Genomic DNA, 1,153,433 nt, shown 5'->3' with positions numbered 1-1,153,433 from the left:
CATAATAGAGATATCAAAAATAAAAACAATAGAGACATAAACATTATTCACAAACCATCAGAGAAATATTATTTTATGGACCTCTTGTATTTGGTAAGTTCGCAACTGAAAATATCAACCTTAGATAATATGTAGATTCGCTGGTTTCCGGACACCGTGTGCTTATTAAGGGTTAATTTTTTAATTAAATTATTTTTCCCCTAAACTAGTGACATCTCTTATCTACAGAGCGAACCATTTAACCAATGATAACACGTAAATGCTAGAAGCACTTAAGTAACTCAATTTTGTGATTGTTATGTATGCATGTGTTTTTTTTTTTAAATAGGTTCATAGTTACCTACGTTCTAAATCAATTAGTTACATATTTTTGTAATTTATGTTCAAATTTGTTTATATTTTATTCTTATTTTATTATGACGAATTTGGTTTATTTTTTACTTCAAATATCTATCGGACATGTCCTAGAATCTATGAATAAGATGTCGAATTTCGTTTCTCGTTTATTTTTTAGAAAAAGGTACATTTTAAAAAATCTTTGTGAAGTTATTATTAAATTTGGTAGGCGGGAATGGGTACCGCCGCCCTGGGAACCATTTATTGGATGACCAACACCTCTGCCACAGGTCACCCCAAGTGGTTCGCTACGTTTGGTGACTTAGCAGGGGTGCCCGGGTTCATGGGTTAAGGTTTGCCCAGGTCTTGGTGGCGGGTGCGTCGGCCCACCTTCTGCGTGGCGGGCCGGTTGGGAGATGCTGGTTGAGGGAGACCCTTTACAACCGGTTACCGCTGTCCGGGCCGCTCGATAGTACAGGGGCCCGACCCTCAGGCTCACGACTAAGGGTGGGCTGCCCCATCAGCGAGTGTAAAAACCCCGCCACTGCTGTTGTGCCGGTTCGTGACCGGAGGGGACCCAGCAGCAGCGTTTGGGGCGCATTGGATGCCCTCTCCAGCCGGACTCTCCCAGCCTATCGCCTAGCACCGCAGTGGGTGGGCTGGAACCAAACGCTCATCACTCCTGGACAGCCTGAACCCCATATTCCTACCCACCCCTCACACCTTTCCATTCCAGACCTTCCTTTCACTTCATACACTTAAAAAAAAAAAAAAACAAAAAAAACAAAAAAAAAAATTAAAATCATGAATATACATAAAAACAAACATAACATCTTTACAGCGGCGAGTAGCAGGCGTCCCCGGTGCGGGCCAAAACTGTTGGTAAATTTTGCCAACATTCGCGGCCTGCACACAAATTTAAATTCCGTCCATCACCATCTTTTGTCCCAACGTCCCAACCTTCTTTTCCTATCCGAAACTCAGATAGCCGAGCCGCCAGACTCCTCCTATCTGGACTGCCCGGGCTTTACCCTCGCAAGCAAATTCCGACTGAAAGGAGGAGTCTGCCTCTATAGTCGAGCTGACGTCAACTGTGTGCGACTATTGAGTCTGGAAAACTCCAGATTCGACGTAATGTGGGTGCGCGTCAATCTTGCCAGTACGGCAAGATTCTACGCATGTCTATACCGCTCACCGAACCATAGCGAATCAGACACTTCCGAGCTCTTCAAACATTTGAGCGATACTATTGATGATCTCTTGCCCCGCTACCCTTCGGCCGAGTTTGTTGTTCTGGGGGACTTCAACGTTCATAACGAACCATGGTTGAAGTTCTCAGGCCCAACGGACTCGGCTGGCCGACAGGCGGAATCCTTTGCCATTTGCTACGGATTAGAGCAATTGGTTCAGGAGCCTACAAGGGTTCCTGATGTCCAGACTCACCGCTCCAATCTGTTAGACCTATTCTTAACTACTGTGCCACACGGTTATAAGATTGACGTCACAGCGCCTCTGGGATCATCTGACCACTGCCTAGTGACGACATCAATCCCCGTTAGCCTCAGACCAACCAATGAGAGGCTGAGGAGAAAAGTGTGGCACTATAGGTCAGCAGATTGGTTCGGTATGCGGGCCCATTTCAATGCTTTTCCGTGGTCAGCTGTTTGTTTTCGGACTTCGGACCCTTCAAGATGTGCCCAGGAGATTGGTGAAGTCATCAAATCGGCGATGGATGGCTTCATACAATCGACTACTAAAGAAACTGGTGTGGGCTCAAAGCCGTGGTTCAGTCGACAATGCTCCGAAGCAGTTCGACGAAAAAACGCGGCTTACCGAGCCTACAACACATCTCGAACGCCCGAAAGCAGATCAGCATACAACAAATCGGCAAAGGAATGCAAGAGAATCATCAATAGGTCAAAATTCGAACACGACCTGCAGATCAGCAAAAAGCTGGCTGCCTGCCCGCATGGCAGCAGAGCGTTCTGGTCGCTTGCGGGCTCAATAGGTCGAAATTTTTGCAAACCCAGTTTGCCACCTCTTACCAGACCTGACGGCTCACTAGCAAACACCGCCACCGAAAAGGCAAACCTTTTAGGGAAAATGTTTGCGGAAAACTCGACCCTCGACGACGGGGGTGCTGTTCCGCCGTCGGTTCCTCACTGCGGCTTCTATATGAAAAAGCTGAGGATCCGGCATCGGGATGTACTCCACGTCATACGGGGGCTCGATGTTAACAAAGCTAGTGGACCTGATGGAATACCTGCCCTGGTATTGCAGAGGTGTGCTGCGGAAATAGTTCCAGTTTTGACAAAGCTCTTCAAAATGTCCCTGAAGTGTGGCACTGTGCCCTCTGGTTGGAAAAAAGCGGTAATTCACCCTATTCCCAAGAAAGGTGACCGCTCCAACCCGGCCAACTACCGCCCCATAGCGATCACATCAGTTCTGTCCAAAGTGATGGAACGTGTGATCAACGACAAACTGCTCACATACCTCGAGAAGAACAAAATTATCAACGACCGTCAATACGGATTCCGGCGGAACCGCTCGTGCGGTGATCTTCTCGCGTATGTGACGCATGTTTGGGGGCGGTGCCTGGAACGTCACGGTGAGACCCAAACGGTCGCACTAGACATATCCAAGGCCTTTGACCGGGTCTGGCACCGAGGACTTGTCAACAAATTGCATTCTTACGGACTTCCCGCATCCCTGTGTACGTGGATTGCTGACTTTTTAAGGGATAGGTCGATTCAGGCGGTTGCTGACGGTTTCACCTCTTCCTCGCACTCCATAAATGCTGGCGTCCCACAGGGATCGGTTCTGTCTCCGACTTTGTTTTTGTTGCACATCAATGACCTTTTGACATGTGCACCGATTCATTGTTACGCGGATGACAGTACAGTTCATGATAGCTTTTTGTTTGACAAGCCCCCAAAGGGCACACAAACTCCAACGGCTCGGAGGGCTTTGAAGCAGAGAATGGACGGTTATCTCGAGAGTATTTCCTCCTGGGGTAAAAATAATCTCGTCGAATTTAATGTTTCAAAGACCCAATCCTGTCTGATTACGTCTAAAAGGGATCCAAATGATAATCTTGTCTCCTTCAACGGAAGCAATCTTCCGAACAGGCCTTCCATTGATATGCTTGGTGTAACTATAAGTGACCAGCTCAGGTACGGGGGCTCCATCGAAGCTAGAGTAAAGTTGGCCTCTCAGAAGCTGGGCGTACTGTACAGGGCCCGCAGATACTTTAATAGTACACAACTGCTCACCCTGTACAAATCGCAAGTGCGCCCTACTGTCGAATTTGGCAGCCATCTCTGGTCTGGAGCCCCAAAATACCTGAAAAAAACCCTTGACTCTGTGCAGAAACGGGCGGTCCGTTTGATAGATTCCCCAATCTTAACAAACGGACTGCAATCTTTAGAGCACAGGCGTCAGGTAGGTATGCTGTCCTTGTTCTATCGGTATTACAATGGAAGATGCTCTGAGGAACTAGCGTCATTGATCCCTTCGGCACCGGTGCGTAGTCGGGATACACGCCAAACGCGCGCCCAACATTTGTACACAGTTGACACTTGTCACATGAGAACGGGTCGCTTCTATGATTCGTTCTTAAGTTCAACAGCTCGGCTGTGGAACGAACTGCCGGCCTCTGTGTTTCCTCCCTCCTACAACATGGGACTCTTCAAGACCCATGTTCACTCCTTCCTCTCCACAAAAAGACCCTCCACACAGCATCCCCAAAGATGACATAGGCCCTGAGGGAAATTATTTTCTTCAGGGCCTCCTGTGTGGAGTAAATATAAAAAAAAAAAAAAAAAAAAAATATCGGAGTAATAAAATAGTCGGGTCCATTCGCTTCCTTCGTATTCACGAGTTATCATTATAATCAAATGTTACCTTACCCAATATAATATGTTATTTTTCATGTAGCAAACAATGCAAGAATCTGGTTGTGCTGAAGATGAACAATAAAAACAAACAAACTTATGATAAAATATCAAGCAATTGAGATCATGCATAGACATTGAGGGTACAATTTCATTTAAGAAATAAAGTAATTAAATTTAAAAAAGGATTTACATTGCCTTTCTACACAATATGAGATTTGAATACCACTCTTCCATGGAAGTGTTAGCTTGTGTTTGGAAGAGAAGTGTACACTACATTATTGTAGTTATTTATAAGTAATTAATATGATTTGTACACATATTATGTGCTGTAGTAAGAACTGATGTTCTCTATCATTTAGAGAATTTCTTTCGGAATATTTATATGTATATTTGTACTCTTTTTGTGCAATAAATATTTTTTTGAATTTTGAATTTTATAACACACGCAAATTGTATTTATAGATAGTAGATAAAAGCTAGTTGGTAATAAAACATGATATTATGTATATTTGTGGAGAAGAAATAGCCACTTGTGGAAAATTAGTGGATGATTTGTATAGCGCCGTTTACACATTGTATGAATGAAGCGTGTGTTAACCTCTTCCCGCATGACGAAATCACCCGTTATCATCAAATTCAAAAATGTGTTCTAACTCCTGCTCTTTATTTTTCGTCGAACAGAGATCATACATAGTGTGATTCTTCAAAATCTTCAAAACTTTTTCGATAGATGTCGCACATTACCCGTTTTACACAATTCAACATGAAACACAGAACATATATCCGATTTCGTAAGATTTTGACGAATGCCGCTTGACTAAACAAATAAATAAAAAAAATTCGACAAAAACACTGATCATGGGTAAGAATGATGTTTTATTTTTTTTAATACAGAGTGTTATAATATGATGGTAGAAGTAAAAAAGATAAATAAGTTCATTCGAAATTACAATGTTTATTTTCCCATAGAAGAATATTTATTTCCCCTTACAAAACATTCAACTGTTTTACCTAAAACGTTAAAAGTTAACGTTAAATTTTGAAAAAGTTAATTTATCGTTTTCACTTGAATCATGTAGAATCGCCCCCCGAAGCTAGCGCACTTTAGCGCCGGACACACTGTTTAATGCACAACGTACGTAGATGTTACATCCCTAAACTCTGAAATAATTTTTTAAAAAAATATGTATTATTTATATACACGGTGTCCGGAATCTCGTAGTACAAGCGGGAAACTGGAGAATCTACACCACATGGGGAACCCAAAAAAACATAAAGTTTTTTGATTTGAGCATTTTCAAAAAAAAAAAAAAAACAAAAAAAAATATTTTTCGGCTATTTTAGGGTTAAAGTTTTTTCTGGTGTTTAGGGTTGAATAACGGATGTTTTAACCCTGCAGAGCAGAAATATTTTATGATTACACCGGGTTAAATGAAGGGTGATTTCAAAATAATGCTTCAAATCCGAGTTTCTTCATTTGTTTTACTTTCAAATAGTTTTAATTAGTTGGGTACTTTGATCTTCAGTAATAATTTATAAGAATTTGATTAAAAAAAAAAAAAAAAAAAAAAAAAATCAACTTCAAACTCGATTTACTCGATAACGAAAGCTCAAATAAAAAAAAAATATACTACAAAATCGACTCCAAATGTGATGTAGATTCACCAGTTTCCCGCTTGTACTACGAGTTTCCGGACACCCTGTATTATTATTTTTTATGTTATCTTTGAAATCAAAAATTTAAAGAAGTAGATTTTTTATTTCAAGATTTGATGGGTGATGTGGGAAGAGATCGAGGATAAAGTTGTGAGGCAATCACTAATCACTAGTTTATTAGTGTATTGCCTACTCAATTTGCTTGTCATATTATTCAACAAGATAGTGTTACTATTATGTAATTTTGTTACTTTTATGCATTTTGTAATGTTACTGTTATGTAATTGTAATGTGTACATGTATGATAATTTGAAACCTGTTCATTTGACTGTCCTAAAACAAAAACCTTCCTAGTTGGACGGTCAAAAGCTTCCTTCCATATAATGTAATGTATCTTTTCAAAATAAATAAATAAAACTAAAATTAAACATTCAGAAATGTCAAGTAATACGATTTTCCAAAACTCGTTATAATATATTACATGAATATACATTAAATAATATTAAATTAATACCAGTATCACATATTCGTGACTTGGGTGTAATATTCGATGAAAACTTGTCATTCATTGAACACATCAACTATATAACTAATAAGGCTTTAAAGATGCTTGGCTTCCTTTGCAGAACTTTAACTGATTTTAAGTCCATAGATTGTATGAGAACCCTCTATATTTCAGTAGTCAGAAGTCAATTGGAGTATAATTCACCTATTTGGTCCCCTTTATATAAAGTTCACTCCAATAATATAGAAAGAGTACAGCACAAATTTCTTAAGTACGTAAATTTTAAGCTCGGAATTCCTATTGATTACATTAATTATGTCAGTTTGATGAATCAATTGCATCTAATAACACTGTCTGAAAGGAGAATTATTTCAGACCTGGTTGTGTTACACAGAGTCATTAACAACTTAATTGATAGTCCTGCCATCCTTGCCACTATTAAACTATATATGCCGACTAGGAATACAAGACAAAATATAACATTCTTCTGTAATACATACTCGACTAACTATCAGACACACTCACTGACCAATAGGATGCATGATCTGGGCAACAAGTATGGGGGTGCTATTGATTTATTTATTGACTCCATATATAGAATTAAGCATAATCTACACCAACACTTTGTTGAATCCTACAAATTAGAGTAGCGTTGGTAAATTAGTTTTAATGATTTGTCTTATATATGTAGTGTTGTTGTAAATTCTTTTTTTACTTTATGTTACTCTTATGTTTTACTTATTTTCTCATTATACGTGTAATCACAATTTTACAAGTGTGTATTTTGTACCTTCTTTAAAATGGATTACATCTATTTACTGTCAATATCTCCTGTATAATACATATTCTCCTATGTACACTGCATCATGTATCACTTCTATGTAAAAGCCTTTTTAGGCGTATATATAAATAAATAAATAAAAACAAATTCCATCCCCTCAGCTTAACCCTGCTGAGAAATGGCGCGATGGTTACTTGGTTTTCCTATGTGTATCCTGTAAATGTGACTTTAAAATTAACTTTACTGTGATGTGTCTATACAAATGTGGATGAGTGCAAGCGAGATGGAATGCTTGCAAGATCTTATAAAAGGCGATGCACGTTAGTTGTGTCCCTCTTTTGCTTCAAGCAGCTCCCCAATAAATACTAGCCGACACGCTACAATAAAGGCACGTTAATACTCCATACTCGTATGCGATAAAAATACATTCGGGTATGATTATAAACTTTTAAGTGTTTTGGGAAAAATAATGTGTAACGTAGAATTCAAAAATAAATATGTGCCAACTGAATTTATTATAATTGCAAATGGTAGCTCTACTGTCGTGGGTAGGATTTTTTTAAATGGTTTTGATATTACGTTAAACGGAATTAATCTAGTGAACAATAGTGTTACGGATGAAAATATTCGTGATGTACTTAAATGTAAATATCCTAGTGTTTTTTCGGATAAACCGGGACGGTTGAAAAACTACAAGGCTAATATTGAGGTTAAGTCGGACTTCAAACCTAAGTTCGTCAATCCTAGACCAATTCCTTATTGTTTGCGGGACAAAGTTGAAGTTGAATTGTTTATTATGAACTTAGAAGTTTGTTGGGAGTCGTATCGTATTATAGAATGTTTTTACGGAATATTTCAGACACGCTGTCACCTCTCTATAATTTACTCAAAAAGGGAACCGTGTTTTTGTGGTCGGAAGAATGTAATAGTTGCTTTAATATGGTAAAAAAACAACTGATGTCAGAAAGAATTCAAGTTCATTTTAATCCTAGTATACCTATTAAACTCATTACGGACGCAAGCAACATTGGTATTTCAGCCATGCTATGCCATGTTTATGACAACGGGATAGAACGCCCGATTGCATTTGCAAGCAGAACTTTATCGGATATGATAATAAACCACTAGTGCATATTTTAGATGGGAATAAGCAAGTACCCATTCTAGCCGCTAATCGATTGCAACGTTATGCTTTAATTTTACAAAAGTTTGACTATAGTATAGAGCATATTAAGTCGGAAGACAATAAAGCCGATTTCTTCTCCAGATTACCAATGGAATGCAATAAACCTATTGACGATGAAGTGATAATAAACCACTAGTGCATATTTTAGATGGGAATAAGCAAGTACCCATTCTAGCCGCTAATCGATTGCAACGTTATGCTTTAATTTTACAAAAGTTTGACTATAGTATAGAGCATATTAAGTCGGAAGACAATAAAGCCGATTTCTTCTCCAGATTACCAATGGAATGCAATAAACCTATTGACGACGAAGTGGGTAACAATTATTTTTTGGATTTAATTAACGATACGAATATTGATAGTATGGAAATAGAACATTTAAACATTATTTCTGTTGAGACGGAAATGAATCCGGAAATATTTAAACTAAGTTCAGAGAAGGATTTAATTTTATCTAATATTGTCAATTATCTGAGTACAGGGTGGCCAGAGAAAAAATATTTAAATGCAGATTTATTAAAATTCTGGCATATTACAGATAAGTTATCAGCTCATAATGCATGTTTGTTTTATGATAATAAACTGGTTGTTCCAATGGAATTGAAGGAATCAGTTTTAAAATATATACACCGTTCGCATTTAGGTATTGTTAAATCAAAAAGTTTGGCCAGATTTTTTTTTTTTGGTTACGTATAAATGCTGATATAGAGAAGGAGGTAAAAAATATGCTCGGTGTGCAGAATGTTTACCTACACCTTCCAAGGTCCGGCGAGTTGGCCAGTAAATAATTTTGTATGGAATAGGATTCATATAGACCAGGGGTGTCAAACTGGATATTCTTAAGGGCCGTTTATAACATTTGGCGTGTGTAAGCGGGCCGGACTCAATATTTAAAAAATAAAACCCATACTTAATTGTTAAAATCTTTATTTAGTTAGATACCTATTTATTATAAATTCAGTAAGTTAAAAAGAAGGGTAACAAGGTAAATTATCTTGAGCCGGACACCTGACTTCTCTTGTTTTTGACAAGTTCATTGATGTCGGGTGTCATATTCGTCGTAGTTACTTTTAGAATCGATTAGAGATTTTCATCCGTAAGCCGTGAGCGATGTTTGTTTTTATTTATTTTCATAACGGAAAACATCTGCTAAAAACGAGTCGTGCACCAGACCAGCGCCACCAGCCGGCGTAAGAGAAAAAGTTACGCTCACGCTCGGTGCACGGCGCACCGCGTCCGATGCGCGCGTCTCTTGAAATTACACTGTAAATCAATCGCTTGCAATTTTAAACACGCGTAGGCATCGACTGTCCTCTGAATATCTAAAATCTACAATGAAAGAGTGCGGTTCTGTCCTCCGCGACATAATATTGTCACGTGGTAGCGAGCCGTAATGATGGGACCTGAGTGCCGCATACGGCTCGCGGGCCGTATTGATAGGGTCCGAGGGCTGCATGCGGCCCGCGGGCCGTATCTTTGACACCCCTGATATAGACCATCTGGTTCCTTTACGCTACCACAAAGTTGGTCGATTGTCAAATGGTACGTAAGGTAGATTCAGTTAGTTACTAACTGAATCTACCTACTTTGTCTACTCTGGGTACAATTTTTTAAAACACCAAATGCGAATATATATTCGGAATTGCTGAAAATTGCACAGTATTTTTTTTTTGCATTCCGGCTCATAATGCCAACGTGGAGAGAATATTCTCATTAATTTCACAACAATGGACAAAAGAAAGAAATTTACTGAACGTAGAAACAATCTCGTCAGTAATTAAAATTAAATTCAATTTCCAAGAATACAGCTGCATTGATTATTACAAATTCCTTTTAAAAAGGGAAGATATTCTAAAAGCTATCGGAAAGAGTGATAAATACAAAAAGACTGAAAAGTAAAAAGGCAAGAGGCTGAGGAAAAATCTTTAATAGCTAGATAATCAAATAATGTACTTACAAGTGCTATAATTTCTATACATTTTTGTAGCTAAAGTTATGATTGTTTTTATTACGTAAAATAAACATTGAATTTTTATTTTTATTTTTTATTATTTCATAGATTTCTTGAAATTACAATTTTTATGTTTTTTTTACAACCATACTAGGCTAATGCCCGTGTCAAGGTAATATGGCTGTTGATTAAAATTTAAGGTGATATAAATGAGAATAGTTTAGGATATTTTATGTTTTAAAAAATTAATAATGTAACTTACATTCCAGTAAGTCTAAACTTTAAAAAGGGTCAGTTTTGTTGCTTAAGATTTAATAAGACTGAATTTAGTTCATATTATGTTAAGAGGTATTTTGTTGTGTAAATGGCTGCTGATACAAATTTAAAGAAGATAATTATTATTCAGTTAAAAGAGTTACCTCAAAAATAATAAGACTGAATACTAAAATGTTCTCAGTATTTTTAAGATTTTTGTTTAAAAATTTAATTGAATTTTGTTATGTTTAATATTTTAATAAGGTTTAGTTTTCATAACAGAGTATATTAATATTTTTTGTTTTATTTTAAGAATGAAAAAATTCTAACTGATTATGAAAACAATGTGTAACAAACTGTAATAAGATTCTGTTTTGTTAGGTACATTTAAAATGATGATAAAAGATGACAAAATTCAATTTTAAGGTCTGAAAATAAATAAAAAGGTGATTTATAATATTTTAAACTGTTTTTATAACACTGACTGTGTTTAAAAAAACCTGTTGACATGTCCGGGTTATGGGCTTTAAAATCCGGGGTTTTCACGCCTCTTGTCCTGGTTGCCAAATTTTAGAGATGGCAACCCTAAGGTTAGTACAATCATGATATTAAAAAAAAGGTTTCTGACTTTGGTGTACCGGAGAAAATTGTCAGCGATAATGGAGCTGCTTTTACGTCAGCATCATTTCGGAAATTGAATCTAATATGGAGCATGTGACGTCAGCAGTACAGTACCCGGTTTCGAACAGTCTAGTAGATAATGGAGCTGCTTTTACGTCAGCATCATTTCGGAAATTGAATCTAATATCGAGCATGTGACGTCAGCAGTACAGTACCCGGCTTCGAACAGTCTAGTAGATAATGGAGCTGCTTTTACGTCAGCATCATTTCGGAAATTGAATCTAATATCGAGCATGTGACGTCAGCAGTACAGTACCCGGCTTCGAACGGTGAAAACAGTTAAAAACAAAAATATATTAGCAAATAACAAGTTTCCTAGTGATTTTGAGGATAAATTACTATCATTTTTAATAGATATTAGGAACACACCTTCGTTAAGTACCGGAGTTGAACCTAGTGTGTTAATGTTAAGTAGAAAAATTAGATCAATTTATAATACAGTTGTTTATAATACAATTTGAAAAGAATTGATGATAAGGTTAAAAAAATAATGTAAGCCAGTCAAAATAATTAAAAGAAATATTACCGGGGTAGAAAATTTAAAAAATTCTTTGACATAGGATCAAATGTTTTAACTAAAGATTTTAGGAATAAAAAGAATAACTGGATTTTAGGAACAATTATTAAAAGATTAGGGAGTAGGACTTACATGGTAAGTATACATTCAACAGGTCAGGTTTGGAAAAGGCACCATGATCGGCTTTCTGATAGAAAGGTTAGGTGGGGGAGAGTGATAACTCCGATAATTTTTTGACTTTGGTCCGCTCTCAGACGTGGACAGAACCATTGCTAATCCCCCTGTTCTTTGCAGATCTCTAAAACTATGAGAAAAGAGATTGCGTTCCAGACCACAACCACGCCCACGTTACCCAAAGTGAAAAGTGCATAAAATGAAACAGGGATTACATAGATAATGTTCTTCAAGATTCGCGGTCTGTTCGAGACATGATGAACGCGAGTTTGTTTTAAATTACGGGTTGAAAAATAGTGTTGGCGATGCGAACGACCGCCACGCGCTTCGAAAAGTAATGTGTGTTTATCGGGTCGATCGTGGGTTCGGGATGCCATAAAAAGTAGATAATCTGTTCCCGCCAGCCGAACGTTATTTACACTCTCCGCGTGTTACAAATGGCATATTCTGTGCCAATGGCTATTCCGCTTCGCATCATAACATAACCTCTCTATGGTAGCGAATTGCTCTTGGGCCGAGCTTCGTGTCGCAGGCTGTTCCTGCATCATTCTCCAGCGAATTCAAACGTCTACGAATGTTCCATGACCGGACATCGTCTGCAGGCTGATCCTGCATCGTTCCCCAGCGAATTTTCACGTCTACGAATGTTCCATGGCCGGACATCGTCTGCGGGCTGATCCTGCATCGTTCCCCAGCGAATTCTTTCGTCTACGAATGTCTCTTGGGCCGGGCATCGTCTACCGGGACAGCACCAGGCACTGTTATGAAGCGGTGTTAAGTCTTATTTAAAAGTAATTATTTAAAACACCTCTTCAGAACAAGTACCATTCATAGCATTAATTTTGATTAAAATTATAGAGAGCACGGTCTGGCAACAAATAGACCGCCGGGCAGTCTATTGTTTGTTTCCGTTTCCTTTCGCGGGGCACTCTGGAATTGTTACACGAGCGGGACGGCCGTGTAATGATCGCACAGTCAATTAGATTATAATTCATTTTTACCCTGGATGGGCGATCGTATTAAAAAGTGTACATCAGTATTCCTGATGCGGGTTATTCGGTTCTTTTTTACAAAAACCAAGTCGGTGCAGGCTCTATTAAATAAACGTCCGTATAATGGATGACCGTGTGTGTGTTCGTGAAGATCACAAATAATGTTCTACTGAAGTTTATATACGCGATCCCTTGCAAATCGTTATTCCGCGGACTCCGGGAAATGAAGCATTCACCTCAAGTGGCGCGATACAAGCCGTATTTTTCTTAATAAGATACGGATAATAAAATCACAAGCCCGGACGGCACCCGCTCAAGTAATCTGCCGATCAGCTCAATGGATGGATTCGCTCCATTAATGTTACATAAACGATAGACCCGATACGCTCCAGAACCGCTTATCAGCCACCTTGTCGGAGACGCTGGACCCGTCTCCTGGACCAAAGCCCTGATGGTGCCAGCTCGATCTGTCTGGGACAGACCACCGCCGGCCGTATGGAAGCTCCCCGCTCACTTTCCGTAATTAAGTGGTTAATCAGTTTTAGATAGAATTAAGAACCAATTTTTGATCCCTGGGGGTAAGTGCCGAGTCATAATATGTAACATGTTTACTTAAATATATTCTCCATGTTTTATAATGTGCAAAAACAAAACTACTGCTTTCATTTCACTACAATCAGTAGAACCTGTAATCCTTTGTGTGCCCATGCCTTGGCGACAGTTTCATGCTCTGCCCATCCCGAACATTACTCGAGGACCGAGTATTGGCGCGCAGAAAATCTGCAAAGTTCGGGATGGCATTTAATATAAAATATGGCCGGTAACAATTGGCGCCTCAACGTGTTTTGGCTCGTGGTGATTGCATGTTGTGCTGATTTTGGTGAAATGTTTCATGATTAATTGACATAATATTGTATCACATATGTCAAGTGATTTGAATATTGTTTCATAACCTCAAATACACTCAGTATTCTTGTAACGATAATTCATAATTTGCGTTATTCTATGGTAAAATCTTGCGTAAACTTTCATCTTTCATGAAATCTATGATTTATCTATGCTTTTGTAGCTGTCAAATTTTATGTCAACACTAATTGGTAAACAAGATGATTATATGGGAGGTTATGTCAAACTGTCTAATTCATAATTATTTACGATTATTTTACGATGTCATTCACTTGTTTGATCAAGGCATATTTGCGTTTTATAATATTATTAGATTTTTACGCTAATATACATAATATTAAAAACATTTATGTCGGCGTTCTACAATACAAATTGTAAGTCCACATTACAATCGATATGCGTTTTAATTACTCGTAAGTCAACAAACACTCAATATTATTTATATACATACCTACGTCATTTTTTTTCGCCCAAATTAAATGATATCTTTGATTGACAATTACATTAGGCCGACGTTTAATAACGTTTCACAATATAATAGGGTGGTCCATTTTTCGCAATTCTCATTAGGGTGGAGCATATTTTTTTTAACAATTTTTTTTTGTTTTTTTTCACAATTGTACAATAGAAGTTGAGCTAATATTACGTCTAATGATACTACAGCCGTCAATGAAGAGTTTCTTTTGTTTTATAAACAAAAAAAATTAAATATTTATTTTTCTCTTCTTTTACTTCTTTCTTTCTATCTGAACATCAAAGAACGTAATCATGTCTTCACCAATACCAATACCAAATATCAATGGGGCTTCGAAGGAGGTTCTCATTAAAGAACTTAAAGACAGGAATATTGATCCATCGTCGACTTCTCATGAGTTACGTTTACAGGCGCGCGCTTATAATAAAGAGATTAAAATACCTGCTATAAGTGAAGTGAATTCTGAATCATCGGATTCTGAATTAGACGACACAACCATTAAGAAAGCCCACATAATTAAACAAACGAAGATTATTTATAGGGACTCACACTCAAATAACGTAGACGGTTGGAAACTGAAATATGACGGAAAAAGTAGTGTAAGGGAATTCTTACTATTAATTGAGGAGAAATGTAGGACAAAAAATTTTAACCAGGATCATCTTGTACGCGTTTTTCCTGATCTTTTAGAAGGTTTAGCACTCCTGTGGTTCAGGTCTATTTACACTCAGGATTTGAAATGGGACGATCTTTCAAAACTTTTGATAAGACAATTTGAAGCAAACGACCTTCAAACAGATCTTAAGGTAAAACTATTTAACATGACACAACCTAAAGGTATGTCAGTGCTAGAATTCACTCTCAGAATGAAATCATTAAACAATATGCTTGAAGCTAAACTACCGGAATTAGAACTTTTGCGGTTGGCAAAAAAAGCTTTATTGCCTATGTATACAAATTTACTAGTCTCAAGAGATATATCGACATTCGAGCAATTGACTACTCATGCAGGCAACTTGGAATCTTATGCATCACTGTCGGATGATTTCGTATCTTTCAACGTTTCTCAACCAAAAGTAGACTTACCTGTCACTAATAAACCGGAGAAATTTGATAGTACTGCTAGACAAACACCTAATTTTAATAATAATAATATGCATAGACACCAAGGTTTTATCCAAAATCAGTACAGAAAACCAAATAACAACAATTATTCCAACAACTATACTAAAGTTAGTCTTGGAAACAGAGATAATAATTATAAATACAATAAACCGTCTTCTTCTACTTCTAACACATATACAAAAACTGCACACGAAAATTCTAGAACGTTTTACAATAAACCATTCTGTTCATATTGTAAACTATCGGGACACGTTATAGAAGATTGCAGGAAGAAAAATTCAAGGTCTAACAATCCTAAAGTGGGAGCTATCAATGACAAAGCTCATAAAAAGTCAAAAAACTAGGTCGGAGTCTCTCTTGCTACAAGCCGTCCTTGGCGCAGAGGAAAAGCGAGTGGGAGAGTTGGCTCCGAATAGTTGATAAATTTCTTTCATCCCCATCAACCGGAACAGTGGGCCCGCTGCCACGGGAGATGGCTATTGAAAATGATAACCGTCCTTATACTTATGTACATATTATAAATAATTTCTACAGTGGAATGCTAGACAGCGGCGCTTCATTGTCATGTCTAGGAGGCAATAGTTATAAAATTTTTAAGGAATTAGGTATTAAGTTAGTTAAAGTTAAGTTTAGTGTTTATACAGCGGACGGTTCAAACCAACCAGTCTTAGGGACAATGTCATTGCCGGTCACGTATAAATCATCCACAAAGGAAATTCTTTTCTACGTCATCCCGACATTGTCGCCTTCAATTATTCTAGGAGTTAACTTTTGGAAGGAGTTCCACATCGCACCGGAACTGTTTTCGAAAGCTACTCTTCCTGTTTCGGAAGGAAATATTAGTGGGTTGCGGGCTATTCGGCCAGCCTCATCCCTAACTATTGAAGAGAACAGGGAACTCTCTAAAATAGTAAAAAAATTCGAGTCAATTTCTTTTGAAAAAAAGGGGTTAGGTCTAACACACTTAGTTAAACACAAAATAATTACAACAGGACCACCCATCAAACAGCGGTATTACCCTCTTTCACCCGCACGGCAGAAACAATTAGAAACAGAAGTTGATGAAATGCTAAAATTAGGGGTTATTCAACCTTCTCGTTCACCATGGTCCAGTCCAGTAATAATTGTAACAAAAAAAGACCGAACAGCTAGATTCTGCCTTGATTCTCGAAAAATTAATAACGTCACGGTACGTGATAGTTACCCTCTTCCCTATATTGCGCGTATCCTAGATAAACTGGGCGGTGCCAGATATGTTTCCTCGATTGACCTCTCCAAGGCATTTTGGCAAATAGCCTTGGACAAAAAATCATGTGAAAAGACAGCATTTGTTGTTCCTGGGCGGGGCCTCTTTGAGTTCACTCGCATGCCGTTTGGTTTGAAAAATGCTCCTAGCGAATTACAAAGACTAGCGGATGCATTGTTTGGACCTGATTTCGATGATAATGTTTTTTGCTATTTAGATGACCTTATATTAGTATCGGAAGACTTGAAATCACATTTAAACTTGTTAAATCGGGTGTACGAACGTCTACGAGACGCGGGTCTCACCATTAACTTAAAAAAGTCAGAATTTTGTAAAGCCGAGCTTAAATACTTGGGCTATATGGTGGATTCCCAGGGACTTCGCACTGATCCAAGTAAGATAGATAGTATTAAAGATTTTCCTATACCGAAAAATGCTAAACAAATTCGGGCATTTGTTGGCCTGTGCGGTTACTTTAGACGGTTTATCAAGGGATTTTCAAGCATTGCAGCTCCTTTAACAAGTATTACTGGTTCAAAAAAGGGAATTAGTAATTTTAAATGGTCACCGGAAGCTGAATCCGCATTTATTGCACTAAAGCAAGCACTTACTTCTGCCCCAGTCTTAAGTTGTCCAGATTTTTCGAAACCCTTCGCTATACACTGTGACGCAAGCTCCGTAGGCATTGGGGGGGTATTAATTCAAACTATAGATGGACAGGAGCACCCTATTGCTTATTTTTCGAGATGCTTAAACGTTCACGAACGTAATTATGGAATAACTGAGCGCGAACTTTTAGCCGTACTAGACTCCGTTACACACTTTAGACCATACATTGAAGGAACTCATTTTACAGTTGTAACCGACCACTCAAGCCTAAAATGGTTAGGTTCTCTGTCCAACCCCAGCGGTCGTCTCGCGCGTTGGAGTTCACGCCTATCCCAATTCTCGTTTGACGTAATACATCGTAAAGGTACTCAACACATAGTCCCAGATGTCCTTTCGCGGATGGATCTTGCCGAAATCTCCATTATAGATTCAGGAAATATTCAAGATGAGTGGTATCAAAATATTTGGAAGGGTTGTCAAGAATTTCCCCAACGTTTTCAGAACTTCCAAATTCGGGAAAACGAACTATTTCGTCACACGAAAACTCGTTTAGCACTGTGTGAAGACACTGCGTGGAAAAAAGTAATTCCTCAAGAAAAAAGATTAGACATTTTAAGTAGTGTTCACGAGTCTATTCGATCTTGTCACCCCGGCGTTTTTAAAACTTATAAAAAAGCACAATTACGGTATTTTTGGCCAAATATGTACAGAGACATTAAACAATTTGTAAATCGCTGTACGGTCTGTAAGGCCCACAAAATCAGTACGGCCTCACCTAACGGTATTTCATCACATCCAAAAAAAGTTACACGTCCAATGCAAATGTTATCGTTGGATTTGGTAGGTCCATTACCGAGAAGTTACTCTGGTTTTACCGTTATTTTATCCTGTGTCGATGTTTTTTCAAAGTTTACCTGGCTGTTCCCGTTGCGCAAAGGTACCGCGCGAAGCATTGTGAAGAGTTTAGAAGAAAGTATCTTTCTTGTACATGGCGTACCGCGCACCATTGTTTGTGATAACGGCCGTCAGTTTGTATCCAAAGAATTTAAGGACTTATTAAATAATTATAATATACCACCTCCGTTTTATAACTCTTATTATACCCCTCAAAATAATGTGGTAGAGAGATATAACCAAACTTTGGGCACCGCATTATCGATATTAGTTGAATCAGACCACCGTAATTGGTCAAAATTTTTACCACAAATACAATCAGCTATGAACAATTCCGTAAATTGCGCTACGGGTTTTACACCTTATTTTCTAATGCATGGTCGGGAGCAAATATTAGACGGTGATTTGCATCGTAACCCTATAGCTGATACGGAATCTAATTCACAAAATTGTACTAGTCAGAGAATCTACGCACAAAAATTAGAAGAACTGTCATCAGTTTATGAGCAAGTCTCAGATGCTTTACTAAAAGCTTATCAAAAAGGAGCAAACCATTATAACCTGCGGAGAAAACATGTTAGTTTTCAAGTCGGAGACAGGGTTTGGCGTAGAAATTTCGTCCAATCAAACGCTTTAAATTACTTTGCACAGAAACTAGCTCCACGCTTTGTGCAAAATATAGTCGTGAAGAAAAAATCAGACTTAATCTATACATTAGCAGACCTCAAAGGTAAGGAAACTGGTAACTTTCACGTGAAAGACATCGTCAAGTCAGAAAATATACCGGATTAATATGTTTCTGATAGTGCTTTGGTGGGTCTGGCCACCCTACCAAGTACTCTCAATTAATTAATATTTCAAATATTTTTCAATGCACGGGAGCACAAAGCGGCTTGATCACCCGAGTTGGAGCGACCCAGCATTATGACAGTCCTTAGTCCTGTCCTAGTTAATTTTCTTTTAGAAAATATAGAAATTTCGTAAAATGGTTAGTATAATCGGTAAATAATAGAAAGAAACATAATAAATTTAGTATAACACTCTAGTATCCTACTCGAGTTTGTTACACGACAATGATGTTGTTCAGATAAGCTTATAAGACAATAATTAAAAAAAAATAAAAATAAAAATAAAAATAAAAAAAAAAAACGACGTGAAATATGGCTTTGACTAAACAAGTGAAAGTTAGGTAGCATGGGTTATATAAACTGCCCAAAGCTTGGAATGCACGGTGATACTTTCCCACTATTCCCGTATATTCTAGGTTCTTAATATATACTTATGTGCATATTGTATACGTTCGCCCGTTACTTAGAAAGTGAAGATGTACCGGTCCAGTACATCTTTGTTTTCTAAGCAGTTTTTTTAAAAATTTTATTATTAAGAATTGCATTTTACCAAATATATTTTTGTTTACTTTATTATAATTATCTTGTCATGTTTGGAAATGGTATACTTATGTTAGTACTCTTGATATTTTGTTTAATAATTTCATAGTAATTAATGATACAATTATAAGAGCTGGTTCAGCATATGTCTTTTCCTTAAATTCCTTCTATAACTTTAGTTATATTTAGTAAAAGTAAGTTTTATCTATAAATTAGTACAATAATACAATTTTCTACCAATTGCACCATTTACAACAATGGATGTATACAATTTTCGACCAATGGCTCCATTTACAACAATGGATGTATACAATCTTCGACCAATGACTCCATTTACAACAATGGATGTATACTACTACTAATTGCACCACATCTATAAGATTGGTTGTTGACAGTTCCACTCGATTAAACCACCTTACACACCTGCGTGTGTGTAAAGGTTAAAAGTTTTTTCTACTATTACGAAATAATGCTTTCCAAGGATGATTATTTTGTCTTATTGTATAAATTCTCTTCGAAAGACTTACCCAATAACCAGGTCAGGTAGAGTAGATAGAATTTCTTCGAAGTGTGTTTTATCTCCAACGGAGAAGTAGACTCAGTGAAAAGTGAGGGTTGGTTTACCTCCCTAAAAAAAAAGTGTTGCCTGAGTGGCTTATCGCCCTATTAAAGGGCCAGTGAAGCTTTAACGCTTAAGTTGTTTAGATGTGTTGAGAAGAACAATAATATTTTTTTATATACCTACAGGTTTACCTACAATTTTGTTTAAGAATATTTTCCGTCACAGATGTAACGCTAACGGCAGTCTTCGACAATCGTCAATTTATCATCACCCGGTATTCCGATACTGTGGGTGCTTGCAGACTCCGTTCACGTAATATCTTCTAAAATTTGTAATTAAGTTACATTAATCTTAAGTTATCTTTAAGTTCTAGAATGGATGAATCGCAGGCTCAACCATCCGGCTGCACGCTCGATGGGTGCGATTGAAGCTGCGGCACACCCATTCATCATAAGTTTTGCTATCCAAATCGTAGATTTTGTCTTATTCCTTACTTATCTTACAAATTATGATGCTCATGTATAATTGTTGATTGTTTTTTTTAGAAACCCAGAGGATCTTTTCAAGCTTAGTTATTGCAGTTGTAGTTTTTTTAGAGTTGTATTAATGTTTGGGGACAAACATTTGTGTGGCGCGGGGGGTAATGTTATGAAGCGGTGTTAAGTCTTATTTAAAAGTAATTATTTAAAACACCTCTTCAGAACAAGTACCATTCATAGCATTAATTTTGATTAAAATTATAGAGAGCACGGTCTGGCAACAAATAGACCGCCGGGCAGTCTATTGTTTGTTTCCGTTTCCTTTCGCGGGGCACTCTGGAATTGTTACACGAGCGGGACGGCCGTGTAATGATCGCACAGTCAATTAGATTATAATTCATTTTTACCCTGGATGGGCGATCGTATTAAAAAGTGTACATCAGTATTCCTGATGCGGGTTATTCGGTTCTTTTTTACAAAAACCAAGTCGGTGCAGGCTCTATTAAATAAACGTCCGTATAATGGATGACCGTGTGTGTGTTCGTGAAGATCACAAATAATGTTCTACTGAAGTTTATATACGCGATCCCTTGCAAATCGTTATTCCGCGGACTCCGGGAAATGAAGCATTCACCTCAAGTGGCGCGATACAAGCCGTATTTTTCTTAATAAGATACGGATAATAAAATCACAAGCCCGGACGGCACCCGCTCAAGTAATCTGCCGATCAGCTCAATGGATGGATTCGCTCCATTAATGTTACATAAACGATAGACCCGATACGCTCCAGAACCGCTTATCAGCCACCTTGTCGGAGACGCTGGACCCGTCTCCTGGACCAAAGCCCTGATGGTGCCAGCTCGATCTGTCTGGGACAGACCACCGCCGGCCGTATGGAAGCTCCCCGCTCACTTTCCGTAATTAAGTGGTTAATCAGTTTTAGATAGAATTAAGAACCAATTTTTGATCCCTGGGGGTAAGTGCCGAGTCATAATATGTAATATGTTTACTTAAATATATTCTCCATGTTTTATAATGTGCAAAAACAAAACTACTGCTTTCATTTCACTACAATCAGTAGAACCTGTAATCCTTTGTGTGCCCATGCCTTGGCGACAGTTTCATGCTCTGCCCATCCCGAACATTACTCGAGGACCGAGTATTGGCGCGCAGAAAATCTGCAAAGTTCGGGATGGCATTTAATATAAAATATGGCCGGTAACAGCACTTCATCGGTTGCTACCACCAGACGCCACAATCCGTGGTGTGTTATATGCCATTTCTGCATACCATTAGTGTAGGTATCTTCCTAGGTCGGTCACACAATGGGGTGAGTCGTGGACTGTATTGAATGGTTTTGTAATAAGTATATAATTCTTAATTTGTACCCCGTACTTACTGAATACATTGTTGTATTGCTTCTAAAAGAAATATGCTGCTTTGATTTTTACTATTAGTATCCAGCCTACCATCTTATATCAAGGATTGCAAGTTTAGCAGTGCTCATGAGCCCTGAATAGACACTCATGCTCCTACCTTTAGCAGGTGGCGTACGAGAAGCTCCCGTGAACATGATTCTAGGTTTCCCTCTTGGAATTTTGGCGCATTACGACTTTCGTAATAAAGTTCACGGGCCCTTCTGGTGACGCCGCTTTCGGCTGAGACTAAAGCCACGAATAAGGGGCACACGCGAGACCCACGCCATAACAACACACATATATATTATGTATATATGTGTGTGTGTTATTTTGCTCTGTGATTTTTTAGAATCTTACTAAATTATTTTATATATAATATTATGTAATATGTCTTTATACGTTTTTTTTTTATATTATAGGTATTATGATGTATTACTTAAGTATCCTCAAATGAGACATATTATATTTTTTTGATCACTATATTATGTGAAATATTATATAATAATTCTCCTTAAAATCAGGTTATCTCTTCTATATTATTTATTTACTAACCGTCTCGGAACAGACGTTGTCTAGTGAGACGGGTAACTTACCTACCAACATTGTCAAAAAACTTTTTTCAATACAATAAACGACCGGGTTGCCGGCAAACTATTATTATTACTATTGTAATAAACCCAGCCACAGAAAACAGGTACATAAACGTGTCAAAACGGAACAATGAAATTAAAAAAAATAGTTCAAATGTTCAAGCTTGCTAGATTCACTGACCAAATTGCCGAAATACGAAATCGCCTTGAAAATAGCTGAAATAGCAAATGTACACAGACTTCAAAAAAACTGAATCTGGAAGTAATGCATGGAACCTTAATCAGGTAGATGGGAAAAAAAACTTAAACATATATCAAGAGGACAAATTTCACTCTCTTTTATAGGTGCATAAAAGAGAGTAAGAAATCTAAAAGATAGACTTGCCAGGTCTCACGGAGGTCGAGTAAAAAGACATGACGCGGTGTGCCCTCAAAGATAAAGGATAGGTAGTAAGAAGAGAAACTTGGTGCAGAGCCCGCGACGTAAACCTCCAGCCAGATATAACGGCCAAAAAGGGCGAGAAAATCATAATTCTGGACGCGCAGGTTGTGTCTGCATCCCAAGGCCTGGAAAGAGCCAGAAGAAGCAAGATTTAGAAGTACAATGGAGTAATGAACCACTACTGAAACAAACCGTCGCTGCGAAGTTCCAAGGAGAAATGGACGATGTGGAGGTCTTCGCAGCGACAATCTCCTGGAGGTGTTTGGGCACCGGAAAGTGCCTTTTGACTCTTGGCACTTCCCGGGGCACATTATTCTATCGGCTAGAGGCTGTTCACCTTGAAGACCTGCTGCAGATGTGGGTACGTGCCGGCGAGACATCTCCGCGTATCCCTCACCTGAAATTTCAAATCCCGAGGGGCCGATCCCACGGCCGCAAGGCCGGAGTCGCACCAACACCCCACTAGCCTGCAACGGTCGAGTATAGGCTAAACGCTACCGCCATCCATTTTCGGTGCTGGTTGCTTTGACAGGTTGTTATTTGTTACACACCCCTTAGCCTATTCCGACTTCCATGGCCACCGTGCTGCTGTCCTGAGCGACCAACGCCTATTATGGTATCCGATGAGCGTTCATTGGGCGCCTTAACTCGAAGTTTGGTTCATCCCACAGTGCCATGCTTTGCTTACCGAAATCGGCCCACTTGCACTCCCATCCGAGCTCCTACTTCTCCACCTTCGAACAAGAAGGAGATCTCACCCTTTTAATGTTTGAGAATAGGTTGAGGCCATTTCGGCCCCAATACCTCTAATCATTCGCTTTATCGGATGAGACTGCGAAGGGCGGTCGGAAAACCGTCATGTTTCTCGAGCGCCAGCTATCCCGAGGGAAACTTCGGATGGTACCAGCTATTAGATAGTTCGATTAGTCTATTGCCCCGATACCCAGTTAGGACGATGGATTTGCACGTCAGAATCGCTTCGGTTCTCTGTCAGGGTTTCCCCTGACTTCGACCTGACGAAGTTTCGACCTGACCTTCACCACAAGTCCCAGCGCGTACGCTCTCCCGGACACTCATGACTGTTTAGATGTGAAAAGAAAGTTTTGAAATGTTTCCGGTTTTGTATCATTTGTTTCATCTTTTTGCCCACCGGGGGACACTCGCACGGAATGTGCCTTGGGGGCTACTTTTATGTGATTTTTTTTTAAAGCGTATATGCGGCGGTAGTAACTGTGACTCTCTCGGGGTGGCAGAGTGCCTCTTTCTCTGATTGTGACTTGCTCGTGCAGTTTGACGACATTTCCATCTGTCCTTCAGTTCAGCAATTGTGCATTTTATCAACAATTTAAGTCCTCAAAAATAGAGGGCCTAATATAATCCTTGTGATATACGAATATAAATAGTGTAATAACTTTAGTAATAATAGTGTTAGAGAGACAAATATAACACTAAAAAGTGCGCCGTCAAAATCTACGCAGGTAGAATCTGCGTGTGATCCTCTTAATACAATTTCAGTGTTGTTTTTATTGTGTTGAGTGTTTCAGACAATTCATCACAATGACAATTCATCACACTTGTGTTAAAACTGTTTTTTTTTTAATAATTTAATTACCTTTAAGTGCTCTTTTTAACTTGTGACCACGGTCATCCGGACCCGGGAAATTTTCCTGCGTCGTTTGACACCCCCCATACCCAGTTCGGTGTAGTGGTTGTACACTTAATCTTATTTTTAAGATTTTAATTACTCGACATTTTTGGCGCCGGCCATGTTTTTTTTTCTCCACAGAAACCAGTGAACTAGACAGGCTCTCTTTAGTTATTTAATTAATTTTAATAAATATATATATATTTTTTTTTTTTTGGTGCTTCCATTTATCATATTTAGTAAATATATTTTCGCTTAATGATATTAAGTATTTGAACATTTTATGTGATTTCTAGTGAAAAAATTTCTCCCTTTTTTAGGGAAATTTTTCCCCAAATTTTCGAAAACAATGTCCTCAACGAATGAAATTTCAAGCGATGAAGAAGCGGAGCTCAGTTTGAGTCAGTTTATGGAATTCATTTCTGGAAAGAACAAAATGGATGATAAAGACAATGGTGACAAGCATGTCGCAGGTTCAGAACAACCTGGTACGTCTACTGGAACCATATCCACTCACAATATCAAAGAATTCATGGAATTTGTCAATAAAAAAAACAAGAAACCACGAAAAAAAAATAAGAGTGATAAAAGAGACAAAGGCGACAAGCAAGTCGTGCTACTTGATGACCAACCAAACCCTACCATAGTTTCGATCGAAAACTCACCTAACCAGGAAAATAGGAAACGTGCCAGAATTAATGATTCACCTAATAGCGAACAAGAACGGATTATCCCCTCTATGGAAAAACTGATGAGGATTGTTAGAATTATTAATGATGGCAGCAATAGATTAAATAAAACCGACAAAACGGAAATTACCACCTTGGTAGATGCACTCATGACGGATTTGACCTCCATGACGATTGAACTTACAAAAGTAAAAACGAGAGGTGCAACCATTGAGGAACTTTTGGAAGCTCAACAAAAGATGTCAGATAAAATGGACAAAATCATAGTACAACCGCCTGTCACTGTACCACAAAGAAGGAGTTATGTCAGTGTAGCCTCGGGAGCCCCAGCATCACAGACCATTGTACTTAATGGGTTAGAGCGACCAACACCTCAAAAACAACCTACGGTGCTGTTTTACCCTTCGATCGCGGAGGGTAAAACTTCTGAACAACTACAGAAAGCGCTCACAGAAATTCTAGATCCTAAAAAGGACGGCTTTCAAGTGGTGCGCACTCGTAAGATAAAGGGAGCTGGCCTGGCCTTACAGACCACCTCTCTTGGAGGTCTAGATAACATCAAAAAGGCTGAAGAAAAACTAAGCGCCCAAGGAATTAAGATGATCTCCCCCCAAGGCAGATTACCCAAAATCGTTTTGTATGACGTCCCAAGAGGAGAATCAAGCTCAGACGTGGCCCTTTTTGAGGAAATTTATACTAATAACATTTCAGATAAAGGTAGCCTCACCAAGGAAGATCACATAAGGACCATGCGACGAGTCTCGCTCTTCGGAAAGAGGGACGGGCCGTATATGAACATGATCTTAACCTGCCATCCCGAGGCCAGGAAAATTCTAATCGACAGTGGCCATTGTTTCCTTGGTTGGAATTCTTGTAGGGTTAGAGATTTCGTTGGAGCCACTAGATGCTTCAAATGCCATTTGTATGGTCATATTTCGAAGGTTTGTACACAGGAAGCCGCCATCTGCAGACATTGTGCAACAACTGGACATGATTTCGAAGTCTGCCCCAACAAAGGCAAAGCGGCTGTCTGTGCTACTTGTAGCCGTTTCAAGAAGCCGTCCAACCACACAACAGGAGACAGACAATGCCCGGCCCAGTTGGCTGCCATAAACGCTCAGGTCAGAATGACTGATTATGGCCGTTAACCCTCTCTTTACCATAGGTCAGATCAACCTCCAGAGATCTCGGGCAGCTACGCTCGAGGCGCTGAAGGTCATGTCCGACCTGAAAATCGATCTTATGCTCATCCAGGAGCAATACACCTGGCAAGGGAGAACACCAGTAAGTCATCCAGGGGCGGTGCTTGAAGTAGGCAGATCACCGGGGGCGGGTGTCCTGGTCAATACCACATTGATCAGCCCCCTCCTCCTGGTTGGCCTGTCGAACGAATACCAAACCTGTGTATCTATTAATTTTGGCCAGACTGAGATTATTCTAATCTCAGTCTACTTTAAATATAGCAACCCTGTCGGACCACACATTCTGAGCTTGACGCGCGCCCTTAACGCGCTTAAAGGCCGTAACATAGTTATTGGAGGTGACTTTAATGCTCGCTCCCCAATGTGGTTTGACGATAATAATCATAGAACGGAACGATCAGACGCCGTTGAGGATCTAATTGCTGCGCAAGGTCTATTACTATTAAATGAAAACTGTCACTTAACCACATTCGCAAACATACATGGGGAGAGCAACATAGATCTAACTCTTTGCTCTGGATCAGTTGCGACCAGGATGTCAAACTGGAAGGTCCATGATAGCGCAATTGTCTCCGATCATAGATTAATTACTTTTGCTGTGGGGGTCCAGAAGACCCATGCTCCGAAAACCTCCTGGAACTTCAAAACCACAGGGGCGAATTGGGATAACTTTGGGGAGGCTCTACGTGACACTCTAAGGGGATTTCACAACGTAGCAGCAAACGATCCGGATAATTTGGGAAATTACTTTAACGCAGCCGTTGTGTCAGCTGCTGAACGGTCTTTGGGAAGATCAAACCCAAAAACCGCTATTAGAACGCCGTGGTGGTCGAGTGAGTTGACTTTGCTGAAGGGGGACTATAAGAGGGCTTTTAGGGCACTTGGATCCCTAAAGAGGACTGGTGGCACGCAAGAGATGCTCACATCTCTTAAGACTCGTGTCAGTAGGGCCAGGAAAGCTTTCAAATTATCTATCCTCTCGGCAAAACGAACTGCATGGCACAATTGGGTAAAACAAGTGGGTAACGCCAACCCGTGGGAAATCGACAGCGCAATCGAAATAACGGGAAAAGGTTCTGACCGGTATTTGACTAGCGTCATATCGGATAATCCCTCTGGGAACTCTGAGAGTACCGATGTGACCAGCACACTAAACACCTTGTTGGATAAATTAGTTCCATTAGACTCAGTAATCGGGGAAAACGACCACCACAAACAGATAAGAGCTCTGTCACGGCTTCAACCTAGGATCCTAGCCAGTGAGGATAGAACGCTAAAAGTAACTAAGGCTGAAATTGATGTTATAATTAAGGGTTTGGGTCCGAAGAAGGCACCAGGGCACGATCGTCTTAATGGTATAATAGCGAAGAACGTCTGGATCCATGCCAAGGAAGAGTTGTTCCAGGTTATGGAAACATGTCTGCGTAGAGGAGTTTTCCCTACGGAATGGAAGAGAGGTGTGCTCAAGATTATCCCAAAGGGAAACGACAAACTCAGGACGGACGTGAAGGCCTACCGTCCAATCACCCTTTTGCCTGTTTTCAGCAAAATTTTGGAAACACTAATAAATAACAGGTTGCAGCAATATCTTTCACCAGCATGTGAGCGACAATTTGGCTTCGTCCCTGGGAAATCTACCGAGCACGCCATTATGTATGCGCTTGAATGGGTGAAGGTCTGTCCAAAGAAGTATGTCATTGGAATCTTCTTAGATATAACTGGTGCCTTCGATCACGCGTGGTGGCCGATGTTGATCACCAAAATTAAAAATAGAGGCTGCCCACCAGACCTTTTTAAAATCAACTGCGATTACTTAAATGATCGCACAATAGAGATCGTTTATGGTGATCAGAAAATAGTGCGTAAGGTTGATAAGGGATGCCCACAAGGCTCCATATTGGCACCTAAATATTGGAATATAAATTTTGATGACTCCTCCAGGTTACCCTTTCCTGAAGGATGCACATCGGTCGACTACGCTGATGATAAGTTGTATCTGGTCTCGGGGGACAGCAGAAGGGAAGTGGAAAGAAAGGCTGAAGAAGGTTTGCGAGCAATCCTCAGTTGGGGTGAGAGGAACAAGTTGAACTTTGCCCCCCAAAAGACCGTGGGACTCTTGATGAAAGGCACCCTCAGTAGAGGAAGAAATCCTTTCATCAGAATGGGAGCCTCCACTATTCAATTTGCAGACTCTGTCAAATATCTTGGTGTAACACTAGATCGATCGTCTTCCTTTTTAACTCATGTTAAAGAGGTCTCCAGCAAGGCCCAGGCCCTCTTCTTGAAACTGAGAAGAATCTCTACAGCTGAGTGGGGGTTGCGATCCCCAGCGCTGCGACTACTTTATAGGGGTACATACGTGGCGCAAGTCTCGTATGCTGTCTCTGTGTGGGAGCACCGTTTGGGGAATTCGCTTATACTCTCGGCTCTCAAGAGGGGTCAGCGAACCCCCTTGCTGGCGCTCTCCGGTGCTTATAGAACCGTTGCTTCAGACGCTTTGCCCGTGTTGGCCGGTATTTTGCCAATCGATCTAGAAATTAGGGAGGTTTTAACGAAGAAAAAGTTGACCAGGGGACTCCCCGCTACCCATCTCGGCGTAACTCTTACGCCAGGCGGTGTCGGGACTCTTCCTGGACTGCTTAGACAAATGAGTGATTTGTCACTCAACGAGTGGCAATCTCGCTGGGATAGGTCGAATATGGGAAGATGGACTTTCTCCTTCTTCCCATCAGTTAAAATCAGAATGGAAGGAGCCCACATTAAATTGGATCATCACATGACCCAAATTTTGTCAGGACATGGTGAGTTCAGGGGGAGACTACATAGACTCTCCCTGTCCCCACATCCAAACTGCGCGTGTGGTAGTTCTGATCAAACCGCTGAGCACATTTTGTGGCACTGTGAGATTATGATGGATGCAAGAGATGAATTATTGGCCGGTTTGGAAGTAACAACGAGACCGGTTTGGAACTCCGATCTCGTCTCGAACAAAGTGAATTTCGAGTGTCTGAGGAAGTATACAAAGATCTGGGTTGAGAGATGGTCTGATCTTAGAGTCGAGTACTAGACTAAAATCGATAGCTTTAACGCCAGGTGTTGCTCCTGGACACAATGGACTGCGAGACAATTGTTTTCATGTACATATTTATAACTGTTTTTTTTTCTTTTTCTTTCTGTTTATTTACTGTATTAATTAGCATTCTACAAATTTTCTGTTCCTGATTATACTAATGTTTATTATTTGCATCTAATGTTTACTTTCTATCTCTTATTGCAGGTTATTTTGGATATTTTGTAACAGACTGATTCTGCTTATAATTTTTTTAAGATTTTCTTTTATTTTTATACACTGCTTTGTATCTTGTTCTTTCTTTTCTACTATAGAGTGACCTGCTTGCTGGTAGTAGCACTGAACTTATATTTTTCTTGTGTCAGTCCGGCGTACCCCAACTCTGGGGTGACAGAAGACCTCGTCCGTGCATATCAAACTTCAAGATCAAATCACGATGAGGGATCTGTGTCATCGTCTGCTCGCAGCGCCTCCCCTGAGGTCAGGAACTGGATTGAGGATGGGCCGAACGTGGATTGGCGACCTTCCGCCCTGCCTCCAGGTATTCCGACGCTTTCTCCTCATGGTCTTCGGGATATTCCCAACCCCAACTCACACTTCTCGTCGAGGCACAACCGGTTTCCTGGCTTAGGGGCGCGGAACCTGATTCTCGTGAAGCCGATCCAACGCCCAGCTTTCTCTCCCTAGGTCTGCCTGTTAGTGGGTATCGACACCCCCTTCACCACAGAAAGAGGCGCATACTTTACCATTTTTCTTTTTTGTTCTCTTTGTAGGTGGCTGTGTATTATTTTAATTCTTCTCTACCTATTGTTGACATTTTGTAAATGTGTTTTTATTATATTAACCAAGTAGAATAGAACTTACTAAAATTATTAAAACACAGCACTTGCATACTGCGAATAACATCGTATGCATGGACATTTTGGAGGTCTTGTTTTGAAATTTTAAATGTAGATTCGTTTTTTTAAAAAATTAGCGTCCTTGCGAGAGCTCTGAAGGGGTACCATCAGTACCTAAAACAGGGCGGGGAAGTGGTGGGCCTCCTCCAAAATGTCCTTCAGTTCAAGTTCAGTTCTCGCCTCCGCGGTTAGAACATGCTACAATTTTGCTCCGCAATCTATTATTCTAAAATCGGTTCCGGTCAAGATTTCTACAAACGTTAAAGCGCCACCAGGTGTATTTTTTTACGGGCTATCCGCCTGTAATACTTTTTTTTCCTGTGATTGTGTTTCTTTAGTTCTATAATAGTATTTAAGTGTCAAAAAACTAAAAATCTGCCCTAGTGGTGGTTTCTACCACATCCCCGGTATCCACTACCGATACTGGGTGAAAAGTTTCCATCTGAATCGTCTTGTTAAAATTCCCGGTGCTTTCGACACTTTTTTCTGAGTTTCTATAGTGATTTTCTTTTTATGTGCGGTGTTCCTCATCGATATACGATTTAAATGCACAGTTATAAGTGAATCTCGACGACACATACTTTATTCGACGCAGAATTTTTTTCTGCGTCTAGTGATCGTCGTGTTTTTTCTGTGGGTGTTATACTTTTTCTGCTAGTAGTGTTTTTGTGTGCGCCACGTGTCCATTTATTCTGGAACATTCCACGACAATTTACGTAAAGTGATGAAAGAACTTATAGGAGGACGCATCCTTTGCTTTGTAACATCGTGAAATTTAGACAATATTTTTCCTTTTTTGTATTGATAAGCATAAATTTTTTCAAAGTGACAGTGACATTTCTTTTTCTAAAATTTTCGATAATCATTCTGGAGTGGAGGTCTAGTAAAGTGTGAACATTTGAACATTAAATCTAAATTTCTGTTTCCTTTCGGGGAGGGATACTAAATTTTTATACTCTCAGTCAAATTCCCTAAAAAATATTTTGTACCCATAAAATTAACATTTCTACACATCTAAAGGCAGTTTGAACAAAAAAAATTCCCCATTTTTTCCCCATTTTGGGAAAAAAAATTCAAAATCTGGGGTAAATTTACATATACCCCATTTTTTCGTGAAAAATGCCGTCAGGCACAGTTTCGTCTGTAGATTCAGATGGGGGTTCTGAAAATCCAGTTTTACCTGTGGGGGAAAGGGAAAAAATTATGGAACAAATAAAAGTCTTACTTAATCCTGGATCACCAAGACCCGGGCCTTCTAGGGTTCGGAAAAGGTACAAAACAAAATCCCAGAGGGACAAATCGGTTATTGACACTGATAGTGAACTGGGAACCAATCAACCACCCACTCGTCCCAATCCATTCTCGTCGGATAATCATGAGATGCCTTCCATTGTGCCCTCTACCACCCCTAATGTGGAAAACAAAAAACGCACTCGTTATAGCGACTCCCCGGGTAACCAGGAATGGAAGGCCATCCCAGCCTTGGATAAGTGCCAGAAAATAAGAGCAGTTTTGATGGACGGCTCCAATAAGTTAAATAAGGCGGACAAAAGCCTTATCAACACCACATTAGACGACTTGATGTCGGATATCACCAGACTGATGCTTGAGTTGAATACGCTCTCCACCAGGTCTTCTACCATTGATGAGATGCTTAGTGCACAGTCGACGCTCTCCACAAAACTGGATCAAGCTATTAAAAGTCGCACAGTCAGTTCTCACACTCCCATTCACAGGGAAACACTTTCCTACGCAAATGCTGCGGCTGGAATGCCAGCATCCAAAAAGATAGTTGTTAATGGCTTTGAGCGTCCAATTCCACAGAAGCCACTAACGGTCTTGGTTTATCCGCAAACTCCAGAGGGTAAAACATCGGAGGAAACCCTCAAGACCCTGGAGAAAATTTTGAACCCGAGGAAGGACGACTTCCAAATCGTACGCTCCAGGAAGATCAAAGGCGCTGGCATGGAGTTTCAAGCCAAGGACATCAAGGGACTGGAAAATATTAAAAAGGCCGAGGCAAAACTCGTGGCAAGTGGTCTAAAGATGATCAACCCTCTTGGCCGTCTTCCGAAAATCGTTATTTATAATGTTCCTAAATGTGAACAATCTGCCGACCAGGAGCTTTTCTCCGAGATCTACGCAAGTAATTTATCTGGCCAGACTTCTTTGTCTTTGGAGGATCACCTTCGGACCATGCGACGAGTTTCGCTCTTCGGAAAACGGGACATCCCCGCCATGAATATGGTGGTGACCTGTCATCCAGCTGCTCGAAAGGTCTTACTAGACAGCGGAATGTGCTTCCTTGGGTGGAATGCCTGTCGCACTCGCGATTATACAGGCGCGACCAGATGCTTTAAGTGTCAACAGTATGGTCATATTAGTAAGTCCTGCTCTCAGGAGAAAGAAACTTGTCGCCACTGCGCCGCTGTGGGACACAAACATGAGGATTGCCCCAAGAAGGCACTTCCCGCTGTCTGTGCCACTTGCACCCGTTTTAGGAAGACTGCTGATCATCCTACTGGGGATAGAGACTGTCCTGCACAGCTTGCAGCCATCAATGCACAAGTTAGAATGACAGATTATGGCTCCTGCTAATCTCCTCTCCCTAGGTCAGATTAACTTGCAGCGATCCCGGATGGCCACCCTGGACGCGCAGCGGGTCATGTCTGACCTCAACATTGACATCTTGCTTATTCAGGAGCAGTACACCTGGGAAGGTAAAACACCAATTGAATTTCCGGGAGCGGTACTCGAAGTCGGCTCATCGCCGGGGGCGGGTGTTCTGGTCAATACATCATTGATCAGCCCCCTCCTTCTGGCAGGGCTGTCTAATGAGTACCAAACCTGTGTATGTATTAAATTTGCTGACACTGAGATCTATCTGATCTCAGTCTATTTTAAATGGGGGAATCCGGTAGAACCACATATCCTGAGTCTGACGCGCGCCCTAAACGCGCTTAAAGGTCGTAACGTAGTTATCGGAGGGGACTTTAACGCTCGCTCTCCTCTTTGGTTTGACAATAATAAAAACCATTCAGAACGATCACGGACTGACGCCGTTGAAGACCTTATTGCTGCGCAAGGCCTTTGTATCGTTAACGAACAGAGTTCGTTCTTTACCTTTTCAAACACAATGGGAGAGAGCAACATTGATCTAACTCTTTGCTCTGGATCAGTTGCGGCCAGGATATCTAAATGGAGGGTCCATGAATGCGCAATAGTCTCGGATCATAGATTAATCACATTTACAATAGGTGTTAAGAAAACTGAAACTCCGAGATCCTCCTGGAATTTCAACACCTCTAGGGCGAATTGGGATAACTTTGGGGAGGCGCTACGAGATACATTAAGGGATTTTCATCACGTAGCAGCTAGTGATCCGGACAATTTGGGGAACTTTTTCAATTCTGCCGTTGTATCTGCGGCTGATTCCTCTCTGGGCAGATCAAACCCAAAGACGAAAATTAGAACGCCGTGGTGGTCACCTGAGCTGACTTCGCTAAAGGGGGCCTATAAAGGAGCCTATAGGGCCTTGGGACTGTCCAGGAGGGGATGCTGTACGGAGGAGGAGACAGCTACCCTTCAGGCAGCTCTCAGGAGATCCAGGGCAACTTTCAAACAGGCGGTTCTCCTTGCGAAACGAGCTGCTTGGCATGACTGGGTTAATAATGTGGGAAACGCCAACCCGTGGGAAATCCACAGCGCAATTGAAAAATCCGGGAAAGGATCGGATCGGTTTTTGTCTAGTCTCATTGGGATCACAGAAGGTAGGAACGCTGAGACGATAGATGTGGCCTCTACTCTCAATACACTTTTGGGCAAGTTAGTTCCTGTAGAATCAGTAATTGGGGAAAGTGACCACCATAAACAGGTTAGACTCCTGGCACGGCTTCCACCTAGAGACCTCGCCCAAGAGGATAGAGGGTCATACCAAAGGGGAATGGTAAGCCACTAACTGATGTCAAGGCCTATCGGCCCATCACCTTACTTCCAGTGCTTGGCAAGATCCTGGAAAAACTTATCCGGCATAGGCTACAACAATCACTCTCCCCGTCTAGTGATCTCCAATTTGGCTTCGTCTCCGGTAGATCCACCGTGCACGCCATTTCGTTTGCGCTTAACTGGGTGAAGGTTTGTACAAAGAGGTATGTAGTTGCAATCTTCCTCGATATTACTGGTGCCTTCGACTACGCATGGTGGGACATGATACGTATCAAGGTTAAAAATAGGAACTGCCCAAAAACCCTATTTAAATCAGTAGACAACTATTTATCGGGCCGAACTGTCATTATTTCTCATGGTGACACTGTTATTGAACGCGAGACCGATATGGGGTGTCCTCAAGGCTCCGTCCGAGCTCCTAAATTTTGGAATATAACCTTCGATGACTCCTCTAGGTTACCCTTACCTGAAGGATGTATCATGATCGACTATGCGGATGATAAAATGTATCTTGTCTCTGGGGACAGTAGAAGAGAAGTCGAATGTAAGGCTGGTGAAGGTTTGGACACCCTCCTTAAATGGGGGGAGAGGAATAAAATGACCTTCGCTCCCCAGAAGACTATGGGCCTCCTGATGAAGGGTTCTTTCAATAAAACAAGAAACCCTACCATCCGTATGGGAGACACTAATATCAAATTTGTGGATAACGTTAAATATTTAGGTGTCACTCTAGATCGATCGTCCTCCTTTCTGGCTCATGTCAAAGATGTATCCTGCAGGGCTCAGTCGCTGTTTCTGAAGCTTCGAAGAATCTCCACGGCAGAGTGGGGACTTCGCAGACCGGCTTTGCACGCTCTCTACAAGGGGGTATATGTTGCGCAAGTCGCATATGCCGCCTCTGTTTGGGAGCATCGCCTGGATAACTGTTTAATACTTCTTGCTCTCACTAGGGGTCAGCGCACTCCCCTGCTGGCACTATCTGGGGCATATCGAACCGTTGCTTCGGACGCTTTGCCAATTTTGGCTGGTATATTACCAATCGATCTAGAAATTAGGGAGGTGTTAACGAAGCAGCGATTAATCCGTGGATCCCCGGCCAACCACCTTGGTGTCGTCCTGACACCGGGTGGACCAGGAACTCTCCCAGGACTGCTCCGAACGATGAGGGACCTGTCGCTCAAAGAGTGGCAGGTCCGTTGGGATAGGTCGAGCAAGGGAAGATGGACCTTCTCCTTCTTCCCTTCAGTTAAACTCAGAATGGAAGGGGCCTTCCTCAAACTGGACCATCACGTTACGCAGCTCCTTTCAGGACATGGGGAATTCAGGGGAAGGCTTCACAGCCTTGCCCTGTCCACCCACCCCAATTGCGCTTGTGGCAATAATTACCAGTCGGCCGAGCACATTCTGTGGCACTGTGAGATTTTGAAGGATGCCAGAGACGAAATGATAGACGGTCTGAATGTCCCCATTAGACCGGTGTGGAACACCGATCTTGTTTCTAACAGTGTGAATTTCGAATGTTTGAGGAAGTTTACTAGGATCTGGGTTGAGAGATGGCCTGTGCTTAGAGTCGTTGACTAGTGTAATAATTGGGAACCCCCGGTGTACTGCTCCTGCTCCATGACTTATTATTTTACAACTCTTTCATTATTGTATATGCTATTCTGTTTTTCTTATTTTATTATTCTTATCTTATTTCTTTTTTTTTACTGTACCAGCTGTTGCAGATGATTTCCATTCGTTTATATTTTGTTTTTTTTTAATTAACTTGTCTTGTACTTTTTAATTCTTATTTTCTGTTTTCTTTTCATATGTTTCTTTTTCCCTGTCTAAGGTTAACACACTGTTTTTCTTTTTACAGACACTGTAAGCACTCTTATATATCTGTGTTTACTAATTATCTCTCTTACTTTACTTTTTTATCTTATTCAATACTTACTGTCCTCTTTACAGACCATGCAGATCTTATTTTTACACCTTTACTTTTGTTTTTACTTATTTACCGTTGCCCTTATGTGGCACTTTTTGGATTGATTATTGTTTTTCATTTTTCCTCTTATTTTCTCTTCTTTTTACATGTATTTTTTCCGGTTTTCTTTTCTTTTTTTTTTAGTAACAGCAACGAGTTTACAGGCGAGAACTGAACTCCGTTGTCTGTTTTGTTTTGTTTATTTTCCCCATTAGGGGTTGGATAACGGGCCTCGTCCCCGCATGCACGACTGGAGCTTCTTATTATTCTTTCTTACCGGGGGACTCTGCCAATCACCTGCGCCACCCCTGATGAGCGTTGGTGGTCAGAGGGGTGACTGTGCGGGCTGGGGTAACCTCCCCCTGCCTCCGACCTCCTGACGCTTCTTTCCCCTAGGTTCTTTAGGGTTTTATCCCTCTTTTTCCAATACTTATTTTCAGGGCACCACCGGGTGGTCGGCTAAGGGGTGTGGAAGTCCTGACCTGCACCAGTCGCCCCAACCACCACCAATTTCTCAACAGGACTGCCAGTCGTGGTTCGGCGAAACTCCCCCTTCACTCTATTGTTTATTTTACTTTTATGTGTTTACAGGTACTGGAGTGTGGGTCCCCTCCACCAACTATCTGCCTGACACTTAATCTTGATTTTTTTGTTGTTTATTTTTCTGTGTTGTCCTTAGTTTAGTACTTGTAAGCGCTTGCATACCGCTTCATAACACCGTATGCGGGGACTTTGAAGGCCTAGCTTCATTTATATAAATTGTAGAGCCTTTTATTCAAAAAAATTAGATTCATGCGAGAGCTCCGAAGGGGTGACCATAAGTCACCTATACCGGGGTGGGACAGGGTGGGTGTACCTTCAAATGTCCTTCAGTTCAGTTCAGTTCTTGCCGCCAACGCAACAACACACTTAAATCTCGCTCCGCAATCAAAATTAAATAACTCGGTTACGGTACAAGATTACAAAGTCATTTTAGCACCACCAGGTGTATTTTTTCACGGGCTATCCGCCTGTGTGTTTACTTTTCTGCTCACAGTGAATTTTTAGTACTATTTAGTGTTTTTTAGTGTTTTTGTTTTGTTGATTTTTTAAAATCACCAAAAGTGGTGGTTTTTTACCACATATCCTGTACCCACTACCGGTACAGGGTGTAAAGGTTGCTTGCGCACCTGTGCTTAAAAAAAACAGTGAATTTGACACTCATTTGTGCGACTTATAACAATTTTAAAAAATCAGCTCGCAGTGTTCCTCATCGAAACGCGATTATCTTGTGTTTATTTTTGTGAACTATCAAGTCACATAGTGCACTCGACGCAAAATTTTTTTCTACGTCGGGTGATCATCTTACTTTCCGTGTATGTGTTATACTATTAAAGTTATTAATGTCTAAAGTTCAGCCACGTGCTCCAGTTTTCTAGAACCTTCCACGCAAAATTTTGGAACAAGACAATAAAGCGGTTTAGAGGACCGAACTAAAACTTTGAAATTATTTAACTTTTATAATTGAATTTTGAAAATTTGTATGTGTAAGGATTTGAAAGGACAAGTTACATATCCATTTTTTTTACAAATTTAAATATTTCATCCAAACGCAGAGGAGGACTGATTAGGAGTCGGCATTAGCCGTATTTATTTATTTTTATTTTTTTAGTTAGGGGAGGACTACTAAAAATTTTAAATTTTGGACAAAATTATTCTAAGTGTCAGAAAAATATTTTCTACCCTTAAAACTCATTTTTTGGACCATCTGAGGGCATTTTGACCAAAAATTTTCCCCATTTTTTTCCCCATTGAAATTTAGGGTAAATTTTCATTTACCCCATTTTTTGGTTTAAACCATTTTCCGGCCCAGTTTCGTGTGGTGATTCGTATGGTGCCAGTTATAAGTTTATAGGACCTCTGTGAGACAAAATAACGCGTACTTTGCTCTTTAATTTTTATCTTTAATCACACTCTTTAGCATAGATTCTTGTCTGGGGGTATCAACATGTCGGAATCAGAGGATTCGGATGGTGGCACCCACAGAAGGGGTCCCTCTGTACAATTTGCTATTCTACAGAGTGAAAACGAGATGCTGCGACAAGCTCTAATTGAACAAGAGGAGCTTTCACCCAGGTCAGCGGCTCTCCTCAAGTCGTTGTCGGTAAGGAAACCTGTGCCAACTCACAAAAGCGCATCCCCTTTCACGAGCATCCAAAGCATGCGTCAAAGTGATTCCTCGAATAGAGGCCCGTCACAGGTAAGTGCTGCTCCCGCTACACCACCAGTAGTCAGTGCGAATCAAAGCGAGACCTCCAACAAGGCTCCAGCGCAGGTAAGTGCAGCTTCTGTACCACCATCTGTAAGTCCCATGGAACACTCCACTGCAGCTCCTGAAATAGGCGTTACGGCTAACAACTCAGTTGCGTCGACATCGCACGCCACGCGCTCCCCCAACCAGGAGAACAGGAAGAGGCTGAGGGAGAATGATTCCATTTTTATTCTTGACCCAACAGGTTCGTCCACACACGACATTCTTTCCCTGATCTGGTCGCACATGGACTCGGTGACCGTAACTATGAACAGTGGAAAGAATAAAATGAACAAGGACGACAGAACGGTCATCAGCCACGCCATGGACGAGATCAAAAAATTGGTTTCTAACCTGGCAGTGACTCACGCAACCGCGGTGGCACGCGCAACCACCTTATCTGACATTCTGGAGCCACAAAGGGAGCTGACATCCAAGGTTGATCAGCTTATCAAAAAATCCAACATTCCGACCCAGGTAAGTAAAACTTATGCCTCAGCTACCGCCAATATTTCAGGACCACAATCGAACAGAATCTTTGTTGACGGTGTTCTGAGGCCGATCCCCACCCCACAACCGACTATCTTATTTTATCCTACTGTTCCGGAGGGTAAAACTTCCGAAGAAACCCAAAAGAAACTTACTGAGCTCCTTAATCCTAACAAGGATGGATTTAAGGTCGTCAGGACGAAAAAAATCAAGGGTGGTGGAGTGGCTCTGGAGACGAGCACTGCTGATGGCATCTCTAACATCAAAAAGGTCGAGGCCAAATTAATAGAGCAGGGGTTAAAAATTATTAGTCCACAAGGTCGTCTCCCAAAAATTGTTTTGTATGACGTGCCCAAGGGTGAAGCCTCCGCAGATGCAGCCGTTTTCCAGGAGATCTTCACTAATAACATCGAGGGTAAGTGTTCGCTATCCAAAGAAGACTTTACCAGAACCATACGACGTGTTGCCCTGTTTGGTAAACGTGATGGCCCAGGAATGAACATGATCGTTACCTGTCATCCTGACGCGAGGAAGGTCCTGATCGACAGCGGCCTCTGCTTCCTGGGGTGGAATGCCTGCCGGGTTCGCGACTACCTTGGAGCGACGAGGTGCTTCAAGTGCCACCAGTACGGGCACATTAGCAAAGCGTGCACACAACCAGCCCAGGTATGCCGTCACTGTACAATCAGTGGGCATGACGTGGACACCTGTCCGAACAAGTCGAAAAACGCCATTTGTGCAACATGTAAACGCTTTAACAGGCCATCGGACCACCCAACTGGCGACAGGACGTGTCCAGCTTATAGAGCAGCTATTGAAGCCCAGGTTAAGATGACCGACTATGGATCTTAATCCGCCCCTCATCATAGGTCAGATCAACCTGCAGAGATCCAGGGCTGCCACAACCGAAATCCTGCGGGTCATGTCTGACCGAAATATTGACATTATGCTTGTTCAGGAGCAGTACACTTGGCAAGGCAGGACGCCTATAAGTTATCCAGGTGAGATGCTTGCAGTGGGTAGTAATCCAATGGCGGGTGTTCTGGTGAACGTTTCGTCCATCAGCCCCCTCCTTCTGGTGGGTCTATCCAACGAGTATCAAACCTGTGTTGTGGTTAATTCTGGTAGACATGAGATCGTCCTCATCTCAGTCTATTTTAAATATGGTAATTATGATGGTCCACATATATTAAGTCTGACACGCGCTCTAAACGCACTTAAAGGCCGTAACATTGTTATTGGAGGAGACTTTAAGGCTCGCTCGCCTATGTGGTTTGATCATATTGAAGATAGGACGGAACGCACAGACGCCGTCATTGACCTCATTGCGGCGCAAGGTCTTAGTTTACTTAATGAACCCAACAATTGCTACACTTTCTCAAACTTCTCAGGCGAGAGTAACATCGATCTAACTCTCTGCTCTGGATCCGTTACTGGCTTAATATCAAAGTGGCATGTACATGAATCCGCAGTTAATTCTGATCACAGGCTAATAACATTCGAGGTGGGTGTTATTAAGAACGAAGCTCCAAGATCCTCCTGGAACTTTAGAACCTGTAAGGCGAATTGGGATAACTTTGGGGAAACGCTACGCGATACCTTAAGGGGATTCCATGACGTAGCGTGTTGCGATCCGGATAATTTGGGGAATTTCTTTAACGCGGCAGTGGTATCGGCTGCAGAATCATCTCTGGGAAGAACAAACCCTAAGAGGATTATTAGGACGCCGTGGTGGTCGAATGAGCTGACTTCGCTGAAGAGTGCTTTTAAGAAGGCAGATAGAACTCTTGGCCGTGCAAGAAAGGACGGTTGGATGCCCGACCAGCTGAATGCGGCTGAGTTAAACCTTAGACGCACGCGCAGCGCCTTCAAAATAGCGGTCATCACAGCAAAACGAGCTACCTGGCATAATTGGGTACAGGACGTGGGTAACGCCGACCCGTGGACTCTCCACAGCGCCATTGAAAAAACCGGGAAAGGATCTGAACGGTACTTAACTAGTATTATTTCCAACAATGATGGAAGGGATGCTGAGAGTGTTGATGTTACTACCACTCTCGAAACGCTTCTGAGCAAGCTAGTCCCAGTAGATTCAGTAGTTGGGGAAAACGACCACCACAAAAGGATCAGAGATCTCTCACGGCTCCCACCCAGCCTCGCTCAGGAGGACGTAATGGTCATATCTAAAGCTGAAGTGGATGAGATAATTAAGGGCTTTGGCGAAAAGAAGGCACCAGGCTTTGACAGACTGAATGGAATAATTGTGAAGAAAGTGTGGTACTACGCTAAGGATGAGATGTTCCAGGTATTCCAAACGTGTATGAGGAGGGGTGTTTTCCCCTCAGAATGGAAGAAGGGTGTGCTTCGGGTCATTCCCAAGGGAGGAGACAAGCCCAAGACCGACATAAAGGCATACCGGCCTATCACTCTGCTTCCAGCCTTTAGCAAGATTTTGGAGAAACTCATAAGAAAGCGCCTGCGAACCACCCTGTCCCCAGCATACGAGAGGCAATTTGGCTTTGTCCCCGGGATGTCTACGGAGCACGCCATTCAGAATGCGCTTGATTGGGTGAAGGTTTGTAATAAGAGGTATGTTATAGGGATCTTTTTAGATATCACTGGTGCCTTCGATCATGCGTGGTGGCCGATGATACTGTCTAAATTAAAAGCGCGAAACTGTCCTAAACCTCTATTCAAAATACTATCTGATTACCTATCAAACAGAACTATTGAAATTACCTATGGTGACGTAACCATCTCTAGGCATGTCGACATGGGATGTCCTCAGGGTTCGGTTCTTGGACCTGAACTCTGGAACATCCTATTCGATGATTCCTCTAGGCTGCCCTTGCCTGAGGGATGTGTCTCGGTCGACTACGCTGATGACAAGTTGTTTCTAGTCCCAGGGGATAGCAGGTACGAAATCGAGTGCAAGGCCGCTGATGGTTTGAACCAAATTTTAGAATGGGGAAGGTTAAACAAGCTGAACTTCGCTCCCCACAAGACCGTCGGATTGCTCATGAAGGGATTCCTAAGTAGAGGAAGAAACCCCTCAATCAAAATGGGCAACTCCAGCATCAAGTTTGCGTAGAACACCAAGTACCTAGGCGTTACTTTGGACCGCTCATCATCTTTCCTGGCGCACGTGAAAAATGTGTCCAGCAAGGCCCAGGCCCTTTTTATGAAGTTGAGGCGGATCTCAACTGCGGAGTGGGGATTACGTTCTCCGGCTCTACGTGTTCTGTACAGAGGTGTGTACGTATCACAGGTGGCTTATGCCGCATCTGTTTGGGAGCACCGACTGGATAACGTTCTGATCCACGCCGCGCTTAAAAGGAGCCAGCGAATTCCCTTGCTGGCACTTTCGGGAGCCTACCGCACGGTAGCCTCGGACGCGTTGCCTGTTTTGGCGGGCATTTTGCCCATTGACCTAGAATTAAGAGAAATTTTGACGAAAAAGAAGCTGACCAGAGGAAGACCGGCCAACCATTTAGGGGTTGAACTAACCCCTGGTGCCGCTGTGTCTCTCCAAAGCCTTCTTCGAGCGATGCGAGAAAGAACACTGAGTGAATGGCAACAGCGCTGGGATAGTTCGAGAATGGGAAGATGGACTCACTCCTTCTTCCCATCGGTTAAAGTCAGAATGGAAGGGGCACATTTAAGATTGGATCACCACACAACTCAGATCTTATCCGGACACGGCGAATTTAGAGGTAGGCTGCACAGCCTAACCTTGTCCCCACACCCCACCTGTGCATGTGGTGACCCTAACCAATCCGCCGAGCACATTCTGTGGCACTGCGAGATATTGAAGGATGCAAGAGAGGAAATGCTTAATGGTTTGAATGTTTCAACGAGACCGATCTTGAACGTAGATCTCGTTTCGGATCAGAGGAATTTTGAATGCTTGAAAAAGTTTGTTAAGGTCTGGGTTGAAAGGTGGCCTGTGTTAAGAGTCGATGTAATTTAGAGTAAATTCAAACAATTTAGTTCGGCCTAGTGTATTGCTCCTGACCCCCCTGTTTTCTGATTATTTTACTTTTCTATCATTCATATTATCGCCAGTTTATATTCTATGTTTATCCCTTTTTCTTATTACTGTTCTCTTCTTATATTTTATGTTTATCCTTTTTCTTATTACTGTTCACATATTTATGTTTCTTGTAACAACTTACCTTATCTTATTTATGTATTTAGTTATTTACAACTTACCTTATCTTATTTATGTATCGCTATATTATTCTTTCACTCGTAATCCTTTTATTATTTTTGTACTACTTGCTTATTTTTCTATGTTCCATTGTGCTCTATTTCAGGTGGGAACTGAACTCCTTTCGTGTTTTGTCTTGTCCTAGCCCTCTTCTTGGGCGAGGCATAAAGACCCCAGTCCCTGCATAAAGCCCGAAGTTTCCAGACCCCCGGATTAGTCATGTGTTGGACAATCGGCTTTCCCCCAATTGCGGTGCTCTGGCTCGTCGTGACGTCCGCAATGAACTACATCACCTTCCCCACCCCCCGTTGACGTGTGACGCTCTTCTTTTCAGTTTATTTTTTTTCTTCGGTCAGCTCACAACCTATCTCTTCTCCTAGGGTCTTCGAGCATAATCACGCCTCGGCGCGGGGTGGGCGGTGATGGAAACTCATCTGTGGGCTGATCGGCGTCTGGCCGCTCGCCTTTGGGACTGCTGAGGACCTAATCACTTCTAATATATTCTCGTCTATATTTATCTCGTTTTGTGCTACTAACAATACTTGTGCATGTCTAACAAAACTAACTCGAGCATCCTGCATAGTGCTCGCTAACACCTCATGCAGGGACATTTGAAGGTCTAGAGTCTTTATTTATTAGTAGAATCCTTTAATACAAAATTTAGCTTCTTGCGAGCGTCCCGAAGGGGTGACTACATGTCGCCTATACCGGGACGGGACAGTGGAGGGTGCCTATCAAATGTCCTTCAGTTCAGTTCAGTTCGCCCGGCCGAAGCGGGCAGTTGATATACCTACCTTCGTGCGCCGGTTTGTTTACTTTTGAAACGAAACGGTGTTAATCTTAATTATAATCACATTTAATCGCATTTCTGGCGGTTATTTACTGTATTTCTATTCTTCAGCAATAAAATAGTACATAATAAGTGTTAAAATTAGTTTTTTTTAGTTAATTTTCGGGTCGGATTACCGAAAATTGTAGTGACGTTTAAATGTGTTTTGAGTTAATTTGAATTGTATAAACACGGCAGAAACTATTGTCAGTACTGTGTTAATCTTCAATTACATAATTAAATTCGGATTTTGTGAAATTCTGGTGAGTTTGCAGATTTTGTAAATAACATCTGTATTTGCATTCTACCCACAGCGGTAAGTTCCAGCATTTTGTCTGGATTTTTTATTTTTGTTAATTTTTAGGTTGATTTCTTTTTAATTTATTTTTATTATATGTAATATGTCCTCCGTGGACTCCTCCGACGAGGAGGAAGTTGCCCTCCATGAGCTTTCAAAGGAGGAAGTTATTAAAATAGCGCAGGCAAGAGGGAAGGAGATATCCTCACAAAGGAGACGACCTTCTCCCAGATCCTATGCGCTGATGGAGAGTATTCAAGCCCACAAGGAGCCTGGTAGTCCTAGACGGCCCACTTCACTGTTTACCAGTATCCATGGCAGCTTACTCCGTGAAGAGGGAGCAGCATCAATTTTGGCCGCCCCGAAGGATGTAGCGAACGCTCCTTCTGGAAATATTTCCACTGGTACTGGTGACGTGGCCAAAAACCCGTCGCCTAACCCAGCAAAAAAGAAGCGTGGCAGAATTGAGGAACAGTTAATTTCAGGTGACAACTACGATATGCCAGTCGAGGAGGATTATCTCGCCCCATTTTGGAGCCCTCTTTCGACGATCTCTGCAAAGGTGAATGAGATGAAAAATAAAATGAAAAAGGAGGACCGCTCAGTTATAGAGGTAAGTATAGATCTAATTCGTAATGAGCTCGCGAACCTGGCAAATACCTGTGCCGCCGCCAACGCGAGAGCTGGCGCCTTTGCCGAGGTTATTAAATCACAGAAGGGATTATGTATCGGAAAAAATAGATTTACTCATTAAACGTCCGTCCCATGTGCCACCAATTATTGAAAAAGCGGTAGGTAAAAAAACATATGCGGGTGCAGCTTCCGGAGCGCCTCCCAGTGGTTCCATCTTATTCGAGGGACAGGAGCGTGAGCTGCCTTCTCTGAGGCCCACTATTCTATTCTACCCCACTGCCCCTGAAGGCAAAACATCTGAGGAGACCCAGAATGTACTTACATCGGTTCTGGATCCCAAAACCGGCGGTTTTAAAGTGGTTAGGACACGTAAGATCAAGGGTGGAGGCGTTCTTCTGCAAACTGATAGCCCGGGGGGTGTCAAAAACATTCAGAAGGCGGCGGAAAAATTAACCCTCAAAGGTTTGAAAATGGTTAACCCACAGGGACGACTACCCAAGATAGTCATTTATGACGTCCCCAGAGGAGACGCAGCTGCTGACACTGCTCTTTTCAAGGAAATTTTTGATAATAACGTCGCAGAAAAATCAACTCTCTCCAGGGAAGACCATTTAAGGACAATGCGGAGGGTATCCCTCTTTGGGAAACGTGAAGGCGGGACTATGAATATGATTGTCACGTGTCATCCGGATTGCCGGAAGGTACTAATAGATAGCGGTCTTTGCTACTTTGGGTGGAATGCCTGTCGGGTTCGTGACTACCTGGGAGCTACCCGTTGCTTCAAATGCCACATGTACGGCCATGTAAGCAAATCTTGTACTCAGGAGTTCATTTCTTGCCGCCACTGCGCCGCAGCCGGTCATGATTTCGAGGAGTGCCCCAAGAAGGCACAGGCCGCTATCTGCGCAACTTGTACCAAGTTTCAGAAACCAGCCGATCATTGTACTGGTGACCGAGCCTGCCCGCAAACAGAGCTGCGATCGAGGCTCAAGTTCGCATGACCGATTATGGCCGCCGCTAATCCCCTCTCCATAGGCCAGATCAACCTGCAGCGGTCTCGGATAGCCACCCTTGAGGCCCAGCGGGTCATGACCGACCTTGGGATCGACATTCTGCTCATTCAGGAACAATACGTTTGGCAGGGGAAAACACCTGGTATCATTAGTCCAGGGGCGGTACTTGAAGTAGGCAGCTCTCCCGGGGCGGGTGTTCTGGTCAATACTTCGTTGATTAGCCCCCTCCTTCTCGAGGGACTGTCGAACGAATACCAAACCTGTGTTTCCTTTAAATTTGGCGATACTGAGATCATCGTGATATCAGTATATTTTAAATATGGTAATTTGTTGAACCGCATATTTTGAGCCTCACGCGTGCCTTGCATAAATTAAAAGGCCGAAACATAATTATTGGAGGTGACTTCAATGCGCGCTCGCCTCTCTGGTTTGACTTTAACGGAAATCGAACGGAAAGATCCTATGCCGTCGAAGATCTTATCTCAGCGCAAGGTCTGTTCATCCTCAATGAACCAGGTACGTTTTCAACATTTTCAGGAACCGGTGGCGAAAGCAACATTGATCTCACTCTTTGCTCTGGATCTGTTGACAGAACCGCCATCAGTCACGCCATGGATGAAATAAAAAAACTGGTTTCAAACTTAGCGGTGACACATGCATCTGCATTGGCACGCGCGACTACCCTTGCTGATATTTTGGAACCACAAAAGGATTTGTCATCTAAGGTCGACCAATTAATCAAAAAGTCTAATATCCCAACCCAGGTCAGCAAATCCTATGCTTCTGCAGCCGCCAATATTTCAAAACCTCAGTCGAAAAAAAATTTTGTTGACGGTGTCCCGAGACCAATCCCTACTCCACAACCAACCATCCTTTTTTATCCAACTGTTCCAGAGGGTAAGACTTCCGAGGAAACTCAGAAGAAATTAACTGAGCTTCTCAATCCAAACAAAGATGGTTTTAAGGTCGTCAGAACCAAGAAAATCAAGGGTGGGGGAGTGGCATTGGAGACCAGTACCTCTGACGGCATCTCGAACATCAAAAAGGTTGAAGCCAAATTGATGGAGCAGGGGTTGAAATAAATTAGTCCACAGGGTCGTCTCCCGAAGATCGTGTTATATGACGTGCCCAAAGGAGAAGCCTCAGCAGATGCAGCCAGCTTTGAGGAAATATTCTCAAACAACATTGAGGGTAAGTGTACGCTATCTAAAGATGATTTTATCAGAACTATGAGACGCGTAGCCCTGTTTGGTAAACGTGATGGACCTGGAATGAATATGATAATCACCTGTCATCCTGAAGCGAGGAAGGTTCTGATTGACAGTGGCCTCTGCTTCCTAGGGTGGAACGCCTGCCGTGTACGCGACTACCTTGGAGCGACGAGGTGCTTCAAGTGCCACCAGTATGGGCACATCAGCAAAGCATGCACACAACCAGCTCAGGTTTGCCGTCACTGTACAATCAGTGGGCACGACGTGGACACATGTCCAAACAAGTCCAAATCCCCCATCTGTGCAACATGCAAACGTTTCAACAGGCCATCGGACCACTCAACTGGTGACAGGACGTGTCCAGCTTACAGAGCTGCTATTGAAGCTCAGGTTAAGATGACCGACTATGGATCTTAATCCGCCCCTCACCATAGGTCAGATCAACCTGCAGAGATCCAGGGCTGCCACATCAGAAATCCTGCGGGTCATGTCTGACCGAAACATTGACATTATGCTTGTTCAGGAGCAGTACACTTGGCAAGGTAGGACGCCTATAAGTTATCCAGGTGAGATGCTTGCAGTGGGTAGTAATCCAATGGCGGGTGTTCTGGTGAACGTTTCGTCCATCAGCCCCCTCCTTTTGGTGGGTCTATCCAACGAGTATCAAACCTGCGTTGTGGTTAATTCTGGTAGACATGAGATCGTCCTCATCTCAGTCTATTTTAAATATGGTAATTACGTTGGTCCACATATATTAAGTCTGACACGCGCTCTAAACGCACTTAAAGGCCGTAACATAGTTATTGGAGGAGACTTTAATGCTCGCTCGCCTGTGTGGTTTGATCATATTGAAGAAAGGGCGGAACGCACAGACGCCGTCATTGACCTCATTGCGGCGCAAGGTCTTAGTTTACTAAATGAACCCAACAATTGCTACACTTTCTCAAACTTCTCAGGTGAGAGTAACATCGATCTAACTCTCTGCTCTGGATCCGTAACTGGCTTAATATCTAAGTGGCATGTACATGAATCCGCGATTAACTCTGATCACAGGCTAATAACATTCGAGGTGGGTGTTATTAAGAACGAAGCTCCTAGATCCTCCTGGAACTTTAGAACCTGTAAGGCGAATTGGGATAACTTTGGGAAAACGCTACGCAATACCTTAAGGGGATTCCATGACGTAGCGTGTTGTGATCCGGATAATTTGGGGAATTTCTTTAACGCGGCAGTGGTATCGGCTGCAGAATCATCTCTGGGAAGAACAAACCCTAAGAGGATTATCAGGACGCCGTGGTGGTCGAATGAGCTGATTTCGCTGAAGAGTGCTTTTAAGAAGGCAGCCAGAACTCTTGGCCGTGCAAGAAAGGACGGTTGGATGCCCGACCAGCTGAATGCGGCTGAGTTAAACCTTAGACGCAAGCGCAGTGCCTTCAAAATAGCGGTCATCTCAGCGAAACGAGCTACCTGGCATAATTGGGTTCAAGAAGTGGGTAACGCCGACCCGTGGACTCTCCACAGCGCCATTGAAAAAACCGGTAAAGGATCTGAACGGTACTTAACTAGTATTATTTCCAACAATGATGGAAGGGATGCCGAGAGTGTTGATGTTGCTACCACTCTCGAAACGCTTCTGAGCAAGCTAGTCCCAGTAGATTCAGTAGTTGGGGAAAACGACCACCACAAAAGGATCAGAGATCTTTCACGGCATCCACCCAGCCTCGCTCAGGAGGACGTAATGGTAATAACAATAGCGGAAGTGGATGAGATAATTAAGGGCTTCGGAGAAAAGAAGGCACCAGGCTTTGATAGATTGAATGGAATAATTGTGAAGAAAGTGTGGCACTACGCAAAGGATGAGATGTTCCAAGTATTCCAAACGTGTATGAGGAGGGGTGTTTTCCCCTCAGAATGGAAGAAGGGTGTGCTTCGGGTCATTCCCAAGGGAGGAGACAAGCCCAAGACCGACATAAAGGCATACCGGCCTATCACTCTGCTTCCAGCCTTTAGCAAGATTTTGGAGAAACTCATAAGAAAGCGCCTGCGAACCACCCTGTCCCCAGCATACGAGAGGCAATTTGGCTTTGTCCCCGGGATGTCTACGGAGCACGCCATTCAGAATGCGCTTGATTGGGTGAAGGTTTGTAATAAGAGGTATGTTATAGGGATCTTTTTAGATATCACTGGTGCCTTCGATCATGCGTGGTGGCCGATGATACTGTCTAAATTAAAAGCGCGTAACTGTCCTAAACTTCTCTTCAAAATATTATCAGATTACCTTTCCAACAGAACAATTGAAATTTCATATGGTGACGTAACCATCTCTAGGCATGTCGACATGGGATGTCCTCAGGGGTCGGTACTTGGATCTGAACTCTGGAACATCCTGTTCGATGATTCCTCTAGGTTGCCCTTGCCTGAGGGATGTATCTCGGTTGACTACGCTGATGACAAGTTGTTTCTGGTCTCTGGGGACAGCAGGTATGAAATCGAGTGTAAGGCCGCTGATGGTTTGAATCAAATTTTAGAATGGGGAAGGTTAAATAAGTTGAATTTCGCTCCCCATAAGACCGTCGGATTGCTCATGAAGGGTTTCCTTAGTAGAGGAAGAAACCCCTCAATCAAAATGGGCGACTCCAGTATCAAGTTTGCGGAGAACACCAAGTACCTAGGCGTTACTTTGGACCGCTCATCATCTTTCCTGGCACACGTGAAAAATGTGTCCAGCAAGGCCCAGGCTCTCTTTATGAAGTTGAGGCGGATCTCAACTGCGGAGTGGGGATTACGTTCTCCGGCTCTACGTGTTCTGTACAGAGGAGTGTACGTGTCACAGGTGGCTTATGCCGCATCTGTTTGGGAGCACCGACTGGAGAATGTCCTGATCCACGCCGCGCTTAAGAGGAGCCAGCGAATTCCCTTGCTGGCACTTTCGGGAGCCTACCGTACGGTTGCCTCGGACGCGTTGCCTGTTTTGGCGGGCATTTTGCCCATTGACCTTGAAATTAGAGAAATTTTGACGAAAAAGAAGCTGACCAGAGGAAGACCAGCCAACCACTTAGGGGTTGAACTAACCCCCGGTGTTGCTGTGTCTCTCCAAAGCCTTCTTCGAGCGATGCGAGAAAGGACACTGAGTGAATGGCAACTGCGCTGGGATAGATCGAGCATGGGAAGATGGACTCACTCCTTCTTCCCATCGGTTAAAGTCAGAATGGAAGGGGCACACATAAGATTGGACCACCACACAACTCAGATCTTATCCGGACACGGCGAATTCAGAGGAAGGCTGCACAGCCTAACCTTGTCCCCACACCCCTCCTGTGCGTGTGGTGACCCTAACCAATCCGCCGAGCACATTCTGTGGCACTGCGAGATATTGAAGGACGCAAGAGAGGAAATGCTTAATGGTTTGAATGTTTCAACGAGACCGATCTTGAACGTAGATCTCGTATCGGATCAGAGGAATTTTGAATGTCTGAAGAAGTGTGTTAAGGTTTGGGTTGAAAGGTGGCCTGTGTTGAGAGTCGATGTTATTTAGAGTAAATTCAAATAATAGTTCGGCCGAGTGTACTACTCCTGACTCCCCCGGTTTCTGATTATTGTACTTTTCTCTCATTCATACTATCGCCAATTTATATCTTATGTTTATCTATTTTACTGATCAAATATTTATGTTTCCCTGTTATATCTTACCTTATCTTATTTATGTATCGCTATATTGTTTTATTACTTGTAATCCTTATATTATTTTGTATTTTGTTGCTCATTTTTCTATGTTCCATTGTCTCTTTTTCAGGTGGGAACTGAACTCCCTTTGTGTTTTGTCTTGTCCTAGCCCTCTTCTTGGGCGAGGCATAAAGACCCCAGTCCCTGCATAAAGCCCGAAGTTTCCAGACCCCCGGATAAGACATGTGTTAGATAATCGGCTTTCCCCCAATTGCGGTGCTCTGGCTCGTCGTGACGTCCGCAATGAACTACATCACCTTCCCCACCCCCCGTTGACGTGTGACGCTCTTATTTTTAGTTTATTTCTCTTCGGTTAGCTCACAACAAAACAACAATAACAACTGTCAAAGTGAGTACACGTATCCCTTAACCTCTTCATAATAATATTATTAAATAGTGTTTATACTAATAATAGTGGCTTAAAACAGTTACCAGTATATGTTAAAGAAAGTGCTATTTAAAATTACGTAAACATACTACCTATTACAGTGTGGAATATCAATTTTATTATTAAAATTACATTCTTGAATATTGCTTAAAGCAAAAGGCGAAATTAATCATAAATGTGCCAATAATACAGTGTGAACTCTGCGGCAGGTACCTATATTAAACCTTACCTGTGCAGTACCTATTCCAATATAAATCAGGGGTGTTGCACTGTGCGGTTCAAAAATATTAACGAAAAGTTTCAGATATCTAAATGAATATGGAATCCATTAATTTCGTCACAATTGCAAAGGAAGCAGTTGACAAATTAACAACTGTCATGATGAACCCTAATAATAAATTTAACAAAGAGCAGATTGCAAAAATAATACCGGAGTCCAACAACATCGTGGCTTCAATTTCTCATATGGCGGCTATAATGGCGAAGTTGGAAGGTGAACTCGCCGTTTACAAAAACTTGTCTCAAAATCAACCAACTCAAAAAATTCCAGACCTTTGTGAAACCATAATGGAATTGGAAGAAAGGAAGGAAAAATCGAAAAATGCAATCTTTTTAAACGTACCGGAAAGTGAGTTGTCTCAAGAAGAAAATTTGACAAATGACTCAAAAATAATAATATCCACTATCAAAAAAATTGATGACATACCAACACAAAATCTAAAAATATACAGACTTGGTGCTAAAAAACCTGGAGTCATCAGACCAATTAAAGTGGAATTTGAAGATTCTTTCCAAGTAAAATACATTCTTCGGAATAAATATAAAATTACCGATGGAATAAAGATAAAACCGGACTTGACAATAACTCAACGAAATCACATGAAGAATCTGATAATAGAATTAGAACAACGGAAAAATAGCGGTGAAACAAATCTCACGATAAAATATGTTCATTCTATTCCGAAAATCGTTCCACAGCATACACCAAAAAACTACACAATAAACTAAATCACTGTTACTTATATTATCAAAACGTCAGATGAATTCGAACTAAACTGGACACTCTCAGACTAGAAATAACTACTTCAATATTAGATGTGTTGATTTTCACAGAAACTTGGTTACATCCGGATATTCACACTGCAGAACTAGGAATGTCAAGATACAACGTTTTCCGCCGGGATAGAAATCAATCTACAAACGATGACATTGAAAACAATAAAAGAAGAGGTGGTGGAGTTCTGATTGCAGTAGCGAAAAATATTGTCTCCAGACAGTTAAATACAAAAAACGTTGAAATAGAGCAATTATTTGTTATGATTAATACAGGTAAAAACAGAATTTTATTGGGTAATGTGTACATTCCGCCTAAATCGGATATTAGTATTTATACTAAGCATTTTGAAGATATTGAAATTTTACAATTAAAATATCCAAAAGTAAAAATAATTATAACTGGCGATTTTAATCTTCCGAACATCATTTGGAATCTAAACTTTATGGAATTGACAGGTATAGAAAACGCTAGCTTGTCAACTTTAAACAAAGAAGTTATAAGCATGTCAAATTTTATAAATATAACACAATTAAATAAAATTGAAAATTGTAATAACAAAATACTGGACTTGGTATTTTCAAGTGATACTTCAGTAACTGTAGTAAAATCAAGTGAAATAATATTACCTGTAGATAACTATCATCCTCCATTAAATATTAGCGTATCACTAAATAAAATACCAAATCTACAGTGCAAAAAATCACTTCACAACTTTAATAAAGCTGATTTTAATCATATTAATGAATGCTTAAATGCTACTGATTGGACTTTTTTAAAACAAGAAAATATTAACGAAAATATCAACGTATTCTAAAAAATAATTCACAATATCATAGAAAAAAATGTGCCTTACATTAAATGTAAAAATAATGTTTTCCCTCAGTGGTTCAATAAAGATTTAATTGACTTGACTCTATTGAAGAAGAAAATACATAAAAAGTACAAAAGTTCTAAATCAATTAAAGATTATATTCAATTCAATCCAATTCAATTCGACGCCAATGTCACGATCTTTCTAAAAATTGTTACAAAGAATACTTAAATAAAGTGGAAAATTCTATTGCAAATAACGACATCAACACTTTATGGAAGTACTCAAAGTCATTAAAAAGAAATGAAATAGATATACCTGCTAGCATGTATTATAACGGCATAAATGGAAATAATGCAGAAACTATTGTTAATTTATTTGCTTCATTTTTTAAAGATGTATATGACAACACAATTGATAATAGTGAAATTCCTTTTTTTTCATCCAACATCAATTTACAAATTTCTAACATTCACATAGATATAAATGAAATTAAAACCCATATTAACAAATTAGATATTAAAAAAAGTTCGGGTCCTGACAAAATACCACCAATTCTATTGAAACACTGTATACATGCCTTGTCGTATCCCCTCTATTTAATTTTTAATATGTCATTGTCATCGGGATATTTTCCAATTGCATGGAAAAATAGTTACATCACACCCATATTTAAAAAAGGTGACAAATGCGATATACGCAACTATAGACCTGTGTGTATACAGTCAACTATTCCAAAATTATTTGAAAAAATTATTTTGGATAAAATTAGTTTTAAATTAAATGGGATTATAACAAGGTTTCAACACGGTTTCATGAAGAATAGATCAACTCTGACAAATCTACTAATATATGAAAACTTTATAGCAAATGCCTTTGCAGATAAATGTCAAGTAGATTCGATATATACTGACTTCAGCAAGGCGTTCGATAAAGTTTGTCATAAAATATTGATAAATAAATTGAGGAGTATGGGTATAACCGGGAACTTTCTTAGATGGGTAGAGAGTTATTTAACAAATAGGCAACTTTTTGTAAAGTTAAATGACGTAATATCGGATGCCTTTTCTGCCACTAGTGGTGTGCCACAGGGCTCCCATTTAGGACCAATTCTGTTTATTTTATTTATTAATGACATTGTAGACGTTTTTTCCGATGTTGATATCCTGTTATTTGCTGATGATTTAAAATTATATAAAAAAATTAAAAATATTTCTGATTGCATAATTTTACAAAAAAATTTAAACAACTTGTTTAATTGGTGTATATGCAATAAACTGGCACTTAACATTAGTAAATGTCAAATAATAAGATTTTATAAAATAAAGAAACCGACAATTTATGAATACAATCTTGACAAAATTATATTAAACTCAGTAGAAACAATAAATGATCTAGGTATTATTTTCAACTCAAAACTTACATTTATTAGCCATATAACTAATATTATTAATAGATCAATTAAGATTTTAGGATTTATTATTAGAATAACCAAACAATTTTGTAACATTGATACTATTCGCATTTTATACATAACGCTAGTGAGAAGCATTTTGGAATATAACTCTACGATTTGGGCTCCACATTACAATATCCATATTCAAGCTATTGAAAAAGTCCAGCATAGATACCTTAGGTATATTAATTTTAAATTAGGTATTCCAAGAGAATCCTTGGACTATAATTTGTTATTGAACTGGACTAATCTCGTAAATTTATCAGATCGCAGAAAAATCTGTGATCTATTAATATTATATAAAATAATTCACTCGGTCCTGGATACCCCTGATTTAATAGAACTAATACGATTTCATTGCCCTGGTCGCGCTAACAATAGACTGACTCTACCGTTCTACTATAATAACACACATACATTATCACATTATTACTCACCAATCAGTCGATTACACATTTTGGTAAATGAACATGCCAACATCGGCGACATTTATTTCTTAAAATTAGCGAAATATAAACATGCACTCAAAAATTATTTTTCCATAATGTAATTTTATATACGCAATATGGACATGTTGAAATGAAATGATGATATTTCTCATTGTTCTTTTTTTGTTATTTTTGTTCTGATACACAAAATAATTGTATGTTATTTTTAAGTTTAAAACTACTATAATGTAATAATATTATTTTTCTTACTTTGTACTCTATTATATGTTTATTTATAAAAGGCAGTATAGCCGTTTATGTATTTAAAATAAAAATAAAAATAAAAAAAACAACCCATCTCTTCCCCTAGGGTCTTCGAGCATAATCACGCCTCGGCGCGGGGTGGGTGGTGATGGAAACTCATCTGTGGGCTGATCGGCGACCGGCCGCACGCCTTTGGGACTGCTGAGGACCCTATCACTCCTAATATATCTTCGCCTACATTTATTTTGTTTTGTGCTACTAACACCACATGTGCAGTCTAACACAACTAACTCGAGCATCTTGCATAGTATTTTTTAAGATTTTCACGGCCAAAAGTATTTTTGTTATTTGTTTTTGGGGTATTATGCCGTGTTGCGCTAACTCCTTCTTTAGCCAACGTTTCGGACAGCATTGCAGTGTCCATCATCAGGGCAGATGTCTTATTTGAGGTTGTGTTAAAATGTGAGCTTAAGTATGAGGTTGTGATACCGTGTTGCCAGCTCCAACCCTCTGAGCTAACATTAACGTATCATTTTTTTATTTAAAGTGGTTTTCTTCGTTTAGCTCTGGTGTATCCGTCAATTACCGGATACCAAGAACTATTAAGCTTAGCTCCATCGTCTCTATTGATGTTTACGGGATTTTTATGAATTTCAATGGCCTCCGTAATCAGCCGTGCTCTATAAGTTTTCGGTCTCCCCAGGATTTCAGGAACAAATCCAAAGTAATGCCCGGTGTCAATCAAATGCTCGGCAATTGCCGATTTGTCAGGGTGGCCGAGTTTACAAGCTCTGAAGTGTTCCGAAATTCTTTTGGAGATAGTCCGCTCTGTCTGGCCTACATAGACCTTGTCACATCCGGAACAGCTGAGTTTATACACTCCATCTGTTTCCAGAGGAAACTTAGTCTTTGCAGACCTCAGTAAGTCCTGTATCTTTGTTGTTGTTCCGAAGACAGTCTTGATATATTCCTTTCTCAAAAGCTTGGCAATTTTGTCTGTCACATTGTGCACATAAGGCAGGAAGGCACAGCCTTTCGACTCTTGTTCAACTCTGTCTTCGTTTGGTGCAGATTTGGCTCTTATGATTTGCCTTGTCTGACTTGCTGGGTAGCCGTTACGCTCCAGTGCATCGGTCAGCTTCGTAAGTTCCGCTCCGATTTTATGTTCTTCGCATATTCTGGTCGCTCGGGTCACCAATGTATGGATAAGTCCTCTCTTCTGCGCTGGGTGGTGGTGCGAATCAGCGTGTAAGTACCGATTCGTATGGGTTGGTTTCCTATATACAGTATGCCCTAGGCTACCATCGTGTTTCCGCATCACCTCCACATCTAGAAAGGGCAGGATTTTATCTTCGTTTTCCAGTTCCATTGTGAATTTAATTTTGCTGTGGAGAGAATTAAGATGGTCCAGGAATTCGTTTAGTTTCTCCGTTCCATGAGGCCAAATGGCGAAGACATCGTCGACGTAGCGCCACCATACTTTAGGGACAGCCGAAGCTGTGTCGAGTGCCACTTCTTCAAACTTCTCCATAAAAAAGTTGGCTAGTACTGGCGATAACGGACTGCCCATCGCAACTCCCTCCAATTGCTCAAATAGTTCACCCTGAAATGCAAAGTATCCCGTTTTGAGGCAGTGTTCAAAAAGTTTGCAAATGTCTTCCTCATATATCTCCCTGAGCATTGTCATGGAGTCTTCTAGAGGCACATTTGTGAAAAGTGACACGACGTCAAAGCTGACCAGAATATCTCCTTCCTCAGTCTTAACTTTCTTGAGCTTACTTATCAGATCTGTTGAATCCTTAATCCACGATTCAGTTTTACCAGTTTGCATCTGCAGTAATCTTGAGAGGTATTGGGAAAGTTTGTATGTAGGAGCGCCAATAGCGCTGACAATCGGTCTCATTGGGATTTCCTTTTTATGTATTTTTGGGAGACCATACAGGGCAGGAGTTCTAGAGGCTTTTACAAAAAGCTTAGACCAATCCTCTTTCCTGATGCTAGAAGCTTTCACTAGTTCCCTTGTCTTTATGTCAATCTTGTTGGTGGGGTTGTTTTTAATCTTCTTATAGGTGCCTGAATCGCACAAGAGGTCTTCCATCTTCTTTGTGTAGTCTGCCGTATTAATCACGACAGTGGCATTTCCTTTATCGGCTGGCAGAACCAAGATTTCCTCATTGGCGCGTAATTCTTTTAGGGCCATAAACTCTCCTTTCGTGATATTGGGGCGGGGTATTTCAGCCCTTTTCAAAATATGGCAAGTCTCTTGCCGGATGTCCTCTGCTTGCACCTCTGACATTTTGTGTACTTTCATCATTGTATGTAGTGCAGCCGATAAAGGAAATGCCACTGTCGTGATTAATACGGCAGACTACACAAAGAAGATGGAAGACCTCTTGTGCGATTCAGGCACCTATAAGAAGATTAAAAACAACCCCACCAACAAGATTGACATAAAGACAAGGGAACTAGTGAAAGCTTCTAGCATCAGGAAAGAGGATTGGTCTAAGCTTTTTGTAAAAGCCTCTAGAACTCCTGCCCTGTATGGTCTCCCAAAAATACATAAAAAGGAAATCCCAATGAGACCGATTGTCAGCGCTATTGGCGCTCCTACATACAAACTTTCCCAATACCTCTCAAGATTACTGCAGATGCAAACTGGTAAAACTGAATCGTGGATTAAGGATTCAACAGATCTGATAAGTAAGCTCAAGAAAGTTAAGACTGAGGAAGGAGATATTCTGGTCAGCTTTGACGTCGTGTCACTTTTCACAAATGTGCCTCTAGAAGACTCCATGACAATGCTCAGGGAGATATATGAGGAAGACATTTGCAAACTTTTTGAACACTGCCTCAAAACGGGATACTTTGCATTTCAGGGTGAACTATTTGAGCAATTGGAGGGAGTTGCGATGGGCAGTCCGTTATCGCCAGTACTAGCCAACTTTTTTATGGAGAAGTTTGAAGAAGTGGCACTCGACACAGCTTCGGCTGTCCCTAAAGTATGGTGGCGCTACGTCGACGATGTCTTCGCCATTTGGCCTCATGGAACGGAGAAACTAAACGAATTCCTGGACCATCTTAATTCTCTCCACAGCAAAATTAAATTCACAATGGAACTGGAAAACGAAGATAAAATCCTGCCCTTTCTAGATGTGGAGGTGATGCGGAAACACGATGGTAGCCTAGGGCATACTGTATATAGGAAACCAACCCATACGAATCGGTACTTACACGCTGATTCGCACCACCACCCAGCGCAGAAGAGAGGACTTATCCATACATTGGTGACCCGAGCGACCAGAATATGCGAAGAACATAAAATCGGAGCGGAACTTACGAAGCTGACCGATGCACTGGAGCGTAACGGCTACCCAGCAAGTCAGACAAGGCAAATCATAAGAGCCAAATCTGCACCAAACGAAGACAGAGTTGAACAAGAGTCGAAAGGCTGTGCCTTCCTGCCTTATGTGCACAATGTGACAGACAAAATTGCCAAGCTTTTGAGAAAGGAATATATCAAGACTGTCTTCGGAACAACAACAAAGATACAGGACTTACTGAGGTCTGCAAAGACTAAGTTTCCTCTGGAAACAGATGGAGTGTATAAACTCAGCTGTTCCGGATGTGACAAGGTCTATGTAGGCCAGACAGAGCGGACTATCTCCAAAAGAATTTCGGAACACTTCAGAGCTTGTAAACTCGGCCACCCTGACAAATCGGCAATTGCCGAGCATTTGATTGACACCGGGCATTACTTTGGATTTGTTCCTGAAATCCTGGGGAGACCGAAAACTTATAGAGCACGGCTGATTACGGAGGCCATTGAAATTCATAAAAATCCCGTAAACATCAATAGAGACGATGGAGCTAAGCTTAATAGTTCTTGGTATCCGGTAATTGACGGATACACCAGAGCTAAACGAAGAAAACCACTTTAAATAAAAAAATGATACGTTAATGTTAGCTCAGAGGGTTGGAGCTGGCAACACGGTATCACAACCTCATACTTAAGCTCACATTTTAACACAACCTCAAATAAGACATCTGCCCTGATGATGGACACTGCAATGCTGTCCGAAACGTTGGCTAAAGAAGGAGTTAGCGCAACACGGCATAATACCCCAAAAACAAATAACAAAAAAAAAAAAAAAATCTTGCATAGTGCTCGCTAACACCTCATGCAGGGACATTTGAAGGTCTAGAGTCTTTATTCATAAGTAGAATCCTGTAATATAAAATTAGCTTCTTGCGAGAGTCCCGAAGGGGTGACTACATGTCGCCTATACCGGGACGGGACAGTGGAGGGTGTCTATCAAATGTCCTTCAGTTCAGTTCCTACTCTCGAGTAGAACGGTCGCACTGAGCTATTGTCCCCACGCATAAATTTTGTAAAAAAAGTTTTCCGTGGGAATTTTCCCATTTTCACCAAAATTTTCATCACATACCATCATAGTGCAGTGAAATTTCACCTTACGAGTGCTGTGAAGCCAGGTTTTGACCTGCAGAGTGTCTTTACATAAAGTGATCTACATAAAGTGAAACCTTATAAAGTGATTTCGAGTGAAACAAACTAGTTCCGGTCAAACGGATTATGAAAGTGTACATTTAAATTGTGAATTCGGATCAGTGCAAGTGCTATAATCTCCAAAAACAAAAAAATTGGTCGATAGTGTGGAGGGCACCGCGGCGTCAAGGCGGCCATCTTGGCCGGCCATCTTGTTTCCTTCTAGAAGGTTCTCGAACAATCTGGAAGCTTCCAAAGCTTCTACGGGACCACCCACACATAATTCCACAGTAATTGACCGCCATCTTGATTTAGAACAATGTGCTTTTATTCCAAACATAGTGTATCTGTGATGTGAACACACATACAATCAAATATATCCAGTGTTCTCCAGTGCTTATTACATTTACTATTACTTCAGTTTTCAAGGAGAATAGTCACAAACTTTACTACGCACAGACGTTTCTATAGTTATCTGCCCCCACCAGTGCATCGACCAAAATTACAGTAAGATCCGACAAACTTTCAGTTCACACATTTCAAATCACATAATATTCACGCACAGACGTTTTTCCCCTTCCACTTCAAATTTTCCTGAGAAAAGTTTTTCTTTTTTTTTTCACGCACCAATTTCACTTCACCAACGCACTCACAGACAGTACATTTCCCCCTCTCCTCGGGGTGTCCCACAGCGCCACCTTCAGGGGCAAAAGTGCACAACAAATCTCATCAAACAACTCTCCCAGACAGTTTTAGAGTAGCCGCTCACACCGTTCTCAGCAGGCACGGTAATTCCCGGGCTATGCCCGCAGGACCCTTCAACTCTACGCACAAAATCATATTTGCTCCCCGGTCGGCCTCTGTTTCCACGGACTCTGCCATTTCTAGCTCACTCATAGCAGTTTGGAAAAAAGAATAATGTCGACCTCAGAGTCTTCCGACTCTGAGTGTGAATCAATTAAGAGCTACGCGGCATATGTCAAGGCCATGTCAAAGTCCCGAAAAAGGAAGTCGGATAATGGAGACAAAGGCGATGAGACCGCCCCAACGGGTGAAAACTCGAAAACAGATTCCAACCCAACTAGCGACCAACAACAGACCATGACCCCAAATTCCTGCACTGAACAAGAGAAACTCCTCCCCTCCGTTTTGAACCTGAGAAGGATTGTCTCCATCATCACTGAAGGGAGCAACAAGCTCAACAAAAATGACAAGAGTGAAATTACGTCTCTGGTTGACTCCCTCATGGCAGATCTCACTTCCATCTCCCTTGAACTTACTGCAGTGAGGACCAGAAGCGTCACCATTGACCAGATCCTTGCCTCCCAACAGTCCCTAATAGTCAAAATTGACAAGGAGATCTGTAATCCTGTAACCAGCATCCCCATTTCCACTACAAGTCCGAGATCATACGCAAGCGCTACCGCCAGCTCACCCCCTCTGTCCAAATCCATTATTACAAATGGAGTCGAACGACCAGCCCCTCTCCTTTGTAATGATCTGCCCTTTCTCGGTTTAGAAACCTAGTTATTTATGTTTTGTGTGGTATCCCTTGGTTCTTTTGAGATAGAGTGAGTTGAATCCATTACCGCTGTTTTTCAAAACCATTTTATAAACCTTATCTTCTAAGTCGCCTGCTCACCCCCCCCTAGCTACTCGATTCTACCTATCGTAGGGTAATGTGAATATAATAAAGTGTTAGATTTTATATATGTGATATACATACGATAAATTTATGGTGTTAGTTGTCGGCGCCATCCATGTATATATTTTGGGAGGGGAAGGAGAGGAAAGGAAATGAATTTTTTTCAAGTTAAGATTGGCTCCTCCGCTTACCAAACAAAACTGATGGATGATAATTTGAGCAAGGCGATCGATATCTGCGTGTCTGGATATCACAACCGGCCGGGTCTCCCCTTGTTCCAAATCGGCAACCTTCACGCCAGAATAAAGAAAACCAGGTCTCTTCACCAATTTCAGAATTGCCCCAATCTCAAACACCTCCAGGATAAACTACTTTACTGAGTGTAGAAGGGGAAAACCATAACATCCCTTTATCACGAATCTAGTCGCGAAAATGTGACACGCAAGGTCCTAAGTTACGTGCCACCTCCAGAAAACGTTGTAACTCCCACGCCGTCGGGGATTTACATCCCTTTCTAGGTCAATACACATATAACACACGACGATCTTGTCGACATTCTGCCTGCTTATTAACGATAGGTTGTGTGCCTACCCATTCAGCCAATTATCATGTGAGATATATGTAAGGTCTACTCGACATGCCAAATTTGGGATGAGGACTGTCTGTATTTTAATATTTGGTTCCAGTATTTATTTTATGAGGTTACTAGCATCCTCGTGTATTAGGTATGGGTAACTTCTACTGAATACCTATCCTCTCAGGTAAGGTATAAACGGATAATTGGTTTGATTTTTTGCATTTAATTTAAAGAGGCTGCCTACCTCTCGAAAGATACCTGTTGAGAAAAGTTGTTCGGTTGGTAGTTTTATTTCGGAGATTACCATCTCCCTCTTTCGACTTTAGATTTGTTTTTGTGCATCCCAATTCGTAACTTAGGAAGTCAAACAATAGATGAAAGGTATTAAATTAGAAGGTCAAATAACAGAAGAAAAGTTTTCATTTTGTTCCGTCTGGTTGTATCCGATCGCTTTCAATTTGGGACGGCATACGCTAGCAAAACTTCCCCTTTGACTGACTGTACTCCGCGCCTCTCGTCCTATATATGAAAAGGTCGTTGACTCGTCTCTCGCTCACAGCTGATTGACAATGCGTCTAGCGTATCCCTACTTATGGGAAGATTATTTGGGTTGCAGGCGTTGCAAACTCGGTACCTGTACCTCGGTTGTATCCTATTATTATTAAAAGGGTCCTCTGAAATTTAATAAATAATATAAAAAAACTCACCCAGTTAGGCACCTCTCATTCTCAGCGTGAAGCTTACCTGATTACACTATATAGCTAAATCACTTTAATTTTCGACCTCCTCCCTACGCTTATAAAAGGGTAATTAAATATTCCTGTAAATAAAATTGTACCTCCCTAATCTGTTAGGATTCGAACCCACAGTTAATAATCTATTTGATTCTCTGGTTTTCGGTCTCCGTGGATAGAATGCCATCTCGCCAAATCAATAACTTAGCCCGATTAAACACTTCCTGCCTTTAAGTACATTCACTCTATTTTAAAACGCAATCAATATTTTTATTATTTTCATGTTTTTAAGACAAGCAATCTAGTTCGAACTGTATACGAAATCACGTTCAAATCAACACAACTTTATAACACAATCGCGATTGCACAACACCTGGCGCCCCTGAGGTGGGTTTTTACAAAACGGCGCTCTACAAATTATCCAATTATTATTATTGTCATTATTATTAATTGTTTTCCCACTGAGTCGAATCACTTTCACTTCACACAAACACCGGATCAATAATCTTTCACTTTAATTCAATATTCCGCAATATTCTCTAATACCATTTGAATTCAATAATTAACTGCAATTTCAAACAACACTTCTGATTTGTATCCCTTTCTCGGGGCTGTCAATCCACCCAAGTTCCAAACTCGACTGTCCTCCGGTCTCTCCTTTCCCGTGGGAATCTGTTTACTCAAGGCCTGTCTGTCAATAAATCTTCCGTCGTTGTTTAAACAAAAAATTTTTTAGAGCACGTTATTTTATTATTTATCGTTTATTTTTGTGGATGTCCAAAACATCACACCTTCAACCTACCATCTTATTCTACCCGTCCATCCCAGAGGGCAAAACATCAGAGGAAGTGCAGAAATGCCTTAACGAAATCCTCAACCCTCGGAAGGACGGATTCCAAGTAGTCCGCACGCGGAAGATTAAAGGGGCTGGGATCGCTGTCCAAACCACCACTCCCGGAGGCATCCTCAACATCCAGAAGGCGATGGATAAACTGGCCGACAAGGGCATAAAAATGGTAGCTCCCCAGGGACGCCTACCTAAAATTGTTATTTACGACATCCCCCGAGGAGACTCGGAAGGAGACACCGCCTTGTTCGACGAAATCTTCGAGAACAACATCTCAGGCAAGAGTGTCCTCTCTAAGGTCGACCATCTTAGAACCATGAGACGAGTCTCCCTGTTCGGGAAGAAAGAGGGAGCTACCATGAACATGGTAGTAACATGTCACCCAGAAGCCAGGAAACTCCTCATTGATAGCGGCCTATGCTTCCTGGGATGGAACGCCTGCAGGACCAGAGATTACCTGGGAGCAACCAGGTGCTTCAAATGCCAGCAATACGGCCACATCTCCAAGGTCTGCACCCAGGAGAGCTCCACCTGCAGACACTGTGCAGAGACGGGGCATGAGTTTGAATCCTGTCCGAAGAAAAATCTGGTGGCTACATGTGCCACGTGCACCAGATTCAAGAAACCAGCCAACCACCCGACAGGTGACAGACTCTGCCCAGCACTACAGTTCGCCATCAACGCGCAAGTCAGAATGACCGACTATGGTCAATAACTCCTCCCTTTCCTTAGGTCAGATCAATCTTCAGAGATCCCGGGCGACCACCAGTGAGGCGCTCAAGGTCATGTCTGACGTCAACATCGACATCCTGCTTGTCCAGGAACAGTACACCTCGGGCGGTAAAACCCCTGTTTGCCATCCAGGTGCGGTGATTGAAACGGGCGTCGCGCCCGGAGCGGGGATTCTGTTCAACTCAACATAGATCAGCCCCCTTCTCCTGGCGGGTCTCTCCGACGAATACCAAACCTGCGTTTCAATTAAGTTTGGTAATACTGAGATCGTACTGATCTCAGTATATTTTAAATATGGGAACCCGGTCGGACCGCATATCTTGAGCCTGACGCGCGCCCTAAACGTGCTTAAAGGTCGGAACGTAGTAATCGGAGGAGACTTTAACGCTCGCTCCCCATTCTGGCACGATCATGATGTTAGAAATCGAACGGAACGTTCGGACGCCGTTGAAGACCTCATTGCTGCGCAAGGTCTTACTATCTTAAACGAGCCTAACTCGCTATACACATTTTCGAACGCCCATGGGGAGAGTAACATAGATCTAACTCTCTGCTCTGGATCAGTTGCGGCCAATATATCGCTTTGGAAAGTACACGAATCTTCAATTGCCTCTGATCACAGGCTCATTACCTTCAAGATTGGTGTCCAAAAGACTGGAGCTCCTAAATCCTCCTGGAGCTTCAAAACCAATTCAGCGAACTGGGATAACTTTGGGGATGCGCTACGTGATACTTTAAGGGGTTTTCACGACGTAGCAGCTAATGATCCTGACAATTTGGGGAACTTTTTCAACAAGGCCGTAGTATCAGCCGCAGAGACGGCTCTGGGAAGAATAAACCCAAAGTCGTCTATCAGGACGCCATGGTGGTCGAATGAGCTGACTTTGCTGAAGGCGGACTACAGGAGAGCCTACAGGGCTCTTGGAGCAACCAGGCGCGGTGGCTGCACGGAGGAGGAGACAGCCGTCCGCCAGGGGGCTCTCAGAGCTGCACGTAGAGTTTTCAAGTTGTCCGTTAATTCAGCAAAACGAGCTGCTTGGCATAATTGGGTTGAACAAGTGGGCAACGCTAACCTTTGGGACGTTCCCAGCGCTGTTGACAAGTCCGGAAAAGGATCTGACCGGTATCTTTCAAGCATAATTTCAACTCATGAGGGAAGGGACGTTGAGAGTGTAGATGTTACATCCACTCTCAATACGCTTCTGGGTGAGGTCCCACTAGACTCAGTCACAGGGGAAAACGACCACCATACGCAAATAAGAAATAACGCAAGGCTTCCTCCGACAACCCTTGCCCAGAAGGAGAAGATGAGACTCACAAGAGCAGAATTAGAAATCATTATAACCTGGGCACGACAAACTTAACGGGGTAATTGCCAAACAGGTCTGGATCCACGCCAAAGAAGAACTCTTCCAAGTTATGGAAACATGTCTGAGAAGAGGAGTTTTCCCCTCAGAATGGAAGAGAGGCGTGCTTAAAATCATTCCAAAGGGAAACGTCAAACCAAAATGGGACGTAAAGGCCTACAGGCCCATCACTTTGCTTCCCATTTTGGGAAAAATCCTAGAAAAGGTCATCAGAGAACGCCTTAGGCAGACTCTGTCCACCCCCACCCCGTTCCAATTTGGTTTCGTTCCTGGAAAATCCACCGAAGACGCTCTTCATCATGCTTTTGAATGGGTGAGGACCTGCCCAAATAAGTACGTCGTTGCCATTTTCCTAGACATCACAGGTGCCTTTGACCATGCCTGGTGGGTAAAGATTCTTGCTGAACTAAAAAGCAGAAAGTGCCCCCCCCCCGGCTTTTTAAAATCTTGTCGGATTACCTGAGTGGAAGAACTGTCATCCTGTCCCTTGGTGATGTCATCATCGAGAGGGAGGTCGACTTGGGATGCCCTCAGGGATCCGTTCTAGCTCCAGAACTCTGGAATATTGAATTTGACAGCTCTTCCAGGATTCCAGTACCCGAAGGATGCACCTTTATTGACTATGCAGATGACAAACTTTATCTCGTTTCAGGCAACAGCAGAAAGGAACTCGAATGGAAGGCAAACCAAGGCCTTAGTAAAATCCTTTCATGGGGAGAGAGCAACAAACTATCTTTTGCCCCCCACAAAACCATGGGACTCCTCATGAAGGGATACTTCGACAGAGAAAGACACCCTATCATCAAAATGGGTAGCAAAAAAGTAAAATTCCCCTTGACAGCCAAATATCTTGGAGTAACTCTGGACAGATCATCCTCCTTCCTGACTCACATCAAGGACGTCTCCAGCAAGGCTCAGGCCCTCTTTATGAAACTGAGGAGAATCTCCACTGCTGAGTGGGGATTGAGAAAGCCGGCGCTTCGCCTCCTATACAGGGGAGTGTACGTGGCACAAGTCTGGTACGCTGCCTCTGTGTGGGAGCACCGTCTGGACAATTCTCTCATACTCTCAGCTCTCAAAAGAGGCCAGAGAACTCCTTTGCTTGCTGTGACAGGGGCTTACAGAACAGTTGCCTCAGATGCCCTGCCAGTGTTAGCAGGCATCCTCCCTATCGACCTTGAAATTAGAGAGATCTTAACAAACAAAAAAGCTGACCAGGCGAACATCTGCCACCCATCTTGGTGTGACTCTCACACCAGGTGGAGTCGGGACTCTCCCGGGTCTTCTAAGACAAATGCGAGAATTGACGCTCGTCGAATGGCAGTCTCGCTGGGACATGTCGAACTTGGGAAGATGGACCTACTGAGAAGGTCCTACTCCTTCTTCCCAAATGTCAAATCAAGGATGGAAGGCAAACACATCATTTTAGACCATCATTTAACCCAATTGCTATCTGGGCACGGAGAATTCAGGGGGAGACTTCACAGACTCTCTCTATCTCCTCATCCAAGATGTGCCTGCGGTAACCTCGATCAAACTGCAGAGCACATTCTGTGGCATTGCGATCTTATGACCGATGCACGCGACGAATTACTTAACGCACTGATCGTCACGTCGAGACCTATACTTACACTCAAGTCATTGCAAGAGCTCTGAAGGAGTAACCATATGTTACCTATACCGGGGCGGGTAAGTGGTGGGTCCTCCAATGTCCTCAGTTCAGTTCTCGCCTCCGCGGTTAGAACATGCTACAACTTTGCTCCGCAAATATTATTATTTAAATCGGTTCCTGTCAATACATTTACAAACATTAAAGCGCCACCAGGTGTATTTTTTTACGGGCTATCCGCCTGTAATACTTATTTTCGTGTGATTGTGTTTCTTTTGTATTATAATTGTATTTTAGTGTTAAAAACTAACAATCTGCCCTAGTGGTGGTTTTCACCACATCCCCGGTATCCATTACCGATACTGGGTGAAAAGTTTTTATCCGAATCGCCTTGTGAAAATTTCAGTGCAATTGACACTTTTTTTGAGTTTTTACAGTGATTTTTCTTTATATGAGCGGTGTTCCTCATCGATATACGTTTTACGTGACGACACATACTATTTCAGACGCAGAATTTTTTTCTGCGTCGAGTGATCGTAGTATTTTTCTTGTGAGTGCCATACTTTTTGTGCTATAGACGTTTTAAAATGCAACACGTGGTAAATATTCTAGAACATTCCACGTTAATCTCTGTTAAGTGACGAAAGAACAGTTTGGAGGACTGACCCTTTACTTTGGAACAACGTTAAATTTTGAACTTTTTTTTGAAAATTAGTATGTACGGTATGGTTAAGTGCAATATTTTTCAGTAGTTGATTTCTTAAACATTATTTTTTGTGGTTTTATTAAATTCAAAGGGGAGGGATACTAAAAAATAAAATAAATTATATAATTAAGATTGGGTAATTGTAGATTTTTATCGGGTAATTGTGTAACTTCCTCAAAATCAACTTTTTTTGAATTTGGACAACACTTTAGGATAAAAATTTTCCCCATTTGGAAATTTGGGGTAAATTTTAGATTTACCCCACTTTTAAGTAAAAATGGATTCCGATCCAGTTTCGCGTGGCGAGTCCGATGGTTCCACTGAAAATCCGGTCAGACGCTCCGAAGACCGTGATAACATACTAGATCACGGACTGACGCCGTCGAAGACCTTATTGCTGCGCAAGGCCTTTGTATCGTTAACGAACAGAGTTCGTTCTTTACCTTTTCAAACACACTAGGAGAGAGCAACATTGATCTAACTCTTTGCTCTGGATCAGTTGCGGCCAGGATATCTAAATGGAGGGTCCATGAATGCGCAATAGTTTCGGATCATAGATTAATCACATTTACAATAGGTGTTAAGAAAACTGAAACTCCGAGATCCTCCTGGAATTTCAACACCTCCAGGGCGAATTGGGATAACTTGGGGAGGCGCTACGAGATACATTAAGGGATTTTCATCACGTAGCAGCTAATGATCCGGACAATTTGGGGAACTTTTTCAATTCTGCCGTTGTATCTGCGGCTGATTCTTCTCTGGGCAGATCAAACCCAAAGACGATAATTAGAAAGCCGTGGTGGTCACCTGAGCTGACTTCGCTAAAGGGGGCCTACAAAGGAGCCTATAGGGCCTAGGGACTGTCCAGGAGGGGAAGCTGTACGGAGGAGGAGACAGCTGCCCTTCAGGCCGCTCTCAGGAGATCCAGGGCAACTTTCAAACATGCGGTTCTCCTTGCGAAACGAGCTGCCTGGCATAATTGGGTTAAAGATGTGGGCAACGCCAACCCGTGGGAAATCCACAGCGCAATTGAAAAATCCGGCAAGGGATCGAATCGGTTTTTGTCAAGTTTAATTGGGAATATTGATGGGAGGGACGCTGAGACTGTGGACGTGGCCTCTACTCTCAACACACTTTTGGGCAAGTTAGTCCCTGTAGAGTCAGTAATTGGGGAAAGTGACCACCAAAAACAGATTAGAAATCTAGCACGGCTTCCACCTAGAGACCTCGCCCAAGAGGATAGAATCACTCCCGTCACTAGAGCTGAAATAGGTGCTATAATTAAGGGTTTGGGTCCAAAGAAGGCACCAGGGCATGACAGACTCAACGGCGAAATAGTGAAGCATGTCTGGGTCCACGCTAAAGAGGAGCTCTTTCAAGTGATGGAATCGTGCCTGAGAAGAGGAATTTTCCCTTCTGAATGGAAGAGGGGCGTGCTCAGGATTATACCTAAAGGGAACGGCAAACCACTCACCGATGTAAAGGCTTATCGCCCGATAACCTTGCTCCCAGTCCTCGGTAAGATCCTGGAATTACTTATTCGGCAGCGTCTTCGCAGTACACTATCACCGCCCAGTGAACTTCAATTTGGTTTCGTCCCGGGTAAATCCACTGTGCACGCCATTTCGTTTGCGCTTAACTGGGTGAAGGTCTGCACAAAGAGGTATGTTGTAGCAATCTTCTTAGATATAACTGGTGCCTTCGACTTCGCGTGGTGGGACATGATACGCACAAAGGTTAAAAGTAGGAATTGTCCAAAACGCCTGTTTAAATCGGTTGACCACTACCTATCGGGACGAACTGTCTCGATATTCCATGGTGATTTTACTATAGAACGCGAAGTAAATATGGGCTGTCCCCAGGGCTCCGTTCTGGGACCTGAATTTTGGAATATTGACTTTGACGACTCCTCTAGGTTACACTTGCCTGAAGGATGTATCATGATCGACTACGCGGATGATAAGATGTATCTTGTCTCGGGGAACAGCAGAAAGGAAATTGAAGAAAAGGCTGGTGATGGTTTGAACACCCTCCTTAAATGGGGGGAGAGGAACAAGATGACCTTCGCTCCCCACAAGACAATGGGTCTCCTGATGAAGGGCTCTCTCAGTAGAAAAAGAAACCCTACCATCCGGATGGGAGACACCAACATCAAATTTGCAGACACGGTCAAGTACCTAGGTGTAACACTCGATCGATCGTCATCATTTCTGGCTTATGTTAAAGATGTTTCAAGCAAGGCTCAGGCGCTGTTCCTAAAGCTGAGGAGACTCTCCACCGCTGAATGGGGACTACGCAGTCCGGCACTACGTGCTCTGTACAGGGGCGTATACGTTGCGCAAGTTTCGTATGCTGCCTCTGTTTGGGAGCACCGCCTGGATAACTGCCTTATACTCCTCGCTCTTACTAGGGGCCAGCGAACTTCTTTGCTGGCACTATCTGGCGCATACCGTACTGTTGCTTCGGACGCTTTGCCAGTTTTGGCCGGCATTTTGCCAATCGATCTGGAGATTAGGGAAGTCTTAACCAAGCAGAGACTTTCCAGAGTATCCCCGGCAACCCATCTTGGTGTCGTTCTGACACCAGGTGGACCGGGAACTCTCCCTGGACTGCTTCGGACGGTGAGGGACCTTTCGCTTAAAGAGTGGCAGGTCCGTTGGGATAGGTCGAGCATGGGAAGATGGACCTTTTCCTTCTTCCCATCAGTTAAACTCAGAATGGAAGGGGCTTTCCTCAAACTGGACCATCACATGACGCAGCTCCTCTCAGGACATGGGGAATTCAGGGGGAGGCTTCACAGCCTTGCCCTGTCTACCCATCCCAATTGCGCTTGTGGCAATACTTACCAGTCGGCCGAGCACATTCTGTGGCACTGTGAGATCTTGAAGGATGCCAGAGACGAAATGATAGACGGTCTGAATGTCCCCATTAGACCGGTGTGGAACACCGATCTTGTTTCTAACAGAGTTAATTTCGAATGTCTGAGGAAGTTTACTAGGATCTGGGTTGAGAGATGGTCTGAGCTTAGAGTCGCTGACTAGCGTGATAACTGAGAACCCCTGGTGTATTGCTCCTGCTCCATGACTAATTCTTTTACAATCCTCCGATTATTGTTTATGCTATTCTGTTCTTCTTATTTTTATTATTTTTCTTTCCTTACTGTACCAGCTGCTGCAGATGATTTTCTTTCGTTTACATTTCTTTTAAATAACTTGTCTCTTATTTTTCTTCTTATTTTCAGTTTTCTTTTCTTATGTTTTACCTTTTTGTTATCTTATACTTCACATGCTGTCCTCTTTACAGACTATGCAGATTTTATTTTTACACTTTCTACTTTGTTTTACTTAATCTACGATGTCCTTAAGTGGCACTTTTGGATTGTTTATTGTTTTCCATTTCTCTTTTCTTTTCCTTCTTTTATATGTATTTTTTTTCGTTTTTTTTTTTCTTTTTTCAGTAACGGCAACGAGTTTACAGGCTAGAACTGAACTCCGTTGTTTGTCTTGTATTGTTTACTTCTCCCCAATAGGGGTTGGACAACGGGCCTCGTCCCCGCATACTTTGCTGGATTTCCTTTTATTTACCGGGGGACTCCGCCAATCAGCTGCGCCACCCCTGAGGAGCGTTGGTGGTCAGAGGGGCGACTGTGCGGATTGGGGTAACCTCCACCTTGCCTCCGACCTCCTGACGCTTCTTTCCTCTAGGTTCTTTAGGGTTTATCCCTCTGTTTCCCATACTTATCTTCAGGGCTCCACCGGGTGGTCGGCTAAGGGGTGTGGAAGTCCTGACCTGCGCCAGTCGCCCCAACCACCACCAATCAATCAACAGGACTGCCAGTCGTGGTTCGGCGAAACTCCCCCGTCACTCTATTATGTCACTTATTTCTTCTTTGTGTTTACAGGTACTGGAGTGTGGGTTCCCTACACCAACTATTTGCCTGACACTTGTTACCTGATTGTTTGATGCTTATTGTTCTGTGTTGTTCTTAGACTAGTACCTGTAAGCGCTCGCATTACCGCTTCCTAACAACGTATGCGGGGACATTGAAGGTCTAGCTTCATTTTTATACTTTGTAGAGCCGTTTATTCAAAAAATTAGATTCATGCGAGAGCTCCGAAGGGGTGACCATAAGTCACCTATACCGGGGTGGGACAGGGCGGGTGTAACCTTCAATGTCCTCAGTTCACGTGAGACCTCCGCGTGAGAACGCAGCGAAATTTTTGCTCCGCAACAAGTCTCTACAAACCGGTTACGGAACAAAGTTTTCAAACCTTAAATAGTGCCAGTCGGTGCCATTTTTTACGGGCTACCCGGCTGTATTATTTTTTTGTTTAAAAGTGTTTAACCCATTCCATTTATAAGACAAATTGGTGTTTTTTTACGTTTAATTGCCATCCTGGCTGTGCTAAAGATCAACGCTGAAAACAAAAAAAGGGTTAGATATAGTGACTCTCCCGACAACCAGGAGCACAAAGCCATCCCTGCTCTGGCTAAATGCCAAAAAATTCGCTGCATCCTGATGGACGGAACAAATAAACTCAACAAGGCCGACAAAAGTATCCTGAACACAACTCTCGATGACCTCATGTCGGATATCACCCGACTAATGCTTGAGTTAAACACCCTTACTACGCGAAGCTCCACCATAGATGAGATGCTTAATGCCCAATCTGCTATGGCATCAAAACTGGATCAAGCACTCCTGACTCGCCCTACGACAACCACTGCTCCCTTTCCGAAGGAAAACTTATCCTACGCCAGGGCTGCTTCGTCCCTGCCTGCATCTAAAAAATAGTTATTAATGGGTTCGAGCGTCCGATTCCTAAAAAGCCACTTACAATTTTGGTTTACCCTGAAGCTCCTGAAGGCAAAACCTCGGAGCAAACTCAGAAAGCCTTGGAGAAAATCCTTAACCCCAAGAAGGATGATTTCCAAATAGTCCGATCTAGGAAAATCAAAGGAGCGGGAATGGCCTTTCAAGCCAAGGACTCCAAGGATCTGGAGAATATAAAGAAAGCCGAAGCGAGACTTACTGCAAATGGCCTGAAGATGATCAATCCCTTGGGCCGTCTTCCAAAAATAGTGATTTACAACGTGCCAAAGGGCGATCAATCCGCAGATCAGGAATTATTCACTGAGATTTTCTCCAATAATTTATCTGGCCAGACCACATTGTCTTTGGAAGATCACCTTCGGACTATGCGGCGAGTCTCGCTGTTTGGCAAGCGCGACACTCCTACCATGAACATGGTGGTGACATGTCATCCAGCTGCCCGTAAGGTGTAACTAGACAGCGGAATGTGCTTCCTTGGGTGGAACGCCTGCCGCACTCGCGATTATACAGGTGCGACCAGATGCTTCAAGTGTCAACAGTATGGTCATATTAGTAAGTCCTGCTCCCAGGAGAAAGAAACCTGTCGCCACTGCGCCGCTGTGGGACACAATCATGAGGATTGCCCCAAGAAGGCACTCCCCGCTGTCTGCGCTACCTGCACCCGATTTAAGAAGACTGCCGACCATCCAACGGGAGACAGGGACTGTCCTGCCCACCTGTCCGCCATAAACGCCCAAGTCCGTATGACCGATTATGGCTCCGCATAATTTACTCTCCCTAGGTCAGATTAACTTGCAGCGATCCCGGTTGGCCACCCTGGACGCTCAGCGGGTCATGTCTGACCTCAACATTGACATTTTGCTTATTCATGAGCAGTACACCTGGGAAGGTAAGACACCAATTGAATTTCCGGGAGCGGTACTCGAAGTCGGCTCATCCCCAGGGGCGGGTGTTCTGGTCAATACATCATTGATCAACCCCCTCCTTCTGGCTGGGCTGTCTAATGAGTACCAAACCTGTGTATGTATTAAATTTGCTGATACTGAGATCTATCTGATCTCAGTCTATTTTAAATGGGGGAATCCGGTAGGACCACATATCCTGAGTCTGACGCGCGCCCTAAACGCGCTTAAAGGTCGTAACGTAGTTATCGGAGGGGACTTTAACGCTCGCTCTCTTCTTTGGTTTGACAATAATAAAAACCATTCAGAACGATCACGGACTGACGCCGTTGAAGACCTTATTGCTGCGCAAGGCCTTTGTATCGTTAACGAACAGAGTTCGTTCTTTACCTTTTCAAACACAATGCGAGAGAGCAACATTGCAATAGTATCGGATCATAAATTAATCACATTTACAATAGGTGTTAAGAAAACTGAAACTCCGAGATCCTCCTGGAATTTCAACACCTCTAGGGCGAATTGGGATAACTTTGGGGAGGCGCTACAAGATACATTAAGGGATTTTCACCACGTAGCAGCAAGTGATCCGGACAATTTGGGGAACTTTTTCAATTCTGCCGTTGTATGTGCGGCTGACTCTTCTCTGGGCAGATTAAACCCAAAGACGAAAATTAGAACGCCGTGGTGGTCACCTGAGCTGACTTCGCTAAAGGGGGCCTATAAAGGAGCCTATAGGGCCTTGGGACTGTCCAGGAGGGGATGCTGTACGGAGGAGGAGACAGCTACCCTTCAGGCAGCTCTCAGGAGATCCAGGGCAACTTTCAAACAGGCGGTTCTCCTTGCGAAACGAGCTGCTTGGCATGACTGGGTTAATAATGTGGGAAACGCCAACCCGTGGGAAATCCACAGCGCAATTGAAAAATCCGGAAAAGGATCGGATCGGTTTTTGTCTAGTCTTATTGGGATCACAGAAGGTAGGAACGCTGAGACGATAGATGTGGCCTCTACTCTCAATACACTTTTGGGCAAGTTAGTTCCTGTAGAATCAGTAATTGGGGAAAGTGACCACCATAAACAGGTTAGACTCCTGGCACGGCTTCCACCTAGAGACCTCGCCCAAGAGGATAGAGTCATTCCAGTCACTAGAGCAGAAATCGACCTAATAATTAAGGGGTTGGGTCCTAAGAAGGCACCAGGGCATGACAGACTTAATGGCGTGATAGTGAAGCAAGTCTGGATCCACGCTAGGGAGGAGCTCTTCCAAGTGATGGAAACGTGTTTGAGAAGAGGAATTTTCCCTTCTGAATGGAAGAGAGGCGTGCTCAGGGTCATACCAAAGGGGAACGGTAAGCCACTAACTGATGTCAAGGCCTATCGGCCCATCACCTTACTTCCAGTGCTTGGCAAGATCCTGGAAAAACTTATCCGGCACAGGCTAGAACAATCACTCTCCCCGTCTAGTGATCTCCAATTTGGCTTCGTCTCCGGTAGATCCACCGTGCACGCCATGTCGTTTGCGACAACTGGGTTTGTACAAAGAGGTATGTAGTTGCAATCTTCCTAGATATCACTGGTGCCTTCGACTACGCATGGTGGGACATGACACGTATCAAGGTTAAAAATAGGAATTGCCCAAAAACTCTATTTAAATCAGTAGACAACTATTTATCGGGCCGAACTGTCATTATTTCTCATGGTGACACTGTTATTGAAAGTGAGACCGATATGGGGTGTCCTCGAGGCTCCGTCCTAGGTCCTAAATTTTGGAATATAACCTTCGATGACTCCTCTAGGTTACCCTTACCTGAAGGATGTATCATGATCGACTATGCGGATGATAAAATGTATCTTGTCTCTGGGGACAGTAGAAGAGAAGTCGAACGTAAGGCTGGTGAAGGTTTGGACACCCTCCTTAAATGGGGGGAGAGGAATAAAATGACCTTCGCTCCCCAGAAGACTATGGGCCTCCTGATGAAGGGTTCTTTCAATAAGACAAGAAACCCTACCATCCGTATGGGAGACACTAATATCAAATTTGTGGATAACGTTAAATATTTAGGTGTCACTCTAGATCGATCGTCATCTTTTCTGGCTCATGTCAAAGATGTATCCTGCAGAGCTCAGTCGCTGTTTCTGAAGCTTCGAAGAATCTCCACGGCAGAGTGGGGACTTCGCAGACCGGCTTTGCACGCTCTCTACAAGGGGGTATATGTTACGCAAGTCGCATATGCCGCCTCTGTTTGGGAGCATCGCCTGGATAACTGCTTAATACTTCTTGCTCTCAGTAGGGGTCAGCGCACTCCCCTGCTGGCACTATCTGGGGCATATCGAACCGTTGCTTCGGACGCTTTGCCAATTTTGGCTGGTATATTACCAATCGATCTAGAAATTAGGGAGGTGTTAGCGAAGCAGCGATTAATCCGTGGATCCCCGGCCAACCACCTTGGTGTCTTCCTGACACCGGGTGGACCAGGAACTCTCCCAGGACTGCTCCGAACGATGAGGGACCTGTCGCTCAAAGAGTGGCAGGTCCGTCGGGATAGGTCGAGCAAGGGAAGATGGACCTTCTCCTTCTTCCCTTCAGTTAAACTCAGAATGGAAGGGGCCTTCCTCAAACTGGACCATCACGTTACGCAGCTCCTTTCAGGACATGGGGAATTCAGGGGGAGGCTTCACAGCCTTGCCCTGTCCACCCACCCCAATTGCGCTTGTGGCAATAATTACCAGTCGGCCGAGCACATTCTGTGGCACTGTGAGATTTTGAAGGATGCCAGAGACGAAATGATAGAAGGTCTGAATGTCCCTATTAGACCGGTGTGGAACAGTGTGAATTTCGAATGTTTGAGGAAGTTTACTAGGATCTGGGTTGAGAGATGGCCTGTGCTTAGAGTCGTTGACTAGTGTAATAATTGGGAACCCCCCGGTGTACTGCTCCTGCTCCATGACTTATTCTTTTACAACTCTTTCATTATTGTATATGCTATTCTGTTTTTCTTATTTTATTATTCTTATCTTATTTCTTTTTTTACTGTACCAGCTGTTGCAGATGATTTCCATTCGTTTATATTTTGTTTTTTTTTAATTAACTTGTCTTGTACTTTTTAATTCTTATTTTCTGTTTTCTTTTCATATGTTTCTTTTTCCCTGTCTAAGGTTAACACACTGTTTTTCTTTTTACAGACACTGTAAGCACTCTTATATATCTGTGTTTACTAATTATCTCTCTTACTTTACTTTGTTATCTTATTCAATACTTACTGTCCTCTTTACAGACCATGCAGATCTTATTTTTACACCTTTACTTTTGTTTTTTACTTATTTACCGTTGCCCTTATGTGGCACTTTTTGGATAGATTATTGTTTTTCATTTTTCCTCTTATTTTCTCTTCTTTTTACATGTATTTTTTCCGGTTTTCTTTTCTTTTTTTTTTTAGTAACAGCAACGAGTTTACAGGCGAGAACTGAACTCCGTTGTCTGTTTTGTTTTGTTTATTTTCCCCATTAGGGGTTGGAAAACGGGCCTCGTCCCCGCATGCACGACTGGAGCTTCTTATTATTCTTTCTTACCGGGGGACTCCGCCAATCCCCTGCGCCACCCCTGATGAGCGTTGGTGGTCAGAGGGGTGACTGTGCGGGCTGGGGTAACCTCCACCCTGCCTCCGACCTCCTGACGCTTCTTTCCCCTAGGTTCTTTAGGGTTTTATCCCTCTTTTTCCAATACTTATCTTCAGGGCACCACCGGGTGGTCGGCTAAGGGGTGTGGAAGTCCTGACCTGCACCAGTCGCCCCAACCACCACCAATTTCTCAACAGGACTGCCAGTCGTGTTTCGGCGAAACTCCCCCGTCACTCTATTGTTTACTTTACTTTTATGTGTTTACAGGTACTGGAGTGTGGGTCCCCTCGACCAACTATCTGCCTGACACTTGAACTTGATTGTTTTGTTGTTTATTTTTTCTGTGCTGTCCTTAGTTTAGTACTTGTAAGCGCTTGCATACCGCTTCATAACACCGTATGCGGGGACATTGAAGGCCTAGCTTCATTTATATAAATTGTAGAGCCGTTTATTCAAAAAAATTAGATTCATGCGAGAGCTCCGAAGGGGTGACCATAAGTCACCTATACCGGGGTGGGACAGGGTGGGTGTACCTTCAATGTGCTAAAGATAAATCCCTGTATCTACTATTGATACAGGGCGTATTTTGTGTTTCCGCACCCTTAGTGCGAATTACGGTTTGATTGAATCTTTCTGTGAGCATTAAACTGATAGTTTAAGTTTTTGGTGTGCGGTGTTACTCGAGGATCGCCCCATTTCTGAGTGAATCACAGTGTTATTGATAACAGAACATAGTCCATTCGACGCAGAAATTTTTTAATACTTTTTAAGTTATAAGTGATTAAGTGCTCGCCACGTGCGCAATATTCTAGAACATTCCACGTCGATTTCTCGCAAAGTGACGAAAGAACTTTAAGGAGGACTTGCCCGCTCCTTGAGAGCACAGTTATTTTTGGTACCTTTTTGGAATTTTTGTATGGATAAGACAATTAATTTGCAACTGAGACATGTGTTATATCCATTTTAAACAAAAGTTTTTTTTTAGTTATTCATTTGAATGTGGAGGACTAATATGTGGCTTGAACAAACATTATTTTTTGCGGTTTTATTTTTTTTCTACGGGGAGGGCTAGTAAAACTTTAATTAATATTTTAAATAAATTGGTAATTTCAGTAAATTCAGTGATAAATTGACCAACTTTCTTATTATTCACTTTTTTGGACTTTTGATCGAAGTTTAGGTATAAAATTTTCCCCATTTTTGGTGAAAATTTGAAAATTTGGGGTAAATTTTTACATTTTCCCCATTTTTCCGAAAAAAATGCCTATGCCGACTAGAATTGTCGGGCGATTCGCGTGATCCCACTGGCAATCCAGTAGTACCACCAGGGGACGCGGCAAAAATCTTTAAACAGATTCAGGACCTTTTGAGCCCCAGTGCATCTACGTCTGGGCTGTCGCAGACCAAAAAAAAGGCAGAAATCGAAGTCACAAAGGGAAACACAGTCGGTTGACTCCGACAGCGATTCATCCACCACCACCACTCGCCACACTCCGCCCATTGCAGACACGTGTGAGATGCCCTCTATTGCTACTTCATCCTCCCCAAACGTGGAAAATAAAAAACGGGTCCGCTATAGCGATTCGCCGACAAACCAAGAGTGGAAGGCAATTCCAGCCTTGGCTAAGTGCCATAAAATTCGGTCCGTTTGTATGGATGGCTCCAACAAGCTAAACAAGGCCGATAAAAGTCTGATAAACTCCACGATTGATGATATAATGTCAGACATTACTAGGATGATGTTGGAACTCAACACCCTTGTCTACGAGAAGCACGACGATAGATGAGATGCTGTCCGCCCAATCAGCTCTGTCCACCAAACTTGACCAAGCCATCAAAACGCGTCCTGCTTTCGAGTACTGCTTCCACCAAAGAGTCAATGTCTTACGCAAGTGCGGCGGCAGGCCTGCCTGCCTCCAAGAAAATCGTGATTAACGACTTTGAAAGCCCGATCCCCAAGAAGCCTCTGACTATCCTGGTCTACCCAGATGCTCCTGAAGGCAAAACTTCGGAGCAAACACTGAAGGCCCTGGAGAAAATCCTGAATCCCAGGAAGGATGACTTCCAGATCGTCCGATCCAGGAAGATTAAAGGGGCTGGTATGGCTTTCCAGGCCAAGGACGTGAAGGGTTTGGATAACATAAGAAGGCAGAAGCGAGGTTCGCGGCAAGTGGTTTAAAGATGATTAACCCCTTGGGCCGCCTTCCTAAAATAGTAATATACAATGTGCCAAAGAGCGAGCAATCCGCGGATCCGGAATTATTTGCTGAGATCTACTCAAATAACCTTGCAGGCCAGACAACACTGTCTTTGGATGATCATCTTCGTACCATGCGGCGAGTCTCCCTTTTTGGCAAGCGCGACATTCCCACCATGAACATGGTGGTGACATGTCATCCTGCCGCTCGTAAAGTCCTTCTAGACAGCGGAATGTGCTTCCTTGGGTGGAACGCCTGCCGCACTCGGGATTATACAGGAGCTACTAGGTGCTTCAAGTGTCAACAGTACGGACACATTAGTAAATCCTGCTCTCAGGATAAGGAAACATGTCGCCACTGCGCCGCTGTTGGACATTCTCATGAGGATTGCCCCAAGAAGGCACTTCCCGCTGTCTGTGCCACCTATACACGTTTCAGGAAGTCAGCTGACCACCCCACCGGGGATAGGGATTGCCCTGCTCATCTGGCTGCTATTAACGCCCAAATCAGAATGACCGACTATGGCTCCTGTTAATCTTCTCTCCTTAGGTCAGATCAATCTGCAGCGATCCCGGTTGGCCACACTGGATGTGCAGCGGGTCATGTCTGACCTTAATATTGACATGATGATTTTACAGGAGCAGTACACTTGGGAAGGTAAGACACCAATTGATTTCCCGGGTGCGGTACTCGAGGTTGGCCCATCGCCTGGGGCGGGTATTTATTTATTGTTTATTTGCAAAAACAGTATGAACCAGAACATTGCAATATCGATAATTAACATTTACAAAAAAGTGAATAACAAATAGGTACATTTACAAGTGGGACAAAGAAAAAAGTTTCAAATTTAGATTTACAATTTAAGTATTGAATAATAATATTTCACGTTTAAATACGTTGTAGGACATGTGGAAAATATCCACATTTCCTGCTAGGCAGTTAATTAACCTAGTGATTCTTCCCAAGGGCATCACCATTGGTAAGTTAGTTTTGCACCTAGGAAGAATCAAAAGCCTGTGTTGGCGGCCTCGCGCAAAATTATCCGGGACATAAAATCCTATTTTAGCCAGAATGTCTGGTATTGATACTAAACCGTTTAGTAGCTTATACGCCATCAGGAGTAATGCAACATCCCTTCTGGAACTAAGGCTGCATACACCCAGCATTCCCAAGATAAATGCTGTTGGAAACAGCCATGGGTAATAAACAAACTCTCTCCTGTAGAGGTATCGTAAAAACTTTTTTTGTATCTTCTCGACACATGCGGAGACACACGGCCAGAGGATACATAGACAGTGTCCTCTGGCCCCCATACCTGAGATCCATTCTCGAGAATGCTACGCACTAAGCTAAAGTAAAGCAGCCTTATTACTGCAAGGTTGGTCAAGTCTTTCGAATTGTGTATGACAAAACCCAACATCTTAGTGGCTGATTTACAGATCTTTTCAATATGAGCGTGAAGTGTTAAGCGAATGTCGTACACAATTCCTAAGTCCTTGCAAATCACCATGTGCTTCAGTGACGTATCTTTCATTTTGTAATTAAAATATATGGTCTTGTGTGCCCTTGTAAAGCACATCACTGAACATTTTTGGAAGTTGAACCCAAGTTTGTTATCAATACTCCAGTCAATATTTTCATCGATATCTTCCTGGAGCTTTCTACAGTCTTCTATCGATCTTATTCTCAGAAAGAGTTTGATGTCATCGGCGAAAAGTAGAAAACGGACGAATTTAATCTTTCCCTGAATATTGTTTATAAAAATTAAAAACAATAGGGGTCCTACATTGGATCCCTGCGGCACACCAGAATTTGTAGGATATACAGGGTGTATCGGCACTAACCCGACAAACTTTAACCAGCTATTCCTTAGCACATTTGGAGTAAAAAATTTTATGGGCACTTTGCTGTCCGGTAGCATTTTTTTTTCAATTAAAAACAAAAAAATTTAAAATTTCCACACTACATCACTGTCATTGGCATTGCGTTTAGTGTTAAACAGCTGTTATAAGCAAGTATGTCAAAAAGCGTCTTCACTCTTTCGCACACACTAAATAATAATAGTTAAAAATGAGACGAATGGTGCCGTGCTATTTCGTTGTGACTGTAAACGTGCGCCAATATAGGTACACACGTGCATTATTCAACGGAATTCGAATAAAATATTTGCCAGATGGGTTTTCAAACTTTGTCAAAGGATAAAACAGTGGTGACATGTGGTGAAAATATGAATAATAAAATTTTTATTAAAAAAAAACGTTACCGGACAGCAAAGTGCACATAAGATCTTTTACTCCAAATATGCTAAGGAATAGCTGGTTAAAGTTTGTCGGGTACGTGCCGATACACCCTGTATATTAGAGTTGAACTCACCATAGGACACGAATTGTTCTCTTTCACTCAAATAGTTACAAAAGAGTTTCAATAAGTTTTCCGAAAAACCAATTTCTTCGAGCCTATTTAGAAGCACTAAGTGATCAACTCTATCGAAAGCCTTTGCAAAGTCATGGTAAGATGCGTCAACTTGCTCGTTGTTATCGAGTGCTCTCGACAAGTAATCTGTAAATACCATTAAATTTATAGTGGTTGATCGGCCATGTCTAAATCCATGTTGTTGTTCGATCAAGAATGGTTCAACTTTGGTATAAACATATTTATGGATAATTATTTCCAATAGTTTAGCAGGTGCGGAGAGAATCGCTATAGGACGGTAGTTAGTTGTTTGATACTTGTCGCCATCTTTGTGTAAAGGGGTGACTTTCGACAGCTTCCATAATTTAGGAAAAATTCCGTTTTTAACCGTAAGATTAAATATATATAGAAGTGGCTTACTTATGTAACGCATATAACCATTATTGGTTCAGAACATCCCTTAATAACAAAGGGTGGAATGAAATCAGGACCATACGATGTTTTTGGTTTCAATTTCTTTACTGCTGAAACGAAATCTACAATATCAACGCTATGAATAGATATATTTTGAGCATTTGTTGATTCAGTCTGTCTTGGAACATAAGATTCAAAATCAACTTTTTTTGAATTATATACGGATTGAAAATACTTTGCGAAGGCTTCCGGTATGTCGGATCCTTTGTGTGTGCTATCATTTAGATTAACATGACTTAAGAAACCTCTGTCACGTTTCTTGTCAGAAATATATTTCCAGAATGATTTCGGATCGTTTTTCACGTTATTCTCTACCTCCGAAATATAATTTTTGTGGGCTATTGAAATATTGCGTTTAATTCTAGTACAATAAGTTTTAAATAACTCGTGTTCACTTTCCAAACCTGATTGTCTCCACCGCCGGTGATATATGCGCTTCATCTTTATGTCCCCAATAATTTCGCGCGAAAACCATTTAGGATAGTTTTCTTTTCGATGCCCTTTTTTTCTTGAGAAGCATTCATCTAAATACGCGAATAGGATATCGTAAAAACATTTAACTGCCTCGTCAACATCGGAAATCTCCAAGATAGCCTGCCAATTGTGGTCACGCAGTTGGCTGTACAGCTTCTCAAAGTCTCCCTTATAGAAATTCCAACCACGGAAGTTATTTTCTGATAGTATATGATGATTTTTTAACGGTTTATCATGTTTAAGGTTAATTTCTGACAAAAGTGTGGGATGATGGTTGTCTTCTGGAACAAGACAGAAATCAGATTTTTCTATGACCATATTCTGATCAACACTTCGTTGATTAGCCCCCTCCTTCTGGCCGGGCTTTCTGATGAGTACCAAACCTGTGTATGTATTAAGTTCGCTGAATCTGAGTTCTACCTGATCTCAGTTTACTTTAAATGGGGGAACCCGGTAGGTCCTCATATCCTGAGCCTGACGCGCGCCCTCAACACGCTTAAAGGTCGTAACATTCGTTCGTAACAAAGGTCATAACATAACATCCTATTGCTTAAAATGTTTTAATTATCCTAAGTATTTGAATTATTTTACCATCATTATTACCATATTACTTTATTGTTCTAAAAGTTTTTATTATCCAAATTATTCAACTTATTTTTCCATAAAATTATATTGTACCAAAGGTTTTTATTATCAAAAGTATTTGAATAATTTTGCTGTCAAATTTCGTTGTTTTAAAGGTTTTTATTATTCAAAGTACTTAAATTATTTCCCTTTAAAATTTTATGCTTTTCAAGGTTTTTATTATCCAAAGTATTTTCATTATTTTACCATCCATTTTTATGTTTCTAAAGGTTTCTATTATCCAAAATACTGCTATTATTTTACCATCAAATGTAACTGTTTTAAATATTTTTTATTATCCAAACTCTTTGAATTATTTTACCATCAAATTTTATGGTTTAAAAGGATTTTATTTTATTATCCAAAGTATTCTAATTATTTTACCATGAAATTTTATGTTTTTAAAAGTTTATATTATCCAAAGTATTTGATTAATTTTACTCTCAATTTTTACTCCTATATTACTCATTATTTACCACCACTAGCAAAATGTGTGAACTTTGTATGGATCAACTTATGTAACTTCGCAACCGCAACATGATCACTCAACTTGACATTGATACAGAAACATTTAACAACTCAGAACACACTTTTGACAAAGCGACAGAATGTAATTCTCTGTTCACAGAAAAACACAACTTAAACATAATTTCCCAAAACATTAGAAGTATTCGAAAGAACTTCGATAATTTCTCGATCCTCTTAAACGAAATAAACATAAGCTTCGACATTATTATCTTGACTGAATGCTGGTTAGATGATTCGTACACAAACCTAAACTTAAAAGACTATACAACTCTCCATTCTACTAAACATCTAAATCAAAACGACGGTATAGTAATCTTTGCCAAAGATTCACTAAACCCATCAATAACAGAAATCAACCTAACCGAAGCAAACTGTATCCAAATCTCCCTCGGAACAGACATCTCCATATTTGCCGTCTACAGACCCCCATGCTATAACAATCTCTCACCTTTTTTCAACTCCTTAAATAAACTTCTCGAAAAAAATAAAAAAACACAACAATTAATTATTGCAGGGGATATGAATATTAACTTACTAAACGGGCAACCAATAACCACAGAATACTTAAGTCTACTTACTCACTATGGATTAAATTCGACAATCAACTCACCAACAAGAATTACGTCAAACTCTGAATCCTGTATTGACCATATATTTGTTAAAACTAGGAAAAAAACATCTTCATCCATTATTCGATCAACGGTCACAGATCATTTCACTACTACACTAAGCATACATCATAACGAGAAACAAAAAGATGAAAAAAACAACTCCGTACAAGACAAAATTAATTTTAAGTGCCTAATAGAGGACATACATAAGGAATCTTGGTCAAATGTAATAAATGAACCCGACCCAAACAACGCGCTGAACACATTTATAAACACAGTTGGAACCTACATTGCTAAACATACAACAAAAAATACCCCGAAAAACTACTCACATAAAGAGAAAAAAATAACACCCTGGATCACGAAAGGATTAGTAAACAGCATTCATAAAAGAGACACAATGCACATGCAAGTGCGCAAAAACCCATATGACGACAAACTAAAAAATAATTACCTGCTATATAGAAACCTTTGTAATAAATTAATCAAACAAGCCAAATACAAGTACTACAAAAAACAAATAAAATCCGCCAAAAATGATCCCAAAAAAATCTGGAAAATCGTCAAAGATATTACTTTCTCCAATCCGAAAAAAGACTCGAAGATCAAAGTACTGTTAATAAATGGAAACAAAACCCTTACAAAAAATGAACCTGGTAAAATAGCTAATTTTATTAACTCCCAATTTGCAAAAGTCGGATCTAACTTAGCTGAAAAAATTCTTCTAAAAAACGGCACAACAGAAGACTCTTTAACCAAACTATCCTCTACCATACAACCAAATCATTCGTTTTATGCTCACAAAATAACTAAAAAGGAAATCTCAGATTTAATTATTTCTCTCAAACCAAATTGCGCTGTGGGCCCAGATAACCTCTCCAATCATATACTGATTAGTCTCCGAGAACATATACTTATACCACTTCAACATATTTTCAACCAAAGTTTCAGCCTCGGCATTGTCCCCGATCACCTAAAAATAGGTTGTATTACTCCAATACATAAATCGGGAGACAAAACGCTTATCTTAAATTACAGACCAATCACTCTGCTAAATTCGCTATCGAAACTACTAGAAAAAACTATGAAAAAAAGACTGCTCGCATACCTTGATAAACACAAACTGATCTCCACCCGTCAATTCGGGTTTAGAGCGAAAATGGGAACAGAAGACGCCTTATCGGAACTAACCACCTACATAGTGAAAAACCTAGATGGCGGTTCAAAGGTGTTAGGAGTGTTCTTAGACCTAGCAAAAGCTTTCGACACCATCTCACACAAATTACTCCAACAAAAACTCAAAAACATTGGCATAACAGGTCCACCACTAAAATGGTTCATTAGCTACATTGAAAATAGACAACAAATTGTAAAAATAAATAATCAAGAAAGTGACAAAGTAGGCAACAGGTATGGAGTACCCCAAGGCAGCGTCTTGGGTCCCATACTGTTTCTCATCTACATTAACAGTCTAACTGAGATAAGCCTAGGGAACATAGAATACAAAGTAATCAGTTATGCAGATGACACTGTAATTTTATTCAAAGCCCAATCATGGGAAAACGTCTTCAAACACACGGAAACATGGATGACTGAAGTAAATAGATGGCTAATAAATAATCTACTGACACTAAATATTTCTAAAACTAAATACTTAACTTTCAGTAAAACATTAGCTGGTCAGCCAGATAGTCACCCACAACTTCATCTTCACCCCTGCACAGTTACCTCATTAACTAACTCACGCTGTGTTTGTGACAAAATTGATTATGCGCAAAATATTAAATATCTCGGTTTAACTGTTGACAATAACTTAAAATGGGATCTCCAAATCAACCTAATTACAAAAAAAATACGGAAACTCTCTTACATCTTCAAAACAATTCGAAACATTATGTCACTACCTCAGCTAAAAAATATATATTTTGCACTCTGTCAAAGTATTCTTATGTATGGTATTTCAGTATGGGGAGCAGCAGCAGAGACTCATCTCAAATCACTTAAAATTAATCATAAAACAATAATCAGAATTATGTTTAGAAAGCCTTATCAACATCCGACAGAACAGCTAATGATCAACAATAACCTATTAGACATAAATAAACTATTCATAAAGAAGATCATCTACAAAAACTGCATAAAAATATCACCACACTTCATAACTCACTCGCAAAACACAAGAGCAAACACACACAATCAATTACATGTACCATATATCAAATCAAATTTTGCAAAAAAACATGAATCTTACTTGGCACCACATATATTCAATAAGTTTGTAGCCCAAACAAAGACCTACGTCGCATCTAATAATTTGAATTGGGTATTCAAAAGATTTTTAAACTGGTTGAATGTCAAAGAAAGAAGAGAGATAAGTAATATTCTTAATATCTAAAATTATATATTTTCTTTTTTCCACTCTGTTTTTAATTTCTGATTCTCCTCTTATTTTATTATTATTATTTTTACTATAATATGTATATTTCTTTTTTTTTCTTTTTTTACCACTTATTTGTTTTTATGTAATTAGAAATTGTTAGTTACCAGCCTCAGAACAGACTTTGTCTAGTGAGGAGGGTAAGGAGAAAAATCATGTATGTACATAAATAATAATAAATAAACGCCCGGGTTGCCGGCACTGAAATTGAATTGAAACTGAAATTGAACATAGTTATCGGAGGTGACTTTAACGCTCGCTATCCCCTATGGTTTGACTATAATAAAAATCATTCAGCACGATTACGGACTGATGCCGTCGAAGACCTGATTGCTGCGCAAGGCCTTTGTATGGTCAACGAACAGAATTCGTTTTTTACTTTTTCAAACGCAACGGGAGATAGCAACATTGATTTAACTCTCTGCTCTGAATCGGTTGCGGCCAGGATATCGAAATGGACGATCCATGAATGCGCCATAGTTTCGGATCATAGACTAATCACTTTCACGATTGGTGTTAATAAAACAGAAACTCTAAGATTCTCCTGGAATTTCAACACCACTAGGGCGAATTGGGATAACTTTGGGGAAGCTCTACGAGATACATTAAGGGATTTTCATCATGTAGCAGCTACTGATCCAGATAATTTGGGGAATTTTTTCAACTCGGCTGTAGTATCAGCGGCCAACTCATCCTTGGGCAGAACGAACCCGAAGACGAGTATTAGAACGCCGTGGTGGTCACCAGAGCTGACTTCGCTTAAAGGGGCATATAAGAGAGCCTATAGGCCTCTGGGTCTGTCCAGAAGAGGAGGCTGTACGGAGGTGGAGACTGCCCCTCTCTTGGCCAGACTCAGAAAATCCAGGGCGACCTTCAATCATGCTGTCCTTTCTGCGAAACGAGCTGCCTGGCACGACTGGGTTAAAAATGTGGGCAACGCCAACCCGTGGGAAATCCACAGCGCAATCGAGAAATCCGGTAAAGGATCGGATCGGTATTTATAGTCTTATTGGGACCACAAATGGTAGGAACGCTGAGACGTTAGACGTGGCCTCTACTCTCAACACACATTTGGGCAAGTTAGTTCCTGTAGAATCAGTAATTGGGGAAAGTGACCACCATAAACAGGTTAGACTCCTGGCACGGCTGCCACCTAGAGACCTCGCCCATGAGGATAGAGTCGTTCCAGTCACTAGAGCAGAACTTGATGTCATAATTAAGGGTTTTGGTCCTAAGAAGGCACCAGGGCATGACAGGCTCAATGGCGTGATAGCGAAGCAAGTCTGGATCCACGCTAAGGAGGAGCTCTTCCAAGTGATGGATACGTGTCTGGGAAGAGGAGTTTTCCCTTCTGAATGGAAGAGAGGCGTGCTTAGGGTTATACCAAAGGGCAACGGCAAGCCACTTACTGATGTTAAAGCCTATCGTCCCATCACCCTACTTCCAGTTCTTGGCAAGATCCTGGAAAAACTAAACGGCACCGACTACGTCAATCACTCTCACCGTCCAGTGATCTCCAATTTGGCTTCGTCCCCGGTAAATCCACTGTGCACGCCATGTCGTTTGCGTTTAACTGGGTGAAGGTTTGTACCAAGAAGTATATAGTAGCTATCTTTCTTGATATCACTGGTGCCTTCGACTACGCATGGTGGGACATGATACGCATGAAGGTTAAAAATAGGAATTGGAATAGGAAAAATAGGAAAGAAACCCTACCATCCGTATGGAAGACACCAATATCAAAATTGTAGACAAGGTGAAATACTTAGGCGTCACACTAGATCGTTCGTCCTCCTTCCTGGCTCATGTAAAATGCGCTTTTCCTGAAGCTCAGAAGACTCTCCACGGCTGAGTGGGTACTTCGCAGACCGGCTTTACGTGCTCTCTACAGGGGTGTATATGTCGCGCATGTCTCATATGCGGCCTCTGTCTGGGAGCATCGCCTGGAAAACTGCTTAATACTTCTTGTTAGAAATTGGAGTTTGTTGGCTTTGCATAGATGTCTCTGTGTGTAGATGCTTGCCTTTCCAACGGACTGAAGTTAATAAATAAGTTGATAGTTTTTTCAATAGATGTCGCCATAAATGCTCCCCTGCTAAAAGTCAATAAATAGGTTGATTTATAATTTTCTTCCTCTTCTGCAATAAACATTTCTGGCGAAATAAGTGGTTTAAATTTCTACCTGGATCCAAAATTATACATTGGACCTTCGTGCCGCATCCGTATTATCGATTGAATCGCGGATGATAAAAGAACCAGCAAACATCTTCAACATCCAACATCAGAGGGGATCTTCAGAAAAACGGGCAAGTGACCATATCCCATATACCTACCTTATTTTCCCAGGCAGGAGAGCATGATTTATTACACAGCCGTATTTCTTTGTTTGTTTTAAAATTGAATCGGGCTGATTGTTACCAAGTGTTGTTTGAATTGATTTCATACCCATCATCGAAATTGTAGTAAGCAATAATAATTGTTACAACAATATAAAAAGAAGTTAGAATACAAAGCAAGTATTTTAAATTTCTTAAAAGATTTATTACGAGCGGTTATATTTGAAAATCCGTTAGTTTAAATTTCGAAAGTTACCGCGAGTCGGTAAAAACACCAACCCAGCCGCGAAGCAAGCTGACGCATGCGCGGTGGAGATTGTGGAGAGAATAACAATAGTGTCAAATTGTTTTCTTTTTGACAGCCATCGAGCTGTTGCATTTATAAAATTCAGATAAAATTCATTGTTTATCGGTTAGTTAGTAAAGTTCTGTGATCAAGGACAGTGCACGTGTAGTGATTGATTACAAGTGATTATCATTTGACAATACGTTCTGTGAATACCTCCTTTCTTGATATTTAAAAATGGATCTCAAAACTTTGATTAACCAGCGTGGAATTTGCAAGGCGAAATTAACTAGGTTCAATGAATATATAAACGGTGATAATTTGTCGCAATCTGAAATTGAAGTCAGATTGAAGAAACTTGAACCAATTTTAGACACTTTCGACTCATTACAAGATAACATAGAAGCAATTTCGCCGGAAGAATTAACCAAAACAGAAAGGCAAGCATTTGAAAATTTATATTATAATCTTGTTGCTAAGGCTAAAGATAAATTGTTAAATAAAGTTCAGAATACAACATCACATAACATACGTTTGCCTATACTTGAGTTGCCAAAATTTAATGGGAGTTACGAAAATTGGTTGAATTTTCGGGATACCTTTGTTGCTTTAGTTGAAAATAATCCATCTTTAGAAGTTATTCAAAAATTGTATTATCTGCGATCATGCCTCGAAGGTGACGCAGCTAAATTATTAACCTCACTTCCAAATAACCAGGAGAACTATCATACTGCATGGGAAATGTTAACTTCTCGCTATCAAAATATAAAAATTATTATACATAAGCACGTTGAAGCATTATTTAAATTGCCTGAAATAAAATTTGAAAATTCCGTAGCATTAAGGAATCTTATCGATGAATCCGAATTACATTTAAAATCGTTAAATAAGTTAAATATACCCACCGAAAATTGGGATATCATGTTAATATATTTATTGTCGCGAAAACTAGATAGTGAAACTCGACATCATTGGGAAGTATTTGCCACAAAAGAGAATCTACCCACATATAAAGAGTTTATAAAATATTTATCAGATCGAGTTCAGATTTTAGAATTTGCTGGGATTACTGAAGGAAAATTTAATCAAAATAAAACTTTTCCTTTCAAATACCGAAAAGAAGCTATGATTTCTTTAACGCCTCAAATGACAAAATGTATTATTTGCAAAGGCGATCATAAGGTTTATAATTGTAAAAAATTTTTAATATTAAATACTAAGGATAGAATTATAAAGATACGTCAAGTAAATGCGTGTTTGAAATGTTTGTGCTTGGGTCATAAGCTAAAAGAATGTAAAAGTAAATACAATTGTCGTATATGCGAAAATAACTCGCACAATACTTTGTTGCATTTAAAAAAGGAAACAGATAATTCGAAGTCTCAGGATAAGGATTCACCATCAACATCAAATAATGAACCTTTAGTTACAAATCACTCTACGAAAATATCTAATAGTTTTGTTTTGTTATCTACCGCCGTTATTAAAGTGTTGAATAATAACGGAAATTTGATTAAGGCTAGAGTTTTATTGGATAGTGGTTCTCAGTCCAATTTTATAACAGAAGAATTTGCAACAAGGTTGCAATTAAAACCCAAAAGGGCAAACATACCGATTACCGGAATCCAAAACAAAATATTGAATATTAAAAATAGCATAAATTTAAGAATTTTCTCGAACTATTCACCGTATGAAAGAGACATAGAATGTCTCGTTTTGAAAGAAGTAACAAGTCATCTGCCGCAAATTTCTTTACAGAAAAAGGATGCCAACATACCTGATGGTCTTCAGTTAGCGGATCCTGCCTTCTATGAAACAAGCTCCATAGATATGCTACTCGGAGCGGAAATCTTTTGGGAAATTATGAAGCAAGATCAACTTCGAAATGGAGACTCAGGACCCATATTACAGAGAACTGAATTCGGATGGCTGGTGTCAGGACCCATCGTCACAACAAAAATAAAAAGGCCAGTAAAATCTTGTCAACTATCATTAAATATAATCCATAAACAGATTGAAAACTTCTGGAAATTAGAAGAATTCCAACCGGTGAAGCACCGGAGCCATGAGGAGCGAGCGTGCGAGGAGATTTTCAAGGACACTTATAAAAGGAATGACAATGGTCGTTTCATGGTAAGCTTACCACAGCGCCCCTGTGTTAAACAGTTGGGAGAAACGCTGCCCATGGCGGAAAAAAGACTTTGCAATTTGCAAAGGAAATTTTCTTCAAATCCTGACCTGATGAAAAAATATAAAGAATTCATGCAGGAATATATAGACTTGGGTCACATGACCCAGTGCGAAGCACCTTCTAATGAAGATTGTTATTTTTATTTGCCACATCATGCAGTATTGAAAGAATCGAGCACTACCACTAAGGCTCGAGTGGTATTTGACGGTTCAGCAAAATCATCCAATGGTATATCGTTAAACGATGCTCTCATGATAGGACCTGTTTTACAGAAAGATTTAGCCGCACAATTGATATGTTTCAGAAAACACCAGTACGCGATAACAGCCGACATTGAGAAAATGTACAGGCAAATATTGGTGCGACCCGAAGACAGAGATCTACAGCGAATAGTATGGAAAAATTTCCCGGAGGAGGAAATTCAGCATTATCGACTTAACACCGTTACCTACGGTCTGGGGCCGTCATCATTTTTGGCAACTAGATGCCTCCAACAGCTGGGAAATGAAAATATATCATCAAACCACAAGGTCAGTCAGATTATAAAGAATAATTTTTATGTGGATGATTTAATTACTGGAGATGAAACTGAAGAAAACTGTTTAATAATTAAAGAACAACTAATATCCATCATGGCATCCGCTGGGATGAACTTAAGGAAATGGCGGTCGAATTTGCCCTCGTTATGTTCGAAGGAAGAAAACATGTCAGATATGATTATTAGTACAGATTCAAATGACAACAAAATATTAGGCCTGTCTTGGAACAATCAGCAGGATAATTTCCTATACACAGTGAAGTTATTAAAAAATCCAATTAATAGCAAACGACAAATACTGTCATGCATTGCGTCCATATTTGACCCGTTAGGATTAATAGGTCCTGTTACTGTTATTGCTAAATTATTGATGCAAAAATTGTGGCAGGCAAAGCTTCAATGGGATGAGCCTATTCCATATGATATGTTGAAGACATGGGAAGCATATGTGAATGAACTGCCTCAATTAAATAATTTAAGAATAGGTAGAAAGATAATATGTCAAGATCATGTAAATTTACAGCTACATGGATTTTGTGACGCCTCAGAAAAGGCATATTCGTCCTGTGTTTATATGGTGTCTACTGACAAATTGGGTAAGAAGTACTCCAATTTGATAATGTCCAAATCACGGGTAGCGCCTTTGAAAAGTGTTTCTCTACCCAAGTTAGAATTATGTGGAGCCGTATTACTGACAAGACTAGTGAATTACATTAAAGATGCTCTATGTACTCCGGATATACCTACTACATACTGGTGTGATTCCCAAATAGTACTGTGCTGGATCAGGGATCAGCCGGTAAGATGGAACACTTTCGTTGCTAATAGAGTGGCGGAAATCCAGGAAACCAGTCAGCCGGAGCAATGGAACCATGTACGGTCAGAAGACAATGCAGCAGACGTGCTTTCCAGAGGAATCGGCGTTTCACAGTTATTAATTTCCAGCATTTGGTGGCATGGTCCAGATTGGCTGACGTTGGATTCAGCGTGCTGGCCAAATTCCAACTCATTTTGTATTGATCCACCAGAGATCAAAACAAGCTCGGCACTGTTGTCTGCTGTGAAACAGGACTGGGACATTTTTGATAGATATTCCAATTTTTCCAAATTACAGAGAGTAACAGCATACCTTAATAGATTTATTTTTAATTGTAGAAACCCTTCGCAGCGCCGCTATAGTAAATTGACAGTTAGTGAGTTGGAAAATTCAGTAAACAAATTAATATCTCGGGCGCAATCATACTGTTTCAGAGACGAAATTCGAGTTTTAAATAATGGAGGTAATATACCTAGGAATAGTGCACTAAAGTCATTAGATCCTTTTATTGAAAGGGATCTAATTCGTGTGGGGGGAAGGCTCTCCAAAGGTAAAATGGTAACCGAAGGCCAGCAGCACCCAATTTTGTTACCTTCGCATCATAAATTAACAGAGTTAATTGTAAAACACTATCATTACTTGAACTTACACTCGGGAACGCAGTCATTATTGGCGTTGATTAGAATGAAATTTTGGCCGATTAAGGGAAGGAATATTGTAAAAAAAATAATAAAAAAAATGTATAATTTGTTATAGATGTAATCCCAAATCCGAACAGCAGTTGATGGCCGACCTGCCAGCTGAAAGAATAACTGAATGTAGGCCATTTCAGATAACAGGAGTGGACTACTGTGGACCAATATTAATAAAGTCGGGTATTCCCAGAAAATCACATAGCGTTAAATCATATATTTGCTTATTCGTATGCATGGTCACTAAAGCCGTGCACTTAGAAGCTGTGCTGTCCTTGAGCGCAGAGAGTTTTTTAAACTCTTTGAAACGGTTTATCTCGCGTCGTGGTAGACCAAGCAAAATGTTCTCGGACAATGCAACCAATTTTAAAGCGGCTAATAATGAACTAAGAGAAATTTATAATTTTTTAAATATGTCTAATGATAAAATTGATAATTATTTATCCACATTAGGAATACAATGGCAATTTATACCAGCTCGTGCGCCGAACTTTGGGGGGCTCTGGGAGGCTGGGATAAAGTCAGTTAAGCATCACTTAAAAAGAATAACCAGTATCGCTTCATTAACTTATGAAGAGATTAATACGGTGTTGTGTCAAATTGAATCTTGCTTAAACTCCAGGCCACTGTCTCCCTTATCAAATGATCCTTATGACCTTAATCCCTTGACTCCCGGTCACTTTCTAATAGGAACTAGTTTGGCGGCGATTCCAGAACAAAATTTGGAACATATCACATTCAATCGATTAAACAATTACCAAAAACTAATCCAGATTGTACAATTTTTCTGGTCGAGGTGGCGGAAGGAGTACTTAGCAGAACTTCAAACCAGAAGCAAATGGACCAATAGGAATCAAAGGCAGATGCGGTCTGGCGACATGGTCGTAATAAAGGAGGACAACGTCCCTTCTTGCTACTGGAGGCTGGGACGTGTGAGCGCCGTTCATCCTGGCGCTGATGGAAGAGTTCGCGTGGCGACCATCATCACGTCGAAAGGCATCATCCAGAGGGCCATATCAAAGATCTGTCTGTTGCCAATAGATGACAACGAGGAGTTGAAAATGTCGACACCCCCACCCAACGGACCAGACGCTGAGTAAGCGCAAAATAAAAAAAAGGTTTTGTGCAAAACAATATAAAAGGTTTCGTGATAAAAACAATATAAAATTTTTGTGTATTATCATAAATAAAAATAAAAAATAATAATAATAAATTAAAAGAAGATAAGGAAGAAATAATAATAAATAAAAGGTAAAAACAGTGCATAAAAAAGTGGATAACAATAAAACTTGCGAGTTTGATAAAAAATGTACAAAATAAAAAAAGGATTGTAGATCCGTATATACCAAGAAAAAAAAAAAAAACACTTTAAAAATGAACGCTTATAAACCGAGATAGCCTGCTGGCTATATGTAATTTCAAACTACACAAATACATCTGAAGAAACTAATTATAAATGTGGTAATGAACTATAGAAAAACACAAACCCTTAAGAAGGATGACCAGGAAACCAGCGCTCCATGTTGTGTTGTCTATATTATTTGTTTTATGTTTGATTATTGTTATGATTTCTGTTAGAACAAGGTTATTGGAATTATCTTAGTTGTTAAATTATAGTATAGAATAGCTTAGTGAATTGCATGAATTTGATTTGAACGAAAGTAATAATTTTAATCTCATAATTAATTTGTATAATTTTAGTTAGTTTGAAATTGTCATTTCGTTTTTAGAGTAGTCTTATGTTTAAACTTATGCTTAGAAATAGGTTACCTATTATTTCAAATATTTATTGTTAATCAATTTTTTTTTGTATTAACAGTAATAGTAAATAATTACTATTTTTGTTTCTTCCAAATTAATTTTGGCATATATGTAGATATTTAGCTGCTTAATTTTTATTCTTATGTTTTGGGGTTTGTTTCAGAAAAAATGACCTCCAATCCTTTTTTCGGGGGGAGTTTATGTTAGAAATTGGAGTTTGTTGGCTTTGCATAGATGTCTCTGTGTGTAGATGCTTGCCTTTCCAACGGACTGAAGTTAATAAATAAGTTGATAGTTTTTTCAATAGATGTCGCCATAAATGCTCCCCTGCTAAAAGTCAATAAATAGGTTGATTTATAATTTTCTTCCTCTTCTGCAATAAACATTTCTGGCGAAATAAGTGGTTTAAATTTCTACCTGGATCCAAAATTATACAACTTCTTGCTCTCACTAGGGGACAGCGTACTCCCCTGCTGGCACTATCTGGCGCATACCGAACCGTTGCCTCGGACGCTTTGCCAATTTTGGCCGGTGTACTACCAATCGATCTAGAGATTAGGGAAGTGTTAGCGAAGCAGAGACTCATCCGTGGATCCCCGGCACTCCACCTCGGTGTTGTTCTGACACCGGGTGGACCAGGAACTCTCCCAGGACTGCTCCGAACGATGAGGGACCTATCGCTCAAAGAGTGGCAGGTCCGTTGGGATAGATCTACGGATAGATATAGATAGATATGACGGCCGGCATAGTCCAGTGGTAACACATTGGACTGCCATTCCGAAGGTCGCGGGTTATTTCACAATTAATTAATTAAAATAATATATAGTATATTTGCGGCACGTTCCAGAGTGGAAGATACTACCAGTATCGCCCTGGTGTAAGACCACCATTCAGAATTGAAACGTCGCTCCAAATGGCTTTAGCCGTGTTTAGTGACTAGATCTGAATAGCCAGGTACTTCCCTACCTTCCTCTTTCCCTTCCCCACTTACCTTCAGCCTCACAACATCCCCCAATATGGGATGCCATAGTCTCACTGGCTCCAGACGGGAGCAGTTGGGACTCTTGTGAGGTATTTACTATAAAAAAAAATAGTAAAAAAAAAAAGATCTAGCATGGGAAGATGGACCTTCTCCTTCTTTCCATCAGTTAAAATCTGAATGGAAGGAGCCTTTCTAAATCTGGACCACTACATTATCCAACTTCTCCCAGGGCATGGGGAATTCAGGGGGAGGCTTCACACCCTCGCCCTGTCTAACCATCCCAACTGTGCCTGTGGGAACACTTACCAGTCGGCTGAGCAAATTCTGTGGCATTGTGAGATCCTGAAGGATGCAAGAGAGGAATTGCTCGATGGTTTGGACGTCATCATAAGACCGGTGTGGAACACCTATCTTGTTGCTAATAAGGTGAACTTTGAGTGTTTGAAGAAATTTACAAGGATCTGGGTTGAGAGATGGTCTGAGCTTAGAGTCGCTGACTAATTTGTAGATTCCAGGAACCCAAGTGTATTGCCCCTGTAATACCTCTTCCACGGACATTCTATACTCTGATTATTTTACAACATTGTTTTCTTTTATTATTTTCTTTTTTTGGGGACTTTTCCTCTTCAATGTTTATTTTTTTTATTTTTTCTCTTTTCTCCTCTTTAGCTCCTGTAACTTTTGCTATTGTACATGTCGTTTATAAATTTTTACAACTTTAAACCTTAACAGTTTTTCTTATACATTGTTTTTTCTCTTTTTTCTTTCTTCGATGTGCTTTTTCTTCTTTTTTCTTTCTTCTCTTTTCTTTTGTCTATGTATGTCTTTTTCTTTTTATATTTCCTGTTTTCAGGGTTATACCAATTTCTATGTTTATATTGTTTACGTGCCTAATATGGTTTTCTTTCAGTTTTTCTTCTCTTCTTGCTTTATTTTCACCTAGTTTGATATGAGGAGGGATGGAGGTCAGAGGGACGACCGTGCGAGTCTTGGTACCCTCCGCCCTGCCTCCGACTACCCGACGCTTTTCTCCCCCAGGGTCTTTAGGGCTTAATCCCTTTCTTCCCACACTCTTCTTCTGGGCACCACCGGAAGGTCGGCTTAAGTACGCGGTATCCGGACCTGTTTCGGTCTTCCCAACCACCACTTACCCCTCCCCAGGACTGCCAGCTGCGAGGCTCGGAACCACCCACCTTCTTTTTTTATTTTGCATATATCACGTTTATTGTTTACAGGTCGTATGTTTTTCTTACCTTTTTATTTCAGTTACCACACGTTATTCGTGATGGCTGCTGATTGTACAATTATTCTCTTTAAAGAAGCTCTGTCTAACTTACTGTTTTTCATTTTTTTCCTTTTTTACCCTGTACCTACTAACCCGTAAGCGATTGCATACCGCTTTCTAACACTGTATGCGGGGACTTTGAAGGTCTAGCTTCTATTTTTTACAACCTGGTAGAGTCGTTTATTCAAAAAAATTAGATTCTTGCGAGAACTCCGAAGGGGTGACCATAAGTCACCTATACCGGGATGGGACAGCGGTGGGTGACTTCAATGTCCGGTTTGGGGAAAATTTTGAAATTTGGGGTAAATTTCTGATTTACCCCACTTTTCGGTAAAAATGGATTCCGATGATTCCACCGTAAATCCGGTCAGACGCTCCGACGACCGAGAAAACATTCTAAAACAGATAGAGCAGATTCTCAGCTCAGGCTCTCCCACAGCTAGGCCCTTCAAGACTATAAAACGGACCAAAACCAGGCCACAGAAGGAGCTTCATACAGTGGATTCGGAAAGTGAGGCCGTCTCGGAGCTGGAAACAACTCGTCGCACCACTGCCGTGCCTCCCTCTCAGGAGATGCCCTCCATCGCTCCAGCAACTACACCCAACGCTGAGAATAAGAAGCGTGTACGCTACAGCGACTCTCCGGGGAACCAGGAGTTCAAGGCTATTCCAGCCCTGGATAAGTGCCAGAAAATCCGCTTGATTCTAATGGACGGCTCTAATAAGCTAAATAAAACTGACAAAAGTCTGCTCAACACCACCCTTGACGACTTGATGTCAGACATCACGAGATTGATGCTTGAGCTTAATACCCTTGCAACGAGAAGCACCACCATAGAGGAAATGCTCAGTGCGCAATCGGCTCTATCGTCTAAATTGGACCTGGCTATTAAAACTCGCCCAACCTATTCGACGCATCCCATTGCCAAGGAGACGTTGTCTTATGCAAATGCCGCGGCAGGCATGCCAGCGTCAAAAAAAATAGTCATCAACGGTTTCTAGCGACCGATTCCAAAAAAGCCACTTACTATCCTGGTTTATCCAGAGGCTCCAGAAGGCAAAACCTCGGAACAAACTCAGAAAGTCCTGGAGAAGATCCTTAACCCCAAGAAGGATGATTTCCAAATTGTCCGATCCAGGAAAATTAAAGGAGCGGGAATGGCCTTTCAAGCCAAGGACTCAAAGGATCTTGAGAACATAAAAAAAGCTGAAGCGAAACTTACTGCAAACGGCCTGAAGATGATCAATCCCTTGGGCCGTCTTCCAAAAATAGTTATTTACAATGTGCCAAAAGGCGAACAATCCGCGGATCAGGAATTATTTACTGAGATTTTCACCAATAATCTATCTGACCAGACCACATTGTCTTTGGAAGATCACCTTCGGACTATGCGGTGAGTATCGCTTTTTGGCAAGCGCGAGACTCCCACCATGAACATGGTGGTGACATGTCATCCAGCTGCCCATAAGGTCTTACTAGACAGCGGAATGTGCTTCCTTGGGTGGAATGCCTGTCGGACTCGGGACTACACTGGTGCCACCAGATGTTTCAAGTGTCAGCAATATGGCCATATTTCCAAGTCCTGCTCTCAGGACAATGAAACTTGTCGCCACTGCGCCGCTGTGGGGCACACTCATGAGGATTGCCCCAAGAAGGCACTTCCCGCTGTCTGTGCTACCTGCACTCGCTTTAGGAAGCCTGCCAATCATCCTACGGGGGATAGGGATTGTCCTGCTCACCTGGCTGCCATTAATGCTCAAATCCGCATGACCGATTATGGCTCCTCATAATTTACTCTCCCTAGGTCAGATTAACTTGCAGCGATCCCGGATGGCCACCCTGGACGCGCAACGGGTCATGTCTGACCTCAAAATTGACATTTTGCTTATTCAGGAGCAGTACACCTGGGAAGGTAAGACACCAATTGAATTTCCGGGTGCGGTACTCGAAGTCGGCTCATCTCCAGGGGCGGGTGTTTTGGTCAATACATCATTGATCAGCCCCCTCCTTCTGGCTGGGCTGTCTAATGAGTACCAAACCTGTGTATGTATTAAATTTGCTGATACTGAGATCTATCTGATCTTTTTTTTTTTTTTTAAGCACTCATGAATTTTTATTTTTATTTTTTATTTATTATTTATACCCGCTAAACTGCCAAAGCAGTTTGTCAGCAGGTCAGTTTAACATAATATATTACTTAAGCATACAGATCAGCCAGAAATCACAATATTTAAAATAGATACAGAAGAGTTTATAGGAGTTTTTAAGAGTTCTCAGTCTATTTTAAATGGGGGAACCCGGTAGGACCACATATCCTGAGTCTGACGCGCGCCCTAAACGCGCTTAAAGGCCGTAACGTAGTTATCGGAGGGGACTTTAACGCTCGCACTCCTCTTTGGTTTGACAATAATAAAACCCATTCAGTACGATCACGGACTGACGCCGTCGAAGACCTGATTGCTGCGCAAGGCCTTTGTATCGTTAACGAACAGAGTTCGTTCTTTACCTTTTCAAACACACTAGGAGAGAGCAACATTGATCTAACTCTTTGCTCTGGATCAGTTGCGGCCAGGATATCTAAATGGAGGGTCCATGAATGCGCAATAGTTTCGGATCATAGATTAATCACATTTACAATAGGTGTTAAGAAAACTGAAACTCCGAGATCCTCCTGGAATTTCAACACCTCTAGGGCGAATTGGGATAACTTTGGGGAGGCGCTACGAGATTTTTCAATTCGGCCGTTGTATCTGCGGCTAATTCTTCTCTGGGCAGATCAAACCCAAAGACGAAAATTAGAACGCCGTGGTGGTCACCTGAGCTGACTTCGCTAAAGGGGGCCTATAAAGGAGCCTATAGGGCCCTGGGACTGTCCAGGAGGGGATGCTGTACGGAGGAGGAGACAGCTGCCCTTCAGGCCGCTCTCAGGAGATCCAGGGCAACTTTCAAACATGCGGTTCTCCTTGCGAAACGAGCTGCCTGGCATAATTGGGTTAAAGATGTGGGCAACGCCAACCCGTGGGAAATCCACAGCGCAATTGAAAAATCCGGCAAGGGATCGGATCGGTTTTTGTCAAGTCTAATTGGGAATATTGATGGGAGAGACGCTGAGACTGGACGTGGCCTCTACTCTCAACACACTTTTGGGCAAGTAAGTCCCTGTAGAGTCAGTAATTGGGGAAAGTGACCACCAAAAACAGATTAGAAATCTAGCACGGCTTCCACCTAGAGACCTCGCCCAAGAGGATAGAATCGCTCCCGTCACTAGAGCTGAAATAGGTGCTATAATTAAGGGTTTGGGTCCAAAGAAGGCACCAGGGCATGACAGACTTAATGGCGAAATAGTGAAGCATGACTGGGTCCACGCTAAAGAGGAGCTCTTTCAAGTGATGGAATCGTGCCTGAGAAGAGGAACTTTCCCTTCTGAATGGAAGAGGGGCGTGCTCAGGATTATACCTAAAGGGAATGGCAAACCACTCACCGACGTAAAGGCTTATCGCCCGATAACCTTGCTCCCAGTCCTCTGCAAGATCCTGGAATTACTAATTCGGCAGCGACTTCGCAGTACACTATCACCGTCCAGTGAACTTCAATTTGGTTTCGTCCCGGGTAAATCCACCGTGCACGCCATTTCGTTTGCGCTTAACTGGGTGAAGGTCTGCACAAAGAGGTATGTTGTAGCAATCTTCTTAGATATAACTGGTGCCTTCGACTTCGCGTGGTGGGACATGATACGCACAAAGGTTAAAAGTAGGATTTGTCCAAAACGCCTGTTCAAATCGGTTGACAATTACCTATCGGGACGAACCGTTTCGATATCCCACGGTGATTTTACTATAGAACGCGAAGTAAATATGGGCTGTCCCCAGGGCTCCGTTCTGGGACCGGAATTTTGGAATATAACCTTTGATGACTCCTCTAGGTTACCCTTGCCTGAAGGATGTATCATGATTGACTACGCGGATGATAAGATGTATCTTGTCTCGGGGAACAGCAGAAAGGAAATTGAAGAAAAGGCTGGTGATGGTTTGAACACCCTCCTTAAATGGGGGGAGAGGAACAAGATGACCTTCGCTCCCCCCAAGACAATGGGTCTCCTGATGAAGGGCTCTTTCAGTAGAGAAAGAAACCCTACCATCCGTATGGGAGACACCAACATCAAATTTGCAGACACGGTCAAGTACCTAGGTGTAACACTCGATCGATCGTCCTCATTTCTAGATCAACAATCGTGAGGGACCAGAGATCCCTCACACTATAAACCATTAACTCGTTAAAAATAATCAGGGTTATTAAAATAATTTACTTTTAAGTGCAAATTTTGAAAACAACTTTTTAACCAAATGGACTCCGATTCTGATGACGACTCCCACTCAGAGGGGATATGGTCTCAGGCTGAGATCATAGGCCGCCTCAGTTCACAGCTAGAACGCCAACGCAAGGAGTTAGAAGAGTCAAAAAAAGAGTCTTTCGGTCAAAACTATACCTGGCTACAAATCACCCCATAGGAGCACACAGATTGAGCGCCAGAATATAGCAGACCACTCGCACGTACAGACTGCTCCCGCAGTAAACCCTATGAGTGTTGATAATGTAACTTACCAACAAAGCCACTCGGATGTGCTGACTGCACCAAGGAAACAAAGCCAATTCGATGTACAGACTGCTCCAGGTAATCAAAACCTTTCGGATGTGCTGACTGCGACTACCTCTGGCCAGTCCCGTGTTGGGAGTGTGCCCACCCATAAGTCCCCCAACCAAACCAACAGAAAGCATCCCAGAGGAGAAGAGTTTCCTATCGTTGATCAAACTTTAGAACCAACGTCAGCTGACCTCAGCGCCGACAACCTAATCCCTGTTACCTCCCAGCTATAGGCTATTATGAAAATAATCTCGGAAGGGAAACACAAACTCAACAAAGAAGACCGAACAATCATTATCGGTTCTATCGAGGAAATTAAAAAGCAACTCTTTAACATACTGCTGTCTCACATTCGTGCGGTCTCCAGGGCCCAGGCCTTCGAGCAGGTGATAAACAATAATAAGGAAATGACCGATAAACTCGATCAACTATTGGCTAAAACAGCTGCTTCAACCTTCCCCCCCACCTCCTCCGCCTTCCCTCCGCCACCCCCTAAGAGAACCTATGCCGGTGCTGCCTCTGGACGACCATACGCGCACCATGCGTAGGGTATCCCTTTTCGGGAAAAAAGATTCCGACAATATGACATGTCACCCGGAGGTTCGCAAAATTTTAATTGACAACGGATACTGTTTTCTTGGATGGAACGCCTGTAGAGTTCGGGACATCTGTGCCACCCCTGAGGATGGTTGTGGGTCAGAGGGAAGTCCGTGCTGACCTGGGTGCCTTCCTCCCTGCCTCCGACTTCCTGACGCTTTTCTCCCCTAGGGTCTTTAGGGTCAATCCCTATCATCCCATATACTTTCTTCTGGGCACCACCACGAGGTCGGCTTAGGGGAGCGGCACTTGGACCTGCATTTTTCTTCCCAACCACCACCAATCCATCCTCGGGACTGGAGGCATTGAACCACTTTTCTCTTGTGTTTTCTTTTTCTTTTGCTTACAGCTCACCTGAATTCGGTGACCACACGATATCCGCGATGGTTACTGATCATGTCTCTTTTTCTTTTTTTTCTTTCTTATTTACCATGTACTTCTCATCTCTTTTCTTTACTTTAGGTTGCTGATACTTTGGTACAATATGTTCCTTTTTCTTTTTTCTCCCTTTTTTTGTTCTCGCAAATAGACTGTGAATTCTACGCTTTCTAACTTTGTCCTGATTTTCTATGATTATTTGTTCTTGTTTTAAATTTTTGAGAAGTATTCATTGATCATAACACCCATTGTAGTCACTCATCTGTAAGCGCTTGCATACCGCTTCCTAACACTGTATGCGGGGACATTGAAGGTCTAACTTCACTTTAAATTGTAGAGCCGTTTATTCAAAAAAATTAGATTCTTGCGAGAACTCCGAAGGGGTGACCATAAGTCACCTATACCGGGGTGGGAAAGCGGTGGGTAACTTCAATGTACATAACCAAGCACTTGCATCCATACTTGCATTCATAACCAAGCACAAGCATCTATACAATAACATTCAGAATAGAAAGTGAAGTGCAATTTGCTCCGTATAAAACAGTAAAAATATATTGCAAAACGTATGTTTAATCAACATAAAACCTGTGAAACAGAAGCATAACAGTGTTGCTGTAAAACTGAAGCAATTACTACGTATGTACATGAACTATATCTAAGAAAAAATTGATTTTAAAAATTCAAATCACTGTGATTTTTTGACATTTAATGATTTGATATTGAATACTCTACCTACATACGTTACACTTATCGCTACCTGTCAATAGATGGCAGTAAATGCATAAATTTAACCATAATCGCAAAATAAACTAATAATTTGCGCTAATAAACAACAGATGGCTGTTAATACATAAATCAATTAAAAATATATTATTTACCGCTATTGTTCAATAGAGGGCAATAAGTGCATACAATATCAAATTCTGTTGAATAATCTTTGAAAATGGAAAAAGGTAATAAAACACCTAAATCAAAAAATGAGGACCCGTTTACAAAATCCTGTCTGACCCCAAAGATCTCCAAATCAACACGAGGAGGATCCTTATTCAGATTCGGAGGATAAAAGAGAAAATGAAGAAGAAACGTCCATAATGATAGAAGCAAACGAGGTAAATAATGCCCTGAAAAACTCAAGACTTACCATAAATAATATTAAAAAAATAATAACGGAAGGGAAAGGAAAAATCATTCTAAAAAAAAAAATAAACGAAGGCATGGATCAACTATTCGACATTATTGCCCACTTAGAGGCCGAAAATAATGAAATGAAGGGCGAATTAAAAATATTACGACCACTAATAAAAAACTTTACCCAAAATATTAGTGAAGTAAAAGATGTAATGAAAACAAGTCGCTTCTCGTAAACATGGCAGAAAAAAATTAAGAATTTAAAAACAAATTGCATCTCACCAATATTAACAACCAAAATAAAGAAATTAAAACACCTCTTCCGGCACAGGACATCACACATCGCAGAATTAAAACAGCACAACTTCAATGGAAAGAAATAAAAATACGGATCTTTGGAAAAGAAGCAGGCCACCAAATAAGAAGAAATCTGGAAAAAAACTTTAAAGATGTAGATTGTTCCAGCTATATATACCCTGGGGCAACACTAGACTGGTACACGGCAAACATCATAAGAGAAAGTAAGAATTTAAACAAAAATGATTTTGTAATTTTAATAGCCGGAGAAAATGAGACATCCCCTAAAAACTTTCTAAGCAACTTGTACTACACCCTACGACAACTAGCCCATACTAATGTCCTAATACATCCAGTAACTAAAAACAACTATTTAAACATCTATAAACTGAATTCTGAGATTACATCTCACATCTTCGAATTCAAAAATTATTGTAAATTTACTGGGCCCATTTTTTATGAAAAAATGAATAACCAAACAATTATCAAAATGATGAGCTTAACAGCACTCACATCCATCAGAAAAAAACCCAAAATATATTCATTCATCCATTCCTACACAAACCCGAGATGACAGGAACTCACCTTACCCGGAACAACAAACTATTTTTTATGAATAATACTCGTACTCCTAAACTTGACGACATCAAATCCACCTTCAATATAATGGGTAAGTTTTTAGATTCTCACGGCCAAAAGCATTTTTGTTGTTTGTTTTTGGGGTGTTATGCCGTGTTGCGCTAACTCCTTCTTTAGCCGACGTTTCGGACAGCGTTGCAGTGTCCATCATCAGGGCAGATCCGGTAGATCCGAAGATGTGTAAATTTTGGTTGTCGAGTTTGTGCTTATTTATTTGTGGCCTGGGCCCGTCCAAGTGCGAAATGCCAACGAAAGTGGCGACATCTTGTGGCGAATTCTGAAAGCACAGTATTAATGATAGCCTGGGGCCCATCCAAGTGCGAAATGCCAACGGAAGTGGCGCCATCTTGTGGTGAATTCTAGAATTAGAAAACCGATTGACAGCGGTTAGAGTAGATGTACCCAGTATCAAGGTATAAATGCAATGGTTTTATATTGTATTATTATATGGTATTGGAGTATACTTAGACATGTTATAAAATGTTACAAAATTTACACATCTTCGGATCTACCGGATCTGCCCTGATGATGGACACTGCAACGCTGTCCGAAACGTCGGCTAAAGAAGGAGTTAGCGCAACACGGCATAACACCCCAAAAACAAACAACAAAAATTCAATATAATGCATCAAAACGTACAATGCATTCGAAATAAAATCTTAGCATTAGAAAATATTCTATATGAAAAAAATATCGATGTACTTTGTGTTTATTTATTTTTTATTTTATTTATTTGGGAAAATCAACAGATTATTTACATATATAAGAATAAACTAAATAATAAAGATAAAATCCAATAACAGATTTTCACTTAAAATTATAATAATAATAAAAAATATTAAAACAAGAAACTAAGGGTTCTGTACCCGTGTCCTGAGAAATTTACAAAAAATACAAAATTGTAAATAATAAATAAAAAATAATAGCAGATCTAGGAACACAAATAAATTAAAATTTAAAGTTAACTGATATACTAATATACTAATAACCAGCTAAATTTCAAAAATTTAAATTTAACTGATATACTAATAACCAACTTAAATTCAAAACAAAATGTATTGTAAAATTTCAACACAGCAGCAATCAATAAAAGCACTACACAATAGCAATAATAACAATATAATAAATGTATACCTACAACTAAATTGAACACATGAGTATAAATTGGAAGGTAAGTAACTGGAAAGGATTCAAAGCAATAACATGATAACTTCAAGTAGAATATTTAAAATTATTTAATGTTAGTTATTACATATCTTTTAAAGGTTCCTAAATTACTTGAGAATATGTCCATATCATTAAAATTCTTATTAAATATACTACAGGCTCTGAATATAAACGCATTTTGTCTTATATTAGTAGAACATTTATGGAGATGAAAAAGTGATTTTTCTCTAGTTCTAACGCTCGGGACTCTAAAATTAATTTCAGACAGAAGGGGAGAACAATCAATAAAGCCATTGATAATTTTATGGAGATATATTATATCTGCGGAGTCTCTTCTAGTTTTTAATGGCTTAAGTCCATAAAGGTCCATCGAGCTGTTTACGTCAAGGTTTGAATTTAGTTTGAAATTTAAATGATGGACAAATTTTCTTTGGATGGCTTCAATGCGATTTATGTAAATATTATATTGAGGATTCCATATGGGAGAAGCGAATTCAAGATGACTGCGAACATAAGAAAAATACAATATTTTAAGTGTTATGATATTATTAAATTCTTTTCCAATACGGAATAAGAATCCTAGCATTCGAAGGGCTTTCTTAACAATCATATCAATATGAGCCTCAAATGTAAGTTTACTGTCAAGTATAACACCTAGATCACGAATTTGTGTAACTTTTTTGAGTAGTTGGCCAGCTATATGATAATTATGGTCAAACTTAATTTTATTTCTAGTGAAGGTAATTACATAACATTTAGAAGTGTTCATGTTGAGACGATTGCGGATACAATAATCATTAAGCCTATACAGATCTTCTTGTAGTTTAAAGCAGTCAATTATAGAATTAATAGGCAGGAATATTTTCATATCATCAGCGAAAAGTAGAACATTTGCATAATTAAAGCATTTTATAATGTCGTTGATGAAAATTGTAAACAGTAACGCTCCCAGGTGAGATCCTTGGGGCACACCTGAGGGTATATTTACAATCTCAGAGATGAAGCCATTTATTGTTACTCCCTGAGTGCGCCCATTAAGATAGGAGACTAACCATCTATATAAATCCCCATGAATTCCCAAAGCTAATAATTTGGACAAAAGAAGACTGTGGTCAATTTTATCAAACGCTTTTGAGAAGTCTGTATAGATTACGTCAACTTGGATTTGATCATCCATTGATTTAGTAATATTTTCAATGAAAATGGCAAGATTAGATACAACCGATCTTTTTTTCATAAAGCCATGTTGGTTCACGAGTATTACAGACTCGATGCAGTTATATAGTTGTTCATGAACAATTTTTTCAAAAATTTTACTAAAGATTGGTAATTTAGATATCGGTCGATAGTTCTGGACATCATTTTTAGCCCCAGACTTAAAAACAGGTGTGATGAGAGCACTCTTCCAACGATCAGGAAAGATACCTTCTTTCAATGAGGATTGAAAGAGCAATAATAGGGGCTTCGAGATTACCTTGCTACACATTTTGATAAAGAAAGCCGGAATTTTATCACTACCCGTTAGCGAACACTGGTTACAAAAGGATGAAACGACATCTATTAATTTTAATGGTTATACATTAGGTTCAATTTTTTGTCGAGAGAGTCATATTCATGGAGGTGTTTCCATTTATTTAAACGAAAACATTGTATTTAAAGAACTAGAATTTGTTAAACAAATAACAAAAGAATTTGTATTTGAATATGTTGAACAAATTGCCATTTTCAACAAATCGCCATTTCGGTGGTTTTAACCACATCCCCCTGTATCCACTACCGATACAGGGTGCGAAGTCGGAATCCGCATCGCTGGTGAAAATTCCTGTGCATTTGACACTTTTTTTGTGCAATCTACAGCGGTGTTCCTCATTCTTTAACCATTATCGAGTGCATCCTTCAGTGAACTATTAAGTCACTAACTGCATCATACGCAATTTTTCTCCGCGTCGAGTGTTAGTTCAGTTTTTCTCGTGCGATATATACTTTTCAAACTATAAGTGTTTTTGTGTCCGCCGCGTGGCAAAAAATTCTAGAGCATTCTACGAATTTGGTTCGTAAGTGATGAAAGAACTGCTCAGAGGACTGACCTCGTGCTTCAAAACACTGATAATTTTTGTCTTTTTAGTATTATTAAGAACAATTTAAATTCATATAGTGACTGAGACATAATAAAAATCCTCAAAGAAACCGACCCGAACAATATGCCGAAATTTGCGGTTTTAAACATTAACAAACTACCGCCGGTCACATTCGATTATATTGACGCAACTGCATTTCTGAGAGACTTAATAATAATCAAAAGTGATGTTCAGAAACTAAAAGATGAATCCGACCATAGTAAGAACTTGGCAATTAAAGATCAAATTGATTTATTAACTTCGGAGATAAATAATCTGAAATCTACTGTTAATGAACTAACGAAAGTAAACACAAACAGTGCAGTGCCATCTAATAATGAACCGCCGAAGCTTCATATCAAGGTCAAAACTTTGGAAGATGCAATTATCATCTATGGAGATAAGGTCAAAACACGATTACCCACTTCAGGCCGAAAAACCAATTGATCGCCCAAAATCGTTTGCAGATGTCGTTAACGACAACCCTTCGGGTGAAAACGAAAATCACAACGGGCATGGATGGAAATCCGTAAGGAAAAAGACCTACAAAAAAACACAAATTTCATTAAAAACGAAAAACATGATTTTGGGCAGCAACGAAAATGCAGAAATCAAAGGCCTGCAGAGAACGAAATATGCTCTCGTCACAAGACTTGAGAAAACCACAACTTGTGAAAATGTGATCTCTTTTCTTAAGACAAGCGGTATTGATGCAGTAGTTTACGAACTACAAACTAAATCTGGCGAGTATCGAGCGTTTAAAGTTGGGACCACCGAGTCAGCATACGAAAAACTTATGGATGCGAGTATCTGGCCAAAATTCTCGGTTGTGAGAAAATACATTTTTCCGAATGCCGAAAACGCAAATAAATGCTGTAAAATAATATTAAAAATGGATATTACAAATACCAAGCTTCTGAAAATTGTATCATTCAATTGTAGATCAATTCGTCGAACAGAGCACTTCATAAAGGAATTATGTACTTGTAATGACGTCATTGTATGGCAGGAAACCTGGCTGTTACCTACAGACTGGGACATCCGCTGTTAACCTCTCTGACGGTCCATTAATTGGCCGCCCCTACGGAGGCGTACCTACAGACTTAGGATATCTGTCGTCAATACACCCGGAATTCTCCAGTCATGGGACATCCGCTGTTAACCTCTCTGACGGTCCATTAATTGGCCGCCCCTACGGAGGCGTTGGTATCTTATGGCGCAATACAATTAAAACTACTCTTATTGATTGTAGAGAACCTCGAATCGCGGCTATTGAAATAGAGTCAACCAGTGGAACTTTCCTTATAGTAACAGTTTATATGCCAACCAATTCAGCCGAAAACTTTCCGGAATTCTCAAACTGTTTGGGAAAAATAAACGCCATTATTGAGGAACAAAACAGTTCCAACTCAATTATTATAGGAGATTTTAATGCAGATCAGAGATCTCTTTTTGGACGTGAACTTGCACAATTTTGTACAGAGAATAACTATACAATCACTGATATGGTGCATCTAAGCTCTGATACTTTCACTTACGTAAGCGATGCCCATGGAACCACCAGATGGCTTGATCACTGTATTATGACACAGGGGTTGAGCAGTGCAGTGAGGAATGTGAACATCACAGCCAATGCGACATGGTCAGATCATCTCCAACTAAATGTCGAAATAGATGTGGATCTAATCCCTATTATATCTAACAGACAAAATCCACCAAGAGATTTTGGAAAATGGGCGGCAAAGTCCGAAAATGATGTAAAAACTTACAACGCCTGTGCGGAAAAATTATTGCCTAAAATAAAACCTCCAGATGCCATAAGATGTCAGAGATTTAACTGTGATAACAGAGTTCACAAAATGAATATATATAATAACGCCGACCCGTGGACTCTCCACAGCGCCATTGATAAAACCGGTAAAGGCTCTGAACGGTACTTAACAAGCTTAATTTCCAACAATGATGGAAGGTATGCCAAGAGTGTTGATGTTGCTTCCACTCTCGGAACGCTACTGAGCAAGCTAGTCCCAGTAGATTCAGTAGTTGGGGAAAACGACCACCACAAAAGGATCAGAGATCTCTCACGGCTTCCACCAAGCTCAGGAGGACGTAATGTCAATAACTACTGCGGAGGTTGATGAGATAATTAAGGGCTTTGGTGAAAAGAAGGCACCAGGCTGTGAAGAAAGTGTGCCACAATGCTAAGGTTGAGATATTTCAGGTCTTCCAAACGTGTATGAGGAGGGGAGTTTTCCCTTCTGAATGGAAGATAGGCGTGCTAAGGGTTATTCCAAAGGGGAATGGCAAGCCACTAACCGATGTTAAAGCCTATCTAAAGCCGTCTTAAAAGTATTCTCCACACACTAAAAGTGAAGGGCTACAAGCCTATAGCTTCTGTTTAGTGATTTTCAGTGTTTTAAATCTCTTTCTCAAACATTTTTTAATTTCTAAAGTGACAGTTGGTTTGACAAACACCCTCAGGGTGCCATTCTCGTGCCCCGTACCCCTCAGGTCCCCCTTAGGAGTACCTTCGCCTGCGCTCAGTACCCGGGTGCACTCAAAAAAAACCTCACCAAAATTGAACCAGTGCTTTTTATCCTCATTTCAATATAGTTTAATAAGAGGGCTCAGTTCAAACCCTGAGACTCCCCACTTTAGTGTTCATAACTTTTTCAGTTTTAGTGTTGAAGCATCACAGTTGACACTATTCAGTGCGCAATGTAATTCCACCCAAGAAGTGTCCTCGTCAAATACCATAAATACAATTTTGGCCTAGTTTTTAAGTGTTTTACCCTAGCAGACAATTCATCACAGTGTGATGAATTTGTTTTAGACAATTAGGTGCGTAAAAAAAAGGTATTTTAACTTAGTCACTCAGTTTTCAGCCATCCAGACGCGGAAAATTTTCCCACGTCGTCTGATACCACGTTCCCCAAGTTCTGTGCAGTGGAAATACCAGAAAACATAACATCCATTTCTCATGTTTTGACAATATTACGGCGGCCATCTTGATCCCACCAGAGAATATACAGGTGGGTTAGGTTATTTTTTTTAATTATTTATAACTTTAAGTGATTTGTGCCAAAAGTATTTTTCCTCGCTTTCAGTGACTTTTTATACAATCTGAGGGTACTTTCACGAAAAAAGTTTTTTTCCCCATTTTTGGGGATTTTGTGAATAAAATGGATTCTGAGGCTATTTCGGGCCAGGAATCCAATGGACATAGTGCGAGACCTCGGAAGAGTGATGGAACCCCGGTAAAAAAAATGTTCTAAAAAACAAGAATCGAGAAGAAAAAATAGACTTCTAAAGCGCTCAACGCAAGGATCTTCAAAAAAACAGAGCGTGGACGATTCGAACACTTCGGAAGACGAAGGTGAAGTGGAGGAAATATTTGTCGAACAGGACCCCCAGGAAGACAATACAACTGCACTGCAAGGCACTTCCATTACAATTATGGAACACTCTCCTAACATGGAGAACAGGAAGCGGCACCGGCTAGCTGACTCCCCAACCATGAATAGTTGTCTACAACGTCCCGAGGCGACACCGCACAGGACCAAGCACTCTTTGATGAGATCTACACTAACAACCTAGAGGGAAAAAGAAAAACATCCAAGGAGGATCACCTTCGCACAATGAGGAGAGTCTCCTTGTTTGGCAGAAGAGATATTGCGACAATGAACATGATCATCACCTGCCACCCTAAAGCAAGGAAAGTACTCATTGACAGCGGGCTGTGCTATCTAGGGTGAAACGCCTGTCGCACTCGGGACTACCTGGGTGCAACCAGGTGTTTCAAATGCCATCAATACGGACACATCAGTAAGGCCTGCACCCAGGAAAAGGAGACTTGCCGCCACTGCGCTGAAGTTTTCACTTAATTAAAATCACGCCAAAAAGTGTATTTGTGATTATTAGAAAAAAATTACACACAAATATAAATATACATATTCGTATTTATTATATTATTTAGAACTGATCATAATATCTGTGATCTACGTACACAAAATTATACATTAAACATGAATATTATTTGTTTTCAGCTTCACAAATCCTACAACTTAAATATCCGCGCCCTTGAGGTGATTTTTCACAAAAACGGCGCTCTACAAATTATCCAATTATTATTATTATTATTATCCCGCGATTTATAACGGATCAGCACTTGTACATTAATATTATTGTTCGTATTTTGTACATCTATCATTTAAATCAAATAAGCACTATAGCATGTATTAATAACATATTACATTTAACAAAAACCCCACGAAAATAATCATCAAAATGCCTGACGCGTACGCTAATATTTACAGAGTTGGGATTAACGAATAGGGCGTGGTTTAGTGACTTTGCTAACCCTGTAACTGTAAAGAAGGTACCTAGGCCTTTAAAAGTGATTTTTAGATTTATTTGCTTTTCATATCCCCGTAGTACTTGTATTGATGTATAAATACATCTACATTTAATAATTTCTAATATTACAGTAATGAGATGCTAATCTCATATTATTATTCTGCGGGTAATTTAAAAATGTCGCTAGAAGAAAGGTATTTTTCGCTCGAATAATCGCGTAGACCACAAGGTTCTCCTCGGCCGAATTTCGGCCGAACGACATATTCGTAAACAGGGAATTTTTATCTAAATTCTGACATCGATTTCATTCGTGTGGCCGATGAGATATTTTGCCGCATCTGGAGGATACCTACAGTTGCATTTTGTAGCAGTCTTGCTATTTAGTTCCTACCGAAAGCGGCTGACAGGATTCTCAAGTTGCCGATTTGATTTGCGAGCTACGGTGTGAAGAACGCTGTGTATGGTTTCAATTTGTTCCGCCAGTTGTTGCGAGATTCTCGGGGACACGTGACGGTTGGTTAAGCTTCCTGGCCTTGGCGGACTTAGGATTTTACGTAAGATGCCTTCCAAATTGAGATTGACATTTATTCATTAGTATCTTTATGGACTACTGATTCTGAGCTGGCGCCCTGTAAATTCTTTATAGCATCTTTATTTCTGTTCTTAAATTCAACTGTCAGGACTTGCATTTTATGTCATCTATCGAGGTTAATTTCTAACTCGACACGCCTTGAGTATTCATGCTATTATATTGAGTCTCATGCTAAATATTATTTATGTGAGATTATATTATATATTATTCTAGAGCAATATGTGTGGTTACAGTTTATATAATAAATGATAAAGATGATATTAGAGTTTTATTTAACTGGTGCACACAATATTCTACCCACATATAACATTGAGTTCCCTTTTAGGTTATTAATAATATTGGTAAAACTCTTAGTTACACACTCAAATTCTAGTCACTCTGGAAAAAATGAGTAAACAATACCAAGAGATTCTACTTCGCGTTCACGACCTTGAGGATAAAAATAAAACACTTGGAAAAAAGAACTCTAACCTCGAAGCGAGACTTGAAGCCATTGAAAAATCACGTAGAACAGATGGATAGACTAAACCGATCAAAAAATGTGGAGATTAGAGGAATCCCTGAAACCAACGTTGAAAACCTAAATAATATTATATTCAACATAAAAATACCATAAACTCAAACGAAGCTACCAATATCGATGCGGCGTACCGCACCACACTAAAAGTCACCAAAGATAAATGCAGGCCCATCCTAATAAAATTCAAGTCCAACATCGACCGTGATAATTTTCTGGAAGATGTAAAAAGGTTCAATAAACAAGCTAAAAATCGAGAGGACACACTTAACACCACCCTAATTGGAATGGCCGGACCAGGTTACCCTATATACATTTCCGAACATCTGACATTTCAGGCGAAGCACCTATGGTTTCTTGCCCGCAAGGCTAAACGTGCAAACCTTTTCAAATTTGCTTGGACCAGAGGGGGTCAAGTGTATGTACGGCGAGATATTGGGACACCTGTCATTAATATTAATGACAAAAATAAACACCTTTTGTCACCCTCACCCATTAACCCGTAAACAATGCTCGCTGAGCAACATAACTTTCTTTTATGTATTTTTATATTATTATTTAAAATTCTTCATTATATACAGCAGTAAATTATTATTGTATGTCTCTAGCCCAAAGATACTATTTTTGATCATAGGTCCTTGTTATCACCACTGTCTTAAATGTTAATTTGAATCTATCATATGAATACGTGGAGCCTCTCATTGTTATTTTAAACGATGTGTCAAAATCATTGCTATTTTTTATATGCTAATTACTGTGTTTTGTTACAAACTTTATAAATGGTATAAATAGCTGATCAACTAGATAATTTGTCTCCAATTCCATGTACAGAAACAAACAGTGCTCTAGAAGTTCAACAAATAACTCAATCGGCCCTAAAAATTTTCTCAATGAATATCAGAAGCATAAACCATAATTTGAACGAATTATTGATAGTTCTCACAGACCTGAACTCCGACTTTGACATAATCACTTTGAGTGAATGCTGGATCAATGAAAATTGCCTTCCCAAAAAAATAACAAACTAAACCCACTACAATACACAGAATAACATAACCCAAAACGATGGAGTTATCATATACATAAAAAAACACATATCTCACACAGTAAACTATATCATAATCAGTCAATCTAAATGTATCAAAATTGTAATAGATATAAACCATATTTTCACCGGGCACATCTAACATAACCCCTTTTCTAAATTCACTAAACCAATTTCTATCTTGTGTGAGTAATTGTGATAATCTCTTTATTATTGGTGACCTCAATATAAATATAATTCATTCTATGCATCCTCAAGCCAATGATTATATAAATATGCTAACCCTTCAAGGTCACGTCCCAGCCATAACAGCACCCACAAGAGTATCTGGCTCGTCTGTAAGTTGTATTGATCATGTTTTTTCAAAATGTAAATTAAAAACTATATCTTTTGTATACCAATGCACTGTCACAGACCACTACGCTACCATAACTTCTCTTTCTTACAAAGTAGATAAACCACGACCGCATGAAATTCCAAAAAATAAAATATCCTATACTTTTTGAGCTGGTCTCACAAGAAAATTAGTCAAATCTTTACAAACAAAATTATCCTAATTTAGCCTGCGAATCTCTAGTCGAAACACTACATAACCACCTAACCAACGCTACATCCAGTGCACCACACAAAACAAAACATTTCGACACTAAACTCAAACCTTGGATAGCTGTAGGTATCCTTCATTCTATACGTAATCGTGATAAACTCCACGCACTCTGTAAAAAAAATCCCAACGACCTTGAATCCTACATATTTTACAAGAAATACAGAAATGTTTGCAAATGAATTTTTCACCTCAGTCGGATCTAACCTTTTCAATAATATTCTAACTAGAAATAATGTTTCGGAACATGACCTTGCAAACGAAATAACCCTGGCTCATCTCAGTTATACTCCATTTATTTTCACACCACAGAAATGGAAATTACAGAAATCATCTGAACATTAAAAAATAGTCACTCAACGGGAATAGATAAAATCTCTACTAAACTCACTAAACATTTAAAAACCCTTATTGCCAGCCCTCTCAAACATGTTATTAACTTAAGCCTCCAATCTGGTATATTCCCAAAATCACTTAAACATGCCTCTTTCATCCCTATTTTCAAATCAGGTGACAGATCTTCCCTAAATAGTTACAGGCCTATTTCGCTATTAAGCACTATATCCAAAATCATCGAAAAAGTAGTAAAAATAAGACTCCTCAAATTCCTCGAGGACAATAAAATCCTTTCCAAAAACCAATACGGTTTTCGCAAAGATTGTAGTACTGCTGATGCAATTGCAACCCTTATCAAAATGATATCAGATAACCTCGATAAAGGCAATAAACCTCTTGCTGTCTTTCTAGATTTGTCTAAAGCCTTCGACACTATTGCCCACCTCATTCTTCTAAAAAAACTGCAACAGATTGGGATAGAAGGTACTGCCCTGAAATGGTTTAAAAACTACCTCACGCAGAGATCACAAACAACCATCATCCACTCCGATCAAGAATGCAGGAGTAAATGTTTACCCATCTCCTACGGCGTACCCCAAGGAAGTGTTCTAGGCCCGTTCTTATTTCTCATATATATGAACTCCTTGTTGAATTTGGATATTGAAGGTAATATAATATCTTTCGCTGATGACACGGTTATCATATTTACGAGAAAAATATGGAGAACAACAATTGAGAAGGCGAATTCTGGACTGAACAAAATTAAAAAATGGCTAGACTCCAACCTCCTAACCCTAAATATTAAAAAAAACACAACATATACATTTTTCAATCCGAAAATTAACTATCTCATAAAACCTTCCTAAACTAATTATTCACACTTGCCCACAAAATCTAGACACCCCCCCACTATCTCTTACTACAAGCTGTTCATGCCCAATCATTAAACCGTCAACTGAAATAAAATACCTAGGTGTCATTATAGATAACCATTTACGCTGGGAGGCCCAAATCAACTCCATAACAAAAAGACTCCGTAAGTTATGCTATATTTTTTATTCTCTTCGATCAATCCTTGATATAAAAACACTCAAAAGTGTTTATTTTGCTCTATTCCAATCTATAGCTACGTACGGTATTATAGGATGGGGGGGTTGCGCTGCATCCATACTCTGCCCTCTAGAGACTGTTCAAAAACTTTTGTTAAGGATCATCTTCAAATGTTCCCGTTCTTACCCATCAGAGCCACTCTTCAAGAAACTAGCAGTCCTGGACATTCGCCAACTATATAATAAGATAGTTCTCATCCATATCTGGAAAAATGGATTGATAAATTCTAATGTCTGGATCCATGCCAAGGAAGAGTTGTTCCAGGTGATGGAGACATGTCTGCGTAGAGGAATTTTCCCTACGGAATGGAAGAGAGGCATGCTCAAGGTTATCCCCACGGGAAACGATAAACTGAGGACTGATGTCAAGGCATATCGTCCGATAACCCTTTTCCTGTATTTAGCAAAGTATTAGAAACACTAATAAACAATAGACTGCAGCAATCTCTTTCCCCAGCAACTGACCGACAATTTGGCTTCGTCCCTGGGAAATCTACCGAGCATGCCATTACGTTTGCGCTTGAGTGGGTGAAGGTTTGTCCAAAGAGGTACGTTATTGGAATCTTCTTAGATATAACTGGCGCCTTCGATCATGCGTGGTGGCCGATGTTGATTACTAAAATTGAAAATAGAGGCTCTCCACCAGACCTCTTTAAAATCAATTGTGACTACCTAAACAACCGTACCATTGAGATTGCCTTTGGTGATAAAAAAAATAGTCCGAAAGGTAGATAAGGGATGCCCACAGGGTTCTACTTTAGGACCTAAATATTGGAATATTGATTTTGACGACTCCTCCGGGTTACCCTTACCTGAGGGATGTACATCGGTCGATTACGCTGATGATAAGTTGTATTTGGTCTCCGGGGACAGCAGAAGGGAAGTGGAAGGAAAGGCTGAAGAAGGTTTGCGAGCAATCCTCAGTTGGGGTGAGAGAAACAAATTGAATTTTGCCCCACCAAAAGACCGTGGGACTCTTGATGAAAGGCTTCCTCAGTAGAAGAAGACACCCTTCCATCAGAATGGGAGCCTCCACTACTCACTTTGCAGACTGTCAAATATCTTGGCGTTACCCTAGATAGGTGTTCTGGTGTACGTTTCGTCAGACCCCTCCTGGTTGGTCTATCGAACGAGTATCAAACCTGTGTTGTTGTTAATTTTGGCAAACACGAGATCGTTTTGATCTCTGTTTACTTTAGGCGGAATGGTAACTACGTAGGGCCACATATACTAAGTATGACACGCGCTTTAAAAGGCAGTAACATAGTTATTGGAGGAGACTTTAATGCTAGCTCGCCTCTGTGGTTTGATTATTTTGATAAAAGGACGGAACGCGCAGACGCCGTCGTTGACTTCATTGCGGCGCAAGGTCTTTCAATTTAAAATGAACCAAATAACTGTTTTACGTTCTCAAATTCCTCAGGCAAGAGTAACATTGATCTAACTCTTCCTCTTCTCTAATAATCCTCTTTGGGAAGATCAAACCCTATTAGAACGCTGTGGTGGTCGATTGAGCTGACTTCGCTTAAGAGCGCTTTTAAGAAGGCCACCAGAATTCTGGGGCGTGCGAGAAGGGACGGTATATGTAATGTCAGAAGACAAAAACCCATGCTCGAATGGCATTATAGCCACCTAGAAACAGTGCTTTGCGTACCGGCACCGTACCGCACGGAAGTACATCCAGGCAGTGGGGCCCTCCTACCTCTACCATTCCCGCCGCTGCAGCTCGCGAACAATTTCGTTTAGTATATATATCTCGATTCGCACTTGAAACGAGAACGGAAGAAGTCAAGTCATTTTGCGAAAATAAAGGTTTAAAGGCGGTTAATATTGAAATCCTAAAACCTTTTAAAGAATCTCCATTTAGGATATTTAAAATTACGATCCATCAAAGAACCACGATTTCTGGCCTCAAGGCACCGTGAGAAGATTCATAGAAGATGTCAAGCGAACTACGAAAGAAACAAAACAAAAAATCGTCTATTGTTTAAATAATAAAAACAAACATATTTACAGTGAATCTGAACACTTAAACAATACATATAATTAACAAACATTGGTTACTTTAGTGAAATAAAGTGTTAAACCTTTCGTTTTTAGTGTCCCTTTACCAATAAAGCAAAAACATAAACATTAAATACACTTCTTGTTAAGTACAGTACCTATACGATCTACCTATTTGAAACTTATGACAGTGAGGCTCAACCAGTGGCTCTAAAATGAAGTTTAAATATTTATTAAACAAAAAAATTATAAAAACTGAAAAACATATTTTTACTGTCACAATGGATGTCATTTATTTTCAACGCAGAAAAGGCAGTAAACGCTATAAACAAGGTACTTCTTGACCCTAGTAATAAATTTAACAAGGACAAAACAGCAAAAATCACTCCAATATCGTGTGAAATCTGGGCCGCAATATGCAGTATGTCGGCAGCTGCCAAAACTGGCACCTTGGAAGGTGAATTGCAGGCATATAAATAAATGCAAAAAAACATTCCTCCTCAAATTCCGTCACCTGTAAACAATGTGACCGACATCTGTGAGATGCTAACTGAGTTGGAGGAAAGGAAGTCAAGATCTAAAAACATTATACTATGCAACATCCCCGAGAGCAATTCACAGTCAACTGCAACGAGAATCACAGAAGATAAACAGAAGTGACTGGAGGGCTTTGAAAACACCTGTAATCTCAAATGAGATCAAGATTCACCGATTTAGATTCAAGAATCCTGACCAAACAAGGCCCATCAAGATCGAATTCAAGGATTCAACAACTTCCAAATCCATTTTGATGAACAGAGCAAAGTTGAAGAACGGTGTCAAAGCAGCAAACGACCTCACCAATCTCCAAAGAAACTTGCTCTTTTACGAAGTGAACTTGAATCAAGTTTAAAAAACGGCGAAACCAATATTACTATTAAGTATGTCAACTCTACACCAAAAATCACGAAGGCTCAAACAAAAAAACTATCAAAATCCAGCTCACTTAACCTTTACTATCAAAATGTACGTGGGCTTCGAACAAAACTAGATAAATTTAGAAATTGTATACCATCAATAATATGTGAAGCTGTGGTACTGACTGAAACATGGTTAGATCCATCCATCAATTCTTCTGAACTAGGATTAGCCTCCAGTAATGTTTATAGGATGGACAAAAACCACGCAACCAGCTCTTAGTCAAGAGGAAGTGGTGTCCTCGTCGCAATAAAAAAGAAATTTTCTTATAAGAAATTAAACACAAAAACAGAAACGTTGAACAATTGTTTGTTTTGGTGAAATGTAAAAGTAATAAAATAATAATTTGTTCTGTATACATACTCCCCTCGGCCAACATTGTTGTATTAAAAAACCACTGTGAAGACGTAGAAATAATTAAAGCAAAATACCCTGACGCCAAATTTATTGTCGTAGGTGATTACAATCTTCCAAATGTAAATTGGGATTTGCACGACCCCGAATTGACGAATACTTGTAATTCAACTATCTCGGAAAGTGAGAGAGTAATACTCGACATGTCAATATACTTAAACTTAACTCAACATAATCTTGTTTTTGGATCTCGTTTTCTTCAATTCTCAATGTATCAAAGTATGTAAAGCCATAGAAGTTGTCATACCCCCTGACATCCATCATTATTCATTATCATTATTGTGTAAATATTCTGTTCTGGAAGTACTACTAGGTAGTACATTTTACGTGCAAAAGTCCATAAATGACAAAGTTTTTCAAAGCAAAAATTCTGATCTAACGCGGCCACTACACTGTTTAAAAAAATTATTTTGTCCAAATAAATAATAATGAAAAAAATACTCATAAGATATCGTGTTAAATTGAAATAAAAAAAATCTGTCAAATTTTAAAATGGGAAGGTTTTTTCGCTTTGCTGTAAAAATACATTTTTGCAGTTGCAGGTAATTTTGCGGTGGAAGCAACGATATACAGACTTTTACAAAGCTTTTGACATCACAAGTTAATCACAAAATTCTCCTCAATAAACTTAGAAAAATTGGAATAGAGGATAAACTATTGGAATGGATAAAGAACTACTTAGCTAATAGAATTCTTCAAGTAAAAAACAACTCTAACTTATCATACAAATTCATGGCTACTAGCGGTGTACCCCAAGGGTCGCATTTAGGCCCAATACTTTTTTTAAACGATATTGTCACTGTTTTCGATAATAATGTTTAAGTGTTGCTTTTCGCCGATGATTTAAAAATATTAAAAAAATAATTGATTATATTCACATTCAAATAAATTAAAATAAACTACAAGATTGGTGCAAACTTTATCTTAACATTAATAAATGCCACATAATAAGATTTTTCAGAATAACTCAACCTTTTAACCACCAATATAAAATCAATAATGTTCCCCTCACCTCTGTCAGTGAAATTAATGATCTTGGCGTGATGGTTTATTCAAAATTTAACTTCTTTCACACATAAATTCAGTTACCAACAAAGGATTAAAAACGCCTGGTTTCATTCTTCGAAATGGCAGAGACTTTCGTAATATTTCAACTGTAAAAATCTTATATTCTTCTTTAGTTCGTAGTCAAGTCGAATATAATTCTTCTATCTGGTCCCCTCACTTCAAAATCCACTCTGACTCTATTGAAAAAAATCAGCATAAATCCTAAGATTCATTAACTAAACTCGGTCTACCAATTGAAACAATAAACTACAATCACTTGATGAAAGAATAAACTAATTAAAACTCTCAGATAGAAGACGTGTTTACGACTTGATTTTTATTTGTAAAATTGTTTATGGTATTATAGACAGCCCTGATTTATTAAGTTAAATTACCTTTCATATATAGGGTGGCGCAAATCTACCGTTATGGTTTGAATGTTTAGTAACTTTAAAAAAAAAAAATTTTTTTTTTTCAGAATTTTGTGGAGAAAACTTGAGGAATTTGAAATGGAACACTACACAAACAGAACAGCGATCAACAATTATTGAATTTTATTTTGAAAATCAACGAGCAATTGCTTTGACGCAACGTGTTTATCGTCGTTTTTAAAATGTGCGTACTGGACCTTCAGAACCAACAATAAACCTGGTTGCAAATTTTCGACAGCATGGTACAGTAAGACACCTTCCATGTACCGGAAGACCACGTACGGTCCACATGGAAGAAAATATCCAACGTGTTGTGGATAGTGTGCAGGACAGTCCAGAAACATCAACAAGAAGACGTTCGGCACAACTGGGGCTATCGCGGAGGTTATAGATGATTTTGGCCACATTGCACATGTTCCCGTATAAGGTTCAGCTTGTGCTGAAGTCGATAGACTACCAACAACGGCTTGATTATGCCATTTCATTACGACAAAAAGCAGAAGAAAATCTTAACGCACCAAACAGTACAATTAAGTGTACTGTTTGGTACGGTGTATCGTCTGAAAGGATCATTGGTCCATATTTCTTTGAAAATGCACATGGCGCGTCAGTTACGGTTAATGGTGCTGAATATCGAACGATCATCAACGAACATCATTTGATCGTAGCAGTTATTTCAAGCCCGCTACAGAGTCTCAGCAACATTCAGTGCCCATCTCTGATTTACAGCTGCTAGCTATGGCAACTCCGCAACTATGGCAACTCCGCGACAACGAGGGACGGGCTCGCGGTCAAGACGAGCAGCTCGACGATTCAGTATTCATCAGGCTGCGCTTCCGGGACGTTGTGAACAGAGAGGAGACACGAACCACGCCATGAGCCGACACCATTTACGAACGATGATGACGCCGTAGTTTAGTATTTTGCCTTTGGTCATCCATCGTTCTGCATAAAAAAATATTAGCTTTGCCTACGGCATCGCTTGGCGCCCATTATTACCAATCAGCAGGTTAGTTAAATATTAAATGTCACCATCCATTTGTCGCTCTCAATGCAATTTTTAAATTTCCAATCGTGCATTCAACCTTCGGCTGATGCACACGCCTGAGATATTTGTCATTAATTAAAAGAGTTCTCATGTTATTTAAAAGATGTAGAAATAAATGTTGTATTTTGGAATTCATTTTCTCCTCTCTTTTATTTACTACACTTATGTTACAACCTTTCCTGAGGTAATCATGCCCTTCACCTTTATAATCTCGTTTCAATGGCGCACCCACGTGGTTAAACCCGATTGGCATTTAATTTATTTTTTTCGGTCTCGTTGGCATTGAGGGTCGACAATAATTTTTGCAGGTGGCATTTTTAACTAGCTTGATGAAGGTTATTTTTATGTCGGCTCATGGGGGTCTTTCTCTGTTTCGCGACGTTCCGGCCGTATTTCTATCTTAATATTTGCTTTCTTAATATTTTGATATAACCATAATTATACTATAATTATTTTAAGAGAATTTTGGCCGTGAATACTCTGCGGGACTGGTGGGTGTCCCGTATATTTTATTTTTATTATTGTTGTAATGTTGTTCCAGATTCCCACATCTGAGTTATAGTATTGGTGTATGTCCATTTCTGAACTTTTGTCCATTAGATGTGTAGGTACAAATAATTTTACACCCATTTTTCCTCTTTTGGGAATTTTACTTTTTATTATTGCCATCTTCGGACGTGATTAATGTTGCCTTGTTGTTTTCTTTTTTCCAATTAATCTTTAGGTACATCTAGTCACAATGCCTGATACAAGGAGTCAAGTAAAAGAATCCACCATGTCTTCCGTCAAGGACTCAGACATTATTGTTCCCACATCTCCGTTGGTTCCACTGCATTTATGGAATATCAAGTACGATGGCACTACTTGCATTAGGAAGTTTCTTGAACGTGTTGAAGAACTCGCCCTGTCTCGCTCTGTAAGTAAGCACAATCTTTTTTTAGGCGCGTTTGAACTTTTTGATGATATTGCCCTTGATTGGCTGAGGGTCAATCGCTCTCTTTTCAAATCCTGGGATGACCTTGTGGGAGGCCTCAAGGAGGAATATGAAATTCTCGATTATGACCGTAGACTCCTTGCACAGTTGAGGTCAACTATGCAAGCACCTAATGATTAACTTGGTACCTTTATCACTAATGTTCTCATCTTAAATAAAAGATTAAACAAGAAATTGCCTGATGTAGAAATTTTGGAAATTCTCCAGTGCAATATGCTTCCCAGATATATTCAAAAACTTGCATTAAACTCCATTCCGGACATCGCTACCCTCAAAAGATTGGGCAAATTAATTGAATTGGCAGACAGTCGTTCTGATCAGAGGAAAGGTTCAAAGTCCCCTCAAACCCCTTCAACTGCTAGCGAAAAGGCGCCACTAAATACAAATGCTCCTTCTAAACCTAATTCTTTCAGGCATGCGAATTCTTCTCATAAAAACATGTCTTTCAAACGTTATAACGTAAATTCCAGGGAGGAGATTCATTGCTTCCGCTGTGGATGTCCAGGCGTCAAGACTCCCGACTGCACTTGCGTTAGGTCAAAAAACGCGAGAGCCGGACGTTAGCTGTGCCGCTGGCGGAGACGTCTTCCAGCATCACTGCTCTCGATCCGGCGTGGCAAGAATGGCTTTCGGTAGTCAGGAATTTCTACAAAAATTTAGGAGCATCAGGTTGCGGAGGGAAGGCTGACAGGGACGGCCGTCCTTTCGTAACCTTTTCTACACTCGGAACTGTTTTTTCTGGCCTGTTGGACTCAGGCTCACATGTTTCCATTCTCGGTAATAATTTTCATTTAAAACTTTTAAAACTTGGTGCCAGGTTGGCTAAGCTCAATAATTCATTTTCTTTAACTTCTGCGACGGGTCATTCCGTTTGCTGTAACTTGAAAATCTCGCTTCCTATAACATGTAATAATGTTGTAAAAGAGTTTATTTTTGTTGTCTTGCCAGATATAAAGACGGATGTAATTCTCGGTATTGATTTTTGGAAATCTTTTAACATTTGTCCGGATATTTCTAATTTTATGAATACGAAGGTAGTTATTTATTGTTATTAAGTTTAATTTGTAGAACTCCATTTTATTTTTTTATTTTTTATACAGGGTGTATCGGCACGTACCCGACAAACTTTAACCAGCTATTCCTTAGCACATTTGGAGTAAAAAATGTTATGGGCACTTTGCTGTCCGGTAACATTTTTTTTCTTTTAAAAACAAAAAATAAATAAAATTTCCACACTCCGTTACTGCCCCCAGTATAGGGGTAAAGTACTTGGCAACGCCGCGCTACTGTCATCTCTTTCACACGTATTCTGTCTCAAGTCCCGTGTGGGCTATTATAAGCAAGTGTGTCGAAAACCATCTTCGCTCTTTCCTACACACTAAATAATAATAGTTAAAAATGAGACGAATGATGCCATACCATTGTTATTGTAAAAGCGCGCCAATACGTAAGTATACAACGAAACTCGAATAAGAATTGCCAGGTGGGTTTTTTAATCGCTTTAATCTGACTTCAAACAATAATTAAACACGTAAAAAATTTATTCAAATATTTCCAAGTATTATTTAATATAATATTACAGTACAGTACTTTGAACCTTCGCAATAAATTTATTTGATTTTAAGTTTTGTTTGTAGAACTCCATTTCAATTTAGAGATTTTTTTAATTTTTAACAGTCTTATTATTAAATTTATAAAAACAGTGTGTTTATAAACAAGTTCTGCTAGTTGTAATTATTATTACGCGTGACAGCTGTTTCACCTTCTGACGGCATTATCAAACTGTGGTGAAGCCACTTACAGATGACGTAAGTGATAACTTTCTATTTTTATTATCCTGGCTTTATTGATTTCCGAGTAAATTGTCGTAAATTATTATATGCTAATTCCTATTATTGCATTGTTTAAAATTTCACTTAATGTCGTTGGTATTTCTAACTGATGACTCAGGGATTTATTTCCCTGAATAATTAAGTATTTTGGGGTCTAATTATCATGCATTTCATTACATCCGATATATCTACACAATTTTTATGTTGAATTGGGGAAAGTTTTATGGCTAAGGGAAGGAGTGGAAGGTGAGGAGACCTGGATATTCAGATCTGGTCACCAAATACGGCTAGTCATTTCAAGCAACGTTTAAATTATGAATTAATTAATCAATTACAAAAAAGCGTGAGGTTAAGAATATTTTTTTAAATTATAGTTGTAATTTATTGTCGAGTTTTTAAAAAATTTGCGATGTTTTAAATAAAATTTAATAATTATTATGTAAATAACTTAGCAATCTGGCAGCATTCATTTGCAGGTGGTCAATCCAATGCAGTCATGACGTTTGTGTGAGTGCTTTCCTTTGTGTGAGTGTGTTGCGCAGCAGTTTTATATGAACCGTTTTTTTATTCATCAGGATTGTTTTTAAAACTATACATTCTTTGTACCTTCAAATTAGTGGAAATAAACTTAAGTGTGTCAAGCTGCTCGTTATGTTCCGGTAATTCTGGAAGGCTTTTAACATAAGCAATAATATTCATAAATCACATTCCGCGATGTTGTAAGTAACTAAATTTATTAAAAAATATACGTTGTAGGATAGCCTAGCAAGTAACATTTTGACAGAGCACTTACGGTGATTTAAAAAACAACGGCGCTGTTCAAATAATCCTATTATTATTATTGATAAGTACCTAAGTGAGGAAAATTGTTTTTAAAAGTGCTCAGAATTATTGGACTTCGATTATAAATTCAGGAAACCTACTAATTAGTTTCTTAGTTTCAAAATTAGACTATTTAATACGTGAAACGCGTAAGAGGTGAAACCAGAGCATTCCAGAGGTGAAACAATTTAGATACAAAAATAAAACTGATGTGTACAATACAAGAAGACAATCAGTGATTCGCATACGAAAAATGTGAATAATTATTATTGTTAAATAAAATATTTATTTTCTGGTACTGGATTATGTAATACGGGCTTCGTTCGCAGCGGCACGCGAGTTGCGACGTTGCTTTCAAATTTTGACAAAGGATAAAACAGTGGTGACATGTGGTGAAAATATGTTTAATTATTTTTTTATTTAAAAAAAACGTTACCGGACAGCAAAGTGCACATAACATTTTTTACTCCAAATGTGCTAAGGAATAGCTGGTTAAAGTTTGTCGGGTTAGTGCCGATACACCCTGTATATACAATAATATTATTATTGGGTTTATAAAAACAGTTTATTTTTAAACAAGTTCTGCTGTGTAATTATTATTACGCGTGACAGCTGTTTCGCCCTCTGAAGGCATTATCAAACTGTGGGTAGCCCACTTACAGACGATACATTTATATTATTTCTAGGTAGGTATTTTAATTTCATTTACTGATTTCTTAATTGATTTCTAAGTAAAATATTAAAAATTATTAATGGTTATTACCCCAGCAAAGTTTCCCCAATTAGTGTAATGTTTAAATTTGACTGAATGTCTTTATGTTAGTTATTCCCAAACGATGACTCATAGGGTTATTTTAATAGCATAATTAAGTACTTCATAGTGCACTCATATTTGCATCAGGTTTGAAGATATCTAGTAGGGGTGAACGAATTATATTTGTTTGTTCATTAATTAGAATAGCTTTCGGATTATTAGAGTTTTTGTTAATTTCTAACTGCTCTAAAAGATTCAGTTTACGGCCTTTATTTTGTACGTGTAACGGAGTTGGTTTATTATTATCATTAAGTGAGTGATTTTCATCTAGGAGATGTTTGGCAAATTGAGATTGTATTTTATTATTATTTTTAAAAGATCTTATATGTTCTTTAAACCTAGTGTTAAAGGACCGGCCCGTTTGTCCAACATAAACAGCGTTGCATTCGTCACACTGGAGTTTATAAATGCCACTATTTTGTAATTTGAGTACCTTACTTTTTGAGTTTTTAAGAGATGATCCTAAGTTGTTATTTGTGCGGAAGGCAATATCTAAACCACACTTTTTGAGGACTTTGGCAATTTTATTAGATGTCTGTCCGATGAATTCTAAACACCCGAATTTATTATTCGTCTTATTATTAGTCGTTGGGTAAATTAATTTAAGGTTATTTTTGTGTTTGTTATTATTAATTATTTTTTCAATGTCTCTACCCTTGAAGCCATTATTTTTAGCAATAGTTAGGATTGTATTTTTTTCCTTCTCGTATGCTTTCTTGTCGAGTGGGATATTAGTAAGCCTATGTACCATTGAGTGGTAGGCAGATAATTTATGTGACCATGGGTGTAAAGATTTATAATTAATGGTCGTATCTGTAAACGTAGGCTTACGGAAAATTTCAAACGTATGTTTATTATTTTCTCTACCGATAGTTAGGTCTAAAAAATTAATTTTATTATTACACTCTCTTTCAACCGTAAAGCAGATTTTACGGTTGATGGAGTTAGCAAATGTGACAAAAAGATCTAATTGTCTGTTGGTACCTTTCCAACAGACCAAAATGTCGTCAACATAACGAACATAGTATATTATGTGTTTGCTAAAGATTGAATTTAAAATTTGTTTTTCAAGTACTTAATTATAATTATTGAAGTACTTAATTATGCTATTAAAATAACCCTATGAGTCATCGTTTGGGAATAACTAACATAAAGACATTCAGTCAAATTTAAACATTACACTAATTGGGGAAACTTTGCTGGGGTAATAACCATTAATAATTTTTAATATTTTACTTAGAAATCAATTAAGAAATCAGTAAATGAAATTAAAATACCTACCTAGAAATAATATAAATGTATCGTCTGTAAGTGGGCTACCCACAGTTTGATAATGCCTTCAGAGGGCGAAACAGCTGTCACGCGTAATAATAATTACACAGCAGAACTTGTTTAAAAATAAACTGTTTTTATAAACCCAATAATAATATTATTGTATATATAAAAAGAAAAAAATAAATAAAAATAAAAATAAAAAAACGAAGGTAGTTAAATCTGCTCCTCGGGTTACTTCTGAAGTCAGAGGTATTGTGGACAAACAACACTTATCCATATATCAGCAAAATTTACTTGATAATGTAGTTAAAGAGTATATTTCAATCTCTGGTGACAAACTTGGCCGTACGCATTTAGAGGAACACGTTATAGACACTGGTAATAGTATACCTGTAAAACAGCGTTACTATCCGATTTCACCTCACCTGCTCCCGGTTGTGCACAAGGAACTTGATAGAATGTTGGAGATGGGTGTCGTTGAACCGAGCAGTAGTGCTTGGAACAGTCCCATCTTACTAGTACCAAAGAAAAATGGCACTTACCGCCTTTGCTTAGATTCCAGAAGAATTAATTCGATCTCTAAGAGAGACGCATTTCCTTTACCATACATTTCAAATATTTTAGACAGCTTGGGGGGAGCTCGTTTTCTATCCACTATTGATCTAAAAGATGCGTTTTATCAAATTCCACTAGAACGTAGTTCAAGGGAAAAAACGGCTTTCACTATTCCTAAAAGGGGTCTTTTTCAATTTACTTCTATGCCTTTCGGTCTTCATGGAGCCAGTTCGAGAATGATGCGTCTCATGAGTAAAATCTTTGGCCCAGAATTTGATGGTAAAGTTTTCTTTTATTTAGACGATATTATTATAATTTCCAGTACTTTTGAAGAGCATTTAGCATTACTTAAACTGGTAAAACGTAAACTGTTCGAGGCGGGTCTCACGATTAACATTGAAAACTCAGTATTCTGTAGAGAATCTCTTAAATATCTTGGTTATGTAATAGATAGTAATGGTCTGAGAACTGACCCAGACAAAGTAAAGGCTGTGGTTGATTTTCCTGTACCTACCTCACAAAAGAGTCTTAGACGTTTCATTGGTATTATATCATGGTACAAGCGTTTTATTTTGAACTTTTCTATTATTGCTGCTCCGTTACACAACTTAACCAAAAAAGAGTTCATTGGTAAAAAAATTTCTTGGAATAATCAAGCGCAGGCGGCGTTCTCTAAATTAAAGGAAACTCTAGTCGCGGCTCCGGTTTTAGCATGCCCAGATTTTAATAAACCGTTTACAATTTCTTGTGATGCATCAAACGAAGGTTTAGGCGCAGTACTCTCTCAATTAGATGAACAAAACATGGAACACCCTATTTCCTTCATTAGTAGATCGTTATCGGCTCAGGAAAGGAACCACTCTACTACTGAGAAAGAACTTAATGCGTTAATTTTTGCTTTGGAGAAATTCAGGGGTTACATTGAAGGGTCACCCATTCCTGTAAAGGTAATTAAGGATCATTATAGTTTGAAGTGGCTAGTAAACTTAAAATCACCTTCTGGAAGATTAGCTCGGTGGGCTGTCAGACTGCAGAAATTTAACTTTATTATTGAACACAGGAAAGGGAAGGAAAATGTTGTGCCAGATTCTTTATCTCGCGATCCTTTAGTTATTTCATCTATTGTTCAATCTCCCATTATTAGTACTGATCGGTGGTACAATAAAATGTGTCGTGACGTTTTAGCTAAACCTGAGTTATTTTCCAAGTGGAAACTTGTAGAGGGAGTTTTATATAAGCATGTGCAGAGTATGGAAGCCCTGCATAAGCCTAATGATTGGAAGGAAGTTGTTCCTAAGGATCAAAGACAAGAGTTGATTGCGTTACATCACGTACCTCCTACATCCGCCCATTTTGGGATTATGAAAACTCTGAATAGGATTTGTTTGAAATTTTACTGGCCTAGAATGTCCTCAGACGTAAGGAAATTTGTATCTAGATGTCACACTTGTTTAGGACAGAAAAGTTCAAATCAGGCTGCACCCGGTCTTATGGGAGATCCTAAGTTGGTCCAGCGTCCTTGGCAGGTTATCTCGACAGATTTATTGGGACCTCTTCCCAGCCCCTACAAGAAAGGTTATAAATATCTATTAGTTGTCGCTGATTTCTTCACTAAATTTACAAAAAAATTTCCGCTGAGAAGTGCGAATGGTAAAAATGTCTCTGCTATTATAGAGGATGAAATTTTCCTAAAATTTGGCGTTCCTGATTGCATCATCGCAGACAATGGTCCCCAATACATTTCAAAAGAATTGAAACATTTAGTTGACAGATATCATGTACGTCATATGTTTTTTAACTGTAGATATCATCCACAGAATAATCCTGTAGAGAGAATTAACAGAGTTTTAGTTACAGCCTTAAGTTCGTACGTGGGAACGGATCATCGAACCTGGGCAAACCATTTACCTGAAATAGAGCTTGCTATTAACACTGCTGTACATGAGGTAACGGGTTACACCCCTTTCTTTTTAAATTTCGGCAGGGAAGCCATTATTTCAGGCAAAGATTACAAATCACCTGATTTTTCTTCGGAAGATTTAACATTCTCGAAACGTGACATATGGGCTCAAGATGTTTCTGAGCTTAATGACATTTTCTGCAAAGTTAGGACGTTTTTACGTCAATCTTACGAACGGAATAAAGTTCATTATGACCTTCGTAGAAGGAATGTGGAATTCAAAGTTGGTGATATTGTTTGGAGACGCTCTTTCGTGTTGTCCGATGCTTCTAAGCATTTCTCCGCTAAACTTGCTCCCAAATTTTTAAGGAGCAAAATTATTGATAAGGTCTCGGCTGTCGTTTACAAACTGGCAGATATGAAGGGAAAGCCTATTGGAACATTCCATATTAAAGATTTAATAAGGGCAGAAAATTAACTGTTTTTATTATTATTTACAAGGGAAAAAGTGAACGGGTTTCTGGTACCTACACTGATCACGTGGGTATAGGAAACTTATTTCCTTTTTGATACTTTGTTGATTGGGAGAAATGGTTTTCTTTTCCCTGGAGAATTCCATTCCTCTTTTCAACCTGCTTTACTATGTTACTATGTAGTCATTTCTAATGATTATTATCTACTGTTATTTGTGTTTGTCTGAAATTTTCATACACATCTATTTGTATTAAGAGGATTCGCTTTCATTCTTATGATTAATGGTTACCACTGTTATTTTCAGTCTCAATGATTACGATGTGGATATTTTGCGCTCTACTTTACTTATTAAGCTATCATGTTTGTTGTATGACCTTATCATAAGCTTATGAGCATCGAGCTTTTGTTTTCACACATTAGCATACCAGCTCTTCTGTGGTGTTTTAGTATGTTGAAGGAAATATACTTCTATCAAGATGCTGTCATCTCAGCACTTATTTTGGAGAGTTATTGTGGTGTTATAATGGCTTAGGCTCTTTAGCACATGATAGCCCTCATCAGGCTTACAATTAAGATATTTTTTGTTGATTTTGCACTGGACTAATCTCGTAAATTTATCAGATCGTAGAAAAATCTGTAATCTATTAATATTATATAAAATAATTCACTCGGTCCTGGATACCCCTAATTTAATAGAACTAATACGATTTCATTGCCCTGGTCGCGCTAACAATAGACTGACTCTGCCGTTCTACTATAATAACACACATACATTATCACATTATTACTCACCAATCAGTCGATTACACATTTTGGGAAATGAACATGCTATGATGATGACTCGGATGATGAGGTATCCCGATGCTCAGATGAGCCTGACGTGTCTCCCAGTGCCTCTGGAGTGGAAGTCCTAAATGACGCCCAATCTCATCTGATGGCACTACAAGACGTCCTGGCAGAAAAAAGCTCAAAGGTATCAAAGGAACAGCAACTTCGAGTTTCAAGAAGCGTCTCCGAAGTTCTCCGAGCCGTATCCCAATTGCTTCTGCGAGCGAGAAGAAAATAAGCACCTACAAGAAAAAATCCTTCAGATGGAGTCAGACCTTGGTCCTGTCATGCGTAGAGCCGCTGTGGCAACGGAAGCTAGCCTTTCATTTGCAGACATTGCCCAAAATAGTTTTGCGGACGCTGTTCGGAACCGTCCTGAAAAAGCATCCAATCCCCCAATCACACGCACGGGGATTCAAGTGGGAAGCCCAAAGCCTTCGGTGTGCATTTTTCCCAAACTAAAGGCCAAAGATTGTGAACAAACAAAGCAGCTTGTGAAGGACACTTTCCAACCTTCAGATCTAGGTTTACGACGAGACGGCCGGCATAGTCCAGTGGTAACGCATTGGACTGCCATTCCGAAGGTCGCGGGTTCGAACCCGGCGTGCGCAAATAAATTTTATTTGATTAATTTGTGTTATTTCACAATTAATTAATTAAAATAATATATAGTATATTTGCGGCACGTTCCAGAGTGGAAGATACTACCAGTATCGCCCTGGTGTAAGACCACCATTCAGAATTGAAACGTTGCTCCAAATGGCTTTAGCCGTGTTTAGTGACTAGATCTGAATAGCCAGGTACTTTCCCACCTTCCTCTTTCCCTTCTCCACTTACCTTCAGCCTCACAACATCCCCCAATTGGGGATGCCATAGTCTCACTGGCTCCAGACGGGAGCAGTTGGGACTCTTGTGAGGTATTCACTAAAAAAAAAAAAAAAACGCGTGACGGGGGTCCGGAAAATAAAAAAAATAATGGTGTGTTACTCCAGACGGCGATAAAAGAAGACTGTAAAAAAAATTTAAATGCCCCAGCTCTTGTCAATTCTTCAACCCTGAGTGCCCGACTGCCGACCAAAAGACTACCGAGAGTCATATTTTTTAATGTTCCCCGTGAACTGACTGATGATGATTTCCGGCAGAGCGCTCTTACCGGCATCTCTATCTCTGGGATAACTGACGTTGGGAGCACCATAGCGAGCTGCAGGCTCAGTCACCTAGCTGGTGCTCACACAGGATCAACTTGCCACCGGATCTACGAGGTGCCTGCTAACCTGCGACACATCCTAGTAGAACAGGGAAAGGTTTTTGTGGACTGGACAGTGTGCCGCGAACGTGATTTTATTGGCCTCACAGTATGTTCCAAGTGCCAAATGATCGGACACTCTTTCAAGTTCGGTAAAGATCAAACAAGATGTGGTCACTGTTGCCAGGATGGTCACGCTCGCGAAAGTTGCCCAAATACTGCTGCGAAGGCAGTTTGTGCCACCTGCATCAGATTTGGAAAGCCCGCCACTCATCCTACCGGAGACAGGGAGAACTGCCCAGCATACCTAGCAGCGCTTTCGAGGGATTTCTCCACGATCAGCTATGGCGTCTAACTACATAGATGAAGACAATGATGTTGACTTTAAGAGAACTAATAGGTTAGACCAATGGACGGAAGAAATGGTAGAAAAAAACAATGAAGTGGGAAATTTTATAAGTGTGCAAGTTAATATACGGTCAATCTCTAAATATTGGGATGTTTTACATGCTTACCTCCAAAATTGTTGGAAAAATATAGATATATTAATGTTATTATAGATATATTAATTCCTCCTTTGAATATTTTTCCTTCAAATATTTTCCTTTTGAATGTTTAACCTTTGTATATTTTTCATTTAAATGTTTTACTTTTAAATATTTTTCTTTTGGATATTATGGTTCTCTAAAAGTTTTTATCTTTAAAGATTACTGTTTAGAATGTTTTTTCTTCAAATATTTTCTTTTTGGATGTTTTTTTTCCTTATATTGTTCGCTTAAATTTTTTGATTTTAAATGTTTTTCTTTGAAATATTTTTCTTTGAAATATTTTTCTTTGAAATATTTTTCTATGATATATTTTTTTTTATTATTTTTTTTTGATATGTTTCTTTTGAATATTCTACTTCAAATTATTTTTCTCCCATATGTCCTCTGCACCTACTATGCATCTCTCCCTCAACCTTTCCTCACCTTCTACTCCCCCCTCTCATTTTTTTTTTTTTTTTAAAAGAAAGACAAGCATTCCCAGGTTACGAATAACCCAACAATGTTTTAAAATCTCCTACTACCACCACAGAAAGCCGAAAATGTTGCTTGTGTTGTGATGGAGGACTTAGCCAGCCGAGAAATCGAACACGCGACGCTCGGGTGAGACCCAAGCGCTATGCCCACTCAACCACTGACCGGTTACATGTTATGTACACACTACTACCTCACTAACCACTGTAAAAAAAAAGAGTATGAATATTACAAATTACTTTAAAATCAATCTGACCTCCCATATGAAATCAGGCATACAACTAGCTAACTATCTTACACCTAAATACAGATTTACACCACCCATAAAATGATATTAAATATATATTATCAAAACGTAAGAGGCTTACGTACAAAAACTGATACACTGATAAATGCTGTCAGATCCAACGAATACGATATTATCGCCTTAACTGAATCATGGCTAACTAATGGCATCCGTAACGAAGAACTGTTCGACGATCGTTATGACGTGTTCCGCCGAGATCGAAATTACTGTGAAACTGGTCAACGCTTGGGTGGAGGTGTCTTGCTCGCTTTTCGACGCGAACAGTTACCCCGCGGGCGTCCAGAGTGGCACTCAAAAGCAGAAGACTTATGGTTATCCTTAGAAAATAAGAGTTCGTTGTGCAATACTTTAAACATATGTTGTGTTTACCTTCCCAAAGGTCCAGCGTATAATGAAAACATGGAAAGCTTTCTCAGCGAAATTTCAAGATTAACCTCACAATGTCCTTGTGAAAAATTTCTTATTTTAGGCAATTCAACCTCACTGACATTCTGTGGAACAAAATTCCAAACAACACGTCGTACACACCTACCAACCGTTTATCTTTATCTCCTCTCAGCTCTGCATTTGTTGATTGCCTGCATTTTTCGGGTCTCTGTCAATATAATGGGATTTCAAACTCCAACGGCCATTTTCTAGACCTCGTCCTCTGTAAGGATTGCGTTAAGGTATGACTCACTAATCGTCGCAAGCCTGTAATGACTCACTAATCGTCGAAGATATTCACCATGCCTCCATAACGATAGATGTAACATTCTCAGAACCCGTTGCATTGAGGGAGGAAATACGAAAGTAAATATATAGTAAACTGGCACGAGCTTCTCTCAGTTGGTGATATAAATTCAGCTTTACTAAATTTTTACTCACAAATAAACCAACTTATAGATGCTCACATTCCGCAAAAATCGAGTAAGAACTCAAAATATCCTCCATGGTATAACTAAAGCTAATAATGGCTCTTATAAAGTTAACGAAGGAAAAATGACTATTTCAAAAAGTTCAAAATTTATAAAAATCAATCTGACTACTCCATTTTCTCTCTCTTAAGATCACACCATAAAAAACTACAACGAGAATGTCACAATCAATACCTAATTAATGTTGAACACCAAATATCCTCTGATCCAAATATCTTTGGAATTATGTTAAATTAAACTCCAAATCACAGGGAGTGCCAAACACTGTATTCCTAAGGGATGAAAAAGCTGAGAACGGATCTGAGATTGTTAACTTATTCTCCAAATATTTCAGTTCTGTTTACACCAACGATGTTCAAACTTCTCAAAATATGCCAGACAACTACAACATTCATAATTTTTCCACTATTCATTGTATTGAAGTTGACGAACGTCTGGTGCAGACATATCTGGAAAATTTAAAACTAAATAAATGCGCAGGCCCAGATAAAATTCCCCCCTACTTCATCCTGAAATGCACAAGCAGTCTCTCTAAGCCGTTATCCATTATATTCAATCGTTCCTTAAAAGAGGGTGTGGTACCTAATACTTGGAAAACTGCCTTCATAACACCCATTTTCAAAACCGGGCAAAAATCTGACATTGAAAACTATCGTCCTATTTCAAAATTGTGTCACGGAATTCTTGCAAGAGTATATGGATCAACGTGTACAAGTAGACGCAATATATACGGATTATAGCAAAGGTTTTGACCTAGTGAATCACGACATATTATTACGCAAGCTTATGCAAATCGGAGTCCACGGTGATTCTTCTCAGATGGTTCTCATCTTATGTATCAAACCGTAGTCAAGTCGTAGATGTGGGGGAGGAGTCAAAGGGTCCACGGTTCAAGGCACGACTTTGTGCAAAATGATTTGAACAAACAGCAGGTATCGACTACACCGAAACCTTTGCACCAACTGTAAGGTATGATTCGATACGTTTATTATTATCCATGGCTGTCCAGTATAACCTTAAAATCATCCAACTTGACATCAAAACCGCATTCTTATACGGTGAGCTTGAAGAGACTATATTAATGACTCCACCTGAAGGTCTGCCTAGTGAAGGCAATATGGTATGTAAGCTCAACAAGTCTCTGTATGGCTTGAAGCAATCTCCCCGTTACTGGAATAAGAAGTTTGACTCGATTTTAAAGAAATTTGGTTTCGTCAACAGCAAAGCTGATCAATGTGTTTATTTTGGTCAAGTCAACAATAAGAAATGCTACCTTTGCCTGTATGTTGATGACGGCTTGTTATTTTCTAAAGATGAATCAATACTAAAATAAATAACTAATGACTTAAAAACTGTATTTGATGTAAAAATAGTGAATTCAGTGAGTAACTTTGTAGGCATGCAAATTGAGATACTCAGCAATGGTATATTCATACATCAAACTAAATATGTGGAACAGATATTGCACAAGTTTAACATGACTGATGCCAACCCCAACAGTGTTCCTGTGGACCCTCATGTAAAGTTACAAAAAGGAGATGGAGACCCAGAAAAGAACATTCCTTACAGAGAAGCTGGGGGTTCCCTCATGCACCTAGCTATAGTGAGTCGACCTGAAATTATGTATGCAGTGAGCCTAGTGAGTCGATTTTTAAATTGTTACAATAAAACACACTGGAATGCCGTGATGAAAATCTTCAAATATCTGAAAGATACAAAAGAGTACGGACTGTATTACTCATCCACATCACAGCCACCAGTAGTGACTGGTTATAGTGATGCTGACTATGCCAATGATCCTGATACATTTTCATCAAAAATGGAGCAGCTTTAACATGGTCTAGCCAAAGACAACAAACAGTTGCCCTGTCAACAGCAGAATTTATGGCAGCCTGTGCTGCAACCAAAGAAGCTATGTGGATTAAACAGTTGTTATGTGATATTGAGGAATATAAACAAGATACAATGTGCTTAAATTTAGACAATCAAAGTGCGATCAGTGTTATCAAAAATGTAAACTTCCATAAACGTTGTAAACATATCGACACACATATCGACAAGTACCACTTTGTTAAAGAAAAATATTATCAAAAAATTATTGATCTAAAATTTGTAAGTAGTGATAATCAATATGCAGATATACTTACCAAAGCATTGCCAAAGGATAAATTTCAATTTTTAAGATCTAAACTTGGAATGCACAATTAAAAACTCTACAAATAATATTATGTAAGAATATTTTGAAAGTTGTATAATATCTTGTTTCAAAGGGTAATTAATATCCAGTTATTTTTGTTTTTTTTAAATATTGGGGGAGTGATGGATTTAAATTTCCCGCCCTTTTGTAGTAACTCTAACTTGACCTTGTTGTAGGTAGAATATATGTACTCCTCTTCTCTTCTGTGACATTGCAAAGCGAGTGTATAACAAATGTACTTCTTATCAGAAAATAAAAGCAAATCATACAAAATAAGAGTTTATTTCTGTTTAAATCATTAGTTTTGTCTATTGTTTACACTCTGGCAATAACAGGAAGTGACTAAAATTGAAGATGGCGTCACTTCCCGGCCGGACACAGTGTAGCAGTTCTATCTAGCCCCGCTACAGAGCAATAACACCGGTCAGTTCCTGGCACTGATTTACGGCTGTTTTGCCATATGGCAACTAGGAGAGGAAACGGGAGACGGGCTTGCGTGACGACAACGCGGCCACTTCAGTATTCTGCGGGCTGCCGATTTGGGACGTTGTGACTACGGGAAGACACTAGCGAGCACGCGGGTTGACAAATTTTTACGAGCAACCATGACGCCGTAATTAGATATTCTACCTTGGTCATCCATCGCTCTATTTTATAAATTTAGCAACGCTGATTGCATTGCTTGGCGCCCTTTACGTTTAATCAGGTCAGTTAATTTAAATGTCACCACCTTATTGTCAACTTCTCAATGTAATCATAAATTCCACCGTTGCATTGCAATCCTTCGGATGATGCACACCCCTGAGATATTATATTAATGTTTGAAAGAGTTCTCATGTTTCTAAAGGTTGTAGGAATAAACATAATTTTGGAATCGTTTTACCCCTTTTATTCATACATACTTTGCAACCCGATATTGTCACCTGATGGCTTGACAATGGCGGCCCTCACACGGCAGCTTTAGAGATATTATTTGAAAATGATCTCATCTTTTGTAAGTATTCAATAATGGTTGAGTATTTTATGCTACAATGGCGACAACGTGGCTTATCTAGTCCATATTGTTCCGCTACAATGGCGCTCCAACGTGACCGTCCCGGTTGGTAATTAGTAAAAATTTTCGATCATGTTGGCATTGAGAGTTGACTTTTATTTTTGTGACATTATTATCTGGCTTGATTAATGGTTTATTTTATGTCGACTCGCGTGGTCTTCCTGGTTTGCAACTTCCCTGGCTCCTTCTTTTAAAATTTCTTTTAATTTTTTTTAAATTAAATTTATTTTTATCATATAATTAATTTTAAATATTAAATTCTTTGCCCGTGGGTACTCCGGGATTCGGATAGCGGATCTCGTTATTTGTTTCATATTGTTATTTGTGTCTTGTATTGTTTCACCTTGATAAAATTTTATTCAGATTGGTTCTCCGTCCACGGACGTGACTAATAGCTTCACTATGTTTCCTTTTGAGTTTCTAGGTATTCAGGTACACCTATTTCCGATGCGTTAGACGAGACGCAGTTTTATATTACACCGATGCTAAATGGGGAAAATTTTATTGGCGAGGGCCGCTCCATATTTTTGCCGCGCGCTACATTTTGCGGAATAATAATAATTATTGATGCGTATTGCAATCGTAAAGGCATTCGCTCCGTCGCACTGTGGTTTTACCAGTATGGGAGCATTGGAAACAATTCAAAATTTCAAATTACAGGGACCACTAAATTTTGTTGCTATATCTTGACGACACATCCTAGCGCATCTTTCCCCCCACCACCGAACTCGGCAAAATGTTTCGTCGCTGCGTACCACATCAGTAAAGATCGGCTTCCCGAGCAGGCAAGACGTTTGTGTGAAAGTGCAACATTTATAATACAATATATAGGGAGTGATAACTTTGTATAACGCTTGCTGGCATATTTTTTTCAACATGGATCCAATACCTTCAAGTATGTACTAAATACGGAATGTTTTTTTTTCATTTTCTAATGTGACAAATTTGCGATAAATTTTTTAAAAATATCTGGTGAAATTTGAAAAAAAATACGATAAATTCTTAAACAGTTACATATTTCCTAGAATTTCGTAAAAGTGCTGATACACTTTTGTAGCTATACTATTTTAGAATCATATTAAGAAAGAAAAAAATTGCTGTTTTTATGCCCCTTTTCGGTCCAGTAATTTTTCCATAATTTACTTACTATTAAATTTTTGTGCTTCATAAATATTATTTTTGTCACAGGTTCGGTTTCAAGGGATTTGTTCGTGAGACAAAAGGAGTTATTTGACATACTGATGAATTCAAAGTGCCAACAGATGGACAGACGATTTTTATATATGAAAAAAAAAACTTATAAACCTCACCAATTGCCCTAAAGAAGGGTTGGATAAACTCGGTAAAAAGATCGCGGGCTTCAAATTTCGCTTTAAAACAAGATGGATAATTGCTCGTCGAATTAAGGCTAAATTTGTGATGCAAAATAAAAAATGGCTTGAGACGCCTATCAGTTTTACATTATATGGGAAACAACATAGAAGCGGTCGCCCGGAAATACAATTTGAACAGAGTTCTGACCGATCCAAACGCTTAAAAACTAAAGATCTTCGGAAAAATTCACCTCTTTATCATTTGGCGTTTGCAACAAAAATGAATTTGAGAGCTTCTGGACAACCGGTTGCATCAAAATTATTATAAGACATCATTCGTTCACCTAGGCGTGCATCTAAGTACAGACAAGCGTACGAGGTATTCGAAGATACTCACTCTAGATGGATGTCTGGGGAGGAAGCCCTCTCAACCATGGTGGAAGCCAAGCTTACAAAGCACCAGTACAGTATCATAAGATCCAAAGATCCTGAAACGTTTCCACCATACAATATAGTACTTGAAGCAAAAAAAGCGTGCTATCCTAAAAAAGAAGACATAATAATCACTGCTACATCTGCAGAAGTAACTGTTCAAGCTCTTTTGAATCACACTTCTGAACGTGTGATCAATGTGCAAAAAGAAATCATTTGTGGTTTAAAAAGTAAACAATCAAACAATTTGCAATTGATTTCAAAGTGGGGCTTTGATGGCAGTTCAGGGCATAGTTCTTAAAAACAGATGTTCATTGGGACGCAAGCGGATGCGGATGATTCAAGCGTTTTTATATCTTCAATCGTACCCATACGTTTAGTATGCGGGAACTCTGACAATACAAACGTTGTGTGGCAGAATCCTCGCCCATCGTCCACCAGATATTGCCGCCCAATTAAGATAAACGTTGCCAAAGAGTCGACACAACTTGCGATTGCTGAAAAGAACAGAATAAGTGCACAAATAAAAAATCTTATGAGTTCACCCGTGGCACTTGATGGAAAAATTATAATGGTGTCGCATGAACTCATCTTAACAATGGTTGATGGGAAAATTTGTAACGCCTTGACAGATAAAGCTTCTACACAACGTTGCTACATTTGTGGTGCCAGTTCTAAAGAGTTTAATTCTATGGATAAAATGTTAACAAGACCACATAAACCTTCAACCTTAGAGTTTGGTTTGTCAGTGTTACACTGTTGGATTAGACTGTTCGAATGTCTTTTGCATGTGGGTTATAAACTTCCAATAAAAAATGGCAAGCCCGAAATCAAGACAAGGAAATTGTGGTGAAACATAAAGCTAATATACAAAAGGAATTCAAAAATCGAATGGGGTTAATAGTCGATCAGCCTAAGCCTGGTTTTGGAAATTCCAATGACGGCAATACAGCCAGGCGATTTTTCCGCAACGCAGATTTGGCATCAGAGATCACAGGCGTAGATAAAAAAATTATAGAAAGAATGCATGTCATTTTAGTAACAATATTAAGTGGTTACGATATTAATATTGACTATTTAAGGAAGTTTTCTCTTGATACTGCTAAGTATTTCGTTAAATTGTATCCGTGGTATTATATGCCCCCTACTGTGCATAAGTTATTAATCCACGGGCCAGACGTAATATCGAATGCATTGCTGCCGATTGGCCAATTATCAGAAGAGGCTCAGGAAGCTCGGAACAAAGATTTTAAAAAATATCGCGAAAACTATTCTCGAAAATGTTCTCGAGAGAAATGTAATGAGGATATTTTTAATTTAATGTTAGTAACATCTGACCCTGTCATAACTAGTTACAGAAAACTCCCAAAAAAACAGTTAAATCGTTTTCCTAAGGAAGTTTACGACTTAATAATTCCTCCGAATATTCATTCTTCAAGTATTTTTAACACCGATGATGATGATGATGATTGTTCATCGTCTGCATCAGAATTTTTAAAAAGAAAAATTAAACATTACTCGGCCTGTATTTTCCAAGGATGTGGACTTTTATATTTTTAATTTAATTTTATCATTTTAAATTTTATATTTTTGTTAATAAAATGCAGAAATCACAGTAAAACTTACTAAAACCGAATATTTTTATTTTTTTTACCCATACCAAAAAATAATATCACCTTTTATTTCCTGTAAATCCGTCCTGTGAATTGTTTCCAAGTTTTGGGGTATTTGGAACCACTGTGCGTCGCTAGGTAAGTGACATAATATGTTCGCTACTATTTTATTGTTTTCGTGACTCATCATTTTGCGCGCAAAATGCGTCGTAATTATATTCAGCTGATTCATTTCAGTTTTACTACTTTTATGCGAGGATTTGATCGTGTATTTTTTTTTTAAATTTGGTAAATTCAAAGTAATTTATATCATAACTGCTATGTGGAGTTTTTTTGATTTGGGAGATTTTTCCTTTTTTGTCATAATAATATGATTTGACGGAAGGTTTGTTGTAATTCCGTTTAAATCGCTTTGACTGACGGGTCATTGTGACCACAATGGAATTGCTGACGTGTTTCGACACTATTAATAAATTATTTTTTTGAAATATTCATTTTGGAAAGGGAATTTTCCTATCATTTATTAAATTTTGATTATTTATGTTGTGTTTTGATTACCATATCTTTAAGAGGATATATTGGAATTAATCACACGTAATTAATTAATTTGTATAATCTTTAAAAAAAATATTTTTTTTGAAAATCTCTCCAAATTAAATTCTGCTATTTCAAATTAATCAAATATTACAAACATAGTTAACCTCGTAATAATTTCACATAAATTTAAAAGTTACATTTTTCTTCTTTTGTGTCCAACTCTTTTGGAGGATTTATTTGGCACATTTGCTCGGTATTGGTATGAATTTTGTTACAAAATGTCACAAAATATTTAACTTCGTAATAACTTCATAAAAATTTTAATATTACATTTTTCGTCTATTGTTGTCCAACTCTTTTGGAGGATTTATTTGGCACATTTGCTCGAAATTTGTATATTAATTTTGTCACAAAATATTTAACTTCGTAATATTTTTTTAGAAATTTTAATGTTGCATTTTACCGTCCTAATAATAATAAATCAAAAAGTTATTATATTAATTTCACGAATTTTTTTTTTCTGATCAAAATTTAGTGTTAAGAATTTTGAGTGTTGATCAATCACATGGTTGACTGCAATGTTGTATTTCATTGTGTTGTCACGGGTTTTGTAATCCATCTTGTAATGAGGGATCATTGTATTCCAATCGCGACTGAAGTGCTACTTTATATTAATTTATTTTAACTGCGCAGTAGTAAATATTTCAATAAATTTCTGGTTTTATATTTTGAAGTGAATAATAATAAATTATGCACTTATATTTATTTTTGACATTCTTCTTGGAATTAGTTTTCATAAAATATTTTTGGAATTTTAATTTTATATTTATTTTTTTTTTAAATTCTTGTTTTTTAAATTTTCAATTTTTCAATTTTCTGTAGTGTTTGATTGGTGAGTTTTGTTCTCTATCTCACTTTGAGGATTTATTAGATCTCAATTCACGCCTTTTGAATATTATGGGACTTTGGAATTTTTATTTTGAATAAACATTAATTAATAAATGTTAATTTTTCTCAGGTAGTTAATTACAACTTCGTTTAAGAGGATCTCATGGTTACATGTTAGGTATCTTTTGTGGTTATATACCGCGCTTTTGTTTAAATTCTTCGTTTTATTTGGTAATAATTTTGCGAAATTATTTTGGTTTTGCATTAATTATAATATTACTACCGCCATCTTTGGTATTTCTGCGCTAACTTTTAACTTCGTGTTACTTTTCAACTTTTTGGGTTTGTGTTTTTGATGGATTTTTCTTGCAACTTTTCTTTATTGTTCTTATGAACATTTTAAATTCTATTTATTGAATTATTTTTTTTCAACGTTACAATCAACTGGTATTCAGAGCTCATTTTACATTTCCGAAACGGTTCAGTGGGCTCGGTTCATAAGAGTTCTTCTATCAAATATTCTTTCGCTACAAAAGAATGTTTTGTTCTGAATTCGACTACCATAATACGGGCGTGTGTCTAGTGTGGTAGTCGAAAAGCATGTAAAAACTGTACACATTAATATTTCATGAATAAAGGAAAAAAAAAAAAAAAAAATTCCTTTAATTTTTTTTTATCAAGGTTGAACACTATGTCCTATGTTGTGTTGTCGGTGAATGTACTTGTTATTGTTTGAACATTAAGAGGATTGGTTTCTCACATTTATGGTTGAGTCTGCATATATTGCGCTCAAGTATACCATAATTGGGTATTGTTATATTATAACACCCAGGTTACAAGCTTATAGCTTTAACTTTTATACCATGATAGCCCTTCAGCTTATAACAGATATTACATTTACCATGATAGCCCATTGGCTGATAACAGATACATTTTATGTGATTATTTTAGCGTATATGTTTACGTGTTTCATGGAGAGGCAGTCGATTTAAAATTTAATTTTAAATTAATGTGAATTGATTTTTTAATATACAAACATAATATATGAATTAATTAATTTTTAATATATAATGGACAGAGACATCTCTGATCAGTTTAGGATAGATTTTTCTCTGCAGGTGAATGATAAACAAATTACAGTCACCTTTTGCATTTGATCAGTGGATTCATCCAGGATTGTGTCATTTTGTCAAAAGAGGTCTATTTAAGACAAAAATGATTAAAATATATTTTTTGTCACAATAAATGTCCCAAATCATGGCAGTGCGTATTATTACAATCAATGGGCTGATTCATCTTATAATTAATAATTCTACTCTCTTGAGAGCTTGATCTTATAATCTCATAGTGCAAATGCAAAGTTATTGTGCTAATTGCTGCCTGCTGCCGAATTTTGGAAATCAAGGAGCCGAACTCAATTGCAAGTGTATTCTCTGGTAAGTCCTCTGTTCAAATGTATTTTTTGGTGGCTGGTTTAAGTTATTTTCTCCCTGCAGAGTGAATTTATTAATCAATCAATTTATTTTCATAGGGAAATAAAATATTCCCTGATGGTCTGTGTTATTTACACGCCAGATCATCATCCATTTCATGTTTATTTTTATTTGATTCCTTCCCTACTTTTTGAGCTCGGAAAAATAAGGAACGAGTCAAGTGGATTTAATATTTATTAAATATCAAATTATCATCATTATGATGCTATTAACATTGAATTGTTATTTTTTATATATAATTAATTGGGAATTATCTATTTATATTTAATTGTTATTTATATTTTGGTTGAATATTATTTTCAATTTGCTGCCATCTGTCGACAAGATGAGCATAACTTTTAAATAACAATTTTGGTGTGAATATTATCGTCATTTGCTGCCATCTGTTGACAAGATGAGCCGAACTTTTTAATAACAATTCTGATTTCGGTTTGAATAATTATCTTCAATTTGCTGCCATCTGTTGACAAGATGAGCGTAACCTTTTAAATACAAAGGCGTATTTTGTTTTGAATATTACCTTTTATTGTCTACAGGTACATTGTGATATGTTTGTATATTTCAATTGCAATTTTAATTTTTTCTTTTATGAAATTTGATTTTTACTTATTTATTATTATTCTATCTGTCATGATGACGTTTAATTAGTATGGGTTTTTTTTACCTTCTTATTTATTTTTATGATATTAGTTATAATTGTCAAAGTACAACTCTGTGATAACTTTTTTTTTACAACACAGTTTGTTAAAGTCTTTTAAAAATTTATACAACATAGTCTTGCTAAAGTTTTTTTAACATGTTTTAGTTAAATCTTAATCATTTAGTGTTCAGAACACAGTTTCTTTTGCTTCATGTATGTACACTATTTCTTTGATAAGGGCCTGCTAATTTTCTCAATAATCTTGAATTCGTTCAACGGTGACCAAGGGTTAGGCTTAGACTTCATCAATATCATCAAGAAAATTTCTTCATGCTGCGTTCAACTGAAGGCATCTGGACCACACTCTTCCTTCTTCTTCATCGTGGTGCATTCAACTGGATCTGGTGCATTCAACTGGATCATACTCTTCCGTCTTCATCTCCATGCTGCGTCCAACTGATGATACTTGGAGCATATTCTTCCTTCGTCATTTTCTGGCCCTTACACTGGACACGAACTTTCAACATCGTCTCCGCTTGCTGAACCATATCAATGCTGCCTTCCTCTGGGTTCAACCGTTCCAAACTATGATGGACTGGAGAGGATGGAATTTCACATTCTGAAGCCTCTTACTACCCGCCAATACCTCACCACTACACGTTTCTGCTGCTGGAGGGTGTACTCGACTTTGTCAGGAGGTGTCAGGGGAACCTCAGACTTATAGCCATAAGTCCTTTGGCTGAGGGGGCATTGTAGCAGTTCTATCTAGCCCCGCTACAGAGCAATAACACCGGTCAGTTCCTGGCACTGATTTACGGTTATGCCATATGGCAACTTCGAGAGGAAACGAGAGACGGGCTTGCGTGACGACAGCGCGGCCACTTCAGTATTCTGCGGGCTGCCGATTTGGGACGTTGTGACTACGGGAAGACACTAGCGAGCACGCGGGTTGACAAATTTTTACAAGCAACCATGACGCCGTAATTAGATATTCTACCTTGGTCATCCATCGCTCTATTTTATAAATTTAGCAAAGCTGATTGCATTGCTTGGCGCCCTTTACGTTTAATCAGGTCAGTTAATTTAAATGTCACCACCTTACTGTCAACTTCTCAATGTAATCATAAATTCCACCGCTGCATTGCAATCCTTCGGATGATGCACACACCTGAGATATTATACTAATGTTTGATAGAGTTCTCATGTTTCTAAAAGTTGTAGGAATGAATATAATTTTGGAATCGTTTTACCCCTTTTATTCATACATACTTTGCAATCCCGATATTTTCACATGATATGCTACAATGGCGACAGCGTGGCTTATCTAGTCCATATTGTTTCCGCCACAGATGGACCGCGAGCCTCAAGCCACAGCACACTGAGTAGATGCAGAAGGTCCTCAGCCGAGCGAAGCCTCAAGATAAGGCCATTCGAATTCAAATTTAGTACATTTATCGTATTTTCTAATTTAAATTTTTCATCTTCATTTAAATATTTCTCTTTTGAATATTTTCCCTTCAAATATTTTACTTTAAAGTTCTTTCTTCCAATTTGTCCTCTGCACCTACTATGTATTTCTCTTCCGATCTTCATTCACCCTGTACTCCCCCTTCTCCTTATAGATCTACACACTTTTACCTTACAATTCAAATCTAAAAAAAAGTACGAGTTTTACAGAATATATTAAAATCAGTCTGACTTACCGGAAACAACTATGTATTTTTTTTTCAGTTTCAGTGCCGGCAACCCGGGCGTTTATTTAATTTCATGGTTGTTTACATTGTTTTCTTTTCTTTTACCTTTATTCAATTATTATTATTAAAAAAATCCACCATAAATATGACTATTTTAGCCTAAAAACTAAAAAATGAGCAATGGAACAATGTGTTAGATAGTGATGATACTGAAACCTGCTCAAACAACTTTGAAAATATATTGTAACAGCAAATAAAAAATTCGACTATTGAAACTACAGTTCAAATAAAATCAAAACTTAGATGTTTAAAACCTTGGATAACCCAAAGACTTGTAATATCTATCAGAAAAACTGTATAAAGCAACATTAAAAAATCCCCTCGATGAAAAAACATACATTTTTTACAAAAAAATTAAAAATAAACTAACAACCTGTATTGAAAAAAGTAAAGAGGTCTATATCAAAAAGAAAATACTATCTGAAGACAATAACAATAAACAAATATGGAAAACAGTTAATTTAGCCATGGAAAATACTATAAAAACCCAAAACATGAAGTACATTTAACATGAAAACAAAATCATAGATGCTAACTCCACTCCCCGAAAGTACCGGAGAACTCTGAGAAATGCCTTCTGGTCTCAGGTTTGAGGAAAGGAAAATCCTGATCTATTTCCTTCTCGTGGTGGGGAGTGAGCAACGACCTCGTGTCGGCAAATATAGACAGGGACCGAGCGTTGGCCGGAATAAGCTGAACACCAACTTTCGCCCTACCAGGCGTCTGTTGTCTAGGGCACTCTCTCGTCCTGGAGAAGTAAAAAATCTCCAAAGGCGGAAGAACCTTCGAGGTCAACGGCATAGGATGTGGAAAGAAACGGGAAACTACCACATTAAAGGTCCAAGTGGCATCCCAAGAACCAGCAAAACATGAATACCCAATCTCAAGTAAAATTCTCCGGAGGTAAAATAGTCCCCCGTTCGGATCTCCGGGTGGGGACTGCTCGAGATGCTAGAAACACAAAGTCAATAGCGAAACCAAAATCAAATACAAAGAACCAAATAGCGAGATGGGCAACGTGGAATGTCCGCACATTACTGCAAAACAGCAAACTGGATAATCTGAAAGCTGAGATGCAAAACGTAAATTTGAATGCCCTAGGTATAGCAGAGATGGGATGGCCCAATTATGGAGACTTCTGGAGTGGCGACTACAGAATCATCCACACAGGATGCATAAAGGATAAACCTGGCCAAGGAGGAGCAGGCGTTGTGATGTGCAAGGAGTGGGGACGACGGGTTAAGGGATACGTGCAATATAGCGGAAGAATTATTCTAGTCAAAATAGAAACAAAGCCTGTAGACACTGTAATTATCCAAGTATATATGCCAACATCTAGTCATAGCGAAGAAGAAGTAGAGGAGGTATACAGTTCGCTAGATAAACTTTTATCAGAGATAAAAGCAGGTGAAAATCTGACTCTCCTAGGAGATTGGAATGCTGTTGTAGGAGAAGAACGTAAAGGAACTTGCATTGGACCCTTTGGGCTGGGTGCAAGAAACGACAGAGGAAACAGACAGAATTCTGCGAAAAACACAAATTAGTGATAGCAAACACTTGTTTCCAATACCACCCAAGACAGCGATACACCTGGAAATCCCCTGGAGACAGACAAATACTGCAAATAGACAATATAATGGTTAGACATAGATTTAAAAACCAAATAAAAGACTGTAGAAGCTATTCCCAGATATAGATAGTGACCATATTATGGTAATGGCCAAAAGTCTTCTAAAACTGAAAAAAAAGAGAAATAATTTCAAATAGGATACAAAATTATTAAAGATAAAAGAGATCAGTGACAGTTTTAGGGAAAAGACGCAAGAGTGCAACTTAATGGAAGAGGAGAACGTGAATGAGATCTGGAAAGTGATAAAGACGAAGATTATAACTACGGCAGAGGAAACTATAGGCAAGGAAAAACCCCAAGCAAGGAAGGAATGGATAACCGATGAGATCCTAAATATGATAAAAGATAGAAGAGAGCTCAAAAATGATAAAAGAGCTGAATCACAAAAGGAATATAAAGTGCTGAGAAACAAAATAAATAGAGAGTCAAGAATAGCCAAAGAAACATTCTACCAGAATAAATGCGATGAGATAAACGACGACCTCAAGAGAGGAAATGTAGAAAGAGCTCACGCTGCGGTGAAAGACTTCTTTGGGATGAGAGTTGGAAAGGGTAATGCAATAGAAGGAGAAGACGGTTAAATACTCTTCGAAAATGACCAAATAGGAGAAAGGTGGAAAAGATATCTCGAAATGCTATACAATGGAAAGGGAAATTGTGACAACGAAACATTGATAGAAAGAGAAAATGGGGTAGACGCAGATGATTTGGGAGATCCAATCACTAGAGAAGAGTTTGACCTCGCACTGAAAAATCTCAAAAACGGGAAAGCACCCGGAATCGATGACGTTCCGGCTGAACTAATTAAGCCAGCAGGAAAAGGAACCACAGATGATATTAGCCTAAAAGTTTGCTTTTGAAATACTCGTATAGTTGATGGTTTATTCCAAAAACACTTATTTGATGTATTCATTCAAGCCATAAAGTAAGGTAAATTAATCAGTATTTCATATTAAAGGAATATAATTATGTACCTGCTTTAATTAAGTAACTGAATGCATTATTTGTTCATATGAAGCAATTACTTGGTGACGTGACATTATAATTTAAAATAAAACAATGACTTGGTAAACACCATTTTTATTTATATACTTAATGCCAACTGGGTTTCGCTACAACCGTAGCTTCTTCAGGGCAGTAGAATACCCTGTACAATATAAAGCTAACTAACCATCAAGCCGTTACCCCTCAGGGGTAGGCAGAGAGCACGGACCGCCAAACAACTCGGTCTTGGCACACATTCCTTGCCTCGTTCACATTCATACAATGTCTCATACATGCTCTTCTATTATTCTGACTCTTGACATGGCCTGACTCAAGTATCTGATTCACTTGGTCGTGCCATGTATTTCTTAAAGCTATAGTATATAAAGCTGTAGATATTATAAATACTGATTTTATTTTATAGGTCCGTCTTCCAGTTTTCCTCTCCAAGACTTACAGACGATAGTTCCAGATTATTCAAGTGATTTTAGCAACAGTGATATGGATGTAAGCTATAAACCCCCCAGTTCCAGTAATTCCAGCTACGATGGACCCAGTCCCTTCAACAATGCACTCCTTGGTGAAGCAACTACTGAAACTGAAGACACGCACCCTGGAAACCGAGGAAAATCTCTTTATTTATTAAGGAAAGAGATTAAATAAAAACGTAATCGAGGTCTAAAATACAAATCTAAAACTGGGAAATTGGTCAAGGGTCGAGAAACGGAACGCTTAAGTGCTTGCCGTAAAAAATGCATGGATAAAGTGTCTTTTGAATATCAAAGTATATTATTTAATGAATACTGGGCACTAGGAACCTTCGACAAAAGAATGACATTTATCTCATCCCTCATCACCGATGAGCCCAAGAAAACTATGCGGGTTAGAAATGTACCACCGAAGAAGAGGGAAATTAATCATAAATATCATATACGAGTTAAGGGTGCCATTATCGAAATGTGCAAAGGTAGCTTTAAAAAGATTTTTTGTGAAACAAACAAATTCATATGTACCGTCATTAAAAAGAGATGTACATCTGTTTCTGGGCTCCCGGTTTCTGACAAACGGGGAAGCAGTGTGCCTTCTACCAAGATATCGGATGACCGCATTCATCAAATTAAAAATCACATAAGAGAGTATTCTGCCTACGAGTCACATTACTCTAGAAGGGATACCTCTAAGAAGTATTTGCCCATTGGACTCACTTTAATCAAAATGTATTTTATGTATAAGGAAAAAGTAGAGGATCCGGTTTCCAGATCAATGTTCTCAAATGTGTTTCGTACAATGGGCTTATCATTTAAAAAAACCTTCTCTGGATACATGCAGTACATGCGATTCGTATTCGATTCAGATGAAACTTGTACAAACAAGAACCTGATTTATCAGTACTGAAGGCCAAATACGAAGCCCACAAGCAGGAAGCAGATTATGCATATTCTGCCAAGGCAAAAAATAAAGAAGAGTCGTCAGAGAGCAGAAGGACCTATTGCTTTGATTTGCATCAGTGCCTCCCAACTCTCCTGCTACGTTCAAACATTGCCTTTTATAAACGTTCCTTGTGGACGTTTAATTTAACCATTTACGACTGCTTCTCAAATGAAACAACGTGTTACATGTGGCATGAATGTGAAGGTGGTAGAGGGGCTAATCAAATAGCGTCATGTTTGTATGATTTCATTCTTGCGATTCCACCACAAATAAATGAATTAACATTTTATTCAGATACCTGTGGTGGGCAAAATACAAACAGCCATGTTGTTGCAATGTTTTCATATGCTCTTCAAGCAAGACCAAACATAATCATACATCATAAATTTTTAGTCCCAGGCCACACTCACATGGAATGTGATTCCATTCATGCTATAATTGAGAGTAAAAAAAAACAACCGACATGAATATTCATTTACCAAGAGATTGGTACAATCTTGTAAGAACTGCTGGAAAAAAGAAAGCGTTTACAGTAAAAATCATGACACATGAACATTTTTTAAACTTTGCTAAGCTATACAAGCGTTCATTGCAGCTGATACAAACTGATGATGAGGGTAATCGATTTTTATTCCACGATATAACATGGTTCATGTATAAAAACACAACCCCAGGAACTACGAGGCGTATCCAGAAAGTAAGTGTACTGAATTTTTGTAGGTTACAAATCTTTTTATAGAAACAAAAAAATTACATGATTACCGTAGTACATATGTAAGCTATTTTTAGACATAGTCGCCATTCCTCTCAATGCAGGTGGTGAAGCGGGGTATCAATTTTTGATGCCTTCCTCGAAGAAGTTTCCCGCCAACCCGTCCGTCCACTTCTCCACCTCCTCCTTTACCTCCTCGTCGGTTGAAAACCTTTTTCCACCCATGTACAGCTTCAGGGAGGTAAAGAGATAATAATCTGAAGGTGCTAGGTTAAGGGAATGCGCGGGGTGGTTCAGGATATCCCATTTAAACGAAGCAAGCAGTTCCTTCGTGGCGTTGGCCGTGTGTGGTCTGGCATTGTCGTGCAGCAGGCTGACTCCCTTTGTCAGCATGCCTCTCCTCTTGTTATGAATCGCCTTCCGCAATTTTTTTAGGGTCTCACAGTATCTTGCAAAGTTGATGGTCTCCACTTGAGGCAGATATTCAATCAAAATTATCCCTTGACAGTCCCAAAACACGGATGCCACGATTTTCTTGGCTGAAATTGTGGTTTTGAACGTTTTGGTGGAGGGTGAAGAGGTGAGAACCGTTTTTAAAATCGCGATACCACTTGTACACACTCGTACAATTCATAGCTTTATCACCATATGCAGTTTTAACCTCATTATAAACCTCAAATGGAGGTTTTTCCTTCCAAACGAGATAACGGATGACGCCGCGTATTTCGCATTTGGCGGGAGATTGGATTGACATTTTTCACGAAACGTGTTGTCGCGTTGACACTTCTCAACGTACTGACCTTAAACAGGTCTCGTTGCGGAGGGGAAGAGTCAGGCTACACGTAAGTGTAGCCAACATATCGAAAATAAAATTCATTCGGTCGTGAGAGCCTCAGTACACTTACTTTCTGGATATGCCTCGTATAATAATAATAATAATAATAATAGAAAATAAATTTGGTAATTAAATATACCTTGATTGACTGCCGTAATGTAGTACCATATTATGAATACGAACCAAATTCATTTTTAGAAAACGAATTTTATAAAATATATTATGATAAAACTATACTAACAGACCGAGCGATTAGTCATAATAGACCCGATATAGTTTTACATGACAAAATTAAAAAAATAACTTATATCATTGATGTCGCTATTCCAAATTCCTGTAATATTCAAAAATCTGTTAGTGAAAAAATAAGAAAATACACAGATTTAGGATATGAAATAAAAATAATTTGGCATTCTCAGACTATAAAAATATTACCATTCGTTATTTCGGCTACTGGCATTATACCTAGCTCTCTAATTAAAAATTTAGGCGTATTAGATCTATCAAAAAATTTATATATAAAGATGCAAAAGTCATTTTGAATACATGTAGGATAACAAAAGATTTTTTAAATATTTATGTTGAGGGATCAGTAGGATTTATAGGCCCTGTTAGAAGTTCTACCGAGCCGAACCCTCTGATATGAAAATATCTGGAGTCGGTGAATTATTTTCCCATTTGATCTCTGGTGAGTTGACGTGTTGTTCTTGTATTGTTTTGTATTTATTTTGCTTATATAATGCACTTACATAATGTTGATTGACTAGATGATCATTTGTGGAAAAGTGTGTGGAAGGGTTAAGTTTTTCCTTTGGGGAAGATTTAACCCGGACAACAAAATCGGAAGTTTAAAAAATAATAATAAGTGTTTTATTATCTTTTTTTTGTATAACAAATAGATATAATGATATCCTCACTGGGATCTCCCGTGCTGAGGATTTCATTCACATATTATGTATAATTTAATTATAAGAAAATTAATATTGCATCAAAGTTACAAATAAATTTAATTATGAACAAATATTATGCAATATAATTTATTTTTTTTAATAATTTTAAAATAAATAAGATGTTTTTTGACTATAACTAAAACTATACATTTTAAAAGGACTTTGCATATTGAAGACCCATTTAAAACTATTTCTTTTAAACGTAGGGGTAATGCAACCACCATTTTGAGCCCTGGAAAATGCTACAGTGGTCTTATTCCAATAAGCAAGGAAAAGAAAAAGGACATTCTAAGTGTTTTTCATTTAGTGGATCCTGATTGCCATGATTTTTATAAAAAATTACCAGATGCTAGAAACGTTCCGAATGTTGATCCAGACGGATATGAAGATGCCGGTGAATCCCCCAAATTATACCAATTAGAAATCTGTTGTATGTTTTGTTTATATTGGATGAGTATTACATGTCATTATAACAGGATACTTTTTTTTACTTTGCAATATCATTGTTTATTTATGTTAAAAATGTCGTTTTTTAACTAAATAAAATTATTCCAATACAAATTTCTGTGTCAATGATCATAAGTGCATCCTTCTCAAATAAATAAATGATTTTTCCTTTATTAAGTTGAAAAATAACAGAAAAAAATAAGAAACATTTAAGACATAACTCATGATTTATTCAAAATTAGCTCCAAACGTAACACGGAAAAGAGGGATGAGTCACGTAAAATTGTTAAAAATAGATTTTTTCCAAATTTTCAAATACTCTTCTGTAGAATAAATATTTTCATTAATTATTGCATAAAAATATATTCCTAATTACAATTCTCAGATCTGGCAAAAAATCGAGAATACAAAATTGGTTCCCCTGTAAAATTGACTATTATTGACTCGTCTCCCTTTTCCAAAACACCACAGATTTGTACGTAACCAATATAATGTACTCAACGTTAAAGAGAAAAATCAAATTAATACATTAAATATTTAATTTAAAGACGAAAATAAATATTATAACATTATAGCTATTTATTGTACAAATACATCAATAGTGCCAAAAATTATAGATGAATTAAAAACAATTTTATAAAGTTTTACTAATAAAATTATTGTTGTAGATATGAATTTAAATATTGCAAACGATTACTCTAGTAAAGACAAAGATAATTATCTCAACATGTTAGCGGAACGCAATTATTTATTCTGCATGAATTCATATACTAGAAACGACTTCAGTTGATTTTACTTTAGAATGTTTAGACCATACCTTTACAAAAATATTTCGGATATCCAAAATATAATATCAACTGTCATTAACACAACTATCACTGATATTTATTTACTATCGCTGATTCATGAATTTATAACAAAAAATCAGCAATCCAACATTGCTGAAAAAAAAAATCGAAGGTAGAAAATGGAGCTATATGAACGCGTTACCGACCTGAGTGAAGACCACACGCGGCTGTATTAGCCGCGTAAGGGACGAAGGCGCGGAGAGCGATTGGACTGCACGAATGTGCTGGCGGGCCGGTTGTGTTAACATGACCGAAACGGCAGTGCATGTCGTGCAGAGCTGCCCCCGGGCCCGGACTCACAGAGATCGGATCAAAAGACACGACCCAGTATGCGGCTACCTGGGAGGCGCTCTCAATGACCGGGGTTGGGTAGTGAAAAGAGATGTTCGATTCGAGCCCAGGACATCAACCGTATAATTATAGTCGATGCGCAGGTTTTGTCCGCATCCCTGGGTCTGGAAAAGGCACATAAAAACAAGGTTGCAAAGTATGGGGGAAAGAGTTTAAGACGCGCAGTCGCAGCGAGGTACCAGGGAGATCCCGACAAGGTTGACGTACTCGCTGCGACGATTTCGTGGAGAGGTGTATGGCACTCGGGGAGTGCCAGGGACCTTTTGGCTCTTGACATTCCCCGAGTCATCACGACTCGGGTGCTATGGGGTTCATCATGAACTTCAGAGCATTCAGTCGTGATACCACTCGCGCCTCCACAGTCAGGAGTAATTTAAGTGGAGTGCGTCGGCGGGTCGGGTGGGCTGAAAACGAGCCCCCTCAGCAGGCGCGTTTTTTTCTCTTTTCATTAATTAGCTTTATTAACTTCCAACTCTGTCACCCCGGAGTAAATTATTTATTTTTCCTTAAAGAGTTGCGTTAATTAAAAGCTCGAATATAAAACTAGGAAGGAACTTCTGAAGGAACACGGATGGAATCCTACTGTATTCCAAACATTTTATAAGTACAAACTAACAATGAACTGCGAAGCCTGCTTAAATCTCATCGACAAAAATAACCAGACGCTTACGTGTGCCAACTGCACCATCGCGTTCCATAATAATTGTTTAAGTATCTTAGACACCAACTTCAAAAAATTGTCTTTTAAAAATAAAACAAAATTGGAAATGCCCTAAATGCAAAAGCCGACCGAGCTCACCTGCACCGTCGGCCACGACATTCGGATCAGAAGCCGACGCCCTCTATGATCGTCTAACAAAGCATTTTGACGTCAAAATTACCGAAATGGGAAAAAAAATTTGCGGTTGAAATAAGTGACCCTAAGAGAAGCAGTGAATTCATCTATAAATAATGCGAAGACCTGCTGTCACGATTCAAAAAAATGCAGAATGTTCAGAAAGAGACCAAATTCTTACGTGAGGAAAACTACAAGAAGATCAACAGAATCTCTTCCCTGGAAAGTCGACTGGCAGAATTAGAACAAACCAAGCTCTCCGATAGGTTGTAAATGGTGGGTGTGGATTTGCGGCCGGGCGAACTACCCACGGAGGCTGTACTTCGGGTAGCCAACTCGCTGGGACTGCCCCTGCTACAACAAGACATTCGCATGGTGACGAAAACCCAAGATCGCAGACGGAACAACCCGGATAAACTACACATTACCTTCCACAACCAAAAAAACAAGATAATCAATGCTATCTCTAAAAAATGCGGCCAAAACCTTAAATACGAATTCTCCCATTTTTTAAGTGAAGTCCTTTCTCCTTATTTCAAGGAACTCTTATGGAAAACGAAGCAAAAGGCCAAAGAACCTCTCTACCAATTCGTGTGGTTCAAATCTAGCAAATTGCTTGTGTGCAAAGAAACTGGGGAAAAAATTATTGAAATCAAACATGAAAATGATCTGAAAAAAATGGGGATACAAACTAGTTGATTTTGTTATGTTTCTAAATGTTTCAAAGTGTCATCACATTGTCTTTTCGAGAAATAAAAATAAAATATTATTTAATTATTCTTTAAACAACAACAACATTGCAACAAATATGATTTAAGATTTTCACGGCCAAAAGTATTTTTGTTATTTGTTTTTGGGGTGTTATGCCGTGTTGCGCCAACTCCTTCTTTAGCCAACGTTTCGGACAGCATTGCAGTGTCCATCATCATCACATCTGCCCTGAAAAAAAAAAAAAAAAAAAAAAAAAACATTGCAACAGTCTCTGATATTCGTGATCTCGAAATAACCCTTGATAGTGAACTACAATATAACCTTCACATACATCAAATCACAAATACAGCTGCTAAAATGTTAGGCTTCATCATAAGAAACGCAAAACTTTTTAATCCATATCTTCATAGTGATCGGTTATTTGATCGGTATTCTTTATTTTTTTATGTGAAATTGTGAACACATTCGTTGTTAATTTTTTTATATTGGTAAACCTGAAACTATTAGTTGTCAAGCAGTATTTTTGACGTTTCACAATTCACGCGTTTATTATTCCAATTTAAACTGTTTGTAAGGCAATTTTTCTTAAAAAATATGTCTTGTCGTAAAACGTAAGTAGTTTTGGTATATTATAATATAATTTTATTTATGTTTGTGGTTTTATACTTAGAATAATGTTTGTCACAATATTGTAACATATTGAAATTATTATAAAATTGATCGTGGGTAGAAAAATTGGTATTTTATAAAGATGTTTCGATCAGTAGGATGATATACCAGTGTGTTGTTATGCATTCATATGAAGGTTTTATTTAGATATTATTGAAGTTTTTGTTACATTTTGTCAGTAAATGAAATTATTCCATATCTGGAAGATGACACGAATATTTTATCGGCTGATATTTATATTACTCCACCAGATAATTATGATAAAAGTGACGAAGATAGTGGTGACGAGGAATCTACCCATATAAATAATTTGTCGAGGCAACAACTATTAGCAGAAGCTGAACTTAGGGCCACTGTTGCTACAGAAACTTGTATTGATGTGGAAGACAGTTTCTTGGACGATCACACTCTCCAACCTACGCCTAGTGCATCATCAGCAAAACCACCTCCGCAGAAAAAAAAACGTGTTCCAGTATCTAGACGTTGGAGGGCTATAGATATTCCAGATAAGCCTGTACGAGTGACCACAATAACCAGTTTCCTTGAAGATGTTGAAACACCAATACAATTTTTCGAGTTGTTTTTTGATGAAGAGGTATTTGAGCTGTTGCGTTCAGAAACTGAAAAAAAATGCCATTCAGAAAGGGAAACACAATTTTAGAGTTACTGTGACTGAGATAAAATATTTTATCGGAATATTATTATTGTCAGGATATAACAGTGTGGCGAGGTACCGAATGTATTGGAAACAACAAGTTGATTGCTATTTTCAAGCAGTAGGATCTCTTATGCCTCGAAAGAGATTTGAAGATTTGCTTCGTTACTTCCATATCGCTGATAATAATAATTTACCACCAAATGATACATTTGGAAAAGTTCGTCCACTTTGGAATCTACTCAACCACAGATGGCTAAAATATTATCCCGACGACAAAAATTTGAGCATTGATGAATCGATGATTCCCTATTACGGAAAACATGGAGCGAAGCAGCACATACATGGAAAGCCAATCCGGTTTGGGTACAAAAACTGGTCTATATGCACTCGTCTCGGCTATATAATATACGGTGAGCTGTACCAAGGAGCTAGCACTGGAAATACTCACCCAGAGCTTGGCGTTGGCGCGTCTGTTGTACTGGACCTCCTAAAAAAATTGCCACCTGGTAGTTATAGTCTATAGTTGCCACTGTTAGATGAACTGAAGAAATTAGGGCATGATGCAACAGGTACTATCAGGGCGAATAGAGTAGATAATGCGCCATTAAAAGATACAAAGGAGATGAAAAAGACTCCAAGGGGATCATATAACCAAATCACGGATGTAATGTCTGATATTACTCTTGTTCGTTACAACGACAACAACATTGTTACGGTTGCGTCTACGCAGTGTGGTGTACAACCTGTAGGAAAGGTCAAGCGTTTTTGTGACAAACAAAAAAAGGATGTTGATCAACCCAGGTGTTTTATAAATTACAATAAATATATGGGCGGCGTAGATCGCCTAGATCAAAATGTGGGGTGCTACCGAATTTCCATTAGGCTGAAGAGATGGTATTGGCAACTACTTATGTTCCCTCTTAATGCGTGTGTGAACAATGCCTTTCAATTATATAAAATATCCCCAGCATCGAAAAACGGCAACAGTTGTCATGATCTATTATCATTTACCAGGCATATAGTTACGACACATTTTCTAATGAAAGAAGCCTCCAACAACTCCGTTGGTAAACTTTTGGTTCCTAGATCATCACTGGCTGTTATAAAACGGGTTCCAGACTCTATAAGGCTAGATGGAAAGGCCCATCACATTGTCAACCAAATCAAATCTACCCGATGTGGATTATGTCATAAAAATACATTTATGAAATGTTCAACGTGCAATGTCGCTTTACATCAGAAATATTCTGTCGTTTTCCATTCAAAATAAATTTCATAGATATACACAATGTCTTAATTAATTCCAAACAGTTTTAAAATATATAATTTTTATAAAAAATAATAAAGTATGGTATATACACAGTTTTTTTTTATTTCACAATAAGTAACATTCTTATGAATACAACCCACGTAGGTATATTCCTACTGATCGATTTATCGATCGGTTTCAAAACTTGGCAAATAAAATAAAAATTTAAATTTTAAATTGATTTTTTATAACATACATTATAAGGTGCTAAGACCAAATTTTCATCAAAATCGGACAAGTCTAGATATGCTTGGGATAATATGGGTTAATAGCATCGATCTCATTAAGCAACTCTACTTTGGCCTATGTACGAAGTCATTTGGAGTTTGCATCAGTTGTTTGGTCTCCATTTTACAAAATCCATATAAACAAAATCGAAGCAATTCAAAAAAAAATCCTAAAATATCTTTGTTACAAGTCATTTATAAGATTTAATAATTATGCAGAGGCAGCTTCATACTTTAAAATTGATTCACTGTGTGTACGGAGGCATCATAAGGGTGAACTATTCCTGTATAAAGTAGTTAACAATAATATTCAATGCCCAGAGTTGCTAAACAAGATTCCATTCAATGTACCTGCAAGTTCAACACGCTATTGTGTCCTGTTCAGGGTTGATCAAAGCAAAACGAACTCTAAGCAGAATTCTTGTCTGAACAGACTATGCAAAAATTACAAGAACTTACAAAATATACAAGGTTGATATTTTCAGTTCCGAACTTACCAAATACAAGAGGTCCATAAAAGAATATGTTAATTTCTTATATCAAAATGATCTGTTGTCTATGATTATCTTGTCTATGGTTTTAAAAGTTATTAAAATAAACGTTCCAGTTCATTCTGTCTCCTCAAAACTCGTGTTTAATTTACAGGTTATGAGCCCAGCGTCTTTCGTTTTAAAAGTAAAAGTTACAGTTGTTTTATCTCAATAACGTGTTTAAACAAAGTTAGGGAAGTTTTATTCAGTGAATGCAATAATAGTTTGCAAGAATGGCGTCGAACTATCTAGTAAATGTCCCAAAACTTAAAGGCCGGGAGAACTACAACGAATGGACCCTAGCCGCGGAGAATTTTCTAATTCTGGAGGATTTGCAGCATAGCATCAAGCCAGTTACCGGGAAGACATTAGAAGCCGCAGATGATGCAAAAACAAAAGCCAAACTAATTATGACTATAGACAGTGCGTTGTGTGTACATATAAAATACGTGAAAACTACGTTGGAACTATGGAACAAGTTAAAGTCATTATTTGATGATTCTGGATTTACAAGAAGAATAGCTCTGTTACGTAATTTGATCTCTATTCGCTTGGAAAACTGTGCTTCAATGCAATCATATGTAACGCAAATGGTCGAAACAGGTCAGAAATTGAGTGGGACAGGATTTGGCATCAGTGATGAGTGGGTCGGTTGTTTATTGTTGGCTGGGTTATCAGAAAAATTTATGCCAATGATAATGGCAATCGAGCATTCAGGAATCAAAATTACAACGGACGCCATTAGAACGAAACTCATCGACATGGAAACGGAAGTGACAGACCGTCACAATTACAGTGAAGCTAGCAGTGCATTCGTAAGCGGTTCGCAGAAGTACCAATATAAGAAAAATAAACCCGCTCACAAAAGTCAAACTAATCAACATGTCAATGTAAATGTCAAAAGTCATGTGAAATGTTACCGGTGTAAACAACCAGGACATTATAAAAATCAATGCCCAAGTAATGAAAACACGAATGCGAAAGTTTTTCAACGTCAACAAACTAATGCATTCAGTGCGGTGTTTTTAAGTGGACAATTTAACAAAAATGATTGGTATGTTGACTCAGGTGCAAGAATGCACCTGACCACAAGTAAAGAATGGATTGAGAATGTTGCGGATCACAAAATAGATGAAAAAATTGTTATTGCCAATAATGAAAAACTGAAAGTGTCGTGTTCAGGTGATGTAATTTGGTAACAAAAAACCACAAAAGTGAATTTGAAGTTCTTGTCAAGAATGTACTTTGAAGAAGTTTTGGGCAGAAGCAACACATACTGCTGTCTATCTTAGAAACAGATCTATCGCATCAGGCTTGAATGACAAAACACCGTATGAACTTTGGACAAACAAAAAACCAGATTTAAGTCATGTGCGTATATTCGGCAGTGAGGTGATGGTTCATACACCAAAAGAAAAAAGACTTAAGTGGGATACTAAGGCTAAAAAAAATTTGTTGGTAGGTTATGCCGACAATATTAAAGGATACCGAATTTACGATCCCATTAAAAGATGTATTCTTACAAGTAGAGATGTCATTATCATGGAAGATGAAAAGAACCCAGAGGTCAATATATCAATTACCGAGAGTGGAGAAAAATCATGTCCAGTGGGGGACACTAGTTGCAAAGATACATCAAGTTCAGAAGATACAACCTTAGAAGAGGATATACTAGTCGAAGATACATCAGACGATACTTACACTCCTAGTGATTATGAAGATGCTTCTGATTCACCTGAGCAGCGTATTAGATCCAGCAGAATCATTAGGAAGCCAGAACGGTATGGGATGCTAAATACGTGTATTCCTGAGGGTGTGTTTGATGATGCTAGTGGAATATTTTTGGAAGAAGCATTACAGGGAAATGAAAAAGAACAGTGTTTAAGTGCAGTGAAAGAAGAATTTAATTATTTTAAAGAAAATAATGCATGGGAGCTGGTGGATGTGCCAAAGGATGGTAAAACTGTAGTAAAGTGCAAGTGCGTGTTACGGAAAAAGATTGACAATAGTAACAATGTTCGATACCGTGCACGTTTAGTAGCCAAGGGCTACATGCAGAAGCAAAATGTGGATTATTCAGACACTTTCTCGCCTGTTGTTAGACATTCAACTTTGAGATTGTTGTTCGCATTATCTGTCAAACTTGGATTAGATGTTACACATCTAGATGTTACTACAGCGTTCTTGAACGGGGACCTTGAGGAAACAATTTACATGCAATTACCAGAATGTTTATTAGATTCTCAAAATGATAATATTAAAGTACTTAAATTGAATCGAGCTATTTACGGTCTTAAGCAATCCTCAAGGGCCTGGTACAAGAAGGTCGATGAATGTCTTGTTGGTATAGGCTATAAACGCTCCATGTTAGAACCATGTTTATACACAAAAATTAAGGATTATAAAAAGACAATAGTTACTTTGTATGTAGATGATTTTTTATATTTTCAGATGATAATGTTGAATGTAAATATTTGAAAAATGTATTGGCTTCAAAATTTAAAATAAAAGATTTAGGTCAAGTTCAAAATTGTTTAGGGATGAGTGTTAATATTGATAAAGTTAATGGTACAGTTACCTTAAGCCAGGAGAATTATGTTAATCAGTTGTTAAATAGATTTAACATTTTAACATGTAAAGTAGCAGATACACCTTTAGAGGCTAAATTGAATATTAACAAAGAAACTAAAAATTGTGAAAGTCAAATACTCGGTACCTTATCAGCAACTTATTGGCGGACTTATGTATTTGGCGGTGTTAACAAGACCTGATATAGCTTTTGCAGTAAGTTTTCTGAGTCAATTTAATAATTGCTATAACCAGGAAACTTGGTTACGCTAAACGAATTTTAAGATATCTTAGAGAACTAAACATTTTGGATTGAAATATACTAGATATGGTAATTCAAAATTAGAAGGATTTGTTGATGCAGATTGGGGAAACAATATCATAGATCGGAGGTCTTATACAGGTTTATGTTATAGTTTAGCTGGATGTGTTATTTCTTGGGAAGCTAAAAAGCAAAAAACCGTCGCTCTTTCGAGCACTGAAGCCGAATATATGGGTGTGGCTGAAGCTTGTAGGGAAGCTATTTATTTAAGTAATTTGTCAAAAGAAATAACCGATGAGTCATATACCATATCTTTGTTTAATGATAATCAGGGTGCGATCAAGCTGTCTTCAAATAATAGCTTTAACAAAAGAACTAAGCATATCGTTGTACGATACCATTTTTGAAAAGAATGTGTTAACCCTTAACTGCATAGTGTAACACATCTGATATAATTAGCTTTTTTTATTTCTTATTTATTTTGACATCTGTTGGTGGGTTTTGGTATTACAGTATTGTTTTTTCATTATTTCTGCATAATAATGTTGCCAAAAAATTACAATAGATGATACACAATAATTTGAAATTTTGATTTTAAACTTGACAGTTGGAGGTTACAGATTGTGTGCATTTTGATGTACAGTATTAAATCAAAATATAGTGTTTTTTCGACGAGTTGGATCGTAATTATATTATTTCACAAATAATAAGGTATGTTTATGTGTTTTAAATATCAATTTAATGTGTATTATGTATTTTGACAGTCTAAATATGACAAAACGTTATTATATCATATATGTAACACTATGCACTGAGACCATATTTTGACATTTGTATTTAGTCATTACTAATTATAGCATAACGTTGTTTCAAAATGGCAAATAGGGGTTTATCCGAAAAGGGGTTGGACGAAATAATTAATCGCTTATCTGACAGTGACGATGGAATGGATTTTACGGATGATGACAGTATAGCTGATGAAAATTATTGCGCCGTAGAAAATTACGATTCAGATGATCAAAGTGAACCTGAAGATATCCGGTTGAGAACCATCTACCAAATAATATTGACGGTGATAATCTACCTAATGTTTTATCTAGTGGCCAAACTGATATTACAACGACAACGCCCGTTTCGTCTACTTCAAAAGTTGTGAAATCGTCAATTTTGTGGAGAAAAAAAACCTGCAGCTTGAAGACTCCGATATGGAATTTACAGGAAACAGGCAATTGCCCTCGTATTTGATGGAATTGGAAACCCCATTCGATTTTTTAAAATATTTTTTTACAGATGCTATTATCAATAAAATACTAGAACAGTCAAATCTCTACGCTCTGCAAAAAGATGTTTCAAGACCTGCAAATATTACTGCGACTGATTTTCATCTCTTGGGACAGTTAGGAGGAATAGAATCCCTGAATGTAAGCTACCAGATGAAAAAATAATGAAAAATGCTCCACGAGGTACAAGCTCGGAATGGATCGTATCAAGGCGTTGAAATGTCTAATGTTGTTTGGAAGGATAACAAGGTGGTCACATTACTTTCGTCTTTTGCAGGGGAACTTCCAATGAAAACTGTTGAACATTATGACAAAAAAAAAGAAAACTAAGGTCACAGTTAACTGCCCATTTGCTATAATAGAGTACAACAGACATATGGGAGGAGTTGACTTACTAGACCGTGTCATGGGAAGACATAAAATTGCGATGAGAAGCAATAGATGGTATATGAGGGGTGTTATACCACTTAGTTCATATGACTATAGTAAATTCTTGGTTTCTATATAGAAGAGTACAAGATCAAAAAAATGCCAGTACAAAAAATATTATGCGTCTCGCCCAATTTAAAACCCTAATTGCTCGATCTTTATGCACCGTTGACTCTAAGTTTACCAACAAACGAACTGGTCGGCCAAGTGGAAGTTTAGAGCCCGTTTTACAAAAGAAGAAAAAAGGCCCAAAATTAAATGTCCCAACAAAAGACATAAGGAGAGATGAGGTATCTCATTGGTCAACATGGCACGAAAAGAGGCAGAGGTGTCGACTTCCTACCTGCAATGGCCTGACGTACTGCCACTGCAAAAAGTACAAAGTCCCTCTATGTTTTAATAAGAATAAAAACTGTAATTTAAAATTAAACAGTAACTTTGTAAACATCACTTATGGGTAAATACTTAATGCCGACCGGGTTTCGCTACAACCGTAGCCTCATCAGGGCAGTATAATACTGCCCTGATGAGGCTACGGTTGTAGCGAAACCCGGTCGGCATTAAGTATTTACCCATAAGTGATGTTTACAAAGTTACTGTTTAATTTTAAATTATAATGTCACATCACAAAGTAACCGCTTCATATGAAGAAATAAAAACTGTTTTACGGCATTTCATTTAAATTAATACTTTCCCATGTTTTTATTTGTCTTCTTTTTTTAAAGTATAAGTCATAAATTAGTTCGCTTAATTCAATGATAATTATTTTTGTAACATTAGGTAAGAGCATTTTTTAAGACATGGATGCATAGTGTTTCACATATGATATAATAACGTTTTTCTCAAAATAAACAAAATTTATTGATAAATATTTTTTAAATTATTTTTCCCTATTTTTAATTAATAAAATGAATGCATGAATATATATTTTTTTTAAATAAAAAAAGTCATGCATTTAAGGGTTAATGATAAAATTGTAGCATTGAAATATTTGGAAACAGCTGAAATGCCAGCAGACATATTTACAAAGGGTTTAGCTAGTACTAAGCATTATTATTTTATGCGGTTATTGGGTATACAGGATGTAAAGAATTAACAATGTTCATATTCCTTTTGTAATATGTGTATTGTGTACCTACATTATTTTGATAAGTGGGGGTGTTAATTTCTTATTTCAAAATGATCTGTTGTCTATGCTTGTCTATGGTTTTAAAAGTTATTAAAATAAACGTTCCAGTTCGTTCTGTCTCCTCAAAACTCGTGTTTAATTTACAGAATATTTCTCTGATGGTTTGTGAATAATGTTTATGTCTATATTGTTTATATCTCTATTATGATTTGATTTATACCTACAACCTCTCTCCATGGCTATAAATGTATTGTTTTGTAAATTTTTCGTTTTATATAATCTTTGTTTTGTATAATTTATTTAAATAACTTATTCCATATTATGCTGTCTCAGTTAAAGTCACAAGGAGGAAATCCATAATTGGTTTTAATTTACTATATAATACTTATGTACAAACTAATTAAATGTAAACTGTCGATTTCCGAAAATGAATAAATAAATCAACTTGCGACGGTAACAACTCGTACGCCTTCTGTCGAATCTACTGTTTGTTACGTTTAAAAACAACAAAATTCGAAACCAACACGCGAAAAAGTATAACCATTGGATAAATGGTCCGCGAATTATTCTGTGAGTGTTATTTGTGTAAAACTTGGAAAATTAGTAGTGATTTCTCACAAAGGTGACATTGTTATGAACAAAATACCGCAGCCTCTATAAGGACGTAATTTTTTTTAATTAAAAGTGCAGCGAGATATGTGCATGTTAAAGTGATAATTGCGAATACAACGGGATTAATCTCATCTCGCGAAGTATCCTTAATCGAACATTTGTGCAGTGTCGAGCAACACTGAATAGGCGGATCGGAACCGTTCGGAAAGGCCGAGAGCTTCCGATCCAGTCGCGTAAACAGCAAGCGCTGCGCGGAGCCGGCCGCCAGACGGAAATTTACCCTGCTAGCGAGCACACGTTACCAAACTAAGATTGTACAGCTCGGTTGTAATAACATTATATCGTAATAAATCTGAATACGAACCATCATAGTTTCAATCACACAACGAGCCTTGCGGCTAAGTAAAAAGTGTAGTAAAAACACAAAACACTACAATTTGTATCTTTTAAATAATATTATCAAAAAAAAACAAAAAACATCTCTTATTATCTCCAGGGTGAAACTAATAAATACAATCCCAGTGAAAAATTATATACAATTATCTTACAGTTGCATTTCAGTGCTACAAAAGTGCGGTCGTACACAGTTTTCGTTTAGTGAACTGCCGCGAGTATCGAGTATTGTTCTACACTTCCTACCTCGCAAAGAACCTCGCTTGGACGGGCGAGTGTCTGAGAAAGAACATGAATGATATTCTCGAAGATATTAAGGCAAATGTTGTCTTGCATAGCATCCATTTTTGATCCTCTGGGTCTGATAGGACCCATAACAGTAATAGCGAAGCTATTAATGCAACGTCTGCGGCAGACCAAAACTCAGTGGGACGAGGATATTCCCCCTGACATTTTAAATGGTTGGAGAGCTTATATAGGTGAATTACCTCAGATAAATAATTTCAAGGTACCTAGAAGAATCATTTGTCAAAATCATGTGAATTTACACTTACATGGATTTTGTGACTCATCGGAAAAGGCCTACGCTGCTTGCGTATGCATGGTCTCCACCGATGCTCAGGTGGGATCCACTCAAATCTAATAATTGTGGTGAACGTATGTGTGTCGGTATGAAAGAGACAGGCATATCTGAGTGAGAGAGCATGACCGAGACGTATAAAAAGGCGTTTCTGTTGTAACTTGTCCTCTTTTCGATAACAAACTCTTATACTGTCCATTGTATCAATACTCATAGCTACCTGAATAAAACCAAATAGTACGGAGTACCCGCATGCATTTTATTAACCCTAGAAACCTAACCTTCGTCGATTCAACGATTACGCGACACAAAATATGCTGTCCTTTTTTAACGCATGCGCGGATGATCGTGTCGTTCCTTGCCAACCAGTGTTGCCAAACGTTCCTCGTACAAATACGAGATTTGTGGCCTTCCGTACGAGGTACGAGGAGACTATCAACCTCGCACAATTATGTACGAGATTTTGATAATACCTATGGCTATACGAACATTTTACTATTATATAACAGTAAAAACTAGTGCCATCTATCAGAACTTGTAGGAACTTCTTACACCAAAAATTACATTGCCGTATTTGCGCGATGATTGTCTATGGTAGTTATCCCATCAACCGAGAAATCCACGAATAATAAAATTATTGAAATCCCTGAATAATAAAACAGTTCGTTCGTTCTTCGCATTAGTCGTCGCTGTGACACAAAGCGAAAATTTCTACTATCTCTGTTTTTTACGAGTTCCATTTGTTGCATGCGGGCCGTGTTTAGTTGTACTACGTTAGTACGTGTAGCTAATTGAAGTTTTTGAAAAGAAGAAGATTTTTATTGTTAAATACCTAGTCTTTTCGTTGTTTCGTCCAATTGTTTAGCGGTGTAATAGAAGAATCGCTATGAGTGATAACAACGAAAACACTGACCGTTCGCCTACTTTGACTCCGCCTAGAAAATTACCCAAAAAAGGTGGTTGGACAAGTAAAAAGGAAGGTAACACGTTATCACAGCATCGTGTACAAAATTTTAGACAACAATGGTTAAAGGATCCGACTTTTAAAGACTGGCTTTTGCCAGACACCAATGATGTAACAAAAGCTAAATGTGCATATTGCCCGGGAACATCAATGGTAGCTGAAATATCCAAATTAAAAACTCATGCCTCTACCAAGAAACACCTGGGCAACAAACCTGGATCCAGTGGAAAAACACAAACATTAACATCACTTGGATTCCAGAGAGGTCTAACTCCACAAAATAAAGAAAAAGCTCGTGCAGAAATTAAACTTGCTGCTTTTTTGCGGAGCATAATATAGCATTCTCGGTTGCTGACCATTTGACAGATTTATTGAAAGAAGTTGTGACGGATTCTAAATTAATCAAAGAAATTGAACTTAAACGAACCAAAATTACAGGTGTGGTAAAGAACGTTCTTGGAGAAGGTCATAAAGCCGATTTAGCGCTAAAATTACAAAACAATCAGTTTTCGGTGATGACGGACGAGACGACCGATATTTCTACGGTCAAAACTGCCTGCGTTGTGGTACGCTATTTTGATCAAGAAGCTCAAAAGATATGTAGCGCATTTTGGGAGCTGTACAAAGTTTTCAAGGAAACACCTAATGCTGATGATATTCCTACTGCCAATGCCGAGAATTTATACAGAGCTCTTGTCGATTCATTAAATAACCGTAATGTTCCATTGACAAATGTTATCGGCTTTGGCTCAGATGGGTGTAATGTCATGATGGGTGACAACGACTCAGTAAAAACAAGGTTAATACGCGATTTTCCAGGAATCATAATCACTAAATGCGTTTGTCACTCGGCCCATTTGTGTGCCAGTGAAGCCTGTAAACAATTACCTGAAGGTGTAGAACAACAAGCTAGAGATATCTACAACTTTTTTAAACATAGTGATAAACGGCTATTTGATTTTCGTAACTTCCAGTCGTTTGCTGCAGTGGAGCCTCACAAAATACTTACCATCACAGACAAGATGGCTTTCCTTACTATCGGTGTTTGAAAGGATATTAGAGCAATGGGAGGCCCTACGTCTTTTTTTATCGATTTCACGACGAATCGTGCTCATAGAGCAAGAGCCGATGTAAGAAATCGAGCAGTATTTATTCTCGAAAAACTCAGCAACCCATTCTACAAACTTTATTTCTGTTTCCTTGAATGGTCGCTCCCTTTATTCAATAAATTTAATCTCGAATTTCAAAGCGAGAAAGTTGCGAGTTGTTCACAATCTACATGAGAAAATTCGTACACTCTACCAGGAAATTCTATTGCGTTATTTACAACGTGAATACGTCATGACTCTAAATCTTGGTGAAGTGAACCCTGAAAGTCAGCAACATCAGCTCCATGACGCTGCACTGTATCTTGGTGTCAAAGTGTACGAGATCTTGAAACATCCAGATGTGATCAGACAGCCTGCAGATATTGCACAGTTCTTCGAACACTGCAAAAATTTCTACAAAGTTGCAGCCACCGAAATTAAAAAACGGTATAACATGGAAGATCCTGTCTTGTCAAAGCTACACGTTTTTGAACCTGCATCAGCGCTCTCCCACAATTTCAGGAACCGTTTCCCTACACTTATGCCTCTAATGGAAGTAGTACCCCGTATAATTGCACCAGCTGATCACACAATTAAGCAAATAATCGACGATCAATGGAGGAATTTTCCTAATGCACAAGCTCGTTATCCTAAGGGGATAAATGAAATTAGTGAGCCAGATAAGTTTTGGGCTCAATTACTCAAAATTGAAGACTTCTCAAGGCTCGCTCATTTTGCCCTTTCTGCACTATCTCTACCCCATGCGAATGCTGACTGCGAGCGTGTTTTTAGTAAGGTGAATTTAATTAAAAGAGACATAAGAAACCGGCTAACTGTGGAATCAGTGAACGGCACACTTCTTGCTGCAGAAAGCGCAAAAGGTTCAACTCGAACTGGAAACTGCGTCAATTTTAAACCCACAAAAGAAATGTATAGCCGCATGACAACAGAAAATATATACGACAGAAAAAACGATGACAATGAGGATGTTCCTGACGTAATATTTGGAGAGGAGATGTAAATTAGATTCGTTACCTTGATTTACATTTAATTTTTTGTGATTTAACTAGAGTAACAATAAAGATTTTTTTTAATACCACACAAAGGGATGTTTTATTTAGTAGGAAACTTGCAATACTTTATTTCACTGAGTAAAAAGTCCTAAATCCTACCCCCCCCCCCCCCGTTTGGTCATGGGATGAAAACCATGACCTAGCATTCAAACGTCTACAAAATATTATTTGTACTGCGCCAGTCTTAGCTCATTATGACATGAACAAGTCGATAGTTCTGTCAGTCGATGCTAGTCAGTCAGCGGTCGGAGCATTAATTATGCAGGAAAATAAACCGTTAGCTTTTGGCTCTAAATCGCTAACGCAATGTCAGCAGAATTACGCGCAGATTGAAAAAGAATTATATGCTATTCTTTTTGGTTGCCAAAAATTTCACCAATATTTGTATGGACATCTTGTGCAGGTTGAAACGGATCATAAACCTTTAGTTAGTCTCTTTAAAAAATCACTTTCGGATGTACCGATACGATTACAACGAATGATGATGTCGTTACAAAAATATAACCTCAATGTCGCATATGTACCAGGCAAATATATGTTTTTTAGCAGACGCGTCGTGCACCCTTGCCAGACACTGAGATAACGGCAGTAGAAAAGGAACTGCAGGTACATGTTAATTTACTGATTTCAAGTCTAGCAGTTTCCGATAATAAATTACAGGAAATAAAAGTAGCTACAGAACAAGATTTTACTTGAGGAATTTTAAAGAAATATTATGTAAATGGATGGCCCGCAAAAAAAATGTGAACCGTCAACGAAACCTTACTGGAACATGCAAGGTGAAATACACGTCGTCAATGACTTAGTATTCAAAGGTTCTAGTCTTATCATCCCGAATGTATTACGTCCTGTCATACTTAATAAAATTCATGAGAGTCACCAAGGCATCTCAAAATCTAAATATTTGGCTAGAAATAATATTTACTGGCCAAATATGAATTCGGATATTCAGAATAAAGTGGATCAATGTAATATTTGCAATAAATTTAAGCCAAATAACAGAAAAGAACCACTAATTCCATATTCTATAGCTTCATTTGGGAAAGGGTAGGTGTAGATTTGCTTCAATTTAATAATACCATCTATTTAGTCGTCATGGATTATTATTCTAAATATATAGAAATAGTCTCTTTACATTCAGGTTATACAGCTAACCTTGTCGTCACGCATTTAAAAGCGATATTTGATCGTCATGGGATACCATTACAACTTGTCAGCGATAATGGTCTTCCATTCACTTCAGCTATATTTAAAAATTTCGAATATGAATGGGACATAGAACATATTACAACTAGTCCTAACTTTCCGCAGAGCAACGGTCAAGCTGAAAGTGGAGTTAAAATTGTAAAGAACATATTAAAAAAATGTCACGAATCAAAAACTGATATATATATATATATATATATTGCATTGTTACATTATCGAAATACTCCAAAAGATAATTTACCGTCACCGTCACAACTTCTCATGTCAAGACAACTTAGAGTAAATATTCCAATAAAGTCAAGTCATTTAAAACCTAGGACAGTTAGTTTCCAAAAATACCAACAGGGGATGAGGAAAAATCAAAATAAAATGGAAAAATCGTACAACTCTCATACGAAGGAGTTACCACCATTGAAAATTGGTGATCCAATTTTGTTCAAAAAGACTCCTCAAAGTCATTGGATGCCAGCAACTGTTGTTGAAGTATTAACTAACTGCCCGCGTTCATATGTAATTAAAACTTTAGGTGGTGTAACATACCGCAGAAATAGGAAACATCTCATGTTAGATAAATCTAGATTAAGTAATGATAATTTAAGATGTAATGTAATGTAATCAACAATCTACCTACTAACTAACGTACACGCAAATCAATCGCTCCGAACAAAACAATTAAAATATAAAGTTTAAAACGCTTATAAAACAAAGTATAAGTTTTATCCGTGTTTACCACACATGATTATAGTGTCACATCTAATTAACAAAGAAATATTCTTTAATTAAGTGATTAAAAAAGAACAAATATTGAAGTGAGGTGACAGATCAGCGTCATTTTACAGTGAATTTGTCATATCATCTCCCAGTTTAATTCTAAATTCAATCTGTTGGTGATATATAATTAATTATCTAAGTGTTCATAATAAATTATTGGTCCCGTGATAGTGTTTAAAAATAATAATATTACAAAAGTGAACTGATAATATTGAAAAGAACAGTAAATTATTTAATTTACAGGTGCTCGGTTATATTATAAGCCGTTAAAACCACAGTTCGCCGCAAGCCTTGGTTGGTTCAGTGGTCTAAAACGTCACCTGAATTTGGTGCAGACATTTGATGATCCTAGGATCGAATCTTACCAAATCCAGAATAATAAAATAAAAGCGATTTTATTTTTATTTTATAATTTATAAAGTTCAACCAATATACCTAATTCGGTTATCATCGTAGTGTCGTTCTAAGGCGGGAAGTAAATATAGTATTCATGATGCACTTCAGAGTATGTCCAGAAGCCGTACTTTCAGACGATTCAATATTTGTGTGTGCGACGTGTAAAGGCACCTATCATTTAGCCTGTGGAGGCATAAATGAGAATACATACCGTCGATTTACTCAAGAAAGGCGAACCCAACAGAAGTGCAAGCAGTGCAAAAAGGATACTCGTTCAGCCGCCTTAAGTGCTACTATTTTAACGGAGACCGCCAGTGATACCGCAACTTTGGAACCATCAAAAAAAGTGACCAACAAAGCTTCAACGCCCACCTACCAACCATCAACTAATCTAGAAGAACTGCAAGAGTTAGTCATTTATAAAACGACTAATTTGGAAAAAAAAAAACAAAATGATATTTTGGACCAAAATAATAAAATTCTAGAAAATATCCAATTCATAAGTGCGCAGTATGAGGACTTTCTTGCCAGATTTCGTAACATGGAGCAACGGAATGATGAGCTCACGAGGAAGAACGCCATTTTGGAAGCCAGAATTACGGTCCTGGAGAATGGTCTAGAATTTCAGGAGCGTGCCCTCAAAGCAAATAATGCCGAAATAAGAGGCATTCGTGAAATCAACGGGGAGAATTTACAAGACGTAATGTTCAACATCTGCCAGACTACAAAATCCTCGATTCAAACTAAAGATATCGATTCTATCTATCGGTCAGCTAAAAAAAATAATAAACAGAATCATCCGAGAGAAATAATTATCAAATTAAAGACGAATCTAGCTAGAGATCAACTGCTAGCGGATGTGAAAAATTACAATAAAAATCAACAAAATACCGAAGACAAACTTAACACATTGAACATTGGAATTGCCGGTCCTCACTCGCCTATCTACGTTTCCGAACAACTGACCTTTCGATCAAAGCAGCTCTGGTTTAAGACACGCCAATATGCCAAGGAACATATGTTTCGATTCGCGTGGGTTAAAGGAGGGAACATATATATTAGAAAAGAGGCGGGAACAAATGCTATTCTCATTTCCGATGAATCAAAATTGTCAGCACTGTGATAAAATTGTACCAATTTCGCTCTCGAGGTATATTTCGTCTCGCTTGTTTACTATTATATTTAATCGTTGTTCCCGCTTCATCAAGTCTATTGCTTTCCACTACCTGCTAGGAACTTGTATTATCACCAGCTTCATATTAATTTTAGGTGTCAATAAAACTAAATTAGATATTGTATTAAAAATTATATTATGCGAAAGTTTATCACAGCACCACGTTAATCTAAAATATAATAACTATGTTACGCAATACTACACTTATTTAAAATATACTAACTATGTTTCGTTTACCATATGATAATTATAATGATTCCGATATAAATTATAACACAAATGTTATTTATGATCTAAATAATCTAAACAAATACAATTGGGGCTCATATAGTCTAAAAATCATACATCAGAATATCAGAAGCATTTCAAAAATCGATGATTTTTTATTATTTCTTGATCAATTTAATTACTCATTCGATGTTATAATTTTGTCGGAATGTTGGATAAATAAAGAATACACCTCCAAAATTATACACAATTACTCTGAATATCACACTAACATAAGTTTAAATAAATCAAGTGGAATCGTTGTTTACATCAGAGACGGAATACAAGCACAAGTAGATGAAATTTTATTATCACAAGCAAACTGTCTGAAAATTGTTTTGGACCACAACTTATGTATCTTTGCAATCTACAGATTATTATATTATTATTGATTATTTCCAAAACATCGACACTTTTTTGAGCTCACTTCAAGCAATCATCAATAGTTCAAAAAAAATAGAACGTCAAATCATCATAGGCGATCTTACTATTCTTGAATACCACCGTCAATATAACGATTATTTATGCGTGCTTACTGAAAATGGATTCATTCAGACAATTAACAGCCCTACTCGAGAACAGGGCATGAGTAAATCTTGCCTAGACCATATCAATGTTAAAAATGTTAACCTAATCGACTCATTTGTTTTTCACACTACAATTTCAGACCACTACACCACAGCTCTCTGTCTTAAAAACAAACCTCCCACTGATGCTAAAATTAAATATGTCCCTCGAACAAATTACAATAACTTAGTCGAAGACTTGCGATCAGAAAACTGGCAAAACGTTCTAGACCAAATTGATACTGACTCAGCAATGAATGAATTTATCACAAAATTACATTCATATATATCTAAACACACTAGTCACATACACATAACAAATAATCAAGTAAAACTCACACCTTGGATCTCCCCTGGCCTTGTCAAATCTATTCACAAAAGGAATCAATTACACGAAAAGGCGAAAAGATGACCTGAAAATATTTTAGTACAAGCTCATTATAAAAGTATAGGAATTTATGTAAACATTTAATCAAATCGACCAAAGAAAATTATTATAAAAAAATTATTTACGAAAATAACTGTACGCCAAAACGTCTGTGGGAAGCTTTTCGTAATATATCTAAAACAAAAATTAATAAATCTTCCGAAATTAAATCGTTGTACATTAATAATATAAACTGTTCAGACCCAAAAATTATGGCAAATTTCGCCAATAATTATTTCACTTCAGTGGGAGTCACTCTTGCGAAAAAAATTCTTGATAAACTTAATACTACTGAAATTGATCTCGCTAAGTTTACTACCTCTAATTTCGGTCATAAAATAGACAATATACAAACAACGACAAACGAAGTCATGAAAATAATTGACGATCTTAAGTCATCAAATGCTTGTGGTCCTGATAAAGTCTCATCAAATCTGTTAAAACATATTAAATCCTCAATCGCAATACCGATCGCGTTCATTTCGAATCTAAGCTTTAAATCAGGAATATTCCCCAATCATTTAAAACATTCAGTAGTTATATTGCTTCACAAAAATGGTGACAAATCGCATGTACATAATTACCGGCCAGTTTCTTTGCTAAATTCGGTCTCGAAAATTATTGAAAAAATTGTAAAAAATCGCCTTAGCACATATCTGGAAGATAATAACATTCTTTCTAATAGACAATACGGCTTCCGACCAGGTTTAAGCACAGAAAACGCTATCGCTAACCTGACAAAAATCATCTCTTATAATATCGATGGAGGAATTAAATGCACTGCACTATTCCTGGATCTAGCCAAAGCGTTCGACACTATATCACATAAAATTCTGTTGAAAAAACTACAGTGCGTTGGAATACAGGGTCAACTATTAAAGTGGATGGTTAGTTATTTAGAAAACAGAAGCCAAAGAGTGAACATTAATGATACTCTAAGCGATTCAGCAAATATTAAATTTGGTGTACCTCAGGGAAGTACTCTAGGGCCAATTTTGTTTAATATATATATTAATGAGCTATGTAACAGTTCCCTTGCCGACCACATTATTACCTTTGCAGACGATACGGTCTTGTTATTTGAAGGTAAAAACTGGAATGAAGTTCACAGTAAAGCAGAAGCTGGTATAAATAGTGTTAAACAATGGCTTGATAATAATGTACTCACACTCAACACGGAGAAAACAAAATTCATCCGCTTCAGTGCAACTCAAGCGGAACAACCGAAAGAAACACAAAACATTATTATACACCACTGCAATAACCTAACTACTTGTAATTGTAACACCCTAGAATGCGTAGATAGTATAAAATATCTAGGAATTATGATAGATAAATTTCTGAGATGGGACCTACATATAGACTCAATTTCCACAAAAGTCAGAAAACTTACTCATCTTTTCCTGGGCATTAGAAATATTCTCTGCATAAAAGATCTTAAATGTTTATATTATGCTCTGTGTAACTCATTACTTGAATATGCATCTTTGGGATGGGGCGGATGTACCAAAACAATACTGGATCCCTTAGCAAAAGCACAGAAATCACTGCTAAGGGTCATCCTAAAAAAACCATTTAGGTACCCCAGTGATGTATTATTCGAAGAGATACGAGTTCTTGATGTAAGGCAACTATACATAAAAAAAATTATATTACACACTCAAAAACAACGTCACCACTAACCCTTCCATTGATCATTATCACGACACTAGACATTCAAGGAGGAATCCAGTTGTTCCACCTACTACAATGACATCCTTTGCCCAAAGACAATTCTATTACCTTGGTCCAAAATTATTCAACCTCTTACCCGATTTATGGAAATCGGAAAGCATAAGCATTCTGCGTAAATTAGTTTATTATTGGCTTCTAGACTTAGGAAGAGTCGAAAGCGAACTTATGATGACCAACAGATAAACAAAAATGTTCTGTACTCACATTTATTCATTGTTATTGGCAGTTAAATAAAAAATTCCTACCATGCATCTGATTTATACAATGCGATTGATAATTTTTGTGATTGATAATGTTTATACAATATGTTTTCATGTACCTTGTTTATATTTTTCTTGATTATGTATATTATATTATATGTACCTTGATTATGTAAATTAATACACAGCACAGTAACAGCGATCAAATTAAGAAACCCACCTAATATTTTTCTTATATTGTAACTATAAATTGAATTAATCCAATATGTTATCATGTACCCTGATACAGTGTTCCTTAATTGCATATTATTAGATGTACCTTGATAAAATTTATCAGGTGTTTTCTTAAAAAAAAAACTAATATGCGAGTGTACAAATATGTCTGAAAAAGTTTTTTTTTGATTACTTTGATAAATATATATGTATATAGACTATATTACTAGCGTAACTATTAATGTAAAGTATGGAAAAATAATTCATAACAGCAGCGTGTACAAATGTTAACTAAACCAGGCAATTTGGCTGTCCTAAAACGGGAAAATTTCCTAGTTGGACAGCCAAAGCTTCCTTAATATGTATGTAATTATTTGTATCTAATAAATAAATAAATTTTAAAACCCTATGAAAGCATTCTAACACAAAATGGCGATAATGACATCGAACCACTACCAACTTCGTCCAATGCTCCAGATAAAAATTTGGTCCCGGTGTCTGCGACAAGTGATACAGGCATCCGACATTGTATTATTTTTTTTATTTTTACAGTGTTAGAATAAATGTCATGAACAATTTGTCTTATATAAAAAAAAAAAAAGGGAAGATGTTACATTGTCTATTATAATATTATATTTTCTATGCCGAGATTACATTGTCTATTGTATTATGCTGTCTATGTCGAGATTCCGGTCTGTAGATCTCTCTCTTACCGACAGCCGGCAACTCAACATGTCAAATGTCAATCTTGTATCACGCTATTAAGAATAAAGCCTTATCTATTTAATCTGGATGACTATTATTTAATAAAACAAAAGATCCAGAAAAACAGGCACAATCACCACCTGTTCTATCGGAAGAGAACTCAGGCAATCAATCGAGTATCTTGACCTTGACACAAAGTAATATCCGCAGTCGAAATCGTCACGTTTGGGCTACGAACAAAGGGCGTACTTCGTGCAGAGTACAGCAGTAAATATCGTACGTGTTGCCAGGGGACCAACTCGTGCTGTAAAAGGTATGGTTGAGCCGCTGTTATTATTTGAGCAATTTATGACTAGTGAGATATTAGAAGAAATTGTAAAATGGACCAATTCGGAGATTGAGATAAAAAAAACAAACATATGGACAAATAACATCTACGCAGAATGATACTTGTAAAGAAGAAGTCCAAGCACTCATCGGTATTCTAGTATTAACTGCAGCTTTGAAAGACAATCACCTGAACCTCGATGAAATATTCAACACAGAGTATTCTGGTACAAGATATGTGTCGTGTATGAGCAAAGAAAGATGTGACTTCCTTTTGCGATGTCTTCGATTCGATGATAAAATATTGCGGTTGCAACGACAACGTGATGATCCATTTACGTCTATAAGAGATATATGGGAGAAGCTCATAGGTCAATGCCGAAAAAACTACGAGCCAGGAACCAATGTTACCATCGATGAGCAGCTGCTGGCGTTTCGAGGCAGATGTAAATTTCGGATGTATATTCCAAATAAACCCGCCAAGTATGGCCTCAAGTTGGAAATGATGTGTGACAGCGGCACAAGATACATGATCGACGGTTCGCCATATCTTGGGAAAGGAACTGATACGGGAGGCTTGCCTTTAGGAGAATACTTCGTAAAAGAACTTACTCGCAGTATACATGGTACGAACAGGAACATTACCATGGATAATTGGTTTACATCTATACCACTAGCGAAACAGTTACTTCAGCAGCCATATAAGTTGACAATAGTGGGTACACTGCGGGCTAATAAAAAAGAAATTTCTGAAGAAATGAAGAACAGTCGATCCAGAAACGTCGATACACCTATGTTTGGTTACGATGGCCCTCTCACGCTCCTTTCTTACAAGCTATCTTCCTGTGATAAGGAAGGCACAGTGAACCCCGAAACAAAGAAACCACGAATGGTTGAATTTTATAATAGCACGAAAGGTGGGGTAGATACATTTGATCAAATGTGTGCGGTAATGTCATGCAGCAGAAAAACTAATCGGTGGCCAATGTGCATTTTTTATGGCATGCTGAATATAACATGTATAAACAGTTACATAATTTATTGTCATAATGACTCCACATTGGGGCAACATGTAATGAATCGTCGTGATTTTATGAAAAAATTGCATTCACAACTTTTAACACCTTGGCTCCAAATACGACTGCAAATTCGTACAATGCCAACACACATAAAAAGTAAAATACAAGATATATTACGTGTCAGCACTGAAATTCAAGATCAAAGTGGTCAGTCTACCTCCAGAAATGACCCTGGATCGACAGAGACTGCCAATTCGCGAAAAAGAAAAGTGTGTGGATTATGTCCGTATAAAAAAGGCGTATGACGAAGACTTATTGCTCAAAGTGCAGCACTGCAATTTGTGGTGAGCATAAAATTGATTTTTGCACTAGTTGCGCTTCAAAAAACTAGTTTTTTTTTATTTTTTCACACAAGGGATCGTGATCTTTTTAATTATTTTTGCCAAAGAAAAGAGGCTGTTTTTATTTTTATTTCTTTATTATTAATTTTTTAAGTATGATCTCACTTCTAGTTTTATAAATACCTAGTGCCTTACTAAAAAAATTTAAAAACAAATATATTTTCCAATTACATTTAAATAAATAGTTTTATTTATCAATATAACCTTTGTTTCATATTTTTTGAAAATATTTTTTTTTTTAAATAAGTATTAAATAGATAAAATACTGATGAAAAAATTTTTCGTCGATTCGACGAATGGTTAGGTTTATTAGGGTACACACGAACGTTAGGTGTCTAGGGTTAATAAGTAATCTGGGTGATCGGCACGGAAAGCAGGGTACTCACCTAACCGTGTAACCTGTAACGTATCTGATACTGTATCAAGTGAGTACGATGCCTTTGGGATGCCATTTACATTAGGTATAAATGCGTACATGGAGTGCGCCCATCAAAATGCAAATGTTTTGTCATCAAAATGCATGGCAAAGGGATCTGCTTGCTCGATACGGCAGACTATGCCTTTTGGACGCTACTTACAAAACAACCAAGTATGCCCTACCGTTATTTTTCTTAACAGTTAAAACCAATGTTGGGTATAACTTTTGTAGTTCAAACAGAGAGTGCAGAACTTATTTCTGAGGCCTTACGCATATTTGCCGAGTGGAATCCCGATTGGAACCCACAATACTGGATGACGGATTTCAGCGAAGCTGAAATAAATGCTATCGAGTCGACGTTTCCCAACAGTACGGTGTATCTGTGTTCCTTTCATAGAGAGCAAAGCTGGTTGCGCTGGCTCAGAAAGAGTGGAAACCTTCATGTTCCCAGTTCTGCCGATGAAATAATTAGCATGTGGCGTTCCATTGCAAGGTCTTCAACGGAGGATGATTATCAAGAAAATCTAAAAAGACTTTTTGACAGTGACGTGTGGGATGAGAATGTTAAAGCCAAGAATTATTTTACAACACAGTGGCTTCCTGTGGTCCATCGCTGGGTCGATGCCTACCACCAGCGTGATTGCTTGACGTACATCAATACAAACAACGGCGTAGAGAGCCAAAACAAGGTCCTGAAACATTCATTTTTAAAGTTCAACTACCGCTAATCCCAGCGTAGTTGGTAGTTCATCTTTGGACAGTGAGAATACTGACAAAACAAAACCTAATTCTTGATCAGAATACACAAATTCTCAATATGAAGAAATCTTACTACGAGTAGGTACACGAATTAGAAGATACAAAAAAAAATTAGAAGAAAAAAAACGGTGTTCTCGAAGTTCGCATTGAACAACTAGAAGGCCAATTTGAGCAAATTGATAGAGAAAGCCGAGCAAAGAAAGTTGAAATCGGGGGAATCCCTGATATTTTGTAATTTGTTAAACATTATTTCCAACGTTAAAAAAATAACAAGTGCTAACGCAGATAACGTGGAAACGGCATACCGTCTCGCTCAAAGAAATAACAGAGACCAGCAAAGGCCCATAATCCTTAAATTTAATACAAATAACGACCGTGACAACTTCTTAAATGATATAAAAACATATAACAAACAAGCTCAAAATAGAGATGACAAACTCAATACGACTCTGATAGGAATGGCAGGAACTCGCTCCCAGATTTATATCACTGAACACCTAACATTTCGTGCAAAACATCTATGGTATCTTGCACGGAAGGCAACACGTGACAACACCTTCAAATTCGCCTGAATCAGAGAGGGAAAGGTGTATGTGCAAACAGACATTGGAACGCCTGTTCTTCTCATCAACGAAAAAAATTAACATCTTCTATCTCCCACACCCAATCACTCTTAAACTATGCTGGACCTACTATGTTACAAACTTATCTCTTTTTAATCTATATTTTTTGAGTCTTACCTATATTATCAACTCATTTACTTCTCTCATAACACATAAGGCCACAATCACTGAATATAATTACTATATAGCTTTCTTGTTTTCAAAAAATCTTATGAATACAAGATTTCATAATAATACTCTGTACTTAAATATTAAATGTTGTTTCAGTATTAAAAAATATATAACTCATACTTTTGATATAGATTATTGGATATTTTTGAACTTTTGGAAGAATTTTAAAGGAGCCTATGGCAAACTAAAAGAATTATTTAAGAATAAAATAGTTAAAACACTTTGTTTTTACCACGATAATCTTTATTTTTTATATAAAGTCAACATGTTTCGAGAACGATGTTCTCTTCATCAGGACAATTAATGTACTAAAAACTAAATTGTCAAGTATATAGAGACAGGTGTGGGTAGAAAAGGAAGTAGTGTGGGGGGGGTTGAGGGGAGGGGTAAGAGGTGGAAAGGGGAGGTGCTTAGAAGATCAAAGACAAAAAATTACAATGGAAATATGTTTAAGACTGTCTTAAACATATTTCCATTGTAATTTTTTGTCTTTGATCTTCTAAGCACCTCCCCTTTCCACCTCTCACCCCACCTCTCACCCCTCCCCTCAACCCCCCCCCCATACTACTTCCTTTTCTACCCACACTTGTCTCTATATACTTGACAATTTAGTTTTTAGTACATTAATTGTCCTGATGAAGAGAACATCGTTCTCGAAACATGTTGACTTTATATAAAAAATAAAGATTATCGTGGTAAAAACAAAGTGTTTTATTTATTTTATTAATAAAATGGTGCCACAAAGTGAAATTGCAAAATTTGAAGAAATTATTTAAGAGTTTGAAGAATTATGATAGCTTGATTCAGGAATATTTAGCTAATAGGGAAATAAAATGGAGTTTTATAACCCCTCGAGCTCCAAATCAGGGTGGGCTTTGGGAAGCCGCTGTCAAGTCAGCGAAATTTCATTTGCAGAGAATCACTGATAATTCAAACTTAACTTTTGAAAATTTGTATACTATATTATGTCAAGTTGAATCATGTTTAAACTCTCGTCCTCTCACTTCTTTGTCCAATGATATCCACGATTTATTACCTCTCACTCCAAACCACTTCCTGATCGGCACTGAAGCCTTGTAATTCCTGAAAACAATGTCCGAGAGATAAACTTCAACAGATTGAATCATTATCAAAAAATGAATGAACTTATACAATCTTTCTGGTCCAGGTGGAAACGAGACTATCTCTCCGAGCTGCAAAGGAGAATTAAATGACAGGGCTGCAACCAACGAGCCCTCCGTAAGGATGATCTGGTCATTCTCAAAGAAGACAATCTGCCGCCCGCTCTGTGGAAAATGGTGCGCATTCTACAACTGCATCCTGGTATTGATGGCATCGTGAGAGTGGTCAATCTCAAAACTCATCAAGGAATTTTCGTGAGACCTGTCCCATGTTGCCCATGGATTCTGATCTTGAACTCATCAATCGAACCGGCCCGGAGATCTCCCCAAAATAAATGAGAAAATGAAGTGAGGGCACAACTGGAGGAACCTCGCACGGCCAAATTTAATGATGAGATGCAAAAAATAAATAACCAACTTGGATTCCTTTGAGGCGTCTAATATAAAAATAAAAAAAACTACTCCTTGGCATGAACTTCAAACACCGCAACCAACATCTGGATGAATGCGGTTTGCAGCCTGTTACGATGCGATCAAACAGAAGCTATCTCAAGAAGGAAGAAAAAAAAACATGAACAATTGTGTTGTGTCAGTGTTGTTTATTTTGAACTTTTAAATTATGTATAGGTTAATTTATATTTGTGTGTAGCGAAATTGTTATATCTATGTTTAATAGTTTTATTTTTGTGTTGTCGCTTAAGTCATATTCTATAAAAAAAAAATTGAGTTATTAATATTTTTTTTGAGTTGTTGAGATATTAAACTTAATCATTTGTGTTGTAGTTCAATAATTAAAACCCTAGTAAATACAGTAGATTTACTCGGTTTTTTGGTGGGGGAATGTTTATTTTTCAAGAAATTATTTACTGAGGTAATTAGTTTTTATTTTCTGACAACACTGACAGTCGGTGAAGTAGATTCCTTGTTACCCAAATTCGCTGACAGGAGGGTCAGGAGGGGGTCATTTTTGTTGCTTGTGTCAGTTGGCCTTTATATAAATATTCATGTTTTTTGTTATTGCGAGTCATTCTGAACCAAACTTGATAAAACAGCAGGGTCTGTGATAATCTGGGGGAATCTATTAAAACCGGGTAGTAAATATATTATAATTTGCAGAGTGAATGTATTGTAACATTTATAAAATAAACCAGTGTCTTCAAAACAACAAATCTTCTTACTGAAGGAAACCTACAAATTTAACAATCACCTATTAATCATCCTCAATCTAATGGGTTGGCAGAGAATGACGTAAAAAAGTATTGTCAGAAAAAAAATTTCAGTCGGGTTAAAATGAGAAGTTAGAATATTTTCTCATAGATTATAGCACTGCACCACACTGTACAACAGGGTTAGAGCCAGCAGTTGTAATGTTTGGTACCAAATTTTAATAACTAGAGGGGAGAAGGTTAAGGAAAATATGATTGTCAAATTTTAATAACTAGAGGGGAGAAGGTTAAGGAAAATATGATTGATTTGGATACCAGAATGAGAATGTCAAAATGTTAGAATTTTAATAACTAGAGGGGAGAAGGTTAAGGAAAATATGATTGATTTGGATACCAGAATGAGAATGTCAAAATGTTAGAATTTTAATAACTAGAGGGGAGAAGGTTAAGGAAAATATGATTGATTTGGATACCAGAATAAGAATGTCAAAATGTTAGAAAAATCATAAATTATAAAAGAAATAACAAAGTATCTAAGAATTTTAAGATCAATCAGAAAGTTATGGTCAGGGATTTTAGAGACCAAAACAATGATAAGTGGGTACCAGGGAAAGTACATAAACGATTGGGAAAAAAAAACTATATTTAATTGAAGTTAAATTTAATGATAAACACATGTATTGGAAAAGACATTTTGATCAGTTGTCAAAACTGTGTCTATCATGGGAAAAGAACCCTAGTATTTTAATCCGTGGGTCTGATACGAAGGGGCTATCGTTCGATGAGTACGATGTCTCGACTTTGTTTCGGATGAAGATCTAACGGGTGACTCTCTTTTTCCTTCCAGCTCCAGTGGACCCGTGACTTTAACGTTGGGGAACTGGAAAGAGCGCCTTCGACCAAGGACACAGAAATCGATATAAGCAGCAGTCAACTCCCGAATCAACATGATTATGGAAAAATATGATTTTAAAATAATAATGAAATAAGTGAATGTATGTTTTATAATTATTATTAGGATAATCATGCTGTGTTACTGTCTGCTGTTTTAAGTGTGGAGGGATGGGGTGATGTCTGTCGGTATGAAAGAGACAGGCATGACCGAGACATAATGATAGTCCTTCTAAACTCACTAGCCTCTGACATCGACATTTTCCACCTGAGCATTAATAAATTTAAATCGCTAACTAGGCAATTACGATTGTGTATTTGTATAATGTATCTTTGTTATTGGAATTTTTTATTCTGTAAATATGCATTTAAAATATAAATAAATATAAAAAGGCATGTCTGTTGTAACTCGTCCTCTTTTCAATATCAAGCTCTTCTATTGTTTACTTGTACTACCTAAATAAAATCGCATTGTAACGGAGTACCCACATTCTTTTATTAAGAAGAAATCTGGATGATCGGCACGGCAAATCACCACACTAAGGACGGGTTGTTTCGGAGAATTTTAACAATTCATCAAAATTCAAAAAGTTCTGTGAAATATTTTTTCAAATTCTGTTTTTTATTTCAGTTTTGTCAAGCAACTAGCCTATGATGATATAATAACAGAACTTGAATAGGACTTTCACAGAACCCGGAAATGAACGTTGAAATTTGATGAATTGTTCAAATTCTCCGAAACAATCCGTCCTTAGATTTAATAATTAATAATAAAATTTTAGATTGTATTTTGGATACAGAAGCTGACATAATTGTCATGTCATTATCAAACTTTAAAAACTTAAATTTATTAAATTCTATTTTACAAAAGGGTTATGTAATTGTGTCTGATTTTGGGGGGTAATAAAATACCGATTATTGATTGGTCAATGTGATCTTGTATATCAAATTAATGGAGATGTCACAAATAATTTATTTTTCGTTACAAATGTATAATATCAGTTTTAGGTTATGGAAATGCGATTAAGCACTTGACTATGAAATAATAAATAAATTAACTGATTCGTTTGTCCACATTGGCAAAATTGGTGATGTCACCATTTCCGACTAGAGTGAACCCCGTTCGGAGAAACCTGACGGACTTCATTCTAGTCGTGACTTTCGTGCCGAGAACACGTGGCGTAAAATTAAGCTATTTCGCATTCCCAAGTTTTTACCTACCGCGATCTCACCTAAATGTAACCTGTACATTACGTATGTATAATTCAATAAATTATTAAATGTGCGAGGAACTTTTGATTTCATCTCTGAACACATGATCCTTCCTGAAAGATTCGAAAGTATCTTCGACACCACACGAAGTAAAGTTTCCTCCACAACTGGTGACCCCTGACATTTTAAAATTCGCTGCATGTGTTCTTACGCGAATGTTACGGCTGGTTTCCTGGGACAATTCGGTGAGTACCTTTTCAATTTTAAATTCCTACCTTACAAATTAAATACCAAACCTTTTTCTACAATATATCCCAGTATTTCAAGATTTATACTTCATCTTTTTGGTTTACAATGCTTAACGAATTACATCGCAGTTTTATACAAATATGTAATAGCCATCTTGTTTCTTTTCAACATTGTTCAACTTAAAGTATCAAGCTAATACATGACTGTGGAAAGGTGAAAGTCCTGAATCTTATGTTTTCACACTACCAGCTATTTTGTGAATTTGTTTTACGAACATGTTTTTTTGAACGTTCGGATCCACCACAGGTTATTATTGACGCAAACACACGTATAAATCTGCAATTCCAAATTACCCTAATTTGACATCTAGTCTATGTCCTATTCTTATCTCGGATTAAGTGCGTTTTACCCTCTATTCCAGGCTTCGAACGTCTTCAGCAACGCGTGATGCTAACAAAGGAGCTACCTCTACCTCCGAGCGTCCATTGCCAGCCTTCATTGCCATCCTGCAGCCCCGCCAACAGCCTGACGCAGCCTACCATTCCTGCATCAGCTGCGGACACCCTCGGAAACCAGATTAGCATCAGTGCAACAACGTTCCAGCCAAGTAAAATTTAAATCAACATCATTTCGTTACATACCTACTACACGTTTCAAATTCTGCAAAATAACATGTCACAATTCTTAAGATGTTTCTAGAAATAATATTTTGCATACACACATAAAATTATTCAACATAATATGTTACAATTCCTAGCAAATATCTTGAAATAATATGTCTGCATATACACACCATATGTTTAAAACATTTTACATTTCAATTAATATTACAATTTGAATATTTACAATTGGATTTTGAATGATAATTTCAAAAATGTTTGCGTCTTGGATATTTCCTAGTAACTTCAGTAGAATTCCCATAGATGCCAATATCTCAAATCTCTAAAATACTAAAAGTAATTTCAGCTGAATTTTGAAACATAATATCTTGAAACATTAGTTAAATCACTGTCTTTGCGTGCTTATTCCGTATTAATGTTGAAATGACCTCGGATGGAGAATCTTCAGTGACTACACCGACTGATCAAATCAAGAATCTGTTTCAAGAAACAATAACTCCGCAACCAAAATCAATCAACATGGCAACTGGAGAATCAAGCTCTGCGGCAGCAGTAAATTTTGTGACCGTGAAATTACCAACTTGTTGGAGAGAAAACATCTCGCTTTGGTTTGTACAGGCAGAAGCTCAATTCGCGAATTCACGCGTTAAAGAAGATTTCACGAAGTACAATATCATTGTTGCAGCCTTAGATTCACAAACCTTACAATGTGTGATCGACATCGTGACACATCCACCAATTTCTGACAAATACGCCAACTTGAAAGCAGCCCTCATAGACCGACTGCAAGACTCTGCTGAAAAACGCCTCACACGCCTACTCACAGGAATCCAACTCGAGGATAGGAAGCCAACCGGTCTATTGAAACATATGCTAGAGCTAGCAGGACCTACCTTAGCGGATAGCGCAATTGTACGTACCCTGTGGTTACAAAGACTGCCACAACATGTGCAAGCGATGCTGTCAGCACTACCCGATAATGACATTAACCAACTTGCCACGGCTGCAGACAAAATTCTAGATGTCTATCAATCGTCCGATTGCAGCGCCATGGAAAAAGGCAGCAAACCAAGTACATCTCGTCAGGAACCAGCTAAACATTCCTTACAACTGCAGCAACAAATAGCAGCACTTTCGCGTGAAGTATCCCAGCTACGCATAGCCAAAACTGATCCCACATCAACCTATAGAAGACGGAGAGACCAGAGCCCCCGTCGAAACCCTGGTCGCTCAAGGTCCGGGTCACGCAATCCATCGCCCAATAGGAATCAGGATGGAAAATGTTACTACCATACTAGATTTGGCAAAAACGCTCATAAATGCGTCAAACCATGTTCATATGTAAAGAAGAAGTCGGGAAACGACAACGGGAACTCACTATAGAGACATGTGAGTCCCCTAATACCTCTTGTCGTCTCTTCATCTACGACCTGCGTACAAGACATAAATACCTAGTGGATACCGGCGCTGACGTCTCGGTTATACCTAGGAACATGACATTTGAGAAAGGCAACATAACCTCCGACAACTGCCCTACCACATTATATGGGGCAAATGGGAAACCAATAAAAACATACGGCACGAAAACTGTCGAACTCTATTTGGGCCTACGCCGCACAATGAAATGGCGTTTCATCGTTGCCGACGTTTCCAAACCCATCATTGGCGCAGACTTTCTTCACAACTACAACCTGACAGTCAACTTGAGACGAGCAAAACTCGAAGACGAGTCTACTGGATTAATAATTAGAGGAGCTTCCTACAGAGGACCAGCATCGGGCATCGCCACAATTTCCTCTTCTCAAAAGTATCTCGACATTTTAAAGAAATACCCTACGTTGACAAGGCCTACCATGCAGACTCCGGATACGATTAAACATTCTGTGACTCATTGCATTGAGACCAGAGGCCCCCCTGTATCTCAACGAGCACGTAGATTAGCACCAGCGCTCCTCGAGGCAGCCAAACGTGAATTCAAGTACATGATGGAACAAGGAATTTGCCGCCCTTCAAAAAGCAACTGGGCCAGCCCTTTACTCATGGTAAAGAAGCCAAACGGCGAATGGCGTCCGTGCGGGGACTACAGGATCTTAAACTCAAAAACGATCCCTGATAAATATCCGATAGCTCAACTTCAAGATTTCGTCCACAAACTGGCAAAAGCGAAGATTTTTTCAACCATCGACTTAACGCGCGCATACCACCAGATACCGGTCGAACCTGAGGACATCCCTAAAACAGCCATCATCACACCGTTCGGATTGTTTGAATTCACCTTCATGCAATTCGGACTGTCAAATGCAGCTCAGAGTTTCCAACGATTTATGCACGCAATAACAAGGGATCTAGATTTCTGTTTCGTCTACCTAGATGACATCCTGATAGCTTCCGCTGACGATGAGGAACATAAAAAAACATCTAGATCTGCTTCTTAAACGACTCGCTGATAACGGACTTGTCATTAATATCCAGAAATGTCAATTAGGAGCCGCAACAGTGAACTTCCTCGGACACACTATAACTCCAGAGGGCATGACGCCAATCAAGGACAAAGTCAATGCAGTGACAGATTTCCCACTACCTAAAACCGCGAAAGAACTACGTCGCTTTTTAGGTATGTTAAACTACTACCGCAGGTTCCTACCCAATTCGATCAACACCCAAGCAATTTTATATGACAGTATTGCCGGTTACAAAAAGAATGACAAGAGGATTCTCAACTGGAACCAGGAGCAGACAAAGGCGTTTGAAGAATGCAAGCAACAACTAGCGGACGCAGCTTTACTGGCGCACCCAGATCCAAACGCAAAGCTTGCAATGATGGTTGATGCCAGCGACAAAGCATTGGGCGCTTCATTACAACAATCAAAAGGAAACATCTGGGAACCGCTACGATTCTTCTCCAAAAAGTTCACCCCCGCACAGCAGAAATACAGCACTTTTGACCGTGAACTTACCGCCGTTTACGAATCCGTGAAATACTTCAGGAACCACATTGAAGGCCGCCATTTCACCATTTACACCGACCATAAACCAATCACCTTCGCATTAAACAAAAAACGTGCGTCTAGCTCTCCCCGTCAAGAGAGACAGCTAGATTACATAGCGCAGTTTTCTACCGACATCAGGTATGTTTCTGGAAAAGAGAACGTAGTTGCGGACACCCTATCTCGCATCGATGAGATCAACTGTCCCACTGTAATTGACTACGAGCAGAATGCGGTTAGAGCAATGCCAACCTGACGGTCAATTGAAGGCAAACGATGGCAGCACGCTTGCTCTACGTCAAATGGTGATCCCTGGCACTGACACCCGATTGTGGTGTGATATTTCAACAGGTCATGTTAGACCACTTGTTCCACCCAGCATGCGACAACAAGTCATAGCAAGCATACATAATGTTTGTCACCCTGGTATCTTGGGAACTACAAATACGGTAAAACAAAGAATCGTTTGGCCCGACATGGCGAAAGACATCAAGAGTTTCGTTAAACAATGTATACCTTGCCAGAAAGCTAAGATATCAAAGCATACGGTCGCACCTTACCAGAGGATAGATTCCGTAACATTCACATCGACTTAGTTGGACCACTACCATCATGCAATGATTACCAATATATACTAACCATGATCGATAGGTTCACTCGATGGCCTGAAGCAATCCCCCTGAAGAATATTTCAGCAGAAACCGTAGCCACAGCACTGATTACGCATTGGATCGCTCGTCATGGTACACCTGACAGCATCACCACTGACCAAGGACGACAGTTCGAGAGTTATCTCTTCAAAAAACTCGCAGGAAAGTTCGGCATCAAACACTCTAGAACCACGGCATACCATCCTCAAGCGAACGGTATTATAGAAAGATGGCATCGCACTTTAAAAACTTCTCTAATGGCATGTGGAGACTTGTCTGTCTGTGGTGTGGGTGTATGTGTGTCCTTTATGCGCTCCTAACCGGCTCATCCGATTGCGATGAAACTTTGGTGAGTTGATAATTTACACAATAAAATAAAACTCTAAATTCATAAACATTTCATATATCACAATACCTATCCGGTTGTTTTAAACTCTTCTATATCTTGTAATGTATGGATTGGACATCTTCAGCTTCTTCCTCTTCATGTTTATATATGGAGAAGCAGTAGACTTAAAATTAGTTAACTTAAAATTTGAAAATTAAAATTAAAAATAGTGGACATTATCGACATCTCTGGTCAGTTAGGCTCTTAGCGGCTAGGCCGCAGCGGCCAGGTCGCGGCGGCCATCGAGATAGATACATTAATATGATATCGTCATAGAGCACGCGCACCTGGCCGCACGCGGCCAGCTGACACACCAAGCCGCAGCTGCCAGCGAGATCGAAGCGACGCATTTGCAGCCCGTGTTCAGTCGCTGGCCGCTGCCGCCACTGTCTATTGCATTGCATCTGTTTTTCCTCCCTCCTATAATCCGAGCCTCTTCAAGGCCCGCATTAACAAATCCCTTCCTACAGCCCCTACCTTATTCCGCCTCACAACGCCGCCCAACCGGGTGGTGACATAGTTCCCCTGTCTGTACACTGCACAGGCAGGGACACTCTTGTGAGGTGTCACATAAAAAATAAAAATAAAGTGAAATCACCACTAGCCGCGGCGGCCGCACGTATTGTGGAACTACAGCGTGATTTGTGATCATCGCGATGTCTTTCGACACGGAAAGATTGAGACAAGGAGGGCGTTGTGGGACATGTCCTGTGAAGGCTACCCCAACCGAGACTTAAAAAGGATGATGTGGGAAGAGAAATATCAACAGGGATATTTTACTAAGCAATCGGATAATGGACCACTTGCCACAATGAGCTGCCGCCCTTCTCTGTCACGTTCCAGTGAACTGCCGCCGCCATTGGATTCAGGAAGAGAAGAAAATTCTATCCAATCACCCGAATCAGACTACTCTCAGGCCTCGCAAGATTCAGAAATAATTGAAACGTTTTTTAATAATTATTGAACAACTGCACCTTCGATTATGATAATACAGTACTTAAATACTTTTATGTACCTACTTGTTTCACTTATCTACCTACATCCTTTTCATAAAACAGACACTGAGATAAAGAAATAATTTGAATAAAAGTTGATAGGCATAGGCTTATCTTAAAGTTACAACAAGTTTTTCCTTGGCAGAAATGCAGGGGCAAAATTTAGTTACAGTGCCGGTGATTGATGGACTTAATTTTCTTAACAGTTCTTCAAACGAAGACTTGCTCATCCGCAAATAATTAAAGAACTTGTCATCATATTGCTGAAGGTCGGTGAAATAAGTATGAAATAATCCCTTTGTTCGCCTTTTACGTAGCAAGGGATGAACCCAATATATTGTGTCGTGGCTGCGCTGCCAGGTTTCTAGTGCGTGTTGGCCCTTATTGAATAGATTTTGCTCTGCAGGTGAGTGACAATGAAATTCAGTCATCTGTGCATTAAACAGCTGGATTCATATAAATTATGTTGTTTGACAAAAGAGGGCGCCACTATTCCTGTTTGGTCGATTTACGACTAAAAGATTAAAAATATTTTTGTCACAAGAAAGTGTTTGAATTACAATGTGTTAATTCAAATTTTATTCTAAATTCTACTCTCTTGAGAGCTTGTCGTGACAGATCATTATTTCATGGTGCTAATGCAAATTTTATTGTGCTGATTGCCGTCCGCTGCTGAATTTGAAGATTAACCTTGAGGATAAGGTATTGCTGCCAATCTCAATGCGAGTGATATATTCGGTGAGTTCTGTTTTATGTATTTGGTGGCTGGATGATAATTTGTTACGCTGTCTGCAGAGTGAATTTTTGTAATCAAACCATTTTTTCATAGGGAATTAATTATTCCCTGATGGTCTGTGTGGCTTACAATCCAGATCATCACCAATATAGGTATATAGATAAAAGATAAATTGCTAAAACAATACCTATAAAGATTTTAATGATTCGGTGAAAAAAAAGAAGATCTTTCAAATTACCGGCCGGTTTCAAATCTTCCATATATATTTAAAATCTTAGAAAAAATCACTGCTTCACAAATAATATTTCACTTAAATTCAAATGAATTGTTACCAATACCAATCCGCGTATAGAAGGTTCCACTCAACGGAAACAGGATTATTACATGTTTTGTCAGATATAACTCTTGCTATCGAGTCAGATAAACTTGCACTCCTTTCAGTCTTATACATGAATGCCGCTTTTGATATGATTGATCACCATTATCTCATTAAAGGACAAGAAGTTTTGGTTTAAACGATGGCGTTTGCACGAGAGAGAGCAAATTATTGTTGGCGATATGCATCGGTTCATAGATGCCCTAGTAATGGAAGGACAGAGTGTTCTCGCACCTCGGCAAGAGTTTTCAAAGGAACTTGAGGAGTTAGTTCCAATTTATGAGCAGGTTTCGAAAGCATTGATAAAAGCTTCAGAAAGGCGCACAGCAGTATAATCTTTGCCATAAATCTGTCGTCAAACCGGAGGGCGACATTCTTAGGCTATACCTAGGCAAAAAAAAAAATTTTAATTTCTTCTTGTAACCGGTTATCACTTAGTAATGGCATTATATATTTTATTAAAAAGACAAATAACTTAGTTTACATCACTTTATTAATATATACACAATGCACATGTTTTGCGAACAACGTTCGCTTCATCAAGAGTAAATGTACACTGATTTTATTTGTTTCTATGCATAGAATCTGTTGTAACCAATGACCCTGAATATTTTGAAGAAGTTAAGCAAATTGAAGGTGGACATAATTTATGTCAATAAAGGTAACAAGCATGAAATTCAAATGCTTGAGAGAAATAGTTGATTAAGAAAGGAGTGGAGAATTGTGTGCAATCACTAAGCTGCTAGTAAAATATGCCAAATAAGAAAGCTGTCCGAGGAAGATTTAGCATCTTCTAAGATTTAGCTGTTTAAATTTTAGATTCTTTACCCACATCAAGCGTCAGGCGGGGTAAATATGAGTCACACATAGTGATGTGCATCTGGGAATATTCCCCGACTTAATATAAATTTATTCTGAATGAGGATTTGTTTTTTCGAGTGAGTCAGTAGAATTAAGGATGTTTGTGAAACAGGCAATCTTTAAGAATGTGAACTGCAGTGGCGGTTCTTCCCTTAGGTCAGTTGGTGTTTGACCCCCAAAATTGTAAGACAACAATAATAATAAATTATGTGCATCAAAACAACTGGTCTTATCCTTAATTTATTTGAAATGTACCGCGAAACAGCAGATAGGCGAGCAGTGATATCTGTTGTCTCTAATAGAACCTTTCATTCACAAGTCCACACGATTCGGTGGGTCAATTTAAAGAATGTCCCCTTTGGCATCTTCTGTCCCTACGCACGCCATAGAATAAACGAGATGGCACTATACCTCTTAAAAATAATTTGCCGTAAGTACATGGATTGTGTAGTTATATCCAATTTACTATATAAACATAATAATATATGTATTTAGAGTCATAAAATGTTTTTGCTCAGTTCCAGATAGATCAACAGGAACGCTTTTTGAAAGTGATTAAAGAAAATATTCAGCCAGGAACTATGATAATTTCTTATTGTTGGAAGGCGTATAATTGATTACAAGATGAAGGCTTCGTTCACATGAGTGTGTCCACATCGCAAGGACAGAGTGCACGCATTTTCTTAAATGGCCAGTATGGCCTATTATCTATACATACAACAATGAAGATAATGAGTTCATAGCGGAGTCAGATAATAGTCAAGTTAATAACAACAATAAAAATAGTTTCTCAATATCTCCAAAAATGACAAATTTAGAGCTCACAAAGTGACATCACACAAGACACAATTCAGTAAATTCATAATTCGAAACAATCACAATTCTTGAGGTAAAAATATGCCGCGTGCATAAATTATTGTTATTATTTAAGGGTAGAAAGAAGCCCTGCTTTGTTTGGGGCTAATTACACACCCCAGCTTAAGTACATGGATAAGTATTATACACAGAAATACAATGTTTCTTAACATTACACTGAGGAAATAACTAACGAACAAGTAGCACAACTCTCTTCGTTCATCAGTTCTAAACCATCCTAGCATCCCTTTCTTAATCTTGGTTATTATGCTTAGATAAGCCTGGCGTTTTTCCTACATAAATGGTTTTACCACACATATCACATACATTCTATGTACTTTCATCCTTCCTCATTGTCACACATCAGCACTGCATTGTGGACTGTTATCCTCACTTCTATTGGACGATGATTCATCAGCCACTACCGCATTCAGTTCCCTGCATTCACCGATACAATATCCTCTTAACCCTTAAGTGACGTGGTGTTCTTGCGCGATCTCAGTCGGAATTCAGGAAGTTTGTGAGACGCATGGGGCCCAGTGGTGACCCATGACGCCACTTAAGGGTTAAAATAAAATGACTAAGTCGGCAATTCTTCTTCAGAAGCATTTCTTTCAATTATCAGTGCATTGAGGAACATGTGTTTAAATGTGTGTTAATACATACATATGTACAGTAAATGGAATCAGAGGAGCATGTCCGAGGAGCGGCCGGCGGAGTTGTGTATGGAGACCAGCTCGGGGGCGGTGACGTTCCACTCGTACCAGACTTTTCGCGGGTCGCTGCAGCGCCAGAAGTTTGCCTCCACCGTGTCACCCGGTTTTATGTTGATGGGGCTCTGGAACAACCAAAAACACACACATTAACTAATCTATTTAACTGTTGGGCCAACTGTTGAGCCAACTACTAAAAAAAAAACAAATAAGATTAAAAAAAAGTACAATTTTTTTAACATCTTTGGGCATGTCATCTACGTTATCTTTAGGCACGCTGTGAAGGAGGAATGAACCTAGGTCTTGAAGAGACCCCAGAGAGGGAGAAATCATTCCACAGTAGTAGAAACAACACATTCTCATGTGATGTTGGAATGCGTGTTAGGCGTGTTTCTTGACTGTGCACCTGTACCAAAGGGATTGTAAAGTGAAGTTATGTACGAGGGTATCATACCTTGATGGGGATGAAGACGGGGAACCAGGAGATCATGCCGGGCGAGTGCTCCCCAGGCACGATGCTGAGGCAGTGCTGCTTGTACAGCACGGTGCTGAAGTAGCCGCAGAAGCCGTGCATCACGCTGGAGCGTGTGGCCTTGAAGGAGCGCGCGGCCCACCGTCGCCGGTCTACCGCTTGCCCGGGGGGGGCAGGGTGGGTGAATGTGAACAGCTCCTGGGGCTCAGCAATGTCCAGCTTGTTCTGCAGGTACACCACCCAGAGGGTCTCCATGTGGTGGTTGACGGGCTTGTGCAGAGAGATGGTGTCGCTGTCGGACCCCTTGACGTGGCCCCAGAGACGCGCCGACATCACGGGACAGATGTATGAGGTGTACGAAGAGGGTATGCTGATACCGTCGGCGCGCAACAGGTGGCGCGCACCGTCCAGGCACTCCGGAGACAGTTCGTTGTCGCCAAAGGACCCTGCAGCAAACAAATAAACAACCTGTTAGATAAATCTGATTTTGTAATGTATGTGTGAAAATCAAATTGTGTGTGGATCTTTTATCTTGTGGACCAACACTAGCTGACGTGTACCCGGCGTTGCTTTACTTTTCTCTACTTTCTATAAATATAATATGAACTAGAAATTAGGGTGTCCTTGGTTCCTTCCTTGGCGTAAAAACGAGTGTAGGAGCATTGTCCACCAGGGAAATTATCCTCAGCAATGAGGAAACGACTAAAGGAATATACGAATAAATGGATAGAAATACCAACAGACTACGACATACCAAGTAACTCAGAGACGATGATGTCGGCGAGCTGCGGCGGCCGGAAATCTCTCATGTCACTGGCCACCACGGTGACCAGACTGCGCCAGATCTCCCTCTGCTGGGCGTACAGGGCCAGCAGTGCTGTGGGGTTCTTTTCTACAGCGTAAACCTGAAATTAACAACAAACACTGTAAACTATAACAAATAAACAAACAACTAAGCACTGTTTATAGGACTGTGTTCTGCATCAAGTTACCAACCTTCAAGTCTATATCCACGACAGTGGCGGCATTGATGACGGCCCTAACCAGGGGGCCCCTGCCTGCCCCCAGCACCATCACGATGACCTGGTTCTTGCATCCGCACTTCCCGTCACTCTTCACGCGGGGACACCTGACAGCTCCACTGCCGATAGTCCCGATGGATCCCAAACTCCTCGCCTCGCGCTCCCTGTGAGGATCCTCACCCACCACGTCTATACGCATCTGAGCGTTGGGACTAGAAGCCGTGGTGCCTTCCACGTCAATCCCCACACTGCTGACTCCGCTCTTGGCTAAGCCGATCATCGTAGTTCCCGATTCGGGCACTTTAACAAACTGCTGGTCTTTCTGGCAGGACTTTGATTTGGCAGCGCAGACGGGGGGGTTTGGATAGCGGTCTCGAAGCGCATCCACAATCGCCTTTTGGTATGTGTCATACTTCACGGGGTCCTTTTCAAACACATTGTAGGTGTGCGAATCCAGGTTGTCGGAGAGCGGCTGCAGCGGGGTCTGTAGGTAGTCTTCCCAGCTGAAGGAGGAAATAAGAACATTCAGTATTTAACATTAACTTGTGGTAAGCAAAACCCTGCAAGTGACTATCCATTGACTGACCTTTATTTGTTTTAATTACACCTAGGGAATGCAATCCCGGTATACCGGGATCCCGAAATACCGAGATCCCGCAGACATTTTGCCGGACTAATCTCGGTCGAAAATTTTGCGGGATCCCGCTGGACTGGCGGGATTACAGAGAAGCGCAGCTTCTTCGAGGAAACGGATTTCAGAGCGGCGAACTAACTTGACAGCGGTCTTATTATACTTACAAGATCCATATAAGTACGAAGAAGACAGAAGTCAATTTATTAATGTTGATGACACATTTAGTCTACCTTCAAAAAGTGTAATACGCAAGGCAATCAAAACTATAGTCGAAAGGCTAGAGTACACGGACACGGGTAACAATGCAGTAGCCACTGCTCCTGCTGACGCTGATGATCCTTACGATGAAGATGCATTTCTCTCGTTGATCTGGAGACTTCTCTCGTTAATCTGGAGACAAACGCAGCAGCAGCAGAAGCACCAATGTCACTTCAAGACGAACTCGAACTTACTTTGATTAGTATGAAGAGTTCGAGATCAACAGCCCATCAAGAACCTAGATCTGGCAATATGAGCAACCTTGAGGTTTTGATAAAGAAGGAAATGAATTACTTCCGGTGGATTAAAAGGCACATACCTTCAATTCACTTACAATGCGCTAATGTCTATTGTGCCAACCAGCGTGGAAGCTGAACGAGCTTTTCAGCCGCTGGCTACCTTGTGTCCAATATCCGAAGCCGTTTATCAGATGACACAATTAATACTTTAACTTTTTTACGAAGCTATTTCCAAAATAATGTTTAATTAAACTTATGATGCTCATTGTACAAGAATATTGTTTATCGTGTGAACGTTATTATTTAAATTTAAGTTTCAGTTCGGTTTCAGTTTCAGTGCCGGCAATCCGGGCGTTTATTTTATTTTCATTTGTGTACATAGATTTCTTTTACCCACCTCACTAAACAAAGTCTGTTCCGAGGCGGGTATGTTATGTAAATTTGTGTCTTATCCTATTCTTTGCCAATTTATGACTTAAACTTTACCTATGTCTAACTAAAGGTATACCTATTAATAAATCATTTAAAATGTCCCAAAGAACTTGTTTTATTATAGGTATAAATTTAAAACTCTAAAAACAAGGTTGGTAGGTCGAGGTATTAGGTCTTTATTATACGATTGATTAGATATCTAAGTCCACTCTGTTGGATCCCGCAAATACCTGGATCCAGCGGGACTAAGATTGTTCAGTCCCGCAAATACCTGGATTGACATTTTCTTGCGGGATTGCATTCCCTAATTACACCTATAATCTTCACACATTTCTTGATGGAAATGATTTACCTTTTTCATCTTTGAGTATGAATGGTATCTTTGCGGAAAGGAGTGTTAATCTTTTTAAAAATAAGGATCTTGAAACAACCCATGGTGTAAGAGTGAGAAAACACAGAGGCTTAATAAATTATTCCACAGCACAGCTGTTGAACATAAAAACGACCGTTTTAGAGACGACCATGACAAGTAGCAAATGTAAATAAATTGTGAGCGAGCGTTCGGTGTTTCCTGGCTGTGTACCAGTGACGAAGAGATCATTAACATCAGTTCTTCTGAGCATCTTCCATTGAAATACCAGTAAAACAAAGACGTCACGTCTGTACTCCAAAGTTTAGGCTTATGGAATTCAATACTTGGTTTGTGTGAATACACCATGAAACGATACTTCAATTGCATAAGCCAGAGATGTTCTTCAAAGACAGTAATCTATTGGTTCAGATAAGGGAAACTACATGTTTATAAATTCGGTATATTCAGCATGAATAAAGCAGTAAGTTAGCTAATAGCATGGTACTGACCCTCTGGCGAAGGAGGTCAGCACGTCCTGCATGGTGGTGCTGCGGCTGTCCCACAGGTGGCAGAGGTAGCTCAGGTAGTTAGAGTAGTCAGCGTGGCGGAGCGCTCCCGACACCATGAGGTGCACATCCCGCTCCATGAGGCGCTTCACAAAGTGCTGGTGAGCCTTAGGCAAGATGGGGAACCTGAAGCAAACAACACATACATTAGTTTTCTTATTACTGCAATAACAATATAATATGGGTACATAATTAACCTATTATAAATCTGTAATATTCTTTAATTACAAGTACCATTTATATTTGATGATCGGTGATCACAACTTACTTTATAGCAATAAGGTTACAATAATATCGACGTAAGGAAAACGTCCTGTACTCTAGGATCTCGGAGTGATTCTGATTGTTGCTGGATGCCTGGTGTCGCCGTGTCCGGAAAGGTTCGAGAACAATCAGCTGTGCGCCCAAATTGCCAGCCGGCAAGTGACAAATAATAAATAAGGCCAGTGCCTCCTTGGAAGACAGTACAAAATCTATACAGGTTATTAAGGGGACATACTTGACTTACTTTAACCAATGATTCTTGACATTATTTGAAAAAAAAAAGTAAATGAAATTTTGTTTTCCGGTGACTTTTTTGGTGTCTTTTTTTTTTCAAAACCAGACAACTAAAGTGGTTCCACGTGCTATCAATGGTCAATCAGTCGAGTAACCCACCAACCCATCACCACGTTCCTAACTGTCCAATACCAGACAACTAAAGTGGTTCCACATGCTATCAATGGTCAATCAGTCGAGTAACCCACCAACCCATCACCACGTTCCTAACTGTCCAATACCAGACAACTAAAGTGGTTCCACATGCTATCAATGGTCAATCAGCCGAGTAACCCACCAACCCATCACCACGTTCCTAACTGTCCAATACCAGACAACTAAAGTGGTTCCACATGCTATCAATGGTCAATCGGCCGAGTAACCCACCAACCCATCACCACGTTCCTAACTGTCCAATACCAGACAGCTAAAGTGGTTCCACATGCTATCAATGGTCAATCAGCCGAGTAACCCACCAACCCATCACCACGTTCCTAACTGTCCAATACCAGACAACTAAAGTGGTTCCACATGCTAATAATGGTCAATCAGCCGAGTAACCCACCAACCCATCACCACGTTCCTAACTGTCCAATACCAGACAACTAAAGTGGTTCCACATGCTATCAATGGTCAATCGGCCGAGTAACCCACCAACCCATCACCACGTTCCTAACTGTCCAATACCAGACAACTAAAGTGGTTCCACATGCTATCAATGGTCAATCAGCCGAGTAACCCACCAACCCATCACCACGTTCCTAACTGTCCAATACCAGACAACTAAAGTGGTTCCACATGCTAATAATGGTCAATCAGCCGAGTAACCCACCAACCCATCACCACGTTCCTAACTGTCCAATACCAGACAACTAAAGTGGTTCCACATGCTATCAATGGTCAATCAGCCGAGTAACCCACCAACCCATCACCACGTTCCTAACTGTCCAATACCAGACAACTAAAGTGGTTCCACATGCTATCAATGGTCAATCAGCCGAGTAACCCACCAACTCATCACCACGTTCCTAACTGTCCAATACCAGACAACTAAAGTGGTTCCACATGCTAATAATGGTCAATCAGCCGAGTAACCCACCAACCCATCACCACGTTCCTAACTGTCCAATACCAGACAACTAAAGTGGTTCCACATGCTATCAATGGTCAATCAGCCGAGTAACCCACCAACCCATCACCACGTTCCTAACTGTCCAATACCAGACAACTAAAGTGGTTCCACATGCTATCAATGGTCAATCAGCCGAGTAACCCACCAAACCATCACCACGTTCCTAACTGTCCAATACCAGACAACTAAAGTGGTTCCACATGCTATCAATGGTCAATCAGCCGAGTAACCCACCAACCCATCACCACGTTCCTAACTGTCCAATACCAGACAACTAAAGTGGTTCCACATGCTAATAATGGTCAATCAGCCGAGTAACCCACCAACCCATCACCACGTTCCTAACTGTCCAATACCAGACAACTAAAGTGGTTCCACATGCTAATAATGGTCAATCAGCCGAGTAACCCACCAACCCATCACCACGTTCCTAACTGTCCAATACCAGACAACTAAAGTGGTTCCACATGCTATCAATGGTCAATCAGCCGAGTAACCCACCAACCCATCACCACGTTCCTAACTGTCCAATACCAGACAACTAAAGTGGTTCCACATGCTATCAATGGTCAATCAGCCGAGTAACCCACCAACCCATCACCACGTTCCTAACTGTCCAATACCAGACAACTAAAGTGGTTCCACATGCTATCAATGGTCAATCAGTCGAGTAACCCACCAACCCATCACCACGTTCCTAACTGTCCAATACCAGACAACTAAAGTGGTTCCACATGCTATCAATGGTCAATCAGCCGAGTAACCCACCAACCCATCACCACGTTCCTAACTGTCCAATACCAGACAACTAAAGTGGTTCCACATGCTATCAATGGTCAATCGGCCGAGTAACCCACCAACCCATCACCACGTTCCTAACTGTCCAATACCAGACAGCTAAAGTGGTTCCACATGCTATCAATAATCATTAAAACAAAGAGAGTGCGCATGCTATTTGTTCTTGAAAATGAAAAGTATAGCGATAGACTCGTGCACTCTGTGCACTCTAGACTAGATGGTACCTTGCACGAGTCTATCGCTATTCTTTTTTTTTTTATAATTATTAATTAATCATACCCTGGACTAAAATTTGCTAGGCAACCGATATGCAATATATTTATTGACATATTAAATTAAATATAAAATACGTTTCATCAAATAAACATCTCGGTGACGGTCGTTCTTTAAGGGATCCTATACTATTACAGAAAATGTGCATTTACATCAACATCTTTACAATAACTTAATTACAAATTAACATTAGAGCACCACGGTTGAACCAAGGTTGTGAAACCAACAAAAATCCCATAATCCCAGTATTAAGAAAAGGTACGAGATTCCCGGGATCTCGGTTCACTAGATCCTGGGATTGAAAGCTCTAATGCTGGTACGTTGCTGGTTTGATTTTGAGAAAACATAACAAGAAACTTCTGATTCTTTAACTTAAGATTTAGGTATCAAATACAGAAGAGTATTTTCATCTTAGTAAAAGCACGCTGCAAGTTATCTCGAAGTGAACCCTTATTGAGTTAGATCCTGGTTAACATTAAATTGGCAAAGCATAAATAAAAACACAACTTTACTCACCCCTTCTTATTGGTGATGAAAACATTGGTGGGGACTACCAGACACTTGACGGGCTCCCCGAGCCAGCGCTCCAGCTCTGTCTCATCGGGCAGCTGGGCGCAGAGGCGGAGCGCCACCCCGCAGCGGCGGTCCCACTCCAGCAGGCGGTGCAGGTCCCGCCACCAGGCCCAGGAGCCCAGCTCGTCTGCCGGGGCACAGGAGTCGTCGGGGTGCTGGTGAAACGCATTAGTGGACGGGTCCTCCATAGGGACTTGGATCCACAGAAGATTGTTGGTGGGACTGGAATGAGAACATACCCCAAAATTCACACAACAATACTCCACAAAATTTAAAAATAAACTGTAATATATTTATACATATTATATGGTTCCATGCGACTAAACAGAATTTATGCTATTATGGGCAGCAATGATTTACTCTGCCTAATTACCTTCCATATATCAACTAGAAATACTCTATCAATAATTATTTTAAATTGCATCAATAATATGACAGACTCAATTTATATACTCACTTATAGATTGAATGCAGTTGACAATACTTTTTCAGAAATAGTAGATGTGTTCAACTACACGGAATCTAGTTACAAGGAGGCTATAACATACCTCATAAATAAATATTAATGTTGGCTTTTATTATTCTTGCGTGTACCTATTCCATCTTATAGTTTCTTTAACAAACATTACTTCCTCAATAAGGTGCCAGTAAATTATTTCATATAAATAAATATATTTATGGTTAAGAAGAGATATAAGGCAATAACTAACTTGGTTATGGTGATGCTATGCAAAACTCTGGCCAAGTTGGTATTTTTGGGTCCCCGCAAGGTTATCATGACGGCTGACAGTCCTAAACACCTCGCGTGGTGCAATTCCTCAATCAAGCAGTCCTCGTGCTGCTGCCTCAGCTCCGGCAGAACGCAATCTACATCCAGGTACGGAGACATCTTTCCCACGACCTTCACGTTCCAGTCCATTGGACTCAGCAGCATGTCAGTGCGGGAGAACATGGTGGTCAGCGGTTTCCCTGCCTTATATTCGCGCCGGTGCCGAGGATGAACGATCGGCATACAGGTAAACTGGAACTTCCAGCTCGTAGCGTCGTCCATGGCTTCCTGCAAGTCTCGGACATGACTGAAGTCCAGACCACAAGAAAAATGCGACGGCATCTTACAACAATATTATTGAAAACACTCTTTCAAAAAATTATCGCTAGCTCAAAGAAAACACGAGCCCGCCGAATATCGTTCTGTCTCGTCTTTTGTTTTTGTCTTTGGAAAATTTGAGTTTTCAATAATAATAATGCCGCCAGATGAAAGAAATGTACAACTTTAGTACCTACTTGTAAAAGTAGTGGGGCCTATACACAGACGTCGACTGTAGGATTTCGTAGTTTTGGTAATACGCTGCCACGCCAATGCTACGTAAACAGGACAAACTTTCGGACAAGGAGTCGTGAATTATGGGAAAGGAACGAAGCAACCAGCCACTTGCGGTTGCTTTGTTCCTCTCCCGTAATTCGTGGCCCGGCTTGCGGAAATTTTGTCCTGTTTATACGCACTCTAAGGTCGTTTTTTACCTCTAAGTAAATGGAGAAATATTTTTATTACTCGACAAACACTAGTAATAGTCAATATAATATCAACACAACATCAAAATACCAAAATTTTATACCAAACTAATGCAAAACAACTATACATATTTAGGAACAAAGTATTTCAACAACCTTCCGATTGAAATAAAGAAATTAAAGTATATCAACAAACTGAAACTAAAACTGAAGTTATGCTTGTCAGGAATAATTAACTAAATAATTTCCTGTTTTTCCCTTTTTTGTATTTATTATCAGTATATATTCATCTCTACTTTATTTAGATGTTTCTTATTGCTCAATATTTAGTATGTAACAGAATCCTATATATGTAACCTACACATATAGATGATCCAGAAGTTTCAATTGTTCCTATTTTACTTATAGTTACCTATTGCATAATGTTATTCTATTTTCCTTATAATTAACTCGCTCACCAAGCACAAAAACCAGTTTCTTCTTTGGTGGGATTGCGATTGTAAATATATTTTGTACTTAAATAATTTAATTTCTAACTATAACTTATTAAATTAACTTAAAGTAATTAAATTGAATTTATTTTATATAAGATTTCATTCGTAAATACACAAAAAAATATTTTATTATTATTAAATAAAACATATTATGTTGATTGTATCCCGAAGATTTTCAATTTTCAGAAAGAGAGAAAGCGAACGTAGCAACCCATAAAAATAGCAGTAGGTCGTCTCATAGAGTATTCCGCGTTCGTCTTATAAGTGAGTAAGCGTATATTTTCATCTCAGTCGCACCTGTGATGTGGAATGTATATCTTTGTCATATATATGTACAATGTTTGAATTAAGAATTTACTTGAAACATAATAGTGTTTCTTAATTGCCACATTTTATCTTGAGTTTGTGAGACAGTGGCAAGTTTAGATGTGTTGTATATCTTTCGGCAAATCAACAACCAACCACAGAAATAATGAATATATATATATATATCAAAAATAAAAATATTTTTCTTTGAATTTTAAGTTTCTAAATAAGTTGATCGTTTTATTATTTTTATTTACTTTTGTTATATGCTTACGGCACAAAAGTCCCAACTGCTCCCTACCATCTGGAGCCTGTGAGGCTATCGCATGGGATATGTTGTGAAGCTGAAGCTTTTGGGGAGGGGAAGGAGATGGGGAATTGGACGGTGGGGGGGTACCTGGCTATTCAGATCTGGTCACCAAACACCGTTAAAGCCCGGGAGATACTGAGAGTATCTTCCACTCTGGCACGTGCCGCAAATGTACTTTTTATTATTTTTAATGAATAAATTTCGAAATAAAACAAATTAACTAAATAAAATTTAACACTGAAAAATTAATAAATTGCTGTAGTTTTATACGTTACATATCATAACAATAGTATCGATGTCTCATTTTTTTTCAACTTTTTCGTGACTTGAAATTCATTATAATGCTTTTCAAAATGCTTTTGTGCAGGTGGGGTTTTAGAAAAACAATAATTTAGATAAAAATGTATAAAATCAAAATGAAGCACGCGCACCTAATATTATTCTGCACTGCGCACTGGCGATTTCCATAACACGTGTAAACCACGTTTTTCTATGGTTCTAAACCTAACTGTCACTTGTCACTTGATTTATTTATACTTATTTGTTTGTGTCAGTGATTTTGTGGTTATTAAATTTGTAAAAGAATACAATTCTTTTTATAAAATGGTTCGAAAACTTAAATTTCACGAACAAAAGCTCTTGAAGAAAGTGGACTTTATATCATGGAAAGTTGACAACAACTTGCACGAGGTCAAAGTGATGCGCAGATTCAACATACAAAAGCGGGAAGATTATACCAAGTTAGTAAAATCTATTAGACTATTTTTATTAAAAGCTGAATTTTTAGGCTTTATCTTCTTCCGTTAGATGAAGATTTTCCGAACCTTGTATTATTCACTGATCTCCAAAACACATACAAATACACACCTTTTTACACCTCTAATGTTCTTAATAATATTGACCAGTCGCTGGCTGAGTTGACATCGCGTTTCTTGGGTCCCACGCGGGCGTCTTGAGTTTAATGAATTCCCCGGCTGGCTTAGTCCCCCATATGACACAGCAACATTTTCCGCTTACTGTGGTGGTAGTAGGAGATTTTCAAATATTGTCAGGTTATTCTTAACCCTGGATGGTTATTATATTTTTACCCTACACTAAGGTTATAACTCGTCGAATCGACGAACTTTGTTTTTAGAAATTCCTATATGCGAACTATGCAAGTCAAAAATACACCAAAATCATTTTTAATAACGTTTTTTATTTAAGAGTAAAAAAAAATAAATAATATACAAAAATATTTTTTTTTTGTCGCATTAATCTTTGCATTAGTTTCCAGCCTCTTTGTTAGTTTTTTTAACCCATTGGCCTCAAACGACGCCGTCCCGGCGTGTGTACGGCGATGTGTCTTAAAATCAAACGACGCCGTCCTGGCGGGTCTGATATCTGTCGGCTTAAAAACGAAAAAGGGATACATTATTGACATCTGTGTTTAAAATTTTAAATGCCAATCGCTCTGTAGATAATTAAGCATTTATTTCGTAGTAATTGGCAGGACTCCGTTGGTACAATTTTTTCCTGATATTTACGATTGAAATTTTGTTATATTTCAGCTTCATTGAATTTTTTCAAAATGGCGTGAGGTTCGGGAATTGACAAGCTTGTTCGTAAAACGCATAGTGGGCTGCTAACAAGAGCCCAAATGGCAAAAAATATATATTATGGTAATTAGTATGATTAATGTACAACTTTTCTTAATCCAATTATAAAAAAATGAAGAAAAAAATTGATTTTTCAAAAAAAAATTTTTTCATATCCTCGTTTAATAATATTATTTTATTTTTTTAAACAACGCATATATTTTTTACATACCTTGATTCAATGCCCAAGTAAATTAAAAAAGATTGTTTCGTTTGCATGTTTAGTTTAAAAGTTATGTAAGATTTAGTACACCACTGCACTTAAAACTTTTGGTACAAAATTAATCCGGATGTGAAGGACAACTTTTTAGCCAAACAATTCGGAGGCCAATGGGTTATGGAACTACCTTTTTTAAAATACAGAATAAAAAAAAACTTAAAGTAAAGTGACTTATTTCATGCACAGCCTTTGAATATAATATATAAAAGAATAAAAAAAAAACTATAGTAAAAAACCTCATTTAACACATGCGGCACAAAGCTCAACTTTGTGCTCACCGCACACACTCTTGGCGCATTTCCTGCAGAAAGACTTTGTCATTCTTCGCTTGCTTGATGGACAGAAGTGACATATTTTGCACTTCTTTGGTTCCCCGTCAACATTTTCAATTTCTGATTGTGGACTGGGTAAAATTTGCTGAATATTATGCTTTAGGGTGGACCGCAAGTTGGGTATTTCCAGCCTTTTTTCCAAAAATGGCGTCACCAGCGATTCATGGAGCTCTTTTGAATTCGCGACGGTTTTTTGGTTTTTTCCCTTTTGAAAACATGTTGTGGGTATATATTACGTAACTATTTACGAATGTTATGTTGAGAGTTCCATAAAAGAGACACATCGGCCATCTGTTGGTTTTGCGAGAGCAGGACATCACGCTGCACATTTGGTCTAAAGTGTCAACCCCGCCTTTTGTTTGGTTATAAAATTGAACCATGTGGGGTTTTCCGTTCTTTGCGTTGATTGTACCTTCTTCATCGCTAAAATCGATTTCCTCAAGACCGAAAATATCAGAATCAATGGGATAATCATCGTCACAATGCAATAAAAACCGTTCTATGTCAGACTCCGTGAGAGCTTTTTTGCTGCCCATATTGCAGTTCTAAAATAAATTAAAATTCAAAATGTTCACGGGAAATTAATCAGAACTGCTTAAAAACAGTTTTTATGTTATACAAATTATAACACTTATTTTTTATAAAAAAGTGGAAACAAACTAAATTAAAAAATAAGTGCCCATACAAATTCAAAAAGTCACACTAAAGTTATAACTCGTCGGTTCGACGAGTACATACCTGTAAATCTCTATGTTCGCAAAATGTTTACACCACGCACAGCAAGATCTCGTCAGCAACTAACATTGTGTAAAAAAAGAGCGCAATTTGAGCAAACACAAAAAAGTTATGAGTAAGAGAGCGTCGTTGATTCGACGAGTTATAATCATCTAGGGTTAAAGCAGGAGCCGTGTGAACCGTGTGATACCTGCTTAATCTGGGATTGTTTCTTTCTTTATTAATATATCCAGGATACTCCTGTACTTCATGAATATGCTAATAAATGTCGAGATTATTGTTTCATTTAAGCCTGGGACAGACCACGCTATATTTTCGTGTATATTTCAGCGTATCGCTCAACGTACATTCGCATCGGCGAGAGATATGCTGAAATAGACCAAGTCATGATGCGTATAGCGTAATGTGTCGCCTACCTTATATGTCTAAACTTGTCAAATGCTTTAAAATAATCATTTTAAAGTTGACATTTTGTGTTACCTACTTTTAACATCTATCAAGAGTTATTGATGTTTTCTTTATACAATATATGGTAATTATTTACCTAATCGTCGCGCTTTTAGGCACAGATTATGGAAATAACACTTCATTACAACAATTATTATCAATTTACATCCATAAAATAGATTATTAGGTTCTTAGTAAATGATTTAGATTAAAACAAAACTTCCACAGACGTCAAATCCTTACAAAAAATCTAAAATAGCAGTAAAGAAATCGTTGGTAAACTTGTCGAATTCCGCTGTATGCAAAGGTTCTTTAAAAAAACAACACTTGATTTCAACTTAAATATCTAATGGAGACAACTATTTAAGACGGAGGTTTAAGTAAACATACACAAAATAGGTTTTTGTAATTAATTTTAAAATTATTTTAATAATTTATGCATATTTCTTATCCCTTATTATTATAACTTTGATTGAGAAAAAATGGAACTTTAATGCATCTTTTACCATTGCCCACCACATAAATAATTATTTTTTGTAGTAATTAAGTTGAAACCAACTGCTTTATATATTTTTTTGAGAAAATAATTTTGGCATCTTAACAAAGAATTTAGGACTGTTTCGAATTTGTTTTGTTAAGATTTCTTAGGACGGATTGTTTCGGAGAATTTGAACAATTCATCAAATTTCAACGTTAATTTTCAAGTTCTGTAAAAGATTTTTTCAAGTTCTGTTTTTATTTCAGTTTTGTCAAGCAACTAGCCTACAATGATATAATAACAGAACTTGAATAGGACTTTCACAGAACTCTAAAATGAACGTTGAAATTTGATGAATTGTTCAAATTCTCCGAAACAACCCGTCCTTAGTGTTATTGTAATTGCATATGTGATTCATTATTTGAAGCAATTCCTTATTGTTATTTCAAATAAAACAGAAAGGATAAAACTTTCAATAAATGTAAATGTAAAGTACTGTTGATGTTTAAATGTATTCATGAATATTTTTCAGATATAACAAATTATCCCGCGAGATTCGAGAGTTAGCCCGAAAGGTGAAGGACATAGATCCTGCGCACCCGTTCAGGACTCAGTGCAGCGCCAATCTGCTGGAGAAACTGTACGTCATGGGGCTGATTCCCACAAGATGGGACCTCAGTCTAGCTGATGCAGTCACAGCCACATCCTTCTGCAGGAGAAGGTTGCCTGTTGTTATGTACAAAAGTAAGTCGCCCATTTGGAATCAACTTCTCTCGGCTGTTTTACAATCCAAAATTAATTGTGATCTCGGGGTTATTTTGGACCCATGAGAAACTCGTTGACACCAAACTCTTTGACTCGGTATAATTATTTCCCTCCATAAGTATTCTGGACAATGAGGAATACATATGGTAGGTAGTCCCAAAATTCTGCACTGAAACAAATCCTGACTTCTAGTTTATTTATTTATTTATTGGATGATTTTTATAGCGCCGCTTTTGCGAAATATCACCCCAGGGGCGCTGTACAGTTAATGCAGATATTACAAAAAAAAATAATATAAATATTACAAATTGAAATTAAGTTAAATAACATGAAGTACAGAAACAGGTGACACGGAGATGGAGAGTCTGCTGCAAGAATCCTAGGTGGTGAGGAAACTGGACCGGCTGCTGCAGCGAGAGAGTCCACCGCGTCCACCAACAGTGCCAGCACGAGGTTCGTCATCCTTCCAGGTATGTGTCTGCTGCTAATAGAGCGCTGACACAATGTCCTCTCATGGATTCCAGACCTTGGCAGCACCGCTGTGACATTCGACGAAGGTAGAGGATGGAGACTCTGCAGCAAGAATCCCAGGTGGTGAGGAAACTGGACCAGCTACTGCAGCGAAAGAGTGCACCGCGCCACCAACAGTGCCAGCACGAGGTTCGTCAACCGTCCAGGTATGTGTCTGCTGCTAATTAAGCGCTGACACAGTATCCTCACATAGATAACAAACCTTGTGACGCTCGGAAAGTCCATCTCCTTGTACACTTGTTTCTGGTGATTATGTTAGTGGTGCATTGTTCCGAAATAAAAGGCGGCGGACGGAATAATAAATCACCTTGGGCACTTGTTAGGGCTTTCACTGTTTCCAAGAATAACATTGAAAACATCTGGCGTACAACAGTTACCGATTCTCGTCCCAAGTTCAACTTCAACTTCAGCGAATTTAGAATGTTTTTAGCACAATTTTCGATTATTCATTTTTGAAACACTGCACTCTAGTCACATTACTATTAAGTTCTGATTACTAATTGGTAAGTTAAGTTAAAATGTTGATTCACTGATTTTTTAAATAACTTCAAAGGGATGTTGCCTCGTTTCCCTTGAAAATACTAAAAAAGTAGTTTAACGTAGTGGAATCTGAAAGCTTATCAATGCAAGCAATTCTGGTTTATCAAATGCATCATTTAGAATTTAAAATAGAAATAGCAAGTCAGTGAAATTCCTCCTGTCTGACAATTTAAGTATTTTCATTTAATTTAAAATAGTTGTAGTTCAACTAAATAGCTGATATACCCATTTTAAAAGTTAGAAAATGTAAGAATTTAATTTTTATTCTTTCAATAGCTTATTCATGAATATTCTAATGTGGGTTCCAGACGGAAGAATTATTACTCATTATATTAGTATTAAGAATGTTCCTTATAAATAAATAAATAAATTAAGATTGAATATAAATGCTTATAATTGTAGATAAAATGGCTGAATCAGTGTCAGGGGCAACCAAGCTGATCCAGCAGGGTCACGTACGGGTGGGCCCCGAGCTGGTCAAGGACCCCGCCTTCCTGGTCACCAGGTCCCTGGAAGACTTTGTCACGTGGGTAGACACCTCCGCTGTCAAGAGACACATCATGGAGTACAATGACGCTGTAAGTATCCATATGTGAGCCAGTGAATTTGTGAGCCCTAAAATACCTGTTCGTCCGATTGATCCGTTGTTAACAGACGAATCTACGGACGCAATATAGGCACATGTACAACAGATTCAACACATCCTGCTTGAAGGAGCTATCAGTGTTGGTCCCCTGTGTACAAGAGCATGTATGCCAAACTCAATGAACGCTACGGAACACCCTTTCTCACTTGAACTAGGCTTCATGAGAACGGGTCGTTTCTTCGACTCGTTTTGTGTAAGTCAACTCGCACGTGAAACGAGCAATCCAGCATCTATGGCTACAGACAGGTATGCTACAAATATATTATTTTAAATTAAACTTATGTATTTTATTTTTATTTCAGAGGGACGATTTCGACATGATGTGAAGATTGAACGCACCATCCAACAAGTTGTAAATAAGTTATCTTTAGTTAATTCAATAAATATTATTTTATATCTAAAAAAAAATCTTTGAGTTTAACAACCCCTCCATACTAGTGACCAATCTATGAATCAATTGAATTCGGGAAACCAAGGAGAAGTGGAGAGGAGAAATGAAGCCCTCGTCCCTCGTGGGGCCTTCAGGGAACCAAGGGGGAGTGGAGAGGAGAGATGAGACCTGGGAAGACAGACAGTGGCAGCTTGTATTCACAAAAACGGGTACTGGAATAATTGGTATGCAAACTGTAAACTAAAGTGGCGCCATCCCACCAAAGAGTTTACGAGGCATTGGCGAACACCGCTCCTGCTTTGGAGAAATTTCAATACTGTGGTCGACATCCACACTCTGCGCGTATAGATAATTGACGTTTCTCGATGAGCGATATGGAATTTGCTCGCACCATGTGACTTACGACACGTGATACAAAGAACAAAAATTTTGACTCGGTTGAATAATAATAAATAAATATTGTTAATACTTTTATTACTCTTATTTTCTTTGATTTTCGATTATATTATTATCGGTTGATAATTATTGTTTTGAGCTTGAAATTTCGGGAGTGCGTTGCTCCAACGCTCCTTAGAGCTAGCCGCAACTGATTGTGGAACCAGAAGACAGCCTCGTATCCAATGACAACCCTGGGGAAATTTATAAAAGGGACCGGGTGACTGTTAAAGGAATGAGGTAAAATATGAGTTAGCACAATGGGCCTATGGCCTAAGTGCTCACGGGAACTATGCGTCGAATTTATATATACATAACTATTGTAGAATCAAAACATTAGCTAACTTAATTAGTTAAATTTCAAAATGTTTATTATAAGGTGCCTAGCAAATATAAATTAAATGGAAAATGAGGTAATATATATATACAAAAAAGTTTTATAATAAAGTCCAAATAAAAAAGTCATCAAAAATATAAATGAAGTTTATTGAAAATGTTCAAGTTTTAACAATATGTACAGTAAATTTAATGGCACACGGTACACAAAGTGTGTCAGCACGTACCGGAATAATTTCAACCTGAGCAAATTTGGAGTAGAAACATACAACATGTCATTTTGCTGTCTGATGACATTTTTTTTTATTAAATACATACATAAAACACATGTCGCCACTGATCACACTGCTAAACGCGCGACGGTATCACTTGACACATGCTCTCTCTCATTTGTTACCGTGATGCTGATCGTGAATCTTCTCAGTTGTGACGTGTGATGGAAAAAATATGTTTCCCTCACATTTCGCCACTGATCACAATGGTAGACGTGCGACGGTATCACTTGCCACATGCTCTCTATCCTCTGTTACCGTGCTGCTAATCGTGAATCCACTCAGTTGTGGCGTGTGATGAAATGAAAAAAAAAATATCACAACAACAACATGACGTGTACATTTTTTACCTCAAATATGATCAGGAATCACTATAGTTAAAATCCATGCGGTTACACATGTATTATAATATGTTTAATTTAGTAAGTGGTTATCCGAAACCTGTTATGACTTCACAATAACGTTTATTGGAATTTATTAAATATATTTTATGCGAGTTTTTGTACTGTTTTTAATATACAAACAATTCATTTTTAATATACAAACAATTAATTTTTAATATACAACCAATTAATTTTTAATACACAATCTATTTTTAATACACAAAAACAGACAATTATGTATTATTTAGACAGTACTTAAATAATACATGGTATATATGTAATTGATTTATGGCAAGAGACATATTGTGTATAAATAAAATTATTAAAGAAGAATTTGAATTTTGGATTATCTTTGGTTTGAAAAATATTGTACTAAAGATTATTTGGGTCTGCTATAAATTAAATACATTTGTCGTCTTAAATGTGACTAAAATTTAACATTTGTAAAATTATTATTTAAAAAAAGTTACAACAAACTTTGGTTATGATGGCCTCTTCACAATGACTTGATTTAAATTAAAATTAAATAGGAACATAGTATTACATAATATTAAAAATAATTTGGTTTATGCTTACGGAAAAGTTTACAACATAAAAGGGTTTTGGTAAAACGTTTACATTTGGTAGAGTTTAAACAGTCTTAAAAATAAATCAAATATATATTTTTTTATATTCTGTTAATTGATATTTGGTGTCCATATGTAGAGTAGTTTCTTCATTACAAGATCCTTTACTAATACTTTTACGGAGGCCGTATCTTAAACCCATGTATAAGTATGTGAGTATCTGTTCAAGGCACATCATTGACTGGATGATAACGGTCAGTAACGTTAATGTAGTGCGCATGTTTAAATCTTGTTTAAACGGTCGCATTTTGACTAAAAATAAGATCCCGAAGTTATATTTTTTCATTGATTGTTTTCACGGCAAAACTTGAATGAAGTATTCGTTTGCAGCGACAAACCAAAGAAGTTGTTACTAATATGATTAATTTAACATTTCAATAACTTATACTTGATTAAAATTTCTATTAAAACGAATGTGATGAAAAAATAATATATTATTTTATAGTCCTTTCTTAAATAATAAGATTTTATATAAGTCACAATGTCACCCTAGCTGTCTTTATTATCTTTTTAAAAAAGAAAGACAAACATTCCCGGGTTACGGATAACATGACAATATTTAAAAATCTACTACCACCACACTAAGCGGAAAATGTTGCTTGTGTTGTGATGGAGGACTTATCCAGCCGAGGAATTGAACACACTATGACTGGGTGGGACCCAAACGCAATGTCAACTCAGCCACTGACCGGTCAACTTTGTTTTTTCTTGGGAATAATGATTAGTTATGGTTCAAATATTGTTAATACTGTCAAATTACCCATCTGGCAACTCATCTAATACATATTTTTTCTTTCTTTTTGAAATATTTTTTGTTTGTATGTAGTATTACTTTGTTTGTGATTACTCTATGTTTGCTTCACTTAAATGTAAATTGTTAGCCTCGATACAGGCTTATTTCTAGTGAGCTTAATTTTTATGAGAACTAACATGATTTATCTATAGTGAGATGCAATAAATAAATAAATAAAATTTGTACATATTTGTGATATGGAAAAGTATTCTGACCACTTAACCACGAGAGCAGCCATTTTGTATTACAACAGCCGTTCTACATCTGAACGTCTGTGTCTTTAATCATTGTTCGAAACTGTGCCAGGTTAATATGAACCACCCTGTATCCGCGGATCTTATAATCGTGAAACTACTCTATGTCAAAACTACAAACAGTTCTCTCTTACTAATCAGCCACTCCAAAAACTGGGCAAGTGTCCAATTAGTTATATAGGTCATTAATTTAGCACCCTCGATCTTCAATACAAGAGGAAGGTTGCTGTTTACATGAGATATCGAAAATCATCCTGTCCTCTTTTTCCGACTCTTAAGGCTAAAGGGAACATATGTTATAATGTATGCGTTCATAGATGGCGCTGATTTAATTATTTTAGGAAAAAACACTTTTTTCAAAGTTAAAGATGAGTTTATTGTTGGCACATGTACTTACGTATTATGAAAATTAATAAATAGTTTAGTCTGTATAAAAAAGTCGATTCTTTTATGAAAGACATACAAATACAATATTGTATCGATGGTTCAGTCGAACATTGCATTTGTAGTGTGTATGCTTTTCTTAAAAGAATTAGGTTTTTCTTTGGACAAAACTATTTATTCATATTACGTATGTATGGGAGAAAACAAATAATTCATCTTAACACACTTCAAGTGGCCGAAAATAGGGTCCCGTTCAAGAAAAATAATTTTTCTTTTAACCGCTATATTCTTGAAACTAATACATATACCTACATAGTAGTCAACACACCTTAACTATAAAAGTACTGTCTGAAATTAAAGCCTACTTTGTAATACAACCCCATAAACTGAAGTTAAAGTCAGTTTTGGGCCATTTAGTGATGTTTTATGTGTAAAAATGTACATATTTTATTACATAATCATTGCAAAAACAGAACAATTTCCACATCTCCTGTGCCATAAGTGCAAGGATTTATAAGCCATTTTACAGGTTTAGTATACATACATAGATTCTTTTTAATTAAATGTTCTTTCACACAAGTGACAAGATAAGAAAATGGGAGACTTGTATCACATTGTTTATACATATATGTACATATTTACAGTAAAGGATCGGTTTACAATATTCATATAGAATTATCAGACAGCAATGCCTCTACAACCATTCAAGTAGGACTGGCGTAAATGGTAAAACTACCTGACTCGCTGGAAGTTGTCTTAGTGTGTTAATATTTTAAAGAATACCTTTCAAAAGTTTTTGTCCTGAAATAATTCAAATAGCGCCATCATGAAAGAGCAGATTTTAATTTTTTGATGGAATTTTGCAAACTTGATGTTCAAAATAAGAGGAGAATTATAGTCTACATTTGATTTTTAAAAGCTGTGCCCGATAAAGCATGGGCAACGCCAGGGACTTCAGTTAGTAAAGTGCTAACACATAAATATGTATGTAAAAAAATAATTTATCAATTAACAAGCCATGTTGGTTGGCTTGGGGGATCTAAAGGCCCCGTAGTAAGCGTTCAAAGATAGTTTGAAAGGGAGATATGTAAATACGAATGTTAGATCACGCACACTAATATTAAAAAAATATTTAATATAACACGACTCGTTTGAAATAGAGCAAAAGTCTCTCGACAAATGCTTCAGTGGAATTTAAATATACACTGAGAATTTTGTCATTCTTATAACATATTAAATAACAGAACAAAACATGATTTTTAATAACTTTCGGTGCTTACTTTGCGATTTTTTTCTATCGAGGGAATTTGAAATAATTAACGTTTCAGCATATCAAATGTCTAGATATTATCTTCAAAAATAACATATTTTGTTTAGAACTTAAAGAATTAAAGAGAAACTTGTTATAAATCGATCGAAATTGGGAATGCGGGGGCTTAAGTTTCTTTATCTTTCTAAATTAAAAAAAAATCTTTGTTAATGCAGAAGTGTCCCCGATAGCCATGATTCTTAATTTCATTACATAATTACTGTTGGATTTTCGGCAGATTTCAGTTGTTAATAGAGGCTGTCCTAGTGAGGTTAAAAATTCTAAAGTAAAAAAATAAACAATTAACAGTAAAATTGTGATCAGCTATCAAGCATAACAATCGTGATATGCATCAGCTATTCACAATTTGATCAAAGTGTTTCAAATTCACGATTAACGGGGACATCAATGTAAATATTTAAAAATAGAGCCGATTTTCAATTTAATAATCATCCAATGGTGAAGTTCTGCGAATGCACCGGGACCTGTAAGAGATCCTTTTCAAGTGTCGCTAGTGTCACTTAAGGTCGCTGCCTGAGTTGGCGGTCGGCATCAAAACTTTGAGTTTTAGGGATAAGAACTTCCCCTATAATTAAATAAGTATCGCTTCGCTCCAAAACTTAGATCGTAAATTTATACATGTCAAAATAACACGAAACTTAAACAGAGTCCACGCTTTGACGGCGTTCAAAAATAATCTTTGGAAATAAGATGTGGACTTTTTTAACTGTTCATTGTACACAGAGACAAGGCAGCATTTCGTCATGACTGTGAACCCGCACATTGCTTGGGTTGTCTGGAGGGTGAATTCTATACTGCGGATGAGATCGTTGGTCTTTAGAAGCAGAATGGCTTGTCTATCGACTTTCTGAAGGCACAGAGCTATCTTGTCAAGAATTTCGGGCATTTTACTCTTTATTGTGTCTCTCTGTAAGAAAGGTAAATATGTATCAATTTGAATGACTGTTTATGAAACTCGTCCATTCTATTTGGAAAAGATTGTAAATTAGAATGATCCTATCAAATTGAAAGTGATTGTAAATTAGATTGATTCTATGGAATTAAAAGTATTGTAATTCAAACTGGTTCATTCAAATTGAAAGTGATTGAAAATTAGATTGATATTGAAAGTGGTTGTAAATTAGATTGATTAATTGTAAATAAAAGAGATTATAAATTAGACCGGTTCATTCAAATCGAAATAGATTGAAAATTAGATTACTTCATGGGAATTAAAAGTGATTGTAATTGATTAATTCAAATTGAAAGTGATTGTGAATTAGACTGATCCTTTAAAATTTAAAGTGATTTAGGTATATTAAACTGATGCATTCAATTGAAAGTAATTGTCAATTAGATTGATTCATTGAAATTAAAAGTTGTTGTAAATTAGACTGGTTCATTCTAATTAAAAGTGATTTTAATTTAAACTGATTTATTCAATTGAAAGTGATTGTAAATTAGATCAATATTTGGAATTAAAAAATATTGTTAGTTAGACTGGTTCATTCAAATTAAAGTGATTGTAAATTAGACAAATTCATTGGAATTGAAAATTATTAATCAGACAGCTTAATTAAAATTAAAAACCAGCGTTAATTAGATCGAGTCATTTTTTTAGTCTAGACTCAGGTACAGGTAAAACTTTAGCTAAATAACAATATTTACAAAAAATAATACAATGTAGGTAGGTACCTTTTGTACATAGACAATTCTTTAGAGCTAATTTTAAATGTATTAACTAAAGCATGACAGAAAAACTAAGCACAATAAGCATTGCTAAGCGACAAAACATTGGTAAAGTAGTGTACATACTTCCATTACTTTCTAGCATGAAGCGGTCATATAACTCTATCTCTTTCAGGCATGAGAAGCTCTCTCACACACACACAGAAGCGTTTGAAGGTATACAATGCATGACATGCAATAAATAAAAAAAATTGATTCATTCAAATAAAAAAGGGTTGTAAATTAGTCTGTTATACATAAAACTGACTCATTCAAATTAAAAAAGATTGTAAATTAGTCTGTTATACATAAAACTGACTCATTCAAATTAAAAAGGATTGTAAATTAGTCTGTTATGCATAAAACTGACTCATTCAAATTAAAAAGGATTGTAAATTAGTCTGTTGTACATAAAACTGACTCATTCAAGCATAATGTTGTAAATTACGTAGTAAAATCAAAAAAGTGAGGTTCAGCCAAAATGATTGATTAAAAAAATTTTGAGAAGCAGCGCATTGTGAAAGATCTTTTATTTTGGTGTAAACCCTGTGACAGACCACGCTATATTTTCGCGGCTTGGCCTATTTCAGTTCGCCATACGTTGGCATTGGTAGTGTGTGAGCGATATGCTGAAATAGACCAAGCCAAGATCCGTATAGCGGAATGTGTGGCCTACCTAATGGTAACTTAAATGTCGGCGTGGGTCACTTATTATAAATATTCTGTAAAAACTTTAAAATATGGCAATTTTGAAAGTATTTAATTAAGGTAGAGCTGAAGTTGTCTTCGGACGAGAAAACAATAAAATTACAAATTATAAGATTCAATGAAAAATCTACATTAGAAATAATAATAATTTTTTATCATTTTCCATTATTCTGTTATATTCTCTAAATGCTACAAAAAGACATCTAATTTAGTCAGCTCATCAAAGTATCCGGGAAATGTTGAATTGTTCATAGTAAAAAAATGTGATAGATTTAAAAGTTATCCACATTGATAGATCAATAACCCTGCGCCATTCCCCTGAGAAATTTGGCTCTTAAATCTATACAAGTCATAACGAGATAAAACTTAAACACCGTCCAAGCTTTCGCTACTCTTAAAAACATCTTTTGAAAAGACGTGTCGGATTTCTTCAATTGTTCATTGTACACTGAGACGAGGCAACACTTGGTCATTACACGAAATCCACACATCTCTTGGCTCGTTGCAAGTGTGTATTCAATGCATCGCAACAAGTCGTTTGTCTTTAAAAGCAGTAATGCCTGCCTGTCGATGTTTTGCAAACACAATGAGATCTGATTTATCACATCTGGTAGCTCCTTTTTAACTAGATCCCTCTGGAAAAATAAATTTAGAGATGTAACGAAAGCAGATATTATTTTTTTTGTATTAGAAATTCAACGAGGACGAACAGAATAGAAAGTTTATCAATACTTTTATTGGATTAATTTGGTATATGTACTTTAATTTCAATATTTAAAATTTTTATTATATGTATTTGACAAAAAGTAAGTTTTGCCGTATTTTCACCCTGTAATTGAGAAAAGCGAGCGAGGAAAAAACGTGCGAAACTACACATATGGACGTCACTTAATTGACTATTACTAATTCACAAACAAAACAAATGGCTGGCACGTGCCTCTTGTCCCGTGACCTGCTCCCCACCCGCACTCCCACAGTGCACCACTGTTCATAAGGAACTCATCCTAGAAACTTCAGTTGTAATTTTGAGAAAGCCAAAGTGAAAAGTAAGCAGAAACTGGAATCAGAGATCTGTTACATCACTAAAGATAATATGTATAAATTGTGAAATAGCATTAGATACTTCGACTACCATAATACGGACATGTGTCTAGTGTGGTAGTCGAAAACCATGTAAAAAACTGTATAAAAATATATTTTACAAATAAGGAAAGAAAAAAAAAAAAAAATAAATAAAATTGGCCGTTTAAAGCTTATTTTCGAATTTTTGAGACATCACAAACAGCCTAGGGTGTAAATTGTGTGTGCTGGTAAAATGGTGTTACATTACCGAGGTATAATAGATAAAGCCGAGGATTTGGGGGATGTAAACCACATGTTTATATGTTATTGCCCTCAAGGAAAAACTCACCAACAAACAAAACTTAATATATGATGATTTATGAGATTTTAGCAAACATATTAACTAACATAATTAAATATGTATACTTTTTTCTTCCGAATCTATAAATGTCTAAATAATATTTCCGTTACATTTTGAAACATAAACTAGTCAAAAGAAAACATTCAAACATATCAATCAAGTGTTTCCAGAAAGAAATTTTATGCGGCGATAAAGTTGGTGACGTTTAACTTTTTTTTGTTAATTGACAGAAAAAATTATCAAGGTATCTACTCATCGTTGACACGAATGTTGGCTTATGGTAGTTCGTCACTTTTAAAATTTCCAGTTCTATCTTAAAATGTATACCAAAATTGTAATTTTTTGTCTATTTCGATTTCTAGACAGAGCTCAAAATTACAAGACTGCCAGTGCAAATAACTTAGATTTTGAGAAAAAATGCATTTGATGAGTTTTCCATGAGTGCGATGACATAATAATATATATTATACATTTTCAAAACCAACAGATATTTATAAATCCTTTGATAAACAAACTAGTAATTGATGGGTACGTTACACGTAGCCAGTACAATCAAGGACAATGGTACATAAATCGCTAAGTGCCGTACTTAAATGCACACACGCATTGTCGATGTAGTAAACTCTAGTATTTGTAATAAAACTTAATTTTGTCCGTGTCTAAACAGCACGACAATAGCTCCCATATAACTACAAGGATGCACAGCGCAGCGTGGAGTGGTAGATAGAAAAGATTCTAATCGAACAAATAAATTGTTGCTTAACGGTATCTTACCACACTATCCATACTGTGACTTAAAATTAACTGAACGATTTAGTTGCCACTTATCATTGTCCTTGCTATTGGCTACGTATAACCTATCCTTGTACGAGTAAAAGCGTTAACACAATAACATATAGTATTTCTGTTAGCAAGTATGTGGCACGAAGTTAGGTTAGGTAAGGTCAGATGAAAGTGCATTACCTCGGTGGAGTCGGGCTTGACTTGTCCGATGCCTTCAAGAATGGCCGTCCAGGGTCTGCCAGTGACCATGCAAGCTAGCGCGCCGTACATTTTGTCGTCGATGCCCATCTTGGCTGCATGCAGCTTCATGGCCGCCTGGTTCCTGTTGATGATGGACAGCCAGAACTGCGAGTAATGGTATCGGAAGTCATCCGTCAGATTCTGAAAGGATACAGCAATAAAAACTAACTAAATTTGAAGTATCTCGATGCTTTCTAGATAGAAGTCTTAGAAATGTGGACATATTTATTTAAGTATAAAAAATAAAAGTGGTGTTTACTAAGTTATTGTTTTATTTTATAATGTATTATTCAGATAGCAAATGGGCAAATTCAGATACAGACTTGAATGATTTACTCGACAATACAACAAGTTGTGGCGACGTCCCGAGTGTGAGATTCCGGCACAAACAGGTTGATTTGTGCTAAAATATCACTCCTCGATACGTGGCCGTCGATAAAATTAAAAATAATATTTTATTGTTTATTTATGATAAGTTCCTATTATTGTTTATTTAAGGTGGTAAAAAATATTAAAAGATAAAGTTTTTATGAATTCTTTCAATGTTTAAAATTTAAGATTAAGGTTTGTACGAAGCCCAGATTATACCTTACACTTGGTACTAATGAGAGTTGTAAAGGGGTCTGTAGACGCACTTGCGATTTATTCAGGATCAGCAGTTGTGCAATATTACAGTATCTGCGAGTCCTGTACAGTATGTCCAGTTTCTAAGAGGCTAACTGAACTCTGGCTCCGATGGTTCCCAGTGCCTGAGCTGGTCATTTAAGGTTACACCGAGTATGTCAATGGAAGGCTAGTAGGGAAGACGGCTTCCGTTGAAGGAGACCAGATTATCTTTGATCATTGTTTGAGACATGAATCAAAATGTAGGAGATGATAAAATGCAGATCAGTTAAGAGAACCAGGAATTAAGATTTTTGCGTGGAAGGTCTCAACATACTCTTTGGCATATTCTTTCAGAAGGTCATAATATTTAGGAGAAGGTCTAAACGTATCCGAAAATTACAAACTGTTTTTGAATTTCAAATTTTATTAATAAAATTAGATGACTCAAGTCACATTTTTTGTGACTAAAAAAAAAAACTGAACAAGCATTTTTATTAGAAAACGTATTACAAACTTTACTGTCACGTCACTTTTTTGTAGTTTCATATAATAATAATTGATAAAAAATTCACAAAGTTTCATAAAATTTATCAAATTGCGGTCAAAACCTTTGGTTTCATAAAGGGGTGCAATTTAATTCTTCTGTGGTTGACTTCTAGATTTGAATATAAAGCGTGGCGTTTTCTCTTTCGAACACCATTTGGATCATATTATTCACCATGACAGTAAGGGAGACAAAATGTGTTCTATATTCCCAAAAGTGAACAACTTAGCTTAGCCTGCGGGGTTAATATCCCGCCTTGGTAAGAAGAAGGTTCAGATACCTGGGGAGAAACGTTAAACATAGCCAAATGCCCAACGTAAACTTTGCTGAATTTTATTAAAGGGACGGGGTTACTGTCAGGAGAATAAGATAAACATGGGAGATAACGCATAAGTCAATGCTTTCTTGTCGCCCAATCAAATAAAATATATTACAAACACAACTAACCGCGTATAAGCCATGGTCCAGGAGATACACTGTGACATCCTTGTCTTGCGGTTCCTTCTTAATGAGGATGTTGCCGGGGTGCGGGTCACTGTGCACAAAGCCGTTCACAAAGATCATGTGCGAATAGAGGTCACCCAGCTTACGGCAGAGGTCGAACGGATCGATCTTATGCTCCTGGAATATTTATTTATTTATCATTGTCTCAATAAGACGGTTATTCACCAACCTTTTAAAAGATTACAAGTGTGGAGCAAAAAAAAACACATATGTAACAAAATAGTAAGAGTAAGTTTTGTGATATGATTATATTGATTATAAAGGGTCCGTCAAAAGAATCGCATGGTTTTCAAATAAGATGCGTTCGGTAAGTTTTGCTTAAAAAAGCTTTTTTTTAATGACAAAACCTAGTGTATGTTGGGATTTTCTTGTTAGCAGTTTATGTTTTGAAGATCACATCGCCGTCTTCAGAAGTTGGTCATTTACATTTATTAATTGTAGCCGGTCCCGAAAATTTTGAGTTGAGTCAATTAACATTGACGTGGAATCCGAACGATTTCCGCATGGATTTTCGTCTTGAGATCTTCAAGGCAGTCTGACTTGTCAACAAACATATACTCGGGACTTGAAATTTCTCCACAAAAAGTAGTCATATAAGCTTAAATCAGGGGAGCGAGGAGGCCAGTGAATATTGCCATACTTGGAGATAAGGCTGCATGGAAACTGATCCCGTAAGACAGCCATTGAATTACGAGATTTTTATGCAGTTAGACCGGTAGTTTTAAAATAAAATTTATTGATTTTCACAAACTCACGAATATCAGTAGATTTTCTACGAATATCGGCAGATTTTTTCTGAAATCGGTAGATCTACCGAAATTTCGGTAGGAATGGCATCACTGTACTCTAGGTTCCACGACATCGCGGCAAACTAAACTTCCCACTCTAACAGACAACTCTCTCAGACCAACCACTCGGCTGTGCTAACCAATCAAAAAAATGGGTTTCCATGACGGACCCTGTACACAGTTAAAAAAGTTGATAGGAAAACACAAACAAAGCAAAATACAAAAGGGTCATGAAGACAGTTTTATATCTACTCAATCACTTGTCCAGTTTTGAAAAGATTATTTTTTAAGGCGATGCGCCACGCCGTGTAACATTCGGAATCGGGCCACTAACAATAACACTCCTTATGTAGATGGCGATAAGTTTTAAATTCCCGATTATCACCAGCCGCCTGTTTTGATTTATTAAACATTGTTACAAACATTTATAAAAACATTGCCAAAAAGCGTGTTTAATTTTTTTTTTTCGAAGTTCAGGCACAAATTTTAAACTGTTTTCATTTTCTAAAGAACTTAATTTGTCACATCTGTCACAAATAATATAAAACAAACTAGCTATCCACGACTGTCTGTTTGTGTGCTTAATTCTTTTAAACTATGCAACGGATTTTGATAGGGTTTTATACTATCATTTAGAGAATTTATTCCGGAAGGTTTATATATATAATACATGCATATTATATTTGTAGAAAGTAGAAAAAAGTCGATGTTTTGTAAAACTATTTTAGGGCGCTTATATTTCTAACGCTGGCTAAACCTATATATATTTATATCTATCACCTCACAACTTCAAAACTTTACCCCAAACCATTTATAAGTCCCCGAGCAACGCCAGGAACCCGTCAGCTAATTAAACAACAAAACAATAACCGAAAAGGGGTTCATAAGTAGGAGATTTTGCACTTTTTGAAAAGAAGTTTTTACAGGCCTGATGCTTCTATTCAAATTTTTATGGACTTAAACCACAAGCAAAAACAAAAAAAACACTTATTCAAAAAATGCTCGATTTTGCCAAAGGCCAAGAAGTGTTCCACTCGCAGTATTTAATTAAACCATATACTAATATTTTTAAGTATCAAATTTTCAAAAAAATAAAACATATGATTTTGCATTACTTAGCACTTAATTAGATAATTTTCTTAACACATCCATTTTGACGCACTAACAAAGGAAATAGTGTTGTGTATTATTTATAATAAAATATAGCTACCTTAACATAATTAACATCATTAACTTGTCCGCCTTCGACAAACTCCATGACAAGCACCCTATCCGTGCTGTACTCCCAGAAAACCTTGGGTATCTTTAACCAGGGATAGTCCCGGAACATCAGCGCAATCTTCTCCGAGTTCCTGGCCTCCTCGAGGAAGTCCAGTTCCCTGAAGATGTTGGCTTTGGTTTCGTTGACTAGCCACTGCATGTCGAAGTCGGGGAAGGCCCAGGACATTAACCGGACCAGATACTCCATGGAACGAATGTCGGCTCGAGTGTTTCCCTTCACAAAGTAATGCTGAACTTTAACAGCGACGGTGGTGCCATCTCTGAGCTGGGCCTTGTGGACTTGGGCAAGGGAGGCGGTGCCGAGGGGCTGCTCTTCGAAGTTGGTGAAGATATCGTTTGGCTACAAAAAAAATATTTTAACGTGTAATGAGGAATTCCAGACTACTTGCTGGAGGTTAGATACTGTATTTTCTGTTTTATGACTAGGCATCGGTTTTTACTATATATTTTGACTTTTGAAATAGTGGCTTTCAGAGCTCCGGGGCAAAAAGGCCCCTTTCTCTTTCATCATGAGTTTATTTAAGGTTGTTGAAAAGTTAGGAGTAATTTAGGTTTTGTGGAAAAAAAATTTGCAAAGGAAACATGGCTGCAATAAGGGGAGGATTAGGTTTTTCGTAAGATTTGTTTAGGCTTTTTGCGAAGTGTTATTATATTTTCATCATACTGTGCGAGACAATTGATAGACGCGTTTTCATGGTTGTGGATACCCGCATAAAAGGATTCCGCGAGACTTAAAATGTGATCTTTAAGAAGCGGGACTTCAGAGTCTCGGTGGAGTTGGGAAACTCTCATCCAACTGGATGCTCCTAGGGCATTACGAATGGCTTTAATTAGGAAGGTTTAATTGTGAGTCTTCTTTTAATTGGGACTCTGAAGCGTGGGCCTAGATGGGACTTGCATAGGTTAGTTTAGGCCTTATTGTGGGTTTGTAGATTAATAATTTATTTTTAGTTGATAATTTTTTATTTTTTTTTACAAACCATGAGGTATAGAGCTGATAAATTTTTGTTGGCTTAGGCTAAAATTTTGTCGATGTGTTTTTTCCAAGTTAATTTACTGTCTAGCGTTACACTGAGGTACTTGATACTTTTTTGCCAAGGGACGTTTTCTCCGAATAAATGGATGTTGGGAGGGCTTTTCGGGATTTATACTATATTATGCACCATAAAAAGGGCGAAATATATACTTAAAATGCCTAAATTAAAAAAAAAAAACATTAATGTTTTGGGAAATTTTTAATTCTCAAAAATTTTGCCAAATTCAAGCACGGCCCCATCTCAAATTTCCTAAGAAGAGACAATTATATCGACTCTTAGTTTGAACAATACAGTCGATTCTCGTATCCAACGTATTCTCAACTTATCCAAAAACTAAAAACTGTTTTAGAAAGGTGATTAAATACGCTTTGAAATTTCGACACAACATTGCATTCGAATATGCGTGTGTTTTTGGATACCTATATTATATAGATGTCACCCGTGACAGGTAAAAACATGTTTTTTTAAAACAGTGCCATCTGTTGGACAAACATGGTTTTGTTTAAAAAACAGCGCCATCTGTTGGACGTAAAAGCAACGTGCACTATTGTTTCTCTATCTGCACAGAAAAACTGAGCCACAGAAACGCGTGGCGGGGTACAGCTAATTACAAATAAAATACAATTTTTTTTTTTAATTTAAATTTTTAAATCTAACATAAAAAAGTCTAAACATTGATAGAAATTACAGATTATTAAAAAAAAACACACACATTTCATTAGACAGATGCATTTTCAACATTGTGGCCACCACTTTTTTGTCGTTTCATATAAAAAAATTAGTAAAAAAATTCACAAAGTTTCATAAATTTTTGGTTTGATAGAGGTGGACATTTTAATTATTCTGTGGTTAACCTCTATATTTGAATATAAAGCTTGGTGTTTTCTCTTTCTAATACTGTTTAATTCATATTTCTAACGGTAAGGGAGATACAACGATTTCTATGAGACCTTATGAGCTCTTGCGAAAAACAAACAAATTGACTCAATGGGTAATAGCAGTTTGTTCTTGAAATATATAAATTTAAGGAAAAAATAAAAATAATACCTCTTGCTTCAAGTCCTCTCTTATGACTCTGAACAACTGTGGAATGGTATTTTGCGGAGCATCTTTATGAAGAACTTTCATGGTGTTTACATATTCCATCGGCAGCAGATAGTCCAAGGCTCCGATGTGCTGGCCGACCTTGATGTAAACCCCCTTGTTCTGCTTGCACAGCTCCAGGAGCTTTTCCGCGCAGATCTTGTGCACTTTATTCCTCAGTTCGAAATATTCGTCGCTTGTGTTGTCCAAACCTTTGCTGTATAATTGACTTTTGTAGCAATAGCCGATTTGTAATACAGTCGACGCTGCTCTGGAAACTCTCACTAGGGCTAAGGCATCGATTTGATACTCGTGTCTGTGTAAAGACACAGCAGTACCCACAACACTAGCTCCTGTAACTCCATAAATCAACACTTTTCTGAACATTTCGTATATAATTATTTACTATTACTAGAGAGAAATATACATTTTCGCTAACACTATCTGACTAGATTCCATAATAGGTCGAAAGGTTACTAAAACCTTCTGTATATCACTAAGAATAAGTGCTATGATATTACATCACAATTATTATCATTTGAATTTGACAGCAGGGCTGTCAGTGACACAAGGTTCAAAATGTTGCCATTGTAAAGATTAATAAAAATGGTTGTTGAACGGAAATATTTGCTGCCACGTGAATTCTTAATCCCTTTATTTATGAAAATTATTATAATTAGTCATAACTGGTGCTTTAAAGTTCTTTTTAATAAATGTACATTCATGCTAGGTACTGCGTAAATTAACTAGGGCTCCTACTTTTCTTAATGGCGAATTATCATTGGATGTTCATTAAAGAAATCCTTTATTTTTATATTTTCCTAGTATTTTTATGAGAAAATGTTGGTTACATGTAATTCAATACAATGACAATTCAACACATCTTTACAAAGTGATATTAAGTCATTAAATGTGATGAAAAAATTAACTTATGAACCTAACCTATTTAACTAAGTTTACTTAGTTTCTGCGTCTGTCTGTTTACGCGATTAGTTATTTTAAACTACGCAAAAGATTTTGATAGGGTTTTCACTTTCATTTAAAGAATTTCTTCTGGAAGGTTTATATATATAATACATGCATATTATGTTTATAGAAAGTAGAGAAAAGTCTAAGAGCGACGCCGGGTACACGTCAGCAAGTCACTTTTTAAAGGTATGTTATTATGTTGAGTTGTCCGGTTACTGATAATGTTACAGGCTATATGGCCATTCGTGGGATTTTTTCCAATTTTTTTAAACTTGATCTTGCATCACAGGACACATTTATGATATACCATGAAAAAAAATTGAGACCAAAAAAATTTCACACTGTCTAATTGTTGAGGAACTCCAGACAATTAAAAATATGTACAATTTTCACCACTCAAATGCAAGTTTTTTTTTAAACAATGTTGAGGTTAGAAACTGTTTTTGTTGTTTTTTTTCCTCTAAAAAAAAGCCCCATTTAAAATGATGATAATTTTAAACCAGCCTATCGTCAGAATTAATGGTTGTTCCAGAGTTTTTTTCCGTCTGAATATGATTATATTGATTGGAATCTCTTATTTTATGTTTTGTAAATAATTGATATTATTTATCTATCCGGAGCCTGTGAGATCTCACACCCTTGAATCATTTTGTGAAAGAAAGAGAACGTGGGAGGTGATAGGATACGGGACATAATATAAGCTGGGAAAATCTAGTTGTTTTTTATTTTAGTTTATTGGGGAAACAAACAGTTTTATAATTTTTTATAAATTATTTTATGTTTACATGCTTCATTAAACAGTGAAGTTTCCACATAAAATTCATGTTACATACAGAAAAAAAAAACATAAAAACACTATGAAAATAACTGAGATATCTTAGATATTTTACACACAGCAGGGGTAGAGGGTACGTAATTAATAATTTGATTTAATTTTTTTCCAATATGCTTTTAGTAAACTGAACTAAGGTCAAACGGAAAATATCGGCGTCTGAAAATATATTATTGTGTTTTGTGCATGTCCTAAAAAATGAATGTTGTTGAGTTCAGATGTAGTCACTAAACAATGTTTCAACTATTTACATAATAATTGGTGTTGTGTTCGTACAAACAGGTCTCCAACTCGTCATGGAAGGAGTTTATAAATAATAGGTTATTTTAGATTAATCAGGGATTTATTATTACTCCGCGTAATATAATGGTGACTCGATAGTCGACCTAACTAGAAGCTGGCTAATTGGAATCTGAAACAGTAAGTTTCTCTGAGAGCCTACCCACTGGCCCTGGAGACAACTGACCACTGGCTCCATCTTGCGGACTTCCACGCAAGCTCTACGTACTGACATCTGTGCGTGCATCTATAAAGCTCTTATTTCCCAACAATTGGCTAATCTGTATTGTGCTGCTTTTTATAACATTGGTACATGAAAACAAAAGTGCTTCACAGATACATCGTGTCCGGGGGTAAAGTGCACTAACTTCGTGAAGTGTACCCGACAGACCCGAATTACTTTACATCACTTTTTAAATGTATGTTGAATTGTTATTTAGATGAGTTATCCTGTCACCGGTAATTGGAGATAGGAGTAACCTTCCTCTTGTTTCGAAGGTAAAGATTTTTTATAAAACTTAAAGCCCGGTGGGCACAGACACCCTTATTTCTATAAGAGACAGGCAGACAGATAATAAATTCGTATTGAAGCTTTTGTTACATATAAAGATTGCATTGTGTTTGCCTGGCAGGTATATTATTAACAATTCGTAAATAATACCCCGCTTGTACCCACGTGAGCGAAAATGGCATAAAACTGTGATTGTGCCATGACTTCTTGACCATTTACATCATCTTCATATTTATATGCTGACAGCCCTATCTCCATCAATACTCATTACACATCCAAACCAAATAAGTTTCTTACATCAACTGTGCAATCATTTCGGATCTCGCCATTACAATTCGATCGTACCTACATGGTTTTACCAGACAAACTTTCGTCTTTCCTCTGACAGTTTCACGCCGTATTCTTGGAGTTTTGACTTCAATACTGCATCAAAAGTGGAACCTACCTACCTATAAGAGATCACTGAGGCGTATATGAGTGTAAAACCATGTATGACGGTGTATAAAATGTGGAAATTCGCAAAGAATCGCACGGTTCTTGTTGTGACCGTTAACTTTTTATTGTGTGTTGTTCTGTTTCATGTTTCGTTTAGATGTATTGGTATTATCTTCTTCTTCAATAATATTGTGATGTAAGTTGGGTATTCAAGCGATAGATGGCACTAGTCAGAAAGCTTACTCTAGAGTCCGACAGATGTCGCTAGAGTGTAGCAATTGCCTGTGGGATATTATTGACAGACAACAAGCTTCTAAAAAAGAGAATTACCAACCCTCGGGTAATGAACAGTGCAGCTAAATCCAGACTTATTAATTGTTACGTAAATAAACACAATTATAGTAAAAGAACCTTTTACTTTATCAAAGAGTTCCCAACACAGAAATCTGCAAGTAAAGCAGAGACATAACAAATATATTACACAATATTTCTTTGAAAAACTATATTTTTGCATTTATTTTTACCAATTGAAAAGGAATTTAAATTCAAAATTATATGTATATATAGTAACATTGTTTTACTCAATCAATTAAAAAGAAGTTAAAGTTCAAAATTTTATTTAAATATGGTAACATTTTTTTCTTCGTAATTATGAATCTTTATTTTTTATTTAACAAAGTAGGTACTCCCATAAAAAGCTAAGTATATGTATGGGAGGGAGGTGTTATTTATTTATTTAGTTTATTTTGCAAATGTGAATGGTAGCAGAAGTCGGGGACGCCCGAGGAAGACATGGCACGATCAAGTGAATCAGATACTCGAGTCGGGCCATGTCAAGAGTCAGAATAATAGAAGAGTATGTATGAGACGATGTATGAATGTGAATGAGGCAAGGAGTGTGTGCCAAGACCGAGTTGTTTGGCGGTCCGTCCTCTCTGCCTACCCCTGCGGGGAAACGGCGTGATGGTTAGTTAGTTTATTTTTCGACTTTATGTCCGGGTTAAATCTTTCTCACAGGAAAAACTAAACCCTTCCACACACTTTTCCACAAATGATCGTATAGTCAATCCAAATTATGCAAGTGCATTATATAAGCATAATAAATACAAAACAATACAAGAACAACACGTATTTTTAAATGCTAACTGTTGTTTTCGCGATTCAATTCGACAATGTTCCTTTTATGCCTTTTCTTTCATTCTTCAGCTTCCTAAAAAAACAAAATACTCATTATTTAATTAATTTGTTATTTTAGAGCCATCCACAATCACTACCTACAAGTTTTACAACATCAACATCGGATGCAATTTGATTTTGTTGAAATACGTTTAATTAATAATAATATTAGTAAAATACAGTCCATTTATGAATGTACAGCGTCCTTGGGAAAATTTTTTTCAAAAAAGCGCCATACAAATAATATAGTTTGTATACTAGTTGCAAAAGAGCATGAAAATACTAAGGAATTTCGAACTCACCTATCGCTTCACGGCATTCCGAAGTAAAGGTAAAAAGCTCCAAATACTTTAAAACACACACGTAGTATTGACAAAGAATACGTAAGAAAGTACTAAAATATGCTGTACTATCGCTTTTATATACGACGTAAAGAAAATCTCTTTATACTATGTGTTTCTTACTGATCAGATTATTTGTTGAACGTATCCCATATCTAACAGCAATAATGCCGCGGGAATTTTTCATATTAGTATTGGCCGAGTGGTGTTCGTGAGTGGTTTTGTCGCGGACGGTAATTCTCCGTTTAGTAAAGACGGGAGATTCGAAAAATATAACAGAACCACTAATTTCGAAGTTAAGATTATATAAAAAGTTTTACGAAGTGATCGTGAAGAGTCGCTTAGTGATTTTTGAGTGTCTTTGAGGTTCAAAAGTGAATTTTTCCGCTGTGTTTTTTTAAAAGTAATTTGACAGTTGGACAAATTCTTGCCGAGATTTGTAAATGTCATGGCGGTTACCGCGCGCATATTTTGTTTACCTCTCGCCATTTAAAGCGTCTTATTGAAAATGTGAAATATATCGAATATTTGCGGAATTGTTTTAAATCCTGTGTTGTTTCAGTGAGCGATGATATGATCAAATAATATTACAAAAGCGAAGAGAAATGAGTGGTTTTGTTTTACACCTGCGATTTTCTAGTGAGTTTTGCTTCGCAGAAGTTTAGCCGTGTGGATCAGTTCTGTGTTGGTGTTGTTTGTTTATTGTGTTGTCTTTACCCAAAGGATAAACGTACATGGGTTAAAATGACTGGAAATCTTTTAATGGTGAGTTTAGATTACACATTATTTTAAAATAATACACACGAGGTACATAACCGTACGTTATATTATTATCATAACCTGTATTTTATATGGCTCTTTCTCGACTTATTATTTCTGTGGGCATGCTAGTAAAGTTCTATGAGCATTGTATAAACGCCACGTACAAAAATATTGTTTTACAAATCGTGTCTCCTCGTGTGATACCTGTGTCATTATAGCACAGGTCACCCCAGTGAGGAGAAGATTCGCTATCATATTTGGATGTACAATGTTTAATTGGTCGCTATAATAAGAAGAAAAAAATAAAAATAAAAAACCTGTTCGTTACTAACATAAATTACATAATTATATAATATCTAGCTGTACCCGTTGCTGTGGCTAATTCTGTCTGAGGATATAGAAATAATAACGCATGTTCCTTTTACGTCCAACAGATGGCGCTGTTTAAAAAAAAACCATGTTTTTACCTGCCACAGGTGACATCTATATTATATAGGTATATAAAAACACACGCGTATTCGAATTCAACGTTGTGTCAATATTTCGAAGCAATTGGTGAAAAACTTTTTTGAATAAACGAACATTTAAATTTTTATTAAGTTAAAAATCAACCCCTAATTTTTTTTAAATATCTTTTTTTAAATTGGAGACCGGATATCTCGTCAAATGACAATTCAACACACCTTTACAAATTATATAAATTCATAAAAAGTGATAAAACAAAAACTGGATTAAATAGATTAAAACTTGTGACAGGCCTCTAAATAAAATTAATTGTATCGAAATCATGTTAGATTAAACAAATTTAAATTAAATATTAAGAAATAAAAAAGAAAATAAATAATGTATGTAATTATTAATCCGGTTGTGTATGATATGTGTACTATGTAAGTTAACTTTTTATTCTGTATTTTTTTTTGTAATACATCCTTTTTTGTTTGTGAAATATAATTCTTCTTAATTTTGTTTGTGAAATGTTTTTTGTTTACCTTTTTTTGTGTCGAGTGTAAGATAGTTAAATGCTTTTATTTGTGGTCTTTGTCCAAAGCTTGTGTTTATCGACGGAGTTTTTATGTTTTGTATGTACGCTCGTCTAACTGATCTATTAGTGTTAGTTTGTGTTTGTTGAAATTGAATTTGTTTGTACATAAATGTACTTCGTTAAAGTTTTACAAGAATTTGGTCGCCGATGTGTAAGGCAGTTTACAATAGTTATTGAGTGTGGTGCTCTTTATTGTTCTCTGGTATTTGCATAAAGCACCGTCTCTTCGCGGTTGAGGGAGTCGATTGTGGTGTGGAGCCGGTGTGTTTGGTCGACCGTGTCTTACTCTACAACGTTATGCCAGCGGTCACGTTGATCCATCCATCTATCTGCAGTCTGCACTTGTGGTCGATGGTCGGTGGTCAGTTGTACATGTACAAGGCACACTGACTACACCGATGGCAGACTGGCTCACATGAGCTTTGTGAAATAATAATAATAATCCCTTGACTTTCACTTTATAATCTAGCCATTAGACCATTTCTTGTCCCATCTTCTTACCCTTCTCCAATTCACGTTCCCTCCAGACGTACATCACAATAACAACAACACAATGACTTGTAGTTCTCTGAACAGTAACAGACTTCATGCGCTATGGCGGAATAAAAATGTACTGTCAAACGCGGCTACCATCTTGACAGGATTGACCGGACACGGAACATACACAGATGAAATGCGAAGTTGTCGAGACAAAACAAAAACAAACTAAAGATTATTGCATCTTATAATATCATAAGATGCAATAATCTTTGTATATAACATTTTATAAGAAAACAAAAAAGTTAATCAAGTGAAACTGTCACAGATAATCTTAGCTATAATACTGTATTTTTTAAAATTGTTTCCTTTACGCGTTCATACATTTCTATTGAAAAAAAATATTTTTAGTAGTTTGCATTTATATTTTTTATTGTAATTTTTATTTTTTTATTTGTATTCTACTTGAGCGAAACGATGGGAAAACCTTCAATTTATCTAAACCATATTTTTTGGTATTCATAATGTACGCCAATTCGTTATAAAGATTAATCAAAATGGTGATCTAGCATTAAGCTTCACCTCTGTTAAAGCAAGTAATGTTATGCTGCGATCTTTGTGAACAAGAATTGTGCATAAAATTAGTGCGAGAAGCAACTACATCTAATAGATCATGAAGTCTAGTGTAGTTTTTTTTATTGGGTACGCGATAATAATTAATAACCAGGTCTAAATAATAAGAAAGTACATAGGGGTTCGACTTCAATCCTTTCTAGCATCGTCAAGCTTATTGGATCCCATTTTGTAACTCCTGTCAATCCTCAATCTCTTTTTGCTGTTTGTCTGGTTGATCACTGGAATATATTGCCTTCAAGTTGGCTTAATCTTCTCTGCCTTTCACTACATCAGTGATCACCCAGTAAACAGCACCAATTGCGTCTTCATAGAAATATTTTGTTATTGTTGTTTTCTTTTCAGTGTTTGCCGGCGCCGCTTGTTGTAGATTATGCTGATTATTTTGATTTCTCTTTTACCATTTACATTTCATACGCGGTTTTATGTGTGAGATAAACGGCATTATATTTCTTGCTTTTACAGTTAGCCCTTTTGAAAAGTATAATAGTAGATTAGAGATGATATCCAAAACTTGATGCCCAGATCATGCATCCTTGTGAATTTAATAGTGGCAACGATGGCAGGACTGTCAATGACTATGTATAACACAAGCCTGACATTAATTTACTGTCAGACAACGTTATTAGATGCAATTGATTCATCAAACTGACATAATTAATGTATTCAATTAGAATTTTGAGATTAAAATTAACGTTCATAAGAAATTTGTGCTGAACTCTTTCTATATTGTTAGAGTGAACTTTATATAAAGGGGACCAAATAGGTGAATTATTTTCCACTTGATTTCTGACTAATGAAATATAGAGGGTTCTCATACAATCAAAGGAATTAAAAACAGATTGAGTTCTGCAAAGGAAGTCAAGTATCTTTAAAGCATAAAAGTATCTATAGATTTTGGCCAACACGGAGAAAAAATAATATTACTAATTTATTAAAATCCAGTTAAAAACGGGATTGCAGGATTCCTAATAAACTTTTAGTACATTCATAATTATATCGGAACACGTGTACATGCACCTGCGTTTGTCCTGACAAAATTCAATGACTGTTATATCTCTGCTTACTATGCAGATTTCTGTGTTGGAACTCTTGATAAAGTAAAATGTTCTTTACGATAATTGCGTTTATTTACGTACAATAAATAAGTCTGAATTTAGCTACACTGTTCATTACCCGAGGGTTGGTAATTCTCTCTTTCTAGAAGCTTGAAGTCTGACAAGGATACCCCACAGGCAATTGCTACACTCTAGCGACATCTGTCGGACTCTGGAGTAAGCTTTATGACTAGTGCCACCTATCGCTTGAATACCAAACTTTTTACCATACATCACAAATACGAAATACGAAAATATTAGAATTTTTATGAACACGTGTTCTAACGTCGCTCTGCTAAAACACATTCGTGTTGTACTAAAAGTTTATAAGGAAACCTGTCAATTCATTCTTTAAAGGTCTGCAATCCTGTCTTTGACCGTATTACGAATAATTTAAAGAGGTTCTTAGTAAATTAGCAATATTTAATATCAGTAAGTTTTTTCCGTGCCCCTCTACCCGTGGTTTTGGTTAGGCCCGGCACAATCTATCCCGCCGATGTGATAGTAATTATTGGAAATATCTCATTTATACAGGGTGTATCGGCACTAACCCGACAAACTTTAACCAGCTATTCCTTAGCACATTTGGAGTAAAAATGTTATGGGCACTTTGCTGTCCGGTAGCATTTTTTTTTCAATTAAAAACAAAAAAAAAAAAAATTTCTACACTACATCACTGTCATTGGCATTGCGTTTCGTGTTAAACAGCTGTTATAAGCAAGTATGTCAAAAAGCGTCTTCGCTCTTTCGCACACACTAAATAATAATAGTTAAAAATGAGACGAATGGTGCCGTGCTATTTCGTTGTGACTGTAAACGTGCGCCAATATAGGTACACACGTGCATTATTCAACGGAATTCGAATAAAATATTTGCCAGATGGGTTTTCAAACTTTGTCAAAGGATAAAACAGTGGTGACATGTGGTGAAAATATGAATAATAAATTTTTTATTAAAAAAAAACGTTACCGGACAGCAAAGTGCACATAAGATTTTTTACTCCAAATTTGCTAAGGAATAGCTGGTTAAAGTTTGTCGGGTTAGTGCCGATACACCCTGTATATATTTTTTGTTATTTAAAGTACTATCCCGTTAAACTATAATTAAGCAGTTAGCCAATAGGATTTACATGTTCAATTACAATGTAAATATGTATGCATTATATTATTACTAATTATAAATATATGCATAATATTGTTACTACTTTAAATTCACATTAATATTATTGGCACACATAATCTAAAATAACACTAAATCTACATACTAATAAATAACAACTATTGATTGATGACTAGTATAAAGAATTTCTACTTATGCGCCATGTTTTCAACATATATCTGAATCTATTTGGGAATTTACAATATTTTATGTTCCTTGGAAACATGTTGAACATTTTGGGAATGTTATATTCTAGGGTTCGCTGTCCGTATTTATTGTTGTATTTTGGAACAAACATGCCTTCATTATTTGTGAACCTAGTTTGGATGGATTGTAATTATCGCCAATTTAAATGGGTTGTTGGCTAAATGATTCTGTGGTTCTCCAATCCGCAGAACCCAAGGTTGCGTAATTACTCTCGGTGTGTAAAAATTAGAATTCGAATATTTTCAATATAGTTTTTAATTTGACAAAACTCACGTTACAATCATTTTATGAACAAAACAGATCGTGTACGTTACAGGAGATTTAGGGCTAAACCGGCGGCTAGACCACTGGAGAGAGAATGAAATATTTGCCGCGCGAGGTATCGCGCTCAGGTTCACAGTGATACCAGTCTCACATGAATGTGGGTAAAAGTAATGTTGTTATTATTTTCGGGAGATGTAAACTCCCTATAATTTACCCTACGTTGTATTGTATTCAGGTTCCAATTTCTTTTTATATTCAGAGTTAGATATATGCTAAATCAATATTTTGTCCCATAGTTAGGCCTGCACAGGCAAGATATTTAATTTTTGATACAACAATGAAATGTTACGTCTCTGTGAAATATTATTTATTTGTTTGCGACCATTTGAATATGAGTAGTTATTAGTTATAAACGTATCACCGAGGTCTCATACGTATTAGTTGACTCATTTTCGCGCTCTGTGCGAACTTGCTAATCGATGACCTCATGATTATCATTTTCCATGATTTCTTTTTGTATCAAACAGAATCAGATCTGTCGACTTCTTAGGTTGGGATTTGGGATGCTTCACAGATATTCAAATGTAACAATTTCGTCAAACGGCCAATCAGCGCCATTTTTTTTACATTTGAAAGGTTTCTTTGATATGCTCTAGAAATGAGGTCACTGAGGCGTATATGTGCAAAACCATGTATGATCTTGTGAGAATTTTGGAAGTTCGCAAAGAATCCAAGGCTTATGTAAGCGTAAGGCGATGCCATACGTAGTAATGCAAAATCTTGTGTTTTTGGTTTGAAAATTTAGTCGCCTAGAAATGTTTCAGATGGTTTAATTAAATACTGCGAGTAGAATACATCTTTGGCTTTGAAATAATCGAGTATTTTTTAGATAAGTCTTTTTATAAGCCCAGAAAAAAATAATGTAAAGGCCTATGAAAACTGATTTAAAGTTCAAAATCTCCTACTTACTAACCCATTTTCGGTTATGATTTAATTGTAAAATGTGGAAAATTAAGTTATTTATAAAATGATCGAAAAAAAAATTAAATATTTATGCCTGAAAATCCACGAAAGAAATAAAAGGCACTTTTTGGTCATGTTTTTTTCTTGCATAAATCTAAACAGGCGGATGGTGTTGAGCGGGAATTTAAACCTTATCGCCATCTACGTAAGGGTTGTTATTGATTGCGGCTCAATTTAAAATATTACACGACGTAGTGCATCGCCTTAAAAGAGGGACGCTTAGATGGTTTGGGCATGTAGAGCGAATGAATGAAGAAAGGGATGTAAGGAGAATATATGATGCGAATGTGAATGGTAGCAGAAATCGGGGACGCCCGAGGAAGACATGGCACGATCAAGTGAATAAGATACTCGAGTCGGGCCATGTCAAGAGTAAGAATAATAGAAGAGTATGTTGAGACGATTTATGAATGTGAATGAGTCAAGGAGTGTTTGTCAAGATCGACTTGTTTGGCGGTTCGTCCTCTCATGGTTAATTACGTCTCTAGCCAGTGATGTGAATACCCCACAAGAGTCTCAACTCTTCCCCGATGTTCGGAGCCAATTGGAGTATATTGTGAGGTAAATGGAGTGGGGAAGGAAAGGAGGTGGGGGAGAGGAAGGTTGGGAAGTATAAATAGAGTATGTGTGGCCTACGACTGAAGAAACATAATTAGAAATACCTGTGTACTAATACACGTTACTGTGTAGAATGCACTCTGCATACTGATTTGTCATCGTTTCGGAACAATGCTAATCAAATTGCACGATTTTTTTATTGCTTGGTTTTATTACTTTTCCTTTCCTAGAAGTTCGAGCAGTTAGGTCAGAGGTTCCCAATCTTTTTGAGTCCATCACCCACTTTTCAAATATATTTTTTCCTATGCACTCCCCCATACGTAAATATTCTTTTACCTACGTAGGTACTAATATTTAGACTTTACAACATTAAGACATAATGCACGAAAAACAGCAAAACTTTTAGCTTCCTTAGAGTGTTCTCAATAAACATTTTAAAACCTTTATAATAAATAATCTAGCAATGTTTTTTTTTAATTATATATAAATACTAGGGTGTTATAGACTAAACGTTGTCCCACCCTTAGAATATTAAGTTGGCGTTGCATTATTTTTATCCTTGTTTATCTTATTTATTTATTTTCAGGAAATCGACAGTTTACATTTAATCAGTTTGTACATAAGTATTGTATAGCTAAAATAAAACCAATTATGGATTTCCTCCTTGTGACTTTACATCTACTGAGACAGCATAATATGGAATAAGTAAATAAATTTGTGAGAAAGGAATATGAATTAAAAAATTTATATAATTTTTTTTTATATAAAACGAAAAATTTACAAAACAACACATTTATAGCCATAGAGAGAGGTTGTAGATATAAATCAAATCATAATAGAGATATAAACAATAGAGACAAACATTATTCACAAACCATCAGAGAAATATTAGCACAATATTTATTTATTATTCATTAAGCGTTACTTTGAACTGGAACTAATTTCACAATCCTCTCTATGTCTTTCCAAAGGCGTGATGAAAATGATGACACTTCAACGCTTTGATATTTTAAAGTTACTAATCATCCATGAATGGTATAATTATGGAACTAATTATATAACTAGCTTGCCAGTTAATATATCTACTTGAATCGGAAACGATCAAGGTTTTTAATTGGACGGCCAATTTGTTCATTTAAAATTTGTTCACAGACCACCATAGGGGGGTCGGTCAGGTACCTACAGCTATTTGATTTAAATGAAAGCATTCACTTTATTTACATTCGAACATCAAATCGTAAATATGAAATTTGGCACAAACATCTTGCTTCATTCACATTCAAACATTACACCACGCACCACATTTTTACCCATTACTTTCGGGCAAAAAGCAAAAGTGTTGAAACACATTCTTTGCTTCTCCATTTTTATCAGAGTTGTGCCGTTTAGAAAGCCTCATGCTATGTACACGAGCTGAACTTCGATTTATAGGAAAGGAAAGAAACAACCGCAAATGGCTCGAAACGCCGTTTCTTTCCTGGCTCGGTTCGCAAATCGGGAGCTTACGTATTTAAACAACCTACAAATAATACAGAATAGACGTTTTAATCATGGAATGGAACATTACCAACTCCTCAAAGTTGCGTACCATCATGAAATAGTTTAACCGTCAAGTACGATTTGCCGAGATGTTATTAGCGCACTTTACGGAGATTCTCATTCTGTAGCGATTCAAATTTATGCAGTGACAGAGCGATACTGTGTCCCAAAAATGTAGATGCACGTAAAATTAACGAAAAAGTCTTGCTTATGAAATGACAATTAATAAATCGCAGGGTCAAACTTTTAATCAGATTGGTGTTTATTTACCAGAACCCGTCTTTACGCATGGACAATTGTATGTAGCTTGCTCCAGAGTCAAAACAATAAATTCATTAAAAATTCAAATATTACTAACGTATGGTTCTTCGTTGCGGACGTGTTTTAACCGCTCCGGTTTGTTTGATCCTTTCAGAAGGTTTCCCTTGCTAAGAGATCGCTGAAAATTGTTCAGCATCCGTGTTTTATATAGTGCTTACCTTCTTATTTCACGAAATGTGCGTAACTTCTACCGTTTAGCCGGAATTTGCAATTATTATAGCATTTTAAACCGATTAATTTTTAAAAGTGAAGCTAGAACGAAGATTTCTCAATGCAGTCGAAGATTTTATACCTGACTCAAGTGTCAAGTGGTGTTGGGATTTACGGGACCTTTTCAACCGAGGATGTCTGCATGGAGGACAGATAAGCCATATTTTGTTTAAAGTTTTTGTCTTTGTTTTTATTTTCTGTTTTTGTTTATGTATTTTGTTACAGATGACACTCATAAACTTCACTTTGACTTTGGTTCAAGATTTTGCTTATGATAGCCTGCGATAAGCGAGCCCTAAGGGTCTGAGACAGAGGTGTGAAATCGTCGGATCACGACAATAGAAAGAATGTATTGGAGCCAGGAAGGAGTCTGAAAGGGTCGAGAGGATGCACTAGGTGGCATGAAAGGCTGGGAGGTGACTGGAGAGACTAAGGTAAACTAGGATGAGGTGATTTTGCACAGCGGTGCTGCCAAGGTCTGTTATCTATGTGAGGATATTGTGTCGGCGCTCTTTATTGGCAGCAGACACATGTCAGCGCTATATTAGCGGCGGACACATGCCTGAACGGATGATGAGCCTCGTGCTGGCACAGTTGGTGGACGGGGTAGTCTCTCTCCCTGCAGCAGCTGGTACAGTTCCTTCGCTACCTAGGAATCTTGCAGCAGAGTCTCCATCTTCTGTCTTCGTCGAGCGTCACAGCGGTGCTGCCAAGGTTTGTTGTCTATGTGAGGATGTTGTGTCAGCGCTCTTTATTGGCAGCAGATACATGTCAGCGCTATATTGGCGGCAGACACATGCCTGAACGGATGACGAACCTCGTGCTGGCACAGTTGGTCTAAATAACAAATGTAGATCCTAGGAAATAAATTGTACAGCGCCCTTGAGGTGATTTTTCACAAAAACGGCGCTATAAAAATTATCCAATTATTATTATTATTATTATTATTAACGCCCTATCGGGCTTTTACAGAGGAAATAGACAATTTATGTATGAAAGTGTAACATAATACATTGATAATATAATAGCATAACTATATACAAAAAAATAAACATCAAATGCTAATACTAAGGACGGGTTGTTTCGGAGAATTTGAACAATTCATCAAATTTCAACGTTCATTTTCGGGTTCTGTGAAAGTCCTATTCAAGTTTTGTTACTATATCATTGTAGGCTTGACAAAACTGAAATTAAAAAAAAAAAACAGAACTGAAAAAATCTTTCACAGAGCTTGAAAATGAACGTTGAAATTTGATGAATTGTTCAAATTCTCCGAAACAACCCGTCCTAAGATTAACACCCTAGTCCTCAGGCCACTGTTTTGAATTATTTACATTATTTTAACTTGTGTAATTTAGATGGGATGCTACAGTGGTGTTGTTAGATTGTTACATTTCCTTGTTTTAGTGTCTAATTTTCCCTTTAGTAGTAAACTTTTTTTGCGATTATGGTCTTCACCAGAGCGTTGGTGAGAGTATGTATCCACTGGGTTTAATTCATCTGCTAGCTCATTCCTCCATCATTGCACAAGCAACATTTTTCGCTTATAATGATGGCAATGTTTATTGGATAGCCCTGACATATTAATGTTGATTCAATTTGATGTACTCGTACCTACTATTAGATCAAGGTCCTCTAGTATGTATTATTGTGACAATTATACCAAAATCTCAGGATATAACTCAGTTATAAATTGATTTCACACACTTGGGAACTTTTATACTAAAATCGCAGATACTTTTAATATTCCCCTTGTAAAGTATAAAGCTGCACTAATAACACATTTTAACACCACTTATTTTAATGAGGTCACTGCATAACAGGCTATTGTCATTGCTTCTTTCTTTACTGCTATTTTATTTGTTATGTTTTAACTAAATTTAATTCTTTAATTTCTCTCATCAAAATTTAATACTGCACTATGTATATGTAAAAAAAATAAAATAAAAACTTTGTATGTAAATGGCACTTGTGCCGTAAATTCTAAATAAATAAATATGTTAACCTAAGTCCCACTTGCGTTCGCCCGCAAAGTGACTCTGCATTTTCAGTTTCTTCCTTTTTAGTGCCATGGGTTCGTTAAACGGTAAAGTTTTTTTTATCGAAACAATTGACATGATGTCACCACGCGAATTAAGGAATTGACCAATTGAAGGACTTGTGGACCTAAAATAGATTAGGTTGACTGACCTACCTCAGGACACTTGACCCAAGCAATGAAAAATTGGCACTTTTTTATTTTTATTTATTAATCTTAAGTTAGCTCACATCTTCGTGTGTGCTAATAGTTTTATAAACATATAAACATGTACATTGTTTGGCAAACATAATCTTTCTTTAAATATTTCAATAAATTCACAAAAAAAGAAACATTAATAATTGAGATAGACATATTTTCTTAATTCATTTTTGAACTTATTAATATTTTCTATCACAGCAATTTCCTTCGGGATTTTGTTATAGAGTTGAACGGCCTGGTACATCAGAGATTTTTGGGTGCTTGTTTTTTTTCTTGTTGGCAATCTAATTTGCTTAGAATTTCTCGTCCCGTTCTTTTGAGGCCTCCGAGTGGCGGCTCGTGACTTTTGGGTGTACTAGAGTGTTAATATTACAAAAAATTGCATTATTGATGCTGTTGGAGCTGAAAACGATATTTTTTTTTGGAAAATACGTTTTTTTTGTCTGTAGATTTTCAGGAAATTTCAGTTTGGCCGCACGGATTTCCTGAAAATCGTCATACAAACAATCGGATTTTCTAAAAATAAATAAAAAATCGTTTTCAGCTACAACAACATGAGTAATGCCATTTTTTGTAAAATTAGCACTCTAGTACAACTAATGTTATGAGCCGCCACTAAATTACTCCGAGGTGAAACGATTAATGTTATTTAATTATTTATTGTGAACTACGCGCCCATATGAAATATATATGATTATTATTTTTTTATAACACAAAGGACATCTAAATGAGCATAACATCACAATAATAAACATAACATCAGCATAATAATACAATAAATAAATTAGGAAGAAGCAGAACTAGGTGGTTTGTTTAATTAGATTTGTTGTTCTGCTTTCAGATATAAATACCCGTGTATATTTAATGATTGACGCATTAAATATGTCAACAACATCCTTATAATCATTACCGAAATTCTTTATACGGAGAACGGGAGTATACAATTGTGATTCCGTGTTGGAGTTGTCATAATGATACGATCGATATTGCCTCGCTGTTGTTGGTTCGAGAGGTTAATTTATATATTAGTTTATTTTATGGTCAATATTTGGCCTAGACAACGCAAAACACACATTCCCACCAGCAAATAAATAATTAAACCGTCAAAAGGGCAAAATAAAGTGTATGAAATCATTTGCGACTATAAATTATGTGTTCGGACATTTTAATTAGTGTGCAACTATTACTAGCGCGCCTCGACGAAGTATTGACGATAGTATTGATATTGTCGTCAGTACATTGATAGTCTTTTGAGCACTTCAAACATCCAGCTAACAATAAAAACACCCTAATATAATGGAACTTCCTTCTTCTTCTGGCGTTAGTAAGATTAGATTGTTAATATTAAATTTAGTTGTAAGTTGATAAATATGTAAATACTCGTATATATGTCATTAAGATAGTAGTTATAGGGCCTTAGTCGTAAGTCACTAGATATAAGTCTTAGAGATAAGTCAGTAGTTCTAGTATTAACTATTTATGAAATATATTTGTACAGCGCCCTTGAGGTGATTTCTCACGAAAACGGCGCTATATAAATTCGCCAAATATTATTATTATTATTATTACCGAGTTAATCAATATGTACCTAATGTAAAGCGTATAACCTTACCTAACGTAAGAAAAGAGGGCATAATACAGGCTTTCCAATAAGAGGTGTTATTTTGAATAGCCCGCTATTTCGGTAGATGTTACTTTTGAAGCTGTCATTTTATGACATTTGACAAGTAGAAACTACGCCATTAATAAAAATGGAACGATACACGCTTCAACAACGCATTGAAATTATTAAAATTCACTTGAGTGAATCAAATGCAAATCATCTTGAATGATGAGGCCCATTTCCACCTCGGTGGCTTCGTCAACAAGCAAAATTGTCGCATCTGGGGCTCGGAAAACCCAAGAGTTATTGTTGAAAAGCCTTTCTATCCTCAACGTGAGACTGTTTGGTGCAGTTTATGGTCCGGCGGAGTCATTGGACCTTACTTTTTCGAAAATGAGGCTGGAGCAACAGTTACGGTGAATGGATCGCGCTATCGAGAGATGATTAATGATTTTTTTATGGCCGGAATTGGATGATATTGATCTGGACAACGTTTACTTTCAACAAGACGGCGCTACGTGCCACACAAGCAACGAAACCATTGATCTTTTACGATTGAAAATCAAAATAACACCTCTTATTGGAAAACACTGTATTATTGGAGGAGTAGGTAAGGTTTCCCTCTTTTCTATTTGTATCTCTTTATGTCACCAATAATTGCCCACTTTTCAGCCAATTTATTATATTTATTTTTAAATCAAATTTTTACTTTTATAGCAGATAACACACAATGGGGGTCGCCTTGCGTACTTTTATCTGAGAAATAAACTGATAAGAAAACAATAAAGTCTGATAGCGAACATAGGTAGGAAATATTTTCTCTGTTTGGTAAAACAGTGGCTTGGCAAACAAATCTAATTTAATATGCACCTGGTTGGCGAAATTCTTGATTATTGTTATTTAAGAAACATCATTCCATTTCTTAGCAGGAGTAGGCAGATATTATGATAAGTAACGTATGGGAAGGCTGACAGAGATATTTATAAAGAAGCATAAATGCAGGTAACTCCATTAATGGAAGACTGAAAAAATTGTCAAAAGAAAGAGATATTTATAAAGAAGCATAAATGCAGGTAACTCCATTAATGGAAGACTGAAAAAATTGTCAAAAGAAGCGAAGCTATCAGTCCACATTGGTGTGCTGGTACCTACCCTGATGTGTATGGCAGTGAGGCAGAGGTAGGATGAAAGTAGACTAAATGCTGTAGAAATGATATCCCTGAGGCGTATGTGCGTAAAACCATCTATGATCTCGTGAGAAATGTGGAGATCCGCAGAGAATTCAAGCGTAATGAGTAAGATTAAGAAAGGGACGCTTAGATGGTTTGGGCATGTAGAGCGAATGATCGAAGAAAGAAGTATAAATATGAATGGTAAAAAAGTCAGGGTCGCCCGAGAAAGACATGGCATCATCAAGTGAATGAGATACTTGAGTCGGGCCATGTCAAGAGTCGGAATAACAGACGAGTACGTATGAGACTATGTATGAATGTGAATGAGGTAAGAATTGTGTTCCAAGGCCGAGATGTTTAGCGGTCTGTCCTCTCTGACTACCCCTGCGGGGATACGGTGTGGTTGGGGGTGACATATACCCACTAGCTCCAGACAATCGGGATTCTTGTCCGGTATTCACATTAAAAAAACGATAGGTAGGTACCAGACAAGAGTTCCCTGATAAAGTATAAAAAGTGATAAAGTAGTGATTCGAAAATATGTGATTGATTCATTTTTAATGTGTTACTATAATTATATGTATGTGATATAAGGATTGTATTAGGACATAGATAACTATGTACCTACTTAAAATACCGCAATAAACAATAAACAATAAAGTTGGACAAATTTGGTAAGGGGGAGGTTCAGTTAATCAGATCTGGTCACTTAAAATGGCCAAAAGGACGATACTGATAGTTATTATTTTTTTGGTAAACTATTGTTTAAGACAAGATTTTTATGCATAGCACAAAGGGTAACAATTATTTTATAAGCAATAATTATTAGCCTGAAACACTCATCCACAATGAAAAATCTCCTGATAAAAGATGTCCCGTTGGCGTCATGTATCTTTTATCAGGAGATTTTTCAATGTGGATGAGTGTTTCAGGCTAATAATTATTGCTTATAAAATAATTTATACTGATAGTATTTAACATTCTGAAACGAGGTTAAAAAATAATATAACTTAAATTGTATCATATTAAAATTACAGACAAAATAATAAAACCATGTAAAATAATTTTTTTTTTTAAATTCAGAGGGGAAGATACTCGAAGTATCGCCCTGGTGTAAGACTAACTAGAATGAAATTGTTGCTGGAAGTGCCTTTGGCCGTATTTGTTAAGAAGATCTGAATAGCCAGCCACTTTCCCACCTTCCTCCACCCCATATCCTTCCCCTCCCCACTACCTTCAGCCTCACAACATACCCCAAAGTCTCATTGGCTCCAGACGGTTGGGAGCAGTTGAGAATCTTGTGCGATTTCACATGCACATCACCAACTATTGTTGTAAAAACATAAGAATTAAATATTTTAAAATTACGTGTGCATTTTAGACTATTACATAGGTACCTACACACATCCAATATAATTATATTTTTAATAATAAATAAATTAAGGTTGTTGTCCAGTGCAAAGAATCTTACCGATCTGCCAAGGAGGTCGACAACTAAATTATACAAAATGGGGCAAAAGTAACGTCATAATGTGAATGTGCCATAATTTTTGCAAATTTTTGTGCTTTGACATTTATGTTGTAGATAGATAGAGAATTAGTTGACTACAAGCAATGTAACGATAGACACCCGAAGAACGCGGAATTATTGTTACTGCTTATTTGACCAATTTCCGGTCTGTTGTTTTAACGCTGAGTGAATTTCATCATCGTTTTCCTCACTGTCCTGCACCAAGTCCGCGAACAATTAAGCGTTTGGCTGAGTGTCTCGTGCAAACTTTCAAATAAACTTTCCGTGAAAACAGAGCCCATTTTTTAAAAATCAATTAATCTAAATGGCATTAACAACAGACCGGAAATTGGTCAAATAAGCAGTAACAATAATAACGCGTTCTTCAGGTGTGTATCGCTCCATTGCTTGTTGTAAACTAATTCTCTATCTGTCTACAACAAAAATGTCAAAGTACAATGAAATTTGACGCTATTTGCAAAAATTATGGCACATTCACATTAGGACATAACTTTTGCCCCATCGTGTATATGTTGACAATTTAGCCTTTAGGTTTCGCTTTATGATTACGATTTGTAGCTTAGCTAAGAATCTTATAATTTGTAATTCTTTTATAAGAATTTGATGGCTAGTATTTAACCTTTAAATGCGCTTACAAATTAAATCATTAGTCAGATGCCGTAACGTAAGTTATAAATTAATAAAGTGTGTACATAATGATAATGCATTTAAGTTCTGCATTTTTTATTATCATAGTCCGATAGCAAAGAACACGGATTGAATAAAAGTACTTGTTAATTATCACGACGAATGATTATTGGAATTGTTAATATTAATTTGAATTTCTAATCTGTTTTGGTTTGAAAAGAGTTAATTAGAGTTAATGATTGCACATTTAACATTCATTAATGTAATTTGATGAAGGTGTTAACATAACCCACGTATCAATCTATCATCGTAATCTTGAGTTAATTTATTGGTAATTTTGAATTATTTGGGTAGTTCAAATTATAACACCATTCGCGTATTAATACGTTCCCAAATCAAAAACATATTGACACTGAAGCTATATTGGTGTTGCATCATGATTTCCTGATCTTCAACTTCATTGATGATTTCTTCATCTAATATGTTCCTGAATTTCATGTTTATTGATTTCTTCATCTTTATTTTCGTTGATTTCCTTATCTTCGTTTTTATTGATTTCTTCATCTATATGTTCGTTTATTCCTGATATTCATGTTTATTGATTTCTTCATCTTTATGTTCGTCGATTTCCTCATCTTCATGTTTATTGATTTCTTCATCTTTATGTCCATTGATTTCGTGATCTTCACGATTTTAGGCTTAGTTTCAAGTTTGTTGATGTCTTTATCTTCATATTTGTTGACTGTAGGTTGTTTTATTATTGTGTCTTCGTGATTTCCTCATCGTTGATTTCTCATCTTCGTGTTTGTAGGCCTCTTTTTTATGTTTATTGATTTAATTGTCTTCATGTCCTTGACTGTAGGTTGTTGTATCGTTGTTACTTCGTGATTTCCTCATCTTTGTGTTTGTTGATATCTTCGTCTATATTTTTATTGATTTCCTCATCTGAATTGTCCACGCGTAAGTGAGAACATCTGTAAAAATCCAATATAAATAAATGAATAAAGGTTAATTAATGATTTAAAAAAACCAATGTTAATTTCTTGATCTTTGATTTTGGTAGTATGCTAGGCTTTGATTTTTGCTCAATTCTCTGAATTTCACCTGTTGGAAATTATAATATTGTGCATTTGTACGTTTTCAGTGAACTAGAAGTAAAGAGTATTGCAGGAGGTTTAAAATTAACTGGATACGTTGGTAATTTGAAAGCGGGTTAACGTATATTAAAATGCCTGAGCAACTAGATGAGATATCTACAATACCAATCTTTCATTACAGCTTACAGTACATTCTTCTTATTTATATTACTCTATTTTGGTTCTTCCTGACTTATTTTAATTATCTAAAATTGTAAATATCATGTTTAGTGTAAGTAAAATGGTTCTTCACAAAAAACTTGCGGCTTACCATTGCTGCAAACATCATTATAGGAAACTTTTGAAATTGCAGGTAACGTAATGTGGAAGCAATTTCTTCTGACCATACATTCAAATGTACCTAACTAACGTGAACTGTGAATTCTGTTACTTTTTTTGCATTAACTCCACGTAAGAGGTCACGAGGAAAATAATTTCCTTCGTGGCCTTTGTCGTCTTTGGGGAGGGTAACATTGAGTGAACACAATTTCCTCATCCTCACGTTGCACAGTAATGTAATATGGACACAGTTTTCTCCAACAACTCATTGCAGCGTTTACAAATTCCTCCAACTACGCAATACAACGTAACGTAATGTGGACATAATTTCTTCAATGAAACGTAACGTAATGTGCACACCATTTCCTCAATGAAACGTAACGTAATGTGGACACAATTTCCTCCAAATATAATGCAACGTAACGTAATGTGGACATAATCTCCTCCAACTACACAATGCAACGTAACGTAATGTGGACATAATCTCCTCCAACTACATAATGCAACGTAACGTAATGTGGACATAATCTCCTCCAACTACACAATGCAACGTAACGTAATGTGGACATAATCTCCTCCAACTACACAATGCAACGTTACGTAATGTGGACACAATTTCCCCTCCACGTTGTAGTGAGACGTAATGTGGACACAATCTCTTCCAACTACACGATGCAACGTTACGTAATGTGGACACAATTTCCTCTCCACGTTGTAGTGAAACGTAATGTGGACACACTTTTCCTCACTTACACGTTAAAAAGTAACGTAATGTGGACTGATTTCTTTCAGCTATACAATGCAGTCTTGGGGTTAAAACGGTAATACATAATATATAATGCTGCGATGACAGCATCATTAATTATGAATTGATTACGGATAATTAATGATTCATAATATTTATTGATTTAACACGAATGCAATTTTGGCTTAAAGTCTACCTTATCACCGAACGTATTTCAAGATACATACAGAAGATTACACTAAAGAATACCCTCAAAGTTTTATCTAAGATCTACGCTAATGTGAATCGAGGAGTTCGTTCAATTTGTTATCAATAATTATTTATCTGCTTTTCAAACAATGTACGTATATACCACGTACTTTCGATATCTAGATTAAATCTAATTTAAAGATTTTTCATTCAGAAGTGGAGGGATCACGCTGGAAATTCAGATATAGATATTTATTAATTTTAAACACAAACAGAAGCAATCTTGTCATCGTCAAATGATATTATTTTTTTCGGAGGTGTACAATAATAAGTCATGCAGGTACAGACCACGTAGCAAACTCATAATCGTAATAGAATTAAATAATTAATTAGTATTGTGAATGCAACACATAAATTTTTGAGGTTATGTTGAAATTACATCAAATTTTCTGTTTTGAAATGAGAATACCAGGATGACATTTATATCTAGTTCCTACCCCTCCGTAACAATCACCTTGCTGAAAAAGTATTTCAAATTCGGAACAATGACAAGAAAATAGTGTATATTCGAGTGCATTTGTTTTAAAGACAGAAGAAGGTTTGGAACAATCCTAGAAGCAAGTTGTTAGTTTTTTCGTTAACATAATCTCGTTGAAAAGTAAAAAGAAGAAAGTTGACTATCTTGGAATTCATCGAAATCATTTTGTTGTGGCGATAATTACCTCAAGGTATCGCTGTGGAACTCACTATACTGTGATTGTGTTGTGTGCTCCTTCGCAGCGATACAGTGGTAAGTGATTGGTCATCCTATTTTCCTTCCTTCCATAACTTGTTAATTCCTACACATACTATCCACCCAATTCCAGCAAACAAAACTTCATTTCGTTTCGTTAAAAAAGATTTACAGTCCATTTTCATGTTCACTTGAAGCCGTAATTCGAAAAACAGTTTCGGATGCAACACCTAGGTACTATATTTTTAATATTTTCGTTTAGTTTTTTATTATAAAAAATTAACACTAACAAAAAAAAATCTATGTAAGGGTGCCACGTGGTTGCTGGTTCTACCTTTATTTGAATTTAAAATATATTATAATTTTTCGGTGAGTTAATTTGAATTTAATTTCACGACAATGTCTATGCACTATTCATAATTTTCTTCTACTTTTGTTTGTGTATGTTCTCATTATTCATGTAAAATCACTATTGAACCTCAAAAGACGTACCTTCATTAATGCAAACCTTCAAAACAACAACAAGAACTAAACAACACATATGCACTTATTGGGTGATACAATGGGAGGTTCCCACACAATGATATTATTTTGCTGCACTATAACCGTGGAGTCTTGACATCCGATGTCGCTATAGTCGGGTTTCACTGTGAACTTAAAATCTGATACGACCATGAAGCTACTTACATAAAGGTAGCCCCGAATTCGTGCCGAGAATGCCCTATTGCCTCGATTCCGAATTGGCTTCACCGCTTATTAAGGTATAAATTGACAGCTATCTTTACAATTGGACCACTGATACTGGCTTGATCCAGTTCTTGATAATATCGGAAATGCGAAAACAAAAGTCAGATATAAAAATAGTCAACTTTCAATTCGGGCTTTGCCTCTAAATTATAAATGAAACAGAACAAACTATGCCATGGAATGACCTTATACATTGATATCACCTTATTGAATTATTCAGTATCATTATTTGAACGTTAATTTAGTGTATTTATTTAGAATTAACGGCGACAGTGCTATTTACGTACATGACAGTTATTGACACTCACAGTAAAATAAAGCAAGAAGGAAAATGATGAGATTAAATAAGTAAAAAAGAATATAAATTAGTACAAAGTTAGTTAAAGGGATGAAGAAGAAACAGAAACCTCTTGAAATATGAAGTGCTAAAATGTTAGTACAGCTTTATACGGCACCCTTGAGCTGATTTTTCACGAAAACGGTGCTATATAAATTAGCCAAATATTATTATTATTATATTATCAACGTTTACCTACGTTACCTATTTAATAATAATAAAATAATAATAATAATAATAATTGGATGACTTGTATAGCGCCGTTTTTGTGCAAAATCACCTCAAGGGCGCTGTATAAACTTATAATACATGTCTACAGTGATCTATGTTATTACTTAACTATTTATGGAGATAATATACAGTACAATACTTACCTGGTAGGTCACTTGAGATTATCACATAATTAACATTATATAATTGTTTATTAGCGAAATTTAGATACAGGATTTAGGACATAATTGGAAAATTGAATATAACTGGACTTTCTCTTAGGAATGGTATATTTAATTTAAGGGTACGACAGCTTAAAAAGGTAAGTTTTTAGTTTAGATCCGAATTCTGTTGGACTTGTTATGGATCTTAGTTCCGGAGGGAGTTTATTCCAAGCCTTCGGCCCAGATACTCCGAAAGCGCGATCACCAAACTTAGTATTTGGCTTGCGCTTAGGTTCCATCAGTCTGCCTACAGCTGATGATGTTGCTGATCTAAGAGTTGACTGCCTCAGACCAGTGTTTTCCGGGACGCATGGTTCAGAGATGTAGGGTGGGGAAATTTCATTGATGGATTTAAACACCATCCAGCACAGTTTGTACTGGATTCTTTCAGGACACTTGAGCCAGTGAAACCTGGTTTTCGTTTCATCACTTTTTAAAAGTGTGTTGAATTGTCATTTTGATGAGTTATCCGGTCACCATTAAAATCATAAGCTAACATAGCATGAGAGTTACCAATGGTGTGTAATCTGTCTATAACAGAATTGTAGCTTGAAACCGTAGTATGCTTGTCACAATAATACACAGCAGGGAACTTTGAACTAATAAAATATACTATAAGAAATATGACGTAGAAGAAGTCGGGTGCGCCTGAGGAAGACATGAACCGATCAAGTGAATCAAATACTTGCGTCGGGTCTTGTCAAGAATCAGAATAACAGAAGAATATGTAGCTAAACAATAGGTGTAGAAGAAATATAGAGCTATGCATAACTAAAAAAAAATAATAATATATATATGGGTATACGTATTTGTTTATTTGACATTTGAAGTCAAATTGTTTCGGACACAGTTAAAAAAGGCAGAATAACCAGTTGCTACATTAAAAATTCAGGCAATAAACTAAATATCATGCGAAACGAAAATGGACATTTCTTGTCATCAAACAAATTTGTAGGGAATCCAAAATAATCTCTATTTTAAAGGATTTAAAATTTTTAATGAATTACCTACAGATGTGAAAGAAGCCTTGCTGCTTTTCGTGGGTTATGCCTAAATACTATATTTTAGATGTAGTGTGACTAAATGTCATAAAAATAAGTTTTTAGTTATTAATAAAAGTTTATACTTGTCAACAAATTGCCTTCTTACGGACTTCCCGCATCCCTGTGTACGTGGATTGCTGACTTTTTAAGGGATAGGTCGATTCAGGCAGTTGCTGACGGTTTCACCTCATCCTCACACTCTATAAATGCTGGCGTCCCACAGGGATCGGTTCTGTCTCCGACTTTGTTTTTGTTGCACATCAATGACCTTTTGACATGTGCACCGATTCATTGTTACGCGGATGACAGTACAGTTCATGATAGCTTTTTGTTTGACAAGCCCCCAAAGGGCACACAAACTCCAACGGCTCGGAGGGCTTTGAAGCAGAGAATGGACGGTTATCTCGAGAGTATTTCCTCCTGGGGTAAAAGTAATCTCGTCGAATTTAATGTTTCAAAGACCCAATCCTGTCTGATTACGTCTAAAAGGGATCTAAATGATAATCTAGTCTCCTTTAACGGAAGCAATCTTCCGAACAGGCCTTCCATTGATATGCTTGGTGTAACTATAAGTGACCAGCTCAGGTATGGGGGCTCCATCGAAGCCAGAGTAAAGCTGGCCTCTCAGAAGCTGGGTGTACTGTACAGGGCCCGCAGATACTTTAATAGTACACAACTGCTGACCCTGTACAAATCGCAAGTGCGCCCTACTGTCGAATTTGGCAGCCATCTCTGGTCCGGAGCCCCTAAATACCTGAAAAAAACCCTTGACTCTGTGCAAAAACGGGCGGTCCGTTTGATAGATTCCCCAATCTTAACAAGCGGACTGCAATCTTTAGAGCACAGGCGTCAGGTAGGTATGCTGTCCTTGTTCTATCGGTATTACAATGGAAGATGCTCTGAGGAACTAGCGTCATTGATCCCTTCGGCACCGGTGCGTAGTCGGGATACACGCCAAACGCGTGCCCAACATTTGTACACGGTTGACACTTGTCACATGAGAACGGGTCGCTTCTACGATTCGTTCTTAAGTTCAACAGCTCGGCTGTGGAACGAACTGCTGGCCTCTGTGTTTCCTCCCTCCTACAACATGGGACTCTTCAAGACCCATGTTCACTCCTTCCTCTCCACAAAAAGACCCTCCACGCAGCATCCCCAAAGATGACATAGGCCCTGAGGGAAATTATTTTCTTCAGGGCCTCCTGTGTGGAGTTAATATAAAAAAAAAAATACTAGATATAAAAATGTAATTTTTATAATAAAAACATACAAAAAAAAGGAAGAAAAAAGTAAAATATTTTATCAATTTCAACAGAAGTAATATCTGATTGGAGGCGACACAAAAGTAGGCGAAATGACTGTCACAGTCTCCACACTAAAGTGGGACGTGGGACCAAACAGTGTACATGCCATTTATTTACTAATGGCACAGATTAGTCGCGTGCGATACTTTCGCTAGATCACCCGATTTAAAGATACCAAATATACCAGCGTGGATTTCTTATTGTAGATGATTTAAACAAAAATCTAAAGCACGACAAAAAACTGTTGCGCTTGGTGTATTACTTGTTAATTATTAGTTATTATTATTAGTTGTAATTGAAAACGAATTTACATTCTTGCGCGATGCAACCACAATGGAACTCTGTCTCTTTCTCGTATCACTAAATCGGTGTGCAATAATTATTAATTTACATTTTAATGAATATTTCAAATTTTCGTGGTCGTGATGGAAAAGACAGAACTGAAAATGGTTTTTTTCTTGAAATTCTATACAGAAAACCTTACGCACTCTTCAAGGCCAAAGCTCAATGTTAGTTGAGATTAATTATTGGATTATTAAAGCAATATATATAGAAAACCTTACTTCAACTTTAACACCTCTGTAATATGTCACCCTAAGTGATTCGCCACATCTGGTGACATGCAGGGTTCATGGGGTGAGGTTTATTTAGGTCCTGGTGGCATTGGAGACACTGGTCGAAGGAGCCCCTTTGACCTCTCCAACAGGACTCTATCGAACCATCGCCTCGCACCCCAGTGGGAGGGATGCATCCCGTTTCCTTCCCAGAACTTCCTCTCCCTACTTCCCTAAAAAGATCCTCATGATCAGTCATCATCATCAAATAACACATCATCCCCAAAAATGACATAGTCCATGAGGGAAATTGCTTTCTTTTGGGCCTCCTGTGTGGAGCTAAAGTAAAAAAAATTATAGGTTGGCTCTTGTCTGTGTTTTTAATTTACTCATTCATGACAGATGTCCCACAAATTATTTTCATTATTTAATGTAGTATTATGTGATAGGTGTGTCTGTGACTGTATCTACAATCGTAATAAAGTTCCACTGTTCAGTAAGAACCTTAACTTATTATTGGAGAATACCAAGTTTCCAGGAGCATCTTACACTGGAGATAAGTGCCTAGTCTAAGAGATATAAATACTGACAGTATCTCTGGAGAAATACCGTTCGAGTACCCACTGCGGTACATCACATTTATTAACCGTAGAAATATTAAATTTACGAAACGAATCAATTTACTTCGAATTGGCGTTAAAAATAACTTCAATCTGATCTAGTTAAAATTATTTGAGAAAGAATTTTTATTCTTCTATTAAACTTTCACAAATATTTTAGCGATGGTTCAATAATCTGAAAGTGTTATAAGTTCTCATCAAATTAAAAAGATATAAATAATGCATGTCTAATGAATTGACCGAAATACGAATATAGACGAAGATAATGTAATAATGATAATAATTAATAATCAAGTGAATCAGATACTCGAGTCGGGCCATGTCAAGAGTCAGAATAATAGAAGAGTATGTATGAGACGATGTATGAATGTGAATGAGGCAAGGAGTGTGTGCCAAGACCGAGTTGTTTGGCGGTCCGTCCTCTCTGCCTACCCCTGCGGGGAAACGGCGTGATGGTTAGTTAGTTTAGTTATAATGTAATAAATTTCCCTTGTCAATAATTTATTCATTTAATTTATGCAGGTAGAACTAGCGTCCAAATATTGTAAAAGTTTTACGAATTCTGAGGTTATTAATGTATTAAATGAAATTTATGTTATAAAATTCTGAGGTTATAAGTAATAAAAGTAATTTTAAAATCTATTACTGTTGAGTACTTCATACAAGATGCGCTACTAATGTCCCATACAAAAACGTAAAATGTCACATCACGGTACAAAATATATTTGTCACAACTCTTTTTCTTTGTATTACTACAAAAGCTTTAGTTTTATCCCGAGATTGATGAAATTTTGCACACTTGACATTCAAAACAAGAAGAATGTCACTGTCTACACGAGATTCTTAAAAACCACCCCAACACCTTTTCCCACCCCTTAAGAGGAAGCTACAAGCCAAAAATGTGTATATTCTTGCATACCTTATATTGTAGATAATAGAAACGTTCGATTTCCAGCACAAAACTGGTTTTTATTTATTTTGTAAATAATTTTATAAGAAATCAAAAAAGTTAATCAAGTGAAACTGTCACAGATAATCTTAGCTATAATAATGTATTTTTTTAAAGTTGTTTCCTTTACGCATTAATACATTTCTATTGAAAAAACATATTTTTTAGTAGCTTACATTTATATTTTTTATTGAGTAATTTATTTGTATTCTACTCAAGCGAAACGATAGGAAAACCTTCAATTTATCTAAAGCATATTTTATGGTATTCATGATGTACACAAATTATAAATAATCAAAATAATGATTTAGCAAAGCTTCGCCTTAAGGAAGAATTTTGATGCTTCTTGATTAAACACCATTCAAATTGAGAGTAAAATTACTGTCTACATCTGATTTCAAAAATGCAGAACTTGACTTTCCCAAAGCTTCTCTAATGGCTTTTGACATTATCTTTTTGGAGTGGTCCTGTTTTTTTAATAACGCTTTAGTCGCCTGTTAGTCACCTCCTCGTCGTTTGTTTAATCTCTCAAGTTCTTATGTTGATCTTGCCGTTTAAATATATATATTTAACACGGATATTATTGCTGCACCAAGGTGATGACTTCACTTTTATTTCGATGTGGCGCATGTTTTTCTACGATTTGTAATACATACAGGTTTGGTGATTTGGTTTTATGCTGCAGTAACTCTTTTACCCACGACAGTTACTTTTATGTCTATGACTTAAGACGATGCCATACGTAGTAATGCAAAATAATGTGTTTTTGGTTTGAAAATTTTGTCGCCTAGAAATGTTTCAGATGCTTTAATTAAATACTGCGAGTAGAAGACATCTTGAGCTTTGAAATAATCGAGTGTTTTTTAGATAAGTCTTTTTATAAGCCCAGAAAAAAATAATGTATAAGGCCAATTGAAAACTGCTTTAAAGTTCAAAATCTCCTACTTACGAAACCATTTTCGGTTATAATTTTATTGTATAATGTGGCAAATTAAGTTATTTATAAAATGATCCGAAAAAAATAAATATTTATGCCTGAACATTCACAAAATAAAATAAAAGGAACTTTTTGGCCATGTTTTTTTCTTGCATAAATCAAAACAGGCGGATGGTGTTAAGCGGGAATTTAAACCTTATCGCATCTACGTAAGGGCTGTTATTGATAACAGCTCAATTTAAAATATTACACGACGTAGTGCATCGCCTTAATGATATGGGTTAATTTTTATCCTAATCCGACGTCGTATGGACAACGCCAAAACACAATTATATATGTTTATATAATATATGTTTGTATCTCATCCGGGCAGCTTTTTTATTTTGAAATAAATTAATGCCGTGTACAAGCACGCGCGTCGTCGTAAATTGCTGACCAGATTTAAATAGCCATTTAGTTCTCAACCTTCCTCCTTTCCATCTCTTTCCAATCTCAACTTGAGAGTCAGTCGCACGTCGTCCCCAATTGAAGATGCCATAATCCCAATGGCTTAAGTCCTATGACACTTTTGTGCAGTAAAAAAGTAAAATAAAGGAACCTAAGTGTAACCCTTGAGTGAAGATTGGGCTCAGTCGCGTTAGTGACACCGGGAGTGCTTAAGACGAAGCTTAATGCCAAATCACTATTTTGATTCATCTTTATAACGAATTGGTGTACATTATGAATACCAAAAAATATGCTTTAGATAAATTGAAAGTTTTCCTATCGCTTCGCTTGAGTAGAATACAAATAAAAAAATAAATTACTCAATAACAAATATAAATGCAAACTACTAAAAAATGTATAGCTTTTCAATAGAAATGTATGAACGCATAAAGGAAACAACTTTTAAAAATACAGTATTATAGCTAAGATTATCTGTGACAGTTTCACTTGATTAACTTTTTTGCTTTTTTATAAAATTATTTACAAAATAAATAAAAAAAACCAGGTTTGGTGCTTGAAATCTAACGTTTCTAGACTCCGTTTGTCAAGCGATTTTTATGCCTATTACCTATGATATAAGGTATACCATGAATATACACATTTTTTGCTTGTAGCTTCCTCTTAAGCTACATTTGAAGTTAGCGAAGGCTCAGTTTTACGTTCTTCTTAGTTCGAAGTCAAGCCCATGATTTTGAAATCTGGCTTCAAAACAATTTACTTCAGATTACTCGATAACTTGAACAAGGTATTGACAAATGTATTTTCGTGAAAAGCGACCGGAGCGAAGCTGCAAAGTGACAAGTCACTGAAAATTAACGAAAGATTACGGAAATTACCGAAGCGTAGCCGGAAATCAAAAACAAATGACATCTCAGTTTCAGTAGTTACAAGGTCGTCGCATGAGTAGTTTATTTATAGCCGCAACAGAACTCTTAACAACTGGCAGTCAAACCACGTCAATAAGAAGATGAAATGTACCCTGAAAACCCTTAACGTCTACTCGGCACAGAGGAATATCCTCAGAGAGCGAATAACTATGAATTAGCCTGTCGTCCCATTGGATCGGTAAAGAGTAAGGACTAAGGAATCGACAAAAACTGAAACCCCTTAATTTCTACTAGGCACAGAGAAGTATCCTTAGAGAGCGAATAAGTATGACTTAGCCTGTCGTCCCATTGGATCGGTAAAGAGTAAGGACTAAGGAGTCGACAAAAACTGAAACCCCTTAATTTCTACTAGGCACAGAGAAGTATCCTTAGAGAGCGAATAAGTATGACTTAGCCTGTCGTCCCATTGGATCGGTAAAGAGTAAGGACTAAGGAGTCGACAAAAACTGAAACCCCTTTATTTCTACTAGGCACAGAGAAGTATCCTTAGAGAGCGAATAAGTATGACTTAGCCTGTCGTCCCATTGGATCGGTAAAGAGTAAGGACTAAGGAATCGACAAAAACTGAAACCCATTAATTTCTACTAGGAACAGAGGAGCATCCTTAGAGAGCGAATAAGTATGACTTAGCCTGTCGTCTCGTTGGATCGGTAAAGAGTAAGGACTAAGGAATCGACAAAAACTGAAACCCATTAATTTCTACTAGGAACAGAGGAGCATCCTTAGAGAGCGAATAAGTATGACTTAGCCTGTCGTCCCATTGGATCGGCAAAGAGTAAGGACTAAGGAATCGACAAAAACTAAAAGTCCCACAATGGCTGCGGTGCTAATAACATTCGTTGGATAACGAACATCTCCGCCATAGGTCACCCCAAGTGGCAAGATACTTTTGGTATCTTAGCAGGAGTGCCCGGATTCATGGGGTGAAGTTTGTCGATGCTTGGTGGCGGATGCGTCTGCCCACCAGCTGCGCGGCGGGCCGGATTGGGAGAGTCCGAATGAGGGAGACCCTTCCTCCTCTCGCCCGGACTCTCTTGACCCATCCCCTTGCACCGCAGTGGGAGAGATGGAATCATACGTCTGTCACCCCTGACCACGAACTTCCTAACGACCCCTCATACCCACTCCATATAGAGCGTTCCCAAAGATGAAATTATGGTCTTTTTATGGAAATTATTTTTCTTAAGGCTCCTGTGTGGAACTAATATATATATACGCCGAGAGAGCTTAAGCTAATTTTGAAGTTAGCGATCGCTATATATATACTATATATATGTATATCCCATTTGAAGTTCGAATTCAAGCCTATGGTATATATTGATGTGCACAAATATATTCAAACCGTCTTTAAATTAATTTGCCAGTACCCGAATGAACAAAGATAAACAAAAATCTTATATTTTAAATGCTGGTCTTTCCGGTGTGGTTCTAAGAGAATCAAATGCAAATATTACTGTTAATGTATTTGACACACCCCGCTGTAACAACATTCATACGTTCTGCCGCACCTCTGTACCACCGTTGTACCTCGGTCCCTGTAATATGACGGTTGGTCTGCACTCTGTGTACTTGAAACCGCTTGTTCATGAATGCTAAATTTCTACCTTGGGTTCACAACACGACAACCGCGCCCAACCAACAGACTGGAATGAATAGAATTAGAGAATTATCTCCTCATTCCCCTGTAACAGAGAATGAGAACTTATTTATCCAATAAATTTTATTCTTTTTATATCTAAAATGCGCTTTTTTGCCATTCTATTAATAACTTCTAAACCGGTTACGTTACCCTGTAAAAGCACCTACACAACATTAAATTTGCAAAACTCTTGTGTTAGTAAATTCATAATAATATCGGAGCACGTGTTCATCCACCTGCGTTTGTCTTAATATTATATCTTGACGAAATGTTAGGATTTTTATGAACAACGTTCAGACATCGTGACAAAACATTCGTATTTTAGTTAAAGTTTATCTAGATACCTATCAATTCATTTGTTAATGGCCTATAATACCGTTTTTAACAGGAATACGAATAATTTGAAGTATTTCTTAATGAATTAGCAACTTTAAAAAAAAAAAGTTTTCTCCGTGTGGTTGAGTGTGTGCCAAGACCGAATTGTTTGGCGGTCAGTCCTCTCTGCCTACGCCGGAGGTGAAACGGCGTAATGTTTAGTTAATTAGTTTGAGTTTAGTCAGTTTACAGATAAAAAAATAAACAGGACCCTGCACGCGTGTTAAAGGTTTGGCATCCCTGGTCTAGAGAATTAATTACTGCGTGCGTAACTATATTGTCATTAACACAGCGGGCTTTTTGTATTAATAAATGCAAATGATAGTCGAAAATAGAGTTGTAAAATGAGTTTTTATGGTCTCGCCGTTTTTACTTCACGGTACGTTTGCATTGTTAGACTCGTGTGAAGATATTTCACAACCAGGCACGTTTTTAACTTGAACATTACTAGACACCGCACAGTGCGACATTTATCGTTTTTCGCCGAACATCAAAGTTTATATATATTTTTTTAAAATAGATGCAAACATTCTAGAATTACGAATAATCCGACAATATTTGCAAATCCCCTAATGCCATCATTGAAAACGGAAAATGTTACTTGTACAATAATGGAAAATTCGAACTCACTTGTTGGGAACCAGACTCATTTTCCCACCAAAAATCATGCCTGATCATTAATAGCTGTGCAGTAATTTGTATGTTTTGCAAATTAAAAAAATACCCGTCACGGGATGCCTGGCAGATGTGAAACATCGAAATAGATTTTTTTGATGGGAATGAAAATGAAAGTAAGCAAGACATTAAATTTTTGATAGCAAAATAATTATTGTATTATTATTAAAACATGGACAAAGAAATATTTATATCAAATTAAAAATTCATCATCATTTAGAATAGATGCATTGCCAATTTTAGTGAGAATAAAAGCAAATATATAGTTATGAGGCTATAGCGTAAATAGCGTAGTCCCGCCTTGCCACGCTTGCTACACAAGAGTCAGTTTTACCCCCCCCCTCCCAACTAGGCGCACTTAAAAATGTTTCACATTAAAATGATTTATTGTCAACACCGACTTGATCATTATTTACTACAACCGACCAAAAAATGTTTTTTTCCGTTTTATTATGGTTGCAAGCAAAAAAATAGTAACCTAACCTAACTAATTAATTTAATGTTGGATCTCGTTATGGTATATTATGTTCAGTATTCAATTATTAATTTGTGGTTAGGTAAGTGAAATTTGGCACTGTGCGCCGGAGGAATGCATCATAATTCTCCAGTAAGTGATACTTCTTTATTTTAATCCATTTTTAACGGTGTGACTTGCATTATATTTTCCCAGCACGATATGTTTTGCCCAATGAATTTGACTGTAAAAATTCAAACAGAAGAAAATCACTTCCAATGAGAACTTTTTTTCCTTTATTGCATTATGTTTTAATAAACGCCCGGAAAATGTAAATAAATAAGCCAACGGTACTGGTGGTGAAATAAGTCTCCTAAACATAGTTATTGTTTACATATGGACTGTTAATTTTGCAGAATGTAGTTTTGTAATGCCAGGAGGGAACATAAAAATGAATAAACATTTTTTTTGTTTCTTAGCCTAACCTAAGCTAACAGCGTTTATACATACTAGCTGACGTGTACCCGGCGTGGCTCCACTTTTATCTACTTTCAATAAATATAATATATAAACCTTCCGGAAGAAATTTTCAAAATGATAGTGAAAATCCTATCAAACTCTGTTGCATAGTTTAGAAAAACTAAGGGCACAGACAGACAGACGCGGATAGTGACTGTTGTATACACAGACATAGGAATTAATAGACGAGAAGATAATGGCGAGGGGTAAAATCAACTGTTGAAGAACGAAGGGGGTAAGGCTGACTGTGATTCGTCAATAAGTCAATCTGACAGTAAATAGGCATCTCGCATTATAATATCACCATTTAGTTCTTAAAAGTAAAATCTGCTTTTGAATGAATAGACATTTTTACATGGGAGCGCAAATTACTCGCCACGTTATGAACTAATTTGCGAAGTCCAAATTCGGCAAAGTAAGGCAGCTTCTATTTTCAGAGTCGTAGTTAGTTTCAGAGTATTTAGTTAAGACACTTTTACAAATGTTTCATAATTTACTTACCCCAGTAAACAACGATGAGCACACTTGAGAATCGCTACATTGTGATGTGATAGTATATGTTTCTAAAACTGATCCATATAATACGGTGTGAATAAGCTTAAAATAAAGTAAAATAATGCTTACTTATGGAATGTAATACGACAATTGGGTTTATTCTCTTTTTCACATCTATTTTTACAAGTTTTCATATCACAAGTCAACATTTTGTAGTGTTATTTCGTAAAATGAACCGATGATGCCTCGACCATAGTTCGCACAAGAATGATGACGTCACGTTTTCAAATTTCACTTGAGGCCATACGCGAGCCCAGCCGGCTCCAATGGAACCGGTATGGGGAGTGGGAATAATATGCTTTTAATCACTTAGGGCAGGTCTACTAATATTCATATGTCTATGGTTGTATACTATTTGTACGGGACCAAGTTAGTGAAGCCCGCACAAATACTGCAAATTCAATAGGGCACCGGCACACATAGACACCTTTATCTGAGAGTTTTCAGGGGCAGTAGGAATACATTAAATTAAACAAGTATTACTTTCCCGAGTACTCTCGGATGTGAAGTGACTGTTTGTACCAGTTACTTCTCTATTTATTGGACAAATTATACATTAAATTTCACACATGTTCAATGAGAGTAATTAGCGATCACCCTTATCTCTTCACTGTGTTGAACAAAACAAAACATTAGTTTTTAAATGTATGGTGGCGCCGAAAATCCATTAATATTAACTATAGCAGTCGCACATTAAGGATGTGGGATAAGCATTGAGGCGTGGAATAATATTATAGTATCATATTTATTTTGACGCAGATATCTTATGGTTTTATCAAAAATATTAAGGACATCGTAAAAACTTGAGATCTTGTTATCTCATAATGACTTTGGCTCTGTACGTCCGATATAATATTTAGAAATACAAATGTATTGTCACCATTACGAATTTACTAAAAGTTTATCAGGCCTGTAATCTCGTTTTTAGTTCATTATGATTTGGGATGTTCCCGAACGTTCCAGACTATTCTCAACATTCCAGAATGTTCCGGGATGTTTTGGCATATTGTGGAATGCTCTCGATTACACTCGAATGTTCTGGACTGTTCTAGAAATTTCTAGAGGGTGAAATTTCCACCCCTTATATATTCAAAAGCACGCCCTTCAGGTAAAAACGGGAACCTTCTTCATGGATGGGGGATAAAGGGCTACCACACCGTATAACTCCCTTGATCGTACCGGGACTCACTGAACATGAACACTTTAAGTTCCAAAAATGTTGTTTTTAAGATAATATATGTACAGTGTACATTTGTAGAGCTGAAACGGTAATTATATGAAATTCCCTCGATAGAAAAAATCATATATCATGCTCTGAAAATTATTAAAAACACATTCTGTTCTGTTATTCAACATGTTATATGTATGCAAAAAAAATACAGTGTATCTTTAAATGCAACATAGGCATTTTTCGAGAGATTTTGCTCTATTTTAAAAGAGTCGTGTTTTATAAAACATTTCACAATTTTTGCAGCGCGCTCCCTCTAACATTCGTTTGTACACATCCCCTTTCAAACCATCTTCTTCTTCTTTTTGAACGCTTACTACGGAGCCTTAAGAGGGGCATTCAATATACGAAACGATCGTGAGCATATCGATAGAGACACACAATAAACTTGCAGTCCTCTTTCGCTTGTATTTTGCGCATAATTTTCGATTGTTTTTACGGCCGTAGGTATATAACTCAATGAAAAAAAAAGTTAATTTATTAAGAATCTTTTGAAATTATTTGTAATCCTAATTAATTAATAGGTATCCTGATAAAATTTTAGTAAAATACCAATGTTTTTTCACGTTCGGAACACGTGTTCGTAAAAATCCTAACATTTTAAAATTTCGTCATTGTATATTATTAAGTCGAACACAGGTGCATGATTACGTGTTCCCGTATTATTACGAATTTACTGAAAGTTTATCAGGAAGTGGCCTGCAATCACATTTTTAACCGGATTACGTAAGTTGGCTCAGGAAGAAATAGGTAATATGATACGAACATAATTTTAATACATTTTTAATATAGATTTTATATTTATTTTCGTTACAATCGAAGAGAGACTCAAAAGAGGGGATGTTATTATATGTTATATGGAAAGCATTTTGATTTGTATAAAATTTTGTAGTGTTTTTCGTTAAAAAGATACCACGAATGTGTGTGCCGCGTGGGTACTATCAAATCAATTCAGTTTAATAATTCAGGACAATCAGTAATGTTGTTAACTTTTTAAAAAAGAAACATCGCATCTGAAAATTATTTACGTACTCTTAAAGAATCAATTTTGCATCCATATAATTATTAAATCGATTGTGCGATTTGTAAGAAATGTATTTCTTAATTTTTGGAATCTTTTCTATTTTGTTCATCGATTTAACAAGATGTTTTTTATGGCTTCTTCCCTATAGTATAAATACCTGTATCTCTGTACCTGTATGAAAAAAGAAGGAAAGGTTACAACTTGTATCGAAGCTCTCAACTATTTCGGCTACATTATTTTGAATAAGAGCACAATCTAACTATGTACACAGTGCGTCATATTCAACGGTATTTGGACCATAATTTTACAAAACAATTCAATTTCTCCGATGGCTTACAAATTTTGCAGATTTAATTGGTAAATACAACATTTTGATTCGGATTAAAAAAGTGCAAACGGATAAAGTTCACCATTTTATTGGGGACGGATAAATAACCGGTTTTTTCTTTAGAAGTAGGCGGCTTAGGTCGACACCCCGGGAACTGGAAACTGTCGCTTTGTTTTTAATCTATTTAATTTATTGACCGAATACAATAAATATTTTACAGTGATGAGAGGTACCTTTGGATTAGCCAAACGCCTCCACTCCTGCTAGATTCCAGTTTTCTCCCTCCAGTTTTACCTAAGGCTGCTATATTGGTCTCCGTACTATCAAGTATCGAGTCACTTAAGAGGAAGCTACAAACCAAAAATGTGTATATTCTTGGTATACCTTATATTGTAGGTAATAGGCTTTGACATCGCTTGAAAAACGGAGTCTAGAAACGTTTTATTTCAAGCACAAAACTGGTTTTTATTTATTTTGTAAATAATTATATAAGAAAGCAAAAAAGTTAATCAAGTGAAACTGTCACAGATAATCTTAGCTATAACACTGTAATTTTTTTAAAGTTGTTTCCTTTATGCGTTCATACATTTCTTTATAAGTTTTTTTAGTAGTTTACATTTATATTTTTTATTGAGTAATTTATTTTTTTATTTGTATTCTACTCAAGCGAAACGATAGGAAAACCTTCAATTTATCTATAACATATTTTTTGGTATTCATAATGTACACCAATTCGTTATAAAGATTAATCGAAATAGTGATTTGGCATTAAGCTTCGCCTTAAAGCCCCGCATTCTCAATTTCTACCGATTTATAACACACTTGTCTTAAATATTTCCATCGCTAGACATCATTGTCTTAAATTACTGCAATTGTTAGGTGTGAATGGTGTGATTGTTCTACAAGTATTGCAATGCGAGGTAGGTGCTCCGAAAAATTAACGCCATTCAATCCCTTTGGGACTGGTACCACCGCGAAATATGACAAACACGGACCCAACATTTGTACAAGACATTTGCATCGTGAAAACGAAAATTGTTTTTTGTTTTCAACAGCTGGGCGAGGAGTAATTTACCGGCTTCTGTGTTTTCTCCTTCAGACATATAGAATAATCTATTGCGGGCTTGTGTGCAAAAGCCCGGTACGACAAATAATTGCCAGATTTTGAAATATAACAAGACGTTTGCTTTAGCTTTAGGCATATGGACTATGGAGAGTGGACATACCTACTGCTGATAGATCCTGTCGTACACTTTCACTCTATCTCACAACCAAGCGTATAACAGAAAGAATTCTTACAGCAGAACTCGCAGCGACCGAACTATATTGCTAAATGTGAGGGTCATTCAATTCCGCATCTTCATGATACGCGATAAAAGTATTCGAGTACCTACGCAATTATTGAAAGTGATTCTATTCAAAGGTCAATTGAAAAAAAAACAAGTTTCCGATCAATACCAGAAGGTCGTAATGAGACGAATGAACTAAGATTTCTGTACCTAGTTGTTCAAGGATATGCGGAAGGTATTTAGGCTTAGTTGGACTAATTTTATTGTATCTATTATATCGTGTTTTGCGTTTTTCATATTCCCGATGTTACTGTTTTCTGGTTGTTTACAACAAGATACGTCATTTATGAAGAGTAAAAAGGTGTCATCAATATATTTTAGTAATTTCAAAACAAAAAGTGGTGCGTTGACCAATTCTGAAATAAGAAGATTCTCTTGCACCGTCTATAAGCTTGCGATTTAGTTCCGGTTTGAATCATCGCTTACAAAAATAAAGTCTCACTGAAGACAAGTAGGTAATTATTTCGATAAATAATGTTGTTGACATAAACCACACCTTTGAAAGGGGGTTCGGTTACAGAGTTGGTACGTCCGGTAAACGATAGATTCCAAGGATAAATTCTTTTGTTTCTTTTCTATGTGTTTTTATAATTAGTATTGTTTTTGAATCTCCAATACGGAAAGTAAAACAATGATGATTTTAGCACTGGCAAGTACAAAACAAGTAAAAAACACCGTTGCCCAACTCCCAAACAGAGCAGAAATTACCTAAAGAAGTACTTAATAATAAGTGGCTACCTTGCATTTTAAACACTTGCACCTGCAGTCAAATTCGTTGTTATCACCAGCAGAGTGCAGATCAGCTGATGCAATTTATTGCACAATATAATTGGTGTTTTTGCACGCGGCAGGTGAAAACCATCCGTTGCTTGCAATTTATGCAAATGCAGCGGTTCCCGAAGTTTAAGGGATCGCCAAGGTTCCGTGAAGTTTTCCGAGAATCGCAACACAATACATTTTTTACAACAGTGTGATGAACTAATGTTGTATTGAGTCATATTGAGGTATTACATAACGATAAGCTTACCTTGCTAATATATTTGAGAACTCAACTAAGCTTCTACTTGAAGTAGATCGATACCTCAATATCATTAACCAAAGGTAGTTTGATATTTCTCAGTTATGTAAGTGTATTGTATGCCTGAAGTAAGATCAATGGTCAATTCCTGACTTCTGGTGAAATTATATAAATAACTAGCTGTACCCCGCCACGCGTTGCTGTTACTTAGTATGTTTGTGCGGCGCTGTTTTTCAAAAAAGGCATTTTTTACCTGTCACAGGTGACACCTTTATAATATTAAAAAAACACACGCGTATTCGAATGCAACGTTTTGTCAAAATTTAAGGCAATTCGTGAAGAACTTTCGGAGATTCAAGATTTTGAACAAACGAACATTTTTATTTATATAGATAGATTGGTAACTTCAGTTTTCTTTCAAATAAACAACAAACTTTTGGGATTATCTGTTCAGCAGTAGCCATCAATTGAATTGGCTGTAATCAAAATATTCATGTTACAGTTCTGGTTCACAAAATACAAAAAAAATTTGCGACACGCTTTCTTCTTTTTATGATGTTTTGAATCAACCACCAAAATTTTGCTCTTAAGTTCAGTTACTTTTCGTCTGAGGCCCTTGTTATGATATATTTTGTGTTCGTACAAACAGGTCTCCAACTCGTCTTGGAAGGAGTTTGTAAATAATTGGTTCATTTAGATTAATCAGGGATTTATTATTACTCCGCGTAATATAATGGTGATTCGATAGTCGACCTAACTAGGAGCTGGCTAATTGGAATCTGAAACAGTAAGTTTCTCTGAAAGCCTTACCACTGGCCCTGGCGACTACTGGCCACTGGCACCATCTTGCGGACTTGCACGCAAGCTCTATTCACTGCCATCTGTGCGTGCATCTATGAAGCTCTTACTTCCCAAAATGATGGCACATTTTTTTCATTTCTTATTCACTACTATCCAAGGAGTATTTCAGGGTTTCGTGGCCGAAAAAGTTCTAGAACCCCTGTTCTATAGTAACGGAAGACCCTCGCAACGCAAGTGATTGTCTTCGTTTGTTATCCATGCCGAGCTGTAATTTGAAGCGGCAGATTCCGGGAAGATTATTGTTGCGATGTGCAAACTTCCGGTGATGGTTCGGAGAATATATTGGAAACAAGTCTAATAACAACCTGGTGCAGTAATGGTAATAGGGCTCTCGTGAATATGAGTGAAAAAAATAGGTACAACTGGTACTTTTTTTCGATATGGAAAGAGTAGACCTAAATTATTTATATTAACGTAGGTTCTAATATGTAGATTAACTGTCGCGAATGGGTATATAAGTAAGCCGAAGCCATTACGTTAATTGACTTAAATACCGTTCAGCAAAGCTTGAACTGAATTCATTTAAGATATTACAGTTGTGGTGTTCTGGAGTACGGGTATACGAATATACGCCGGTGTCAACTTTCTGCAGCGTTGTAAACTAATTTTTTGGTTTGCATATTATATTCCATCCTGCTTACTAGTAATTTTAGATTGATGCCCAGAAATTTGATACATATCCTAGGAGTAATGTCATTTTCTTAAATAGCCACTAGGGAGTTATATTCTAATGTTTGCTTCTAGTGGTCCAGAGAAACTCTGTCTTTAAAGGTTTCAGCCTCAGTGTATTACATTCAGAGATGTGCAAAATAGGTACCCAAAACCATTTGAAATGCAAAATGGAAATGGGTCAAAACTTTTCCATTTGAAAATGCAAAATGGGTTTTAGAAAAGCATTTCAAATGCAAAATGCAAAATACCTATTTTCAAAATGCATTGAAAATGCAAAATGGTTTCTCAAGTCAAACAATTAAAATAATTATAGAATTTTTAAACAATTTTGTCATTTAATAATGCACATAAATGTAAAACAAACATATTACACTATGGTAAATCCATAAACACCACGATTACAGATTATGAAACCACGAAAAATTTGCGCGGGACTAATGTTGCCAACGTAAAAACATAGAAACTGCTATCTAACATTTAATATTACAGCGTCATGGCCCCATGTTCAGTACCTATTTAACACTCAATTGCCAGGGCTCCTACCAGGGAGCAACTTGACAAATGTAAATTATCTCTCATAGCGAGGTTGAGGACCGACTGATATTTGGAGCTTATGAAAAAAAATGAGTGGAGATAGTAGGAAGAATGTTGCAAAAAAGCATTTAAAATGGAAAATGCATTGAGAAAAGCATTTAAAATTCAAAATGCAAAATGGATTTTTGGAAAAGCATTTAAAATGCAAAATGGAAAATACCCATTTTGCATTTTGCATTTCCATTTGAAATGGATTTATTTGAAATAAAGCACATCTCTGATTACATTACATTGAGTTATACATATGTAAATAGAGTCTACATTCCTTGAAATATCAGTGTGAAATGTTGTTTGAAAAAGGCGGAGGGGGTGGCGGCTGTCGATGTCGCCCGAATCCTTCAGTCAATTTACACGAATACTGATTATGGTAAAACCCTACTTACCGATGAAAGATTATAAGATTTTCCAGTACAATTTGTACAATATCTCAAAATGCATGTCGGCATTTTGTAGTTATCGCCGGAGACCTGTACTCGGCGAGCGCTTGTAACTGACAGATCCCCGAGATATCTCACAGTGGACAATGATCCGATATGCTTGGCCCATACTTCTAACGCCGAAGCTGACTCTATCTATATACCTCAATGGTGTATTATAGGTCATCCAGACAGTAGTTGCTTCTACTAACTCATTTATGCGAATTTTAGACTTTTTATTTTCAGTGGTGGATCACAAAAGTAAAGTACAATTATCAGCGTAGATATTAGAAGACCAAACGACTCAATTATTTTTGTGACATCATTTATGAAGAGCAGTGGTCCCAGACGGGGTACTCCAGATGAAAGTGCTGTGACAAAGGCTGATATAACCTTTTCCCATCTAAGTACCATTATAGAGTACAAAACTAATAATATTGAATATAGTTAGTCACAAATGTTTTAAGTATTTTAATTTATTGCAGTGTATATATTTTAGTGGAGATTTTCGTGAATTCATATTTTTACAGAGCTAACAAATATCTGACCCAAATTAAATCTTACTGCAGCGCAACTAAAATACTGCCTACAAAGATAGTCCACAAAAAAAAAACAAACTACTAAATTAAAATTCGGATGCTCCAAGAATACAACGCAGCGGTTTCGACACTGTTTCGACGCTGGCCCCGCCCGTCTTACGAAATATATAAACGCTATTCGTGTTTAGAGTGTCAAAGTCCGGAGATGGATGATTTAAAAATAAATGTTCATTTCAGCACCTGTTATTTAATTATTATTTTTTAATTTCTAAAAAAATATTGTGAAATTGAACTAGCCATAAAAAAGAAAACTCATATATCTTGATCGTGCTATGAAGATTATGATACCCATTTTATAATCCAGGGGAAGATTTATGGAAGGCATTAGACATAGAGAGGAAGACGCCGAACTTTATGGCTTTGAAATCTACGTCACTCGTACGAGTATAATAGTTGGTCAGAGTTGTTCCGGGCTGCAGTCTGCAGGGTGAAAATGACCTCGACGTTGTTCCGGACTACAGTCTTCAGAGTGAAAATGACCCCGATATTATTCCGGGTTGCAGTCTGAAGGGTGAAAATGACCTCGAAGTTGTTCCGGACTGCAGTCTGTATGGTGAAAATGACCTCGACGTTGTTCCGGACTACAGTCTTCAGAGTGAAAATGACCCCGATATTATTCCGGGTTGCAGTCTGAAGGGTGAAAATGACCTCGACGTTGTTCCGGACTGCAGTCTGCAGAGTGAAAATGACCCAATGTTGCTCCAGGCTGCAGTCTACAGGGTGAAAATGACCCCGATATTATTCCGGGTTGCAGTCTGCAGGGTGAAAATGACCTCGACGTTGTTCCGGACTGCAGTCTGCAGAGTGAAAATTACCTCGATGTTATTCCGGGCTGCAGTCTGGAGGGTGAAAAAGACCTTGCTGAGGGCAACAAAAGAATAAGAAGAAGTTACTTTGGGTTGTTATACTCGCTCAACTCTGTTTGCAATGAATATATAAAGTATAAGTCTAAAAAATACAGTTTCCATCCAGCGAGAAGCGAGTTTAATTCCGAGAACTGACCTAAGGATGCAATTACTATAGCAAGAAAGTGGTAGCTTGTATCTTTTTAATATAATAATTAATCTGCAAGTTATGGCCAGTACCGTTGTGCAATTTATACCCAGGCAACAAACACGAACCTGCTACGGCTCGTGAATAATCAATCGATACAGCGGTAAGACGTGGCCAGTGGTCAAAACAAAACACTGTTGTTCTACTCTTCACAGAGTCAGAGTACCGGGACAATTAGGCACCTTGCTCTTTCAAAATGCTGATTTTTATTGGTTGTTTATTAATGGGGATGGCTGCAGGGGGGCTGATATTTTATGGAGTTTTTTTTCAATTTTACTTAGACCATTTCGGACGTAACACCGGACGAAGGCTTTTTGTGTAAGCGTTTTCAGGAATGGGAACGGATGCCCACATATAAAATATTCCTACAAAACTGTTTTTTGGCAGCAAATAACTCGCCTCGTACGCATCGTATGTCGATGGCAGTTAAATAAAAGTTGTAGAAACATCATTATCTACATCATTAACCTGAAGCATTTTTCCATAAGTTTAACCCATTTCGAGATAATTGCGCTAGAAATTGGTAACAATGCATTCTTTTACGGGATAACGCAGTATAAGCATTCATCGAACAAAAGCTGCATTCAAATTTAGGTGAAAATCCAAAGTTTCAGAATTCGTCGCTACTTTTGCAGAGAATTGCTCTACTGGTATTTTAAGGATTTTGTAAAAATCCAAAAGTACGTGCAACGGAAAATTATGATTTGATTGGGTTATTATATTTTGTTTTCGTTAGTTAGTAGATTTGAAGTGAAAACCTCATTTCAATACGTCATCAGGAGATGAATGCAGTCGTGAGAAAAACGTAACACTGCACAATATAGTGACGTGATGTCAGAATAGTTTCTCTTCATTAAACCTCTCAGAGTAAAAACAAGAAAACCTTTCCGGTACAATAACGGTAACTTTGCATTCCTTCAACAAAAGGCTCGTGTATCCCGTTCGGTACCTTTCTGCCCCATCAATCAAACTACGTCCTTTCGACGAAGAAGTAACCGCAGCAATAGAACCGGAATTAATTCATCTTTTTGGAGCCAGATTGCAAACTGTAAAACAAAGCCACGAAGCAAACGGTTAAGACCATTTCCATCTTGGTCGTGTAGCCTTCAAGTTTCTGACCTTCACCTTTTGGTTTAAGTCGTTCAACCAATTCGTGAATTGAGGGATATGGGAACAAATGGCAGCATTCCATTCACCGGCGGAATGTTATGGTACGTCAAACTGTTTTTATACACAGAAAACAAAATTGTTCGAGAAAGTTCGAAGATCTCAGGTGATGCAATTTATTGCATTCGGATCACGGTTTTGCAGTGTTAGTAGTTCTCAGTTCTCGCTACGCTTTGAATGCATCTTGTTTTGTTTTCAATTCAAATATTGACGGTTGTCATTTTGAAGACATTTATATCAATTAGATCAGTCATTAAAAATATTTATTAAAAGATCAGAACAGCAAGCCTCAGAACAGACTTTGTCTAGTGAGGAGGGTAATGAAAAAAAAAACATCTGTACAGAACCAACCTTAAATAAACGCCCGGGTTGCCGGCACTGAAACTGAAACTGAAAAAAAAATAAGATAAAATATGAATACATCTAAACGAAACATGAAAGTGATCAAGACAGCAACTAAAAAGGGAACGGTCGCGATTTACCAATATTTCAATGGAAAATGCTCCGGGGACGTAGATTCATTGATCCTTTCGGCACCGGTGCGTAGTCGGTAAACACGCCAAACGCGCGTGAGAACATAGCATGAGAACGGGTCGTCAACAGCTCGGCTGTGGAAAGAATTGGCGGCGTCTTCCAGACCCATATTCACTCTTTCCTCTCCTCAAAAAGACCCTGCAACAGCATCCGCAAAAATTACATACCTTGAGGGAAATTATTTTCCTCAGGGCCTCCCATGTGCCTCCAGTTACTGTAAAAAATCACCCTGATACATCTAATAATATATTCCATTCCTGTCATCTAATACTTGTTTTTTTCTGATTCCAGGACAGTATGGGAGACGATATGGAAGAACTGAGCTTCTCCGAATGGCCCGACCCACCGGGGAGCCACCCCTGGCTACCGGCCTATGGCTTCCAGACCTCCCAGGACCATCAGCTCGAGAAAGAAGACTTCTTGGACCCTGCAGGTACATACCCAATACTTAAAACAACATAAAACTGCTGATAGAGTTGTATTTTATTATTCTAACAAACCTGCGATATTATAACCATTTTGTAGCATTTGATAATAAGACCGTTTTAGAAATATGAAATATCCACTACGGGTGCTAGTCAAAAATGTACTGTACCTAAAAGCACGGTAACATGATCATCTCTTAAAAATCTTCTGTACCTAAAATCACGATAACATGATCGTCTCTTAAAAATCTTCTGTACCTAAAAGCACGATAACATGATCGTCTCTTAAAAATCTACTGTACCTGAAAGCACGATAACTTGATCTACCCTTAAAAATCAATTGACGAAAATAATTAATTGAATGGAAGATAAGAAATAGGGCAGTAGGTACCTACTGCCAATCTATAATGAATTTCCAAGAATGCTTGAGCACACTTTAGAGACGATAGACTCTGAAACACATCAATCTCTCCTTTATATCCCGAAAGAGTTAATCTGAAGCGAGTTGCAGATAATCGAAGGCTAGTAAAAATCCATGAAATCTGTTAAAAATTTAAACAAAAGAATTACACATTTCAAATATGAAATGGAATTATAAGGATGTACCTACTTTATCGCTTGTCTGAACAATCAGCTCTAATTGTGAAAATGACACTTGAATTCAAAGCAAATTTGAGTTCATTGAACGTGATTAACTTCACACGGGATAATTTCACAACACGCACATACAACCAAAAGTTTGTAATAAGCGCATCCTAAAGTTTCGCGGTACCTCTCAAAAACAATATATTTTTTCAATGTCAAACCTTCCCGTGCAACGGATAACCTGACAATATTTGACAATCTCCTACCAGCACCTCAGTAAGCGGAAAATGTTGCTTGTGTTGTGACGAAGGACTTAGCCAGTCAATAATTGAACACACCACGCCTAGGTGGGACCCAAACGCGATACCAACTCAGCCAAGTGTACTCAGTATTTGACTTACGGCATTGTATGTATTTCTACAAATTATAATGAATATAATATGAACTTTATTGTTCCTGTCCCATACAAAAAATACAGCTTTTATTGACTGTCGTAAAATAACGAAATTGTATATATCCTCAGTAAAAAAATACGACTGCAAATACCTTGAAGCCATGACATGCAGAACAATAATTGAATGGTAAAGCCTGTGGTCATAATAATGGCATTCCAGATAAAGGTGTGGCCTGTTTATCGACGGACAAACGACGACCTGCGAACAAATAAAGTTTTAAGGCGATGCTCTACGTCGTGTAATATTTTGAATCGAGCCGCTATCAATAACACACCTTACGTAGAAGGCGATAAGGCTTAAATTCCCGCTTAACACAATCCACCCTTTTTGATTAATGCAAGAAAAAAACATGGCCAAAAAGTGCCTTTTATTTTATTTTGTGGATGTTCAGGCACAAATATTTAAATATTTTTCGATCATTTTATAAATAACTTAATTTGCCATATTATACAATAAAACTATAACCGAAAATGGGTTCGTAAGTAGGAGATTTTGAACTTTAAAGCAGTTTTCATAGGCCTTATACATTATTTTTATCTGGGCTTATAAAAAGACTTATCTAAAAAATACTCGATTATTTCAAAGGCCAGGATGTATTCTACTCGCAGTATTTAATTAAAGTATCTGAAACATTTCTAGGCGACCAAATTTTCAAACCTAAAACACGTGATTTTGCATTACTACGTAGTGCATCGCCTTAAGTAAGTTCTTTTGTGAAACAGCTGTTGCCGTATTGAAATTAGGTAAATATGCATAAGACAATAGTACTCGTTTCTTTTATAATTATTTGGTTTCAAACAACAACAAAACAATGAATTAGTTCAGTCAGCTCTCCGAGGTAGCCAGGAAATGTTTATTATATTTTGGTATTCCATATTTTTTTTATATTAAAGTGATTTATTTTGGGGTATTATGCCGTGTTGCATAATAACCACATTCCTTGGCCTACGTTTCGGACATCATTACCGTGTTCATCATAAGTATATGTCCTATTCTCTAAGAGCTATAAGGCAATATAATACGTACAACGAAATAAAAATAGAAATGAAAACAATTTGTTTTTTAATGTAAGTTCCTATACAGAAATTAAATAAATATATCGTCTGCACCACAGTTTCATAATGCCTTTAGAAGGCGAAACAGTTGTCACGGGTAATATTTATTTATTTATTACAAAATAATACTAGATTTCAAATTATAACAGTATGCAAAAAAAAACTTAATTATTCTACTACTCCATAAGGTGAGCTTCAGGAGCTCGTGTTTATGGGAGGAGTAAGTATATACAAAAAGAAAATAATCTTTGAAAGGTGATGTGTAAACAGTATTCTTATTAAAAAACTAGAAACGTAATGCAACATACAAATTAACATAATTCAATCTTTAAATTAACTACAAACATAATTCAATATACATAATTCAATCTTCAAATTAACTACACACATAATTCAATATACACAATTTCGGAGAATTAGTATTATAACCTAATTAATAGCAGAAGTTGTTTAAAAATTAACTGTTTTTTCTGTAAATTTAATAATAATATTATTGAATATATAACGTAAAAAATTTGTGATAGCTTGTGATAGTTGGTGATATTTGGTGATAGTTGGTGGAGGCCAAAGTGGTATGCTGAGGTTGTTCAGCTAGTCGATTGCATCGAGGGTCTCTTGTTCAGCACAGGTGTGCCATAGGGAAACTGGTGAAGGGGGAATTCTTCAACGATATGTTCTCTTGTTATAATATTATATCACATTCACACATTTCAGAGTCCTTCGGCCCTATTTGTTCCTTTTTGGGAGTAACTGTTGATTTCCTATTTTAAACGGGACATTCAAATAAACAATATTTGTAAAAACTGAAATCGATTGCGGGTAGATTATAAAAACTGAAGTGTTTCGGTCCTTTGAATATTTTTAAAATCATTTACCTTTCGCTCGCAGAATCGATTATTCTACGATATAGAACTTGGGGACATTCTTGTAAAACCAACTTAAATTACCTACAATCATTTCAAAACTCTATGGTTAATTTGACACAGAAACGTAACATTTAATTGTTGTATCAAAACTTAAATATCTTGCCTGTGCAGGCCTTACTATGGGACAAAATATTGATTCAGCATATATAATACCATCCGCCTGATTTGATTTATGCAAGGAAAAAAACGTTTTACCATAATTTCATAAAGAACTTAGTTTGCCACATTATATTAGGTATAAAACTCGATTCAAAACTCACTTTCACAGCAAATTTTGAATATGTGCTAAAGAAGGTATCAAAAAAGACAATTTTCTTAGAATATTAAGAAATAAACTAAATGGAAACACTACAGAGCTCATTTATAAAACTATAGTTGCTCCACATTTAGATTATTGCTCTACTATGTTATCTTTGGCCAATGAAGGAAATTTGAACAAACTAGATGCTATTCAGAATAGAGCTATGAGATGTATACTGGGAAAAGTCAAATACGCAAGCATTAATCAAATGAGAGAGCAGCTAAATTGGATATCAATAAAAAAGAGACTGTTATTTAATGTGTTAATTTTTGTGCATAAAGTCATGAAAAACCAAATGCCAATTAAGGATGAAATTGTTTTTAATAGAGATGTTCATAATTACGAAACCAGAAATGTAAATAGAATTAGATTGCCACATATGAAGAAATCAAAATCACAGAACTGCCTAATGTACAAAGGACTAAAGATGTATGATGAAATGCCTGAAAGTCTGAAGAATGAATGTATTTTAAAAGAAATATTATGTTTATTGTAAAAATATTTAATGTTACAAAATGAAATATTATCTTGTTTATATTAGTTTATATTCAAATGTTGTATAAACTAACTCAATAAATAATAATAAAAAAAATTATACAATAAAACCGTAACCGAAAATGGGTTCGTAAGTATGAGATTTTGAACTTTAAAGCAGTTTTTATAGGCCTGATACGTTATTTTATTCCAGGCTTCTCAAAAAAAAACACTCGATAATTTTATATAAGGCCAAGATGTGTTCTTTTTTTTTATTTTTATATTTACTCCACACAGGAGGCCCTGAAGAAAATAATTTCCCTCGGGGCCTATGTCATCTTTGGGGATGCTGTGTGGAGGGTCTTTTTTTGGAGAGGAAGGAGTGAACATGGGTCTTGAAGAGTCCCATGTTGTAGGAGGGAGGAAACACAGAGGCCGGCAGTTCGTTCCACAGCCGAGCTGTTGAACTTAAGAACGAATCGTAGAAGCGACCCGTTCTCATGTGACAAGTGTCAACTGTGTACAAATGTTGGGCGCGCGTTTGGCGTGTATCCCGACTACGCACCGGTGCCGAAGGGATCAATGACGCTAGTTCCTCAGAGCATCTTCCATTGTAATACCGATAGAACAAGGACAGTATACCTACTTGACGCCTGTGCTCTAAAGATTGCAGTCCGTTTGTTAAGATTGGGGAATCTATCAAACGGACCGCCCGTTTCTGCACAGAGTCAAGGGTTTTTTTCAGGTATTTTGGGGCTCCAGACCAGAGATGGCTGCCAAATTCGACAGTAGGGCGCACTTGCGATTTGTACAGGGTGAGCAGTTGTGTACTTTTAAAGTATCTGCGGGCCCTGTACAGTACGCCCAGCTTCTGAGAGGCCAACTTTACTCTGGCTTCGATGGAGCCCCCGTACCTGAGCTGGTCACTTATAGTTACACCAAGCATATCAATGGAAGGCCTGTTCGGAAGATTGCTTCCGTTGAAGGAGACTAGATTATCATTTGGATCCCTTTTAGACGTAATCAGACAGGATTGGGTCTTTGAAACATTAAATTCGACGAGATTATTTTTACCCCAGGAGGAAATACTCTCGAGATAACCGTCCATTCTCTGCTTCAAAGCCCTCCGAGCCGTTGGAGTTTGTGTGCCCTTTGGGGGCTTGTCAAACAAAAAGCTATCATGAACTGTACTGTCATCCGCGTAACAATGAATCGGTGCACATGTCAAAAGGTCATTGATGTGCAACAAAAACAAAGTCGGAGACAGAACCGATCCCTGTGGGACGCCAGCATTTATGGAGTGCGAGGAAGAGGTGAAACCGTCAGCAACTGCCTGAATCGACCTATCCCTTAAAAAGTCAGCAATCCACGTACACAGGGATGCGGGAAGTCCGTAAGAATGCAATTTGTTGACAAGTCCTCGGTGCCAGACCCGGTCAAAGGCCTTGGATATGTCTAGTGCGACCGTTTGGGTCTCACCGTGACGTTCCAGGCACCGCCCCCAAACATGCGTCACATACGCGAGAAGATCACCGCACGAGCGGTTCCGCCGGAATCCGTATTGACGGTCGTTGATAATTTTGTTCTTCTCGAGGTATGTGAGCAGTTTGTCGTTGATCACACGTTCCATCACTTTGGACAGAACTGATGTGATCGCTATGGGGCGGTAGTTGGCCGGGTTGGAGCGGTCACCTTTCTTGGGAATAGGGTGAATGACCGCTTTTTTCCAACCAGAGGGCACAGTGCCACACTTCAGGGACATTTTGAAGAGCTTTGTCAAAACTGGAACTATTTCCGCAGCACACCTCTGCAATACCAGGGCAGGTATTCCATCAGGTCCACTAGCTTTGTTAACATCGAGCCCCCGTATGACGTGGAGTACATCCCGATGCCGGATCCTCAGCTTTTTCATATAGAAGCCGCAGTGAGGAACCGACGGCGGAACAGCACCCCCGTCGTCGAGGGTCGAGTTTTCCGCAAACATTTTCCCTAATAAGTTAGCCTTTTCGGTGGCGGTGTTTGCTAGTGAGCCGTCAGGTCTGGTAAGAGGTGGCAAACTGGGTTTGCAAAAATTTCGACCTATTGAGCCCGCAAGCGACCAGAATGCTCTGCTGCCATGCGGGCAGGCAGCCAGCTTTTTGCTGATCTGCAGGTCGTGTTCGAATTTCGACCTATTGATGATTCTCTTGCATTCCTTTGCCGATTTGTTGTATGCTGATCTGCTTTCGGGCGTTCGAGATGTGTTGTAGGCTCGGTAAGCCGCGTTTTTTCGTCGGACTGCTTCGGAGCATTGTCGACTGAACCACGGCTTTGAGCCCACACCAGTTTCTTTAGTAGTCGATTGTATGAAGCCATCCATCGCCGATTTGATGACTTCACCAATCTCCTGGGCACATCTTGAAGGGTCCGAAGTCCGAAAACAAACAGCTGACCACGGAAAAGCGTTGAAATGGGCCCGCATACCGAACCAATCTGCTGACCTATAGTGCCACACTTTTCTCCTCAGCCTCTCATTGGTTGGTCTGAGGCTGACGGGGATTGATGTCGTCACTAGGCAGTGGTCAGATGATCCCAGAGGCGCTGTGACGTCAATCTTATAACCGTGTGGCACAGTAGTTAAGAATAGGTCTAACAGATTGGAGCGGTGAGTCTGGACATCAGGAACCCTTGTAGGCTCCTGAACCAATTGCTCTAATCCGTAGCAAATGGCAAAGGATTCCGCCTGTCGGCCAGCCGAGTCCGTTGGGCCTGAGAACTTCAACCATGGTTCGTTATGAACGTTGAAGTCCCCCAGAACAATAAACTCGGCCGAAGGGTAGCGGGGCAAGAGATCATCAATAGTATCGCTCAAATGTTTGAAGAGCTCGGAAGTGTCTGATTCGCTATGGTTCGGTGAGCGGTATAGACATGCGTAGAATCTTGCCGTACTGGCAAGATTGACGCGCACCCACATTACGTCGAATCTGGAGTTTTCCAGACTCAATAGTCGCACACAGTTGACGTCAACTCGACTATAGAGGCAGACTCCTCCTTTCAGTCGGAATTTGCTTGCGAGGGTAAAGCCCGGGCAGTCCAGATAGGAGGAGTCTGGCGGCTCGGCTATCTGAGTTTCGGATAGGAAAAGAAGGTTGGGACGTTGGGACAAAAGATGGTGATGGACGGAATTTAAATTTGTGTGCAGGCCGCGAATGTTGGCAAAATTTACCAACAGTTTTGGCCCGCACCGGGGACGCCTGCTACTCGCCGCTGTAACGATGTTAAAATTGTTGTGTTGTATGTTCATGAATTTTTTTTTTTTTTATAAGGGTAGGAGGTGAAAGGAAAGGTCTGGAAAGGAAAGGTATGAGGGGTGGGTAGGAATCTGGGGTTCAGGCTGTCCAGGAGTGATGAGCGTTTGGTTCCAGCCCACCCACTGCGGTGCTAGGCGATAGGCTGGGAGAGTCCGGCTGGAGAGGGCATCCAATGCGCCCCAAACGCTGCTGCTGGGTCCCCTCCGGTCACGAACCGGCACAACAGCAGTGGCGGGGTTTTTTCACTCGCAGATGGGGCAGCCCACCCTTAGTCGTGAGCCTGAGGGTCGGGCCCCTGTACTATCGAGCGGCCCGGACAGCGGTAACCGGTTGTAAAGGGTCTCCCTCAACCAGCATCTCCCAACCGGCCCGCCACGCAGAAGGTGGGCCGACGCACCCGCCACCAAGACCCGGGCAAACCTTAACCCATGAACCCGGGCACCCCTGCTAAGTCACCAAACGTAGCGAACCACTTGGGGTGACCTGTGGCAGAGGTGTTGGTAATCCAATAAATGGTTCCCAGGGCGGCGGTACCCATTCCCGCCTACCAAATTGATTCTACTCACAGTATTTAATTAAAGCATGTAAAATATTTTTAAGCGATCAAATTTTTAAATCCTAAACATATGATTTTACAGTACTATGGAGTGCATCGCATTAAATCATAGAATTCTCAATACTTTTACAAGAGTGAAGTGCCATTGACAAGTATTCTAAATTTTGTAACCGAGTTCTCAGCGGCCGGAACATGCTTTCGGATTCGGGTCGTGTTTTGCCCAAAACACAACAGTTATATCGACTTCGAACATCAACAATATCTATACCATATTGTTGGTCGATAACTTCAAACACTCCTGTTCGAAACAAATTCCTTTCATGATAATTCTTTATAACGTTTGTGCAGTACGTCAACTCTTGTATTTCTTTGACCCGTAGCAAATATCAAACTCTATTCCTAACGACCTTGTTATTTGTTCATAGGCAACTATCGAACGTGTCACGTTTAAGACATTAAAACGTACCGTAAAATTCTTTATTCGCTTTTGTTTAAGTGTAATTAAAAATATATATTAATTACAGTTGTAAAATGTATTCTGGGCAGGCGAAAAACATATTCATACTATATTCTCGTATATATTATTTAACCCTTTATACTCCAAATTATTTTTTTTATATGGTATACTAGCTACTCCGTAGAGTGTAATGTAAAAATATGAGGAAAAATTACAATATTTTTAGAAAATTAGAAAAACATCTTTTTTGGTAGGTAAGGCAGTTGATAAAATGATATAGTTATGGTAGCAGAAATCGGGAACACCCGAGGATCAAGTGAATGAGATACTCGAGTCGGGCCATGTCAATTGTCAGAATAATAGAAGAATGTGTATGAGACGATGTATGAATGTGAATGAGGCAAAAAGTGTATGCCAAGACCGAGTTGTTTGGCGGTTTATCCTTTTTGCCTACCCCTGCGGGGAAACGGCGTAATGGTTAGTTAGTTAGTTTTTGTTATGCTAAGAAATATATATTTACTATCATATAAGATTGTTAATAAAAGAAAAAATTGCATGTTCTAATCTGTATATTTTTATAACGTGTGGTATTTTAGAAAGCAGTCGCCCAAATGCATGCGTGGCTTGTTAGGACATGTGTCACAGTACTCACTGGTTTCCCGTCTGCCACCTTTTACTGTCATTTTCGAGCTGACCACACAGTCCCGCTGGGATTTTTTCTTAAAATATGGATTTTTCCATTGAGTCTGGTCTCTGATGGAGTGAGAATATTTATTGCCCAGCAAAAAATATTAAAATAAAATGAATGCGTAGTTATTTTTATGTATGTAAAACAGAGCAAAAAGCACAGCCAATCGTAAGTGGGTACTGTATACAACTGAATAGAATCATGTGTATACCTGTAAAAGGACCCTTTTATTTTTTAAGCAATAAAATGTAAAATACCCATTGTTTATGTCGCCGCTGCGGCGCCATCGGAGTTGTTAGAATGTTTCCTATGTCGCCGTGGCGGCGACAATGGAGTACAAAGAGTTAAATATTTTAACAACATGCGCCAAATGAGTGCTTATTTCGTCCCCTTCAAATTAAATTGCAACAAAAGTGCCAGTTCATCACCTAATCTGATGTATAAAACTTCGACCATTTTAAAAGTAAATTTCCTTAATATTGTGTGGATATACCTTATAAATGTTTACTAAGACCGTTTCCACCTTTAAACTTTGAACATATATAGTTAATAACTGAATTTTCTTATCGTAATATTAAATGTCAAATCTACAAAAAAGCTCAGGCTCGGGGTTACCATCGAAACCAGTTAAGATAGTCTTTCAGGAGTTGGGTGTACTATACCGATAGGGCCCGCAGATACTTATATTAGTACCTATACAACTGCTCACCCTGTAAAAATTGCATCATTGTCGAATTTGGCAGCCACCTCTAGTCTGGGGCTCCAAAATACTTGAAAAAACCCTTAACCCTGTGCAGACACGGGCGGTCTATTTGATAGATTTCCCTATCTTCACATGCTAACGGCGAAGCTTAATGCCAAATCACTATTTTAATTAATCTTTATAACGAATTGGTGTACATTATGAATACCATAAAAATATGATTTAGATAAATTTAAGGTTTTCCTATCGTTCCGCTTGAGTAGAATACAAATAAAAAATTAATTACTTACTCAATAAAAAATATAAATGCCAACTACAAAAAAAATATTTTTTTTCAATAGTAATGTATGAACGCGTAAAGGAAACTATTGAACAAGGAAAAAATTACAAAATACAGTATTATAGCTAAGATTATCTGTGACAGTTTCACTTGATTAACATTTTTGCTTTCTTATAAAATTATTTACAAAATAAATAAAAACCATTTTTGTGCTTGAAATCTAACGTTTCTAGACTCCGTTTGTCAAGCGATTTTAATGCCTATTACCTACGATATAAGGTATACCAAGAATATACACAAATTTGGCTTGTAGCTTCCTCTTAAAGCGCAGGCGTCATGTAGGTATGCTGTCCATTAGGGTGTATCGATTTTTAACTTTTTTTTGTTTTCAAATTCCAAGTTGAAATAAAGTTGCTACTAGGTACCACAACTTACCACAATTTTTTTTGGATTTTTAAAAAAATGTTTAGGTCTCCCGCACAAGGCCTAAAGTTTTAATTTTTTTCAAAAAATATCAATTTTTTTTTTAATTTAAAAAAATAAATTCATAACTTTTTTGTTTATTCCAAGTTAAAAAACAGTAATATTAGGGCATAAAAATAAGTACGAAACGGTTTTTTTAAATAAAATATGGTATTTTGGTCTCCCGCACAAGCCCTAAAGTTTGTTAATTTTGATGAAATTTTGTAATTTTGTGTACATATATGAACCATGTTTTTTTTTAAGTTTAAGCCACCGGAATTAATTGTACTTTTCTTACAGAAGGCATAAAATGAGACAATATATATATACATAATTCTTATATACATACAGTAAAAATATATACCACATATATACTATATATATATAATATGTTTTATACCTGAAAAAAGATAGTTGGACGGTGTAAATTGTATGAGAAAGGTGTTGAAAGAAACTAATGTTATTTGCTATTACTGTTGTTTTTTACAAAAGTATAAAAGGTTATAACATGTCATAAAATGTAGTATAAAAACTAAGTACAAAATGTTGCTGATTACTTTCCATACGACATGAGTGGCAGTTTTCTTGTTCTACTGCAAATTTACTGACTTGTTTAAGTATTCGTCCTTTCATCTTGGCTTCAAAACCTTAAATCAAAATTATGTATAGTTTTTACATAGGCCTAGTGAAAAATTTATAAATGTTATTACAGTTCCCAAATAAAATTTCAATTTAATATGGAAGACAGTATGATAAAGACGTTATTTAGAAACATAACTACAAAATAGTCGAAAAAAACTTACTTAAATTCTAATCCTTTGCAGAGGTTTTGTACTGGCTCTTGGTCTCGAATGTAGGTAACTCTTTACGGTCTTCCAGTCTGGCACGGATAAAACTATCTCTTTCGATTAGCCCACATACTCGCTTCAAAGCTTCTGTGACTTCCTTGACAATTCGTTCCACCGCTTGAGTGTGAGAAGGAATTCTAAATTCAACCCTTCCACTTCTGCCAGTTTCCGCAATTGACTCCAACTCTTCTAGGCTCATATCAGTAACAAGAGGGGGTTCGGTTACTGAAGTGGATTTCCAGTCAATCATATCTATATAGTCTTCGGCATCAAAATTGATCTGAGGGGGTTTAAATACCCTTACCACTTTCCTTACGGTTGAGCGAGCTTTCTGGATTCTCTTATAAGCCAAGGCTCTGATATGTTTTCGTTCATCGAACAGCATAGCTATCAAAACATGCTCTGGGTGAGCCATGAAAGCATTTATCTGTAACGTTGCATGGACGACTTTTCTTAGCTCATCTACCAAGTAATTGCTGAAAAGAATCATTTTAAAAAAATGAATGGAAGCTTGCAGGATTTGGGGATTGCACTTAATTGAGAACCATGATGGTATGTAGACCTTCATCATGAACTCTGCAAGCTTTCTTAGCTGAGGGGTCGGATCATCGGTGGCTACATACAAACGAAGGACTCGATTTGCCAGAGTAAGCCACCTGGCGTGCGAGATGTTGCCGGGGTTTCGTTTGGCCAACTCTTCAGCAATAGAATTGTCTTCCATATTAAATTGAAATTTCATTTGGGAACTGTAATAACATTTATAAAATTTTCACTAGGCCTATGTAAATACTATACATAACTTTGATTTAAGGTTTTGAAGCCAAGATAAAAGGACGAATACTTAAACAAGTCAGTAAATTTGCAGTAGAACAAGAAAACTGCCACTCATGTCGTATGGAAAGTAATAGCAACATTTTGTACTTAGTTTTTATACTACATTTTATGACATGTTATAACCTTTTATACTTTTGTAAAAAACAACAGTAATAGCAAATAACATTAGTTTCTTTCAACACCTTTCTCATACAATTTACACCGTCCAACTATCTTTTTTCAGGTATAAAACATATTATATATATATAGTATATATGTGGTATATATTTTTACTGTATGTATATAAGAATTATGTATATATATATTGTCTCATTTTATGCCTTCTGTAAGAAAAGTACAATTAATTCCGGTGGCTTAAACTTAAAAAAAACATGGTTCATATATGTACACAAAATTACAAAATTTCATCAAAATTAACAAACTTTAGGGCTTGTGCGGGATTTCAAAATACCATATTTTATTAAAAAAAACCGTTTCGTACTTATTTTTATGCCCTAATATTACTGTTTTTTAACTTGGAATAAACAAAAAAGTTATGAATTTATTTTTTTAAATTAAAAAAAAAATTGATATTTTTTGAAAAAAATTAAAACTTTAGGCCTTGTACGGGAGACCTAAACATTTTTTTAAAAATCCAAAAAAAATTGTGGTAAGTTGTGGTACCTAGTAGCAACTTTATTTCAACTTGGAATTTGAAAACAAAAAAAAAGTTAAAAATCGATACACCCTACTGTCCATGTCCTACCGATATTTCAATGGGAGTTACCCCTATCTTAACAAACGAATTGTTTAATTTACTTAATAATTTACCAACCCGTGTAACATAAGCAAATAATTCATTCATTTCGGTTACTGTATTATATTTTTCCTTTTTATAAATTTATGAATTAATAAGTAATGTTTAAAATAATTTGTTTAGACAATAAATCATTTTTTTTAAGTTTGTAAATTTATACGTTGCCCCAAATAAAATCTAGTTTCAGGAATTTACTTTGATATGACGCAAAGGGGAATGGTAGAAGTCGTGGATGCCTGAAGAAGATAATGCCAAGAGTCAGAATAACAGAAACTCTCAGCAGTAGAACTATAGTGACATTGTTGAATTAAAATGTTATGTGATCATTTATACTTGTGATGATTGATTCTATGACGCTCGGTTTTTTGTTATCTTTTAAACCTGTTATCTTTACCTTTTTTCTCAAATCATTTGAATTATGTGATTATTATTACTTCAAGGCCGATTTATTTGTAGATATTATTTATGCAAGAGTTTATCTGAGAGTGCAATGAGCCACTTGCGTACATTATTATTTGAGATTTTCCTTTTTAAAATACTGGTTTAAAATGGCTACAATATATATATTTTTTTAAAGATGTTGTTTTATATTAAATTAAAGAAATCCGTATTTGTGGCATTTGTATCTAGATTTTTAATGCTACTTAGTATAGGTTTATAAAAATCTAATTTATTTTTTACCAGTAGATTTCCCCGGCGTCGCCAAGGCTTCACTTGTTTTTTTTTTTAAATTTCATTTTCAATTTCTTCCTCACGTTTTGAAGGTAAAGTGTGCAAAATTTCATCAACTTTTGAATAAAACTGTAGATTTGTATACAAATGAAATCCACGTCTCCCGTCAGCCCTCCCACCCACCACAAACAGACACTCTCATTTATATATTAGAAGATATCGCAACACTTGGTTGGTCTTTGAAGTATTTCGTTTATATTTTTTAATCTCACGATGAAATTTTCATAATAATGATGAGTTTATTCTGGGATCTGGAGAGGTTTGTACCATCCCACGAATCCCATAAAGCATATACAATAATATACATGCACGTAAAAAGTAAGAATGTATAAGAAACGAAATAATGTTTACATTATTATATAATCGTACACGTTAAGGCTCGGTAGTAAATGTTCAAAGTCTGTTTGAAAGGGAGATGTGTAAATACAAATGTTAGAGGGAGTGAGCTAATATATAAAAAAAACGATAATATTTAAGCGAAAATGGTAAAACTCGACTCGTTTGAAATAGAGCAAAAGTCTCTCGACAAATATTAAAGTTGCATTTAAAGATTCACTGTGAATTTTTATATACTTATCTTATAACATATCAAATAACAGAAAAAACCGTCTTTTTTATAATTCTCGGAGCTTATTTTGCGATTTTTTTTATCGAGGGAATTTCATATAATTACCGTTTCGGCTTTACAAATGTATAGATATTATAAAAACTTAAAGTGTTAAAGATAATATGTTATGAATCTGCAGAAATATGAATTCGGGGGGTTAAAGCATTAGTTGACGGGGCCGACAACTTTCTCCGGCGGTATACGATTCTTGCATCTGAACTCCGGCGGGATTCCATGGTAGGGACATTTTTGGAGTTGTTTCTCCTCTCTTAGAGTGCTAATATGACAAAATCGCATTATTGATGTATTAGCTGAAAACCTCATTATTTTTTTTTGGAAATTCGGTTTTTTGTGTGAAGATTTTCAGGAAATCCGTGCAGCCAAACTGAAATTTCCTGAAAATCTTCAAACAAAAAATCTAATATTCGAAAAAAATCGTTTTGGACTAATCAAAATAACGTCAAAATTTTCAAACTTAGCACTTTACAACACCCAAAAGTCACGAGCCGCTACTGTCGGGCATCTACCCGTGTTGTTTTAACGAAATTGTAAAATCTTTAATTATTCGTGATAATCGTTAATGGACCCTGTGATATTTTGTTTGCAAAATGTTGCATTTTAGAAGGTGTTAAAAATGTGTATGTGTTTGTTTTTTTTAATATATTCGTGTTGTTTTTGAAAATACCCTAAAAAGTAAATACATCGAATAGCTTAGGAAACATGTAAGTTGCTCATTTATCTATAGAAAACAATTTCAGCATTTTTTGCGTTATCTTCGTGTGTGGAGTGCGTGCTGTCTTTATCGGAATGTATTTTGTAAATTGATTTTTTTTCCAAGTACTAAATCCGAATAGCTCTGATACACGTGTTCGTCGTACTGTATCTTTATTGTAATTTATTCGAAGATTGTTTTAGAAATGTCCATAAATATGTACTCGTACATTAACTCGTAAAAAACCGCCGTAAAATAAGATGTAACGTACCAATTCGACACGCTAAGTTTAATGACATATTTCATTGTCGCCGTTCACAACAAACAAATTACAAGCTCGCCATTTCCTCGCCTACACAATTTATAAATTTATTTATTAATTAACGCCTTTTTTCGGGGCTTTTACCTATAAATATTAAGAAATATTATTAATTATTGTACATAACTGAATTGCTTCATTAACAACATTTTATATTTGTTTAAAGATAAATTGAAGATGTCCACTGATTTGGTATAATTGTTTCCTTCCATTAGTATTCTGGGAAAAGAGAGAAACATATGGTAGTTAGTCCCAAAATTCCTGCACTGAAATAAATCCTGACTTCTATTATTACGTTGTGGAATCCGGAAGCTTATCAATTCTAGCAATACCGGACTATCAACTAAATCATTTATTCATGTAATTTAACAGAGTGTTATAGTTCAAAATAATTGCTGGAATACCCATTTTTTAATTTATAAAACGTAAGAATTTGTTTTATATTCTTTCAACAGCTTGTACGTGTATATTATAATGTGGGTTCCAGACAGGAGAATTGTACTCAAGTTGACTTGTTACATAGGCAAAATATAACGCTTACCTTAGCAATGATATCGATATTTTTAACATTTTTTGTCCCTCTCTAAACAAATATCCTATCTTATCCAGCCTTATCTAAAAAATTGCCCCCCTTCCGTTCATCATCTCATCTCTTCTATGTCTGAAGCTGATCCCAATCTTTCTTGCTATTATGAAATAAAATTAACATTTAAATTCACCTTCCCTCTGTCTATATTTGTAATGATGGCCTAGAACAGGGGTCTCCAAACTACGGCCCGCGGGCCGCATCCGGCCCACCAGTGTCTTCATCCGGCCCGCGACATCTTATGACCAGTGTCATCAAGGACCCGCGACAGCTAATGGCTAAGACCTTGCTCAGAAGGGGCGAAAACACCGCGAATTTTTTCGTGCGAATAAATAAATATGCTCGTTGGCGAGGTAGGTATTGCGTCCACAAGTGCGCGAATATATCGAGAGGATTTTTTTGAAAAATCTTTATTTGATTCGCAATGAAATCAAGGTCTGAGAAACGAGTATCAAAAATTATCTTCAAAGCTACGTTATCTAAATCTATATTTTCATCCCTTAAAATTCTATTGTCTACCCCCCCCCCCCCCCACCCTAGGACAGAAAATATGGGTGTCTAGAAATTAAAACGGTTTTGGCCCTCTGAACTCACTGGAGTAGTCAATGTGGCCCTCCGGCTGAAAAGTTTGGAGACCCCTGGCCTAGAATAACGTTAACTCTTCACATTTTTGCACCACTCATCTCCACAACACCCTTTCGTAGATAATTATTACTCAGCCCGTCATGTGACGATGTTTTGACTGTCATGCTTTAACTCGACCGTTTGGCATTTTATCTAGAATAACATTAACTCTTCACATTTTTTCACCACACATCTCCACAACACCCTTCCGTAGTTAATTATTATTCAGCCTGTCATGTAACGCTTTTTTAATTATCTTGCTTTAACTCGACCGTTTGGCATTTCTGTTTGGCAGTCTTGATATATTATTAAAACAAACCCAGGTGGATGAGCGCGTGTTCCTTTATTATATCGAATTTACCAACACTTTATCAGGAATCGGATTGCAGTTCCGTTTTTAACAGGAAAGCCAATAATTTAAAGAGATTTTAAATAAATCAACATTACTGAATTTTTCTCCTACTATTGAATTTTCACTATTATTTATGAATGCGAAATTAATATTAAATAAATATATCTACTTATGTAAAAACGTTATGAGTTCATATATCATCCCGATAGAATCAATATAGAATCTCTCCGGTTCAATACCGCATTCAACCGTCACTTGAATCCACATACCTTATCATAAAAGACATCAAATCCTTAGTTAGATTAACAATCTACCATTCTACCAGGAGAGTTGGAGGTGACAAGAAGAGAGTTGATTGATCACTTTTGAACCGGGCCGACTGAGTACTGGATAGGAATGTTTGATACAACTGATTGATAATGATTGCTGGATCATCTGATAGGGACAGAGCAGGGTTGCCAAAACGGTCGATCTAACACAAAGATTTTGAAGTTTAGTGCACGAGAAAACTTTGTAACCAAATAAGTCTTTAACCCTGGCATATTGACCTTACATTTCTTAAAGATGCCGTCAGAAAGTCAGAGTATTTGTGTGAATTTCCGCTTCTAATTTTCAAAAAAATGATATACTCACTGGAATCTCCCGTGCTCAGGATTTCATTTAAATTTTATTAAAATTAAGTATTGTGAATAATTTGAAGTAATCAATATATATTCTAAAAGTAAGTGTATAATGTGCGTGCCGCTAAACTCAGAAACGAGTCCCGGTACGATCAAGGTAGTTATTTGGTGTGGTAGCCCTCTATCCCTCATCCATGAAGAAAGTTCCGTGCGTGTATGCCGTGTAAAAGGCGTTCTTTTGAAGATATAAGGGCTAGAAATTTCCCCCTTTAGAAATGTCTAGAACAGTCCAGAACATTCGAGAGCATTCCAGAATATCCCGAAACTTTCTGGAAAGTTGTGGAATTTTCGGGAATAGTCTGGAGCTTTCGGAAACATCCCAGATCATAATGAACTAAAAACGGGATTTCAGGCCGTTTACTGATAAACTTTTAGTAAATTCGTAATCGTGACAATACATTGGTATCTCTAAATAGTATAAAATAAAGTCACTATCTGCATCTGTCAGTTTGAGCGCTTAGTTCTTCTAAACTATGCAACGGAGTTTTTACTATCATTTAGAGAATGTCTTCCGGAAGGTTTATATATACAGGGTGTATCGGCACGTACCCGACAAACTTTAACCAGCTATTCCTTAGCACATTTGGAGTAAAAAATGTTATGGGCACTTTGCTGTCCGGTAACATTTTTTTTAAATAAAAAAATCATTATTCATATTTTCACCACATGTCACCAATGTTTTATCCTTTGTCAAAGTTTGAAAACCCATCTGGTAATATTTTGTTCGAGTTTCGTTGAATAATGTACGTACGTACCTACGTTGGCGCGCTTTTACAATCACAACGAAATGGCACGGCACCATTCGTCTCATTTTTAACTATTATTATTTAGTGTGTACGAAAGAGCGAGGACACTTTTTGACACACTTGCTAATAACAGCTGTTGAACGCGAGAAACAATGCAAATGACAGTGACGGAGTGTTGATTTTGTATTTATTTTTTGTTTTTAATGGAAAAAAAATGTTACCGGACAGCAAAGCGCCCATAACATTTTTTACTCCAAATGTGCTAAGGAATAGCTGGTTAAAGTTTGTCTGGTACGTGCCGATACACCCTGTATAATACATGGATATTATATTTATTGAAAGTAGACAAAAATTGGGGCAACGCCGGGTACACGTCAACTAGTTATAATTATATTATATAGTGTTTCTGAAATAATTTTAAACATATTTAAATGGTGTTTTTTTTGTGCAGTTGAGTTGTTTCGGTTTCAGCCTGTATTTATATTTCTGATCTCCCTATGTTGTGTACCCACCTTTTTATTTGAGATCTATGTTGTTATGATTTTTGAATGAGAGTGGGAGCTAGTACCATAGTCCAATACATAATTTGAAATTCGGTTTAAATATTGGTATGAGCATCCCTGATAAAGAGCGTCTGACGGAATATGAAATATGATGAATCTAGTATCTGTGTGGACAGCTGGAAACGGGTAAACGTTATTGATGACGCTTTGAACTTTGATATTGAGAACGATTATCTGTTAGTTGTACTAATTATTAATCATTTTTAGAGGCTAGAAAAATAATTGCTAATAATAATAATAATGTTTTTGTTGTTGTTTGATTTTGGTAATTTATTTATTTCACGCCTATTAAGGCTTTTACATACATAGGTATATAAAGATAAAAAAAATATTTAAAATAAAAAATAATTTCAAATAGTGCAGGAAACGACTATTTAAAACAATTGCACAAAAATAAATAGAAAGACAAAATATCACAGAACTTGATCCACACAGCACGCAGGCACAAAACGTAAAAAATTCAAAATATTTATGTTCGAGGAACGAACAAGGGTTGGAATAGCCGCACTTTAAAGGGCTATTCCACACTGATAAAGTATAAATGAATTATATGGCTTGTGACAGGCGATGCAAAAACACAATACATAACGTTAATTCACAATCAACTTACCGGGAGGAGATGGTGAAATCTGCATAGTGAGCATCATCTGTCAGCACTGGAACGTTTAGCGTGGTTGTTAGCACTCGTTATTTTAGATTAAATTGCGATAAAAAATACGTATTATGATTACTCCGATAAGACAACCGGCGATCGATATTTGACAGGACGAATGGTTTTTGTTCAACTGGTTCGGCTCACGGCTCCGTGGTTTTAGCTGACGTGTGCGAACTTAAACTACACAGTTCAAATTCTGACGATACGATTGGTTAGTACACGGCCTGTCAAAAGCAATCGGCGTTACGGAACAATTTATTTTTCCTTTGTCGACAAAATTATTATGTGTTAGTCAAATTAAATACCTTTATTAAAATATTACATGAAAAAAAACTTCAATAAGGTATGCTTATATATTGAAATTGATGTACTAAATATAACATCGTAGTATTTGTTTCCTAGCTGTTGAATCTGTCGCATAGGAGGGTAGTATTGGGACAATTAGATAGATGTATGCAATATTTTTCATACATTTAGCAGGAATCTAGCATTTACAAAATAAAAATATTAAATGTTATAAACATAGTATAAAAACATTAAATGGTTAAAAATACAGTTACATTGGTTTAAAAAATACAGTTACATTGGTTAAAAAATACAGTTACGTTGGTTAAAAAATACAGTTACATTGGTTAAAAAATACAGTTACATTGGTTAAAAATACAGTTATATTGGTTAAAAAATACAGTTAAATTGGTTTAAGATGACTAAAATAAGAACTTGGTATGAATTTTTTTTTTACTATAAATATATATAGCACATCCTACGAAAAGTGCCAACAATTGTGGCTTACTTTACGGCTTTTGGTAGGTTATTATAAAGTTTTGTTCTTAAAACAAGCTGTTTTGTGTGCACGTAAGTTTAGTTTTGGAAAGCCTAAAATCTCGGCAATTTTTCGTAGGATAATTGTGAATGACTTGTTTCTTCAGATGACATTTGTAACGTCATTGACCCGGTATGTTTCGAATTGCATCGAAATCCTGCCAATTCGATTACGCATTTCGTAATTTCTTTGATAAATCGATCTTTCGATTTAAAATATTCCCCTGACAGTGCTGCAAATGGGTATTACTGAATTTTTTCATTTCAATTGACCGATCGATATTTGTCAAATCAACCAGATGTAACAAAGTCGCCATCTCTGTCTTACGTTAAGGCGAAGCTATGCTAAATCACTATTTTGATTAATCTTTATAACGAATTGGTGTACATTATGAATACCAAAAATATGCTTCAGATAAATTGAAGGTTTTACTAACGTTTAGCTTGAGTAGAATACAAATAAAAAATGTAAACTACTAAAAAAAATTTTTTTTTCAATAGAAATGTATGAACGCGTAAAGAAAACATCTTTTAAAAAACACAGTATTATAGATGAGATTATCTGTGACAGTTTCACTTGATTAACTTTTTTGCTTTCTTACAAAATTATTTACAAAATAAGTAAAAAAAAGTTTTGTGCTTGACATCGAACGTTTCTAGACTCCTTTTTTCAAGCGATTTTAATGCATATTACCTACAATATAAGGTATACCAAGAATATACACATTTTAGCTTGTAGCTAATAGTGCAGTATTGCGGCCGGTATGCGTAGTACACATGCGCGTGATTATAAGTAACGTTTCCTACTAAAACGTTCCTATTCCCCTCGCATTATCTATTATGATTAAGACGGTAAAATAACATTTTAAATGCGGAGTTGCAATAGAATTGTACATAAACGAGGCGCACTGTCTTGAGATGCCAGCTATTTTAAAAAGCTATGCTTTTTTATAAATACACCTTTTTTAGCAATTTTCTTGGATATGTATTATAAGTGTTTGTCAACTTTTAATTTATCATCTAATATTAATGTAATTTGCAAGCCAGCATTCATGTTGTTAAAAGTGATTAGTTTTCACATAAAATTACTTTGACCTACTATACGTTTATTGACTCTTATATGTATATGTTAATTACCAACGATATTTTTCCGAATTTTAAATTTAATGCCATCTTTTAGCAATTACGCTATATATTAATTTGCCGACTCGATTTGTCGGTTCAGTGTTCAAGGATCCGAAGTAAGCGTTCAAAAAGAAGAAGATTTTGAAGGGAGATGAGGAAGCGCGCTGATATTAGAAAAACGTTAATAATTAAGCTAAATTTATGAAAATATTTAATAAAATAAGTTGCATTTAAAAATACACTGTGATTTTTTTAACACCTATATCATGTTAAATAACAAAAAAAGCATATTTTGCGATTTTTTCTATCAAGGGATTTTCATATAATTACCGTTTCGGCTCTACAAGTGTATATATATGCTTGTGAAGACTTGGGTTCGAACTATTAACGCCGTTTTCTCAGTATCTACGAAGCCGAATGTGGTATAATTTTGGGGACATACTAATAATAATGGTCTGACCATGAATAAATGATAAAATCTCCAAAAACAAGTATTTTTGTTAATTTCATCATTCTTACGCGGTCAAATGTAAGACATGGGTTCAAACTTTAGAAGCCTTTTTTATCAGGATCTACACAACCGAATGGAATTAAATATTGAATACATACTAAAAACAATGGTCTGACTATGAATCAACGATAAAATCTCCAAAAACAAGCATTTTTGTACATATCATCATTCTTACGGGGATAATGTAACACTTGGGTTCAAATTTTGTTGCCGTTTTCTAAGGATCTACACAACAGAATTGAGAGAAATGTTAGATACGTACTCAAAACATTGGTCTGACCATGAATCAATGATACAATCTCCAAAAACAAACATTTGTGAACGTATATTTTTTTAAGAATTTAAAAACTTAAAATTGTTCAAGAGAAATGTTTTATAAATCGGTAGAAATATCATATAGGTATGTTTATTTTCTAAATTTTTCGCTTAAATACCTCATGGTGAATATCTCAATCCAGTCGGCTCTCCGAGTTGTACCGATTTACATTGTATGTTACCTTTGAATGATGCCTTTAAAGATTAATATCAGCGTAATTTTTGCTACAAATCTATTAAATACTATTTCTATCCCCATGTTTAACCAATTTTAATCATTAGCACTCAATTAACATCCTGTGTTGTCGGCATCGGTTAAACACCACTAAAGCTAAAAGCGTTTTGCAATTTGCCAACGTTGTTTTGTATATATCTCTTTGTTTGTAATGATTAACTGATATAAATAGCAAGATGCGAATGCAGCAACCCTATGAATAAGATTTTGTTGGGAGCAGATTAATTTATTTAAAAACATTATATATTGTATAAGTAAGTTTGTTAGCTCCGAACCCACAGGAAATTTAAATTATTTGGTTATAAATAACCAGACAATATTTGAAAAACTCCTACTACCATGACTACAAGCAGAAGATTTTGTTTGTGCAATGATTGCGGACTACTAGCTAGTAGATGAATGATTGATCCCACGACATATGGATGGGATCTGGGAGGTGGTTATGGGTACCGCCGCCCCGGGAATCATTCATTGGATAACCAACACCTCTGTCATAGGTCACCCCAAGTGGTTGGTCTAGGTCCGGGTCTAGCTGGTTGAAGACTGATTGACGGAGATATTTTTACCGCTCCACCAGGACTATCTCGATCCATAACCAAGGATGAATTCAAACGTCCGTCACTCATGGACACACTAATCCCCAGATTCCTACCCACCCCTTTCACCATTTTCCTTCCCAGATCTTCCTGATGGAAATTTTTTCCCTAAGGCCTCCTGTGCGAGTCTTATATTTATAAAAACATTTTTATATATATAAGACTAGTGGATCCCCCACAATGCTTCGCTATTGCTAATGTCTTTCTCGGGCGCCTCCGACTTCTTCCACCATTCACTACAATGTGACTGTTAACAAACTACATTACATCGAATTTAATTGGACTCCGTATCTCATTAAGGTGCAGAGATATTGCATTAAGTATTCCTCGGGCGTCTCCGACTTTTTCTGCCATTTAAACATCTCTAAACACTCCTAGCACTAATAACAACAAACTTTGAAATTTTCAGCGATATCGGTCGACTACTTTTCGAGTTTTGCTAGAACAAACATACACAAGCAGATTTTTTATATATAAAGATTAGAAACTAGTTAGAATTTAACTCAACCATTTGGAATGCATTTTCTAATATTAGACGTTGTCCTGTCACGTTTTATGTAATTTGGATGAAAAATCTGAAAAAATAGATTTTTGAAATGTCCAATACTATCCTATATTCAAGCTGGAACCAACAATAAACATTCACAATTCATTGAAATCGGTTGGACGGTTTCTGAGATTAGCGTGTACGAACACAGTGATATTTATATATTAGATAAATATGTTTTTAGATATATAATAATTGAAATTAATTCCATGTGCCGACTAGGAGTACAAGACAAAATATAACATTCTTCTGCAATACATACACGACCAACTATCAGACACACTCACTGACCAATAGGATGCATGATCTGGGCAACAAGCATGAGGGTGCTATTGATTTCTTTTTATTGACTCCATTTATAGAATTAAGCATAATCTATACCAACACTTTGTCGAATCCTACAAATTAGAAGCCTTTTTAGGCGTATATATAAATAAATATTTATAACAAAATAAAATAGAGGTGATTTTTTGTTTTTTTTACAATAATTAGATCTTCGATTGCATTCGTAATACGTAATACTTAATACGGATTCGTAATACTTTTACAATAAACCGGTCGCTATAGTGGAGGCTTGTTACCGTCACTCCTTAGTCAGAAATGGCTTCATTTGACTAGTGGGCGTTCCAAAATTGCTTATAAACATCTCAAGGTTCTGATGTTTGCCGATAATCAATATGTTTTTTGTTGACACTTGGTACCACGCTCAATAAAACAATAATATTTTTATTCAGTTCTGCACTAATCGAACGACAATCATATATTGCAATATTAATATGTCGCCTTGTGACGAATTAAATACCTAATGAACGAGTTTAATGCTCTAGTCTATCTGAAAATCGGACTGCTTTTGTATGGTAATTTTGTTTTATTGTTGTGAACGTCTGTTGTCCTTGTGATAATCGATTGTTGCACAACTTATTGGTTTGCAGAAGTTGAACCCGTTTACCTGTCCTCGTTATCGGAGAGTTCTAGCCGCTTTATAATATATATTTTTTAAATAAATTTAACTGCTGTCATAGCTTGATATGGTTGTAATTTAACTGATGTCATTGCTTGATGGGGTTGTAATTTAACTGCTTGGATGGCTTGATAGGGTTGTAATTTAACTGCTGTCAACGTTTGATAGGGTTGTGTTTTAACTGCTGTCATTGCTTGATAAGGTTGTAATTTAACTGCTATCATTGCTTGATGGTGTTGTAATTTAACTGCTTGGATGGCTTGATACGGTTGTAATTTACCTGCTGTCAATGTTTGATAGGGTTGTATTTTAACTGCTGTCATTGCTTGGTAGGGTCGTAATACATCTGCTTTCATTGCTTTATAGTTTTGTAATTTAACTGCTGTCATTGCTTGACAGGGTTGTATTTTAACTTATGTCATTGCTTGATAGGGTTATAATTTAACTGCTGTCATAGCTTGATTGGGTTGTAATTTAACTGCTGTCATTGCTTGACAGGGTTGTATTTTAACTACTATCATTGCTTGATAGGGTTATAATTTAACTGCTGTTATGGCTTGATAGGGTTGTTTTTAACTGCTGTCATTGCTTGATATGGTTGTATTTTTGCTTCTTCTCGAGAGGAGTCTTTATTGACCGTCGAGGTGATTCTATTGTTTGTTTCCTAAATAAACTAAAATCACTGCTATAAATGCACTTTTGTTAAGTTTGAATGGCCACATTGAAGTAAGTGATGATGCACGGAGAAGAATAACATGCCTATTTCTTGATAAAATATTAGTAATTCTGAATAAATCGAGAACAGTGTTCTTTTTCCTAATAAATAACATGACGAGACAATATCCAGGGGTTCTATCATAGTGAAATATATAAAAATAATTTTACAATATCGGACCGATAGGTGTAACTACCGATTATTTTATACCGATTTTCCGTGTACGGTGGTACTATTAATATCAAAACCGATGATGATAACTCACAATTCGATTTACGCTGGCACCACTGTCGCATCTCTCTATGAATTGATATTCAGCTACATAAAAGTTTAAAAAATACTAATAAATTGACAAAGTTGAATTGAAATTTAAACTTTAATGTATAGGGTTTTCCAATAAGAGGTGTTATGTGTATTTAATTCCGGCCATAAAATAATTTTATATGGCCGGAATTGGATGGTATTGATCTGAACAACGTTTACTTTCAACAAGAACGAAACCATTGATCTTTTACGGGAAAAGTTTCCGGACCGTGTTATCTCTCGAAGAGGTGATCACAATTGGCCACGGAGATCTTGTGATTTAACACCTTGCGACTTCTTCCTTTGGAACCACGTGAAAGAAAAGGTCTACGCCAACAGCCCAGCGTCGATTCAAGACCTCAAAGATGGAATTCGTGAGGCTATCGAGGACATAAGGCAGCCACTTTGCGATTTGGTTATGGAAAATTTCATGAAAACGATATGGTCCTGAAGGCGTGGTCGTGGTGGTCATTTGACTAATTTTATTTTTCACCATTAACGACATACCTTCCTCTTTATAATGAAATAAACATTCGATCATTTATATTAAAAAATGGCATTTTACTTTGAATATCAAAATAACACCTCTTATTGGAAAACCCTATATCTACATTAGTGGTCAGCATGTACTTTTTGAAACTAAAAAGGAAGTTAATTAGTTCATGAAGTCATTAGTCATGTAATAACTAACAAATTTGGTTTCTCAAATTTGGAACGGAATCAACTGATCGCGACTTACTTACATGAATTAATTAAATATTTGGATCGTGTATATATTTTCATGCAGTTACTAAAGCTTAGTTTATTTAGTTCATCCCCATTCATTAAATGTCAGTTATTTTGCAAAACGAAAAACATTATCCAAACAATTGTGCTTATTAACAGCTTATCCTATACCTTGGAGGCCGCGCTAAAATTAGCGGCTTTTGTCAACCGACTGTCGGAATCATATTCTGAATTCTGACCGTGGTCGAAAAATATCGCTAACTTACCATATATGACGGATTTCGTCAATACCGTATTGACAGGGCTTTATCGATGGTCCGTGCTAGACCTCCAGGTAGTCAGCTATCTAAATTGTGGGGATATTGTAATATTTTGTTCGTACTTTCGTACTCGCCCAACTTTAGCCTTTATCAGACTGCTTACTGTGTTTACCATAGTTCCGAACTGATTGTCATTCTATAAATACTTTCTTCCATGGTCGTAAACGTTTATACCAATTCCGGGGCTAGTTTGGGTAACCATTTATTGGTTAACAAACACCTCTGCCATAGGTCACCCCAAATGGTTCGCTACGTTTGGTGATATAGCAGGGGTGTCCGGGTTCATCGGATGAGGTGGGTTCAGAATGCGGCTGCCCACTAGCTACGTGGCGTGCCAGATCGGGAGAGGCTGGTTTGTGAGACTCTCCAACTGATCTTTCGACCCATCGCCAAGCGCCGCAGTTGGACGGATATATTCATATGTCCGTCACTCCTGGACACACTGATCCTTTGATTCCTATACAACCCTCATACCTTGTACCTTCCCAGGACTTCCTAACCTCCCCTTTCTTAAAAAAGACACTCCACACAGCGTCCCAAAAGATGAGGGATAGGTAGATAGGCCCTGAGGGAAATTATTTTCCTTAAGCGGGTTTATGGTTTAAAAAAATCCCTTTTGATGATGAATTTACTTTGCGAGGTAGTTTATATATACATATAAATATATATCTCTTCAGCTTTCCAGCCACGTGTCCAAGTCCAAAGCGAGCTAAAGGAAACAATTTCTAAATTCCAGTAACTCGTCACGTTGTTAATTGAATCTGACAATAAGGCGACGAGTCATAATATAACCTACTAGAACAGTCGGTAAATAACTCTACGAGACAGGTGGACTCACGCACTTGTGGGTTGAGTCAGAGATGACTCTTGAGGTGCGCCTTGGTCCGCACTGACTAAACAATTAGTACTACGAAAGTACACGCTATTAGGTAATTCTAATACCGAGAAGTAGTATTCAGGTATTATGCCGTGTACCTATTGTGATGCAATTTTTGTCATTCTAAGGGCATTCGTACACGGATATACTTACAAGCGACTCGAGTTTTGTACGCATAGCATACGCGCCGCTTGTGAGTATCCGCGATATTTTTTTTTCTTGTGTTCGGCCTTTCGTGCATGGAGATACTTACAAGCGACTTGAGTTTTGTGTGCGTAGCAAACGCGCCGCTCATGAGTATCCCCCATACTATTTTGCTAGTGTTCGACGATTGTGTTTACGGAATTGGCGTCAGTTCCACGCTATGCTTATTGAATACGCATCTACTACTCGATTGAGACTACGGGTTTGACGTCAGTTGCTCGCTACTGATAGTGCTGGTAGCACGCAATGTCGTCCGAACACGATTTGAATGTTAAATTTGTTCTGGAGGTGGGATAATATCCATATTTATTTAACTATAAGGATTAAGGTTGGAAAGAAAAATCCATTTGACATCATTCTCATGTAGTTCCTTGGCAGCGACAAATGTCGTATAATTTGTATGAGTTAACCCAAAATCTTCTTTTAGATAGTTTTTTTATGGTTGTAAATATTATTGTCTTCGTCGCTAGAGTAACTTAACATCGTATTAATTCCACGGCTGTACTTGAAAAAAAGATCAAGTTCATTCGGATAGCGTCGTGTACGGAAATCAGCCTTAAAGAGTAGCATATCGGTAGGCTACTTGTGGTTGCCTTACATTCACGTAGCTTGTAAGTATCACTGTGTACAAAGGGCCTTAGCGTCCTCCAGTCTCCCCGACATCTTGTCCGTCTGTCCACTCTGCCTGTCTTTTTTTATTTTATAGTTTTAGCTTAACTTTACAAACCTCTGTCCCTTTGGGACTATGCCATCCTTGTGAATGCTGTTTGGAGGATCTTTGTAGATCTATGTTGTAGGAGGAAGGAAACATAGGAGCCTGCAAACCACTCCACGGCCTAGGTCATAAAATGACCAGATAGGTCTAAAAAGACGTCCCTTATTCTTGTTAATTGCGCTCATCTACATCTTGTATTATTTGTGGATCTCATCATTCATAATACAGCCAAGCTTAGTTTTTGCTTATATACGCCTCAGGGCCCTCAATGATCTCATTACTACTGGATTATGTTTGCTTTCGCGTTTCCTCTGTCAGTAATACACACCTATATTATACATACCGGCTGAAGTTCCCGCGTTTCCCGGGCTTTAGACAGAGTGTTTGACATCTAATTTTGACATTGACCTTCCCTTATTTTAAAGGTAAAAGTATGACAAATTTCATCTTTTTCGTAATAAAACTGTATATTTACATTAAAATCAAAACCACGCCTCCCGCCACGTGGCACAGGCACTCTCCTTTATATAAATAGACATTAGCTGGAGTCCCCGGCATTACCTGGGCTTTTTAAGCTGTCATACTCTTAAATTAAATATACCATTAATGAGAGAAAGTCCAGTTATATCCTATGTCCTAAATCCTGTATCTAAATTTCGCTAACAAACAATTAGATAATTTTAATTAAGTGTTAATCTCAAGTGACCTAACAGGTAAGTATTGTACTGTATATTATCTCCATAAATAGTTAGTAATAACATAGATCACTGTAGAAATGTATTATAAATTTGTACAGCGCCCTTGAGGTGATTTTGCACAAAAACGGCGCTATACAAGTCATCCAATTATTATTATTATTATTTAACCAGAGTTCTTCAAAATCTAATGTACAAGGTGGACCTTGCTCTCGTATTGAAGGTCAAGTGTGCAATATGTCTTCAGTCTTGGGATAAAACTATAGATTTGTATAAAAATCAAATCCATACCGCCATCCCGCCACAGACACTCCTTCTTTATATATATAGATGTAGATAGAAGCGCAGACCCGTGAAAATGACTGGTCACTAATGAAGAATCTGCTTCTAATTAAGTATCGGGCTTCTGTATAGTCTGTCTGATGTACTGACTCGAAGAATTTCAATGGAGTCTTTATTGGGGAGGATGCTTTTACAATACATGCTCCTTATCCTTATTCCCACCTCTGCTTTCTGATCTCTGTTCTGACTTGACGATATCACCGGTAATTACCGTACGGTGTACAGTATACAGTGAGCAGAAGACAGAGGTAGATGTTATAGATATAGGTAGGCTCGTGGCATCTAAAATACACACCACGCCACATGTAGGTACTCGTATCGGATCTCTCCACAAACGGGTTTGGGTTCGACTCCCGGGGTCAACGATTTCATCCATTACCTAAGGTTATCATCGCCAAGCAACCGAATCATAATAACGCGAATTTTGCATATTATTTAAAGACATTTTTTATGTGCTTTGAATCAATTTGTCGTGCTGTTTCTTAACCCCTCAAGTGAATTGTTCGGTTTTGGGAACAAACGGCTATTATCCGATTCGCTTTTAGGAACAGCTCATATGGTCTTATAGAAATCGTTGTTTCCCTTACTGTCACGGTGAGAAATACTTGGTGGTAAATAAATACACTACATGGTGTAAAATAATTGAAATGTTTAACTCTAAGAAACAAAATGTTCCGACCGCAATTTGAGAGAAATGCATGAATTTTAAAATAATTATAATATAAGAAACGACAAAAAGGTGACAATAATGTTTTTAATACATTTGTATAAGAATCTAAATCTAAAATCTTGGTTCAGTATTTATACGAAAATACGTAAGGCTATTTTAATAAAAAAAATTGTGTTGCATTTAAAATTTTTAAAATATCAAAAATTATATGTTTTTTTTTCTAATAATACAATTTGAAAGCGTATTTCATTAACTAACTAACTAACTAACCATCACGCCGTTTCCCCGCAGGGGTAGGCAGAGAGGACGGACCGCCAAACAACTCGGTCTTGGCACACACTCCTTGCCTCATTCACATTCAAACATCGTCTCATACATACTCTTCTATTGTTCTGACTCTTGACATGGCCCGACTCAAGTATCTGATTCACTTGGTCGTGCCATGTCTTCCTCGGGCGTCCCCGACTTCTGCTACCATTCACATTTGCATCGTATATTCTCCTTACACTCCTTTCTTCGCTCATTCGCTCTACATGATCAAACCATCTAAACGTCCCTTTCTTGATCTTACTCATTACGCTTACATCAGCCTTGCACTCTTTGCGGATTTCCACATTCCTCACACGATCTTCATGGTTTTGCCACACATACGCCTCAGGGATCTCATTTCAACAGCATTCAATCTACTTTCATCCTTTCTTTGCCAGTTCCATGCCTCACTTTCATACATCAGGGTAGGTACCAGCACTCGACCTTTTATAAACAGTATTTAGTTTTTGGATATGTTCAGAAATATAATTTTTTGGGATCTGAGAGGTCTTTAAGAGATTCAACGGTCAATATGCCAGAGGCCTGAGGGGTTAAGGCTTTTGATCTACTGCAGCATTTACCTACTTAGTGATATTTTAATTATTTATATCTGTTACATACTATTTTTAATAGATTGATGAATTCGTAGTCAGAAAAGCATAATTACGCTACGCTTGTAAGCTGATCATAATTTTGTACAAAAACTGAAACGGACCTTGAAAATATTTATATTCTTATTGTGTCTTATATCATCTCGAAAATAGGTAATATGCATAAAAATCGCTTGGCAAACAGAGTTTAGAATTGGTCGATTTGATCGCAAAAGTGTTTTTCTAAAGTTTATTTGTGAATAATTTTATAAGGAAGAAAAAAAGTTAATCAAAGGAAAAATTTATCATGTCACAAATATAAATATATGCGCTCATAATTTTCTAGTAAGTAATTAACAATTTTATTTTAATTCTATTCAAGCAAATTTGTAGAAACAGCTTCAATTTATCCAAACCTTTTTTTGGTATTCATAATGTTAACCATTCGTAGTTGTAAAGTATGGAGTATTGTAGCGGGTGAAGTTCGTACACAATAATGATACTCTTAGGTGATCTATGTACTGGTATTAATTTGAGAGCTGCTTGTAACAAAAGAGGGACAATCCTAGTATGCATCGCCTTTTATAACATCTCGCAAGCATGCTATCTCGCTTGCACTTACACACATTCATACAGACATCACAGTAGTAAATAGTAATTTCACTGATAGCTTCGACATCTCTAATGTCAAAAATAAAATGGCTAATTGATAACAGTGTTACATTTGAACTTCTGTGAAACACCCCAAGTATAGGCCCAGTTGTTTCGCAGAAAACCGCGTGTGTCATCAAATGACCATTCAGCTTCATTTTGTTTTTTTACTGTTGGAAGGTTTAAAGAAAAGAAAATTTTAGATATTTTGCAACAAGGCTATATAATTCTCTCCCACTAGCCATTAGACTGAACGATTTTTTTTCGAAATATAAAACAGACATCAAGTCTTGGATCATAAGCCAAGAAAGATACAAGATCAAATTTTTTATAAAAATCCCCTTATAAGTATGTACTAGATGCTGATTAACAAATTTTAAACTTCCGATTTTATTGTCCGGGTTAAATCTTCCCCATAGGAAAAACTAAACCCTTCCACACACTTTTCCACAAATGATCATCTAGTCAATCAACATTATGTGAGTGCATAAGCAATATAAATACAAGACAATGCAAGAACAACACGTCAACTCACCAGAGATCAAATGGGAAAATAATTCACCGACTCCAGATATTTTCATATCAGAGGGTTCGGCTCGGTAGAACTTCTAACAGGGCCTATAAATCCTACTGATCCCTCAACATAAATATTTAAAAAATCTTTCGTTATCCTACATGTATTCAAAATGACAGACTTTTGCATCTTTATATATAAATTTTTTGATAGATCTAATACGCCTAAATTTTTAATGAGAGAGCTAGGTATAATGCCAGTAGCCGAAATAACGAATGGTAATATTTTTATAGTCTGAGAATGCCAAAATCTGTGTATTTTCTTATTTTTTCATTAACAGATTTTTGAATTTATTATTATTATTTACTATTTTTTATCATTTTCACATTGTCATTTAATGTTATGAAATATTATATGCATCAAATAATATGTAAACATTAATTTATATACTCAACACGTCTGTCTCGACACAGGTTTATCCTAGTGAGACAGACATCGAAAAAAAACTTTATATTGTTAACAATATAAAGTTTTTTTTCGATGTCTGTCTCACTAGGATAAACCTGCGTCAAAAAAAAAATAAAAAAAGGTTCCCTTTAAATGCCGATTCTAAGTCCGTTTCAATTTTGTTATCAGCAGAAGAGGACAATATCATGTCATTAATTACAAATACAGCTTAAGGCTAGCGCCACACTTGACGGAAATTCCGTCGCGTAACTTCCGCGACGGAACGCCAATACATGTAATTGCATATAAATTACAAATAGCGGGCACACTACGCGGAAGATCGGTCGTTCCGTCGCGGACAATCGGTCGCTCCGTGGCGGACCGCCGACACTCGCGTCTGTTCCGTCCTCCGCGCACCGATCTTCCGTCGGCGGAAGATCGGCAAAGTCGCATTCCAAGTATTTGTATGCATCGCGCCACATTCGGCGGATAACACGCGGCGACGACGAACGCACAGGATGTTCGACACTGAAAGATTTATTATCGAAGTGCAAAATAGAGTTTGCCTTTGGGAGAGATATAGCCGTTCTAAGTTTTGTATTTTGCTTGGTAATATAGTCCTTCGTTAAATTCAGCAATACATCAAATGATTGTATGGACATTCGATAATATTCGAATACTTTATCTGGATAATTTCTTAGTTGCATTTACAAGGTATGAAATTGCCCAATTTCTAGTCGAAGAGTATTTATGGGATGAACCCAATATTTACGCTTTCTTTCTCTTTCTTCTTCTAATGCCTCATAAATAGCTATCACTTCTATCGGATCCATTACGACCACGCTGTATAAGCGTTGGCAGTCGACTGATAATCCGCCACTGAATATTCAGTGTGGCTGCAACGTATGGTAACGGATTGACTCCAGCGGAAGATCCGCGACGGAATTTCCGTCAAGTGTGGCGCTGGCCTAATACAATTTGATGAAAACCTGAAACGCACCCGAATGGATATTTGATGCCAATGTAACATTTAAATTCCTGAAAAATGACAGGTGGGCTTTAGTATTCATTCGAACACTTATTTATGTATTTATTTACGCCCTTCGGGCTTTTACATAAAACAAGTATAAATGAATTAACATCATAACAATAGAAATAAAAAAAATTCCCAGCTGCATGAATGAAATTTGCAATACTATCCATATTGGCAGTATAGCAAACATAGAATATAAAAAATAAGATACGAACACAATGAATCAACATAATACGCTTAAGTACAAAAAACACGGTATTGAGCGCAGAGAAAAAAGGTGTAGATACACCTGCCTGAAGTAAATAGGAAAAAATCGGCATTAAAATAAAAAGTAAGGTATATCGTAAATTGGGTGATAGGATAACTCATCACAATGACAATTCAACCCACCTTTAAAATGAAGTCATGAAAGTGATGAAACCAAAACTAGGATAAAAAGGTAACGCATGTAACTACAGGGTTTTCCAATAAGAGGTGTTATTTTGAATAGCCCGCTATTTCGGTAGATGTTACTTTTGAAGCTGTCATTTTTTGACATTTGACAAGTAGAAACTACGCGATTAATAAAAATGGAACGATACACGCTTCAACAACGCATTGAAATTATTAAAATTCACTTGAGTGAATCAAATACAAATCATCTTGAGTGATGAGGCCCATCTGGGGCTCGGAAAACCCAAGAGTTATTGTTGAAAAGCCTCTCTATCCTCAACGTGTGACTGTTTGGTGCGGTTTATGGTCCGGCGGAGTCATTGGACCTTACTATTTCGAAAATGAGGCTGGAGCAACACTTACGGTGAATGGATTGCGCTATCGAGAGATTTTTTTTTTTATTATTTTAATATAAATCATAGTTACATTAATACATACATTTTTTTGCAAAATATAATATTTAGGTACATAATTGGTCATGTATACCTTATCAGAAAAGAGGAGCTCTTGTGCCTGATAAGGGAGCCACGATTCTTACTTCAGTGATTCAATGTTATGTGTAAAATATAAATATAATATATCCATATATTTTTTTAATATAAGTTTTTTTTGAAAAAAAGTTTGATTTTATTGATTTGTTCTTGTTGGTTCGTAATACAGCGCAATTCGGAAGGGAGATTATTGTAGTTTTTTATGGCTTGGTAAATATAATGGTTTTGCATTTGAGTTGTTTTAAAGATTGGCGTAATAAATTGATTTCCATTTCTCATCATTTTGTAAAATTCTTGATATTCTGTGTTATTTTTTTCTTTACACATTTTTATAATTGAAGTTTGCTTAAATATATCATCAATATTTGGTACTGGAAACATTTTAAAAAGCAATTTTGTTGGGAAAGTAGAGTTTTTTTTAAGTATTACCTTTATAATAATTTTTTGCGAGACTTTTACTGAGTTTAGGTTGTTTTTATAAGATCCTCCCCAACCTATGATTCCGTAAATAAGCAGGGAGTGGACAAGAGCATAATATACATTTTTTAGTATTTTCACATTTAAAATATTTCTTAACCTAACAAATATATATATACATTTCCTTATTCTCTTTACTAACTCCGTAATATGGCTTTTCCATTTCAAATTTTCATCGATGATCACACCAAGATATTTAATTTCAGAAGAAGAGTTGATTACAGTACAAATAGGATTAAGTAGTTTACAGTTGACATTGTCACAATTTTCATCATGGATTATGATATTTACTTTGTGTTTAGGTATTTTTTGTAGTGAAAATAATACATATGTTGTTTTTTTGGCATTAAGTGTGAGTAGGTTATTATCAAACCATGATTTTAAGATATTAATACATTCATTTGCAAGTTTGTTAACTAGTTCCCATGTTTGACCTTTTATTAATAAAACAGTATCATCAGCATAAGAGATTAATTCACCCTTGATTTTCTGTTGGAAAATGTCATTTACATACATTAGAAATAGTAATGGTCCGAGGACCGTGCCTTGAGGAATGCCAAATGTACTTGTTAGTGGTGTACTAAAGGTTTGGTTTAATTTTACAATTTGAGGTCTCTCTGTTAAGTAGCTTTCTATCCATTTAAGAGCTAAGTGGTCAATGCCATTTTCTTTCAATTTTAATATAAGTCTTTCATGGGAAATGCTGTCAAATGCTTTCTTTAAGTCAATAAAAATTCCTATACATTTATTTGATTTGTCCAGGGCACTCTGAATACTAGATGAAATTTTTGCAATGGCATCTTGGGTACTTTTTCCCTCTGTGAAACCGAATTGATTTTCATTTATAATCGAGTTTTTTTTTAAGAATGCAGTTAGTCTTTTTTTAACAATTTTTTCAAAAATTTTCGATATATTAGATAAGAGTGAAATGGGTCTATAATTAGAAATGTCCTCCGGGCTACCGGACTTAAATATTGGAGAGATTATGGTTTTCTTATACGTGCTCGGGAAAACTCCTGTCTTAAAGCTATTGTTTATAATATGAGAGATTGGTGTAGAAATATAATTTTTAATGATTTTTAGTGTTTTTACAGCGAGACCGTCAAATCCCGGAGCAGAACCACCTCGCATTTTTGATATAATTTGTACAATTTCAGACGGATTGGTTGGTTCGAAGAGTTCAAGTTTAGTTTCTATATTTGGAATATTTTCAATATACATCTTATTTATTTTTTTCACGGTAATTTTTTCTGCTAGACTCTTTCCGATATTTGCAAAGAATTCGTTAAAAGCGTTTGCTCCTTTTTTAGGTTCTTCAATACAGTTAATTATGTTATTGTTTTGTATTACACTCTTAATAGTATTACTTTTGGTTTTTTGTTTATTTTCCATGATTTCATTGATTATATTCCAAACTTTCTTACTGTCATTTTCAGAATCATCAAGTTTATTTTTATAATAATTTTCTTTCGTGTTTTTTATGAGCGTGGTTAATTTATTTTTGTATTCTCTAAAATGAACATTTAATTTAATGTCTAGTGGTTTTTTTTTGTTTCTTTATAAAGCCATTCTTTGTGTCTTATGGACACAACAAGCCCATGTGTTATCCACGGTTTGATTTTACGAAATTTTGCTGTATTTCCTTTTGGAATAATTTTTTTTGAATCATTTATAAAGTTCGTTAATCTATTTTCAAATATTTTACAGCACTCGTTGACGTTATCACTTCGGAGAATATCTAACCATAATTCAGATGACAATTTATTTTTCAAAGATTCGATATTAACAACAGATATTTCTTTTTTATTATTAGCAGTTTGTCCGCAATGTTGGTTTATCGCCTGAGGTATTATTGAATTGTAATGTAGCAAAGTCATGTAATGGTCGGTAATTGAGGTTTTAATGATTAATGAGATGATTAATGATTTTTTATGGCCGAAATTGGATGGTATTGATCTGGACAACGTTTACTTTCAACAAGACGGCGCTACGTGCCACACAAGCAACGAAACCATTGATCTTTTACGATTGAATATCAAAATAACACCTCTTATTGGAAAACCCTGTATTTATATCACTTTTTGAATGCGTGTTTAGTTGTATTTCTGTTGAGTTTCATGGAACCAACAAAGACACAATACGAAAGCAGACACACCCATTTATTAGTGTCGGCATAATCACTTTCATACATTTAGACATAGGTTCATTTACATAAAAAAGGAAGTTGCAGATAATCTTAATACATAAAAATTCAGCTTGCGTGTTTTTGTGCTCGCAAAAATCAAAAAGCAGTAGACCGATATCTCTAAAAATTTCAAAGTTTGTTCTTATTAGTGCCGGGAGTGTTTAGAAAGTTGTAGAAGAAGTCGGGGACGCCCGAGAAATACCTTCATGTTAAATCACTATGATTGATTAATCTTTATAATGGTGTACATTATGAATACCAAAAAATATGCTTTAGATAAATTGAAGTTTTTCCTATCGTTTCGCTTGAGTAGAATACAAATAAAAAAAAATACTCAATAAAAAATATAAATGTAAACTACTAAAAAAAAATATTTTTTAATAGAAATGTATGAATGCGTAAATAAAACAAAATAAACAAAAAATACAGTATTATAGCTAAGATTATCTGTGACAGTTTCACTTGATTAACTTTTTTTCTTTCTTATAAAATTATTTACAAAATAAATAAAAACTAGTTTTGTGCTTGAAATCGAACGTTTCTAGACTCCGTTTGTAAAGCGATTTTAATGCCTATTGTCTACAAAATAAGGTATACCAAGAATATATGTACACATTTTTGGCTTGAAGCTTCCTCTTCATGCAATGTCTCTGTACTAGAATGAGATACGCAGTCGAATTAAAGGCGATTTAATGTGGTTTTTTAACAGTAACATTGTGGTATACAGTAGTGAATGATGGAAGAAGTCAGAGACGCCCGAGAAAGACATTAGCAATAGCGATGCATTAGTCCACTAGTATATGTATTGAATAATAATGTAAGAGAAACAAAAACTAAATTTTATTATGGAATAAATGAAAATATCAATGGAATTGAATTTATTTCCAAGCTTATTATTACTTGTCTAGGAATACAGCTTTTGTTTGTTCATTTCGGTTTACCTTTGCTAAATGGTTAATTACTATCCAATTAACAAACTTCAGTGTATTTCGTTACACTTTCCACGCTGGCTGAGTTGGTTCTCTACTTCCGACAGCTGTTCCATTGTGTGGCTGTGATTTACATCTGCATTCTTCAGTCTTCACTCGGTTCTTCTTAACACGTCTTATGTTCACAGTGCGTTGTTGGCTGGAGAATTCTCGAGTGTATTGAATTGTGTGGAACGTTCCCATAGTAAGGTATTGTATCGTGTGTAGGAAATTACTGAGTTGTACCTGTTTTTTCAGCTTCCTTATGGTGTTCAGGTGACACCTGCTTATTTCAATTATTTCAAAAATGTTTTTTAAAAGTCTAAGTTAAATTGATCTTACTTCAAGTAGACAGACACATTTCTATGTGTCCCACTCAGTGGTCAGGAGTCACAAAGTTGCACATTTGAATACTTATAAAGTCCAAACATCAACACAGTGACAATTCAACACACTTTTAAAAAGTGATATAAAGTCATTAGAAACGATAAAAAAAATTTAACCTAACCTACTTAACCTAGTTAGTAAAGTTTTTGTTTCATCACTTTCCATGACTTTATATAACTTTTTAAAGATGTGATGAAATATCATTTTGATGATTTATCCGGTCACCTGAGATACTATAAGCAGGGTCTTTTAGAAGATTGGAAGGAGTGAACATCTTGAAGAGACCCATGTTGTAGGGTTATAGGGTGGGGGGGGGGGGGGGGGACACGGAACATACAATCAAATTTACAGACAAACGAAATGCAAAGTGGCAAAATGAATCAAAACAGGAATTCGCTGCGCTCAGTTACAACTACATATTATTAAAATAATAATAAGAATCGGATAACTTGTAGAGCAAAATTTTTGTGAAAAATCACCTCAAAGATGCTGTACAATTTATTACGAATTCTGTCTCTATCTAATTTTGTTATTTACAAACAGATGATTTGAGTGATCGTGTATTTTAGAAAATACTGGATTTTGGATGGAAAAATGTTTAGCTAATTTTTCAGGCAGCAGTTGTATATGCGATTCATCTCCCGCTAGAGGCGCTTCTAGTCGGTAGGCTTTTAAACGGGAGGTACTGATACATGGAAGATGAATATAGAGGCGTCATTCATACGTTTGTTCAACGTTTTCACAATTGCTTTAGAGAAAGGTATGCAGGTAAAGAGTCGAACAAGGTATTGTTGTTAGGGAATGAGCGCAAGGTGTTCTATACCTATGCAGTGCTCCTCAACCTTTTTAAATATTATAATTTTAATTAAACATAGTAAATTTGCACACCGTTCCAGAGTGTAAAATATATTTTCAATACCGCCCTGGTGAGAAAACTTGCCTTGGCTTAATGCAGTTGTTTAGTTACCAGATCTAAACAGACTGGTACATCCCAACCTTCCTCAAGACTTGCAACATTATTATAAACAATCCTTCTTCTTATTAGATTCTTCCGCACCGATTCAGCGTCGGTATAGTTAATTAACCTCTATGCCGATCGCCCGCCGTACGCCGTCTGACACTATTTTCGTAATAACTTACTGGTTTACAAAATAATGTTTTTTTTTTAATTGTACCGTCATACGTCATATAATGTGTATATAAATTTATATTTTATTTTTTTATGCATCTATCCTATGTAGGGTAGCGATTTATATTCAGAGAAATATTTTTTCACTCTCTAATGTTGCAAAAAATATATAATAGTAGACATATTATTAACAGAAAATATTATTGAGTTTTATTATTACAAACAGGAGTCCAACTCGTCTTTGAAGGAGTTTAATAATGGAATGGTTCTTTCATATTAATCAGGGATTTATTAATACTCCACGTATTATAATGGTGACTCGATAGTCGACCTAACTAGAAGCTGGCTAAATGGAATCTGGAACAGTGAGTTTCTCTGAGAGCCTTCCCACTGGCCCTGGCGACTACTGGCCACTGGCTCCATCTTGCGGACTTCCACGCAAGCTCTATGCACTGCCATCTGTGCGTGCATCTGTGAAGTTCTTACTTCCTAACAATTTTCTAGCTAAATAAGCGTTCTCCACAGTAAAAAATCGTAATAAAAATGTCCTGCAAATAAACACAGTAGGTACTTATGATTTTTGAAAATCGGAATTGTAGCGTTTGACATGGAATTTTACGACTCGTTTTTTTACAGATAAAATAAATATATTTGCAAGTGACGAAACGTCAAACTAGAATAATATTTAGATACATAGTTTCCTAGCCAAGCGAATAAAATGTTTTTTAGTATGCTATTAGCATTTTTAGGGTTCAAAATACCATACAATCTAGAAAAGTACGGTGAGCTACTAGTAAATCCACTGTGGATTTATTGGCACAGCTTGGAGCTTGGCTTAAGGCGAAGCTTAATGCTAAATCACTATTTTGATTAATCTTTATAATGAATTGGTGTACATTATGAATACCAAAAATATGCTTTAGATAAATTGAAGGTTTTCGTATTGTTGAGTAGAATACAAATAATAAAAAAAAAATTACTCAGTAAAAAATATAAATGTTAACTACTAAAAAATATTTTTTTTGATAGAAATGTATGAACGCATAAAGGAAACAACTTTAAAAAATACAGCATTATAGCTAAGATTATCTGAGACAGTTTCACTTGATTAACTTTTTTGCTTTCTTATAAAATTATTTACAAAATAAATTAAAACCAATTTTCTGCTTGAAATCATACGTTTCTAGACTCCGAATCAAGCGATCAAGCGATTTTAATGCCTATTACCTACAATTTAAGGTATACCAAGAATATACACATTTTTAGCTTGTACAGGGTGCGCCAGAGAAACTTACTTATTTGAAAAAATTCCCGACCGTTGAGTTGGGCAGGTAGAGGGGCGGGAGGGGGCGCATCTGAAGGGGGACTTCCCCAAGTTTGTTTTCCATTCTCGTCAGTTGCCATTATGCTGTGGTTTAGAGAGCAGCGGGGCTTCGCCGTCGAGAGCTTCTTTTGTAACGGTCGAATGCAGCTCGTTACAGGAGCATGATCGAGGAATTTTTTATTCCAAGCCTCGAAGAAATGAACGTTAGGGACGTGTGGTTTCAGCAGGATGGAGCCACAGCACACACAGCACGAAACTCAATGAATTTGCTGCGACAACATTTCCCCAACCGCCTCATCTCTCTCCGAGGCGATCTCCCATCGCCTGCGCGCTCTCCGGATTTGACTCCATGTGATTTTTTTATGGGGTTATTTGAAATCCTTTGTTTATGTCGATCGACCACGGACCATAGATCACCTGAAGAACAACATTCGCGATGCTATTGCCAATATTCCGATTGATATGCTGAGAAGAGTGGACGAGAACTTCAAAAAACGACTTAACCAGTGTATGCGCGATGAGGGTCGCCATTTAAAAGATGTAATTTTTAAGACAGTATGAAAAAAAACTTGGTACACTGCATTTTCAAATAAAAAAAGAATTACAACAATAACTACAGTGCTTTTGTTTTTATTGAACTTTCAAATAAGTAAGTTTCTCTGGCGCACCCTGTAGCTTCCTCTTAAGACCGTTTAAACATCAATGGTATCTAACAGTTTTTCACTATTCCGACCTTACACCCCGCCTAATATTACCACTGTGTTTATAAATGATTTTTTTCATTACGCAAGTAATATTTTGTATTGATATGGCAGAAATCGTGAACTCCATCAAAACCTTGTTCCTGTCTTGACTTGGCATTATCTTTATTTTTTTTTTGCCCTAATTTTGTCATAACTGTAATTTTTTTATTATCCTATATTCTAACACTTTTCCTTGTATTAACTTCGTGTAGTAAGCAAAGGGGTTTAACTTTTTGCATTTTTTTGTTTACTTAAAATAATTTACGATTTTTTTCTGCACAATCGTGATAAAATCTATATGAACTTAATTAAATGTCGGGTTTTAAAATGAGATTAGTAGTGAAAGCATCCTTCGTGAGGAATTATCATTCTACCAGCATCCCGACAGTGGGATCGTGCTGAGTGATGACAAATGAAGATTTATCAACCACTCGAGCCACGTAGTGCTATATCTGTCACCAAATGACACGTCCTCATAAATCTCGTTTTATCTCTTTGTATAATATGGTGAGACGTATGATAAAAACAGATTTAGAAAGAGAGGACCCCAAGCTTTCCCTTTGCATTTAAAAGTTTACCATAGACGCTTCAGCGTAATTTGAAATAATTATATAAAAAGGAAAACCGCCAAATATTTTACTCGACAATGTTTGCCTATTTTTAAGTCTTAATAACTTTGATAAAATATTTGTCTAATTAAACGTACTTTTTTTTAGCCCGTCTTCCCACGGCTCAGTAAGCAATCGATATAAACCAAATACTGTAAGACCCTGCGCAGAAAAGTTTCACACTAACTGCCCTGCAGACCGTTACCTTACTCTAGCGAACTTAATTTTCTGAGCAGGGTCTTACAGCCCTCGGCTTATGTCGATTGCTCACCCACCCGTGGGACGACGGGCTTATTTTCTTATAAGTGGAAAATAAAGTTTACAAGAAAAAACCTTCGGTAAACGATTTAAAAAAAACTTTTCCTATGTTTACATTCAGAATTTTAATGTTTTTAAATATATATCTCCGTTTGTAATACTAAAATCTTAAATATTCTTTTGTCTGCTTTAAAAACAGTTATTCATTTTGCGATACATTCTAAAACAGCGAATCTATTTGAAATTTACATGACATTTTTGTCAAAAATATAAATATTTTCAGCTACAGCAACAACAATGTTTCAAACCCCTTTCCCCTGTCTGACATTTTTTCCATCCTCAAAGATAGATCCCGCAATGTTGGGCAGAGTGTTGGCACATTGCTAGTCAATCCAAGGGAGCCCGCTATGCCTCAATCCAAAGGAATATCTATATATATAAATTCGGCCATTTCTACAAAAAAATATTTTCATCACATATCGAATGAGGATTGGACATTGTTACATTCCTTCCCACCTTTTTTAAATTCACGTACTTGACTCCTCACATTGTACATTCTGCGGTCTTAGAAGTGGGAACTTTAGATCACATAGTTTTTGGTTATCCCTCTCTAAACAAATACCCTCTCTTCTATAAAGCCTTATCTAAAATAGCCTCCCCTCCATTCAACATCTCATCTCATCTAAGTCTGAATAGAATCTTCCATACAATTTTTGAATTTGCCCATTTAAACGAAATTAATATACTAATTCACTTTCCCCAATTCACCTCTCTCCACAATTTTAAAAGATGACCTAGAACAACACCCTTGAAGGGTGAAAGCAAGAAACATAAAAACAGATAGTTGTGTCGTAATCTTACGACTCAACAGAGTCAACAAATTCTCTGAAACGAATTCAGATCTCTAGATATAATTTGTAACAATTATTATTAAAAACGTGCAGTGATACTTGATAGCAGAGATGTGCAAAATGGGTACCCAAAACCATTTGAAATGCAAAATGGAAATGGGTCAAAATTTTTCCATTTGAAAATGCAAAATGGTTTTTAGAAAAGCATTTCAAATGCAAAATGCGAAAAAAAAATGTTCAGTATTTTTTGTAATGGTATCACTCAATTGCCAGGGCTCCTACCAGGGAGCAACTTGACAAATGTAAATTATCTCTCATAGCGAGGTTGAGGACCGACTGATATTTGGGGCTTATGAAAAAAAGATGAGTGGAGATAGTAGGAAGAATGTTGCAAAAAAGCATTTAAAATGGAAAATGCATTGAGAAAAGTATTTAAATTGCAAAGTGGTTTTTAGAAAAGAATTTAAAATGCAAAATGGAAAATACCCATTTGAAATGGATTTATTTGAAATAAAGCACATCTCTGCTGATAGACACTCCCCAGTACCAGTAGCATCATTACAACATCAGGTTCTTAGTTCTGAGCACCCCGCAGAGGGGTCTAGAGACGGGAACTCCTTCGTATTAAAACTAGTTCTACAGGATGGTTACCTGTCATATGCCTGTCATTATGTGTTTTGTATCAATATTATTTGTATCGGAATGCAGTCGAAGTTTCCTCGCTTTCTCAACGCAACAACATTGCGTGATATATACTTCTTATTGAAGTCAGTATCTGAATAATTTATTTTACCGATTTATAACATACTTTATTTTTTATTTTTTTTATTTCAGTATATAATTTACAGTTTCACATAATAATTTATATTTGTATATGATACATTTCAAACTTACAACTATAATATGTTGTGTGTAAGGTAGGTTTGAGAAGGTGATACTGTATGTGAGTAATATTGTATGTTTCGTGAACACCTCACTAGGAGAACCTGTGCTGAGGTGTTTACGTGGTTATGTATAGGTGTGACAAGTATTTATGTGTTGTAGAAGTTTTTATTTTTTATAAGTTTTAATTTTAATTTTTTTTATTTTTTGGTTTTTTATAAATTGAATATTCATAAAATTTTAATGGTTTTTGTAAATTGAATATTCATAATAAATATGTAAAAAAAATATATTAATAACTTTCATAGAACACTTGCAGCCTTACTAATAAACGTGGCGTAAATTTAATCCAATTTTAAACCTAAAAACTTGATAAAATTGAATAATCGAATATTCAATATTTTTATTTTATTATGTTGACTTATTATAGACACAATAATAAGATACGTCAATCCATTATTTTATTTTTATTTTTGCCGTACCAAAACTGATAAAATATAAACTGTCGATTTTCCGAAATATAAATAAAAAATACAATCTCTAAATAGTATAAAATAAAGTCGCTATCCCCTTCTGTCTGTTTGTGCACTTAGTTCTTCTAAACTACGCAACGTATTTTGATAGGGTTCTCACAATCATTTGAAAATTTCTTACGGTAGGTTTATACATATATATATAATACATGAATATTATATTTATAGAAAGTAGAGAAAAGTCGATGTTTTTGTTACGAGATACATCAAAATAATGTACTTCAGAATTGTATGTCCTAAAAACGCCTACAGAAAAAGTCCGCCATATGTATGTCTATCTCCTAAAGATAAGTTCAAAAACAAACTGTTATTTAACAGCCATAACAAGTTATACACATTTTTTATACAGCCGAAAAGAGTAGTTTATTTGTACGACATTTTACATCAAATTTCGGAATATTTGCAAAAAGTAATTATATGAAATTTCCTTCAAAAAGTATGCTCCGAAAATTATAAAAATCTGGTTATATTGCTTAACATGTTACAGTTATGAGATTTATTTCTTTTAAAGCTACCCTTTGTGAAGAGATTTTATCATTTTTAAATAAGTCATGCTCTATTAAATAGTTTAATTTACTTTAACTTACATTATTAATAATAGTTTTTTGTTGTATTAGCGCGATCCTTCTAATAAACTCGCTCTCAAATCATCTTCTTTTTTTTGAAAGCCTTCTACTGAGCCTTAATATTATTATTACCACCTTATTGCTTTTCCAACATCCTGTTGCCTCCCTCAAAATATAAGGCATTAAAATGGGCTTTTTTATTTAAAAAAATGTTATACAAATATATACAAAAAATTCAAACTAATCAATAAAATGAAAATTAGAAAACGACGTTCGTTTGGAAAGAGTTCTCAAGAAAAAAAAACTAGTACGTATCGTGAAGGTTTCTTGTTTCCGCGCGTTGATATCTTTTCCTGTGTCGTAGATTGCTTGGAGTTGGAGGCTTTCGCAAATTAATGTATACTGTACGTGTAAATAATTTTAAAGAGGCTATTGCTTTTTTTAGTGGTCTAGTGGATGGATTAAGAAATAATTTTGTTTTGTTAGAAAGCTGAACAAAAGCAAAAAAAAATATGTAAGACGAACATTTGCGAATTGAATCGCGGATCAAAATTCAGATGATATTGATAAAGTCGCTACGTACCTACCCAGTATTTTTGGGCATTTTAGGGGTAAGTGGGGAATACGGGCGGGTGTTCCAAACTAGTTCGGAAATCTTTTTTGAAATTTTCAATACAAAATTCGATGCAAAAAAATATTCAAAGGGTCCTCTTTAAAATGATTTACCTTCATTTACCTTAAGTATATAACATATGTTCCAATCTGTTAATTAATACCTCCCTAATTGAAAATAACTCGGGTTAGGGAAGGATAGTAATAAGTTATATTAGGTTAGGTATACATCACATGATAAAATAATAGATTAGGTTAGGTTACGTTTTTTTATGTTATGTTACATGGATTCTATTTGTATATACCTTCATAACTACCTCTCTATGATTAGATATCTATGACTACATCTCTATGATTAAACCTCTCTATGGTTAGATTGGCGCTTTACATCCTAGCTTATTACATAACTACCTCTCTATGATTAGATCTCTATGACTACATCTCTATGATTAGATTGGCGTTTCACACCCTAACTTATTTCATAACTACCTCTCTAGGATTAGATCTCTAGGACTACATATCTATGATTATATGATTAGATTAGCGCTTCACACCCTAGCTTATTTCATAAGTACCTCTCTATTATAAGATCTCTATGACTACATCTCTATGATTATACCTCTATATTATTAGATTGGCGCTTCATACCCTACCTTATTACAAAACTACATATCTATGATTAGATCTCTATGACTGCTTCTCTACGATTAGATTGGCGCTTCACACCCTAGCTGATTACATAACTACCTTTTTATGATTAGATCTCTATGATTAGATTGGCGCTTCACACCCTAGCTTATTATATTAAAACTTTTTTGAAACAGTCCCCGGTGGTGTGAAGGTATCGCCTGCTATTGTGAAATAGCTGTCACACACGAGTTTTATTAAAAATAATATTTTATAGTTCTAAAAATTAAACACAAAACTATTTATGAAACCCAATCCGATTTGGTTGGACCGACTCTTGTCTCTGACAACTGTGTGATGACGGTTTGTTGTTTGCGGTGTTAAGCGCGACCTTTATTCCGCAGCAAAGCTATTAATATACATTCGTCAGTCGCCTCCCACGGTATTTACCGCTACCATCGAAATAGGACACATTAGAAGACGATGACCTATCGCTTTAATAAAATGCCACAGTTATTAGTCGGCACCAATTTTAAATAGATTTGATACCCTGATGCTCGTACTTGCTTTGTTCCATCAAAAATATTATTCTACTAAGTATCAACAGTGGGGAGTTACATAGGAAGTACCCGACAGGCTTTAACCAAAGTTTTATAATGTTATATGACTGATTTTAACCATTTTTTATATTGTTATTTGAGTACGTACCAACAGTGGGGAATTACACGGGATGTAACAGAAAGTACCCGACAGACTTTAACCAAAGTTTTATAATGTTATTTGAGTAGGTACCAACAGTGGAGAGTTTTAAAAGATGTAACAGAAGTACCCGACAGACTGTACCCAAAGTTTTGTAATGTTATTTGAGTAGGTACCAATAGTGGGGAATTACTCGGGATCTAACAGAAAGTACCCGACCGACTTTAACCAAAGTTTTAAAATGGTATTTGAGTAGGTACCAACAGTGGGGAGTTTTACAAGATGTAACACGAAGTACCCGAAAGAATTTACGTTTTATAAGGCGATTTGGAGTAGAAAAAGTAGATATGATTCTGTTCAAATCAGTTTGCTCAAAGTTGACATTATTACGGTACAAAAAAAATTGACAAGTTGTCACGGGTTATAAAATTATCAATAAACCATGGATAACAGATACGAGGAAGATGAACCATGAACCATTATTAGTATTAACCGCGCGTACAAAGCGTGTCGCCAATATCATTCACTCATACTGCTCACCCGCCTTTGTGTCTACCTACACTCTGAATTTTATAGTCCGTGCAAGGTAGTCGAAGCTCGATGACAGTCGCCACATGTCCATGCCATATCTCCTTTTGATTAGACGGGTGTATTTCTTTGTCGGTGGGGTTGTTTTTGTACCGCAAATGCCAATCTAGCTCTTTTCACAGCAGTGGCGACTGCAAACTTATAATAACGGGCTTTTTTAACCGAAGACATAGCCTGCCTCTAGCGGTACCCACGCCGTACTGGTCATAGACCGCAATTATTACGTTTTGCGAATTGAAATCGTCACCATCAGTGGTCGATACTGCCTTTACCATAGACAGCAGAAACAATGGAAGGCGTGCCGATTGTCGCCGAACTACGACCAAACTGCACCGACTATCAAAGCAGCGATGGCATGGAATGTAATCTTTTGGTATTTAGGTAACAAAGGCGGGGCGCTGATATACAGGGTTTTCCAATAAGAGGTGTTTTTTTGAATAGCCCGCTATTTTGGTAGATGATTTTTTTGACATTTGACAAGTAAAAACTACGCCATTAATAAAAATGGAACGATTCACGCTTCAACAACGCATTGAAATTATTAAAATTCACTTGAGTGAATCAAATGCAAATCATCTTGAGTGATGAGGCCCATTTCCACCTCGGTGGCTTCGTCAACAAGCAAAATTGTCGCATCTGGGGCTCGGAAAACCTAAGAGTAATTGTTGAAAAGCCTCTCTATCCTCAACGTGTGACTGTTTGGTGCGGGTTATGGTCCGGCGGAGTCAATGGACCTTACTTTTTCGAAAATGAGGCTGGAGCAACAGTTACGGTGAATGGATTGCGCTATCGAGAGAAGATTAATGATTTTTTATGGCCGGAAAATTGGATGGTATTGATCTGGACAACGTTTACTTTCAACAAGACGGCGCCACGTGCCACACAAGCAACGAAACCATTGATCTTTTACGATTGAATATCAAAATAACACCTCTTATTGGAAAACCCTGTAGATGAGATTTCCAATTGCATGTGTGAATGATGTTGGAGGCACTTTGGTCCGCGCGGTTTTATACTAATAATTATAATTAGATCAAGGTATTATCCCCACACTTATACTACAGTTTCAGGCTACAATTCTGTTTTAAATAGATTACACTCCATTGGTAACTCTTATGCTAGGTTAGCTGATGTTTTTAATATGCCTTATCACTCTCAATAACTACCATCTATGTAAATGGCACTTGTGCAGTTAATTCTAAATAAATACATAATTTCATGAACTATCTCCCTTCTTTATATTATCAATGGTATTTACTAATTTTATTGGCTAAATTAGAATATATTTTTTTTAAAGTTTTGAAAATGGAATGCCTTGATTACATCTCGCTGTTAGAGGTGAAACTACACGACCCTCTCCTTCGGTGTTCCGTGTTCCGTGCCCATTTGGTCCAGTCTCCAGCCACCTTGTAGGGGATCGAGGCGGACGGTGGCGGTGGTTGAGTAATTCCTCCCACATCCTCTCGACTCTCATTATCTGGTATGTCTGGGCTGTGACGTCTCAGTGTAAACCTGTATTGGTCAAGGGCAGCAATAGGCAACCATCCGTTTTTATCAATTTTAAAGAAGAAATTTAATAGAAGAGGAAAGTGGACAACATGTTACCAAGTAATCTATAAAATTGCTGATTTCCAACTACATTCGGATGCTGATAACATGGCTTCTAAGTAGAGATTATTTATACTGTAGTGGTTATTAATATAGGATGTAAATATTGTAAAATAATATCAGTTTTTATTTCAGATGTGTCAATAATAATTAAATTTATTATATTATATCGGGATGTTCAGTATTAGCGCCATCCGAGTATACATTTGGGCACAAGCGAGTTTTAAAAATAATTCACCAAAGTTTGGTAATAAAACATAACTTGATTGACTGCCGTAATATGAATATGAATAAGAACCAAATTCATTTTTAGAAAATGAATTTTATAACATATATTTATGATAAAACTATACTAACAGACCGAACGATTAGTCGTAATAGACCCGATATAGTTTTACATGACAAAATTTAAAAAAAATAACTTATAATATATGATTGATGTCGCCATTCCAAATTCCTGTAATATACAAAAATCTGTTTCTGAAAAAATAAGAAAATACACAGATTTAGGAAATGAGATTAAAAGAATTTGGCATTCTCTCAGACTTTAAAAATATTACCATTTGTAATTTCGGCTACTGGCATTATACCTAGCTCTCTCATTCAAAATTTAATCGTATTAGATCTGTCAAAGAATTTATTTATAAAAATGCAAAAATCAGTCACTTTAAATAGATGTAGGATTACGAAAGATTTTTTAAATATTTATATTGAGGGATCAGTAGGATTTATAGGCCCTGTTAGAAGTTCTACCGAGCCGAACCCTCTGATATGAAAATATCTGGAGTCGGTGAATTATTTTCCCATATGATCTCTGTTGAGTTGACGTGTTGTTCTTGTATTGTTTTGTATTTATTATGCTTACATAATGTGGATTGACTAGATGTTCATTTGTGGAAAAGTGTGTGGAAGGGTTTAGTTTTTCCTGTGGGGAAGATTTAACCCGGACATCAAGTTGGAAAATTATTAAAAAAAGTGTAATAGTATTATGTACTCTTGTATTTACACTGTAATTGCACATCTTGTTGGCAAACTGCTTAATTGCAGTTTAACCCTTTCAGCACCATATTTAATGCTTTACAACATCTTAAATAATTATTAAAAAAAACCCATCACGGAGACAACTATTTCATTATTATTTTTTTGCTATACTAATGTTTAAGACAAGATTTTTTATGCATAGCACAAAGGGTAAACATTATTTTACAATCAATAATTATTAGCCTGAAACACTCATCCACATTTAAAAATCTCCTGATAAAAGATACATGACGCCAACGGGACATGAACCCGTGTCCTTTCGATTTCCGGTCGACAGCTCCCGTTGGCGTCATGTATCTTTTATCAGGAGATTTTTCAATGTGGATGAGTGTTTCAGGCTAATAATTATTGCTTTTAAAATAACCGTTTCATTAAAAAAATGTATTAATTTACAGTCTAACATGCGTAAATATAAAGATAACATAAAAACAATAATTGATTCCAATCCAAGCAAAACAATAGACGCCATCAGGAATATCCTTCACAAACAATAACAGAAAATGATTTATTTCACAAAATATAATATCTATTTTCTTCCTAATCTGTAACCATCATCCCCCTTTACAAGCGACCATTTATTTGGCACCCATTGAACTCCTTAGTCCCCAACCTCCCGTTCACGAACTAAACTACAAGAAAGCCGATTATAATCAAGTGCGGTTATATCTTTCTTCGCTCAATTGGTCCCGCATTTTTATGTCTACAAACGTAGAAGAAGCAACAAATGTGTTCAATTCAAACCTTTATGATACTATTGAAAATTGCATACCAACTTCTATTGTAAAACGTAACGACTGTTACCCAAAATGGGTTAGTACTGAACTAAAAAAACTCATTCAATGTAAAAAAATTGCCCACATTAACTTTAAATCCGATAACTCCACTGACTGCTATAAAATTTTTTCTGTTTTACGAAATAAATGTAAAAGTCTATCTAAAAAATGCTATTCAGATTATATTACAGATGTAGAGCAGACTATCAAGTCAAATCCAAAACATTTTTGGAATTATGTGAATTCTCTTAAAGACAACAACGGCTGTCCTCGATCAATGTATTCAGGGCGAAAACATGCTGACAGTGATCAAGAAATAGTTGACCTCTTTGCTGATCATTTCTCAAGTGTTTATGAACAGAAAAATGATAATGTAACTATACCTGAATTTAAATACACCAATGTAACTGACATATCAACATGCCACATTTCTCTGGATGATGTTAATACAAAGATCAGATCTCTAGATTGTAAGAAGGGGTCAGGTTCTGACAAAATTCCACCGGTATTCATAAAGGAATGCGCTCAGTTTATAGCAGCTCCACTTCAACACATATTCAATCTGTCACTTCAAACTGGAATATATCCTGATCCTTGGAAACTTAATCACTTGACACCTGTATTTAAATCAGGTGATAAAAATTGTGTTTTAAATTATAGACCAATTTGCATACTGTCTACCACCCCGAAAATGTTTGAAAGTATTGTCTTAGATAAAATTGCTGTTAAGTTTAGGCATATTATTACTCCAGAACAGCACGGTTTTGTGACCGGTCGGTCTACCACAACCAATCTTCTATTGTATGAACACTATATCTGTGAAGCTTTCACGTCTCGTGCACAAGTAGATTCAATATATACTGACTTTTCAAAAGCCTTTGATAAGTTAAATATTAATATCCTTCTCGCGAAACTGCAAGCCCTTGGTATACATGGATCATTCCTAAAATGGTTGAATAGTTACCTCTGTAACCGCGAACTGATGGTAAAATTAAATAATAAAGTCTCATATAAATTTAAAGTAACATCTGGAGTTCCTCAAGGCTCTCATCTGGGCCCACTTCTCTTCGTATTGTTTATAAATGATTTATCTTTATGTTTCGAAAATGTCAAATTCATTCTATTTGCAGATGACCTAAAGCTTTTTAAGATTATAAAATGTTTAAATGATGCACTTATCCTTCAGCATAATATAGATAGACTTGCTAGCTGGTGTGAAATAAACAAATTATTCCTAAACGTAAAAAAGTGTTTCCACATGTGTTTTTACCGTTCACGGACTCCAATAACCATATCGTATTCAATTAACAATAATGAAATTGCATTAGTACCATTTATCAAAGACCTTGGTGTTATTTTTGACAGAAAACTTACCTTTGATCGTCACTGTGAAACAATTTCCAATAAGGCCATGCAAATTCTAGGTTTTGTAATGCGTAACACAAGGACTTTTCAAAACATTGAGTCAATTAAATTACTCTACTGCTCTCTTGTGAGATCGCACCTAGAATATGCATCTCCTGTATGGTCTCCGATTTATACCTGTAACTTACACCGCTTGGAGAAAGTACAAAGAAAATTTCTTCGATACGTTCAATTCAAATTGAGACAGCCTGTAATTGATATCTGCTATAATACATTAATGTCTGGTCTAAATCTACCACTTCTTTCTACCCGGCGAACTATTAATGACATTCTTATACTTTTTAAATTACTGAACAATCTCATAGACTGCCCTCAAATGTTAAGTGTTATAAATTTTCGTGTCCCTGTTAAATCAACTCGACTCCACCATCTTTTCCACAGTGACAATCATAGCACTAACTATTTGTATCATTCACCGTTGGCGCGTTTTCACCGCACTGCCAACACGTATACAGACCTTTTTGATATTTTCAAAACCTCACCGTCTTGCATCAAGGCAAAAATACTTGGTTATGAATGTAATTGATATGTTTGTGAAATGTTAAATGTCTGTTTGTACTGCATCATACTGACTGTTGTGTTCTTCTTTATGTGTAACATATATATGGTGTTCTATACATATACATTCCACATATATACATATATGTGAAATGTATATGTATAGCATCAATAAAAACTGCTTGTGGATGTATTATTTTAATGAAAAATGCTATTTCTAATTGTCAAGTCTCTGACAGCCCTGAACTGTGTACTTATAATCCCATGTTTCACATTACTGTAAAAGCCTTTTATGGCGTTTAATAAATAAATAAATAAATAAATAAACCATAAAAATATTGTAAATGGAACCCTACTGATTATTTTATATTCATTGTTAAATTAATTCACATATATGTATATTTTTTTTAATGATGATATCCTCAGTGGGATCTCCCATGCTGAGGATTTCATTAGCATATGATGAGTATGGAAAATATGAAGTAATTATTAATATATTGAATAGTGTTTTTGTGAAAAAGTTTGTTCAGTGGAGTGGTTTCGGTTTCAGTCATTTGGTGTCAGTATTTTGTATATTTCTGATCTTCCTATGTTTTTTATCCAGCTTTTCATTTGAGATTTAAATTTTATAATATTGTTGTGAGTTTGCGTGTAGAATTTTGTTGTAGAGCTTAGTACCATAGGATAGGAAACTTTTTTGGCCAAATGTTGTACTTGTAGTTGGATATGTTTTTGACCCTGAGATCTAGTTTTTGTAATATGTGTGTTAGTTGTTATTTCTTGTGTTTTGTATTTATGAATGTAAAGGAGTATTGTTTTAGAATAGAGTTGTTTAAGTGACATGATGTTAAGTTTGTTAAAGATTTCGTCAGTGCTAGTTCTTACAGGGACTTTCAGAATAATTTTCGTTGTGGCTTATTGGGTTTTAATGAGTGATTTTAGGATATTGTCATTTGCACTTCCCCATCCGATAATACCGTATTCTAAGAGCTATTGGCAAAGAGCCATGTAGATCTTTATTACTAAAGACATTCCTGGGGGCTTACTCGGTAAATTTCGATTTCACAAACTAAAACGTTTCTGTTTGGCCAAATTTGTCACATCGGACTTAAAACAGTACTCTGTAACGACATGGATAAAGTTTGGTTTATTTTAGCGTCGTCGGCGTCGGATACGTTTGCATCTCACATAACTCTATACAGAAATGCCAAAATTGTCTATTGGCATATTTATTAGCGCGCTGAATTTTGACTTTTCCGCTGAATTTATATCACCTAATGACAATAATTGATTCATTTATCACTCAATAAGGAAAAATGACCGTAAGTTGTATTATTATTTATAATTTTCATGTTTATTCTGTATTTTTTTACGTTGGTAAATGTATTTCGTAAGGTATCGTAACCTTTCCAAGAAGTAAAGGACTTTATAACCTCAAATTCGCTTTGAATGAACGGTGTTTTATACGTACAAATGACATTTATTTGTAGATTTCTTTTCACCTAATGTCGCTACTCATTATGTTATTATATTATATTCACTAGGTAGTGTGTATTTTTGCCTTTGTCAGTTTTTTATTAGTCACCTCATTTGCGTGATGTTCATTTACTATTTTACATTGTTAGTTATGTAATACATGATAATTCTCCTACAGACTATTGCAACGAGTGTGCAGCTGGAGTTGTTGGTGGCGTGGCTCACAGAGAGGCCTGCCATGTCTTCCGGTAGATTCCAGGGCTTGGATCAGAAGAAAGGCCTCGCACAACGTTTCTAAACGACAATGTAAGTACTTACACTGAAATATCTTGGGGTGTATAGGAATTATGCTATGAAAAAGAGTAAGAATCGTATGTAACAAATATATTTATAAAAAAATAACATAAATATTTTCACTTTCAGTCAAACATAGAATGGACGAATTCCTTCAGATCGAGCGGGAGAAGGTACAGATCAAGCGGGAGAGGCTACTGGTTGAGCAGGAGAAGATTGAACATCTCAAACAAATGAAAGAGATGATGGCTCTGATACTCTCAGAGGTGATCAAACGGAAGTGTAAGATATGATTTATTGTATATTAGACATTATAATGGCAATATACTGGTACATATATTAATATTGTCATTTAAAAAACAGATGAGACAAAAATTACAACATTCTGAGTCAGATTTCTCAATAATACACCTTATAATCTATTGTAGCAGTAATTAAACATAGTAGCAAAAGCAGGTACGGGATTTTTAAAGCAAGATAGCGCCATCTTCTATAACGTCTTGTGCTTCATTATACCCCAGTAATGGCAGTGAAGATAGTGAATGCATGCGCTGTTTTTCACAATATTGCCATTAAAGCTCAAATGCCAGAACCAGAGGATGTTATTATTGAAGATGATTTTAGAGAGCTGGTCAGAGATATTTAACTGTGGCGATTGAGAGTCTCAACAAGCTCACATTGAGTTAGCCGACCTTGCCTGAGGTTATTGTCGTGTCCATCGTTAATATCAAACACTTCTCTACAATCATTTTCAATAATAACATCCTCTGGTTCTGGCATTTGAGCTTCAATGGCAATATTGTGAAGAACAGCGCATGCATTCACTATCTTCACTGCCATTACTGGGGTATAATGAAGCACACGATGTTTTAGAAGACAGCGCCATCTTGCTTTTAAAATCCCAAAACAGCGTTCTATACAATTTCTAACCCTGCATTGCAATTTCGTGTAATGCTCTTCTGGTGATGCCGGTACCGCATTTAAGATTGGGGTCATCATGTATGGCCTAAGCGGAAATGCTGAATCTCCTGAAATATTATAATATTTGATATACATATTTGAACAAATACATTAAAAATAGCCCACTTTATTAAAAACATGAATGAAATTTACCTAAAAGCCAGAAAGCTTCTTGATTATTTGCTTCTTCCAAGTGTGGTTTTATTGCCATCATTTCCCATACGTGTGCATCATGTGATGCACCCCCATACCTCGCACATATAGCTATTATTTTTAGGTTTGAGTCGCATATCTACAGGTGAAAAATAGCATGATATATTTTATATGATGGGTGTATCAGCTAGTTTGTCCATATTTAAAAAAAAATTATATTTATTTACCATGAGAGCATTCATCGAATGGAAACCTTTTCGGTTGAAATATGCCTCTTCGTGGACTTAGGGTTTTATTATTGCTATATGGGTTCCGTCTATGCATCCAATTATACCCGGAAATTGATATTTCTCATAAAACCTGAAACATATATAGAGTTTTATGATTAAAATCGATATAGATACTGAACTATCAATACAGTTTTTATAATTTAGTTGTTTTTATGGTTTCAGGACAACAAGCTGAGAGCTGTGCTTGCAGCACTACTATGTATTGGAGACGCGACAATGCGGCGCCTTATTGAAATATGACTAATTAACAGCCGATTCTGGCACATGTACCATCACTTTTTACCATTTAGTACCCATTGTAGCAAAGGTACTTTTATAACTCTTACTTATTTCCTATCAACCATTTCTAGTTGTACCAACTTATCGCTATAAGTTTTATGATCTACTTTTTTGATCTCGCATCTGAAAAAATATGTTTCTGATTTTGTTTTATGTATTTAATAAATCAAAACCAAATTTTTTTCTGAAGTCATAAGATTTGTACTTAAATACTTCCCTACTTCATTGTAAACCATAAATTTAGTGTAACATTTTGTTTTATTTCAAATGACAAATTACACAATTTTTCCAAAGTAACGTCACTATTCATATTGAGTTATATTAAATGTTCAATATACCGTAGATGATATGAATAGAGTGTAGATACGTTACTGAGACAAACGTGCTTTGACTAAGTGGCAATACTTTAGAGGGCCGTTCACATAACTATTTCATTTGTACACACATTCTTTGAATGGCTTTACTTTTCGTAAGCGGTGCAACATTTCAGTAGGATTAGTATCAATATAATGATTCGTTTAGTTGGATTAGTATGTAATAATATACACATGTACTTACTGTATCATGCATTTGTTATTGCTACTACTTGTTTATCTAAACATGTTTTTACCATTTCTCATTTACTGTACGTGTTCTAAATGCATAATCTTTTCTGTAATACATTGGTAACTGTATGGAGGCTGTAAAAAGATGAATATCTGTTGTTTTCTTATAAATCTACAAATATAAAATATTACACCACATATGTAATTTAGTTGTTTTTTGTATTTCTTATTGTTCCTTCCTTCAACCTCGATACAGACAACATGTTATAAAATTCATATTACTTTAATCGCTAAGACGGACCGTTCTTTGCTTAAATTTCAAAAACAAACTGTTTCATCATGAAATTCAAGTGAAAGAAAGATAGAGCATGTGCTAAATGGGTTAGAACCAAAAGGTACCAAGTCAGTGGCGATATTGGTTTCCATTCAAATCTACATGGATGGCATTTTTACAGTTCTTCTATTCTATGACGATAATGATATATTATTTATTTAAATTGGCCTTAGACTACGCTTGTATACCAATATAATATCCATGTTGATGCATTCATTCCTCATTGGTGGAGACGTTATAGTCTGTCATCTGAATATGCCACAATCCTCGGGTAAACAAGATAAGTAACAATAAAATACAATAGATCAAAACAAACCCTTGTTTGACGGAATTCCTTTCTTGTTGTGTTCCTGGGAATTGATGTGCCGGTGCATTATTCTGTTTAATGCCGACACAATCTCGTTCAAGTGTCGGCTCACTGTTTGTTGCGACAGGCTTGAGTGAAAATCATTCCCCACAATTTTTTGGTATGACCCTGTCGCAAGAAATGAGAGTGTCGTTAGAACCTTAAAAATAAATAATGTATTATGAGTACGGCAAATACACGGCAATAGAAGATAAGATAGGCAGAAAGAAACAATACAAACTGTATAAATGAAAGAGTACCTAGGTACAGGTAATGGACTAAAGAGAATTATTTTTAATTTCTAATTGTAATTTCCACCGGAAAGTGCTGTTGGGGATTTGCAGATATTGTAAGAAAAAATGATTAATTAAATAATGTTGTATTCACCTTAAGTTCCAAGGGCACTCCGGTTCTTATTTTATTCAACATCAAAATTTTCCTTATAAAACTATACCTTTGCAGCGTTGGACGTTTGCGAAAGTTTCCTTCCAATCTAAATTACGCACAAATTACTTAAATAACCCAAATTAAGAACCTAATAATCTAATTTGTTCACGTAAATAGTTTTTTCTTGTAGTAATTGTTGAAACGAAGTGTAATTTCCATAATCTGTGCCTAAAAGTGCATCGGTTAGGTATATATTTATCAATTCGGTTGAGGTATTGTTTAATTCGAAATAAAACAAATTACTTGCCTTTTAAAACTAGTAAATTCGATTTTATTAACTTCGAAAAATATGTCGTTGGGCGATATAAAGCTCTAAACGGTCCCAAACCAGAGGTAGTTCGACCTATTTTGATAAACCCGACAATCAAGCCTTTGGAGCTATAATGTTTCTAGCTTTCGGAGGTAGAGAGTACCAAAGTTAACAAGAACTGTCAAAATACAAGGAGCGGCGGCAGACGTCGATCTAAAGCGAAACGTTGAGCTGTCACTTTGAGTTGTCGATTAAATTCGGGTTTACGACTTGCTAAAGAGTACCAAAATCAGTGAAAACGGGTTTGTCAGTCGTAAACCCGCGGAACGGACGCTTGTGAGAGATACAGAGTCAGCCCCCTGATGGTTTTGAAGAAATAACTTAGTTTAAAAAAATATATTATTTAAATAGTTAAAGTGCTCAGTCCATTTTAAATTTTGATCAATTATTACACCTAGATAAGTTACATGGTCAACGTTTTCCAATGAGGGACAACTATTACAGTCAAGAGGCATTAATTTTCTGAGGAAGAACTCTGGTGTTGAAAAGATTAATTAGTTAGTAATTTTAAAGAACAATTAATAAAAATAAAAATATGGAACAAAATTCTTGACAGTTTCATGATTTTCACTGTATAGGATGGAGCCTTGAAAACAAGATATTTCTACTGCGCCCTTGATGTAAGTTTTCATAAAAGCGGCGCTATGCAATCATTAAAATATTATTATTATTTAAAAATTTAGTGGTCCCAAGTTTTAGTCGATCTTTATGGAAATAACCTTAAAAATATTTTTTTTGCTATCCTAAAAGTTTCAGAAATCTTTGTCAAAAAAAATTGTCCTGCTTCATGTAAGTTGTGATTTCGGGAGGTTAGGATCACCGACCCTTACTGCAAGAACTGGGTTTCGGTAATGCCATAATCGTATTTATTAGTGACACGAAACTCTTTCTCGTACATACAGCCGTTTAAGAGATACAGTTGGACATATGAGCATTCCATTCTTTTATCTCAAAACTATGTCTTTATCTCAAAACTATGTCTTTGTCTCAAAACTATGTTTTTATCTCAGAACTATGTCTTTATCTCAAAACTATGTATTTGTCTCAAAACTATGTATTTAACTGAAAACTATGTCTTTATCTCAAAACTATGTCTTTATCTCAAAACTATGTCTTTATCTAAAAACTATGTCTTTGTAGATATTCCCCTGTGATCCTAAACCTCAGATTTGTTTGTAGGTTTGTTGTGAATACCCCGAATATTGTGTTTACTCGAATTAATGATTTTCCTTTCTTTGTTTCAGGTATGAAAATCAACAATAACATGTTTTGTGGATGGGATTGGTAATTTGGTAAGCAAAGAAATTAAAATAACACAAACACATTTATTATCAACATTCACATAGTTTAATTGAATTAACAGACCTCGTGTGATAATAATGGTCTTAAAAGCAAACGATCAGAGAGAATTTTCCCAGAATATTTTCGTATCCTGGGGGTGGCGCCTCACCTCCTTATCACCTCACTACCTCACCACCTCATCGCTTCACCCCCTCACCACCTCAAAAAAATTGTAGTAGTACAAAACCTTTTGTAAAAATGTTTGACATATGTCGTAATTTTAGAAAGGTAAATTTAATATATTTTTAAAGGTATTGGGGTTACCAAGGCATTTTTAAAATTAAATTCTTCCAGCTACACAAATCCTATAATTATAAATTATAACATCCCGTGACTTGTCACGGGTCTGCGCTGATCTCTGATAATCTGATGAATTATTATTTTAATGATTGAATTAATTATGATGAATTATTATTTTAATGACTGTGCGTACTGCTTAGGATTTCTGTAAACGGAGGTGGTGCCCTCTGTTATTTTCGAAAAGAACCGTTGCGGCAGCGGGTTTTATTATTTGCTAGTATAATATAATTGGGACCAGCCGCGTCTGCCACTGAACGGCTTGCAGCTGCAGCCCCGCGGCTTGTATCGACGATCTGACCGGCCGGTCCAATCGACACCGCTACACCGATTACACTCCCATGAATCGAGACCTCTACGCCTCTATCAGACTCAGACTCAACTATCAGACTCAACTCCTTCCACATATTATAATACATATATACGTATATGTATGCATAACTATTATACGTACATAAACAGTGTGTACAGTAGGGTGGACCGTCAAAGCATGTTGTGGTAAGTATGGTCAATTTATGTTCCGTGATTCTGGTGAAATTGATGAAACATTTTCAAAAGACTACGCCATTTCTGGAACAGATAATCCGTTTCATTAACCTCTCTGGGGCCTAGGAGTCAAAAGCTCTTATGCAAATTGGCAATATCAGTTTTCGTTCAAGTCGGTAAAGATCAGGGTCTTCTAGAGGATTTTTGTTTAGTTGTCAAGGGGCTTAAAAGTTGCGCAATCAATACTGAACAAGTATAAAAAAATCTTTACTAGGTACTATAGTTCGAAGTTAAGTAATGTATTGTTTACGGATAAAATAACAGTTACGCATGTCCTAAATAAAATCCTCCACAAAAAAAACACAAAACAAAAAAGTATTGCCGTTTTATATCTCTTATAGTACATTAAAACGCAATTTTTATGGCAACTTTTGGTGGTATCCGTCGATTGAAGATTTTGGGCAGAACTGAGGAAATATAGAAAACCATTTGTTTGTCGCACTCGAGACAACAAACAGTTGAAACGTGGCCACTTTTGTCACCCCTGAGAGAGCGACATCTTAAGAAAAACCCATCGAAACAATGGGAGATATGGCATGGAATCGTGCCGACTGTCGCCGAGCTACGACCAAAGTGCACGAACTAAGAAGCGGTAAACCCAATGAAAGTGGCTTTTGGTGTGTAGGTATAGGTCGCGGGTTCAAATCCCGGTGTACACAAGTAAACTTTATTTGATGTATTTGTATTTTTTCATAATGTACACATTTAAAATAATATATAGTATATTTGCGGCATATTCGGTGAAATACCACCATCCAGAATTGAAACGTTGCTTGAAATGGCTTTGGCCGTGCTTGGTGACCAGATCTGAACAGCTAGGTACTTCCCCACTCCTCTCCTATACATTCAGCCTCACAACATACCCCAATTAGGAATGCCATAGTCTCGCTGGCTCCAGACGTTTCGGAGAAGTTGGGACTCTTGTTCGGTTTCACATTAAAAAAAGGTTGAAGCATGAGCGGGAGCCGCTGTGCGTAGTTGCGATTTGTACTAATAAAGTTTCTTGGCCCATCTCCCTTGTTCCTCTCATCTATGGATTAACCTTTATACAATGACGGCCCACCCTAATGCATGATCATTCTACATTCCTTCATCTCGCAGACTGTTTCACGGCCGTTTAGCCGTGGCAAATATGAAACACACGAACAAAAGAAGTGGCTCATATCTGATATCTCATACATACGAGTATCAGGACTGAAGAACATGCATTCATTCTTTGTAAAGTCGTGCTGTTTAAACCGTACGGAATTCTACTTTGGATTATAGTTAGTACATGAGGTATGCCGATTGTTTGAGGAGCCGTCAATAACAGGATTTTCAAGTACAATCTTTGAAGTTAGAAATTAAACAAATAAGGCAGACGAGGTAAGGAGAGGAACGTGTGATCATGGGTCTTGAAGAGGCCCATTGCAGAGGGTGGCAAATTGTTCTCAAGAACGATTCGTAGAAATGACCACTACTCGTTTAACGAATGTCAAACTTTTGGCTAAGATAAGGGATCAACGACGCTAGTTCCTCGGAGAATCTTCCACTGAAATACCTGCAGAACAAGGACTGCATTCCAACCTGACGCTTGTGCTCGAAAGATTTCAATCTGTTTGTGATAGAGAAATCGTGGCTCATATTCATTTTTTTACTGTCTATGAGTGTGACGGTGATCTCTGATTGAAGTATTGCTTCAAATTGGCACACGACCAACAGTCCAACAAATGACTTCACAGTGTTCGTATTGTTTCTACCACTTTTTTAACACAAGACGACAATAATATTAATTATCCAATAAGAGGTGTTATGTGTATTTAATTCCGGCCATAAATTGATTTTTTATGGCCGGAATTGGTATTGATCTGGACAACGTTTACTTTCAACAAGACGGCGCTACGTGCCACACAAGCAACGAAACCATTGATCTTTTACGGGAAAAGTTTCCGGACCGTGTCATCTCTCGAAGAGGTGATCATAATTGGCCACCGAGATCTTGTGATTTAACACCTTACGACTTCTTCCGTTGGGGCCACGTGAAAGAGAAGGTCTACGCCAACAGCCCAGCGTCGATTCAAGACCTCAAATATGGAATTCGTGAGGCTATCGAGGACATAAGGCAGCCACTTTGCGATTTGGTTATGGAAAATTTCATGAAAAGGATATGGTCCTGTAGGCGTGGTCGTGATGATCATTTGACTGATGTTATTTTTCACTATTAACGGCATACCTTCTTCTTTATAATGAAATAAACATTCGATCGTTTATATTAAAAAATGGCATTTTTCTTTGAATATCAAAATAACACCTCTTATTGGAAAACCCTATACTTTGTAGTTGTTTTGCCAAACTTCGTTTCGTTCCTTAACAATTACAATTATTGTGATTCCTCGTTGCTCAATATTTCCCTTCGAAAGTGAACTAACTAACCATGAAGCCGGTTCCCCGCAGGGCTAGACAGGAAGGAGGGACCGCCAAGCAACTCGGTTTCGGCATGTACTCATTGCTTCCTTCCTTCTATTATGCCCCTCTGACTCTTGACATGACCCGACTTAACACTTAAATGTATATTGTTGCGAAACAGCAACATACCGTTCAAACCACCTTTAACTCTTTGGTGTATACATAATGCATGTCGTTGTAGAATTATCACGTTCACGGTAATATATTTTATTGAGTGGCAGCACCTTTTTTTCTTTCGCGAATGTCAAATGTCACTTTTTCTTTGACAAAGTGAAGATTCTCGAAAATTGGTTGGAGGTTAGAATTGCAGTTTTGTTTTGCTGTTATTATTTTGATTTTCTGAAGTAAGTAGATACAATATTATAATACTTATATGTAATAACTCATCTTTTTTCCGATTCACTTATTAGTTTTGCGAAATTGTTTTAGGTTTTGTTTTTTTTTCATGCTTAAATTGTTCATATTAATTTCTAGTAAATACGTGGTGTTGTAAATCTGCAACAATTGTTTTTTTTTAATAAAATACCATTAAAAAATTACATTTTTTTTTCTATATTTTCCGTGCATATGCGTGTACATATCTACCAAATATATAATAAAAAATAAAAAAAATCATGCATTTAAGGGTTAAGTATTTGGTTCATTTGATGGTGTCACGCCATTCACATTCGCGTCATATATTCTACTTACACTCCTTTCTTCGTTCATTCACTCTACTCGCCCGAACCGTCTAAACCTCCCTTTCTTTCTCGTACTTATTATCAGAGGCGGCTCCAGGGATCCAGAAGTGGAAGGTCAATTGAAAAACAATTAATATGAAATGTTAATACATATTGCTAATGCGTAATGAATATTATGAAAACGACAATGTATGTAATTAATTTGCCGTTACCCACCTATTCTGAAGCCGGTAGTACAAAATTGCTTAATTTAAGATTATTTATTTACAAATATAACTAATGAATGTTTTAGTACTGCCTCAAAAAATGTACTTGATAAATTAGACAAAATTCAATCTAAATCTTTGCGAATTATAACTGGAGCGATGCAATCGTCACCCATCAATTCCCTTCAAGTAGAATGTTCCGATCCTCCTCTTTATTTAAGGCGTCAACTATTTGCTGACAAATTTGTTCTTAAATGTTTAAATTCTAAATGTCATCAGGTTATCCCCAGCGTCTCGTTGTTCATTGACTCAACCCATTCATCTACAATCAGAGCTTCAACTAAACCTCTTCCTGACATCTGTAAAAATTTTAAGTCTCTCTCAGAGCTTCACATCATCCAAAATGATCTACTTCCCTTATACAAATTAAAATATAGTCACGTCACCCTATCCCCAACAATATTTGAAGGGATCGGAATCCTTAAAAGTCATTCCAATCTCCCGGCCCGAACTGTCAATAATATTTTCAATGACAATATTTCATCTAAATGGCCCAACTTTTCTCTTTTATTTACTGATGGATCCAAATCTTCCGACTCTCCTAACTGTGGTATAGGTATTAACGTTTACCACAATAATTCTAATGACAGAATATTTCATTCAATTTCAAATCAATTTTCAATATTTTCAGCCGAGTGCATTGCAATAATAGAATCTCTCAAATATATAATCAAAAATAATTTCGAACATTCCCTCGTTCTCTCTGACTCTCTCAGTTCCCTCCAAAAACTTAAATCCAGTCCTCTTCTTCATCCTGATGATCACTTTGTATGCCTTATTCGAGAGATGATAGCCTCCATTCAAAGCTCTGGTAAAACTGTAACTCTGATTTGGATTCCTGGACATGTTGGTATCATGGGTAATGATATTGCGGATGCCTTGGCAAAACAAGGAGCGTCCAACCCTGTTGTTACCCTCGTAAACCACATTCCCCTATCTGACATTTTTTCCATCATCAAAGATAGATCCCGCAATGTTTGGGCAGAGTATTGGCACATTGCTAGTCAATCCAAGGGAGCCTGCTATGCCTCAATACAAAGAACTATTCCATCAAAACCGTGGTTTCAGCAATTCCCTCATTTTTCCAAAAAAGAAATTTCTTCACTCATTCGAATGAGGATCGGACATTGTTCCGTTCCTTCCCATCTTTTTAAAATTCACGTTGTTGACTCCCCAGATTGTACATTCTGTGATCTAGAAGTGGGAACTTTAGATCACATATTTTTTGGTTGTCCCTCTCTAAACAAATATCCTCTCTTCTATCAAGCCTTATCTAAAATTGCCTCCCCTCCATTCAACATCTCATCTCTTCTAAGTCTGAACTCGACTCCAATTTTCATTATAATTTTGAAATTTGCCCATTTAAATAAAATTAATATTTAAATTCACCTTTCATTTCTCAATAATTTTAAATGATGGCCAAGAACACCCTTGAAGGGTGAAAGCCAGAAATAATGTTAAAAAAAAAAAAAAACTAATGAATGATTTTTTTTTATTTTAAAGATCTTTTCCTATTAAAAGTTTTAATTTTAATTTGTATTAACTCCAAACTCAGTCAATTGTATATCGGTAGACTTAAAAGTAAACAATGAAAGCAAAAATACATATATGTTCATTTTATTGCACCCGCAAATGCACTGATAAAAATGATAACTTTTGTTTTTTACCTCCTTATTTTTCTCTCTTGTAACAAAAACTAATTGTCACTTTATTTGAATACGTTTGTCATGTTTCAATGAATTGTTTGCGATTTCTTTCGATATGATTTCCACAGAATTTGACATTTTGAATTATTCCATGCAAATTACGTCGACAATGGATAAACATAATTTCAAGTTCAAGATGCCATCATTTATAACACAAAAATCGAAAGTGACATTTTTTCACATCTCCTTCTAAATATATAATAATTTTAACATTTCGACGAGTTGGAGGCAAACCACGTGACCATGTTTTTGGCACCAGGGGGGGTTCGAGAATGTTTTGAATATTCTACGAAATCAATCGTATATTGACCGCCGAAAAGCGCACATTAAAATAACCAGACTGCGACTAAAAATAAAGTTCGCTATTGGAGCGCGGTACATTAAAACGAATATTTTTCAGTTTCCTTAAGTACTTTGGCCTCCAATTCAAATTTGTTTTGTATGAAAAAGGACGCACAGTCGTTACTCTTAAGAGGAAGCTGCAAGCAAAAAATGTGTATATTCTTAATATACCTTATATTATAGGTAATAGCCATTAAAATCGCTTGACAAACGAAGTCTAGAAACGTTCGATTTCAAGCAAAAAACTGATTTTTATTAATTTTCTAAATAATTTTGTAAGAAAGCAAAAAAGTTAATCTAGTGAAACTGTCACAGATAATCTTAGCTATAATAATATATTTTTTTAGAGTTGTTCACTTTACGCGTTCATACATTTCTATTGGGAAAATATATTTTTTAGTAGTTTACATTTATATTTTTATTGAATAATTTATTATTTTATTTGTATTCTACTCAAGCGAAGCGATAGGAAAACCTTCAATTCATCTAAAGCATATTTTTGATATTCATAATGTTCACCAATTCGTTATAAAGATTAATCAAAATAGTAATTTAGCATTAAACTTCGCCTTAAAGCATTATTCTAAAAGTCTTCTTTCAAATAGATTCTATATCTTTAGTAAGATTGGGCTGTTAGGCAGGGTAGACAAAAGCTAGGCTCAAAAGCTTTATTAGTATAAAAGGCTTAGTCATTTGTCAAGATTAACTGGACTAAAGCTCAAAGCCTCTAATCAATAACCATGAAAACCATCATATTTTATGTTCAGTTACATAATTACCCGATTACCAACGTATTCCCATCCACCCTTCAATTTGTATACATTCCTCGTGGGACTTTCTCATTTTTAATCCCTAACACAATACACGATACATGGATGAAAAATATTTGAAATTTAAAGTTAACAAAGAAAACAGAATTTATTTAATAGGACAAGATTCTTCTGCTCTGTGAAATACTTACTAATACCTATGCAAGGTTTTTGTGTGTTGAGGGAATGAAGAGCATAAATCCATAATATATAAATTTCTTTCATCAATGTTTTGAGAGTTGATTGGACTACAACCTGCTCCCCTTTAACCTCGGTTCTAGATAAAAATATCATGTATTATCCTTATTTTATCTTTAAATTGCTAATTTATTATTTTTTATTTTAGTTGCGCGGCAACATTCCCTCATCCCTTTCCTCCCCCATCCAGCTACAACGCCAAAACCTGACTTCCACTCCCACATCCGTCCTGCATACTTATAAACACATATTATTCTTGTTCAATGCATTAAATAGGTGTATAACATTTGTTCTTCTTGTTTATACTTGTTACTTTTTTTGTTACTTAGTCCTGCTTTTTATATTTTAGTCTACATTCACTAAATACTTCGGTCTGTTTCTTTTCCATTCTCCTTTTATATTAAATTAATATTTTTATTTTATTTTATTTTTATTTTATTTTATTTTTATTTTATTTTATTTGGGATACCAACAGTTTACATCAATAACAGCATAATAATAATTTAGTTTCAGTAAATAAACCATTTACAGGTTTCCACATAGGTATTATATACAAGTGTATCTGAGTGTGATTCCGAGATATTTACTAATGAAAATTACATTTCAAGAAACAAGTTATTTAGGGGGGAATAGGGAGGGGGTAGGATGAGGAGGGATCGGTTAGGTTGAGGTATGTATAAAGGAAGTTAATAAAGTGGTGGTTGTATTAGATGGTATCTGTAGTTATTGTTATTGTAATGTATCGAGAGAGTGTCTGTGGGATTTTAAGGAGTGTGGTGCAGAGTTAAATATATCAAATTGTGAATAGTGTGTGTTAAAAGTGTTGGACGCACGATATATGAAAGAATTCTGCTTAGAATTAGTGTTGCATTGGGGGAGGCTAAAAATCATGTTTGATCTGGTTCGTCTGTTAGGAACTCGTATCTGAATTCGTTCTAGGAGTTCAGGGCAATCAACAACGGACCTGGCTATTTTTTTAAGAAAAAGTACATCGGCCGAGCTTCTTCGAACTTCTAATGATGGTATATTGAAATACGCTGCTGAATCTTGGTGACTTAGATGTGGGCGGTAGCTGCGGAAATCCAAGTATCGTAGAAAACGATTTTGAATACGTTCTAGAATTTCCACATACGATATGTATTGCGGGTTCCAAACTTGTGACGCATATTCTAGTAAGCTGCGGACATAAGCAAAATATAGGATTTTCATTGTTCTAAGGTTATAGAATTTTTTACATGTCCTAAGAATGAATCCTAACATTTTAGAGGCTTTTGATGTCACTAAGTCTATTTGAATATCAAAAATTAGCTTAGAGTCCAATGTCACTCCCAAATCTTTGATTTCTTTTTTGTTAATTAATATTGAGCCGTTCAGATTATATTCATTGATAATGATATTTTTATTTCGTGTGAAATTCACAACGAAACACTTTTTAACATTAATTTTAAGGTTATGCTGTGTACAGTAAATATTAAGACGGTTTAGGTCCTCTTGCATTTTTTCACAGTCAGCAGTACATCTGATAGGATAAAAAACCTTCATATCATCTGCGTAAAGTAATGTTTTGGAGTATTTGAAGCATTGGCCTATATCATTGATGTAAATGTTAAATAGTAACGGTCCCAATAGAGATCCTTGAGGCACACCTGATGGGATGGTTACCCAGTCCGATTTAAAGCCACCCACAACTTGTGATGTTTTGGACACTCACATAAAATAAACGAAACGAACGTGCTCAAAAAAAAATTTTTTGTTTAGACAACGACGGGAGATTTATGGACAGACAGGCCTGGAGTAAACACATTCACACGGGACAGGGCGCAGGGACGGGCAGTCAGGTTTGGAACTTGAGTGCGTTGACAGCTCCATGAAATCGATACAAATGAGAAGTGTTGTGTGAAATTGCAGTGAATTAGTGGATTCAGATGGTGTTAATAGTATTGTGGAATTTTGAACTAAAGTGAAATATTATTGAACCGGTTTTTGTGTGAAGTGAAATTGGTTGGACTCAGTGAGAACACAATTAATAATAATGACAATAAGGAACAATCGGATAATTTGTAGAGCGCCGTTTTGTAAAAACCCACCTCAGGGGCGCCAGGTGTTGTGCAATCGCGATTGTGTTATAAAGTTGTGTTGATTTAAACGTGATTTCGTATACAGTTCGAACTAGATTGCTTGTCTTAAAAACATGAAAATAATAAAATAATGATTGCGTTTTTAAAACAGAGTGACCATATAAAGGCAGGAAGTGATTAATCGGGCTAAGTTATTGATTTGGCGAGATGGCATTCTATCCACGGAGACCGAAAACCAGAGAATCAAATAGATTATTAACTGTGGGTTCGAATCCTAACAGATTAGGGAGGTACAATTTTATTTACAGGAATATTTAATTACCCTTTTATATGCGTAGGGAGGAGGTCGAAAATTAAAGTGATTTAGCCAGAGGCGGATTAACTGTTGAGAGCGCCCTAGGCAAGCACCTCATCGGCGCCCCTCTAGCGACCACATATTATAAAATTTAACAAGTACCTAAAGTAGCCGAATTTGTAGTTAGGTGGGTTTTACGTGAAAATAAAAATTTCGTGGGAGGGGGGGGGGGGTGGCTAGAAAATTTCAAGAAAATAAAATAAAATTTGTCCCGAAAAAAAATTCATGGGGGGGGGGGTGGCTAGAGAATTGTTTAAAATTGATGTTTTTACGTGAAAATTATGTTTTTAACTTGACTCTGAAGTAGCCCGACCAGTCGCCTTTTAGATTTTTTCAGCGCCGATTCTCGTTCTGAGTAGCCTAAATGGCGATATATCGCCCTCGTTGGCAACACTGCCAGCTATCTTTTTTTTACATACCAAGTTTCATCGCAATCGGTTCAGTAGTTTTTTTGTATGAAGAAGTAACATATACCTATACAAACACACACATATACACTTTCGCAGTTATAATATTAATAGGGATAATTAATAAAACATAAAAAATTTAAATGATCAATTATTTATGTAAAGGAATAAGTACTCACTAATAAGTACCTACCTAGAAATGCCTAGAATCCCTTTGTGTTTAAATTTTATTTTATGCACTTTTCAAATGTCACTTATGTGTTGTCTTGGTTACACTTAAACAGCATTTATTTATGAACAGCATTGTGTACTCGCTATGTGGCTGACTGAGTGACTAATAAAAATAATGTGTTTTTTTAATATAAAAAAGGACGACAAATAAACTTTAAATGTCGTTTCTTTGTACTTCAGAGCAACGCATTGTTTTATTTGTCTTATAAAACGATATTTTTAGTGAAGAAAAATGGAAAAGTTACGATTCACATTCACAGTGTTAGCAGCATTGGGTGGAAAAACCGGTGTGAACTGCATAACTTCAATCGAGTCACCCGATGAACATTTATTTGATATTCCTGATGATTTGAAACTTGCAAGAAAACACACCGCCATAACAACTACGGACGTTTTTACTAAAATTCAGAATTCTCTAAAGAAAAAACATCAAACACGGAAAATATTTATTAACCGGTATTTCAATGGAAGATGCTCCAAGGAACTAGCATCATTGATCCCCTCGGCACCGGTGCATAGTCGGGAAACACACCAAACGCGCGCCCAACATATGAACACGGTTGACATTTGTCATGTGACAAATGTCAAACGGGTTGCTTCTACGACTCGTTATTGTGTTCAACAGCTCGGCTGTGGAACGATTTGCCGGGCTCTGTGTTTCCTCCTTCCTACAACATGGGTCTCTTCAAGACCCACGTTCACTCCTTCCTCTCCTCAAAAAGACCCTCCACACAGCATCTTCAAAAATGACAGAGGCCCTGAGGGAAATTATTTTCCTCAGAGCCTCTTGTGTTGGGTTAATGTAAAAAAAATATAGGAATTACCTTAACTTTTGAGTTTTAACTTTAAGTTTTAATTTTAACTAAATTTGAGGAAAATTTACTTAGATGAAGGTGGGAATTTACAATTTGGTGAACGATACCTGGACGAAATTAAACATGATACGAGACTTTCTGAAAATAATAATAGTAAGGGTAGTGAAAATAAAAATCTAGGAAAAACAGCAGAAAGATTTTTACTCGAAAAGTTTTCAGGAAAAACATCAAGTGTTAACCAATGGATCAATGATTTATTTATTTATTGTTTGAAACACTTACAGAGTGTTAACTTATTAAATTATTACATTAATATTATTGCGTGGGAATGTGCACAGATATTAACACTCCAATTAAAAATGTTCACAGCATGCGTAAACAAGGTTCAGTTGTTACTAGGCGAAGATGCTAGTAGTGAGAAAAAACAGAAATAATAATAATCAAAAAGAAATATAAAACATGAATATAAAACACGAATATAAAACATGAAATATAAAATATAGTGAGTGTACAGAGAAAGATGAGGAAGAAAAAAAGGAGAATAATAAAGCTAATAACTGTTATTAACAAATTATAACTGTTCTCCATGACATATTATGGTAGAAGATTGTTAATTTGTTTTTTAAAATATGCGAGACTGTTTGCGAATATATTTATAAGGTCGCATTCAACTGTGTTGTACAGACGACACATTCGAGACAGTGGATTGAAGTATGCAATATTGTTATTAATTATTTCAATATGGAATATATTTTGACTCCTTAAATTAGGTACATATGTCTATTAGGAACTTTAATATGTATATATTTTTTTAACCTTACTTATTCACATTTCTTTGTACATATAATGTATAATAGAAAATAGTATATAATAACATAATATAAAATAACAAATTGTATGTAATAACATAATAAGAAAACAAGAAATGAAAACCCACTAAGGCACTGCCTGAGTGTGGGTAATATTAAAACAAAATATTATATTTCCAAGTACCCAAAGTATAAAATAGACTTGAAAAAACATAGTATAAAAAGTTAGTATTACAAAGGTAGAATAAGTGAAAAAGGTTTTTTCAGCTATTATAAAAATATGACAGACAGAAAACAGACAGATTTTGAGTTTTTTTTTTTTTTTAGTTATTATAAAAAATAAATAAACAGAAAACATATTGTAATACAGTATAGAAAGTTACAGAAAGTGAGTTGTAGAAGGATGGATAAATTTATAGAAAAAGCGTTTCAATATCTACATTATGCAACCATAATTTTACCTCTTTTACATATTTTATCATTTTATTTGTCATTTGAGTTTGTAGTGGTAGAAGGTTAATTGTACGAGGACCAATGAAACTGCTATGTGTCTGCAATAATTTAGTATTGGTTTGTGGGGTGTAAAATATATTATTTATTCTTTTGCTCAATCTGTTTTCATTTATTTCGAAATTATTTTTGTTTTTAAAGACATATTTCAAAGTTTGTAATATAAATAATTTACGTATATTAAGTATTTTAGTTTCTTTGTATAATAAGTTGGTCGAGAATGTTTTATTTTTGTTAAATATTACTTTATTTATGTATTTTTGAATTATATTGCTGAGACAATTAGTGGTAAGAAGTTTATTAAGAATCCTTACTAATATTATAAACGCAAAAGTTTGTATGGATGGATATATGTATGTTTGTTACTCTTTCACGCAAAAACTACTGAATGGATTTTAATAAAACTTTACAATAATGTAGCTGATACATCAGAATAACATAAAGGCTATTTATTTATAAAGCTATCTATTTTTCATATATTACAAATAATTATTTTTTAATAGAAAATGTAAAAATTTGAGAATGACATTTTCGCGGGAACGGGTGGGAAAAGGTGGAGGGGGTAATGGGTACCGTATGTTGGGGGGGGGGGGGGGGTTCGTGGGAAGGGGGGGGGGGTGGAGGAGGGAGTGGGTACCGTGTGAGAGGGGGGTGGGGTCGCTGGAAACAATGTATTTATTTAATGGCATTGCAACGCATGCCGGGAACTCGCTAGTAATTTTATATAAACATATTAAGTCAGCAAATTGTCTTCTTTTTTCCAATGTTGTAAAATTAAAGTGTTGTAGTCGTTCCTCATAAGATTTGAGTGAGACATTTAATCCAAGTTTAAATGATAACAGTCTTAAGATTTTTTTTTTGCACAGATTCAATAGTTTTAGAATATTTAAAATAATGTGGGTTCCAGATAACACTCCCATATTCCAATTTGCTTCTGACCAACGAGTTGTATAAGGTTATAATGGATTGGGGGTGTTTAAATGGTTTCGATATTCTATGAATGAATCCAATCATTTTCAATGATTTACTTATAATACCAGTGATGTGTACATCAAATTTATGATTTTGAGAATGAATGTACACGTTTCGAGATATTAAAGGAGACAGAAAAAATTGAGGTTTTAAAGTATTTACTTGAAAAACAGTGCCTAGATTGGTACACTCGTATGTTAATAAAATGTACATTAAACGCACGATGAGCAATATGGAAAACATTTGTTTGTGAAACATACGGAAACAAAGGTTGGTCACAAGTTAAATATGCATTTGCATTTAAATTTCAAGCAGGTTAATTACGGGAATTAAATTTAAAAATTGGTATATACTAATCACAAAAAAAATTAAACATCTCTGCGTCTACATTTTTGTTTTGCGAAGTTGTCAATAACATCGTCATAGTTTAAAGAGAGCAGTAATTTGGATTCAATGTTAAGTATGGCTAACGAATTTAATCTCCTGTCTGTCATGGTTGAGCGAAGATAATTTTTCACTCTCTTTAGACAGGAAAAACTCCGCTCGCCACTGCAATTGCTGACTGCCGTCGATACGCACATTCTTAAGGCTATGTCAATGTTTGGATAAATTGTTTCAAGTTCTTTTTTTCTTAGAACCTGTAAAATCGCTTTGGTTGTTCGGGGCAGATCTCCATCTCGAGCTATCGTTCTTAAATAAGAACGTAGATGGATACATTCATCAACAAAGCACTTTTCTAAATCACTAGAATATATTGTTACTAACATACTAGCACTATTTTGAACTTCTTCGGTGTTCAAATTGACCAAATTGCTTAAAAACGAAAATTTGGTATAAAAATTGCTGTACGCTTCTCGTCTCTTTTGAAGTTCAACGACAAGTCTGTCTATAATTACTAAATATACTGCCACTCTAAATGTTTCCCGACCAGATAATGAAAAAGTAATATCTTCGGCAGATTCATCTGCTGTGAGTTTTCTCTTCCGTATCCTCTTGATGTCCTTTTCATATTCTCTGACTAATGCGAATTCTAAGGCTTGCTCTTCATATTTATTAAAATTTTCCCTTTCTGAAGAAATTATTAGAATCAGACTGTCATACATTTGAATAACTGTACAAATATCAATATCAACGGACTGTAATTTTTTATTGGTTTTATTCATGTGAACTAAAATAAAACACGATCATGAAATCAGTTTCTAGTCGTTCTAATTTCAATCTTATGCCTTTAGCTTCACATACAACAGAACGTTTTTGCTCTGTATTGCTCTCGATAGCAATTAAAGCATTGCAAATTTCTGGAAATGACTCTTTCAAACTTTTGCAAGCATCTGCTCGAGCTGACCAGCGTGTGTCAGATGGATTTTTGACAGTAGTTTTATTTTTTTTATCATTACCTAGGATTATTTGTGCTTGTAGAGTTTGCCATCTTTGAGTTGAAGCTGTAAAAAATGTGTAGATTTCTTGAAGGAGACCAAAGAACCAACAAGCTTCTTGAGCGCATTCAGCGGCACATTCACCCACTAGGTTAAGCGAATGTGCAGAGCAGGGTATATATTCTGCTAGGGGACATAGTTCTTTTATTTTGGCCTGTAATCCATTGTAAATGCCTGACATATTTGCGGCATTATCATACGACTGGCCTCTACAGTCTAATATATTAATTTCAATCATGTCCAATGTTTTAATAATAGCATTTGCTATGTCTTGTGATTTGTGACCGACATTTGCGATAAACTTAAGAAAACGTTCAACGGGCGTACCGTCGGTTTGAATGTATCGGATCACGAAAGTTAATTGGTCAATGTGGGAAATATCTGGTGTTGAATCCACTATTATTGAATAATATTTTGATATCTTGATTTCATGTTTTATTTGTGTTAATATTTTGTTTGCCATCAATTCAATAAATTCGTCACACGTTGTAGAACTTAAGTAATTGGTATATCCCTTTCCCTTGCCGCCATATTGAGCAATATGTTTACTTAAAAACGGATCAAACTCCGCTATGAGTTCCAGCGTCATTAAGTAATTTCCGTTATGAAGAGAGCCAAGTTTTTCGTCATGTCCTCTAAAAGGTAAACCACGCGATGCTAAAGATTTTACAGTGGCAACCACTCGTTTTAAAACTTCACGCCAATAAGTCATCTCTTCTAGAAATTGAGCGGCGAGCTCATGATCGACACGACCGTCAATGTTAGATCTACGTTGCAAGCTCAAAATACATGTTTTATGTTCACATGAGTTTTCGTGGCTTTCTAATCTATTCGATGCGTTCTTCCAATCATTAAAACCAACATCTTGTTTTCCAAAACTAGTTCCACCACCGAATAATAAACAAGGTCCACAATAAACTTTACCTGTGCTTGGAGAGTAAATAAGCCATTTCCTTGGAAGTTTTTCTCTATTTAACAACTTTCTTTCAAACATTGTTTTTGTTAAAAAACGTGAGATTTTATCTTCATATATTCTCTTACTCAATGAAAAATCTGCATTTTGATTTTGATTAAATCCATTAATTGCAATGTATTCTTGTGTTTCGTTATTGATATCCCACTTGACTGGGTCACATCCCACGATAAACAGTCTATTTTGCGACTGCCTCACAACTTCTACGGCTGACGGAGTAGGCAGCATGGACAAATCGTGTTGTTTAGAACTAGTAGGAATTTCACATTGAATAGACTCGGTAGAAGACGCACTGTGAATTGCGTTAGAAAATTCCGAATCATCACTTTTTAATTTAGAAAAAAATGTCTCAATATGTTTCGTATGCTTTATAATATTTTGATTTTTTTCTTCTTTTTCCTTAGCCTTCCTTTTATAAGCTGCACCACTAGGTTTCTTCTTCAATTCACTCATTATTTTGGTAATGAACTAAAACGCAATGTACTAATTAATTCACACAAATACCGCTGCGAGTACGTAATCAATAGAAGCGCGCGTAACCGGCGACATCCAAGCTGAAAGTGATGAGTGTGACTGTCACCCCGTCATCCGTTCGGAAGTCCGGTGCCGGCCGCTTAGCCTCTGCCCCCGCTGCGCCCTTTGCCCTGCAATCTAGCAACGCCCGCGAACGAATCCACGAGCGAGCGGTCTTCTATTAAAAAATCATGCGATGGAGGCATGGAGGAATAATCAAGAAGGCGAGTATGCTTTGGAAGCTCTGCATCTCTACAGAAGTAAATAATCTTTTATATTGTGTAAGCAGGTGCATACTTACTTACAAAATTAAGTTTATATATATATTTTTTTTAATTCTAGGGGCGCCCGCCGGCGCCCCTTTGTAACTGGCGCCCCTAGGCACGTGCCTACTTTGCCTTAGGGTTAATCCGCCACTGGATTTAGCTATATAGTGTAACCAGGTAAGCTTCACGCTGAGAATGAGAGGTGCCTAACTGGGTGAGTTTTTTATATTATTTATTAAATTTCAGAGGACCTTTTTAAAAGACGGATACAACCGAGGTACAGGAACTAAGTTTACGACACCTGCCGCCCAAATAATGTTATCATTAACAGGGATGTGCTAGGCGAACCGTCAATCAGCTGTGAGCGAGAGCCGAGTCAACGACCTTTTCATATATAGGACAAGGCGCGGTGTACAGTCAGTCAAAGGGGAAGTTTTGCTAGCGTATGCCGTCCCAAATTGAAAGCGATCGGATGCAACCAGACGGAACAAAATGAAAACTTTTCTTCTGTTATTTGACTTTCTAATTTAATACTTTTCATCTATTATTTGACTTTCTAAGTTACGAATTGGGATGCACAAAAACAAATCTAAAGTCGAAAGAGGGAGATGGTAATCTCCGAAATAAAACTACCAACCGAACAACTTTTCTCAACAGGTACCTTTCGAGAGGTAGGCAGCCTCTTTAAATTAAATGCAAAAAATCAAACCAATTATCCGTTTATACCTTACCTGAGAGGATAGGTATTCAGTAGGAGTTACCCATACCTAATACACGAGGATGCTAGTAACCTCATAAAATAATTACTAGAACCAAATATTAAAATACAGACAGTCCTCATCCCAAATTTGGCATATCGAGTAGACCTTACATATATCTCACATGATAATTGGCTGAATGGGTAGGCACACAACCTATCGTTAATAAACGGGCAAAATGTCGACAAGATCGTCGTGTGTTATCTATGTATTGACCTAGAAAGGGATGTAAATCCCCGACGACGTGGGAGTTACAACGTTTTCTAGAGGTGGCACGTAACTTAGGACCTTACGTGTCACATTTTCGCGACTAGATTCGTGATAAAGGGATGTTATGGTTTTCCCCTTCTACACTCAGTAAAGTAGTTTATCCTGGAGGTGTTTGAGATTGGGGCAATTCTGAAATTGGTGATGAGACCTGGTTTTCTTTATTCTGGCGTGAAGGTTGCCGATTTGGAACAAGGGGAGACCCGGCCGGTTGTGATATCCAGACACGCAGATATCGATCGCCTTGTTCGAATTATCATCCATCAGTTTTGTTTGGTAAGCGGAGGAGCCAATCTTAGCTTGAAAAAAATTCATTTCCTTTCCTCTCCTTCCCCTCCCAAAATATATACATGGATGGCGCCGACAACTAACACCATAAACTTATCGTATGTATATCACATATATAAAATCTAACACTTTATTATATTCACATTACCCTACGATAGGTAGAATCGAGTAGCTAGTGGGGGGGGGGAGCAGGCGACTTAGAAGATAAGGTTTATAAAATGGTTTTAAAACACAGCGGTAATGAATTCAACTCACTCTATCTCAAAAGAACCAAGGGATACCACACATATATAGATAACTAGGTTTCTAAACCGAGAAACAAAAACCCAACACAACGTTCGGTGAAGCCTTTTTATACTGAACCGTCACGTGAAATGAGTACGTTCAAGGTCGTACGTCACGTAGACAATCTAGGATGTACACACTTGAAGGGGTGTGTAATAAATAGAGGAGCAAAGGCTTATAAAGACCACAGGGAGGATATTCCTACCCCGGATATACATAACCAAAGCCTTATGGAAAAGTTTCCTATGGGACTTACAGAAAATTTATCGTAGAAAGAAGAGAAGGACAAGTTTGAAGTAGAAAGGGCAGATCATTACAAACTACGACTTGACTACGGTTTGATACATAAGATGAGAGCCATCTGAGAAGATCACCGTGGACTCCGATTTGCATAAGCTTGCGTAATAATATGTCGTGATTCACTAGGTCAAAAGCTTTGCTATAATCCGTGTATATTGCGTCTACTTGTACACGTTGATCCATATAATCTTGCAAGAATTCCGTGAATGCTATTAGATTGGTTGTTGTTGATTTTCCACTCATAAACCCATGTTGGTTAACATTGAGTGAGGATTTCAAAGCGGGAAACATCTGATCGTATATTATTTTTTCAAACACCTTGCTGAAGACACACAATTTTGAAATAGGACGATAGTTTTCAATGTCAGATTTTTGCCCAGTTTTGAAGATGGGTGTTATGAAGGCAGTTTTCCAAGTATTAGGTACCACACCCTCTTTTAAGGAACGATTGAATATAATGGATAACGGCTTAGAGAGACTGCTTGCGCATTTCAGGATGAAGAAGGGGGGAATTTGATCTGGGCCTGCGCCTTTATTTAGTTTTAAATTTTCCAGATATGTCTGCACCAGACGTTCGTCAACTTCAATACAATGAATAGTGGAAGAATTATGAATGTTGTAGTTGTCTGGCATATTTTGAGAAGTTTGAATGTCGTTGGTGTAGACAGAACTGAAATATTTGGAGAATAAGTTAACAATCTCAGATCCGTTCTCAGCTTTTTCATCCCTTAGGAATACAGTGTTTGGCACACCCTGTGATTTGGAGTTTAATTTAACATAATTCCAAAGATTTTTTGGATCAGAGGATATTTTGTGTTCAACATTAATTAGGTATTGATTGTGACATTCTCGTTGTAGTTTTTTATGGCGTGATCTTAAAAGAGAGAAAATGGAGTAGTCAGATTGATTTTTGTAATAGTTTGAAATAGTTGTATTTTTCCTTCGTTAACTTTATAAGAGCTGAGTTATACCATGGAGGATATTTTGAGTTTTTACTCGATTTTTGCGGAATGTGAGCATCTATAAGTTGGTTTATTTGTGAGTAAAAATTTAGTAAAGCTGAATTTATATCACCAACTGAGAGAAGCTCGTGCCAGTTTACTTTATTAAGAAGAAAATTTATAAGTTCGTAATTACCACGTTTAAAGACGCGAACCTTTCGTATTTCCTCCCTTAATGCAACGGGTTCTGAGAATGCTACATCTATCGTTATGGATGCATGGTGAATATCTTCGACGATTAGTGAGTCATTACAGGCTGATACCTTAACGCAATCGTTACAGAGGACGAGGTCTAGAAAATGGCCGTTGGAGTTTGAAGAGACTGTTTATTTTCCTTAAAACAAATAAACAAACATTCCCGCTTCAATTTCAAAGAGATTCGCTGTTTTTGAACGTATTTCAAAATCAAATACCTACTGATTTTGAAAGCAAATTTCTTCTCTTTCATCTCTAAATAATATAAAACAATGTCACTATCCGCGTCTGTCTGTTTGTGCGTTTAGTTCTTCTATACTACGCAAAGCATTTTGAGAATTTCTTCCGGTAGGTTTATATAAATATATAATACTTGCAAATTATATTTATAGAAAGTAGAGAAAAGTCGATGTTTTGTAATAAAGTCGTAAAAAAATATTTCGACTGCAAAGATAAGTGTATCGTTTTGTCGTTAGATTAGCGTCTAGAAGTGTATCGCCATCAACTAAATAAGTGTTAAGTAGAGAAATCAACCCAATGGAAAGTGCTTTTCAAAAATATTTAAATGCGCAACATTTACCATAATTCATAAATAAATTATTTTTCAAGTGCTTGCGCGAGATTTACCATAAATAGCAATATTAAATTTGCCTTTACAACGGCACATTGTTAATTATTAAGTATCAAGAATTATTTTGAATAACTCTACCAACGAGAGACTGGTTCGTATTGTTCGTAAATTTATATATTCATATTTCGATTTTGTTTTCTTGTTTGAATGAATTGATGAAGTGGAATCTTGGAAATGGATAATAACCTGCTTCCCGACAGCGGATTGAGCTGAAACTCATCAGATAGACTCGTTGTCGATTACAATGCATTCTGTCAACTTTTGGTGGCAATCACGCATATGCATGCGGAGATATACGCATTTCTCTGAAATTGGATGACATTACAGCAGTTAATATACGAAATAAATGTCGGTCCTACCCAATCGTTGATGGTCACTACCCAATGGTCCTACCCAGAGGCGGTTCCTTTGTACGTGCATTTGTGCATTGCACTGACTGTCGAAAGTACGCCCCAGTGTAATTCCCGCCAGGTCATTATTTAAGCTATCTTTTACCCCGATATGCACAGAACCATGTTTTACCATACTACTGAAACAGCATCGGGCGGTATCGAGACAGCCTGACCTAGTCGAAACGATGACATGAGCGAGACAGATTATATTCATCAAATCACGTGTCAGAGCAGTGTAGATATAATAACTCACTGCGTGCATTATCGAAGCGCTTTGCATCGCTTTGATAATGCGTAATCCAATACATCTGGAATGTATTCGCTTAGAATTACTAATGTACAATGCTAGCGCTACGACATTCACACATTGCATCTCGTGCGCGGTGAATTTAAACGGTTTTGCTCTATTTTCAACGATGAATTACGTGACCTTTACTCTCGAGATGATTTTGGGAACGTAGTAGCAGTATTTTATCAATTAGCTTACAAATTTAACTTAAAATAGAATGAATTGCAGTAGGTACCCCCATTTATTCATTTGCTCCACCTAAATTACACACTAGGTACATTTTAAAAGTGAAATGCACTGCTGGCAATTTCAGTCACGGGTCGCCTCTGGTCCTACCCAATTTGTTAACGCGGTTGACTCCAGTCCCTTGGGAGGAACGTTAAATCCTCAGTAAAACCAAAAAAGAAATAAAGTTTCAAAATACATTTAAAAAATACATATATATATATAAATACATATATATATATAAAAATACATTTAAAAGTTCGCAGCAGTTAAGAGACAGTCTCCCCGGGGAATGGAGTCAAAACTGGAGGATTTACTGCTGTAAATTTTTATTTATTAAATACGTATAATGTCATTCAATTTCGAGTGCCACCGAATTCATAGAATGCATTGTCATCGACAATGAATCCATCTGCAGAGTTTCAACTTGATCGTATGTTCTTAAGTGGGTTAATTTCGACTTCCAAGATTCCACATCATTCATACACTCATTCAACAAAACAAAAGTGATATTCAAAATTCAAACAACACCGTTTATCGGTTTATCAAACCAGAGCTCTATCTGGTAGAATCACGTGTGTTTTCTGTATTAGCGAAATTTACAATGTTCAATGTTCTGGGAATATTTTATCGAACAAAGACCGAAGAACTTTCATTTTTCGATACGCCCGATTTAGGCCGCTAATCTTTTCAGCGCATAATATCTATTAGCTGTTGTGGTTATTATTTATTGTACAGCTAGTCTGTAGTATTGCTATTGATATTTCAATTAAATTCATTCAAACCTTTTATTACTTTAAAAAATATATCAATGAAAGTTAATTGTTTTAAAATGCGAAATCCGTGGAAGAGACGTAAACCTTTTGATTTTAAATCAATTAAATACAAAAACCGAAATATGTATAGATTTTTAAAGTAAATAACAAATAATTTAACAGTAAATAATAAATGCTCAAATCCCGGCGTGCGCAAGTAAATTTTGTTAATTTAATTCGAGTCGTGAAATACCACCATTCACTAATAGTGACTAGATCTGCACAACATACCCCAATTGGGGATGCCATAGTCTCCCTACTTGGGAGCAGTTGGGACTATTGTGTGGTTTTCACATAAAAACAATATATTATCGTCAAAAGATGCACACATCAAATTCAATATTCTACAGTCATTCAAGGCCATTGTATCCACAAGTTGCGACCTGATCAGCTGTTCCAAATATAATAGAAACAATGGAGATGAGCCATGATCCATTATTAATATGAAACCGCGAGCACGATCCGTGTCGCCAACATCGTTCATCCACAGTACATCAAATCACATCTAAAAACTACACACAAAATGCATATATTTAATTGCATAGCCTTTTTGATAGTCCGCGCAGTTTGGTTATAGCTAGGCGACAGTCACCATGCTTCCATGCCATACCTTTTAAATTTGTTTCTATTAGATTTCCTATGATTCTTGTCGTTACCATGATAACTTAACACAATGACAAATTTAAAAAGTGAAATAAAGTCATTAAAAGCGATGAAAAACCTAACCTACGTAACCTATTTAAGGCGATGCAATACGTAGTAATGCAAAATCATGTGTTTTTGGTTTGAAAATTTGGTCGCCTAGAAATGTTTCAGATGCTTTAAATATATTTATTTAAAGCATCTGAAACATTTCTAGGCGACCAAATTTTCAAACCGGTATTCAAATCGGTATTCCGCGAGTATAATACATCTTGGCCTTTGAAATAATCTAGTATTTTTTGCATATGTCTTTTTATAAGCCCAGAAAAAAATAATTTATAAGGCCTATGAAAACTGCTGTAAAGTTCAAAATTTCCTACTTACGAACCCATTTTCGGTTGTGGTTTTATTGTATAATGTGGAAAATTAAGTTATTTATAAAATGATCGTAAAACATTTAAATACTTTTGCCTGAACATGCACAAAATAAAATAAAAGGCAATTTTTGGCCATGTTTTTTTCTCTCCTAAATCAAAACAGCTGGATGGTGTTAAGCGGGAATTTAAGCCTTATCACCATCTACGTAAGGAGTGTTATTGATGGCGGCTCGATTCAAAATATTACACGACGTAGTGCATCGCCTTAATATAGTTTTTGTTTCATCATTTTTCAAGACTTAATATCATTTTTTAAATATGTGTTTAATTGTCACTGTGTTGAGTTGTGCGGTTATCATTCTTGTCTTTCTCGCACAGGAAACACGCAGTAACGTGTACTGGCAAACAATAATATAAGTTCATTGATATTGGTGCCGTGGCGCGTTTTAAAAATTGACCTATAGTTTTAATACCACGAATTTTCTTACACATGTAAACGCATGGTTATTTTACTCGGGCCCAGCGCGTGGTATACATAATTCATTAAATTAATAATGTTCTTCGAATATGGGCGTGTCTCACTAAATGTACAGTAACATCTATAACATTAGCCTCCACGCGGGAGATCACTGAACTCCGTACAAGACTGACCATTTGACATACATGTACGACATGTACGTGCTAAACTTATTCCTTATCCCCGACATACTGTGGTACCAGTGGCCGCTTGAAGGTACTCACAGAAATGGGTAGTGCGTTAAAAAAAGCGAAAATTTCAAATTCAGCGGTGAAAGATACGAGTAGGTACTAGCAATTGGCAATTTTGAAGCTTATACCGACCTTCTGGAATCGTATGCGAACTGTAAACTTAAGTGGCGCCCAAATCATTACAAACAATAATTACTCGCCTGAAGTAGGTATAGGGTTTTCCAATAAGAGGTGTTATTTTGATATTCAATCGTAAAAAATCAATGGTTTCGTTGCTTGTGTGGCACGGCGCCGTCTTGTTGAAAGTAAACGTTGTCCAGATCAATACCATCCAAATTCGGCAATAAAAAATCATTAATCATCTCTCGATAGCGCAATCCATTCACCGTGACTGTTGCTCCAGCCTCATTTTCGAAAAAGTAAGGTCAAATGACTCCGCCGGACCATAAACCGCACCAAACAGTCACACGTTGAGGATAGAGAGGCTTTTCAACAATAACTCTTGGGTTTTCCGAGCCCCAGATGCGACAATTTTGCTTGTTGACGAAGCCACCGAGGTGGAAATGGGCCTCATCACTCAAGATGATTTGCATTTGATTCACTCAAGTGAATTTTAATAATTTAAATGCGTTGTTGAAGCGTGTATCGTTCCTTTTTATTAATGGCGTAGTTTCTACTTGTCAAATGTCAAAAAATGACAGCTTCAAAAGTAACATCTACCGAAATAGCGGGCTATTCAAAATAACACCTCTTATTGGAAAACCCTATTCTAGCAATTGGCAATTTTGAAGCTTATATCGACCTGCTGGAATCGTATGCTAACTGTAAACTAAAGTGGCGCCCAAATTATTACAAGCAATAATTAGTCGTCTGAAGTATCAATACAAATTGAAAATATCTCCCGAAAAAAATAAATGCCACCGACGGAAATTGAACCCGCACCTTCTGATGTCCGGTCAGGTGCTCTGGATCACTGAGCTACGTCGGCTTATTTCCAACACGTCAAATAATTCAAATGTACTAGTACTTCAATCAATTATCCATAATGGCTCCCATTAAGAACTTTTTTCTATTGTTTTCAATGACCTTTTTTAATATTTCGATGTCATTATATGTTTCATAACCATGTTCCCAAAGATGTCAATAAAAATCGTACTAAACGCTTTAATTATAATTGGGAATTATTAATAGTTATTTCATAATCGGTATATCTCCTCTACATATAATTGTATATATATTTGTTAAGGCGATGCTCTACGTCGTGTAATATTTTGAATCGAGCCGCTATCAATAACACACCTTACGTAGATGGCGATAAGGCTTAAATTCCCGCTTAACACCATCCACCTGTTTTGATTTATGTAAGAAAAAAACATGACCAAAAAATGCCTTTTATTTTATTTTGTTGATGTTCAGGCACAAATATTTAAATGTTCGATCATTTTATAAATAACTTAATTAACCACATTATACAATAAAACCATAACCGACAATGGGTTCGTAAGTAGGAGATTTTGAACTTTAAAGCAGCTTTCATAGGCCTTATACATTATTTTTTTCTGGCTTATAAAAATACTGGATCATTTCAAAGGCCAAGATGTATTCTACTCACAGTATTTAATTAAAGCATCTGAAACATTTCTAGGCGACCAAATTTTCAAACCAAAAACATATGATTTTGCATTGCTACGTAGTGCATCGCCTTAATGAAAAAACTTAATGAGTAAAACCTCAAATTGTAATATTTAATCATTAAAGACAATATTAGCAACTCTCACACGAAAATTTTGAAATAGAAAAAGTTTCGGTCGCATCTAGAAATTGAACCCAGGACCTCAGCCTTGTCGAGGCTTTGCTTTGTGGTTTTAATCATTATATTATTAATCCTTGCGTAAAAAAGTCAATAGATGTCGCACATTAAAATCAATATCTATCCAAGACCCTTTCTAGATTGCATTTATTTAGGAAGAATCTAACAATCATCCGTACAGAAAGCAGCCGATAAAAGTATGCGTTAAGAAAATGAAGATTATATTGGTAGTTCTTAGTCGAAGTAAGATACAGTCAAAAATGATAGCTAAACCCTGGCAAGGCCGAGGTCCTGGGTTCAATTCCTAGATGCACCGAATCTTTTTCTGGTTTTTCTGTTTCCAATTTTTGTTTTAAGAGTAAGTTGCTAAATTGTTTTCAAAGATGAATATTTTTGTAGTTATTTTTTCACCATCCCTTCCAAATTGTATTGCTATTATAACCTAGGTATTGAATAATAATTAGGTACACCTAGCCTTCTAATGATGGACGATGTTAGATACATAGTAATTACTTCATTTGTAGGTTGCACAATAACTCAGTTGTAATTAGTTTTATGCGATAATATACTAATTGCTATTGTTCCAAGCAAGGTTTAATCATATTCTTGAAGGCTCGAGATTGCTGTTTATTATTTTCATTGCGTATAACTGTATTCAAGTATTTTATTCAAATTTATTTCGTCATTCTTAATAATAATCCTAGCTTAACATATCAGAGCCGTGTGCTATTATATACTGTTTCTTCGTTATTGTGTAGTATAAATAAGTAAATATTAGAAATTATAGATATTTAATCATGTAAGTCTTCAACATCACGAATACCGTGTCGCCGACACTGGCTATCATTTCATTCGCTCGAGTAAATACTTTTGTTTCTAATTTAATAAATATTACGTAAATGCAAATTTACGTAATGTGAACACTGCACAAGAGTCCCAAATGCTCCCAACCATCTGAAGCCAGTAAATCTTCGGCATAACCAATTAGGGTGTGTTATTAGGCTGAAGGTAGTGGGAAAATGAAGGATATTGTGGAAATGAAGGTAGGGAAGTACCTGGCTATTCGGAACTGGTCACAAAACAATGCTAAAGCCATTTTAAACAATGTTTCGATTTTGAACGGTGGTTTTTCAATAGATCACTTTTGTTTTTGATCATGAATGAATGTTAATCTTGGAAGCGGAAATTAACCCACTTCCCAACATCCGATCGAGCTGAAAATCGGCATATAGACTCGTTTTTTTTTTTTTTTATTTTTTTATAGTGAATACCTCACAAGAGTCCCAACTGCTCCCGTCTGGAGCCAGTGAGACTATGGCATCCCCAATTGGGGGATGTTGTGAGGCTGAAGGTAAGTGGGGAAGGAAAGAGGAAGGTGGGGAAGTAACTGGCTATTCAGATCTAGTCACTAAACACGGCTAAAGCCATTTGGAGCAACGTTTCAATTCTGAATGGTGGTCTTACACCAGGGCGATACTGGTAGTATCTTCCACTCTGGAACATGCCGCAAATATACTATATATTATTTTAATTAATTAATTGTGAAATAACACAAATTAATCAAATAAAATTTATTTGCGCACGCCGGGTTCGAACCCGCGACCTTCGGAATGGCAGTCCAATGCGTTACCACTGGACTATGCCGGCCGTCAAATGTCGTTGTCGATGATAATGACATTCTTAGTGGCAATCACGTACACACACGGACTTAACGCCTCTGAAATCGTATAACATTACAGCAGTTAATATACGAAATAAATGTAGGTCCCACCTGGTGACCAGAAAGGTACAAACCAAATTTTATTTTATTAAAAAAATTGATATATTATTGTTTAAGAAATTTTGTTTTTTAAGGAATGATGTACCCGTGTACCAATAAAAATTACCATATATTACCACTTTATTGTGCATATATCTGTAGACTTGATCAAAACTCAACAGACCGCCATTCGCCATTTTGAACTCCCGCCTGCGCATGCGCTAGTCTGTCACCCGTCTCCGCCACACACAAACAAAAAAATTCTCACGTTCAGCTGAACTCCTTTCGCTTTCAAAACGCCCCTAAAAACTAATAAACTCCACACCCTTTTAATTTAAAAATGGTTCGCGATAGTCACCCTTATTCTAAGCGCGTGTAGAGGTGTATATTGATGTTAAGTCAGCCTCTCGTGACAGAAGCCATTAGTTTTCTTTGACGGTGTGAGACACGCGAGGGGCGCAGGTTTAGTTGGCATTCCCACATGTCTCGAATAACGTCTGGTTATCATGAGAACGCACCTGTTTCTTGTGCCATTTCTAAAATGGTCGTACCACTAAGTGTTCCGCTGTAATCTTTTATGAGAACAGGAGAGATTATATCGAATCTGTAATGATGGTATTGACAACCAATTGCAATTCTCGCCAAAATAAAATGATTTTCTGCTGATTGCTCAAAAGCTGAATCAGATTGCGAATCGGCGTTTTGTATTGTTTGTATATTGCCCCCGCACTCCGAATTTCTACCGATCTATAGCAACGGTAGTCTTGAAAACCAAGAAAGGGTTATTTCACAGAATTTGAACAATTCATTCAAAGCTAATTTACAAGTTCTGTTTCAAGTTTTGTTATTATATCATTATTGACCGGGTGTTTCACAAAACTGAAATAATAACAGACCTTGAATGTAACTTTCACGGAATTTGAAATTTGACTTGAATGATGAAATGTTCAAATTCTGTGAAACAATCCGTCCTTAGTTTTTCTAAAAAACGTTCCTATAAAAACCTGTTTCTGTTCTGTTTGTTTTTAAAGATAATATCCATAAATTTGTAGAGTCGAAACCGTAATTACAACAGAAAAAAATCGCAATGTAGGCTCCGAAAAATAATTAAAAATACATTTTGTTCTGTTATTTAACATGTTACATTTTGATCTTTAAATGCAACCTAGGCATTTGTTAATATTATTAAATATTTTCTCAATTTTCACTTAATTTCACGTTTTTTTTAATATTAGCCCGCTCCCTCTAACATTCGTATTCACATATCTCCCTTTCAAACAATCTTCTTCTTCTTTTTGGACGCTTACACTTTTTGACGCTTTGACGCACTTTTCAAATATCAAAAAACTACAATGGCGCTGATAGCCATTTGATTATATTAATTTATGACAATGTTAGTATTTATACACAAGCTAACAACGTCGTGCGATTTTTCCATTTATATATTATTAAACCTGTAACTACTCATTAACCAATTTTTACGTCACTCTATTATTTTTAGAATCTCTTCACTGCCTTGGTATGAAGTAATTTAGAATACAATTCCTCTGCTACAAATCACATCAAATTAAAATTGAGAGAGTTCAACACAATTTTTTATGGTTTATCAATTTCAAAAGATCCATACCCATTGACTAAATTAATTATGTTATTTTAATGAAATTACTTGATTAAATCGACTTATCTTGCAGAAGAACCATGAGCTATTTGGTACTTTTATCCAGATTACTAAATGGCTTAATGGATATACCTGACTTAAGCAAACTAATAACGTTCCGAGTACCAAATCGTAGCACAAGACTTGCTGAGTAATTCTTTGTTCAATCATTTAAAACGAACTATTTTATTAATTCCACCTACATCACCCGGTATATCACCTGACTTAACTAAACTAATAAGGTTCCGAGTACCAAATCGTAACACGAGGCTTCCTGAGTTGTTCTTTGTTCATTCATCTAAAACCAACTATTTTATTAATTCCCCAGTAAATACCACGTAGGCTTGGAAATAAATTCGGTTCCCTTTGATATTTTCGTTTATTCTATACTAAAATTTAAATTAAACATCTTGTTACGCTAACATTATTATATTATATAATCCATAACTTACTATTTATGTAAATATTTAATTTATAATTTAGTGTTTCTTTTATGTTGAATTTTGTTTACTCCAGGCAGATATCAATACCTCCTTTTTCTCTTTTCTCTTTTTATATATGTGTTAAATTGATGTGTATTACGTTAAATCATTATCTTATTTTTTTATATTCTTTTGGTGCTGTATATAAAAATATTATTATTATGTTTATTTGAATGTACTATGTTATGTAATTAATTTATACTTGTTTTTGTTTATGTTTATATTTAAAGAGATACGTAGGTATCACTGTATTTATAGATCGCCAACGCCTTTGTAAAGCAAAAACAAAACAACCATAGATGATATCATATTGCAATGTTTTTGTTATGTTCATTCAATAGAGGGAAAAGTTCTAAAAAAAGCAGGCATGACCAAGTCGGTGCACTTTATAAAAAAATTACATTTGTTAATAATTTATTGTCGTGTGTCATGTAATGGAACTTGAATTTGAAAATTGAATCGAAATTAAATTATTAACTCTAAACTCTCCTGGCACTAATAATAACAAACTTTTCAGCGATATCGTTCGACCACTTTTTTTTGTAAGTTTTGCAAGCACAAACATACGCAAGCTGAACTTCATATTTGAAGATTTAAGTAGGTACTACCTTCATTGCCCAACTTGGTTTTGGATTATGAAATATAAATTTATAACCCTAATATTTTACAGCAATTCAAACAATTCACAACAACGGAATTGGAATTACCTACTCTTGGATTCTCTCTTGGTGAAGATACCTTGTAATGGCTTTAGAGGTGTTTAGTAAATAGATCCAATGTACTAATAATAATAAATATATAATAAAATATTATCATTTGTTATTTCGGCTACTGACATTATACCTAGCTATCTCATTCAAAATTTAGGCGTATTAGATCTATCAAAAAATTTATATATAAAAATGCAAAAATCATTTTACATGTAAGATAACGAAAGATTTTTTGAATATTTATGTTGATGGATCAGTAGGATTTATAGGCCCTGTTAGGAGTTCCGCCGAGCCGAACCCTCTGATATGAAAATATCTGGAGTCGGTGAATTATTTTCCCATTTGATCTCTGGTGAGTTGACGTGTTGTTCTTGTATTGTTTTGTATTTATTTTGCTTATACAATGCACTTGCATAATGTTTATTTACTAGATGATCATTTGTGGAAAAGTGTGTGGAAGGGTTTAGTTTTTCCTGTGGGGAAGATTTAACCCGGACATAAAATCGTAAAATTTAATATATATATATATATATATCAAACCAAACATCCTCTACCTCATCTACTTCCCCTCCCATGTCCTTTCAGCCTCAAAACATACCTAAACTGGGAATGCTGGGCAATTAGTTAGTTCGAACTTTACTACGATATTTTCGTAAAAAAACAAGCGATGCCAGAGCTCACTGTTTGATCGTTTTTGCTACTGCATCCACCAATCAATCAAACTAATAGATTTTCTGCATTACAATAGTGAAGGTTATGTTTTTTTCTGCTTATTATTGTTCATATGACAGCTGTTGCGTACCCCATCACGCTATCTAAACCATATACCAACTGAAACGTTTGTAAATTGTAGGTAACCAAGGCTCTCAAATGTAAATATAATATTATTTCAACCTGCGTATTAATTTGTTACCCTTCTTTGAGTCGTTCTACCTCGATACGGTCTGCTAATTTGAAGGGGAACTAGACACAGACAAGTGTATGTGTATGTGGATATCAGATATTATTACATTTTCTGTGAATTTCTGAAACCTTGCCGTCCAATGAAAACACAGACTTTACCGACTACACTCCGCGACGATCCAATACTTTTAAAACTCTTTCGAAAACCATCATTAAATCGAAGATTCAAGGTGTGTTCTAAAACAAGGAAAATTTATACAATACACGATGCTGCCTCATGCATCGCTATCATAAACAATAAAACAATGTGAGATATGGCATGAAAGCCAGCTGACCGTCGCTGAGGTACGACCAAACTGTACGGACTATCAAAATGGCTATGCAATGATAGTTACGCGTGTTTTGTGTTGGTAGAAATATAGTGGGGCCCCGCCGTGCGTTTATTTATAAACACATAATATAATACATGATATTTGATATAGACATTTACAGATTATATAAATATATAAAATCACCACACTAGGTGTAGTTGCGATTTTGTTATTTACTTTTTTTATACGCCCATTGGGCTTTGACATTGGATAGTTACATTGAAAAGTTAACATTTTTTTACATAACAGTTATAAATATAAACGATTTACATTGGATTAAATTAAAATGATGGCAACAATAATAAACTGAAATTATCAGAAATAAAATAAATGTTGACTAAATATTATCACTAATATTTAAATACTACGACAATTCATGTTCGAAACCTCTAATCCAGAGGTTCTCAACCTTTTTTTTGACATGTTTTAAACTTTTAAAGTATTTTTTTCTCTATCGCCACTCCCACACTACTCCACCAATTTTTCGCATTTTATGAAACTCGAACCTTTAAATTGCATACAACGTAAATCTCTTCAAAACGCTCTGGATTATCTAACGTGTTTATAAGTAAAGTAAGTACACAAAGTATGTCTTTCCCCCGAAGTCGTAGCGTTAGTGTACCTAGTGGTTAGAAGGAGGAAGCGCAACACGGCATAATAACCCGACAAACCAAAGTATTCAAAGATGGTAAGTTTTTAGATTTTCACGGCCAAAAGCATTTTTGTTGTTTGTTTTTGGGGTGTTATGCCGTGTTGCGCTAACTTAAGGAGTTAGCGCAACACGGCATAACACCCCAAAAACAAACAACAAAAATATTCAAAGATGGTTTGAAAGGGAAATATGTAAATACGAATGTTAGAGGGAGCGCGCTAATATTGAAAAACCTATAATATTTAAGCGAAAACGTTGAAAATATTTAGTAAAACACGACTCGTTTGAAATAAACCAAAAATCTCTCTACAAATGCTTTAGGTTCATAAAGATACATTTTTCATAACTATAACTTATTGAATAACAGAACAAAACGTATTTTTAATAATTTTCGGAGCTTACTTTGCGATTTTTTTCTCTTGAGGGAATTTCATATGATTAGCGTTTCGGCATAACAGATATATAGATATTATCTTCAAAAATAACATATGTATTTTTTTTTTGGGAACTTAAAAGCGAGAAATATGTTATGTATGCGGGGGCTTGAATACCAAAAAATATGCTTTAGATAAATTGAAAGTTTTCCTATCGTTTCGCTTGAGTAGAATACAAATAAAAAATAAACAAATTACTCAATAAAAAATTTAAATGTAAACTACAAAAAAATAACGCTTTTACTTAAAAAAAATAAAGTATTATAGCTAAGATTATCTGTGACAGTTTCACTTGATTAACTTTTTTGTTTTCATATAAAATTATTTACAAAATAAATAAAAACCAGTTTTGTGCTTGAAATCGAACGTTTCTGGACTTGTTTGTCAAACGATTTTAATGCTTATTACCTATAATATAAGGTATACCAAGAATATACACATTTTTGGCTTGTAGCTTCCTCTTAACTCTCGATCGCTCCAGAGTTTAACTCGCCTACTCGTGGGCGTATTGCCCAGGTTGAGATTCACTGCCATAAACCAACATAATACATTATACGAGTAGTGAAAAATAATTGGTTACTCGTATTTCGTAGGTACGGCTCCGTGTGTCTGATATAATGGCGGTGGCAGCAATGGCGATGTGACGGAGAAGGGGACAGACTTCCACTTCCTTTTCCATTTGTTTACATCCGGAGGGGGCCGCCGCACAGTGGGCTGATAATCGCCTTTCATAGACATAGAGACTTGAATTTTCAAGGGTTTTTTTTGGCTAGAAATGGATTCTGCTGAACATTATTATGCTATAAAATTTCGTATGTAGCAATTGCGTGTACAAATGAAGGAGTTATCATATTTTTAAGAAAAATTTGTATGGCACTGACATTAAATATGAGGCTATCTTTGGAATCATAAAGTTGGCCATTATATCCTTACACACAGATATACTACTATTTATTTGTATTTTTTTGACATACTTCGTATTGTGGCGCAACTTGCGCTTTTTTTTAAATCCTCAAAGTTGAAAAAAAAACTTTTTTTTGTTGATGATTCATTTTAATGCTTAAATGCTTAACATATGAGTATGCTTTGTCTAGTTTACTATATTTTATTTACACTGAAAGCCAAAAATTTTTAAGCCAGATTTTCAGCCCACTGTGCGCCGCGTCGCCAGACGAGGTGAAAATGGATGGAACTGGTCTGCGCAAATGTACCTCACATTTGTGTACTGTGGCAATACTTCTGTAACGATCCGATACCTAAAGCCATGTATGAAAAAGGAAAACCTAATGTAACTAATCAAGTAAGCTTCACGCAGTTTCCCGCAGGGGTAAACAGAGAGGATAGACTGCCACGCATCTGTCTTAGTACTTACACTCTCCTTGCGTAATTCCCATTTATACATCGTCTCATACATACCCTTCCGTTATTCTTATTACTGACCATAGAGCTACAATTAGATGCGCTAAAGCGTACTAATATCTTGTTGAAACTTGTTCCACTATTAAAGCGGTGCAAGTAGACCGGATTCGGTAGTTTTAGTTAGAGCGTTGGAAGAGTTGGAGGTAAAAAGCGGAACCTATTTTTTCGCTTCATGTTTCATCTAAATATAACTACTGATAATAACAACTTGTTCCAGATACCACACGGCAGAACAGATGTGGCAATACTGTAAACTATCTTACCAAATGTTATGAATGTCAAAATAAGCAATCTTGTACTGTAAATTGTTAAGTAATCTGTCGTACGATGGATAAAAATAAATCTGACTAATGTCTCCAAACCTTCTATGCGTCATTTTCTTAATCTTATCCACAACCATGTCAGCCTTATATTCTTTCCGAATCTCCACAATTTTAACACGGTCATACATGGTTTTACAACACAGCCTTTTTAAGTACTTTTATTTTCTTGGAAAACTGCACAATAGTCCCAACTGCTCCCAACCGTCTTAGCCATTAAAACAAAGGCATTCCTATTTGGGATATGTTGTGAGGCTGAAGGTAGTGGGTTAAGGAAAGAGATGGGGAAGAAGAAGGTGGAGAAGTAACTGGCTTATCAGATCTGTTCGCCTAACACGGCCAAAGCAACATTTCAATTCTAAATGGTGGTCTTAAGCAGGGCGATACTAAGAGTATCTTCCAGTCTGGAACGTGCCGCAAATACTGTATATTATTTTGAATGAGTAATTTGTGAAATAAAACAAATTAATCAAATAAAATTTCCTTGCGCACGCCGTGATTTGAACCCACGACCTTTAGATTGCTAGCCGAAAGTCTTACCCTTCGACCACGGAGGCCGTCAATATTTCATATTTCCTCTGCCATTCCCTGTTCCACGTCTCTCTGCCTTACATCAGGGTTGGTATAAGAACTCCATTGTGAAATGGTAGCTTGGTTTTTACGTCCCGCTTCTCCGAATCGGGTTTTGACCATACGTCATAAGTAACCTTGAACCTCTGTTCAAACTCTGTCGGGTATTACGGCTTTACAGTGTACCCTCAGATACATAATTAAATACACAAGTTCGTAACCAAATAAGGTAACTTGATTTGAGCATTGCGAGTACACAGCAAAACATGTTATTATAATATAATATCGCTCTATAAAACAGTGATAAATCAAAAACTAATCTTGTCGCCGTAGAAATCAAGGGAGTTAAGCCACAAATTCCGTAAAAGAAAGCCAGAATCGTAACGACGTAAGTAAAGCAGCCGTGCAAAAAAAATATGCGACGCGGCCCTGATGTATTCGATAGACCTACGGATGATTTTGCCCTGTCAAATCTCTAAAATAAAATGGGAATATTAACGACGTTTCCATGATAACTTAACACAGTGACAATTCAACACACCTTTAAAAAGTGATATAAAGTCATTAGAAACGATGAAAAAAAAATTTAAACCTAACCTGACCTACTTAACCCAGTTAGTAAAGTTTTTGTTTCATCACTTTCCATGACTTTATATAACTTTTTTTAAATGTGTCGGCGTAATGGACGGACCTACGGTCGGCTTTGACCTACCAGGCAAGAGTTTATTTTAGTTATTTCTGATGAACGTATTACTAAAATCTCAAATGTTCTAGAGGGATTCCTCGCGAAGTTATTAATGCATCGTCTAGGAAAATAAAATCTGGTGCTTAGCGATAATTTTTAGTTGAAAAACGTTTTATAAAATTTTAAAACCGTTTTATATAAAATATTTTTTATTATAAGGTCCTATTTTTATTAATCTTATATATAAATAACTTACATCCGTTGGGATCCCCCTAGAAACATTTGAGATTTTAGTAATACGTTCATTAGAAATAATAAAAATGTGAGCGTCGAGCAAATCCCCGCTATTCTCCTTCCCGTTAGAAGTTTTATGTTGCCAAAGCATTTTAAAACCATCAACGATGCATGCATAAGAGGCCTAACTCCTTTGATCAAGAAATATTAACACAGATAATTTAAAAAATACTGTTTTTATAGTTATTCAACCAAAAAGATAACACTACACATTATCTATGTTTAAAGTTTTACTGTTGTGAATGTTTTTAAAAACAAAAAAAGTTATATAAAAAAAAATTGTGTTACAGTTTTGTCACCAAAAAATCTTTGTCCGCCGTTTTCTCAGCTTTATGAATTTGTGACTTGTCTCCATTGACATCTACTGCGACTTCTTGTACATGAATAATATTATTCTTGATTGGTGATTTTTGGTGTTACGGAAATTATTGTTGAGCGATTGTGAAGTTTGACTTGTGAAGCAGGTTTGCCGTTTTATTGATTAAGAATAAGCTACAAGCCAAAAATGTGTATATTTTTGTATACCTTATATCGTAGGTAATAGGCATTAAAATCACTCGACAAACGAAGTCTAGAAACGTTCCATTTCAAGCAAAAAACTGGTTTTTATTTATTTGTGAATAATTTTATAAGAAAGTAAATAAGTTAATCAAGTGAAACTGTCACAGATAATCTTAGCTATAATACTGTATATTTTTTTAAGTTGTTTCCCTTATGCGGTCATACATTTATATTGAAAAATATTTTTTTGTAGTTTACTTTTATATTTTTTAAAGAGTAATTTATTTTTTTTATTTGTATTCTACTCAAGCGAAGCGATAGGAAAACCTTCAATTTATCTAAAGCATATTTTGTGGTATAATGTACACCAATTAGTTATAAAGATTAATCAAAATAGTGATTTGGAATTAATCTTCGCCTTAAAGCGATGCCATACGTAGTAATGCAAAATCATGTGTTTTTGGTTTGAAAATTTGGTCGCCTAGAATTGTTTCAGATGCTTTAATTAAATACTGCGAGTAGAATACATCTTGGCCTTTGAAATAATCGAGTATTTTTTAGATAAGTCTTTTTATAAGCCCAAAAAAAATAATGTAAAGGGCCATGAAAACTGCTTTAAAGTTCAAAATCTCCTACTTACGAACCCATTTTCGGTTATGATTTTATTTTATAATGTGGCAAATTAAGTTATTTATAAAATGACGAAAAAATTTTTATATTTATGCCTGAAAATCCACAAAATAAAATAAAAGGCAATTTTTGGCCATGTTTTTTTCTTGCATAAATCAAAACAGGCGGATGGTGTTAAGCGGGAATTTAAACTTTATCACCATCTATGTAAGGGTTGTTATTGATATCGGCTCAATTTAAAATATTACACGACGTAGTGCATCGCCTTAACCTTGATTTGCTTATATTTGTTTTTTGATATTAGGTGATTCCATTAATTATGTATATTGTGATATTTTATTGTTAACAGCTGATGTCAGAAATAATATTGATAAATAAATGACGTTTACGTTCTTCGTTGCAGTCACTGTGATGTTTATGACCGAATCAGTGTACCGTGAAATTGTACCCATTTGAATATTTACTGTACAGTGTGACCGGCACTTGATGTAAAATATTGAAAGTTTTTTCATTGCAATTCTCTATTTTAATTTCCGTAGAACACCTGATCCTTAATTTACTATTTAATGAAAGAGGTTTGTAGAATGAATATTTATTGGTCCTAACATTTGGTTTAATAATGGTGAACATTTTAATTTTTTCTGTGGTTAACTTTTGGATTTGAATATAAAGCGTGGTAGTGTTTCTTTCTAACACCGATTAAATCATATTTCTCATGACAACAATGAGTTATTCCCAAAAGCGATAAACAAGTATTGGAGAAGCAGTCGATTTAAAATTTAATTTATAATTAATGGAAATTAATTTTTATAATATAAACATAAATGAATTAATTAATTTTTAATATATATAATGGACAAAAGAGACATCTCTGGTCAATTTTGGATGGATTTGCTCTGCAGGTGTGATAACTGATTACCGACACCTTTTTGCATTGATCAGTTGGATTCATTCAGTTGTATCATTTGTCACAAGAGGTCTATTGAAGACCTCTATGTTTGAAATATTTTTTGACAATAAATGTCACAAATCACGGCAGTACGTGTGGAATTGCAATGTGCTGATTCATCTATTAATAATTCTACTCTCTTGAGGGCTGGTGACATTATAATCTCTTAGTGCGGACTCAAATATATTTTGTGCTGAAGAAAACTTATTGCAAGTGGGATTCTCTGGTGAGTCTTTTCTGTTCATATGTATTTGGTGGTTGGCTTAAGTTATTTTCTCCCTGCAGAGTGAATTCATTGATCAATCAATTTTTTTTTCATAGGGAAACAAAATATTCCCTGATGGTCTGTGTTATTTACACGCCAGATCATCAACCAAGTATTCTCATACATACTTGGCTGTGTAATTTGAATGATTTCTTGAATTTATACCAACATACGTCCCTTCAACAATTTTTTGAAGATAATCTCACTTAAAAAAGTAATTACATGAAATTCCCTCCATATAAAAAGAAATCGTAGAGTATAATTTGAAAATTATAAAAAAATCTGTTATTTAACAAGTTATAAGTATGAAAACATCACAGCGTTTCTTTAAATGATGAACTAACTCAGATGTCGAGAGATTTGTGCTTTATTTAAATAAGTCGTGTGTTATTAAATATTTTCAAAATTTTAAATTCCCTTTAAACCATCTTCAATAATCTTCTTCTTCTATTTGACATACATATTTACGGTGACCGGATAAATCATCACATCTTTAAAAAGTTATATAAAGTCATGGAAAGTGATGAAACAAAAACTTTATTAACTGGGTTAAGTAGGTTAGGTTAGGTTAGATAATTGTTTTTTTCATCGTTTCTAATGACTTTACATCACTTTTTAAAAGTGTCACTGTGTTGATTTATTATGTACTACAATATGTTATGTGTTACAACATACTTACATTTAAAAATACCTCGATAAATACTCTTTCTTATATTACTAGCGCCAGAAAAAGAAGGAAGTTCTAAAATATTAGGTTGTTTCATAATTAATTTTAGAACACGCGTGCAAAATGCGCCCAATGGGTTAGCTGAATAACTAGAAGTACCTTCCGTGCAAAATAGAATGCAAAAAAGTACCATTCAGCCCAATAGCTCAGTGCTCTGTCTCACGTAAATTTGTTTGATATTGTAGATCTCCACCCCATTTGAATTTCGTAAACGCAGTTTTGTATTGGAAATTTAAACCTCGATTGGGCAAATATTTGAATCACGAAGCACGTCTACAAGGTATTTCTTGTATTCTTCTTTGTCTATAGTTCAATAGATGTGATTTTCAGTTGAGATATCTTCCACTAATCCTGTGGCTAGTATGAATACCACGATACTAAACCAACAACTGAACCGCAATCACTAAATTTTCTTGAGTTTTGTTAAATTATTTTCGATGTTTTCTTCTTATTTTTCGATTTTTTTTTTTCATATCAAATACCAATCACCCTGTAAGAATGTACCTAATTCACTAGGTACTCTATAATACCAATAAACTGCACTACATAACGCCATAGTAGTTAGTTATCTGCTACAATTTCCATTCTAGGTGCGTTCACCTGCAGCGTGCCATGCCAACCTAACCCCTACTCAAATGCTTTAAATAATGCCATTTGATGTTAAGTCTTATTTAAACTAGGTTCATTGTCCTTTGCCACAATTATTATCGTTAACCTCGCAGTAAAAACAGTGTGCAGTCCAATTGTATTATTTCATGGATCTTAAATTGTGTACATTTATGTTTTCCTCATAGTTTTTACCACGCACGAGTTAACAATATATTGTTATTTTATTTTCTTTATTACTAGCTGACGTGTAACCGGCGTTGTATGACTTTTCTCTACTTTCAATAAATATAATAGCCATGTTTTATATATATAAACCTTCCGGAAGAAATTCTCTAAATGATAGTGAAAACCCTATCAAACTCCGTTGTTTAGAAGTACTAAGAGTACTAAATAGACAGACGCGGATAGATTTGTAATAAGCATTTACTTTGTGGCTCGTCATAATTTACAATAAAAGATATAAATTTGTTTTAATAAGGACACAGGGGTTAAAATTCTTCACCGTAATAATAAAAGCAAAAGATTGCATAACTTAGAAGCTCTTGAAATCAAAAAAATCCCTAAATAATAATGCTAGTATATTGAATAACCAAATTAATTTATCGTTTAGTCCCATTCTAGATATATTTGCAGTAAACCGCTCTGTTATTGCCGGAATTCCCGCAATTACCCGTCCCCCTTTGTCAACCTCCCACTCAAACACCTAAACTATATTTTTTGTGTATATATCTGTCAATATTTTGTATCATAGGTTAGTTTCAATATTCTCCTGACGAAGGAAGGGTGCTTCCGAAACCGGTAGAGTACAATTAAAATTAAAGTGGTCTAAAACAAATTTATATCTTTTATTGTTATTATATTCTATTTAGAGTTTAATAAAATGCGAAATAACACAATATACCATAATAATAACCCAATAATAATAATATAAAAGTTGACTTGCAGGCAATGCCATACATTGCAGAAAACCCTATCAAAATCGGTTGCATAGTTAAGAAGAACTAAACGCACGAACAGACAGACGCGGATAGTGATTTTGTGTTATACCATTTAGAGGTACCAATGTATTGTCACGATTACGAATTTACTAAAAGTTTATCAGGAAACGGCACGTAATCCCGTTTTTAGTAAATTATGATGTTCCAGGTTGTTCCCGAACGTTCCAGACTATTCCCGAACATTCCACAACATTCCAGAGTTCTGGGAGTGTTCTAGAAATTTCTAGAGGGTGAAACTTCCAGCCCTTATATCTTTAAAATCACGCCCTTCAGGTAAAAACGGGAACCTTCTTAATGGATGGGGGATAGAGGGCTACCACACCATATAACTCCCGATCGTACTGGGACTCGTTTCTGAGTTTTAGCAGCACGCACATTGTACACTTACTTTTATAATACACATTGATTATTAGCTACAGTTTTATCTATGTGTGATGGTCGTATGAACCCGTCCCTCCCAAGACGATGGTTCGAGTTCTAGCTGGAGTGATCAAAAGATCTCCCTCAACCAGTTTCCCTTAATCTGAAAATCTGAAATCATATCTAGGGTAAATGGTTTATGTTAGGTTAGGTTTATTGGCTAGCTTTTGTTTTCATCGCTTGTCATTGTTCTGAATTATCATGAAACCGGTGTGAACTAATAAGATAAACGATTTTTTTAACGTTGAAAAATAATGAAAATTAAAAATTAGCAAATAGGTTTGAATTAGTTGCCTTTTGAAACCTACAAAATGGTTAACACATCAGTTATATCAATAAGTTCGCAGTGTTTATTTGTAACATCCACTACGTAATACTTCAACTTCATTACATTTATTTGTATCGTTTCTAACATTCATAGAATAACTGGATACCCGCACGATGCACAAAAATATTGAAAAATCGAGGGTGTTTTCACCCCTTTATTGATAAACACAGAGATATCGCATTGTGGTACCAATTGTTTGAAAAATACTGTTCAATTCTCGTAGACATCGTAATGATGATTGTATGTCTAATGAATTATTCATGGATAAATGAGAAAACGATTGATCCTTGAACCTTAATTTATACATATTTCGTTTTGTCTCCAGCATTGCTAACACTGCATAATTCCACCGGCGATTGCTCTAATTTATTAAACTATAGGCAGCCTTTCTGCTAAGCTTGTGGTCCATGTTTGGGGGCCATGTAAAAAGACAGTTATCTACAACCTACGACCAGTCAATACTTGAACTTTGAACCAGATCTTGAATCTTCGTTAATAGTCAGATATTTATGCACCACGATATCGTTGTAACAATACCTGCAGATTGTCGCGGTTACTCAGTGCATAGATCACCCAATCAACTGAAGTTTCCCATGTTCAATCCTCACCATCATCGCGGCGCTATATCCCAGAGTTATATTCCACGCAGTATCTCCACGTCTTCTTTGGATTGTCTCTGAGTCGCTTCTACTGTAGTGCTCACTTGGTCTTGATTTTCGGTGTCCTGTAATCTGGAATTATGTCTACATGTACAGAATCTTTGCAATGGTCTAACATTTATTTCGATTTTTCGAGTGCATGATTTTACTTATGTTTTGTTTTTTTTTTTATATATGAACTCCACACAGGAGGCCCTGAAGAAAATAATTTCCCTCAGGGCCTATGTCATCTTTGGGGATGCTGTGTGGAGGGTCTTTTTGTGGAGAGGAAGGAGTGAACATGGGTCTGGAAGAGTCCCATTTTGTAGGAGGGAGAAAACACATAGGCCGGCAGTTCGTTCCACAGCCGACCTGTTGAACTTAAGAACGAATCGTAGAAGCGACCCGTTCTCATGTGACAAATGTCAACCGTATACAAATGTTGGGCGCGCGTTTGGCGTATATCCCGACCACGCACCGGTGCCGAAGGGATCAATGACGCTAGTTCCTCAGAGCATCTTCCATTGTAATACCGATAGAACAAGGACAGCATACCTACCTGACGCCTGTGCTCTAAAGATTGCAGTCCGTTTGTTAAGATTGGGGAATCTATCAAACGGACCGCCCGTTTTTGCACAGAGTCAAGGGTTTTTTTCAGGTATTTTAGGGGCTCCGGACCAGAGATGGCTGCCAAATTCGACAGTAGGGCGCACTTGCGATTTGTACAGGGTCAGCAGTTGTGTACTATTGAAGTATCTGCGGGCCCTGTACAGTACGCCCAGCTTCTGAGAGGCCAACTTTACTCTGGCTTCGATGGAGCCCCTGTACCTGAGCTGGTCACTTATAGTTACACCAAGCATATCAATGGAAGGCCTGTTCGGAAGATTGCTTCCGTTGAAGGAGACTAGATTATCATTTGGATCCCTTTTAGACGTAATCAGAGATTTTGTGTGATTCATTCGACAGAAAGATTTTTCATTCCAAAATGTCCAAAACATCATTCAGAAATATCACATCAGTACACACATATAATACATATCACTTCAATAAAACCACGAGTTTTAAAACAAAAAGTATTTTATTAAATATGTCAAACCACAAAGTGATTGCTTTCTACAATAATATAAATATTGTCATTTTACAAATATAATACAAGTCAAAAATTTACAAACACCATACAGAAATTATAGTGATTTGTTTTTGGGGTATTATGCCGTGTTGCGCTACCTCCTTCTTTAGTGTAATCTGATTAGATTACACATCTGCCCTGATGATGGACACTGTAATGCTGTCCGAAACGTTGGATAAAGAAGGAGGTAGCGCAACGGCATAAAACCCCAAAAACAAATCACTATAATACTTTTGGCCGTAATCATCCAGAAATAACATATAATCCATATCAGTACAATAAATACTTGTCATTTTTGAAGCATAATATAGAAACATATCAGATATATTCAGAACTAAGTCATTATTTTTGCTTTGATTTAGGATGAAGAGGTTTTATATACAGGGTGTATCGGCACGTACCCGACAAACTTTAACCAGCTATTCCTTAGCATATTTGGAGTAAAAAATCTTATGTGCACTTTGCTGTCCGGTAACGTTTTTTTTTAATAAAAATTTTATTATTCATATTTTCACCACATGTCACCACTGTTTTATCCTTTGACAAAGTTTGAAAACCCATCTGGCAAATATTTTATTCGAATTCCGTTGAATAATGCACGTGTGTACCTATATTGGCGCACGTTTACAGTCACAACGAAATAGCACGGCACCATTCGTCTCATTTTTAACTATTATTATTTAGTGTGTGCGAAAGAGCGAAGACGCTTTTTGACATACTTGCTTATAACAGCTGTTTAACACGAAACGCAATGCCAATGACAGTGATGTAGTGTGGAAATTTTAAATTTTATTGTTTAAAATTGAAAAAAAAATGCTACCGGACAGCAAAGTGCCCATAACATTTTTTACTCCAAATGTGCTAAGGAATAGCTGGTTAAAGTTTGTCGGGTTAGTGCCGATACACCCTGTATACAGGGTGTATCGGCACGTACCCGACAAACTTTAACCAGCTATTCCTTAGCACATTTGGAGTAAAAAATGTTATCGGCACTTTGCTGTCCGGTAACATTTTTTTTAATAAAAAATTTACTACTCATATTTTCACCACATGTCACCACTGTTTTATCCTTTGTCAAAGTTTGAAAACCCACCTGACAATATTTTATTCGAGTTTCGTTGAATAATATACTTACGTACCTACATTAGCGCGCTTTTACGATAACAACGAAATGGCATGGCACCATTCGTCTCATTTTTAGCTTTTATTATTTAGTGTGTATGAAAGAGCGAACACGCTTTTTGACACACTTGCTAATAACAGCTGTTGAACACGAGAAACAATGCCAATGACAGTGACGGAGTGTGGATTTTTTAATATTTTTTTTGTTTTTAATTGAAAAAAAATGTTACCGGACAGCAAAGTGCCCATAACATTTTTTACTCCAAATGTGCTAAGGAAAAGCTGGTTAAAGTTTGTCGGGTACGTGCTGATACACCCTGTATATCGAAAAGGTCTGTATATATTTTCAATTCGGTAAAATGACAAAAAAATCGGTGTATGAAGTATTGCATCAATTACACTCGACATTATATTCATCGAGGGATGAAAATTGTCGGCAATATGCGTAATATTGGTGATATGTAGTCTTACGACCTATATACGGATTAAGGGGGTAACAAATTACGCTATATGTTCAAATCGTTTTATTAACACCATATTGCTCACCATACAATCACATACAGTCCTGTCACACCTAAATGATGTGTTAGGGTGGGCGTGGGACGAAATGCGCTGTGATCTGCTAGCCAGGCTATATTTGACCTCTCTCCTACGGCAGGAGAACAATTTACGGAGCGACATAATTACGCGGCTGTCATCTGTCAAAGTGACAGATCCCATACAAAGAAATGATATTCCGCGGCAGTTCCCCAATTGATCCGATCCGCTCTCCTGAGTAAGATTATAGCGTAGTGTGTCATAATACTCATACGCCACGCCCAAATTATGCGCATATAATACAGCGTAATGTGTCTAAGCCGAGCTTAAAATCAACGGATATACTGGGCCATAGCCCTTTTGACAGTCCGTGCAGTTTGGTCGTAGCTCGGCGATAGTTAGCACGCTTCCTTGCTTTACCTCCATTTGTTTGAGTATGTATGGATGTCATCATTTCACAATGTTTTACAAAATTCAAAAGTCATCGTGTACAAGTATTATCTCAGTTAGATGGCATCTCTGCGTGAATTCAAAGTCACGGTAAATTATCTTCTCTAACTATCATTCGACATTTTCCAACCGGAGCCTCGCTGGCAGTAACTACTAGTTCTGTATCAAAATATAACTGTTGAAAATAACAGCTAGTTGCGTCAACGCCCAACGCTATCGACGAAAATTTGCATCAACTGCTTGATATAATCGATTATAAGATTTCTATTTTTGATACTGACACTTCGTGGTGGAATTCCATTATTGTACATTGAAAAAATTTAAAACTTTTTATTTATTTATTCTCTGAAACCGGTAACGTTCAATAAATAAAAAAGTTTTAAATTGTATCCGTATCCGTATCGTGATAATTTTAGTTGAAGTCGTCTCCTACCAGTGATGCCATAACCCAAAAATATAAATAAAACTTGTTTTACCATGTTTTGAAGGATAATTACATAATGACACGGTACATACGGCGGTACTGCAGCATTGCCATTCGAATGAGGTCATCTCCTAATTTTTTTTATTGAATTTTGTTGATTTTTCTATCCGATACGTAATAGATGAATTAAAAAAATGAAGATAGGTTACTGGGACTGCGCGCGTGGTTTCACTGAACTAGGTCCAGTAGACATAGTTGAGATTTACTGCGCTTAGTACCGCACATAAGTTACTGTAACCTGCTGCCACAAACACGTCGCTCGAAACTCTTTTTTGAGAAAAAAATGCATTCCTGTGACTTTTAGTGCTGCAAAAATCATCTGCGAGCAAAAAACAGATCTCATAGATCTCCATTCGTAAATATACACTAATCACTTATTAGTCCAATTCATACAATTCACAATTCTCTTAGCTACCCAAAAACGGTTAATGTGAAAATAAAATAAAGTGAAATAGCGAACTTAGCAACACATAAGTATAAGAAAGATAACCTATTGGCAGTAGGTCGTCTCACAGAGCGGTCCGTATTCGCTTAGTGTAAGCGAGTAAGCGCATCTTGTTATCTCAGTCAAACCCGTGATAGAATGTGGTATTCGCCGCAACTTACACCATATTCTTTGAATGTCTATCTTTATCTTACATGAACAAAGTTTGAGTTAAGAATTTACTGAAAACGTAAGAGTATTTGTTATTTGCCACATTTTGGTTTCATTTTGAGAGACGATATCCTTTCTAGGTATTTATTTATCTATGTCATTGGATACTTAGCTCCTAGCGCCTAGCTGGCATTCTGCCGGTAGAAAGTAAAAAAATATCTGATAACTGATAACATTCCCAGTAGTTTATTTCGTCAACTTCGGCGTTACTTTTAACCGTTGTATTTAACTGTTTGTAATGACGTTGGCGTTTTTTAAAATTATTGTCGTCAACACAACGCCCAGTATCAGTGTCTACTACCAGCACGCAGTCATTTCACGTGGTGCAAACTACATTTAAAACTTCTACGGTTAACCGGAATTAGGGGGTAACGATGCGTGCCACCATGGATTCTCCTTACACTTCCTTGCCCCCAATTATTATTTGTATCTCGGCGTAAACGGTGAACTGACTTTTACACGTGCTTCAGAAAAAACGGTGATTAATTAAAGTGAAGAAATTATACATCATTCTTGAATGTCGTGAATATTCTCGATAATCTCACACATTGTCATACTAATTCGGTTGTGTGTGTGTCCTGTTTAACCCCGGTTCATTGAACTCTAGAAAGGATTTGCTTTGAATTTAAGTCTCATTTTAATTTTGCCTGTCCTAAAACAGGAATTCTTCCTAGTTGGACAATCGGATTTCTCTCACGTCTGTGAATAAATTATGTAACGAAAGAAAAAAAAAAGGATATCTAATTTTTTTTTTGTAATTGTAAACGTTTTTTTAAGAATTCAGAAAATCGATGCACTACCTAGGTATGATACAATATTTTTAACAAAACATTATTTGAATTGCCATTTTAAAAATTGGAACTGATTTGTCGAGAATTCAGATAATCCTTTGATTTTTCACCTGTTTGCGCTAGTAAATGTTTTTAGCTGAATAAAAGTACGGGTCGGTGCGAGACGTGAGAGCGGTGTTGCATACTTCCAGTATATTCAGACAAGCGTTTAGATTTTCAAGACAAAAAATAATCTAAGGATTTAAAATCTAGTTCGCTCGCTATAGTAGTCCCAGCGAGATATCATACGAGACGTCATCTTTCTAAAATCTTCTGTCTTTTTTGTGACGAACGTCGTTGACGTCTGTACGAGTAACCGCTAGTGCAAATTTAAGTATGTCAAGCTATAACTTAAAAAAATAACAACGAATAATAAGGTGGTAGTCTAGGTAGGTTATTATTTATTTTGTTTACTGCCTGTCTCAATTATAAACTTGTTCATTTTAGAAAGCAACTTCTGATATGAAATGAATCGATTATTTCGCGGTCCGATGAGCACAGCTGATAATAATAATGTTATTTTATAACTGCACAATACAAAATGCATTATGTGGTTGCATTTTTAAGTGGTGCAGTTGAAATGGGATCAATGATAAGAAATGATAATTTTTATTATGAGAATTGTTTTTTTATCATTTAAAGTTTTACACAGTTATGTAGGTAGAGGCGTTCATTCCATTTGTAAAATTATTACTCGCCATTAGCCAGTAAGACGACGACGTTGCTCTGACGAGCAGGGTATCGATTACCAATCCAGGCCGCCCGCAATCGCCGTCGAAAGTATATACATTGGTCGACGTTATTATTTTTGAGTCTCGTCGAAGGTAGATACAGGGTTTTCCAATAAGAGGTGTTATTTTGATATTCAATCGTAAAAGATCAATGTTTTCGTTGCTTGTGTGGCACGTAGCGCCGTCTTGTTGAAAGTAAACGTTGTCCAGATCAATACCATCCAATTCCGGCCATAAAAAATCATTAATCATCTCTCGATAGCGCAATCCATTCACCGTAACTGTTGCTCCAGCCTCATTTTCGAAAAAGTAAGGTCCAATGATTCCGCCGGACCATAAACCGCACCAAACAGTCACACGTTGAGGATAGAGCGGCTTTTCAACAATAACTCTTGGGTTTTCCGAGCCCCAGTTGCGACAATTTTGCTTGTTGACAAAGCCACCGAGGTGGAAATGGGCCTCATCACTCAAGATGATTTTTCAATGGAATTCTAAAAATTAATAATAGTGAATTTTAATAATTTAAATGCGTTGTTGAAGCGTGTATCGTTCCATTTTTATTAATGGCGTAGTTTCTACTTGTCAAATGTCAAAATATGACAGCTTCAAAAGTAACATCTATCGAAATAGCGGGCTATTCAAAATAACACCTCTTATTGGAAAACCCTGTACTTACTTACACCAAACGTCAAAATTCCTTCCACTCGAACGAGTGGGTGGAACCACTCGTTATTCGAGTAGAAGACTTCGTAAAGAATCGAGGCCCTGGATTGATGTTCCTCGAATGCAGCGCGTAGCACTACAGTTCTTCATTCATTCGCCCAGATATTACCATATAATTTCCACCCTAAAAGTCCTCGGGAGTTGTCTGCCCCCTAATGTGCGCAATATTTAGGTAAAATGTATGTAGGTTACTTCGTTTATTACCTTCATCCAAAGCACTTCTATGTAGCTATTAGAGAAGACCATCAGATAAGCCCCCCTAATTGCAGCGAGGTGGTCATTAGCAACACCTCTCGTGAGAAGTGTGGCGTGAGAGGAGTACAGACTAGATCTGAAGTGCCGGATCTACATAGGTGCAGATGAAACCAGGGCTGAATACGCTAGGAACGAATTGTACTAACTTATTTAGAAAAATCAGAATCGCTGGGCACATACGAATATTTTTTTGAAATACCACTTCGATTCAACTTCATTACTATAAAATACGGTTCCATGCTAACTCAACACAGTGGCTATTCAACACACCTTTAAAAAGTGATATAAAGTCATTAAAAACGATGAAAAAAAATTAACCTAACCTAACCCAGTTAATAAAGTTTTTGTTTCATCGTTTTCCATGACTTTATATAACTTTTTAAAGATGTGATGAATTATCATTTTGATGATTTATCCGGTCACCATAAAATATAACTATTTACGTCGGCGGAGATGAAAAATACTGCACTAACAGTACTGGTTTTTCAATTAAAGTTCTAAATATCACGTGTTTTGACAATTTTAACCTTTATGTTTTTGATCACACTTTTGTTTTAGGTTAGAAATACGCTTAAATTAGTCAAATAGCCGAAACTAAGAATCTAATAATCTTCGGCTCATCCAGCATATATAGTAGTATCTTGTAGTAATGAAGCTGAAAGCTGATCAAGTGTTATTTTTAAAAAATGTGTGTCAAACGATTCTGAATAATTACCATTTGTTTTTAGCTAAGCCTGATTTATCATTACCAAACATAAACTACATAACCCAACCTTACCTACACCTTCACATATCTTACAAATAATTGTTGTGGATGGTTTGTTAAATAAATACACATTATTTCATAGCAAGGCACGTTTTATTGGACTTAAAACTCTCATAATGGTAACTGTACTCTCAAAATCTGCCTGTTTCTGTGATCCTCACTCCTCCCAGTACTTTGGTACTTATCTTACCATGAAGGGGTCAATCTGTACACTAATGACATCTGTTGGAAAACTCTCTGAACTGTATGAACTACAACACTAGAGCCACCTGTGCCATGTAGCCCGAACTGTCACAATAATAAAATAAACCTGCTTTTTAAATTGCTATACAAGCAATACTGCAAATGATTTATTTGTATTTTACAAACTGAAAATGTCTAAGGTTTCCAATTGACAAAATTATTAAACTGTAGTCTTTTAAATTCTGTAAAACATATACAAAAGATATTTCCGAACGTTTTACCTAAAATTATTCACTTCAATACTTTATTTTTAATCTACAAAATAATTAATCGCCACTCATCAGCTGAATTTCTGAGAAAAAATAAAATCTGCAGCACGAGTACAAACATGAGATGCGGAACAGAAAATGTCTCCCCTTTAAAACAAAAAACCCTGAGTCATAATTCGTTGATGTACGGAGTAATGAAGATATTTGGCGAATTATCAGAATAATTTAAATTACAAGAAAATAATAACCAATTTCAATTTAAATTACAAAAATGTGTCATTCATTTCTACAAAAATATTTGTATATAACTACAGGGTTTTCAAATAAGAGGTGTTATTTTGATATTCAATCGTAAAAGATCAATGGTTTCGTTGCTTGTGTGGCACGTAGCGCCGTCTTGTTGAAAGTAAACGTTGTCCAGATCAATACCATCCAATTCCGGCCATAAAAAATCATTAATCATCTCTCGATAGCGCAATCCATTCACCGTAACTGTTACTCCAGCCTCATTTTCGATAAAGTAAGGTCCAATGACTACGCCGGACCATAAACCGCACCAAACAGTAACACGTTGAGGATAGAGAGGCTTTTCAACTCTTGGCTTTTCCGAGCCCCAGATGCGACAATTTTGCTTGTTGACGAAGCCACCGAGGTGGAAATGGGCCTCATCACTCAAGATGATTTGCATTTGATTCACTCAAGTGAATTTTAATAATTTAAATGCGTTGTTGAAGCGTGTATCCTTCCATTTGTATTAATGGCGTAGTTTCTACTTGTCAAATGTCAAAAAATGACAGCTTCAAAAGTAACATCTACCGAAATAGCGGGCTATTCAAAATAACACCTCGTATTGGAAAACCCTGTATTTATCTATTTATAAAAACATAAATAGATATTATATTATGTACACAGAGGTAAGATTTGAGATTTTCACGGCCAAAAGTATTATAGTGATTTGTTTTGGGGGTATTGATCTGATTACACATCTGCCCTGATGATGGACACTGCAATGCTGTCTGAAACGTTGGCTAAAGAAGGAGGTAGCGCAACACGGCACAATACCCCCAAAACAAACCACTATGTGTACATATAGTTTAATTTAACCAGTTTGCCCCTTTATTCATTAGCATTTGGTTCCTTAGAACAGGCAATCAGGATCTTATATTGACCTGGAAAAGACATAATAATACTCCAAAACCTCATCATGCTGTCGTCTTGCAAATCGGAGCTTGAGGAGAGGCTACCTCGTGTACCTATTTCAAAAAAACAATATTCTAAATCATAATGTTATTGATGTAAGTTTTTGTTCAATTTTTTTATTGCTTTTTTTCAGATCTAGCTAGGTTCCTACCAATTTCTTTCAAATGGTATTATGTACACAGGGCCGGCCCTAAGGGGGCGCAAATGGAGCAGTCCGCTCCGGGAGCCGATTTTTCAATGCGCCTAGTCGCTGATAATACCTAACCTAACACATCCTTAACCAAACCATACTTTACGATTATTAATCCTGAAAAGCGCGTTACACGAAAATAAAAATCATCCAAATATAATTGATTACAGTGACACCCTGTACTCGGACCTACACCGGCTGAATTGCTATAATATACAATTGTACATACGCGAGCCGAACTGAAGAACTGCCGAGCAGGCCACAAGCAAATGCAAATGGCGCGAAATGTAGTTCGTGGCCCGGTTCGCGTTTCGTCTCGCAAATGTATTCGTATTGTGTTATTGGATTATAGCCAGTAAACAAATGTAATATAAATAATAAATAAATATTTTCGGCTCCAAGATTCCGTGCAAAATTCATTGGTTAGCTGAAAAAAAATTATACAAAGAAAGGCATAATATTCCATACTTCTGTCAGAGTCTCAAAATTCTTCCAGTGAGAGCAATTCTGTGGTACAAAATTATATTTCAGCACAGAAATAACCCCTTATATATAAACACTATAAACAGGCTAGAACTCAATCATAATAGGCTCGTTTTAACTTTAATGAAGGACTTGTTATACCTAAGCATACAAATAAATATAGACAAAGAACGTTAAAGTATATGATTCCTAGTTGTTTTAATATGTTTCCTGCTGAAATTAAAAACTGTGCCCAAAACAAACAATTGGTGAACTTACTGAAGACTTGGCTTACTGAAAGAATTAATTTGTGTTAACTTACAATGATATATTATTCTTAAGACTTTTAAAATTGTTATTTATGTTTTCATAATTTTCTTTTGCTATTTTTCTGAAATATCTTTAATTTTTTGCTTTATATAATTGTAAAAATGTAACTGCAAACTCACTATAATAAGATTTATAATGTAAAGAACCCGTTAGACAAACTGCCAAAAAGTAGTTTATCGGGATTTTTTTGCCTTATAGTTGTAAAGTGTGTAAAATATTAATAAAAAATAAAAAAAGGAAAATGTTATGATCCGGCCCTGGATAGAAGATTGTGCACAGTCTGCAGCGACCTGTCACCATATATGCAGATTAAAATCTGTTATCATATTTGAACATTTAATCTTTTCGCTTTCCCTACTTCCTTTACACGCTCTCTCTATCATAATTATTACAAAAATACTTTTATATTAAGTTTGTAGATGTACCTACTTAAATTACCGCGGGCGTGACTAGTGGGTTTTCTAAAAGATTCCAGTAATCCGCATTCAAAAATTCTGTTGTCTTCTTTTAAATTTTTGTTTGCCAGCATTGTGTTTTTATTAGTTTAGTTATTATTATTGGAAAATATTTGTCGTGAAACAAAAATTATGTTCCCGTTTTGCAATAAAAAATGAGGATCTTAAATGCACAATAATAATTATTGTTAATTAGTTGTAACCCGCAACCCTTCGCTATGCTCAGTCTATCTGTGCAGATAGAGAAACAATATAGGCCAGTGCAATTAGCGATTCGCGATCGAAGTAATTCCGATAGTCCCAATTTTTTTATATGTTATATAAACTGATCCCCTGATGTAAAATCTGAGTTTCCGACCTTGGCGCACCTGTGCTCGCGCCGCCATTTTGAAAAAACTGGCCGAAATCGGGCCAAAATCTAGTTTTTCCCAAATATCTCATTTCCAATGCAAATTTCGGCTAAAATATTTTAACATGTATAATAGAACATAACATAACCTACAACTTTTGTTCAACCAAATTTCTTCTATCTCTAATAAATACCGAGGTAGAAAGTCGTAAAGGTGCGTGTATTTTTGAAAAAACAAGTTTTTTGCGCGACTAGGTTTGGTTTTTTATAAATACCTCGTTTCCAGCACAATTTTGTGAAAAATTTATTGATAATAATTTTGTAGAAAATAAAATTTCGTTAAAGAAATAGGTATATAATTTATATTTTTTATCTCTATTACGTATCCAAACTCTAATCCACCAAAACCAGGCCAAAAATTGAAACAGAGGTTAGGTGTTTTAAACTTGGCATTCCTTGATTTTTTTTTTCTTTAACAATTATTGTTCTAAGAACAAATACGTTGACAACAATCGTCATGCCTGTGTCAGACCTAGCTATAAATATAGTAGATAGACTATTTCAGCATATCGGTCGCCATACATTCCCAATGGGAAGACCACTAAAATAGGCCAAGCCACTACATTTGTGCTCGCAGCTTGGTCTGACATGCCTATCAACGTAATCACAACATACATTTAAGATTATTAATACAATTAAGATGATAAGGTACATAAAAAAAGATAAAAAATTGGTATTTTCGTAAAATTAACATATATTTACATTCTTTTCTTTATTAGTTAAGTTGTCAGCAAAACAAAAAATAAAATTAATGGTAGATCAGTTTAGACAGAAGTACGAGCCCTTGACTATAGTTTCTTACTTCTGGCCCTGAATAGCTTCTTCATCTGTCTTATCACCCAAATTTGTGGCGACTGGGTCATCATATTCCTTGTCATCGTCATCAACGAAGGCTTCTACAGCATTCTCGCAGGAGTTGCCATTGCAATGAATGCAGAGTAGGGAACATTTCAAACCCGATTTTCTGCAGGTGCACTTTCCAGCGCAACCTTTTTTGCATTGACATGATATGAAGTTCAGCAAGGCCTGAGGTGCAGCTTCCTTCTTGTTACTGGAGTAAGTAACCCAACAGCATCCTTTTTCCACCCCCATTCAGTCGGATCTTTATCGTTACCAAGCCAAGCCTGCACTTGCAAGTATGTTCTTGAAGCGTGTTGCTGGACTGCATCTTTGGTGGGTGGTAGCCTGGATAAATTGGATTTGTTCTTCTTTTACTCCTTTGACAAAAATGATGTACATTCAATTTTCCAAATTTGATTTCTCGTTGCCGCCATACAAAAGTGCAAATAGCTGTTCGGCAGCCAAAGTGATTGTTTCTGTATTTGCTTTTGGGTCTTGAAATAAACGAATAAGTTCATTCACTGAGTGGTTCTTGAGAAGAATATTACAATATTTGTGTTTGCCTTGACCGAACGGAGCTCCAGTTGTATCGCAACCACTTATGGCATGAAGGAATAAAATGTTTTCAACTATTTCAATGTGTGTAAAACATTTATTCGAGTACAACGCGTTAGGTGATTTACCTTTTCCAACTTTTTGGTAATATACGTTGGGAGGTGAGAGAGCTGTGAGAAGTACCAGCAGATCAATATCCTGACCAACGATTATGACTAAATCATGTTGAGATGACAACGAATTTGCTGTGTTCACTATGAGAACGTCAGCATCCTCTTCAGCTTGTACTGTCGTTATGTGGGATCGTGCAAATGAGGTTCTGAGTAGGGAAATAAAACGAGACTTGTTCTTCTCATTTCCCAGAAACTTTTCCTATGGCACTTGTGGGTGCATGCTTTCAAAAAACAAAACTTCAGCAGAAGTTGTAACTTTGGCACGCCGTGCTCTTCCACCCCTTTAGTGCTTTTCTTTTCCATAGAATCTGGGTATCCATCGAATACTACTACTGCATTGGATCCATAATGATTTTGTACATACCTGACGTATTAATGGAAAATTTTTGAAAAAGGTTGAGCACGACCCCATACAACTTTGTGCAGTAAATATCCTACATCAATTACGTGTATTTTACTGCTTCCCAGTTATGTTTTATTTGGTAGAGGGTTGAATGATGAAAAAAAAATATAGACTAGGCTATACTATACTATAATATATAATAATACTATAATATAGGATCAAGACGTGACACGCGGCAACTGAAGGGAACCGTTGGGGAGGAGTAGAATAGTGGGGGGTAGCCCCCCCCCCACACCGAAGTGCCCTCTAATAAATTTATAGATGAATTATTAAAATGAATGATTAAAAAAAAATCTAATAACGTGATAATAAACCGTGATAGATTTTCTGTGCGTACCTACCTAGATTTGTTTATTCTTGATATCGGTAAAAAAATTATATAAACATAAAAACTGCAGAGCTTTTATTGAAATTTTATGTTCTACATTATTGGTATCAATAAAATTTTCATGAAATTCCACTGGAAACGAGGTATTTATAAAAACCAAACCTAGTCGCGCAAAAAACTTGTTTTTTCAAAAATATACGCACCTTTACTACTTTCTACCTCAGTACCTATTAGAGATAGAAGAAATTTGTTTAAACAAAAGTTGTAGGTTATTTTATGTTCTATTATACTTGTTAAGTTATTTTAGCCTAAATTTGAATTGGAAATGAGATATTTGGGAAAAACTAGATTTTGGCCCGATTTCGGCCAGTTTTTTCAAAATGGCGGCGCGAGCACAGGTGCGCCAAGATCGGAAACTCAGATTTTACATCAGGGGATGAGTTTATATAACATATTAAAAAATTGGGACTACCGGAATTACTTCGATCGCGACCCCCTTTTTGGCGCTAATTGCACTGGCCTAATAGCGCGTGTTTCTTTTACTTACAACGCTGTTTTTTAAAGAAAGCTTGTTTGTCCAACAGATGGCGCTGTTATTAAAAAAAAAACATGATTTTACCTGTCACATGTGACATCTATATAAAATAGGTATATAAAAATACATGCGTATTCAAAAGTAACGTTGTATCAAATTTACAAAGCAATCAGTGAAAAACTTTCAGAGATTTGAAATTTTGAACAAACTAAAATTTACATTTTTATTTATATAGATTTTATTACCCCAAGCAAGATCCAAGCACGACAAAACCCATGGTAGTCGTTCACCAGAGTGAAACCGAAAATATTTACTGTTCTGGTTTTGTTATAATTCAATTGATTGCTGTGATTTTTATACAATAATAAAAATAAGTCAATAGAGTAAAACAATAATAACAATTTTACTGACAACGCACCTTTCAATTTGAACCACTTCTGCCATCTACCGGCAAAAAGGTAAACTAATGCGATGCAATGTTTCACACAAATCCGGAAGATGTCGTTAACTGTGAGGTTTTCTTACACTAAACGCACTAATAACATTTTTTACAAAGGTTACTTTTTTCGATGTCGCAAATGATTTCTAAAATGAACAAAGATCATCAAATTAATGTTGGAATAATTATGAACAAACTCAATATAAGGTATTACCCATTATGGAGATTAAGTTTTTATGCCGTTACCAAACATTAAGTTTTTATTATAATTTGAATTTACAGCACATATTTTGTCATGATACTGTACGTACAGTTGTTGCTAAGAGTTGCTGCAGGCGATAATTTCTTCGGATAACTACAGGGAGTGGTCAAATTATTAGTTACACGGGAAAAAATTACCTTATTCTCAGTGTGTAGCTGTAAAACATTTTTAAATACCTAGTGGGTGGGTAATTATCCTTTTTTAGGTATATTGGATATTTCTTCTAAAATTAAATTATTTGTAAATAAACGTATTTTTGAGAAAAAGCACATTACAAAATGTTAGAAAAACATGTAGAACCTTCATTGGTGTCAGTTTCAGCTTGCACAGTTTTTGATATGCTCTGAATGCCTTTTTCATATTTTTTTGCGTGTCACAAATTTGTCTTTTGTTACGATGCGTAGTGAATTGCTTTCCTTCTCATCTTTTAGTTTCAGACTTGCTGTAGCTATTTTTTTATCAAGCATAGTAATAATATTAGCAATAAACTTATATGTGCATTAAAATCATCCATTCTTAAATAATAACCAAAAATTTTGAGTTTCCAAAATATAATCTATCCAGACTTCCCATTTATTTTTATTTTAAGTAATTATTCTGGAGCATGACAGACTAGTTACAATGTACTAACCAAACGTTACTGAGCGAAGCAGTCATAATAAAAGTAGCTTTGTCTTTTCCTCGCATAGGAAACTCTCACACACACTGTCGCTTGTATCAGGTTAAATGATTTTTTTTATGTCATTGCCTGCAAGTCAACATTTATATTATTATTATTGGGTTATTATTATGGTATATGTATTGTGTTATTTCGAATTTTATTAATCACAATAGATTTTGATTAGAGTTTTCACTATCATTTAGAAAATTTCTTCCGGAAGGTATACATATATAATACATGCATATTATATTTATAGAAAATAGAGAAAATCGATGTTTTGTAATCAAGTTGTAAAAGAAATATTTTCGGACGCTTACATTGCTAATGCTGGCTAAACCTTATGAGATACAGCAAATTAATGTACTACGGAATTTTATATCTTAAAAAGGCCTACGGAAAAATACACGATGGTATATATCTATCTCCAAAGGATAACCCCTAGCAACGCCGGGAACACGACGGCTAGTTTAAAATAAAATTTAGTATACTTGCTTCACGTTCCAGAGTTTCAGATACTAACAGTACTGCCCTAGTGAAAGTTACCATTCAAAAACGAAACGTTACTTGAATGGATTTTGCCGTGTTTGGTGACAATATCTGAACAGCCAGGTACTTCCCTACATTCCTCTTTCATATCCCCTTCCCATCGCCATACCCCTCAGCGTCACAACAAAGCCTAATTGGGGATGCCATAGTCTCACTGGTTCCGGTTAGCACATTATTATGTGCAAAATTTCATTTCATTAGATAATTCACATATTAGCAGCAGATACATACCTGGACACTGTTGTTGGACGCGGTGGACTCTCTTGCTGCAGCAGCTGGTCCAGTTCCTTCACCACCTAGGATTCTTGCTGCAGAGTCTCCACCTTCTATCTTCGTGTCACCTGTTCCTATACTTCATTTTACTTAACTTAACTTCACTCTATTTTTGTAATATTTATATTTTCTGTAATACCTGCATCAACTGTAAAGCGCCCCTGAGGTGATATCTCACAAAAGCGGCGCTATACAAATTATCCAATAAATAAATAAATTCATACAGAAAAGGTATTCACACAATTTTTTTGCATGATTTTTTGACGTCCTTACATTTTGTAAGGTATGTATATAGATATAAAATTATTTTGTTTTTATGTTCACGTATGGGAATTCTATGCATTGTTCTTTAGATGTTTGTATGTACATATGATGACGATATTATTGAAATTGCTTCTATTATGGTAGAATTATGTATTTACATAGAAACATAGTCCGTCGACAGATAATAATGGCTCAGCTATTCAAGAAATGTTCACACGTTTATTTATTAGATTCAAGGTGGAATTGCATTCAACATGGAATAATAATAATTGTAAATGCATTGTCTTGTCACGTGACCATCTGTTCATTACATGTTTGTCATTTTTTTTTTTTTTTTTTTTTTTTAAAAAGAAAGACAAACATTCCCAGGTTACGAATAACCCAACAATGTTTGAAAATCTCCTACTACCACCACAGAAAGCCGAAAATGTTGCTTGTGTTGTGATGGAGGACTTAGCCAGCCGAGGAATCTGCGTAATGTGAAATAAAATTACGCTACAGGAAGCTACAAGCCAAAAATGTGTATATTCTTGGTATACCTTATATTTTAGGTAATAGGCATTAAAATCGCTTGACAAACGGAGTCCAGAAACGTTCGATTTCAAGCAAAAAACTGGTTTTATTTATTTTCTAAATAATTTTATAAGAAAGCAAAAAAAGTGAAACTGTCACAGATAATCTTAGCTATAATACTGTATATTTTTTAAAGTTGTTTCCTTTACGCGTTCATACATTTCTATTGAAAAAATATATTTTTTAGTAGTTTACATTTATATTATTTATTTCGTAATTTATTTTTTAATTTGTATTCTACTCAAGCGAAGCGATAGGAAAACCTTCAGTTTATCTAAAGCATATTTTTTGGTATTCATAATGTTTACCAATTCGTTATAAAGATTAATCAAAATAGTGATTTGGCATCAAACTTCGCCTTAATGAATAATCTCTATAAATATTGTAAAACAAAATCCCTATCCGCGTCTGTCTGTTTGTGCGCTTAGTTCTTCTAAACTATACAACGGATTTTGATAGGGTTTTCACTAACATTTAGAGAATTTCTTCCGGAAGGTTTATGTATATAATACGTGTATTTTATATTTATAGAAAGTAGAGAAAAGTCGAAGTTTTGTAAACAAGTCGCAAAATATATATCTTCGTGTGCTTACATTACTAACGCTGGCTAAACCTTGTGAGATACATCAAAATAATGTACTACGGAATTTTATATATAAGGCCTACAGAAAAGTCCGCGATAGTGTATTTATTTATTTAAGGAGAAAACACAGATACAGACAGGAATTAAAAGATAATTTTATAAAACAATAACTTGAAAATTCGCCTGCATCCTAACTATTTCTCACGGATTGACTTGGTAAATAACAATTTAAAATATTTTTTTAATTATTGTATGCCTATCTCCTAAAGGGTTCCATGACATTTCATCAAAATGACAATTAAACACACGTTTAAAAAGTGATATAGAGTCATTAAAAGTGACTCAAACGACTGTCATCTAAAAACTGCGCTTCCAAAATGGCCGAAACTTTGGTGAGTAACTGTCAAAAGATGCACAACTATATTCACTAGCTTTTATTGACGAGTACCGCCATCTTGGCGTTGAGGTCGGAAACTTTTCAGACCACCCTCGTATATGTATCTTATATGTGCCTAACAAGTATACTCGTGGGAGATTCCATGCACTTTTTTATGATCCGAAAGCGAGGACTTGCGCCAATCAACAAAGCGACCCAACTGCTTAACGATTCTGCATTGACCATCGACATTTTCAACAACACTTACAGACAATTCAGCAACCATATTTTTACAAACTAACTAATCAATTATTAATTGGGGAATTATTGCTTGGGGAGGAGCAACCGACTCCGCTATCAATTACATATAAATCGCACAGAAAACGATCTTAAAGGTAATACTAAAAAAACATAGACTGACTGATACAGACCAAATATTCAACACCTGTGACGTACTAGATATACGCCAATTATACGTTAAAACACTAGATACTAAACTACATTTTTGACAAAAAAAAACAAATTTCAACGTACACAAAATAACACTAACAGACCAGTTAGACAAGCGTACAAAGATAACACAAAAACTCCGACAGTAAATTCAAGCTTTGGACAAAGACACTACCACCATGCTATAAAAGCTTTCAACAGTGTAAAACTTGAAATTAAAATTAAGGAAAATAAAAATAAATCCACACACAAAATTACAAAATGGATTAAAGAACAAAAAAGACAATATTACCAAAATGTCACAGCATAAAATGAAAATAAAACCTACACGTAACACACAAAACCAATATAAACACACATCACTCACAAACACACAAGATTATATTTTGAATGTTTTATTTTCTCTTTTAATGTATTATGTAGATTATTCACGGGTAAGCCACCCAGTGAGGCCAACATTACTGGATAACTTACCGAAATGTAAAAAATATTATACCAAAATTAAAAAAAATAAAAAAAATCATAACTCTGTTTCCCCGCAGGGGTAGGCAGAGAGGACGGACAACTCATGCCAAACAACTCGGTCATACACTTCTCGCCTCATTCACATTCATACATACTCTTACATATATTGTTCTGACTCTTGACATGGCCCGACTCGAGTATCTGATTCACTTGATCGTGTCAGGTCTTCCTCGGGCGTCCCCGACTTCTGCTACCATGCATGTCACAAAATAGTAAAACTGATCCCGTGACTTATTTACACTTACATGTACCTCATTTTTTTCGTAATATATTGGTATGTAACCGTTTTATGGAGAACTTGACTGAAAATATATACAAATAATATAATACTTTACATTTTTTGAGTGAACACCGCACAAGAGACCCAACTTCTCCCAATCATTCGAAAAAATTGCAAAATTATCTAGCGAGTACCTTACCTACGTGTCACATGCCTAAGTGATGTTTTTATTATTAGTTTTATGTACGTAAATAACAAGCTAAACTTACTGGCGTTGCCCGGACTTGATTGTGCTTTAAAGGGTGGTGGTTTTTCTAATACTCATGTTGACAGTGACCTTCATCTTGTTTTGAACGTTAACTGTGCAAAATTTTATCAATATCGGAATAAAACTGTAGATTTGTATAAAATAACAAAGACACGCTGTCACAGACATATTCTGTATTCCATTATCTATGTTAAACGAGATATTTACAAGTCTATATATTTACAAGTATTTTATTTACAAGTTTATATATATATGTGTATAGATAGATAGATGAGATTTGTAAATATCTCGGTTGTAACATAGATAATGGAAATTATGGCAATGGGCCATGTACCATTATTAGAAGGAAATCAACGCGTGTCTTTAATATCGTTAACCCATACTACTGCAAATCATTAAAATCAAATCAAATCAAAAATTATTTATTGTAAAATTAAAATTACAAAAGGTATAGCTTATGGGTAGACCCCATTTCTTCCAGCTAACCACATTTATTTAATTACAATGTTTATACACATAAAATAACAATATACCAATGAAAAAATAAAAAAATACAAATATATATACCAATAAAAATAGGTGTTTCATTTACGTGAGGTATTCACTCAACGTGTAGTGACATTTATTAACAAGGAAAGTGTTTAGTAACGTTTTGAATTTGTGTGTATCTTGTATTTGTTTAATGTTATGTGGAAGGTTGTTATATACTTTAATGGCCATGTAGTATGGTCCTTTTTGGAATATTGTTTTGTTTGCTTTTGGTATTAGTAAGTTTTCTGTGAGCCTTGTAGCGTATTTATGTGTTGAGTTTTTTAGTGGGAACTTGTCTGTAGATGATCGCACTAACATGCATAACTCCAATATATATATGTCTGTGACTGTCAGTATTTTCAGATTTTTAAACATAGGTCTACATGAGTCTAAACGATCAGAGTTTGTAATTTTTCTTATGCATCTCTTTTGTATGATGAAAACATCTTTAGCGTTTACCGAGTTTCCCCAAAAAATAATACCGTATTTTATTATTGAGTATACATAACCATAGTATGCGGCTATTACTGATTCGGTGTTTAATATTTTTCTTAAGGTATCATTAAGAAAAATATTATTAATATTTTATTTTATTTGTTATCATTCTTTACCATACATCCATACTTTGTTTCCCCCTACACACCATACGTATAACTTTTATTGCATTGCCGCTTTGATAGTCTGTGGTCATATATCGACGACAGTCAGCACGTTACCGTGCCATATCTCACAATGTTTCTATTATCTTTGGTCACACGCACACGACACTCACATATTCCTTCACATTCGTACACCGTCTCGTACATAATCTTCTAACTCTTGTATTTGATTCAACTATAACATTAGTTTTATTTTCAGACGCCGCTCTATTCCTCGGGCAGGTAGGCGGGGGCGGGTCCGCCCAAGGCCTGCCGCCCTTCCTGGAGACCATCGAGGAGGAGACGCCGGAGCAGCTGAGATCCGAAGACTCCTCTCCGGCTAGCAGTCCGCCGCCCTCGCCCACGGGATGGGCGGCGGACAGCGACGCGGACTCCGTAGTGCATGTCGCCAAGGGCGGGAAAGGTAACCCTCTTAGTCAATCATTATTTTTTAGACGTTTCCTTTTTGCTGAGGATCGTGATCCCCGTTCCAATTTCGCACACCCTACACGGAGAAAAATGATCCTGCATGCGATCTTCCTGATAAAATGTCATTCAGAATATATCGAGAAGACGTGTACATTTCCTAATAGATTATGACGGAATGCTACAGTATAAGTATTCAGTATCAATATCAGTATTTGTATGAACACGTAATCCGCCGTCCTCACAAAACATTTGACTGATACTTTGTTAGAAACTTTTCACAATTCATTCTTTATTGGCCCGCAGTCCCATTTTTAACAGGAAAACAAATAATCTGACCAGATTTTTAATAAATTCCGGAAATAGCTGATACTTAATCACTCCAACATATCAGTGATCTTCCTCTGTTTCTCGAAAGGTTCGAGATCTAGGTTTGACCAGAAACGTGTTCAATGTGTAGGATACGCAGTAGTACAGTTGATAGCCTATTCAAATATAACATTGTCATCAAATAGCCAATCAGTGTCATTTTGTTTTTTTGACACTTGAAAGTTCCTTGTGAAACGTCGATTTTAGTTCAGTTTCAGCATCCTATCAAATTGTGATCAGCTGGCTTAGGAGGAAGCTACAATAAAAAAATGTGTATATTCTTGGTATACCTTATATCGTAGGTAATAGGCATTAAAATCGCTTAACAAACGGAGTCTGAAACGTTCCATTTCAAGCAAAAAACTGTTTGTTATTTATTTTGTAAATAATTTTATAAGAAAGCAAAAAAGTTAATCAACTCTTACATATAATCTTAGGTATAATACTGTATTTTTAAAAAATTGTTTCTTTTTTGCGTTCATACATTTCTATTGAAAAAAATATTTTTTAGTAGTTTGCATTTATATTTTTTATTTAGTAATTTTTATTTTATTTGTATTCTACTCAAGCGAAGCGATAGGAAAACCTTCAATTTATCTAAAGCATATTTTTTGGTATTCATAATGTACACTAATTCGTTATAAAGATTAATCAAAATAGTGATTTGGCATTGATTCGCCTTAACAACATGGCAGTTGTGCTTTTCCACTGGTCAAAATTGGTTAAAAATAACAAAACAAAAATTGTATTGCAAACATGTAATAGGTACTTACGTAAAGTATGTAGATCTAAAGTTTTAAATTTCAAACTAATTTAAGAAATAAACATTGCTGTTTTTTTATATCATTGAAGAAGAAGATAGATCTTATTAATAAATCTAAAAGGAACATGAATCAGAACAAGATACAGAAAAATAATAAAGGTTTAAATATTATAATGCCTGCGTTATTTGGTCCATTCTATCATGTTCACATTAATCATATCGAATCCATACAGCATCGCGTCTTAAGGGGAATGGCTTGGAGGTAAGGGCTAGAAAGGCGATTACTCGTACGATGAACTTGAAGTAAAATTAAATCTTTCTTCTTTCGAAAACTTAGGAAGGGCTTTGATCTCTACTGCATTTTCAAAATTATTAACAGTATGATTGACTCACTTACTTTGTTGCAACTCATCCCTTCCCGTAGGTAGACTCAGAAATAATGATTTGCTTTTCCTCAATCAACACTCCACAGATTATGGATACCATTCACCAATATCCAGAAAGGTCAGACTTGTTTACTCGAGTCAGGAGCTTGAATTTTTTGGTGTAAGCCTAAATGATTGTTGTCAGTATTACGCAAGTAATATTTTGTATTGATATGGCAGAAGTCGTGTACTCCATCAAAACCTTGTTCCTGTCTTGACTTGACATTATCTCTATTGTTTTTGTGCCCTGTTTATATCATAGCATCTTTTATTGTCCTTGTATTAACTTCGTGTAATATGTAATGTGTTGTAATTGGACTTGGTCCGTTAGTAAATAAATAAATAATGAAAAATAACAACATTGTAAAATCGTAGATCAGATGAGATATAAAATAATTAGGTCCCAATGGCCGAGTGGTTAGAGGCGTTATCCCGATAAGACGGAGATCCTGGGTTCCACTCCAATTGAGACCGTTATCTTATTATTTATTCTGCATCTTGTTCTTTTTCTTGTTTCGCTTAGATTTATTGGTATCGTCTTATTCTTCAATGATAAATTACATTGATCATTTAAAATTGTTTTATTTGTCTATTGTTAATTAACTAAGCAATGTAACTATTTCTGTTATAGAACAGGTGTTTGCATTTTGTTTTCAGTCTGGCGAAAAACCCGTTTTAAAATTATGGGAAACACTGGTAATCGCACATAACCAAACATAACACACTAGCTGTGCAAAAAAGGGTATAATAAAGACGTAACACAACACGGAACAGTATTGGCATGTTCCACATTGTTCAGTAGCCGGTACTGGAGTATACACATAACAAACCATTAGCGGAACATAAAGCACATTGTTAAGACTTGCGTGTTAACTCTCTTGTCGGCCTCGGTGATTATTCCGATCCGTGCTTTTCTGACCGCGAATATTGCGAACAGATTATTCCGCACGCGATGATTCCGCACATGGAAAACTTTTAACACAACGGGGGTTTAGGATTAGGATCACAGTGGCCTTACTACTAATCCTAAAAACTGGTGTTTTATGTTAAGCTTGGTTTCGGTAATTTCATAATTATATTACTTAGTGCCACGTAGCTCCATCTCGTACGTACCGTCGGGCATACAGTTGTACACATGAGCATTCCAATCTATAGTTGTGTTTACCTCAAAACAACGTTTTTATAGGTAGACCCATGTGATCCTAAACTCTCGACAGTATAATGTCGTTTGGGATGGGATGTGAAATTATTCAGAACAACGAAAAAACACAACACGTGGTATTATCAGTATTGTCCCTAAAAGCGATGTAACATATTGTACACTTTGCGAAGCTTAGTGTGAAATTACTATTTTCAATTAATCTTTACTACAAATCGGTTTACATTATGAATACCAAAAAGTAGGCTTTGCACAAATTGAAGCTGTTTCTAATGTTTCGCTTGAGTAGAATTAAATTAAATTGGTAATTACTTGATAAAAAATGTTTTTTTTTTTATTTTTTTTATTTTTTTTTTTATTTAATATCAAAATAATATACAAAAATCAAAAAGTCCCAATAAACTACTTTAAAGTAGTTTGTCATTGGGTGCTTTTAACTTAAAACAGATTATATCAAATGTATACATTCATATCATGAGAGGTGTAATACAATAAAAATAAAAACAAAAAACAATTAAAGCGTATGCAGTTAGAAATAGTTTGTATTAGAGTCTAGTACAAACTATTTCTTTCAGCTAGCCAATTTTTCAACAAAAAATTTCTTTTTATATTTGTACATTTTTTGATTTCTGCAGGTAACATATTTAAACAATTTGGTATCATGTAGTCTAGCGTTCTTTTTCCATATTTGTTTACATGCTTTGGTACGATTAGTCCTTCATTTAATGTAAATCGAGTATTGTAAGTGTGTTCCAGCCTATTTATGTACATAGGGCTATTTATGTGCTGAAAAATTATTTTATACCACATAATTGCTCTTACCGAGAGGATTTTCAGATTTTGATAAAGGTGTGGAACATTATGCCTTTGTTCATATAAACTTTTATGAGCTAATAATTTAACAAGAGAATTTTGAACTGCTTGAACATGATTTATATTTGTTTTAGAGGAAAATCCCCAAGCTGTAATTCCATACCTTATGATAGATTCAGCTAGTGATAAATAAATTATTCGAAGTGTGCATATTGGAACATAAAATTTTAATTTATATAATCTACTAATAATAGATCTCAGTCGTTCACAGACTTTATTTATCTGTAAATCCCATTTGAAAAAACAATCAATAATAACACCTAAATAAACATATTTTTTAACCAGTTCAATATTTTCACATGTACACAACGCAGGGATACCAACATGTAGGCAATCTGAATTGTGTGTTTTAATTTCGGGTATAATAGTATTTACCTTGGCATTGGGTGATCTAATGTGTATCAATTTAGTTTTTTTTGCATTTATGATTAGGCCAGAGTCGTGAGACCATTTTAAAAGTTCAATGTAATCTTTTTGTAAAAGTTCAATACATAATTGCAAATCACTGCAAGAAAACACCAATGCAGTATCATCCGCGTACACAAAGTGTTTTACATGTTTAAAAATAAATTTAATAAAAGATACATAAATTATATATAAAATAGGACCTAATATGGAACCTTGAGGAACACCTGCTAAGATTTTTCTTTTTTTACTTAATGTGTTCAAAAGCTTTATTTGCATGCACCTGTTGTTCAAATAATTTTCAAATAGTTTTAGAAGTTTCCCTCTTATTCCTATGATTTCTAGTATTTTCAACAATTTTTTATGGTTAATAGTGTCAAATGCCTTGGAATAATCTATAAATAAGACTAATACATGATGTTTATTATTTAAATTATTATTTATCAAGCTGGCAAACTTTTGAAGTAGCACTTCAGTGCCCTTTTTTTTTTGGAATCCATATTGGTTAGTATCAATAATAGAAAAATCTTCCAAATATTTTATTAATTTAATTTGAATGTATTTTTCAAGAATTTTTTCGAGTGATGGCAAAATACTGATTGGTCTATAATTACCCAAAATGCTGTGATCACCTCCTTTATAAATGGGTCTGATAATACTACATTTTAAATCATCTGGAATTTTTGCTTCAAATAAGATTCTGTTTACAAAATGGGTTATAATTGGACCTAATGTTAATATATGTTTTTTAATATCGCTCATTCTGATATTATCGATTCCAGGAGAAGAGCTTTTAAGTTGCTTCACAATGTTTTCTATATCAGCAATTTTAGCCCTAGGTAGGTACATGCTTTGAGGCATCTCCTCTGGTTCAAACCCAGTTGTCCTGTGATTACATTTATGTAACATATTGCAAACATTGTCAGAGAAATAATCAACAAAGTCATTTGTTACGCTTTCTTCGGTCCGACCTTTCATCAAATATTTGGATGCAACTTGGTCACAATCATTTTTACATTTCTTTCCTAAAATTTGATTACATTCGTCCCATGTTTTTTTTGAGTCTTGAAATATATTTTTGAATTTATCATTATAGTATGAGGTTTTTAATTTTATTAACAATTTATTTAAAATATTTCGAAAACACTTATATTCTTTTTCATAGTATTTGTTTGATTTGATTCATGTTTTTTTTTCTTTCGAATAAAATTATACACAATATAATTTTTTTTAAACACACTTTTGCACTATAATCGACTCAATTTTCCAAGCAATTTTTATGCCTATCATATAAAATATCTCTTTTTTTCATTTTTTTTATACTGTAATTGTTACATTATCATCTAAATGTATGTGTACAAACTATATGCAAACATGTAAAAAATTATTGTCAAATAAACGTTTTTATTATTATTATTATTATTATTATTATTATCTAGCGATTCCGTTCATTCAATTTTTCTATTGACTTGCCTACCAATGGACAGTGGACAATATCAGCGGGAACATAACAAGTCGATCGGTTTAATTGTTGGCAGATGAATCATCTAAATGCGTTTAAGATTGACGATTGATTTTATTCTTTAATTTCATTCATTTAACATATATATCCAGCTATCAATAAAAACACCCTAATATAATAGAACTTCCTTCTTCTTCTGGCGTTAGTAAGATTAGATTGTTAATATTAATTTTAGTTGTAAGTTGCTAAATATGTAAATACTCGGATATATGTCGCTAAGATAGTAGTTATAGGCCTTAGTCGTAAATCACTAGATATAAGTCTTAGAGATAAGTCAGTAGTTCTAGTATTAACTATTTAAGAAATATATTTGTACAGCACCCTTGAGGTGATTTCTCACGAAAACGGCGCTATATAAATTAGCCGAATATTATTATTATAAGGCATATAATATAAAGTTATTGATATAAGGCATTCTAAAAATATACCAATTTTTTATTTGATTATTTGGTACTAGCTTGAGGGAACTTTACGCGAGTTTTTAGAAATTTCATGTAGACAGAGATCTACCTCTTGTTTTGTAGGTCAAAAATGAAAAATTTAATCAATATCGGAATAAAGCCGTAGATATGCATAAAAATCAAATCCAAAGTGCCCGCCAAGTCGCCGCCTGCTACAGACACTCTTCGTAAGTGCATATGGATTGATTTTGTATTTGAACATACTCGGAAAAAATTATTGCGAATTGAATTGCAATAAAATAATAACATTAGTGAATATCGAACGAAGATATTCTTCGGCAAAATTGGTCGGAATTATGTTCGAAGTTTTCAATCTGCGCAATAATCTGTATCTGGAATAATCTGTGTGTGGAATAGTCTGAGTGAGGAATAATTTGTGCGCAATATTCGTGATAGGAATAATCCGCACACCCTCTCTTTTCACTAGCCACTGCGGTAGCCACAAGTGTGTTTATATTCGTCTACTAGTTTGTTATTTCATTTTACCAACACACTCCATAGCCACAGGTGGTGGTACAATCTATTTCTACATTGTTCCCCTCCATAGTCCATGCGGGCCGAATCTGTTAATCTAACTACATTAGTTTTGTCTTGTTTGACTTTTGGGTTATTGTGTCGTGTTTAGCTTCCTCCTTTTCGTAAAACCAACATTTCGGATTCTAAATTGTTAATTATTTTATTTAGGAGTAATCATTCAAGTTAATCATCGTTAACAGTGATTGTACAGATTCGTCTATGCCGATTTGAAAAATAACGGAAAAGGCTAATTTACATATTTAAGACCGTTCAATTTGTAGATTTCAGACAGGCTTGAAATTGATTATCTGTTTTGAAATGTTTTGATAAAATTATGCAATAATTCAACAGCAACAGATTAATTTTAAAATTGTCTTCATTTTATTAGTAACATCATTAATAAGAATAGCTGTGTTGTTTATGTTCTCCTTCGTAAGACAATGTTTTATACCGGCTCGCAGTGTTCTCATTCAGGAGTGAAGAGCAGAATGTAGAACGATGTAGGCTTCCTGGTGTGGCAATGAAGCGGTGGTCACAAAGAATTGTCGTCCTAATTAATATTGATAAGGTGTTAGTGATTTGAAATGGCCTCTATATTAAGGCGAGCTCCATAAGCATACAACGCGGCTCGACACCAAACAATATTATGCGCGATTGGTTTGTGAGATTCTTTAAATTATATCATGCTCAGTTGTTGTTTTGACTTTGACCGATGTGTTGTTAATTTCGCTGTCTGTTTGCAGAAGAATGCGACAGCGGATCAGAAAGAGACTTCTTGTGTCCGGCCAAAAGGAGAAGACCGAATCAACTGAGACCAGAATGCCCTCCCAGTCCTACAGACTCTACCAGCTTCCTTAGTCTATCCCGGAGTTCCAGCTTGGCTCAGTTCGAGAGCCTCGAACAGTCTTGCCAACAGCCTGATGGGTCGGCTTCCCCGTCTCCGCTCTCTCTCCTAAGCCTCGACTCTTTAGACCGTCTCAGAGGATCTGAAGTCTACCCGGACAGTCTGGAGAACTCCTCAGATTCAGACAGGAACAGTTCGTCTTCGCAAGAGTCCGCATACAGAGTTCCGGTCAACGGTTTCAGTGATTTGCCAGAAGGACATTTTAAAGACAGAAGTTTGCCTGAAGAAGGTTTCGGTGATCAGACTTATGTGGTAGCAACGCAAAAGGAAAGTGAAAACAGGAATCTCAATGCGTTTTTCAATTGTGACGATGAGACGAGATATTGGAACGTTCAAGAAGACGCCGTTAATGGTGAATCTGGGTCCAGCGAGTTTTCAAGTGCTAGAAGCAGCGACAGCGATCGCACTTTACACGAAGTACAAATCCCCACGGAGATTCCACCCCTGAAGTACAACTTTAAGTCCTGTCGAAGCCTAGACGCCCTGTCGTCCTTTGAGAATCTAGACGCGGCGAAAATAGATAACGCTTACTCGAGCGTGCCGACTTCTGTGAAGCGGCAGGCGGGCGGCCAGTACTCCGCCGAGAACCTCAGCGAGGACAGCGGCTACTCGGACCACTTCTGCAACTTCCTCAGGATGAAGTCCAAGTCCATCCCCAATGTGAACGAGTACCGGCCCGTCAGCGCGGAGGACGCGGCCGCCAACAACTCCCTGAAGCGCAAGAGCGAGCACAACCTGCCGTCCATGTTCGCAGCCGCCGCCAAGTGTCTCAAGAAGAGCGACGCGTTCGTGCCGGCGGCGACGGCGGCGTCACCGGATGTCGCGAGCGTCGCGCTTGTGACGGGGGCGGGGACGGCGGTGGCGGGGGGCGGCGGCTCGCCCAGAATAAACACTCGCCTCTCCTCCGCCCGCCCCTCGTCCAGTCTGCCCGACCTGCGCTCGCGGCCCGCCATATCTGAATTTGAAAAGTATTTCGACCCGAAACAGGGCAGAAACACTTTCCCGAGGTCTTTCGCCGACAAGTTGGCCCGCCTGCTGGACGAGGAATTAGTGTTCGACGCGAGTGACGCTAATCTGTACAGTGTGTCGAGTGTTCCCAAAGACCTTAATCTCTGTGACGTGCCCGAAGGGCCGGCTTCTCTAGGTGACAACTGGAGTTTCGGTTCAGAGCGCGCAGTGTCGTCGGTCGCCGCGAAGAACTACGACCTCGGCGATCTGAACTATCCGTCGCGATCGCAGAAGACAGTGCATGAAGTGACGTTCAAACAGTCGTTTCGCGTAAGTGAGAGCTTCACTACCAGTGTCGCGGACTTGACAGTGTTAGACTACCGTACGGAATCGGACGGCACGACGAAGAATGTTATGAAAAAGTTTACCAACAGGACCGCCGAGAAAACTAACAAGATGCCTAGGAACCTACCCTCCACGAGGGAGATGAGCGTGGAGTCTGACTCCACGACAGAATCAGAAAAGATCTTCTTGAGTGAGATGCAGAAGACAATGAAAGAGCTGAGCGAACAGTCTAAAAAGACACTTCAAAAATCGTTAGAGAACTGCAATTTCGACAGGGACATATCAATAATGACAAATAAACGCCTGCACTCGGCGCTCAACCCATTTGACGACGTCATCGCGGAGTTGGAGAAGAAGCAAGCCAGATCGAAGACTCTAACAGCGAAGAACACAAAAGAGCCGTCACCTCCCGCGTACGAATTCAACTTCTACGGAAATGAGACTGACCCACCCTACTACAGAAGGCAACATTATAACGTGTCCAATTCAAACACTGAAACCTCGAGTCCTGACGTTTCGGACACTTTTGTTCCTAGTTTATTCTACCATTCCACGCCGATGAAGGGCACTGACAAAGTACAATCTACTCCGAACCTGAATGCATTTAACCAAGACGATAATGATAATATGATGTATGCTAACAATGCACCCAAAGAGGAACTTAGATCTTCGATGCAGCATGTTCCGTTGAAGAATGAATTCAAACCGGTTGGGATTTTGGGGTCTAAATCTCAGGGGCTTTCAGGATCCAGTGGCTCCAAAGGAGTTCACTTTTGTCCGGTGGTCTCTGAAGTCAGCTGGAGAGAGAGAAGCTACTCGGAGGACTCTGCCAACGAAGTCTCAAGTTCGTCATCTTCCTACTGCAGGTGAGATTCTACCTAAACCTTAATTGTCCTCTTTTTGCCTAACCTGACAACCTAACTCTTAATCATCCTAACCTAACCTTGAATATCAACTTGTTGCCTCGAATAAAAACCAAGCGGTCTTTTGTTTGTTTCGTAAATATGTCACCAATGAAATTAACTGCCAAATTTACTGTAGATCTTGCCATTACCTGTAAATTATTGAAGTGAGAGTAATTTTCTTTTTTCTTTTTTCGCATTTCACGCAAAACTCTTTAAAATTTGTCACCTTCAATAGACTGTTCACTCGTTCAAACCATGCGTTGTATGTTGTAGGTTTTAAAAAAAATCAATTAATCATATCTGAATCTATCTATCAATTAACAGACAAAGGTGAGACATTATATTATTATATAAATGATTAATTTTGAAAGACAGCCAAATAAAACAAGTGTCTCAAATACATGCGATTGTTATTTATAAATAGGTTCATAAAACAACAATAGATTAATTCTTATCAAAGTCAATATAACAATTCTTATCATATGACTATGAATCGAATTAAATTAGTTCTACTAATAAATAACTCTACTTAACCTACAAATTATTTACACAAAGGGAAGCAATAAAAACTTGAAAAAACGTGAAAATTGGCTTTACCAATTAGTAACATTATTTGAGAAGCTTTTTCACAAAGACATATCCACAGAACTTTTTGCGTTCCACAGCTTAAGTAAATAATCAGTTGGGTGTCAATATTATATGATAATCATTAAATGCAAATTCATTTTTTATTTTTATTTATATTTCTTTTATGGTGATACATAATACATGTCATATAATACAATTAACTGTGAGACATGATGAATTGCAAGAAAATTGAATTTCTTTTGTGAAAAACGATCTTTATTTTAAAAAAAATCGAAAATTGCAAATTGAGACAAATTAATAAATATCTACAAAATAAATTTAAAAAATCACAATGCGAAATTCTAGTAGGTACATTTTAGGTCTACAATTAAAAATAAGTCCCCAATGGAGTGCTGGTACCTACACTGATGTATGGCAGTAAGGCATGGAACTGGCAAAGAAAGGATTAAAGTAGATTAAATGCCGTAGAAATGAGTCGTGTGAAAAGTGTGGAGTGAGATTAAGAAAGGGACGCTTAGATGATTTGGGCATGTAGACGACATGGCACGATCAACTGAATCAGATACTTGAGTCGGGCCATGTCAAGATTCAGAATAATAGTAGAGTATGTATGGGACGATGTATGAACGTGAATGAGGCAAGGAGTATGGTATCTTTCAAAATACTTAGTTACACTGAAAAACTAATTATAAATTTCTAAATTAAAAATTAAAAATATAAAATCTACTGTTGATACGTGTATACAAAACATGCATACGTAATACTTAGGCAAAACTTTTGACAGGGAATCAGAAATAAAGTTTATTTTTTATATAACTGGTGGCCATCTCAGATACATTTAAATAAATCGTTTTTTTTAACTTTTACATAAATGTTAGCATGTAAATGTTTCACTTTGTGAATATGAGTATCATTTTGTATTACACTTAAAGTAAGTAAATAAATTGATTTATGAACATCTGAATTAGCCTTTCTGTAGACACCTACGCAGAGAAGAAAAGTAGACAACTCTTTGTGAAAACGCTTCTTAATATCGAAACTGATTTTCTTTTTCAATAAGTTGGTAAGATAACTGTTTTATTACCTCTGCAATATTTATGTTGGGAGTGTGGTTTTTAATGGAGACCAAAGAGCTACACTACATCCATTTGCATCTAAACTACATGCATTAAGTAGATTACTACATAATATGTTATAAATACATTCAAATCGCCCAAACTTATTAATAAACCCAACATTTCGTAATGGACGCATTCCTTGGACTGGCCGCCTCGAAATCTTCACCATTTCACGCATTTATGTTATGATACTTGTATAAAATATATTTATTATATTTTACGTTGTGTTAGTTACTGTGTTGTGACGTTCGTTTCATTGAAGATTCTTCTGTTGTCGTTTAAAAAAACATATGAAGGCGTCGAATCTACCGAATTATTTGTCATCAATTTATTATCATTTTGTCTCCCATGTCCTAGTCGTCGTTATAATCAGAAAGAGACGTATAAGTCACACATAGAAAGGAATGAGAAAGTGCAATATCGTTTTCTACGATACCTTGATTTTCGGGCCTATCGTCCTCATCTGAGTCACGAGGAGTCAGCAGCGTTTTTCAGGATTTCGTCACTGGAAAGTCGTAGAAACTCCGCAGATGTACTATTTTTACAAAAAATTGCCACCTCTGTGATAGATTGCCCGGAATTACTAGAAAGAATTCAATTAAGAGTACCCATCAGACAAACCAGACAAAATCACACATTAAACATCCCTCAATATAACACTAACTCGAAACAAAATGCTTTTATTCACCGTGCTTCGTACAATTTTAATACTTCAAACAGTGAATTAGACTTATTTAACTCAGCACCCCACAATTTCAAACCTAAAATCAATAAATAATTATATTATCATTATTATTTTTTATTAATACACATACGTACATGCTACATATTACACAGACTAGATCCATCCCATACCCCTCCCTTCCTCCATCCCATCCCTATAGGCTAATGTAACTTTTTTTCTTACATAAATATTATATATATTCACTAAATAATTAAAATACCTAAGTGAAAACCTATTATTGGTTAAATAATTAACACTTACTACACCATACCTTGTAATGGTAACCGGATAAATCATCACAATGATAATTCATCACATATATAAAAAGTTATATAAAGTCATGGAAAGTGATGTAACAAAAACGTTATTAACTGGGTTATGTAGGTTAGGTTAGGCTAGGTTAAAAAAAAATTCATCGTTTCTAATGACTTTATATCACTTTTTAAAAGTGTGTTGAATTGTCACTGTGTTGAGTTATCATGGAACCCCTTGTAATAATTATTGTTGGTTTTCCAAATAAAATAAAAAACAGTCCTGGGTATCTAGCACGGTAGATCGATAAAACCCTATATCAATGCGATATTGACAAATCTATGGTCATTTGGCGATATTTGCGAACACGGTCAGAATATGATTCCGACAGGCCTCCAAGGTGCCACGCCAACATCTGCGCCAAATCCAGATTGGGTAGGATTGACATTTATTTCGTATATTAACTGCTTTAATGTCGTCAATTTTCGCGTGTATGCGCGACTGCCACCAATGACAATGTTGATAGAGTGCATTGTCATCGATAACGAGCCTATCTGCCGAGTTTCAGGTCGATCGAATGTCGGGAAGTGGGTTGTTTTCCACTTCAAAAGTTTGCATTTATTCACCGAAACAAAAAATATGTATTTAAAAATCATCGTGTAAGACCCTCGTAGGCACATCTCTAATCTTTGAACTCCCGCCGCTCCTTTAAAGAAAATTATTTTCCACTCGCATCCATTATTAGTAGATATATCATTATTATTAGGTACCTACCTAGTCAAAATGTTAAATTTATGTCATCGATGTTATTCATACTTGAAATGTTATTGATAACCGTTGAAATCTGATAAAAAAACCCACATCAAAGAGAATCCGATGACTAGATAAATAAAACGTTTTGTTTTATCTGGTTTTACGCCCAGATGGCTTTTTACGTGGATTGTAAGAACATACATAATGTAAAACTGATAAACGTTAATGAAAATCATTAGTATTATTCAAACATGGAACAATAACATTAAAAAAATATAAACTAAAACCATTATCTCTCTACGCGAACGATATTTGGCATATTATGGCAAGTTTACCAAATGTGCCAAATTTATATTATAGAACTTAAAAATCTGGGACAAACGGTGAAATCTATGTGGATACATTGGATTTTAAAAATATGGGACAAACGGTGAAATCTGTGCGGATATATTGGATTTTAAAAATGCGGGACAAACGGTGAAATCTATGTGGATAGATTTGATTTTAAAAATATGGGACGAACGGTGAAATCTATGTGGATACATTGGATTTTAAAAATGCGGGACAAACGGTGAAATCTATGTGGATAGATTTGATTTTAAAAATATGGGACGAACGGTGAAATCTATGTGGATACATTGGATTTTAAAAATATGGGACGAACGGTGAAATCTATGTGGATACATTGGATTTTAAAAATATGGGACAAACGGTGAAATCTATGTGGATACATTGGATTTAAAAAAATATGGAACAAACGGTGAAATCTGTGTGGATACATTGGATTTTAACCGCAGTAAGCAGTTCATATGTCTCCGTATCAATATATCAATCAATTTTGAGGTATTAATTAAATCGAATGTCCAAATTGAAAACCGAACACCCATCGCTCGGATGGATAAAACAAATCACTAAAACTACATTACCTACGCTACCATAATTATTTCTAGGATTCAGTAAAGTGCTCGTCTAGATTAAGCTTAAGAGGAAGCTACAAGCCAAAAATGTGAATATTCTTTGTATGCCTTATATCGTCACGAATATAGGTAATAGCCGTTAAAATCGCTTGTCAAACCGAGTCTAGAAACGCTCGATTTCAAGCACAAAAGTGGTTTTTATTTATTTTGTAAACAATTTTATAAGAAAGCAAAAAATGACTCCAGGGAAACTATCACATATAATCTTAGCTATAATATTAGATTTTTTTAAAGTTGTTTCTTTTATGTGACCATACATTTCTATTTAAAAAATAAAAATGTTAGTAGTTTATATTTATATTTTTTCTCGAGTAATTAATTTTTTTATTTGTATTCTACTCAAGGGAAATGAAAAGAAAAACTTCAATTTATCCAAAGCATATTATTTGGTATTCGTAGTTTAAACCATTTTGTTATTAAAATTAATTGAAAATAGTGATTTAGCATTAAGCTTCTCCTTAAATTTGTAAATTGAATCATATATCAATAGTATCCTTAAACTCGTTGCCCCAATCGTGCTTCCTATTGTTTAGTGTGTGTGTGTCCGATAGTTGGCTGTGTATGTGTTGCAGAAAAATGTTACATTTTGTCTTATTTTCCGCGTCGGTACGTGGAATTTGATAGTGGTGACTCTGTATACCTATGAAACTGCCAGGTCTGTAGTAATTTTCCCGTCAGATCAGTAGTAATTAGATGCAATTGAATAATTAAACTAATGATTTTGAAAATCAAAGTGGGGGTAAATTACTTTTTAATAGGTGCACAGTAATCAAAATTGAAAACCCAAGAGTTATTGATGAAAAGCCTCTCTATCCTCAAAGTGTGACTGTTTGGTGCGGTTTATGGTCCGGCGGAGTCATTGGACCTTACTTTTTCGAAAATGAGGCTGGAGCAACAGTTACGGTGAATGGATTGCGCTATCGAGAGATGATTAATGATTTTTTATGGCCGCAATTGGAATGTATTGATCTGGACAACGTTTACTTTCAACAAGACGGCGCTTCGTGCCACACAAGCAACGAAACCATTCATCTTTTACGATTGAATATCAAAATAACACCTCTTATTGGAAAACCCGCATAATATTTTAATAGAAAATTGAAAATAAAGTCTGCGTTAGCGTGAATAGCCACTGCTCTGTGAAATGATGCAATGCTGAAAAAACTCTCGGAGATCTTTTTTTTTATTTTTTTTTATAGTGAATTCCTCACAAGAGTCCCAACTGCTCCCGTCTGGAGCCAGTGAGACTATGGCATCCCCAATTGGGGGATGTTGTGAGGCTGAAGGTAAGTGGGGAAGGGAAAGAGGAAGGTGGGGAAGTACCCGGCTATTCAGATCTAGTCACTAAACACGGCTAAAGCCATTTGGAGCAACGTTTCAATTCTGAATGGTGGTCTTACACCAGGGCGATACTGGTAGTATCTTCCACTCTGGAACGTGCCGCAAATATACTATATATTATTTTAATTAATTAATTGTGAAATAACACAAATTAATCAAATAAAATTTATTTGCGCACGCCGGGTTCGAACCCACGACCTTCGGAATGGCAGTCCAATGCGTTACCACTGGACTATGCCGGCCGTCAAATGGAGATATGGGGATCTGGAAGGAGATAAAACTAGGCAGTGTGCAATGTGCATAGTGTGTAGTGTAGTATTCAAAATTGTGGTTGCATCAGGCGCCGTTTGGATAAGGGCGGGGAGGACATAGATTCACCGGGTTGATGTGTTTGTGATGCTGACAGTATCTTGCCCTCAGCTGGTGTGATGAGCTATTGTCTACGAAGACATCGCCCCTGAAAACGTCGATCCATATCGGCACTTAGGGGGTCGGTAATTGAGTGCGCCAATTGTGCAACGCTTTCATTGACAATGACAGCTATATCGGTCTGCTTGGTGACAACTGTGCCAAACCACAGACAGACGTAGGTACTAGTCGAACTGTACAATGTTGGGAGCCAATTCGTGGGTTATTATTTTAAAATAAGAAAGTAATTGAGTTTTTACATAAAGAGATTAAAATACTATCTTCCATAGAAGCGTTAGCTTTTGTTTGGAATAGGAGTGCACAGTAAATTATTTATTTATTTATTTTATTTTACCCCTATTAAGGCTTTTACATACATATATAACAATATTTAAGAAATTATACTCGTAAATAGTGCAGGAAATGACTGTTTAAAACAAACATATAAAAAAATATTATTGAATTTGATCCACGCAGTATGTAGGTACAAAATATAAATATAAAAATATTTTTTTTCTTTCAGCCGACAAAATACTATTAATGTGCAAAATACTGTAATACTATCAATTTAAATAGCTTTATCAAAATATTCCCCTACTTGATGAAAAAAATTTCAATAAGGTATGCTTAAATAATGAAATTGATGTACTATATATCAACAACATCGGAGTATTTGTTTCCTAGCTGTTGAATCCGTCGCATAGGAGTGTGATATTGGGACGTTGATATAGATTTGCTACAATAATATGGTAGGTACTGTCTTGTAACCGAACTACTTGGAGTATGAAAAAAGTTTACATATAATAAATCAGGGGTTTCAAACATTGAATTAATGATTTTATACAAACAGGTTAAATTGGAAATGATTCTACGATCAGTATTATTTTTTATTTATTGGATGATTTTTATAGCGCCGCTTTTGCGAAATATCACCTCAGGGGCGCTGTACAGTTAATGCAGATATTACAAAAAAAAATAATATAAATATTACAAATTGAAATTAAGTTAAATAAAATGAAGTACAGAAACAGGTGACACGGAGATGGAGAGTCTGCTGCAAGAATCCTAGGTGGTGAGGAAACTGGACCGGCTGCTGCAGCGAGAGAGTCCACCGCGTCCACCAACAGTGCCAGCACGAGGTTCGTCATCCTTCCAGGTATGTGTCTGCTGCTAATAGAGCGCTGACACAATGTCCTCTCATGGATTCCAGACCTTGGCAGCACCGCTGTGACATTCGACGAAGGTAGAGGATGGAGACTCTGCAGCAAGAATCCCAGGTGGTGAGGAAACTGGACCAGCTACTGCAGCGAAAGAGTGCACCGCGCCACCAACAGTGCCAGCACGAGGTTCGTCATCCGTCCAGGTATGTGTCTGCTGCTAATTAAGCGCTGACACAGTATCCTCACATAGATAACAAACCTTGTGACGCTCGGAAAGTCCATCTCCTTGTACACTTGTTTCTGGTGATTATGTTAGTGGTGCATTGTTCCGAAATAAAAGGCGGCGGACGGAATAATAAATCACCTTGGGCACTTGTTAGGGCAGTCAAATCAATCACAGCCAACTAAACGTTGATATCAAAATATATCATAAAGAGAAAAAAAATGGTGTTCTGAAAATTATTTTAATCACTTTTATTGCAAAATACCACATAATCAAAAAAAAAACTCATAAAAAGCGAATTTCAAAATATAAATATTGTAGGTGTTAGTAGATAATTTTCTCGAATTGCTTGCATTGATATGCTTTCGGATCCCACTACGTTATATTATAAGTCGAGATTTATTTCAGTGCAGAAATTTTGGGACTAACTACCGTGTGTATTCCTCATAGACCAAAATACTTACAAAGGGAAATAATTATACCGAGTCAGTGGACATCTCCAATTTATCACTTCAGTTAAGGCAGTTTAGCTATGTATAATAAATAGTGTATAATGTTTACTATTCATACATAATTACCTCTGAAAAGTGTGTAAAATAAATAATGAAAATGACAAAGAGAACATATGACGTGAACATTGATGGAAGGAGAAATCATGGATGATCCAGGATTGCATCAAATATCTACTTATTGACTTTATAAGAGTATTATATGATTGTTTATGACAGATGTGTGTGTCTTTCCATCCTCGTAGCTTACCACAGGGAAGGAATGGCGTGATGGTTGGTTAGTTCATTATTTAGTCATTGCCAAAATTACTCATGATAATGATATTGAATTATGTCCCCTGTACTTGCTGAGATGGTGAAGTTAACGAGAAAGGCGTGGGAGTGGTCCTGAGTCTAGATATGAAGTCTTAAAGGTGATGAAAGGAAACTATATTTCATCACGGATGGGTCAGCGAAGGTGATGAAATGTACGGCGTATTATTATTACCTCTGGCATTCCCTCAGATTTGTGCCGTTATTTTCACAAAATATCTACTAATTTACGTTTCATAATTTTGTTACGTTAGAGCGAAATCGCTAAATTGAGAAACTTTGCAGGATTTGCCAAGACAAGAAACTAACCATTCGAACCTTGAAATACAGGCTTGTCTCTGTGACTGCGAAAAAATATGAAAATAAAAATTTTCATCAGGAAAGACGCTATAAGCAAACAGTCCAAGAATATGAGGAGTGAGACATCTAAAAGAACAGCAAGATGAGACTAATGTGGAAATATGGACACCAGTAGCGGCTCGTGACTTTTCAAGTGATTCTAGTGCTAAGATTAAAAAGTACGACTTTATTGATGTTGTAGTTGAGAATGATTTATTTTTCTCAAATTTTCAATTTTTTCAGGATTCTTTTAGTTAGGTGGAAAAATCCCACCTAACTGAAAAACTTAATTAAAATATAATTTTTTTTTTTCAAAATTCAATTCTTGGATTGATTTTAATATTCTTTTCGTTAGATGGATATGATGTTATATCCACACCGAAGTGAAAAATCTTCATTTAAATTTGAATTTTTGTCAGTTACAAAAACATTAATAGAGTCATTATTTTTAATGATAAACTAATGTTTATAAAACAAGGTTTTTTATGCATAGCACTCAGCACTAACAAAGCCTTTCCCACAAAAATAAAGTTGGTTGTTTTCAGGTAGAAAAAAATGTAGGTAATAAGCAATAATTGTTGAATGAATACTAGTATACGAGCCGCCACTGGTCGATAATTCGAACCACTGAAACTGATACACCCCCTCCCCCTCGGTATGTGCTGGAGAAGACTAACTATGTACCACACCATGTTTCCCCGCAGGGTTAAAAAGAGTGGACGAACCGCCAAATAATTCGATCTTAGCACATACTTCTTGCTTCATTCACGAACATACATCGTCTCATACATACCTATTCTTCTATTATTCTTGACAGGGTCCGACTCAAGTAACCGGTTTACTTGATCGTGCTATGTCTTCTATGTCTTCCATTCGTATCACGTCGTATAATCTTCTTACACGTGTAGAAAATTTGCTGATGCAAAATATTGCTAATTTATCAAAAATCTCTTAAAATTATTCAAATTTCGTTTAAAAACTGGACTGCAGGCGTTTAACGAATTAATTGACAGGTTTCCTAATAAACTATCAGTAAAACACGAAGGTGTTATGGCGATGTGAGAACACGATTTCATAAAAATTATAATATTTTCGCATTTCCTCATTGTGTACTATCAAGACAAACGCAGGTGCACGAACACGTGTCATGATATATTATGAATGTACTACAAGTTTATTACACGCTACCCCGTTTTTACAGGATTTTAAGAAATCAGCAATACTTATTTTTCCCCGTGCACTATTTTTTTACGTCCGTATCGTAATTTTACTCATTACTTAAATCTGCTTTATATTCCACATTCCTCACAAGATCATACGTGGTTCTACTACACACACGCCTCAAGGATCTCATTTCTACGACATTCAGTCTACTTTCATCCTTCCTCTGCCAGTTCCATGCCACGCTGCCATCATCGGGATACGTACCAGCACTCAATTGCTTCTTTGAACATTTCTTGTTCGCGTCAACCGTGTTCAGTCCTCCATTAATGGAGTTACCTGCATTTACCCTTGCTTCAATATCTCTTTCAGCATTCCCATATCTCGTAAACACACTTCCCAAATACACAAACTTATCCACCTGCTCCTAATAATCCTCATTCACAACTATATCGCACACTGTTTTCGTACTCTGTCTTTCAAACAACATGACTTCAGACATACTTACAATCATCATTAATTCATTCTTCTAATATACTTCTTTCATCCTAGACACGAAAGACAGTAGATCAACACTGTTTTTTATTTTATTCTTTTACAACCTGTAAAAAAAAATTTCGATCGTTTTCGGCTATAGTGTTCATTCCTGCTTTGGTTTTCTTTAATTGTTTCTCTGACATTACCTCGCCACATAGTATCGCTCCAGAACGCTGTAGTTTAAATGCAAAAAAATGTAAAATATGAACTTTGTATATTTATATTGTAAGTACAGGGTTTTCCAATAAGAGGTGTTATTTTGAATGGCCCGCTATTTCTGTAGATGTTACTTTTGAAGCTGTCATTTTTTGACAACTGACAAGTAGAAACTACGCCATTAATAACAATGGAACGATACACGCTTCAACAACGCATTGAAATTATTAAAATTCACTTCAGTGAATCAAATGCAAATCATCTTGAGTGATGAGGCCCATTTCCACCTCGGTGGCTTCGTCAACAAGCAAAATTGTCGCATCTGGGGCTCGGAAAACCCAAGAGTTATTGTTGAAAAGCCTCTCTATCCTCAACGTGTGACTGTTTGGCGCGGTTTATGGTCCGGCGGAGTCATTGGACCTTACTTTTTCGAAAATGAGGCTGGAGCAACAGTTACGGAGAATGGATTGCGCTATCGAGAGATGATTAATGATTTTTTATGGTTTGAATTGGATGGTATTGATCTGGACAACGTTTACTTTCAACAAGACGGCGCTACGTGCCACACAAGCAACGAAACCATTGATCTTTTACGATTGAATATCAAAATAACACCTCTTATTGGAAAACTCTGTAGTTGGCGCCTACCTGATAAGCAAAAAATTACTGTTAAAACGTTGGCGTTTGGCTCGCCTTCATGTCTACTTACGCCTTCGCTTTACTAAATGTTATAAAGCCAGCTTTTCACAGCAAACAGTGTGTTCTACGCCGTTTTCTATTATTATAATATGACGTCCAAACCGTCATGAGTGTGCAGCTTAGGCAGGGCCGAACTTACTTACTTACTTAACTTACTTAAGATTTTTGCGCTTGGTGCAGAAAGAATAAACGATAACCTCCCCGTTTCAACTCATTTTCTAATGTCCAATAGGTCTGAGTGCAAACCAATCTTTCATGGTAATATGATTATTCTTTGAATTATACTTAAAAAAACTAGATATACGAAAATCAAGGAAATGTCAAAGGAGTTCAATATCTTGTCATTTAAACGTATTATTTACTTCAATACTATATTTGCAATCTACAAAATAACTAACGGACACACATCAATTTAATTTCTAAGAACAAATTAAAACCTACACTACAAATGCTTACATAATACGAGTCAAACGACCTTGATGTAAGGAGCAATTAAGATATTTGGCTAAAGGAATAAAATTAGAAGAAAAATTTAAACAAATTTGAGTTTAAATTACATTAATATATGATTGATTTATACTAAAAAATGTTTAAAAAATAAATGTTAATGTAATTATGTATTTATTTAAGGTAAGTAATAATAAAAGTTGTTGTAAATTAGTCTAGTAAAAGGCACACATTGATTTCGTTTTGTCGATTACAAATAGTCTGTGATTTGTCAATATAGTCTTTACGTACATGTATACTAAGGTTCAAATAGACAACATACATTTTACATATTATTGAATTTTCTGTGTTCTAAATGCGCCCATTTTATTTTTTAAGAAACAGCTTTGAATATTCGAGAAAAACTGTCAAATAAAATCACTCAAAGTTACTTATTAATGACCCACCTTAGTTAGACCCAAAACTTAGTTTACTGGTTTTTCACGCGGACATAACAGCAGTTAATACAGAAAATATTGGCATTTAGCTAGGTTGGTATAGTGTCGACTTGTTTTTTATTTACAGGTTGATTTAAAAAATATATATATTTTAGGAAAATTAAATGTTATTCCTAGCGCCCCCTTTGGTGTTCCGCCCTGGTGCTACGTTCCACTGCGCCTTTGCCAGCTCCGGCCCTGATCTCAGACCACATAGTCTAGAACTGATACACTTCCTGTGCTATTATAAGTTTGACTTAAACGCTATATATTTTCTGTAATAATATTACGCTTCAAAATACGTCTACAAAATCACATTTACATCTAGTCGTATTTATGAAATAACTAGTTGGTTACCTACCTAATTTACTGTCTGTTTGTAGGATTCGTGTGTACATTATTCATATTAGTTTCATATCCTTATGACCCTCGAAAAGTTAGTTTTTTTTTAAATTATTATATCGACTATTTAAATATTGTATATATACAAAAAATGATAATCAATATATGAATAGTAATTGTATTTGTTAGTCCTTCTCATTAGGGTGACCTGTGCTGAGGCGGACAAAAGTTATTCATTGAAATAAAACAATAACTTTGTTTGTAACAACGATTTATTGATTGTTTAAATCGTGGTTACAAACAATGTTATTGTTTTATTTAAATTAATATGTCAAAACCACAAAGAGACTGCTTTCTACCAAAATATAAAGTTTTTCACTTCTATTTTTAATGTTTTTTTCAGAGTTTTTCATTGATCTCTTTCAGCCAGAATTATAATCTTGATTTGTGATCATTAAACGTTTCTATTCGCTTTATATCTTAGGGAAGAATGTTGAGGAGTTTTGTCGGAAAATAAATGTAGTTTCTTTGTCCGAATGTGGTTGGAATATTTTTGATGTCATTGTGATTTGATCTAGTTTGATGAATACGCGGTATTGTAGAGGATTCAGTATTTTTTAATAGTTCCAATAGTATATTTTTCTTTCTTGTACGTTTGGTACATCAAAACTATAGAAAATTTCAATCGATGGCGTTCTTATGGGTATTTTTAGTATCGACTTTATGATTCATTTTTGAATTGGGTTCAGGTTATGTGTATACTTAGGACGGGTTTGTGTCAGAGAATTTGAACAATTCTTCAGATTTCAAAGTTAATTTTCAAGTTTTGTGAACGTTCTATTCAAGTTCTGTTATTATTTCAATTTTATGAAGCAACTGGCTTACAATGATATAATAACAGAACTTGAATGGGACTTTCACCTTTCACCCGCATACCCAATTTCTACCGAATTATAACAAGTTTCTCGTTTTATTTTAAGAAACATTTTGACTTTTTAATTTATAAAAAAAGAAGTTATTTTTGACGATAATATTTATACTTTTTTATGCCGAAACATTAATTATATGAAATTCACTAGAAAAAAAACTCGCAAAGTAAGATCCAAAAATTTATAAAAACACGTTTTGTTCTGTTATTTAATATGTTATAAGCACTTGAAAAATCACAGTGTATCTTTAAATGCAGCTAAAGCATTTGTCGAGAGATTTTTGCTCTATTTCAAACGACATGTGTTTTATTGAATATTTTCACCATTTTGCTTAATTACTATCATTTTTAATATTATTTTGTAAACAGAATCTTATTTGAAGCAAAAATTCCAGATGATTTAAAATGTAGTATTATCAGACCCATTTATAAAGGAGGTGATCACACCATTTTAGGTAATTATAGACCAATCAGTATTTTGCCATCACTCGAAAAAATTCTTGAAAAATACATTCAAATTAAATTAATAAAATATTTGGAAGATTTTTCTATTATTGATACTAACCAATATGGATTCCAAAAAAAAAGGGCACTGAAGTGCTACTTCAAAAGTTTGCCAGCTTGATAAATAATAATTTAAATAATAAACATCATGTATTAGTCTTATTTATAGATTATTCCAAGGCATTTGACACTATTAACCATAAAAAATTGTTGAAAATACTAGAAATCATAGGAATAAGAGGGAAACTTCTAAAACTATTTGAAAATTATTTGAACAACAGGTGCATGCAAATAAAGCTTTTGAACACATTAAGTAAAAAAAGAAAAATCTTAGCAGGTGTTCCTCAAGGTTCCATATTAGGTCCTATTTTATATATAATTTATGTATCTTTTATTAAATTTATTTTTAAACATGTAAAACACTTTGTGTACGCGGATGATACTGCATTGGTGTTTTCTTGCAGTGATTTGCAATTATGTATTGAACTTTTACAAAAAGATTACATTGAACTTTTAAAATGGTCTCACGACTCTGGCCTAATCATAAGTGCAAAAAAAACTAAATTGATACACATTAGATCACCCAATGCCAAGGTAAATACTATTATACCCGAAATTAAAACACACAATTCAGATTGCCTACATGTTGGTATCCCTGCGTTGTGTACATGTGAAAATATTGAACTGGTTAAAAAATATGTTTATTTAGGTGTTATTATTGATTGTTTTTTCAAATGGGATTTACAGATAAATAAAGTCTGTGAATGACTGAGATCTATTATTAGTAGATTATATAAATTAAAATTTTATGTTCCAATATGCACACTTCGAATAATTTATTTATCACTAGCTGAATCTATCATAAGGTATGGAATTACAGCTTGGGGATTTTCCTCTAAAACAAATATAAATCATGTTCAAGCAGTTCAAAATTCTCTTGTTAAATTATTAGCTCATAAAAGTTTATATGAACAAAGGCATAATGTTCCACACCTTTATCAAAATCTGAAAATCCTCTCGGTAAGAGCAATTATGTGGTATAAAATAATTTTTCAACACATAAATAGCCCTATGTACATAAATAGACTGGAACACACTTACAATACTCGATTTACATTAAATGAAGGACTAATCGTACCAAAGCATGTAAACAAATATGGAAAAAGAACGCTAGACTACATGATACCAAATTGTTTAAATATGTTACCTGCAGAAATCAAAAAATGTACAAATATAAAAAGAATTTTTTTGTTGAAAAATTGGCTAGCTGAAAGAAATAGTTTGTACTAGACTCTAATACAAACTATTTCTAACTGCATACGCTTTAATTGTTTTTTGTTTTTATTTTTATTGTATTACACCTCTCATGATATGAATGTATACATTTGATATAATCTGTTTAAGTTAAAAGCACCCAATGACAAACTACTTTAAAGTAGTTTATTGGGACTTTTTGAATTTTGTATATTATTTTGATATTAAATAAAAAAAAAAAAAAAAAAAAAAAAAAAAAAAGCGCGCTCCCTCTAACATTGATATTTATATATCTCCCTTTCAAACCATCTTTGAACCTTTACTACGGGGCCTTAACTGTGAAATTTGTTGAATTGTTCAAATTCTGTGAAACAACCCATCCTTAGAAAGCGAGTTAAATTTCAGCCAATATTGAAGTGTACTAAACCCTTGTTCAACCACATTAAATATATCCGTCAAGTTTTCTTCTTGAAATAATATAACGGTATCATCACCAAAACTGAAAATGTTAAGGTTAGTGTTGTCATTTATATAGATAATAAATAACTTACTCTAACAACGAAAAACTGAGCTTAAAAACGTCACCCTTACGTAAAATTACACATAGGAACATACAAACAGATTTTCTGCCATTTATTTTTATAACATCAAAAAAAGTTGTTTAAATATGTATTTATTCATATATTCTATTTTTACCGTGCAATGCCGGGTTTCAAGCAACAATGTTAAGTGTAACTCAAAATAGAACAGTAACGCCCTTTTACTGCTTCCAAACAACCGTTACAAGTTACCATTAAACACTATCTACACTTCCTGAAAATAATAATACTATCACAATGAAATATTCTATGAGGCATGACTTATGTGTATGACGATGAGAATAAAATTCGTGCGTATGAAATTCATTTGTAATAAAATCATTCGTATGAAAATCATTTGTCTGAAAAACATTTGTTTGAAAATCATTTGTTTGAAAATCATTTGTTTGAAAATCAATTGCATGAAAATCTATTGTATGAATATAATTTTATGAAAATCATTTGTATGAAAATCATTTGTATGAAAATCATTTGTATGAAAATCATTTGTATGAAAATCATTTGTATGAAAATCAATTGTTTGAAAATCATTTGTATGAAAATCATTTGTATGAAAATCATTTGTTTTAAATGTGTATGAATGAATTGAAATGAGTGGGAATGAATTAAAATGTGTATGAAAAGAATTTATATATATAACAATGTATATGAAAAGAATTGAAATAAGTATATGTTTAAAAATGTGTATGAAAACAATTGATATATGTATAAAATGTGTATGCAATAGATTTTATAAAAAAATATGTATGAAATGATATGAAATAAATATGAAGTGATTTGAAATGTATATGAAGTTTAGTTAAATGAGAATTAAATGAAATTTGTGGGAAATTAAATTAAATATTAATGAAATGAAATTAAATATGTATGAAATTAAAATAAATATGTGTGAAATTAAATGAATACGTTTGAAATTAAATGAAATATGTATGAAATGAAATGTAATATGTATGAAATTAAAATTAATTTGTGTGAAATTAAATTAAATATGTATGAAATGAAATTAAAATAAATATGTGTGAATTTAAATGAAATATGTTTGAAATTAAATGAAATATGTATGAAATTAAATTAAATGTGTATAAAATAGATTTTATAAAAAATCATGTATGAAATATTTATGAAGTGAATTGAAATGTGTATGAAATTAAATTAAATGCGAATGAAATGAGATCAAATTCAAATGTCCGTAATTTAATGAAATATGTATGGAATAAAATGAAATTAAATATGTATGATAACATGCGAAATGAACTAAAATGTGTGTGAAATAAAACGCTTGTGTAATGAAATTTAATGTGTAAGAAAAGATATTCTTGACGTGTGTCTGTTAAAAACCGTACCTAACTATGTACGATCGAATAAAGAATGAGATCCGAAAAAATGCGAACAGATGTTTAGATAGTTTTGATAAGCGTAGAGCGGATAGACGGCGGGAGGAGTTCCAGGATTATCAGTTAAATGCTGTGTGAACATAAAAAAACCATTTTAAATCAAAAGACATTTTCCTTCCTACGTCTGTAAAACCGTTGGTAGATTTTTTTATTATGACAGATACGAAATGCCGCTATCAGCTGTTCAAAAGTCATCTGTCAAACTGTACAAAAGAATTGTAATGTTAAAAATCAGTGACTAGACAATGAAATTCACTTTCGTCTATGTATAATGTATTCTCAAATTGAGAGATTCTGGTGTGTGTTTATTCATTGGGTTAGAATATATTATTATGTAAATATGAATTCATTGATGTTTACACTTTACGCAATGCTGATTCATGTGTTTATTTCCAGCAGTTACGAGCCGCCTCCGCCAGCGGCGCCGCCGGCCGCCGAGCCGCCGCCATTAGCGCCACCGCCGCGCCTGCCGGCCGACTGCCGAAACATCAACGTCATCGAGCGGCGCTCCGGAGGGGGCTCCCCCACCTCCAACTCTGCCCAACCTCCCGTCAGTCCACCCCAGGCTGTCCGCGCGTGCGCACCGCGACCCGACCTGCCACCCCCCAATAACAATAAAACACCCCCGATGGAAAAGCCGGCAGTCCCCCCTAAACCGCCGCGCAGTCGAATCGGCGGCTTCCTCTCTCGTTTCGCAAACTTTCGATTCTCCTCGCGTAAAAAGCAAAAAAAAGACATCGGAAATGTCGACGACATCGTTAAACCAAGTGTTGTTGTTAAGAGTAACGGTGGAAATATCGCCTGTGATACGGAGGCTGTAGTTTTGAAAGCGGGAGAGATAGCCGGCAATGATGGGGAGAATTTTGTTTACATTCCCTTGAAACCGGCGATGGGGCGGCCGCCCTTGCCGCCCGGCCGGCAACCCCGCAGCCCCAACGGAGACGCGCCACTGAAGAAACCCAACGGGACACCCCTAAACTCGTACCAACAATCTCGCAATCAAGAAATTAAAAATAATGACAGTGTGGACAGTAATAATTTGGAAGTCGTTCTGAATCAATTGTTGAGCGCCGAGCGAGGGGAACTGGAGAGGCGCGACTCCTCGGTTTCGGACTGCTACAAGGGCGGCTTGTTGGAGACAGACCTGGACACGGAGACCACGAGGACTGTGCACCTTGTGGGGAACAGAGCCAGGAGTCTGTTGCAGTTGCCGCCGCCCATACCGGTCGGCAGGACTCACAAGTCCATGGAGTATCTCTTGGATAAAGAAAATCTCAGATGCGTGGAGGTAAGTCTATTCAAATTTAAATGTATCAGTTTGCTTTAATATTGTTATTATGATATACTTTAAAAATTGCTAAGACGTCATCTGTCAAAGCGGCGTTTGACAGAAAATTATTCACACCCTCCTTTGAAATAATAATATTGTTTGTTGTGACAATCCGGTAACGCGCGTTTCTTGTGTCAATTTAAAGCGAATATTCACTTTTGAGTGCCTTGCTATTCAGATCTAGCCACTAGACACAACTAAATCTTACTACATAATATTGTTATTTATAATATTTTTTGTTTAATTTTTATAGTAAATTATTGTAATCGCTGTGGGTACCTACCGATTTTTACGCAAAAACTTACATCCTTGTCTCGAGGTTTGAACCCTTGAAAGCTGATCTCACATTTAATGGGAAACAAAAACATTAAAGAAACAAAATCAAAAGATGGATTAAAGAACAAAAAAATTATAAAGTAAAAGGATAAAACAAATATGTATACCATTACATTATACACTTTATTATATTATACAACCGTACCTCATAATATTTGCAGATTCTTTGTTCATCGCCGCCCTTATAATTATATTTTATTTTATTTGTTCTCAGTTTAATATTATTTTATTTAAATTCATTATTTCACATTGCCTTTTTATTGAATATTATTAAATTGGAAAATGGGCCCAATTACCAAATTTTTTTTTTAAATGTGTAATTTTATTGAGTCGAATAAAAAATAAATTGAAATCACCAAAGAACGTAAGCCAATTTTGAAATTAGCGAACAGAATTTTAAAAATACCCTTTATTTCAAATTTCGTACCGCTAGCGGTCACAAAGATTTTTTTTTTGTTTCTTCAAATCACAAACAATAATTTATTTCGCTTTAATGACCAATATTAACAAATTAATTAATTAATTTGATACCCAATTTTACATGACCTTGCGGACTGTACTTATTTACGTTAAAAATAGAAATTGGAAACTGCAATATTCATGACACCAGAGCTCACCGTTCTAGAGGCTTTAGTCAACAATTTTTGTTCGTAATACATTAACAAAATTTCTGCTGTTTGGTATGACCGCTTAGTTATCCCCCATCATTACACAAGCATCGTTTTCCACTTATAATGATGGAAGTAGTAGTTTTTCAAATATTGTCATAATAAGTTATTTCTTTAGGTATAAAAACTACGATTATTTTATGAAAATATATTATTTGCGAATGAACCTAATTATTAGATAACATCTGTAAATTTTATAACATGAAACTATTGCACACGCATGTAGCTTACTGCACGCGATGAGTTACCTTTTTTCCACATTACTGTCGATACAACATCGTTACTATAACTAGTTTTTACGCAATATTTATTTACTTACATCATTTTAGGGTTATCCGAACCGGAATACGAAAATAATAATAATCCAAAATCTAAATAGAAACAAATCGACAAAATTTTTCATTTTTTTAAGGCCTACGTCGTGTAATATTTTAAATTGAGCCACTATCAATAACAACCCTTACGTAGATGGCGATAAGGTTTAAATTCCCGCTTAACACCATCCGCCTGTTTTGATTTACGCAAGAAAAAAACATGGCCAAAAAGTGCGTTTTATTATATTTTGTGGATGTTCAGGCATAAATATTTATTTTTTTTTCGATTATTTTATAAATAACTTAATTTGCCACATTATACAATAAAATCATAACCGAAAATGGGTTCCTAAGTAGGAGATTTTGAACTTTAAAGCAGTTTTAATAGGCCTTATACATTATTTTTCTGAGCTTATAAAAAGACTTATCTAAAAAATACTCGATTGTTTCAAAGGCCAAGATGTATTCTACTCGCAGTATTTAATTAAAGCATCTGAAACATTTCTAGGCGACCAAATTTTCAAACCAAAAACACATGATTTTGCATTACTACGAATGGCATCGCCTTAATGCAAATATTGACAAAACCAAATAATTCTCCCTTTTTTCACTAACTCCACACAGGAGGCTCTGAGGGAAATAATTTCCCCCAAGGCCTATGTCATCTTTTGGGATTCTGTGTGGATGGTCTTTTTTAAGGAAAAGAAGTTCTGGGTGGGAGGTAAAAGTTATGAGAGTTGGGGAGGAATCTAGGGATCGGTATGTCCAGGAGTGACGGACGTATGAATATATTCCTCCAACTGCTGCGCAAGGCGATGGGTCGAGAGACCAGTAGGAGAGATCAAAGGGTCTCCCCAAACCAGCGTCTCCCGATCTGGCACGCCACGCAACTGGTTGCAGGCGCATCCTCACCCGATGAACCACGCCACCCCTGCTAAATCACCAAACGTAGGGATCACCTATAGCGGAGGTTTTTTTTTTTTTTTATATTTACTCCACACAGGAGGCCCTGAAGAAAATAATTTCCCTCAGGGCCTATGTCATCTTTGGGGATGCTGTGTGGAGGGTCTTTTTGTGGAGAGGAAGGAGTGAACATGGGTCTTGAAGAGTCCCATGTTGTAGGAGGGAGGAAACAGAGGCCGGCAATTCGTTCCACAGCCTAGCTGTTGAACTTAAGAACGAATCGTAGAAGCGACCCGTTCTCATGTGACAAGTGTCAACTGTGTACAAATGTTGGGCGCGCGTTTGGCGTGTATCCCGACTACGCACCGGTGCCGAAGGGATCAATGACGCTAGTTCCTCAGAGCATCTTCCATTGTAATACCGATAGAACAAGGACAGCATACCTACCTGACGCCTGTGCTCTAAAGATTGCAGTCCGTCTGTTAAGATTGGGGAATCTATCAAACGGACCGCCCGTTTTTGCACAGAGTCTAGGGTTTTTTTCAGGTATTTAGGGGCTCCGGACCAGAGATGGCTGCCAAATTCGACAGTAGGGCGCACTTGCGATTTGTACAGGGTCAGCAATTGTGTATTATTAAAGTATCTGCGACCTGTACAGTACGCCCAGCTTCTGAGAGGCCAACTTTACTCTGGCTTCGATGGAGCCCCCGTACCTGAGCTGGTCACTTACAGTTATATCAAGCATATCAATGGAAGGCCTGTTCGGAAGATTGCTTCCGTTGAAGGAGACTAGATTATCATTTGGATCCCTTTTAGACGTAATCAGACAGGATTGGGTCTTTGAAACATTAAATTCGACGAGATTATTTTTACCCCAGGAGGAAATACTCTCGAGATAACCGTCCATTCTCTGCTTCAAAGCCCTCCGAGCCGTTGGAGTTTGTGTGCCCTTTGGGGGCTTGTCAAACAAAAAGCTATCGTGTCGGTTATACAAAAATGATTCCCGGGGCGGCGGTACCAAAACCCGCCTCCCATATATATATTAACATATTCAACGGTAATATTTTTTTAAAATAATAATTATTTTCTTTGTTCCGTAATAGCATGATATGCGTTAAATTTTAACGCTATTGTCACATAAACGTAAATCTATTTTATATTTGATTGGTCTTCAATAAATCAGCAAAAATTTTAAAATCTAATAATTTCATAGATTATGCATTTTTTAAAGCATGCTAGGGGTTTTAATAATGTTGTTAATAAATAAAACCCATCGTATTCAATTGATTGATTAGTCTTCAATAAATCTTCATTGCAACGTAATGCATTATTTATAAATTGCTATTGTATGCATAATATAGGTATAGGTATGGCTTTGTACAGTTTGACATCATAGGCAAATAATTCTTTATGGATTAGTTTTGTCATATTATATTTCAGATTATAAATTTATAATATTATTAATAATTAATTACGTTTTTTTAATTGACCTTCGCCTTCAATTGGCCAGAACTGACCGTATCTTGTTCTGATTTTTCTGTTTTAAATTTTCGTTTAAAATCGCCAATATTATCGTCAATAATTAAATATTACAAGTTGAGGTTTTACTCTAAAAAGTTGTTCCAAAAATAAAAATTATGCTTAATATTTTATTCAATGGCTCATGTTGTGCGTTTTCTTTTTAATAAAAAAATATATTTGAAAACCTTCTGTTTCCGTCATTATAGTAGGAAAATATTGCTTTCGATTCAATTAAGTTTATTATTTTTTTTAATTATTCTTTTTGGTGCTTTTTTAACGATGACTAAAAAATGCACTTTTCAAAGGCTGCTTCATTGATGATAAATATGTCGATATCCGAATTGATTTTGCTCTACAGCAATTATGGAGGACCTGCCTAACAGGAATTGAAGCCACGTAGCTGGTAACTCGACGCATTCGTTCACACAGCTACTAAATGTTCTAAGACGTAATAGAATATATTACATGAATAATGTGTTCATAAGTTAGGAAGTTAATTCTATGTAATCACCCCCGTGGTAGTAATTTAAGGGTGGAAAAGCAACCCTTAATGGATCATCCTTGTAATGTACAGTATTTGTAGATTTTACGATAATGCGCACTTGGATGAAATATTAACACTGGATCAATAAATGTTTTTTTCTATTTATTTGTACTTATTTATTTATTAGTAGTTCGTGATGAAATTTACGTAGCTGACAAGTGTAATGGATAATTTTAAAATATCAGAAGCTAGCTGTACTGTACACGGCCCGCTGTTACTTTAAGAGGAAGCTACAAGCCAAAAATGTGTATATTCTTGGTACACCTTATATTGTAGGTAATAGGCATTAAAATCGCTTGACAAACGGAGTCTAGAAACGTTCGATTTCAAGCACAAAACTGGTTTTTATTTATTTTGTAAATAATTTTACAAGAAAGCAAAAAAGTTAATCAAGTGAAACTGTCACAGATAATCTTAGCTATAATACTGTATTTTTTTAAAGTTGTTTCCTTTATGCGTTCATACATTTCTACTGAAATTTTTTTTTTCAGTAGTTTACATTTATATTTTGTATTAAGTAATTTATTTTATTTTTTTGAATTCTACTCAAGGGAAACTATAGGAAAAGCTTCAATTTATTTAAATCATATTTTGGTATTCATAATGTAAACCAATTCAATCGAAAATAGTGATTTGGCATTAAGCTTCACTTAACCTTAGTTATAAACCACTGATCACTCACCAATAGATCGAAGTTACAAGTGTAAGTGATGGGGAATAAGATAAATGTATAAGTTGTTAAGCGCCCTCGGGGTGATTTTCTCACGAAAACGGCGCTATAGAAATAATCTAATTATTATTATTATCTGTATGAAATCGTATGTATATGAAAATAACGATCGTGGAAAGTAAATATATGTCATGTGGTTCCTGATATAATTTCCATGTAGGGATCGGTATGAAAAACATGATCGTGTAAAACGCCCACTAGGCTCTAGTCGTGAGATCTCAGAGTGTTCCCCATTATTGGGGTGCCAATAATTAACCCTTAGCAGTTGAGGCTCTTATGATTGTTATATGTTAATAGTTACAACTCAGTTATAGTTGCTAATAATAATTACAACTATGTCATTACAATCACGACCATTACTCTCATCCAACTGACTAACTAACTAACTAACTAACCATCAAACCGTTTCAGGACGGACCGGCAAACAACTCGGTCTCTGCCTACACGTCTTGCCTCATTCGTATTCATACATCGTCTCATACACTCTTCTGTTATTCCGACAGTTGACATGGTCCGATTCAAGTATCTGGTTCACTTGATCGTTCCATATTTTTCTCAGGCACCCCCGACTTACTTACTACTACCTTTCACATTCTCGTCATATATTCTTACACTCCTTTATTTTTCCATTCACTCTACATCAAACCATCTAAGCGTCTCTTTCTTAATCTTACATACTCATCAGCTTTACATTATTTGCGGATCTTCACATTTCTCACACGATCATACATGATTTTACCACACATACGCCTCAGGGATCTCAACCAACTGAGTATTGTAAGTTTTTACACATCTTCGGATCTACCGGATCTGCCCTGATGATGGACACTGCAACGATGTCCGAAACGTCGGCTAAAGAAGGAGTTAGCGCAACACGGCATAACACCCCAAAAACAACTGAGTATTATATTTCGCGGACACTATTTTATCCATTGGGCTAATTGATGTTAATTACGCTTGAATATTTTCTGATATCCTCAACTATACAAGGTTTCAACACACCTGCGCCTTAGGAATCTTATTTCCAGAGCATTTATGCTAATTTCGTCCTTCGTCTACCATCTCCTTATTAACGCTGTCAACTTCGGGGTTGGACACACGTAAACAAAACGTCCACATAAATTATCTATTCATTAATTTTATTATCTAATGAATATTACCTCAAAACCATTTTGGGAAGAAACAATGCTGAAATGAAACTTCGGAACAATGACGTCGTACCAAAGAGGAGAGAGGACATTGTCACGAAATCACTACTCATAATCCTAATAGGCGCTGCAGACCATACAATTTGGTTGAGCGGTTGTATCAATCTGGTTGAGTTGAATGTAAATTTGAACCGCATGGAGATGCGTTGCTTGCGATAAGGGGGAAAGTCGACGGTTGTACCGCCAGAGCATCAAACCACCATCCAACAACCCATCCAACTGTCCAACCAAGTTGGATCGACTATAGCGTGGTTGAGCAGTTGAACCAACTTTACTCTGTCTGCCTAGTGAGCCGTCCTGCGTAGTTGTCTGTGAGTAGGGAATGCAATCCCGGTATACCGGGATCCCGAAATACCGAGATCCCGCAGACATTTAGCGGGACTAATCTCGGTCGAAAATTTTGCGGGATCCCGCTGGACTGGCGGGATTACAGAGAATTACCTTCAATTCACTTACAATGCGCTAATGACTATTATGCCAACCAGCGTGGAAGCTGAACGAGCTTTTTCAGCCGCTGGCTACCTTGTGTCCAATATCAGAAGCCGTTTATCAGATGACACAATTAATACTTTAACTTTTTTACGAAGCTATTTCCAAAATAATGTTTCATTAAACTTATGATGCTCATTGTACAAGAATATTGTTTATCGTGTGAACGTTATTATTAAAATTTAAGTTTCAGTTTCAGTGCCGGCAATCCGGGCGTTTATTTTATTTTCATTTGTGTACATAGATTTCTTTTACCCACCTCACTAGACAAAGTCTGTTCCGAGGTGGGTATGTTATGTAAATTTATGTATTATCTTATTCTTTGCCAATTTATGACTTAAACTTTACCTATGTCTAACTAAAGGTATACCTATTAATAAATCATTTAAAATGTCCCAAAGAACTTGTTTTATTATAGGTATAAATTTAAAACTCTAAAAGCAAGGTTGGTGGATCGAGGTCTTTATTATACGATTGATTAGATATCTAAGTCCACTCTGCTGGATCCCGCAAATACCTGGATCCAGCGGGAATAAGATTGTTCAGTCCCGCAAATACCTGGATTGACATTTTCTTGCTGGATTGCATTCCCTATCTGTGAGTGTACATGTAACGAATACAATGACAATTTCATAAATAATAAGCGTGAAATTTTGACGGATTTTTTAACATTAATAAGGATTTAACTTACTTGTGAGATACTACAAGCAAGATACTATAGTTATCAGGGGCGAAGATCTAATGATCTTTTGGAGATAAAGCAAGATTTTAATTATTTTAGTAACATCATACGACTGATTTTTTTTCGTTTCTTGAGCCATTTTTTCCGTACGTTTGTCTTTTTCTTTTCATGTTAACAGCTAACGTTGCTACTAGAGCGATCGCAAGTGTGTTGTTTTTTGATAAAGCATAAGGCATGCTGAGTGTGTTACCCAGAGAAGCAACTGAGAAAATTGAACCAACCATCGCATCATCTATACGCAACACTCAAAGTTTGATACACAGCGGTTGAACCAACAAATTGAGTCGTCTGTAGGGGTTTAATAACACTATGACACGAAACTGACGAATAGACGACGCAAATCCTATAATGGATCAAGCAATTCGTCTAACAAGAGTAAAAATGAGAAATTGATAACAGGAGGATTTCAATACGTCTTTTTTGTTTAGATACGACATTTTTATAAAGTGTCTTAGTACCCGTTTGTGTTTTTGTCCAGAATGAACAAAAACATGCTTAGAGTTGCTAAACATGGCACTATAGTCAAAATGTTGAAGACTGATGAGGATAATTCATAATGAATTTTAGGACTTTTTATGTTGACTGGTTATGACACTGGCGGAGCCGGGACATGTCAAGGGTGCGTCGCTAATTTGACATGAGCCCAATCACAAAAGCACCCTAATAGTATTTGTCACATTCCGGAGGGTAAAATTGAAACACCCCACTTTTGACACTATTGGATGGCCTATTTCTATAAGTTGTATGGAAATCTGGGAAATTTGCATTGTGGTAAAAAACATCGGGGTTTTTTATTTAAAGTTTTTTCAAGTTACGATAGGCGGTTTTAACAAGTTTTGAAAGAGATTGTTACACGGTGTCCGGCAAATCATACTACAACCGGGAAACTGGTAAATCATGTCACAGAGATCCAAAAAAACTTTAGTAGCCAGTTCTACGACGCTTCGTCGAAATTTAAAGACTAATAGCTGATATTAACCCCCGAGTGACAGACTTTTTTTTGCAAATTTGACCTAAAAAATTTCAAAGTCGAAACGGAAGCTCAAATAAAAAAAATTGTACATCAAAATCGATTCAAAATGTGACGTAGATTCTGCAGTTTTTTGTTTGTAGTACAAGTTTCCAGACACCGTGTATAAATTTGATTAGAGTTTAATTTGACTGATCTCATTCTTTCTCAAACAGGAACATTGTTAATAACTTGAAAAAACTGCCTAAAATTAATTAATCCTGTAAAATACAACCACATTCATAAATGCAAAATCATTCATTGTGTTATGGAAAATGACGATCATTTTGACCTTAACGGATATGTATACGGCAGAGGTCAAAATTAGAATAATTAAGGATTAATCAGGCAGGTCGGCAGGTAGGTACTTTAGCTTTACAGTGATGCTAATATTATTAAATATTCAAGTGTTTGTTGAAACAAGAAAGGCTGAACGCCAAGGAATTAATGTTCCATTGTCTAAATTAATATTTGAGGATTGGATACGGAGTTTTTATTTTATATTAACTCCACGCAGGAGACCCTGAGGATTTTTTTTTGCTAAGATTTGTCTTTTTGAGGAAAGTGGAGTAAGGAGTGAACATGGGTCCGTTCCATAACTCAAGAACAATTCGTATAAACGACCCGTTCTCGTGTTACAAATGTCAATCGTGTACATTTGGTAAGCGTGCGTTTGGCTTGATTCCCGACTATGGGCTGTTGCCGGAAGGATCAATGACGCTAATTCCTCAGAGCATCTTCCATTTTAATACTTGTATATTTGAAGCCAAATCACTATTTTGATTAATCCTTATAACAAATTGGTGTACATTATGAGTACCAAAACATATGCTTTAGATAAATTGAAGGCTTTCCTATTGTTTTGCTTGAGTAGAATACAAACAAATAAAAAAAAATTTGTTACTCAATATAAAACATAAATGTAAACTACTAAAAAAAGTATTTTTTCAATGGAAATGTATGAATGCATAAATGAAACAACTTTGAAAAAAAATACAATATTATGGCTAAGAATATCTGTGACAGTTTCCCTTGATTAAATATTTTGCTTTCTTTTAAAATTGTTTATTAAATAAATTAAATCCGCTTTTGCGCTTGAAATCGAGCGTTTCTAGACTCCATTTGCCAAGCGATTTTATTACCTATATTTGTGACGATATAAGGCATACCAAAAATTTACACATTTTTGGCTTGTAGCTTCCTCTTAATAGCTAGTGACTAACATAATATTTGGCTAATTTATTTAGCGCCGTTTTCGTGAGAAATCACCTCAAGGGCGCTGTACAAATATATTTCTTAAATAGTTAATACTAGAACTAGTGACTTATCTCTAAGACTTATATCTAGTGACTTACGACTAAGGCCTGTAACTACTATCTTAACGACATATATACGAGTATTTACATATTTAGCAACTTACAACTAAAATTAATATTAACAATCTAATCTTACTAACGCCAGAAGAAGAAGGAAGTTCCATTATATTAGGGTATCTTTATTGTTAGCTGGATATATATGTTAAATGAATGAAATTAATGAATAAAATCAATCGTCAATCTTAAACGCATTTAGATGATTCATCTGCCAACAATTAAACCGATCGACTTGTTATGTTCCCGCTGATATTGTCCACTGTCCATTGGTAGGCAAGTCAATAGAAAAATTGAATGAACGGAATCGCTAGATAATGTAACAATTACAGTATAAAAAAAAGAAAAAAAAAGAAATATTTGGAAAGAATGACAGATTTATGGAAATGAGTGTCTGAAAAAGTGAGTTTTTAGTTTGGATCTAAATTCTGTTGGGCTGGTTATACATCTCAATTCCATAGGAAGTTTATTCCAAGCCCTAAGGCCGGATACTCTGAATGCACGATCACCAAACTTAGTGTTCGGATTTCGCTTAGGCTCTTTCAACCTTCCAATTGCAGATGATGTCGCTGATCTAAGAGTTGACTGCCTTAGACCAGTATTTTCCGGAATGCATACGGTGGCGCCATTTCGTTGATAGCTTTAAACACCATCCAGCACTCAGGACACTTCAGCCAGTGAAGATTTCGGAAGTGTTCCGAAATGTGCGAAAACTTGGGTACCCCGGTGATAAGCCTTGCTGCGGCGTTGAACACTGATTGCAATTTATTTACCATTAGAAAAGAAATAATATTTTGCGACAGATCAATCGTCCAAAAATGACAACCCTTTGAACATAACCATACACCTGGTCAAAAGATTAACTATCTGTACCTATCAATAAATTGTTAACAATATACTCGAAATTTACAATAACGAACAGTAACACACGTTCATAATCAGTAATAAAAACATATTAAACATTTTAAATACACCTATTTGAATGTCACTTTTGAATGAATGCAAATCTTGGATATGGAAATTAATCCACTTTCTGACATCCTATCGAGCTGAAACTCGGCAGATAAACTCGGTGTCGATGACAATGTATTATATTAACGTCCGGTGGTAATCACACGCGGATTGTTGACGCAACTATCTTCCTTTAACACTGTCTTGCAATTTTTCTCATCCTATTCTACCTACAAGTACCTGTCATTTTCCGATTATACCCACGTAACAATAAACGTAACTGTCAAACCAGTTTATTGATGAAGCCTGTTTGATTAACATCTCTTTGTGATCAGTGCTTTTTATTGATATCAACTCAGGGTAGAAGGCTGTGCAGTGAACATATTCGGTTCCTTCAGCGTGTTTCTTATCCAACCTGGATGTTATGGAAGCTTTGTCCTGTCTCTGAGAAGCATGGTTCATTCCTCAGTCATACCAATAATATGCATTTTCCCGGTAAGACAGAGACCCTGGGTTCAATTCCTAGTTGAGACCGTTACCTTGTTTCTGTTTCATGCTTCGTTTAGATATGTGAGTATAATATTCTTCTCCAATGATATAATAATTATATTTCTTATACATTGTATTCTGGCACAGAAGTTCGTATAAATAGCACTCAATTTAAACCAATGTTTAATAATAATAATAATAATAATAATAATAATAATAATAATTGGATAATTTGTATAGCGCCGTTTTTGTGAAAAATCACCTCAAGGGCGCTGTACAATTTATTTCCTAGGATCTACATTTGTTATTTAGACCAACTGTGCCAGCACGAGGTTCGTCATCCGTTCAGGCATGTGTCTGCCGCCAATATAGCGCTGACATGTATCTGCTGCCAATAAAGAGCGCTGACACAACATCCTCACATAGACAACAAACCTTGGCAGCACCGCTGTGACGCTCGACGAAGACAGAAGATGGAGACTCTGCTGCAAGAGTCCTAGGTAGCGAAGGAACTGTACCAGCTGCTGCAGGGAGAGAGACTACCCCGTCCACCAACTGTGCCAGCACGAGGCTCGTCATCCGTTCAGGCATGTGTCCGCCGCTAATATAGCGCTGACATGTGTCTGCTGCCAATAAAGAGCGCCGACACAATATCCTCACATAGATAACAGACCTTGGCAGCACCGCTGTGCAAAATCACCTCATCCTAGTTTACCTTAGTCTCTCCAGTCACCTCCCAGCCTTTCATGCCACCTAGTGCATCCTCTCGACCCTTTCAGACTCCTTCCTGGCTCCAATACATTTTTTCTATTGTCGTGATCCGACGATTTCACACCTCTGTCTCAGACCCTTAGGGCTCGCTTATCGCAGGCTATCATAAGCAAAATCTTGAACCAAAGTCAAAGTGAAGTTTATGAGTGTCATCTGTAACAAAATACATAAACAAAAACAGAAAATAAAAACAAAGACAAAAACTTTAAACAAAATATGGCTTATCTGTCCTCCATGCAGACATCCTCGGTTGAAAAGGTCCCGTAATTCCCAACACCACTTGACACTTGAGTCAGGTATAAAATCTTCGACTGCATTGAGAAATCTTCGTTCTAGCTTCACTTTTAAAAATTAATCGGTTTAAAATGCTATAATAATTGCAAATTCCGGCTAAACGGTAGAAGTTACGCACATTTCGTGAAATAAGAAGGTAAGCACTATATAAAACACGGATGCTGAACAATTTTCAGCGATCTCTTAGCAAGGGAAACCTTCTGAAAGGATCAAACAAACCGGAGCGGTTAAAACACGTCCGCAACGAAGAACGGAACTATGAGTTAGTTTGAAGTTGTAACTGCGGGGACCTTATGATGTAACTTACCTATTCAAATGTGTCCGCAAGGTTATTTAGTTAAGGCCACACTTTGCTCCTTCCATACGGATTATCAAATGAAGATTACAATAATATGCAAAGGTCTTTCACGACGCGGACAGATCGACATACTTATATGTGCAGTCGGAAGCCGCTGCTGTGGGTAGCTATTACTGAAATAAATAAAAAATTCCGATTTATAATATTCTTATGAATGCTTGGACCATGGATAATAGAAACGAGGAGTCAGACAGTGCACCTTTTCAGTATGAAAACGCGAGCACATGTCGCCAACATCGTTCACCGATACAACGCATAATTTACATTGTATAGTCGGTTCGATAGCCCGTGCAGTTTGGTCGTAGTTCGGCGCCTTTTTTGTTTCTATTATCTATGGTCTGACAGATATCCTTGTAGATCTGTTTAATTTAATATTTAGTTACTTACACGGTTATTTTATTATTTTTAAATACAATAATTTGAATTTCGATTTTGTTTTCGTGAATAAATTAATGCAAATCTTGAAAGTGGAAATTATTCCTCTTCCCGACATCCGATGGAGCTGTAACTCGGCAGATAGACTCGTTGTCGAAGACAATGCATTCTGTCAAGATTGTATCTATGGTTGCAAACACGTGCAAAAACGAAGACATATACGCCTTTCCCTGAAATTGGATGACATAACGGTTAATATAATATATGTATTAAATAACTGTCTTACCCAACCGGGACTTGGCTCAGTTGTTAGCGCGGTTGACTCCAGTCCTTGGGGGAGGAAGATTCACTCCTCAGTCAAACGTTTTTATGTTCGTTTTTTTAGTTTAAAAAAAATCACAGCAGTTAAGAACCAGTCTCTGGAGAGGCAGGTTAAATCCTCAGTCAAAGCCAAGAGATTAATATTTTTAATAACTGTGTTATTTTACCGGTTTTTTTAAAAAGGTTTTTTTGAAAATGAATTAAAGTCTTTATTGTGTATTAAAATAAATATTCTGTAAGAGGGATGAATAAAAGAAAAAGAAAACATAACCTTGAATGTGACATATTTAAACTAGACTCGCTGTCGATGACAATGCATTCTGCCAGCTTTTGATGGCAATCGTTTACACTCGCGCGGATTAATACGCATTTATCTGAAATTGTAAGACATTACAGCACTTAATATACGATATAGATGTCGGTCCTACCCGATCGGCATTCATTTGTCAAGGTTGATAGAGTTGTCGATTCCAGTTGCTCCCGTGTAAGAAGAAGGTTCAATATTCAAAGTCAAACCAATTTTTTTCTAAGCCGAAAACTTAGGTGATAAATAAGATAAATTGTATATTAAGATTATCTAAATAGAATTATAAAATAACATTCGTTTGCAACTAGAACTAGAACAGAGTGTTATTATTATAAAAATTTCATAATGTCAGTCAATGCCCCTGGCAGAACTCAGCAGAACAGCTGTGCAGAACAAGAACATGCATTATTGTTTGCTAATACCATCACAAAGTAACATTACATTATTAGTAACATTAGGTAACCAAACGCATTGTGCAATGTGCACACATTGCAAAACTTGTAAAAAAACTTCACGAACGAAACCCAACTTAAATAATAATAATATTTGTATGATTTGTGTATCGCCGTTTTTCTGCAAATATTTTGTGGGCGCTTGCGCTGTACAAATATTATTATACTATTATACATTTATACAATTTTCTATGATATTACTAGCTATGTATGGAGATAATATACTTGCAATACTACCTGGTAGGTCACATGAGATTAACACTTAAGAGGAAGCTACAAGCCAAAAATGTGTATATTCTTGGTATACCTTATATTGTAGGTAATAGGCATTAAAATTGCTTGAAATACGGAGTCTAGAAACGTTCGATTTCAAGCACAAAACTGGTTTTTATTTATCTTATAAGAAAGCAAAAAAGTTGATCAAATGAAACTGTCACAGATAATCTAAGCTATAATACTGTATTTTTTAAAGCTATTTACTTTACGCGTTCATACATTTTTATTGAAAAAATATTTTTTTTAGTATTACATTTATAATTTTTATTGAGTAATTTATTATTTTATTTGTATTCTACTCAAGCGAACCGATAGGAAAACCTTCAATTTATCTAAAGCATATTTTTTGGTATTCATAATGTACACCAATTCGTTATAAAGATTAATCAAAATAGTGATTAGCATTAAGCTTCGCCTTAATTAACATTCACTTATTGTTTATTAGCGAAAAATAGATACAGGATTTAGGACGTAATTGGATATAACTGGACTTTCTCTCAGGAATGGTATATTTACGGGTATGACAGCTTAAAAAGGTAAGTTTTTAGTTTAGACCTGAATTCTGGTGGACTTGTTATGGATCTTAGTTCCGGAGGGAGTTTATTCCAAGCCTTCGGCCCAGATACTCCGTATAACTCAGTATTTGGATTGCGCTTAGGTTCCATCAGTCTGCCTACAGCTGATGATGTTGCTGATCTAAGTATATCTTATAATTATATTCATCTACTAGCTTTACCCCGCAATGTGTTGCTGTGGATCAGTCTGTCTGTGCAGATGGAGAAACAATAGCGCGTGTTGCTTTTACATCCAACATGTTTATTTTTTTTATTTATTCATTAGATACTAAAGAAAACAATTACAGAATAATGAATCTTTGACTGTCCAACTAGGAAAGTTACCGTTTCAGGAAAATCAAATTGATAGGTTTAGTTCGGTGACCGGCATCAAAATGACAATTCAACACACATATAAAAAGTGTTATAAAGTTATGAAAAGTGATGAAACAAAAATTGGGTTAAGTAGGTTACATATTTAACTATTTAACCTAGTTTTTTTCATCACTTTAATGACTTTATATCACCTTTTAAAGGTGTGTTGAATTGTCATTTTGAACAGTTATCATGGAACTGTTTACTTCATATGAAGTAGGTAATGTAACAAATTCATATCATTGGAGAAATGACTTTTTTTCATAAAATTAAATTCATAACATTGTGGAAATTACTTTGATGTTTACAAGGCACTGTTTTTCAAAAAAGCATGTTGTTACATGCCACAGGTGACATCAATGTAAGATAGGTATATAAAAACACACGCGTAATCGAATGCAATATTGCGTCAAAATTTCAAAGCAATCAGTGAAGATCTATCGGAGATTTATGATTTTACAAATCTATAGTTTATTCGGATTTTGACTATTTTGAAGATTTTGCAACTTCGAAACAAGAGGAAGGTCACTGTTTACATCTAATTTAAAAACCAAGTATGTGCAAAGTTCGGGCAACGGAAAACAGGGCGACAATATGGTTATATAGAAATCTATATGAGATTTCTAAAAACCTTTGCCATAACTTTTTGGTAATGGTTTTTAATTTTTTTTTTGCTTGCTTTCATATCTGGATATACCAATATAGTTATACAATTAGAAAGAAACATAATTCGCGAAATGTCTATAGCAAAATATGATTACAGACATTCGACATTCTAGTACCTTCTGTCTTTTTCGTTTTCACACAAGACTGAATGCTATAGAAATGAGATCCCTGAGGCTTATGTGTGGCAAAACCATGTATAATTTTTTGAAACATGTGCAGATTCGCAAATAATGCAAGGCTGATTTTAACATAATGAATAAGTTTTAGAAATAGACGCCCATATGGTTTGAGCATATAGAGCGAATGAACGAAGAAAGGAGTGTAAGGACAATATATAACTCAAATGTGAATGATAGAAGAAGTCAAGGACGCCCGAGGAAGACATGACACTATCAAGTGAATCAGATATTTGAGTCGGGCCATGTCAAGAGTCAGAATAATAGAATAGTACGTATGAGACGACGTATGAATGTGAATGAGGCGAGAAGTGTGTGCCAAGACCTAGTTTTTCGGCGGTTCGTTTTCTCTACCCCTGCGGAGAAACGGCGTGATGGTTAGCTAGTTAGAGACAAAAGAGACACAAATAGAAGTAACAAGTGATGCGTAATATACTAATAAGCGCATCATTTATTTTATGGCAACAGCAGATTCTACTTTCTACTAAAATGTCTACTTCAGCACACTCTATCTTATTATATAGTCGTTTTAGCCCTCTGACATTTGGGTCAGAGGGCTAAAATAGGCGATATTTTTGTAAATGTTTTCAGGTGAAACATGCTTTGGCGTCTTAAACAATGGGAATTGGGATAATTTTTTTCATTATTAGCTGACGTGCACCCGGCGTTACTTGACTTTTCTCTACTTTCTTTAAATATAATATATATGTATTATGTATATAAACCTTCCAGAAGAAATTCTCTATATTATAGTAAAAATCCTATCAAAATCCGTTGCGTAGTTTAGAAGAACGAAGCGCACAAACAGATAGACGCGAAAGGGGACTTTATTTTATACTATTTAGAGGTTGCCAAGACATAATGTAGTATCAAAATGGCCGTGAAATATTTTGTGTAAACATATTAGATAAGTCAATTGCCTTCTAATTTCAAGTTCTTGAAGTATTCAAGACGTATGTATTTATTTAAATACATTTTTATGGACGGCTTTTAGAACGATTGTCGATGAAGTGGATACGACACGACCTCTCCCTGGGAGTAGTATACTAACTAGATGTATAGTTTTATAATAGCAGATTGCTTAGCGGTTTTGCCGGCCTCACAACTCCCAACCATAACAAATGATATTTTTGTTTATGAAAGCATTCCAGGCTAGTCCACAGGGGATATTTCTGTCCGATATGTTGTTGTAATGGTGGCATACAGCGTACACCACACACCACAACTCCTAATGAGCCATAGAGATTGCAATTCAGAAAATCCGGTTTTCGAAAAATCCGGATATTCTGAATATTCGCAATGGAATTCAAATGCGGATTTTAAATTCCGAAATTCGGATTATCAGGATTTATATTTTTAAAAAGGCTCGTTGAACGCAATGTCCTATTAAAGGACCGCGTCAAAGAGGCGCAATATTATTATCCGCATTCCTAGTTTTTATTTTAAGTTGTATGTTGTTTTTTTTTAAGATAATATCTATACATTTGTAGAGCCGAAACAGTAATTATATGAAATTCCCTATATTGAAAAAAAATACAATGTGCGCTTCGAAACTTATATGTTAATGTTAAAAACACATTTTGTTCTATCATTATTATTGTTATATATATGTATGAACAAATTAAGGTGTATTTTTAAATGCAACTTAGGCATTTGTCTGGAACATCCCAGATCACAATGAACTAAAAACGGGATTACAGGCCATGTCCTAATAAACTTTTAGTACAGGGTTTCCAATAAGAGGTGTTATTTTGATATTCAATCGTAAAAGATCAATGGTTTCGTTGCTTGTGTGGCACGTATCGCCGTATTGTTTAAAGTAAACGTTGTCCAGATCAATACCATCCAATTTCGGCCATAAAAAATCATTAATCATCTCTCGATAGCGCAATCCATTCACCGTAACTGTTGCTCCAGCCTCATTTTCGAAAAAGTAAGGTCCAATGACTCCGCCAGACCATAAACCGCGCCAAACAGTCACACGTTGAGGATAGAGAGGCTTTTCAACAATAACTCTTGGGTTTTCCGAGCCCCAAATGCGACAATTTTGCATGTTGACGAAGCCACCGAGGTGGAAATGGGCTTCATCACTCAAGATGATTTGCATTTGATTCACTCAAGTGAATTTTAATAATTTCAATGCGTTGTTGAAGCGTGTATCAGCTTCAAAAGTAACATCTACCAAAATAGCGGGCTATTCAAAATAACACCTCTTATTGGAAAACCCGTTATATTCGTAATCATGACAATACATTGGTATCTCTAAATAATGTAAAACAAAGTCACTATCCGCGTCTGTCTGTTTGTGGGCTTAGTTCTTCAAAACCATGCAACGGAGTTCGATACCATAGTATAAGAAACTTTACATTTCTAAGATATGGAGGTAAAATTGTAATATTAAGGTTGTTAACCCAATAACTAAATGTTCACCTCCCATACTGACCCAAAATCACGTGATAGTCTTGATTCAAATATTTTAAATAAAAAATATTATATTGCAGGTACTTGTCTTGTCGCTTGTCTAAATTTTTCACACTACTGATTCAAATTTTGAAAGTGATACTCAAATTCAAAGCAAATTTGAGTTCATTGTACCAGATTTCACAAACAATTGAAATTAATATTTTGATGATATGTGTGCTTATTATTTAGCCAGAAAAAATATTAAACTAAAAAATGTTACTGGCTTTGCGCGCAATTTTTTTCATGAAGTAATATTTATTGAGGCGATACCCATGTTTATATTTTGAAAGGTGATTTTTTTTGTTTAAGTTCGATTTCTGCACCTTTAAATTTCAATAGAACACCCTTTTAATTTGTTCTACTATATCAAAAGAACGATTTAAAAAAAAAAACAACTTCATTATTTCCGGATGTCCGGATTTTGGGATTCATGAAATGAGATTCCGGAACGGCTCCGGAATTACAATCCCTAATTGGCCACATGTATTTGGATCGCTTGCTTATAATGGGAAATGTTAAACATTTAATTTCTTGAAAGCGTCTATCTTCAAACATTTTATTTTTGCAAGGTTAGAGAAACATTCTTTCATTATTTTAGACGTCAGTCATGGTATTATCTCATCTTTATTTTGTGTGAATCCGCACTAGAGTCCCAACTGTATTTTGGTTTTGGTTTATTAAATAAGAGAAAAACAGAAACATCCTATTTTCTATTACCTTTCAGCATTCTATCCAGTATATAAATCGTTATTAAAGGATTGTTTAAGCGCTTTATTTCGTCATTGCTGGCTTCGCCATATGTCAATAATAATTCATGTTGCTGCTTCCATTATATTGTGTGACTTCTGATCCTGCTTATTAAACATTCACTTATTGCGTCTTTGAATACTGCACCCAGGGGCGTCGCATCCATATGTGTAATTTGTGCGGTGCACGCAAGCGGCCGAACGTAAGGGCGGCCCCAGATCACAAAAATAATAAACTGAAACACAACTCATTTGAAGGAAGTATCCTTTAACATTTGCATATTTTTGCGTTTAATAATAAAATAATAAGATTATATCAATTAAAATTCTATGTTCCAATACGTACACTTAGAATAATTTATTTATCAATAGCTGAATCTATTATAAGGTATGGAATCACAGCTTGGGGACTTTCATGTAAAACAAATATAAACCATGTTCAATCAGGTAAGTTTTTAGATTTTCACGGCCAAAAGCATTTTTGTTGTTTGTTTTTGGGGTGTTATGCCGTGTTGCGCTAACTCCTTCTTTAGCCGACGTTTCGGACAGCGTTGCAGTGTCCATCATCAGGGCAGATCCGGTAGATCCGAAGATCTGATGATGGACACTGCAACGCTGTCCGAAACGTCGGCTAAAGAAGGAGTTAGCGCAACACGGCATAACACCCAAAAAACAAAAAAATAAAATAAAAACATGTTCAATCAGTTCAAAATTAACTAGTTAAATTATTAGCTCATAAAAGTTTATACGAAAGTAAGGTCAATTCTGTGGTATAAAATTATATTTCAGCAAATGAATAGCCCTATATACATAAATAGACTGGACCACACTTACAATACTCGTTTTACGATAAATGAAGGACTAATTGTACCTAAGCATTTAAACAAATATGGACAAAGAACACTGGACTACATGATACCTAGTTGCTTAAATATGTTACCTGCTGAAATAAAAAAAATGTACAAATGTAAAAACAAATATTATGTTGAAAAATTGGCTGGCTGAAAGAAATAGTTTGTATTAGAGTCTAATACAAACTATAGGTAGATACTATCACTGTTGTGTATATGTTTTTATATTTTTAAAACAAATTGTTATTTTTTATTGTTATCACTGTTGTCATTAAGTAAAATAAGTTTTTATCTTTTTTAAATATTTTTTATGTGAAAAGTTGCCATCGACAAACTACTGAAAAGTAGTTTATTGGAACTTTTCTGTTTTTTCTGTATTTTATTTCATTATTTACTGTAATATATATTTTTGTCTTGCTTTCTTTAAATAAAAAAATAATGTTATTATGTAAGATTATATTATTATTAGGCCATCTGCATTTTTAAAACTGGTTTCTGATTTTTTTTCTATTTTCCCTTTTCTTATACATTTTATACATTTAAATGTAACTTTATATCTACATCTAGTATTCAAAGATAATAATACATTGAAACAATCAAAACTTAATTCATTATTAAGACGTAAATATTACATCTAAATTCCTCTATTTTGTACACTACAAATGCACAACAATTATATTCACAAAGGTATACAATATTTTAATAGTCTTCTCGAAGAATTCAAAAAAATAATTTAGTATTGTGCAAGACAAAAGTAAAATCATATTTTAAAAACTGATCACGCGTAACATCATTAACAAAATACTTAACTCAATTTTGAACCATATTTATTTTGTTATTATGTTATCACATCCTGTACTATCATACACCCTATGATTTTACTTTTTACTCCTACACCAAACTCGAGAGCTAGTTCTCTTCATTGTTGTAGAAATACCAAAAAATATATTTTTTCACTATTATTACGCCATTCACTATGTATTTTAGTAACAATATTATAAATGTTTTTATATTTTAAAATAATAAATTGTAAAAATACATTGCTTAATAATAAAAAAAATTATATTATTAATGTTAATTTTTTTACTTTTTATTATCTAAATATTAAAAAACCTAATGTTTTCTCTGTAACATGCAGTAAACCATGTAAAATCCCGTAAAAACATGTCGTATTATTCGTAGAACTAACTAACGACCACGCCGTTTCTCCACAGGGATAGGCAGAGAGGACGAACCTCTGTTATTCCTGGTGCTTGACTCAAGTACTGGTTTTCTTGATCGTGCTCTGTCTTGGGCGTCCCCGACATCTTTTTCATTTGCTTCGTATATTCTCCTTACACTCTTTTGTTCATTCATCTACTCTACACGCATTTTTACATGCATTCGCCTCAGGCATCTCATTTCTACAGCATTCAGTCTACTCTTATTCTTTGCCTCACTGTCACACCCCGAGGTTGGTATCAGACTTTCATGATCGACTGCTAACTTCGCCACTTTGGACAATTCGTAGAAAAATAGTCTAAATGATTTTATTAAATTTTAAAACGTCCTTTTATATGAAACAGATTAAATGCAATGAAAGAAGTGTGCATGTACATACAAATACAAATTTACGGGCGATTTTTGCACCCAGGCGGCGACATCCCTCGCTTCGCCCCTGAACTGAAAATTGCGTTACTATGCCGTACAGAAGATGCTAGACTAATATTATGCGAAGAAGGATTTTTATTGGTAAAGCTATCTAGTCATTAATTCTGGCATGCAAGAATATCAAAGCGTTTATTGATAAACGTAGCCTATGAAATGAAATTAATTTCTAAGTAAATAAACTATTTTAATGACGTCTTGTTACTTAACTTCCGCGGTTGGTTTGTTTCACTCCAAATTCAGTAAATTTCTTTTCTTTTGGTGTTTTTAAATACTATTTGAATTTCATTTTTGTTATCGGTAATGTAGGAATGCAAATCTTGGAAGCGGGAATTAACCCACTTCCCGACATCCGATCGAGCTGAAACTCCGCAGATAGACTCGTTTTCGATGATGATACATTATATCTACTTTTTGTGGCAATCGTGTATACACAAGCGAACGTATACGTATTTCTGAGAAATCGGATGATATTACGGCAGTTAAAGTACGAAATAAATGTCTGTCCTTCCTGATCGGCATTTGGCGAGGTTGGTAGAGTTGTCGACTTCTTAGGCTGGCCGCATACATACGTTTTCCGTATTCGATTTCCGAATTCGTTTTCCGTATTCGGAATTCCGTGAGACTAGCGCAAACGTTCGTTTCGTTTTTCTTCATTCGGAATGTATAAACGTCAGTACCAGTGTTGCCAACAAAGAGCGAGAATCGGCGCCGAAAAAATCTAAAAGGCGACTGGTCGCCAATTAAGCTACTTCAAAAACATCAATTTTAAACATGTCCCGGAATTCTCTAGCCACCCCCCCCCCCCCCATGAAATTTATTTTTCTGGGGACAAATTTTATAGGGGGGGGGGGGGGAATGAATGGAGCGGGCATTCATTGACCACATGTTGGGTGGTCTGCACCGCACCACATTCACACATCGCTGACTCTTTAAGGCCCCATTTGTGCATCGTGTGGGCACAGCGGCTATGGGAGTACCTTAACCTATTGATGGCAGTTGCCGACTACAGTTCCTCCATGCGATGGTTCAATCCTCAGATCTGGCCACTAAACCCTGTCATTGACATTTTGATTAATAATAATAATAATATTGGACAATTTGTATAGCGCCGCTTTTGTGAGATTCACCCGAGGGGCGCTTCTCAATGTATGGGATATTTATATTATGTAAAAAAAAACCACCCCAACCCAAAACGTGCCGCAAATATACTACTTTTAATTTAATTTTTCTATCCCAGACCCGCGAAAAATCACGGGATATTATAATTGTGGGATTTGTTAAGTATTTTAAAAATTTGCCTCAGGATCATCGCCTTAAAAGAAGAAATTGACCTTTGAAACGGTTGTAAACTTGAAAAATTACGAGTCTGTCAAAAATATCTACAAAAGAAATACATATTTCAAATCATAATTTATTAATTAATTTAAATAATTTTTGTTTCGTACTTTCGTAATTCGCGTCACTTCACGCATGCACCGAATTAAATTAGTATGTTTAAGCCAAAATTAGTATGTTTAATTTCAATGTGTGAAAAATAACACATAAAAATAATCTTCCACCCCAGGGTTTGAACCCGCGACCGAAAAATATACAAAGTTACACAAACTTGGGGCAGTTCATGCAATCATTCAGGAACCTACCTACCTACTTGTGTTTTGCTATCGTTGTATCGCTATTCCCGACTCAATGATTTTGTAGTATTTGCATTACGGTAAACATAATACCAACTTTATGTGTTTATTGCAACTTATTATTTTGGTGTGAAAATTACGGGGGCAGCGGGTTACGAAACGGACCATTTCAAGTTGCTGTATTCTTAGAAACCAATCAATAAATATTATTGTTTCGCGCAGTGCACTCACATTTAGGATATAAATGTTTTAAGAGGAGCACTCACAACATGCAATTGATTTTAAAGCACCCACTAAATTTTCGACTGAGTGCTCGCACCAAGTGGCGGCTAGTGCTGAAGCTCGAATTAGGAACTTAGTGAAAAGTAGAGGTGATCACATGTACAGGGTTTTCCAATAAGAGGTGTTATTTTGAATAGCCCGCTCTTTCGGTAGATGTTACTTTTGAACAGTGGCGGCCAGCTAATATGTGCTCCCGAGCGCCGAACAACCAACAAGATTTCCGACATGGCTAATCACAATACGAAACTCGGTTCGGTTATAATATCTCATTCAAAAGGTACCTACTTATTAAGCGCGCTTAACTTGCAGACCGACTTTGACTTGTGCCTATGTTCGTAGCAGTTCGTTTTCGATTGCGATCCAAAATTTAACTGCTTTGTCGCATATTCTGTGGAACAGTCGAAAGCGTGGGTCCATACCATTACATACTATTCCTTGCAAATAATACCATATCAAGAACGGCGTTCGGAGTTTTACCACCACATCAGAAGGAACGGTTTATTCAGTAGAAAGTTAAACTAAAACGCGTATGTTTGATATTATTGTCGATATCGTTGTTTCAATTTACCATCTGCTATTTTTCAGCGAATGTTACGCTTCTTCGATACAAGCATACAGGATAAAACTTGTCATTAAGAGATGAGTGATGGTCAGATTACTTATTATCAGTTCAGTCAGTACTCGCCGTTGCCAGGCATTGTCTCTTGAATTTAAAACTTTTCTTACTCTGAGAAAGTTTTGAAGTTTAATTGCAGGTTATATCGATCTTGTGTATCAATTATTAATAAGGCATATCAATTGCATGTTATACTAATTTATGATTACTTTTGTGTTTGTTCAACGTATAAATTAAGAATGAGTTTGAATGTGGAATACATTAAGAATAATAGGTCGAGTTTTGAAAACAAAGTGATAATAAAAAATGCCGGTCCACCTAAAACCTGAACTGATAATAAAATAAGAGTGCAAATCTGGATCGAAGAAGTTTACTCGATCATTTAACAAAACAATGTATAACAAAGCTTGTAGCTGTGTGCATGTGATCAATTGAATAGTTTATTTTGTTTTACGTGTTTAATTTACGATGTTGATTCAGTTTGGACAATCAGCGGTGTTACTGATGTAACTCACCTTTCTGAAAAAATCAAAAAACATAATTCTTATCATTTACATTTACAAAAAGTTTTGAGCTTAAAGGTTTTAGGAAAAGTTGACATCAGAATGCAATTGGATTCAGGCTACCGTGCCTAAGGTAAACACCATAATGAGCTATTTAATAAAAATCGATACAGGTCAAATTTCCCAGAACATGATTTCAATGTGACGCTTAAAACGTATGACTTCCTAAATAAAGTTCAGTACCTAAAAGGTAAACTCTGTGCAATTTACGCCCGCGACGATTTTTCAAAAGCTAACGGCGCTTTATCAATTTTACAACTTTTTTATAGTACTTGTTTATTAGAAGACTTTCCCGAGACTGTGAAATTACTAAAACTTTTGTGCACCATTCGTGACCTTTGGAATGACCTCAGTTGAAAGCTAAAGATGTTTCTCAACGTTAAAAAGAATAAAATCTTTTAACACGTTGAGCCAGGACAGACTGAACGCACTATCAGTGTTAAGCATTGATAGAGGTCTTTGCTAAACAAAATGAACAGAGAATAGAACTTCTTTATAAATAGGTATGTACCTTTATTTAATTTATTTTATGACTTAATGTTGTAATCCGGTGAACCCCCACATATTTTGACCACCGGCCGCCACTGCTTTTGAAGTCGTCATTTTTTGACATTTGATAAGTAGAGCTACGCCATTAATAAAAATGGAACGATACGCGCTTCAAAAACGCATTGAAATTATCAAAATTCACTTGAGTGAATCAAATGCAAATCATCTTGAGTGATGAGACCCATTTCCACCACGGTGGTTTCGTCAACAAGCAAAATTGTCGCATCTGGGGCTCGGAAAACCCAAGAGTTATTGTTGAAAAGCCTCTCTATCCTCAACGTGTGACTGTTTGGTGCGGTTTATGGTCCGTCGGAGTCATTGGACCTTACTTTTTCGAAAATGAGGCTGGAGCAACAATTAAGGTGAAAGGATTGCGCTATCGAGAGATGATTAATGATTTTTTATGGCCGGAATTGGATGTTATTGATCTGGACAACGTTTATTTTCAACAAGACGGCGCTACGTGCCACACAAGCAACGAAACCATTGATATTTTACCATTGAATATCAAAATATCACCTCTTATTGGAAAACCTGTAGAAGAAAGAGACAGTGAACTAGTCAGTTCATTCAGCCTAGATTAAAGTGCTGTTAACATGGTTTCACGACATCATGCGTAACTACAAATTTTTGAATTTCACTGACAGTCTCGACTGATTGCAATGACCGAGTGGAGAGCAAGTGAAGTGCCGAGTTGAGTATGCAGGTGAAGGGGGTACTTACTCGACCGAGTCATTGGGCCTTGCTTTCTGTCTCGCCTGAATCACTCGCCTGCTACTAGGGCGAGTACTGACTGTACTGATCACATCAGCCGAGCACTCGGCAGGTGTAATTAGGCATAAGGAGCGTTATAGCAACGCACTCTCTAAATTTTGTCAGTCTAAAAATAATAATTACTAACCACTATAGCAATAATTATAATATTTCAAAAATAAAAGCAAAAATAACAGTCATAAATGTTATACTTACTATAAAAGTATTGAGTTTAATTCAACTGGCTCGACTTTTCGATCTTCGTATCACGCGGTGCGAGCGGATTCCATATCGTTCACCGAGAAATGTCGCCGGGATCTTCAATTATCTATACGCGCAGAGCATGAATGTTGTTCATTGTATTGAAATTTTTCTGATACATGAGCGGCGCTCATTAATGCCTCAGAACTCTTCGGCAAGGCGGAAATACCAAAAGATACAATACATTTATTTGAAGCGCCGAGATGGCACCACTTTAGTATTTTTTACTTGGCGTGGCGTTGGGACTGACCACAATATTTTTAGCGCACCATCCATTTCTGTGAGTTCGAGCCGTCGCTGTTGGCAACAAGATGTTTAATTTTATGTTTAAATATACACCACATAAAAATATCATGTTGGCGAGATCGATACATACAGACAGGTACTATAACGTACTCCAAATCACTTGAGGATGTGTTTTAGTTGCGTATTGACATGGCACCTACTCACCTGTAGTGTCTGTACGTGCATGACTTTATGCGAGAATTTAAAGGTGTGGGCTTGGGTGCGAAATTGAGCAATCAAAAATTATGTTGCCTTTTAGTTGTATGCTGATGATAACTCACTAACTAACTATCTATCACCCTGTTTCCCCAGGGGATAGGCAGAGAGGACGAACCACGAACAATTTATATACTATTATTCTTACACTCCTTTCATCGTTCATCCGCACAACATGCCCGAACAATCTAAGTGCCTGTTTCTTCATCTTAACCATTACACTTTCATCGCATTATTTACTACACGGTTATTATTACACGGTTATACAAAGTTTTGCCACAAGTATGCCTCAGAGATTTTATTTCCAAAGCATTCAGTCTAGTTCAGTCATCGTTTAAATCGAGATAATTCTTTTGTAAGTACCGATCGCGTTCAGTCTTCCTTTGGGTTTCCTGCATTTCTCTATCTTTCAACATCCTTATCAGCTTTTTTATCTCTCGTAACTGTAAACTTCCTAAGTACACAAACTCATCCACTTGCTCCAAGTATTCAACGTCGAATAAAATAAAATAAATAAAAGTAGGCACATCATCCACGTGTTAATAAAGAATGCAATAACATCTCCGATGACGCCATATGATTGCATTCTGCATTTGCAGCCCATCTGATGAGCTTATCATTACAATTAATTCCATCTACAGTTAATAACTAGTGTATGCAATCACAATCTGCGAACATTGCATTCATTCGCTCTTTTCTCAGCTAGAAGTCAAGGTAAAATGACAAAAGTCAAACAAACCATCATTCATTTGCCTTCAACCGTGTGATTCTGGATTTGAAGAGGAAAACACAAGCCAAACATGTGTATATTCTTAGTGTGCCTTATAGTGATTTTTATTTAGTTTATAAATCTCTAAATACAGGGTTTTCCAATAAGAGGTGTTATTTTGATATTCAATCGTAAAAGATCAATGGTTTCGTTTGCTTGTGTGGCACGTAGCTGAAAGCAAACGTTGTCCAGATCAATACCATCCAATTCCGGCCATAAAAAATCATTAATCATCTCTCGATAGCGCATTCCATTCACCGTAACTGTTGCTCCAGCCAAATTTTCGAAAAAGTAAGGTCCAATGACTCCGCCGGACTATAAACCGCACCAAACAGTCATACGTTGAAGATAGAGAGGCTTTTCAACAATAACCTTAATTAATAATTGAGTTTTCCGAGCCCCAGATGCGACAATTTTGCTTGTTGACGAAGCCCGAGGTGGAAATGGGCCTCATCACTCAAGATGATTTGCATTTGATTCACTCAAGTGAATTTTAATAATTTCAATGCGTTGTTCAAGCGTATATCGTTCCATTTTTATTAATGGCGTAGTTTCTACTTGTCAAATTTCAGCTTCAAAAGTAACATCTACCGAAATAGCGGGCTATTCAAAATAACACCTCTTATTGGAAAACCCTGTAGTATAAAACAAAGTCGCTATCCGCGTCTGTCTGTTTGTGCGCTTACTTCTTCTAAACTACGTAACAGATTGTTATAGGGTTTTCACTACCATTTAGAGAAATTCTTCCGGAAGGTTTATATATTAAAAAAATGTATATTATATTTATAAAAAGTAGAGAAAAGTCGATTTTTTGTAATTAAGATATACAAAAAAATATTTTCCGTCGTTTATGCTGCTAACGCTACCCCAAACATTTTATAAGACTCCAAGCAAAGCCGGGTACATGTCAGGTCAGCCAGTAAGTTAATAGAAACAAAAATCAGAAGTCGACATCATTCAAACCCAGAGTAAACCGCTTTGTTTTGTATTATTTCAAGTTGTGGAATGCAGTCAACAATTATGCCTCTGACAATAACTTTATTATCTTTGGTTCCGCGAATCCTCGAGGTCTCCATTCTCCATCTCTGTCTGTGTCTCTGCAGACCTACCAGTGTAGTATTATGTAGACCTAACGGGTCTGTGTGTGGACCTCTGGAATGCCATTGGGTTTTTTGTTCAACCGAGTGCAAGACGAATACCATTGTTGTGCGGAAAGTTGGGGGAATGAAGAATGAATAATGAAGAATGGCTTGCGTAGAATGAGAACGTGCCTTCAAAAATATTCGCTGTTTTTTTTGTGATTAAGATTATTTTTAAGCAAATGAATGTTTATGTGCAGAGTGCTACTATTTATTTATAATAAATGCATGATATTTGACATAGACATTTATAGATAATATATAAACATTAAATAACCACATTAGGCTGCTGCCTTTTTCACGGTGAACAGTGGAACATAGTTATTTTTTTTGTAAGAAGTCTAGTGTAAACATATGAATTAAATATGTAAACATGTCGAAAATTGGAAAACTTAGAGATTAGATTACATACATGTACATATACATACAGATGTTCACACACATACATATATTTGTTCACACACATACACATATGCATGTATCCACACACATGTACGTGCACACGTAAGTGCATGCATACGCATACACATATATATCTATACATACACGCATACATATCTTCATATGCACACATATATATATTTTTTTTTAACTTAAAATTTAACTTAAAAAAGAAAGTCAAACATTCCCAGGTAACGAATAACCTGACCATATTTGAAAATCTCCTACTACCACCACAGTAAGCTGAAAATGTTGCTTGTGTTGTGATGGAGGACTTAGCCAGCCGAGGAATTGAACACACTACGCCTGGGTGGGACCCAAACGCGATGTCAACTCGGCCACCGACCGGTCAATAATACATATATAATCACATTTACTCATCAGAAAGTCCCCAAGCGCCCTTTTGAATCCGTGGTATTGGACTATAGATTTTATTTCAATTGACAATATTCGTTCATATGTATTATAATTGTACTTTCATTTACTAAGCTTTGATTTATTCGTGGTACTTTTTTAATCCTAATTTTGTTTATAACCTGATAATTATTATTGAAGGTGATTGCTGCCAAAATATTAAAAAAAGTCAAATAAATAGGACTGTAAGCACCGGTTTTTTTCACCTAAGACAATTCAAGTCTGTCCGAAGAAATCTTCCTACAGAAGCAACAAAACTACTTATCAACTCTTACGTAGTATCACGTCTCGATTATTGCAATGGCATTTATGCCAGCCTTCCGAAATATCAAATTGACAAACTTCAATCAGTGTTTAATGCAGCAGCACGGGTCATAACCGGGGTTTCAAAATATTTCAGAACACCTTCGTAACCTTCACTGGCTCAAGTGCCTTGTAAGAATCCAGTACAAACTGTGCTGGATGATGTTTAAATCCATCAATGAAATGGCCCCACCCTACATCTCTGAACTATTCGTACCGGAAAACACTGGTCTGATGCAGTCAACTCTTATATCAGCAACATCATCAGCTGTAGGCAGACTGGTGGAGTAACGAGTAACCTAAGCGCAAGCCAAATACTAAGTTTGGTGATCACGCTTTCGAAGTATCTGGGCCGAAGGCTTGGAATAAACTCCCTCCGGAACTAAGATCCATAACAAGTCCAACAGAATTCAGGTCTAAACTAAAAACTTACCTTTTTAAGCTGTCATAAAATATACCCTTTAATAAAATATACCATTCCCGAGAGAAAGTTCCAGTTGTATCCAATTATGTCCTAAATCCTGTATCTAAATTTCGCTAATAAACAATTAGATAATGTTAATTAAGTGTTAATCTCAAGTGACCTACCAGGTAAGTATTGTACTGTATATTATCTCCATAAATAGTTTGTAATAACACATATAGATATTATATAGATCATTGTAGAAATGTATTATAAATTTGTACAGCGCCCTTGAGGTGATTTTGCACAAAAACGGCGCAATACAAGTCTTTGATTCACTGAATGTTGAATTTTTAATTATGATTAATATTATTTATTATTATTAGTTGCCAGTTAGCTAGGCATTTTTTAGAAAAAACTGTTTTGTCCCAATGATTAACGGTTCGTATTTGACAGTTTTCAACAAAATTACTCTACCGTGTCACAATATTATTGTAAATGCTTGTTGAATTCCGGTATTTTAACAGTAAAACAGATTTGCAATTAATTGATTTGTGTACATAACCTAACAGAATCTAGGTTACTACAAGATAACTTCAGTTCAATTAGACCTAAACTAATATTTGGGAGCATTTTCTTTGCGGTATTTTTGTGTTGAATAATTAAATAAAACAAAATAATTTTTAATTGATTCCAAGTATTTTTTTAAACATTATTTGGTGCGCTTCACTGGATTATAACTTATACAATTGTACAAGTTATAATTTATTTATTAAAAAAAACAGATTAACATAAAAAACATACTCTGCACAACTACTACTCTGTATGTAAATAAAATGGACTGTATTGAAATTAAATGAAATTCGATGAAATTACATTACAAGTTAAATTAACTTAACCCTTAAATGCATGATTTATCAATTTTTCTGGAAAAAAATATATTTTGTAGATATTTACATGCATATGCAAGGAAATATAAAGAATTTTTTTTTGTAATTTTTTAATGATATTTGATTAAAAAAAAATTGTTGCAGGTTTACAACACCATGTATTTAATAAATATTAATATGAACAATTTACGTATATGACAAAAAAAATAAAAAATCTAAAAAAATTTCTCAAAACTAATTCTCTAACTCAAGTGTACCGGAAAAAGACGAGTTATTACATATAAGTATTGTATTATTGAATCTACTTACCTAAGAAAATCAAATTAATAACAGCAAAACAAAACTGTAACTCTAACCTCCAACCAATTTTCGAGAATCTTCACTTTGTTAAAGAAAAAGTGACATTTGACAAAAAATTTTGAAAAAAAAGGTGATGCCACTCGATAAAATATATTACCGTGAACTTAATAATTCTAAAACGGCATGCATTAAGTATACACCAAAGAGTTAAAGGTGGTTTGAACGGTATGTTGCAGTTTTGCAACAGTATGCATTTAAGGGTTAAATGAAATAAAATATAATAAAGGAAGTAATAAAAAATTAGGCAATATGTACATAATTATGAGGTATCTAAGGTTGTTTTTATATGTTTACTATTTATGTGTTTTATTCTTTTCAGATAGTTTTTGTAATATCGCCTTTTTTGTTTTTTAATCCATATTTAATTTTGTTTGTAAAATGTTTTTTCAAATTTATAGAAATAACTTTTAAAGGTTATAACCTTCAATGTAATATACATAAATATATCATTTAAGAAAATATCAATAAAATCTGGTGCTAATAAGAACGAACATTGAAATTTTCAGCGATATCGGTCGACTAATTTTTGAGTTTTGTGAGCACAAACATACGCAGGTTGAATTTTTATATATTAAGAAGTTATTATATTCGGAAACCGCAGATTATTTTTTATATATTAAGAAGATATTATATTCGGAAACCACAGATTAATTTTTATATATTAAGAAGATAACTTTATATTCGGAAACCGCGGATTAATTTATTTATATTAAGAAGATATTATATTCGGAAACCACAGATTATTTTTTATATTTTAAGAAGATAACTTTATATTCGGAAACCGTAGATTAATTTTTATATATTCAGAAGATATTATATTCGGAAACCGCAGATTAATTTTTGTATAGAAGATATTATATTCGGAAACCGCAGACTATTTTTTATACATTTAGAAGATATTATATTCGGAAACCGCAGATTAATCTTTATATATTAACAAAATATTATATTCGGAAACCGCAGATTAATTTTTACTATTCTATTACCTATCCCCCTTCCTGATGCCTTTATCGCCCTGACAAGAGATCGTGCCAGTAGTAGTGCAATTTCGACCTTCAGCGAGCAAGTTACGTAGTAGGTATTCACTTTCACCATTAAACCATTTTGCGTACAATATACATCGTTCTTTGTAGTCAGAAATGCCAAACATTAGCACCCCTCGCCTTTTATTTAACCAATTGAACCCCCCGAGGCCAGAAATAATCCAATTCCTGGAAGTTCGAACCCCCGGTTAAGTCCGATGATCATTTACAAGCCGTAACATTAAGAAGCGGTAGTCACCGCGTTCAACTTATTTTAACTTGAACTGCGGAAATTGAACCGAGCGACCGGTTAAACCAAGCTACGTTATGAAGTAAATAAATAAAAAAAGAGTTCTATTTGGCATCGTTTTACCGAAGTAACGGAAACAATAGAATAAAGAATGGTCCCATCAGGATAAATCAATTAGAATTATGTTGATGGGAATTAATGCCACATCTGGCATAATGGTGGACGTGGACATTGTGACGCTCTCCAAAATGTTGGCTAACGAAGAAAGCGCTATACGCATAGACATATGAATATTAGTAGACCTGCCCTAAGTGATTAAAAGCGTATTATCCCCACTCCCCATACCGGTTCCATTGAGCCGGCTGGGCTCGCGTACGGCCTCAAGTGATATTTGAAAACGTGACGTCATCATTCTTGTGCGAACTATGGTCCAGGCATCATCGGTTCATTTTACGAAATAACACGGCAAAATGTTTACTTGTACTATGAAAACTGGTAAAAATAGATGCGAAAAAAGAGAATAAACCCAATTGTCGTATTACATTCCATATATAAGCATTATTTTATTTTATTTTAAGCATATTCACATCGTATAATATGAATCAGTTGTTACTATCACATCGAGAAACGTCTGGACGCGAAACACAAAGCTGGTTGGTTGCTGGGAAGTAAATTATGAACATTTATAAAAGTGTCTTAACTAAATACTCTGAACTAACTATGACTCTGAATATAGAAGCTGCCTTACTTTGCCGAATTTGGACTTCGCAAATTTGTTCATAACGTGGCGAGTAATTTGCGCTCCCATGTAAAAATGTCTATTCATTCAAAGCAGATTTTACTTTTAAGAAGTAAATGGTGATATTATAATGCGAGATGCCTATTTACTGTCAGATTGATTTATTGACGAATCACAGTCATCTTCACTCCCTTCGTTCTTCAACAGTTGATTTTACCCCTCGCCTTTATCTTCTCGTCTATAAGCCCAGCTACACTACTCGCGAAGTTGATCGAAGTTGACCTAATACGATAGTGTGGGCACGAACTTCGCTTCGCTTCGGGCATCTTCGCTTCGCTTGGCCCGACTTCCGATTGTTGTCGGTAAATGCGCCCGAGTCAAAGGACTCGAAGTTCGAACACGAAGTGTCTGCCCACACTACTCGGTTCACTTCAGTTCGCTTCGAGACGTCGTGTTTGGTGGTTGTGCGTGCGCAGAGTCATAGTGACTGTACGTAATAAAATATGGCTTCTACACTGTGGTCACGGGACCTAATTTTTTTGTTTCTAGAAACACTCCAATCCGAGGCGGTTATTTGGGACCCAATTGAAAGGGACTATAAAGATAACTAACTAACCATCACGCCGTTTCCCCGCAGGGGTAGGCAGAGAGGACGGACCGCCAAACAACTCGGTCTTGGCACACACTCCTTGCTTCATTCACATTCATACATCGTCTCATACATACTCTTCTATTATTCTGACTCTTGACATGGCCCGACTCGAGTATCTGATTCACTTGATCGTGCCATGTCTTCCTCGGGCGTCCCCGACTTCTGCTACCATTCACATTTGCATCATATATCCTCCTTTTTTTATATTTTTTTTATAGTGAATACCTCACAAGAGTCCCAACTGCTCCCGTCTGGAGCCAGTGAGACTATGGCATCCCCAATTGGGGGATGTTGTGAGGCTGAAGGTAAGTGGGGAAGGGAAAGAGGAAGGTGGGGAAGTACCTGGCTATTCAGATCTAGTCACTAAACACGGCTAAAGCCATTTGGAGCAACGTTTCAATTCTGAATGGTGGTCTTACACCAGGGCGATACTGGTAGTATCTTCCACTCTGGAACGTGCCGCAAATATACTATATATTATTTTAATTAATTAATTGTGAAATAACACAAATTAATCAAATAAAATTTATTTGCGCACGCCGGGTTCGAACCCGCGACCTTCGGAATGGCAGTCCAATGCGTTACCACTGGACTATGCCGGCCGTCACACTCCTATCTTCGCTCATTCGCTCTATATGCCCAAACCATCTAAGCGTCCCTTACTTAATCTTACTCATTACGCTTACATCAGCCTTGCACTCTTTGCGGATCTCCACATTCCTCACACGATCAAACATGGTTTTACCACACATACGCCCTTGAGGTGATTTTTCACAAAAACGGCGCTTTACAAATTATCCAATTATTATTATTATTATTATTATACGCCTCAGGGATCTCATTTCAACAGCATTTAATCTACTTTCATCCTTTATTTGCCACTTGAACGTCCATGTTGCCTAGTGCACGGACTCCGAGAGACTGAGCTACTCGCGAAGTTGCACGAGTGTGTGGGCACGCACTTCGGACTTCGGCTAACTTCGTCGAGGACTTCGTCGAAGCGCCGAAGCGAGTAGTGTAGCGGCCGCTTATGGCTATACGCCATAATAATACAAAAATAAATCACGATAATTAAGAATAAATGGATTAAAATTTAATAAATGAGGATTTATGTTTTTAAAACAACTGTTAATATTACGTTTATTCTAGAACAATGTGACAATTGTTTCTAATATTATATGTACGTCCTATTTTACGTTTTTTTCTTATGTATTCAATATATAAAACAGTTTATTTTGGAGGAGGACTGAACGCAGTTGGCGCTAACAAAAAATTGTCCAAAGAAGCGAAGTTAGCAGTCCACAATGGAGTGCTGGTACCTACCCTGATGTAAGAAAGTGAGGCATTGAACTTGCAAAGAAAGGATGAAAGTAGATTGAATGCTGTTGAAATGATATTCCTGAGGCGTATGTGTGGTAAAACCATGTATGATCGTGTGAGGAATGTGGATATCCGCAAAGAGTGCAAGGCTGATGTAAGCGTAATGAGTAAGATCAAGAAAGGGACGCTTAGATGGTTTGGGCATGTAGAGCGAATGAGCGAAGAAAGGAGTGTAAGGAGAATATACGATGCAAATGTTAATGGTAGCAGAAGTCGGGGACGCCCGAGGAAGACATGGCACGACTAAGTGAATCAGATACTTGAGTCGGGCCATGTCAAGAGTCAGAACAATAGAAGAGTATGTATGAGACGATGTATGAATGTGAATGAGGCAAGGAGTGTGTGCCAAGACAGAGTTGTTTGGCGGTCCGTCCTCTCTGCCTACCCCTGCGGGGAAACGGCGTGATGGTTAGTTAGTTAGTTTATTTTTAAACAAATTCTGCTGTGTAGTTATTATAACCGGTGACAGCTGTTTCGCCTTCAAAATTCGAATCTTGCAATTGTACATAAAGACAGCAGCCAAAAATATATGCGCTAAGAAACGGAAGATAATGTTTATAGCTCTTAGTCGAAGTATGATACAGTTTTTTTTAATTATAGGATACGTTTGACTTTAGGTTCCCTTGAGCACTTAGGCCACAGGCCCATTGTGCTATCTCCCATTTCACCTCAATCCTTTAACAGTCACCCGGTCCCTTTTATAAAGTTCATCAGGGTTGTTATTGGATATGTGGCTGTGTCCTCTGTTTGTACAATGTGTCTTCTCAGGAATCTGAGCCTTGTTCCCAACAGAGATCTTGATTTTGTTCCCCTTCACATTGCCTCCATCTTTTGGTGTTTTCCACTCCCAATAACTTCTTGTGTCTCCTGAGATGTCAGTGTCCCGTTAGTAGTCCTACCAGTTCCCTCAGTGAGTTTCTGCCCATATTGATTAGTTGTCTGGTTCGCCTTGAGTCTGGTCCGTTTACGAGTACTTTGAATGATACAGTTTAAAATGATGTAAGTTGAATTAGCTCAGTTGTCAGAGCACTTCTCCGGCGAGGAAGAGGTCCTGGCTCCAAATCCTAGATGCGATTGAATCTTTTTCTGTCTTATCTGATTCTTACTTTCGATTAATAATCGTCAATATTGTCTTTAATGCCTGCGTACATCTTTGGGGGTGCTGTGAGAAGGTCTTTTGATTAAAGGTAGGAGGAAACTCGTTGTAGGAGGGATTGGACACAGAAGTCGGCAAATCATTCCGCTTTTGTTTCAGTTTTTATACAATATACCATCCCTGGTAAATGGTTCGCTAACCAAATTTCTGCACTCCTGCATTAGTAACTTAACACAATGTGGTTAATTCGTTGCCGCTGCGCTATTTTGGGTTAATTGGTAATTAGTTTTTTTAAGTATTTTAAAGCGTCTAGCATCACGCCATGTTTATTTTACATTGCTGGCTCCTCTCTATAAACACAGGACAGAACCCCAAAATTATCTGTGATGCCGGGGGCGTCGCTACTGTACCTAGATGTTGTGGACAAATTATAGTTTTCTTCATTCGTTAGTTCCTCTTTTGGCCTCTGCACAGATTTTTTTTAGATCTGTAAACGAGTTCAGTTCATAATCGAGTTAATTTTTAAAATATTCTTTTAAATTAATGTCTTTTTTTGTGTCTCGAACGTTTTACATTTTCAATGAATTATTTAATTGACCTTAAAGTCGATATTTTTGAAAAATATGGAACGAACAATATTTGTGTTATATATATATTTTTTTTTTTTTTTTTTTTTTTTTTTATTAATATCAATAGCAAAATTTGTACATTATGTAGGTTTAAAGTATAATATAAGTATATTTTTTGTATTTTTTTCACAGTCCTCCTCACTAGGGTTTCCTGTTCTGAGGCGGCCTGTAGTTTTTCTTAAATTTTTGTATTTAGTTTTGAATTGTCTTTACATTGTCTTCATAATGTTTGTAAGTTGATTGTTACTTTGATCTCTAAGCCATGTTTTGACTTTTGTTTTAAATATACTCATTTCGTTTATTTTTTTGGTTTCATTTGGTAGAGCATTGAACAATTTTATAGCATGGAATTTATTATTTCTCTGTCCAAAGGATGTGTTTAAACTGGGAGTAATCAGGATATTTTCGCTTTTTGCCCTGGTTGTGTATTTATGTTGGGCAGTGGAGTATTCGGATATGTTTTTTTTCAGTTTAAATAAAATATTTTTTGAATATAGTTTCTGTACATTGTAAACATTGAAGTTTTTGAATATTTCTTCTGTCGGAGTTCTAAGCGGAACTTTCAGTATAGTCTTTAATACTCCTTTTTGTGCTATATTGAGCCGCTCTGTGTGAGTGCTCAAGGCAGACCCCCATCCAGTTATTCCGTACTCTATTTGTGATTGACACAAAGCATAGTATACTTTTTTAATATCGTTTATATTGAGGATATTGCGAATGTTTCTAAAGAAGTATATGTACCTGGTTAGTTTTTTTGTAATTACATCTATATGTGAGTTCCAACGGAGATTATCATCAATTTCAATTCCAAGATATTTGATGCTTTTGGAGTGTGCTATAGTGGGACAGAGGCATGATAAGCCTTGATTTTTTTGATAAATTCCTTGGCATGAATGTAATTTGAGATTAAGGTCCTCCGACGGCTGCCCTCTGGCTGTTTTAGAAAATGTCAGATATTTTGTTTTATTGACATTAAGCGTCAGGGAGTTTCTTTTAAGCCAGTTTTGCAGGAGACCAAGTCCGTGTTCAGCTTCTTTGTAGGTATTTATCCAATCTTTTTCTTTAAATAAAATTACTGTGTCATTAGCAAAACTAATGATTTTTCCTCTTGTTTCTAGGTTACAGATATCATTAATGTATATTAAAAATAATATCGGACCTAGTACGCTTCCTTGTGGTACTCCATGGTTGATTAGGAGAGGTTTGCTTTTTCTCTTGTTAATTTGGACGCTCTGTGTACGCTCCGTCATATAGCTTTTTAGTAAGTTTAGTGTTGTACATGACATACCAATTTTTGAAAGTTTTGAAAAAAGTATTTTGTGATCTATTGTGTCAAAAGCCTTTTGTAAGTCTATGAAGATTGCCAAAGTTTTTTCTCCACTGTCTAAACTTTTAGTGATCATATCGGTAATTTTTTCTATGGCGTCACTAGTACTTAAGTTCTCCCTAAATCCATACTGAGTTTTTGATAATTTTTTATTGTCTTCTAAGCAGTGGCGGCCAGCTAATATGTGCTCCCGAGCGCCGAACAACCAGAAGATTTCCGACATGACTAATCACAATACGAAACTCGGTTCGGTTATAATATCTCATTCAAAAGGTACCTACTTATTAAGCGCGCTTAACTTGCAGACCGACTTTGACTTGTGCCTATGTTCGTAGCAGTTCGTTTTCGATTGCGATCCAAAATTTAACTGCTTTGTCGCATATTCTGTGGAACAGTCGAAAGCGTGGGTCCATACCATTACATACTATTCTTTGCAAATAATACCATATCAAGAACGGCGTTCGGAGTTTTACCACCACATCAGAAGGAACGGTTTATTCAGTAGAAAGTTAAACTAAAACGCGTATGTTTAATGTTATTGTCGATATCGTGGTTTCAATTTACCATCTGCTATTTTCAGCGAATGTTTCGCTTCTTGGATACAAGCATTTAAGATAAAATTTGTCATTAAGAGATAAGTGATGGTCAGATTACTTATTATCAGTTTAGTCAGTACTCGCCGTTGCCGGGCACGGTCTGTTGAATTAAAAAATGTTCTTACTCTGCGAAAGTTTTAAAGTTTAATTGCAGGTTATATCGATCTTGTATATCAATTATTAATAGGGTTATCAATTGCAGGTTATACTAATTTATGATTACTTTTGTGTTTGTTCAAAGTATAAATTAAGAATGAGTTTGAATGTGGAATACATTAAGAACAATAGGTCGAGTTTTGAAAACAAAGTGATAATAAAAAATGCCTGTCCACCTAAAATCTGAACTGATAATAAAACAAGAGTGAAAATCTGGATCGAAGAAGTTTACTCGATCATTTAACAAAACAATGTATAACAAAGCTTCGTAGCTCTGTGCATGTGATCAATTGAATAGTTTATTTTGTTTTACGTGTTTAATTTACGATGTTGATTCAGTTTGGACAATCAGCGGTGTTACTGATGTAACTCACCTTTCTGAAAAAATCAAAAAACATAATTCTTGTCATTTACATTTACAAAAAGTTTTGAGCTTAAAGGTTTTAGGAAAAGTTGACATCAGAATGCAATTGGATTCTGGCTACCGTGCCTAAGTTAAACACCATAATGAGCTATTTAATAAAAATCGATACAGGTCAAATTTCCCAGAACATGATTTCAATGTTACGTTTAAAACGTATGACTTCCTAAATAAAGTTCAGAAAAAGTGAACTCTGTAGAATTTACGCCCGCGACGATTTTTCAAAAGCTAACGGCCCTTTATCAATTTTACAAATTTTTTATAGTACTTGTTTATTAGAAGACTTTCCCGAGACTGTGAAATTACTAAAACTTTTGTGCACCATTCATGACCTTTGGAATGACCTCAGTTGAAAGCTAAAGATGTTTCTCAACGTTAAAAAGAATAAAATCTTTTTAAACACGTTGAGCCAGGACAGACTGAACGCACTATCAGTGTTGCATTGATAGAGGTCTTCACTAAACAAAAGGAGCAGAGAATAGAACTTCTTTATAAATAGGTATGTACCTTTATTTAATTTATTTTATGACTTAATGTTGTAATCCGGTGAACCCCCATATATTTTGACCACCGGCCGCCACTGCTTCTAAGTAGGATAAGAGTTGTTTTTTTAGTATTCTTTCCAATATTTTTGAAAATGCATTTAGTAGGCTTATTGGTCGGTAATTGTTTATGTCATTTTTACATCCTTGTTTAAATATTGGTATAACAATCGCTTTTTTGAGGGCTGTAGGGAATATGCTATTCGTTATAGACATGTTGACTAAGTATATAAGTGGTTCGATAAGTTCTTTACAGAGATATTTTATTGCGTTGGTTGAGATTGTGTCCTCCCCCGAAGAAATATTTGATTTTAAAGAAGAAATTGTGTTTTTGATATCGTCAGCTGTAATTTGTTTAAAATTGAGCTGATTTCCTTGCTCAGGTGGTTCGTTTATTTGTACATCTTCATTACATTTTGTAACTTGCTTTGCTAGATTTGATCCTATATTTATGAAAAAATTATTGACGTATTCAAGTATTTGGTCAGGATTATCAGTGTATGTCCTGGGAACATTGTTTATATTCAGCACGTCAATTGATGTAACGTTGGCAGATTTAGAACTGGTTATTTCATTTATTATTTGCCACATTTTCCTGGGATTTTGTTTACAATCTACAATTTTTTTCTTATAGTAGGTTTCTTTTGTATACATAATAACTTTTTTGCAAATGTTTCTGTATCTTTTGTAGTATCTTAACATGTGTATATCGTATGGAATTTTTTTAAGTTTCTTGTGTAACTCGTCTCTTTTTCTTATGCAGTTTATAACATTCTGTGTAATCCATGGTTTAGTATGTACATTTTTGTGTGAGATTTTCTTAGTAATTTTTGTGGTATTAGATAGTATATTATTCTGAAGAAGTTCTATGAAATAATTCCATGCATCATTTGTATTGTTCATGCTTTGCAGTTTTTTCCAATCGGTACATTGTAGATTATGTTTAATGATATTCCAGTTGATTTCTGTTTTTTCTGTTGTTAATGGTTTTTTCTTCATTTTATTTGACTTGTTTATTTTTATTGAAAGCATAGTTGTATAATGATCGGTTATAGTTGAATTAAATACAACAGTTTGAGTAATGTCTTTTGTTTTACTCATTATATGGTCTATGCAACTTTCACTGTTGTCCACTTTTCGAGTAGGAACATTTATTAAGCTTTCCAGTCCATGGGATGCTAGCATCTGCAGATATTGAATTCGCTTAGGGTGTCCATTTTCTAAAATATTTATATTTACATCTCCAATAATAAATATGTTTTTCGTTTCTTTAAGAAGGCAGAGTTCCTCGTCTACGGATTTAAGGAATGGGTCGATGTTTCTTGTTGAGGGCGATCGATAGATTGCTAATATAGCTTTTTCTTTACTGATTTTAATTTTTAAACAATTGGCATTTGTGATAATAATTTCTTCAACTTCGGCTTTTATTTCATTTTTAATGTATATAATTACACCATCGTTTTGTTTTTTGTTATTCAAACTTGAGTAGGTTGTATATCCAGCAATTTCCAATTTCATGTATTTATGATTTATCCAACATTCAGTAAGTATTATTATTTGAAAATTAACTTTTAAATATTTCAATAAAATTTGCAATTCATCAAAATTTTTTCTTATGCTTCTTATGTTTTTGTGTAGTATATTGAAAGAGTTGTTATTTAAATTCGATAGATCATTTGGTTCCGAGGTTAATATAATGTCAGCCATTTTTATATTTTTTTTTCGTAATCGTTTTTGTGCCCTTTTGTTATACAATATTTTTTATATCATCTACATGTTTTATATAAATTATTTTTTCGGTTGGCATTCTTCGCGTCATTATTTTTCCATCTTTGAACCAAACGTAGGAGTACATTTTTTCATTGGCAGATTTTTTCGTTTTCCAGAGCAGTTCCCTTTGATATGGGCTCAATTCCTCTGCAATATAGATTGGTTCGGTGGAGATATCTTTTATAGCTGCATAATTAATATTTTTCCTTTTAGAAAGAAGATTGTCTCTTGTCTTTTTTTCCGCAAATTCCACTAGCAGTTTCGGTGGCGCATTGTTCCTTCTATCATGTGTCCTTTTTATATCAATTATATCATTGTGCTGGATTTCCATTCCTGCCGCCGCCGCAACTCTTTTTACTATCTCCATCTGCTGCTCTTTTATTTTGTATAATTGTTATTTCTAGTTTTTTTATTAGTTCATCGTACTGACTACTCATAAAATCAATGCTTTTTTGAGTGTCCTGGGTTTGTTTTTCAATTTTTGATATAATTTCTTTTTTCATGGATTCAAATTTTTTTTCAATAATCTGTATAATTTTATCAATGTTAAATTTTTCTTCGGTTTCCGTTATAACTCCCTTTCCTCTTGTATTTGCCATTTTCTATTTCTTTTTTTTTTTTTTTTGGTTTATTAATTATATTTTTATTAATGTTGGAACAAAAATGCCCCTAAGTATATATTAATTTATGTAAATTGTCTATGGCGAAATAGTTTTGTATTGTCTATGGTTATTGTATGTTTTCACCAAAGTTGATTTTGGGTTACAATGACAATACTCTTTTTGCACTTCAATTTACAAATGATTAATTTCACTGCCACCGTCATATTTTGACGATTGTTTTTGAATTTCAAAACTCCATAACTCGTGATGGAAATGATGTTGCGAACTGAAATTTGTTGGCTTCTCGTGTTTTCGTCCTCGTTCAACCGGGTGTCAACTTTTTTTCTTTGTTAATAATAATAATAAGTGTTTTATTTTTTTTTTGTAACAAAAAAAAATAAATATATATATATATATATATATTTTTTAACAAATAGATATAATGATATCCTCACTGGGATCTCCCGTGCTGAGGATTTCATTTACATATTATGTATAATTTAATTATAAGAAAATTAATATTACATCAAAGTTAGGTACATATGAATTTAATTATGAACATATATCATGTAGTATAATTTTTTTTTTTTAAATAATTTTAAAATAAGTACGACAGTGTTTTTGGTATAGTTCAGTTGATTCTGTTTTAGTCTGTGTTTGATCTCAGTAAATTTTCTATTTCAGATCTCCCTATGTTAAGTATCCAGCTTTTTATTTGAAATTTAAATGTTAAAGTGTTGAGGTTTTTGAGTGAGAGTGGTATTTTATTGTAGAGTTTAATACTATGATATAAGAAGCTGGTTACTGTTACCATCTGGCTTTTCCTAAATGTCTCCAATTTTTGCCAATCGGCTCTCACACATTCGATTTCATCAGTCGATCTCATCTGTGGGCAACTTCTGTTTCTCTAGCCTCACAATTTGCAGACAAAATTGTGTCGAAAATATCAGCTGTGTTTTTTCCACATTAATTACCTCAGAAACATTTTTGTTGTTTTTTTGTATTTATCTGAACTTGTCTCGTAATTATTGTATAAAATTTGTTTTTAAAATGGCCACTAACCCATTATTGTGTACTTTAAACTCGCAACGTGTAATTATTGTTGAATATATTATAATTTATTATTTTTACATATTTCTTGACGCCGAGGTCGGTTAGAGTTCAATCAGATTTTTTTCATTGTGCACGTGACTTGGGCATTAACATAGAAATTATTATAAAATTAATTTATTACGTTTTAACCATTTTGTTACTTAGCCCTGGGCCAAGGTTTCGAGGCTAAACGTAATTTTTTGTTAGTTTATACATCGATGTAGATATGATATCCCTGAGACCTATGCGTGGCAGAACCGTGTACACACGGAGAAAAAAGAGTACGAATGATTTAACAAAATAGTACATGACCATTTCCTTATAAAATATTTGTCATCCAGAATATATATGAACACGTGTTCATCGGAGGTGACCTTGTCCGAATAAATATAATGGATGACATGCGAAAATAATATTATTTTGAAGAACACGTGTTCCGACTTCCGCATAACATATTCGTGTTTTACGGATAGTTTGTTATGAAATTTTCCGAATTATTCGTTATAGGCCTCTAGTCCCGTCTTTAACAGGAAAACGCATAATGTGACCAGGTTTTTATTAAATTAACAATATTATTTCATATTAGTATTTATTCTCATTAAAAATAATTTATGGTGTAAAAAAAACATGTAAAAATTTTGAGATCAGAGTTGTGTGGCGGTCTATTCTCTCTGCCCACCCTTCTGGAAAATGGCGTTATGGTTAGTTAGTTGACCTTCTAACTTAAGAGTAAATGCCAGTACGTTTTTGTAGTAGAGTAAATGGTAATTATGTATATAAATATGTATTGACTGAGCGGTGGCTGAGTTGACATCGCGTTTGGGTCCCACTCAGGCGTCGTGTGTTCAATTCCTCGGCTGGCTCAGTCCTCCGTTACAACATAAGCAACATTTCCGCTTACTGTGGTGGTAATAGGAGAATTTCAAAGATTGTCAGGTCATTTGTAAAAACGTTACGTAAATCCCCGTAGAACAAATTAACTACACTTTTTATTAACTACCTCGGCATAGATAAGCGACATATGGTTCTTTTTCAAATTTGTAAATTGTGAGTTCGACTGTTGCGATCTTCTGAGTCTAGTCATTTTAAGAGTACCTACACGACACCTAAAAACCTATTTCAATGTCGCCATTCACAAACAAATTACGTAGCAAATCCGCCAACTCCTCGCCTACAACTATTTTAGCAAATGCATATACAAATGATATCGACATTTTTAATGTAACAAATTCGATGTTTAAAACATGTCATTAAAAATGTGGGATGAGAAAATGAAGATAATGTTGGTAGTTGTTATTCGAAGTATGATACAGTTACATATGACCCAAGGAGATAGGCTCCCATTAGCTCAGTTGGTAGAGCGGCGCCCCGTAAAGGCAAAGGACATGGGTTCGAGTCCTAAATGTGACCGTATCTTTTTCTGATTTTTTTGTTTCTAATGTTTTGTTTAAGAATTGCTAATATTGTATTATTAATATTTTTTCCAATTGTAAACCAATGTGTAATGTTAGAAATTGTTTTTTTTTACAAATATTGTTAACTACCCTATACGCGTACAGAAATGGTAAATAAATATATTAACATCCGTCACTCAAAACCAATCAATCCTCTGTCGTGTCGGTCAATTTAGTCAGTTTTCCTTCCATGGCAGTGAATGTTTAGTATTCGCTCTATTTAACATCTTTTGTGACTAACATCACAATTGGTACCAATTCTATTTAATCGTCTTCTCGAAGTGATTCTACTATTTCCTCCTAAATTCGTGTCGCGAGTCACGATATAGACATATCTTATTCAACCAATTTCTATAGTTCTTGCTTTGCGTTCTAGATAGATGGCTCGATTATTTTTTACTGTTTTTGTCTGCGCACTTTCACTTTGTTTTCATCATCCACGTTTGGTAATTTTGTGACCTTATTAAATATTTTTTTGTATTGTTTTGAATTTGATAAGTCTCTTAAATATCTAATTAAAAAAAGTGGGTGTGTCAAGCCTACGCAAGACAGAAGTGAAACTTCTTTTGTTAAACCGTATGAACCACAATCAATTACGTATTTCACTCGTATTACACTCACGACGCAGTATACTAACCAAGCAGCTGATGCTTGGCGTGGCGCAGTTCGCTGGTGTCTGAGAGAGAGGAAAGAAGAGAAGAGAGAGAACGTTCGTGAGCGGCTCCCCCACCTCAACAAGCGCATATGGTGAGAGAGGGACAGTGAACGGTGAGCGGTGGTGGGGGTACCCGCATTTTCGTGTCGATCCTGACTCGGTTTTACTCCGTCCATCGAAAATCCATTACGCGCCTAAAGAAGTTTCACTTCAAAAAAAAATCTTATCATGTTTTTTTCTTTTGTTCTAGGTAAGCAAGAATTCCCCAATTTATTACAATAATATTTTAAACTGATTTTGCCGAGTTCATTCTACTGAGGTAAGCATTATTTTCAGCCCTTTTTCTTTACATTGCATCTATAACGATGATCTAATTGAAGACTGCTATAATAATATAAAATCGTCGTGAAATAAGGAACTTGAGTGGAGTTATGTCTTAAAAACATATATTAATATAGATCAACGAACGTTGATTCTGAATATATAAGTTTTAATATATATAATTACACGTAGATTTAATAAATCGTAATTTAAAAACTATAAAACCGTGAGACACTCAAACGCCCTGTGATTGGTCGGCAGGTTTTGACAGCACTTAACCCACTACCCTACCGGTTGGCCGGCCGCATCCATTAAGAATGCGGGCAATTTTGCGCCAAGTTACGCTGCGTGTACACTCGCTCACGGGTCACTACTGCAGTTTACAAATTATTTCAAAAAGATTTTTTTTTTAAATAAATCTTGCTATATTTTAAATAGTGGTTTTTTAAATTTTTTTTTCATACCGACCCGAGTTGGATTGACCTTACTGTTAACCGACAAAACCGAGATACGTATGACGTCACGCGTATCCCGTCAGATCAGATCGTTTTGGCGGGCTTTGAATAATGGATAAAATAAAAATAAATAAATAAAATTGACGGGAATGTTTGTACCACTATTAACAATTTTCTCTCTTCGATTAACGACCGCTTATCATTTTTAAGTTACTTCTAGTTTCAATAATTCTTTCCTGGTTAATTTACATTGTTCATTGTTCACTGTTTTACTAATACATTTACATTGTTCATTGTTCACTGTTTTACTAATACATTTACATTGTTCATTGTTCACTGTTTTACTAATACATTTACATTGTTCACTGTTCACTGTTTTACTAATACATTTACATTGTTCATTGTTCACTGTTTTACTAATACATTTACATTGTTCATTGTTCACTGTTTTACTAATACATTTACATTGTTCATTGTTCACTGTTTTACTAATACATTTACATTGTTCATTGTTCACTGTTTTACTAATACATTTACATTGTTCATTGTTCACTGTTTTACTAATACATTTACATTGTTCATTGTTCACTGTTTTACTAATACATTTACATTGTTCATTGTTCACTGTTTTACTAATACATTTACATTGTTCATTGTTCACTGTTTTACTAATACATAAAAGAAACAAATGAGATGGGCCATGAAATATATCATTACTGTACACTATCACTACTGAAATGTCGCCAACATCGTTCACCCATTCTACCGCAAATCGCATTTGTTTTTACCTACACACTAATTCGTTGGCCTCGCCGCTTTGTACGGTATGTAACGCCTTTTTATATTGTCTGGTTTATGTTCACGATGCAAGAATAAAACATTAATTGGGCTTATTAAACTATCGGCTATTTGGAATACCTTCTATCTTGTAAACAATGGAATATCATGTTAAAATGTGGGCGGTTTTAAGCAGATAATAATGAATTAGTACTTATATAAAGAGCACACACATTGAGTTAATGAATTGCTGGCGCTTTCATTGTTGTAATTTTATTATTTATATTGTTTTATTAAATTCAACAGCAGACTTTGCGTTGAACCGTGTGGGTATCTCGGAGAAATCTGTGCAGAGTCTATAAGAAATATAATTATTTTTATTAATTCTTACCCAGATTATTTATCCATTTTCATTACAAGATTCCTTAATTTAACACTAGGTGCACCCCGTCACGCGTTGCTGTGGCTCAGTCTGTCTGTGCAGATAGAGAAACAATATAGCGTGTTGCTTTTCGTCCAAGAGATGGCCCAGTTTAAACAAAAACATGTTTTTCTCTGTCACAGGTGACATCAATATAATATAGAATATATGTATAAAAACACGCGTATTCGAATGCAATGTTGTGTCAAAATATCAAAGTAATAATTAAAGAACTTTCGGAGATTTAAGATTTTGAACAAACCTACATTTAAATTTTTATTTATATAGATTTGGAAAGATGGTTAGACAAAACAGTTTTAAGGATGTTTAAAGAGTAATTTTAATATATTTATTTATTTATTAAACGCCATAAAAGGCTTTCACAGTAATGTGATACATTATATTATAAGTTCACAGTGATACATAGGCGAATATTAGTATTAAATTGAAGAACACAACAATACGTATATAAAACGACATTGAATGTGATACAGCTGAAATTTTCTTAAGGCATAGAATGTTACAATAATGGAAAACACTTCATTTAAACAGGATAAAATATACAGAAAAGGTGACTTGCCAACAGATATAATCTAGCAAAGTATTATAGTAGCGCAAATAGTAGTGAGTTTATTGTTACAATCAAATTTAAAAGCCCAGCTACACTACTCGCGAAGTTGATCGAAGTTGACCTAATACGATAGTGTGGGCACGAACTTCGCTTCGCTTCGGGCATCTTCGCTTCGCTTGGCCCGACTTCCGATTGTTGTCGGTAAATGCGCCCGAGTCAAAGGACTCGAAGTTCGAACACGAAGTGTCTGCCCACACTACTCGGTTCACTTCAGTTCGCTTCGAGACGTCGTGTTTGGTGGTTGTGCGTGCGCAGAGTCATAGTGACTATACGTAATAAAATATGGCTTCTACACTGTGGTCACAGGACCTAATTTTTTTGTTCCTAGAAACACTCCAATCCGAGGCGGTTATTTGGGACCCAATTGAAAGGGACCATAAAGATAACTAACTAACTAACTAACCTTGAATAAACTTGACGGCCGGCATAGTCCAGTGGTAACGCATTGGACTGCCATTCCGAAGGTCGCGGGTTCGAACCCGGCGTGCGCAAATAAATTTTATTTGATTGATTTGTGTTATTTCACAATTAATTAATTAAAATAATATATAGTATATTTGCGGCACGTTCCAGAGTGGAAGATACTACCAGTATCGCCCTGGTGTAAGACCACCATTCAGAATTGAAACGTTGCTCCAAATGGCTTTAGCCGTGTTTAGTGACTAGATCTGAATAGCCAGGTACTTCCCCACCTTCCTCTTTCCCTTCCCCACTTACCTTCAGCCTCACAACATCCCCCAATTGGGGATGCCATAGTCTCACTGGCTCCAGACGGGAACAGTTGGGACTCTTGTGAGGTATTCACTATAAAAAAAATAAAAAATAAATAACCATCACGCCGTTTCCCCGCAGGGGTAGGCAGAGAGGACGGACCGCCAAACAACTCGGTCTTGGCACACACTCCTTGCCTCATTCACATTCATACATCGTCTCATACATACTCTTCTATTATTCTGACTCTTGACATGGCCCGACTCGAGTATCTGATTCACTTGATCGTGCCATGTCTTCCTCGGGTGTCCCCGACTTCTGCTACCATTCACATTTGCATCATATATCCTCCTTACACTCCTATCTTCGCTCATTCGCTCTACATGCCCAAACCATCTAAGCGTCCCTTTCTTAATCTTACTCATTACGCTTACATCAGCCTTGCACTCTTTGCGGATCTCCACATTCCTCACACGATCAAACATGGTTTTACCACACATACGCCCTTGAGGTGATTTTTCACAAAAACGGCGCTTTACAAATTATCCAATTATTATTATTATTATTATACGCCTCAGGGATCTCATTTCAACAGCATTTAATCTACTTTCATCCTTTATATGCCACTTGAACGTCCATGTTGCCTAGTGCACGGACTCCGAGAGACTGAGCTACTCGCGAAGTTGCACGAGTGTGTGGGCACGCACTTCGGACTTCGGCTAACTTCGTCGAGGACTTCGTCGAAGCGCCGAAGCGAGTAGTGTAGCGGCCGCTTATATCTCAACTTGGCCACTATGGCCGGAGTGTATGGCAAAGTAGCTTCAACAATTCAGGGCTGTCAGAGACTTGACAATTAAAAATAAATTTTTTTATTAAAATAAAAATAATACATCCGTAAGCCAACACTATAAGACATAATATATCCACTGTTTTATAAATTACATTTAATGGCGCCTTTCTCTCGTTATGTTATGCTGTGCTAGAACATCTGTTCTGCCGCGTGGTATCTTGAAAAAGTCGTGGTGACGACTACGATTAAAGACACATATATAGGCCGGTTCTATGGCAACTCGGGAGAGTAGCAAAACAACACAATTTTGAAAAGTGATATCAAGTCATTAAAAGTAACGAAAAAAGGTGTATGAACCTAACCTGGCGTTACCTATTTAACTTATTTTTTTCATTACTTTTCATGACTCAAGAGTGCGTTTTCCGGTTACCGTATACGCCATAGCATTCCAAGAGAAAGGACTATCACTAGAGTTATGCATAGTAAAAAATAAGTACATATAGCAAGATTTGCACGTCTAGTTTCTATGCTGAATATATTCGTTGCCTCAAGTAAGTCCATATAGTGCGTGAACCTCGGATAAGTTCCACGCGTCCGCATAAAAACGTACTAGAGGATCTGAATTTGTTACGGCGTATGAGTCCATACACCAGCTTATAATGCCATCGAACATAGCTATCATTGCATCTATACTGTGTAATTCAAGCCATTTTGGGAATCAATCCGTACCACACCTTATCATTGCTGTGTTAGCTATAGGTTATGTTTGGTTTTCCTCGCAATATCTTATTCAATATAATACAAGAGATTTCCTTTACAAATCCACTTGAATTAATCTAGAAGTCACACTGAAGAAGTTGGTCAGCAGACAATGGGCCATGAGCTTAATATATATCGATGGCCATCTACCATCAACCACCAAGCCGGCAACCGACCTGTCTAATGGCCATAGAATACAGAAATACTACATAATAGTGCGGGCAAGTGCTCCATTGTGTGAGCATTAGTCTGTCGAGTTTATGCCATTGGGATTGGTCATTGGTCGCTCGTAAATAATATCTTAATGCGGATCAACTGGCCGCGGCATTGCTCTCTCCCTGCGACGTTCATCACCGGGAGATTGGACGTTATGAACTACGAACTACAACATCGTCGGCTGGTAACCATTTGGTTGCGAGCTACTCATATGATATTAACCAGTAGCCAATAAAGAATGGAAAAGAGAATCCTTTTTCCCATGTCTTCGCAATTCTTCTTCTCGAGTCATTGTTCCACTCCAAACAAAATGTAAACATTTGGTAATGGACATTCGGGGTGATTAGTTGGCCGAGTGACAAGTGACGGATTTTTTTCTTGTTAGTGTATATTCGAAAAAGAAAAAAAAATGTCACCGGACACCAAAATATCATAATAAAAATCCAATAGCTGGTTTTGGTTGGTCTGTCGGCTACTTTCTGGTACACTTTCTTTAAATGGGTTTTAAAAAAATATTTTTTATACATTTAACTCCACACAAGAGTCCCCGTGAAAAATTATTTCCTCTGCTGTGTGGATTATAATATTGATAATATCTCTCCGTTCCTTCGTAACTTTGTAATAAATAATATTATAATAATCATTGAAGATAATATCAACAACCCTTGAACGAAGAATGTGAAACAGAAACAATAGAAAAGGTTTATTAAAGATAACATACTAAAAAAATACGCATTAAAGATGACCGAAGAGGATAGGGTCCGATTAGTTCAATGATCAGACCAAAGCCCCGGCAAGGCTGAGGTCCTGGGTTCAATTTCTAGATGCGATCGAATCTTTTTATGATTATTCTGTTCTCATATTTGTTTGAGAGTTGTTAATATTATCTTCAATAATTAAATACTACAGTTTGCGGTTTTTCTCAATAAGTTATTCCACTACGAAAATATTTAATATTATAATCATTTAGCCTTGCAAGTAAGTAAGTCCTTATCTTCAATGGTTTGACTCCCCTCAAAGCACAGTAGGTACGTGCTCCCGGCTAATTCAATTGATCCAATGAAGAACGAGCAGAACAAGGGACTGAAGTGACTAGGCTTACTGCTTCCAGTGCTGCCAACTTTACCACTAGCGGAGTACCACAGGGCTTTATTTATGGGCCCTCTAGATTAGTCGCTATTGCTTTTCGTTGTATCCCTTATTTCCCATTAATTCCGGTTTAAGATTACTGATACCTTTATGGGTTGGATTAATGCGATATTGCTTTCAGCTGATCGATATTTTGGGCAGCAGTATCGCTTCAATGTATCGAATGAACTAGTTAACCTTACAAAAACTTGGCCTTTCCTACCAAAACAACTAATTGAATCGAATGAAATTATGATATAGAAAAGAGATATAATTAAAGCTGCTTCGAAAGCTCATTATTTGTTGAGTGTAAAATTGTTTATACCGGTACGTAAATATCCTGTAATTTTTTTTGAAATTTCTTTTTATGCCTTTATGCAAAGTTTCAGCTACGTAAAATCTATTTCAGACCCAACTTCACAATGCATACGACACTAGCATTTACCCGCGGCTTAGATCGCGTGGTATTAGGGAGACATTTCTGTACGAATTATTTTCCCACGAGTATGTAATGTTTTTCTAGGATGAAAAGTAGCCTATGGCACTTCCCAGTCCTCCGACTATCTCTATGCAAAAAATCTCGTCACAAACAAACACACATTCGCAATTATAATATTAGGCAGGAATTTAGGATTTCTAATGTTTCCAGACCTACCCGAGGTTAATCCTTTCATAAAGATGCCTTAATTTTAAGCTCGACAACCGCTGAGGGATATTTATTTTCAGCCGCATTAGTGTCACTGAAATTGTGTAATTAAATTCGTCCTAAGGTAGCCATCCATAGTCCGCTCGATAAGATGTTTTCTTAAAGATTGCATATTTCTTTTCCGAAATTCCGGGTGTTAGGTGTACCTACATGGTATTTAGATTTGACAACATTGGCGACAACTAAATATTTGAACATACGAACGCATGGACTTTCAGAATTAGTGTCATCAGGTCATTAGTATGCAAGCAGTAGATCGATGCCATGCGCAGCTTTGGAGACATCCACACAAGTCGAGGAAGTTGACTGTCTTCATATGAGTACATTCGGAAGGATCGTGAAACGAATCCTAATTCATAGGTGTCATACGCAAAACACCTAACACCTAGCCTTAGAAACTGATTAACCTAAGAGAGAATTGCTCACATCCATTACGTCCATTGATAAAATTTAAAGCTTATACAATGAAATATATTTGCCTAAATTAAATTACTGAAGAGTTGAGTTTTATAGAAATTATGAAAAAACAGCGCAGATCCGTGAAAAATCATAGTGTGTCATAATAGTGTAGGATTTGTGAAGCTGAAAGTATTTAACAAATATTTTCAAATATGATTTGAGATGTTCACGGTATTATAGTTTATTTTTATTTTTGGGGTATTATGAGTGCCTTGTGGTACTCCGCTAGTGGTAAAGTTGGCAGCACTGTAAGCAGTAGCCTAGTCACTTAGTCCCTCGTTCTGCTCGTTCTTCATTATGCCGTGTTGCGCTACCTCCTTCTTTAGCCAACATTTCGGACAGCATTACAGTGTCCATCATCAGTGCAGATAATAATAATAATAATAATAATTGGATAATTTGTATAGCGCCGTTTTTGTGAAAAATCACCTCAAGGGCGCTGTACAATTTATTTCCTAGGATCTACATTTGTTATTTAGACCAACTGTGCCAGCACGAGGTTCGTCATCCGTTCAGGCATGTGTCTGCCGCCAATATAGCGCTGACATGTATCTGCTGCCAATAAAGAGCGCTGACACAACATCCTCGCATAGACAACAAACCTTGGCAGCACCGCTGTGACGCTCGACGAAGACAGAAGATGGAGACTCTGCTGCAAGAGTCCTAGGTAGCGAAGGAACTGTACCAGCTGCTGCAGGGAGAGAGACTACCCCGTCCACCAACTGTGCCAGCACGAGGCTCGTCATCCGTTCAGGCATGTGTCCGCCGCTAATATAGCGCTGACATGTGTCTGCTGCCAATAAAGAGCGCCGACACAATATCCTCACATAGATAACAGACCTTGGCAGCACCGCTGTGCAAAATCACCTCATCCTAGTTTACCTTAGTCTCTCCAGTCACCTCCCAGCCTTTCATGCCACCTAGTGCATCCTCTCGACCCTTTCAGACTCCTTCCTGGCTCCAATACATTCTTTCTATTGTCGTGATCCGACGATTTCACACCTCTGTCTCAGACCCTTAGGGCTCGCTTATCGCAGGCTATCATAAGCAAAATCTTGAACCAAAGTCAAAGTGAAGTTTATGAGTGTCATCTGTAACAAAATACATAAACAAAAACAGAAAATAAAAACAAAGACAAAAACTTTAAACAAAATATGGCTTATCTGTCCTCCATGCAGACATCCTCGGTTGAAAAGGTCCCGTAATTCCCAACACCACTTGACACTTGAGTCAGGTATAAAATCTTCGACTGCATTGAGAAATCTTCGTTCTAGCTTCACTTTTAAAAATTAATCGGTTTAAAATGCTATAATAATTGCAAATTCCGGCTAAACGGTAGAAGTTACGCACATTTCGTGAAATAAGAAGGTAAGCACTATATAAAACACGGATGCTGAACAATTTTCAGCGATCTCTTAGCAAGGGAAACCTTCTGAAAGGATCAAACAAACCGGAGCGGTTAAAACACGTCCGCAACGAAGAACGGAACTATAACTGGCATGGATTGGATGGTAACCCCGAGCCTGAGCTTTTTTGTAGATTTGACATTTAATATTACGATAAGAAAATTCAGTTATTAACTATATATGTTCAAAGTTTAAAGGTGGAAACGGTCTTTGTAAACATTTATAAGGTATATCCACAAAATATTAAGGAAATTTACTTTTAAAATGGTCGAAGTTTTATACATCAGATTAGGTGACGAACTGGCACTTTTGTTGCAATTTAATTTGAAGGGGACGGAATAAGCACTCATTTGGCGCATGTTGTTAAAATATTTAACTCTTTGCACTCCGTTGTCGCCGCCACGGCGACATAGGAAACATTCTAACAACTCCGATGGCGCCGCAGCGGCGACATAAACAATGGGTATTTATACATTTTATTGCTTAAAAAATAAAAGGGTCCTTTTACAGGTATACACATGATTCTATTCAGTTGTATACAGTACCCACTTACGATTGGCTGTGCTTTTTGCTCTGTTTTACATACATAAAAATAACTACGCATTCATTTTATTTTAATATTTTTTGCTGGGCAATAAATATTCTCACTCCATCAGAGACCAGACTCAATGGAAAAATCCATATTTTAAGAAAAAATCCCAAGCGGGACTGTGTGGTCAGCTCGAAAATGACAGTAAAAGGTGGCAGACGGGAAACCAGTGAGTACTGTGACACGTGTCCTAACAAGCCACGCATGCATTTGGGCGACTGCTTTCTAAAATACCGTTATAAAAATATACAGATTAGAACATGCAATTTTTTCTTTTATTAACAATCTTATATGATAGTAAATATATATTTCTTAGCATAACTAAAACTAACTAACTAACCATTACGCCGTTTCTACCGCAGGGGTAGGCAGAGAGGACGGACCGCCAAACAACTCGGGTCTTGGCACACACTTTTTACCTCATTCACATTCATACATCGTCTCATACACACTCTTCTATTATTCTGACAATTGACATGGCCCGACTCGAGTATCTCATTCACTTGATCCTCGGGTGTCCCCGAATTCTGCTACCATAACTATATCATTTTATTAACTGCCTTACCAAGAAATATGTTTTTCTAATTTTCTAAAAATACTGTAATTTTTTCTCATATTTTTACATTACACTCTACGGAGTAGCTAGTATACCATATAAAAAAATAATTTGGAGTATAAAGGGTTAAATAATATATACGAGAATATAGTATGAATATGTTTTTCGCCTGCCCAGAATACATTTTACAACTGTTATTAATATATATTTTTAATTACACTTAAACAAAAGCGAATAAAGAATTTTACGGTACGTTTTAATGTCTTAAACGTGACACGTTCGATAGTTGCCTATGAACAAATAACAAGGTCGTTAGGAATTTCATATTTGCTACGGGTCAAAGAAATACAAGAGTTGACGTACTGTACAAACGTTGTAAAGAATTATCATGAAAGGAATTTATGTAATGTTCATTCTTTGTTTCGAACAGGAGTGTTTGAAGTTATCGACCAACAATATGGTATAGATATTGTTGATGTTCGAAGTCGATATAACTGTTGTTTTTTGGGTAAAACACGACCCGAATCCGAAAGCATAATCCTGCCGCTGAGAGATCGTTTACAAACTTTATAATATCTGTCAACGGCACTTCACTCTTGTAAAAGTATTGAGAATTACAAGATTTAATGTAAATTCAAAGATAGTAATATAAAATCGTATGTTTATGATTTAAAAATTTGATCGCCTAGTAATATTTTAGAAGTTTTAATAAAATACTGTGAGTAGAACACATCTTGGCCTTTAAAATTTTCGAGTGTTTTTTTTTATAAGCCCACAAAAAATAATGTATAAGGCCTATAAAAACTGCTTTAAAGTTCAAAATCTCCTACTTACGAACCCATTTTCGGTTATGGTTTATTGTATAATTTTTTTTATTTTTTTATTATTATTTATTGAATTAGTTTATACAACATTTGAATATAAATTAATATAAACAATATAATATTTCATTTTGTAACATTTTTACAATAAACATAATATTTCTTTTTAAATACATTCATTCTTCAGACTTTCAGACATTTCATCATACATCTTTAGTCCTTTGTACATTAGGCAGTTCTATGATTTTGATTTCTTCATATGTGGCAATCTAATTCTATTTACATTTCTGGTTTCGTAATTATGAGCATCTCTATTAAAAACAATTTCATACTTAAAATATTTTGGCATTTGGTTGTTCATGACATTATGCACAAAAATTAACACAATCTCTTTTTTATTGGAATCCAATTTAGCTGCTCTCTCATTTGATTAATGCTTGCGTATTTGACTTTTCCCAGTATACATCTCATAGCTCTATTTTGAATAGCATCTAGTTTGTTCAAATTTCCTTCATTGGCCAAAGATAACATAGTAGAGCAATAATCTAAATGTGGAGCAACTATAGTTTTATAAATGAGCTCTGTAGTGTTTCCATTTAGTTTGTTTCTTAATCTTCTAAGAAAATTGTCTTTTTTTGATACCTTCTTTATCACATATTCAAAATTTGCTGTGAAAGTGAGTTTTGAATCGAGTATTACACCTAATATAATGTGGCAAACTAAGTTCTTTATGAAATTATGGTAAAACGTTTTTTTCCTTGCATAAATCAAATCAGGCGCATGGTATTATACATGCTGAATCAATATTTTTTCCCATAGTAAGGCCTGCACAGGCAAGATATTTAAGTTTCGATACAACAATTAAATGTTACGTCTCTGTGTCAAATTAACCATAGAGTTTTGAAATGATTGTAGGTAATTTAAGTTCGTTTTACAAGAATGTCCCCAAGTTCTATATCGTAGAATAATCGATTCTGCGAGTGAAAGGTAAATGATTTTAAAAATATTCAAAGGACCGAAACACTTCGTTTTTATAATATACCCGCAATCGCTTTCAGTTTTTACAAATATTGTTTATTTGAATGTCTCGTTTAAAATGGCAATCAACAGTTACTCCCAAAAAGGAACAACTAGGGCCGAAGGACTCTGAAATGTGTGAATGTGATATAATATTCAAAGCATACCACTTTGGCCTCCACCAACTATCACCAACTATCACCAACTATCACCAACTATCACAAGCTATCGCAAAATTTTTACGTAATATATTCAATAATATTATTATTAAATTTACAGAAAAAACAGTTAGTTTTTAAACAACTTCTGCTATTAATTAGGTTATAATACTAATTCTCTGAAATTGTGTATATTGAATTATGTGTGTAGTTAATTTGAAGATTGAATTATGTATATTGAATTATGTTTGTAGTTAATTTAAAGATTGAATTGTGTTAATTTGTATGTTGCATTACGTTTCTAGTTTTTTAATAAGAATACTGTTTACACATCACCTTTCAAAGATTATTTTCTTTTTGTATATACTTACTCCTCCCATAAACACGAGCTCCTGAAGCTCACCTTATGGAGTAGTATAGAATAATTAAGTTTTTTTTTGCATACTGTTATAATTTGAAATCTAGTATTATTTTGTAATAAATAAATAAATATTATCCGTGACAACTGTTTCGCCTTCTAAAGGCATTATGAAACTGTGGTGCAGACGATATATTTATATAACTTCTGTACAAGAACTTACATTGAAAACCAAATTGTATGCATTTCTATTTCGTTGAACGTATTATATTGCATTATAGCTCTTAGAGGATTGGACACATACTTATGATGAACAGGGTAATGCTGTCCGAAACGTAGGCTAAGGAATGTGGTAGCGCAACACGGCATAATACCCCAAAAATAAATCACTTTAATATTTAAAAAAAAATTAAAGGGAATACCAAAATATAATAAACATTCTCTAGCTACCTCGGAGAGCTGACTGAACTAATTCATTGTTTTGTTGTTGTTTGAAACCAAATAATTATAAAAGAAACGAGTACTATTGTCTTATGCATATTTACCTAATTTCAATACGGCAACAGCTGTTTCACAAAAGAACTTACTTAAGGCGATGCACTACGTAGTAATGCAAAATCACGTGTTTTTGGTTTGAAAATTTGGTCGCCTAGAAATGTTTCAGATACTTTAATTAAATACTGCGAGTAGAATACATCCTGGCCTTTGAAATAATCGAGTATTTTTTAGATAAGTCTTTTTATAAGCCCAGATAAAAATAATGTATAAGGCCTATGAAAACTGCTTTAAAGTTCAAAATCTCCTACTTACGAACCCATTTTCGGTTATGGTTTTATTGTATAATATGGCAAATTAAGTTATTTATAAAATGATCGAAAAATATTTAAATATTTAAATATTTGTGCCTGAACATCCACAAAATAAAATAAAAGGCACTTTTTGGCCATGTTTTTTTCTTGCATTAATCAAAAAGGGTGGATTGTGTTAAGCGGGAATTTAAGCCTTATCGCCTTCTACGTAAGGTGTGTTATTGATAGCGGCTCGATTCAAAATATTACACGACGTAGAGCATCGCCTTAAAACTTTATTTGTTCGCAGGTCGTCGTTTGTCCGTCGATAAACAGGCCACACCTTTATCTGGAATGCCATTATTATGACCACAGGCTTTACCATTCAATTATTGTTCTGCATGTCATGGCTTCAAGGTATTTGCAGTCGTATTTTTTTACTGAGGATATAATATACCATTTCGTTATTTTACGACAGTCAATAAAAGCTGTATTTTTTGTATGGGACAGGAACAATAAAGTTCATATTATATTCAGTATAATTTGTAGAAATACATACAATGCCGTAAGTCAAATACTGAGTACACTTGGCTGAGTTGGTATCGCGTTTGGGTCCCACCCAGGCGTGGTGTGTTCAATTCTTGACTGGCTAAGTCCTTCGTCACAACACAAGCAACATTTTCCGCTTACTGAGGTGCTGGTAGGAGATTGTCAAATATTGTCAGGTTATCCGTTGCACGGGAAGGTTTGACATTGAAAAAATATATTGTTTTTGAGAGGTACCGCGAAACTTTAGGATGCGCTTATTACAAACTTTTGGTTGTATGTGCGTGTTGTGAAATTATCCCGTGTGAAGTTAATCACGTTCAATGAACTCAAATTTGCTTTGAAATCAAGTGTCATTTTCACAATTAGAGCTGATTGTTCAGACAAGCGATAAAGTAGGTACATCCTTATAATTCCATTCCATATTTGAAATGTGTAATTCTTTTGTTTAAAATTTTAACAGATTTCATGGATTTTTACTAGCCTTCGATTATCTGCAACTCGCTTCAGATTAACTCTTTCGGGATATAAAGGAGAGATTGATGTGTTTCAGAGTCTATCGTCTCTAAAGTGTGCTCAAGCATTCTTAGAAATTCATTATAGATTGGCAATAGGTACCTACTGCCCTATTTCTTATCTTCCATTCAATTAATTATTTTCATCAATTGATTTTTAAGGGTAGATCAAGTTATCGTGCTTTCAGGTACAGTAGATTTTTAAGAGACGATCATGTTATCGTGCTTTTAGGTACAGAAGATTTTTAAGAGACGATCATGTTATCGTGATTTTAGGTACAGAAGATTTTTAAGAGACGATCATGTTATCGTGCTTTTAGGTACAGAAGATTTTTAAGAGACGATCATGTTATCGTGATTTTAGGTACAGAAGATTTTTAAGAGACGATCATGTTATCGTGCTTTTAGGTACAGTACATTTTTGACTAGCACCCATAGTGGATATTTCATATTTCTAAAACGGTCTTATTATCAAATGCTACAACATGGTTATAATATCCCAGGTTTGTTAGAATAATAAAATACAACTCTATCAGCAGTTTTATGTTGTTTTAAGTATTGGGTATGTACCTGCAGGGTCCAAGAAGTCTTCTTTCTCGAGCTGATGGTCCTGGGAGGTCTGGAAGCCATAGGCCGGTAGCCAGGGGTGGCTCCCCGGTGGGTCGGGCCATTCGGAGAAGCTCAGTTCTTCCATATCGTCTCCCATACTGTCCTGGAATCAGAAAAAAACAAGTATTAGATGACAGGAATGGAATATATTATTAGATGTATCAGGGTGATTTTTTACAGTAACTGGAGGCACATGGGAGGCCCTGAGGAAAATAATTTCCCTCAAGGTATGTCATTTTTGCGGATGCTGTTGGAGGGTCTTTTTGAGGAGAGGAAAGAGTGAATATGGGTCTGGAAGACGCCGCCAATTCTTTCCACAGCCGAGCTGTTGACGACCCGTTTTCATGCTATGTTCTCACGCGCATTTGGCGTGTTTACCGACTACGCACCGGTGCCGAAGGGATCAATGAATCTACGTCCCCGGAGCATTTTCCATTGAAATATTGGTAAATCGCGACCGTTCCCTTTTTAGTTGCTGTCTTGATCACTTTCATGTTTCGTTTAGATGTATTCATATTTTATCTTTTTTTTTTCAGTTTCAGTTTCAGTGCCGGCAACCCGGGCGTTTATTTAAGGTTGGTTCTGTACAGATGTTTTTTTTTCATTACCCTCCTCACTAGACAAAGTCTGTTCTGAGGCTTGCTGTTCTGATCTTTTAATAAATATTTTTAATGACTGATCTTTTAATAAATGTCTTCAAAATGACAACCGTCAATATTTGAATTGAAAACAAAACAAGATGCATTCAAAGCGTAGCGAGAACTGAGAACTACTAACACTGCAAAACCGTGATCCGAATGCAATAAATTGCATCACCTGAGATCTTCGAACTTTCTCGAACAATTTTGTTGTCTGTGTATAAAAACAGTTTGACGTACCATAACATTCCGCCGGTGAATGGAATGCTGCCATTTGTTCCCATATCCCTCAATTCACGAATTGGTTGAACGACTTAAACCAAAAGGTGAAGGTCAGAAACTTGAAGGCTACACGACCAAGATGGAAATGGTCTTAACCGTTTGCTTCGTGGCTTTGTTTTACAGTTTGCAATCTGGCTCCAAAAAGATGAATTAATTCCGGTTCTATTGCTGCGGTTACTTCTTCGTCGAAAGGACGTAGTTTGATTGATGGGGGAGAAAGGTACCGAACGGGATAAACGAGCCTTTTGTTGAAGGAATGCAAAGTTACCGTTATTCTACCGGCTATGGCTAAAAATAAATCACTAAAAATATTTTCCATGTTCTTTTTAATATAATTACACACTTTGGTAAACTTGAAAAATCACCAAACCTTTAAATAATTAAAACAAAATAAATACAAATTTCAGACAAGAATTATTAATTAATTATTAAATGCTGATTACAGGTTAAAATTTTGAAAATTTCAAAACATAAAGTTCATCGGACGTGAATAACTTCACGTGGGAATATTTCAATTCACGCACCGACAGCCAAAATTAGTATTTTAGATTAGTTAGTTAGATATTGTCAAAAAACAGTTGATAATAATTAATTAGAGGATCGATTGTGCGATTTGTAAGTAATGTATTTCATGATTAATTTTTTAATTTTTAATTATATTTTTATATTATATTATATATTATAAAATGTAATGCGTAAATGAACCCACTTAGTCGATGCAAACTCTTAATTCATACAAATGCAAAGTATAGTTGTTTATATCTATGTTAATGGCACATGTTGTGCCGTATGCTTTTAAATAAATAAATAAAAAGTCGAAATGGAAGAAGTAAAGTAAAAGATACGTAAATTATTCTTTTCTATATGTAATATAACAACATTTTATTGGGAGCAACGCAGTCGACCTCAATTTCATCGCGAAACCAATTTTGAAATGATTAATTCTAAAATTCTAAATTTGACGTTTGTTGACTTTAGACCATTCTTTGTTCTGGTTGCGTAAAATGATAATTTCAAACGCTTCTGCGTTGATCTTCCCGTGCTCATCTTCGATCTCCATAATTTTTACTTCTTTATGTGTCATCTCATTCATCTTTTCCGACTGTTCAGTTTCTAATAATGGTTCTCCTTTTATATATTTGTTGCAATCCGTCGTGCTAATCTCTTGGGCAATTTTGGTAGATATTCTTTACAGGCAGCAAACAACCGTGGAGTCTTTTTGGGAGATATACCTTTCAGCCTGACACGGCCTCAAAAGTAATGCTATCTCATTTTGTATTAAGGTGAGAAATATGAATTAAACAGTGTTCGAAAGAGAGAATACCGCACTTACCGACTTGATTATTAAACATCAACTTTTCTCTACTTTCTGTAAATATATTATGAATGCATCTATACAGCACTGTTGTTGTCAAAAATCACCTCACCTGCGAATAGTTTCATAGGGTTCCATGATATATCATCGAAATGAAAAAAATAGATTTAATAGTTACCTATGTAACCTATTTAACCTAGTTTTTTTTCATCACTTTCCATGACTTAATATCACTTTTTGTAGGTGTGTTGAATTGTCATTTTGATGAGTTACCCGGTCACCGTTTCATAGATCATTCCAGTATTACTATAATTTTCTTACTGCTATTTTTTAATATTTCTCTTTTTAATGCTGCTTTACAAAAAGTAATTGTAAACTAGTCTTTATAATGTTGCAGACTACCATTTTAGGTTGATACATTGGAATATTTTCCTAAAGAAAGGTGGTTTTTACAATTAAGGTGATAGAAATGTTCCTAGGAGCGCATAGGTACCGTGGATATACAGCGACAACATCCCAGTTGACCTCAGCTACAGCTGTTGTGTAGTAATTTATTGTAATTGACATCATTTTCCTTTTATGCTTAGTTTTGTTTCCACGGCCACTGGCCACTGTAAAACTGGTTACTAGTCAATGGTTTTGTACGAATCTTCTCTCATTTTCATCTTAATTTATTTAGACTTTTAATGCTATTATTATCATCATCTTTTTATACGTTTATAATATTACTCAACTGATATTAGATTTTGGATGGCGGATATAGGTACCACCGCCCCAGGAATCATTTATTGGATAAGCTACACCTCTGTCATAAGTTACCCCAAGTGGTTTGCTACATTTGGTGACTTAGCAGAGGTGCCCGCATTTCCGGGGTGAGGTTTGTCTATTTTTTTGTATGAAGATTTTCAGAATTCAGTTTGGGGTAGCGCATCATTACGAAACTGAAAATCTTAATTTTTTCTGCTACAACAACATTATTAATGTCGTATTTTACCTCACTGGAAAAATCACGGACCGACACTGCTTCCTAACCTAAAAGCTATGAAGTAGCTTAAAACAAATATCTGTCGTCTCAGTCGTGTTTTTGGTTCAAAAGTAAAAATTAATAATCATTTTATGTTTCAATGAAATTTAAGTGATCGCTCAGTAGTTGATTGCTAAAAGCGTTCATTACAGTTTTCTTGTTTCTTTTGTCGCAGTACCTACAGATAATTATATTTTCCATTGTTTACATTGCATTTACTACAATTATCTGTAGTAATTTTAAAGCAAGTCGTTAAGAATAAGTGTTATTGTAGTTCGTTCAGTTGTAGAGCTTTTTTAGTCTTAATCGTAGGGAAAGTAATACAAAATAATATAGACGATGCCAAGATAGAAATTAATATTTTATGTTTTTTTTCGAATAACTTTTTGAGTAAAACCTCAAATTGTAATATTTAATTATTGAAGACAATATTAGCGATTCTTAAACGAAAATTCGAGACAGAAAAATCAGAAAAAGATACGGTCACATCTAGAACTCGAACCCAGGACCCTCGTCTTGCCTGGACGCCGCTCTACCAACTGATCTAATGGGATCCTATCTCCTTCGGTCATATTTGACTGTATCATACTTCGAATAAGAACTACCAACATTATTTCATTTTCTCATCGCACATTTTTATATTTATGTATGATCGCATGATTCAACTCGAACTAAACGCAATCTAGACAGTGTCTTGGATAAATATATCCTATTTTTATTTTAGTTCATACATTTAATTTATTGATCGTTCAAATTTATTGATAAGGAATTTAGGAAATAAGGAAGAAATTAACACTATTTTGTTTAATTTATTTTTGTTGCATTTCTTAAAGTATAAACCAAAGTATGTTTTTTTTGGTAAATATTTGCCTAACCTTATTAGATCTGTATTGGGTAAGACACACTGTAAGAATAATTTAAAAAACATGACCACTAATACTAAATTACTATTGTTTAGTTTGCAGATCGCACTATTAAAAGTTCAAAATTTCCCTTGTAAAACGATACCTTTGCCATCAGTTTTTTTGTATGGCTTGAGGTTTGCGAAAGATAGAAACCCAAATTAAGAATCTAAGAACCATTTTTAATTGTTTTTTGTAGAAATTATTCAAAGGAAGTATAATTTTCATGATCTGTGCCTAGAAGTGCAGCTGTTAATAATTACGTATTATTTATTTTAAGAAATATCGATATGAAGTAATGCGTACGATCGATTATTAATATTATAGTATGGAATGTATCGGCAGCATCTCCTATCCTCTTCCTATTTTCCTCTTCCTCTCCCCTTCCTTTAACACCAAATTAATTTTAAGAGACTAAAACTTCATTTCTAATGCACTTTAACATAAGAAACTTCTGTGGCTTGACTTCAGTTAACTTGTATATTTATATCTATCACTGCATATTATATAAAAGCTGTTTGTTTCTTACAAAATAAATAAATAAATTTTACTAAAACTGAGAAAACAGAAATTTTGCACAACATTTTCTGTTTCTTATTATTAGATGAAGCACCTGTTATCATTTTGTCAAATCATTTCCATCGTGAGTTGTTTAGTTTGAAATATCACTAACAGTACATACATTAAAAAAATAAAATGCGAAATATTATAAACGTTTTTATTGACCACAATCAACATACGTTGTTTCCACATATCGTAATAGAGTATCCAGCATCAGAGTGACCTAATCAAGATTTCCAAACACCTGTCACTGACATCATCGACTCGGCAATAACACAGTAAAGCACTACACTGCTGATCCTGCACCACTATCACCACATCAAGTCGTGTTTACATTCACTGTAAACAAATCAGTGATTTCTTCACACATTGAGCCAAATCCAATACAAGAGTGCCCAAATTATTGCCTCAAAGAAATTTCGCGGCGAGTTTGGTTTGATTTTGAAATTGGAATGTTGTGTTCCATGTAACATATTTTATTTCAAATGTAACATTGACATCAAATGGACAATCAGCGCCATTTTGTTTTTTGACATTTGAAAGGTTCCCGTTAAACGCCGATTCTAGATCCTTTTCGGCTGACAAACGTAACAATTAAAAATACTCAGTTATTTGTCTGTAACTCTGGTTCAAAGAACTCTAGAACTCGGATTTGCTTTGAATTTAAGTATCTTCATGATTTCAAAATTGAAAGAGTATGTTTGGAGAATTCAAGCGAGCGATAAAGCATAATATTTTTTACTTAAAATTATATTAGTTGACATTTTCAAAATTGGAACTGATAACTCAACAATTCAGACAAGCGATAAACTAGAGAAAAAAGGAGTATTGCTGATTTATTAAAATCATGTTAAAATCGTGATGGCAGGCCATTCCCTTACAAACTGTTATTACATTCAGAATATATCGGAACACGTGTTCACGCATCTGTGTTTATTCTAATAAATATCATGTCGAAATGGGAAAATATTGGAATTTTTATGAACGTGTTTCGACATCCTCTTAACACATTGGTGTTTTACTGATATTTTGTTAGGAAACCTGTCAATTCTTTCGTTAAAGGCCTGCAGTCCCATTTTCAATAGGAATACGAATTAGTAATGTTTTATATCAGTAAGTTTTATCCGTGTGACAATCTTAACAACATGACAGTATTATGCATTTTTAATGATTCTGATTGGATCATTTCTACAGCGCCATTACTTATTTAATGCAGTAAATATGTAGTTCTCATGTTCTGAAGTGATAAGGTTGTCATTCCGTCTGTCCAGCCTCCAGTACTAAATTTAATCATTATCATGATAATTTAAACACGGTCTCCTGCGCAATAAGGCAAGGCAAGGAGCAGTCAACAGTCAATAGTTGCTAAGTGAATGAGTCACTTCAAGTGTCAAATGGCTAATCTGAAAGTCAAGGCAATCCTACGTTGCGTTATATAGTGTTATCAGATTCCCTTACTTACACGACTTTTTTTGGTTGAATTTATATTATCGGCGTAACATGTTAAAGTTTGGTTAGTGTTTTTTTAGTGTAAAAGTCATGTTTTTTAATGTAAAATTTATGTTTTTCTAATGTAAAAGTTATGTTTTTTAAAGTAAAGGTTATTTTTTATGTAAAAGTTATGTTTTTTAAAGTAATATTTATGTTTTTTTTTAAATTTAAAATTTAAATTTAAAAAAAAGTTATGTTTTTAATGTAAAAGTTTTGTTTATTTTACGTTAAACTTTTATTTAATATACAAGTTATGTTTTTTAATGTAAACGTTATGTTTTTTTTTAAAAGTAAATGCCATGTTTTTAATGTAAATGTTATGCTTTTTAACGTAAAAGTTATGTTTTTTTTTATTTATTTATTTAACGCCCAGAGGGCTTTTACATGGTTGGTAGTATAATTTTAATTTGACAAATACTTTCAAACATAAAAAATAAGAATAAAATTACATTTGATAAAAGCTATGTAACAAGTCATACAAACACAAGAAACAAAAACAGAAAATTACAGCTATTTGTTGGTTTACATGATGTGTTTAGGAGTATTGTTGAAATAAATGTTTTAAATGATCCACAAAACTTGCCAAGTTGGTATTGAATATGTCAACATCACCCAAGTAATTTCCCATGGTGTGAAGTCGTTGTATCGGAGAGTGGGCAATGTAGTTACGCTTATGTGTGCTGCTGTAGAATATTGTATTTTGTCGTGTTGTTACTGTGGGTGTATGTATGTTTATAAGTTGCAGGAGTTCACAACAGTCGAATTTAGAGTTAAGTATTTTGAATAAGAACGTTAAATCGTTTATTTTACGTCTATCTTCTAATGTATGTATTTTTAGAGTATTTCACCATTCGGAATTAAAACGTTGCTTTAAATGGCTTTACCCGTGTTTTGTTACCAGATCTGAATAGTCAGGTGCTTCCCCATCTTCCTCTTCGCTTCCTTACTATCTTCATCCTCACAACATACCCCAATTGGAGATGCCATAGTCTCACTGGAACCAGACCGTTGAGTTTTGTCATGCAGACTAGCAAAAAAAAGCTATGCGTGTAGGTGTAAACAAAGGCGGTGTGAGTTCAAGTCCCATTTTGTACACACTCTTATTTCTACTTTCTCTGCTTACCTACGTACTTTTAAAAAAAAATCTGCCACCAGCATTGCGCCTTCAACAATTTAACAAAAAAATACACATCATAATTAGGATGTTTATGGTCGTTTGTCCCGACATATAAGTAAAATAATTGTTATTAACACTCATAAACACTCATCGCTTAACCCTTTCGGACCGTACATATATTTAAAGAATTATAGATTTCCTCTCTACATAAAAAATGCCGGTTTTCGTTTTCCTTTCTGACTTAGTTCGTTTTTTTCGTAGAATTCTTGCTTCTCTTTTTTGTTAGTTCTCAATTTATGAATGTAAGTTTGGAATGTATGTTTTATTGCTTATTTTTTATGTAAAGTGTTTAAAATCGATAATATCTAATTGTATTTTTTTTCGTAAACAGTTTAATCAAAAATACAAATTCGATTGTCGGTGAAAATATTTCTGCGTGAAATTATCTGCGCACACTAAAACATACGTTCAATAAACTCAAACGTGTTTTTAATTTTTTCAAATTTGGAACTGATTGTGTGAATTCAGATAAGCGATTAAGAAGGTACCTACCTATAATCAGAAAAGTGTTTTATTGCTATCAAGCACAGACATAGGAATTAATAGACGAGAAGATAATGGCGAGGGGTAAAATCAACTGTTGAAGAACGAAGGGCGTAAGGCTGACTGTGATTCGTCAATAAATCAATCTGACAGTAAATAGGCATCTCGCATTATAATATCACCATTTACTTCTTAAAAGTAAAATCTGCTTTGGAATGAATAGACATTTTTACATGGGAGCGCAAATTACTCGCCACGTTATGAACAAATTTGCGAAGTCCAAATTCGGCAAAAAAATTCGGTTGTATTTTCAGAGTCAAATATTTCGTTTAAGTATTTAGTTAAGACACTTTTATAAATGTTCATAATTTACTTCCCAGCAACCAACCAGCTTTGTGTTTCGCGTCCAGACGTTTCTCGATATGATAGTATAATATCTATGTTTCTAAAACTGATCTATATTATACGATGTGAATATGCTTAAAATAAAGTAAAATAATGCTTATATATGGAATGTAATACGACAATTGGGTTTATTCTCTTTTTCACATCTATTTTTACAAGTTTTCATAGTACAAGTCAACATTTTGCCGTGTTATTTCGTAAAATGAACCGATGATGCCTCGACCATAGTTCGCACAAGAATGATGACGTCACGTTTTCAAATTTCACTTGAGGCCATATGCGAGCCCAGCCGGCTCAATGGAACCGGTATGGGGAGTGGGGATAATACGCTTTTAATCACTTAGGGCAGGTCTACTAATATTCATATGTCTATGCTATCAAGTTATATTTTAGAACTCTATTTTAATGTTAATTTTTTTCTTTTTGTGTATGTAATAAAATTTACCTGTCACATGTGACAAATAGATGTTATTAACTGTCACAGGTGACATCTATATAATATAGGTAAATAAAAACACGCGTATTCGAATCCAACATTGTGTCAAAATTTCAAGGCAATCGGTGAAGAATTTTAGGAGATTAAAGATTTTGAACTAACGAACATTTACATTTTTATTTATATCTATCATATTATTATGCTAGCGTCTGGACGGTCTAGGCCCTCTGATTGGTCGAATTCAAATCGTATGTTTCGGGTAAATTCCGCTAACTTGAAAATGAAGACCCGATTTATTACTAAAATAGGATCGCCTCATGTAATACGAGATTTCTACAAAAGCATCGTTTCTGCTCGTAGAAGATTATTATTCAATTAAAAAAGTTTATAAACCAGTTTTGCTGTGTTATTAGTGACAGCTGTTTTGCCTTCTGAAGACAATATCAAAAATTTTCAATAATTTTATTGAGTATATAAAAGAAAAACTTTTTTTTAAATATGTTAGTATTTGAAATGTGTATTTCTTTTGCTTAAATTTTTTACAGGAATCCTGATTTTTCGAGTTTTCTAGTGGCGTTCATTCGATTCTGACCCTAAATATATATTTATAGGTATACAGGGTGTCCAGGGGTATAGTGCACAAACTTCGGGAGGTGATCGTAAAAGTAAAAAAGTTAAATAATTTTTTTTAAATTTCAATTGTGTTTTTTTTTCATACCATAATGCCGTCTTACACAAAAACGAGTCGAAGAATCGGCTCGTTCTCATGAAGTCAATATCAACTGTGAACGGATGTTTCACGCACGTGCACCGGTGATCAATGCTGCTAGCTCCTTAAAGCAGGCTCCATTAAAATACCGGTAGAACAGACTCAGCATGCTCTCATTGCGTCTACGAATTATAGATGGCAATCGGTCCGTTAACAATGGATTGTCATTCATGCGAACTGCCCTCCTTTGCACAGAATCAAGTATGAAGTATTGAGGGGCTCCAGCCCAGAGGTGGCTCCCAAATTCAATTGTTGGACTTCTTGCTGGTTACTATTAGAGAATCTGCTAGCCATATACAAGAAGCCAAAAAAATTCTTGTGTATTTATATTAAATATGAATTTTTGTCAGGTCTGAAAGGGTTAAAGGCAGACCGCTGATAGCTTCGTTACTACCTCTCCCTCTTACACATACACGACGTATGTATCAGAAATAGAGGTCACAAGGGAGCTCTGAGCAGCAGGACCATATAGATGTTTTCATGCGGGCCTAATCTAGAATTTAATTGTTCTATAAATAATTCATTTGCCTTTTTCAATTTGTGTGCGGACTTGAATTTATTATGCCCTAAAATGAAACATCCCTAATTCTAAATATTATTCCATCACGATTGATGTTGTCAGTAAAAAGCATATTCTTTTGTAAATTGCTTCTAAAGTGGAAGATACTCTCGGTATTGCCCTGGTGTAAGACCACAATTCAGAATTGAAAGGTTGCTTCAAGTGACCAGATCTGCATAGCCAGGTACTTCCCCATCTAATTCTCATCACAGAATACCTTAATTGAGTCCTGGGATAAGTCTCGTTGCTTAAAATGGCTTTAGCCGTGTTTGTTCACTGTCTGAATAGCCACCTTCCTCTTTCCCATATCCTTCCGCTCCCTGCTACCTTCAGCCTCAAAACATACCCCAATTTGAGATGCCATAGTCTCACTGGCTACAGAAGGTTAGGAGCAGTTGGGACTCTTGTGCGGTAGTCACATAAAAACAAAAAGTCTACAGAATCCCCAGTTGCGACCGTTTCTTTTCATAACATAGATTTAATAAAATGATATTTCTTTTTTAAGGTAATATATTACAGTACAACCTTCAGAAATTATTTAAATAAATTGAATAAAATATAATATTTTTATCGTAACCTTTTTTTAATTTTTTTATCTCTTTTTTTGCTTTGTGAGAATCGTGAGAGATTATAGTAAAGATGAAAAATATTACAACGTCTCTTTGAAAATTTATTCATTTTATAGGATAATCACCGGAACCGTTTTGTGCCCGTTTTATTATTTCGAGTTCATAAATTTAATGTCACGTACGGACATAATTCAATTTCCTGACATTTGTTAAAGTGGTTTTCTAGAAAGGCAAAAAGGAATATAAAATGTTGTTAGACTAAGTAAGGAATAAATATGAGGATAAAGAAGGAATGCTAAGTTTGTACACGGTGTCCGGAAAGTCGAAGTACAAGCGGGAAACTGGTCAAAATCGAGATCAATTTGTCTTATTTATTTGAGCTTTTGTTTTTTAATAATGCTCGTATCACACGACGCTATACTCTCAATGCGGGTTTTGGGCATGGTCTGCAAGGATTATATGTTGTAGCATCACACAAAGGCTATAATTTTCCTCTTCCCCTCCTTCTCCCACAGCGTGTGCTAGGGGGGAGTGGGAGAGTACGGAATATAATTATTTTTTACGGGATCTGTCACAGTCGCTTGACAACGGCAGCTCCCTAATTCATTTGACGGGGGTTGGATCATTTCCAAATATCGCTCGGTTAGCAGACCACTGCATACCATCTAGGCCACGCCTACACGTATATTATCCTTCTCGTGTGACACGTATGAATGGGATCGTATTTGTCGGCTTTAAAGTTTTTTTTAACCTCATAGTTTCAGAAAAAAATGGAAAAAATAAGATCAATTTTTATTTTTTTGGGTTTAGATAGATTCATCAGTTTTCCTCTTGTACCGAGTTTACGACACTGTGTACAAGCGTGCTGGAGAGGGTGGGATAGAAATAAGATTTTTTGTGTCGCATTGAGCCTCTCAGATCCCAACTGTCCAGTGGACAGTGAATTGGAACCAGTGAGATAATAATGAATACTGAAGGAAGAGGGAATTGGAAATGGGTAGATGAAGACAAAGAAGATTGTTGAGAGAGTGACAAATATATGACGTATAGCTCTCTCTCATATTTCTCGTCCTTATTTTCTAGATCACGTTCTTAGGATAAATTTTTCTGCTTTCGACAAACACTTTTATACAAAAATCTTTCATTGGATTCCGAGACATCGAGTATTTAAGAAAAAAAATCGATTATTAAAAAAAATATTCAATGCGAAATTCTTCCGAAACTTTTCGATTCTGAAATCAATAACACATATTGACAATAATCGAATCACAAATTGATGACACTTCGAAGTAGTATCCCTATCAATTAATTCTACAAAACAAATAAAGAATCAACCACATCTTAATTCTACTGTCGATCTTTATTTTATTTTACAATACAGGTATTTACTGTGTTGTAATTGTCGTCTTGGTCTTAGTGAGTATTTCTAAACATCATTCGATTAATCGATTGCTTCGAAATCGGCTGTTTCGATTAAATTTATCTCCAATGCGAAATATTATGTTTGTATTATGGGGGCATGCTCGTGATCTTTGTGAGTGAATCACCTTTGTATGTATATTGTATATTCATTATTCAAATTGAGAATGGAATGTTGAACCGGAAAATTAATTTAAAAATATGACGCCATGCGAAATCAGAAATTTGTAGTCTGTGAAATGTTTACAACATGATTACTACTTTGCTGGGCATTTTTTAAAAATATTCAATAAAACTAAATATCTGAATATCGCATAAGAGTCCCATCTGCTCCCAATCGTCTGGAGTCATTGAGACTATGGTATCACCAATTAGAGTATATTGTGAGGCTGAAGGTGGCGGGGAGGGGAAATAGGTGGGGAAAAGGAAGGTGGGGAAGTACCCGGCTATTCAGATTTTGTCATTAAACACGGCTAAAGTCATTTCTAGCAACGTTTAAATTCTGAACCAAAATGTCTTAAACCAGGGCGATACTGAGAGAATCTTCCAATCTGGAATGTTAAGCAAATGTACACAATTAATCAGATTAAATTTACTTGTGTACGCCGGGATACGAATCCGCTACCTCCGGATTGCTAATCGAGAGCCTTACCCCTCAACCATGGTGGCCGTCAATTTACTACACCATAACAAAAAAATTAAAATCGCATAGAATAAACGTGAATACAACAAATTTAAAAACGCTCCCCCTCGGCTCTGACGTCATAAACGCCCGAACGCCGAAGTGGACGAGATTGAGACAATAAAATACTACTCTTGAACACCTTAAGGTTTAAGTTATTAAAAAAATTATGTTGCTCTTGAAGATAATGTCTATTCAGATGCCGAGTTGAAAAAGTAATTTTATGAATTTCCCTCGCTAGACAAAAAAATCTGGTGACCGGGTATCTCATCAAAATAACAATTCAACACACCTGTAAAGTGATGAAACAAAAACTAGGTTTGTTGAATTTTCATTTTTATGATATATCATACACACATACATTTACCCATATCTCGAAATGGATGTCAGATGTACATGATCGACATCTGGCAAGATCGGTAGCGCGGTTGACTCCGGTTCCTGGGAAGGGAGGTTCAATACTCAGCCAAACCATTTTTTTAAAGTTTTTTTAAGACGATTTAATAGTTGTTGTATTGTTGTAAAAAACCTTTGTTTTTCACGATTTGTTTTTTTTAAATATATATTAGGGCGCTCCCTCTATCATTATTCTTTATATATCTCCCTTTCAAACAAACGGATTGCAATCCTAAGAGCACAGGCGTCAGCTAGGTATGCTGTCCTTGTTCTACCGGTATTCCATTTGAAGATGCTCCGAGGAACTATCTTCATTGATCCCTTCATTCGGGAAACACGCCAAACGCACGCCCAATATGTGTACACGGTTGACATTTGTTTCATTAGAAAGGGGCGCTTATACGACTCGTTCCTAAGATCAATAGCTTGGCTGTGGAAAAATTTGCCGGTTTCCTCTCCTACAACATGGGTCTTTCCAAGACACATTATCACTCCTTCCTATTCCCAAAAAGATGACATAGCGGAGTTAATATAAAAAAAAATCTTCCCTAATTTTCTTCTTCTTTCTGTAAGCTCAACGGATCCAACTGCACCAATGTCCTTGATGGAAAGAAAACTGAGATATCTGGAAAGTCACGTCAGTCAGTGAATATTAAAAAATATATGTCTGGAACTTCTTATTAGGTGAACCTACAATCATTTTCACCATTGCCTGGGAATCGTCTGATATATAAATAAATGATCTCTTTTACAGCGTGAACTAAATGCCATGATCATCATCATTGATCTGCTGTCTCGTAACTTCTCGAACTGAGATTCGAGTTTCTTTGTTTTTTGTGGTTCATTTTTATTCAAACGCATTCCCGTACTAAAATAGACAGACATTTATATAAAGCACCTTGCATCTCTGACGAGCTTTGTCTATATGGTCTTGTTGCATTCGAAAGCAGTGAGTGACCCAAAAGTACAACGCCATTTACTCTTTATATTACATTTTTGTGTTCGAATGGTGTATAGTTTGTATGGAAATGAGAACCTAATAATTTTATTTTACTTGGTTCTGCGACCAGCCGGGCTTTTACAGAATATACCTAGTGAGCTATCGAAAATTATACAAAAAATTAAAGCATAAAATAACAGTAAACTGATCTGAATATAAAACAATATTATTACAGTAACATGAAATAATAAACTAGAACAGCATTACATATAAGACAAATCACTAAAACTACATTACCAACGCTACTGTAATTTGTAGGATTCAACAAAGTGGTAGTCTAGATTAAGCTTCTGTAACTAGTATAAAACAACGTTGATATCCGCGTCTGTCTGTTTGTGCGCTTAGTTCTTCCAAACTACGCAACGGATTTTTACAGGGTTTTCACTGACGCTTAGAGAATTTCTTTCGGAAGATTTATAAATATAATACATGCATATTAAACTTGTAGAAAGTAGAGAAAATGCGATATTTCGAAAAAAAAATTTTTGCCACTTCCATTGCTAACATAGGTATGCAAGATACACCAAAATAATGTACTACGAAATTGTATTTCTTAAACAAGCCTACAACAGAATCCGCGATGGCATATGTTTAAGGATAACCCCCAGCAAAGCTGGGTACACCTCAGCTAGTAATTCTATAAATGGAGTCAGTAAATATATCAATAGTACTCCCAAATTTGTTGCCCAGATCATGCATCCCATTGGTTAGTGAGTGTATCTGATAGTTGGTTTTGTATGTATCGCAGAAGAATGTTATATTTTGTCTTGTATTCCTAGTCGTCACATGGAATTTAATAGTGGCAACGATGGCAGGGCTGTCAATTAAGTTGTTAATGACTCTGCGTAACACAACCAAGTCTGACATTAATTTCTTGTGAGACTGCGTTATTGGATGCAATTGATTAATCAAACTGACATAATTAATGTAATTCATTGGAATTTTGAGCTTAGAATTTACGTACCTAAGAAACCCTTTGTGCTGAACTCTTTCTATATTGTTAGAGTGAACTTTATACAACTTATATTCCACTTGACTTCTAACTGAAGTGAAAAAAACTGTATTGTGTTATTGCATATACCTTGAATGCTATTTTAGCAAATTGGTGCTTAAAAAAAATGAGACTCAGGTAGGTTCCAGTAATCGAACGTTACTGACATATTTGACTTATACATATGAACATTTGATTCATTTATGTGGATAAATGAATCAACCTGATTTGACTTCAGACCTACAACATTCCTTCATAATTATGGATGATATAATCCTACTGATTCCGAATGGTTGAGACTCTTGTGCAGTATTCACATCAAAATCCTTTTGAAAGGTCGAGTGACGGAAATACTGATAACGACACTGATGGGCGAAAGCAACAGACGCTAATAAAATTTATGTATTAATAATTATTCAATCAATAGGAAAATACAATTATTATTTGAAAAAAAAACTTGTATTGTTATACCCATCAATGTTATATATTATTCAAGAAAAATATAATACTAAGAAATCTTAACGAAACATGAAACAGAACAAGACACAGAAAATAATAAGAAAACGGTCACAGCTAGGAATCGAACCCAGGATCTCTTTGTCTTACCGGGACAGCGTCTTTAAACACATGACCATTGGTACCTATTTATTCAACGTCATATTTCAATTAATTTATTTATTGTTTTTGTGTTTAATTCGTAGAACTCGATTTAATTTTTTTTTTAATTTAATTGAAATCAAATTTAATAATATAATTATTAATTTCTGCAAGTATTTTTTGATTTTTGTTATTGTTACAGCTGTTTCGGCTTTCAAGGCCATTTTCAAACTGTGGTTTATCCACGTTTAGACGACTTATTAATATGATTCTATTTTACCCCCTTCCAAATTTAAAATGATTTATTACCGGTTAAACCAATTTACTGATAAAAATAATTGTGACAATAGATTTCATATTCTGTGGGGGTATTTTGAAGTCTGTTTGCCCCACATTAATGTTTTCTTAATTGTTCAATAATGATGTAGCAGTTATTAATTTATTTAAATGTGTTATATTGTTTAGGTTTTATTAACATACTTAGAAGCGGGGAATAAATAATTTTCCTTACTTTATTAATTAATGTTATATTAGGGTCATTGGTTCTTTTATTGATTTCTAATTGTTCAAGTAAATTTAATCTAAGGCCCTTTCTTTCTATGTGCAACTTATGAACTTAAACTATGTGCAACTTATGAACTTAAACCCTTGATAATGTGTCTGATAAACATATCCGATTTTTTTTAAATATTGGATACCTATTGACTTTTATTTAACTTTTGAAGGTTATATATATTACCCTCAATGGAATTTATAATTGAAGCCGTATCTAAATTTCGCTACTAAACAATTAGTTAATGTTAATTAAGTGTTAATTTTAAATTACCTATCAGGTAAGTATGGTACTGTATATGTATTATATATTTGTACAGCGCCCTTAAAGTGATTTTGCACAAAAATAGCGCTTTACAAATAATCCAAATATTATTATTATTAAGGAGACCATACTAACAAGTCTAAAAGAAACATGAAACAGATCAAGAATTTGAAGTATAAGATCGACAAATATGATGTTTAATAACTAGGTCCCAATGGTCGATTGGTGTCCCGGTAAGACGAGAGTTTGATTCCTAGTTGTGATGGTTATCTTTTTTTATTATCTGTGTCTTGTTCTGTTTCATGATTCATTTAGATTTGTTAGTATTATCTTCTTCTTCAATGGTAGGAACATTGTTTAATTTTAATATTTAATCAAAATTGTTTAATCGACCATCTTGTAAATGAATGTTGAATGTTTAAATACGAATATCGTTTTCTCAGAAAGAATTTCTGAAACATCTGGGATGCATCACGGATCAGTGGCGGCACTTCAATATTCATTTCAACGTTTTGAGCTTCGATTCAGATTTATTTTGAGTGAGAATTCTGTGTTCATCTTTCGACATGGATGTCGTCCATCCGAAATCCACAGTTCTTCAGCTAAACTAATCCATGAGCGATCTTCGTCTCTCGTTCCCAACCAAGAACGCTGTCCTCTGCTGTCTTACCATGGTCGTACAATACGCCCAACTAACAAGATTGTAGGGATAATATCGAAAAACTTGACTTGCTCCTATCCACCAAATTGTCTTTCTATCTCGCCAAAGTAACCTATTTTTTAATGTGTCCATTTTTATTTATTGTAAAACAAATCAGCTCCGATTTGCTTTCAACGCCACTGCAAGTCTAGTCATTACCGTATCTCATATTTCAAATCATCACTGAGTCAAGTGTTCAGCATAAATCAAGTTATTGCTTTGCAGGGTGGTATTTAAAGTCATTATTTGAACGACTCCACCATACTTTTTGAAATTGTGTATTCTTGAAAACATCACTTCACGACAAACAATGTTCTTAGTTCAGAATCCTCTTTTTCTTTTCTCAGTTAATTTAAGGTTAGGATATTTCACAGAAAGTCAAATTTATGCTTGTCCAATCAACCCCATTTTCTTTTTTTTTCAAATTTAAGATCCCGATTAGACGCCGATTCCAGTTTTGTTTTAGCTGTGATTTTGTGCTTGTCAGCTGATCGCAAAATGATAGAAATCTAAAAACGATCTTAAACGGGGACATTTCAAATGTAAAAAAAAAACAAATATTGCTAATTCGCCATTTATTTGACGTCTATTTTGCATTTCAATTTCTGTGAAACATCCCAACCTTAGTATTTTTCATGTAATTGTGTCTATAATTGAAGTTATTTCTAAACAGGTTCCATACCTACACACGGTCCAAGAATTATTGCTTTAATGTAGAATTTTTGATTGCGTTGAAAACATCACTAGTTCCGTATTCCGAAGCCACCGCTTGTCTCGAGTGCGTTTTTTCCTCTCCACATTCCCGCTTGAACATAAATAGTAGGATATATTTAGCCTTTCATCTCGGCTGATCCTCTTAACACAGTTAGGGATGCTGTTAAATTAATTCTTCACGTGTGAATCAGATGGGTCCCACATCGGATCCTTGAGGAATTCCGGACATTTGATGCTTTAGCCTAATGACTTAGTTTTTTGACGAGGAATTAGTTACGTTAAACATCACAGGATGCGATAATATTTTTAAAACATTCGATCGAAAATAATTTTAATGTTTAGTGAAATTCTTGAAATACACAGGGTGTAAATAATCTGTCATTTTTAAACGTCTGGAGCCAGAGGGACTATGGTGTTCAAACCCTCACAACAAACCCCAGTTGGGGTTTGTTGTGAGGCTGAAAGTAGTGGGGAATGGAAGGAGATGAGCAAGAAGAAGGTGGGGGAGAACCTGGCTATTCAGCTCTCGTCACAAATAAAACGGATTATTCGGTTGGACAAAGGGAAAGGAGTAGGTATTCATAAGAATTTTAAGTACGCTGAAAACTTCCAAGAAGATAAATACAAACCAACTTGTAATAGTACTAATTGAAAAAGTCTCGCTTCTAAATTGCTTCTTAAAAAGTTAATGCGAGACAGGCGTCATGGAATGAATGGACTTGTTGTAAAAAAAAAAGTTTTGGGTTGTTGAATACCTACAACCTTGGGCCGCCCTCTATCTAATAACTTGTGCGCCATCACAAATAAAAATATTAATGGAAATAGCGTTGGCTAGGCAACTACTTTCGCTCTTCAAAGAAATATATCATAAATAACAAAACAAAATCTCGCTAGCTCGTGTGCCTAAATTTTATAAAAGTTAAATATATATTATCTTATCTTATATATGTTATCTTTTTGCGCTATTGTGAACTTTGGTATCTTCTGTGCTTTAACATTTCAAATTTGCACAATTTTTCACAACAATTTGATGCTTGTCACAGTGTAAATTAATTTTTGTTATTTTTTATTTAATAGCGCATCATTAAATTTCTTCCAATATCGCATAGTCCAGTCAGTGGGGAGTTTTACCTTGCAAAAGGTTAGGTAGTAGCGATTTTGATATATGTTGTTTAGATTGGGACTCTAAGGAAAAAAAAAAGTTTTCGACCTTGGGAGGGTCGAGCTCGACCCGCCATCTTGGATTGAAGGTGCCAAAATTTGTTTTTTTCAAAATAATTGTGAAGTGGTCGTTTTTACAACCAAATTGTCGAAAGCAAACTTAAAGACAACTAAATTACCTACATTTTTTGTTGCAAGTTTTTTTTTGTAAGTCTAATAGGTAACGAGTTACAGTGGCGGAAATGTGAATATTTTTCTGAAAAATGATGAAATTCTTAACTTTGTAATTTTTTCGGGTTATTCATTACATAATTATAATAATTTTGTTAATTCATTTCCACACCACCATGAGGTGGGGAACATGGTGCATTTTTTTATTGTGGTATCCCCAGTAGGTCTACTCCACAGATATACCAGCGATGGTAGATTTCGAAATTATATTACATTACTATGAATTATGTTACTATAAATTATGTTACTTAATAACAGTCTTCGTCATCAATGTCATCATCTAACTCATTGCCTGTGATACTGAGATTCTGGGCTTCCATTGACAAAATCTCTTCTTCTTCGTCCTCGACATCGATGTGAACCTCTGGCGAATTTCGGCATGTTTGACCATTACAGCACCCACATACAATAGAACACTTCAATCCAGCTTTCATGTAGCTACATGCAACGCCGCATCCTTTTTTACAATAATTGCATGAAATAAATTTTAATAAAGTCTCGGGTGCTGGTTTCTTTGTCATTCGTACTGGAACAAGCCCGTTGGTGTCACGTTTCCAGCCCCAGTTTCTGGATTTTTTTGGATTCCATACCATTTTTGGACTTGATGGTACGTTCTAAATGCATGGTACCGTGCAGCGTCGTTCGTTGGTGGCAAAGAGGCAAGATTGAATTTGCTTTTTGCTGTCGACTTTGCGAAACGTTTGTAGCGGACTTCTTCCAAGGTTTCCTTATCCATGTCACCCCCGTACAAGCAACAAGAAAGCGTGTTCCTGCAACTGCTATGTCTTCTGGTGTTGCATCATGTTGTTTGAAGATTCCTATCATGGCATTGAGTCTTGTGTCGTTTTGCACAAGCGAACAAAATTTTGTTTTTCCTTGGTTGAAGAAGGACGATGTTGTATCGCAGCCGCTAAAGGCATGAAGAAACAGAATATTCTCAGCCGCCTCTTTGTATTTCACACTATTCGCGGAATACAGTCTTTCAAAAGTTTTGCCTCTCCCGGGTTTGCGAAGATATATACTACTTTTGGGTGGTGCTAATGCTGTCAGCAAAACTAGGAGATCAACGTCTTCGCCAATAATGAAAACAGCGTCATATGATGAACACAAGGAAATCGCAGTATTGACAATCAACTCATCAGCATCTTCTTCAGCCTGCTTAACTGTAAAATCATCCTGTATAAATTGCTTTATAAGCATCGAAATCAGACGGAGTTTGTTATTTTCATTGGCTAAAAATCTTTCTTGTGAAACTTGAACTGGCATTGTTTCACCGAAAAGAACATTTGCAGACATGAGCATCCAGGCAACGTCCTGTAACCAGGACTCAATCAGTGTTGCCAAGTCAGCTGTAGACTAGGATCCCACTATAACAAATCAACGTCATCGAGCACACGGATGATGCTATATAAGTATATTGTAACGTAGAAATACGTTAAAATGATATTGTGTAATATGTTGGTACAAAATTTATAAAGAAAACTGGGGTTTTACAATTTTTTGTCAAAATTTTCTTCTTTCAACCGCTGTAACTCGTTATCTATTAGACTTACAAAAAAAAACTTTGTACAAAAAATGTAGGTAATTTAGTTGTCTTTAAGTTTGCTTTCGACAATTTGATTGTAAAATCAACCACTTCATAATTATTTTGAAAAAACCAAATTTTGGCACCTTCAATCCAAGATGGCGGATCGAGCTCGACCCCCCCAAGGTCGAAAACTTTTTTTTCTCTTTAGAGTCCCAATCTTAACAACATATGTGAAAATCGCTACTACCTAACCTTTTGCAAGGTGGAGCCCTTTTTTATCCCCCACTGACTGGACTAGCACTATTTTTCCTGTATTTTTGTTATAAACTGAGTGTCATATCAAACATTGTTTTATTTTGTAGTATTTAAATAATTTTTTTTATGCCTCCATTCCTCATGCTAGAAATGACACGATCTTGAAATTTGTTCCTGGAATAATTCGTAACTTCAAAGATCACATTTCGAGAGTTTCGTTGTCTGCTTTATAAAAGGAATCCACTAAATAAACCAAAAAAATACATAGGTTGGCATGTTTCACAGAAATTCAAATGCACCATTTTCATCAAACTGCTAACCAGCGCAATTTAAAAACAAAATTTTAATGTTCCATGTTAAGCGTCGATTCTAGATCTGTTTCATCTTTTCGTTAGTGGGTATCTTTAAAATGTTAAAATAAAACAAAATGGCGCTGATTGGATATTTGATGACAATGTTACATTTGAATTTCTGTGAAACATCTCAACCTTAATACTTTCATTTCAAATATTCATTGCTCTTTCGAAAAACCTACGATTTATGTAAATATTTTTTTCCTCTCGTTTGTTATTCCCTTCTTCGCTATCTGATATCCAGAGATATGAGATGTAAATATAATATTTGCTCCAGTCTTGTCTTGGTTGTGTGTAAACTGTTTATCTCAGGATAAATAAACTGGGTTCTAGACGCATTCCTTTCCTTTGAACACTGATAACATCCTCTATGGAATGCCTGAATATCAAGTGACAAAACTCGACTCAAATTATTTATGGGTTCGTTTAAAACTGAGGTGGTCGGTAGCTCGTTGGGTAGCAGGTTAGCCTAGCAATTGGATGGAATTCGAAAGGTACTGATACCGGATAATAATAATAATACTCTTTATTTTATGTTCTGTTAATTGTTATATTAAATTAAATATACCATTCCCGAGAGAAAGTCCAATTATTTACAATTTTCCAATAATGTCCTAAATCCTGTATCTAAATTTCGCTAATAAACAATTAGTTAATGTTAATTAAGTATTCATATTAAGTGACCTGCCTGGTAAGTATGGTACTATATATCATCTCGATATATATATTGGTGTTTCTTTATTCATAAAAATTTAAATGATTGCCACATGCCCGTATTATGGCAGCCATATTTCTTTTGATTACAATGTTAAGATGTTAGGATATACAGAAATAAGAGAGAGAAAAAAAGATATAAAAATAAAAATGAGAAGAAAGCATATGAACAGAATGGAATAAAAGAAGGAATTTCTTCCCTTTATCAATAGCCAATTCTGAATATTTTTTATATAAAGATGTTCAGTTTCCGATTTTTTGGTATCTATATTGAGTGAATTAAATATCTTGGGAGCAATATAGGAAAATTGTCGCTGGGCAAATGCTGTTTTTGTTGGAGGAATTACACATTTTAATTAACGCGTATCAATATTTTGCTGTGTTTTTTGATGATATTTATTTTCCACATGTATATAAGAATAGTCTTAATGTATAATTGACGAATATCTAGGATTATAATTTTTTTGAAAAGTGGCTCTGATGGGTGAGACGGTGTGACAACATGTGACAGATGTGTGTGTGACATCATATAGTTAGTAATAACATAGATCAATGTAGAAATGTATTATATATCTGTACAGTGACCTTGTGGTGATTTTGCACAAAAATGGCTCTATACAAATCATCCAAGTATTATTATTATCGATATTTTTGTGAAAATGTCACCTCAAAGTAACACACCTATTGTTCTTTTGTCAATACGAGGTATACGGTAATAGGTGAAAAGTTCTGTACTGAGGGCTTAAAAAGTTTTACTCATTAATTTATTCGTTAATTAAAAAAAAATTCCACTTAGGCTTGCAGAAATGTTAATAGATGTCGCACATTAAAATAAAAATCTGATATATTTATCCAAGACACTACCTAGATTATATTTATTTCCAGTTGAATCTTGCGATCATACATGAAGATAGCAGCCAATAAAAATGTGTGGTGAGAAAATATTGGTAGTTCTTATTCGAAGTGTGATACAGTTAAATATGACCGAAGGAGATAGGGTCTCATTAGCTCAGTTGGTAGAGCGGCGTCCCGTCAAAACGAAGGTCCTGGGTTCGAGTCCTAGATGTGACCGCATCATTTTCTGTTTTTTTATTTATTTTTTTAATTTCAAATTTTAAGTTTATAAATAGCTAATATTATCTTCGATAATAATATATTACAATTTAAAAATTTTAACGTTAATTTATTCCATAAATTAATAAAAATATAATTCTTAGTTTAGATTTGTCGGATAAACTGTCAAGAATGGACAAAAGAAAATACTTTAATTGGATACTTAGATAAGTACCTACTTTTGTATAATCTTGGTGATAGCGTACCAATGCTTTCAGAAGGCGCAACATCTATCATCTGTAAACAGTCGGCATTCCTAGGTAGCCCCCGCATTCAGATTTTTTACCGATTTTTAAAAATACCTAAAAATATATATTGTTCTTGAAGATAATAATCTTGGAACGATAATTATATGATATTTCCTCGATGGAAAAAGTAGCATAATGTGCTCTGAAAATTATTAAAAATACATCTTGTTCCGTTATTTATTATGTTATAGGTATGAAAAGATTCACAGTGTATCTTTAAATGCAACTTAAGCATTTGTCGAGAGATTTTAGCTCTATTTTGTTTTATTAAATAATTTCACAATTTTCGCTTAGTTATTATCGTTTTTTTTAAATGTTAACGCGCTCCCTCTAACATTCGTATTTACATAATATCTGCCTTTTAAACCATCTTCTTCTTCTTTTTTAACGCTTAAGATTTATGGCTTGAATCAGTGGTTCCCAATTTGTTTTCTTGAGTATCCCTTCGAGAGCGAGGTTGAGAAACTACGCGACAGCCTAGATTTATATCTTAGATTGTATTGTACATGGCTTTATACAAAAAAATGTTCGCTAACGTGTAGGGCCGTTAACAGTAACGATGTTCAGCTAATATTACTATTATTAATAGCGCACGTGGCGGCCCGTTACCCACGTGTACTGCTCCCAATACTCCCACGTGTGCGTTATTTCCTGTCTGCCATAGTTGCAAGAGCGGATACTGCTTCTTACGGCAAAGGTCAAAGGTTAACTTCACTATCGGTTTAGACTAGTGACGGGAATACGCGAGTTCTGTTTCGAAACGTTCGAGTTTTTTTAATAATGTTTTCGAATTATAAATTCGTTTCGTTTTTATGAATTTGTCATCCACACTAGCGACCAAATAAACATAAAAGTGTTGTAAATTCCCTTCATAATGTTGTAAGTCACCTCTGGTCTGAAGCCCCAATATACTTAGAACCCCTATAGAACCCCTGACTCCAAACGGAAACATGTGGTATATTTGATAGATTCCCCTTGTTCTATCGGTATTTTAATGGATGATGCTCCGACGAAATAGCGTCATTAATCCCTTCGGAGCCGGTGCACAGTCGGGAAACACGACAACGCGCGCCCATCATTTGTCACATGTGAGTCTCATGGTGGGATCTCGTTCTTGAGTTCAACAACTAGGCTGTGGAACGATTTGCCGGCCTCTGTGTTTCCTCCCTCTAACAATGTCCACACCTTCCTCCTCAAAAAGACCCTCCACACTGCATCCACAAAGATGACATAAACCCTGAGGGGAAATAAGGTGGTTCATACTTTATCTAAATTCCGACCTTGAATTATCATTTTATTGTCATAATATTATGTAGGTAACAAAACCATGGACCTAAAAAGCCCTGGAAAGAGCATTAGTGTGATTTTGTATGGATGGCATTGAAGCCAAACCTATGGTGATGGGAAATTGCCTGGCAGTCATCTTGAATGACTACTTTTGAACTGATTTATATGAAAAGTGTTGCCTAATGAACTATTATTAGTTTATTTTTGTGTTATCAATGTGGTTATTTCAGCTAATGATTTTATTGGACTATTTGATAAGGCAACATCATTAAAAAATTTAAGGAGATGCCATACGTAATAATGAAAAATCATGTGTTTTTCTTTTGAAAATTTGGTCGCCTAGAAATGTTTCAGATGCTTCAATTAAATACTGCGAGTAGAATACATCTTGGCCTTTGAAATAATCGAGTATTTTTTAGATAAGTCTTTTTATAAGCCCAAAAAAATGTATAAGGCCTATGAAAGCTGCTTTAAAGTTCAAAATCTCGTACTTACGAACCCATTTTCGGTTATGATTTTATTGTAAAATGTGGAAAATTAAGTTTTTTTATAAAATGATCGAAAAAAAATTAAATATTTATGCCTGAACATCCACAAAGTAAAATAAATGGCACTTTTTGGACATGTTTTTTTCTTGCATAAATCAAAACAGGCGGATGGTGTTAAGCGGGAATTTAAACCTTATCGCCATCTACGTAAGGGTTGTTATTGATAGCGGCTCAATTTAAAATATGACACGATGTAGTGCATCGCCTTAAGTAGGTTTTGCTATTTTTCATACATCTTCCTCCTCACCCCGCGGCTTCAAATTGTTCTCGAATTGCTCCGTCCAGGGCTTTTTAGGCTGGCCGCATACATACGTTTTTCGTATTCGATTTCCGAATTCGTTTTCCGTATTCGGACATCCGAATGCACGGAATCAGTAGAAAATACATTAACTGCCGCACACGTTCGTTTTAGTTCCGAACGGAACAAATTCCTTTCGCACGTTCCGAATGCCAGCCGGCGCGTTCGGAGAAAACGAATGGAAAAAACCTAATGACGTCATGTGGAACGCAGCTATTGCATACAGTTTGATGGTGCCGACGCAAAAGTACGGAAATTTCCATTCGTAATACAGTGTTGCCAACGGATCTTGACCTAATATCGCCGTTTCTCATACATAAGGTAGCGTAAAGTAGCCGAATTTGCTGTTAGGTGGGACATGTTTAAAATTGATGTTTTTACGTGAAAATAAAAAAAAATCGTGGGGGGGGGTGGCTAGAGAATTTCAAAAAAATAAAATTTGTCCCCAGAAAATAAAAAAAAATTCACGGGGAGGGTGGCTAGAGAATTTCAAGAAAATATAAAATTTGTCCCCAGAAAAATAAATTTCATGGGGGGGGGGGGGGGTGTGGCTAGAGAATTTCGGGACATGTTTAAAATTGATGTTTTTGAAGTAGCTTAATTGGCGACCAGTCGCCTTTTAGATTTTTTCGGCGCCGATTCTCGCTCTGAGTAGCCTAAATGGCGATATATCGCCCTTGTTGGCAACACTGGTTCTGACGTTGATACATTCCGAATGAAGAAAAACGAACGTTTGCGCTAGTCTCACGGAATTCCGAATACGGAAAACGTATGTATGCGACCAGCCTTACTTACATGACAAAAACAGCTTGAGTAATAATTCTATAGATGGTTAGTACATCATTGACATGGTTTCACTTTTTGTGGACAATAATCATTAGTTTTTTGCCATTGAAGCACAATTCGTTCTCGTTATGGTTGAAATGACAATATAATACTATATTATTATCCATTTTTGCTTTGCGAATTCGAGCTAATCTATTTTTATAAACATTTGGATGATAAACAGAGATTATCCAGACTACAGAATGGTTTATCGGTATTTAATTAGCAGATCTGAATATCCTGGTGCTTCCCAATCTTCCTGTTTCCTTTAGTCCTCCATATTTTAAAAAAGGGAGATGCAACATCGGGGGTGATAATCAGGTTGAGTGACAGAACGAACTGGTCTCTAATATTTTCTTTTCCGATTTTATGTCCGGGTTAAATTTTCCCCATAGGAAAAACTAAACCCTTCCACACACTTTTCCACAAATGATCATCTAGTCCAAGGCTGCCCAACCTTTTTAACAGTTGGGCCAAATTGACGATTTTGAATCACTGGCGGGCCACTGAATACCTGACGGTTCCTATTTCCATGGGGGGGGGGGGGGGTTGTTAGAGAATTTCTATAAAACATAATTCCTCACAAAAAAAAAATCGATTTTTTTCGTCGCTGATTCTCGGTCTGAGTAGACCAAATAGCGATAAATCGCCTTCGTTGGCAACACTGGTGGCCGCGCGTAAGCGGCATCGTTTGTTTTACAGCAGGCCCGCGACACTTTTTCAAATTGGCGGATTGGCGGGTTTTTTGAAAATGGTTCACGCGGGCCACTTATAATTCGTTCGCGGGCCACATTATGGCCCGCGGGCCTGGGTTTGGGCAGCCTTGATCTAGTCGATCAACATTATGCAAGTGCATTATATAAGCAAAATAAATACAAAACAATACAAGAACAACACATCAACTCACCAGAGATCAAATGGGAAAATAATTCACCGACTCCAGATATTTTCATATCAGAGGGTTCGGCTCGGCAGAACTTCTAACAGGGCCTATAAATCCTACTGATCCCTCAATATGAATATTAAAAAAATATATATATATATATATATTATTTGGATGATCTATAGACTAGTCAAACTATTATCAATTTATGGCTAACAAATTGCATCATTAATACAAAGCGTATGTACATATGTACAATGCATTTGATTGAAGAACGTGATGCTACAATGTACTACTACCTGGTACGTCACTTGAGTTTAACACTGTTTCATTGTTTATTAGAGAAATTTAGATACAGTTCGCACGCACTGGACACAATTGAAAAATTGGACATATTTTGGCTTTCCGGTATTTTTTTAATAATATGTATTTATGTTAAACGATATTGTTGTCATTAATGGTGATTTAAAACAAAATATGTAAGGATGTTTTTGACATTTAATATTTGTTAAACGACAAAAATTAAGTACAAAAATATTCCATTTTTCGATTTACCTAATTAAAAATGGATAGGTACCTACTCTTAATGAAAATGTCGCGAATTTTGTAATTTTATAAATCTTTAATATCTTAATAATTAAAAAATGAACTGTCGAAAGATATCTAATTTCTTTTGGGAAGATTGGTATTTTTTAAATTAGTTATTTTTACAGTCTTTGGTCTCTTACGATTTAATATATATATTTTTAATTAGAGGTTCTTAATTGATTCTTCCTTTCTTTCTTCCTAAATGTCATTGGAATTCGAATGAAATTAAAGGTTCTTAATTTAATTATACTTCCTAAATGACATTGGAATTCGACTCAAATCACACATATTTATTTATTACTGTATAATCGACCTTTTTAGGGGCTTTTACATTAAATAGTAAAAATATATACATGGTGTCCGGAAACTCGTAGTACAAGCCGGAAACTGGAGAATGTATACCACACGGGGAACCCAAATAAACATAAAGTTTTTTGATTTGAGCATTTTTATAAAAAAAAAAACCAAAAAAATATATTTTTCGGCTATTTCAGGGTTCAAATTTTTTCGTCATTATTTGTTTTACTTTTAAATTTTTAAATAGTTTTAATTAGTTGGGTACTTTGATCTTCAGTAATAATTTATAAGATTTTGATAAAAAAAAAATCAACTTCTGACTCGATTTACTCGAAAACGAAAGCTCAAATCAAAAAAAAATATACTACAAAATCGACTCCAAATGTGATGTAGATTCACCAGTTTCCCGCTTGTACTACGATATAATAATACAGTAATTATATATTTTATTATTTTATTAATATTATTTATTATACATAAATAATCTGCTTCAGTAACAACCTTTTGTATTTGTATAGTGATAAATTGAAGATGTCCACTGATTCTGTATTATTATTTCCCTCCATAAGTATTCTGGGCAATGAGGAATACATATGGTAGTTAGTACCAGAATTTCTGCACCGAAATAAATCCCGACTTCTAATTACGTAGTGGAATACGAAAGTTTATCAATGCAAGCAATTCTGGACTATCAAATGCATCATTTAGAATTTTATATAGAAATACTAAGGACGGGTTGTTTCAGAGAATTTGAACAATTCATCAAATTTCAACGTTCATTTTCGGGTTCTGTGAAAGTCCTATTCAAGTTCTGTTATTCATTGTAGGCTAGTTGCTTGACAAAACTGAAATAAAAACAGAACTTGAAAAAATCTTTCACAGAACTTGAAAATGAACATTGAAATTTGATGAATTGTTCAAATTCTCCGAAACAACCCGTCCTAAGTCAGTGAAATACCTTCTGTCAGACAATTTAAGCATATTGTTTTAATTTAAAAGGGTGTTGTAATTCAACAAAATTAACCAAATACCCATTTTTAAACTTAGAAAACGTAAGAATTGTACGTGAATATTGTAATGTGGGTTCTAGACGGGAGAATTGTATTCATGTTGACTTCAAACAAAGGCAAAATATAATAGTTTAATACACTTAATATTGCTGAAATTTCTAGTTAACCTAGTTATAAATCCCAACATTTGAAAGCCCATATTAGAGATTTCCGTTATGTGGTTAGCAAAATAAAGATTTGATTTGATTTTTTTGTGATTTCTAAGTCTTTAATATGTGTTAATGTCTCAAGAGTAATCCCAATATTTAATTCTTGTCGTGTTGTACTTTGTTTTGTTTCTTTCTCTCTTCTTTCTCTCTCTTTTCTATCCCCTGTATTTGTAATCGAGCATAAACTATTTTTACTAATGTATTAGTGGTTCTTTCTAAATTACTACCTTGGCTTTGTTTGCTTATGTGAATATCCCTGTCTGTTTCCTTTTTTGTTTCTTCTTGTTTGTTCTACTTAACCTCCCTTTTTCTATTTGTGTACTGTTTTGTATGTGAAACTAATCTAATCTCTAATCTAAAGAACTTAATTTTCCACATGAGACGAAAAAATCCAATTCGATAAATTGTTCGTTAGTACGAAATTCGACTCTTCAAAGAATTTTGACATCTGAGCTTATTAAAAAAAAACTGTAGAAAAGTTGAGGCTTCACTTAACATGCATACTGGCATTATTTAATTCAATAGTTTAGCAGAGTATATTTTAACGATCAAATTTTCAAAATAAAAAATATTTTCATGATTTGGAAGATTGAATATCAACTTCGTAACACCGTCAACTTCGTCCCAAATTCATTATCCGTTGCATCTCTGTGTTTATATCACAATTCGGATAGTCTCAAACTTTAATACAGTTGTAAAGCTTGCCAAGTTTGTGGCAAAATTCTGCCAAATAGCGTGAGACTAACCAGTTCTGTAGCGAATGTTCCACTGTTTGCTATTTCGGACTATTTACAAACTAGATGGATTTATTTACATAATGACGGCTTTTATTTTGTTTTTCTTCTTGTTAGTATTCAATCCTTGCTGGTTCTCTCTCTTGTTTAGCTTTCTGTATATCTCTCCATTCTTTCCCAACTCTACTTGTCTTTTACATCTTGCTGCTTTATTTTATCATGTGGCGCGGTGGCAATCATATACACACACGCGCACATATAGGCACGATCATCGTATAATAGATGACATCACAGCAATTAATATACGAAATAAATGTCGGTACTACCCGATCAGCATTTTGGCAAGTTTGGTGCAGTTGTCGACTCCAGTTTCTGAGTAGAAGGATTCAATCCCCAGTCAAATAAAAAAAGTTTTAAAAAATGTGTTTTTATGTGTTGATTTTTTTTGTTTTAGGGGCAACGTTCTTTTTATACGACTTATTATAAGATACAGAAAATAGGGACACTCTTAATTTGCCCATTTTATTTTGTATCAGTTAGATAATAATGAAAAGTTCAGTTTCCGGAAATTAAGAATATTGCATTTTAGGAGCTGTTTCGTTAAAAACCCAAAATAAGAACTCAAGAACCTATTTCAATAAGACCATGGGTTCATATTTTGGCTTACATAAGAGAAGAAAAAACTAACATCAAAACTTTCGCATCAATAACGATGGCCGGCAATTGAACTATTAAAATGCATCATTTTCCATTTTCGGAAACTGAAATACTTCCTCCCTCTATTATCTAACTGTTACACAGTGTTTTTTTTTTCTATTATAAGTGCGTATTAAGCATGGCACTATTTTCTGTATATTATTGTTATTATTTATTCAGTACAAGATATACCTATTTATCTAACATTTTCCACTCTATTCATATTTTACTCTACAAAGTACCATATTTCAAATGTATTACCTGTCTTGTTGTGGATTTCTTTACGATGCATTCGATTCCGCGCATTTTGATTCGGGACTTGTTTATCGCTGACAGAAGATAAAACAAGGATTTAATTATCTAAACGCAGATCTATTCTGGTGTATGAGGTGGGAAGTGGAAGCAAGCCCACCTCGCGCCGTTCGTTCATAACGCCAAGCATTTCGCTATTTTCTATGAATATTTCATAACAGAACACACTGTGTAGGTAGGTTATTTCATTTAATGTTGCGAAAAGCATGCTGACACTCATAAAGAATTAGATGTGATGTATTGTTATTATGATCGACTATTCTTTTGAATTTGTAAGATAATACACAAATACGGTTATGTGTTTCAAATATTCATCACAGATAAAACGTCTGGTGTTGTTTGGACTACTCCATTGGTTTTGTTGTGTGTTCTTGGCTACAAAAATCTCCCCTTTCATAGTATGTTAAAAACGTTTTTGTTTTTTTTCTTGGTAAAAGTAGTTCATACTCTCAATATCTCCCTGGTGAAAGACCACCAGTCAGAATCCAAAAGTTGCTCGAAATGAGTTTATCTGAAGAGCCAGGTACTTTCCGACCTTCTTCTTCTCAATTCTTTCCCTTTCCACTCCCTTCAACATCAAAACATACTCCAATTAGGGTTTTCATAGTCCTACAAGCTCTGGATAATTGTTGGTTGGGGGACTCTTGTGCGATATTCACATAAATAAATTAATCACAATCCGTTCCAAAGTGGAGCTCTCGGAACATTGAATGAATGCACAAAAATATTCACTAGCATACATTATTTTCCTGCGTAGGTATCGCATGCAAATTTGGTCGAATCGCTAACCGAGCAAAGTAACCGTAAAGCTGAAATAGCTGGTGTATTTATCGCGCTGCAGTGGAAGTTGGGAGGATTATGTAGGCAGGTGGTAGACACGTAGAATTATTTGCATTTGCCTTATCTATTTAATATAATAGTGGTACTATATTCGTGCCTTGCGGTACTCCAGTATTTGTGTCACCTTTAGGTCAATAGATTTAGCAATACTATTACATTCTCTGCAATGTGGGAGCCATTTTAAGTAAGAAGAGAACCTTCAAATGGGGTATTTATTGCATATTTGGATGAAATTACACAGAATTGTTATATAGGTATGTGTAAATGGATTCAAAATGATGAATCCACCATTCATTGTATTAGTTCTTAATGTTAATGAAAGCTGTAATCTTTATTATAAGCCATTCCCTAAGCCAAATAATCAAGTTAGAAATACGTGTACTGCCTCGTCTCAGTCAAATGTTTAAAATCTGGTCTAAGGATGTTCCTTGGCGTGCAGTCCACAAAGCATTGATGGATTCTGAAAAAATACGTAAATTTCTGATCAAAATGTATTTTTTTTCGTGAAGTTGGTAAGGAAGTTGTATCCTGATTTAATTAGCGAAGGTCTTTTTTAAATATTCAGTGCACGATAATTCACACCCGAACTTGAATAACTACACACAGCAATATGTATATGTTTAGTGCACTTCTCGATGGATTTACTTTACTTAAAATATTTTGGACAGAATGTATGTATAATAAATTGGATATCCCTATCCCGTATTACCTTATTTATAAAATAAAATCTTCTTATTATTGTTGTAAATTGTTTTCTTCCTCGACTGTTTATTGTTTGTCCCACACATCTCTGAACACTTTCGTAGTCTACGACATCTATAATTATTAGCATTTGATTTAAGGAATTAGGAAATTCAAGAAATTAAATTCATTCATTAACGATTCCTGCATTGTTTTCATTGCCTGATTCGCGAAACCATCTTGAATGCTAACTGCATTATCAAATGCAAGGAAGCGATTCGTTAGCAATTAAACTTGCTTAGCTTATCTGTGAATGGGTGGATTTGAATTTTACCAGTACCTACTCTTCCGCAATGCGATTCTGTTACCTGCTGGAATTTCCGTAGGAAAACTAGTTTTGGATTGCACCCACGTAACTTCATTTGAACCTTGGCCAATATTTACGTTATTGTTAATTGAATTATTCTTTTTTTATTGCGTCATCGGATATATTATTATGATCTCTTGTTATTATCTTGTGAACACCTTTTGAACGTAATGGTATTTATTACCTTTTGAAATATTAATTACAATGTTAGTTTGATATAACGTGAAATTCATTAGTAAGAGTTGATTGAATACTTCGCTAACAAATAAAAGTATGATTGGAGGTCTGATACTTGTGATTGGATATTTATTTCTTTTCTGATGAAATCCTTGATAGTTTCGGGTAAACTTCCCAAAGTTTGTTTCCATTTATCTACTTTCTTCGTTGGTGGTGGATATACATATAAAAGTTAATAATTCCAAGGGTAAAGAACTAACTAGTAGTTTTCTGAACAGTAGACTTCGCATCCAAAAAGTACGTTTCTAATTTTCTCTTATTTAATAATAAATCATACACAAAATTTCCCTGAAATCATAAGATGTAATAATCATGTCCTATGTAATTAAAAACTATGTCTTTTATGTAACATTTTATTTTTACATTAGGCAGGTAGGTACCATAATATTTAAAAAAAATCGAATAAGAAAGAGTATTTTAATAATCTGAAAGTATGTTGCCTGTTGTATGCTGATGATGCGGTGCTGATTACTAATAGTATGGAAGATCTACAGTCGCTCGTGTCTAGGATGAACGAAGTATGTATGAGAATGATTTAATCATGAATGTAAGTATGTCTAAAGTAATGGTGTTTCAAAGAGAGAGTACGAAAACAGTGTGCAATGTAGTTGTGAATGAGGAATACTTGGAGCAGGTGGATGAGTTTGTGTATTTGAGAAGTATGTTTACGAGAGATGGGAAGGCTGCTTATATTGAAAGAAGGGTGAATTCAGGTAACTCCATTAATGGAGGACTGATCGTGGTTAGTGCTTACAAACAATTTCAAAATAAGCGAAACTAGCAGTCAGCAATGGAGTGCTGGTACCCAGTGCCGTCTTAAACTAGGCTGGGGCCCTTGGGTACACAAGAATTCGGGGCCCTTTTCCTATCAGACTGAAAGTTTAACCTGTCATGGGTCGGGCCTAATGGGGCCCCCTTCCCTTCCCTTTCCCTAACAAAGCACCACTTTGAATTTTAAATTGAATGTTTTGTGGATTAATTTTGAGCTATCATATATTTTATTGACCGAAACACATTCCTAGAACAATAAAATATGTAAAAACAACATTAATTGCGTTAATTTGATAAATTGATAGGTTTTACGATGTTTTCGTCAAGTATCACGCATCAGATTTGCATCGCGGCAAATTTGACATTTCGATTCCAAAGATAAATTATTTAAAAATATTCTGGTGTTGCCAGGTGAAAGAAACTAGTGGCTATATCATCAATGATGTTGGCGCAAGCGATTCTGACTTTGTTCTTTATACAAATTCTGTACACAGAAGGGTCAAAATCGCATTCAAATTTTTTTCCGCGCGCATGCGCACACACCGCCCGCATTATCGCGTTTCGCGAGAGAAATTGTCAGTCCTTCGGGGCCGCCTGAGAATGGGGGCCCTGGGCACGGGCCCCGTGTGCCCTTATGGTGAAGACGGTATTGCTGGTACCTATCCTGATATATGGCAGTGAGGCATGAAACTGGCAGAGGAAGGATGATAGTAGACTGAATGCTGTAGAAATGAGATTCGTAGAAAAATCCGTAAAACCATGATCGTGTGAGAAATGTGGATATCCGCAAAGAATTCAAAGCTGATGTAAGCGCAATGAAGTTTAAGAAATGGACTCTCGAGTGAATGAACGAAGAAAGGAATGTAAGGAGAATATATGACTCAAATATGAATGGTAGAAGAAGTCTGAGACATCCGTGAAAGATATGGCACGATCAAGTGAATCAAAACTTGAGTCGGGCCATGTCAAGAACAATAGAAGGGTATGTATGAGACGATGTATGGATGTGAATGAGGCAAGGAGTGTGTGCCAAAACCGAGTTGTTTGGCGGTCCGTCCTCTCTGCCTCCCCCTGCGGGGAAACGGCGTAATGGTTAGTTAGTTAGTTAGAATAAAAAATCCAAATAAACACGACGATTTTGCATTTGAAAAAATAATCTTTACTCAACTAAAACGGCTACCATCTTGAAACGGAAACGGAACATACAAAAAAAATTACAGACAAACGAAATTCAAAACGGTCGAGTTATAATAGGACCCAGACACAATAATTCTTTACAGTAAAATTTAATCGCATTTGTGGTGACGCAAATGCTTGATAATTTTTTTATATTTTTTATTAATTCTATACAGAACGCCCTAAGTTTTTCTTCTGGCCCTCTGCAATATGGGTCTTTAAGGTGAGTAAAGAGTCTTGAAATTATGCATGTTTTGGGTGGGGGGAAACAAAAAAACCGACATAATTTCCGCTACAGTTGCAGCGGAAAATGTCATCATAAGACATGCGTGTATGGAGTGTTTCCCGGAAGTGCATCTGTGTCGAGAGTGTCAATAACGCAAGAAGCATCAGAGGAGCATTCGGAGTATCTTCGGAGTATTTAGTCTCTCTCAACTCTCTTCCATCAGACACCTTCACAAGATCTTTCCCTCCCATCTACATCATTTAGTTCTCCCATGTATCATTGTTCCTCGAATTATCGTCAACTGTTCAAGTAACCTTTCTTACCCTCCCACCTTGAATTATTTTGAACCTTGATCACTTCGTTGATCATCTTGTACCTACGCACCTCGTCTATTGTTTCACTCAAACGGAGATGACAACGGCTGGATTTCTGATTGCACCCTTTTCTATCAAATCGACCCATGGGAACTTGTCTGCGGTTCAATTGTCATTAACTTTAATTGCAACGGCATGATGTAACTCTGCGACTAGGGTTTGCAAAACTGTTTTAACCGGGACCGTTTAACCGGTAATACCGCATTTTTGACAAAATTTGCATGCTTTCCATTTCGTTACTTTTACGTTTTATTTTTATGTTTCAACTAATACCAGATTACTAGAAGTCGGGATTTTTTCAGTGCAGAATTTCTGGGACTAACTACCATAATATGTACTCCTCGTTGCCGAGAATACTAATGGAGGGTTATAATGTGCATTCTTCAGTAGACATTTTCAATTATATACAAAAATAAACTGTACCATACTAATGTAATTGTTTGTAATTTTATGAACTATTCTTACGTAAAAGCCCCTTAATGTCAAACCTGATTTTATTCAATGGTTTTCGAAATTGTCTTAAAAACTTTGTATTTTTCAGAAATACTCTTCTATTATAATAATAATATATAAACCACCAAATTAATCTTGACAGCTAAAATTAATTAAACTGTTCTGTTTCATTGGATGTAGAAATGGGACATGGTAGAAACATATTACCGTTTGATTTTTAGATTAATTATTTATAATTAATTAAAAATATATACAGTTTTTATGATTATATTTGACTGTCTAAATAAGGTATATTACTAAATTTGCATTTCAATAATATATAAATTTCCAGTAAAAAGCCAATCAAAATCGTGGGACATAACAAAAACGTGTTACATTAAGGATTTGTAACAATGTGTGTGGATCCTACTACTTAATTTATATCCATGGTTTTGTTGTGTAGCACCTCCAGTTACACAACACATTTACCACTGTGCATTGGTTAGATTGCCAATCCTGAAATTATTTGGGAGACATTGGTTGTCACACCTGCAATCGGATCACAAAACCTAAGGAGTTCAAATCGAAGGAGGATTCAATCATTGTTCAACAGCCCAGATCAGTTGGCATCCTTTTGACTTGTGACCGATGGGTCCGCTCGATTTTGTCATCATTAATTTAATAAAACTGGAGTCTTTATCCTTGGACGAGGGGTAATCAAAAAGCATCTTCCGATCCTGCACTATCACGAGCTTTTGCTTTGGGAACGACATCGAAAAGGCGATTCTAGAATGAGAATAAGATTATTTGTCGCATTTCAAGCCGAGATAAGTCGATGGCACAAGATATCTTCAATCAGACAGTTTAATTTAGGGTGCAATTTTTATCGAATGTAATTCTTAAATGCACCCTTTCTTTCTGATACATAAACCCCATCCTTTACAGAGCATTTGTTTGTAGTTTTGAAATTAATTTTATTAATTGATTAACCTGATTCCCCGCACAAACACAATGTACAAAATTTGACGAAAATGCCATATTAGCTATTAATTAATAGTTCCGTAGTTAGTGTTACCAATTTGATTTGCGCAATCATATACGTTCAGAGACTATGATTGCGCAGGGTTCAGTTTAGTGAAGTCCACGTCTTCCGGGGGTGAGAAAATTCTTGCACTTGAGTATTTGGATCCACAACAATGTGCCTGTTTTTCACATCCAAGGTCAGCTAACATCGAATAATATTAACCGGTATGTTTTAACAAGGCGGTTGATTGGAAGCCCTAATTATTGCGACCATCGTCCAACTACAATAACGCAGTGTTACGGCGGTTCCATTGTGGAATATAACTGTAAACATCCGCGATGTCAGCCGGACGAATTGTTAATTTATTGTTCGTATTCACACAGCCAAGGAATTTGCATATGCGTTCAAAAGTCGGCACAAAGTGCAAAATACAATGGATTATGACATGTATCTGATTTTAGAACTGTCTGTCAGTTGTGTCCATTTAAAACTACATATTTGTTAAGGCAACTAAATTGAGCGTATTTTTATTTGTTTTACACGATAAACTAATGTTTATAAGACGAGATTTTTTAAGCATATATCACTATAGAACTAAATATTGCTTATAATAATTTGTTATCCTTTGTGCTATGCATAAAAAACCTTGTCTAATAAATATTAGTTTATGATTTAAAAAAATATTAATATTTGACAAGTCAAAATATTTCACCAAGAAATGTAGATATAATATATGTCTCGACGCCGTTTAGTGGTAAATTTAGCACTAACAAAGCCTTTCCTACAAAATAAAATTGGTTATTTACAGGTTAAAAAATATAATAAGCAGTAATTGTTGATTGAAGCACTAGTATATTGAATTATTTTGCGTGTTGGAAATAAGCCGACGTAGCTCAGTGGTCCTGAGCACCTGACCGGACATCAGAAGTAGCGGGTTCAATTCCCGTTGGCGGCATTTATTTTTGATCGGGAGATATTTTCAATTTGTATGGATATTTCAGGCGAATAATTATTGCTTATAATTATTTGTTATCAAAAATATATTGTTAATGTACGAAAAAATATTTTCATTTACGTGTTAGCCCTTTCGGACCGTGTGTATATAAGAAATTCCTCCCCTATCTAGAGCGAATAAAAGTTGGTGGCTTTCGATTTGATTTTAGCTTCTTCAGATGGTGCCATGTTTATATTTTGACAATGTTTTTTGTTTACAGTATATTATCATTTTTAAGATTAAGTCAAAAGTATTATCGCGGTCAATTTTTGGGTTATTATTTCGTGTTGCGCTTCCTACCTCTTGTTTAATTGTTTGTTTGTTACCGATCTGCAGTCGTGCTCGTTGCAAGTTACCGAAAAAATCGATAAATATCTTTATCGACGTGTCAAAATATTGATAAAACATTGTGATGTTATTGTTTTTATTATTTTACATGCGGTTTGTAACACTTTCTAAAATGATACCAACGGCTAACAAGCATGGGTAGAGTAATTTCTCTCATATATGTGGTGACAGCTATGTTGTAATTTGTGGTTTACCACGATAATATTTATTATCAATTCATGTTTATTGTTCTTCCTCTGTACCATGTTTGTACCGTGCACCTTTTTTCGTATAAGATATTTTCTTAAAATTATTATTACTGCAGAATAAAGACAAAGAAAGGTAAAGTATTGGTAAAAAAGTTTCCGGTAAATAAAATCAATTGTGATAGATTTAGCTAAGTGACTCATTTAGTTTAGTTTTGTTACAGTTACAGGAGTTACAATAACAGTGGGGTAATTTACAACACTCTGGGTCCCGTGATTTTCACGGGTTGTCGGTGCGTGAAATGTGAACTTTCAATGAACTCAAATTTGCTTTGAATTTAATGTAAGTAAGTAAATACCTATCTATAATCAAAAGAAGTATTTTATTTTAATTAATTAATTTATAATTCCACTTTATTTCTTGTAGTGTATTTCTTAAATTCAATTTTTTTTACTAATTTCATGGATTCAATTTCAATTTTAAGTTATCTGACGGTGTTCATTCGAAATGTTACTTTCTGATTGTCTCTCTGTTAATTATTATTAAGTCAACAAAATATATAATTATATTTTAAAGAAATGTGACAATATTTCTTTTTTAAAGGCAATTATAAAATCTTTCAGCTTCACAAATCCTGCAAATTTAATATTCTTATTTTCCACAACATAGTATATATGTATTTTTTTTTTTGAAAGAAAGACAAACATTCCCGGGTTACGAATAACTCAACAATGTTTGAAAATCTCCTACTACCACCACAGAAAGCCTTAAAATTATTTTCTTACTTTCCACAACATGGTTTATATATATATTATTCTTATTTTCCACAACATAGTACATACATATTATATTCTTGTTTTCCATAACATATTATATTTATTATATTTTTATTTTCCACAACATAGTACATACATATTATATTCTTATTTTCCAAAACATAGTACAAAGATATTATATTCTTATTTTCCATAACATAGTATATTTATTATATTATTATTTTCCACAACATAGTATTCATATATATTATTTCTCTAGTCTCAAAATCATCGTTTTTTATTTCTGTTTTTGTAGCTTTCTTTATGTTTGAACGTTCCAAGAAACACACAGATACAAAAAGTCACAAACGCAGTATAATTGGATGGCTAAAGAACGCATCTGCCCACCGCGTCGGTGACACACTTGTCAAGTTACCAAAACACCAAAAAACAATCGAGACTCAACTGTCACTTCATCGTAAAGTTATTTTGCTCACTCTTATTAATTCGTTATTTTTACCCATGGTTCCAGGAAAGCGACGAGTCAAGTGTATATTTTTAAAAGCTCCGCAACTTTTCAACCTGATTTATGCTGTGATAATTTATTTATTTTTAACCAGCTTTAAGACGTAGTTTTAATTTTTTACTCTATAACATTTTGGAGTACAATAATACGAACATTCCCAACATTTCCTTCGAGGGTAATGGAGCATTTCAGCAATTTTTTAAATTTTATTTATATATTTATTAAAGTTTTAAATCCAGCAGGACCCGCTGGATATGGACCAGGAGGATAGCGCAATCGAAATCTGTAATATAACTATTATTACTATTACATTAAAGCGAAAATAAAAACAGTGACAAATAAAAATTAAATGAAACAAAAGAAAACATAATCGGTACTTAAAAGTTTAAAAAAATAAATCATTATATGAATAAATTAAAATTAAAGGATTGTCCATCAGATATTTCGCCGCGAGGAAGCTACATGCCAAAAATGTGTATATTCTTGGTATACCTTATATTGTAGGTAATAGGCATTAAAATCGCTTGACAAACGGAGTCTAGAAACGTTCGATTTCAAGCAAAAAATGGTTTTTACTTTATTTGTAAATACTTTTATAAGTAAGCAAAACAGTTAATCAAGTGAAACTGTCACAGAGAATCTTAGCTATAAAATTGTATTTCTTTTAAGTTGTTTCTTTTACGCATTCATACATTTATATTGAAAAAATATTTTTTGTAGTAGTTTGCATTTATATTTTTTATTGAGTAATTTATTTTTTATTTGCATTCTACTCAAGCGAAGCGATAGGAAAACCTTCAATTTAATTAAAGCATATTTTTGGTTTTCATAATGTACACCAATTCGTTATAAAGATTAATCAAAATAGTGGTTTGGCATTAAGCTTTGCCTGTGCAAGTGTTGCAAGTGGAGAGCTGAGCCATTCGGAAGCAGCAATTGTTGATTTTCGTGTCCTGCCGCAGAGGCTGGCTAGTCGGTGGCGAAGTAAGGCGAAGAATGAGGACATCCTCCCTTCTGTAAACATTGTGGAGGCACTGCAGAACCTTGGTAGTTGCATAAGTTGTATGTATGTGTTGTTGTTGCACACCCTCAGTTTAATTTTGTGCAGTTTACAGATAAAAGTCAAATATCATATTTTCCGAAAGTCGTATTCATAAATGGATAAAATTGTTATCTGATCCACTAGTGCTTATTTCTAGACTTAGATTTCGAACTTTCACAGCCCGCGACATTCATAAATGTGTAATGACGTCATCTACGAACGCGTAAATTATAACTAATTTTGCATTTAGCCAATATCAAATGCTGCTCTTCAAAATTTACGTTTTTACCTCCAACCCACCGGATTCCTTCAGGTTTCTAAAGCAAACGTGTTTTTGAAACCAAAAACGCTTATTAAGATTATTAGCAGCAAACATATACCTGGACGGATGACGAACCTCGTGCTGGTACTGTTGGTGGATGCGGTGGACTCTCTCGCTACAGCAGCTGGTCCAGTTTCTTCACCACCAAAGATTCTTGCTGCAGAGTCTCCATTTTCTATATTCGTCGAACGTCACAGCGGTGCTGCCAAGGTCTGGTATCTGTGAAAGGATATTGTGTCAGCGCTTTGTTAGCAGCAGACACATACCTGACGGATGACGAACCTCGTGCTGGTACTGTTGGTGGACGCGGTGGACTCTTTCGCTGCAGCAGCTGGACCAGTTTCCTCACCACCTAGAATTCTTGCTGCAGAGTCTCCATCTTCTATCTTCGTGTAACCTGTTCCTGTACTTCATTTTACTTAACTTAACGTTTTTTGTAATATTTACATTTTATTAATACCTACATCAACTGTAAAGCGCCCCTGAAGTGATATCTCACAAAAGCGGCGCTATACAAATTGTCCAATAAATAAGATGTGATCTTCAACATTTCTTGAAACGTTAGAAAAAAAATAATTAGGCATAACCTACCACCACTCAGTTAAAGAAACACATTTCTGATGTCTTAAAATCTTCAAAGACCAAGGCAGTTAGAATGCATTGGTATATTTTCAACTCTTGTTAAAGTTTTATTTTGTAACATGAATAATCCTTACCAGAGTCGGGACTCAGATGTGTGTCAAAGAGTTGAAAATAAATTAACATGGTGACAAACAAAAGTCTTACTTTTTTAAAGTTGGCATTTAGTAGTACTATTTTGGTAGATTAACTACTGACCAGGGTATTCCTGGCTTTCCAGCCCACGAGTTTTAAATTAACTATAACATGCTGTTTTGATGTTTTAGTTGAAATAATTAAACATTCTAATTTCGGTTGTCGGTGTATGCGTGATGTGAAATATTCATAGTAATTCCTTACGTAATACTTGACAAACTTTAATCGGTGATTCCTGATATAATTTGGAAGAAATGAAATTTTGGATCCATTGACATTTTTGATACGTATTACAGTAAGGTTTTTTAAAAAGTTTTTCGGTTACTCGGCTTAGTGACCACACGGAGAAAAATGATTCTGTTAAACAAGTTATAGCATACCAATTACCTATTAAAATATTAGTCTAAATAACTAACTAATCATCAAGCCGTTTTCCGCAGGGGTAGGCAGAGAGGACTGACAAAAAACTCGGTCTTGGCACACACTCCTTGCCTTATTCACATTCATACATGGTCTCATACATACTCTTCTATTATTCTGACTTTTGTCATGGTTCGACTCGAGTATCTGATTTATTTGACCGTGCCATGGCTTCCTCAGGCGTCCCCCATTTCTGCTACCATTTGCATTTGCATCATATATCCTTACAACTTTCTTCGCTCATTTGCTCTACATGCCCAAACCATCTAAGCGTCCCTTTTTTAATCTTACTTATTACGCTTACATCAGCTTTGCACTCTTTGCTGATGCAAATTTCTCACACACACATACGCCTCAGGGATCTCATTTCAACAGCATTCAATCTACTTTCATCCTTTCTTTGCCAGTTCCATGCCTCACTTCCATACATCAAGGTAGGTACCAGCACTCCATTGTGGACTGCTAACTTCGCTTCTTTGCACAATTTAAATATTAGTCATTCAGAATATATCGAGAACACGTGTTCTTTTCCTAATAAATATCATGACGGAACGCGACAATATCAGTATATCAATATCAATATTTATGTGAACATGTGTTTCGCCGTCCTCATAAAATTTAAAAATTCGTTTTTAATTGTTACTTTAGGAATTCTGTCGATTCATTCGTTGAAGGCCTGCAGTCCCGTTTTTAACAGGAAAACGAATAATTTGACCAGATTTTTAATAAATTAACTGTATTTTATATCTGTAAGTTTTCTCCGCGCAGTGATGATGACATTTGAAAGAATTTTGTGTTGTTGTTGCTTTTGAAAAAAACTTACTCCACATAATATTAGGAATCACTGGTTATATATAGTAAGTCAAGGACGTCCCTGTATATAGCCTATAAATATATTTGATAATTAACTAAGGTAGAGAAAAAGGATCGCCAAACAACTCGGATTTGGCACACACTTCTTGCTTAATTCACATTCATACGTCGTCGCATATGTATAAATAAAAATAAATCGCTTCTATTTTGCTCTCAATGTCATCTTTGCAGTTCTTCTTGTGAAGATTTCAACAATCTTGAATTTATTTTGACATTTACATGCAGTTTCTGTTTTATTCGTTGTGAATTTTATCTTGTTATTAATCGTTTTATTTTGTTTGTTTCAGGTAAGGAATATCCAAAAATAACCAATATTTTTTAAGGACGAACCAAGGTTGGTAAGTACTACCTAGATAAATATATTTTTTATACATAGGTTGTTTATTACACATTTATTAAACCTGTAGATACATGTGGTTACATTATGTGCTAATATATTACACAGCAAGTTAAACTGCATAAGTAGTAAGTTCAGTACGTATTTAAGATTTTAAAAAAAAATCTACACCTCACATATAACACGTTTTTAATTTTAACACAATGTCCTCGACATTTTAGTTTGTTTGAATATTTTTTCTTTATTTTTATTTTAAGTTAAATTATACATATTTTACTTTCTTAAATCAAAAATACACATTAACAAAATTCTAGGTTAAATAATTCTTTACGTTCTTGGTAAATTTTTTTTTTCTCTTTCTGTTATATCCATAGTTGGTAGTTGAAGCTACAATGGAAACTATCAGTAAAGTCATCCACAGTTGGTAGTTGAAGCTACAATGGAACTATCAGTAAAGTCATCCATAGTTGATAGTTAAAGTTATAATGGAACTATCAGTAAAGTCATCCATAGTTGATAGTTGAAGCTATAATGGAACTATCAGTAAAGTCATTCATAGTTGATAGTTGAAGCTATAAAGGAACTATCAGTAAAGTCATCCATAGTTGGTGGTTGAAGCTATAATGGAACTATCAGTAAAGTCATCCATAGTGATAGTTGAGGCTACAATGGAACTATCAGTAAAGTCATTCATAGTTGATAGTTGAGGCTACAATGGAATTATCAGTAAAGTCATCCATAGTTGATAGTTGAGGCTACAATGGAACTATCAGTGAAGTCATTACACTGCAACAAGTACTTGTATCTGCTCATATAGAAAATATGATGTAAATGTTTACAATATTACTTAATAGCTTCCTCTAATATTTTAGGCGTTAGAGTGCACCGGTAGTTCTGTATACCGACTCAGGGGACATGTTTTCCTGTCGTTTTTCTTTTGGTCCACCGAGCGGACAAATTGGAAGGGGTGTTTTCCGGTGGGGACTTTTCTGTATTATCCGTCGCTTAAATTAGAGTGACCATTTTTTGTTAACCTGTGTACCTACCGCACAAGTACCTCTACTACCGTCTGGAGCCAGTTAGACTATGGCACCCTCGATATGTTGTGGGGAAGATGGGGAAGAGGAAGGTTATTTAGATCTGGTCACCAAACACGGCAAAAGCCATTTCAAGCAACATTTCAATTCTGAATGGTGGTATTTCACCACGGTGATATCACTCTGACACCTGCCGCAAATGTACTGGTGACCGGGTATCTCATCAAAATGACAGTTAAACACACCTACAAAAAGTGATATAAAGTCATGAAAAGTGATGAAACAAAAACTAGGTTAAATAGTTACCTATACAGGGTGTCCGGAAACTCGTAGTACAAGCGGGAAACTGGTGAATCTACATCACATTTAGAGTCGATTTTGTAGTATAATTTTTTTTTATTTGAGCTTCCGTTATCGAGTAAATCGAGTTTGAAGTTGATTTTTTTTTTTTTTTAATCAAATTCTTATAAATTATTACTGAAGATCAAAGTACCCAACTAATTAAAACTATTTGAAAGTAAAACAAATGAAGAAACTCGGATTTGAAGCATTATTTTGAAATCACCCTTCATTTAACCCGGTGTAATCATAAAATATTTCTGCTCTGCAGGGTTATAACATCTGTTATTCAACCCTAAACACCAGAAAAAACTTTAACCCTAAAATAGCCGAAAAATATTTTTTTTTGGTTTTTTTTTTTTTTTTGAAAATGCTCAAAAAAAAACTTTATGTTTTTTTGGGTTCCCCATGTGGTGTAGATTCTCCAGTTTCCCGCTTGTACTACGAGTTTCCGGACACCGTGTATAACCTATTTTTCCTAGTTTTTGTTTCATCACTTTTAATGACCCTATATCACTTTTTAAAGGTGTGTTTAATTGTAATTATAATGAAATATCATGGAAACAAAAAAACAATTAGGTTTAGACCGATACACAAACTCGGGACATCTAATCTACCCGGGAATGCGCATTATATCATTGCGCTACCGAAACCTTTTTGATTTCCGTAAATTTTTCTATCTCGAATTTATTTGAAAATTTTCAAAACTCTTCTTTTAATTATTTCCTATATTGACTGCCATCTGTGTATCAGCGAGCAAAGTTCTTCGACATCTATGTGTGCAATCGTGGTCGAATAGAAATTGTTTTTGAAACCATTGATTTTGTCAAAACTTTTACCGCTGTGCCACGCCGAGAAAAACATGCTGAAAAGTTTGATGTTACAAGTGTTTTCACGTTAACCGAGTTAGTTTTTCTCATTTGCCTGAATGTCTTTCCAGTTTTCAAGCATGATTTCTCGAAAACCTCCACAGTATTTATTTTTATACCTCTTATATTTGTGTATAAATGAGAACGCACGGAGAAAACTTGACGATATAAAATATTGCACGTTTATTAAAAATCTGGTCGAATGAATTGACAGGTTTCCTAACAAACTGATACTGTTTCAGCTTTCCATCCAATTGTGATCAGCTGACAAGAACAGCATCACGACAGTTGTGCTTTTCTGCTGATCTCAATTTCAAAGGCCGGAACGGGCATAGAATCGGCTGTTTAATGTCATAAGTTAAATGGTGTTTATTGGTCTTTTGATGCAAACGTTACATCAGATGCCAATGTTATATCAGATGCCAATGTTACATTTGTTATCGATGTTATAATTGATGCCATTCTTTCATTTGATACTAATTTTCCATTTGAAACCAATGTTACATTTGATGCCATGGTTACATTTGATTCCAATGTTATATTTGATGTCATTGTTACATTTGAAGCCAATGTTACATTTGAGGCCGTGGTTACATTTGAAACCAATGTTACATTTGAGGCCGTGGTTACATTTGATGCCAATGTTATATTTGATGCCATTGTTACATTTGATACCAATGTTTCGTATGATGCCAATGTATCGTATGATTCCAATGTTACATTTGATGCCAATGTTATATTTGATCCCCTACTTTGATTTTTTGCCAATTGTTACGTTTGGAGCCAATTTTATAATTGATGCCAATGTTACCTATGAATTTCTGTGAAACACCCCGACTAAGTTTGTTTGTTGTAAATAACAAAATCAATGTAAAATATGATGCCAATGTTACATTTGATGAAATGTTAAATATGATCCCATACTTTCATTTTATGCCAGTGTTTCGTTTAAAGCCAATGTTATATTTGATGTCATTGTTACATGTGACGCCAAAGTGACGCTTGAATTTCCCGTGAAACACCCCGACTATGTTTTTTGTTGTTATTTACCCGCGCTTCTACCAAAAATATCGTTTCTTGGCAAAATTGGTAAAATCAATAGAATAAGCACAGCAGAATCTTGCAAATAGTGAATTACTTATTTAATGTACTTTTTATTTATTCAATGTAAACAAAAATGACATTTTGGATTAAATGTCCGTCTACGTTGCCAAGTTTTCCACAATTTTTGGGCACCCGATAAAGTTACGTTCAGGATACTTGGTATTACAGGCCCTCTGGAAATGCAATATTTTTCAATATCTCTCGTTTAATGGTTTTCCATGACATAGTTTAATTCTGTCTACGCCCTAGACAGAAACTTTTAAAACTTTTTTTACAGACTGATGTAACATAAGCGCAAGCCAAATTCTAAATTTGGTGATCGCTAGAGACACTCATTCATAGCTTTAATTTGTAAGAAATGTAGCATTATTAATTGAAAAAATATTTTTTATAGCTTTAATTTTGCGTTCTCATAGCGTTTATAGCTAAATAGGATAATGTCAAGGAATGGGAGTCGGCAAGAGGGGAAAAACAATTAAATTAGCAAAATCACTTGAAACATGCTTATTGTATTATTGATTGAAACTCAACATGGCACATATTTCTACAGTATAGTGTCATGATCGTTCTACGATTTGTCTAAAAAATCTTTTTATAATCGCTAAAAACACCCATTTATCGCTTTAATTCGCGAAAATATCGTTAATGCTATGAATGGGTGTCTCTAGTGATCGCGCTTTCGGAGCATCTGGGCCGAAGGCTTGGAATAAACTTCCTCCATAACTAAGATAAAATAGATCATTCTAGAAATGTATTATATATTTATACAGCGCCCTTGAGGTGATTTTCCACAAAAAACGGCGGTATACAAATCATCCAAATATTATTATTATTTTATACAGGATGGCTTACCTGAAAAAAAATGTACTCTCAAAGATTTGTTGAAACAGAACATGATAAAAGAATAGGTTATGTTAGGTTAGGTTTAATTGTTTGCTAGTTTTTCTTCATTTTTCTTTAACGTTCTTTTTAGTCGCTGTTCCGTTTTATCAGAACCGTGAAGCAAATATAGTTCTACACAACCAGGTGTCCCGTCCCCCTCATCAACATTTCGCTACCTACTGCAACAGAGGCTCCCGTTGTCCTACTGTCTCCTTGAATAGAACCGGACCCTATTCACTATTCCCCAGTGGCGTATATTGCTCTATGACCAACGGTAGGCTGTGTGTAGTTTTTTTTCCTTTTTTTATATATCATTGAAACCCTACGGCGCGCTGTGGGCGGAATTAAGAAAAAACCCAAATTAAGTTTACGAAATTTTAAGATTTATGGACAATTTATGTTAAGCATTGATGGGGTTGTGATGGTTGTGGTAGTCACGGAGTGATGATTTAGACTCTGGTGACAACGAAGACGCCTTTAATACATAGATTTTCTACCGTCTTTCTATTAAAAAATGTATGTAACTAATTATTTTCCGTATTTTTTGTACATAAATTAAAATAAGTAAATTTAAAATAATATTACTTAAATATTATTTTAAAATTTAAGAATAAATGATTATACAAAATAATTAACAAACAAAAAATTGCACTACCACACTCGACCAACAAATAATTTGTGTTTTGCTTCATTCCGCCCACTGTGCGGCGTATTAGCAAAAAATACTCGTACCTACTTAGAAAAAAACGAGATAGTTAATAATTTTCTCCAGTTAAAGATTCCTTAATTCATTTTTTCCTATACAGATGGCAACACCGGTATAATTTTTCATTCCCTACTGTAATTTGTTAATTGGTAAATTTAAACAAAAATTGTCAATTTATGGAAAGAGTAAAACCTTTAGTGCACGGATAACAATATGTCTCTAATTTCATTTCAGATCTTTTTATAATTGTGCAAGAAATACTAGCAGTTATAATTGCTATTTCACAACTTTAACTGCAAACAGTATTGAGATGTGTGGCTTTCCGTTATATATATCGTGCAAAAAAACTAGTTTGATAAAGTCAAATTTATTTCCATAAGTAGTCAAGTTGCCAGTAAATGTATTAAATTGTCAAATAGAAAAAATAATTTTACTAATGTAGAAATACATTTTGATCAGAGAATTGTCGCAGATTTAAAAAAAATGTTATGATTAGTTTTTCATAGGGTAGGCAAAGCTTTTCAGCCTCTATGGTATGCGCGCTACTGCATAAATTAATAATAAATTCTACGTTCACCGGTAGCAGGTACTTGTCCAGTCACTATCTCCCCGGGAGGAAGTGGAAAGAGGAAACAGTCGACGCCACCCAACCTACATCTGCATACTTGCTTCTTGGTGATAGGTAGTTGTCTATGGTAACTTCTATCGACCGTGTTGCGCATGCGCGGTGCTCTTCACGATGTGACGTCACAGGGCACCCACCCCTATATCTACAAGGGTGTTATTTTTTTATTAATAATCAAACAAACTTATTTCAGTTGACTGTGTTAGTTATTTCTGTGTGAAATTAATCACTTTCAATGAATTCAAATTTAAGTGAAATTTTCAAAATTGGAACTAATTGTGGGGACAATTCAGAAAAGCGATAAAGTAGGTACTTACCTGTATCCAGAAAATTATTTTATTTTAAGTAATTAATTAATCCTTCTTTATTTGAAATGCGCATGTTTTTCCCTTGTTTTTAATTTATTATTTTTTCCGAAGTTAAATTTCTATTCGTCAACAAAAAAATATAATTGTATTATAAAGAAAATTGACAATCTGTATCGATTTGTTTTTGAAGTGCAATGATCCCGAGGCAAATGATTAAAACACAATTTCTAGTTGCAAGTCAAAGTACCGACTAGTTGACCAGTTGCACAAAATACATACAGAGTGCTTAGTACATTCAGTACTCAAAATAGATGACATTGGTAGTGATTTATTTTTGGGGTATCATGCCACGTTATGCTACTTCTTTATTTAGCCAGCGTTTTGGACAGCATTAAAGATTACATCATCAGGGCAAATGTGAGCCCACATGATGATGGACACTGTAATACTGTCCGAAACGTTGGCTAAAGAAAGAAGTAGCACAACACGGCATAATACCCCAAAAAATAAATCAACATAAAGTAATTTTTCCTTTTATCAAAATTTCAAGAAACGGTGTTATTGCTTTCTTCGACAATAATATATTTAAATTGTCACTGACAATGATAAATTTAGATGAAGAAAGAAGAGCATTGTCAACATTGACATGACAAAGGTTTTTATCAACATTATCAGTAATTAGTCGAATTTCGCTAGTACGTCTGCTAACAGTTGACATCAACTAAAATCTTCTTCCCTGATGATGAACACTGTAATGCTGTCCGAAACTTTGGCTAAAGAAGAAGGTAGCGTAACACAATATACCCCAAAAATAAATCACTCTAATATTTTTGGCCGTGAAAATATCAAATCATATACGAAAAGCTACTTTATTTTTGAATTTTTAACCACGTTTTTATAATTTATACACGGAGAAACTAGTACGACTTTTTTTATTAATATTCTGTTAAAAATGTGACTGCATGACCGTTTCCTAGTAAAACATTAGTAATTCATAATATATCTTAACACGTGTTCAACGCAGGTGGTTTGCTCAAATAAATATAATAAATAAATAAATATTGGACAATTTTTATAGCGCCGCTTTTGTGAGTTATCACCTCAGGGGCGCTTTACAGTTGATGCAGGTATTAAAAAAAATATATAAATATTACCAAAATAAAGTGAAGTTAAGTAAAGTAAAATGAAGAACAGGAACAGGTGACATGGAGATAGAAGATGGAGACTCTGCAGCAAGAATCCTAGGTGGTGAAGAAACTGGACCAGCTGCTGCAGCGAAAGAGTCCACCAACAGTGCCAACACGAGGTTCGTCATCCGTCCAGGTATGTGTCTGCTGCTAATAAAGGTACACAATATCCTCACATAGATAACAGACCTTGGCAGCACCGCTGCGACGTTCGTAATGGACGAAATGTGAAAATATTATTATTTTCAAGAACACGTGTTCCGAATTTCTCATAACATATTTGTGGTTTTCTGATAGTTTGATATGAAATTAGTAAAATAATTTGTATAGGCCTCCAGTCCCGTTTTTACAGTCCCATTTAATGTAACAACACCCTGTGTGTCTGAAAGTAGAGGAGTTGGGTGTCCGCTCGCACATACCTACGTACGTTTACTGGGTGGTAGCTTGGTGTACGGTGACGTGACACCCGTACACACTGTCTGTAGGGTTCAAAGATCGACCACCTTTTCGAGATTCGATTGAATGCTTGTAATGTAATATTATTTGATCATGCATTCAAAAAGGTCCTCCGTTAAAAAAAATAAGATTTGAAAATACTCAAACCTAACTAACTAACCATCAAGCCCAAGCAGGCCTTAGCAGAGAGTGTGAACCACCAAACACGGAGAAAAATGAGTATTGATTATTTATTAAAATCCTGTCAACAAAAGTTATAGTAGTCCATTTCCTAATAAACTATTAGTACGATATAAGATTTTCACGGCTAAAAGTATTTTTGTTATTTGTTTTTGGGGTGACATCTACCCTGATGATGGACACTGTAACGTTGTCTGAAACGTTGGCTAAAAAAGGAGTTAGCGCAACACGGCATAACACCCCAAAAACAAATAACAAAAAAAACCTATTAGTACTTTCATAATATCAGTAAGTTTTTTCCGTGAAATCAGTCTTTACACCTTTCATCTTAGGACGGGTTGTTTCAAAGAATTTGAAAAATTCATCAAATTTAAAAGTTGTATTTCAAGTTCTGTGAAGGTTCGTCAATCTGGCTTATTTTTGCTTTTATTTTAATCATCCACCAAAGAACCAATTTTCGCATATCTAACGTCTCAGGCCATTCCTCGCCAATTTGCAAGACTTTTGCCCTGGGGGTGGCAATACGACGCCCTGAGAAATGCGGTGATCGACTTTAAAGTGGATTTGCACCCCCACCCCCTAGCTACTACTCTTATACCTTATACCCACAGACTGCTAGCAAAGTATCTACCCAACTACACAGTGTGTTGAAATAAAGCCTTTTAGTAGCCATCCTTTCTACAAACTATTTTAGTTACCCCATGATGTAATGAAGATAGCCATAGATGTCTTTAGCTGTAGAGAATAATTGGAAAATAAATAAGGTGAGAACCTCAAGGTCGGGGTCCAGATTATTCCAACCGCCTGCTAATTTAGATAACAGAGCCATTGTCAAATGTTTTGTTAAAGCCTGAGAAGCATCGAATCAGAGTTGTGAGAAAACCTCGGAGACACAATCATGCCGTTACATCCTAGGGTGGGATTTGGCCTCCTGTATAAATGTTCTCCACTGGCTGCGGTCCTTCGTCATTCGCGTCCAGTACATCCTTCCCGTTTTGCTCCAATTCTCTTCCACGCCATCCATCCACCTTCTTCTGTCTGCCTTTTGGTCACTCCCACTGGGACACCGACACAATCATAATGTTCAGCATCCTATCATCTGTCATTTTTTCCACATGACCAGGCCATTGCAGTCTTCGGGACCGACAGAACTTAGAATGGTCTTATTTTGTATAAGATTTTCGTAATCATGATTCATCTTCATTTTAGTTACCTTCTAGTATTGTGATATTTTGGCCTGCAAGACACAGATCGCTCCTCCATGAAGAGTACCAAGGTACGGGGGTCAGTGAGGTTTCAGTGAGATCAGAGAGATTTCAAGATCATAACAGAGGTAGTGTGATCTCACCCAGCCTCTTTCATACCGGACCATCATCCAAGTTAAACTTTCTATACCGGACCATCATCCAAGTTAAACTTTCTATACCGGACCATCATTCAAGTTAAACTTTCTATACCGGACCATCATTCAAGTTAAATTTTCTATACCGGACCATCATCCAAGTTAGACTTTCTATTCCGGACCATCATCCAAGTTTTTCATTTTCTAGTTTTTTATACAAATATGCGCCTAAAATTTTTTACTTCTTATGGGTGTTTAAAATGTTGATATTATAGACTTAGAGGCCTTGTATTTTTTCTCGGTAGGGAAAAATTGGTTGCCTAAAAACCCTACAAAAATTGCATATTTGTCATCCTCATCTAAGGTAGATTAGTCCGCAATATTAGTAGTTCCTTAAATCGGTATTATCAATCTATAAACTACAAAATTCTATTGTTTTCTAAGCTACCACATAAAATGGTAAATAATATTGGCGCAGCCGGTAGGATGGCATTTGAGTTTTGTGTATGTGAATATCGTCCCAACTACTTCCAACCGTCCCCAATTGCGGTATGTTGTGAGACTGATGAGAGGCTGGTTAGGGGAAAGAGATGGAGAAGTGTAAGGTGGAGAAGTACCTGGCTATTCATAATTAGTCATCGAACACGGCTAAACCATTTCAAGCAACATTTCAATTCTAAATGTTAGTCACCAGGGCAGTACTGAGAGTATCTTCCACTCTGAAATAAATAAATTGTAAAATAATTCAAATTAATTAAATCAAATTTACTTGCGCACGCCGAAAATTGAACCCGCGACATTCGGCATGTTGGTCGAGAGCCTTACTCCTCAACCACGGAGGCCATCATTTAATCACTGAATTAGGCGATTGAATCACTAAACGGCGCTGTATAAAGTTGATTAAATATTATTATTTAACTTCCATAATATTGTTCGTTTCCATTCTGTACCAGAAGGAGGGTAAGTTAATCCTTGAGCTGTTCAGTCACCGGCTTACGTCGGAACCTTTGATCCTCAACACAGTCAACGATGTTACATCGGCTATTACCGTCACAAACCTATATACGAGTACACCTCGGCTATTAAGCCCCGCATTCCCGATTTCTACAGACTTATAACAAGTTTCTGTTTAACTCTTTATATTTTTAATTTCCAAAAAATAATGTTATTTTCTAAGATAATATCAATACATTTGTTTTGCCGAAACGTTAATTATATGAAATTCCCTCCATGGAAAAAAATTGCAAAGTAAGCTCCGAAAATTATTGGAAACACGTTTTGTTCTGTTATTTAGACAAAAATCATAGTGTATCTTTAAATGCAGTAAAGCATTTGTCAAGAGATTTTTGCTCTATTACAAACGAGTCGTGTTTTATTAAATATATTCACAATTATCAATCACTTAAGGCGATGCATTACGTAGTAATTTAAAATCATGTGTTTTTGGTTTGAAAATTTGGTCGCCTAGAAATGTTTCAGATGCTTTAATCAAATACTGCGAGTAGAATACATCTTGACCTTTGAAATAATCGAGTATTTTTTAGATAAGTCTTTTTATAAGTCCAGAAAAAAATAATTTATAAGGCCTATGAAATTGCTTTAAAGTTCAAAATTTCCTACTTACGAACCCATTTTCGGTTATGGTTTTACTGTATAATGTGGCAAATTAAGTTATCTATAAAATGATCGAAAAAAAAATTAAATATTTATGCCTAAACATCCATAAATAAAATAAAAGACACTTTTTGGCCATGTTTTTTTCCTGCATAAATCAAAACAGGCGGATGGTGTTAAGCGGGAATTTAAAACTTATCGCCATCTACGTAAGGGTTGTTATTGATAGCGGCTCAATTTAAAATATTACACGACGTAGTGCATCGCCTTAATGATTTTTACTGCTTGCACACTAAGCAATGCAAAAAAACATATGTATAGTTATAACATATGTAACTCTCAACGAAAATAAGTAAGAGACAAAGACACAGAAATTCAAACATGGATGTATATTGGTAAAAATAACGGAATGTTGTAATTCTTTAATTAGGGAATTCTTAAATTTTTGTAGAAGATTGATAAAAATCACGAAATGAAGCGATTCAAAAGTAGAATAAGTGATTTGTAAAAATGACGGATTATAGTAATGTTAAAAATTGGGGATGATCCTTTTTGAATAAAAACTGGTTTTCTTGATACCACTTTACATTTATTTCAAACTATTGAAACAGGTACAATATTTTATAAAGAAACTGTGCGAATAACACTGCTACGATCGCTCTGACTTATGAGCTTGTTTATTATCGAGTTATTGTTGAGAAAAGAACGAAAAAACACATAATGCGAGCCTTTTTAAAGACTTCAAAAAACCACCACATGTAAATAAAACATTTGTCATTGTGATATCTAGCAGTAAAAATGAAACCTGCTATACCGACCAAATTGACACTATTTTCTAAGCAAGGACTCACACCATTTTGGTTAAACGTAGTAACTTCAAATTTCTAGACTACAGATGTCGGTAGCCTGCAAAATTGAACATATTGCCAGGGGGCGGGATTCAAAAATTGCACTAAATTTTTGAATGATAATCTATTTAAAAATAAACTATAAACCAAACAGAATAAACTAAAAATTCTTAATCTAAATATACCACAAAAATACTAACAAAATAATTCAAAATAGCAGAAATTAACAAAATAAAACCCCCTTTTTTTTATGCCCTACTGGTAAACTTATAAATTTAACTGTATAAATGCTGTTGAATTACTCTATTAATTAACTAAAAATAACTAGAAAATTATTAATCCTATTAAATAACCAAAAAAAAAATTCAAAAATGACTAAATTACACACGTCTGCATACTAATTTTTACATATTTAAATAGTTCAATAACACAAATAATATAGTTTACACTGAACACAACACAATTATTGTTCCTTTTTTTTTTTTCTTTCTTCTCAGGTCTTCTGCTTGATCCATCCAAGGTGGAGTCGAGAAGATAAGCATCATAGTGTAATGTACATAATCAATCCTTGGTAAGGTCCGGGACGTCAATTACAGGTTTAGTGTCTGAATCCAGGGGCATCAGACATATCTTTGTGATGGGCCTCACAAAGACTCCTTGAGGTGTTTTTAGGGTAACAACTCGTACTACTCCATCCGCTCCAGGGTGTGTATGCAGAATTCGGGCCATTTTCCATAAAGGTGGAGGTAAATGATCTTCCTTTAAAATCACCAGATCGTCTTTTTGCAGTGCCCGTTGAGTGCTGGTCTGCCATTTAGTTCTCTTTTGTAGTTCCATCAGGTAATCTTGCTTCCATCTAGACCAAAAAGATTGAATTAGCGAACTGATCCTCTGATATTGAGTTAGTCTGTTGTCCGGTATCGCCCGGACGTCTCTCTCAGGAATGATACAGGATTCAGTGCCTATAAGGAAATGGTTTGGGGTAAGAGGTTGGTAATCATGGATGTCGTCGGATAAGGAAGTTAATGGACGGGAGTTCAAACAGGCCTCAATCTGACAAATTAAGGTATATAAGAGTTCAAATGTTAATGAAGAATTGTTAGTGATTCTATATAAATGGAATTTTGCTGATTTTACTGCTGCTTCCCACAAACCTCCCTGATTAGGGGCTCGAGGGGTTATGAACTTCCACTCAATACCTCTGTTCACTAAATAATTTTGAATATTGTCGTTGTTTTCCCTCAAGCTGGTGTACAGCTCTTTGAGTCTGCTGCTAGCTCCTTTAAAATTACTAGCATTGTCGGAAAAGATCTTTTCAGGTTGTCCCCTACGGGATATAAACCTTTTTAAACTGTTCAAAAAAGCATTGCTAGATAAATCCGAAACTAATTCCAAGTGAACGGCCTTGGTTGAGAAGCAAATAAAGATACATAAATACGATTTTGCGAGGGAAGCCTTCCTCAGCGTCCCACTTTTAATTAGAATTGGTCCGGCGTAATCTATTCCGGTGATAGCGAAAGGACGACTCGGCGTAATTCTTTCGGGTGGCAAATTTCCCATGATTTGATGACCGGTTCGGGGACGACATCTAAAACATACAACACATTTATGTAATATCTTTTTAATAGTATTTTTACCAAAGATGGGCCAAAATTTTAATCGTATTTTAGCTAACAAAGCTTGAGGTCCTGCGTGTAGGTTTACATAATGGTAGTGACGTATTATCAATTCAGTTAGCTTATGTTTAGCCGGCAAGATAACTGGGTGTTTTTGTTGGTAAGATAAATGTGTAGCCAAATTCAACCTACCGCCTACATATATTAGACCATCATGTAAGAAGGGATTAAGAGATTTTAAATTACTTTTCTTGTTGACGATGCCATGGTTTTTTAATTCTTTCAATTCCTTTTGAAAGGCGTGTATTTGAGCTGATCTCAATAGACATTTCAAGCTTGATTCCAATTCAGCCACACTTAAATTGTCTGAAATTTTACCCTTAACACTTCTGCAGTTATTGACAAATCGCAATACATACGCAGTAACTCTTTTCAATTTAATAAATGATGAGAATTTTTCAAATATCTCCCATTCTTGAATATCTGTGGATAATAGAATATTTTTGCCTTTGAGTTCAGGAGGGTTTGAACACGAAATATTTGATATAGGCCAAGCGTTGACTCCCTCGGTCAACCAACTTGGTCCATTCCACCATATTGCAGAATTTATCAATTTATCTGTAGTGGTTCCTCTTGAAAGTATATCTGCTGCATTGTCGGCTGATGATACATGTCTCCATAGATCTGGATCACTAAGTTCTTGTATTTCGGCTACTCGGTTTGCAACGAAAGTAGCCCATCTCGTAGGTTGACCTTTCAGCCAGCACAACGTTATCATGGAGTCACACCAATAATGTGTGTCGATCTCCACTATATTTAACGCTTGTTTTACGTTTTTAATTAATTTAGCCAGTAGCACAGCACTACAAAGCTCCAACTTGGGCAGGGAAATACACTTCAATGGCGCCACTCTTGATTTGGACGTTATTAAATGTGAATGCCGCTTACCGACATGGTCCACCGACACCATGTAAACGCAGGCTCCGTACGCTTTCTCAGATGAGTCGCAAAAACCGTGTAGTTGTAGATATGTAGATTGCCTGCAAATAATTTTTCTTGGTATTTTCAACACATTTAGTTGAATTAATTCTTGAAGGTAGGACCTCCAGGGTGCTAATATTTCATTAGGCAATGGATCATCCCACGCTGCTTTAGACTGCCATAACTTCTGCATTATCAATTTGGCTACAACTATAATCGGTCCTAGAAGACCTAATGGATCGAAGGTTGATGCGATGCAAGATAATATCTGTCTTTTACTCTCGGTTCGACTTGATGGTTTCATTATTACATAAGAAAAATAATCAGATTCATTATTCCATATTAATCCTAATATTTTCTCAGTCTTTGGATTGTCAGTAATAATTTTTTCAGAATTGCCTGATTCGGCAATCTTAGCTTGGCCCGACTCGGCTGACAACTCCAAGACATTGGACCTCCATTTCCTCAAGGTCATCCCCGCAGACAAAAAGATGTTGATTAATTGCTCTTTTAACTCTCTACAGGATTCCATGTCATCTCCTCCGGTTAACAAGTCATCCATATAGAAGTCATTTTCTATGACCTGACTAGCTCTAGGAAAATTTATATTGTTATCCATACCAATTTGCCGTAGACTTCTAGTGGCTAAGAAAGAGGAAGGCCCCAGACCATATGTGACTGTCTTCAGACGGTAATGCTTGAGCACCTCCTGCGGCGACTCGCGCCACACTATCTTCTGCAGGTCACGGTCCGCTTCACACACATTAATCTGGCGGTACATCTTCTCGATGTCAGCCGTCAGTACTACTTGATGTTTCCTGAAATGCAATAGTTGGGTGCATAAGTCCTTTTGTATAACAGGTCCTGTCATCAAGGCGTCATTGAGAGAAATTCCATTTGAAGTTTTGGCGGAGCCGTCAAAAACGACCCTCACTTTAGTAGTAGTGCTTGATTCTTTTGTTACAGCGTGATGAGGTAAAAAATAGGATTCACGATCCCCCTTTGACTGGTCACACACCTCCATATGACCTAATTCCTCATATTCACGCATGAATTGTATATATTGTGTCTTCAATTCGGGATTTGACACAAGTTTTCCTTCTAAATTTTTAAATCTTTTTTCAGCAGTGAGCAATGAACTTCCCAGCTGATCAATGCATGCTCGACGCGGTAAACTTACTACGTATCTACCGTCGTCTTGTCTAGTATGAGTACTAGCAAAACTGGCTTCACAAGCCTTTTCTTCATGATTTAGAATCTTAGTGGGATTAATCTCCTCCAATTTCCAAAATTTTTCTATTTGGTGAGTTATTTTAATTATAGATAAATTACAACAATCTGATACAGGCCTTTGCTTTGGGTACATGTGGATTGGTCCTGATATGATCCATCCCAGTTGCGTACGTTGAAGTGTTGGTCCCGATTCGAGTTTCAATCTATCGTTGGTTAGGATTTCCCAAAAGCTCTCCGCGCCCAACAGGATGTCGATGGGTGCAGCTATATTGAAGTTCGGGTCAGCTAGCTCCAATCCTCGTGGTAACTTGAAGTCTTTTTTCGCCATTGTCACTTGTGGTAAATTTGTTGTAATCTCCTGTAAAATCAGACATGATATTTCACTTTTATAATCAGTATGAAGCGAATTCATCTCCACTGAAATTCTCTTTTTTATGTGAGTGATGTTATTATGGATCCCAGAAACGGGTTTGTTTATCAATTCACATGGTAAATTTAATTTATTAGCAAATTCTGCTCTCATAAAATTTGACTGGGCCCCTGAATCAATCAGAATGCGGGCTTTAAAAATTTTATTGTTACTACCCACAACTCCTATGTTGGCAGTTGACAATAATATTATTTTTTCTGCTTTATCCGATGCAGAAAAATTCGATACTGAAACCTCGTTATCAGCATCCATATTGGAGGCCTCCCGCAGAGGTACCTCATTGTGTAGTAAGGTGTTGTGATTATCTTTGCCACAACGCCTGCAAGAAAAGGTTGCCTTGCAACTCTGTGCCTGGTGACCCACCTTTAAACATTTAAAACAAGCTTGGATTGATTTCGTAGCATCAATCCTCTCATGTAATTTTAATTTCAGAAATTTTTTACAATAATAAATATGGTGACCTTTCTCGTTACAATAAATGCAGTTGTTAGCCTTTACCGCTAAAAATACTGATGAATCTTTTTTGCAATTATTGTTGCCTAGTTGTGTTTTATGTAAGCTAGAAAAATTTTTCTCAGAAGCGTTCATCAGTTCCAATACTTGGGCTCTAGCAGATAAACATTTTAAGAATTCCTTTAACGTCGGTAATTCGTCTTGTAATATATATTGTTCCCAATTTTTTCGGGTAGCTGCGTCTAATTTATTTGATATTATATAAATAACCAATGGATCCCATTGATCTACCTTGACCCCGATATTTTGTAATGCCTTTAAACTAACGTTTGTTTCATCAATTAGATACCTCAATGCTACAGGCTCTTCTTGTTTCATGTCTTTTAATGAAAATAGAGCTTGGATGTGTTTATGAACGGTAGTTCTTAAATTTGCATAACGTTCATTTAATAATTCCCAAGCGGAAATGTAATTTAATTCAGAAATTTCTAGATTAGCAATTATCTTTAATGCGTTTCCCTTTAAAGTTGATTGCAAATAAAAGAATTTTTGTACGTTGCTTAAATTTCTATTGTTATGGACTAAAGTCTTGAAGGTTTCGACGAAATTAACCCAATTTTTCTGATCGCCATGAAATTCCCGTAATTGGAGGTTGGGTAGTTTAATTTCCACCTTACTTTGATCGACGGATTCGATCGCGCCTTTGGCCGTTGCCAAAACTGAGAAATATTGGTTTTCGAAAGCTTCTCGTTGACTATAATTTTCAATTTCGTCTGAATCCGGTAACATTTCAATTTTCTGTTGAACTGCTTCGAATTCATCTAACAATGATTTCACCCGCTCATATCTTAATTTAATTTCATTTACCGACAATGCATTTAAGGAATCCGCGAATCGGGTTAGTTTTCCTTTGATTACGCCGCGTTTGTTTATTAATGACTTCATATTTTCCATTTTTAATTATATTTTGTTAATATCGGTTGACAATTATTTTATTTTAGCAAACACCCGTTTGAAAGAATACCACGACAATCTTGACAATACTATTTGAGAACACTATTCAATAATATTATATTCTTATTTTCAAGTGGGTAGTGATTTTATTTATAATATTGACTCTATTTAAGATTAATCTCGTTTAAATTACATGAGACCTGAATAAACATAAAATGGATGATAGGAAGGAAAGCACTGAATACTTATCTCAGATTTGCGATGTGGTCCACTTTCCTTAATGATTTCCAGTTTCAATCAATTTTGTATCCTTTTGGCTGCTGGTTCTTTGTTTTTTTTTATACAATCTCCTGATCGTAATCCGGTTGAAGGATCAAATGTTAAAAATTGGGGATGATCCTTTTTGAATAAAAACTGGTTTTCTTGATACCACTTTACATTTATTTCAAACTATTGAAACAGGTACAATATTTTATAAAGAAACTGTGCGAATAACACTGCTACGATCGCTCTGACTTATGAGCTTGTTTATTATCGAGTTATTGTTGAGAAAAGAACGAAAAAACACATAATGCGAGCCTTTTTAAAGACTTCAAAAAACCACCACATGTAAATAAAACATTTGTCATTGTGATATCTAGCAGTAAAAATGAAACCTGCTATACCGACCAAATTGACACTATTTTCTAAGCAAGGACTCACACCATTTTGGTTAAACGTAGTAACTTCAAATTTCTAGACTACAGATGTCGGTAGCCTGCAAAATTGAACAAGTAATTAAAAAAAGAAAGTACGATATTGCTATAAATGACGGAATGTAGTAATTAAAAAATGAATGTATGATATTGATAAAAATGACGGAATGTATTAATGCAAAATTGGAAGTACGAGATTGATAAAAAATTACGGAATGTTGTAATTCAAAAATGAAAATATGAGATTGATAAAAATGGTGTAATTTAGTAAATCAAAATTGGAAGTATAAGATTGATAAAACTAATCGAATTTAGTAATTTCATAAAGGAATTATGAGATTGATAAAAATAACGGAATATAGTCATTTAAAAATGAAAGTATAAGATTGATAAAAATTAAGGAATTTAGTCATTTAAAAATGAAAGTATAAGATTGATAAAAAATACGGAATATAGTCATTTAAAAATGAAAGTATAAGATTGATAAAAATTACGGAATATAGTCATTTAAAAATGAAAGTATAAGATTGATAAGAATGACAGAATTTAGTCATTTAAAAATGGAAGCATCATATAAAAATTACGGAATGTAAAAATTAATTAAAAATACGTCAATATTGGTAGAGGAAGACTAGATGATCTGGGTTTTAGTCCTGGTTGAGGCAGTTAACTTATTATTTTGTTTCGTTGTCTCTTTCATATTTACATTGGAAGTTAGTGATATTAGCTTCTTCAATGATTATATAAATATTACAATGATATTTATAAGCTTGTATCCTAATAAATTGAAAAGTATAATATGCAAGTATACACGATATATATAAATCAACTCTTTGATTTTCTATTCAAAATAAATTCGTTATCAAAGAATTTCCTCAACCCTGATGAAAAAGTTGTTGCAAATTAAAAGGTGTAACTAGAAAAATAACAAGGTAGTGCAAAATAGATTACGCCCCCCCCCCTCCTTAACAAAGCATTATTACAACACTAACTATTAGGGGAAGGACAAGAGATAGAGGATAGAGGGGTGGTAGTGTAGCAGGGGCGTGTCGACTCTCTGACGCAGTGCATTGCGCAACAAGTTATCTGCCTCCCCTCACCGAGAGGAGGTGGGGAAGTAGGAGTTCTGATATAGTTGCTTTGTGCTCTTTTCTATTGTGAAGAGAACTAGGATACCTGTAAAGGAAATTTTAAATGGAAATATTAATAAATAGTATATTTCAAAATGTGAATTATTTTGAAATGTCTTACCGTAAATGCGGGTTACTTGGACCATTGTTAACATTTTTTATCATATTATTATAACGTTGAAAATATTTTGTGTAATGTGAACATTATCTTGTTTGATATCACCGTCAAAATTAGTGTGATGATTTATTTTATGGGGTATTACGCCTTGTTCCTTCTTCTTTAGCCGACGTTTCGGAGAGCGTTACAGTGTACATAATCAGGGCAGATGTGTAGATTGTGGTGAAGTGAGTATGTATGTATGTAAACTAAAGAAGCTGGAAGAGCAACACGGCATAATACCCCGAAAAAATTGTAATAATATTTTTTTTGTAACTAACATAATTTCACTTGCGACCAAATTCTTGTGACAATGTTATGAAATTTAATATTATTTGGATGATTTTTATAGCGCCGTTTTTTTGTGGAAAATACATTTTTTCAGGATTCTATTAACTATACACAATCTATAACAAATTATAACTTAGGGTAAACAGATTTTTTTTGTTATGTGGGCTAGTGAGACTATGGCATCTCCAATAAATGATGACGAGGAGAAGGAGATGTCGGGAAGAAGATAAGTAAGCACCTTGCTAGTAAAATCTGGTCACTAAACAAAACTAAAGCCATTTCAAGCAACGTTTCGTTTCTCAATGGTGTTCTTTCACCAGGACGCCAGTCAGCATAAAAAAAATAAACCGCTTAAAATTGAATACATTTTTTATCGATTCACGCGTTTTCATTACTAATTTATTTTTACACCTTTTGATGTATTATGTACCGACACACATCACCGTATGTGTGAGAGGGTTCCATGATAACTCAACACAGTGACAATTCAACGCACTTTTAAAAAGTAATATAAAGTCATTAGAAACGATGAAAAAAAATAAAATTTAAACCTAACCTAACCTACTTAACCCAGTTAATAAAGTTTTTGTTTCATCACTTTCCATGACTTTATATAACTTTTTAAAAATTGATGAATTATCATTATGATGAGTTATCCGGTCACCGTGTGAGAGATGTGTGATTAAAAACATCAGCTTAATTTTTTAAACAAAAGTATTCAGGGCACCAATAATAAATTAATCGTGCAATGTTACCCCATTAGGGGCACAGTGGGGTAGTTTTACGGCTTGTGATTTACGTGATTTTATCGGTTCAATGCGGATCTGATAGTGAAATGACGCCCTTTATACGAGTAGGGGCTTTCGGTTGATATTTTGATAAAATTGGAAAGAGAGATTGTTGAGGAAGTAACCCAAATTGGCTGGCTATTTTGTACGATCAAAGAATAACTCTCCCAAAAGATGAAAGATTATTTGAAAGCCGTAACTACCGGCCAAAAGCTTGTATTTCAGCTGTTTTTTATAGATTTTTACGTTTCATTTATATATTTACATATGTTAAATACTTCATTATTCCAAATGGGAAATATGAAATATAATTTCAATAAATGTCACTATCTCAATGACAATTGATTTTCAAACTTTCTTCAGGCAGGTAGGTACCATGCTAGTAAGAAAGTCCAAATTAATGAACAAGACAATTTCACATTTGAAAAAAAAAATCTTTTATGAACACACGTAGAAAAATGACTGGTTTCTGATGATCTTTTAGTAAATTACAAATATGTAAACAACCAACTTTATTTGTTAGTGCTGAATTTCCCACTAGATGGCGTAGAGACATATTTTATGTATGGGGAAATATTTTGACTTGTCAAATATAATTATTTTTTAATGATAAACTAATTTTTATAAGACAAATTGTTGATTGAAATACTAGTATGTGTTAAATTATTTGGCGGGTTGGGAATAAGCCGACGTAGCTTAGTGGTTCAGAGCAACTGACCGCCAATCAGAAGGTGCGGGTTCAATTCCCGTCGGCGGCATTTATTTTTACTCGGAAGATATTTTCAATTTGTAAAGATATTTCAGGCGAGTAATTATTGCTTATAATAATTTGTTATCCTTTGTGCCATGCATAAAAAAACCTTGTCCTATAAACATTAGTTTATCATCAAAAAATAAAATATTTCTTTTCCAACCATCCATAACTCCAAGCAACGACTTTAACATGAAAACTAGTATATTATATTTAAAGAAAATCGTTCCATAACAACAGTGTTTTGAAAACCAAAACGAACGTACGCAGTACGCACCAACCATATAAATAATTTACCTTTAAGTATTTCGTAAAAGCTCGCCATTGCTTTTACATGATATGATTAAAAAACCATTACCTGATAAGCGTTTGAACCCTTTTTAATGTTCATCCCTAAAGCCGGTGCTCTACCTATATCAAAAATGTATAAAAATATATTCCCGTCGGCGGCATTTATTTTTACTAAGGAGATATTTTCAATTTCTATTGATATTTCAGGCGAATAATTATTGCGTATAATTATTTGTTATAAACCTTGTCTTATAAACATTAGTGTATCATTAAAATATAATAATATTTGGAAAGTCAAAAATATATCACCAACAAATGAAGATATAATATGCCTCGACGCCATCTAGTGAGAAATTTAGCACTAACAAAACCTTTCCTACAAAAATATAGTTGGTTGTTTACAGGTGGAGAAAATATAATAAGCAGTAATTGTTGATTGAGGTACTAGTACTACATATTGAATTATTTGGCGGGTTGGAAATAAGCCGACTAGGCTCTGTGGTTCAGAGCACCTGACCGGACATCAAAGGCGCGGGTTCACTTCCCGTTGGCGGCATTTATTTTTACTCGGGAGATATTTTCAATTTGTATTGATATTTACATATCAAAAATATATTGGTAATGTACGGAAAGGTATTTTCATTTACGTGTTAGCCCTTTCGAACCGTGTAAGAAAACTGGTAGATTTTAAGATTTCCCCCCCCTATCTAGAACGAATAAAAGTTGGTGGTTTCCGTTTCAAATTGCTGACAGTACTGTCTTCGTGTGCTATTTTTTTCATTTGATTTTAGCTACTAGTTCAGGCGGTAGCTATGTTTATATTTTGACAATGTGTTTTTTGTTTACAGTGTATCATTTTTAATATTGAGTGGTGCACATCCTTTGCGGCCTAGTGTTATTTCAAAACAACGTAGCAATTATTTCTAATGAAAATGAAGAAACAATTTTTCAATTAACCCCAAGAGCAACTATGGAGACATTTCTCTTAGACGTCTGTACAGAATTTTGGGAGATATTTCTCTATGGACTCGTTAATTTCATGCTCTCATTGTGTATTAGGGTGAGATACTTGATTTAAACAGGAGTAGAAAGAGAGAACACCGCGCTACTTGCATTCAAAAGTTTACCATGAACGGATCTCGCAAAATTTATAATAAATCTATGAAACAGCAAGTGGCGACAACTTTTATAATAAGTACGTCTAATTAAATATGTTTTTTTAGTTTTGTGTATAGTGGTAGTAATAGCAATTACAGTCTATAAGATAAAACGATTGAAAAACAATATTAAAAACATTATCTACGTTTGCGTTCAAAATTTGAATATTTTTAATTGAATATATATATTTGTAATACCAGAGATGTGCTTTATTTCAAATAAATCCATTTCAAATGGAAATGCAATATGCAAAATGGGTATTTTCCATTTTGCATTTTAAATGCTTTTCTAAAAACCATTTTGCATTTTGCATTTTAAATGCTTTTTTGCAACATTCTTCCTACTATCTCCACTCATCTTTTTTTCATAAGTCCCAAATATCAGTCGGTCCTCAACCTCGCTATGAGAGATAATTTGACAATTATTTATAAGCAATAATTGGTAGCCTGAAATACTCATCCACATTGAAAAATCTCATGATAAAAGATACATGACGCCAACGGGACTTGAACCTGTGTCCTTTCAATAATTTACATTTGAAGCTCCCTGGTAGAAGCCCTGGCAATTGAGTGATACCATTACAAAAAATACTGAACATGGGGCTATGACGTTGTAATATTAAATGTTAGATAGCAGTTTCTATGTTTTTACGTTGGCAACATTTGTCCCGCGCAAATTTTTTGTGGTTCATAATCCGTAGTCGTGGCATTTTTTGATTTACCATCATGTAATATGTTTGTTCTACATTGATGTCCATTATTAAATGACAAAACTGTTTAACAATTCTATAATTATTTTAATTGTTTGACCTGAGAAACCATTTTGCATTTTCAATGCATTTTGAAAATAGGTATTTTGCATTTTGCATTTGAAATGCTTTTCTAAAAACCATTTTGCATTTTGCATTTTCAAATGGAAAACTTTGACCCATTTCCATTTTGCATTTCAAATGGTTTTGGGTACCCATTTTGCACATCTCTGTGTAATACTAACATCTGTAAAAGTCTTTTATCTGCTCTCAAAAACTGTATTTTATTTTGAAATACGTTCATATGCAGGGAATTTATCTGGAATTTAATATAATGCGAAAAGATTATACCTCGCAATCAGCATTTTGACAGTTCGCTTTGAGAAAATACCACGGAGGAAGGAAATTTCCTCCGTGGAAAATACATTGCAAAATATGAGAGGCTCCAAGGGTTATTTTTAAAAGCGTGAAATATTTATTTACCACTTTTATTGCAGGTCGGAAAAGGTTAAGGATTTCCCTGATAATTTTTCGCAACCGGCTCAACCGCACCATAAATAAATAATTATTTTACAATTCCACGCTTTAGTTGACTCCTGGTAACGTGATAAATATTCCCTCGTATATATGTAGGAATAATTAAATTTCGCCTGCGGAGAAAAATGGTATACGTCTCTGGGAATACCATTTTTTTAGAAATTGGTTTTGGTTTCGCTAGATGTGCCCTCTATTTGAAAAAGGTGTAATGAACAAAATCAAGAAACGGAAAGAAACGAAACAAAACAAGGCAGACGTGTCAGTCAAGTTTACGTCGGTAGAATAGTATCAAGGCGTAGAGTACAGGCCTGGGCGCGCGTCGGTTTTTGAAATATCATATGCTCAAATAGTGTCATCGAGCAACGACAGTTTGCAGATGGAGGCAATCATTATTGATACTCGTTATTACTGCTGATTTGTGTGTTGTTTTACCGCAAGCATAGTTAATAAACAGAGTGATTAGACTATTTGAACAGTGCAGTTTACTTCGAACTTCGTAATTGGCGGTCGCGCGCCCAGGCCTATACTCGGGTCGGTCCTAGTCCTAAAGACTAACTAACCAACTAACCATCACGCTGTTTCTCCGCAGGGGTGGGCAGAGAGGACGGATCGCCAAACAACGCGGTCTTGGCAAACACTCCTTGCCTCATTCACATTCATACATACTCTTCTATAATTCTAAAATTGATAGTGCCCTATCTTCCTCGAGCATTCCCGACTTCTTCCACCATCCACATTTGCTTCATATATTCTCTGGTACGATAAAACGCATCAAATATTGTATCGGGTCATGTTGAAGTTGTATGTGTGAGAATGTATAAATGTAAATGACTCAAGTGGTGCATGAAGAGACAGAGTGGTTTGGCGTTTCGATCTCTCTATCTACCCCTTCTAGAAAAGGCACAAAAGGGGAGATTAAGGCAAATCGAAACAATTTCAATTTCCGATAAAGAGTACAAGCGGTAGATACGTCGGGCAAAAGTTAAGACACGTTCAAGTTATAAGCCAGGCACAATATTCCGGATAAGGTCGGGAAAGAAGAAAGAGGGTTTGCCTCCGTTTTGAATAAATAATGCGGTACAAAACCGTGTCAAATTCCTTAACAAAAGAATTCGCGCTCTGAAAACTTATCCTTAAAAGAGAAGCACAAGGGATTATTCACAAATTTGACACGCGTAATTTTTTTCCACCGATTTTACGTGCGGATTAGACTTGTACACTTTCAAGGGCGTGTTTGAAAATTGTTGAATTTTTATTATTCAGTGGAATATTACATTTAATATTTAAAATAGTATTTCTTAAATACATGTATTTGAATTTTACTTTCGTTTTTGGTAATGAATAAAAGCAAATCTTGGAAGATAAAATTAACCCACTTCCTGACGGCAAATAGACTTGTTGTCAGTGACAATGCATTCTATCAACATATTTTAGTGGCAATCGCGTACACACAAGCAGACATATAAGAATTTATCTGATATTGGATGACATTACAGCAGTTAATATACGAAATAAATTTAGGTCCTAACCGATCAGCATTTGGCGAGGTTGTTAGCGCGATTGACTCCAGTCCCCGGGAAGGAATACAATCCTCAGTCAAACAAAAATAAAAATTGTATTAAAATAGACGTATTATAGTTTTAATAAAACTTCGTTTTTTACGACTTCATTTTTAATTCTGCTCAAAAAAATTTAATTTATCCAAAACACAATTTTTGAAATTGATAAGATAAACCGATTCGTAATAAACATTAATTGAAAACGTGATTTCACTGATACGTTCGTCTTATTGGCAAAATATAGATAAAATTTGACTGAATCCATTTTTCATTTTTCTACTTTTCCACGGGGTTGTTCTTGTGTTCACATCTTAACGTATCAAAACTTTGTAATGTTCCCCAATTTTACCTGTACAGTTTTCTTTCGTGTTAACCGAGTTAGTTTTTCTCATTTGGAGCAGAGTGTATTTTTAAAGTTCTTCCCAGTTTTAATGCTACTTTTTTCAAATGTAATCTCGTTAGCTTTAAGAAAACTTTCGTATGTTTTTGTACCATCAAAAATATTTTGTACCTATATACGGTGTCCGTAAACTCGTAGTACAAACGGGAAATCAATGAATCTACATCACATTTGGGAAGCGGGTTTGTGGTACCGCCGCCCCTGGAACCATTCCTCTGCCATAGGTCACTCCAAGTGGTTCTCTACGTTTGGTGACTTAGCAGGGTTATCCGGGTTCATCGGGAGAGGTGTGTTCAGGATGCGCCTTCCTTGCGTGTCTTGTTTGGGGAGACCATTTGACCTCTCTAACTGGTCTCTCTTGACCCATCGCATTGCGTCGCAGCGGGAGGGATAGATCATTCCACCGATCCCTAGATTCCCACCCACCCTTCATACCTCCCAGAACTTCCTCTCCTTCATTTCCTTAAAAGTCCCTCAAAACAGCATCCCAAAAAATGACATAGGTCCTGAGGGAAATTATTTTCCCCAGGGCCTCCTGTGTGGGGTTAACGTAAAAATAAATGGAGTCGATTTTTTCATTCAAGCTTCCGTCTTCGAGTAAATTGTTTTCGAAATTGCCATTTTTTGGACAAATTAAAAAATGTAGGTCGCTAAGGATATTTTATATCAGCTGGTTCAAAAGGTTTTTTTAACCCTTCGGGTTCTGTATGTTATATAGATTCAATAGTTTCCCGCTAGTTTTCCGGACACCGTGTATTCTTACATGTGTAATGTGGCTCAGTTACAAAACAAAGCATCGAAAAAAAGTTCAGAATAATAACAAAAAAGAAACCTAACTTATCCCACCCTATTTTTTGATCATAAGATCTGTATTTTGTTTTGTCTTCGTCCTGTTTTATCCTGTTAGGATATTATAGTATATCCAACTTTCAATAATAACGATCATGCTTGTTTATTGATCATAATTTGATCAAAAGCTAAAATGGGCCGAAAATCGTCAAAACTTAATGGTGCTAATTTTTTCTAAACCTTTAATAATATATGATAAACCACATTAATCCATTATAATTCAATGAGGTTTTAACCTGCGACCTCTGACATTTAGATACTTCGTTTAGCATTAAAACGATTCGATTGAATACCCCTGTCCTGTAAGAATATATCACATATTCAAATATCAACCCTTTTAAGAATAGAATTTAGGTCGCCCAATGCCTCTCTGACGTCAGAGATGTCAAAAAATCTAATTTCGAATTCGAAACTAGTACAGGCAAATCATACAAAAGAGGACTCGTTTGAATTTGTTTTTGCGGACCAATAACATTGCATTACCCGTCCGCAGTCCCCTCTTACATCGCAAATTCATAATATAGTGGGTGCGTAGCATTATTACCACAGTATTTATAAAAATACCTAAACAGTTTAATTATGATTTAGGTACACTTTATAATGTCCACATTAATTGTGATTTAGGTACACTTTATAATGTCCACATTAATAATGATTTTGGTACACTTTATAATGTCCACATTAATTGTGATTTAGGTACACTTTATAGTGTACACATTAATTGTGATTTAGGTACACTTTATAATGTCCAAATTAATTGTGATTTAGGTACACTTTATAATGTCCACATTAATTGTGATTTAGGTACACTTTATAATGTCCACATTATTTGTGATTTAGGTACACTTTATAATATCCACATTATTTGTGATTTAGTTACACTTTATAATGTCCACATTAATAGCGATTTAGGTACACTTTATAATGTCCACATTATTTGTGATTTAGGTACACTTTATAATGTCCACATTAATTGTGATTTAGGTACACTTTATAATGTCCACATTAATTGTGATTTAGGTACACTTTATAATGTCCACATTATTTGTGATTTAGGTACACTTTATAATGTCCACATTAATTGCGATTTAGGTACACTTTATAATGTCCACATTATTTGTGATTTAGGTACACTTTATAATGTCCACATTAATTGTGATTTAGGTACACTTTATAATGTCCACATTAATTGCAATTTAGGTACACTTTATAATGTCCACATTATTTGTGATTTAGGTACACTTTATAATGTCCACATTAATTGTGATTTAGGTACACTTTATAATGTCCACATTAATTGTGATTTAGGTACACTTTATAATGTCCACATTAATTGTGATTTAGGTACACTTTATAATTTCCACATTAATTGTGATGTAGGTATACTTTATAATGTCCACATTAATATATTAAATATTATTTGGATAATTTTTATAGCGCCGTTTTTGTGCAAAATCACCTCAAGGCCTGCATATGTATTTTTTTTACTTATTGTTTATTGGGTTAAATGTTAAAAAATGATGTACCTAGGACGTTTAAGCTATATTATTTGTATTAAATTTTATTTGAACTGTAAACATTTTTTTAATTTGTATACAAACGTAAAACTTTTAAAAGATAAATAATCGTTACATTTAAATAGGTACATTTGTTTTTTTAAATTTGGATTTTGTTTTCTTGAATTAATGAATGAAATGGAAGGTGTAAATTGAACGGCGAGTTGAATAGACTCGGTTGTCGATGACAATGCATTCTATCAAGCATGTGATATTTTTTGAGGGATACAATAATACCAAGTCAGTGGACATCTTCAATTTATCTTTAAACAAATATAAAGTATTGTTAATGAAGCAATTCAGTTATGTACAATAAATAATGTATATTTCTTAATATTCTCATGTAAAAGCCCCGAAAAGGGCGTTAATTAATAAATAAATAAATAAAATGTGGCACGGTTGCAATCACATACACACACGCTGAAATAATCATTGCAAAATAGATGAAATTACAGCAATTAATATACGAAATAAATGTCGGTCGTATCCGATCGGCATTTTGGCGAGGTTTGTAGAGTCGTCGATTCCAGTTGCTGGGTAGGCAGTCACGCGAACAACGCGGACGTATACGCATTTCTCTAGTAGGTAATATACGAAATAAATGTCGGTTGTTGATTTTTTTATCCATCCAGTTTACCCAATACACAAGCAAGGGTCTATTTAAAATGATTTACCTGTAGCAAAATCAACATTCCGGCACAATAACCCATTGTTGTATTCTGACGTTTTTGTTGTGACACTTCTATCAGACGTTTCTATCTGACATCCCCGCCCTTGATAGAATCGATGAGATGGAACTTCTGTCATGTAAACAGGAATTGTCACAAGTCACACGACAGTGATACAAATGTCAAATCATTAATAAATGCAAAGAATATTTGTACTACAAACAAACACACCCTTTTGATAGGGGCGGTTTATTTAACTAGTTTCAACCGGTGTGGTTTTCTTACTTCTGTAAATATGATCTATGAGCAATTTAAAAAAAAAACATATCCAATTCTTAGAAATGTACTTTTTTAAATTATATATCGTTCTATCATTTGTATAAGGGTTGTTTATTATAGCAATTTCTTTGTATGACGTATACGTATGGTATACGTTACTTTCCTCTATTTCATTTCTAAAATAGCGGAAATTAGCAAAAAAATACTCCAACCCAAGTGAGAAAGTTGCTTTTATATGATGTATATGACTCTGCCCTTTTGTAAGGGGTGTTTATTTTACACGAAACGTTCATAGAACTATGTGTATGACACTGCTATTTAAAAAAAAATTCTCTCAAAGCTTGTGAAAATTATGCATGTAGTGTAAATGTTCCAGCCCTTTTTCGAGGGTGGTAAATTTTACGTGAAACGTTTATAGATCTACGTGTAAAAGCGGCTATTTAATGTTTAGTATTGCGCAAATTAGTAAAAAAAATCTTATCTAAACGTGGTCGAGATTTTGTATGTAGTGTAAATGTTCTCGCTCTTTTGCGATGGTGGTTTATATTATCTGCACCTCTCGTTTATGCTACGTTTGCACCCCTCCGCGTAGAAGATTTAGTTTTGCGCAGGGCGGCGTTTTGGGCGGTCGCGAGCAGCCCAAGCGGCCACGGAGATTGCCGAACGGTTGCGGAAAATGCCGAAGTGAAAATGGGGTCGAAAAACTATAACCGCGCAATGTGCCCGGTGACAGCTTGAATATTGACGAAATGCACTAATCATAATAATAAAGGAGAGATAATTTCACGTAAAACAGTGCATATCTTATAACATCTCAATAATAAAAATAAAAAAACGTTTGTAAAATTCGACAAATTAATAGTAGTATTCAAGGTGAAAATATGACTGATTCTATCTTTTATTTGACATTTTAATTTTTGACAGACTTTTATTATTTCAAAGCTTTTTTTAATGTCACGTGGTTATGACATAATGTGCATGAATTTACACATAAATATGGTTGTGGAACTTCTATTGTTAAGTATTTTTGAAGGTTTCTTCAATTTCGTCATAGGGTCAAGCGGTGAGCATAGAACGCCACATAACACTACACATTCACACACTCCTCGCTTCATCCACATTTATACATCGTCTCATACACGCAGTACATACACGCAGTGCATACACTCTTATTCCGAGGTATTTGATTCCTTTGATATTGCCTCGTCTTCCTGGGACGTCATCGACATCTTCTGCATGTACATTTTGATTGCGTACGTGACATGTTAGACTAATTACATTTAATTTTGAAGGTTTTAAACTGGTAGAGGAAATACTAAGGCGTATGTGTGTTTAATGCACGTGTGATTTAATTACGAATTGATATCCGGAGACAGTGCAAGGTCGACGTGAGAATGATTTGTATTAAGATAAAGATGATTCAATGATTTTTGACATTGCACATCGGTTAAACGATAAAATGGGCGAGTCTGGTACGTTCCACGAATTCGTGCTACGATTAGTTCTTCAAGTAATGCTTGTGTTTGCATCGTAGAATATTTTGTACGAAGATCAGCAAGGATTGTTTGCTAGGACAGACGAGTGTGGCGTTACATCTTAACTGGCTAACCCTGCGGAGAAACATAGTGGTTTACGAGAGAACACAGTACATAAAAGATAAAATTAGATCTTTAATACGTATATTGTAGGTATACTGCAAACGATTTTTGACAAGCGAAAACTCTCCAACGATGAGCTCTGGCTCATCTTTTTCTGTTTGGTGTTTCCAAGTCAATGCAAATTTTTCTCGTTGTCTCCATCATGAGTTATAAATGAAGCTTTGAAATACTAACGTCATATTTTAATTCAATTTTTTACAATAATTATTGTATCATTGTTCAATAAGGAATGAGTGAGATTGATACTCAGGCGAAACCGGCTTGTAAAGCTATAAAAATGCTTTGATTGTGTGGGTGGAAAAACTCCTAGGTCAATAGGCGATAATGACGTCACTCGACAGATACGCAAGTCGCGATATTATGACTGACATTTCCTTCTAAAGTTCCAACAAGCAAAAACAATGGTCGGCCTTCAGAGGGTCTAAAACAGATAATGCGGAAGGGTGTGTGGGGGGGGGGGAGGGGGGGAGGGGGGGGAGGGGATGGATTTGCATAATTCTGTTGTATTGATTATTTTCTGTAATTGCGGAATCAATTTTGGCGTTTTATATATGTTTTGTATTACTGGGAAATCATAAAAACACACATTTTAAATTTCTAAAAGATTTTTTGGTTTTAGGAATCTTGACTAACGCTTCGGGTTGTAACCGCATTAACCGTCAGAGCTGTGATTAAAATTAGATTGAACTGTGTCTGTTCTAAAAAATGCAAAATGCCTGCTTAGCTGTTTTCAGGAGGCCCTGAAGAAAATAATTTCCCTCGGGACTTATTTCATCTTTGAGGATGCTGTGTGGAGGGTCTTTTTTGGAAAAGAAGGAGTGAACCCTATTGTAGGAGGGAGGAAACACATGCTGGAAAATCATTCCACTGACGAGCCGTTGAACAAGAGAACTGAGGGTCGTGGAAACGACACTTCTTAAGTGACAAACGCTGTACAGATGTTCGAGATCAATGACGCTATTTCCTCGGAACATCTTCCTTTGAAATATCGGTAGAACTAGAACGGCATTACCACCCGACGCTGCACAATGGTGTTGTTTTTGTTTGTTTTGCAGTGAAATTTCTAGAAAATTATTTCTAGAGTTATTTTTCAACTGCTTAAACATATTAAGACAAAAATACACCAAAGAATTTAATGATAGATTCATGCGTCGCAGCTTAATCATTAAATAAATATCTCTCCTAGTTGTATGAATTTTGAAATCCTTCAAAGTTTTTTTCTAGTATAATTTTTATTCTACAATATTAAGTTTTAAATATTGTGAGAATATACAAATAACATTCTCGTTTGGTTTTCAATAACCTCGACGTGTATATCTTCCTTGTCGAAATGTGGACACAATCGAATTTCTAAAATCGTCTTTGCAAGTAAGCAAGTGTTACGTTTATTCATCTATTCGACTATTGTCCTAGCGTTTATTCGCCTGTTTATATGATAAAATTTATCATATTGACTGACTGAGTAATATCTACCACATATGAACGTCAGTTTGATTTTGTATTGATGTTTTGATTACTTTTCTATCGTAATGTATTACTTAAATATGTTCACAGTAAATTAAAGACGTATCTCATAGCATGACCAGTAATATACCCGACCACACCACTTTTACTACTAATATATTTTTTAAGTGGTACTAAAGACGTACCTTGGTGTACTCCTTTATTCGCAAACAGCCTCACGTTTAACGAGTCGGCTTCTTGCCTGATATACTCGCATTTTCTAATCGATTCCCTTCCTCGTCCATTTCTCCTTTTATTTTTATGACTTATTTCCTCTTCTCCCTTCCGTTTCATTCCCCTCCCCTTTCTCTGGGTTCATCTTTCTCTACTCTCATTTTACGAGTTCTTTTACACTCTGTTTCCGTCCTTCTCGTGAATATTTAAACGTTTTCTCTTCACGTAATGGAGGAGTTATGTCCAGTACGTGTTATTTTTACTGCAGAGTTTTACTTTCTGACTTTACGTCTTCCATTTTTCATTTGTTTACTATTTCTTATTCATTTATTTTTTTTGCTTTCTATGTTGTTGTTTCAAATTATCTGAAGTCTTCATCCATTTAGAATCCCTTTGTTTTATGCAAAGTGTTTTGAGCTGCAAAATTTCTAGAGAGAAAAAAAACTCAAAATGTGTAGATGAAATGCATGAATTTTCAATGTCTACGAGTTCCAAAACCTTAAGAACAATGTTTCAAGGATCATTTTTGATATTTTTATCGCTTAATATCATGAAATTAAAGGCATTTAAAAAGTGAAGAAAACCAATTGAAAATATTTGACTGCCTAATAACAAAAAACATAGTGTATTTAGTTATTTTTCTGGCTGCCTACGAAATTACACATTTACGTTTTATTTTATTTTTTAATTTCTTTTCAAAGTCACGCACCAGCATCGCATGACCAGTGAACTTGAATATTCCATTAGTTTTATACAGGGGTTATTTATGTAAATAATACATTTAAATTTCCGGCAAAGGTAAAAACATGGCGTGTTATATAAAAACGTTTTTATCGCAGGATAACGTTATTTTCTTGCGTGACTCATTTAATATTAAACTATTTAACTATTTAAGGGAACTGTCTAAAGAGCCAAGGGCATGGCCATTAAACTAATGTATGCAGCGGCAGTTGGTTTGAAGGGCTGGAATTTAGGTCAAGAATATAGGTCACATCGGAGAGGTACGGGCAAAGTCGGGTACTGTCCGCATAGGTCATATCTACGTAACTAGTTATCGTAGATCAGCAGGCACTTCTTTGCATGGATAGTAGGGACTGACTACTATAGTGCCTCCCCGGTGAAAGACCACATTCAGAATCGAAGCATCACCGTCGTTTGCACGGCTTTAGTCGTATTTATTTATTTAGAATTGACGGCACAAGTGCCATTTACTTTTTGGAGGATTAGTGATTATCGCCAATTCAAATTGGTTGTTGGCTGAATGATTCTGTGGTTCTCCAATCCGCAGAATCCAAGGTTGCGTGATTACTCTCGGTGTGCAAGAATGAGAATTAGGTATTTTCAATTTAGTTTTTATTACAACAAAACTCACGTTACAATAATTTTATGAACAAAACAGATCGCGTGCATTAGAGGAGATTTAGAGCTAAACCGGCAGCTAGACCGCTGCTATTATTTGCTGCTAGAGGTATCGCGCGCAGGTTCACAGTGATACCAGCCTCACATGGTGGGTAAAAGTAATGTTGTCATTATTTTCGGGAGATATAAACTCCCTATAATTTACCCTACAACTTAAACGACAGTGTAGATAGTAGATAGAACAATACAGAAAGAAGAAAGAAAATAAAAATTATGAGATTATATAAGTAAATCAGACAAAAGATAAAATAATATACCTTAGTACAAAGTTAGTGAAAGATATAAAGAAGAAACAAAAACTAAAACCTGTTATGCAGGTCTCGTTGAAATATGTACTTCTAAAACGTTTATTTAATACAGCTTTATACTTCAATATAGGCATATTAAAAACATCAGCTAACATAGCATAAGAGTTACCAATGGTGTGTAATCTATTTATAAAAGAATTGTAGCCTGAAACTGTAGTATACTTGTGACAATAATTCGCACTAGGGAACCTTGATCTAATGGTAATACTAATAATATTTTGATTTTATTGACATTTTTGTGCGTTTCGTAATACAGTAGGGCGTGCGTCTGTTATTAATTACATCACCCGTTACTTTGGCTCTTTTGACTTGTCCCATTAAAGAGTCGTTTTTCTGTTCTATTTTCAAATAGCATTTTGTCGTAGGTACGTACAGATAGTAGTACCTAATTTATATGTAGCGTATAGCGACCCTCGCGCTGCAAATGTAATTACAATCATCCAGTGGCGTACAGTGTACAGGATAGACCCTATACTATAGACTGTAAGGTCTATCCAGGTAATTTGGAGCAGGGGCGGGAAACCTTTTACTGCCAACGATTAAAGAGATAACTCGATAGAAGTGCATTGTTGGCGTGTCTGTTTGCTTTTCCAAACTTCTGAAATTGATGAAACCATATCGAAGGTCTTCAATTTCATTTACATTTTTTATTTATTTATCTATATAAAGTTTTTTACAAGTGGTTTTTCGATGCCTGTCTCACTAGGGTAAACCTGTGTCGAGACAGACATTGGCTTGTCTAGATCCTGAAATAAGAATGTCTTATGCGAATTAGCGATATAAGTTTTTTATCATCATCACGTACCCGAAGGACTTTAACCAGCAATTCCTGAGTATATTTGGAGTAAAACATGTTGCTGTCATTTTGCTGTTCGATGACATTTTTTTCCAATTAAAGTCCATTATTTTCATCACACGTCGCCACTGGGTACAACCTAGCGCATCACGTGATATGCACCACATCTGGTTACAGCAGCACAACACAGGCGAGACAGCGCATTTACAGGTTAAAAAAATGATAAGCAGTAATTGTTGATTACTAGTACATATTGAATTATTTGGCGTCATGGAAATAAGCCGACGTAGCTCAGTGGTCTCAGAGCACCTGACCGGACATCAGAAGGCGCGGGTTCAATTCCCGTCGGCGGCATTTTTTTTTACCCTGGAGATATTTTCAATTTGTATGAATATTTCAAGCGACTAATTATTGCTTATAATAATTTGTTACACCTTTCAAAAGTGATACTAAGTCATGAAAAGCGATGAAAAAAAAGCAAGCTGGCTTAGGTTTATAGTTTGTTTTTTTTCATCCCTTTTAATAACATACATAATTTTATAGCATAGTAATGATCAGCAGAATCCATTTCTAGCCAAAAAAAAAATACCCTTGAAAATTCAAGTCTCTATGTCTATGAAAGGCGATTTTCAGCCCACTGTGCACCGCGCAGAAAAAAAAACAGACTGTGCTGTAAACCCTTACTTTACTTGCGAACTTTACTTTTCTGCGCGGCGGCCCGGAGCGGCGCGTGGTACCGCCGCTCCAAAGTGTACGTGCGGCAGATCCTGTTTTTTTTAAACTTGCGCGTCTCGCGTACCGGACGTTCCGCGCCTCTACTTTAGCTTTGAGTACTAATTGGCCTGCTTTTAGACTAATTGACACCAATGGAAGGATCCCTGAATTAGTACATTATTAGCAATTCTAAATTGAAGTTACCCCAAGAGGTATTAATTGTTTTAGTGGTCGCTGCGCGAAGGACGCTTGTGCATAATTTAATAATGGCAGTGTTTCAATTTTACAGCCAACAATGGTAGTGTCGTTATTTTTACAGTTAATTATTAAATAATCAATAATCGTACGGTTACGATTATGTAATCAATGTACCAGTATAACAGTTTTCAAACCGATAATCGCACGCTTACAATTACGCAATCAATGTACCTGTATTAAAATTTTAAATACCAATAATCATACTGTTACGATTAAAAATAAATGTACCTGTAAAGGAATTTTAAATCCAATAATCGTACGGTTAAGATTATGCAAAAAGACTTCAAAAAGTCACCGGAGACCAAAATTTGCCATTGGGGATTTAACTGGAATGCGTCACCAAAGTTAACTGCCGAAATTTCCAAGTAAATTGTGTTTGGCAAAATTTAATTAATTAGATTCTGTTACTAACCCAGTTCTTGAGTCAATAATTATCACCTGGGAAATACGTCACAGGCAAGTCAAGTATGTCCTTTAAGATCCTGTGTAAAGGACATACTTGACTTGACACACGTACAAACTGATGAAATGTAAACTGTCGCAAAATATAAAGTCCCGAAAAAAAACAATAATCGTAAGATTGTCCTTATTTAGTGAATAATCGTATGATTGTCCGTATTTAGTGATTAATCGTATGATTGTCCTTATTTAGTGAATAATCGTATGATTGTCCTTATTTAGTGTATAATCGTATGATTGTCCTTAATTAGTGACTAATAGTATGATTGTCCTTATTTAGTGAATAATCATATGATTGTCCTTACTTAGTAAATAATCGAATGATTGTCCTTATTTAGTCAATAATCGTATGATTGTCCTTATTTAGTGAATAATCGTATGATTATCCTTATTTTTAATAAGTTGAATTATGTCAACTCCAATTATTGGGGTATGTTGTGAAACTGGAGGGAGTGGTGAGGGTCGGAGACGTGGAAGAAGAAGATCGGGAAGTACCTAACTATTCAGATCTGGTCATACAGCTAGTGCCATTTCAATCGACGTTTCCATTCTAAAGACATCTTCCACCAGGGCGATATTGACGATATCTGCCACTCTATATTTATAGTGAATAATAGTATCCCAAATATACATAGGTACTATTATTATATTGTGTGTAAAATAACACATAAATTAAATAAAATTATTTACGCACGCCAGGATTTGAACCCGCGACCTTTAGATTCGTAGCCAAGGATCTCAACCGCTCGGCTTCGGAGGCCATAATTCGGAGGTGAGAAATCACGGGATATTATAATTCCAATTTTTATATGAAAAAATTAAAAGACGATTATAATAATTTTCTGTTAAAATATTATATCATCGGTAGGCATTTTATCGCTTGTGTGAACTTGTTCAAACGAATAGTGCCAATTTGATAAATGATGCTTACATTCACAGCAAGTTCTATTTATAGTTCGTTGAAGCACAGAAACGCAACAGAAATTAGCATTTTTAATTAATTTAATAATAAAATTGTTGGCATTTTTATCATGTCGTTCAAATTTAGCTACAATTAAAAAAATAGTATGTCAACTGAAATAATGCTTTTCAATTTTAACAACAGATGTCATTTTAATTATTTTATTTTAAACTTCGATAAAACAATGACAGATGGCGGTAAGTGTATCAATACTTGCGTTCTCACCTCGAACCGAACTAGTACACATTATCAAACCGCAATTAATTTATCTACCACGTATTACGATTTACGATTTACATAGCTGATATTCTTTAAAAAACAACAACAAGATAATATACTTGATGGATAGCAATATATATTTTTAATTCAATGCAATAGTACCATATTCACTTTGGTTTGACAAGATTGTAACTTTACATTACCTTATTCTGAGTTACGGTGTTCCGAACATTACAATGTCAATTTCCCATAACGTACAGGGTTTTCCAATAAGAGGTGTTATTTTGAATAGCCCGCTATTTCGGTAGATGTTACTTTTGAAGATGTCATTTTTTGACATTTGACAAGTAGAAACTACGCCATTAATAAAAATGGAACGATACACGCTTCAACAACGCATTGAAATTATTAAAATTCACTTGAGTGAATCAAATGCAAATCATCTTGAGTGATGAGGCCCATTTCAACCTCGGTGGCTTCGTCAACAAGCAAAATTGTCGCATCTGGGGCTCGGAAAACCCAAAAGTTATTGTTGAAAAGCCTCTCTATCCTCAACGTGTGACTGTTTGGTGCGGTTTATGGTCCGGCGGAGTTATTGGACCTTACTTTTTCGAAAATGAGGCTGGAACAACAGTTACGGTGAATGGATTGCGCTATCGAGAGATGATTAATGATTTTTTATGGCCGGAATTGGATGGTATTGATCTGGACAACGTTTAATTTCAACAAGACGGCGCTACATGCCACACAAGCAACGAAACCATTGATCTTTTACGATTGAATATCAAAATAACAACCCAAATTGGAATACCCTGTATACAACAAATACGTTATAGGTGGCGTTAATGTAATTATTTCATTAAAATACGCTTTTCGCGAGGTATTACTTTACAATATTAAGACAAATTATTTGTTTGCGCCCGTACATACGCAATATGGATAAGAATGAATAGTTTAGTCCGTAAAATAACTCAAAATTCTTTCAAGAAAGGCATACAAATACAATATTGTAATGAATCATCGGTACAATATGGTATTTGTATGCATTTCTTGAAAGAGTTGGGCTTGTAGACGGACAAAATTATTTATTTATATTCATATTGCGTATATACGGGCGCAAACAAATAATGCGACGTAATATTGTAAAGCAATAACTTGCAAAAGGCGTATTTTAATGAAATAATTCAATTACCGCCATCTATGAACGTGTAGATTATAACAAACGTTGAGTTAAACCTTAAAATATTAAGACGATTTATTTGTTTGCGCCCGTACCCTCATAATAAGAAAGTAGCTGGAGAGGTCAAAGGGTCTCCCAAACAAGTCTCTCCAGATTTGGCACGCCACGCAGCTGGTGGATAACCGCATCCTGAACACACCTCACCCGATGAACCCGGACACCCCTGCTAAAGCACCAAACAGCGAACCACTTGGGGTAACCTATGGCAGAGGTGTTGGATATCCAATAAATGGTCCCGGGGCGGCGGTATTCAAACCCGCCTACCTTCTCTGTACGAGTATATTACCAGTGTTGGAAAATATATGACGCGAATTTAAATGATTGTAAAACAAAGGTAAAATGATTTTTTCCCGCGTCAAGAATCTGAATATGATAAGCGTACATATGAGACGATGTATGAATGTGAATGAACGTAGGAGTGTGTGCCGTTAGCCATGTTTGTTGATCAGATCTGAATAAAAATTACTGGTCGGTGGGTAAGGCCCTCGACTAGCAAACACGGGTTAAAATTTTAATTTATTTATTTATTAAGTTAATGAAATACACAGTATATTTGCGGCACGTCCCAGAGTGGAAGATGCTCTCAGTTTCTCCCTTGTGAAAGACAACCATTCAACATTTAAACGTTGCTTGAAATGGCATTAGCCGTGTTTGGTGACCATATCTGAATAGCCAGGTACTCCCCACCTTCCTCTTCCCTATTCGCCTCCCCACTACCTTTAGTCTTACAATATACCCCAATTGCGTATACCATGGTCTCACTTACTCCAGACGGTTGGAACTTTTGTGCGGTATCCTCATTTTTTTTATTCGTACATCTCCGCATGCATAGGAAAGTAGGACAGGAAATTTCCATAACAAAATATGTTGTAATAATGGGCGGAAAGTTGAAATGAAAATGAATAATAATATTATTTTAAATCGTAATTGTTTCTACGTAAAATACTTGAATGTTTGAGTTTAGCAACAGGGTGATTAAAAAGCAATTATGAATAATTCGTTGTGAGACATTGAAAAATAACCTTTTATCTTTTATGCAAAAGGATTTACGTTTTTAGGGGTTGAAGTCAATGGGGATTTAACTGGAATGCGTCACCAAAGTTAACTGCCGAAATTTCCAAGTAAATTGTGTTCGGCAGAATTTAATTAATTAGATTCTGTTACTAACCAAGTTGAGTCAGTAATTATCACCTTGGAAATACGTCACAGGTAAGCTAGGAGCACAGGGCACCTTTTGTCCCCTTTTGCGCCCTTTGTCAAAATCAGTAGACGCCTAGGCAGGTGATCAATGTAATCAATAATATTCGGATGATTTGTACATTTGTGTAGCGCCGTTTTTCATGAAAAAATTATCTCAAGAGTTATGTGTTAGGACTGTTAGGTGTTAGTCATTATCAGCGCCTTGGAAGCACGGAGCGGACTGCTCCAATTGCGGCCGTATTGGGCCGGCCCTGTAGGAGCAAATGGGATTATTGGGATGATTTTGATAAATTAAACGGGCTTTATTTGTACCACCCAATATTTGTACACGGTTGCCATTTGTCACATGAGAACGGGTCGCTTCTACGACTCGTTCTTGAGTTCAACAGCTCGACTGTGGAACGATTTGCCGGCCTCTGTGTTTTCTCCCTCCTACAACATGTGTTTCTTCAAGATCCATGTTCACTCCCTTCCAAAAAAATGATTAGGTACGTTCAGAAATTTGATTTGAATGAACACCTTTGTAAACTTAAAAAAAAAGTAGTATTCATATTTAGGTCTGACAAAAATATAAACAAAAGAAATTCACATTTCAAACATAGATTTAATATTACTCAAATAAAACAATTATCGTACGTACTTTATTGTTTGTTTGGTATGAATTAGTTGCTTAATTTTGAAAATTAAAAGATTATTAAATTTATAGGAATACGCACGCACTGACACCCAAAATGTACTATACAGCGATAAAATTTGTATTTTTATAATGTTGTTTGATACTGGGGAGATAAATAAGTAAGGGAAATTGATAGGTTCTGAAGTACCTGCTTATTCAGATCTGGTCACTAAATATAGCTAAAGCCATTTAACGATTTTCGTTTCTGAATAATGGTCCCTTTCCAGGCGATACTGGAAGCATCTTCTTTAAACTGGAAAATTTTTGTGATATTATGAATTATTATTTATTTTCCATAAATGTAGCAGATATTGAAAAAAAATCATTTATTAAATTAAAAAATATACCCGAAGCAATTAGAATAATGAAATACTAGTAAATATAAGAATAATTGTGAAATACCAGCTATTTAGATGTAGTAACTAAATCTAGATTTACTTGCAATAAGCTTCTATTAGGTGAAATTATTATTTTCGGGAAATTGACGAGTTTATATTTTAATATTTAATTTTTTATTTATTTTATCAGTTTGTACATGTGTAGTATTATAATAATATTTGGATGATTTATATAGCACCGTATTTGTGCAAAATCACCTCAAGGGCGCTGTACAAATATATAATACACTTCTAAAATGATCTACTAACTACAGAACAATAACCAACGGTCACTAGAAAGTACCTTCACTACATACCACGTCAGCTCAAAGACAATTTTTCTCTCTAGCTCCTAAAATCTTTAACCTTATCCCTGAAAACCTAAAAACCGTGAGTCAACACCATTCCTTTATAAAACAAATGACGAAATGGATCCTTACACGCGGAATACATTACATCTACAATACCCATTCATTCTACACTCTATCAATTTAATCACCTTTCAGACAAAACATAATATAATCTTATTCCCTAACTTAGCGGTATAGTATGTACATACATAATTAATTAGTGTGATCTATTTACCAATAATTTCTCAAAATGTTCATCTTCTTATAATTCGATAGGATTAGTAGTAGATTAGAGTAGTTTAGAAGAACCATAAATATACCACTCTCAGAAGAACTAAGCGTACTAACGGGCAGACGCGGATAGCGACATTATTTTAGTATAATAGAGATTACTGGTGATTCAATAACACTATGAAACTATGATAAAAACCCATAATGTTAACAAAGTAACTGTTGTCAGACTTTTTCAAAAATAACTAATATTATTTCATTTTGGTATGGATATTGGGTTTTCTTAGAAATAATACTTAAACCCACATTAAAATTATTTATTATATTCGTGTAAGTAATTAGCCTAATTATGTTCAATTCCTTTAACCTCCTGCAGTTAATTTCAACCCTTCGCCAGAGGAAAAACTCGTCATTATTGTTCTAAGAATTTACCAGCACCTTGCAAATTGCCACCCTCCTGTTACTAGGGCATTAGATCAAAGGTACTTAGTGACGTCATGCTAAACCATCACGTCATTTCCCCGCAGGGACAGGCAGAGAGGATAAACCCCCACGCATCTCTGTCTTGGCACAAATACTTTGTTTCATTCACATTGACATTCACATTTGACACATTCACATTTGACGGCCGGCATAGTCCAGTGGTAACGCATTGGACTGCCATTCCGAAGGTCGCGGGTTCGAACCCGGCGTGCGCAAATAAATTTATTTGATTAATTTGTGTTATTTCACAATTAATTAATTAAAATAATATATAGTATATTTGCGGCACGTTCCAGAGTGGAAGATACTACCAGTATCGCCCTGGTGTAAGACCACCATTCAGAATTGAAACGTTGCTCCAAATGGCTTTAGCCGTGTTTAGTGACTAGATCTGAATAGCCAGGTACTTCCCCACCTTCCTCTTTCCCTTACCCACTTACCTTCAGCCTCACAACATCCCCCGATTGGGGATGCCATAGTCTCACTGGCTCCAGACGGGAGCAGTTGGGACTCTTGTGAGGTATTCACTATAAAAAAAAAAAAACATTATATTTGTACTCTTGATATGGCCCGATTCAAGTATTCTATTCACTTGGTCGTACCATGTTTTTTCCTAGGGGCGCGTCCCGACTTCGTCGTCCATTTAATTTCGCATTATATGTTATATTATTCTTACACTTCATTCTTCGTTCACAAGTCCAAACTTCGGAGTTTCTTTGCATTATTTCCGTATCTCCACACTTGTATCAGGATCAAACATGTTTTTACCACACTTATGCCTCAGTGATCTCATTTCTACAGCATTCAGTTCAGTCTACTTTCTTCATTCCTCTGCCAGTTCCATGCCTCACTGCTATACATCAGGGTTGGTATTAGCTCTCCATTAGAGACTGCTTCTAGTTTCGCTTCCTTGGATAATTATGTAGATATTGTAAAAATAATAATTATACTGGCGCAGACCAGTGATAAATCGCGGGATATTGTATTTGTAGGATTTGTAAAGCCGAAAGTATTCATAAAAATATTTACCTAAGGATCGTTGCCTTTCAAAAGACGATCATAAATATATATATTAACAGAATTATCAAAAGTACGACCTCTGTCAAAAATTTTAACAAAAGAAATTTGATCAAAATTTTAAGAAAAAACTTTTTCTTTTTAACTTATATTGATAATACTAATAAATCTGAACGAAACATGAAACAGAACAAGACACAGAAAAACAAAAAATTTTGAAAAAATAGTTGCAGGATGATATTGTTAATTCTGAATTTGAAATATGAGATCGACAAATATAATGTTTAAATAATAGGTCCCAATGGTCGAGTGGTTAAAGACACCAGTCCCGGTAAGACAAGATATCCTGAGTTCCATTCATAGTTATGACCGTTACCTTTTTATTTGTGTTTGTCTTATTATGTTTCATGTTTCGTTTAGGTTTATTAGTATTATCATCTTCTTCAATGATATACAACGTTTAATTAATAGTTCTACGTTAACCTATTAAAAAAATCAAAGCAAATCCCAAAGTTTTAGAGGTCATTGAACCGGAGTTATACAGAGACCCACCACCGAAATTATTATTATTTTTTAAATTATATCCTATTATTTAATTTAAGTTTAATTCGTTGTAGGATAATAATAATATTTAAAAGTAAAATGCTTTAATTAAAGATGTGTTCATAGTAAAATTATCTTGTGAAAATTTTGTCAAAATTGTGAGTTTTTTTGTGCGGAAAGTGGATACACAATGAGGATAAAAATATGACGTGTTGGGAAACAGTCAGTATTTTGGCACCGTGTGCTCTGCTTGCCTCGTCGGAGCCCAACAACGTAAGTATAATTTCATAGTAATAATAATATTTGGATGATTTGAATAGCTCCGTTTTTGTGAAAAAATCACCCCAAGGGCGCTGTACAAATATATAATACATTTCTTCAATGATCTATGTTATGCTAAGATAGAGTGTGCTGAAGTAGACATTTTTGTTGACAATTTATATGGTAAAAAATATGTTGCACTGATTATATTATGTATTACTTGCGTCTCTATTTGTGTCTCTCACTTTTAATATATATATTTATTTATTTATATATATATACACGCCTAAAAAGGCTTTTACATAAATGTGATACATGATGCAGTGTACATAGGAGAATATCTGTATTATACAGGAGATACTGACAGTAAATAGATGAAATCCATTGCAAAGAAGGTACAAAATACACAATTGTGATTATAAGTATAATGAGAAAATATAAAGAAATAATTAAAAAAGAAAACTAAATATGAAGCAATATTAGCAAAACGTAAGAGTAACATAAAGTAAAAAAGAAATTACAACAACACTACATATAACACAAAACATTAAAATTAATTTACCAACGCTACTCTAATTTGTAGGATTCGACAAAGTGCTGGTATAGATTTGGAGTCAATAAATAAATCAATAGCACCCCCATACTTGTTGCTAAGATCATGCATCCTATTGGTCAGTGAGTGTGTCTGATAGTTGGTCGTGTATGTAATGCAGAAGAATGTTATATTTTGTCTTGTATTCCTAGTAGGCACATGGAATTTAATAGTGGCAACGATGGCAGGACTATCAATTAAGTTGTTAATGAGTCTGTGTAACACAACCAGGTCTGAAATAATTCTCCTGTCAGACAGTGTTATTAGATGCATTTCTACAATAATCCATCCTATTCAACGACTAATGACCTTCTAACTTTAATACCAGTATATTTTTTTATTGTTAAGTTATTTTTCATAGTTAAAACAATTTTCAAAGTTTTAACTTTTTGTGGCTCCAAAATCGCACCAAATCTATGAACGTGACCTGACCAGTGACGTCACAAGTCACCAGTCTCAAAAAAACTACTTTATTTTCAACCGACGCTGTACTTTCTATGGGAGTCGAGAGCATTTTAATCTCATCTTCTTCCCCTCATTAGATCATCATAATTCATAGAATTTATAAATGCCCAATGAAGGGGATACCTACTTGTGTTTGTGATTATATTATTTAACTTGATTTTTTTTAAATTTTAATTATTTTTAATATATATATACAGGGTGTATCGGCACGTACCCGACAAACTTTAACCAGCTATTCCTTAGCATATTTGGAGTAAAAAATCTTATGTGCACTTTGCTGTCCGGTAACGTTTTTTTTTAATAAAAAATTTATTATTCATATTTTCACCACATGTCACCACTGTTTTATCCTTTGATAAAGTTTGAAAACCCATCTGGCAAATATTTTATTCGAATTCCGTTGAATAATGCACGTGTGTACCTATATTGGCGCACGTTTACAGTCACAACGAAATAGCACGGCACCATTCGTCTCATTTTTAACTATTATTATTTAGTGTGTGCGAAAGAGCGAAGACGCTGTTTGACACACTTGCTTATAACAGCTGTTTAACACGAAACGCAATGCCAATGACAGTGATGTAGTGTGGAAATTTTAAATTTTTTTGTTTTTAATTTAAAAAAAAATGCTACCGGACAGCAAAGTGCCCATAATATTTTTTACTCCAAATGTGCTAAGGAATAGCTGGTTAAAGTTTGTCGGGTTAGTGCCGATACACCCTGTATATATGTTATATTAGAGGCACTTTTTTATGTGAATAATGCGACCTCGCTAGTTATTAAACCCCGGTGTCCCTGTTGTACGTTACTACGGTAGTTCCAGCCTCTCCTCTCACAGACTCTGGAGCTATTTCTCACAACTATTTATGTTTTACCACACAAGTTTTCCTACTGTGCGGAGCCGGTGGATCTATTCGTGTTCTCTTGATCTTAACTTTACAGTCACTTGTAGCATAAGTGCTCGTCTAGAACACTTTCTATCGTATCTATTACAACACTGGTGAAAATCAATAATATTATTTAATATCTGCCTACCCTCACAGGAGACGTTTTTATTGTATGGTCTCACCCTTTTGGATGACTCACGTCAAAATCTAATTCAAAACTTTCCTAATTTTATGAACATTTGTCAAATTAGTTAACCTACTTAAAAAAGCAATTAAAAAGTAATAAATCTCAACCCATTCGCTTTATTTTCGCTTCCTAGAACCTATCCATCATTCTACCTAAGTACTAATTAAAAGGAATAATAATTCTTCATGTATCTCCCATGTAATAAGAATAATAATTCTTCAAGTAAATTCGGTAGCCGACGCGTCGGCTACAACGACGTTTTGATCGTAATCAAATGATAGTAAGTAAAAACATCGTAATTAGCATTTGATAATAAGCGCATTTGCTCGTAAACTGTGCATTATCTCTTAAAATAAATGATTACATGTAATTATATGAAATGTTTTTTCTTTAACATGACACACAAACACTGTGATTTGATTACAATTTATTTTCCTATGATCATTTGCTTACTTGATTATTTGAGAGTTACGATCATTTGATTACGATCATTTTGTAAACGATCATATTGCTTACTTGATTATTTGAGAGTTACGATCATTTTGTAAACGATCATTTTGTATGCGATCATGTTACTTACTTGATTATTTGAGAGTTACGATCATTTTGTACACGATCATTTTGTACACGATCATTTTATATACGATCATTTTACACATAACCGAAAATTCTATGAAATTTTAGATAGACCTATACAACTAGAGGCGCTATTGCGTACTAATATATCTCGCCGAAACGTGTTCCACTAGCGATAATCGGTGCGCATAGACTGAATTTAAGTAGAAGGAAACTGGCTAATTGGATGTACAAAAGGGAAACCTATTTTTACGCTCCGTGACTCATCTGAATATAACACATAAATGGTGACCGTGCTTGACAAGCTTAACTTTGCAGGAATGAGGAACTAACAAACTATTAAAAAAAAACATTAATTGTATTTACAAAATCTGCACTAACGACGCCATTGACTGCAAAGTTATCTTTCATTGTCATTTTTTTAGAAACTAACTATCGCGCCTTTTCTCCGTAGGGGCACAAGGGTCCCAATTTTCAAAAAACAGTGGGAATATGGCATCACCAATTGGGATATGTTGTAAGGTTGGTCTCCCAACACGGCTAAAGCCAATTCAAGCAACGTTTCTATTCTGAACGGTGGTTTTTCACCAGGGCGATATGTAATTTATTTAACGTTGATTTAACTGTGAAATATCTCCTTTTGCGTGTCCAACTCATCCATGCGTTCCTTTCTTAATCTTGTTCATCATGTACGCTTGATAACTCAATACAATGACAGTTAACACACCCTTAAAAAGTTATATAAAGTCATTAAAAGCGATGAAAAAACTAACAAATACACGTAAAAAACCTCTACGTAACCTGTTTAATCTAGTTTTTGTTTCATCACTTTTTAATGATGTGTTCAATTGTCATTCCGGTCACCATAAAGAACACCTTTATAATATGTTTTCTCAGGTCTCTGCGCTAATAGGTAATCACATCTCCCATGATTTAAAAGTTTGTTTCTGTTGGAAACATGTGTAAATTTATTTTTTTACGTAAAGCATGCAGCAGAATTCGGTAACTTTACCATTCAAAATAAATTACCGCAAAATAATCCTTACTACTCTTGCGCAGAGCCGATTATCCCGTAACACGTTATTTATTATCAGAAAAAAATACGATAGGATTAGGTAGGTACCTACCTACTCCACGTATTGTTTAACATTAAACAAAATAAATTAATGAAAAATAATCCTTACCGCCCTTTCGTAAAGCCGCGATAATCCTATGACTCATTATTTTGGCGTTATCATCACAAAAACTACGATATTGTTGGGTAACTACTTACTTGGTTCTTTTATCGATAGTATTGGTTCCATCCCTAACCGCAAGGTGTGGGGGCGGTAGAGAAGTGCGGGAAGGGGTATAAAGCCACCTTCTTATCATTTTTTCTAACAGTGTCAACCAGTGTTTTGCGACGGAGTGTCGTCGGAAATTTCGTACGTAAACAAAAACATACGCTTTTCAATAACAAATCGAAGTAAACACATCGTAAATATTAAAATTAATTTCTCATCTTCGTACTCAAATTAGTGTTATAATTAGAACTATTTATAGTGAATTTATTATAAACTGTGTTAAAATAAACCGTGCTTCGCCTTCGAATCATTAAAAGTTATTTTTTGTGGGAAGTGTTGATATCTTCAGTACATAATGGAAAATCGAACCATCACAGTCACAGAAGAAGAAGGTTTATCTACTAACCGCTTTTGGGCTCAACTGAACATGGATTGGGAACTAAATGCCGTGGATCTAGACGATACAGAGCTTCATAAGCAGATTCTGTCCAACTATCCAAACCCTCCCGCATTGATAGACTATTACCTCAACTATCCCAACATTACGAGAAGCATTACAAATCTTTCCGATTCTCCTTACGGAATCAAAGAGTATGCTAAGCGGATTGGAAAATACGAAAGCATCCATCCAAATGTATCGCACTCCAAAAGGAAAAGTGTTTTTAACGAGATGATGAGAGGACCACCCACTTTAAAGTCGTTGAACAGGTCCGCTGCTGAAGACAGGTTGGGAAAGATAGTAATCCCAACAAGCAAACGCCAACTCGGTCGCCGAATTGCAGACTCCATCGAAAGAATCTGCAATTACATCGATTCTATCTACGCGTCAATTGATGAATTTGTCGCCAGCCCTTCTGGGGAACCCCTGCGACAAGGCCCTTATCGTATCGAAGATTTCAATCCAGGAAGAAGCCCTGACATCTCCGGTCTGTCCTTCGACGACCCTACACCACCAATATCTCTGAAGAAGCATGAATCCAGAAGTGACATCTCTTTGCAGCGCAGCGAATCGAGTGTAATATTAGAAGAAGAAGTTGCAAACTCTGACACCGGCTGCGAAAACTGCCAAATCTGCGGAGTCAAGATCGAACGCGTCACCGCAGTGTTTGATACTTCCTTCTTGAGCACCTCTTCAGAATTCCGGAGCAGATCTGCTTCCTGTGGAAGCAGCTTCTTGTGTCTATCTTCAGACAAGAACACTACGTACGTCATCACGCCAGACACTTCAATAGAATCAATTCCTAATGATTTCGAATCTGTGAAGGCGTTCTGGATGAGTCTAGCGGATTCCATTCCACCACCACCCCTTTCAGAATATTGGTCTTCTGACGATGATGTGCCAGACAATCGTACCTACGACGAACAAGAAGATGACAATTTTTGCAAAGATTTCAAATTGACAGACATGCTGAATGATGGTATGCCTGACAATCGTATCTACAATAAACAAGAAGATGGTAATTACTATAAAGATTTCAAGTTGACAGACATGCTGAATGATGATATGCCTGTTTATCGTACCTACAATAAACGAGACAAACCGGACATTATATGCAGAGATTTCAAGTTGATGGACAAGCCAGATGATATGCCTAACAATCGTACCTACAACAAACAAGAAGATGGTAATTACTGCAAAGATTTCAAGTTGACGGACATGCTGAATGATGATATGCCTGTTTATCATACCTACAATAAACGAGACAAACAGGATAGCAATTTCTGCAGAGATTTCAAGTTGACGGACATGCTGAATGATGATGTGCCTGACAATCGTATCTTCAATGAACAAGACAAACAGGACATTATCTGCAGAGATTTTAAGTTGACGGATAAGCCAGATGATATGCCTAACAATCGTACCTACGACAATCGAGAAGATGGTAATTACTGCAAAGATTTCAAGTTGACAGACATGCTGAATGATGATATGCCTGTTTATCGTACCTACAATAAACGAGACAAACAGGACATTGGCAATTTCTGCAGAGATTTCGAGTTGATGGATATGCACGCTGCTTCAACGAGCTATGTAATCAAGTGCGACGACCCTGGAGACCAAGATTCTGATAGCGGAGAAGATTTTGAGTACAGCGAATTCGAACTGGGAGCTTCGAAGATGACAGACAGCGACAACCTTTCCCGTTTGAAGCGTTTCAGTGCACCTGTTGATGACTTAACCGTGGAGACCCGCGATGCATTTGATGAACATGCTATTTCCCATTACTTTGAGAGACCACAGCTCTCGCTGATCAATGAGCAACAGTATTGCAGTCTCCCGTTGGACTTGGATGCCAAGAACGTAGCTCGCGAACAACTCATGAAGGAACTCCAGGTACAATATTATTACTTCTGGTTCAACACATCTATTTGATAGCTGCACATTCTGTATTGTATATCTTATCTTATTTGATGAAATTTAATCAATTTACAGTTTTTTTAAAATAATTATTCAATATTTTATTTATTATACAAAAAACACAAGTGTACATGATCTATAGGATTTTATTAATGTACTATTTTCTCTACTATTATTATATTTTATTAATTAAAATTTATTCAAATATTTTATGCCATCATCAACTATGGTCGATGACGGGCAAGCATTTTGACGATTACCTACATTTGTGGATTCTTTAAAAAATGAAACAAAAAGTGCTTTAAAGTTATGAAAAGTGATTAAACACAAACTAGGTTAAATAGTTACATATCTAACATATTGTTTTATATCTAACATATTGTTTCATAACTTTATAGCAATTTTTATAGGTGTGTTGAATTGTCATTTTGATGAGTCACCATTGTATTTGTATGCCTTTCTTAAATTAATTGAATTTGTATACAGACAAAACTATTTATTCATTTTGCATGTTTACGAGAGTGAACAAATAATTCATATATTGAAAGAATAATTTGCAAAAAGTGTTTTTTCATAAAATAATAATTAAATTAGCGCCATCTGTGAATGAGCAGTTTATGAATAATTATTGCAAGTTGGCCTTTAAATGACAAAATGTACTTTCACTTTGAATTTAGTAACTTTATATAGTAATAATCTGGGTAAATATTTTGACAAAAACTGTTGACAAATTCTGAAAATGATGTAATTCCAAAGAAAATCAATTTGTTTAAGAATTTTTAAATATTTTAGTTTCTATTTGTATAATGAAGAATGTATCTACTACGTATGTAATTTTAAAGTATTGTAATTTACCTACTGTGTATGTAACTTTTTAATGTTAGTTTATGTATTGTACCTACCATGTATGTACTTACCATACACGGTATCGTACCTACTGTGTATGTAACTTTTTAATGTTATTTTATCTATTGTACCTACTATGTATGTACTTTTAATTATTTAAGACAATATTAGCGATTCTTAAACGAAAATTTGGAACAGAAAAAGAAACGGTCACATCTAGGACGCTGAGTCCTGGGTTCATGTCCTAGACGTGACCCTATCTTTTTCTGTTTCAAATTTTCGTTTAAGAATAATAAAAAATAGTCTTTTATAATTAAATATTACAATTTCTGGTTTTACTCATTAAGTTATTATTTTTAAGTTTATGCATTTTACCTACTATGTATGCAACTTTTTAATGTTAGTTTATGTATTGTACCATATATGTATGCACACTTCACTACATTTTTAATAAATTCTAATACTCATATTGAGATTACAAACTAAAATACATCTTTCATTATGCATTTTTAAATATCTTACACTATGTTCATTATTTTCAATTTACTCTTCCAAACAGAATTCTTCTCATAATATATTATTTGATATCATAGAATAAAGAAGAAAAGAAATGTGACGTGGGCATGTTCCCTGATGCAAAAGCCAGACTATTCTTTGCTTATATTTCTAATACAAAACTGTGTTTCATAATCATTAAGTAATTCAACTCTGATGGTGATATAAGTTGTCAGGCAAGTATGTATAAGGGTACTACTTCAGCGGCAACATTGGTCAATTCTATGTTCTTCTTTATTCTATGTTCGATATTCAACACTCATTTTTCAATTTCATGTATTCACAGCAAATAATGTTAAATTGCACTTCCTTCTTGAGGCAATTTTTCAAAACAGCCTTGTAATTTCCATTATCTGCCTCGATGATGAGCACTGCGAGGCTGTACGAAACGTCAGCTCCTCAAAGAAGAGAAAGTGTTACTTGACTTTGCTTCCCAAAAGCCAAACAACGCAACATCTGACACATTGAGAAATTTTTGAGAAACTATCGGTTTGTAACTGAGTGGTTAAAAGAGTTGAATCCAGGCATTGCGGGTTCGATACTCCGCTAGCTAAGTCTTCCATCACTGCACAAGCAACTTTACCCACTATAATATACTTGGGAACATATTTTATAAAAATTCCTTTGACTGCACAGGGTGACCGGGGGTAAAGTGCACAAATTTCGGATGGTGATTCTGCATGATAGTGCAAGTAAAAAAGACAAATAATTATTTTTTTCAAATTTCAACATGTTATGGTACAAAAGTTGAATTGTTTGTCTGTAGAAAATAATATTCTTCTATGGAAAAATATTTTTGTATGGGGAAAAACAACAAATCAAAAAGAGCAATAACACAAGGGAAACTTTTTGTACCGAAATATACGACAACCTTTGCCCAGACACCATGTATATACAGCGCCTCACACATACCATCTCTTCTTCTTTTACACAGTACATACTCTATGAATTCTTATCCTTCTCATATTTATACAAATTCAACACTTCCTAAATTCCTTTTCTTCTCCTTTTACACACTACATTCTTTATTAATTCTTATCCTTCTCATATGTATACAAAATCAACACTTCCTAAATCCCTTTTCTTCCTCTTTTACACATTACATACTTTATTGTTTCTTATCCTTCTCACATTTATACCAATTTAATACTTCCTAAATCCCTTTTCTTTCTCTTTTACACACTACATTCTTTATTAATTCTTATCCTTCTCATATTTATACAAATTCAACACTTCCTAAATACACTTTCTTCTTCTTTTATACACTACATACTTTATTAATTCTGATCCTTTTCATATTTATCTAAATTTAACACTACCTAATCTATCAATAACATTGCAATTAATTATTTTGATTGTACATTCCTGTCACCTACCTCAGAACAGATTACACCTAGTGAGTTAGGTAATGTAAAGCATACTAAATTATATATGGTATCTTATATATAACCTACGGTTATAAAAATAATATTTCAATAGATGCCGATTTATCCGCACTGACCATATAATGTATTGTTCCGTAGCAGTTATTACATTTATTGAAACTAGCTACTTAATACAACACTTCATTCCTCTGGTTTAAGTTACATAACATCTTTATTGATTTACATAAATATAAATGTATATAATATTTCTGTGGTCAGACATATGAGCTTCGTTTCTGCAGTTTTGTATAATCTTTTAATTACACATATAGCTGAAGATCTGTGCCACAGCAGCAAAAACTATCAAATGGTTAACTCTGGCGTTGCGAAATTTGTACAACTATTTTAGGCATGTAACATAATTTGAATGATTCTAAAAATGTATTATTTTTACTTTGAAAAATAGTGGAGACTGTTGTTTGTAACATATTTTTCAATTGTCAAACGTCATATCCATCGTGAGCTATGGATCTTTAAAATATCCAAATTAAAGTGCAAGAATTAAAATAACAGCTTGAGCCTTGTTTACATTACTATCTTCACATATAAAAATTACATTCAATTTTCCAAAGTATGCGATAATTGTGTCGAATTCATCCCTATTTTTCCATCACGCCGTTTCGAGAGAGGATGGACCACCAAACAACTTGGTCATGCCACACTCCTCATTCAAATTCATGCATCATCTCATAACGACTCTTAACATGACCCTTCTTAAGTATTTGGTTCACCCAATCGTGCCATGTCTTTTTCAAGTGTCTCTATTTTTCAAATATTAAAAATGAAAAAGAATGTCAAATCTCGAGCAATTCCGACAAATAATTATATACCTAATAGTATTAAAATACAGAGCGCTAAACATATAGCCCCCTTACTAATAAATATGTTTCAAATTTTACACAATTGTTTACCATACATTCATGGTCATTTATTAGTAGTGTAAAATTAAAAATATGTTTTTTAGTAAAACTAAAAGTAAGCAATACTTTTGTTAAATGAATTAAATTGTTATATGTATATTTTTCAATTTACAGAATGTTTAACAACGGAGTGTTTTTTGTTCTTCCAGAACGTTATCTGACAAAGTGTCTTTTTGATATCACAGAACATTATCTAATAGATTTTTTTTTTTGTTACAGCCTCCAGAGAATGATCTGCAGAAGAACTCGGCAGATAGAGTTCTGTCAGAACATCAGCTCCGCGTGCAGAGATCTTTACAGAAGCTCAACCTTCCTGACTGGTGAGTCTAATTAATTTTTGATTAACAGTTGGGGATGTTTCACAGAAATTCAAATGTAACATTGTCATTAAATGGCCAATCAGCGCCATTTTGTACTGATTTGTAGTTTGGACCCAATTACCATAATAATAAACGTCAAATGAACAATACTTATTGCCAAGTCTGTGCAGCCTTTGATAAGATGAATTTTTTATATAATTATTTGCAGACGAACATTATACAGAGCCGTCTGTCGTGTATCACAGGTAGGTACACGCAAGGCAATAAGTCTCGTCAAATCTACCATTTCCTATTTATTTATACTGGGTTTTTACAGATGATCTCACTTACGTCAGCACAATCCAATTGTAACTCAGTTAATACACAAATAGGTACAAAAATCTACTCAGACATAGGATACATTAATTTTCATATCTAAATAAAGATTAAAATATAAAACAGATAAAAATAAAAACACAAAATTATATGAAAGAAATAGTACAGAAAAGTGAGAGACACAAATAGAGACGCAAGTAATACATAATATAATCAGTGCAACATATTTTTAGCAATAGCAGAACATTTTTTTCTGAATCTGTATAAATATTGACAGCAAAAATATCTACTTCAGCACACTCTATCTTAGCATAACATAGATCATTGAAGAAATGTATTAGGTATATATATTTGTACAGCGCCCTTGAGGTGAGTTTGCACAAAAACGGCGATATACAAATCATCCAAATATTATTATTATTATATAGTCGACACATTTGGGTCAGAGGGCTAAAACAGGCGATATTATAATCTTAAACAATGAGAATTGGGAACCTTTATTTCAATATTGCTAAGACATACTGCAGTATCAAGATGGCCGTGAATTATTTTGTGCAAACATATTAGATCAGTCAGTTGCCTTCTAATTTTAAATGTATTCATCTTGAAGTATTCAAGACGTGCGTCGTACGATCTATGATAGTTAGGTAGACCACCTTTTGCATGATGCATTTCAATTTATTTTAATAATTTTTTTATAAACAAATTTTGGACATGGGCCTCACTCAAATGTCCCCAGTTTGCCGATTCATAGCAGCTCTCATTTGAATTAGTCAACTTTCTTTAGGTCGTCGACACATTTTGTCCATCAGCAATCTCTGTTTTTCTTTCCGTAGCGAGGACGCCATCCGATGATATTGCAATTCCAACAGTTATCGTTTGGCTGCCCAATTAACTAGCCAGAATAGTCTCTCTTTAGTATTGAGTTTATGATGATAATGTCGGCTGCTTTATCTTGCTTCTATCTAATCGTATTTTCTACAAAGTTCTTGGTGAGAATCTATGCTCTGAATGTGAATCTGCTCTTATGTGCAGATTCACGTTCGCAACAAGCTTATGCTTTACATGCTGAAACCATCCATGCGTACTTTTCTTAATCTTCTCCACTACTCTTATATTAGCCTTGCCTTCTTTCCGGATCTCCACATTCCTCATCGAGTTCCTTATCAAACATACATACTAATTTCAGTGTTCTATGAAGTAGTGTAAAATAATTCTCCCTGAAATTATTCACGTTTAATGAACTTAAATTTGCTGTCTTCTCTGCCTACCCCTGAGGAGAAACAGCGTGATGGTTAGTTATATAGAAAATTAACTATATTTTTTTTTACAGAAAAGGCAAACATTTTATAAATACTTTACAGTCTACAAAGGTCTGCTAGTTATGTAATAAAATGTAAATAATCCATTCTTCTCATTCCAGGTATAAAAACTCCCCAGTCCCGCAGCAGGGCTTCCTGCTCAAGAAGCGCGCCAGCGACGCGAGTCCCGGCCACGGCTGGCCGCAGCCCTCGCCCCTGTCCTGCAAGACAACCAGCCTCGGCTCCCTGGGCCAGCCAGTGCCGGCCCCCGGCTGCCTGGCCGCCCGCAGCCCCTTGGCGCTCACCCCGCAGCCGTACGCGTTCACCCGGTGGAGTACTAGCCGCCTGAACTCTAACCAGGTATATATATTTTTTTATTTAACATGTGAAGATACAAAATATGGTGTAGATAGTTATTTTTTATTTTTTTTTTATTTGAGGAACATAAACAGTCTTAGTTATATAATATACATAATAGAATAAAAAAAAACAGACCAATTATTAATGTTCACAGATATATATAGAAACATAAAACTAACCTGTAAACGATAAACCTATAATATGCCTACCATAAACAGCAATAAATAAAAGTGATTTTAACTCTACTTAAATAGACTTGGGTTGGAACGGGAAAGGGGAGGAGAGGGATGAGGAAAAGTTGCCACGCAATTAATATTAAAATATTAGGTACAATCAATTTAACAGTGGTTAATATGAGTTAGAATGTGATACAATGAAATTCTGTAGTGATAATAACTAGCAGTGAATATGTCAGCACGAGTGTCTATATTTGCAAATTTATTATTATAGTAGTTACATGTCCTTTGCATAAATTGATTTTGGTTGGAATTGGTATTGCATCTATCAATGTAGAAAAGGGTATTTTGTCTGCTGTATCGAATTGGCGCATGGAAATTATAAAAACATTTTGTTCCTAGTGGTCTTTGGTAGCCTTGTTGTGAGGCGGACTAAAGCTATTTAATTAGGTGTTTTTTCAATGTCGTTTTTACAATGAATGTTCGGCTTATTCAGTTATATTTTTAATATTCGGTATTCGTCCGATTACTAATAATGAAAATAAAAACGCATTTCAATCAAAAAGTATCTATTTGATAAGAGAGTATTACATACATTATTTAATATTTAAAATCAATCAGAGGCAAATTTTGTTAAATAAATATCAGTTTTTCTGCGTTTGCTGGCAGCAGACGATTGCATTTTTCTTCGTAGACTATAGCAGCTTCCGAAAATAGACTCACTATAGACACTATTGCAAGGTGACGAAGAATGAAGATAAATTTCAATAAACTTCATCAGGTTTGGATATTGTTTTGCATTTGCAGACCACCAGTTGTAAGAGTTTGCTTTACGGTCGAGACTAGCACTTGAAAACTATCTCATTTGCAATTGCACTTTTCTCCATCCCTTCGCTTTGCATATTGGCAGTAACGTTAATATTCGGCTGGCGAATATTCGGTATTCAGCCAAATCACTATTCATTCCATCTCTAGTTTATAGTGCTGTTTTTAACAACTCGAGCGAAGGAGATTTCCGGGTGTTCGGTTTTCGATTCGGCCATTCGATTTAATTAATATATAACTAGTATTAATACAAATTTTTTTAAAGAAATATAGATGGTTTGTGAGCTTTTCAGTAATACCTTTGATGTGTAAGTCCCATCTAAGTTTTTCATACAACTAGAAATACAACTACCTCGCCTTTCACATTTATCTTTCTTTACAAGTTCGCATTCCTCTTCTGATGTGTGTTTTCCTGTATATAATCTTGGATGTGTTGTGGTTCTAGACGTCCCCGTGTTCATCAGCACGCAGCAGTGTGCGCGGCAGTGGCCCCCCCACCCCGCCCTCCCCCTCAGCGCGCTTGTCCCGCCCCGTGCGCCAGCCCTACCTCGGTTGGAGGAGCCAGGAGAGGCTCGCCACACCCCGGACAACACATGAAAGGTAACCAATAATTCTGCATCAAAGCGACGTCAGCAATTAAAGTATTCAGTCCTAGTGTCAACTGTGGATACAGTCTCTGATGAATTCTGATTCCTTCCTCTATTGTATGTTTATATAATTTCGTGACATTTTGTCTCAAAGTTATTAAGAATAAGCTTTAGATGTTAAGTATACAGCGCCCTTCAGGTGTTTTTCAAAAAAAAAGAGGCGGTGCATATTACAGTACAATCGCTATAATCTGAACAATTTTTTTTATTGAGCGGAGACAGTGTTAGGCCATAAGCCCATTGTGCTATCTCCCATTTTACCTCATTCCTTTAACTGTCACCCGGTCCCTTTCATAAAGTTCACCAGGGTTGTCATTGGATATGTGTCTATGTCTTCTGGTTCCACAATGTGTGTTCCCAGGTCTCATTTTTCCTCTCCAATCCCCCTTGGTTCTGTGAAGGCCCCGCAAGGGAAGAGAGCCTCATCTCTCCTCTCCATTTCCCTTTGGTTCCGTGAAGGCCCCACAAGGGAAGAGTTCATCTCTCCTCTCCTCCTTGGTACCCTAAAGGTCCCATGAGGGAAGAGGATCTCATATTTCCATCCGAACAATCAATAACTGAGCGTGTTCCATTCCAGAAACTTTAAACATTGTTTTATTTAAAATAAAATTAAAATTTACACTAATTTTAACACAAAACTTTTCAAAATGTCGACCTTCGTGCTCAATACAAACTCACGTGATTCAATAATAAACTAATAAACAATTAATGACAATTATTATTTAGCTCACCCTTTTAACCATAAGAAGACAGCTAATATTTTATAAATATCTCAAAGCCAAATATAATATTTTATTTATTTAGGAATTTTCATGGACAATATATTGAAATGCGTTCAAAACTTCTAAAACCTAGCTTTAAACACTGTACATTGCAGTGCACCTGAAGGTAGTCATAATTTCACTGAACTGCTATTATAGTTGGTCGTATCCTAAGGGTTAAACAGGTTTTTTTTGGACGTATTATTCTTTTGAACAAATTATAAGTATGACACTGTAGAGATAGCTCAATAAATTTTACAGGGTAAACAGATTTTTCAAAAAAGATCTAGGTGGAATTTTTTCAGTGACTTAAATCATCCTCGAAAATTTTTATAGTTTGGAATTTCATCTAACTTTGGGATTAAATTTTTTTTTACACAATGGTGTCAGATCTGCCCACAATTATGTTTGTGTTTACAAGACATACTATTCAGCTAATTAGAAAAAAAATATTATTGGGACATCCTGTATATTTTTGAGCATCATATGATAGGTTAACCTGTTGTCATTTTGCATCCCAAACTAACTTTCAAATAATATTTTAACTTTTCATTTATATTTTATCTGATTTTATAAAAATTCTAACCTAACTTTTTGTATAATTAATTTCAGGTTAGCAGTGTCACTTCTGCCGGCCAGTCCCCCCGTGCCCGTCAACGTGTCCGAGGAGATCCAGACCAGCATTAAAGAGGTGACTTCGGCCATTGTGCACTACGTAAGCGGGCTGGAGCCGGCCACACAAGAAAACCACCGATCGGCGAGCCCCCGAGGAAACTCCAGACTCTGCTGGGTTGAGAGCTCATTTGTCGGTGAGAAATCCACATCAACAATCTTTACCTACTTTGATTTGCACTCCAAAAATGGGTCAGCACCACGGCACCCATGTTATGGCAAAATGCAGTCTCTATAAATACAGCATTTTGGCTTTGCAATGCTCAATCAATTCAATTTGTGGAGTCACATAATATGATTATATGATATTACTATTATTTCTCTTTAAATAGTTGCAACTACTCACAACTTACTTTTATTTGTTTATTGAGGTTATTTCCCAAAGAATTAAAATGGCATAATACTGTAACTGCAAAACATTCTTCTGTTATGACAGAACATCACATCTTAAAATACAGTTTTTTGCCAGGACAACCCTTCAAATATGCTGTTCTTGCCAAAAAAGTTGAGAATGTGAAGGTCTACAGGCATAGAATAAAGAAGAAAACCAGACGTGGGTGTTTCGCTATCAAAGTTTATTGCTTAAATTTCATATGCAGAACTGTGTTTAACCATCATTATGAAATTCAGAAGGGATGATTATATACAATGTCAGGCAAGTGTAAGAAAGACAGATAGCGTGGTAAATGGGTTAGAACCAAAAAGCACTAAGTCAGTTGGTTTCAAATCCACATTGAAGGCATGTCCAGTAAAAGACATTTAAAATTCAGTATGTATTTATTGAAAACCCAATATTTTTTTTATGAACTAAACAATTATTTTGATTTCCAGGCACGAAACCCCTAGAATCTCCCACGACCCCTGTGGTTTTGTCACAACCCTCGCCGACCCTACAGCATCAGGACCGATCTCAGGGTCGCCCACTCCAGCTTGATCTGCAACCAAACGGCCACACGACCGTGGCCAGCACCACCTACCAGCACGGTGAGTACGTCACCACAATCACGTGAGGCGTATCAATAGGCACGGCCAGAGCAATTTTTTTTTGGCGCGACCCTGTTTTTCGCTAGTGACTTGCATTTTTACCAATTTGTAAAAAAAATTCGAAATGACATTAAAGAGGGAGTATTTTAGGACCTCTGAGTGTACAGTTGACTAACTACTCTTCAAGTAGCTTTAATCATGGGATTAACATTGCTGTAAAAACAATTATTTACTTGAAGGGTTGATTTATTCAGTGGTGGTAAAATCAATAGTATACGCTACTTGACGAGTATTGCTAATTGACAGTTTACTCAGAGGTGGTAAAATGCCCCCTAAATGTTTCTACCATTTTATTAATTATAGTGGTTTATATTTTTACCACTTTATCAATAATGGTCATGCGTTGGTGGTGTGGTCCTGCCGCCGAGAGCTCCATTGTAACCTCTCTTTCTGTTACATGGGTCAATTGAGGTAAAGAGGGTGAGGTTACAATGAATCTATCAGCGGTACACGTACCTATTCATTTTTTGGTAGCAAGTTATTTATTAAAAATGGTAATTTCTGCCATAAGAGGATCATTATTTTTATTATGTTGGTAAAAATGCTTAAATGTCACTAGCTAAACAGTGGGATTAGTAAGTAGTTTGTGTAGAAAAAACAGATATTACTACAATAAAACTTAATTTGGTGGTCAATATATTGACCATTCGAGTGGTATATTTACTAACCACAAAAAAAAAAAAAATTAAATGTAAAAAAAAAAAATATATTTGCAATAAAATAGTAAAATTTTTGCCCTTTTCTTATTTTCAATTCAAATTATTTCGTAAAATACCAATAAACCAAGTTTATATGGCGAATTTTTGTACAATTTTTTTCATTTTTTATCAATGTCTGTTTCATTTACACAATCTATGCAGTTTTAAATATGTGCCGCTTTATTTGTACAACCGTTTTTAATTTATAATTTTTTCTATTATTCAGATGGTAAATGTTTGTGTTGCAAAGCTTTGCACCAGTTTTTATTGTTGATTATTCATCTTCCATCAATTTATTTTAAATTTATTTCATGTTAATTATTGTTCTCATCTTTGTGTTTTAATTTAATGTGTTGTTAACAGTAAATGTTCAAATGTGAGAAAAGGTATACATTTCTTTACACATTTATTTAATTTGACTTTAAATAATTTGAAGGTACAATTAGCCATCTTAGATTTAAAATTTACATTTACCATTTTATTATGTTTGTAAAATAGAATACTAATTATTTTTTGTAAGATCATTTTAATATATCTATTATTAAGTTTGCAGGGAAATGCAAACATAGTTTTTACAAATTTTATATATTATATGCATAGATTTTATAAATAACATTTTTATCATGATGGGGTATACCTGTACCATGTTTTTAGATTTTCATAGTTCTACTAAAATAATTCACTCTCCTAGCTAGTAGTAAGTAATTGCAGCTAAATCCAGTCAATAGAAATTAATAATATATTTTTTTAAATCATTAAAATTACTTAATGCGTTACTGTTTTTCATCTCTATATTATGATGATTATTCGAAACTTTGTCGACCCGTAAGGTCAGTTGGAATCAATGTTAATAGTTACCCATTCTTATAAATTGAATTATCGACATTTTGACTGGATACGGCTGTAGTTGTTGATAGAAAAATAATCAAGGAATCATAAATATCAATACATACATTGTCTTTTTCATATATTTCCAGTTCAATCAATTTTCCTTTGCAATCAAAAATTCAAGCAATCGTTTTATTATAACAATTTTTACAACATTTTCACTTTTTATGTTTTTTTTTCATCACTTGTCAAGTGCTTTCAAGTTTTTAACACTAATTAAATATTGTACGTTATTTGTAAAAAAAATTTTTTTTTTTAACCCTTTGATAGCATACGTAACCAAACGGACACGCTATATTTTGTATCCAAACGGACACGCAAAATTATCGAATATTTTATAAGGGTAAAAGTATTATTTTGATTAGTGTTGAAAGTTTGAATCCATCACCACACTTTTTGCTATTGTGTTGTATAACTTGTTTTCCATTTATTATTTGCCAGTTTATCTAGTGATTTGTGTGTTTTGAAAAAAATCACCGTATGATTTATAAAAGAGTATCTTTATTCTTGTACGTAAATTATACTGGTTCTGATTGCTATTGCCATTTTTTTTGTATTTTGTAAAAAAAAATCATATAAATCATTCGATCGAAAAAAAATTCAAAAATGCTCAAATCATCCAAATCAAGATTTTTTCCGTTTTTGTTTTGGAACATCTTCGTTTATTCTCATTTTGGGATAAAGTCGAACGATGGTATTTTAAAAGTTAGATTTTTCAAATTATATTTTTGTGGGTAATCCTTCATCAAATTAATTGCAATCAGAAAATTTCTGTAACCAATCAATATAAATAACTTATTCTTCGTTATTCTAGCATATTTTGGCTAGGAGAGTATTTTTGAATGCTGCATTTAAAAATGTACTTTTTTAAAAAATAATAATAATTTTATCAATTCTTATTAAATTCGATCTTCTTACAAATATAAAGTATTTTCTGTTCTAATAATTATTATTATTTGTGTTAAATTTACATTATTTTAATTTGTAAATATTAGTTTTAATATTTAAAATCTTTTTGTTTATTTAATAATCATGTTTGAACAAATCAGCATGTAGTTATCATTGACTCATCAAGAATAATTGTATATTTTCTAATAGCCGTATTTTGCTCTCTCGTATTTGTTACATGTAAACATAGTTATTGTTTCAAGTTGTATTTAAATGCTTTTTATGTAATTTATTTGCAAGGTGGAGCCATCTATTGAACTGTCAACAAACGAAAGTCATATGCCACAGGAACAAAATGGCTAATTTGAATTGTTTTCAGACTGGGAGTCTTTTAATGCAATTTTATTGTGGCCAAAAGCAGTTTTCTCCCATGTTAAAAATCTCGACTGCCGGATCATTTTACTCCTAGTATGAATGAGGCGTTAGCATCATAAAGCTTCTTTTAAAAAAGTGGCTTTAATTTAAAATGTAGTCGATTTTCTATAAGAAATGCAGTTTGTCTTCTGTTCAATAGATGGCTTGGTCTGGTTAAGTTCTATGTTTAGTTTTAAGTTGGTGTAATCTCATTATTAGATTTTTTATTATCTACAATGTGTATTGATTAATAAAGATATTTTTTATTTTGCATTTATTCTTTTATTTTTTGCTTTCCACTGTCTATGATTTGCTATTACGTGTTTTTTGTCATCTGTTTGGTATTTTGAATATGTATAAATATTTTGTGATTATTGCTACACAATCTGGGATCATTCGATGTGGATTATTTTTAATAATGAGGTGATATTTCATTTAGCCGTACATTCGGCGTCACAAACATTGCACCTATTGCAAATTCTTATGAGACAATGAAGCGATTGTCTCTTTCAGATGTGCAACGTCGTTGCCCTGATCCACGCCTCCCGATGAAGCAACCAGTCTCTCGAAACCTTTGGAAAACCCGTTGAATGGCAAAACGGCTTTTAGTTTAGTTGCCTAGCCAATCCCTGATTGCAGTAGTGCCACCACGTCAGCAGTGGTGTCCATTATAAGGGGTTGTTTTCTTGAGCTAATTATTCACGTGTTTCCTCTTCAACATTCGAATAGTGAATGACATACATTTGACTTAAACTGCTCCTTTTATAGCCCAGGAAGATGACACAAGTTATGGAACCTGTAAACAGTTGTATTGTTAATGAAATGAAACTATTGTCTGATAAGGGGTCGTTAAATGTACTTTCAATTTATATCAATATTGTTTGGGTTAGATTTATTGGCTCGGGGATCGGGGAAAATTATGCTTGAAACTTATTTTCGAGCCGATAAAAAAAACACAAATGCACATTTATTTTTGGTGTTCAAAATATTTTTTATAACTCGCAACATTATTCTAGTTGATGGTATTGAAGGTAAATTGCATTTCTTGGGACTTGTGTGAATTAGAATTCATTAGAAATTCGATTTGAGGAGCTCAGATGAAAATTGTAATTTTGATTAAAACGTGTTGAAAGTTTTTTGAAATGCATATGTATTGATTCATATTCAGAAGAAATATTTACATAGCAGATAAATAGAGGATTGGAGATTGAATTCAATTCAATTCAATTGATTTATTCACTTTAAGAACGTTACAAAATAAAATTTCAATTCATTTTTAAAAGATACTAATCACTCAAAATAAATAATTGAAATACGAGTTATTAGAAATTTCCCGCCCTTATTAAAAAAAAAACTTAACCTTCACACTTTACACACTTTACCAACTTTACCAAAGCCATTATATGCCAAAATTGACACTAATGTTGATAATGTTGACCAATTGTTATTTTTATTATAACTTTTGATACATATCTACGTACTATATACCCCATTATTGTCACAGTCAGGGCCGGCCCTACGCTGGCACAATTGGAGCAGTCCGCTCCGTGCGCCAAATTATCAAAGCTCTGATAATGCCTAACAGTCCTAACACATCATCCTTGAGATTACTTTTCACAAAAACGACGCTGCACAAATATACAAATCATCCGAATATTATTAATTACAGTGATCACCTACCTAGACGTCACTGATTTTGACAAGGGGCGTTAAAATTTTACCCGCGCTAGGCGCCATTTCGCTCAGGGGCGGCGTTGGTCACAGTATTTTCATTTCACTCCACCCTAATGTACGGGTTGTGTCAAAATTAAGTTACACTATATTATTTTTAAATCAAAAAACATGAAAGAAAATTTTAAAAAGAGTACATTTAATAGTTATTTTTCTACATAATCTCCTTGAATCTCAATAGATTTTTTTAAACGTGTCAAACCACTTTCTCGCCAAACTGGTTAGCCAACTTTTGCCGTTTTGGCATTGGCTCGTCCTTTTCTTTCCACAACATACTCTGTTTATGGATTCAGGCGTCTAGTGGTGGATCCATGTCTCGTCCCCGGTCATTATTGGCTCGAATTAACTGTCTCCCTCATCCTCAAAAAACTGTAAAAATTTTAATGCCACTCTCTTGCACCGTCAACTCTCTGCTCTTTGGGTTCGTTATGAAAGCTTAGAATCCATCTTGATACTTTTGATAGACGCGATCCTGTGAAGTGTTACACGTCTTATTCCAATATTCCGAGAAATTAGAGATGAATTTCAGTTCCACTTTTATTTTTTCCGTCATAAACGAATAACAGCACGAACTATGCAATCGGCGGTAGGAGCAAGTGGACTCTCCATGGTTGCTGGCGTGTAATTTGACGCGATAAAAGTAGACGCATAGGAGTTTTACAGTGTAGTCACTAGACCCTGACAAAAGTTCTCTATGACTCCTAGACTTGTCCCGCGTACCGCGCGGATTTATAAAATAGTGTAACTTAATTTTGAGACGATCCTCGTCCATCCAAAGGGATTAGGGAGAGTTATTAAATTAAATTAAACAATATTACTTTGTATAGATCACTTTATTTCTTTATTATTATTGCCGACTGAATTCGAAACTACCATTCCTTCCTCAGGGCAAAATATATATTACTTAACTTAATATGAAAATTATTCCAAAATTATTGGTGAACATATTGCATTAGGCGTTGAAGTGGGGGTGGAGGCGTGTTTTGGGTTTAGTGAAGAGTGGGTAAATATAGGTTATATTGTGTTGTGTTCCCACAGTTTCAACAGTTTGTGTGCAACAGTTCTCCAACTCGTCTGGGAACAGTAAGTTTGTCTGGGAGCATTCTCACTGGCCCTGGCGACTACTGGCCACTAGCTGCCATCTTGCAGACTTCCAAGCAAGCTCTTTGCACTGCCCTCTATGAGTGCACCTGTGAAACTTGTGTTGACTCGACCCCCTAATTGTCCTAACTCGCTTGAATGAGGTTTTTATACCTCCTTCTCTCCAGCGTTCAGTTTCGCTTTTGCAAAACGATATCGTGCTGGGCCTAGCTAACTCTGAATATTCCCCGCCCCTGTGGTATCGCACACAGTAAAATAAGGCCTACGCTTTGGGGTTGATCTACAATAAATCCCTTAACTTCACGTTGTGTGATTTGTTAATTCGAAGCCCCCCCCGCTATGGGGTGGTAGGTATTTAATGTCTCCTTTCTGTGGTAACTCCCGGTTCTTTTTAGCCAAAGCGTGGGGAAAACGTCCATCGACCCTCAGCGAGTTCTACAAGGAACGAGTACGTGTCTCACCTAACTTTCGAATACTGGACCCTATTACTAATCGACCTAACAGCTTATATCATATCTTTACAATTTCCTTGTATCCCCGCCCTTACCTAATGTCCCCGTGTTTATAAATTCTAGATTGTGACATAGAACCGAACCCCCCCCCCCCCCCCTCTTGTGTACGGGCTATTAAACCCTTCGTTGAATAGTGTGTTGTTTCCGCATAAGTACTGGGACTCTCTCGTCGACCTCCGTAACGATGTACTAAAACTAGATAAATGGATTTAGCTGTGGTTAGTAAACTTTGGGTGTTGCGGATGGAAGTGGAAACGAGAGAAAAGGAGATGGGAACGGATTAAATGACGAGAAAAAAAAGGTTTTTTTTTGCAAACTGGGTCGGCACCTCACTGCCCCAAATGAAATGGTCGCTATTCTTCCAAATGCAAAACCCCAAGAACCAATACGTGTCTGGCTTTCCCCGAGGTCTGGTCTAACTTCTTCTTATAGTCGCCTTGACACCTCCGGACCGCTCACGTCAGAGGGAGAGGTAATGCACCTGTTGGAATATCCCAAATCACCCCGCCCCGCTTCCTCCAACGGACTACTTTACTGACTGTAAAAGGGGAATTTTTCATTGCGTCCCTTGTCATGATGCTAAACGCGTGCATGTTTCAAATAGGTTTGTTCTGGTGAGGCTTTCAACGTCCACTAGCCGCCAGGCCTACTATCCACCTCACGAAGGATGCTGCAAAGGATCTCGAGGGTTTTCCAGTCGAGTTGCATCAACCTCCGGGTAAACCCCGCTTTAGTATGTGTTCGTCCTCCGATTTTGAACCCTCGTTCATCACGCCGACGTCCCCTCCACGCGATTTTGAAAGACTTGGAGCCCGTCCAATTAAACGCCTTCGCAGCGAACCAAGGCCCAAACATTCCAACTTGACATTAATTTTCATACTGCCTCTCGTGTCCTCTCATCCGACCCGGTTCCGCGAAAAGGGATGACCCTCCGAACTCTTCGTGATTCTCCATACAACGTTGACGCCCCGAAATCGCGTGATGAGGAAAGTAGAAAATCTTCTGAGCCGAGGAAGTTGTGTGCTTTCCCAAGACAGCTTACGGACAACATACTCCAACGGTGAGTTCTAAGCCGAGGCCAAAGGTATGTAGGAATTTGTTAGTGAACATATAAGGTTATACAAATATTATTAATTTTATTTTTTTATTTGTTTTGAGCATGAGTTGGTTGCAGCTAGTCGCTTCCATGTTGATTTGAGGTGCCTCTGCGCGGCCGCCAACTCGGTAGAGTGTACGACTTTTGTCGTCAGGCACGGACGTCGAGTGATTTATGGGGTCCCCTTTCTTCCTTTTGGTCGTGTGTCGCCACTAACTGCTTACAAATAAGTAGGTCATTGGCCTCGTGCTAAACACAGCTGTTAGAAGCAAGCAAACAGTTCTAAATGTGATACTATTTTATCAGTTGCAGCCCCATCTTCGTCGCAATTTTAACGTTCTGGAAATATATATTCATGCAAGATCACTCACCCAAAATCGTTATATTACCAGTCCAGTCGGGATATCGACGACATGTACATTAATCCACGTCCAGGGGCTGTAGGTAGGATGTAGAAGCCCCTAAGCCGTTAAGGGTTCGTATTAAATTCGAAATCGGTTCTCTATGTCACCCGTCTACTCGCCGGTAGAAACTATAACCATATTGTATCTAATTTTTCTAGCTAAAATTTCTACTTTCATACGCCGCTCCGTAGATAGCACATAAATTACCTGATACTGGAATTCGGAATGTTTAAGCGGATCATTTCTTTCAATAGAATGGTCTCTTCCTCCCTAACCGTAAATTGATAGTTGACATGCATCGGTATCTGTTGGCCTCCACTGTACCTAATCTAGATATCTCTCCCTATCGACTATTTTAGAGTATCTAAGTAAGTATTTGCCGAGATCTACCCAGAACCCCCTTCCCCTCCCTAGAACCTTTCATATATTATCTGCCACGTTCACTTCGATTTTTTCACTCAATTCTTATATCGTGTAGACCGTTAAAACCTTCCCGTGTTCGCAAGGAAAACACTGTCTATACCCCCAATTCAAATGAGCAATTTACCCTACGTTTTATATATTGGAAATTAATTATTATTAATTTTGACCAGAAGGTCCACATGTGATTTACGAATGATGTATTTAGCTCTTATTAAATTCTATTCTCCGAGTAAATTCATTCGCCGCGTTTCTACACGATTTTTATTATTATTTCTTTTTGATCAATGTACGCTGTCTCTTCAATTTCACAATAAATTTAGAACTTTGACTTAGCCGTTTTCGTCTGGTCATTTGATAATTATTATGGTTCTCTATTTTTTTCTCCTCTAATGGCACACGCGTTATTATTAAACATTACCGCAGTCGAGTTTCATCGTTTTATATTAGTCTGAACCAAGAGACTCCAACCCGTGAATTTAGTATCGTCTAATTATGAGTTTACCCTTTTTTTTGGTTGAATCTAATTAAATTTTAAAACACTTCAATTATTTCAATTAATATTAAAACCACAACTTCACTATATTTAAAACTCTATCAGTTTAGTTTAAAGATAGCACACCAAACTGTCGCGACGTTAAGTTATCGAAGCCCGACTCCAACCAAGTTAAAACGAAAAAGCCCCGATTTCCTCCGAACAACGCTATTTAATCATGTTTTTTCGAATAAATCGACTTAAAATTTGTGCGACTTTCGCCTTTATGAATCCAAGGTTTCACTTCCCGTTCAGTTTAGAATTGCATAACCCCGTTTCAGGATTTTTGGCCCCCGCCTGCCGAGTTGAGGTAGACACCTACCCCCCTGCCGAGACGGGTACAGGCGTGTACTCGGTGACCTGACTTCCGGGCGCCCTCCCGTAAATGATTTTCGGCGATGTAGATTATTGCGCAAAATTATTTGATTATTTTTTCTCGTACGCGTGTTGTGTCCGTAATATTGGTTGATTTCCGGCCTATAGACTAGGTGTAGCTCATTTCTATATCGTTGTTTTCGAAATCTTTCCGAGAAATTCGCTATTGATATCGATAATATAATCGATAAATTATCCCAACTAACGGAAGCTTTTCACCTATTATGTCCAGCGCTTGCGCAATCCAGTATCCTTCCTTGTGTGCTGCCTTCTAGCATTTGATTGGTGTCTACACGATCCGTGGGTGATCCCAGGACACATATACCTTCCTCTCGGTGATGACATACGTAGGCATTCGTTCCAAAATTTGATTCGACACGTTTTTTGTAATTTCGCCTACCTGTTTTGACTCTTTTCGTGATATCCGCCGCATATCTTCTGGTAATTTTTCGTAACCCATCGCTGTCCACTACCCGAGTCGGTGACACCTCTTCCATCATGAGCTAAACTACCTTTCGGGTTTCTTTTCGATTCCTGGTCCTTCCTTTTCGGTGATCTACGCCCAGTACATCCCTGTTTTTACAGTTTTTTTGCGTCTAGTTTTAGCCCAACCCATATACCCCTTTCTCGCTCCATCCAGGAATTTCAATATATTATCCTCGTAACTTTGTTTACGCGCAAAAAAAGGTCGTAAAATTTTGATCGTTAATCAAAGACTTCGTGACCCATTAACTTTTATGTCTTTTCTTAATTACCCAACTTGCATCTCCCCCGTGTTAATATAATTAGGCAATTTCGGCCAAACATCCCATCTTAAGTTAAAATTCGTGTCCATTGTCAACACTTGAAATAGCACTCAGAACCTCAGCGATCGTAAACAATTCTCTCTATGAGGATCACCTCGTAATATGTCTTCTGGACCAAAACATTCTAAAAAACCATCTTCTTTCGCCAAACCGTCACCCCCCTGTTTCGTTATCGCTGGTTGGGTATCGCTTCGTTTCTACCTTAGAATGCAAATTTATCGTCGTTCTCCAAGTGCCCTTACACGCATCGTGAGACCGGATCCCAAGGTTAGCTCAACAGTAAATCAACCTAGAGTGTTTCGTGTCTTTAGACCGCCCTTAGTCTCCGTGATTGGCGAAAAATTATTTAATTGATTTTGGGAATGATCTGATTCGTTGAGCTCCATCACGCCTCTTTTCAATTATTACGTGGTTAACACCTATTACCGACGTAGGTTTCTATAATAAAGCTTCTAGTATGTCCCAGAGATGTCCATAGTCTGTTCGTTTCTCCCTATTCTCTGAACGTATTTTAATTTATGAAAAAAAAAATTCTTTACGTTCCTTTACCCCAAACAGGTCCATTACAGCCTCCCTTTAGTAAGGATTACAGCGGATAAACACGTTTTGGTGTTTATTTGGTGAAATCATTACTAACAATAGGTTTAGATTGACTCATTTTTCTTCCTTTTTCAAATTTTTTTTTTCGTACTCCAAAGGTTGCGTACCCCTTACCTCCCTAAGAGGAGATGTTCCTATTTTCCCTAAATGCAAAATAAATTCTAGAATGGGTCTTTTCCTTTTTTTTTCTTTCCAATCTTCCGTTAATTTTTGGCTTATCTGCTTCCCACGAAGTTCGCCCCTGTACGTGTCTTAACTCAAATGCCTTTAAACAAAACGTAAGGCACAATGCCATTCATAAATCTGCCGCCTCCTACCACTCGTGATTTCATTAAGATGAAACACGGTTTCATTTGTCACAAAACTCGTAACTTTGCCTTATATTCTAGGCGCTTCGTCAGTAAACGTGTTTCCTCTTAACTACACATTTATGGCTAAGTTTTTGTTGCACCCCCAAAGGGTCGAAGCAAAGTTCTATGGGTACCTGACTGAAGTTTTGGTTGTATGTTTTTTTTTTCCCATTTTTATTTGCACGCAACTTGAATCTATTTACGCACCTCTCCATTAACGTCTCCCTTCCTCCCTATTTGTGTTAGTCCTTGAGATCTCAAACGACCCTAGATCGTGACCAGTTCTTTGTTGTAATTTCCGCGTTGTTTTTTTTTTTCATACATATAAATAGATTATTTATTTAATCTTGTTGTGGTTATGGTGACGCCCCCGCCCGCGCCACCAAGTGACTTCCAACCTAAGGTGGACCGAAGCCTCCTGTACATGGTCAAAATATAAGATTGTTAGAAATCTCGCGGTCCTATCCGACCATATGAGCTACGGTAGGTGCGCCGAAATGACGTATTTAAATTTTTCTTATGTCTATGTGCATAGCTTGCAGCATTATTATGGTGTAGATAATTTCAAAACTTAAGTCTACTTGAATCCACTTCGGTTCACTACCCATACGCACCCCATGTGGTTTACAGGATTATAACTAAAAAAATTTTTTTTTTTTTTCCTTACGCTAAGATAACAAAAAAAAATCCCTTACCTCTAAATTAACAATTTCACTCTGCCTGATGCGGAACTCCTCTAGCATCCGTTGCTTTCATACTCCCCCTGTCGCCCCTCGAATATACTTCCTTACCCGAATCTTATAGTGATCTTGATTTTTTTTTTCTTCCCGACTATACCTAAGCCCCCCTAAACCTACACATATCCAAAGTCCCTCACTGCTCGGTGTTAGCTCTGCTTCCTCCCTTCGTCCAAATAACCTCTTTTCATCCCTCCCGTAACAAGTTCTAGCCCTAACCTAACACTTCCTATAGTCACTACGCGATTGATTCTCCTCATTTTTCCTCCCTTTCCCTCTTATCCCATTGAACACATAACCACATTAGACAACACATGTCCGTAAGACAATTATCCCTCAAATGGTTAACCCCCACCCAAGCCCTCACCCTCTGCACCCCTTTTTTGCAGCTTTTCCGTCTCCGCGAAATAATATCTAGCTAGATGTTTTGCACTGTAGTCCCCTTTTACCTCATTTGTTTTCGGATCCACCAGAGTATAGGTGTTGGAGTAGGGAGCAGCGGCGACCACATAAGGCCCCTCATAGACCATGGAGAACTTCTTTATTTCCCTTCTCAATAAATTAGACTGCGTGTATTTCTTTAGTTTAACGTAGGTCCCCACCTCGTATGTAGCTAGCCTCTTCTTTATGTTGTAGAACTGCTGTCGTTTAGTGGCGTTCCTTACTAGGTTTTTGTGCACCGCGTCCTGAACCTCTGTCTTCGTTAGCTTGGGTATGTTGACTTGTCTCATGAATTTGTCTAGACTGTATTGCGGTTGTTTCCCAAACGCGACTTCATTCGGCGAGAATCCGGTCGTACAATGCACCGTGTTATTGTAAGCCCTCGTAATATCATGTAAGATCAATGACCACCTGGTGTGTTTCTCATGACAATATGTCCTAAAGATACGTCCCATCTCCTTATTCACCCTTTCGGTGATATTTGGGCCTGGATTCCGCACTGAAGTATGCATAACTTTTATTCCCAATCTTTCTAAACCTTGATTCCATTTTTTTGAAGAGAATTGGGACCCGTTATCCGTCAGCATAGCCTCCACTTTTATTTTCTTGGCGAACCTCTCCACACAACTTAGTACCGAACTTGTTTTCGCCACTTTTAATTTATATAATTGAATGAACCTACTAAATGAGTCTTGTATTACAAAGACGAACCTTACCCCCCCTACACTCCTGGGTAAAGGCCCGTATATATCGGCCATCGCTATCTCACCTACCCTCTGGGTTATAATTGATTTTCCCGGTCCTACTGTCGGACGAATCTCGCGCTTTGCTAACTGGCATAGGTGGCAGGTCTTTACCACCCACTTTATTTGTTTGTTCATTCCCGGCCAGAAATAGCGCTCTTTCAATGCTAGACCCGTTTTCAGTCCGCCGGCGTGGCCGATTTCCTGATGCACAAGCTCGACTAGTCCCTTAGATAACTCGGTAGGTATGGCCAACACAGTACGATTGTTCCCTGTTCTATAGTATAATGTCCTATCCCTCAAACTGTAATTCTTCAAATACCTACGCACCTTCCTCGTGAGTGCCATTCGAGAGCCCCACTTTAAGCAATCTCTTATTTCTCCTAGAAACTCGTCTCGCCTTTGTAACTGTTCCAAATTTCCTAGGTGTGTCCTTATCAGTCGTTTCCCGCTTACAACAAACGCAGCGACCTCTGGGCATAACGCCTTCCCCTCTTGTACGTTTACCGCATCTTGAGAATAGCGAGACAATATGTCGGGCCCAATGTTATCCTTTCCCTTCACGTACTCAACTGTAAAATTGAATTGGTTTAGATATAGAATCCACCTCGTGACTCTCGCGCTGTACAACTTCCATGTCTTCAGGAATGATAAAGCTTGATGGTCAGTACGTATTACTAACCGCACGCCCCGCAGATAAGTTTCGAATTTATGTAATGAATAAATAATCGCGTAAAGCTCCTGTTCCGACACGGTCCACTTTAGTTCGGCGCCGGTTAATGATTTACTGACAAATCCTATAACATGGTGATGTCCCTCGTTATCAAGTTGGTATAGCTCGGATCCGATAGCAAAACCCGAGCTGTCAGTCTGCAAGTAGTAGGTACTACTGGGATCGTGGTGAGTCAACATGACAGATTCTAGGAATAGTGATTTTACGTTATCAAACGCATTTTGTTCGACGGCTGTCCATCTCCAAGGCCTGTTTTTTCTCAACAGATCACACAACACCCGGGTAGCTCCCCCATATTTGTCCGCGAAACGTCTGTAGTAGCCGCACAATCCCAAAAACCCGCGTACTTGTTTCACCCTTTTCGGTGCCGGGAAATTCTTAATTGCAGATATTTTGTCGGGGTCCATCCGTACCCCATACGGTGTGATAATGTGCCCTAGCATCTTCACCTCGGTGAACAAAAACTGACATTTTTCTAATTTGCAGGTCATATTCGCGGCCCCCAACTTCCCCAAAACCTTGTCTAAATGGTCAAGATGTTCATCAAAGTCCCCGCTGGAGAATACTACTAGATCGTCAAGATAGTTTGTACAATATCCTCTCACATCGTCCCCCAAGATTTTGCCCATAGCACGCGAGAAGCTTCCGACCGAAGTCTTCAACCCCTGTGGGAGTACATTATAAACAAAAGATTTCCCATTATAGACGAAGCCAGTATACTTACGACTATCCTCGCTTAAGGGTATCTGAAAGTACGCCGATAAAAGGTCTAGAGTGGTTACATGTTGTACCCCGTGAAACTGTTGCAATATCTCGGACGTTAAGGGGGGCGTCTCTACCTCCCCTTGCATATGAGCGTTTAATTCGCGCGCGTCCAGCAGAATTCGTACCGACCCATCCTTCTTAATAGTATACGTCAAAGGGCTGGCGAATGGAGTTGGCTGCCGGCTGATTATTCCTAAGGTCTCCAACTCGCGTATCTTCTCATCCACCTTTTCCCGATAGGCGAATGGGACCGGGTAGGAACGCTTCACGAAAGGTGTTCCGTCTGTCATTTTTATCTCATGTATATACCTATTTGTTAAACCTGGCCTGTCTCTGAACACGCTGCTATGTTTATCTAGCACTCTCTTCAAACTCCGTTTCTTAGCTTCATCTAACTCTAACCCTGCTACCAATGTCCCTATCCTTTGTTTAGTTTCTTCCTCAAAGTTTGACACGTGACTATTTTCGATGACATGTATTGATTTATTGGCGCAATCTAAGGTCTCCCCGCAAAACTGCTCTTCTGACCTACTTTTCACAACCCCGGAATTTATTAATTCAATTTTTTTCCTTCCCCTTTCCGTACCGATTATAAGTTCCCGTTTTTCCCCGCATTTTACCTCTGCTGAGTAATTGTCTAACCAATTTACCCCTAGAATAACGGATCTTATTAATTTTGGGACAATTAAACAAGATGTATTTATTTGAAAGTCCCCGAAACGTAAAGGTATTAAAACTAATCTAGATATCTTTATACTCTTCTGTCCCATCGCCCCCTTTATCTGCATTGTATTTACAGGCATAATTGGGTACTTCGCCTGATCACCCAGGTGACATTCCCAAAACTCCTGCGCAATGCAGGTTATCTGGCTACCTGTGTCTATCAAACAATTTACTTGCAACCCATCTATGTATGCCTTGGCCTCGGGTAACTGCGGTAATGTGCTGCCTTTCTCTGGCTCATCGTACCCTTCCTCCTCAAATATTGTGTTAAATCCCACGCTGGTTTTTTCACACTCGCGTTCCCTCATCTGTACCTCGTTCCATACGTCACTTAACTGTTGTAAAGAATTCACATACGCATTCAATTCCATTCTTTCACTCTCCTCTCTTTCACCATCGCGCTCTCTCCTACATACCGCCTTGCTCGCTTTGATAGGAGTTGTTATTCCCTGATTATTTTTCCCTAAACCCTTACTCACATCCCAATTATACTTTAACATGATTTTTAATGCAATGTTATGTTTCGATGTCGCTGTCCGGCTATTTTCTGGAGTCGTAATCTGCAGCGCTACTGAACCGACTCGCTCCCGTTTCCCGAGACTCCGACGACATATACTTCTGCTTCCCCGGTCGCTGAGCTGTCATCTTGAACGGTCCTTGTCCGTGCTCCAGTTCCTCCGCAGTTACCGCAACCTGGCCTTATCCTCTCCTCGATTATATTAACTTTCGGCCGTATTGCCGGTCGGCGCTCCCGGTATCGGTCAGGCATTTCCCCGTCGTCTCGCCCCCTCTTTTCTCCAGTCCTTTCCTGTGGCGCGCACACCATGTTATCTAGTCTTCTTAGAAATTCGCCCGCAGATAATTCATCCAGACTTGATTCCCCGCTCTTCGAGAACCATAAGCCTTGTACATCCTTAGGGAAGTGCCTCATTATTTCGTTTATTATCCCCAAAGGTGAGTCGGTTATTCTCAAGGCCCTCGCCATCTCCCAGTATTTGGCGAAGTGCCCCAGCATCGACACCCCCTTCTTCGGCTGCCACACGTCATCTTGCAACTTCCGGCGAAGGTTTTTTTGTTGCAAGTCGCCCCAGTAGTTAGCAAGAAAGTCCCGCTCAAAATCCTCTATGTTACCCCATCGCTTCCAATACAATTTCATCCAACTGCGGGCGCTACCCCTGAAGCTCTCCTTGATTTGCATCATGACGTCGGCCCTCTTCGTACGGCGCGCGTAATCTTTAATATCTTCCAAAAATGCTATCGGGTTTTGAGATCCTCCGCTGAACGTAGGTTTTTCCTGTGCCGGCAACATTTCCACCAGCTGAATAACACTCCTAGTCGGCGTTTCTTCGGCTATCGGGACAATCGCTGCTGCGGGCGCCTCCTTATTTTTCTCTAGTTCCTGGATCTTCGTGACCAACGGTCCTAAAGCTTGTTGTATAATGAGTGTCACTTGACCCATATCCATTTGCGCAGTCCCGCTCACAGGGCTCTCCAACGCGGCCGTCATCTGTATCTCCCCTGCAGTCTTTCCCTGCCTCGCCCCGACGCGGCGCTTATTCCCGGGCATTGTTGCGTTGTCTCTTCTCAAAACCCCGTTTAAGTGATTAAACTCCACTGACTCTAATTCAACACTTTTACACTGAATTTATTCACCAGGCAGTAAAATTCCAAACGAAACCGTTGCCCCGGTCTCTTATCGTCTAACCTTTTTTTTTCTTAAAATTGTTACCAACCGTTCACTTTTAGATTACACAAACACACTGTAGGTTCAATGAACTCGTCGTGGTACGCAAACGTATTGTATCCCTGCTTGTACTCACTACGTTTAATTTAAACCTTTACGAAAACATAACAAAATAATTATTATCTTCCCTCTCTCACAATCCCGGCTGTCCCGATTCGTAACCAAGTCAAATCTCACTAGTCTTCGGTTTACATTATTATTATTACTATCCCACACTTTCTCCCTCTTTATATTGCTTGCTAGGTATCGAAAAACCGTTGTCTACCGACCATTTTGTAATATACACATTCCGAGACTACCGATGTCTGCACGCATAACGTTTCCAAACTACGTCGTACAAAAGCTCATACAATATCTGTTATCTGTTATCACCACCCATTGCGAAGTTTAACTCTAAATTAAGAGGATAGACGGATCCCTTTTGTATGAAAGCTTGTATTTTCGAAGCTGTTTCCTTCAAAATGTTCACCGGTTAGGTTTCCCCTTAATATCACGCTATCCAAAGATAACAAACCGTTTTTATGTACTACAAATCGTCTCGCAAATGCTCGGTGGATATTTTTTTCTTTCTAAGATTTATGACCCGACCGTTGTAAATCATGAAAAGGTCTATTAGTTCCTTTTAGCTTGCAATAATTTTCAAGTGACCATCGATAGGTCTCTTCGAAACGACAAACCGATATTAGTACGGTTTTTACCCACTTTCGTAAGGCATTTAAAATGTTTGAATAATATTCATTTCATATTATTTTTTTTTTCAAGCGGTCTACAAAATACTAGTCAGATGCTTTACGTTTCACCATCTAAATGCGAGCCCTTCTCAAATTATGATCATTTAACTGATTTGTATATTTTTTCCTTATCGAAGGTTGGCGTACATTTCGCAATATCAACTAATACAAATCTCCACTCAAATAAAGATTCCGTAATTAACTTGTCTATTTATTTATTTTCTCTTTTTTTTTCTCATGAAATGTTGATTAACATCAGCTTACGTTTTTTTTTTTTTCCATTTAACTGTGTAACCTTTCCCTTTTATTATTAGTCTCGTGAAAGTACTCAATTTATATTATTCATTACTAACTACCGTATTGTGTATTAATTCTCTTTATTCATTTGTACGGCGCGCCTGAGGCGACTTTACCCAAAACGGCGCCACACGAGTCCCAACAAACAGCCGACCGACATCCCTGCCGTGTTCAGAGCGATAAATCTACCACCGGCTGTAGATACGTAAGAGTAGGTAACCTTTTTTTTTTCCACTATTGTCCGGCGCCTCGCCGTCTCCATCGTAAGTAATTAAATCACAAATGACACTAGAGTCTAACAGTGCGTCCAGCTTAATTTTTGTTCACCTGTCTAGACTATTTTACAACTGACCCACATTCGTTTCGACCTATTTTTTTTCTATTCGCTCCTGACATGTTTTTTTTTCTTGAGACACCATACTCGTACCTCTATCGCTTATAAGGTCAATGAAGCCACCCCAACTTGTAAAACTCTCGGCTCCTGGTTCTCAAGGCACCAAATGTGTTGACTCGACCCCCTAATTGTCCTAACTCGCTTGAATGAGGTTTTTATACCTCCTTCTCTCCAGCGTTCAGTTTCGCTTTTGCAAAACGATATCGTGCTGGGCCTAGCTAACTCTGAATATTCCCCGCCCCTGTGGTATCGCACACAGTAAAATAAGGCCTACGCTTTGGGGTTGATCTACAATAAATCCCTTAACTTCACGTTGTGTGATTTGTTAATTCGAAGCCCCCCCCGCTATGGGGTGGTAGGTATTTAATGTCTCCTTTCTGTGGTAACTCCCGGTTCTTTTTAGCCAAAGCGTGGGGAAAACGTCCATCGACCCTCAGCGAGTTCTACAAGGAACGAGTACGTGTCTCACCTAACTTTCGAATACTGGACCCTATTACTAATCGACCTAACAGCTTATATCATATCTTTACAATTTCCTTGTATCCCCGCCCTTACCTAATGTCCCCGTGTTTATAAATTCTAGATTGTGACATAGAACCGAACCCCCCCCCCCCCCCCCCTCTTGTGTACGGGCTATTAAACCCTTCGTTGAATAGTGTGTTGTTTCCGCATAAGTACTGGGACTCTCTCGTCGACCTCCGTAACGATGTACTAAAACTAGATAAATGGATTTAGCTGTGGTTAGTAAACTTTGGGTGTTGCGGATGGAAGTGGAAACGAGAGAAAAGGAGATGGGAACGGATTAAATGACGAGAAAAAAAAGGTTTTTTTTTGCAAACTGGGTCGGCACCTCACTGCCCCAAATGAAATGGTCGCTATTCTTCCAAATGCAAAACCCCAAGAACCAATACGTGTCTGGCTTTCCCCGAGGTCTGGTCTAACTTCTTCTTATAGTCGCCTTGACACCTCCGGACCGCTCACGTCAGAGGGAGAGGTAATGCACCTGTTGGAATATCCCAAATCACCCCGCCCCGCTTCCTCCAACGGACTACTTTACTGACTGTAAAAGGGGAATTTTTCATTGCGTCCCTTGTCATGATGCTAAACGCGTGCATGTTTCAAATAGGTTTGTTCTGGTGAGGCTTTCAACGTCCACTAGCCGCCAGGCCTACTATCCACCTCACGAAGGATGCTGCAAAGGATCTCGAGGGTTTTCCAGTCGAGTTGCATCAACCTCCGGGTAAACCCCGCTTTAGTATGTGTTCGTCCTCCGATTTTGAACCCTCGTTCATCACGCCGACGTCCCCTCCACGCGATTTTGAAAGACTTGGAGCCCGTCCAATTAAACGCCTTCGCAGCGAACCAAGGCCCAAACATTCCAACTTGACATTAATTTTCATACTGCCTCTCGTGTCCTCTCATCCGACCCGGTTCCGCGAAAAGGGATGACCCTCCGAACTCTTCGTGATTCTCCATACAACGTTGACGCCCCGAAATCGCGTGATGAGGAAAGTAGAAAATCTTCTGAGCCGAGGAAGTTGTGTGCTTTCCCAAGACAGCTTACGGACAACATACTCCAACGGTGAGTTCTAAGCCGAGGCCAAAGGTATGTAGGAATTTGTTAGTGAACATATAAGGTTATACAAATATTATTAATTTTATTTTTTTATTTGTTTTGAGCATGAGTTGGTTGCAGCTAGTCGCTTCCATGTTGATTTGAGGTGCCTCTGCGCGGCCGCCAACTCGGTAGAGTGTACGACTTTTGTCGTCAGGCACGGACGTCGAGTGATTTATGGGGTCCCCTTTCTTCCTTTTGGTCGTGTGTCGCCACTAACTGCTTACAAATAAGTAGGTCATTGGCCTCGTGCTAAACACAGCTGTTAGAAGCAAGCAAACAGTTCTAAATGTGATACTATTTTATCAGTTGCAGCCCCATCTTCGTCGCAATTTTAACGTTCTGGAAATATATATTCATGCAAGATCACTCACCCAAAATCGTTATATTACCAGTCCAGTCGGGATATCGACGACATGTACATTAATCCACGTCCAGGGGCTGTAGGTAGGATGTAGAAGCCCCTAAGCCGTTAAGGGTTCGTATTAAATTCGAAATCGGTTCTCTATGTCACCCGTCTACTCGCCGGTAGAAACTATAACCATATTGTATCTAATTTTTCTAGCTAAAATTTCTACTTTCATACGCCGCTCCGTAGATAGCACATAAATTACCTGATACTGGAATTCGGAATGTTTAAGCGGATCATTTCTTTCAATAGAATGGTCTCTTCCTCCCTAACCGTAAATTGATAGTTGACATGCATCGGTATCTGTTGGCCTCCACTGTACCTAATCTAGATATCTCTCCCTATCGACTATTTTAGAGTATCTAAGTAAGTATTTGCCGAGATCTACCCAGAACCCCCTTCCCCTCCCTAGAACCTTTCATATATTATCTGCCACGTTCACTTCGATTTTTTCACTCAATTCTTATATCGTGTAGACCGTTAAAACCTTCCCGTGTTCGCAAGGAAAACACTGTCTATACCCCCAATTCAAATGAGCAATTTACCCTACGTTTTATATATTGGAAATTAATTATTATTAATTTTGACCAGAAGGTCCACATGTGATTTACGAATGATGTATTTAGCTCTTATTAAATTCTATTCTCCGAGTAAATTCATTCGCCGCGTTTCTACACGATTTTTATTATTATTTCTTTTTGATCAATGTACGCTGTCTCTTCAATTTCACAATAAATTTAGAACTTTGACTTAGCCGTTTTCGTCTGGTCATTTGATAATTATTATGGTTCTCTATTTTTTTCTCCTCTAATGGCACACGCGTTATTATTAAACATTACCGCAGTCGAGTTTCATCGTTTTATATTAGTCTGAACCAAGAGACTCCAACCCGTGAATTTAGTATCGTCTAATTATGAGTTTACCCTTTTTTTTGGTTGAATCTAATTAAATTTTAAAACACTTCAATTATTTCAATTAATATTAAAACCACAACTTCACTATATTTAAAACTCTATCAGTTTAGTTTAAAGATAGCACACCAAACTGTCGCGACGTTAAGTTATCGAAGCCCGACTCCAACCAAGTTAAAACGAAAAAGCCCCGATTTCCTCCGAACAACGCTATTTAATCATGTTTTTTCGAATAAATCGACTTAAAATTTGTGCGACTTTCGCCTTTATGAATCCAAGGTTTCACTTCCCGTTCAGTTTAGAATTGCATAACCCCGTTTCAGGATTTTTGGCCCCCGCCTGCCGAGTTGAGGTAGACACCTACCCCCCTGCCGAGACGGGTACAGGCGTGTACTCGGTGACCTGACTTCCGGGCGCCCTCCCGTAAATGATTTTCGGCGATGTAGATTATTGCGCAAAATTATTTGATTATTTTTTCTCGTACGCGTGTTGTGTCCGTAATATTGGTTGATTTCCGGCCTATAGACTAGGTGTAGCTCATTTCTATATCGTTGTTTTCGAAATCTTTCCGAGAAATTCGCTATTGATATCGATAATATAATCGATAAATTATCCCAACTAACGGAAGCTTTTCACCTATTATGTCCAGCGCTTGCGCAATCCAGTATCCTTCCTTGTGTGCTGCCTTCTAGCATTTGATTGGTGTCTACACGATCCGTGGGTGATCCCAGGACACATATACCTTCCTCTCGGTGATGACATACGTAGGCATTCGTTCCAAAATTTGATTCGACACGTTTTTTGTAATTTCGCCTACCTGTTTTGACTCTTTTCGTGATATCCGCCGCATATCTTCTGGTAATTTTTCGTAACCCATCGCTGTCCACTACCCGAGTCGGTGACACCTCTTCCATCATGAGCTAAACTACCTTTCGGGTTTCTTTTCGATTCCTGGTCCTTCCTTTTCGGTGATCTACGCCCAGTACATCCCTGTTTTTACAGTTTTTTTGCGTCTAGTTTTAGCCCAACCCATATACCCCTTTCTCGCTCCATCCAGGAATTTCAATATATTATCCTCGTAACTTTGTTTACGCGCAAAAAAAGGTCGTAAAATTTTGATCGTTAATCAAAGACTTCGTGACCCATTAACTTTTATGTCTTTTCTTAATTACCCAACTTGCATCTCCCCCGTGTTAATATAATTAGGCAATTTCGGCCAAACATCCCATCTTAAGTTAAAATTCGTGTCCATTGTCAACACTTGAAATAGCACTCAGAACCTCAGCGATCGTAAACAATTCTCTCTATGAGGATCACCTCGTAATATGTCTTCTGGACCAAAACATTCTAAAAAACCATCTTCTTTCGCCAAACCGTCACCCCCCTGTTTCGTTATCGCTGGTTGGGTATCGCTTCGTTTCTACCTTAGAATGCAAATTTATCGTCGTTCTCCAAGTGCCCTTACACGCATCGTGAGACCGGATCCCAAGGTTAGCTCAACAGTAAATCAACCTAGAGTGTTTCGTGTCTTTAGACCGCCCTTAGTCTCCGTGATTGGCGAAAAATTATTTAATTGATTTTGGGAATGATCTGATTCGTTGAGCTCCATCACGCCTCTTTTCAATTATTACGTGGTTAACACCTATTACCGACGTAGGTTTCTATAATAAAGCTTCTAGTATGTCCCAGAGATGTCCATAGTCTGTTCGTTTCTCCCTATTCTCTGAACGTATTTTAATTTATGAAAAAAAAAATTCTTTACGTTCCTTTACCCCAAACAGGTCCATTACAAACTCTTAACTAACTCACTTCACAATTGTTTTAAACAATAGCCACAATGTTATAGCATTCAATAGTTAGTAAATATTAAATGGGGTTTATTTAAAATTACATGCCTGTGTGATTAAAATTAGGGCTCCATGGCAACTCACGACAGAGGCAATTGAACAAACTTTTGAAAAGTGATAAGTCACTGAAAAAATCTAATGAAAAAAAGCCTCTTAACCTAAAACAATGTAACCTATTTACTTGCCCGGTTACCAAAATTAGATACCCTGTGTGGTTCAGTTGCCAGAAATAGCTTACAAGCTTACATAAGATGTGCATAGAGTCGGTGGACAAACATGTAAAATATATCACTCAACAAATAATAAAGGTAAGTTAAACAATACATCATCTTAATTTAAACTTTTAATCTGTAAACACAAATTTTGTGTCTATAGATATAACCCTCAGCATTATATACCAACTTATTACAAACAAACCTACTAACAATTATTAACCATAGAAATATATTTGTACATCAGAAAGAGGGGTGTGTTGTAGTCAATGACTAAAAGCTGTATAAGCTCTTAGAAAAGAATAACAAAGTATCAATTTTCCATAAATGAACTCTTTTTCATTCTTCCATTCTTGGGGATGCACAGCTTTACAGACTCAAGGACTACAAGCACCTGTAACTACTTCCCAATTTTCTGTTTCTCTTTCCCTACACTTCCCTCAGTGATACTAACGTTGGCGTGTTTCGCACATTGTCGTCAAATGCAGTGGTGGCTCATGACTTTTGGGTGTACTAGAGTGCTAATATTAAAAAAAATTGTATTATTGATGTTGTTGCAGCCGAAAACGTTGAAAATTCAGTTTTTTGTATGAAGATTTTCAGGAAAACCATGCGGCTAAATTGAAATATCCAGAAAATCTTCACACAAAAAACTCGAATTTACAAAAAAAAATAATTAAATTTTGGTCTAAACAACATCAATAATGTCGAAATTTTCAAACTTAGCACTCTATCAGACTCAAAAGTCTCGAGCTGGCACTGGTCAAAAGCACCATTTTGTTTTTTTGACATTTGAAAGGTTCCCGTTAAACGCCGTTCTAGGTCTGTTTTAGCTATCTATCAAATTGTGATCAGCTGACAAGCATAACAACATGACAGTTGTGCTGTCCCACTGATTGTTCACTTCTGAAATGGACCTAGAATTGGTGATTATCCGAGATGGAAAAAAATCATAATCGCGCTGATTGGCCATTTGACGACAATGTTAAATGCTTTTAAATTTACGAGAAAACAACCCAACCAACATTCCCTAGAAAATGAATGTACCACACTACCACAGATGATGGCAGATGGAGATTTTATGAAATTTATTTTTAACCCCTAGAGCAATTTTGGGAGAAATTTCTCCCAGGCGTCGAACACCTGTAGAGTCTTTTTGGGAGATATTTCTATATATTATAATATTATATTAACGGACTCTTAAAAATCTTCTTATCTTGTTTTGTGCTTACAGTGATATATGATTTAAACAGTGTTAGAAAGAGAAAACACAGAAGTTTACCATAGATGCTCCTGAAAAATTTGAAATAACTCTGTGAAGCAACATTTATAATCTAGAAAATATTTGTCAACATTTTTTAGCAAATATTTTTTACACAAAATGAAGAAAAAAAAGTAAAGTGACAATAACTTTTTTAGTACCTTTATTTTATTTTATTTTATTTTATTTTTATTTTATTTTATTTGGGAAACAAACAGTTATACAAATATATTTTAATACAAATCATTTTTACCAAGTTGCATAAACCAGTAAAGTTTCCACAGAAGATTCATTGGTAGAAAAACATATGAATATAAATAATACAATACAATATAAATACTAACTAGTAGAAAAGGAAAATCTCCAAAAAAATAAAAAGACTACAGATTCAACCCATACAAAAACAATAATTGTCTAATAAAACATGCTTTTTTAGTTTTGTGTAAAGTGGCATTAATAGTTTACCTTCAGTAAGTGGCTTTAAAAACTTTATCCATGTTCTGCTTTCAAAAACAGTATTTTATTTTGATGCATTTGGCATTCTGCATTTTGACAGTTTGTTTAAGAGAAATACATTACAAAATATAGATGCTCTAGGGGTAAAATAATCTAATAAAGCACAATTCTTAATTTGTTTTAATTCATGCATGTCCTAAACCCAGTTAACCTCCCAACAACGCGTAATATATACCTGATAACCCATTAACCCCCGTAGAGTGGCAGAGTCCCCAGCGCTCCCTGCTGAACCCGGGGACCACAAGACCCTCTCCAGGCTCCACCACTCTAGAGGACGTGCTGGACTCTCTGCTGGGGCTCCCCTCTGCGGCGCCTAGGGCTCCCTCCCCTCAGACTAGCCCCCGCAGTCCTTATATGTTGCTTGGATTACAGGTAAACCACAGTGTATCAACATAACCTAGAAATTTATCAATTTTGATTCAAATATTGTTTGACTTCCAAATCCGACTTGTTGACTGGATGGAAAAAATTGACTAATGTCATCATAAATCATAAATCAATTTTTCTTAAGTGTTCACTTTTTACACATTGTTTTTATATTGATTTGACTGATCTGAGTCAAATGGCGCCTGGCGCTAGTAAAAACCTCAAGGATGCTGTGTTAGGTCTTAGGTACTATCAAGGCCCTGGCTCCTTGGCAAGTGGAACGGACTGCTCCAATTGCAACTGCAGAGGGCCAGCCCGGAGTCCGAGTATTAGAAGAGTATGTGGATGAAGAAAGTGGATGAAGCAAATCTGTCTCTTTTTGTATAATTATACTAAGTATATTACATAAGGTTTGTATAGGTACTCTTGCTATATATATCCGAATGCGAACTTTCTTCATTCCCAAAAAACAATGATTCTTATTTTTTGGCCTAAAACCAATTATCCTGTGTGTATTATTTATTTGTATAAGTTTCCTTAGAATGTAGAATCACCTTCTTGCAGGAACTACCACCATACTACCACTAGTAGTTCTGTGAACAGTTATTTAAACCTTGTGTCAAAAAAGTATGTTTCTAATTTTCTCTTATTTAATATATATATCAAAAACCAAAATTTCCTTTGGTTTTCTAAAGGTTTGTAAGTAGGTACTCAAATATCTACCTACTTGATAATAAACCATATAATATTTTATGCAACATTTTTTTATTTCAAATATGGAATTTTTTCTATTTGTCCAAAGAAACGTCATTATCTAGATGACAATTCTTTTTTCAACCTTTCTTCAGGCAGGTAGGTACCATAATATTAAAAAGCTCAGTCAAAGTTAGCCATCTAGTCAAAGTAAGGCTGGCTTCTAGTGGATGCATCAGATTTTCGAAACCGAAAACGGAACGTACAAACAAATTTATGTACTTACAGAAGAAATTTCAAACAGTCGAGTTAAAACAGGATTTCACTATGCACAGTCAACTACACGTTTTCTGAACACCGTTTAATATAAATGTGAAAAATATTCACAAACCATAGTGCTTATTTTAGGCCCTATGCGGGCACAATTGGAACAGTCTGATAATACTTAACAGCTAACAGTCCTAGCACATCGCCCTTGAGATTATTATATAAATCATCCGAATATTATCGATTACAGTGATCACCTACCTAGGTGTCTACTGGTTTTGACAAGGGGTGTCAAAATTTTGTTCGCGCCTGGCGTCATTTAGCTCAGGGCCGGTCTTGCTTCCAGATTCCTTATAAAATCTTATACGCTATGAAAAAATGTCAATCTTGCCCTGTCTTAACATCTGACCGATGGCAAACATTGAAACACCAACGCCAGGTAAGTCTGTTCTGTGCTATTTCAATGGGAGGTGTTCCGAAAAACGGAATCAATCCTTTTGGCACAAGTACATAATTGAGAGACTGGTCAAACGTGTGTTACACAGTTGGAGTTTGTCACAGGAGAATGAGTGCTGAACAATGTGACTTGACCTGCGTTCCCTCCCTCCCACAATGTGGGTCTCTTCAAGACATACCGGAAATTAGAACAGATAGTAAAATGTATATAAAGCTTCATACAACTTCAGGACAAATATGAGAATGCATCCCCTTCTTTTTGCGCTATAGTCAAAGCGGTTCTGGTGGCGTGTTGGTCAAATATATTTTTGCGCATTACCATGACCGCAGAACTATATTCGTGGCAGTTATAACCATATATTATTTATTTATTTATCCACCAATACCATTTATATATTACACAATATCCAGCAAGCTAAGAGACAAGCTAAGGGTGTGCTGCAACAATGCCTACAAGTGGCATCTGCAACCGAGGCTCTGCAGTGCATCTACAACGTTCACCGAAGAGAGGTTGCACTTATTCCCTGCTTATTCGTTACTTCGCCACCGACTAGCACGGCACTGGGGCTTCTGGGGCACGATACGGAATTCAACCAATGCCATTGTCATTACTGCATCTGAATGGCTTAGCTCTCCTCTCAATGAGCGATGGATGGATCCTAATGGATGATCAATTTAATTTATTTTATTATTATTAATACTGTAGCGGTAGCTACTAGAACGTTGATGCCGCCAAATTCTACTCGCGTTCGCCGAAATTATTCTCGAATGCTTTTGCTCTATATAAAGTGGCTACTTCGAGGTACCTAAGTCAGTCAGTCAGTCTTACAAGTCAGTTCCATATGAACAATAATATCTTCAGTAATATCTTCGCTGGTCTGCACCTTGGCCCTGCGACATCTTCGTCGGCCTGCATCTCCCGCGCAGTGAGCTCATCCGCGCTCGCATCATCTGCCGACCAGGTCAATCATACCTTTGGCTCTCTCTACTTCACGCTGGGGTACCAGGAAGACTCAACATCTTCCCCAGTGCTGAACACCATCTACAAGTCAAGCCATCGACTTCATCGCCTCAACCACTCCCCCACCCTTCATCTCCGCTTGTATCTGGTGACGATCTTCGACCCGGGTAATTTGCCATTGACTATATCCGCCAACTGCGTGAGCAATTAATCAATCTCTCACAACTATACTGACTCAATAAACGCTGTGACCTCAAAATCTCTTTCTTTCTTCTCCTTAGCACATACCCAAAATATCAATTAAATAATTATTTTTCGTTTCATTTTATTGTTATACCTACATATTATTTCTCATGTAATATTACAGTATGGCCGTATTGCACCACCCACCCAGTCCTGCAGGAAGAAAATTTTATTAAATAATATCATTTATGTCACATATCTAGAGTCGTCACGCCGACCGTTCCGGCAGCCAGTGCTCCAGTCTCCAGTTCAGCCTCTCCAGTCGCACGGAGGACTATCGCACGGCCTCCAGGATCTCGGGCGAGGAGTCGGAGCACTCCGACACGCTGCACTCCTGGCTGCAGCAGCCGCCGCAGCCGCCCCAACACCAGCGGCTGTACGATGAGGAAGTCAGCTCCCGGAGAAGCAGCGCCGGCTCCAGCTCTGCGTCCACCCTGGCACCAGGTAGGAATGATGCGTAAGACATTTCGTTCCAATGTTTATCTCTTCTTGGTATTGTATATCTCTTTTTCGATGTTGTGTTTAAGATTGAGATCGGACGGCGGAGGAAAATTGTGAGTAATGATTATTTATTTATTTGATTCAGAAATGTTAAAAAAAATTTTTTTAATCAAAACGAAAGTGTTGAAACGATGTGAAAGTCATTATCGCTCTGGGAAGATACCATAACATATTCAGATTCGAATAATCAGTAATTGAGTAATCAGATTTCAAAGTCAGGTACATTCCTACCTTCCCCTACTCTTTTTCCTTCTTCTCCACCTTTCCTTCACACTTGAACAACCATAGATGATGCCATAGATCATAGATGGTAGATGGGAATAACAGGTCCAGATAACTATACAACAAAAAATCTGTATAACTTTTACTATTCCAGTGTGTTATATCCTAGAGAGTAGTTGATGAGGTTTCCCATAGATGGCACACAGCTGTCGATAATGCAGGAATTGAGACTATAATAAATACTTTTGCAATCTCAAGGTCGAGACCCAGAATAAATCCTACCGGCTGAGCCAGTTTATTGTAACGCAGGGAATGTCTCACAAACTCATTAAATAAAAACTTCGGGGTAAAAAATAACCACTTCAGACTTAATTTGTGATAGATATCAATAAGCTCTGAAAGCTTATGCGGCAGGCGGTAGGAATTATTATAGGCCTCAACCTTGAGGTTGCAATAGTATTTATTATACAAATAAATACTATGTTTTTAATTTAATTTTAATTTGCAACTATAACTAAAGATACATGTAAATAGACATAATACATACATAACAAATAGAAAAAGTTGAGGTTTCTCATAACCTGCCTCACTAGGCTAGCGGCTAGCCTGCGTTGAGACAGTCACTTTAAAAGTTAATTTAAATACTTATGAGTATACTTACACTTATATTATAATATAAACACTCAATATTTTTGTTGGATGTTTCGAATTTGGGTGAGGGCACCTGTAAAAGCCGTATTACTTGTTCTTTTTGAAATTTGTTTGAGTATCACATTTTTTTATGTTCTATGGAAGAGTCTTGTACAATTGTTGCAAAATACCTAAAATTTCTTGACTATCGGTATGCATTACAGCGAGTATTTAAACTTTTTGTGTAGTATTTATGTACGTTTGTATATAGGTGCGTGAGATTTATTTTTGCGTATATCTGCCGAACGTCGAACACATTCATAATATTAAAGTTTATGTTCGTGTCTGTAATTAGAGGTAGCCTAAGGATTATTTTGATTATGATTTTCTGTGCTTTTACGATTGGTTCTAGTGCAGATGAAGTGCCACCTCCCCATGATGTATTATATTCTCAATCCCTGCATTATTGCCAGTTATGTGCCGTCTATGGGTAACTTCTTAAATTACTATGTAGGATATCACACTGTCTAAAAGCCTCTGAAAAGGGCGTTAATAATTATTAAATAAATAAATAATACAGACTGTTTGAATTTTTTCAAAACTCCCAACCTTATGATTATGTTTTGAATTCTATTTACTCCACTATCTAGACATGAAAGCTAGTTTTCTCTATCGATTTGTAAAATTCTACTACATTTTTGTCCAAACTGTCAATCATATAGTTGTATAACAGCAGACCCCATTGTACAACCTTTTAAAAATTTAAGCCAATAATGTACATAGAGTATTTGAAAGGGGCCCTACTGTACTTACATTAAATTGATAGCCAAAACACAAGCAAGTCCCGGTGAATGTTTCCACATCAAAATAGGCTGGTTAAGGTACATAATCTAAATACTATTAATTTCCACTGTATTATTTTCCTTGCTTGCAAATTAATTACGTAATGCTTTTATAGTATCTGTCACACACCACTGGAACAACTACACAATTCCTAAAACATTGTCACAAAGACAACATGGTATGTACATATGTAGTAATGAATGTTTGAAGTTTGATTAGGACACCATGTAAAAGTTGCTAATAAAAGTTGGAAAAGTGTCCAAAATGCAGTATCTGAAAAGATTGCAAGGCCGATTGTAAGCTAATGAATAAGATAACTTTTTCAATTGTTTTTCTTTTAAGTAATAACTTAAATCTAAGCAATAAAGAAAACATGTGTAACAATGTGGGTCCTAATAAGGAGCCTTGTGAAACACCTGATTATAAAAATACCAAGCATTATGCTTAGGTATATTTCAAGTATTCAAATGGATAGTAAAAATATGAAGAGCGGATGGACAGAGCATGACATAGGAGTCATGAATGAATCAAATGGTTGAGTTAGATCAGATCAAGAATAAGAATAACAAAAGGGTATGTATGAATTTAAAGTTTGTACCAGAACCATAGCATAAAGAAGAACATAAGAAATGCGATGTGGGCATGTTTCATGGTCCAAAAATCAGACCAGTCTTTGCTTAATTTTCATTTCATCATCATTATTTCAATCAAATGGAAGGGCGATGGTAGGCAGTGTAAGAGCGACAGAGTGTATGCTAAATAGGCCCTCAAACGTAATGTACCAAGTAAGACATTCTAGTGTATATTATTTATTCAGTGACCAGAACAGAGTTGTTTAGTTTTGTGTACCATTCTTTCTGCCAACCTCTGCGGTGAAACGGTTAGTTAGTTTGTTAAATATGCTTTTTGAAGTGTAAAAATGTTTTGTTTCTCTTCTATATTCTTCCTATATCTATTGCTATTGTGATGTATAAACACTGTTGTAAAATATTATGTACTGTATTTAAAATTATTTATTTCATATACATAGTTTATCCTTTTGTATCCCATGAATCTCCTTTTTGTGCTTTTGTAAAACAACCAAACAAACACGAACCCTCACATTTTCTTTCCCCTTAGCAGTTAATGTGTGATTTTCAAATAGTTTAAATCTTAACATAAACGCACTACAAATATTGTTAAGTTTAAACAGAAAGTCACAATAATAGGATGTATAACAAACCTCTGCTTTTTAGAAAGTTTCTTGTGTTCGTCTTAAAATTAGCCGCACCAAACATGTGACTTTAATGACATTTAATGAGCACGGAATCACAGATCAATTAGTAGATAGTATTAACAGCTGTTAAATATAATATCTTTGATAATTTATTTTATTTTTGATTTAGCTATGGATGGAGCTGATAAGGATGAGAACAGCAGCGTTCTCTCCTTACCGAAGCTTCGAAGTCGGGCCAAATCCGTCGCTTCCAAGAGGAACTCTTCGCGGAGACAGAGCGAACCGGTTACTGCACAAAAAAGCGCGTCCCTTGACAGGCGAGTCAGCTACGATTCCCACGTGCTCAAAGCTGATCTCAGCCTCTCCAAAACCTCCGTCTCGGACATGCAACAATCCAAAACATCGCTCAAATCCATCGCTTCAATCAACACGGATGTTAGCGGAGATGAAGGACTAGTACATTGTAGATACACCAAATGCACATCAGCGACGAATCAAAGTGAAGCCAAAAGACATTACAAAAGCTGTCACAATTGCAGCTACATGTATTGCTCGAGAGAGTGTCGAAGAGCCCATTGGGAAAAGCATCGAAAGGTTTGCCTCCATTCTCGAGCCAGCACGTTATGCAAGCAGATTCTATCCACAGCCAAGGAAGATGCGGATTCTTTAAACCACATCAGCTTGATTGCACACAAAGGTTACTTAGCCAACGGCAGAGGAGTTGTAAAAGCGTTCTTTACGAGCCCAGAGTCTGCCGAAAAATTCACAGCCAACGGTTTTCAAAATCTAGGAGAGCCTACTTATGTCAAATGGCCAGACTTGCTGCCTAACGAAATGGGTCCTGAACTGTACGCAGAACTGATCAAACTCTGCAAAAGTTATAATCCGGAAACGAGGCTTGTTTTATACGTTGCGGTTTGTATAATAAGCGAAGTGCCCACTAAAGGAGCTGTCGTTAAGTGGGAACGACAGCTTGTTTCGCGTTGCGCAAAGATACGACTGAGCAAAACTGTGATGGGGGTAATACCGCACGGTCAGCTTCCTTTCCACGCCAGCCCCAAGGCTCGAGTGAGAAGTAGAGACAAGCAACAAAAAGACAAAGACAAGCTGCTTAAAATAGAGGATATAGAAACTTTAATCCTCACGTCGAACTCTGCCAATCTTCACAATAAAGGGATAAACGCCATCCAAAAGATCCGAGAGATTTGTTTCAACAATATCCAGTCAGAACTTCAGCGGAGGGGAGTGAATCTCAAGAAGCACTTTCCGGAAGTTTATTCTAAGCTCTGCGCATATGTGGAAGGTTCCTTCGATAGGTTTACGCCTGTGACAGTATACCCCCGGGACAATCTGACTGGTAAATCTTTCATGTGTGTCATCATGCCCGAAACGGAACCAGAAAAGTTCAATACTCTGCCCTCCGATAGTGTGGAGTGCCACACCGTCGACGTCAGCGTTGTGGATAGTGGGACTTGCGAACAAGTTTCTACACCGATGTAAAGACTTGGGTATACAGAAAACTTAACCCATTTTCATTAGCACAGTGTATTCAAACAAAATTGATAGCTGTCTTTATCATGTGACATGAAAAAAGTCAAAATCTGTGTAACAAAATCAAACGGTAGCCATCTTGAAAATAATTACCTACTTGGATTAACTACAAAGCAAAAATATGTTTAAATGAAATAACAAAACCTCTCGAATAGTGAGCTCTGGCGTCATGAAATTTGCACTGTTTTCAAATTTCTAATACAAAGCAACTATTTTCAGCTTACAGCGTAATTTCTATCTTGAATTATGCATTTTTGAAATTTATACACCTGTCAAAGATGAACAAGACGCCATATTGTTTGATACCTACATGTTTTCCAAAAGAGTGTTGAAACTCGGGCGAAACCGAGTAGTGAAACTAATATATTATATTATCGAATTTTGGGGAATGACTTGCATAATTGCACTGATGTAAGTCGATTCGCATTATCCAATAAATGTGAATTATCTTTTTAGTTTTTTCAACGAAAGCAAACACTTGTGGAGATAAAAAATAATTGTTTTAACAACTTGCTAAAACAATTATAGTTTTTATTATTTATTTTTGGCAATCTGGCTATTTAATTAAATTTAATCTAGGAGCAAAGCTACATTTTTTTATAAACTGTTGTATTATGTATTAGTAATTTTAATCTTCCAACTATTGTAATCTTAACTTTCCCAGTGTTTTCCTGAACCCGCGTAATATAAATAATTGTTATAAAATATAACCCAAGTCAACTAGTTACAAGTCTCTCAATGTAACCTAACCTAAATTTTAAAATAACCTAACCTTACTAGTTTTGTCCCAAAGGTTGGTGCACATGTTTGCAGCGTTTTTATTAACTTAAATTTTATTTTTTAAACACTATAAATATATACTAATCAACCCTGTTAAACGCCTTGTCAAGCGTAACAACATGATAGTTGAGCTTTTCTGCAGATAACAATTTGTTCAAAAGCTGAAACGGATAACGGAATCAATATTTAAAGGGGTTCTTTTCAAATTGACCATTTGATGACAATGTTACATTTGGTGACAATGTTACATTTGATGACAATGTTACATTTGATGACAATGTTACATTTGATGACAATGTTACATTTGAATTTAGAAAATATGAAAATCTTATAAATAAAATTGAGTTTATTATGAGAATAAGGCGGCTGTGAAATAGCCTCCCTACCGAGCTCTTGACTTTTGCTTTTGTAATGTTACCAACCAAATTTTTTTTCTCACAAGCGACATAAATAATTCTGAAACAAAAAGTTATTTGGAAATTTTTCACTCAATTTTCTTTAGCCAGCAAATAACGCCTGTTTTTATAGAAAATTGAAAAATTCAAGATGTGTTCATATTTTCCTGATTAGAAACCATCATTCAGAATTAAAACCTTGCATGAAATGGTTGTGACCAGATCTGAATAGCCAGGTAATTTCCAATCTTCCTCTTTTCCTTCCGTAAACGCTATATTTGTATGCATCAATCTGATACGAAAATTACAATTGAAATATAGTCATACTGATGAAACACCAAAATTCCCCGATTATAGCCAACCTCCGATAGGAGAGGGCATCGGAAGGAATAAATATTTTCAAAATGTTAGTAAATATGCAACATTTTTTCAAATTTTACTATTCATATCCTTATTAACCTAAAATGAGCTCTCTACTTTTCACAGAAATTCAAATGTAACTTTGTCATCAAATAGCAATCAGCACCATTTTGTTTTTTTTTTTACATTTGAAAGCTTGTCAGATGATCACAGTTCGATAGAGAGCTGAAATGGACCTACAGACGATGTTACATTTGAATTGTTGTGAAACACCCCAACCTAAGACTGGATTGTTTGAACACAACGGTCACACTGTTATGCTTGAAATGTGACAGGTTTTCAAACAACCCGAACTAAATCTTTTTCATTTTGACTAGTTCATTTTTAACTACAATGTCGATTACTCTCTTTGATTCACAATATAACTAGACATATCAATTTTTGATATGGAAACTCATTTACAATAATTTTTTTACACCAATTATCTGTAATGTATATTGAATCTGTGGAATTTACAGTCTCATATAATTGTTTTTCTAACATAAGGAAATTTTCTATTCTTAGTCTGTAGCCTTTTATTATCGATCCAGTCTATTTATATTGACATAAGTACAGGATTCTTATCTTTGCAGGCGGTCAAAGAAGAATCTTAAAAACGAGGTTAACTATGTTGGTTTGCGAGTACTGATTTTTTTTGCTTAGAAGGAGCAATGACTAATAAAAAGTTGTCAAAGGAAGCAAAACTAACAGTCCACAACGTAATTCTCATTCCAATCCTTATTTATAGCAGTGAGGCATGGAACTGGCAGAGGAAGTATGATAATAGACAACTAGAGTAGTAGATACTCTTGCTAAGACCATCTTTAAGAATCATAATGTCGCTTGAAATGGTATCAGCCATGTTTATTAACTATATCTGAATATCCAGGTACTTCCCCAAATACCATTTATTCCATCAAAATGATCTCATATATCCATTAAGGGCTGGTATTTTTTAAACATTGTGGAACCTACGTGATTATTTACGAAATGGTTCAATAATTCTTAATTTTGGTCTATAATCACTATTATCATACAATGTATGAATGAATCAAGTTGTGTGTACCAAGACAGAGTCCTGTGGCAGTCCATCCTCTCTGCTTACCCCTGCAGAGAAATGGTGTGATGTTTACCTATTTACAATCATAATTATTAGTTAGACTGGTTGAATTTAGGAATTGTTTTGACTATGCCATCCATATTTTGTTTGTATAAAAAATCACATATTTCCAAAGTGTTTCCCAAACCTATGCTTCAAATTAGACTACATAGTTAGGTAATCTGATAGTTGTAAGGTATTATTATCGTTTGACGTGAATAACTTTAGCTATACATATTAAAAACTGTTCTATTTTTTGCTATAAATTATACTTTTTGCCTGTAATATTTCCCTGTAAGGGATATAGCCTATAATGCGAATACTACATATATTTTTTAATGAATTATTGATAATAATATTGTCGATGGCATTTAAAATAAAGTATTTTATGCAAAATATTGATTATTTTGAAAAACAGAAAGTTTGCGCATAAAAAAATTAACTGTCTCATCTACAGTTAAAATCTTAGCTAAAAGTTTTTAAAAATTATATTTGTCACCAGTTAAAGATTATGTTTGAAATTTAGTTATTTTGATCATTTATATTTCAGTGGCATAGTACACAAACAGTCTACGTGCAAACACGCTTGAAGGGTGAGCTCAGGGATCATGAAATTTACACAGCTTTTTTTGTGTTGTTTTCTAGGTCAGTGCGATAATTTTAAACTCACAAAGTCATTTCCATCATGAGCTATATGACTTTGAAATATCTGTTTAAACCCCCAGGCCTCTGGCATATTCTGTCAGAAGTATTTCCGCTTTGCAATAAATTGCAAACAAACCGAATATTTCTGAATGTGTGATGAAATACGCTATCAAATTATATTAATTTAATGCAAACATTAAAAAGTGTTAAAAATTGCTAAAATTACGTTTTTTCTACCTAAAATTATTGATAATGAAAAAATAAACAAAAACACACACATTTTATTAGACATCGATTACAGACGTTACTGTCTCCTCATGTTTTTGTCATTTCATGTAAAATATTTAATAAAAAATTCAAGTTTAGTTTCATAAACTTTTTCAAATGCGTTCAGAAACTTTAGTTTCACAGAATTCTTCAGTGTAATCAAAGTTAATACTTTTAGATTTGAATACAAAGCGTGGTGTTCATTCTTTCTAACACCGTTTAGATCATATTTCTCACCACAACAAAAAGGGAAAAACAATGATTCCTAAGAGACCATATTATGAGCTGTTCCCAATAGTAAACAAATTACCCTGAGGGGCTTAACTGTAAATATGGCAAAGATATCATAAAATTATTTGATTTTATTTTCTTTCTACAGTAGTATTCATATTAAAGCAAACATTAGTATTGTTTTGTTTGCCGTGGCTGTTTATTGACTGTGCTACCGATATATTGTTTTAAATCTCTTATAACTATACAAATATATATAATTGTAAGAGAGGTGCTTTCCCTAAGCTTAGTGATGTTATTTTATAATATATTATTATTGTTACCTTTTACCATCTCAATTCTAGCATTAATGTTGATTCCCGTTCCAAACAAAGCACGCTGCATAAAGTTTTAAATTTATTTTTCAATTTAGGACTTGTATTTAAGTCCATTGTGATACTTTAGTGTTTCACTTGATTCCTGTAAGGTTAAATACGACATTCGTTTTGGTCTACGTGTTCATAGATAGCGTTAATTTAATTATTTTATTAAAATACGCTTTTTGCAAGTTATGCTTTCAAATATTAAGGCAATTTTTTTATTTGCGCCCGTACATACTACATACGCAATATGAATAAATAGTTTGTCTGTATAAAAACTCAATCGTTTCAAGTGAGGCATACAAATACAATATTGGATTGAATCACCGATACAATATTGTATTTGTATGCCTTTCTTGAAGGAATTGGGTTTTTATTTATTCATATTCAACTAAAGTATTTATTCATATTCATATTGCATATGTACGGGCTCAAACAAAGAATTCGTCTTAACACATTTCTGGCAGGTGTTTTTTGAGCTGGTCCTATCCTGTCTCCGGGTGAAAATAAAGGTCCTGCGCGAATTTCTTTAAATTGTTTTAAACTGCTATATCTTTGAAAATAGTTAAAATATTTTAATAAAAATTTCTACATAGTAACTCAGCATACCCAAGCTATAAATTTAGAAAAATCGAATATTATTTGAAATGCAACTCAATTAACCTTGTAATATGTTTATTACGATCCGTCTATCGGTATTTGTCCATACCTGCTTTTTTTAAATACGCCCGACATCTCTCGCTCGCTTGCACATAGGAGTTGAGTGAGGCGGAACAGAGATAGAGATTCGAATCGGGTTTCACGGTCATAAAAACCCTCATTCCAGGAATTGAATTATTGCAATAATAAATAATATACTATTTTGTTGAAATACCGATGTAATCGAAAGGCACGAAGATAAATATAAAAAGAAGACTTGTATTACGATTCTATAATTATGTACATACCTATAGTTGGGACCTTTACAACGATTGGTATATAATATCCACATAAAAACAGATGAGATTGAGGTGAGATGAGGCTGCGGCAAAAGGTAGAACTACCCTTCCTGCCGTTAACACGTTGAACGCCATTGTGGAAATGAAGAAAAATTACCATTTTAAATTTGAAAAAAAAAAACTCAGATGGCATCGACGACCATCAAAACGAATTCCCCTTTTTTTTTACCAATATTTTCCATGAAAATCAAGAAAATTAACTGCGGTCACCGGTGACGGTCATGGCACTATGGGAGAAAAATGACGATTTTCGTTATGAGGTCACCGGTGACCTACATGGCGTTCAACGTGTTAAGCATCACTCGACTGAACGGGTAGAACTACCTTTCCCGGATGAAGTGTTAATATTGTAAAGCGTAACTTGCAAAGAGCGTACTTGAGTAAAATAATTAAATTAATGCCATCTATGGACACATAGATTAAAATGAATGTTGCGTTTAACCTTAACATTAAATCAGCCATTATAATAAAGTTCACCAGAATTGTCACTGGGTATTTGGCCATATCTCCTGGTTCCACAATAATATTAATCTCCCTGAATTAACTTGACTCTTTGCATAAACGGATCCGTTAGATTGATACCCTTTCTTAACTGACGGATTGTAGTTTTTGAAGCACAGAAGTCAGGCTGGGAATGCTAAAGAAACCGCAGAAAAAAACCACACCATCCTCTTTGTTACATTGGTGGGCCTATTTATATTTTATTGAAATTCTGATTTTTAAGATTGATTTGATGTATGGATAATATTTTATTATTTAGAGAATTCTATAATCTTGAATCACGACTAAATCAATGATGGATCAACTGGAGTCTGGTTTTAAAGGAATGCATTTCTATGGCCTATTGATTTGAGAATGGTGATAGTATAAAACATATGTTTTGTAATGTATCCATGTGTTTTTTGAGCTCTCGCCTTGAATAAGCAATTTATTTGTCACTATTCTATGAAATCAGAGTGATTTCTGTATTTGAGTGAATAAATTTAAGGTTTCTATGCCGTTTTATTTAAATAAAGGATGCATACTTAAAACTGTATTTTTGTTATAGTACGAACCGCTAAAATCAAATAAAACAATAAAATAAAAATACTATTTAACCCCTAGAAAACAGCTAATATTATGAATATTTCCTAAAAAAGTGTGCAGGGCTTATACTTTCTTATTTAAGATTAAAAAATTCGATGTGGGTTTTAGAAAAAATAATGGATTTCTAAAAATCTCTCGGTGGCCAGAGAATAACTGTCTAAAACCTACCACTGCAAATTTTAGTACACCACGATGTAGGCTCTACCTGCCAGCCATTGTGTTGATTGAAAATCTAGGGGTTAAATATGAAATACGCGCTCAAGAGGTTTTTTTTTTCATCTTTGACGAATAAGAGAATTTTCCATGGTAATTTTTCAACATTGCCTGCTTTTTTGTTCCTATTGTTCTAAGTTTTCCCCGAATTAGTGTCTTATGTAGTTAACTTGTTTGCTGACATTAATGTAACATTCTCATATAAACCTTTAGTGAATTATACACCAATGATTAGGGAAGATTCTATCGATACGTGTTAATGTATTTTTTCTATATTGTTGTGCCAAAAGATGTTATATTCAAGTTATTGAACTGTTACCATCTCTAGGATAATGTTGTACGAGTCTATGAACAGGTTTACATACATTCATTACTGTATTTTAAGAAATTCTGCATATGTTATTTATGAACACTCGCTATGATTATAAAATTGATTAATAAATCTGTTGATAATGTAAGAAGTTGACTTTTCTTTCCAACGCTGTCACTTGACTTGTCCAAATGTCAGCATTTTGTCTCCTAGGCTTTATCTGTAAAGTATAACGGTATTCGGGCATTTCGTTAACTCCCAGTTTATAATTTATCCAAAAAATAATCTTGTAGTCCAATGCAAAACAGCCTCACGCTGCTAGTCTCCAAAAGCGTCCCTCTTAACCAATGAGGATCGGCAGATGCCACCTGATTCCATCAATCCAATGGTCAATGCTCCATATGCAAAGCTGATGCTCACAAAAATTGGCGAATAGTCGAACCTCACCCAAGAGGAATGCCCGCTGCTCTGGGCTGGTGATCAAAGAATGGCGACTGCTTCCAATGCAAATCACAGATCCTTGCTTCCTCAGGTTTGGCAACTCTCCAAGTCAGAATTCCAGGGCTGTCAATTTGACAATGTGTAGGTACTTAATAGTCCCACACACCAAGACCATAGATGCGATGTAAGTAAAGTGATGCACACACATCTTGTTACAAATCTTATATGTAACATAACCATAGACATTCAAATTGATAGACCAGCCAATGTTGGAAAGGGGAAACCGTGAACTGTGAAGAACCAAACCAAGTGCGAGGAGCACAGGAGGCGGCGTGACTGTCTGTCTTTCAGTTTTTATTCATAAAATACATGGTATTTAATTGACATTTACAAAGCATTGTAGAATAAATGGCCGTTTCTCAGCTGCATAAAATCCAAAACACGCCCATTAGTAAGGGGGTAAAATTATAAACATTATGAATAGATGTAATTTTGAATTAACATTTTAAGTTCTTCATAAAAATGCCTTTGTTCAAAACTACAAAGGAAAAATAATATTATTTACTAAATAAAATTAAAATATGTATTTGTTCCCCTTTTTAAAATACATAAATGTTACATGAACATTTTTAAAGATAATAGGTGAATGTAATAATTAGATAAGAACAAGGTAAGTAATCGTGCTGGAAAGAGATAGACGCAATAAATATGTTAAAACAAAATAAACAGATATAATGTGTGATTTGTCAATTAAGGAATCTGACAGTATTCAGGCAACTCGCTTTGTAATATCACTATTCATTCCTCGAAAATCAACTCTTACGAATTACTGGTCCTTTTTATAATGGCGCGTAAATTGCTGGCTGCATAAAAAAACTACAAACTTAACCCAAATCAAGTAAACAAAAGTTCGTACTTGTTTCCAAAATATAATATTTTTTACACTATTTAGTTAGTCACTTTTAAAAATGTGTTATAATTTACCCACCTCACTCATTTTTAGCGTCGCTACACCAGACGTTTCATTTAAAAACAAACATTCAGATTCTGCATAGAAAGTCCAACATTGCACTGCGCTCCAAACCTTTACCTTACTTTACTTTTTTGCGCAGGGTTTGGTTATTTCAATGTGCGCTCTTGGCTAAAACTGCAACACATTTTTCCAGTAAGATGGAGACAATTCCCACGTAACAAATAACTCGTTTTTAACTTCCAGATTTGCTCCCTGAAAGAGTAATTAGTCGCCGAGGAGTCCAGATTTTACACCACAGGACTTTTTATTATGGGGCTACTTAAAAAGTAAAGTTTTCAACCCACCTTGAATGTTTTAAGGCGAAGAATCAGCCGAAACCAAAGATATTAGAAGAACGAGATGTGCTATGAGCAGTTCATACTGTGTGGAATTGTTTTGCCCAGTGTCGCCGGTTTTGTTCACCAATACTACTGCACACCTTCGCTTACGCCAAGGTATCCGCACTAATACATAGAACAGATTTCTGTGCGTACACGTCCCGATAGCATTCAAAGTACCCTAATTAGGTAGTACTCTGTCTACGGTCCGGCGGCCAACATAGCATATCTCGTTCTTCTAATATCTTTGGCCGAAACCAATGTAATTCCAAGAGTAATGCTCCAGCAGAGATTTACAATTTTAGTTCCAGGCTAAATGAGTGTGAAGAAGTGAATGGTGGTCATTTACAAATGTTGTTTTTTATAAATACAAATTCAAAAACTGTAATTAAAAAATAATATCTCGTCGTTTTATTCTGACTTGATATGAACTGGCTCAAGTATTTGATTCACTTGATCATGCCAGTTTCATAATTATAAGTGGAAAATGTTGTTTGCGAAATGATGGAGGACTTATAGGAGCAAATAGAGGATTAAACTTGCGACATCAGATGAGAATCGAACCCCTTTTTTCCCTATCAGCCAAAACCATACTAACTTAGATCAAATTGGTAGATATATTAGTCACAGAGAGCAGTTGTATGTAACGTCATCATTCTAGTATCTTCTTTTTAATTTTCATACAAAACGTGTGAGAAGATTTTGTGTAAGCATTTTAGCAAGATCGTCAATGGTGTTACATAAAATCTCTCTCTGGGATAACTATCTAGAATGCGGAAAGTATTTTTTGATAATGCTTTGTTTACTGAACTACAGTAGCTTGCAACAAGGTAAAATATTAGATATAAAGTGGCCAATAATTGTAAGTTTTGTCTTTTTCAATGGTGAAACAGGTAACTAAATTACTAAAATATTTTAGATCTAAGCCAAATTAAGAAAAGAAAGAAAGCGTTGTTTTATAAAATTTGAACAATTCATCAAATTTCAAAGTTAAAATTCTGTGAAAGTTCTATTATTATTTCATCATGGGCTAATCGCTTCACCGTACTTGGGTAATAACAGAACTTGAATATTAACTTGTTATGTTGAGGGTCTTTTATAGTTAGGAAGGAAAAAGGTATGAGGGGTGAATAGGAATCTGGGGATCAATGTGTCCAGGAGTAACGGACGTATGAATTCATCCCTCCCATTACCGGGCAAGGAGATGGGTTGAGGGAGTCCTGCTGGAGAAGTCAAAAGGTCTCCCTCAGAGACCTTAGACAAACCTCACCCCATGAACCCGGGCACCCCTGCTAAGTCACCAAACGTGGCCAACCACTTGGGGTGTTGATTATCCTGGGGCGGCGGTACTGATACCTGCTTCCCAAATAAGAAAAGAATGATTCCAGAATATTAGTAATTATCCAACTAGAAAATTATGACTGGTGAATAGGGTACATTATATTAGTATTGAAATTATTTGTATAGCTTGGACAGCTCTGCAATGGACCTGCAGAAAAAAATGGAAGAAAGCAGATCGTAAGAGGATTCTAAACTTAATCGGGTGAATAGTGTAATAGGCTACCAGGACTCTTCAATGTTCAACGTGATGTTGAGTATTTCAACCTATCAGTTTCGTGCAATTCAACAGAAAAATACAGAATACAAAATGAATTTGTAAGGTCTGTGAAAAGTTTTTAGTGTGGTGATTTGCGCCAACTTGTTTGGCACTTCTGCAAGTTAGTAATTCAATGAAGTGGTCCTTCCTTGTAGGAGGGTAGCAGTCTCCTACTTAACACAGACTATATTTAGTATGTACCATAATCCTCTCGGTATTATCTTTTTAATAAATAAATGATACCCATGTAATTTCATTAAAAACTTTATAATTACTAATTGTTTAAATACCAAATAATATTTGTTTAGTTCATTCCAATAGCTGTAGCAGTTATTAACATATTCACCATATTCCTGATAACGGGTGTGCTTCAAGCTCTTTGTGACATATCCTTTGAAAATGAACAACACATACTTGTAGCCAGTCACTGAAATTGCCAGCAGTGCATTTCACTTTTAAAATTTACCTAGTGTGTAATTTAGGTGGAGCCAATTAATGAATGGGAGTACCTACTCCAATTCATTCTATTTACTAAGATTAAAAAATCAAGCAATGGACACGCAATTCATCATCGTTGAAAATATAATGAAACTGTTTGAATTCTCTGCGCACAAGTTCCAATGTGTAAATGACGAAACACTAAGGACGGGTTGTTTCGGAGAATTTGATCAATTCATCAAATTTCAACGTTCATTTCCAAGTTCTGTGAAAGATCTTTTCAAGTTCTGTTTTTATTTCAGTTCTGTCAAGCAACTAGCCTATAATGATATAAAAACAGAACTTGAATAGGACTTTCACAGAACCCGAAAATGAACGTTGAAATTTGATGAATTGTTCAAATTCTCCGAAACAACCCGTCCTAAAAGTGTACATTAGTACTTTTAAGCGAATACATTCCAAACACATTGGATGGAAAGTGATGCAAAATTCACCGGCCATCAAGGCACTTAGATAATGCACGAGACGAGTTATATATCTGCACTGCTCTAATACGTGATTTAACGTTAAAAGTGTGATCTGTCCACTCATGTCACCGTTTCGGCTAGGTCGGGCTGTCTAGACAACGCCCGATGCTGTTTCAGTATTACAATAAGGATGGTTTTGTGCATATCGGGGTATGCACGGCCCGTTTGCTCTTGCGCGGGAGTCTTGTACTAGAAAATAGCTCAAATAATGACCTGGCGGGAATTACGACTGGAGCGTACTTTCGTACATTGATGACTGGGGCACAGATGTCTTAAGTTGTTATGTGAAGACTAAAGACAAGCAGTGCAGTGACCAAATATGATTCATGCAGTGATGGATTGTCAATGACAATAATGACATTGAATAAAACAACTTGAATATTTTTTGGAGGTGCACGAAATTAATTGCATAAGACCATTACACTATGAGAGTTGTAATTAGTTTCAATTTAGTGCATATTTTCACTAAATAGAGAGCAGCTTCATTTACAGTTCAACCCGCAGAAGCCTGCAAGAATATTCAATAAATAAAAATAAATTTTTGTTAAGACCAACATGTAGATAATACCGTACTTGGTAAAGTGACATGTTGATTTTTGTGTTTAACAAACCCAGTAGAAGTAGTATCCAAGAGCAAAATGAATGCATAAGGTTGACACTGCAGTAGCAGTGCTTCGTGACAAGAGCACAATTCTTCAACATTGCAAATGCAGGGCTTAATCCAGAAACACGTTGGCTTAATCAAAAAAGGAGACAGGTACATTGCTTGAAAACCACCTGTCAAAGTTGTATTGATGTTGGAATCTAGTCAGAAAAAACATTGCTCATCAGCAGCTATCTTGCGAGGGTCCTATGGTTGCACTAATTATTTAAAAAAAATATATATAATGACTTTAGCCATGAACTTCAAGCATAGTAATCGGTGTTACTTAAGGTTTCAGGTGCACATATAATTATTATTCAGTTGGTGATCCAGATATGTATACTTCAAAATTTAGCACAATTCCAATGAGATAAACTTTAGTTGAATGATGTTTGCACGATAATGTGATTGTATCAATCAATGTTAAATATTTGACATTAGAACTCCGCAGATCCAAAGATGTCGTTTATTGAAACTGTTGATCAACTTTAAAACTCACTGTCAAGAGATCTTTTAGGAATGAATAGTAGAAAAAAGAAGACTAACAGTGCGTTTTACACTTTTATTACGTGGTAAAAATACATAAATTTAACGGTTAGATTTAGCAACTCGCTCGAGCTCATCCTTCTTCTTGATGGCGTAGGAGTTGGAGGAACCCTTCTCGGCGTTGATGAGCTCATCAGCCAGGCACTCGGCGATGGTCTTGATGTTCCTGAAGGCGGCCTCACGGGACCCTGTGCACAGCAGCCAGATGGCCTGGTTCACCCTGCGGAGGGGAGACACGTCCACGGCTTGACGTCTCACGGTACCGGCTCTACCGATACGGGTGGAGTCCTCACGGGGTCCGGAGTTGATGATGGCTGTCACCAGCACTTGCAGGGGGTTCATGCCTGTCAGCAAGTGGATGATCTCGAAGGCGTGCTTCACGATCCTGACGGCCATCAGCTTCTTGCCGTTGTTCCTTCCGTGCATCATCAGGGAGTTGGTCAGACGCTCCACGATGGGGCATTGTGCCTTGCGGAACCGCTTCTGTGCGTAGCGTCCGGCGGAGTGGGGAAGGTATTTGGCGTGCTTATCCTTCACAGCGATGTAGTCCTGGAGGGACATATCTGACACCTCCACTCCATCGCAGCTCCATCTGCCGAAGAGTTTGATCTCTGGCAGCTCGGCGGGCTGAGCGCTTGTCACGGCCTCCCCCGTGGTCTCGTCGATTATTTCATTCCAGTTTTCGCCGTCCGTCATGGTGAATAGTATCTAAAACACACGTAACACGTTAGAAATGCGTCCGCAGAACTCGGATTGACCCGTCAGGTTTAAAACAATGCACAAACAACGTAAATACTCACTTGTCAAAGCGATAACCACGCTGAATATCCACGCTGACGGGAGGTTAGTTAAAAAGAAAGCACATTTCCGTGCGACACGACGAGCTGACGAATGTTGCCAGGAAATAAATATTATATTATCTAGCCAGCTGCATTCTAGCGCCTACCCACATAATAAAGTTTGTAATGCTTAAAAATTTAATTAAATTCAAAATGCCGTCACATAATGCATCTTTAAATTAATAAAAAGGTACTTAGTATCTACTGTAGTTTAGCTCAATTAACACCGTCTCAACTTAAACTTAATTCGACTAAAACAGAATTTATTTGGATAGCTTCCCCTGGAAGGCAAGCCCTCCTTGACTTCAGTCCAATCCGTATTCAGGAAACAGATATAATCCGTTCCGCAGAAATAAAATTTTTGTTTCACTATACACAATAGTGTTCCTCTTGAATCGAAAATTTTAAAAGCTATGAGTAATAGCTTTTTTCATCAAAGGCTGATAAAATAAATCAGGAGATGCCTTCCCTCTGATGGAGCAAAGTCACTAAAAAATTCGTTCGTCGTCTCACGTATGGACTATTGCTATAATGCATATGCCGGCCTATCTCAGAAACAAATCAATAAAATCCAGTCAATTTTTAATGCTGCGGCGATAATGATTTTTGGTGAATCTAAGTATTTTCGTATAACCCCACTTCTAAGGGACCGCTTTTACGGGCTTCGATGCCCTGAAAGAAAAAAGTTTAAGATCTGCTTAATGACCTTTAAAGCATTGCAAGGAATGGATGTCCCACTGTTATTGTTATTCTAAGTTTTGTCATCACTTTGTATAAACAGTATATTTGGTGTTATAATATTAGATCTGTATTGGGTAAGGCAAACTGTAGGAATAAATTTAAGAATATGACCACTAATACTAAATTACCGTTTTTATTATTACTATTATTATTATTTTATGCCACACGACCACGGAGGAAAATCCTTTACTCCGTACATTCAACTAATCGGAAAATGACATTATTATAATCCAACTAAGTAATATCAAAAATTATTTTCTGTCGTTACCATAATTTTTTAGTCAGAATATTACGCTTGCAATGTTATGGTAGATCTTGCGTCCAAAAAAAATTGTGTTTCTAATTTTATCTTTAATAAAGAAAAACCTATTTTTTTAAATACCAAATAAAGAATCATATAAATTGTCCTAAAAATGTAACTATCTCAATGACAAAAACGATTTATTTAAACGTTTTTCAGGCAGGTAGGTACCATAATATTGATTATTCCGATTTGACAGCTCGCAGAAGGATCGACGCTCATGCGAACTCAGGCGAAATAAAAGGCAGTATCCAACACGGCTACCCCTTTGAAACGAAAACTGAACGTACAATCAAATTTACAGACAGACGAAACGCTCGAGTTAAAACAGGATTTCGCTACACTCAGTCAATAATATCTTGATAAAAAATTAAAAATCTTTAAATGAAGAAAGAACAAAGTTGATTTTTTTCTAAATGCGTTAGTTTTTTTTAATGGACGATAATTATTGATTATGAAATTATTATTTTTTGCTGTGTTATAGTAAGCAGTTTTACGTTTTGATTTTTCTAATACTCCATGCTCTTTAAATATTATTATTATTTTTTTTAATAATATTCTAAATTCACTTAGGTGTTTAATTTTAACTAAATGAAAATAGTTTACTTGGCTTTAACAAAGATACATATTTTTTACATCATTTTCATTATTTAATATTACAATATATTTTTCAATTACTAATCTTCCCCGATGACAGGCACGAAAACGCTGTAGGAAACTTTGGCTAAAGAAGATTGTAACAACACGGCTTAATACAACAAAAATAAATCACGATTAAATTATCAACGTTGTTTAAAATAAAGATAAAAAATATTATATACTATTAACTCGTAACGATATCAGATACATATCGAATACGAACTCTAAACAAAACTAGACTTTTTTTTATAATTCTCTACTGAACATACAAAATTTTATTGCGTTATTCTCCGTAAAAAAGTAATTTAAAAATAGATTCCGCGTATAATCTCCATAGCAACCCAACAATGAAGGTTTAAGCATGCGTTTATATCTGCGTGATAAAATATAAGAAAGTGTGTACGCCTACAACCGGTAAGAGTTCCCTTTTATTAAAATGAATTTGAAATAATAGAGAGTTGTGTAGACCTTTTTATACGGGTCAAAGTTAATATACATTTGAAAGACATATTTATCATTGCGGAAGCGAGGACCTGGCAACACTGATACTTCGCTGCTACGTCATATTGACAGTTCTGTACACAAATTATCCATGAAAAGTCATTCCTACTTTAGATATTTTACTACACAAATATTTGAAATGTCTTACCGGAGCTAATGCGAAAATAACAAATTTAATTTAGAATTGCTTGCTTCGAATGCTGAGCAAATCCATAATTCGAAATGATTCATAGCTTATTTATTATAAATTCTTCGGGGTAAGCCATGAACAATTATTTTAAACGTCAAATTATTGTTGTTTTTTGTATGCAATTTGGTACGCCAGTTCCCATCCTGTCTGTATATCATTTTATTTTGAATGCGATTTGGGAATAATACGATAAAATGTTGCCTTTTTACGGTGCATTTAACTTTCAGAAGTTAGATGATGTACGTTTGACACACAAATTTATACTTTTTATCAATATTGTTGTTTGTTTTATGACTTTTGGCACTTTATTATCCAAAAGTTAACTGTTTCACACTTTATTAAAGATAATTTTCGTACAAACAAATTGTTAAATGTCTACAATATGTTGCCTTTCTTATGTTAATTTAATGGAAATTGACAACTTTCACATTGAAGAAGAAGAATATTAGAAGAATTATCAAAAGTACTTTTAGCTTTAATTCCTCAGGCCTCAAGCGTATTCTGTCAGAAGATCGGAGTATTTCAGCTTTGCAATAAAATATTAATAATGTATTGAAAAATACTGATTACAAAAAAATATAAAAAAACTCTCTTATTTTATTGGACAAATGTATTACAAACGTTTTTATCACCTCGCTTCATAAAGTCTCTTTAAGTTTTTTACAAATTGCGGTCGGAATCTTTGGATCCATACAGGTGCACATTTTAATTCTACTGTGGTTAACTTATAGATTTGAATATAAAGTGTGGTGTTTTCTTTTTCTAAAACTGTTTAGATCATATTTATCACAACAGTAAGAGCGGGAGCACACAGAGAGCGGTCAGAGTTCTGCGTTCTAGTGACCGTTGACCGTTTAAGAGTTCCAAAGCACACAAGCGGCGTTCAAATTCTCGCGTTCTAGTTTCGTTTGGGTCTTTGCATATGCAACATGTCACTAGAAAGTTCATCATCCGATGAAGAATTATTGCTCTTGTGGAGCTTAGCAGCTTCTAAAAAGAAAAGGAAGTATTGGGTGCACCCAATCAACACAACCCGAGAAGAACAAGGTGAATTTACTAGTATTTTTCAGGATTTACTTAAAGATGAACAACGATTCTATATTTTTATAATTTACAACACTTAAATCGTATAATAAACTCCTTTCCCTAACCAATTCAATTAACTTTTCCGTGTTTGTAACCTCAGACATCGCGGCGTTCTCTGCCTCAGCGGGAAAAGAACTCTTAGAAAGCGACGTTCTAAGACCATCTTGACCGCCGCGGTCTGACTGCCCGCTGTGTGTGTTGTTGTTATAGTATCAGTACATTCTAATGAACGCGGAACTCGAAACTCCTGACCGCTCTCTGTGTGCTCCCGCTCTAAGGGAGATACAAGTATTTCTGTTAGACCATACAAGTTGTTCCCTAAACTAAGAAATTAGCCTGAAGGCTTAACTTTATTAATGGTTAGTTACAAATTAATACTGTTTGTATCTCCGCGGTTTTCTCACAAACTCTCTTGGTCAATAAAACACTTTGAGCTTTATTGTGATAAATTTACAATGGGCGCTGACATCTTAACTAGAAGGCGATTGGAATAATCTGGACCTTGACCTTGAGATTGCCATCTTATTTATTATCCTGTTATTCTTGACGGCTAGCGGCTAACCTAATATACTAATCTAGTGCCATCTATGGGTGTGCTCATATACTAATATTAAGGTTATACAAATATAGGGTTTTCCAATAAGATATGTTATTTTGATATTCAATCGTAAAATATCAATGGTTTCGTTGCTTGTGTGGCACGTAGCGCCGTCTTGTTGAAAGTAAACGTTGTCCAGATCAATACCATCCAATTCCGGCCATAAAAAAATCATTAATCATCTCTCGATAGCGCAATCCATTCACCGTAACTGTTGCTCCAGCCTCATTTTAGAAAAAGTACGGTCCAATGACTCCGCCGGACCATAAACCGCACCAAACAGTCACACGTTGAGAATAGAGAGGCTTTTCGACAATAACTCTTGGGTTTTCCGAGCCCCAGATGGGATAATTTTGCTTGTTGACGAAGCCACTGAGGTGGAAATGGGCCTCATCACTCAAGATGATTTGCATTTGATTCATTCAAGTGGATTTTAATAATTTCAATGCGTTGTTGAAGCGTGTATCGTTCCATTTTTATTAATGGCGTAGTTTCTACTTGTCAAATGTCAAAGAATGACAGCTTCAAAAGTAACATCGACCGAAATAGCGGGCTATTCAAAATAACACCTCTTATTGGAAAACCCTGTACTTATTGAAAGTATTCATTTACCTCAAAACAAAATCATGACAGTTGGTTAAACGGGTGAATTATTGGAGGGAAAAATGAGTGGGTTGAAGTAACTAAATGCATTGAAGAAATATGAAAACTGTAATATTATCTTTGTAAAGAAATTCAGGATAAACCTGTGGAATTTTGCAACATATGCAAAAAATATACAAATAGCACTTGGTTTCAACTTAATTACTACAAGACATAACTATTTATGTGGTGGGAGATGGTAAAAGATGCATTAAAGTTCCATTTTTTCTCAATCTTTTAAATTTGAAGGTTAGGAAATATGCATGAATTATTAAAATAACCCAAACTAAACCTAAAAATCTGTGTTGTGCTTGTTTTCTTAAACCGCCGACTTAATAATTGTTTCCATTAGATATTTAAGTTGAAATCAAGCATTGTTTTTTTAAAGAGCCTTTGCATGCAGCGGAATTCGAAAATTTTAGGCACCCTAAGGCACAGATTATGGAAATTACACATATTAATTATATAGATGGTTTAAAACAAGTAATTATTTTGTTTCAGAGATGTTTTCCTGGAGAAACATTGGAGGAGTGTGATTTCCAGATCGGTGTGTGATTATTTCTTGGAGGCGCAGAGGGCTAATCCTAATGTAAGAAAAACTGATGTTTTATATAAATAATTAGCTGTACCCCGCCATGCGTTGCTGTGGCTCAGTCAGTCTGTGCAGATAGAGAAACTTTTTTTTCTTCTTTTTTTAACATCACACAGGAGGCCCTGAGGAAAAATAATTTCCCTCGGAGCCTATGTCATGTTTGGGGACGCTGGGTGGAGGGTCTTTTTGAGGAGAGAAAGGAGTGAACATGGGTCTTGAAAAGACTTGAAAAGACCCATGTTGTAGGATGGAGGAAACACAAAGGCCGGAAAATTGTTTCTCAGCCGAGCTGTTGAACTCAAGAATGAGTCGTAGAAGCGACCCATTCTCATGTGTTTCCTGACTATGCACTGGTGTCGAAGGGGTCGATGATGGTAGTTCCTCAAAGCATCTTCCATTGAAATACTGGTAGAACAGGGACAGCATACCCACTTGACGCCTGTGCTCTAAGGATGCAATCCTTTTGTTAAAAGAGGGGAATCTATCAAACAAACCGCCCGTTTTTTGCTTAGAGTCGAGAGTTTTTTTTAAAATGTATTTTGGGGCTCCAGACCAGAGGTGGCTGCCAAATTCAACAGTGGGGCGCACTTGCGATGTGTACAGTGTCAGCAGTTGTGTACTATTAAAGTATCTGTGGACCCTGTTCAGCACTCCCAGCTTCTGAGCGGCTAACATGACTCTGGCTTCGATGTGCTGGTGCCTGAGTTGGTCACTTAGAGTTACACCAAGCGTATCAATGGAAGGTATATTGGGAAGATTGTTTCTGTTGAAGGAGACTAGACTCTTTATCGAATTTCATAAAAACGGGATATTTAGGTTGTCCAAAACATGTAAATCACCTATTTATTTTAACATAATACATTGTATTTGAACTAAAGAATAAATTACTAAGAGGCTTAGTTTTTTTAAGAACCATTTAATAATCTAATGCATAAATGTTTTGTAACAGTTCAAACCTCATTTTGCGATTACCCATCCCGGGTATTAGTAACACGTAGCTAAAGACAGGTCGAAGAAGAAAAGGAAGACTGGAAAGCTTGTGATTTGCCGTGCAATTTAGAAAAGTGAAAATTTATTTCCAGGATGTCCCTCCTGTCATAGCGGCCCCTCATCATTACCTGCTGTCCATCCAGCGCGGCGGAGTGAGCCTCGTGGCCGTCTGCAAGCAGGAGGTGCAGCCTCTCTTCGTCATTGAGTTCCTGCACCGAGTTGTCGACACATTCCAGGTAATCATTTTATAATAATAAAGAATTCATAATTATTGAATTACTCCATAAGGTGAGCTCCAGGAGTTTGTGTTTATGGGAGGAGTAAGATATACAAAAAGAAAATAATGCTTAAAAGGCGATGCGTATACAATATTTAAAGTCTTATTAAATAACTACAGAGAATGGTGGGGGGGTCAGAGGGGGACATCTAGGTCTGCGAGCCATTTTAGGGCCTCAGGCGTCGCCATTTGAACCTCATCAATCCCGCCGGGGAACGAATGGAGCGGGCATTCGTTGACCACATGTTGGGTGGTCTGCACCGCACCACATTCACACATCGCCGACTCTTTAAGGCCCCATCTGTGCATCATGTGGGCACAGCGGCTATGGGAGCACATCAACCTATTGATGGCGAATTGTTCCGTACATTCACTACTCTTGCTTAATATATAAATATGTTACTTTAATATGTTATAAATAACCTGAAATATATTTGGAAATCTCCTACTACCATCATTATAAGCGGAATATATTGTTTGTGCAATGATGGAGGACTTAGCTAGCAGAGAACCACTGATTCTTAATGAAAATAATCTCCCATTGAGACAATCTTTACAACTGTATTAATTGTTATTAACATTTGTAATTGCCAAATGCATTTCTTATGTGTTAATTAAATATGTAATAAATTGTTTGTGATCATAGACTAAATAAGACTAGACACGGCATAATCATTTAAAAATAACCCCAACACAATTTTGGTTTGGTTCACGTGAATATTTATGAAAAGGCCCACGCACTGTGTCGCGATGCAAAATGGGCACTGTGCATTGCGTTTTACCTTTTGTTGGTCTAGAGTAAGCTATTTTGCTTCTCAGCTATGCTGGGCAAGTTCATTTTTTCAATCACAAAAATAACCCAGTTCCAAATATTTAAATTTGAATTATGTCCATATTACAACACCTCTGACAACAAATTCTCCGTGGTTTCGCTGACGAGTTTCAACGCTTGTACAAGGAGTTTAAACAGAGTTGGGTTGTTAAGTTCATATCCATATTTTTGACGTACGCTACGTGACATTATTTTTAAAATGAATTTTACTAGACAGGGCTAATCTAGTATAATACATCAATGTGTGTGATGCATAGGAAATTTTAGTAATGTATTATTATTAATTTTATTATTTGTTTTCAACAGGATTATTTTTCAGACTGCACGGAGAGCATCATAAAAGAAAATTATGTCATTGTATACGAGGTAAAAACTACTTTTATACATTACACTGTAATACTTGTTAAAGTCCCTGGCATTGCCCGATCTTTATGCAGAGTTTTTAGAAATCTCACTCAGACAGGGATCTTGCTGCATTCTGCTGATGTGCTTATATCCGATATCACAATAAGTAATTGAGTTGTAATTTAAAATAAGTTGATCCTCTCTTCTCTCCAAATAAGAATCCAATCGAGCTTTAAATTAGAAGGGAAGTGTCCATGGCGTGGTGAAGATTTCTTGGATGCCAGGACAATTATAATGTCTAGAATAAAGTTTGAAAGTCTCAATCAAGTCACCCCTTTCTCTTCTTTCTTTTAATGATCAAGTGTGCAAGATTTCATCAATCTCGGAATAAAACTGTAAATTTGTGTAAAAATAAAATGGTTAAGTATGAGTAATGAGTATTTTTTAATTTATTTCAAAATCGGTACAGGATTGCTATATTTTCAGTTATTGGATGAAATGTTGGACAATGGTTTCCCATTGGCCACTGAGAGCAATATCCTGAAAGAACTCATCAAACCACCAAACATCCTACGTTCCATCACAAACTCAATCACTGGAAAGACCAAGTAAGCATCCTCTTGTACATAATTATCGTATGTAATTAGTGGATAATTGAAAAGTACTTGTAACAAACCAAGTGTGCAAAATCTACTTTTCTGTGATTTGTGAATAAATGAATCTGACAGTATACAGGCAACTCGCATTGTAATATCATTATTTAGTCCATGAAAATAAAATCTACTTACGAATTACTAGGCCTTTTTACAATAACTGCGTAAAAAACTAATTCCAAATCAGCTAAACAAAAGTTTGGACTTGTTTCCAAAATTGAATATTTTGTTACACCCCTAATAATTTACCCACCTCATTTTTAGAGTCTATGCTAGTTGGTTCGGTTAAAAACGAACATTCAGATCCTGTGCAGAATAGTCCTTGTACTGCAAGTAAAGTTTGCTAAAGTAAAATTACAAAAGTACCTTACACAGTATATACGCATCTTAATCGCTCCGAACTAACATTAAAAATATATGATTTTTAACCCATGAAATAGAAAGTAAAAAGTTTTTGCGGTGTTTGAAGTGTTTACAGTGAAGGATTTCAATTCAATTTAACTCAAAAGTGACTTGTGTACTGAGAAACATTAAAAAACATTTGTGATCCAATGATAAAGTGAAGTAACAATCAAAAAGTGACAGCTCAATGTATTTTACCAGCTACGATTAAAATTTGTCTAGCGAAATACATCAAATTCTATTGATATAAAATTAGCTAACAATAATTAAATTATCATACGAAGTGTTTTTGAATCAGTGAAATAGGACTCATCTCTCTAAAAAAAAAATCAAAAAATTAACAGCAATCAATGAACACAACAATAAACAACTATTTTTATTTTCTTTGCTGCTCGGTTCCTATTATAATCTGATAAATCCACGCATCGCCTTGCGCCATTCGTGGGTCAGTGGTATAAACAGCCGGACGAGTTTATGCAGACATTCCGGTGAAGTCGGATCGAATCCTACTGAAGCCCAAAGAAAAAGTTATTTTATAAATAAATTCGTACATTTTTATTTTTAAATTTAAAATATCCGATCATCGAACCTTTCTTCAAAATGAATAAGCAAAAGAAACCTCAAAAAAAGGCGCCATCTAGCGACTCGGAAGAAGAAGACACAATGACTAATAAAATGATCAAATGCATTGAAAAAAAATTTAATGAATTAACCAGTCAACTTATGAAATCTTTTAATGAACAAATAAAAGAACTTAAGAAGTCCGTCGAATTTTGTTGTGAGAAACTAGACGAATATGAAGAAAAAAACAAAAGCAAAGAATTATTGATTAAACAACTTCAAGCAGAAAATAAAGAAATAAAACTACATATTAATAAAATGGAGCAAAATGAAAAACAAAATAACGTCGAAATACAGGGTGTTCCTTTGAAGGAAAATGAAAATATCACAAAAGTATTTAATAATATATTGGAAACACTCAAATGTGATAAAGAAAATATTAAAGTGGCAAATATTTTCAGAAGCAAAAATAAAAACCCGAACAAAAATCCTCCCATTGTAGTTTGTCTACAAAACAAAGATAGTAAAGACGTAATCATAACACATAAAAAGAAATATGGTATTTTATGTGCAAAAAACATAAATTTTGAAGAAAACAACACAATATATATTAACGAACAACTGACCCAATACAATAAACATCTACTTTACCTTGCTAAATCTTCAAGGCTTGGGTACAAATTTATTTGGGCAAAGAACGGAAAAATTTGGATGAGAAAAAATGAAAAATCTCCCATCATACAAATAAACAGCACAGAAGACATCCCCTCCGAATAAATAATAATAACACCACATAGCAAACACCAATCAACCTTTAACATGGCTGAAGAAAACCATATACATGAAAATTATAAATGTACAAACCCAAATGAACTAAATCTACTTTTTAAAAATGTTAATTTCTCTATTTTAAAGATGAATATTAGAAGTTTAAGGAAACACTTCGATGAGCTCTGTATCCTTATTAATAACCTAGATTTTTCTCCAAGCTTAATTGTTTTGACTGAAACACAAATGAAAGACGTTATTCCATATAACTTATCAGAATATACCACAATTTCCTCTGCCTGTAAGCATACTGGTCATGATGGAGTCACTGTCTTCTTTCATAATACTCTGAAAAATGTTGCCACTGAATTTATTGAATTTAAGTCAGCCAATGCAATAAAATTAACCTTTTTTCAAAACAACTATAAATATCACGTACTAGCCATATACAGATCCCCATCATTAAATGATTTTTTATTTGTAAAAGAACTAAAATCTTTTGTTAGAAATCTTGACAGAAACAATTTTACTTTTTCCATTTTGACAGGTGACATTAATATAAATATTAATGATAACAATATAAATGTAAATTGTCAAAATGAGTATCTAGATTGTTTAGCAAGCTCTGGATATACGTCATATATTAGCTCACCAACTAGAGTAACCTTAAGTAACTCTGCATGTTTAGACCACATATTTGTCAAGTCGCACAAGGCGACCAATATTATCTCTTCAATTCTTGAAACTAATATCACAGATCATTACCCGACCTTTTATGGACACCATTTCAAAAATACACCTCTAAACCAAAATTCTGTAACTCTAGAAAAAGTAGACATTGATTATAAAACTCTAAACTCTTTACTTCAGTCAGAAAACTGGGAAAATGTAATATCAATAGAAAATCCACATTTAGCATTAGAGAATTTCTATAATACTCTTAGAGAGTATATTCTAAAAAGTGAAAGTAAAATAGTTGTCACTAACAGAAAATATAAAAAAAATTAAACCTTGGATTACAGTTGGATTAATTATATCAATTAAACAAAGGGATAAATTATATAGAGAAATGATAAAATATCAAATGGATTGCCAAAATAATAATCTCAGAACAATGCCTTACCTGAAAACAAAATATCTAATGTACCGAAACTTACTAAATAGACTGATACGAAACTGCAAAAAGAAATACTATTGTGAACAAATTGAAAATGCTAAAAATAATACTAAAAAAACTTGGAATATTATAAATGAAATTGCCAACAAAAAAATTATGTCTTCAAATATTGTAAATGAGGTTAAAATAAATAATGAAATAATAACTAACAAATCGACCATTGCAAAATGTTTTAATAACTTCTTTACAAATATAGTAGACGAGGTACTTCAATCTTCCGGCATTAATGTTAATCATGATTATATGGAGACATCTCCTCTATTAGACTCTAATAACGATTCAATTAACTCAATAGAATATTTTTCTCCTATTACATTTAATGAAATTGAAAAATATATTGATAACCTAAAACCATCCAACTCTAAGGGAAATGATGGCCTATCATGTGATACATTAAAAAAAATAAAACAACATGTATTAACGCCATTACAACATATCTTTGATATATGCCTCAAAGATGGTCATTTTCCAGAACAGTTTAAAATCTCCACTATAATACCTATTCATAAATCTGGGGATACGCATAAATTAGACAATTACAGACCAATATCCCTTGTTTCAAACCTATCAAAAATATTCGAAAAATGCATCAAATTTAGAGTCATTGAACACTTAGAAAAATATAAAATTCTATCGAAAAACCAATACGGCTTTCGTAAAGATCTAAGCACTGAGGATGCCATATATGAATTGACAAAAAATATTTATACATCTATCGATAAAAAAAAGAAATGTGTTGCCATATTCCTAGATTTGAGAAAAGCTTTCGACACCGTTAATCATAATTTACTCATTAAAAAAATAACTCAACTGGGCTTCAAAAAACACACACTAAAATTACTATCAAACTATCTTAAAGACAGAACACAAAAAACAAAAATTGGGAATAATTATAGTTCAGAAACACAGATAAAAAACGGAGTTCCGCAGGGAACTGTTCTTGGCCCGATTTTATTCTTAATTTATATTAATGATTTATGTAATTTTGTAATCCCTGGTAAAATTGTTTCTTACGCCGATGACACGGCAATAATAGTGGATGGTAATAATTGGACAGAAACTTTTTCGAATGCAACTGTATGTATTTCACTTGTTTCAAAATGGTTAAAATACAACAAACTTGTCTTAACTACAGCAAAACATTTTACTTACCTTTTTATAAAAACATCAAAAACAAACCAAAAGACAACCTTAAAATTAGAATCCATAATACAACTTGCAATCAAGAAATGTGCTTCCTGTGCAACGAACTCGCTAATGTCAAAAATATAAAATATTTAGGAGTATCAATAGATATTAATCTTAATTGGAAATCTCATATTAATCAAACCACTTCAAAACTAAGATATCTAAGCTACATATTTTAAAGACTCAAGGAAATTTTAAACGCTGAAAAATTGAAAATGATCTACTTCTCCCTGGTGCAATCTGCAATCACTTATGGCATAATAGGATGGGGTGGTGCACCTGATACATTTATTAAGCCTCTACAAATAATTCAAAAGCACATAATTAAAGTCATATATAACAAAAATAAAACATTTTCGACCGACCTATTATACAAGGAATCTAAATTATTTAACATTCGTAAATTATTTATATTACAAACTATGAAATATCTATTTAAAAACAAAAACAATTTCAAAATAAATGAAAACAGAATGAGCAAAAGAACAAATAATATATTTTACACCCCCCAAACCAATACTAAATTAATGCAGACGCATAGCAGTTTCATTGGTCCTCGTACATTTAACCTTCTACCACTACAAACTCAAATGATAAATAAAAAGATAGAATATATTAAAGAGGTAAAATTATGGCTGATTGACGCAGATATTGAAACGCTTTTACTATAAATTTATTTATCCTTTCTACAACTCACTTGCTGAAACTTTATAAATTATTGTACATGATGTTTTTCTCTTTACTTTTTATAATAACTATAAACAAAAAAAACTTTTTCTACTAATGTATATTATACTTTAGGTACTTGAAATATAGTAATCGTTTTATATTACCCACACTCAGGCAGTCAGTGCCTTAGTGGGTTTTCATTTCTTTTGTAAACTATTTGGTATTATATATTATGTTATTTTATACTATCTATTAATATGTATAATATGTGTAAAGAAATGAAAATAAATGAAGTAAATAAAAAAAAAAAAAAAAAAATACTTTAGCAAACTTTACTTGCAGGGACTGGTTATTTTAATGTGTGCTCTTTGGCGTTCAACATACGACTGATGTCAGAGTTGATTCAAAGCATTCTCGAACCCTCCTGGTGCCAAAAATATTGTCATGTGGTTTGCCTCCAGCTTGTCGATATGATACCCAGATTTCATGTAAGGGCAAGTCTATCAGTTTAGATATCTGTGGGAGATGAGCCATGAACCATTATTGATGAATATCATTCTCCCGTACCACTGCAAATATATGTTGTGTTCATTTCCAGTCTTTCTGGAACCCTACCATCGGGCCAGCTGTCCAACGTGCCCTGGAGAAGGACGGGTGTGAAGTACACCAGCAATGAGGCGTACTTCGATGTCATCGAGGAGGTTGACGCCATCATCGACAAGAGTGGCGCCACGGTGTTTGCAGAGATTCAGGGATATGTAAGCAGAGCAATAATTCTTTAATTATGGAAATACGGTGTAGCAAGAAATAGAGAAAAATCCTTCACTCTGTGTGAAAACAGACAATCTGTTTGATAAATATCCGATTGTAATTATTGGAATTCAATCAACAGGTTATTCAATGTTGAATTAACATCATCAACATCCATGCACAATTGGGAGATGTGCAAACGTTTGATCAACATCTTTAAATGGTTGAAGTTTGTCACATGAGCATGGGTCATCTTTATTACTTTATATTTTATTTTTTATGTGAGTGCCGCTCAAGATTCCCAACTGTTCTGTACCGTCTGGATGAGTGTGGATATGACATCTCCATTTGGGGGTACATTGTGAGGCTGATGAAAAGGGGAAGTGGGGAAGCTTCTGGCTATTCAGATCTGGTCACCAAACACAGCTAAAGCCATTTCAAGCTATTCAATTCTGAATTGTGGTCCTTCACCAGGGCGAAACTGAGAGTGTCTACCACTTTAGAAAGTGCCACAAGTATACCACATACCACAAATAAAATATACTTGCGCATGTCGAGTTTTTAACACTTGACTTGTGGATTTGTAGTTGACAATCGTAACCAAGCGATCATGGATGCCGTCAATGTACTAATTTTTGTTTTTTTTTTATACATTAGCCCCACACAGAAGGCCCTGAGGAAAACAATTTCCCTCAGGGCATATGTCATCTTTAAGGATGCTCTGTGTAGGGTCTTTTAGAGGAAAGGAAGGAGAGGAAGTTCTGGGAAGGAAAAGGGTAGGAATATAGAGATCAGTGTGTTCAGGATTGACAGACAAATGAATATATCCCTCCCACTGCGGCGACAGGCGATGGGTCGAGAGACCAGTTGGAGAGGTCAAAGGGTCTCCCCAAACCGGCCTCTCCCGATCTGGCACGCCACGCAGCTGGTGGGCTGCCGCATCCTGAACACACTTCACCCCATGAACCCGGTTCAATAGTTTGAAAATGGAACTCTTGTAATTCCTACCTTTTACTAGGCCCTTAACACTATAAAGCCTCTTTAACCTTCAGAAGTGTATGGCTGTACTGTGTACGTCCAAAAAAAATATGGTAAAGGAGTATGTACATGTTTTTGTAGAAATTCTCCTATTAATAACGTAAATTTTTAACACTAATATACTTATTTTTTTTTAGTATTAATATCTGAATAATTCTGTTGTTTTGATATTATGTATATAATATATATTTTTTGATCAAAATTAGATTTTTTATAATGCATATTTACTATTAGAAGTCGGGGATGCCCGAGCAAGACATGGCACGATCAAGTGAATCAGATACTTGAGTCAGGCTGTGTATGTCAAGAGTCAGAATAATAGAAGATACATGACGCAAATGTGAATGGTAGCAGAAGTCAGGGACGCCAGACAAGAACATGGCAAGCTCAAGCGAATCAGATACTTGAGTCAGGCTATGTCAAGAGTCAGAATAATAGAAGAGTATGTATGAACGTGAATCAGGCAAGGAGTGTGTGTCAAGACTGAGTTGTTTGGCGGTCGGTCCTCTTTGCCTACCCCTGCGGAAACGGCGTAACAGTGAGTTAGTTACGTAGTTATATTTACTATCAATACAATTAAAAAAATTTTGATGTAAAACTAATTCCACTCTTTTGAACACTTTGTTCTCTCAAAAACTCACTCTCTTTAGAGGTTAAGATTCAAAATAACTCATTCCTCACTTTAAAGAGACCCTCCACACAGCATCGTATTACAAGTACTGCTTTCAGTCCTTGGTTAAATTGATTTTCCTGAAGTGTTCACTTTTTTGTCAATCTCATCGTTTAATGATTAATAATGCTTCATTTCTTTATAGATTGACTGCTGCATTAAACTGAGTGGAATGCCAGATCTGACCTTGTCTTTCATGAACCCCAGACTGTTTGACGATGTCTCCTTTCATCCGTGCGTCAGATTCAAGCGGTGGAAGGTAATAATTGACCCAGCGTAGCAAAGTCCTGTTTTAACTCAACCATTTTGCATTTCATTTGAATGTAAATTTGTCTGTTATGTTCCAGAGTTCGCATGATCGTGATTTTTACTACTAGTAACTTATTTATTTATTTAAACGCACAGAGGTCTTTAAAATATAATGCTGTACAACTTTTTTTGAAATATTACATTGAAAATAATTTGTCACCTCAGTTGACACTTTCAATAATGATCTTTGAATTTATTTAACCTCTCGGACAAAGACTATTATTTACTTTGTGTTCCTTTGCGATCTGTCAAAACGTGAAAATTTTTGTGATATTTACGAGTTTTGTTAAAAGCTTCATAACTCACGTTTTGGGAAACGTAGCCTCATTCTAAAAGATGTTTTGGAAAGATTATGAAATTCACTATCGTATTGTATTGTTATACGTAAATATTTGCGTTTCTAAATATACATTTTCTGAAAACGTCAAAAATATGTAAAAATCGCTGACCATTATTTCAAAGCTGTGAAAAATGTACTTTTTTCTGAGTATCATAAAGAAATAACACTTTATATATTGAAGAAATATAATTAAAAACTATTAGTCACCTCAAAATATTAACCGTCCAAACTAAAATATTTTTAATAAATTATTTAGAAACGCAATAAATTATGAACGAACAAGATGACAATCCAATCGACTTAGATAATGCACCTCTACATTCCATAGATATTCTTGAATACAGACGCGTAGCGTTATTCATTATAGATACTCTGTTTTTTAAATCATGGCAATCCGTATACTAGTGATGGAAATAAATCGATTTTTGTAAAATCTCGCGCGTTTACGTGAAAAGACCTTCTAATGTCTTGACCGCTATTATCATATTTACGTCTTTTGACGTTCTAATGTTCTGAGTGGTTAAGTTTCTTTACATTGTATCTTTTTTTAAAGTTCGAATTTTTAACCTCACTAGGACAAGCCTGTGTTGAATGCAAAACCATTTCTATTTAATCATATATTTTTCAAGGTTCTAACATTTTTACGAGGCGCATTTTAGTTCGTGACTTTAGTTTGATGAGGTTCTAACTTCGCCTTACCATGTTCTGATAATCTATTTAACATTTTCTAATTTTTAAGTTCAATCTTGTGTACAGTATTTTAGATTAATATATTTTCTCATCCATAATTAATCATTCCTTTTACGGGCATGATTTTTGCATTAGCGCTTATCCCTTCTACATCGTCGATCAACATATAAGGTGATTCTTCTAGTTGCACGTGACCAAGGCATGTTTTACACTATATTGCTGCGTGATCGATGTGGTGGTGTGTCCTCTATGCTTTGTAGTCGTAGGGATGCTTGATTAATGTAGGATATGGGCAACTCATAACGACCCTATCTTGGAATGTCATTAGGGAAATGTAGTTAGAACCTTATGCAAAGAATACTTATGCCATAGCCAGTTGCATATAGTTCTGTCTGCACATTAAAGTATGTTCTAAAATATGTCATATTTAAATATTTTCCTTTAAAATATGTTATAACACACAAGATTCAATCTAAAAATTAAAATTCAGTAAATAGATTATGAGAAATCGTCTTGGCAAACTCTGACACCTATATCTTAAAACAATGTTGTTAGTCCTAAAGTAAGAACCCTATCCAAAAGGGGTGACGAATTGTTAAGATTAACTGCTGCCCTCTGTTGGTGTAATTCTTAAGCTATTGATTTACAAGGTTTTTAACTAAATCAGTGTACATATTTTGGTTAATGATAAAACAGAGATCTGCTCATAGCTCACAGGGTAAAATCATTTTCTGTTATTATTTGAATTCATCAAGTCGTATTTTAATAAATAAGATGTGCTTCCTAGAATATGTCATCTTCTGTTATAACCGCAGATCAAGCAAGTCATTCAGGTTATTAACCACTCAGAACATTAGAACGTCAAAAGACGTAAATATGATAATAGCGGTCAAGACATTAGAACGTCTTTTCACGTAAACGCGCGAGATTTTACAAAAATCGATTTATTTCCATCACTAGTATACGGATTGCCATGATTTAAAAAACAGAGTATCGATAATGAATAACGCTACGCGTCTGTATTCAACAATATCTATGGAACGTAGAACTGCATTATCTAAGCCGATTGTATCTGTCATCTTGTTCGTTCATAATTTATTGCGTTTCTAAATAGTTTATTAAAAATATTTTAGTTTGGACGGTTAATATTTTGAGGTGACTAAAAGTTTTTAATTATATTTCTTCAATATATAAAGTGTTATTTCTTTATGATACTCAGAAAAAAGTACATTTTTCACGGCTTTGAAATAATGGTTATCGATTCTTACATATTATTGACGTTTTCATAAAATATATATTTAGAAACGCAAATATTTACTTATAACAACACAATGCAATAGTGGATTTCATAATCTTTCCAAAACATTTTTTAGAATGACGCTACGTTTCCCAAGACGTGAGTTATGATGCTTTTAGCAAAACTCGTAAATAACACAAAAATTATCACGTTTTGACAGTTTTCAAAGGAACACATAGTATATAAATGTCTTTGTCTGAGAGGTTAAAGAGGCTTCAGGCCATTTTTTAGTGTAAATATTAAAATCATCGTGTGATAGTTCAATTGTAAATAAAACTCAGATTGTTCTTGCAATGCAGTTAAAATTGAGTTAACATAATATAGGAAAGAGAAAATATAAACATGTAACATATAAATAGATAATCTGTTAACCATATGAGATAGACATATACCATTGCGGACTTTTCTGTAGGTATGTTTAAGATATACAATTCCGTAGTATATTGTTTTGATGTATCTCATAAGGTTTAGCCAGCGTTAGCAATGTAAGCGCCCGAAAATATTTTGTCTACGACTTAATTACAAAACATCGATTTTTCCAAAGTAGAGATAAATATAAATATAGCATAAAATATAAAGCTTACGTAAGAAATTCTCTAAATGATAGTGAAAACCCTATCAAAATCCGTTGCGTAGTTTAGAAGAACTGAGCACACAAACAAACAGATGCGGATAGTGTCTTTGTTTTATACCACTTAAAGATATCTTCCTAGTAATGATTAATTCAATTTTCAAGAGTTTGAAAGAATTCATTGGTTGCAATCTTTTCAATGGTAGTAGTTCTATAGCAATACACCACACATTGTTTATTCTGTTTATTTTCAGTCAGAAAGAATTCTCTCATTCATCCCTCCGGACGGAAACTTCCGGCTTCTCTCGTACCACATCTCCTCACAGGGCATGTCGGGCATTCCCATCTACGTGCGGCACAGCCTGACCCTGAGGGCGGCCGGAGACCAGGGCAAGCTGGACATCACGGTGGGACCCAAGCAGACACTCGGCCGCACTTTGGAAGGTAACTAACCATTTTTATTTTATTAACATTATCTATGCACCAGTCGTATATGTGATCCATGAAGTTTCACACGTACATGTGTCAAAAAGTGCCGCATGATTCAATATGTCTACAATGATATCTAGCATATTCCATGAGAGGAACATTAGCGACATTTATTGGTATTCGACAGAAGTTTACCAGCATATCCTTAACGATAATATTAAAAAATCGTTTATCTCGACATGTTAAAAAAATCAGTTATACGAGGGTAGTTTGAAAATATTCCAACCTAACAAAGAAATAACATTTTTTTTTTCAAATTTATTTTTTTTTCAAAAAATAGTTTGTCTTTTTCTGCAAAATAGTTTTTTTACGAAGGTAATAAGGTTTGCCCTCTTCATTCTCTGTCCTCCGAGCTCAACTTTTAGTCGAGTTAACAAAAAAAATTCGCTTGGAGCTATATCTGGTGGATTGAAAACGGTGGTCAAGCAGTTCGTGGATAAAACCATAATTCGTGGATTTTAGCAATGGCAACCGCTGAGGTGTGAGATGGCGCATTGTTTTGCTGAAACAAAATTCTTCTTTTCTTCTGCAAATGCGGACGTTTTTCCTCAATTTCTGCTTTCGGCTTATTAAGTAATGTCGCTTAGTATGTTCCTGTAATAGTTTTTCCCCTTTCAAGATAATCCATTAAGATAACTCCATGACTATCCCAGAAAACAGTTACCATTACTTTCCCGGCCGAAGAAACAGCTTTGCCTTTTTTGGAGCCGATTCTTTCGCAGTCCACTGTTTTTGACCGTGTTTTTGTTTCTGGGGTGTAATGGTGTATAAAAGTTTCATCTACTGTAATTAATCGGCGCAAAAACTCTGATTTATTGTGCCTAAACTGCGCCAACAGAGTTTTGCAAATGTTCATCTGAACATGTTTTTGGTCCAGAGTGAGCAATCGCGGCACCCAGCACGCGGTCAGCTTTCTCATCCCTAAATTTTCAATCAATATGTGACAAACACGTTGTTTAGATATGCTCGTAGCCTCTGCTATCTCTCTAACCTTAATTCAACGGTTCTCTAGCACCATTTGGTGAACTTGAGCAATGTTATCGTCAGTGGTTGCAGTTTTTGGTGCAGAGTCTCCGTACACATCTTCCAAGTCGTTTTTAATTTGCGTAGGCGTATCGCCTTTCAAAAACAAATATTTAATGACAGCTTAATACTCGATTTTGTCCATTTTCACAAAAACACTTGCACCAACTCACTAAAATGACTGTCAAACAACAACTGCGCGACCAAAATGGCTGAAATTTTGGTGAGTTCCTTACTAAGCATGCGCAAACAAATTCCTCAACTTTTGCTGACAAGTGCTGCTATCTTCACGTTGAGGATAGAAACTTTTCAGACTACCCTCTTATAACTAGCTATTCTGGGGAAATTGTCTCAGAATCTTTTTTTTTTTTTTTTTTTTTTTTTAATTTAGTTACTATATTACATTTTTTTAAACATTTTTATAAGAATTATATATATATTTATATGATTAATTGATATAGATTTTTATAGTCCTCCTCACTAGGAGATCCTGTGCTGAGGGGGACTAGGTTTTGAATAATTTTTCAGCGACTTCTATGGTTCGACTTCATGTTTTGGGTAAGGGTTTCCAGAAACTTCTACGACGATGTTTTAAATATGCTAGTAAGTTCTTTTTCCGGTAATTCCTTAAGCCAAGATTTAATGTTCTTAATGCAGTTGTTTTTTGTTTTGATTTGTTTGATACTAAGTGGGAGTTTGTTATATACCTTTACTGCTAAAAATTCAGAGCTTCTTTGTCCAAAGGTAGAGTTACACTTTGGTATAGTTAGTATCTCTGTTTGTTTGGCTCTGGTATTATGAGTATGTGAGGTGTTTTCCTGAGAATTATTTTTGAGGTGTTGTACCAAAATGTTTTTGGCATAGATTTTCTGTATGCTTGGAACGTCAAATTGTTTAAAAATTTCTGTTGTTGATGTCCTTATGGGAACCTTTAGTATGGTCTTTATGATGCAATTCTGAGTTACCTTCAGCTGTTTTATATGTTTTGATACTGCTGAGCCCCATCCTATTATTCCATATTCCAATTTGGAGTGGCATAAAGCATAGTAAACTCTCTTTAAATCCCTAGCTGACAAAATGTTCCGTAATTTTTTGAAGAAGTAGATGAGTTTAGTTAACTTTTTTGAAGTTCGATCAATGTGTGAATCCCAGTGTAGTTTATCGTCAATTTCAATACCAAGATATTTTATGCTTTTGGTTTGAGTTATAAGCGAGCAGGAACATTGAGGAATTTTTTTTTGACATTCATGTAGTTTGAGTATATGCTCATTCATTGGTTGTCCTCTTTTGTTTTTGGAGAAAATTAAATATTTGGTTTTATTCACATTTAATGTAAGGGAGTTTGCTTTAAGCCAGTTTTGAAGAACAGTTAGGCCATGTTCAGCCTCCTTATATGTGCTTGTCCAATCTTGTTCATGGAATAAAATTACAGTGTCATCTGCAAAGCTCATTATGTTTCCTTTGATGGGAAGATTCATAAGGTCATTTATGTAAATTAGAAATAGTATAGGTCCTAATACGCTTCCCTGGGGGACACCGTACTTAATTGGTAGAGTTTTGCTCCTTCTTTTACCAATTTGTACAAATTGTTCTCTTCCCGTTAAGTAACTTCTAAGTAGGTTTAGGGTTGTTTCGGTTATTCCATTTTTTTTTAGTTTTAAATACAGTATTTCGTGGTCAATGGTATCGAAAGCTTTTTGAAGATCAATGAAAACTGCTAGGCATTTTTTGCCTTCATCCAATTTTCTAATAATTGTATTTGTTACATTAGCTATAGCGTCACCAGTACCCAGGTTTTCCCTAAAACCATACTGCGTAGATGATAATATTTTATTAGAATCCAAAAATGTAAGCATTTGTTTTTTTATAACTTTTTCTAATATTTTTGATAGTGTAGTTAAAATACTAATTGGTCGATAGTTTGATACATCATTTTTGGGACCGTTTTTATATATTGGAATGATCGTAGCAATTTTAAGACAAGCAGGAAAAATACCATTTGATATTGACAGATTTATAAGATACGTCAGTGGGTGGATTAACTCATTTTGTAGATATTTAATTGATTTGCTTGATATCAGTTCATTTCCCGATGAAGTATTTATATTTAGGGAGGCTATAATATTTTTTATTTCATCACTTGTTATCTTGACAATATTGAGGCTGTTTTCTTGATTTACATCGTCAATCCTCACTGTATTTTCGATAGTACTAATTGAATTTTGTTTAATTTTATTTGCTAAGTTTGAGCCTATATTGCAAAAATAGTTGTTTATAAAGTCAAGAAGTTTGTCCGGGTGTTCTGTAAAAGATGTGGGAATCTCATCAATGTTTAATTCCTTAATGCTATTGTCATTATGTGAGGCTTTAGCATTAGTTATTTCATTTATGATCTGCCAGAGTTTACGTGAATCATTATTACATTCATCAATCTTGTTTTTATAGAATGTTTCTTTAGCATAACGTATTACATTTTTACATGTATTACGATATCTTTTGTAGAATCGAAGTGTTAGGATATCATAAGGGTTGTTTTTGACTTTTTTGTGCAGTTCATCTCTTTTTCTGATTGAGTTTATAATATTCTGACTAATCCAAGGTTTAATGTGTAAATTTTTATGAGATAACTTTTTTTCTATGGTTTTGGTGTTTGATAGGATAATGTTCTGTAAAACTTCTATAAAATAACTCCAAGCAGTATCAGTATCATCTTTTTCCAGAAGGCTTGTCCAGTCATTCACTGTTAACTCGCATTTGACGTTTTCCCAATTTGTTTCAGATTTCGTTAGGAGTGATTTCTTTTTTTGGTTTACATATGTATTTTTTTTTGTAATAGATAGAATTATTGTATAATGGTCTGTCAGTGTGGTAGTACAAATAATGGCTTGAGTTTTTCTATTAGTTTTACAAAAGATATGATCAATGCAAGTTTTGCTTTCATTATATACACGTGTTGGTTCATCAATTAGGCTTTTATATCCATGGTATGCTAGTGTTTGCATATAATCAAATTTTTTTGGATGGCCATTTTCAAGAATATCAATATTTATATCACCGATGATAAATACATCTTTAGTTCTTTTTAGTAGACTTAGTTGATTAGATAAGGAGTTGAGGAATGGTTCTAGATTTTGTGTAGAAGGAGATCTATAAATTGCGAGTATTGTTGTGTCATTACCGATTGATATACTTAGACAGTTTGCATTATTGATACAGATCTCTCTGACATCAGCTTCTATATCTTCTTTAATATATACGATGACACCATCATTTTTTGTGTTGTTCATTATTGTAGAGTAAGGGACATAATTCCCAATTTGTAGGGGGTAGTATTTATCAGTTAGCCAACATTCAGTAAGAATAATAATATCCCATTTTAAATTTAAGCTTTTCATCAATATTTGTAGTTCATCAAAGTTTTTATTGATACTTCTAATATTCTGGTGCATTATGTTAAAATTATTGTTTATGGATGATATGTTTGGTATGTTTGTTGTTAGTGCGTTATTCATTTTCTCAATTTAAATTATTAAGTGGATTAAGTAATGTTGTTCATATTATTCACTAAATTATTTTCACCATATCATCAAGGTGCTTAATGTAGATAATTTTATCATCTTGTTTTTTGCGTATCATAACTTTACCCTGTTTGTACCATACATATTGGTAATTTTTTTCTTTTGATAATTGTTTTGTTTTCCATAGGATTTCTTTATGATACGGGCTTAATTCTTCCCCGATGAAGATTCGAGATGTCGCCAGATCCTTGATTTCATTATAATTTATTTCCTTTTTCTTATCAAGGAGGGAATCTCTTTTTCTTTTATCGGAAAAGGTCACAAGAAGTTTAGGAGGGGCTTCATTTCGTCTGTCTGAGACTCTCGTGACGTCAGTTATATCAGTGTGTAAGAGGTGGATTCCTGCTGCGGCAGCAACTTTTTTAACAATTTCCACAGGTTGTTCGCGGTTTTGTTGTGGAATTCCTGCTATTTCCAAACTATTAGATTTTGATAACGTTTCCAAATCAGAAAGTCGGATTTCAAGTTTTTTAATAATCATATTTTTTTCCATTTGGTCTTTTTTTATATTTTCAAAATCTGTTTGAATCGCTCGATTTAAATTATTTGAGACCTCAATTTTTTTTAACATCTCATCGTATTGAGCACTGATAAAATCAATACTTTTTGTAGTTTCTGTAGTTTGTAAATCAATTTTTGTAAATATATCTTTTTTCAGGGTTTCAAATTTTTTATCAATGTATTCAATAATCTTATCCATGTTCAATTTATCTTCCGAAATTATTGGGGTTTTGCTACGTGTGCTAGACATCACTATTTTAGTAAGTTCACAAATGCCCCTCTTTAATTATGCTTGATGAAAAATTGATGGTGGCAATCACTATTTAATATTTGTTTTATTGCATAGACAAAGTCACTCAACTTGACATTTAATATTTTTTTACTTTAATTAGTTTATGCGCAAAAATCACTCACACTTTCTATATGTTACAAATCTTTTTGGTTGTTTTTGCAGGTGTTTTCCTGGAGATTGCGATGCCAAAGTGCGTGCTAAACTGCTCCCTCATCACAAACCAGGGCAAATACTCATTTGACCCTGTCACCAAGGTCTTGGAGTGGGAGATTGGCAGGATTGATGTAACCAAACTGCCAAATATAAGGGGCTCTGTAAGTATTATTTTCTAGCGTCTTCACGAGTAGTTGTCAAAGGAAACAAGACTAGCAGTATACAATGGAATGCTAGTACCAACCCTGATGTATGGCAGTGAGGCATGGAACTGGCAGAGGAAGGATGAAAGCAGACGCCAAACGCGCGCCTAACATATGTACACGGTTGACATTTGTCACATGAGAACGGGTTGCTTCTACAACTCGTTCTCGAGTTCAACAGCTCGGCTGTGGAATGATTTGCCGTCCTCTGTGTTTCCTCCCTCGTACAACATGGGTCTCTTCAAGAACCATGTTCACTCCTTCCTCTCCTCAAAACCACCCTCCACACAGTATCCCCATAGATAACATAGGCCCTGAGGGAAATTATTTTCCTCAAGGCGTTTTGTTTTAACTGAACATGACCACTTACCTTAATCTCTTGTTTTTTGTTTTTGTTGATGTTGTTTTACATACATAAATATATATATGTTTGAATATTTTTGTACACCGTTATTGGACAGTTTGTTTTTATTTGTGATATTTGAAATGTTAATCCTCTGTTGTGTGTAAAACAAAAAATGGACGATATTTATATGTAGCATTTATGTTTGACTTTTTCCCACCAGGTGGCAGTGGTGTCGGGCGCAGACACCAGTGGCTGCAATCCGACCATCAACGTCCACTTCAACATCCAACAGTTGGCCGTCAGCGGCCTGCGCGTCAACCGCCTCGACATGTATGGCGAGAAATACAAACCATTCAAGGGTGTCAAGTACGTCACAAAGGCGGGCAAGCTTCACTTCAGGATGTAATTCCGTACGACCATCAAATTGACAATCAGCACCATTCAGATTGGAGAGTTTAACAGAAATTCAGATGTATCATTGTTATCATATGGCCAATCAGCGCAATATTGTTTTCTTGACATTTTAAAGGTCCCTGTTAATCGCCGATCTATCTCAGTTTCAACCTTTGAACAATTTTTGATCAACAGAAAATCACTACTGTCATATACAGCAATCAGCTGATCAAAATTTTGGTAGACAGCTGAAATGGAGCTAAACTGGCCGTTTAACAGGGACAAGAAAATCAAAATGGTCCTGATTGGCCATTTGATGACGATATTACATTTGAATTTCTGCAACACACCCTAACCTTAGATTCTCAACTTGTTTTAACTTGTGATCAAATTACAATCAGCTGGCAAACAAAGCGGCCATGTTGTTATGCTTGTTAGCTATTCACATTTTGATCAAAATTAGTAACGGACTATGAATCATCAGTGCTTAACGTGGAGCATTCAAATGTAAAAAAATCAAAATGGCGTTGAACACCGATTTGATGTGGTTATCAAATGTGATGGTGTTTGAAGCACCCCATCCTTAATGTATCTATCAATTATATTATTATGTACTGTTTAATATCTAATAAATAAGAACAATATAAGAACAAATTCGTTTTTGTAGTTATTGAAATTATTTTTTCTTTTGTAGTTGTTTATTTGCTAAACAAATGATTTATGTTTGCAATACCATCTCATTACTTAATACATTTTGAATGCCTCTTAGTCCCTTTTTCATTATTTAAATCAAAACTCATTCAGTGGTGGGTGGAACATTTCAGGGTTCTTTTATCAAAAGAGCAAAGAGATATCTGAAATTCACATAAATAAGTTATGTTTTCTTTCAAACAAAAAAAAATAAACAAGTTAAATTATAGATATTAGAAACAAGGGAGAAGGGCCATGAACTATTATTAGTATTACTAGCTGACGTGTACCCGGCGTTACTCGACTTTTCTCTGCTTTCAATTAATATTATGTCCATGTATTATGTATGTGTAAACCTTCCGGAAGAAATTCTCTAAATGATAATTGAAAACCCCATCAGACTCCGATGCATAGTTAAGAAGAACTAAGTGCACCAACAGACTGACGAGAATAGTGACTTTATAGTGTTTTACACTATTTAACCCTTAGCACTCATTTGTCGGGTGCCAGCCAACATCACTATTTGTACCCTACAACTCAGTTGTCGGCTGGCGGCCGACAAGACAAGACATGTGCGCGCGATGTATTTCAATGCGCAAAACTTGATACGTGACGTTGTTTCTTGTGATTATTCGTCAAAAAAACATTTAAATTCACATTTTCATAAGATTTTGACTGTTTTCCGTTTTTATTTTACTATAAAATAACCTTTGCAAATTCACATAACCTAAAATGGCGGGAACTTGGCGTGATATGGCATCTGAATACCAAGTGTTTTCGGAAGATGAATCTTATGAAAGTGACAGTGGGATGCAGAGGAGCGATTAGAAAAAAAGCAACAACTTCATTGCCAAACTGGACAAAGGTTCTAAAGACTGTATCGTGTGCAGTAACAGAAAGATTTCAGGGGGAAGATGCGAAACAGTGTGCTTTTGTGAGACTTGTTCCAGAAAACCTGGTCTCCATCCTGGAGAATGTTTTAAAAAGTACCATACTATGCAAAAATATAAGAAGTGCATAATGTTTTCTGTAAATTTGAAGAATAAATCATAACGAATGAATTTTTAATGATTTTTTTTGTAACTGCCTATCAATTAATTAATATTTTGCCATTATTTAAATTAGAGTTGGCTGACAAAAAATATTAAAAAATAATGGAGTGGTAAGGGTTAAAGATAACAATGTATTGTCACGATTACGAATTTACTAAAAGTTATTAGGAAACGGCCTATAATCCTGTTTTTAGTTCATAATGATCTGGGATGTTACGGGATGTTCCCGAATGTTCCAAACTATTCCGGAACATTCCACCATGCTCTCAAATATTCCGGACTGTTCTAGAAATTTCTAGAGGGCAAAACTTCCAGCCCTTATATCTTCAAACGGGAACCTTTCTTATGGATGGGGGATAGAAGGCTTACTAGAGGGGATTCATTTATGAGTTTTAACGGCACGCACATTGTACACTTACTTTTATAATATATATATTGATTAGTACGAAACCGTGCTCAAAAAAGTGTCACCAACATCATTCACTTTTCCACCTACAATGCATTCATTGTAAAGTTTTGTCGACAGTCAGTGACAGCCGGCACACTTCTATGAGTTCCCCTCAAGCCTCTGGCATATTCTGTCAGACGGTCGGAGTATTTCCGCTTTTTAATAAAATCTAAATAAATGTAATATTTCTGAACAAATCCGAAAACCAAAAACTGATTATGAATGGTGATGAAACATGCTATTAAATTTTATTATTAGAAATAAATATATAATTTTTTTAATGCAAACCTAAAATGTTTTTAAAATGGCTCAACTCATGTTTCACTTATTTTATTAGACAAATGTATTACAAACTTTACTGTTACCTCACTTATTTATTTTGCCTTTTCTCATAAAAATTATGCGGTTATTAATTATTAATTTTTATTACCTTTAAATTCTTCTGTCGTTAACTTCTAGATTTGAATATAAAGCTTGGCGTTTTCTCTGTCTAACTCTGTTTAGATCACATTTCTCACCATGACAGTAAGGGAGACAACAATGTGAGACCACATGAGCTGTTCCCGTAAGAGAACAAATTAGCCCAAGGGTTCAAATAAAGCACCATAGATAATTCAATACTAATTTATTTATAATTCCATTCAAATACAATGAGCATTATATTTAACAAATCGTGTGCAGTGCAATATTTACATTTTTAACATCTAATTCTATACAAAACCATTAAAATAACCATGACAAAATCTACCATTTGCCAGTTAAATTCTTCACACTTCAGCAATGATTATGTATTAATAAAATTGACGTGCCCTCAGCTCTGTGGTAAGTCACTTGCATCACACTCTAAAACCAAGGATACAGAATCAGGACATTTTAATAATTCATTGTAAACATCATGCAAAAAAATATAAAACTAAGAATTTTGGAGCTATGTAGTTTCTTGAAAATATAAGTTACTGATCAGCTGACAACCATAACAGTCATATTGTTAAGTCATTACTGGAAATTTATGAAATTTTACTTGTTTTTCATTACTTGCTCCAATAATTCATTTAGCGTTTACCATAATATATGTTGTACTTCAGAAATAAATACCAAACACAGTTTTGTTACATACACAAAATAATATTGAGTTGAACACAATAAATTAGTTAACCGTGTTAATTATCACTTGAAACAATTTTTTTGTTAGTAATCATTTGTCAAAAATAGCAAGCAGGCGAAACAGCAATAATGGTATTCAAAATATCTCCACACAAATTTGCTGAGTATAGCGTTGTCAAAATTCGAAAAACAAATCTAAACTTAAATCTAACAAATCAAAAATGATAACATCTAAAGCTGCATACTCATCAGCGACTTGTAATTGTAACCATAATGCGTTACATGAATCAAATCATGGTGTGGGAGTGGTTCATGAGTAACTCACGGCAAGTCAACGCTTCCATATCAGCCCTTGCGTACACACTAGAGCCTGGTTACTATGTCTGCAATGATTACGGTTACAGCTTGTTGAGGTGAATACAGCTTAAAGGGAGTAACAGATTACGCTATAAGTTCAAAGCGTTTTATATAACTCCATATTGCTTGCCATAAAATACTATACAGACCTGTCACACCTACAAAAATTATGTGTTATAAGTGTGAGCGTGGCGACGATATGCACTGTGATCTGCCAGACAGGCTATATTTGAAAATTATGCAACCCCCTCTCTAACCTACGTCGGGAGAAGGGATCAGAACTATTTACTGAGAGCTGTAATTACTAGGCTGTCATCTGTCAAAGTGACAGATCCCATACAAAGAAATTATATTCCGCGGCAGTCTTCCAATTGATCTGACCCCCTATCCTGAGGTAGATTATAGTGTAGTGTGTCAGCCCAACATATAATACATACATGCCACGCCCAATTTATGCGCGCATAATATAGCGTAATGTGTCTAAGGCCTAATGCATTGCTTGTCACTGATTATGCCTTGTTCACAATTAGCGTTAAAAAAATCTTTTAGCCAACGGCAGCTTTAAGAATTGTGACTATTGTTGCTATGACAAGAGTCACCTGATGTTGCTATGACAATAGTCACTCGAAGACCTCTTACAGGTGATATCTATATAATATACGTATATAAAACACATGCGTATTAGAATGCAACATTGTGTCAAAGTTTCAAACCAGTCATTGAAGAACTTTCGGAGATTTAAGATATTGAACAAACAAACATTTACATTTTTATTTATATTTAGAAGATTTGGTATAAATATTCTGTGAATGAAGATGGCATTAATTGAAATAGTTTGGACTTTAGACTATACACACATATTAAATGTATAAAAATACCTTTTTTCTATCCTTGCAGATGATTACTGCTACATAATATTATTTTATTTTATATGATTAATGAATTTTTAAAATTGCAAAATGATTAGCAGGCCAAACACACAATAATAAATTTTGTCAAATATTGATTTTTATTTTTATGAAATTTTATATTTTTTCGCCAAAAGATACCTCTTGATAACTTTTGTCGAAAGTCTTAGACAAATGAATGTATCATATTCCATTGTATTTTTCTGAAAACCTTTTATCAATGTACACATATTAAGAATCTAGATATCTTTTTGATAATAAGAATTAAGACCTTTTTTTATAAGTTTTGGTAAACTTCTTAGACAATCAATTCATACATTTTTTTGCAGAGGTCCTTTTTTCATATTTGACATTTGGCTACATATCTTTCTTTGTTTAGCTACAATTTAACATTCAATTGTATTGCTTCTTACACTTCAACTAAACTTACTTTTGTAAAAGGAAGGATAGAGATTTCAGACATTTATTTATTTAACATTATTAGTTTGACAGTAAAATAAAAATAATATCATTGGTGACTTAATGACGCCTTAAAGTAACATAGTTAGGTATTTTTTAAATGAAGTCTTAGCTTTGGTCAATTTTTAAGACAATATCATTATTGGTAGTAGCTAAAAAGTCAAAGATTTTATAATACAGTGTGAGTCACTTCCATGTAATTTAGTAGAAATTCTAGTATTTTTCTAATATTTGCGGAATCGAAATTAGAATTTTCCGCTTTTTGCTGTATTTTACAAATTTACCTATTAATCTAAGATAGACCAGAATTTCTCGTCTTATTTACCGGTTTCTGTTCCCTTTCTCTTTCTCTTTTATCTCTTATATGAATATTTACGAACTTCGAAAAAGCAAGTTTCAACGCACATCGCACTATAGAGACTGTTTTCTATGGCTATTTCTCTTAAGGTTGGAATTTTCACAGAAATTCAATTGTAACATTGTCATCAAATAACTAATCACTTCACTTCCCCACCTTCCACCTCCATATTTCCTTTCCCTCCCCACTACCTTCAGCCTCACAATATACCCCAATTGGGGCTACCATATTCTCAAATATGATTTAAGATTTTCACGGCCAAAAGTATTTATGTTATTTGTTTTTGGGGTATTATGCCGTGTTGCGCTAACTCCTTCTTTAGCCAACGTTTCGGACAGCATTGTGTTATTTTGTTATTTATAAATAACATATTTTGTTATTTATAAATAACACATCTGCCCTGATGATGGACACTGCAATGCTGTCCGAAACGTTGGCTAAAGAAGGAGTTAGCGCAACACGGCATAATACCCCAAAAACAAATAACAAAAATACCATATTCTCGTTTGCTTCAGCTTATGATCAATTGATCAGCAGAAATCCACAACTGTCATGTTGTAAAGATTGTCAGCTTATCAAAATTTGATAGAAGGCTAAAGTGAGAATAGGCGTTTAATGGAGACCATTCAAATGTTAAAAAAACAAAATGGCGCTGATTGGCCATTTGATGGCATTGTTACATTATTTGAGTTTGAGTGAAACACCCTAACCTAACTGTACGGGTTCTGAAAGTGTTAGCAGTAATACCAAATGCCCGTGAATACCTTCTAGGTGTATTCGCCTAGTAAACTTGACACAAGTTTCTCATTGCATCTGTCCAATTTTACAGACCACTGGCCTCGGGGAACCTTAGCCAGGGCATATCAAAGCCTGTATGCCAGAGATAGTATGCCTGATTTACACCTTATGTAGTAAATATTTCAGTATTTCCCTAGATTTTTGTGCTTTTCCCCCAGATCTAGGGAAATTTCTCTAGACTTCACATTATTACTGTATGCCAAAAAATAACTAAATAAAATGGTTTGTCTATGTTTAAATTGTCAGTCAAACAAACGCATTTCCAACAATATCTAAACACCTAGAAAAGCTGCACCAAATCATAGAATTTTATGGATTTGTTTTAACAATATCAAGGGATTTTTTTCCTATATTTTCTAAAGATTTGCGATAAGCTTTATAATTATCTACAAAACCTAAAAAACAAACCCATCTTATTTGGCAACATTCGACTAACTATTAGAATGTAATATCTAAAACCATTGCATTCCTATTTACCTAATAGTTTTTTTAAAAAGCGGTTAAATTTTAGCTGGGTTATTTTTTATAGCGTGCAAAAAATAATTGATTTAAAATCATACAAATTTTATTGTTCAGGATGAACAGGGTTGATGATTCTGTAATGATATGACGAGGATATGTTTAAAAAAATATTGACACATTTAAGTACTTTAATAAAATAGCACTTTTCACACCAAGAAAGCATTTTAAATCATTAAATATAATGTAACTGTGCTTAATCTAACATCGATTCGTTTTGTCTGTTGACAAAATTGTTACGCGTAATCTCACTGGTGATAAATTAGTAAATTAATTTAATCTAAGATGTCTAAGAGCATCTTCTGCCACTCGCATTCAAACAACAAACCACTTTTCTTATATTCGATGTGAAATTGTTGTGTTCTGCTTCAGTCGTGATTTTCAATTCGCTGGTAACGTGTTCTGAGTTTCTTCCGGTCAGTCTTGAAACTATATCTTTCTTTAAGTGTTTGTATTTCTCTTCCTCTTTACTGGCAGTCTCCCGCGTGGTCTCTGTGTATCTATTACAAATGACGGTGGCTGAATTAGTGTCTGTTAATTGTTTGGTGTTTTCTTTGGATCATGTGTTGTCACTGTCGTAGATGCTGATAAGGTTAAGGTCTTCGTCGGTGTGTGTCTTTTTGGCCGATATGTCGCATTTTTCTTGTGAGATGTTGCGTTCTAATTTCCTTCTGTGTGTCTCTTCACTTGGGGCTTGGTGATCTTCCACGCTGACTATGATCTTACCTCCGATCACGGACCCATCACCAGGAGTTATGTTGCCTATCTGCATTTCATCTGGTTCTTTAGGGTTGTTTTTGAATGTTTTCAACGATGGGAGCGTATCTCTAGCTTTGTTGTTTGAACTTGCATCTTGACTGTCGGTAATGATGTCATCTGCATTGATGATATTTGCATTTGGAGACATGGGCTCTTCCTCTCTGCAAGAGTGCTGCAGATTAAACGGTAATTTTAGAGATAGTTCTCCGCCCATTGCGCTCATGCTCAGTTTGACTTTTACATAGTAAGAAACATAGATGGCGAAAACGTTTCGGTCTTCGACATTGTTGGTGTTGCAGAGAACTGTAGAGGCGAGGCTGGCTCCATTTTTGGTGTAGGAGTCTTCTAGGGCTATCCAGTTTTTTGTTGTACCTGAAACCATAGAAAAGGATTTACAGGATACAAGGTTTTACAAAGTGTATCTTTTGAAATTGACAATGACTACAACCTGTTTGTAATTACGAAAAATGCCGGCATGAATTATGGCAACTGAAGTTTGTGAAGTAAAATATTTAATTTTATGCAAACTAGATTAACCATGTACCTATAATGTATACAATTGTTTGATGGATTTGTGGGCGATCTAAATAAGTTATTTATATCGAAATAAAGGGTAAAAATGAGTTATTGAGTAAATTTATTAAATGCGTGTTATTTACCTCTAGCAGGTCGCAGAGAATAGTTGGAAGTCATGCGACAGCCAGGACTAACTGGACACTCATCTTTAGAAGTTGTAATAGCAACCACGTTCTTGAACTTGCCGTTGGAGAACATGCAGACATCGACGTGTTGGACTACGAAAACCTGCCACAAAATGTACCAAATTAGTCAACAAATTTCAATACAAAACCTAAAAAAGCGTTCAAATTTATACATGAATTCCCATTCTCAGAGAATTAATCTTTTTGTTATTTTTTTGTGTACGGTTAATATATAAAATGATCTAATTTAAAGTGGACCAATGTGGGGTCCTTGAAGAATTCTGCATTCTCATTTAACTACATGTTTCTTTCATTTGATACCTTTTGTTTGTTTGAAGTCATACCTATTAGATTAGATATTGGTTAATACCTCTTGAATGCCAGAGTATTATTAAGGATACGTAAGAATTATCACTACCAAGAATTGTTCTTAATTTCTTTGAACGAAAAAAAGTTATCGACATAATCGATCTTTTACATGCCCCACACAGGAGGCCCTGAGGAAAATAATTTCCCTCAAGGTCTATGTCATCTTCGGGGATGCTGTGTGGAGGGTTTTTTTTTAAGGAAAGGAGGGAGAGGAAGTTCTGGGAAGGAAAAAGGTATGAGGGGTGGATAGGGATCTAGGGATCACTGTGTGCAGGAGTAACAGACGTCTGATCTGTCCCTCGCGCTGCAGTGCAAGGCGATGGTAGGTTTAAGAGAGACGAGTTGGAGAGGTCAAAGGGTCTCCCCAAACTAGCCCCTCACGATCTGGTACGCCACACACTTCCTGAACATACCTCACCCGATGAACCCGGGCACCCCTACTAAATCACCAAACGAAGCGAACCACTTGGCTGCCTCCCAAGGTGAATAATAATCCTTTATCAATTGACAGTGCTAGATACCCTGAAGGCACTTTGTCGGTGCGATGGGTCTCCGACCTGAATGGGACAAGGGGAAGAAGATGATGATGAAAAAAAATATACTCACCTTTACTCTTCGTACTGTTTTATGAGAACTGTTGTTAACATTCACCGTCACATTGATTGGCTCTCCGTGGAAAAATGTTGCTTTTTCAAGAGTCGCATCCAAAGAAACCCTGAAAAGAGTATTCAAGTATATAAGTAGAATAAAGTTCGTATTAAAGAACTAGTACTTTAGATGTTACAAGCAAGGCGCATTTAAAAAATTTGAAAACTAACAAAAGAACTTGAGATTACTCATACCTTCCTTCGGAGAGCAAAAATGGTTTTTCGACTGCCGCATGCGGGGCTGGTGGTTCAATTGCAAGAGAAGATGAGTCCAATTGACTTGGTCTGCGTCCTGAAATTGTAACAATCAATTATTATAAAATTGTTCTACCGGTACCTAAAATTAAAATTATTTATGTTTGAAGGAATCATTGATACCTTCAGCACCAGAGAGTCGGAAAACAGAGTTAAAATTATAACGGGTTCTACGACTTGTTATTATGTTCATCAGCTCGGCTGTGAGATGCCAGCCTCTGTGTCTCCCCCCCGTAACAACATGGGTTTCTTCAAGTCCCAGGTTCACTCCTTTCCTTAAAAAATACCCTGCACTGCATCTCCATAGATGGTAAAGTTACTATGCACTGGCGGCTTGTAGTCACAAAAATCTGTCCCCAACGCCAGGTAAAGAATACTAGTAATTTTAAAGCTTATTCTGACCTGCTGGAATTATCGATATGTGAACTGTGAACTAAGATGGAGCCATCTCGGCGTGACAAATAAATATATTGTGTCCTTGGGTATTTCCGCCTGGCCGAAGCATTCCGAGGCGTCGGTGAGCGTCGTACATGTTTCAGAGAAATTTCAATACTGCGTGGTCAACATCCACACTCTGCGTGTATAGATAAATAATTGATGGTCCCAGGTGATGTTTCTCGATGAGCGATATGGAATCCGCTTGCACCACTTGACTAACGGTAAAAAGAACGAAAATTCGAGCCGGTTGAATTTAATTATATTAAATATAAAAATACTTATTATATTAAATTATTAGTGTTATTTGTAGAGATGTGCCGATTATGACTTTCGCCGACTAGCCGACTAGCCGATTAGTCGGTTGTAATAAGACCGACTAGTCGGCTAAGCCGATTAGGGTTTCGGGGATAGTTCTAGGTACCCTGAAATGTCGCGCATGGCCAAAGTGTACCTCTGCTGTCCCGCAAGTTCTGTTTACAGTGAGAAGCTGTTCTCAGAGGCCGGAAACATATATGAAACAAAAAGCAATCGATTGCTACCAGAAAGGGCAGAAGCTTTAGTCTTCTTACATCATAATTTACCCTTATTTAAAAAATATAAGTAAGTTATAAAAAATATAAGGAGATTATGATATTTTTGGTTGTCACAATTGTGACTTTGATTTGATTAGATTATGTAGGTATGGTTATAAGAAATATGTTTTTTTCATTTTTTTTTGTTTTTATCAAACAGTTCATGTTTAGAATTTTTGGATATATATATAATTTATACATATATTACTGTGCATCTTGTACATACATAATCTACTTTTTATTTTAATAATAAGAAATACTTTTAAATGTTCATTGAAGATAAGAAGATATTATGTTGTTTTTATGTTAATTAGGATAGGTACTAATTTTGTTCAATAAATGTCATAATTATGTTTTCTTTACAAGCAATTAATTTTAAAAACTGATTACCAAAGGAAAGATTGCTTTACATTTTTTAATGTATAAGACTGATTATAAAAAAAATAAATAAATATAATCAAGGATTTTATTTCATGTAGTTCCCCCGCATTCATATTATTGAGAAATACATACAACGTAAGAAGCCGGATAGTCGGCGCTCTTTGCCGATTAGTCGCCGACTAATCGACGACTACAATAGTGGCCGGATAGTCGGCTTTACCGACTAGTCGCCGACTAGTCGGAACATCTCTAGTTATTTGTTTTGGTTTTTGGTGGTATATGTGGTGGTTGATAATTATTATTTTTAGATTAACCGAAATTTATTTCTCCAACGCTCCTAAGCGCTAGCCACCACTGTTTTGAGTGAAGTTCATGAAAAAATAAAATTTGTGCCGAGGCAATATTCAACATCTCTGATTTGCTGCAGAAATATTTATAGACTCCAATCGCAGGAGTTAGTCACAAATACAATATACATGTCATGTAAATCAGCTTAAAAGTTTCCAAACTAGTTTAGAACTTTCAAAAGGTAGCATAACTGGATGGTAAATCTGTACAAACCAATATCAGAGGTGCTAACGTCTTCCACAGCATCATCTTCCAGGGTATCTTCTTCCTCAGGAAGCACTGGTGGACGAAGCTGGTTGCTGGGTCTTCTTCCCGGAGATGCGGATCCCTTGAAGTTCTTGGGAGATAGTCTGCAAATGGAAGAACTTTCATAAAAACGGGTCCATTACATAACAGAGCCCTGAAGAAAAGTAATGAAAATTTAAAAAAAAATATTTGGCAGGAGACAGAGCGCGTGCTAAATGGGCTACAAACAAAAGTTATTAAGCGAGTAGCGACATTGTTTTCCATTCAAATGTATGTGGAAGACATTTTTAGTGTGTATTATTTATTCTGTGGTGCTGATCGAAAAACTAAAGCCATATTTAGTTTTTGCTCAGTCCAATTTATTGACAATCAAATTGGCGATTAATGCCACTTGGAATTTTTGGCATTTTCCCGGATTCTCTGCCTGTTACAGATCACAAATTGATCAAAAGCTGAAATAGGTCTAGATTTGTGCATCGTATGTCCTCACCTCAACAGACGTGACTCCCTTGCAGGTGGTACGGTGGCAGAGCTCAGTTCATTGGGCAGGCTGAATCCGCTTCCCCCTTGCACCACGCGCACTCCCATCCTTACCGCAGACCTTTTGTCCAACTTGGCCTCAGAGGAATCCCCTGAAACAACAATATAAAATATATTATTTTCTGTAAAGGGTAGGACAAATTAAGCTAAACACATAATAATATTTAAAGAAATATTTTATTTTTTTTAATAAAAAATTACATTCTGTTTTTTGTATATTTTTAGTTAAACAAAATTACATTTTTATATCCAGTATAAACTTTTAGATTTACTTGTAGGTGCAACTTATTTCTATGACATTTAGGCACACTTTACACTACATCTAAAACATATTCTTTATGGTATTTAGGCATAACCCTATGCTGCAAGGCTTTTGGCTTCTTTGTCGATAGTGCATTGAATATCTCGAATCCTTTGGGTTGCCGACAAATTTGTTTTTGGAAGTCTAAAATCTTTACAGCTTCTCGTGGGGTAGCCATGTATTTCGGAATTAAAATTTACATTCTTAATCATGTATTTCGGGAGCATCTTATTTTTGAGCTTAAATATAAATATGTTGGCATTGTAAATTATACGCTGTCTCACACGTAACATACCTAGTCGTTTCTGCATATTAATTATCATAGAAAACCTACTACAATTAAATAATTATTGCTAGCACGCCTTATTTGCAACTTTAGAATTTTTTGCATTTTTTTTTTACTTTTTAAACTAATTTACTTGTTATTTTTAAGCAATAATTTTCATCCTGAAATAACTATTTAAAGTAACCATAATAAGCAATAATTGTTGAATGAAAAATACAAGTACATATTGAATAATATTACACCAAGTCAGTGGACATCTTCAATTTATCTTTAAACAAATATAAAATGTTGTTAACTAACTAACTAACTAACCATCACGCCGTTTCCCCGCAGGGGTAGGCAGAGAGGACGGACCGCCAAACAACTCGGTCTTGGCACACACTCCTTGCCTCATTTACATTCATACATCGTCTCATACCTCATACATACTCTTCTATTATTCTGACTCTTGACATGGCCCGACTCAAGTATCTGATTCACTTGGTCATGCCATGTCTTCCTCGGGCGTCCCCGACTTCTGCTACCATTCACATTTGCATCGTATATTCTCCTTAAACTCCTTTCTTCGCTCATTCGCTCTACATGCCCAAACCATCTAAGCGTCCCTTTCTTGATCTTACTCATTACACTTACATCAGCCTTGCACTCTTTGCGGATCTCCACATTTCTCACACGATCATACATGGTTTTACCACACATACGCCTCAGGGATCTCATTTGAACAGCATTCAATGTACTTTCATCCTTTCTTTGCCAGTTCCATGCCTCACTTCCATACATCAAGGTAGGTACCAGCACTCCGTTGTGGACTGCTAACTTCGCTTCTTTGGACAATTTTTTGTTAGCTCCAACTGCATTCAGTCCCCCATTAATGGATTAATTAATGGAGTTCATTAATTAATGAAGTTACCTGTTAAATGTTGTTAATGAAGCAATTCATTTATGTACAATAAATAATGTATATTTCTTAATATTCTTATCTAAAAGCCCTAAAAAAGGCCTTAATTAATTTGGCGGGTTTTGAATAAGCCGATGTAGCGCAATAAGTAGAGCACCTGACCGGTAATCAGAAGGCTGCGAGTTCGGTTCCCGTCGGCGGCATGTATTTTTTTCAATTTATGTAGATCTTTCAGGCAAATATATATTTTTTACTAAACATATGTTTATAAGACAAGGTTTTATGCAAAGCACAAAGGATAACAAAGTATTATAAGCAATAATTATTAGCCTGAAACATAAATATAAAATGAAAAAATCTTCTGAGAAAAAATAAATGCCACCGACGAGAAATATTTTTTATTTATTTATTTTAATATGTAGTACTTTGGGCGTGTCCTATACAGATTAAATGTTGAGGCGTAACACTACGCCATCATGTTCCTTACCCTACGGTAGGAGAGGGGGTCAGATCAATTGGGAAACTATTATTTCTTTGTACGGGATCTGCAGTGATATGTGTCCCTAAAATTTCCCTAGATCTAGGTGAGAAAATTGTTTTCCTGACAGATGGGAAAATATACAAACATTTAGGGAAATTCTGTGAAAATTACGAATATAAAAATTTTCTGAGGAATTTTTTTCCGAAATTTTCGCTGAAATTCTCTAGCCATTCGATTAGAAAATATTTTTTTTTTTTTTTTTTATAGTGAATACCTCACAAGAGTCCCAACTGCTCCCGTCTGGAGCCAGTGAGACTATGGCATCCCCAATTGGGGGATGTTGTGAGGCTGAAGGTAAGTGGGGAAGGGAAAGAGGAAGGTGGGGATGTACCTGGCTATTCAGATCTAGTCACTAAACACGGCTAAAGCCATTTGGAGCAACGTTTCAATTCTGAATGGTGGTCTTACACCAGGGCGATACTGGTAGTATCTTCCACTCTGGAACGTGCCGCAAATATACTATATATTATTTCAATTAATTAATAGTGAAATAACACAAATTAATCAAATAAAATTTATTTGCGCACGCCGGGTTCGAACCCGCGACCTTCGGAATGGCAGTCCAATGCGTTACCACTGGACTATGCCGGCCGTCATTGTTGGAATCCAGTACTGAATTCTGAAATTTCGGTCTGAAACATAAGAAATAAATAAAAAAATTGTGAATACCATCACTGGGATCTATCCCCCACATTTTAATTGTCTAGTTTGTCATTGTTCTGTTTTGTTGTTGTTTTGCTTCGTCACTGTTCTTTTTTCACAGTTTAGTATTATCACTGTTTTTTTCTTCTTTTGTTTTGACATCTTTGCCATATCGCCACGTTTAGCAAGGTTCCGTTTTGTCATTTTAATCAGTTGTATTAGTATGTAAAAGTCTGACCCAACCAACAAATTTATTTTCACCATCGGGATTTTTTCGGGGGTATTTTATTGTTTGTTCTTTCTCCTCCCCAATTATGCACTTTTAAAAAAAAAATTTTTTTACCTTATTTATTTTCATTTCTTTACACATATAATATATATAATACATATTAACAAATAGAATATAATAACATAATATATAATACCAAATAGTATAAAAAAGAAATGAAAACCCACTAAGGCACTGTGTAATATAAAAACGATTACTATATTTCCAAGTACATAATACATAAGAAGAATTTTTATTTTTTTTTGTTTATAGTTATTATAAAAAGTAAAGAGAAATCATTATGTACAACAGTTTAGAAAGTTACAGCAAGTGAGTTGTAGAAAGAATCGATAAATTTATAGAAAAAGCGTTTCAATATCTGCGTCATTCAGCCATAATTTTACCTCTTTAAAATATTTTGTCATTTGAGTTTGTAGTGGTAGAAGGTTAAATGTACGAGGACCAATGAAACTGCTGTGTGTCTGCATTAATTTAGTATTGGTTTGGGGGGTGTAAAATATATTATTTGTTCTTTTGCTCATTCTGTTTTAATTTATTTTGAAATTATTTTTGTTTTTAAATAAATATTTCATAGTTTGTAATATAAATAATTTACGAATGTTAAATAATTTAGATTCTTTGTACAATAGGTCGGTCGAGAATGTTATTTTATTATATATGACTTTAATTATTTGTTTTTGAATTATTTCTAAAGGCTTAGTAAATGTATCAGGTGCACCACCCCATCCTATTATGCCATAAGTGATTGCAGATTGCACCATTTTTAATTTTTCAGCGTTTAAAATTTCCTTGAGTCTATAAAATATGTAGGTAAGATATCTTAGTTTAGAAGTGGTTTGATTAATATGTGATATCCAATTAAGATTTATATCTATTGATACTCCTAAATATTTTATATTTTTGACATTAGCGAGTTCGTTGCACAGGGAGCACATTTCTTGATTGCAAGTTGTATTATGGATTCTAATTTTAAGGTTGTCTTTTGGTTTGTTTTTTATGTTTTTATAAAAAGGTAAGTAAAATGTTTTGCTATAGTTTAAGACAAGTTTGTTGTATTTTAACCATTTTGAAACACATACAGTTGCTTTCGAAAAAGTTTCTGTCCAATTATTACCATCCACTATTATTGCCGTGTCGTCGGCGTATTATTACAAGGCTGTTTACAAGGCGCACATTACAAGGCTGTTTTGTACATTCGCAAAATAAGGAAGAACCGCAATACGGTATTATTCCTCAGAAATCAACCGCGATTATACTTTTTGCAATGAAAGTCACATCAAATTATTTTTCGTACGTGTGTCGTCCAGCTTCCATAGGCAGTACATGCTACCCCTTTAGTAGTATTAACCCATAGAATTTTTAAAAGCCCACGAAACACAAGGCGCTCACCCTTTCAGGCCCGATGTATTTTTTATGTGAATTTTCAACTCGAGTTTGCGTCAGAAATTCTGTATTGGAATAAATTATTTTTTTATTCGCTTCACGCCGTTACGTTTAACGACAAGGTATCAAAACATCCTCAACTCTGAAAGCTTTGTTATTCTAGAACCATAAAGTTATACCATCAAGTTATATATGAGAATTTGTCAACATTATTTTGCTTAGTATGATATTACGATTAAAAAACACTGCAACTTTTTTGAACTTCTTAATTTTTTTAACAAAAAATTATTTAATTTTATCTAGCTTTTTTGAACTTCTTAATTTTTTTAACAAAAAATTATTTAATTTTATCTAGCCTTTTTCATCAGCGTTTCCTGAGCTTTGGACTAAAAAATGTAGATGGCATTTTGGTCTCTGGTAACATTTTTTGTAGTTTTTATCCGATTCTATTTTAATCATAACTTACTTGATGCAAATCATGGAAGCGGAAATTAACGCGACCCCGATCGAATTGAATCACAGCAGATAGGACTCGTTGTCGATGACAATGCACTCTATCAAGTTTTGATTGAACTCACGTACACATGCGACATATACGCATTTTTCCGAAATCGGATGGCATTACCGCAGTTAATATGCGAAATAATTATCGGTCCTACCCGATCGGCATTTGGCGAGGTTGCTAGAGTTGTCGAATCCAGTTATTGGGTACGAAAGTTCAATCCTCAGCCAAACCAAATTAATACATAAATATTTTTTTAAATTTAAAAGATATTTTAAAATTGATGTATTTTAGCAAAAAAAACCTTTTTTTATCGGTTGATATTTTTGCTAAATAATGGATTTGTAAATTGTACCGTCTTACAAAATATAAGACAAATTAAACCATGTATTGCTCTGAAATACAAAGATTTACTTTTAATTTCACATTTAGTAAAATACTAATTAAATTATGGGAGGAATGCAGATTACGCCAAACTCTGGGAATTGAATAAAAATGCATTTTCTAGATGATAAAAGTGTGTAGAAACTCATTAAAAAAAGAATTAAGGCGCGGAAGAATAAATTGAGGGAGATACAGCCGATCAAAGCTTAATAAAATTGCATGTCGCGATCTGATATTATGACCATATTCGGACAGTCCGCCGCCATATTTTGTCACTGTTAAGAAAATCAAATTAATAACTTTTTAATACTTTTGAAATTTCAGAAGTGCCAACCAAAAAATAAAAAGTGTTGCCATATAATAATATCAATGCATGGAAAATTCTGAAAATTAAATATCATTTGCCAGATTGGTAGTTTATTATTTAAAATCTTGTAAATACTTAATTACCTAACCTAACTGTGATTTTCTATAACAAAAAAATGACCCTTTAATAACGCCCACTCGCGTCCCCTTTAGAGTTTTATCCCAGTTTTCAAGTAGTTTGTGGGCTACGCTAGGTTTGTATAGACGGTTTGTGATTTAATACTAATATCTTTTTTCCATGTTATTTCCTCTTACACAAAATTGCCCCTTTAATAACGCCTGCTCGCGTCCCCTTTAGAGTTATATCCCAGTTTTCAAGTAGTTTGTGGGCTACGCTAGGTTTGTATAGACTGGTTTGTGATTTAATTCTAATACCTTTTTCCCATGTTCTTCTGCCTACTCTAACCCAAACTAAAAACCTAACCTATTTTGTAAAAAAATATTATTATTATATGGCAACACTTTTCTTTTTTTGGTTGGCACTGCTGAAATTAAAATAGTTATTAATTTGATTTTCTTAAGTCATAGTTGATTGTTGATAAATAAAACATGGTTTCTATGTATCGCGTACGAAATTTCAAAACCCTATAACTCAGTTAATAGTGCTGACCCCCACCTAATTCTTTCAGATTCGGATTCCCCAGCCCTAAATTAGTCTAAATCAAGTTCAATTTCGGTTATTCGAGTGACTCCGAATTTTACCCTCAGATCGCGAAGTGCAATTTTATTAAACTTTGATCGGCTGTATCTCCCTCAATTTATTCTTCCGCGCCTTAATTCTTTTTTTAATGAGTTTCTACACACTTTTCTCATCTAGAAAGTGCATTTTTATTCAATTCCCAGAGTTTGGCGTAATCTGCATTTCACCCTAAATTATTGTAACTTTATAAACTTTACCTGAAATACAAAGAAACGACATTTAAAGTTTCTTTGTCGATCTTTTTATACTAAACAAATTAAATATTTCAATCACTCAATTGTCAGCCACATGTCAGCGAGTAAACAATAATGCTGTTTAATGTGTAACCAAGACAACACATCAATGACATTTGAAAAGCGCGTAAAATAAAATAAAAAAATCATAATTCAAACACAAAGGAATTCTAGGAAAAAAAAGTATATAATCTACCACACGTGGTTTCCCCAGAAGAGCTAGTCATATTCAGAGAAATAAAAGAATCCTTAAGGATACGCAGACCTTTATGAGGTTAACTGAATAAATTATTTCTTATTAGAATTAAGTCTTCTTGCCGCTAAGTAAATATTGTGTACAGCGGTTCTTTACAAACCAACGGTTGCTTAGGGTGTCTTTATATTATATTAACCGAGGGGCGGCAGTGCCTTAAGGGTTGATGGAGACCGATGAGTCACTAATCGAGGCGAATGAAGATTGATGGCAGAGACATATTTATTTCTCAGATGTTTGTTGGTAGTCCGCACTGCGCGGTGTGACTAGATTTTCGGAAAGTCTAAAACACAACGTCTTCATGATACAAGCTCTGAAATATACAACTTAATATTTTGATCATAGATAAGGGAAACAAATGGAGATGTATCATGAAGCGTGTCCACTTCCGCTGACATGCTACCGAAGTGCACGGACTGTTAAAGCGGCAATGCAAAGAAGGTTATGCATTTGTCCAAAATATAGGGCGCCAAGGAGCCAAGACGCTGATAATACCTAACCTAACTAAGTATGAGTACGAAGATATTTATTGGATAACCAACATCTCTGTTATAAGTCACCCCGAGTGGTTCGCTACGTTTGGTGTCTGTTCTGGTTCATGGGGTGAGGTTTGTCTAGGTCTTTGCAGCGGGTGCGTCTGCCAACTTATTGCCGGATCGAAAGAGACTGGTTGACGGAGGAGTTTGCCCTCTCCAGCCGGACTCTCTCGACCCCTCGCCTTGGTGTTGGAGTTGGAGGCATGTATTCATCCCCACTCTTAGACACACAGAACCCCAGATACCCATCCATCCCTCATACCTTTTTTCTTCCCAGAACTTACTCTCCTTGCTTTATAAAAAGAGCCCCAATACAGAATTCCAGAGCCCTCAGGGCCTCAAGCGCCCTTGAGGTTTTTACTAGCGCCCGGCGCCGTTTGGCTCAGGGCCGGCCCTTAGTGTGTAGGATAAAGAAAGCCGGGGTGTCTCTGTGCGTATACGCGATTTATAGTAGTATGGGTGAACGATGATTTTTTTTTAAATATTTTATTTATTGAATGAATAGTTAATACATATCAATAAACAAGTCCTGCTAAGCCAATTGAATTGGCTTGTCAACAGGTGCTTAAAGTTTAGTTACATAATATACATTTTAGAAGTTATAATTTATATCTACATATTCAACATTTTTTCATGCAATATTTAATACATATTAAAGTTTTTTTTTTTCGATAGCCAACTTTTCACCATATATTTAACCTTATTCATAGACTTACATTGCTTTATAGTGTCAGGCAATAAATTAAATATCTTCGGTATGTTGTATTCAAACGTTCTCTGTCCGTATTTATTATTAAATTTCGGAACTATTAACCCGTCATAGCGCGTGAATCTAGTGCTGTATTTATGTTCTAATTTCTCTTTATGCTGCGGGGTAAATATATGCTGAATTATAATTTTTGCCATAGTATAGCCTTAACAGGTAAAATTTTGGCACTCTGAAACAGCAACGGTGTATTATGTCCCTGTTTGAAAATATTAGGGACGACTAGTAATTTTACAATTGCGTTTTGTACAACTTGGACTTGTTTCAGATTGGTTATAGTAGTATTTCCATATATTGTTAATCCATATCTTATAATAGATTCTGCCATTGACATATAAATCATTTTAAGTGTTTCAATTGATAGGAAAAAAAATAATGTGTACATTCTGCCAGCAATTGATCTGAGTCTTTTACAGTTTTAAAAAAAATATATGTTTGTCCAATTTGAAAAAGCAATCTACTGTAACACCAAGATAGACATGTTCCGTAACTAATTCTAAGCTTTCACATTTACAATTAGTTGGGATATTTTTATGGTTGCAATAAAAATTATGAGAAATAATATTAGGATTAAATTGAAATTTGGCATTAGGTGATCTTATATGCATTAATTTGGCATTTAGCATGTATTAATAGTCCTGCATCATGTGACCATTTACAAAGTTGATTAAAGTCAATTTGCATGAGTTAATTGCAATTTTTAGATCTTTATGTGATATGACCAATGCAGTATCTTCTGCGAATACAAAATGTTTAACAAAAGAGATTTTGTTTTCATTATAGTTACATAAATTATATACAGTGTAGGTCCCAGTGTAGTGTAGGCGGTTACACATGTTGTGGTAACTAATGGTTCATGGCCTATCTCCCCTGTTTCTATTATCTATATCTGTGTGACAAGGGTCCTACATCGTATAATAAATACTATATCCTAATCTATTTACAGATGTAATTCAGATTTCAGTATATTTGGACGATATTTTATCTACAGAGATAAGACAGGTTTCCCAGAATCCCAAACCGTAGAAAGTAGGTACTCGTACAACGTCTCGGAACACTTTCCACTCCATTAGGCACACTAAACATGCTTTCATTTTTCTGTTACGTGTCACGTCACCCTGGTACAAACCTTTCAATTCTTATAGACATTTCGCATTTTTTGGATTTAATGAAACGAATATAAAATATTATTTCGTTCAAAAGTTTACCAAACATATTAAACATATAACCCATTATTCGAAAAAGGGTTTCAGACCTACTCAAATATTAAAAGAACTCATTTTTAAATAAATTTAAAAAAAATTGTAGCTATGTACGGTAACCGGATAACTCATTTTGGATACCCAGATCGACGTTGATAATGTAAATTGACATACGCTGGCAACACTTGCTAATCTTTCTAAACGTCCTAAACCAGAGGTTCCCAAAGTGGACATGGACCCCCAGGGGTCAATATCGGCATGCTGGGGGTCTATGTCAGCGAGAAAAAAAATTGGGGGTCCACGAGATTCAAATGGGGGTACATACGAGCGGACCCCTATTTACCTCAAGTCAACATTTAGGAGTTTCGTAAATGACACAATAGACCTAACACAAAAATAATAGACTGAAAAATTACTTATTTGATATTTGTATTTTTATATTTCTTAAAGTTGTTTGAGGTATATAAATAGAGTCTGCGTTCCTTTTCTCGTCAGAATTAATATATTCAAGCAAAACATTGCACATTGGAAGCCGCGAATTTTCCTAGTTCCCCAACTTGTTTTTGAAAAACGTCCAGGGTAATAATGACGTTCAACATTTAAATGCACTTCACACAGACTTCAAAACTAAGTTTGAGGACATTTTGACTGCAACGTTGAAGAATCGGATATAATGTGACAAGAAGAACTGACCGGAATAAGCACTGACAAAGAACTTAAGGGGCAGTTCTGTAGGGCTAGCTACAGAAAGATTCCCGTTGCTTATCCTGCTTCATTTTCATTTGGTGTAAATACCTCACAAGGGTACCCCTGTCTGCGCAATGTAAAGACAGAGCAACTATACCGCCACCCGGTTGTTGGGCAGGCAAGGGAAGGGAATATTTTTACTAAAAAAATAAATGATTTTCACATGGGACGTTAATAGTTTTAGGAAAATTCAATATTCGGCAGGCAGGGGGTCTACGGAAAAAAAAATGGCAAGTGTTCTACGGGGCAAAAAAGTTTGGGAACCTCTGGACTAAACCATTCCTAAAGGTCAGACGGCTACGTAAAATTAAAAATACGAATCAATTGACGATGTCCAATTGAAATAATAACTTTAATATACATTGACTGTTCGCATGTACTTTTAGACACTAAGAATGGATGAAATTAGTTCATGAGATCTCCAAGTTTTCTTCTTTCTCCAAGTTGGAACGGAAACAATTGATTGTAAATGAATTAATTAAGTCCATGGATCGTGTGTTTGATTTCTTTCAATTCTAAGAGCTTCACTTCCATTCGTCAATAATTCATTTTAGTTTAGTTTAGCTTTTAGCCAGATATTTTGCATAACGAACGACATTATACAAAAAGTTGTGCAAATTGACAGCTTATTCGACACCTTGCAGGCCGCGCTAAAAGTAGCGGCTTTTGTCTATCGACTGTTGGAATCATATTCTGTCCTCATATCGCTAACCGACCATAAATGACAGATTTCGTCAATATCGTATTGACATAGGGCTTTTTCGATCGTACAAAATGTAAAAAATTGTAAACATTTTAATGTACCTAATGTGAAAGCTCCATGGGCGTATAAAAGGAGGAAATAAATAAATAAAATTATTAGTTAAAGTCCATGGCTTAAACAATGTCATCATAAAAAATATTCCCACTAAAGTGTGTCCACTGGATATAGTTTAGGGATACCACAAACGTTGGGTCAGTAACGTAACTTTCTATTGTTAATTCATCTAAGGATTAGAACAGCATTCGCGAAACAATCGTTGAAATCGATTGACTTCATTAGAAATCGAATATCACAATAAATTTGATACCTATTAATGTATTAAATTGTGAAATGATTTAGCGACCGCTTAGTAGTGAGTTGATAAATTAGTCTGGTTGCCACCCAGGCGTATTGGGTTCAATTCCTTTGCTAACTAAGTCATAAATTATTGCGTAAGCAACATTTTCTGCTTATAATGATGGTCGTAGTAGTTTTTCAAATATTGTCAGGTTATTCGTCACCCTTGTTTTTATAAATTACTTTTCTTTTTGGTACATATAGGTATTGCACAGTTGTTCTGTACTTGAATATAATCTGCGAGGAATAGTTTAGGATGCAGGTAAATTCCGTTTAATATTGTTTTTTTAATTGTTGTCGATTCCGAGTTTTCTCTTTAAATAAAATAATTGTAATTCGTTCTCTCTCAGTAATCCGCTGCTCGATTATCCGACAACTACTATAATCCGCCATTATTTTTACTAGTTGAAAGCACAATATTAAGCTCTGTAATTCGCCAGTATTCAAACGTCAAACTCAGTAGTCCGCGGCGGCCTAGACTCGAGCGCCAAGCTTAGTACACCGACAGGTTGGGTTATCTCACTCTTAGACATTCAGTTACCATACCGCCATCCAGCTTGCTCTCGCTGACCATTTTACTAGTTACCGAGGTTAAATAGTCCATTCCTAAACGGAGATACTTAAGAGGGACTCGAGTTTTTTGCGCGTAGCACACGCATAGCTCGCGAGATTCCGCCATACTATTTTGTAATTGTTCGTTCAAGCGACGCGTCGACAACGGATTTGACGTCAGTTGCAGGTTACTAAAAATATTGGTAGCGCGCTACACTAGTTGCAGAAATACACAGTTTTACATAAATGCTGTTCGAGCATGATTTGAATGTGAAATTTGTCCTGGAGGTGGGAAAATATCCATTCAACCATAATTTAGAAGACGAGGATTGAGGTTAGAAAGAAAAGTCAATTTAAAATCATTCTGTTGTTCCTTCATGTTGTTCCTTGGCGGCGAAGAATGAACCAGATTTCGTTGTATGAGTGAATCCAAAATCTTCTTTTAAATCGTTTTTTTTTAATGTTTTTAATAAAGATAAAGCGGAACAATATTGTCTTCATCGTTATAGTTACTTGACGTAGTATTAACTCCACGGCTACACGAGAAAGAATAATCAATTTCAGTATAATTCAGGTAGCGCCGTGCGGAAAACAGCTTTAATAGGAGCATATCAGTAGGCGACTTGTGGTTGCATCACAGTCAAGTATGTCTGTGTACGAAGGGGCTTATAGTTGGTTTAGAACCATTCGGTTTTCCGCTATTTTTAGTCCTCTGCGTATTCTAGCAAAAGTCGCATGTGTGCCGTTCAACCATATTTTTTGTTTGAATAACTACAAAACGCAGTCTTCTTGCAAACATGAAAAAAATGAAAAAAAAATATATGAAAGATCGACAGTGGTGCTTGTTTGTTTTTACTACCTGTTTTAATTTTTCCATTTTTTGGGGTGGCGGGTTAGTGAGAATTACGAGTATGTTGCAAATTTCCTTCTTTGATTACAATTTCAGTAATCTGAAACGAAGCCACAAAGTAGGAATCCGATAGGGTTACGTCTAACAACGTACAGTAATTACATTAATGTGTTTTCCTATTTACTTATTTACTATTTTCATATACATTACGCTTTCGCGAAAGAGTTTCATGTTTCTGAAACAAACCAGAAATTCACTATAATTTTTGCTTGAAAACGGATGTAATATTATTTATCTAAGTAACCGAGAAGCTTTCTCCGTAGCGGTAACAAGAGTGGATAGGACGCCAAATAATTCTTGGAATACATTGCCTACTTTATCGACATTGAAAGCGTACTATTATGTACCACGTACTAGTAGTTCTATGGTATGCGTGAAATTGCACTAACTTACCCACGACAGGAATAAACAATACATTGTTACTATTATGAACCTCGCGATATTTCTATTTATTGTTATTTAATAAATCAAAACCTCTGAAATCATAAGGCTTCTAAATAGGTACTTAAATACCTACCATTTTTTAAGTAAAACCGCAATATTTGGATGATTGTATAGCGTCGTTTTAGCGGAAACTCACCTCAAGGGCGCTGGTTCAGTTGATCGTGCTGTATCTTTGTCAGGCGTCCCCTACTTATTCTACCATTCATTCGCATCACACTTCGGCTTGACTAAAAGCCTCACATCACCGATCCAAACAAAAACTTTGACAACAACTTGAACAATGCGAGTTAACGAAAGTAATATTTTGTCACCAAATAAGGGATATTCGCTTTAACCAAATTTTCCCACATTCTGAATACCTATCAACATAACCTCATACTTCCCTTAAGCGCTTCAAGTGTTTAAGCTCATAAAATGTAAGTTTATTTTGAAGATAATCTATATTCAGATGCTGAGTTAAAAAAGTAACCACGTGAAATTCCACCGATAGAAAAAAATCGCAAACCATGCTTCAAAAATATAAAAAAAACATTTGGTTTTGTTATTTTACATGTCATAGGTATGAAAACATTCAAAGTGTTTCTTTAAAAGCTACTTAACTCAGATGTCGAGATATTTTTGCTCTATTTTAAATATTAGCCCACTCACTATATTATATCTCTTTCATACCATTTTCAGTAATCTTCTTCATTTCAGCCTTTATCTATAATACTATAAAAGCCTGATATCAGTTCATATATATTTTAATGTAAAAAATCATGCAGCTCATACGAATGTTACTGTAACGTTGTACTCATTTCAAGAAGCAATGGATACCTGCCGCATATTAATGTATTTTATAAATATCAAACTTCATGAAATGTGCAGAATTAATACATAAATTTAACATTAATTTACATGTGCATGTGTACACTATATCTGAATGAAAGACGGCGAAGGAGGGTAAGCATATTAAATCAGTTGGCCACCATCTTGTAAAGCTGCCAGTACGCGTTGGGCCAACGTATACGGGACCACTTTGCGCATATAAGCCGTTGCAACGCTTGGCCGCCAGCGTTGGTCGACCAACCGATTAGTAAGGTACCACTACACTGTGACCAACTTCCAAATCCAAACTTTAAACGTTTATTATCATGGCAGATCTTGAAGTGAAAGCTACGGCCACGCTGTACCTTCAAAGTGCCTACAATTATGACGTAGAAGTACATAGATGACAATATTTTGACTGTAAGTTGCAAGTTTTTGATAAACACGAATACGTTTGTAAAAAATCCTTTTTTTTTCGTGTTCACTTGCATATTTTTTTGTATATCTTAGATTCGAGTGCACGCTTAAATCTTTTTCCTAAAAATAATATTTTCCGCAACACGTCATGTGAACTACTATCATTGAGTTGTTTTGATGCCATCTTGAAATTGACAATTGTCCAAAGAGGGGAAGCTAGCAGACCACAATGGAGCGTTGGTACCTACCCTGAGATGTACTACAGAATGGGTCAAGGAACTAGCAGAGAAATGGTGAAAATAGACGGAACGCTGTAGAAATGAGAACTCTGAGGCGTACGTGTGGTAAAATCGTGTGAGAAATGTGGAGATTCACAAAGGACGCAACGCTAATGTAAGCGTAATGAGAATAAGAAAGGGTCGCTTAGATGGTTTGGGCATGTTGAGTGAATGATCGAAAAATGGAATGTAACTAATTAATATAATGCGAACGTGAATTGTATAAGTTGCGGACGCCAGAGAAAGACACGGCACGATCAAGTGAACCAAATTATTTAGTTATTTCGGTATTTTGGTATAAAAACCAAAATTAAGTTTTGTATAAAAAATGCCGCAATGTTTTAAAAATATTAAAGAAAATCAGGAATATGGCAAACTCGTGAGAAATGAAAATCAATTTGTTACACGATTAAAATGAAAAATCAAGGTAATATTAAAAATATATATTATAAAAAATCCCAACACGGCAAAGCCTTTACGATGGTATTATAATGATTGATAATCCTGTAATGACATTTCGTTTACGTGCAGGCTATCCCTCGGGTTCCGTAATATTGGTACCGCTTCATAAAACTAAAAAATAATTATTGTTATACTACTCTCCCAATAATATTAATACTGTCATATTAACGCGTCACGTTGCCTGCCGAGCGCAGACTGTTGTGTAGAGGCTAGCAACAGTCTCCTATTTTGACCCAACGTATTGACTCAACATCGCCCCAACATACTGGCCCAACGTGTACTAGAAGCTTTACACTTGAAGCGTTTTCTTTATCATGACCTCAATACGAGGTTCCCGAAAGAGGAAACCGATTCCCATAACAAATTCTGTTTGTGAAATCTTTTGTTTTGTACTCATTTTTTCTGAAAATCTGTGAACTGACACGAAATTTTGGAGAGTGATTATTATTGATGATAATAATCTAAGAAAAAAATCTTAATGAACGCAATTTATAAAGCAATTAAAAAAATGTTGTGATAATTGTACAGTGCAATCGTAGCTTTACTTTTGCGAGTCGTGATGCATGTATTGTGTTCCGTTAACATCTGATGCTACGTATAAACATGACAAAATTTCCGAGCCGAGCTGTGAATTATGAGAAAGGAACGGTTGCTTTGTTAATGCGTGGCTCGGCTCGCGGAGATTTTTTCCTGTTTAGACGCACCCTTCGAGGCGTAATACATGCCTACACAGAGAAAAATGAGTATTGAAAATTTATTAAGAATCTCTTAAATTTTTTCTTAAGCTGGTTAAAAACGGGATTGCAGGCCTTTTAAGAATGAATTGATAAGATTCCTGATAAAATTTTAGTAAAATACGACTGTACTATGTCAGAACACGTGTTCATAAAAATCCAAATATTTTCACATTACGCCATTATATATTATTAAGGCAAATACAGTTGCATGAACACTTTTTTCTATACACTAGGAATTTACAAAAAGTTATTCTGGAAACGGTTTGCAATCACGTTTTTAACCGGATTTCCAATCATTTTAAGATATTCTTAATAAATTTGCAATACCCATTTTAACGTAATAGTGGTTAATCATTTGGAAACATTTTCCTATTATAGTTTAAAAGAAAAAAAATATAATAAGAGTTAAAATAAATAATTCGTAAATTCGAATGACCGAGCGCGAAGAAATAATAATTATTATAAAGTTGAGTTTACACGATCTTTTTGTAAATTTATTGGAGCACTGATTTTTCTTGAATAATGAATCATTCTCAAAGTTTCGCGGCATGAGCGTGGAACACGGTGTAGGCGGCTGATTAAGAAAACATTTAATTCTTGCTTCTGTGACCAAGAAACGTTAGAATTTTGTTTCTTGCCATCGCGTGTTTGAACCCGCTGTACAATTACTCTAAAAGCTACCGGAACCGATTCGTGCATAACACACGATATTTGATGGATTCGTCCTAAATTCTTTCCCCCACGTAGGGGATGATTTCCTCACGGAAAGTAACTCGTCTGAAGTAGGTATTCCATTGTTTGAACTGACGTGAACTGGACTTCCATTCAACTTTTCACCGGGAAGGTAAAGGAATAGGGGAGAAAGCGGACAAGTGAAATTTTGACCTTTTATGAAGGAATAATGTGAAGTAATTTTGAAATACGAGAAGAATCTTGAAAAGAAATGAAGTGACTGAACAATTTTTGCTCTCGTATTTTTTCTCGTATCTTTACTACTTAGCGGTAATCGACCGTTTTGTTTAGAGCGCAAACATACGCAGGTTGAATTTTTAAATATGAATAAAATAATAAATTATTAGTTGAATAGCCCCGCTATATTAATGTTGATTCACTTTCATGTGCCTACTACAGGGTTTTCCAATAAGAGGTGTTATTTTGATATTCAATTGTAAAAGATTAATGGTTTCGTTGCTTGTGTGGCACGTAGCGCCGTCTTATTGAAAGTAAACGTTGTCCAGATTAATACCATCCAATTCCGGCCATAAAAAAATCATTAATCATCTCTCAATAGCGCAATCCATTCACCGTAACTGTTGCTCCAGCCTCATTTTCGAAAAAGTAAGGTCCAATGACTCCGCCGGACCATAAACCGCACCAAACAGTCACACGATAAGGATAGAGAGGCTTTTCAACAGTAACTCTTGGGTTTTTCGAGCCCCAGATGCGACAATTTTGTTGTTGACGAAGCCACCGAGGTGGAAATGGGCCTCATCACTCAAGATGATTTGCATTTGTTTCGCTCAAGTGAATTTTAATAATTTCAATGTATTGTTGAAGCGTGTATCGTTCCATTTTTATTAATAACGTAGTTTCTACTTGTCAAATGTTAAAAAATGACAGCTTCAAAAGTAACATCTACTGAAATAGCGGGCTATTCAAATTACACCTGTTATTGGAAATCCCTGAATGTACTCCTAATTGCCCAGACTACTAATGAAGGGAAATAATTTGGATTCTTCAGTGGACACCTTCAATTTATCATATAATAAATTCAAAATATTGTTGCTGGGGAACCGCACCAAACAGTCACACGTTGAGGATAGAGAGGCTTTTCAACAATAACTCTTGGGTTTTCCGAGCCCCAGATGCGACAATTTTGCTTGTTTACGAAGCCACCGAGGTGGAAATGGGCCTCATCACTCAAGATGATTTGCATTTGATTCACTCAAGTGAATTTTAATAGTTTGCGCTGTTGAAGCGTGTATCGTTACATTTTTATTAATGGCGTAGTTTCTACTTGTCGAATGTCAAAAATGACAGCTTCAAAAGTAACATCTACCGAAATATTCAAAATAACACCTGTTATTGGAAAACCCTTATAAGATCAAGGTTCCCTTGTATGTATTATTGTGACAACTACACTACGGTTTCAGACTACTATTAAAAAAAAATTTTCGGAGCGTCAAGAGAATGACATTTTTATTTATTGGTTTCACCAAATTTCGCGTAAACATTTCAAGTTAATTCTAGTTGTCATTAATTTCAAGATTATAAATAAATAGACATTTGTGCTTCACATAAAGTGTATCACTTAAAAATAAATACATTATTTACTTTATATTTGTAATGGATAGAAAAGTGTGAAATTAATGTTGATCTATATTTACCTTTAACGAAGGATTTACAAATAAAAATTATTATAAAATTGAAGGAAATGCTTTTTTAATTGGTACTAGTTACGGCAGTTCTCATAATATTGTAGAATCCCCGCGTTTTCACCACAGTAAGGTTCTCCCCACAAAACACCAAGTCGGTTTAAAATCCCCGCAATTTGGGGAATTCCTCACGAATTGGCAACCCTAGTCTGTAGGTATACGAGGAACCGCATTCCATCTAGCGGATATTTTTGAACTACTCAGAAAACAAAAACAAAAAAATGTAATACAGATAGTGCGAGTAATGTATGTGTTCGTTTCTCACATTTCAAATCATAAATAGAACAGTTGACTGAAGAAATATATATATATTTTTTAAATTTCTAGCCAACGTTTATTTCTTTTAAAACAAAGAACATCACAGAAACAAAATACTCAACAATGCTAGATGGAAAAAAACAGTCGATTAAGAATAGTACAATAAACAAATAAAATAAATCGAAGCAGAGTTATGCGGGTTGATTAATTAGATTTTTTGTTCTGTTGCCTATATAAATCGTACTAAGACCTATTTATAGTTAAATATGCCAACAACGTCCTTATAATCATTACACAAATTCTGTACACGGCGAACCGAAGTTACAATTACAATTTGGATTCCGTGTTGAAGTTGTCACAATAATGCGGTAGATATTACCTCGATGTTGAATTTCGAGGTATATGGAAATAGTCAAGTAAAATCAGTTAGTTCAGGGCTGTAACTTATTGAATTTTTGATTTCATATAAAAATGTAAAGGACGGGTTGTTTCAGAGAATTCGAAAAATTCTTCTTATTTCAAAGTTAATTTTCAAGTTCTGTGAAAGATTTTCAAGTTCCGTTACTATTAAGGTTCTGACACGCAACTAGTTTATAATGATATAATAACAGAACTTGTATAAGACTTTCACAGAACCCGAAAATGAACGTAGACATTTTATGAATTGTTCAAATTCTGTGAAATAACCTATTCTTAGGACGAGTTGTTTCGGAGAATTTGAACAATTCTTCAAATTTCAACGTTCATTTCCTGGCTCTGTGAAAGTCCCATTCAAGTTCTGTTATTATATCATTGTAGGCTAGCTGCTTAACAAAACTGAAATAATAACAGAACTCGAAAAAATCTTTCACAGAACTTGAAAATTAACTTTGAAATTTGAAAAATTCATCAAAAAACAACGTTCATTTTCAAGTTCTGTGTAAGATTTTTTCAAGTCCTGTTTTTATTTCAGTGTTAACAAGCAACTAGCCTATAATGATATAATAACAGAACTTGAATAGAACTTTCACAGAACCCAAAAATGAACGTTGAAATTTGATGAATTGTTTGAATTCTCCGATACAACCCGTCCTTAGTCATTAACTATTGAGAGAATTTGAAAAATACTTACAATTTCAAAGTTAATTTTCAAATTCTGTTCAAGATTTTTTCATGTTCTGTTACTATTTCAGTTCTGACAAGCATTTAGCCTATAATTATAAAATAACATAACTTTAATAGGACTTTCATAGAACTCGAAAATGAATGTTTAAATTTGATGAATGGTTCAAATTCCGTGAAACAACCCATCCTTAGTTAATTTTGATAAATTTAGCTGACACCAAAAATAATTATAATTGAAAAAATTCCCTTGTAATACCCATTCTTTAGTTAATTTATCATAAGAATTTATTGTTATTAGATCGTGAGTGAATGATTAGAATAACTTGGTGCCCACACTGTTCAGTTATACCCAAAGATATTATCAAATTATTTACCTTGGTTACAGTTTTTAGCATTATATCATTAATGGAGTAATCATAAATTAATGGATTTTTTATTCTATACAATCTAATAATTAGACGTTTGCTTACATTTAGATGTAAATTGTTCTCTTGACACCAAACAAAAACTTTAAAACAAGTTATATGACAATGTTTGACAGCCACTAATATTTTTATACGAAACTGTGTGATTGAGAACCAGACAAGTCTATTCCACAAAAAAACAAATTTTTTCGACATGTATGATTTTTTCGGGGTAAAATATGAAGCTTACTAAAAAAAAAATGTTTTCTCGTGGAGTACTTTTTTATCAATATTCTATGTCTTTGCCACCAATTATCTAAAATTAAATATTTGTCGGTAAGAAAAGTCTGGTTCCTACCTAAACAATAATTATCTTTCTGCTATCGTCTATATACATCGTTTATAAAGAAGAGTGTCTGTAGGTGTGTTAGTTTTGTATTAAGAACTTACATTCGTTTTATTTCGATAATGATGAAATTTTGCACAGCTGACCTTCAAACAAGAGAATGTCTACATCCAATTTCGTTAAAACTCCCTCATTACTTTCTCCCGCCTCTTAAAGCAGAATAAGGCTCGGGAAAAGCCGGGTGCTTCATCTAATACTAGATATGAAAAGCAGAAAACTCAACATTTTGGACACATTATGAGGGGTGACGAATGCAAGATTACTTATAATAATCCGTGGAGATTGATGGAAGATTTGCTAGAGGAAGAAGTCGCAACCGAGGATTCAAAACTTGTGAGGTGTAAGTTATTTATTTGTTTGTTTATTTGACATACGACATTTATGAAACATGGTTAAAGGTTATTATTTTTTTAATGATAAACTAATGTTTATAAGACAAGTTTTTTAAAAATTTGTATGGATATTTCAGGCGAATAATTTTTGCTTATAATAATTTGTTATTCTTAAATGTATTACAAAAATTATTTCTATTCAATATAAATTTCCCTAGACTAGTGTTTCCCAAACTTTTTTACGTGGTTCGGGTACTTTAATATTTATTCTCCGTGACCCACCAGGTGGGTTGGGAAAGCGTTCTCAAAAATACATCTCCGTGTTCTGTATGAATTTCTGATAAAATTTTCCATAAATAATTACGTTTGTGGGCACTCTGGGAAAAAGTCATTACCATGTTATAAATATAGTTTAAACATCTCCAATATCGAAGGTGGTCGGGAGAGACACCACTCCCATATTCCAAAGGCAACCAATTGATATTTTCAAAAAAATTAGCTACAAGAGAAACCATTCACATGTTCTGAATGTAACTATTTATGATTTCATAACACGGCGGCGGCAGGCTACATCCACAAACACAAACCACCTTATTCATAATAGATAATACGGAGGGATAGGAACAGGTTAGTAGAAAATGTTACGCATTATCTAACTACGTATCCCGGCGTAATACCACAGTGTAGTGGCTGACAGATTTTAAACTGACCGACCTTCCCGGTTTTAGGGATATTACTACTGTATTAAAACGGAGATCGCGAACTTTGATAAAAATCTTGTTGATTTATCAAATATCTATAGGTCGCGCTATGAAAATTTAAAAAAACAGTAGATAATACCCATTGGCAGCACTATCAGAGGAATATTTTACATCAACATATCGATATACCAACGCAGATATGGAACGCATAATCAAATTGGCCGCATTTTGAAGCAATTCAAAGCAGACCACGTCAATGAAACCGTGAATGTTATCTGAAGAAACGTGAAGTTAGCAACTGAACGCGAAATGCAAAAATGACCGAATTTTTGAGGATTGGAACAAAGTGGTGCCAGTCTGAAAATATTAAATATTATTATGAGTAAACATTCAACCGGAGCAGTGTACGGCCCTTCTTACCGTATTGCTATATCAGCGCTGCAGCGGCGTATTAGGGAATCTTTATTAGCAAAACAGACGATTTATTTCTTAATAATAGTGCAGTTAAAGATTACCCTGAAAATGACTAACTTCCCACAGAAGAGGGCACTAGAAATAAAGTACGTTTCACCCCCGCAAAAAATATGAAATCTGACTTGTTGAATTTTGCAGTGCGCCCGCAGTCCTTGCCAGATGTGCTCTAGTTTTAATAAATCGGTTCCCAGTGGCGGAGCACTATCAAATCTTCATAAAATATGATGTATTGAGCTTCAATAAATAATCGAAAGCCTTGGAATACGAATTGAACCGAATGATACATGAGTTTACGTGCCTCGTGGAACCTGTGGAATTTCTTTGCAGCATATTTTTTGTAGATATTGTCTTCCTCCTTTGACCGACTGCAGAGACAAGTATGTGGAGCTGTTCCACTTATATTTTACAAGTTATTCTGTGGTTCAAAAAATGGTTGTTCGATTTCAAAAGTTTATAGTGTAAATGTTAAGGATATTGTTTTTGAGAAGCTTTCTTTTAGTACGGAATTTAATTGGTACAATAAAAATGGTAAATGTACGTCTCAAGAAGTATGGGTTGGTATTGGAATATCCTGCAATGCAATATACTCAAGTCTTCCTAGTTATGAAATTAACAAAATTTAATCCGAAAGAATCAAGCTCTGCTGTATGGTATTTAAATAGCTTAACGGAATGGTTCCAGCTTTTTCAAGTCGGACATGTGTATTCCAGAAAATACCGATTCACGACAGTTAACCCTTATGTCAGCAGCTTCACCAGTTATCGGAAGATTGGAGGAACCAAAGCGCACACCAGAAAATAAGTTCGGTGAGCGTGCTATCGGAGTGTCAGCACCTAAAGCCTCACAGACTCGACAGAATTCAGAGCTAAACTTAAAACTCACCATTATAGACAGTCATATCCATTAAGTCAGAAACCTTTCCGCCTTCACAGTCGAAATGTGTAAAATATGTAAACAACTAGAAATTTGTAAGCTTTTTAAGGTCATTTCATAAATATTTTCCAGCACTAAAGAGTCCTAAATTCTCCAGTATTTTAAAAGAAATATCGACTATACTTTTGCCCCTAATCTTCAAATAAATGCAATGTCAATATTAATGGAGGGTAAAATAGTAAATGCAAAATCAATGTCCAGTGTTTTTACTATAGTCTCCTCTGAGTGCAAAGTCGTTAACTTTTTAATAACAGTGTTTATCTAAAGTGACCTGCCAGGTAAGTATGTTTTTATGTATCTGTTTGTAAATAGTAAAATTAGATCGGGCCAGGAACTAGTAATAAATTGTACAGCGCCCTTGAGATTATTTTTTAACTAAAACGGCGCTGAATGCATTGTCCTATTATTATCTATATTACCTAAAAAAAATTAAACCTAACCTAACCTAACCTTACCTAACCTAACCTACTTAACTCAGTTAATAAAGTTTTTGTTTCGTCACTTTATATAACTTTTTAAAGATGTGATGAATTATCAGTGTGATTATTTATCTGGTCACCAACCGAAACCTATGTCCAAATTTAGTTAGAATTTGTAATGGTTTAATTTTTATATATTAGCTGCATTTTTCTGTACGGCAGGGAAACCTGAACACTAAATTAAGCATCGACACGGAAAATAGAAGCCCTTACAAAAATAATAAAATTGGGGAAAGGATACATTTAAATAGAATTAAAAATAATAATTAATAAAAGCATTACAGCCATTCAAAAAGTCAAATATTCAGATTTTCTCTAGTAAAAAATCCAGTGATCTTTAATTACAACATGGATAACAATTTTCTTGAGAAATTAACACAAATTGAAGACTAAGGCATTATTTTACAATCAAATCTTTATTTTGTTTACCATATAACAGAAATCTATCACAAGGGCTTAACTATGTTAAATCCGAACATATCTAAGCCCTTGTTATAGAAGTTTTAATAATATTAAGTGTATTAAACTGTTATACAGGGTTTTCTAATAAGAGGTGTTATTTTGATATTTAATCGTTAAAGATCAATGGTTTCGTTGCTTGTGTGGCACGTAGCGCCGTCTTGTTGAAAGTAAACGTTGTCCAGATCAATACCATCCAATTTCGGCTATAAAAATAATGAATCGTCTCTCGATTGCGATCTATTCACCGTAACTGTTGCTCCAGCCTCATTTTCGAAAAAGTAAGGTCCAATGACTCCGCTGGACCATAAACTGCACCAAACAGTCACACGTTGAATATAGAGAGGCTTTTCAACAATGACTCTTGGGTTTTCCGAGCCCCAGATGCGACAATTTTGCTTGTTGACGAAGCCACCGAGGTGGAAATGGGCCTCATCACTCAAGATGATTTGCATTTGATTCACTCAAGTGAATTTTAATAAATTCAATGCGTTTTTGAAGCGTGTATTGTTCCATTTTTATTAATGACGTAGTTTCTACTTGTCAAATGTAAAAAAATGACAGCTTCAAAAGTAACATCTACCGAAATAGCGGGCTATTCAAAATAACACCTCTTATTGGAAAACCCTGTATTATTTATTTGTTAAAAGTCAACTTGAGTACAATAATTCTCCCATCTACAACACAAAATTCATATACAAGCTATTGAAAGAATATAATATAATTACTCTTCCAACTAACACACTATTTTAAATTATATGAGTACGCTTAAATTTTCGGTCTGTTTTAATTGTCACTGACCTGGTATTTCCAGATAAAATTCGAAATGATGCATTTGATAGACCAATAATTGCTTGCATTAATAAGCTTTAGAGATAAGATTCCACTAAATAATTTTGGAAGTCGAGATTTATTTCAGTGAAGAGTTTCAGAGATTAACTACCATATGACGAATTCCCTGTTATCCAGAATACCAATGGAAGGAAACAATTATGCCGAGTCAATATACTCGTATATTCAATTTATCACCAAATAAATACAAAATATTGTTACTTATGCAGTTCATTTATGAATAATACTGTATATTTTTTACTATCCCTATGTAAAAGCTGCTGAAAAGGGTGTTAATAAATATATATATGAATCCACTGGTTTTACAAAGCAGACAGTAAATTCTTACAAGTACATACAAGTGCTTAACTACTATCACTTTAGTACTTAAGAACAAATCGTAAAAGAAATGCCGCAAGCTTCGAAAAGCTTGATCGATTGATCGAGATCAATTAAAATTTAAACACAATTACCGAGTGATTGAGTGGCGTCTATCAACATTAGTGAAATTCCGCGTGTCTAAAAAAAAGTCAAGAGTCGAGACCTTTTGAGTTATAACGCAATAACGTGATTTATTACGTGAATTATGATCACATAATATATTTTTTTGAATATTTGCCAAATTTCGGCCAAATTTTGTCAAAAATATCTAACTTATCATCTCGCCGATTCCAGGCAGGGGTAGGCAGAGAGAATGTACCTCAACAAAGCTCTGTCTTGCGGCATACTCATTGATTAATTCACATTCATAAGTCTCATAAATACGCTTCTAAAATTCTTGTAGAAGTATTGCGCAATCTAATCTCAAGTGCAGATCTAAGTTGTGCACCGTGTCCGGAAATTAGTGGCACAATTGGGATACTGGGGAATCTAAATCACGGAAAGAACCCATTTATTTTGATTATTTAAATTTTCAGACTTTTTTTGTTCATTTTTAAACTATTTTCATTTTATTTCAGAAATTTTAAAAGACATGATATTAATATACTATTTATAGCAGATAACCCCCTCGCAATCGATGTTTTTCAAATTTGACCATTAAGTTCCTACCTCAGACTCGATTTACTCGAAACCCAAAGCACAAATTAAAAACACAAAATCGAATCAAAATGTGATGTAATTTTACCAGATTGCCGCTTGTACTGCAAGTTTCCAGACACCGTGTATACTAATATATAAATTGTAATTAACATTATACCATTTGCTTTCTGACTCCCTTTATTCTAAAACATAGAATTCGAAAGAAACATGTATTTATGTTAGGGTAGGAGATCCATTTAAAAAATATTTGAGGAAGACTGTTAACTTCTACAAACATAAACCATAGCTTATTTGAATCTATTCAAACTGATAACAGTGATCTAGCTCGAGCTAAGCCCGTTATCAAGGCCAAGATTATCATTTAAACTTTTGATTAATGTTGAGTTAAGAATCCAAAAAATAGAATGATAAAGTTTGTTGACGAAGTAATACCGAATTCACGTTCAAGAGGAAATGCCTGACTGGAAATGGTGACATTTGAAAATATCTTTTCGCAGATGTTAAACGACGTCATAAATCAAAAAATATTAAATGTATTTTGTCATTGAAGGCATTAGTTTGTCATTGAAGTCATTGATCAGTTTGTCATTGATCATTTTGTCATTGAAGGCGACAGTACAGTTCATGATAGCTTTTTGTTTGACAAGCCCCCAAAGGGCACACAAACTCCAACGGCTCGGAGGGCTTTGAAGCAGAGAATGGACGGTTATCTCGAGAGTATTTCCTCCTGGGGTAAAAATAATCTCGTCGAATTTAATGTTTCAAAGTCCAAACCTGTCTGATTACGTCTAAAAAGGATCCAAATGATAATCTAGTCCCCTTCAACGGAAGCAATCTTCCGAACAGGCCTTCCATTGATATGCTTGGTGTAACTATAAGTGACCAGCTCAGGTACGGGGGCTCCATCGAAGCCAGAGTAAAGTTGGCCTCTCAGAAGCTGGGCGTACTGTACAGGGCCCGCAGATACTTTAATAGTACACAACTGCTCACCCTGTACAAATCGCAAGTGCGCCCTACTGTCGAATTTGGCAGCCATCTCTGGTCTGGAGCCCCAAAATACCTGAAAAAAACCCTTGACTCTGTGCAGAAACGGGCGGTCCGTTTGATAGATTCCCCAATCTTAACAAACGGATTGCAATCTTTAGAGCACAGGCGTCAGGTAGGTATGCTGTCCTTGTTCTATCGGTATTACAATGGAAGATGCTCTAAGGAACTAGCGTCATTGATCCCTTCGGCACCGGTGCGTAGTCGGGATACACGCCAAACGCGCGCCCAACATTTGTACACAGTTGACACTTGTCACATGAGAACGGGTCGCTTCTACGATTCGTTCTTAAGTTCAACAGCTCGGCTGTGGAACGAACTGCCGGCCTCTGTGTTTCCTCCCTCCTACAACATGGGACTCTTCAAGACCCATGTTCACTCCTTCCTCTCCAAAAAAAGACCCTCCACACAGCATCCCCAAAGATGACATAGGCCCCGAGGGAAATTATTTTCTTCAGGGCCTCCTGTGTGGAGTAAATATAAAAAAAAAAAAAATTACTTTGGGCTACATTGATTTAGGTAGACTGGGAAACTAAATCGTTTATTAGGTACTAAATAACTAATTATCACGTTGTTTCCCCGCAGGAGTACGGACCGCCAAACAACTCGGTCTTGACACATATTCCTTGCCTAACTCACATTCATACACCGCCTCGTACATACCCTTCTGTTATTCTGACTCTTGACATGAACGACTCAAATATTCGGTTCACTTGATCGTTTCGTGACTTCTTCGAGCTTCCGAGTTCTTCTACCATTCGCATTTGCATCATGCATTCTCTTTAAATAGCTTTCTTCTTTCATCCGCTCTGCACGTTTGTACAATCGATAATTATTTATTTCAAATTAAAATTCAATGTCGATATACTAAAGTCGATTAGTCGATATATCAATGATAGGAAAAGTTACCATATATTTCCTGTTTCCGATAATTATACGTCGATAACTATATTACTGTGTATCATATTTGCGACAGTCATATATCTCATATGTAATGATGTGATACAGCGGCATCAATAAGGTTAAGGACGAACTAATTTTACGCTACTCTTACTGTTCGAGGAACGAACAAGGGTTGGGAAAGCCGTATTTTAAAGGGCTATTCCACACAGATAAAGCGTGGATAACGCCTATGGCTTATGACAGGCGAATGCGATAACACAATTTGTAAGGTTAATTCACAGTCAGCTTACCGGTTGGCGAACGAAGTCTGCATCTCGAGAATCATCTGTCAGCACTGAAACGGTGATCGTTGTACGGTAGCACTCGTTGTGTTGAATTAGATTGCGATAATTGCGATAAAATACGTTTGAGGGATTATTCCGATAAATAACCGGCGATAATACACACATTGGTTTTGACAAGATGAACGTTTCGATGCGATTGTTCGGCTCACGGCCCTTCGTGATTATAGTTGACGTGTGTGATTTCAAACTGTACAGTTCAACATCTGACCGTACTATTGGTCAGTACACGGCCTATCAAAAGCAAATCGGTGTGACGGAACACTCACTCTACTCTTACTCTTTTACCAATTAGTTCGAGAGCAAAAGTCGGCAGACTTTCAAGTTAGAAGAGCCAGCACTACGTAGTAATGCAAAATCATGAATTTTTGGTTTGAAAATTTCATGGTGTAGAAATATTACAACACATCTTGGCCATTGAAATCGAGCATTTTTCTTTTTAACAAGTCTTTTTATAAGCCCAGAAAAAAGCATAGCATCGTACCGATAAAAACATAATGCTAAATAACTATTTTGATCAATCTTTATAACGAATTGGTGTAAATTATGAAAACCAAAAATATGCTTTAGATAAATTGAAGGTTTTCAATAAAAAATAGAAATTTAACTACATTTTTTTTCAATAGATATTTATGAACGCCAAAAGGAAACAACTTTTATAAAATACAGTATTATAGCTAAGATTATCTGTGACAGTTTCATTTGATTAACTTTTTTGCTTTCTTATAAAATTATTTACAAAATAAATAAAAAAACACTTTTGTGCTTGAAATCGAAAGTTTCCAGACTCCGTTTGTCAAGTGATTTTAATGCGTATTACCTACAATATAAGGTATACCAAGAATATGCACATTTTTGGCCTTTAGTTTTCGTTTTTTTTTTAGCTTGCCGTTTTCGGTTATGGTTTTATTATATAATGTGGCAAATTAAGTTCTATAGACAATTATAGTAAAATATTGAAATATTTGTGCCTGAACTTGACAAAATAAAATAAAACACCCTTTTGGCCATGTTTTTTCCCAGATAAATCAAAACAGGAGGCGGGAATTTAAATTTTATCGCCATTTACACAAGGAGTGTTATTGTTAAGCCCCCGCATTCCCAAATTCGACCGATTTATAGCAAGTTTCTTTTTAAGGCGATGCACTACGTCGTGTAATATTTTAAATTGAGCCGCTATCAATAACAACCCTTACGACGATGGCGATAAGGTTTAAATTCCCGCTTAACACCATCCGCCTGTTTTGATTTATGCAAGAAAAAAACATGGCCAAAAAGTGCTTTTTATTTTATTTTGTGGATGTTCAGGCATAAATATTTAATTTTTTTCGATCATTTTATAAATAAATTGATTTGCCACATTATACAATAAAATCATAATCAAAAATGGGTCCGTAAGTAGGAGATTTTGAACTTTAAAGCAGTTTTCATAGGCTTTTACATTATTTTTTCTGGGCTTATAAAAAGATTTATCTAAAAAGTACTCGATTATTTCAAAGGCCAGGATGTATTCTACTCGCCGTATTTAATTAAAGCATCTGAAACATTTCTAGGTGACCAAATTTTCAAGTTTATACGTTCTAATTAAAGTATATGTTATTTTTTAAGATAATATCAATACATTTGTGACGCCGAATCGTTAATTATTTGAAATTCCCTCTAGAAATTCTTTGTTATTCCCTCTCTTCCCTCTGAGAAAAAAATCGTAAAAATATCTCTGAAAATTTAAAAAACACTATTTTTCTGTTATTTAATATCTTATAGACATGAAAAAATTCACAGTGTATCTCTAAATGCAACTAAAGCATTTGTCGAGAAATTTTTGCTCCATTTCAAACACGTCGTGTTTTATTAAATATTTTCACCATTTTCGCTTAATTGTTTACATTTTTTAATATTAGCGCGCTCTCGCTACTTATTCGCTCTCGCTCTTATCGCTCTCTCTCTCTCTTGTATTTACGTATCTCCCTCAAACCGTCTTTGAACGTTTACTAGGGGGCGGGCCTTAACGGCCCAATTCAAAATGTTAAACGATGTTGTGAAACAGGACTACAAATGTAACAGAGAGGAAATTCTGTGATTTCAACTCATCTGAGATAGCTAGTTCCTTTGACAAATGACTTATATCATGAGTTCTGAATAAAACAAAGAGGCAGAATATCAGAAAATCAAGCTCTCAAAGAACAAAGTTAGCAACATCCATCTCATAGGGCTGGTTGAGAGGTGAAATTGGAGTTGATGTGTATAGAATCTCAAACCCCTATGCGAAGAGCCGCATTCGGCTCGCGATCCGCGATTTGCCGAACCCTACTAAAAGGATGTGTAGCAGTGGTATTTTATATTCCCTTGAACAATTTATTTATTATTGTAAACGCCCTTATGGGCTTTTATATGATACACATTTTACACAATTTACTGCATAATACAGTGACAACAGAAGGTTTTTTATTTTTAAAACATCAACAAAAAAAAAAAAAATTTAGGTTCACAACATATCTACAAGAAAACAACAAATATACGCAATCGCTTCTTAAATATGCTAAATAAAAATGTCATTCAGGTGAACACAGGTAAAAATTTATATTAAATATGTCGATATTTGAGGTGAATTTGTTTACAAGTGTGTAAAAACGAGAAATAGGTGCATGTATGTGGTAGTTGGTACTAAAGTTATTGTTGCAGAATAATGTATTTTGCCTAGTTGCTCGAGTAAGTACTCTGAAATCTATGAGTTGCAGGAGTTCACAACAATCTATTTTGGAGTGAATAATCTTAAATAAAAATGCAATGAAGAACTGCAGTCAATTAAAAAAAATACATTTAACTTAAATATTTGTATATTTTTTATTTGTTATAGTTAGTTTTAGTAGTTAAAATAATAATCAAAGTTTTAATTCAGCAATTCCCGCTAAAACGCCTGCGACGTCTTAAGGAGTCACGTGACGTCACAAGGAGCTTACTTTTTGTATCAACAGGGTCAACTCTTTACTAAACTGAGACGGACTCATAATATAGTTGTTACATTTCCTTTTGCATTACGGTGAGACATATGATGAGCAGTGTTAGAAATAAATAACACAATGCTTTGTATTTTCATCTAAAAACTTACCATACACTATCAAATAATTAATATTATATTAAAGTATAAGTGGATAAACAGGTCTTTAAAACACGCGCGATTTTTCGAGCACGACGGCGTAGCCGAGTGCTCGAAATAAAGCAAGTGTTTTAAAGACTAGTTATCCACGAATACTTTACGCTATTTTTTTTATTGGTACACTTTGAAAACATAAATATTGATATTATTATTAAAAAATTGGAAATAAGAACTATTAATGAATTCGTGATGTGACATCACAATATCTTGTTGTCATGGAAATGAAAAACACAAACATTAATTTGCAATCTGTCACATAAGATTAATAGTTGACATCACAGTTTTTACTATTTATTTTGTGTTGTAAAATGAGTTCTAACATTCATAATTTAAATACCAAATCAGAATCGCGGTTAATACCTGAAAAATCCATAAACTTTGAATAAAATTTTTGAAACATTTGTAATGTTTTATTTGACATTTAAAATATTCCTGTCAGATTTATAGTTAAAAGTTAACATTTAGACTTCACATTTTGTTGATTTGTTGATGTTGCCATGGTAACTTTAAAAAACGCGCGTTCCATAAAGTGCGATTTAAACACGCTAGAGCGTACTTTAAATGAGTAAAAAAGGGCACCAATAAAAAAAAATATATTAAAAAAATATACAACAATAAAACTTTACATGTTTGCGAAAGATTTGTCAAAGTTTGTGATTTTTTATTAAATATTTTTATTTGAAACCAAAAAAAGTGAAGAGATCCTTTATAATACGTTTGTATAATTACATATGTTTTTTCAGATTTATAAAAAGTGATATATCTAAAGTTTATAAGAAATAACAATAGGTACGCGAAAAACAAACGTAAAAAAATCCTCTATATTTGAAATCAGAATTTTTTTATCTGCTTTCTAAACCAGTAATTCATTTTGGTATATATTGAAAAACAGCGAATCAATTAGATTAACAAATAACATAATTTTTTTTATGACATAGCATGAAAAAGTACTATACAATTAATTAATCTATAATTAATTCTCGTATACGAGAATTTAAAACCAGCATAGATCTGCGGCGTGACTCTAGAAACAGTCAAAGCATAACCGAAGCAGTGATGCTAACCAAACAGGGCGTTTTTAAAACATGTTTTTTTTAAATCCGCATAGACTTGCGGCGTGACTCTAGAAACAACCAAGGAAGTGCTAACAAAACAGGCGTGACTTTAGTAACAACCGAAGAAGTGATGCTAACCAAATAGGGCGTTTTGAAGACATGGTATTTTATTAACCCGCATAGATCTGCGGCGTGACTCTAGAAACAACCGAAGTTGTGATGCTAACAAAACAGGCGTGACTCTAGAAACAACCAAAGTAGTGATGCTAACCAAACAGGCGTGACTCTAGAAACAACCGAAGTAGTGATGCTAACCAAATAGGGCGTTTTGAAGACATGGTATTTAATTTAAAACCCCCATAGAACTGCGGGTTTTAAATAAAATACATACAGGAATACAAACAGGAAATATTGAAGACATGGTATTCTATTTATTTTTAAATAACGATTTATTAATTCTACGTATAATTAATTATATGTATTCAAACTTATAATATATTCAGAATCGGCGTTTGTTGACCTTTATGAATAATTATATTTTAAGCCATAATATTTTTCACTGCAGTTCCTTATAGAGAGGAAAGGCTGGGAAGCCTTTCTTATACAAAAATTAAATTTGAATTTGAGGTCAAAATATTTGACCGAACTCATTTGCTATTTTATTTATTTGTGTATTAAACTATAAAATAGAAGGCATTAAAGAATTCAATTATAATTTTAAAGGCAATTTTGTCAATTTTTGTGATTTAATCGGTATTATTAAAAAAATAATTAAAGAAATTATTTGTAAATACAACGAAATATAAAATAATAAAAATAAAAAGTGTGTTTTGGGTCGATTTTTCAATTTTTTATACTAATTATGTAAGACATGGATGTATTATAAAGTGTCACAACTACTACTGTATTACACAGTCATTAGCAACTTAATTGACAGCCTTGCCATCGTCTCCACTATTAAATTCCAATCACCGAGTAAAAACACAATACATAATGTATCATTCTTCTGCAATACATAATACACAACCAACTATCAGACACACTCACTGACCATTAGGATGCATGATCTAGGTAACAAGTTTGGGAGGTAGTATTGATATATTTACTGACACCATTAATTTGTAGAATTCAACGTAATCTATACCAACACTTTGTTGAATCCTTCAAATTATAGTAGTGTTGGCAATGTAGTTTTAGTGATTTGTCTTATAGGTTGTATATCTCTAGTTTCTTTTTTATGTTACTGTTACATTTTCTACTAATATAGTTTCATATTCAGTTTATCAGCTTAATGTTATTTCACCATGAAAAAACTTGTATGCTTACTAGGTCCAAAATCTATTTTAAAGCCCAGCTGGACAAGGACATACGCAAATAAAATAAAACTATTTTACTATTATTTTTTTGTCATGTCGCATGCTTCTTGGTTTAAGGAAGTTGAAATAGCAGATTAATACAAGGAACTGTTTTTTTAATGTGTATTTCTTTCTATTTATAAGACTTTCTATGGTAATGCTTTCCAAGTAAACAGCCGTTTACTCTCACAGCATTAAAAGGCTGTATCCGTACTAAAGATGGGATTGTCGTAAAACTGGTGTTTAATACCGCAATACCTTGCTAGCTCTATCACTCAAGGACTATGAATATTTTATCACCTAGTCACTGTATTATATTATGATATTGTATATCGAGGTGCAAACTGCCAAGAGATAAAATATGAATGTTTTGCACGGGATAATGTCACGAGGGTTCTGCCAATTAAAATAAAATAAAATTTACGCTAATGCTTAAATTTTCACATTTTTATTGCGACGACCTGAATTAGGAAAATAAACTTAAAACAATAATTTGTATCTTGCACCTTGGCTGCCTACTGTAACACGAAATAATATAACTTAATAGAAGACTAATGGTAGGGAATTTAGGAAGGAATTTATTAATGCGGGTCTTGAAGAGGCCCGGATTATATTTAAGCTGACTTACACAAAAACGAATCGAATAAACGATCCGTTCTTAGGAAACCAACATCAACTGTGAACGGGAGTTCCTCTCGTGTCCGTCGAGTTTCGCGCACGTGCACCGGTGCACATGGGATCAATGCTTCGAGCAGACTCCATTAAAATAACTGCTGAAAAGACTCAGCATGTCTACATTGAGGTAAGTACATGGTCTACATAGTGTGTGAATTAGAGATAACAACCGATTATCAATGAGACGGACCGCCTTACTTTGCACAGAATAAAGTAGGTTTATAAAGTTCTTTGGGCTCCAGTCCAGAGGTGGCTTCCAAATTTAAATGTTGAGCTTACTGGAGATTTGTACAAGGTTACCATCAAGATTGCAAGACGTCCAGTTTCTTGGGAGCCAGATTTAGCCGGGCTGAGAATTTTACTCCAAGCATCCAATGGAATTTATTTATTCATTTTCGGGAATTCGACAGTTTACATTTAATCAGTTTGTACATAAGTATTATATAGTAAAATAAAACCAATTATGGATTTCCTCCTTGTGACTTAACCTATACTGAGACAGCATAATATGGAATAAGTAAATTAAATTTTAATTTGTGAGAAAGGAATATGAATTAAAAAATTTATATAAAACAAAAGATTATATAAAATGAAAGATTTACAAAACAATACATTTATAGCCATAGAGAGAGGTTGTAGATATAAATCAAATAATAATAGAGATATAAACAATAGAGACATAAACATTATTCCCAAACCACCAGAGAAATATTCTTTTATGGACCTCTTGTATTTGGTAAGATCGCAACTGGAAATATCAACCTTCGATAATACGCTATTGTAATTATACCATAGTCTCTTCAGGCAAGAATTCTGCTTATAGTTCGTTTTGCTTTGATCAACCCTGAACAGGACACAAGAGCGTGTTGAACGCGCAGGTACATTGAATGGAATCTTGTTTAGCAACTCTGGGCATTAAATATTATTGTTAGGTAATTTATATAGGAATAGTGCAACCTTATGATGCCTCCGTACACTCAGTGAATCAATTTTAAAGTATGAAGCTGCCTCTGCATAATTATTAAATCTTACAAATGACTTGTAACAAAGATATTTTTGAAATTTGTTAATAAAAATAAATTTAATTGGATATTTAAGTAAATAAGTGTGATAACCCTGCAGCTTGCGGGTGATTACATTTTACAAGCCGCCTTAAGAAAGGCGTTAGAGCCATGAGGCATTTTTATAACATTGTAAAATCTCAATATTTTGTACACATTTTATATCGCTCTGACACAAAATAAACTTGTGGTATTTGTGAAATTCATAGAATTCACATTTTTTTCTATAAAATAAAATCATAAAAAGTGAAAAAAATCTTCGAGAAATATAAATGTCCCCGACGGGAATTGAACCCGCAACCTTCTGACTGCCGGTCAGCTATTTTACCATTGCGCTACATCGACTTATTCTAAGCCCGTTGCTTATTAAATTTTCATAATTTAATATCTATCTATCTTCTATATAAATAAAAATGTAAATGTTCGTTTGTTTAAAATTTTAAATATCAGAAAAATCTTCATAGATTGCTTTGAAATTTTGACACAAAGTTGCATTCGAATACGCATGTGTTTATATATATACCTATATTATATAGATGTCACCTGTGACAGGTAAAAACGTGCTTGTTAGTTAGCGATAGTTAATAATACAACACAAATTATTTATATACCAGGTCTTGGTTCATATATCATAATCTACCATACCCCTGAGGTGATATCTCACAAAAGCGACGCTATACAAATTATCCAATAAATACGAACAATCCCAAGCTTCATAGTCTTGTAGATCACAGTTGATAGTACCAAAAATGGACACATCGTTTGGACAACGTTTCCATGTATTCCTGGCTCCTAAGGTGTATAATGGGTTCAAGCAGCAATGCAGTAGGTTAAAACAGGCCCTCTTCAAAAACAAATTAGCGTATGGCTCATAGAAAGTGGCAGAACGAAATCGGAAAGCTTCCTGAACGAAATTATTAAGTTTTGAATTCATTTCGACTTTATCCATATTATCGTATATATATTTATTATTTTGGATAACCATTTATATACAACATTGTATTATTGTTTTTTATATGTTTTTTTATATTTTCTTATTTTTTCTGATATTTTCTTATTATGTTACCACCATAATAGGGCATTTGACTAGTTTGGGGTATGAATAAAAAATAAATAAATAAATATCGTGTTGTTATTTTTATTTTTTGTAAAATGCTTATTTTATAAACTGCTCCTGCTCTCAATGCAGAAGTTCTTAGTGAGACAGGCACAATACATCACCAATGTAAATGTAATTGATTTAGAAGAATTAATAAAATAAAAATATATGGTTTGAGTGTTCTGTAAAATTGATAAATTGTGGCCTCAGCACGAAAAAAGCACCCAGTGAGGCCCGGAATATCTTGAAAATATGTTTATTATAAATACATACACACTGAACACAAATCAACTTAGATATTTCATGCAATTTTATCGTAGCTTGTTGAAAGTCGGCACGTTTCCATGCCGTATATCCGAAGGTTTCAATTATTTTTCAGTCTTAAAATGTTACCGGACAGCAAAGTGCCCATAACATTTTTTACTCCAAATGTGCTAAGGAATAGCTGGTTAAAGTTTGTCGGGTACTTGCCGATACACCCTGTATATCACGCCACTATGTCAAGTTTTTCATTATTCTGATCTTACACGCCGCGCCAAATTTACAAGCAATTAAGTAAGTAAGTGTTTGATTTTTTTTGTAAGTGGGTATACGCAACCCGTTGTTATCATTTTTATACTTTTCATTTCGTTACTTCTACCCTTTATTTATTTATTATTTATCCACAAATAATTACTCGAGTGATCGCGTCAATAATCGAATGTGTCCAGCGCTCGGCACTTTTAAGCATTCGTTTTGAAAATTTCCCGCCCTCATAAAAATAATCATACCTCTAAATTTTACTGGAAAGATATATAAACTGATTATAGTGCTGTATAGCCGATGAATTCGCCTATATTAATGAGAAGATATATAAACTGATTATAGTGCTATATAGTCGATGAATTCACCTTTATTAATGGGAAGGTATATAAATTGATTATAGTGCTATATAGCCGATGAATTCACCTTCATTAATAGGAAGGTATATAAATTGATTATAGTGCTATATAGCCGATGAATTCACCTATATTGATGGGAAGGTATAAACTGATTACAATGCTATATAGCCGATGAATTCGCCTATATTAATGGTAAAATATATAAACTGATTATAGTTCTATATAGCCGATGAATTCACCTATATTTCGTCGTTTAATCCATATTTTTAGGATTTATAAAATAATCATGAACTTAACGCACGCGAATTCTGCGTATTAGTTCTTTTAAAATTGACGTATTTAACACTTATTTGGGTCAACATTGAATATTTTCTATTTCTGTATATTGTTATTGGTGTAATCATAGATACGAATATATATTAAAGTACTTAATTTTCAATTTTGAACAGCATTTATAAAAGTTTTGTATGAACAAATATTTTATAGAATTTGTGTCAACTTGGGTTCGCGAACTGTCAAAACTGAATTCACTAAATTAGGATATTAAATAATTTCACCACAACAACTTTAGAAATATACTTTCATTGTATATAATTTTCGGTAAGAATAGTCTTGATTCTTGCTTTATTTACTGTGATAAAACGTTTTATACAGACAGCCATTTTACATGACATTTGACAACGTATAAGACACGTGGCAAAGAAATCATACTTTGATTAAATAAATATTGAATAAAAACCACTTCACATGAATCAAAATCGTTTGATGGATGGGAAGTTCAATTACGATTGCACTGGTGTAAATATGTGATAAACATTGAATAAAACAAACATCATTGTGTCAGCCCGCGTTCGAATAAAAAAAACTTCAGTTCACAAAAGAAATAATAATTTATGAATTCTAGAACAGTCCACTTCAAGCTTTAAGCAGTGGATTTAGACATCTATTGATAAAATGGAAAAGTATTACATCAGCTTTCTACCAATGATAACTCTTATACGCTGGAATGTTTGAAAAAATTCAAATGAATTACAAAAAAAAATAAAAAACGGCTTATTATGACGTGCGATCACTCAAGACGTTTTGAAAACTTGGCATAATAAAATGCCGAAAATCAATGGATAAAATATAACTAGAAGTCAGTTTTTTTTTCAGTGCAGAAATTCTGGGACTAAATACCATAATATATACTCTTAATTGCCCAGACTACTAATGAAGGGAAATAATCTGGATTCTTTAGTGGACACCTTCAATTTATAATTTAATAAATTCAAAATATTGTTGCTGGGGAACTTCAGTTAAGTATAAAAAGTTTAATGTAACTATACAATGTATAAATTATATAAATGTAGTTTGTCTCAGTCATTTGGAATCCAATTGAAAATATCCAATCCAAATTTATTAAACACCTATCGTATCGCTTTAGCTATCATCGGTTTGACCCTACCGCTTTATATAAACGCCTAAAATTTCTGATTCCCTATTCTTATACAAAATCGTGAAAAAAACCGTCTTTTTGATTCATCATGTCTGCTAGAAAAAATAACATTTCGTTGCCCTGAACACAACACCAGATCAAACGACTTATTTAGAACACCACACTGTAAAGCCAAATATGCGCAAAACTCTTTTAGGACGTATCTGTAAAACTCACAATGCCTCTAGAGATGTACACATTTTCAAGTGTAACTAGAAAACATAAAATGCTACTTACTAATTTTGTATTTTGTGAAATAATCATCTAAGTTTATTTGATTGTTTTTATTATAAGCATGCGAAAACTGTATTACTACTAATTGTTTTTAATTGTTTTTATAACATTTTGTAATTCCTTATAATGTTTATTCTTTATATTTCTTTATCATTTATAAATATAGGGTTTTCCAATAATAGGTGTTATTTTGAATAGTCCGCTATTTCGGTAGATGTTACTTTTGAGGCTGTCATTTTTTCACATTTGACAAGTAAAAACTACGCCATTAATAAAAATGGAACGATACACGCTTCAACAATGCATTAAAATTATTAAAATTCACTTGAGTGAATCAAATGCAAATCATCTTGAATGATGAGGCCCATTTCCACCTCGGTGGCTTCGTCAACAAGCAAAATTGTCGCATCTGGGGCTCGGAAAACCCAAGAGTTATTGTTGAAAAGCCTCACTATCCTCAACGTGTGACTGTTTGGTGCGGTTTATGGTCCGGCGGAGTCATTGGACCTTACTTTTTAGAAAATGAGGCTCGAGCAACAGTTACGATGAATGAATTGCGCTATCGAGAGATGATTAATGATTTTTTATGAGTAGTATTGATCTAGACAACGTTTACTTTCAACAAGACGGCACTACGTGCCACACAAGCGACGAAATCTTTTATGATTGAATATCAAAATAACACCTCTTATTGGAAAACCCTGTATATTGTATAGGTGCAAATATTGAATCAACGACTAGAATTAATGGAACATGGAACATTATTGGTAAATATTTAATGTTTATGCTACATATACAAATGACTGTTTGTTTCCTAAGGAAATAAAAAAGTACATAATTTTATAAACTTAGCCTATGTAAACAGATTCTTTATCTGTTGAGTTTATTTGTTCAATGTTGATCAAATTTATATAAAAACTATATATTTTCAAAAAATAAATTAAGTAAGTTATTTAAGACACCACAAAATTAATCATAGATACCTAAAATTAATTACGAAATCAGACACAATTGAAAGTAGAAATGGAATGTGGTGAAAACGCACTGTATTTTTATCTAAATAATTAATTAAAATATACGCAGGTTCGACAGTTGTATTAAAATGATTAAATGAAGTAAATTTGCATATATAACTTGCGAAATTGTATAATACATAACCATCAAAAACCAATCAAAATCGTGGGACATGACGAAAACTCAATGTACAATTTTCGCCAAAGTTTGGCGAAAATGGCCATTTAAAGGAAGGATTTTGGATGAATTTATGGATAATTTCCGTGAATTCGCTGTGATGTTTGATTTATTATTAAAGTTATTTTTAGTTTGTTACTCTGCACGCTCTCCACCATGGTAGAAGATCCTTTCATTCGGACCCAGAGGTCGCAAGTTCGTGTTTAATTAGATTATATTACGCTTTAGTGCTTTTAACTAACTAGGCAGAGAGAACGGACCACCAAATAACACACAACTTGCCTCATTCACATTCATATATACTCTTTATTGTTCTGACCCTTGACATGGCCTGACTCCAGTATCTGATTCATTTGATCGTGCCATGTCTTCCTCGGGCGTCCCCGACTACGTTTACCATCTCTTATCCACCGTTTACATCTACGTTTTAATCTCGTCGAATTTAATGTTTCAAAGACCCAATCCTGTCTGATTACGTCTAAAAGGGATCCAAATGATAATCTAGTCTCCTTCAACGGAAGCAATCTTCCGAACAGGCCTTCCATTGATATGCTTGGTGTAACTATAAGTGACCAGCTTAGGTACGGGGGCTCTATCGAAGCCAGAGTAAAGTTGGCCTCTCAGAAGCTGGGCGTACTGTACAGGGCCCGCAGATACTTTAATAGTACACAACTGCTGACCCTGTACAAATCGCAAGTGCGCCCTACTGTCGAATTTGGCAGCCATCTCTGATAGATTCCCCAATCTTAACAAACGGACTGCAATCTTTAGAGCACAGGCGTCAGGTAGGTATGCTGTCCTTGTTCTATCGGTATTACAATGGAAGATGCTCTGAGGAACTAGCTTCAATGATCCCTTCGGCACCGGTGCGTAGTCAGGATACACGCCAAACGCGCGCCCAACATTTGTACACGGTTGAAATTTGTCACATGAGAACGGGTCGCTTCTACGATTCGTTCTTAAGTTCAACAGCTCGGCTGTGGAACGAGCTGCCGGCCTCTGTGTTTGCTCCCTCCTACAACATGGGACTCTTCAAGACCCATGTTCACTCCTTCCTCTCCACAAAAGACCCTCCACACAGCATCCCCAAAGATGACATAGGCCCTGAGGGAAATTATTTTCTTCAGGGCCTCCTGTATGGAGTTATTATAAAAAAAAAAACCATTCACATTTGCGTCATATATTTTCCTTACACATCTTTCATTATTTATTCGCTCCAAATGCCCAAACCATCTAAGCGTCTCTTCCTCAATCCTACTCATTACGCTTATACCAGCCTTGCATTGGTATATCTTATCTTACATGGTTATATCACAGATACGCCTCAGGGATCTCATTTCTACTACATTCAGCTTAATTTAATCCTTCCTCTGCCAGTTCTACGCCTCACTGCCACACATAAGGGTAGGTACCAGCACTCCATTGTGGACTGCCAGCTTCGCTTCTTTGGACAGTAATTTGTTAGCGCTAACCGCGTTAAGTCCTCCATTAACGGAGTTACCCGCATTTACCTTTCTTTCATAATATTGGAATAATTTATTTAGTATTTCATTAATTATAAACACCCTGATGGGCTTTTAAACGATATATATTTTACACGATTTACTGCATAATATAGCAGGAGTTTTTTTTATGTTTAGTATATAAAACTGTAGTTTGACTAAAATACAAACCCACAAACCCAATCGTGTTTTCCCATTTCATACAAAAATATAGAAGAATCGTGTGAAATAGTTATAACTTCTTTGTGGCACCTCTGTAAGTGAGAGAACATCTCAATATCACGATTGAACACTAAACACCATTCGAAATATTCTTTGAAATGGCTTTAGATGTGTTTTGTGACCTATTCTGAATGGCCACTTAATTCCAACCTCAATTTATCAATTTCTACTCCTTTCCAATCGCTTCAGCATCAAAAATCATAGTATTCCTTGTTTTGGTAAGTTTAACTAAAAACTATACATTGAACAGTCCCAGCCACACTAAGGAATATTATGCCACTTGGAAAATATTTGGAAGACAAAAATTACAAAAACTGCAACTAATATTTTTATAACAAAAACGGTTTGTTTGAAGTCGTTTGAACCTCTTGAACAGTGAGTTATCCTCTGATTAATTTTCTTTGTCTGAAATCTGTGGGTGAACGCACCTATTTTCTTTATCATCTCCTGTTTACTTTGGAAAATGACATTTCAGCGTTGTGACAAGTTTGTTCATCCGACTGAAAGATATTGATTTTTCAACGATGACAACTAAGCATTTTAAGCGAACAGAATAGTGATTAAAGGTTTATAATACTTTATCTAAATAATGTTTGCAATGCATTCAAGTTCAAAATTAAATCTTTTTTACAGCAGTTTCACACGGGAGGCCCTGAGGTCAGGACCTATGTCATCTTTGAGGATGCTGTTGGAGGGTATTTTCAAGGAAAGGAAGCAAAGGAAGTTCAGGGAAGTAAAAACGTATGATGGGGGTCACTGGGTTCAGGAGTGACGGATCTATGAATCAATTCTTAATAAAGCATCATTGGCTCGAGAGAGTCTTGCTGGAGAGTGGAGAGGTCAAATGGTACCCATACCCGCCTCCCAAACTGATTTTCATTGACTCGTTATTTTCTTCGTGGTCTTCTGGTGTTTCCTTTCAAAAATGAACTTCAGCGGTTCATATTACTTGATTATCTGGCCAAATGATTGATTTGAAAAACTTATGAAAACTGTTACTTACGGCATTTGAACCTGCATTCCCGACTCAAAGTCAAGAGAACTAACCACGAATTTTACGCTGAAAAAAACTTTTTACCCCTTCGTGAATGTATTTGGATTTTTTTTATAATTTATCATATTAAAGGCTTATGGGTTTTGAAAAACTCCGTCTCCGAAAGTTTTTCATAAATGTAAAAGTTTTATATACTCAAAAAAGACTTATTATCACAGCGTTATATTTCTATATGAACTCACTTTTGAAACATTTATCCTTAAGTGGTATAGAAAAATATTCAAGTAATAAGGTTTATTTTCCGAAGGAAGAAAAAACTTGTGTGTGAAGTCGATAGATAAGCCAGTTTTATGAAAATTTATTGATTTAAAATTAATAGGCCTAGGGGACTGACGTTAAGTACGAAAAGATAAATAAATTAGGTCGAAATGAAACGAATAATTTAGGAGTTTTAATACAATAGCAATGCCTTTTCAACCTTCATTTTGTAAAAAACTTTTTTGAAAACCAATTTTTTCGCAATTTTTCGAACAAAACATCAAATTGAGCAAATTAGACTATAAAAAAAATGCTACAGGCAATTGGAACACTTTTGTAACTTTGTGTTTAAAATTTATTGCTCAATTATAGATGAAAAAGTGTGGATGAATTTATCGCTTTTTAAAAAAAATCAATACAAAACGATTTTGGGAATCCTATGACCAGTAAAAGTTGACTAATCAACTAATCGTCAATCGATGAGGTGTTGACTATCTCGGTTGATTATCTCGGGGCCGCCAAAGAGTTAACAAAGTATAATTTGACGAATTGAATTTAATAATCACAAATTCCAAAGTACAAGTTAACTTTTCAGTTGCTATTTGATAGTTGACATGTGACAGTTGATATTTGAAAGTCGATATTTGACAGTTGAGATTTGACAATTGACAGTTGATATTTGACAGTTGACATTTGACAGTCGACATTAGATAGTTAACATTTGACAGATAAGATTTAAAGTCGACATTTATTAGTTGAGATTTGACAGTTGACATTTGACAGTCGAAATTTGATAGTTAATATTTGACAGATGAGATTTAAGAGTCGACATTTGATAGTTAAGATTTGACATTTGATAGTTGACATTTGACAGTTGACAGTTGAGATTTGAGAGTCGAAATATGATAGTTGACATTTGACAGTTGACAGTTGAGATTTGAGAGTCGAAATTTGATAGTTGACATTTGATAGTTGACATTTGACAATTGACATTTGATAGTTGCATTTTTTACAGTTGACTTACCAACATAGGCCCTGACATCGTAAGATGTGCCGATGGGGGCCCCGCGGTACTCTTTGGCCGGCACAAGCTGCACGCTGGGGGGCGCCAGGGGGGTCAGTTCCATGCTAAAGGCGTGGGCTCGGGGGCCCAAGCGCTGCATAAGGGCCTCCTGTAATAACAAATAAATGTATTTTAAACATTTTGCAACATAACAATACTTTTAATCCTTCCCTACGGCGCTAGAAAATTCCGCGTAATCGCAAATTCAAGTTTATCGATGAGGCCCATTTGTATACATCACTATTGGAAAAATGATCGTCATGTTTTGAAATTTCGTCAGGACAAACGTAGGTATACCTATATAGGTGCAAATTATAGTAAGTAGGTATTTTATTTTAATTTTCTTATATTAATCATTAAATATAAGTTAATTTTTTCACTTAATTGTGAATATATAGTTCAAAAATTATATCATTATAGGCTAGTTGCTTGACAGAACTGAAATAAAAACAGAACTTAAAAATATCTTTCACAGAACTTGAAAATTAACTTTGAAATTTGAAGAATTGTTCAAATTCTCCGAAACAACCCGTCCTGACTAATTATAATTTTGTTTGAATATTATTGTTAGAAAAATTTAAATGAAATTTCAATCAACAATATTATCTTCAACTGACTTTTCCCATATATATTTAGATCCTCGACCTTCAAAAGTTATTAAAAATGTTATTTCTATAAAATTGTATTGTTGGAAAAGCTTAGAAAAAGAGTACCGACTTATCTTTTGGATGTTGTGTCAATGTGAATAAAATATGGAGGGTCTGCCAAGATAGATAAGTGTGGCTTCCCATCTTCGCTGCCTACCTTGCGGAGAAATAGCGTGATTGTTGGTTTATTCATAACACGCAAAAATAAACCTGATTTTTCATTTGCGTAATAATATCTGTTTAACACACATGGGTTGTTGTCTCTCCTGAACGATTCGTGTTTTGGAGTTACATCCGTATGCTTCTCGGTATATTATATCATAATTACATGTTGCTCATTATGGCTAGCTATCATATTTCTTCTGTAAAAATCAGGCCATACTGGGTTACAAGTCAAGCGAGTTTTACAAAGAATAAATTACAAGAATTAGACCTCTGCGTGTATGTTGCGGGGTGTCCTGGGACCGTTGCCACAAACAATACATCAAACATTGCCTCAAACATTTTTGTTTTCGTCCACATTCCGTCTACTCCCTTTGTTGAAAGATTGGGACGCCGCGCTGTGGACATGGCCAAAGACATTTTGTCATTACTTTGTAGATGTGTGATGAGGAAGGCGTGTGTGCTCTCATTTTAGCTGTGATTACCGCACAAGAGTCCCAACTGAATGGAGCCAGTGAAACTATGGCATCCTCAATTGGGGTATGTTGTGAGGCTGAAGGTAGTGAGGAGAGGAAGTACCTGGCTATTCACATCTAGTCACCAAACATGGCCAAATCCATTTCAAGCAACGTTTCAATTCTGAATGCTGGTCTTACACCAGGGCGATACTGAGAGTGTTTACCACTCTTGAACGTATCGCAAATATACATCATTTTAAATGAATAAATTGTGAAATAATAAAAATTTATCTCGTAAAATTTATTTGCACTTGAACCCGCGACCTTTGGATTGCTAGTGGAGAGCCTTACCCCTCGACTACGGAGGCCGTCAACGATTTTTTATGTGAAAAATATATTGGCGCGAGTAGGGGAAGCAAATAATAATAATATTCTTTATGCAAGTAAAACCGACTCTTACATAACAGGCGTGGTAAGACGGGACGACGCCCTTGCGTCTTGGCATACATTCCTTGCCTCATTAACATTCATACATACTCTTTATTATTCAGACTCTTGACATGGCCCGACTCAAGTATCTGATTCACTTTCTTAATCTCACATACTTTTTCAGACGTACGCATCACGGATCTCATTTCTATAGCATTCTGCCTACTTTCATACTTTCTCTGCCAATTCCATGTCTTACTTCCATACATCAGAATTTCGCTTCTTTGGATAATTTATTTTGCACCTTGCACATACCATATTTTATCATTTGTTTCCTTTCTTACCCTTTCAATCAATATTCTACCATACAGGTTGCCAACTGAGCTTAGCAAACTAATAGCCCTATATTTCCCACATTCCATACGTGACCCTTTACCTATGTATAACGGCATGATCACAGCCCTTCTCCAATCTAAAGGCGTGTATCCCTCCTTTAAACATTGGTTAAAAAGATTGCACAACCATGTGAGAATTATACGGCTACCTCCTTTAAAATATTCAGCAGCAATATTGTCGAAATCGACAGCCTTACCATTCTCCATGCATTTAATCGATGATTTTATCTCATACATGCTAATTATTAATTATCCCTCTCCAAAGAAATATTCTTATATAAGTATGAATCTTGCTTAAAATAATTATGAAATTTGCTCGTTTAAATAAAATCCCTCTCTCCATAATTTGAAATCTTAGACCCGAACACCCTTGAAGCGTGAAAGCCAGAATCATAAAAAAAAACCTAACGCTCATTTCCCTTTATACACGGAGAAAACTCACTGATATGAAATATTGTTAATTTATTTAAAATCTGGTCATATTATACGTTTTACAGTTAAGAATGGGACTGGAGGCTTATAACAAATGATTTGACAAAAATCAGTAAGGCTAGAATATGTTTTGAGGAAATCGGAACACGTGTCCTTCAATATAATACTATTGTTGCAGATCGTTCATTATATTTATTCGGACAAAGACACCTGCATAAAAAACTTGTTTACATATATCTGAGTGACTAATATTTTATTCGGAAATCGTCATGCAGTCACATTATTAACAGTACCTCGATGAAAAAAGGCCGTACTCATTGCTCTCCATGTATAATGCAATATATTTATTACACGGTGGAACAAGTCTCCCAATATAAACAAAAAATGAAACGATTTTTCAAGGCAATAACGGAGGCACACAATAACTTCAGTATTGCCTCGTTAGATAAAAAAAACAGTGTTTTCCGCTACCCTTTGACTGCAATTGTCTCATAAAGTATCGATCCCCGGGTCATTTGTGTTCCCTTGACATCAGCAACTGGGTCAAGATCACAGCAAAAGGTTCCACAAGTAGTAGATGAAAGGTGGGCGCAGGTGGAGGCGAACTGTTTCCATCTTATCTAACCACAGGTAGGTATGAAGGTTATAGGCGTATGGGGTGGTTCGCCTTGGTATGGAATGGGCGAGATTGGATGTCGCGGTTAGGAAACAACAAATTACTGGTCTGGCACGGCTATATCAACAACCTTACTAAGTAGAATCGATACTACAAACTACGCTATCAACGTCAGACCTTCGATGGAAGAAAACGTCACACTCTATTTTGACGAATTTTATATACGACCGAAAGGCGTAAATACCGATTTCGCGATGATTGATACGCGGAACGATGTTAGTAATGCAACAAATCTGATTCGATTTGCACTGGTAAAACTGGCGCATCTCTCGATAGAATGACATTCGTAAACGTCAGACTAAAAAGCGAGTTAATTCATGAGGTCATTAGCTATAACTAAGAGCAGGGAGAGGAATTTTTGAATACCGTAAGGGAAGGGTTAATACGGGTTTGTGACGTTGGTAAACCAGCGGCAGGAATGTTTCGAAAGATACAGAGTAGGTCCCCTGATCATGTTTGCAAATACCGCTAACTGACCATAGATTACGTATTTCGCTATATCGTATTGATGTGGAGAAGTGGTGGTATATAGTATATATACACAGGATCGTCGCCGGCCTCCGAGCTAGGGAGGGGGGGATTAGGCTAACAGGGGAGGAACAAAGAAGTAGTCACAATTTCCCAATGATCTAGGAGCCCTAGGGTCGTCGCCGGCCTCCGAGTTAGGGGAGGTAGGCGGCAGATTATTTTTTTAATAGAGCTTAAAGGGAAGGAACAAAGAAGTAGTCACAATTTCCCAATGATCTCGGAGCCATATTGAAATATATAAATGACGAGAGCGAAAGGGTGGAAAATTACTTACAACTCTCACAAAAAACGGAAAAGCGCCACAGGCGAAACTTTTTCCATGGTGTCCCCCTGGGGTAGGTATGCGATGTGAATGTAGTGAGTGGATTATGAATTGTTTTGTTCACAAACACATTGCTGGCATATATTTTATTATATAATATATATTACATTATATTTTGACTAGCAAGACAATAAATTTAGTTTCGTCGTTTTTAGTATTCGCTCGATGTTTATCAATATGTAGACACATTTGTTTAAATCTCAGATGGTCTCGATAAACTGGGCAACAATTAGTGAATGTCGGAAATTAATTGCAAAGCGTCATTGCCGATTGCGATAAGCTAGCAAAAGTCGGCTAATCACCGATAATGTTGATAAAAATCTTGACGCACTTAAAACTTAAAAAATAGATAGAAAGGTTACCTAGCAAATTTTCAACCAACGCAATTGCTCGTCGTGTTTTAAATTGATTGGATATTGAACAAGCAGCGGAATGTATTGGGAAAGCGACTACACCTACCTCTAGTACTAATGCATGCAAATTGATTTAATATTCAGAACTTAGAAATAGTGGAGGATTATGAAATTTATCGCGGCTGAGTGCTTTTTTAAAATTGCTTTAAAAATAATTAATTTTCTTTATACGCGAACCTACGTCACATCGTGTATCGTTTTTAACACCACTTTAATCTTCAGTTGACTTTTAGAAATTTGCTCTAACGAAGTGTTTGTTTAATATTTGATCAAATTAAACTTCTTGGAATAACTAACAGAAGGGGTAAGGTGTAAAAATATGACGAAAATATATTATTTAAGCATTATTTCTTTCGAAAAATGTTTCAGCATGGTTTTAATTGTTGACTGTTGTAACAAACGTCATAAAAATACTATCGGAAGTAAAGCTGCAAGTTTATTTATTTATTTCATACTCGTAGACCCCGCGATGCTTCGATATTGCTAATGTCTTTCTCGGGTGTTTCCGAATTTTTCCACCATTCACTACTGTATACCTCAAAGTTATTGTTAAAAAAACTACATAACATCGACTTTAATTAATATCGGTCCACTACTTTTCGAGTTTTGCGAGCACAAACATCGCAGGCTAAACTTTAATACATTACTAACTGACGTTCTACCAGGTTTTGCTAGAATTTTCTCTACTTTCTGTAAATACAGGGTTTTCCATTAAGAGGTGTTATTTTAAATAGCCGGCTATTTCAGTAGATGTTACTTTTGAAGCTGTCATTTTTTAACATTTGACAATTAGAAACTACGCCATTAATCAAAATGGAACGATACACGCTTCAACAATACATTGAAATTATTAAAATTCACTTGAGTGAATCAAATGCAAATCATCTTGAGTGATGAGGCCCATTTCCACCTCGGTGGCTTCGTCAACAAGCAAAATTGTCGCATCTGGGGCTCGGAAAACCCAAGAGTTATTGTTGAAAAGTCTCTTTATTCTCAACGTGTGACTGTTTGGTGCGGTTTATGGTCCGGTGGAGTCATTGGACCTTACTTTTTCGAAAATGAGGCTGAAGCAACAGTTACGGTGAATGGATTGCGCTATCGAGAGATGATTAATGATTTTTTTATGGCCGGAATTGGATGGTATTGATCTGGACAACGTTTACTTTCAACAAGAGGGCGCTACGTGCCACAAAGCAACGAAACCATTGATTTTTTACGATTGAATATCAAAATAACACCTCTTATTGGAAAACCCTGTATTATTTTCACCTTAAAAATGAAGCGAGCTTTCAGGAAAATTAGAATTCACAACCTCAAAACTTTATTCCAAACCATTTATTAACCTTAGAAAAGCCGGGTGCACGTCAGCAAGTTTGAAAATAAATCAAATACATGAATCATCACTTATTTGTAATAAGCATTTACTTTGTGGCTCGTCATAATTTACAATAAAATATATAAATTTGTTTAAAACCACTTTAATTTTAATTGCACTCTACTCTACTTTGGAAGCACCCTTCCTTCATCAGGAGAATATTAAAACAGTTTTAATATTCTCCTGACGAAGGAAGGGTGCTTCCGAAACCGGTAGAGTGCAATTAAAATTAAAGCGGTCTAAAACAAATTTATATCTTTTATTGTAAAACATGGATCATCAGCCAAGACAGATAAAACATCAACCATTTTATTAAAGCCTATTTATAAGTATATATTTATATGGTAACATGCGGATTGTCTTTTATTTAAAAAGTAATATTGCCTTGTTATTTTTATTTTTCTTGTAAACTGCGCCTTATTTCAACGTAGGATAGTTCCTAGAGAGATAGGCACAGCTCTTAACAAATGTAAATTTAATTAATAATGATGAATAACATTATTATTATTAAATAACAACCTTTTCCTGCAGAGTTTTCAGATAGCTTCGTTGGATTCTTATTCCTGTCGTTACCATAAATATAATATCCATAAAACCTTTTAGGCTAAAATTCACAACGCGCTGGTTGTATCAAGATGCCTGAAAATAGCTTTACGAGGAAACGGATATGTCGATTTTGAGCTTCGGCGGGCGAACACTAAGCGAACAATGGCGGTAGTATCGCGTTTTCGTCTCCGCTCGACGGCATAAAAGATTCAAGTTGGAAAGGAATGTTTGATGTTTGAGTGGATTGGATACCAAATTTGTATGCATTGACAATGCTGCTATTACATACTTGGGGTATTATTAATATTTGGCGTACGTTGATCAACCATTTTGCCCTTTCCCCGCCTGGGTAGTCAGAAAGAACAGACCGCCACACAACTCTATAAAACAAGAATGTGTTGATGAGCATGATGATATATTCTGAATGACTCGTGTTTAACAGGATTTTAAAAAATCCATAATAAAACCATAAAGCCATACTCATTTTTCTCCGCGTACACTCATTTTGCTTAATTTACGTACATATATCATCGTAAACATACTCTTCTGATATTTTGAATTTCGACATGTTCCAACTCAAATTTTTGATTCACCTGATAGTACCTGTTGACGCACCAATCTTCCTTTAAAATTGTCCTTGATATTTTCCCATCCTATTACCTACAAGTACCTGTCATTATCCGACAATACCCACGTTTGTGTGACATTTACAACAATAAACTTAACTGTCAAATCAGTTTATTGATGAAGCCAGTGTGATGAACATCTCTTTGTGATCATCTCCTGTGAGTGAACCAACATCAACATCGTTGACGAACAAAAAAGGGGTAAGTCGGATTCCTTCCTTATTCCCTGTTCACCATCTCTAACCATCGTTGTGTCAACTTCAAGTTCACAATTAATTTTACAGTCCATTCTTGATGCGCCTTGCGATTACATTATTTGGTCCATTTCGAGCAGGATTGAATTAGAAATTAAATTCATTAGATTCAAAATTATTATTGTCGTTGCGTATTGGCTGTTTTCTGTGTAAAATCATTATTCTTACAAATTAATGAGCAAAATGGCAGATAAGAAGGTCTCTATATTGAAGGCTCGTAGAGATCGTATGTTAGCAAGAATTCAAATTACACATCAATTGATTCCTTTTTTAGACCAAGATGAGAAGAAAAGGGAAATCTTTTTTAGCCGTTGTAACAAAGTGTCTGAATGGATAGAAGATATAGAGTAATTACATAATGAAATCGAAGCTATATTAATCGAATCAGACAAAGCAGACGATTGTTCGGAGATTACCACAGTTTCCGGGGAATTGGATGTCTTGTATTTTGAAATTTTATCTGAAAAAGAAAGCCGTAAGAATTTAAACATTAAATTAGAATCAAGTTCTGCAAATAATATTAACAACTTAAAACTACCCGCAATTCAAATCACACCTTTTGATTCCAATATTAAAAATTGGCATAGTTTTCATGCATTATTTGCGAGCTTGGTACACAATAATGCGATGTACACAGACATTGAAAAATTCCACCATTTAATATCGTTACTGCGGGGAACCGCATTGAATTTAGTAAAAACATTACCTTTAATTGCCGAAAATTATCCAATAGCTTGGAATATTCTACTGCAGAAGTATGAAAATAGTAGATTATCATTTACATTTTATGTAGACGAGATGATGAATTTTAAACCGTTACCTAATGAATCGATAAACGGATTAACACATCTCTTAAATACTTTTCAAGAGAATTTATCTGCCTTGAATGCAATGAAACATGAAAACTTATTTAGTAAATTTGTTGCCCACATAATTGTACGATGTCTGGATCAAGACACCAGACGACAATTCGAAACTTCACTTATGCGAACACAATTACCGGAGACATCTCAATTATTTGAATTTTTACACAATCAAATTAGAATTCTTGAAGCATCAAACCCAATCACTACGAACATACCTAAACTAAAGGCGTCGGTTGCGAGAAAGTCCTTATTGACTGCAAGTCCTAGCTCTGACTTGTGCGCTATATGCAGAGAAAATCACTCCATTTATAAATGTACTAAATTTCATGAAATGTCTCCAATTGAAAGGAAAAATCGGATTAAAGAGTTAAATCGATGTTTTAACTGTTTAAAGTTGCATAGATTCGGTGAATGTAAAACACAGTCAAACTGTAAAATTTGACAACAACAAACGACACCATTCTATGTTGCATTTTGAAACACCCTCAAAGGGTGAAAATGTGACTACCACGTCATTGACTGCAGTCACAAGGTCAAACGGACATGTGAATAAAGCACACACTGTACTATTGAGCACAGCAGTTGTTCACATGCAAAATAAATTCGGAAAGTATGTACCTATTCGAATTATTATCGATAACGGGAGCCAAGTCTCTCTTATAACTCAGGGTTGTGCCAAGAGGCTAGGTTTATCTATACGAAAATATAAGATTCCATTAAATGGATTAGGACAGACAGCTGTCAACTCATGCACAGGTATAACATCATGTGTTATCAAACCTGTTAATCAGCAAGCACCTACGTTATCCGCGACACCCATAGTGATTCAGGAAATTACTTCATGGATGCCATTTGTTGCACTGGATAAAAGTGTGAAATCGCGATCTCTCAATTTAACGTTGGCCGATCCAAGTTTTGATCAGCCGGGTCAAATAGATTTTCTACTCGGCGCCGATCTGTATCCAAATATTTTGGATGATCAATCGCATATCGTTCGGGGTAACCCTAGTGCTTTAAATACAGTTTTTGGCTACATTATTCTCGGGAAAGTTGAATTTCAATCAACCGATTCATCGCCAATGTCACTTTTGACATTGTCCGACATGTCATTAAATGATACAATGAAAAATTTCTGGGAAATTGAAGAAGCTCCGGTCATTTCTGAATTGAACCCCGATAATACCAAAGCGGAAGAAATATTTCAGAAGGAGCATTACAGACAGACAGATGGAAGATATGTGGTTCCGATTCTTTTAAAATCGGACAGTCATTTACCGCAGAATACCTACAGCTTGGCTGAATCACGAATGCGCAAGTTGGAAAAGCGTTTTAACCGGGATGCGACGTTGGCGTCAAATTATGCGGATTTTCTTGATGAATATGAAAGTCTAGGTCACATGAAACGTGTAACACCCCACTCTGGGGCAAATTATCTACCCCATCACGCTGTAATTAATGAAAAAGGTAAAATTCGCGTGGTTTTTGACGGGTCTGCGAAGGCCTCCGATGTGTCATTAAACGACATGCTGTATAGCGGTCCAAAACTACAAACAGAAATACCATACATGATATTAAATTTTAGATTTCATAAGTACGTCTTTACTGTCGATATTTGTAAAATGTACCGGCAAATTTTGATTATTCCTGATCACCGTAAATATCAGCACATCCTTTGGCGCAATTCACCGCATGAACCGATGAAAGATTATGAACTTCTAACTGTAACCTACGGCTTAACATCTTCTCCGTTTTTGGCCATTTCAATTCTACGTCAATTGGCAAGAGATAAGAGGAAAAGCTATCCTGCCGCTTCGAGGGCACTGTTAGAGAATTTTTATGTTGATGATTTGGTGACTGGTGCGGACTCCATTGAATCGGCTCGCCACCTCAAGGATGAAATTTTAGCCATTTTAAAATCAGCCAAACTAGAGCTCAGCAAATGGGCAAGCAATTGTTCAGAATTACTCGAGCATGATTCTGAAACTCAACAACCATTAATGAATTTCAACAAAACTCAATCGAATGTTAAAATATTAGGCGTGTATTGGAATCCCGAAGTTGATTATTTCTCTTATCACATTTCAATACCAAATTCGGCAGTATATTCGAAACGGAATATATTGTCAACCCTTGCTCGGATATACGATCCGCTAGGGTGGTTGTCTCCTGTAATCTTCACGGCAAAAAAGATTATGCAGGAATTGTGGAAGTTGAATGTGGGCTGGGATTCCGAAGTTCCACTCCACATCCTTTTTACGTGGAGAAGCTTTGTGGAACAACTTCCATTGCTACAACATTTACGAATCCCACGTCATTACCATACGAACCTAGATAGTCATTGTATTCTCGTAGGATTTTGCGATGCATCCCAACTAGGTTATGCCGCTATGACATATTTAGTTGTTAAAAACGATAACTCCAGCCACTTGTTGATGGCCAAATCCAAGGTCGCACCTTTAAAGTCATTAACAATCCCTAGACTAGAGTTATGTGCAGCTGTGCTGCTATCAAAACTTATCAAATATATATTGTCGTCAGTACATTTTGCCACGCAAATTAAAAATGTTATTCTCTTTACTGACTCGACGATTGTCTTATCCTGGCTCAAGACGCCACCAAATTTATTAAAAACTTTCGTCGCGAACCGTGTTGTTCAGATCCTTGACAATACACCAAGAGCAATTTGGAACCACGTTAATTCAGAGGATAACAGTGCTGACTATGGGTCCCGAGGTACCCTTCCCGTTCATTTTATAGAACATCAATCTTGGCTTTCAGGTCCGTCATGGCTCCGTAATCCATTCGAGGATTGGCCTACGGCGAGGCCACCATCTATTCCAGTAAGTGAATTACCGGAAATTCAACCCCCGAAACCTACCGTTTTTAGTGTAGAATTAAAATCATCTTCTATTATAGCGATGTATTCCTCATTATCAAAATTAAAGAAAGTCATTGCTTGGATCCTTAGGTTCAAAACAAATTGTCTATCTGACGTTTCCCAAACGGCGAAACAGAGCCTGAATCATGCGGTACTTACTATTGAAGAACTTGACAATGCACTCATGAAGATGATTAAACTCGAACAGGAAGTCTTTTTTCACAACGATCTTATTCTATTAAGTTCTAATCAAATGTGTTCTTCTGGTCTTCAAAAATTGAAACCTTTTATTGACTACCATGGTATTCTCAGGGTGGGCGGCAGGCTAACAAATTCTGTACTTCCATCCGAAATCAAACATCCTATTTTACTACCTAAATCTAGTCATTTGACCAGGTTGTTAATTGATTACTATCACCGCGCATATCTTCATGTCGGACCGCGTACTCTCCAATTTCTTATTCAACGCAAATATTGGATTATGTCCGGTCGTACCGTCATTCGATCCCAGTTATCAAAATGTGTCACTTGCTACAAGTTTAGGGCCACCGCACATCCACCTATGATGGCGGATCTACCATCCTTTCGTGTCCAACCTAGTCGTCCCTTCTCTCGTGTAGGCGTCGATTTTGGTGGACCTTTTCTGCTAAAGGATCATAAACGTGGTGGAGCCAAAACCACCAAGGCTTATTTATGCCTATTTATCTGCATGGCTACCAAGGCATTGCACCTTGAGGTCGTGTCAGATCTCTCCACTGATGATTTCATCGCATCCTTAACCCGACTTACTAATCGACGGGGTTTGTGTTCCGAGGTCTACAGTGACTGCGGCACAAATTTTGTAGGAGCAAAACGATACCTAACTGGGGTATTCAAATATTTTCATTCTTCACCTCAACGTGAAGTAATTTCAGACTACCTTGCCCAAAAGGGCATTCTGTGGAAATTTAATCCTCTCGCCAGTCCGCACTTTGGTGGGCTGTGGGAATCCGGAATCAAATCGGTAAAACATCATTTAGTAAGAGTTGTCGGTGATACTTCCCTAACATTTGAGGAGTTTACCACGCTTCTTACTTCCATCGAAGCTATTCTAAATTCACGCCCTCTCTGCCCCTTATCGGTCGATCCAGAAAATGTCGATGCCCTTACACCCGGCCATTTTCTGATAGGAGGATTCCTTTTGGGACTTCCCGAATATGACCTGTCCGATACTGAGTCAAACCGATTAAGTCGTTGGCAACACATACAAAAGATGTCTCAGCACTTTTGGTGACGTTGGAATGTAGAGTACCTTAATACTCTACAACAACGTGCAAAAGAACTGACAAACACATCTACTCACATCTAGTACTCAAACCCAGAATAGATTGCATTTAGTTCGGGTTGAATCTTGCGATCATACATAAAGATTGTTACCAATAAAAATGTGCGGTGAGAAAAATGAAGACAATGTTGGTAGTTCTTATTCGAAGTATGATACAGTTAAATATGAGCGAAGGAGATAGGGTCTCATTAGCTCCGTTGGTAGAGCGGTGCCCCGGCAAGGCAAGGGTCCTGGGTTCGAGTCCTAGATGTGACCGTATCTTTTACTGATTTTTAAGATTCAAATTTTCGTTTAGGATTCGCTAATAATGTCTTCAATAATTAAATATTACAATTTGAGGTTATACTCACTAAGTTATTTCAAATAATAAATTACTAATATTTTATCAGAAAAGTAAAATGCTATCACTTTTTAACAGGATCGTTTTTCTCCGTGTAGTTTTTAGTGTAAAAAACATCTATGATTTGACTAACGCTTTCGTTTTGTTCTATTTTCGCATATTTTATTATAAAGCTTTTGCAATTAATTATACTTCAATGGTTTCAGCAGTTTGAAAAGCACTTAAATATAATAGCTCTAGCTATTTCAGTAACGAGTATGGAATAGTGTTAACCGGGTGATTTTCTCACTCCCGCCTTCTAGAAGTCACAGGTATTATTAGAAGGTTGGATAAATGTCAGCTTGTTACGATGTGAGTGCACATTATATTTATGGAAAATGAGTGGAAGCAGTGACGCACTTTGCTGTTTGACCTATTTGATGTAAAATCATCTCGTTTCGGAAAGTACTGCAAATTTTTGAACACCCTATGAATGTATAATACAGGTTTTCCAATAAGAGTTGTTATTTTTATATTCAATCGTAAAAGATCAATGATTTCGTTGCTTGTGTGGCACCTAGCACCATCTTGTTGAGAGTAAACGTTGTCCAGATCAATACCATCTAATTTCGGCCATAAAAATCATTAATCATCTCTCGATAGCGCAATCCATTCACCGCAACTGTTGCTCCAGCCACATTTTCGGAAAAAATAAGGTCCAATGACTCCGCCGGGCCATAAACCGCACCAAACAGTCACACGTTGAGGAAAGAGAGGCTTTTCAACAATAACTCTTGGGATTTCCGAGCCCCAGATGCGACAATTTTGCTTGTTGACGAAGCCACCGAGGTGGAAATGGGCCTCATCACTCAAGATGATTTGCATTTGATTCACTCAAGTGAATTTCAATAATTTCAATGCATTGTTGAAGCGTGTATCGTTCATTTTTATTAAAAACGTAGTTTCTACTTGTCAAATGTCAAAAAATGACAGCTTCAAATGTAACATCTACCGAAATAGCGGGCTATTCAAAATAACACCTTTTACTGGAAACCCTCTATTATGAAAAATGCATAACTTAGTGCCGTGGAAATAGTCCTTAGAAATAAAAACCCTAATTTAAAAAAAACATAATACGTATTACCTAAAATTTTAGTTGCCAGAAATAAAACTCATTTTAATTCCTACTCAAACAAGTATCAAGTAAAACTTGAACTTAAGTATTGGAAACAAAATGAGAGATTTCTTACATTCAAACAGAATATTACTCAATTTTGTAAGAATAGTGTAAAAAAACTGAATTTAAAAAAGAGTGCACTTGAAGCATGAGGTTTTTTTTTTAAATATCATAAATAGCTTATCCTGGATGGAGGGTTTCTTTCAGGAAGGTGTTGTCATTTATAGAAATACAAACGATTGCCGCGCACTTAGTTTTCATATTAATGTTATTTGTAAATCATTTTTTAACAATTAATTTAACTATAATATTTTTAGAAAGTTTTTGCACGCCACTGAGTGTACAAGACACTGCTGGAATAATGGTCTTGGTGAAAGGTCACCATTCGCGCTAAGTGGCAGCGATTTTTCGTGATTGCCTGATTTTTTCCTTCGTTTTTCTTTTCCTCCCTTTCCCTTGGTTTAAAAAACCCTCAGAATAACTTATTATCAAACCATCAATTAGTAGTAACTTTATAATATTGGCAGAATACTTACGAAAATATTAGGTACCGCTTTAACACAACATTTTAGAAATAAATTGCGAAAAATTTAAAATGCTTTGCTTCCCCAACATATACATATCTTTATATTGTTGTCAACAACAATAGTTTAGTTGTTGGCTTGGAAAACGGAGTCCAGAAGCGCTCGAATTCAAGCGCAAAAGTGATTTTTAGTTATTTCGTGAATAATTTTATAAAAAAAAATTAATTAAATTGTTACCAATCATCTCACAAAAGGATATTGATAGACATATCAGAGATTATAACTGGAGTAAACTTATAGAGGATAAGGATTGTATTTCATTATATGAAAAAATAAAATCTTTATTTAATAAATTTTACAAGAGCAGTTCTAAAACGATAGTGCAAAAACCGAAAACACGACCTTATGCAATAAATGAATGGGTAAGCAGTGAATTATTATGTCAAATAAATAAAAGGGATAAACAATATAAAAAAATGGAAAAGTACACCAACAAACAAAACATATGAAACAGAATACAAAAAATCACGAAACCTTGTCAATAAACTTATAAATAAAGATAAAACTAACTACTATAATAATAAATTTAAAAACTGTTTTAATGATACAAAAAAAAACCTGGGATGTGATAAATAATATTTTAGGACGTAAACCCAAAAACGATTGTGATGAAACAATAACACGATATATGGTAAAAGATAGAACTGAGGATTCTGTGTCAAATGATTTTGTGAATTACTTCTCGGATAGCATCAGCAACATGTTACATAAATGCAATCACAAAGCTACTAATATTGTACTGGAAGAACTGCCTCACAGTTTATTTATACCAAGAGCTACTATAACTGATATTGAAAACATTGTTAAAAAAATGAAAAACTCTAAAAGCACAGGTATTGACAATATAAGAATGTTTGATTTAAAAAGAAATATAAAAACTCTTGGGCCAATAATTACTCATTTAATCAATACGATAATAAAGCAAGCAAAAATTCCGCAAGAATTTAAATGTAGCATTACAAGACCAATATTTAAAGGTGGAAAACACATTGAACTGGGAAATTATAGGCCTATTAGTATACTACCTGCGTTAGAAAAAATTCTCGAAAAATTTGTATCAAATAAATTAAATAATTACATTGAAAAATTCGCTATCATAGATCCAAATCAATATGGCTTTCAAAGAAAAAAAATACTGAAAAATTACTGCAAGATTTTTCCAATTACATAAATAATCAATTAAATAATAAATTACATGTTATTGTGTTATTTATCGATAACTCTAAAGCTTTTGACACAATTAACTCTAAAAAACTGCTAGAAACCTTAGAAAAAATTGGAATAAGAGGAAATGTGTTAAATTTATTTAAAGATTATCTTAGAAATAGAAAAATATGTACCAAAATAAATAATACTTTTAGTAAAACAAAGAATGTATCTGCAGGAGTTCCACAAGGTTCCATATTGGGACCTACACTATATATAATTTATGTAACTATAATGAAAAAACTTTTCTTTTTTGTTAAACATTTTGTATTTGCAGATGATACGGCATTGGTCATATCACATAAAGATCTAAAAATTGCAATTGAACTCATGCAAATTGACTTTAATCAACTTTGTATGTAATGGTCACATGATGCAGGACTATTAATAAATGCTAAAAAAACCAAAGTTATGCATATAAGATCACCTAATGCCAGATTTCAATTTAATCCTAATATTATTTCTCATAGTTTTAATTGCATCCATAAAAATATCCCGACTAATTGTAAATGTGAAAGCTTAGAATTAGTTACAGAATATGTCTATCTTGGTGTTACAGTAGATTGATTTTTCAAATGGGACAAACATATTAAAAAAAACCTGTAAAAGACTCAGATCAATTGCTGGCAGAATGTACACATAAATTTTTTTCCTATCAATTGAAACACTTAAAATAATTTATATGTCAATGGCAGAATCTATTATAAGATATGGATTAACCATATGGGGAAATACTAGTATAACCAATCTGAAACAAGTCCAAGTTGTACAAAACGCAATTGTAAAATTACTAGTCGTCTCTAATATTTTTAAACAGAGACATAATACACCGTTGCTGTTTCAGAGTGCCAAAAATTTTACCTGTTAAGGCTATACTATGGCAAAAAATCATAATTCAGTATATATTTACCCCGCAGCATAAAGAAAAATTAGAACATAAATACAGTACTAGATTCACGCGCAATGACAGGGTTAATAGTTCCGAAATTTAATAATAAATACGGACAGAGAACGTTTGAATACAACTTACCGAAGATATTTAATTTATTACCTGACACTATAAAGCAATGTAAATCTATGAATAAGGTTAAATATATGGTGAAAAATTGGCTATCGGAAAAAAATAAATTATTTTAATATGTATGAAAAATTGTATGAAAAAATTGTTAATTCTGTAGATATAAGATGTAAATTATAACTTTAAAAAATGTATTTGAAACTAACTTTAAGCACCTGTTGACAAGCCAATTCAATCGGCTTAGCAGGACTTGTTTGTTGATATTATGTACCTATTAACTATTTATTCAATAAAAAAAAAAAAAAAAAAAACTTATGGGCGTTCTTACATTTATAATGAAAAATACATTTTTTATTAGTTTACACTTGTATTTTTTTATTGAAGTAATTAACAGTTTTGTTTTAATTGTACTAAAGGGAAACGATGGGAAAAGCATAATTTTATCCAAAGTTTGTATTTTGGTATTCACCACGTAAACCGATTCGTAGTTAAGATTAATCTGAATAGTGAATTCACGTTAAGCTTCGCATTAACATTATATAAAGAAATATTATTAACTAAACAAAGTTTTTATTTTATTTAATTCCCGATAATCACATCAAAGTGAAAGATACTCTCAAAATCACTCCATTCAGAATAAAACGTTCTTGAAATGGCTTTGGCCGTGTTTGATGACCAGATCTGAATAGCCAGGTACTTCCCCACCCTTCCTCTTTCTCATCTCTTCCACCTCCCCGAACCTTTAGCCTCACAACTTACCACAATTGGGGATGCCATAGTCTAACTGGTTCCAGACGGTCGGAATCAGTTGAGATTCACAATACACATATAAAAAAATAAAATAAAAAAATTAGAAACATTTTAAAAAGTGACAAAATAATAAAAAAAGAGGATCTGGTTAACTTTTCTAAGAATTTCTCTATCAATCCACCGCGAGGTTTTTTTTCTCTTTTCGAGAAATCGGTTCCAAAAGTAACCGGTTTTACATAACTATCCGACTGAAACCGCAGTGACAACCCATTTCAGATATCAACCATCTCTAACCAATACAAACAAAAGAGTACCTTGTCAATTAAAAAATATTTTTATAATAGGTGTTTCTGATTCACACGTTTTGAGTACTTACTGATAATTTTAACGGAGCTTATTTTTAAAATTATCTTTAGACACGATTCAAGTATACGCAATAAAGCTTTCAAAATGAGCGGTGTAATTGACTAAAGTGATTTTTAGGTATTACCTATCGATTTTCAATTAGTAAAAAAAAATAAGGGTTTATTCTTGTTATTTCTTATCGAGTTTCAAGTGTTGGGCCAAAACATTAGAGATATAAGAATTACCACTCGATTCCGTAGAAAAATAATTGTATTGTTGATAATCAAAACTGAATTTTTAATATGAAAATTCAAAAGCACATTTTCGAAATAGCGCGATTTTTTTTCGCTACCCCTTTTTGGAGGTTGAAAAATTGATAAATTTAATATGGAGCAGGGCGGGCTTTTGACTTCCAGTAAGATCAAAGAAATACATTTTATAAAGAATTTACGAAATTATGCATCAATTCTACAAACGACGGGTGCTCAATCTTATAGGAAAAGGTTTACATATTGAAATGTAATAAATCAAGCTTGAAATTTAATAATCAAAATTGAAATGTAATAAATCAATCAAATAATGTAGGTATGTAAAGCGAAACGGTAAATTGAATTTTGTTTAAGTTGCAAATATTTAAATATTACACAACTTTTAAAACGTAGGAATTTTCATACTTCGTGGGATTTTATAAAAAAAACATGACGTGCTAAAGTAGAAACTCGAGAAAATCTGGATAAAACAGAGCTTGATGGTAAATTAAAACATATTATTAATTTGGTGTAATGAAAATAGACTATAAATTTCTCAAAATGTGAAATAGTTAGATTTTCTCGAATAAAAAATCCAGTGATTTTTGATTTTACCGCGGGCCCGCGACACTTTTTCAAATTGGCGGGTTTTTTGAAAATGGTTCACGCGGGCCACTTACAATTCGTTCACGGGCCACAATGTGGCCAGCGGGCCTGGGGTTGGGCAGCCTTGGTATAAGGTATACCAAGATTATACATATTTTTGGCTTGTAGCTTCCTCTTAAGGGGCGGCAACATATAAAAGGCAGCGACGCGCGCTTCAGTCAGTTTACTACTTACATATTTTTAAAGCGCTAATCAAGATAACTTAAACCTTTTGCGCCGCGATTACTTAAATAATCCTTGCTATTTCTGTTGTGACTAATTACTTGTATGATGGAGAAGCGGTAGACTTAAAATTAGTTAAGAAACTTAAAATTAAAAAAATAATGGATACTACAGACATTTCTGGGCATTCTCGCATAGATTTAGCTCTGCAGGGAGAGGGTCAATAAAATTCAGTTACCTGTGCATTCAAGCAGCAGGATTTATTTGAATTATATTATTTGACAAGAGATGGCACCACTAGTCCTTTTTGGTGAATTTATGACTGAAAGATTTTGTCACAAGAAAGTTATTTTTTTTTAATTACAATGCGTTAATTCGGATTTATTCAAAATTCTGTTAAAATCTCTTGAGAACTAGTCGTGGCAGATTGTTATTTCATGGTGCAAATTAAAGTTTTTATGGTGCTGATTGTCAACCGCTGCCAAATTGGAGATAAACCTTGAGGAAAAGGTTTTGGAGCCCATCTTAAAACGAATGTCTTCGGTAAGTCCTCTGTTTTTATGTATTTGGGTGACTGGATGATAATTTTGTTACGCCGCTTGCAGAGTGAATTTTTGCAATCAATTTTTTTTTAAAGGGAATTAATTATTCCCTTATCGTCTGTGTGGTTTACAAAACAAATCATCACCATGTGAAAAATATATTTTTTTTAAATTTACTCACGGCTGGTTTATCCCGGCAACAGAATAAATCTATTATAAAATATTTCATGCTTGTATTTTAACAACACCAAACACAGCTTCAACCTTCGCAACAAAAGCATGTACAAAATGTTTTTCTAAAAATAATTAAATTAGCGCCATCTACGAAGGAATAGATTATAACATATGTTCCGTATACCCTTAATCTAAAGCAATATACATTTCGTTAATAAGAATACTTGCCACGCTCCACGACCTTTACAATAATTATAAAATAGAAATATGATCCAGAGATTTCATCGAGATTTGTCAGGAAATTTAAAACCTTGCAAAAATTAATTATTATTTATGACTTAATGATGAAAAGTATCGCTTTAAATCGACCTTAATACATTATTAAATTTGGCTTTGGTCATACAAAAATATTTCATAAATAACATTTACATTTTTAAATTAGTTTCTTGTGTCCTGTCCAAGGTTGATCAAATCAAAACGAACTCTAAATAGAATTCTTGCCCGAACAAACTATGCAATAATTACAATAGCGTATTATCCAAGGTTGATATTTTCAGTTGCGAACTTCCAAATACAAGAGTTCCATAAAAGAATATTTCTCTGATGGTTTGTGAATAATGTTTGTGTCTCTATTGTTTATATCTCTATTATGATTTGATTTATATCTACAACCTCTCTCCATGGCTATAATTGTATTGTTTTAAAAAATTTTCGTTTTATATAATCTTTTGTTTTGTATAAATTTTTTAATCATATTTCTTTCCAGTAGAGGTAAAGTCACAAGGAGGAAATCCATAATTGGTTTTATTTTGGCTATATAATACTTATGTACAAACCGGTACAAACTGATTAAATGTAAACTGTCAATTTCCCGAAAATGAATAAATAAATAAATAAATAAAAGCAACTAGGAACAGAAAAAATATAAATGTACGCCATCGTATCTTCAATACGGTGTGCTTTCTGCAGAGCAATAGTCTCACTGGCTCCAGACAGAAGGGAGCCGTTGAGACTCTTGTGCGGTTTCACATAAAAAATATATGTATTTGAAGACTACAGGGGAAAACAAGGAATGTCACTTAAAATTCAAAATTGAAGTAACATAACATCTGGTAGCATTGCTGTGTACCTTTCAAACTGTAAAATTGTTTTAACAACAACCAACGCTGACAAAAACTATAGCGGTCTTATTATGGTAGGCAAGAATCATGAGCGTCCGTACCCAAATATACATACAAAAAATTAGCGACAGATAATAAATGACAAACACACACTATCAAATTGTCTTGAATTGACATTCCTTGTTTTTCTGTGTGGTCTTCAACATGCTTTAATGGCACTTGCTTAAAAAGACTTTTGCAGTGTCCTAAAAAGATGGCCTTCTAATTATAATTAAAGAAATTCATTTTTTAGCCCGTTACAAAACGTATATTTTTCTGGACTCCTGTATATGCAGTGTTCATCACGTTTAAAAAATTCTAGCACAAAAGAAGCGAAAATGGATGACTAGTCGAATTTTGTAAAAAAATACTGCTAATGGTGATTCGAATTGTATGAGGTATCGTAAGATCAAAATCGCTAGTCATCCAGTATTGTTCAATCGCTGTGTGTTTTTCTGACGTGTTCAGAAAAATACTGGCTGTTCATTTTAAGCTCGTCGGTTTTGTAAGGTGTGTGTTTTGTATGGAAGTGAAACATAATAGGAGAAAGAGATGTACGTGAGTTGAAATAATTTAATTTGTGCAGAAGCGGAAATAACTTTGAATGGCTAGAGTTTAATTCTTCAGGCCTCTGCCATATTTTGATATAAGGTCGGAGTATTTCCGCTTTGAAAAAAAATGGAATATTTCTGAACGTATCCGAAAATTAATAACTGCCTTTGATAGGTGATAAAATACGCTTTCATGTTATAAATAATAAAAAAATGACAAATTAAAATTTTGAATGCAAGGATAATTTTTTTAATGGCTCAGGTTTTTTGTAATTAAAATGACTGATAACGAAGAAATATATAAAAATACATGCATTTTATTAGAAAAATGTATTACAAACGTTACTGTCATCTTTTTTCACTGTAACTTTTTGTCGCTTGATATAAAAATAATTTTAAAAAAATTCACGAATTTTCATAAAACACATTTTAATTCTTCTGTGGTTAATTTATTTTGTATGTTTTCCTTTTTAACACCGTTTAGATCATATTTCTCACCTTGTCAGTGTCACAACCGTCTATGAGATCATATCAGTGGTTCCCAAAAGTGAACAAATTAGCCCAAAGGGTTGTTTGGTTGGATTCTTTACGAAATTTCGACATGAACCGGTTTACTCAGTCGTGCCATGTTCCGATCCTGAAGCATCCCCGTTTTTCAATTCTCATCTCCTGTTATTTATTTATCCGTCCGTTATTATCTATTCACTCTACGTTTTGAAAGAAAATTAAACGTCCCTTTCTTAATCTTGTTCATATGATAAATAATCATCAGCATCTACGGTTTCATCAGATATTTCTTTTCTTCTGCATTCAATCTATTCTTTTGCATTCTGCTAGACCCTCTACAGAACACAGGCCCTGATGGAATACTTTTTACACGGCCTTCTGTGTATAATTATCTAAATAGATAAAATTCAGTCTATTTTTTTTTAGTTTAATGCTTAACTATCGCGTATAGGGGTTGGTATAGAAATTGCATCGTGGATTACTATCCTCGATTCCCCAAACATTTTTGTATGTTTCATCGTATTTATGCGTCATGGCAGAAACAGCAGAATGAATATGTTATAAACACACACCTTACAAAACCGACGAGCTTAAAATGAACAGCCAGTATTTTTCTGAACACGTCAGAAAAACACACAGCGATTGAACAATACTGGATGACTAGCGATTTTGATCTTACGATACCTCATACAATTCGAATCACCATACAAAACATAAATATATTAAAAATCAAAGCATCCTAAAATTAAACTGTCTGTCAAAAGGGCTTGCTAAGAGTAATAATAAAGTGTGAAGCTGAAGCGTAGTTGATGAACAGCTTGGCAATGAAATTCAGCCTAATTTTCAAAAAATAGTGTAACTTCTAGAGTGAGAGTGGCCTTGTCAATCATCGCTCCACGACAAAATCCCACGAGTGTCCATCTTTTCCAATTACCAAGTTTTCCAATAATTCCGTCTCCAATATAAGGTAAAGGTGGCGTTATTTAACGAGTTGTGGGATCCGTCGTCCGTTATTCCAGAGTTGACCCAATCCTCTGGGCATGCTCTGGGCTATCGATCAAGGAATTGCAGTGCTTGATTTTTGAACGGCTCAGGTGTTGTCTTCACAGCGGAGGTGTGGCAACCGAAGTGTCCAAAATATTGCAGAGTTGGCAATCTAACCTAAGTTAGTGGAGTAAACACTGGATGCCACAGACCGAAGCCATAAGTATAAATCAATTAGAAGGAACCACACACCTTGTTTTTAATCCTTTATGATTTATTATTTGACGAATTCAAAAGCTAACGCTCGGAAACCTCCAATGCTCGAGGCATTTTTTGTAAATACGCCATCGCTCGAGTGGATAATTTCATTATTTAAATAATATTTAAAAAAATTAAGATTTTCGTATTTTACCCTGTTCTAATAAAGCTTATGGAGAACTGCCGAAATGAACTGTTATTAGAGCACGATAAGTTAAATATAGATATGTAACATTTCTATAGCTCCAAAGATTTTCTAAGGCATTGTTATAAATTAGTAATAATGTAGGAACCACAGTTGAACCTTGTGGTACACCCGATAATCGATATTCGGATACAATTGGGGTATGTTTATTTAGCATTCGTAATTTGTTGCGTGTTACTAGTTTAGAATGTTAACAGTTGAATGAATTTTCTACAAAGATGAATATTTCATACTTTAAATCCAAGTAAAAGTTGGAGAAATCGGTAAAATTTCTGCTTGTTTCAGAACAAACACGGTTTGTTGGAAAGTTTTTATTATTTTAGAAGGTGAACTGGTTAATAATTTGTTTTTAATTGGGATCTGTATTGTATTGTGTTTGTTTGACTTATAGTGGGAATATCCAGAAAAAAAGGGTAATTTAAAAAAAATTGGTACAATAACTTATATTTTTTACTCGCATATTTTAAAACATTATTTGATAATTTGTGTCACTGGGCGCTGTAATGTAAGGACCCAATGAATAAAACTCATACAAATAAATTCAATTAAATTAGTAAATTTCCATTCATGCCCTGTTTCAGCAGCAGAGAGGTTAGAACGTCCTACCACAATATGGCGTGCTCTCCTGGTTTCGTCTACATACATACTTTTTTATCACCGACTCTTTTTCGATCTGTTTTCAGGTCCTTTTCTCATTCGTGTATTTCAAAATTTTAGTGTTGTTCAAAATTTTATTTATCATTCTAGCAATTTTTTTAGCTTTTATATTGATATAATCTGCGCTTTCTTAATGCGGTCATAACATTTTTAACAGAATTTCCAATTTTTGGTTAATTTTGTTTTGAAATATTTATTCGGGACATAGCCCAAAGTCTAGTGGCGATAGGTCAGCTATTTACCTCAATCTTAATGAGTATTGTTTTAAAGTTCAAAGGCTTATTTTCGTCGATTGACCGCAGATACTTTGTGTGTCGTAAATTTATAGTATGAGAATAGTAATTATTTTCTGAATTCACAATAATAATTCATTATTTGGATCGTTCAAAATTTACTATGCGATCGAAATTTCAATAAATTTAAATTTGATTGAAACTCTTGGCAACAATTAATATGGGTAATTTAATTGTAATTTTTTATGTCATCAGCAAAGGGTATAAATTAAACATTGTTGAAGCAGGATTTTATGTAGCTTAAACATAGTAGGAAGAGTACAGGACCTAAATGACTACCTTGCGGTACGCCGCTATAGGCGAAGAATTCTTTAAATTTTGTCGTTTTTCCCTTTAAAAGTTTTTTTTTCACTTGGATAGTTAGCGAACCATATTAGTTAATTGCCCTGTATCCCTAAAGCCGAATCCCTAATTCGCGAAGAACTGTGATCAAATGCCTTGGTGAAATCTGTATGCATACTGTCGACTTATGCTATTTTGATACAGAAATAAATTTGTTTGTCCACCTACCTCTTAGATATCCATGTTGTTTTTTTTAAATTTATAATACTAACGATAGAAAGGTATATTTGGTCAAGAACAAGCGATTCAATATTCATAGTTTGGGTATACATGGAGGATAGTTTGTAATGCCGGTGTCATCACCCTTTATAAAAAAAATGTAACTTTCTTTTAAATTTGAGGAAAAATGTCCATTAAACAACTTTCCAATTTCACAAGTTGATAGATTTATGGTTTTTTCCAATTTATATAATGGTATCCTATATCATCATAACATTATGAAAAAGTCGGAAAATAAGTTATCTATTTATTGTGTGTTGTCAGATATCTTATTGTCCAGATGCATAGTTTGAGGATTGATTTTGTTTTTTTTGTTAATTTTTTTAATAATATTCTAAAGGTTTACAGTATCAAGACCGCTGTTCTCGATTTGATTTAAGTAAATTTTATAGCAATATTTAGACAATTGTTTACATTCTTTTCTAGTGTGTACATGCAGACAAAATTGCAACACGATAGAGTGGTCATATTCACCAACCGAAAACTGCATTAGCTAATTCAACATTCTGTCATTAAATGATTCAGTGGAAACCTCATACCAAATTTACTATGGACCACTCTCAAAGGTTTCTGTGTAGTTTGGCTGAGAAGGTTTGGTTCGTGTTGCCCGTCGTTTAAACTGGATGTTTCTCTATACAGAATTGGAATACGTACATTACTTGCGCACCCGGCACAAGAGGCAATAATTTAACGAAGATGTAGCAGTGATACCGGGTGGTGCAATCACAGGGAGCTAAAAAAAGACAGACAAGCAGATAAAAACAGATTCCGATTAATTTTTAATAAAAAAATACTGGTACGTCCATATTTCATGATATCTCGCGTTTTTCATCCATTGCTTCTTATTTTATGAGTTGAAAACAGAGATATGTAAAAAATAATGGATTTAGAAAAAAAAAATTCGCCTTCAACCTATACTTCTTTTTTAAGATTTCGAAGAAATTTAAAGGTTAAGTGTTTCAAGCAAAGTTTAATGTTATCTTTTCTGTTTTGTTGACTTTAGATATCATAAAAAAGCAAAATCAAATGTACAAAATATGTTTATACGAGTTTTAGGTAGGTGTGTATACTAAAAATGTATACAAACTGCCATACCCAGATTGTGAATAACCTAACATTTTAATATTCCCACATGATAAAAAAAAACGAAATTGTTGCTTGTGGGACAATTAATGTCTGCTCGTAGAGGATTGAACCCACAATAGACAGGGTCAAAAAAGTAAGGATTTTGGTTTTGAATGGGTACCGTTGGAAAAGTTGCCTCTTATTATAAGTAGAAAAATGACAGAAATCTTGGTTGGCATCTTCTGCTCACACATCTTTATAGAAATTGATGAAATCAAACATTTTTCTTATTTTTTTATTGGAATCACTTTTCTTTTAATAACTTTTGTAGTTTATACCCATAAATTGAATATATCATTTAAGAAGAAAAAAAATACTAATACATCTAAACGAAACATGAAACAGAACAAGATACAGAAAAAGAAAAAACGAAAACGGTCTCAACTGAAGATGTCAGTCGATTTTTTTAAACGTAATTTTTCTTCTTATAATATGAGGCAACTTTTCCGCACTACATACTAGTATATAGCGACGAAACTAAAAACTTTTCTAGACCAAGTCTATCTCCTAACCGAATGATGAATCATAAAATAAATTGGATGTGTTTGTACTTTGAATTTGAAGTTTGTTCACGAAAGACGGCAAAAAGCTAATAAAAACTCCGAGAACTTTATGTAGCAATTCTGTGTAATAAAGAGTCTGTGCCACGACAGATTTGTATGGCGTTCCATTGCATCTGGCTACCCTTGGGAAAGCAGGAAAATTGCATGATAGTTACTCTGTAAGTTAAAGCGCCCTTGAGGCAATTTTTCACTGAGACGGCTCTATATAAATTTATGTATTTATTCAACGTTAAATATTATATTACATTGGATGATGTACTGTGTTTGTCTCACTTTTGAGAGCAAGCGCAGTTTATAACATAAGAAGTTTTTAACAAAAAATACCAACCGAATTAGCGCGTATATTTTCTTTTTTGTTCTACTAAATAGATTATTGTTGTTTTATTATTTGGAAATGTTTTAAATACCCTGCATCTTAAACACTTGCATTGCTTATCGTCAACCTCTGTTTTGTTTTGTTCTCCTTCGTCTTAACTGTATCTTTCAGTACATTTCATGTAGTGTCCTTTTCTTTTCGTGAAACTATGTCTATGTAATGTGTATACAGTACATATTACGTATACAGTACTGCAGCCATGCAAGAAGTCACAGTATCCTCCTTGAGTACCTCAAGGGCGATGGTGTTTTTTACATGACGGCATAATCCCAATACGTGGGAACACCTCAGCCCAGGTTCTCCCAGTGAGGTGTCAAAAAAACTTATGTAAACTGTGTAAGAAAAAAAATATACGCAAAACACAAAAAAACTCTTCCGAGAACAAAATAAATTACTCCGACAGGACTCGAACCCGCAGCCTTCCGACTGCCGCTCAGGTGCACTAGCCACTATGCGGCGTTGGCTTATTTTAAACCGCCAACAATTATTGCTTATAGGATTTCTTCACCTATATACAACCAACTTTGTTTTTGAAGGACAGTCATTGATAAATATTAAATATAATTTATTTTTGTAATCATTTATTAAACATTTATTTTGAGAAAAGTTGTTTTAGTGAAAGGAATAACTAAAAGATTACGTCTTTGGTTTCAATCATTATTATTTTTAGCGTTTAACGTTGCATTTTTCTCGGGTTACCTTGTATATTGATCAGAAATTCGGCTTGTTTACTTTGAGAAACCAATTTACTTAGGCAATCTTCGGCCCCCCGATAAGGTAGGAATCGCCAATTATCCTTGGGCCGAAATGACCATTCCGCCTCGGGCTCAAATAATCACGAATCACCCCCAGTGGTGGCATCGCAGGGCATAAAATCAACACCAAACGGACACGCGACGGATTTATGTAGGTAATGTGAATGTATCGAGGGAAGATAAGGAACCCTAGGATATAATTTGAAAGATACACGAAGGTACGAGAGGGGTCGAAACGATATGTCGTAAGTAATGGAAAAGAGATTAGGTCTGTTGATATTAAATCAAATTTATTACACCACTCTCTTGAAAGGTCTACGTGGGACTTTCATCGCTTCTATTGTTGAATTTATGTACGCTTTTTAAAATAAAATGGGTTGTGTGACAGAATTTGAATAGATAATCAATTTTAAAAAGATAATTATCTGAAAGTTCTGTTATTGTTTTAGTTCTGTGAAGCAACCGGCCCATAATGATAAAATAATAGAATTTGAAAATTCAGTTGGAAATTTGATGAATTGTTCAAATTCTTTGAAACTATCTGTACTTTCATAATCTTGGCATAAACTCCTTGCTACATTCATATTAGTTCGTACTTTTATGTCATATTGACTCCTGACATGGCCCGACTCAAGTTTTCTTTGATTCATCTAATCCACCACTTTTTCTACTATTCAATTTCGCGTTCTAATTAGACAAAATATGATTTCATGAAATGTGACGTTTTATTTCACAATGTAAAAATTGCGTTAAAATAATCGATGGAAATTTTGTTATTTCACACAATGAATGTACCATGTCGTAGAAAGCTATTTGTAGACGCAAAATAAAACAGCAATATTATGCTTTCAGAATTTCAGAATACCTGGTGATAAAGTGTCCTCCTAACTTTCCAATTTAGCTACCGTGGGACAAAATGGATACAAACTAACTTTCAACACAGTGAGAATACTAAATTCTACAGCGGGAAATGTTCTCTGGCTTTAATTCCCGTCGGAGGGACTGTTTTTGTTAACAGTGGAAGATACTCTCAATATCGCCCCGGTGAAATACCACCATTTGAAATCTGAATTAAATGGATTTAGCTGTGATTGGTGACCAGATCTGGTTTATCCTCATCTCATACCCTTCCCTACTACCTTCTGCCTCATAACACACCATATTCGGTGATGCCACTGGCTTCAAATGGTTGAGAGCTGTTGGGATTCTTGTGCGGTATTCACATAAAAATCTGTAAACACAATTATATGGTGCCCTTCAAAACGAAATTAAAAATAACACGGAGATCAACAAGAATCAACTATGGACTATCAGGAGTTTATGTCTGACATCGATGTTGATGATCAATTGGGGAACTGCTGCGGAATATCATTTCTTTGTACGGGATCTGTTACATTGACAGATGACAGCCGCGTAATTACGGCATTCCGTAAATTATTCTGACCCCTTCTCCTGCCGTAGGTATGAGAGGGGGTGATATAATTTTAAAATATAGCCTGGCTAGCAGATCACAGCGCGTACCGTCGCCACGCCCACACTTATAACAAATCATCTGTATGGGATTGTATGGGAGTTACATAAAATGCTTTGAACTTATAGCTTAATCTGTCACCCCCTTACGTGTAATGACTAAATGTATGAAAGAGACATTCATATAAAAAAGAGGAACCAGTTTACCAGAAATTGGTGCAGTCTTGATCACTACAATTAGTTTAAATAGAATATTCACTCGACTACATTAGGTATGATAGTTTTATTATTGATTAGGTAAGTACTCACTAACTCGCTTAGAAGAAGTAGGTGATAAGACAAGTTAGTTTTCATAAAGCACATATCACATAGTGTAGAACTTATGTTTCAGTGGGTGGCCAAATTATTAGTTAAACTTGCAAAAATTACATTATTATTGGTTTGAAGCTGTATCAATTTTAACAGAAGTATTTTATATTTTTTTTTGAAAATTAGTCATTTCTTATAAAAATTAAAAATAAATAATTTTATTTTAAATTAAAAGTATTTGAATAAAAGCGCAATACAAATATATTATTTTTTTTTTAAGAAGGAAAAACATTCCCGGGTTATGTATAACCGGACAATATTTGAAAATCAAATAAAGAAGTAATAAAAATAACATAATATTTAGTACAATCTCCCTTGGCGTCACGTCAGGTACATTTACATAAATTCTACTGCTACAACGCCTGGCTGCTCTAGCAGAAGTAGCAACTCCTGTTTCATATATAAATTTAGTACTTCGCCCTCAACTAGCGCAACTCCTTCGTACATTTTCTCAAGTTTTCTAGGCAAATATTACGAATTTTTCATTTTGTGGCACAGTGAATCCGTGGTCGAGGGGTAAGGCTCTTGACCAACAAGACGAAGGTGAGATGGGTTCAAATCCCGGAGTGCACAGGTAAATTTTATTTGATTAATTTGTGTTTTTTTATTTTATATTATAGAAACAAAAAGTACATAATTTACAGAGATGACACAATATACAGGAATAAGATATTTCATGTTGGGTACCTATGATACGTTTCCTTGTAATGTCTGCTAAGTGGTATGTTTATTCCTTAATTACCAGGTGACGTGTTTAGTTTATAGGCGTGTGTGTGAGGTGTGTAATATATGTGTGAGTGTTTGTGTATGTTTGTGTCTGTATGTATGCGCATTGAATAGTTTACATTATTGACATGATGCCACGTTTGAATTTAGGCAGTGAATCCGAAAAAAATGTCAATGTTAGAGTTAAGACAAATATTATTTAGAGTATGAAGAGCTCGGTTGATTGGCGAATTAGATGCTGCATTTGTTTAATAATTAAGAGTGTGGAATAGCACTGTATGTCGTGTACGACAGAAGTTCGTTACACTCAATGTCATTGTTTAAAATTCTGTGTATAAATATTGAGTCAGCTACACTCAAAGTCAACTACATTTCAAATGTACACTCAAAGTTATTGTTAAATTTGTGGATAATATATTTTATAAATTTGTTTTGGATACGTTCTATACTATATATGTAAAGTTTATACTGTGGATTCCAAATAGGCGATGCATATTCCAGTGTACTTCTGACTAATGCGAAATATAACATTACAATTGTACGCGGATTACTGAATATTTCACTTACACGTAGCACGAAACCAAGCATTTTATACGACCTATTAACGATTGAGTCAATGTGCTTAATAAGTTTGCTATCAAGGTAAACGCCAAGTGAATATGAGTACTTAATTACATGTTTATTTCTGGTGAATGTTATAGTGTGACATTTAGAAACGTTTATATCTAGACAGTTAACTTTGCAATACTTGCAAAGCCTGTTATTTTACAATTAATTAATTAAAAATAATATGTAGTATATTTGCTCCACGTTCCACAGTGGAAGACACTCTAATTATCACTCTGGTGTACGACCACTATTCAGAATTGAAAACTTGCTGGAAATTGCTTTTGCCGTGTTTGGTGAACACATTTGAATAGTTACTTCTTCTCCACCTTCCTCTTCCCATCAAATTTCACACCCACTACCTTCAGCCTCACAACATATTCAAATTGCGGATACCGTAGTCTCAACTGGCTCCAGACGGTTGGCAGCAGTTAGGACTCTTCCGCGGTTTCAAGTAAAAAAATTGTTTAAGTTTATTTTTTTTTTGTTTTATACTGACTACAGGTATTTTTCTGTCAAGTTTATAAAATTAAATTTACAAGTGCCTTAAAAGCTGTTAATTCTTAAATAATAAGACAAAAACTCTAGTGTTAACTAATAATTTGGCCACCCACTGTATGTTGTTGCTTAACTTTAAAGGTATTATACATTCTTGGCAATAACCACAACCCGTCATATGAAAAGTTTATTACAATTTATTATAAATTAGCTGACACGTACCCGGCGTTGCTCTGAAAACTGAGTGTATTTTTAATGTGGACATAATATTATTCTAAATAATTAAAACGTTTACTTTTCAAAAGTTTTTGTTTCACTTGATCGTGCCACGTCTTCCTTGAGCGTGCCCTACTTACTCCAGTCACTGTATACCACATACTATTAAAAAAACTACATTATACTTTTATTCGACTCCGTATCTTATATCAGTGCAGAGATATGCGTTAAGTCTTCCCGGTCGCCCCCGAATTATTGTACCTCAAGCCACTCTCTAAACACTCCGATACTAATGAGAGCAATATTTGAAATTTTTAGCGAAATCGGTCCGGCTGTTTTTGAGTGGACAAACAAAGAAACAGTACATTATATATAATACGTTATATAAGTCATTTTATATCACTCATGAAGCCTTCTTGAAGATTGAATTATTATAATGGGTTCCTGACTCATCGTGTAGAACACCTAAAAGGCAAATCAAATTTAATTAGTTTTACAGAGGAAAACCAAGGTTACCATATGAAAAATTCAAAAGTTCTCTTTGAAAATCATAGATGGCAGCACTTCCGTTAGTAGCCTGCACGAGCGCAGCTAATACGGCAAATGTTGGTGGCATATCTTGGGCTTATGCAAATTCTCGACATCAGTTTCCTTTCATATTCGTATCACTGACGAAATCTTCAACAAAATTAACAATATGTCAATTAAATTACTCCTTTCTAAAACAATATTCCTTTATATTCACAAATACATACATGTAAGAAACGCTAGATCTCAGGGTCAGAAACATATCCAAAAAGCAACTACAAATAAAATATTTTGGAAATAAGCTTCCTATAAGTATACTATGGTACTAAACTCTACATCAAAATCCCACTCTCATTCAAAACAAAAAACAAAATTTTAAATCTTACCTAAATAAAAAGCTGCATACAAAATATAGTGAGATCATAAATAGATAATATAAAGAAATTATTATTATTATTAATCGAAACCACAAAACCAAAAAAAAAACCATGTAATATATAATTATTTTAGAAAAAATACTACTCAATGTATTTTTAATTACTGTATAGTAACCATACTACTAAATTTTAATTACTGTATAGTAACCATACTACTAAATTTTAATTATATGTAAGTGAAATCCTCCGAATGGGAGATCCCAGTGAGGATATCAATGTATCTATTTGTTACTAAAAAGGAAGACAAGGAAACATTATTATTAAATATCACACTTCTAGGAAATTTCTGTTCAGTGCCAGCGTTGTTTTTCTTTGTGCTTAATCCCCGCATAATATTCTCGTAACTCGCGCAGTTTACGCTTAACTTTTATATTAGTGTAAAGTTTACCCGGTACAAGGAACAGGACAATGCAACATAAGTTTTAATTGCATAAAGCTCAAAGTACCAAGTTGAAAGGAACATCATTTATGCACAAAGTCGTTAAATTATGCACGGAGATTAACTCACGCTATATTGTTCTAAGTTACAGGATGAGTTAAATACTGAATTAGGATCTTGATGATAGTTTACTCTAACTAAAGCTCTACTACTAAGCCAGCAGAGAAGATGTTTGAAAGTTAACACTCGGTCATTCACTCTGGGTCCCAGGAGTTTTAAATGTGTTGTTGCTTTTACTATAGCATTATAAAACAAGCTTGAACTCACGAATGCAAATTCAGAACTTTGTCAGCAATTAAAAAAGGTTACCGTGATAGTTGAATTAAGCTGTAGGGATCCAGAAGTGAAATATCATATAAATATTACATATCGTGGGGTTATTGTCAAAAGTTGGTAACAATAATTTTTGGTATTTTGAGTTAGCGATGATGTAAATTTTTTATGTACTATTATAAATGTCTGTAATTTTTGTGGGTTAACTTATTTATTTATTTTTAACGCCCTGATGAGCTTTTAGAAGTTACATATTTTGCATAATTTACTGCATAATACAGTGACAACAGAAGGTTTTTATTTTTAAAACATCAACACAAAAATAACATTTTTTTAAGTTCACAACATATTTACAAGAAAGCAACAAATATACGCAATCTATCTTTAAATATGCTACATAAAATGTCATTTAGGTATCTATTGAACACAGGCAAACTTATATTCAATATGTCGATATTTGAGGTGGATTTGTTTCCATGTGTGCGAAAGCGAGAAATAGGATTATGTATGCGATAGTTGGTACTAAAGTTATTGTTGCAGAATAATATATTTTGCCTAGTTGCTCGAGTAGGTACTCTGAAATCTATGAGTTGCAGGAGTTAACAAAAGTCTAGTTTGGAGTGAATAATCTTAAATAAAAAAGTTAGGTCATTTATTTTTCTTCTGTTTTCTAGGAAACTTATGACGTTAAGTAGGTTTTTAGCTAACAGTTGGATGAATTGAAAAAATATGATTAACATTATTTCCCACAACCCAGACTTTATAATGAATATCAAACTATAAAATTAAGTTTACTCCAAAACATGTTTTTGTAAGTTATCTAACTTTTGACAGTAACCCCACGATATTTTGGTGTGGTTAATCTTTAATCGATATCATAATACATTAATTTGTAGGCACAAATCCTATTCTACGGAAAATAATTAAGAATTTTACTAGTTGTTTTGATTTGCGTAATGATTTATGTGAACTATTGTTGATTTTATTTTTGATTGGTCAGTGAATAACTAAGATAAGTGGTGTCCGCCCTGCTCCTTTTACTGATAGTGTGCCACAAGGCTTTCTCTTGGGACCAATCTTATTTTTATTTTATTTGAATAACAAATATATTTTGTATTTAAGTATTCAAAAGTTCAGGAGTTCAGGAACTTAAAAACAAGCGTATAGCCAGCATACATATATTATACTAATTTAATCTTACGTTAGTCAATTAGAAAATACATTTTCAAATATGTGTATGTACATTGTGTGAATACTACATAATATTCAATGAGAATTTCTCAGCTGGTATGTTAATTAATAAATTCTTCCCTTTGTTGTTGAAATTCAATCAATATAATGGAAAACATGAAAATAATTGAAAATGCAAATTATTCAAATTTTCCTTGGGAATATTCGAATAAAGCGACATCTGCCGTAATCTCTATTTAATTGTTCGTTATCGGTGATCCGAAGTAATTGTGTATTGTTATCGAATGACTTATTTTGGAATAAATAATAACATTTATTGTAATATTAATTAATGGGAGTATTACTTCGAAAGTCTGTTATATTATTTCATTTACTAGATAGTTTTTGAATAGTTAAAACTATTACTAGATAAAAACAAAAGCTATTAGAGAAATTTTAATTTAGATATTTTCGGAAAATAAAAACATTTTCTAAAATAAAACGAAAGTCACAAGTTTTGATAAAAAAGAATATTTCTAAAAATATTAACAAATCTTCACATACTTATTTACATACGCACTTAGTTCACGCATCCAGTTATGTTTTTAATTTTCTCTTATTTAATAATTCAATACCAACATTTTCTTTGAAATCACAAAGATTTGTAAGTAGGTAAAATACCTACCTATAATTATAAACCATGAATATTTTACAAAACATTTTTTTTTAAATTTTGAAAAAGGAATTATACATTGTGTTCAGATAAATGTAAACATCTCAATGACTATTCTTTTTTTAAACTTTATTATGGCCGGTAGGAACCATAAGATTGAGTATTCCGATTTAGCAGCTCGTAGTAGAAACCACAATCTTACGAACTCTGGCGGGATAAAAAGGTAGTACCCAAAACGGCCAACCTTACCTAAGCTAACCTAACATTCGATCAGTTATATTTACCAAATCAACAGAATTTGTAATCACGTTCTTGTATTTTTGGTATCTCTGGCTATTTTCTGTCGAATGCGTATTTCGACCGCCATCTTTATCAATACAGGGCATGATATAGAAACTGCGCTGACAGTTAAAGATACCTATTTGTGGACTTCTTGCACAAAGTTTAGTATCTAAACTAAACTAAACCCTGCCAAATCCAGTGGAAGAAGACAAAATTCAATCTTTAACAATCATTGCAGTGTCTATAGCACGGCCTATATTAAAAAAGATGGCGGTGGTATTTCACATAGTAAGGTCAGACAGTTGATTGCAAAGTTTATTCACCAATACAAGTTCTATTCGAATATATTTACTATCATTTGCAATTTTTCACGCAATTACTTACGTAATTCGAATTTATCATGATATGGTTTATGTTTTATTCTGTAAGTTATATTATGTAAAAGCCGAAAGGCATATATTTTTATTTTTTTAATATCAACGGTATAAAATATACCATATACAATAAATTATAAACAGTGACATCAGAAAATATACAATTAACAGAAAATCTAGATGGATATAAAAAGTTAGAGATACAAGTACATGCAAAACTTATAGGTAGACTAGGTTAGATTAGTATTGATTGAAATATATGATAGTATAGATACATGATATAATATATTACAATAGCTAAAATGTATGCATTTATTTTCAGGTTTTGGTTGAAAGTAGGTAAGTGCCAATCAAGCTGTTGGTTCACCGTATTGACTATTATTATTGACCCAAGTTTCCTTAGTTGCCAGGCAGTTCATTTTATATACATATTTATTTGACTTTTTACGTAAGTATGAGTAAAATTACATTTTATTGGTCATGACTTAAAAGATATGATATTAAAGCCTTTTTGTACCTAGCTTCTGTGCAGTTAAACAGATCCGCTACATCTGCGTACCTATTACTAATTTCATGTAATCTAGGTACAAGCGAGTGTTTAAAATGTTCATTCTTAGAATTGTTACAATTAAACAGGGTTTTAGAACGAGTAGCTCTTATGTGTACATGAAATTCAATGAGGTTAATTAAATCAAGGATGTCTACACTACCATTTACAATTTTGAACATAAATAATAAGTCGGAGATAATTCTTCGATCTGAGAGTTTTAATAAATTTAATTTTTTCACTAAGTAATTATAGTTTATACTTTCAGTGGGAATACCGAGTTTAAAGTTAATGTGTCTTAGGAATTTGTGTTGAATTTTTGAATACATAAAAGGTAAATATTTTACGCGTGATAAAATTCTTAACGTTAGGTACAAATAATATCTGCTCGTAGAATAATCAGAAGTAATTGAAATCATGTTCCAAATTCCGTCAGATACTCAGCGAAGCAAATCTAATTCCTCGAGTTATTATACATTATTGTTATGTAGTTCCGCATTTGAGGTATTCGTTTGACAGTGAATTGCAAAACATATTTGATTTGGCTTGTCAATAAATTGTTTTAGTCGGGTTTGACGGGAGAGAACGTAAACATTTGTAACCTGCTATATTTCCGAACAATCGAAATTGTAGTTTGATTTTCGTACAGTAAATTTATGCCCGTGATCATCATTGCCATATATGTCTATTAATTTTGTCGCAACTGAGTGTCAAAACCAATCCTAATGTATTGCAGTGGGGCTTGAAACTGGTACAGGAAGAATGAAACTGAATGCTATAATTATTTTTTAATGATAAACTAATATTTATAAGACAAGGTTTTATGCATAGCATAAAGGATAACAAATAATTATATGCAATAATTAGTCGCCCCAAACACTAATACAAATTGAAAATATAATAAGCAGTACTTGTTGATTGAGGTACTAGTACATATTGAATCATTTGGCGGGTTGGAAATAAGCCGACATAGCTCAGTGGTTACAGAGCACCTGACCGGATATCAGAAGGCAAGGGTTCAATTCCCGTTGGCGGTATTTATTTTTACTCGGGAGATATTGCTTATAATTATTTGAATGCTATAAAATCACATAGATCGTGTAAAAATGTGGAGATTCCCATAGAATACAAGGCTGATTTTAGCATAATGAGTGAGATTTAAAAAGGGACGTTTAAATGGTTTGAGCGTGTTGAGCAGACAAATGAAGAAAGGAGCGAAAGGATAATATATGAGGCAGAAGTGAATATTAAAAGAAATCGGGGACGCCCGAGGAAGACATGGTATTATCAAGTGAACCACATTTATTAAATCTTCGGGTCATGTCGAGAGTCGGTGTAACGGAAGAATATATGAGAATGTGACTGCAAAATGGCGTGTGTGCCAAGAAAGAGTTGTTTGGCGGTCCATCTTCTCTGCCTACCCCTGCAGAGGAACAGCGCTATGGTTAGTTAGTTGACTAAGTCACTTTACAAAAGTGCTATAATGTATATAATGGTACTGTTCGATTGCAGGCAAAACACTTCAAGCCAAACAAAAGATTTCCCTTTTAGTGAGCAAGTGTCGGAACGCCTTTCGAGTTCTTAAAAACATCCCTGAAATCGACGTAAACTTGAAATAATTGACGGCACCGCTGGAAACGCTATAACGATGCAAACAGAAGAAATTCGGCAACCCCATAAAAAGTTATTACTCAAACAAAAAAGCTTACTCTGCTTTAAAGGCGATAGGGGTGGGAGAATATTTAAAAATGAACAGGTGTGGACTGGTCAATTAATTTCAGTTGAGATTGTCAAATAATCAGCCTTCCCGAGTAGTATAATTTCACACAGTGATCGTGTTTAGTGATAGTCAGATATTTCTAAGCATTCAAATTTCTTTTTTCCTTTCCCTCACACTTCCTCCAGCCTTATAACCTTTTCAGAATTGAAAACAATAGTTCCACCAGCTCCGGACAGTTCGGACTCTTAATCCTTTCAGACCTTTGTATGCTCGCGCACGGGTTACCACCGTGGTATACAAATATATTTCAAAAGGATTCATGTTTTTTATTCGTATTAAATTGGGATTTCATACCGACACGAGTGGGATTGACCTTGCTGTTAACCGAAAAAAAATTATCTACACATGACGTCACGCGTACTGTATAAGATTTCGATCATTTTGGCGGGGTTTGAAAAATGCAAATATTGAAAATTATTTTATTGATGAAATCGACATTTCTAAAAAATACTGGCATTTAAGTTAAAAGGTTAACCTTCATTAAAAATCATTTTTTAAAACTGAAATTTCTCATACGCATCAAGCATCAAATTTGTTCTACCATTTGCCAGTTTTAATTCAGGACTAAAAATGAACTCTCATTTTTAAAATTTAAGACGACACTTAAATTTAACTTTTGGATAAATCTGATATTGCTCATCCCGTTGAACAATAAAAATGTAAAATTCTCAATCTCCCCTGTGACTATACTTACAATACATTTAAGCCGCAAGCAAGGAAATCCCAATTAATTCTCAGCAAAAAGTTATTAGACATAAAAGGCGACCCTTTTCATTCTCAAGGGTCCTTAAAGAGATACCACCCTAGCTCCCTCACCTACAATCTGTTGACATCTTCTCTCATCCTTCCACAACCTTTCCCCGACCTCCCTCATTCATTCTCCATCGTTCCTGCGTTCTTCATCGATCCCCATCGTTCCTCATCTTTTTTCCAATGTACTGTTTTCACCAATGTTCTCGAATTTCAAAAGAATTCGAGAAATTGGACCTTGGAGTACACCCATGCTGAAAAACAGTGATGTTTTTGATTTTGCAGAGCCACCGAGGAGAAACTAATAAAGTAAGTTGCGGACTAATAGTGTGTCTGAAATAAGGTTATTTTTTACTTACTTCGGATGAAATTCGGATAGAAACAGTATTTACATGTGCCAATGTTTTAATTTTTTTTATTAATTTTTTTTATTTTTATTAATTTTTATTAAATATCAAAATAATATACAAAAATCAAAAAGTCCCAATAAACTACTTTAAAGTAGTTTGTCATTGGGTGCTTTTAACTTAAACAGATTATATCAAATGTATACATTCATATCATGAGAGGTGTAATACAATAAAAATAAAAACAAAAAACAATTAAAGCGTATGCAGTTAGAAATAGTTTGTATTAGAGTCTAGTACAAACTATTTCTTTCAGCTAGCCAATTTTTCAACAAAAAATTTCTTTTTATATTTGTACATTTTTTGATTTCTGCAGGTAACATATTTAAACAATTTGGTATCATATAGTCTAGCGTTCTTTTTCCATATTTGTTTACATGCTTTGGTACGATTAGTCCTTCATTTAATGTAAAACGAGTATTGTAAGTGTGTTCCAGTCTATTTATGTACATAGGGCTATTTATGTGCTGAAAAATTATTTTATACCACATAATTGCTCTTACCGAGAGGATTTTCAGATTTTGATAAAGGTATGGAACATAATAAAATTTGAACGTGTTTTTATTCCGAAGTAAATAGGGTTATATTTAATCAGGGTTATTCTGACGACGGCTATGATTTATCGGTTAGCTTAATTAATTAATGTTGAAAAAATTATGCTTTTATATGTTAATATATATAATTAATACTTTGAGCGTTTTTACATTTTTGTAAGGGGTTCATGCCTGTATTTTGAGAAATTTTAAATAGTTGAAGGATTTTCACTATCGTTTAGAAATCTTTCCGGAAGGTTTATATATATTTAATACATGCATATTATATTTAAACAAAGTCTACGTTTTGTAATCAAGTCGTAAAAAAATAATTGTCGTGCGCTTACATTCCTAACGCTGGCTAAACCTTATGAGATAATAATAATAATAGTAACATTTGTATGATTTATATAGCGCTGTTTTTGTGAAAAAAACCCCTTAAAAGCTCTGTCAAAATAATGTGCTACGGAATCATTTATTTATTTATTCATTTTCGGGAAATCGACAGTTTACATCCAATCAGTTTGTACATAAGTATTATATAGTAAAATAAAACCAATTATGGATTCTTGTGACTTTACCTCTACTGAGACAGCATAATATGGAATAAGTAAATTAAATTTGTGAGAAAAGATTATGAATTAAAAAATTTATATAACAAATTTATATATGAAAAAATTACAAAACAATACATTTATAGCCATGGAGAGAGGTTGTAGATATAAATCAAATCATGATAGAGAAATAAACAATAGAGACATTAACATTATTCACAAACCTTCAGAGAAATATTCTTTTATGGACCTCTTGTATTTGGTAAGTTCGCAACTGAAAATATCAACCTTGGATAATACGCTATTGTAATTATTGCATAGTCTGTTCAGGCAAGAAAGAAAAGGTTATCATATATCTTAAAAAGGCATGGAGAAAAGTCTTTTAAGGATACCCCTAGCAACGCCGGGTACACGTTAGCTAGTAGTTAATGTTTATATTAAAAACCGAACGGATTTTGCCCTGCTTACGGAGTGAAATTTATTATTACGTAATCTGTCTTTAAAAAGGTAATAAACTATAAAGCTATAAGTTTTTAAACAAATATTAAATTTACACATAAATTATAATCCACGTACCTAGTTACAATTTTAACGAGTTGGTAGAATGAAATAAAAAACTGTCTTTAATTTAAACGAAAAAAATATTCTGCAATAAACATTAACATCATAGACATATGAATATTAGTAGACCTGCCCTAAGTGATTAAAAGCGTATTATCCCCACTCCCCATACCGGTTCCATTGGAGCCGGCTGTGCTCGCGTATGGCCTCAAGTGAAATTTGAAAACGTGACGTCATCATTCTTGTGCGAACTATGGTCGAGGCATCATCGGTTCATTTTACGAAATAACACGGCAAAATGTTGACTTGTGATATGAAAACTTGTAAAAATAGATGTCAAAAAGAGAATAAACCCAATTGTCGTATTACATTCCATATATAACTAACTAACTAACTAACCAACACGCCGTTTCCCCGCAGGGGTAGGCAGAGAGGACGGACCGCCAAACAACTCGGTCTTGGCACACACTCCTTGCCTCATTCACATTCATACATCGTCTCATACAAACTCTTCTATTATTCTGACTCTTGACATGGCCCGACTCGAGTATCTGATTCACTTGATCGTGCCATGTCTTCCTCGGGCGTCCCCGACTTCTGCTACCATTCACATTTGCATCATATATCCTCCTTACACTCCTATCTTCGCTCATTCGCTCTACATGCCCAAACCATCTAAGCGTCCCTTTCTTAATCTTACTCATTACGCTTACATCAGCCTTACACTCTTTGCGGATCTCCACATTCCTCACACGATCAAACATGGTTTTACCACACATACGCCTCAGGGATCTCATTTCAACAGCATTTAATCTACTTTCATCCTTTCTTTGCCAGTTCCATGCCTCACTTCCATACATCAAGGTAGGTACCAGCACTCCGTTGTGGACTGCTAACTTCGCTTTTTTGGACAATTTTTTGTTAGCGCCTACGGCGTTTAGTCCTCCATTAACGGAATTACCTGCATTTACCCTTCTTTCGATATCTCTGTCAGCCTTCCCATCTCTCGTAAACATACTTCCTAAATACACAAACTCATCCACCTGCTCCAAGTATTCCCCATTCACAATTATATTGCACACTGTTTTCGTACTCTCTCTTTCAAACACCATTACTTTAGACTTACTTACATTCATCATTAACTCATTCTTCATGCATACTTCGTTCATCCTAGACACGAGAGACTGTAGATCATCTATACTATTAGCAATCAGCACCGCATCATCAGCATACAACAGGCAACATACTTTCAAATTATTCAAATTCGCGCCCAATCCCACCTCTTTCAATTCTTGCATACAATTATCCATGTATAGATTGAATAACCACGGCGACATTACGCAGCCTTGTTTAACACCTTTTGTGATATCAAACCACCCCGTAAAACCACCGTTTACCCTAACACATGCAACGCTTCCCTCATACAGAGACGCAATTGCCTGAGTCAGATTCGTATTCACTCCATACTTGGACAACACCTTCCATAGCTTTTTCCTGTCGACTCGGTCGTATGCTTTTTGTAAATCTACAAAGGCACAGAAAAGTTTCTGGTTTTTTGCCAGAAACTTCTCAGTGAGCATACGCAATGAGAAGATCTGGTCCATGCACCCCCTTCCACTCATAAAAGCACCTTGCACATCCCATATTTTATCCTTTGTTTCCTTTCTTACTCTTTCAATCAAAATTCTACCATACAGCTTGCCAACTGAACTAAGCAGGCTAATAGCCCTATGATTCCCACATTCCATACGTGACCCTTTACCTTTGTATAATGGCATGATCACAGCCCTTCTCCAATCTAAAGGCGTGTAACCTTCCTTTAAACATTGGTTAAAAAGATTGCACAACCATGTGAGAATTACACGGCTACCTCCTTTAAAATATTCAGCAGCAATATTGTCAAACCCAACAGCCTTACCATTCTTCATACATTTAATCGAGCTTTCTATCTCATCCATGCTAATTTCGGTAACATTCACTCCATCGTCATTCATATCTGATTCGCCGCTGGAATCACTGTCACTCACTTCGCTTTCGAAGACTTCCTCGAAATAATTCATCCATCTCTCTTTTATTTTTTCCTCATTCGTCAACATTTTTCCATCTTTTGATTTTATCACTTTCATGCTTCCGTTTTCTGGGCCACTCCGGGACCTTTTGACTTCTTTCCAAAACAACTTAATGTTTTCTTGGAAATGGTTTGTCATTTTCATTCCTTCTTCCTCTTCCAGGCGTTTCTTTCGTTCTTTCACTCCAACTCTTACTTTTTTCTTACATTCCTTATATACTTCTTTCGCTCGATACTTCTCTTCGCTGGAAGCACTGCCAGCCGCAATCAGACACAACCATGCTTTCTTCTTTTCTGAGACCAGTGCTTTAATCTCATCATCCCACCATGCATCACCTTTCTTCCTACCTTGCGTACTTATTCCACAAACCTCCCTAGCAGATTCACAAAGACACACTTTTATGTGGTTCCATGTTTCGTCTATGCTTAGACCATCCATTTCCTTCGCATTCAATCTTATCTCTGCACAATTCACATACTTACTTCTCACATTATCGTTTTGCAGTTTTTCTATTTTGACTCTTGTCGGAGTTGGTACCGTTTTCACTTTAGAGCGCCAACCGCGAAAGAGGTTTACTCTCGACACTACAAGAAAGTGGTCAGTTTCGACCTCAGCCCCTCTGAAAACTCTTGTGTCCTCGGTAACAGCTCTCAACCTAGAGTCAATTACTACAAAATCAATAATTGACCTCTCATTTCCTCTTTCCCACGTATATTGGTGGATACCTTTATGATCGAAGAAAGTATTCGACACAAACAGGTTCCACTCTAAACATACTTCAAGCATTCTGTTCCCGTTGTCATTCGTTCTTTTATCCCCAAACATACCTAAGACCGAATCAAATCCGTCACGTCTAATTCCCACCCACCCATTCAAATCGCCTGCCATTATAATCCTTTCGTTCATATTTTTTAGTCTCATTACAACATTCACACCAGTCCAAAAATCATCTTTCACTTCATCGCTTTCAGAATTAACAGGGGCGTAGCAAATAACAAGAAACACCCTTGTCAAACCGATTTTAAATCTGATCCACATTATTCTCGGACTTACACATTCATACTGCAACATACATTCAATCATTCTGGGAGACAGTAGCGCTGCAACACCTTGACAAGCCCTCTCCGTATCTGGTCTCCCAGACCAGATGACGAGCCTATCATTATGCTGCATTGTACCGCTACCTTTTTTCATACTCTCTGTTATACAAAGTACGTCCAAACATTTGCTCACCATAGTATCACACAGTTCGTTCATCTTTCTTTCCATTCCTCCTCTAATGTTCCATGTACCAATTCGACATTGATCACGTTCCGTCCTCCTCTTTGCGCCACCGAAGGGTTGGCGATGTGATGGATAGCGAACCTCATCGACATCTTTGTCGGCCATTCCCTTCCAAGTACTACTTAAACATCTTACTTATACAACTTATCATATCGTTACACACATAAAACAAATAATACATATTTATACGCTTAATATAAAATTTAACTTAACAAATAAACTACCACTAAAAATAGTTATTTTATCACTATATAATTGTTTTAAAACACTTCATGTAGACAGCAAACCAAAGAGCGCGGGTTCAGTCCGATTTCATCCTTCATTTCCGATGTCATTATTCCACGCGCGGAAGGGCACGAGCGGTGGGGAGCGGAGGTTGCGGCAGGGGTTGCATGAGTCGCCAAATGACTCTTTTCTTGTGCGGGTTCAGGGTAGATTCCGAGAAACGATGATTCTGTGGCCTAAGCAATGTCATATGGCCCACACACATGGCCCACATTCTATAACGGCACTGTATAAGCACTGTATGCGTCGGACAGCGGGGTTTGCAGTATTGGTGCGGGTGGACGAGGGGCAAGGGGCAAGGGCCGAAGGGATGATCACATCTGGTGAATGTTCAAAGCACTGATCTCGTATTATAGGCACAGGAATTCACACATCTTAGGATTAACAATATTATTTGTCACCTTTTCTTAAAGTCGTTATACGTCCACACTGGTCACAGTAAAATTAGTTTTTAGTACACTAAAGCAACTTAAATACAGTAAGGAACATTTATTGACACTTTTAAGGGCGGAATATATGAAATTTCCCTTGTAATTGTCGAAGAAAGACGAGACCGACCAAAACGCGTCAGGCTGCTCCGAGAGCCCGACCGCTTGTTCCATATATAAGCATTATTTTACTTTATTTTAAGCATATTCACATCGTATAATATAGATCAGCTTTAGAAACATATACTATCACACCGAGAAACGTCTGGACGCGAAACACAAAGCTGGTTGGTTGCTGGGAAGTAAATTATGAACATTTATAAAAGTGTCTTAACTAAATACTTAAACGAAATATTCGACTCTGAAAATAGAACCGAATTTTTTTGCCGAATTTGGACTTTGAAAATTTGTTCATAACGTGGCGAGTAATTTGCGCTCCCATGTAAAAATGTCTATTCATTCAAAAGCAGATTTTACTTTTAAGAAGTAAATGGTGATATTATAATGCGAGATGCCTATTTACTGTCAGATTGATTTATTGACGAATCACAGTCAGCCTTACTCCCTTCGTTCTTCAACAGTTGATTTTACCCCTCGCCATTATCTTCTCGTCTATTAATTCCTATGTCTGTGGTTAACATCGAAGTCTGTAAAATCTAATAAAAATACCTGAAGAAAATTTACATTAATTTTTATTTAAGTAACGATAATGTATGATTAATCAAAAGGATTAAAAAATCAACCAAGGAAAGTTTCTTAACCATAAATACATCTATTTTTATTAGATGTATTTAAACTATATATAATATTTTTTGGTTTAAGGATTAAACCTTCCTCCCAAGGTACTGGAGTCAACAATGCTTAACACCTAAGCCAAATTCTAATTGGATAGTTCTGAAATTTATTAAGTTATTGACTGCTGTAATTTTTTATTTATTAAATATAATGTCATCCAATTTCAGCAAAATGAGTGCAACCAAAAGTTTATAGAATGACGAGTCTATCAGCAGAGTTATAATCAAAATTACATCTCCGAATTTTAATACGAATACATATTAACTGCTTGTAGTGCTAAAGAGCCATTGAAATGACATTGAACCATTGAGACATGAAAATGTATTAAATTTGTTTATTGCATATATTTAGGATTCACGAAAAAAATATTAAAAAATCGTTATATTTTTAAAGTGTGAATTCTGCTTATTATTTATTTTAAAATTGCCGTTTGTGGTACCTACTTGGAGCAATATTAAATATTATACTTCTGTATGTTGTCTATGGCCTAGTTGATAAGCACTGCTATAAGTAAAATTCTAACATGCATTTTTTAATATGTAAAACATGATCAATGATTTGTATGAAAAATATATCAACAATTTCGGTTCATGGAATGTGAATAATAAATAAGTAGGAAGAGATGCGAGACATCTTTTATTAGACCGTTAAACTACCAAGTTGGTTTTATGATTAATCGAAGATTTCATTGCACTGGAGCTTATGAAATAATTACAATAAATATTTTACAATACCTCATTAAATTGCCCACATTTTGGACAGCTTGAGCTCGCGGGCGTTTGCAAATTGGCCAAAATGTGGCCAAATAAGGTCCAGTGGTTTTGCGAAACATTATTTTGTCCAAATGAATGTCTAAATAGAATGTCTATCTAACATAAGAAAAAATAAGAAACATAAAATACATATTTATAATTGGGGCAACTGTTAAAAATGTCAACAGTCTTGGACATATTATTTAATAGCGCCATACCTCGTGTTATATTATGCCGAGCCGTTCTGCTATGTGGGATACATAGCAGTTCATGGTGCCGTCCTTGACTGTAGTTGTTCGGTACAAATAACTTTTAGCATTTCAGGAGTAACGGCTATCTCTTAAATTATTCATGCTGCAAGGGTCCCACTCTTCCTCGACTGGAGACTCGTAGTACGTTTTATCGAGCATAGCTTCGTGATTATTTCTCAATGCATTTTTGTGGGTATGGGGCCCATACAACCGAGAAGTATTCAATAATAGACCTTATAATGCAATTATACTTAGCTATCATTGGTTCGGGATTAAAAAAATAAAAATTCTAGACGCTTTTAGCACGATCATGCCAATTGCAATATATGGTCTGAAAACATATGTTAGGGATTAAAGACTACCTCTGGGTCTTTGATGAATATTACTGGTGATAATATATCTATTTTAATATAAATAAAAAAATATATATTTAAATAATGGTTAAATTTATTGCGTTTCTCAAACGAGTATATGACATAGTAACACATTTTTTGTATTATAAAAATAGTTGATTTTCATCAGCCCACAAAATTGAATCCAAATCGAATTGCAATTTGACACATTCTTGCCCGTCACAAATCCCCATAAATCATTTGAGATCATCAGCAAAAAGCAGGCAAGTTATCTTATAATATTGAACATTGCTCTTTTTTATTAATTTTTCTGAGAAATTATTTCTTATAAGTACGTCGGGAATAAGTATTTTCTCATTTAAATATTAATACCACTCGAATTTCAATGTCTTTCTTCTAGGTTTTCAATCTTTCGTCTATAATCATTACATTATCTTTCATCTTAGGCTGGCCGCATACATACGTTTTCCGTATTCGATTTACGAATTCGTTTTCCGTATTCGGAATTCCGTGAGACTAGCGCAAACGTTCGTTTTTCTTCATTCGGAATGTAAAAACGTCAGTACAAGTGTTGCCAACAAGGGCGATATATCGCCATTTAGGCTACTCAGAGCGAGAATCGGCGCCGAAAAAAGCTAAAAGGCGACTGGTCGCCAATTAAGCTACTTCAAAAACATCAATTTTAAACATGTCCCGAAATTCTCTAGCCACCCCCCCCCCCTCCCCCATGAAATTTATTTTTCTGGGGACCAAATTTTATATTTTCTTGAAATTCTCTAGCAAATTTTTTATTTTCACGTAAAAACATCAATTTTAAACATGTCCCACCTAACAGCAAATTCGGCTACTTTACGCTACCTTATGTATGAGAAACGGCGATATTAGGTCAAGATCCGTTGGCAACACTGAATTACGAATGGAAATTTCCGTACGTTTGCGTCGGCACAAACAAACTGTATGCAATAGCTGCGTTCCACATGACGTCATTAGGTTTTTTCCATTCGTTTTCTCCGAACGCGCCGGCTGGCATTCGGAACGTGCGTAAGGAATTTGTTCCGTTCGGAACTAAAACGAACGTGTGCGGCAGTTAATGTATTTTCTACTGATTCCGTGCATTCGGATGTCCGAATACGGAAAACGAATTCGGAAATCGAATACGAAAAACGTATGAATGCGACCAGCCTTAATATTAGAGAAATTTTTGTCAAATCTTTGATAATTGTATTATAATTCAGTGGTAAATGAAGCGGTTAAACACTTATACGGAAAAGATTATAAATTTGAGATACATCAAGTCTAAAAGGTCGTGAATGGGATCTTCCACGAATATCTTTTCAAAGATTAAGTCTCTTTAAAAAAATTACCCAACAACATTTTTCGGCGGGCTTCTAATATGTTGAAATCAAGCATTCCTGTTAAGAGCATGATTGATACAGGAATGGATATTAGGTATACTCCTTCGTATACAGGTAACGCATAAATTTCTATTTTTAGAATATGATTTTGTTCAGGAGGGACCCAAGTATTTGAATGACATTCCAGAATATTTCGAACAAATGCTTAATATAATATATAATATTGAACTCTATTTCCTTTTCAATTGATTGAATAAAGCACTTGTGTTGCTCTGTAAAAACAAAGAAACATTGTAAAAGTTTATTGAATCAGTTTCATTTAAACAATCGATTTAGTTTAGGTTGGTTACTTCAACCATGTAAAAAATCTGACATATCGCCATCTTGATTTTCGTTTTGTTTTGTTTTCCACCTAGTATATCATCTGCGTATTCAGAAGCTCCGCTTTGTCGGCAACAAATTTTATAGGAAATACATTTCCTTTACAGTATTATCTATTTCGTTTTACGATTACATCGTAGTATATAGGTATATAAGTTTTTTTTTTAATTATATTTATTCAAGAAAATTTTTTACAATGTGTGTATACATATATATTTCACTAGTAATAAGATAAAAGATATTATGATATGATTATTATTTATTATTTTTCAATGTTCTCCAATAATAAGCAATTGCTTGTATGTATGAGGTATTATTTGTTTAGTTTCTTAGATTTATTTTTTAAATTTATGTTTTTTTATTTATTTAATTTTTTTTTAAAATTAGTTTAAGTTTTCAGTATATTTTTTTAATTGTGTTTTGAATTCTTTGAATATAAATAATTAAAATACAAGCCAAAATCAGTTATATAACCGTAAGTTAAGGTTACGCGTTGCATATTTATATATACGAATATGGTAGTTTTACATAATAACGAACACCCGAAATAGATTTATCTAAGTATATGCGTGGTATTTATAGGATGGGCTATAATTTCAGCTATGCGAACTTGAATACACAATTTTATGATTGTCATAATACTGTATTTGAATTGGTCAACTTTACCAAAGTCATATTTAAAAAAAAAGTAAAACATTTCCATGTTACGAATATCTTATTTGAAAAACCATGACTACTATCACCAGTAGTTCGGTGAACAGTAAACCTCGCGTCAAAAAAATATGTTTCTAATATTATGTTATTTAATAAATCAAAACCAAAATTTACTCCGAAATCAAAATATTTGTAAGCAGGTACTTACATAACTACCTACTTAATTATAAAACATAAATATTTTACCTAATTTTTTTTAAAATTTTTAATAAAGAAATATAATATAATGTTTCGAAATAATCGTTACTAACTCGGTATCATAATTTTGAAAAATTGCGATTTAGAAAGTCCAAATAAACACTACGATTTTGATATTTAAAATAAGAATCTTAACTGAACAACGAAAACGACCGCCATCTTGAACCGTACAAATTCACAGAAAGATGAAATGCAAAACGGTCGAGAAAAACAGAACTTCGCTAGGCTCAGTCAATAAAATTATAAGAGATATCTATATATACTCCTCAATGGGAATCCGACACATTTGTCAACAGGTTATTGAGTGATACTTGTCTTTGGGCTTAGAGGATATGGAATCAAAATGCGGTCTAACTAATTGATTTGGAATTTGTTATTATGCATGGGAAAAAGAGTTGGAGATGCTTGAGTTAAAAAATGACACGTACAAGTGAATTCAAAACTTAAGTTTTAGCATTTCAACATTTAGAGCTTAGATATGCCATTGAATCTTAGGATGGGTTGTTTCGGAGAATTTGAACAATTCATCAAATTTCAACGTTCATTTTCAAGTTCTGTGAAAGATTTTTTCAAGTTCTGTTTTTATTTCAGTTTTGTCAAACAACTAGCCTACAATGATATAATAACAGAACTTGAATAGGACTTTCACAGAACCCGAAAATGAACATTGAAATTTGATGAATTGTTCAAATTCTCCGAAACAACCCGTCCGAATTCGTAATGTTCTTGGCTCAAAAACAAGGATAAGATTACTGAAAATTGTTTGAAAGGGAGATATGTGAATATTAATGAAAAAGGGAGCGTGCTAATACAAAATAAACGCTTAAAATGAGAAACTCCAGTCAATTATTTTTAATATGAACGTTCACATTCAGTACCAGTATTGTTATTTCTTTTTACAAATATCGATTTCGTAGTTAAAAAAGTATTACAGTTGGCATTTTTCAAAGTCTGCCAAAACAATCGAACTCTGATGGGGTACGCGTGACGTCATGCTTACCACGGATTTTTTGGTTAACAGTAAGGTCAAACCCACCCGAGACGGTATGAAAACAATTGAAATATTCAACAAGATACTAAAAATAGATTATTTTGTAAAAAATTGTAAACCGCAGAATTGACCCGTTTGCCAGTATACTCACGCAACTTGGCACAAATTTGTACGCATTCTTAGTGCACGCAGCCGACCAATCACAGGGCGTTTAAGTGTCTCACGGTTTAAATCGTGTTTAAAAGACGATTTATTAATATTAAGTATAATTACATTTAACAAAATGTATATATTAAGAATGAGCGTTTGTCAATTTATATAAATATTTATTTTATAAGGTATAATATTTTTTACTGAAGGTCCTTATTAATAGGCAAAAGCGACTATCGTGAAAATATTTAATACAAAACGATATATTTAAAATAGAGCGAAAATCTCTCGACACCTTATTATTATTATTATTAATGCTATTTAACTCTGGAGTTAAATAGCATTCAAACAACATGACAGAACCAGATGTGTTTTTTTTCATTTTCGGAGCATACTTTACAATTTTTTTCTATCGAAGGAATTTCACATGGTTGCTTTTTCAACTCGGTTTCTGAATATAGATTATCTTCAAAGTAAACTTATATTTTATGAGCTTAAATACTTAAAGCGCTTAAGGGAAGTATGTGGTTATGTTGATAGATATTCAGAATTTTGGAATATTTGGTTAAAGAAAATTTATTTCGAGGAAAATTTATATAATTATCTTTTCAACTCGGCATCTGACTGGAGATTATCTTAAAAAATAACGTTTATTTTGGAGCTTAATTATCAAGGGACATTTATATATCAGTAGTTTGGAATGCGGGGTCTGAAAATGATTAGGTTGCTAGTGATGGGGTCCATTAAGATTTTCCCATCTTCGAGTTAGATTTCGTTCAACCACCATGACAAAGCTAAATGAATCGTATGAAAGGCTGGATGATATATTTAGAGAACCGTAGTATGGTGTAATATATCAAAAGATTTATTATCTGGAAGACGGCATATGATCACGATATCTTATTAGGACAACTCCATTGAAAAGATAAATGGATTTCTGGTTATACTAATTGAACTTCGTTTAGGCTGGCCGCATACATACGTTTTCCGTATTCGATTTCTGAATTCGTTTTCCGTATTCGGAATTCCGTGAGACTAGCGCAAACGTTCGTTTTTCTTCATTCGGAATGTATAAACGTCAGTACCAGTGTTGCCAACAAGGGCGATATATCACCATTTAGGCTACTCAGAGCGAGAATCGGCGCCGAAAAAATCTAAAAGGCGACTGGACGCCAATTAAGCTACTTCAAAAACATCAATTTTAAACATGTCCCGAAATTTTTCTGGGGACAAATTTTATATTTTCTTGAAATTCTCTAGCCACCCTCCCCCCCACGAAATTTATATTTTCACGTAAAAACATCAATTTTAAACATGTCCCACCTAACAGCAAATTTGCTACCTTATGTATGAGAAACGGCGATATTAGGTCAAGATCCGTTGGCAACACTGAATTACGAACGGAAATTTCCGTACGTTTGCGTCGGCACAAACAAACTGTATGCAATAGCTGCGTTCCACATGACGTCATTAGGTTTTTTCCATTCGGTTTCTCCGAACGCGCCGGCTCGCATTCGGAACGTGCGTAAGGAATTTGTTCCGTTCGGAACTAAAACGAACGTGTGCGGCAGTTAATGTATTTTCTACTGATTCCGTGCATTCGGATGTCCGAATACGGAAAACGAATTCGGAAATCGAATACGAAAAATGTATGTATGCGGCCAGCCTTAGCAATATTAATCTTATCCTAGCCTACCAAAAAATAAACAGAAATATGAGAATTATTTTTTAATGATAAACTAATGTTTATAAGACAAGGTTTCTTATGCATAGCACAAAGGATAAAAAAATATTAAAGGCAATAATTAGTCTTATAATAATTTAGAAATATGAACTCTCTAGCAAAATTATTTTAAGCTCGATCTCTAATTATAGAGATTATCTTCAAAATTAATGTAAACTTTTTTAAGAGCTTAAAAATTCAAAGTGTGCAACATAATATACATTATTATTCGGTAGAAATTTGGAACAGTCCATAACTATTTTCTTGTTCCTTAATATGTAATTTTTGACTCCGCTAATGTATATTTATACATTTATATATATATTAAAAAAATCACGTGTCACTGTGTTCGTACACGCTAATCTACGAAACCGCACAACCGATTTCAATATATTGTGAATGTGTATAGTTGGTTGCTTGTAAAATATGATAGTTATGGACCCAAGTTTTGGACCGCTGTTGTTAAAATATTTATTGTCCTGGATTTTTTTTTCAGATTTCTCATCCAAATATACATATAAAAATTTTAGACGTATCACGATAAAGTTAAACAAAAACTTACACCTTAAAAATATTAAACAAAAAAGTTTTCAGGCACACTAGAATTAACAACCACGGTACACGTCAGCTAGTGTTATAAAAAAGAACAATATTAATTTGTATATATTTTTTTAAGTGTAATATTACTTTGACCTATATGTTCCAAAAGTTCTACAAAAAAGTAAGAATTTGTTCAAGTAATCTTTCAGCAATTTTGTATTTATCCGCAAAGTATCCTTTGCTAATTGTTTCTAGAAGTTTTCCCTAGTATTTCCCAAGAGAATAAGTCTATCTCTCAAAGAAATCAACGGGCCAGTATTTTCGGTATGCTAGTAGTTTAGGAGTTTGTTGAAGTATTCTTTGAAAACATTCAGCATTATTTGTGAAACTTTGTCTCCGGCCTTTCAACGAAATTCAGCAGGTACTTTCTTTGTCAAAACCCAACAAAGAAACTAATTGCAAATATTCAGGACAAATCTCCCTAATGTGATAATGTTAATGATAGTGATAGTCATAGAAATGTCGCTATTCCGAATTCATTTAATATTCAAAAATCTGTTTCTGAAAAAATAAGATAATACACAGATTTAGGAAATGAAATAAAAAGAATTTGGCATTCTCGGACTATAAAAATATTAACATTTGTTATTTCCGCTGCTGGCATTATACCTAGCTCTCTAATTCAAAATTTAGGCGTATTAGATCTGTCAAAGAATTTATATATAAAAATGCAAAAATCAGTCATTGTCAATACATGTAGGATTACGTAAGATTTTTTAAATATTTATACTGAGGGATCAGTAGGACTTATAGGTCCAGTTCTACCGAGCCGAACACTCTGATATGAAAATATCTGGAGTCAGTGAATTATTTTCCCATTTGATATCTGGTGAGTTGACGTGTTGTTCTTGTATTGTTTTGTATTTATTATGCTTATATAATGCACTTGCATAATGTGGATTGACTGGATGATCATTTGTGGAAAAGTGTGTGGAAGGGCTTAGTTTTTCCTGTGAGGAAGATTTAACGCGGACATAAAGTTGGAAAAAATAATATTACGTCATTGGTCTATTATATAGTAGGGAAATACGCCAAACGCGCGGCTTAAATTTCTACGCGGTTGATATTTGACACGCGATAACGCGTAATTTTTGCAACTCGTTCTTGAGTTGAAAAGCTTACCTGCGGAACAATTTGATGACCTCTGTGTTTCCTTTGTCCTACAACATGGGTATCTTAAAGACACATTTTTTTTTAAAGAAAGACAAACATTCCCGGTTACGAATAACCTGACAATATTTGAAAATCTCCTACTACCACCACAGTAAGCTGAAAATGTTGCTTGTGTTGTGATGGAGGATTTAGCTAGCCGAGGAATTGAACACACTACGCCTGGATGGGATCCAAACGCGATGTCAACTCGGCCACTGAACGGTCGTGTTCACTACCTTTCTCTCACCAAAAATAACCTCAACACAGCATCCCAAAAGATGATCTAGGTCCTGAGGGAAACTATTTTCCTCAAAAATTTTCCTCTTTTTCTTCGCAAAAAAACATACTTTCAGAAAATCAATATTTATTATGATATTGACCTTCGTGGTCAAGCGGATAGATTCCCGGCTTTGCATCCAAAAGTCGCGCGATCAAACGTTTAGAATTAATGCCAAAATATATGCCTGTGAATCTGGTAATAAATGTAATATCAAAAAATAATAAGGCAACTATATAATCAAACGATTTGCAGTGTTTTTAATATTGTGTCCTCTGCTTGCAAATTCTTCTCCAAACTTAAACTTTCTAACAAAACTATGTTTCTCTGAAGTGACCTGCCAGCTAAGTATGTTTTCTGTATCTGTTTGTACATAATTAGATAGAGCTCTGGAAGTCATGTTTGTGTAGCGCCGTTGGGGTGTTTTTTCACAAAAAACCGTGTTGAAATACCAGGTAAAGGGGAAAAAACAAGTTCGCGGAGCGTGGGAGGCGGCGTGATCTTCTCCCATTCTGTGATTTACCAATAAATGAATTTGACAGTATACAGACAACTCGCATTGTAATATTACTAATAAGTCTTAATAAAAAATGCTTTTGAATTTTCAATGCCAAATTCCTATCTGCATAAAAAAATTAACTACAAATTCCAAATCGGGTTTTTTGTTATTTCAATGTGCACTCTTCTTCGGTCAATGATATCGTATTTTATTTATTTTTATATCGGCGAACTTACCTTGACCTAATGACCTTGTACAAAATCTGTAACAACTTTATCGACTGTCCTGGCTTACTAAATCTAATAAACTTTAAAATACAACCCAGAACGACGAGGCTTAACGACTTATTCCATATTAGCCGGACGAGCACAAATGCTGGTGTCAGGGATCCAATCAGAAGAATGTGCGAATCGTATAATAAAAACCAAAACCTGAAGGATTCCGACATATTTTTTGATACATATAGTACTTTTGATAGGAAATTGAAGTCTGTTTTCCTATAAAAAAAAGAAAATGTGTACTTACTTCATTCACTATACTATTTAAGTACTTTTCTATGATTTATCTCTAAACTTGTATAAAAAATATTTGTACACTTTTATTTGACACTATATACAAAATAATTTTCTTTTATACTTTTTCCTTATTTACACGTAAAATAATATTTAAAATTGTTATCTACCAGTCAATCTGTGAGAAATAGTTAGGATGCAGGTGAATTCTCAAGTTATTGTTTTACAAAATTATCTTTTAATTACTGTCTGTATCTGTGTTTTCTCCTTAAATAAAAAAAAAAATAAAATAAAGCATTCTCGAACCCACATTATATGGTGCCAAAATATAGTAACGTGGTTTGTCTCCAGGTCGTCGAAATGGTATGCAGGTTTCGCATTCTATCAATTTGGACGACTATGATGCTGTACATTTGTACTTGATGATTTCTTCCAATTGTTGTTAATAAATTGCTTCAATCGTTTTAGGTGACAAGATTTGAATGGTCAGGCACTTCCAAACCTCCCTCTTTCTGATCTCTCCCCCCCCAACACTCGCTCCAGGCTCACAACTCACAACACATCGCCACTGGACTGACCTTTGATTTCCAGAGAGAAAACTGTGTACACTGAAGAATGCCAGCATTCACCGTTCAAGAGATTTTATATTGTCAGCATACCATTATGTCTTTTTTCTTTTCCGTTGGTAAATTTGCTTATTGTGGAACAATACAAATTCACTCTGGAAAATTTTGTAATCTGACTTGAGTGTTTATTCCCCTTACGTATAAATATTACAGGGGGCAATATTTTCCAGGCATTTTAAACAAACATAATATTTCAAATGAAATTATCATGCTTTCAAAGTCATGCAATAAAACAGCAACCCCCGTTCTTACGAATTGTGGGCATACCACTGGGAGATCCGTTGAAACCTCTTGCTTTTTCTCAAAAACAATGCATGTAAAAGAAAGAGAGGTTGTAGTAGAGATCTCAGCGGCTGGACTTCGTACATTCATATTTCATTTTGATACTTCTTTCCAGTTCCGGACTAAGTCATGTGGTGACCCCTCGGCAGTCAAACATAACCTCACAATTGAATCTATTTCAATTTGTTCTATTGTCGGTGTTACTCAGTGTTACCATAATAAGGTAAAATAATAATCCATTTTGTTAAATTTCTACGACTGTGCAATGTGCATATAGAAAAATAGTCGTTAATAAATAATAAAATATGTTGAAATCTAATCCATTGAATCCGAACGTTGTCTTATCGACCCTTTGGAGTACAAAGATAATCACTGGAGAAAAATTTTTTAGGATAGAAGTTTTAAAGTTTGAGCAGCCAAAGCAGATATGGACATAGTTTTGTTTTTTTCATTGATTTTTGTAGAAATTATATAAACACGTGAACTTGTGACAGGCATGCTTTAAAGAATGGAAGAAAAAGCAATTTCCATCAAAAAATATTTTTTGCATTTTGTTGGACTTAGTTGTTTTCCAAAGGGTCACTATCACAGACATCCAAAAGCCAATCAGAGAAAGGGGATGAAACCAACTTGCGAAGAGCGCGGGAGGCGGCGTGACCATGCAACTTTGGGTGAGTTGTCAATAAATGAATCTGACAGTATACAAGCAGCTCGCATCGTAACAATTAATATTAATTAATAATGAATTACTAGTCCTTTTTACAATGGCGCTCAAATTGCTGGCTGTATAAAAAACTTAACTACGTATCCCAAATCGGTCAAACTCAATTTCAGGCTTGTTTCTCAAATTTAATATTTTGTTACACTATTTAATTAGACACTTTTAAAAATGTGTTATAGTTTAGCAACCTCGCAAAATTTTAGCATAGCTATGCCAGGCTATTCGTTTAAGAACGAACATTCAGATTCTGCACAGAAAAATCCCACAGTGAACAGTGCTGCATACTTCGCCTTGCTTTAACGAACTTTACTTTTCTGCGCATGGTCTGGACATTTCAATGTGTGCTCTATGGTGCCAAAATGAAATGATACCCAGATATTTCATGTTAGGGCAAGTCTATTAATTTTAATGTTTATGGTCTTTATGGTAAATCCGGGACTGTTTTCCCCTTATCATGAATTTATAGCTTGCTCTATATTTATCCCGACTGGGAATGTGTCTGAAAGTTGGGAGTTAGAAACGATGTTCTTTTCAGCTGAAATATCAACGAATTTCTTGAACATGCGGTGTTCCGAAACTTTTGGAAAGGTAAATGAAACTTCGCAAAAGTTTTGAAGCATCAAATGTTACATTATACGATAAAATCTTTATCTTACATTTAACTTACGGATATGGGTGGAACTGAGGGATATTCAAGAAAGACTGTGGTTTATTTATAACACGCTTTTAAATATTTTTTTTTTGTTACTCTTCCCAAGAGCGCCCTTGTCTGTACGTTGTAAAGACAGATAACCTACAATCCCACCCGGTTGGGCAGTGTTGTAAGGCGGGTAACAGTAGGAGCTTGGATTTTACGAATGAGGTAAAAAATGCATCGAAAGCCCGTTCCACATCCAGCTTGTGATGTTTTGAATATCCACAAAAATAAACGATAAATAATAAACGAACGTGCTCAAAAAATTTTTTTGTTTAGACAACGACGGAAGATTTATTGACAGACAGGCCTGGAGTAAACAGATTCCCACGGGAAAGGAGAGACCGGAGCGACAGTCGAGTTTTGAACTTGGGTGCATTGACAGCCCCGAGAAAGGGATACAAATCAGAAGTGTTGTTTGAAATTGCAGTTAATTATTGAATTCAAATGGTATTAGAGAATATTGCGGAATATTGAATTAAAGTGAAAGATTATTGATCCGGTGTTTGTGTGAAGTGAAAGTGGTTCGACTCAGTGGGAAAACAATTAATAATAATGACAATAATAATAATTGGATAATTTGTAGAGCGCCGTTTTGTAAAAACCCACCTCAGGGGCGCCAGGTGTTGTGCAATCGCGATTGTGTTATAAAGTTGTGTTGATTTAAACGTGATTTCGTATACAGTTCGAACTAGATTGCTTGTCTTAAAAACATGAAAATAATAAAATAATGATTGCGTTTTTAAAACAGAGTGAATGTACTTAAAGGCAGGAAGTGTTTAATCGGGCTAAGTTATTGATTTGGCGAGATGGCATTCTATCCACGGAGACCGAAAACCAGAGAATCAAATAGATTATTAACTGTGGGTTCGAATCCTAACAGATTAGGGAGGTACAATTTTATTTACAGGAATATTTAATTACCCTTTTATATGCGTAGGGAGGAGGTCGAAAATTAAAGTGATTTAGCTATATAGTGTAACCAGGTAAGCTTCACGCTGAGAATGAGAGGTGCCTAACTGGGTGAGTTTTTTATATTATTTATTAAATTTCAGAGGACCTTTCTAAAAGACGGATACAACCGAGGTACAGGAACTAAGTTTACGACACCTGCCGCCCAAATAATGTTATCATTAACAGGGATGTGCTAGGCGAACCGTCAATCAGCTGTGAGCGAGAGACGAGTCAACGACCTTTTCATATATAGGACAAGGCGCGGTGTACAGTCAGTCAAAGGGGAAGTTTTGCTAGCGTATGCCGTCCCAAATTGAAAGCGATCGGATGCAACCAGACGGAACAAAATGAAAACTTTTCTTCTGTTATTTGACTTTCTAATTTAATACTTTTCATCTATTGTTTGACTTTCTAAGTTACGAATTGGGATGCACAAAAACAAATCTAAAGTCAAAAGAGGGAGATGGTAATCTCCGAAATAAAACTACCAACCGAACAACTTTTCTCAACAGGTACCTTTCGAGAGGTAGGCAGCCTCTTTAAATTAAATGCAAAAATCAAACCAATTATCCGTTTATACCTACCTGAGAGGATAGGTATTCAGTAGGAGTTACCCATACCTAATACACGAGGATGCTAGTAACCTCATAAAATAATTACTAGAACCGAATATTAAAATACAGACAGTCCTCATCCTAAATTTGGCATTTCGAGTAGACCTTACATATATCTCACATGATAATTGGCTGAATGGGTAGGCACACAACCTATCGTTAAAAAGCGGGCTAAATGTCGACAAGATCGTCGTGTGTTATCTATGTATTGACCTAGAAAGGGATGTAAATCCCCGACGGCGTGGGAGTTACAACGTTTTCTGGAGGTGGCACGTAACTTAGGACCTTGCGTGTCACATTTTCGCGACTAGATTCGTGACAAGGGATGTCATGGTTTTCCCCTTCTACACTCAGTAAAGTAGATTTTCCTGGAGGTGTTTGAGATTGGGGCAATTCTGAAATTGGTGATGAGACCTGGTTTTCTTTATTCTGGCGTGAAGGTTGCCGATTTGGAACAAGGGGAGACCCGGCCGGTTGTGATATCCAGACACGCAGATATCGATCGCCTTGCTCAAATTATCATCCATCAGTTTTGTTTGGTAAGAGGAGGAGTCAATCTTAGCTTGAAAAAAATTCATTTCCTTTCCTCTCCTTCCCCTCCCAAAATATATACATGGATGGCGCCGACAACTAACACCATAAACTTATCGTATGTATATCACATATATAAAATCTAACACTTTATTATATTCACATTACCCTACGATAGGTAGAATCGAGTAGCTAGTGGGGGGGGAGCAGGCGACTTAGAAGATAAGGTTTATGAAATGGTTTTAAAACACAGCGGTAATGGATTCAACTCACTCTATCTCGTCAGAACCAAGGGGGTTACCACAAAAATGAAGGTAATTAAAATCCTATATCATAAACCAAAAAAATTACACAACGTTTGATGGAATTTAATTACAATATAAATACGGAAATATTTGCGTTCAAGTTCGTAAATAACGTATTAATTAGTTGAGTACATATGTCTATGAAGATATATAGTACAAGAGAGCTTTAAGTAGCTTTCTGTAGATATCAAAGAAAAGGGTCCAATTTTCATGGAGGCTTATGTGTTGTAGGGGAGGAATTTTCCATCCCTGCGAACACATATGCAAAGCCTTAGAGAAAAAATTAAATATCGGTCATAGCCAAGAGAGAAGAAAATTTTATATTGTTTTAAACAAATAAAAATAAAAGAAAATGGTGAAAAGGCGAAAATATTACAAGCTGCAAGGCGACCTACACAAATCAAGTTGAAATAAACGACCCGTTCTCATGAAAAAAACGTCAACTATGAACGGGTGTTCGCAGTTTCGCTTGCACCGCCGAAAAGGGATCAATGCTGTTAGCTTCTTCGAGCAGGCTCCATCAAAACACCACCGCTTCATTAAATATGACAATCGGTCTGTTAACAATTGATTATCAACCAGAGACGGACCATCTTCCTTCCCACTGAATGATGCAGGTTTATCAGGTATTTTAGGGCTCCAGTCTAGAGATGGCTCCCAAATTCAATCGTTGGACATACTTGAACTTTGTACTTACAAGTTTAGCAGCACTAATACACAATCTGCTAGCCTACCTATTACCATCTGATAGTATTATTACGCTAGCGTCTGGACGATCTAGGCCCTCTCATTGGTCGAATTCAAATCGTATGTTTCGGGTAAATCCCGAATAGGGGGTCTGCACCACTCTGCCCCTCTGGCGGCATAACAACGAAGCAAATGAGTGGCGCGAATATTTAAATATGCAGCTAACAATACGCATAGTTACGAAAAATTACTTGACCATTTACAAGCGTTTAATAAGAAGATTTCTTCTGGAAGCTTATCACTTTAATAATAAACATAAATAACAAATAACTTTGTTTACATCACTTAATTACATACAACCTCTACATGTTTCATGAACGAAGTTCACGTCATCAGGAGTAAGTATACATTGAAGTTAAAAATTAAATAAAGATTACAATTGAAAATAAGAAGTTAAAGGAGGGGGGAGGGGTAAGAGTGGGTGAAGTTTATCAGAATTAGGAATTACAATATCGTTAGACGGGAAAGACCAGTTGAGTGGGAAAATATTTAAAAGAGGGTTTATAATTTTTTTTTTGCTTATTGATTATATCTGGTTTTTAACTGCTTCTTGACTAACACGTTACACAAAATCTAAACCATACCAATTGTGATCTTTAAAATTTAATTCGTTATTCGTCCTGTATCTTACCTTATTTCTTTCACAAACTCTATTTTCCCTGAATTAATTCTTCTTTAAATGAAACACATTTACCCCCCAGAAAAAATATTCTAGAAGCAAACTGGACAAATATCAAATTAGAAATGTATACTTCTTAACAGCATAAAACTTTCGTTCATGGAATCGTTTTTTAAGAAAGCTTTTTGGGCAATTACTCGACATTTATGACGCGATACGTTTCCAAAAGTTCTTCGTTCACGGCTTTATTGCAACACAATTCAATTACCTAAACGGAGTCATTTTCACGTATAAAATGATATTACTACAGTAATTAAATGGCAAAATGTGCCTCCAGCGAGATTACTTAATGTAATTTAGTCGTTAAAATTTTTTTATGATTGAATTTACTGTGAACTTAACTAAATAGTTTATTATTAACAAGCCTTACCTTTTCGCTCAGATTAAGATGTAATTTGATGTTTTGACAAGGTTCATGGCGTATTTAGTATCTTGATAATGTTTTTATTGAATTATGCGCGTATTTGCTTGGACTTTTGATGTTAGTAATCCATCACTGACAAAAATAACTTTTGAATAATGTGAAATGTTTGATAGTTTTGAAAGGATTGAAAATATTAAATTATTCGCATTGGAAATGCGTACAACAAAGTTTTTTGACACGAGCGAAATTTGAATGTTGGTAAACAAGCTAGCCGGCGTCTTCAGATTCGCGATGATCTAATAATGCTTCATGTAGCATCCTTTTCTTTATATTATATTGTTACTACATTGTGGTTCATTTTTCTATGTGAATGTAATATCAGCAAAATCAATGACTGTCTGTTGCAATTTAATGGAAGCACCCTACCCAATAAAGACTCCATCGAGATGCTTGGAGTAAGTATACCAGACTGGAAATATCTTCATAGATGTCCGAGTTAATCTGGCTTCCAAAATACTGGGCATCATATATAGGGTTAGCAAATTCTTCAAAAATGAACAATTGCTAACCCTACACAAATCTCAAGTAAGCCCAACAATTGAATTTTAGAGCCACATCTGGGCTAGACTTGTTAAACCTACTTGATTCTGTGAAAAGGAGGGTGATAATAAGCCTATTGCCATCTTTAATGCACAGATGCAATGTGGACATGCTGTGTCTGTTCTATAGGTATTTTAACTGAGTCTACTCTAAAGAGCTAGCAGCGTTGATCTCAGGTGTACCGGTGCATGTGAGTGAAACTCGGCGGACACGAGCGGAACACCCGTACACAGCCGGTGTTTGTTTCACGAGAACAGGTCGTTTCTTCGACTCGGTTTTGTTCTTATCCCTCTGCATTATGTATTATGAGTAAGACGGTTAATGTTCTATAATGATAAATTCGTGGATCTACCCGGAGAAAAATGACTATTGCTGATTTATAAAGACTCTCTTTAAATTATTGGTAATTCCGATTGAAAACAGGATTGTAGGCCTTACGAATGAATTGACAGGTTTCCTGATAAACTTTTAGTAACTTGAATGTATTATTATCATGATGTTGGAACACAAATCCGAATATTTTTGCATTATATCAAAACAAACGAATAAAACATTCATAAATTGTTGTTTTATTAATAAGACCTGTTATTATTGATTTACGCTATACGCTACATAATATTGACTAGTCCTACCTGTAGTGGAGAGTTGGGTTCCCCCCGCGTGTATCCAGTCATCGGCGGGTAGATTTGCGCAAAGCACATGACAGCTTCGTTGCAAAACTTTAGGCCCATCACTTCCTCATCTTCTCGACCGTATCTGCAAATAAGAACACTACTTTTGAGAGAGGTTATATTAAAACATAATCATGAAAAACAGAACAGCAAAAAAAAGAACGTTCAGAAAAAAATAAACACACACACGTAACCCAAAATAACCTAACTTAATATAACCTAATCTAACCACAAGCCAACAAAACGTAACCTTTTATTTTATCGTGTTCTGTTTGGTTATTGTTCTGCCATAGTGAATTACGTTCTCCAGCCAATGAATTATCAAGTGTAACACGGCGTAATACGAGTAGTTGTTAGTTATTTTTTACAGTACATCTCTCTGAATTTTTCGATAATGATTCGATTGAGCTAAAGAAAATAACTCTATCGATTACACTGCATTCTATCAAGTTTTGGTGTCGATCGGATGATATTACATCAGTTAATATAATAACTAAATATCAGTCCTACACGATCGGCATCTGGCAAGGTCGGAAGCGCGGTTGACTCCGGTCCATGGGAACGAAGGTTCAATCCTCAGCCAAACCAAAGTAATATCTTTTAAAGTTAAAAAAAATAGATGTACTATATTTAAAATGTTATAACGGGTTGATTTTTATTGGTTGACTGACAACATTACTTTTTTTACTTTTTTAAGGTTTTTCGATTCCACACCTAAATAAATCCGTTAGTTAAAGGGGAAAAAGTCAATTTATTTCGCAGATTACCGACGTTATTCCAGGAGATTCCTTGGAAATCGTTGGACTTACCCAATCTAGCGAAAAACATGAAAATATGATGGAGAGTGGGGCGGATTTGAAATAACATCCTTGACAAGCTCACGAATACTAATACAGGGTGTCCGGGGGTAAAATGCGCTAACTTCGGAGGGTGATTCTACATGACAGTACAGTTAAAAAATTTGAATTACTTTATTTAAAATTCCAAAGATTTATTGTAGTTTTTATGTTGAATAGTTTGTACGGGAAAATAAATATTCCTTTATGGAAAAATATTTGTGTATTGGAAAAAAAAGATCGAATTTCGAAAAAAGTTATTTTCTTTTTTTACTTCTACCATCATGTAGAATAACCTCCCAAAGTTAACGCACTTTACCCTCGGATACCCTGTGTAAAAAAATGTTGGCAGTTCAATGGCGTACTCTCCAATGAGGGGGTTTATTATTATTGTTACAGAGGCACAGATTATTATTGTTCTAGCCGCTTCTAATACTTCCTCTATTAGCGGTCATCCACAAAATAGTTGTAAATGCAACTCATATAAAATGTTTCTACTGATTTCCATACGATGAACGTCTTAACATTTTACACTAAAATATTCAACAAATACAGAGTGGAGCAAAAGTAATCATCCTGTTAAAAATTGCTTTAACTTTTGCAAATGGCACCAAATGTCAATTCAATTTTCACATTTGTGAAGTAAACAAACGCAGAATATAAATCAATAAGACATAAATCGGTTTACTCCGCAAAAACGTGGAATAACAAGCAGTACCAAAGTTTATCATAAAAAAATAAATATTCTCGTTGGGTACCTATTATGTGTTTCCTCGTATATATAATATATTATATATATACATACATTACACACACACATGTTTATACTACACACGTCACCTGGTAGTTAAGGAATAAGCATACCAATTACCAGACATTACGAGGAAACATATAATAGGTACCCAACGTGAAATATTATTATAATATTATTGACGTGATGTCACGTTTGAATTTGGGAATTGAATCCGAAAAAAATGTTAATGTTTGAGTTTAGAAAAATATCATTTAGAGTATTAAGAGCTAGGTTAATTGGCGAATTTCACTTAAAAAAAAACAGTTCTGTTGGGAACCAAAAACACTACAGATTTTGTCGCCGTAGATATCAAGGGAGCCAAGCCACACATTTGACGAAAGTGAGTTAAGTAAACAAAAGGATTTTAAAACCATCAGGATGCAGGCATAAGAAGCCTAACTCTTTTGACTATCACTCCAGTGTGCTGTTTTTATCATCTGTTCCTTTTAATATTCAGAGGTCAAGAGATATTAACACACATAGTTTCCAAAATGGTATTTTTTTTGTATTTATTCAACCAAAATAATACAAAGATAACACGTATCTATGTTAAAAATTTCACTGTTTTGTCTTAAAATAAAATTTTAAAGTTTTGTCATCAAAAAATCTTTGTCCGCCGTTTTCTCAGCTCTATGTGGCTTGGCTCCCTTGGCTCCTCTCTAGGGCGACGATATTATATTATTTACCCTGCGATTACGGCCTTTTCCTTTGTCAAGAGTCCTAAACCAGAGAATATCTTAAAATAGTGAAGGTCCCAGTATAAATTTAATAATAATATAACAAGGGTTGTAACCATAGAATAAAGATTAACATAAGAGGTGCCATATGAACGTGTTTCGTGATCTAAATACACGCCCAATTTGAAGCAACATTTCCATAGAAAACCGTATTTCATCATTTGGTATATTAGGTTAGCCATAGATGACGTTAGCTGTCGAGAATAATAGGAGGAATAAATAAGGTGGCAACTTCAAGGTCGGGGTCCAGATTATTCAGTTAAGCTAGTTAAGATATCAGAACCCATTGTAAATCTATCACAACAAAGTCCAATAAAGTGTCTTTTTGAAGCCGGAGTTCTATTGTCTAAGAGTGTTTGTGAGACAACCGCTATGATTCAACAATTAGATGAGATGGCTATGTACAATATCAGGCAAGCTGAAGAGAGACAGATCGTGTGTTAAATGGTCTAGAAGCAAAAGTTTGTAGCACATCTATTTCCGTTCAAATTTGCGTGGAAGGCACTTCTTTTCTTATTTATTCTACAGTAGTTGTAGCCTACGTATAGGAATTTGAAAGATTTCGATGATTCCAAAATCGTATACTAAACTGGAATTTAATTTAATTTTAATTCAACACAGTAGAATCTACCCTAAGATTTACGGAAGTGATTTCTGGCCTTGATTAGAAATTTTAATGATTCATAATAAAAATAATTAATCAAAATACCGAGCGACTCTACCGGCTCGATTTGTAAGTTATATTTCGACCAAAATATCATATAGTCAAAATATCTAAAAGTCGCAGCACGAGAGCATTTTATCACTTTTTCTCGTATTAAAAAAAAATCACAAAAAGAAAAAGTTAAAGCGGGGATCGAACCTCGGTTCTTCACGACGACAGTCGGGCACTCTGCCTCTAGACCGCGAAGCTGAGTTCGGAGAGTGACCTAAAATAGGTATATAATATTAGCTAGGCTCCTATAGCGAAATGATCACGGTTTTTCTTGACGGTCATGAGTCGGTTTTTACTCCGGTCCTCGAAAATGCATAACGCGCGTAAAGAAGTTTCACTTCAATAATACGAATTTACACAGAAAGTGTGTTGGTGTCTTCCGACTGTAGGCATTCGTTGAAGTTTTCATCGTTGAGAGGTATGTTGTAAGTATGTTATTGTAAATGTGGATTAAAAATCCTTATCTTTTTCACGGCATGAAACTATCATTGAAGTCAGCTTTCAGAAGAATTAATGAATGAATCTCTTGTTACGTAACGGGCGGCTTTCAGGCCCTCTAACACATTATCGAGTTATGTAACCCATTTGTATAGTGAGAACATGTGAGGTATTATGATTATAATATTTCTTTAAAGTAAACAAATTACAGCTGTTCTATTATTATTTGAAGGGGGGGTAGCAGGTGTTAGTTCTAGGATCGGCCGGTCGATTTCAAATGATCCAAAAGCAATAATAATGCAGTACGCACACGCCGGCGCAATTTTTTGTTTGTAACTGAAAAGTACATCTAAAAGTTGAAATTATAAAAAAGTTATTTATCTTTTTTACTTCTACCATCACGTAGAATCACCTACCGAAGTTACTGCACTTTCACCCCGGACTTATACCCTGTATAACTTGAATTAAGATAATCAGTGTAATTAAACTAGATAACTGCTTATTACGTGTCGACTGAAGATTCGCCCATCAGTCCACCCGTTCTCCCGTTGCTTATCCGCTTAGCCTGACTTTCTTCCAGTTTCCGGCCGATGGCAATGCTGTCTTCCCTTTCATACGAGCTGCAACACTTCCGCTAAAGCAAGGAGCTCGATGATGTCAACATCCAGTCATCATTCTAATTGTAGTCTAGTCTAGCGGGTTCAAATCCCGGCGTACGCAAGTAAATTTTATTTGATGAATTTGTGGTATTGCACAATTTAAAATAATATAAAATTTCGGCATGTTTCAGAGTGGAAAATACTCACGGTATCACCCTGGTGCGAGACCGCCATTGAGAATTAAAACATCGCTTGAAATGGCTTTAGCCGTGTTTGGTGACCAGATCTGAACAGCCAGGTACTACCCTACCTTCTTTGTTCTCATCTCCTTCGCATCCTCATTACCTTCAGTCTCACAACATACCCCAATTGTGGATGCAATAGTCTCATAGTAGTTGGGACTCTTGTGCAGTATTCACATAAAAAAACGCGTTCACTCCTACATTAATGGATTTACCTGCATTTACCCTTATTTAAAAACCTTTATTAGACTTCCCGTCTCTCGTAATAGGTTACAGGTAGTTCATATGTAAACGTTTGGACGTCATGTGATTGCATATATTTCCATAACGGGGTTCGGTGCATCATGTTTAGTTAAGGGTGGGAAGGTTAATTGTCCAGCATACGTAGGTCCTAACACTGCTAACGGTATGTATGCGCATTTATATTGCGTCATATGAAAGCCTGCATTAAGTTCTCCAAACTATTTTTATAAAAGACTACGGGCCAGTTGTTTAAAAAAACTTGAACAATTCATCAAATTTCAAACATGTTAATTTATTTATTTAACTCCCAGAGGGCTTTTACATGTAGGTGGTACAATTTTGATGACAGGCAATTTTGAAACATGAGAAAGAAATAATAAAAATAAAATAAAATTAAAAAATAATATATGCAAAAAACAAAATAAAAATTACAAGAACATAAATTAAAAAATGCAGCAAATTGACTGGTTTACAAAAATACAACTTCCATTTAGGAATAGTGTTGAAATAAATCTTTTACGTGATCCACAAAATTCGAAAAGTTAATATTAAATATATCGAAATCACTTAAGTATTGGTTTCCCATAGTGGGAAACCGTTGTATTGGGGAGTTCGCAACGTAATTGCGCTTATGTGCGTTGCAGTGGAAAAGTGTATTTTGTCATGTTGTTATTGTAGGTATTCGTAAGTTTATGAGTTGCAGAAGTTCACTCTTAACAATACTCTTGAACCAAGTGGTCGACTGTAAAATCGTTGTTAATTTAATGTTTATTTGGGCTTATAAAAGTGATCAATTCCACAAAAAGTTGTTGCGTAATTAATTATTCCACTTGTATATTGTACATCGTAAGTGATCGTGTGATTTCGTTGACTCTACAGAGTGCTACAATTCATTGTTTCATAACCTTGACAGTTCAGTACCTATTCATAATGTCTGTTCTACCTACTAAAGCGGGTACTAAGTCAAAACGTAATGTTGCCGTAGAGAGCCCCGCTGCTGAGGCTGGTTCAGAGCCAGACTTTGGTAATTTACTAATTTTGTTTAGGGACGAAATTAAAGAAGAAATTAATAAAGTGTTTATGCAATTAAAAACAATGAATGATGCGCTAAGAGAGTGTCACTCCAAAATTAATAACCTCGAAGTCAAAAACAATGAACTTCAAACTAATTATAATCTGGTATTGTCCAAATTAAACCGTCTTGAGCAAACCTCATTAAAAAATAACGTGGAAATTATTGGCATACCGGAAAAAAGAAATGAAAATTTAATAGATATCATAAAATTGCTAGGAGCCAAGGCAGGTGTTGATGTTCTCCCAAATGATATTGATGGAATCTCTCGTACAAGGGTCAAGGAATTACCCAGAGAAAATCCTAAATTTACTCGTCCAATTGTAGTAAAGTTCACAGCCAGCCGCAGTAGAGATAACTTTCTTGCTGCTATAAGGAAGAAAGGCAGTCTCAACTCAAGTGATTTGAAGCTTCCCGGGGACTCCAAAATTTATGTCAACGAGCATCTGACTGCTGCAACCCGTGCGCTCTTCAAGACAGTGAGAGACTTAAGCAAGGATAAAAACTTTAAATTCAGATGGATCAAATACGGAAAAATATTTATACGCAAAAATGAAACTAGTCCCATTATTCAGGTGACATTGGAATCTGACGTGACTCAGGTTTTTTGCTGATAATCTTCTTAGATTTAGCATCGTCTCGTGTGACTATAAGCTATTATCAATTTATTTTTCCTATCTACCTTATCTTTTTTCCTACTTTAAAATATCATCCTTTGTACTGGTTTTTCTTTATTTGTATATTATTAACAACTAACTCTTTTAATACTACCAACTTTAATCCAAATTATCCTACAATTACTCTGCTTGCGTTACTACAACACCACTCTTAATATTTATAATTTACTAGAACATGCTTACAACTATTTTATCAGTCTTATATTTTATATATTTTATCAACTAAATGTACTAAAATGTTGAATGTATATTATCAAAATGTGACTGGACTGCGTTCTAAGACTGATAGATTTTATTTTAATGTTACCAATAACAACTATGATATTATTATGATAACTGAAACTTGGCTTGTAGACAGTATTGCTAGTGAAGAGCTATTTGACAACCGTTAATTGGTATTTAGGCGCGATCGCAATGAGCAAAAAAGAGGAGGTGGAGTAATGATTGCGTTGAAGAAGCACCTCATAGCTCATGAACGTAAGGATTTTAACACGAATGCTGAAGACATCTGGGTGACTGTTACGATTAATAATTTCATAAAAATTCATTTATGCTGTGTTTACATACCTCCAGGAGTCAATAACTCACAAAATATAAATGAATTCATGGATAAATTATGTGAACTTCGAGGACTACATCACGATGATCATTTTGTCATATCGGGTGATTTCAACTTACCTCAAATTAACTGGTCTTTAAGTAATGGTAATAGTATGCAAATTACGAATGGCTCTAAATCTGAAATTATTTCCAAACTACCTGACACCCTTTCATTTACTGATCTATCACAGTACTGCACCTTTCCAAATAATAATCATACATACCTAGACCTTGTTTTTAGCTCGATCCCTGTAATTGTATCAAATACTGACCAGTATCTCATCCCTGAATGTAAACATCATAAAAGCATTCTTGTTGACATTAACATATCTCTGGAAACTCCTATGGTGGACAACAAACGAACAATCAATCTTTTTAGGAAAGCTAACTATGAAACAATAAATAACGTCCTTAGTAGTATTGATTGGGATGCAGAATTTTTAAACCTATCAAGCAATACTGCTATTGACCGCTTTTATACAATTTTATATGAAATCATTCGATTAAACGTCCCGTCAAAGGAAGTTCATATTAATAATTCTTATCCCTATTGGTTTAGTCCAGCCCTAATAAAACTGACTAAGGAAAAATATAAAGTGTTTAAAATGTGGAAAAGGTGGTCCAATCCTTTAGACTACCATGAATTCTGTATCCTTCGATCAAGGCAAAAGAAATTGTCTAGAGAATGTCTTAAACAATTTATAACAAACGCTGAACTTAATATATCTCGTGACCCTAAAAACTTTTGGTCTTATGTTAAAGGAAAAAGAAATAATTCTGGTTTGCCTCATGTTATGAAACTGGGCGAAGTGACTGCTGAAAATCCTTTCGCAATATGTAACCTGTTCTCACAGCATTTCGTCTCCACCTTTAATTACAACACTATTTCCGATGTACACTCTACCAACTATCATTTTGACAATCAAGTTAATATCTCCTCGGTATCAGTTTCAAAACAAAAAATAGAAAAAATAATCGATACTATTTCTAGCTCACTGGGTGCGGGTAGTGATAAAATTCCGGCTTTCTTTATCAAAATGTGTAGCAAGGTAATCTCGAAGCCCCTATTATTGCTCTTTCAATCCTCATTGAAAGAAGGTATCTTTCCTGATCGTTGGAAGAGTGCTCTCATCACACCTGTTTTTAAGTCTGGGGCTAAAAATGATGTCCAGAACTATCGACCGATATCTAAATTACCAATCTTTAGTAAAATTTTTGAAAAAATTGTTCATGAACAACTATATAACTGCATCGAGTCTGTAATACTCGTGAACCAACATGGCTTTATGAAAAAAAGATCGGTTGTATCTAATCTTGCCATTTTCATTGAAAATATTACTAAATCAATGGATGATCAAATCCAAGTTGACGTAATCTATACAGACTTCTCAAAAGCGTTTGATAAAATTGACCACAGTCTTCTTTTGTCCAAATTACTAGCTTTGGGAATTCATGGGGATTTATATAGATGGTTAGTCTCCTATCTTAATGGGCGCACTCAGGGAGTAACAATAAATGGCTTCATCTCTGAGATTGTAAATATACCCTCAGGTGTGCCCCAAGGATCTCACCTGGGACCGTTACTGTTTATGCAAATGTTCTACTTTTCGCTGATGATATGAAAATATTCCTGCCTATTAATTCTATAATTGACTGCTTTAAACTACAAGAAGATCTGTCTCAACATGAACACTTCTAAATGTTATGTAATTACCTTCACTAGAAATAAAATTAAGTTTGACCATAATTATCATATAGCTGGCCAACTACTCAAAAAAGTTACACAAATTCGTGATCTAGGTGTTATACTTGACAGTAAACTTACATTTGAGGCTCATATTGATATGATTGTTAAGAAAGCCCTTAGAATGCTAGGATTCTTATTCCGTATTGGAAAAGAATTTAATAATATCATAACACTTAAAATATTGTATTTTTCTTATGTTCGCAGTCATCTTGAATTCGCTTCTCCCATATGGAATCCTCAATATAATATTTACATAAATCGCATTGAAGCCATCCAAAGAAAATTTGTCCATCATTTAAATTTCAAACTAAATTCAAACCTTGACGTAAACAGCTCGATGGACCTTTATGGACTTAAGCCATTAAAAACTAGAAGAGACTCCGCAGATATAATATATCTCCATAAAATTATCACTGGCTTTATTGATTGTTCTCCCCTTCTGTCTGAAATTAATTTTAGAGTCCCGAGCGTTAGAACTAGAGAAAAATCACTTTTTCATCTCCATAAATGTTCTACTAATATAAGACAAAATGCGTTTATATTCAGAGCCTGTAGTATATTTAATAAGAATTTTAATGATATGGACATATTCTCAAGTAATTTAGGAACCTTTAAAAGATATGTAATAACTAACATTAAATAATTTTAAATATTCTACTTGAAGTTATCATGTTATTGCTTTGAATCCTTTCCAGTTACTTACCTTCCAATTTATACTCATGTGTTCAATTAAGTCGTAGGTATACATTTATTATATTGTTATTATTGCTATTGTGTAGTGCTTTTATTGATTGCTGCTGTGTTGAAATTTTACAATACATTTTGTTTTGAATTTTAGTTGGTTATTAGTATATCAGTTAAATTTAAATTTTTGAAATTTAGCTGGTTATTAGTATATTAGTATATCAGTTAACTTTAAATTTTAATTTATTTGTGTTCCTAGATCTGTTATTATTTTTTATTTATTATTTACAATTTTGTATTTTTTGTAAATTTCTCAGGCCACGGGTACAGAACCCTTAGTTTCTTGTTTTAATATTTTTTATTATTATTATAATTTTAAGTGAAAATCTGTTATTGGATTTTATCTTTATTATTTAGTTTATTCTTATATATGTAAATAATCTGTTGATTTTCCCAAATAAATAAAATAAAAAGTACGCAACAGTCGAATTTAGAGAAGTCGTTTATTTTACGCCTGTCTTCCAATGTGTGTATTTGTAGAGTATTTAATAAAAAATGATATTGTAAGTCGTCTAGTGGGATATTTAATTTAAAATTTATGAAACGTAGAATTTTTATTTTGAATTAGTTCCATGTTATTAATGTGAATTTTGTAAGAGGGAGACCAAACTACTGAGTTGTATTCAATTATGCTTCTAACTAGAGATATGTATAACAGTTTAATGGCTTGTATGGAGTTAAAGTTTTTAGTTGTGCTTAATACGAAGCCTAGTGTTTTCATGCCTTTGTTTACAATTTGGTGGATATGATTGGCGAAACGGAGTTTTTCATCCAAATATTGGAGATCTGTGGTCTACTCGTAATTCTATTCAAATTTTGTTATTATTCTAGTTCTGCGACAAAACTTGACTGTCGCATGTACAAAAACACTGTATAAGCCATTTTTACAATATAACTTTTATTTCATTATTGGAAACAAAGTATCTTCTCACCTTTATTATTACAGTGCACCTGGACAGTGACCGGCAGTCAGAAGTTTGCAGGTTCAATTCGCGAAAGCGGCATTTATTTTTTTCGGAAGATCCAATTTTTTTATGGGGTTTTAGGCTAATAATGATTGCTTTTAATAATTTATAATATTATGTGTCACGTTTAACCTCTCTAGTCTGTATTCTAAGTAGTCTAAAGTTTTATTCCGTGATTGACGATATTTTGCATACTTTACCTTCAAAACAGAACACGAGGTCATTATATACATGATATTTCTAAAAACTACACCCTTTTTACATCCTTTAAAGAACAATTTTGATACTTCCTGATAAAAGATAAAATGGAAAGTTCACATCTGCCATACATATATCATATACATACATCTACCATAAATTCGAAAAACAACAAATCAACAAAAATCTATTTTCAAAATATTACGCATTACTACAGGCTATTCTACAATATGCCATTATCAGTTGGGGAGTAGATTATAAAACTAGTCTGATCCCAATAGAAATTTTTCAAAACTCAAAATAAAAATTATACTAAAAAAACCTCTATACATCCCCATCAGTTCACACTCGTAATAGAAGAACTATGAGTTTCTACAATGAAAAACCCATGTGTTAAAAGTTTAATAAATCAATTTATAAAAGAAAAAGTTAAATACTCATTCATAACTAAAATTCGTACCATACTCAAATATATACATATTCCTGAATGCGTTAAAATAAAAAAGTTCTTTTGCCCAATACCATTATACTCACCAAGGAAATTGTTTCATTAATGAAATACCAGATGGAATCAGAAGCGATAATGATAAAATACAAATTTACAAACTTCCTCTTCAACTCCCCACTAACTTCAGCCTCACGATATACCTCAATTGGGGATGCTATAGTCCCACTGGCTCTAGACGGTTGGGTCTCTGCGGTATTCACATATTTATAGTTCAATTTCAGAACAGGAGAATGCATAAAGAACTGTTAGTATTTCGATCAGTGCGAATGAAGTCACAATACTTGTATCTTGTTCGAAATATATTTTATGACATACCCATTTCAGTATTTGACATTCGTCAAACGCATGCTTGTTTCGTTTTTATTTCTCACAAAGGGATATATTATTTTTAGAGCAGCCTCTTTAGATACAATATTATTAAAACCAGACTCACAAATGTTTGTCATGCTTATATGTTATTTTTGGTTGTGCTTTATAACACTTTCAAGAAGTGTTTTTTTCTTATTTTAAAATTAGTTGAAAGATATGGAACAAACAAAACGGTGTTTTGTGTTGTTTTCTGATAAATGGGTGTTTTAAAAAAATCATTTTCCACGGCGGACATGCCTAGGCTTGCTGATAAACGTTGATTTGATCTAAAATTCTAAAACAGGATAGCTGTAAACAACCAGTACACGAAGTAAGTTCGAATGAAGTTCCAGAGTTTTAGTTGCGTGGAGGGATTCAGCTATTTAAAAATAAAAATGGATGTAATTATCCAAGACCCTATCTAGAATGCATTTAATTCGTGTATAATCTTGCAATCAAACATAAAAGATAGCAGCCGAAAATTTTGCGTCAAGAAAATGAGGAAAATATTTTTATTTCTTATTCGAAGAATAATACAGTTAAAATATGACCAACGGTGATAGGGTCGGATTAGCTTAGATTAGATCCTGGGTTCAGTACCTAGATTCGGCCGAGTATTTTTTTGATTCTTCTGTCTCACATTTTCCGTTCAAAAGTTGTTAATAATATATTTTTTTCTTAAAAGATCGAATATTTTTTGTTAATATAATTGAATTTAGCTCATAAATGAGTAGAACGAAAAATTCCAAGAAAGAAAGAAGATTTTCGCAGAATTTTTTACCTGGAATAAGAAAATGCTAAAAGATTTTGCGTGAATGCGAAATGCAAATGTTCATGAAAATAGTTTTGATGGACGTGGTGGGTAGGTACTGAATCCAGAGTCGTTCGAAGTCGAAAAAGTTTTTTAATCAACCTCAAGAAAATGAAAATAACTTTCAGAAAACATAAAAAGCTCTTTTAGTTGGCGTTCCAGGATGAAACTGTTTAGAGTTATACACGACTCCTATAGGGTGACTCAAACGTGGTTGATCGGAAGTATACATGGTGATTTTTTTAAATAACGTATTGTAGTGTAACTTATAGGGAGTTCACATCTCCAGAAAATAACAATTATATGTACAGTTCCCCACATTCACGTGCGACTGCAACATTACAACCTCCCGCGAGAAGCCTCACGTGGAAACCATTTCATTCTCTCTCCAGTGGTCTAGCCGCCGGTTTAGCCCCAAATCTTCTCTAACGCACGCGATCTGTTATGTTCATAAAATTATTGTAACGTGAGTTTTATTAAAATAAAAACTAAATTGAAAATATTCGAATTCTCATTTTTACACACCGAGAGTAATCACGCAACCTTGGATTCTGCAAATTGGAGAACCTCAGAATCATTTAACCAACAACCCATTTAAATTAGCGATAATCATAATCCTCCAAATTATGTTTAATGTTAAAGGTATGTACAAAATAAAGATAAACCACTCGAACGATGGAGATTTCCAGGCATTCGGTTTTGAGTTAAAAATTTTCATAAAAAAATCGTACCTCCGAATTTAATACGGAAACCAACACATATATTAGAAACACTAGATCTCAGAGTCAAAAGCATATCCAAGCAATAACTAAAAATTCAAAATTTGGGCAAAAAGCTTTCTGTACTTCCTGAAAAAAAAACTTCCTGAGTTTAATAGCATAATATGCTATGAAACTCTAAAACATAGTCTCACTCTCATTCAAAGCTCACAACAATATTATAAAATTTAAATCTAAAATACTGTGATTATATAAAGGAATTGATTTTACAATAATGGATTGACTTATTGAAACAGTGCCTTTATTTAAAAATTTGTATTAATCACTTATAAGATTCTATTTCACTTCCCATTTTGGTATAATACCAACTCCACCGACAAGAGGGATTATTCGAGACACCGTATAATATAGGTTGCAATCGGTTAACTGGGGACATTTGAGTGAGGTCTATATATCCAAAACTAGACGGCGGAAAGCTTATGTAGATGAATGAAACAATTTATTTTGGAACAAGCCACTGAGTTTCAGAAACAACCACGCTTTATTTCGATCAGTATTATAACCAGAACCAAAGTTCAGAACAAAATAGCTTGAGCTACCTGTAGGGTTATAAGCGAAAATCAATCAATTCTCTATTATTACATTTTTGAAATTATTGAACTGTACCTGAGCTGGCTTCATGTAATTTGAAGTTAACTTTTGCCTGGAATTCGTACCACAATGAATGATTTTTTATGGTAGATAAAGGAGTGAACCAGGCTTTTAAAAGACTCAACCTGTGTGAAGAGGTATATATTAGCTATTCTAGAAATTCAATCATTACAGATTTGAAAGAAAATTGTTGACCTCTTTCGGTCAATGAAAAAGATTATCTGTTCACAAAAGAAATTCGATCAATTTCACATAAAGTAAGGGAAAGTTGACTATAGTTGAGGCACAGCATACACGTTTAAATCAAACTTCTAGTGGCCACTAAGCGATAGAAAAAAACTACTAGATCCAATCAAATCACTAGAAAAAAATCCAAATTATTTTATAAGGGATTTTTAATATAAATAAATCTATTAAAGTGTTAAAGTTCTTACTCCCCTGTACCTCAGAAAAATGACTCGAAGTTTGGTGCATTAAAACTTTGAACTGTTTTATAGGAGTCGTTTTTTACGTGGTAGATCTTCATTTTTATACGTTCCTTTCGCTGCAAAAGTTTTCAGTACGGCATTATCATACTGAAAAATAATAACGGCACAGTTTGGAAAGTTGACCAACAGGTTAAAGTTTGTTTATCGACCTTTTATACGAATGGGATTTTTATTGTAAAAGTTAAAACGTTCAAACAGTAACAAATAATAACTAGCAGATGCCGATAACAGATGATGAAGAATATTATTAACTCAAGTGGTCTTGAAAAGTTGGGCAGATTTTTTAGCTGTAGGATAATTTGATGTACTAGAGTCTCACTCTCAAGTACACCACCATATCCGCCTTTATTGTATAAGGAACGTACCAATTTGTTCACGAACTCACCCGTGGGGAGGGCAACATACTTTCTAAATGTAGTTGATCAAAAGATCGATATGTTTTTCATTTCTTACAATGCTCTTACAAGATTTTTGTTAAATTTTTTTCAATTTAACGATCAAGACCCCGATATGTATTTTATAAAAAAATTGTACAAATTGAATGAAATAAATAAACTTTTGGAGAGTTGGGGTGGAGAGTGGTAGGTACCTTGGGCATTATCGCCGCCAACCTTTGCAATAATTGTCATCTGTTGAACATAATGCCGGCGTTGATGCGTACACTGACAATTAATAACCACAGATTATTTTTAATCCAATTAAAATACAATTTTTTTTTTTTTTTAATTTTGGAAAATAATAATACAAATAAAATTTTGACGAAAGATAAATAACTTAAATTCCAGAAATTTCATTCAATAGCACTCTTGTATGGAATTTATTAATTGTCAGCATATACTCGAAAAACTTTAACCAGCAACTCCTGAGCATATTTGGAGAAATGTAGATGTCATATTGATGTCAAATTAAAATGAACATAAACACACGTCGCAATGGATAATGTGATACGCGCTCTGTCTCATCTATACAGTACTGCTGAAACGAGTCGATGTGCGAATGGTGTGATGGGCTAGATTGTACCCGGTGGTGACATATGATAGAAAAAAAATTTATTTGATAAAAAAGTCAACGGACAGCTAAATGACAAATGTTTTCAATTTTTCAGTTTCAAAGTTTATAAATTCTTTTAAATGGTTATTGAAATAATATAAGAAACTCTTATTCAATATTATTTAATAATGGGGAAATTTTTGTTCAGTCAAGACCAACCTCATGTATTTTAAGTCGATGTACAGCAAGTGTACTTGAAGCAATTATACCAGAGGTTTATGAAGTCAATTGTTCCATTTGATGTAAAGCGCTTTTGATGGAAATTGGTTATGAATAAGAGAGTTCACAGAACGACTCTAATAATTAAGTCAACTATTCGAATTCCCTCTTAACCAAATCATTGCGTAGAATATTTCAAGATGAAATAAAACGAATATTATAGATTAAATTTCTTTTCTATCAAGCAATATAACAGGAGTCCAGGAAATTTTACAATTGGGCACTTATAATAAATTAATACAATATGATCTGATATGATTTGAAATTTTCACGGCCAACAGAATATGGTAATTTATTTTTGGAGGAAGTCAGTCTTGAACACTATAATCCATTCCAAAACGTTAGCTAAAGAAGGACTTAGCGTAACACGGCATAATACCCTAAATTAAATCACTAAAATATTAGATCTGTACTCGATCAAAATGAGCTATGCAACGGGCGAAACGGCTTCTGTTTTAATGTATACTTTTGATATGATTCTACTCGATTATTTGATCACTTATTCATGCCAAATTTAAAAGGCGCTGATCATATTAACTATTTAGAATTATTTTTCAAAATCATCAGGAATGTCCACGTTAAAAATGGCTTAATCAAGATCTACGTGGCTTTTTGCCAATCACAGTTAGAGTACGGTATTATCGGATGGGCAGTGCAAATGAATATCCTAAAATCATCAATGAAAACCTAAAAAGCCACAGTGAAAACAATTCTGTTAATGCTGTCATCGTGTTAATTTAACAAGTGTATTCCAAAAACAATTATCTTTTATCCATAAATACAAAACATAAGAAATGATAAAAAATATAAATAAACTACTACGTGAGAAACACTAGATCTAAGGTCAGAAACATATCCAACAAGCAACTATAAATACCAAATTTGAGCTAAAACACTTCCTGAATCATGGTACTAAACTCTACAACAAAATCCCACTCTCATTAAAAAATCACAACAATATTGTAACATTTATATCTCAAATAAACAGTTGGATACAAAACATACAGCGATCAGAAGTAACATTTACCGAGAACAAATACAGACTGAAACCGACAACATTATTTCATATTATTCACACTGCTAAATTTTAATATTATGTAAATGAAATCCTCAGCACAGGAGCTCCCAGGAAGGATACAATTATCTATATTTTTACAGAGAGGAAGATAAAAAACATTTACTATTATTATACTATATGTATTGTTTCTTATCCACTTGCCTGTCAAAAACACATTTCCACATGAATCCGCTTTACAAGTCCGATAATTCATAGAAAGGCCTTGCATTTTTGTCGGATGTTGCCTCATTTGTGTTTTGGTAAAATATATTCAACCTTTTTTCAATAAATTTTAATTTTGACCACAAAAGTAATACATCGGAAAGAATTAAGGAGCAATAACTGTGATATCTGACATCATGAAATTTACACACCCTACTAAAATGTTTCCATTATTTATTTGTAAGCAATAATTATTAACCTGGAACGCCTGTATAAGAAAAAATCCTACGAGATCAAATAGGTACATGCCGCCGACGGGAATTGAACCCGCATCCTTCTGATTGCCGGGCAGGTGCTCCACCTATTGCGCTACGTCGGCTTATTCAAAAACCCGCTAAATTATTCAATATGTTCTGGTATTTTTCATTCTACAATTACGAGTATTATAGCTTACCAGATTTTCGCCAATCTATTTTAAATGACACAGAACGCAAATTCCTTGATCCATATGTATCAAATAAGAAAAACTCAACCGCTAAAAAAATACATATTCATTTTTAAATAATGTTAAATGAAGATAATTTTTTTTGACACAACTCAAATACCCATATTCATGTGCGCACTTAATTAAAGTTTAATATTTATGATTAGAGTGTATGTAAGCGTGATTGCCACCAAGTTAATAAAGCACATTGTTATTGAAAATGAGTCGATTTGACGAGTTTTAGCTCGTTCGGATGTCATGAAGTGGGTTAATTTCCAGTTCCAAGATTCCACTTCCAAGATTCCACAGAAAACGAAAGTGAAATTCAGATAGATTTAAAAAAAACCTAATAATTGTTGAAATTCAGGCATTTCTGGTTGTTAAGATAGAATTACACAACTTGGTTGTACGGTTTGGCGTAGGGCCAATCTAGAGCTTTATATAATATCAAAGGTTAACCCATTATGACAGGATGACAAAAACTCTTGAAGGTTCTTCAGTAACAAATAAAGTAAATTATAACTTTCACCGAAGTTTGGAGAAAATAAATTGCTAATTATTATGTGGAAAGACGTTGAGAATTTGTATAAGAAAAGTTAATTCAACTTCGGATTGACATTCGCAGTAGGTATATACAATTTTAGGTGTAATTTTTCACGTGACTGAGCCAAAGTAATGAAGCTGTAGAGTAGATTTTAGAAAAGTTTTGAAAACGAGTTTGATAATATAGACATGTAATGGAAAATTATTTAAAAAACTGTCATTACTAAAAACTTTGGAGTTACATAAGAAAAATGTGTTAAGAATTCCAACGTGTTATCGTAGTTTTCAGGTTATAAAGTTGAATTGTTTACATGGATAAACAAATATTCATCCATGCTTTTTTTACCTCTACCATCATATAGAATCACCCTCCGAAGTGTGTGACTTACACCCATACGTATGTAAGGCAAGGTTACTAGCACATCAAGTTAGTTTTCAAGTTCTGTGAAAGTTATTTTAAAGTTCTGTTATTATTTCAGTTTTGTGAATGTTTCAAACTGGCCCATATTGATGTAATAACATAACTTGGAATAGGACTTTCACAGAACGTAAATTTTGACTCAGAAATTTGATGAATTATTCAAATTATGCGAAACAACCCGTCCTAAAGAAATCTTTCCAAACTAGCAATGAAACTTTTCCGTTATTAACAGTGGTACCCAAAATATCCAAAACTACTGTCCTCCTTAAATAATTTGAAATATAGACATGATGGTTAATGTATTTCTACAAAACCTATATATACATAATCTACCATATAAAATTATGTAATAGATTAAAACAGATTTTAAAAAATACATCTTTGTATAAATAATATTTCTTATGATTGCCTAGTGATGCGCGCTATATCACTCGGTCGCACTATTATCAAAGGTATGTAAAGGGGTAAGGTAACGTCGATGTTACAGTCAGTTTATTTTTTTTATTTAGTAAAAGATTATACATTTATAAACATTATTTGAGAAATGTTTTGACTGCCCAACTAGGAGGATTCCCGTTTTAGGACAGTCAAATTAGGATGAGTATTAACATTTTGATAAGTATAGTATTAAAATAATAATGAAATAATAGGTATATGTACTTTTAACTGATGCCTAAGCCTACTTACATATTTTGTATAAATATGAATAGCAAAGAGAAGAAATAGAATAAAATAAAATATCCAATTAAACCTAAGATTAACTGCTGCTTGGGTAGCATTCTAATTTAAAAGTACTAGGTAGGTACATACACATAATGATAAAGATTAGAACAATTAAAGTTTAAACCCAACCATTGGCTGGAGGCTATATTCGTTGATGAATGAAAATGTTTTTATTATAGAATTAACTGTAAGTATAATAATAGGCATTTCACGGACAAACACTAAATATGCCTTAAGAATAATTTGAAATAAAATTTTTAAAATTGGCATCAAAATGATATAAAAGTAGGGTAACAGAGTTACCCCTTGTGGCATCCTAAGTTTTTTTGCATCTTGGCATGCCGAAGGTTAACACGACTTGCTCAAACTAACCTGAAGGTCAAGGTGACCTGTCCAAAGATCTTCTTGCTCTCCAGGATGTCCGGGTCGACGCAGAGGACACCCTGTAGCTTGTCGATGACCCCGTTCTCGATGACTAGGTCTCGTGAACACAGGTACAGCGTCAGCTTGTTGTTCGGCGAGGACTTTTTAAACACCCTGTAATAAAAAAAGTAATTTGTTTAAGTGTCGAGTTTTATCTTTTCAGCAGAGAGGTAAATGGTTAATGGAAGCGTTTTTTAAGATGACTTTAGGAACTAGAGTTTAAAAACCAGTTATGTTGACGTAACTATACGCATTCTCTTTTAACATATTTTCCATCATTCTCCCATTAAATTAGTCACCTGTCTCTTGTGGACAATATCCCGGAGTGCACACCTTGCTACAAGTGCTAGGGTCAGTCTCTTCTCCAGGAAACCAGGAACCTTGTGCAGTTGTTATCAAGTGATTCCTCATAGAAGATTGATTACCACCAATTTCGTTTTTACCATGCTATTCCGTAAGAGGAAGCTACAAGCCAAAAATGTGTATATTCTTGGTTTACCTTATATCGTAGGTAATAGGCATTAAAATCGCTTGACAAACGGAATCTAGAAACGTTCGATTTCATAATTTTATAAGAAAGAAAAAAAGTTACCAAGCGAAACTGTCACAGACAATCTTAGCTATAATATTGTATTTTTTAAAAGTTGTTTCTTTTATGCCTTCATACATTTCTATTGAAAAAAATAAATTTTTAGTAGTTTCCATTTATATATTTTATTGAGTTATTTTATTTTTTATTTGTATTCTACTCAAGCGAAACGATAGGAAAACCTTCAATTTATCTTAAGCATATTTTTTGGTATTCATAGTACTCGTATATACCAATTCGTTATAAAGGTTAATCAAAATAGTGATTTGGCAATTAAGCTTCGCCTTAACCATAGTATTTTGGGGATCATGGTGGTGAGGCACGAAAATAAAAGAGGTGTGGTGAAGGTCACATGTGTTTATTGGTGAGTCAGTTGCCGTGACGAGGAGATGATGTAGGACAGAAGAATACACCGGATGCTGGCTGATGATGGCAGGTCAAGCGCGGGTCAGTGAGTCGACGCCGGGCGCTGGTGACCGGGACTCGATGGAGGTCAGGCACTGGTGAAGAACGTAGGTTTTCAGGCACTCCAGTGCTGACGAGACGGCCGAAGGTGCGGCGGACCTTGTAGGCGGTTGAACGGGAACGGTGTGACCAGTGAGGATGCTGCGTGTCCTCGTGGTGGTCATGGTAACGTGGAAGAAGCGCTGGTCAGAGACGCTGGAACCAAGGCGCTTGTAATCCGAGCAGCGCTTGCCAGGAACGGCGATCTGGACAAGGCGCTAAGATGATGTCCCGATAGAGTCCGTCATGGTACGGGCGAAGCCGGGTATATGTCCTTTGCGCTAGTAAGAAGAGCGCGGGTGATCACTCGTTGAGCCTCGTAGACTGACGGCGGAATGATGACTGACTGACTGACTGACTCGCTGCGTCGGGTATATTTATACTACACGGCCGACGGCGGCAGTAGGTAGGTGGATGGCAACTAAATCCTAGGCACTCGCACAGACTGGATGTTTCAGGAACCTTCGATAGCGCGGCAATTATGCATAGGCCGTGGACTCGAACTTTCTGGCGAGTTCTCGTAATGTGTAAGACCGAGCGATATTATTGTTGTCGTTAGACAAGTAGGTCTCGTAGTACGTAGATCACTTTGTTTACGTTGCGGTTTGGACTGCAGGTACATAATTCGGGAGTAGATATTAAGTAGGTCGAGCGGTTTATTATTAATTATTTAATTTAGATTTTTCTCGACGCTACAGTATTTATTACTGTCTTCTACTCGTACAAAAATACAAATTAAATCGAAGACGAACATTGCGATTTCAAGAATTTTTTAAAATTTTTATTGCAGCCTAGCTTCATCTTTATAACGGTACGATGCACTTTAAAAAACACTAACCCTCTAGTGACTGATTTTCATCAAATTTATTCTCTCGATTATTATTATAATTATTCTGTTCGGTTTTTTTCGACTCGATTTTCTTGAAAGCGAAAGCTCATAAAGCTCAGGGAAAAAAGTTACTAAATTTTTAATACTGACAATTCGTGGTGGAATTCCGTTGTAATGATACGTTTATTGAAACTATTTTAAACTTTTTTTCACTTATTTTACTTTTCGATCGTTACAGGTTTCAACTTATTATAGCCATCTTGAGACTAGGTGTGAAGATGTCTATAATACACAATATAATGGCACCAGTCTGAAGATGGCTAAAATAAACAATATAATGGCACCAGTCTGAACATGACTATAATACATAATATAATTGCTCCAGTTTGAAGATGGCTATAATAAACAATATAATGGCACTAGTCTGAACATGGCTATAATACACAATATAATGGCTCCAGTCTGAAGATGGCTATAATACACAATATAATGGCACCAGTCTGAAAATGGCTATAATACACAATATAATGGCACTAGTATGAAGATAGCTATAATACAAAATATAATGGCACCAGTCTGATGATGGCTATATTACACAATATAATGCCACCAGTGTGAAGATAGCTACAATATTCTGAAACCGAGGAAGGTAAAAAAATTAAATATGTGAAAGAAGTTGTTTCAATATATCAAAAACGTTACACCACAAAATCGACTCCAATTTTGGTGTAGATTCATCAGTTTCCCGCTTGTACTACGAGTTTCCGGATACCGTGTATATTAAAATATTATGATAAAACAAGATTTCAGTGAACGTTTCTTTTTGTTTCATTTGATTTTAAAATACAAATGAATTGATTCTACTAACCGGTTATAGGTCTTGTCAGGTGAAAGGGCCACACAAATCTCAGGCTCATTCCGTCTCCCACAAACAATGCACATTAGGCGACTGATTCCATTAAAGGTTGAATACAATAAACGGCGCTTACTGTACCTTGAATGCAACAATTAATTTGTTTATAATCATGAGGCTGTATTATTCGTTTTTGATATTATTAATGGTGACGTGTTTCGCATATTAAATATTATAGATGAAACGAAAGCGTTCATTAAAGAAAAAAATAACTACAGAAGGACCATCCGAGTGATGATATCTCACCAAAGAAAAGCAAAGCAAACCGATTGTTTTTTAGGGGAAGATTGTCGAAGGTGGTTGAAATTCAAATGTAAAATTGCCATTAACTGGCGTCTTTTTTTGTTTTGTTTTGCTTTTGTTTTTGTTTTTGTTTTTTTTTTTTACATCTGAAAGGTCCCTGTAAAACGCCAAATATGGGTCCTTTTCAGCTTTCAATTAAATTGTAATCAGCTGAAAGACAACAACATGAATTTTGTTCTTTCACAATTTGATAAAAAACGGAAACGAACCTGTATTTGGCGGTTAAGGCCCCATAGAAAGCGTTCCAAGATGATTTGAAAGGGATATATGTAAATACGGGTGACCGGAAAAATCATCAAAATGATAATTCATCACATCTTTCAAAAGTTATATAAAGTCATGGAAAGTGATGAAACAAAAACTTTATTAACTCAGTTAAGCAGGTTAGGTTAGGTTGGTTTAAAAAAAATTTTTTCATCGTTTTTAATGATTTTTTATCACTTTTTAAAAGTGTGTTGAATAGTCACTGTGTTGAGTTATCATGGAACCGTAAATACGAATGTTAGAGGGAGCGCGCTAATATTAAAAAAAACGATAATAATTATGCAAAAATGGTGAAAATATTTAATAAATTACGAATAGTTTTAAATAGAGCAAAAATCTCTCAATGCATGGTTTAGTTGCATTTAAAGATACACTGCGAATTTTTTTATGCATTTAACATATTAAATAACAGAACAAAACGTGTTTTAAATAATTTTCGGAGCTTACTGTGCGATTTTTTTTTATATTGAGGGAATTTCATATAATTAACGTTTCGGCATAACATATCTATAGATATTATCTTCAAAAATATCATAAATTTTTTTCGGAACTTAAAAAATAAAAAAGTTAACGATAAACTTGCTATAAATCGGTAGAAATTGGGTATGCGGGGGCCGGGGACCTTTCAAATATAAAAACAAAATGGGTATATTAGCCATTTTGATTGTAATGTTACATATCAACCATCTTTAAGAAACTTCCACTTGAAAACAATCACTTGGTTTGGATTTTTTTGTGCCATTTCATCACTGTTCAAAATTAAAACAATGGGTCGATAGTAATAATATCACCAATCGATTGTAATAGTGTCACCAATAAGTTATTTGTCATATATTGTTATTAGAGTATTTTAAATCTATAGGATTTTGTACTCCGATCTCGACGATTTACGTTTGATATGGACGTCCATATTGACGTATTAATTAATGAACAATGCAATATATTTGTCACCTGGCCATTTGCTATCGATCGATTGAAAAATTAATCGTATTTGACTATTTTTATTGTTTTTATCAGTGGAGTAGCAAATGTTCCACTGCTCCCAGGCAATTACAAATTGTACGAAATATTCAGCTATTTTTATTTCTACAAATTTTTTTATTTTTTATTTATTTATTTAATACATGTTACATTATTATGAAATTTACATAAAGTAGATATAATGAATCACCATACTAGGCGGCTGCCTGTTTCATGGTGACCAATTGAGTGTAATTAATTTGTATGAAATATGAAATCTAGTGGAAACATATGAAATTAGTAACTATAGATGAAGCTAAAATTTTGGAAAAATTGTAATAAAAAGTAGAAGATAGAAATTAGAAAGGAGAAAGAAGTAAATTAGCATTAGATTGTAAAAATGTACATAATTATATATATAATTTTTAATATGTGTGCATGCAAGCACACATGTGTATATAGCAGCAGACATACCTATATACATATAACAGCACATGTATACATACACCCATATGACGCATCCTCACGCATATAAACAATATATACACCTCTATCTGAGTACTTGGAATAGGCTACTAACACTATAACAATCACACATCAAAAAATCCCCGAGCGCTTTCCTGAAACTGTCGTATTTGGCTATTGATTTTATTTCTAACGTTAAATTATTGAATATTTTTGGAGCAAGAAAGTTAAATTGTCTTTGTGCCATTGAGGTTTTTATTGGGGGAATAGTATAATTCGATTTGTTGGAATATCTTGTATTATGGGTCGATTCAAAAATATTTTTTTTCGTATGTTTGAATTTATAGTAGGAGGATATGTTTTTGACGTATAAGGATTTTATGTTGAGTACTTTGAAGTCGTTAAATAAGTCCTTCGTGGGGTGATAGCCTGTGATAGCCTATTATTTGCTGTTCCCGAACAATTGTCCTGGCTGTCAAGTCTTGCTGGGCAAGGTTTTGGCTATCAATGTTACCGTATTCCAGCAAGATTGTAGTAATGAATAACACTAATTCGCAACACAAAAAACGATCTCCTGAAATAACTTTGGATAAAGTCACCATATTACACCAGGCGATAAAAGCATTAAACTATCTTACACTCTATACAAACAAATGAGAGAAATACAAAACATTTAATATAAAATAACTATTAAGATATGAAGTATAAAATGAGAATTACCTGTAGATAGAAAAAAAAGAAATCTTCACTATCGATTATTGCAAAATCGTTTCAAGAATGAAAAGAGCCCATCATCTTTGACCTATACTTATACAGTGTATCGGCACGTACCCGACAAACTTTAACCAGCTATTCATTCCTTAGCATATTTGGAGTAAAAAATCTTATATGCACTTTGCTGTCCGGTAACGTTTTTTTTTATTAAAAAAATTATTATTCATATTTTCACCACATGTCACCACTGTTTTATCCTTTGTCAAATCCATCTGGCAATATTTTATTCGAATTATGTTGAATAATGCACGTGTGTACCTATATTGGCGCACTTTTACAATCACAACGAAATGGCACGGCACCATTCGTCTCATTTTTAACTATTATTATTTAGTGTGTGCGAAAGAGCGAAGACGCGTTTTGACATACTTGCTTAAGCAATGCCAATGACAGTGATACAGTGTAGAAATTTAAAAAAAAATTGTTTTTAATTGAAAAAAAAATGCTACCGGACAGCAAAGTGCCAATAACATTTTTTACTCCAAATGTGCTAAGGAATAGCTGGTTAAAGTTTGTCGGGTTAGTGTCGATACACCCTGTATATGCATAGTACTTTTTACGTAAACATACAAGCCCTAAATTATAGCGGCTCGGACGGAATGGGTTTAGGATAATAAGGATGAGTTTGAAAAATAAATTCTCTGAATATAATAAAATATAAAAACTACATATATGGTAGATTAAATGAGGTCAAGGGACGTACATGACCATATAAAAATTAAAACGAAATTTTTATCTGCGGTGACTTACTTGATTTTCTTTTTCAAGACATTTTTTTAAATTCTCCATACGTCATTACTAGTCACTCAGGTGAGTAACCACTCACCCCCTCGTGTCGACCCTAGCTGTCCAATAGTTCCTGATTTTCTATGTTTTTTGTTTTAAAATTTTTTTTAATTTCATATACATTTTTTACTCCAAATAATGTCAAGAATCACTATTCAAATACGTCCCCTGGCACCGCGTATACTATTTTTATAAAATAAAAACAGATTATCAGGTAAGACGGACAATTTACAATAAAACATTTTATTTAATTAAACAAGTAAGTTTTTACGAAAATAAAATCAAATGGTGCAAAGCGAAAATTACGCATCAGCGCACCAAGAGTTAAGTGTACCATTTAGAAGAAAACTAGTTTATGTCGGGAAGGTTTACTCTTGGGGTAAGAATAACCTTTTCCTATTTATGATTCAAAAGCCTAAGCGTGTCCGATTACAGCCAAAGGGAATCAAATTGAAAATCAAGCCTCCTTCAATGTTAGCAATCTCATCCAATCAGTTGACATACTCGATGTAACCCTAAGTGATCTGCTAAGAGCTAAGCCAAGAGGGATCTACTGAAGCTAGATTTAGGTTAAGCCTATCGCTGAAGTTTGTCGTTTATATTATGTAATAATAATATCTATTCAGTGTTCAACTATCGACTCTTGATTAATTGCAAGTATTTACCACTGTTCAGATTAATAGCCACGTTTGGTATGGAACCATTGTGTATCAATATTTCTTGTACATATTCGGGCAATTTATCAATATCAGTGACGGATTGGTATCGTTGGAAGATACTCTCAGTATCACCATGATTAGCCCCTCAGGATAATTTGTTCGCTTTTAGGAACAACTCGTTTGGTTTCATAGAAATTATTGTGTCTCCGTTACTGTCATGGTGGGAAAAATAATCTTAATTACTACGCTCAATATTCAAATTAACCACATACGAATTAAAATGTACACCTTTGTGGAATCAATTCCTAACCGCGACTTGAAAAAATTAATACAACTTAGTAAATGTTTTATTAAATATGTTGTTAAGAAACGATACAAAAGTGAAGTGACAGTAGCGTTTGTAGGCATTAAGAAAGGTGTTCACTTAATATATATGTGAAGAAAAATATAATTTTCTTTAATTCAAGGCAATGCCAAGCTTGTCTCGTCATTGTGGCTGTGTGTGTCGTGGACTGTCACTGGCTGGATGTGCGCCACAGTACCTACACAGTCGACTCGATATTTCGTAATCTATGGTTTAAGACATAGTAAAAATAATTTATGGGTTGTGACAAGGGAGATTGATGGGAATAATTTCAATAACTGGTAATTGCTATCGTGATTGTGATTAAGGAATTGACATAACAATTAGTAACATTAAATGTCGTTTCTTTCCTTACAGGTAATGTTTTTTTACTGAATGCTTTTCTTTATGTAAATCTTGTGAGATTAATAAAATAAACCTCTACTTTCCTTCTCTTACAGAGAAACTCAATTGTGTTTTAATTGACTGTGTCGTTCAAATCACAAGGAAAATATCATTATAAAAAATTATAACTTTTAAAAAATTATGTGTTCCTCTAATAATAACACTTGAAAGCGTATTTCATCACCTTCTAAACAGTATTTTGTTTTAGGATATGTTCAGAAATATTCCATTTATTACCTTCTAGTACAATATGCCAAAGTTAAGAGGGGTTAAAAATAACCATTTTGTATATTTAAAAAAAATCAGATTAGTTTTCGGTGTGCAAGAGTAACATTCGGTTTAAGAATTTGATGTCATATACCTAACAAAGCAGCTTAGAGTACATACCTGGGCGTGTGACCGCTATATTACGAAGTCAGTAATATTATTATTAGATTTATAAAAACAGTTTATTTTTAAACAAGTTCTGCTGTGTAATTATTATTACGCGTGACAGCCGATTCGCCCTCTGAAGGCATTATCAAACCGTGGCCAACTACCAACAAACTTCAGAGGGCGAAACAGCTGTCACGCGTAATAATAATTACACAGCAGAACTTGTTTAAAAATAAACTGTTTTTATAAATCTAAAATCTAAAATCTAGACTATAAAAATATTACCATTTGTTATTTCGGCTACTGGCATTATACCTAGCTCTCTCATTAAAAATTTAGGCGTATTAGATCTATCAAAAAATTTATATATAAAGATGAAAAAGTCGGTCATTTTGAATACATGTAGGATAACGAAAGATTTTTTAAATATTTATGTTGAGGGATCAGTAGGATTTATAGGCCCTGTTAGAAGTTCTACCGAGCCGAACCCTCTGATATGAAAATATCTGGAGTCGGTGAATTTTTTTTCCTTTTGATCTCTGGTGAGTTGACGTGTTGTTGTTCTTGTATTGTTTTGTTTTTATTTTACGTATATAATGCACTTGCATTATGTTGATTGACTAGCTGATCATTTGTGGAAAAGTGAGTGGAAGGGTTTAGTTTTTCCTATGGGGAAGATTTAACCCGGACAACAAAATCGGAAGCAAAAAAAATATTATTGAATATATAAAAAATAAAAATTAAAATGGAGTTCCACGAATTAAACTTGATAAAAATAAATTACAAAGTCAGTTCTGTCAAACTTCGCTGTTAAAAATAGTTTAATCACTCTTTTTAATATGCTTATGGTAAAACAACACACAAATTAGCAGTAACAACGAGTATCGATAACAATCGGCTTCATTTGCAAACTGTCGTTGCTCGATGGCACTGACTTGATCACGTGATACTTGAAAATCTATCGCGCGCCGAGGTATGTACTCAAGTCGGCCTTGGTCACCAACCAATAATAACGTACCCCTTCCTTTTAGCCGGACAACTTAACCACAAATCGAAATTCTTTTTTCCCACTGGCTATGGGCGGTTCAGACTCACGTGCGTTATAAATTAATAATAATAATTAAATAAAAAATAAAAATAAATCGCTATAATTAAGACGAATAATAATAATTGCGAGATAAATACGCAAGTAGGTACCTAATTTCGCTCACAAATATAATTTGTTTATGCGAACAATGACATTTAAAAAGGTTTTTTTTTTTAAACGTTACCCATGCTGTTGACCGATTGATAATTACGCCACTGAGCGCAATCCATATTCGTAAGAAATCGGATGCCACAATAATAGATTTTACAATCAATCGTTTTAAGAATGACAGTGATGTATTGTAACGTCACTTGTCACTGCACAGAATATTAATGTCAATATTAGCAGCTAGAATCCCGCCAACACGAATATATAAAGGCGTAAACATAGTTAATAAACAATTAAACATACCAATTTCGATTGTCGGTGATGTAATTACGTTCTGCGTAATGCGATTTTTTACTTTTCAAAATTGGAATTACTTTATAGCTTATCAGATAAGCTATAAAGTATTCACCAAGAAAATTTTATTAATAAATAATTATTTTGTTGTAATATTTATTTATTTTGTTCAAATGCTTAACAGATACTTGAAAGATTTGAATTAGTGAAGACTTATTACTGCGAACGCGCGTTGTTTTACTGAATTAGGTCCATTGGACACAGTTGAGCGGCCCATTCGTATAATAATAAAGTCGCTATAAAAGCATAATAATGCTTTCAGTTACATAAATCCTACAATTACATCGTCCCGTTATTACCACGGGTCTGCACTAGTTAAAATATACACATATCTGTAAAACTTTTCAGTAAGGCGATGCACTACGTAGTGTAATATTTTAAATCGAGCCGCTATCAATAACACTCCTTACGTAGAAGGCGATAATGCTTAAATTCTCGCTTCAACACCATCCAGCTGTTTTGATTTAGGCGAGAAAAAAACATGGCCAAAAAGTGCCTTTTATTTTATTTTGTGGATGTTCAGGCATAAATATTTAAATGTTTTCCGATCATTTTATAAATAACTTAATTTTCCACATTATACAAAAAAACCATGACCGAAAATGGGTTCGTAAGTAGGAAATTTTGAACTTTAAAGCAGTTTTCATAGGCCTTATAAATTATTTTTTTCTGGGCTTATAAATAATACTAGATTATTTCAAAGGCCAAGATGTATTATACTCGTGGTATTTATTTAAAGCATCTGAAGCATTTCTAGGCGACCAAATTTTCAAACTAAAAACACATGATTTTGCATTGCTACGTAGTGAATCGCCTTAAAAATAAATTGTTTGGCTTCTTGTATTTTCGATTAAATCCAATTTTAAGTATTGCATAAAAAAGCATTTGCATTAACAGATCTATTACATAGGTTGTTACTAGAAGAATAAATAAAACAAAACAAAATTGACTTACCGCCTTACTAATAAAAAAAAACACTTCCCAACCGCTAAACGCTGTTTTAGTTACACATTGAATACATACTATACGAGCTCATATTCGATTCGGTACGAATAAAAAATGTTTTTAACTGTGCTCGGATAGAGTTGGCAACGTCGCATTTCAGCTGACTGACAGCTGAAAATTCTGTCTTGAAAAAGTGGGGTTATTTCGGACATATTATTTTTATTTGACTGTTACCGCGTGAATTTAATAAGAATTCTTTATGGTTTTTTACTAACATAAATGTCTATCCATGTGGAGGTAGTATGACTCCCGGAAATGAACGTTTATATTGCGCAAAAACGAATCCAAAATGTCATTTTAAATAATATATTTTTATTGTATAAACGAAATGAAAAGTAAAGTGACAATTTTCTTGCAGATTCCCTAAATAAAAGTAAACTGTTTTTTAAATTTCGTATTTTCTACAATTATTCGACGTTTGGAAAAAAAAGTATAATTTTTAAATAATTTTTTCCTCTTTTTTCATACTTGAAATTAAAATATTCCCATTTATAAATATTAAATAATTTTATATAATACCTATATAAAATGGTATTTGTTGTGACAAAATCTTCAAAAAGAAGAAATATATAGCACATTTAAAAGAACTTCGATTACAAATTTCAAGTTTGTATAACACATAAACAACTCTTCGGCTGCATAAACAATGTAAATAAAGTTTCTTTTAGCAAGGTTCTTCACATTCACGGTTGTTTATCATTTGTATAAAATTGTCATCATTAATTAGTAAGGCTGTATTTCTATATTGTTTCAAAAGTATCTATTTTGGTATTCACAAATACAAAACGTAAAATATTCGTCCTTTAAAAGTGCGCTCTCGTGGAAACAGCAGCTGATGGCGTAGATACTTGATTATTATTGAAGAACTTGGAAAGAGACACGTTCCAAAAGCGATTAACAATTTGATGATGGTTCAACGCTGGCGTGGGCGGATCATTGAAGATCGTTTCAAATAAATATTAAGTTCGAAATTTAGCATTTCAAATTATATGTTCCTCGGTAAATTGAACACCAATTAAAATTTAAGTTTCCCAAAGAAAACAGTCGGAATTTTCAAGAGTATTGCTTTTATCTGATCGGTGCTCGAAGTATAAATCTCTTTTCAAGTATTTCAAATTTGGAATTTAACCCTCTGTACGCCGATTTTTTCGAAGTAACGAGGTTGAAAGTAACGAAGGAGAAAAATAACAAACCGCCTGCTAAATAGAAATACGCAACGGATAAATAAAATTTGAAGATGGACTTGGGGATTGTGTTTGTATAAAAAAAACTGTTGCCGATTCGTAAATATTAAATTTTATATTTTCCCTGAACTAGTTTCCTTAGTCTTAATTATTTATTAATCTTTGGGTTATATTTTTTTACAGTACAATTACAGTTTTCCTCCTATGGTATATAATATAATATAGTAAAAATTAATAAAAAAATTACAAATTAAATTCATAACAGCATTATATTAACAACAACATGTCCTTAGATTTTTCGGACATCTTTAGATTTGTAAAAAAAATACCTCGGACAAATGCAAATATTATTGCAACAGTTCCTGAAAAACTTATACATACTCGTACCAGCTAAATAATGGGGCAAACTTGTTGCTCAAATCAATAATACATGTTGAAAATAATTAAACTATGGATAATTAATTACATTACACACATGGTGCGTCACGGGAATTGCATGGTTTTCAAATAAGATATACTTGGTCAGTTTTGATTAAAAAATTTGTTTATTTTCGACAGAACCTAGTTGCGAATTTTTGTTGGCAGTTTAATTATGTTTTGAAGATCACATTTTCCTCGGTCAGATGTTGGCTGTTTAATATTGTAGCCGGCCCCGAAAACTTTGAGTAGCGTCAATTTGACATTTGCCGTGGAATCCGAATGATTAATTCCTGAATTTTCGTCTTGCTATCTTTGCGGCAGTGTGGTTTGTCAAAATGTACCCGGGACTTGAAATTTTCCCATAAAAAGAAGTCACATAAGCGAATATTGAGATAAGGCTTCCTGAAAACCAATCCCGTAAGACAGCCATTGAATTACGAGCTGTGTGTGCAATTGCATCATCTTATTGAAACCATACTCTCCTTATTACCCATCCGCGTCGTCGAAGCACCGGGAAGAAGAAAATTTGGGGCCTCATAATATAGCGCTCTGAATTCTCTTTTCACATTGTTTTCCTAAAAAAATACGAGCCAATTGCTCACCATACTGTTACTTTTGAGATGTGTGGAGAGGGCCCATGTAACTCCTGAGGGATCTTTCTCTGGAGAGCGAAGGTGCGATGTTCTACGTTCCGTGAAATCACGACAACTAAATTGCCTACACTAACAGACAAATCAAGGCCACCTCCTACTATCTGAGGCCGACCACTCGGCCGTACTAGCCAATCAAAAAACATGCGATTTCCGCGACGAACCCCGTACAATGTATTTCGTATATGATGGATGACTGAAATCAAATATACCAGGTTTACCACCGAAATTGATGTTCTATTGGAATTCTTTCTTTAACATAATAATAATAATCAATTTCATTGTCCTATTTGGGCCAAAGGCGAAAAGACTAAATAAGTTTTCTTTCAATCGTTTAATATTAAGGTTTTATGGATTTTCTGTTCACTGAAGAAAATATTTCCCGGGTTTTAATAAATGCACAAACAACGATCGTTGTTGACAGTTCTCGTCAAGGACAACGATTAATCGTTGTATGGTATTAAGAGGGTTAAGCGGCTCTTGCTGCGAGCATGGAAGATGATAAGTAGTAAAATAAACCATTATGAATTTAGAATAACTTCTTCGAACTAAATTCACTGAATTTTTCGTCGTTAAATTCTGAGAATTGACAGGAATTCATTATTAATCCTCTTTTGAAGATTATTTCTGTCACTTCACTTTTAAAAGGCTGATGTTTTTCCCAATCACCTCCAATGACCTAAAGATCCTTTGCTTTGGAACAAAATACAACGGTTTTAAGTCCCGACTAGAACTATATAAATTTATTATTTTATTATTCGCAAATTCTCTTAGTGGGGTCAATTTAATTTAATAAAAATAAATAACTTCGTCTACAGGACTATTTAATCAAATAATCGACATGTTTCTAAACCAATGGTTTCTTCGCCAGAAAAAAACGTATAATTATAAACTTTTTCGTAAACATGTTCAATTAATTAATTAATTTTTAAAAGCAATAATTAGTCGCCTGTAATATCAATACAAATTGAAAATATATCTCCCGAGTAAAGATAAATGCCGCCAACGGGAATTGAACTTGCACCTTCTGATGTCCGGTAGACGCTCTGGACCACTGAGCCACGTCGGCTTATTATCGCCAAATAATTCAATATGTACATCAATAAACAATTACTGCTACAGGCGACTAATTATTGCTTAAAATAATTTTTTTATCCTTTGTGCTATGCACAAAAACCTTGTCTTATAAACATTAGTTTATCATAAAAAAATAATTTAATTTAATTATTTAATTTCGAATATGTACATTGGTATAATGACAATAAATTGTACGATATAGACATCTTTATAAATAGCCTCGTGTATTTAAAAATAAATGTACTAGTTTTATTAACTATACGTGCATGCCTTGAAAATATATCATATTATTCATGAACACGTGTTCCGACATCGTGATAATATATTCGTATTTCACTAAAAGGGAACCTATTATCAGGAAACCTGTTAAGGCGAAGCTTAATGCCAAATAACAATTTTGATTAATTTTTATAGCAAATAGGTGTATATTACGAAAACCAAAACATATGCTTTAGTTAAATTGAAGGTTTTCCTATCGTTTCGCTTGAGTAGAATACAAATAAAATAAAAAAATTACCCAATAAAAATATAAATGCAAACTACTACAAAAAATATTTATTCAATAGAAATGTATGAACGCGTAAAGGAAAAAACTTTTAAAAAATACAATTTTATAGCTAAGATTATCTGTGACAGTTTCACTTGATTATTTTTTTGAAATTAATAAATAAGTAAAAACCATTTTTTTGCTTGAAATCGAACGTTTCTAGACTCCGTTTGTCAAGCGATTTTAATGCCTATTACCTACGATATAAGGTATACCAAGAATATACACATTTTTCGCTTGTAGCTTCCTCTTAAATCATTCGTTAAGGTTTGCAAACCCGTTTTTAAACAGGATTACCATTAAGAGATTCTTAATAAATTAGTAATACTCATTTTTCTTCTCTTTTCGTCATACTAAATAGAAGTGTTTGAAGTATAAATTTTGTGAATGCTTTTCTTTCTTTTTGTATTTTGAATATATACTAACTATATTTTACATTTTATTTTGCTTACGGCGATGCACTACTCAACCCTTACGTAGATGGCGATAGGGTTTAAATTCCCGATTAACACCATCCGCCTGTTTTGATTTATGCAAGAAAAAAACATGGCCTAAAAGTGACTTTTATTTTATTTTGTGGATGTTCAGGCATAAATATTGATTTTTTTTCGGTAATTTTATAAATAACTTAATTTTTCACATTATACAATAAAATCATAACCGAAAATGGGTTCGTAAGTAGGAGATTTTGAACTTTAAAGCAGTTTTCATAGGCCTTTACATTATTTTTTTCTGGGCTTATAAAAAGACTTATCTAAAAAATACTCGATTATTTCAAAGGCCAAGATGTATTCTACTCGCAGTATTTAATTAAAGCATCTGAAACATTTCTAGGCGACAAAATTTTCAAACCAAAAACACATGATTTTGTATTACTACGTATGGCATCGCCTTAATATTATTTATTTTATTTCAGTAGTAGCTGATATCTTCACCTACTAAAAACTAAACCTTAATTGGCTGACATACTGTGCACATTTTTAATTTGACAGTTAATATCTAACAACATCCCAATGGTAAATTTCATTTACATAATAATTGTTAACAATCTGTAAATGTTTCAAAAAATAAATAAATAATTTTTATTTAATGGTGGTGTACAAAGTTATTTATTTTAATTAAATTATTGAAGACAATATTAACGACTCTAGAAAATTGAAATATATAGATGAGACATGTAGCGAAAAAACAGGTTTCGATTTTTTTACCTCCAACTGACCTCCAACTCTCTAACTAAAACTACCCAATCAGGTCTACGCGCACAGCTTATCGCGTTCTAATAGTGGAGATATCAAGGCCTCTAATTGTCGCTCTATGCTCTCGAACTAAAAATGTGAAACAGAAAAGAGAGAAAATGATTCATACGCATGTAGGAATTAAGTCCAGAACCTTTTCCTCGCTGTAGAAGTGCTCTGACCATTGAGCTAATTCCATCCATTGATCCATCTTGCACGCCTTTCGGACAAGGCCCTGAGCAGGTGCCTTCCTCCTTCGATTCTTTGGAGAACCTCCTCATTTGTAACATGGTCTCTCCAGGAAATTCCTAACAGTCTTCTATAGGACCACATCTCAAAAGCCTCTAGTCTCCGTTTATCTCTTTCGGATAGGCACCATGTTTCGCAGCCGTACATAAAGATACTCCATACATAGGTCTCGATGAGGAGTATTCTCAGTTTTAGGTCTATATTATTGGATTCTATTATTTTCGACCTTTTATTGAATGAAAGCCTAGCCTGATGTATACGGCTGTCAACCTCGCTCTTAGACCGACCGTCCCATGTTATTTTGCTCCCGAGGTAGACAAACTCCTTGGTGTTCATTAGTGGAACTCCTGCCATCTCTACTCTCATCTGATGTTGCGTTCGGCCTACAGTCAGCAGCTTTGTTTTGTCTTTATTTATCATCATGTTGTAGTTGTTTTGAAGAATGCTTTGCATGGTTGTTAAGGCCTCTTGCAGTTCTTCTTCGCTTTCAGCAACCAAAGCAATATCGTCAGCAAACCTTATCACTTACTCTCACGTTGCTTGAAATGGCTTTAGCAGCCTTTGGTGACCAGATCTGAATAGCCAGGTACTCCCTCACCTTCCTTTTCCCCATTTTCATCCTCACAACATACACTAATTGGGTATGCCGTAGTCTGACTGGCGCCAGATGGCTTTGAGCAGTTGGGACTCTTGTGCAATATTCACATAAAAAAAGAAAAAAAGTGAAGAATTTTTATTTTTTTTACAATTGGGGTGACCACAAAACCACGGTTTTGATCAGATAGCCCTTTCTATCGTGGCGTAGAAGGTTCCAAAATAGCACCAAAAAATTGTTTTCAATTTCTACAACTTTAATAAAACAAATAAAAATTAAAAAAAAAACTTAAGCAAGAGCTTAAGATATTATCATGTTAAAGGTTTATTTTCGAACACAAGGATAATAGATCTATGGAATGATAAAATATATCTGAAGACTAACCTTTGGCAGCTTAATAAAGTGTCTACCCCCGCCATCTTGAAATATTGTTACAGCCAACCACTCACTAAATTAATATCACTGAACTGGGTTAAAACACGGCGCAAACACGACAGTCAACATCTGAAACAAAGAAACATTACATCATTAGTGGTTTGTTTTAAAAATTTATTCTTGCTTATTTCGTTAACGAGTTAATTTTATCACTAAAATGTCCCGTATTGATTTATAACGTTTGTAAACATAGATCCGGTATATCGGTTGATTAAAAGCTAAGCTTGGTTGGAATGTCGAGCTTAGCGCGGCTGGGAACATAATCCGTATATAGAAGCCTAGATATAGTGATATTTCACGTGGAGTCTTTGATTTTAATAGAGGTATGTTTTTATTTGTTTCTATAAAACCTAATTACTGTCTACGTGAGTGGAATATTTGTGCTCTCTACTGTCATCAGGAGATCGAGAGCTTTCAAAATGTCAAATGTTTTAGGCGGGATTAATTTGTGAAATGATTTTTTGATAAAGTTTCCCACTTCAATCAGCATGGTGCTGATTGAATTTTAAATAGAATTTGTTTGGTGGAGTCAATGCACTATTCATGATAATATGACATACTGTCAGAACGTTGAACAATCCCTCTTGAAATAACTTATCAGACCATTTGTCTATTTTAGATTGAATACCAATTAACATTAACATCAACATCCTTCAATGCTCGATGAATATAAAAGTCCACAATGATAAAATTATGCAATTTAAGTATATTTCGGTGAGATAGAAGTACGTAATTAATCACGTAAACGTCATATTTGATATTTGTAACCGCTAGCGCCTCGGTGTCTTAAAAGGGAACTATTCTGCGGCTCACCAATGCTTGGGCGGCCGATTTAGCACGCTTAAATGTCGCACATAGCGAGGATACGGACTGACTGATATACCGGGCCTTAGAGTACCTGAGCACTTTTTTTTTATTTTTGATTTAAACCACTTGTAGTTCCAAATTCAATATGAATATATTAATCAATTTATTGCATTCATTTTGAAGGTTTTACGCAATAATGGATTTTTATTCATCAGCTCCACACAAGAGGTCCTGAGTAAATAATTTCCTTTAGGGGATGCTGTGTGAAGGGTCTTTTTAATGAAAGGAAAGAGAGGAAGATCTAGGAAGGAAAATGGTATGAAATGTGGGTAGGAATTTGGAGGTCAATGAGTCCGTTTGTGAGTAAGTGACGGAAGTTTAAATTCATCCCTCCAACTGTGGCGTGACCTACGGTAGATTTGTTGGTTATTCAATGAGTAGTTCTACCGGGGTGGCGGTACCCATAACCGCCTCCCAAATTGATAAATGTAAGCGAAACGTAGAACAGAAAAATGGTAACTGTCGTAAACGGGGATCAAACGAGGATCACTGTTTTACCGGGACATTACTCTACCACTGAGCTATGATACCAGGTCCTAGGAACGATACCCAATTGTAACCGTTATCTTTTGGTTTTCTTCTTCATGTTTCTTTTACCTCTACTTCAATGATTGATGAATAAACGTCTTTAAACCTGTATTAAATCACTGTTCATGTATGAAAACAATTTTATGACTTTCTTTCACTACTCTATTGATGACCAATCCGGTTTCAAATTATGATGGACATCTTCAGAATTGAGAATGTTTATTGCCTTACCTACATGTGACCAGAAACCTACCCATCCCCACAACTAGTTTTGATTTAATTTTTTTTCAAAGTTCATTCGAAGATTCGAGAGTCGTGTTTATCAGTAAAAAATACCTAACATTTTTTGGTGAATATGCTTCGACGTAAGCCTGTACTATAAAGAAAATTTATACGTTTGTAGACGTAGCGTCCTGATAAACTTTAAAACTAAGCTTTAACGTGCATGCTAAGATAAATAAACAAAAGAAAAACAGAAAAAATTCCAGAAAATACTAAAATCACAATGTACAATTACATTATTGCTCCATATTTTAACTACCGCTCAACGATTCTTTTCTTATGTATTGACAGAGAAAAAAATAAATTTGACAATCTCCAAAATATAGTAACGAGAATAATAACAACCTATTACCAAAATACTTTCAAACAAAATGATATACAATAAGGACATTCACATAATCAACACAAGAACGTCTATTGAAATTAGGCTACCGAAAAAGGACAAAGCCAATACACAAAACAGTTTACTATACAAAGGAATGCAATATTACAAGTCTGCACCAATGGACAGATTCAAACACAATTAACAGATTGTTGGAGCCACACGGAGAAAACTTACTAATGTAAAATATAGTTAATTAATTATATAAAATATACAATCTTACAACATGATTGGTAATATTGTGACAAAGGGATATTATTAAAAACGATGTTTGATGTGAAAATATCGCCGGTGTAATAATATGAATCGCAAATTTATTTTTTTAATGATTTTTATCAGTTTATTTTATTTGGATAATCTAGCTGTTAGATTTGGTTCTAAAATGAACATCAAGAACCACCCTCACGTAATATGCAAAAGTTCATTGAATAAACTAAACCTTGCAGAAACTTGATATACTTCAGTGAGTGGGAAAAATTTAGGGCAATACGGGGTGAAGTGAGAAATAACAGAATTTGATTAAAAATCTGGTCAAATTATTCGTTTTCATTGTAAAAACGGGACTAGATGCCTATAACATAAAATTTCATAACAAAACTATCAGTAAAGTACGAATTTTTAATGAGGAAATCGTAACACTAACTGACTAACCATCACGCCATTTCCCCGAAGGGGTAGGCAGAGAGGACGGACCGCCAAACAACTCGGTCTTGGCACACACTCTTCTATTATTCTGACTCTAGACATGGCCCAACGCAAGTATCTTATTCACTTCGGAACACGTTCTTCAAAATAATAATATTTTCGCAAATCATTTATTATATTTATTCGGACAAGGGCACCTGCTTGAACACGTGTCCAGATATATTCTTAATGACTAATATTTTATGAAGTAATGGTTATGCAGTCAAATGTTGGCAGTATCTTGAAAGCCGTACTCATTTTCTCCGCGCAAATTAATAAAAAGAAAATATGATAATGTAAGTAATTAATAATAAAAAAACTCGGATGTACAAATGAATAAAATAAAACCAGAAAATAAAATAAAATATTTTGCACTGAACGCGACGAACGGACTGATTACGAAGGTATAAAGGCTTTTTATTTTATGAGTTTCGTCGGTCAATTCGGTATTTAACAATTTATTTCCTACACTTTTCAAAGGCTAAAACATCAAAACAGCGACCGGCTTACCAAAAAATTAAAGCTCACGAAACAAAAAGCGTATGAGCGTAATTAGTTGAAAATATAACATTTTAATTTGAATTTCTCCCCAGATTTCTATAAAGCAACTGATGAAAACGTAAATGTATATTTTTAATACGGTTTTATAATTACTTTTGTTTTTTAATTAATATTATTAAAATATTAGAAGATATTTGTTAAATAAACGACTCTCCCTTTTTGTTCGAAATACTAAAATTTAATTTCTACTGTTACGAGCTCCTACTCATACCCACCTACCAATACACACCTACTCATACCCACCTACTCATACCCACCTACCAATACACACCTACTCATACCCACCTACTCATACCCACCTACCAATACACACCTTCTCATACCCACCTACTCATACCCACCTACCAATACACACCTACTTATACCCACCTACTCATACCCACCTACTCATACCCACCTACTCATACCCACCTACTCATACCCAACTACTCATACCCACCTACCAATACACACCTACTTATACCCACCTACTCATACCCACCTACTCATACCCACCTACTCATACCCACCTACTCATACCCACCTACTCATACCCACTTACTCATACCCACCTACTCATCCACACCTACTTATACTCACAATGAACACGACAAATTACATTATTCTACTGCAGCATACCATAACACAACTACAGGGTTTTCCAATAAGAGGTGTTATTTTGAATAGCCTATTATTTCGTTAGATAATAATTTTAAAGCTGTAATTTTTTGAAATTTGACAAGTAGAAACTACGCCATTAATACAAATAGAACGATACACGCTTCAACAACGCAAATTATTAAAATTCACTTGAGTGAATCAAATGCAAATCATCTTGAGTGATGAGGACCATTTCCACCTCGGTGGCTTCGTCAACAAGCAAAATGGTCGCATCTGGGGCTCGAAAAACCCAAGAGTTATTCTTGAAAAGCCTCTTTATTCTCAACGTGTGACTGTTTGGTGCGGTTTATGGTCCGGCGGAGTCATTGGACCTTACTTTTTCGAAAATGAGGCTAGAGCAACAGTTACGGTGAATGGATTGCGCTATCGAGAGATGATTAATATTTTTTTATGGCCGAAATTGAATGGTATTGATCTGGAAAACGTTTACTTTCAACAAAACGGCGATACGTGCCATACAAGCAACGAAACCATTGATCTTTTACGATTAAATATCAAAATAACAACTCTTATTGGAAAACCCTGTATATCGCCAATTACTCTATACATCGGCTTCACGCTATTATAAAACAATATCCGCCAAGTTAACATTAAGTATTTAATGTTAACTAGGCGATTTTTTTGGATCGCATAACATATGTATACCAACACTGTTATTAAGGCCCCGTAGTAAGCGTTCAAAGATGGTGTGAAAGAGAGATATCCAAATACGAATGTTAGAGGAAGCACGCTTATATTAAAAAAAAATCACGATAATAAGTACGCGAAAATGGTGAAAATATTTAATAAAACATGACTCGTTTGAAATAATGTCTCGATAAATGCTTTTGTTGCATTTAAAGATACACTGTGAATTTTTTATGCCTATAACATATTTAATAACAGAAAAAAACGTGTTGTCGATATTTTCCGCAGCTTATTTTGCGATATTTTTTCCATCGAGGGAATTTCAAATAATCAACGTTTCTGCATAACAAATAATGTATTCATATTATTTACAAAAATAACATATATATATATTTTTGGAACTCAAAAACTCGAAGAGTTAACGATAAACTTGTTATAAATAGGTAGAAATTGGGTAAGCGGGGTATTAAACATTCTGTTGTTTTTTGGAAATCTATTTGATCACTGTATTTTTATTTTTGTTCGTTGTATATTTTTAAGTTACATAATTATCTCTCTTGCTAAATTTTCTACCTACATGTAATAAATAAATAAATAAATAAGTAAGCTGCGCTTTTCTGTAGCGCGGTGAAGCTTTTTTTGTTTGAACTCGGAAAGTTTAAAATGAGATTGTATTGAATAATTTATTAAATTGAAACAGAGGATAAACATTATTCTACTCCATAACAGATTTAATGAAGCGAGGATTCAAAAACTCTCTGTTATTTTATCAAGTGACTTTTGATAAAACGTTCAGAAAATAATGTATTCAAGTAGAAATTAACAGACGTTAGTAAAACTTTATCAAAGAGGATCGGTTTTTTTATTGAATAAAACCAAATAAAAAAGCGATTAAAATAAGGTTGTTTTATGAATAAGTAGCACGAAACGTCGTTTTCAGTCTGCTTGGCAATTAAATTGAATTTAAAAAAAGACAGTTGGACGAAATATGTTGGTTTTGCTGAAATTACCAAATATACTTAAGGCCCGGTAATAAGCGTGCAAAGATGGTTTGAAAGGGAGATATGTAAATACGATTGTTAGACGGAACGCGTTTATATTAAATAACACGATAATAATTAAGCGAAAATGGTGAAAATATTTAATAAAACACGACTCGTTTAGAATAGAGCAAAAATCTCTTTACGAATGCTTTAGTTGCATTTAAAGAAACACTATGAATTTTTTCATGCCTACAACATATTAAATAACACAACAAAACGCGTTTTTAATAATTTTTATAGCTTACTTTGCGATTTTTTTTCTATCAAGGGAATTTAATAAATTAACGTTTCGGCTTAACAAAGGTATAGAGATTATCTTTAAAAATATAATTTATATTTTTTAGAAATTAAAAATTTAGAGAGTTAACGAGAAACTTGTTATAAATCGTTAGAAATTAGGTATGTGGGGGCTTAACTCAACCGTTTGGCATTTCGTTTGTAAATTTGTTTGTACATTCCGTTTCCGGTTCCGATTCGTTTTTTATCCCGCCAAAGTTTTCTTGAAAATAGATCCTTCTACGAACTGTCAATTCAAACAATCAATATGATGGTACCTACCTGGCTACATAAAGTTTGAAAAATAATTGACTTTGAGATAGTGACGTTTTTTTGAACAAATTGTAATCATAATTCCTTATTTGAAATAAAAAATGTTACATATGGTTTATAATTAAGAGAGTAGGTATTTAAGTACCTACTTACAAATCTTATGATTTCAGAGGAAATTTTAGTTTAGATTTATTTAATAAGAGAGAATTAGAAACTTACTTTTTTGACGCGAGGTGTTCAGTATTAGTAGTAACTGTTCACATAACTATGTACGAGTTATATAAATATATTTAAACAATATTTGTTAAAAGATAAATTGAAACAGAATTTGAAAAATTCATCAAATTTCAAAGTTAATATTCAAGTTCTGTGAAAGTCCTATTAAAATTATGTTACTATCCACGTACTGTAAAATAACCCGCTCCATGATGTAATTATAACATAAATAGAACAGAACTTACACAGAAAAAGAATTTTAAATTTAATGAACTGTTCAAATTCTGTGATGCAATCCGTCCTTTGGTTTATTTAACAATAGTAATATTTGGATAATTTAAGTAGCACGGTTTTTGTGAAAAACTACCTCAAGAACGTTATGGAACGAGTGTAAAAGTGCAGAAAAATTACACCCCTAATTAACGAGAAACAGCATTTAATACAGGTGCACTAATATTCAATAATATGCACTACAGGAATGTATTTAAGAAGTTAGAAGTTACCTTGATGAAAGATATTGACGGAATGAGACCTCCGAAGTACTTGCGGACTTTATAAAGTTTAGTGGTCTCAACGTAACATGATCGTAAAATCGTATCAAATCAATTTACGTGATTAAATTGACATATTTTACACAGGCGTTTGGTAACTCGTGGAATAAATGAGAAAATTTAGAATCAAACAACTTTATAGATACTCAGATCTATGTTAGCGAGTGGTAGATACTCCCAGTATTTCCCTGCTGAGATCACACATACTTAAAAGACCATTTAGAATCGAAATGTTGTTGCTTGAAATTATTTTAGCTGTGTATTTGGGGGCAAGATCTGCATTCCAAGGAACTTCTCAAATTTCTTCTTCTACATCTTCTGCTTGTTATCACCCACTTTTAGCTTCGCATTGTAATCACGAATCTATAGTTATTATACTTAAAAAAAACCGTTGCATTGTCTCAGTGCTGTAGTGTATACAAGTTCGAATATGTAATATTTCCATGTATCGTCCATTCCTGCACATCCAATTTTAAGCTGTAATGTTATATAACAAACCCCTTAACCAGTATCAAACAAAAAATAACTAAGTTAAGTCAATTATCGGGAAATTTTAAAAACATCGCTATAGAAGATACTGAAAAATACCTACCCAAACCAATGAACCATAGACGTCACTGAAAAGCCTCTACCAAAACCTAGTTGGCCTCGGCACTGGATCTCCTAGTGAGGAGGTCTAAGAAAACAAGTTGTTCGCTCCGTTTGATGATTTATCAGGGGTGCCCGTGTTCATCGGGTAAGGTTTATTCAGGATGCTCAGATGGTGGACAGGCCAGCTGCGTGGCGTGCCAGATCGGGAGAGGCAGGTTTGGGGAGGCCATTTGACCTCTCCAACTCGTCTCTCTACCTATCATCTTGCGCCGAAGTGAGAGGGATATATTCGTACGTCCGTTACTCCTGGACAAACCGAGCCCTAGATTCCTACCGAAGCTTCGAACATTTTAACTTCTTAGAGTATCCTCTCATTCCTTTCCTTAAAAAAACCCTTCACGCAGCATCTCAAAAGATGAAATGGGCTCTAAGGGAAATTATTTTCCTGAGGGCCACCTGTAGGGGTTATATAAAAAAATATTCAAAAAAATCAGCACACTAAAAGCCCTTTGATGTAAGTTCACCTTATTTGCGGTTATATTTAGAACCATATTCGTGAAGAATCGATCTCTGAAAAATCCTTAAAATTCAACTTTATCACTGTTGAACGACAAGAATTTCGTGTAATCTGTAGGAAAGGGGCTCAACGCAAGGAATAGATTCGGGTGATGACAATTTAATTGACTTGCCTTGAGTCCCTATCCAAGATCGTAAGCCCTAGTCTGTAGAATTTGCAGCTTATCTGCTATTCTGTTTATATTACCAAAATGTCCTTCAGATTAAGAAACAAGACAATCTGTTCTGCAAAGTACAATAAGTCAAAACGTACCAAAAATTTAAAACAAAATAACGAGTGCCTCACCTTAATACCGCATGGGAAAAAATTGAATGACTTAAACATATTTGCGAAATGCATAATCAAATTCATAAAATTTCAATTTGATATTCAAGTTCTGTGATCGTTTTACTCAAGTTTTTTATGGAATCATTATTGGCCAATTGTTTTACAAAACTGAAATGATGAAAGAACTTGAATAGAGCTTTCACAGAACTTGAAAACAAACTATGAAATTTGATGAATTGTTCAAATTCTTTGAAACAACCTAATAAAAAGTTCCGCATAATTTAGAATAATGTACTTTTCAAGAACAAAGAGTGTTTCAAATAGGGTTTTATAATATATTTATTAGTAAAACACACGAAGGGTTTCCCAAAAGAAACCGAACTGATGTTGCGGTGGGTCTTAGGTTTTATAGTTTTGCCGGTAGAATCGTGTACAGCTGCGTTTCTTCAGTCAGTATGCCAAGGACAAGTATATACAAACCTTCCACGTAGCATCAAACAAATAACCGAAATACTTAAATTTAAATCATCATTAAAAACATTTCTTTTAAACAAATGTCACTACACCTTAAATGAATACCTTACATACATTTGTTAACATGTAATTGTTGGGTATTGTAATATAATGTGTATTTGTTGGGTTAGCTGGAAGAAATAGGATGTAACCTATAAGCTTTACCCTTTGTACTCTGTATTTTTGTGCTAGATATTTTTTTGAATTTGACTGCGCAAGAGAAGTCATTATTTCGGCTGGTGTGAATTTTTTGGTGACTCTTGTTTTGTCTGCTCGTCGTTTGTGCGCTGGCTGATTTTGAAAACTGGCACAGAAACTGGCAACTCTTGAAGTTATAAAAGTGGCATACGAGGATGATACTATGGGGAAAACTGAAATTTGAGAACAACAAATGTTTGTGGTCGGCTTACTTGCAAGGTTTATACAATATGGCAACTTGACGAACTTAAATATCTCTCTTAGCCGGCTTAATTTGAAACTAAAATACCGGCCCATAATTGCTTTTAACACACTAACGTAACTAGCGGAAATCGTTCTGAAAGCCGCTGTTAAAATAAACAGTGGCATTCGCGATTCTAGACGAGAATGAGCTCTTGTTTACTTAATCAAGGAAATTATAAATTACAAATTTTAATGGCTGATTGGAGTTTGTAGCGGTACGCTACTAGAATAATACATAGTTATTTTTAGAAAGATCGAGAGCAGCGCGTAGAACATATTGTACCTACCAGAATTATAACAAAGCCGCCAGCCTACCTATTTTTTTTTTTTTTTTTTTTTTTTTTTAATTTTGATTCCAGATCTCGGGGTGGGTGGTGCAATCCCACGAGCTCCATATTATACAATATATACTATTTGAGGCCTGGAAGGTTCTAGATTTTACCAGGCGCGTGTGTTCCCCATATAAACGCTGCCACATCGTGATACCCAGGGATACTTAATTTGAAATAGCTTGTGGATGGTTTCAATAGATCTGTTGAGAACACAAATTTTTTAACATGTTCCTCTATTTTCCAACCCCCGTGTACATATACAAAATATTATCATTTGTTTATGTAACCTTTGATAAGCCAGTATTATAGCTCTTCCGTTATATTACCATTTAGGCAATTGGTTCAAGAGAGCCTTTCCACGTCCCTAGACAATTCTTACAAAGTTTTGCTAGGCAATTTTACCCACGACACGCAAATATCCAAGGAAAGAATTGCATACAATGAATAATAAAATTTCTAGAACTATATTTTTAAAATACCTCGCGACACCTAGGCTCTAGACAAGCCAACCAAAATGATTTTCTGCTCAAAAAAGAAATTCGATATTTGAAAACGTTTGATCGATTTCGGAATAAGTAATGATAAATAGATCATACTTCGTACACACGGACACGCCCACGACGCATTTCTATCAGTTAACCTCTTCATGGATTGCATTATTATTTCTGATATAAGAAACGCTATACTACACGTGCCGACAGATTCGAGTATGTAGGCATATGGGGTAGTCACCATTGATGTTTTGTAGCTAGTTACAAGGTTCAGTTGAATTATTCCAAAGCAGTACTAAAGGTCGTGAACAAAAGCGTGCATGAAACAATGGTCCATTTTTGAACCACTCTGTACCTACTTTGCATTACGCAGTAGCTACCTACATGGACAGAGCCGCTGTTGGGCTTATAATGTTTCTGGGGCCTGGCATTTTTAACGACTTCGTTTTAGTTTAGGCTTAAGTTTTTTTTATAATTGTTACTTATCTTATGGTGTATGAACGTTTTGAACCTTGTTTTTTATGCCTACGCAATACTAAGTTCCTAGAATAAGTCATTGGTGTCTTTTGCAAAGACTGGTGAAGTTTTAATTGCACAGGACCCGATAATAGTGAGGCTTTATTAATTTTTTAAAATTTGGCCAATAAACATAGAGTTACAATACTAGTAGATCAACGGAATACCAAGTACTGGGGGTCTAGCACAGTGAAGTCGGTAACTTTACAATGTCGGATATATCAAGTACTGGGGGTCTAGCACAGTGAAATAGATATCTTTACAATGTCGGATATACCAAGTAATGGGGGTCTAGCACAGTGAAATCGGTAACTTTACAATGTCGGATATATCAAGTACTGGGGGTCTAGCACAGTGAGATAGATATCTTTACAATGTCGGATATACCAAGTAATGGGGGTCTAGCACAGTGAAATCGATTAATTTACAATGTCGGATATACCAAGCAATAGGGGTCTAGCACAGTGAAATCGATTAATTTACAATGTCGGATATACCAAGCAATAGGGGTCTAGCACAGTGAAATCGATAACTTTACAATGTCGGATATACCAAGTACTGGGGGTCTAACACAGTGAAATCGATAACTTAAAAATGTCGAATCGATAGGCGGAAATACCGATGATTTTAAACCGATCCGTACATTTAGGATTTTAAGACTAGGTGTGTATTTTAGCTAAGTTCTGGGTATCATGGTAGTATTTAGTTTTTTTGCATCTGTCTCATATTTGGCGGTCTAGCAACCTTTTAAATGTTTTATCATTTTAGGCTATCCGTTCATTTGAGAAGAAATTCGCATTAATACAACGCAATATTTAGGGCCTAAGAGCATTTTAGTATTTCCAAATAATTTACGCGAAAAACGAAAACAAATAAAAAAATTTTAACTAAATTATGACCAAGATAAACGCTAAACAAAAAATTCAGAAATATGTAATTTATAACATATTTCTTTTATCCTGGGGATAAATATATGAATGGGAAAATATGTGTAAGTAAGATAAAATTGACTAACTTCGGATACGTTTGTACAAAATTAAGTGTATTCTATCGGTTTATATCTTCTGTGTTTGCTTTTAATAGATCTTGGTAAAACGACAGATCAGAACAGTGACAAAACAGAATACGGTATGGTAATAATAAGGTATGGGTTACGCCGCTACGGGAACCATTTATTAGACAACCAACACCTCTGCCACAGGTTACTCCAAGTGGTTCGCTACGTTTGGTGACTTAGCAGGCGTGCCCGGGTTCATGGGGAGAGGTTTGTCATCAACTGCGTGGCAGGCCGGATCAGGAAAGACTGGTTAAGGGAGACCCTTTGACTTCTCCAGCAGGACTCTTTCAAAAAATTGCCTTGTATATTCATTCATGTATGGATTCATACTTTCGTCACCCCTGGACATACTGATCCCCAGATTTCTTCCCACCCCTAATACCTTTTTACTTCCCAGAACTTTCTCCCATTTCTTTCCTAAAAAGACCCTTCACACAGCATCCCCAAAGATGACATAGGCCCTAAGGGGAATTATTTTCCTCAGTGCATCGTATGCGGAGCTAGTATAATATATATAAAATATATTACATAAAAATATTTACATCAAAAATACGACATTAATGATACTGTCGAAAAATAAATAAATATAAGCAATAATTAGTCGCCTGAAATATCAATACAAATTGAAAATATGATGATTTACAAATTGAAATATTCTGATGTCATCAGAAGGCAGAGGTTCAATTCCGGTTGGCGGCATTTATTTTTACTCGGGAGATATTTTCAATTTGTATTGATATTTCAGGCGACTAATTATTGCTTATATTTATTTGTTATCCTTTATGCTATGCATAAAACCTTGTCTTATAAACATTAGTTTATCATTAAAAAATAATTATATTGTTAAAGCTGAATTTTTTTTTGTATAGATTTAAAAAAATTCTTTTTTTTTTTTAAATTTAGCTACAATAAAAACATTAATACTGTCCAATTTTTTTATCTTACCACTCTAGCTCACTCAAAAGTTGGAGACCGCCATGATCTGAACACTTTGAAAGCGCTGAAGCGGTCCTGATCGTATGGCAGCTCGCAGGGATTGCATATCAGGTCTACCTTTCATGTTTCATGCACAACCTGCGCAGCTCCGAGAAGAGGCAGATGGTTTAAATATTTAATATCCACTACATTATTCAAATGTATCCTAACCCATTGAATAGTCTATTTGATACGAAGGCAAGATGGTGCTGGGCACGAGGAATTATTGGAACATACTCCGAGTGGCATGATGATGAGGCGCAGTATTAAGGCTTCGTAGATTCTAAGATTACTGATATGGTTTGGAAGGAGATATGTAAAACAAATAATATATCACAAACATTCCCCAAAGATGACATAGGCCCCAAGGGATTTTTTTCCTTCAGAGCCTCCGGTGTTCATCTAATGTAAACAATAAAATTAAAATACACGTAAAACATTAAATAACAGAAACAGTTGTGATTTTTTATAATTTTCGGAAGCATATTTTGGTAAAGTGGGAATTACATACAATTAATTTTTCAACTTCGCGAATGAAAAGAGATTATCTTCACAAACTTTTTTTAAGAGCTTTAAAGCTTAAAGTGTTCAAGAGAAGTGTATTATATTGCGGTAGAAATGCTGGTTCCTAATCAATTCACCACAATGGGTAATAAGTCAAACGCGCCCCTCCACACAAAATCATGTACTCATGTTTATTTATTATTAATTAATTATTTCCCTAAAGGCCTCTCATGTGGAGTTATAAATAAAGACAATCAGGAGGTCTAGCATGGATGATCGATAAAGCCCTACGTCAATACGATATCGACGCAATCAGTCATCGATGGTCAGTTAGCGATATTTGCGAACACGGTCAGAATATGATTCCTAAAGTTGGTTAAGAAAAGCCGCTGCTTTTAGAGATTTTTTGTCATGGTTGAGGTTATGTACATACACATTCATGTATTGATCGTTGTTCCTAACAGGAATCCTTGATTTTAACACGTCGAAAAATATATTTAGTCAAACATTTTTTTAAAGTTAATCTGGAACTGTACTTAATCCACATAATTTTAAAGAAGTTATCTGAGACGTGCCGAACGATTGCACTAGTAGGAGATCCCATGATTTTTTTTTGTGCTCTAAAAGTGAGGACTTTCTGCTTAATAGAACGCGCCAATCAACACAACGATTCTGCATTGACCATCGACATTTTCAACGTCACTTACAGTTCAGCAAATATCTTTTGTCGCATATCACAAAATAGTAAAACTGCCCCCATACCCCTTTTAATACTTACATTTACTTCAAATTTTTAATCTTTATATCTCCCTAATATCTTGGTGTATAACCGTATTACAGAGAACATGAAGAAAAACATTAATAAAATATTATATTAATATGTGGATAATAAGGGTTGAACTTATCTACGCCTTGTTTTGTGATTATCTCATGATTCCTATAATAGTTTAAGGGTTGCGTGTCATTGTTAAAGACAATAGAGCACCTTTGTCTCTCTGTGATATCTTTGAATTTTGAAAGCGATTGTCTTGAATATCTAAGCTCTAATTGGAAATTATTCTTGATGTAATTGAAATAATTCCCATCTAGATTTTGTTCTAACTTGTATTTAGTTTCAAAAGTTTTGCTTGTTTCGACAGTTGTGTAGAAGTGAAAAATAAAATGAATACATTCAAACAGGCATGTTGCCCAAAACTTAAATAAATATATTAATTATGTTTAATAACAAACTCATGTTTAAGAGATAAGGTTTTTATGCATAACACAAAGGACAACATATTAGCTTATTATTTAACCTAGATAAAATCTGCCGAGAAAATATAAATGCCGCCGACTGAAATTGAAGCCACAACCTTCTGATTGCCGATCAGGTGCTCTACCAATTGCATCACGATAAATTAAAGGTAAACGTAAGAAAATTATACATGATATTCTTGATTGAATAATTCATTATATCATACTGTTATAAAATAAATGTTCTCTTGTATAACTGGGGAACTAATCTCTTTACTAAAGCTTAAAACAATATGGTTACACACATTTCCATTATATTTCTAAAATATTAGAACTATTGGAAAAATGGCTAATAAGTTAATATAAATAGCACCATAAATATATCTCAAAATGTTTGGTGTTGGATGGTTTTATTACATCAGGTAAATCTTTAAATAGCTTTGGACCTATATATTAGTAATGATGCTGTGCATCTATTAATTATATTCAACCAGCTGACACGAACCCGGCGTTGCTCGACTTTTCTCTACTTACAATAAATATTATATCCCTGTATTATATATAGAAACCTTTCAGAAGAAATTCTCTAAATGATAGTGAAAATTTCATCAAACTCCGTTGAATAGTTTAGAAGAACTAATCGCACAAACAGACAGACCAATGTATTGTCACGATTACGAATTTACTAAAAGTTTATTAGGGAACGGCCTGTAATCCCGTTTTTAGTTAATTATGATCTAGGATGTTTCGGGATATTCCCGAATGTTCCAAAATATTCCCGTACATTCCACAATATACTAAATTGTTCCTGGATGTTCTGGAATGTTGTGGAATGATCAAGAATACTATCAAACGTTCTGGACTGTTCTAGAAATTTATAGCAAGCCCTTATATCTTCAAAAGCACGCCCTTCAGATAAAAACAGGAACCTTCTTCATGCATGGAGAATAGAGGGTTACAACACTATAAAACTCCTTTGATCGTACCGGGACTCGTTTCTAAATGTTAGCGGCACGCACATTGTACCTACTTTTATAATAAATGTTGATTAAACAATAAAGTAAATGACAAACAAGATGGGTAAAAGGTAGGACACAAAGTACCCACATAAAAAATATTATTGACACTGTTCCGTCACGCCGATTTGCTTTTGACAGGCCGTGTGCTGACCAATAGTACGGTCAGATTTTGAACTGTACAGTTTGAAATCAAACACGTCAACTATAATCACGGAGGGCCGTGAGCCGAACAATCGCATCGAAACGTTCATCTTGTCAAAACCAATGTGTGTACTATCGCCGGTTATTTATCGGAATAATCCCTTAAACGTATTTTATCGCAATTTTCGCAATCCAATTCAACATAACGAGTTCTACCGTACAACGATCACCGTTCCAGTGCTGACAGATGATTCTCGAGATGCAGACTTCGTTCGCCACCCGGTAAGCTGACTGTGAATTAACCTTACAAATTGTGTTATCGCATTTGCCAGTCATAAGCCATAGGTGTTATCCATGCTTTATCTGTGTGGAATAGCCCTTTAAAATACGGCTATCCCAACCCTTGTTCGTTCCTCGAACAGACACCGTAAATAATGTATGTTCACCAAATGTACCTTATGCATTTAGCATAACTAATTCAATGGGCTGCTCGCGGTTAGCCAAATGTATTAAAACTCTTATAACCACTCTTACGCAATTCAATTCCATTACTTACGATGTTGATTCGATTTAAAGCAATTATAGGTCGAAGGCTTATCCGTAATTTCTATTGTTCCATTGATGAATTTCGCTCTTGATGGGAATTGGTTTTGAATAGGTACCGACTCTATTAATTAAGAGAACAATCTTCATTATTATTCTATTAGTCTGTTCAATTCATACTTCAAGGTCATATGTCTAGGAGTGAAAAGCCTGCTTTCACCAATCAACCTAAACTACAATTAAGCTTGATGTGTGTCAACCTCCGCATACTTAATCAGTGCCTTTATGAATTCTTGATTATTTTTAAGGGTCGCCAAGCTGAACAGCAGACCAAACACACATGGTATTACCGGTGTACAACAGACGCCCGAAGTTTTACACGAGTCTCCACCATGAAGGATCTTAGAATCATATTTGATAGTAGGCTAACATTGCATGATCATTGGTGGCTTGTAGAACGTTATTAAGAATACTAGGCTTTATTCTACGCACTGCAAGGATTTGAAGACATACCCGGGATCTCGTAATTTTATTCAAGGAGTAAATTTGAGAGTGGGTCGATAATTTGAAGCCCACACCACGTAAAGTATTACCTCGTATTGGAGAGATTTCAAAAGATGTTTCTGAGATTTCCCTACCCGGGAGAGTACTACTACCGGTGGCTCTATCGTACAGATTTCCTCTTGGGTACGTTTGGATTGAACTATCTACGAAGTCAAAAGATAAGCACATTGCTACGTATTTCATCAAAATGATTCGTGGATGGTTTGAAAATTCAGCTATTTCTGTGTTACCGATAGATATCTTCGTCACCGACAGCATAGACTGTTTTATTTCCCAACCAGCAGGACTAACTTGATCGTGATCATGCCGGTGTTTAGAGAGCAATCGATGAATTCGGCATCAGCCAGGATGCTTTTAAACGGCAAGCCTTAGTAAGAACTTTATTGATAACCCATTACTCTTGAAATGCTACGGATTCTTTAAGATACCACCCGACAGTACAGATGTTCTAGCACAGCATAGCATGATAACAGAGGAATGGTGCCATTGAATGAAATTTCTAAAACAGTGGATGTGTTTAATTGTACTATTAGTAACTTTTTTGTATGATTATCTTCGAAATTGATAAGAACGTCACAATAAGATACCTTGTACTGTAACTGGATGAATAATCTGTTGAACAATGATACAAAATAAGGGGTGAGAACTTCTTTTGGTTTATTTTGTACTTATATTTCTGCTCTATTTAATTATATTTATAAAATTTTACTTTTTTTAAAAACGCCTTAAAATTCATATACGATAGTGTTTTTCAAATATTGAAAAATAAATTGAATATTTGAACTTAAGGCGATGCCATACGTAGTAATGAAAAATTATGTGTTTTTGGTTTGAAAATTTGGTCGCCTAGAAATGTTTTAGATGCTTTAATTAAATACTGCGAGTAGAATACATCTTGGCCTTTGAATCAATCGAGTATTTTTAAGATAAGTATTTTTATAAGCCCAGAAAAAAATAATGTAAAAAGCCTATGAAAACTGCTTTAAAGTTCAAAATCTCCTTCTTACGAACCTATTTTCGGTTATGATTTTATTCTATAATGTGGAAAATTAAGTTATTTATAAAATTATCGAAAATAAAATTATATATTTATGTCTGAACATCCACAAAATAAAATAAAAGGCACTTTTTGGCCATGTTTTTTTCTTGCATAAATCAAAACAGGCGGATGGTGTTAAGCGGGAATTTAAACCTTAATGATATCTACGTAAGGGTTGTTATTGATAGCGGCTCAATTTAAAATATTACACGACTTAGTGCATCGCCTTAAGCTGAAAAGAAGCGAGAGAAGCACAAATTTCGAAAATTATAAGTGGCGCTGATAGTTTATTATTTGTATTTCAATCAAATGTGACAAAGTTTGCAAAACTCGAACCTTAGTTTCTTCGTAATGGCATACTCCAGTTGTCGATGACGTAGTCTCGCTGGTTCCAGACCGTTGTAATAAGTTGGATAACTTGTACGATATAAAAAAGACAATTTCGTGATTACGATCAACGCAATAATTAATCATCGTGTTAAACTACTTCATTGATGTTGCAGAACTCAATTTTATGGCCAAAGTACTCAACAAAATTATCTAGATTAATCTACCTTAATATTTCATATTCTACAGACTGCTTCCCCGGGTACATCTTAAGAAGTGAGTCTGCCGGCCCCTTTCTGGCACAGGTAAAAGTTTTCTAATTTGTTAATGCCACGGGGACTGGTTTTGGCCAAACTTTGGAAAAACCTCACAAAACTAAACTTTGCACAAAGCGAAGCGCACACGAATTTGTGTGTATTTGTGGTGAAGAATTTCATAAAAGACTTGCAATATAGACGAATTTGAATTATGAATATAAAATTTTATAATTTTTTTTAAGCTGTGTAAATATGATATTACTTTAACAAAATTAATATCTAAATTTTACATAAAAGGGAATGCGAGCTTTTGGGAGAATGGTTCTAGCTGTAGTTTTATATAAAATGTATAAACTTTGGAGATTTTTAGTACCCTAATTCACAGAGGGGTTTATTATACCTAGGTTTATATCATGAATATAATGACATATAACTCTAAAATCAATGTTTTGATAAAATAAGCATTTAAGTTTTGTACCAACTTCTCACTTTTAAATCAAATTAAATTACCGAACATTTGTTATAAAAAAATCACAAGACATTTTAAAAACAAAAAACAAATGATTTGACCGAGGATTGCATCTTCCTACGTCGCAAATGGAATCAACAACCAACCTCGCCAAATTTCAGAGAAATGTGTGTATGAAATGCCCGCGTTGATTTCCCCCACAAGTTGAAGGAATTCATTTCCATCGATAACGAGTATGTATGCCGAGATTCAGCTCTATCGGATTTTGGGAAGTGGGTTAGTTTCCGCTTTCAAGATTTGCATGAGTCCAGCCTGATAGAACATGCAAAACAGATTTTCTTCTTTAAAGTTAAGGTTATATTCTTCTAGAATTTTTCATTTGGGTTAAAATTTTGCATGATGATTACTAACGATAAGTGAAACGAAATTAAAAAAAGGCTTTTAAAGAAATGAAAAATCTACTCGGCGACTGAAACCAAATTTTAAAACCTCCACCGTAACTCAATTACCTTTATAATGTAAAAGCCCTAATATTTTAATAAGAAAATTATTAAATTTTTTTCTTGTTTACAGTTGAAACTTTGGCCTTCGCGGGGTCATCAGGTTAAAAAAAGGTCATGAAAATATTATTAAAATATTTTCAAAAGGGGAAATTCGATTAGCGAAACCGATCCCGTACCTTAGATAACAATCCCAGGCTTTCAGCACTTGATTTTTATAACCCCAGGTTATTTTCCAGAAGAAAAATATACGGTGTCCGGAAACTCGTAGTAAAAACAGGAAACTGGTGAATCTACATCACATTTGGAGTCGATTTTGCAGATTTTTTTTTTGATTTGAGCTTTTGTTTTCAAATAAATCGCGTCAGAAGTTGATTTTTTTGATAAAATTTTTATAAATTATTACTGAAGATCAAAGTACTTAACTAATCAAAACTATTTAAAAGTAAAACAAATAAAGAATCCCGGATTTAAAGCATTATATTGAAATCCCCCTTTTTTTTAATCCGGTGTAATCATAAAATATTTTTTCTCTGCAGGGTGAAAAACAGCTGTTCTTCTAATATTGATGCGTATATCTGACATACTCGCAAAATATAGCTTTCTCTATTATGTTGGGTTCTATTAACATATGAAAGAGAGACGCAGGATAGTTTGCAAAAATACGATTTTTGCGGCTTGTCAACGAACCTCTCAGATACAGTAGTGTTATTATAATTTTTTTAATAATGTAATAAAAACGTTTGTGAACATATTTCTTTGTATAAAGCACATTAACTAATATGAAATATGTGTAACATTGGCTTTAATAACTTCATTTGGAAATGGAATCAACGAGTTTTTTCAATTATTGCCTTACAAATTGCCCAGACTATTTTAGGAATTTCAAGGACAAGAATTTCAATACAAGCAGGTGATATTGCTGTAATTGAAAAAATAAAGATCCGTCTTTGATTTATGGTATGGTGCGTTACCTTGTTGGAATACTGCCAACCTACTACTCACGACTACTTCGTAACTTACTACGACTATTTCGTAAGTTCAACAGCTAATCTATCTCCCAAAAGATTTTTATATCGTGACACGTGTCACCACAATCTACATATCTGCCCTGGTGATGAACACTACAATGCTGTCCGAAAAGTTGGCTAAAGAAAGAGAAAGCGCAACACGGCATACGGCCCCAAAAAACTTTTGGACCTGAGAATCTAAAATTACATCAATTTATTTTATGATAATAATTCTAGTCACTTACGCACTGGCGGATCAGCTTTCAATGTTCCCAACCAATATCGACGTCACGTTTATTGCGTAAGTGGTGAAATAGCTTGTTTAGAACAGTTTAGTTTAATAGAGCTATGTTTTCTACCAGCAAGGTTATCTTCACAACTTAACTTGCATTTCTTGCAGAACGACCTGCAGGAACTTTTTGAAGACATTCCTCTAATAACCATAAAGAATATGTGGTTTCAGCAAGACGGTGCTCCACCTTACTTTGGGCTACAAGTTCGAAGATTCCTCAATGAAGAGTTCCAGGGCCGCTGGATAGGACGTGCTGAACCTATCGCATGGCCAGCGAGTTCACCTGATCTGACTCAATTGGACTTTTTTTGTGGAGCTTCATTAAAGAGAAAGTCTACAGGAATGTCCCGATGTTGATACTTTAAGACTACGTATCATCGATGCCTTCGACGATCTAAAAAATAGCCCAGACGTGATTCAAAGAGTGCAAGAATCATCAGACGGATCCAACTGTGCTAGGAACGGTGAAAAATTTGAACAATTTTTGTGACGTGTTTGTATTTTTGATTTGGAAATTGGAACATTGCTACATATTGTGAGTACGAGTACCCACCTATACTAATAATAATTCTTATCCGTCGCGTTGGCGTCGGGCGTACCATCGAAATATCGAATAACGAAAAAATTTTAACCCTTAAATATCCGAAAAATATTGGTTTTTCTTTTTTTTTTGGTGAACATCCTTAAATCAAAAAACTTTATATTTATTTGGTTTCTCCATGTGGTGTAGATTCTCCAGTTTCTCGCTTGTACTACGAGTTTCCGGACACCGTGTATACAAAATTTATTAAATTCTTATAAATTTTTTGAATACCAGAAAGCTGTCTTTGAGAGAAAAAAAACAAAGTTATTGGCCAACCTATTGCAAAAACGGAGAAAATAATAATAATAAATAGGACGAAATTAATTAAAGAATTAACAAAAAAAAAAATTTTATCAGAAAAGTGCGACATTACATAAATATACAGTAAAATTTAAAAATAATAATAGATTAACGTAAACAAACAATAAATCCAAAAAGAAAGTGTAAACGAATAAATCTTATAATACAAAAAGTGTCCTTATAAATAAAAAATGTGTTAATTCAAATGACCGTGAACTTTAGAGTCAATAAAAATTCTTTTCATACGATAATATAAACAATAAGAAAGGATATGTGGGTTAATGATGTCATTCACTCGAGAGGAATGCGTTCCGTAAACAAAAACATTGTTTATGTTTTGGATTCACCGAACAAATCGGAATGTTGATATGAAGCAAGTTTAATAAACAAGACTAACACGAAAAACATCGAACGTATTGTGACAGCAAAGAACATCGAAAAATTGATAAGATAAACATCGGGCGTAAACACATCGATGTTTTTAAAAAAAGGTCGGAAACATCGTTAAATAATACGTATCACTCTGAAGAACAAAAATTAAATAACAAACGTCGAGATTAAATAAACAATGACCCAAAAACGAGATAAAAATAAACATTGCATTTGGATATCGTGGAGTATTAACGTAAACAATTATTGTTTATCTTAGATCCGAAAATACAGACCAGCGGCGGTCTGTGGAAATTTAACAAATTATTCACAAAGTCAGGAAAAGAAATTATTATTTTTATCGCTAGACATTCGACAGAATTATTAGAAGATGAGAAAGGTTTAGAGAAATTAAATTGATTAATGTTTTGCAACACCCAATGTACCTTACTAGATATCATTGGTTTTGCAAAAATGGTAATTGCGAAGAGTATAAAATTGATTAATATCAATTGATTAACAAAAAAAAAATATATATATATTTTTTTTGATTAACATTAATATCATTATAAAACAGAAGAAAAAAAAAAAACAATTATTTTGAGATGTTGGGGTGTAATATATTAGGATCATGTTATAACATAATAAATAGCGGAAATATTACACCCATATCATGTGATAGATAGATCTATAATAACAATAATATCAAAATAGAAAAGTGTAATTGTATTACATCATAGTTAATCATTAGGACCACGTGTTAGATTCAAATGGTCGCGCTACGTGCCGCCAATGTAGATACTTGTTGTCAGGATCACAAATCTCGATAATCGGCAGAGACATTAATGAGGGTGAAACATTTGATGTTTTGTTTTGTGAGGTAAGATTAATCTTACATAATATAATTTACCATATAAACGGGTAAGTTGAAATAACGTAAGATTTACTCATGATAATTTTGTTGACATTCGGATCAGGTTGTTGACTAATAAAACATATTTTAAGACACAGAGAACCCAGTCAATGGATTCGATAAAGAATTCAAGTATAGGCCAAACAAATAAACGTTGTTTTGAAAAGACAAAGTGTTAGTTGAGAATTCGAGTTTCAATTTCAAAGAAAAAAAAAACAATTCAGAGTTGGCTCGAGATTTTAATGTCGTTGACGAATGGTTATGATGGGATATATATATATGTGTATATATATATCTATTGAAAAGAAATTCATGTCAGGTATTGAAAAAAATCATGTTAGGTATTTCAAAAAAAATCATAATAGAATTTGCAAATTTTGCAAATTGAATATAGATTTGAACTCAACAATAAATCAATATGGCGGAGAAAAGAAAAATCGATGACGCGAAGGTAAGCACCGAGACAGTTCCTATAGTTGATGAACTAAGAGAAATATTCAAACGATCGCGAAAAAGTTCGTTACAAGTCGAGAATTTGAAGGCACCTGAAAATATGGGTCAGTCAGAGGGGGAGGCTAGAACATATTCGGATATCAAACAAGACGAGGGTATACAAGAGAGTGATGTGAAAATCATAAACGAACTTGAAATTTTACAGGAACAGTCAGGTGATGAAATACAAGAAAAATCTAGAAAAACAAAAAAAAAATAAGAAAAACGAGAAAATTTGAAAAAAAATATAGAATAAGAAAGGCAACATATATAAATAATTAAGAAAATTAAAATAGGAATATTAAGGTTGTCGCTTAGTAAGAAAAAAATATAGATACATAAGCCGGTAACACTCGGAAGAGCTAAGAAAATGGTGGGAAAACGTGGAATGGGGAGGCAAACAGAAGCTTTAGTGACGGCAATCGAGGAAAATGCTACAGCTGGGACGTCAGCAGTGAACATCGGAGATATTACTACAATAATTCAAGCAGCTTTAGCACCGCTTGTTGATAAAATGCAGGAACTTGAGAAACAATTAGGAAGACCAACAACAGTGGCGGTGACAGGAGAGGATAGTGCGCCGAAAAACGTTCTCCAAGTAGTGGAAATGCTACCGCAGCAAGAACGACCTTCATTTTCCGGTGGAAATCAAAACCCCATAAGTTTCTTAGAAGATATAAAAGAATACACTAGAAAAGTGAAACGTACAGATCCATTAATTGTCGTGCGGGAGAATTTGAAAGGGGAAGCAAAAACGTGGGCCAAACTATACAACAAGCGATGGGAAACAATGTTGGATTTCGAAAGAGATTTTTTAGCTACCTATTGGGGAGACATAAAGAAGAATGAGGTTCGCCGTCGTCTTGCAGAAGGGGTATATGATGCCAAGAGGGATATATCCATGCTCACTCATTTCGCGAATTATTGGGATTTAGCGAAAGCATTAAAAATCACAGAAGCACCGTTAGGCGTAGTTGACGAAATTATGAGACATTACCCTAAAGAAGTTCAATCGCTATGGTTTTCAGGGCAGTCAGGAGATGAGATTGTCGCTGCTGAGTTTCTTCGAAAACTAGATACAATGGTTTGCACACCGGAAGAACGGAATACAAAGAAAAGGAGTGGGGAGGAGTTCGCCAAGAAGGACAAATACCGTGACCGTTACCACGCTATAAAGAAGAGAATTCACGCAATAGAGAGTGTGGAAGGAGGCGCTAGCTGCAGCAAGTGTGCCGAAACTACGACATCTTCAAAGGGAGGTTCTACAATAACTACAAGCGGCAAGGAGCTAGTCATCGCGAACAATTCGGGAAACGGCCGAGGGTTGATTCATTAGCCCTCATGAATACGACTCACACAGGGAGAGGGACGCCGGCACCAAAACACAACACTGCATTGAAGATTATGATGAAATGGGGGTGGAATCCAATGAAAGGACTGGGAAAAAATGAACAAGGTATGATTGCCCCAATAAAAGCAGAAAGGAATGTGAGAAGACGAAAGGATGGAGCGGAAGAAACGAGAACGGAAGCGGAAATAGATGTGGAAGTATGTGTCAATTCTTTACAACAAATAACGGATGAATGGAATCAATTGAAAGTGAACGAAGAGAAAACAAGCAGGGAAATTAGTGGGTTCAACAACATTTTCGAAGACAGAGATTATGAGGAAGTAGAAAAGGGTAGCACTTTACCGTTATTACCGGAAGCCAAAGCACAGATAGATAACACGGAAGTTCACTGTTTAATAGATACCGGAAGTCAAATCACGTGCGTTTCTCAAGAGTTTTATGAAAATTATTTAAATAATCAAACCAATTATCCGTTTATACCTTACCTGAGAGGATAGGTATTCAGTAGAAGTTACCCATACCTAATACACGAGGATGCTAGTAACCTCATAAAATAAATACTGGAACCAAATATTAAAATACAGACAGTCCTCATCCCAAATTTGGCATATCGAGTAGACCTTACATATATCTCACATGATAATTGGCTGAATGGGTAGGCACACAACCTATCGTTAATAAGCAGGCAGAATGTCGACAAGATCGTCGTGTGTTATATGTGTATTGACCTAGAAAGGGATGTAAATCCCCGACGGCGTGGGAGTTACAACGTTTTCTGGAGGTGGCACGTAACTTAGGACCTTGCGTGTCACATTTTCGCGACTAGATTCGTGATAAAGGGATGTTATGGTTTTCCCCTTCTACACTCAGTAAAGTAGTTTATCCTGGAGGTGTTTGAGATTGGGGCAATTCTGAAATTGGTGAAGAGACCTGGTTTTCTTTATTCTGGCGTGAAGGTTGCCGATTTGGAACAAGGGGAGACCCGGCCGGTTGTGATATCCAGACACGCAGATATCGATTGCCTTGTTCGAATTATCATCCATCAGTTTTGTTTGGTAAGCGGAGGAGCCAGTCTTAACTTGAAAAAATTCATTTCCTTTCCTCTCCTTCCCCTCCCAAAATATATACATGGATGGCGCCGACAACTAACACCATGAATTTATCGTATGTATAACACATATATAAAATCTAACACTTTATTATATTCACATTACCCTACGATAGGTAGAATCGAGTAGCTAGGGGGGGGTGAGCAGGCGACTTAGAAGATAAGGTTTATAAAATGGTTTTGAAAAACAGCGGTAATGGATTCAACTCACTCTATCTCAAAAGAACCAAGGGATACCACACAAAACATAAATAACTAGGTTTCTAAACCGAGAAACAAAAACCCAACACAACGTTCGGTGAAGCCTTTTTATACTGAACCGTCACGTGAAATGAGTACGTTCAAGGTCGTACGTCACGTAGACAAACTAGGATGTACACACTTGAAGGGGTGTGTAATAAAGAAAAGACGGCAGGGAGGACCTTCCTACCCCGGATATATATATAACCAAAGCCTTATGGAAAAGTTTGAAGTAGAAAGGGCAGATCATTACAACTATTTATGTTCATAGTTGTCCTGATAGCTTCTATGAAATGCTTCCAATCCTGAACGGCCTCCGCTGTCGAGGGGTAAGGCTCTCTCTCACTGGTTCAAATCCCGGAGTGTGCAAGTAAATTTTATAAAATTAAGATCTGTTATTCACAATTTATTAATTAAAAATAATATAAAAGTATATTTATGACACGTTCCAGAGTGCAAGATACTCTTATTTTCCACCTCAATTTAGAATTGAAACGTTGCTTTAAATGGCTTTAGCCTTGTTTGGTGATCATATCTGAAAAGCAAGGTAGGTACTTTCCCACTTTACACTTCTTTCCCCTCCCAATTACCTTCAGCCTCATAACGTGCCTCAATTGGGGATGCCTTTGATTACTGACTTCAGATAGTTTGGAGCAATTGGGACCCTGGTGCGATATTGATGTAAAAAAAATTTAAAAAAACAAGTCATCTCCTGTCTTCTTCCACTTCAATAAAACGTTTTCTAATACCTCAACTGCAAAAACTATAGGCCTTCCACACCAGCGACCAAATATTCATAAAATTATTGCGCGTTGCTAAACAAGATTCAATTCAATGTACCTGCGTGTTCAAAACGCTCTCCTGTCATGTTCAGGGTGGATCAGTGCAAAACGAACTCCAAGCAGAATTCTTGTCTGAACAGACTATGCAATTATTACAATATCGTATTATCCAAGGTGGATATTTTCAGTTGCGAACTTACCTAGAAAACTATGAAGAACTAATAAATATTTTAAATATTGAACTAGATAATGTATCAAGATGGCTAAAAATAAATAAACTTAAATTAAATACAAAAAAAAAACAAAATTTATGGTAATTGGTTATAAGAAGACATCCAGTGAAAGCAAAATCAAAATTGATGGTGAAATTATTGAAAATGTTACCGATATAAAATACTTAGGTGTTATAATAGATTCCAAACTCAACTTTAACAAACATGCTGAATATACCCAAAAGAAAATTGGAAAAAAGATATCTTTTTTGGGAAGAATTCGCCAAAAACTGTCCGAAAAAACTGCAATCACCATTTATAACTCCATTATTGCTCCACATTTTAATTACTGCTCAACTATCCTTTGTCTGTGTAACGACCGAGAACAAAATAAATTTCAAATTCTCTAAAATAGGGCAATGAGAACAATACTCAGACGAAATAGATATTCAAAAGTAAATAAAATGTTAAACGAACTAAATTGGCTAGCGGTGAAACAGATGTTGACCTTGAACACGATGATATTTGTACACAAAATAGTAAACAACCTGCTACCCAAATATTTTTCAAATAAAATTGTATACAACAAGGACATACACAAACATAAAACTAGGACGTGCAATGAAATTAGGCTACCAAAAAAGAACAAGACGAATACACAGAACAGTAAATTCTTTAAAGGGATGAAATACTATAACGCGCTGCCGGAAAACCTTAAGACTGCCCCAATTGAAAAATTCAAGATGTTGTGTAAAATCCACATAAAACAAGAAAAAATATAGAATATTAATATGTAAAAAATAATTAGTCATTTGTAAACTTTAATGTACAAAATGCTAAAATAAAAAAAATAAAAAAAATAAAAAACCAAATAAAAGAGGTCCATAATCGAATATTTCTCTCATGGTTTGTGAATAATGTCATGTCTCTATTGTTTATATTTCTATTATGATTTGATTAATATCTACAACTACTCTCCATGGCTATAATTGTATTGATAAATGTTTTGTTTTCTAAATTTTTCGTTTTATATAATCTTTGTTTTGTATAAATTTTGATTTCATATTCCTTTCTTAGAAATTAAAATGACTTATTCCTTATTATAATGTCTCAGTAGAGGTAAAGTCACAAGGAGAAAATCCAAAATTGGTTTTATTTTGGCTATATAATACGTATGTAGGTATGTAGAAATAAATGTAAACTGTCGATTTCCAGAAAATTAATAAATAAATAAATTATTAAAATTTAGTAATGTTGGCCTCACTGGGTGGCTTACCCATGCTGAGGCCTAAAATTAAATCAATGAAGAAGTTATAAATCGCCCAATAATTGGAAATTAATTTCTGGGTTGTGATTTCTGATGTAAATTCGTTAAATATCTTATAAGAGCAATTAACTATAACCATAATAACAAATGTTTAATCGAATCCTTTATCTATAAGTATGTGGTTCTGAGTATTAATTATCCACATCTGAGTATTTATTATTAGAGATTTAATCTCGCGATCAAAAATTTACATGATATCATATTGGATTTGTGGTTGACGGTAGGTAGAGACAAAAGATGTTTATGTAGGTATCACTGTGTTAATTACGTACATAGTATTGGTGTAACCATCATGCTGGGATGCATGTCAGGTGGGTCACATCATGTCGGGATAAGTATCTGTGCTCCGCGATGTCGTAGTCAGCTGGTGGTAAAGATCACGGATCTTCTTGGTCCACCAGTGTGTTGCTCAACAACGTGGATGATGCAGAAGAATATTAGCAAATTCTTCCAGGCTAATCCTTGATACAGTGGATGGTGGAGATGAGGTGGCGAATTCCCTTGGCCGATTCTCGACACCGTGGATGGTGGAGATAAACGGTGGCGAATTCCCCAGGTCGATGCTCAATACCATGGGTAGTGGAGATAAAAGTAAGGCCCATTGTTCACACAATCGTCTTTTGTAGGATGCATGTAACCTACAAATGACGATAGGCGTATTTTGCATATTTGTTGTGTCCACGCTGCTTCATGCAATAGTCAGTCACGTTGCAAAACGTCTCAATTTTCTTTCAACTAGCATCGAGAAAGCACGTCTTTTGTTGTGAAAATGTCAAGTGATGATTATGAAGTGATTATCGCATACAATTTTATTAGAAGACGACGAAACAGGCGAAGAAAGTACTGGATTCATCCATACATCGAAATAAATATAAATTGTAGATTGTTTGTTGCTGCCAGAGAGTTATCAGAAGATGATTCTGTATTTCAATCATTTTACCGAATGACTAAACATACGTACCAAAATTTAGTCTCTACTGTTGGACCACTGATACAAAGACAAAATACTGCAATGCGGTCGGTCGAGTAGTGACATGTTGCCGCGCGAACCGCTTTAAGAACGCATGGCGAGCGGCTGACGTGACGTTGCCGCTTCGTGGACACAGATTTCATTGTTTCTACGCAAGATGCAAGCATTCGTCTTCCAATCGTCAATTGACGAAAGCGTGCGTATGACATGCAGTTACGTGGACAATGGGCCTAAGTAAATTCTGGAGTGTGGTGACTGAGGATTGAACCTTCCTCCCCTAGGAATGTCAACATTTATTATCACTATTAGAATATTAACAGCTGTAATGTCATCTTATTTTTCCGCGTGTGGAAAATCGACATCGACAACAAGTCTATCTGCGGGGTTTTAGCTTTACTAAAACAATTTCGAAATTCAAATACATCTATTTAAAAATAGAGGAAATCGATTGAAAAATGATGACGCTTGCGCATGATGGTCAGACATCCTTTTTTAATAGTGAGGCTTTTGACCTGATCTGACTCAAGTATTTGATCCACTTAGTCGTGCCACGCCTTTCTCCGGCGTCCCTGACTTCTTCTAAAGAGTCCACACACTACATCAAATAAAATCGAAATTTCACTCGAACATAATGAACCGTTTTCTAATTTACTGACAAAGAAAGCTATTTTAAAATGTAACAAAGTGTTTGTTTGAGTTTCAAATTTCTTCTCAAAGCTTGACAGAAACTAATTATCGGTAAAATGGAACTAAATAATCAAATTTCCGTCTGCTTTCGATCAATTTGTTAACAAAAACTCTAAACAAAACTTGTTAAAATCCTGACATTTTGAAAATAATTTATTATTGTCTTTGAGACAAGAAAATAGAGAATATTTAAAGCTAATTAAGATGTAATTTCCTTCAGGAAGTCATCTTCAATAACCCTAGTTAAGTAGCTAAAGTTAAGATCCCCGTGCCCTTTTTACTGCCTACTCAAAAAGTTGATTAAAAAGTTCTCTTTGGATCCTTTGGGACTAGAATATTAAAGGCTTTAGCTTACAGGTTGTTTACAACAGAAATGTAAACTACCTGAACCTAACGATAGCTGAAAAATATCACCTAAACGAGATTTGCACAAGCAAATTTTAACGTACTAATTTCGGCTGTTGATGCGTGCGTAAGTTGGTAAATCATTCCTGTGTAATTACGTAACATTATAAAAGTTCCATGAACTTTTAATTTTCAGAAAATTTAAAATTTAATTTTAAATTTTAAATTCTTAAATAGTATATCTATAACTACTTGTGAAAACCAAAAGTATTGTATGAATTCATATTTTCTTAAATTCTTAAATAGTATATCTTTTATATCCCTGAACTAGGTCCAGTGGACATACTTTAGCGTCTCCTTCACATTATACGTATTCTTTAAATGACTTTCCTTTGCACAAGCGGTGCAACATTCGTTAATTATGTTAGTTTGATGAATAAAATAATAACGCTGTCTGACAGGAGAATTATGTCAGACCTGGTCGTATTACACAGAGTCATTAACAACTTAATTGACAGCCCTGCCATCGTCGCTACTATTAAATTCCATCTACCGACAAGGAACACAAAACAAAATATATTTTTTATAATTTGTACGAATATATTGGTAACCGAACAACTCAACACGGAGACTTAAACTAGGCTAAACATGTTAAATTAGGTAACGTTGGGTTAGGTTTAATAACTTTATATAACTTTTCAAAGTGATGGAAGCGAATATAATTTTTTATCGTTAACTCCAAGCAGGAGGTTTTGAGGAGAAAAAAATCTCACAGAGCCTATGTCATCTTTGGGGATGCTGTGTGGAGGGTCTTTTTAGGGAAATGAAGGATAGGTTCTGAGAAGGAAAAAGGTTTGAGCGATGGATAGAAAACTGGGGTAAATATGTCCAGGAGTGACGAACGTATGAATCCATCCCTCTCACTACGGTAACAGCCGATGAGTCGGGAAAGTCCGGCTGGAGAAGTCAAAAGGTCTCCCTCAGCCAGTCTCTTCCAATCCGGCCAGCCACACAGTGGGTGGCCAAGATCTAACAAACCTCGGGCACCCCTGTTAAGTCACCAAACGTAGCAAACCAATTGGGGTGACCTATGTCAGGGGTGTTGGTTATTCAATAATTGGTTCCCGGGGGGCGGTACCCATAGCTGCCTCCCAAATTGAAAATACCTTTCTCGTAGTTTTATAATGTCATTGTACGTCGTATTTTTTCTTACTGTATTTGATCCTAAGGTAAATATTTAATAAAAAAAATGCTTTCAGCTTAATTTATAATCTTCCGTGAATTTTCATGGGTCTGGGCCGGTAATTACACAACATTTAACGTGTTAAGCCCCTACACCGTATAATATATCATGTTTTTTTTGTATATTGTACTAGCTATAAAAAGAAATTAGCTTGTTAGGAAACAGTATGTTACGAAATTATAAAATTTTGTTACAGTGGCTACCGTTAAAGTACTGTGTAAATAATTAATGCAGTTTGCTAAACGATAACAGAGGCTAATGGGTTGGTGTATACAGTACAGGCTGTCAAAATAATGTAGACAAACATATGGAGCTGCAATAATTGGAATAATATTAAATAGCAACAAAGAGATGGTTGAAAGAAAAATAAATTATTTTGAAAAAAACACAGCGGTTCAAGTGGTTATTTTTTTACATCCATATTAAACGGTTTTTAGAATTTGTAATAATTCCTGAAAGGTGCTAATTCTACATGAATTATTATTATTGAAATGGAATCATTCTGCCTCCATTGGCGATGCAGCGCCTCGCAGAAGTTAGCATAGGGAAGGGTGCATGAGTTCGCTGCTTTAATGCGCCACAGAGTAGCCGGAACTCGGAAATCAGAAAACACTCTCGTCCAGGCTGTCGTTCAGTAGCAGGGCCCTCCCCTACACCATACATGGCGAATTTCCCTCACGCCACCATAGTACAAGTGCTGCAGATGTTAACTATTTTTTTAGATCCTGTATTCAATTTTATACCATGAAATAAATTTATTTTGTATGCTTTTATATTTCAAACAGTTGATAGACATAGTATTGCACTCACCGCTCTGTTCTGCTAAATTAAACAAACATTTTTATCATTATTTTTTTATTTTTAATTTGTAAGATATTGAATTTTTTGTATTTTTAGAGAAAATAAAATTAAAACCATATGGAAGAAGCGCGCAGTTTTGCGCTTAAGGTAAGGCCGTGCGAAGTAATGCAAAATCATATGTTTTTCATTTAAATTTGATCGCTTAGAAATAATTTGGATGTTTTAATTAAACACTGCAAGTAGAACACATCTTGACCTTTGAAATAATGGAGTATTTTTTCATCAAGTCTTTTTATAAGCCCAGAAGAAAATAAAGTAACAGGCCTATAAAAACTGCTTTAAAGTTCAAAGTATCCTATTTACGAACCACTTTCCGGTTATGGGTTTAACGTGGAAAATTAAGTTATTTAGACAATTTTCGTAAAACCTTGAAATATTTGGGCATGAATTCGCAAAATAAAATATTAAATATTTTTTGTCGATTTTTTTTTCTTGCATAAATCAAAACCGGCGGCTGGTGCTAAGCGGGATTTTAATCTTTATCGCCATTTGCATAAGGAGTGTAATTGTTAGCGGCCCGATTCTAAATGTTACACGACGTGGTTCATCGCCTTAAAACATAAATAAAAACGTGAGTGAAAATTTTTTGAGTTTAGTCCTTTTTCCAGCCCAGTAAATCAAAAAAACATAACATCACATTTGAGCCTTAAATATTTATTTTGTTCTAAAATCGGTGTTGCCATAGTAATTAACATATTCAAACACATCTTCTTGAATTTCACTTACGTTTTCTTGAATGGATGATGGAATCTTGGCAGTGCAAATTAATCCACTTCCTGACATCTGATCGAGCTAAATCACAGCAGATAGACTCGTAGTAGAGGACAATGCATTCTAGCAACTTTTGGTGACAATCACGTATACACACACGGAAATTGGATGACGTTACAGCAGTTGCTCAGTTTAGCGCATTCAACTTCAGTCCCCGGGAGGAAGTCCTTCAGTCCTCAGTCATACCAATATTTTTAAAAATACTTTTTTTTTACTGGTGTATTTTTGTAATTATAATTAAATCAATAACAAGATTTTGTTGAAATTAAAGGTACGTGCTTTTCTTTGAATGCGGCCAAAATACGAACTAAAATCGCCATGTTTTTGTTGCTTAGCTGTCAAGTTATGTGGCTGTCCGTCCGCAGTCCGCTCTGAGCGCCAAATTGCCGAAGCGCTGATAATAACTAACATCATTTTTCATAAAAACGGAGCTACAAAAAAATACGAAAAATCCGAATATTATTGATTACAGTGATCACCTACCAATGCGACTACGGATTTTGACACTGGGGGCCAAAATTTTACTCGTGCCAGGCTCCGTTTGGCTCATGGCCTGCTCTGACTGTCAAGTGGTATTGTCAAGTTTGAAACATTGTTTTAACAGGACCTCAATCACATTATCTTCAGTTTCCCTATAATCGATGACACAGTTTTACTCTTCAAATCTAAGGATTGGAATAATGTATATAACATAGCGAATTTGGGAATCTCGCAAGTGAAAACATGGCTAGACTCAAACATACTTACACTTAACATATCAAAGACAAAATTCACAACATACAGTATAAATAGCACGGGACAGCCAAAAAAAACACAAACACCATAAAAATACACGAATATTTAAACACCAACATTAGGGTGTCCCTTATATTTCAAAGTTTTTATTTTCTAATGCATAGGTCTTAGTTTTGTTCCTTTGCTTCTAAAACACTCGGATTTTTTTTTACCTTATTCGGAGCACGATAACCCGTGCCGACTTGCACCGAATCATGTTCACACAAGTTGCACGGAAGTAGCGGCGCGCACTCGCGGTATCTGTCATTTGTGTTCAGTTATTCTCGTGATTATCACGTATTGTTTTACATTTAAAAGATGGCAGTGGAATTAAGAAGCAATAAAAAAAGTATTTTCTTAGTTGGTGACGTAAATTATCAAATAACAGGCGCAAAGTTACCGTCTAACCGGCAAGTTCTTGCAGTACTTTTTTTTAACATTCGCGAAGTTAAATTGACTGTTAGTGAAAGCGCGAATCTCGTCATTCGAGAGTGTATTATATTTTGGGAAAAAGCTAGAATCCCTACCAGAGCTATACCTAACTGTGTAAAAAAACTTGTGGATCTTCACCATGCTTGGAGGGAGTTGCGAAAAAATTCCAAAAAAAAACCACTTGTTTACAAGCGCCGTGAGGAGGACTTTCAAAACAATTTAAGCAATATATTCGATATAGCACACGTTGATGCTTTAGAACGGATGAAAATAGAAGAAGACAAAATATTTTTACAAAACAAAGAGAACCAGGCCGTCCAGGATGCTTAGCGGGTGTAGACAAAAAGTTAGCCGAAAAAGAAGAAAGGACAAGAGAGAGAAAATTAAAAGAGAAGAAAAGAAATGAGCAAATGTGTTTCGCGAGTTTATCGTCATCTCTTACTACACAAGATTTTATACAAACACAAGGACATACCGATCAACATACCAGCTCTGAAGAAAGCCTCGAGGAACCCTTGCCAACCACCTCTCAAACGGTTTCTGAAACTACTACAAAAAGAGGACGGAAAAACTTTATCACGCCTAAGTTAGTTGCAGCTTTAGATAGATGTCAATTAAGCATAAGGGATTCTGTCTATATTCTTCATGCTGTAGTAGAAGCGCTAGACCTTAGCTGTGATGATTTTCCGATAAACAAATCGTCCATTCAACGCATTCGCACACAGAATAGAAAAGATAGAGCGGAATCTATATAATCAGATTTTCAGGATAATATGCCTGAAATGGTAACCGTTCACTGGGATGGGAAATTATTACCTGGACTGGACGTGAGAAGTTCTAAAGAAGAACGCCTGCCAATTCTAATTTCATTTGGAGAAAAGGAACAACTGCTGGCTGTACCCAAACTGGAGAGCTCTTCCGGCCAGGATCAAGCTAAAGCTGTGTTAAACGCACTTCATGACTGGAACATCGATGACAAAGTTCAAATAATGTGTTGTGACACAACTGCGTCTAATACAGGGCGATTGAAAGGAGCCTGTGTACTTTTGGAACAAAGACTAGACATGGAATTACTACTCTTTGCTTGCCGCCATCACGTTTACGAACTGGTTTTGAAATGTGTGTTTGAAACAAAAATCCAACAAGTTACTAGTAGCCCTGATATTCCAATGTTCAAAAAGTTTAGAGACAACTGGAAAACTATTAATCCTGCTGCTATTGAAACATACACCGATATCGTCACACAACATTTTTGTAATACAACAATAGAAGAACTGTTGACATTTTATAATCAAGAACTGCAAAAAACCATTGTACGTGACGATTATCGTGAGCTGATTGAACTATCTATTATTTTATTAGGAGGAGATAATGAGAAAAAAAATAATATCAGACCTCCTGCAGCGATGCATCAAGCAAGGTGGATGGCTAGAGCTATTTACTCTTTAAAGATATGTTTGTTGCAATCCCAGTTCAAAATTAGCGCCAAGGATAAACGAGCACTTCAAGACGTTTGTTTATTCATTGCGGTTATATATGTGAAACCATAGCTTGGATGTAGTCTGGCGGTAAAGGCACCAAATCAAGATTTGTGCTTTTTAAAGAGGCTTAAGGAATATGAAACTGTTGACAAATTGATCTCCAAAGCAGCCCTGAGCAAGTTTAGTCAACATCTTTGGTACTTGTCAGAAGAAATTGCCGTTTTGTCACTCTTTGATGATGAAGTTAATACACAAACCAAGGGAAACATTGTAGTGAACTTACAAAGAGAGAGCTTGTATGATTCTGGGAAGAGATACATTCCATCGAAAGAAGATATGTCTGATTTTTTGTATAGTAAGTAGGAATACATAGTTTTATTTTTTATACTGTTTTCACTAAACTGATAATAAAACTTATTTATTATTGCAGGAAAATTATTAAGTGATTTTGTGTCTGTCAGATTGCCCTCCTCTAGAAAAAACAGAACAAATAAAGTATCTAGGAATCGTAATTGACCATAACCTTAGACGGATACCTCACATCAAACAAATCACAAATAAACTTCTCAAAACAATACACATTTTCCTAAACATAAGAAACATATATAAAATAAAACAATTGAAAACAATATATTTTGGACTTTGCCAATCAATAATAGAATATGGAATTATTGTATGGGGAGGAGCAACAAACTCGGCTATCAATTACATAGAAACCGCACAGAAAACGACCTTAAAGGTAATACTAAAAAAACATAGACTGACTGATACAGACCAAATATTCAACAGCTGTGACGTACTAGATATACGCCAATTATACACTAAAACACTACTAAACTACATTTTTGACAAAAAAAAAAATAAATTTCAACATACACAAAATAACACTAACAGACCAGTTAGACAAGCGTACAAAGAAAACATAAAAACTCCGACAGTAAATTCAAGCTTTGGACAAAGACACTACCAATACCATGCAATAAAAGCTTTCAACAGTTTAAAACTTGAAATTAAAATTGAGGAAAATAAAAATAAATTCACACACAAAATTACAAAATGGATAAAAGAACAAAAAAGACAATATTATCAAAATTTCATAGCATAAAATAAAAATAAAACCTACACGTAACACACAAAACCAATATAAACACACATCACTCACAAACACACAAGATTATTTTCAATGTACCATTTTTTTAATTTTAAATATATTATTATGTATTTTTAATTTTAAATAAAATTTTTCTCATTAAATGTATTATGTAGTTTATATTTTCATATTATAAAATGAAGGCCTCAGCACGGGCAAGCCACCCAGTGAGGCCTACATTACTGGAAAACTTGAATTGTAAAAAATATTGTACCTAATAAAAATAAAAATAAATCAATTAATATAAAGATTTCATCCCTGACGTGACCAATATTGGTATTTCGTTCCCCTACAACATGGCATCTATGTTGTCCTCTCTCAAAAAACGTGCATGTAAAGTAATATCTAGTTTCTTTAAAATTATAGTGATCAATTTGTAATTGTATTTATGCGTAGGTATTCGTTTTTCCTCTAGTATTTCCATAGTATGTTTAGTTGAGTATATTTACTGTATTTGTTGTTTATTTAATGTGTACAATGAATTATATCAACTTAATATCCACAATCGTGAGATTTCAAAACCAAATGTATATTACCTCTTAATTAAATAAAATTGACATCAAACATGATTTAAGATTTTCACGGCCAACAGTATTTTGGTTATTTGTTTTTGGGGTGTTATGCCGTTTTGCGCTATCATCATTGCGGCACATCTGCCCTGATGATGGACACTGTAACGTTATCCGAAACGTTGGCTAAAGAAGGATTTAGCGAAACACGGCATAACACCCCAAAAAAAATGTTGTCATCTTTTATTTTGTGTGAGCGTATTTTAGATATATAGTGTAATGTAGGTAATTGTAATTACTACAAAATTCTAACTAAATATTCCACAATCAGCCCAACTTGATACTGGCTAGAAAACTCATTTGGGGAGAAAGGCATTTAAAAAAAGATTTTAGTTTTAGTTATGAAAGCAATACTAATGAGTCAAGTAAAGTAAAAAAAACATAAAAATAATTAATGAAATATTGTAAATAATAACGAAAAATAAGTAAGAAAAATGCAAGTTTTATCAATAATAGATAATAAGATTTAAAAATAAAATTATAACAAATACGTGGACTCTTATAGTAGTCTAAGATAATTTTTCAATTTTAGCTGAAATTCTTGTACATTTTGTCCGTTGTGGGTACATTGCATATTGAAAAGAGAATTTATGTGGAATATGTAGATTTTTTTACTACTCCATAAAGTGAGCTAAAGTAGCACGACTTATGGGAGTTTTTACACACAAAAAGAAAATAATGCTTAAAAGGTAGTGTGCAAACAATATTCAAACTTTTTAAATAACTACAATAGTAATTCAACATACAAATTAAAATAATTCAATATTCCAATTAACTACAAACGTAATTAAACATACAAAAATTTTAGTAAATTAATTTTTGAAAAACAATAACACTAGCCATTTTTTCTTTTTGTATGTAAATACTCCGATTGATAGTGTAGAGTAAGTTAACGTACATTAGGGACGGGGTTGTTTCTGAGAATTTGAAAAATTCATCAAATTTCAACGTTCATTTTCGGGTTTTGTAAAAGTCCTATTCAAGTTCTGTTATAATATAAATATAGACATTGCTTGCTAGAACTGAAGTAAAAACAGAACTTGATAGAGAACTTGACAAGCTCGATAGAACTGAAATAAAAACAGAACTTAAAAAAATCTTTCGCAGAACTTGAAAAACATTGAAATTTAATGAATTATTCAAATTCTCCGAAACAACCCGTTAAAAGAAATTTGATAATATATAAATATCAAAAATTCAGGGAGATAATTTGCTTTTTGAATTGTTCGTATTTCAAAGTTTCGGTTACATTAATTATGTTTTTGGACAGTAATATATTGTACCATCTGACATCTAAGTACAATTAGTGGTGCTGAGCCGTGGTCGTTCTTAGCATTGGGATGGCTATTAGGCCAATTGTTTTAAATATATTGCTTATGCTATCTATAGGGTGAATTTTATTGATGAAATATTCTTTATTAATTTGATATAACGCGTTTCTTTTATACACTTCTGTGATAGATGGTACATCAAATTCCCAAAATATCTCTTAAGTAGTAACAACATAACATAAATACCTATGTGTCACGTTATGTAGTTGAACTCCCACTATCATGGGTTATTTGTGTTTCATCATCAAATAAAGACGTATGCCACGCTTGCAATGAACGAGTACAATGTACACAAGAATTCCAACTCACTGTGTTTACTGTTTAAATATGAAATACCCTAACCTTATGTGCCAGCAGTGTTTACAATTTACCGGCTCATTACATACCCGAGTTACACACATCACCGGCTGGTCGGAAAGAATAAGTTCATAAATCAAAAGGTCACATTTTTCAGGAGGGACGGTAGAAGGGTTTCAAAGATGTGATTCACCCTAAGTAGTTGGTTACAAAACTTGCCGTTAAAGAGGCAAAAAATGGCGTCAAAGATGAATATCGTAATTATTGTCCATTGGATGTTTTGGTCGTGGCGTCAAATACCTGGGACATTTTGACACAGACGACCTGAAAGACATCGAGGATATGGAAAGTCAAAGAAGAGCGATATCCGTTAGAGCAGGTATGCTGTCAAGGCGTTTTTACATCATAAGGATACTGTTCAACGCATTCTGCACTTTGCTGTAAGTCAGAACTGTGGGTAGATTACACTGCATCCCAATGGCATAAACTAAAAGTTGCATACAATAATACTTATAGCCAACTATTACTCCTACCGAAATACTGCAGCGCTACGGAAATGTCCCCTTTTTATATATATACCCTTCAATATTATATATGTTTTCTATAATTTATTAATTATTATTTACTATTTATTATTTTATTTTATGTGTCTATCTATGTATTTTGTCTAATTTCTTTTTCTCATTATTTGTATGATTTTCTCATATTATTTCAAAATATGGAATGTATTGCATTGGACTATATTGCATACATTCTGGAATAAACTATTATTATTGGAAAGTTCAGATTGATAAATGTTCAAATGAACAAAATGCGTTTAGAATTGAACAACACTTTGTATACAGAGACAGAATATTTTCTAAAATCTTACAAAACAAAAATGGTTACTTGTCCAATTGAACAAAGAGCAAATAGACAAAGTTTAATGAAATAAAACAATATTTTTTGTTTAAAACCACGAATTTTTATTAATTTTAAGACCGACCGGTTTCGCTTCACTCGAGCATCGTCAGGGTACAAAATTAAACTAATCAATAATACAAAATGTGTCATTATATATACATACAGAGGGAGAGAGAAAGTAAAACCAAAATGAAACAACAATATATTAAAAGAAAACGATTATTGTAAAATGGACATTTAAGTAGTTCGGAAACACTTTCCTTTTTAAGCACTGTTTTAAAAAATATATATTAATACACATCACTTTATACTTAATTGAAAAACTTTTGTAAATTTTTGCTTTTATGGCTGTACTCGCCAATTTTATATTTTCGTAGAAAGCAATTACTTTGTGGTTTAACATTTTAATGAAATAAAACAATATTTTTTGTTTAAAACCACGAAGTATCATTAGGAGTATCAATAGATATTAGTCTTAATTGGAAATCACATATTAATCAAACCACTTCTAAACTAAGATATCTTACCTACATATTTTATAGACTCAAGAAAATTTTAAACGCTGAAAAATTGAAAATGATCTACTTCTTCCTAGTGCAATCTGCAATCACTTATGGCATAATAGGATGGGGTGGTGCACCTGATACATTTATTAAGCCCCTACAAATAATTCAAAAACACATAATTAAAGTCATATATAACAAAAATAAAACATTCTCGACCGACCTATTATACAAAGAATCTAAATTATTTAACATTCGTAAATTATTTATATTACAAACTATGAAATATTTATTTAAAACCAAAAATAATTTCAAAATAAATTAAAACAGAATGAGTAAAACAACAAATAATATATTTTACACCCCCTAAACAAATACTAAATTAATGCAGACACATAGCAGTTTTATTGGTCCTCGTACATTTAACCTTCTACCACTACAAACTCAAATGATAAATAAAACAATAGAATATGTTAAGGAGGTAAAATTATGACTGAATGACGCAGATATTGAAACGCTTTTTATATAAATTTATTGATCCTTTCTACAACTCACTTGCTGAAACTTTATAAACTATTGTACATAATGTTTTCTCTTTATTTTATAATAACTGTAAACAAACAAAAAAAACTTTTTCTAAATAATATAGTAATGGTTTTATATTACCCACACTCAGGCAGTGCCTTAGTGGGTTTTCATTTCTTATGTATACACTTTGGTAATATATATTATGTTATTATTTACTGTCTATTATTATGTATAATATATGCAAAGAAATGAAAATAAATAAAGTAAAAAAAAAATAAAAAAATGATAATATTCAAACAGCGTATAAACGGAAAGATGCAGAGAAAATGGGTTTGAAAAGGATGCCAAATATAAGTATCCAATCAAGTGCTTCAAATGACTTTAGCGGGCAGAAGAAATAAGAAAAATTTAAGTTCTCCTCTCGCTACCCGTAAATATGTATATTTACAAAACAAAATGGAAGATATCAGATTGAGCTCAGGGGTTTTGCAGCTAAGCCCATGAATCAACGGTTAAATAAAATTAATGGTATATATTTATCTTTATTCGACTGCCTCCATGGTCGAGGGGTAAGGCTCTCAACTAGCAAGCTGATCGACGCGGGTTCAAATTCCGGCGTGCGCAAGTAAATTTAATTGAATTTGTTTTTTTTTAAACTCATGTACAAAAATTTGTAGTGTATTTGCGGCACGTCCCAGAGTAGCAAAAACTCGCAGTATCGCCCTGGTGTAAGACCACCATTCAGAATTGAAACGTTGCTCGAAATTGCTTTGACCGTGTTTGGTGACCTGACATGAATAGCCAAATACTTCTCAACCTTCCTCTTTCCCATCTCCGTCCCCTCCCCACTACCTTCAGCATAACAACATACCCCAATCGGGGATGTCATAGTCACTGGCTCAAGATGGTTGGGAGCAGTTGCGACTCTTGTGCCGTTTCACATAAAAATAATATTTATTTATTAATACGTTTATTTAACGCCCAGAGGGTTTTTAAATCTAGGTAGTCCAACTTTAAGGCGAGACATAATTTTGATAATATTAAAGTACGTTTAAATTTTATTGATTGGGTAGTGGGTAACCTTTATTTGCTTATTAATAATGCAGCAATAAGCAATATATCATGTTGAAGTAGATTAACCTTCATAAATATTATAAACGGAAAGCTATAATACGCCAGTCTAACGAAAAGCGCAATAACTCTTAATGGCTGGAACATAAACCAAATTGCTATAGAGTTTGTCGAACCCGATTTTGTAAGTGTTTAATTATAATTATTAATCTCTGCATAAAATTGGAAATCTCTTGGATAGGAAAAAAATCTTTTTTTTTTTGCAAAGTAGGTACTCAAGTAGTTATATATATAAGAGTGATAATAATGAGCCCCGAATTCCTACCCACCCTTCATACCCTTTCTTCCCGGAACTTCCACTTCTTTCTTTAAAAAGACCCCTCACACAGCAACCTTTAAGATGATATAGACCCTAAAGGAAATGATTTTCCTCAGAGCCTCTTGTGTGGAGCTAGTGTAAAACAAAAACAACATGAATTCTACAGTATATTAGTGCGAGAAGCAACTACATTAAATGGAACGCGGAGTCTAGTGTTGTATTTATTTAGTATGCGATAATTAATCCTACTCACCAGGTTTAATTATCATTAGTATTACCAATTTTTTCTGAAAGAATTTTTATTAATTGCTTAGAAATTCTGCTTTCTACGAATTTAACATAGTTGTTTGCAATTTTTTACACATTTAGTTATTTACAATGTGGCGGACTGTAGCGTTGAAAGGTTTCTGACTTTAGATTTTTTTGTTTATTTACACGACTGTTTGAAAAATACCTATTAAATTTAATTCTTCCACATTAAATCAAAGTGGTATATACAGTATCGCCATGGTGAATGCTGAAATATTGCTGATTGAAATGGCTTTAGTTGTGTTTGTTCATCAGATATAACTTGCCTGGTACTTCCCAAACTTCCTATTTACTTGAATCGGACAATTGGGACTGTTGGGGTATTCACATAAAAATAATTTAATAACTTGTTTGAAAATCCATGGATTAGAAATTAAAAATTAGGGAATTTTTCATTTATTATAATAATTACTCTTAAAGATTTACAGTAGGCATAAAAGTATATTCACAGTCCTCCTCACAAGGGATTCCTGTTCCAAGGTAGTCGTGTTGGTGTTAAATCACGATTTCCGGATCTTCACGTTAGTTGATTTACTCATCTTCATGTTTAATTTCCTCGTCTTCATGTTGATTTCTACATCTTCATGTTTGATTTCCTCATCTTCATGTTTGATTTCCTCATCTTCATGTTTGATTTCCTCATCTTCATGTTTGATTTCCTCATCTTCACGTTTGTTGATTTTCTCATCTTCATGTTTGATTTCCTCGTAATCATGTTTGTTGACTGGGTTTTTGATTTCCTCATCTCTAAGTTTCTATGTGTTTTTATGTTTGTAAGTTTTCGAATCTTCATGTTTGTTGATTGTAAGTTGTGTTAATGTTACATATTTTGTATGATTTCCTCCACATCATGTTAAGGAATATTTTGAATTTAAATTTGATTTTTAGTCAAAAGCTGTATTTAACTTCGAGATGTTTTGTTTAGATTAAAAATATATATTTTTATGGTTAGTTTCTCTCAGGTTTGGCACAGCTAGATACAGAGCACAAAATAGATAAACTTGTAATAATAACTGTTCTGAATGTTAACCAACATAATTTTATAGCGTGAAAACATAACAACCAATCTTAAGTGCCTATTAAGCAACTATTATACATTCTCTCCCTACATTGATTAAAATCCGAACATTTCGTCTTTAGCTATGAACATTAATTACGACTGTTAAATGCCTACATATTTTAGGTAGGTAATAACTTACAATTATAAATGATTACGACATGGCTTATGTTTATCTGGCTTAATTTTAAAATGAGGTTTTACAAATATTGCCCTTTGAGCCAAAGACCATTAAATAATTGAAAAATGAATCGCTAGTTTCCAATTTATACTAATTATAATCTTAACTGCCTACAAAAAATATAATTAATCAGTTAAGTGGTAAAACTTATGGAGCGCGTACCCAGAGTTATATTTTAAAATAATTGTATTTAGGTTTTTAGACTGTCCAGAATTTCTAAAACTAATTACATTTTGTTTTCCGAGGAGATCTAAAAGTTAAAAATATCATCATCAAAATTGTTATAGAAATCATTCACAAAATCATCACCAAAAGAATCATGAAAATCATTATCAAAATCATCACCAAAATCATCATAAAAATCATCATATCACCAAAATCATCATAAAAATCATCATATCAACAAAATCATCATCAAAATCTTAATCAAAATTATTACCAAAATCATGATCCAAATCATAATCAAAATCATCATCAAAATCATCATAAAAATCATCATCAAAATCATTATCAAATCATCATCAAAATCATAATCAAAATCATCATTAAAATCAAAATCGAAATCATCAGGCTAAAGGCTAGCAAACTGATGGTCTGGGCAAGAAAATTAAATTTGATCCATTTGTGTTATTTCACAAATTACTCATTAAAAGAATAAAAAAGTATATTTGCAGCACGTCCCAGAGTTGAAGATACTATCAGTATTGTCCTAGTGTAAGACCACCATTCGGAATTGAAACGTTACTTGAAATTGCTTTGGCCTTGTTTGGTGACGAGATCTGAGTAGCCAGGTACTTCACCACCTTCATATTTCCCCAAGAAAAAGCCCCTCCCTAATACCACTAGCCCCACAACCTCCCCCAATTGGGGATGCCATAGTCTCACTGGCTCCAGACGGTTGGGAACAGTTGGGACTCTTGTGCAGTGTTCACATAAATCAATCATCCAAAATACTGATTCCGGTTGTCTGTGCGTTTTGCGTAATTCTGGGTCAATAAACTCAAATTCGCTTTGAATAAAATGGAAACTGCTTATGTGAAGAATTCAGACAAGCGATTATGTACCTACCTATAATATAACATTTTATTTATATTATACGCCCATACAGGCTTTTAAAAACGTGTAATTTTTAGTGAAACGGTAACCATGAAGAACGGGGTTTTCCAATAAGAGGTGTTATTTTGATATTCAATCGTAAAAGATCAATGGTTTCGTTGCTTGTGTGGCACGTAGCGCCGTCTTGTTGAAAGTAAACGTTGTCCAAATCAATACCATCCAATTCCGGTCATAAAAATCTCGATAGCGATCCATTCACCGTAACTATTGCTCCAGCCTCATTTTCGAAAAAGTAAGGTTCAATGACTCCGCCGGACCATAAACCGCACCAAACAGTCACACGTTGAAGATAAAGAGGCTTTTCAACAATAACTCATTAATTTTTATTAATGGCGTAGTTTCCACTTGTCAAATGTCAGAAAATGACAGCTTCAAAAGTAACATCTACCGAAATAACGGGCTATTCAAAATAACACCTCATATTGTTGATCCCTTCGGCGCCGGTGCGTAGTCGGGATACACGCCAAACGCGCGCCCAAAATTTGTACACGGTTGACATTTGTCACATGAGAACGGGTCGCTTCTACGATTCGTTCTTAAGTTCAACAGCTCGGCTGTGGAACGAACTGCCGGCCTCTTTGTTTCCTCTCTTCTACAACATGGGACTCTTCAAGACCCATGTTCACTCCTTCCTCTCCACAAAAAGACCCTCCACACAGCATCCCCAAAGATGACATAGGCCCTGAGGGAAATTATTTTCTTCAGGGCCTCCTGTGTGGAGTTAATATAAAAAAAACCCTGTGTAATTTGGTATTTAAATTAAATAGAACCCACGCAAGAGAATTATTCTGACGTAAATTATTATAACTATCATTCAGGTGTATTATTATTATAGCCTTATTGTAACTATGTTAATCCGTGAAGTCGAACAGTTATTTTATTTCACAGGAAGTTTTGCCAACCGTGTGTAATTTAGGTTCAAGCGAGAATCTAAGTGACTCAGTTCTGATATTGTAGTTGCAATTAAAAATAATTTTCGATCGAGTAGTTCATTAGTAGGTTCATTCTTTAAGTCAATTTAAAATATATAATGGTTATAATCTAGGCAGGAATGTGCCTGCCATGTTAATTAACGATCTGTTCGCTGAACCAAAATATAGGTATTCGCAAATGTGACTTACGGAAGAGTTGGTTGTTATGTTCGATGATATGGTTCTTTTGGCAGAATTTGTATGGTGTAGGAATTCACAGGCTGAAGTACTTGTAACTCCGGCTAAAAAAGAAATTGACAGATCGATTGTTTTCTCGGTACGGTGTTTTCGTCAACTGTCATTAGCTGACGTTTTCGCTCCGGCGCGGAGGACTCGATTCAACTCAAAGCAACACTGCGCAGATTCAAACCAGTAAAATTTGAATCCTAGCCTCCTTATTGGTTGGAGCGGAAAAAGCGTTAAAAAAATTCAGCGTCGCGAAACAACATTATTTTCACTGTATCTGTAGTGTTGGTAAGATTGGCGAAGCGCTCGGAACTGCTCGGGATCGCCTAGCATTCCCGATTGGTTTACGCGGACGTCAGTATAGCTTGACCGCCCGCCAGACGAGAAATCACCCTACTAGAGATCTGACGTTATCATATCCTCTATTGTACAAGCTTTGTTGTAGCTCTCACTATCGTAAATAAATACTGTAACGAACCAAGAGAGTTATCAATATTAATAAGTCCTAACCGAATATAAAAGTGCCCATCAACAGTACATAACAGTGGCAAATAAAGGTACATCACAGTATCATTTTTAAAATAGAACTGATTTGTAAAGAATTTTGAATATTTCGTGATTTTTATCGGGTGTGCGCTAGTAATAATTATAATTTTATGTGATTTGAACTAATAAAAATAATTATTTCACTAGGATTAAGAAAGCGTTCTAACCCCCTATTTGCATAAAGTCTATAAAAGTATATAAAAGTCTATTCTATCTGCCAACGCAGTACCCACCTAATATTTTTTAATTGGTTCAGTTCTTATTTCGTGATAATCCTATTATAGAAGTGATTTAAAGCATTAGAACCATATTTTTAAGGATTTAAAAATATCAAGATTTTATGGTTAAGAATGCTTTTTTTTCGAGTTAGTATAACATTTATTCGATGTGTAACTAAAACACCGTTTAACGGTTGGACAATATTTTTTATTAGTGAGGATTTATATGTATGAGAAAAATGTTTAAATATTTACAATTGAAATAATTTAACTGTAAAATGAGTAAGAAAAAGTAATATTATATTCTTCAAAGATGAGTAAAATCTTGAAACGGAAACGATTGAAGTATTTATGAGTAAAAGCTGCTTTGTTTTTCATCAGATTTGCCTCAAATCTCTAATTAAAATGCTGCGCTTTGAGAGCAATTTGCTTGAATATTAATTTGTTTTTAAGCATTCTGTTACCTTGTACGAAATATTTTTTAAAGATTGTTCAAACGTTTCTAATACGTTTTAACCTTAAATCTTTTAAAAACTCTATAAAACACAGTTTAATTTCTATAAAATAATGTACAATTTAACAATAGACATTCAAATTGATAAACCCGTCAATCAGAGAAGGACAAACCAAGTTGCATGGAGCATGGGACGCGGCGTGACCGTTTCCCTTTCTGTGAATTATCAATAAATGACAGTAAACAGACAACATGAATTGTAATATCACCATACATACATACAGAGAAGGACAAACCAAGTTGCGAGGAGCATGGGAGGCGGCGTGACCGTTTCCCTTTCTGTGATTTATCAATAAATGACAGTAAACAGGCAACGTGAATTGTAATATCACCATACATACATACAGAGAAGGACAAACCAAGTTGCGAGGAGCATGGGAGGCGGCGTGACCGTTTCCCTTTCTGTGATTTATCAATAAATGACAGTAAACAGGCAACGTGAATTGTAATATCACCATATATACATACAGAGAAGGACAAACCAAGTTGCGAGGAGCATGGGAGGCGGCGTGACCGTTTCCCTTTCTGTGATTTATCAATAAATGACAGTAAACAGGCAACATGAATTGTAATATCACCATACATACATACAGAGAAAGACAAACCAAGTTGCGGGGAGCGTGGGAGGCGGCGTGACCGTTTCCCTTTCCACAGAGTTATCAATAAATGACAGTAAACAGGCAACACGCATTGTAATATCACCATTCAATTCACGAAAATAAAATCTGCTTACGTATTCCTTGTCCTTTTTACAATGTCGCACAAATCGCGTAACTGCGTAAAAACTACAAATCCCAAATCGGGTAAAAAAAAGTTCGGGCTTGTTTCCAACTTGATACATATTTGATTTTGTTACTCTATTTAGTTAGACACTTTTACAAATGTGTTGTAATTTACCCATCTCACTCATTTTTGGCGTCGCCGTGACAGGCGGTTCGTTTAAAAAAGAACATTCAGATCTTGCATAGAAAAGTCCTATAGTGTACTGCGCTGCAAACCTTTGCCTTACTTGAGCGAAGTTTACTTTTTTGCGCAGGGTCTGTTTATTTCAATGTGCTTTCTTCAGCGGTAAATGTACAACTGAGCATTCTCGAACTCCCCTGGTATCCAAAATATAGTCATGTGGTTTGCCTTCAGCTCGTCGAAATGATTTCATATTATAGCGAGTCCATCAATTTGGATGTCAATGATTTTAATTTATGTGTTCCATTTTTCTGGAACGTATACAAGAGAGTGTGTAGCGCGTAAGCATCTGACCTTGCTTTTCGTATAGAAATCCACAGTTTTATTTAAGGGTGTAAAATTGTGCACACTTGACCTCCAAAACAAGTGGAAGGTCGCTGTCGAAAAAAACCGATCCTCTTTTCTCACCTCTTAAAGCAGAATTTTATTTATACTTATTCATGGAATTTTGCACACTTGACGTTCAAAATAAGATGAAAATTACTTTACACCTACATTTGATTTCAAAAAACTCCGTCAATACCGGGAACTTCAGCTAGTAAGACATAAAAAATACCGGAAAAGAAGAAAATTCTAACATACAAAACAAGACATAGAAAATAATTTTTTTTTTTAATCTTTTTATTTACTGTGTCTTGTTCTGTTTCATGTTACGTTTAGATTGTTTTTCAATGATGTATTATATTAATGGGTTAGACTTCAAAAGTTGTTCCAGTAAATTGATTTTTATTAAAAACAAAGTATTTTAACATTAATTTGCAGAGCGTTGGATATACCCTGGTGAGTAAAGATATCGCATTACTTTTATGAGAATTTGGTCGTTAGTGCAGAGGGCCGCAAATGCATAGAGGTTATCTATCTTGCCTACTTATAATTATTTTTTAAATGCCTAGCATAAATCATGTTATTAAAAACTGAAAAGCATTGACAATGGTTTTTTTAACGCATCATAAAATTGAAGTAGAACCGATATTAAAATTATTAACGAAATGGCAATTGAAAAGTTTCCTGGGAATGCGGGGCCACCATAAATTCCTTTATTTCTAAATTGATTTGAGTCCTTTGAAATCAAAGTTATTTTTTATTAAGGCGAAACAGGACTCTAATAACGGGAATTTCACATTTTAATTAATTCCAACAAATTCGAAACGATAATAAATATTTAATAACGATGATAAACACCAGATTTAATTTTTTTAGACGATGAATTAGTAACTTCACGAGGGATCCCTCTAGAAACATCTGAGATTTTAGTTATACGTTCATCAGAAATAATTAAAATAAACTCTACGAAAATATCAAATTTCTAGGCCTTCTATGACGAATTCGACCATACACATCCATTACACCGGGCCGAATATTGTTTTTACACGACTTCGTCACTTATGTCGTTAAAATTCTTCTCACTTTATTTTAGAGATTTGCTAGGGCAAATTCAACCGCAAGTCTGTCCAATACACCAGGGCCGCGCATCGCTTATCAGTGTGCATGGCTTCTTCACTTACGCCATTATGATTCCGATTTAAATTTAGGGTATTGTCTCTTCTTAATGGAAGCTTTTGAAATATTGACCCAGCTGAACGTTAAGGACACAGCTTTCATGTTGAGGAACAATTACTTTCAACGATTTGTTTGAGCGTCGTTCCATAAAATATTAGGACTCTTAAAACTTTCAAATGAAATAAACCTTTTATTTGTTTCGTTTAGAAGTACCTGCTTCGATTGAAAGAAAGATTTAATTAATTTGAAAGATTTTCATTACAAAATATACTGTTTTTCCGGATTGTTTTGATGTCCAAAGGCTTATCGTAAAAATATATATATTTTTAAATATCACTGCGACGCTCAAGAAAACAGTAAAAAATGTGTTTTGTCGTAAAAAATGTGAATAACGCAAGTGTCCCATATGCTCCTGACCATCGAGAGCCAGTGAGACTATAGCCTTCCCAATTGGGGTATGTTATGAGGTTGTAGGTAGTGGAAAGGTGAAGTAAATGGGGTGGAAGAAAGTGGGGAGTAACTGGTTATTCAAATATGGTCACCAAACACGGCTAAAGCCATTTTAAGCATTATTTCAATTCTTAATGGTTGTCTTATTATATGTACTGAGTTATCTTCCACTCTGGAACATTCCGCAAGCAACGCAAATTAATCAGATAAAATTTACTTGCGCACACCGGGTAATAATAATAATTTATTTATTTAATACATTTGCAACTATTAACATGTAAATATATCGAATACATAACAATTAGGTAAAGTTGAGGTTTCTCATAACCTTTTAATAGATAATGGTTAGTTTAAATTACTCATGAGTATACCTACACTTTATATTATAATATAAAGACTCAATATTTTTGTTGCATCAATAGTTTTGAATTTGGGTCAGGTCACCTGTAAAAGCCCTATTATTATATTTTATCCAAAGTATAATGTTATTTTTGATTTTTTTTGAGTATCACATTGTTTTATGTTCTCTGGAAGAATATTGTACAAATACTATTGCAATGTACCTAAAATTTCTAATTAATTATTTTTTATAAACCCCCAATCTTCAGATTGCTAGTCGAGAGCCTTACCCTCGATCACGGAGGCCGTCGTTAATAGGGCTATCCGCATAAGAGCCCCAGGCATTAAATTTTGGACGCAGAATATATGTCATTCGTTACGCCCCTGACTCAGGGCTAAATGCTAAACACTCATCCCTTTTGCTTCGTATCGCATAATATATCATCGAAGGGATGAATTATTGACGAGAGGATTTCAAATGGAAAACCAAGCTGTATCCTAAATTGAATATGGTAATACCTACTTTATTTGAAATCGTTCTAATCCAGAAGAAAAAGAGTAACAGCGGGATTTTAGTTGTTTTTATTGATGTAATCCAATAAATTTAGATACTCGGAGGCATGTGCAGACCACTGAAGCGTTAAATACAAAATGCAAACATGTTACGCAGTATTTGAATCCACAATCACAGACCATTACACAACAATACCAAACCATAAAAAAACAAATCATGAAAGTAAAACAGTTCCTTGAAAAACAAACGTGGGAACATCTAGTAATAATTAACTCAACAGAAGACGCTTTTAACTTTGATTATAACCTATCTCATCACCTCATGAATTCAAATAAAAGGCTTCATCATAAAAGTAACACAATACCTTTCACAAAAAGCATTAACCCTCTAAAATACAAAATTAATGACGTAGAACAAAAAAAATTGTAGTGAAATAAGGGTCTTAATACTAAATTATTAATAAATGAGTAAGGGAAAGGTATAATAATGGAATCAGGAATGTCTTTCCGATCACATATAAATTTCATCTCTGACAGGACCTACAAAATTCTAGGATTCATCATAAGAGCGACGAAACCATTCAGATCACCTCATGTAATAAAAATACTATCGGCCGTTGTTCCCAATCCTACTGACCAACAGTTGAGCCGAATTTTTTTGCTCAACAATGCTCAAACGCACAACTACGCTCTTTCCAACTGAAAGGTGATGACTGAGCGATTAACCAATTTAAGGAAGCCAAAATACTGGATTAAGCTTTCCTCAGTAAATGACTAGTTACATAAAATATCGAAGGAGTGAAAAATATTCGCGAAGCCAAGACACGGTGGCAATAAAGACAAGCTAACACTTCATTTTTAACATATTACTTACGTTTGTTTTAAAAAAATATAAAATATCTTTTTATGTATTACAGTGTATAATTGGATATAATTGGACTTTCTCTAAGGAATTGTATATTTAATTTAAGGGTATGACAGCTTAAAAAGGTAAGTTTTTAGTTTAGACCTGAATTCTGTTGGACTTGTTATGGATCTTAGTTCCAGAGGAAGTTTATTCCAAGCCCTGATACTCCGAAAGCGCGATCACCAAACTTAGTATTTGGCTTGCGCTTAGGTTCCATCAGTCTGCCTACAGCTGAGGAAGTTGCTGATCTAAGAGTTCACATAATAATTCATAAAAGTGTTATAACGGTGAGCGTATCTGTGGAATGCATACACATCTGACATTTAGGAAAACCAACAGATTTTCCATCTATAAATAATGAATTTATAAATAATACAAATAAGATCTAATGACAGATTTTCACATAAACATCAAGTTATAGCAAAAAAATAAGGGTCCAGTACGTTGGCTAAAATATTTACACAAATTCAGAAATTAAAATATTAGATAAATAATAAAATAAGATATAAGAACACAAATAATTGACAATATATAAAAATGACTGTATCTAAATTTCGCTAATAAACAATTAGTTAATGTTAATTAAGTGTTAATCTTAATTGACCTACCAGGTAAGTATTGTACTGTATATTATCTCCATATATAGTTAGTAATAACATAGATCATTGTAGAAATGTATTATGTATTTTAACAGCGCCTTTCAGGTGATTTTGCACATAAACGGCGCTACACAAATCATCCAAATATTATTATTATTAATGTATAATGTGCAGAAAAAAACAACTATTTAAAACGATAAAAGGCCACCACTGAGAATTGAAACGTTGCTTGCAATTATTTTAGCCGTGATTTGCTAACCAGATCTGAACAGCCAGCCATGACCCAACCTTCTTCTTTCCCATATTCTTCCCTTTACCATTCACTTCACCCTCACAACATAACCCAATAATTGGGGACGCCATAGTCCCACTGCTTTCGGACAGTGATGAGCAGTTGAGACTTTTGTTATACTATAATATGCATTGAATTATGTTTTATCTTTGTAGAATTTCACACTAAATTTGTTAGTTTAAAATCATTTCGAAACGTTTATCTTACAATGATAATTATTGTTGACCAGTGGGGCTAAAATAAGCGAATACATTTCTCGAGTCCATCAGAGCCTGAGGCAATGTCACTCTGGTATTACAAAATAAATTATATTGCGTGCCACGGGCCAAATAATTAGGAATTACGGCGGCTATTATATAACCTGGCCCATTGACGTCAGACCTGAAATTACCCGAATCTCAATAACGAGCGTTTTATTGTCGCCCTTACAAAGGAATAATAAAATGGTTGCCGTGCTAAACCATAGATTTGTTGTTCTAACAAACCTCAACACTTGTTTGGCCAAACCGCTGAAAATACATATGCCCCAGTGGCGGTCGGTGACTTTTTGTATAAGGGATGTTGTATAATTAATAAGTATAGTTAAACTTACAAACTATTAAAAATACAAATTAGACATAAACTAGCACAATGAACAAGATGCAATCAATGACAAAAATAGTCTTAGTTCAACAAGTCCTTAAATCTTCTAACAATCAATTATTATATATTAAAATGATGGGATTTACTCACAGAATAAGAAAACCTTTCAAAGATCCCCTATGAATTCTAACCCTTTACTTTGCCTTAATTAGAAGTAAACTCGAATATGGAATCCACATTATCGCAAGTACGAAAACATTACAGAATCGGTCCAAAAAAATGCTTACACTATTATCTTTCAAATGTGGACTACATGACCATCTTATATCATACGACGCACGTTGTGAATACTTTAAGATTAATACACTTAAAATAAGAAGGTAATTGACTGACCTAATATCTTTGCATAAAACTATCCACGGCCATCTTGATGCCTGATTATGTCTTAGCAATATTAAAATAAATGTACCCAATTCCCATTGTTTAAGACACCATAGAATTTTTCACATGAATATTTTCAAAAATAATATTGCCTATTTTAGCCCTCTGACCCAAATGTGTCGACTGTATAATAAGATTGAGTGTGCTGAAGTCGATAATCTATACAAATTAAAAAAAAAATGTTTTGCTACTGCTAAATAATATGTTTAGATAATTATATTATGTATCACTGTAACTCTCCTAGTATTATTTGTCATTTTACTGAGCTTATGTATAATTTTATATTATTATTTGTTTGGTTTATTTATTGTACGTAACCTGTATTATTTGCAATTTACTTGTATGTATGTAATTTGTAGATTTTTGTCTGTAACTTAAGTGAGTTTTTGTAACTGGATAGTTATCACGTAAGTGAGAACATCTGTAAAAACCCAGTAACAAATATAGATCGAAAATTTCTTATGTGTTATTAAAAAATGAACAAAATCATACAACATTAACTTGCAGTCGTCTTTACAAAATCGCGAAACAAGTAATCGATGGGTAATTTGTGTTTCAATAATTCGTTAACAGTTATTCAAACAATACTGTCAAAAATCATGATGTTACTGATGTAAGTTTTTGTGCCATTTGTCATTGCTTTATTCAGGTGCAACTAATTTGTGGCTAGGTACTTAAGATGTATTTCTACTGTTTTTTATTTATTTCGTATTCTATGCTTTGTATTGTGTTATTATTGGATAAAAATGTAATCAAAATGTCATATAATAATATTTTTTTATTTGGGAGGCGGGTTTGGGTATCGCCACTCCGGGAACCATTGGTTTGATGACCAACACCTCTGCCATGGGTCACCCCAAGTGATTCGCCACGTTTGGTGATTTAGCAGGAGTGCCCGGGTTCATCGGTTGAGGTGTGTTCACGATGCCTCCAGCTGCGTGGCGTGCAGATCGGGAGAGGCTGGTTTGGTGAGACACTTTGACCTCTCCAAATGGTCTCTCGACCCATTGCCTTGCGCTGCAGTAAGATAGATATATTCATACATCTGTTACCCCTTTACACACTGATTCCAAGATTCCTAACCAACCTTAATATCTTTTACCTTCCTAGAACTTATTGTTTCCTTAATAAATACCCTCCACGCAGCATCCCTAAAGATGTAATGAGAAAAAATCATGTCTTCAAGTCCTTGCAGAAGGTAACTTTAGTGTTGGTATTAGGCTCTTGCTCACAGATAAATTATTGTATGCATACTGGAGGATTACCACATTTTACATTCCTCTATTCCCAACATTCAATACTTCAATTCCAGTAGCAAATTCAAAGTTATAAAACCTATAATCTATTAAAATTGTTTAATATAGTTAATTTATTATACAAATATCCTCTGCCTGTACCAAGTTGAGGTGTGTTTATATCTTCTACAGGTGATGGTGAACGCAGGAAAACACTTCATCCCCACACGTCATACACTCTTGGGACATTTGGATACATTCATGACAAGCATGTTTGTAATAATAATAAGCTTGTTAATGGAGTGCTATATTGGATGCTGATTTCAGGGTTTTAGATTCAATTAATTTAAGTGAAAACCGGTGTTCAGGAGTTGCAAAGGAGTTGATTTTAATGAATGCAGAGGTCGCGGGTAGAAATCTCATCGTGCGTATTTTAAAAATATGTCTTTGTGTTATTTCATTTTTATTAACTCGTTAATTATTCAAAGAATTTAAAGTTCTACAATTAAATAGAATCTATCTAAGCCTTATAATCTACCCTATAATCTTATTCAGGAGATAAATTGGGGAACTGCCACCGAATATCATTTCTTTGTATGGGATCTGTCACTTTGATAGATGACACCCACGGAATTACGGCGCCCCATGAACTGTTCTGACCCCTTCTCCTACTAGGAGAGAGGGTAGCAAAATTTTCAAATATAGCCTGGCTAGCAGATCATGGCGTATATCATCGCCACGCCCTCACATAAAACACATTATCTTTTTAGGTTTGTCTATGGGATTGTATGGCGAGCAATATGGATTTATATAAAACGCTTTAAACTTATAGCGTAATCTGTCACTGCATTACTTCAAAAACACAACGATTAGCTAATAATAGAGTCATTGAGCACTAGACCGAGAACTAAGAGACAAATAATAATCCCCTAACTCAATACAACATTTGCCCAACACCATTTCATATACGTAGATATTATATGTTTTAACAAACTCCCTAAAGAAATACAAGCTGAAAAAAAGGTTTTTTTAAAGAATAAACTTAAGCTCGAACTAATTTGGTTGTGTGGTACAATATTGTACATTCGAAAAAAAATGTGTACGAAATATATATTACATACACAGATTTTTATCAAATTTTCAGTAATATTTTTTTTTGGTATTTCAATAAAAAATTATTTTGCGATAGTAAGCTTAAAGGCATTTGTTATTCTGTATATCTATGTTCATAATTTAAATGTTTCTATGAAGTATTTCTGAAATTATTTTGATGTATACAACTTTGATACTATATATCTCCCTAAACACGTATTATTCTCAAATTGGGAGGTTATAATTAACATCTAGAAACACATATTATATATTTAACCTTAGTTAAAAAAATAATTGTAATTTTTTTATGTAAAAATGTGTTAACAATATAATAAAGATAGTAACAAATAAAGAAGTAACATATTTAAATATATTTGTAATACATATATGTAATCCTTGACTCCCTGACTACCCTCTGTAGACGGGAGATAAGAAAGGGTATTTGTGTGCAACTTTTCTATTGTTATTCAGTATATTTTATTATTTTCAGAACGATAGACCACCGTCGCTTGCAATGGATTAAGTTGTGTTTAGTTACCACATATAAATAGCTAGGGACTTTCAACTTTCCACTTACTCATCCTTCTTTCCACATTTTCTTTTATTCCGCACACCTTCACCCTCTCAATATGCCCAGTTAGGGATGAAATGGTCCCACTGATTCCGGACATTGGTGAGCAGGTGGGACTAATCCATTACATTATAGAACATGTCAAGGTATATATTTATTCCAATAAATATAAAAAGAAATAACAGATGGCTGACTTTAGAGAGAATATAATATGTAGAAAGATGTTTCAGTAGAACATATATATACTGATTCACAAGTTAAAAAAAGGAGATCAAGGACGCCCGAAGATCAAATGAATCAAATACCAAGCAATAAATAATGAAGAAATAGATTAACAGAATAGTATTATTAGAAATCGATCTGGTCGATGGCATTAGACGATGTATGAATAAGGTGACCATATTTTGTTGGCCTTAAAACGGGTTATTGGTGAAGACGCAGGAATGAAGATGCTATGAATTTGTTTTTGAACCACCCCAAAGTCATCGGTACCATATTTACCATAGTCATTGAATCAACCATACCCACTGAATTGTTGTGTGCCCAAAGAAAAGTCAAATTTATCTATCTCCAAATGAAGGAATTGATAAAAAAATTGCCTGGGGCCTAGGGGTCAAAAGGTCTTACCTCTTATCTAAATCCAGACATCAGTTTTCATCAAAATGGATACAGATCACACTTCTAACACTATTCGTATTACTCATGACGATATCTAAAAGTTGAGATAATCTCTCGATCTCAATTTAATGTTCGCCCGCTTTCTGAATACTGGACATTTTTGCATCCCTACGCTTTCCTTCGGGACGACGTCCCTGGAAACTGGATAAACCCATTCAAAACGGGACGTGTGGTCACTCTGTATTATTTTATTGGAACATAAAACTCTGAAGATATTTACAACAACATGGATATACACTAAATATCGATACTACAAGAAGAAAACTTACTGTTTTTTTTATTTATTTATTTTTATTTTTTTATCAAGTAAACAAAACATTTGTATAAATTTAGGGTAGTCCCACAAAGTTGTCATATGGCAGCTTGTCTGTAGGTTCTACCAATTAAACATTCTTAATATGATGTATTTAAAGTATTTGTAGATAAATACGTTTATAGTTTTAGGGAAACATTAGACTAAATCACATAGTAATATGAGATAATTTAAATTACATCTATAAAATATCTCAATATAACTGCCTATTAACAAGATATGTAGACAGATACATTGAGAAATTCAGAGATACATGAAATTTTCGTTAATTGATCACAGCTTTATCATTTTAGGGAAGTCTCTCATTTTTTTAAATTTTTAAGTGTTTATTTATTTTATTTTAACTGATATAAAATATTGTAAATTTATTAAAAATTTGGTGAAATTATTCGTTTTCCTGTTAAAAACGGGACAGGAGGCCTGAAAAGAGTGATTTGACAAATTTCATAACAAATCAAAATCAGAAAGCACAAACATGTTAGGACGATGTCAGAAACGTGTTCTTAAAAATAATAATATTTTCGCATCTAGTCCATTTTATTTATTCGCACAAAGCCACCTGCGTGAAAACGTGTTCAGATATATTCTGAATGACTAATATTTTATTATGAAATGATCATGCAGTCACATTTTTAACAGGAAATTTTTCATCTTTCTCCGTGTACAGCTGTCAGCATTGACGAGAGTGGTACATTATCCATGACTTAAATCTTAAACATAATTCTCAACCTTCAGTCGTACAACTCGCCATAGAGTCACTGTTTCCGTGCGCTTGAGACCCCGTTCAGTAAAACATAAAAAAACTTCACGTAGTACACGCCCTAACATAACTCGTAGTTTGGTAAAAATCGTAAAATATTTTGCCGGCAAAACAAGGTGCTTCCATCATAAATCACCAGTGCGTTATGCGTGTGAACCCAGCACTCTAAAAAGGGGATGGTCCACACATAAAGCGACCGGGAAAATTGTGACATGTATCCCCTCTTCAGAGCTTAGATATTTTATGATCAACAGGAGTCGAGTCTTTACCCGATTCACCAGTCTAACTCTCCCCGGGGATATATTAAATACTACTGTATCTAGAATCTTCTACAGGGTTTCCTTTTAAATTTCGATCGAGATCGAATTACACAACCGCTACTAGTATAGAAATTAAAACATGTTAAACGGAGATATTAGACTAAAGGTGACGATACACTGGTCCTACGCACGCAAACGTTCGCTGCGCATTAACTCTAGAATTTCGATTTGCTAGTAGCTCACCGGCTCGATTTTATGGTATTTTGAAACTTAAAAAATCCTTGTAGCATGCTAGAATAAATTAAATTTGCTTTAGAAAATAATTTTTAACACATTTTTGTAGCTTGTCACCAGTTTCGTTACTTGAAAATATTGATTTTTTATTCGTTGTTGTAAAGAACGCTTATTTAGCGGTTTTGTATCTCTCTATTAAGTTATATTAGAGTGAAAACAAACATTTCTCTGAAAATTCTTATGTAGTCCTCCAGGAACTCTCCTGGATAATATAAGTTATCTGGTATAAAAGTTATTACGAAAATAGTGTTAGCCAGCGCATGGAGGGCCGCTCCGAGTTTTGGCTGGTACACTAAGAAATAAGACATCTCGACAACTTACCCTACATACATTTTCTATATTTCTATTTTCTAGATGATTTACGAACACACTTGTCACACGGAGCGCAATCTTACGCTCCTAACACAACGCCGATATGCTTGTGAAATGAAGAAAGGATGGTCGTCTAATTTTCTGACGTATGTGACCAATTTGTTTCTGGAACTTACACACACAACGCGTCCATTTATTTGTCTTTTAAGGTTTTGTTTAAAGTTTAAGGGTTGGCGATTGAGGTAACGTTTTATCGTTAAAATGAGAGATGAACAACTAACCGATTTCATATAAAATTTTTAGTGATAAAATCCATTGAGTCATGGTTAATCTAAATAGTACACCTGTGTCTTCTAAGAAGGGAAATGAGTCTCACTCTCGAAATCAGAATTTGAGTTGCGTAGGACATTGAGTGTATGACGGCGTGGGAAGGTAGCATCGCACACGTTGGTTACGTAGGCCTAGTGCGTCTTTACCTTTAGATTCCTGTATCCGGATCGAATCCACTGTTTTTGAATTTGTTTATAGTAATAATAAAGTCCTGAAGACGAGAATCAATGAACAAAAATATGATTTAATGCGAACATTTTGGTTGCAAGGATTTCCAGACTTCTCAGGCTCTATGGGACTTTTTTTCGCGACGTCACTATTTTCAAGGGTATAGAAAAACCAGACAAAACCGCACAGAAAACATCCCTCAATGCAACACAACCTCAAAACCCACCACAGTCATTCACCGCGTTTCATCTATGTTTAAGATTTCGTACAGTTCCGATACAATTAATTCCTCACATCTTCAAAACTAAAATCAATAAATAACATTCACACAACACATATAATTGTACACAGACTTCCCTTCCTCCCAACATTCATCCCCGGATGCTATTGTAACTGCCTTCTCTTTTATTATACTTATTATTAAGAAACATTTAGTGAAAACATATTATTGATTCAAAAATTGTACATATTTTACTATGCCTTATAAAATATTGTATATGTTGGTTTTTCCAATAAAAGAAAAAATGGATTAACTAACTAACTATCACGCCGTTTTCCGGCAGGGAACAACTCGGTCTTGGCACACACTCCTTGCCTCATTCACATTCATACATCGTCTCATACATATTCTTATTAACATATATTATTCTGACTCTTGACATGGCCCGACTCGTGCCATGTCTTTCTCGCGCGTCCCGGACTTACAGCTACCATACACATTTGTATCGTATATTCTCCTTACACTCCTTTCTTCGCTCATTTGCTCTACATGCCCAAACCATCTAAGCGTCCCTTTCTTGCTCTTACTCATTAAACTTACATCAGCCTTGCACTCTTTGCGGATCTTCACATTTCTCACACGATTATACATGGTTTTACCACACATACGCCTCAGGGATCTCGTTTATACAGCATTCAGTCTACTTCCATCCTTTCTCTGCCAGTTCCATACTTCACTTCCGTACATCAGGGTAGGTACCAGCACTCCATTGTGGACTGCTAGCTTCGCTTCTTTGGACAATTTTTTGTTAGCGCCAACTGCGTTCAGTCCTCCACTGATGGAGTTACCTGCATTTACCCTTCTTTCAATATCTCTGTCAGCCTTTCCATCTCTCGTAAACATACTTCCTAAATACAAAAACTCATCCACCTGCTCCAAGTATTCATCATACACAACTCTCTTTCAAACACCATTACTTTACTTACATTCATCATTAAGTACATATGAACAAAAATTTTCATGTTGTGAATTAAAATGTAATATTTTTTTACATTAGATCCACACAAGAGACCCTGAGGGAAATAAAGGCCCATGCTATCTTTGGGGATTGATTGATATGAGGGATAGATAGTTATATGGAGGTCAGTGTGTCTAGGAGAAACGGACGTATTAATTCATCCGTCCCACTGTGGTAGAAGACGATGGGTCAAGTGAGTTCTGCTGGAGAGGTCAACAGGTCTCCCTTAACCAGTCAATACCAATCCGGCCCGCCACGCAGTAGGTGGGCAGACGTATACGCATCCACCGACATGACCTAGAAAAACTTCACCCAATGAACCCGGGCACTCCTGCTAAATTATAAATAATCAAAATCTGGGGAGACCACAAAATAACGTTCACTAAGAAAGTTTAGCGGAATTGAAACAAATCCAAAATATTTTAAAGAGTCATTTATATATTTTATAAACTACCAACAAAAAAAACCAAAGTTTTTTTAAAACTTATACCATTCTCGTTACGTGAGTGTGAAATATCATGCATTTTCAGAGATACATTTTTATCTTATTTGGTTAAACAAATGCTTTAAATAATAGCGATATATAAACGATGGCTGTGGCTTAATTTCTTTCTGCTAATATTGTCTTTGGATCATACGTTTTTAAATTTTCGACCAAAAATGGGATTAAACTGAACCAATTGCAATAATTTTCGTTGCATTGTGTATTTCGAATTGATTTAATATTTCAATATGATAACAATCCCGGGATAGGGGTGGAAATATATACAACAACATAACATAAAACTACCCAATATTATAATATAATATAATATAATATAATATATAATATTATTCTCATGTGAAAAAAATGTAACAAGCAGTAATTGTTGAATGAAACACTAGCATATATTGAATAATTTCGCGGGTAAGAGATAAGCCTCCATAGCTCAGTGGTCAGAGCTTTCGACCGGAAATCGAATGGACACGGGTTCGAGTCCCGTTGGCGTCATGTATTTTTTATCAGGAGATTTTTTCAATGTGGATGAGTGTTTCAGGCGAACATATATTGCTTATAAAAATAATAAAACTACCCCTTGTTGAATGTTCCAAGGATGCCAACACAGATGGCGCTATTCCCACGGAGTAGGGGCGGCCGACCAAAGCCTCAATGAGTAAATAGTTCACAACCAGTAGCAACCCCAAATGCCAAAAGTTTTAAGGGTAGGTTTTTTTTCCTTGAAACATTAATTTTAAATTGTAACTATTGTATGCTACCTGGTTTTAACATTAAATCTATATTCTATTATATCTGATTGACATGATATCATCATCCGATTGTAATATACTCTCAGTATCGCTCTGGCGAAAGACCATCATTCAGAATCGAAGCCGTGTTTGATGACCAGATCTGAACAGACAGGTAATTCAACATATTTATCTTTCCCGTCTCTTTCCCTCCCCACCAAGGCTGGTTTCAAGGACGCTGCATTAGGAGTATTGTATTATCAGCGCCTTGGTTCCTTGACTCCTCGGCGCCTTGGTAAGTCGGCGTACGGAGCGGATGGCTCCAATTTCGCCGGTCCGGCCCTGCTCCTCACAACCACCGCCAACCAGCGGAAAAAATATGCTTGAAAAAGCAAAGGCCTGTTCAGTATTTTTCCAATTGTTTTTTTTCGGGAACTTTTACCATTCATTATTTTTCATTCATATATTTATATATATAAAACAATATAACATTTGCAACAAAACTCACAGATATGAAACGAATAGAAAAGTTTAATGAGTTCAAGTCAAGAATTAAAGTCTGACTGAAAAAGATCAATAAAAATAATAAGATAAATAAAAATAACGATTTAGAAGGCGCACCTAATTAATCGAAGTCAAATAACTAGTTCGCCTCAGCACAGGATACCCTAGTGATACCATGTCCATACTTTTCTACACCATAATATTTTGTACTAACTGTACCCCGCCACACGTTATACGTTATTGTGGCTCAATCTGTCTGTGCAGATAGGTAAACAGATGACGCTGATAAAAAAACATGTTTTTTCCTGTCGCAGGAGGAATACAAGAACACAAGCGTATTCGAATGCAACTTTGTGTCAGAATTTCAAAACAATTAGTGAAGAACTTCGGAGATTTAAGAATTTGAACAAACCAACATTTAGGAAGGGGTTTTTTCACGGAATTTGAACAACTCATTAAATTTCATAGTTGATTTTCAAGTTCTCTGAAGTTTCTATTGTTTTTCCTTATTAAATAATTCATCAATTTACAGAGTAAAATAATGTATGTTAATTAAGATAATCCATAGAACTAGTTTTCACTCCTTTTGTTTATTTTATTGTTTCTCTTATATAGATCTGGTGCTTGTGTTTAAAATAGTGTTGAGCATCAGGACGAAGAAAATTTAATGTTTATAATTATGATTCAAGGAAATTTGAATAATATATGTAAATGAAACAAAATTTATAATAAATTAAGAAGATAGTTTCATCATTGTGGTATTTATACACTGAACTTCTCTTTAATTGGTTTCAGTAGGAGTTTATCGTTTTCGATTGATCTGATGTTTTCAAGTAGACTGTTGAAGTATTTTTTTCCTAGATAGATGTAATGATGTTGAGCAAAAGTGGTGTTAATTTTTATTGTTGGAAATATATGTTTTTTCTATTATTATATCATTGTAGACCAGTTGCTTCAAAACACTGAAATAGTAACAGAAATTGGACAAAACCTTCACAGAACTTGATAATCTTTGAAATTTTATGAATTGTTCAAATTCTGTGAAATAACCCGTCCTTACATTTTTATTGTTTACAAGTTTAATTTTAGTACAAGAAGTAGATATCTTCATCGAAATAAACAAATAAATAAAATATTCTGAACAAGTATTTTATTTATTTATTTATGGATACATTAGAAGTATTATTTGGCAATGTGAGCCTCACTGGGTGCTTTTCCATTGCTGTTGCCCCATTTGACATTGATCAAAGCGAACCGAGAAAGCTGTCTAAAATTCTTGATGTCAGCGCATTTACTGACTTATGTCCCTATTAAGATAAAATACAAATTCTACAATATACAAAATTTTAAGTTCGTTTTAAAACTTTAAAGCAGTCTGTGCTTTTCGTTTTTATAATTATAAAGTCTGTAATTTTAAAACCGTATAACGTAATACAATTTAATGTTTATTTTTTCGGAATAACTTTATTGAGTAATACCTCAAATTGTAATATTTTAATATTGAAGACAATATTAGAGATTTCCAAACGAAAATCTGAAACAGAAAAATCAGAAAAGGAAACGGTCACATCTGGGACTCGAACCCAGGACCCTTGTCTTTCCGGGACAGTGCTCTACCAACTGAGCTAATCATGAGCTAAAAAGACGTTGTCTGGATTGCATTTAGTTCGGGTTGAATCTTGCGATCATACATAAAGATAGTTGCCAATAAAAATGTGCGGTGAAAAAATGAAGACAATGTTAGTAGTTCTTATTCGAAGTATGATACAGTTAAAAGTGACCGAGGGGGATAGGGTCCCATTAGCTCAGTTGTTAGAGCACTGTCCCGGAAAGACAAGGGTCCTGGGTTCGAGTCCCAGATGTGACCGTTTCCTTTTCTGATTTTTCTGTTTCAGATTTTCGTTTAGAAATCACTAATATTGTCTTCAATATTTAAACAATTTAATGTTTTTGCCACAATTTTATATCTGTTCAGCGGACAGAAGGATATTTTTTCTTTATAGTTTAATAGAATAATAAATTTCAAGTAAATAGACGAGACAATCGGGGAAATGGGAACAAAAAAAGCGGCGGGGCCGTCCCACTTTCGGTGATTTGTCAATAAATGAATCGGACAGTATACAGGCAACTAACACTGTAATATCACCATTTGGTCCTCGAAAATAAAATCTGCTTACGAATTACTTGCCATTTTTACAATGGCGGGCGAATTGCAGGCTGCGTAAAAAACTTAACCATATATCACAAATCGGGAAACAAAAGTTCGTATTTGTATTCAAAATTTGTTATTTTGTTTCACTATTTAGTTTGACACTTTTAAAAATGTGTTATAATTTACCTACCTCACTCAATTTTACTTCGCTACAGGGGATTTGTTTAAAAACGAACATTCATACCCTGCGCACAGCCCTGCAAAGGACAGCGCTGCAAACCGTTGCCTTACTTTTAGACAACTTTACTATTCTGCGCATTTCCTGATTATGCGCTCTTCGATGGTTAATATATAGTTTGTTCAAAGCATTCTCGAAACATACTGGTGCCAAAATATGGTTTGCCTCCAGCTCATCAAAATTGCACCTAGATTTCAAGTTCGGGCATGTCTATTAATTTGGATGTCTGTGCACGATCAAACGTATAGCAAGGTGAAATAAAGTATTGCTTCTCCGAAATGTTATTTAAATTTTATATTAAGCTAAATAAAATCCGGCTTAATTGTTTTAGATTAAGACAAAGAGATGAGATGGTTGTTCATTTCCTTTCTGTATTTCAAAGCGGCTAACACGCGCAAACAGTAATTACGAAAAAATGTAAAGAAACGTTTTGATTTAAATATTTAAAGGAAATCGTATAATGGGCAAGGTGAGATTTTGTGATAACAACCGAGCTACTTTTGAGGGTGTTGAGAAAAAGGAATTCCTAGACGTATTTAACATAACATTATCATCTTGACATGTGTGTCTTCCGTGTAACTTACGCGTGACTTAAGACGAATCAATGCCCTAAAATAAAGCCAAAGTCTTAACGACGTAAGTCGACGTAAGCCGTGCACAAAAATATGCGATGCGCGGTCCTGATGTGTTAGACAGATCTGAAGTTGAATTTGCCTCATCAAATCTCTTAAATAAAGTGGGAATCTTAACGACATAAGTGATAAAGTCGTGTAAAAACAATGTTCGGTGCGCAGCCCGGCGTTATAGGCGAACCTACGGTCGACTTTGCTTTAGCAAGCCTAGAACATCGATCTTTCCGTAGGGTTTATTTTAATTACTTCTGATTTACTTATTACTAAAATCTCAAATGTTTCTACAGGGATCCCTCGGGAAATATCTAAATCAATCAGTAGAAAAATAAAATAATGCGTTTTCCGCTAATTTTCTAGCTGATAAACGTTTTATAAAACTTTCAAATCGTTTTACACAAAATGTTTTAATTTTAAGATCCTATTTTTATTAATCTCAAATATAAATAACTTAGATCCATAGCGTTCCCTCTAGAAAAATTTGAGATTTTAGTAATGCGTTCATCAGAAATATTTAAAATGTGAGTGTCGAGCAAACCCACGTTATTAGTCTTATTTCATCTTAAGAGATACTTGGATGTTATTTTCTGGACATTTACGGTTTGCGTTCGTGTTACCTAAGTATTAAAAACCTTTTGTATTATATGAGTTTGGTGGTAGGTAAAATTTTGAAAAATTAAAGTAAGGAATTACTTACTTTATACCGCATAATAAAATATGTTATTTTATTGTCTTTTTCGTGTAATTTACATGCTACTTGTGTATTACGTAAGCGGCTTAGATAAACACGAGAATTTTGTGTGAAAAGAGGCAATTTCACGTGTTTATGGTTTGAAAATATGATCGTTTATAAACATTTCAAATACTTTAATTAAATCCTGCAAATGGAACACATTTTGGCCTTAGAAATTATTAAGCACTTTTATAAGTCATATTATGAGACCAGAGAAAATAAAGTATAAGTCCTATAAAAACTGCTTAAAAGTTGAAAATCTCCTACTTACGAACTCATTTTTAGTTATGGTTTTATTGTATAATGTGGAAAATTAATTTCTACACAAAATGTTAGAACCACATCATAATATTTGTGCTCGAACATTACAAATAAAATAAAATGTGCTTTTTGAGTTAAGACAATGTATCAATGTTACATTTGGAATCGGGCCGCTTACAATAACACTCCTTATATAGATGTCTATAAGGTTTGAACTCCCTTTAAACACCAGCCGCCGGTTTTGATTTGTGTTTGAAAAAAACATCACCAAAATGAGTGTTATATTTTATTTCGTGATGGTCTTCAAGCCAGATATTTAAATGTATGTATGTAAGTAAGAGGTTTTGAATTTTAAACAGTTGTTCAATGCCTAATACTTTTTTTTGGGCTTATAAAAAAGATCAAGACTTGAAAAACGCTTAATTATTTGCAATGTATCTAAGCGATCAAATTTTCAAACGAAAAACGCATGATTTTGCATTACCTCGTAGTGGATCGCATTAAGTGGGAATTTAAAACTTGTCGCAATATACGTACATAAGGACTGTGTGATTTCGCTCGATTCCACGCCTCTGTACTTAACCTTAAAATAAACTATAGTACACCTGTAGTAAAAATAAAAAATAAATAAAAAAAAACATTCAATATAATATAATATAATAAAAGTTTAACATCCTTGTGACTAATGTATCAAAATAAAAGCCTATTTGAAGTAGAGGTCACGTTATTTTCTAAACTTAGCTATTATATTCTTTATTCGACCATTTCCTGAAAATACAAAGTTTCGTCACATTATGTGGACAAAAGCTTTACCTTGACAAACTTGACAATTTAGGTTAGGTATACACTTTTCACCAGAAACCATTAAGTCACGAATCACGCAAAGCACCCTGCATACTCAGGAAAGACGAAAGGTAAGGCTTTATTGTGAATCTTCAGGCGGTTGGATTTATGTAACAGGTGCTTCCGTTTTATCTCCAATTGTCCCCACCTCCCCACCCCCTACCCCCCGCCAGTTACCAAACATCCCCCCCCCCCCTTTTACCCGGAATAGGGATGGTAAATGTTTATTGGAAATAACAAAACCTTCGTTATAATCCAAAGCATCCGCTTTATTAAAAACTCAATCGATGACTTAACAATGGAGTCCTTGGGATAATAAGATATCTGACATTTTGGATAAAAAATACGTGTACCAAGTTTTATAGATTTTTTTTCTCTTTAAAAACCTATCTGAAATATGTCCAACTGCTATGTAAGTTCACAGTTTTATTTAAAATACTATGGGGGTATTTCACTATCTCTGATTATGTTCTGACTAAGCACTAATCCGCGGATTAGTCATTTTTTCGTTTTCACTATATCTGAATAACGCTAACGCTCGGGTTAAAGTTCGATTTGACTAATCAGTGCTCGAACTTCACGTTAAGCGCTATTCCTCGAATCAAAGATGGCGTCAAAACATTCCGAGTTTGACAGCGGAGAAGTGAGTCGAATTTTGTTGAATGAATTTGAATGCTTGTATGATCCATCCTGAATTATTTGATTGTGTTCAAAATAAGAAACAATGTATTAATTCGACACGAATCTATCTAAAATGACCTGATAATCAACATAACATAACCAAAAAAATGCACACTTTGCGGTGTGCGGACTGTGACGCATGACAGCCGTGACAGTAGATGGAGTAACTGCAAACATTTTGCGATGTTGCCAGACTATTTCGAGTGTTATCTATCCGGAAGCTCGAAACAATGGTGAAACGGTCGCCGTTGAATAACGAAGTTATTCTGATCTTTAAAGCCAGCCAACGGATAGCTAGTCAGATATTTAGCCCGACATAGTGAAATACCCCCTATGTATGCTTGGCATTTATTTTTTCTGGAGAGATATTTTTAATTTTTAAAGGTGTTTCAGGATAATAATAATTTGAAATTCTTTGTGCTATGCATAAAAACCTTGTCTTGTAAACATAAAAAAATCATCTTATTCTGATTCGTGTAAGTTCATAAAAAAACAATTTGAAATGCGTTGAGGTTATAAACAACTCATCTCTTCCTTTTTCACAATTAATTTTGCATATATATTTTCAATTCATTTTTTAAATTCTCCTTGTCACTTGAACCCCCATATATAAAAACCATTAAAACCTTTGAATCCTTAAAATAATTTCTTTTAAACCGTATCACATTTCTGTCATATCGTGCAAATGATATCCAACAACACCAGCGCCATCTGCTTCGAGCTTTGCGGATTACCTTGCCGTTCCACGTCTATTGTAATTTTTTTGTAACTGACAGTTTGACATTATCAAACTTTTTTTTAATAATCAACTGTTTTTTGTAAATTTAATAATAAAACAATTATAATATACAGGGTGTTAATGGACGTACTTGACTTATTTTAACCAGTGATTCCTGACATTATTATACAGGTGTTATGGGGCGTACTTGTCTTACTTTAACAAGTGATTCCTGAAATTATTATACAGGGTGTTAAGGGGCGTACTTGACTTACTTTAACCAGTGATACCTGATATTTTTTAGAGTAAAAATTTAATGAAATTTTGGTCTCCAGTGACTTTTTGGATGTCCCTTAACACCCCGTATAAAATAAAAACCAAAAATTAAAATGGAGTTCAACAAATTAAACTTGATAACAATAAATAAAATAGGGAGCAGTGTATTTACTTGGGAAGAATTTTTATTTTCACTATCATCGTCATCATCACGTCATACAAGAATCGGCCTTCCCCGCACATAGTTTTAGCGGCCGGGCGGAAAAAAACGACGAGACACGAGACTGGCCGAAACAAGCATCGTTCCGACACGCCATACAAGTATTGGTCTTCCTCGCGCAGAGTTTTGACGGCCGGGGCTGGCCGAATGCCACGCGATAGACCGATTGAACATGGGCTTGTCTGCATGCCTTATTCATACTTATATTTTTCTTATGTCTGGTGAAATAGTAAAAACTTAATGAAATACTAACATAATAATATATTTTATAAAATTCATTTTTAGAAAACGAATTTTATAAAATATATTATGATAAAACTATACTAACAGACCGAGCGATTAGTCATAATAGACCCGATATAGTTTTACATGACAAAATTAAAAAAATAACTTATATCATTGATGTCGCTATTCCAAATTCCTGTAATATTCAAAAATCTGTTAGTGAAAAAATAAGAAAATACACAGATTTAGGAAATGAAATAAAAAGAATTTGGCATTCTCAGACTATAAAAATATTACCATTCGTTATTTCGGCTACTGGCATTATACCTAGCTCTCTAATTAAAAATTTAGGCGTATTAGATCTATCAAAAAATTTATATATAAAGATGCAAAAGTCGGTCATTTTGAATACATGTAGGATAACAAAAGATTTTTTAAATATTTATGTTGAGGGATCAGTAGGATTTATAGGCCCTGTTAGAAGTTCTACCGAGCCGAACCCTCTGATATGAAAATATCTGGAGACGGTGAATTTTTTTTCCCATTTGATATCTGGTGATTTGACGTGTTGTTGTTCTTGTATTGTTTTGTATTTATTTTACTTATATAATGCACTTACATAGTGTTGATTGACTAGCTGATCATTTGTGGAAAAGTGAGTGGAAGGGTTAAGTTTTTCCTTTGGGGAAGACTTAACCCGGACAACTAAATCGGAAGTTTAAAAAAAACCTGTATGCGGTCGGAAGTTCCCATTTAAATTAGCGCTATCGGTTGTCTTTTATATTGTTATTGGTCATACTAACTGTAAATTTCGTTAAATGGATGGAAATTTGAAAAAGCAAATAGCCAGTTTTAAAACCCGAGAAAATAAATTTTAGACTGAATATATTGAAAATGATATCGAAGTTTGCGCACCCCTGCCCTAGATCAATATAACAACTGCCCTGTATTTTGGCAGTTAAAATATTGTTGTAGTAGCTTTGTTATAACAAACCGTATGATTTGAATTCGGAAGGGAAGGAAAGATTTCTAAATTGGTGAACACAAATTTAAATTATTGGATAAATATACGAGTATAACATTGAATAGAACTTTCACAGAATTTGAACAATTCATCAAATTTCAAAGTTGAAAATCAACAACTTTAACATCCCGTTCTTACTGTAATATTGACGTACATTCTTTGTTGAAACTCTTCCCTCTTCCAATTCAATATCTCTTTCCGTAGGCTTACATATAATGAATAACTGTTGTTCCTCCATATCTTACTAGTCATTTATTGATCCGGAGTTATAGACAGTGAAGTCACAACCGAAATTAGTACGGTTAAAATAAAAAAAGGCAACGGTCACAACTGGGAATCGAACCCAGGATGTCTGTCTTACAGAGACAACGCTTTTAACCACATTGTGACCTAATTATTATAGGCCATTTTTATCTTTCATCTCATATTTAAAATTTAAAATTAACAATATTACCGTGCAACAAATATTTCCCATATTTTTGGCAGCTAACCTTTTTTATCATTACAAATTACCTACAAAGAATAGGTTTGTAATCTGGATAGTGTCTTGGATAAACATGTCCGTTTTTTATTTATATGGGACACCTGTTGACTTTTTCTGAAAGTCTAAATGAACATTCAATTTTTATTGGAATAACTTTTAATAACCAGCAGTTTGCCGGCAGTCAGCATTGAAGAAGAAAATTATATAAACAAATCTATAACGAAATGTGAAACAAAACAAAAATAACATAGATATTATTGGGAAGTGAGTTGGCTAAGAGCTTCGCAGATGCACTCATAGAAGGCAGTGCAAAAAGCTTGCTTGGAAGTCCGCGAGATGGCAGCTAGTAGTCAGTAGTTCCTAGGGCCAGTTAGGCTGCTTCCAGACTAACATGGTGTTTGCAGATCTCATTTAGCCAGCTCCTAGTTAGGTCGACCATCGAAGTCACTCTTGTAATTCGAAAATTATTGAATAAATCCCTGATTTAATATAAATCTTTTTCGATTTATTCTCTAAAATCTCTTTCCACAACGAGTTGGCGAACTGTTTGTGGGAACACAACAGATATACAAATATTTATTAGTATCTTCTTTTTAAATGATTTTTTCTTGATCGGTGTGACCTCCAAAAGTAAATAAAAATAAAAGCTATTTCATTAAAAATTTAATATACATATGACTTGAATGACGAATTCTATAAAATTTTTGTTCACGTTTTAACTTTGACAAAAGAAGACAAATTTTCGTGTAAAGTAATATTTTATAGAAGTCGCGAGATTGGATGCCTACTGTTAAGTTTGATGGACTTTTACGTAAATGGTTTACAGTAAAGTTGTCGAAAACAACATTGACAAATAAACAAGCTAAATGAAATGCTAACTCTGAAATCTCTCCTTTATCTGCATATAAAAGGTTTTAGTCAATGTACAACTTCGAAAAGAGCAAAAAATAAAACGTCCCTTTCACACTTTTTGGAATGACCCACGCAAAATTGCTTTGCATCGTAAAATATACCTAAACAATGAACCTTTTGGGCGCGGGGAGAAGGAAATTTTTCTTTTGTACGCATAAAATTAATGTTAATACTCTATGTTTCTAATATCTTGGCACAAGAACACCCAAAGGAAGGCAGGAAAACGCTTTCTTAGATTTTAATAAAACATAAATACAAAGGGTACTAACAAGATGACAGAACTCAGATTAAGGGTCTATTTTCCCTTAATTTGTACGTAATCGACTATCTACCACTTCTGACAGACTACTGCGTTACCTTCAACGATCACAGAACTCAGATTAATGGGCTGATTTCTTTTAATCTATAGGTACTTGAATATCTATTGGCTTCAACCACACTACTCAAGATACTGTGGGTATCTGCTCTTTTAAACTAAAAAAATACAAAATAATGATATGAACACATTAAGAAAATTGACCTTAGTAGGACAATTTCCTCCCACGCCTTGCCTGGCATGTGCATGAAATATTTTTATTAAAATTTCAAGAAGACAGGACATGAAAATATCTAGAAATGTATGTATAGTGAAATGCATTTGAAGGTTGCAAATTTAACTTGGGTTGAAGGACATTGTGATCAAAATACCATGCCATTAGACGTGGGGAAAATTATTATGTTATGATAATATTAAAAATAAAATTTGTAGGAAAATATGAATTTTGACAGTAAATTATTTGTGATAGGTATTGTCGCATTCTGGAATGAACACCCTTTTTATTAAGTTCTGTTTTTTGCTTATAGAATTGATCATTAAGTGACATAAATTGCACTTGGTTCTTGGCTATTTGTCCCTTTTCTAATCCCTTTTAAAATACAGTATTATCGGATATAGGGCAGTACAAATAACAATATCCTAAAATAAATGATTAAAACCCCAAAAGCCATATTGAAAATTATTCCCTGTATTAACTAGCACTGACGAAATCTTCTCCAAGAAGAAAGATTATAGCTTCCGAGACTACAACATAATATATTATAATCTATATAGGCCACGTCCAAATATATTAGTGTATAGCGCTTGTGTGAGACTAGCTTAAAGCTTCAGTGTTACATCAGACAAGCAAAAAAAAAATCATTGCTTCATTTCGCCCTCACACGGTTAACTCATAAAACGCATAATATGCTTCGCTGTGAATATCTGCGGTGTTGTTTTACAAGCAAGGGTCCCCCCTTGGATAAGCCGGTAGAAGGGAGGTACGCACTTAATTCCGACGCCTTCACTTTGCCAACGAGATTGCGGAAAATGGTTGCCAAATCCACACAAATGAGTCGTATTGTACACGAATGAGATAGTATCAGTAATAAGCACAAAAGAAAATATTTCACTCTGTTGTGAGCTTGCTCTACATTCATCACGCTATTTCGTTAGTATTTTATATTTATATGAAAAGATATGAGAGATTTACGAGAAGATGTATAATCGCTTAATAGTAAATAAGCCTATAGATAGAAATACTATTGTATATCCATTGAATAGACTCCATAAGGAAAACATTCGATAGTGGAAAAAAACTGGCATAATATTTACGGTTAATTTTTTTATGATCAAATTCGAAAAAGTAACGAACACACTAATCTTATTGGCGTCATGAAAGAGGATTAAACGCAACAAAACTTCATATTTGTAGTTGTGTCACGTAAACTCCACTGTATGAGTTGGTGTTAGAAGGTTTTGCTGGGATAAGCCCATTGAAACACACTCGAAGGATCAGTCCCAAAACTATGTCAACTGCAATTATATTATATGGGATAATTTATCTTATCTTATTAACTCGATGGACAGTATTCTCAATACTTTGAATCTGGTCTTCAGGAACATAAGATAAGCCCAGATTGGAATATAGGAGAAATAATACCCGTCGTAATTGGGGTCACAAAATATGCCAGATCCAAGATGTTAAATTCACAAAATTATATTCCATGGTCTCCATTACATCGCACAAATCATTCCTGTCCGAGGTATTAATTTACACCATAAATAAACCACTCACATTTACACTGAGAAATATTGACTGTTTGAAAGGAAGGTTTTGACAACTTCTTCTTCTTGTAACAATTATTTTAGTCATGGTTATATTTTATATTGAGGCTCCTTATCCATCAAGTTTTACGAATACATACCTACCTACTCCGATACATTTTCAATTTGGGAGGCGGGTACGAGTACCGCCGCCAAGGAACAACCAACACCTCTGTCATAATTTGTATGGATTTTAATTTTGTAATTGTTTTTACTTTGTAACCTAGCTATAATATTTTTTCGCAAATGTACACTCCTCTTTTATCAACAAGCAAATACTTTTAATGGAAGTGTAGTATAAATTAAAACAGTATGACATGTAAACATTGTATATTTATTGTAAAAAAACACAAATATTAAACTTAATGACTCCCCTACTATAGAGATATTTCGGGAATTTAATGTACCATCTATCACAGAATTGTATAAGAGAATCGCCTTATATCAAATTTATAAAGAATATTTTATATATAAAATTCACCCCTCAGATAGCATAAGCAATAGATTCTAAACTAATGGATTAACAGCCATCCCTATGCTTAGAACGACCACGGTTCAGTATACCTGATAAATTGTACCCTTAATTTCCTCACGCTTACTTAATCTGTAAAAAGATATATTATTTTAATCATCTTTAAAAACACACTTTTCTAATTTGTGTACCTATGTTAATATTATGTATGTATCCATATCATAAGTTATTGATTATTGTTTAAAAAATCATTTACACGGTACCTGTCCATAATGTTGCCATAATAGGGAAATAATCTTTTATGTTATTCGCTGGTAGGTACCGTCTACAAACTAAAGGTAAATACTCCTCCCTAAACACGAGCTCCTGGAGCTCAACCTATGGAGTAGTAGAATAATAAAAATAAACAATAAGTCACCCCAAGTGGCTCGCTACGTTTGGCACAGGGGTACCCGGGTTCATGGAGTGAGGTTTGACTGGGTCCAGGCGACAGATGCTTCTGCCCACCAGCTGCGTGGTAGGCCGGATCGGGAGAAACTGTTTGGCACAGTGGTACCCGGGTTCATGGAGTGAGGTTTGACTGGGTCCAGGCGACAGATGCTTCTGCCCACCAGCTGCGTGGTAGGCCGGATCGGGAGAAACTGTTTGGCACAGTGGTACCCGGGTTCATGGAGTGAGGTTTGACTGGGTCCAGGCGACAGATGCTTCTGCCCACCAGCTGCGTGGTAGGCCGGATCGGGAGAAACTGTTTGGCACAGTGGTACCCGGGTTCATGGAGTGAGGTTTGACTGGGTCCAGGCGACAGATGCTTCTGCCCACCAGCTGCGTGGTAGGCCGGATCGGGAGAAACTGTTTGGCACAGTGGTACCCGGGTTCATGGAGTGAGGTTTGACTGGGTCCAGGCGACAGATGCTTCTGCCCACCAGCTGCGTGGTAGGCCGGATCGGGAGAAACTGTTTGGCACAGTGGTACCCGGGTTCATGGAGTGAGGTTTGACTGGGTCCAGACGACAGATGCTTCTGCCCACCAGCTGCGTGGTAGGCCGGATCGGGAGAAACTGTTTGGCACAGTGGTACCCGGGTTCATGGAGTGAGGTTTGACTGGGTCCAGGCGACAGATGCTTCTGCCCACCAGCTGCGTGGTAGGCCGGATCGGGAGAAACTGTTTGGCACAGTGGTACCCGGGTTCATGGAGTGAGGTTTGACTGGGTCCAGGCGACAGATGCTTCTGCCCACCAGCTGCGTGGTAGGCCGTGGTTTTCTTATTTTTTATTATATGCACGAGAAAAAGTGAAGTTACTGTCTTACAAATTCCCCAAACAAAATGAATGTGATTTCGAAATATGGAGTTCTCTTCATTTTTCTATGATTGGAGTTAAAACTTTAAAAAATGTGGTTAGTGTTTTGGACAACATTTTTAAAATTTTTGTATTATTTAGAAAAAGTAATGCTTATTTCAAATACATACACCAGAAATCTTCAAAATTTTCAATTTTATCTATTTTCTAAAACAGTATTTTTACGGAAAAGTAAAAAAAAAAAAAAAATTTTATATAGCGCATTCGAAATACACAAAAAAATGAAAACTGAATAAATCTGTTTAAAGTACCTACTGAAAGGTTAAATATTTAATTTAATTTAATTTATTAAGTTGATTTATATATGATCTGATGTTGGCACAGTATTATGTTCTGTTTTACCGACATTTTTTTACCTTACCTGTAGGTATTTATAGTGACAATGCGTCAATTATTTTGTGTTTTTTTAAAGGTAGATCAAATTATTTATGACCATGTTATTGTTTATGTTTCAAAATTTCTTAATAATTAATAATGCATCTTTAGAAATATCTCACTAGGGAATTCCTGTGTCGAGGTGAGCAGATTTACAATAATTATATTCAATCAAATAAGTAAATCACATAACACATACACAGATGGATCACATCGAATATGGGACTCCTAAGGTGATTCATGACAAAAGTCACAACATGGGCAATCCAAAATCTCCACTCTTAGCCAGTATGGATTTTTTTACCATTTTATTGAATAGATTCAACGAACCTATAGTTTATATATTTTCACCGAGCATATTATAAAGCAACGAAGCTTTATAAGAAAAACTCCTTTGTCCAAAGGATATCTGTTATTCACCGGCTGAAACATTAAAGAAGAACCCAATCTAGTGCTGCGCATTTATTGTGATCTTTTCGCAGTAATAGTATTGTTGAAAAATTTACAGAGAGCCTGTATTATGTACTGAATATTGACTTAATTTTGCACTATATAATAACTGTGACGAATACAAAAAACTATTCTTGTACATTATTTTTTAAATTTAATTTTAAAAAATAATGTATAAGATTTGTCATTGTCTTTAACGGTGACCGGATAAATCATCACAATGATAATTCATCACATCTTAAAAAAGTTATATAAAGTCATGGAAAGTGATGAAACAAAAACTTTATTAACTGGGTTAAGTAGGTTAGGTTAGGTTAGCTTAGGTTAGTTTAGGTTAATTTTTTTTTCTCGTTTCTAACGACTTTATATCACTTTTTAAAAGTGTGTTGAATTGTCACTGTGTTGAGTTATCATGGAACCGTCTTTAACAAGAGGTATCCGTAGGTTAAAATATTAATATAGGTCGTAACTTGTTAAAATATTTCTAGTAAGTTTCACAACAAACATTACTTAATTTAATTACAATTCAGCACAAGAAACTTGAAGGCTTTCTTTATTCATTAACTAAAGAAAGATAACATAAAATTGCTACAACTTCTTATCTAAAGTAAAATTATTGAATGGCTGTACTTAGGACGGTAAAAAAAGAATATCCGGATGAGAACCCTGTACAGAGGGTTCAGTTTAAATAATAAATTTTTACAGCAAACCAGACAAGATATCTTTTTTCCTTAGTATAATAACTTATTGAGTAAAACCCCAAAATTTGATCGTTGAAGATAATATTAACAACCCTCAAAGGAAAAATGTAAGCCAGAAAAATCAGAAAAAAGATTTGGTCGCATCCAGGAATTGAATATTCATTCTAGACTTGTAAGAAAGTCAATAGATGTCGCAAAATTAAAAATTAAAAAAAAACGATGATTTTTTCCAGGACACTATCTAGATTGCAATTAAATTCGTGTAAAATCTAGCAAAAAGCACAAAAAATGTGCATTTAAGAAAATGATGAGATAATGTTGGTAGTTCTTAGTCGAAGTATACATTTAAACAGACTGAATGGGTTAGGGTGGAATTAGCGCAGTGGTTAAAGTAAGGCTCAATTCCAAAGTTATTTTCTGTTTCACTTTTTCGTTTGAAAGTGTCGTCAATATTATCTTGATAGACAAGAATTGATTATTACGTAAATCAAACAAACAAACACACTTTTATTAGATTTGTTTAAAGTAAGTGACTTTTGTTTTTGAGAATATTTTTAACTGTGGTGTTAATACATAGTTGATATAAAAAAATCATTATCGGTTTACCAGAAATTAATAAAATGACTGAAACATTAAAAAACACAACCATAACAAACAAACAACTGAACAAAGTTCAAATACGTCTGTTAGGCGGTATTCGTTAATAAAAAGCTATGGAATTATACTCAAATTCAGATAATCCGATGTGTACTTAAATAAATAGGAATTTGGCAATAAATGAAAACATGAAAATCGATAGAAAAATGTAGGTATAGTAAAATGGGGTTACTTTACTACATTACTTTTCTGCAATTAATCATTTTTTAAAGTAGGTAGTATTATTGAATTGCCAAAGTACATAATATGAACGACACTTTTATTGTTGTGCGTAATCAGTAAATATAAATTAGTTATAGTTGTTTTTTAAAGATTTAGAGTAAATTGGCTGATGGGACGACATTGCATCAATTTTGTAATTCATTATCATCTCTTGTATATTCACCACATATTGATGCAATGTAATGCCGTAAACAATATTTTTGGCACCCCAAGAGTCATTATTAGTCTTTATGCAAAGTTCCCCCGTAAGATACAGAGTAGCCCCGGCTTAGGATATCTACGCTAAGGTATTTATTATTATTTTGTAGGCCTGCCAAGATAATTCGACAATTCAATATAATATAATATTTTTTACGTGACTTTTTCACTTATATCGTTAAGATTTCAACTTTATTTTAGAGTACTTGCTAGGGCAAAATCGGCCGTAGGTCTGTCCAATGAACCAAGGTCGCGCGTCGCATATTTTTGTGAACCTCTTCTTCACTTACGTCGTTAAGACTCCGACCTTATTTTAGGGTACTGTATCGTCTTAAGAGTGAAATTAAATATTCATAATAACGTCCCATCATCAGTTAGATACAGGTATACAATATACCGAAATAATCACCTTTATAAGACCTTAGGCAGTGAATTTTGTAATCTAATTTATTTTATCCCCTTTGACACAGGTTTACGTCAACTTCAAAGGTTACTTAATTTGGTAGTGGGGTATTTGTCCACCCCAATTTGTTGTCGACCAAAAATCGGGTTAACAAAACCCAAAGCGGCGTGAGGCAGAAAACGAAAACAAATTAGAATACCATTTCATTTCCATAATGTGGTTTAACGCCGAGTTTAGAATACTCGAATTTACGCCACAAAATTTAGGAACTTAAGTTTGTACCAATTTTTTAGCAATATGATTTGTTTTTGTGGTACCGTACAACGGTTCTGAGATTGTTGTGATTCTGAAATGGGGAGGAGAAGGAGATATGGAATTTATAAGATTGTTAATATCTGGCAACTTGTTGGAGGCCTTTTTCATAGAAACACAATATGAGAAGTGGGAAATGTCGTCAAATTTTTTAGTTTGTTTGCGAATGAGATGCTAGCGGAGTTTTACACGATGCGTAATTCTGGATGAAAAAAGGGACGTGATCTATTTTGGCACCGATTTTCGTACCGTTTAAGATGGCGGACTATATTTGTGTTTCATCACGGCATCGGAGTATGTTGTGACATTGTGACACTGAAGATAGTGGGGAGGGGAACATGATGGGGTAGAGGATAGTGGGGAAGTACCTGGCTATTCAAATCTGATCACCAAACACGGCTAAAGTCATTTCAAGCAAGGTTTCAAATCTGAATGGTGATCTTACCAGGGCGATACGGAGATTACTTCCACTCTGGAACTTACCGTTAAGGTACCCTATATTATTTAAATGATTAAATTGTAAAATAATACAAATCGATCAAATAAAATTTACTAGCGCACGCCGGGGTTTGAACCCGCAACCTTCGGATTGCTAGTCGAGAGCCTTACCCCTCAACCAGAAAGGCCGTCAAATGTCACACGAGAACGGGTCTTTTCTACGACTCGTACTTGAGTTCAACAACTCGACTGTGAAACGATTTGTTGGCCTCTGTGTTTCATCCCTCCTCCTTTCTCTCTTCAAAACCAACCTCCTTACAACATCTTCAAAAATGAAAAAGGCCCTGAGAGAAATCGTTTTTTCTCAGGCCCTCCTACGAAAAAATAATATTAAAAAAAAACTTATAATTGCAGTCGTTAGAATCAATATTTTTATTTGATAACTGTATAACAATCACAGTCGCAATACAATACAAATGCACATGTTTTATTTATGCAATTTGTGGCCTTCGATGTGATTAAAACAAACTACCTACTGTTAGTGGGAAAGTTGAAAACATGCGCAAATTCACATTTCATACAATCATTAAAACCACCCCATCCCCTTTTGCCACCCCTTAGAGCAGAATTATCATAGTTTTTAATGAAATTTTGCACAAATATAAGGAAAATTTCTGTCTTTTATTATTTTTTTTTATTGAATAAATAGTTTATACATATCAACACACAAGTCTTGCTAAGCCAATTGAATTGGCTTGTCAACAGGTGCTTAATGTTTAGTTACATATACATTTTTATAAGTTATAATTTACATCTTATATCTACAGAATCAACAATTTTTTCATACAATTTTTCATACATATTAAAGTAAATATTTTTTCCGATAGCCAATTTTTCACCATATATTTAACCTTATTCATAGAATTACATTGCTTTATAGTGTCAGGTAATACATTAAATATCTTCGGTATGTTGTATTCAAACGTTCTCTGTCCGTATTTATTATTAAATTTCGGAACTATTTTTTTTTTTTTAATATTTTATTCTAGATAAAATAAAATTACATTTTTCACTTATTTAACTAGTAATAACATATATATAACACATAAATATACTACACACTGATATTATTCACTTTCATTGTTTTGTTGATTGAGCATAAAACTGAACAATTTTTTTTTAAATGTACCATACTTTTTTCATTTTTAATTTCGTCTGGGAGGCAATTGTATATGTTGCTTCTCTCGTAACCACAGGATTGCTTGCCATAATGAGTATGTATTGTGTTTAAATGTATTTTATCGTGTTGCCGTGTAAAGTGTGTGTGTGTACTTGGGACGTTTTAATGAGTTCTGTATTTGTATGTATGAGTTTATTATTTATTTTGTAAACAAGAAGACATGTATTATATTCATATAATTTTCTTAATTTTAATAGTTTTGTTTCCATATATAATGTTTTGTTGATGTTCTAGATTTGAAGTGAAATAGTTTTTTGATTACTTTGTTTTGTGTTACCTGTAGTTCGTTTATATTTGTTTCACATGTATTTCCCCAGATTTCAACCAAGTAGTTTAAATGTGAGTGTACGAGGCTATAATATAAACCTTTTTAATTTTATTTGGTAACAGATATGATATCCGGCTGAACACGCTAATTAAGGGGGTGATTTTATCTTTAATATCTTGAATATGCTGTTTTAAAGTTAGGTGTTTATCAATGCACAGTCCAAGATATTTCTCCTGTATCAGGATTTGCAGGTTGTTATTTTCAATTTTTAAGGGTACATGAGGAGGAATTATTTTACGAGTTGAGCTTAAAATCATGTATCCTGTTTTTTTAACATTCATTGTTAATATATTTGATTGGAGCCAACTGTTAATTTTGTCTAAGTCACTCTGTGCATTTTCTAGTAAGATGTTTAAATCTTTACCCCAGTAGAAAATTGCAGTATCATCTGCATATAAAAAAATATCACCGTTTAAATCTAATTGGGAGATATCATTTATATAAATTTGGAACAGAAGTGGTCCTAGTATGGATCCTTGCGGAACTCCGTAGAGTTATTAACCCGTCATTGCGCGTGAATCAAGTACTGTAGTTTTAATTTTTCTTTATGCTGCAGGGTAAATATAAACTGAATTTTGATTTTTGGCCATAGAATAACCTTAACATGTAAATTTTTGGCACTCTGAAACAGCAACGGTGTATTATGTCTCTGTTTAAAAATATTAGGGACGACTTGTAATTTTACAATTGCGTTTTGTACAACTTGGACTTGTTTCAGATTGGTTATAGTAGTATTTCCACATATGGTTAATCCATATCTTATAATAGATTCTGCCATTAACATATAAATTATTTTAAATGTTTCAATTGATAGGAAAAAATTTAATGTGTACATTCTGCCAGAAATTGATCCGAGTCTTTTACAGGTTTTTTTAAAATATGTTTGTCCCATTTGAAAAAGCAGTCTACTGTAACACCAAGATAGACATATTCCGTAACTAATTCTAAACTTCTAATCTACATCTGATTTTGGAAAAACTTTGTGTAAAAAGTTCGGGTAATGCCGGGAATTCCAGCTGGTATTTTTTGATATTTATGTTTAATGGGATAATTTTTTTGTTCCGAATAAAGCCTATGTTCATACTTTTTCGGTCGTGTTGCGATGTCCCCAAAATAATGTCGTTCAGAATTATTACTAATAAATGTGGGTGATACTGTATCTAGGCCGTTTCCAGGATAAAAAACAGGTCAAAGGAAATGTTTTCAATATGACTAAAGCATCAGTTCTTCCTTACGGTAGTTTTCCTGGCTATTTCATTATTTGGATACCGATAAAATGTTATATTAAAAAGGTATTTTATGACATATAATCTATATTCTGTATACGTACCTACTTCACGCCATAAAAGCTAACGTTTTTCAAGCTAACGATATGATGCTACCAGTGAGAGATTGATGCAAAATTATTATTATTTTTTCTTCGTGACCTTAAATGATTTGTGTACACCGCATAAAAGTCCCTGCTACTCAAAACCACCAGAACCATGACTTCCCTTATTGTGGGCTGTAATTCAAAATGGGCTTTCTCCATTTTTTTCACTTTTTCGGGAAGGGAGATGAAAAATATTTTGTGAATGAAGAATATCGTAAAGATTTGTTGTTTTGAATTTTTGGCCATTACAAATTGTATCACAAATAGACATAAAATGGATTAAGTCATTATTAAAATAAAATAGAACTATTTTGACGCTAAACAAAGTTTTTCTTGCGTAAAAAGATTATTTTTAAATGTTTAAATGAACCGAATGCTATGAATTTTTGCCAAATGACAGAAATAGATTCAATAGTTATTGTAATGATAATTACGTAAGTACCTCAGTTTCTTCGATTTTTGAGATAGTTAGTCAATTTGTATTTCATTAATTGATAGTTATTCAGAGATAGAAAAGTAGAAAGGATTTGAAAAAGAACAGATAAAAAGTGTCTGGTTTTCAGACTTGGACACTAAATAAAGCTAAAGAGATTTAAGCTTTATTTAGAAGCGACCCGACAATGTTAACGGAACTAATACTCAATAGATTCGCCGGCCTCATGAAACACCGGGTCACCGGAGCCAGGATGCGGCTAATGGCCTCCGCCAACACGGTGGTGACCGCAACCTACCAGCACCAAGCGCCACTCCTGAGTGAGCGCTGGGCCCAAGCTCACTCAAGACCACGCTTTGGAGATTCATAATTTCTTATTTTTAGATATCCTTGTATCTCTTAAAATTTATTGAAATATTTTTTTTGAATTTTAATCAATTTTAGATTTACTAGCATTTCTTAAAATTTGTGGAATTCATAATTTCTGTTGATTTTAATATTTTTTCAGAATTACTTGTATTTCTTTAAAAAATCAACTTTCTATTATACAATCAATATAAATAACTATATGAAGTATCTATTGAAGGATTGCACTAACCTTCCCACATCCTGGAATAAAAATAGTAATAATTATTAAGGTTTATTTTCAAATTTGGTGGTATCTACTATGCCATGTGTACTTCCACACATTAAGACGTCACAAATTATTAACCTTTTTTAGCAATTTTTTCCGTATAGTAATTCAAATTCTCTTTCCTAGGTGACAGACTCCGAGAAAAACTTCAAGGCCTCCAAAATATGACAATAACATCATCATACTTCTAGAGAACTCAGATCCTTCAATTCAAACACCACATATCATAAACTTAAAAACTTAAAACTTAAGCATGAAAAAAGAAAAATCCAAAAAATTTGTTAAAAATAATATGTTAGTTGTGAATCATACCACAGCTATTGTTGCTAGAACTATACACGTCTCGGTTTTAAAATACCGTTCATATCTGTCAGAAAATTGGGAACGAAATGAAAAAATCATAAAATCGTAAGTATCTCAACGTTAAAAACACGGCTGAATTTTTTACTTGGACATAAAATATTATTATTGGTCCAAACACGTATAATTTTCTTCTGTCTGGGTTTATTGTCTAGACGTCTTGTTTGGTTAGATTCAAGAAAAAAATCACATTTAAAAAAATAAATAATGTGAAGAGAGTCTAGAGCCATTTATATAATTATATTGAAATTTGCAGATTTTTAACAATCTCTTCAAAAACGGGATTGCAGGCCCTTAACGTATGAATTGAGAGATTTCCCAATAAACTTTTAGTAAAACGCGAATGTCGGAACACGTGTTAATAAAAATTCAAATATTTTCGAATTTTGTCATTGTATATTATCAAGGCAAATGCCTGTACATGAACACGTGTTCCAATATATAAGGAGTTTTTCAGGAAACTGTTAATAATATAATAATAAATAGGTTCTGAATAAAACAACGAGCTTGGCTAGGCTGACAAAATAGAAGAGGTTTTATTTATCATAGACAAATATCATTAGAGACACGTAACTAAAGACATGGTATTTTGAGCATGTTATAACACCTCCACTCTCAAAATACAAATGTTTTACACATTAAAATACTACTGTTACGATGTCTAACATTTTAACAAACTTATAATGAAGTATGTCTGACGGCTTAATTTTAACAGTCTTAGTACTAATTATTTCTTTACAATAATGATAGCGAACATCAATATGTTTTGATTTGTTATGGAAAACAGGATTTCCTGATAATTTTTGAACGCTTTGATTATCATTAATTAAGTTAATTCTATGCATCTGTTCAGTTTTCTCACTCTGTAAATTAATAAGATACGCATCTTCCCTGCAACCCTCTGAATTTGCCATGTATTCAACCTCAGTACTTGAAAATGCTACAGTTTTTTTTACAACCCCAAGGACTGAACCTCTTAACTCGTAAACTCGTAACATAAAACAGAAACCTGAATTTGAGGGTGTACCGGATCGGTAAGAGTTCGGGAAATGTTTTGCGTTCTGAGATCTTAAATCAAACGTTGCATAAATATTGCCTGTAGAGATTATTTAAAGAATACATAAAATAACGTCAAGAGTGATCGAAAATCTTTCTGGAAATTTGTATCCTAAAAGAGGAAAGATGGTAGTTTTCGAAAGCAAATCTCATGGAATGGACGTACTCATATTGTGCCGATATTCCGGATGCATTTGCGGAATAATTTAAATGGCAAACAAAGTGCTGAATTTGACTTATACGCTCCTAGTGGAAATACATTATTGGCTCAAAATGTCAACATTAAGTGTAAATAAAAATGATTTCCTAGCCGAAATGAAAAAAATCAAACCAAAAAATCTTTTGGACCAGATTTTATAAATACAATTATTTGAAAGGATGTGCCGAGCCATTAATGTTACCTCTCTTACTATCTTTAATATTTCACTTAACTCTGGAAAATTCCCTGACCGATGGAAAAACTCAAAGGTTTCTTACACAAAAGCGGCGTAAATCGTGTGTATCCAACTAAAGACCTGTGGCGATTATTTCGGCAAAAGCCAAATTATTTGAACTTATCATTTAAAAATATATTTATTGTAGGGTTGAGCCTTTTCGAAATAAAACAGCAGCACGGGCTTAGAGAGGGCAGATCTATAACAACTAACTTAATGGTATTCACGGATTAGGTCTCAAATACTTTGGACAACAACGAACAAGTTGACGTTTGGTATAATGATTTTTGACAAAGTAGATCACTTCATTTTATTAAACAAACTTGACAAATTTAGTTTATCACACCGGCTGCTTTTGTTCTTCCATAATTATTTTTATAATAGAAAACAATATGTAGTTAAGAGGCAAGTCGCTTTTAAACCTTACCTCACAAACTTTGAGGTACCTCAAGGGTCTAATTTAGGACCTCTGTTATTTTGTGAATTGTTCTATGTTTATTAATGACATAGCTCTGTTCATAAAATTCGATACATTTTTTTTATTTGCTGACGATATTCAACAGTATACCGGAATAAAGATGAAAGAGGATTCTATCCGTTTACAATTCGTTATAGACGGCATATTAGAGTGAAGTAATCGAAATTAACTATACTCTAATAGCGAAAAGCGTATACGTATATTGTGCTTTAAAAGGGCAAAGTATACGCTGTATTTTAACTATAAAAAGGTTGGCGCCACGTTAAAACGCATTTCTTTAACGAAGGTTTTACGAATCACTTTTGACACGTGCCTGACTTTTCGTTCTTATATCGATTCGGTGTGAACCACCGAATATAGGTTCTGAATGAAACAACGTGCTTGGCTAGGCTGATAAAACGGAAGAGGTCTTATTTTTTATCATAGAAAAGTTTACGCCGTTGGACACAAGTACCTAAAGACATGGCGTTTTGAGTATATTATTACAGAAACGACCTGCAACCTGATTAACAATAATTTGAAGAGATTTACAAAAAATAGTAATACCCACTTTTCGCCATGCGAGGGGTAGCCATTTTTATATGTTGAAATGTGTTTTATCTCATCGCAATATTTTCTCCCGATTTTTTTAGGTGTAAGTTTTCCAATGAATAATTTTTGTATGTATACATATATATTTACGTGTACGATTTATCATTTTGTACGAAACAAAATCTCTGAGACATAATAATCGTTTGTTTGAAAACAAACACCAAATTTAAAAAAATAATTCTACCAATTCTGTCTTTTCTTCAAGCATCAAATCTGTTCTACCACTGCCAGTTTTAATTCGGGGTTATTTAATTTGACACGATTTCACAAGAGTGGTGATCTTTCACCAGGGCGATATTCAAAGCATTTCTAGCACTCTGGTAACAAATTCAAAAGTTGAAGAAGGTGTTGGACTATATAATTATACAAAATATACATTTCCGGATCCAAGATGTTCATTCTTTTCTCTAAGCTGGACATGAACTTTATCAAATTTAAAAAAAAAAATTGTATATCTATAATTTGACGGCCTCTTGGTTGAGCGGTTATGATCTTTGATTACGAATCCGGATGTCACGGATTCAAATCCCGGCGTGCACAAGTACATTTTATTTGGTTAATTTTTGCTATTCGAAAATTTATTATTTAAAAAAATATATATATGGTCCAAAGTGGTAGAGATACTTTTAATATCGCCCTGGTGAAAGACCACCTTTTAGAATCGAAACGTTGCTTGAAATGGCTTTAGTCGTGTTTAATGACCAGATCTTAATAACTAGCATTAATGAATTACCCAACTCCTTCCTATCCCCACAACCTTACAACACACCCCGATAACCGGGAGGTGCTATAGTCTCATTGGCTCCAGACGGTCGGGTCTCGTGCGCGGTACTCGCATCAAAAAATCTAAATAAACCATTAAACTCAATGATATTTAAAAAGATATCATCATTTGTCATTGATACGATCTAGTCATTAACCTCCGCTTTCTATACAGTCCAAATAAATAAAACAAAAATGATGAAATTATTCGACACATTATTCAGTCTTGCCCTTGACATTATACTTTTGTTGCTACATTTCCACGGGTTATCTTTTACAAAGAAATTTTGAATGAAATTAAAGTTCAAGGATAAGACAGGCTTTGTAATAATATATTAAAGGTTCTGATTTTATTTCTAGGGTAACTATTATAAATGGCAGCAATAAAGGAGTTTCCTACAAAACAGGTTCTAATGGTACCGTCTTAAATAACTAATAAATAAATAGAAAGGTAGAAACACATTGTGTCAATGTACGCTACGTTAGCAACGCATGTACTGATTACAATCGATACATTTTCTATGGAAATACATGCTTTAGAAACACGCTTGTCACACTCAACGGAAAACCACGCTTCGATCACACGTCTGATATAGATATATTAAATAGAATTTGTTTTGCTGGAGTGCACTATTCATGAAATTGTATTCATATTCAACAAACCGTCCTGACGTTGAAAAATTCCTCTTTTAATACCTTACCAGACTATTTGTTTATTTTGGATCGAATTTCAATTAATAACATCAACATAACTCATCGCTTGATGAAAATATCCATAGCCACTGGAGCGATTTTTGATATATTATGCCAAGTTTGCAAAAATTTGAGCGATCGCTTGCCATAATGTGCCAAATTTATATAACCTAAAAATATGAAATAAACGGTGAAATCTAGGTGAATTCTTTGGCTTTAAACCGCATCGAGCAGTTTTATATGTTTCCATATTAATATTTTGAGGAATGGAATTATTTAAATTTTATGGTAAATGTATGTTTGACACAAATCGCTCGAGTTGATGCTGATAAAATTATGGAATTTCTCGGTGAGATGGAAGTTCTTAATTACTTTCGTAAACGTCATATATGAAATTTGTTGCTGCTAGTACCTCGGCGTCTAAAAAGAGGACTATTCTGTGGCTTAGTATAACTACCACTTAAATTTGAGATATACAGAATCAATTAACAATATCTATGGTAGAACAAACCCATAAAATTTGTTTTTGTGAATACTTATTCAGTAATATATTATTAATATTTTTGCGTGATCCTAGTGAAAAAAATCGCAATTTTGCTTAAAATAATGAGTACGGTATGTATAATTTACAAAAATGAATTACTAGGTGCTGTACAACTTTTTTATCCTTTCTCCTTCCTCTTGCCAAATCCTATACTTACAAAACATTCCAATGATCTGGGAATGCCGTATTCTTTTTAATTTTAGAGCAGTTGGGACTCTTCAGGGCATCAAATATAAAAGTAATCCCCACCGTTTTTCGTTGAATTGCAAATAAAATTAGTACGCCACCCTTTTGTTCAATATTTTGAACATTTTGTTTAACTGTTACAAATTAAGTTGCAAGTTGAGATGATTTTCCCACTAAAAATGTGCTTTAGATTTCAAATACTGTTATGGTTTATACACAAAATTGCTTTAAAACTAACATATAAACGTAAAGCTTATTCGAAAAAAAGTGTATTAGAAAAGAGACGAATTTAAAAATGAAATATATTTTAACAGTTTGTTGACGCATTTGAATAAAAACACTGAGAAGTTTTTTGTTTCCAGATGTAACATTTGGTAAAACTCACATAGCCGGTTTTGCAAGCGTAACGAAGTGACACATTTATTATTTTTGACGTCTTAAACTGGCTTCTAGAATCCTATAAGAAACATAAACCTTGTTTTGATTAGGTAACGAGTAACGCAAGGATGAACGTGAATTTTCATTCCTGATGAGATTTCCAAGAGATTTAATTAAATGCACGTTAACCCCCGCTACCCCATTACATGAGAATGAAAATCAACACATATAAAGCAAGCGTGTTGCTTAAAGACCCCGTATTATAAATAACCCTTATTCACCAAAATAGCACCATTTTGGTAATACAGGGAGTCCAAAAAGAAAATATAAATTTTAAAAATCGTTGTTTATTCTTTACACAGACACTGATCTGAAAAAATATTTTGAGAAGATTATGTTGTCCACATGCCGCTCTTTGCACTGCTGGCACTCCTCTAATCTTGAACCAAGATTGGCAACATCGCGTTTACACATCGCTATTATAATGGCTGTCACTTCTGATCTGATATTTTATATTATATTCATTAGTATCAAATTCGTCGGTTTGTTCTGGTGTATCTTACTTTTTAGTTATTCCCATAAAAAATATCCAGTGGACTGAGGTCAAGGCCTCTGGGAGGCCAGTTGATGGTGCCTCTACAAGCAATCACTTTATTCGGGAACAGTTTGTTCACAGCTTCAATTGTATGCTCAGATGTATGGAAAGTGGCCACATCTTGTTAGAACGGTGTTTTTGAAATAAAGTCTTGAAATTCTTGCAACTTGTGGTCAAAAAGTTTCATATTATTTCGCAATAACGGTTAATATTCACAGTGAGTGCTCGCCCTTGTCGATCTTCATGAAAATATGCTTTAGCAGATATTGCAGCCCATACGATAACCTTTAAGCAATGAAGTGGTCGTCGACGTTTTCGTTTAGGATTCTCCTCAGCCAAAACGATACGAACGTTGGGCGGCTACAATGCTGTTGGGAAGTAAAAGCTTCACAGATGCACTCATAGAGAGCAGTGCATAGAGCTTGCATGGAAGTCCGCAAGATGGCAGTTAGTATCCAGTAGTCGCCAGGGTCAGTGAAAATACTTACTGTTTCAAATCTCAATTAGCCAGCTTCTAGTTAGGTCGACTATCGAGTCACCATTGTAATACGCGAAGTATTAATAAATCCCTGATTTAACACAGAGAACCAATTATTTATAATCTTCTTCCACGACGAGTTGGAGAACTGTTTGTGGGAACACAACAAATGGAATCACTGTTGCAATAATAAGCGCTAACGCAAAAGGCGCGATGCGATTTTTAAACGTGAACACAAAAACAAAGCTCCGCTATCTTCTTGGACACCCTATATAAGAACGGAGTACGAAGCAGCCACAATAATAATAATTCATTAATCGTGCTTGGCTAAGTGGTATTCCGTGTAAGACTGTGTTTCTTAATGTTTCCTGAAATAATTCATAATTCAGCCAAAAATAATGCGACAAAATATCGCGTTGTAATAATTTACTTAAAATTACCAAGGAAGTAAAATTAATTGATCAAGTTAGTGACTCTGAATGTAATGGATTCTCAAAACCACAAGGTACATTATTAGGCCCTTTGCTATTTGTCATATATGTCAACGATATATTTAATGTCTCTAATTATGGAAAAATTGTCTTCTACGTAGACGACACAGTGCTCTACTACTTAAAGTAAATACATTGACGGAAACAAATAAATAATACGACATTTAAGATATATCACTAAAACTACATTACCAACTTAATTTGTAGGATTGAACAAAGTGCTGGTAGAAATTAGGCTTAGAGTCAATAAATATATTAATAGTACCCTTAAACTTGTTGCCCAGATCATGCATCGTTTTGATAAGTGAGTGTGTCTGATAGTTGGTTGAGTATGTATTGCAGAAGAATGTTACATTTTGTCTTGTGTTGCTAGTCGGCACATGGAATATAATAGTGGTAACGATGGCAGGACTGTCAATTAAGTTCTTAGTGACTGTGTGTAACACAACCAGATCTGACACAATTATCCTGTCATACAGTGTTAGTATATGCAATTGTTTCATAAAACTGACAATTTAAATGCATTAAATTGGAAATTTTAGCTTAAATTTACGTAACTAAGAAATTTGTCTTGAACTCTTACTATATTGTTGGAGTGAACTTTATAAAAAGGGGACCAAATAGGTGAATTATATTCCACTTGACTTCTGACTAATGAAATATAGAAGGTTCTCATACAATCTAAGGATTTAAAAGCAACTAAAGTTTTTGTAAAGATGTTAAATTGATTTATTTTTAGTTCTCGAGCTTGGGACTCTAAAATTAATCTCAGAAAAAAGAGCGATAATTTTTTCGAGATATATTATATCTGCGGAGTCTCTTCTAGTTTTTAATGGCTTTAGTCCATAATGGTCTAATCATTTTTATTGTTTAGATACAATCTACATGTGTCGTGAGCAATGCTCACCTCATCAGGGTTAATAGAAATCTAAATTACAAATATAGATTTAAAGATGAAGAGGGAGAAGGAATGGGGGAGGATAGAACGGAGGTTCCTCCCTCTATCACCTCATTCCTTCTCACACTACATATTTAACAATGTAAACACTGATGAGGTGAGTATGCTCACGAAACATCTCGATTGTGTCTACAGAATAAAAATGGCTACAACTATGGTAAATATTATTTTTAAACTAAATGATGCCACAAAATAAGTTTGCTGAGTTTGAAAAAAAAATACAATAAGCTTCGAAGGGTGTTTATATAAATTGAAGTAATAATTTATCAATGCTTTTCAAAAGCACTTTTAGCCAACTAACGCAATATAATATATTTTCACAGAATAAACTGCATTTAGACGTTGTTTAAGCATTTTTTTCTTCGTAAAGAATGATTACTTCCCGCCAGCGATTTTGTGTGAAGTAATTTAACTCTGTAATTAAGACAGCGTTGAAATATACCACAATACGAATCACCCCTAAGTTGACTGTTGGAGTTTAAACATTTTTTAATAATAGGTATGTCTAAATATGCGTCTAAAGTAGCGCATGCGCGTAGTTCTGAAAATTGGAATATTTCGAGACATTTTTATTGGTAATAATTCTTAATAAATAGTGCACAATATTTGTACAATGTGTAACAAAAACACCGTTGAACTAATGTGAAGTGTTATAAATCTTATTTATTAAATCTCCTATTTTTTATGAAAATATATTTAAACTATTGTTATGAGGTTTCTAGATGAATTATTGAAAAACGTTTGCAATGGTGTCTCGTGACGGTACACGTGACACCATTCGGTACAATTCATAATTTTAATGACTGTACTACAGTACCGCCGCGCATGTACGTTGACGTACGGTCTGCGTATAAACTGCCGAGGTAAACCGCGACTTATGGGAAAAAAACGAAGCAACTGAAAATGGCGCTAAATACCGCTTGTGGTTGCTTCGTTCCTTTCCCATAATGGGTGGCTTGGCTCGCGCGTTTTATCTCATGTTTATACACAGCATTACACGCTTTACGACAGGCTGCAAATAATATCAACATTTTGATGGCTTATGTCTTCGGTACTTACTATTCGCTATTTTCCAGAAGTGGAAACAGTAATAAAATATAATATTCACCGTAAGGAAAGGCTTCCAACATCCGATGTCTCAACAGTAATGCAATTCAAAAGAATCAACAGTCCACTTACCTGCAACAAAAAGGTAATATTAATGTTTTTTATTTCATCATGGTTGTGTGAAACGTGAAATATCATAAATACGAAATATGTGAAATCAATGAAAAAATAGTAATGTTGGTATTTGTTGTCTGCTTGCTAGGTATTCAAAACATTGCCATGGTGAAAGATCTCCAGTTAAAGTTGAAACGTTGTGGAGAAGCAGTAGGCTTAAAATTAATTTGAAATAAAATTTGAAAATTAAAATTAAAAATAGTGGAAAGAGAATCTGGAAAGACATCTCTGATCAGTTTTGTATAGATTTTGCTCTGCAGGTAAGTGATAATGAAAAACAGTAATCTATGCATTAAGCAGCTGGATTCATCCGGATTATATTGTTTGACAAGAGAGGGCACCACTAGTCCTGATTGTCATCTTCTGATTTTAAATATTTTTGTCACCAGAAAAGTGACAGTACTTTTAGAAGTACAATGTGTTAATTCAATTTTGATTCTAAATTCTACTCTCTTGAGAGCTAGTCATGACAAATCATTATTTCAAGGTGCGAATTCAAGTGTTATTGTGCTGATTTTGGAGATTAAGGAATTGCTGCCAATCTCAATGCGATTGATATATTCGGTGAGTTCTCTGTTTTTTTTTGTATTTGGTTGCTGGATGATTTGTTACATTTCCGGCAGAGTGAATTTTGTAATCAACCCATTTTTTCATAGGGAATTAATTATTCCCTGATGGTGTGTGTGGCTTACAAGCCAGATCATCACCACGTTGTTTATGTAATATCATTGATATTAGTGTATGAGCTTACCAATAGATGGAACTAGATTAATCCATTAAGTTACCAATAGATTGCGTTAGCTGTCGAGAATAATAGGATAATAAATAAGGTGAGAATTTCGAGGTCGGGGTCCAGATTATTCCAACCGCCTCCTAATTAAGATATTAGAGGCATTGTCAATGATCATGATTGTTGTGATCACAATATAATTCCTAGTATTTTTATTTATTCATTTTCGGGAAATAGACAGTTTATATTTAATCAGTTTGTACATAAGTATTATGTAGTAAAATAAAACCAATTATGGATTTCCTACTTGTGACTTTACCTTTACTGAGACAGCATAATATGGAATAATAATACAATTTTTGAGAAAGGAATATGAAGTAAAAAATTTATACAAAACAGAAGATTATATAAAACGAAAAATTTACAAAACAATGCATTTATAGCCATGGAGAGAGGTTGTAGATATAAATCAAATCATTAAAGAGATATAAACAATAGAGACAAAAACATTATTCACAAACCATCAGAGAAATATTCTTTTATGGACCTCTTGTACCTGGTAAGTTGGCAACTAAAAATATAAACCTTGGATAATACGCTATTGTAATTATTGCATAGTCTGTTCAAGCAAGAATGCTGCTTAGAGTTCGTTTTGCATTGATCAACCCTGAACAGGACATAAGATCGTGTTGAAAGCGCAGGTACATTGAATGGAATCTTGATTAGCAACTCGGGGCATTGAATATTATTGTTAACTAATTTATATAGGAATAGTGCATCCTTATGATGCCTCCGTACACTCAGTGAATCAATTTTTAAGTATGAAGCTGCCTCTGCATAATTATCAAATCTTACAAATGACTTGTAACAAAGCTATTTTAGGATTTTCTAAAATGTAGACCAAACAACTGACGCAAACTCCAAATGACTTCGTACATTTTTGCCGGAGTTTTATTTAATCACAGAACTTGTGAGAATCTCTCAGAGACAAAACATTTGAAATGGCTTTATCCGTGTTTGACAAGCAGTAAGAACAGGATATTTCCCTCCTTTCTTTTTTCCAATTTTTTTTCCTTCCATTGGCTACGGAAAAATGGAAACAGTTGCAACTATTGTGTGGTATTAAAAAAAATATATCGTGTGAACGCTGCCATTCCTTGATAATATTAGCTTTCAACCTCACTGTTGCTCTAACTACGGAGTTTTTGATTATATTAAATTTATGATTCACTCCAGACTTGAGGAAAAGTCAATAAGTGCCGATATGAATAAAAATTCGGATAGGTATTATATTAGAGGCACTATTCAGGTCTTTATATCTCAGAAGTCAAGAGTATTGTCCCAGTAAGACTGAGGTCCTGTGTTCGATCGCCAGTTGCGACTGATACATTTATTTTTATTTTGTGTCTTGTTTTGTTTTAATATTGCAATGTTTGTGAATAAACAACATAGTTTCTTAATAACGCCCCCTTTTGTCTCTAGTGACAGTTTGTCAAACTTCTTCGTCGGTTAGTCGAGGTTAACCTCTAGAGGCCGTAGGTCTGCATTGGCAGTGTCGAAAAATCGTACCTGCGCGTACATCGAACAGACCTACGCGCCCGTACGTTGCACTGCAATTGCAGTTTCAACCTTGTATATATAATACTAGCGAATAGATTACGTAAAACGATGTTAGTATATCATTGGCCTAAGTTACTTTCGCACTGAGGTGCGTTATAAATAAAACGATTGGGCACAATTTTGGGCGTGTTTTAAGCAAACAAACAAAAATAATTAATTTTACCGGTCGGTGGCTGAGTTGACATCGCGTTTGGATCCCACCCGGGCATAGTAAGTCCCAGGCAACATTTTCTGCTTACTGTGGTGGTAGTAGGAGATTTTTAAATATTGTCAGGTTATTCGTAACCCAGGAACGTTTGCCTTTATTTAAAAAAATAAAACATTGTAGCCCAAATTATAGCTAAACAATGACTAAATAAGATTGGAATTTGTAAACTACTTGTTAAATTTTGAAGAAGGTACAATTGTGTATTTCAAGTACATTTCGCACCCTTAGAAAATCGTTTCATAGATTCACAGAACATCGTTTCGTATTGGATCGAAAATAAACCCCTTGCTTAGAACTAGAGTTTTAATTTTTCGAAGAAAACTTCTTCTAACTGCTTTTCACTTTGTGATGGCATTATTTATTTTTTATTAAAACACAAATAACTTTGTTTACATCACTTTATTTCGATACAAAATCTCAACATGTTTCATGAACCAAGTTCACTTCATCAGGAGCACAAGTATACTAAAGTTATAATTAAAATTAGGTCTAGAAAGAAGAGGTAGAAGGAGCGGGGAGGGGTAAGAGTGGGGGAGGGTTATTCAAAGTAGGAATTAAAATGTCATTAGACGGGAAAGACCGGGTAATTGGGAAAATATTTAAAATGGGGTTTATAAAATTTTTTTGTTTATTAATAATATCTGCTTTCATATTCACGTGTTTTCTTATTTCTAAGATTTCAAAATTATTGATTTGAGATACCTTGTAACCAGAATGTAGTATTTTAAAACCTGAATTAATATCGAAAGTATGGTCGTTATTTAATAAATGATCCGCAAATTCTGATTCACAGTTTCCCTTTAAAGCCCTAAGATGTTCTTTAATTCTGATCTCAAAGTTTCTATTAGTTTTTCCTATATAAAAGGAATTACAATCATTACAGTTGAGTTTATAAACACCTGATTTTTTAGTTTGACTATCAATATATTTATTATTAAGAATATATTTTTTTAATTTGTTATTCGTATAAAACGCCGGTTGAATAGTGAAGGGGATGTTTTTATTTATAATTTTGGAAGTATCATTATCTACAAATAGAATTCTACGCCATTGTTTGTTTGTATCTTTATAAATAGGATAAATATAAAGTTTGAAGAATTTATGTTTAATTTTTTTATTAAGTATTTCATCTATTAATTTATTTGGATAGCCGTTATTAGATGCTATTTGTTTTATGATATTTAATTCTGAGATATAATTAGGATCCGACAAAGGAATCGAAATTAATCTACTAAGCATAGAATGGAAAGCTGCGACTTTTTGAGAAAAGGGATGATTTGATGAATTATGTATGACAATATCAGTGTACGTATCTTTACGGAAAATATTGTAATCTATTTTAGAGTTTTAAACTATTGTTAAACTAGAGTTTTAATAAAAATTTGCACAAAAAATTGCCCTTCATTGTATTGAGCTTTCCCTACACGGGTTGTTTGTTTGTTGTCTTTCTTTCTCGCTACCAACTACATTAAATATGGCGCAACCCGTTCCCATGCAAATCAGTCATAATTTAAAGTCAATTCTGCGAATTCGTTTGCATTATTTAACGTAAATTGTAGACAATTCAGTGTTTTTGTATGCAAAAAAAAGATAATAATATTCACATTTGAACGAAATTATTATCAATGATGAAAATATATTTCAGCTTTTGAAATGATATAAAAAAACAAGTCAATTTTTTTAGATTGGAAAAAAATGGGAAACTGGTAAATCCAAACCAAAATCAATTTAAAGTGATACTCTATTTAGGGTTCTGTTACAAGGGAGATGTACAATTTACAACAAACTTGAACGAGTGATACATCTAAAACTGAGACTGTTTGTGGTAACACTGAAAAAATAATGTTTTTCTGAATTGTTATTGTTGTGAGTAATTTTTGTTGTTGCTGTTTCATATATTTTTTTGATAATCGCTCTTTAAATATGCTATATGCGTCATTCTCTTGAACACAGGCAAACTTATATTAAATATGTCGATATTTGAGGTGAATTTGTTTCGATTTTTTGTGAAAGTTTGTAAACCGAATTTCATTATTTTTTAAATGTTGTAAACATTGATGTATTATAATTTAGTATATGGTTGTAAAGGTATATAGATAAACGTCAATAGGAGGAAATCTATATTTGGTTCTATTTTAGCAATATTATCAAAAAATATTAAATCAATCCATATATATTTGCTGAGTGTGATGAGTTTTCGCTATCAACTTATTGTGTGGGAAAAACATCGTCTTTCAGGACAGGATTCTAGAATCTCACGCCTTCACTAGGTTAAAGATGTTAGTTTGTCACCATTTTCAGCTCCAATACCACAGTGTTTGTTATGTTAATATACAACTAGGCAGGTACTATTAATATATATATATATATATATATATATATATATATATATATATACTGCAATATACATCAACTAACTAATATTACTAGTTCCTACCCACTGAAAATATGTTGTAAGTGTGTCCGTGTGTGAGTAAGCTCAAGTTTTCTTTGTTCCTGGTGAATGAAAATAAATATGGTGAGCCCGACGGAATCTATGAGGTCAGAACCGAGCCGGAGCGTTTAGCTTTAAATAAAACTAACACATTAATATTAAGAATGGACGTTTGTTGTTCCTTAATGATCATATTTTTCAATGTGATATCATTATCAGAACTAATATCTTTATTATCTTTCAAATGTGGACTACATGACCATCTTAGATCATACGACGCACGTCGTGAATACTTTAAGATTAATACACAAGGCAATTGACTGACCTAATTTGTTTGCATAAAATTATCCATGGCCATCTTGGTACCTCATTATGTCTTAGCAATATTGAAATAAATGTCCCCGATTCCCATTGTTTAAGACACCATAGCATTTTTCAACTGAATATTTTCAAAAATAATATCGCCTATTTTGGCCCTCTGACCCAAATGTGTCGACTGTATAATAAGATTGAGTGTGCGGAAGTAGATATTTTCGTCGTAAAAAAAAATGTTCTGCTTTGATGTTTAGATAATTATATTATGTATCACTATAACTCTCCTGGTATTATTTGTCATTTTACTGAGCTTATGTATAATTTCATTTTATTTGAAAATATCAAATGAATAATATGATAAAGTGGAAAATGTTAGTCTACGCCTCGTGATGTAGTTATTAAAATTCTATATTTAGTATCACGATATTGCAAAAGAGTATTATTCCCACAGCAAAAATATATTTTTTAATATTTTTTGGCAGATTGGGAAAAGTAATTTCCGGCCCATTGTTCTCCATAACATACCAAGTACCCAGTTTAAAAATCTTGGTCATCGAAAAGCCGCGTTTTGTAATTGACTTTTGCTGGGTTTTTTGTTAGCAAAATTTACGTCAATTTATGTATGTCACATTTAAAAAACTAAAGTAAAGCGTAAAATTTTATAATTTCCGGGAATATAGAATGTATTATATTCAATATTTAAAAACTTACACAAAATTATCAAATATTAGCTAACGTGTTTTTTTTCTTCTTTTCTTCCTCTTGTCTTCACTCATCTCTCAGCCTAGTAACCAACCAACACCTCAACCCGATCCTGACTGTCCAATACCTACTGATTTTTATGTTTTAAGACGAACAAAAAAGAGTCATCAGATTACAAAATTTCAATTACATTTTTAATGAAAATAATTTCAGGAATCACTGGTTAAAATAATTGAAGTACGTCCCTCAACACCTTGTATAACCGGAAGAAATTTTCTAAATGATAGTGACAACCTTGTCGATATCGCACTAAGCGCATAAACAGATAGACGCGGATAGAGAATTTATTTTAGAATAATAGAGTGTCTGGAAACTACTGGTATAAGAATTGGTAAATCTGCATCACACTTGGAGTCGATTTTGTAGTATAAATTTTTTGATAAGCTGTCGTTTTCGAGTAAATCGAAATTAACAGGACATTTTTTTTTTAATTTTTGACACCGTGCATCTGTAACAATATTGAAAAAGGATTGATGGAGTTACTGTTTGTATTCATCAGAAAAGCAATATTTGGTTCAATGTCTTAATCATTCCGGACCTTCAGCACCTGACCGGACATCAGAAGGCACGGGTTCTATTCCCGTTGGCGGCATTTATTTTTACTCGGTAGATATTTTCAATTTGTATTGATATTTCAGGCGACTAATTATTCCTTATAATTATTTGTTATCCTTTATGCTTTATGCTATGCATAAAGCCTTGTCTTATAAACATTAGTTTGTCATTATAAAAAAATAAATAATACTGTGGTGTGCCTTATTTTACATTTCGTGGCACCTTCTTAATATTAATATTTTCTAGTATATTATAAATTTTTACGGTTTCATTTTTTATATCTGTGAAACAATAAAATCTGGTACTTGACACTATCAGTGTAGAGAGAGACAGATATATTATAGTTGTATAAAAGCTCCTGTTTGTATGCTGGAAGTGACTGGCTCTGTTTCATTACGTTTGTTAGATGTAACATATATTTAAAAGCGCTTATTTTGTGGGTACACCCTAAAAATTTATAGTAAATCTGCATTCGGACTTGCCGCTATGTGTGGTGATTACCCACACAGCGGACGGCGGCTTGTCTCCTGACTTCCACCTAAGTCCATGGCTCTCTGCACATTCCACTTATAAATTCCGCAGCGAAGCTTAATGCTAAATCACTATTTTGATTAAACTTTATAACGAATTGGTGTACATTATGAATACCAAAAAATATGCTTTAGATGAATTGAAGGTTTTCCTATCGTTTCGCCTGAGTAGAATACAAATAAAATAATAAATTACTCAATTAGAAATATATATGTAAACTAATAATAAAATAAAAATTCAATAGAAATGTATGAACGCGTAAAGGAAAAAAACTTGAGAAGTTTCACTTGATTAACTTTTTTGCTTTCTTATAAAAATATTTACAAAATAAATAAAAACAAGTTTTGTGCTTGAAATCAAACGTTTCTAGACTCCGTTTGTCAAGCGATTTTAATGCCTATTACCTACGATATAAGGTATACCAAGAATATACACATTTTTGGCTTGTAGCTTTCTCTTAAAAGCATCTCTGAACTTAGTCGCTTAGAGATGAACAGGGTTATTCAAGAATATTTACTTCCAACGCATGAATTAAATTTGCTCATCTCTGTTTTTTCTTCTGGCTTCGATGATCTGAGCCATAGACATATGAATATTAGTAGACCTGCCCTAAGTGATTAAAAGCGTATTATCCCCACTCCCCATACCGGTTCCATTGGAGCCGGCTGTACTAGCGTACGGCCTCAAGTGAAATTTGAAAACGTGACGTCATCATTCTTGTGCGAACTATGGTCGAGGCATCATCGGTTCATTTTACGAAATAACACTGCAAAATGTTGACTTGTGATATGAAAACTTGTAAAAATAGATGTGAAAAAGAAAATAAACCCAATTGTCGTATTACATTCCATAAGTAAGCATTATTTTACTTTATTTTAAGCTTATTCACACCGTATTATATGGATCAGTTTTAGAAACATATACTATCACATCACAATGTAGCGATTCTCAAGTGTGCTCATCGTTGTTTACTGGGGTAAGTAAATTATGAAACATTTGTAAAAGTGTCTTAACTAAATACTCTGAAACTAACTACGACTCTGAAAATAGAAGCTGCCTTACTTTGCCGAATTTGGACTTCGCAAATTAGTTCATAACGCGGCGAGTAATTTGCGCTCCCATGTAAAAATGTCTATTCATTCAAAAGCAGATTTTACTTTTAAGAACTAAATGGTGATATTATAATGCGAGATGCCTATTTACTGTCAGATTGATTTATTGACGAATCACAGTCAGCCTTACCCCCTTCGTTCTTCAACAGTTGATTTTACCCCTCGCCATTATCTTCTCGTCTATTAATTCCTATGTCTGTGATCTGAGCCAAACTTTTGCTTTAGTAGGTAGGAACCTACCAATTTATTTATTTTTTTATTAAAAAAAACAGTTTTTAACATAAAAAGCGTACTCTGCACATCTCACTAGGGCATTCCTGTATCAAGATGTGCAGCTTTACAATTATATCATTTAAAACAATACATATATGTAAACTTAATATAATAATAACATTAAATTTAAACTTAAAAAAGAAAAGAAAGAAAAGTTTATAACACGGTCGTTTCGTGACCGGTAAACAAAATAAACAAAATTTTAGTAACAAATGTACGAAAAATAAAAACAAAAATGTCAACAAAAGAAGCATTGGTAAATAAGTTGACAACAATAATATTCATCTGTTAACTAAAGTACAAGTTTCTTTTCAAGTTTTCAACAATTCAATATTAATTCAGTAAAATCATTGTTAATTTCCTTTTTTTTGAAATAGTGCATTTTGTTTTATTAATAATATTTTAAGTATTTAAATTAATTTGTTTATTGCTACATTTAGTTATTTATAAAATTACATTTTTACAGTAAGCATAACAATTTTTTTTACAATCATTCTTCCTTTGTTCTTCGGATATTATATATGACACAAGATAGATCAAGTAAAATTGTTTGCGAGTGTTGAAATAATATATAAATTCGAATTTTATTGGCATAATTCGAGAAATTTCCAACTAGTAGTGAGCAACTCAATGAGTATCTACGTATGTGGCGACTTTAGAATTTACTACCTTAAATTCACATGTTTGTGCGTGAAAACTATCAAAGCTCAATATCTATCCATTGAAAGTTATGCATTTAATGTGTGTAGGTAGAAACAAATACATTGTGGGTAGATGCGATTATTAGAAGTAATAAATGTGAGAGATGTTGACGACATATTCATTCAATTGATGATTACCTTTGTACCACCATCTGTGTTCAGAATTGATTATTTATAAAGGAAAGGAACTATTTCAAAGAATGCTTCACTTCATTAAAATAATTTCCCGCATGCCCTATGTCATCTTTGGTGATGCTGTGTAGGGGGTCATTTTATGGAAAGGATGTTCTGGGAATTAAAAATGTATGAGGAGTGGGTAAGAATCTATGGAGCAGTGTGTCCAGGAGTGACTGACGTATGAATCCATACCTACCACTGCTGTGCAGGAGAGTGGGTCGAGAGATACCAGCTGGAGAGATCAAAGGGTCTCCCCAAACAGGCCTCTTGTGATCCGCCACGCAGCTGGAGGGCAGGCGCGTCGCCACCAAGACCTGAACGCACTTCACACAATGAACCCGGCCACCTCTGCTAAGCCACCAAACGTAGCGAACCACTTGGAGTGACATATGGCAGAGGTGTTGGTTATTCACTAAATGGTTCCCGGGGCGGCGGTACCCCTCACCACCTCCCAAATAAAAAAGAAAAGTGCCTAGTATGGTAGTCGACAATTGTGTATAATTGTCATCGGTCTACAGTCGATAAATCAACATGTACTTATAATGGTCCATTGCACATATATATGTATATCTATTTTTTTCTTGGTGCTAAAATAAATGTCTATATTCAAAATAATTCATAAAATAATTCTTTGTCCCCCTGTGTTTTTCACATTTCATCTAGAAGCCACCTTGGAGGAAAGATGTATAGAAAACATAAAACCACTCACCGCTGAGAGCTAAAAGCAGTTTTATCTTGTTACCGCGCAATCTTCACGTCGATATCTGATGATGGCCTCCCGTCTGCTTCAAAATTACGCCATTAAATCGACATCTTCAAAAAAAAATTACAAAACAAGCCGACAACATAACATGAAACACTTTAATGGATGATCTGGAATTTTTCAACGACTCCTCACACAAGGCTTTAGGAAAATAATTTCTCTCCGGGAATATGTCGCATTTGAAGATGTTGTATGGAGGGTTTTTTTGAGAGAGGTAATGAGTGAACCAGGGTCTTAAAGAGACACATGTTGTAGGAGGGAGGAACCACAGTTGCCGGGAAATCATACTACCATACCTAATATCCTTTCTTAAAAAACATCCTTACCCACATTGGAAAAAAGAAGATGATTTTTGTTGCACTTTAAATTGTCGCAAGTTAGTACATATTCGCATTCGTGTCGTCGTGGCAAGCAGTTGCAATCGTTGTGTCGTCGTGAATTTGTTTGCTCTCTTTGTTCTCTGTTTGCAAAATATCATCTCCTTTCGGTGGAAATTTTCACCCTGTGTACAGTGCCAGTTTGTCGAGAGCTATACTGCAGGGATTCATCATACTAACAAATGTTTGAGGGTGTGTTTGGGGTGTTTTCCAATTAGGCACCGGTGCACGAGGGGGTAATGACGCTTGTTCCTCGGAGCATTTTCATATGATATACATAGTTTTTTTTAGAAGAGGAAGATGTTTCTTAAAGAGACCCGTGCTGTAGGAGGGAGGAAGCACAGATGCAGGCAAATCGAAACTCAAAATCAAGTCGTAGAAGCGATCCGTTCTCGTGTGAGAAATTTCAACCATGTACATGTATTTGGAGCGCGTTTGGTGTGTTTTCCGACTGTGCATTGGTGTCAAAGGAACTATGACACAAGTTCCTCGAACATTGAGTGGTGTCAACTCTCTGGGGTGTTTTTCCCATTTCCTTTACCCTTATTCACACTTATTCTCCCATCTGGGTATATTTGGTTCCAAAATGCGGATAGTTTTGCATTCCCGTAACAGAAAGTGAGTGGAAAGCTACAGTAATATGCAAGCGGAGTGGTAAACCGTGTTAGTCCATTAGAAGGGAAATAAATAAAACTGATTGACGCTGCAATAGTTGACTCATTCGAAACACTGCCACTAGTTGCTAAATATATGTAGACGCGGTCCCTCAATATACAATCTCTTATTTTTTTTTGTTTTCCTGGAACTGTAAGCCGCTTCGTGATAAAATGTTTTTAAATTTGTAATAATATCGGAATCGATCTTAATAATATGACATACATCAGGACGAAATGCAAAAATGTAAAGATTTTTATAAACACGTGTTAAAAAAATGGTGACAAAACATTGGTATTTTAATTTAAGTTTTTTAGGATACCTATGAAATCGTTCGTTAAAGTCCTACTATCCCGTTTTTAACAGGAATACGAATAATTTGAAGAGATTTTTAATAATTTAGCAATATTTTTTATCAGGAAATTTTCTCCGTGTATATTATTTGGATGCTGCGCTTTCCATGTTTTCCAGACTGAAAATAAATGTAAAATGAAAAATTAATTTTTGCTAAAATAAAAGTTTTGGAGTTATTTTTTTCAATCGTAAACTGTACCACGACCCGGCGTACGGAGCGGGTCAAAATACTCATTCTCAATGCTCGAAGGTCGCGTACACACACAGACACCAGCAACAGTGTGGAGCGAATTCTCTGTTTCATTCAGTATCCATGAAGCAGGAAAGAGTTGAAACATGTGTGTAGGAAATATTTCAGGAAATTGCAAATGAAGATGTTTCAAAGGCGTCCAACCCTCTATGGAAAATTGCTTAAAAAACTTTCATAATATTCGAGCAAACTAGAAATAGTCAAAAGATGGTTCGGAAGATTGAGTGCGGAGGCGAACATACGAGAGATGAAAGAAGACTTAGAAAATAATATTTCTTATTCAGGTGTCGCGTTGCGTTAAAAGTATTCTATATTATGGAAGAAGCCCACAATAAACACAGAGCAGAGTGCATTAATTATAATTCAAACCCATGTTACCCCATGATGTATACATAATAATAATATATTTTTATTCACGGTTAATGCACCACTGTATTTGCAGCACGTTCCAAAGTAGAAAATATGCACTATCAGTACCACCCTGGTGAAAAGACCACAATTTAGAATCGAAACGTAGCTTGAAATGGCTTTTGCCGTGTTTGGTGACCAGATCTGAATACCACTCCACCACGTATACCGTGTATTTATTGTTTTCTTGTTTAATTTGTGCGGATTTCACAACTTTGAGACATAACCCAAGAAAAACTGCTAGACGTCTAGCTTCCTTAAAGTTAGATAGGAATAATAATCGATTTGATCGAGTAGAGAAAGCGTTTCTAGCCATCACAATGTGAATCCTTAATACAATTACACTTCTTGCAATCAATCCCATTTGCTGTTTTATCCCTAAGCTCCCAAATGATAATTTTGTGAACACAATCTATGGTTAATTAATTAAGTAGGTTAGCACATAAACACTTATTATGTTTTTCACTTATTTTACTTGGTAAGATAAGTTATTGTTTAATGAATCACCAAACGAATACTCCCTTTTAACCCCTTGATACAAAACGAAGTATATAAGGAGATTCATTTTACAAATGGGAGAATAACACTTAGGTACCCTGATCGACTGAGTTTATCTTTGAGATGCTTCTAGGAAAATTAGAGAGGATAAAAGGATTGGAACAGAAAGGTTAATGTTTCATGCTGCAAACAACAGAGTAAACAAAATAAGGAGAATTTAAATTCAAAGTTAATGTTGTGATACGGACTAAGGATAAGTGATTTTTATTTGAATGTTCGTTTTAACTAGAGAACAGATTTTTGTAGGTTCACAACACAAAAATAATTCCAATAAATTGATTATCGCCCTGCTAAAAGATTAACATTCAGAATCGAAACTTGCTTAGTGACTTTAGTCGTGTTTGGTGACCAGATCACGACAGCTAGTTACTAACCCATCTTTTTCCTATTCCTCAGCCTTAAAACATACTCCAATTATGAATGGTGCAATACTCAGCTCTAGTACTTAAGCGAAGTTTTAAATACGTTTTTCTACCGATATCAATTTTTTTTTTTTTTTTATAGTGAATACCTCACAAGAGTCCCAACTGCTCCCGTCTGGAGCCAGTGAGACTATGGCATCCCCAATTGGGGGATGTTGTGAGGCTGAAGGTAAGTGGGGAAGGGAAAGAAGAAGGTGGGGAAGTACCTGGCTATTCAGATCTAGTCACTAAACACGGCTAAAGCCATTTGGAGCAACGTTTCAATTCTGAATGGTGGTCTTACACCAGGGCGATACTGGCAGTATCTTCCACTCTGGAACGTGCCGCAAATATACTATATATTATTTTAATTAATTAATTGTGAAATAACACAAATTAATCAAATAAAATTTATTTGCGCACGCCGGGTTCGAACCCGCGACCTTCGGAATGGCAGTCCAATGCGTTACCACTGGACTATGCCGGCCGTCAAAATCAATGTTTTAATTTACATTTTATAATACCTCAGAGAATGATTTCAATTCTGCGACTGCCGATTTCATTGTCAAGGTACATACTTTGTATATACAAACCTTGTATATACATACCTTGTATACCTTGTATGTACATACATTGTAACCTAATGATAGATAGTTGGAGAAATTGTAAGTTTTGCTGACGACACTGTGCTACTCATTCAATCCGACATTTGGTTTGACGCATACAAAATGGCTGAGAAATCAATTGACTCTGTTAAAAAATAGCTAGATATTAACTTTCTTGCACTAAATACTTCCAAAACAAAATACATTACTTTTAATATGAATATCGTTGGCCAACCTAATCAACATGTTGAAATAAAAGTACATGAAGGTTCTTGTACTCACGATACATTCTGTCAATGTCCTTGCCTAGATCGAACGGATCATATCAAATACCTTGGTCTTACATTTGATCAATATCTTAAGTGGAATACACATTACCTACTTATCAAGAATAATCTTAGAAAACATATTTATTTCTTACATACATAACTATTACATACTAGACTCCAAAATCTATGAAAATTGTTTATTACTCTCTTTCTCAATATGTTATTGAGTATGGAATAATCGAATGAGGAGGTGCAACACTATCAGCAATAGATTCATTATCGAAGGCACAAAAATTAATCATGAAAGTTATTCTTAAAGTTCCCTTAATAACAAGTACTGCAGATATATTCTACAAATTCCATGTATTAGATATACGACAAATTTACACAAAAACTATCTTAACCCATGTGTTTAAAAATAAAATACATACATTTTATGAAAATACCCAAAATATTGTAAACACGAGGCACAAAACCAAAGAACTCATACAAACACCTAAAACAAACACAACATTTGGTCAGCGAAATTTCAAATACATTGCGTCTAAAATATACAATAACCTACCTGAAAAAAAACAAGACAATCGAATAATATTAACAAATAAAAAATCCTGTTCAAACAAAGGATCATCGAAAAAGGTCGTGCAATAATTAGTCAACTCACCCAAATATAATCTTCTATCTCATTATTCTCACCAACCTGAAAATTTTTGTCAAATTTTTTGCTTTATTGAAAAATGTACTTTATTTTAATATTATAAAATATTTGTGAACTAGTCTGTCTCAACACAGACAGTGAGACAGGCAAAGCCAAAAACACATAATAAATAAATGAAATACTTCATAATGAACTTCCTAACATTTCTCGGCTACCTTGGAAAGCCGACTGATTTCAATTCCGTGACTGCCGATTTTATTATCAAGGTATATTCTTCATAATGAACATCCTAACATTTCTGGGCTACCTTGGAAAGCCGACTGATTTCAATTCTGTGACTGCCGATTTCATTGTCAAGGTACATATTTCATAATGAACATCCTAACATTTCTGGGCAACCTTGGAAAGCCGACTGATTTCAATTCTGTGACTGCCGATTTCATTGTCAAGGTACATATTTCATAATGAACATCCTAACATTTCTGGGCAACCTTGGAAAGCCGACTGATTTCAATTCTGTGACTGCCGATTTCATTGTCAAGGTACATATTTCATAATGAACATCCTAACATTTCTGGGCAACCTTGGAAAGCCGACTGATTTCAATTCTGTGACTGCCGATTTCATTGTCAAGGTACATATTTCATAATGAACATCCTAACATTTCTGGGCAACCTTGGAAAGCCGACTGATTTCAATTCTGTGACTGCCGATTTCATTGTCAAGGTACATATTTCATAATGAACATCCTAACATTTCTGGGCAACCTTGGAAAACCGACTGATTTCAATTCTGTGACTGCCGATTTCATTGTCAAGGTACATATTTCATAATGAACATCCTAACATTTCTGGGCCACCTTGGAAAGCCGACTGATTTCAATTCTGTGACTGCCGATTTCATTATCAAGGTACATATTTCATAATGAACATCCTAACATTTCTGGGCAACCTTGGAAAGCTGACTGATTTCAATTCTGTTACTGCCGATTTCATTGTCAAGGTACATATGTATTTCATAATGAACATCCTAACATTTCTGGGCCACCTTGGAAAGCCGACTGATTTCAATTCTGTGACTGCCGATTTCATTATCAAGGTACATATTTCATAATGAACATCCTAACATTTCTGGGCAACCTTGGAAAGCCGACTGATTTCAATTCTGTGACTGCCGATTTCATTGTCAAGGTACATATTTCATAATGAACATCCTAACATTTCTGGGCAACCTTGGAAAGCCGACTGATTTCAATTCTGTGACTGCCGATTTCATTGTCAAGGTACATATTTCATAATGAACATCCTAACATTTCTGGGCAACCTTGGAAAGCCGACTGATTTCAATTCTGTGACTGCCGATTTCATTGTCAAGGTACATATTTCATAATGAACATCCTAACATTTCTGGGCAACCTTGGAAAACCGACTGATTTCAATTCTGTGACTGCCGATTTCATTGTCAAGGTACATATTTCATAATGAACATCCTAACATTTCTGGGCCACCTTGGAAAGCCGACTGATTTCAATTCTGTGACTGCCGATTTCATTATCAAGGTACATATTTCATAATGAACATCCTAACATTTCTGGGCAACCTTGGAAAGCTGACTGATTTCAATTCTGTTACTGCCGATTTCATTGTCAAGGTACATATGTATTTCATAATGAACATCCTAACATTTCTGGGCCACCTTGGAAAGCCGACTGATTTCAATTCTGTGACTGCCGATTTCATTATCAAGGTACATATTTCATAATGAACATCCTAACATTTCTGGGCAACCTTGGAAAGCCGACTGATTTCAATTCTGTGACTGCCGATTTCATTGTCAAAGTACATACTTCATAATGAACTTCCTAACATTTCTCGGCTACCTTGGAAAGCCGACTGATTTCAATTCTGTGACCACCGATTTTGTTGTCGAGGTACATACTTCACAATGAACTTCCAAACTTTTCCCAGATACCTTGGAGAGTCGATTGATTTTAATTCTGTGACTCCCAATTTCATTGTTATATATAACAAACTTTCTGACATTTCCCGGCTAACTTATAATTTTATATGAACAGTCCTTATAATGAAAATAATCTGTTGCTCTAAAGTAATGGGCCATTGGACCACATTTTGTCGTAAACAAGTCTGGAACTTTTTATGGTTTCTTGTAGGTTTCTATGCTATTACAAGGGTGAATAGAAATAGCCTTATTTGTTCTACAAAAATGGGGCAGGGTACATCCACATACAACCATTTTTTCGCTCTGATTCACTAACTAATGTGTTAAACTACAAAACATGAACATATTTCCAAGTCATTTCAGATGACGAAATTGAGTATTTTTTGTAATTTTTTTGTTGTTTTTTAATTGCTTCTCATCTGCGGATGACTTTTTTCTTTACCTGAATGAGGAATTCAGAAAACTTCACCTCAAATAAAAAAATAAAAGCTCAAAGTTTATCGTAAGAGTTTAACCATTTTGCTCATAAACATTAATTTAAATCTTCATAATAAATTTAGGGGGCTTTCGTAAAAATATTTAAGCTAGAAAGATGAATATTTTGGTTTTAAACCATATTTTTATGGTAATTAAAATAGATTTAAGTATAGAATTGTAGGGGAAGCAGCTTTTATATGATTACTATTTCTTCTCTTTAAATTACTTACGTAAATTTAATAACTTGCATAGAGAGTGTTTTCGAAAGCAAAAATATGAACTAGTGATTCTTTGCTCATTGTAGAAATTAGATTGTGAGCTGAAATTACTTGATCGAACAGAAAATTGTATTCTTCAGAACATTTCATGATTTGCTTCATAATTTTATATGTTTATATTTTTTGTGAACACCGCACACGAATCACAACTGTCCGAAACCATTAAGACTATGCCATCCCCAATAAGAGTGTGTAGTGAGGTTAAAGAGAGTGAGAAATATGTGGCTATTCAGAACTGATCACCAAGCACTACCAAAGTCATTTCATAGGACGTGTTTAGATTCTGATCGGTGTTTTTTTTTACCCGGGATCTACCAATCTGAACATGATTTCCCGAAGAAATGATGAGTGATGTGTAATTTTAGTGTAATTATTTATTATTGAAAGACCGTTGATTATGAAAATTGTGTATGAAACCACTGCTCCAAGAAGAAAATATGACTCAAAGGAAAGAAGGACTCACCGGGTATTTGAAGCACGATTCTCTTTCTCCATCCAGTCAATCGTCACAGCCTTCTTTTCAGAATAGCGGATTGATTCACTGTGTATTGGCACTCACAAAAAAGCGAGAGGTGAACTTAATTAGCGAAAGTTTATAGAAATTACAGCAATATTATCTCCAAGTACAGCGGTTTTGTATGTGTGTGTAAATGAAAGGTGTAGTGTATGGTTTAACCAATAACTTTCAAAACTTAATACATATCAAAACCTTTATGATATTTTTTTCATCATTATGCTAATTATTCCACATTTCAGATAGGTAATCCTAAGCGATCCATCACTTAGTGTCCGGATTAATGGATGGATTTCCGGACTTTGTGGCATTTAAATTAAAATTACCAGTTATGAATTGATTAACACAGCGCTATCCGGTTACCCAAACCGAGTAATTATAAGTTTCAGAGTGCAATTCGAGCTCCAACGTGACCATAATTTAATGCATCCGTTTAGAGCGCAGTAATTTGACGACCCATTTGCGCTATTGCAAAGTTGGGGTATTATCACTATACCATCATCTTTACCGGTGTTTCCCAAACTTATGTTCGCAAACTTTAGGAATCACTTATTTATGTAATCTTTAATCATCGAAGTTTTAATTATTAAATAATGAAATAACGCAAATTAATTAAAAGGATTTGAACCCTCGATCGCCGGATTCGTAGCCAAGGAAAGTAACCACCCAACCACGCAGGCCGGTTAATTAAAACCTGTGAATGTTTGTTTTCATTTAAAAAAAACGATAACACCACATTACCATAAACATGGTTTACTTTTAGATTATAATCGACTCCTATTGAGTCTTCCATTCTGCATTTTAGTCAAATATTCATTCATAGTGCGTACAAGGAGAAAAATTAGTAATGATAATTTATTAAAAAATCTCTTAAAAATTATTCATAATCCGGTTAAAAACGGGATTGCAGGACATTTTCTGATAAACTTTTGGTAATTTCTTACTACACATGAATTTGCCTTGCATCATGACGAAATGCGAAAATATTGTAATTTTAATGAACACGTGCTTCGAATACGTGATCAAACATTCCGCTTTTAGTAAAAGTTTATCAGGAAACCTTTCAATTCATTCGTTGAGGGCCTGAAATCCCGTTTTTAACTGGATTATGAATAATTTGAAGAGATTCTTAGTAAATAAGCAATACTTATTTTTCCCCTGTACCTAAAAATAAAATTTGTGCGCACGTAGAGCGGATAATTTAAGAAAGGAGTGCAAGGAGAACATATGGATAGAAGAAGTAGGAAACGCTCGATTAAGACTTCAAGATTATGTGAATAAAATACTAAAGTCAGAACATGTCACGAGTTGAAATAACAGAGTATATATGAATGTACATTAGCATATGTTTATATGACTCCAGACTGGTGATGGAATGCAGGACTGTTCTAACAGAACTCGCTACTATCAATAAAATAACCCTAATCTGGGTACCAGGACATAAAGGTATTGAGGACAACGAGCGGGCTGACGAACTAGCAAGGAAAGGGGCGAAAGCACCACTTGTAGGATCCGAGCCGGCCGTAGGAGTAGCAGCTTGCCACACAAAATCACATATTGATAGGTGAGTCAAATTCCAGCACCGCAAAGAATGGGAGAGGGCACCTCGAATGAGACAATCGAAAGTACTTATAAAAGGACCAGACCCTAGACGAACCAAGAAACTACTCGATATGGACAAAAACTCGTTGAGGGAACTGGTAGGACTACTAACAGGACACTGCCATCTCAGGAGACACATGCAGATATTGGGAGTAGAAAACACCAATAGATGCAGGAAATGTGAAGAGGATGAAGAGACTCCAACTCACCTATGGTGCCAATGTCCTGCCCTGGTGGGAACTAGGCTCAGATACCTGGGGAGACATACAGTAAAACCAGAAGACATACCCAATGACAACCCTGGTGAACTTTATTAAAGGGACTGGGTTGTTGTTAAAGGATTGAGGTAAAATGGGAGATACCACAATGGGCCTATGGTCTAAGTGCTCACGGGAACTACGTGTAAACCATCTCCGCTTAAAAAAAATAAAAAAAATATATATATAAATGTGAATGAAGCCAGGAGTGTGTATCAAGAAAGTTTGTGTGGCAGTTTTTTGTTTTTTATCTGTCTACTCATACGGAGAATCAGAACGATGGTTGGTTAGTTAGTTCAATTGAATAATACGGTCCGACTTTGCCAGGTTTCGCTAATTTGATATTCCCTTGAATTGAAAAGACTTATTTCCAGATGAAATCCGCATTCACTTTGAGAATAAAGCTCCCCACGTGAGAAATAAATAAAGATAATTTAGCAGACCAGCAAAAGATAATAATGTTTCTTTTGGAAAAAAAAACTATCTGTCAATACATTGGCGTAGAGTCAGTAGAGTGGAGTATAGTTTTAAGGGGGACAATCATAGACTAAGTATAATACATCAATGGGGACAATATATTTATTGAAAACGTAATATACTTACCGAAATAATTTTAATTTACGTAGATACCCAAGCAACCAAGGTGGGAAAGTTCTAAAATATATCAGCATCCAGTTATATTTTTTAGTAAATTATTAGACCAACTCTACAATATATAAAAAAAACTAGAGATATTTTAATGCTCATCATCGAAATGAACACACATTCAATTTGTCATCCACCCCAACCACAAAAATATATAAATACAAACATTTTTGCAGAACATGAAAAAACATCTGAATTATTGAAAAGGACGAAGATTTTACTAATAAATCCAAACGAAACATGAAACAAAACAGGACAGAAATTAAAAAAAAAACGTACCGGTCAAAACTGAGAATCAAACCATCTCGAAAATCTCTAAATTGTATAAAACAAAGTTTCTGTCTGCGTCTGTCAACAGTTTTTGATAGGGTTTTCAATATCATTTAGAGAATTTCTTTCGAGGGGTGTTCAGACTTTAGCCAAGAATCAAACCAACGAAAATGCCATCTGTATCTGTATTGAGTAATTGAAATATCCGACAGATGTCTCCCCTAAGGGCAATAATTGTGATTATATATACCAATACATTCAAATGAATTAGTTTATAAATAGGTTTGCAAGCCCATTTTCTTCCTCTTCTCTCTCTAAATAACGGATCAATAACAACCATGAAATAATTAAGGAATTCGAGGGTCGTTGGTTTTTGTTACCAGTGATGTGTGTTTTAAAGAATAAAACTTATCAATTATATTTCTTGGTATCATTAATTTAACGAGGCCATTACTCTAACATATGGTCCAATCGAGCCGCATCGTGCACCAGAAAGAGCCGAAATATGAACCAGCAAAAAACCAAGAAGATGCAGATCATCATCAGATAAGTATCCCAACGCCATCCTATCAAAACTGTGACCGAATCCCGAATCCTTCCTATTTCAAATTATCCCAAATGAAATATTTAAATATGCAACAAAGATTAAAAAAAATTATTGTTGTTTCTGATTTTTCAGTTGCATAAAATTTTAATAGCTACCTACATTGCAAATTGATACGATTATTGTTAAATGAGCATCTCAATTGTAAGAGTTTTGTCATTGGATTTATTTAATTAAAAATAATTCACGCGAATATTCAAAATTACCGGGTAAAATCTCGCTACAAAATAATTTCAGCGAATTTCTGATTTAAAAAGTTGTCGGTGGTGAGTGGTTCAGTGGTTGTTCTGATTTAAAAGGTTGTCAGCCCTGGCACTAACAAGCATTTTTGCTAACACCGCCGTGTTTTCATTCGTAAACTGTCAGTTGTTTGAGGTTAAAAGTTAAATTGTTTATTATTTACCATTAAAGATGGAAAAGTTAAAGCCGTTAATCAACAAGCGTGGAATTTTGAAAGCGAAATTGACAAGGTTTAATGATATTTTAAAGACACTCGATAAAACGGAACTAGAATTACGTTATCAAAAGGTCGAAAAATTGTTAGATGACTTTGAAAAAATTCAATCTCAAATCGAAGAACTTTCGGATGACGAGGCAGAACACGTAAGTCAACGTGAATCCTTTGAAAATCAATATTTCTCTGTACTTGCATTAGCAAAAGGTTTATTGAATTCAGTAAATCATGAAAAATGTGAAATTAAATTACCAACTTTGAAACTTATTGAATTTCATGGTGAAATTACTGAGTATGCTAAATTCGCTGAGACCTTTAAAGTATTGGTTCATGAAAATAATACGTTAAACAATTCTCAAAAATTATTTTATTTACAATCGTGCCTTAAAAAAGACGCAGCTAAATTGATTGCCTCCTTGACCATATCGCACGACAATTACGAATCTGCGTGGCAGATACTGCAGGAACGTTACGCGAATAAAAAAATAATAGTTCATAGGCATGTTGCATCTTTATTTCAGTTAAAAGATATGAAACAAGAATGTCCAGTCGCGTTAAGGCATATTATTGATCAGGCTAATATAAATTTAGAAGCGTTAAAAAATCTAGGATTACATGTTGATTCCTGGGACGCGATTATGATATATTTAATATCTAATAAATTGGATGGATCAACTCGTAGATTTTGGGAAGAGCAGCCAATAGATGGTGCACTCCCAACGTTGAAAGAATTTATTACATGTCTAACCAAACGTGTTGAGGTACTGGAGTTCACAAATTTGCAAGAAAAAAGGCCTACCTACAAGAATGTTACAACACGTGATGATCGCAAGAAAGATTTGTCTGTCTCATTGATAGCAACCAAACACGGATGCATCCTATGTAAAGAAAATCATCCAGTGTATTATTGTAAAAAATTTCTCAAATTAAATATCCAGGGAAGATTAGAATTTTTAAGAAAGGCCCGAGCCTGTTTCAAATGTTTGAGGGTAGGACATTTTACACAAGATTGCAAAAATAAATTCAAATGTAAAATCTGTGCAAGTGATCAACATAATACTTTGATACATGTTAATGAATTAAATAGTGAAAACACAAATGAAGAGGCACACAGCTCGACATCAGTGGCAAATCATACGGTGTTAAATAAAAATGAAAAGATAATTTTATTATCTACAGCGATCGTGAATATCGTAGGTAGCGACAACCGTTTACACAAAGCGAGGGTATTATTGGATTCAGGCGCCCAATCGAATTTCATAAGAGAGAGTTTTGCAAAAAAATTAAAATTAAAAACAGAAAAAATAAATACGCCGGTGTCTGGAATACAAAATCGCATCACACATATCAATCGAAGAGTTACAATTGACATGTTAGCAGTGAATAGTGATTATAATAAGAAAATTTCTTGTTTAGTATTGCAGGCTATAACAACCGACCTACCCCAAATGACCTTCAGGAAACAAGAGTTGAAGATCCCATCTGGCTTGCAACTAGTGGATAAGGATTTCAATGTCACGTCTCCAATTGACATCCTGTTGGGTGCGGAAGTTTTTTGGGAAATAATGAATAATGATCGAATACGCTTAACGGAGGGCGGGCCAACTATTCAAAGGACTGAACTCGGTTGGATTGTTTCCGGAGCGATCGACATCATCACTAAAACAAGGCCAGTATCAATTAATTGTAATCTAGCCATTAATAAAATAGGTAACCAGATGGAAAGATTCTGGAAACTAGAAGAGGTGGATGCCATGAAACCTCAGAATTTTGAAGAAAAGGCTTGCGAAGTCAACTTTACAGAGTGTCATAGTAGAGACACGGAGGGCAGATTTACGGTAGCCTTACCAACCCGCCCTTGTATAGACCAACTAGGGAGTTCTTTGTCAATGGCTGAAAAAAGGTTTCATACATTGGAAAGAAAATTTTCCACCAATAAAGAATTGAAATGTCAATATAGCATGTTTATGAGAGAATATTTACAATTGGGTCATATGGAAGAGTGCCGAAAATCCGAATGCGATGCGAGATCATATTTTTTACCACATCATGCGGTGATGAAGGAGTCAAGCACCACTACTAAAGTTCGCGTGGTGTTCGATGGATCGGCAAAAACATCTTCTGGTATTTCCCTTAATGATGCTCTGATGGTCGGACCTAACATACAAAAGGATTTAAATATGCAAATTTTACATTTCAGAAAACATCCTGTAGTCATAACTGCGGACATAGAGAAAATGTACCGTCAGATAAACGTGCAGGAAAGCGACCGCAATCTACAGAAAATTGTTTGGCGCTTTTCACAGGATGAGGATTTGAAGCATTACAAGCTAAGGACAGTGACTTATGGATTAGGACCGTCATCTTTCCTGGCGACAAGATGCCTGAAGCAAATAGGTATTGAAAATAGACTTTCATTTCCTATAGCAAGCAATGTCATTGAAAACGACTTTTACATGGACGACCTATTAACGGGAGGAAATGACGTTGAATCGTGCCACCTTCTAAAACAACAGGTAATCAGTTTACTAAAATCTGCAGGGATGAATCTAAGAAAATGGAGATCGAACGTGGCAGAATTATCTTCCGAACCAGGTCAAGATATGCAAGGATTGATATCTAAAGAACCCCAAGAAGAAAAAATACTAGGATTAATCTGGAACAGTGAGTTTGATTACTTTTCATATGTAGTGAAAAAAACAGTATGTACCGTACAAAGCAAACGGCGGATATTGTCAAGTATCGCCTCAACGTTCGATCCTTTAGGACTGCTAGGACCAGTAACGGTTGTAGCAAAACTAATTATGCAGAGATTATGGATATCTAAGACTTCCTGGGACGAAGAAATACCCGAGGGAATATTAAAAGATTGGGAAAATTACATGAAAAATTTATCTCAAATAAACCTGTTGAAAATAAAGAGAAGAATCTTGTGGGGTCAAAACAGCCTACAAATCCATGGTTTTTGCGACGCATCAGAAAAGGCCTACGGAGCCTGTGCGTATCTAGTATCCAGGGACGCCGAGGGTAAGATGCACTCTCAGTTAATATCTTCCAGGTCCAGGATAGCGCCATTAAAAAACATATCCCTGCCAAAATTGGAACTTTGTGGTGCGGTGCTGTTAACGAAATTATTAAAAAACATCAAAGAAGCGCTCAACATGGTTGAGGTGGATACATACTACTGGTGTGACTCTACCATCGCACTATGCTGGATAAGAGGACAGCCAGCTAGATGGAATACCTTTGTGGCCAACAGGGTTGCCGAGATACAAGAGGCCGGCGATCCCGCCCATTGGCGACATGTTTCATCGCAGGAAAACGCCGCTGATATTTTATCAAGAGGAGTTACAGCAAACAAACTATTACAAGCAGATATTTGGTGGAAGGGTCCAGATTGGCTAATAAGAGAGGCCGATCACTGGCCGAAGCCAGAAAATTCCTGTATAAATCCTCCAGAGATAAAAACCAAGGCGGTATGGGTGTCTACTAATGTCACGGAGTGGGACATCTTTTCAAAATTTTCCTCTCTCAACAAGCTAAAGAGAGTAACTGCATATATATTGCGTTTCTTTAATAATTGTAACACAAAAAACTGTAAATTAACCGGGAGGTTAAGCGTGCCGGAGCTGGACAATACATTGCATCGTCTAATAGCAATAATTCAACGCTACCATTTTAAGGATGAGTTCAGGGCTTTGAGTAATAAATGTTCACTGGATAAACGTAGCGTTATTTTGTCGCTTAATCCATTTATAAATAATGGATTAATTTGTGTCGGGGGCAGGCTAACAAAGGCGAAACATTTATCATACCAGCAACGACACCCAATAATTTTACCAAAAAATAATAAGTTAACAGAATTAATTATTCGACATCTTCATTATGTACATTTACATGCAGGGACACAAACTTTGTTATCTTTAGTGAGATTACAGTTCTGGCCGATTGCCGGAAAAACCACTGTTAAGCAAATATTACATAAATGTATAGTATGTTTCAGAAAAAATCCAGTAACCAGTCAAGTTATCATGGGTGACTTGCCGGAAAACAGAATAACACCTAGCAGGCCGTTCGAGGTTACCGGGATTGATTACGCAGGTCCTATCATGATGAAAAGCGGTATCACCAGGAAGGCTCCATTGGTGAAATCTTATTTATGCATTTTTGTTTGTTTCTCAACGAAAGCTGTGCATTTGGAACTGGTAACGGACCTCACCACTGACAACTTTTTAAATTGTTTAAAACGTTTCATTGCGCGGAGGGGCAAACCCTTTAAAATATATTCAGATAATGCGACCAATTTTAAGGGAGCATATAATCAACTGAGAGAATTGTATGATAAGTTAAAGAAATCTGATGACAAGATTCAAAAATATTTAGCTGATTTGTCAATACTGTGGGGATTTATTCCACCACGGTCACCGAATTTCGCTGGACTCTGGAAAGCAGCAGTGAAATCCGCCAAATATCATTTAAAAAGAATAACCGATAATTCAAGTTTAACCTTTGAACAATTATATACTTTATTGTGTCAAGTAGAATGCTGTTTAAATTCACGTCCGCTCACTCCTCTGTCCAACGATCCGACTGACCTGAATCCTTTGACTCCAAATCATTTCCTGATTGGCGGAGGGATAGCTTCTATCTCTGAGAAGGATGTTCGGGAGATACAATATAATCGATTGAATCAATATCAAAAATTAAATGCACTGATTCAAACATTTTGGTGCAGGTGGAAACTGGAATATCTTGCAGAATTACAAAGACGTTCCAAATGGAAGGAAGACAAGGGCCTCAGGACTGTTGAAAGGGACGACATGGTCATACTAAAGGAGGACAACCTGCCGCCTAATATGTGGAAACTAGCCAGGATCCTAGCTACTCACCCTGGAGCTGACGGGAAAGTGCGGGTGGTTACCCTCAAAACCGCACAAGGAACATTGAAGAGACCTATCAGCAAAATATGTTTATTACCCATGGAAAGGGATTCAAGCATTGCTACAGGGACGCCCGATGTACCCCCGGACTGAATAAATAAGTTCCTGCAGTCATAAACAAGAGAAAAATCAACAAACCACCTGAAGGATGACCTTGGACCATCAAATTTTTGCTAGCAGTCATAAGAAGGAGAAGAATTAGCAACCTACCTGAAGGATGACCTAGGAACATCGAATTAACTTGTTCATATTATGATTCTCTTATTTTAGAACTTTTTGTTCATATTCATCTCATGATTGTTTTTCAAATTAATTTGTCCATATTTATATTATGTTTATTTTTCAAATTATTTTTGTTTATATAATGGTTATTTTTCAAAAATTATTTTTTGTTTATGTGTAAAAAAAATAAATTCTTCCGTGCCCTGGCAGCATGTTCAGACTTTAGCCAAGAATCAAACCAACGAAAATGCCATCTGTATCTGTATTGAGTAATTGAAATATCCGACAGATGTCTCCCCTAAGGGCAATAATTGTGATTATATATACCAATACATTCAAATGAATTAGTTTATAAATAGGTTTGCAAGCCCATTTTCTTCTTCTTCTCTCTCTAAATAACGGATCAATAACAACCATGAAATAATTAAGGAATTCGAGGGTCGTTGGTTTTTGTTACCAATGAGGTGTGTTTTAAAGAATAAAACTTATCAATTATATTTCTTGGTATCATTAATTTAACGAGGCCATTACTGTAACAAGGGGTTTATATGTATAATACATGCATATTATTTTTGTAAAAAGTATTTAAATATCAGCGAGCAACGCCGGAATATACAGGGTTTTCCAATAAGAGGTGTTATTTTGATATTCAATCGTAAAAATCAATGGTTTCGTTACTTGTGTGGCACGTAGCGCCGTTTTGTTGAAAGTAAACGTTGTCCAAATTAATACCATCCAATTTCGGCCATAAAAAATCATTAATCATCTCTCGATAGCGCAATTCATTCACCGTAACTGTTGCTCCAGCCTAATTTTCGAAAAAGTAAGGTCCAATGACTCCGCCGGACCATAAACCGCACTAAAATAGTCACACGTTGAAGATAGAGAGGATTTTCAACAATAATTCTTGGGTTTTCCGAGCCCGAGATGCGACAATTTTGCTTGTTGACGATGCCACCGAGGTGGAAATGGGCCTCATCACTCAAGATGATTTGCATTTGATTCACTCAAGTGAATTTTAATAATTTAATTGCATTGTTGAAGCATGTATCGTTCTATTTTAATTAATGGCAAAGTTTCTTCTTGTCAAATATCAAAAAATGACAGCTTCAAAAGAAACATCTACCAAAATAGCGGGCTATTCAAAATAACACCTCTTATTGGAAAATCCTGTAAAATATAAATCTCCTAAGAATCCTTAAATATCTTAAAATCCTTAACACTCTATATTAAATACACGCGTTGCTGTTGCTCAGTCTGCAATTGAGAAACAATAGCGTGTCTTGCTTCTTCGTCCAAGAGATGGCGAGATGGCGATTTAAAAAAGCATATTTTTACTTGTTACTGGTGACATCTACATAATACAGGTATATAAAAACATATGCGTATTCGAATACAACGTTGTTTCAAAATTTCGAAGCGATCGGTGGAAAACTTTTGGTAATTTCAGATTTTGAACAAACGAACACTTACATTTTTGTTTATATAGAAGATAAACAAGTATTTTTTTCTGTTAATTATATTTGCATTTCGTGTATAGGTATCTATTTTTTAATGCATGTATGTTCAATATATTACTACCATCCTAAAAAGGTTTGTATGTTCAATATATTACTATCATCCTAAAAAGGTTATTCTTAAGTAGGACGGTATTTATTAAAATAAAAATACATATGTATATTATATATTTTCCTTATAAATGTTACTATGCCATGTAAAAACCTAACAGGTTCATAATGAAATAAATAAAACAAATATTTTAAAAAGTATGTAAAAATACTCATATGAACATGTGAAAATTTTTAGTAGGCTGCACCACTGCTTTATCGTATCTCCTCTTTTAATCCTTTATTTTAATCGAGGATTAATAGGCCGACTGAATCACCTCAGAGAAACAACCCTCCCAGTAGGGTAGGGGAAGTACAGGGATTAAAATAGGAGATTACTCTGACTCGAGAAAATACGCTCAAGAGATAAGAGGAAATAAAGATGGAATTGAGGACAGATTAAAAACAAACAACTGTAGAATGTGGACTGGATACTGGAGAGTCTCTCAGGAGAGAAGGAAAGAAAGTTGAAGGACTGGCAATACAGAGATGGGGGAATGAAAGCGGGAACTTTGAATATAATAATAAGTGATAGCAGGAAAGAAAGAAATTAGAATTATTAAGAGAAAAAACTGGAAATATGCAGCAATAACGCGCGCTTATCAACTTAATTGGAAGCATCAACGGATGGATAAAATATTAGACTTATGAAATTAAGACTCGTATTAAAGATAAAATTAATGGTTTGCAAATTTCGTAGCGTAATTTGTGTTAAATATCATGAGATGTTTTAAGCCAAGTTGCTTTATCCTAAAGCCAAAGCAAAGCTAAATAATATCCATTCTAAAATTAATAGCTAAGCCTAGGCTAAACATGCCAGATTATAAAAACATGTTTTAAATTAATTGAACCACTTATAGTGATTCGTTTTTGGGGTATTATGCCGTGGTGAACTACCTTCTTCTTTAGACAACGTTTCGGACATCATTGCAGTGTCCATCATCAGGGCGGATGTGTTCATTTTCGGGTTCTGTGAAAGACCTATTCAAGTTCTGTTATTATATCATTGCAGGCTAATTGCTTGAAAAACCTGAAATAAAAAAAGAACTTGAAAAAATCTTTCACAGAACTTGAAAATGAACGTTGAAATTTGACGAATTGTTCAAATTCTCCGAAACTACCCGTCCTTAGTGTTATTTTGTGTATGTTGAAATTTATTTTTTTGTCAAAAATGTAGTTTAGTAGTGTTTTAACGTATAATTGGCGTATATCTAGTACGTCACAGCTATTGAATATTTGGTCTGTATCAGTCAGTCTATGTTTTTTTAGTATTACCTTTAAGATCGTTTTCTGTGCGGCTTCTATGTAATTGATAGGCGAGTTTGTTGCTCCTCCCCATGCAATAATTCCATATTCTATTATTGATTGGTAAAGTGCAAAATATATTGTTTTCAACTGTTTTATTTTATATATGTTTCTTTTGTTTAGGAAAATGTGTATTGTTTTGAGAAGTTTATTTGTGATTTGTTTGATGTGAGGTATCCATCTAAGGTTATGGTCAATTACGATTCCTAGATACTTTATTTGTTCTGTTTTTTCTAGAGGAGGGCAATCGCAGATGTTGGTGTTTAAACATTCGTGTATTTTTATGGTGTTTGTGTTGTTTTTTGGCTGTCCCGTGTCATTTATACTGTATGTTGTGAATTTTGTCTTTGATATGTTAAGTGTAAGTATGTTTGAGTCTAGCCATGTTTTCACTTGCGAGATTCCCAAATTCGCTATGTTATATACATTATTCCAATCCTTAGATTTGAAGAGTAAAACTTCATTCGGATTGGGAGTACATTTATTTGTATACATTATTTTAATAATAATGAAAGAATTGTTTTATTACTAAAAATATAAAGAATGGTTTACTTTCATTTTCACTTCCTTCAATAAAAATCCATAACGATGTTTTCCATCTGCCAGGCTTACCGTATCGGCTAATTTTTAAAACGATTATCCCTTTTGTTGTATAAGTTCTCTTGACTTCCAAATAGTTTATTTGTATCTATGCATCGTAAAGATTTATCATATTTTAAGAAATTTTCATAAATAAATCCATTTTTCTAGCTTAAGGGTAAGTTATTCATAAAAATGGTTTGACTTAGTACCAGCTTTATGAAAAACTGTAAACACTTAAAATGATCGTCAGGTTATAAATATTTGACCTATTTCAATTTCATTAAATTCAACGATGTATTGAGAAGCAAATAAGGTTTAAGGATTCAGTTTTTATGGCAACTAGCCTTGGCTATGTCTGCGACCTAGTTCCGGAGTAAGGGTTGTTTTCTTGACAAAGGCTGTCAAGCTTATTAAAGTTTTGCCATATATGTTTAGAATTCCATATATAGTTATTCATAGTTTTGTCAATAAATGGTAGCCGACAAAATAAAATTCCATAATTTACCATTATTACCCACCCTTCTAACCATCGTCGTAAATAATAAACGAAAAACATTATTGTTAAATTGTATTAATGATTAAAAAGTATATTTACAAGAAAAAACTTTAAAAATTTCTCTTCGAATATTAGAGGTGGCAGCACTTCCGTATGTGGCCGGTATGCGGAGCGATTATGTACAACATTGGCGTAATAATTATATGTAATTGAAAATAAGTTTTATTTAAAAATTTATTATATATCATAGGAGTGTTTTTTTATATGTGAATACCGCAAAAGTGTTCCAGCTGCTCCCCAAGGGGAAGAAGATGGGAATATGAAGGTAGAAAAGTACCTGGCTATTCAGACCTGGCGACCAAACACGGTTAAATCATTTCAAGAAAAGTTTCAATTATGAATGGTATTCTTACAGGAGAGTGATACTGAGATTATTTTCCTTTCTGGAACGTGGGTTCTAATCACTTCGTGCGCAAGTAAATATAATCTGATTAATTTGTGTTATTTCACAATTTCTTATTTTATAATAAAACAACGATCCCTGGATTGGTAATCGTGTCAAGTACTGTAGAATGAGGCGACTTCGGAAAATTTCTAATGATTTTTTAAAGTTTCTGGTAAACAAGTAGAGGGAAAAATATTTAATTAACAATTTTGAACGGACAGCTACGTAATTATCTCTGTAAACTGTAAACCGTACTAAACCCCAGATTTGACGACTTCTGTTGATTAAAAAAAACATTTAGGTGGGGACGGGTTCATAATTGAACGTGTTAATTATTGTATAAAAAATATTATAGTTTTAAGAATAATTTTAAATAATAACGAATAATTTTATTTTTTAAATAACAGAGATATGAGCCATCGAGTAGGAACCCTCTTTTGAAAATCCTTGCTGATGGTAATAGCTAAGATATTGTGGAGGGAATGTATATATTTATATATTTTTTTAATAAGAAACTGATTATCGAAATTTTTTATTTGAAATTTTTATAACTAATGAACATGGCGTCTAATAAAAAAATCCGCAACATCTTAGAAAATACGTATTTTAAATTTTAACAAAATCGGTTGAGTAAATCTTTAGATATCTTGTACATCAGTTTGAAAAAAGTAGTTCGAATAAAACGCAAAAGAAGAAACCTTACGGCTCAGCGTCTAAAAACCAAATATTTTTTAAAAATTATCTTCCGCGATTCCTGGACCGTACACGAGGTGTTCCATTGCTGTCACGATGTCCTCGGACTCCTATTGAGCAACTTTTTTTCAATTGCCTGGTCTTGTTGGGCTCTCATGTTGCCTGTAGATATTTGTCCGATAGCTACCTGAGTTTCGGGCCGACTCTGCCACGCTCACTTCTAAATGCTTTAACTTCCGAAATAATTTTAATTTTGAAATGATTAAACGTTCAAAATATTATTTGAAGTATAAAATATTTATCTAGCAAAAAAACTATTGTTCGATTTTTTTTAAATCTCAAGTTGGTTGAGTACCCCCAAGTAAATTTGTGATTCAGATAATCTAAATAAAATTAAAATATTTTTTAAAAGATAGAAATATGATATTTTTCGGTGATCGGTGTGATCCAATCTTCTTTATACCCTTTCGTGCATGTCTGAAGTCACTACAAAATTAAATATTTTTTATTTGTGATTAAAAAATTTAAATGGCAGATATGCTAACATTATTTGAAATGGTTATAAAATAATCAACTAATTATTTAGAATAAGAAATATTATTGATAAATAATAATACTAACCTTCACAGTACTTAATACTTTATTTTTTTTTGCAAACTCAAGAAAACTGGCCATAAATTAACAACACACGTATATCGATCATGGGCATCCGGCCGGCAACCAAGTGATAACTGATATCGCGAACCTTTTTTTCTCAAAGGCACGTGATACTTTAATGTCATGCACAATGGACATGTCCGGAGTCACTCGCCCTATTGAAGTCGTCTCATTCTACGGTGATGTAGATTTGTAATAAAAAAACGTCTAAATATAATCCAAATGGAAATAAATTATCATTGTTAATGCAATCTCTCTATGCCAATTTCTGAAATGTAAAAGAGACATTAGGATTGTCAGAAAATAATTTTTATGGGTTTTCAGATTGATGGACTTAAAAGATTGGCATGTATTCTAGTATCACCTTGGTGAAAGACCACCTTTCAGGATAGGAAAAGTCAAATTGCTTTAACCATGTTTGGTGACTATATATGAATATCCAGGTACTTCCCACCTTCCTTTTATCCTCTCCCCCTCTACCTTCAGCCTCACAGCTTACCCCAATTTAAGGCGCCATAGTTTCAATGTCTTCAGATGATAAGGAGCAGTTGGGTCTCTTGAGCGGTAATCCCTCAAAATTAAATTAAAAAAAACAGACCACTGAAATCCTCAGCCTAACGATTTGCGTATCCGATTTTGAGTTGAAAGGTTTCGGGTTCGTTTAGGTTAGGTTAGGTTAGATTTGCGTATCTGATTTTGAGTTTGAAGTTCGGGTTTGGTTAGGTTAGGTTGGTTTTGCGTATCTGATTTTGGGCTGGAAGGTTTCGGGTTTGGTTAGGTTAGGTTAGATTTTCGTATCTGATTTTGAGTTAGAAGGTTTGGGTTCGGTTAGGTAAGGTTGGATTTGCGTATCTGATTTTGAGCTGAAAGTTTTCGGGTTCGGTTTGGTTAGGTTGGATTTGCGTATCTGATTTTGAGTTTGAAGTTTGGGTTCGGTTAGGTTAGGTTGGATTTGCGTATCTGATTTTGAGCTAAAAGGTTTCGGGTTTAGTTAGGTTAGGTTAGATTTGCGTCTCTGATTTTGAGTAAGAAGGTTTGGATTCGGTTAGGGAGCCAATAATTAGAGTTTTCAGTAAAAATACGGTGCAAATAATAATATGGTTTTATTCGTCTATTTGCTATAGTAATAGAAAACAAAAATATTTTTGTTCTGCAAAATATACAATGATATGTTTGAATAGAATTTATTATGCAAAACTTATTTTGCCAAATGAGATTACACTCAATAAAGTCGAGTGTACAAAATAAGGTCGTAAAAGTGAAAAACTTCTATGCATTGCCAGTCTAACTCGGGTAGCGTGTTTTCGGGAGAAGTATGGTAGTAAAAAAAGGCATTTGTTAGACGGTAGGCGAGTATGTGGAAAATAAAATTGGTTTGAAATGGGGCAAAAGTAAAAAAACAGAAATATGATACATGACATTGCCCAGAACCGATAGAATTGTGTAGCGGGAGTACATGAAGGTCAGAAATGAGGTTAATCTAATCTCACTCGGCTTGAAATTGATTCAACATTTCCAAATTATTTCTCAAATACACAACAAATTTTACTGTCCTGTTTGGGGACCAGGCGTCGAACGGTATTATTGCAAATATATATTCGTATAAATCACAATTTTGAAATTGCCCAGCTCAAATCAACGACTAGGTGAATTGTGTGGGCTGGTGTTGGCTTACCTACTACAAATAGGGTGAAGCAAAACAGACAGTGCAATTAAAGGGCCGGTACAGTCGTGGTGGGAGTAGGAACTTGAGAGAGGTCTCATTGTGTGGAGAGGGTCGTGCTGTTTTCAGTCGTTACCATGGTTTGATCCGGAGAACACCGGGTTCTTTTATCGCCACCCAGTAAGCATTCCATCTCTGTGGAGCGATGAATAAACAACATTTTCGGTACTTGGCTGAAAATAACCCAAACCAACTTCACGAGAGACCTCTTCACACGCCAAAAGTGACCGTGTGCTGTGCTATTTCAATATTTGGAGTGATTGGGCCTTATTTTGGACGAACCGTGACTGTCAACGCTTAAAATTATGTTTCCATGTTGGAATTTTTTTTGAACATATATTGGAAGAACTAAAGGAGGAAATAGATCTGGTAGATATCGGGTTTCAAAAGTAAGGTGCTACGGCCCATACTGCTCGAGTTTCGATGATGCCGTTTTTTTAATGGCCCTTCAAAATTGTACGGTCTGTTTTGCTGCACCCTATAGAAAATTTCAAATGAGAAACAAATGACCATTGTGACAAAAACCTCATATAATATATTTTATAAATTACATATAATCATTTAGAATGTTCCCTCTTTGCTACTCAAAATCAAAACCAATCACCGTCTAAGAAACTCAAAAACTTTCCATATTCCTTTCCGAAGAACCATCTTAACCTTCTCCCAACCTTTTATGCGAATGTGTGAACTGTATAACATCCACTACTTTAGGATTTGCAAATCCCGAACCTTTTTTTAAATCCCGCGGGATTGCGGGATAGAATTTAGAGTAACTTATTAAAGGGCGTAAAATTGAAACGATGCCATTTCTAATTTTTTTTATTATTTGGTATCAATAATCTTTGATAATAGTGATATTATAAAAAAAAGATATTCAAATGATAACATAAAAACTACAAGTATTTTCAAAAGATTCAAGTATTTTATTTTTGCGGTATTATGCCGTGTGGCGCTACCTCCTTCCTTAGCCAATGTTTCGGACAGCATAACAATGTCCATCAGATGTGTGGTGGACCATGTGATGCTGTCCGAAATGTTGGCTTAGTAAAGAGGTAACGCAATATGGCAAAATAACCCAAAAATAAATCACTTCAAGACTTTTGGCCGTAAAATCTCAAACCATATCTATTTTATGAACACTTTGTTAAAAAAAAATATTGTCAAAACATGGACTGTGGAGAGTCCTCTCACCCAAACGTGAACGGACATTTTTACACTGCAGTCCAAAAACGCTCTTTCTGCTTCCACACTAGTTCGTGGGACTGTCAAGAAGAAGGTGTGTGCTAACTGAAACTCTAATTCCTCCATTCTAAAAAGGGGGTTTATCTTTCTTCAAAATCGATTCCAGGACTGGATGTCTTCAGCTTGAGATACCGGCTTTATCCTCTCTTCCTAACATCAAATTCAGTTCCTCTTCAATTGTAACATATTAACTACCGCTTATTTGTACAAACAGCATGTTTTTGGTGTTTAAATTTAGTATGTCTTCAATCCCGCGAATCTGCGGAGACAAATATTGCTAAAATCCCGCAGGATTGCGGGACGCGGGATGCGAGATTGCAGGATTGCTATCCCTAACCCGCTGTAGTGGCAAGATTCCGGAGTGATTATAGCTGGCCCCCAGAACCTTACTAATATCTCGAATCTCTTGAAATCACTTAACCGAAACTTTTGGTAAATATTATTTGTTAAGTTTAGTGTATAACGAACTTAAAATGGAGTTACATGGCTATGTTCAAATAAATTGCATTTAATGTGTGGCAAAACCCAAACAACTAATTCATATTAAATCAAATTAGTTTTGCAATTTTGATCAATTACTAAAACGGTATCCTGACACCATTGCACCAAACTTTTTTACAAGTATTAATTTTTATACGCTATAACTAAAAATTACCTGACCTCATTAAAACCTCAACCTATAATTAAAAAAATCACAAACTTGTATTCTACAACGAACATTTTTTACGAGAAGGGAAATTGATAGCAGTGTTTTCATAAATACTTTGATTTTTTTGTGCTTAAAATATAATTTGGTGTTTGAAAATAAATCTTAAATCATATCTGACAATATTATTAGTTTCCTATTTGTTATTGTGTATATGCTAGATAAAAGTTACTTTACACCATTCAGTTTTTAGTATGGTATTTTGATGTTCCCTGTGGGGAGTTGTTTTAGAGAAAGTACATCAGATCCCTCGGGAAATAAGTAGTTTATGTTTGAGTTTACGTCAAAGTGGCTTAGGAGTTTCGACATCGACATGGTAACCTTTATGGCCTTTGTGGTTCATAAAACGACCTAACACGAGTATGAGAAATAATTTTGATGTTGGTTTTTTGCTGCAGAAAATTTTACTAGAATTGTAAATTAGTATGGAGTACCTACATGATTGGTCGAAGAGCGGCTCAAACTTGCGAAAGACCACGCTATAAGCGCGCTATATTTTCGTATAACCTGATATATATTTTTGATGCGTGTAGCGTAATGAGTCGCTGATGTGATGTGAAGAAAATTTTGAGCATATATAATAGAATCAAATGAGACAGATCATTGGCCATAATTAATATGAAAAGCGCCCACAAGTATCGCCAACAGCAATCACCCACACTATTGCAAATCGCATCTACGTACAACGGCACCATGCATTTGTTTCTACCTACACACAAAACGCATAACTTTCATTTTATTGCCGTTTCTATGGTACGTACAGTTTGGTCATAGCTCGGCGACAGTCATTACGCTAACATGCATTTTATTTATTTATTGTTTCTTAACATTGTATCTTTTTTACGTTAGAATTTTTAACCTCACTAGGAAAAGCCTGTGTTGAGGTTAGGTTAGGTAAGGTTTCTTTAATCTTTCTATTATCTTTGGGGAGTGAACTATGGATATACATTTCACCACATCAAAATTGAAATGGATTTAGCTATGTTAAGCAATCATCAAAGACAAAATGTAAATGGTCTTGGTTTTGTATTCAAAAGTCACGGGTTCAATTTCTGGTGAGAGCAAGTAAAAATATAAATGCATTAAATTTTTAATTAATCCTTTTGAAAGGCCCAAATTTTCCCTTTTTCCGCAGTCTGGTCCTTTTCAAATACAAAACAAAGCACAAAATCAATCTGTTTACCAAGGCTTATCACACTATTATCATCTCAAAAAATTATTATTATTATTATTTTTTAAATATAATTTAACGGAGTTTATTAAAATATTGTTGAAAGTTTCTTTCAATATAACATAGGTATCTGCAATTTTCGCAAAATAATTTAATTTTCCTCACTAGGTGTAACCTGTTCTACGGTATTTAAGATAACATTTTATTACACGTGTATATATATATACATATATATACACGTCCCACTACATTTATTGCGTCCGTGCGTAAATCCGTCTTTGGGCATCCAGCACTTCTATTTATTTTTTTAGATTGTTTTTGTGAATATTGCACTATTTTTTACTCACAATAATCGCTAATATAATATTTTTTTAATATTCACAATAATGCAGGTTTTGATGTTTATTATACTTTCATACAATTCTTGCGTCACGTACATACTCACGTCCGGGTGTATATTTTTTGTATATTGTAGGATCCTTTTAATATAGGTTTCACGTCCTTTCACTCTAATTTAATTTTTACGTCTTCCGTATATTGCTAACTCTTATAATAAAGGTTTCACGTCAATACTGAATAATTTATTTATTTTAGAATAAATAATAAATAAATATTTTATTTATTTATTATTTAATAAATAAATATTTTATTTATTTATTATTTAATAAATAAATATTTTATTTATTTATTTATTATTTATTTATTGTTATATATTGTTACATATTAGTTATTGTTACATATGAGTATGTATTCTCTACTTTCTACGCCAGCTTGCACCGTTTTGTAGCAAGTAACACGACTTCATTTTGAGTTTTTTGTGTGAATATCGCATAAGAGTCCCAACTGCTCCCTATCTTCTGGAGCTCGTGAGAGTATGGTACACCATTTGAGGTATGTTGTGAGGCTGAGGGTAGTAAGGAGGGGAAAGAGATGAGGAAGGGGAAGGTGGAGGATTACCTGACTATTCATATCTGATCACAAGGATAAAGCTTTAAGCAACGTTTCAATTCAGAATGTGGTCTTACACCAGGGCGATACTGAGAGTATAAGATAATGAATAATCTTCAACATAAATATTAAAGAGACATATAATATACAGGGAAAGAGGTCTGCCTCTTTCCCTGTATATTACAGTATAGCACAAAAAATAGACCAACGAAATAGTGAGATAGGTATTTAGTCCTATATTGAGTTGGTAATGTAGGTATGTTATTTTTAATTAAAAAAAATCTTACTATCTCTTATTTCCTTTCCTCCCTTGGCGCTCTGTCTCTTTTTTATATTCTTGTTATTCTATTCCGCTATAATGTAAGATCATCTGTTTCTCATCATTCCATTGTTCCATGTTCTTGTCCCCATCTTTATCTGTATATTATGTACCCACTCCGTGTATTTTTAGTTCTTTTTTAGTCAATTTTTTATTCAGATAAAACTTAAATAGAGCGAAACCGGTTGGAAAATTTGAATAAATAAGTGGTTTAAAAAAAATGTTTGTTTAATTGAATAATATATCAAACCACAAAAGTGATTGCTTGCTATGAAAATATTATCACCTTTTTTCACTGAAAATTCCTTCGTTCTACTGACCGCTCCATAAAACAAAAATAGATTCGAATTTAGTCGGGTTTTTAGTATCGCCTACTGAACTTTATTTCGCAGGTTTAACTCGTAAAGTAATTCCCAGGGTGGAATTTAGAAAAAAAGGTCAGAAAGGATGCAGAGTTAAGCCTTCGGAATTCGTTTTCTCCAAAAATATTATCACAGAAATACGCCCTGGGGCCTGGACCTTATATAAAATGCTAATTTAACAATGCCCCGTGTTTTGCAGGATTTACTATTGTCTGCCATACGAGTATGTATTTGAATGTCGACTGATTGAAAGTTGTTATATAACTGTGATGATATGAATAATGTTATTCGGGACTAGAATGATTAATTGATAAAAAGGCGATTAATAACTTTATCGATATAACATTACGATGGCTTAGAGCTAAAATGGTGGATAAGTCATGGAAAGTGATGAAACAAGAACTTTATTAACTGGGTTAAGTAGGTCAGGTTAGATTAGATTTAAATTTTTATTTTCATCGTTTTTAATGACTTTATATCACTATTTAAAGGTGTTTTGAATTGTCGATGTGTTGATTTATCATGGAACCAGCTAAAATATGTTCAATTCAGCAATTCAGGCCAGGTGAATTCAACACACTATTAAAAGTGATATAAAGTCATGAAAAGTAATGAGAAAAATCGGTTAAATAGGTTAGTTTGATTTGCCAATCATGTTTTTTTCATTACTTTTCAAAACTGTGTTGAATAGCCAGGTGACCGGATAACTCATCAAAATGACAATTCAACACACATATAAAAAGTGTTATAAAGTTATGAAAAATTATGAAACAAAAACTAGGTTCAACTATGCAATTCAACACAACTTTTAAGGTGTGTTGAATTGTCATTTTGAGGAGTTATCATGGAACCAGTAAGTTGCAATGGAAACAAAATATTGTATCTCCAATTTTGGACGAAAATGAGATTAGCACTGAATATGATGTTGATTTGGCTTAAATATTGCAGCTCCTAAACTTAGCTTCCCAAATACATATTAAAACCTATTGCAAATCCTCCAGGCAATGCTTTTACGAGATCAGGACATTTGATTCTTCAACAATATAATTTAACTTTTATGCCAAACAATAGTCCATGACGCTAAACTATTTATAAACACATATTATCAAATCACAAAATCTAAATTTCAAAGGTCTACAAACTTTCTATTTTATTAATTATGGAGATAATTTTTTTATAACTCTACAGCGATTTATCCACGCTCGTCCAAGCTCGAAGGTTTTGCGTTCATTCGAATATTCGTTCATTCACTTCTCGTTCGATGCTTTTTGTTCGACATGAACCGCCCGTAGCGAAAAAGATTCAAGGGCCGTAATTCTTGCTCGATGTTCGACAGAAATTAACCATTATATTATATGTGTATTTCGTATTGTTTCGAGCTACTTGACGTGTGGACGCAATGAAGAGCATGGTTCCAAATCTACATATTCAATCGAGCCAAACCATTGAGTATGAATATACGTGTGTACATAGCTTAAGACTTAAGTCATCGATCAGTTAAATATTCAAACATGAAGTGGAAAATCATAGTGATAAAATGGCCTAATTTTCAGGAATTCCCGAAATTTCAGATAAAAACATTCTGAAATATTTTTTCTCCCTCTTAGGTCGGATGTTGGCTGTCATCAGGGCAACCTCCTCCCTGAAGGTTGCAGCCCGGAAGAACTGCAGAAACGGAACTCTGTTCGTACTAATCAAGGAGATTATATACCCATGAATCGCGGGGGTGTAGTCTTTATTTAGTCATCCATCTTTATGTTTGACGGCATCCGTGGTTGAGTAGTTATGATACTTGGCTACAAATCCGGAGATCATGGGTTCAAATCACTTTGGTGATGCCATAGTTTCACTGGATTCAGACAGTTATAAGCATTTTGTTCGGTATTCATAAAAAAAAAAAAATAACACAAGAGTTTGTTCGTCTTCAAAAGCTCTCTTGGCCTTATTTTAAGTGAATACCACGCAAGACTACCAACTGTCCCAAACCGTCTGGAACCAATGAGACTATGTCATCCCAAATTATGGTGTGTCGAGAGTTAGAAAGTAGTGTGGGGAGGAAGGAGACCAAGTAAAGGAAGGTCTGGAAGTACCTGGCTATTGAGATCTGGTCACCAAACACGGCTAAAGCCATTTCAAGCAACGTTTCAATTCTGCATGGTGTTCTTACACCGGGGGATACTCAGAGCATCTCACCTCAATTCCAATCCTAACTTTTTGAGATTGATCCCATTTTTTGCTAATCCAAGTTCCTAAGTTAGTATTAATATTGAAAAACACTTTATTTTAGTTTATTCATAATTATCACGAAGACATTACATATTAAATAATAAACTAGGTAACGTTATTTTCCACCTTGGGTGTGGAAAGGATATAAAGAGAGAGTTAGAATAAAGAGAATGAATATTAATTTTCAACCCACTCCTTATAAATTTCTTAGCCAAAGTCCTTAGCCCTTATCTGCTGAACTAACCATGCAGCATCAACTCTAACCACAGGGTACTTAGGACACGTCACGGAGCCTGAATAATTAAATTATATATCAGATCTGTAATTTTGTACCGCCGCACAGTGTGATATCTTGGGAATTTAGCCGAACTTTATTAATACTACACGCTAATACCACATGTGTTCATAATCACCTTAGACATAAAAGTTGAACACCCCTTTCGTATGACCTAATTAATATTTATCAACGAAATCAACTGCAAACAAAAGGGTGTTGACGTCGCGTCACCGGCTTAGCCATAAATTATAAAAAAATGCTAAAAAAATCAGTGTTGGGAAGAAATAACAGGATTTCTAAATAAAGTTTACAGTAAAATTGTACACAGTTTTTCCACATGTTAATTACTGTAGCAGTCTTATATTATTAGCCGATGATGGATGAATAAAACAAAAATGAAAATACTACTAAATAGATGTATGAGATTTACACTGACAAAAAGTGATAAAAAAATTGAAGGAGTTAAGTTAATTACTTCAATACTTTATTTTTAATTTACAAATTAATTAATGGCAATTCATTAATTGAATTTATAAGAAAAATTGAAAACCTGGAGCACAAACATACATATGAGACGAGGAAAAGATATAAAATAGAAATCTCGGTCGGTGGCCGAGTTGACATCGCGATTGGGTCCCAACCAGGCGTAGTGTGTTCAATTCCTCGGCTGGCTAAGTCATCCATCACAACACAAGCAACATTTTCAGCTTACTGTGGTGATAGTAGGAGATTTTCAAATATTGTCAGGTTATTCGTAACCCGGGAATGTTTGTCTTTCTTTTTTAAAAAAATAAATAAGACTCCTCTTCAGAAAAATACCCACCGAGCAACGAAGATATTTTGGCAAAGTCTCCTTATCTCCTTACCTTAAATAAATAAAATAATTGGGGATGCTATAATCTCACTGCCTCTAGACGGTTGAGAGCAGTTTGGACTCTTGTGCGGTAATCACGTAAAAAATATATATTGAAGAGATTTGATGTTATAGCCTTCTCGTATGTACCGACATTTTTTTTTTTTTTAAAAGAAAGACAAACATTCCCGGGTTACGAATAACCCAACAATGTTTGAAGATCTCCTACTACCACCACAGAAAGCCGAAAATGTTGCTTGTGTTGTGATGGAGGACTTAGCCAGCCGAGGAATCGAACACGCGACGCTCGGGTGAGACCCAAGCGCTATGCCGTTAAATATTAATATATTTTATTAAATATTTGATGCAGTTAAATACATCAGCCACCTCTGCGAAAGTATATGTATTAAAGAGATGTGATATTATAGCCTTCTTGTATATACCGACATTTAATGCAGTTAAATACATCAGCCACCTTTGCGAAAGTATATATATTGAAGACTGAAGAGATGTGATGTTATAGGCTACTTGTATGTACTGAAATTTGATGCAATTAAATACATCAGCCATCTCTGCGAAAGTATTATGGACTGCAAGAAATCTAATTAATATTTAACAATAACTTTTGAAATTTCTTTTCCCTGTATTGAATCTAAGTATTTATTCATTCATACTGTCTTTATGCCTTATGTGTTTTAATCTTCTTTAAACTTTCTTACACCCAGTGTAAATGTTAATAATTTACTTGGTCCTAAAAAATATCCCAACTTTACCCGGCAGTGGTCCGAGGTTTACGACAACACATAAAAAATCTAATATAAAGGTTCAGCAAAGAGAAAAATCTCGCGTTCATCCCCGAATAAACGTCGAAAAGAGAATGAAAAATTTCATTTATAATCAAAATTTCTTACCAAGTCGAAAATAATTAGAATTGTTCCGTTACTTCTAAGAAAACATTCCCATTGTAGTTTGACTAAAAATAGATTTAAAATCAACTGGCTTTGTTTGGACACAGTAGTAAAGTCCTCAAAATATTCATGTGTTATTATTTTTGTCTTCTGCTGACTTCGCTTACGTATCCTTTATCAGGGAAGAGTAATATCAACTAATATACTCAATTGGTAAGCTCTGGTGTCTTGAAATGCGTACATTATTTAATCTTCTAGGTCTTCGCAAATAATTTTCACCACAGGCAGTGTTTTTTTTTAATGTGAAACCGCCAAAGAGTCCTTACAGCCGGTGAGACTATGGCGTCCCCAATTGGGGTATGTTGTGGGGCTGAAATTAGTGGGGAGGAGAAGGAGATGGGAAAGATGAAGGTGGGAAAGTACCTGGCTATGCAGATCTGGTCACCAAACACTGCCAAAGCCATTTCAAGCAACGTTTCAATTCTGAAAGGTGATGTGAAGTCAGTGAGACTATGGCATCCCCAATTGGGGTATGTTATGAGGTTGAAGGTGGTGAGGAGGGAAAGAATTTGGGAAAGATGAAGGTAGGAAAGTACTTGGCTATTCAGATATGGTCAACAAACACGTCCAAATCCATTTCAAGCAACTTTTCAATGGGCGAAATTTGAACGTGCCACAAATATACTATACATTATTTTAAACGAGTAATTTGTGAAAAAAACACTTAAATACAACAAATAAAATTTTGCTTACGCTCACACCCATTTCTTTTCCGTGGGTAATTAGTAATAAAACTGTCAATTCACTTTTTATGCCGTTTCAAATCAAATATAAATCAAAACAAAAAAGTCAAATATAATTTCAAATATAATCAAAGATTAAAAAAACACTTTTGGACCTGTGTCTACGTTTTGCATATTAAAATACAATAAACAGCTGATAGTAACCCCGTAGCGACCTATTTTTTCATATTTGATCTAAAAATTCCATATACTCCATCTTACCAATGAAAGCTCAAATCAAAAAAATAATACCACAAAATTGACTCCAAATGTGATAGTGATTCACCATTGTACCTACCACTAGTTCCCGGACACCATGTATAATGATTCAAATGAAAGCATTACGCTTTCAATATACTGATGCTAAAAAAAACTCTGACAACAAATACAAACATAAATAAATACATTCAACCGCACAAAAAAAACACTACAAAAATAAATTTATAGTTCTTTCAGTAACTTCATATTTTTCAAATAATTAAATTTGAATACGAGTATGTAAATGATACCACGGGATCATTATCTCTAATTGTAAAATAAAGTAAAAGTAATAAGACATTTATTATTATTCGTGCTGTATAATTTTCACTCTTCTTAAATAAATATAAATCAATCAATCACTTTATAGCTTTGATCTGATACATAAACCTACAAAGCTGAATTATTTCGTTTTGTTATTGAATAAATCAACTATCAAACATGAATGAGATCTCTTTGTTCCCAAAACAAATTATATTAAATCATTCTTGTCACGCAACGGAACGACATAAACCAGGAGATTAACATACGAAGCACTTTTGTTAATAGACACTTCAACGTACATTACACATATTTCAATCCAAGACTTCTCTCGAAAAGAACAGAATTAAATCTCTTTAAAACTCTCATCAGATGTCAAGCCACAGTTCAAAGTGGAAGAAGGATAGCACAATCACATTAATTTGTCAACTCTAACTTTTTATCACAGATAATAGAAGAAAGGGCGATGGGTCATGAATCATTATAAGGATGAAACCGTGCCAAAAAAATGTCGCCAACATCGTTCACCTATACCACTGCAAATCACATCTACGCATACTGGCGCCCATCCTAATTTTTTTTTACCTATACACCAAACGCATAACTTTTATTGGATCCTCAGCTTTGGAAGTCCCTTGCAGTTTGGTCATAGCTCGACATCAGGTTCCTTGGTAAACGATCAAAAATAAGAAGAAGGTAGTTTAAAAGACATACGCGTAAATACGAATGTTAGATGAAGCGCGCTAATTTAAAAAAAAACGATTAAAGTTAATAGGCATAAGTTATAATATTTGATAAAGCAAAAATCTCTCAAAAAATGTCTTTGGCAGCATTTTACAGATAGACTGAGAGTTTTTCATACCTATAACAGAACCGAATGCGTTTTTAATAATTTTGGGAGCGTACCTACTTTGAGATTATTTTCTATGGAAAGAAAGTTAAATAATTGCGTTTTTAATGTGTAAAATGTACATTTTTTTAAGTGCTTCATCTTAAAGTATTTTTCAAAGATATTATACATTTTTGTTGAAAACAAATATTTGTGAACTTTGTTGAAAACACATATTTGTGAACGTTTTTGAAAACACATGTTTGTCAACTTTGTTGAATAGACATATTTGTGAATGTTTTTGAAAATACATGTTTGTAAACTTTGTTGAATAGACATATTTGTGAACTTATTGAAAACTGTCAAAAGAATCAGGATTTATATATTTATATAGAATATTCGATAACAGGAAAACCTATTATTATTTATTTAAAATATTCCTACCTACTAAATATTTATACCTACCTTCATGACTATATAATTGAGCCAGAATTCTCTCACCAAACAAAAGAGCATTGTCTCTTTATATTGAAGAAACGGATATTTTTATTATTTTTCATTTATAATATTGTATAAAAAAAACAAATTTGTGTAACTTTTGTAAAAAAATACACACATTATGTAATAAAAAAAATTAAATTTGAAAGCATCAAACCATAAGCTGTTTCTGCGAATTCAAAACTGTTCGCTTGATGATATTATTGCATTTTCAAATCTAATAATCCAAAAACCACGTTCCAAAATACCTGACCGCGATCTGTCTGGCAATGTTTCAGATTTAAAACTAACAACAGCAACATGGTAATGTTCGTTACTAGTAAATTATTACCTGAATTCAGGGGGATAAGTACAAATACCGTGAATATTGCAAAACGATTTCACTCTAGCGGATTATGTGGATTATTACTGAAATTGTTTAATTGGAAATTATATTAATTTTATTCGTACCTTTATATTGGATTATATGCATTTGCGTATAAAACATAATACATACTTAAGGCTTTGGTCGTTAATGCATAGGTATATACAGTGACGCACCCGAGATTTGGTCTTACACGCATTTGTATATACATATATATTTCAAATCAATCATTTATTTATTTGATTTATTACTCAGCTGGGATTTTACATAGCTTTTTGGTCAATACATGCGATTATGAATTAATAATCACATGAATAATGATGTGAATGAAGCAAAAATTTGCGTTAGGACAGTGTTGCGTGGTGGTCTACCCCTGCGGAAAACGGCGTCGTGTTTATTTAGTTTTTAACCCTAACCAACGAATGCGTGGAAAAGTCTCTTTGGTGGCTTCTAATGTATTTGTTTTGTCGTGAAACCCTTTCGGTGTACTCGGTCCGAGTCAATTAGTAGCCGAAGTAAAAGTCAACATTGCTAGACCAAGGAAAGCAAAGTAGCTAATGATGATAACACAAAATTGTGCTACAAACATTATCAATTACGATAATGACTGATTTCTATTGAAGCCTCACTAAACAGGATAAACATGTAGGTATATAATTCGTGGCATAATGTAAATATAAGGTCATTTAATTATTAAATTAGGTAAAATGTATGTAATTTGATACAAAAATAACTAACTAAATTACCATCAAACCGTTTCCAGAGTAGGGTAGGCAGACAAAAAACGGACCGCAAAACAATTTTGTTTTGGCACACATTCCTTGCCTCAGTTAATTTTTCTTTATAATTTTTAGCATCTCTCAATTAAAGACAAAAAGCATATTTATCAAACTGCTACGCGACGGATCACGTGATACGCGATCTGTATCGTCTGTTACCGTGCTGCTGGAACGCTACGCTGATGGCATTATTGGACAGCAAAATGATATCTACGTTATTAACTCCAAGAATGGAATTGCCGGTCAAAACCTATAGTATGTATTTGTGTCTAGGTAGGTATTTTTAACATTTAATTTTCTTAATGTAAATACTAGATTGTGTTTATTTAATATGGTCTTATTATCTCTGTGAATAGCTTAACTATAGGTAGTCAACAGTTTTTAGCCCGCAAGGAAATATACCTATGATAAAATGAAACGATATAAGTACTCTTTTTGATCGTGTCTGGGTCCTACCCAAGCGTAGTGTGTTCAATTCCTTGGCTGGAAAAGTCCTCCATCACGACACAAGAAACATTTTCCGCTTACAGTGGTTGTAGCAGGAGATTTTCAGATGTTGTCAGGTTATTCGTAACCTGCGGGGAAATTTGTATTTCTTTAAAAAATATATTTTTGGTTCCACGTTGTGTAATATTTGGAATCGAGCCGCTAACAATAACACTCCTTGTGCAGATGGCGATAAGGTTTAAATTTCCGCTTAACACCAGCCGCTGATTTTGATTTATGCACAGAAAAAAACATCGTCAAAAGTGTGTGTTATTTTATATTTTAAAGTGCAGTCACAAATATTTAAATATTTTACGATAATATTGTAAACAATGTCATTTACCATATTTTTTAATAAAATTATAAACGAAAAGAGCTTCGTAGTAGAAGATTTTGAACTTTAAAGAAGTTTTTACAGGCGTGATACCCATTTTATGGGCTTAAAAAAGACTGCTCGATTATTTCAAAGGCCAAAGATATATTCTACTCGAGGTATTTAATTGAATTATGTAGAATATTTATAAGCGATAATCAATATTTTCCCACCCAAAACACATGATTTTGCATTATTTTGCAGTCTTCGCTTAGAATGAAACATTCAATTTTATTTTATTTGGTTTTACGCCCAGCCAGGCTTTTACACGGATTTTAAAAACAGAATATACAGGGTTTTCCAATAAGAGGTGTTATTTTGAATAGCCCGCTATTTCGGTAGATGTTACTTTTGAAGCTGTCATTTTTTGACATTTGACAAGTAGAAACTACGCCATTAATAAAAATGGAACGATATATGCTTCAACAACGCAATGAAATTATTAAAATTCACTTGAGTGAATCAAATGCAAATCATCTTGAGTGATGAGGCCCATTTCCACAACGGTGGCTTCGTCAACAAGCAAAATTGTCGCATCTGGGGCTCAGAAAACCCAAGAGTTATTGTTGAAAAGCCTCTCTATTCTCAACGTGTGACTGTTTGGTGCGGTTTATGGTCTGGTGGAGTCATTGTACCTTACTTTTCCGAAAATGAGGCTGGAGCAACAGTTACGGTGAATAAATTGCGCTATCGAGAGATGATTAATGATTTTTTTATGGCAGGAATTAGATGGTATTAATCTGGACAACGTTTACTTCCAACAAAACGGCGCTAAGTGCTACACAAGAAACGAAACAATTGATCTTTTACGATTGAATATCAAAATAACACCTCTTATTGGAAAACCCTGTACCCAGTGAGCTAACGAATCTGATACACATAGTTTTTAAAGCATGAAGTAACGTTAATAAGATAAACTGAATATGAAACAATATTAAGACAATATGTAACAGTAACATAAAATAATATAATAACTAAAAAAATACTACATATAAGACCAATCACTAAAACCAACAAAGCTACTAATTTGTAGGATTCAACAAAGTGCTGTCATATATTACGCTTAATTCTGTAAATGTGGTCAATAAATATGTCAATAGTACCGCCAAATTTGCTGTCCAGATCACGCATCCTATTGGTTAGTGCGTGTGTCTGATAGTTGGTATGTATTGTATGTGTTGTAGAAGAATGTTACATTTTGTCTTGTATTCCTGGTAGGCACATGAAATTTAATAGTGGCAACGATGGCAGGGCTGTCAATTAAGTTGTTAATGACTCTGTGTAATATACGCTAAATTCCCCACAAGCTACTGAAATTGTAAATTTTTTTTGCCTACTTGAATCTGTTTCAAGTAAATCCAGTCACTAACTATCTAGGTTCTTGCCTAGATTTAATTTTTTCTAGCATACCAAATATCATAGTAAGTGAAGCTGATGTCTCTTTGTTACCTATAGATAAATATCATCCACCTCTCTCTATTAACATCACTAATTTCTTCCAATTAGATTCTTTGAAACCAAGTGCCTCTTATCACTACAAATATCTTAATGGTGACTACTCTAATATGAACAAATTTCTTTCCCAGATTAATTGGTCAGTACTATATTTAAAATCTGATATTAATGACGCTGTATTTAAATTTAATGAATGCGTCTCACGCGCTATAGATTTGTTTGTTCCTAAGGGATGTTACTATCAACCCAAGTTTCCAAATTGGTTTAGCTCAAAACTCAAACAGTTAATAATTGAAAAAAAGAAAACTCATAAGCTATTTAAAGACACTGGCAACTTAAACTTGTATCGAAAATTTTCTCATTTAAGGGAACTGTCCAAAATCGAATCAGCCAAATGCTATAAATCTTATGTAGAAGTTACTGAGTCAAAATTACTGCAAAACCCTAAACAATTTTGGCAATTTGTTGCGCAAAAGCGTACTGATAATGATCTTCCTTCTAGTATGCAATATAATGAAACTCATGCTACTAACGGTCTTGACATCGCCAACCTTTTTGCTAAACACTTCTCCTCTGTATATTCTGGTGCCTCATGTAACATCCCTCCACTCAACTATGACTACAACATTGACTTGAATGATTGCCAAATCTCACTTGTAGAGGTTTACCAATCTTTAAGTAAACTTTCTAACAAAAAAAGTACCGGACCTGATGGCATTCCAGAAATCTTGCTAAAAGAATGTAAATATTCATTATCTAACCCAATCTGTATGTTGTACAAATTATCACTCTCATCTGGAACATTTGCTGATTCATGGAAAATTTCATATATTCGACCCATTTTTAAGTCCGGGAACAAGTCAAACATTGAAAATTACAGACCAATATCAATTATATCTTGTATTCCAAAAATATTTGAGTCGATAATTACAAAGAAAATCACTCCTATATTCAAAAATGTTCTGATTGATGAACAGCATGGATTTAGATCGGCGAAATCTACAACAACTAATTTATTGTCCTTTACAAATACCATTGTTAAAGCCTTGGAAGACAACACTCAGGTTGACGTACTCTATACTGATTTCTCCAAAGCCTTTGATAAAGTAAATCATTCGATTCTCATGGCCAAACTTTATGCTATAGGCATTAGAAACCCGTTGTTATCATTCTTTCGCTCTTACTTGAGCGATAGAAAACAAAGGGTTAAAATAAACAACTTTGAATCCTTTAACTCTTAAACCCTACCACTCTGAGAATGTAATTATTCCTACCACGGGGTACTGAAGTACCCCACGCAAAAAAATGAATAAAATAAAAGTCTTTGAAATTTTTTTAAATATTATTTTCATTATGGCAAAGTAATAAGAAAAGACAATAAAATTTATAAATAAAAACTAATAGACATTATTGTTATTATATGAAGGACAGATTTTGTATTGATGGTCCGCAGAAATATGGCTGCGACGTGTTACAGACAGATCGAGATTTTCTGTCCTTTGTGCGCGGACAGAAGCAGCAGCGACCAGGTTTGGGATTATCAGGGACCGGCCTATGATCTTCATTATGAATATTCAAGACTGCACGTATAGTTTCTCTGATATCCCGGGGTAAACTTGGCTATTGTAATTTTGCTCTCATATGAGGCTTTATGAGTGCCATTGACAAACTCTTAAGAAATTCACGTCACTTGGTTATTTTCTCTTTATCAATGTTAATTGACACCTTGAATATGACCCAAGAGTTGACACCAACGGCATTTAGCAACCCGTAGAAGAGACACATGGACCACCTTTTAGTCTTCCTAGACGTTGAGTATTTCTTACAAAATTGTTCGAACACATTCACCCCGCATTTGGTTTTATTATAGAAATGTATTATTTCTGGAAGGTACACTTCATTATCCTTGTCAGTGTTGTCATGCATATAGACAGCATAATTACAACATTCTTCTTAGCTGACTTCAGAGGACAATACGACAAAAGTGTGAGAGGTCCATCGTAGGCAAACATTGATGTGCACATCTCTCGATTTTTAGTGTCCAAGAAAACAGGAGTAATTTCTCGTTTATTCTTCTTTACAGTTCCAACTAATGTTATGATTTTTTCCAGTAACTTCTTAGCTGAGGGTATAGACGTAAACCAATTTTCACATGTCATGTTTCTGTTAAGACGTTACCAGGTGGGTGCAACAAAATATTGCGGCGAGGCATTCTTGAGCGAGAAGGCTTAACACCAGTCCACTTATGTCGATTATTATGACCTTTTCCTTACATAACTAATGGAGAATCTAGCACACGAACCAAGCGCCTACCTTCTTCATTTATAACAGCCCCGTCATTGTCAGGCTTAAATACTCTTCATCTCCTTCCACACTATCTTGATCACCGTCTTCGTGAGATACGACTTCAAAACGGTCGCGGAAATCCTCGATAACACCGTCGGGCTCATCTTCTGAATCTTCTCCTAGGTTGAGCTCTTCGTCGTAAGAAACCAACAAAGCAGCATCAGCAATTTCACCCCCCCCCCCCTAAGACATTGAGTCTGAGATGCCATATCTGAAAACAATACAACACCTCATTACACTGCATACACTGTCATTATATTCATAACACATTCTTAGTCCATGAATGTCTTGTTATTGGGCGCAGGCCCTGCCTATTAACACTGTACACTAACCATTATCACAAAGTAAAGTAAATCATGAATAATGTGTAAACTTACCAGAGAGATGTCGAAAAACAACTTCAGTAATTCAAGAATTACTGGAAGGAAGAACTAACACTATTCCTACCACGGGGTACTGGGGTACCCCGGAACACCTGTGGACGCGAATGCACTTGCCGGGTGGTCACGGCTTACTGACGTACTTACGCGCCAATTATCCAGAGTAGATTAGCTAGAGCGATTTTTGCAACAGTGCAATATTGTTCAAATTGTTGATATTTTAAACACCAGGGGGGTACTCCAGTACCCCAGGTAGGGTTTAAGAGTTAACATTGACGTAACGTCCGGCGTTCCCCAAGGAGCTCATTTGGCCCCGCTTCTCTTCAACCTTTTTATTAACGATATCACCAAAGTTTTTTTTCATACACGCTTCTGGCTTTTTGCGGATGATAATAAGATTCTTCAGATAATTAAATCCTACCTTGACTGCTTACATTTTCAACGTGATATTGACTCGTTTAATAATTGGTGCAAAATAAACTGCATGGAACTTAATGTTGATAAATGTAAAATTTTGTCCTTTTATAGAACCGAAAAACCTATTCAGTTTGATTATAAATTAAACAATGTTTGTTTATCTACTGTAACATCTATCAAGGATCTTGGGGTCACTCTAGACTGCAAACTTTCTTTCCGTGAGCACATTAACAACATTGTTAACAAATCACTTAAACTACTTGGCTTCGTTCATAGAATAACCTCTGACTTTAAACATATAAGTACCCTTAAAACTCTTTACTGCTCGTTAGTTCGCCCTCACCTTGAATACGCTAGTGTTATTTGGTCTCCTTTCTATGCTGTCCATATTTGTCACATAGAATCCGTACAACATCGCTTCCTACGAGGAATCGCTTGGAGGTTGGGTCTTGAAAGAGGAGAGTACTCATATGATGAAGTTGAACAAACTTTAAACATTTCTTCTTTGGAGAAACGTAGAAGGGACACTGATCTGATTTGCATATTTAAGATTATCAATGGTATTACAGACTCACCTGCTTTGTTGCAACTTATCCAATTCAACATCCCTTCCCGTAGACTCCGAAATAATGAATTGCTGTTCGTCAATCAACATTCTACCAATTATGGATACCATTCTCCTTTGTCCAGAATGTCGAGACTTGTCAAATCACTGTCAAGTCAAAGCATTGAATTTTGTGGTATATGCCTAAATGACTTTCGACAGTCAATACGCAATGTCTAATTTCTAATGCCCTTTGAACCATCTTCATGCTTTGACTTATTATTATCTCCCATTCTTACTTTTATTTTATTATTGTCATTGTTATTGTCTTCGCTCCTCATTTATATATGCTCTCCTTTTACTGTCATCTCTGTTTATAAAACTTATTCGTGTAATTAATATGTTGTTAATGGACTATTTGTCCGTAAATAAATAAATAAAAAATAAAATAAAAAATATTGTTCAATTCGACTACACAAAAAATATTTAAACATTGAGTTTTTTAAGAAGTTTACTTGTTGGGGATGATTTACGTTTCGTGAAATAAAAGTGTCGCTTTTCCACTGTTAAATAAAATACTATGAACGGATTATCGAAAATGAATACGTTATTTTTAATATGCAGAAAGTTCATCAATGTCCTTTCTCTAGAGTTTAATTCTATGGATATATTTTTTTTGTATAAATGGTCCAATGGACGGCCTCCGTGGTCAAGGGGTTCCCGACTGGTAATCCGGAGGTCACGCGTTCAAATCCCGATGTGTACAAGTAAATTTCATGTGATAATTTTTTTTTTTCACAATTTATTAATTTCAAATAATATATAGTATATTTGCGGCACGTTGCAGAGTGGAAGATTTAGTATCGCTCAGGTGAAGGTTAAGACCACCATTCAGAATTTAAACGTTGCTTTAAAATGGCGGTAGCCATGTTTGGTGACCAGATATGAATGGCCAAATACATAATTCACCTTCCTCTTCTCCATCAACATCACCTCCCAGCCTTCAGCCTCACAACATATCCCAATTGGGGATACCATAGTCTCACTGGCTCCAAACGGTTGGGAGCAGATGGGACTTTTGCGCGATATTAACATTAAAAAAATCATCGCTTATGATTTTTCTGGTGTTCTCTAATGGAGATTGATAAAACAGGCTAAGAATAATGATAAATAGTTCTGTGTAGGATTAATGCTTCAAGAAAATATTGCAGAATGAACTCTGGTAATATTTTGTCATTGTATGATAAAAAATAGTGGTGAACTTAGATGGATTAAGAGATGATAGGTTGCTGAGACTGATAGATTACAACGTGCGTGGTTTTACTGAACTAGATCCAGTAGACATACATGAGATTTAGTATGTTTAGTATTGCACAAAACTTCGTTCATCCGACAAGTTGTCACCAGCTGCAACAAACAATTCGCTCAAAGTTCTTTTTTGTGAAAAAATGCCTCCATGAGCTTTTGAGAGATGTTGAAATCATTCTCGGGTAAAAATTAAATCTGATGGAGATTATTTCCATGCGAATGCAATAAATAATCACTTATTATTTCAATAAATACAATTATTCAAACTGCTTTTTGCTACCAAGAGAGCTAACGCAGAAATAAATAAGTGTATGAAGGACAACCTAGTGATAGTACGTCGTATTGTACTACTCTGCTGGCTCGTAGACGTAGGGGAAATGCGAGAGATGCACTGACGGGCGAGCATGACGTCGCACGATCTGTTCGGTGGACATTTATTCAAAAATGCTTGTCGCTCGCCTGTGACGTCATGCTTACTGCAAACAGTTTGCCGTTCAGTTGGCCGCTTAATCTAGAAATTCTGTCACAAGGCACGAATACAGAAACGGGGGCGTTCTTAATAATATATCTGTTTCACCCGTACACATATTCTTTGAATGACTATCCCTGTCTAATGCGTTGCGTTCCATTTAGCTACGAAAGATTTTACGTGTAGTTATTTCATTCATGTTCACTTATTTGTTGTGGCTATTATTTTCTTGTGCGGTATGTTATTCGCTTTTGCATCTAGAAACAGAAACGTGCCATATGTTTGTTCGTTTAGTATGAAAATTACCTGACTTTGAAATTATGTCAATGGTCGTAAATGATAAAGTAATGTCCCCTGAATTTCGTCCGTGTCATAAGCCACTGTTATCACGTCTCTTCAAATTTTATCTCATTATTTTATATTAAGAAGATAATGACTGTGGTATTTTTTACGGGTGTTGATATTAATATTAATATATATATATTATATATTAGATACTAATATTTATTATATATAAATATTAATATTCCGTCACGTGGAAACTAAATAATGTTTTAAGATTAAGTTTAATGGAAATCTATATTCCGGTCGGTGGCTGAGTTGACATCGCGTTTGAATTCCACCCAGGCGTAGTGGTGGTGGTAGTGGTAGTAAGCGATTTTTAAATATTGTCATGTTATTCGTAACCCGGGAATGTTTGTCTTTCTTCTAAAAAATAAAATAAAATAGATTTATATACATTTTAGGTCTTACCTGTTTTGGCTTTGTCGTTATTTTAACTGCCGATATCCTAACTAATAATTGAGTTTTAAATTTTACACAACTGATAAAAACCGTATATGATAGATAAATTGTTGTTTGCCATAAAATATTTAAAAAAAAATACTATAACCCCCGGACTAAATATATGAATTTTTCCTCGATGGAAAAATATCGCAAAGTAAGCTCCGAAAATTATTAAATACACGTGTTTTAAGCATGTATTGAAAAATATTATAGTGTTTCTTTAAATGCTACTAAACTCAGATATCGTAAGATAATTGCTTCCACGTCGGTGAATGTAGCCGACGGCGAATCTTCCAGATCCATGATCAACACCATACGAAGCGAAGATGAACGCTGGTGTCGTGGTCGTGGCGATGAAGTCGGTGGCTCTACACCGTGTTGGCGGAGACCGAACTTGTGGGCGATGTTCAGTACTGATAAGGACCATAGATCTTCCAGGTACTCTAGTGTGAAGCAAGAGAGCCGGAGGTACGATGGACTCGGTTGGCTGGTGATGTGAGGGCAACAACGGGAGCGTACCCGTGTCTCTGTGCAGAGTTGGTGTGGTGCGGAACGGGTGGCGGACGCCCCCCCTCCTACAGTGGTTCTGTACTAAGATTTTGGCTGCCTGTGTAGTACGTACCAGTACATTCTCGTATATACAAGATCACTATCAATTATTCTAGTAGCTACCGCTACAACTGTCTGTCTGATTTATAAAAAACTTTGAGCAGCGCCCTGGCTTAAATAAAGCTCGCGATTTATCTTTTACCTATGAAGATCATTCTAGGACGGGCCAAGATATAAAAAAGAGGATCTGAAAATGAAGAAAGTTTGTAGGAACTGGTCAAACAACCAATCTCATATTACTGTTATATGGCCGATGTCAATAGTTTTGGGATGTTACGATACCGATATACGTCTTAGCCAATAAATTTTTTTAAATATTCTTACGTAATATTTAAAGTTACACTATTCAAAAGTTATCTGTAGAAGAAATACTCTTGAAAATGAAGTTGATGATCACTGTTTGTCATTTCTCTACCAAATGACATTTTGATGGAAATTTTATCTATATTTAGGAAAATGCCAGTCTTTCATTTTAAAGTGTTCTTTTTTATTTGATTTTATTGTAACTCACGATTTAATACGATGAATGTAGGCTGAAACGCAGGCAAAAAATGTTCAATTTGATTGATTGCGAATAATTTTTCATCGTTGCTTTTAATGGGGGTATCACCGGGCAACATTGATAGGGTATCAAAATCTCCCTAACATTGAGTTTAAAATTGCGGTACCTATTTTCATTAGATATTGATTATTATTCGATATATTTAGTGACGAGTATTTCCATTCCGTGGTGTAACTTTGTCGGCTATCAATTAGCTTTTGTTTGTTTTAAATACACGTTTGGCAAAATATCAAGAAAAAATTAGATTTTTTATGCATCAAATGTAGAATAATTGGGTAGGTTCTATTTGCATTACTAGCAAAAACGTTTAATGTCACGCTATTTTACAGAAATTCGTTTTCTTTCATCCAAGTGTCTTTTAAAAGATCAAATTTTGATTGGGTTATCAGAACGCCATCGTCGAATTACATCTCGGAATACGATACATGATATTCGTGTTACAAATAATTGGTCTGAGGAATCGTGTTTCCAATTTCCAATTATAACTTGTATCAAAAACGTACTCATTTGAATGTGTAAAACGTATATTTCAGTATAAAGTTTTATTACTTGAATGTGAGTTGAATTTTCTATGAAAAACCGGTAATAAGTCGTGGGGAAATGTTATGTTTTTTCATGTGTGAAACAACGAAGTATGAAAATATATGTATCAAGATGATGCTACCTACAAATGGAATGACTAAGGGCGCTTGCAGACGAGAGACTTTAGTTGTTAAGTTTTACACGAGGAATTTTTAGTTGGAAGACTTATTAGTTGCGACTGGCGGCAAACTTAACATTCTCCCCGGCTCAACAATTTATCCAAAATCTTTTAAAAAAAAAAATTGTGAAACCGCACAGATATCCGGAGCCAGTGAGACTATGGGATCCCCATTTGTGGTATGTTGTGTGGCTGGAGATAGTGGATATGGGAAGGAGACGAGGGAGTAAAAGGTGGGGAAGTACTTTGCTATTTAGATCTGGTCATCAAACACGGGCAAAACCATTTTAAGCAACTTTTCAATTATCAATGTTGGTCTTACTCCAGGACTCAAGTGAGAGTATCTTCCATTCTGGAACGTGCCGAAAGAATACTGTATGTTATTTTTGATTTAGATTTCGATTAATGAATCGTGAAAAACAAGTTAACAAATTAACCAAATAAAATGTAGTTGCGCCCGAAGCGGAATTTGAATCCGCAACCTCCGGCTTTCTAGTCGAGAGTTGCACCCCTCGACAACAGAGGCCGTCAATATTCAGAATTTCGTTTTATATCATACCATATTTCCTACAAGAACTTACTACAATACATAACTAACATTTTAGTGTTTTGTATTTATATTATGAAATAGTTCCCGCAACTAAGGTCTCTCGTGAGTTCGATTCGAGCCGCGGTCAACAGTGGTTATGTGTACCTTACTATTGCTTAGTGCCGTTCGCCCGTTCCTGCGCTGCGTACAGATAAGAGATTATTGTAACATTTTATTTAATATTGTTTATTGTTTACCTATTTGTTTGCATTCCTGCTTACGGCTAATCCGTTTTTGTTTGTACAGTCAATGAAATAGACTGCGTATTATTTTTTCAGTTTAATTTTTAAAAGTTATTTTTTTTTATATAATGGAGGAAGATGAAGATAGGCCTCCCGACCCAGGGTCGATATTGGATTTTTCTGATTCGGAATCTAATACGAGCCAGGTTTCTATTACGCTCCCATCTCGTAAACGACGACCATCGCATAGCCTTCACATTCCATCGAAAGTTAAATCTATACCGCCGATTCAACAAACCTCGACCCCTAACGACCTTAACACCAATAGTAACATCCAGCCAAGTACTTTAACTAGCGATAATGCAAAAAGTACTGAATTACTTTATCCTGCTTCAGCTTCCGGTCCATTTACCGTTAATGTTCAGAGAACTGAACAGGGAAAACTTATTCATCCGTTAGATTTTGGAAAATTCGTATTTGACTCAAAAAATAATAACCTTGGTATTGTTAACGGTTCAATTAAACCGGAAGGGCGATATAAATTATCTATCGAGTTTAACACTGCCGCTTCCGCAAATGGATTTGTAAAAAAAATTGACTCGCTCTCAAATCATAAATATAAATCGTTCATCCCTACATTTAACCTTTCGAGAATGGGTCTTGTGCGAGGAATTCCCGCGGAGATCCCAGAGGCTGAAATTGTTGATGCTTTGAATAATTCCCACGGATCCCCGAAAGTATTAAAAGCACGTCGACTGAACTACAAGGATTCTACTGATGAAAACACGATCTGGAAACCTTCCCAGTCTGTTGTTGTTACATTTGAGGGACAATCCCTACCGTCTCGTGTGTTAATTTATTATACTTCGCTTCCCGTTGAAGTTTATAAATTTCCAACAATTCAATGTTTCAATTGCTGCCGGTTCGGACATTCGAAATCCGTATGCCGCTCCTCCCCACGTTGTTACTATTGCGGAGAAGGTCACCCATTTGATCAGTGTCCGAAATCTTCCAATGATCCCATTTGCACTAACTGTTCGGGTGCACATACCGCGGTCAGTCTAGCCTGTCCAGAATTAACAAGACAGAAGAACATAAAACATAAAATGGCTACCGACAACATTTCGTACTTCCAGGCCTCAAAGTTAATCTCTCGTGCTAAAAAATCATTCGCAGAGATGACATCGTCCTCAGCTCCATTCCAAACAACCACCTTTTTAAATTCAACGTCATCTTCTCACAGAGAAACCATTCTCAAGCCAGTCAAACCCAACCCAAAATATACACCTTACCTTGATAAAAAACAATTGAATAATATTTTGGTCAGCCCGAATGGGAATGCCAAATCCCAGACGCCCAATGGGTGTGCCATTAATGGTAATACTTCCCCTCCTGCTCTCCCCGAAATAATGAATAATAATTCTTTTATACAAACTTTAATTACCCTTTTAATTACTATCCTTACAAACAACAATACTGTACCGTCCAACGCTGCCGATTACATTAAATCTTTATTATCTTGCCTCCCCAATGGCTTCGAAACTGAACAAAATTCTTCAGTGGAATAGTAGAAGCCTCTTCGCTAACAAATCTGACCTAATTCAATTACTCGACGAACACGACGTTTCAGTAGCCGCCATTTCTGATACGTGGTTAAAACCCTCCTTTCACTTAAGAATTCCAGGTTATTATTGTCTCAGACACGACAGACCGGATGGTAAAGGCGGCACAGCTCTAATAATCCATAATTCTATCCCGTTTAAACAAATTAATATTCATACTCCCTCCGACGATATCCAGATGATAGCAGCTGTCTTATCTGATATCACAATATTGTCAATATATATTCCTCCCTCTACGACTTTTATTGAAAATGAATGGGCACCAATCTTAACCCAGATTTGTTCCCCTTATATGGTCCTTGGAGATTTTAATGCACATTCCCCTTCTTGGGGTAGCGAAATAACAAATCGCTCTGGCCGCAATCTTTTAGATTTTATTGATACCCATAACCTATGTTTTTTAAATGACGGATCTCCAACCAGATTCACCCCCCCTCATCAACGGAAAAGTGCTGTTTATATTTCTCTTTGTTCGTATTCGTTAGCATCTAAATGCTCTTGGGACATCCTGAACGATCCCCTCTCTAGTGATCATTTCCCAATTATAATCCGCTTCCACCATCAATTCAACACTTATTGCCCCCAGTTAAAAATAATCTCAAATTTAGAACGAAAGATGCAAATTGGAGCACTTTCTCTTCTGAACTAGATAACTTTATTAATTTAACAAAATCGTCTCCGGGAGACATCAGAATGCAATGTGAGTCGTTTCCTTCTATGGTCATAAATGCAGCAGAAAAATCCATCCCGAAACGCAATGCGAACATTAAAATAAAACACTCTACTCCGTGGTGGGACGAAGAATGCACTCGCTCCGTCAACTCTCGAAAAAAAGCAATTTCCTCTTTTCGTAAGTGTATGTCACTAGAAAATTTTTTATCAGTTAAAAAAGCCCAGGCAGAAACCAAACGAATTTTGAAAAATAAGAAGCGCGCTGGATGGCGGAAGTTCTGTGAGAACCTGTCTCCGGAAACTCCCCAGTCTTCAGTTTGGTCTAGCTTAAAAAAATTCGGATCATCGTATTCTCCGCCGAGAATCAAACATATATCAGAAGAAATTCTTATAGGATTTGCGGATAAAATAGCCCCCCCATCAGTTGCCGGATGTGAAGAAATGCCTTCTATTAAGCCGTATCCATCTCACTCTAACTGGCTAGATGCTCCTTTCTCCATTGATGAGATGAAACGAGTGATAAGAGCCATTTTTGACTCTGCTCCGGGTCCCGATGGAATATTTTATAGTTTTATTAAATCATTTTCTGATATGGCGGTTGAATATTTCTTATCTCTTATTAATAATATGTTTGAAACAGGACTAATTCCGGATGATTGGAAAACTCATAAAATCATTCCCATTTTAAAACCTGGAAAAAATCCATCTGAAATTTCGTCTTATCGGCCTATTGCTCTTTCATCATGTTTGATGAAAGTAGCGGAGCGTTTGATAAAAAACAGACTAGAGTGGTTTGTTGAAAGTCAAGATATTATCTCACCAAATCAGTATGGTTTTCGGAAAAAGAAATCTACAATGGATAATTTAAGTTTGTTCACAACTGATATCCGAGTTTCTCAATCCCTAAATTCTTATACATTGGCCACATTCCTTGACCTTTCATCAGCTTACGATGATGTTTTACTGAATGTTTTGAAAGAAAAGCTAATTAAAAAACAAATCCCCCCGAAATTAGTTCAATTTATTATTAATTTGCTCACAGATAGGTCTATTATTATTGACTCTTCCTCTAAATGCTTAAGGCGCAAACTATGGAGAGGTTTACCCCAGGGTTCTGTTATCAGTCCTCTGTTGTTTAATATTTATATAAGTGACCTAGACTCAATAATTCCTTTTTCTATCAAGCGACTTTACTTTGCGGATGATATCCTTATATATTTGATACATAAAAATATTATTCTTGCAGCTAAGGAAATGAATTTGGCTTTACAATATATTAAAAGCTGGTTGTCAATAAATGGGATGAATCTGGCGGCATCTAAAACAAGGGTCGTGGCTTTCACGCGCAAAAGAAAAATTCCCCACTTCTCAATCTCTTTTGATAATGTGCCTCTACAAACCGCTACTCAAATCAAATTCCTTGGTCTTCTTTTGAACATTAAATTATCCTGGCTTCCACACATTCAGATAATTTCTACAAAGTGTGAAAAGGGACTTAATATGATGCGAGCAGTTTCCAGAGTATGGTGGGGATCTCATCCTACCACTCTTAAATTAATGTATAATTCCCTAGTTCGGAGCCACTTGCATTACGGCACATTCCTTTTTGACCCCCTCCCTAAATATTTAGATAAGAAAATGGAAAGAATTCAATCAAAAGCTCTCAGAATGATTATTGGAGCTATGAAGTCTTCTCCAATTAATGCGCTTCAAGTGGAATGTGGGGAGCCTCCATTATATTTCAGAAGGCAATTCCTTGCCAATAAATATATTTTCAAGGCTTTATCGTTATCACATCATCCTATTAAACAAAGTCTTAATCGGTTAAGTATTAATTTGAATTCTAACAAAAGATTGAGAAAAAAAAATGTTTTCCTCTCCTAATTAAAAGTTTTCATCTCTATAATTCTCTGTCATCTTCCCTCCAATATCTTCAAGAAGTTCCCAATCTTCCTATATACAATATTCCATTTAAGGCAATCACTTTTATGCCGAACACAACAACATCAGACTTTCGGAAGAATATTTTATCTTCTCCAAATAAATTTCAAAATGTGGATGACTGTTTTAAAAGCATTGTGGCTTCAAAATTCCCTGGATTTTCCATCCTTTATACAGATGGTTCCAAATTTGAAAATAAAAGTTGTGGAGCATCGATATATAGTCCAGAATTCAACATCAATCTCACTTATAAATTACCGAAAGAAGTTTCCATATTTACAGCTAAATGCTTTGCAATTGAACAAGCGCTAAATCAAATCCAGGTCCTCAACATTCATCGAGCCTTACTATGTACTGATTCGCTAAGTGCTCTAACTAAAATTATGTCAAATATTCTATGTTATCCGGAAGACAATATTATATGTAAAATAAAAAAATCTTCTCAATTCTCTAAGTGAATCTGGGTTTGAGACGATATTGGCCTGGGTACCTGCCCATTTGGGTATCGAGGGTAATGAGATGGCCGATTCTCTCGCCAAATCTGGTTCGGATTCCGGAACTATCCCACTAAATTTTAGAATTCCTATCTCCGATGTCTTCCCGATTCTTAAATCCAACATGACTCGCGCCTGGGAAGAAAATTGGGCAGTCTCCAAAATAAGAACTGAATCTTTCTATGCTGGAATTCAAAACCATATCCCTACTAAGCCATGGTTTCACGGTAAAAAACTTTCAAAACGATTCATTTCATGTATTTCGAGAATGAGAATTGGTCACTGTTCAATTGCATCCCACTTGGCTAGAATTAGAGTTTAGGATGATCCGGTCTGCCAGTGCGGTGTGGAAGAGGAAACCCTCGACCACGTTTTCTTTAACTGTAAAAACCATTCATCTTTCAAGAACATATACCGCCTGCTTATTAAAATCACACACCAGTCCCCCCTTAGCATTTCACACCTTTTATCTCTTAACAATTCTCGTGTTCATACAGCTTTATGTAAGTTCATTAACCTGAATGAATTCAACATTTAATTTGTTTTAGTGATCTAAGTAAGTCCAATATTTAATTTGTTTTATTATTCTCCCAATAGATTAACCGAATTTTTTTATCCACTTTAACTGTTACCGGCACAAAGCACTCTTTTCAGGGTGAAATGCCTAAAACCAAAAAAAAAAAGGTCTCTCGTATTCGCGCTCAATTTGAGACGGCGACTGCGACCTACCTTTGTTGTATTGGAATCTTATTGATAAATTAATTAGCAATAAAATTTTGCTATTTTTTCGCAGATTTTTATCTAAATTTAAATTTAAATCTTTTACTTATTGTATTTTTTTAAGTATGTTTTGGTTGAGAATATAGAGGGTGATAGAGTTTAACTTGAAATTACAATTGAACACATTAATTGTGTAAGTTTAATGAATAAATTGCTTCTAATTACGCTATGTACGACAGAGAAATTATTACAGATCTAGCTTTATTATATCGTTAACAAATCAATTGACATCTCTGCTATCGTCGCCACTATTAAAATCAAATCACACGACAAAAATAATTAGTTTCCTGTATTTTTTACTAGTAAGCCTCCTTCAGTTAATTCGTATCAGTAGTGCGAAACTATTATTATTATTTTTTTATATTATTTTATAACATACAAGATTAGTACATATTTCAAATTATAATTAAACATATTTAACTTTACGATAGTCTAACACTCGTGTGTGAATGGAAATAAAGTGTAATTAGTGTACCTACAGTCTGTTTTCATCATAAGAATACTCAGAGATCTCACATTATCTCTGCAAGAAGAACACAAAGTATAACAAGAAGGAACCAGTCCACCACAATTTGGTGCAGTTGAGATCACAACATTTTTTATGACGTGCGTCAAAATATAGACGATAAACTTTATTGTCTATAACTTACGTAATAATGTTAAAAACGCTAAACTCGTTCTGTTGATTGGAACCTTCTGATGAATAGTTCTTGCTTTCTGAGCATAACATAGTTTATGTAATCTCCCACGTGTATTACTTGCAATTACAACGTACATGTCAGTGGCGTACATAGAGTTTTTAATCAGGATAGACGTTAGTAAAAACAGCGAATTCATTGACATTGAAAAAACTTACTACAGACTTGAAAATTTTCGTTGGGATTACAGCCATGTCAAATATCCATAAAACCGCTTTATTTATTCATATTACAAGCTTATTAATATACAAAATTGCCATATTTCAATAGAAATGCAGCATTATATGATAATCGTTTTGTTAGCAAAGTTGCACTAATTAATAGAGGTACCAACAGATGGCACTGATTGCAAAATTTGTGATTTGTACCGAAAGGAATGACCTTTTTCGATACTAACACAAACGAGTATTCCCGTGAATGCGCATTTCACACACATTTACATTTTTGTGAAGACACTCTATTCAATATAGTCAACATTTGAATGTATTAGTTCCTGCTTTTCACACGTTATACAATAAATGGAAAAGGGGTCGGTGGGGCGAGCGCGGCGATGCAATTCGTAGCTGGTACTTGGAGCGTATTTTTAAATAAATCTATTTGAATTTCACTTTTGTGTTCTGTAATGAGTGAATGCAAATATTAGAAACGAAAATTAACCCAATACCTGACAACCGATCGAGCTGAAATTCAGCATATAGACTTGTTGTCGACTACAATGCATTCTATTATTTTGGGTCAATCATGTACACACACACGGACATATACTGATTTCTCTGAAATTGGAGAAAAAAGAAAAAAAAATTGGAAAGAAATTACAGCAGTTAAACGAGACAATACACTAAAATATAGCCAGAATCTTAAAGACATAAGTGAAGCAGCTGTGCACAAAAATATGCGATGCGCGGCCCTCGTGTATTGGAAAGACCTGCCGTTAAATTTTCCCAATCTAATCTCTAAAATAAAGTGGGGATCATAACGACATAAGTGATGAAATCACGTAAAAACCCGGCGTAATGGATGCACCTACGGTTGTTTTTGCCCAGCTGGCCTAGAAAAACAATCTTTCCATGCGGTTTATTTTAATTATTTCTGATGAACGTACTACTAAATTCCCAAATGTTTCTAGAGGGATACTTAGGAAAATTACTAATTCTTCGCATAGAAAAATAAAATCTGGTGCTTACCGCTGATTTTATAGTTAAAAACGTAAAATAAAATTTTCAAACCGTTTTACGTAAAAAAAATTAATGGTGAGGTACTGTTTTTATTAATCTTAAATATAAATAACTTACATACGTAAAGATCCCTCTAGAAAAAATTGAGATTTTAGTAATACGCTCATCAGAAAAAATTGAAATGTGCGCGTCGGGAAAATTCGCGTCATTAGTCTTGTCGCCTTAATGTAAGAAATAAATGTCTGTCCTACCCAATCGGCATCAGAATGGTAGAGTTATCGACTCCAGTTCATAAGTAGGAAGGTTAAATCCTCAGTTAAAACATTTTTTTAATTGTTAAATAGATGTGTAACAGTAAAACAAGACATTACAAATAATTGATTTGTTGTAATAATTGTATACATATTAATATTTATTATTAAACTATTTATGTGAGTAAGGTTGGGTGGGCCTTTTATTTGCCCATATGGAATGCACTTCTTTGGTACGAGTTAACCGCTTTAAACATTGAAGGAATAAGCAATTGGTATTATGGTCAGTGACTGAGTTGGCATCGCGTCTGGGTCCCACCCAGCCGTGGTGTGTTCAATTCCTCGGCTGGCTAAGTCATCCATCACGACACAACAGACATTTTCCGCTTACTGTGATGGTAGAAAGAGATTTTCAAATATTGTCAATATTACTCGTTACCTGGGAATGTTTGCCTTTTTTTTAAGAACTCTACGTATGACGTATTATTCACCTTTGCTAGTTGCCAACGAATCGCCAGGTTCGTTAACCTTCGTATAAATAGTTTTCATTTCCAGATTTTTTACGTGGTTAATTTAGTGTGGCCAGGCGATATTTTTTATTATAAATTCGAAATGTGCGTGTAAACTGAATGTTTAGAAGCCAATATTAAAGTTTTTCCTGAATTCTCTGGTTCAAACAAACTAAATTGAAGTGATAGGTTGTACAAAAATGTTTTTTTTTCTACAGATTATATCGTTATCAATAATGGATTCGAATAAAATTACCACCAAACTAACAATGTAAGTTTTTTCTCGATGCGAAACAATATAAATCATTTTTAAAGACGGCTAAATTAGCCAGGTGCGTGTTGATAGATTTTCAAACTTTGTAACTATTTTTTTTTTGTTTTTTATGTGAATACCGCACATAAGTCTCAACTTTTAACCCGGTTTTATGATAAATCAACACATTGACAATTCAAAACAGTTTTAAAAAGTGATATGAAGTCATTAGAAACGATGAAAATTTTTTTTAAACCTAACCTAACCTAACCTACTTAACCCAGTTAATGTAGTTTTTGTTTCATCACTTTCCATGACTTTATATAACTTTTTAAATATGTGATGAATGATCATTTTGATGATTTATCCGGTCACCGGCATCCCTAATTGGGGTATATTGTGAAGCTGATGGTAGAGGGAAGGGGAAGGATATGGGGAAGAAGAAGCTGGAAAAGTACTTGACTATTCAGATCCGGACACTAAACACGACTAAAGCCATTTAAAGTAAGGTTTCGATTCTGGTAGTCGTCTTATTCAAGGGTTACATTGAAAGTATTTTCCACTCTGGAACGTACCGCAAATATATGCAAATATATATTATTTTAAATGAGCGAAATGAAAAACAAATGAAACACAAATTAATTAAACTTAATTTACTTGCGCATGCCGGGATTTGAACAGCTTGCTAGTCGAGAGCCTTAGCCCTCGGCCACGGAGGCTTTTAAAGAAAGCCCTGGTAAAAGACCACCAATAAGAATACAAATTGTCATATAACAGATTTTAGGCGCGAAGATCCTACAGTTGCTAGCCTGAGTAGCGGGAACTATCAGGTTGGTTGCTGGGCCAAACGGAGTTGAAAACGCACAAAAGATCCGCTAGAGTTCCCCCCACCCCCGGCGACCAAGCGCCTCGGCCCTTCTCACGCCCCGACCTCTGACCTAGCTGGACGTGTGCGCGTTCCGGCCCCGCGTTCCCAATTTCGCACCGCACGGTCGAAAAGCATAATGTACGAGAATGGCGCGCTTTGAACATCGGCAGGCTGGCACCGCTTGATTGAAACACGGCGCTCAGCCCTACAATCAACAGGATGCCCCGAGGACTCCCATGTCCCGACCACGCCACGCTGTGAGTTTCTTACGCTTCCTATTACCCCTTGAATGTGTCCGCTAGTAACCTAAATTCGTCCACGCTGCCTGTCGGTCTAGAGAGAGAGCTGTTAATTACTCCCCAGAGAGAGATTAGGGAACCCTTTGATGATAATTCCAGTTAGGATGTAACAACCTGTATTCTAATGTTATTCACCCATGTAATGTCCATTTTGCCGCTCAAATACAATGTTGATTCATAAAAAACCTAACCTCTTTCATTTGGGAATAGCAGTCGTATGGGAGTGTTTTGTGTAGACGGTGGGATATGGATTCTTGAGCCTCGCGCTGACCCCGAACCCTGACTATGAGAGAGACGTCTCATGCCCCGCTCTGAGCTGGCCGAGGGAAAGTCAGGGCACCCCAGGTCCCACGCGCGACAAAATGTTGCTTGAAATGGGTTCATCCGTGTTTGGTGATCAGATCTGAAGAATCAGATTCTTACCAGCATTCTTCTTTTCCAAATGTTTTCCTATCCCCCACTCCCTTCATTCTCACAAAATACCCGTATAAATTCGGGATGCCGTAATCCCACTGTTTCTGGGATGTAGGAGGCCATTATGTGTCTCTTGAGCGGAAATCATACGAAAAATAAAGCTACAGTAGTTACATCATGACTTTTTCTCGTAAATAACAATTATAATACCTATTGTACTCAATAAGGAAATGAAAAACGAAAGCATTTTCTTGGAAACATCCAAAACCATTTCCTTGTCTTCAAAGCAGTATCAAATTTCCAATCAAGCGAATTCAAACATCTTCCTTGTTCCCTGGTAAAATAAACGTGGATCAGACAATCAACGAGTTATTCCCTAAGCTGTGTTATAGGTTGTGCTGTAAGGTTGTTGCTCCAAATCCATTGACCTTCATTATATATGCCTCCACCAATTAAGGAAGGAAATAACAAGAGAAGAGGCACACGATGCTCTTACACTGGCTGAGATATTAAACTAAAGCTATAATTTGTGGTTCTCTTGATGGTTGATTGCAATTTTTTGTGTTGATGAATTTCTATTTTTTCTAGTTTAAGGACGAATTGTTTCGGAGAATTTGAACAAATATTCAAATTTCAACGTTAATTTGCGAGTTCTGTGAAAGATATTTTCTAGTTCTGTTATTATTTCAGTTCTGTCAAGCAACTAGCCTATAATGATATAATATCAGAACTTCAATAGGACTTTCACAGAACTCGCAAATTAACGTTGAAATTTGATGAATTGTTCAAATTTTCCGAAACAACCGGTCCTTAGTGTTTTACATCCCTGATGAATGTGAACCTATGAAGTATTTATCCATTAATCTTTCTTATTTTTCAATCCATGGTAACCATTTTTCAATATATAATTTGTACAAGTATTATTATGTCTTGTCAGGTCGATATTATTTGTACTAGGATGATTTATTTATTGGACAATTTGTATAGCGCCGCTTTCTGAGATATCACCTCAGGGGCGCTTTACAGTTGATGCAGGTATTACAAAAAAATATAAATATTGCAACAATAAATTCAAATTAAGTTAAATACAACGAAGTACAGGAACAGGTGATGAAGTACAGAAACAGGTGACACGAAGATGGAGACTCTGCTGCAAGAATCCTATGTGGTGAGGAAACTGGTCCAGCTGCTGCAGCGAAAGAGTCCACCGCGTCCACCAACAGTGCCAGCACGAGGTTCGTCATCCGTTCAGGTATGTGTCTGCTGCTAATAAAGCGCTTACAAAATATAATCACATAGATAACAGACCTTGGCAGCATCGCTGTGACGTTCGACGAAGATAGAGGATGGAGACTCTGCAGCAAGTTTTAATTAACCAAATGTTCGTAAAATGCTAATTAATTATTAAAAGCAACAAAAATTGGTAGGGCACCTGACCGGCAGTCAGAAGGCTGCGGGTTCACTTCCTGTCGGCGGCATGTATTTATTTTCGGAAGATTTATTCAATTTATATGGGTGATTTAGGCTAGTAAAAATGTTTGATTCTTTGTGCTATGCATAAAAACCTTGTCTCTTAAACATTAGTTTATTATTGAAAAAATATTTTTTTATTAAAACTATCAAGTGCGTCATTAATACTCGTATGAAGTAATACTAGTAGTCCACTCTACTCAATCCAATCAACCATTTATTTATCAATGAACCGATGTGGTACATTTCGCATTTACTAATCCGTTATTCTATTGGGATTTTATTATGTAATTTCGGTCACAGATATAACGTGTTTTGATATTTTATCGTGAATCTCTTCTGGAACATGAGGTCCTTTTTAGATGTGACTTCTTGGTATATATATTTATACTTAGTCAAGTTGATCAAGAATTTCTAGATATTTGTGTACGTGGATATTGACCTTTTTGTTATTTTGACGAATATCAATTATTGAAGAGCTCATCACTAGAGAATCTATAAGGTTTACGCCTAATGACTCTAATTACGGATTTCTGAGACTTCACAAGCGGATCTAAAATGGTTCTTCCTGATGCTCCCCAGCCAATAAAACTATGTGTTAACCTTTCAGGCTAATTTGTTCGCCTTTGGGAACAACTCATTTGGTCTCACAGAAATCGTTGTAACTTCCTTAATAGTGTGGTGATTAATATATATTAAATGTTGTTAGAAAAAGAAAACACCACGCTTTATATTCAAACATATTAGTTAAACAAAGAATAATTAAAATGTGCACCTTAATGAAACCAAAGGCACCGACCGAGAGAGAGCCTTTCACCTTTGAGATTATTTTTCATAAAAGCCGTGCTACACAAAAATACAATTCATCCGAATATTATTGATTACAGTGGTTTTGACAGGCGTGTACTGGTTTTGACAAGCGGCGCCAAAATTTTTGTAGCGTTTGTCTCAGGGCCGGTCCATGACTACAAAACTACAAGTTATTCAGTTTTGAAACAAGTTAAGAATCTAAAAAAACTCATCCAATCTAACTTAACCTTTCCTTATCTGCAGTGTGTATTTACTACACATTGCTTGTAATAACCATATAAATATAATCAATTCTGGGTTCAGATTTTAGGTATCCTCTGTTTTAAATTTATGCACTGAATTAAAAAATAATAGTTTACATAGTTTTCAAATTCAATTAAAAATCAGAGTGTTTTGTTAAAAATCGGGAACAAATACACCAAAACAATCAACAGTACATTTTGCTATGCGGGAACATGAGAAATCCACACGCTGCAATTGTATTTAGACCATCAATACATACGACCGCAATAGCTGTGTGTGTGCGTCCAGCGCGGGAGTCGCTATATGCACAACGACTAATCGACAGGGGGCGTGGCCAACATATCCGAGCATACCCGAAGTGAAGTATAGGTATAAAAGGGACACTTTCTTTTGAATCACAAACCATGTTACACAAACCTAGCGTAGCCGCTAAACTAATTGAAAACTGGGATGTTTTTCTTGCCTTGACGCGAGCAGGCGGTAATTAAGGGGACACTTTCTTTTGAATCACAAACCATGTTACACAAACCTAGCGTAGCCGCTAAACTAATTGAAAACTGGGATGTTTTTCTTGCCTTGACGCGAGCAGGCGGTAATTAAGGGGACACTTTCTTTTGAATCACAAACCATGTTACACAAACCTAGCGTAGCCGCTAAACTAATTGAAAACTGGGATGTTTTTCTTGCCTTGACGCGAGCAGGCGGTATTAATGGGACACTTTCTTTTGAATCACAAACCATGTTACACAAACCTAGCGTAGTTCTAAAAAGGTTTGTTTACATTATATTATTACAACGCCATTTCTGACGTTTCGTTTCATACCTCGGGTATGCTCGGATATGTTGGCCACGCCCCCTGTCGACTAGTCGCTGTGCATATAGCGACTCCCGTCCAGCGCCCATCCAGCACCTGCAGCCGCCAGCCAGTCGGTCGCGGGCCGTCGTTAGATAAGGACTCCTCGCACGTTTGTTTAGTATCTGCCGATGGTTTTTTCATGTTTTCACAATTAAATTACAATTTTTATCACTTTTGATATAAAATATAATAAACATAAGCGATTAAATAGGTATATTTAATTTTTTCCGATATCACAGCACCGGAACGCGTCTGCTGTTCGTCGCTGTTCGTATTGGGAATTTAAATCGTGATGAGAGGGTTCACCCACCAGAAATAACATCAATTATTTTTATTTATCTTTGCTGAAACTAGCAAGCAAGTTAATAAATAATAAATTAACCTTGGTGAAAAGGCCCGATTAGAAAGATATTAAAGTCACAATTGATTTCATACAGTTTATTTTATCCCCTTTGGCTGCTTAATTCATTAATCAATACAGGCTTGTCCTAATGAGTTTAAAAATTCTAACGTAAAAAAGATACAATAGTTCGTAGCTGTTCACGTGCGTTGTGCGGCCCGTATGTAGGCGACGTATCGGAATCAAACAAACATAAATATTATATACTTATTTATTCAGGGATAAATAAAAAATGTGCGATGAAATAATGAAGAAAAAGTTGGCAGTTCTTATTCGATGTAAGATACAGTTAAATGTGACCGAAGGGGATAGGGTCTCATTAGCTCAGTGGTAGAGCGGTGCCTCGGCAAGACAAGGGTCCTGGGTTCGAGTCCTAGATGTGACCGTATCCTTTTCTGATTTTTCCGTTTCAGATTTTCGTTTAGAAATTGCTAATATACCTAGTCTTCAATAATTAAATATTACAATTTTAGGTTATTCCAAAAAATAAACATGTTTGACTGGTTTAATTTATAATTAACGCAGACTCGTGATAAATCACGCATACATAATAAGGAATTTGAGTGAAATATATTATATAACTTGTATGTATTCAAATAAAATATGTTGTAAGAGACATAAACGCCTTGTGATTGTTCGGCGGGTTCTGAGATAACTAACACAGCTAACTCATCTTACCGCCGCACAGTGGGCTGAAAATCGCCTTTCATAGACATAGAGACTTGAATTTTCAAGGGTATTTTTTTGGCTAGAAATGTATTCTGCTCATCATTACTATGCTATAAAATTTCATACGAAGCAATTGCGTGGACAAATGAAGTTATCATTTTTAAAGAAAAAATTGTATGGCACTGACATTAAAAATGAGGCTATCTCTGGAGTCATAAGGTTGGCTATTCTATCCTTACACTATTTATTTGTATTTTTTTGACATACTTCGTATTGTGGCGCAACTTGCGATTTTTTTTTAAATCCTCAAAGTTGAAAAAAACACTTTTTAATGTTGATGATTCACTTTAATGCTCACCACTGTGGTATTTAAAAAGAATTCGTCAATTTTTTAAATCTTCGAAGAAAATCGAGGTACGTATGACGTCACGCGTACCTCTTCATATTTAGTTTTTTTGGCGGGCTTCAAATAATAATTTTCAAATATTCAAGTATTCTGCCACTTGCCTGAATTGTTACCACAATTAACTCTAATTTTACAAATAAATATTTATTGAACGTGAATTATTTCACGCAGGAATGTTTCACATCACATCACAAACAACCGAAATTAGTATGTCTGATATCATACTGCAAACTGTTTGCTTTCTGTGATAACATTTTGCCATTTCAATTTATTTTCTACGTCTATCGCAGCCAGGAATTCTAGTGGTGTTTGTTACAATAGATAAATATTTATTAGTTTGTCATGTGAAAACGTATCACGTGTATACTTCCCTTAAGGCTTGTTATTCCTCAGAGGATTTTTCACCACAAGAGCCATTAGGCTGACAACAGTCAGCGAGGCTTTATCTCCCGAGACAAGGAGGTGATAGCAAGTGTTTATTGTTATATTAGGAGGGAGGCTGTACCGCCCGTCAGGGAGATGATGTTAGAAGATGTTATCATGTAAAAGAAGGGTATTGATGGCGTATCTATAAGTAAGGTCAATTTTTCCTTTTATTATTTAAATGTGAATCAATCGAAATTCCAGCACATGGTTTGGCCACTGGATGTAGTTCAAACCTACAATTTTCCGAATCGAGTTTTAAATGTTTTCCTACAGAAATCAAATGTTAATCTGCTGTAATCATCCAAGCTCCAAATGCAAAAGACTTTTTGATATAAAATTTCATACTTATCCATATTTCAGTAATCTGACGTAAAACCAACCATGTATATTTGACGTCCATTAAATACGTTCAATCCACACAGTTAAACAGTGCGCCTTAGATAACCACATCAAAGATTTAACGGAAGACATCCAACCCAGATAAAAAAAGTATAAACATATCATAGACGATATTCAACCTACAAAGAACAAATTAGTAGGAAAATTATCTCTTTGACATTTTCTAGTAAGAATCCAAAAATTCAAATCTTGGATAACTGCAAAATTACCTCTTTATACAAATTGTCAATGTGAAAAAAACACTGTTATTTATTTCAGAAATGACGTAATATGATTTTAATTTTTTTCAGTTTGATCTTTTTATGGTTTCTGGAAGCTTTCTGCATTACTGCGTGAACTGAACTAGAAAGCTATTTAATTATGGTTTCTACATTCCAAACGTGAACCTTTACTTTTTGTACAGAGGAATGACTGTAATCGCGTGTAACCCTTTTCCAAACGCTGATTAAAAAGTTAGCAGAACCATTTGAAAGCTGCAGGTCCGTCTCCTTAAAGTATTTAAGTCAAGAGTCAGAATCAATAAGTCAGAGCAGTCCGCTCCATGTGCCGAATTGCCAAAGCGCTAACACATCGCCCAAAAGATTATTTTTTTAATGATAAACGGTGCTACACAAAAAATACAAACCATCCGAATATAATTGATAACGTAATCACCTACCTACTACCAACTTCCTACTAGTTTTGACAGACCAAAATGGGCACGGACCACGTGCCCAGTTTCATTCAGGGCCGGTCCTGATGAATAACAAATTAGTACCTATGTATGCATTTGAATGTGCATGAATCAAGCCGTTGTGTTGAAACAGTAGAAACAAAAGTATGGCAATCTATCCTCTTTGCCTACCTCTGTGGAGAAAGGTGGCGAGATTATTAGTTAGTTGGTTAGAAATTACGGAGCAACGATTTAATGGAAGACATCCAACCGAGATAAAAAATTATAAACTTATCATAGAAGACTTCCAACCTACAAAGAACGAATTAGTAGGTAATTATTTCTTTGAAATTTTCTGGTAAGAATCCAAAAATTAAAATGTAGTATAACTGGACAATTACCACTTTACACAAATTGTAAAAGTGAAAAAAACACTGATATTTATTTCAGAAATTACGTAAAATGATTTTAACTTTTTTTCAGTTTGATCCTCTTGTGGTTTCTGGAAGCTTTCTGCATTACTGCGTCTAACTGAAATAGAGTGATAATAAATAAATTATTAGGAAAAGAATAGGTATTAATAACCAAATATATTTTCAATAATCTCATAAATTTATTTCCACATTAATAATAACTTCAAGATATTTTTGTTATTACAATATCTTGGTTGCTCATTGATGCTGTTGTATTATTAATTTATGTAAAAACATTAATAATTGTACGATAATTTTATTTACTTAATTTAAAAATTATTACTAATTTACTAACTTCTCCGACCGCTTTTGGTTATATTTTTGTCTCCAGTACTTATTTGTCTACGCTTATTATTTCAGTTTTTTTTTTCAATTCCCTTGTCTTGATTTTCAGTATTCTTTGTATTCTTCTGAAGAAATCTTTGGTTTTGAAACACGTTGATAGTGGTGTTAACAAAGTCTGTTTTACTAATTAAATTTAAAATGATGTCTTAAAGTTATTTTGAAATTATTCAAGAAGATTAATAATCAATTACAATTAATCAATCCGAGCCGATAAATAATCAGTTGTCTGGGAATAGGGGTCGAAAGGTCTTACATAAATTGGAGAAACTAGTTTTCTTTAACACTTCTTGGAATTGGTTGTTCAGTGGGATGGGTACCAGAATTATCGACACGATATCTAGTGATAAAGATGTTTTCGGAATTTGAAATGAAAAATATCTTATTGTTGATGTTTTTTAATGTACTGGATGTTGTTTAATGTACTGGATGTTTTTTCAATGAACTGGATGTTTTTTTAATGTTGTGAATGTTTTTTAATGTACTGGATGTTTTTTTAATGTTGTGAATGTTTTTTAATGTACTGGATGTTTTTTAAAGTAATGAATGCTTTTTAATGTAATCGATGTTTTTTAATGTACTGGATGCTTTTTAATGTACTGGATGTTTTTTTAATGTTGTGAATGTTTTTTAATGTTGTTAATGTTTTTTAATGTTGTGAATGTTTTTTAATGTTGTGAATGTTTTTTAATGTTGTGAATGTTTTTTAATATTGTGAATGTTTTTTAATGTTGTGAATGTTTTTTAATGTATTTGGTGTTTTTTAATGTATTGGATGTTTTTTAATGTACTCAATATTGTTTAATGTACTGGATGTTTTTTAATGTATTGGATGTTATTTAATGAACTGGATGTTGTTTAATGTACTGAATGTTTTTTTGTCAATTCGTAATACGTTGCTTAAAATGGTATTAACAATGAACAGATCTGAACAGCCAGGTACTTCCCAACCATCCTCTTTTCCATCGCCTTGAATTCCTCTCCCCTCTCAAGCTACGCGACTTTTGTGCGTTATTTACATGATTAAAAAATGTTAATTCAATATAAGAAGGCAACATTTTTTAAGGACAATTTATTTATTAAAAGGAGTTTTCGTTTTTAGGGCTAACCGCTAAGGGTGGTATTATGGATTTAATAATATTTTTTTATGGAAAAATCACGTACAGATTTGAATACAATTATTTTGAAGGGTTCTTTTCTTAATTGTTTTTGTCGTCTTTTGCGCGTTTGAATAATGGATAATTCAAGGCCCTTTTTTATTAAAGCTATCTGAAATTCTGTCAATTAATCAGTCATTTTTTTACCTGAAGCATAACGAAGTAACATTGAGGTGAATATTTTTTTTATGTCAATTAAATTTTTAAGGAAAGGGAATTATTTTAAGCATGCAAAATAATTTCCTCAATGAACTATGAAAACTATCTATTTTTTCATCAAATCAACTTTCAAAATCGAAATTCAACTTTGTGTTTTTTTAAATGTCTTTAGTTGTGTTTGTCTTGAGGTTTTGAAGAGTACGATATTTCCGAAATCGAATATTTCCCATCTTATTTCACTTACCACTTCCTGCAACATCATAAAATACCCCCAAATTTATCGAGAATGCCAAAGTATCACATTTTTCCTTTGAGAAAATGTCGTTCTAGCGCGGTATATATAATAGATATATATATATATATATATATGTAGAATAATGTTCTCGGTTTACCCGCGTAAAGTAGTCCTTAAAAGGACTTTTTAATTTCTGACGTTTCGGACAGATCTCACTGTCCATCTTCAGAGGCCTTATGTCCTGAATTTCGTCTCAAACTGAACGCTTTCGCGTGTCTGTTCGGTCCGGAAGTCAAGATACAAGGTATCTTATATATATATATATATATATCCCGCTACATTTGTTGCGTCCGACCCCTAAAAACTCCATAGCATTGCAGCGTCCACCGACTTACAGCGTCCGATATACGGACGCTGCAATGTTTTGACCTCAAAATTGGCCAGAACGATGCTTACCCCATGTAGAATCGTATGGCAAAAATTTTTGTGGAAGCAAAAAATGTCTCAGAATGTCTGGAAACGAATATTGAACGTTTGACATTTTGCCGACAGGTTCGCTACACGATGTATATATCGAGCAGTGTATGTTTTTATTCATTTCTACGATCTTGCCGCGTCCACGAAGTAATATAATTTTCGATACATAACGACGATCATGCTGCGTCTACGCATTACATCGTTAGTATTGCGTCCTCAAGACCGATTACGAGTAGATATTATTTTATATACATAACGACGGTCGTGCTGCGTCCACGCATTACGTCGATAGTACTGCGTCCCCGTAGCCGCTCATGAGAATATACTATTTTTAACTCATAATGACGATCGTACTGCGTCTACGCATTACGTCGATAGTATTGCGTCCTCGAGACCGATTACGAGTAGATATTATTTTATATACATATCGACGGTCGTACTGCATCCACACATTACGTCGATAGTATTGCGTCCCCATGGCCGATCACGTTGAAATATTATTATGAATACATAACGACGGTCTTGCTGCGTCTACGCATTACGTCGATAGTACTGCGTCTTCGTGGCCATTCGGAGTACATTGTTAAATATTATTTGAGCGTTTGGTTGAGTAAATCATCAGATTTGGCAACATTTGGTTAATTTACAACGATGCCGCTTGATACTCAGAACTATGAATCGTCTTGCGTGGTTTTTAATGCATAACGACGATTTTGCTGCGTCCACCCATTACTTCGATAGTACTGCGTCCCCATGGCCATTCACGAGTACATTTTTATAAATTATTTGAGCGTTTGGTTGAGTAAATCATTAGATTTGGCAACGTTGGGTTAATTTACAACGATGCCGCTTGACACTAAGAACTAAGAAGCATCCTGCGTAGTTTTTAATGCATAACGACGATCGTGATGCGTTTACGCATTACGTTGGTAGTATTGCGTCCGTTGTATTTTTTTTAAAAGAAAAAGCGTTTTTTTTGGGAGCGAAACCCGGTCGGCACAAAGTATAAAAAATAAAAGTGGTGTTTACAAAGTTATTGTTTTATTTTAAATTAAATATTGTTGTCAATTAAACAAACAATTTATAAGTTCCCGAATATTATCTGAATATAAAATAAATCTTATAGAATAAAATAAAAACCTCAAGATATGAAATGAAATCTAGCAAGAATATCGTAACACAAATTGTGAGGATTATTATTAATATATTCATAGAATTATAAATATATATTTTATCACACCTTCATAAATGCAATGAAAACTTTAACTTAAATGAAATCAACAAAAAATCAAAATATAGAAGAATACGTATGTGAAACATACAGCGAATGCACTAAAATCTAGAACAATATAATAAATCTACTAACAATCTTGCACTTAAACCAAAGGATTATAATTTGAAACATGGACGAACTTCTGGTATACCTATGTATTTAACATTATGTCCACAACCAGATTTTTTAATACTATCCGAGGCACACTCGCATGCAATACATAAAAATATAAGTATTCCAAACTACAAACAATATGTCACAAATTATCACAAAAATAAAAGTAGTGGAATTGTAGTCTATGCTAAAGAAAAATTTACTGATATCAATGTTAACGAAATACCAATATGTAACGCAAACTGTTTGTCAATTAGTGAATCTAAATAATGAGCCAATTAATATAATCGCATGTATCGAATACATAGCTCGTTATACCCTTATAATCCAGTAGGTACCCAAGCGATTCTTTCAGAAACTTGATCAGAGTGCTTAGGCTGTGAACATCTTGGAATAATTATCGAAAATAACATCAAATGGAAAAGTCAAATAAACTCCACAGTAGACAGAATGAGAAAACTCATCTTTATGTTTTTTAGACTTAGAAATACTGTATCATTAAAAATACTTAAAGGTATTTATTTTGCACTTGCACATTCTACACTACTACAATATGAAATCGTGGTTTGCGAGGGGGGGGGGGGTGCGTATAAATCATACCTACGTCCACTTGTGACAATTCAAAAAATATTAATAAAAATCATATTTAAAAAAGCCATATAACTATCCAACAATAAATGTTTTCCAAGGTTTCCCGGTTCCCCTTCTCACAAAAATTTATGACAAAAATACTCAAGAACATTAAGAACTTCAATTACGTAAAGATTTATTTGATAAAAATAATATTCCATAATTAATTTTAAGCTAAATAATTATTTATATTGGAGGACTAACCGTACCACTAGTTCGAACTACAACAGCAAAACATCATTATTTATTTAACGGTATAAAATTATTCAATAAATTACTCCTGGATATATCTGAGGAAAATTATGACAGTTACAAAAAAAAACAATTTAAAATTCTCTAATACCACCTAATAAATTTTCTTATTGTTTTAAATTATTTATTTATTTATTTTATTTCAGGGAAATCAACAGTTTACAATGTGGTTCATTTATACACGTGTAATTTACCTAACTGAGAAACCAATTGCAGATTTCCGCAATATTCTATTCTATTATGTATGTAAAAATTTAAAAACTATACTTACAAGAACTAAAAAATATTAAATTTATCGAAGAAAGCAAACACTTAGTGGCTTGACATTATACAAAATGAAACAAATACTTTGTTTTAAACCACTTTATTTTTATTTATATTTCGTCGACCGGTTTGGATTGGATTGGACCCAAATATTGTATAAAATAAATATAAAGTGGTTTAAAACATAGTATTGTTTCATTTTGTAAAAAATATAACGTTATTCAAGAGGGAGATTATTATAACATGAGATTATTTTAACTGGAGATTATTATAACAGGAGATTATTAAAACAGAAGATTATTATAACGTAATACTACATAATATATGTCATAACATAATATAATAACATTTTATGCAGTTTGGTACACGTTTAATACATTTTTAATATAGTTTTTATATTTATTTTGGTTACATCGAAGATAGAATCAGAGAGAATGTTGTTATACATATGTTGAACATATTCTTCTAAGACAAGCATTTTTATTTTACTAGATTACATGAGCGTATGTGCCGTGTAGGTACTTTCAAATCAATTCTGCTTAATAAACTCCACATATTATGTTTCTGCTTATCATTCCTTGGTATTATTTATGACTAACCTGTTTTTATTATTTTCTTGTAAGGTTATTAATAGTTTTTGTAATAATATTTGCAATAAAAATATGTAAAAATATATTGTTGTCCTCTCCTAAGCACAAGCATCTTACTTATCAGAAAAGTGATTTAAATATTATTTAATATTATGTTGTAAATATTGTAACACTAAAGATGTTAAGAAATAAAAATAAATAAAATATTTTTATTTTGAACTTAATGGTATTAATAAGTTTAACTCATTAATTAAAATATTGCAATTTGAGGTTGAACTAATTAAGTTAAATATAAAAACAGATATTATTATATTGAATACGTAACGACAGAAGTTCTGCGTCGATGGTATTGTATCCTCGTGACCAATCACGAGTAGATATTATTTTGTATACATAACGACGGCCGTGCTGCGTCCACGCATTTCGTCGATAGTATTGCGTCCCCATGGCCGTTGGCGAATTTGTACATTTTTATGTATTGTTTGAGTCCTTGGTGAAGCAAAACCCCAGATTTGGCAACATTCAGTTGATTTACAACGTTGCCACTTAGCACTCAGAACTAAAAAGCGCCTTGCGCGGGTGGACATTTTTGTAAGATGGTTTACAATGGACGGTAAATTGATATCCCGACCTAAAAATGTCCGACCGCCCTCTGCAATGGAGCGAACTGGCGCGTTATGAAATGATACATTTTTACTAAGGATATCGTTGTAAACAAAATTGTCGCACGCCTGCGCCCAGTAGGTACGTTTGTATACAAGGTGCAACAAGATATTCATTAAAAGTTCTCACTATCAAAAAAATAAAACATAAATATATATACATATATTTTTTATATACCGCACAAGAGTCTCAACCGCTCCCGTCTAGAACAGCGAGACTGTGGCATCCCCAATCTGAGTACTAGGGTGAAGGTATTGGGGAGGGGAAGAAGATTAGGCAGAGAAATGTAGAAAAGTACCTGGCTATTTATATCTGGTCACCAAACGCGGCAAAAGCTTGGAAATAACGTTTCCATTCGGAATGGTGGTCACACACCAGGGCGATACTGAGAGTATATTTCACTCTGGAACGTGCTGCAAACACACTTTATATTATGTTTAATGTATTAATTGTGAAATAACACAAACAAATAAAAATTTATTTGCGCACGCCGGGTTTGACCGTCAGATTACGGGCTTCGGATTGCGAGTCGAGAGTCTTATCTCTCAACCACAGATGCTGTAATTAATTAATTAATTCACTATGAACGTGAAAACTTCACTAGAAAAGTAAGAAATATTTTTGCTGTTTATTTATTTGTTAATTTATTTATTACACCTAATAGACGTTTACATTCTAGTTTAATAGTTGAGTATCGCAGTTATTATAAATTCTTCAAAATTAAAACAATAGAGAAAACAAAATAGAATGAAAAAAAAAATGTTACAACAAAAGCGTTTAATAAAATAAGATACATTGGTAAAAATGATAAGAAGTCTCACATAAGTAGATATTCAAAATAAAGAAAAGATTGCAAAAATTATAGATGTCTATTTGTCTCGATATATAAAAGAATTAAAATAAACAATATTTATATTAATTATTTTTAAGGTGAAATATATCCCCCATATCAGAATGTCATGTAATCCTAAGGGGTTTTATAATATAAGGGGCATAACAACGGCCTAAATGTACCTTTTGAAACTCTCAAAACAAATCCAAGAGTCTTAAGGGCCTTATATACGGAAGACGCAAAAATTAAATCGACCTTCAAAACGCCATGTAACAAACAAATAATATACACTCGGACGCAAGAATAAATTATACAGTATGGACGTGAAACCTTTATTAGAATAGTCAGCAATATTCGGAAGACGTAACAATTAAATTAGAGTGAACGGACGTGAAACCTATATTAAAAGGAACCTTCAATATACAAAAAATATACACCCGGACGTGAGTATGTACGTGACGCTAGAAATGTATGAAAGTGTAATAAACATCAAAACCTGCATTATTATGAATATTAAAAAAATATGATACTAGCGATTATCGTGAGTAAAACATAGTGCAATATTCACAAAAACAATCTAAAAAAAAGAACTAGAAGTGCTGGACGCCCAAAGACGGATTTACGCACGGACGCAATAAATGTTGTGGGACCTATATATATATATATATATATATATATATATATATATATATATATATATTTCTATGTATATTATATATATATATATATATATATATATATAATATACATAGAAATAACGGTATAACTAGATTATAACGTAAAACAGTCATCCAAATAAAACATAAAAATTAACTAACAAGAGAAGTAATTATTATTTTCCTGAAACACCCATAAAAATAGAAAAAATCTCCCGAAATAAAATAAATGGCACCGACTGACTCTGTCATCTGATTGTCGGTCAGCTGTTCTGACCATTAAGCTACGTCGGCTTATTCCAAGCCCGCCAAACAATTCAATATGTACTAGTATTTTTCATTCAACAATTATTTATTTTTACATTTTTCACCCGAGAACAACCAATTTTATTTTTGCAGGAAAAGTTTTGTTAATACTGAATTTCTCACCAGATGACGTCGAGATATATTAAAATGTATTATCAATTTGATCTTACTTCGGTCTCATTTCAGAATAACAAAATAATATTTTTATTCTTTATCGACTTTTTTGCCATCTTGCATTCTAAAATAAGTAAATTTATCCTACCGGCTGCGCCAAATGTAATGCATGCCATATGTAGCTCGTGCCAATGTGGTGTAGAGTCTGGAGTATTATTGTAGCGGGTGAAGGTCGCACACAATAATGCTACTTGATCTTGTACTGATATTTATTGGGGAGCTGCTTGTGACAAAAGAGGGCGCACAACTAACGTGCATCGCCTTTTATAAGAGCTTTCAAGCATTCCATCTCGCTTGCACTCATCCACATTCGTACAGACATCACAGTTTTTATGTTGATTTACATAGATAAATTTACATAGATAAGTTTTAAAAAAAATAAAGTTGCAAAAGCCCAACTCGGCGTTCAATAATTCAATAACACCAAAATTTATGAAAAATCTTTTAATTCAAAACTAAACCGAATGGTTCTAGGAAATGCGACATTGATTTTGTTTAAAAATAAGGTTGAAATATCCTTCCGATCGAGTGATGCGTGTCATGCAAAGCCTTTAAATAAAGCCCCGAATTTCACGTCACGTAGATATCCGTACACCCTTCCCTATTTATACCTCGATCAATTCCCGAAAAGAGACTTGAGTGAAAAATGCGGTTAACGTGAATATCCAAACGGGGAACCACTTTATTCTTCATAAAAGGTGTTTTAATAATGAAAAGAACAGCTATTGTTTTCACACCTTCCAAAGTGCCTTCAGGTGATATTTTGCCAAAATGGTTTCGTGTTTTAATACGTTTTTAAGCTTTTACGAAATGCGTTGTTACGAAATATTTTGTTATAATATTCGAGCACAGACCACAGTTAAAAATCTTGGTATGTATAATTATTGGATTTATGAAGTTTTAAAACGTGTACCCGGCGTTACTCGGTGTTGTGAAGGGTTTGGAGGAAAGTTTTGAGGTTGTGAATTCTAATGCACCTAAAAGCTTATTTTAAAGGTAGAAATAATTTAATTTTACTAGTTTAGTACTAGTTTTTTTTTTCACCTAATCGTGTAATTTCTTCACCGGGCGTTATCGATGTCTTCTGCTGTTCACTTCTACGGCATACATTTTTCTTCGATCATCTCTTAAGCCTCACAATTATTTGATTCATGTATTCCTCCAAGACGTACAATCCAATCGCGTACGTGTTTTGCTTCGTGTTTCGTGATCTACATTGTTAACGGTAAAAATACTACAATATATCGATTAAATTGACTACTTTTCTCATTCCAGTGCAGAGTGCGGGCGTCTCCGTTTACTACCACTCACTACTGTATACCACATTGTTTCTATTAAAAAAACTACACTTTATCGACTTTAATTCGACCAAATATCTCTTTGTAGTGCAGAAATAATGTTCAGGATACGAACTTACGACATTATCCATTATAAAAATACAAGAAGCCATGTACATATAAAATTTTTCAATTATAAAGCGTACCCTACATTGCCAGTCATTAATTTGTCTTTGATGGTTTTTTGCACTGGTTTCCCGATCTACATGAGTATGATAGAAGAAGAAGATCATTATTTATCACATCATCAGACAAAACGGGAGGTCTTGCCTAGCATGTTGCTGACGAATCAAGATCGTACGAGATGTAATTTATAAGTGAAGAACAATGTAAATCCGAAGTTATCAGAGAATCTTTTAGAGATAAATTCTATTCGGAATGATTGGATAATCTCCAATCATACTAAAAACGGTCGTATTTTTATATCCTTTTCCAAAATTTTGGTGAAATGAAATTCGGGAATTTCTCAATGTATGCTACTTTGGACATGCAGGATTCACGTGGAGGTTCTGGCTTGAACCGAGGTCAATTCTCCGCCCTTAATCTTGGATCAAATCCAGGATCGAAGCGTAGTGAACAGGCCTAGCAAAGGGACGATCAAATGGTTTTGACACGTAGAACGGATGAACTAGAGGAAGTGCCAAAAGAAGATATGGCAAGAAAGAGGATGATAGCAGAATTAAAGGACGCCCCAGGAAAACAATGCAATAAACCTATACAATAACAGAAGAATATATTTGAATATTGAAGACCATATTAGTGATTTCTAAACGAAAATCTGAAACAGAAAAATCAGAAAAGGAAACGGTCACATCTGGGACTCGAACCCAGGACCCTTGTCTTTCCGGGACAGTGCTCTACCAACTGAGCTAATGGGACCCTATTCCCCTCGGTCACTTTTAACTGTATCATACTTCGAATAAGAACTACTAACATTGTCTTCATTTTTTTTTTCTCACCGCACATTTTTATTGGCAACTATCTTTATGTACGAGGCGTATCCAGAAAGTAAGTGTACTGAATTTTTGTAGGTTACAGATTTTTTTATTGAAACAAAAAAATTACATGGTTACCGTAGTACATATGTAAGCTATTTTTCGACATAGTCGCCATTCCTCTCAATGCAGGTGGTGAAGCGAGGGATCAACTTTTTGATGCCTTCCTCGAAGTAGTTTCCCGCCAACCCCTTCGTCCACTTTTCCACCTCCTCCTTTACCTCCTCGTGGGTTGAAAACCTTTTTCCACCCATGTACAGCTTCAGGGAGGTAAAGAGATAATAATCTGAAGGTGCTAGGTTAGGGGAATGCGCGGGGTGGTTCAGGAAATCCCATTTAAACGAAGCAAGCAGTTGCTTCGTGGCGTTGGCCGTGTGTGGTCTGGCATTGTCGTGCAGCAGGCTGACTCCCTTTGTCAGCATGCTTCTCCTCTTGTTATGAATCGCCTTCCACAATTTTTTTAGGGTCTCACAGTATCTTGCAGAGTTGATGGTCTCCCCTTGAGGCAGATATTCAATCAAAATTATGCCTTGACAGTCCCAAAACACAGATGCCACGATTTTCTTGGCTGAAATTGTCGTTTTTAAACTCGCGATACCACTTGTGCACACTCGTACAATTCAAAGCTTTATCACCATATGCAGTTTTAACCTCATTATAAACCTCAAACGGAGGTTTTTCCTTCCAAACGAGATAACGGATGACGCCGCGTATTTCGCACTTGGCGGGAGATTGGATTGACATTTTTCACGAAACGTGTTGTCGCGTCGACACTTCTCAACGTACTGACCTTGAACAGGTCTCGTTTCGGAGGGGAAGAGTCAGGCTACACGTAAGTGTAGCCAACATATCGAAAATAAAATTCATTCGGTCGTGAGAGCCTCAGTACACTTACTTTCTGGATACGCCTCGTATGATCGCAAGTGCGATTCCTTTGACCGTTTCCTTTTCTGATTTTTCTGTTTCAGATTTTCTTTAGAAATCACTAATATTGTCTTCAATATTCAAATATTACAATTTGAGGTTTTACTCAATAAAATTATTCCGAAAAAAAAAAAGAAGAATATATTGTTTGAGACGATGCATGTGCTGGCGCAACTATATGATTCTATAACATATATTATGTTCTTCCATTCCCCCTCCGAAACTGTTACCTAATAACCTGTCCCTGTCTGACAGTGTGAATTACCTACATAAGTGACATTTGCAACAATTTATTTTTAAATCGTTAATCTATTAAAAAAACCTGATCCGTGTACAAGTTAATTGACCCTCATTCCGCAAGTGCTTCAGAAGATCAGGGGTAAGTCAGACTCCCTTCCCGATTCTATATTTCTGTTAACCAGCTATCCCAAGTAGTTGTGACAATTTAAACGGTTTAAAGTATTGATTATAATCCACCACAAACTGATTCGCAAACAATTTGCGACCACATCATGAATGCGAATAAAAAAAAGAATCCCAGTTATGACCGTAACCATTTCATTTTCTGTGGCTTTATCTCTAAATGGTCCCAGTTGCGACCGCAATCATTTAATTTTCTGTTTCTTTATCTCTAAAGGGTCCCAGTTGCGACCGTTACCTTTTTATTTCATGTGTATTTATCGCTTTTGTATCTTCATTGAGAGTTGTTGATACTATTTTCTTCAATTATTATAATGCAAGAAGTGTCGTCAAAAGGTTATGCGGCGGTTTGTCCTCCGTGCTTTAAATAAAAATAATGTGATGAAGTTTTTTTGTAAAAATATCACAGCCTTTCAGTTTTGACGTGCCCTTTTGGTAATGTTTTTGTTCGCTTACTTTCTAGTGTGTATTTTTGGTTTATAAAGAGGAGACGCGTCTCATCTCTGCAGAATAACAGGATTTTAGGAAGAGCTATCCCCTTAAAGTCCATTATATAATGTTTTCTTTAGCTCAAATTCTTTTACGCAATGTTTTGTAAAATCTTTGTTTGATTTAAAGCCCGCAATGTCATGCGAAATAAACGTTTATTGAGTAAACATCCACCCACAAAAAATACTTTCAAAGAATATCATTTTTTTTCTGATTTTCTTGTAGGCAATGTTACAATATAAACTATACAGGGTGTAACAGCACGTATCCGAAGGATTTTAACAAACGATTGGAGTAAAAAATGTTAATGTAATTTTGCTGTTCAATTGTTTATTTTCAATAAAAAACCAAAAATATATGTTTCTTTCTCACATCACCAATGATGACACCGTTATGCGTTGCGACACGATAGCGTCATATGCGTTCTCTCTCCTCTGTTACTGTTGGAACGAGACAGAGTGCATGTCACGTGACCCACTAGGCTGAACACAACTACATAGTTGCGACGTACGATGGATTTTTTTGTTGTTGTATTTAAGAGGAAGATACAAGCCAAAAATGTGTATATTCTTGGTATACCTTATATCGTAGGTAATAGGCATTAAAATCGCTTGACAAACGGAGTCTAGAAACGTTCGATTTCAAGCAAAAAACTGGTTTTTATTTATTTTGTAAATAATTTTATCAGAAAGCAAAAAAGTTAATGAAGTGAAACTCTCACAGATAATCTTAGCTATAAATTTGTATTTTTTAAAGTTGTTTCCTTTATGCGTTCATACATTTCTATTGAAATTTTTTTATTTTTTATTAGTTTCCCTTTATATATTTTATTGAGTAATTTTTTTTTTTTTATTTGTATTATACTCAAACGAAGCGATAGGAAATTTTCAATTTATCTAAAGCATATTTTTTGGTATTCATAATGCACACCACTTCGTTGTAAAGATTAATCAAAATAGTGATTTGGCATTAAACTTCGCCTTAATTGAAAAAAAACAGACAGCCAAACGAAATCTACATTCTTTACTCCAAATATTCTCAGGAATCGCTGGTTAAAATCCTTATCTCAAAGAACTCTCAAAGTGGCAAAGAAACTTGAATTGCCGTACTTACGATATCATAGTTTTATTATTAAACTGTCACGCGTTTTCAAAAATTGCATTTAAATTGCCCTGTGCGATGACTAATTCTTTTCTTATCATAAAAAATACAATTATTTCAATTATTCCCCAAAGATTTTCAGTGGCATTAATTAAAGAAAGTGAGATGTAGCGTAACAATATATAAGTATGAGAAGAACAAAATATGAAGAAATATCCAGAAATTATGTTCTCTTCAAAAACACAGAAGGGTTCTTACCCCAATCAACATGAATGTGTCAGGTTTGAATGCGCGATAAATGTTGTCGAAATAAATAACAAGATTGTCGGTAATCAGTCAATAAGAATAATAAGAAGTTATTGAAATGAACATTTGCTGTATCAGCTAAGGGAATTTTTGGTTGTTTAATTTCTGCTTTCACTCTATTTTGATCGGAGAAACCTCAAGTTGGGGTTGAAAATCAATAACGATTCTTCTTTGTGTGATTTTCAAGCGTTCATTTGAAGTAGATATGTAAATAGGACAACAAAAACATGCTGGAGGTAAATTCGATGGATTTTCAATTTGGAAATTCGATGCTCTAAAAACAATTCTCTAATAATCTTCACAAACTTGCGTGGGACTAAAGAAAACGTTGTTTTGCTTCACAAGATAAGTAAAATCTATTCATGTGCTAATGTTGTATTCGGTTCCATGACGACTCAGGACTTTGGTAATTCAACACATTTTTGACAAGTCATAATAAGTCTTATTAAACACAAATATAAATTGAAAAAATCTTCCGGGAAAAAAATAATGCCGCCGACGGGAATTGATTGATTCTGATTGCTGGTCAGGTGCGCGGACAGTTACAGTAGTGGTTCCGTGCACCCGACCGGCAATCAGAAGGTGCGAATTCAATTCCCGTCGGCGGCACTTATTTTTTCCCGGAAGATATTTTTTTACATTTGTGTTTCAGGATAATAATTATTGCTCATAATAATTTGTTATCCTTTGTGCTTTGTAGAAAACCTTGTCTTGTAAACATACATTTACCTTTAATAAATATTAATGATAATAAGTCGAAGTGATGAAAACATACTGGCCTATGAACCTTTTCTAACTTAACCTAGTAGTGCCCGGGATCAAAAGGTGAGGTTTGTCTAGATGACTAGGTATTGGCGAAGTCTGCGTGGCGGGCCGGATCGAGAGACATTGTTTAATGAAGACCATTTGACCTCCCTAACAGGTCTCTATTGACCCATCGCCTTACACCACAGTTGAAAAAATAGATTCGCTGCTGGACATACTACCCTCAAATTCTTACCCACCCCTCATACCTGTATCCTTCCTAGAACTTGATCTCGTTTATAACCTTAAAATGTCCCTCCAGACAGCATCCTCAAATATGAAATAGGCATTGGGACATTTTGTGTGGAGCTAATGTAAAAAAAATTAACCTTGTTTAGTTTTTCATCAATTGTCATGACTATATATCTACTACACATATAATTTTCGAAAGTGTGTTGAATTGCCGCTGTCCTGAGTTGCCCGGTTACCGTTTAATTCATTGGGATTTCGCAAATAAGTTTTTTTTCTTATTCTCATATATCATATTCATATTTATTTGTGACAGTTGGTTTGGTATATTTTTGATGCAATAGTTACACTGGCTGTGAGCAGTATTTTAAAGGGCAGATGTGTCTTTCAAAGCCAACAGCCGAAAAAAGCTTTCAGCCTAACTAGTCAACCTCATTCCTGGCCTGTTTTTTATTTAAACCAACAGTGTTAATTAATGTAAGTTGAATGAAATTTTAATGTAAGCAGATTGTTAATTACATGTATGTTAAATACAAGTTAAATTTATGTTAAATGTTAGTTAAATGTTAGTTAAATGTAAGTTAAATGTATGTTAAATGTAAGTTAAATGTAAGATAATAGTAAGTTAATTGTGAATTAAACGCAATAAAAGTAAGTTAAATGTAACTTAAATAAATGTTAAATGTTGGTTAGCTGTAAGTTTCAGGTAAGTAAAATGTTAGCTAAAAATAAGTTAAATGTTAGCTAAAAAATAAGTAAAATGTAAGTTAAGTGTAAGAAAAATTAAGTTAAATGTTATTTGAATGTAAGTTAATTATAAGTTTAAAGTATGTTCAAGGTTAGTAAAATGTTAGTAAATATAAGTAAAATGTATCTTTTCGTAAACAGAAGCTGACGTCCGTCATGAAAGTAATGCTTTGAACTTTCTTTTTCCGCATAAGATGCGGAAAATGCGGTTTGGATGTATTTTTTATAGGTGAGGTAGAGTGACAAGTGAAAGGTTGGGAAGTGAATGAATAAATAAAGAAAAATATTGTGGAAAATAATGTTTCATATCTCGTTATTCTATTTTCAACTCTCATTTCGATGAAGGACGTATTTTTCGATAACGTCAATCGGAATTATCATGAAAAGCGACAGCGCGTTAAATTCAAAGTATTTACATATGAATACCAACATAAACCCCTCTACCCACGAACATGTGCGTCCTCGGCTTCCATGTGATCGTACAGAAATTGACTAATATATTTAGTTTATTCAATAATAGTGAAATCACTGGGTGACGTCATTGTAATAAAATAAAATTATTGTTTTTGTTTGTACCACTATTTAAAAAAAATTCAAAAGTATAAAAACCGATGGTTTTTTCATCAGAATACAAAGTATGTTAAATATACATTAAAAGAAATATTAAATACAGGTTAATTGTAAGTTGAACGTAAGTTAAATGTAAGCCAAAAAATAAGTTTAATGATAGCAAAAAAATAAGTAAAATGTATGTCAAGTGTAAGTTTAAAGTATGTTCAAGGTTTTAAAGTGTTAAATATAACTTGGGTAAAAATCTCTGTATGTACAAATTTATTGGTTTATATATAGTAAATATAACTTGCTTACAACTAAGATTTAAAATGATAAATAGTGACTTGCATCTAAATATCGAGTGACTTACGATTAAGGCTTATAACTGCTGACTAAATGACATACATATTTACAACTGTGGGCAAAAAATAGAGACTCACAACTAAGTCATAAATATAAGTACATAATAAACATAAACAAAAGGTTACATTTAAGCTAAAAAATAAGTTAAATTATATCAAAAAAAAAATTGTAAAATGTAAGTTAATTGTAAGATTTAAGTATGTTCAAGGTTATAATTTTTTAGTAAAAAACTCTGTATGTACAAATCTATAGATTTAATTATAAATATAACTTGCTTACAACTAAGATTCATAATGACAAATAGTGACTTACGTCTAAATATCGAGAGACTTATGACTAAGGTTTATAACTGCTGACTTAATGACATATATATTTACCACTGTGGTTTAAAGTTAGAGACTCACAACTAACATAAGTCATAAATATAAATAACTAGTTGTTTCAAAAATTAAACATTTATGAATTGAAACAACAAAATAAAATATCTTTAGAAAAAAACATTTTCACAGTTTTATTAGGCCCTACTAACATCGGACAATATACCACGGCACTGGAAAAAAACAATTAACCGATTTGCATTATATCATTTCTATGGATGTGTATTTATATGTGTGACCTTATAATTTAGGCATAAAACTTTCTTTTTATGAAGAAATAAACACGTTACAAATTACCTGACAATATTTTAAAATCTCCTACTACCACCACAGTAAGTGGAAAATGTTGTTTGTGTTGTGATAGAGGACTTGAACCAACAATCAACTTTGTCCAGCCGGGGAATTGAACATACTACGCCTGGGTCGGTTTTTGGTTGTAGACGTTTCACGTGTTTATATCATACCTCTTGTGAACGTCACATATTATATGTTTTTTGGCTTTGTTTGACAGGTCGAGTGGAATATTATTTGTAAAACAGATTTAATGCATATATGCATATATGTAGCGCATTGAAAATAAAGTGAAGAAGTCAATTTGAAACATTTTTTGACAACCAAAACATCTGGCAAAAAAATATTTAAATATGAAAAATAACTATTCTTAAATCAACACACGTCATGATATTATATGTTTATACTAATGCACGCTTTAATTGAATTTCATTAAAGAAATTAATGTGGGTATAAAAATTAAATGCTTGTTTTCTTGAAACAGCGATTGAAGAGTTAACGTTTTTTGCCAATAACAAGTGGGTAAATCGTTCGCAAGACGAAGTGTTCATAATGTAAAATTTTACGTTATTTCATCATTTAAGCGAAGCACATTGTATCTCTTGTAATCTTTATTTTCTTTCTTGATAAATTTATGCAGATCTTGAAAAAATATGTTTTAATTAAAGTAAAACGCTAGAAGAAACAAACACTACAGTAGAAACGTTCTGAACTACGCGGATAAGTTTAAACGTATGTTAATTTAAAAATATGTATTTATTGGGAACATGTCTTTGATATATTTATTGTTTACAAACCCAATAATATGGCTTTAAAAAGAAAATGCAGAAAAGTAACATTTCAACATCAATTCACTTAACGTAATCATCCCTTAGCACTAGAAGTAACGTGTTCCGCAGAGAAGACGTCTGTTTCTCCCTGCCCCTAGCCTAGTTCGCTCGACAATAATAAGGGTTGGAATGCCCCTAACCGCGATTATCTTGCCGATAAGCCTTTGTTTCGGATTTCATTACACACACGACTTGCTCGGACCCTTTGGCCCGACTCTATAAATAGGGCCCTCCCGATAGAGGGTAACCTGTCATGAGGATATGTTACATCGGTCGATACGAAAGCTACTGAGTGCGCATGATATCCAGATATCAGAGCGGGAGAGAATGCCCCAAGGATCGTCAGTTCAACTGTGTTGTGTTGTTGACATTCAGACAATAATGTGGTCTATATTATTAATGTATAGTCCTTGGCTACAATTTTATACGATGATTTATATGTTATCTGCTCTACATTTACAAAACACCTAACGCCTTACTTCCTTAATCCTAGCCAATCTTGCACCATTATGCCATTCTCCCTTGAAACACTAATGTCCAAGCGGGAAACTAGAGATACAGAATCTCTACTTTACATTAGGAGTCAATTTTTTGGTATAACTTTTTTGATATTTGATCTTTCGTCCGACGTTGGAACTTTTTCGGATAATTTTAAAGAAGAAAAATCGGTTGCTTGAGGGTTGATATCAGCAGTTCATGTATTTATTTATTGACGCCCTGCTAAGCTTTTACAATAATATTATAAATTCAATTGAAAACAACGGTAAAACAAAAATAAATAGATTATAAAAATAAAGCATGAAATACAATTATAACGCTAACTGAAGAACCCTTGAAATAAACAAAATTAAAAAGATATTATGAATCCTTAAACCCTTATATACCCAATTTATACCGATTTATAACAAGTTTCTCTTTAACTCTTTAAGTTTTTAAGGTCCAAAAAAATATATGTTATTTTTATATGAAATTCCCTCGATAGACAAAAATCGCTAAGTTAGCTCCGAAAATTATTAAAGCACGTTTTTTTCTTTTATTTAATATTTTATAGGCATGAAAAAAATCACATTGTATTTTTAAATGCAACTAAAGCATTTGTCGAGAGATTTTTGCTTTATTTCAAACGAGTCGTGTTTTATTAAATATTTTCATCATTTTCGCTTAATTATTATCGTTTTTAATATTTGCGACCTCCCTCTAACATTCGTATTAACATATCTCGCTTTAAAACCATATTTGAACGAATACTACGGGGGCTGATGCAGCTTATACCTATGCATAGATTATGATAACACGTATAACATAGCGTAGACCCGGCTCCAACGTGTCTTAAAACTCCTTAGACTAATTTTTTTATGTCAAAATGCTCAGATAGAAAAAAAAGTTTTTTTGTTTTTTCTCTGTTGTAGATTCACCAGTTATATAATATATTGATGAAACTTGGTCTCTATAGTTATATAGTCCTGGTATCTGTTACCGCATACCGCCTCCGGCTCAGGCTTTGTGTGACGCGCGATGTCAAAGGAAAACACAACCCAACATGGCTACATGAGACCCATCAACACCACACTACCTGAATTTCAAGTAATTGCCACTACGGAAAGGCGAAAATCACACGTAAACCACTTTTTGATATTTTATCTTTAGGAATATATATTTTGTTGTAAAACGAAAAAAATGATTAGGTAAATCACAAAGGACAGTAAGGCTTGAGAAAAAAAACATTTATTTTTTTATTTTAGCCTTTTGTACATCCATGTTTACAAATGTCTAATTTATTATAATTTCCATACACACATTATTACATTTTTATAATTTACTAGCTAAAGCCCCCGGTGATTCCTAGGCTTTCACAGAGTTTTCGGAAAATGTCTTTTGCTAATCTCTTTTTCGGGCACCTCTGACTTCTTCCACCATTCACTACGCGTACCACGATGTTACTTTTAAAAAACTACATTACATTAATTTTAATTAGATTCCGTATCTCATTATGGTGTAGAGATATTGCATTAAGTATTCATCGGGCGTCCCCAACTTCTACTACCATTTAAACATCTCTAAACACTCCTGGCACTATTAACAACAAACTCTTAAATTTTCAGACTATGCCAACATTTCACAACATTCCAAAATGTTCCGGGATGTTCTGGAATGTTGTGGAATGCTCTAGAATATTCCGGACTGTTCTGGAAATTGTAGAGAACGAAACTTCTAGCCCTTATATCTTCAAAAGATACCCTTCAATTAAAAACGAGAACCTCATTTATGGATGGGGGATAGAGGGCTACCACACCATAGCTCCTATAATCTAGCTTGAATCCATCAATTGGTGCAGACTTTATAGTTTCCGGCAGCGCATTATAATATTGCGTGCCTTTGAACGATTTTGGGAATTGGCTTTGTCTTTTTTTGGAAGCCTAATTTGATTGCACGTTCTTGTGTCATGACTGTGAACGTCCTTGTTGTATGTAATTTTGTTTGAAAAGTATTTTGTTAATAGGTTGTTTATTATTTTATGTATAAGTTTCATCGCGTTTAAGGTCATTATCCGTTTAACTATGAGCCAATTTAGTTCCTTTAACATTTGGTTACTTTTAAAAATCTATTTCGCGTAAGTATTATTCTCATTACTTCTAACTTTTTCACACATATATAAATATAGCCTAACCTAACCTAACCTAAGCTAAAGCTTCCTGCTCACCTTCTATAACATAAGTTTTTCTTGTTATACAAATATTCAACTGCATAGTTTCCTCCTTTTCGCCACTCTTTTCGATCAGTTCTTGAATTAGATTAATTGACTGAGCACAGCAAAGTCCTGTTTTAACTCGACCGTTATGCATTTCTTTTGTCTAATTTTTCAGGATGGTGGCCTTTTTAATGGTTTAATAAATATTATTTTTTAAATGTGTAATCTTTGTGTTTAATTGGACTATCTTTTTTGCATTTTTTCAATATTATGGTAACTACATGCATGAAAAAAGATTGAAAAAATAATTATCTTTGAAATAGTGACTAGTGATTTTCTTTGGACAAATTGTACAATTCGTGTGTATTGTAATAATAATAGAAATATATGGTTTATAATCAGGTGTGTGGGTATTTAAGTTACTACTTACAAATCTCATAATTTCAAAAGAATTTTTATATTATTTATTATATGACAGAAAATGAGAAAAATGCTTTTTTGGACACGAGGTCTACTTGCATAGCACAAAGGATAAGAAATAATGAGTAAAAAAAATATATATGTATATTTTGAGAATTGGCTTTATCTTTTATTAGAAGCGTAATTTGCATTTCTTGAACGTACTTGTTTTATGGCAGTAAACGTCCTTTATATATATAATAAGCAGTAATTGTTGATTGAAGTTCTAGTACATATTGAATTATTTGGCGGGTTGGAAATAAGCCGACGTGGCTCAGTGGTCCAGAGCGTCTGACCAGACATCAGAAGGTGCGGGTTCAATTCCCGTCGGCAGCATTTATTTTCATTCGGGAGATATTTTCAATTTGTACTATACGAGGTCTACTGTTAACGGAAATAATATTCTCTATTTCACCAATTTTGTACGTTTTTTTTAAATGAATAAAGACATTTTACCGATTTGAGTCGAGAAGAATGGAGTCCGATCAAATCAATGTATGTCCGAAGAAATCTTCCAACAGAAGCAACAAAACTACTTATCAACTCTTACATAGTCTCACTTCTCGATTATTGCAACGGCATTTATGCACACCTTCCAAAATATCAAATTGACAAACTTCAATCAGTGTTTAATGCAGCAGCACGGCTCATAACCGGGGTTTCAAAATATTCGACATTTCAGAACACCTTCGTAACCTTCACTGGCTCAAGTGCCCTGAAAAAATCCACTACAAATTGTGCTGGATGGTATTTAAATCCATCAATAAAATAGCCCCACCCTACATCTCTGAACTATGCGTCCTGAAAAACACTGGTCTGAGGCAATCAACTCTTAGATCAGCAACATCATCAGCTGTAGGTAGACTGATGAAACCTAAGCGCAAGCCAAATACTAAGTTTGGTGATCGCGCTTTCGGAGTATCTGGGCCGAAGGCTTGGAATAAACTCCCTCCGGAACTAAGATCCATAACAAGTCCAACAGAATTCAGATCAAAATTAAATAATTAAATATACCATTCCTGAGAGAATGTCCAGTTATATCCAATTTTTCAATTATGTCCTAAATCCTGTATCTAAATTTCGCTAATAAACAATTAGTTAATGTTAATTAAGTGTTAATCTCAAGTGACCTACCAGGTAAGTATTGTACTTCATATTATCTCGATATGTAGTTAGTAATAAAATAGATCATTGTAGAAATAAATTGTAAATTTGTACAGCGCCCTTGAGGTGATTTTGCACAAAAACGGCGCTATGCAAATCATCCAATTAGTGTAATTATTATTATTAATGAACGCGTACTTCTCTTCAAAATCATGAAAAGAAAGATAGCGAATCTTTGTCAAGTTTTTATGTAAGAAAATACCTCCTCCTTCAAGTATTTTGATGGAAAATATTAAGAGAAAGACTATGAACATGAATTCAACCACAATGAACGCCCCTTTCTTCTGTGTGCTGCGAAGGACAGTGATACTAACTAAATGACTGTCACAAACCCCCTCTAGGAGATGACAACGATAGATGAAAAAGACTTGTCTTTTGTTCATGTATCTTGTCATATCAATAAGTAGTTAAACATCCAATCTTTATTGGAATAAATTTTTTTTAAGTTTTGAAGGTGTACCCATCAATGTAATATATCATTAAATATCAATTAATATATTATTACCCATCAATGTAATATATCATTGAAGACGAAAATAATACTAATAAATCTAAACGAACATGAAACAGAACAAGACGCAGAAAAATAAAAACGTAACGGTCTTAACTGGGGGTCGAACCCAGGATCTCTTGGTCTTACCGGGAAAAAGTCATTTACCTTACGGGCATTGGGACCTTATTATTGTACGTCATTGTTATTAATCTCTTATTTAAAATTAAGAATTAACAATATTATCTTCAACTAATTTTTTCCATAATCTTTTTGAATGATTACAAAGTTTTAAAGTATTTGTTTTGGAACCCAATAGACGAGTTGTTAGAGGCGTTGTCCTGGTAAGACAAAAATTCTGGATTCGATTCCCAGTTGAGATCGTTACCTTTGGTTTTCTGTGTCTTATTCTGCTTAATGTTTCCTTTAGCTTTATTAAAAGTTTCTGTGACTTGCGCCGAGGCTTTAATTTATATATTATTTGGTGATTGATAAAATTTTGCACACTTGCCCTTAACAACATGAAGAAGGTCATTGTCTGTTTTCTCACCCAGCAGAATTTTGATACTTCTTGATGAAATCGCTACTAAATGGTGTGTGGGAATAATTATGTAGGGAACAAGAACTAACAAATTATTTACTTGAAATATTATTTTTGGCCGCTGGCAATGTTTGGAAGATTGCAACATTGCCTCGTGCCGACGTCAGTTGCTGAGCGCTAGCCATTTTGAAATTCATTCGTGATCTCGCTTCCTCCGTTGACAGTGAGTTCTTATTCTCTTCTTTCTGATAAATTTACGATTGTTCCGTGTTTAAACAATAAGTTCGATTTATTTCAATCAGCGTTTTAATTTATAAATTGGAGTCAGATAATTTATGGGCACCCCGATCGCTGAAGGTAAGCCAGCGATCCATATTACCTGAACACCATCATTAGTATGTAAGTAAAATCTCAAACGTTTACAGGTCAAGATTTTTATTATGCCGAGCAACATGATAATAAACAATTAAATATTATTGATGACAAGAAGGGTTTTTCCCAAAACTCGAATATCATCAAATGTCGATGGAGGTGACTGATTTATCGATACAATGATGCCGAATATAATAATGAAAATCACAAAATGTGTTTTTCAAATCAACGTTATTTTGTTCGTTCCGTCTTCAATTCCAAGAATATATTGTAATTTTAAAAGCCTTATTTTTTATTATAAAGACGGGCTTCGTTTCGGGTTGTTTTTCTAAATTGGCGAATATTGAATTCATCTCACGAGAATAATTTGATTCGTCGAAATATTATTATATTTTGTTCTTTGATATAAAATGTTGATCCTCAGTATGCAAATGAATGTTACTTTGTTTTGGTACAGGAGCGAACGAAAAATAAAAGAGGTTTGTTGGTTACTACTAACTTACGCATTGACCCTCCCATACACGTATATATTTTTGTTTTTATAGTGAATACCTCACAAGAGTCCCAACTGCTCCCGTCTGGAGCCAGTGAGACTATGGCATCCCCAATTGGGGGATGTTGTGAGGCTGAAGGTAAGTGGTGAAGGGAAAGAGGAAGGTGGGGAAGTACCTGGCTATTCAGATCTAGTCACTAAACACGGCTAAAGCCATTTGGAGCAACGTTTCAATTCTGAATGGTGGTCTTACACCAGGGCGATACTGGTAGTATCTTCCACTCTGGAACGTGCCGCAAATATACTATATATTATTTTAATTATTTTAATTATTTTGTGAAATAACACAAATTAATCAATTAATCAAATAAAATTTATTTGCGCACGCCGGGTTCGAACCCGCGACCTTCGGAATGGCAGTCCAATGCGTTACCACTGGACTATGCCGGCCGTCATTTTTATTATTATTATATCTTCAAATAAAAATAAAGATATATAATGTTGATATTTCGACTACCATAATACGGACATGTGTCTAGTGTGGTAGTCGAAAAGCATGTAAAAAAACTGTATTTAAATATATTGTTATGAATAAAGAAAAAAAAAAAAGATATTACTAAATATTTTACCCATGAACATTATGTTGTTATCGGTTCCATGATAACTCAACACAGTGACTATTCAACACACTTTTAAAAAGTGATATAAAGTCACTAAAAACGATAAAAAAATTATTTTTTTTAACCTAACCTAACCTACTTAACCCAGTTAATAAAGTTTTTGTTTCATCACTTTATATAACTTTTTAAAGATGTGATGAATTATCATTTTGATGATTTATCCGGTCACCGTTGTTATCACCTAAGTTTATATATTTATATAAATAAATTTCTTGTGAAAAGCATATATATTTATTTAGAATGCACTCAGAGACGTCGCTATGAAAAGGCACAAACAAATCTCTGGATTTGAAAAATAGTGTGTTAGTTCCTCTTTTGGCCGCCTACGCAGAAAACCTTGAAAACGTATTCGGTAATTTTTTTGAGATCGTTAGGAAAAATATGTCTTTACAACACCCGGGACCGATAGGACTACGGTATCCCGATTTGGGGTGTATTGTTTTCACTAATATTGAATATAGCTAATTAATTAAGAACCTCTTTAAACTATTCGTAGTCCAGTTAAAAATGGGATTGCAGGACCTTAACGAATGAATTGATAGGTTTCCCAAAATTTTTTTTGTAAAATCTTAATGTATCTATTATCACGAGCTCAGAACACGTGTTCGTAAAAATCCTAATATTTTCGCATTTCGTATTGCATATTATCAAGACAGGTGCATGAACACGTGTTCTGATATATTGGGACTTTACTAAAAGTTCATCTCATTTAGAACCGAATTACCAATAATTTGAAGAGATTTTTAATAAATTAGCAATACTCATTTTTCTTCATGTGGCTGGTGCAAGTGGGCATGAAAAGGAAATGAGAAAAAGAAAGGTTGAGAAGAACCTGATAATTTAGGTGTGATAACTTAACACGACTAGCAACGCAAAGTTTCGATCCAGAACGTTGGTTTTTCATCCGGGCAATTGGGAGAATTTACCACTCTGATTAATGCTTTGGAGATTACCTTAGTTCAGTGATAAGCAATACGCGGCCCACGAACTTTTTCGCACGGTCCACTTGGCTAAACATATAAACTCAAATTAGCTGTTAAAAAATATTCAAAGATTTCTGTTTTGTAAAAGGGTTTAGCGGAAAACATTTGGGAAACTTGTTTTACAGAATTTGAACAATTCATCAAAATTAAAAGATATTATTTAATTTTTGTTGTTTGTTTTTGGGGTGTTATGCCGTGTTGCGCTAACTCCTTCTTTAGCCGACGTTTCGGACAGCGTTGCAGTGTCCATCATCAGGGCAAGGGCAAGAAGGAGTTAGCGCAACACGGCATAACACCCCAAAAACAAACAACAAAAATGCTTTTGGCCGTGACAATCAAAAAACTTACCTAATATTATTTAAGTTCTTTGATAGTTTTACTCAAGTTCTGTTATTATTATTTGGTTTATTGAAACAACTGACCAATAATGTAATAACAGAACTTGAACATAACCTTTACATATAAAAATAAGTTTTTCTAAAATTCTGTGAAAATACTGGCCCTTAGCTTTCATCAAAATTTTTAATGATCCTCTTAAATTAAAATAAGCCTTTTTTACATTCCTAATAGAAAAAAATCGCAGCGCTTTTCAAATATTTACGTTCTATAAAATACCAATAATTTTCTTGAATAAGTTTTGTTTAACTTTCCCAACGTTAAACATTAACAAAATTAATTGATTTAACCTTGAAGCTAGCAATTTTTTGCTAATGACGCTTTCTTTGCGTGCGCGATTTCATTCATATTTTGCAAAGGTTCTGTTTTATAAGGGTACGCTTCCAAATTATGTTTCTGAAACTATATAAGGAATGGTGAGGCAAAAGTAATGTAATAATGTGAATTTTCCATATTTTTCTATAACTGCAGACCGGAATTTGATCAAATAAGCATTAACAATAAGTTCGCGTTCTTCAGTTGTGTATCGGTTAATTGCTTGTTGTCAACTAATTCTCTATCTGTCTACAAGATACAATTCAAAGTACAATGAAAATTGACGCTATTTGCAAAAGTTATTGCATATTAACATTATATTTTTTTTAATATAGAAACAAACAGTACATGATTTACAGAGATGAAACAATATACAGGAATAAGATACTTCATGTTGGGTACATATGATATGTTTCCTTGTATGGTATAGCTAGGTGTTTCTAGGTGGTATATTCCTTAATTACCAGGTGACGTGTGTAGTATATAGGTGGGTGTATATTGTATAAGTGAGTGTGTGTGTGTGGGTGTGTGTGTGTGTGAGTTTGTATGCACCTTTATTCGAGGACCTTCACAGGCCTTTAGACCCAGAATCCGAGGACTCACACGAATCCGAGGACGTCCTCGGATTCAAAATGCGAAAAACTGAATATGTACCTATAATCTATGCGTTCTGATTGGTCAACTATCGAAATTTTGGGCCGATCGGAGAGAGTCCTCATTTTCGTGGCGAAAAATATCGTGTTTAATGTGGCTAGTGTTTCATTAGTACGGATGTGTGACCACCAGGGCGGCGCCGCTAATGCTGGAAATCACACACAGACCCTATACCGAGGACTCTCTCAAAGTCCTCGGTTTCGTGTTAAAAGGTGCCGATTGCCGGAATGTGAACACCAGGAGGCGCTGCAAGCTCGAGTGTCAAGAAATCTCACCTACGCCCTAAACCGAGGACCCGTCGTTCGAAATTCCTACGTGCATGTGTATATAATAAGTATTGCACTATTAAGATTGTGCCGACAAGGAATTCAGTTTTTGACTGTTGAAACAAAATTCAATATTGCGTTTATTTTATTTATTTATTTATTTATTATTTTATTTACGCCCTAATGGGCTTTTACATGAAAATATACATTTACATTGATTACAATAATTGAACATAAGAAGATAAATGGAGTTAATTGTAAGAAAGCAACACATATAATAAAATTTTGTGCAAATTAGCAAAACACTAATAAGATGGATTCAATATAAAATATACCCAAGCATGAAATAGTAAGTAAAAGAAAGTTCAACATAAAAAGTAAGTAAGTGGGTGTGTTTAAACCCAGTATTAATTGTGAGTTTAACAAATCGATAAACCAATATAAATTAGAGTGTAACTTACTCGTGAGGTAAAGAACATTATAACAGAGATTTAAAAAAAAAAAAAAAAAAAAAAAAAAATAACAAAATAAGAGTTGCACCTGTAAAAAGCAAAAACTAATAGAATTTAGCAATATCGACATGAATAAGAAATAATAAGATCTGAGATGGAACATAGTGTTATGTATAAAAAGTAGTTAGTAGGTATATGCATACAATTATAAGTGTATAGTAGAGCAAATAAAAAACAAACAAATATGGATATAATTTACTTGAAAGGTTTCGAATGGGAGAAGATGTAATAAAATTATTAAAGCTATAAAAGTTAATTATTAGCCGATAGAATCGAAATAAGTTGCCTTTTAAAGCTCACAAAATTGTCAAAACCAAACATATCTATAAGTTCACAGTATTTATTCGCAAGGTTGTGAATTCTAGGAATTGGTGAAAAAATAGAATAATTAGTGTTGAGGTTCTTGTTAAATTTAAAAGTATCTTTACTGCGAGTTTGCCTAGCAGGAACATTAATGCAAATAAGTTCCAACAAATTAGGGCTGTCAATTAAAGATTTAATAATTTTGAATAAAAATAGCAAATCAATTAACACTCTTCTATCAGATAATTTAAGAAGTTTAGTTTCAGCAAGCAAGTTATTGTAATTTATAAATTCGATTGGAATTTTCATTTTAAAATTAATGTACCGAAGGAATTTATTTTGTACCTTTTCTAATGATTGAGAATGGACCTTGTAGTACGGTGACCATACGGTGGAATTGTATTCTAATTTGCTTCGTACTAACGAGCAATACAGATGTTTTAATGTTGACATACTTTTAAAATTTGCTCCCATTCTCAAAATAAAACCTAGTATTCTCATCGCATCGCTTGTTATTTCATCGATGTGTTCGTTAAACTGTAGACTCTCGTGGAATATAACACCAAGATCACGAATCTGTGATACACGAAGAAGATTAGCACCATTCATAAAATAGGAAAAATTAAGTGGATTTTTGCCTTTGTAAAAACTGATAATCTGGCATTTACCTAAATTTAGTTGCAAATCATTGACAGAACACCACGCACATAGTTTATTAAGGTTCAACTGCAAAATTGCGCGATCGTCATCGTCTTTGATTATTCTGTATATCTTCAGATCGTCGGCAAATAACAGGACTTTAACATTAGTAAAAATATTAACAATATCATTGATAAACAAACAAAATAATATTGGGCCCAAGTGAGATCCCTGTGGTACTCCGCTCGAGGCAGCAAATGTATAAGAAGTAAACGAATCTATCTTGACTGCTAAGTACCTTCCTAATAGATAACTCTTAAACCATTCCAACATGCTCCCTCTTATTCCCAACAATTTTAGTTTACGTAATAATATTTTGTGGTTTACTTTATCAAATGCCTTACTGAAGTCAGTATATATGGAATCAGTTTGATGTGATGCATTAAGGGCATTAACAATATCATTCGTGTACAATATCAAATTGGTAAGAGTAGATCTACCTTTAATGAATCCATGTTGAAGGGGAGAGATGGTTCGATTGATTCGGGATATCAACTTATCTAGTACTAGGCTTTCAAAAAGTTTGGGTAAAGTAGACATTATACATATTGGCCTATAATTTGTTACTTCGCTCTTATTACCTTTTTTGAAAATGGGCGTTAAAAGACTAAACTTCCAAAGGTCCGGGAATACACCTGATGAGAGTGACTTTGTAAATAACTTATGAATAGGATATGACAATGTATGCATACAATTTACTAAAAACCTGGGCGGAACATTATCAGGTCCTGCGGATTTTCGGGAATCAAGACTCTTCAGCTTAGATATAATATCGTCTATGGTTACATTACAGTCAGATATATCAAGAGTTTCAACCAAATCAAAGCACGAAATATTGCTGTCTTCACTTGCATTAATGTAAACGCCGCTAAAAAAATCAGCAAAAAGATTAACAGTTTCCTGAAGATTTTGGGATAATTTAGAATCGAATGACATACTACTAGGTATGTAAGTACCATTTTCTTTTTGGGATTTAACATATTTCCAAAAGAAATTTGAGTCGTCCATGATAGAGCCTTCGACATCACTAATGTAATTTTTGTAACTTTTTGCGGAGAGCTTATTGCACTCTGCCCTCAATTTTTGAAACGCAGTATAATCGATGGCCAGGCGACTTTGTTTGAATCTCTTATGAGATAATTTTTTGAGGTAAATTAAGTCTATCAGGTCTTTTGAGAACCATTTTGGGTATAGAGTTTCTCTGTAAGTCGTTAAAGGAACAAATTGTTCAATTGCAGAATTAACGATGAAGTAAAATTTTTTAAGGTGTACATTAATATCATCGTCGCTATCAAAGAATGACCAGTCAGTCTGTTTAAGGAAATTTGAAATTTTAACATAGTCAGCTTTTTTGAAATTTCGAGTTTCTACTACCTTTTTTACGATAGGAATTGGTTTAAGATTGGACATGCATATTTCTAGTGGTGGATGGTAAATATCGACAGGTAATAGAATTTCGGTACTTCTCACAACACAGATGTCAGACACATTTGACAGTGCCAAATCCAACGTACGACCTCCTATATTAAGAACATTATTACACTGTGTTAGACCTAAGAACAGTGCCATATCTCTAATAACACGAATATTAACATTAGAACAAGAATTGACAGAATTCATATTACACCAATCATAATGTGGCAGATTGTAATCACCAACTAGAAGTAGTTTAGTATTAGGATATTTAGCACAAATTGATTCAACCTCGTCGCAGTGATTGCTGTAGCTTTGGACATCAGAATTCGGAGGTAAGTATGCACATCCCACTATTATTTTACCTCTAGAAGTTTAGTTCGTATTGTGAACTATGTTCTGTAATACTGTTTAATTCGATGTACGGTATTGTAATATTTAATAAGTAATTAGGACACCTGATCAAGTATTTGATTAATCCGCGTCATATATTCTTCTTTCACTCCATTCTTCGTTAATCCGCTCTATGACCCTATTACCTACACCTCACAAAAACGCCTCTGTCTGAATTAAGGACAAGGGAAGAATATCGCCACCTGGATGGGTGATGTTATCAAGCGGGTTAAGGAGGAGCTGTAGGAAGGGTTTTATTAATGCGGATCTTGAAGAGTCGGAAAAAATTACCAAACGCAGAGTAACATTATCATCAAATAAAACATACAAAATCGTTAAAAAAAAATATGGTTTTTTAGGTAGTCTGACAAAAAAATTAAGACAACAAAGTCGTTTATAATTAAAATTATTGAACCAATATAATAATGATTTAAAACAAATATATGCCAAGAATATTCTAATACATCATTTTAAACACAGAAAATCTCCCAATGAAACTCGGATACATGACACAAGAGCCTCAAAAAGGTTTTTTTTTATTAGTAAAAAAAGATACACGAATTACGTAATATAACAATTACATAATATAATTACACAATATAGTACAGTTATTAATTACATAATATTAGTATTTGATGTATCCCCATAAATAAGCAGGGCTTGTGTGTATGGGGGTGTTGTTATATTGGTTTATAATTGGTACGATTCAGTTCAACTGTTCGGAATACTTTTTAAGGTGGCTTTTGAATTCGTTTATATTTTGCATTCATGTTTCTCATTTTTTCTGGTAATGAGTTAAAAAATTTAACTCCGAGATATTCATGGTTGAACTGTCCTATTGTTTTTTTTACATTTAGGAGTAGGAAGTATTGACGTTTGTCTAAGATTTCTGTTATTTTTAAAGGGTGCAATTTTATTTTGAATATAGTTTTTATAAATTTGTAATGATGCATGGTAGAAGTATAATGCACTTAATTTTCTGACCTTAAATTGTTTGAATAAAAGTTCGGACGAATATGAATAGGGTTTTTTTTAATATGCTTTTTATTATTAGTTTTTGTGATATGTAAATTGTTTGAGTTTGATTTTTATATGTACCGCCCCAGCCTATAATGCCGTATTGTATAATTGATTGCCAGAAAGCAAAGTATGTGGTTCTAAGTAATTTTTCGTTTAAAATATCTCTTAAACATCTAAATATATATGTTAGTTTCCTTATTCTGTTGTTCAGAATATTTATATGTGGGGACCATTTTAAACGCTGGTCTATTGTTATGCCTAGGTACTTAATATCGGTCTTGCTTTCTATGTTTGTGCATAACATATTGCATTTGTGGTTTTCTGTATTTTTCACAGAGTGAATAATTATGTTTATTTCTTTAGGTGTTTCTTGTTTTTTAATGAAAAATGGTAAATAATAAGTTTTTTTAGAATTTAAAGTCAACAGGTTTTCATCAAACCATAATTTTAGTTCATTGATATCTGTATTTGCCATGTTATTTAATTCTGACCAGGTGTTTGCTTTTAGTAGTAGGACTGTATCGTCAGCGTAAGAGACAATGTCTCCATATTTGGAAATATTGATTATATCATTGACATATATAATAAATAACAATGGTCCCAAAACCGTGCCTTGGGGTATTGAAAAGTCGCTTTATTTTGAATCGCTGACTTGATTGAGTAATTTTACTTGTTGAGGTCTTTTATGTAAATAACTAGTTATCCATGCTAAGACTTTTCCACTAATCCCTACTGATTTTAATTTACTTATTTATTTTTTATGTGATATGCTGTCCTAGTTTTGTGATATGCAGGGCTCGAGTCCTAAAGGTGCCAATATCTTTTTCTGATTTTTCTGTTTCCAGATTTTCGATTGAGTTTCGCTTACATTGTCTTCATTTAATTAAATGTTACAATTTGAGGTTTTACTCATAAAGTTAAAATAAAAATTTAAAAAAATTATAATTCTTTCCTTCCAGGCATGATTCTTTACATTTTATTTCTTGGCGTTCTTTTGTATGATGTTGTGCACATAAAATTTAATGTTTTTCCATGTTCTCTGTCTTAAATCTGGTTCATTGGCCAAACATTCTTCGCACTCTTTTTTGTTTGGATTTTTTTTTCTTATCCAGAAGACAGCCATTTGCCTTGATACGGCATCCTTCTCAGCAGAAGTCCACATTTTCCTTGCTGTTATTTTCTTTCTCCTTGTGACATGTGCATTTATTGTTGGAATCTCATCCGTACCTACTCCGTGGTCATCTGAATCCCAATCTTCATTTTCCACGTTTGTACCATTAGGAATCGGAGGAATGGATACCGAAGACGGTAATATTGTCGCGGACACGGATTTTTCTTGAAGGTCAATAGTATCTGGATTTCTACCTTTATTTTCGGCCAACTTTCCGCCATCCATGGCCAGCAAGAGTTTACTCACCTTGCTCAATTGTATGGTACTTTCAGGAAGACGGTAAAACTCTCTATGAACCCGAATGTCATGGCCCATGTATGTTGCCAGTTGGTCCATTTCGTTATTTTTGAGGTTCAATAGCTGAGATGCAGTTGCCACTTGCTTCCGTAATTTTGTGGATGTCAGAGCTTTGGGATCTTTAGCACCACATTCCAAAGCGAATTGTAGTAATGATGTGTCTGATCTCAAGAACATAAGCGAATTTATTTTAGCAAATAGGTATACGTTTCTGTCTAAAATTCCCACAGACGACCTCTTTTCAATAAAATATTTAGCAATACGATGAGGCGTATACTTTTGTTGCCTGTTCATCGAACGAGCGAACGTTAGGACGAGCCGCGACGCTTCCAAGATACGTGTAAGAAATTCGTTCCACACTATTTCGAGGACCCAAGACCTCCAAAAACTATTGACCACTAAATCGAGGACCTTCCGAGATCCGTGTACTTTACGTATGTGTAATCCTGAATACGTGGACAGGCCTCGGATATGGGAAGTCCTCAGTTACCGGCTGTGTATTCCGGTTTTTTGAGGACCGTTTTCTAGGTGCTTACCGGGTGTATGATGAAACCGAATAGACAGCAACGATCACGATTAACTTGAGTATACGTATAAGTGTAGAATACATGTCTACTTTATATAATATAACAGGACCTCGAATTCGGGTAGCCAGTTGAAGTCCTCGAAATCGGGATTGGACAAACAAGGGTGTGTGTGTGTGTGTGAGGGTGAGTGTGTGTGTGTGTGTGTGTGTCAGTAAGTATGCGCATTGAACAGTTTAAATTATTGACATGATGGCACGTTTGAATTTGGACAGTGAATCTGAAAAAATGTCAACGTTATAGTTAAGGCAAATATTATTTGGAGTATGAAAAACTCGGTTAGTTGGAAAATTAGATTCTGCATTTGTACTATAATTAAGAGTGTGGAATAGCAGTATATGTCGTGTACGTTTAAAAGGTATGTTAAAATTAATAAGGGACAGAAGTTCGGTACAGTCGATGTTATTGTTTAAATTCTGTGAATAAATATTGAGTCAGCTACTACTCGTCTTTGCTGCAAAATTTCAAATGTACGTTCAAAGTTGTTGAATTTGGAAGTAATATATTTTGTAAATTTGTTAAGGATACGTTCTATACTATCTATGTAAAGTTTATATTGTGGATTCCAAATTGGCGATGCATATTCCAGTGTACTTCTGACTAATGCGAAATATAACATTACTATTTTACGCGGATTACTGAATACTTTATGCAATTTCTTTTGCCCCACCTTGTAGCAGAGATTTTGGTCATTTAATAACAATCGTTCGGATATGAAGCAGTGATCAAACATTACACATTTTCAAAACCTGTGTTACAAAAAAGAAAGTGTTCCGAAAAAATTTTGACTTTTTAAATCAGCTGCCCAAATTTAATAGTACTTTTATACATTTTTGCGGCAAGCTAACAAATTGAAAGTGTGTAAATTGGCCCTCCGGTTAAAAGGTTGACCATCACTGCTCTATGATTGCTCTATAACAAATAAACACTTGGCAGATGATAGCAAACGGCAGATGATAACAAATAACAAATGTAGATCCTAGGAAATAAATTGTACAGCGCCCTTGAGGTGATTTTTCACAAAAACGGCGCTCTACAAATTATTCAATTATTATTATTATTATTATAAATAACACATCTGCCCTGATGATGGACACTGCAATGCTGTCCGAAACGTTGGTTAAAGAAGGAGTTAGCGCAACACGGCATAACACCCCAAAAACAAATAACAAAAATCACTGCTCTAGTCTCTAGTTAGAACTAATTGTTAGTATGAAAAATTGTCAATATGAGTACCTAAAATTCTCATTCTTATTACTAAAAATGCTGGCTATTTCTGCAACGCAAAAATATAACAACAAATGATGACCGCATTGTTTACATTGGTACAATATTATGCAATGAAGAAACGATAAGAGAAAACCAAATTGATCAATTAAAATATAAGCTTTCAAAGAAAACCATTCTATTGAGCAAGTTAAACGTCTTCAGTAGAAAATTGTATTGTGTACAATTTACGAATTAGATTTTAAAATCTGCCGTGTAATCCATTGTTGTATTTTCTTGCCTTCAAAACAATAAGGTTATACCTGCCGTTTGTATGAAGCTAAGATATAGAGGTTTAAAGTTAGAAAACCGAATATAATACCAATACTTGAAATTTAAAAAAAGTGAATATGAAGAACGTATTGTAATTCAATGTTAAAGAACATCCTATAGCATTTAGCCAAACAACTAAACAAATAACAGATATAAACTCGTTGCTTTAAAAATCAGCTAAACTCAGAGCAACAAGATTTTATCTTATTATTTTAATTAGTTTTGTAGGCCAAGAATTTTTTCATTTAAAGTTCTAAAACCTAAAGATAATTGCATTAAAATTTACAATACGTTCTACATATTAACTTTTTAAAATAGAGCTAAATAAAGAAAAATAATTTTAAATGGGACTTTATTATATAATGTTCTGCAAACTTACATAGAAGTTGTACATATTTTAGATAAAAAAATCTGATGACGCGTTGTTTTACAGAATCAAATCAATTTTCAAAGTTAAAATTAAAGTTTTGTTATTATTTCACTATAAGCCGGTTATTTATCAGTACTTAGAGAAGAACAGAACTTTAATAGCACTTTCATGGAACTTGAATAATAACCACTCGCGCCCTTGGCATATTGATCGTAAGCAAATGTAAAAACGCTCTTAGAAGGATGTAGAATTTGTGTGTATTTCAGTTGGCAATAAAATCAAATAAAGTATTTCTGATAGAGTATTTCAAATAGAGTATTTCTAAATGTGTCCAAAAACTGAAAAAAGGTGATGAAATAACCTTCCAAATGTTATTATTAGAAATAAATATGAAATATTAAAAAAAAAGTTTTATCTAAACACTGAACTAAAATGGTAACGAAAAAAATACCCATTTTATAACAAAAATTATATTATAAACGTTATTGCCATTTTTTTAAAATAAACTCTTAAATTAAATTAACTTTATTTTCAGATGATACACAGCGCTTTTCGAACATTGTCGGAAACCTTAATTTCATAGAGGGGTATATATTAACTGTTCTGTTATTAACTTTTGGATTTGAATATAAAGCGTTGTTTTCTCTTTCTCACATCGTTAATCCAATTCCTATAAGTGGGTACAAGCAACACCGAACAAATCAGCCTGAGGGCTTAACTTTGAAATTTGGTGATTTATTTAAATTTTGTAAAAATAAGCCGTCCCAAGAAACGTGGTGAAAATAAATAAATTTTAGCCAGATCGTCAAATAGAACATCGATGTCCCATTTTTGTTGTTTGTTTTTGGGGTGTTATGCCGTGTTGCGCTAACTCCTTCTTTAGCCGACGTTTCGGACAGCGTTGCAGTGTCCATCATCGGGGCAAATGTGTTATTTAAACACATAACAGATAAACACATGGCAAATGTGTTATAAATAACACTTCTACCCTGATGATGGACACTGCAACGCTGTCCGAAACGTCGGCTAAAGAAGGAGTTAGCGCAACACGGCATAACACCCCAAAAACAAACAACAAAAATGCTTTTGGCCGTGAAAATCTAAAAACTTATCGATGTCCCAAATTATTGACAGAATTTATTTGTGAACTGTGTTTTTTCTGGTAATATTTTGCCAACAAGTACATAATGCTTTCAGTATTATTTCAATGTCAATGAACAAATAATGTCATTTTTCTTGGATTACTTCCTTTTACGTTGACCTTTCATTTCGATGTGTCCACCCAAATAAAGTTTTAAAATCCAAATTTAAATTTCTTTAGTGATTTTTACAGACAACGAATAAAAGTTGGTTCCTACATTTGAAAAGAATAGTGGATATAAATGCTGAGATGGTTTCTTTCAATACAGATGTTACCTAAAGAGAAGTAAAGGCTTAGCAAGTAATAATAAATACTTACTTCATTTTTTACCTACGCAGTCATGGTAGTTTATCAACGCTACGTTATAACCATTCAAAAACAAACAAGAATATTGCAGAATTGAATGAAAGAGAGATATGCAAATAGACTGTTGTAAATTTATGACTTATTTTAAATAGAGTAAAAATTTCTCGACATCTTTTAAAGAAACACCAAGATCTATAAATAACAGAACCAGATGTGAAACTTTCTGTTTTTTTCTTTTGAGGAAATTTATCGTAAATTCCTTTTTCAACTCGACATCTGAATAGAGACTATCTTCAAGAATAAAATATATATTTTTTAAGAGCTACAAAACTTGAAATGATTTGCAGAAAATGGAATGCGGGGTCTTAAATAACGTGGGTAAAATTCGGTTTAGGGGAGTCACTCGAATAACCGAAATTGAACTTGATTTGGACTAATTTAAGGCTGGGGAATTAGGTGGGAGTCGGCACTATTAACTGAGTTATAGGGTCTTGAAATTTAGTACGCGATACATAGAAACCATGTTTTATTTATCAACTATGACTTAAGAAAATCAAATTAATAACTATTTAACACTTTTGAAATTTCAGTAGTGCCACCCAAAAAAAGAAAAGTGTTGCCATATAATAATAATATTTTTTTTACAAAATAGGTTAGGTTTTTAGTTTGGGTTAGAGTAGGCAGAAGAACATGGGAAAAAGGTATTAGAATTAAATCACAAACCAGTCCATACAAACCTAGCGCAGCCCTCAAACTACTTGAAAACTGGGATATAACTCTAAAGGGGACGCGAGCAGGCGTTATCAAAGGGGAAATTTTTTGTAACAGGAAATAACATGGAAAAAAGGTATTAGAATTAAATCACAAACCAGTCTATACAAACCTAGCGTAGCCCACAAACTACTTGAAAACTGGGATATAACTCTAAAGGGGACGCGAGCAGGCGTTATCAAAGGGGAAATTTTTTGTAACAGGAAATAAAATGGAAAAAAGGTATTAGAATTAAATCACTAACCAGTCTATACAAACCTAGCGTAGCTCACAAACTACTTGAAAACTGGGATATAACTCTAAAGGGGACGCGAGCAGGCGTTATTAAAAGGTCATTTTTTTGTTATAGAAAATCACAGTTAGGTTAGGTTATATATATATAAATATAATATTTACAAGATTTTAAATAATAAACTACAAATCTGGCAAATGATATTTAATTTTCAGAATTTTCCATGCACTAAAAACCTAACCTATTTTGTAAAAAAAATATTATTATTATATGGCAACACTTTTTATTTTTTGGTTGGCACTTCTGAAATGTCAAAGTATTAAATAGTTATTAATTTGATTTTCTTAAGTCATTGATAAATAAAACATGGTTTCTATGTATCGCGTACGAAATTTCACGACCCTATAACTCAGTTAATAGTGCCGACTCCCACCTAATTCTTACAGATTCGGATTCCCCAGCCCTAAATTAGTCTAAATCGAGTTCAATTTCGGTTATTCGAGTGACTCCCCTAAACCGAATTTATTCCAATAACGTTTGGTGTAAACTTTGGTCTAGTCTTTGGTCTTTATGTGATATAAAATATTTTGATGCGAATTAGAATCGAACTCAGAACCTTCTCTTGCTGAGAATAAGCTAAACAATTTGCGGTATCACACCTAATCACATAATACTTGTAAAATCACATTGTTGACTTTTATTTTTCCCTCAGGGACATTGAATATCTCATTCACAAGCGAAACTTCGATCCGAACAAAATCGTAAATTTAGATAGCGTGTTTTTTGTTGTTTTCAAATTAGAGAAACGTCCGAAATTTATTTAGTCAAATATTTTAACTTAAGAAATAAACATTTCAAATATGGAATTTTAATTAAATAAAAATATAAATAATCTGGGTAAGTGCCTACTTTATAGCTTGTCTGAATTCACGTAATCATCAGTTGAAATTTCTAAAATTACACAGGAATCTTTTACATCACGCACAACATAAAAGACAACCGAAATTATCATGTTTGACAATATACTTTAGTAAATCAGAAGTCTGTCTGTCCTTTACACGATTCATTTAACAATGTATGTTTGTTCTAACACAAGGGAATATGTTTTACAACTTATCTTACTCTGTTTTCTCAAAACCAATCTTACTTTGAACGATTTTCGGAATTCAAGGGTCTCAAACGAATGTTATGAATAATAAATTATTTATTCAAAGTACAGTTTGTAAATTATCCGAAAATAAATCAGTTCAGCTGAGTAGGATGAAAAAAAAACAGAATTTTTACTGGCTACGTCACTGTCTATAAAGTTGTTTGTGTCAAACTGTAACGTTTTAAAACGACTTTAATTTCATTCTACTTTCAAAATCATCAGTAATATTTAAATATATATTCTCGTGATAAAGTGTCATTTAATTCCCGCCGGGCAAAAAAGCAATCATTATTTACTTGATCTTTGCGATCTTGATCACTGCGTGTGAAATCGCCCTGAGGTTACAATAAAATAATAAAAACTTACCTACGTCATGCAAAATTTCTTCTTTGTTTTTCGTGGATGACAAGCGAAAGGTTAATGTAATGCAAACATTAATATTTAAAAAAAATATCTTCACGAAAAGAAATTTCTATTATTTCTGTAGAAGAGTGACTAACTCCCTTTACCCGTAGCAAAGTGATCGCGTATTCAAATTTCGACGTTAACAAAGCATTTTTATTTTCAAAGGAAGCAAATAATTTGGTGTGTAACATTAAATATTAAATGAGAAATCACACTTTGTAATACACAACCTTTTTATTGAATTAGTAAATTACAGCCAGCCAGATTTATCTTATTTCAAGCTTCGTCAAGGCTATTATATTGACTTGATATATTTATTAACTTTAAATAAAGTCAGGGCTGTTAATATAATAGCCCTGACGAAGCTTAAGATGAGCGAAACCTGGTTGGCTGGCATTTATTAATTCAATAAAAATGTGGTGTTTACAAAGAGTATTTTTTTTCACTAAATAAATGAATTTTAAATTGCTTTTAATCGGCTCAATAAAAACTGCTATAAATAAATGGGATACGGTAGTGTAAATGGTACTTTCACAAACTATGTATAGATACCGTTAAGAGTCTGGAAAATTAAAATATTTTTCTGATTCTAAGCACTTTACTAAAAATGCGTAAATTCAACAGATATTCCGGACATATACCTGACAATATTTGAAAATCTCTTACTATCACCACAATAAGCGAATATGTTGCTTGTGTTGTGATGGAGGTCTTAGTCAGCACAACACACTACTACTAGGTGGGACCCAAACGCGATGTCAACTCAGCCACCGACGGGTCTTTATTGTATAATTATTGATTTTGAAAATTGATTTGATATTGATCTAAAACCGCATATTCCGACACGGTTCCAACTGGCTACAACATAACGTGAACGCCGCCAAATTCATGAATATAAGCATATCATGCGGCAAATCAAAAATGGCTTGTTTTAAATCGTTATAAAAAGTTTATTTGTCAACATAAAAATTATATTTAATATCATACTTTTTAAGAATTAAAAAAAACAGTGAAAATTCTCAAGGCAAGTGGGTTTCTTCCGGATAGAGAAGGGATCCCAGCTCGTAATAATCAATAAAATCATAATGAAGATTAAAAGATTTTAAAAAGTAAATAATATTAAATACATAGTAATTATTATTTCTCTCTAGATAACAGTTAAATCTTAAATCACGTATTGTTTTATCAAACAAAACAAAACAAGAATCAAATAAATCAATATTGTCAAGAAATTACAACATAGCATAATTAATGTTTAATGTTAAAATGAATTTCTTGACTCTCAAAGGCTTCATTATATAAAAATATACATTATATTTGGTGAGTTTGTTTTTCATTTTCGAATTCCGCCCAGTTACAAATTCTTGTAGGCTTTACATTCCAAGACTTCTCAAGAAATTCTCAAAGCTTTATGCTCTCAGAGGATTTGTTAGCTCGGCCTTACGTGGAATATTATAACTTAATTTGTTTTACTTATTTATTACAAACATTATACTTACTTGTGTGACTTGCTATAAGGAGATCTGATTCAGAGATGTAAGGAAATATTTTTATATGTTAGCATCATAGATAATAGAAACAAAGAGAGATTAGAAAACAAATATGAATTACATTGCTATCGACTAGCAATCCGAAGATCACCGGATATGATCCCGGTGTGCGCAAGTAAATTTTATTGGAATAATTTGAGTTATTTCTATAAAGTATATTTGCGGCAAGTTTCAGACCGGAAGATACTATCAGTATCACCCTGGCGTAAATTCCCATTTAGAATTGAAATTTTGCCTGAAATGGCTTTAGTCGTGTTTAGTGGCCAGGTCTGAATAGCTGGATACTCCCCCATCTTCCTCTACCCCATCTCCTCCCCATAAACCCAAAACCTTTAGCCTCACAACATACCCCAAGTGGAAATGCCATAGTCTCTCTGGCTACAGACGGTTGAGGGTAGTTGGGACTCTTGTGCTGTATTCAGTTAATTTAATTTTTATATATCATCAAAAGTTATTCGTTTGGTGTGTATAGAAAGAAAAAAAATTATTATTAGAAATCCCGAGAAGATGAGGTTTGCACGGGGGAAAAATATTGGAGACACTGCGGCGCACAATGTTCATAATATGTAAATAACGGTTCATAGCTCATCTCCCTTGAGTCCCTTGGTTATGGTATAATCTATGGTTAGCACGCAAAAGATTTACTGTTGACACCGCAAGACTTGTTGCGAAAATAGTTATAAGTTAGGATTAATTACATAAAGGATTTTCTCAGCATTCTACAATATACAGAAAATGTTTTTGCTGTTGTTGGTACTGCACCAAGTCTTATCTTCACGAAGCTATGCCGTGAAACTGACAGAGGAGTGGAGTAGAGAAGGTGGCTTCCTAACTTTTCATATCTGACTAACAAAAACAACTAAAGTCACTGATAGTGGAAGTAACTTCTACTCTGGAATAAGGTGTAACTGTGACAATTGGGCTAATGATAATTTAGACACCATTGGTCGCCAGTGTCATGCAATAATCTCACGTACAAATTCAACCATTCTAGGGCAATTGTAACATGATTAGTAAAAGACCATGAGGATTGGTTTGTTATTGCGAGCTAGAGACTCTCAAATAAAAAGATTAGCATGGTCTCAAGGGGTGTGCGACAATTCGAAGAATTGATCGCACGGAAGGAAATTTTAAAGTAGCAATAATAGTTAAAAGGGTGACATTGTGTATAGCATAAAATATCTGACCTGATTCACCGAAATGGGCGCCATACAACTCTTAGGAAAGAATTGTAAATAAGTGAGAGATTAACATGATGAAAATATAACTAGCTATGTCCGCCATCAGCGTCTCCCGTGAAACATGTAGACTGGAGCAGTTGCCTGTATCACATGAGTTGGCGCGCCCTCTCAGCAAGGCTGTCCGATTGGTACTGGCTTTAGGAAATTATCTCTTCTGCTTCAATCTAGAAAAGCCCATAGAGCACGAGTCTCATAGACGAAGGCGGTCTTGGATGGAGTTTGTTAAAGTTTGTTTAAGTTTGTCTTAAAACGGTAGCGGGGCAAAAGTGAACTGCTACAAAGGTGCGTACAAGAGGGGGGCACTGAGCAGTATAGCAATTCCAATAAACATGACAGAAAAGCAAGGGATGCTTTAAAAAGCATATCATAAAATAGCTGCAATCTAAAGACTCTCTTCCACAAGGATCTCAACGACTTAAGTATCTTGGAGACTAACGCGATGTTTTGGTAACTCGTCGGCGATGCCAGTCTCCAGCGACCAGTCGTGCGAAATTGCTGCAACTCACGTCATAAAGACTTTAATGATGATGTCACTTGTGTCAAATATTTTGTAACAATGCATGTGTTTTAGATCAATGATACACGGAGAAAACTTACAGATATAAAATATTGCTAATTTATTAAGAATCTTTTAAAATTTTTGTAATCCTTTTTAAAACAGGATTGCAGGCCTTTAACAAATGAATTGATAGGTTTCCTGTAAAATTATTAGTAAAAGAAGAATTTATTAACACGATATCGGAACACGTGTTCATAAAAATCATAATATCTTGTCGTTATATCATATTATCAAGGCACGGTGCAGGTGCATAACACGTGTTCCGATCCGATATATTATAATAATACCAAAAGTTTATCAGGAAATGGCCTGCAATCCTGTTTTTAACCGAATTACGATTAATTTGAAGGGATTTTTAATAAATCAGCAATACTTATTTTTTTCCACGTAGGAACAGTCAATAAAAAAAGACAGGATATAAAAATGACAGCTACAGTAAGTAAAATTCAATGTGTGGCAATGACTGCGTGCATATTCCTATGGAAGGAAGGGCTAAATGACCTGACCTTATTTTTTATATACGATTCAAAGTCAAAATAAAACTTAAGTATGTCACTGGATGTGTATTATTTTGATCACAGTATATTGGATTAATTATATACCATCTGCCACCCTGTGAAGTTTAGGTCATATTAATTATGAAAGGTTCTCGCTTCTGCTAGTTACTTGCTGTTAAGTCGCGTCGGTAAGAACAGTGTCCTGTATTGCTGCCTGTTGAATTTGAAGATGTCAATGTGGGTGAACTTTTTCATATAAAAGACTAGGTTCCTCTAAAAACGCACTCTTGCACGAAAACAATCAAAGTTTTCACCTTTCCCAACAAACCACAGAGAGGAACCGGCCTATATCTAGTGTATTTTACCTGTAAAAGGTCTATTGTCTATTCATGGTGTACATGTTAATAAAGTGATTTAGATTGTTCTCAAATAACTGTGTTTAATTTAAAAGGACCCTAGAATTTATAACATGATGGTCGAAATAGAAAACAACAGATTGTATAAATATACAAAACGTATGATAATTAGCTTTGAATGAGTACCAAAACGAAAAAATAATTTAGAATGGTAGCACCCAAGAAGAAACTTTTCAGAAATAAAGTTTTTTTTTAACAGGGTCGGTGTCGGAAATCTCATGGATTTCAAATAAGATGTAAGTCAGTTTTGCTTAAAAAAGATTTTATTTATGACAAAACTTAAGTAAATGTTGAGATATTTTTGTTGGCAGTTTATTTATGTTTTGAAGATCACGACGCTCAGATGTTGACCATTTACATTTATGCATAATTGTAGCCGATCTCAAAAACTTTGAGTAGCGTCATTTAACATCTGGCGTGGAATCTCAACAATTTTTTTTTTTGGATTTCTGGAAATTCGTCATCATATACTCGGGACTTGAAATGTTTCCACAAAAATAAGTCACATAAGCTTAGATCATGGGGATGAGGAGGCCAGAGTTTATATACTGAAGATAAAGCTGCCTGGAAACTAATTAACTGGTAAGACAGCCATTGAATTACGAGCTGTGTGTGCAGTTGCACCATCTCGTTGTAACCATACTCTCCTCATAACCCATCTGCCATGTTGAAGTTCTGGGAAGAATAAGATTTGAGGCATCGTAATGTAGCGGTCTTAATTAACATCAACAGTCCATAATTTTCTTACCGTATAAACCATTTATTTAAAAAAGTTCTTTTAAGCAAATAGGTATACCTCTTAATTTGGGAGGCAGTTTTCGGTACTGCGGCCCCGGGAATCATTTATTGGATGACCAACACCTCTGCCATAGATCACCTCACATGGTTCGCTACGTTTGGTGATTTAGCAGGGGTGCTTGAGTTCATCAGGTGAGGTGTGTTCAGGATGCGCCTGCCACCGAATTGCGTGGCGTTTCAGATTGGGGAGGTTGGTGTGGGGAGACCGTTGACCTCTCTAGCTGGTCTCTCTTGACCCATCGCCTTGCACCGCAGCCGATGGAATAGATTCATATGTCTGTCACTCCTGGACACACTGATCTATAAATTCCTACCGTCCTCTCATACCTCTTTTTTTCCTTTCCTAAAAAAGACAAAAACCCCCACGCAGCGTCCCCGAAGGTGACATAAGCCCTGAAGGAAATTATTTTCCTCAGGGCCTCTTGTGTAGGGGTAATGTAAAAAAAAATGTCTTATTTATTTACTTCAATGTCTAAAAGCTTTTTCCATTTTCTAGTTAGTTGTTGATGGACTTGATCAATATTTTTTCTGATTTTTAGTCATGTAGGCATCAATCGAGTTAACAATTTTAAAAAAATACATTGTGTGGCAAGCCTACGCACGACGGAAGTGAAACTTTTAGTATTCTTCTCTCTCTCTTTTCATTTCATTCTATTTTTTTGTCTTACGTTAGTTTGAAGATTATAGGTCAAATAATTCAACGACGAAGTAAAGATTTTTTTCTTTTTAATATTTTCTCTTATATGAATGAATTTCGATATAAGTACAGCTCCAAAAATTTTCAATTTATTTACAGTTATGAAATACTATTTACAATTATTAAATATAACATACACAACAATATTACAATTAAAAATTTCGATTACGATTTACCAATCCTGTGACATTTTCATTGTCACTTACACGGATATTATTTCCTAATGTCGTGATAATTGGGTGATGGTAACTAAAGTGCGAGATATATACATTAGCACTCAAATCCTTAATGAATCGTGCAAAAACTGCATCGATTGTTGTCCCCCGTCTAATCGTACTAATGTTCCTATCATTAACCATATCCAAATTTAGGGTGTTTTTGAAAAAGTTCAGTAACTCTACAGATTCATTCTTCGCGAAATTTACATTAAAATCTCCCGAAATAATCATTGGAATTGAAAGAATTGTAGGCACGACATCCCTACATCATATTTCACTATTAGTATAATCTCGCCAATATGTTAAACAATCCTATCATGCTATTACAACAACAATACTATTTTGTGAGATATTTATCCACTCTTCTTGGTTATGTTTACCTTACGTTAATGTCATCACTGTGTGAATCAGACTCTCTTCTTCTTTGGTGATTTTCAGGGGATATTTCCTCTTGTGCCACGAATGTTTTTCTCACTTCCATTTCATCACTACTCATTTTTGACACTAAAACTCTGTTTCAAATCGAATAAACCAGAATCAATTACGTATTTCACGCGTATTACACTCACCGCGCAGTACACGAAGCAAGCAGCTGATGCCTGGCGTGGCGTCGTTGGCTAGAGAGAGAGGAAAAAAGAGAAGAGAGAGAGAACGTTCGTCAGTGGCTCCCTCACCTCAGTAAGCGACTACGGTGAGAGAGCGACAGTGAACGGTGAGCGGTAGTGGGGGTCCCGTACCCCCACCACCAAATGATCACGGTTCTTCGTGACGGTCATGAGTCGGTTTTACTCCGGTCCTCGAAAATGCATGCCGCGCGTAAAGAAGTTTCACTTCAAAAAAAAAACATCCCTGCAGATGGAGATCTTTTAACGTCAAATGCAAAATATTTAATCTACGGAGTAAACAACGGAAATTATCTGTAAAACGTATTTGAAAAACAAACAACCCGAGCGACGTTTAAATCTATCAAGATAAATTATGTTTGAAAGTCTGCAAACTAATTCCACAGGGTTTAATCGCACCAGGTGCATCTTTTTGAAAGAAAGTAGATTGCAAACGGTTCCGGGCGTTGTTAAGGTTTTGTAAAAAACGTGGAGAAAGAGCGGGCGAAGAAGATAAATTATTAAACCTGTTTAAAATACGTTATAACAGTGGCGTAACCGTCTGAGCCACCGTACCAAGCTAATACATAAACGTAAAATAAATACCAACCAAAAAAATTCGGAAAGGGTTTGAACTCAGATAATCTTGATGACCTTGGCGACAATATTTAAAACTTCGTGGTTAAAGAATTTCAAAGCTGGACCGACGGTCTAGACAAATTAAATGCAATCATTTAATAGCTTCAAATTAATCTAAGCATAAATCTTGCATGTCTGTGAATGAACGTTTTTCAAAATCTATTATTTGATTTACCAATTTGTACAAAAGTATTTTTACTCTGAGATACATTAGAATGGATTGTAAAAATTTCAAAGGGAAAGTTAGTGAGAAAAATCTACTTAGTTAAATAATTTTGTAGCAATCCTTATTATTTTAAAGAATGCTGAATTCGGCTTATGAAAAAACAGTGATAGGTTCCTTCCGGAAAATGCCAATTCACTAGAGTCATCCCTTCGATCAACGACATCATCAGCTATTGGAAGATTGAGGGAACCGAAGCGCACACCAGATACTAAGTTCGGTGAGCGTGCTTTCGCCGTGTCAGGACCTAAAGCCTGGAATGGACCGCCACCTGACTTAATAATGATCACAGACTCGACAGAATTCAGAGCTAAACCTAAAACTCACCTTTTTATACAGTCATATCCATAAAGTCAGAAACATGTCACCAGTCCGCGACATTGTAAGTATCTAAATATGTAAAAAACTAAGAATTTGTAAGCATTTTAAGGTCATTTCATACAAATTCTCCAGTCTTTTAAAAATATCAACTCTACATTTGCCATTAATCTTTTATAGTAATGGAGGGTAAAAAAGCAGATGTTAAATCAATGTCCAGTATTTTTACTACTACACATTTAAATAAAAGTCTGCTTATCTGTAAAATTGACTAACCTGGTAATTATATTTTTCTGTATCTGTTTGTAAATACTAAAATTCGATAGAGACTAAATTAAATTATACAGCCCCCTTGAGGTAGTTTTATTGACAAAAACGGCGCTTTATCCAATTATTATTTTTTAGAAGAATACAGAATTGAAAGTTAAACTTAAAACTCTCCATTTCAGACAGTCATATACATAAAGTTATATGTCCTTTCAACTTCACAGTAAGCCTTACATTTTGTGAGGCGGGTTTGGGTACTGCTTCCCCGGGAACCATTTATTGGATAGGCAACACCACTGTCATAAATCACGCCAAGAGATTCGCTACGTTTGGTTACCTCTCCAACTGGTAACTTGACTTGTGCCGCAATGTGAGGAATATATTTATATGTCCGTCACTCATAGACACACTGATTTCTAAATTCGTACCCAACCCTCATACCTTTTTACATTCTCAGAACTTCCTCTACTTCTTTTCCTTAAAAAGACGCTCTACACATCATCCCAAAAGATGACATAGGCCCTGAGGGAAATTATTTTCCTAAGGGCCTCCTTGTGAGGTTATTGAAAAAAAACCGCGACATTGTAAATAACTAAATGTGTAAAAATGTATGCAACTAAACATTTGTAAGTTTTTAAAGTATTTTCATAAAAGTTCACTGTTCCAAAAGAGTCTTATTTTTCCAGTCTTTTAAAATAAATATCAACTGTACTTTTGCCACAAATCGTCTAAAAAATGTAATATCAAGAGGATAAATTGGAAAAAAATCATAATCATGTAATATCCAGTGTTTTTAATATAGTATCCTCTGCATGCAAAGTCACATAGCTTAAACCTTATATAAATAAGGTTTCGGTTGCACTCAACCTTCTTCAGGACAATGGAAATATAAACTGATTTATAAATGTAACAAACTGTTTTATCAATGGAATAAACTGGTTTATAAGTGTAACAAACTGTTTTATAAATGGAATAAACTGGTTTATAAATGGAAGAAACTGGTTTATAAATGGATCAACCTGGTTTATAAATGGAACAAACTGGTTTATAAATAGATCAACCTGGTTCATAAATGGAACAAACTGGTTTGTAAATGGATCAACCTGGTTTATAAATAGAATAAACAGGAAATTAAACACGGTTTATATTTCCATTGTCCTGAAGAAGTTTGAGTGCAACCGAGCAAAGATTTTTTTCGTTTATATAATGTGTTTGCTTTCTTCGATTACTTCGACTTTCTAATAGAAGTGACCTGCCAGGGAAATACGTTTTGTGTATCTGTTGATAATAAAAATAGGTTACGTGCACTCCGCCCTTCAGGTAATTTTTCACAAAAACTGCGCTATACAAATTATCCTATTATAATCTCTTATTCAATTAAAATGCCTACACTATAAAAGCAAATAATTAAATCTTATTAATTATTACTTCCACAGCTTCTAACAAACACACTTTTATATAAAAACAAGAAAAAATGTTTTAAAAACTCTTACAAAAAAAAAATGAATTTAATCTTAACCACTTACCGCTATGATTTTACTTCATAATATTCGTATAAAATTACTCTAATGAAATTCCAAAAATCTTCCACATATCTTGAGGTAAACTTGAGAAATACGAGTACCTTACATTATTAGTTAAATAACTTGAGGATAATACGAAAAATATTTTGCGAAATTCCAGACTAATATATTATGAAAATCTTAAAAGAATTGTAACCATTAAAAAAATAACAAAAATTGATTGAACTTAACTAAGTTATTGTCGACCTCTGTGGTCGAAGGGAAAGGCTCTCGGCTAGAAATCTGGAGATCGTGAGTTCAAATCCAGGCGTGCGCAAGTAAACTTTATTTGAATAATTTGAGTTACTTCTAATTTATTAATTTCAAATACATAATAAGGTGATCAAGAAAGGGACGCTTAGATGGTTTGGGCATATAGAGCGAATGAGCAAAGAAAAGAGTGTAAGGAGAATATACGATGCAAATGTGAATGGTAGCAGAAGTCGGGGACGCCCGAGGAAGACATGGCACGACCAAGTGAATCAGATACTTGAGTCGGGCCATGTCAAGAGTCAGAACAATAGAAGAGTATGTATGAATGTGAAAGAGGCAAGGAGTGTGTGCCAAGACCGAGTTCTTTGGCGGTCCGTCCTCTCTGCCTACCCCTGCAGGGAAACGGCGTGATGGTTAGTTAGTTAGTTAGTTAATAAGGTATATTTGTGACAAGTTTCAGACTGGAAGAAACTATCAATATCACCCTGGCGTAAATTCCCATTTAGAATTGAAATGGCTTTAGCCACATGTGATTACCAGATCTGAATAGCCAGGTTCTTCCCAACCTTGCTCTTTCTCATCTTCTCCATTCCCCTCACGCTATCTTCAACCTCACAACATACCCCAATTAGGAATGGCATAGTCTCACTGGCTCCAGGTAGTTGGGAACAGTTAGGACTCTTGTACCGACTCACAAAAAAATAAATTAAGTACCTACCTAGATTTTTAGTGAAGTACACGAGAGATTCTTGAGGCGTATGTATGTAAAGGATGAAAGACATGACTTAAACAATCCTCAAGTATACAAATCTCCCATAGAGAAATTTTCAGTAAAAAAGACGAAATTATAAGTAATTTTAGTTATATTTTTTATATTTTTCAGTACTTGAAAAACACAACAAGGACAAAGGGTTGAATGTAATCATTTTATCAGAGCTTATTTCGACTTAATCCTTTCTACCTTTCGCAAATAGTAATGTATATTACATTTCGAATGAGGGGATCAGAAAATAATTCAAAACAGATTTAAGAGTCATGAACAAGATTAAGAAAATACGAGATGCGTAGAGCAAATAAATGGACGGAGAAAAGAGTCAGATGCGTGTGGAAGGAGAAGATTGAATAAGAAGTCGCGGATGTTCTGCAAGACTTAGCATGAATAAATGATTATTGAAAAAACAGTAGAGTGTATGAAGAGGACCAGGTATAATAAGGGAACCATTTATTGGATAACCAACACCCCTGCCATAGATCATCCCAAGTGTTTCGCTGCGTTTCGTGACTTAGCAGGGGTGCCCGGATTCATGGGGTGAGGTTTTTAGAGGTTTTGGTGACGGATGTTTTAGGCCGGATCGGGAGAGATAGGTTGAGGGAGACCTTTTCACTTCCCTAGCCGGACTCTCTCGACCTATCGTATTGCACCGCAGTAGGAGCATCCATATATCCGTCACATTGTCCCCCAAGTTTTCACTTCCCAGAATTTCCTCTCTTTCTTTTCCTTAAAAAGACCCTCCATGCAGCATCCCAAAAGATGACCTACGCTCTGAGGATTTTTTTTCTTCAGGCCCCCCTGTGTGAAGGTAATGTAAAATAAGTATGAATGTGAATAAAGCGAGGGGTTTATGCTAAGTTGGATGCGATCCAGACTTTCACAAATTAATAATATATAAAGTTGTAGTAGATACATGTGCAAGTTAAAAACAGTAATTTATTCAAATAACTAAAATAATATAAATAAATAAAAATAATGTAAAAATCTTAAATACATAATCGTATTTTTTCATATTATTTTCGGTTGTCTGTGATAAAGAGCGTTAGTTATTTCTTCGTTCACTTTTCATGTTCAATGAACTCAATTTATCCTAGAATTTATAATTTTTTGAATTTATGTGTTATTTACAAAATTGGAACTAATATACAAGCGGTAAAGTAACTACATACCTAAAGTCAAAATATTATTTTATTTTAATTCAATATTTGCAATGCATTGAGTATTTATTGTGCTTGAATTTTTTTAATGACTATAATATTTTATAAATGCTTTTAGCTTCATAAATTCTCAATTATAATATCCCGCGATTTTTCACGGGTTTGCACTAGTATATAAAATACAACCTGAAAGTAACTAAGAATTGTTCACAAAAACTTAACAACTTCTTATCGCCAGTTTTCAAGAAAATGTATTCAAGTTAATTAGAGAACACTGGATTTAGAAAATTACAGAAGTTTATTAAATTTGAGAACACAAATGAATTGAAAACAATTAAAGTTTCTATCTATAAAAAAGTTACTGTTCTACTTTTTTAGATTAAACGTGCACAGGAGGCCCCTAAGGAAAATAATTTCCTTCAATAATCTATCGGGTGCTAATTCACCAAACGTAGCAAACCACTTGAGGTGACCTATGGCAGATCTATGGCAGAAATGTTGGTTATCCAATAAATGGTTACCGTTGCGACGGTACCCAAACAAGTCTCCCAAATTAAAAACATGATAAAGTCAATTAATAATTTAAAAAAAAAATAATACTCGCTATAGGTAGATAACCGCCACATTTAAAAAAAATCATAAAAATGTCGGTAAATTATCGTTTCCAAACACGACTGCAGATCGCCGACGGACAGTAATCTTGGTCGATTAAATGTTGTTAAATTAGTCGACGTGAACTGTCACACTTAACTTAACTGAATCAAAACAATAACCCTTCGCGGCTTAATTTAGTCGAAGTGAATGAACTGTTACACTAAGCTTAACTGAAAATCTTCACGTGAACTAGGTATGTTTAATTTTCTGTCTAATTGAACTGTCTCACGTATCTCAAAACCCTTTCATCTCCAGTGTTAATTCAAATTAGCACGAACTTTGTGATTTTTTTTACCGTAACGGTAGCGATTTAGAAAAGCCATGTTTTTGTTTTCTTATAACTTATAATCTTTTCTGTATCGTCTTTTTTTTCCGCTCAGTTGAAATCCTTATTCCCACCACAACAACGATAAATATTTTGACTTCTGCTGATTGTGAGTTTCATCGAATTTCTGCCATCATCGGTTACTTCATTGAAGGTGAGTTATCCATATTTTCTACTCGAATTACAATTATTTTAATGTATAAAGATGTGTTCTATAATAATAAATAACATCATTTTCATTCAATGTTCACAGTCATTTGCCAGAATATTGTAAATGAATTTCAATGTTCATTCAAATTAACATTGGTGGTGATGGACATATTTTGGACTAGTATGGCGAATTTTTAAAGATTTATTATCTTAGATTATTTCTGAATGAATTTTAGTTAAAATGTTATTTGTTTGTACCTTAGAGATTATCGCTACATTGTAAATGTGCATTTTTGACATGAAACAGTTATTTGCAATACTTTTGTGTTATGTTTATTTAACCAAAATGTTAAGCCAAATTAACAAAGAATAATTTAAAAAAATCAAATACCAAAATTTTCAAATAATTTTCTAAGGTATTATTTAGCAAAAAGGATCGACATGTTTCAAAATCAATGGTTTCTTCTTCAGGATAAAAGAACCTATCTTTTATTATATACTATCTTAAGAAACCATTGGTTTTGAAACACGTCGATTGTTTTTGGTGAATTATTTATTGAAATTAATATTTATTTGTGAATGTACCATAAACAATAAATCATATACAATGAATGATATAGAAGTAAGAGATCCAAGTACATTTAAAACAAGAACATGTTAACTAGGATTAAAATAAGATTGAATAATATAGTATAGCCTAATTGTACCTACATTCCCCGCTGTTAAATAGATCCGCGACTTCTGCGTATCTATAACTGGGTAACGTAACTTCATGCAATCTAGGTAAAGGCGAGTGTTTGAAATGCTCAGTCCTGGTTAATGTTACATTTATGTGACGCCACAGAGTGACTTTGCAATTATTGAAGATGAAGTTTATTCGTTTGCTCGAGAACGATGATTATCAAATCGTTTCGACATAAGAAATGTATAAATATTATCTTCAAAAATTACATATATTTTTTTAGAATTTGAAAACTTAAGGAGTTAAAGACAAACTGGTTATAAATCGGTATAAATTGGGAATGCGGGGGCTTAAACAAAACTAAAGCATTCGTCCAGAATTTTTGCTTTTTTCAAAAAAGTCGAGTTTTATTAAATATTTTCGCTTAATTATTATATATTTTTAAATATTAGCGCGCTCCCTCTAACATTCGTATTTACGTATCTCCCTTTCAAACCATCTGTGAACGCTTACTACGGTGCATTAAGTAAATGCTCTATTTGAAGAACACTTTGATATTTAACAGTTGGGTATGACCGTTTAACCGTTTTCGTGTTACTAAAGGTATAATGATGATATATAATTGATCAGAGGTGTCCTCTACTGGCAATATTGACTGACTAACAAATTATTACAGTCGTAATTTTTTCAAAAAATTAACTTTCCATTACAGCATGGTATAGCCTCCATCACCCGTTACTATTTTTAATTCGATCATTTGGAATTTCACATCTTTGTAAAAATGTTACGTTCCGGTTTCGATTCAAGATGGTGGCTGTGTTGGATACTAACTTATTATGCCGCCATAGTTATTTAAAAATATTATGGTACTTGCCGGCTTGAAAGAATTGTCGTTGATAAGGTGTTATTTGTATGAAAAAATTGTTAATAAAAATAAGCAACTCCAGTGAAAATTATTATTATATAAAAATATATATTCAATATATGTACAAGTATTGTTATACATTGAGTTTATAAATCGTTTTAAACTATCAACGATTAAAATATCAACTCATTACAATGCACTGTTTGGTTGGCATGACTAAATCTGTTGAAGTTGGCGTCACTAGTCACGGAACTCATTCCACAAATCAAACGCGGCACATCAAATGCCACATCTAGCAACATTTCAATTCTGAATGGTAGTCTTATACGAAGGTGATACTAAGAGTATCTTCCACCTTGTAAAGTGCAAAAAATACACTATAAATTACTGTAAATGTAAATAATTATTTAAATAAAATTTACTTGCCCAAGCAGGGATTTGAACCCGCGACCTCCGTCTTGCTAGTCGAGAGCCTTACCCCTTGACCATGGAGGCCGTCTAGAGTCAGAATTAAAGAAGATAATGTATGAGACAATATCTACATGATTGTGATTTAAGCAAGGAGTGTTCCAAAACAGACATGTGTGACAATCTATTCTCTATGTATTTTTTAAAAATCGAAATTTTTCATGCTGCAAGGGCCAATCTCTATTCAGCTCGGCAAATTCGAAGCTTAGGGATGTAATTGCCATCAAGGTTATTAAGCGCAAAGCTCTTGCGAGATGTGCTTTTAGTGCAGCCTGATAAGCCATGTTTACACGGGCTGGGGAAAACACTCTACGCGGGAAGATTAAGCAGTATTAACGTTCATGTGCACCGGGCCTTACCAAGAAAGCTTACACTGGTGTTCTATCTTGTAATTTTCTCTCAGAAGTGCCAAAGTGCACCCGTTTTAGGAGATAAGATTAGTTAGGTGTAAACGAAGCTTTATATTGTTTTCATCTTGTGTATTGCTTTTCAAAATTAAGCGTGCACTCAGCCCTAGCTTTGAGAATAATGAATCCTTTTCTGAAAAATCAGCATAATATAATATTAAGTGCGATTTTGCATAATATATTAGTGTTGGGAAGTGAGAGCTTCACAGATGCATTCATAGAGGGCAGTGCATAGAGCTTGCTTGGGAGTCCGCAAGATGGCAGCTAGTAGCCAGTGATCGCCAGGACCAGTTCTGAATGCTCCTAGACAAACTTGGTGTTTTCAGATCTCATTTAGCCATCTTCTAGTTAGGTTGACCATCGAGTCACCATTGTAATACGCGAAGTATTAATAAATCCCTGATTTAACACAAAGAACCTATTCCACGACGAGATGGAGAACTGTTTGTGGGAACACAACAATTAGATTAGTGGTGGTTATGTGTATATCATATGTCTACATATATCTACACTTAACAACACCTGTAATGTAAACATTACCTTCGACAAACTGTAATAATATACGAGTGCGAACATTTTCAAATTAATTACTAAACACAATCACAAGATAGATCCTATAAACTACAAATTCGCTGTACTCCGCTGACACACTAGAGCTAACCGTAAATAATTGGTTCTACTTCGGAAGTGGTCGTTGTTTGATGCGCACCTCAAACTAAACAACGCGCAACCATATCAGCTAGCGTTCCGCAAAACTTCTCCACCACCCTCCTATATGAAATCAGCGGCTCTCGGAGGCGGGTCATATGTCTGCCTCACTAGCGTATCATTGCACTGCGATATGTAGTGTGTGATTCACGTATAACCGGCAACGTCATGCTAGTACGATAAGTAACATAAAAAAAACAAGAAGTTCCAATGAAATACGAAAATATGAATGGTTAATATTTAAATTGAAGTAACTTTGATTAAAAAAATATATATAAATTGGTAATACATATTTGAATTGAACTTACAATATTATTTGGATGAATGGATACCTACGTGCATCTTTTTCCGTTTTCTCCTCTATTATTTTTAAGGAGGCGCATTCTCCCCTGCCTCATTGCACGAACCGCCACTGATTGAGGTTAATATTCAGAAGTAAATAATTGGGTGTTTCGAGTAATTTACTACCTTGGTAAAGTATACTGAACAAGTGTAGGTATACCTTTAAAGATTACCCAGCAAAATAACAATTACAATAGTAAACTAACTCTGTTTTAAAATTTAAATAATTAAATTAGTTTGAGCAACTATTTTAATAAAATATATCTACATATTTCAGAACCAAAGATGTCTTCGCCAGGATACAATAATAAAGTTGTGTGATTACCGCACAAGAGTCCTAAATGCTAGGAGCAAGTTGCACAGTGACACCCCTGATAAAGGATATGTTGTGGGTTAAAGGAAGTTGAAATGAAAAGAGATGGGGGAGGGAAAGGTCCGAGCTTAGGACATGATTAAGTCCATTATTGCAGAATCAACAAGAACAAAATTTTCAAATACAATCAGTATAAAATGAATAGATTCACCGTTCTTCGTAAATCGTGTATCTATTATTACTATTCTAATATTTGTACAGTTTTGATTGTTGTAAACGGAATTGGCGCCCTCTGTTATTTTAAAAAAAGAACCGTTGAAGTTTTCATGGATATATTCATTGTAAAGTTGAAACTTAAGAACCCAAGTTCGTGTACACCTTTGAAGCCGCGCCGTATGCAAATACACTGTCGAAGTGAAGTTTGTAACAAAACTACTGTCGTAAATCGTACATTGAAATATTTCACTTCTTTTATGGGAACTGATAGAATGCAGAATCTGCGGAATACATTCTTGAAAGCGTTTTGAAAGCAGATAAAAGATTCTTTCATTTTTGTTTTTTTTAATTGCCGGCAACACGTGCGTTTATTGAAATAACATTATCATATACAAACAAGTAAGTAACCCGCCTCACTAGAAGATTTCTGTTCTGAGGCGGGTACATATATATGCTCACATAAACATATATACATGCGTACGCATATTTAAAAAAATAAATAATAATAATAATAAAAAAAATAAAAAAAATAAAATAAAAAAAAAAATGTAACAAGCAGTAATTGTTGAATGAAACACTAGTATATATTGAATCATTTCGCGGGTAAGAGATAAGCCGCCATAGCTCAGTGGGCAGAGCTGTCGACCGGAAATCGAAGGGACACGGGTTCGAGTCCCATTGGCGTCATGTATCTTTTATCAGGAGATTTTTCAATGTGGATGAGTGTTTCAGGCGAATAATTATTGCTTGTAAAATAATTGTTACCCTTTGTGCTATGCATAAAAAATCTTGTCTTAAAAACATTAGTTTAACAAAAAAAAAATAATAATAAATATTATTGTTTTCTATGTTCTTATGAATATTGCCTGAAGGATTTATAAGATATTTGAATACGCTTATATCTTTGGGATGGCAGGTTTAAAAGATGCTATAATTGAACCGAAAATAATACAAGCTATATTTGGTACATTTCAGAACTTAACTCAAGTTTGAGTAAATTTAGAAATACAGTATATTTACTAACCTAAGCCATCGATGGCGGACTTCACTAGTAAGTCCCATGTATTTTTCTTCAAGTTTTTGTATATTTAAACGCATAGATTTTTGATTTTTTCCTTGCCTTTTTTGGGCTCTTTAGTGATGAATTTTTAAGAGGAACATCGCTGTAATGTGGGCTGTGTATTTTAATTGTTTTTATTTTAATCTAATAATAATAATAACTTCTTTGTTGGAAATCGCCAGTTCAATAATTTCCTATTCAACAAAAGAGTACGAGACGATGTTTGCAAGTGAAACAAAGCAAGGAGTGTGTTTCAACAGAAAGTTGTAGCGATACACCCTGTCTGCTTAATCTTGCGGAGAAAAGGTGTGATGGTGAGTTAGTAAATAGATTGCTTCTTCAATCGGAGAATCACACTCGTAAGTCACAAAGAGTTTTCACAGGAATTGAAATTAGATATCGAATCGAATTGCATTTGTCCTTGCAGAAATGCGCTTTGGAATGAAAATTACTGTCTACTGAAGCATTCACAAACTTCTCGAATAACAGAATAAATCTCTTCGGGAAGCGCTAATTTATTTATTTCCTGAGAAAAATGACAGTGAGATTTTGATCTCTGTCACGAGTATTCAACATCAATAAAATGAAATATTAATGCTGAAAATCTGTTTGTTACGCTTCAACAAAATGTATCGAAAGTCGTAAATTGGTCGTAAATTAGCACCATTTTCCAGACAAGAGTTGATTTTTTCAGAGCTCTTGAAATTGAAAAGTATTTTACGCGGTCAAAAGATTATATTTACAAGACCTATCTACTTCGTATAAAAAGTTTAAAGCTAATGCAAATGACTCGCCTAACGAGTTGAAATAATAACAAGACAAATAAAAAACTTTATTGAAAAACTAAAAAAAAATATAAAAGTTCTTTAAGAGGAACTTAGTGCTCTTCAGAAATATTTCATTTGATTTGATTTATAAAAATGACAAAATGTAGGCGATTGAAATAAAAGATTTTTGATAACTTTTCAACAACACTTAATATTTTTCAAAATAATATTAACTGAGGCTTAAAAATATAAAATAAATTTAGTTTTTTTCTACGTTTGATTTTCCTAAATATTTTTTTTGTATTTCTTTGGCATTCACTATGTAACAATTTCTAGACATTTTTTGTTTTTTTAATGAGTTTTATTATTCACAATGTACATTTGTTACTTATAAATTTTATTAAATAGCGACCGGTTTCGACACGTTCGTGTCATTAACTAGCTATTTTAAAACTAAATTTTTAAGTGCAGAAATATGGGGTTTTATTTAGTTTGATTCTTTGGTGGGAGGGGATTTGAGGGAGGGGGAGGGGGTTGAGAAGGAAACGGAGGGAGGAGTCAACATAACGGGGAACATTGTCAATAGAGGTGATTTGCAAGGTGCGATTATTTTATTAACTATATTAATGTTTGAATTAATTTTTTTGTTGATTTCTAATGTGTGTTTTTAACATCTATAGAAAACTTACACACACTGACTGTGTTATACCTTCTACTTCACTTCATCCTTTGTCCCATAAACTCACCTCCTTCAACTCAATGATACATCGAGCCATCAATGTCCCTTTAAATATTGAGAATTTCAATAATGAAATTAACTTTATAAAACAGATAGCTCTAAACGACGGATATAAACCTAACATAATTAACGGTTTAGTTAATAAGAAAAAAACCAAAATATTTTCTAAAAAGTACATTTATAGTGGAGATAATAACAATCCATCTAGTAAAAATCTAATATATAAAAAAACTTCTTTACACAGGCGACTTATCCTTAAAAATATCCCGCCTGTTACCAATTAATATTTCGACAGCTTTTTCCACTAACTCTAAAATAAAAAAAACTTAATTAATAACAAGAATGTTTCAAATAAATTAGATAAAAATGGGATATACACTTTAGAGTGTAATGATTGTAACTCACAGTATGTAGGTATGACTACTAGAAATTTTAAACCAGAATTAGTGAACACGAACTATGTTTAAAAAATAATAATTTCTCCGAGTTCGCTAATCATTTGATAGAGACAGGCCATAGCTTCAACCGGGATAAAACTAAGTTTAAACATTCTAACATTAATAAATATTTTAATTTGTGCGCATTAGAAACATTAGAAATCAACAAAAAAATTAATTCAAACATTAATATAGTTAATAAAATAATCACACCTTGCAAATCACCTCTATTGACAATGTTCCCCGTTATGTTGACTCCTCCCTTCGTTTCCTTCTCAACCCCCTCCCCCTCCCTCAAATCCCCTCCCACCAAAGAATCAAACTAAATAAAACCCCATATGTCTGCACTTAAAAATTTAGTTTTAAAATAGCTAGTTAATGACACGAACGTGTCGAAACCGGTCGCTAATTAATAAAACTTATAAGTAACAAATGTACATTGTGAATAAAAAAACAAAAAACTCCTTTTTTGTTATTTGTTTTTTTTTAAATTCCTTAATAAACCCTCGATATATTATCTGAAATAAGTCAACCCAAGATCAAAAGAACATTAAGACAACAAAGAGAAACGATGAATATGTATATCGCTTTTTGTGGAGATTTAAGCAATTGTTTTATTATCAACAAACAGAATTGGATTACAAATATTTTATTTTGTATTAAGACCATAAAATACGCCTAGAATATCTAAAATTTGGTTACATTTCAAATGGGGCTGGTTCAAAAAGAAATAAAATAAGTCTAAAAATGTATTCAACTATGAAAACCTCCTTTAACCCTTTTAGTCTTCCAGGTTGGCTATCCTACTGTTAAAAATACCAAAAACATTGAATTTTTTAAGTTGACTGAAGTTATGCTTTTTAAATAAAACATCAATAGAAATCAAGGGACAAACTACAACCAAACTGCACGGGCTATCAGAGCAGCAATGAAATTAAATTTTTGCGTTTGGTAGGTAGACTTAATCCCAAGCATATCCAATTTCTACCTATTTATAACAATTTTCTCGTTAACTATTTAAGTTTTTAAGTTCCAAAAATAATTGTAATTTTTGAAGATAATATTGTTATGTAGCGATTTGAATCGTAAGAAATAACAATAACAATCAAAGCTGATACATTCTAGTGATATCTAGCTTGCGATCCAAGCGGATAATTTCGGAACTAACGGTCCCTCGGCTGGTTTGCTGCGTGCTGCCCGGTGCCCGCCCCTCTCGTAATTCTGCGCTCAGCACGTCAACACGTTGAACTGAACCCGAATTCAAAAAAATATCCAAACTAACGTGTGGATAATCACCCTAAAATCATTACCTTTCGACAAGGAATATACCTAGTGTAAGCTCCTGACCGGATTTCTCAGCGAACCTCACCATTTTCATTCATTTTCCGACATGTTCCTGGCACGTGGACAATGGTGGCCTCACATTTCATCACCCATAGAAAAAGACTATGTAAGCTTGACCTTCTACCCCCTTTTCATGTGCTCTCGTAAACTCAGTGCTGATTTCGTAACTTAAATTCAGAAAGAGAGATCACAATTAAATAGGATTATACTTTATACCTGTAATGTTTACCATATCCCATACGTATAAGATGTAATTCTTTGGGTTGACTCCTTTGTGTATGTTGTAACGTAGCCCTTGCCATAAATATAACGTTGAAACCTAACTCTATTGTCATAACTGAACCCAGAGGCGGATTTGCCCTTAGGCCTATGTAGGCCCGGGCCTAGGGCGGCCAGATATTAGGGGCGGCCAATCGTGACAAAAAAGTCACAGATGATAACAAGAAATTACTTCCTAAGTACCTAAATATTCTACGTACGAAATAGCGATATGCAAGAGCGTGTTCACACACAGCACACAGCGCGCCCCCACGCCCCGCAGCCGCCCTCGCCACACCTATCATGCTCCGTCGCTCGCCCGCTCGCGTATTTCCAATCCCTACTGTGATTCAGTTGCGCTAGTGACTGAACCGCGTTAGGTATTGTTATGCATAATAGCGTGTTCACACACAGAGCTATAATATGCGTGGGATGGCGTATTTCAGCATATCGCTCGCCATACTTTCCAATTTGGAATGTACGGCGAGCGATATGCCGAAATACGCCATCCCACGCATATTATAGCTCTGTGTGAACACGCTCTTAATCACCTTACAAAAGCTATAATAAATAAATAAATCAGAGATTATAAAATAATACAATAATAAGATGTTATTTATGCCAATTATGAACTTTCCACTGATGATAGTGAATAATAAAGTATGACATTAAAAAGGTATTTTCTTTAAAAAATAAAAAAATATATATTTTTTGTTAAAATCTATGAAAAAGGGGGGGGGGGGGTGGAGGAACGTAGGAATAGGATTAAGAGGCAAAGGATTTTTATTTCTTTTTAGCATTGTTCTAAAGAAGCCTACGGAGTTTGGATTTGTGACATCTATGGTCAAAATAGATAAAGCGTTATCTTATCACTTTATAATAAATTTAATTTTATTACTCAATTGACAAAACTAAGCCCGTCTGAAGTCGAAGAAAAGGCAAAATCATTACAAATGATTTATTCTAGTGATTTAGAAGCCCATTTTTCAGAAGAATGTCTCCATTTTCGTGCTCACTGCAGTGTGAAAAATAAGGATCGAAACAATGCTGTCAGTTTGTTAAAATGGTTACGAACTGAAGATCTTCAAACCATTTATCCAAACGTGGATATTGCTCTTCGAATGTGTGTGTGTACTCCCGCCAGTAACTATTCTGGAGAACGATCATTTTCTTGTTTACGACGTGTAAAAAATTATTTACGCCCAACAATGGCGGAGCAAAGGCTGAACAATCTTGCTTTGCTTAAAATAGAAGCAGATTTTTTAAGGAAATTGGATTGCGAAGATCTAATTAATGATTTTGCTACACTTAAGTGCAGAAGAGAATTGTAACTGCCAGATTTTTGTTTTGAGTTCAGTTTTTTTTATGTTAGATAATGCTTCACGTAAATTTTTTTACCAACGTTTTAATTTGTATTTTAAGTATAGTTATTATATTCGAATATGTACCTTAAATTGATTTTTATTTAAAGAGTTGCTGATTTCTTTTATTTGTTTGGAGACTTAATAATAACTTTTTATCCAGCCCGTATCTGGCAACCCTAATTGTAACTGTGAAACACTTATATATTATTGTATGAGAATAAACCTGAAACAAGTTAAATAAATTAAACCTAAAACTGTTTTAAATGTTTTATTCAAATCCTTGAAACCTTAGAAAGTATTACAAACTAGCAGCTATTATAGTTAACTAAATTTCTGAATCGGTTTCGATAAAAGTTTTCAATAAAGTAAATTCATTATGTAGTCTATAGTCTATATCAGGGGTCTCCAAACAACGGCCCGCCAATGTCATCAATCCGGCCTTGCGACAATCGACAATTATACAGTAATTGAACTAGCGAACTTAGCAAGCGTTTTTTTTACATTAATTCCACACAGGAAGCTTTGAGGAAAATATTTTCCCTCACGACCTATGTCATCTTAGGTGATGCTGTGTGGAGGGTCTTTTTAAGGAATGGAAGGATAGGAAGTTCTGAAAAGGAAAATGTATGAGGGGTGGGTAGGAATCTGGGGATTAGTGTGTCCAGGAGTGACATAACATGGAATTTATATAGCGCAGTTTAGTGTCATTTCACTTCAAGTGCGAACAATATGAATACATCCCTCCAACTGCGGTGCAAGGCGATGGGTCAAGATAGTCCGGCTGGAAAGGTCAAAAGGCCTCCCTCAACCAGTCTCTCTCGATCCGGCCCGCCACGCAGCAGGTGGGCAGACGTATCCGCCGCCAAGACCTGGACAAATCTCACCCCATGAACCATGAATGATAATGGCAGGAAAATTAAAACGGTTTTGACCCTAGGAACTTACTGAAAAGTTTGGATACTCCTGGTCAATATGATGGGTACTGAGAAAGGAGCGGCTACATGGTCTGGGGCCTAGGGCGGCCAAGACTGCAAATCCGCCTCTGACTGAACCCCTGTCTCGCTCTGAATGATGTAGCAGAAGATGATAGCTGAACCCCCGCTTGAGTGAGAGCCGATATCGTGCCTTCGAAAGAGCTAGTCCGAGATAATGTCGATCGACAGGTATTCAAAATCCTACATCACTAATTATATTGCTCTGGCTTCCAAGATAGGAAAGCAGCTCTGCTTATAACTGAACCACGTTGATATTAAACAACACTTATTATTTAGCAATATCCATAATTTTGTTATGCCGAAACGTTAATTATATGAAATTCCCTCGATAGAACAAAATCGCAACGTAAGCTCCAAAAATTATTAAAAACACGTTTTGTTCACAATGTATTTTTAAAAGGAACTAAAGAATTTGTCGAGAGATTTTTGCTCTATTTCAAACGAGTTGTGTTTTATTAAATATTTTCACCATTTTCCCTTAATTATAACCATTTTTTAATATTAACGCGCTCACTCAAACATTCGTATTTACGTATATCCCTTTCAAACCATCTTTGAACGCTTACTACGGGGCCTTAAGATATAAACAAAGGCGGGACGCCGCTTTGCATAGATGCTAATTGCAAAAGTATGTGTGAGGGAATGATCACACTAATAATGGTACATGTATCATCTCCCTTATTTATTAGAGCCAATCAAAAAACCGATGTACGAAGCAGTAATAAATAGTTATAGTCCGTTTTATTTGAGGGTATCTCGTAAAATACAAACCTTCTATAAACGTGTAACGATTACGCCGCAACTGTTTTATAAATTGCCAACGGTAGGATCCAATAATCTTAAATGTAGGTATGTGTTTTGGGTGGCAAAATAAGTATCTAATAACGATTCTCGCTGAATTATATAGTGTATCCTGGTCTAAAACGCTGTCAGAACCCAAAGGAAATTGACACTTCATCATTGCAATAAAGGGCGAGTTTCCACCCAAATCCATTACCCATTCAAATGAATAATAAAGGGCATGCTTAGAAAATATGTTTAAAGAGTAAAAATAACCTTTTTTTGCATATATATTATGAAATACAAATTTTGATTGTGACTCGGTCTATCTGTAACTCATTTTCACAACTGCAAGTGTTTGTTTGTTTAGATAAATCAGTCAATCCACACAGTAATTTACAATAATAATATAACATTTCGCTAGTAAAATAAAGTGCAAATGGTGAATCTGTCAACGAAATTCCAGGAGCACATAAATGTCATCGGTTAATTGATATTTGTGTTAATTTACGCAGTGGTGCTAATATCACAATGATACATAAATATACAAAATAATAATAAATGTTAATACGTGAACCTGTCGACAAAAACAAAATACCATGAGCACAGAATTATGATTTGGTTATCATTATAAACATTTATTGCTCAGTGACAATAGTTTAGTTTTGGGAGGCGGGTATTGGTACCTGGAACCATTCATTGGATAACCAACACTACCATGGTTAGTTACGTTAGTTGAATTAGCAGGGGTGACCGGGTTCACGGGGTGAGGATTATCTGGGTCCTGGCGGTGGATGCGTCTGACTACCTACTGTGTGGCGGGCTGGATTTGTAAAGACTGATTGAGGGAGATTTTTACCTTCCTTTCATTAAAAAAAACCTCTACACAGCAACCCCAAAGGTGACATAGGCCCTGAGGGAAATTATTTTACTGGAGGCCTGTGTGAAGTTATTAAAACACAAACAAAGAAACCAGAAAGAAAAGAAACCATACATGTTTGACCGGTCGGTTGAGTGGGCATAGCGCTTGGGTCTCACCCGAGCGTCGCGTGTTCGATTCCTCGGCTGGCTAAGTCCTCCATCACAACACAAGCAACATTTTCGGCTTTCTGTGGTGGTAGTAGGAGATTTTCAAACATTGTTGGGTTATTCGTGACCCGGAAATGTTTGTCTTTCTTTAAAAAAAAAAAAAAAAAAAATTAAAAAAAAAAATAAAATAAAAAAATAAAAAATAAAAAATGTCTCCCTTTCTTGACCATTTGTAAATGACATCAGTGTAGCAAAAGGTGTGTATTTTGAGTACGTTGTGATAGAAGAAGAAAGAACGGAATGAATACGATGAAGGTTTGGCATTTAATTTGTTTGTGATAAGATAAGATAAGATAAGATTTAAATCCATCAATGAAATGGCCCCACCCTACAACTGTGAACTATGCGTCCCGGAAAACACTGGTCTGAGGCAGTCAACTTTTAAATCAGCAACATCATCAGCTGTAGGCAGACTGATAGAACCTAAGCGAAAGCCAAATACTAAGTTTGGTGATCGCGCTTTCGGAGTATCTGGGATGAAGGCTTGGAATAAACTTCCTCCAGAACTAAGATCCATAACTAGTCCAACAGAATTCAGGTCTAAACTAAAAACTTACCTTTTTAAGCTGTCATACCCTTAAATTAAATATACCATTCCAATTATGTCCTAAATCCTGTATCTAAATTTCGCTACTAAACAATTAGTTAATGTTAATTGAGTGTTAATTTCAAGTGACCTACCAGGTAAGTATTGTACTGTATATTATCTCCATATATAGTTAGTAATAACATAGATCATAGTAGAAATGTATTATATACTTGTACAGCGCCCTTGAGTTGATTTTGCACAAAAACGGCTCTATAAAAATCATCCAAATATTATTATAATTATAATTATAAGGATCATGTGCCTGAACTATTGTGTATTTATCATCATTAATGAATCTGAAAAACGTGAATTAGTATAATCCATCTCATCTTTCCCAACTCAATTATGAACTCGAGTAAAACATAATTAAAAACAAAAATAATTACACCATAAACATTGGATGACTATGGTGATTATCGTCAATTATCAAATGGTGTTGTTGGTACTTACATGTGAGGAATTAGCACAAACATTTAATCATTAGTCATATTCTGTCATCATTGTATAAACTCTGTAGACTAACGGTTGTATCAATGGCCCCAGATTCAGAATATCGGGTTCAAAAACGGTTGTGTGCAAATTTTTTTTTATTTATTTAACGCCCACAGGGCTTTTACATGGTTGGCAGTATAATTTTAATTTGACAGATATTTTGAAACATAAAAAACAAGAATAAAATTACATTTGATAAAAGCTATGCAACAAGTCATACAAACACAAGAAACAAAAACAGAAAATTACAGCTATTTGTAGGTTTACATGTTGTGTTTAGGAGTATTGTTGAAATAAATGTTTTAAATGATCCACAAAACTTGCCAAGTTGGTATTGAATATGTCAACATCACCCAAGTAATGATTTCCCATGGTGTGAAGTCGTTGTATCGGAGAGTGGGCAATGTAGTTACGCTTATGTGTGCTGCTGTAGAATATTGTATTTTGTCGTGTTGTTACTGTGGGTGTATTGAATTAAAATTAAATTGATTATTTTTTTTATTTTTCCCACACAGGAGGCCTTGAGGAAATAAATTCACTAAGAGCCTATGTCATCTTTGGAGGGTCATATTTAAGGAAAGGAAGGAGAAGAAGTTCTAGGAACGTATGAGGGGTGGGTAGGAATCTAGGGATTAGCGTGTCCAGGAGTGACGGACTTATGAATATATGCCTCCCGCTGCGGCCCAAGGCAATGGGTTGAGAGATCAGTTGGCGCATTCTGAACACACCTCACCCGATGAACTCGGGCACTCCTCCTAAATCACCAAACGTAGCGAACCACTTGAGGTGATTTATGGCAGATATGTTGTTTATCCAATAAATGGTTCCCGGGGCGGCAGTACCTAAGCCCGCCTCCCAAATTGATTAATGTTATTTTAAATAATAATTTATTTATTGAACGCCCGTAGGACTTAAACAAACATAATACATTTGAAACGATAATAGAGTAGGTACATACGAAAACACTTTATATTTTTAATGAAATTAATATAGAAATACGTATCGTAATGCTATATTCCAAGGGAATCAGTTTGTGATTTTATGGTAGACCTTTGCCACAAGTGTTGGGGTAGCTGTTGTTAACAGTTAAAATTGGTAAGGATTCTGACTCATCTTTGGTATTTTCAAAATGTCAGTATGTTCGAAGCACAAAGTTGATGTCTGATTGCCCTAAAATTATAGCTACTAATTAAAAGCATGATTACTTTTAATGTTTGCCACAAGAATAACAAACTAATGTTAAAAAAATATTTGATTTAAAAAAAAACATATGTACAAGTTGATTTTTAAGAAGATGTTTTTTTTTGTCCAATATAAGTATAATTTTTTGATTCGTTGTGTTAAATACCTGTGATAGTAGTTTTCATTGATAAAACTGTGTTTTATTATTAGTTTATATACCAACCTCAACTTTCAATCGAAAAATAGGGCACAAGTAGGTATATTTTGGCCTACTGGGTGTAATTTACATGTGTACGCCTCTGAGACGTATGTTAAGGCTTTATTTTGTTTTTGTTTATTGCAGAAACAAACAGTACATAATTACATAGATGACAATAGTTACAAAGTTATAAAAGTTAGTACAATAATTGGTACAAATGACTATTTTTGTGCTTGTTTGAATTGAGTTGAATGTTTGAAGGATGCGTGAAATATGGGAATTGGCTGCAGCGTTTGTATTATTACTAGTTGTGTAAAAAAGGTTAGTGTGTCGAGTTCTTTTAGATGGGGTGTTAAAATTTATTTGGGATATAAGTTCTGAGCAGTCTATTTCGTTGTGTATTATTTTATGGAGAAATGTCATGTCAGCTACCGTTCGCCTGGATTTCAGGGATTGGAGAGTTCAGATATAATTATTGTTGTATTTATAACCTAGGTACATAATAAATTTATTTTGTTTGCGCTCTATATTATTGACATAGTAAGTGTATTTGGGATTCCAGACAGGCGATGCATATTCCAGTGTACTTCTGACTAGTGCGGAATAAAGCATTAGGAGCGTACGTGGATTTTTAAATAATTTACTCAAATGCAGTATGAAACCTAACATTTCGTAAGATCTAGAAGTGATTGAAGAAATGTGCGTATTAAATATAAGTTTACTGTCTACGTAGACACCAAGGTCCTTACATTCGCTTTTTGAGATCACGGGTTCATCGCGGAGTGAATAGGGAAAGTTAATTATATGCTTGTTTCTGGTGAAGGAGATGGTGTGGCATTTTGAGACATTGAGGTCCTTGAGATAATTAAGTCAGAGAAGTCATTGAGATAATTAGCTGTGCAATAGTTGCAGAGCCCATCTAAGTCACTTTGTAGCTCTCTATAGTCCGATAGAGAGATGACCGTTTTATAAATTTTCATATCATCGGCAAACATTAAAAAATTTGAGTGTTGGAAACATGAGCCTATGTCGTTTAAGTATATGTTAAAAAAAAAGCGGACCAAGGCGAGAACCCTGAGGAACGCCCGAGGTTGCGTTGATTATTTTGGATAAGACACCATTTATTGAGATAACTTGACTACGATTACTAATGTATGACTTAATCCATCTAAATAAGTCACCGTGTATTCCAAGACGAGTAAGTTTATTTAAAAGAATTGAGTGAATAACGCGGTCGAAGGCCTTTGAAAAATCGGTGTACATAGCATCGACCTGTACCCTTTCGTCCATATTGCTGTGCAAATAGTTGAAAAATAGGACCAGGTTAGACGTAGTAGACCGGTTTTTTATGAATCCGTGTTGGTTGTGTGTAATTGCTGTAGCGATAGTCGGGTAAAGTTGGTCGTAAACGATTTTTTCAAGAATTTTACTTAAGATAGGAAGTTGAGAGATAGTTCTATAGTTTGTAACATCATGTTTATCGCTTTTTTTATAAATGGGAGTTATTACGGCAGATTTCCACTTATGAGGAAATGTTCCATCACTTTATGATTTTTTGAAAATTGCGCTGACCGGAATAGTGATATATTTACTACAGTTACGTATGAAGATACCAGGCAAACTATCTAAACCAGGTCCTTTGTTAATGTCAATGGATGAAAGATATTTGTAGGTGATGTCTTCATTGATTTTAATTGAGTTTATGGCTTTATGTACCTATAAAATAGATAAGCTTCTAGGGTTAAAAAAAGGACCGAAGGAGATAGGGTCGCATTAGCTCGGTTGGTAAGCGAATTAAAAAATAATTGACAACTTACCAATGCAATGAAGCAATCTTCCGAACAGGCCTTCCATTGATATGCTTGGTGTAACTATAAGTGACCAGCTCAGGTACGGGGGCTCCATCGAAGCTAGAGTAAAGTTGGCCTCTCAGAAGCTGGGCGTACTGTACAGGGCCCGCAGATACTTTAATAGTACACAACTGCTCACCCTGTACAAATCGCAAGTGCGCCCTACTGTCGAATTTGGCAGCCATCTCTGGTCTGGAGCCCCAAAATACCTGAAAAAAACCCTTGACTCTGTGCAGAAACGGGCGGTCCGTTTGATAGATTCCCCAATCTTAACAAACGGACTGCAATCTTTAGAGCACAGGCGTCAGGTAGGTATGCTGTCCTTGTTCTATCGGTATTACAATGGAAGATGCTCTGAGGAACTAGCGTCATTGATCCCTTCGGCACCGGTGCGTAGTCGGGATACACGCCAAACGCGCGCCCAACATTTGTACACAGTTGACACTTGTCACATGAGAACGGGTCGCTTCTATGATTCGTTCTTAAGTTCAACAGCTCGGCTGTGGAACGAACTGCCGGCCTCTGTGTTTCCTCCCTCCTACAACATGGGACTCTTCAAGACCCATGTTCACTCCTTCCTCTCCACAAAAAGACCCTCCACACAGCATCCCCAAAGATGACATAGGCCCTGAGGGAAATTATTTTCTTCAGGGCCTCCTGTGTGGAGTAAATATAAAAAAAAAAAAAAAAAAAAAAAAAAAAATGCACGAATCACTTCAGAGCTTTTCTTTCTCGATTCAAAATCACTTATTTCACCGATGTATTAAAAAGTAGCCCATATTAACTTTATAACACTGACATACACAATATTTTTCAGTTTTTATTTATCAATTATTTATTGATAAATGCGGTAACCAACTAATTTTACAATAGCTAACAACTAGTCCGAATAATATTATTTTTTATGCAAGAACTTTCCACTGAAACGATTAGTATAACTTCAGATAACATTTTTAAATTATTTATTTCCTATATTATTGGATTTTTTACCACGCGCATAATATAAAATAAAACTACGCATATTTAAAAATCAGCAATAAAGTTTATAATATGTCTATCTTTTTTTATTAATTAGGGTGTCTGTGGCGGAGGAGTGGCATTGATTTTTATGGAAGTCTAAAGTATTATTCTGAGATGAAAATTTGAAAAAAAAATTAACGCCTTACTTTCAAAATAAGAGGAAGGTCACTGTCAAAATGAAATTTCCAAAATCGACACTTTTTCCCCTTTCCCACCCCTTATAGCAGAATTTTAATACTTCGTGATGAATTTTTGCACGCTTGACCTTCAAAATAAGAGGATGGTCACTGTATACATGAAAACCACCCCAATCCCCTTTTCTACCTCTTAAAATTGAAAATTTATACTTCTTGATGAAATTTTGCAAAATAAAATGAAAATTACAGTCTACATTTGATTTCGTCAAACTCTTAGTAAAGCCTGGTCAACGCCGGGGACTTCATTTAATTATTTATTGTATAACTGAGACGGCTCAGATAACAAATAATATAATATTTATTATAAAGCATGGATGGAATAGCAGACCAGCACAGAGGCTTATTTATTAAAATAAAGCCTGCAGGACGAAGGAGTGTTGAAAGACTTAAGCTTACCAAGATGGTTGTATTTTGTGGAAGCTACATACATTTTTCACATTACTTTTGGGATCTATTAACTTGTGTATAACTAACTGCACAGTAAAATCAAGATAAATGGCAAGGTTATTTATTAGAAAGATATACTGGTTCGAAACCCAGAAGGCTACCTATGCATTAGCTGATGTATGAGTGTGGGCTATGACAGGTGACAGGAGTGCTTGTTCAGACAGAATTATCTGGGAAAATATCTGGTTGGTAGTGACCGACCAAAACTAGATTTTCAGCTGAAACCGAAAACGAAACCTATTTAAATAAGTTTTAAAAAATTAACTCAGACACCAAAAATACATTTGATTTTACCACTATACAACTGTTTTTAAATAACGATTGAACCTTTCTTCCCAGTACTAACCTTTCCAGGTGCCGATCGTTTAAGAGCGACATTTATTTCGTATATTATCTGCTATAATTTTGATCAGATGTCAGGAAGTGGCTTAGTTTCCACTTCCAAGATTTTCATTCATTCATTACCGAAAACAAAAGTTCAATAGAAATAAATGTATTTAAAACAATATAATTTATACTAAAGTTGCGCGTTCTCCTTGTTAAATTTGCAAAACTTCATTAGTTAGCATTAAAAGACATCAATTTAATTAGTAAATTGGTTTACTGTCGGCGCTTTTGGTTCGTTAGTTAGTTTAGTACTTAAATAAACGCTACGTATCCTTCGACTATAAAGGATACGTAAACTAATCATAATAAATATACGTTATAAGTAATTATCTGACATTAAGATAGTCGGCAACAATTAAGAATAATTTGTTAAGCAGCCATGATAATTGAACAAAACTTTTCATGTAATTTTCAGTCAAATTAACATACCGATTATAAAAATCTGCATACTTAATTTTTTAGCATTATGTTATAAATATACATAATCATACATGCTTTCTCTCGGTAGTAGGTTTGGCGAAAATAGTGAAGGAAAAGCAATTGCGCGATGTTATCTGGTAATTTTCGTTTAATCGAATTATGGAAGCATACCGACAAAAAAAGTTTTTGTAAGAAGTACTAATTTTCAATTAGGTGACTGAAATTAAATATAAATCTTTTTATTATTAAATTAAAGGAAATTGTTATAGTATAACAAAAACTAAAAAAATGAACATCATTATAGAAACCATATTAGAAATAGAAATATACATAAATCTAAATAAATGATAGGGTTAAAACTTTTTTTAAACAGTGTTAGGAACTCATGCATTCCTTGAAGAAGGCTCCTTCCTTTTCAAATAGCCAATTTTTTAACACGTATAGTAAGATGGGATATCAAATTAATTTACTTTATATCTGTGTTTAAAGCATTGTATATTTTGATTATCGTTGAGCAAATGTGGTTATAGTTTTAGGGAGCACGCATCCTAAGTTTTATGCAAAGCAGGTATGTGCTTATGTTGTAGAGCCACCAGCAGGTTATTTTTTAAAAAAGAAGCACAAGTTTGTCTTAATGAATAACTGGTGAACAGCAAATAGTTCGTTTGAGGGGTGAGTAGGTTGGCATTAGATTATAATTCTCAAAATTAGTTTTTGTACTGTAATAACTGAATTGATAATAGATTCAGCACAGCCACCTCATTCCACAATACCGCATGTTGCTAAGGATTGGAAAATGGAAAAATAGACGCTTCTTAGAGTCTCCAAGTCTAAGTTGGACCTAAGAGAGCAGAATATGTCGCAAAGCTGACGGAGTCTTTTTACTGTGTCATTTATATGCTCCCAGCGTAGTTGGTCCTCTATGATTACTTGCAAATATTTTACTTCCTTCGATGATTTTAGGGTGGAACATGTGCAGTGGATATTAGGTGAGGTTTCGTGAGTGTTTAGATTTAGTGAACACGAATGGATGATTGGTTTAGGACAGTTATTGGAAGCACTATGTTTACGTATAGAAAATGTCATGAATTGATTTTAGTCGATATTAAGTGTGAGGAGGTTTGTGTCTAGCCGATGCTTTACTTTTATTAGGCCATTATTAGTTTCAGAAGTTACTGCCATGATTCATCTTCAAATATTAATACTATACCATCTGAAAATGATAAAATTTTACCTCCAATATCCATGGTACACAGTGTGTAAATGTATGTAAGAAATAAAAGTGGACTTAGTACACTGCCTTGAGGTACCTCGTAGGATATAGATAATTTTTTGCTCATATACTTTAACAGAGTGGATAAGTTTGTTGCGATCGGCTTGTTAGATAGTTTTCAAACCTTGAATAGGCTACTCCTGTTATTCCAATCTGTTGAAGTTTCATTTTTGCCATTACAATAATCAAAATCCAAAAAAAGTTTTATATTCTGTCGCTCCATCCTAATTCACATACACATGCACCGAGTGGTTCGACAGATCACGAACGAAATCAAAACGGTCCATCAGTACAGTTAAGTAAGTTATTTCGTCTTTTTTATGTGAATACCCCACAAGAGTCCTAACTGCTCGGAGCTGGTGTGACTGTGCCATTTCTAATTGGGGTATGTTGGGAGGCTGAAAGGAGTATGTAGGTGAAGGTGTTGAGAAAGAGGATTATTTAAAGTACCTGGCTATTCAGATTTGGTCATAAAATAAGGTAAGAGCCGTTTGAGCCAAATAATAATCTGACAAAAATTAATTTATTACTGCACGGAGAAAAATGAGTATTGGTGATTTATTATAACCATTTTCGCATTTTGTCATTATATATTATCTAGAAAAACACAATTGCATGAACACGTATTCAAATTTATAAGAAATTTTGTAAAATATTATCAGGAAACGTCCTGTAATCACGTTTTTAACAGCATTACCTATAATTTAAAGAGATTCTTAATAAATTACAAATACTAATTTTTCTCCGTGTGCCAATAATTATGGACAATTTACCTTGCAGAATCGAATTGAATAGGGAACCTGATCCTTCTGACCAATCGGCTACCAACTTCACTATGGTTTTTTTGCATATTTGTAAACAAGATTTTTTTAGCATGATTTTGTATGCATTAATTAATTAAATAAAGTATATCGTTTTTCTCTTTTCTTATCCGACATATTTTGTAGGTTAAATCAAATTATTCAGACAAAAAACGGATATAAAAATATTTGGTTACGTGCGTGTATTTTGAGCTAATAAAAAAAATACGAACCGTGCTTACCGTATTATTGGGTGAAACGTAACTGTATGTTTTTAGTGCGTAAAAAAAGGGGCACGTCCAGAAAATAAACACGCGAAGAATTAATTTACACGGACGAGTTTAAACGAAACTCCACAGGAATATTTATAACGCTTTTGAAAATGCTACGTTTTGAAGTAATCAAGTCTAGTTTTAGATTAACTAATTTAATTTACAAACCACTGAAGAGGAAAACGTACAGAAATGTGTTGAAGAGGCCTTCTTGCGTTCGAAGTAAGCTGAAATATTTCTTACTTTTGTACTGAGAAAACTTAGTATTGCTGATTTATTATTAAACATAAAATCATTCAAATTATTCGAATTTCGGTTAAAATCGGGATTGCAGGCCCTTAACGCATGAATTGATAGGTTTCCTGATAAACTTTTAGTAAAATACCAAACTATAATCACGTTGTTGGAAGATGTGTTCATAAATATCTTATTATATTCGCATTTTGTTAGAATGGTGACCGGATAAATCATCAAAATGATAATTCATCACATCTTTAAAAAGTTATATAAAGTCATGGAAAGTGATGAAACTAAAACTTTATTAACTGGGTTAAGTAGGTTAGGTTAGGTTGGGTTAGGATAGGTTTAAATTTTAAAAAAATTTCATCTTTTCTAATGACTTTATATTTATTTTTAAAGGTGTGTTGATTTGTCAATGTGTTGAGTTATCATGGAACCTGTTAGAATATATTGTCAAGGCAAATACAGGTGCATGAACACGTACTCTAATTTACTAAAAGTTTATGATGAAACGTCATACAATCCCGTTTTAACCGTTTTACCAATTATAATTAAAGATTCTTAATAAATTAGCTAAACTCATTTTTCTCCGTGAGGTGAAATTGATAAAACGTTGTAGACAAGCGCGGCTCGCGCTAACGTTCAATTGCCAACTAAATTAAACAACATTTTACAGCGTATCGAATTCTTACATTATATTTTAACTATAAAATTGCACAGAATCTGTTTAAATATTTTAATTTGGTTGGGAAGAATTTATTGCGTACACAAGCTTTGCTTCCCGCCCGCCAATTATGATTGCTACGAACGGAGGTACATACGATTCCGGGCGATAGAGTTAACGCCCCGCTTGGGAATGGTCATTTTATATGATGCTCCTAGCATAGTATTACATCGCTAAACCATATCACACAAACTGTAGCAAAATAATTGCCGCTGGACAAGCAGCGTGCGGTGCGAAGATGACACGGAGATAATCGAAAGTGCCAAAGAAATACAACCATAGACATATGAATATTAGTAGACCTGCCCTAAGTGATTAAAAGCGTATTATCCCCACTCCCCATACCGGTTCCATTGGAGCCTGCTGTGCTCGCGTATGGCCTCAAGTGAAATTTGAAAACGTGACGTCATCATTCTTGTGCGAACTATGGTCGAGGCATCATCGGTTCATTTTACGAAATAACACGGCAAAATGTAACTTGTACTATGAAAACTTGTAAAAATAGATTTGAAAAAGAGAATAAACCCAATTGTCGTATTACATTCCATATATAAGCATTATTTTACTTTATTTTAAGCATATTAACATCGTATAATATAGATCAGTTTTAGAAACATATACTATCACATCGAGAAACGTCTGGACGCGAAACACAAAGCTGGTTGGTTGCTGGGAAGTAAATTATGAACATTTATAAAAGTGTCTTAACTAAATACCTACTTAAACGAAATATTCGAATCTGAAAATAGAACCGAATTTTTTTGCCGAATTTGGACTTCGCAAATTTGTTCATAACGTGGCGAGTAATTTGCGCTCCCATGTAAAAATGTCTATTCATTCAAAAGCAGATTTTACTTTTAAGAAGTAAATGGTGATATTATAATGCGAGATGCCTATTTACTGTCAGATTGATTTATTGACGAATCACAGTCAGCCTAACTCCCTTCGTTCTTCGACAGTTGATTTTACCCCTCGCCATTATCTTCTCGTCTATTAATTCCTATGTCTGTGAATACAACTTAATACAACGCTGCAGTGAATGAATTATTCGTGACGTACTGTTTGAAGAAGGTAGTAATAATATTCCTCTTGTAAAATGTAATCATCAGTCAACGGGTCAGCTATGCGTCTCGTGTAATATTATTATTTTGTAATACAGCCCCTGGGTTAGGGAACCTATTTGAAATTGACATTATTATTCTTTTTTAGATTTAAAAAGTAACCTTTTGTTTATGTGCGTTTTTTGTCGCTTACTGCAAACTTCACACCAAAGCTCATTAGCTCAATAAACACCCGCGCCGCAAAGTGAAACTTTTGTTAATTATTGTGTTAATATCAGATCTGTTATATAGAATTATTCTAGTGTTTCTAATCTCATACAATTATAATTATCTCTTCGTATAATTGAATGAAAATCTTTTAAAATGAGTGACGTAATAATAAATGTGGATTATATAATAAAAGGGTCGAAGAATTGATATTTTCTATAAATAGGTACACACTTATATAAATTACATATATATATTTGAGTCGAATAATTGATCTTCTCTATAAATAGGTTAGATACCCACACTTATAAATTATATATTTGGGTCGAAGAATTTAAATTCTCTATAAATTGGAAAGATACCCAAACTTATATAAATTATAGATATATATATACAGGGTGTATCGGCACGTACCCGACAAACTTTAACCAGCTATTCCTTAGCACATTTGGAGTAAAAAATGTTATGGGCACTTTGCTGTCCGGTTTTTTAACATTTTTTTTTAATAAAAAATTTACTATTCATATTTTCACCACATGTCACCAATGTTTTATCCTTTGTCAAAGTTTGAAAACCCATCTGGCAATATTTTGTTCGAGTTTCGTTGAATAATGTACGTACATACCTACGTTGGCGCGCTTTTACAATCACAACGAAATGGCACGGCACCATTCGTCTCATTTTTAACTATTATTATTTAGTGTGTACGAAAGAGCGAGGACACTTTTTGACACACTTGCTAATAACAGCCGTTGAACCCGAGAAACAATTCCAATGACAGTGACGGAGTGTGAATTTTTGAATTTTTTTGTTTGTTTTTAATTGAAAAAAAATGTTACCGGACAGCAAAGTGCCCATAAAATTTTTACTCCAAATGTGCTAAGGAATACCTGGTTAAAGTTTGTCGGGTACGTGCCGATACACCCTGTATATATATATATATTTATCCCCTCTCGTACTATGTTGATCTCGCGCGACGGTACGCCAGGTATATGTTGATCCGTTTGCATTTGTTGATCCACCCCGGATATGTTGATCCATTACCCAAGCTGGCATACATATGTAAATCCCTACAGATCAACTTGTGTCATCGAGATTTAGCTGTAAGCCACGCCCATTTTTCGGTCGCATATACATTTTACACGATTTATTTTGTTGATCTATATATTTCAGACAAACTTGACCGCTTGTATGTGTTGTAACTTGTAACCGCCAATTTCGCGCGCGTTGTGGTACTTTTTAGATTCCGTTAGAACATCCATATTCTATGAAAATGACTCTGTACTTAAAGAGGATAGACTGCCTCACGCGTATTTATATTGAAATGGAACTTTCGCAAACGTCAAATCCATGCTTAAAAAACCTTTTGAACTTGATTAAACAAAAATGTAACTTTAATGCATCATTTACTACGTTTCGTGACTTAGCAGGGGTGCCCGGGTTCATGGGGTGAGATTTGTGTAAGTCATTTTATAAGAGAAGTTTTGAACATTGATTGAATCAAATTTTATCATAATGTATCTTTTACCATCTCTCCCGACGTAAGTTTCTTGTAATGATTAAGTTGAAACAAAGCGTAATATCCATAATATGTGCCTATTAAAATTGCGGCGATTAGATTGGTGAGAATTTAATCTTTCAAATTTTAAATTGAAATTGCTGAAAAATTAATTCCAATTTGTTTTTTACTAAACATGGCTAAAGTCATTTCAAGCACCGATTCCAACCAACGATGTTTTAGTATATGTTCGTCAATCAACAGGAGCCATAATGTCTGTACATCAGAGCCCTCGAGAACTATTACAATTATGTGTACCGCCGCCCCGGGAACCATTTATTAGATAACCAATACCCCTACCATTAGTCACCGCCAACGATTTAGCGAGAAAGTTGTTTATTTTTTGTATTTTTTTACATCGTCTCCACACAGGAGGCCCTAAGGAAAATCGTAACCCTCAAGGCCTATGTCATCTTTGTGAATGCTGTGTTGGGGGTATTTTGAAAGAAAGGAATGAGTGAGTTCTGGGAAGGAAATAGGTATGATGGGTGGGTAGTAATCTGGGGGTCAGTGTGTTCGAGTGATAAACATAAGAATCCAAGTCTCCTACTGCGTTGCAAGGCGATGCGTTGAAAGAGGATTAATCGATCCGGCCCACCACGCATTTGGTAGGCAAGCGCATCCGCCGCCAAGAACCGAACAAACCTCACCCCATAAACCCGGGCACTCCTGCTAAGTCACCAAACATATCAAACTACTTGAGGTGGCTCTCGACTAGCAATCCGAAGGTCGCGGGTTCAAATAAATTTTACTAAAATTAATTTGCACTATTTTACAATTAGTGTTTGGTTATATCTGAATAGCTAGGTACTCTCCCACCTTCCTCCTCGTCATCTCCTTTGAGGTCTCCTTTGAGGATGCCATAGTCTCACTGGCTCCAGACGGGAGCGGTTAGGACTGTATGACTCTGGTGCGGTATTCACACAAGTTTTTATTTGTAAAAAATGAAAAAAGAAATATTGACAATATTATAATCAGATATCATATTTCCTACAAAAAGCTACAGCTTGCTTCGAGAAGTTGAATAAAGTATTTTTAGCACAAACATGGCAGAAGATGAACTAACACGTGCAGTTTATAGTAATACCAACTAAAAGCACTTCAATATATTTTATTTAAATTTTGTAATTCCTTCATGCCTCATATTAGTGTTTCATAAAAAAATACAAATCATATCACACCACATCTTAACCAAAAAGCCGATATGTTTTTATACACAAAAAAGGGTTATTTGGATATTCTCTGTATGAAAACTAATTTCATACAGAGAATTTCATATATTTAATTGTTTTGTCTTTGATAATCAACGGCTATGGAATTCTACGTCTTGCCACCGCGTTTCCCGATACTATTGATTACTAAACACGGCGAAATATTTCAAAATGACTTATTAACGATTCCAGAATGTACTTTATTCATAATTGTTTTAAAAATTTATCTGTTTCTTTAGACATTTTTTTTTATAAAGTGCCTATAAACTTCGTTTTATTACTTATCCACTGGAGCGATTTCTGCCATATTTTGCCAATATTGTGCAATATCTTAGTTTTACCTCTAGGTACACAATAGAGTGGGTACTTATGGAATCTAGAAATATGGGATTATTGATTAAATCTAGGTGGATTCGTTAGCTTTAAACCGCATTTAGTAGTTTATATGGTTTCTGTGTTAATGTTTTTGGGGGATGATTATACCGGTACAATTGACCCCGTATTACAACTAAACTCCAGTTTCTGTGAGTACAGCTCCCAAGTTTTATAAACTCAAGTGCATGTCCGTCCGTAACACTTAGTCAATGTACTTATTTGTTCGTTGTCCTCTCTTTTCTAATGTGAAGTTGCTATTTTAATTTAAAGGAATATATATATACACATTGTTTGGGAATTAAATGACAAAATTGATTTAATATAATAGTATTTGTAACCACCTTGTAGCTGTTTTTTTAGTTCAGCTGATTTCCGGTCATATTGTTTTATAATATTAAATATGGGATGATTTTAAAAGAATCATCTTTAGAGCTATTCGAAACATTCGCAAAAATCAAATCCATAAAAAAATCATAACTTAGCAGGGGTACACTGTTGCGTTTGCTCAGCTACTACGTGGCGGGCCGGATCGAAAGAGACTGGTTGAGGGATACCTTTTGGCCATAAAAATCTAAAATGGCGGCAAAAGGAAATTATTCCATATTCAAATTCGGCGGTATGATTTTTTTATGTGACACCTCTCGATAGAGCGCCCCTATCTTTACACGTTAAATACAGATAAACTATGTCGCCAACCGGTTGGGCAGCGTTATGAGGCGGGTTAAGGTAGGGGCTGTAGGAATGAATTTATTAATGCTGGTCTTAAATAGGCGCGAATTATATGGAGGAGGAAAAACAGATGCTGATAGCTCGTTCCACATGCGAGCCGACTTACGGTAAAACGAGTCGGAGAAACGACCCGTTCATATATGTATAGATAACATCAACTTAACTGTGAACGTGTATTCCGCTCGGACCGTCGAGTATCAAGCACGTGCACGGTGCACTGGGGATCAATGCTGCTAGCTCCTTTTAACAGGCTCTAATAAAATATCTGTAGAATAGACACAGCATACGCACATTTCGTCATACATGATTTTACCGTACATATGCCTCAGGGATCTCATTTCTACAGTATTCAGTCTACTTTCAGCCTTCTTCTGCCAGTTCCATGCCTCACTTCCATATATTAGGGTAGGTACCAGCACTCCATTGTGGACTGCTAGCTTCGCTTCTTTGGACAGTTTTTTCTTAGCTCCAACCTCGTCCAATCATCCATTAATTACCCATTATAACCAAGAACCCGGCCACCCCTACTAAGTCACGAAGCGTAATCAGGAGAGATGGTAATAGATGCAAGTTCAATATTTCCCATATAACATTATGCCTTTTGCCGCCATTTTGGATTTTGATGGTCAAAAGGTATCCCTCAACCAGTCTCTTTCGATCCGGCCCGCCACGCAGTAGGTATTTTTTTAATGGATTTGATTTTTGCGAAAGTTTCGTTTCAATCTAAATACGCATACATTTCTTATAAACAATTCAAGCAACAAACAGTCGAATGAACACGTCATTTTGATTTGAAACGGTACCATCTCACAGTCATTTCATGCGATATCCGACTCTAGAGACTAATACTTTGAGTTCAATATCACAAAAGATTACGGAATCAGATAAAACCTTGTGATGAACAGTCCACCGATTGCTCTTGATTGGTTCATTTAGTAAAACCATATATAGGGACACAGATCAACTTTGTCCAATAACTTCTTACCTGGATCAACATACTACGGGAATAGATCAATATATATGAGATCAACATAAGTATGCCAATTTAGGTAGATCAACATAAATTATGCATCCGATTTCCATACAAATTTAGAAAATTTTATGAACAGTATATCAGATGGTTTTTCTGGCAAACTGGCAACATTGATAATTATTGTACCACTGTTGTCAATTCATTCAGATGTATTCCACAATAGCCGAGTTATATGGTGTTAAAGGTGGATCAACATAGTCTAACAACTTCTTACTGGATCAACATACTACGGGAAGAGGTCAATATATATATATATATATATATATATATATATATATATATATCGTTTTAAATTTTTATATCTTATTTCTTTATATCGGACAACACTTATTGGAACATCTTTGAGTAAACCACCTTTCTTGATCATCCTTTCACATGTGATATATAACGCTATAAATTACGTGGCAACATGTTTTTTTGTGAAATAAATTTAAAATGTGGTCAGCTATTATATATACAGCTATTTTATGCATATGCTCACAAAATTTTCATCATTAAATCATGAACGCATGTTGATCTTTTTTATGAAAGCACTTACTTGATATGCAATGTTGCCAAATCTTTTGTCCTTCTGTCGAGCTTCTGTTTGGACGGACTTGAACAGATTTATTTGTTGGTTGAATATTCGAAAATACGTAATGCATTGGAACGTTTGGCGCGAATATTTAAAATTGCGGGTTTATTTAAAAGTAAAGTTATACAATCAAAACTTATTTATATTACGTTTACAGTTGAATTAATTATTTTAAAATTAGTTTTGTAGAACAGGCTTTTATAAGATATTCTATCTTTTTAATAGCATTAATTTATTATTTGAAAATGTAGATTGATTTACAATTAAAATACCAAAGTTCAATAATATTAGTATTGTGTTTACAGTATTATTGGAAGTATATTTTATAAAATCTGATTTATTTGAGTTGTTTTCTTTCCTTTTATTATAAAATACCTATTATATGATTTTCAGAAAACGATTTTTGTACACAATATTTGTGCTGGTGTATAATAATAACTATTAATACATATTTTGTATTAATAGTTCTTCATTTTTGTTAATTTTATAACCTTAAATATAAAAGTTACAAATCAATGTACACCATAATATGTATGTATAGTTGTAATGTGTAAACTTTCCTAAATAAAGATATTATTATTATTTTTTAGTGGAATAAATCTTTGATTTTTTTTTTACATTTACTCCACACAAGAGGCCCTGAGGATAATAATTTCCCTCAGGGCCTATGTCATCTTTGAAGATGCTGTGTGGAGGGTCTTTTTGAGGAGAGGAAGGAGTGAACATGTGTCTTGAAGAGACCCATGTCATATGAGGGAGGAAACACAGAGGCCGGAAATTTGATCCAGAGCCGAGCCGTTGAACACCGAAACGAGTCGTAGAAACGACCCGTTCTCATGCGACTAATGTTAACCGTGTACATATGTTGGGCATGCATTTGGCGTGTTTCCCGACTATGCTCCGGTGCTGAAGGGATTAATGATGCTAGTTCCTCGGAGCATCTTCCATAGAAATACCGGTAGAACAAGCATATGCTCTAAAAATTGCAATCCGTTTGTTAAGATGGGAGAATCTATCAAACAGACCGCCCGTTTCTGCACAGAGTCGAGGGTTTTTTCAGGTATTTTCGGGCTTCACACCAGAGGTGGCTGCCAAATCCAACCGTGGGGCGCCCTTGTGATTTGTACAGGGTTAGCAGTTGTGTACTATTCAAGTATTTGCGGGCCCTGTACAGTACGCCCTCATTAACCTCAATTAATTGAAATATTCAGAACTGTTTTATAGTGAATTGTTTTATAGTGAATACCTCACAAGAGTCCCAACTGCTCCCGTCTAGAGCCAGTGAGAATATGGCATCCCCAATTGGGGGATGTTGTGTGGCTGAGGGTAAGTGGGGAAGGGAAAGAGGAAGGTGGGGAAGTACCTGGCTATTCAGATCTAGTCACTAAACACGGCTAAACCCATTTGGAGCAACGTTTCAATTCTGAATGGTGGTCTTACACCAGGGCGATACTGGTAGTATCTTCCACTCTGGAACGTGCCGCAAATATACTATATATTATTTTAATTAATTAATTGTGAAATAACACAAATTAATCAAATAAAATTTATTTGCGCACGCCGGGTTCGAACCCGCGACCTTCGAACTAGTTATGTTACTGAGCCATTTTTTTGTTTGTTTAACAATAGCTCCACACAGGAAGCCCTGAGGAAAATATTTTCCCTCAGGCCTATGTCATCTTTGAAGATGCTGTGTGGAGGGTATTTTAAAGGAAGGGAAGGAGAGGAAGGATAAGGGGTGGGTGGGTGGAGTCTGTGGGTCCAGGAGTGACGGACGTATGAATCCATCCCTCCCACTGCGGTGCAAGACGATGTTCCCAAAGAGTTCTGCCTGAAAGGTTTCCCTCAACCTGTCTCTCCGGCCTTCCACGTAGCTGGAGGACACATCCACCGCCAAGACCCGAGCAAACCTCACCCCATGAACCCGGGCACAGTCACCAAACCACTTGGGGTGACCTATGGCAGAGGTGTAGTTATCCAATAAATGGTTCCCGGGGTGGCAGTACCAAATTGTAAATAGATTAGAAGATACTTTCCTGAATGGTCGCCATTCCCCATGGGGTTACCAGTCACGTCTTCCACTCTGGAATGTACCCGGCAGTAGCTGTAGTATAATCTACCATAGCCACATATTGCACAAGTCTTGTGTTTTAATAAAATTTTGCACAAATTCATTGTTTGGTAAAATAAAAACAAATTTGAAAAAATTCACATTTTAATTTATTTATTTTCAGACATTTTTAAAAACTTTCATTAGGAAATTCAACAGAACTAAAACAAACTTTAAAACTAATTAAGTAATGATTTTTACATAATTGCAGTTTAAAAAATATACAATACGTTATACAAAACTGCCATTATCAGAGTTTAACAAAATATATAATAGCAAAATCGAGAGAAACAAAACATACTTAAAAAATAATGAAGTAATGATTTTTACATAATTTCAGTTTAAAATAATATGGAAAACGTCATACCAAACTGACATTATCAGATATTAACAAAATATATAATAGCAAAATCGATTGAAATAAAACATACTTAAAAAATAATTAATTAATGATTTTTACATAATTTCAGTTTAAAATAATATGGAAAACGTCATACCAAACTGACATTATCAGAGTTTAACAAAATAGAGAAATAAATCACACTTAAAAAAAAAATTGCATTCATTTTCAACTAATTAATTTTCCTTATTTAGTAAAATCCTTATTTAACAACATCCCCATTAAAGAATGCCTTAAAATAATTGAAAATATCCTAGAACAATCTAATGTCAACCCAATAATAAGAAAAGAGTTATTCCAGCTCATAAAATTTGCATACAAACAAATTATTTTCTTTTTAATGATACATATTTTGAGCAATTGGACGGACTTCCCATGGGATGCCCTTTAAGCCCACTTCTAGCGGAGATATTTATGGATCATATTGAAAATATTATTCTAAAGTCTCCCTTAGCTAAATATATAATATACTATGTCAGATATGTAGACGATATCTTAATATGTTGGAAAGGCACCAACCGTCAATTAGATATCTTTATTAATTGGGCCAACACTGTTAATAATAAAATCTGCTTCACAGTCGAACATGAGATCAAAGGTAAAATATTTTTTTTAGATCTAACAATTGGAAAGAATAATAATAAACATACTTTTGAAATATTTAGAAAACCAACTTTTACAGACACTACAATAAATGCAAATTCAACTCATCCTTCAGAACAGCCAGAAAATGCAAATTCAACTCATCCTTTAGAAACAGAGGTAATTATCTTTAAAATGTACAAAAAGTACGTTACCTGAGAAAAATCCACATGATCGTGTTAGAGTACTAAAATCATCTTCTATATTATTATGCCCAGACAATTCTGAAATTTCAGAATCTCTAAGAAACTCAAATATTTCATGTATTTAAAAATGAAAATATTGCAAAAATAGCAATGTCTGACCCATTAATATGTTCATATGGGTCTTTATTATTAAGTAATCACACGGAACACCATTTGAATACACATATAACATCGAAGATGAGGGATTTAGCCAAGGTGTATATAGTTATTAAAGAACAGAAACCTTCAATTTCAACCTTTGATTTAGCGTTTGACCCTGTGCATTTTGATGTTTTTATTAAAGCCGTACAAATAAATAGTGGTTACGATGAAATTACAGGTTCTGTAAAAATTCCTAGCATGTCTCAACGACTTTGTACGGCTATAAAAGATTGTACAAAGTCGTTGAGACATGCTAGGATTTTTTACAGAACCTGTAATTTCATCGTAACCACTATTTATTTGTACGGCTTTAATAAAAACATCAAAATGCACAGGGTCAAACGCTAAATCAAAGGTTGAAATTGAAGGTATGTTCGTTACCAGTTTAGTACAATATGGACATGAGTTTTTACGGTCATGCACTCGTGCTCATTTACTAGTAGAAATAGTGCTTCGAGTTGTAGTCGATGACACTTCGATTGCCTCCTGCTTCTCTAAATGATGTTGCTCATCATCGGCGTTGGAAATTTTCATATCTAAAAAGTAACAATACATTATTTAGCTTTCTTTAAACTTAATTAGTAAAACCTCAAATTATAAGAAAGCAGTCATTGTTGAATGAAACACTAGTATATATTGAATTATTTCGCGGATAAGCGATAAGCCGCCATAGCTCAGTGGTCAGAGCTGTCGACCGGAAATCGAGGGGACACGGGTTCGAGTCCCGTTGGCGTTATGTAAATCTCAATTATTTGTACCTATATTTTGTTAACTCGGATATTTTCTTATATTATTTTGTATAACATATATTTATCATATAAGATATAAGATCTGTATAATTAAAAAAATATATAAATAAATAAAGATGTACATTATTATCTGTAAAAGCCCTATGGGCGTTTAAATAAATAAATAAATAAATAAAATATCTTTTATCAGGAGATTTTTCAATGTGGATGAGTGTTTCAGGCGAATAATTATTGCTTTTAAAATAATTATAATTAAATTAAATTATTTAATTAAATGAAGACAATATTAGCATCACTCAATCTAAAATCTGAAACAGAAAAGATACGGTCACATCTGGGACTCGCACCGGACCTTCGGCTTTCTGGGCCGCACCTCTGACCATATAATAATCAAATTATATGTTACGTATTGATTGTTTCAAGAGTATTAAACATGTTTTCTGTAGATACCTGATTCTATCGAAGAAGTAACGTTGTTCGGTTTGTATAGTGAATCATCATCTTCGGACGTCGGCGGACTCCTTTCTAACATTACTTCAGTTTTGGTTTCTAAAATAAAGCATAATATATTATATATTTATCCAATAATAATATCTCAATGTAGTAAGTAAGTCATGTGCACAAATATGAAACCTAACCTAATATAATGACAAAACAACAGACTAATTAAGCATTTGCAACGGAATATTTAATTACCAGCATTTCTGATATTACCTATAACAATTTACTATAAGCTAAGGTAGCTCTGTAATATTTCAGATTATTATCAGTGAATATTACCTGAATCTGAGGAAGTTTCATGGTTAATTTCTTCGCCCAGTATGCTCTGCATATTGCTGATGATTAAACTTTGTCCTTTGGAAATTAGCGAAAAGGGTGAAGACGAGATCATGTCGTCAGTACTGTTTATTGATGTACGTAAATCACTGGTTCTTGGAACATCTATAAAATATCAAGAACAAACACATTGAAACATACATATATGTACCTGCAGTTTTCTGTTTTTGCAAATTTTATTTCCACAAAGGAATTTGTTTAATTTGAATATGAACAAATTAATGGGTGATTATCCGACGTGTAAAACTTCGTTTTAACTTAATTATTTTAAGAAACAACTGTTTGAAAACAAAACATGCTTTTAAATGCATATTTTAGTATAGGAATATGGCTTTAGTTTGATTTGACATTTTTACCACAAGTTGTTAGGTTAGCTTTTTTGAATTTTGTTAATACATAATATATATCTATTATTCAAAATAATTTTACTGCTTGGGTTCTCAAAAAAGAAAGAAAAAAATCATGACCTATATAATAAAATACGGTAATTATTCTGTACTCATTTGATAAGCATAGATTAAAATTGTTAATATTATATTTATTATATTAATTCTATATTTTACAATTTAGGTTATTACCTATTTAGAAATATGTAATAGCTTACCGTATTTAAAATCCATTTCGCAAAGCTGAAAGATTTTATTAAATCTCCTTCGTAATAAAGCTAATAAAACGCAAAAACAAATCAACCTGTCAACTGATTCGTGATATACGAACATTGAATAACGGTAATATTTAATATTATCTGTTAGCCAGTTACAAGTCATTAAGTGTTTCAGAAAACTAACCTGAAGCTAGCTTCAAATGGACCAATACAAACAAACCAGCCTTGTGCTAGCAAACAACATCATTCGATAATGGGCTCTAAATAATATAACTTTAGAGGTTAATTTTGCATACAATTCTTGAGCCTTATAGTTCCTTTCGAATATTGTTTAGACCAATACGCAATGTCGTACGATAATAAGCTCTAAATAATATTACTTTAGAGGCTATTTTTGCATACAATTGTTAAAACATTTAATTACTTTAGAAAATTATTTGTACACCTGCGTTTGACACAAATAACGATGGCAACGTCGCTTTTTGAGATCAATGAAGTTAGTTTAACATACGATAGAAATAATTAACAAAGTCAGGTTGAATATCTGAGATAAAATCGCATATAGGAGCATATCTAATGCTCACGAAAATCGCACTTGTCACATCAAATTGAGTTGAAAATGCCACTGATCTCGTCTCGCCGAGACGATTAAAATGGCATTTAAATCTCAATTTGTCGATGATCAAGTAAGTGCTCAATGATCAAGTAAGTCGAAATGATCCAATAGTTCCGGTTATTTGCAGACGCTAAGATGTACAAAGTGCCGTATCATAAACCTATATATATATATATATATATATATATATATATATATATATATATATATATATATATATATATATATATATACTTGAGTCGAATAATTGATCTTCTCTATAAATTGGTAAGATACCCACACTTATCAATTATATATTTGGGTCGAAGAATTTATATTCTCTATAAGTAGGTAAGATACCCACACTTATATAAATTATAGATATTTGGGTCGATGAATTGATCTTCTCTATAAATAGGTAAGATACCCAAACTTATATAAATTATATATATATATATATATATTACGTTTTTGATGAATTGCTCGGTGAACCACAAAACATTTAAGGCACCGTGGTAGACAGTATATTTATAGCTTTGATTAAAGATTAAAATGGCTTTATCCATATTTGGTGACCAGATCTGAATCGCCAAGTACTTTCCAGCTTCCCTCTTCCCCATATCTCATACAACGTACCCAAATTAGGGCTGCCATAGATAATACCACTGGCTCTGAAAGTTGGGAGCTGTTGGGACTCTTTTGCGGTAAATTATTTTTGATCCGGTAACCAATGAATTAGTATGTCTGTGACCGAAGAGTTTTATGTAAATTATTGTTAATTATTGTATTGATTACACTTCTAGGAAATATTTTTGTTCTCTTTAATAAATGAATTAATTGAAATGTGTACAAATCTACGTTGTTGATTTATAAAGTTTTCAGTATTATGTAGATATACAAGTCAAGAGTTTGACAGACAACCTCTGTGAGCGGCAAGTTCCTCGGCTCCGGACACAGAGGTCGCTTATTCAAACACGGCGTAGATATAAAAAAGCCCAGAAAAATCCCTATTTATGCTAAATCACTATTTTGATTAATCTTTATAACGAACTGGTTTACATTATGAATACCAAAAAATATGCTTTAGATAAATTAAAGGATTTCCTATCGTTTCGCTTGAGTAGAATACAAATAAAATAATAAATTACTTAATAAAAAATATAAATGTAACATACTAAAATAAATATTTTTCCAATAGAAATATATGAACGCGTAAAGGAAACAACTTTTAAAAAATACAGTATTATAGCTAAAATTATCTGTGACAGTTTCAATTGATTAACTTTTTTGCTTTCTTATAAAATTCTCTACAAAAGAAATAAAAACCAGTTTTGTGCTTGAAATCGAACGTTTTTAGACTCCGTTTGACAAGCGATTTTAATGCCTATTATCAACAATATAAGGTATTCCAAGAATATACACATTTTTGGCTTGTAGCTTCCTCTTAAGTATTTTCGTAAGTAGGTACCAAATTAATAGCAGAAATCTTTTGGCATAATGAGCAAAAAGCATTACATTTGGATCAGACTAAATTGGACGATATCTGTATGTAAAAATGAATGCTTCTTTGTTTGTTGTCGCTAAGGAATCCAAAACTACTGGACCGATTCCACTGAAAATTTCAAAGTTTGTTTTTATTAGTGCAAGGAAAGATTAGAGAATGTTTAGTTTGAATTTTAGACGAAGTCGGGGACGTCCGAGAAGACTTAAGCGCTATCTGAACTTACTGCTGAATGAATAAGCTACAGAGTCGAATTGATGTCGATATGATGTAGATTTTCAAAAGAAACAATGCTAGTAAATAGTAGAAAAATCCGATTACGCCCGAGGAAGACTTAACACGTATTTCTGCACTGGAATCACATCCTCTCTTTTCTTTCTTTAAAAACACCCTCCATTCACACCCCCAAACATTACATTGACCCTTAAGGAAATTAGTTTTCTCAGGGCCTTTTCAATGAATACATAATGTGTGTAAAATTCAGTCAAAATAAAATTACTCTCATTATTATAAACTATTAATGGATCCCGCAATGCTTCGCTGTTGGTATTTTAATGTTTTTCTCGGATGTCTTCGATTTTTTCAACCATGCACGACTGTATGCCACAATGTTACCGTAAAAAATCTACGTTACATCGACCATAATACGAATTCGTATCTCATTCCGGGGCAGAGATATTGCGTTAAGTATTCCTCGGGCGTCCCCGACTGCTTCTACCATTCAAACCACTCTATAAACACTCCTGGCACTAATAAGAACAAACTGTGAAATTTGCAGCGATATCGGTCAACTACAATTCGAGTTTCACGAGCGCAAACATAGGCAGACTGAATTTTTATGTACTAAATAATATATTACATAATATTATTGATATTAAGTTTTTTTTTAATACAAGCATGTTTAATAAATGTCCGGTTTTGTCTCTAAGAAATAAATAAACTTCCAGAATCATTACTTCTATTTGGTAATCATACAAAAAGCTTCATTCTTTGGAACACAAATAACAACCGACCCGCACCCTTCATTTGTATTCAAAATTATAAAGGTTTTGATCCACTTTAAGATGGGTTCGCTTAAGGCTTTCAGAAAAAAATACAATTATATTAGTCCGCCATAATACAGGGACATCCCTAATACCCAGCATGGAGGGTTAAAGAATTCTCTAAAAATAACGCCACAATCCTTTCTGCTTATTTTTTTATCATTAAAAAACGTCCTTGAAAATATAATCTGCACCGTTTTATTTTATAAAAAGCAAAACGGTTGCTGACTTTGTGCCTTATAAATTTTATTCAACGTAGGTACCAGTGGCTGTCCGTGACTTTTCAATGAGTGGTAAGATTAAAAATACAACATTAATGATGTTGTAGCTAAAATAAAATAAAAATATTTGAAAACGCACATGAGACCCAACAGCTCTCTACAGCCTAGAGCCAGTGAGACTCTGGCGTCCTCAATTGGGGTATGTTGTGGGGATGAAGGTAGAGGAACGGGGAAGGAGATGAAAAAGAGGAAGGTGGGGTTGTACCTGACTATTCAGATCATATTTCATGCAACGTTTCAATTCTGAAAAGTGATCATATATATATATCGTTTGAGGGTTATATATGACCGGGCGTTCATATTTTATAAAAGTATTTTATCTTTTTTTCTATAACGAGAAAATACTCAATTTTTTGACGTTAGAAAGAAAAACAATAATTCTTTTCAGTTTGTCTCGAATATTTATACTGGAATCCGTTAATAAAATTCTAGAAATAGCCAAAATATAATTCATATTTCGCGCCGCTATCGTAATAATCGGTTTAACTTTAAAAATAATTTCTTGTTTTTTATTATATGAACGAGATAAAAATGAACATACAGTTTTCTTACAAACTCCACAAACAAAATATTTTTTTTCCTTTTTTCTTTAAATAACAATGTACAATAACCATTTAAAAAAAAATAATAATTTTAAATCTCAACTTACACTTATATAAGAAAATTTAACCAATACACATAAATACATGTACCATTTAATCATAACCACGTAAACACCTCAGCACAGGTTCTCCTAGTGAGGTGTTCACGAAACATATAACATTACCCACCACAGTGTCACCTACTCAAACCTACCTCACACCCAGCATAAAACACCATATTAACAACAGTTCTAAATTTATGTATTATATACAAATGTAAATATTGGGTGACACTGTAATGTAAGAATAGAAATAAATAAATAAATTAAAAAAAAAAACAAATTCTTTTTTAAAATATCGAGTTCTCTCAATATTTCTATGATTGGAGTAAAAATTTGGTTAACGTTTTGAACAACATTTTTCACGTTTGATATTCAAATGTTATTATTTAGAAATAGTAATATCTATTTTAAATGCAACCACCGGAAAGATAATTGTATCTAGTTTCTTAAACAGTGTTTGTTTTTACGGAATATTAAAAAAATGGTCGATACTGAGAGTATCTTCCACTCTAGAAATATATTTTTTTAAACTTCAATTTTTCCTTTAAGATTTTCAGGATTCTTTCAGTTTCTGGAAGTGCAGGATCTCGAAACTTATAATCTCCGTATAAAAATAATCTCAGATAGCACAACATCGTTAACATCGTATTCTATAATCTACTCTAACTCGCTGAAAAGTCACGGAACGCCACTGGATATGTGGATATGTATCTACTCTATACCTTAACGCTGGACGGCTGGAAGCCACATTTTTTGTGAAATATCGTTACGAATGTCATTTTGTTCATATTGGAGTCCTCCGGTATACCACTAAATTTTTATTCAGTTTTTTTTTATGTATCTACATATTGTATTTGAATCAAATATTACGATTTTGAGCAATCAGTTTGATTGCAAGAAATCTAATAAAGAAATAGAATGTTCTAAAACACAGGTAGTCCAGTAACAAAGAACCGCTTATACTGATGTCCAAGCTCATAACTAGAGCAAATATTAGAAAAATATTATATATATAAAAGCACGGAAGTCATGAAAGAAATGTGTGTAGAGTTAGTATAACGTCTGCAAGATGTGTAAAGAAATGTGTGTATAGTGAGTATAACGTCAGTAAGATGTGTGAAGAAATGTGTGTATAATCAGTTACGCAGATATACGGTAATTTTAGTCAAAGGACCAAGTTGGAAAAAGGCCTTCAAAAATGCGGAAACCGGTATGTCAGAAATAAAAAATTGGCTTGACAAAAACATACTTACCTTAAACATCTCCAAAACAAAATACCTAACTTTTAGCAAAACCATCACTGGGCAACCAAAAACCCTCCCGCCTTTATACCTACACCCATATACTCCCTCAAAATCCTCATACCGCCTCTGCAAAAAAATAGAACATACTGACAACATCAAGTATCTAGGCTTAACAGTGGACAATAAATTAAATTGGGAACTTCACATTAACTCCCTCATAAAGAAAATCCGAAAACTATCATTTATTTTTAAAACTATAAGAAATATCATGTCACAAAAACAATTAAAAAATGTTTAATTCGCGCTATGTCAAAGCCTTTTAACGTACGGTTTATCAGCCTGGGGGGGAGCCGCTGACAAGTTTTATAAGCCCCTCAACACAACGCATAAAACATTAATTAGGATTATGTTCAAAAAACCTTATATGCATCCAACGGAAAATCTCCTAATTACAAATAATATACTAGATATTAGGAAACTATTCATTAAAAAGATTATTCAAATAAACTGCATAAAATCCTCACCATGCCACGTAACTCACCCACATAACACAAGGGCAAAATCACGAATCCTTCCTAGCACCTTACATCTTCAACACCTTCCTAAAAGAAACCATTTACTGCAACATTCATAAACACCCAAACAGTTTACTTAAACATTTCAACACATGGTTACTACATAAAAAGAGCATGCATCAGCAAATTACTAGCAATCCCTTCTTAGTCTAATTCTCATTCTTTATTCACAAACATGTGTTATGTACATTTATAGTGATTTACTCTTTCTTATTAAAACTGCTTATGTTTTACGCATGCCTAATACCTAATACTGTTGTTTAAAACTATTCTTTGATATGGTATTATTATGAGATTAAGATTTAAATTTTTTAAATTTAGAGTTCCTACGAAATTCCTGTTTTCTTTTTTTTTTTAACTATATATGAATGTAACTATTTATGGAATGCTCCATGTATATATTGATATATGTCTATATTTGTATAAAAAATGTATGTGTATATGTAAACAAATATATGTACCTGCCTCAGAACAGAAACCTTCTAGTGAGACGGGTTACTTTCACATTTGTTATATTAAACATGTCATTGCAATAAACGCCCGGGTTTCCGGCAATTTAAAAAAAAAAAAAAGAGTATAACATCTGTAAGATGTGTGAAGAAATGTTTGTAGAGTGAGTATAACGTCTGTAAGATGTGTGAAGAAATGTTTGTAGAATGAGTGTAACGTCTATAAGATGTGTGAATAAATGTATGTAGAGTGAGTATAACGTCGGTAAGATGTGTGAATAATAATAGTTTGTTTCGGATTATTATTTTTTTTTCATTTAATACTCTGAATTACTTTTGATTCTGAAAGAAAGGGTAGACCAAAAAACACTGAAAATCCGTATAAAATGTAATTATGCAGCCTAAATTTGTTTTAAAAGAAAATTCTCTATTTTAAAAAAAGCCTATTTTTATATTTTTAATTACAAAATACAGTATTAATACCCTAAAGATGTTGTTTAAAAAATTGTTTAAATTTCAATAATTTCGCAAAATGTGACTTTTACGCTTCTAGGTAGGTAACGCTATTAGTTCAATACGTAATATAAACATTTTAATTTTCTCCTTCCTCCCTTACCTATGTAGTTTTCTTCCTTTCTCTATCTCTCTGTGTTTTTGTTCTAGCAGAGTTAATTAACAAAAAGTAATGTTATGTATTAAACTGTGACGATATTTACCCTTTAAATACACGGTTTTAGAACAACCTTCCATTTAATAGATGAGAGTTAAAAAACATTTTTCTTAACATATATTTTTGTAAAGTATTTTTTAAATCTCTTAAAATTTAACAGTCAAATTTCATTAAAAGAAACAAATGGCTTTTTCCCCCGAACATCAAAACCAAATGCTGATATGACAAATTACAAAAATAATTGGTTTTTATAAGCGCTGAAAAAAAACACATCATAAAGGAAATTATAACCTTCAAAAAAGTCTTTGAATTATTTAGTAATGAGTTCTTTGTTTCAATCATCATTAAAGTTTTTTTACAAAATTACTTACCTAGATGTTGTATTAATTAATTCACTACAATTAATTACACTAGTCAACTAAGCACACGTTTTTATTTCACTAACTTTAAATATGTTAAAATCACTTTTGCATGTTTTTCTTTACATCACAATAATATAAACAAAACACAATGTGTATTTATTTTTTGTTTTACGCTTTCTCTAAACTTTTAAACAAGCAAAGATAATAAATACACTCATTAAATAATATTATGGTAATGACTTCGAGTCAAGGTTGTTAGGGTATTATTTGAGCGAGTTGCTTGCACCTGCGAGAACGCGTCTATACCGCCCGCCGAACAGATGTGTACTGCCGGTGGTGGATTCCTATTTTTCAGGCGCACACTGCACAATGGTCTCGACACGCTGCGCAGAACTGAAATTAATGTTAGCCGTATAATATTATGGTTCTACCAACAAACAGTGCTATGGACAGTAATACTGCTAATTCTGTTGCTTTTGTGTGCGCTTGGGTCAAGTATGAAGTATGAAGTATTATATTGCTTTTTCGATAGTTAAAAACCGTTTTATGTTATTTCGTGAAAAAATCTATGAAACACAATTTTTCATAAATTTTTTATAACATTGTTAATATATTCTTTTTACATTAACTGCACAAAGGAGGTCCTGAGGTAAATAATTTCCCTCGGGGCCTATGTCATCTTTGGGGATGCTGTGTGGAGAGGAACTAGTGAACGTCTTGAACAGATCCATGTTGAAGGACGGAGGAAACACAGAGGGTATTGCTGATTTTTTTTAAATCCGTTAAAAACGGGAAAGCTTGTCGTTTCCTAGTAAGCTTTTATACTAATTCATAAAATATCGAAACACGCGTTCATGCATCTGCGTTTGTCCTGATAGTACACAATGACGAAATGCGAACATGTTAGAATTTTTACGAACACGTGTTCTGACATCGCCATAACACATTCATGTTTTACTGATTATTAGGAAACCTGTTGAGTTTTTTAGGAAACCTGTCAATTTATTCGTTAAACACCTACAGTCCCGTTTTTAACCAGAATACGAATAATTTGAAGAGATTCTCAATAAATTTGCAAAATTTAAAATTATTAAGTTTTCTCCGTGTTAGAACGAGTCGAAAAATGCACATATGTTGGGCATGCGTTTGTTTCTATAGCATCAAAAACTGTCGAACGTTTAGTTCTGGCGTCATGAAATTGGCAAAGATAAGAAGTCGTTTGAAAGCGCCCATGACACTGACACGTGCAAATCTACGAACAACATTAAAATTTCCACAGATTTTGTTGATATTGTTTGTTCGTTTCTGTAGGATCAAAAACGTTCGAACGGTGAGTTCTGTCGACATGAAATTTTATAGCTTTTTAAATGTAAGTTTTCTAGGTTAGTATAAATATTTTAAGCCTGGTATCTCATTACTGTTCTAGGATATAGACCATCTAATTTTCTATTCTTCAATTTGAAAAGTTAAATATTCGAGGTAGTAGTAAAACACGTTAGAATACAAAATACTATTATTTTAATTTGCCACGAAAATACATTCCTATATACGACACATAATATTTTTATTGATTAAATTATATTATAAACATTGACAGTTGACAAACTGATATCAATCAGTTTAACGGGACTTAATAGTAAAAAAATGTATTTTTGAAAGTTAATAAATGATAAAAAAAGCAAGAAAGAAAACGATAAAATATTCGAAGGAATAGTAGACCCGCGTTATATGCGTGTAATCCAATTTTAGTTTTAAATAACTAGTTCATTTAATTTGGTGAAAGTTTGCTGACCACATTTATTTAAATATTGTTGTTGCGCCCGCACTACGCAAATAAAATATTAAATTGCATTTTTTTTTAATTTCCAGAAGCCACACTATACTTACCAAAGATATAAGAATTTCTAATATATTTGGTAAATATTATTTCAAATAATAGAATTTCTAATATCTTTGTAAGTATAAGTTCTAATAGTAGATTTTCTAATATCTTTGATATCTACCTACCTCCGTTTTCATTTTTTACCTGATTTTGGTTCATAAGTCCAACCTCGGTAAAAATAACATAAACATTTTAAGTTCTACTGAATTAGTTTCTCTAATTTTTTCACGAAATTTCACTGAATTTCACGAAAACCATACCTAATAACGTGTAATATTTTTCTAAACATGTTCGATTTTAACGACTTTATCTTTTTATCTATTAGAGATAGAAAAAAAACTGTATATAAAAAAGTTTTAGTAAATTTGGTTTTCTACTTAATTTGTCATGCTACGTTTTCCGAAATTTGCATTGGAATCAAGGTATTTTAGAAAAACTAGATTGTACGGCGATATTGGCAATTTTTTTTTAAAAATAGCAATGTGAGCACAAACGTGCCAAGGTCGATAACTTGCATTTTACGATAGGGAACTAGTTTATGCTCAAATCGGAAAAAAAAATTCAAGTAGGTGCAATAAGTTTGGAGAAAATTCTGAAATTATCATTATCAAGGTATAAATACATACTTAATACAATAAAATTGGCGATACCCGTGGCGTGCATTGCTGTATGATCAGGTAGTAATAAGTACAAAACACAAGAAATAACAACAAACACGTACAATAGAAACACTAGATCTCATGGTCAAAAACTTATCCAACAAATAATTACTAATACAACTTTTGGGCAAAAAAGCTTCTTATATCATAGTATTAAACTCTACAACAAAATACCACTCACACTCAAAAACCTCAACACTTTAACATTTAAATCTGAAATAAAAAGCTGGATACTTAACATAGGAAGATTTGAAATAGAAAATTTACTGAAATCAAACACAGATTAAAACAGAATCAACTGAACTATACCAAAAAACATTTCATAAATATAACTATACCAAAAAACACTTCATATATATATCAAAAAATATCTTACTTATTTTAAAATTATTAAAAAAAAAATTATATTGCATGATATTTGTTCATAATTAAATTTATTTGTAACTTTGATGCAATATTAATTTTCTTATAATTAAATTATACATAATATGTAAATGGAATCCTCAGCACGGGAGATCCCAGTGAGGATATCATTATAATATCTATTTGTTACACAAAAAAAAAGATAGTAAAACACTTATTATTATTATTATTACAATCAAAAATTAATGCTTATTTTTTTTTTCACCTGTAAACAAACAACTTTATTTTGTAGGAAAGTCTTTGTTAGTGCTAAATTTCCCACTAGATGGCGTCGAGACATATTATCTACATTTGTTGGTGAAATATTTTGAATTGTTATTTTTTTGATGATGAACAAATGTTTATAATAATAATAACACATGTAGGATTTCGAAAGATTTTTTAAATATTTATTTTGAGGGAGTTATCAGTAGGATTTATAGGTCCAATTAGAAGTTCTACCGAGGCGAACCCTCTGATATTAAAATATCTGGAGTCGGTGAATTATTTTCCCATTTGATCTGTGGTGATTTGACGTGTTGTTTTTGTATTATTTTGTATTTATTATGCTTATTTTGCACTTGCATAATGTGGATTGACTAGATGATGTGTGGAAGGGCTTAGTGTTTCCTGTGGGGAAGATTTAACCCGGACATATGGTCGGAAATTGAAAAATAAATAATTAATTCTTTATTCCAGGATGTGGGGAGGTGAGTGTAATCCCACACATCCCATAGAGAGTAGAGAGAGTATAATACAAGGTTTTTTATGCATAGCACAAAGGATAACAAATTATTATAAGCAATAATTAGTCGCTTGAAATATCGTAAACAAATTATAAATATCTCCCGAGTAAAAGAAGAAGAAGAAGGCACGGTTCAATTCCCGTTGGCGGCATTTATTTTTACTCGGGAGATATTTTCAATTTGTATAAGATATTTAAAGCGACTAATTAATTATTGCTCACAATAATTTGCTAACCGAAACCATTGGTTTAAAAAGTTGGGTTACTAAAATGTTTATCAAAAAGGAAGTGCATTATTTCGCAATCAAAAGATCGCAAGTAGCATTGCTTATTATCTCTTCTTAGTTTGCAAGGACCAAATTTGTTCCCCAAGATATATTGCTTTCGAAGCGAGGCAAGGTTTGGTTATAAAATTGACACGTCATATATTTTTTTATGTTTTTTTATAGCGAGTATTTAAAAATTGTACATACAAAAATTATAGTGAATATATGTAGCGCCCTTGAGGTGATTTTGCACAAAAACGGCGCTATACAAGTCAAGCAATTATTATTATTTATTATTATTATGGTAAATTGTATTTTTTAGGGTGATCTGTTCTGAGGCGGACTAAAATTATTCACTTCTATTTTTTTTTTTGTTTTCTATGTCGTTTTTAATGTTTTTTTCATTAATCTCTTTCAGCCAGATTTTTATTCTTGATTTGTAATCATTAAACTTTTCTATTCGCTTTATACCTGGGGGAAGGATGTTGCAGTTTTGTGTCAAAATAAATGTTGTTTCTTTGTCATTTTAATGTAGTTTTATGACTTAGAATATTTTTTAATGTTAATGTGTTGTGTTATACCTGCGTATTACATTACAAGATGGAATGTCCATCTCCAATGGGAAAACCATCGCACCTTTTAAAGCAATTTAGGATTTTTCTGTTTCGTTAATCAACCCCACAGTTCACGAAACGTGATAATTACAATGATAGTGGGTACATTGATCCATTACCGTACTTTGTATTTTACTTACTTATTACAAACATGTTATCATGTACTATGTTTTCTGGACAAGGAAAATGTAAAAAATAATCTCAATTCGATATTTCGCCAGAAATAGATGCTTTCATTATTTTGGACTATCACATAAAAGGTCAAATTATTTCCACGTGAGTAGGTAATGTGTGATTTTAATTTTATAGCGCGCTTATGGAAAACATATATTCCCCTCGAAAATAATGCTCTGAGGAGGGTCTTTTTAACCCATCAGCACATTCATCAATTTTGTTTGTATTTGCAATGTGTATTTCATATACGCCATATACATCGTATTTTTTAGTTAAACAAATACTGTTTTAGAAACTGGATATAATTATCTTTCCGGTATATGCATTAAATATAAACATTACTTGTGTGTATCAAACGTGAAAAATATTGTCAAAATCGCTAACCACATTTTTTACCCCAATCGTAGAAAAATTAAAAGAACTCGATATTTCAAATAGACGTTCGTTTCGATTTGGGAATTTGTAAGAAAACGTTACCTTCACTTTTATCTCGTTCATATAAGAAAAAATAGTAAATATTTTTTAAATATAAGCCGATTGTTACGATAGCGGCGCGAAGTATGAATTATCATTATTAATTTTGGCTATTTATAAGATTTTATTAATGTATATTCCAGTATTGAGGCAAACTGGAAAGAATTATTATTTCCCTTTCTAAAGTCAAAAAATTAAGTATTTTCGCATGATAGAAAAAAAAGAAAAATATACTTTTATAAAATGTGTCCGCCTGGTCATATATGACCCTCAAATGCTAGAGGGGTTAAGGAAAGGAAGGAGATGAAGTTCCGGGAAAGAAAAGGTATGAGAGGTGAGTAGGAATTTAGGGATCAGATTGTCAAGGAGTATTGACAATAGACTCTGGAATCTTAACTGGCTCCGACCTTGAGTTTCCCGCCATATTCGTTATATTCTCGGTGTCTCGACAGCTAACGTTTTATATGGGTAACCTAATAGACTTATATCTAGCGCCATCTATGGGTAAGCTCTTACAATAATATCAAGGATATTACACCTATTTTTCGAGATTGATGTAAAGCCAAAGAAAGTGAGAAAATGGAATGATATAGGCAGAAAAAGGTTGGGAAAAGTATTCAGTTCTGGTCATTAAATACAGCTAAACCGATTTACTCCAAATATCTGTAATATGTAAATATTTCCATTATAAAAAGTACCTACATCAAAACTGTTCCACAACCTTATTTCCAAGTAATTAAAAAGCCAGTTCGTTTTTAATTTTCTAAAATAATTACTGCCATGAAAGATAATTCCCTCACAGTGAATTCCCTCACAGTGAATTCCCTCACAGTCCATAATGTATCATAGATGATATTACATGCGCTAATATGGCGCTAATCGATATACTTGTTCTGGAGTTTCGTAAAACAAAAACACTACGTCTGTTCTTGGTTTTAAACTGATAATAACCTCATATGGTATAGTCATTATTATATCTCTAACCTATGTATATTTATATACTAAGTTATTTTAGTGGAAAAAAAGTTGGTGTTGAACAATAAATTTCTAGAACATAAAAATATTTCAATACAGGTAAGTTTTTAGATTTTCACGGCCAAAAGCATTTTTGTTGTTTGTTTTTGGGGTGTTATGCCGTGTTGCGCTAACTCCTTATTTAGCCAACGTTTCGGACAGCGTTGCAGTGTCCATCATCAGGGAAGATCCGGTAGATCCGAAGATGTGGGATCTTCGGATCTACCGGATCTGCCCTGATGATGGACCCTGCAACGCTGTCCGAAACGTCGGCTAAAGAAGGAGTTAGCGCAACACGGCATAACACTCAAAACAAACAACAAAAATATTTCAATACAGGTTGTCCGGGGGAAAAGTGCGCTAACTTCGGGAGGTGATTCAACATGATGGTAGAAGTAAAAAAGGAGAATAACTTTTTCCGAAATTTCAATATTATTTAAGCGATGCAAACAATTCATTTTTTTTTTCTAAAAACTACCTTAAAACGTTGAATATCGAAAATTTTTTTTTAATCTTTTTTACTTCTTAAATCATCTAGAATCACCCTACGAAGTTAGCGCACTTTACCCCAGAATACCCTGTATTGTTAGGTTTCTGAAACATTAAAATCAGGTTAAAAACGGGATTGCAGGCCGTTTCCTATATATTTTGTGAGTACATTCCTAATATATCGGAACACGTGTTCACTCACCTGCATATTTCCTCATCATATTCAATGACAACATTATTAGAATTTTTAATGAACACGTGTTCACACAGGCGCCCTTGTCCGAAAATATATATAATGGACGAGATGCGAAACGATTATGATTTTGAATTGTGATTTCGTGCTTTACTGATAGCTTGTTATGAAATTTGTCATAGCATTCGATATAGGTCCCAGAACCATTTTTAACAGGAAAACAAATTTGACCAGGTTATTAATAAATTATATCAGTAAGTTTTCTCCGTCTAATAATTGTGATCACTATCCCGTCAAGGTATAGGTCCGTGGTTCAATTCACAAATGGAATCGAATCTTTTCTATCATTTCATTTACACATTTTTTGATTGCGAGTGGAATATTGCCATCAATGATTAAATATTAATAAAGCAGAGAAAATAATATATTTAAAATATGTAATTTATTTTCAACGCCTTCCTATTTCCTAAGTTGACGCTTGTCCTTCAAGGCTCTCTGAGGCAACCATCGTACAATTGGAGGTCATTTTTGAATATATTTTTGTTAAGATCAATAAAACACGACGACACCTAAAGTGTCAATGTTAATATCAATTTGTTGACGCCGCGTTGAGGTTTTTATCAAGGAGAGAGAGGAGAAAATCAGGGCCTTTAAGGGACCCACGTTTTAGGAGTAAGTGAAAATAAAAATGAAAATCATTCCGCGTAGAAACAAAGCCGAGAAGTCACTCAAATGAAGTAGATGCGATTTGCAGTATTATCAATGGGACACATGGGACATAGTTCATACCCAATTTAAAGTTTCATACCAACAATGGTTCATAGTTCATACCCGATCTCTAGTTTCACACTAACAATGGTTCATAGTTCATACCCGATCTCTAGTTTCATACCAATAATGGTTCATAGTTCATACCCGATTTCTACTTTCATACAAACAATGGTTCATAGTTCATACCCGATCTCTAGTTTCATTCAAACAATTGTTCATAGTTCATGCCGGATCTCTAGTTTCATACCAATAATGGTTTATAGTTCATACCCGAACACAAGTTTAATACCAAAAATGGTTCATAGTTCATACCCGATCTCTATTATCATACCAACAATGGTTCATAGTTCATACCCGATCTCTAATTTCATACAAACAATGGTTAATAGTTCATACCCGAACTCTTGTTTCATACCAACAATGGTACATAAATTATACCCGATCTCTAGTTTCATACCAATAATGGTTCATAGTTCATACCCGATCTCTAGTTTCATACCAACAATGGAACAAAGTTTATACCCGATCGCTAGTTTCATACCAATAAGGGTCATAGTTCATACCCGATCTCTAGTTTCATACCAATAATGGTTCATAGTTCATACCCGATTTCTAGTTTCATACCAACACTGGTTAAAAGTTCATATCCGATCTCTAGTTTCATACCAACAATGGTTCATAGTTCATACCCGATATAAAGTTTCAAACTAACAATGGTTCATAGTTCATACCCGATCTCTACTTCCATACCAACAATGATTCATAGTTTATACCCGAACTCTATTTTCGTACCATCAATAGATAATGGTTCACACCCGATCTCTAGTTTCATACCAATAATGGTTCATAGTTCATACCCGATCTCTAATTTCAAACTAACAATGGTTCATAGTTCATACCCGATCTCTAGTTTCAAACCAACAATGGTACATAGTTTATACACAATATCTAGTTTCAAACTAACAATCGTTCATAGTTCATACCCGATCTCTAGTTTCATACCAACAATGGTTAATAGTTCATACCCGATCTCTAGTTTCATACCAACAATGGTTAATAGTTCATACCCGATCTCTAGTTTCATACTAATAATGGTTCATAGTTCATACCCGATCTCTAGTTTCATACCAACAATGGTTAATAGTTCATACCCAATCTCTAGTTCCATACCAACAATGGTTCACAGTTTATACCCGATCGCTAGTTTCATACCAACAATGGTTCATAGTTCATACCCGATCTCTACTTTCAAACCAACAATGGATAAAAGTTCATACCCGATCTCTACTTCCATACAAACAATGGTTCATAGTTAATACCCGAACTCTATTTTCATACCATCAATAGATAATGGTTCACACCCGATCTCTAGTTTCATACCAATAATGGTTCATATTTCAACCCGAACACAAGTTTAATACCAACAATGGTTAATAATTCATACCCGATCTCAAGTTTCATACAAACAATGGTTCAAAATTCATGCCGGATCTCTAGTTTCATACCAATAATGGTTTATAGTTCATACCCGAACACAAGTTTAATACCAAAAATGGTTCATAGTTCATACCCGATCTCTACTATCATACCAACAATGGTTCATAGTTCATACCCGATCTCTAATTTCATACGAACAATGGTTAATAGTTCATACCCGAACTCTAGTTTCATACCAACAATGGTACATAAAATATACCCGATCTCTAGTTTCATACCAATAATGGTTCATAGTTCATACCCGATCTCTAGTTTCATACCGACAATGGAACATAGGTCATACCCGATTTCTACTATCATACCAACAATGGTTCATAGTTCATACGCGATCTCTACTATCATACAAACAATGGTTCATAGTTCATACCCGATCTCTAATTTCATACGAACAATGGTTAATAGTTCATACCCGAACTCTAGTTTCATACCAACAATGGTACATAAATTATACCCGATCTCTAGTTTCATACCAATAATGGTTCATAGTTCATACCCGATCTCTAGTTTCATACCAACAATGGAACATAAGTCATACCCGATCTCTAATTCATACCAACAATGGTTCAAAGTTCATACCCGATCGCTAGTTCCATACCAATAAGGGTCATAGTTCATACCCGATCTCTGGTTTCATACCAATAATGGTTCATAGTTCATACCCGATTTCTAGTTTAATACCAACACTGGTTAAAAGTTCATATCCGATCTCTAGTTTCATAACAACAATGGTTCATAGTTCATACCCGATATATAGTTTCAAACTAACAATGGTTCATAGTTCATACCCGATCTCTGCTTCCATACCAACAATGGTTCATAGTTTATACCCGAACTCTATTTTCATACCATCAAAAGATAATGGTTCACACCCGATCTCTTGTTTCATACCAATAATGGTTTATAGTTCATACCCGAACACAAGGTAAATACCAAAAATGGTTAATATTTTAAACCCGATCTCAAGATTCATACCAACAATGGTTCATAGTTCATACCCGATCTCTTATTTCATACGAACAATGGTGAATAGTTCATACCCGATCTCTAGCTTCATACCAACAATGGTTAATAGTTCATACCCGATCTCTAGTTTCATACTAATAATGGTTCATAGTTTATACCCGATATCTAGTTTCACACTAACAATGGTTCATAGTTCATACCCGATCTCTAGTTTCATACTAACAATGGTTAATAGTTCATACCCGATCTCTAGTTTCATACTAATAATTGTTCATAGTTCATATCCGATCTCTAGTTTCATACCAACAATGGTTAATAGTTCATACCTGATCTCTAGTTCCATACCAACAATGGTTCATAGTTCATACCCGATCGCTAGTTTCATACCAACAATGGTTCATAGTTCATACCCGATCTCTAATTTCATACGAAAAATGGTGAGTAGTTTCTACCCGATCTCTAGTTTCATACCAACAATGGTACATAGTTCATACCCGATCGCTAGTTTCATACCAACAATGGATCATAGTTCATACCCGATCTCTACTTTCAAACCAACAATGGATAATAGTTCATACCCGATCTCTACTTCAATACCAACAATTGTTCATAGTTTATACCCGAACTCTATTTTCATACCATCAATAGATAATGGTTCACACCCGATCTCTAGTTTCATACCAATAATGGTTCATATTTCAATCCGAACACAAGTTTAATACCAACAATGGTTAATAGTTCATACCCGATCTCAAGATTCATACCAACAATGGTTCATAGTTCATACCCGATCTCAAGATTCATACCAACAATGGTTCATAGTTCATTCCCGATCTCTAGTTTCAAATCAATAATGGATCATAGTTCATAACCGATCTCTAGTTTCATACCAACACTGGTGAAAAGTTCATACCCGATCTCTACTTTCATAACTATAATCGTTCATAATTCATACCCCATCTCTTGTTTCATACCATCAATGGAACATAGTTTATACCCGATCTCTTGTTTCAAACCAATAATGGTTCATAGTTCAATCCCGATCTCTAGTTTCATACATACGCCAATTATATGTTAAAACACTACTAAACTACATTTTCGACCAAAAAAACAAACCCCAACAAACACAAAATATCACTAATAGACTGGTCAGACAAGCGTACAAAGAAAACATAAAAACTCCGACGGTAAACACTACCTTTGGACAAAGACACCATAAATACCACGCTATTAAAGCATTCAACAGTCTTCCACTTGAAACAAAAATTGAGGAAAATAAAAATAAATTCAAACACAAAATAAAAAAATGGATTAAAGAACAAAAAGACACTATTATCAAAATTAATAACATAAAAGAATAAAACATATACACGCAACACAAAAAAATATATAAAATACGCAACACGCAACACATATATCATTATAAATGCCGATTTACATTCTCTTTTGATATTTTTCTTTTAGTGTAATAATTTATAATTTTTAATCTTTATTTTTATTTTAAATTTATCTTTATTTTAATGTTGTTTTTCTTTTGTTTTTAAATGTATAAATTCTTAAATTATAAAATGGGGGCCTCAGCACGGGTAAACAACCCAGTGAGGCCAACATTACTGAATTGAAATATGAAATATTGTAAAAAAAAATGTATCAACAATAAAAAAATAAAAATTAAAAAAAATACCAACACTGGTTAAAAAATCATACCCGATCTCCACTTTCCTACCAATAATGGTTCATAGTTCATACCCGATCTCTAGTTTCATACCAACAATGGTTCATAGTTCATACTTGATCTCTAGTTTCATACTTACAATGGTTCATAGTTCATACCCGATCTCTAGTTTCATACTAACAATGGTTCATTGTGGAATACCCGATCTCTACTTTCATACCAACAATGGTTCATAGTTCACACCCGATCTCTAGTTTCATACTAACAATGGTTCATTGTTCATACCCGATCTCTACTTTCATACCAAAAATGGTTCATAGTTCATACCCGATCTCTAGTTTCCTACCAATTATGGTTCATAGTTCATTCCGATCTCTAGTTTCATACCAACATCGCTAGTTTCATACCAAGAAATAGATAATAGTTCACACCCGATCTCTTGTTTCAAACCAATAATGGTTCATACTTCATACCCGATCCCTAGTTTCATACCAAAAATGATTCATAGTTCATATCCGATCTCTAGTTTCATACCAATAATGGTTAATAGTTCATTCCGATCTCTTGTTTCAAACTAATAATGGTTCATAGTTTATACCCGATCTCTAGTTTCATACCAACAATGGTTCATAGTTCATGCCAGATCTCTAGTTTCATACCAATAATGGTTAATAGTTCATACCCGAACACAAGTTCAATACGAAAAATGGTTTATAGTTCATACCCGATCTCAAGATTCATACCAACAATGGTTCATAGTTCCAACCCGATCTCTAATTTCTTACAAACAATGGTTTATAGTTCATATCCGATCTCTAGTTTCATACCAACAATGGTTCATAGTTCATACCCGATCGCTAGTTTAATACCAATAATGATTCATAGTTCATACCCGATCTCTAGTTTCATACCAACAATGGAACATAGTTCATGCCCGATCTCTAGTTTCATACCAAAAATGATTCATAGTTCATACCCGATCTCTAGTTTCATACCAAAAATGATTCATAGTTCATACCCGATCTCTAGTTTCATACCAATAATGTTTCATAGTTCATTCCGATCTCTAGTTTCAAACAAATAATGGTTTAAAGTTCATAGCCGATCTCTAGTTTCATACCAACAATGGTTCATAGTTCATGCTAAATCTCTAGTTTCATACCAATAATGGTTCATAGTTCATTCCGATTTCTAGTTTCATACCAACAATGGTTTATAGTTCATACCCGATCTCTTGTGTCATACCAGTAATGATACAGACTTTATACCCGATCTCTAGTTTCATACCAACAATGGTTCATTGTTCATGCCGGATCTCTAGTTTCATACCAATAATGGTTCATAGTTCATTCCGATCTCTTGTTTAATACCAACAATGGTTCATAGTTCATACCCGATCTCATTTTTCATACCAGTAATGGTACAGACTTTATACCCGATCTCTAGTTTCATACCAATAATTGTTCTTAGTTCATTCCCGACCTCTAGTTTCATACCAACAATGGTTCATTGTTCATACCCGATCTCTAATTTCATACCAATAATGGTTCATAGTTTATACCCGATCTCTAATCTCATACCAATTACTGTTCATAGGTTATACCCGATTTCTCGTTTCATACCAATAATGTTTCATAGTTCATTCCGATCTCTAGTTTCAAACAAATAATGGTTCATAGTTCATACCCGATCATTCTAGTCGCTGCTAGTTGACGTGTACCTGGCATTACTCGGGGTTATGAACGGTTTGGACAACGGTTTTTGAAAGTTTTGTCGTCTAGTGGACTTGAATACTAGGTGCATTTTTAATGCGGAATTAATTTTGTAATGAATTTAAAAATATATATTCTTTAAAGTATTCCTTTTACTTGTTCGTACCATGTTTTCCTTGGGCGTCCACACTTTTCACTTCCACTAGATACATTCTCCTTACTCTTCTGTTTTTCATCATCACGTACGCCTCATTTTAGCACAAATAATTATTTGATTATTCCTCGGTCGTCCCCGACTTTTTCTACAATTCAGAACTGTAAATTGATTAATAAATTGTTGCTTTTAAAAAACTTAATAATATATAAGCTTTAAATCGACCCCGTTCTCCATTCTAGTGCATAGATAATGCGTTGTCTTCCCCGGGCGTCCACGACTCCTTCCACCATTCAAACCAACCACTCTCGGTAGAACTGGTTCCTGTGGATTTGAGTCTATAGGGCACGCACACACGGACATGCATTTTATTTATAAATATAGATGGGGGAATCTATCAAATACCTACCCAAAATCTCTCAGTTTCAAATGGTGAATAATTGATCAGCAAAATCCAATCACAAGTTTTTTTTTTTCATTGGCTGGTGTGTATTTTCAGGAACTGAAACATTCCGCTTTATTCCTGAAAGGTTGAACATCTTTTACGTATTTTTGTATTAAATTTGACGTGTATTCATAAAAGTTGGCAGGGTATTATTTACATTGTGAATTTACACCGATTCTGTACCTTTTTAGGGCGTTTCGGGAGAAATCCTCTGAAATTGATTGTGTTAAAACCAAATGGTTCACATACGAGTTTTACGAACAGGAAAGCTGATAACATGAATTTTTATGTTGTAATAAAATAATTCTTACATTTTTACGACTAAGGTTTTATGAAAATAACATAGTCTATTATTTGATTAATGAGATTGACATTTGAAATTTCAATGTGGGATTTTTAAAATTTATTTTTTACCCCATTTATTGGATAACCAACACTATTGCCATCGGTGAACCTAAGATGTTCGCTACGTTTGGTGACTCAACAGGGGTGCCCGAGTTCATGAGGTGAGGTTTTTCTAGGTCTTGGAAGCCGATGCGTCTGCCTACCTACTGGGAGGCGGGTTGGATTGGATCAGGAGACACTGGGTGAGGGAAACCCTTTGACATCTCCAGCAGGATTGCATTGCATTCGTCACTCCTGACACCGGACTTTCTCTCGTTTATTTTTTAAATACGTGTATTTACTTTTCACTTTTGTTTTCGGGAATAAATAAATTAATACAAATCTCAGAAGTGGAAATTAACACACTTCAATGCATTCTATCAACTTGGTAGCAATCACGTACGCACACGCAGACATGTAAGCATCTCTTAAATCGGATGACATTACAGCGGTAAATATACGCAATATATAACGGTCCTACCCGATTAAAGTGTTTGTAGAAATATTTTTGTGAAAACGATCCTCATTTGTGGATAAGGCCAAAACCTACCCTTGGATGTAGCGCCGTGATGATGATGGTTTTATAATGGATCATTTACAATGCCTCATTAAATCTACCACGTATTTTTTAAATATCCCTGACGAAATCTAGCAGCGATTACATGAAAACAATATTTACATACCTAAAAGCTAACAATATACAATGTAAGTGGTTGAAAGCATATTTGGTCTGGTGTGATATTGTTTTTTCTTTAATTTATTTATTTAGACACGGTATGTTTAATTACGAGTGATAAGGTAGGAAAATTTAATTTGTCATTGTTAAAGAACTTATTGATTGCCCATACAATATTTTATTACTTATGAGAATAGTTTATTTAATGAACACAATTTTGTTTTATATTATTTGATCTGTATTGGGATGAATTATGAATTATTAATTTTATGTTTGTAATAGTAAAGCGCACTTGAGGTGAAATAACACAAAACTGCGCTACATAATTTTTTATTTTTTTTTTATTTAATATATATAATACAGGATATAATATGAGTACATAAAAAATATATTTACATTACAAAATATATTTGTGTTCGCAATCTCACCAATGAAGAAACTGGTTCTTGTGCTTGGTGAGAGAGTTACATTAATTATAAGAAAAATAGAATACCATTGTGGTTTAGTAAGTATATATATGATAGGAACAATATATATATAGACAACATCTAAATACAGTGGAGATGAGTATAGACTGATAGTAAATATCAATGAAGGGAAAAACAGACAATTATTCCTGAAAGAGTAACTTCATTTTTCGTTTAAGTATGTTAATATCCTTTAATTTCTTTATTTCAACCGGAAGGTTGTTGAAATACTTTATTCCTAAATATTCATAGTTATTTTGTATTTGTGTGGTATTACATTTTAGACTTTTGATATTGTATTGATATCTTTTAGATAGGTGGGTTTTAATTTTTTTGATTATATTATCTTTATAAATTTGGATAATTGCATTTTTCTTGAATATATCCTCTACTCGGGGCACCCCGAAATCTATAAATAGCGTTTGATAAATATTATGTTATAATTAAGAATAATAAAAAAGGAAGAAGGTTTGTAACTGAAAATTAATTTATATCATTGAAGAAGAAGATAATACTAATAAATCTAAACGAAACAAACAGAACAAGACACAAAAAAAATAATGGTCTGACAACGACTCTATAGACTCGGCAATTGGAACCTAATTATTTATATAACTTTAAGAAGATAATAATTTAGTTTTGCATGTTAGCAAAGAATCGTGAAAATTGTCTAAGGCCCGGTATATCGGTTGATTTAAAGCTCGGTTTGGTTGGAACGTGGAGCTTAGCGCGGCTTGCAACATAATCCGTAAATAGGTCGTAAGCCTAGATATCAGCAATATTACACGTATTGTCTACGATTTTATTAGAGGAAAGTAGTTGATTTTCTATGTTGCTTGAGTGGTACATATTTTATTTTTATTTTTTTATTTATTAAAGGAAAAAGTACATGTAAATAATAAGGTTTACAATTTACAATGACAATCATTAATACTACTCTTCGAGAGAAGCATTCGCTTGTGGTTGGAAGAGGAGTGTACATTATGTTATTGTAGATATACATATAGAATCAAGAAAAGTAGGGAAAAAAACTATTGTAAGTAAAATGTACTACTAGTAGCTATAATATATAAATAAAAATATGATGTTATTAGTTTCTGGGATAAAGACAATTATTATTATTTTTTATTAATATGTATACTATATTAGGAGAAGAAATTGCTTCTTAAGTAGAATATTTACTATTCATTTTTTTGATAATTTATCTTTAAATTTTTTTTTCAAAATGCTCAAAGCTTGGCTTTTATTGTTTATGATTCTGATTTCCTCAGGGAGTTGATTGAAAAAGGTTCTTCCTTGGTATTCATAGTAATTTTGTGCAAATGAAGTGTTTAATTTTGGACATGGAAAAATGTATTTAAGTCGAGTGCGGTTTTCAGTTAGAAATTGGTACTTTTCTTTTTCTTTTATGATTTAAATTAATGAATTTTTAATGTACATATGTAATGTACATATTTAAATGTACATAATTTTTAAAATACATAATATATATGCTCCCAAGTCATCAGGAGATCGCGAGCATTCAAAATGTGAAATGTTTTAGGCGGGCTAATTTGTGAGTTGATTTTTGATAAAGTTCCCCACTTCAATCAGAATGGTGCTATACGCGAGGATAATATTTTTAATAGTATTTGTTTTGCTGAAGTCAATGCACTATTCGTGAGATTGTGACAAACTAACCGCTGGAAAAACTGTCCTCAAAATCATAGTATAGTACCTTACCAGACTATTTGTCAATTTTAGATTAATTATCGATTAATAACAGCAACATCCCCTACCACTCGTGTAACAGTCCATACTGATAAAAAATTATAGAATTTACATATATTTCGGTGAGATTAGAGTACGTAATTAATTACGTTAACGACATATTTGTTACTGCTACCGCTTCGGTGTCTAAAAAGGGACTATTGTGCGACTTACCAAGGCTTAAGCGGCTGATTTAGCCCGCTTAAATTTGCGCGAGGAATGTCGCACATAGCGAGGATACGGACTGACTGATATACCGGGCCTAATTGTAATAATTTTTCTTAGTTGGTATAATGTTGTGATCGCACGAGTAATTGGAAAATTATTAGCATTTCTTCTACACGAAGAAACGTAGTGTGCCTTGTGCGCCTCATTGGAATACTTAAACCAATGGCGGATAACAAAGCGATACCATCTTTTTTATTAAAACAGATTTTGTTGCAACAATAGATCTGCCAATGTACGTCTTTTTGGTAAAATTAGAAATATGTTATTTATAGATTTCTTGCTTATAATGCGTAGATGTTTGAACATATTCAACTCCTAAACTTTCTACTAAATATATGTATCTGTACTTCACAAATCCGGGGTACTTTATCCAAGGAAAAAGTCACTAACTTCGACAGATGATTCTAAATGATGGTATAAGTAAAGAAGAAATAAGACTTTTTTAGAAATTCCATATTTTTTTCCATACAAAAATATTTTTCCGAAGAAGAAAAACAACCTACTTTTTTTAGCCTAAAAACTACCATAAAATCTTTAATTTCGATTTTTTTTTACTTGTACTACAGTTTTTTCCAATAAGAGGTGTTATTTTGATGTTCAATCGTAAAAGATCAATGGTTTCGTTGCTTGTGTGGCACGTAGTGCCATCTTGTTGAAAGTAAACGCTGTCCAGATCAATACCATCCAATTTCGTCCATAAAAAATCATAAATCATCTCTCGATAGCGCAATCCATTCACCGTAACTGTTGCTCCAGCCTCATTTAAAAAAAAGTACAATTACTTTGCCAGACCATAAACCGCACCAAACAGTTATACTTTGAGAATAGAGAGGCTTTTTAACAATAACTCTTGGGTTTTCCGAGCCCCAGATGCGACAATTTTGCTTGTTGACAAAGCCACCGAGGTAAAAATGGGCCTCATCACTCAAGATGATTTGCATTTGATTCGCTCGAGTTAATTTTAATAATTTCAATGCGTTGTTGAAGCGTGTATCGTTCCATTTTTAATAATGGCGTAGTTTTTAATTGTCAAATGTCAAAAAACAACAGCTTCAAAAGTAACTCAACTAGTCTCATGTAAAATCAATTACCCACCGAAGTAAGCGTAAATGTCAAATGATTTAATATTTGAGTATCCGAATGAGTAAATAATTTATTTTTTAAATGATAGTTTTGATCAAGGACGACGCCTAAAAACTATGGATCCATATTTCAAGGCAACCTTCACCTTCATACATCAAGGCTATCACAAAAATGCCTAGGAATTTTTCAGTACTCCGTGACCATTATTTGTGAAGAATTTTACTTGTAATTGCATTCAATGAATAATTAAAGTATTAAGATAACCACGGCGAAAATTCAAAAATTAAAGACTTGAATGTGTTCTCTCTCATTCAAAACTCTTTCAAAACTAAATAGCTGAAAACGAGAAGGTCAGTTAATATTGTCAAAATCAAAGAATTATTTTATTTAAAACTATCTGACATGTACTTGGCGTTGCTTCGGGTTATCCTTAGTAGATAGATAAACACCATGGCAGATTTTTCTGTAGGCCTTTTAAAGATGTAAAATCCCGTAGTACATTATTTTAATGTATCTCATGAGGTTTAGCCAACGTTAGCAATGTAAGAGTTCGAAAATATATTTTTTACGACTTGATTACAAAACATTGACTTTTATTTACTTTCTGTAAATATAATATGCATGTTGACATGGTCGACATTTTTACACGGTTGACATTTGTCACATGAGAACGGGTCGCTTCTACGATTCGTTCTTAAGTTCAACAACTCGGCTGTGGAACGAACTGCCGGCCTCTGTGTTTCCTCCCTCCTACAACATGGGACTCTTCAAGACCCATGTTCGCTCCTTCCTCTCCACAAAAAGACCCTCCACACAGCATCCCCAAAGATGACATAGGTCCTGAGAGATTAGGGAAAGCAAACTCCATTTCCAGATATCGCGGGTGAAAAACGGAACGGGGCGCAAATAATAATATTTTAATGATTTCGCTTGTAAATATAATCTGACGGGTTTAAATTCCTATGCGTGGAAGTAAATTTTCCTTAATGAGTGCAAGTTACTCTCAGTATCGCCCTGGTGTAAGACCAGCATCCAGAATTGAAGCGTTGCTTGAAATAGCTTTAGCCGTGTTTTGTGACTAGATCTGAATAGCTCTCCCACCTTCCACTTCTCCATCTCCTTCCCATCCCTATTATCTTCAGCCTCACAACATAACCTAATTGAGGATGCCATAGTCTCACAGGCTTTTGGACCTGTCCAGTCACATAAAAAAAACATTAAATAAGTGAAATGTTGTTGATGGATTGCGGATTTTTTAATAAATTTTCTACATATATATTATATTTTAATAGATACATTGTTTTCTTTTGGTTTGGGATTCCTTCATAAAAAGATGGTAATTTTGCATGAGGTCTCTCTAATAACTTTCTCATTTTCACTGGGATAATAATACTTTTCACAAAATGAATATAGAACATTACGGAATGAATAGAAAAGCACAAAAAGATATCGAAAATTTTTCATGAAATATCTTTACCATGTTTGTGTTGTAAAAATATTAGATTTTTTGTAGTTCCACGATTTTCGCCAAACTGAAGTTAAATCTCAAAACGTCGTTTTTTTTAGGAATTTAACAGATATTTTAGGAGCATTAAAATGTGAAATGAATAAATTACGATAAACCAATTGAGTTCCATTAGGCTGGCCGCATACATACGTTTTCCGTATTCGATTTCCGAATTCGTTTTCCGTATTCGGAATTCCGTGAGACTAGCGCAAACGTTCGTTTTTCTTCATTCGGAATGTATAAACGTCAGAACCAGTGTTGCCAACAAGGGCGATATATCGCCATTTAGGCTACTCAGAGCGAGAATCGGCACCGAAAAAATCTAAAAGGCGACTGGTCGTCAATTAAGCTACTTCAAAAACGAAATTCTATAGCCACCCCCCCCATGATTTTTTTTTATTTTCTGGGGAGAAATTTTATTTTTTTGAAATTCTCTAGCCACCCCCCCCCCACGAAATTTTTATTTTCACGTAAAAACATCATTTTTAAACATGTCCCACCTAACAGCAAATTCGGCTACTTTACGCTACCTTATGTATGAGAAACGGCGATATTAGGTCAAGATCCATTGGCAACACTGAATTACTGAACAGAAATTTCCGAACGTTTGCGTCGGCACAAACAAACTGTATGCAATAGCTGCGTTCCGCATGACGTCATTAGGTTTTTTCCATTCGGTTTCTCCGAACGCGCCGGCTCGCATTCGGAACGTGCGTAAGGAATTTGTTCCGTTCGGAACTAAAACGAACGTGTGCGGCAGTTAATGTATTTTCTACTGATTCCGTGCATTCGGATGTCCGAATACGGAAAACGAATTCGGAAATCGAATACGGAAAACGTATGTATGCGGCCAGCCTTATCAATATAAACAAATAATTAACCACAGGTACTAATCGATATTTGGTACATTCTGATATACAGGTACATTCTAAACAAAAACAAAATGAACAATAAGAACTGTTGCTTACCGAATCGGTACTCGACAAATGGACTGTAAATTTGAACAAGAAAATAAGAATGAACAATCTTGTTTATCACAAGAAAACATAGGAATTGAAAGGAGGTATTTACCTTGTGAATGTTGTGGCTTCAATTGGAAGTTCTGATGTTGGTCTTGAATGCTGGTCTTGATTTTGGCACTATAGTCTTTAGATGTACATCTAGTAATGGTTCACATGGGTTCACAAAACGAACGGTTTTTGTCACAAATATTTATTGTTTCACAGTATGGTCTATTGGCTCATCGATCACTCTCGATAACACACAATATCAATCTATGACGTTTGGGGTTTATTAATTATACTGTTTCCGATAATTATTACGAGGGGGCAACACATATGCAATGACATGCAACGACAACGATAACATAAAAATAAATAGAATAAATCATTAATTAGATCGATATTTTCGGGCTTTTTTCGAAGACCTTTAGGAAAATTGAATAAACAAGGTAACGGGCAATTTAGGTAGGAACCGGATTGGAATAGCCAATACTAGAACAGTGAAAAAAGTAAATACAAGTAGGATCTAAAATTTATGCATCGAGGGACAGGATTCAGCCAGTTTGATTTTATGTTTTCAAGATACAGTTGAAATTGTTTACATCTCGTAGGGCGTTGAGTGTTTTTCAGATACGTTCCATTAATTAATTTTGTACAATAATTTAAGCAATAATTACTCGCCTGAAATATCCATACAAATTGAAAATATCTCACGATTAAAAATAAATGACGCCGACGGGAACTGAACCCGGACCTACTGATGTCCGGTCAGATGTTCTGGACCACTGAAAAATGGAAAAGTAATAATTTTACTATTAAAAAAAATCATACTAATATTTTTTACGTGAATACCACGCAAGAATCTCAATTGCTGCCAACCATCTGGAGCCAGTACGACTATGACATCACCAATTGGGGCATGTTGTTAGACTGAAGGTAGTGTGGAGGGAAATGAGATGGGGAAGAGGAGGGTAAGGGAATACCTGGCTATTTAAATCTGGTCACCAAACATGGATTGCCATTTCAAGAAACGTTTCATTTCTGACTGGTGGTCTTAAACCAAGGCGATAGGTAGAGTATCATACTTTATATTATTTAGAAATTAGTAAATTGTGAACACACAGCTCAACAGCTCTTGGTATCCGGTAATTGACGGCTACACCAAAGCTAAACGCAAATAACATGTCTAAGTATACTCCAATACCATATAATAATACATTATATAAAACCATTGTATTTATACCTTGATACTGGGTACATCTACTTTAACCGCTGTCAATCGGTTTTCTAATTCTAGAATTCGCCACAAGATGTCGCCACTTCCGTTGGCATTTCGCACTTGGACGGGCCCAGGCCACAAACAAATAAGCACAAACTCGACAACCAAAATTTACACATCTTCGGATCTACCGGATCTGCCCTGATGATGGACACTGCAACGCTGTCCGAAACGTCGGCTAAAGAAGGAGTTAGCGCAACACGGCATAACACCCCAAAAACAAACAATAAAAATGCTTTTGGCCGTGAGAATCTAAAAACTTACCATATCCAAAGCCATTTTAAGCAACGTTAAAATTTTGAATTGTGGTATATCTTCCACTCTGGAACGTGCCGCAAATATTCTACATATTAATTTAAATAAATGAATTTTGAAATGTTAATCTAATAAAAATAATATTTACTTGCGCACGCCGGGATTTGAACTCGCGACTTCCGGCTTGCCTCTTACCCCTAGACCACGGAGGCTGTCAATATTCCGGTTTTCAATATAGTTAGGTAAAGTTACATTTAAAACAAGAGTGGAAGATACTCTCAGTATCTAAACATTGCTCTAAATTACTTTCGCCGTGTTTGGTGACAAGATCTGAATAGCCAGGTACTTAACCTAAACCAACCAACCTTCCCCTTTCTCATGTCCGTCCCTTCCTCACAATCTCGTAATATATCCTAAACGGTGATGCAATTATCCCAGTGAAGCGTGATGGCTCGTGGCATCTCATTGGGAGTTCAATCGGAGATAAAAAATGGAGAAATAAATTCCCTCATCAAAAAATTCTGTTATTCCTTTTAAAAATTATACATATTTATCCCTATATATGAAGTAATTTCACAATTGTAAAAGAGATTAGCCACCTAAAAACAAGATACAAATTAACAATTCACTTAGGCACATGTGAAAACAATGATTTATTTTAAATTTAAAACACGATAATCACCGAAAAATAATTATTGCAAAATACTATGTACAAAATTGGTGTTAACAAATCTTATAGTCGCTGCACACTCGGGCAACTAATATAGTCTAGGTTTGTACGCTCGCACGGTTTACCGTTGAAGCGCAACTGCATGTTTTGGATGAAATTTTTCATAGAATAAAAATCTCTATTGGTGCTGAATTCATACCGCACGTAAGGGATTCATTTTTGACAAGGGCAGTATTAATACGGACGGGTGGATTTTTAGTATTGATTTTGAATAGCTCGCCATTTAAAGTGAGGTAAAATTCTAACATAAGTTATCAGCACAAAAACACTGAAGATAAAATTTCCCAATGCAAACTGCAACTGAATCTGGACAGTTGGTGGCCATTTGGAATCAACTGTAATGTCATCCAATTTCATAAAAATGCGCATATCTCCTTCTGGATATACGTGATTGCCACCAACGAGTATATCTGCAGAGTTTCAGCTCAATCGGATGTCGGAAAGTGTGTTAATTTCAGCTTCCAAGATTTTCATTAATCGCGAAAACAACAGTGAAATTCAAATACATACATGGATGTATTTCAACAACAAAGAATTTAACTCACCGAATTAGACGATTTTTATGATTAATTAATAATAAGAATGATATTGAATCAATTTAAAAATTGCCACGCATGAAATCTAATATCACAAGTGAACAGATACGCATACAATAAAATACACAAAATTTGCACTAAATGACAAATAAAGAAAACACCATGTAATGGAGGCATTATTCGACTTGACTAACACCCCTACGCAGAGGGTTTGCACATACAACCCTTATTATAACTATATATACCCTTAGCTTAACTACAGCCTGTCAGCAGAATCTAAGGAATGTTTGCAGAGACACGTTTGTCGATGACCCCTAAACAAGAGTTAGAAGTTAGGACGGTCAAAAGACAATACGCTCACAAGTGCTTACTCATAATAACTTTGAATGTAATATCAGCTTTGTTAGATTACTTTTGTTTGCCGAATGACGGTTGAAATTTGGGTGATAAGAAAGTTATATTTATACGTTTCACACTATATATATTACACCCATAATTTCACTGTCGTACGTTAACATATGTCAAACTGGAATAATGCAATTGATGTTGGATATATCGTGGCATCAATCAAAATTTTAATATATTATATGATTTACAATTCGAAATAATGTAAAAGAAATATATACAGAGCGTTTATGTCTCTATATTACCGTGGTAGTTTAGAAAAGTTCGTCTTCTGCAAAAGTGCTTCTAAAAAGTCTTCCTGAATTACGAAATATTTAAAAAAAATTAAGTTTTCAATGTTTAAAAATTTATATGAATACTCCACTGCCCAACATAAATACTCAACTAAAGCAAGAAGCTAAAATATACTTGCTATTCCCAGTTCGAATTCATCTTTTGGACAGAAATATATTAAATTTTACGCTACAAAACTCTATAATGTTCTACCAAATCAAATGGTCTTTTGAAAACGCAAAAAAATTCTGACATGATATTGTGGAAATACTGATGATATATAATCTAAGGTCTAATTCTTCGACATCCGGACAAATTTTACTTCATTGAAATGGAAAAATATATTTTTTCATTCATTGACACTTATAAATCCCACCCTTTTACCGCCTTTTTTATGCATGAGTCAACCTTTGTTTAGTTGTCATGCTGATCAAAGATTGACTGATTGAATGGAGTTTAAACATCCGGACCTAAATGTTCCAACTGTGAATCAAAATTAGAACAAATGAGCAGGGAACTAAATTAATTACCAACTAATAGTAAACAGAACTAAAAAGATCAAAGCTAAATCAAAACCAGAGTTAAATCAAGAACATAACTAAATCAACACCAGAGCTGTATAAAAATCAGAACCAAAAAGAAATGAACAAAATCAAAAATAGAAGCAAATCGAAATCAGAACCAACAAGAACAGAACTAAAACAAAACCAGAGTTAAAATAAAATCAGAACTGACAAGAACAGAGCTAAATCAAAATCAGAACCAAGAACTGAAATAAATCAAGACCAGAAGCAAATCAAAATCAGAACCTAAAGAACAGAACTAAATCAAACCCAGAGTTAAATTAAAATCATAACAAAGAACTGAAATAAATAAAAACCAGAAGCAAACCGAAATCAGAACCAATAAGAACAGAACTAAGTCAAACCCAGAGTTAAATTAAAATCAGAACCAAGAACTGAAATAAATCAAAACCAGAAGAAAATCGAAATCAGAACCAATAAAAACAGAACTAAATAAAAATCAGAACCAACAAGAACTGAACTCACTCAAAATCAGTGACAAATCGAAATTAGGACCAACAAGAACAGAACTAAATAAAAACCAGAATTAAATCAAAATCAGGAACAGAACTAAATCATAAATACGATTAAAAATTTAAAAAGCAATCTTTTCAGGCAACATCGAAAAATATCCTTTATTCGCTTTCATTTTTAATATCTGCAAATATTGGGTTAGGCGTAGCGCGAGCTGTAATATTTAGGTGCCTATCAAAAGCTTTTTTTCATACCAACTTTATTGGTTTTTCGCAACACTCATGCAAGGCCGGGTCTGCGTATTTTATAGTTCACTTAGGTAGGTACTTCACAATCTAGAATCTAGACACACCCATCGGTGGTGCTTGCTACTCGTAAATGCCACAACTCTTTACTCCATTGTTATGAAACACGCTAGATGATTCAACCAATTAAACTTTGTCTATTTTAAAAAATCATTTCTTCGATGTGGTTGGAAATCAAAAAATGATAAGTATAACGTTTCATGCGGCCAAAAGAGCAGACACCGTAATTTTGTAAATATTTTCAAATGGTTCCCTTCATTGTTTATTGTTTCTTTGAATTGTATCTTTTTATACGTTAGAATTTTTAAACTCACTAGTACAAGCCTGTGTTGAGGTTAATAATTTTACAAAATAATAAAAATAAAAATTGCACAAAGATTATATATGAAGAGAACAATGATACATAATTACATTAAAGTTTTTACGAATTGGGTACCTACGTGGTACCTATTAATCTCATTCCAGCCAATTCATTACAGTATAATGTAGTAAACATGTAGGGTGACCATGATTTACATTGATATTTAATTGTAAGGAAAAAATTAATAAACTATTATTTTAAAAAGGAGAGAAGAAAGATAAAAAAATTACACTTTAAAAGGAAAATGATAAAAAAATATACACATACAACATATTAAGCCACAGTTTAAAAGGACAAAGATGGAAGAATATGTTGTAAATCCTCGGCTAGCACAAATAATTTAGTATTATTTTTAAATGTACACAAGGATGACGATGAATTTGACGACTTAAGACGAAGCTTAATGCTAAATCACTATTTTGATTTATCTTTATAATGAATTGGTGTACATTATGAATACCAAAAAATATGCTTTAGATAAAATAAACGTTTTCCTATCGTTTCGTTTGAGTAGAATACAAATAAAAAAATAAATTACTCAATAAAAAATATAAATTTAAACTAAAAAAAAAAACATTTTTTCAATAGAAATGTATGAGCGCGTAAAGGAAACAACTTAAAAAAAATCAGTATTATAGCTAAAATATCTGTGACAGTTTCATTTGATTAACTTTTTTGCTTAAATCGAACGTTTCTAGACTCCGTTTGTCAAGCGATTTTAATGCCTATTACCAACAATATACACATTTTTGGATTATAGCTTCCTCTTAATGTGATCTGGAAGCCTATTCAATTTTTTTTTATTGAGCGTTGCGAAGCCCTATTATAACTTGGCCGTTTGGCAATTCGTCTGTCTGTTAACTTGTTTGTACGTTCTGTTTTCGATTTCTAAAATCTGCTGCATGATCTTTGCCTTACTTTGACTAGATGCCTAACTTTGACAAGGTGGCTAAATTTGACTGAGATTTTCAATATTATGGTACCTACCTGTGTGAAGAAAGTTTGAAAAAAGAGTCATTGTCATTAAGACAGTTATGTTTATGTAGTAAAGTGGTATAATTCCTTATTTGAAATGGTATGTGGTTCCAAATTACTTAAGCTAGTAGGTTTAAAATACCCGATCCTTGGAACAACACGGCTACCAACCGGTCAAGTGATCTACTTTAGCCTTTTTTTACAACTTTAAACTAATAAAATAACAAACTACATCAATAATTATTTAAAATCATTACCAATCTAACGAATTTCAAATAGATGGATTTAAGATATTTTTTTCAAAAACAAGATAAAAGCTATGAAATCTAACTGTGGTCATAAACCGAATTTATCTCCCCAAAAAGCAAAACGAAACTCTTAACGGTACTTGTGCCCTTGGCACCCTATGGCCAGACGAAAGTAAGTATTTCAAAATGTGACTTATAATAAAAATGAATTGGGAATAATTGACTTAATAAAGGTAAGTGTATTTTCTTGAATTATTTTAATTGCTTTTTTTTAACAATTTTGCAAGGCGTATTTAAAGTTTTTGATTGTTTTATTGTAATTTAATGTCGTACGGTACAATAATTTCAACGTACGTAACCAGTTTAACTATGGCATCTACATTATTTGGGGAATGGTGTAAAGCGTTGTAGCAGATTCTTCAATAGTGACGAGCTGTTAACCCTGTATAAGTCTCAAGAACGTCTAATTATTGAAATTGGGAGCCACTTCTGGGCTGGAGCCCCAAAATATTTGATAAACCTACTTGATTCTGTGTAAAGTAAGGCCATCTCCAATATGCATACGCAATTTGGGCATGCTGAGTTTTTTCTGCAGGTATTTCAATGGAGCTAACTCAGATACCCTGTGGACCGGTGCACGTTCGCGAAACTCGACCCTTTCACAGTTAATGTTGGCTTCATGAGAACGGGTCATTTCTTCGACTCGTTTTTGTGTAGACGTGAAACGATCTACAGGCATAAGTTTTTTTTACATCATCGGGCCTCTTCAAGATCGGCATTAATAAATCCCTTCCTGCAGCCCCTACCTTAACTCGCCTCACAACGCTGCCCAACCGGGTTGCGATATAGTTCCCCTGTCTTAACATTGTACAGGTGTCAAATAAAAGTTTTAAATGGATTTTAAAAGAACGGTGTACAAATAGTAAACTGCAAATAATTATCTAATTTCAATTCTGTATTATAATTTATTTATTTTATTGTAATCACAGTTTCATATTTGTGTATTCAAAGATCTTGTACCTATTTTATAATAGATTACATCTACATACTGTTATTATTTTCTGTATAATACAGATGTTCTCCTCTGTACACTGTATCATGTATCACCTTAATGTAACAGCCTTTTTAAGCACTTTACTAACTGTAAACTTCAAAACTTTACTCCAAACCACTCATAACCCCGAGCTACGCCGGGAACACATCAGCTAGTAATATACAAAAGTTCATTTGATCTTCATGCAATTTGTTTAAAGCTTCCATATTTTTTTTTTGCATAAGATTTTCTATGTCGGGAACATTTTTTTAATCTTAAGTAAACACATCACATCAATAGAGAAAAAAAACAATTGAAGAAAACCGACAAACCTCGATATTAGATTCAGAATATATTGATAAATGTCATTAACCCTTAGAATACGGATGATATTTTGTAAATATTTCAAAGCCAAATATAATTCACATTGAAAATATTTTAATTAAAAATAAAATACTTGAAATCAGAAAGCTATTCATTAAAAAAATTATCCACATAAATTGCATAAAATCGTCACCTTCTCACATATCTCACTCCCATAACACTAGAGGTAAATCTAACAATTATTTACAAGTGCCAAAAATTAAATCCATTCTTGCTAAAACATATGAATCTTACCTCGCTCCTTCCATATTCAACATTTTCTTAAAAGAAACACAACATATAACTCATACAAACTTTAATACATGGTTAATGAACAAAAACAGAAATTGCATTAACAAGTTACTTGCAAACCGAACATAATTTTTGTATCTCCCATATATTGAATATTCTTTTTCTCTCTATTTTTTTTCTTTTTTCTTTGTTGCATTTTTTCTTTCTTTCGTGCATTGTATTTATTATTTATAATGGGTACATCACTGTTTAATTTTTTACACCTACACAGAAAATTTTACTATTTTTTATGTTTTAAATGATTTTTTTTTATTAAGTCCTAATTTGTCTACAAAATATATGTAATTATACTGCTACCGGGCTAAGAACAGATATTTTCTAGTGAGTCGGGTAGCGCACATGATTTTGTTAATAACCTTAAATAAAAAATTAACAAAATATTGAAAATTATATCTGAAATAATTGACACAATGTCAACATTTTACTTAGGAATTTTCATGGACAATATTGAATTGCGTTCGAAACTTCTAAAAACTAGCTTTATACACTGCACATTGCATTGCACCTGAAGGTAGTCATTATTTTACTGAACTGCTATTATAGTTGGTCGTATCCTAAGGGTTAACCATATTTCTTCTTTGATCAAAGCTCAATCATCTAAAATAAATTATTTACATAAAACTCTTTGTCTTTTGGAGATTGATAAGAGCAGCTTGCTTTGTGTAAATTGTTTAAAGTGTAAATTTCGAGACAGCATAATTCTGTGAACTTACTAAAAAACGTGGTGTAAATATTACGCGAGGCCTATGGCCAGAACAGTGAAAACTTGACTTATTACCATGGCGTTCGTTTGGATAAAACGGTTTCAAAGCCGGCTTTACCCCACGATAGACCAAAAAAACTTAAGAGATCTAAGATCTCATGTGCATTTAAAAAAATATTAACGGCATGATGTAATCACCTTCTTTTTTGCAACTCATCCTTTTCAATATCCCTTCCCGGCAGACTCAGAAATAATAAATTGCTTTTCTTCAATCAACGCTCCACACACTGTGGAAATCATTCCTCAATGTCCAGAATGGCCAGGCTTGTCAAGTCAGGGCCTTGATTTTTTCGGTGCAACTAATGATTTTTGTCAGTCATGGCGCAAGTAATATTTTGTTTTGATGTGGCAGAAGTAGTGAACTCCATCAGAACCTTGTTCCTGTCTTGACTTGATATTATCTTTATTGTTTTTGTGCCCTATTTTTGTGTTAGCTGTATTTTTGTTTTATCTGTATTTTTGTCTTAGCTGTATTTTTGTCTTAGCTATATTTTTTAATTATCCTATGTTGTAACATTTTTCCTTGTATTAATTTCGTCTTATATGTAATGTGTTTTAATAAGACATGGTATGTTAATAAATAAATAAAATGAATGTTACAAACAATATCACCTATAATTAACGATCATAATTTAAATCATAAACGAATATCATCACGAAGTAGTTAAACTTTGGAGTTAAATTGAAAGCTACATGGAAAATCGCCCCCAATATACCTTAATAGAAAACACGTGTAGTGACAAGGAACAAGTATCCTACGGAGTACCACAAGACAGCGTACTTGGCCCAATCCTATTCTTTATTTATATTAACGATCTATGTCACCTACAAATAGACGGGGAAATTAAAAGCTTTGCTAATGACACTGCGTTACTTTTTAAGGCCACTGACTGGAACACACTAATCACAAAAGCTGAAGTTGGACTAAATATTACAAAAAAATGGCTTGACTCTAACTTATTAACTTTAAATATAGATAAGACTAAATCCATAACCTTTAGCATAAACTTGAGAGGCCTTATTAGAGAGGCATTATTGCCTGGGGCTATGCCAGTAAAAAATACATAGACACACTGTATAAAGCTCAGAAAACCTTAATAAAAGTAATACTCAAAGTACCTATACTAACACCCACTTCAACCATATTCAAAAAATTCCCAGTGTTGAAGATTCAAAAACTATATTCAAAACAAATGCTTACTTTCCTTTACAAAAACGTAAACACATTTAAAACTTCACAAATTTCTCGCAATACTAGAACAAGACATGCAAACCAACACATCCTTTGGACAAAAACACTACAGATTTCAGGCTATAAAACTATACAATTCACTTCCAACTCAATATAAAACATCTAATCTTACAGAATACAAAAAACTCATATGGAACTGGCTACAATCATTTTAAATATTTAATTTTGTTATATTTCGCATTTGTTTTGGTTAAAACTATGTAAAAATCGATATTATATTTTAATTTTTATTGTTTCTCTATGTAACTAATCTCCTCCACAACACAGGTGAACTCCTAGCGTGGAGGACAATGTACTATACCTTTTTCATAAAAAAAAAAAAAAATTAAAAATTTAAAAAAAATGGTTAAGCAAAGAAATCCAGCATGTATGGATTGGCTAGCATTTGTCCTTTATTTTAAACATTGAAAATTATCCAACTCCTTTCAAACTTCTGGAGCCAGTGATACTATGATATTCCCAATTGGGCTATGTTGTGAGGCTGACGTTAGTAGGGGGGGCAAGGGTATGGGGGAGAGGAAGGTTGGGAAGTACCTGGCTATTCAGATCTGGTTACTAAACACCGTTTTTAGAATGAATTATTGATTTTGTAAAAATTTGGTTGCTACACAGAGAAAAATGTTTATTGCTAATTTACTAAGAATCTCTTCAAATTATTCGTATTCTGGTTGCAAACAGGATTGCAGGCTCTTAATGAATGAACTGATAGGTTTTCTGATAAATTCTCAGTAAAATACGAATGTATTATGTCAAAATAATGTCGGATCACGTGTTCATAAAAATTCCAATATTTTCGCATTTTTTCATTATATATTATCAAGGCATGGACATGGCAAGGTGCATGGACAAGTGTCAGTTACTTGAGTCGGGCCATGTCAAGAGTCAGAATAATAGAAGAGTATGTATTAGACGATGTATGAATGTGAATGAGGCAAGAAGTGTGTGCCAAGACCGAGTTGTTTGGCGGTCCGTCGGAGGAGTCGGAGTTCCGAGGAAACTTTTAGTTGGCTAAAATTAATCTATCGGGTGTAAGAACCTTACTAAAGAGAAGTATTATCACATTCTGTGTTCTAGAAGTGGAAACTTTAGATCACATTGGTTGTCCCTCTTGTAATGTTTCACCTTTTTGGGTGTGAGAGTAATTTTATATATTTCTTTTTTTTTGTTTAAAACAAATAGAATTTTCTTCTCTCTTGGCTATGATCGATATTTGTTTTTCTTTTCTAAGGCTTTACATATGTGTTCGTAGGGTTGGAAAATTCTTCCCCTACAACACATAAGCCTCCATGAAAATTGGACCCTTAATTTCTTTGATAACTACAGAAAGCCACTTAAAGCTCTCTTGTACTATATATCTTTATAGACATATGTACTTAACTAATTAATACGTTATTTACGGCCTTGAACGCAAATATTTTCGTATTTATATTGTAATTAAATTCCATCAAACGTTGTGTAATTTTTTTGATTTATGATATAGGATTTTAATTACTTTCATTTTGTGGTAACTTTGGTTCTTTTCAGGTTAGTGATTGGGTAAGGAGATTGGATTACGTCGAGATATTGCGAACGCTGGTATCATTTAACCTAACTAAATTTTTCCTGATAATCCCTATCTCCTAGTTCTAATTCCTTTAGAAACCGTAAAACCTGTGGAAAATACATAACATTTAATTTAGTGTCATAGCATACATATATAGTTAAAACAATCGAATATAGGTTAGTACAATATTAGTTATGAAACATATGTTCTCCAAAATTCTCTCCAATTCTGCGACGACCTGTGGGGTACATACATGTTGATTTAATCTTTGTAAGTATGGTTAGTGTTTATGATTTTGTACGAAGACGAACTCGGAAAGCAATATTGCTGTTAATAATTTGGCGCCTCCTCCTGCAATGTAACCGGGTGAACCAAGGTCGAATAAGACTTTCACACCGTCGTCAGGTGCCTCTAGTGGTAGGTACTTGCGAGGCTTTCCCACACCTCCAGATCCACAACCCTCTAGCGCTACGATCGAACCTCCCCTGGGTCCAGTACACTCCAAATTCCATCACCTCCCTATTTACGACTACTGAAGCGAACCGGTTTCGTCTTCTGAACAATCATATACTCACGGTTGTTGTAATGACAAGTTTCCTAGGCTTGCCACCACTCCAAGAAGCGATGTGACATGACCATTCTTAGGCCTAAAACGCCAGCTGTAGGCGGGTTCACATCACCCAGTGGATTATACATTCAAATACATATATGTATACATACGTTTTTTTTATAATTCACAATGTAACATTTTCTCACATGAAACATTGGGAACCAAGAATCTCAAATCCCAGGGTTGTGAGTCCTGAGTCCGATATCTCGATACATAAATACTAATAGGAAATACGAATAAATACGATATACTAAGTAATATACTTGTTTGTTTGTTTGACAGTTTTGGTATCGCGGTCTGACAACCACATTTTTTTTTTGTTTTCGTTGATGGATTTTATAAGGAGTGACCACCCCCTCTTTTGATTGAATTTGACTGAGTTATTTAACATTGGGTGGAAATAGGTTGTACTCATACGTACAAAATTATTATGACGCTTAGATTTGGTCACTTAGGATATGATCACATAACTAGTATGTGCGACTTAATTGAACCATAATTAACCGAATAGGTATCTTGAGTGAGCTATTCATCTCTGACGTACGTAGTTAGGTATTTAGGATGTTTTCTTATTGATATTATTTTGACTTCTAGCCAGTGTATAAAACACACATGAATATGCTTGCTGTGATTTGGTATGAAGGACTAGCTTTGAGAAACCTGCCCTTACCAGACACGATGTTTTATTTATTTTAGAGTTCGACTGGAATGCAGTTCGTGTAATTAAGAGGACTTTGACCTATTTTAAGGTCTTATGAATTCTTTGTGGGTTATATTTGTATCTGATATCAGTTACGTAATATCTACATCAGCTGATAGTTTAGAAGGCCAATCGTACATTATCGTTTTTGGATTTTCATAGTACATGTTGGTAAATAAGGTGTACCTAATTATGAAAGGATATTTAGAAGTAGGTATTTGTTTTTGACACGAATGTGGTAATAGGTATTTGAAGTAGACATTTGTGCATGACACAAGTGTGATAATAGGTATTCGTGATATATACATCTTTATATGTGAAATGGTGCAAAGTTATACCATATTATAGGTATCATATGTACCTAATTCTTGGGATAGATCTAGTTGCTGAAATATCGCAACCAGAGGCTGGACCGAATTATAACCTGTATATATAAAATATAAAATATTATAAGATTTCATTTTTTTGATTTCTCGGCTTTCAGGAACGTTGCCGCCAATGATTTTCTCTCCCCTCTCGGCTCTCAGGAACGTTGTCTTTTGATTTCTGAACTTTTTATTTTATATTTTGATTTCTTTTGACTCACCCACCTTGATCGATCATGCAAATATATCCATTCGGGTTTACACGAAATTTGCGATCAAGGTTCCAAAATATTACCTACTTGCTGTTTAGAATGTAGTCTTAATTAAATTGATTCGCGACTACCATTTTTTCTCCATTTGACCGCGGCTTTAAGGTATTGATTTAGCTTTCGTAAGTGTTGATTGATGTAAGGACTGAGGTTAATATTTTCCAAAATATATCGCAAACAATGATAAGATATTTAATATTATTATTTATACAAAATCTAAAATTAGTCATATTATTATTATTACTTTTATCTTGAAACAAAGGAGAGTGATTATTGTTATTTTTCCCGAACCACTATTTTAAGACAAAGAGGTAACGTTTATTTTAATTTTAAACTTAACTTTAAAGTATCCGATGAATCCTTTATTTTCAAATTTATTTCATTATTACTTTTTAAACAAAGAGACAATATTTATTTTTATAATTTTCACTTTTTTTTTAATCCTTCCGAATTCTCTTCGTGCTTATTTTAACTGAACAATAAAATCACAAAGGGATTAAATTTAATCAAATCTGATCATTGATATTACTTTTCGAACTGTCTAATTGCGTTTCCTTTTAAGCTAAGATGTACGTATCTACTATTAATATATTTTTTTTCAAAATTGATACTAAATTATAATCTATTTTTAAATATCAATACGCGATCACGTTCACTTTAGATATCCGATAAGACACTTAAATTGAATTTAAATAATTTTCACTTTGAATGAAATAATTAGTTTAGAATTCAAATATTCACTAAACACCCTTTTGCACCTTTCACATTAACACTCCTAAACACTGAGTTTAGACTCTATTTTATTATGAGATTCCACTGATGGGATTTCCAAAGAGGATTTAGAAAACTGAATTTAACTTTTATTGAAAGTCACTGAATATAACCCTATTTTATTAATACTGTTTAATTAATTAAAACTGACTTGTTCAAATTTCACTGATTGGATTTTTTTTCAAAGAGACTTAAAACTGAATTTAATACTTTTATTGAAAATCTCCTAAGTCCAGGGACTTATTAGTTACCTTTCTCGACGTACACACACGCGTAATTCGCACCTCCCGTACTTTCAAGCCTCACAAAATTCCCCGAGAACTGTCTCGAATCCTCTCATGCGCTCGTTTTTATACTGTCTTCAATACCAAAATGACTTAAGTCGATTTCACCCTTCAGGCAATTAGATCATCAATCAACTCGTAAATTGGAACATATGTGTCACTAATTTTGGTTATTTAAATCTGGTCACTTATTCATACGACATAGTCATCTCTCGGCTACGCCTTCAAATTTACCGTCTTTGTCCTCTGCAGTTGCAGGGCTGGATCAGCATCCTTTAATTGTTTTCATAGAGTTCGTCGTAAGGTTAGATGTGTTTTTCTAGCTGTGCTTAATTTCGTTTATTTTTCTGGGAATATAATCAGTCCATTACCGTACTCCCTACGCACACTTCACATTCAACGTTCCTTATCTAATTCTTTATCTTATAAATAATTTTCCCTCTAATTTTTGTTCTTTTCGGGATTGCGCTTCATAATTCAGTCACTATTGTTCCTGTCTTAGCAGGCAAGTTCATGTTCGCATTGGATTCCCTCAATCCAATCATGTTTATTAGTGCTTACGTTTATTTCATCCTTCCTCTGGTTATTATGGCACTTTAAATTCGTCTCCACGCTCCTATGATGCCGAAATCAACTTCATAATGCCGCTATTTTCGTGTATATTCTAGTTCTTGCCAATCTGTCGGTCTGTACGCGTCCTGTTCAAATTTCGCTCGGAAAACAGAGTTCAAATGCTTTCATTTATATCTTTATGCATTATCTCAGCTTAAACGTACAGGGTAGTACTTCTAACCATCTCAATTTCTTATTCACCTTAATGTCATTTGACCAGAAATGAACATTATTTTCGCCCCTTTTCACCGTTTCGCCACTGTAAAGTAATTAAATATTAAGGCGTTACCCGTATTGCATCTTGTTCCCTCAAAAATAGTCATTAATTTTTGATTTATATGGAGTAATTATTATAAAATCTTTGTACCTCAGCCATCAATTGTAGCTAATGTGTCTGCCTGTCAATCTAATGCATTTGGTTTTAAATAAATAGTCCCATATGTCCCATGTTAAATTTTATGACCAATTCCATCTTAATTGTCCTTCTAATGATCGTGGATCTTGTATTGTTTATCTCAATATAAACACATAAATTTATGAATCAGGCCATTGTATTTAATCTCACCGATCCAAAACCATTGGTTCCTCGGCTGGTATTTTCCTAGTACGATCCTCTCAAATTTGCATATCGATTACGCGTTTTTCTTGTTGATCTGTAGATGTAGTTTCCCTCCATCATTCCAAACTATAATTAAATCACTTAGTTTTGTTTTGTTTTCACCTCTCTACACAGTTTTCTTCAGGTTCTCCTGAGTCTACTCTACCCTCACGCGTTAATTTTACTTATTAGAAGTTTCTTGTCCTTTCCAGATAGCAGTCTATCATACTTTACTTGATTTCGAATGACAATCAATCCTTTTTTTTTCATTTGTATCAATCTCTCTTCGTTTCTTACACCGAAAGTTTATAACCGATGTTTCCCCCGTGAGAACATGTTTAATTTATAGTACATTACCCTCCGACTCAATGTCTTTGTTCCCATGTTAATAAATAATGTAGATTTCTCCTTTGTCCTGTCAAAAACCCACTGTCATTGGCTAATTTTAGTAATAAATTTGAGTAGGCACATCCCACTAAAACGCCTCTTTTTTCCAATTACAGTCTCCTGCATTTATTTCAATAAAGTTCGCTAGGTGTCTCTAGTGTGATGATTTCTTCGTAATTGAGGTTTAGCTTTCATTAAATACATTTTCTTTTGGAAGAAACCTATTTCATCACACTCTCTAAACAAATATCCTCTCTTCTACCAAGCCTTATCTGAAATTGCCTCCCCTCCATTTAACATCTCATCTGTGTTAAGTCTGAATTCGACTCCAATCATCCAATTTAAATAAAATCAATACATAAATTCATCTTCCCTCTCCCATAATTTGAAATGATGGCCTAGAACATCGTTGAAGGGTGAAAGCCATTGATGTATTGGTCGATGGTGAAAGACAGAAACAATACAAATAAACCATAGTATAGGAAGCATTTTGCCCTAAAGTTGTATTTGTGGTTGTTAAGGCTTGTTGGATATATTTTTGACCCTGAGATCTAATATTTCTAATATAATGTGTTAGTTGTTATTGTTTGTATGGACATTAAAGAGTACTGTTTGATAATAGAGTTGTTTAAATGTCATGGTATTAAGAGGAAGCTATAAGCCAAAAATGTGAATATGGTATATCTTATATTGTAGGTAATAGGCATTAAAATCGCTTGGAAAACGGAGTCTAGAAACGTTCAAGCACAAAACTGGTTTTTATTTATTTTGTAAATAATTTTATAAGAAAGCAAAAAAATTAATCAAGTGAAACTGTCACAGATAATCTTAGCTATAATACTGTATATTTAAAACTTTGTTTCCTTTATGCGTTCATAAATTTCTATTGAAAAATATTTTCTTTTAGTAGTTTACATTTATATTTTTTATTGAGTAAATTATCTTTTTATTTGTATTCTATTCAAGCAAAACGATAGGAAAACCTTCAATTTATCTAAAGCATATTTTTTGGTATTCATAATGTACATCAATTCATCAAAATAGTGATTTGGCATTAAGCTTCGCCTTAAGATTGTCAAAGATTTCGTCAGTGCTAGTTCTTACAGGTCTTTCAGAATAAATTTCGTTATGGCTTTTTGAGTTTTCATTGGTGATCATAGGATATTGCAATTTGCAATCCGATAAAATGATGGCCTAGAACGGCCTGGAAGTATGAAGGCCAAAAATATTGATGAAAAAAAAACAAAATTGGGATAAATTAAACTGGCATAGTTAATAGTATATGTAGGTTTATTTTATAGCCTAATGAATGAAATAAATCTCATTCTATAATTAACAAGAACCGAACCTTTTAATATCATCCCCTTTTAAACTGTCCCAAGGGTATATTTGGGTTGGAAATATTTATGTGCGTTACGCAGTAAAATCGCTCAGCCAAGAACTCGTATGGAATTTCAGACTTTCCAATCAGAATAAATTAACGAACCCATTTTATTTACAATACCATAACGCAGAAAATATATTTTAATTCGATAAAAACAGAATATAGGTCATGCTCTTTTTTAGTTCATATTTTCTTTAATTTTTTATTTAAATTGTTTTTATACGAACATAACAAAAGTTTACAGTGTCTATATCTAGTAGGTCTTTGGCGTATCTTGTATTATAATTAGTGGCAACTGGAATTGAGAAAGGAAAGGAAATTGGGAGGAAAAAGGTTCAGTTTGGAGGGTGGGTATCAAATCCATAAAGCAGAAATCTGGAATCTGAAGCATCAAGAACTCTTGAACGGTGAGTTTTAGAGCTATAAAATGTAGCGGGCATTTTTACTTGAAATGTCTACACCTATTTACGGTTTTGAGACGTCATTTCCATCATGATTTTAATTTGAAATACGTGAATTCCGTACAAGAGTCCCAACTGCTCCCAACCGTCAGGAGACAGTGAGACTATAGCATTCACAATCAGGGATGTTGTGAAGGTGAAGGTAGTGAAAAGAGAAAGAGGTGGAAAGAATAAAGTGGGGAATTACCTGACTGTTAAGAGTCGAAGATACTCTTAATATAGCCCTGATAATTATAAGACCATCATTCAGATTTGAAAAGTTGCATGAAATGGATTTAGCCGTGTTTGGTGTCCAGATTTGAATAGCCAGGCACTTTCCCATCTTCCTCTACTCAATCTCCTTCTCCTCACCACTACCTTCAGCTTCACAACATACCCCAATTGGTGATGCCATAATCTCACAGGCTCCAGACGGTTAGGAGCAGTTGAGACTCTTGTGCGATATTCACACATTACAAGTATTTTTTTGTACTAAAACAGATCAAATTCGTGAAATTCTAACGAAATCATGCACCCTTACATAGGTGGATATAAAATTCAAATTGCCGCTTAACAAGGGCCGCCTGTTTCGATTTATTTTACATTGTCAAAATGCATGTTTTATATGATTTTGAAAACGAATTTGTCACCTTGTACCACATAAACGAATCAGAAAAAAGTGACTACTATTCACTAGAAGGCGATACCATTTTTTTTGTTGGCCTGATATTTTTTCTAGACCTATAAATAGAGTCCGGTTGAAGCAAAGGCCAAGGTGTGTTTTAATCGCATTTCACTGTGATAAATTTTCAAATCTTAACGCATGATTTTGCAATACTTCGCATTAAATCTGTGTTCGTTACTCCGTAAGAAATCTATGAATAGCCTGTCCATTTCAAAATAAATAAAAAAAATTATCGTTTCGTTCTGGACTAACACATTTATTTTTATGTTATTATTTTCATGACAACAACAAAGACTTGTCGTTTGAGATTGAATTTCTAATTTCCTTGGAAAATATGTTTATAACTTTTTTATAACCTTTTGGTTTGATAAAGCATTTGTAAAGTTGACCTTTAGTATTCCATTTATTTAAATATGGGACAAAAAAATCAAAATAGCATGTCTTTCAAAAGCAGTAAACAGGAAGCAGGAAACTAATTATTCTTGAGTTGTTGTTTTGTGATTGATAAAACGTATTTCGAATATTGAAAATATTAACTCACATCCCATTTCTTCACAAGGAGAGAAATATTAAAGATTTACATTCTAATATGTCTTTACGTACTCCACTTACTTTTTCATTAGATTTAAATTGTAAGTTATAAGGTATTTAGCAAATATAAATCGGAAATAAGAGAAAAAAAACATTGAGAAAATTGTGTTTTTTTAATTTATTAAAAATCTCCTAAACTTATTGTTAATCTGGTTCAAAACGGAATTGCAGGACGTTTCCTGATAAAATATTAGTGAATTTGTAATTTGTCGGAACACGTGTTCATGCCCCGCATTTACCTTGACGAAATGCGAAAATATTAAAATTTTTGTGAAAACCTGTTCCGATATCGTGATAATACATTTGTATGTTACTGAAAGTTTATTGGGAAACCTGCAATCCGGTTTTTAACCGGATGATAAATTAGCAATATTCAATTTTAATAATTTTTCTCCGTGTAGAACAACGTTTTTTACATTACCAAAATTTCACTGTCGTTTTTTTTCCAGCTCAGATCTTTGATTGATTCTAATATTTCGCTAAACTTCTACAAATAATTTTGTAGTTAATTTTAAATTTCCAAAGATAAACTTTTGTGAATTCAAATTCACGTTTAATACGCGAAAAAATATAAATAGATCTGGGTTTCAACTTAATTAATATAAGAAACGTTTATTTATGTCGGGGAGAATTAACATGCATTCCACTTTTTATAAAAATCTGTTTCATGCAACTTTACTAAAACCCACGACTTAAATAGTTGTTTCAATTAGTAATTAAGTTGAAATCAATTGTTGTTTTTTTAAAGAGCCTATTCGTGAGCAGAATTTGACAATCTTACCATCGCACAATTCAGTTAAGTAAAATGTTCATTTTACCCGTGAAAAATCACGGGATGGTCATAGCGTCTATGTAGCGTAATAATATCACGCGAGTATCAATGCGAAAGGATCAAATTCGGTTGTTTCCTGTCGTTTGGCGTTAGAGCGTTTTAGGTCAAATTAGACTCAATGAAGGTAAAAAACATTAAATCAATTTTTTCGCTTCGTTTCTCATCTAAATGCTTCAATGAGATAGATTTTTCGATAAATGTATTAAAATTTTGAAAATAATAAATAATATAGTTTTCTGTGTAAAATATCATTTTATGGGTTGGTACTTAGCTTAGCTGAATTTTGCAAACAAACACTTCCAATTTATTAAATGATGATTGTTTAATATTGAGACAGTTTTGTGATTATTTCACATTCCAATGTCCTATTTAAATTGTCATTACCCTTTGTTCCTTTCCTAAAAGTCTTTACTTCGAAGAAACAAGTATTGAAGAACAAATAACAACGTCAGTGTTATTCATTTGTTATTATCACAAAATTGTTAATGATTCGAATTTTCATTGTACTTGAGAGTGCATGTTATTTTGCTGTTCGTATCAATAATCTCGTGAAAATACCATTAAATAATCATCCCCATGTTCAATATTGTGGTGTGGTGGTTTGTGAATGTAAACAAAGATAAGTAACCAGCGGAATCTTTAAAAAAATGACAACATGACTCCAAAAGAAACCACCAACATCATCATCAGGTAAACGCTTCCTTTCCTCTATCCTCCTATTCCTTGTGATAATAACACGTTTGATTGATCTTACCTTTTCATTTACACACAGTCATATTTAAATTCCAATCGGGCATCAAACGATAATAACACTTAAATGAAAAGTAAATCGAAGAGTTCATTAAACTACTTAGAGTTACAGACACGAGTGGAATCACAAATTGGAAATTTGGAACGGAGATCGATAGAAAATTGATTAACACTTAGAAAACACGGAACTACATTGACGCACAGAGTTCATCATATTTCACATAATTGTTTGAATGCAACTTGAAATAATTGTTAACACGTTTTCACATAACCTGGCGTATTTTACACAATAGAGCCAAATGATCACTTGAAGAGCAGCGTTCAATGAAGCTAGTTCGGTATAACTGACCTAAGCCCATTATAATTAGCAATGTGTGAAGGAACTAATTAAACACGTAGGTGGGTAAATGGTTGGCTGGTAATTGGCCTAATATTAGCTTTATATATGTAGGTACATACCAATCTTCTAACTTGTTGTTGATGATTCAAACCTTCTATTAGTATCTGTTTGTTTTTAGTTACGTTGGAAATTTCGTGAAACGCTGCAGTATTATTTATGTAAAACTTTCATATAATATAAATGGTAAAATGATAGCATTCACATATTTAGTTTAACCCGGTGACAAGAGTCTAATAACGGTAGTTCGCTCGAGGCTAACATTTAAGAGGAAGCTACAAGCCAAAAATGTGTATATTCTTGGTATATCTTATATTGTATGTAATAGGCATTAAAATCGCTTGACAAACGGAGTCTAGAAACGTTCGATTTCAAGCACAAAACGGTTTTTATTTATTTTGTAAATAATTTTATAAGAAAGCAAAAAAAGTTATTCAAGTGAAACTGCCACAGATAATCTTAACTATAATACTGTATTTTTTTAAGTTGTTTCCTTTATGCTTTCATAAATTTCTATTGGAAAAATATTTTTTTCAGTAGTTTAAATTTTCATTTTTTATTGAGTAGTATATTTTTTATTTGTATTCTATTCTAGCGAAGCGATAGGAAAACCTTCAATTTATCTAAAGCATTTTTTTTGGTATTCATAATGTACACCAATTCGTTATAAATATTAATCAAAATAGTGATTAGGCACTAAGCTTCGCCTTAAATTGATTCCAACAAATTCATTACGACAACAATATTCAGTTTTTGTAGAGTGATCCTTACGTATGTACGTTATTTATATTTAAGAATAAAAACAGTACCTTACCATTAAAATATTTGGCTTGAAAATTTCACACGTTTTTCAACTATAAAATTAGCGCCAAGCAATAGATTTTATTTTTTTAGACGGTGAATAAGTAACTTCCCGAGAGATTCAAATAGAAACATCTGAGATTTTGGTAATGCGTTCATCAGAAATAATTTAAATGAACCCTACGGAAAGCTCGATTTTCAAGGTCTGCTAGAGCAAAGTCGACCGTAGGTCCGTTCATTACGCCGGCCTCCCGCCCAATATTGTTTTTACACGACTTTATTACTTATGTTGATAAGATTCGCACTTTATTTGATAGATTTGCCAAGGAAAGTTCAACTGCAGGTCTGTCCAATACACGAGGGCCGTGCGTCGCATATTTGTGTGCATGACTTCTTCACTTGTCTCAAATTATTGTCTCTATTGAACAAAACTTACGTAACTTAGGTGACGTGATGGGTTCCTAAATTTGGCCTAAATTTTTCAAAACTACTTAAAGTAAAAGTCATAGTTTACATTTTTGTTATTTTTTTTCAAATTTAAATTATCACTCACATAATTTAGACTTCAAATCCCAGTGTGCGCAAGAAAATTTTATTTGATTAATTCGTGTTGTTTCATCGTTTACTCATTCAAAAATCAAATATGGTATATTTGCGGCACGTTTAAGAATGGAAGATATTATCAGTATCGCCATGGTGTAAGACCATCATTCAAATTGAAAGTTGCGTTGCTTGAAATGACTTTGGCCGTGATTGGTGACCAGGACTGAATAGTCAGGAACTTCTCCACCTTCCTTTTCCCCATCTCCTTCCCTCCAGACTATCTCCTCTCAACATGCCCCGATTAGGGATGCCATGTTCTCACTGACCCCAAAGGGTTGGGAGCAGTTATTACAAAAAAGTATTTTCACTGTTGAACTTAAGACATCAAAATTCCTTCTACCAAACATAATGATAACAAATTATTAAAATCTACAAAAATATGACATCTTCGTTCCTAGAAATGATGTTTCCGTTAAAACTTTAAAAAAATGTGTACACAAATCAACAGAACATGGTTATATTATTGATGAATAAAATAAAGGCATTTAAAAATCTACACCAAAAAAGGAATAACAATATTCAATAAGTGTAAATACATATGTCTTAACATATATATAGGATTAAATTAATTTCAAAAGTTGATTAAAATGGATTTCAATTAATTCATACCATTGAAAACAAAAAAGAAAGGAAAGATTATGAAAAAAATACAATTAAATAATGAGTTATCTGAAATATATTTTTTTTAAATTTCAATTTCAACAGGAGGCCCTAAAATTCATCCCCTCAGGGCCGTTGTCATCTTTGGGGATGCTGTGTGGAGAGTCTTTTCAGGAAAGGCAGGAAGTAAAAAGGTATGAAGGGTGGGTGGCAATCTAGGGGTCGGTGTGTTCAGAAGTGACGGGCGTATGAATCCATCCCTCATACTGTGGTGCAAGACAATGTTCCGAAAGAGTCCTGCTGGAGAAGTCAAAAGGTCTCCCCCGACCAGTGGCTCCCGATAAAGCCTGCCATGCAGTTGGTAAGCGAAGCCTTGAGGTGACCTATGACAGTGGTTTTAGTTTACCAATAAATGGTTACCGGGGTGGCGGTACCCATATCTGCCTCCCAAATTGAAAAATATACATACTTGTTTGTACAATTGTATATATATTTGATCAATGTTATGTTTTTAAGTATGATTAGAATTTTGGGAGGTTCGTATTTATTATGTGATTAAAATTCTACATTTAATCGCATTTTTACGTAATATAGTACCTAATATTCTCGCTCACTTCTTTTCCCATCGCGTTCTTCATAAATATAATCTTTCCGCAGCCCCTTTGTGTAAGGCAATATAAAATATTTTATCATTGCATAGGGAAATGTTATTACAAACCGCGTTTATAAATTCTCAAGAAATAAAAAAAGAAGCCGCGGCATGTATCGAATCCTTGGAGAGACCACTTTAGTCCATACAAATAACACTGAAGAACATAAAATAGAAACGCCTTTACGTAGAATTTTAAAATTACAACCAGAAACGTCAGAAATTTACATCCGATATTTTCCAAAAGGCAATACAATGAAGCAGACGATGACGATTTTAATAAGAATTCACTAATTTATCATTTAGTAAAGGTTCGCGTAGAGAACATCTCATATAATGACCCTCGTCTACATTTTACTATAAGTCGATCAGAGTGGTTTATTGTAAAGGGCTCAGGAGGAAAGAAAAGAGAATATAAAGTTTGGGTCAAGTGAATCGTATATTGTCCTTACTTTCCAAGGAATTGACGATGGCACAATGCTGTAATCATAAAAAATAGCTTTTCTGTGATGGCAGAAAAATGTAACCTAAACTTGCATTTTGTCTGGACACCCCACAAATATGTTGTTTGGCCAGTACAACGCCATTGCCATGCGGGAGACACGATGCTTGAGTTACAGCTTATTGTTCTCTGCTGTATCTCCGCAAAGTTGGTAGATCAATAAATATTTTTTGTTATTTTTCTCGAAAACAAGGAAATAGCAGTAACAATTTCAAATTGGGTGAAAGATTTTATTGAACATTTTGAATGCTTTTTAAAAAGACAAAATTTATGATGAATTTGAATATATGTGTATATGATTTGAAACAATATTTTAAACGCTCCGCGGGTTTTTTTCTGCTAGGCCCTGCGGGCGGCACTTCATTGGGCTTCGCCCAGTTTAAGTGATACTAACAACAGTTACATTTAATAGGTAGATATTAGGTCATTCACAGAGAGAGGGTGAGTATATATTGTTAAAACACGGAACAGGAAGGCGTTTAGGCATAATAATAATGACAGTTGTTCGGGTAAAACTTTACCTTTCCCGAATAATTGCCTAAATGGCTAAAGGTAAATTAATATAGGTATATATTCGGAATCGCTGGACACGTAAAATAGGTAATATTTTTAAATAATACCTTCTGATTTACCTTAATTACTATAAAAGGAATCGAACAGCATTTGGGAAAATTTTAATTTTAGCTTTTTAATTTTTAATTACGTAAAATGAAAATTCGCTTTCGCTGTATGGGATGACAGCCTGAATAATTTCTGTTGATAAAATTTTCTTTTGTCGGTATTCCTGAAATGAGCGGCTAGAGACAATTGAAAAACGTAAATTACAAAATATATATATATGTATATAAATAATATAATGTAATACAATATTCCGGCAAAATAGTGCCTACTTAGCACAAATGATTTATTTGACTATTATTTTATTTAACCTCACCTATAATAACCTAACCTAACCTATAATAATCCAGCCTAACCTATAATAATCCAACCTAACCTAAAATAATCCAACCTAACCTATAATAATCTAACCTGACCTAAGCTTACCTCACCTATAATAATCTAACCTAACCTAACCTATATCCTAACCTAACCTATAATAATCCAATCTAGCCTAACCTAACCTAACCTTACCGAACCAATCCTAACCTAACCTATCCTAACCTAACCTAACCTATACAAATCCAACCTAACCTATAATAACCCAACCTAACCTAACCCATAATAACCCAAACTAACGTTACCTAACCTAACATAACCTGACTTATCCTAACCCATAATAATCCAACTTAATCTAACCTTACCTATAAACTAACTTGAACTATACTAATCCAACCTAATCTAACCTAATCTAGCATAACCCAACCTAACCTATCCTAACCTATAATAACCTTTTTTTTAAATATTTCCTTACTTGTAAAAGAAACCAAAATACCAAAATAATATTTGCATAGAGTAAATTATGGTAAAAATTCTAGACACTCGTATCAGGAATACCAAAAAAAGAAAATGTCATCAATAGAAATTATTCCGGCTGTCATCCAATACAACGAAAGCAAATTTTAATTTTACGTGATTAAAAATTAAAATGCTAAAATTCAAAAATTCCCGAATGCATTCAGATTCCTTCTATATTAATTAAGGTAAATCCGAAGGTTTTACTTAAAAATATTTCGTATTATCCTTGTCCAGCGTTTCCGAATAATACCTTAATATATATATTATATAAATATTTATACCTGGCAAAATGATTGTTTTATTATACATATAAGTACATGTCAGATTAGAGATTTGTTGGCTAATTTTACAATCAACGAAGCGTTTCTATCTTCCGATTGTCTTTCATGTTATTTTATTGGGTTGGCAGTGCCTATACTTTCGCGTATATCATATCGGTGTTCTGTCAAAATAATGCGAAATTATTATTTACGTAAATAATATTAAATATCAATATTTTTCAAAATCGTACATGCAAAGAGTTTTTGTTTATTGTCATTAAGTTGAATCAAATGTTTGTTTTAGAAACAATGACATTGCAAAGTTTAAATAAATTTCCAGAAGAAATCTTTTTATTTTGCATATTTAAATATTCGCGCCAGCCCCTTGGTTCGTTCTTTCACCGCCAGAGGAGCGCTCTGTCGGCTATCTTTGACGCGGTTCGTATCGGCCATGTTGAATGAACGCGTGCTTTTTTCGTCAAACGTCAAACGTAATCACGTAATTGTGGATAATTTTCACTGTAATGTAATTAATCCAATGGATCATGAACTTTCTAAAACATATTTTCTTCGATATTATCCAATAATTGTATGAGCAGAAACGATATTTTTGAATAAATATCGTATTACATGTGGCGATTCTATTTCAGTATGAAATCGTGTCTTAATCTTTAAAGTCTTATTTAAACACAATTTGAATTTGACCAATCACAGGGCCTACATCGTCCAGACGCTGGGACAATAATACTATTAGATGATGGTCCAGTCCAATTTTACATAAAATTTCAATATGTTACTACACTTAGAAGTCAATTATATGAAAACTATATTTTTTGAGATACAGCGAAGTGCCGTTAAACGGGCGCGTGGCTTCGATTTTGACGAAAAATGCCAGAATTTTTCGAGACAAAGTCTATTGCCGTAACACGGGCGCGTGGTTTTGTTTTTGATGAAGTGTGCAAACCTTTTTCGAGATACAGCGTTTTGCCGTTACACGGGCGCGTGGCTTTGATTTTGATGAAGATTGCCAATATTTTTCGAGATATAGCGTATTGCCGTAAAACGGGCGCGTGGCTTCGATTATGATTTTGATGAAGTTTGCCAACCATTTTCGAGATAAAGTGTATTGCCGTAAAACGGGAGCGTGAATTCGATTATGATTTTGATGAAGTTTGCCAACCCTTTTTCGAGATACAGCGCATTGCCGTACAACAGGCGCGTGCTTATGATTTTGATTATGATGAAGATTGCCAACCTTTTTCGAGATACAGCTTATTGCCGTAAAACTGGCGCGTTGCTTCAATTTTGATTTTGATGAAGATATCCAACATTTTTCGAGATGCAGCGTATTGCCGTAAAATTGGCGCGTGGCTTCGATTTTGATGAAGATTGCCAACCTTTTTCGAGATACATTCTATTGCCGTTACATGGGCGCGTGGCTTTGATATTGATAAAGCAGGACAACTTTTTACGAGATACAGCGTATTGTCGTAACACGGGCGCGTGGCTTTGATTTTGATGAAGATTGCAAGCCTTTTTACAAGATACATTCTACTGACGTTACCCGGGCGCGTTGCTTTGATTTTGATAAAGATTGCCAGCCTTTTTTGAGATACATTCTATTGCTGTTACATGGGCGCGTGGTTTTTATTTTGTTAAAGATTGCCAACCTTTTTGAGCTAATGCGTATTGCCGTTACACGGGCGCGTGGCTTTGATTTTCATAAAGATTTTCAACTTTTTTCGAGTTACAGCTTATTGCCGTTACACGAGCGTGTATCTTTGATTTTGATAAAGATTGTCAACCTTTTTCGAGGTACAGCTTATTGCCGTAACACGGGTGCGTGGCTTTGATTTTGATGAAGATCGCCAACCTTCGACAGGAGAGAGCACATAAATAAGTAATCAAATACACCACTTCAATAATATGTATGAATTAATATTATGACGTCAATGAAAATCAAGTTACTTATACAGTTATCATTGAAAATAATTAATTGAAAGCATCGCAGCACGGTATAGAAGTTTTAACTAATACAACCGCGCAATGAAACATGGCCTTTTGATATTTTATTCCGGGAATTCTGAAGGGAGTTCATTCTAGCATTGTTTAATGAGAATATATTACGAAATTTCCAGAATCTGTAAAACTTGAATAAACGATTTCATAACCGCAAACGTTGAACCAAATGTTTGTGCAAACATGAAACATTGGTGCAGGACAAATTTTGTTTTGTTTTCCGTGACCAATGAAAAACGAAAATAGTTGTGGCCTCGATCCAATGTTTTGAAAACATTTATTCACTGGAGGTCAGACTTGATTTAAATAAAATAACAAACTTTGTCTGTTGTAACATGTTTTTGGTGTAAACAAAGTTTGATGTTTTATTTCATTAAAATAAAGCCACAAAGCTATATTGCCACTATCGAAGAAAAGTTTTTTTTATTTAGTATTAACTAACTAACCGTGTCCCCGAAGGAGTTGGCAGAGAGGGCAGGCACACACTCCTTGCTCCATTCACAATCATATATAGTCTCAAAAATGTTCTTCTGTAATTTTGACTCTTGACATGACATGACTTTGGTGTAGGTACTTCCCCGGGCTTGGTAGTGGTGAGAAGAATGGGTTGTGGTCTAAATACGTAGATATAGATTATCTTCGGCAGGCGGCAAAAAATCAGCTTGAACGCCATATTGTTTTTTTTTAAATTCAAATGGTTTCTATTCAACGCCGATTCTGGTTCCATGTTTAGTTGCCCATTAAATTGTGATTATAACTTACTACGGTTGAAAATGATTCAAAAGTTGAAATAGAACGAAAATCGGAGTTCGACCATTCAAATGTCAGCTTCAACAAAATGGCGTTGATTGGCGCTTTGATTACAATGTCACATTTGAATACCAGTGAAACAATGGGCCCTTAGACAGGTTAATCCATTGCAAGCAAGGTTTCAATTAATCTGATTGTCGTTTATTACCAAGAACGTCAGACAAACTGTCTAAACCATTGCCAGGTATTTCTGTGAAATTTAATCCTAGCTTAACCTTTCAAACACTTAGGCCATTCGTACACGGGAATAATTACAAGCGACTCGAATTCCGTGCGCGTAGCATACGTGCCGCTCTTAAATACCCGCGATACTATTTTGGTAGTGTTCATACACGACGCTATGCGTTGATTACGGGTTTGATGTAATTTGTCCGCTACTAATGGTACTGATAGCACGCTACAGGCGTTGCATTCGTACATACTACTCGTCCGACGGAGATGGGATATATCTATGTCTATTTAAAAATAATTACCGGAGTCCGTAAGAAAGAAATTAGCGGAAAAGGCGTGGATTAAAGCTGGAAAGAAAAATCCATTTTAAATCATTCTCATGTAGTTCTTTGGCGGCGACGATTTCCCTACAACTAAAATTTATTTTTAAATAAAGTACTTTGTTTACTAACCAATCGTTTTTTTCATTAATTATCACACCTAATGGTTTCACTTCAGTCACGCTTCTTACTAGTAACATTCTGATGAAGCTTGACTCAAGCGAAACCGGTAGATGTGATAATTAATAAAAAAAACTCGTGATCAATAAACAAAGTATTTTATTTAAATATAGAATGTCTAACCACAAAGTAATTACTTCCCACGAAAAAATTTAATACATTTCTTTGTTTGGGTGAACAGTACATTTTATTTTATCGTTTTTTATGGTTGAAAACATAAATAAAGAAAAATATTATTTTCTTCATCGCTAGAGTCACTGCACGTTAAAAATGATCAAATTCAGTACATTGCGGGTAGCGCCGTGTCCACAAACTAGCTTTAAAGAGTAGCATATCGGTAGGTTACTTGTGGTTGCGTCTTAGTCACTGTAACGTATTGATGTTTACAGGTTATAGAATACTGGGCCCTCAATCTCCAGTATTCTATCGAGGATAGGGATCTGGTATTATCTCTATTAAAAGTCGTAGATTCTGATATACGGAGGTTGTTTTAATCGTAATATAATATACTGACAATACAAGTAACAAGTAGCCTAACGGCCGTCTAGCGAGAGAATGACTTCGCGCCAGCCGACGATGTCATACAAGGCCTGTAGTAGCGTTCGGTTATCTTCGGTAGAACCCGAAGCTAAACGAGCGCAAACACCAAACACTACACCTTCCCTCCTTCAATTCTGAAGCTACTTACAAACCAACATAAATATTTCACATATATATAAATCACAACATAGATATTCATTTTATATTACATTTGGTTTTAACAATGATTCTTAAAGATAGACAACTTAGAAATTTAAAATATTAAGCACCAAACACGATTAAATCATCAATTGAAGTTATTACATTTGCTAACAAATAATCCTAAGACTAATAACCGCGGTGCCTGGGTCAAGTTGCCCCGTTTCCTCTGGAAGATGTAGGTGTCTCGCGTCTTGGCCGCAATCTCCCCGACCATGGTCTCTGTTGCCGGGCCTGTGTCTGCTCCGACACCACCTCCTCTGCCGCCAACCTGAAATCAGGAGGAAAACCAGTGAATCCACGCAATAAGGTTGAAGTCTCTAACTCATGAGGCTCATTCCTCGAAATTTCAGACGCGGGATGCTGTGCACTATTGCCATCTTCCTTCCGGCTCTCTGACACTTCCCTCATTTGATCAACATGTCTCTTCCATGTCACATCTGTGTTCCCTATCTTAATAATATAAACTTTTTTACCTAGCTTCCTAGAGATTACTCCCTTAGCCCAAACTACTTTATTATCCTGACGATAATCTTTTGTTAAACACTTTTGTCCAACTTTAAAAACCCTGGTTTTAACCCCTTTGTAAAACTTAACCTGATCAGATTGAGCTTTAGAAATGTTAACGTTTGCTTGCTTGACTTTTTCCGAAAACTCATCACCATTTTTCACTGGAATTAAATTGTCGAAAGTAGAACGCAGCCTCCTTCCTAATAACAGTACCGCTGGTTCAATACCTGTCGAGCAATGCAAAGAATTTCTATAGTCCATTAAAAAATTTAATAACTTGACATTAAAATTTAGTGGGAATTTACCGTTTACTAACAGTTTCTTGAGGAACGTTTCCGAAGTTTTAACAGCGTTTTCCGCCAATCCGTTTGATTGGGGGTGTTTCGCAGGAGAAGTCATAAGCTTAATATTGTTCTCCTTTAAGAACCCTCTAAATTCCTCACTTGTAAAAACTGAGCCATTGTTAGACACAATAAACTCAGGGTTGCCAAAATTTGAAAAAATTTTCCTCAATTCCAAAATCGTATGAGTTGAATCTGCCTTCTGTACTTCAATACAGTCCAACCATTTCGAGAGTGAGTCACACACCACGAGGAACATCTTCCCCGCTAAAGGCCCACAGTAATCTACGTGTACCCTACTCCAAGCTTTACCTGGATTTGGCCAAACCGCCAATTGACTTTTTGGTGCTGACTGTTTTGACAACGCACAATCTGAACATGATTGAACGACTTTCTCCAAGTCATTGTTCAGAGTTGTCCACCAAAAATATGCTCTAGCTATTCCCTTCATTTTAACAATACCAAGATGTGACCTGTGTAAAGAATCTAACACTTGCTTTTGGAGAGAAAAAGGTATAACTATTCTGTGTTGCAAAAACAAACAATCTCCTACGATAGAAAGTTCGTTCCTTTTTAGCCAATATTTCCATATACTGCTATCACGATTTACTCGTTTAGGCCAGCCCTGCCGCAAATACCTAAATACCAGCTGTAATTCGCTGTCCGCTGCGGTGGCTACCACAACTGCTTGAAAATTTACATGCTCACAATTTTTAATAAAACAAATTTTGTCCTTGATTGATGAAACCGAATTATTCATCACAGGAACTATCTTCAGATTAAAAATCTCCATAAAATCCCTACCCACTATCAATTCCGTGCCATTAACCACAACAGTAAATAATAAATTATTTTTAAGATTATTGTATTCTACGGTAAAACAGGCACTACCTACAATATTAAGTGGTTTGCCATCGTATCCTGATAAAGTACGCTTATCTGGTGACAATGTTACATTTCTAAAATAACGATTGAAAATAAAATCCGGCATGACCGACATGCTTGCCCCTGAATCAATCATAGCAGCACATTTCACTTCGTTAATTACCACATTAGCCCTAAACGGATTAATGTATGAAATACTATTATTCTGGGATTGTTCAAAAATCGGATTAACCTTGTTATTCCTACAAAATTTCTTCAAATGCCCTACCTTGTGACAATTAAAACATTTTGCGTTCTTGAATTTACAATATTTTTCTACATGATATTCACCGCAAATCGTACATTTTTTATTCCTCGGTTCGGGGCTCTTTGAACGAGATAACCTTGAAAAACCTTGAGTTTCTCCCAAACGCGACGAATGTCTCCCGGGCGAATTTGAACGAATCGAAATGGCGTTCACATCCGAATTCTCTGCGGAAAATTCAGATTTAATTTCCGGAACCAGATTGTCTAAAACTGAAACCGTTATTGCTAACTCTTCCATCTTGTTAAATGTTAATTTAGTTCCCTCTAGAAAAATTTTCTCCTTAGCCCGGCCTGGTAAAATACCGATTGCAAAGGCATCCGCTAAGCTTTCTGGCAAGCGCGTTCCAAATTCGCAAAAAGAAGATAAACCCCTTAGACGGACCGCGAAATCTCTAACCGATTCCCCATGCGATTGCTTGGCTTGATAAAATTTTTCTCGTTCCCTGAATACCGATCGCGGTCTGGAACAATGTTTCTCAATTAATTCTATTAACTGATCAAATGCCACGTCTGTAACTTTAGCAGGGAAACATAAGTTGATCAAAAGAGTTAATGTCTCCGCTTCCAGAAGATTCAGCAAATAAGCGCGTTTCTGTGAAGCATCTAACTTAGTCGTTTTAATGTCATCACGAATTAGAAGGAACTGTTCTAACCTCAAGCGGAATAGACTCCAATCTCCATTAACGTGGGAGAACCTGGAAATTCCGCCCGATTCCATGATTGCAACGACAACAACACAAAAAAAAAAACCCACCCGGCAACAATAACACCTTCCAGAAACAAACAAGAAACAAGACAACCTGACTCCAGGAACCGGCGCCGATGCAGTCCAGCGCCCAGCCGCTTCCCGGAATTCGAAATCTTCTTCTTCTGTAAAACTTGTCTGGTCTTTGTTACCCAGGGCCACCGATCTGGTCTTTGTTACCCAGGACCACCGATCTGGTCTTTGTTACCCAGGACCACGTGGTTATTTATTCTTCGCTGGATTCTTCGTCTGGTCTTTGTTACCCAGAACCACGAAATTATTGATTCTTCGCTGGATTCTTCGTCTGGTCTTTGTTACCCAGAGGCACTTTATTTACTTCCAATTGTCCTTATTATGCCCAGTTTATCTCCATTTATTGTCACCTTGACAATAAAATCCCGGAGATTTTTTTTTTTTTTGCAAGTCACTGGTGTGAAATAATCCGACTTGCCGGCAATCCGAAAAACTGTTTCCGTATACTCCTTTTTAAGCTGCGCCACTGTAACGTATTGATGTTTACAGGTTATAGAATACTGGGCCCTCAATCTCCAGTATTCTATCGAGGATAGGGATCTGGTATTATCTCTATTAAAAGTCGTAGATTCTGATATACGGAGGTTGTTTTAATCGTAATATAATATACTGACAATACAAGTAACAAGTAGCCTAACGGCCGTCTAGCGAGAGAATGACTTCGCGCCAGCCGACGATGTCATACAAGGCCTGTAGTAGCGTTCGGTTATCTTCGGTAGAACCCGAAGCTAAACGAGCGCAAACACCAAACACTACAGTCACGTAGCTTGTAAGTATTTGGATGTGCGAAGGGCCTTAGTCCTTTGCAACAGTGAAACGGTAGAAACTTGTGACCAAATCGTCCGCAAATGCCCATTTGTTGCGGTTTACAACCTCTGGCTTCATTATAGTACCTGGTGCATTTACAGAAATAAGTATTCGCTAAATTGAAAAGCTATAAAACTATTTCCGTAATTCAGAATACGAGGAATTTAATAATACGAAATGATTTTCATATTTGAGAAGAAACTTCACAAGGCATTCATATTCAATTTAACAAAGCATATAAAAAATGCAGGTGTAAACGTTATAAGTACTTATTTTGTTTGTATAAAATAGTTATGCAATTGTTTTTAGATTAAATAAAATGTTGTCTTTTGTATGTTGGTACTGATTGCCAACAGTATAAAATATCTACAGTCTCTCGTGTCCTAGACACGAGAGACTGTAGACTGTCCTAGTACTCCCTTCATCCTAATGAAGGGAGTACGTATGAAGAATGAGTTATTGATGAATGTAAGTAAGTCTAAAATCATGGTATTATATTATAAAATAATAAATGGTGTTTGAAAGAGAGAGTACGAAAACAGTGTGCAATATAGTTGTAAATGATTAATTCTTGGAGAAGATGATTGATTGATAAATGATTAATTATTTAAGAAGTATGGAAAGGCTAATAGAGATTGAAAGGAGGGTATATGCAGGTAACTCCATTAATGGAGGAAAAAATATCGTCGAAAGAAGCGAAGCTGGAAGTCTATAATGGAGTACAGACAAGGATCTACCCTGATGTAATTATACAGGGTGTATCGGCACTAACCCGACAAACTTTAACCAGCTATTCCTTAGCACAGGGCTTCCCTAACTGTGAGTCGCGACGCCCCGGGGCGCCGCGGGATCATCCCTGGGGCGTCGGCGTCATGAGGCAATCTTTATAACGAGAATATCGTTCCATCAGCACTGCAGCGTTAAGGGTTTTATTGCCGTTTGCGACATCATACTTGTGTGAGACAGGTTTCTCTGCAGTTGTAGTAATTAAGAATAAGTACAGATCAAAAATAAATTTAGAGGCAGAGACGAGAGTGGTGATTTCAAAACTTCAACCTCGTTTTGAGAAACTATGCTCAGAAAAGCAAGCACATCCTTCTCATTAATACCAAAGAAAAAAATTGCTTTTTTATCTTTTTTGTTTGCTTCCATTTTTGTTTTTATGTTGTGTTCTTTATTTTCTAATAAAAAATTTAGATACTATTTGGAGTTTTTCTGACAAATTGTTTTTAGGTAACGTACCCATACTACGTGACCCGTTCAGAGGGGGGGGGGGCTTCAAAATACTACGCTTGGTACAAATGAGCGGCGGGGGGCTTAGATTTTTAGTCACCGGGGGGGGGGGCGTCGCAAAAATATGGCAACTTCCCAAGGGCGTCACAGTTGAAAAAAGTTTGGGAAGCCCTGCCTTAGCACATTTGGAGTAAAAAATGTTATGGGCACTTTGCTGTCCGGTAGCATTTTTTTTTCAATTAAAAACAAAAAAATTAAAAATTTCCACACTACATCACTGTCATTGGCATTGCTTTTCGTGTTAAACAGCTGTTATAAGCAAGTATGTCGAAAAGCGTCTTCGCTCTTTCGCACACACTAAATAATAATAGTTAAAAATGAGACGAATGGTGCCGTGCCATTTCGTTGTGATTGTAAAAGTGCGCCAATATAGGTACACACGTGCATTATTCAACGGAATTCGAATAAAATATGGCCAGATGGGTTTTCAAACTTTGACAAAGGATAAAACAGTGGTGACATGTGGTGAAAATATGAATAATTCATTTTTTATTAAAAAAAACGTTACCGGACAGCAAAGTGCACATAAGATTTTTTACTCCGAATATGCTAAGGAATAACTGGTTAAAGTTTGTCGGGTACGTGCCGATACACCCTGTATAGAATAGGATTAAAATTACTTAAAGGACTGATTGCTGTAAAAATGACATCTCTGTGGCGTATATGTGGTAAAACCATCTGGAGATCCGCAAAAAGTAAAAGGCTGATGTAAGCATAATGAGTAAGATTAAGAAAGGGACGTTCAAATGGTTTGATCATGTAGAACTAATGAATGATGAAAGGAGCGTAAGGAGAATATATGACGCAAATGTGATCGGTAGAAGGAGTCGGGGACGCCCGAGGAAGACATGGCACAATCAAGTGAATCAGATACTTGAGTCGGGCCATGTCAAGAGTCATAATAATATAATAATATCTATGAGACAATGTATGAATGTGAATGAGGCAAGTAGTGTGTGCGGTGATCGAGTTGTTAAATATTTCATACTCTTTGCCTCCCTTGCAGGAAATGGCGTGATGGTTCGTTAGTTAGTTAAATAAATGATTTAAGTAAGCTCTTCTTTGCCTTACTTATGGTGAAAGTAATAAAACGTTTATTGCAGAAATGAATTTCATAGTCGAAAGAGCTTACGTAAATATGGATACATTAGTTTTTTAAAAAGCCAAAAATAATGAGCCTAATAAAGTAATATAACAAAATGAAAAAATAATTATATTGGTTTATTTTGCACCTTTTATAATAGTTTTTATAGTTTGGGAAAGACAGAAAGGTGGCGTAAAACTGGATGGGATATATTCTATGGACTATTTTTATCCCATTTTAGAGGATAATTTGATTTGTAAATCCTCTATACAGTGATTCCCAAACTATTTTATTCGACCGCCATCATGGTTAAGGAAAAAATAAATTTATTCCGTAATATGACCATGCACAACCATGAAGAATCTTCCCTCTTAGCCTCAATAAAAATCTTTGTCAATCACCGTCTTCCAGGAAACCTCGAAACTTTCCACAGTCTTTTCCAAAGAACCAACTTAAGGCGATGCACTACGTAGTAATGCAAAATCATGTGTTTTTGGTTTGAAAATTTGGTCGCCTAGAAATGTTTCAAATGCTTTAATTAAATACTGCGAGTAGAATACATCTTGACCTTTTAAATAATCGAGTATTTTTTAGATATTTTTTTTTATGAACTAGGAAAAAAAATGTGTATAAGATCTATGAAAACTGCTTTAAAGTTCAAAATCTCCTACTTACGAACCCATTTTCGGTTATGATTTTATTGTATAATGTGGCAAATCAAGTAATTTACAAAATGTTTGGAAAAAAATTAAATATTTATGCCCGAACATCCACAAAATAAAATAAAAGGCACTTTTTGGCCTTGTTTTTTTCTTTCATAAATCAAAACAGGTGGATGGTGTTAGGCGGGAATTTAAACCTTATCGCCATCTACATAAGGGGTGTTATTGATAACGGCTCTTCACACACTCTTGAAAAGTGGTATAAAATCACGTAGTAAAAAACAGATTAAATAGAATCTTAGGTTAGGTTTAGAGTTTTAGAGGAAGCAAAATTTTAATCACAAGGATTTTATATCACTTTTCAAAAGTGTGTTAAATTACTATTGTCCTTAGCTTGGGTTACCATGGAACCGACGAGATCCCGGATATATTTAACGAACAGGAAACGGAATATTACAAATTTCTCTATTCTCTTGTTTTCACTTGACCCAAACTTTATTATGTCTTGTTTTGTTGTTTCACATACTTATTGTATTGTCTTGATGTACACCGTCCTTGGACGATTGGTATTTTCAATTTTTCGGTATTTCTTTGTATTTGTTTATGTTAACCCTCTAACTACATTATAAATTAATATTTAAAAAAATGATGAACAAGTCAATGGACGGAGGAGTGAATCTTTATAAGTAACCGGCACATTCTTAAAAAGGGACACAAAGTCATGAAAATTATAAAAAAACTATGTTTAGTAGGTTACTTTTAAAGGCCAATTTTTTCATCACCTTTATTGGCTTTCTATCACTTTTCAAAAGTCATGTGTGTTGAATTGCCACCCTCCTCAATTGCCATAGAACCATAATATGCAATTGCCATAGAACAATGTCCACAGTGCTACAGTTATTCAACCTTGACTTTATTTAATGGAATGAGGTTTGATCCTTGGATTGGAGTTATTCATTCGATCAAATCAACTTGGATCGATTAATTTTTATTTTCTCCGATACACATCGATTCTTTGTACACACTTACATGATGACAGATTGAATTCGATGATTTGATTCACATCGAGTTGATTCAAGAATTGATTAAAATCGGCAACGAGTGTAGCTTGCTCCCCCACTTTGGAAAACACTGCTCCAAAATGATATTATAAGAGGTATAAAAGACTAGTGGGCAGTTAATGTAGGCGGAAGGTTTCATTGATAATTCAATTTGTATTTTACTTACTCTTTTTTGGGAATTTCTTTCAAGTTTTTCCACCTACGTTACTTTTTTTTACATAAGCCATTATTGTATTCTGCGTAAAATGTTGGAAATTAAAAATAATTATTCATAATAACCCTTTAAAGTTTCCCACGATTTTTGTATTTTATGTTAAGTGTTTCCAAACTAATAATTTGGATGACTAGGAGGTTTATTTTCCTTGGATTATTATTTTGCTAGCTTGTATTTTTGTGTTTTATAATAATTTAACTCGGCTTAAAAAGAAGCTACAAGCCAAAAAAGGGTGTATTCTTGGTATACCTTATATTGTAGGTAATAGGCATTAAAACCGCTTAACAAACGGAATCTAGAAACGTTTGATTTCAAGCAAAAAACTGGTTTTTATTTATTTTGTAAATAATTTTATAAGAAAGCAAAAAAGTTAATCAAGTGAAACTGTCGCAAATAATCTTAGCTATAAAACTGTATTTTTTAAAGTTGTTTCCTTTCGCGTTCATACATTTCTATTGAAAAAATATTTATTTTAGTAGCTTACATTTTTTTTTGAGTAATTTATTTATTTATTTGTATTCTACTCAAGCGAAACGAAAGAAAAACCTTCAATTTATCTAAAGCATATTTTTTGGTATTCAAAATGTACTCTAATTCGTGATAAAGATTAATCAAAATAGTGATTTAGCATTTAGCTTCGCCTTAACCTAATCTAGGAGTGGCGAGCTAATTATTTATTTTTTGCCAATTTATCAAACTACCTTTGGGATTATTAGCATTTTTATTAAATTCCAATTGCTCTAAAATATTGAATTTACGACCTATATTTAGTATATGTAGGCGAAGTTCGCTTATTATTATCATCGAGCGAAAGATTTTTATAAAGAAGATGTTTTGCGAATTGTGATTGTAATAGTGGTTACATTGCAGAACTTGTTTACAAAATAAACTGTTTTTTGTAAATTTAATAATAATGTTATTGAATATATAAAATAAGAACGTATGGTTAATTCATATTTCTAATTCCAAATTCCCGTTACGTCTAAGTTTTTGGTATTTCCCTAGAACAAAAAAAAACATCCGTTGGAAGCAATTGTGTCTTCTGAACTAACAGTCCATTGTTAATACTCTTCAGCTAGCAATGTCAATGTTCCCCTCCCCGAAAATCGATCAATTTTCGTGTAAAAATAAACAACGCGAAAATGCATATTTTGTTTTATTTTGTGAAGTTCTGGTACATATATGAAAATTTCCTCCGATAATCGAATTAAAAATTTAATTTGCCACATTATACAATAAAAACATATCTGAAAGTGGGTTTGTAAATACGATATTTTGCATTAGACAATATTTATTTTAGGCCTGATACTTTATTTTTTTCTGGGCTTATAAAAGTGTTAAAAAAAATTATCGTCTGCTGACAAGGCCAAGATGTGTTCTACTTTCAGTATTTAATTAAAGCATCTGTAGTATTTCTAAGCAATCAAATTTTCAAACCAAAAACACGTGATTTTGCATTACTTCGTATTGGATCGCCTTCGTATTCATTTTGAAAATATGTAAAAGTTTAAAAAAAGTTGAAGACTTCTACTCGGTATAATATCAGACGTAATTAGAAATTAGAAATACCATTGCTTTAAATGTGTTATATTTGTTTATCATACCAAATGACCGAATGCTAATCTAGTTTTCAACTCTTGGGTTGTGTTTTGAATTTAGGAAAATCGGGTAAATATCGCTTCACGCCTATTAAGTTTCCATTAAGCAAATATAACCACTTTGTAAAACAATAAAACAGTTTACGTTCAACATACCCTTCGAAATTGCGTACTTTTGTTTAAGTGCCATTGTACTTAAGAATAATCTGAAAAGTTAGAATGTGACGGAGTTAATCGTGTTAATAGTTTACGGTTTATTTGCCAGCAATGATAGTATCGTAAATTCTAAACTCGGCGTGTTTACGAAACTATTTTTCTCTTAGCGCAATGCATCAAAAGTTGTGTACATGTCATAGTAATTAATCGTTGTACGGCAGAAATTATAAGAATATATTTAGGTTAAATTTCCACGTGTAGCAAACACTTTGTGGGATTACATAATTATAATAATTAGAATAAAATAAAATTGTTTTTAACACCACTTTATTGTATATATTTTCAATATATAAAACCAACCTTCTTGTCACTCCTAAACTTGTTCCATGACAAAATTCAGTTCACAGTAGTAGTAGGTACTAATTATAGTTTAAATTTCCTAGATCTATTACTTTATTAATAATAAATTCAATTTCAATATTTACAGAAAACCTACCTTTACTGATACAGTAATTCATAGTACTTCAAACCATCCCATTTGCCGTAAATATTCTGTCTTTAATTCGACGGTCCACAGACTTGTCACTATCCCTCTATCTAACACTGACTTCATTCAAGAGCTCGCTATAATCAAATCTATTGCAATAAATAATGGATTTGCCCATACCTCAGTTGATCCCTTGTAAAATAAAACTACAATTCATATCTACTAATAAAGTCCTGTATACTAGTATACCCAACACCAGAGTCAATAAAATCCACGGTTGCCGTTGAATTTTATTCATTGATAATTTTTCATTCTATGACAATAATAAAATAGGCAAAATTTTGATCAATTCAAAGAATAAATAAAATAATTTAAGCCATTCTGGCATCTACATGGTAAAATGTAATGACTGCCCATCATTTTACATAAGTAAAACTGCAAGAAATTTTCAAACTATGATGGTTGAACACTTGAGGTGCCTAAATAGTGTAGGTTTTTCAGAATTCGCAACATACGTAATAGATAAAGATCACTCTTTTAATAAATCTTCGGGTATAGATGTGATACACAGAAATGGGATAGGTTTACGTTTGAACAATCTAGAAGCTATGGAAATAAAAAAGGTAAATAAAACCAGTTTACTGAATAAAAAATTAGACTTATCAAATAGCCACATTTTAAACATATTCCACTCCCCTCCACCTATTTTCACCCCTACCTCCCCCTCGCCATCCCATCAAAGTAGATGTTCACTCTTCCTATAAATACACTTCTTCTTTCGTAAGGTGAGGGATCAGAGGGGGACATCTAGGTCTGCGAGCCATTCTAGCGCCTCATGTGAACCTCATCAATCCCGCCGGGGAATGAATGGAGCGAGCATTCGTTGACCACTTGTTCGGTGATCTGCACCGCACCACATTCACACATCGCCGACATAATTAATAAAATTAATACATACATTCTAACTCTGTTTTATATAACCCTGATGAAGGTTCAGGGTAAACCGAAAGCGGTTATTTTTATATATTAAAAATATATCCAATAAAGTGGTTTTTAAAACAAAGTTATTTTATTCTAATTATTATATTATTTTATATATTATTACTTTATAAACGCCCTTTTAGGAGCTTTTACAAATGAATAGTAAAAATTATATATTAAAACAGTATATATTTATGATACATAACTAAACTGTCCTAATAACCATATTGTTGTAAAGTAATAAATTAAAGACGTCTGCTGACTCGGTATACTTATTTCCCTGTATAAGTATTCTGGGCAATGAGGAATACATATGGTAGTGAGTACCAAAATTTCTGCATTGAAATAAATCCCGACTTCTAGTTTTACATAGTGGAATCTAAAATATTATCAATGCAAGCAATTCTGGATTATCAAATGCATCCTTTAAATTTTTATATAGAAATACAAAGTTAGTGAAAATCCTTCTGTCAGACAATTTAAGAATATTAATTTCATTTAAAAGATTGTTGTAGTTCAACAAAATATGCTGGAATGTCCATTTTAAAACTTAGAAAACGTAAGAATTTAATTTGTGTTCTTTTAATAGCTTGTACATAAATAATGTAATGTGGATTCCAGACTGGAAAATCGTATTCAAGTTGACTTCTAAGAAAGGCAAAATATAAAGATGGGTTGTTTCGCAGAATTTGAACAATTATCGAATTTCAACGTTCATTTTCGGGTTCTGTGAAAGTCCCATTCATTATTTTATCATCATAGAATAGTTGCTTGACAGAAATGAAATAATAACAGAACTTGAAAACTAACTTTGAAATTTTAAGAATTGTTCGAATTCTCCTAAACAATCCGTCCTAACAGTTTAATAGACTTAATATTGTTGAAATTTCTAGTAACCCTACATATAAATCCCAAAATTTGTAAGCCCTTGTTAGAGATTTCCATTATGTGGTTTACAAAACCAAGATTTGATTAAAAAGTGATTCCCAAGTCTTTAATTTGTATTAATGTCTCAATATTTAAACAGGGTTTTCAAACCTCATTTGAAAAACTAATTTAAGTTAGCTCCTCAGAAGTGGAGGGTACTGTACAAAGTTCATAGATACTAATATTTTAAAGAGTTGATGACCCTTTACAAATCGAAACTGTCCATTACTGTTCAGTTTGGTAGTTACCTTTTGTCTGGAGCCCTAAAAACTGATGTACTATTAGATATTATATTATGCACTATTAAGCATTATAATAAATCCATTGTAAAAGCTCAAAAAGTCGACTCATTTGAACGACGGCTCAATTAAATGGGAACAGTGAGTTCAGAGCGTTGAGCAATGAGAATACTGCGCTTGCCCGATACGACTCGCCCGTACGGCACCCCGGTTCGGCTCCCCCCTATGGCTCCCCCGATACAGATTACGGCTCCATATAGGCCAGTGCAATTAGCGATTCGCGATCGAAGTAATTCCGGTAGTCCCAATTTTTTTATATGTTATATAAACTGATCTCCTGATGTAAAATCTGAGTTTCCGACCTTGGCGCACCTGTGCTCGCGCCGCCATTTTGAAAAAACTGGCCGAAATCGGGCCAAAATCTAGTTTTTCCCAAATATCTCATTTCCGATGCAAATTTTGGCTAAAGTATATTAACAAGTATAATAGAACATAAAATAACCTACAACTTTTGTAAAAACAAATTTCTTCTATCTCTAATAGGTACCGAGGTAGAAAGTCGTAAAGGTGCGTATATTTTTGAAAAAACAAGTTTTTTGCGCGACTAGGTTTGGTTTTTTATAAATACCTCGTTTCCAGTACAATTTTGTGAAAAATTTATTGATAATAATTTTGTGGAAAATAAAATTTGGTTAAAGAAATAGGTATATTATTTATATTTTTTATCTCTATTACGTATCCAAACTCTAATCCACCAAAACCAGGCCAAAAATTGAAACAGAGGTTAGGTGTTTTAAACTTGGCATTCCTTGATTTTATTTTTCTTTAACAATGATTGTTTTAAGAACACATACGTTGACAACAATCGTCATTCCTGTGTCAGACCTAGCAATAAATATAGTAGATAGACTATTTCAGCATATCGGTCGCCATACATTCCCAATGGGAAGACCACTAAAATTGGCCAAGCCACTACATTTGTGGTCGCAGCTTGGTCTGACATGCCTATCAACGTAATCACAACATACATTTAAGATTATTTATACAATTAAGATGACAAGGTACATAAAAAAGATAAAAAATTGGTATTTTCGTAAAATTAACATTTATTGACATTCTTTTCTTTATTAGTTAAGTTGTCAGCATAACAAAAAATAAAATTAATGGTAGATCAGTTTAGACAGAAGTACGAGCCCTTGACTATAGTTTCTTACGTCTGGCCCTGAATAGCTTCTTCATCTGTCTTATCACCCAAATTTGTGGCGACTGGGTCATCATATTCATCGTCATCGTCATCAACAAAGGCTTCTACAGCATTCTCGCAGGAGTTGCCATTGCAATGAATGCAGAGTAGGGAACATTTCAAACCCGACTTTCTGCAGGTGCACTTTCGAGCGCAACCTTTTTTGCATTGACATGATATGAAGTTCAGCAAGGCCTGAGGTGCAGCTTCCTTCAACATTGTTACTGGAGTAAGTAACCCAACAGCATCCTTTTTCCACCCCCATTCAGTCGGATCTTTATCGTGACCAAGCCAAGTCTGCACTTGCAAGTATGTTCTTGAAGCGTCTTGCTGGATTGCATCTTTGGTGGGTGGTAGCCTGGATAAATTGAATTTGTTCTTATTTACTCCTTTGACAAAAATGATGTACCTTAAATTTTCCAAATTTGATTTCTCGTTGCCGCCATGCAAAAGTGCAAATAGTTGTTCGGCAGCCAAAGTGATTGTTTCTGTCTTTGCTTTTGGGTCTTGAAATACACGAACAAGTTCATTCACTGAGTGGTTCTTGAGAAGAATATTACAAAATTTGTGTTTGCCTTGACCGAACGGAGCTCCAGTTGTATCGCAACCTTATGGCATGAAGGAATAAAATGTTTTCAACTATTTCAATGTGTTTAAAACATTTGTTCGAGTACAACGCGTTAGGTGATTTACCTTTTCCAAATTTTTGGTAATATATCTTGGGAGGTGAGAGAGCTGTGAGGAGTACCAGCAAATCAATATCCTGACCAACGATTATGACTACATCATGTTGAGATGACAATGAATTTGCTGTGTTCACTATGAGAACGTCAGCATCCTCTTCAGCTTGTACTGTCGTTATGTGGGATCGTGCAAATGAGGTTCTGAGTAGGGAAATAAAACGAGACTTTTTCTTCTCATTTCCCAGAAACTTTTCCTGTGGCACTTGTGGGTGCATGCTTTCAAAAAACAAAACTTCAGCAGAAGTTGTAACTCTGGCACGCCGTGCTCTTTCCACCCCTTTAGTGCTTTTCTTTTCCATAGAATCTGGGTATCCATCGAATAATACTACTGCATTGGATCCATAATGATTTTGTACATACCTGACATATTGCTGGAAAATTACTGAAAAAGGTTGAGCACGACCCCATACCACTTTGTGCAGTAAATATCCTCCATCAATTACGTGTATTTTACTGCTTCCCAGTTCTGTATTATTTGGTAGAGGGTTGAATGATGAATAAAATATAGATTTCGTTCCTTTGCGCATGCCTTCCTCTGAGAAAAAAGACAATGGTACAGGAGAGAGTTCATATTGAATAGCATTAATGGATCTATTGCCATAGTCACACCCTGATTTTTGACACTGCTGGTCACCGCCGCAAGAGAAACTATCGCATCATTACGTTTTAAGTGTAGGTTTCCAAAGTTCTGGTTGATAACTTTAGACATAGCTAATTTCCCCATCTTTTCAGCCACGTGACAAGTGACTTCCCGATCCCTGATTGTGCCACTGCTAATAGACATAATCACGTTTGCTTTAGGAAATGGTTCATGGCAAGCAAACCAATCAATATGAGTTTGAACGTCTCGATCATCTCTCTTAATTCTTGTAGGCCTCATCTCTACATGTTGCTCTGACGTTTCTGATTCAATCCCACAGAATGACTCGATACCCTCACAAATGTTATGCAGATAAACGAATCCAGCAGTCCAACGAAGGATGGAACTGTCTGTGAAGGGAACCAGAAGGGAGGAGTAGAAGGGTGGGGGGTAGCCCCCCCCCATACCGAAGTGCCCTCTAGTAAATTTATAGATGTATGTATTTAAAAATGCAAACAAAAATCTAATAACGTGATAATAAACCGTGATAGATTTTCTGTGCGTACCTACCTAAATTTGTTTATTCTTTATATCGGTAAAAAAAACTATTTTAACATAAAAATTGCAAAACTTTTTTTGAAATTTTATGTTCTACAAAATTGGTATCAATAAAATTTTCATGAAATTCCACTGGAAACGAGGTATTTATAAAAAACCAAACCTAGTCGCGCAAAAAACTTGTTTTTTCAAAAATATACGCACCTTTACGACTTTCTACCTCAGTACCTATTAGAGATAGAAGAAATTTGTTTTTACAAAAGCTGTAGGTTATTTTATGTTCTATTATACTTGTTAAATACTTTTGCCCAAATTTGCATCGGAAATGAGATATTTGGGAAAAACTAGATTTTGGCCCGATTTCGGCCAGTTTTTTCAAAATGGCGGCGCGAGCACAGGTGCGCCAAGGTCGGAAACTCAGATTTTACATCAGGAGATCAGTTTATATAACATATAAAAAAATTGGGACTACCGGAATTACTTCGATCGCGACCCCCTTTTTGGCGCTAATTGCACTGGCCTAATATGACTCTTGTTACCGCTACGCCGGCCGTCTCGTACTACTAGAAAATAAGATCCTAGGTAGTAGGAGTACGTACTTATGTGCAAGTCTAGATGTCAGACTGTACGGTTTACATGGAGTCGTACTAATACCGCTCATCAAAAAGAGCTAGCTCAATTGTGTGGCTCATTCATTATTCATCGCTAGCCTGTATGTCCCAGACAGTTACTACTGGCAGTAACTATATACGTACACTGTTTAGGATTCCTACCTGAAGTACCAGCCAGCTATTGTATATGACAATAAACATTAGACACAATGAAAGATATGGCGTGAAAGCCTGCAAACTGTCGCCTAGCTATGACCAAACTGCACGAAGTATCAAAGCGGCTTCGTAATGAAAGTTCTGCGGTTGCTGTATAGTTGTGTAGGAAGAAAAGGCAGAGCACCACTGTGCGATCTGCGATTTTATTCACACATGGTTCATGGCCATTCTCTCTTGCTATTATTATTTCTGGTCTCTGGTAGAGCTGTCTATAATATATACTTCATTAATCTAGCAAATTAGTACTTAATTATATTATCTTAAGCGCTTTTGTTTATATCGTGCTAATTATCAATATAAATAATTGAGTTAATCTTGCCTCTTAGAAGCTGGGCGTATTGCCTTGCAGATACTATAGTCATTA

General features: G+C 35.2%; 9 protein-coding genes, 2 long non-coding RNA genes, 1 other non-coding gene and 2 pseudogenes across 16 annotated transcripts; 8 read left to right on the top strand and 6 right to left on the bottom strand.

Annotated features, from left to right (window-relative positions):
* The first annotated feature begins 89,391 nt into the window (after positions 1 to 89,391).
* Positions 89,392 to 95,890, top strand: LOC149414829 (uncharacterized). 2 transcript variants are annotated; one of them, XR_016303851.1, is made up of 2 exons: positions 89,392 to 90,475; positions 91,794 to 92,406. XR_016303851.1 is itself a non-coding variant. In XM_089642928.1 (2 exons), exons 1-2 carry the CDS (start codon positions 90,273 to 90,275, stop codon positions 95,371 to 95,373), a joined length of 1,239 nt encoding a protein of 412 aa, XP_089499054.1. In that variant the 5' UTR covers positions 89,410 to 90,272; the 3' UTR covers positions 95,374 to 95,890. The 2 variants fall into 2 exon arrangements, 1 of the variants encoding a protein (XP_089499054.1); XM_089642928.1 differs by lacking the exon at positions 91,794 to 92,406 and adding an exon at positions 94,338 to 95,890 and having other exon boundaries at positions 89,410 to 90,475.
* Positions 95,891 to 138,187: 42,297 nt separating this feature from the next.
* Positions 138,188 to 139,477, top strand: LOC149414828 (uncharacterized; annotated as a pseudogene).
* Positions 139,478 to 169,591: 30,114 nt separating this feature from the next.
* LOC149414827 (uncharacterized) lies at positions 169,592 to 172,084 on the top strand (annotated as a pseudogene).
* A 23,310-nt stretch (positions 172,085 to 195,394) lies between these two features.
* On the bottom strand, positions 195,395 to 205,814 carry csul (protein arginine N-methyltransferase 5). Its single transcript, XM_089643419.1, has 7 exons — positions 205,332 to 205,814; positions 204,565 to 204,843; positions 201,252 to 201,434; positions 198,802 to 199,330; positions 198,560 to 198,710; positions 197,788 to 198,251; positions 195,395 to 197,458 (listed from the first exon to the last, which is right to left on the bottom strand). The coding sequence occupies exons 1-7, from the start codon at positions 205,730 to 205,732 to the stop codon at positions 197,306 to 197,308; spliced, it is 2,160 nt and encodes a 719-aa protein (XP_089499545.1). The 5' UTR covers positions 205,733 to 205,814; the 3' UTR covers positions 195,395 to 197,305.
* Positions 205,815 to 207,717: 1,903 nt separating this feature from the next.
* Positions 207,718 to 214,000, top strand: LOC149414825 (U3 small nucleolar ribonucleoprotein IMP3). Its single transcript, XM_089643616.1, has 4 exons — positions 207,718 to 207,983; positions 211,625 to 211,836; positions 213,331 to 213,506; positions 213,877 to 214,000. The coding sequence occupies exons 1-4, from the start codon at positions 207,736 to 207,738 to the stop codon at positions 213,898 to 213,900; spliced, it is 660 nt and encodes a 219-aa protein (XP_089499742.1). The 5' UTR covers positions 207,718 to 207,735; the 3' UTR covers positions 213,901 to 214,000.
* A 7,358-nt stretch (positions 214,001 to 221,358) lies between these two features.
* LOC149414824 (aarF domain-containing kinase 1-like) lies at positions 221,359 to 230,004 on the bottom strand. The gene is made up of 5 exons (XM_089643397.1): positions 229,447 to 230,004; positions 227,292 to 227,702; positions 225,237 to 225,410; positions 223,580 to 223,780; positions 221,359 to 221,382 (listed from the first exon to the last, which is right to left on the bottom strand). Exons 1-5 carry the CDS (start codon positions 229,867 to 229,869, stop codon positions 221,359 to 221,361), a joined length of 1,233 nt encoding a protein of 410 aa, XP_089499523.1. The 5' UTR covers positions 229,870 to 230,004.
* Positions 230,005 to 234,228: 4,224 nt separating this feature from the next.
* Positions 234,229 to 633,417, top strand: LOC149414820 (uncharacterized). 3 transcript variants are annotated; one of them, XM_089642875.1, is made up of 14 exons: positions 234,229 to 234,399; positions 234,588 to 234,790; positions 277,220 to 277,361; positions 400,144 to 400,347; positions 407,586 to 409,905; positions 427,542 to 428,433; positions 587,483 to 587,583; positions 589,322 to 589,559; positions 591,006 to 591,160; positions 592,581 to 592,777; positions 593,472 to 593,624; positions 618,781 to 618,953; positions 621,771 to 622,011; positions 625,149 to 633,417. In XM_089642875.1, exons 2-14 carry the CDS (start codon positions 234,770 to 234,772, stop codon positions 626,477 to 626,479), a joined length of 6,168 nt encoding a protein of 2,055 aa, XP_089499001.1. In that variant the 5' UTR covers positions 234,229 to 234,399; positions 234,588 to 234,769; the 3' UTR covers positions 626,480 to 633,417. The 3 variants fall into 3 exon arrangements, with proteins under 3 accessions (XP_089499001.1, XP_089499000.1, XP_089499003.1); XM_089642874.1 differs by having other exon boundaries at positions 234,229 to 234,428; XM_089642877.1 differs by having other exon boundaries at positions 234,229 to 234,790; positions 621,771 to 622,024; positions 625,149 to 625,311.
* On the top strand, positions 331,875 to 334,606 carry LOC149414823 (uncharacterized). The gene is made up of 3 exons (XR_016303847.1): positions 331,875 to 332,349; positions 332,467 to 332,619; positions 333,903 to 334,606. It is a non-coding gene; the product is annotated as an uncharacterized LOC149414823 (long non-coding RNA).
* LOC149414822 (uncharacterized) lies at positions 544,492 to 550,475 on the bottom strand. 2 transcript variants are annotated; one of them, XM_089643563.1, is made up of 2 exons: positions 546,607 to 550,475; positions 544,492 to 546,386 (listed from the first exon to the last, which is right to left on the bottom strand). In XM_089643563.1, the coding sequence occupies exons 1-2, from the start codon at positions 550,463 to 550,465 to the stop codon at positions 546,298 to 546,300; spliced, it is 3,948 nt and encodes a 1,315-aa protein (XP_089499689.1). In that variant the 5' UTR covers positions 550,466 to 550,475; the 3' UTR covers positions 544,492 to 546,297. The 2 variants fall into 2 exon arrangements, with proteins under 2 accessions (XP_089499689.1, XP_089499690.1); XM_089643564.1 differs by having other exon boundaries at positions 544,492 to 545,654; positions 548,017 to 550,475.
* TRNAG-GCC (transfer RNA glycine (anticodon GCC)) lies at positions 554,212 to 554,284 on the top strand. Its single transcript has one exon. It is a non-coding gene; the product is annotated as a tRNA-Gly (tRNA).
* Positions 633,418 to 638,856: 5,439 nt separating the features above from the next.
* LOC149414819 (uncharacterized) lies at positions 638,857 to 639,750 on the bottom strand. The gene is made up of 2 exons (XM_089643379.1): positions 639,655 to 639,750; positions 638,857 to 639,562 (listed from the first exon to the last, which is right to left on the bottom strand). Exon 2 carries the CDS (start codon positions 639,548 to 639,550, stop codon positions 638,897 to 638,899), a length of 654 nt encoding a protein of 217 aa, XP_089499505.1. The 5' UTR covers positions 639,551 to 639,562; positions 639,655 to 639,750; the 3' UTR covers positions 638,857 to 638,896.
* Positions 639,751 to 641,945: 2,195 nt separating this feature from the next.
* Positions 641,946 to 666,142, top strand: cm (AP-3 complex subunit carmine). Its single transcript, XM_089643291.1, has 10 exons — positions 641,946 to 642,132; positions 644,893 to 644,980; positions 646,066 to 646,209; positions 647,389 to 647,448; positions 647,914 to 648,035; positions 653,444 to 653,603; positions 655,449 to 655,562; positions 658,765 to 658,954; positions 664,556 to 664,707; positions 665,316 to 666,142. Exons 1-10 carry the CDS (start codon positions 642,098 to 642,100, stop codon positions 665,499 to 665,501), a joined length of 1,251 nt encoding a protein of 416 aa, XP_089499417.1. The 5' UTR covers positions 641,946 to 642,097; the 3' UTR covers positions 665,502 to 666,142.
* A 5,133-nt stretch (positions 666,143 to 671,275) lies between these two features.
* Positions 671,276 to 1,085,233, bottom strand: LOC149414816 (arrestin homolog). The gene is made up of 11 exons (XM_089643396.1): positions 1,085,122 to 1,085,233; positions 821,086 to 821,205; positions 803,971 to 804,135; positions 784,770 to 784,893; positions 721,503 to 721,650; positions 677,388 to 677,529; positions 676,865 to 677,001; positions 674,853 to 674,949; positions 674,617 to 674,725; positions 673,600 to 673,744; positions 671,276 to 673,312 (listed from the first exon to the last, which is right to left on the bottom strand). The coding sequence occupies exons 2-11, from the start codon at positions 821,118 to 821,120 to the stop codon at positions 672,741 to 672,743; spliced, it is 1,674 nt and encodes a 557-aa protein (XP_089499522.1). The 5' UTR covers positions 821,121 to 821,205; positions 1,085,122 to 1,085,233; the 3' UTR covers positions 671,276 to 672,740.
* Positions 1,075,873 to 1,078,402, bottom strand: LOC149414817 (uncharacterized). The gene is made up of 4 exons (XR_016303904.1): positions 1,077,750 to 1,078,402; positions 1,077,089 to 1,077,250; positions 1,076,759 to 1,076,857; positions 1,075,873 to 1,076,095 (listed from the first exon to the last, which is right to left on the bottom strand). It is a non-coding gene; the product is annotated as an uncharacterized LOC149414817 (long non-coding RNA).
* Positions 1,085,234 to 1,153,433: the final 68,200 nt, after the last annotated feature.

This window comes from Hesperophylax consimilis, chromosome 19, assembly GCF_061612785.1.
Source record: "Hesperophylax consimilis isolate HC1 chromosome 19, BYU_Hcon_1.0, whole genome shotgun sequence".
NCBI classification, from domain to species: domain Eukaryota; kingdom Metazoa; phylum Arthropoda; class Insecta; order Trichoptera; family Limnephilidae; genus Hesperophylax; species Hesperophylax consimilis.
This window is presented reverse-complemented; position numbering and strand designations above follow the sequence as displayed.

Bases quoted from the DNA above. Each gene is read 5' to 3' on its own strand.
- LOC149414829 (XM_089642928.1), top strand. From the start codon at position 90,273: ATGGATCTCAAAACTTTGATTAACCAGCGTGGAATTTGCAAGGCGAAA. The intron at 90,476-94,337 runs GCAAGCATTTGA...AATTTGTTATAG, and splicing joins GAATTAACCAAAACAGAAAG to ATGTAATCCCAAATCCGAAC.
- csul (XM_089643419.1), bottom strand. From the start codon at position 205,732: ATGCCGTCGCATTTTTCTTGTGGTCTGGACTTCAGTCATGTCCGAGAC. The intron at 201,435-204,564 runs GTGAGTAAAGTT...TGTTTGCTTCAG, and splicing joins TTCATCACCAATAAGAAGGG to GTTCCCCATCTTGCCTAAGG. The intron at 198,711-198,801 runs GTTGGTAACTTG...TGTTAATTTCAG, and splicing joins TCGTGGATATAGACTTGAAG to GTTTACGCTGTAGAAAAGAA.
- LOC149414825 (XM_089643616.1), top strand. From the start codon at position 207,736: ATGGTTCTAAACCTAACTGTCACTTGTCACTTGATTTATTTATACTTA. The intron at 211,837-213,330 runs GTAAGTCGCCCA...TTATAATTGTAG, and splicing joins GCCTGTTGTTATGTACAAAA to ATAAAATGGCTGAATCAGTG. The intron at 213,507-213,876 runs GTAAGTATCCAT...TTTTTATTTCAG, and splicing joins TCATGGAGTACAATGACGCT to AGGGACGATTTCGACATGAT.
- LOC149414824 (XM_089643397.1), bottom strand. From the start codon at position 229,869: ATGTTCAGAAAAGTGTTGATTTATGGAGTTACAGGAGCTAGTGTTGTG. The intron at 227,703-229,446 runs GTATTATTTTTA...TTTTTTTTGTAG, and splicing joins GAGAGGACTTGAAGCAAGAG to CCAAACGATATCTTCACCAA. The intron at 223,781-225,236 runs GTTAGTTGTGTT...GTATCCTTTCAG, and splicing joins TGGACCATGGCTTATACGCG to AATCTGACGGATGACTTCCG.
- LOC149414820 (XM_089642875.1), top strand. From the start codon at position 234,770: ATGACTGGAAATCTTTTAATG. The intron at 428,434-587,482 runs GTAAGTCTATTC...TTTTTGTTACAG, and splicing joins AAAATCTCAGATGCGTGGAG to CCTCCAGAGAATGATCTGCA. The intron at 591,161-592,580 runs GTAACCAATAAT...AATTAATTTCAG, and splicing joins CCCCGGACAACACATGAAAG to GTTAGCAGTGTCACTTCTGC.
- LOC149414822 (XM_089643563.1), bottom strand. From the start codon at position 550,465: ATGGAAAATATGAAGTCATTAATAAACAAACGCGGCGTAATCAAAGGA. The intron at 546,387-546,606 runs GTAGGTTGAATT...TGTATGTTTTAG, and splicing joins TGGTCTAATATATGTAGGCG to ATGTCGTCCCCGAACCGGTC.
- LOC149414819 (XM_089643379.1), bottom strand. From the start codon at position 639,550: ATGACGGACGGCGAAAACTGGAATGAAATAATCGACGAGACCACGGGG.
- cm (XM_089643291.1), top strand. From the start codon at position 642,098: ATGATTCATAGCTTATTTATTATAAATTCTTCGGG. The intron at 648,036-653,443 runs GTAAGCATCCTC...GTTCATTTCCAG, and splicing joins TCAATCACTGGAAAGACCAA to TCTTTCTGGAACCCTACCAT. The intron at 655,563-658,764 runs GTAATAATTGAC...GTTTATTTTCAG, and splicing joins TCAGATTCAAGCGGTGGAAG to TCAGAAAGAATTCTCTCATT.
- LOC149414816 (XM_089643396.1), bottom strand. From the start codon at position 821,120: ATGGCGGGGGTAGACACTTTATTAAGCTGCCAAAG. The intron at 804,136-821,085 runs GTTAGTCTTCAG...TTTTTATTACAG, and splicing joins ACTTTATTAAGCTGCCAAAG to GGTGTTTAAAAAGTCCTCGC. The intron at 677,530-721,502 runs GTAAGTCAACTG...TTGTTGTTTCAG, and splicing joins CGATGTCAGGGCCTATGTTG to GGGATTCCTCTGAGGCCAAG.